This window comes from Podarcis melisellensis (genome assembly GCF_964234715.1).
Source record: "Podarcis melisellensis genome assembly, chromosome: 1".
Classification (NCBI taxonomy): Eukaryota; Metazoa; Chordata; class Lepidosauria; order Squamata; family Lacertidae; genus Podarcis; species Podarcis melisellensis.
The window spans coordinates 111,740,477-112,629,210 of record NC_138528.1 but is presented as its reverse complement, the minus strand read 5'-3'; the positions used below and the strand labels follow the sequence as shown (position 1 = coordinate 112,629,210).

General features: G+C 43.2%; 6 protein-coding genes and 10 long non-coding RNA genes across 38 annotated transcripts; 8 read left to right on the top strand and 8 right to left on the bottom strand.

Moving 5' to 3' along the window:
- Positions 1–6,052: 6,052 nt before the first annotated feature.
- On the bottom strand, positions 6,053–12,753 carry LOC309363257 (uncharacterized protein). 2 transcript variants are annotated; one of them, XM_081899362.1, is made up of 5 exons: positions 11,534–12,753; positions 8,162–8,316; positions 7,933–8,062; positions 7,742–7,843; positions 6,053–6,586 (listed from the first exon to the last, which is right to left on the bottom strand). In XM_081899362.1, the coding sequence occupies exons 2-5, from the start codon at positions 8,165–8,167 to the stop codon at positions 6,510–6,512; spliced, it is 315 nt and encodes a 104-aa protein (XP_081755488.1). In that variant the 5' UTR covers positions 8,168–8,316; positions 11,534–12,753; the 3' UTR covers positions 6,053–6,509. The 2 variants fall into 2 exon arrangements, with proteins under 2 accessions (XP_081755488.1, XP_081755487.1); XM_081899361.1 differs by having other exon boundaries at positions 7,687–7,843; positions 11,534–12,102.
- Positions 12,754–18,675: 5,922 nt separating this feature from the next.
- Positions 18,676–112,738, bottom strand: CCDC141 (coiled-coil domain containing 141). 4 transcript variants are annotated; one of them, XM_081902639.1, is made up of 26 exons: positions 112,488–112,738; positions 111,224–111,346; positions 89,485–89,676; positions 82,782–82,890; positions 73,658–73,911; positions 63,719–63,838; positions 58,706–58,900; positions 52,350–52,522; positions 51,065–51,206; positions 48,566–48,685; positions 47,286–47,477; positions 44,895–45,071; positions 43,999–44,178; positions 41,684–41,809; positions 40,141–40,329; positions 39,696–39,875; positions 38,427–38,576; positions 31,460–31,600; positions 30,639–30,833; positions 29,611–29,794; positions 28,835–28,947; positions 26,927–27,049; positions 25,727–25,804; positions 24,042–24,195; positions 23,306–23,501; positions 18,676–20,250 (listed from the first exon to the last, which is right to left on the bottom strand). In XM_081902639.1, the coding sequence occupies exons 1-26, from the start codon at positions 112,587–112,589 to the stop codon at positions 19,989–19,991; spliced, it is 4,170 nt and encodes a 1,389-aa protein (XP_081758765.1). In that variant the 5' UTR covers positions 112,590–112,738; the 3' UTR covers positions 18,676–19,988. The 4 variants fall into 4 exon arrangements, with proteins under 4 accessions (XP_081758765.1, XP_081758766.1, XP_081758763.1 ...); XM_081902640.1 differs by having other exon boundaries at positions 24,153–24,195; XM_081902637.1 differs by having other exon boundaries at positions 23,306–24,195.
- Positions 102,081–108,190, top strand: LOC309363487. The gene is made up of 3 exons (XR_014165366.1): positions 102,081–102,202; positions 102,928–103,345; positions 107,622–108,190. It is a non-coding gene; the product is annotated as an uncharacterized lncRNA (long non-coding RNA).
- A 27,521-nt stretch (positions 112,739–140,259) lies between the features above and the next one.
- SESTD1 (SEC14 and spectrin domain containing 1) lies at positions 140,260–197,964 on the bottom strand. Of its 3 annotated transcripts, none has more exons than XM_081920850.1 (19): positions 197,530–197,964; positions 192,661–192,737; positions 186,533–186,613; positions 179,566–179,674; positions 173,287–173,377; positions 171,000–171,113; positions 162,306–162,419; positions 161,107–161,204; positions 159,949–160,004; positions 158,630–158,832; positions 154,829–154,951; positions 148,791–148,985; positions 147,527–147,641; positions 145,467–145,626; positions 143,632–143,713; positions 143,288–143,410; positions 141,744–141,935; positions 141,525–141,646; positions 140,260–140,996 (listed from the first exon to the last, which is right to left on the bottom strand). In XM_081920850.1, the coding sequence occupies exons 3-19, from the start codon at positions 186,585–186,587 to the stop codon at positions 140,867–140,869; spliced, it is 2,082 nt and encodes a 693-aa protein (XP_081776976.1). In that variant the 5' UTR covers positions 186,588–186,613; positions 192,661–192,737; positions 197,530–197,964; the 3' UTR covers positions 140,260–140,866. The 3 variants fall into 3 exon arrangements, with proteins under 3 accessions (XP_081776976.1, XP_081776974.1, XP_081776975.1); XM_081920848.1 differs by having other exon boundaries at positions 158,621–158,832; positions 197,530–197,962; XM_081920849.1 differs by lacking the exon at positions 197,530–197,964 and adding an exon at positions 197,359–197,501 and having other exon boundaries at positions 158,621–158,832.
- Positions 197,965–220,557: 22,593 nt separating this feature from the next.
- Positions 220,558–222,489, bottom strand: LOC309356818. The gene is made up of 2 exons (XR_014162897.1): positions 222,371–222,489; positions 220,558–220,789 (listed from the first exon to the last, which is right to left on the bottom strand). It is a non-coding gene; the product is annotated as an uncharacterized lncRNA (long non-coding RNA).
- Positions 222,490–238,768: 16,279 nt separating this feature from the next.
- Positions 238,769–242,569, top strand: LOC309363548. Of its 2 annotated transcripts, none has more exons than XR_014165380.1 (4): positions 238,769–239,015; positions 239,643–239,760; positions 241,620–241,757; positions 242,101–242,569. It is a non-coding gene; the product is annotated as an uncharacterized lncRNA (long non-coding RNA). The 2 variants fall into 2 exon arrangements; XR_014165381.1 differs by having other exon boundaries at positions 238,992–239,015; positions 239,643–239,729.
- ZNF385B (zinc finger protein 385B) lies at positions 242,026–441,421 on the bottom strand. 10 transcript variants are annotated; one of them, XM_081930107.1, is made up of 9 exons: positions 441,317–441,421; positions 394,736–395,038; positions 313,064–313,206; positions 292,745–292,855; positions 268,773–268,935; positions 258,046–258,321; positions 247,712–247,890; positions 246,692–246,793; positions 242,026–243,411 (listed from the first exon to the last, which is right to left on the bottom strand). In XM_081930107.1, the coding sequence occupies exons 2-9, from the start codon at positions 395,034–395,036 to the stop codon at positions 243,184–243,186; spliced, it is 1,503 nt and encodes a 500-aa protein (XP_081786233.1). In that variant the 5' UTR covers positions 395,037–395,038; positions 441,317–441,421; the 3' UTR covers positions 242,026–243,183. The 10 variants fall into 10 exon arrangements, with proteins under 10 accessions (XP_081786233.1, XP_081786232.1, XP_081786234.1 ...); XM_081930106.1 differs by lacking the exon at positions 441,317–441,421 and adding an exon at positions 431,471–431,551; XM_081930108.1 differs by lacking the exon at positions 441,317–441,421 and adding an exon at positions 431,471–431,551 and having other exon boundaries at positions 258,046–258,318.
- On the top strand, positions 293,455–311,645 carry LOC309363819. The gene is made up of 3 exons (XR_014165601.1): positions 293,455–293,559; positions 308,751–308,848; positions 311,555–311,645. It is a non-coding gene; the product is annotated as an uncharacterized lncRNA (long non-coding RNA).
- On the top strand, positions 335,058–446,088 carry LOC309363438. Its single transcript, XR_014165348.1, has 3 exons — positions 335,058–335,210; positions 444,361–445,528; positions 445,664–446,088. It is a non-coding gene; the product is annotated as an uncharacterized lncRNA (long non-coding RNA).
- A 1,030-nt stretch (positions 446,089–447,118) lies between these two features.
- CWC22 (CWC22 spliceosome associated protein homolog) lies at positions 447,119–491,009 on the bottom strand. 4 transcript variants are annotated; one of them, XM_081915220.1, is made up of 20 exons: positions 490,857–491,009; positions 489,501–489,625; positions 486,776–486,843; positions 486,228–486,344; positions 485,822–486,061; positions 483,476–483,604; positions 480,567–480,735; positions 478,821–478,874; positions 477,581–477,716; positions 477,280–477,486; positions 477,099–477,161; positions 476,451–476,564; positions 474,268–474,340; positions 471,960–472,020; positions 463,080–463,157; positions 461,542–461,694; positions 460,794–460,921; positions 453,149–453,250; positions 452,287–452,495; positions 447,119–447,897 (listed from the first exon to the last, which is right to left on the bottom strand). In XM_081915220.1, the coding sequence occupies exons 2-20, from the start codon at positions 489,525–489,527 to the stop codon at positions 447,362–447,364; spliced, it is 2,664 nt and encodes an 887-aa protein (XP_081771346.1). In that variant the 5' UTR covers positions 489,528–489,625; positions 490,857–491,009; the 3' UTR covers positions 447,119–447,361. The 4 variants fall into 4 exon arrangements, with proteins under 4 accessions (XP_081771346.1, XP_081771343.1, XP_081771344.1 ...); XM_081915217.1 differs by having other exon boundaries at positions 474,268–474,349; positions 476,457–476,564; XM_081915218.1 differs by lacking the exon at positions 490,857–491,009 and adding an exon at positions 490,671–490,790 and having other exon boundaries at positions 474,268–474,349; positions 476,457–476,564.
- Positions 448,734–813,754, top strand: LOC309363683. The gene is made up of 2 exons (XR_014165537.1): positions 448,734–448,889; positions 813,370–813,754. It is a non-coding gene; the product is annotated as an uncharacterized lncRNA (long non-coding RNA).
- On the top strand, positions 662,057–663,735 carry LOC309363494. The gene is made up of 2 exons (XR_014165367.1): positions 662,057–662,097; positions 663,050–663,735. It is a non-coding gene; the product is annotated as an uncharacterized lncRNA (long non-coding RNA).
- On the bottom strand, positions 720,592–721,996 carry LOC309363480. Its single transcript, XR_014165364.1, has 2 exons — positions 721,766–721,996; positions 720,592–720,957 (listed from the first exon to the last, which is right to left on the bottom strand). It is a non-coding gene; the product is annotated as an uncharacterized lncRNA (long non-coding RNA).
- On the top strand, positions 722,246–812,411 carry UBE2E3 (ubiquitin conjugating enzyme E2 E3). Of its 4 annotated transcripts, XM_081899043.1 has the most exons (7): positions 722,372–722,390; positions 723,346–723,427; positions 724,476–724,678; positions 726,919–726,969; positions 804,493–804,625; positions 810,605–810,752; positions 811,654–812,411. In XM_081899043.1, the coding sequence occupies exons 2-7, from the start codon at positions 723,368–723,370 to the stop codon at positions 811,749–811,751; spliced, it is 693 nt and encodes a 230-aa protein (XP_081755169.1). In that variant the 5' UTR covers positions 722,372–722,390; positions 723,346–723,367; the 3' UTR covers positions 811,752–812,411. The 4 variants fall into 4 exon arrangements, with proteins under 4 accessions (XP_081755170.1, XP_081755171.1, XP_081755169.1 ...); XM_081899044.1 differs by lacking the exon at positions 723,346–723,427 and having other exon boundaries at positions 722,246–722,397; XM_081899045.1 differs by lacking the exon at positions 723,346–723,427 and having other exon boundaries at positions 722,247–722,390.
- Positions 812,827–817,317, bottom strand: LOC309363377. Its single transcript, XR_014165312.1, has 2 exons — positions 814,579–817,317; positions 812,827–814,174 (listed from the first exon to the last, which is right to left on the bottom strand). It is a non-coding gene; the product is annotated as an uncharacterized lncRNA (long non-coding RNA).
- Positions 817,318–866,304: 48,987 nt separating this feature from the next.
- LOC309363788 lies at positions 866,305–869,557 on the top strand. The gene is made up of 3 exons (XR_014165590.1): positions 866,305–866,384; positions 868,205–868,280; positions 869,490–869,557. It is a non-coding gene; the product is annotated as an uncharacterized lncRNA (long non-coding RNA).
- The last annotated feature ends 19,177 nt before the right edge of the window (positions 869,558–888,734 follow it).

Genomic DNA, 888,734 nt, shown 5'->3' with positions numbered 1-888,734 from the left:
TCCAGCCAAACCATCCATTTGCCTCCTTGCGAACAAAAAAAGGGCAAATTCAACTGTCTATCTCCAGGTCAAATAAGTAAGCTGGTTGCATACCAGGTGGACTTATTATACTGGAAGAATATATTATTTTGACTTAATAAAGCCTTTACGTGTCAGAGTGATTAGCACTTCTGAAGAAAGTTCATAGAATCATAGAATTGAAGAGTTGGAAGGGACCCCAAGGGTCATCCAGTCCACCCCCTGCAATGCAGGAATCTCAGGAAGTTAAGGCATTGCTTCTAAAAAAAATAAAGGTAAAGGACCCCTGGACAGTTAAGTCTAGTCAAAGGCGACTATGGGGTGCGGCATTCATCTCGCTTTCAGGCCAAGGGAGCCAACGTTTGTCCACAGACAGCTTTCTGGGTCATGTCACCAGCATGACTGAACAGCTTCTGGCACAATGGAACACCGTGAGGGAAACCAGAGCGCATGGAAACACCACTTACCTTCCCGCTGGAGCGGTGCCTATTTATCTACTTGCTCTGGTCTGCTTTCGAACTGCTAGGTTGGCAGGAGCTGGGACAGAGCAATGGGAGCTCACCCCGTCGTGGAGATTCGAACTGCCAACTTTTTGATTGGCAAGCCCAAGAGGCTCAGTGGTTTAGACCACAGCACCACCTGCATCCCACATTGCTTCTAGGATGACTTAAACGAAGCATGTTCCGATGCAAACAAAAGCATTTGTTTATTTCATATAAATTGGAGATAACCCTTGATCAGAGGTTGGACCTAGCAAAGAGGAATAAAAACTGTGCTGCAAACAGCAGAATGTTCAAGAGGGGTGGTGTTTTGCAGTCCACCTCCCCGCTTCTCAGAAAATGAAAGCAGAGATAAGAGGTTGACTGCAACCGTGGTGCCCTTCTGTTCATGGAAGGGCCTTGGGTGCAGTAAAGCTTCCATGGGGGAAAGGAGGTGGGTTTTGGTACCAATCCTACCTTCCCCATGCAACCCTCTGGATAAGGGCTGGCCCAAGACATTTTGGCACCTGAGGCGAACCCCAAAATGGTGCTCCCCTCCCTGCAAGGGAAGAAGGGGTGAGTGAAGATCTACATCAGGAACACTAGGGGAAGATTGGCATTGGGATCTGCTGCGCCTGTGGATCTTGCCATCTGAGGCAGTCACCTCACTTGGCCTCATTGGTGGGCCGACCCTGCTTTGGCCCGCCAAAATCTGCTCATTGGTGTTCATTAATTTCAATGGGTATACTCTGAGTACAATTTAGTTGAATACCACTTAAGGAACATTTTAATTTGAAAAGTGGGGTTGTCTCCATCATGATTATGAGAGATAGGTCACCTTTACTCCCATTTGTTGGATGGGGAACTGAGGCTGAAAATAGTGGTTTACTCAAGGTTTCACGATGAACTGTGACAAAGGTTGGACACGGCCCAGCTCTCCAAGATGGATGGTGAACACAACTTGTCTAGGAAGTTTATGATGTCCTGGATGCAATGCTGGAAACTTAGCTTCATGATTAAAGTTTCATTATGAGGACAAAACACCAAATTATTGCCAAAGTGTTAATCCATATTACCAGGGGAAACAGCCATGTTATTAGGGTAGTAGTTAAAATCTGGAAGAGGGACACAGGTGGCGCTGTGGGTTAAAGCCTCAGCGCCTAGGACTTGCCGATTGAAAGGTCGGCGGTTCGAATCCCTGCGGCGGGGTGCGCTCCCGCTGCTCGGTCCCAGCGCCTGCCAACCTAGCAGTTCGAAAGCACATCCGGGTGCAAGTAGATAAATAGGGACCGCTTACCAGCGGGAAGGTAAACGGCGTTTCCGTGTGCAGCTCTGGCTCGCCAGAGCAGCGATGTCACGCTGGCCACGTGACCCAGAAGTGTCTCCGGACAGCGCTGGCCCCTGGCCTCTTAAGTGAGATGGGCGCACAACCCCAGAGTCTGTCAAGACTGGCCCGTACGGGCAGGGGTACCTTTACCTTTACCTTTTAAAATCTGGAAAGTAACAATTTTTAGCAAGCTCCCTCTTGAATGTCTTCTTAAAGACTGAACCATTTTTAGAGGAAATATTAATTCATTTATTTATTAAATGTATAGCCAGCTTTTCATCTTTCATTTAAACGCACCCACTTTTTGGAAGAATAGATGAACCAGAACACAGATACCTGTTTGAAATTTGCATTTTTCCAAATTTTGCAGTGGTGTTCTTTTGTAAACCAAAATGCATATACTCAGCTAAAGTGTGCATAAAGTTGCTTAGTGACCATAACATACAAAAATTAAGGAAAACTGCTTTACAAAAAAAAAATTAAAATTGTTCTATTTATTAAATTTATATACTGCTCATCATGCAAGGATCACAGTGTAGTTTGCAGTATAAAAATGTGTCTTAGTAGAAATTCACATGAAAATACCGATGAATTTAAAAAATACAAACTGATATGGAAATGTGGAAAACTAAACTTAAGACTGGGGAAACGAGAGAAGCGTTTTATTTTCGCTACGTGTCTCAAAATGGCTTCTCAAATATTGCCATGCCCGGTTGTCACTGGATCTAGCACTGGATCTGACTTCAATATCTGAAGTAAGTACAGCTCAGAGACTCTTCTGATTGGCTGGCCTGCCACTCCGGTGAGCTCGGCACGTTGTTGCTTAGCAACGAGACTACAACAAAGCATTAGTGCAAGGATTTCTCCTTGCACAACTGAATCATCTCCCTTTCTTCTTACCCCACCCACGCCCCATAAATCTGTTCTCAGATTTCCCCGCAAGCCTCCGTATCATATTGGGGGACAGTGTTCACTTGTGTGTTTCCCTTGTGGTGTTAGTCCTTACACTTTTGCAAAAATGTAGAATAGTGCCCTATATAGTTATATATTTAGGATTAAAATTACCTGTACTCTCGCCTTCTTTGACAACCAGGGCAGGTTTGATCTATGGCTATCACCTCAACTCAACGGTGTCCGCATAGGATCTTACTTTTCCCCAAGGCAGCAGTAGCATTACAATAAGTAGCTCATGGTTTGAGGGTTCAGTTCAGACGCCAGGGGACTTTTTGTCTTGTTCCCAAATTCTACAGACTTTTGCCTAGACCCTAGTTATGTACAACAGCTATTCCCTCGGCTATTCAAGCCAAAAAAAACAGAGCATCAAAACTGTGTCAGAACTTCTGTGGTTGTTTCTACTAAGGAGATGAAGTTTAAGCCTCCCCTGTGGTTGTGTGTCGGCTTGTGTCAGCCGTAGGCAGCTGAAGCCAATCTTGCTAGGCCTTCAGCCCAGGCCCAATTTAAAATATGGCAGCTACTAAAATTAGTCGCTGACTAGAGCACTAGAGTATATGAAGTACTGATACCAACCACAATGACAAGGCACAAGTAATTCAAAAGCTCTTCTAAGGGTCAGCTTCACGCCCTATAACTATAGCCCTTTTCAGACATTCTTCTCTACTTGGTTTTAAATATCCACACAGAGGGAATAGCAGAATATATGTGTGTGAGAAAGATGAAATTTAAAAACCTGTAGTCTAGTAAGCGGGTTGTTTTTTTGCATTCCCAGTGATTTACAAATAAATTACTTTCATCTATAATGAACAGTCATCATTAACCACATGGTTTATTACAGAATGGCTACAGTGTAACATGATTTCTTGTCAAACCATGAATTGTGGGTGTTGTCTGAATGAATATGCATTACGTCTAGAAACTGAAGTTTCATTTTTGTTTGCTGCTTTTTCAACAAATCAATACTTCTGAAAGATAAGGAGAGGGATGTGTCTTCCCAAGTGTTGTTTATATGCACATAGTCACGTTCTGATGTGTTCACAACATGTAAAAAATAAATGAACTTTACACTAACATTTTCAAGCAAAATATTTATTTCTTATGGACAAGTTACATTTGTTAAGTTTTAGTTCTTGCTATGTGTTTGGATATAATATAATCATAATGGGTTATGTAGACAGATTTCACTTCTGTGCTTTTGCTGTGAGGAGGAAATGTGTGATAAGCTAAAGGAAGCAAACAAGAACATAGTCCACAACTTTTGTGACAGATGAGCAAAACTCTTTACTCTGGGCTAAGACAGAAGAAGTCATAAACAAACCCAAAGGTGCAGGGCCTCTCCAATGCATCCCATCTCACACCTAAAAATCAGAGAGCTCAGTTGATGTGCTCTTTTGAGTGGCAATTTCCAATACCTCTTAACCTCCTTAAAACTGAAAACATGGGATCATATATTGTGGCACATGTTCTTACTGGAGAAACGCACACAAAAGTGAAAATTGCTAGGGGGGGGGAAGTATACAGAATAAGTTTGCAGCTTTTTGAGTTAACGGAAGTTAGTCAGCATGGTCATCCCCTGCCTTCCCCTTATTCTCCTTTGTGGTTTCAGTAATAACTTTTGGGACGGAAGGGAGCAACATGGCAGCCTGGAAGCTGCATGGAAGATGCTAGAATATTGCCACCTGCCTGCTCGGCTCCTTCAAACTGATTATGCAACAGTATATGATTTATTTGTAACCATCTTTGTCCTTGCTTTATATATTGTAACTTGTTTCGTACTTGTTTACTTTTACACTGAATTATTTTCTTTAAAATCATCTCTCTATATAATATATAACAAACATGGTCTTATCATATATTACCATGTGATAAGGGTAAAGGTAAAGGGACCCCTGACCATTAGGTCCAGTCGTGACCGACTCTGGGGTTACATGCTCATCTCGCTCTATAGGCCGAGGGAGCTGGTGTTTGTCTGCAGACAGCTTCCGGGTCATGTGGCCAGCATGACTAAGCCGCTTCTGGCGAACCAGAGCAGCACACGGAAATGCCGTTTACCTTCCCGCCAGAGCAGTCCCTATTTATCTACTTGCACTTTGACGTGCTTTTGAACTGCTAGGTTGGCAGGAGCAGGGACCGAGCAACGGGAGCTCACCCCGTCACAGGGATTTGAACAGCCAACCTTCTGATTGGCAAATCCTAGGCTCTGTGGTTTAACCCACAGTGCCACCTGTGTCCCTGTGATAAGGGTAAAAGCCTTCAAATTGTGAAGCTTCAAATTGCGTACACCCGCATGACGAAGTCATCCCAGTGATATACAGCCACATTTAAGCAAGGATCTGATACTATTGCGTTGTGAATTTCACCACCCTGGCAGCCAGTAACAGGGGTGAGAAAACTCCCAACATAATGATGAGTGCATTATAAAGTAAAGGGGGGAGAACTCATTATAAAGGTGCCATTTTGTGTGTTTGTGTCAGTCATGTGTGTTTCATCCTGAGCATCATTGACATTTCTTTTAAAAAGCTCAATATAAAGAGCAGGATAGGGACTCCGTTGTCAGAGAGATTCTTTGAGTTAATTGCTCTGATTTGCCAGTCTGGCGTGTTTGGAATAATAGTGGGTAAGCCAGCTTTCATTTTGGTATAGCTTCCAAGTCTGGCCGCAATGCTAACTGTCCACTCAGAACAAAAGTAAAGCACCCCCCATTTGACTTTTTCCTATGAAAATTGGGTGGAGAAATAAACTTTATCTTTGTACACCAGACTAGTTTCTACACACCCTCACACATCCCTCTCTATCCTCCACCCAGGTAACTAAGAGGCAAGATCAGAGTTCAAGGGCATATTCCAGCTGGGCAAAAACACTTGAGGAGGATGTGGAGCAAGACTGGGGGGGTGGTGTTCCAAGGACCTGGAGGGCCACATTTATCTTGTATTTTTATGCTGTGAACTGCTCTGAGATCTATGGATGAAGGGTGACATAGAAATTTAGTTAATAAAATAAACATTTGTCCCCAAGGCCTGAGGATCCCTAGCCCTGTTGTAAGGGATACTGCTTGTGTACCTTTGGAGTGCAGATGGTTTCACTGGTGGTCTGAAAACACTGCTGTCCCAGGAAAACTACCTGGGTGGATACAATTGGGCCAGCCCAATTTCCTCTCTGCTATGAAACGGTCTTTAAAGTTGATGAATGAACACAGTAAGCCTGCAGCTTTAAACACATTTAACTTGTGTGCATTCAGCTTTACGCATATGACAAAAAATTTAAAAAGGGGAGCAGGGGGGGGTGACTTTGCCAATCCTGCCAGCCAATTGGTTTTGACCAAACACAATTTGGGCTTTGAGTTTGATTCCTGGAACTTAATCAACTGCATAAGTTGTGGACTTACTGTAGACAATAATATGATCACATAGTGCAACTCCAACCTGAACCTTTTGGATAGAGAAAGTAATAAAAACTTTGAATATGCCCTCACTGGGCTCAAAGAAAGGTTCACAGGAGTTGATGATGATCAAAAGTCTTTACGATCACGTAAAATAAACCTTCTGGGTATACTGAACACAAGAGATGACCACGCAATCTGTGCCACCTGCTGTGTGATGATTCTAAAACCATTTTGGGAAACATTATGAAGAGCTTGCTGGGGAAGGCCATTTCTGAATATCCTCGTGATTCTGAAACTAACATCTCGTACTGTATTTCTCCATTAATGTTTGTTGCTTGAATGACTCAGGCTACATCTTCCAACTCTTCTGCTTGCAGTCTTGATGGAACTTTGGGGTGGTGATTAAAGGACAGCTGTATGGTTTTTCTGTAGTCAAAAGAAGGAAGTGCAGTTTTCTAGTGCAACCAGGATAGCTGGAGATCACAACCAACCATTACCACCAGGGCTTAAGTTGTTTCCAGGCTCACTAGAGGTCAACCACTCTTTGAACAACAGGGCTGTGGTTCTGGAATGCATGAAGTCATATTTAAAAGTGCCACCACTGGGCAACTTCAGTCTGTCTCCACATTCTTGGATTAAAGAGGAGGTTTTTCAGGACACATGGCATAGTTCGCAGGCAGGTTTAAGCCCCGACACCACTATTTTTAGACACTAAGTGCTGATTATCACTTCCTCTATGTGGGGCATTCCAGCCATGCTCCTTACAAAGAAAAAACCACGCCAAACTTTATCAGCTAGTATTATTGGTGCTTCATGAATGTTAATAATCACCAAATAGCCACTTCTCCAAAGTGCTGTGAAAGTATGTGGTAAACCATTTCAAACTGCTGGTGGGAGAATCACATGACTAGATATTCACAAATGCTAAGTTAGCTGGCTGCCTTAGTGAAAAGTTTTGAGTTGGTCAGAGGCAAAATCTGCAACAATGCTTGAAAATCCACACATTCTTATTGACCAGAAACTCGATTCACTAAATGACACCAACACAATTCTCAATATTTCTCCCTGCTGCCAGAGGGGGTCAAAGGCTATATGTATCCCCGTTGCCCATCTTGATTTCTGAGATAACCTTAGCGTGCACACACATTCAAAAATTTTGTTAGGAAATAATTGTTGGGATCTGAAGAGGGCTGAGGCACTTATGTACAAGCCCATGAGGGAACGGCTGGTTTCCGTTTTCACCTGCAGTCCTTTGCTCCAGTACTTAAAAGGGACCCGCTGCCTTCAGGTGTAGCTTTTCATGGGGGACGTGTTAGTGTGCGTGGAATAGTTTGGGACAACTGGGGTGCGCACAGCACGCAGGACACTGCACACACCCCTTTGGCTCCTTTTTGTGTGGCATTTCCTTTGATTGTTCAAAATGGTACAGCGCTAAAGGGAGAGAGCAGTATGAAATCTCTGTAAATGAAATGCTCAAACAGCTGCCGCAGGACTTTACAAGGTAAGAAAACATAAATTGAAGTTACCTCACGGAACAGTTTTTAGTTTGCCTTTGACCTCTCAAGCAACGCGAATCGTGACCTTGTAATGCTTCAGGTGCATCAGCCTTCACTTTTCCTGATGAATAGCGGCTCTCCTGCTTTGATTTAGTCTCAGTTGCACTAGGAACATTTTTATTCTCCTCTGAAACAAAATGGGGATGTCAAGCCAGAGTTGGGAGCAAGGTCTTCATTTATTATACTAACGTGACCCAATAATGTGTGCCAAGTTACCTATTACTCTTACGAAAGCTGAGCAAGAGGCCTCCCCGACTTCATTAGTGGCAATGCAGAGATATTTCCCAGAGTCAGCAAGGACCACCTTTCTTTTTAAAAGGTAATAGGTGTCCCCTAATTTCTCAATCTGCAAAACAATGAAATACAGATAGAGGGAGATTAGCTGTGTGAAGCCAGACATGCGATGTTCTTCCCAAAGGAGCATTTACAAAACACTGTGACATACACTCATTCCTCTGGCTGCCACCCTGCTGCCATCTTTTGTCCAAATGACATTTGGCCTCGGTCTTCCAGATATTGTACAGTGCAGGTTTAAATCATCTCCTTCTTGAAGAGTAGCATGTCTAAATTTTTTAATGAAGCTTGGCTGCACTCCTTGTACTAGGAAAAGAAAAGAAGAGAAGGGGTATATTGCTTTTTTTTTTTTAAAGGCAAAATGCTGCTGCTGAGATTGAAGTACCGGTAAATGACTTCCCACACCAAAGATTCCTTAATGCTTGAATTAGCCCCCTTTGGGTATCGTGGTATACAGTAGCACCTCTGGTTGAGAACTTAATTTGTTCCGGAGGTCCGTTCTTAACCTGAGGTACCACTTTAGCTAATGGGGCCTTTTGCTGCCACTGCACCACCATTTCTGTTCTCATCCTGAGGTAAAATTCTTAACCTGAGTACTACTTCTGGGTTAATGGCGTCTGTAACCCGAACTGTTTGTAACCTGAGGTGTTTGTAACCCAAGGTACCACTGTAGTGGGCATGAGAGAAAGTTTTCATACTGTGTACAGATGTAAATTGTTGGAGGTAAGTAAGCATATTTGTGTGGTGGGTAGGAGGGGTGTTAATCACCAGCAGCACACTTGGTATAGCAACTGTGATCTGCCATGTGTTTGGGGACGTGCAAGAAAAATGAAAAATGAATGAAGTGGGGGCAGGCAGGGAGGAGAGAAATCCCTTCTGTGCTATTCCCCTGCGAACCAACTCCTGCATTTGATCTCTTAACATGTTTAGAAGACACACCAGGAAAATTCAGCCCCCCTTTTGCTGCCTTCCTGCAGTGCTGTGTCTACAGGCAGTGAGGCTATGGAGAAATAAAATGCCCTCTGCTTGATGATTTATGGCATGATTTTTTTTTAAAAAAATCTGTATCCTTTAGTTACCTAAGCTATGTATTCCTTCTGTATCATTTGGGATGACAAATGGCCGAGTGCAAGGGGGCAGAGGCCTCAAAAGAGATCAGCGTCAAAGCTTTGCTAGTAGCTTGAAGCAGACTGGCAGAAACAGAAAGTAGGGTTGAAAGAGGAAAGCTTCATGTGTTGTGCATAGAATGACGGCTGTCAATCACCCCTATGCCAACTTGAATAAAACATTGTGGGCAGCCCAGGGAAGCCCCACCTCGCATAATCGATCACATGACATGGTCACACACACCATTTGAATGGCAAAGCCCTTCACCTTTGCGGGGGCCCAGCCCCCTCAAAATATTTTATTGTGGGGGCTAATTGGGTCCTATGCCACTATGTTTGTAAGTGGCATGTAAAATTATTGTTTGAATGACATATTGTTATTAAAGGTAAAGGTAAAGGTACCCCTGCCCGTATGGGCCAGTCTTGACAGACTCTGGGGTTGTGCGCCCATCTCACTTAAGAGGCCAGGGGCCAGCGCTGTCCGGAGACACTTCCGGGTCACGTGGCCAGTGTGACAAAGCTGCATCTGGCGAGCCAGAGCCGCACACGGAAACGCCGTTTACCTTCCCACTGGTAAGCGGTCCCTATTTATCTACTTGCACCCAGAGGTGCTTATTGTTATTAGGCGGACATTATTAGGCAGAATATTTGCTGTATTGTTTTCAGTGTGCTGCTGTAATAATAATAATAAATTATTTATTATTTATACCCCACCCATTTGGCTGGGTTACCCGAGCCACTCTGGGCAGGTTCAAACACATATAAAAGCATAATATAACATCAAATATTTAAAAAATTTCCCGATACAGGGTTGCCTTCAGGTGTCTTCTAAAAGTTGTGTAGTTCTTTATCCCCTTGGCACCTGATGGGAGAGCATTCCATAGGGAGGGCGCCACTGCTGAGAAGGCCCTCTGCCTGATTCCCTGTAACCTCACTTCTCGCAGTGAGGGAGACACCAGAAGGCCCTCGGAGCTGGACCTCAGTGTCTGGGCTGAACGATGGGGGTGGAGATGCTCCTTCAGGTCTACAGTTTAAGCAATCCTATCCGGACAAGTAATTTTACAATATGATGGTATATATCCGGATATCACTTACATACTGACACATTCTTATGTCAATGTGTTTTTAAAGTTTTATTTTATTGGCATGTTTTACTGTACAGTTGAACCTTGGTTTTCAAACATAATACATTCCAAAAGACTGTTTGACTTCAAAGGCACATTCGAAAAAATGGAAGCATTTACTTCCGGGTTTTTAGCGTTCGGTTCCGAAACGTTAGTCAACGGAGACGTTCGAGAACCAAGGTTCCACTGTATATGGTTTCAGGTTCACCACTTTGAGGATTTTGTTGATTAATAGGCTTATAAATAGTGTTTTAAAAATCATATCATGAGGACTCTGTACTTCCTATCTGAGTGGGGGTATAGCTGGGAAATAGTTATCCGTTATTCGCTCATGCCACTTTAGCACGTATCTGGCTCTCAAAGTTGTCCAATATAGAACCTCCGAAGAAAGAGCAACTCTGGCTTGTTGGCAATAATCCAGTAGAACTGGCTGCAACACAGGTGGCTGCTCACTATGGGGTCTAGTATGCCGAAGTAGTTTCAAACTGCACAAATCTGCCTAGTTGCACTTGTTGATGATACAAATTCAGGCAGTGGATAGGATCCAAAGAACCAGATTCCTAGTTCTGTTGCACTTGAGATTTTTCTGTCAGCCATGCTCTATACTACATGCCTAAGAGCTTTTAAAATGAAGAGAATTTCGAAAGTAGCTTGTGATATGCCACGATGATCAGCCGTTCGAAGTGGGAGGCTAGGTCACAAAATCCCATTGGCCACACACCAGTCCCCAGAAGCTTTTAAAGTAGCAATTTGCATTCCCCAAAATGTCTTTGCACTTGTTTACACACATGGACATTATGCAGAGTAATCATCATGTGCCAGAAAGCACAATGTGATAAGCATTCCAGGGGGGCAAGGAAGAAAGGAGACTGCTTTCATTTTTTTTAATTGAAATTGCCATAGCTTATTTAATTTCTTAACTTGATTTGGTCTTTGAGGGACTCGCTGTTAGTGGTCCTCTGTGGCTCTCAGACGCATGGCTTGTATGAACCGGGGACCACCCTAATGCTGCCAAAGCTATTTCACAAGAAGAAATCAGCATAGGGTTCAAAGGAGTCCCTTTGGAAGTGCTTAACATGGAAGCTTACTTCCCATAAAGCTCTGCACCCACAAGTTCATGAAATCATAGAGATGTGGAATTGGAAATGGACCCTGAGGGTCATCATTCTAATCTAGCACCCTGCAATGCAGGAATCTCAACTAAAACATCCACAGCAGATGGCCAGTCAACCTTTGCTTAGAAACCAAGGAAGGAGAGTACACCACATTCCAAGGGAGTTGAACAGCTCTTACCTTCAGAAAGCTCTTCCTCATGTTAAGTTGGAATCTCGTTTATTGTAGCTTGAAGCCACTGGTTCGAGTCCTACCCTCCGGAGCAAGAGGAAACAAGCTTGCTCCATCCTCCATGTGACAGCCCTTTATATATTTGAAGATGTCTATAATATCTCCTCTCGGTCTCCTCTTTTCCAGGTTAAACACACCCAATTCCCTCAACTATTCCTCACACGATTCCAGAGACTCAGCTACATTAGTAAAAAAGATAGTGTTTTGAATGCGTTATAAACATACAACACCGGATGGCGCTGGGGAGTATTAAAAAATGAGATGTGATTTTCCATAGCGGTTTTGTTGTTGTTGTTATTACGATTTAATTTCTGACTTCTTAATAGCATCCCCACCCCCCGGTGTGCCAATCCACTCCGGTGTAGTCTGACCAAGGCAAAAAATAGTGGTACTGTGATTTCCCTTGATCAAGACACTATACTTCTGTTTATGCAGCCTAGAATAGCATCTGAATCTGGCTTCTCTAATACCACCTAACTTCAAGTTTCCAAAGATTTACTGGACAGTATTTTCATCTAGATAGCCTGTTTAAGGTGTAAAATTTAAAAATATCATTCACCCTGGACTAAGCAGTAGCACACAACAGGTTCTCCTGGCTAAGAAACAGTGCAACATGCTTAGAGCCATGTTAGGAAGTCGAGACAGCTTCATAATTTTGAATATTGTTTCAGAGAAACACAGAAGCTATGGTTTTTCTACTCCCCTCCCCGAAGCTTGGTAACACATCCATTTTAATAAAATAGATTTTGCTGGTTACAGAGGCTCGGCTGGGATATTATTTTTGCTTGGTAGTATGTAACTATGTAACTGAATAGCTATATAACTGCACACCCTGGTTGAGCAGAGTGAATTACAGAGACTTTTTAAAACTCACCAGCCTCATTGCCCTGAACCAAGCCTTATAATAGTATATTTCAAACATGTATTACAGTGACATCTCTGCCCAGGCTGCAAGAACACAGCTCTTGGCTTTCGCTTTAAAAATTGCTGGCCACTCTTATTCTATTGCATAGTGTTTGCACAGGGTTTTTGCTTCAGTGTCTCGCGGGTAGGCCCTTTATTTATATAGTTATTTGTTTTTATTGGCATTGTGAGAGAGTGGAGAGTCCATAGCTTGGCTGGTTGCAGTATGGTTTGTTTGTACGTGTGCATGGGGTTGTGGTGTGTGTGTGTGTTGTGTCAGATTAGCCACATGCAGTGCCAGATTTAGCTAAACAAGCTGTAGTTTAGGGCCCCACTGTCTTGGGTCCCCCCAAAAAAATTAAAGGAAAAAAATGGATGCACATTTCCAAAATATAAGATAAAAAACAAATAAAATAAAACCTACATGTAGCAACAGTGTTTTGTGTTGTGTAGACTCCTATGATGTAAGTAATGGGCCCCGCCTGCTAGCCTGCTCCCTAAAATATCACTGGTTTGCTCATTTCTATATTTAGGGTGCCTACATTCTGCATGGACTGGTTGCATGGCAACATGTGCAAATGACTTTAGATAACTATTAGGTCCATTAATTACCATATAGCATATATTCAACACACAGAAACTGCAACAATTTGTTGTTGACAAAGGACAACTGGACATATAAAGGGCCCCATTACCTTCAGTAGCTTAGAGCCTCATTAAACCTAAATCTGGCCCTGACCATATGAATTGAAAGTGGAGACGCTATAGGTATTTTTCCTTGTTTGCTTGTTTTTGTATCACAAAAAAAAAACTTTTTTAAAATTGCTGGCTGCAGAGTCAGAAATCAGGCAGGTGCAGCCTAGGCAGAATTGGGTGGATTGTAGGGCAAGGATGGCGAACCTGTGGCCATTGTCCAAATTTCGCTGGACTACATTTCCCCTCATCCCCAACCATTGGCCGTGCTAGAAGGGACTTATGGGAGTTGGAGTTCAGTAACGTTTGGAGGGCTACAGGTTCACCACACCTTCTGTAGAGATGTGAAGGAAAGAGCCAAGGCAGATTATTATGTGCCGGGAGAGAACTTAAGCAAATTAGAGTTCACTGACTTTCTCGGCTACCAATAAACCCCTTTCAGTTGTACAGAACTCTTTTTATGGAGCTCCTTCCCCAAAGAGATTTGCCTGGCACTATCTTTGTTTGCTATTCCATGCCAGAGGAAAATTATATTTGTCCAGGGCATCCAAACGCTATAGATATTTTATGACAGAAAACCTCGTGAAGGTTTTCTTTGTACTGCTATTAATTTTTTTGATTATTTGCTTGGCCTTATTGCTTTGTTGCTTGTTTTAGTTTTTGTTGATTATAAGGGTTTTAATGTTGCCTGCTCTGGGATTCCTGCTGAGTGAGGTAAAAATATCTAAAAGAAATAAACAAGCCTGATAGAACACAGTTTTACCACATTTGATTGGCAAGCCTGTACATGACTGTCATAGTCCATGGGTTCATTAGGAAGAAATACCCATGAGCCTGAAAAAAAGAGAATATGTTGTATCATGCCTGCTTGTTAATTGCTTTTCTTTTCCACCACAACTCCTTTCTCCTCAGAGCATCTGTTAGGCAGTGCCCCTACATCATCAAAATGTGCCCTTTATTTTATTGAATTGGAACATTTCCTGGGATACCAGGAAACATATACCGACTCGCCTTTGCACCTATCACAGCTCTGCTTCTTATACTCCTGGCCAGGTTCCTGGTTATTTATATTGCTTCATACCAGGAAATCCTGACTGCTAATTCTGTCCTGCAGGGAAGGAATAGGCACCATCTTCTTTCTGAGCTGAGGAGGGATTTTAAAGAAGCCCGGTAAAGTGAAGCATCCCTGGAATATTTCATAGGAAAAACATAAGAATTTGTCTCATGCCAAACCACCAGGTCCATCTATCTCTCAGTACTGCATACCCTCTAACATTTATCTAATGAAAATTGGGATATCCTATTCCATACCTTCTAACATTTCTCTGATGAAAACAGGGACGTCCTAAGGAAAAAAATGGGACATTCTGGGATCAAATCAGAAACTGGAACGGCTTCTGTGAATCCAGGGCTGTCCCTGGAAAATAGGGACACTTGGAGGGTCTGGATTGTTTACTTTGACTAGCAATGGTTCTCCGGAGTTTCAGGTGAGGATCTTTCCCAGCCCAACCTGGAAATGAAAGGGATTAAGCTTGGGGGTCTTGAACCTTACTACCCCACAAAACACCACTGTTCCCCAAAGCATTTTCCAACAGCAGAAACCTAGAATGCGCACCCACCATATCCCTGAAGCACATTCAAAGCATATTTTCCTCCCTCTAAGACTTCTGGTCCCTGTAGTTTCTTAAGGGTTGCTGGGAATTGTAACTTTGTAAGGAGTAAGCTACAGTGCCCAGAATTCTTTGAGGAAAAGAATATGCTTTAAAGTATGTAGGCAGCCCCAGTTGGGTTAATGTCTTAGACCAAGAGTGGGGGAACTTTGCAGCCTGAAGGGATAAGTCCTTGTCTCCACGAGCCCTGCAGGCCAAGCTTGACAGCTGGGTGCTGTCTTGTCTATGGCAGATCCATTCCTTGATCTAGACCAGGATTCCAGAATGTTCTGGGCTAAGTAAGCATTGACTAGTCCACCTCAGGGCCTACAGAGTATTGTTATGAGTTTTTGGGTACCAGAATCCCCTAAATTCCTGGGTGCAGTAAGGGTTCGAATTTAATTAGGAGGACAAAATACAAGTGACGAGCCATTAGGACAGCCAAATAGAGGGGGCTTGGTGCCCGATGGCAAACAGGAGGGGTCTCCCTCAGCTCTTTACTTTAAACTCTCCTTTTAAGAATTGAATTTGCTGTGACATGATCTAAGGGGGAAAGGTGGCAGGCTGTTAAAGTCGCAAAGCTAGAGAGAGGGTCAGAGCAGAATATCTGGTGATTGTTTTGAATCCAAAGCTGTGACTATGGGAGTAGCAAGACCCTCTTGCTGTGTTAATCCTGTGAACCCCTCCACTGTAGTCTCGGGTTGCATATATGTGTAATTAAACCATGTATCCTAAAGACACCACAGTCTCTGCTGTGCCTCATTTCCGAAAGGAAGCACAGAGCCTGGAACCCCTGGAATCTCTCACCGCTTGGGGTGGCATGCAACAATATCCTGGAAGGGAGAAAACCAGTCTGTAGCAACTGTGGGCACAAACAAAGACTCTAAAATTAACCTCTGTGTCTAACAAGCATAGCCTCAGTCCGGGTTCTTATTTCTAAGACTCCCAGGCCTCTTGAGCAAAACAGGTGCACTCGCTCCTCAGTCACCAGGCCTCTGAAGCGTGTTTCTGAATGACTTCAATTGAAACCATTTGGAAACACACTTCAGAGTAAAGGCCATCTCTTAGCCTACCTGTCATTATATTAGGGGTGGGTCAGGTGGGTGTGGTTTGGGGTTTCCAAATGGAATATTTTGCATTTTCAGTGCCATGGGTAATTAAGTGCCATACTGTCAAAATCTCATTAGTCCTATTTAACCTGCTCAGGTTAATAAGAGTCCTTTTTGTGCTGTTAGGGCCTGTTGTTTAGATCCTGTTCACTAGGTTTGAAGGGAGGTGGTGTCAGGGGTGCCAATGTGAATAAAATATGGGGGGGGCAGGTCAGCTCCACCATACATTATCAATCACATGACACGGTGCCTGCACACCATTTAAATGGCAATGCCCATCAACTTTGCCCCCACTGGCCCCCTTAAATATTTTAGGGGGGCTAGGACCCCTCGGCCTCTTGGAGTTGGCTCCTATGGTTGTGTGGTGTCGTCAGAATGTTGGGCTTGGATCTGAGAGACCAGGTTCAAATCCCTGCTTATAACTGAAGCTCACTGGATGACATTGGGCCAACCACAGTCTCTCAACCTGACCTACCTCACAGGATGCTGTGAGGATAAAACTGGGAGGGAGACAACCATGTTTGCCAGCTTGAGCTCCTTGGAGGAAAGATGAGATCTAAAGGGAATAGTACCTATTTTATTTTATTTTATGTTTTATTTTACTGGAAGTTCCCTTGGGTCACCAATAATTTCAACCGGTAAAGCTTTTCCCAGCATAGAGATCCAGTGTTATGGTTTGGGGCTGGTTTCTTTCGCAATTTGTTTGTGGCCGTTATTTCATGCATTTTAGAAAAAGGAAGAGCTTAAGTCACAATTAGGAATGAAAGCAGAGTTGAATTGTCACACTACCCTTCCAGACAGCATTTAACTTTAAGACATTTTGTGCCATGTAACTGCTGTATGACAGGCAAAAGTTAAACAGGTGTCGCTTTCCTAGCCAAGCCATGAACGTACAAGGCGAAAGCAGCACCTGTCTGGCAGCTGCTGGTGAACTCTTGCTGGTGGAGAGAGAAACGGGTGAACTCAAACTCCAACACTCTGTTTATAAAAGCCTGAGTACAAATATTTACTCTTTAACTCTACAAACTTTCTCAAAATAATTTAGACACACTATGCAAATAGCCTTAAGGAAAAGGAGCTCCCCACAGAAGGATGTTCGTCCCCATTACTTTGTAGGGAAAAGAGTTTCTGTTATGTACCAGGAAAGGAGTCTCCAATCAATGAAGCATCTAATAATAGATCTGCATAGCCATATGCAGGGCTGCAACAGCACTGGCAGAAAGATGGATGGAAGCACATTTTATGTAGGGGCAGATCTGACTGCTAGACAAAGGAAGGGAGAGTAACATTGCCGCAAGTAAACTCCAATTCCGCTTCTATGGAAAACACCACCTCCTCTCTCTCTTCACATAGTGAGAACTTTTTGCTCTTTGCACTTAGAGCCAGTTCACATATGAATGCACATCGCTTGCACCAGGTGTGTGAACTGACTCCACCAAAAAGGATTGCATTTCAGGAGAGGCATGATATGAAATACATGTGTTGTTTAGAACTGTGATGGGTTACTCACATGCGCTAGTCTTTGACTGCTGATGCAGCTATCATCAACGCATGTGTGAAGCAGCTGTGTTATCTGAGACAGCATGTGAAACTATTGCCAGCGATTTCTGGAACACAACTTTTCCCCTACTTTGTTACCACCTGTGCAGTATTCCGAAAGGAGCTACAAGGAGAATTTTGTTGCAGTGTCATTCATGTATAAGGGTGGGTGTAAAGGAAGCTCCATTGACCTTGAAATGTGAAGTGACAGTTATGGCCTCCTCCTGGCCGTTGGAAATTTGAATTTCCCGCCCACCAATCAACCAATCGCGGGTGAGCCCGGAGACAGAGCTTCAGGGGGCGGAACTGACTGGGACTCCATCAGGAGTCTTCACTCAGCTCCTTTCCCTCAAGATATATTCAGGTCCGCCTCCAAATTCTGTTGCCAGTCAAGAGTTTTATCTCCCACCCTTGTTAGCATGGTTTGCTGTATGACCTTGCTACGGAAGTTTCAGCCACCGTATTCAGGGCCAGGGAGGAATTTCTCCTGCAAATAGATTGGGCCTGCCTACCTGATAGCAATCATCACAACTTTTGTTGACTAAGGCATTGGATAGGATCCTGAGTCAACAGCGGAGGAGAGGGTTATAAAAGTCTCTGCCTTCCCTCTCCAAGGAAATGGGGTATCCCATTAAAGGAATCCTGGGGGAAGTGCTTCTGTTTGTAGACCCAGACAGGGGCTGAGGGCCACAACATTCAACAAATTGGTGGTCCCAAGGAGTTGCTTCTTTTTGATGCATGTTATAGGGCAACCCTATCCCAGGAACCGACCCCCAATCAGGAGACTGGATGATTCAGGATACCCAGGGCCTAAACCAAAGCCTACTTACATCTGTAATCAATAAAAGTTGTGGAGTGTTTTGATCCAAGAACATTGTACTGTGGTAATTTTGCTTATGCATCTTTGCTGCCTTGGCTTCTTCGAGTCAGGCTTACTGCTCCTGTGCCCACAAGTGTAGCACATCATCCGCCCAATATATTCTGTTCATAGAACAATGATAAGTTGTCGTCTTGGATCAACTGGCCTCCCTCCCCTGCTTTCTTTGCCTCAAGGACGGTGCTGCCTAGAAGACTGATCTCCTTTCAGTTTTACATGTCTCTAATAAATCTGCAGCCAGTTGGCTAAAACTCCTCTTCCCTCCATCTTCATACCCCCTCCCTCCCTGCCATTTGTAACAGATATTCTTTTCACAGCACACTGTGCACTTGAAGATTTATTTTCATATTGTAATTTTCTTTTAAGAGATTGGATTTCTTTAAAAAAAAATTAATTTCCCTCAAAGCAGTCATTATAAGAAAGAAGAAAGTTAATCTCCAAGAAAAAAAGTTACACTAATATTTATCAACCATTTTTTAAACCACATAGATACCATATATGTGTGTCTCCTCTTCCTAGGAAACGGAAGGAATTAACGATGATCAACTTGTCATTTGAATTTGGTGAAAATGTACAGGTGAACTCTCCCTTTAAATAGCATCATATCTCCCCTTACCTTTGTCAAAACTGGCAATATATTATTCTATGAATCAAAGATATTACATCCTTCAAGGCAAGAAATTCTAATAATACAATGTTGCTCTGGCTCCCACATTTAAAAATAAAAGAAATGCAATTCCCAAGCAAATTCCTTCTCAGACTCTTAACTGGCTTTAAAAAGTATTACTCCTTCCTTATTACTTTAGCAAGGGCGTACTCATTAACATTTTATTTGCTTTATATTTTATCATGTTTTAAACTACACCACATCACCCACAAACATTTCCCCTCCTTTTAAACACCGTTCTGAATTTCTTGTTCTATTTGAAAACATTCAAGAGTGAATTAAAATGATTAATGCATCAATTATTTTCGTATCTTCTCGCTTTGACAAGTTGACATACAATCTGAAATTGGCAAAACCTAGCATTGTGCATTGTCTTAAGGGTCTGCAAGTCAGAAAATCCCCTTTTCAAAAGCTTCTACGTGGGCCTTAAGCAAACCACTATTCTTCCAGGCTTGCAACATGGGGATAACAATACAACCATACCATCCTACCTTACAGAGTTGTTGCACAGATTGAGGCAATGGGAGTAAAGCCCTTTGAATTATGCTATAAATATTCTAAGTGTATGAAACCTTGGTGGATTTTCATTAAAGCATTCACAGTATGATTATTTTTTTAAACAAAACCAAAACAGGAGATAAATTGAAGTGGATGCCTGCAATCCAATCGTAACCCATAAATAATACATTTCTTTTTTATTGCTTGTGTTTAGTTCTAAAGCACCAAAAAGCCTACTAGGTGTCCTTACAAATCTCTTCCCCCCCCCCCACCCCCAAGTAACATTGATATAGTAATGAATGAATAACGACAACCCGTGTAGCTGTGATATTAATATCAGAAGCACTGTATTCAGAGTGACTCATAACCAAAGGGGGTGAAAGGGATGTGAGGTGCAGCGAAAGGCGGCCATTTGCTGTCGTCTCCAAGTGTGAAAGTTAAAGTCCCGTGATGCTGGTGTGCTGCTGTGCTAAGTGAACAGCCAGTACGCAAGTGAAACAACCAAGTAGAGGGCACAGATGATTATCCAGTCTATTCTTTTTATAGGTGGCTTGTTACCTTGCACATGGAGAATGGCACTTGAGGAGACCGTGCCACTAGAATTTTTAGCCCGGACCACATAGAGGCCAGCGTCTGTGTCACACACCTTCTCAATGAACAAAGCATACTTTGTGTCCTTGTGTGAGATTTTTAAGTGCTCATCTCCAGTCACTTTCTGGCCCTTCTTGTACCTGAAGCAGAGAGTCAGTTTTCAAGTCAGGTTAACATTAATGTTTGTCCAAGCAAAACAATCTGTCGCATCAAACAAGCTCTTACAGACCTATGACAGGAAGTTGGCGGTAGGGACAAATCACTAACATTAGTTCCCTGCCTCCTGGCGTCTTTTATTAAAAAGAGAGGATTGGGTTTGCAACTATTTAGGGTAAGTTCTTGTGGTTAAAAAAAGGGTGGGGGGGGAGAGAGAAGGGAAAGGTTTAATTAGCAGGAAAGAGGTTAAATAAAGCCTGGGATCTTGAAGTATATGTTCTTAAAGGGGAGCTTCTTGTGACATTTTGTTTGGCTCCATGAAGGCAAAGCAAGAGCCCGTTTCCTTTATATTTGGGAGCATTTATTTGACCCAAAGGAAACTGTCCTGCTGAATTGATTGGGGTTATTCTGTAAGTGAGAGAAACATCAGAACAGGGGATTATTATTATTATTTTTGTTTTGTTTTGTTTTTCGTTGGGGAACATGCCCCAAAATAAACTTTGGCAATGTTTTGTGTCTATTTTGTGTTACTAGAAAACTGTTACTGTCCTCATGTCATAGCTAAGTATGTGCCTCATTCCACGGTTAATACCATCCTGTGACTTTGAGTGGGGAAATAGGCAATGAGAGGGAGAACTGTCACTGCAAAAACACCCAAGAATGGGTGGACATTGATACGTTAAGAAGTAGCTATGCCAAGAATTGTAGGAGGCAATTGATGTAGTCCCAGCAAAATCTATGAATTACCTATCTTCTGGCTGACCTCTTATTTACCAAGAGCAGCCTATCATTTAAAGTTGACTTGGTGGAGGGGGCGGGCACTGACTGCCCCATCTTTTCCACCACACATTTTTGGGAACCACTCGATAGGAAATGAATAAATGGCACTGCAGATCAGCTAATTACTTCTGCCCCCACTGCCTTCCAACATCTGCTCTTGTTTACATATTACCTTAGGTCGATTAGTGTTGTTTATATATAGCAGGCATAGGCAAACTCGCCCTCCAGATGTTTTGGGACTGCAACTCCCATCATCCATAGCTAACAGGCCAGTAGTCAGGGATGATGGGAGTTGTAGTCCCAAAACATCTGGAGAGCCGAGTCTTCCTATGCCTGTTATATAGCACAGTAGTACCTCAGGTTAAAAACTTAATTTGTTCTGGAGGTCCGTTCTTAACCTGAAACTGTTCTTAACCCGAGGTACTATTTCTGGCTTAGCGGAGTCTGTAACCTGAAGCTTCTGTAACCCAAGGTATCACCTGTATTCCTTTCTTCTTCTTTTTTGGCAAAAAGCATATTTTGTTGCCATCAATATTAGAGCATCATAACATCCATGCTTAATTCCTATTGTGAAAATTCCCTCCTGGACTTATTTTTAATCATCTTTCTTTTGTAAAAAATTATTTTGTTCAAAAGCTGAACAAGCTGCAGTAACATTTTTTTTGTATTAAATAAAATGGTCTAAGTATTAAGGTCTGCTGAAAGCTGGCAGCAGGTTTCCCAAAGGAAATAAGATTGGGGTATTTTAAAAGCAAAAAATAATTTAAGAATTGGTTATTGACAACACAGGGATAGGTTTTAGCTGTTCCATTTGCTTCTCAACTGCATTCTGATAATAATTCTGTTCAACATGGGTTAGTTTCTGGTTTCAAAGATGTTATATGCACACACATAAAAATGTTGTCTCTCTACAATTCTGTTTTCTTTCTATGTGGAGTGCAGATACACTAAAGTAGCTACAAGAGCATACACTGCCATAAAAGGGGCAAGGAATAAAGGATAGAGGAAAGGAAATAAGTGACAATGTGAGATGATCTTAGAATCAATCTACATTTTACTTAGCTAACTAAATGTGGGAAAATATATGTGGGAAAATGTCTTACTAAGATTCAGCTTGTCCTATCTTACTATGAACTCAAGAAGCTCCATTTAAAGATGAAAACAAGTAGAAATTCCTCTTCTGCACACTCTCTTCCCTCTCTGATTTCATTACCATGAGTCTTTTATTACCTTTTATACTGGATTTGCCCCCCCCCCCCCAAAAAACTTGTCACCAGCTCTGTATCATTCCAGAGCAAGAATCAGCAAAATAAAAGCTGTTGGCCCATATCCAAGGCCCTTCTGCTGGAAATGCATTTTCTTTCTAAGTTGGCCTGTGGAAGAATTGCCATGGGTGGTCATGGGTTGTGATGTCTGGGACAAACGCGTTGTTGGCTGGATACAGCCGAAGGACCTTTGCGTTTGTTGAATCATAGCTTTGGCATGGCTGCATTGGAATATCTTGAGCAAGACAGTGGCCTCAATCCAGAAGATTGAGTGACCAACTCTCAACTTTCACTGGGCTTTGGGGCTGTCCCTCTTACTTTCTTTTAGGAATGTAGCAACTTGAACTTGAAACTCAGGGTGTCTGGAGTACTTATTGTTGAAAACGGGAGAATTTTTTAAAAAAGCAAAAATCCTCAAGATCGATCACTGCATACTGTGTTGGGGTTCTTTGGCTGGGAGCCTATTAGCCCCAGTTTCTCATCTGGCAAAGTGGCAGTGCCCAGTGTTTCGTAGCAGGTTGTGATGACAAAGTCTTCTTGGGCATGGATAAATAGTAATGTGGTGCAGCGAATCCAGGACAAGGTAAATAATACCCCCATTTTTCCTCTGCTTTCTGGGTAATATGGACATTGGTCTGTCAATGTAGAGCAATCCACTCATACTCATAAGCTCTTTGAAAAGGAATTTCAATGCACTTTTAGCAACTGGAATGTTTTGTTGGGAAATTGAGATGTTTATCATTTATCTTAGAAACTTTTTTTAATATTTTGGGTGGGGCATGCTTCAATCAATTTGACATTTGAGAGTTATGGTGGCATCAAGGCCTAACATCGCATGCATATTATGACTTTTGAATTGGGCTTTGGCTGGAAATGGAATCATGTGGCGCGATCCAAACAAGTAGTTCTGGTTTTCTAATTGGCGCTCGGTTATATGTGACTCCGTGGGGATTTCTCTATTTATATTTAGGTTTTCTCATTGTAAGCTACCCACCAGGTCAGTGTTGGCTCTGGGAATCCTGTTACTTCTACTTCCAAAGTCACTGGAGAACCTTCCATGACAGTTACATTAGACAGAAGCTTGGCGAAGTTAGGCGCCTGTCCACAAAGGCTGACCATGCTGTTCTTTTCAGATATACTTTTAATCTCTTCTCGGGTGACCATCTGCCTCTGGCAGCTTCTGGTGGTGTCTGATTGAAACAGGAGATCTGAGAATGCGTTGGGTGAAGCATGCAGCCTATCTTGGCTTTTAGTGAAGTTATTTCCGTCATGCAATTGTCCCTGCGCTTCTGTCATGCTTCTGTGGACCTCGTGGCGTTGCAAACGGGTCTCGCACACTTCACTCGTCATGCAATAGGCAGGCTCTGCCTTAAACATGCATGTGAGGGGACTGGCCTCAGGCATTTCTGGCGGACTGTGAGCAAAAGGGGACTCTGCTTTGTGTTTTGAGTGGTAGCTTAGGGTAGAGGAAGAAAAACTCCCTGGCTGATCTGACATGTGTTCCTTTCTGTGACCAGGCGTGTCAGCGTAAGCAACGGAGGTTAAAGGATCACATTCATCCATCATTCTTTTGCCGCCAGCATTTATCTGCATTTGCACGCTATAGGAGCTGACATGCAGGCTATGTGAACTACAGCAAGGTGGCTCTTCTAGCTCTGTTTCAGAATGCAGAAGGTTGGACTCTGGTGTCTCAGAAAGCGGTGGCAGAGAGATATCATCAGGAGATATACACTCATATTCATCTCCAGAGGGCACTTCTTCTGCCAGCAGCTCGGCCTGAAAGCTATCCTCTTTGGCAGAAGACAAGAGGAGATCTGTGTCTCGTGAAACAGAATCCTCACCAGCTGAGCAGACAACTGAAATATCAGCCAATATCATCTCTTCCTAAGAAAAAAGAGAGAGAGAAAAGGAGGGAGGGAGAAAGAGAGCAGCTGAACAAAGATAATTGAATTATTATTGTTTATTATTTCCCTGTTATGTACTGAGTTGAATAGGATTTTCATTCCCCTCCAAATATTTCTACGACATGTTTTATTTTACAGGGGAATTTAATTTCTGAAAACACAATAAATGAGCTATGTGACTGGTAGAATGTAAAAAGTATTCGTTTACAATTTAGTTACAGTATGAAATCAAGCTTATTATCATGGGACTTTTCAGTTCTATCAACAATAATCAATCCTTATAGCAATTCTTTTTAAATAAAGCAGCGCGTCCTGTCCAAAGGGCTTGGGGTGGGTAACAATTACTGGTACCCCTCTCCTTCCCTTTTCCACTTCTGTAGTTCTTTCCTAGGAGTGTTCCAGACTTCTGATATCAATCCCACTCCTTTAACTCTCTTACAAATTAGCCATTTCCCCCTTAGGCTCAATCAATGCTTCCCATTCTCAAAGGTAGTCAATCCCATATCTATGCTTTAGCCTCTTTCCTCATTAAAAACAGCTGCAGCTCAGAATTCTCTCCACTCCAAATGGAATCAAAGAATCTATACTGCTAATAGTCCTCAACTGGCCGGTGATCTATTGCAGAGCCTGCAAGTTCTTTTTCCAACACAGAAGATGCAGCTGTAACTTAGGCAAGCGTGCCAACTCTAGGTGGGTGGAGGTGCCGTCAGCCCCCTCACTATTCCTTAGTAGGGGGCTCAGCCCCCCTAATATTGAGGGGGTGGAGGAGGCTGAGCCCGCCAAGGCGAGTGCAGCGCAGCGTCAAAAGCATGTTCTTTCTGAGCATGAGAGAGGAGGAGCCTCAGCCATTAAAGCTGTGTGTGGCGCTGGGCAAGGCTTCCATGAGCTGCGAGGCACCCCATTCTTCGCCCCAAGGTGCCACCTCTGACCTCAGCTTTATTTAGTGAGTGAATACTCACAATTGAACCAAGAAAGAAGGGTGCTTGTCTGTAAGTCCTTAATCATTATAACAATAGGGTTGCAAAGCACCTGTCAAATACTTTTCTACTAATAATGGACTTGCGTACACACACAATTTCAGGCAAAATTTCAAATTCATTAGCCGGTATGACAAAAATATGTTACAAATCAGTGATCCGGACTATAGTATGCTACCCTCATTAATAATAAATCATGCTGTGCTATGTAAAAGACTCTTGAAGAATAAATGCAGGTGGCTTAGATGAGACAATCGTATTTTTTCAACAACATGTAGGAAACTGAATTGAGAGTTTCATTGGGCTAGCACTAGGCGCTTTTAGAGGACATTTGTGCCAAGGAGCTAATTATGTAAGCATCAGACAAAAGATGAGTCCAGTCACTAAAGAAAAGGAACACAAGGAAACACTGCAACAAAAGTAATCTATATATGTATGTAGGGAATTTTTTCTTATTTTTGTTTTCTGAATGCAAGTCATGGTTTTGCTTTGAATAATCTTGGTTTACAAACATTTTAGAACAAAACTGATTACCTTTCTAGTGTTGGCAGAGGCAACAGTGTTCACAGTCCTAGTTGCAACTGGGCTTTCGGCTAATGTGCTCGACTCCATCTATAAGCAAGCCAGTAAGCAAATAAAATGAGTACATTGAATATGGTCACTAAGAAAGCTAAATGGCTCAATATGTAATAAATTGTTTCCCTAAAGATATATTTCCAAGACAAGGGATTATTCCTTCAGCTGAATCCCACAAATTCTGGATGAGTGTTTGCATGTCCCAGTTGCATTAGGCAGAGGTAAACCAGTTTGGCAAATGCACTGGCTAAGTATCCGCCTTAACCAGCCCGCCTACTGGTTGAACTCACAATTGGGTCGGAAATGGATCAAGTGTGCCGTTCATGCGGACGCCGCATCATGGAAGGGGTGCTATGGTACTGTTCCTTCCCAGATCCTTTTAACAGGCTACTTTAATGGCTTATCTACCAAAGTCATTACATTTTGTTGTTGTTGTTTAGTCATTTAGTCGTGTCCGACTCTTCATGACTCCAAGGACCAGAGCACGCCAGGCACTCTTGTCTTCCACTGCCTCCCGCAGTTTGGTCAAACTCATGCTGGTAGCTTCGACAACACCGTCCAACCATCTCGTCATCTGTCGTCCCCTTCTCCTTCTGTCCTCCATCTTTCCCAACATCAGGATCTTTTCCAGGGAGTCTTCTCTTCTCATGAGGTGGCCAAAGTATTGGAGTCTCAGCTTCAGGATCTGTCCTTCCAGTGAGCACTCAGGGCTGATTTCCTTCAGAATGGATAGGCTTGATCTTCTTGCAGTCCATGGGATTCTCAAGAGTCTCCTCCAGCACGATAATTCAAAAGCATCAATTCTTCGGCAATCAGCCTTCTTTATGGTCCAGCTCTCACTTCCATACATCACTACTGGGAAAATCATAGCTTTAACTATACAGACCTTTCTCTCTGCTTTTTAAGATGCTGGATGTTTTGTTACCTGCCAACAATTCTATAACTATGTCCTCAAACTGTACAGCCTGGATGGTCTGAACTCTGTGTCAAGGAGCTCCATGTGGGCAAGAGGCCGTGCCTCACCCTCTTATGGGGGAAGGTGGTCCCAGTTGTCCCCAGGCCCCTAACTCCACAACACTCACCCAATTGGGCAGTTTAGCATGCCAGCTGGAAAGATTAATTTACCCAGAAGTAAGAGGGTTAAAAAGGTTTGCAAACCTGTTGTTTTAGTTCGTCTGTCTTTTCCTTTAGATTTTCCTTGCTTGTCATCTGTTTCTGTTCTGCTTCTCGCTCATCCTCAAAATTACCAGAATTTTGTGCTTTCCCCTTTAGTGAGTCTTCCTGTCAAATGGAAAAAGGAGCTATGGCAGCTGAGCAAGGCAATAAAAATAGTGACTGACTTTGTCAAACATATCCTATATAGTTATTCTTTTTAGCTTTAATTATGCCAGTAGCTTTTAACACAATAAAATATAATGCAATGAAAACCAAAACTACAAGTGAACGGACATAAATGAATAAAGACACAGCAGAATCTGAAACACAAAATTGAGATAAAAAATTAAAGTAGGTGTGGGGAACCTCCAACCCTCCAAATGTTTCTGAACTACAACTCCCATTATTCACTGGCTTGGGACTGGTGGAAGTGATCATCTAAAAATGGACTATTTTCATATGCTTTTTTTAAAAGGATGATGATGATGATTTATTGAATTTATATACCGCTCTATACCCGGAGGTCTCAGGGCAGTTCACAGAACAAAATCAAAATATAAAGCCACAAAATATATAATCAAAATAAAAACAACAACCCAATAACCGCCCGCCCCCTTTCAAGGCTTAGAGGGAAAAGAGTTAAAAACAGGCCTCATAAATTTCATTTTAATTTTATTGACATTTATGAGGCTAAGTAAAGCAGGACTCTTCTGAGTAGATCAACTGTGTTGACCTTTGGAGCCATATTAATCTAATTTTTGCCATCGTAATAGGTTATGAGTCACATGGTAGCCACCCTAATGATCACAGTGTTGGATGGGACATACATATTGCAGGGACTCCTGTAAATAGACAAAATTCAGCTGTAGAGATCTTCTACTGTTTTTGTGAATTATGATTACATAATTTGTTGTTTGAATTGCTCTTTTGGGGACGCCATTTTATTCTGTTCTGGTTGGTGTCTGGAACATTTTAATTTATGGATGGTGCCTGGAACGATTTTATTTATTTAGAAAAGCAGCATATAAATGCTTTAAAATAAAGAGCCCATTGAGTTTGAATGCCCAGGCTACTACAGTTAAAGAAAGGACTTGGAGAAGCGCCTTGGGTTCAAAGTAGGTCACAACTTTATGGGTTACAGATGTGAGTTAGCTGGGCATGGCACTGGACATCTCCTGTTTTATCCAGCCTGCCTGCTGGACAATTGGGGGGGTCAAACCTGTTAAAGGATGACCTATAACATGCACCGGGGTGAGCTCCTGTCATTCGGTCCCAGCTCCTGCCCACCTAGCAGTTCGAAAGCACCCTTAAGTGCAAGTAGATAAATAGGGACCGCTTTATAGCGGGAAGGTAACGGCGTTTCTGTGTGCTGCGGTGGTGCTGGCTTGCCAGAGAAGCTTCGTCACGCTGGCCACGTGACCCGGAAGTGTCTGCGAACAGCGCTGGTTCCCGGCCTCTAGAGTGAGATGAGCACACAACCCTAGAGTCGGACACGACTGGCCCGTAGGGGCAGGGGTACCTTTACCTTTTTATAACATGCACCAGATACAATCTGACTAGTTTGCCATGCTGGGAAGTGCTTATGGCCCTCAGTGCCCACTTGGGTGTTTGGCCAGAAGCACCTCCCCTGAGATATCCTGCTGCCATGGAGGGAGATGGAAGAGGCCTGAATCTTCACCTCCAACAAAGACTAAGGGTCATACCCAAGGCCATAGCCATCAAAGCTGTGATGGTTGCTAGGAGGAAGGCAAGAAACCCCAGACAGACACAAACCAGCCTGAGGGCAAAATTCCCCTCCGACCCTGAATATGTCCACTGAAGCAATCCATATTTGTTCTAAGCACAGGGGCATACAGAATTGGTGTACAGTACACAAATCAAATATAGGTTCCAATATGGAAAACTAATTACCCCAAGCTTGTCTTCAAGTTCTGTTAAGGAGCTACACAGTTCACTGATAGAATCAATAACTTCTTTGTGTTTCACTCCTATTTTCTCAATGTATTTCTTTCCATCTTCAATACCTGTAGTTTACAAAAAAATTGAGCAGGAGCACAACATTTATATTAGCCCGATGTAGTAAAAATGTATCTAGCTTTAGGTTCAGATTTTTAATATATATATTTTTACAGTATAGACCGACATCTCTATGTAACATAATTTCTTATCACGGGAGGAATTCAGCATCACATTCTTCTAATCATTCCTTCAGTGTGAGAATTTCTGTTTGCCAGACAGAAGAATCCCCCTCTCTCTCCTCCAGAGGATATTTGGGGGGAGTCAGGATAGTGAATGCAGAGGGGGACGTGCGATTGATGGCAGCAGCAAGCAGGAGATTGGCAGTGGTGATTGGGCGGGTGATTGGTGGCTGCGGCAAGGCCTGATGGCGATTGGCTGTGGCTGTGGCAATTGGGCAGGCGATTGGCAACTGCGGCAAGTGGGCGGGTGGGCTGTTCGTGATGGCGAGTGGGCAGACAATTGGCTGTGGTGAGGTGTGCGATCGGCAGTGGTGGGCAGGCGGACTGAGCGATTGGCAGAAGTGACCTCCCCCACTCCCCCCAAGAGCTAAACAACTTAATTTTGGGTTAAAAAAATAGGGGTCATCTTATACACGGAAAAATACGGTAAGCTCATCTTCCTTCTTCCCCCAAAATGTACATAGAAGTTTCAAAATAATAGGTTCTTACCATATAAGTCTTTAGCGAGGTTTGTAATCTGCTGAATTCTTTCCTCTTGCTGAGGGACTATCGGCTCAACAAACTTGTTGAATTGCTTGTAAAGTGTTTCTACTGCCTCCCTCGTCTTACACTCTGATGAGTATTTCTCAACTCTAACTACTGTAGCACTTGCTTCTTCACACCAAAATAGACACTATGAGAGAAATGAAACAGAGAATCCCAGTATATTAAAACATATTTTCCAGTTAAATCACTGATGGCTCAATCAGCGATGTCAAACCATGTCTAATCCTTTCCATAATGCTAATTGTTGTGTTTTTATTTTGGGGTTCGTGTGATCTTTACCGATATTCAAGAGTACATGGCAAAAAACTATCCCAAAACTGAACCCTGCTGCTTAATTTAGAAAAAGCCATTATATTATCAATAGCCTATAACTTTAAATAAGGTGTGTGTGTGGTTCACATATGCTGACAAAAAGAATCAATGTAAGAAATACAATGCAAATTCAACATTCAACACCAAAAGAATACTATGGTGACAACCTATTACTACTATTACCATTAATGATAAAAATTCTACCTTTTAAGTAACATAATTAAACAACAATAAATATAAGAATCACAAATCAAATCATATGCAAAACATCAATATGCATCAAGATGGAACATCAGAATGCAATATAATGCAGAAAGTGTCATAAGTATCACAAAAACAGTCGCAAAAATCATTTCCATACAAATTCACTCTTTACTCTACACAATACCACACAACACAATCAAACACACAACTGCCATTTACATAATCACTCAACAATCACTCAATAAACAAGTCTTGAAGTCTGGGGTGTGAACAGGCATTAGATGAATGAGAACTACTATAGTCATTTAACTCCAGGTTCTTTCCACAAAGTCTCTGGTCCATTTAAAAAAAGTCTGAAATGATGGATGAGATGCACATAGGCAATGTACATTAGTCCCATACCTCGAACTGGCCCCTTAACACATCTGTAAAGTGCATTTGTGGGTTTTGTATACCTCTTCCATCATCTGCTGCAGACGCTCCATCAGATCCAAATTTTGTTTGTAATCCTCCATAATCTTGCCAAATTCACTCAGCTGTTTCTCTAATTCGTTGATTGAGCCAGAGAGTATCTCAGCTTTATCACTAGGCTGAGTTGCTAAGGAATCTAAGATTTTCTTCTTTAGATTATCGGTCTTCTTTCTCAGTACCTGTTCCAAGGAATACAGTAAGAATATTCAGAGAAACGTTCAATAGAGCAAAAACTTACTCAATCTGAAATCGCCACAGATAACTGAAAAGCACAGGAAACAAACACACATTTCTGCATTTAGTAGGTATTTACAACTTCCATGGAACTGAAAACTTTTCTGAAGGCACAGCTTGGCCATTACTGCTCTACATCGTCTGGTTAACTTGGTGGGGCTGATAGCTAGGTGGTAGATTTCTCCCTAGCATTTTAGGCCATACCTGCACAATATATTTAAAGAATTTTGATATCACTTTAACAGCCATGGCTTCCTTTCACTATTGGTTTTGGCTTTTGTTGATTTAAAAGCATGTCTATGGTCCTTTCAACAGGAATATCATATAATAATTGCATAATGCTTTGAAGACAGACGTGAAATGTTGTCAGTTTTGAACTTGAAACACACACACACACACACACACACACAATACCCTAAGCCAATTGCTAAAAGAAAAAGGATGTGTGACCTTTGGTGTTCTGTTTCATCAGCTGTGATATGAAAACTATCTGCTGAATGTTGTCAGTCATCATGGTGCATCTTTGAGATACATATCATGCAGGCCATGACTCAACAACTATAATTGTTACCTGCATTTTTTCAGAATACGCATCAACTTGCTGAATCTGAATTCTCAGAGTCTTCAGATTTCGCGCTTTTTCAGTTTTCTTGCTATAGTTGAATTTCATGTTATTGAATTTCTTTTTGAGGTCTTTAAATGATTCTCTGAGCTGGAAACAAACCATTATTTATGAGTGATTATTAACAGTGATATAAAACAAAGAACCTGTACAGAGTTAAATAAAAAAAGTTATTTTTCTGCAGTCCTATCTACTTACTTACTTACTAAATAAATAAATAAATAAATAAATAAATAAATAAATAAAGTTATTTTTCTGCAGTCCTATCTACTCAAAAGTATGTCCCACTGAGTGCAATCGAACTTACTCTCGGGTAGAACCCAGGACCCAGTTGAATTCAAAAGTATGTACTTCGGAATATTTATGTGGTTAGGATTACACAATGTACATCCTGAAAACATGGGGTTCCCCCCCCAAAAAAGGGAGATAATCTCTCTCTGTGAAAGCATGTAAACCATAATTTAAATGCACTACAAGTTTTTATTATTCTGAGAACACAGTACTCTGAAAGGAAATAAGTTCCCAGGCCGAAGTTTCTAAAAACTACCATGTTGAAATAGCTGATGCGCATCATCACTACTAAGACAAGTGTCAAAACTTGTAACTCCACAAAAATGCTATAATAGTACGAATATGTACTATTTTCCACTTGATGCAGAAGACTACTCCTCCATTGCTATTTTCAAAGAGGGGAGGGAGTAGCCCCAAGCTGATGTTCCCCTGAAACTCTTCTGCTCATTTCCAACAGGACTGCAGACTCTGCAACATCTGCAGTATATATTTTCCACTGCATCCTCATTCTTACTTGCTTGGAGGTCTTAAAATATATGTTTGTTTCATTTTGGCCTTGCCACGTGAGCTCTAGTTTCTGACCGTCAACACGATGGATGATGTCCGTCATCTAGCAACTAATGGGATTGAAGCTCTAGGGCATAGAATTTGATACCCGCTTGAGCTTTCATAATGGTGTCTTTGGAAAGGAATGAACAGCCTTTTGAATTTTTCTGGCAAATTAGCACTGTGCTGCAAAACTAAATGCCATGGGATGGAAGCCGATAAATTCATGCTTTTCCAGTATTTTCATGTGCTCCTTGCCAAAATAGGCAGCAGGACACCTCGTGGAGAGTGCTTAATTGATCCCAAATATCCAAATAGATTTTCATTTTCACTGGCTTGATTATTTCTGAACCAAATTTGTGTCCTATTTTTGATGGGAAGGAGAAGGCCACGCCCTAGTGTAGGAGCTGGTAGAGGCCGCAAGCCGATAGGCCTCCAGGGAGGCGAGTGTGTATGTTGCTGGAATACACAAAGAGAAGTGGAGAAAGATGGAAGCTTTCCTAAGAAGTTGCAGCTATCCATGATTTTTTTTTAAAGGGCAGAGGGTGACTAATGGAAAGAATGGGAAAGAGGGGGAGGGCATGACTGGGGACCCATTAATTTAAGGCAAACTGGAAAGGAACGCACTGCAGCTCTGTCTTGAAATGAGGGTTGGGGAGGAACAAAGGGCTTTGCCATTCTGCTTCTCTCCACCTAAGTCTCCGTGCACAGTCTACCTTCAAAGCGCACTTCTCCCCTCGAAGAATTCTGCGCATTGTAGTTTGTTGAGGGTTGCTGGGAACTGTAACTCTGTGAATGGTAAACTAGGGTGCCCGGAATCCTTTGAAGGAAAAGATGAGCTCTGATTGTGCTTTAAAGGTATAGTACAATATCGCGCTTAGACCGCAGGGCATTGTGGGAAGTAGATGGGAAGACACGGCCTCCCATCCCAGTCCTCCACAACATTCCATTGCTGTCAAAAATAATTCCAAGGTATTGTTGTCTATTCTAAGCTGTGTTTGCCTCTGCATACCCTTAGTGAAAATGATCTCTTGGTGTATTCCCTGGGATATGGTACTGGGCTTTGAAGTGGGAGTCCAATGTTCAAATCCTGGCTTAGACTTGAAGCTTACTAGGCAAATAATGCCAAGTCCAAGATGCCAGATGGAGCTCCAGCAATGTCTCTCTAAACAGGTTTCTCCCTGGACTTTAAGGAACTGGAGTGATTGTTTCTCATCGTGGCTTACCGCAGAGTTGTTGCAAAGATACAGTTTATGTTAATATATGCATTTCATGAGCCCTTATATAGGGCAAGAAAGAGAGCTAAATAAGTACACACTCCTTATCATGATTCACACTCACCCCAGCCCAGAATAAATGCACTTTAAACTTGAGTGTATGTGTGAGACATCTTGTGAGTGCTGTCTTTACTTCCAGTTATAAATAACGCCTCCTTCTCAATATTTCATTCTCAGTCGGAGGTCCTAATTATCAATATCAATTTATCACAAACTGAATCAGTCACAACTGTCGTGTTTGGGGCCTCAGCTTCACCAAAAAACTGATTTTCAGTTTGTCGAAGTTGTCTTTTCCCCAAAAAGTGAAATTTGTACAGTGTAGGCAATGAAAGGAATCCTTTGACTGAGACATACGTCAACAAGAGAATTCTCTTTAACAATACATGTCAATTCACCAGCGTTAATTAATTAATTAATTAATCTCTCCCTCTCTCTTTTTGGCAAAGATGCATGAAATGAGATCTTGTTTCAGAAGAAACTGCTTGTATGCCAAAAGATCTGCAGCTGCTGCCAGTTTTCTCTTTTAGACTTAATGGGAAATCTGCTCAGATTTAGACCCTTACATTGCCCTCTGTCATGTCTTCAGCTCCAACTCAGCACATGTCCCAGTCAAAGGAATGTATAGTTCTGCTTCAAGAGTGGAATTATTTTGTGGTAGGAGAGCAAAACTGCTAAGTATTGGTCAGCATGGTCTCCTCCTAACATGCCCATTTTGTTTCCGTTCTCTTCTCCAACATACCTGTTATATTTTGGTTGCCTTTGAATGACCTGTGTAAACATCAACTAGTGGAACAAGTGCACTGACAAGGTGAGGCAGGTGAAGCTGGTAGACTTGATGTGGCCCTACTTAAAAATAAGGCAAAAGAGAAACCTCTGCATGCATCTAACACTCCAGTACGTAGTCACCTGAAAAAAGTAAACTCTCCTCTGATTCCAATAGTAAGCAAACTTTGGGTAGCCTTCTAAGCATTTAATGAGCAATATCATTACACCACTGTAGCTGCCATGCTTTCAGCAAATTGTAATAATAAAATTTGCTGAAGCCACGATGGCAACAGAAATGTATTTATGCACTTGATTGCTTGTAAGGACAGTCCTTGGCTCTCCAATAAATTTTAACATGATATGGGGCAAAGGGTCATTTGAGTTAGCCACTCACTCCTCTATTTATTGAAAAGTAGAATTGATTTTAATCAACTTTGCCCTCTAAGAAGCTTTTCTAGTGCCTTATAGACAAAATTTGTGCAGCTGTCCTGAAATATAGCTGCTTTGTCTTAGGTAAGGAATGATGGAGGGGATATGTGATGACAACTGCTGTGATTTATCACACAAGAAGGAGAAAACAAATAATAGAGAACAGGACACTGTTTTAATGATCTGGTTGTCATGGTTCACAAACAAAACAGAGCAACTCACTTTTTGACCACTCGTCTAGGAAAACGGCTTTCAGGGACCAACCGTTTAATTTGGCGTTATCTCCCTAACTGATTAATGGGGGACGTTTATCTAAAACAAAGGCACTATGCAATTTAGAACAAGACTTCCAAAAGAAACAGTTTTCAACTTGTGGCAGGGTTCGGCTAAGTTGTTGTGTGGGTGGAACAGGGTCTGCTAATGCAATGGGATGTTCCTCGCCTCTCCTCCCCCTGCCCCCCCAAATCTTCTCTGGAAGGTTGGGGGGGACTCAGAAAAGGTTTAGAGGGCACACAGGGGAAAGAGAGGGGAGAAGACCGGTTGCACATGCAGACCTTGTTCCCCATGTGCATCCCCACCACCACCAACATTGAATTCTACCCTCGGTTTTCACTGCAGGGTTGTTTGTTCCTGTGAAATAAGATGTTGCTGGTGGTGGAAGATCACCACTGTGGAACACATGGTTCTTTAAAGAGGAACGGTATAAGTACACCTCGCTCTAAACCAAGCTCCACCTTGGAACTAATGTGCACATCCAAAAGAACACAAATATTTTGGAGCAATAAACATGAATGTATCTTGGGCAATAAAGCATTTATGAAATCTAGTGCAGTCAATTGGAGATGTACAAAGAATGGGCAATATCCAAGCCCAGCCTACCCCGCCATGCATGATCAGGAAGACTTTCTGCTCAAGGGAGGGACAGAATTGTGTGGCTAGGCTGCTGCTGCTCCAGGAGGCCTCCTAACCTTTAGGAGAAGGACCTACAAGTCCCCATGAACAGGTATGTGCTTGTTAAGTATAACCAGCTTTCCCCCAGCTTCCAGTAGTATAACATTTGTTTGCTTCTACCTGGTAGGCAATGTTCAATTTATTGTTTGACGCATGTTTTACTACTGGAGGCAAATAGAGATAAACCACAAAGGTGACAACTAATTTAATTATTCACTGAATTTGTAACTGTCGAAGGCATTCAAGCTGACTGAACAATAGCTACAATATGCTTCATAATAAACTCACTACTTTAATTATAAAATCCTGTTGGATTAGTGCTCCTAAAGCAATATAGACCAAAATAGTTACAGTGTAAAAAGGGCATCTTGCACTGCTTTATTTTATACGTGAATTTTTGCAGGTTATAGCTAGCAGATGGCAAACCACCAACCACTTAGGGGACCGTCATTAATGGGATTAAACTAGTTTAAGAACATGCCATACGACTTTTAAGTGATTTATGAAGAACACTTGGGCACTCTAACCCTTTTAAAGTTTGCGCAAGAGTAGCATAACCACTGGCGGAGGAAGAGGAGTGAGGGGAATGCACCGTCCCTGGTGGGGTGTCATCGCGGCTGCCCCCCTGCCTGCGCTGGGCGCCATGCCCCTGCAGGCAATTTGCTACACCCCCAGGACATGCGCCATGCCCCCAGGACATGCGCCAGTCCCGCCCCACCTGCTCTCCACCCCCCGGTGCCAGAACATGAAGCTCCACCACTGAGCATAACATTCCTGTCCTGTGTGGCAGAATACTGCCATCATTTGTGATTGCTGGTTATGCATTAAGGAAAACACTACCCAAATTCTCGCCCAGATGACAATTTCTTTTTAATTGCATAGCCCTCTGGATTTAAAACAGCAGTCCATAAATATGTTTCTCCCTGTACCAGTTTCACGACAGGTTTAGTGGCTTTTCCTCTTTGTCGCAGGACTAAACTATGAAAGGCAAGGATGGCTACGATAAGTACTTCTAGGCTGCTGTATACTGAGAGCAAAGTAAGGAAGGTGCTGGTTGGAGACTGTTTCTGTGCTTGAAGATACAGAAACTCCTTAACAGAAGAATGAAACCAAACTTTGGCACCACTGAGGTGAAATTCACAACTTCATACAATGGTCAGTTTCACGCTTCTGTTGAGCTCAACCAGCTGGCCCAGAGGAATCAGATTCATCAAGGGAGGTGGAATTAACAGGAAGGTGAAAGAGATGGTGAGTTTGACTCTCCTGCTAAGGACTGGAAACTAGCCGAGTGCAGACAAGCTGATTGGGAAAAGTGAAATGTGATCACTAGATGTTTTATGTAGACAAGCTGAGAATAGTACCAGTTGAGGGGACAGGGGGTGGAGAGAATCGCACTTAGACACAGACATATGCATATGTGCTCATAATTTGGGTATAAGATGTTCAACTTTCCACTGCATGACACAGAAAAGATAAAGCTTCTAATAATCTGAAAGCGTAAGAAAAATGATGGTACGTTATTGACATACTGACGCACCTAATTATGTTTAGAGAACTGCAGAGGTTTCTCATATCTAAAGGGACTTTCTGCTTGTTTTTCTTGAACTATTGCCCTCCGTTCTTCGTAGCAAACTGATTTTGAAATGAAGGAAACTTTGAAATGAGCAATCCATGATATGGCATTAGAGAGGGGCGTCAACTGTTTCAAGAACAAAAGTCCTTCTGATGATGTTCAAGCCTCTGGACAAATAGCTATTTGGATGACAACAACTATTAATTTATCTACTATGTATTTATCTGTGGGAGTTGTTTGTTTGCATTTGGACACCTCTTAGGATATCATAATCAATTTTTGCATGATTGTCCCTGAGATCAAGGAGCTGATGTTCATCTGTATTATTTGGCTCCAACTGGATGCCATTTTGAATCAAGATGGTAGATTGAACATTTCAGTACTGCATTGATTTTAACCACTGATTTCAAATTCTTTGGTTTCTTAGAATTCCTCAGCAATGCTGGACACTAGTGCATCATAATGTTTGGAAGAGCTAAAAGTCCATTTAACATGCTTCACTTGGCATCTGTGCTTCAGACTGTGTACTAGAAGGCTACATTTCTGCTGTACCAAAATGCTGTTTGTGCTCGAAGTTCAGTTCAAATATCTCTGTAAGCCTATTCCACTTAACTAAACCACATAAAAGCCAAAGAACAAAACACATCTTTTCAGACTGTAGATGACACGCATGTGTTATTTTTTTTCTTTTCACACGTAGAAACTAATCTCTGTATAGTAAATTAGCATATTAGAAAGGAAGTATCAGGCACGCTAAATTAGAAACATGACGACAGCTTCATTGACTACATGCAGATAACTTTTTACATGGGACAAGAGGCATTTTTAAAAAATGAACTCTGCCCTCACTATATATACCACAATAACGTGCAGTCTGGCTGTAAAACTGCAGAGAGCTGAGACCATTTCCAACCTATCTTCAAGAAAACAAGTGGCATCTCAAAAATGGGTTTGTGAATCACACACCCCCTCATAAACTTAACCAAATAGAGGTGAAAGGATAGCTCTACTGAAGACTACTAAACAGAAAGAAGTGAAAGGACACGACAGCTTTTGACCATTTAATATGCTTTTTTCACCAGACCTCACGTATCTCGTCTTTTGTGGTGCAGAAGTGGAGGATGTGCGACAAATCTTCCTCATACTTTTCAGCTTTGGAATCCCAGTTCACGCTGTCAGACTCAAGGGTCATGAGCTGCTGCTGCAGGTTCTTTACAGAAACATTAAAGGAATTCTAGAATGAGATGCAGAAATCTGGCTGAAAAAGGTGGCATCAGGGGCTGCAAACTGACCTGCAACACTATTTGTTATAATAATAATAATAATAATAATAATAATAATAATAATAATAATAATAATAATTTATTATTTATACCCTGCTGTGCTGCCCATCTGGCTGGGCTTCCCAAGCCACTCTGGGCGGCTTCCAAAAAAAAATTTAAAATATTAAAATACTGTAATACATCAAACATTAAAAGCTACATTACTTCAGTTTTGTTATTGTCTTTTATTTAAAAAAACCCTTCAATTTAAAATTAACCTATTTTACAGTAAGATTATGTTCTTCCAAGAGGTTGATGTGGTAACATTCTGGCAAGATTTGAAAATATGGGGTTCACTTCTGCATCTGCCTAAAAAAGGCGTGAAGCTTGACATTGGCATAAACTTGGGGAAATATATTCCCACCAGATTGTTCTAGTTAACTGTCTGATTTTTGTATTCTGAACCTGCTACAGTATCTTCTTTTTTTGTGTGGTACCGCTTTGAGGGGTAGGAGTGAATCATGTGGCTATGTCATGGAAGATACAGACAGAGAATCCCTCTGGACAAAGAAAACATGCCTCGTTGCTAATACTGAATGCAGAGGAGCAACTGAGCACTGGGTCTTTGAAAGAAATTATAATCTATCATTTTGTTATTTTTATTGTGTTGTTACCATTGTGTACTCTTTATATTAGGCCCTCTATCAAACTGTACATTGAGGTACAATAGAAACATGCTTATTTGGTTTAAATGCCTGAGTCTAGTTCTACATTAGCCTTTCTTGAATGCTGAGGAAGTAATAGAGGAATATACAATTATGTGATGCTTGCTGAGCGATCCTGGCATTTAATCTCTCAGCCTGAAGGGATTTGGATGTTGCCTTTGGGTTAACTTGTAAATAGCCTAGCTCAGTCATAGAAATTGTCATATTATACAATATGGGAAAATAGGCAATTGTCAGGTTCAATCTCTGGTATCCTTCTAAATCTGTTGTAAACAGCCCAACCCAGAAGTAATGGAGAAAAGGAAGCACCATGCCCCGTTATTATCCCTGCTTTCTTCCACTGCTAGGGCCGTTCTGTTGACTTACAGGATGTTGCACTGCTGAAATTATATCCATTCCAAGAGTGAGTGCCAATTTGTACAGGTGCCTGATATGTGCGTGCTTCTCCTGAGCATTATTCAAGTGAATCTTAGCATGTGGAGTGTCGCTGGGCACATCTTTCGCTTCAGGGATCTTCAGTCCTCCTGATTTTATGAGGCCTTCAAGCTGAGGAGATTAACGTATTATGTTTCGTTAACAACCATTCTTCTGTCTCTCCACTTTACAGTCACATGCCATTATGTCTAAGCTCAAGACATACACAAATTTGGATCTGAATCCAGAGTTAGGAGCTGGTGTATGCTTTAGTATGGTTATTATATAGTCATAGGTGCTTTGTTTAATGTGTTCATTTATGGGACACAGAATACACATGCAAGAGAACTTCTGAGGTTAAATAAATTCTTGCCAGGTTAGAGGTGACTATACTCACTTCCTCTTTGACATGATGGAATTTGATAGTCTTGTTGAAAATGTCATCATATTCTGCCATCTTTTCCTTTATCTCTTTATGGAGATGAATAAGCTCACTTACTTTCTCAGATTTTTCCATGTCAGGCACGCCTTTCAAGCTCAGCTGCTCTGATAACTTTAATGTGTATTCCACCTCAGCATTGAGTTGCTAACAAATCAGATGCAAGAAGATTATTGAAATTTAAAAGGGAAACACACATATAATCCAAGCAAATCACTTCTTCCTTCTTTTCTGAATGTGGAGTTCACACCTAGCCTGTGAATCCCCACCCCACCCCCAATTTCCAAAGCTAAGCCCTAACAGGCATAGGCAAACTCGGCCCTCCAGATGTTTTTGGGACTACAACTCCCATCATCCCTAGCTAACAGGACCAGTGGTCAGGGATGATGGGGACTGTAGTCCCAAAACATCCAGAGGGCCGAGTTTGCCTATGCCTGGATTAAGATCTGAGTATCTGCCTAAATTCTGCCCCACCTTTTGCATTCATGTTAAACCGGGAGTTGTCTGCTTGCTTACTTGTTGTATCCCATTGTTCTGAAAGATGGGCACATTCAAAAGAAGGACTTTTAATTCAAGATTAAATTTGTCCTCTCAGTAGCAATGGAGAAATCAGTCCATTTCTCCTCCAGGCCACTTTTGTATGTACTCATTCATAAGACTGTCATGCCATGTGTCTGCATTAATCTCTGATTTAAAAAGCAAAACAAAACACCAATCTGCATGAAAATTTGCATCGACATCCAGATTTAAATATGTATTTTCTAAATGAATTTTCTCTTCATGGTTTTATACAATTTTGTTTCAGCTGAGATGTGAAACCCAAGTGGGCAGCTAACTTCTGATCTGCACATTAGTCCAGGGTGTGTGAAGCAAGACATTTCAGATCAGAATTCTCAGGAAAATATCTCAAGCATCCCTAACTTCTCATCTATTCTCTATATAAAGCAGATTATGGCAGAATGAGGTGGATTGTCTGGCACCTGTCTCAGGGTTTAGGCAGAAAGGGAAAACCAGAAGCTGGAAGATGCCTGCCCAGGTTTAAATCCCTCCTGAAAAATTTAATCTCAGACTTTTATTTCTGTTTGTTTTTTTGTTGTTTTTCTTCCTTCTTTCAAGCATGCAAAATATAACTGGGGAATGGTTTTGTGACATTTCTGCCACGTAAGCTAATTTCCCCCCACTTCCTTTCCACACAAAATGCTATGTTCAATACAAACTTTATAAACAGCTTCTAGATAACTATTTCCATAATAAATAAATAAATAATAAAATAAACTGACACATTTTTCAACTTCGTGCAAAACAGTTTCATAAACTTATACATGTGCACCCATCCACAATACCAAAAATGTGAAGTTCTCTCTGTCACAAAATTATTCAGCACAGCATTTCTGCTGAATTTAACATGGAGTGAAAAGCTTGCTTTAGATACTTGTAGGAGCAAGCGCTTAGAAATGATTTGTTTCACACAGGGCGTGATGTGCTTAATTTCTCTTCTCACCTGAAACCGTGGCTTCATATGGTTAAATTTATTTTGCAGTTCTATAAGTACTGAGAGGTTACTCCCAAGATCAAGTGCTGTCGTAGACCTGAGCGCCTCTTGAAGAATGCTTAAGCTTTGGGTAGTCTACAATAAATAAATACAGATATGGTAATACATGCTGTTGAAGTAAGAAAAGGATCAGGATGTTTTTGCAAAAATGCAAAATAAATCTCTATAGTATACAGTACTGGAACAGTGAATGAAAACCTACACATCTTAAAAGGACACTCTCATATAAATGCAATATTGTGTGCACAGCAAGTGCTTTACCACTGAGCTGTTTTTAAATGAAATTGTTCCATGTTTCGCTGCTCCTGCCCAACTGTTTTTCATATATATATGTTTGGAAACATATTACGTATTTTGTGTTTTATGTTTTATGCTGTAAACTGCCCTGTGGTCTCTTGATGAAGGGTGCCCATTCAACCACTTCTATCTGAGGAACCCAGACTTGCAAAGTGCCATAAAATGTTCAGTTGCGTCCCAAGCCCCCCCCCTGAAAATAACTTCACACTGACACGTAATTTTAGTTTAAGTTATTGGGCAAAATTTAGGGCACAACTTTATTGACTGCAGCAAAGTGAGCAGTGTTGGCTTAGGCATTGGCAACAGACTATAACTGACTCCTCTCTCTGTCTGAAAGGGTAAACACCAAATGAGGGAGCAACATCGATGAAGACCAATGAAGCTCACCCTGGGGTTCCTGTGGTCCTGGCATGGCCCTAGCCCCTCAAGGGGACTTCGGACGAGATCCGGGACCCCCAGATTCCTTTACCGGAATACCCTTATTCATGGAGAAGAAGAAGATTTTGGATTTGATATCCCGCTTTATCACTACCCGAAGGAGTCTCAAAGCGGCTAACATTCTCCTTTCCCTTCCTCCCCCACAACAAACACTCTGTGAGGTGAGTGGGGCTGAGAGACTTCAGAGAAGTGTGACTAGCCCAAGGTCACCTAGCAGCTGCATGCGGAGGAGCGGAGACGCGAACCCGGTTCCCCACATTACGAGTCTACAGCTCTCAACCACTACACCACACTGGCCGCACCTCCCTTCCCACACACTTCAATAAGCCAATACCAAACCGCCAAATCTTACAAAGTTGTGACGATTGCTAAGGGGGTAGGCGAAAACCAAATGGCTACATCCAATCTGCCAAATGGAAAAATTCCTACCCAACCCCTGCTCCAAAGCAGGTGACCCAATCCAAAGCAAGGCCAAATTAACAGTACCTAAAATTAGGGAGGGAGGGTGGGTGTTCGGCAGCACGATGCAAGTTCCCCCAGTTACGCCGCGCTGCCACTTTTATAGGCCCCAGGAATCGCGGCAACTGCCCTGATTGGCCGAAACAGCCTGGCGGGATCCCGGGGCCCAACGGTTAAGGCTTGAGCCATGCCTGGCAACAACTCTCCCAGTGGGAGTGGCTTAGGGTCCCGCGACAACCAGGACCCTCATTAAAAGGATCCCATTTCCAAATCTGTATGAAGTCATTATTTTGGTGTGGTGGCACCTATGCTTTGGAACGCCTTGTCTATTTTATTTATTTGCTTTGGCAGGCAACCTTCATATTGTTCTAAACACATTTAGAAACCTTATTTATTTCAGCAATTCTAGACACACGTGTGCACATTTTTAAAACAAAAAATAAGATATGCTAATTTTGTGTGGAGTTTATTGAAAATTATCTTGCTGTTTTTCGTTATGAGCATCTCTTAGAGAGTTTTCTGATTAAGCAGCCTATACATTTTAAAATACCTAATACAATAAAAAATGTACTGCCATTAGGAATAAAGAGGGGTTGTTTTAAAAGTTCAACTACTGTAGTTTATTATCCTCCTGAATATGCTTTGCTCGTTCAGGATATTTCTTACTCGTGACAAGTATTGATTTTGATTCGGGGCCTGTTAAGTGTTTCTCTGATCAACTTAGACAAAATCAAAATACCGTATTTTTTGCTCTATAAGACTCATTTTTTTCCATTCTAAAAAGTAAGGGGAAATGTGTGTGCGTCTTATGGAGCGAATGCAGGCTGTGCAGCTATCCCAGAAGCCAGAACAGCAAGAGAGATTGCTGCTTTTGCTGCACAGCGAACCCTCTTGTTCTGGCTTCTGAGATTCAGAATTTTTTTTCCTTCTTGTTTTCCTCCTCCAAAAACTAGGTGCGTCTTATGGTCTGGTGCGTCTTATAGAGCGAAAAATACGGTAACGGGTAGACCGTAAGACACCATAAAAACCGCAAGCAGAAAGTCAGGAACAATCACATATTCTTCACTTACTGTTTTAAATTGTTCATTAAATTTCCCACACTGCTGCTTGATGGATTTCACTTGATTCATATTAAGTTTCCACGTTGCCCACAGCTGTGTCAATTCTTCCTTCTCTTTGTTCAGAATATCAATAGTATGTTCAGTTACTTGCACAACACTTCCCACATTGAGTATTAGATTCTCGTTTATCTGTTGAATGAAGAATTACGAAACTTCAATATTTTTTTCTGAGGGGGGTGGAATCTAATTTTTGATACTTCCAAATCCCCATAATAGTAAGAGCCAAGAAAAAGCCAAAATTTCCTTCAGCCTCCACTTTTAAGATACCAAGAACTCCCACTTTGTGGTATAGAAAAGGAAGAGAAATCTGAACCCTTTCTCTTCCATAATATTTTATTGCACATGGAAACAAAGCCCATGAAGTCTATGATGCCAGCCTTATCCCTAACCTAACTAGCTTATTTCCCCTTTTTGCCATACTTCTCTTCGATGTTGGATAAATAAGCAAACAATCTCTCTTCTAAGCTTCCCTTCCTTGAATTCTTACTTGTGTATGTGATTTCTCAATTGTAAGGTTAATCCACTCTTCATTGATGTTGGCCCCTTACTTGTGATACTCAGATGGCTTCCTTGCTTTTCTCTATTAGTCCATCTAGCCCAATATAATCTACGGTGATTGCCAGCTGTATCTGGAGATACCTGGGATTGAACCTAGGACATTTTATCCACAGCACACATGCTCTACCTGTGAGCTGTCTTTTGAGAAATGGTTCCATGTTTCCCTGATCCTTCCCAGATATTTTCAATATGTATATGTTTGGAAATATTTTGAGGGAAATGGTGCCAAGATTTTTAATGGCGGTCAATGCTGAAGTCAGCGAATAAAGCATTGCTGAGAGACTCACCATGTTTACTAAATTTAGAAAGTCATGTCCCATGTCTTGAGTGGAAAGAATCTTCTTTAAAACCATCTGCCACTGGTCGTCAGCTGACTGTAGCAAAGCCTCATTTTTAGCTTCGCTATCTTCTTGCACGGCCTCCGTTATATAGAATTCCTTCAGCCTCTGAGCATCACCTCCGACCTAAAGGGGTAGAAATGAGTGTAGGTAACCTGTACATTTATGTTGGAGTTTCTCTGTGATTAACTCTGGCCTGTATAATAGCTGAATCCCTTCACTGAAGTCAACGGAAAGTAAATACAGTGGTACCTCCTGTTACATACGCTTCAGGTTACAGACGCTTCAGGTTACAGACTCCGCTAACCCAGAAATAGTACCTTGGGTTAAGAACTTTGCTTCAGGATGAGAACAGAAATCGTGCTCTGGGGGCGCAGTGGCAGCAGGAGGCCCCATTAGCTAAAGTGGTGCTTCAGGTTAAGAACAGTTTCAGGTTAAGAATGGACCTCCAGAACAAATTAAGTACTTAACCCAAGGTACCACTGCAAAGCAATTGTTCAACAACTCACTATCTTATTTGTTGTTCGTTTTGAAATTAATTTCATCCTTAGTTAGTTCAAATGGAAAGGGATGCCATGCCAATTTTTTCCCAGTTTCACTACTCCAGACTTCAGAAAACTGGGAACAGGTGGGGATTTATCTTTGTAAAACTCTGGGCACTTCGTAGTCTCTTCTGAGATAATTTTATTCCATTTAAAGGGACTTTGCTCAAGTGCATCACGGGTAGATCCTTTTTAAACAGCCACTATATAATTATTTCCTGCGAGGGCTGATGATCCTTTAAATGAGCTTACTGTGTACTCTCCAATTCTCTGCGCCGTCAGAAGTCTCAGGGGCAGCATTTACTAGGGTATGGCTCCCTTTGGTGGAGGCCTCGTCACTAGCAATGCCAAGTGTTTTTGTAATATCTGATTTACTTGCACACTAAGTGGGGTGTCATTGTCAGTGGAGGCTTTTACACTGCTAGTGGCCTAGTGAGGCAGCAGACCTCCTAACTGCAATCAGATTTCTAGAGAGGTGTACCTGCCATGTCCCACCGTGCTTTCAGGGTTCAGCTCTCTGTCTCTGGGTGTTTCCAGATGACCTACTTATTTATCATTCGTCCTAATTATTATTATTTTTTGGCAGGGAGGTTACATGATGGCTTTCTCCAGTGTATTCCCCCATCATTCATCTTATTGCAAAAAGTTTGATCTTTTAAGAAAGTGGGCTTCAATTGTGAAACCTGAATTTGCCAGAATGTAATTGAATCCCACCTTGAAAACAGAGACTGTTTGAAAGTACCCTCTGTATCATTCTGTTTTCCTGTTTCTCTCATGCTCTCAAAGTGTAGTTGATTTTGGTAGTTTTCACACTCAGTCACATACACTCTCCTCTCAAATCAGGGAATCACCTTCTCATAGCTTTCACATTCAAATAGTTCCACAGATCTCTGAATCAAGAAACCATATTTTAACAGCCAATTCCTAGACAGAGGCATTCGCTGAGTACTAAAGTCACATCTGCCAGTCATTCTGGTCCTTCAAGAGACTTTTGTCAAATCTTAGACTCTGACCAAATATAGTCTTAGAACAAAACCACTGCAATAATTATTTCCCCCTGCCAGGGATGCCAACTTGAATATAGTCGTACCTCGAAAATCGAATGGAATCCATTCCAGAAGTCCGTTTGACTTCCAAAATGTTTGGAAACCAAGGTGCAGCTTCTGATTGGCTGCAGGAAGCTCCTGCAGCTAATCGGAAGCCATAGAACCCATGCCAGACATTTGGGTTCCAAAGAACGTTCTCAAACTGGAACACTCACTTCCAGGTTTGCGGCATTCAGGAACCAAAACATTCGACTCGCAAGGCGTTCCGACTTCTGAGCTATGACTGTAAAATATGGGGGGGGCAGGCAAGCCCTGCCCCGCATAACCGATCACATGATGTGGTGCACACACACCATTTGAATGGCAATGCCCATCAACTGGGGCATATTTTCTTGGGGGTGCTGAAGACCCCTTGGCCCCTAGAAGTTGGTTACTATGCCACCTACAATACTCAGATAACCATCTCATAGGTACTTGGGGAGCTCGTAGTTTATTGCATTACGTTCTAAACAACATTGGTCCGTACCACCTACACAAGTGTGAGCAACCTGTGTCCCTCTGTCTAATTTTATGTGGGTAACAAGGAGGGAGGATGGCAGAAACTGAGAATGAGAGAAAGAAAAGCATCTATTTTGGGCTGTGGACCCACCCACCGCTGGCTTCCACTGACCCCAGCCCCCTTCACCAATGGCATGCAGCCCCTGACAGATTACCCCGAGGGAATATGACTCTCGAGTGGAGGGGGAAAGTACCTCATCGGATGACTTCAAAAATTCTACATACGGCTTCAGGATTTCCAGTTTTGAACTAATATTTCTGTTAAGTGTTGTCAGTTCTTCATTCAGGAGATCAGTTTTGTTAGAGAAAACGGCCACTTCTGTGGTTTCCAGTTCTTCCATCTCTTTAAAAATTCTCACAGCTAATTCCAGTTCAGTTGCCATCTCCTACAGCAGCATAAACAGAGAAATATAAGATGCAATGTACACATTCGAATTTGCCTAACCAAAACTGGGCCACTCCTTGAAGATTTGCAACTCATCTATACCCCTCCCTCAGGTCAGAAAAAACCAAAACAACTCCCTCTGCATAAACAATTTTAGGATATTAGCGATGGCAAAAAGTGTTTCCACTTGTGCGGAGTGGAATAACCATTCCCCTCTCCCCGCCAAGATTTCCTGTATCTACCACAGCACTTCCTGAGGGTTGGAGGACCCTAAGCATTATGGGATATGTCGCCAAGGTCTGTAGTAGGTTTGAGTGGGTGGGAGTTGTGATGGCAGATTTAAATAAAAAGCAAAAATTAAAGTATAATATCACAATATTGAAAAATAATATGAAATGTGCTTCATATTAATTCTTCCAGCACCATGTCTCTAAAAGGTAAAGGGACCCCTGACCATTAGGTCCAGTCGTGGCCGACTCTGGGGTTGCAGCACTCATCTCGCTTTATTGGCCGAGGGAGCCGGCGTACAGCTTCCAGGTCATGTGGCCAGCATGACTAAGCCGCTTCTGGCGAACCAGAGCAGCACACGGAAACGCCGTTTAGCTTCCCGCCAGAGTGGTACCTATTTATCTACTTGCACTTTGATGTGCTATCGAACTGCTAGGTTGGCAGGAGCAGGGACGGAGCAATGGGAGCTTACCCCTTTGTGGGGATTCGAACCACCGACCTTCTGATTGGCAATGTCTCTAAGCAACCATAAAAAAGCAATTTTAAAATCAGTCTTGCTAAAACATTTCTTGCATTGCAGGGGGTTGGGATAGATGACCCTTCCAACTCTATGATTACAGCTTTCATCCCAGCCAGCAGGGATAATGGGAGTTGTAATCAGGCAGCTTCTAGAGGACCACAAGTTCCTTATCCCTGGCGTAATGGGGCTCTGTTCATTGCAAGATTCTTCACTGGTGTGCAGGACTGGTGTAGAAAAGCAAGCCATTTCTGAAATACCTGGGGAAATTTGCACAGTAATAACATATGGCTCAACACCGGGTTTTAAAAAACAACAACATGCAGTGTAAAAAAGTATTTTACCTTAGTTTGATTTGCCAGCTCTAAGTATTTGTTCAGGACTTTCTCTGATTCAGGGACAGATGATCCAGGATTTATTGCAGCTGAGACTATTGGACCAACGTTCTTAATCTTTGTAGAGGCCTTTGGTTTTGAATAAAAAGAACCAGTTAAAAACATTGAACTACTAATTTGCATGCCACCAAGGCTTGTTTTGGACATAGTGGCATAATTAAGGGCTAGAAGTCTTCACTGTGATGTAGGTATAAGCATTCCACAGGTAGAGAAGTTTTGATAGGGGAGTGCTTTCAGATAAGTGATTCTCCCACATGCGTTGTAACATGGCACAGTTCTTTGAAAGAGTATGCCATGTGTCACCACATATATTTGAGTTAGTAAAAATGACACCATATAGTTAAAAATGAAGGCATGTTCAACTGTTCCTTTTTGTGGGACAGAGATTTTGCATATGCACGATTAAGACTACAAAGACATATATGCTGAAATGCCTAACCTCTAACTACATTTCCAGCATTACGATTCAAACACATATTAGTTACTGTTTCATTAGCCAAGTAGTAAAAAGTAGCCTGGATAACTAATTTCACAAACCTCTCTTCCCTTCATAAGAACACTCTCTTCATTTTTAAACTGAGTACATTTTTGAGTCTTTGGCCTTATGGCTTGTGGACGTAATTGCGCATCATGCACATAAATTTACATTTGTGACAGCATGAATGGAAAAAATAGCCATGATGGCTTAGCATATAGAATTATATTGTATATATAGCCATTATGAGGATTCATTCCTGTTGCACACTTTTAGAAGCATCTAAATTGGATTAAGCTGTGTCTACCGAATGCCAGGGTTTATTTTAGCATGCAGCAAATATTTCATAGGGCTCTATGCTAGTAGAGAACTGTACTAGAAAACACCTATTAAGGTTATAAAGGGTAGTCACATTCCCCATAGAAGCAAGAAGCATTCATTATATCTCAAATTTCAGAAAGCATTCCCCAATTTTGTGAATGTCTTTTTTTTTTTTTTACAACAATGATCAAAAGCAATTTTTTCCCCACTTGTAAGACAGGTATTAGGTGGTACTCTGCATAAATGAAACACAATCTGCATAATTAATTCGGTATAAAACAATTGTTTTCAATGAAGGGCTTCAGGATGTTTCTACAATAACAGTGAGAGTGAAGTCCTGGCAGGGCAATAGAAGCTGATGGGACACTTTGAAAGGGAAACAGGCTCTGTGTTCAGTGCAGCTGTTCTCTCCCCACCCAACAAGGTTGGACATGGAAGACCAACTAGACCTGAGAGAGACTCAGACCACTTATACACCCTACCTTTAAAGCACAAATGAAGCCCATTCATTCCCTCAAAAAAGAAGAAGAAGAGGAGTTTGGATTTGATACCCCGCTTTATCACTACCCGAAGGAGTCTCAAAGCGGCTAACATTCTCCTTTCCCTTCCTCCCCCACAACAAACACTCTGTGAGGTGAGTGGGGCTGAGAGACTTCAGAGAAGTGTGACTAGCCCAAGGTCACCCAGCAGCTGCATGTGGAGGAGCGGAGACGCGAACCTGGTTCACCAGATTACGAGCCTACCACTCTTAACCACTACACCACACCAAGAATTCTGGGCGCTGTATTTTACCTCTCACAGAGATACAATTCCCAGCAACCCTTAAACTACAGTGCCCAGAATTCCTTGAGTGGTGAAATGTGCTTTGAATGCATTCTCCATGTTTAATTACTTGTTTCTGTGTTCTTTTTTATTATCATGTTTCAACCTATTCTCCTCTTTTTTCTTTCTCTACTCTGAATATCTTTCCTCATGGATCAATTTCCTTTGTGGTTTCAGTGTTTAAAGTGGAATATTATATATATTTATTCTTTTAATTGAATTTTGTTCATATTCTGCTTTTTCGGCTCACAGGCCACTATATATATATAGAAGCTTGTGATCCGAAAAAGCTGAATATAAACAAAATCCAATTAAAAGAATAAATAAATGAGAGCACAGACATTTCCTGGACTGAAGTGAGAGAAAGAGAGCAATACCTGATAGAAATCTGGAGGGAAGCACGTTTGCCTGCAGGAATTTGTGAGATCTTGTGACATATTTAGGTATACTGTGCATTTAAATCTGTTTTGTATATATACTAGGAGCCCGGCACGTAGCATTCCTCAGGAATTCTTATAAACCAAAAAACTGGTGCAGTTTTGAAATCAATGGTTAAAATCAATGCAGTTTTTTAAAGCTGGAGTCCACCATCTTGATTCAACATGGTGTCCAATTGTATCCAAACATAGGTGAAAACCTGAACCTTGATCCCAGGAACCTTCATACAAAATTTGGCTACAGTACCTTAAGAGGCATCCAAGCAGATATACAACTTTCAAAAATATATAGTGGATCTCACTGAAAAATCACACTGTCCAATAAAATTGGACTTCAATTCCTGTTTATCATTCAGTTATATTTATCAGAATGGGTTGCATGTTTTCATATACCTTCTTGAGATAATTGTCTAAGGAGGTGGTTAAGTGCTGTTTTTCTGAGGCAAGTTCCTTGTAAGCAGTACACTGTTTGAGCAGCCCATCTACTCTTTTGTTAATGCAGTTTACCATTTCCTGAACACCAGTCATCCAAGAACTGAAGGCAGAAACAAAATGACAGTTAGCATTTTTGCTGGTAGGTAGGATTATAGGAGGCAGATTAAAACAATTCTGATCTTTTGCACAGCTAGCCTTTGGAAAACCAACAATAATGTTAATTTGCAGCAAAACAGAGAAACTAGGACATGTACATTTGTGGATTTTGTTCTAACACTTTCCCTTCCTCAAATGAGTTCCTCTCCAGAACTTGTGAGGAAACAAATATGAACAAATTTACGTCAATTAAGTAAACCTATCAAAATGTGACCCTGAATAAAAAGACAGAATACGGCTGCTAGACTGGTGACTGGGCGCGGCCACCAAGACCACATAACACCAGTCTTGAAAGACCTACATTGGCTTCTAGTACGTTTTCGAGCACAATTCAAAGTGTTGGTGCTGACCTAAATGGCCTCGGCCCAGTATACCTGAAGGAGCATTTCCACCCCCATCATTCAGCCTGGACACTGAGGTCCAGCGCCAAGGGCCTTCTGGCGGTTCCCTCACTGCGAGAAGCGAAGTTACAGGGAACCAAGCAGAGGGCCTTCTCGGTGGTGGCGCCTGCCCTGTGGCACGCCCTCCCATCAGATGTCAAAGAAAAACCACTACCAGACTTTTAGAAGACATCTGAAGGCAGCTCTGTTTAGGTAAGCTTTTAATGTTTGACGGACTATTGTATTTTAATATTTTCTTGGAAGCCGGTCAGAGTGGCTGAGGAAACCCAGCCAGAAGGGTGGGGTATAAAATAATAATAATAATAATTACCATTGGCGGGAAATTGCAGCATATGAAACAACTTGTATTTCTTCCCCATCACTTCCCCTTGCCTCAGTGAATTTGGGGGAAAGGGGCTGTGAGGAATGCTTTCCAGAATGTGAGGAAGAGAATTCATCCACTGAGAATCACCCTGGATTCAATCCTAATGAATGGTCAAGCTCATAAAAGCCAGGGTTGCATTTCCTCATTTTCAGGATTTGCCTTATTTCTGCCTAAAAACTCCCCACGTTCCCCTTGATCAGTGCTCATGTGGAAAAGGAGTATTCTGACCTGCTTAGGACCATGTAATTTCCCAGCAATAATTGATACCTATGAGGCAACTCCTAAATGTGTATGGGATTCTTCACTTACATCCTTAACTTACCTGTGGGCATCTCCTTTGCTAAGCAAGGTTTGTCCCTTCTTCAAGGCATCAGCTGATCCTTCTGTAATCTCTTTCTTCAGTTCCTCATGTTTTATTGCCAAGAGAGGCAAGCTTATTCCTTCAGAGTTAAGAAGCTTAAGGGAGGCCTCTACATTTCTAAGTACGTCACACGCCTATCAAAACAAATACAGTTTTTGAAAAGTAAAAGACGGGCCTTTTAAATAAAACATATTACAAAACAGTTTTTCTTCAACTCAGCATAGAAACCATTTTGTTTTAAGAATTTATACCCCGCTTTTTACCATCTGAATCCCAAGGTGGCTTACAAAACACATCCAAAATTTAAAACACAAATTAAGCACCAGAGATTGAAATGTCAGAGCAGATTCATGGTGCAAAGTCCTTCTGGAATAAAATAGTTTTAACCAGGCTTCTGAAATTCAGCAGGGATGATTGAGGCTTGCTTGATTTCTACTGTGATTGAGTTCCATAGAGTTGGGCCCACTACCCTGAAGGCATGACACCATGTTGTTCCATAGTTTTGGAACAAGTTCCCATATGCTGGCTCCTACCAAATCTGCATGCACAAAGGAGGCTCTGCTCCTGATCAAGTCCTTATATGAAGCACCTTCAGCTGTGCACACTGCTCTCCTTAGCAGACAGGGAACTGAAGGAGTCATAGGTCAGTGGCTGGGCACTTGCTTTACGTTCATAAAGTTCTAGGCTCAATTTCTGGTGTTTTCCATAAAAGAACCTCAGGTAGAGGGCAGGGAAGGTCTCTCAAATGTGGTGGAGACCATTGGCAGTCCGAATATACTGAGCCTGATGGGCCAATGCACAGTCAGTATTGAGCACATCCATATGTCCATGAGGCTACAGGGGCAGCACCAGACAAGATAGACAGCACTGTCAGTTCTTACAACGCCAACCATTTATTTATGAAAGGGAACATTGAATCCAGATTCTCTCCTCCCTGGTGAACTAGTGCTGCTAAAGCTGAGAGCACAGATATCTTGTTACATGGCAAGAGTCTCATGTACAGCAGAAACCTGTAAAGCAACTTGCTGCTGAGAGTAATGGCAACTGGACTGGGGCCTTCAGTTTAAAAATGCTCTTTAGTTAAATGTCAGAAACCAAATTATCGGCTTCTCGGCTTCCCGGTGCACATTTTTCTTTTTCTGAGTATCTCTGCCTTCAGTTATGAGGGAAATGTCTGAATTGCTGTATTACCAAAAAGATGATGAAGTGAGAATGTGGGGGAAAGTATCTTCAGTCCTTTTTACAGCAAAAAAATAAAATAAAAATGGATGCTTGTTTGACTTTCAAAAATGACCAAGAGAATGATCAAAACAAAAAAAATTCCTTCCAGTAGCACCTTAAAGACCAACTAAGTCAGTTCTTGGTATGAGCTTTCGTGTGCATGCACACTTCTTCAGATACAATGTCCTATTTTTTCCAGGACACTTGTAGGGTATGGAATCTATGTATGTAAATTAGCATGTGCAAGAAGTGTGCATGCACACGAAAGCTCATACCAAGAACTGACTTAGTTGGTCTTTAAGGTGCTACTGGAAGGAATTTTTTTTGTTTTGACTATGGCAGACCAACACGGCTACCTATCTGTAACAAGAGAATGATGTCTGAAGAAGAAAAATGGATGGGGTGGGGGATATAATGACAGGATTATCACTTCGAGAGAAGACAGCAGCAGTGGAGGGTGAGCCAGTTTATGTAATTTCCCTTCTCAAACCCTAGAATTGTAGGTGATGGTGAGTATTATATTAGCCTTTTTTAAACAAAAGTGACTTCAAGCCACTCACAACAATAAAATTACCAGTCAGTTTTGAAAAACTCAGGAACCTTTGGGTAAGAACTCTAGGCGGTATACAACTATATAGGTCCCATAGTGCAGGCTGGACAATGAAACTTCCCCTCCCCCTCTGCACTCCCCCCAAAAAAAAATCTGTTGTGAGTTTCTCCTCAACCTTCCAGAGCAGATTTAGGCAGCACATGACAAGAGGAGAGGGAGTGGAAATCCCATTGGCAGAGCCAAAAATGCTTATGTTGGGCTAGTAGAGCTGTTTACTTGGATACCATTCTCTGGACTTCATGACATAAACCATACTAGTAATGAAGTTTGTTCTTCGAAAGGTACTGGATGCAGACAGGGAAAGATCTCTACCTGAAATGGCTTGCTGGAAGAGGAAGGTCTTCAGCAGAAAAGACAACATTGAACTCAGTAGAAATTACAGTGGTACCTCAAGTTAAGTACTTAATTCCTTCCGGAGGTCCGTTCTTAACCTGAAACTGATCTTAACCTGAAGCACCACTTTCGCTAATGGGGCCTCCTGCTGCTGCCGCGCCACTGCTGCATGATTTCTGTTCTCATCCTGAAGCAAAGTTCTTAACCCAAGGTATTATTCCTGGGTTAGCAGAGTCTGTAACCTGAAGCGTATGTAACCTGGGGTACCACTGTACTTCCTTGCAAAGACGGATAGGGTCGGGTTGTAAGACTGGTCACAGATGACCTGCTCTAAAGCCACTACTCTTAACATTGTATATAGTAGGAAGTTTGAAGACTGTAGCCTTCTGAAGTTGAGTTTTTCCATGACAGCTGTGATAACCACTCTGGCTGTCAGGATTGCCCCTTCCTATATTGCTACAGTTCATAGATGGTGCCAACTCAGCATAATACGATACTCGGTAACATGGCCTTTTCAGCCTGCTGCAGTTGATTAATGTGGCCACGCACTAGGAAGCTTGCTTCAAAAGGGGGGGGCTTCTGGCAAGTGCTGCTGGTTTTTTAAGGGTTCCCAGAGGTTTAGATGTTGTTTACAGGCTTTTTAGATGGTGTTGCCTACTATAGGTGATTTCACATATACACGTGGTAACCAGGAACGTAAACCTCACATAGGCGGGGAAACGCCTGTACTGCTCTTCAACGTAATAATGTCATAGCGCTCTCCTTTTAATGGGTGAGAAGTGACACAGCAGGTTGTTTAGTGTCCCACCAGGGCCATCTTAAGTATATCTGGCCCCGTGGTGCAAAGATCCCTCCAGAGCCCCCCCTTCCCCAGAACTGCCAACATTTTTACGGAGCTGCCGGCAGCTTTGCGGGGCTGGAGGAGGCGGGCAGCGGCTGGAGGGCAGCTCCTCCGGTGGGGAAGAGGCAGAGGCTCCAGGCGCGGCACTGGTTCAGTGAGGCGGGTAAGGGCGGCAAGCTGATGCCGGGAGGTGCTGTTCCCAGCCTCAGCCTTATCCCTGGCGCCCGTACCGCGGTGGCCACGGTGCTGCGTCGGAGCGGCATGGCAGAGGCAGCCAAGGGCAGCGAGCTGATGCCAGGAGGCGCCACGCCCAGCTTCCGCCTCTTCCCTGGCACCCTCCAGAACTTGGCACCCTGGCGTGCCACACCACTTGCCTCTATGGGCAAGACGCCGCTGTGTCCCACCAGACAATTCAGCAGTGCTGTGAGATATCTCTCCTTTTGAGATGCGCTATTGGATTATTGACCTCAAAGGCAAGAGAGGGCTCCGGCACTGAATACAGACACTAGCTCCTACCACTCATTGGATTAGCAGGACCATTGAAAAAGCTGGCCATTGGACTGCTTCAATATAGCAGTGATCTTTTACAGAGGGGGAGGGGAGCTCCACTGTCACTGTTCCTCTACCTGGGAGATTATTACTGTATGAGATGAGAGCCATAAGTCAGTGATAGAGTCTATACTCTGCATGCAGAGGATGGGAAAGAGTCTTGCCTGAAACCCCACATGGGCTAGAAATGCCAAGCTCAGTGGTACACTGGCCTGTCAAGACAGCTGCTTAGTTAACCCCCCCCTTCTTTTTACTCCTCCGCAGCAATGCTGATAGAAATGTAAACTGAGAGTTTTCCCTTCATAAGCACTGCAAGAAGAAGAAGAAGAAGAAGAAGAAGAAGAAGAAGAAGAAGAAGAAGAAGAAGAAGAAGAAGAATTGAAAAACATACAGAGAAACAGATCTGTTTCAGAGGGCATTGTTTTTAAAAGGAAGAAAATGGCAGTCCTGTTGTTGATTAATTTTAACACATTGGTTCATAACATAAAAGACGGCAAAAGAGCCAGAACTAATAGTTAAGCACATTCACATTAGCATACAAAGGTTTCTCCTTCTCTAGCAGGTAACATTACTAAATAAATACTTAGAGAGCAACCTGCACTAAACTGCCCAGTCACTCTTCTGACAGAAATCAGCTAGTCTTCTCATAAAGCCAGATTATCTAAATGAAATGATGAATGCTGCTCTCACCCTGGGTATTATTCACTCTTTGGTGCTGTCAATTGCTATTGTAAACAGAGTATGAAATCTTTTTTACAGTAAGGTTATTTGTGCGCGCACACACACACACACAATATGTGACATACAGTAAATTATTATTTTTTGAGTTACTGTGTGTTTACAGAAAATAAACCTGCCAGTCAACATCACTGAGTCTTTTATAATCTCTGAATGCCTCCAAATCCACCCCCTTGTCTCATGCAACTTCTGTTATCTAGTTTTCTTCTATTCAAGTTAGAAAACAGTTGTTTGGGACAAGCCTCTTCAGGCATTAAGATATTCAGAAGGAATCCTATTCCAGGTGCCTTCTTTGCCTGTAGTGAAGTTTGTATCCACCAAGACTATTTCCTCATCAGAGGAATACAATCCCCAAATTCCTTGATCGTTACAAATTGCAGGGAAAGAAGGAATGATCATGAGTTTTATTCCCTGGCATGGTAAAACCTATCCAAAATATGAAGATGGCTGGATGTGGTGTCAAAATGTTTAGGATTGGTTGAAAGTGACACACACAACCCCAGATTGCCAATCGTTTGGCAGAAATGAAGGCAGTCAATAAAAAACAGCCCAATGGAAACTGAGCATGCTCCGTGGCCATGGAATGCTGAATAGGGGAGGTGAGAAACAGAATCATGGAAGGGACCTTGAGGGTCATCTAGTCCAACCCCCTCCAACGCGGGAATCTTTTGCCCAGTGTGGTCCTCGAACCCACCACTCTGAGATTAAGAGCCTTATGCCCCATTGATTAAGCTATGGGATGCATCATTTTGGTGCAGGTCCCACTTTTACCTAATATACTCTCATTCTTATGTCGGATAAATTGTAAGCCTCATTAAGAGCCTACCATGGTTGAGAAGCAGGTCAAAAAGATATAACGAAAGCAAACAAATAAGCAAACGGGAACTCAGTACAGACTCATAGACCACAAAGTTCAAGAAAAGGTCTAGTATTTCTGGAGGGGTATTTTTGCAATTTTAATAGAACTCTCAAAACATTTTAAAAAAAGTTTTAAGAACAAGTACAGTGTATACTAAAGCCTCTCCTTTTCAGGGAGAGGAGGGGTTGCGCACGGGCCTTGCGCTTCCCGCCCTTAGTGGGGGGCGTGTTTAGTCATCAGGGAGTCCCGGCACGCGTCACAACCCAGCCAGCCAATCCGGCTGGCTGGGGTGTGTGGCTAAGCTGCATTTAAGCTGCCATGCAGCCGAGAGTAATTCCTTCTGCTCCCTGCTACTACGGATCTCCCACCCTCCTGCCCTTTCTTCTAGCGTTAGTCACCTTGATCTTGCTATGGACTTTGGTTGGTCGGCTGTTGAAGCGGCCTGGTAGGAAATTTTCCACTTGGCAGATTGGCACCAGCCACTTGGTTTTTGCCTACCTCGTAGCAAATCATCACAACTTTGTAAGGTTTGGCTGTTAGGCATTGGGAAAACTTGGTTTATGGGAGGGGAGGTTGTGGCCATCACCTACCCCTCCAATTTAAGGGTATTCCGTTAAAGGAACCCAGGGGTCGTGGATCCTGTCTGAATCCTGGGCGGTGGCTAGGGCCATGGCACAACTTTCCGGTGACCCTGGGGGAGCTCCGAGTTGATGTACATAAACAGGGCTCCCGCTAAAGGTGGTTAACCCTTTTGAGACTTCCTGCATGGTGAGCGGGAGTCAGATATAGTCGGAATGGGTCCAGTGCCTAAAGCCAATACCATTCACATTCTGTACCCAATAAAAGTTGTGACCTTTTTTCGCCCATTAACCTAAATACTGGTGTCCACGTGTTTTTATTCCTCGAGGGAGGGGGTGCAGGGCCTTGACGCACAACAGCCCCACCTGTTTCTTGGAATATAAACTGCTGGAGGCAAAATCCTTGGAGGGACTCCTCTGCCCCTCCCAAAATGTTCTGCATACAGAGAAATACATACAAATAAATGCAATGTTTCTCTTTTTGAAACTAGAAACAGAACTGTGACAAACTGAAAACAAACGTGGTGCGATATGCATAGTGTAAGCAACTGGACCACATGTTGTGGGTTGGTTAATCCTTTGACTAACCTTCGCTGCTGCAATGAAGAATTCATTGGCTTCTTGCAACAAGGTTTTCCGCTCCTCCATACAACGGTTCACTTCCTGTTGCAATAGGTTCATTTTCTGATTTGAAAGCTTCAGGTGCTCTTTTTCAGCATACTCTTCTGAAAACAGAATCTTGAGAGCCTCTGATTTCAAATCTTCCACCCTGGAGCTCCATACCTAGAAAGAGAAGGTCCGCCTCAGTTAGCTATCTGCCTGCAGGATAGCCACCCAACGAAAAAGACAGACGATGTCACAGATTTAAATAAAACTTGCACATGCTAATTTACATACATAGATTCCATACCCTACAAGTGTCCTGGAAAAAATAGGACATTGTTTTTTATTGCTGGAGAACAGTGGCCATGCTCTCGCTCGATTTTGCAATGCAATTTCCCTCCAAAAAGCGCTTTTTTTCAGGACCCTGTTTTTGGCTGCCATGCCTGCCCAAAATGTGTGTGTTTTTTTGGGGGGGGGGACAGGAAACTGCGGTGCAAAATTGCATGAGATTACAGCAACCCAAATGGCTCCCATTCTCTTGTGATAAAACAAAACAAATCAGGAACATGCCATCCAAGATTCTAGCTTCAAAGTCTTGGAAGGAAGGAGATGCAAATTCAGAAAATTGCTTTCTTTTTAAATTACATCTCATCATGGTGAAGAAGATTGTGATCAGGTGACCTGTGTGCCTGCTCAGTGTGCTGTCCGGGTGATGGGCAACCTCAAGACCCCAGCATTTGCTAAGGAACCCCAGATAGGAGGGGGGAAAGAACATGGCAGTGAGAGGGAGCATCAATGGGTAGGTAGGCAGTTAAACTCGCCCGTTGTGCAGATGGTTCCAGTTGTCATACCCAAAAGTCCAGCAAGGACATTTGATTCACACAAACGTATTTGAGATTATTATTACTAGTCATTAAATTTGTATACCACCCTTCATCCAAAGATCACAGGGCAGGTCCACAAGATAAAAACCCAAAAATGAAAGCACAAAAATACCTAATAAACTAGTATACTTCTATTTCTTTTCCTGTGGATAATTAGGCCTACATGGCAGCAGGTAGTCTAATTTCCCCGTGCCTGGACACCTCACAATTCCTTCAATGCAACTAGTTTTGTTGTTGTATTTAAGAAGAGTTTCCTCCACCCTTTTAAATGGTTTTATATTTTACTTTGTATTTCAACTCTCTTTCCCCCCGGATTTATTGTAAACCATCTACAGAGGTTTATGTAACAGGATGGAATACAAATACCACAAATAAACAAACAAAGCCGTATACCAAGGCAGCACTGGCTTACAGTGTAGAGATAGTGTAAAGAGTTACAGCAACTGCTTCCCATGCATAGGTTATTATATGGCTAATAAATAGGAAAACCATTCCCCCGGGATGAATTGGAAACAGCAGCAAAGAACTACAAGCCTTTTGTTCAATTACCTATCCTGCTGAGCTGCAAAATACTCCCATCCTACTGAATAAGGGTCAGCAACTACCATGTTCATAGTACAGTGGTTCCTCGGGTTACATACGCTTCAGGTTACATACGCTTCAGGTTACAGACTCCGCTAACCCAGAAATAGTACCTCGGGTTAGAACTTTGCTTCAGGATGAGAGCAAAAATCGTGCTCCGGCGGCACGGCGGCAGCAGAAGACCCCATTAGTTAAAGTGGTGCTTCAGGTTAAGACCAGTTTCAGGTTAAGAACGGACCTCCGGAACGAATTAAGTACGTAACCCGAGGTACCACTGTAGTGCTACTATGAATGGTTGACAGTACCCTCAAAATTCAATTACATTGCTTAGGAACAAACATATGGGCATCTTGCTATCATTTAAAATGCAACCACATGCATTCAGTTATTTGACACAATGGAATTATCAACAATTTGCCAAGTTTCACTACTGAGGAATCCAGCGCAAGCTATGCATGCCAATGTATTCTTGAAATCAACGAGCCTAAGTGTTTTACTGTAATGCTTAAATCCCATTGATTCTAATAATGGTAATCCTATCTCCTTAAAAATGGACCGTGTCCAAAAGTCAGTCAGCGCAGTGACCCTCTGCCCTTTCCTATGAAGGGGAGCTATTTGTGTGCAAGCATTCCAAGATCGCCCACTGAATATGGAGACGCTGCCTGAACACAGAGGGCTTTGCAATCACATCAGATCTGCTGGATCAGAGCCACACATTGGTCAAAGATCACCAGGGCTCAGTTTCATTCCTATGTGACTTCATTGTGGGTCTTGCATGGCTTTAAAATAAATAAATAAATCTGTTCAATAAAGAAGGAAATATTCCCCATTATATTCTCTTGCTGGTATGGGTTATGGTAAACTTGACGCACTTTGGTGTTTATTGGTGGTGTTAGAAGATTTCTAAATGGAAAGGTTGCCATCTCAGAGGTCAAAAGCACAGAGGATTCCTGTACTGCGGGAAGTCCCAGGTCCATTCTCTGGCAGATCTAGTTAAAAGGATCTCAGGTGTCAGGTTTGGGAAAGATTCTTGCCCAGTACCTTGGAGGGTGGCGTAGTGTCACCCAGTGGACTTCATATCTGAGTGTGGATTTGTAGTTTGGTCTCCCCAGTCCCTGTCCAACATTCTACTCACTACAGTATATCATGTTGGATCTCTGCACTCAAGAAAGAAGCTCTACAGGAAAGGTTACAATAATGACGTTTTAAAAAACAACAACAACACACACACACACACACACACACAATCTCTGCCCTGTTGAAGAAAAGTGGTTGCAACTGAATTAGCCATGTGTGGTGTGTCTTATCCCTCTGTGTCCTTTAATAGCCAATGAGTATGCTAAGCTGGCAAGGAGGAGTCTGCTAGATATCACAAACGTGGTTTCCATCCCTATTCGGGAATTTGGTGCTATATATGTAACTGTGGGGGGGGGGTGTCCCTCAGAGACAGGGACATGTGTATAAGGCCCTCTTTGGGTTGACACCAATCTTGCGTAGGCCACGGGGCACAGCCAGCATGCGCATGGGTGTCTTAAGAGGCAGGACCAGGGTTGACGCAAGACATTTTGGCGCCTGAGGCAAACCACCAAATGGTGTCCCCTCCCAGCCGGGGAAGAAGAGGTGAGTGAAGATCTACATCAGGAATGGGGTGGGTGGTATAAAGATCAAGATCAGGATCTGATGCCCCGTCCCTTGAACGCCTCACTAATGTTTATGTGGTGAGTAAGCCTGGTGGGTATGGTTCATTGTGTACACTGGGGAATTTTCTCTTCGAAGCCACAGGCACAAAGCCCTTTTCTTGCCTCTCTGCAGGACTGCTGAGATAATGATTTCATCTACAAGGATGAACTTCTATAAGTGAGCTGCTTAGCACAGAGGATCAGCTGTCATCTGCAGGGATCCACAGCAGCCAGAGACATTACTGTTTTAATACTGCGTGCAATTTTGTGGCATGACATCGCTGTCATGACTTCTTTCCACCAAGAGCAGCAAAAAGCCTGATGTTGCCATGCCTCTGCAGATTCCCTGAGCTACCTAAGTACCTCTGAGGACACACAGCATTATACATAACCTGTGCTCAGTGTCTCTCCACAGACAGGTCATGCTATTTTACTTTTTTGCCTTCTCAGTAAATAACCTTTAAAATTGCAGTTCTCAATATTCCATTTGGCACAGAAATGGAGCCCCTTTGTAGATCTCTTGATTGATCTGGCACTTCTGAAAAGATTGGTGCAGACAGGGTGAAATTATACTTTGGTTTTTAAAAAAATAAATAAATAAAATCTGGACCCTTTTGTTCAAAAGAGGCTGTGAGGCTTTCAAAAACATGAAGCAGCTGAGAAAAAAGAAGCGCTCCTATGCACACTGAATTGCAGAAAAATACTGGGTGTGAACCAGCCAAAGTTAATGACTTTTAAGTCCCATTGTATCCAATTATAGTGATTAACTCTTTTCCACTGAAGTCAATGATACTTAAATTTGTTTAGCTTTCTGGGCTGTATTCAGAATGTTTATTTTCTTAAAAAGCCATCATTGGGACAGACACTCTTAGAGTTGATTTCTTCTTCTTGAAATTTAAGGATACATAAATGGAAATGAAGCATGAGACTAAGATTTTGCTAAGGATGAAGAAAAAACTGGGGGTGGGTGGAATATGTAAAGCAACATGTAAAATGATTATTTAAAACAAAATAGCTGACTTTCTCAACAGCCACCCCATATGTAATAGGTAAAGAAGCTGTAGTGTGCATTCTTCTTTTGCAATGGGGAAGCAGCCCCAAACCTCAGTGACACACTGAGTTTTGGCTTGCATTTCTTAACTAGTTTAGCTAACCACCATTCATATATTTCCCCTTCTATTACGGTAATTTGTCTGCTAATGGAACCTTAGCACCATAGTTTTTAAGAGTGACCTGCCTTGAGAGGGGTTGCCACTTGTCAGAAACCGTGAGCAAATACATATTCTTCCCAAACTGGGCAAAAACATATAAACTAGGGCTGGATCTACACTGCTAAGAAAAATGGTATAAAAAACCCTGATATATATATCTATACAGTGGTACCTCAGGTTAAGTACTTGATTCGTTCCGGAGGTCCATACGTAACCTGAAACTGTTCTTAAGCTGAAGCACCACTTTAGCTAATGGGGCCTCCTGCTGCTGCCGCGCCACCGGAGTGCGATTTCCGTTCTCATCCTGAAGCAAAGTTCTTAACCTGAAGCACTATTTCTGGGTTAGCGGAGTCTGTAACCTGAAGCGTATGTAACCTGAAGCGTATGTAACCTGAGGTACCACTGTATATATGTATATCTATATATCCCATTGACAACGGATTGCTGCTCTGGTGTCACATTTTATAACGTATTTTTAATGTTATAACTCACCAGTGTAGATTAGTCCAAGCAATGAAGAGCCCATGATTTAATGAGTGAAATGATAATCCTCAGGGAAAGGTGTTGCTATATCAATACAATAGTCCACTGTAAGAAATTGAAGGACTACAGTGAGCATGTTTTAGATAAGATGGTTCTTACTTTAACCTTATTTTCCATTTCCTTGTGCTCCTGGAGTAATTCTTCATTTTCTTTTAAAGATGACCCCAGCTTTTGCTTATGGAAATAATCCTTTATGTTCTTCTTGTACCAAGAGGTGATCTGAAAAAAGAAACAATATTTTGAAGGACTGGTATGTAACTACTGAAGTGAGATTAATCATAAGGATAGTTATATAATAACCCATAGTGTGTTGAACGAGATTAATCATAAGCAATAAACATAGATGATTAGGATCACATTCCCAATCACTGAATGGATCCAGCACAATGGTAAGAACTCTTATATCCTGCTTACTGCTATTCAACCTATATCTTTTTAGAAATAACTCAGCCTCCTGTGAATTGGTTTGAACTGTACTGCTACATTGCGAGTTATCTATTCATGTAAAAACAGCAACCCAGTTTAGCTTCATTTTTAATGAGAGCGTGTGAAAAATCTTGTCTTAGCCAAAAGAATAGGAAATTTGTAAATGAGTCTAATAAAGGCTGGGCTTCAATAGCCCAGTCGTCTGCGCACTGAAGTTTTAAACAAATCCTGTTTACAATGAATGAGGACTTGTTTTCAGTCTTCACTTTGTTTTGTGAAATGCTGTTTTATTCGATAAAGGAAAGCATTGCCCTAGGAACTATAATTATTTCACATCCACGTCTACTCTATTTTAATCCTATAAAGCTGCAGGATGTTAAGACAGAACCTATCTTCTGAACTGTGGGCACAAAAAGAGGAAGGAAACCAGTGACCCCCCAAGCAGAATGAATATACTTTTAGCTCAAGGCCTGCATGTAACTATCCTATGACAATCCCTCACCCTGGAGAATGAGGAATAAATGACCAGGGACCTGGAATCCTTTGCTTATGCAGTTGTGTGCACAAAGGCTCTTTCGAGCATTAAAATGAACATGAGGAAGTCAAGCATGCAAGATCCTTCCCTCTATTCCATTAATTCATATAATGCCTAAACAGAGTAAGAGGTATGTGGAATTTGATATCACATGGGCTAAAATGCAGCTATTTTATTTACTGGTGTATTGGATCATTACCTACATATACACCACAATCCAGTATAGAGTTATGCTTAACCTCCTTTAATTTCAGTGGGGCTTAAGCATGGGTACAGAACTGTGTTAGACTGAGGCCCTAGTCTGCCCTTATATGTCACAATTGGAGCTATTAAGTATTCCTCTATGAATATTCTGAAAGTAAACAAAAATGCTTCCCACAAATCTACAACAACACACTCAGCGAATTACCTAAGGAGTTTGGTGTAGCAAGGGATATAAAGAGATAATTAATGTAATTAAAATTTAGTTTGATGTCACACCACAAAGCTGCTTCCTAAGTGCTTCCAATTTATTCATTTTGATATGTTCCTCGTTCGAGGCCTGATTTCATTTTTAAATCACAGTACTGGAGAGGTGGGGAGAGATTATATATATAATATATATATATAATGCTCAGTGTTTCTTAACAACTAAAGGGGATAAGTAATACTTAAAGTAAATTTATGGGTCTACTCTGAGACTGGCTATCACTATGATTTGAGTGGCTCAGTTCAGATGCAACGGCACACTATGGCATGCCCTTCAAATGTCCCAGTTTTTCACAGACGGTTCCAGAATTGCAGAAGCCATCCCAGCTTCTGATCTGATCCTGGAAGGCCAGCGCCACCACTGAGCTTGGGGAGGGAAATGGGACGAGGGAGCACATAAATCTGAGGCATGTCACTGTTTATTCCAGCAGGAAATATTGGGAGGAATACTGAATGTGTCCAATATATTTTTCTGTAGTCATCAGAACCCCTAAATGGAAGTGGATCTGCAGCCATCCACTACCTTCTATGACAAGATGTTACAAAAGCTTGCTCCTAACACTGGGCTGCAGGTGGCACTGTGGGTTAAACCACAGAGCCTAGGACTTGCCAATCATAAGGTCGGGGGTTCGAATCCCCGCGACGGGGTGAGCTCCTGTTGCTCGGTCCCTGCTCCTGCCAACCTAGCAGTTCGAAAGCACGTCAAAGTGCAAGTAGATAAACAGGTACCGCTCTGGCAGGAAGGTAAACGGCGTTTCCGTGCGCTGCTCTGGTTCGCCAGAAGCGGCTTAGTCATGCTGGCCACATGTACACCGGCTCCCTTGGCCAATAATGTGAGATGAGCGCCGCAAACCCAGAGTCGGCCACGACTGGACCTAATGGTCAGGGGTCCCTTTACCTTTACCTTTAACATTGGGCTACCCTACTTGGAATCAGCAGGACAAGAAAGGCAGGTTACGTTCAGTGCCATGTGACTTGAAAGTAAGCTCATGCAACAAAACTTTACCTTTCCCCCCTCTCCTCCTGCACCTCTCACTTGTAGCTTCTTTGGAGATTGTGGGGAGCTACCAAACACTGTGTGCTATGTCATAGGGGGCTGCAGTGGACAGAGGGAATGGCCTATAACTGGGTGGAGGAAGCTGCATTTTGCTCATGTAACGTTGGATACAACTCTATATGGTTTTTAATTATATGGAAGCTGGTCAGAGACATGACAGAATCTAGGGCCAGGCAGGGAGGAAAGTGCAACATTCTCACTCTTGAGTGCCAAATGGAATACACTGACCTCTCAGTCCTGGACAATAATGAATAAGGCAATGTCAGGGATAAAACTCCACGGAAGGAAGGACATCTAAATTCTCCATGAGAAGCAATACTTAACAAGGAGCTGTTATGCACAGCTGGGAGGCAGGATTAGAATTAAAGTGTCTATTCCAGGGAGCTAGGGAAACAGACCTAAAAACCTAAAAAGGTGCCTTCTATACAAATACACCTGAATATAGTGTGGTCTCCTGATATGTGATCCATGGCAGCCTCTCCCCGCTCTGCCCCCCCCCCCCCGATACAGGTAACATTTAGGCTTCTGCTTTTTTAAAAAGGCACTTTGAACATAGAGATTGGGAGCAGAGCCAGATAGCACAACACCAAACTCCCCTATCCATGTTTGCAGCAGAGACAAAAGGAAGACTTAAAAAGTTTGCCCCTTGTCAGGCAGCAGAGAACCAACCCCCACGGCGGGTTGCCAGGAACGGACAAGACAAGGAAAAGCCCTTAACATCTTCTTTTATTCAATATTCACATAAAGAGGCTTGGGAATGCGGCCTCTCGGAATAATGGCGTTGCTCTGAGTGAATCTCCACCCCCTCCATCTCTCCCACTTCCTCATGAATCATCGCTAAGAGTGCTAGAAAGTGCCCTCGGCCTTTGAGCTCTTTGCTCTCCTACTTTCAAGGCCCGCTGTGTTCTGGGAGGGGGGGCTGGAATGCTTTTAAAGACACTGAGTCCGTGGTGCTTCCTCTTCTGCCTCCTCCTCTCCCAATATTTTCCAGCTTTTCACTTCATCTGCGTCTGAGCTGTGACCTCCCTCAACCCTCTGTTGTAATTCTGAATTGTCTCCTTCTTCTCTGGAAGGGTCAGGCTGAGGAGGCTATCTCCACCGTTCCTCCTCTGCCCAGTCCCTGAGACCCCCTATTGAAATAACCTCTCACATCCCAGCTACTTGGCTATGTCTATCTTTCGAAGCTGGGCTTCCAGTGACTTAAAATGGGTGCATGACTGCCCCCTGACTGTACACCTGCTCCTTTGAGAGGAGCGCAAGTCCATGAACAGGCATATTACCCAATTAGGCAAGTGTACGATTGCATGGTAAGATACACTTACGCTGTTATAAAAATGAAAAGCCACCCAGCAAAATTGAGTAAGCTGTGCTAATTGATAATTGTGCTCTCAATGTTAACACTCTGAAATGTGCTGAAATGCAGTAATATATTATCAGCTACTAGGCAGGTGCCTGCATCCTCACTGCCTGAGGTGTGTATTTGTTAAAGAAGATTTGAAAAGCAGAGCCACGGAAGCACTAAGAGAGATAAGCATTCACTAAGCACTGTAGAAAGCTTACTCTCCCTTCACCCTGCTGTGGAGGGGATAGGGGATAGCAGATTTAACCAGTTTCTCATGATTGTTAGAGGGACTCACAACAAAGTCCAACATGGATTTCGTAAAATAACTTGCTGAAACTGCACTGCTACCCGTGAGAATATGTGCTTTGGGTTAGTGGTGAATCTGATGAATGACTCATAAGAAATGACTCCTGGAAGACTAAGGTCCAGAAAGGGATTTGAGCACGTCAAAGTGCAAGCAGATAAATAGGTACCTTCCAGCAGGAAGGTAAATGGCATTTCTGTGCACTGCTCTGGTTCACCAGAAGCAGCTGAGTCATGCTGGCCACATGACCCGGAAGCTGTCTGCGGACAAACGCCGGCTCCCTCGGCCTATAGAGCGAGATGAGCGTGAAACTCCAGAGTCGTCTGTGACTGGGCGTAACGGTCAGGGGTACCTTTACCTTTACCATCAACCCACATCACTTTAAAGAGGAAATATTACAAAGAAATGATCTTGTGGATCATGCCAGCTGCGTTCAGCATGCCTGAACTATTCAGAAGATTCCCCTCCCTCCAGAAACAAAGCTTCAATTTGTTTCTATGTATTGCTGTATCTGAAGCAAAGCAAGAAATGGCTGCACTGATTGCAACATGACAATAGAGAATTTGGACAGTGCTTTGCAAATTACAATCTTGATATAAGATTCTAGAGAAGGTGCCACGTGAGTATGCTTATAGCAAACACAAGAACGGTGGCAGAGGAAGCCTTGCTGCCAAGGAGTGCGCCAATATGCCTTCCCAAATAGTGGGAATGAGGGCATTGCCACCAGAAGTCTCTGGAAGAATCTTCTAAAATGGGCATTTTGTGGGATAGGGACAACCTGTCCCTGCTACTGTCACATGCCAGCACTAGGCCTGATCTAGGGACTCAGCTATACAGCTGCAGATAAAATGTTTTTAAGTGTGTTGTGAAATGCATTATACAAATGTGATACTAGATGGCGATGCTGAACTATGGGAAATTCAATATATTTTTCAAAACTTTTTTAATAGCATTTTCATAGCGTTTTTTTATATGTGTCTACATTCCACTTAGATGCTTCTGCTACACCAGTATTCCTGCTATCTGACCTAGGATCTTCTATCCTAGGTAACAAGTGGTGGGGCTGTGGATGCGGTGATTGTTGTTCCGCTCCTTTAAGCCTGCACCACTGCTGGCCATGGCGTTTGGATTGTGGACTTAATATATTTATTATGTCCATAGCTTTCACAGGCAAATGTCTACTTCATCGGGGGCATTTGAGGATCTGAATTATTGTTCATAAAAGGTGTGCCAGGATTTTTACTTGTGGGCAATTATTTAACAAACCATAACCTCTGACCTTGCTGTCCACCTCGGAGCAGCAAGCTGTGAATCAATGAGCTCGGGAGCCTTGAATAACCGTGATTTAGTGGTTCTCCTCACAAAGACATAATTGGGAGCCATTGAGAAATGTATGAACACATATACATTAATAACGGATCTGCTTGCCGAACTAATTATGTACAAAACAGCCCTGCCTGCCTTTATTTTTCATTAATAAAAGGGATTTGCTGAAAATATTTGAGAAAGAATAGTTTGCAGCTGCCAGGGATTACGATGTTTTTCAGATGATTGCACTGCGGTTAGGGGAAATATGCCATTTTTAACGCATTATTACCTAAATGCCTGCTCCCAGCTGAGCTGTTTCTTGCTGTACTGAAGCAAACTGAGGTTGTTACTCTAGCTCCTAAAGTGAGATCGTGGGAAATGGAGCCGATAGCCAACTCTCTTTCATGTCCCATTTGTGATACCAAAGTTTACAAATTCTGGACACAGTATATAGCACCTGTGTGGGGAGGTGGGCTCCTCGCCTGCTCTGAAACCCTTTACAATCCTGTATAACCAGTCTTTCATTCCATGCCCTCCTCCATGTTCCCGTCTGGCATGGCCATACTGTAGTGGACCAGTGGAAATTATTGCAGACCCACTCACAGCGACCCCTCTCCAGAGAGCAAGGCTTTTCTCCTGTGAAGGTGAACAAAATGGACAGGACAGCATTCTGGAATTTAAAAATTGTCCACAACTTTTTTGATTCCAGGTGTAGTTTGGATTTGGCTTAGACATCAGGTGCATATCCCTTTCAGCTCCCCTGGTGAAGGGCTGACAAATGACAGGGTCTAGCCTAGGATTAATGGGTCATCTGCAAGATGCACGTCTACATGAATGGCCATCACAAGCTGCTGAAGGAATGTCTATGGCCCATCTGCTGCACACCTTGGCTTTTGGACAGAGATCAACGAGACCCCTCTAATGGGGTACCCTGTTATTGCACAGTCCTGAGGTGGGGGTGATACACCACTTCCCCCCTGCATGGTGCTAGACTGAAAGGATTCCACTCAATGCCTTATCTTCTAAAGTTGTGACTATTGCTATGGGGAAGACAAAACCTGCAAACCTGTTTGCAGGCAAATTCCTTCTTGACTTGGAAGGGAAAGGTTAGCATACAAAACCCAAAGCATTACTCAATAGGGTAGGGAGGGAGAGATGTTCTTCAGCTGACTGCAGTCCCTGGGGTCAGGGGCAGCCAGCTTTTATAGGGCTGGGGTGGACCAGAGTGAAGCCTGCTCCACTTTGGTCCGCTCCCAAGCCCCGCCCACACAGCCTGGCGATATTGGCCAGGATTCAAATGGACAGATGGCAGGAAAGCCCTTTCTACTATATTTTAAATGGTGATGGTGACACTAGTGAATTTTTCACACTGGAAACAAAATCCCCATTGCTGGCAAACTTGTACCAGATATTATCAAACAAAATGTACAGGATAAAGAATGAATCCTTTTCAATGAGGTATTTTTCAAATTTATTTCATGAAATTTGTTTCGCAACATTGGTTTTAACCAGTGAGAACCTATCTCAGTAATGAAAATATTGTATTCCTAGGCAGATCCTCGGTTGAGCATTTCTCAGGAGACAGAGCAAAACAACAACCAACATGGCGTCACTCTGGGCCTTCTGAACTATAGCTTGTGGTATCCTCATGATTTGCATACCAATAGCTGTGTAGCTCACATTTTGTAATTTTCACACCAACCCTCTTTATATTATTTTAAAATGGGGATTTGTTCTCAGCTACCAGACTATAGCCAACGGCTGTGAAGTTGACACCTCTGAAGGAAGACGGGATTTGTCATTCTGGGTACAGATCAATCTAGTCAAGAAACTGGTAAATCTAGTCTTCCCATGGGCAATTACAAGCATCTGATGGATGCTTCAGAGTTTCCTAGCAAGCCCAAGCAAATTCATAAGGCTTTACTTGGGGGAATGTTATATAAAAATGCAAAGAACAATTTGTGATTTATAATGTACCCATAGCGCATTACAAAACAGGTAATGTGATGCTCTCCAGGGGGCTATTTGAAGAGCTTTGAGAAAAAGCCACGACAAAGTGACGCTGCTTCCATTTGCATATTTAATTTATATACCCAGGCTGCCAACTATGTCAAAGAACACAAGGCACTATTTCCTTACATGTTTGTTAAGATGATCTCTGTATAATGCTATACGACTTTTCAGTTTTAAACTAAACTTCCTTCCTATGCTATGACTTACGACGTCTTGGGAAGTTAATACTGATTGTCAATGAGTAAAAGGAGGGTTCATAGAACATATCTGACTGATACCATAAAAAGCATAATACAGGTGTGAGGCCCTTCTTGTCATCAAGGGCCACATAATATTTGCAAAACAAAAAAAAATTCCTTTCAGTAGCACCTTAAAGACCAACTAAGATAGTTCTTGGTATGAGCTTTCGTGTGCATGCACACTTCTTCAGATACACCAATATTTGCAGTAATCTTTTCAGTACCAGGTAAGGACTTAACTTTCCCCACAGGCTTTTGATGGACTGAGATGATGTTGGGTTCTGTTATTAGGGTGCTGCCAAAGTTTTCCATAGTTGTAACAGAGGGTTTGTTTTGTATGCATGAATGGAAGGTGTCTGTAGGAATTCTATTCATGGTATAATGTGAGGTTTATGTTTTTGAATGTACTGTAAGTAGGAAAATCGGACAGAAAGTCCCAATAAGAAATGGAAACAGATGCAGAAATTTCGTTTGTTGTCATGACCAGATTCACGTCATGTGAATGTAAGCAAGGTACAGTGGTACCTTGGGTTACATATGCTTCAGGTTACATACGCTTCAGGTTACAGACTCCGCTAACCCAGAAATAGTACCTCGGGTTAAGAACTTTGCTTCAGGATGAGAACAGAAATCGTGCTCCGGCGGCACGGCAGCAGTGGGAGGCACCATTAGCTAAAGTGGTGCTTCAGGTTAAGAACAGAGCTCCAGAATGAATTAAGTTCTTAACCCAAGGTACCACTGTATTTGTTAACACTGGGGTTCCTTCCCCCCGCTCTGCAAATAATAATAATAATAATATGTAATTAATTATGTTGCCGAAACTTCATTACCTCCCTCTCCTGCTATGATGCTAGGCACATTTACTTCTGCGTAATCTCCAATGAACCCAGTGGGACATACTTCTGAGTAAATATGCACAGGATTACTTTGCAAATCTCATACATAAGGTTGAGATTTGACTCCAAACGCCATCTGAACACTAGCCTATGGTGCTGTTATCAGGATATCTACATTAAAAATTGAATGGAATGGGAGGTCTGAGGATGTGACGTGGCTTCTGTAGCAATCCCAGCTTTTCCCAGCTGGATTTTTGTGCCTTTAATAGCTGGATGGCATTGAATAGCACTGATAAGAAGGCTCCCAAATGCCAGGACTGTGTTAAAGTCCCATTAAACACAGTGTGACTTATTTCTGAGTAAACGTGCAGAGGACTGTAGCTGCAATCCTAAGCCCCATTGAATTCAATAGCTCATTTCTGAGTAAACATTTATAGGGCTGCACTGTGCCTGCTTACACTCCCTCTTCCACATAACGACTGAAGTAGCACTTCATCCTGTGGCAGCAACCTGTGCCATGATTTATTGGAACCTGGAGGTGCTTCAAGCTCTGCCTCCTGACGTTGCATCTCCTTCCCCAAACATCCATGTTGCCTCAGTTGCCCGAAGGGAAACCCCAACACAAGAGTTCCTGCCCTGGCGTAGGGCTTTCATGTGACTGGGACACCCAAGAGCTTGCATGCTGGGGGGTGGGGGTTCTTCAAAGAACCACGGGCAGTGTGTGGTTGTTTGAGGAAGGTGATGCTACGTCAGGGGGGAAGTCCACTCAGGCACCTGCGGCGGCCCATGGGTAGGGTGAGCCGCCCATAGGGGAGGGGTACACCATGGGGCCTCCAGAGTCTGCCTGCCTCCTCCCACTCAGCTGCCCTACAGCTGGGGGGAGGCAGCGGGCAGACCGTTTGGGCAGCAAGGAGTCTGCGCACACCCAAGAAGAAGAAGCGTTTGGATTTGATATCCTGCTTTATCACAACCCGAAGGAGTCTCAAAGCGGCTAACATTCTCCTTTCCCTTCCTCCCCCCACAACAAACACTCTGTGAGGTGAGTGGGGCTGAGAGACTTCAGAGAAGTGTGACTAGCCCAAGGTCACCCAGCAGCTGCATGTGGAGGAGTGGAGACGCGAACCCGGTTCACCAGATTACAAGTCTACCGCTCTTAACCTCTACACCACACTGGCTCTCTCCCAGGAGAGACGTGTGGCTCTGGCGCTCTGCAGGCCCCGTGGTGAGTGCTGCCCGTCATTTTGTCACCCCCTCAGTGGACCGCACCCCCCACCCCTTCCTCTGCCCCTTCCCCCGCTCGAAGTAATCACGGTAAGGCCGTGCACATGAATAACACAATAAATAGGGCTACTGTTACTCAGATTTGAGTCCCACTGGGTGCAAGCCTAATGATCACACCAATATCGCATCCCATCCATGTGCTTTATCTGATCACATTAAAGCCTCACTTCGCAGTCCTGTTTGCATGCATGCATTTATATATACAGTTATAAATGTCTCTCTTTCCTACCTGGTTTTCCTGGTGATGCCACTGGCAGATTTGCAAGACCTGCTCCAGTCCTTGGCGCTGCAGCTTCAGGTATTTGTCCAGTTGCCTTCTCCTGTCCTGCAGGACTTCGAGGAGGCTGCCAATTTTCGTGCAGCTGCTGTGGGCTCCCTGAACGAATTCTGGGTTCACATTCGGCCCATCAGATTTGAACTCCTCTATGAATTCGGTAAGGTCGTGGCTTTTGTTCAAGAGGACCAGAGACTTTTCTAAGAGCTCTGTGGCGGAGGGGGAGGGGAATAGGCAGAGAGAAGAAAGGTGGTTAATTCCTCATACATGGTGTGATGTTCAGGGTGGACCACGTGCAAAAGGATTATTGGCATATATATCTAAGATTCCCTGTCATATATCTAAGTAGAAGATAAACCATAGAACTGTCTCTCCACACACACCCCTTCATTGTGGCACATTCAGTTTCCCTGGGTCTGTAGCTTCTATCCACATACTACCTCAGGTTCTAAGCACAGTATACCTCAAACACACTGCAGCTCTCGAACTCAGAGCTTTCCAAAACTGTGTGTTGTGACACTTTAGTGTGTTGGCTGCAGTGTGTAGGTGTGCCACATGAATGCTCCCTGTGTTCCTTCTGGGGCTGGAAATGGGTTAGTTTAACCTCCGGTTTGCTAGTACAGTGGTACCTCGGGTTAAGTACTTAATTCGTTCCGGAGGTCCGTACTTAACCTGAAACTGTTCTTAACCTGAAGCGCCACTTTAGCTAATGGGGCCTCCTGCTGCCGCTGCGCCACTGCTGCACGATTTCTGTTCTTATCCTGAAGCACTATTTCTGGGTTAGCAGAGTCTGTAACCTGAAGCGTATGTAACCCGAGGTACCACTGTAAAACTGAATTACGGTGTCACAAAATGATGCATGTCTAAAAAGTGTCCCACCAACAAGAAGTCTGGAAAGTTCTGCCCTACCTGATCTCTAAATGTGTAACTTGTATTTTATTGTGCTGTATACAGCACATGGGGACGCAGGTGGCGCTGTGGGTTAAAGCCTCAGCGCCTAGGACTTGCCGATCGAAAGGTCGGCGGTTCGAATCCCTGCGGCGGGGTGCGCTCCTGCTGCTCGGTCCCAGCGCCTGCCAACCTAGCAGTTCGAAAGCACCTCCGGGTGCAAGTAGATAAATAGGGACCGCTTACCAGCGGGAAGGTAAACGGCGTTTCTGTGTGCAGCTCTGGCTCGCCAGAGCAGCAATGTCACACTGGCCACGTGACCCGGAAGTGTCTCCGGACCGCGCTGGCCCCTGGCCTCTTAAGTGAGATGGGCGCACAACCCCAGAGTCTGTCAAGACTGGCCCGTACGGGCAGGGGTACCTTTACCTATACAGCACATAAACTACCCAAGACCAAGGCTACGTATCTCTTCTCTGGCTTTCAGTAGAAAAGCTGCATTATTCAGCTGTGAACTACACAATATTTGAAAAAAATGTGTGATCTGGCTTTCAGCTGGCAGGGGTATAAACCAAACCAAACCTGTACTGATAGGGATTCAAATACACATTAATGTTATATCCAGCAGAGGGCAGTGATGACATTCAGCAAACACAACATTTATTACCAGGTGACTTATCACAGAAGCAATTCAGACATCTGCATATTATTGGGCAGGGCCGACAGCTTCTGAAGCCCAAAATATTGAGCATGTAATTTGCATATTATGCCAGTGGTATTTATATACATTTGCACATTTCCACTGCAATACTTGTTCAAAATGCCTTACATTTTGTGAGGGGGCGGGGGAAAGAAAACACTGTGCAGCAATGTGTAGCCATCACAATATGATAATAGGCAGTCTGAGCACCACCACTAAAATTATTTTTTCTCAAAAACACAAAAGGGCAGAGTTCAGCATATAAGTGCCAACATTCTCTCTCTCTCTCTGGCAGAACAATTTGCTCAAGTACTTCACATGTTCATTACCACACAGACGCTCTTACCAATTGACATTTCCCAGAGTCTTGACAAATAGTGATTATTGCAACTGATGAAAAAAATCACAAAACAGCAGACATGGTGTAATTTACAGGGGATAAAACTTTCTCTTGATATAATGAGAAAAGCCTCAGAATGTGATTTGATTGGGAACGGGTCGGGGGGGAGAGACATCTTATTGCTCTGCTTTTGAAAGACATCTGTGCCTTCTCGGGAGAAATGCCCCTGAGATGCATGTTAATTTTATGTCAAAATGATAATACATAAATGCTTTGACAAAGGTGTTCCTCTTCAGAGAGTATCTGTCAAAAATCGAATGTGAAATGCAGCGCTGAATCACTTATACCTGGGGTAGCCAATGAGGTGCTCTCTAGATGTTTTTGGACTATACAGTGGTACCTCGGGTTAAGTACTTAATTCGTTCCAGAGGTCCATTCTTAACCTGAAACTGTTCTTAACCTGAAGCACCACTTTAGCTAATGGGGCCTCCCGCTGCTGCCATGCCGCTGGAGCACGATTTCTGTTCTCATCCTGAAGCAAAGTTCTTAACCCGAGGTACTACTTCTGGGTTAGCAGAGTCTGTAACCTGAAGCGTATGTAACCTGAAGCATATGTAACCCAAAGCAGCACTGTAAATCCCATCAACCTTGACCATCAACCATGTTGGCTGAAGCTGATAAGAGTTGGAGCCCAAACACCTGGAGGGTTCGCCACCTTGGCATCCCATGACCTATACCCTTAAGCTGTATCCCCAGAAGCAATTCAGCCAACATTTTGCAATAAAGTCAAGGCTAATGGGAGAATGGGCAGAGTTAGGCCAAATGCAGGGGTTAGAGTGGACAAATGATACATGCCTCATTTGTTTATCTAATTTCAGGCCAGCAGGACAGAGTTGAGAACTGAAAAACACCACCAGACATATCAAGAAAGAAAATATGGCCACATTTAAAAGAAGCACCATGCTACTTTAAACAGTGCTGGCTCCCCTCCCAAAGAATCCTGGAAACTGTAGTTTGCATGGTGCTGAAACATGTTAGTAGACCCTTATTCACCTCACAGAGCTACATTTCCCAGAGTGCTCTGGGAAGGGAGACCAATTGTTAAACCACTCTGAGAACTGTAGCTCTGTAAGGGGAATAGGGGGTCTCCTAACAACCCTCAGCACCAAGCAAACTACAGTTCCCATGATTCTTTGTGGCAGGTCATGGCTGTTTAATGATACAATTTTAAAGGTTTAGTGCAGGTGGGTAGAAAGAAAAAGAGAGAGAGAGAGAGAGAGAGAGAGAGAGAGAGAGAGAGAGAGAGGAGAGGTTTTGGCAAAACTGAGGTAATGACTATACTTCATTAATGACTGGAGTATTTTCTCCTCATCTGCTTACACGTTCGTCAAATCTGATTCAGCTGCCCACACCACAAAGTGAACAATACAGAAGACAATTTTAATTACATACATAACTACCCACTTCTGAATCCTTATCTTTCTGAAAAGACGTAAAAACAAAGAATAAATGGTATTGGATAGAAACTCTTGCCCCTTTGGGGGAAAGCCATATTTTTCAAGACCGTTTTCCTTGTGGCAAACAATTTCATTTGATTGTTTTCAGTGATGGACCTCTTTTTTTGCAATGGCAATCAATCACTATCAACTGTTCCAAGGCCAAATTGCTGTGTGATGATGAACGCTTCACACCAATGGAGATTGAATTGAGACCACCAAACACATATTAAAGTGACCAGGCTTCAATTCACTATTCTGTCGTCTTGAACAGAATTACATACGATTCAAGCCACTAGCTTCTGAACCAGCTAGACTCAACCATGCAAAAGCGAGAGAGAGAGAAGAGATTTTAAAAATATGAAAGTAGTTACTGTTGCATCAAACTATCAACTGCAATTTAAATTTATTGTAAACATAACATTTGACTAAAACCACATGTCTAAATCTCAGTGGGAGCAATAAACTCATGAAGGATTAGAAAGGCTTTTCAAATACATTTCAATTGTCCTTAGTTTCCACAAGATGCTTTAGTGTCATATTTGTAATGTTTATATGGCAGGGATCACTGTGTGGAAATACTGTTTTTATAGCAATTAAAACATATCAGTTTATTCAGGCCTGGAAATATATCAAATGTCAAGGAAATAAACAGCTATCTGAATTTTCAAAGACATCTGAAGGCATCTGAAGGTAGATTTTTTTTTAATGTTTGAGTTTTTATGTTTTTTAATACTTTGTTGGAAGCTGCCCAGGGTGGCTGGGGCAATCCAATCAGATGGGCGACATATAAATAATAAAATTGTTGTTGTTATTTTACACCTCCACTGAAATCAAACGCAGTTTCTATGTTAAACTCATTTACAGAGAGAACCAGGTTCTGTATCCCAGCCTTCCTCAACCTAGGTAAAGGGACCCCTGACCGTTAGGTCCAGTCGCGGACGACCCTGGGGTTGCGGCGCTCATCTCGCTTTATTGGCTGAGGAAGCTGGCGTACAGCTTCCGGGTCATGTGGCCAGCATGACTAAGGCGCTTCTGGCAAAACCAGAGCAGCCATTTACCTTCCTGCTGGAGCAGTACCTATTTATCTACTTGCACTTCGTGCTTTCAAACTGCTAGGTTGGCAGGAGCAGGGACCGAGCAACGGGAGCTCACCCCATCGTGGGGATTCGAACCGCCAACCTTCTAATCGGCAAGCCCTAGGCCTTGTGGTTTAATCCACAGCGCCACCCGTGTTCCTCAACCTAGTGCTCTCCAAATGTTTTAGGCTATAATCCCATCTGCCCCAGCTAGCAAAACCTCTTGAGGTCACCAGACTGGGGAAAACTGGTATATATTCTAGATCACAATTAAGAGTAGTGACCAAATGGTTTTAAGTGGTAAAGCTGACTCCAGTTTTTAAGAACCTGTACAAAGTGTTCCCTAGCTAGACTGTTTTGTACATTACCCTACAAAGGTACAGCTCTGAACAAGCTCTAACTGTTGGGGGACATACTCTTGGTTGTATCTTGCTATATTTTTCTTTTCTTTTTAAGAATAGCCTTCCCTTTTATTCCTTCATTCAATCTTCTCATAGAAAGATAGCTTCCTCCCTCAAACGCAGAAAACGAACATCCATAGGAGTGATGTTTACAGTAAGGAACGTGGCATGCCATCACATACTCATTTAAATAATACGAAAAGCATGCAAGGACTTTGTTGAACCAACATCCATATATTGGATAACAACCCTAGTCGCTCAAAAGGAAATGGGTGCCTCATGCAAATCCTAGGTTACTTAAATATGTTGGGTGGGATCCAGCTAAATTAGTGCAATGAGTTTTAACCGCACAATGAAAACTTCCCCTCCTTCTCCTCTCCCTGTGCCCCCACTCTGCCCCACACCCCCTGTAAATCTGCTCTGGAAGGTTGAGGTAGCCTCTGAAACAAAAAATCTTTAGACTGCTAGGTATTAAGCAATAAGAGCTGGCCTGTGTATCCAAAAGGCTTTATATAAACAACATGTTCAGGTAAACCCTGAAGTTCGCACAAGAACAAATTTAATTTAAAAGAAACCCTAAGGGGTCATGTTCCCCCTCCCCAAAACAGCCACCCAATGAGGATTCAGTATGTTCAGACACTATGGCTTGTTCTACCTCAGGCAAAAAAGAAAAACAGAATCCAGGGGTGGGGGGAGAAAGCCCTCCTTGAGATCCCAATTTTATTAATATTTATCACAGGTGGGACCTCCAATAAACTGCTGCATTTATGCTAGAAGGTAAGAGAACATTGCAACATTTCGTTCCCACTTGTAATAAATAATAAGAATTGAGGGAGTGAAATACACAAGGAGCTGTTTTAGAAACCACACACCCTTTGGGTCTAAACTTCTTGGACGGCGTATGCTTTAACTGCATAGTGCCACTGAAGGCGTCTTGTGAGCTTTCTCTCTACTGTACCCAATTGCCGTTTGCTGGCATCACTGTGCTAAAACTAGCATTGCTTTTTTAAAAGCCCTTTAAATATCCCATCAGCTTCTCTGTGTAGTTTCTGGCAGCTAAGAGCCTTGGAGCTGTATTTTTGCAGCTTTTACAGAAACAGACACTTTCAGATGGTGTATCAAACAGCAGTTGCCTAGGGCGGAGTCATCCTAAATACCTAGATACAACATAAAATGGAAATGTGACTGCTGCGCATTTCCTTTCCATGTTGCCAGATCATTGCCTGCGGCTTCCTTTTTATCCTGCTAATCCAGCCTCCCAGCAATGATGGACAACAGCACTGAACCGGATACCTATACAGCACACAATTGCCCAGTGCCACAAACTGATTGCGTTTTTTGGCATTACCTGGGTGAGGAGTAAAATGAAGGTATGCACCCAATAAAAAAACGCTGTCGGGTTCTGGAATCAGAAACTAAGTTCTATAGTTCCATGCAGAGTGGCGTCAGCTAGAGCAGACAGGCCTGCAAAGGAGCACTGTTCAACCAAAGATTGTTCAAATCCGGACTGGCAAACACCCAAGCCATCTGATTTGACCGGTATATAGGTTGTGTATAAGCATAATGGATTGTGTAAGCCACAGTCCCTAGGAAACTGTGAGTTGCCTCTTGCCACCGATCAAGGATGGCTTCAGTTTTTCTGAAGACCATTGGGCAAGATACCATCCCTGGACTCTCTGTCCTCCCTCATTGAGTCTGCCTCCTCACTGCAGGTGGCGTTTGGCAGCAGGTCCCCTGCCCAGACTGTGAGGCACCGGCATATATGCCATCATGCCAACTCTCAACACTGGTCCTGCACCAAGGCTTGGTCATCCCTGACAGACCTTGCTTCCAATGTCTTTGGCTCCTATCCTTCCATGTTCCAAGGGTGCATCTCTGCTTAAAACTACTTTGACAGATACCATTTTGAGCGCAGGTCTCCAAAGTCATGGTAATTGTCTTTCCCAGAGAAATGTATGCCAAGATGAGTCCCACTAAACTAGGCCCAGCTGCCAGGTGGCTCGGCTCAAGCCAATTGCAGGCTTCCAAGATTTGCTGCTGGGTGTTTTCAGTTTTGTTTTTAAATGTCATTTCCCTGAAATGCAGCGTACACTGAAATTTGGAACATACTTGTTTTCCCATGCAAAACTTGTCATAAATATTTCGGCTGAACACCACGAAGCCACGCTTACTGCATTGTAAAAATCCATCATTCCATTTCCTCTGGAATATACCCAATTGCATATTTGTGGCAGGCAAAACTGTAAAACTCATCCAATGTCCACTCCCCCGGGACTATTCGTTTCGTTTCTGAATTGTGGCATATTTTTGGTTCCGGTTTCAGATTGCTTTCCAGCATCAGGGCTGGTAGCCTGGAAGCGAGGCTGGCTAGTAGATGAGCTGAGAGCTGGCAGGCAGGGTGGCAAGCGAGAATTCCTAGCACCTTACTCCAAACAGGAGGCCAGCCTGACCCTGTCTTTTACAATTACTTAGAAGGAAGCCCCAAGCTTTTTAAGATATGTTTCTGGAGACAGATGCTATCCTGCTGTGCTATGCAATTGTAATTACCCATCTCCTTTGGGATTGCATCCAACCTACTATAAGTACAAGGAGTACTGAAGCTGGGGAATTCTCAACCCTTTACTCTCTGCTAAAGCTCATGAAAAGCCTTTTGAACCGGAGGGTTGGGGAACCTCAATAGTATGATGGAGCACATGGACTGCTGGAGGAGGGGAGAAATCAGGCTTACGTCGTCTTCAACAGGCTCCACTATGGCTGCAGAAAGTACCTTCCATTTGATCTGAGAGAACTACCCTCATCTATAGATTTGGGGGAGGGCACCCTCATCTATTGCCCCATATGTTCCACACTATTGCTGAGGACCCTTAAGCCTCAGGAGAAGCTTTTGGGGTGCTCACTCACGCCTCGCTTGGAGAGGGACACATCACTCTGGCCAGAGGCCTGAACTGATTCGCTGAAGAGGGATTTTTTGCCCAGACCTCCTGCTGTTCCACACATTAAGCTTCTCCCTTTCCCACTCCTTCTCTTCTCCGGACCTCCAACTCACAGGAAGTCAAGCCACAGGTTCCCACCCACTATGATACGATAATCTTTATTGTCATTGTCCCATACAGAACAACGAAATTAAAAATCTACATCAAACATTCAAAAACCAACAAGCCTGCTATCCCAGCTATCCCAGCCTGCTTAGCCCCCTAAAAACTCTGATACCCCATAATTAAATACAATATACTCCCATAGAGACTACCTTACACTGCGTTTGAAACCAAAATCGCATTTGAATAGAAACTGTTTCTCAGGTGGCTAGTCCTAGTCTTTATAACCCTGTACCTTCTTCCAGAAGGCAAAAGCTGAAAGAGATCATTTTGTGGGGTGCGCACTATCCTGCACTATCTCTGCAGCTTTCTTATGGCACCTGGAAGCATAGATTTGATCCAAGGTAGGGAGAGTGCACCCAATTATTCTCTCCGCAGTCTTTACAACCCTGGACAACATTGTTTTTTCCCTGACCTTGCAGCTCCCAAACCACACACACAGACCATGAGTTAATACACTCTCAACAGTACAATGGTAAAATGCCATCAACAGGTCCTTTGAGAGATTATTTTTCTAGAGGATTCTCAGAAAATATAACCTCTGCTGTGCTCTTTTCATCAGGTCTTTGCTGTTTTCTCCCCAAGTTAAGTCATCTCTCAACTCCATTCCCAGAAATCGAAACACCAAGATCTGCTCCACACGCTTCCCCTCAATAATAAGTGGCTGAATATTCAATTTACATTTCCTAAAGTCCACAATAATCTATTTTGTTTTCTTTAGGTTAAGGAGTAAGTTGTTTTTCCTGCACTACTCCCCCAACTGCTCAACTTCCTTCCTATGATAGACTGCACTGAAAATCAGGCAAGACTGGGCTCTAGGGAGAAATGGAACGGTTTTTTAAAAAAGTAAGGAAAGGGGAGGGAGGAAAGAAATGAAAATAGATAGAATAAGGAAAGGTAGGCAAACCTTTACATGTTTATAATTTCAAGTACTAGTAAAATTAGAACAGCAGTCCAGAAAAATTACTTTAGATTTTCACTTCCTTCAACAGAAGCGGAGCAGCATTTATCCACGACCCAATTCTAAATATGTAATAATTAGGAATCTTCTAAATTAAAGAAGGGGGGAATATCCATCTGTACCTCTTGTATGTTGTTCATGCTGATGCAGGATTGCTCTCAGAGATTCTGGATTCTCAAACTCTTGGGAATTCCGCAGGAAATCTTCAACTTGGTCAATTTTGATTGCAAACTGTTGAAGAGCCAAGAAGGATGACAGAAACCACAATTTAGTTACACGTGACAACATCCCAACTGAAAAGTCTCATCTCAGGACTTAGCATTAGCTCTCGGAAAGGTGGGAAGCATTTACAGTGATGGCCCAGCATATCCTTCATCCTACAATTGTCTTTTTGAGAATTAGTAGACTTGATCTGTTTTCTAGCTCTAACAGTCATGGCAGCCATGTGCACCAATGCTGGGGGGTGGGGTGGGGAAGAAGACTTGTGAAAAAGCCTTGGGTTCTTTGGTGAATACCACTGGAATGAACAGTGCTAGTGTCTACTGTTCTGGCCCAAGGAGTCTAACCTAATGCACAGCACTGGACTGCATGTGTGCTTCACTGCTGCCTATGAGAATCTCTTTGCAGAGCAAATGGCACTGATCACCCAATGAAAGGGAGGGAGGGAGGAAAATGGGGTAACTAAAGGAAGAACCTGTAGGTCAGTTATTGCTAAAACACATACTTTGCTCACAGATAGTCCCAGCTTCAGTCTCTGGCATCTCCAGGGAGGGCTGGAAAAGACTTTTGCCTGAAACTCTAGAGAGCCACGGCTAGTACTGAGATAGATCTACCAGTGGTCTGACCCTGTATAGGACAGCTTTGTCTGTTGATGTATTCAGTCCTGCCACCCTAAACAAGTAATCAGAGTTGTTGGATCTGAGAGAAATGAGCATGCTTGGCACCCCTTGCTCACTAAGCTCTCAGCATTGCAAGTGCAAGGCCTTATCTAGAGGTCAATCAGCACCTGGATAGACAAGATTAGCCAGTAGCCATCAAATAAACCATGATCCCAAATGCAATCATCTTGGAAGAAAGTCCCTTTGATTCCAAATGAGTGTACTTTCAATTAAGTGAGGCCAAAGAGGAGAAAGGAAAAGATTTGCCAGTATTCACCATGCAGAACACAATGGCTCCCACCTATGTACCTCTGGATGAGTAGGAGCAGGCAATGTTTAAGGAACAATTGTAGCCCGCTGCCCTATTCACCCATTAGCCATCCGTGTGGAGGTCTAATGCATGGAGAGGAAGTGGGACTGTGCTTCCTTGCCATGCTCTTGACAACGGCATGTCTGCAGCTTCTTCACCCGTCTGGCTTTGTTCCTCTGGTTTCCACATGTGTTTGGCAGAGGTAACAAGCCAGCTATACTCTCATAGGTTCCTTCACACAGCTCAGAAGGGCAGAGCCAGCCAAGGATATGATGCTGCGACAGGACCAGAAGTCGTGGCCCCAAACCATTAGTCCTCAAGAATCGGAATACGACAAGAACCAGAGTGAACAGGACAACAATTAATGTACCACTTAAAGCCAAACAGGCTTCTAAGCGGCTTATGAAGTACAAGCATTAACATTTAAACACCCATAATGAAAATTCAGGATAAATCCATCCTATTAGAATATAAAAAATATCAACATTTCTAGCGAAAACATGCAACAAAACAATCTCTTTAAAATAACGCTTTGAAATTTTAAGATTAAAATAGGAAGCTCATCTTGAGGTACTTTTTGGACAAGCCCTAACTTTTCAATCTTCATTGTCACAATACTCCTTAGGGAAAGAGCAGCAGGAGAGTAATGTAAGCTTCACAGGCTGCATCTAGCCAGCAAAGGCTTACCCCTCCTTGCATTGAACTTCTGCTGTTTAGTGTCCTTGCACCAATTAACGCATTAACGAGTCGCCAAATGGCAGGGGCTGAAAAGAGCCCTGAATCCTGGGGCTGTAAAGTCTAGCAGCATATTCATTATGTGGTTTATAGCACCACACGCATGGAGGGCTTCCACCCCAGTGATGTACATTTGTGGTGATAGCTGCTGCTGGCATGGAAGATACACATGCATTTTAGACAAATCATCATGAATTAGGGTGATTTTGAAGGAACAGCTTCTGTGTAGTTTTAACAGCCAGGATTCGGCTAACCCAGAGCCCTAGTGGAACGAACCTTCTGCCAGTGTATGGAAACAATTGAATACAACCTATTGCTTGAAGCAAATTACATTAACTTCTAACTCAATAATAAGCACATCAATTTTCCAATTTACATTCAGGAGGCAGAGAATCATAGAAGAAAGAACACTGAAAAGCCATATACTCAAAGGCAGAAGGTAACAACAACAACAACAACAACATGTTTATACCCTGTCTTCTGGCTCTACCTAAAACCAAGGAGGCTGACAACCCATACAATTACAAAAAGACAAAAATATAAGCCACTTCATCAAATCCAACCGAGAACAATGCAAATCGTAACACCTAGCAGCAAGATAAACAAACAAACAAACAAACAAAATAAATCACATCAGTATAAATACTCAAGCCACATCCAGCTCAAAATGCCACCGGAATAGGAATCTTTTAAGCTGTTTCCTGAAGGAGAGGTAGAAGAATAGCAGACAGAACTTCCTGAAGATGTAGTTCTATAACCAAAGGACCACCACGGAAAAGATCTCTCACATTAACAGCCATCATCCTATCCTCAGAAGGAGGAAGGACATACAGCAGGACATCAAACAATAACTTAAGCAAATGGGCAGGTTCTTATGGGAGCATGCTGTCCTTTAAGTACCCTGGGTCCAAACTTTTTAGGATTGTAAATAGCAAAACAAATACTCAGAACTGCACCAATTGTTAACTAATTGTGAACCAATAAAGTGGCCTAAGGACATGTATTGCTCCAGGCAGTGAGTACTAGCCTATAACCTTGACGTTCTGGGTTAAAGGCTGTTTCCAAATGGCCTTCAAGGGTAGTCCCACATAGAGTATGCATCTAAGATGGAAATTGGCAATGCATGCATGCCTCTGACCTAAAACATGACTGACAGGCACCTGACTAGATTTTCCTAGCCATTTTACTATAATAGCATTGCCTCCTATTGTTTGGGGGTGGGGCTGGGGGCTGGGGTACTCCCGTTGTGTGTGTGTGTGTGTGTGTGTGTGTGTGTGTGCATACATGCATACACACACACACAGTCCAGCCTGCCAAATATGGCAGGGGCAAAAGGAAACGGTTTTTGTTTTTTGTTTAGTGAACATTAGAAGTTTGTATTTAAGCAACACGCAACCTTGGCATCATTTTTGCTCCTTTCTAAATCTCATGCTGCATTTTAAGTAGGGCAAATATCCTGTGGGCTGAAACTGTCGGAGCGAAATAAATAAATAATCAAGCAAATCTCAGAAGTTGGGGATGCAGAAACTTCAGACGAAATTAAGAAAGATGATGAGAAATAAGCCTTCTGCTCTGCCTGCTTTTCCTCACATGTTCCATCCTGGGGTTTTTTTTATGCTCTTTACGATATAAAACAAATCCATTATCCTTCAACGTTTGGGATTTGACTTCTGATTTTCATTAAAGAATATCCTAGAGATGAGGCTTGCACTTTATCATAATAAAACAAAGATTACACATAATCACATTCTGTCATTTAAAGCAAAACATTTCAGTGAGAATTTTCCAGTATTTCCATTTTAAGTCAATATGACATTTCCCATTCGCCCCTCTGCTTGGATGTTTCAGGACACGAGGCCTGATCCTTGGTCCCACTCCTGCTGCCTTGCAGTACTCTGAGAGCAAAAAAACAATGTTCTAACAAACTGTCTGATAGTCACTTTTTTGTGTTCTTCTCAGAGATATTTGCTTCAACCCAGAATTGCAATGGCGGGTGCCATAAATATCATCTGGGACCCTGCGGAATTTACGTATTGCTGCTTTTTCTACACTGGGTCATGATTCAAAGTTGGGTCAACAACTAAAGTATAACAGAAAGGTGGAGATGAGAACTTGCTCTGCTCCCCAAGCTAGAGAAGAGGCAAATAATAATAATAAAGATAATAATAATAATAATAATAATAATAATAATAATAATAATAATACCTCGCCCATCTGACTGGGTTGCTCCAGCCACTCTGGGCAGCTTCCAACATATATAAAAACATAATAAAACATTAAATATTAAAAACTTCCCTATACACGGCTGCCTTCAGAAAGTTGCTTATTTCCTTGACATCTGATGGGAGGGCGTTCCAAAGGGCGGGCACCACTACCAAGAAGGCCCTCAGCCAGGCTCCTTGTAACCTCACTTCCCCGCAGTGAGGGAACCACCAGAAGGCTCTGGGAGCTAAATAATTTCTTTTGAAATGAACTTAAGGGGCCATTGGGATGGGATGGGAAGGGAAGGGAAGGGAAGGGAAGGGAAAGGAAAGGAAGGGAAAGGAAGGGAAAGGAAGGGAAAGGAAGGGAAAGGCTGGTGTGCATAACTAAGGGAGAGGGGGGAAATGATAGACCTGGCTAATGTACATTTTCAGCATCAAACAAGCCAGGATCTTTGCTGAAGCTTCTTCATGGAAAGGATGCAACATGCAGTGGATAAGCAAAGCATGCCATTGTTGTTTAGTTGTTTAGTCATGTTTAGACTCTTCATGACCCCATGGACCAGAGCACACCAGGCACTCCTGTCTTCCACTGCCTCCCACAATCTGGTCAGACTCATGTTGGTAGCTTTGAGAACACTGTCCAACCATCTTGTCCTCTGTCATCCCCTTCTCCTTGTGCCCTCCATCTTTCCCAGCATCAGGGTCTTTTCCAGGGAGTCTTCTCTTCTCATGAGGTAGCCAAAGTATTGGAGCCTCAGCTTCACGATCTGTCCTTCCAGTGAGCACTCAGGGCTGATTTCCTTCAGAATAGATAGGTTTGATCTTCTTGCAGTCCATGGGACTCTCAAGAGTCTCCTCCAGCACCATAATTCAAAAGCATCAATTCTTTGGCGATCAGCCTTCTTTATGGTCCAGCTCTTACTGCCATACATCACTACTGGGAAAACCAGCAAAGCATGAGGAGTGCTTAATCATTCTTCTGCCCCATTTCCTTGCATGCAGTGTCCAACCTCCCCACAGCCTGGTTGCAGGGAAATGGCATTATGCTGGAGGGGATAAAAATGCTTTTCTTCTTCAGTTCAGATTGCTTTCTCCCTTCTTCTGTTACTTTGCCAGGACTGCTCCTTCCCCAGCACAAGTAGAAGCAGCAGACCACAATCCCTTAGTAGGCACTTCTCAGTAGACAGGGTCACTTTTGAACAGCTTAGCTCCCATCTGCAGTGGCCACCTGCCATTTTAAGTTACCCGTAATGTAATGCCCTGGTCCACTGATCTATGAAATGTATTAATACGTCTGTAGTTTCAGTAGGACTATGGCTTGCATAGATCTATGGGTCAGGGCACTGGATTTTGGGTAACGTAAGGCAGCAGATGGCCACCATGGATGGGAGCCAAGTTTAGCTCCCTTTCAAAAGCACTGCCCCAAATCCATTACTGACGCATTGTTAGAACCATGCCCAGGGGGCCTGAAGTCCGGTGCCAGTCTCAGTACCACCTCTTACTTCTTCAAATCTGTTTTGTAGATCGTAAGCCCCTTACAATATTATTTGTAAAGAACCATACGCAGGGATGTCACTATAAAAATAAATAAAACTAGTATTTAGCATTATCAAGGCAAATTTGAAGACTCCTAAACAGGTGAAACATATAAGGAATACAGAAGGAATCAGAAATGGCTCCTAAATAATACCCAGGAATCTAGGGTAATTTCAATAAGCGGAGTGAGTATTTTTAAAGAAAGGAACCACCCGTCCCTAAATTGTCACAGACTTTCAGAAGATGCAGCATCTCAAGCTGAATTTGGAGGCTCTGTCATCCCAACACATCAATAACCTTTGTAGCCATCTAATTTTACAACATCTATATGTTTAGATTATCCTTAGGTAAGATACCACAATACTGGAATACTTTCCCCAGATATTTTCACTCCAGATTTTGTCCTGATCGTTCCCTTTTCAGCTGAAGCGGAAGCACACCTGATTTTATCTTACATTTCTTTGTATTGTAATGGAATGTTGTAAACAAGGTATGACCTGTTTATTCAGCATTCATCCTGATTTGCTTCCACAAAGCTTATGGAGAGATTTGACTATGTCTGATCTTTGGCATTCGTTCTGATTTATTTGTTGGGCAAGTACACAACACTGAACGTTCATTGTAACTTGCTTGTGGGGTGTCTTTCTGTCAAGCATTCATCTATCCTACACTTCTCAATGAAGTTCCTCATCAATTTCCTAATGGCAAAAAGACTGTTTTCTAAAAAAGCAAACAAGTGAATTTATCTTGCCAGGGCGACAGGATGCAATTTAATCCACTTTAAGCGGTGTAAACCTAAATTACTGGCACATGCTTGAATTCTCCCCGCAAAAGATTTTTCTTTAGAGTTAAGTGTTACAGAGAATGACCCACTTTCAAGCTCACCATAATACAAACAAACCACTAAACAGTCATGGATTTCATCGTGCTTTGGAATCTTATTTAAGTTCAAGCAGTGGTGATTCTCCCTCAGGGCAAGTAAGAAGAGCTCTGCTGAATCTGACCAAAGGGCTTCAAGGTCTAGCATACCAGCCCAGTGTTTTGTGGGTTAGTTGGAATGGTGTTTCGTTGTTGTTTTTTTAACCAAACAAACTGAAATATATTGTTGTATATGTTACTTAAAAAATAATAATTTTACAATTATTTTTTTCTACATACGAACCTCCAGCGCATTTTCAAAAAAATCAGAGGTCAGCTCCAAAAGCGCCTTGCGCTTCTCCAGGACAATAACAAGAGAATCCCATGCATCTCCCATGGTTTCTGCCATAGCATCATACACCTGGCTTTTATCTTTGGCTTCAGCTGCAGTCTTGTCCGCTTCACGTAACAGGTCCCAGACTTGTTCTTCCAAAGGCTGAGAAGGGAAGAGAACATGAACTGATCAGAAATTAAATTCTTAAAACACCATGGACGGCACCCTGTTTCATTGTATGTGCAAGTCTTGTTGTCAACAGAGCTCAAAATTGCACCAGTAAATTTTATTTGTTGGTTAGGTTTTTCCAAGAATGTAAACCTGTTTACACCTGGTGCTGAAAACTCCTGGGAGGAGGGCTTAGGCGCCCAGACGTGGGGTAGCAATAGGAGGCCTGATGTGCTCTTTCCACTCACCTAACCTCAGTAGGAAGGGCACCCACTGAGGAACAGGTGGTCCTGTTTTTGGCCTACATCTCCCATGATCCCTAGCTAGCAGGACCAGTGGTCGGGGATGCTGGGAATTGTAGTCTCAAAACACCCAGAGGGCCGAGGTTGAGGAAGCCTGCTCTAGATCTCAATAGAGTTGTTTTCTTCACCTGGAAAACAATTCAATGAAATGTAATAGAGAGATTGGAGTCAATGGGACTTGTTAATCATGGACAAGTTTCATTTCAGTGCTTTCAATGGGACTTGGTTATAATTACATTTTGTAAGATTCTGGCGCGAGTGAACCAGAACACCACTATTATTATTATTTTTAAAGGTGGCATGTCTCATTACCATATTTATAAGTTGCAGTATATTAGAAAACATGCACCTGATTTTTGTGGAAGGCTCCCGCAGTGGTGTAGCATGGGTTGCTAGTGTCCAGGGCAAGTAAAGTATTGCGCCCCCAAACTGGTGTCTCCATGTGACGCCGTGGAGCAGTGGCAGGACATGTGTGTGCATCTCCTCCGACTGGGGTGCCGCTGCCACCGCGAGTCTCGCTCTTTGCCAGCCTCCCCTCCCAGCGGGGGTCACCACACAGCCGAGGGATGACAGGGTCCGTCCTCTCCTGGCTACTGCTTGGCATGCTGCTCAGGTAAGGCAGGAAGGGAAGCACCTTCAATTGGACTGGCAGCTGCAGAGGTGAACCCCTAAAAAAAATTGTGCCCAGGCCAATCACCCCGGTAACACCCCTCCCATGCTAGGCCCCTGGACTGCCACAAGTAAGCAATTGCTTTGTCTGTTGCGGGAAGTGACTCAGAAATTCAATAAACTAAGCCGAACTAGACAGAGAAACCAGTAGGAGAACACTTCAGTCTCCCAGGACATTCTATACAAGATCTCAAAGTAGCTGCCTTATTACAAAATAATTTCAGAAACAGACTGGAAAGAGAAGTTACTGAATTGCAACTTATTACCAAACTTAAAACCATGGAGAGACCTGGTCTGAATTAGAGACATTGGATTCTTATCTCATTATACATGATAAAGCTATTTTTAGCCATCTCGCCCCTTGCTGTTTCCTATAAGACCAAGTGCAGTCATTAACAGTTGACAACAAACAGTCTCTTGTCTTTGTCACAAGTAGGTCTCCAAGTGACTTACACTGAAGAACATAAAAATTCCTTCCAGTAGCACCTTAAAGACCAACTAAGTTAGTTCTTGGTATGAGCTTTCGTGTGCATGCACACTTCTTCAGATATCTTCAGATATCATACCAAGAACTAACTTAGTTGGTCTTTAACGTGCTACTGGAAGGAATTTTTTTGTTTTGACTATGGTAGACCAACACGGCTACCTATCTGTAACTGGAACTGAAGAACATCTACATCTAAAATCTGTATCATATGCTCAGAATGGTTAAAGATACAGAAGCTCTGTCCTCCTTTGCATTTGTTGTTGTTGTTCTTTAGTCATTTAGTCATGTCTGACTCTTCGTGACCCCATGGACCAGAGCACGCCAGGCACTCCTGTCTTCCACTGCCTCCCGCAGTTCGGTCAAACTCATGCTGGTAGCTTCGAGAACACTGTCCAACCATCTCGTCCTCTGTCGTCCCCTTCTCCCTGTGCCCTCCATCTTTCCCAACATCAGGGTCTTTTCCATTTAGTTACAGTAATACCTGCAACAGTGAAAGGTGTTAGGGAACACCCTCTAATTTATTCATTGTTCAAATTAAAGTAGTTTGTAAGTTTGCCTCTGAACAAGTCCTTTCACTTTCTGTTCTTTTACTGTCTTTGCTATAAAGAGTAACAAATGCTGCATGTTCTATTCATTTTAAAATCTTCAGAGTGTCTTCCAGAGACCTGATTTATGTTTGGCTATTTTCATCTGGAATCTTTATCGTGACAATGGATGAATGGAGTGCCAATTTCTGCTGTTACATTTGGTGCTGCTATCAGTAAGAATGTATAATGAAATGAGGAACCTGTAATAGGCAAATTAAAGTCCAGGATAACTCATTCTCCTGATACAGACTGTAATCAGAACCGAAGATAGGAAAATCTGAAATTCTCCTGATAGAGGCTGAGCTGAGAATAGGAAATAATAGAACACTAATTCATCATTGCGCTAAACTCAGAATCATAATCTCCAGGTTTCTCCCAAGACACCACCCACCGTTATCCTCTGTGTCGGTGATGGGTTGCATCTGAATAGGCTGTTAATCTGCCCTCAAAAGAAAAGCTTTTGAGAAACACATTTCAGAAAATAATGGAACTATTATTCCTTAATTAAAAAGAGAGATTAATAGTTGTCAGGGGGGGAAATGAAGAAAGGGTCACTAATTAATAATTAGCATTTGAAATAGGAATCATGCGTAAACAAAAACAAGTAAATACAGAGTTCTGTGAAGCTGCTACAAATATTTTCTCTGAATATTGTTATCTGTGGGGCATTAAAATGTACTGGAAACAAAACGTATATTCTTAGCGTTAGTTTGACCAAACTGCAGGAGGCAGTGGACGACAGGAGTGCCTGGCGTGCTCTGGCCCATGGGGTCACGAAGAGTCGGACACGACTAAACAACTAAACAACAACAAGCGTTAGGGGTTTCTCTGGTAACTTTTTTGGATAACAGAAGCATCTGTTTCATGGGTGCTTCACTTGTCCTTTGGATCTCATGATGAGGACTAAGCCTTGCCTCCCCATCAGATCTTGGGGATGAGTGGTGGTGGGATGAAGATATTGAAGATTTACATGAGCACTGATGACCACATTCCACAGTTATAGAAAAAGAGGTGCCGAACTCACCACGAATGCCTCCCTCATTCTCTTATAATGGCAATGGCACCCACCTGAGAGGTGCCAGAACTGAGTTCTTCAGCAGTGTCTAGGCAACATGATGACTATGTACATACGCAATAGACAATCTTTTATAGAATTCCTTCAAACCATAACAAGTCCAAAATGAAATCTTTAGTCTCAAAGTCTCTGAAAATCTTTAAATGAAGCGAGGTACCAGACTTTGAACGACGAAAGACAAGCTGTGAAGCTTTGTGTATTCAGCAAATATAATGTCCAACACTAAACAGTTATTCCGGATATTGACTACTGTTTCGTAGAATTCTTCGTCAGCATGGTGGGAGGATATAAAATTGCTTCATAAACTCATCTTATTTCGAATGAATGTATGTAAATGAAAATATCAAATGCTGTGTAACAGTGCTCAGGTAATAATGTAGTCACTGCTACTGAGTTCTGGCAAGTTCCGGCTGAAAAAAAGCCCTGACTATTCCAAAGACCACCAAGGGTTCAATAAAACTCCAACCCTGAGTTTGCTCCCTTGACTGCTGCTTCTCGTCACCATTTTCTTCCTCCTTGCCTTCAATTGCCCACATTGGCTGTGGCAACTGCCATGTTTCTGCCATTTACTTATTGCAGAAAAATAAAGGGAAGCAAAAATATTCCACTAAGGACTGAGCATATGCATTGGCCATGGAATGGCGGCTGCCAAGAGCAGGCTTCCTCAAAGTCGGCCCTCCAGGTGTTTTGAGACTACAATTTCCTGCATCTCTGACCACTGTCTTGCAAGCTAGGGATCATGTGAGTTGTAGGCCAAAAACATCTGGAGGGCCGAGTTTGAGGAAGCCTGGCCAAGAGGAACCAAAGAAAGTCAGGAGGAAGGAGGGGAAGAGTGTTCCCAGCTGATTCCAGCTTGCTGAAGGGATTTGCTTATGGGTTCATGCACTTCCAGGCAGTGCCAACTTTTAGAATCATTCATAGAGTGAAGTCACTCAGGGAGAACTGGGTGTATCATATTGCCTAACAGAATGGGAAAGATGGAGGGCACAAGGAGAAGGAGACGACAGAGGACGAGATGGTTGGATAGTGTCTTCGAAGCTACAAACATGAGTCTGACCAAACTGCGAGAGGCAGTGGAAGACAGAAGTGCCTGGCGTGCTCTGGTCCATGGGGTCACGAAGAGTCGGACACAACTAAACGACTAAACAACAACACAACAACAAGCAGGCTGCTTCCTGTCTTGTTCAGCAACCCAGGACCAGACTCCTAAATGTTCTATATCAGTTGCTGTATTTCTCCCCAGTGGGATATTTTTATTTCTTAATATTTATCTAATATCATTTTAAATTTTATTTAATTAATATTGTATATCTTAATATTTATTTCTATTATCCATAAAGAGAACTATCTTCTCACACTGCCAGAAGGACTGATGACTTTATTATCAGAGGTATTTTAAAAGAGAGGGGAGTTCCCATTACAAGGGCCTTTGTATCTCTGTTATCATTTCCTAGTTGAGGAATCAGAAAAGAATGTACTTTATTATTACAGAACCTTCACAGGTAGCTCCAGTGAATGAATGAATAAATTTGCTTGCTTGCGTCAAGTAGAGAAGGGCCATAATGTGTGGTAGATAACACATTGGTTCGAAAATGTTTGTCCTCCAAAAAGTAAATTTCCATGGAATGAAAAGGCTGCTGAATGATACAGAATACCTAATCAAAAACAAAGTCCTGTGCATTCAGAAGTAAGCTCCAGCAAGTTCAAAGGAACTTACTCTCCCAGGTAAGTGGGACTGAAGGCTTAATATTTCTATTAAAAACACTGAACATTTGTACTCCAGTCCTTCTTGGTCTGGTCCTTACTGGAGCAGATCAAAATCCATTTTGTTCAGCATTCTGTTTCTAACTTTGAAAAGCCAGAGACATAAGAATGCAAAATAAAAACACAAAATACATAATAAAGCAAATGAAAGTAAAACAAAACAATAAACTCCTTCCAGCAGATACATTTCAAAGGCCATAAAATGTTAATCAGCCCAACGCCTGGTTGAAGAGAAACATTTTTGCCTGGTGCCTAAAAATATGTAATGAAGGTGCCCGGTGAGGCTCCTCGGGAAGAGCTTTCCACAGATGGGGAGCCACTGAAGAAAAGTCCCCATTCTCTTGTTGCCACCCTCCAGACCACTCATGGGGGAGACCTTTGCAGGCCACAAAGGTGATGGTCTTTCCCTGTTGTTTGTCCCCAGTGCTTGATATTAAGAGATATACTGCTTCTGTAAATGTACCGTATATACTCGAGTATAAGCCGACCTGAATATAAGCGGAGGCACCTAATTTTAGCACAAAAAACTGGGAAAACTTATTGACTCAAGTATAAGCCGGTTCACCACACCACAAACGTGGTGGTGGCGGTAGCGGCGGTAGCGGCGGCAGCGGCGGAGGAAGAACAAGCAGCCCAAAAGGGCTGCTTTTGGGCTGCTCGTTCCTCACCGGCAGCGGCAAAGGCAGAGGAGGAGGGAGGAGCAGCCCAAAAGGACCCTCACTCAAGTATAAGCCAAGGGGGGCTTTTTCAGCATAAAAAATGTGCTGATAAAGTCGGCTTATACTCAAGTATATATGGTAAGTTACATTTAGCTATCATAGTTAGTAGGCATTGACAAACATAACTTCTATGATCTTATGAAATCGTTGTTTACTTAAGACCATCCATGCAACTGCCCATAAACATTTTTGTAGCAGTGAATTCCACGTTTAATTGTGGCATCTGTTAAGGCAATTATTTATAAATACTTGGCCAGGTCTACCAGAGAGTCATAGAAAACTTGGTATAGATTGCCAGCAAAGGATGGCAGAAAAACAAAGACCGTGCATGGGTTACATATCCATCAATCACCAGATAGAGGGCCCCCTTTAAAAAGCACCCATGAAGCTTGGTCCTAAATGGATCAATGAAATATTGTCTGACTACTGAGTACCATTAGACTCCAGCCACGTTATGAAAGTGGCCTGTGATTATTTCGGTTTTAGGCATTCCTCATCAAACAATAAAAAATACACATTCACCATAATAAAAAGTAGTCTAGGCTATCCATTCCGCATTGACAATGATTGTTATATTATGCTGGTAAAATCAGCGTTTAAGCTCCCAATGTGCTATTTCTTTCTGATGCTGCTAATTATGCTAATAAATTTGTTTCTAAGCTTCTGGCACACTGAATCTCAATGAGCAATTTGTTTTTTAATTGGAAGCTATTTGCCAATAGGTAAATGGGCGCGCTTGGCCATTATGCTCTCCTCTTGTTGGGCAGAACAGCCTATGAATTCAATAAATATATTTCAAGTCAGCCAATTCGTTTCCAATGCCAGCTGTTCCTCTTACCATTCATTACGTTTCACGCACAAAGTCTATCGCTGACATTTATGTGGTTTTGAAACAGGACCTAGGTATTGATTCACCCAGAAAAAAAAGGATCTTGGAGCCATAGCTAGCTTGTCCACAAGAGGATTTTAAAGGCCATTCTCTGTAAGAGATGGAAGCATTTGTTACCGTGTATATTCGCTCAAGGGCAGGCTCTAGACACATTTCAGACTAGTACAAATGGAAAGGGCGCTGTAAATACTTTTACAGGCTGTTGCTCGATATTCCATGTCTCGGCAATTTGCTCTCCAGAGCAACAAGCAGGTCTGTTGGGGGGGGGGGGGAGGAAAAACCAGTTGTGAGAAAGAGAGAGCAAGACAGAACATTTTATTGAATCACTAAGTTCCCAAGATATTGCCCATGATCCTGTTGCTTCAATTCATACAAATACAGTGGTACCTCAGGTTACAGACGCTTCAGGTTACAGACTCCGCTCACCCAGAAATAGTACCTCGGGTTAAGAACTTGGCTTCAGGATGAGAACAGAAATTGTGCTCCGGCGGCGCGGCAGAAGCGCCCCATTAGCTAAAGTGGTGCTTCAGGTTAAGAACAGTTTCAGGTTAAGAATGGACCTCCAGAACAAATTAAGTTCTTAACCCGAGGAACCACTGCAGTATATTTCATCCAGGGGCATGTCCTGTGCATCTTTTGGCAAATCCCTGTATATGTGTAGACCAGGAGTAGGCTACCTAAGGCCCGGGGGCCAGATCCGGCCCAATCGCCTTCTCAATCTGGCCCACAGATGGTCCAGGAATCAGCATGTTTTTACATGAGTAGAATGTGTCCTCTTATTTAAAATGCATCTCTGGGTTATTTGTGGGGCCCGCCTGGTGTTTTTACATGAGTAGAATGTGTGCTTTTATTTAAAATGCATCTCTGGGTTATTTGTGGGGCATAGGAATTCGTTCATTTCTTCCCTTCAAAATACAGTCTGGCCCCCCACATGGTCTGAGGGATGGTGGACCGGCCCATGGCTGAAAAAGGTTGCTGACCCCTGGTGTAGACCCTCCAAGTGTCCGTATTTTCCAGGTTTAGTTTTGGATTTACAGAAGCCGTCCTGGTTTCAGATTTGATCCCAGAAGGTCCCACTTTTCCTTTGGATGTCCCGATTTCCATCAGAAAAATGTTGGAGGGTATGGTAGGTCATCCCTATTTTCATCGGGAAAATGTTGGAGGGTTAATAGGATTGTCATATTTTGAAGAGAGAAAAAATAGGACACATTTGCCAAGTGCTACTTTTAACTATAGATTGCTTTGACAACTCTACCCATGAAAAAGAGGGCATGTCCTGGAAAAAGAGGACATATGGCAACTTTAGATGACATCTGAAGGCAGCCCTGTATAAGGAAGTTTTAAAAAAATGTTTAATGTTTCATTATGTTTTTATATATGTTGGAGGCTGCTCAGAGTGGCTGGGGCAACCCAGGCTGGATTCTAGACACATCAAAGGAGTGTTTCAGGCGCTGCAAACTTTGTGAGAGAAATCGGGTTAGCAAAAAACGTAACTCCACAGCACCATCTGGTGTCACAGTGTTAGAATGCATAAACAATGCATATAAAGTGTTTTGTCCTTTGCCAGTGTAGCTGAGTCCCCAGTCAGATGGGCGAGGTATAAATAATAGAATTTTAATGTTATGGAATAGGACGTCCCTGTTTTCATTGGAGAAATGTTGGAGGGTATGATATATGCGCAAAGTACAAAGTCTCTGGAAATCATGAGAATTCATGCAAGCTTTGAACAGTCAGTTATTTTTCACTGCATTGTGCTTATTATTCCTTAAAGGGGGTATGAGCAATTTGTTTTGAGAATGGAGGTATTATGCGATGTGTATATCACTCCCGAGAAAGACATCACAAAAATATATTGGCTGCCGTTTCTTTCTGGAAGACTGCGCAAAACTTTTTACATATGTCTGCTTGTGTTATTGTTTTAAAGGAAAATCTATCCTGTGATCTCTGTGACTGCCATGAGGCCTAATCTCTTTATATTATATTTTTGCAAGGAAAATTGTTATGAATGGCCCCTCAGTCCTACCTGTGAGAACAAAAACAACTCAAAAAGGACTGGGGGGGGGGGACTGGCTTTCCAATGGAAATATTCTGTGGAGGGCCTCTGTACTGTCCCTGCTTTCTATCTCTTTCCTTCAGACTGTTCCTTCCCCATCATGACACCTTCTCCCCCATTAGGTTTTCCACACACTCAACCCTGGAAAACATTTCTCTAGCATACATGTGCCAGTGACCACTGATAGGGCCTGGACTGCAATTGCTTAAAATATCTTTACAGTACAGAAGGCCATCAGGGGTCACATTGCACAGCGATAACATAAGCTCCATCACAAGGTCACTTGGAAGTTATCCTAAGAGATCATTTTCCAGGTTCACTGTCTGATGCTGCAAGCCATTTTGTTATGGCTTGTACCACAAGAATTTAGTTTGCAAGCTGTGTGAAAACTCATTATCCTGGGCAAGCCAACTCGGTATGCAATATTGTAGTGTGAGCACAGTCCGGCACACAGTTACGATTCCTTAAGCCTATTTATTTCATTCGAGTCCAAATTTAGGCCAAAATTGCATATGACACAACACCAACCTCCTTGCTGCCTCTCCGTCTCCCTTTCCCTCCCAGAAAAAAAACAGCGACCCGCCTGGTGGGAAGTAAGTATAGCGGATCCAGCCCACCTAGTAAGCCGCTTCTGCTAGAAATACATAACTCAAGAGCAAATATGTTCAGAATGCATATTTAAATACACATTCAGATCTGGAAATGGAGTGGAATGGCCCTGTGAGTGAACCAATGTGAAAGTGGCATGGATCTGAAATAGGCTGGTTTTGGTATCCTTACATTTGGCACACCTAAGCAGAGTAGATAGTTGCACTGTCACAGAGAGTACATTTTATGTTATAACGGACAGCTATCTACTATATTTGAGGGCTGCTGCACAGTAAGGTATATGCAGATTAAAAGTCTGCACTTTTCACCGTCCAGCATATTTGATGTTTTATCGTGTTTTTAATATTGGGAGCCACCCAGAGTGGCTGCGGAAACCCAGCCAGATGGGCAGGGTATAAATTATTATTATCATTGGATAGAGCAGTGCCTATGACTGCCAGGGTGCCCATGAGTACCTGTTATGGCACCTGTGAAATACCTCAGTAAATATCCCCTCAAAAATACACCGTTCACAAGAGACTGTTTGCTTCTCTTGCTTTGTTCTTGTTTACAATCAGCTCAGCCTCTTCAGTATTGGACGTGCCCCCTTAAACGTGCCCACTGGGTGCCACAATTTGATGTCCGCTCTCTCTCTTGTCCTGAACGGAGCAGAGGTGCAAAGACCAGGAGGTGAGAAGCATGCCTTCATCATTTTGTGGTCCTCTCTCTTTTTTCTGCCCTTTCAGATGCAGCAGACGCTTCGTGTTACACCAGTGCCCGCGGCAGCCATTTTGTGGCATGTGCCCAAGAGCCCAAAACGTTTGGCAACCGCTGAGCTAGAGGCTTACAGTCAAACACCATCACTAAGTAAAAATTACTCAGACTCCCCGGAATATATTTGAGACCTATATGGATGTGAGGGAATAAAATAATGTTATCTTAACATAATGGACACTTTCACTTCTGTAATGGGGGTGGGGTGGGGAGACAGTGTTCTGTCAATTCTGTCACAACACAATGAATAAAGTGGAAGATGAACACCCCCACCTGGAAATGCTATGGACTGTACTTTGATATAGAATCACAGAATTGTAGAATTGGAAGGGACCCTGAGGGTCATCTAGTCCAACTCCCTGCAATGCAGGGTATGTGTGAACTATGGCCCCTTCTCTGTTAAATGTGTATGTAATATATAGTCTCCGTGTTACATGCCTTTAGACCAGCAGAAACTTTTTTTTTCCAGTGACCACTTGAAAACTATAGGTGGTCTTGCTAATAATCTCCCCCCTCCTTTAATACTAGCCTCATGGTCAAAACCTGTGCCGTATTACAAAAATCATGGGCCTTAAGCCTGGCTGCCAAGAAAGGCCACTGGTTAAAAAGGTGTGTGGGAGAAGGAAGAGAATGATTAAATGTATCAGCATTATATTATGAATATTATAGGCCCTAGGCCAGCATTTTGCTAGGCTGGTCAAAATGGCTTAATCTTCCTTGTCAGGGGGGGGGGGGGGGAATCAACTGTGGGGCCCAGTATAGATATTTTCAACTGTTCTTTCCACAGTCCACCTGAAAGGATTACCAGAGGTGCACAGACTTTGAGCTGAGAACTTCTGCTACAGACGGTTCTCTTTCCATGCAAAAAAAACCCACAATAGTATATGCTACATTACAATATTGTCTGATATTGCTTCCAACCATATAATCATATAACCATATAATCATTTGCTTTTCTTGCATTTGCCAAGATTCTTTGAAACAACTGAACCTTAACTGCACTTAATTCTCTTTTCTGCTTTGGGCTGCTTTCCAGAAGAGTGGCATTATGTTGTTATTAACGTTTCCCGAACTGCTACTACAGCTACAGAGTACTAAAGATACTAAAACAAAACCCATTATTTTAATTTTATTGTGTAAATCCTCCCTAAAAAGGTTAGTAAAGGAAGTTTTATTGAGTTGCAAGCTGAACTCTGAGAAACGCTTCCTTACGGCGATCACTGATTCTGCATACTGAAATAATATACTGAAATACAACTATATGAGAGACATAGGGAACAGATGCTGCGTAATTAACGTTTCTGTGCAGAAAGGGTCTGGCAGCAGTGAAAATTAAGCATGTCTCTTGTTGCTTTCCCGAATCTAATTCGGAGTCCATAGCTTCTCATGCTGATACATCTGTTTTAAATAAGGGATAAGATATCTAGTGGCTGAGATGTGGGGCCAATATCTGTATGCCACATCAAGCTTATTGCATCATTCACACTATCCATTTGCACACATGCTCGGCAGAATGCTCTCATGTCATCCCTCTGCTAAATTCCTCTCCTAACTGAGCCCAGAGCAGTTTAAGTCTACCTATACACCCCCCACAGACTTTCCCTGGGAGTCAGTCCCCACTGGATTCAGCAGGACTTACTTCTGAGAAGACATGCAATACGGTTGAGCTGTAAGCATTGCATTTATTTTAATAGGAATCTGCTCCTGCTGCAGAAGTATATAATGCCTGCATTTCATTCTGGAAGCAGAAACAAGATGCACTTCTGCAAGTCTGGCTTGGGTAAGTGTTAAGTTGTGGGCGAACATATCAGACACCATAGCGATTCTTCCAAAGCAGCTCTTTATTTGTAAGCTGAAACAGAACTGAACTGAGGAGCTCAGTCAGCCTGCTTATATAGAGCTCCACTAGAATGCAACAGTAACCATTTTCTGTAACTAGCCAATCACTGAACGTCACTTTTGATCCTTCATTTGCATAACTATCTACAGTATCCCCCTGCTGGCCCAGGGTGAGAACTTCAGTACATAACAGTAAGGTTGCCCAATTTCAAAGCTCGAAATTCCGGACACAAAAAATTGTTGAGCCTGGACACTATTTCCAACAGACGAATTCCGGACATGTCTGGGAAATCCTGGATGTACGGCAGCCCTAGGCTTTGGGGTGCATTGTGCATGAAACCCTGAAAAATTATTTTATTATTATTTATTAAATTTGTACAACACACTTCACCCGCAGATCTCAGGGTGGCTCGCGACATAAAAGCGCAATATAAAAAACGCAAAATGCATAGTAAAAATAAGAACAAAAAACCTCCAATAATTTCCCCCCACACACAACACATTAAAAAGGGCCCATATTCTGGGTGGTGACCAGCTTAGGATCCAGTGGGATGCATGCATAACTGGCTCAGCTCTGGCCCTGTTTCACCCCATTGCTGGGTCTTACACTGACTACCATTGGTGGTTGCCTGGCAACAGCTATGGCATCAAAGCCCAGCACGGAAGGGTGGAAGGAAGCCTCCACCACAGCCTAACCTGTTCTCCCCACTCCCCACTCCTCTGGCAGCATGGATTGAGAGATAAGATTGTTCTGCTTGTATTGGTCATTTCTGGGTAAAAGAGATGGTCCACTGTCTGTGGCATCATGCCTCTGAGTACCAGAAACTACAGGAGGGGAGAATGTTGTTGTTTGAAGGCATCCCACAGGCATCTGCCCGACCATTGTGAGAACAGTATGGTGTACCAGATAGGACACTGGCCTGCTCCAGCAGGTTCCTTTATAGCAATCTCTTCGTGAAATGAAACGTTCTTACATAACCTCACAATAAAAGTCATTCTTATAACTATAAGAGCCCTTCATCCTGCTGACAAAAACATCCCAAAACGGGGGGGGGGGGACGGACGACCCAGACTTTCAGCTTTAGTGGCAATGTGAAGCACCTTTATAATTAATGTATGGAAATAACCTTTAGCACCAAGATTAACAGATAATATACCAGGAGCCAAAAAGTTCATTTAAAAGAAATAAAGGTGACAACTCAAAGGTTGGAGCTACTGAGAGGCCAAATATTCCTTTTTTCAAAAGGCAACAATTCAAAATTAGAAATGCCGAAGAGAAATATTTTCCTGTTTTGTTTCCCCCTTTAATATTTGCATATAAATTACCATTTTACAATTTCGTTTCAACAAATGGAGCAAATAAAGTAATTAAGAGCTATCAACATGCATCTCAAAGAATGAATACCAAATTTTATGTCTGTCTGTCTCTTTCTTTCTCTTTCTTTCTTTCTTTCTTTCTTTCTTTCTTTCTTTCTTTCTTTTTCTTTCTTTCTTTTTAGAAAAGTTAGCTCTGCATAGTTCCAGGTTCTCCAATACATTTCACTGTGACCTTTATTATGACAAAGAGCAGGACTTTGGCAAGCGATCAAGAATGTACGGATGCATCCACATGGATCTTCCAGAGCTTGTTCCAGATTAATCACAGAGCAGGAAGTACAACAAACAGCTTTCAAAGAACACCTTGGCGATGGCTGGCATGGTTCTAGTATTAAAGGTACATGTTTCATATCAATGCACCTGTAAAGTATTCTTACAGGGGACAAGATCATCATAAGTTTCTATTTCTCAGAACTGCCTGTGTCTGTTACGGCACAAAAGCATTGTGAAATGAAAGAGAAAACACAGAGAAAGTTACAGCATAATCCTATGCTGTTCAAAGAAGTGAGCACCAGCAAGTCCAATGGGACTTACTCCCAGGTAAGTGTCTATAACGTTGCAGCTTTAAATTATTCTTAAGTCTGATGGAGCTCATTGGGAGAAGATAGCAACCACTAACTTAAAAGCCATTGATTTCAAAGGGACGAAAGCATAACTCTCTCTGGAGCCTAATGTCTCCCTCTCCCCTGTCACAGCCCAGTTCAAGAATATGAATCTAAGGTGGGCAAGCTACAAAGTAGGACTTTTTTGTATTAAATTCTTCTTACTTTATCTATAAGGGACACGGGTGGCGCTGTGAGTTAAACCACAGAGCCTACGACTTGCCGATCGGAAGGTCGGCGGTTCGAATCCCCACGACGGGGTGAGCTCCTGTTGCTCAGTCCCTGCTCCTGCCAACCTAGCAGTTCAAAAGCATGCCAAAGTGCAAGTAGATAAATAGGTACCACTCCGGCGGGAAGGTAAACGGCGTTTCCGTGCGCTGCTCTGGTTTCGCCAGAAGCAGCTTAGTCATGCTGGCCACAGGACCCAGAAGCTGTACTCTGGCTCCCTCAGCCAATAAAGCAAGATGAGTGCTGCAACCCCAGAGTCGGTCACGACTGGACCTAATGGTTAGGGGTTCCTTTACCTTACCTTATCTACAGAAAATGTGGTGTACTACCCAGACAAAATTAAGCACATTGAAACCCCTTACTTCATTCACTGAAATATGATGAATTCGATGAAATTCAGTTTTCAGTGCATCTGTGAAAATCATTCAATTAAGGGGCCCTGGCCTGCAAACCTGGGTGTAAGACTCATTAGCCATAGAGGGACTTACTTCTGAGTAAAGGTGCACAGGTTTGTTCTGCACAAGTGTTTCACTTTAGCTGGGCTGCTGTAGTGGTTATTACTGCAGCATCTGTGCTATGGCTACCGCAGTATTTGTTTGTTTAACTATCTGTCCAGTGTGCCTTACTAAAGAAATATCTAAAAACACTAAAATGAATCAAACAAAAATAGGATAGCATGAAACGACTGAGCATAAAACAAGCTAAGTAGCAACCAATGAAGCAGTTTTAAAACATTTATCACAAGCTCCAGAAGGACTGCCCGAATAGAATTTTCTTTGTGATTCTCTCTCTCCAAAAGGCATAGAGTCAGCCATACATATCCCATCAAGGAGTGGAACTCCTTAACATAGCCACATACCTTCCCACATGCTACAAAGGAAAATCGGGACATGGCTGTTTCGGTGCCAGGCTCATATGTGAGCCAAATGACTTGCACGATTGCATGGTCTTCAAAAATAGGGCACCTTTGGGGGCCATGTTCTCGTGGGGGCCGAAACAGGACATCCTGGGATCCAATCAGAAGCTGGAATGTCCCGCTTAAGGCAGGACAGTTGAGGGGTATGTAGGAGATCCTCCTATCTCTTCTAATCTAGTTACAGGGAAAGAAGGGATTTAGAGCTAGGTCTTCACGGAGGATCTCAGTGCTCCATGGAAGTTCATATAGGAGAACCTTAGAGATGGGGGAAGAAATCAATGTGGTTCACATTTAAAGATGAATTTACCTAATTTGCACTTTGAAAAAGCAGTATGTGAATCAAAACACAGCTGTCCATTTGAAATCTTACACTTTGCCAAATTTTGCAATGCTACTTCTCCAGCAAAGCAATCTGTGAAAAAATGTATATACTGAAGTGTGCATATAAATCCACACAAAAGTGAAAAAAGTGCATTATACTACAGTGGTACCTCGATTTAAGAACAGTCCTGTTTAAAAACGATTCGGTTTACAAACACCGCAAAACCAGAAATAGTCCCAGTTTGCAAACTTTACCTTGGTCTAAGAACAGAATCCGAACGGTGGAAGGGCACCGGCGGCGGGAGGCCACATTAGGGAAAGCGCACCTTGGTTTAAGAACGGTTTCGGTTTAAGAACAGACTTATGGAACGGATTAAGTTCATAAACCGAGGTACCACTGTATCGTATTGTGTTGTTATATATTAAAACTCCTTGTTTTAAAAACTCCTAGGATGAAAGGTGGTATAGATATTTAATTAATTAATAATTATATATACATGAGGAAATTGCTTTGTAAAAATGTGTGTATTGGGGGCAGGGAATCTCATACAAAAAAAATGTGTGTGTTTAGAGAAACCTGCCCTAAAATGGTGACGAATTTTCACAAGGACTACAATCTCAAACTGATGTGGGAATGTGGAGATATGACGCTAAGATTGGAAAAATGGAAAACTGAGAAAAACCAAAATTGGCAGATTTGCTGTTCCCCAAGGTAATCAGAACTCAAGGCATTTTTTTAAATATAACATTTTTTATGCTTCTAGTGCTTTTATGCAGAGTACTTTTCTATGGTTAAAATCACAATGATATACAACTAGACTGCTCACACAAATACCACAAAGATAGGCACAGCAGACAAACCATAATCTTCAAAATCATTGTCTATTTGGCAATGCAAAAGCCTGTCCAACATGAAAAGACCTTACCCAATTTCAGCGTAACTCAGGTATATGTTCCTCTGGTCATTTAGGGCATTAAATGTCACAAGCAGCACTTTGAATGGTGCCTTAGAAACAAACTTGGGAACAAAATTCTCTCAGAGCCAGTGTTGTATGGTTCCATTGGTATTCTTCTAAAAGTGGGTTGCTGGGTTCTGAATGAATTGCAATTTTCAGGCAGGCTTCAAAAGCTGCTCAACATAGAACACATTACAGTAGTTCTTCCTGGGGGGACACCAAGGCCAAGTCACTCCTCAATAGGAGGACAGCAGCCTGGTACACCATCATAAGTTGGTGAAAAGTGCCCTGACCATGGTGCTACCTGGGATCCCAGCAGCAAGACTAAGTGCAAGAACATCTCCAAACCCTGAAGTACAACCCTACAGAGATATGGTGAACCACAAAACCCTAAATTAATCAGGCCACCCACCATTAACTGTTTGATTGGTCATGCAAGAAGCAAACAACAGTTAGCTTAAGTACTTGTGAAGCTGAACTGAATGCACTGTCTTATTCACTTAAGGATTGTGAATGGTTGTTACAATTGTGCAAAGACATGAAAATTCCTGTCAAATGTCCAATCCAGGTTTACCAGGACAACAAAGCATGTTTGGCTTTGCTGAATTCTGAAGGTTGTAAGCAAAGCACGAAGCACTTGCAATTGAAATTGCAACATGCTAGGGAATGTATTCAGAAGGGACTCGTAACGGTGTCCTATATGCCAGGTAATGAAATTCCTGCTGATGTATTGTCCAAGATTGTATCAAAGGATCAACACTGTACCTTTGTGCAGAAGTTGGGTTTGTACTGATATTGTACTAACACGCTGCCCAGTGATGTTCACAGAAAGGGGGAGGATGTTGGTTTCTGCTCTGTCTTCACTGTGCAGCGAAGTGCTTGTCACGAGACAGGTTGTTTACATTCCACAGTCAATGCACTGTTGGTTTCCCACGGGAAGAGGAGACTGGATGTGACGTACACTGGTTTCCTGTTTTTCACTGTTCTCTCGGAGTTCTTTGTTTTCCGAGGAGAGAGGAGTTGTCTCTCTGCTCTAGCAGAGGCAAGATGCCTGCTTGTAAACTCTCAGCATTGAAGTGTAAATAAACTAAATTTAAGCATGTGGCATGTACTACTCATTCTTCTGCTGTGTAAAGGACTCTGCAAAATCAATATTAACATCTTCATTTTTTCTGAGCTGAGCTTTAGTTTGTTCGTCCCCACCCAATCCATCACTGGATGCTTCCTGACTGCTTTTGGGCAGAATTCAATCGCAGACCAGCAAATTCAGGTTGCACAATTCTCTTTGACTTGGAGGATTGTGCAACAAACCCATTTCTCCAAAAGATCAGATTTTCATTAAAGACTTTCATTGCCGGAAGGAAGGTGACAAGAAAATGTGCTGGAAAGTGTGGCATAACAATTGATTAACTCTATGTTGTATAACAGGGACCACAGAGCCTAGGACTTGCCGATCAGAAGGTTGGCGGTTCGAATCCCCGCGACGGGGTGAGCTCCCGTTGCTCGGTCCCTGCTCCTGCCAACCTAGCAGTTTGAAAGCACATCAAAGTGCAAGTAGATAAATAGGTACCGCTCTGGCGGGAAGGTAAACGGCGTTTCCGTGTGCTGCTCTGGTTTGCCAGAAGCTTAGTCATGCTGGCCACATGACCCGGAAGCTGTACGCTGGCTCCCTCGGCCAATAAAGCAAGATGAGCGCCGCAACCCCAGAGTCAGTCACGACTGGACCTAATGGTCAGGGATCCCTTTACCTTTACGTTTTTATGTTGTATAACCAGGGCTTTTTTTGCTTCCAGCCGGAGCTCACTGGAACTCAGCACCAGCACCTCTCAGGTGGGCACCATTGTCACTCTAGGTGAACAAGGGAGAAGTTCATGGTGAGCTCTGGCACCTCTTTTTCTAGAAAAATGGCATTGTGTATAACCTCTCCACAAACAAATCAGAACAAATACTTACTAAATAGCCAGTATTGCCTAATCTTCATGAAAGCTCCATAAATAGGTTGGGTGGCATTCAGCTAAGTTTGACTCATAGTAGGCCCACTGAAAATAATAATGTTAGTAATGTTCATCAATTGCAGTAGGTCCACTCTGAATAAAATCTAGTTGACTATGGCCTGTTCTCTGTTAAACCCATCTGTTCAAGGCCTTCACTGCCTCACCTAGCTCTGTTGAAAATGAGAAATAAAAACGACCGTCCTCAGAATACTGACAGCACCTCAGATCTCCTGCTGTCAATAGATGTTACCTGTCACCAAGCTAATATTCATTCCACTATCTTCACTTACAATCATCAATGTTACCTTCAATTACAGTACAGTCGTACCTTGGATCCTGAACACCTTGTGAGTCAAACATTTTGGCTCCCAAACTCGGAAGTGAGTGTTCTGGTTTGTGAATGTTCTTTGGAACCTGAACGTCCGACACGACTTCTGCGGCTTCCGATTGGCTGCAGGAGCTTCTTGCAGCCAATCAGAAGCCGCTCTTTGGTTTCCAAACATTCCGACTTCCGGAACGGATTCCGTTCGACTTCCGAGGTACCACGGTACTGTTACCCATCATCAGTATTATTACCTACAATCGTTAGTTGGTATTCAAGTAAAAAGGTCGTTGAAGCAAAGATACCCAAGTGATTATAGAAAGACTGCATAATTGCAAAACAAAACCGTACTTTGAAGAAGGAAGCAGGTGCCAGGTACTTTGTGAGATGAGGTCTGTGGGGCATGCAGACTAAAGCAAGAGGCCTTATCTTCGTTAGCCAGTCCTCACTCTTGAACCTGGAGGTCTGGCCACTTACTGTTTGAAACAGGTTAAAGCAGGGATGGGCAGCTGGTGGCCCTTTAAGCTGTGCTTGGACTCTCAACTCCCATCAGCCCCAGCCAGTATAGGGTAATGGGAGTTGTAGTCTGGCACACCACACATTTCCTCACCCTTAGTCTCAAGTGTACTTTAGTTGCCTAAATGCCTCTGGAACTGTTATTGGTGTGGTTCATTCCTATGTACTTTAGTGGACAAGCTGAATGATGTAATTGGTTTATGTATTCATTAATTGATTTGTGAGGCTGGGGGGGGGGGCGGGAGAGAGTGGCTTTTAAGGCATAGCTCTCACAAAGCAGGTTACATACCTTTTACTTCCCACAAAAGCATTTGTTGCTAAGCTTCAACTTTTCAGCGGGCATATAGTTTTCAGTGTGCAGAATATATATTGTTATGAGTTTGAAAGGGATAGGCTGTATGCCTGAGTCCCTTCTAATTCCTGGATCCAGAAAATCTAAGGAGGGATTCAAATTGTTGAAAGAGCCAAGCAAGTTTATTGGTACTGGCCCTCTAGGTTTGGGCTACTATGGGTAACAGAGGGTGTGGCTCTGTGCCAGATAGTAAACGGGTGGGCCCAGCTCCCTCAACTCACTGGTAGTTAGAAAGACAAAGGGCAGAGTGGAGAGTTGCATGCGTGAGCTAGAAACAAGAAGCCAGAACGCTGCAGGCTGGGCAGCTGGGAGACAGAACCATGCCTGATTTATTTTGGAATCCAAGGATGTGGCTATGAGCGAAGCAAGACCCTCTTGGGGTATTAATGCTGTGAACCCTTCGAACATAGGTTCAGGTTGTATATATGTGTAAATAAACCACATATCATTAAGATACCACAGTCCCCACTGTCCCTCACTCTGAAGGAACCCCTAGAATCTTGCACCGCTCAGAGATTGGTGTGGTATGCAGAAATATGATATGGGTGACTTCAAGAGGTGGGCAGTCCAATTCATTCCCTGCCACCCTTATTCACTCACCCGATTTTCAGTCAGGAGGGTATAAGGAACAGGTTAAATCCTTACTCCCCTAATGGTGGTCTTTGCTACCTCTTCATTCCCATTGACTTGTCCCAAAGAGGGAGCCTTCAATAGTGTAATTTCCCACTTCCATTCTGAAGTGGTTCAAAGTTTTACCTCATGATTCCCTCCTTGTAAACGCACAGCCCAATTCTGATCTATTTTCCCATGCAAGTGTGTTTCAAGATTACTTCAAAACGTGATTTCTCGTCACGAGTGGCACTGAAATCAGATTTCTCATATGCATTGCACTGAAATGAAAGCATATGTCTCAGAGGGTATGCATTTCTTGAGAATGTCCTTCAATAATATTCTGCCTCCAAGAATGTTTTTTATTCCTCCCTGTACTTTCAGCTACACAACTTACAAATCTTCTTTAACTGATCCTTATTTTAAAACCCTATTCACATCAGTTTATGACATTTAAGCACAACAAAATGATTCTTTTAAACTTTTTAGTACCTCCCCCCCCCAAAAAAAGTGTTAAACATTTTTTCCACCAACGCTATATGTAGGCTGTGGCAACCATTTATTTTATTTTAAATATCAGCACAGCTTAATATAGTACAAAAATAATAAATAAATAGCCATGACTTGTATATGTACCAAAATTTAAAATATACTGTTTGAGCCTCTAGTGCATTAAAAAGTAATCTGCACGAAAAACAAATGTGTCTTCCCTCAGAATACCCATGCGGCTCTGTGACGGCTTATCTGATTAATGGTGCTGCCTAGAAAACAGGAGCTATATAAATGCCTTTGTTTACTGTAGAGCCATTAATGACTTATTTCCTTTCCTTTTCCACAAAGATGCTGGCAATTGTGGATAGACAGATAATGACCCACATTTGGGATTCAGAACACTCTTCCACCTTCCAGACATCCATGCAACAGAAGATAGGCCTCCTTTCATCCTTTTCCTGTTTCCAGCAGTGGATCACTGGACTTATGTTACCTTCCTCACCTGCACTGATTGGTGGGGGTGGGCTCCTTACCATCAGGCCACTAGGGAACACTGCGACGTTGTGCTTAAGAGTAAGTTCTGGTTCATTCATAGTCATGTTGTCTTACGGCTGCCATTACAGTTAGTAGCTACAAGGAATGCTCTTGACAATCCTGAGCTCATCAGCTCCATGCTTGCAGTCAATTCTATGCCTGGCGGTAGTAGCTGCCAGTTGCCAGATTAAGCTTTGGCATGCCACCACAAGAGCAACTTTCATTAACATGTGCCATGACACACTGAAGGTTAAATCCTGCATGTGGTTAAATCCTGCATGTCGTAGCAAAGGCATGTGGGAAGCAAGCCATGGGCAAGCCAAGAGCAACTCATGGCTGTCATTATAACTGGGTGTCTTATTACACACAACAAGGATGGAGTCATTTCTTGCTTTCTTTTGTGAGGTCTCTTTTAGCAACCCTTAGGAACTCCCCCACATGGATTGTTTGTGATGAAACGTTCCTACAAAGCACTAAGCGGTCTGAGGACTGGCGCCCAACAGTCATTTACAACTTTCAGAACAAGGCTACAACGCAACCTGTAATAATTCAGAAAGTTCACGTTGCATGTCTTACCTTAAGCTTCGCCAGGAGAAGTTCATGATCTTGTAATAATTTTTTGGTCTCTTCTTGATTGCTGCCGATTTCTAACAAATTTGGTACTGATTCAGCCAGCTGGAGCTGCACCCAATCCCCACACTAAAAACGCAAACAGAAACATTGTCCTAAGTACAATTTCTCCAGATATTTGTATGATGTGTGTGTGTGCACGATCCAACTCAAAAACTAACGGTCAAGCACTTAGTAAAGTCTAGTCTTTTGATTTAATCCATGCAATGGCTTGTGAGCTCTAATCAACCAAGTTTTAGGAAAGGAAGCATGTAACATCCTCTCTGCCCCTCAGATATATAGGGCAAGGCCACAGCTCAGTGGACCAGCATCAGTTGTGCATGCAGAAGGTTAAATCTCTGACATCTCTAGGTAGCACTGGGAATGTCCCCAGTCTGAAAACCTGGAGAGACTGTGCAGACCAGCCTTTTTCAATCTTTGGTCCCCAGATGTTGTTGGACTATAACTCCCATCATCCCTGAACACTGGTCCAGCTAGCTAGGAATGATGGGAGTTGTAGTCCAACAACATCTGGGGACCCAAGTTTGAGAAGGGCTGATGTAGACAACACTGAACTAGATGGACCAATGGTCTGACTCGGTGTGCAACTGCTTCCTGTATTCCTATATTGTTGTATTACTTGTCTTGAAAATGGCGCAGTGCTTCAGTGTGAAGCTAAATTGTTCAAGTAAAGATTTTCAATACGACTTTTCAATTTCTGAAGTGGAGATTGACATGTGCAACATAGGGGCATTAATTATTTGTCCATGCATTAACATCAGAACAATTCCTTCAAAGAATTCCCTCCGACTAAGTCAGATCAAATGCACTTTGTATATTCTGGATGCAATCTTTAAATAATACAAGAAAACAAAACCAGAGTCCCGTATTTCAAATCAATACAGTTACAAATCAATGACGATTGTCCTGGTTATGTTACCAGGCTGTTTGTTTAATTCATTTTAATTTAAAGTTCTGTTTTCTTCAAATGAAAAATATACACTTTCTTCAAGACTATTTCAGTGATGCTTACTTTATGCACAAAAAATTAGAAACCTCCCCTCTCCCAGCCTTTGTAACGAAAAATAATGCTTCTTGATTGGGATTGTGTGTGCAGCACACTCCCCTGTGTCAACCACTTTGTGCAGAAATTAAAGCTGAAATGATCAGACTCTGAGCTAGTCAATGGTACTGAGCTATAAGCTCAAGTGTTTAGAGCCCTTAAGCTTACCTTCAATATAGCTATGATGATTTTGCAGTCTCCAGCCTGAACCAGAACCGAACTAACGGTTGTCGTGGAAGGCGGGCCGTCAGAACTGTCATTGCTTGACATGATGTTGTTGTTGTAGTAGTAGCAGAACCGGGCTTCATGCGAAAAGGTTCCGTCTCCGGAGCTGTGTGAATCGGCTGGTCATTCCTAAAGGCAACGAACAGGGGTACTTGGCTTCATTCCGCAAAAGAGCTCAGCTAACACCGATTGCTCTGCCAAAAGGAAAGAACACGAGGTTAAAAATAGACGCCCCCATTGAGTTTATCTTTCTTGAGAGAGGCCGGGGGGGGGGGAGAGAGGAGAGGTGACACACCCCTAGTTTTGTTGCTTTAAACTGCTGTTGCTGTCTGGCCCCTATAAATATCAGTCTTATAAAATGCCTTGTAAGACTCTGGCATCTTCTGTTTGCTAGTAATGAAGTGCTACACACTCAATAAAAGAAAGAAAAAATAGCTTTCTCCAAGTATTTAATAACTACTGTGCCTCAGGCCTTATGCCTCAGACCAAACAATCATCCAAGTGTGATAAAATCTTCAAACAATGTCCATATATAAGCATAAATATATATCTATTCAGCATGTGTGTGTGTGTATGTGTGTGCTGAACTGCATGCTGTGTTGTGTTTTATTTATTTTCTTGCTTTGGAAAAAGGTTATCTGTTTTATCGTTCTGATATAAACTGCACTGGTATTACTCTTAGTAATGCAGAACAGGCAAGAATTAGATTAAATAACTACATAAATAATAAAACATCACCCTGTCCTGCAATAATAGTAATAATAATAATAATAATAAATCCAAAAGAGACATTCTAAATCACAGAGTTGGAAGGGACCACAAGGGTCTTCTAGTCCAACCCCCTGCAATGCAGGAATCTTTTGCCCAACATGGGGCTCAAACCCACAACCCTGAGATTTAGGGCATTTAGTGGCATTTTATCAAGGATGGGGAAGAGAGGAGATGGCTATAGTCCCCTTAGCCCAGCTTCAGACCATGAACGATTATTTATCAGCGTTACCTATATCTCTGTTTATTATGAGCATTACAAAAATAACAACACCCACAACAAATACTCTTAAAAGGCACTGCTTCTTTGTTCTTAAGAGTTTAATTCTGAATATATCCTCAGAAAGTTGCGGCGATTCTCCCCATGTGAGCAAACACAACCATCTCCCCCCAACTCCTGAAAATGGTGACCCTGAATTTTATTGTATAGGGTTTATAAACTGCCTCGAGATGCTTTCATACTAGACTGAGTATGCACGTTTTAAATAAATAACCTTTTGTTGTCAATTTTTGACCCTCACTCAGCACTTCACTTCCTAGCAAATAACTCCTGTATTTCCTGAAATAATCATAAAATAGTAATTTATTATTTATACCCTGCCCATCTGGCTGGGTTTCCCCAGCTACTCTGGGCAGCTCCCAACAAAATAAATAATAATAATAATAATGATAATGATAAAGCAAAAAAGCATCAAACATTTAAAACTTCCCTAAACAGAGCTGCCTTCAGATGTCTTCTAAAAGTCAGATAGTTGTTTATTTCCTTGACATCTGATGGGAGGGTGTTCTACAGGGCAGGCGCCACTACCGAGAAGGCCCTCTGCCTGGTTCCCTGTAGCTTCACTTCCTGCAGTGAGGGAACTCCCAGAAGGCCCTCAGAGCTGGACCTCAGTGTCTGGGCTAAACGATGGGGGTGGAGACACCGGGTGAAATACAACTAAGTCATGCTCATAGTAGACCCACTGAAATCAATGGGTCTTCTCTGAGTATTACTAGCCTTGGCAATCATTTCCTGAGTTACAGGGAACCAGGAAGATGGCCTTCTCGGTAGTGGCACCCGCCCTGTGGAACGCCCTCCCACCAGATGCCAAAGAGAAAAATAACTACCAAACTTTTAGAAGACATCTGAAGGCAGCCCTGTTTAGGGAAGCTTTTAATGTTTAATCGGTTATTGTATTTTAGTGTTTTGTTGGAAGCCGCCCAGAGTGGCTGGGGAAACCCAGCCAGATGGGCGGGGTATAAATAATAAATTATTATTATTATTATAATTATTATTATGAGTTGTGTACCTGCTCAGGGCTGACCCTTCAATTCCGATGGGTCTTTTATTCTTCATTTACTTTTTTAAAATGTGCAACTGCAACGATTCAAATACATAACTTAAAATAATAATAATGAATGGTTAAAGCCTGTATTCAGAACACACAAATACTCCCGCGTGTGACACAGCACGACTGAATTTATGAGATGTCTCTTTATCAAGGCGTTTCAAAGGGGCATGGTGCCCGGCTCATTGGAATGAAACACGGTGCAAGGAAGAACATTTATTCAGCGCAGGGGGAAATCACAGACAGTGTTTTAACCATGCCACGGGGTCAGTACATTAAATCTATTGCTAGAAACACAGAGCATGCCAGAAACAGCCTGCGGTATGAGGCAACAGCTGTCTTGATTCCCAGCGACAGGACAGCTGAGAAAGTGAGACTGGCGTTTAAGGCCGCAGGTCGCTTGTCAGATGACAGTGTGTGCATCAAAGAAGGCCCATGCCCCATCAGCGGCATGTATATGTACATAGATCAATCACACATCTTGGTGACTTATAAGAAAACTTATGTTAGACATCCTGACCCTGCAGACACTGAATGGGATTGGAAACTGTAACTCATCTGCTAATACTTCTGTTTATTATTTAATAGTTGTGTGTTGCCCTTCATACAAATATATTCCAGGTTTTTTAAAAAACAACAACTAAATAACAAGAAAAAGAATCCCTCTGTATTTTGCAAAGCCAAAAATCGTAATAGTTCCCCAGCTCATGTTTACACATGCATGTCCATCACTTGATTTCTCTGCTTGTGGCTGCTGTGCACTTGGGACTAGTTCCGACATGCATGGTTATCGCTCAACATCCACAACTTCAGGTCAGTGTAAACGCAGATTTGCCATCACAGTCAGGACTTGTCATAATCTCCTTAATGCAAGGCTTTTTGATGGAGCGAGTCTGCATAGTCAGTTACCGGTTATCAAGGGCACAAGAATAAACTAAGTGCAGAGAAATCAAACAAACGCATGTGTGAATCATCCATTTGTGACTAGCAGCTGAGGGTACGAACTCGCTGCTGTTAAAAGAAATGTGTACAAGACGAATAGCAAAATTAAATTTCTGTCTATTTATCTGTGATCTGATGGTTTTGCAAGAGCAGGTTGTGCATGTGTGAGCCAGCCCTTCCTTTAAAGAAGGGATGGGGAATCTGTGGCCCTCTAGATGTTGCTTTGCTTGACCATTGGCCACATTGGCTGGTGCTGATGAGAGTTGAAGTTAACATCATTTAGAGAGCCCCTGTTTTAAAGGCATTGTTATCTACAACCTCTAATTTATTGCAGGGAAAGGTGATGTTAGATACCACAATTGTTCTAGCTCTAGTACATATTGAACTGGAAAAGAGCTGGTGCTCAGAAGTGCTTAAAAGCATGAAATCACCATTGGGGTGTTTCCAATGGTTGTGCTAATGGAAGGCGGTTTAAGCAACCGATTCTTCTTTTCCTATTCTGCTCTGCAGCTCCCGAAAAGCCTCTGTGGGGGGCTCAACCAGACTTGCCCTTGCCCCACCGCTTTCCCCTGGGGAAACCCAAACTTTACTACTGAATCAGCGCTAACAACTGTTGAGTTTTCTCTGGATTGGCATTTGCTCTGGTTTAATACTAAAGAGCGGGTTTTCCCACAGAATGGGGCAAGGGAAGGGCAAAAACACTTGGACCCATGCCTAGGAAACACGGGAACAAGCCATACATATTTCTAATGCAAATAAGATAGCCTTGTATGTGTTTATGTGTAGGTATTTAGTCCACCACCTAGTCCAGTCATCTGTTCAAAGCTTGTGCAGCCTCTCCTGATTTGACTGCTGCAGAAAAACAGAGCTGGGTATCATTGCCAGTGGCAGACCTACATTTGGGGGGCCCTGAAGCTTGGACTGTTATGGGGTCCCTTCACAACCAGCAATAAGGTCTGTGTAACCACTGTTAACGTCTTCAATGGGGTTGTTCCACAACAGATCACCACATTTAATAATAATCATAATAATGACTCATACCTACGGGACCGCCTCTCCTGGTATGCCCCACGGAGGACCTTAAGGTCCATATATAGCAACACCCTAGAGGTCCCAGGCCCTAAGGAAGTCAGATTAGCCTCAACCAGAGCCAGGGCCTTTTCAACTCTGGCTCCGGCCTGGTGGAACGCTCTGTCTCATGAGACCAGGGCCCTGCGGGATCTGATTTCTTTCCGCAGGGCCTGTAAGACAGAGTTGTTCCACCTGGCCTTTGGCTTAGAATCAGTTTGATTCCCTCCTCCTCTTTCTTTTTCCTTTCTCCTCCTGTGAAGAGGCTGCATCCTATTGTTTTAATGTTGTATTTTACTCTTTTTAAAATTGTATTTTAATCAACTTGTTGTTGTTATTGATTGTTAGCCGCCTGGTCTTGGCCAGGGAGGGCGGGGTATAAATAAAAATTTATTACTATTATTATTATTACATCTCAGATTTTGGTTAAAACTGCTGTACTGAATTATCTCACATGTCAAAGTCACTGGTGTGAATAAAAACATCCCAGGCCTTATAGTTTTTGACCTGTACATCTCAAGTTGGGTTTACTGGACCCCAAATTATTAAGCAATGTGGATTAAAGTCACTTCTGGGCCCCTCCAAGATTAGGGTCCCTGAAGCTTAGGCTTCAATAGTTTCATAGCACATCCGCCCTGGGCCATGATCATTGCTCTAAATCTTCTAAAGACCACTGTTTATGACATAGGATTCCCTATAGTGCTTATGGAGTATCAACAGAGGTTGCACAAGGTGGTCAATGCAAGTTCATTTGATAAGTAGCGTACTCCCCAAAAATAACCCAGGCATGAAATTATGACCTAAAAACGGATGTGAAAGCAAAAAGAGAATCTGATCAGGTTCTCTACTGCAGGAACTCTGGACCAAACATTTCAGCCTCTCAGTAAATAACCATGAACCGGTCTTGGGAAAATGTAGTTAAAGAAATATGCAAGACTTAATCCAAATACAAGGCAGCCTCTCTTGAACAGCATGACTCAGAGAACCAACAAGGAAGCCAAACATTTGACTGGCATCAAAGCCTCCCCTCAAGAAAGTTGTGTGCAGTAAGATAAACAATCCATAAAGGGACTCGTGTAAAGGGGGAAATAATGGTTATAGCAATATAGTAATAAGGAAGCAGTGGATAAGAGAGTAATAAAACTTCCACAGTGCAATCCATTTGGGAGCCTGTACTAACACCCTAGTATTGTACATCCCAAAAACAGAGTTGATTCCCTCAGGACATTCTATATAACTATATAATGCTACAATTGGTATAACCCCTGATTTCCATGCAGAATGTCCCTGGTTCAACCCCAGGCATCTCTGGACAATACTGAGCTAATGACAAATGACCTGGCTCAGTATAGGGTAACTTCCTGTGTTCTGTGGATCTGATTGACATTTCTGCTGCTCTGCAGGTCACACTGTTACCCAGCCATCTCAAGTTCAGGAATGGGGCTAGTTCAAGTCACAGCGCTCTTACTCTTAAAATAATGCATTTTGAACTTCATTTTCATGATTGTATGCATTTTAATACATAGCTTTACCCTTGTGTATATGCATTTCATAAACATTGCTCGGCTAGAGAACTGCACTGAAAAATTCAGAGAAATGTGAATTCAAAGGATGGCTGTTTGTGTAATGTTTCAGAAAGTGGAAATAAGGTAGGCTCATTTTTACTGTGCACTGAATTTAATTTCAATGCTTAAATTTCAGCCAAATCCCTCATCTCTGCATTCAAACCTCATCCAGCTTGTAATGTGTAAGCTTACATGCTATTAGAGGGAATAGAAAAATTGCAAAATGGTGGGAGGGGGTAATGTCAGCAAGAAGAACCGTAGAAACCCTATTAATTGCCCATTTAGAGCACTAAAACAACACTGTTCCATTCTTTGAGCTAACCACAGTACAAAATACAGACTATTCTCAACCCACAATGGAGTTACGTTTTGGGGATAGTGCCTAAAGTCAAAATTGTGTAAAGCCAAAACACATTGGGTTCGATGGTGGGAGGGATTGCCAAAGTCCTTTTTCCTGGACACCCAGCCCTTTCCCGCCCCCTTTATTATTAATTATTAAAGCTGAAGTTACATGCAAGTTATATGTGTGTAAGTTGCAAGTTACCGTACCTGTAATTAAATATTACTGTATAATTGACAATGTCTTCTGTCGAATCCTATACATGTTGACCTAGGATTAACTTCCACTGAACACAATGGAATTTACTGTCAGGAAGGTGTGCACAGGATTGCAGCCTTGGAGCTCTTTTCAAATCCAATTGAAAGTTTGTGGTGCCGAGTTTTCTTCTCCTCCTCCTCTTTTTTTGAGGTAAACATTCTCTTATAATTCTGTGAAAGGATTGTTTAAAATAGTTCCATCTATCACCATGGAGCTTGGTGAAATATTTTGAACCAAGATATAAAAGGAAACACAGAACCCACAGAAGTGTTTTTTTTCTTTTTCTTTTTTAAAGACAAACTTATCATAAATAGTATGTGGCCTAATGGATGATTGAATTGCTAAAATGTGGCAGAATCAAACACATCTGCTTTGAAGAAGGCAGGCGCTGTAGGAATTGCTCAGACTTCTGGAAAATGTGATAGCAAAATTACTGAAGGGAACATGAGACATTTGACAGCTATTTGGGCATTGGAGAAAAAAAAAGAGCTAAAGGAGATTTCAGTAGCTGTGCCAATGTTGAGCCTCACTGTGGAGTTTATTGGTTTTAACAGTTGCATTTTCCAATTATTGATGTAGCGGCTGCCCCATGAAAAGGCCACAGAGACAACAAATGAGCTGCTGCTGAATGCAGCTATGCACAGAAGCAGTGCCAAAAAGCCGAAGTAGATCAAAGTGGGAAAGGAATGCCAAACCTCACATTTAGGCCTCATCTGGACCATACATACATGCACTCTCCAACATTTCTCCAATGAAAATAGGGACGTCCCATTCCATAATGATAATTTTACTGCCATGTTTTTCCGTGTATAACATGCCCTCGTGTATGAGATGCCCCCTATTTTGGGGGACTCCAAATTAAGAAAATGGAGGGAAATAGCCCATAGTTGTTGAGCTTTGGGGGGGGGGCAGAGTTGTTGAGCTTGACCTACGATGCCACTCACACGCAACACAAAGGCTACCTATTGTCTGTCCCCTCACTGGCAGAAGCCGTCAATGCCCGCCCAATTGCCACAGCAACAGTAAATCAACACCAGCCCTTGGCACAGCCACCAATAACACGCCAAATAGGCACTGACAATCTCCCGCTTGCGGCAGCAACCAATCCCACGTCCGCCCTATGCACTATCCATGTATAAGATGACCCCCAATTCTTAACTTAATTTTTTAATTAAAAAACCTCATCTTATACGGTAAAGCACGATATTTATATCCCACACATCGTACTGGGTTGCCCCAGCCACTCTGGGCAGCTTCCAACATACAGTGGTACCTCGGGTTAAGAACTTAATTCGTTCTGGAAGTCTGTTCTTAACCTGAAACTGTTCTTAACCTGAGGTACCACTTTAGCTAATGTGGCCTCCTGCTGCTGCTGCCGCGCGATTTCTGTTCTCATCCTGAAGCAAAGTTCTTAACCTGAGGTACTATTTCTGGGTTAGTGGAGTCTGTAACCTGAAGAGTCTGTAAACTGAAGCATCTGTAACCCGAGGTACCACTGTATATAAAAAACATAATAAAACATTAAACACTTTTTTTAAAAAAACTTCCCTATACAGGATTGCCTTCAGATGGTTCGAGGGGTCAGATAACTCCATACCCTCCAACATTTCTCCAATGAAAATAGGGAGGTCCTAAAGAAATTCTGGGATCAAATGAGAAACCGGGGCGGTTTCTCTAAATCAGGGATGTCCCTGCAAAATAGGGACACTTGGAGGTTCTGTACATATAAAGCAGTATCATACTACTTTAAACAGTCTTGGTGTCCCACGAAGTATCTTGGGAGCTGTTATTTGTTAAGAGTGCTGAGAGTCTGTAGGAGCCTCTTATTCCCCTCAAAGAGCTACAGTTCTCAGGGTGGTTTAACAATCAATCCCTCTTCTCAGGGAGCTCCCATTAATCGAAAACTTTTAGGACCCACTTCATTTCTGTAGGTTTTAATAGTTGCAACCCACCCTGGGGGCTTAGGGTGAATAATAGAATCATAGAATTGTAGAGTTGGAAGGGACTATGACGGTCATCCTAGCCCAATCCCTGCAGTTCAGGAATCTTGAACTCACAACCCTGAGACCCAGGCTTAAAATGACTGCATTGCTGGTGATGAAAATGGAATGCAGCCCCGTTATGATACACCAGCACGCCACACTTGGGCAGCAAAATGAGGGGGACTGTACCACTTTAGACTTCAAGTGAGGTTCACACTTAAGACGGCTTCCCTACATTAAAAACTCCCTGTGAATGGAAAACTGGAACAGCAGTGAACTGGTTAAGCTAAGCTAGTTCCCTTTCTCCTTTGATGTGCTAGTTTTCCACTTGCAAGATGGTTTACATGAAGGGACATTCAGGAACAGTACTTCTGGAAGTGGTGCAATCCATTCCACATGCATTCTATGTCGAGCTTAGAGGTCTGCTCTTGTTGTCGCCATTTCACTTGGGTACTAGGGTGTTCTGTTAGTGCCTGCTTGTTATTAACTAATAAACTGTGGACCTCTTTGGATAACTGGGTTATTTGAGAGGCAATACCTCTAATTTGTTGGAAGATATGCTCAACCGTTCTTGCAATTCGAGTTAATTAATCCCTACTTGTTATTCCTTCATCTCCTAGAGGAACCGGATCAACTTGCCCCATTGTTGGATCCAGTTCTATGCTCTCACCTTGAGTATTCTCATATTCACAATCATCTTTAAGGAGAGAAAACCGGGTTTTTTGTTGGAACTATAAAAGCAGATTTGTTTTAAAAGTCCTCTATTTAAGACTGATTGGCAACTGGTGAGTGCTGCATCCTCTGGGTCCCTGTAGCGTTTACTAGCAGGCATAGTGTTGTGGTGGGGAGTAAACAAGGAGAGGTTTCCTTAACCAAAGAAGAGAGAGAAAATAGAATGTGCATTCCACATGCGTGGGGCATTTAAGACCACCCTGCCATTTTTCACTTGCAGCCTCTACAAAGCGACAGCAGCAGCAGAGCTCATTGTGTCGGAAACCAAGCCCCAACACTGCTTAAGATTGGAGAAGTAGTGTGGTGTTTTGCGTTGCATCTGGGCTTGCTCCCTCCATGGGAACCTTGTTTTGACCGGTCTGATGCTAAACACATGCTCACTCACACACACCCCTAACACACTGAGAAACTGCCCTCTCACATAAATCCAGATCTCCAGACATCTTTATGTCAAAGATTGAGCATGCATGACATGGCAGACAAAACTTCACTTCTCTTTCAATCTCTTCAAGATTAGGAGGGTCAGAAATGATAACCTGAACACCCAGATATGAGAGGAGGCAGAGCTAGGTACCGAAGGTTACTTCCCATGACCTATTTGCAGCTATAGTGCTGTTCTTTTTAAGCAGGGTCTTTAGGACAGTGCTATAATTAAATATGATACCTGTTTCACTTTGGGCAAAGCGATAAGTCAGCAAAGGATGAAAGAAATAATACTGAATAATATCATTCCTTTAATTAAAAAGAAACGCAATACAGCAAATCACATACCTCTTACATGGTGATTTTGTTTCATTAACTACGAAAGGGTCAAGGTATTTATACCTGGATAAATAATTCTGTAGGCAGAGGAGTTGTTTTTTCCCCCAGCAAAAAAACAAGCTATTAAATAATCATTTAATGTGCAGACATATATGCCTTGCCAGCCAATGTGGATTGTGCACTTAAACACAAAAGCACACTAAGCAAAAAATTAGGCACACTAAGCAAAACAAGAAAGCCACATTCCTTAATGGATGGAAAGCTGTCTCTGTGGAATCAGATTTTAGAATCCTATTTTTTTTTTGGGGGGGTGATGAGAGGAGACATATAGACTCCACTACAGCAGTCTTTACAGGATGTTACTCTACAAACATTAATTTCACACGTGAAATTAATTGCCAGAGTACGGGGAATGTTGAATACATTAAAAACAACTTAAATACCAGCAGGGTATTTTCTGGATTTATAATTAACTCTTACTTTACAGTGGGGGGGGGGGGAGAGATGATATACGGACAGAGTAAGATCATGTTTAAAACAAAGCTAGCTCTGTGTTGCTCTGCGGAACTTATTCAAAGTTTGTGCCAAGGAGAAGGATTTCTGCTAATAACGAGTGTGTAACATTTTGGGGATTTTTTTTGGTTTGTCCATTTAGCGAGCTAGGATATACACATGAGGCATTTGCCCAATCTCTTGCTGGAAGCATCTAACAAGTGTGCCCCACCCACCCCCTTCCTCTCTCCACTCCAACTGTTAAATTGCCCAGCATAATTTAACGAGATTGAAATCCACATAACAATAGCAACGTATTATTTTACTTATCAAAGTAAGTCCTTCTCTGCTCTTCATAGTGCAATGAACCCCAGCTTTCTGTCCAGCTTTCTTAGCCAAGCTGTTGTAGCAACAGACAGACTGGCATGCAGCTAGCTATCCATAATAATAATAATATTTATTATTATTATTTATTGTATTTATATACAGCCCTATACTCGGAGGTCTCAGGGCGGTTCACAGAACAAAATCAAAGTATAAAACAACAAAATATATAATCAAAATAAAAACAACAACCCAATAGCCACCTCCCAAAAACCCACATTTATTATTAATAATAATAATACTTCTGTAAAAGGAAGAGAAGGGACACGGGTGGCGCTGTGGGCTAAACCACAGAGCCTAGGACTTGCCGATCAGAAGGTCGGCGGTTCGAATCCCCGTGACGGGTGAGCTCCCGTTGCTCGGTCCCTGCTCCTGCCAACCTAGCAATTCAAAAACACATCCAAGTACAAGTAGATAAATAGGTACCACTCCGGTGGGAAGATAAACGGCATTTCCGTGCGCTGCTCTGGTTCGCCAGAAGCGGCTTAGTCATGCTGGCCACATAACCCGGAAGCTGTACACCGGCTCCCTCGGCCAGTAAAGCGAGATGAGCGCCGCAACCCCAGCGTTGGCCACAACTGGACCTAATGATCAGGGGTCCCTTTACCTTTTAAAAGGAAGAGAAACTTTAAATCCAGCCAAACCAAGTCCTACCATTGGGCAAAGAGAGGCAACTTCCTTAAGTGGCAGATGCTGGGGGGTGGCAGCAGCAGCTGTCCATTCCCCTGAGTCCCCCCTCCCAGTTGCCACATGTCCTGGGCTCCCTAATCTGACACATTGTTTAATGTGTGATGAAGGAGGCTATCCCATCACTACTGACTACTATCCCAGACCCTCCAAGTGTCCCTGTTTTCCAGAGACTGTCCTGGATTTACAGAAGTCATCCTGGTTTCTTTCTTTTTAAATCCAAAACCCTGATTTGATCCCAGAATGTCCTGCTTTTCCTTTGGACCTCCCTGTTTTCATCAGATAAGTGTTGGAGGGTATGGAGTTATGCGACACACACACACACCCGAGCCAAGGAGTTAAGTAACTATGTAACCTTGAGAAGACATCTGAAGCATAGCTGTCAACTTTCAGATTTGAAAATAAGGGATCAGCAGCCTCAAAAATACGGGATCAGCAGCCTCACCTGTCCGGGGACAGTCTACAGGATATCTAATAATCCGGGATAGCAGCGGGAAGCAGTGGGAAACGGCGCTGGAATAAGGGAATTTCCCGCAAAAAAAGGGAAGGTTGACAGCTATGATCTGAAGGCAGCCTTGTAAAAGGGAAGATTTTCTATGTTTAACGTCTTATGCTTTTATATATGTTGGAAGCTGCCCAGAGAGGCTGGGGCAACCGCCAGTCAGATGGGTTGGGTATGAATAAAATAATAATATTAATCTAACCCTATTTACATCAGAGAAATGTTGGAGGGTGTGCTATCTAGTCCAGTCAGCTTCTGTGAGTGTAATATGAAGGTGGGGGGGGGGGACCTCAGGCAACAAAATGCCTATGGTTGGCTTTTGAACGAATCCTGTCAATGTAACATTTACTGAAAAAAACAAATGCAAGGCAGTGAATTCCTGGCCAAGGCTCGATGCCACATGTAGGCCAGTCGACTTTTCAAAGTTGGCTGCTTAGCTATCACCAAACAGCAGGCAGCTAAAAGGTTTTGAATTTACCTTACACAGAGCTAACCTCCACTCTCTCTCTCCAACGCCTCAGAAGCTGCATGCCAGGACTGAGCACAGCCAGAGTCACCACACACAGCCTCTGGAGATGCCATGGAGGGCTTTGAAGATAAGGAATGGCCAAAATGTGGGTAGAAGCCACAATTATGTATGAACTAACCTGCCAACTATGTGCAGCTAAACCCTCTGGTCAATAGAATCAAAAGCCTCTTACCACACACTTGGTATCTTTGCATTTTCTGAAATTCTGTAAGAGAAAGAACATGCCCCTCCTCAATATAAATATGTTACTGGTGCTTCAAGCATATGTAATTCCCTTCACTCTCAGTTTCGATCCACTTCACTTCATGCATATATTAATCCAACTTTATCACCAATGCTTTTTTATATAGGAGCTGGCTACTCTTTAATTTTATTAATTTATGAGTCAGCTGCCAAATGAGCCTCGCTGCAATTTGCAAACATGCTGTAACAACAACTAAACATATTTTAAAGTGGTGCAAAATAACTGAAGACAGGTTCAAAGAGAGCCCCAAATAATGTGTTACTGTCATGTTATTGCCCTTCTACAATTTGGTTTGCTCTACTCTGGGGGGGGGGGTTTGGGGGGGGGGTTATTCAGTGCAGTTTTCTCTTTGTTTATATGTCTTGAACCCCTAGCCTACCTGGCAGCAAGTCAGTATGTCAAGTCCCCAGTCCAGCGTCAATCCATGGGTCCAAAATCCAGCATTCAAAGTCCAAACCGAACCACAGTCCCACAGAGATCCCAGAGCATCCAAGCTGAGGTCAATCAACATGGGCAGTTGAGGAGACAGAGCATCTCAGCCCTGCTTCCCTGTTGGACTTTGCAGGCTGATTGCAGCACCTGGGCTGATGAGGCAAATGATCCTCACCTGCTCCAAGGGAGGAATCACACTCCACCTCCCAGAGCTAGCGAGCCCCACCTGGCCAGCTAGGGAGATGAGCTGTGGGCCTTTGTCTGCCTCAGTCTCCTGGAGCACCCTGCCTGCTTCTCCCTATGCCTCAGAGCCCACTGTGTTCGTGGAGACAGGGACCCCTCCGGCTCTGGTGATGGGTCCTGCTGCTCTGGTTCCTGTGCACTGACTTCCATCCCCTCGTCATCCTCCGTCACCCTGTGAGTACTTTCTACACCAACCTCCCCTTCCTCATCCTTGTCCCAGTTAGGCCTGCTATCTTTGTTCTAGCAAAATACAGGACAGGGTGGGATGGAGCAGTTGGGGGTGGCATTTTTTCCCCATCTGGTGCTTAAGTGACTTCAAAACAATGATTCCAATCTATTGCAGCCTAGAAGGGTGGCCCCCTCTGTAATTTGTCACACATGCTCAAGCACACACTGTGTCAATACAGGACATGGCGTTTTGCATTGAAATACGGGACACAATCCTGTATTATACAGGACAATTGGCAGCCCTAGCATCCCGGCTACACCCCTTGCCGGGATCCTCTTCCTCCTCCCCGTAGTCCTACCACTTCATGACATAATGTGTAATTTTTTAAAAATCACAAAAGCTGAGATTCACACTGAAACTCTAGGCAGGCAGCGAGCACTGGCACAATTGCTTACCTGCTGAGTAAGGGGGGGCCCATAGCTGAGAGACTGCTGGCTCTATTGCTCCTCCTGTTTCAGCCTCTTTACAGTGGTAGCTTGGGTTAAGTACATAATTCGTTCCGGAGGTCCGTTCTTAACCTGAAACTGTTCTTAACCTGAAGCACCACTTTAACTAATGGGGCCTCCTGCTGCCGCCGCACCGCCGAACCACGATTTCTGTTCTCATCCTGAAGCAGAGTTCTTAACCTGAAGCACTATTTCTGGGTTAGCGGAGTCTGTAACCTGAAACGTATGTAACCTTAAGAGTATGTAACCTGAGGTACCACTGTATTTCCCCAACCCTTTTTGGCCCTGAAGGGGTGAAACTATGAGCCACACAGTCACAAGGATAATGGCAACAGCTGCTGTCCCTTGCTTCTTCACCAGCTCTCTCCCTAACAATGGCACTGGCAGCAAGGATGAAGGCCAGCCCACTGGAAGATGGGAGTCCACCATGAGCATAAGCTGCCCCACTGAAATCCAAATTTTATACCGAAATTTGGGTTACAGTCAGTGCCACAATGGGCAGCAATTTTCTATGTGGGTTTTTTAATGCGTAGCAATGTATTCAGTTCTAGACTGTGTCTCCCTGGCCCAGAAATCCTATGCAAGAGGAAAACATTTGTAATACTAATATCCTACGTTAAAAGCCAGCACGATTGTGTGTTTTTTGTAAATCTCTGCAGTTAGGTTTTGAAAACTCTCCCTAGACTATTCTGTTTTGATCAAGCTAACAAGGATCATTAAGCACACATTAAATCTTACCACTTTGTGCTTTTTCTTAACAATTTGCATCAATAGACAGTACAAATTCTCTTGAAGCCTACCGTGCTGTGATACTTTCATTATTCTGAACAGGCTAGTTATAATCATTCAGATTATTATTATTTTATTATTTTTAAATCTTGTTCAGCCAAGATTGTTATAGCTATTGCAGGTTTTGACGCCTTCTGGTCTTTTAACCAAATAAAATGCATGGGGCTTAAGTATCATAGAATACGCTGGCGGCTGCTAGTTAAAAAAAAATGCCGTTATCATTTGCAACCCAGGGACAAATGTGTCTAATAGCACAAGGAGAGCCCTGCTGGATCAAGCCAATGGTCCGTCCAGGGCAGCATCCTGTTCTCACATTGACCAACCAGAGGTCCGTCAGAAGGCGAAATGCAGGATATGCATGTGACAGCATTCTGCGCATTTGTAATTCCTAAAAGGTAAAGGTAAAGGGACCCCTGACCATTAGGTCCAATCGTGACCGACTCTGGGGTTGCGGCGCTCATCTCGCTTTATTGGCCAAGGGAGCCGGCGTACAGCTTCCGGGTCATGTGGCCAGCATGACTAAGCCGCTTCTGGCGAACCAGAGCAGCGCACGGAAACGCCGTTTACCTTCCCGCCAGAGCGGTACCTATTTATCTACTTGCACTTTGTCATGCTTTCGAACTGCTAGGTTGGCAGGAGCAGGGACCGAGCAACGGGAGCTCACCCCGTTGTGGGGAATTGAACCGCCGACCTTCTGATCGGCAAGTCCTAGGCTCTGTGGTTTAACCCACAGCGCCACCCCCATCCCTCTTGTAATTCCTACCAACTTGTAATTCACACACACACTTCCTCCAATGGTGAAGGCTGTTATGGCTAGTAGCATAGGTGCTAGCTCCAGAAGGCTGAGGCACTTTAGGGGCCCCACAATCTTTTTTCTTTTCTGAGCCCCCCCCTCCCCCGATTGTGGAGGCCCAATGCGGAACTGGGCACAGAGTGATATCAAGACATTGCATCGGGCCCCCTCAATGCTCTTAAGAAGAAGAAGAAGAAGAAGAAGAAGAAGAAGAAGAAGAAGAAGAAGAAGAAGAAGAAGAAGAAGAAGAAGTAGTAGTTTGGATTTGATGTCCTGCTTTATCACTACCCGAAGGAGTCTCAAAGTGGCTAACATTCTCCTTTCCCTTCCTCCCTCACAACAAACACTGTGAGGTGAGTGAGGCTGAGAGACTTCAGAGAAGTGTGACTGGCCCAAGGTCACCCAGCAGCTGCATGTGGAGGAGCAGGGAAGCGAACACGGTTCACCAGATTACGAATCTCCCACTCTTAAGCACTACACCACACTGGCTCCTCAGGCTAGTAGCCATTGATGCTGTCCATAAACTCGCCCCCTTTTAAAGACATCCAACTCAGTAGCCATCGCCACATCTTCTGGGAGCAAATTTCATCGTTTAGCTAAGTGCTGTGCGAAAGTACTTTCTTTTGTCTGTCAGGAATCTTCTAAAGTTCAGCTTCATGAGATGCCACCGAGTTCTTGTAGTATGAGGTGGAAAGACTTCGCCCATCCACTCTCTTCACACCGCAGATAATTTTATACATCTCTAGAATGTACAAAATAACTTGCCTTTCCTCCAAATGAAAAAATGTTGTCACCTTTCCTCACGGGGGAGTTGTTCCAACCCTTTAATTGTTTGGGTTGCTAAAAGATTGAAGAACACCCTTCACTGGAGTATTTGATTTCAATCCAATTAATGCAAGTTATTTGACCCCAACTCCTCCTCCTGTGCTATGAACCTTTGTCAAGTGTATGACTTTTGAAAATCTGAGTAGAGTTAATTCCCATTCCCCGCTGTTATTTTGCCAGTAAATAATTGATCAGGCCTAACAATTCCTATGATATCTTTTAATATTTGACACTTCTCCCCACACAAGTGGAATCATATATTTTTCAAGCAAACAATTTGCATTCCTTTCCTTAGAAATGGACTCCACACATTTTTCAAAAACTTACGATGCCTTATTGTACCATGTTGTACGGTTCCTCTCCATATTGAGTGTTTACACCCTTGAAATATTTGCTTCCTTATCTCTCCACTCCAGGCTATATATTAGCTTCTGAGTCAGACCAGAACTATTTTGTTTCCTTGCTCAAAATTCAAGCCACTGGAGCTTGCTAATTATTCTAGCTACTCTTATTTCGGATTCCATCCATTTTGGACTTTCTTTGGGTGATCGCACGCCTAGAAGGCAAATAATAAAGTTAGCCAATGACACAGAATGGAGAGTTGGTGGGTGGGGGACTATATCACATTATAATGCTTCAAGATGGAGGATTTTTAAAGGATTGGGTAAACACATCCAAGCTTTCTGGCAGTGGCAAGCTAATATATTAGAAAAAGGTTCTGGCCCTCATGCTCATAGCATATTCCAAGTCAGAGACTCAAATGCTAATCCACATTTTTAGTTGGTACCTTTTAGTAGGTCGAATCATAGAATTGTAGCATTGGAAGGGAACCCATGACCTTGAGATTAAGAGTCTCAGGCTCTTTTTCTGCCCTGTGGCCACATTCCCTCATTACAGTATACCCGGTGCTTGACAGGCCCAGAAGTAATTCTTACATTCGTATGTAAGTGTGATTATTAACTTTGTACATAGGCTATGCTATGCAAACGTCTGTGGTTTCAACACACTCAGACCTCTCCATCCACTTAACCAAGAGGCAGCATTGCAGTTCTAGAACACATGCAAGGCAGTCAGAAGCACAGTACAGGGACAGCCAGGGATGTGGCTTGGTGAGGAGCTGTGACCTAGGGCCAGATACAAAGAGTTGGAGGGCCACATATGCTTCCCCCCCCCCCCATTACCTGAGGTTCTCGACCCCTGGTGTAGGAATATCTCCTTGCTGCCCTGTAGAAATAAATGATGTTGCACAGTTGAGACTGCAGTGTCTTTAGGATATATGGTTTATGTACACATATACCTGAGACTATGACTGGTGTGTGTGTGTGTGTGTGTGTGTGTGTCACAGCACTGACACCCCCAAAAGGGTCTTGCTTCTCCCATAGCTGCACCCTTGGATTTAAGCAGAAACCAAGCATCGTGCTTTGCCTCTCTAGCTTTCCATCCTGCAGCTCGTATTTCTCAGTCACATTATACTAAACTTTAAACTCTGGCTTCTGACCCTCTCACTATTTGTGAGTTGAGAGGGGATGCTGGTGGTTTGATCTCTGGACCAGATAGCCCTTCAAATAGAGGATGCTTTCAAAAGGGGAATGTCCTCTGTAACATAGGATGCAGGACCACCCTATTCTGCATATGAAGAAAGTGCTGTGCTTTCCAGTCTGAATTCTCAACAAGTGTTTTCCATAGTGTTTTCCCCTAACATAAACAATTTTGTTGAAACAAGCTTTGGAGAACTCAAACTTAATACATTACTTAGGTCATCTTAGTTTTATCTCCTGCTTTCTGCTTCTGAAGAACTCTCCACTGCAATCTTTCCCTTTAACTGCCTAAACTTTTGTTCTTTAATTATGACAGTGATTATCTGTTGCTGTGCACATGTATTGAACCTACTGCATGGAACTGTACTAAAAGCTGGTAGTCTTTAAATTAATAAAATTGTGCTCTAATGGATAAGAAAGAAAGAAAGAAAGAAAGAAAGAAAGAAAGAAAGAAAGAAAGAAAGAAAGAAAGAAAGTGCTGTACAAATCTCTCTCACTCTGCCCAGCTAAAGAAACTACCCTTCCCCAATTATAAATACTTAAACAGATCCCAATATGATAAAGCAAACGAAAGGGGAAAAGAAAGAGGAAAAAATAAGAAGAATTCCATTCTATGTGATGTGTCTCCTGCAGCATTGGGGCTCATAAATTATTCTGCACACGGTTCCAGAAACCCATCCCAAAATCCTTGTGAAATTTCTCTTCCTTTTGCTGCCTTATTGTACTCTCTTTTTTTGAGAGGCGTTTCCTCTTTTTCCTCTAATGTGGATGTGACCCAGGTTCAGTCCCCAACATCTCCAGATATAAGAGTAAGAAGAACACCTGCCCAAATCTCTGGACAGCTGCTGCCACTAGTCCATGTAGCTTCTGCTGAGCTATATGGGCCAATGGTTTGATAAGGCAGCTTCCTATGGAGCAAAGGATAAAGGCAAATAGCGCACAGGGATTTGCTGCATGCCAAAAATGTGAGGACATCAAACAGAACTAAAAAACTTCAGTGTGTGAAGTTGACTAAAAGTATATGAGCAGGGGTTTTCCCCCTCTCTCCTTCCCTCTCTCCCTCCCTCCCTCTCGTAAACAAAAGATAAGCAATATTTTGCAAAGGATTTTTAGCAAACAATAAGAATGTGCACTCCCCCCCCCCCCAGCTTGGGGCCCTACTTAAATACGTGGAGCAGCTGTGAAAAAGGCGAATTCCATATTAAGTACCATTAGGAATTCAAAATAAAACTGCCAATATCATTATACAAATCCATGGTGCAACCGGGACTGCCATATTGTGTGCAGCGTTGGGTGCCTCACCTCAGAAAAGGGTATTTTAGAGCCGGAGAAGGTTTGTAAAAGAGCAACTGAAATGTTTGAGGGGCTGCAGCGACTACCCTGTGTGAGAAAGGGGGTGACATTTGCCTTCAACACCTCCTTGTTAGCTCCCCCCAGGCATCTGACTGGCTGCTGCAAGAACAGGATACAGGAGTAGACGGGCCTTTTCGCCTGATCCGGCAGGGATCCAGTAGGGCTGCAGCTCAGGGGTAGAACTTCTACTTAGTATGCAGAAACATCCCAGTTCAATCCCAGCAGCTCCAGCTAGGATTGGGAAATACCTCTGAATACCTGTTGCTGGAAATCTCAGGTGGACAGAAATTGCTGCTCAAGTGCGCTTACTTTAAACGGTCAGGCGGCATAGGCCTGGCCAACAATCCAGCAGCAGGTTGGCCTTTGACAGGCAGGCCTGGTTCCAGGGATCCCCCAGGAGCGTTTCCCGCCCCCCATGAGGAATAAATTGAGGCGAGCCCAACGCTTCCCCTCAGTTTCCCCCCCCTCAAATCCTGTGCTGCAGGCTTCCCATAGGCATCTAGTTGACCACTGCAAGAACAAGATGCTGGACTAAGATGGGCCTTTGGTCTGATCCAGCAAATCCAGGTGATTTGCTGCTAAACCCATGTTAGGTTATTATCCAGGTGTTGGCAGTATTGAGCCCAGTGGACCAATGGTCTGACCAGTGCCAGATTTACGTATAAGCTAAACAAGCTGTAGCTTAGGGCCCCCCCCCAAAAAAAAACATTAAAGGGGGCGGAAACTGTACATTTCCAAAATATAAGATAAAAAACAAATAAAATAAAACCTACATGTAGCAACAGTGTTTTGTGTTGTGTAGGCTCCTGTGATGCAAGTCATGGGCCCCGCCTGCTAGCCTGCTCCCTAAAATATCACTGGTTAGCTCATTTCTCAATATAGGGTGCCTACATTCTCCATGTGCAAATAGCTTTAGATACCTATTAGGTCCACAAATTACCATATAGCATATATTCAACACAAAAAACAGCGACAATTTGTTGTTGACAAAGGACAGCTGGACATACAAAGGGCCCCATTACCTTCAGTAGCTTAGGGCCTCATCAAACCTAAATCCGGCCCTGGGTCTGACTAAAAAAATATTTTTACATTTTAATGTATTTACATATTTATGTATGTTTTGCATTTTTATGACTATAGGTATTTTGGTTGCTTATGTTTTTTCTTCTTCTGGTCTATTTTTCTCCTTTCGAAAACTCCCCCCTCCCCCCCCGTAGTGGCTAACTTTTTTTGTGTCCAGCAGCTGTCATTTCCATTCAGGTGCCTGGACTTACTCTGTGGTTAGGCTTCTGAGGGAAACAAAACAAAAATGTCAGGAGCGGCTGCTTGTGTTGGCCACTGCTGCTGACTCAACCCGTCTCTGGAGGCAGCAGGATCCTAAGCCCACCCACCCACTCGTTACCCTTAATTGCCACAAATAGAATGAGTGGGCAGAAATGAAACATGCATTCTGTGGATTAATTCCTCTCTGCATTTGTTATGAAACATGAATGACAAATGCAAGGATTTTCCATACTGCCCAGCTCTGTCCAGTTTGGAATGAGGATCAACTGCAATCCGTGCATGCTTGGAAAGTCAGCAGCGATACTCGGGATATGTTGTCACAGATCCAGTATTTATAACCCTTGCCAAGACAGAGAGAATGTGAAATCAACAAACTTAAGTGCTTAGGCTGCGTACAGCAAGAAATTGGTGTTTTAAAAATCCCTGAATTTCACATCATACATTTTTGTAGTCCCCCCCCCCCCAAAGATATTTTTAGGGCTGCTGTAGCAGAGGGAATATGAATAAAGGAAAGCATGGCATTAAAAGCACACAAATTCTGGTGATTTTTGCTTTCGGCGCGCTGGAAGGGCTGCTTTTTTACTGCTTTCTTCTGACTTTCACTGAAAATAACTCTCAATACCAAATTCTCCCCAGACTGCTAAGAAGTCACTCAGTAAAAGTTTATGGGGCATAACTTCCATTTGTAAAATTCTGAATTTTCCACTATGGTTAAATTGTTGTGGTTGCATTCTGTCAGTTTCCACAACTTTATCTCTTGGTAATGTAGAATATATATTTTGCACATAAACATGCTTGAATTGCACAAAAATAAATGCATTTTTCAGCCACATAAATTGGTTTAAGGTTGCAATGCTATAGTCACTTACCTGAGAGCAAGCCCAATTGCACTCCCTGTGACTTACTGCTGAGTGAACATACTGTGCTGCACATCTTGCAGTGTCCACGTTTTGGAATACATTAAATCACTGGGACACTGGGAGGTAGCACAAAACGAAAGGTTTCTTACCTGCAAACGATTGTGTCCAAGACAGAATGTCAAATTGGCAACATAGAACCCAAACTCCCAGCAAGGCCAGAAATAGGGAAAGAAGGGATTAAGGCTCCTTGCTTTTATTTTTGTACATTACTTATTTTTACACACATTTCTGGAGACTCTTAGTCTCCACTGCAAGACGCTAATCCCAACGAGCTCATGGCATTTGGTATTTTCACCACCAGAGGACTCTGGAAAATAAATTCAGACCGACAAGTGTTGTCTATCTGTTGAGGGTCTATATATTTTCACTATGCACCTTGGGATCCAGAATACTGTGCGTTCAACTGCTGAAGGATTCTTCACATATGTTTATATCTTTATCTTTATATGTTTGCCTACAAAACTGTATACAGGAACAGTTAACATGTCCCTTGTGTTTATATACAGTCAATGACCATTTTGCACAGGGATTCCCTTCCCAACCCATGTGCATCGGTGGCGTGTGCACGAGCACCCCATTTTGCCCTACTCCTGTTCCACCACTTTTGTGACACGTCTCATGACATTTCTGGGTCACTTCTGGGTTCGGGCCCATGTGCACGCACCACAATCACTTGTCATTTGGACATACGTTAACCGTAATTTGTTCTGGCTGGCAAAACCCGCAATTTATATACATAATCTCCATAAGTGAACTGCATTCGTGTGTTATCTCTTGTTCAGACATCCGTTCTTAGCTACAAAATTTTAATGCACCAAACTGACTTTCTGAATGGAGAGGTGGACCTGGATGCTGGTAAGCTTAGATGCTTAACCATCTTTTTTAGGACCCTCCAGGTGGGTGTATGTGGGCATGCTGCTGTAGAAAGTGGGACATGGAGAGTGCTGGTTGACTGCATCATAGGCATGAAGAAAAAGACCAGCACATAGCAGTGAGGATAATTTATCCACTCATCATTTGCACAGCCTTCCATCCCTCCCTCCAAGGTGTTTTAAGGAAGCTTGAAACACGAGGAATGGACCAGCTGGCTGAGTCATCGTGTGGATAGCCAAGTAGCCAACCCCCAATTTAGAACATTTCAAGGAAGACGAAACAGACCATCAACTGCCTGTAGCATTGCTGGGGTTGTTGTTGTTTAGTCGCTTAGTCGTGTCCGACTCTTCGTGACCCCATGGACCAGAGCACGCCAGGCACTCCTGTCTTCCACTGCCTCCTGCAGTTTGGTCAAACTCATGCTGGTAGCTTCGAGAACACTGTCCAACCATCTCGTCCTCTGTCGTCCCCTTCTCCTTGTGCCCTCAATTGCTCCCAACATCAGGGTCTTTTCCAGGGAGTCTTCTCTTCTCATGAGGTGGCCAAAGTATTGGAGCCTCAGCTTCATGATCTGTCCTTCCAGTGAGCACTCTGGGTTGATTTCCTTAAGAATGGATAAGTTTGATCTTCTTGCAGTCCATGGGACTCTCAAGAGTCTCTTCCAGCACCATAATTCAAAAGCATCAATTCTTTGGCGATCAGCCTTCTTTATGGTCCAGCTCTCACTTCCATACATCACTATGGGAAAGCCATAGCTTTTACTATACGAACTATATTGCTGGGGTGTAATATTCAAATAATGGGCAAGGCATTGGAATTGGGCGTCACACTCAAAATTGCATGTCTGTGGCCATAAAAAGAAATATCAAGCACAGTCTAATCTGTAAAATAACTGTATGGCCAACCCTACACACACACACCAGTACTGTGGTTCATACTAGACCTGGGAAAGGTCAATTGGTAGAGCATAAGACTCTTCATCTCAGGGTCATGCGTGTGAGCCCCACATTGGGCAAGAGTCCTGCATTACAGAGGGTTGAACTAGATGGCCCTTGTGGTCCCTTCCAACTCTATAATTCTGTGATTCTATATGGGTTGTTAGGCCAGTGTTTATATGTTTTTTTATTTTTAATAAAGCACTGGACAATAAAGCATGATAACTTGGTTGGTTAGAGCGCGATGCTGATAATGTCAAGGTTGCAGCGGGGTTGACTAGATCATCCTCAGGATGCCTCCAGCTATATGATTCTATTATCTTAAAGGATGGCTGGACTGGAAACTTTGATATATTAGTCATATGCAGTGCTTTCTAAAAAAATGTTTAGGGGTACTCTCATTTTGATTCAAGAAAATCACCCATTTTATAGTTCACATTGGGGGAAATAAATACAGTAAATGGACAAAAGTACCAAGATTCACAAAATGTTTAGCGTCACCCCAGGAAAAAAGTACTGGCCCTATGGCTAGATTTAAAGGGGGGGCACTTAAGTGCTCTTTTAAAAAAAGATTGACTTGTGTATTAAGATATTTAGAAATGTGTCCTTCTAGGCACATACATAAAATAAAATATAGCATTTAAGAGAGAGATCAAAGGAGAGACACTATTCCTCCATTGCTTCCACACTCTCTGGGCTACAGCAGTACAGTTTTGTGAATGATAACAGCAACTTGCCTCTACATGTCTTCTCTAGTTGTGAAGGAGTAAATGGTTGCTTAACATCTGGAAATAAGTCTTTGGTACCTGTCGTTTATAAATTTACAAATAAGCACTGCTACAGGACCGTCACATCCATATACTTAATTGTTGATGTAAGGAAAGGCTAGCAATCGGATAAATACTACTGAAGTTTTATTGTTTTGCAGAAGGGAGTCATAGCTAAATAAGCCAATAAGGACCAAGGACAAAAGTGACCCAACGCTGCTTCTGCCTTCTTCCTTCCAGAGCAGTACCACCTCCTGGAAGTTAGACGTAAGTGCCTTCCAAATGTTTTCTATTCTAGCGCTTGAAATGGAAATGGCATTTGGCAAGAGCAAAAGTCCTCCTGGGCTTCAAATGTCATTAAATGATGTTTGCCTTCAGTATTTCTATGTCTGCTTACCCCACCAGTCTTCAAAGTGTTTTGATTTGGCCTATCTTTTAAAGTAGGCTGGACAGGTTAAACCCCTAAATACACGTTCAAGATGAAGCTATAAACTTCCTCCACATAGAAGAGCTAGCCACCAATCACATCCTTTTACATTTGAGCTACTGGTATGAGGATTGCAGGCAGATGATTCAAATATATATTCTCTCCCCCAAATAAGTGTGTGTGTGGGGGGTGAGATTCCACTCCGTGCCCCACACTCAAAGACAAATGCCACAGGACTTTAAAAAAGCATTGGTCTTCTTTTGACTAAGGTAACCCAAAGCAACTTATAATAGATGTCTTTGTTCTTGTTGCAGCAGACTAATAATTGCCCCTGAAATTTCTTACCACAGTGGTTCAAATGTTACTCTGGACTGCTCTCTTTCAAGAGAGATGAAACTAGGCTAGGTCAGAGATGTGTGCATTAGGCAAACTCAGCAGATATTGCCTTGCCAGGCTTCTGTGCCTAACCCCCAGTGAACGGTGTAGCTTGAACTTAGTGCATTCATTAGCCTTCAAAGTCATGTTTTTGTCCTCCGTTGCTTGGGGCTGAGCCCTGCTAGGCGGCGAAGCAGCTGCCGCTTCTTGTTACCGCATGCTCAAAACCATTCTTCCTTTTGGGTACAATCATCTGATCCAAAGGAGTTAAAAGAAGAACTTTTAACATCTAAACTCTACTTCAAATTTGTAGCGTTTCTACAAATTTCTACAGGGAGCAGGAAAAGAAAATCAATCCATTGCAATGTACTGTAAACCTTATTTTCAATTACATAAATGTACTGTAAAAGTAAGTGAAATGTAGCGGTTTATTACATTTATTAAAGCACGTTAAATGTAATTATAGTTTTCTTGCCAAAGAGCATTGAGAGATTATGTCGGCAATGACTGTACTAGAATCATTACAGATTTGACAATTTCAATTATGTGTAAGCAGCTTAGTTGAGTACAGGAGAGAGAGAGAGAGAGAGAGAGAGAGAGAGAGAGAGAGAGAGAGAGAGAGAGAGAGAGAGAGAGAGAGAGAGAGAGAGAGAAGAAATCACTTACAGATTATGGACATATGCATGAAGGTTTTCTAGAAAACAAAAAATCAGGATACCCTAACCTGTTCTGCTTTCCAACCAATGCAAGCAATTAAACAGAGCTCCAGATCTATTATTCCATATGACTTTTTTTTTTAAAAAAAAAAAGACTATTTCTAGCACCTACGGTAATAGCTTCACTGGAAGTATGTAGGAAATGTCTAATGACATTTAGGGATGCATGAGCTTCTCAAAATCCTTCACAAGTGGCCAAAGCTATTACTCACGATGGATCTTTCAGTGCATTCACACTGAACATATGCAAGATGCTCAACTTTACCTTCTCTCCCTACTCGAGAACCCTCCTCTACAAAGGCATACCTAGGGCAAGGAGAAAGTAGAACATCTGTTTTTGCAGATCAGGCTGGAGCTTACTCCTGTAGCCCAGTCTCCAAGGAGATATGCTCTGTGCCCTAGCAACACTCAAAGGAACCCCTTTTAGTATCCTTCTGTCACAACTCCTCTCTCACCAAGGAGCAGGTGAGGCTACACATCCCCGATGAGAGAAGACTCTCCAGATGATGTTGAAGCTGTGACGGCTGCCCAGGAACTTTCTGCCCAGGATTCCTGGAGTACAAAGCATTTTCTCCCACCAATGAGACAGCCTGTAGGCTGGGGATGCAGATTCTCTTTTGCCCCCACAGCCAACAGGAGGATGAGGACGTGGCAGCTTTGACAGGCGTAACCCTGAGCTGCCTTCTCTCAGCAGGCTACCATCAGCGATGTTTCTGATTTCCCACGAAGGATCAAGACAAGCGGGAAAATTCACATTTGCAAGCTCACCTGACCAATTTCTTGTGACGTCTCCAATGGCATCTGCGTAAGGTGAGGGACGTGGTGTGTCTGTGTGCATGAGCTGTTAAGGGGAAGGGTTGCGACCTTCCAACATAGATCTGCGCCCTCCCCGTTTTCTTGAAAAAGAAAATATGGGAAGCAAGAAACTACCAGGGAATTTCCACAATGCCAGTGGTACAATTCAGCGCACTTTGGACTAAACGGAGACTGTTTAACAAAGGGTTGCATCCAGTGCAGCTTTAAGTAACTAGCTTCATCAGTGCAATAATTCATGTTTGCGCATGTAACTGCCCACTCTCCTCGCCCCCCCACCTGTGTAACCCCCCACCCAAGCACTCAGAGCAGATTGCTACCCATCGTATCAGGCCATGTGTCTTGGGAAAGGAGCCTCTAAATACTATTCCCATGTCCAAGCCAGTTTGGCAGCCCCTACAGACTATGACTACATGAGAGGAAGGGAGCAGAGAAGGGAGTCGTATGCAAGCCACATTCCTAATACCCAAATTGAAGTTTGCTTTGCAAAGCAGCAGCATTAGTATAAAACTTTGCTCCTTTTAAGAGCCAAGGTGATAGAGCAATTTGAGCATCTTATACAAAGGGTAGCTAAAAAAACACAGGGGCATGTAAAACTGCATCCTGCTATAATCTTACCTTTCTACGAGTTTTAAAAAAACACTGAAAATCCCATACTGCATAAATATAAAATATTTTTTTTATTTGGCTTTTGCAGATTGAAAGAGCAAATACACATAATTAGCTTGAATCTTATTCCCTATGTGTAATAATCTTTTATTACAATATGTAGCATTTATCGATTTGGGAAACTGCATACCAACTACCTATTTAACATGAGCTTATTCAGGAAAGAGCATGTTAACTAGAAGAACGTACTTGCAATGTTCACTAGTACAGAAAGGGGTGGGGGTGGGGAAAAAAGAATGACATGTTGGAGGGGAAACTCACCCCAACAAACCCTCTCATCATCCATTATCTGAACTGTTTCACTTGCTTCCTTATATCTCTTGAGTTTTTCTTTTTAGAACATTCAAATCTTCTGCCCTTTCTGCAGAGAGCTGTACATAGGAAAAATGTACATTCTCTGCCACACCTCTCACGAAGGCAGGAGGAAATTGAGCACCAATATTGCTGATAAGCGCCTCCCTTCTCTTTTCTGCTTGGCTCAGATCTTTTGAATTTAGTCAACAGAAGAAATGTGAGGCTTACTTATTAAGATGTTTTTTTTCCACCCCTGATCCAGACTGTACATTCATTTCACGTTGTAAGAGAGAAGCAGACTGGAGGAATGTTTGTTCCGAAGTTGGAAGGCAAAGGAAGGGGCTGCCCTTCCCACTGCTACAGATGAAGGTCTGCTACACATTAGGAAACACAGGCTTGCATAAAAGATGGTAAGATTTTAAAAAGATGGTTTTTATTAAGCACAAAACAGCTTTCAATACATTATCCATACAAATTGGAAGGGGGTGGGGGGAAACCAACTATAATGAATTTCAAAGATTTGATGGGCAGGATGTATATTGGCACAATAAAAGGGACCATTTGAAAAGTAATACAAATTATAACTATAGGGTCACCACTGTCTAAACAACAGGTAGCTTGCCTACAGCCTAAAAATACTACATCATCTGGAGAATAATGATAATTACTATTCTGTACGGAACTTGTACTTATTAGCACCATTCAAAGCTTGCATCAGCTGCTTAGGCAAAGAAGCAGCCGACTGGTTGGGGGAAAAGCTTCAGAGAAAGAAGGGTTCAGTGCAATATTTTCAGTTCCTTTTGATAATATTTAAAGTCTATGGTTTCATAGCATGTTAAATAATTATGGCTTGGTAGAAATACACTGTTAAGATGTAGAGTAAGTTTTCACTTCAAGAAGGACGGGATTCTTTCATAACAGCTGTAGAAATGCGTTTTAATGTATTATGGCAGGCGCAGAATGCAGATGACATGCTGGGTAACGTAGAGACATCTTAGGAACTGGCAAATGGACACTATTAGCTCTCTGTTGTACAGACTTCTGGTTGTCTCAGCTGCTGTTTTTTCAAACAAACCAGCTTTATCTTCTCTCTAATGTGTTCAGCTGTAGAAGCCATATCACTCGGGCTCCCAAAGTACTGTTCAGTACTAAAACAAAGAAAAAACAAGCAAGGCACATGGGATTTGTTCTCAGTGGATACCAATTTGATTAAAAAAACACACGCACAATTACTTTACACTACACCTGGCTAGTACAGTACTGAATTGTCTTAGGATAAGGTCCCAGACCTGACTGATGAATATGGATGTTATGCCACCATTATTTTTACACCAGACTCAAAACTTTGATAGTACATATTCGAACTAATGTGATTTGTTTGGAGCGGCTTCAATTTATGAGCAATAAACATTGCATTCGTTCATTTAATTCTACTCTGTGAAGCAATTGATGGGTGCGCATCTCGATTAAAGATACCTTTTTAAAGACATTGTAAAGAAATAAATTTTATTTAAATATTTAACTTTTTGCTATATAGCATCTGACTACTTGTTCTTTTTCCAAATTGAATAATTCAGCTGCAGTATTTGCATGTCTCCCTCATTTAAAATCTGTTTGACTTGTATTGCAAACTAAAGCATTTTAGAAAAGTCATATTCTAAGGATGAGCTACATACCCATCAGGATAAACAACAGGTACTGTTAATCTATCCAGAAGTGATTTTCCAACAGCTTCAATCTCATCAAATTGTTCCTGGTCATTTATAGATTCAGGCTGGTCTGGGCATTCTTGCAAAACCTGTAACAAAGTGGTATTAAGAAAAAGAAAATTGCTTCCAGAGTTCACTTAAAACAACAGAGCAATATTCGTATGTTGGTAGCTGGTAGCAACTAACTTTTTCAGCATTTGAATGGAAAGCGACAGCCATCTCCAGCCTAGTTACTCGCTCTTCGGAAGTGATGGTGAATTGTTTCCAGACTCTGTTCAGCTTTGGAAGTGTGTCTCCTGAGGACCTAGAAGTGCATCGCAGAGACTGACACAAAACGACGGTAGCCTGTAGTAACTGCCTTCCATAATCATAAGTACTCTATAAAAAGGAGAAAGAAGAAAGTTGTGAAATTTCAATCTCAAATCCTTGGACAGATCTAACTACAAAAGAGTGAAACATCGGCAAGACACAAAATACCTCAAATGTAAGTCACAAGGCGTTCTTGCACTTCATTTGACTATTAACACATCGGCCTACTTTTCCAAACGCAGGAACGAACTGCAATGGCCTTGCTTGGGAAATCCAACTGAACGATGAAAGGTGAGGGAAACAGAAAGCTAACCCTTTGGGGGTTTGTTTGCTTGGTCTGAACAACTGACTTGGGAGGTAGGGGATGCACACACTTTTATGGATGGAGCCTGCTGCACAAACCCATGCAGGTGCTTTGAGAACAGAGAACGTTCTCCCCTAAGCCCACCATGTTTTTTAAAAAAATCCACTCGCCTGCACAACAACAGCAAGTACCAGACTCTCTGGCCTGCACCCCTGACTAGGTCTCAAATATTCAGCACAAAGATCCCATATTCTGCCACCTTTGTGTTCTCTGTGAACTACAAAGGAGTCAAGGAGCACAGTGACAGGGTAAACATCTTCACTTCCTGTCCCCGTTCTGTTTTTCATGAAAAGGGGACCCCATGGCTGGTTGGACAGTGTTCTCGAAGCTACAAACATGAGTCTGAGCAAACTGCGGGAGGCAGTGGAAGACAGGAATGCCTGGCGCGCTCTGGTCCATGGGGTCATGAAGTCGGACACGCCTAAACGACTAAACAACAACATGGCTGTCTCCCCCCCCCCCTTCCTGCTGGGCCTTTCCAGAAGGTCATTAAGGTGCTGAGAGTGCCCCCCCCCTGAAAAGGCCTGAGTAACAAAAGAGGAACACCCTTCTCTGGATCTGCACAGCAATTAACATCTGCTTAGTAAAACCATGCCAAAACCTTTGGTCCCTTGCTTTGGGACACAGTAGTCCTATTGTTTATCATTTACTTGTCTGAACACACTAGTTCCTTTATCAAATCAAATAGCTGATCAGGGAAGTAACTTCTAAAAAAAAAAATAATGCAGAGGATTGCCGAGGGTACATGGAGTAACCACTCGACATTTGTCAGATATGAAGTGAATTCAAGCATTTCAAAACCAATCTTGTACATTTTGTGACGCATGAAAACACTTGGGGGGGGGGACTGTGGTTGTCCCCAAGGGGATGTTCCAATAGAATAATCTTGTCAGATCTAGCCAAGGTTTCTGGCAATCAGAACTGTACTCAGAAAACAAGCTCAGCAAATAGTCTAAATAAAAATGCTAATTTTAAATATCAATGAGAAGGCTTAGAGGCAGCTTTCTATAGGGACCCACCTAGCCTGCTTACACAGTGAAAGAAATCCTTCATATACCTGTGCTACATCAACAAATTTCCGATGCTTTTCCAACAAAATTTTGGTTTCTTGAGCATCGTCCCCCAGGCGGGTGTGGGTCTTCAGTAGAGCATCGAGTAATTCACTTAACCATTCTACTGCCTAGAGGGAAGAGTAGAAACAGACTGTAAAACAGAAAACATTTAAACTAACACAATCCATCTGTCACAGATGTGCTCAATAAGTAATAAGAAGTCTGCAGTGTATTTTACAGGGGTGCCCAAACACCCAAAACTATTAAATTTCCAAAACTTGTTTGACTAGGCGCTCTCTCTCTCTCTATGAACAACACTGGCCACAATAAATATGAAGCTCAATCTCACCTGCGCAGCATCCTCTTCACATTTAAAGAGCTGAACCATTTGAAGCATCTTCAATCGTCTGACATCTACCATGTCTTCACATCTGTGAAAGCCGGAATAATAAGCAACCACATCAGAAAGCTAAACTCTGTTGCCTAGCACTCAACCCATCACTCCCGTCGTAGACACAACACATGAACAATTCCTCTTTCTTTCTTTCATGTGCCACTAAAGATTGGGTAGGGTTGCCATACTTCAAAAAGTGAAAAAGTTGAGCTTTTTGGGGCAAACTTCTTGTTGAGTTATTTTTAAGGAAATTTGCCAAAAACTACACTTCCAACATGCCATTCATCCAGATTTTCCTGCACATCTAGCGATTTTCCACCCTGACAATTTTTCCAATGGTTGAAAATCCTGGCTATGTCTGGAAAATTCTGGACATATGGCAACCCTAAGGTTGGGTAAAAACATTACTACAACATACCATGAAAATATATAAATATATGAAAAGAACTGTTTGAAAAATCAGCAAAATTTTGATAAGCACTATCCTTTCTTGGCCAACATAGTTCTCCAACTTCATACACGATGGGCAATAGTCTGGGGTTATAATATAGTTGAATAAGTCCACTGGTTTCAATGGGTCTATTCTTAGTATGACTAATATTAGGTATCACCTGATATACCTATGTAAGTACTGTTATTGTATTGTATTTTGTACTGCTAGTTTAACCGAGGTTTCTGGCCCAACAAAAGCACTACATTTCCCCCAAAAAACTGACCTTTTAAAAATTGTCCATATCCTGTTCTGGTCACTTAAATACTTATTATGAATTAATAGCACACAATCCAGGGCAGGTGGAGGGAAAGCCTAAACCATTGCCTTGTGAAGGGATATAATTTCTTTTAGCTATTGCTATTCTCATATAACGTATGAGTACTGAAAAAGCTACACTGGCTCCCAGTACGTTTCCAAGCACAATTCAAAGTGTTGGTGCTGACCTTTAAAGCCCTAAACGGCCTCGGCTCAGTATACCTGAAGGAGCGTCTCCACCTTCATCGTTCAGCCCGGACACTGAGGTCCAGCGCCGAGGGCCTTCTGGCAGTTCCCTCGCTGCGAGAAGCCAAGTTACAGGGAACCAGACAGGGGTAGTGGCACCCGCCATGTGGAACGCCCTCCCATCAGATGTCAGGGAAATAAACAACTATCTGACTTTTAGAAGACATCTGAAGGCAGTTTAGGGAAGTTTTTAATGTTTGACATTTTCTTGTGCTTTTAATTTTCTGCTGGGGGCCAACCTCCATCTCTGTGTGGCTTTTGCAGTGGACATTTCTTGGGGTTTAGACAAAGTAGCAGCAGCAGAGCCTGTTTTGCTCATAGAGAAGCAGGAAATGGAGACTGAGATCGGCAGCCTCTGAGTCTTAATATCAGGGGAGAAAGATTTAATATTTAAACACTACAAGATAATCATCTGATAGATAAATCCTAAGGACTTTCAAGACTGGTTTCAGTTCATTTTCTTTGTCATAACTTGTAAAGAATACATTTTTTTCAGTTTTCAGATATAAGCAGATCAGGGTTTTGTTCATTATTAAGTTATTCTCTTTCATGATTAACTCTATTCGTTTTCAGCCTGATCCTTTGGTCTTTTGTGCAGTACTATATGGCATATTATGACATCTTAATGTTCTCTTTAAAAAGAATACCACAACTGCGGTTGCTGAGTTATCAAAAGGCATCAAGTGAACTAAAGCAATTTTAAAGTCATACAGAATTTTCACACAAAATGGCACAGTTAAGAGAACTTCTGAGCTAGAGGGAACTTTTCAGGGCTGCTAGGCAGCATAATTATTACCTTTGCTTCCTGAGCTGCATGTCTTCCATCACTCCCTGGATGTGATCAACATTCTCTTTGTTTTCCGTGGTTACATCTTTTCCATAAGCCCAAGATGCCTGGTTAGATATTTGATCAAGAAGACTTTGACCTTTTTCACGCAAACCTTGCAGACCTAAGTCTAAGGTACAAAAAACCCAAATTCTTTGTTTCATAGAACTAGTACATTTCCCACCCTCAAACAGGTGCAAATGTGAACAAATGACATATTCCCTCTACTCATTAATTTCTGTCCAATTCTCTCTTCATCCATGTGCAAGTTTAGTTGCAGTGATTTCACTCAATAAATGATATGTCACGTAACTTACTAGACTTCAAAATGAGCAAGTTTGGCAATCAAAAGCTGCCAGTCAACCCTAACTGTGCAAACATATAGATAGCTAGTGTTTAAGTTTCCTACTGGATCTTTTTTTTTTAAAGTATAATTTCTTACAGTCACAAAGTTAGTATTTATTATGGGGAGAGGTCACAGCTTACTAGCAAAACGTACAACTTGCATGCTGAATGACCCAGGTTGAAACCCTGGTGTCACCAGTTAAAAAAGAAATACTAAGGGCTAAGAAAGACTGAAACACAGTGGAAGACAGTGACCAATTGTCTGACCCAGTATAAGGCAGCTTTATATGTTAATTATTTGTGTCCCTTCCAGTCTTATGAACTGCTATCACACAGCAGGGATTTTGAAGTTTCCCCTCTTTCTTAATTTGACTATTGTATGCATTATCTCAGTTTACGTTTAACAGGTGTTTTTCAAAATGAAAGATATTAGTTTTCTTCTTAAAAGGTAAAGGACCCCTGGCAGTTAAGTCCAGTCGCAGACGACTCTGGGGCTGCAGCACTCATCTCGCTTTACAGGCCAAGGGAGCCAGCGTTTGTCCGCAGACAATTTTTCCAGGTCATGAGGCCAGCATAACTAAGCCACTTCTGGCGCAACAGAACACCGAAACCAGAGCAGCACACGGAAACGCCGTTTACCTTCCTGCCGCAGCAGTACCTGTTTATCTACTTGCAATGGCATGCTTTCGAACTGCTAGGAGCTGGGACTGAGCAACGGGAGCTCACCCTGTCGTGGGGATTCGAACCACCAACTTTCTGATCAGCAAGCCCAAGAGGCTCAGTGGTTTAGACCACAGCGCCATCCACATCCCTAGTTTTCTTCTTAAAGCTTTGTAAATACTGGCACAAATCTTCCAAGTCTGGACATATTATGCAGCTTAATCATAAGCGTCCTCCACATGATAACTGTTAATTAAGCTAAGGGGATCCATATGATCACAAGGGGCAGCAGGCTGAAGACATGCAGTGTGTTTTTTTCCATCCTCACTGTAATGTTCAAACACTGAACACTTGTGTCTGAAAGAGGGAAGCCTAAATGCACAGACCTTTACATGCACAGACTTCCAAGAGAGCTGGAACCCCAACTGCATGGAGGTCCAAAATGTAAAGAGGTCTATGCACAGAGGCTGCCCATCTGCAATGTCCAGTCTCAACACATGGACTCCCTCTACATGCAATTTAATACACGAAAGCAGCTTTGTAAGTTTTAAGCCTTGGAAGCAGGTGGATTGTCAGGGATTCACGTACACTGTTTATGATGTTTCCTTGCTGCAATACAAATGAATTTAAATGTACTGTTAAGACTTTTACATCTCAACAGTATTTGAGCCAATTGCAAAAGGAAGCCAAGAGTTTGCATCCAAAATCCAAACAACTGTAAAGCAAATCCAATTATTCAATTAGGCTCCCCCCCCCCATTGCACTGCTGTTTTTTAAAAGAAAGGGAATTGTAATTATCCCCCAGAGAAAGGGATGGGAGGGGGATGTGCATCTGAGAAAAGGCATGCCATGCTCACCCAATCTCTTCTGCATGAATTGCTAAATTGTGGCCAGAAAGGTCCGTTTTCCCCCTCTATGTTTAGTTACGAACGTGAGAGAAACAGCAATGTATACTTTAAAATTTATTTTTTCCCAATTGTTCACTGTTTTATAGATTTGGAGGTTTCTACAATGTATGGGCTTACCAACACTTTTCAGTTTCTCTTCCAATAGCTTTAGAGTTTGCTGAATTGACGTCCCGTCTGCTGGTGCGACATCAACACACAACATCCCTAGTAGCCCGTCTAGTTGCTGAGACAACTGAAAAAGACAGCAAGAAAAACCCCGTATTACTTCAAAAACCTGTGTTTCTCATGCTTCCACCAAGGATCTGCTGCAATGGCAGGGTGTGCTGTGACACTGACACACACACATACACGCTGTAAAGGGAGATAAAACTAGGAGATAGGGAAGCTCACAGGAAGATGACCTGAACAGCAGACACTCCTCACCAAACACACTTCATCAATAATGCTGCTGCCGCCACACTTTCTACCAATCTCCAATGATCAAGATGTGGACTCCCAACAAGACCTTATATGCCTCTTTTTGTGTGTGTGTGCAGACATCGATAAGGGCCCCAGGTACAGAGTGGAAGAGGGCCAATAGTTTAAGATGAATAAAAGTCATCACTTCTGGGCATTACAAAACGGAGGAGAAGCAGGATGTGCTTTAAACTGTCAGATAAGCACAGACACTAAGCACCGTGGTCACAACATTCTACAGTAGTCAATGACCAGTGTCCTCTTCTCAAGAACAATAAAAATAAGCGCCCTCAATGACTATAAATTCAATTTTGCATAAGTAATAGACACATCAGAATCTTTCTACAACACTGCAATAAATTTTAGCTGGGGCAATCAGAATAAGATCCACTATTTGACTACTGATTCAAAACTGTATATAACTGACTTTTTTACAGTGGTACCTCGGGTTACAGACGCTTCAGGTTACATATGCTTCAGGTTACAGACTCCGCTAACCCAGAAGTATTACCTTGGGTTAAGAACTTTGCTTCAGGATAAGAACAGAAATCATGCAGCAGCAGCGGTGGCACTGCAGCACCAGGAGGCCCCATTAGCTAAAGTGATGCTTCAGGTTAAGAACAGTTTCAGGTTAAGAACGGACCTCCAGAACGAATTAAGTACGTAACCAGAGGTACCATTGTATTTCTATTCTTTGTATATCATATTGTTCCTTTATTGCTATAGCCAATGGCTGATGCAAATAAAGATTCATTAATTCATTAAAAAAAAAATCCTCATAAAACAGAAGGCTTTAGCTACTGAAAGTCCTCAGAAACGGATTGGTGTATTTTGGAATTTGTTCATTCCTAAAAACCTGTTGGCCATCTGTAGTAATCATCACACAGCAAGGCTGTACAGTGAGTAAGAATGTATGCTGACTTACTTCTTGGGCAACACCATGGAAATCAAGTGCTGCCTGCAACAGATTCTGCCTGAACTCCAGCTGACTGGCTTGCCGATAGCAAACATCACTTAACTGCTGCTGTAATGCTTTCAGTTCCACAAGGTCTTCTTCATCCCCGGCATTTAACAAAGCTGCAATCTGTTGATTAAGTTCCACATACACTGCAAACCACTCCTGCAAAAACAGCACGGCAAAAAGTATATCAGAACTGCAATGCTTTTTAATGTTCCTTTTAAGACAGCGTGTACACACACACACATTCAACCAACTTATTACACAGGTTTACATATGCTGCTGTCTAACAGTAATGCATTAAAACCAGCAGACCTGCTCAAGTCTCCGTCCATATCAAGTCGAAAATGTCATGTCTTTTTCAACTGAGCAATTCTGTCATTTAGCAAAATCAGTCGTGGACCCTTGGAACCATTTTCAGCAACTCCTCTTTTTCTCATCATCTTAGGATTTCTGGGTTTTCCCCTGCCGCCCTGCCAAAATCTAGCCTCTCATTCATTTTGTAAGCTTATGCTCTTATCCGGTCTCTTTAATTTGTCCCCTACTGCAATATCCTGTTCTTTAGCCCAGTAGGCTTTTTAAAAACAAACTTGTATCTATTTAGCACAGATATAATTGTTGAAATAATTTGTTATGTGAAAATAATAAAATTTCAAAAAAATAAAAATATTTAGCACACAGCAACATGTATTCAACTGATCGTCTTCTCTTGTTCCCTTGATCACATCCCTCTTCCCTCCCTCCTTGCTGCAGCTTTTCTTTCCATTGCCTCTGCAGGTTCACAGAGTTTCAGCAGCCTCTTTTCCTTCAGTATTATCAGGAGTGCACATCAGTTATCTTACTAGTTTATTATTTATACGGCATTTCTATAGTTCAGCACACTGTGCACCACTGATCACATTGAGCTCACGGATAACTTGCTGATGCAACCAAGGACCAAGAGAAGCAACAGGATACACAGGACAAAAGCAGACAAGCAGATGGGCAAGTGCCTCCATGCTTTCGCTCTAATAACCCTTGCGCGCCAGTGCGAATGTACGGCGCATACAACTTTTGAACTTCTACCCTGCATGAGATCTGTGAACATGCAAAAAACACAAAAGAACATCCGTCTTCTTGGTGTTGCCTTCTTCTAAAGCTCCTCTTCTTCCAACACCCTCTACCCAAGGTGGAATTTCTAGGTTGATAGCCTCAAACCATTAGGCCATACAGGCTTCCAGGAAAACCTTTCCACCCCCCCCCCACCCGTTGCACTTTATACTACATGTAGATATGCTGCTAGCACCCAATTTAGGAATTTAACTTGAAAGCCTGTTAATGGATGAACAGGATACCTTGAGACCCCTTCCCATATGAACCTGCTAGCTTAGGACGTTCCTCAGAGGTCTGATCATGAAAAGTTGGTTGATGGGTACCCACCTCCCTGCACAGGGCTGGCCCAAGACATCTCGGCACCTGAAGCGAACCACCAAATGGTGCCCCACTCCTGCCAGGGAAGAAGGGGTGAGTCAAGGTCTACATCAGGAACAAGGGAGGGATAAAGATCTATACTGAGATCTGTGGCCCCTGTGGATCCTGCCGCCTGAGGCAGTCTTCTGACCTGACCTCATGTGTGAGCCGGCCCTGTCCCTGCAATAGCCTACCAAAGCTCTCTATCCTTTATTTAAATGAGCAACCTAAAAATTATTTTATTTCAGGCAAGCTTAGGTTTTATTGTATATTTTTATAATTTCATGTTGTTGTTGTTTTGTTACCTGCCCCAATAATTTAATGGAAATGCAGTATTATCAAGAAAACAAACAAACAAACAAACAAACAAAGAGACTGTTGTGCCTTGACTTCCCTTTCCAACTAGAGTGGTATAATTTCACCACTTCTGTGTGCGTTCTTAATCACTTTTCTACTTTGTTTTGTCTAGTCACATATTCTAGTGACAAATCTTTTTGGGGGGAAAGTCTGTCTTATATATGCACTCATTATCTATCATGGTTTGAACCTAATCACTGTCTGAAAATTGCTAGGCAGTAAATAGCAATAATGTCACTTTTCGAAACGGACTATGACTCAGGCCTTTAAAAGGTGGAAGGGAAGACAATGACTCAGTGTTAAATGAATATTTAAACTATTTAGCAGTGCCAGTGGAATATATGGCATCTGTAGTAAGACTATTGCCTGCAATAAAGTCAGAATCCTTTTTAGTAAACACAGTTAAAAAGTAATTAGCTAGTAAATCAATGAGACAGCAGATTAAAGAAACACTTGAGTTATTTAAAAAGCTTTTATGTATATAAAGGCAGTAACTTCTAATTGCTGCCTTGCGCAGCCTTGGTGTCAATTTCCAAAATCTGGCAGCAAGAGACAGATTGACTGATGCTGCCATAATGCTTTATTTACTAAGGAATCTTTTGAAACAATTAGAAATTCATGAGGTTCCAAAGACTTCCACTGGTGGTCCTCTAACGCCATTATAAATCCATAACAGATGGACCTAATGTGTAACTTTAACTTTTGTCACTTTCAGTATATATACTGCGTAAAGGTCTCTGTAGGTATGGGGAACCTCTTAACGATGGTCCTCCTCAAAGACTTCCAGATCTAGATAGTTTCCCAGCATTTCTGGGGGACTTTGTTGCAGGTGTGACAGGAATAAAGGTAAAGGGACCCCTGACCATTAGGTCAGTCGTGACCGACTCTGGGGTTGTGGCGCTCATCTCGCTTTATTGGCCGAGGGAGCCGGCGTACAGCTTCCGGGTCATGTGGCCACCATGACTAAGCCACTTCTGGTGAAACCAGAACAGCGCACGGAAACGCCGTTTACCTTCCCGCTGGAGCGGTACCTATTTATTTACTTGCATTTTGATGTGCTTTTGAACTGCTAGGTTGGCAGGAGCGGAGACCGAGCAACCGGAGCCCACCCCGTCATGGGGATTCGAACTGCCGACCTTGCGATCAGCAAGTCCTAGGCTCTGTGGTTTAACCCACAGTGCCACCCGCGTCCCATGGATGACAGGAATAGGCTGCTATAATAACTGAATGGAGATAAATCAAGGTTGCTGGGGCCACCACAAAATTATTTGGATACAACTGACATGATCTCTGGACACTGTGTGCACTACTTTTGGAAGTAGATTTTTCAAAAAACAAAAATGCTCCCCTCCATTAGGACATCTCCTGGCTGCAGAAGATTTGGTGTTTGCTGACATCACAAAGAAAAAGAATTAACAGAAGGCGAAAAGACTCAGCTTTTAATCTGCTGCATTTTTATGCTTGTGCGTGAAAGTGATTTATTTTAATGTTTTGTATTTCAAATGATTTTATGAAGTACTGTCCTCCTCAGTGTTGTTGTTTAGTCGTTTAGTCTGACTCTTCGTGACCCCATGGACCAGAGCACGCCAGGCACTTCTGTCTTCCACTGCCTCCCGCAGTTTGGTCAAACTCATGTTGGTAGCTTTGAGAACACTATCCAACCATCTCGTCCTCTGTCGTCCCCTTCTCCTTGTGCCCTCCATCTTTCCCAACATCAGGGTCTTTTCCAGGGAGTCTTCTCTTCTCATGAGGTGGCCATATCCAACCAATTTGTTCTGTCAGCAGAAATGTAACAGAACTCCCCCTTCCCTCACGTGCGCTGCACCCTCACCAAATCTGCTGCACGTGGCTGGGGGGAAAACCCAGAACACGTTTGGATGGCACAGAGTTTTGTTGTGCAAGCAGAAATCCTTACACTGATGGAATGAGTTAGTTGGAAACAACTCAAATTTAATAAATAAGCGAGTAATTAAAAAGTCTTGGCATGAGGACTGTATCAGCCCCACCCCAAATTTTTATTTATTTTTATTTTACCTCTTAAGACCTCACCAATATGGGAAATAACAAAGGAAAAAAAGGAGTAGGAGACTCAGCTGAGCACTCTGATTAAGATGAAACTACCCCGATCTAGTCATACTGATTATTTGTTGAGTGGGGTGGATGTGCCAACCCTCCTGATCTGATCTGTACAATCAGCTGAGGTGGTGGGGCTGTGTGTCTTGACCACACATGCTAGTAAGTGGCCTGAGGTCAAAAAAGGTTAGCAACTCTGACTGCTGCTGAACAAGCAGAGAGGAGGAAACTCTGGCCAGAAGGAAGATTATCGGCTAAGAAAACTACCAGCAATTTATTGGGCTTTATGAAATGTTAATACTTCAAAAGGTCAAGGGTACCTTTGAATCTCTCTTTGTTATGGCAAAGTACCGAGAAGAAACTGGCTCTGTGATTTCAGGAACTGGTCTGATCACTTCATTCCAGAGAAGAGTAAACGAGGCATAAGTTAAGTTAGAAAAAATTAGTGCTGGCCATACAGGCTGAAAAATGGGAGACACTTGGGATAGTATATCAGAAGTAACAAAACTATTCACGATGCTTCATTGCAGTCTGTGGCCATGAACCTCCTTTTCATCGAACACCTCCACAGGCAAGTTAGGAGCCAGGTGACTAAATAAGAATGAACCACCTAACTTGCTGTAGATTGCAAAACGTTTTCTAGTCACTGTGAAACTGGTGCTGCAGACCACAAGGCTTCAGCTACTGTGAGGTGCTATGGTCAGCAATTAACTGCATTGCAATATTTTTTTAATCATTTCAGTAAATGAATAACAAGCTTACATTTTATACCAACCTTTAACAATATTAAATTGTAAGCTTTTTTCCCAAAGACAGGAAATAAAATGGCAGAACTGACCACCGGCACGTGATCTGGATGTTGCAGAGAATGTGGATGAACAGAACCAGCAGGGCACTTTTTATATTGCTCAGTGAAATGATGTGGGATATATGAAGCAGAGACATCACCTTGCCAACAAAGGTCCATATAGTAAAAGCTATGGTTTTCCCAGTAGTGATGTATGGAAGTGAGAGCTGGACCATAAAGAAGGCTAATCACCGAAGATTTGATGCTTTTGAATTATGGTGCTGGAGGAGACTCTTGAGAATCCCATGGACTGCAAGAAGATCAAACCTGAAGGAAATCAGCCCTGAGTGTTCACTGGAAGGACAGATCGTGAAGCTGAGGCTCCAATACTTTGGCCAACTCATGAGAAGAGAAGACTCCCTGGAAAAGACCCCTGATGTTGGGAAAGATAGAGGGCACAAGGAGAAGGGAACAAAAGAGGACGAGATGGTTGGACAGTGTTCTTGAAGCTACCAGCATGAGTTTGACCGAACTGCGGGAGGAAGTGGAAGACAGGAGTGCCTGGTGTGCTCTGGTCCATGGGGTCACGAAGAGTTGGACACGACTAAACAACTAAACAACAACATATAAAGATCGCGGGATACTAACAGGGTATATCACACACTGTCCACTCACTATGCATATAATTCAGTGCAAGATGATGCATGTTTACTGGTCAGGGTGTGCAATGCTACTGTCATTCACAATGATATGGAGCTGATACACACTGACTGAAGAATGAATGCCATTCCCTACATCCTCCTAGTAGAGAACATGATGTCTACTGAATGTAGACAGTGGTCAGAGTAGTCTCCCCCCCCCCCCCAATTCTCCATTCAGTTCACATTAACCCCAATATGTTCTATACTCCAGTGTTAGAACTCCTGGAAAAACAAAATCTGCCTTTGCCAGTCATCAAACAATCTATGCTCCGAGATTATGTATGATCTTAAAACTGAGCATTCAAGTAATTACAATAAGTGGCTCCCAGAAAGAAAGAAAAGATGACATATATTACTCCTAAATCAATGCTTCCTTTTTGCGTTTTCAATCTCATCAGAAACACGATCACTCTCCTTTAAAAGAATAAAAATTAGTATACTGCCATGACATTAGAATTTAATTAACAATGATTAAGATCACCAACACAGTCTGTTGCAGAAGAATTGTTGCGGTTTGATATAGCTCATAAATCACTGTCTAAATTTCGCTAGAAAAATGTCACTGGAAAATGTTGCACATAATGAATTATATATAAGAACAATCATGCAGCAACTTCCTCGGGAAAATGAAAACTCACACTGTGTTGACTTTCAATCTCTTCATGTTTCTGCTGCAAAGCTTGTGAGGCTCTAATTGAATCACCTATCCCCCACTGGGTTCTAAGCTGTTCTGTGCCAGGTCCTTCAAGCCAGTTCACTACCTGTTGATCAAAACAGCAACATTTTCACCACAGCAAATAATTAAACCCACGCGGTCGAGACTGATTTTTAAAAGAAATTATGATTATTCAGATTTTGCTCAAAATAAAGTTTGCTTTTAACGGCAACGTGCTTGCTACCTCAAGATAAATAAAGACAGCGGGGATCCTTACTTCCTTTTAGGTGCATAAGCTAGCAGACCAGGCAAGGCTGATCAAACATTTCCCAATGCTTTTTCGGGGGAAGAATGTCTTCTTTGTGAACCTTAATAATATGTCGTCTCACATTAGAAACAGAGCATGAAGATATCTGGCTCATTCACTGTTTTGTCAAATCATATCTGTATTAGTAGGTAAGATGAAAAGCTGGCTTCTTTAAGAAAACCAGGGTGTGTGTGGATTCTTTAGTTCCCCTGCTGAAATCTAAATTGTTCTAACTTGCAGAACTACATCACCTGACTGTGTGTTTAGGGATATATATCAGTATATGCTACACTATTTGCTGCTCTTTTATTACAGGATATTTGCAAGTTGCTTAACAGAGGCCTTAAATGGCAGGTGTCAAAACAGAACAGATGGGGCTGGATAAATATTTGTCAGAATTGGTATCGGAGCGATGGCTCCTACCTTGCACCACATAAGCCATCATAATGATCCTTCTGGCCTAACCTACATGTATGGCAACAGAAAATGAGAACTATCAGCTTCCAGCCAATGGACACACAAAAGATAAAGGTGTTCAAGAGGAAACACACTAGGACACTAATAACATGCAGGCTGTATCTCCTAAATAAGGAAAGGAAAATGGATGACAAAGGCTGTTCCGCGCATTTGTGAGGATTGGCACTGGCAGCTGTCAGTGTAGTGGGGTGGCTGTTCTCACCTGAGACTGCCCAAATGCACAGGCAGATTCAATCTGGTGTTCCTGCGGGTGTGTTTGCACCATGACAACCACACTCCTGCCCACCTACCACCAGGTAAGGAGCAGCAACCAATCAGAAGCTAGGTAAGAGCCACTGCCCCACCACTACTGGTAGGAACATACGGCCTAAACCTTTTGATTCTTTTCACCTTTGCCAACTTCTACAGCAGCATTCTGCACTGTGTACTTTTGAAACTTCCACACGTTTTACAATCAGAACTAGGGAGAAACTACTAATAAGAAAGCGGGGGTGGGGTGGGGAAGTGTCAAAAAGCTGCCACACAAACCAAAAGTCTATCTCAGAGGACCTTCTGGTAGTTCCCTCATTGTGAGAAGTGAAGTTACAGAGAACCAGGCAGAAGGCCTTCTTGGCAGCAGTGCCTGCCCTGTGGAACGCCCTCCCATCAGAGATGAATAACTATATAACCTGTAGAAGACATCTGAAGGCAGCCCTGTACTGAGATGCTTTTAATGCGTGATGTTCTGTTGTGTTGTTTCTGTATATTATGTTGGAAGCTTCTCAGTGGCTGGGGCAACCAAATCAGATGGGCAGGGTACAAATAACAGTAATAGTAAAAATAATAAGGCAACCACTAGCATTTTTGTTGCTTGCACCACATAAATACATGTGAGGACACCTCAACCATACACCTGATATGTGGATAGTTAGTCTAAGCTAGTGATTATCTATTTTACAGTTACTAAACAGCAAGAAAGAAAACCCCTACTGCAATAATTATCAAATGATACTGCAAATCATCTCTTGGCATCGTCCTGTTTCTATTTCTTTTAGTTCAGTTTCTTCTTTTAACACCAAGAAGACATATACTTCTGATATACCTGGGCAGCTAGCTTAACAATATGATTTTTGATCACTTCTGCTCCAAAGATCTTTAGAATATTTCCCCCCCCCCAAAAAAAGGTCGTCCTCCTGGCTCCCCATTTAGATATCTTCTGCAGATATCTTCTAAATAAAAACGTAGATGAATGCTCAATTTCTTTGCCTGCAAAAGTTCAATTCATTTACCATGCAGCTTCAGTAACACAGGCAGAGCAAATGGATGACAATTTCTAATCAGAATGATGCAAATTGAGGTTGATGCCCCAGTAAACAAGTCTATTTAAATGCATTAATGATGGCAGTTTGCCAAACTAGGTTATAAACCTCATTCCAATCAGCCCATATTTGCTCAGATGACTCGAATGCTCAAGTTACCACAGAAATAATATTTTGTTTCTTTTATACCTATGTAATATCCATGTCTGACTGTTTTTTTAAAAAAACACTTAAAAAGAGATTTAAAAGTGAAAGAAATGATTATTCTAGAATACTGTGAAGTGGAATATTTTGATTTCCTGCCTCTCCAGTATTTAAAAGGGTGAAGGTTCATGTGCATAGCATCTAAAATATAAACACATTCAATTTCAAATAATAGGCCTGGGGAAATAAATGAATTGATTTCATTTCCTTTATTATCTCGACAGAGACATTGTCTGAAGAAGTGTTGAAAGCATCAATTACATACCGATTTCCAAAGCACCAGCCCAGCCCTTCATGACCTTCTAGCATACAATTCATTACATGGGTTTTTACTCATTCTAGTCAGGAAGAGCCTTGTATGACAACTGTTCTTTTGGATTTTGAGCAATGGATATGCTAACCCTATTTATCTATTAATCACTAGATAGACTAATTATCTTGTTTATATTAAATCACTTTTTAAAAGAAGCAAGAGCCACCCAACGACCTTTGCTTTGCTAGCTTGTAGTTGCTTCCGTTCAATTTTATTGGTAGTTGAACCCAAAATCTACCAGAAACAGATAGGCATTATTAACTGCTTTGACAACACCACAAGTTAAGTGGGCGCAATTAAGACTGCTCTGTAATATCCCAACAATGTAAGAAAGCTTCAAAACCAGCCCAAATGCTGAGCTATAGGTAATCTGCTTTGTCACATGACAGAACAAAGTCACACCTGGAAGTGGGGAAGACCAACAGTGACAAGGCTGTAGGTCTCGTGTCGTGAGGGACACTGTCTCAATAAAGAAACTGATGGGCAGTATAAGCGCGCGCGCACACACACACAACGGATAGCTAAAAGCCTTTATTCCAAGCTACTGACCACATCTAGTAGCATGAGTCCTCAGTGCATTCTGCTAGGTAAAGGTAAAGGGACCCCTGACCATTAGGTCCAGTCGTGACCGACTCTGGGGTTGCGACGCTCATCTCGCTTTACTGGCCGAGGGAGCCGGCGTACAGCTTCCGGGTCATGTGGCCAGCATGACTAAGCCGCTTCTGGTAAAACAAAGCAGCACACGGAAACACCGTTTACCTTCCCGCCGGAGCGGTACCTATTTATCTACTTGCACTTTGACATGCTTTCGAACTTCTAGGTTGGCAGGAGCAGGGACCGAGCAACGGGAGCTCACCCCATAGCGGGGATTTGAACCACCGACCTTCTGATAGGCAAGTCCTAGGCTCTGTGGTTTAACCCACAGCGCCACCCAAGTCCCTGCTAGACTGCCGCTTATTTAATAGACTGCTAGATTGCCGCTTATTTAATGGAATGTATTGAGCAGCCAGAGTTTTTAAGTGAGGTTGGGGAAACTCTACCGATACTTATAATCTGGCTGTATTCATACATATGAAGTTGAAGATGCAGAAGAGTAAGATAATCTGCTAGACCGAGCCAATTGGATGCCCAGTTAACAATAAATGATATAAGCCAAGTGGAGCTTGGGGCACCTACCTGCATTACCTTCTGTTGAATCTCCTCTAGCTGAGAGCGCTTGCTCCGTTGCCTGCATACTTCTTGGTACCGTGTATATTGTTCTCTGAGCGAGTCTAGCAGCTTCATAACCTGGGGCTGAGCAAGCAGTTCGTCATCCATGGGAGACCACGAAACCCCTCCGTCTGAACCATTAAAGCGGCGTTGTTGCAATTCAGATAACAGCTCGTGACCTTGAATGGTTGAAGAATGAAAACTGAGCATTCAAATGGTGCCTCAGATGTGGCATAGTCAGGTTAAAAAAAAGGAGCTAGGGTGTAAAAGACTTGAGATAAAAGGAAGATAGCTTGTGGTAGGCTAAAAGTGAAAGGGGGGTTGTTTGTATTATGGGTTATCATAAATCACTTTCAGATCCTATGCAACTTTCCCTCGGGGGTGACAGTAACAGCATGATAAAAAAAACTCTTCTGTATGTGAAAATATGGAATGGTTCACAAATTTGCAGGTAACCCTTGCACCGGAGAGATGCTTAGCAAGGGTGTAATATGGAGAGACACTGGGTAGAAGATACACTGATCAGTGATGTCAAAGACATTATCCAGTGGGTGCCTGGGCACTCACACAGCTGCATTTCAGATAGCAGTCCAAGTTACAACGACAATTGTTTTTATTCTTTACTTTTCTTAAACTTGTAAGCCATTAATTTAAAAGCAAGGCATATAGATTATATGATTTTTTTAAAAACGATACTGAGCACCAGTTACAACAATAAAGAGCTAACGTTTAATGTTCCCACTGCCTCCATTTGCAGATATGCTGCAAAAATGAAACAATCCCTATATAAACAAATGTACTTCCTTGAGGAATGGTACCCAGATCCTAAGGAATGGATGAGCCAAAAAATTACTGCACTGGAAACTAATGTAGGCCCAAAGTCTACATTTTCTTTTTCCATATACATAATGAAAAATTTAAGTAAGCATATGTCAAAGTATATGCTCCCCGTTATGCTTCCCACTTGATTATTTATAAAATAACTTAAATTGTTAATTGTCTTCTTGGCATTCTCAGAGCTTGATTAGTAATTCCAACAGAAAAGGAGAGCAGAATATTTCTCTACAGCTGCGGTTCCCAGAAATGGAAGAGCAGAACAGCAGAGGGAGGGAGGGAAATGTACTTTTAAGTAGATAAGGAAGATATTCATAACACTTATTATTCTGTTTCATTAACACTCCTCCACCAAGAACAAGTCTAACACACCAAGAACAAAGCTTTAGCATTATATTCTATCCATATCCACAACAATTCACAAAATCCAGTAAAGAAAAACGATGCCATAGTGGGTATACCTGTCTGCAGAACAGTTTCAGGATCAACAGATGGAAGGAAATTCAAATCTATAGACCTTGAAATAGAAAGGCAAATGGCTGTTGGTTACTTAACGTTGATAACTGAAGTTTCAAGCACTGAACAGAAGTATATAGCTTCTTGACTTTTATAAAACATTCTAATAAAATTTCACATTTTTTTCTTTACCTGGCATAATTTTCTTTGTCAAAACCATATTTGGCAATGTCAAAAAAGAAAAAGAGACAAAGGGGGATCGAAGTATCAGAAATGTTGGCATACTTGACATTGTAGGCTATTTTTCTTTTCAGTTACTTTTCATACAAGATAAAAATAGCCCAGGCATTCTCAATCTTGAAAAAAACAACTAGTAAGACACACCCAACTGGTAGCAGTACTCAACTACATTTTCTACATTAGCACAAGGATTAGTGCTTAATTCAAGGAGATTATCCACATCTCCTCCCGCTACACCACCCCTGGAGGGTCAGGGAGACTCCCCAAACAGATGCAGCAGATGTGCTGGGGTGTGTGTGTGTTCAATTATGCAAGGAGAAATAAATAATATTTTGCACACATGGAACCCCAGTAGTCTCCATGGAAAAAGCAAGTGTCATTGCCACACATCTCATAACCTGGCAGAGACCGAAATACTGAGACCTAGGAAGATAACAGGAACTAGAAACCACAGCTATACATTCCTGGGGAGTGACAAATGGTTCCTGGGGAGTGATAAATACTACCTGTAGATACAAACAGAAATTCAAATTTGGGGACACCAGAAAGAGCAGAAAATAGAACACAAATGCAGAGAAGTCAACAGCTGCACTGAAGCACTTTCCTAGCAGCGTAGACATAAGCAACCCTACTTTCTGGCTAGCTTTAAGCCAGAGATAAACAGCCACAATTCCAGACTGGTACTGCACATGAAAGATAAGTTAGGATGCTGTGTTTTGGATTTTTGTATGACAGAGGTGTTTTGGTTTTGTATTTTTAAAAAGTTCAGTATCCTAGCCAGAAACACCAGGGATCTTTTACACAAACTATTCCTATTCCAATGTTGCTTTTGAAAGCACCTATGTCCCTTCCGTGAGCTATAGTTTATGGTCAAAGGATTTAATTACTAATAAATTGTTAACAGAAACAAGAAAAATAATTACCTGTCCTTCTCCTGTTGGTTTCCTTTATCATTTCCACTGTTGATTAAGGCAAGCTCATCCAGTAAAGATGTAGATTCTTTTGTAAACTTTTCAAATGCCTATGTAAAATATTTAGAGTTACCATTACTGCAATTGATTTTTACAGTCTCGTGCTTGAAGACGGATTGCCTGTCTGAGTGCTCCAACCCTGACACTGGGAAATCATCTCTAAGGCCTAGCAGTTTAATAACAAGTGAGTTAGAAAGCCACATACAAACAACATAGAACACGTTGTAAAATGGACATATTGCACTCTTAAAGAACTGTTGCTGCTACTTTCTGGATTGTTAACTCCCAAAGACCCTACAAAGGCAGTTCTCTTTGTACACGAGTCCAATACTGATTTAAACAAAACATTAGTGGCTGTGCTTTGGTCACACCTTCCTGGAAACAGGTACAATGGGGCTTATTGAACACTGCTACCTTCAGAAAGTAACTCCCCTAGATGGACCAGAACCACAGTAAAACAATGTCTCGTATTTTCCAGGCAATCCAGAAAGATACTGTAGCTGATGGTATTGAAAGCTGCTGAACCAACAGGGATGTATTCCTCCTATCCAGAACCCACAGCAATTCAACTAGGGCAATCAAAGCAATTGCCATCGCAAAATCAAGCCTGAAGTCAGAGTGAAATTGATGTATACTAGGAGTGGGGAACTGGATCACAGTGATATCATAGAATCATAGAGTTGGGAGAGACCACAAGGGCCATCGAGTCCAACCCCCTGCCAAGCAGGAAACACCATCAGAGCACTCCTGACATACGGTTGTCAAGCCTCTGCTTAAAGACCTCCAAAGAAGGAGACTCCACCACACTCCTTGGCAGCAAATTCCACTGTCGAACAGCTCTTACTGTCAGGAAGTTCTTCCTAATGTTTAGGTGGAATCTTCTTTCTTGTAGTTTGGATCCATTGCTCCGTGTCCGCTTCTCTGGAGCAGCAGAAAACAATCTTTCTCCCTCCTCTATGTGACATCCTTTTATATATTTGAACATGGCTATCATATCACCCCTTAACCTTAATATCAGGTGACTCATTTTTTGCCCCAGCATTTTGATGCCGCTAGGACACATCTAACACAGCTATTAATATTTCCAACCACCCCTTTCCCATAAAAAGTGTACTGAAAAAGAACAGACAAAAAATTGCCAAGCAACTAACCAGCCTCTTGTTCAGCCAGTCCATATGATCGTAGGTAAGACTCCCTCCAAAATCTTCTGTCAGCTGGCATGGTTCTATGTATCGTGTAAGCTTATTGGCAGATACTAAAATAACCTGTATAAGTAAATTAAAATGGGCATTAACAACAACAACGTCACACACTTAATCACCTCAGTTGCTGCTGAATGGTGGTACAAAAAGCATGTTTACTTAGAAAGGGTTCCCACTGAATTCAACAGTAAGTGCATTTAGGATTGCAACTTTAGTTAGGGACTACAGTTTCTGCAGCCAAATCATGGAGTATAGCATCAGGAGTAGCGATCTGCAGGAGGAAGTGGCAGACGTGTGGTAGTGATGCTTGTCTTTATTACTTTTCCTCAGAATCTTCCACATCCATCCAGTTCTAGGCATGTATTTCCTATCAAAAATACGCGACGGGGGGGGGGGAATGGGGGCGGGAGTGGGGAGGAGATCTTGGAGGGGGGGAGACAGTGGGTGGGTGGGAGAAAGGGTAAGAAGATCATCATCTGCTTTTCCCCTACAAAATGCCTTCGGTCCATTCAGCTCAGCAGAGAAACGTATGCCAAAGCTTCAAAACATAAGCTGACCGATGGGCTGATTTAGTTCCAGCCTTGGTCAATACCATCCCTTCTCTCCCTCCTGAAATGTTACAATCCCTAAATTTATTTACTGTTTGGAATAAAAAGAAGCATTTTGTACCAAATAACTACGAGCTACAGTTTGCTAGCTCTCAGGTACGTGCCCATGATCCATTATTAATATTTACAATTAAAGCATAAGCAAATTTAAGTATGAATATTTCAGTATGTTAATACATGGATTGTGAAACAAGTTTTGTTGGAGACAAACCTTAACAAAATGCGTTGCTTTTACAGCTTTAGAGTGCGTCTGTTTCTGAAACAGAGAGAAACCTATTCCCGTACCCCCCCAACCACCGCCAGCAATGGCAAGACTCTGACAGAATCCCAACTTTCATTTATTAAAAAATGGAAATTGTTCTCTCTCCTTACTCAGTTGTGTCATACAAAAACCACTCTGACAACCTGAACATTCCTCCAGTCTAAGGGAGCCGTAGGTTATACAAGAAATTGGATGGATATGCCTAGCCTTGTCTTGCATGACCAAAGAACTCAACAATTAGAATATTACTGAAGTTAATCTTCCTGTCAAATATATACACTGAGGACCAAGAAATGACATTTATCACAAAGTTTGATGCTGCATAGCTTTTCTGTTTCTTTCATTAAAATAGCGAGGATGGGGACTAAGACAAATCCAAGGCTACAACAGACACTAAGTGGTCAAAACTGTGGGGACCTTTACAAAAAGTTGTGTTTCTGAGGTTTGGTGGATCATAACATCATTCTTTTTTTGAATACCACAGATTATATATATCATTAGAAAAACAATTAAATGCAGAATATATTGCAACAAACTGTGCTGAATTACCATTATTCTATCAAACATTATAGCCAAATAACCAGAAATTATACACAGAAAACCATGATAAGGGGTATTTTCATAACTTCTCACCCTTTCTGTTAGTAGCATGGAAACCTTTTGCCACAATTAAAGTCCTACAACAGCATCCCAGGGAGTGAGAGTGAACCCAAGGATTTTAAGTTCACCAGGTATTGATGTGAAACCAAAATTGCATGATTGCTTCTATCAAACATGCTTTATTCCTTGGTTGCTTCTGACTGACAAGTTTATTTAATCGGCTCCACAGATTTTCTATTGGATTCAAGTCAGGGCTATTACACCACTTTCTAGGTGACCAGTCAACTCTCCATGTCTTGTTAGATACGATATAGGTTATTTGCCGATAACTTTTGATAGAACAAAGATCATTCAACATGGTTTGTAGCATTGTAAAGGTAAAGGTAAAGGTACCCCTGACCTTTAGGTCCAGTTGTGGCCGACTGGGGTTGCGAAGCTCATCTCGCTTTATTGGCCGAGGGAGCCGGCGTACAGCTTCCAGGTCATGTGGCCAGCATGACTAAGCCGCTTCTGGCAAACCAGAGCAGCGCACAGAAACGCCGTTTACCTTCCTGCCGGAATGGTACCTATTTATCTACTTGCACTTTGATGTGCTTTCAAATTGCTAGGTTGGCAGGAGCAGAGACCGAGCAATGGGAGCTCACCCCATCACGGGGATTCGAACCGCCGACCTTCTGATCAGCAAGTCCTAGGCTCTGTGGTTTAACCCTCAGCGCCACCCGCGTCCCTTGTAGCACTGTATTCTGCATTAAATTATATAATGATATATAATTGTATGATATTGTTTTAAAAAAAGATTGATGTTATGAGCCATCAAACTTTAGAAATGCAACCTTCCCCACAATTTTGGCCACTAGTGTATGTGCCCCTCTGTAATTCGGTACTCCCACCACTCTCTGAAATAGAATCAAACCATCTCCCTCCCATCCTTGCTATTCACGACAGAAGGAAAGATCCCATGGGCAAACAGTCGGAACTGAGGGTGTCCCAATTCCAATAGGGACCACAACAGGAGCAAAAGGTTAGTGCCCCTTCCAGGTCCGAATTCTGCTCAGCCCCTCCCCTGTGGTCGCTTTTTAATAAAAAAAGAAAACAATGAAAGCAGCTATGCAGACATATTTAATCTAACCCTGGAAAAGGGCTACCATGTATTCAAGGGAAAGCCAAGGGGATGTCCTGCAGATGCTGTGTAAACAAACATCCATCATCCCTAGTTCACATGGCCAATGGTCCAAGATGACTTAAGTTGTACCATATTAGCCTGAATATAAGCCGCACTCCCCCCCCCCCATTCCAACCGTGAAAAGTTACAGTGCGGCTTAAATTCACGACCTTACAAACATGGGCTTTTGCGGTATCGCTGCTGAAACAGACATACGGTAAAACGGAACGGGTGTGAGTGCCTGCAGAATTTTAGGGGAGAAGCTTATATTCAGGTATTGTCTTTTTTTCTCCCCCTCCCCACCCCCTGAATTTTAAAGGTGCGGCTTATATTCAGGCCAATATGGTAATGCGCAAGATCTGGAGGACACCATATTGGCGCCCCCGTTATACTCCAATTTGAGCACCTGCCCATTTCAGAATGACTTCTTGATCATGATTAAAAGTACATTTCATCAGCAATCTGCACTTAGCCTAGTTTTTATCTTCATTAAGTTTCAACAGTACAGTTTTGTTAGACTCAAAGGAGGAGAGGACCACCTGGGAAAATGCAGGCTAACCTTGAGAGCAGCAACTGATTTGCATTTTCCCTGCATAAAGAGAGTACATGCTATGTGCATGGCTAGTGGATATGTTGCACTCCCAAATTATATTATCATAATTTCTAGTTATGTGCACTAAGTAGCAATTAAACATCTTCAAACAATATGTGATTTTTTTAACAAAAAGTAATTTAATAAAAAAAAGTAATTTAATGGAGCGTTTTCCTGTTGAAAGCACTTTAAATACTTCTGTGATATAAAAGATTCTGCTTCATTTGTAAGAGATGCTAGGGTTAGTAATGCTCTGGTTCCTTGCTCTCAATGAATTCAGCAGGAAAGCAGCTTACTATAGTAATTATTAGTACTAATTTCATTTCTACAGCACTTTATATTTTTAAGAAAAAAATCTCCAAGTGGTTTACAATACATTCAACCATCAATAAAACAATCCAGAATAAAACATTACTGAAGTGAAATATAAAGTATACATTCAAAGTAACATACTTGACAGGAAAGTAAAATATTATCTTAAGAATTTCAAAATAAAACATTGCAAGGTTTCAAAATAAAACATTACAAAGGAAGTGAACTACAGAACGCACATTCAATGCAGCAAAGTTAACTACAGTGGAACCTTGGTTGTCGAACGCTTCGGAAGCCGAACAATTCAGACAACCGACAACCCGGAAGTGAATGCTTCCATTTTCAAATGCGCCGGAAGACGACCGGCAATTGCGCCTCAGTTGTCGAACGTTTCCGGAAGTCGAATGGTCTTCCAGAACAGATTACCTGCGACAACAGAGGTTCCAGTCTCTCTCCCTCTCTGTATATGTATATGTATGTATGTGTGTGTGTGTGTGTGTGTGATTTCAAAAGAAAACATTACTAAAGGAAGTCAAATGTAAAATGCACATTTAAAACAGCATAATTGACAAGAGAATAAAATATATCTTCTGCTGTTGCTGCCAATCCTGCCAATGGCGGTTTAATGGTGGGCGGCAGCAGTGGAAGCTCAGGCTCGATGATCCTGGGTCTGCACTAAGAGACAGCCAAGATGGTCTCTGGTCTCTTCAGCAGCCTCCTTAAAATAAAATCTACTAAGTGACCCAGCACTAGTATGTACCAACTGGCCCGCTCAAAGAAAGCAATTCTTCACAACAAGGTGGAACCCTTCTTGTGAAATATGATTACAAGTAACCTGAATCAGACTCTTGAGACTCTTGAGAGTCCCATGGACTGCAAGAAGATCAAACCTATCCATTCTTAAGGAAATCAGCCCTGAGTGCTCACTGGAAGGACAGATCCTGAAGCTGAAGCTCCAATACTTTGGCCACCTGATGAGAAGAGAAGACTCCCTGGAAAAGACCCTGATGTTGGGAAAGATGGAGGGCACAAGGAGAAGGGGACGACAGAGGACGAGATGGTTGGACAGTCTTCTTGAAGCTACCAGCATGAGTTTGAGCAGACTGCGGGAGGCAGTGGAAGACAGAAGTGCCTGGCGTGCTCTGGTCCATGGGGTCACGAAAAGTCGGACACGACTAAACGACTAAACAACAACAACAACCTGCATCAGCAAAATGTTTCACATTTCAAATGGTCTCACCTTTTTCATGGCCAGGCTGCATATACAGCCATACCTTGGTTCTCGAACGGATTCCATTCCGGAAGTCCGTTCGACTTCCAAAAAAGTTTGAAAACCAACGCACGGCTTCCGATGCCTGCACTCAATCAGAAGCCGTGGAACCTGAGTTGGATGTTCGGCTTCCAAACAATTTCGCAAACCAGAACACTTACTTCCAGGTTTGCGGAGTTCGGGAGCCAAAACGTACGTGTACAGGCGTTCAACAACCAAGGTGTGACTGTATCGGAAAGCGGTACCTATTTATCTACTTGCACTTTGACGTGCTTTCGAAATGCTAGGTTGGCAGGAGCAGGGACCGAGCAATGGGAGCTCACCCCGTCACGGGGATTCGAACCACCGACATTCTGATCGGCAAGTCCTAGGCTCTGTGGTTTAACCCACAGCGCTACCCACGTCCCATATCAGAAAGTATGCTTCCCCCCTAATTAATGTAGATATCCTTAAACATATTCATGGTAAAAAAATTAATTTGGACACCATGCTGCTTTTTAAAAATAATTTCCAAACTGTTCAGTTAACAATGCCCTAGGCGTTAAAAGCTTTTAGTTTGATCTATCTTTTGCATCTGCATCTCAAGCTACTCTCCCCTCAGAAATCACATTAACCACTGCTATTATACCAGATCTTATCTTTTCCAAAGGGAAGCCGTTCACACCAAATGCTTTTTCCTGCTCCTTATGCGAATTTAGACCTTCCTTTCACAAGATGTGAAGATGCTTTAGTGTCAACAACAGGAAGGCTATATACAATATTACAGTTTCCATTTCTTACATTAATTTTTGGGGCGGGGAGAATCGTGAAAAGAAAAAGAAAAAACACCTGAGTGCAAATGGCTTATTTGGCAACAGACTTGGGTGCAATATCAATTTATAGTGAAAAGATGAAGCTTCTTTGAGAATCAAGATATGACTGGGCAGATGGTGGCACAGACAAACAGCATCAATAATTTATGCCTGAGGGCTCTTATTTCCCTTTTGGCTTCCTATGGCCACCCCTATGGTGCTATTCATGGCTAGCAAGAACGGTGGTGATAGGGCTTAACCCTGCTCTATTCAGTTCCCCAGTGGTTTTACTTCTTTCTACCAAGAGCTTCATATCAACAGACAGCTGCAATTCCGCTCATGTTAATGAAATTCTGCTGAAATAGCAAGCAAGCTCTTTATCCTTGAAAGAAATGGAAATTTCGTAAAATCACTGCAATTGTCAATTTTGTTAATGACTGCGCCATCATCGGATAAGCCATGGATGTTGTTGAAGACAATACCCATGGGACTTAATTCTGAATAGACATTTCTTACACTAGAAAACAATTGGATACACTTTTGTACTAGATGATATGAAATGCATTACCTCAGCAAGCTTATCTACACAAACATCACAAAAGTAGGTCCGGTGAAAGCCTTTTTCTTTCTATTTATACTGCAGTCACAAGTTCATACTCAAGCCATGAAAATCCCTTATTGTGAACATATCACATCCATTTGTAACATTCTTATGAAGACAAAGACCACACCAATTAGTTCCCTAGTTTCCTGTTGCATTTTCAACAGACTATAATGGAACTCAATTACGGAAACCAACACATTGAAATTTCAGTGCAGTCATTTTGTATAATTTAAACTTACAAGGTTTTATCTTCATAATTGAGGTTCAGCTACAGCAGCAGAAATTATCCACATGGCCACTGAAAATTCTCAATTAAAAGCCTCTCCATTATAAATTTAATTGAATACATTTTTATGATTAAGTGACTGATATTGAATTAGACCTTCAAGTCAAATAATAAAAACTGCCCACATTTCTTAAAAGTGCTAGAATCTGGATATTATCCCAGGCTCATTAGTACATCAGATTTTTACTTCAAGCATGCTGTTAATTATGTCTGGAAAATTGTCAGTGCCAAGACATAGTAGGAGACAGATCAGTCATAGGGGAAAACATTTATCAAAAGTAAATTTCAAACTACAGAAGGTTGCCATTTTTACAATTATTACAAGCAAACCAAGGGCCCAGATGACATTAGATAAACCTCCACAAAACAACTTCAAAATATGTATTTCACTTTGACAAGGGTAGCCAACGTGGTGCATTCCAGATGTTGTCAGACCCAAGTCAGCATTTCAGAAAACAACCTAATTAGGTTTGAGTCTGAATCCAGATTCAGATAAATTAAGCTTTCACTATTATGTGGAAGTTTGATTTTTTAAAAAATGCTACGACTTCCCTCCTCATTATTATTAATGTTTGTATTTCTTATTCTTTTTTTATGAAATTAGGTGAAATTCACAGGCATAGGCAGCCCCTTGCAAGCGCACAAGCCCTGCCAATTTAAAGAGATGCAGGTCCCGGGGCTTTTTGACTAGGCACCTTTAAAAAGGAAGCCCAACATCTTTTTTCTGACAGAAGTGGATAAAATTTGCAAGCTTCTTAGTATCTTCTAAGAGCATCAATCATGTCACATGTCGAAAGGGTAGTTGCAACAGTTTTTCTGCAGAGACAGACTTTAGGTCTTTGCAACCTACTGGGGTAATTATAAAGGATTTACTGAATCTCGCCTGTTGTTCTGTTTGTATGAAGGGAACGTACATAAGGAAAGTTCTCCAAGTAAGAAGCCCATGAAGTTATGCACCAATAGTTCCATTGGGTTTTGTGCTTAGCATCTTCAAAACGGATTTTTAGGGGTGGGCTAAGTGTGAAGAGAGAACAAAAAGGGACTCCCTGTGATTTTTGTGGGAACCTATTTTATTATGAAAATTGCATTCTAGGGGCCCCTAGGAAAGTAGCTTGCAAAATTTCAGAAGGCTAAGTGCCGGGGCTAAGGGGTATGATCAATGAAAAAAATAAGCTTCAGGCTTGAATGCTGCCCAAATGCCACTGAAACTCAAGGAAACAAAAGTTCAAAGCTGATTTGGCAAGAGTAGATGTGCAGGTATGTGGCATAGAGACAGAAGGACTTGAATGCCCAGCATTTGCAAGCAAGCAAGCACCACTAACAAAACTAGCAAAGAGCACAGAACATACAAGGACAAGAAATATCTTATTTCAGCATCCCTTCCCCAAAGCACTGTGATTGGACAGCTCTAGTAAAAAGCAACAACACAGCAACACACACAACCCATTCCCTCTGATTAAATGTGAGACCTGTCAGTCAAAAAGGAACTTTCCCTCATCTTCTCCCCACCCTGGCATTTTCCTTTTAGAGAAGACTGGAGTTTTGCTTTTAGCAGGCACAGTGTCTGCACATGCGAATCTCCCCAAATCGCTTTGGCAATCCCTGCTTTGGTTTGGAGTCTGCCAGAGAAGTCCTGCTTTGGTTTGAACAAGACTTGAACCTGAAGTCAACATGCTTCAGTTCTTGATCTGTCCAAATCTTTTGCACTTGTTTAATATCAAAAGACAAAGGGCTGGCACAAGGAGTTGTTCAGTGAGAAATAGTTAGAATAAACTGTAATGCAGACAAATTAAAATCCACCTTAAATATTCTGAGTAACTATAATATAGGTTAACAACAGGAGCTAGTTAAATTCATGCCAGGAAAGTATTATCTTTCAAGTGATAATATTCTATAATCATTGAAAATGTTTTGAAGGTCTCGTGGTAAGTCTGAACTAATGATCATGTCTGAACTAATGATCAGACTAATTACACTTACTAACTAATACAACAAAGTACTGCAAACCCACTGTAGTGAGTTTTATTGCGATGGCAAATGAATCATTCAGTAATTGCATTGTAGATTAGTAGCTATTATAAGCGATCAATTTTTACTCAGTTGCATGTGCAACTCTGGTGTTCACATCTGACAAATGAAAAAGCAGACATACATACCTCAAAGCCAAGTCTATCTTTCTCTTTCCAAAAGCAAAAGTGTGTAACCTTCTTGTCCCAGAATTCGTCCGGTTTTACTACACAGACAAGTGATACCTCAGCTGGAACAACGTTCTAAGAAGATGAAAGATACAAAACCTTAAATGAAATACAACTCATTAGTTACTGTATGGTAACCTAGACCTGCACAGATAGCATTTAGACGTACAGGAAACTTCTAGAACTTCAACAACAGAAACAGTGGTGATAGCAAATCTGGCACTTATCAGAACCTGTGGACAACATCAGTGAGCTAGATGGTCTTCATGGACCACTCAACACATCTGAGAAAGTAACTAGTAATAAGTTGGTACCTTAAAGAAAAGTTTTAAGCAACCCAAGACATACACTAACAATGCAATCCTATACATGTCCGTCCCAGGAGCAAGATTCATTGAGCTCAGCTGGACTTATTCCCAGATAAGTGAAGCCTAAGCCCGCTCAATATCAGAGTCTGATAAATGTTTCTTTTGAAAGAGGCCAAGGCCTTCAAACTTAATGAATTTCATTTAAGTATCAACTATAAGATGATTTGTTCTATATAACAGATTACAGCCATACCTTGGAAGTTGAATGGAATCCGTTCCTTAAGTCCATTCGACTTCCAAAACATTGGGAAACCAAAGCGCGGCTTCTGATTGGCTGCAGGAAGCTCCTGCGGCCAATCGGAAGCTGTGGAAGCCCCATCAGACGTTTGGGTTCCAAAAAACTTTCGCAAACCGGAACAGTCATTTCTGGGTTTGCGGCATTCAGGAGCAAAATGTCCGAAGTACCAAGGCGTTTGGGATCCAAGGCACGACTGTATATGGTAAGGACAGTCTTCTTTATGCAGTTTAGATTCTATATTCCACCCATTCAAGCAACAGAATAGCCCTTCTTCACAAAGCAAAACTGTTAAAAATTCCTTGTGATTCACAGTTGTTTCCTCTGCCTGTCAAGTTCCTTCATAATTTTGCCTCTCTATGAGGAAACACACACAACTTATTAAATAGACAGACGGCAGGAACAAAGTGCTTATTATTCAATGACCTTGACAGCACACATCCTGTAAAAGTGCATTCATACAGAACTAAAAAGGAAGAAAGCAGTATGTCTTGCCACTTGACAAAAAATGGTCTGGGGTCAAAATGTCAAATCTCATTAAGGCAACATCTGTTAAAGATTTTCATAAAGCCAAGTGCTTTCTAACGATGGTCTATTTAGAAATAGCAACATTCAAGTAGAGGACAGTTCATTCAAGTAGAGTAAATAATAATGAGCAACTCTTGCATCATATCTCCAATGCAGCCTCACCTGCTGCTCCCAATTTTATGTATGTACTTCCACAGAAAATATAACAAAAGTGGTACACAGCATAACAAACATAATACTATGAAAACAACAATAAAAGCACCAATAGCATGTCAATAAAAACTGGTTTGTAAAACAAAAAAACAACACACCATATTGCAAAGGCCATATTAAAAAGAACCAGGGATGATTCCAGCAAGACTGCTATCGGCCAAGTGATCCAAAAGGCAGGACCTGGCACAATGAAGTTCAGTCCCTGTTAAAACCTAGCCATACCGGTGGGGAAATTGCACATGCTATTCTATAAATTGAAAAAAGAAATGACATGGAGTTGAGATAATAAACGTCAAAGCCCAATCCTATTCCTTTATGGGTTTGCACTGTTAGAGGCAATTCTAGGATTTCTAGGGATGGTGTAAAATCTAACTTATACCTGCAGCAGCCTTTACTGAAACTGAGAATTGAGTCCAGGGAATCAAAACGCTTTCAAAAAATTTTCCAAGCTACAACTCAGTTCAGAGGCAGCAACAAGCCATGTTTTTTTTTCTTTCTTCAAGCTGTGGACGTCCTCAGGATCACAGAATTCCTTATGTGTGAGAGATGGGAAGCTTATTCTCAAGGTCTGTTCACAAAGCAGTATTTTAAAAACGTTGGTTTGTCACAGTTCCTACAAACCATGGTTTCCTGCACTTGGACAAAATATGAAACTGATTCGTTGCAAACTGCAAATGAAAAAGTCATCAACTCTTCCATTTACATGCAAAGAGCTCAAGACTCACTTCAGCTTTTGATAAAGTACCATGATTTGCTGATATGTTTTAAAAATCAGACTCTACATTTTTAACATGTAAAATCACACGGTCTACTTTCCCAGAAAGTAAGCACGACAATGTTTTATAATACAGATTAACCTCCACAGAACTCAATTCTTCACTACAGATACATGAAGGCATCTTACCTGTAGCATTAACACAACAGTCTTGACAACATTCCACTGAGATTTTCTACCATCCACTATAACGGTAAATCCTCTAGCTTTACACTTTTCACTGCAAAAAAGACACATATTCAAAACATAAAAAGGCATAGTTCAGTTATCACGACTGTCAGGGACTGCCGCTAGGTCCCAGCTCACAGAGGACCAACGCCCAGTGGATCTTATATACAAAAGTCTTTATTGAAGTTTAGTTTCCATTTCCAAGCTCTGGGCGCGCAGACCCCACGTCTTGACGCTAGATCGGCTAAGTCCCCTCTGACTCGCTGCTAAAGCCACACCACTTTAAGATTCTCGCTTTGCTCCACCTCCTACGCTGCTCCTTCCTACGCTGGGTCCTTCTGCCCTCAGGGGTTATCTCTTTCCTCGATTCCTCTGACGCTGACCCCCCTGAGCTCCACCCTTCCTTCCGGCGGGCTTTAGGACCTGGCTCCCTGTCCGGACTCCCTGCTGTGCCGCTCGCCTGTACATTTGAACTTGGCGCGCGCGCCCAGCCGGTAACCTTCCTTCTGACCTTTCCCCGCTTCCGGATGTGGGCGTGGCCAACCCTGCCTCCTCTCCTCCCGCCGGTGGCAAGAACACTGGTCCCGACTCCTGGGACTCCCCCTCCCCACTGCGCTCAGGTGGGGAAGCTGGTCCCGATTTCCAGCTGCTGCTCAGGGACTCCCCGCTGGCCCCTCCCTCCTGAGGTTTCTCCCCTGGAACCTCCCTCGCTCTGGCCATCGGTGCTCCCTTCTGTGAGTCCTCCGATTCGCTAGAGAGGCTTGAGTCACGACTCTGGTAACTGTCACTGCCTGCACCCCCTTCGTCCTCTTCCTCCTCACTCTCCATTTGCTCCCCCTCCTGTGTCTCTCCTTCTGAACCCCTGACATCCATCCCCCCCTCGAAGCCCCCCCTTCCCCTCTTCCGGTGCGGGTTCCGGGTGCTCCCGTTCTGTCGGGGTGAGTCCGGGATACAGCTCGTCTCCTGAGGCATGCAACCATCGGGATAAGTCCGGGAAGTCCCCCATGGGCTCACCGACCTCCTCCGCTTCCATCTCCTGCGCGGCGTGCTCAAAATCTGATGCCGCCCCCAAATCACCCAAGGACCCCCCTCCCCCTGTCGCCTGAAGAGGATCCACTTCCCAGGGACCCTTCGGCACGTCTCTGCGCCAACCCACTTCGGGCTGGTCTTCCCACCAATAAGATCCCCCCGTGCCAAAACCTGAGAGCGATCCCTCCGGGGAGCTGCCTCCCTGAGTCGAGGCCTCAGCTGATGAGAAACCCCGGAAAGTGCTGGCCGAGAGTGTGGGTGTGAACAGACAATCCTCGAAAAAGCCCGCCGGCATAGGCTTGTGCGGGAAAAGTGTGTGGAATTCTTCCTTGAGCAACTGCTCCTGCACTGCATAATCCGGCACCCACCTGTTGGCGCTGGCCGGGGTGTCCTCTGTGGCGAGAAGATATTCAATCCCGTCCTCCCCCCACCTTGAGTCCAAAATCTCTGTGGCTTCATTAAGTGGCTCCCCTCTCGGCGACCCCCCTTTCTTGGGCGCTTCCCTGAACGGGTCTGGCGCCGTCCCTGGTGCCTGAAACCTGTGGGGCTCTCTGTAGGGTGTGAGCACTGATCTATGAAAGACCGGGTGCATTCTGGACCCCTCCGGGAGCGTCAACCGGAAGGCCACTGGGTTGATCTGCGCCTCTACTTGGTAAGGCCCTAGCTGCTTGTGCCCGAGCTTCTTCTTGGCCAACGATCTGGCCGGAACTGCCTGGGCTGCTAACCAGACCCAGTCTCCCACCTGGATGTCTTCCCCAACCCTCCTGTGTCGGTCTGCCTGCACTTTGTACGCCTGTTTCGCCATCTCTAACTGCCTCCTGAGCTGCTCGTGGATCTCCTGCAACTCTGCTGCCACGGCCTCTGCTCCCTGCGGCTCCCCCTCCCTCACTGTGTCCAAACCCGGGAAGGTTCTGGGATGCCGCCCGTTGTTGGCGAAAAACGGTGTCACCCCCGTGGATCCATGCTTCGTGTTGTTGTAGGCAAACTCGGCCAACGGTAGATAGTCCACCCAGGTCGAGGGCTGCTGGTTCGCGTAGCATCTCAGGTACTGTTGCATGATGGCGTTGACCCTCTCCGCCTGCCCGTTAGTCTGCGGGTGTCTCGCCGACGCCAGGCTGACCTTGACGTTCAGGAAACTCATCAGCTTCTGCCAGAAGTTGGAGATGAACTGGCGCCCCCTGTCTGACAAAATGGATCGTGGTAGGCCATGCACCTTGAACACGTGGTCTATAAACAGTTTAGCGGTCTGCTCGGCCGTGGCCACCTTCGCGCAAGGAATGAAGTGGGCCATCTTGGTGAACAGGTCTACTACCACGAGCACTGCCGTCTTGCCCCTCGAACTGGGCAGATCCGTGACAAAGTCCAGAGCCACCCTCTCCCACGGTTCGAACGGTGTCTGCAGCGGTTCCAACAGGCCCGCCGGCGGCTGGTGCACAGGCTTGGCCCTTTGGCAGGTGTCGCACCTATTGACGTAATCCGCGACATCTCCCCGCATCTTGGGCCACCAAAAGTCTCTGGCCACTAAGTCCACCGTCTTCTCCTTGCCAAAGTGCCCCGCGCTGGGCGCGTCGTGCAGCTGTTGCAGGACCTTAGCGCGGAGGCTGTCTCCTGGTACGTAGAGGACTCCCTTGTGTAGGAGCAGGCCGTCTCGCACTTGGAATTCGTCGCCCTTCGCCTTGCCGCTGCACACCTCCTCCATCTTGGCTCGGGCGAAAGAGTCTGTCTGTAGCGCGCGGCGCACCACGTCCAGGTCCACCGTGGCCGACGCGCAAGCCCACGCCTGTGGTGTGAAAATGTGCTTGGCCGCCGCCGGTGCCTCTGCCTCCAGATACTGCGGTTTCCTGGACAGCGCGTCCGCCAAGACGTTGCTGTTTCCTGGGATGTACTCAATTCTGAAGTCGAAATCTGCAAAGAACTCCGCCCAGCGGATGTGTCGCTGGTTCAGGAACCTCGCCGTGCGCCAGTACTCCAAGTTCTTATGGTCTGTGCGGACCTGCACCGTGTGCTTGGCTCCGACGAGGAAGTGCCGCCACGCCTTGAAGGCTGCATGTATGGCCAACAACTCCCTGTCCCAGATGGTGTAGTTTTGCTCCGCTTTGCTAAGTTTCCTTGAGTAGAAAGCGCACGGCCTCCAGTCCCCCTGGTGGTCTTGCTGCAACAGAACGGCTCCCACGGCCCTGTCTGAGGCGTCCGTCTCCACTCTCATGGGCCTGCTGGGATTTACGTGTAGTAGGTTCTCCTCGGAAGCGAAGAGCTGCTTGAGCTTCTGAAAGGACTGCTCCGCCTGCTCCGTCCAGATGAACCTCTTCTTTTTGGAACTGAGGGTGTCGGTGATGGCCGCTGTCTGCATGGCGAAACCCTTGATGAACTTACGATAAAAGTTGGCAAAACCGACAAACCTCTGTACTTCCTTCCTATTGCGTGGGCTCTTCCAGTCCAGTACTGCACGTACCTTGGCACTGTCCATGGCCAGTCCCTTGTCGGACAGTTTGTAGCCCAAGAAATCCACCTCTGTCTGGTCGAACTGGCACTTCTCCAGCTTGGCGTACAGCCTGTGCTCCCGCAGCCTCTGCAGAACTTCCCTGACATCTCTTTCATGTGCCTCTGGCGATTCCGAGAAGATCAGGATGTCGTCCAGGAAGCAGACGCACTTCTTGTAGAGAAGACCCGCCAAGACATGATGCATGAAGGCTTGAAAGCAGTGGGAACCATTTTTTAATCCAAAAGGCATAACTCTATATTCATAAGTGCCCAGCGGCGTAAACATGGTCGTTTTCCATTCGTCGCCTTCCCGCACGCGAATGAGATTGTACGCTCCGCGCAGGTCCAACTTGGTAAAGATGCGACCCTTCCTCACTGTCGCCAGCAGGTCATCGATCTTGGGCATAGGGAAGGCCGAAGGCTTGGTCCTCTGGTTCAAAAAGCGAAAGTCCACGACCAGCCTCTTTTGGGGCGTGTCCCGCTTCTTTACAAAGAACACAGGACTGCCCCCGGCCGCTTTGGACTCCCGGATGAATCCACGCTTCAGGTTGTGATCTATGAACTCCCTGAGCTCTTGCAATTCATCCTCAGACATGGAATACAGTTTCCCCGTCGGGAGTGTCGCCCCCGGCAGGAGGTCGATCTTGCAGTCGTAGGGCCTGTGGGGAGGCAGCTTGTCCGCTTCCTTCTCGCAGAAGACCTCCAAAAACTCCTTGTACTTGTTAGGCACCGCTTGCAACACTCCCAAGTTCAGATGTGGTCCATCCTCGTGCCCCTCATCTTCCAAATCCGCCAGGATGCAGTGTTCTGCGCAGTAAGAGGAGCCGAAGGTCAGTTGCCGCTGGTACCAAGCTAATGCTGGGCTGTGCCTATCCAGCCAACTCATTCTCAACACTATGGGCGTGTCTGACAGGCGGGTGACGTTGAAGCTGATGACTTCGCGGTGATTTCCAATGCGCATCACCATTGGCGGCGTCTGCTGCAGCACTTGCCCTCCCAGTAGCTCCCTGCCGTCCACCGTGACGACTTTCAGAGGTACCGTCGCTGGCAAAAGGGCTATGCCATGTTGCTGGAGGAACTGCATGTCTATAAAATCTGCATTGCTCCCTGAGTCAATGGTAATGGGAAGTTCCACAGGGAGCCCATTGGGGAGTTGGATAGATGCGGTGAGCTGCACTACTGGTTTGGGTGGGAGGGGGTCGGTGGGCTGTAAGAGTACTGGGGATTGCTTCACTGACTTGTCTGGCTGGTCCCCAGTGATCCCATTTCCAGCCAGACAGTGGAGTTTCCCTGCTGTGATTCACTCTGCTGAACTGCATTTGTTACCGTCACCGCGGCTGCACTGTGCTTGTGAAACCTCTGGGGACACTCTTTCGCCATGTGCTGAGCACTGTCGCAGATGTAGCATTTCCTGGTTCCTCTAGGAGGCTTCATCTTGGCTGCTCCCGGCGCTAGGGCTCCTGCTGTATGCTGAGCCTTAGCACCACCAAGCTCCATCGGCTCCTCTCCCCCTCCCAGTGGAGGCATGGATCGAGCGCGCGCCGCCTCCTTGGGGAAGGGAGGCGGTGCTCTTGCCGGCGTGCGTCCCAAATGCCCTTCCTCCTGGCTCCAAGGGCGTCCTTCCAGGCGAACCCCAATGGTGAGCGCCCGTTCCACAACGTCCTTGGTGGTTTGGGGTCTCTCACCCCTGGCAATCTCATCTTTCACAGGTCCGCTCAGCCCCTCCCAGAAAAGATCTCTGACAGGAGAGAGGGGACTTACTGTCAGGGACTGCCGCTAGGTCCCAGCTCACAGAGGACCAACGCCCAGTGGATCTTATATACAAAAGTCTTTATTGAAGTTTAGTTTCCATTTCCAAGCTCTGGGCGCGCAGACCCCACGTCTTGACGCTAGATCGGCTAAGTCCCCTCTGACTCGCTGCTAAAGCCACACCACTTTAAGATTCTCGCTTTGCTCCACCTCCTACGCTGCTCCTTCCTACGCTGGGTCCTTCTGCCCTCAGGGGTTATCTCTTTCCTCGATTCCTCTGACGCTGACCCCCCTGAGCTCCACCCTTCCTTCCGGCGGGCTTTAGGACCTGGCTCCCTGTCCGGACTCCCTGCTGTGCCGCTCGCCTGTACATTTGAACTTGGCGCGCGCGCCCAGCCGGTAACCTTCCTTCTGACCGTTTCCCCGCTTCCGGATGTGGGCGTGGCCAACCCTGCCTCCTCTCCTCCCGCCGGTGGCAAGAACACTGGTCCCGACTCCTGGGACTCCCCCTCCCCACTGCGCTCAGGTGGGGAAGCTGGTCCCGATTTCCAGCTGCTGCTCAGGGACTCCCCGCTGGCCCCTCCCTCCTGAGGTTTCTCCCCTGGAACCTCCCTCGCTCTGGCCATCGGTGCTCCCTTCTGTGAGTCCTCCGATTCGCTAGAGAGGCTTGAGTCACGACTCTGGTAACTGTCACTGCCTGCACCCCCTTCGTCCTCTTCCTCCTCACTCTCCATTTGCTCCCCCTCCTGTGTCTCTCCTTCTGAACCCCTGACAACGACATATATCACCATCTATTTACTTGCTTAAGCTTTAGCGAGGCACTCATTGCTCTTTCCAGGAGCTTTCTAAACAGTTTTTATTTAAGTCATATATCACATAATGAGATACACCCCCTCAAGAAAATATGGTGGTATCTATCCAAAAAACCATTTAGTTTAGAAGCAAAATGATACTATTTGGTGCTTTAAAGGGCATGCTCACCTTGGTATGCTTAGCAGGTAGTCTAAAGTAACACTCAGCTCATCCATATTTGTTTGTTCTAGGCATAATGGAATTGTCAGAATGAGGCCACTTCTTCGATCCTTCCCACCTGTAAAATAAATAAAATATTTCTTAGTTTGAACTAAAAATAATATTCACTATTAACCAATTGGCACTAAAACAGTTTTTCTTTTTTTATAGAAAAAAATTTATTTGAAAAATATTGTAATGAAATATGATACGTGTCCTTTTTCTATGGATGTATTATAGCAAAAGTACATGAAAGTAAACAAGATACTGGGGTAAAACAGAAGCTATATGCGAACAGAATCACATGTTCCCAAATCAGGCTTAACTTTTGTTTAATTCTTCACAAGTGTACTGAAGCACATAACCTAAATTGCCAAAAGATTTGCCATCAAAATAATCATTCAAGACACTCTATTTAGGACATTATGTTGTGCACAACTCAGTCATAATGAAATGCGCATTCTCCCCTATAGGCTTCAAAAAGAACATACACTGAGATCACATTACATACTTGATGCTTTTAACTGTACGCTGGTTTGTAATTTAAAAAAAAAAAGTATAGATCATAAGGGCAAAGCTTTGTGTAAACCCAAAATAGCTATTTGGTTAGCAGAAGACGATGACCAACCACTCAGCAACAGAAAAACCTCCTAAATGTCTGAAAACTGTAATTTGCATTTTAAAACACTGTGGTTTCTAGGTGGAAAGTTTTTTGGGACTTACCATAGACCTAAAAGGTTGGGGGGGGGGGGAAGCCTTTGCAAAAATAACAGGGTGTTTTTGTTGGAGAAGTTTCCTAGCGCTTGGTGAGATATGCTCAAGGATTCCACAGCTCCCTCTCACCCAAGACTATAAAGCTTCTCTGGGGCTACACACAGTTCCCCAGAGTGGTAAAAATCCCCCATGGGGTGTGCTTTGCTCTGCTTAAAGATGTACAGTGGTACCTCGGGTTAAGAACTTAATTTGTTCTGGAGGTCTGTTATTAACCTGAAACTGTTCTTAACCTAAAACACCACTTTAGCTAATGGGGCCTCCCGCTGCTGCCGCACCGCCACGCGATTTCTGTTCTCATCCTGAAGCAAAGTTCTTAATCTGAGGTACTATTTCTGGGTTAGCGGAGTCTGTAACCTGACGCGTCTGTAACCTGAATCGTATGTAACGCGAGGTACCACTGTAGTGCATATATTCTATGCCCTTTTAATTTGTGGGGTTTGGGGGGGTGTTATTGGGTTGTTTTTGTTTTGATTGTGTATTCTGTGTTTTTATATTTTGATTTTATTCTGTGAACCACCCAGAGACCTCCAGGTACAGGGCGGTATATAAATTCAGTAAATTATTCAGTAAATTTTATATATCCTCTAAAACAAGTTCATCCATTACTAATGTTAAACTTTCAATTAAGGAGGGGGACAGTTTCCAAGCCTTTTGTAGCTGGGAACAAAGTATATTCCATGACTAGATAAATCATAAATTGGCAAGAGAAAGAGGCTACAGCTTGCCATATATGGATCAATACCGAGGCTGCAGAGGACCAGCGTCTCTCTGAGATGTATTTAAGTACAGCTTATTCAATCTGACGATTTAATAATCTCCATTTCTAACCTTCACCAGAAACTATGTTAAAGCAGCTTTGTGTATAAGTAGATTTTTTAGCAAGGCACAGGATATATTTTCAAGACTTATAAAATTCTATAAGAGGAAAAGGAATTCTATTTTTGCAACCACTTTATTTCCGCACATTTCTGACTTCATCGGTAGGTGAACTCAATGGCTCATTAAGCAATCGGTAATGGCTAGTACGTTGAACAAAAATCATTCTATATCCTTTGCAGCAGCTGATTTTGGCATAACTGGAAACATTTCTATGGCGTTTGAAGAAAGAAATTCATTGGGATGAGTTCAACACAGTGCTGTGGTAATCGTAAAACTGCCCAGCCAGAACAAAGAGCAGGAAGACATGATAGGAAGACAGATGGGTGGAATCGTCTAATCATAGCAATCTTTTTGGATTGAGATTAGCTGCGTGGTGAGAACGCGGATTGGCTACGAAACACAAGATTGAAGGGAAAATATCCGGGATCTTGAAATGGATTATGGAAGGATAAATAAATTACTGGGCACTTGGGTAGGGCTGAGCCCCTCTTGCCCTAATGGGCCTATCTCCACTGCTCCTAGCACAAGACTCTGGTTTTTCAAAACATGTAGATGGGCTCCACTTCCACATATGAATAGTAATACTGGTAAACACCAAACCTGATTTTATTTTTCATGTCCCTACCACTACAGTCAGGGACGTGGGTGGCGCTGTGGGTTAAACCACAGAGCCTAGGACTTGCCGATCAGAAGGTCGGCGGTTCGAATCCCCACGATGGGGTGAGCTCCCGTTGCTTGGTCCCTGCTCCTGCCAACCTAGCAGTTCGAAAGCATGTCAAAGTGCAAGTAGACAAATAGGTGTGACGGGAAGGTAAACGGCGTTTCCGTGCACTGCTCTGGTTCGCCAGAAGCAGCTTAGTCATGCTGGCCACATGACCCGGAAGCTGTACACCGGCGCTCCCTCGGCCAATAAAGCGAGATGAGCACTGCAACCCCAGAGTCGGTCACAACTGGACCTAATGGTCAGAGGTCCCTTTACCTTTACTTACCACTACAGTCATACCTTGGAAGTCAAACAGCTTAGTTCCTGAACGTCGCAAACCCGGAACTGACTGTTCTGGTTTGCAAACTGTTTTTAGAAACTGAACGTCCAATAGGGCTTCTGAGTTTCCTGCAGCCAATCAGAAGCCGCGCTTTGGTTTCTGAACATTTTGGAAGTCGAACGGACTTCCAGAACGGATTCTGCTCAACTTCCAAGGTACAACTGTATTATCTTTTGCTACACCTAGAATAGAGATGCGGAAGTCTCCCTCACACTATCAATCCCCTCTTCCTGGATCAATAATCAACAAAGTAGGCTAGTGATTGAGATTTCTCCAGACTTAAGCTTCCAAGCCTTTGCATCAGAAACTGCAAACAATTTGCCATTACATTACTTCTCCCACAGAATAGGAACTCAGCCAAGAGTAAATGGACACAAAAGGAAGCAGGTGAAGGAAGAGGAAATGACTCAGCATTGTTCAGGAGAATACAAAGATCACATTCATACTTTAACTTGAAGCAGCTGAGCCCTCTTAAGGAGAAGTTACTTTCCTTCCTTGTTGTACCATTTGCAATCATGTTTTCCTATTTAATATGCACTTTTTGGACAATGGGACACCCCCCCCCGGCCTTCACGTGGTTTTGCTTCTGGGAGGTACATGAAGTAAAAAAAGGTTCATGCAAGAGTTTAACAATAGGAAAAACCCACTATTTTAGAAGGACATCCATCCAGCTTGGAAAAAGTTGTGTGTGTGGTTTTTTTTTAAGCATGCTTATAGCAAAATCAAACATGGTTCTAAGAAGAAAGGAAAACCACTCTGTCAGCTTGTAGACGGTCAATGATTGAGCCCGAATCCATCACATGATAGCAGTGAAACTGGCTTGAGAATTGAGATTCAATGAGTCCTAAATTGCCTCAGTCCCTCCTACTGCCTGCCCTTGGAACATCTCATTTTGGATGTTCTGCTGCAGCACCGATACGAGTGATGCTCCTGTCACTCCATTCGCAGTGGGTGGGCTGTTTAACTGGTAGAGCTGGGGGAGGAGAAACACCCCAACAAGAGCATGTTTGTTCTTAGAAATGGGAAATCTGGATTAGATTGGGGGCATGGGAATGAACGTTGGCACTTTTAAGGCAAACAACATTGTGTGGATGCAGTCAAAATACAGTGGTACCTTGGGTTAAGAACTTAATTCGTTCTGGAGGTCCATTCTTAACCTGAAACGGTTCTTAACCTGAGGTACCATTTTAGCTAATGGGGCCTCCTGCTGCCGCCGCATGATTTCTGTTCTCATCCTGAAGCAAAGTTCTTAACCCGGGGTACTATTTCTGAGTTAGCGGAGTCTGTAACCTGAAGCATCTGTAACCTGAAGCGTCTGTAACCCGAGGTACCAACGTACAGTGGTACCTCGAGTTACAAAAGCTTCAGGATACAAATTCCGCTAACCTGGAAGAGTTACCTCGACTTGAGAACTTTGCCCCAGGATGAGAACGGAAATCGTGTGCTGGTGGTGCAGCGGTGGCAAGAGGCCCCATTAGCAAAATCACACATCTACTTAAGAACAGTTTCAGGTTAAGAATGGACCTCTGGAATGAATTAAGTTTGTAACTAGAGGTACCACTGTAAAGTGCATTCACAAGGAACACCCATCCCAAAATGAATACCCATCTGGAAGCATCCCTAGATCGAAATAATAACTAATGGGTTGTATCCACTGATGGCTTTTGCCCTCTGATCCCCTACCCACCTACCAGCTCCTGATAGCTCATCTGGAACTTAATGGGACATGTCACAGAGGACTGCAGTCAGTAAGGGGGATCAGTGGAGATTTGGTACCCAACCTTGTATGATCAGAAGCACATTCTGCAAGTGCACACCCACCAATGAATGCAACCCAGCAAAATATTAATAATATATGATTTGAAAATAGCCTTTAAAGACATCAGTAAAAAGCTTTTGCCAAGTTAAGTGTTTGCAACAGGTGAAATATTTCACAGTTGCAATTAAAATGATTACCCAACGTCCATTTAATGGCTGCCAGGAAAAGTTACTGTAAAAATTCTCTGCCAGGAAAGAGATGCCCTGCTGGTAAATTCTTTCCTTTACTCTATTGTTGCTCCTCATTTTCTGTAACGTTTATTAATGAGTTATTACTCAATTATAACATGTCAGCTTCTGTTTGTTTGCTATGTCGATTCCAAAATTGAGTCTAAAAGAAATTTCACTTTGATTATCAGAAATCAAAGCAGTATTTTGGCAATGCCCTCCTCTGCCCTTTCCCCCAAAAAAACTCCACTTGTCCAATTCTGTACATATTTCTTGGACATAACCCCTGTTGCTGACAATGGAATTTTCCTGCTTTGAGGTGCAGTTCAAATTTTAAGCATTTACTTATGAGGCTGGAATGTTTTATTTTTAAAGATGGGGCTGGTGCAAACCAAGTGTTTAGTCCCTTAACGGTTTAAAGTAATTAGGAGTAGACTAGGTGAGCCATCACTTCTTCTCAAGCCACTTCTTTTTCAGTGAAACGGGCAGAGAATATTCTCTGGGAAGAGGCTGGGCAGCAGGAATGACCAATGCCACTGCCCACACCTGACACCTTGACAATTCTTAAGGCAGGGATTGCCAACTATTCATCCATGGGTGCCCAGGAAGGCCTTCCTTGGAGACTTGGGCATCATGGCGCCATCTGGCACTAGGTTGGTAAGCATTGTCAATTTTTGTTTAGAAATGGCAGGCACTTCTTTTGCCTGTGAAGGGACTTTTCCGAATTGTGGGGCAGATGTTCTGTGAGTGAGAGACATGCACTTGGGCAGAAACAAGGAGGAATCACAGAATAGTTGGAAGAGGCCATGAAGGCTCCATGCAATGCAGGAATCTTTTGCCCAAGGCTCGAACTCACCACCACGTGATTAAGGGTCACATGCTCTACCAACTGAGCTAAGAGTATGACTGTGTGGTCTGCGTATTTGTGGTCTGTGAGAGAGATGCATGTGTGTCTGTGGTGTGTGCTGTGAGAGTGCAAGGAAGTGAGTGTGGTTGTTGCCACCTTATATTCATTCATTCATTCATTCATTCACACACACACACCATTCCCCTTACAGCAGCCAAGCTGTTATATTACACCCATTACAGCAGCCATGTTGTGACTGGCACCCACACATTTCAAAATGTGCTGCTGGCTCATAGAGGCTGGCAAGGCTTGGGCCCCATTAAGCATGTACACACACACACAAATATATATATGTGAATTTAATGCAGTCAACTTCTTACTTCAGCAACATATCCTTAAGCCTATACGGTGAATAATCAACTACATAACTATCTGCTAAGACATTTGAAGGCAAGAGAAAGTTCTTAGTATATGCAGTAATTCTGAATATGCAGTAAGTTTTACAACTATTAATGAGCACTTAGGGACCAGTTACACATTTCCATAGCCTTAAAGACTACAAAAGTATAAATGGTAGTTGAGTTATTCCCTTAGACAGAGTTTCATGATGTGCTGATTTAGCAATGAACTAGTAATCAGATATAATGCAAACCTTGAGGATTTTTTCCCTAGGACTACAATGTAGCAAATGCTAAACCTAGATCACATTTCATAAAATGTTTAATAATATATATATTGTTCTAAGGGAGAAAGGAAAGCTTTCTGTGGGTGCTCAAAAGGAATGATTAGCAATGAACGAGGTCTCAATTATCAAATAAAAACCTGCTTTATGGGAACAATTCTTCTCTACAACAAAGCCAGCGAGATAGTTAGGCAGCTAGCCAGCACTCCAGGGTCCAACATTAATTTCAGTAGTACAAAATTTATCAAGTACTAACCAGAAATTCACAGCTTTTCAAATTACCAAGTCAGCTCTCTTCTCAGTGCATAATTTCAAAGGTTAAGCAGTTAAAAAGTCAAACACATCATAAGAGAAGACATCCAAGTAGTTTAGCCTGAGGGAGAATCTCATTCTGGTCAGTGTCTGGAGAAAAAGATGTCAGGAACCTCCTGTGTTTTTAGAATTAATTACCAGCCAGGTGTAAGCAGATCCTTGATCTCACATTACTTATCAGTATTATAGATTAAGTGAAAAATAACCAAGCAAAACTTGTAGACAATTAATCATCCAAGATGGAGAAAGAAACTTACTTTCCAAGTATCCACAATAACTAACAGCCTGAGCTTCAGTATAGATGAGGTGTACAATATATTTGTGGCACATTATCAGGAAGGATGGGGAAGGAATCAAGTAACAACACATCTCAATGAAACAGAATAGTCTGAATAAAAAACAATGACACTGTACCTGAAAGGAAGGCTAACTTTTTCTTCAGAATAGGTAATATCACTGTAGCATCCATCTTGCCTTCAGTTAACTTTCAGAGTTCTGAAACACAAGAAGTTGGTGTCAGAGGGTCTAAGTCAAGGGAAATCATTTACTGTGCTCCACTAAAGCTGCTCAAGAATCAGATTGTGACAGAGTTATGCTTGCTTCCTAGCAAGCATAAGTTCAGAATGTTTTATAATAAACAAACAAACAAATGTTAACATTTATAGCGTGCCTTCCTTAAATACCCAACCAATCTCTCCAATTAAAATTTCCAAGTATTTTTTTTTTTGCAAGAAGTCATTTTCTCTCTCCATTTTTTATACTGCTAAACGACAGTTCTGTGCTCCTTTCTATGTTGATTACCTAGCTTCTCCAGTACCTTTCATATTGCCCCAAATTCAAGTAAGCACACGCCAAAATAATTATCATATTCATTTTTACGCATCATTTGTGTAAATTTGGAGCTTCAGCGTTTCAGGAAAGAGGCTAGAGAGCAAGAATTTTATTCCAACCCCCAGCTGTTTTATCAGTCTTCATCTCCTACCTTCCACAGTGTCCTCTCTTGCCTTATCCCTTTTGGTTTAAGCATGTTTGAGCAATAAGAATGAACTTGCTAAGGGCATTTTAAGCGCTGATGAGTACACATAATACTTGCCTTATACCTGTGTGGCTTTTGCTCTTCTATCAGCGGCCAACATGCCCATTACATAAGCATATTTATTCACTGATATCCTCTATATTTCACAAAGACTGTTCTTGTTTTGCTACCCTAACCGTTGAAGAAGCCATTGTGTGTTAATTCCATTATGTCCTTGAAAGACTTTATGTCTTTTAAAAGTACTTAAAGAAAGGGAAAATGAAAGGCCAGGATAAAATAACGCAGATCACCCTACTTAGTGATCTACCTTAAACCTTCGTCTTTCTACCCAAATGATTAAGGGAGGCCACAAAGTCCTGGTGAAATAGCAGAGAGCAAGATTGAATAGGGGGAATGGCAAAGATAGCACAAAAGCCTAAGCACATCCACTGATTGAGAAAGACAAAAATATAAACAAGTTTGGTTTCTGACAGCAAGAAATCATGTTACAATGGGAAAGATATATATTTGTAAAACAAAACACAACAGTAAAAACATGGAATACTCTGCCAGAAAGGATGAGATTTTCCCCAGCTCTATTTTTCTATTTGTATTGTTTTATTGTTGCATTGCATCTTAATACTGTATTTTTTTTTATTGTGTGTAAGCCATCCAAAAAGGGATGCGGGTGGCACTGTGGGTTAAACCACAGAACCTAGGACTTGCCGATCAGAAGGTCGGCGGTTCGAATCCCCGCAACGGGGTGAGCTCCCGTAGCTTGGTCCCAGCTCCTGCCAACCTAGCAGTTCAAAAGCACGTCAAAGTGCAAGTAGATAAATAGGTACCGCTCCAGCGGGAAGGTAAATGGCGTTTCCGTGCGCTGCTCTGGTTCGCCAGAAGTGGCTTAGTCATGCTGGCCACATGACTTGGAAGCTGTACACCGGCTCCCTCGGCCTATAGAGCGAGATGAGCACCGCAACCCCAGAGTCGGTCATGACTGGACCTAATGGTCAGGGGACCCTTTACCTTTTTAAGCCATCCAGAAAACATATGTTGATACACAGTCATATAAACACAGTAAATGAATATTTGCTACAGATGAAAATGGGTGCACTGGCTTCAAACACAGTCTTCAGAAATACTTCTATAAAACTAATAACTGTCCAGGTACAATGAAGCATATAAACCTGTCCTGTCCCAAACAATCTGTTCTGAGATCCAAGCCATATGCATATTCTCTTCCACATGCAGATCAGATACTCACACTAAAATTAATGCTTACCTTACCCCTTAACACTGGGTTGGGGAACCCCAGGCCAGGAGCCAAATGCAGACCTCTAGACCTTTATTTGGCCCTTAAGACTCCCCCAGGACATGCTCCTAACCAGCACTACCCAACACCCTTGAGTGCTTTTGCCTGGCTAGAATGAGTCATTGAGCAGTGATGATGACTCTTGCTTGCCTGAATGGAGAAATGTGGAAAGGGGTGGGGACCATGTGCATAGAAATCTCTTGTTTTGTGTGGCTGGAATGTAACCTACTGTATAAATGTTGAGTCGCTTTTGCCTCTGGTTTCCTGGATGGTTGCTCACAAGCCCCTTGAGCTGAAAAAAGTTCTCCAACTTTGCTTTAACACTCATACCCCCTTAGAAGCTGAATGTCCCTATCATGTACAACTCTGGTTCAGGCAACTGTTTGAAGAAACAATATGAAATGTTGTTTTTGCAGCCAATGATTATACGCTGAATCCCGAACGTAAGAACTGCCCCCGCTGGATCAGATGGAAGTTTCATCTAAGTCCAGCAGTCTGTTTCTGACACAGGCCAACATTAGTCTCAACAGGGATATGTAAAATGTTGATCCTTAGGGGAAGAGGATAAAATCAGAAACAGAACAAGAAAATCTGACTCTCCTGATTGGCACGAAGGCCGAGTGCAAGTATAAACAGCACTGGGTTTTGATACCTATTACTGCATTTCATTGTATGCATAATTCAAGAGCAATTCAGCTAGTGCCCTGAGAGACCTTCTGTACTTTTAAAAGCTCCTTTCTCATTGGTAGCTTCCTGTTCATGCATGAAATTTATGATATGTGCATTGGTTCTTTGTGAACAGGAAGAGAACAAAATGCCAATAATTATAGATGCACGGATCAACCTAGTGAAATCTGAAGTTTGTCCACTTCAAAACATTCAACAGATGCAGTGACATCTTAAAATGTTTATTTTCCACTATCTGCTTATTAAATTTCAAACCACTTCCAGATCAAAGTAAAACTTTACATTTCTATTGCTGTCTACGCCAATAATTGGATCCAGGTCTGCTGAAACCAGTGGTGCAAATGAGTAACTTCAGCCCTGCTAAATTAAGTGGGTCTACTCTAAGCACAACTAAGTCTCGATCCAATATGATGTCTTTGATCCTAACTTTTCGCTCTCTTCACAGAAGATTTGCACTCCTGGAAGGAATCTATCAAGGGAACTCTTCTTTCATGAGCATAACCCTCCTTCTGTAAGCAGTTCTTTCCATTCACAGAACCAAAAGTTAGGAGCCAAACTTATATAATCCTATGAAATAATGAAGGCTGACTTTTCCAGCATATTAATTTGAACCCTGGACATTTTTATTTTTAGGATAAAAGACTTGCCTAATGAAGTCCATACTGTAACTGGGATCAGAACACCATTCTGAATATATCCATAACTTTCACTTACTTTCTAAATCTTTTCCATATCCCTAGGCACATAATTAAGAACCAACCGCAAATGGACTAATTTTTCATGAGAACAGACCCTTTTATTCTCTATACTGCTCAACATGCCTTGCACACAAACTCCCACAAGAAGGGAAAGTATCACACTGAACCTACGTAGCAAAGATGAATCAAGAGCATGCACTGTATAACAAACACAATGCAATGACCTCATGTGAACCAGCACCATTGTATTCACCTCATGGCTGCAGCATCAATTGACGATGTACATAAGTTCGTTTGGCAAACACATCTTTTTGGTACCAGGTGCCTTTCTATATTCCCAAGCCTTTCAAGAGATCTGCTGACATTCTGGGCATTAACTTTTGATGCTGCTTTTGTTCTATGGCTTGTTTGTTTGTTTGTTTTGTATGTTGCTGGTTTTTCTCTTATACAGTGGTTCCTCGTACAACTGCAGATGTTGGGAGAGCCACTGCCAGTCAAAACAAACAGTGGGCCAGGTGAACCAAAGAAGTATGGGGCTGCTTCATATTTAACCCTGGTAATATCCCAAAGCTCTTTGGACTGTATCCAGTGCTGCTGTTCCTCTTCTGCTGCAGTCTCCTGCTTCCACAACGGAACTCCCCTCTCCTCTGCAGCCCCCAGATCCAGAGAGTTGAGGGACCCTCCAAAACAAGGAGTCCTGTTGCATCAGCAGAAGTCCACTGGCACAGCATTGGGATACAACCCTTTAAATCTGGGTGTCACTTGTTCCAAACTGTTTGTTCCAAGTGATGTTTGATCCACTCTATCATACCTTCATCTCTTTTTAGCTTAATTACTGTAATTTCTCTCTCTCTGGATTTATGAGCAAGTACAGTGGTACCTCAGGTTAAGTACTTAATTCGTTCCAGAGGTCTGTACTTAACCTGAAACTGTTCTTAACCTGAAGCACCACTTTAGCTAATGGGGCCTCCTGCTGCCGGAGCACGATTTCAGTTCTCATCCTGAAGCAAAGTTCCTAACCTGAAGCACTATTTCTGGGTTAGCGGCGTCTGTAACCTGAAGCGTATGTAACCTGAGGTGCCACTGTATCGCAAACTTCAGTTTTTCCGAATCGTAGTTACTCATCTTCTCACCTAAAAACAGAATACAATACCCCCTATTTATCTCTTTACAGAAGACAACTTCACAATCCAAATTAAATGCTAGTTCTCTTCTTTCTACAGTGGTACCTCGGGTTACATACACTTCAAGTTACATACACTTCAGGTTACAGACTCCGCTAACCCAGAAATATTACCTCGGGTTAAGACCTTTGCTTCAGGATGAGAACAGAGATCGCGCGGCAGCAGCAGGAGGTCCCATTAGCTTCAGGTTAGTGGTGCTTCAGGTTAAGAACAGTTTCAGGTTAAGTACGGACCTCCAGAACGAATTAAGTACTTAACCTGAGGTACCACTGTACTGTCATACACTTTTCTGCACTAGAATTAGATATCTGTGAGCCAACACTCGTGTTTTGCAGTGATCTGTCAATGCAGCATTTCACAATGTTCCAAACACTTATTTGCTTGAAATCTTGGGACCGCATCATTGGTAAACAAAGCCAACTGGCTCTCCTGCATCCATGACTACATCTGCCCATGTCCGTCCAAACCAGACATCTTCTACAATCCCTGAGGCATTACAACTGTTAAAAACATGCACACTCAATACTATCCTCTGTAAATGCCTCAGATCACTCAGCCTGGTTTTCCAACTCTTATTGCTATTTTATGTAAATAGGTGGTCTTCATATTTTCTATTACCAGGAAACATTTCACACTGACTTATCTTCCAATGAATATCTGCCATAGAAACCATGCATACTATAGAAGGTTTTAGAGGATGTTCTAGGAAGCCACGCACCAAGCAAGACCCTGGATCTATCTGTTGTGCCTCACCACGTGAACCACGAGTGTAATTCTACCATATTCCCAGTATGGCCTGTTTACAATTACAGCGGTACCTTGGTTCTCGAACATAATCTGTTCCGGAAGTCCGTTTGACTTCTGAAACATTAAAAAACCAAGGTGCAGCTTCCAATTGGCACAGGCGCCCCAGAAGCAATCGTCGAAAATCGCATCGGCTTCCAAAAAATGTTCAGAAACCGGAACACTTACTTCCAAGTTTTTGGCATTCGGGGGCCGAAATGTTAGAGTACCAAGGCGTTTGAGAACCAAGGTTCCACTGTACTGAGTTTCTCACTAAGGAACTCCTCATCTTAAAAGGAACACTGGCCTAAATCATAATATAGAGTATGCAACACAATTCATTATACCTAGGCTTTTCTTCATCCACCATTTTAGTATTACCTGCAAGCCTAAGCTACTTCACAGAGGGTCCTTTTAAAAATAAAAGAAACACATCTGTACTGAAGGATGGAAGAAAAATAAATGTCCCCTGGGGAATTAAAAAAGCCCAATATGAGCTTTGTGCCTTTACACTCCAAATCCATTACATAATGCCTCATATTTTCATTAAGTACTGAGTGTAAGCCATACTGAACAAAATGGGACTTTCTTAAACATACAATTGTGGTGTCAGTTATTAATATACCTGTTCACAACAAAATTCTCACTAAAGAACTTGCAAGACTAGTAAATTTCATTGGCTGGCATAAACAAATGCTTTAAGCTGAGAGGGAGTCTGTGTCATCATTTGAGAAGATATCACATTACACAAATACATCTCTTGCTGTAGCATGATTTGAGTTAGATATTTTGAACATATCTATAGTCTCATGCCAATCCCACACAACGAAAGAAGGCTTCAAAATGTGAATGGTTTTACTTACTGTGTCTGTTGTGGTATCCGGAAACATTGATGTTCCTTGACAAAATCGTTTTCAGATTTGATTCAGTTTTTCAAGCCCTGTGGATTTAAATTGGAATTTTACAACCATGCTTTCTTCTCATAGTTTAATGTACAGATTTGTTTGGAAACTTTTCTTACACTTCAGAGCCAGGCATTGCTTCCAAATTCTCAAGTGATAGGAACTGGTGGAGAAAGCTGCACAGCAGATAGAAAACTGTCAAAAAGGCATTTCCCAAAGTATTCACTCAATGGCCACATGTGAACATGCTAACCCATGATTTAATGCCACCTGAATGAACCTGGGCTTGCTCATGCAGGAAGAAGGGGAAGCACACATCTAAACTAGGAATCATGGTTTAACACCATTTATGTTTAGTGCCAAAGCAAACCAGCTTCAAATCACAGGCGATTAGTCTGGCTTGCTGAAACTAACCATAGTGAGTGTCAAACTACAGTCCGTGGTTTGGAAAAGGTAAGCAGTTCAGCAGAAGTGAAAGTGAATACTTCAGAACTCTTCCTCCAAGCCAAGTTCACGCTAGGACGCAAATCAACAGATGGCACTCCATTCAAACACGTCTTAAATTTAAGCAGTAGAGCCTTAAATAAAGACCCCTTTCAATGCCGTTCTTAAATCAGTGGTTTCAGATTGCTATTGTATCAGCAAACCAAGTAGGTGCACAGGCATCACAATTCCTTCATGACATTTCCCTACACAATAAAAACGGTTTTAAGAGTAGTTATACTCACTAGTGGCTAAGGGCTAGATACAGAACTTGAATTTACATGTGGCTTTCTAGTCCCAATCTTGAAGATACCACCCCAATTCTTACTACAGCAATAACTGGTTGCTAGCTTACAGCCACATTTGCACCTCCTTATGTGTTAGTGTTGCAAGGAGTCCACTTTTACAACAGAATACAATCATGGGTTTAAATCATGGGTAGGCAAACTAAGACCTGGGGGCCGGATACGGCCCAATCTCCTTCTAAATCCGGCCTGCGGACAGTCCGGGAATCAGCGTGTTTTTACATGAGTAGAATGTGTCCTTTTATTTAAAATGCATCTCTGAGTTATTTGTGGGGCATAGGAATTCGTTCATTCCCCCCCCCCTCTTTAAAATATAGTCCGGCCCCCCATAAGGTCTGAGGGACAGTAGACCGGCCCCCTGCTGAAAAAGTTTGCTGACCCCTGGTTTAAATACTAACATCTTAGAGAAGGACAACTCTGTGTCTATAGCAGTCTCAACAGAGGACACAGAAAATACTCATCAGCCTGTAAGGTTCCAATCATGCGGGTTTCAATGTTTACCTGGCCCACAAACCTAAGTAAAATTGGGCCAGCACACTAAATTATTATCAGGCCATTAAGACTATGGAGGAAGGAAAGAGGATAGTTGGGGAGTTATCAACAAAGGATGGTAGCTTTGAGGACAGCTGTAAAATAGGAGCAATAACAATAATTCAGTAAATGAGAATCAAAATTCCTTTCATAGAAAGGAATTCCATACATGTTTCAAGCTAGGACGCTCTCCAGCATAGAATATGAAGCACAACACATTTTAAAAGTCTGTCTGCTAAATGAATAACATTCAATAATGATTTTTCCCCAACCGAGTCTGATTTTTTTTTTAAGAGAAGGTACAATTCTCCAATAGGCCTTCTATACTAGGCTATAAATAGTCCACTGCATTTTTGTGCAGGGTGTGGAGGAAGGGGCTTTCTTCCTCTTGCAGCCCACAGTATCTATGTTGGGCATAGAGGATGGAGACAGGGCTGTTCCTCCTCCACCAGCTAACTCCCTCTCCTGCATACGATTCCATGGACCTGCCTGCATGGAATTCCTTGTTGTCTGTAGTAGTTACCAGGCAAGTGCTTAAATGCAAGGCTGATTTGTATCAAAGTATAAACCTCCAAAGCTTACCAAATGCAACAAAAGTTAAACGCTACAGAAAAATACAATGGCAAGGGATAATAATTTTCTGTTCAGTAAATTCAGCAGTTTGACCTATACTTCTAGTTTCTCTTCCCAGAAGGCTCTAGTCCCTGGATTCAAGCCTAATTTGTACTTATAGAAATGCTGCTTCCCAGATCCATAGGAATGGATAAAGCAACTGTTAATTTTGCTTCTCCTGATGTTCTTAGGATTCTTCATTGCACCCCTAACCTTATCAAGCTTGAAGAAGTATGCAATAGTCTAATAGACTGGCCTTCACCAAAGAAACACCCACCCACTCAAAAAGTCATACCCACCCACTCAAAAAGCAGCCTAGAAAGGTTGAAGTGGTACAAACTACTACAACTTGCTCAGAGGCACTTCTTTGCTCCTGTATCAGAACTCCAACTCTGTCATATCTGACACTTACAACTGTTTTCTTCCCTATGTCATTTGCTATTCCCTGCCTGCTCATAACTTCTTTTCCTGACCAATTCCTCTGTTGGTGGCTTGAAAAAAGATATCTCTGGAAGCAGCAAACTGAGATGTACAAGATTATTCGTTTTTGATCACCTAGCATTGAAGAGTCATCCTGATGCCTCCAGCTTTTTACAAATAAGCAACTAAAGTGAGCACCACTGCAAATATCAGACTAAAAAATCAATGAGGAATTATCTATACCTAAAGTTTCAGGAAGAGAAAAGGCTCAGAATTCTGTTGATTTAAATGTTTGAATAAAGCATAATTCTCCATGAAGCGTTTCCTACCTTTCTCAACACCTAAAAGGGTCATGGTCAGCACAGAATTTATCCAAGAATGTGATCCAATATTGTGGTGCAGACCAGATCCCAAGGCCTACAGGCATACAGTGGTACCTTGGGTTACAGACGCATCAGGTTACAGACTCCGCTAACCCAGAAATAGTACCTTGGGTTAAGAACTTTGCTTCAGGATGAGAACAGAAATCGTGCAGCAGCGGCACAGCAGGCCCCATTAGCTAAAGTGGTGCTTCAAGTTAAGAACAGTTTCAGGTTAAGAACAGACCTCCAGAATGAATTAAGTTCTTAACCCAAGGTACCACTGTAGTTATATTGAAGGCATGGAATCACAATGTGGACTTTTATAATGGTCTGCATAATGTTATATGCTTTCAAACCTGACCTATGTATATGTGGGGAGTGAATAGCGCAAAAACATGGTATGAACTCCAATGCAACATCAGGATTAGGCCTTTGAAAATGGCTTCTCAGTTTTAACCTGCAGTCACCCTTCCTCTTATAATGTATCCATTACAATGCATCTTACAATGTATGCCCTCTGCAAACTAGAAAACTCAATTATTTAGTGCAAAACTAAAACTTCACCATGGCAATGAAAGAACAAGGTAGTTGTAACTGGTTTCACCTCAACAATTATGGAGCAAGCAAAGGGAGAAGAAAATCAATGCTCACTAAATTACAACAGAAATGCTGATATGAGGAGGTATCTGCAGAGCCACCATTTTTACATGTTCATTTGACTGCAAAGCTCCGTTACATGTTCTTAGAGTAAGGAGACAGGCAAATTTGCTGCTTGACAAGGACCACAGACCTGGCTTTAATCATTACAGTCATAAGATCTGGTGTTATCCCAGATCTTTAAAGAAATACACATATGCACACACATACACCTTTCTCGTCTTTCAATTTGCCACACAATACACGGGAATGCATTCAAAGAGCTTTGAATCAGCCACCTTTTCACTAGGTAGGGTAAGTGGGAAGACAAAACTGTAAAAAATAATGGACCTTTCCCAAACCAACGGATATAGTAGTAACCGCAACACCGAATGCTGTGCTGAATCAACGGCGCCAGTCATGCATTTCTTCTGCAAAACCAAAAGGATGACAAAGCCCTGACTACTACACCATAAGTCACAAGATGGCCAGAGAATAGTGCTATGGGTTATGTTTTTACTATCAGTTGCAAATCACAGTGGAGGGCTCCTAAAAAGCCACCTCCAGGCTACCGACGATGTAAGCTTCTCTTTCTCTCAAAACCAACTATTCCCTCTGGTTTTGTTTTGTTTTCTTTTCTTTTCACAACCCAGCTTAAAGTCTGGATAGGGAAGAAGGAAATGTTTGGGTTTTTTTAAGAAGCAGAACATGCCCAGATAGAGAGATCGGCTGGTGCCGTTCGGCACCCGCCCGCTTGCACTCAAGGCAGGGTTTGGAAAGTGACAACACAAAGGGAAGGGAAAGGAAATACAGAAGAAGGAGAGACCTGGGAGCAATGGAAAAGCAGCGGAGAGGCGGGAGGCGGACTCTGTCCCGCCGCGCTTCATAGGACGGATAATATACATGGATATAGATGCAAGTTGCAAGAAGAAACCTGTTGCTCTGATCTCAAACACGGGCTTTGATTCATAGCGGCGTGCATGAGAGATGGGGAATTGAGGAGGGGGGAGGCTGGGCTGGGCTGAAGAAGGAAGCAAGAAGCCCCGCCGCCGCCGCCGCTGCTGCATGCGGACCCTCGCCTGCCCCCACGAAAAGAGAAACTCCAGGGCACAAATGGTCAACCTGGGGTGGGAAAATGGAGGCAGCGTTTGGAAAGAGAAGGAAGGAAGGATGGAACACTCCCGAGGGATGGATGCGGCCCCCCGCCCCGTCCCAGGGGGCATGCATTTTGGGGACAGACGCCCTGAACACACACACACATATCCGCCCACCCTTCCCACGAGCCCCCCACTCCCAAGAACCGCTTTTACCTCCGCAGCTGCAGGGAGGAGGGGAAGCCGCAGCAGCCCCGCACGAGGCGGGGGGGAGGGAGAAACAAAAGCCTGCCGAGGCCGCAAGGCTGGGCCTGCTCGGCTCAATTTCCCCGCCCCTCCTCGCAGCCGCCGAGGAGGAGCGCCTGGCCAGGCGGAGCAAGGACTCACCTGGGCCTGGGCTAGGGCGCGCAAGGCTGGTCGGCCGCGGGGCTGGAGCGAGGAAAAAGGCGGGACGAAACAACAGAGAAAAGGCGGAGGGGGCGGGATCGCCCAGGGAGGAGGAGGCCGCCGCCGCCGCCACGCTGCTGCTTCTGCCCGGGCCTGTCGGCGCTGCCCCGCCGGACAAAAGGGGGGGGGGTGCTGCTTGGTGCCAAGGCAGCCGAGCCCGCCCACCTCCCCTCGGCGGCGCGAGCTTGCTTCCTAAGGAACCTAAGCGCGGGGTCAAGGCAAAACGGCGAGGTGCATTGCTCTCCCTTGCAGCCGCCGCCGCCGCTGCCTTCTCGCGAGGTGCCGTAGCGGCTGCTGTGAGGCAGGGTCGGCCAAGAGACCGCAATAACAAGCCCCACCCTGAAGGAAAAGCGAGGCACCAGCCAAGCCTCCCCAGTTCCCGGAGGAGAAGCTCTCTCGCTCGCACGGGCGGAGAAGGCGCGCTGCTGCCTCGCCCACCCGCTCACCCAGCCCTCTGGGAAAGGGAGAGGCATACCCTCCCGGGACATTTCTTCTAAAGAAAAGGGGGACCTTCAGGGATCAAATCGCCTTTCGTAAATCCCCGGCTGTTCCTGGAAAATAGGGACACTGGGGGGGGGGGGGGGGTTGAAAAAGGGGCAGCCGAGGCTGCCTCCTCGTCCGTCCGTCCCCAGCAGCCGTGTATTGGTTTTAAACCGATTTGCACATTCCCAAGCGCGATTTCGCGTCCATTCATTTTCTGGGTATGCCGCTTTGCCGCACAAAAAAATAATAATTAAAAAAACATGCTCAAAGCGGTTTACAACGAAAAGCAGGGATGCGTTTCAAGCTAGAGCTGCCGACTTGGAACAAGGCATTGGGGAGGGACAGGTAAGCCCCCAGCGTTTGAATGGCAATGCGGCCAGTGCCGGATTTGCGTATAAGCTAAACAAGCTATAGCTCAGGGCTCCACTCTCTTAAGGGCCCCCAAAAAAGTTAAAGGGAAAAAAACTGGATGTACATTTCCCAAAGTATAAGATAAAAGACAACTAATTAATTGCATTTCAGTTCAACAATTACTTTGATAAAATACATATTTTGTTATGCGCAAATGGCTCAAGATACCCATTAGGTCTATAAATTACCATATAGCATATATTCAACACAAAAAAGTGACAATTTGTTGTTGACAAAGAACAGCTGGACATATAAAGTGCCCCATTACCTTCAATAGCTTAGGACCTCGTCAAACAAATCTGGCCCTGGCAATGCCCATCAACTTTTGGGGCCCTGGACCCCTCATATGTTTTATTGGGGGGATGATGAAGGGATCTCAGCCACTAGAAGTTGGTCCCTAGAGTTTCAAACAAAACTTATTTCATAACAACAAAGCAAAAACAATAGCAGCAATATAATGACATGCCAAAAAAAAGAGCACATTCCGATACGATGAACAAAACAAGATTACTTAAACAACATGCAGCACCCAATAGCAGGAATAACAAAGGAACAGTTTCACCTTAGTCCCAGAAACACGCCTCCCATGATGATACTCCCTTGACCACTAGCAGAGCATGGAGAAACACAACTATAGGTGCAATACAGCATGTAACTCAATATTTTGGAAGCAAGAGGAAAAACAACCCTGTGTTTTTAAGGTCAGATTTAAAATACAAGATGCCCTTCCAAAGCTATTCTTGGCCCTCTGGCCAGTGTTACTGCTAAACTGACAATTTCCCTTTTCTCACAGACTGCAAACATTCCGACAACTTTGTTCCTTGAGCAGCAGAAATGTTCATGAGCATTTTGTATCGGGGTCAGCAAACTTTTTCAGCAGGGGGCTGGTCCACTGTCCCTCAGACCTTGTGGGGGGCCAAACTATAATCTGAAGGGAAAAAATGAACAAATTTCTATGCCCGACAAATAACCCAGAGATGCATTTTAAATAAAAGGACACATTCTACTCATGTAAAAACACACTGATTCCCGGACCGTCCGCAGGCCAGATTTAGAAGGCAAATGGGCTAGATCCGGCCCCCAAACCTTAGTTTGGCTAACCATGTGTTATCCCAACGGCTGAATCTAGTGATGTTAGTGCCACAAATGGAATTCATTTAGATTTTTGTTTAGAATTTCTGGACCCTTTTTTTGCATTTATTTCAGAAAATGTAAGTTGTCACTCATCTTGGTTTGTAAGAGCTATCCGATACAAAGTTGTGCAGGAGGAATGTAGGTTCCACATGCTCAAGGGTCAAACACTTGATGAGGTGCTTTTGGTCAGTAGGAAAGCCAACTGAAGGATGCACCATGTTTTGGACAGGATAGTATTATTTCATGAAGAATCAAGTTCATAGGTTGCAAGTACTCCTTAATAAGCAGCTTTGCTCATAAATGACCAGATAGCGGTGTCCCTTCTTCAGAAGGGCATATGTGGCTATTGTGACTCATAGCAGGCCAAATTTCTTCAACACCATTTTACATTCGACTGCCTTTGGAAGTGTTCAGAAACTTCCCCTGATGTAAATGCGGCTGCTGCCAGACTACTTGACCAGAGCCCAATTTTTGAAATGCTAATCCAGTTTTATTCGATCTTCTTTGGCTCTCAGCCTGTTTTCAAGCACAATTTGTAATATTTTGGTTGTTTCACTGTTGGCTGCTGTTAGCCACTTTGGGACAAAAAGCCTAATTAATTTTAATAATAATAATTTATGCATGTGTGCCATTTCTATCCCTCTTCTATTCCAAAGATCCAAATGCAGTGTACCTGGCTCTTCCCTGCCACCATTTTATCACAATAACCACACTGTGAGGTAAATGGCTGAAGGTGCAGGCTGCTCAGCCTTACATTTTATTTGGTTTCCAGCCATTTGTGGATTACCTCAGTAATAATCTCTTTAGTGATTATCTTATTTTGCATAAGAATCAAGCTCTTTCTTGGCATAATTTCTCTCTTTGTAGTATTAGGCAGGTTTATTTATCACCTATTACATGTTCCCTTTCTGTTTTCTTTTGACAGCCTTTGAGCACCAGGTAGCTGTTTATTCTTTCATTTTCTCCTTCAAGAAAAAGGTGTAGTGAAGCAGTTAAAGTAATACACGGTCATGCTGATTCTGCCCAGCAGCACACCAGTGTTTTCATCCTATGAAACTTGACGACTTTTTCACCACAGAACAGGCAACCACAGCTGATTCACCACATAACAGCAATGCGTGGTGGTGTGGCCTCAGGCAAGGCGGGGAGTTTCTTTATAATACAGTCATACCTCGGGTTACAGACGCTTCAGGTTGCGGACTGCTGAAACCCGGAAGTACCAGAACGGGTTACTTCCGGGTTTCGGCAGTCACACATGCGCAGAAGCGATAAATTGCACTTTGCGCATACACAGAAGCGCCGAATTGCAACCTGTGCATGCACAGACGTGCTGCTGCGGGTTGCGAACATGCACCCCTCATGGATCACTTTTGCAACCCAAGCGTCCACTGTATGTGGAGTGCCCCTAAAGAGTCAGTCAGGAAAATATTCCTTCCCTGTCAATGCAGCAAAATGTTACCGTACTCGTGTTCAACTCAGTGCACCCAGTGCTACTTTAGCGCAAATAATTTAACAGCCTACTCATTGTGGAGACTTATTTTCAACTGTGTCTGAATTGCACTGAACATGTCCATATACGAAACAGTATCTAGTCCCCTGTGTTTAGAAATGTAACATGTCAGGGAGACAGACAGCTTCTTCATATTCTAGTTTATTATCTGCAGGAATTTGTTTTCTTGACGAACATTCTGTCATAAGACACTCCCCAAGTCTGAAGTGAAGCAACCCAGACCTTAAAACATTGTGGTGATTTGGTTTGGTTCTACAGTTGTCCTCAGCCACATTCATTGGTTTGTAGCTTCTTTTGTTAAAATTTCCTGTCTTCTGAGTTTTCACCTGCACCAGTTCCAGCTCCTTAACAATGATATGTCAAGAGAGCTACGTACCTTCAGGACATGAACGCTTAAAAAGCTTGTGAGAGCCAAAGATAAATCATTCTCATTGAGAAGGATTGCTCTGTGGACTAACTTCCAAAGGCGATTAGATTAATCCACAGTTTAATCACCTTTAGGATATTCTGTAAGACCTTCCTCTGTTTTAAAGCTTCCCTGCCAGTTAGATTGATGTTTACAGGAGCATGACTGCAATAAAATCAAAGCCACCCTAAAATATTTTCACAAATAAAAAAAGCAAGCGTTCATCCTTTTATTGTCACTTTCAAGATGCAAATAACCATCAAGTATCTGATGGATGAGTCCCTAATCAAACTCAAGCACTTTATGGTTTATTAAAAGGCAAGGCATTTAATGATTCATGTTCTATGACTTATGCTAATTATAGATAGATAGATAGATACACACAGAGAGAGAAGGGGGGCGGGGAGTCCAATATATTTATAACATGTATGTCACTCCATAACAAAGAGTTGCCTGGCTTACAATAAGGAAGTAAAATAAATACTGTGTGCATTAACTTGTGAGTAAACCCCATTAACCTCATGTAAACATAAAGTACATAGGTTTATTCTGTCAAAGTGTTTGTGAGTGTTCAGGCCACAAACAAAAGAATTGTGGAAACTAGTGTTTTTGAATGTTTTTCTTCAATAGCAATACACTATCTGATATGACATAGCAGAGCACTATTAAAACGAAGGACAGCAGTGTGTGATATGGCATGGATTCAGCTGTTCAAAGAGAAAATGGTTAAACATTCCACTGAGCTTGTATGATCCTACATGGTGTTATTAATCTTGTCCATTATTAAACATTTACACAGTACTTTTAGCTTTTACAATTTTATTTTATTTTTTAAAAAACACCCTTGTTTTGTCTTTACAGCATTCTTGTTTTAAATCACTCCCACTGACTGTACGGATGGGAAACTGAGGCCGACATATATTGACTTTCCCATATGACTAAGTAGAAGTATGACCCCCTTCCACCCTCTGCCAGATCAGAACATAAAGTTCCCTTATATTTCTTAGAGCCAGAATTGTATCTGGAGACTTTCTTGTGAATCCTTTCATCACATTAGCACATAGAATGATTATTATTATTTGTCTCCCTGTCCCATAATAAAAAATAGGCATGGAACAACACATTTCTTTGTCCCTATGTCAATCACAAATAAAAAAATGGCTAGAATCTGTTCTGTTCCAAAAGATGAGCTAGGCATTATGGCTGCTACAACAGCTTTAGAGATGTTATAAAGCTTTTACACCAATTGGCAGCTTTTGCATCAACCATTACTTATTCCTGAGGGGAAAAACAGTGTTTTTGCAATTCTCTATGCAAACAACTATAGCTATTATCTCATCCCCCCTTCCCCCCCCCACCGGACGCCCTCAGCTGTTATACAGCCATCTCTTCACTGCCATGTTTTCATGTCGCTGAAAGCTGGAATAGTGGTAGTTTGCTACTATTTTATCTATTATAAGTATATGAACATGTGTGTGCGTCTGTGTGTGTTTAGGAAAGTGGGTTTTCCCAGGGAGAGCAGTGGAGACAAAATAAAAACCTCTCAGCCTAGAAATCACAGGACAAACCAAAGTGTGGATGAACCCTAAATAGTCAATGCCATCTAATCTGCCTGCAAGTAAATCAGGATGAATGTTCAATAAACAGGCCATCTGAAAATGCCCAAAAGCTTCCTGCAAACACTGGATATAATCAAACCTCCGCATAAGCTTTGTGCAAGCAAATCAGGATGAATGCTCAACAAGTAGATCTCCCGAAAGAGCACTACCTGTCCACCAGCTACACTCCATTCCCAAACCAGTTTGCCCAGTCCAGAGCATTGCATACCACACAAACAGCAGAAAAAGGGGGCTATGTGACCTGTGCACGCCACCCTAGAAGAAACAAACCACCATGGTTATTCGATCATTCAGAGACCCCGTATGCAACAAAAAGATATTCAGCACATCATACTGTGCTACCATCATTATTAATAATAAAACAGAAATTCTGCACTATGCAGTTAGTTAACTAAGAAAACAGGCCTGTCCGTGTTCTTAGTATTAAATTAAGTAAACACTTGGAGAACCACAAATATAAAAATTATTAAAGCAGGGGGTGGATTTGGTGGCGGGGGGGGGAGCGTAGCCACGGGAGTCAAAATAAGGCAGAATACTAATCAATAATTAAGACATGGGCAGAAAATTGAGCAGAAAAGAAATCAGCTACATTCTTCTTTTTTTAAAAAGCGTTTTAAATGTGACACCAGATGGCACTGCAGAGTTCCATCTTTCAGCAATGTGATTTCCCATTACTGTATGAGGTTTACAACGCATTTTCCTGATACTTTTTTTTTTTAAAAAAAAGTGTCTGGATCCAGCCTAAGACAGGATTGAAGTTGTACAACTTCAATTGGCAATGAATGGCAACAGCATTTTTTTCATCACCCAACATGCTGCCCTTCATGGCTTGGAGAGACTGGAAGGGAAAGGCGGAGAATTATTTCTTATGGAGGGGAAGGGAAAGTAGAGGCTGATATTTATCCAGGCTGGCTGTATGATCACCCTGCCCCCCGTTTACTGGTATTTAATAAAAGATACAGTTATTAAAACAGAATCTGCTCGAAGAAAGAGTCAAGTGGTTGTTGTGATCATGGCCTGGATGCTTAATTATATACAGTGGTACCTCGCAAGGCGAATGCCTCGTAAGACGAAAAACTCACAAGACGAAAGAGTTTTTCGTTTTTTGAGTTGCTTCGCAAGACGAATTTCCCTATGGGCTTGCTTCGCAAGACGAAAACGTATTGCGAGTTTGTTTCCTTTTTCTTAAAACCGTTAATACTCAGGGAATCCGTGCTTCGCAAGACGAAAAAACTCGCAGAACGAAAAAACTCGCAGAACGAATTAATTTTGTCTTGCGAGGTACCACTGTATATTCAATTTCAGATTTGCTGTATCTTAAACCAGAGCAGAGCAGATGCAAAGGTTTGTTTTAGTTTTGTGAAGGGCAGAAGTGAAAGTGGATTAGGAAGGATTCTTGTGGACCTATTAATATCAGGTTGCCTCCTGCCACCTGGACTTTCTAGAACATTTAGTTATGGATCTTAAATATATGCTATATATAACCATCACTTCCTTCTGACTTGGATTTTCATTTTTCCAGACAGTGACCAAGTCTTTGGGTACTTGCTAATGCTAATCAGACATTCCTATAGAAAGATGAGAAATGTGAGCTATTTTTAGTGGTGACAACTCAAAGCTCATCGCTCTATAAGAAAATGTCGTGTGCCCCCCCCTTTATTTTAATACAGAAGCTGATCCAACCAAAGTTTGACATTCTGTGGATTAGGCCACAGACAGTTTTAAAAATTTTCTAGCTCCTCAGTTGAGCTTCATTTTATTTTAATCAGAAAAGAGACTGGCAAAAGAGAAGTATATTTTTGGATGCTTTGCTGTTGAGTAATGCTTACCCTGCAGAACAGACCCAAGAAGTAAATGTTTTATTCATTTACCTGTGAAATGAATTATTTCATCATTATAATTGAGAAATATGTTAAGTGGCTTGGGAAACTCTGAAGGGATAAAATTTTTAAATTATTTTTGCAATAATTCTTACAGGTGAACTTCCTGAATGATTAACCATGTAAAAATTATTGCCTCAGTTACACACACACACACACACACATATGCGCAATTATATATATATATATATTCTTGATTCACGCACATAATCCTGTCTCTCATTCTGCCATGTACAATATTTGAAGTTCTGTCTCATCAAATTGTTTTGGTTTTACAAGGTAAATGTTTAGATATATAACCTACTCAGTTATGGTTCTCTATATCCTTTCTCCTCTCTAGTTCCCTGATAAGGTAAGTCCAGATCTCATCGTGGGATGGTGAGTCGGCATGACATTTTTCACAAGGGAAATGACAGGCAAAAGGCACATTATTTTGGTCTAAGCACGTAAAAGATTGAAATGAGCACCAGGCCTTAAATTTTGCGTAATTTTAATGTGAGTTTCAAAGATTCATCCAGATAGTTTTTCTATTATGGCCGAACTTTCACATTATTATTATTTATTTTGCTTCCTTGCCTCCTCTATGCTATTTAAAACAAATTGTTTCCTTTCTTGCTGAGGGGAGGTGTTATATAGCCAGAAGTAAAAAATATATAAAAAGAACAACAGATGTTTTGTCCAAGAAGTAGACAAATACATTATATGTGCGGAACACACTTGTCTGTCTTACAATCTGGATTTTATCAAGCTAATTTTAATACATTAATTTTTCAAGTAAAAAACAACAAAACCCACTCTAATACATATTGAATTGTGTACTTAGAAGTAATGAAATTAGACCATGCAAAAGAGAGACTAGAAAACCTAATAAAACCTGATGATTATGCTTACATTATAACTAGGGTAAACAAATTCTGCTTATCAGTAATGGAATGGGACCTCATGCAATTATTTTCCTAGCAGTTGTTATTTATGAATGACATTTTTTAAGGTTCTATTAACATCTTTTCAAAGATAATAAAGAGTAACATGTCCTTGCTTGCTAAGGGAGTTTCTATCTGCATTGCTGAGGCGTTGGGAGAGGGATGACTTGCCTAACACTTTTTTTTAATACGTGGGGGTTTTTTTATTCTATTGAATCACAGTGTTCTTGTTAATTAGCTGTTCCAAAAACATTCACTCATACTAATGACTTTCAGTTGCTTAAATAACCAGGAATGTGAAAAAGCTATTTGCACATATGGCAACAGTAAATATGACATCAGATACATTAGCAGTCCACATAACCAAATATTTGGCATTCCCACGATGAAAGGACTACAGTTTCCTTTATTATTATATATTATTAATAATAATCCACAAACTCGTAAAATTGCACTCAGTCCCAGAAAGAGAGCCCGTCTGCCATTGGGCAGAGAGGGGGCAACTTAGGTAGCATTGGCTGGAGGGTGATGATGGACGTGAGATGATGGAGGACAAAATTTTGTGTGCCAAGCAATCTGACCTGGCTGCAGCCTGTAGGCTAGCCTGCTGTCCTCAGGTGAAATGAACAACTCTGCCCCATCTCCAGGGTCAAGGGCCATAGCTGCTCTATGCCTCTAAAGCACTATTAAACACTTGTGGCTTCTCCAAAAGAATACTGGTAACTGTAGTTTGTTAAAGATGCTGAGAGCTGTTAAAGGTAAAGGGACCCCTGACCATTAGGTCCAGTCGTGGCCGACTCTGGGGTTGCGGCGCTCATCTTGCTTTATTGGCCGAGGGAGCCAGCGTACAGCTTCCAGGTCATGTGGCCAGCATGACTAAGCCGCTTCTGGCGAACCAGAGCAGCACATGGAAATGCCGTTTACCTTCCCGCTGGAGCGGTACCTATTTATCTACTTGCACTTTGACGTGCTTTCGAACAGCTAGGTTGGCAGGAGCTGGGACCGAGCAACGGGAGCTCACCCGGTCACGGGGATTCGAACTGCCGACCTTCTGATCAGCAAGTCCTAGGCTCTGTGGTTTAACCCACAGCACCACCCTCAAAGAGCTAGAGCAGTCTTCCTCAACCTCGGCCCTCCAGATGTTTTGAGACTACAATTCCTAACATCCCTGACCACTGGTCCTGCTAGCTAGGGACCATGGGAGTTGTAGGCCAAAAACATCTGGAGGGCCGAGGTTGAGGAAGCCTGAGCTAGAGTTTCGAGAGTGATTTAGCATTCAATCCCTCTTCTCAGAGGAGTTGTAGCTTTGAGAGGAAACGAGGGCATCTGCTAACAACTCTCAGCATCCTTAAAAAAATCACAGTCCCCTCGATCATTTGAGGGAAGCCATGTCTGTCAAAGCAGTATGGTGAGAACATGGCCAAAGGAAGATTTCACTGCTAGTCTAGTTAACTTCTGTATGTAGAAAGTGGGAGGAGGAAGAAAGTCTCATCTTGACCTTTCCCTCATTCAGCAAAACGTCTTGGGCCCTGCAAGGAAAGGGAGCTTCCTTAACTATTGCTCATCTTTCTTTACCTGTTGCTGGAATATCCTGGACCTCTTCATAAACCCAGCTCGAAAGGATCATGAGCCCGGTACTATATTCAAAGGAATTACAGAGAAGAAAAGCTGAACAACCCACTGGGAATGTCAGGACTTATGGGAAACATTTGTAAGAAATACAGCACCACCAAAACATGCAGGTGTTTTTTTGACTTCACTGCCACAGCCTTTGCCAGACGCACGGCAGGCAGGATATATAGGTCACATCTCAGTCAAATGTGCCATGCACTTTCATGCTAATCACTCTAACGCCTCACACTCTGTAATCATTTTATCATTGTTAATTCTTTGGCAATTATCCTGATGAAAGGTTAAAAATGATCACAGCCATTTCTTCAGAGACACGAGGAAGGATGGCTTAAAAACATTCTACTCTGGCTGCCTGGTGATGATAGTGCCAGTTATTTTTAAATTATTTAAAGTAGCTTGGGAGTTTTTATTGAGAATTTTCTATCTCAAAGCTGAGAAACAGGCCAGAGTGGTTTTCTCTTCTTTTTGAAACATTCCTTGCATTTTCAGCCTTTGTGGGAAATCACTAAATACATGAAATGCCCATCTAGATAGTTATTATCTTTGGTCAAGGAGGCATTCAGAGAAGTAGGGCAGGGGAAAAAAAGGATGAAAGATGGAGAAGCTGATTAACAGAGCGATCTTCTGCATTTTTACTTGAAAGTAAGCCCTATTGCATCCATTTAGGCTTACTCCCTCAACAGTATGGACCCCTGCAGCAAGGGTTCAAAATGAAAAATAATCAAGGGAACTGAAACAATTATATTGGGGTAGCCAATATGGTACCCTTCGGATGTTGTTGGATTCCACCTCCCACCATCCCCAGTCAGGAATGATGGGCCCGATCCCATTTTCCAATGTGAGCACTAAGTAGCGATGACAGAGGCAAAGTGAAGGGTTGATCAGTGTGTGGCAAGATCTCTGACCTCTGCCCTTCCCCCAGGATCAGAATCACATTCAGTTCCCCCTCCTCATAACCATGCAGCCCAGAGGGCTCAGGATTTGATAGGAATGGCAAAAAACCAACCTTTTCCTGGCAACTTAACTTTCACCCAAGGCAGCCAGTTTAGACACTCCGATGGCTTGGAAAATGCAAGCCAGCCTTAAAGAATGCAAATAAAGCATAACATTTCTTTAGGCATATGCTGTCACCCACATTATACATATTTTATCAGAGCATCTTTCCACAGTGCTGACACACTATCATGTTTTATGACATTAAACTTTTATGGCTAGTTGTACTCCCTATCCTTATTCCTCAGTAAAGATTTACATGTCAGCACAATGCCTCTTGGGAGTGGTCTATTTGTAGGTAATTTATTTATTAAAAATCCACCATATCAACTAATCTGGGCATGCAAAGAGGCTCAAAACGACCTCAAAGGACTATACACAATTCATTTTAACCCTTTAAAATATTAAAACAGTAAAATAAATTAAAAGCAGTATTACTATTAATGCTGCTAATACTTCAATAGATTTATTAATGGCCTTCTAAACCACAATCTCAAGGCGACATACACATAAGATAATTAAAAGCAGTTAAAAAAACCCAAAACAACAACAACATACTCTCCAACATTTCTACGATGGAAATATTTATTTATACCCCGCCTATCTGACTGGGTTTCCCCAGCCACTCTGGGCGGCTTCCAACAAAAGATTAAAAATACATTAAAACATCCATCATTAAAAACTTCCCTAAACAGGGCTGCCTTCAGATGTCTTCTAAAAGTCAGGTAGTTGTTTATTTCCTTGACATCTGATGGGAGGGTGTTCCACAGGGCAGGTGCCATCACCGAGAAGGCCCTCTGCCTGGTTCCCTGTAACCTCACTTCTTGCAGTGAGGTTGCCTCCTGAAGACCCTCGGAGTTGGACCTGTGTCCAGGCTGAACGATGGGGGTTGATGGCAGTTGAAGTCCAACAATATCTGAATGGCATCTCTTTGGTTACCCCTGGTTTAAACAAGCACAACACATCAAGCTTGATCCCCACAGCCAGAATAACAAGCCTGTCTAAACTGTACACCATGCAAAGGGTTTCTCCCACACCTCTCCTTCTCTAGCTGAAGCAAGAAATAATTTAAACTACAGAATTTAGCGCTCCTTAAAAAGAAGAATAGTGCCCTCTTTACAACAAGCTGCTATTCTTTTCTTTTTCTTTTCTTTTTTCTTTCGTCCCCTTTTTATCTCAGAATGTAAGTGGCTCTCGAGGCCGACATGCCGCCCAAACACAAAAATCTCAAGTGCTATCAGTGAAGTAACTCAGTTCACAATTCACCAGAAAAAACAATTCTTCAGAGGTCTGCAGTTGCCGTGCAGTGACATTTCACACAACCCAATTGACAAAATCCACAGAAAAGGCAGGTGCGTAGTGGAAAGGGACTTTTTCATCATCTCTTTTCCATTACTGAAACAACATTTTGCATTTCTCCAGTGCCTGACAGGCATCATATCAGTTACATTACTACATGCAGTAATGCATTTCAGGAGTGTTCGTTCTTCTCTCTGCATGGCTAAATGTTTACAAGGGGGAGCAAGCACACTCATGTTCTCTATTGCTTTTAAAACTATCTCTGGCCCATTCACTTGCATTGCCTCAATGGTAGCAGAGTGGGATCCAAAGCCAATATTCACACTTTCCATCTGGCCTGCAACCCGCACTTTTTTTTTCAGAACACCACCCCTAATCTGATCTCTTTGGAGTCTCTGAACTTTTTGAGTTACAGTGGTGCCTCAGGTTACAAACACTTTGGATTACAAACACTTTGGGTTACAAACACTTCCGCTAACCCAGAAGTAGTACCTCGGGTTAAGAACCCCACGATGAGAACGGAGTCGTGCGTCGTGGCAGCAGCAGAAGGCCCCATTAGCGAAAGCGCGCCTCAGGCTAAGAACGGTTTTGGGTTAAGAACGGACCTCTGGAATGAATTAAGTTCATAACCCAAAGTATCACTGTACACAGATCTCATAGATTCATAGAATTGTAGAGTTGTAAGGGACCTGCAGTGCCCTCTTGTGTTGGTGCCCAGTGTGGCAATACCAGCCACACTTTCCCAAAACCGTCTCTGGAGATCCAACCTCTGCCTAAAAACCTCCAAGGAAGGAGAGTCCACCATCTCCCAAGGCAGACCGTTCCACTGTCAAATAGCTTAAAATGCAGAACAATGCAGAGCTCTGTATAACCCAGAAACTTGCACATTTGTACACTACGAAAGGCTATTCCAGAGTAAAAATATACCACCTTGCTTGTTTTGAATTACATGCCGTACAACCCTCTGCATCTTTACTCAGAAGAATGCTCCAGTGTGAACCTTGCGTTTCCATAGGATTGCAGCCTAACATTGGATAAATTGCAGACACCACTCTTCTGTATGGTTAGGGCAGATTATATGGTTCTAACAATGCCCAAGTTTATCACTAGCATGGTATGTCACCATGAGATGTATTCTAACCACGTGGTCAGCAATTGCAGAGGTTGCCGGGAACGGCATGATGAAAAGCGACAAAGAAACCTCCAGCTGTGCACACCGTTCCCTTGTCCAAGGATAAATGGCTCCGCTGGATTTCGGCCATTATCTGCAGCTGAGTTATTGTTTTGCCAAACAACTTTGCTGCTCGCTGCAGCCAGATTACCCTGGCTGCCAAGAATGTGAGTTGCAGAATTGCCATGGCTAGAATGATGTACCCTGGTGCCTCCTTTTTCTCTGCCAGGGGTTGCTTCACCATGAACACCTGCACGACAGGCAGAAATTAAACAGGCGGTGCTTTTCTCTACCTAGAGAGCCAGAGTGCTGGAGAAAACTATGCCTGCTATATGTGTGCCTATGAGACAGCTCTTAAAGTAGCCCGGCCCCTAAAAGGATTGACTTTGCATGGCAGATTTCACCAATAGCTGTTGCCTGATAGCTCAGCTGGTTAAAAAGTGGTGCTGGGGTAACACCAAGGTTGCAGGTTTGATCCCCGCATGGGACAGCTGCCTATTCCTGCATTGAAGGATTTGGACTAGAGGATCTTTAGAGTCCCCTTGCAACTCAACAATCTTATGCTTCTACGATAATGGAACTAATTGACAACAATGGGTTAAAACAACTCCCTTATCAGCAAACCGCAGGGTAAGAAATTCTCTGCATGAAACATGCTGTGTGAGCCACACCATTTATTTTTCACAGCCTTCTGAAGATGTCAATTGGTACAAAGTCTATGTTTGTTGTGCAATACAAACGTTGGCCGACTCAGGAGCAGAGTCACAGCCTGCTTTGAGTGATCACATCTCAGTAACACAGACCTTGCCATAAGAATATGGAGCCAAACGTCAGAGGCATTTCTGCAGCGTTGCCAGCGATCCTTTGTTTTAAGAGAGGACCCTTGTTCCAGGTAACCCCACAGCAGATGATGAACATTTATTATTTCTACACATCATCAGCCATGCAGACAACTCTTCTTTCAGCAAAACCGTTTTGAGATCACCATCTCCAAATGACAGGCGTCTAAAAACTGCAAAGAAATTCCCTTTCCCCCCACAGCTTTTCCAAAGGCTGGGCCTCACAGGAGTAGGCTGCTTGTACTGAAGCAATATTGAGTGTAGCACCTTAACAGCATCATCTTTTAAAATTTGTGATGGTATTCCAGCTGAACTATTTAAAATTTTAAAAGATGATGCTGTTAAGGTGCTACACTCAATATGCCAGCAAGTTTGGAAAACTCAGCAGTGGCCAGAAGATTGGAGAAGATCAGTCTACATCCCAATCCCAAAGAAGGGCAGTGCCAAAGAATGCTCCAACTACCGCACAATTGCACTCATTTCACACGCTAGCAAGGTTATGCTTAAAATTCTACAAGGAAGGCTCAAGCAGTATGTGGACCGAGAACTCCCAGAAGTGCAAGCTGGATTTAGAAGAGGCAGAGGAACCAGAGACCAAATTGCAAACATGCGCTGGATTATGGAGAAAGCTAGAGAGTTCCAGAAAGACATCTACTTCTGCTTCATTGACTATGCAAAAGCCTTTGACTGTGTCGACCACGGCAAACTATGGCAAGTTCTTAAAGAAATGGGAGTGCCAGATCACCTCATCTGTCTCCTAAGAAATCTCTATGTGGGACAAGAAGCTACAGTTAGAACTGGATATGGAACAACTGATTGGTTCAAAATTGGGAAAGGAGTACGACAAGGCTGTATTTTGTCTCCCTGCTTATTTAACTTATATGCAGAATTTATCATGCGAAAGGCTGGGCTGGATGAATCCCTAGCCGGAATTAAGATTGCCGGAAGAAATATCAACAACCTCAGATATGCAGATGACACAACCTTGATGGCAGAAAAGTGAGGAGGAATTAAAGAACCTTTTAATGAGGGTGAAAGAGGAGAGCGCAAAATATGGTCTGAAGCTCAACATCAAAAAAACGAAGATCATGGCCACTGGTCCCATCACCTCCTGGCAAATAGAAGGGGAAGAAATGGAGGTAGTGAGAAATTTTACTTTCTTGGGCTCAATGATCACTGCAGATGGTGACAGCAGCCACGAAATTAAAAGACGCCTGCTTCTTGGGAGAAGGGCAATGACAGGCCTAGACAGCATCTTGAGAAGTAGAGACATCACCTTGCCAACAAAGGTTCGTATAGTTAAAGCTATGGTTTTCCCAGTAGTGATGTATGGAAGTGAGAGCTGGACCATAAAGAAGGCTGATCGCCGAAGAATTGATGCTTTTGAATTATGGTGCTGGAGGAGACTCTTGAGAGTCCCATGGACTGCAAGAAGATCAAACCTCTCCATACTGAAGGAAATCAACCCTGAGTGCTCACTGGAAGGACAGATTGTGAAGCTGAGGCTCCAGTACTTTGGCCACCTCATGAGAAGAGAAGACTCCCTGGAGAAGACCCTGATGTTGGGAAAGATGGAGGGCACAAGGAGAAGGGGACGGCAGAGGACGAGATGGTTGGATAGTGTTTTCGAGGTTACCAGCATGAGTTTGACCAAACTGCGGGAGGCAGTGGAGGACAGAGGTGCCTGGCGTTCTCTGGTCCATGGGGTTACGAAGAGTCGGACACGACTAAACAACAACAACAACTGAAGCAATAGCACATAAACAGCAAAGAGACCCCCAGATATGAAAATGGCACTGTACGGAACCAAAAATCGATGCATCAAAAGTAATAATGTTATAAGTAAACAACAGGGTGTAATATATAACTGGAGATGGCACACCGGCTGAAAGTCTGTTTTGGCTAATTTGTCTTTTTCAACCCTGTCCAATTAATCCAGTGTCCTTGGGAAGAGTGATAACCCTACAAGCCAAGTTGCTTACATGCACTACAGACTGATGGAAGCTCTTTTGCCTGTGTAGCTGTTTCTTCGTTTACAGATTGCTAGCAATGCCTCCGCTAGGTATGTCTGTTTCTCTGGGGTGTGCAGGGTCGGAGCTGAGCACCAGAGCAAGTTGGGAGAGGCCATGACATGTTATAGCTGGGACCCTAACAGACCAATGGGGTGTCGTGGTTAGCGTTGTACTAGGACATGGGAGATCAGGATTCAAATCTCTACACAGGCACGAAGCTGACCTTGAATCTGTCACTATCTTTTGCATGTTCAGACCCAGAAACCTCCCCCCTAAAGAAATTCACACTTGACTCAAATTTTGGTTTGGTTTTTGGCAGAATTTAGGCCACAACTTTATTGATTACAGAAAGTGACTGGTTGCATAGGCTCTGGTTTCCCTGCCATGCAGGTAGCGCTGACCCAGGGCACCAGCATAGGTCAGCCTAGGGTGAACACCTGGATAAGCGGAAAGCCAGGAGCAGGCTATCTCCACCACCCAAATGCCCCCCTGGACTCAGGCATGGGCACAACCCCCTCTCAGGGGTTGACGAAACCATCGAGTCCCTGGATTCCTTTAACGGAATACCCTTCACATAGGGATGGCGAGAGCGTTCTCCCATCCCTATCACCTGAACCAGAGCCTATCCACAACCTAACAAGTTGTGATGATTTGCTACGTGGCAGGTGAAACCCAAATGGCAACAGCCAATCAGCCCTGGGGAAAATTCCTGCCGTGCCCCTGTCCCAATGACAGATGACACACAATGGCATAGCAAAGTCAAGCACAAAGCCCTAAAAGTAGGGAGAGTTGGGCGGGTGTTCCGAATGCACGCGCCAAAAGAGGAAGCTCTGGGACACATGCATGGGCATAAATAGGTCCCTTGAACCATTTGGACTGCATCCCATTGACCAGATTGCACCCAGCTTCGAGGGACCTACCAATCGCGTGTTGTGGCTGACCAATCGTACCCACCCACAACACAGGGTGTCGGTTTTCCAGGTCTCACCGCAATACGTGCCCTCTTTAAGGGAGGACCCGATTTAGCCTAACCTGCCTCGAAGGGTTGACAGACCCTCCAAGTGTCTCTATTTCCCAGTCCCAGATTTACAGAAACCACCCCAGTTTCTGATTTGATCCCTGAATGTCCCACTATTCCTTAGGACATCTCTATTTTCATTGGAGAAACATTGGAGGGCATGGAATTATACGACCCCCTGAGCCAAGGAGATAAATACAGTAACAATACAACATTTAGGAGACATCTGAAGGCAGCTCTGTACAGGGATTTTAAAAAAATGTTTAATGTTTTATTATGTGTTTATATATGTTGGAAGTCACCCAGAGTGACTGGGACAACCCAGTCAGATGGGTGGCATATAAATAATAAAATTATTATAATAATGGAATAGGAAATCCCTATTTTCGTCAGAGAAATGTTGTTTTGGTGATAAAACAGGAAGGGGAAGAATTGTGTCCATCACCTTCAGCTATTTGAAAGACAGGGGAAATATACATGTAATAATAAATAACTAAACTTCCATACTGTGCGGAATGTACAACAAAGCACAAAATTGGTTGTACATTCAAAGGACTCCTATACCACTCTAATAGCCACGACTTCCCTAAAGAATCCCGAGAACTGTAGTTTGTGGGTAAAAGATTACTAGGCTCCATAGTTGTTACTTTCCATTAAGAACCATCCAATTCACCAAACAGAAGAGATCACACAAATGCCATGAGGTAGGACTTTCTTCTCTGGTTCTGTGATGTGTGTCCTGATTTGTGACCTGCATGTTAAAGAGCTCATTACCGATGCCCCATGCATCCATTCCCCCAGTAAGTGCTAACGTTAAACTTTAAAGAAGGAATGTTATATTCTTGAAAGATGAATTTATTAAATCAAGTCCTGACCTTTTCAAGCTTACGCAGGCAGAGTATTACATTTTAAGCACACAAAGGCAAAATTCTCCCCATATCGCTCCTTGTCTCCTTCTAGCATACTGTGTCATCAACAAAATTCTTATCTTATTTTTAAAGGCACAACTCAAAGTGCCCAATTCAAAGTGCTGGTTTAGACAGGTAAAACTTTGCCTCCTCCCATATGAATAGACCCAGATCCTGCAGTCATCATGGGAGGCCCTTCATCATGTGCCTCCTCCATGAGAGGTCCAGAGGGTGGCAACACGAGAGCAGGCCTTTTCTGCAGTGGCTCCCCATTTGTGGAATGCTTGCCTGACACCTTCATTGCATATCTTTAGGTGCCACGGGAAAACTTTCCTCTTTAATCAGGCCTTTGACCTTTTAACTAGTGGTGGCCTTTAAATCTGTGGGTGGGATGGTTTTAATGTATTTCTTTTCCTACTTGGTTTTAATGTATCTAGGTTTTTAGGTTTTTTGTAAGTCCCTTGGGGTTGTCCTGAGCAAGATGAAGTGACTAACACATTTAATTTAATTTAATTTAATTAAGCAAGGTTATGCTTAAAATTCAAAAAGGCAAGCTTAAGCAGTATGTGGACCGAGATCTCCCAGAAGTGCAAGCTGGATTTCGAAGGGGCAGAGGAACCAGGGACCAAATTGCAAAAATGCGCTGGATTATGGAGAAAGATAGAGAGTTCCAGAAAAAATCTACTTCTGTTTCATTGAGTAGGCAAAAGCTTTTGACTGTGTCAAGCACAGCAAACTGTGACAAGTTCTTAAAGAAATGGGAGTGCCTGATCACCTCATCTGTCTCCTGAGAAATCTCTACGTGGGACAAGAAAGCTACAGTTAGAACTGGATATGGAACAACTGATTGGTTCAAAATTGGGAAAGGGGTACGACAAGGCTGTATATGGTCTCCCTGCTTATTTAACTTATATGCAGAATTCATCATGCGAAAGGCTGGACTGGATGAATCTGAAACCGGAATTAAGATTGCCGGGAGAAATATCAACAACCTCAGATATGTAGATGACACAACCTTGATGGCAGAAAGTGAGGAGGAATTAAAGAACCTTTTAATGAAGGTGAAAGAGGAGAGCGCCAAATATGGTCTGAAGTTCAACATCAAAAAAACAAAGATCATAGCCGCTGGACCCATCACCTCCTGGGAAATAGAAGGGGAATGGAGAAGCATAAAGAATGCTGAACTGAGTGTCTGCAGCTGCTCTTAGCAGCAACCTTATCTATACACACAATCTCTAACACTCAGTCTCTCTCTCTCCCTCTCCGATACACTGACTGACTGACTGACTCTTTGATGTGGTGCTGGAGTAGAATAAGTAGAGAGCAGAACACTCCCCCTCCTCTCTGGAGAATCAGCAGACTCATCAGGAGACTCTTGGATATGGGAGGGGTGAAATCTCCTCACTCTAAGCACACAGTTTTGCCATATAATAAATGTTTGCTTTTTAGATGTAATGCTAAAATCAGGATTGTTTCCTTTCAGCTAGGTTTATGGGCGTAGCCAGGATTTTTGTCGGGGGGGGGGCAGGCCTTTTATTGGGGGGCAGGCCTTTTCCCTGATTTATGCTAAGTTCAGAGTGGAGTCCTCGATGAAGATGCCAGAGGCTGAACCTGAGATGTTTTGCATGCAAAGGGGTGCTTGTAACATTAGCAAGACATAAGCAATAGCTTTGAGTTCTTATAAGCTGCTACATCAGAATATGGGTTTAGATGCACATTTATTAATTTTTTAAAAGTTTTGAAAGCTCATTAAAATTGACATGGATCAGAAAGATTGCAGCTGGAATATATGTTCTTTTATATGTTCCCATTACAAAGTAAGGTTATTTTTCTTTTTATACCACATTTTGGTCAGCCAGAGAGATAAGTCTATCCCTTAGAGATATAGTTGTGAGACTTCTGCCGCCCTAGATAAAACTACAACCATTAGAAAGCTATCAGATGAGAGCTGAAAAGTGGGGTTAAGGGTAAGCAATATTACCCATATGAAAAATCCATATCTATCTTGTGTGCGTGTGTGTGGTTGTGTGTAGATTTATTTTCACACTAATTGCATTTTCTAACTTTAAAACAACCCACCTCCAATACTTAAAAACAACAGTCCTTGGACAGTGATGTGTGCATTTTTAATTATGCTTAAGAATATTCTTCTTTTTCTTTGACAAAGGCTAAACACCCCCAGAGAACATTTCATTCCTGGGTGTAGTTCTGTTTACTGAGGCCTGCTGTCCCCTGCTTTGATATTTTCATATTTGTAAAGCCTGAGATAATCTTATTTGTTCATGTCTGATCTTTCTCAAGGGACTCTGGCTTTTGTGTGTGTGCAAACCAAGAGCAATAGAAATAACTTGATGTTTACTTACAATCTCAAATTGCAGAAATATAAACCATTTTTCAGATGCATGCACACGTACATTCACCTATCTATATATAAGAGAAGGGCGGGGGAGAAAGACAGCTTATGTTGCCTAAATGAGAAAGTTGAAGAATTACATACAGCTTTCTCAAACCTGGTAACAAAGGACTGAATTTCTGGTGGAACCATTTTTTCGTTTTCAGTAATTAATCTGTGGATTTAGTTCCAGTGGACAAGTCTGGTGCCGCAGCCAAATTTCATTAGTACATGTGCCAAGTTGTACACTCAGCCGCTGGTACATGGTCTTATGGGAACCAGATGTGCTTGCTCATGCTGATAGATGGGATTGCAACAGTTTTCCCCAATCCTGGAAGAAATTTATGGGAGCGATCGCGACTGCAGGAAGCATTGCAGTCCCATGAATGACTTCCAATTCAGATATTATTTCTTTCATGTGATTGCTGGCCTGACTGTTAAAGGAGGAGATGCCCAAGTCCTATAGGCTTTTAAATGTGTCTGGAAAGAGAGAGTTACCATTTCGCTGTTTTGTTTTTAATTATGTACTTGTTTTGATTTTTTGGTGAATAACTAACTTATTGGGTTGTTTCCATTTTTATTTTGGTTATGTATTTTGTGTTTTTATGTTGTGGCCGCCCTGAGACCTGTGGGTATAGGGCAGTATACAAATATAATTTAATCACAACAGTAATTATTTTATAATTCAAATGGGGCCTGCGGATCAGGACAAATGACCATCCGGTAAATGACATTACTCTTTTGGTGATCTTAGTTCCTGCTAAAGATATAGTGTCATGAGCACTGTAAACTTAAGTCAGTCTCGGTCTTAAACTGGGAACCCTTCCAGAGAAACACATCAATTAAATAGCTGAGTTAAACCAAGAGTGATTTTTTTATTTAAGATGTTGACGGTCTCCTGGCGTCTTGAATGATGGTCATTGACTTCAACTCACTGTGAATTAGCCCACTGACACTCTTAACACAGTGGCCATTGGTAGCTACCAGTTATACCCCCTTTCTAGTTATCTACTGAAGCACCTGGCAACACACTTGACAACTTATGGCAGCCATAACAGGCTTTGGTGAGGTGTGCAGGTTTGCTAAGCACCATGATGTAAACTGACGGAGAGGTAGTTAATTTCATTCACATTGATTAAAAAGAAAGAAAGGGGCAGCTGGCATAAACCCGAGGTGTGATTCGCTGTAATAAGATGTTTTAATAATTCAGAGCACTTAATTGCAAAATGTTGACACTATAATATGAAATGGCTTCTGCTATAAACGCCAATATAGGTTCCCATTAATAATTTTTAGGGAATATGTGAGAGGATTCAGGTAAGAGATTTTCAATTTCATCCTTGGAGCGGCTCACTTCAAGGGATGTCAAGACTCGTACCTGGCTTCTAGTTAATGTATGTGATGTCTAGTCCTAAATCCGTGGTGGAAAGAATCTATACATTGCCCTATTTAATTTTTTGTTCATCTTTCCACACAAAATGGTGGTCAGCAAACTGACAGTTGTGACAGCCAACCCAGCGTCTCTGAATAGTACAAGTGCTTCTTGTTCTTCCTCCTCCATTTCCAAGTATCACTGGGGGAGGTCCCTGTCTAAAATAAGCACTGCTAGTCAGAATTGATTGGACTGAGCTGGATGTGAAGTCCAAGTCTGCATGCAAAGTCCAAGGATTGTTTCTGTTATTTGCAAAATTTCTATCTTCAGGGCAAGCTATGTAAGAAACTGAGACTCCAAGTGTCCCTGTTTTCCAGGAACAGTCTCGGATTTACAGAAGCCATCTCAATTTCTGATTTGATCCCTGAATGCCCCACTTTTCCTTAGGAAGTCCCTTTGTTCATCTGAGAAATTTTGAAGGGTATGGAGTTATGTGACCCGTGAGCCAAGGAGATAAGTAACTATACAACCTTAGCAGACATCCAAAGGCAGACCTGCATAGGGAAGTTTTTTAATGTTTAATGTTTTATTCGGGCTTTTTTTTGGGGGGGGGGAATTCACAGGAACTGAACTCTGGCACCTCTCAGGTGGGTGCCATTGCCATTCTAAGCAAATGAGGGAGGTGTTCATGGTGAGTTCCGGCACCTCTTTTTCTAGAAAAAAAGCACTGGTATTACATTTTTTATATATGTTCGAGGCTGCCCAGAGTGGCTGAGGCAACCCAGTCAGGTGGGCAGGGTATAAATAATAAAATTATCATTATCATCATCATTATTATTATTATTATCAAATGGGATGTTCTTTTCATCGGAGAAATGTTGGCGGATATGAGTCTCACAATAAAATAGAACGAACATTAAAGCTCCACAAAACAGCACAAAAAGCTTTTACTCTAAATGAGCGCTGTTTGTTTAAAAGTCCACTTCATGTTTCCCCAGCAGTTTGAGCATAACTGGACCCTGACGCAGTTCTGGCCTAGGTTTTACTTAGGACTCCAGTTCTCTTATCTCTCCACAAGCTGGACACAAGTTTTCCTCAAAGTATTTGTTTGAGACCACAGTTGCAGTAATAATACCACATGCCACTTAGACCCGCTGTCTTCATTTTCCTGGGCTCATCTGTGGATTCTTGCAAGCACCTGTGGGTATTCAAAAGGATGTCCTGTCAAGGATGTTGGATTTCAACTTCCACCACCCACCGCCAGCATGGCCAGTGGTCAGGGATAATGGGAGTCGCCATCAGTGATCAGCTCTTTAAACAATCTTGTTCCCACATCTGGAAGATGAAAGCTGTTAGAAGCAATCTACTTTTGTGTTGTTGTTTTAATCCTACGTTTAAAAGGAAACTTGCAATATAGATTACTCCCTAGCACCAGAAGCCCATGCTCCCCTCTCTCAGCTTTTAAGCAAAGTCTCTTTGCAGGCTTTCTAATCTCTCATTCACATGAAGAGCAAAAATCCACCAGCCTAATCTGGTTTTGGATTCAGGTTTCTGGCTGTTGTCCCGGTGTGCTCTTTGGCAAAAGACTTTGAACACGCTCTGCACGTTTGGGCTTTAAATAGAAATCCTTTCTCTGCAAAGCTATTTTGGGAGAAGGTGGAGGGGGGGAGTGAAATTCAAAAGGGGCAATAAAAGAAGGGGGGGTCGTTCTTTGCCAAGGCAGAACAAAAACAAAGGACCTGAAAGACAAAACTGAACATAAAAAAGTTTTGTAGTCTAATCCCTCTGTACTTGAACCCCAGCCCTTAATTTCCAAAGGTCAAATTTATAGCCAGCTTTCATTATGCCATGATATAGGGACATCGGAAACACTCCCTAAAGTTATTTCTGTGAAGGAAGCCATGTCCAAAATCCAGAGAAACACACAATGTCTGGCCCATTGTCAGCTATGGAATGCAAACTTTGTTCACGTTATTAGATCAATATAATAGAATATTATATCAGACTCAAGATGCCACTAATTCCAGTGAAATATTTTGAATCTAGAGTCTATTCCAAAATAATTTTAAAAAATCTGATTTAAAAAATCTGAATCTCATATTGATTTCTTAACCTTAATAGCTTTCCCCCTTTAGTGATGAAATGGATTCAAGTGACTGAATTTCACAGCGCACATTCTTTTTTAGCCAAAGAGGGGGCTTTCCAAACTTTCCCTCTTTTTCGTGATTTCTCTTCTTGCTATTAGAATCAGATTATTTACCATTTGTTGACGTCTAGAATGCAATGTATCCTTGATATTAGCGAAGAAATAACCACAGTAATGAGGTAGGAAGTAATATTGTATTTGTGTAGCTTAGAAAATCTAATCCTCAAGTGCTGCAGTTTTTTTTATAAAAAAAAATCAATTTAGGAGTCAGATTGCACAACATGAAAGAGCACATTCCTATGTCTTGCTCGGTCTGCCCAATAGCGCCCCACTAAATGAGAATCAGAAAACTGGTTTTGCACAGATTCTTGTTAGAACGAACAGAAATTTGGCTGCTAATAATGTAGCCTTGTCAGCTTTAGGCTTAAGCCGGAACACATAAAGCTGGAGATAAGATTATAACCCTTGCTTGCAAACTCTGGTTCTATCTAATTGCCACACATGATGCGTTTATGCATTGTGCTCAACATCCCAGAATAAGCAAGCAAATTGGGCATCAACATATGAATGGAATTTACTCACAGGATCCAAGCCGTGGTCCCGCCAGCAAATTAAATGGTTGGGATTACTTACTAGTTTGATTGTCATTATAATGCAATAATTTCTTCCCACCATCTCCTCTGGCATAAGGACTGTCCCCCATACACTCTTCATGATCAGGAGTGATGGTAGCAACTTGCTTAGCAGCCGCTAGGAAAAAAAGAATGTTCAATATGAACATTAAAAGCGATGGATGTGCCATCTCCCCTCTTCCACATACATTCTGCAGACTATCTAAATGAAATTTGGAACCCTCGGAATAACCATTACATGATGGTGTAGTGTTCTTTCCAGGGAATGGCTGGGAAGGAAGGAGTCAGGCTTCAGGGAATCGGCTACCTCCCCCGTGGCCATGAATGATAAGATCAAACAAAAGGAATGTCTTACCAGTTAGAATCTTTAATAATCACAGCAAGAGAACAAAGGACACATATCCTAGAAATGGCAGTGCTCCCAGTTAAGGTTCACTCCCCCCCCCTCGTCCCTATTAATATACGTCACTCCTACATCTTGTAACCTGAGCTTGTACCCTCTGTGCTTTCTGTTCTAGCACTTTCTGAGCTCTTCGTGTCTTTGGGGAAGGAGAGTGAATGCTGTCCAGAGACTGTGAACCTGTTAGCTCTTTCTCTTCTAGTGTTTCTTCTCCTAGCTGTTCACCATCCAGTATTTCCCAACTTCTGCCTTCTGAACTGTGCCCCTCTGCAAACCACTGTTCCAAATCTATACCGTCCTCCTGCTCTTGGGAAGATTCAGGATCAGGGGGAGTGGGTTCAAGAAGGACACTGACAAACTGGAACGTGTCCAGAGGAGGGCAACCAAAATGGTCAAAGGCCTGGAAATGATGCCTTATGAGGAACGGCTAAGGGATCTAGGCATGTTTAGCCTGGAGAAGAGGAGGTTAAGGGGTGATATGATAGCCATGTTCAAATATATAAAAGGATGTCACATAGAGGAGGGAGAAAGGTTGTTTTCTGCTGCTCCAGAGAAGCGGACACGGAGCAATGGATCCAAACTACAAGAAAGAAGATTTCACCTAAACATTAGGAAGAACTTCCTGACAGTAAGAGCTGTTCGACAGTGGAATTTGCTGCCAAGGAGTGTGGTGGAGTCTCCTTCTTTGGAGGTCTTTAAGCAGAGGCTTGACAACCATATGTCAGGAGTGATCTGATGGTGTTTCCTGCTTTGCAGGGGGTTGGACTCGATGGTCCTTGTGGTCTCTTCCAACTCTATGATTCTATGATTCTAAGCCACTAAAAAGGGAATGTTGCCATCTCTACTAGCAAATGTGCTGCTCAAAGGACCTGTGAATGAGGTGACAAATGGCAAAGGTGGATGGTGTAGGTGGCTTGTCACTAAAGTGCAAAAATTAAAACAGCAACAGATACAATCAAAACAAACTTATGTGGGGTGTTATGGGAGGGACAATACCTCCAGTGGGAGACACGTTGTGCTGCTTCTAGGATAGTTTGTCTACCTTTGGTTTGTCTACCTTTGGACTCCAGGAAGCTGTCAGCATGCGACAGTGGCTGCACCCCAGGAAACAGCACTCAGTTGCAAGTGGTTGTGAAGCATCTGTCACATGACTTGCTCATCTGGTGCCATGTCAACACCACAACCTTAAAACGAAATCAAAAACACCGAGCTCCCACAGATTCAGGATGAGTTGTGTGGATGAGCCTGGGGTCATTTCTGAACTTCAGGTTTAAGGGTGGTGAAGACAGGAGAATGACTGTAATACATGGCGGGCGATAAGGGGGTGAAATGATCTTGCAGGTTTGCCACTGTGGAAATGTAGATGATAAGAATGAATTATAGCAGCATGGAAAGCTGGAGTGGAAAAGCAGGTACAGGGCCACATTCTTCATATTTTTCTGCATTACAGATTGCCATCCATCCCACAAGGTGCCCCAAGCTCTGTAATTCTTTGGCCATTTCTAAGCACCTAACAGGCTGTTTGGTACTCATTTCAGAAGAAATAATTCAAATGGAGTATCATCAATTATTAGTCCCTGGAAACGGTAGCTTGAAAGCATGAATTATTTTGTACCTTAATAATTTCCCAGTATTTCCATTTAGAAAACATGAGCTTCTACACTGCTCAATGTTCATAGTTGTCTAGGTGCTGTGACTTCATTTTGCTTAATGATTCATCTCCTTATCATACTCACGCAGCTCTGAGGCAGAATCTGTACTCTGTTGCCACCAGAAACGGCCCATGGGGACTGTGACCATAAGCAGCTATTTTTGCTCAACAACCCCCCAAATTATATTGGGAGATTTATGACAGCCATTGGTGGTTTTCTGTGTGGGCAGCCTGCTCAGAGTTTCTGGGTAGTGACTTAGTCCCAAGTGATTCATGCTTTCGCCTGTGAGCATGCTTAGAAAATCAGAAGAAATGACCTCACTGCTATGTGGGTAAGGAGAGGAATTCAGGAGCAGGAATACTATGTTACATTATCAACAGGTTTATTTAAATTGGGGGGGGGGAATTCCCAGGGTGTGTGAACAGTCAGGGGAGTGTTATTCTGTCATCAGTCATGAAACTGGTGGACGCCAGCCAGCCAATCAGGACAGACCTTCTAGGGAGGAAAGAATGCTCCCGCCCCTTGCTTTTCCACATAGGGAAAAACATTTTTAAAGATCTAGCTCTCCAGTGATCTGACGTGCTGTAAGCCCTGGGAGCAACATTCATTACAATCGCTCGCTTCCTAAAACATGTCAGACTAACTCAATGAACAGTTTGGGAGGTCACATAATGGGTGAGATTCACCTAAGATGCTCTGTCTAAGATGCCTCCTTCTGCAACAGGAGGCTAGGGCGTGAACCAATGGATTCATGTTACAAGGGGATTCTGACTAAACATCAGGAAGAACTTTATGACAGCAAGAGTTGTTTGACAGTAGAACAGACTCCCACAAAAGGTGATGGGCGCTCCTTCCTAGGAGATTTTTAAGCAGAGGTTGGATGTATGATTTTAGTTAAGATTCTTGCATTGCAGGGGGTTGGACCAGAGGACCTTGTAGCTGCTTCCTACTCTACAATTCTATGATTCTGTTAACCCTAAAATGGCCTTCACTGTGTGTATTTCCAGCTCTTCCTCTGTATGGAATCTTCCTATGCCATTTTAATAGACTCTCTATTATGCAAACATAAGTGACCTTTAGTAACTTGTCAACTTGAAAGAAAGAGGCATCTAGTAAGCCAATTTTGCTCCTGAAGGATACCCAATCCAGTATTTTATTTCTCAAATGCTATCCATTCAGAGATTCATTGAAGGAGTCCAAAGCATAATTAATCATCTCTCTGCGTCCAACCTAACCTTACACCACACAGTGTGGTATCTAACTGAAAAATACACAGACATCAATCCCCCTTTTGCAGGCTGACATTTATAAAGTGCCTTGCGATTCAGTTCAAACACATTTCATTTAGTGGCCTGATCATTTTAAGTCAATAGACAAACCCATGTGTGCTGAAATAGCATCAGCATTACTTGATCAATGGTTATCTGTCTACTATATATTTTGGAAAGTTGTTTGTTCGCTATGCATTTGAACACCTCTTAAGATATTGGCACCAAATTTTGGGTGATGGTTCCCGAGATTGAGAAGCAGGGTTTATGTCTACATTTGGATACAACTGCATGCCATTTTGAATCAAAATGTCAGACTGAACCTTATAAAACTACGCTGATCTTTAACAACTGATTTCAAATATCAAATATATTTTAGTTTCTTAGAATTCCCAAGCAGCTCAGGGCACAGGGTTGATAGCAAATTATACACAAAAGGGAATGAGTGACAACACCCCTCTTGGCCAGAATCATAATTTGTGCCAACTATCTGCTCAACTTGAACTTTAGATTGTTTATGAGCAAATCAAAAAGCATAGGTCTTAGTACTTAGGGCCTCCATTTTCCACAACTCTTCCTTTGGAGAACTGTCCATTTATTCCTACTTTCTGCTTCTTAACCAATTCCTGATCCACCAGAATACCTCTCCTTCTACAACTAAGTCTACTCACGAGCCTTTGGTGAGGTACCTTGTCAAAAGTGCATTATTATCAAACCATTCGGTAGCTCAACAAACAGTTTTAAGATTCTAGACATTAAGGAGTTCCAGTAAGGGTGGTTTGCTCTTAAAGACACTCTAATTCCCCCCAATAAATAAACAAACCAACCAACAAACAATGTCTTAAGTTGAAAAAGGCCCTCGACCACAATGCCTAATATGGTTATTAGGTCCCCCATCTATTTTTTATTCAGAATTCCAATTTACATAATAAATGTGTCCCTAGACATGTATGGAGTGTTCAAAGTCCTTCTAATTTTCAGTTCCAGGCTCCAGTACAAAAATCAAGAAGTCATTCAGTTAGAATTAATGCTCCTTTTCTCTTTAAATGTTGCATTCCCTGTGGCAAAGTTACTTATGAAATGAGAGCATTTTATTTACATGGCTATGATAAATAAATAAATATTACATTTTCTGAAGGGGGAAAAACATTACCAGGGATTGGAAATCTACCTTTCTCCATTCTGCTATATCAACAGCGCTCAGATGAAGCAGTATTGTCAAATATAGATTGAATGGGGAACGGCTATGGAACTGCATCAAACTGTGGCAAATCAACTGGGAAATATATTCTAATTTCCATTCCTCATTAGCTCACACATTTTCCTTTTCTACAACTTAACATTTGTCCTGAACACTGACATGAACCCAAACTGAATTTTTCAGCACCATTCTTTTCCTAAGATATGTATGCTATGGGTCATGTATTTGCTTATCTACTATATATTTTGGATAGTGGTTTGTCTGTCTGCTCATATGCTTGTTTTCTATAGGTTTGGACAGTGCTTTCTTCTAAAAAAAATGTTTGGGAGTACTCTCATTTTGACTCAAGAAAACCACCATTTTATAGTTCAAATCGGGAAAAGTAAATACAATAAATGGACAAAAGTACAAAGATTCACAAAATGTTTAGGGGTATGTACCTGTCAGGAGTAAGCATGGACCAATGGTACCAAATAGTATGGGAAACAGCCCTACTAGAAAAATTAACTAACAAACTGAAACTGACACGGGGACAAACAGAAGAAGACACCTTCACCCCGGTATGGCTCCCCTTTATCACATACACAGCCCAACAGGACAATGACAATAATTCACCAACAGCATACAAATCAATATGGCTAACCTGATCCAAAACACCCACCCACCTCACTCACACACGAAAACAAAGATCACCACAGCCAATCACAAACAAACAATCACACCCTAGGTCAACCCCAACCTCTCTCACCACCAAAGGAACACAAGTGAACAACACAAGCACGCTGACACCAAGCTCTACATACATTAAGCATAATAGAAACACCACTACCCCACCCCACCCCCATCCATCTCCCCTCCCTCCACCCCCTTTGTAAAAATGTTACATAGAAAAAAAATACACGAGGCATTACACTTACACTGTAAAACAAGAAAACCCTTAATAAAATATTTAATAAAAAAATGTTTAGGGGTATGTGTCCCCCTGCACCCCCCCCAGAAAAAAGTACTGGGCTTGGACATCTCTTGTTGCAAAAATCAGCATGAGGGTTCTCAGGACCGGGGTGGCAGTTTTTGTTGATGTTTGGACACCAGGAACCATTTTGAATCAAGATGGTGGACTGAAATGTAACTTTGGTGTGATGTCACCCATTTTTTGCATGGAGGTAGAGCATTTTCATCAATATTTTGGGGGCAGGTCAGGTGCTCCCCAGGTCATGTCGGAGCACTAGGGTGGTGTGTGCACACAACCCCAAAACTCACAATTATACTATGGATTTAAAATTCACATTTTTGTTCCTTTTTGTTGTAGTAGTGTCAAAGGATACTCTGAATACAGAATAGGTTTATTCTCAGGGTTATACCCTCAGGGTGTGTGTTTTTTAGCCGGAACTCGTTAGAACCCTGTTCTGGCACTTCTCAGGTAGGCGCCACTGCCATTATAAGAGAACAAGGGTGAGCTCCAGCACCTTTTTTCCCTAGAAAAATAACACTGTAATACCTCAATAAAATTGCATTATCATTTTGCTATCTCATCTTACGCCACTTGCTTTCCTTTGCCTGATATGCAAACACAATGGAGTTTATACAAGATGGTCAATCAGGGCTAAATAATAACGAATAGTAAGAATGCGAAAATACAGAATGGTTATTTGTGAACCATTTCCCCTTGGCTGAGGAAATCAGCCCTTCACAGTGACCATAGCTGCAGGGTGTACTGAAATCTTCCTCCATATATTTCTAATATATTAGAGTTACAGATAGGTAGCCGTGTTGGTCTGCCATAGTCAAAACAAAATAAAAAAATTCCTTCCACTAGCACATTAAAGACCAACTTAGTTAGTTCTTGGTATGAGCTTTCGTGTGCATGCACACTTCTTCAGATATCTGGTATCTGAAGAAGTGTGCATGCACACGAAAGCTCATACCAAGAACTAACTTAGTTGGTCTTTAAGGTGCTACTGGAAGGAATTTTTTTATTTTGTTTTAATATATTAGAAATACTGAGCTGGATGCAGAGTTAGTAATGCATAGAGAACCCCAATTAAAATCACTGGGATTTGCTTTCAATGGGCCTACTCTATGCATGATTAACTCTGCATCCAGCCCACTGTACACTCAGTGTAACATTCCTATTAGATTTTTTAAAAAGATAACATATAATAGCTTTCTGTTTTATATCAAAAAGACTGCTGCAGAAAACCATTTTTCCTAGTTGTACCAGGTGCTGGATCAGGTTATCTTTCCATTTCTCTTGTTAAGCAAAACATTGATCCAACTATATTCGGAGCTATAGAGCTGTTCCCAGCTCTGCCCAAAGGCTAAAGAAAGGTGAATTCTCCTCTTCCCATAAGTCTGTCTTACCTGTCCTCTAGGCTGCATAATTGTGTATCCTGCCTTGAGCGGAAGTTGCCCTGACTTTTAAGGCAACACCATAAATATAACATCATTGACCTGCAAAGGTAAACAGTGAAGGAATGTGATTTTTCAGTCTTGCTGATATTCTGGTGTGCAGTATGCAGCAATCCTAATTGTACCTTACGTGCATACAGGCATTGATTTCTTGAGTCTTAGAAATGGCAACCACTCTGAATTTACTGAAGAAGCCTCTGTAGACTTTTCTTTTCTAAAGAAGCAGTTTTGTAATGGGCTTATCCAGTACTCCCACTCAAAACGTGCGCTCGTAAAAAGCAGGCAAAACAGCTGAAAAAACACTTTTGAGCTATTGCTTATTCTGGGGGCATATTCATGTTATATGAATAGTACTATACATTTTGGCAGGGTTGGCGGGTGGCGCTGTGGTCTAAACCACAGAGCCTAGAGCTTGCCAATCGGAAGGTCAGCGGTTTGAATCCCTGCGACGGGTTGAGCTCCCATTGTTCCATCCCAGCTCCTGCCCACCTAGCAGTTCAAAAGCACGTCAAAGTGCAAGTAGATAAATAGGTACCTCTCCTGCGGAAAGGTAAATGGTGTTTCCATGCACTGCTCTGATTCACCAGAAGTGGCTTAGTCATGCTGGCCACATGACCCGGAAGCTGTATGCTGGCTCCCTCGGCCCATAGAGCGAGATGAGCGCCACAACCCCAGAGTAGGTCACGACTGGACCTAATGGTCAGGGGTACCTTTACCTATACATTTTGGTGATTGTCCCAAGTTTCCCCCCTCCCAGCCTATTCTACTATCCACTGTTTCTTGATTGAGCAAATATTTGACTATTTTATGTTGTTTTGCTCTTGCTGGTTCTGCTATTTTTGCACTGTTTTCCCAGCCAAACTGACGATCGGTGGAAGGCGGGCAATAGAGAATGTACAGAGAGCGATACACAAACTTTGCAACTTGTTACGGCTTTCATGGATCTCTAGACACAGCACAGGAGAGAAGGGGCAGCTGAATGCAAGTGTTTTCCTGCAATAGCATAGGATCTTAGGGAGCTGCCCTACACTGAGTCAGATACACTGGTCCATCTAGATCAGCACTGCTTACTCTAACTGGTAGTATCTCTCCAAGGTTTCAAACAGGGCTGGCCTACCTGGAGCTATTGGGAACGGAACCTGGGACCTTCTGCACGGAAAACAGATGCTCTAACACTGAGCTACAGCTTTTCACACATAGCCAATCCTTATGCTGAATTTGTTGCAACAGCTAATCTGCATGCAGAATAGCCTCCCACTGAACGCGTAGCTGCAGACCACATGATTCAGGTTTTGCATGTTACATTATTCCCAGAGCCACTTTAGTATTTTTGCATAACAACAAGGAGCATCTTTGAAATTTTAGGGGGGGGGGGAAATACAGTGGTACCTCAGGTTAAGTACTTAATTCTTTCCAGAGGACCGTACTTAACTTGAAACTGTTCTTAACCTGAAGTACCACTTTAGGTAATGGGTCCTCCTGCTGCTGCTGTGCCGCTGCTGCACGATTTCTGTTCTCATCCTGAAGCAAAGTTCTTAACCTGAAGCACTATTTCTGGGTTCGCAGAGTCTGTAACCTGAAGCGTATGTAACCTGAAGCGTATGTAACCCGAGGTACCACTGTACACACATACAGGTTTACCTCCTAAAACCCCAAGCAAAAAACTGCTCATGGAATGCATTCTTCCCAACTCTCCATCTCCACTGGAGCCACCCGCCTCATCTGAAAAGCCTGAAGGAGGTGCTTGGGAATGGCATTGGATACAATGCTGGGGGCTGTGGACAGAAGGGGGAGGTGGCTTCCCATTGCGTGAGCAGAAGGCCTTTAGATCCAAGCCCATTGCTGGTGTGGATGTGTCCAGACCATGTATCTGATGAGCATTTAACAATACATTTGTCTGGCAAAGGAGAAATCTAGTCCTGTGAAGGCTAGTTGTACGAAAGTCATTGTAGACTTATGGCAAAAAAATAATAATGGAACAGGCGGCCACTTTTTTATTGCCACATTTTGCACCCCTCTCTTTCTTCAGAGAGCCAAGGGCAGCATACATTGGAGTTATCCTATTTTGTCTTCAAATGACCTTGTCTGGGGGTTGGGGGGAGAGATGGCAGCAAGCCCCAAGGTCCTTGAATGTGCTCTCAACACAATTCTTCCTGATCCAATACTCTATCTGCTATATCACATTCCTTCCTAAAAAGCAAACAACCAGGAACTTTGAGAAAAGCAGGTTCTGATTAAGGGATTTAACCTAGTTATGAGCTGTATATTACATTATTATTATTTTTCAAATGAGAAGCAAAGATTGCTTATTACAAATCTCTATTCACTTTCAAAAGAGTTTAGTTTTGGCATGGTCTTCAGGTGCTCCAAGCCTGGCGAATCCCATAAAAAGTTTGACTCTTCTGTCTGGTATAAACATTCCTTCATCACCTCCCAAATCCCCAAATCCTTGGCAAGGGCTTTTAATTCCCTTGCACTGACTAATGAGACAGCTTTTTGGACTACAAAGACATAATGACAATTTAAACTGAAAATTGCTTGTCCTTTATAAGGTAGCATTCCCCACCCCCTCTTTATTTTAAAATGGGTTGTATCTAAAGGTTTCTTCGTTTGTATGTGACCTGTGTCTTATGGTAATCATTAGTCACATACAGAAGGACACAGCCTTTGGAGTCAACCTATTAATTTCGTTAGTGACCAATGGAAGGGTTCAAAATAGAGAGCTGGTCTCGAGCAACCCTCCACAATTTGTTACCCTCCAGAAGTTATAGTCTGCAATTGCTATCAACCCTAGCCAGCATGCTAGGGTTGCCATATTTTGTAGAGAGAGAAAAAGAGAGGACACATTCCCTGACATCTAGTTTTAACTATGGTTCGCTATGATGACTCTACCCATGAAAATGAGGACATGTCCTGGAAAAAGAGGTCATATGACAACCCTAATGTTCAGGGATGATGGGCGATGTAGCCCAACAGCATATGGAGGGCTGAAGTCTACCCCACCAACCCTTCAACACAATCCAGACCTGCCTTGCTCTATAAAGCCCTGGCCCCAAACCCAGCTCCTCAGTCCGGGCAACTTTTTTTGGGGAACAGCTGCCTTGGCTAACCATGTTTCCAGTCTACTTGGGACCCTGACCTCCAGCTGATCTTGGAACTGTGTCATGGCCTCTGATCATCCAGATACTACCTTGCTGCTTCTCTCTGAACCTGACCATTGCTTGGAGTGAAAAGGCAGGAGTCTGTTTGGGTGGATTCAGTTCAGCTTAAAAAACGTGTTTGGAAACAAGGGACTCCTAGAAAAATATGTAGATGCAGAAAATCAAATTTCTTCATAAGCCAATCACCACCCAGAGCACCCTAGATACAGGGTGAATGGCCATCTGGAAGCACCTATCATGTCCCAGCACTCTAGGGAATATGAAGTGTTTGTGGCTGGTAGTGTATAAACTTCTGCAAAGCCTATTTCTAACAGGCTTTGAAGGGGATGTCTGCTAACAATAACCATAGAACTAGCAGGTTGCCTATGCTGAAACACTAGGAATGGGAAGTGGTTAAATACCCAGTGCAGATAATGGAAAGGAAATGAGACCACTGTAATGTCTTTGCTTTGATGCTAGCACAGTGTTATTAAATGTTTGATTTTTAGAAGTATTGGGCATGTAGAATATATTGACTAAGGGACTGAGAAAAAGAGATTACCTCACCACCCAGCTAATTGTCTGGTTTTACTGTTAATGAAAACTACTGAAGCCAACTGTCCCATCGACAGGCATCAGAGCTGCAAAGTGGGGAATTAGCCCAAGTGCATTCTGTGAATGTGTGTCTTACAAAAAGGAGAGAGAGAGAGAGAGAGAGAGAGAGAGAGAGAGAGAGAGAGAGATGCAGCAACACACATTTCAAATTTTTAGCAAGTCCATTTGATGTTATTGAGGTTCAGCACTGAGAATATTGGAACAAAACTGTGGTTTTTCGCAGCAATGCTGTGAAGATTTGTGACTGGTTTTAGAGCCCATCTTCTTGGCTACTTGTCAAAGGTGCTAAATCAATTCCACAGCATCTCTCTTCCCCCACCCAAGTTTTCCCCCCAATCATTCTCTGCTATATGTAATTATATGTGATTTCCCCTCATAAATAACTTAAAATATATGTCCACCAGTGGATGTGAATAGACTCTTTTCTAACAGCAATATACATAGTATCCTAGAAGAGTGGTCACAGGCTACTTCTAAAGACAAGCTGATATGTTGACCCAGGACATTCAGACTTTAGTGGCAATGTACAACAATGTAATAGAATCGCAGCTTAAAACTGTAATGGGTCACCACATACAAAACAAATGAAGTATAACTGTAGTGAAGCTGGAATGTGGACCAATCACGGCCAATAATAATGGTCCCAATTAAGGTGTAGTTGTGAGCAACCAGTCACCTACAACCTGTAACTTCAGATGTGGCTCCCTGTTAAAGGACACATGTAGCCCCTTGAACAGGAGCATAATAATTGTGATCAGGATATCCATTCTCATGTGCCTCTACATCAGTAATGCATGCTGTTCACCTCTCGTGTTGGAGTGCAATGCTTATTTGCAATAGGGTAGGGGGAGGAACTGACTCATCTATTTCTACAAAGAAGGAGGCTTCCTAATGTGAATCCCCAGAACTAGGAGACCACCAGGGCACAACGCAGCAAGCCTGGCTGCTTGTTGCAGCACCATGGAAAGCTCCAGGTGAGCAACTTGCTTTGACTATGGGCTTATCCACCGCTTGTGCTGCAACTGCCCCCCAGGAAAATCTGCTCTTTACCACTGAATCAGAGCAAATGTCAATTAGGTTTTCCATGGATCGACATTTGCTCTGATTCAGCACTGAAGAGTGTGTTTTCCCAGGGAAAGCAGCAGGGCAAATGGAAAAAAACATGTGGACCCACTCATGTCTAGAAAGCACAGGAAGAGCAGAAAACGACTCACACCCATGCTTTCTAGGTGTGAGAGAAGCAAAGCATAGATGAGCCCTCAGTCTGGGACTTGACTGAAGCCTTTCAGCTTCCCAAGTCCAGATAGCCCCTTTCAGGCTGCACCATTTTTTTGAGGCCAGGCTTGGAGCCTAATTCTCCTCCAAGGATTCCCACCAGGCTTCTTCCTTGTATTGTACCTTACCTTTCTCGCCCTGATCTGGCCACAGTGATCCATGCAACTGTCACCTCCAGGCTTGATTATTGTAACTGCCCTGGCTGCCCTTGAAGCTGACCCAGAAACTCCAGCGGGTGCAGAATGCCGAGGTGAGGCTCCTTACGGGGTCCTTGCCGCGGGATCACATTCATCCAGTGCTTTACCAACTACACTGGCTCCCGGTGAAGTACAGGGTCAGGTTTAAGGTGCTGGTTTTGACCTTCAAAGCTCTATGCAGCCTAGGATCCTTGTACCTCTCCTGGTATGCCCCGCAGAGGAACTCAAGGTCCCCAAATAACATTTTGGAGGTCCCGAGCCTCAAGGAGGTTAGATTGGTTTCAACTAGGACCAGGGCCTTTTCAGCACTGGCCCCCGACTTGGTGGAACGCTCTGCCACAAGAGTCTAGGGCCCTGCGGGACTTGACATCTTTCCGCAGGGCCTGCAAGACAGAGCTGTTCCGCCTGGCCTTTGGTTTGGACTCTGTCTGACCATTATGTTTCCCTCCCCTTATGGTCTTGATTTATCGGCTACTTTAAAATGAGGCTGCATTTTAAATTGCATTTTAACCTGTATTTTAAATTGGTTCTCCCCTCTCTTTCCCCCCTATTATGTATTTATTGTGATTTTCTTGGTGTTAGCCGCCCTGAGCCTGGCTCTGGCTGGGGAGGGCGGGGTATAAATAAAATTTATTATTATTAGTAGTGGTAGTAGTATTAGTAGTATACCGACACAGACCATAAGAAGCTGCCATAAGCTAAGTCAGACCCTTTGATCATCCAGCTGATGTCTGCATTGACTGGCAGCAGCTTTCAAGGGCTTTAGAGAAGCGTTGTAGTCTCATTGCTGAGCAACAACATGCAGAGCTCAATGGAGTGGGAGACCAGCCAACCAGCAGAGTCTCTGAGATGTACTTACCTGGAGGTAGAGTCAGTATCCAAAGTCAGGTCCAGTCCTGGAGTTGGACAAACCGCAACCCACATGGTCAGACAGTCCAGGGGTCAGGGAATCCGATAATCATGGGGTCAAGGATCAAGACAAGCAGCAAGGTAGGGCCAGGAACTACAGGCATTGTTACCAGTATCTGACTGCTTCTGGAAGCTCTGCTTAAGAAAGCTGAAGCCAGCTGGTTCTCATCAGTGCCTTCTCTTTTGTGTCCTTGAAGGCTGATCAGCTGCAGGTGGAGTCACTCCACCATCTCCACCTTCAGGCTGCTGTTTAGCAGGTGAAGTTGACTCCTGGGCCCATGATAAGGGATATTTCCATTCCAACTGGATATGCTAGGGTTTGAACCTGGAACCTTCTGCATGCAAAGCATATGTTCCACCACTAAGCTATGACCCTTCCTAAGAAAAATGTGGGTCCCTGGAGCAGAAGTGGTGTTGGTTCCACAATGCTTTGGGGGTACGGACTACAGAAGTTCTGATTTGAGGCCATCTGATTCATGGGCTCAAAATCTGACCTGGCCAGGATGCTGGAGCTCAGGCTGGTTTCTTCCTCTGGTGCTGCTGGCCTGATGGAACTGGCCAGCCCCAATCTCTGTCTGACTCAAAAGCCCAGGTTCAAGGGAGGGGTTTATGGCAATGCCCCCCCCCCGCGTTCTAACAATGTGAGAAGGTCCTCTGGTTTCAATCATGTGCAAACGAAAGATAATACCTTCCCCAAATACCTTCTCCCTTGCTTCAGATAAATGAAACAGAAAAAGTTACAGGGTGAAAGACAGTTCAGCACAAAGAGTGGGAGAAATATGCAGACAAGCTCAGGGAAATGAGGGGGAAATTGTAAACTATTTGTGTTAGAAATATGGAGCTGCAAACATTCGATCATTTTAATCTCCTCACTCAGTTGTGATAAGAGAAAAATATTCAGGCAGCTCCTTTGACGCAGGAGCGTAATCTTTCTTCTTGCATGCAAGTGTCATCTTCTTCATTTTATTTTTATCCTTCCTATTTCCTCAAAAAAGAAAGAGAAATTACCTTTCCTCTTCGCTGTGCTCCTATCGACCTCCCCTAAAGGTCCTCTTTTTTAAAATAAAATAAAATCGGTGTGTACTTTAAAGAACTCTGGTAATTTACAGAAGGTTTGGCTGCTGATAAACTACCACTATAAGATGCTGCAAAAGAGATCAGCTTTGTTGATAAAAGTCTTGAGAGGCCTCTTCTACCTGCTTCTGAAGTCCTCTGGAGAAGAGAAATCATTTCCCTGGTGCTATTTCACTGAGGCTGCATAAGCACCATGCGTCAAAAGCACATTTAAAACACATTTTCTTTCCAAAAAGATTCCTAGACACTATAGTTTGCTAAATCTGTGAGGGGTAAACTACAATTCCTATGATTTTCTTTTGCGGGGAGGGACAGATCTGCTTTAAATGTATAGTGTGTATGCAACCTGAGATAGGGCACACCTCCATTACCATCGGCTTTTGATACAGTAGGAGTGCCTGGTGATTCCCAAATCGCCATTGCTCCTTTGCCCCTTCCAGCTTTCTAAGCCCTCTTGCTACTGCACTTTATGAGCCATACACTGAGGTGATTTACGAGTGCAGTTGTTCTACACAACTCCCTGTCACAATTCCCTGAACCTGACAAGCCTCCTTGTTTTAAACCTCCTTTGCTGGAATAGATGAGCCCACATAATGAAACCGCATTTGCTGGAATAGCAGACACCATTTCATGATGTTCCGCCAGCCATACACTAAACCACCACTTCTCTTCCTCAACAAGGAAGGATGGTGCTGGCCACTAACTTGCATGGCTGCAAAAGAGAACTCGACCAAACCTCTCCATTCTTCAGGAAATCAGCCCTGAGTGGTCACTGGAAGGACAGATTGTGAAGCTGAGGCTCCAATACTTTGGCCACCTCATGATAAGACTCCCTGGAAAAGACCCTGATGTTGGGAAAGATGGAGGGCACAAGGAGAAGGGGACGACAGAGGATGAGATGGTTGGACAGTGTTCTCGAAGCTACAAACATGAGTTTGACCAAACTGCGGAAGGCAGTGGAAGACAGGAGTGCCTGGCGTGCTCTGGTCCATGGGGTCACGAAGAGTTGGACACGACTAAACAACAGCAAAGGGTATCAAAGGCTCCGAGCCGCAATGGCGATGTTTTACTGCCATTTTGGGTTAGCTTCATCTGCAAGGACTCACTCAGCCATGTTATTTTTTACCTGCAATACGAATCTGTTCAGGTGTGGAGAATATAAAAGCAGACTGATTATAATAATACTGTAGGAGGAATGGGACAAAGGAAGTTTTGTTGTTGTCAAAATTCATTTTCAGGAACTCATGAGGAAGGATTTGATTTGCCATCAACTTTTTGAAGATTACATATCGCTCAATGTACTTTGTTAACACGCCTCCCCCCCCCCAAGCCCCACACACATTCTGGGTCGTAAGTATCATTAATCAGTTTTGTACAGCTTGCATTAAATCATTTTCAGGGAGTAATTGCTGAAGTTGATTTATGATTCTAATGCCAAAGCTGGCAGTTCAGAGGCTCAGCTTGGCAGAAAGATTAAATGAAAGAAAGAAGGGAAAGAAGGGAAGGAAGGAAGCAAGGAAGTCTGTTTTCCCCTCCTCCATAGCGTGAAGCCAAGCAAGGGGAGCGGAGCACAATGGCATCCTATTTACATCAGGCATGGAGATTTACAGACTGGGGACTGTCACAGGTGAAAAGAAGTTAGCTAATGAAATCTGAACTTGTGCCACAGAGACGTGGTATTGCTTGCCTCCAGTCTTCTTTCTTCCTGTGAATAATTCATTGAGGAACAACTTGTCACCTCTGAAAGTCAAAGGTAAATTTCCTGTAGATTTCTCTCTCTGTGTTATGTGTGTGCTTGTTTGCTTAATTGCTTCTTAAATATAAAAACGAAGCATGCACGCCAACTTCTAGGACCTGAGGCAGTTTCTCCCTCTCCCCCCATATATTTTTAGGGGTCTGGACCCACTCAATGATCAGAGGGTGTTCAGCTCTGACCCCTGGCTCCCTGAGACATCACAAATGTGACCTCTGGGCATTGTGTTGGGCCCCCTCAATCAGCTTGCGAAGATGGCGTCTCTGGAACGAAGCAATACAAACACACAAGTGCGTGTACACACACACACACACACAGAGAGATAACAACCACCCACCCACCACTCACTGACTATTTCATTCCCAAAGAAGGGGACCATAAAATAAAAAAAGGAATTAATTAAAAATATATTGGGGGGGGAGAACAAAGTTCAGAATCAAAAATTACAGAATCCATAAAAACAAATTCAGTCAATAATATTAACAGCTCTGTCATAAAGCAGACAAAACAAAAAATGTCAAAGCATTATTTTCAGGTGACTGGACCCAAGATTTGTAAAAGGGCAACTTTCTTTACAATACTTCTCAGCACCATAAATCATTTGCCCTAAAAGTGTCAGAAGCAAAGGTGAGGCAAAATTCAAGCCACCAGGTTCACATCCAAATTATTATTATTATTATTTACATACCGTCCTATCTCTGGAGGTCTTAGGGCGGTTCACAGAAAAGACAGGGCGGCATCACAGGACACTAGGTTTGTGGGATAAAGAGCAGAAGCCATTACTGTTAAGGATATTAAATGTTTAATTTTCCCGAATGTGGAATATTTATTTGTGTAGCTGTATGTATTTCAAAAGGGGGAGGGGTTTCTTTAATGAACACATCTTGTGTGAGTGTGAGGTATTTTTTGACAGTTAGTGAGTTTGTCTGTCCAGCTGTTACTGCATCTCCGTGGTGTGTCTGTGAGGAGAATACAGGACACCGTAAAAGACAGTTGTATCTCTGGAATAAGTCAGACAGAGGGTGATCCCTATAATGCAAATAGGGAGAATTCTGTCCAGGAGATTTCTTTATAAAGAATAAAGAAACAACCCTTTGCTGAGGTAAAGAGTGAAGTGGAAACTAAGGGAGATTGGACCCATGCTCGTATGAACATGAGCATGTAAACATGTTCTTCATTTTGATATTTATTAAAAGAATCTATTCAGTTACCCAGAAGAGTTATTAGCCTTTTTGGCTCTAAGCTACTCTGCTACTTCACATGAATTTTTCAGTTATCAAATCACAATTACCCTGTGTACTCCCAAATTTCCTGAAAGGCATAGTCATTTTGCAGAGACGCTTGAGAAGCTGAATGTAATTCTGAGTCTTTTGAATGCAGTTGAATCTGAAACCCTTTGGAAGGTTCCGGATCTGCTGTTCATGCTTCTGAAGCCGCAGCGGGTGGACAAGGTGGCTAAAATTTCAGGTGCGCTTTGGGGAATGACACTTGACACAAGGTATTATTTGTTTCTTAAAACTGTCTATATAAGTGCAAAGGGAGACCAATTATTATTTTGAGACAACTTTACACAGCACCCGAAGTACAGTCTTCTTCAATGAGCCTTCTGGCTCAGAGATAGTGTTAGAAACTGAGATATGATAGCTAGGAGCTAAAAGGCACCTTAAACCTAGGTTATGGGGGCAACAATGGAATGTCTAGGTTCATTTTTTAAATAACAAGAATATCAAGGTGAAAATGAATTGCAGCTGAATTATTATGCTCATTTTTCACATGGTCTAGTCCTTCCCCTGGCCACTCCCCTAATATTCTCATCTTCAGAGTAGCTGGAAGTGGCATGGCAGAAAAAGGTCCTCCTTTCCCTCCACTCTGCAGTTTTAATCTGAATTCTCAGGCACAGTACTGAGCCCAGAACTCAGAAAGTACTTGTGCTAATGAAATTCCCTGTCACAAAATGCGCCTAGAACAATGGAAGTTTCGAACAATGGTCAAAGATGGGCCAATGTAATATATTAGAGTTTATGTTCTGGTTCTCTCCACACTGTAATATATTAGAGTTTATGTTCTGGTTCTCTCCATGCTGTAATATATTAGAGTTTATGTTCTGGTTCTCTCCATGCTCTTTTCAGGCTAAACACCCACAACTCTTGTCCTAACAAAAAATTGGGATAAACAATAATTTATTATCATTATTAATTACCTGCCCTTCACTCTAAGGTCCCAGGCTTCTTTTTTCACCTGGAAACCATGCTGAGATCTCCCTCTAAAATGTGGCTACTTCCTGTTGAAAAGGACTAGCAAGAAGTTATGGGCACCAGATAGCTTGTGTAAATAAACAAATGTCAGCCCATCCATTGTTGAGATAATGGATCTCTTTTTCCAAATGGCTAATACGCACTGTCCATAACCCACAGCAGAATATCTTTTTGAAGGAACTAAAACATGGGCATTTACCAGTTGCAGATCATCTTGCTCCAAAACTTCATAAGGCAAAAGTTTCCATTCAGTGTTTTAAAACTTATGCCAAAACAGATCCCCCTGCTTGAACAGAAATAACTCCACATCCTTTCACACATTTTCTACACACACCAGCCTTCAAACTCTTATGGACCATGTGTTGTAGCTAAGGTACAGTCCCTTCTAAAATCCCAGCAGCAAATGTGATTTAGAAATTTCCAAACATATGCGGGTGTACAACACAGGCCATTCATCCCAAAGTTCACTAGCTTCACCTGGCTACCCAAAATTAATTCCAGGTTGTTGTTGTTTTTTAGTGGCATTACTATGCTACAAATTAAGCAGTGTGATTCAACGATGCCATATGGCGAATGTTTCTGGGCCAGTGAGCCATGTATCAAAAAGACAGCTCCACTTGAACTATAATGGCACCAGACTGCTGGAGTTCATTTCGGAAGTGTTTTGTGCAGGGATGTTGAAAGGTGCTCAGGGCATCGCTCACTTTAGCAAGGAATCCAAAGGTGCTTCAACCGCCTTATCCTATGCCAGGCACAGGCAAACTCCAGCCCTCCAGATGTTTGGGACCACAATTCCCATCATCCCTAGCTAACAGGACCAGTGGTCAGGGATGATGGGAATTGTAGTCCCAAACATCTGGAGGGCCGGAGTTTGCCTATGCCATGCCAAGCTTGAGTGCAGGGAAAAGAATGCTCTGCATTGTTCCATCCATTTCCAGGTTCTTAGATCATCATCACCATCTTCTAAAAAACTTTGCCCTCCCGTTGGAAACAGTGGGAAGAAAAAGGGAGGGAGAAAATTAGAGGTGACTCTTAACATGTATGCATTTTTAACCCTGCTTGCTGCTGCTCCCCCAACACTCTTTTTTCCATACTGATGTAGGTGCTCCGGTTGAATGATCCTGTGGTGGCAGGGAGAACCTGACATTGGATCTTCTTTTCCAACGTCAGGGAGGGCGACTCGATCTGTCCTATGGGCTCCTGGAATGCCCACCCAAGGACCACAGAACCGCAGCCTTAGGTAGGTGTATCTCATACGGTTTTCCATTATTGCTTTCACCAAACTAAAAACACAGCACAGCAAGACATTAAGCATTCCACAGTGATATGCAAAGTACATTATATCCATGTATTCATAATTTCAGTCATTCATTAACAATGACGGTGTAATCAAGTGACTGTGCCGCCGTTTGGTAACTTCCTAGTGTGCTGTGCCGTAATGATGCTGTTTTCAAACAGAGGTCTCATTTAAAGGTTCCACGCGAATTCTTTTGCTCATTAATAAACAGTTTGCTATTTTTCCATGTTGTTTTATTAAAAACGTGCCTTCTTTAAAAAATACACATATATTTTACTCTTTACAGACTGCAGGTAAAGATGTTTTTGGAGATTATCCTTGTTGTCCCAAATGACACCTGGTGTGTCTTCGGTATCCGGATCACCTTTATAAAATGAAGTGGGGAAGAAAAGGGCCAGAACAGCAATATATTAAGAGAAGAGACACTTAATTTTATAAATATCTTATTTTCTGTACATTATTGCATTGGGAGCCACAACTCTATGTAGCGTCATCATATAGGAAAGAAGTTTAGAAATGGCAAATATATTTATGAATAAATACACTGGTCCGCTGCCTCAACAAGCGCAAAATGTGGTAAACATATAAATTAGGAAACTCTCTTTTGAAACGGTTGTTTAGCAACACCAGTGGGAGGGGTGTGGGAACCAAAGCGAAATAAGTTAAATGGAAATAGTAAATGAGTCACAATCTTAACGATCTCATATATGGCTTTCTTATTCTGGATCTCTCTAAATAAAATGTTAAATTAAAGACATACATTAAATTCTTTAAAAGAAAAAGCTCCAGGGCTGCTCTGCTTCCAAACATTTACACGGCAACTAAAATGCTTTAAAATCGAAGGAGAGGTAAAACTCGGGTACTACACAAAATACACTAGCACGGAGCCCCAAAACAACACACAATCCCTAGCAACAGGAGCACATAGGAAATAAGTTGCAATCTGTTCTTGAGCTGTTGTCAGCAATTCAAGCATTTGTTTCACCTAGTTTTTGCTGCAGTGAGGGAGGAAGATCCTAGTTTTCAAGTCAGACAGGAAAATATCCCATGTTCTTTGTTTTTTAATGCATGTCGTGTGTCTAAGTTAAAAAGCAGATGAACCCTCGTTATATTTTGTGCACAATTAAACGTTTCGTAAACCATCGATCCAAGTTGTGTTCGTTGAAACAATCAAACCAAACCAACTCCGAAACAACAACAAGCCTCTGTTGTCTAGATTGCAATACCCGTTGATGCAGAGTCCCACAACCCGCTTTCAAGCGTTAGTGCCTTAAAAAACGCAGTCACTGGAAAAATACGGAATCTTTATTTGCTTCCTCCGGTCTCTCTTCCAAATGGCCGTAGCAATGAGATGCTGTTGATTCAACCATCAGTAAGGTGCAAACAGGATAGATGTGGGAGTAGCTCGGATGGGGCCATGCCCTGCCCTTAGGAGAGCCGTGGGTATTGCAGGTGTCTGGAACAAAGCCGCTGAAGGACGTGGAGGAAGAGTCAAAGCAGTAGATACTGCAGCAGCAGCAGCGGCAGCAGCAAGAGGAGACGAAAGGAACGCAGGGGCTAATGGCTTAATCATATCTTTCTGGAATGCGAGTTTTGCCTACAGGAAGAAGGGGCGAAAAACATTAAATGGTAATTTCACCAATTTATGAGCCCCACCAAAAATGAGGGGGGAATCCACACAACAATAACAACAACAACAACAACAACAACAACAACAACAACCAGTGCTGTTTTTCAAGAACAGTTAAGTGCCATAACTCAACAAGAAGTTGTTACAGTCAGTCTCTGGGAGACTCAGGCAGCCCTGAACAGGTTTGACAACAGCCACGTTCACCACCTTCGGAGGTGCTAAAAACTATGGCAAGCAGTCTCCCTAGCTGGTTTGGGGGTCGCCCCTGGTTCTGGTGCAGGTCTAATAAATACTCCCTCACCTCCCTCGTTCTCTTAGATTCAGGCAGTTGGCTAGGGCCGCTCGGAAGGGCCCTTGCACAAATGCACACACATGCAATGGCACAGGCCCGGCTGGAAAGCTTAAAGCCTGCCACTGCTACACAGGAGTCAGACTGATAAAAAGGAAATACAAATTGGCCCCGCCCTATAGCTTGACCAATTATGGCTAGGAGTAGCTAGGAGCTACGTGGAGTCCTAGATCTAAAAAAAAGTGTAAACTCGCATACGCAGGCCAGCTTTTGCTTTGATATGAAATGTTTGTGTCGGGCTTCTCAGAAGTATGTAAAGGCAAGAAGCCGGCGGGGAGAGGTGCCCGAGTTGTGCTCTGGCATGCTCCAGCTGAGAAAAGCAATAATAATAATAATAATAATAATAATTATTATTATTATTATTATTATTATTATTATTATTATTATTATTATTTATTAAATTTGTAAATCGCCCTTTATGTGAAGATTTTAGGGCAGTTCACAATATAAAATGGGGGGGGGGGACCAGGACCAAAACAAATAAATGCCACCTATGCCTCCACAGGGAGGACCAGCAGCAATGAAGGCCTTTTATCAGCTTGGGCTAGTTTACCAGTTCTGCCCCTACCTAGGAAAGAAAAGCAGACCTTGCCATGGTTACTTGTTTCTGGCTTACATGCAGACTAGACGCGTGCAATGCACCAAATGTGGAGCGCCCTTTGAAGATGGTTTGTAAGTTCCAGTTCAGCAGCTTGTGACAACCAAGGGGTTCCCTTGCCCTCCTTACAAGCTCAGCTACATTAGTAAGTACGAGAGACAGCAGGGCCTTTTCCATAGTGACCCCATTAGTGCTGAACTCCCTCCTATGGAATGTACATTTGGCCCTTCCTTTTCTTCAGTTACTTTACTGACTTTTCCTGTTTCAATTGCTAATGCTTATACATGCTTTAAACATTACTATTTGTTCAGTGTTTTGTCTTTATTGGGTTTGCATATGTTAATGTTATTTTTAACAGGTTCTTTACATATACATATACATATACATATACATATATATATATATATATATATATATATATATATATATATATTACATTGTGCTGCACTGATTATGTTGTAAGCTGTTTTCTGGAGGATTTTTCCTGGAAAAGTGGGGTATAAATACCTAAGCAAACGAGTAAGTGCTTTAAAATTCCACTCCTCCTCTTTAAATTTTCTGCCCAGGAGGTTAAAAACATCCAAGTGATACCATAACACTGTAAAGCAGACTGCAATTAGCTATTTGCATTAAGGTTAACCTTCTACCGAATGTCAATATCGCTGCGCATTATATGGATTAGCAGAATTGACCCACTAAAATGTTTCTTGCCAAGGTTAATGTGATTATTTTTCTAAAGGGCACTGACAGCCTACCATTACCGGTTTATTTTCTTGGTTTTCGCTTCTATTTGTGGATAGGAGTCAGCAGGTGATTTCCCCCCGACAGTCCCTGATACAGCTAAAATTAGCATGCACAAGTGGTTAATGCACTTTATTAACTGAGAAAGACGTGTATGCAGAGTTGCCTGATAGCACCTCTTGAGGTAGTCAGCTTCATGGACCCTGACTATACTTTCAGAGACAACAGTGATGGTCAAAAGCCCTGAAAACATTGTCAGTGGCGTAGCGTGGGGGGGGGGTGCAAGGGGGGCTGGCTGCACTGGGCGCAACAGCTGGGGGTTAGGGTTAGGGGGCGCAAATCCACAGGTTAGGGGGCGCAAATCCACGGGTTAGGGGGCGCAAATTACTTGCCTTGCCCCGGGTGCTGACAACCCACGCTACGCCACTGAACATTGTACAGGCAACAATGTATGAAGTTGGTCCTGAGAGCTCACTGCCTGCTTACAGATACAAATTAAACACTTAACTGGGTCTTGTGCTCCAGCACGCACCTGCTTCAGCTCCCCTACCGTGAAACTAATAAGTGGATATAGCCTGAAGCATTTTAATTTTATTCTTTATAATTATGCAAGGATATTAGCGTTTGTTTGTTTGTTTGCTTGCTTCTAAAGGTCATTTGGAACGTGCTGCACTTTAAAACTGAGAATATACGTTCCTTAGGCATGGTTGGCTTGCAGCGCACCGTGGATGCACTCCAGGTTCGTTAAAAATAATGGCGGCCGACTTCAGTGGGGAGCCGCTTTTTGTAGGAGGCTCACACCTATCATAAGAGTCAGGGAAATGGCCCAGCTGCTCCAGCATCCTGTTCTCACAGGGGCCTCCCGACCAGGCAAAAGCCAAGCAAACTCTCCCTTCCTGTGCTTTCCAGCAACTGGTATCTAGAAGCATTACTGCATCCGACCCTTAAGGCAGAGCATAGCCATTATGGCTAGCAGCCCTTGAGAGCCTCCTCTAGATATCTTCACTAACACAGAGATGGTCACAGAATCTTCCAACACTGTATCCTGGACATGAGTGCCCACGAAGGAGAAATTATGTGGGGAAGGATTTCTACATTGCAAGATAAGCTCTGTTTTTTTTTGAGGACTTGGAACTGTTCCGTAGCACCACAGTAGTTTTAATAGCTGCCGTAGGAATGGGCAAGAGGAAGGTGAGAAACAATCAAGAGAAATGCAGTGGAGTCTGTTCCGCCCTCTAGGGTTCAATTTAAGCACTGCCTGCTGTTGCCTTCAGTTGGAACCATGAGAAGAACGGGACATTGCAAAAAGGCTTGCTTAAAGGCAGAAATGTATTCCCCTAACGTGCACTGCTTCGGCCTTTAAAAGAGATGGAGTGCATTTCTAAAAAGAAAAATAAGACACACTACTCGTTCCATTTCAGATGGTTTATTCCTCCCCTCCAGCAGCAGCAGCTAACTTCCTTTGTGTGTGGACCACATTTGACATACACCTAAACTTGAATGCAGTTGGAATCCCCCAGTTACGGAAAAATATAATGCTACGCTCAGGCAACACTTACTGCTAGAATACTTGGACTACGTTGTAGTTTGTTATAAGGGCTATATTTCGGTTTTGTAGGCTTCCCTGCAACTCTGTCCTTGTGTCTTCTGCTGGAAATGTGCTGGAAATGTAAAACAAAACAAAAAATGTTCAGTTTAAAAGTCATTAACTAATACCGGATGATATCTAATGTTAGCCATAATTGGAGTAAACTCAAAGGAATCAGGGGACTTCAGTTACACGAGTCCAATGATTTCAGTTGGGTTTGACTAACGCTGTATATCACCTGCTGTAGTTATTGTGCAAATCTGTGAACTTACTCCAAGAAAATAAACTGCATAGAGCTCCAGCAGAAGATTTAGATTTCAGTAGTAAAACCCCTGTAAAACCATGCAACCGGAACATTTAGATATTATGATTGTACAAATCAGGTACATTAAAAAAAACTCCCAGACTTATTACTTAAGATCTGTGTATACTCAGATTTTCATTAGGAGACAATAAAATCAAAGCGATAGATTGTGCATCAAGAGAGCAAGAGGAGAAGATGCTGGATGACAGCACTGGTCTTACCATGTGAAATTGCCAGCAGCAGATGGATGGTGATGATCCAGGAAAGAAGGGAATTCTCATCCCTATATATTTAAGCACTGGGAGGCTGCAGCCAGTATCATGCCAGCACACAGTGGACGACTGTAATCATCCTGGCCTGTACACAAGCTGTTCTCATCAGCAGAGGAAGTGGCTCTCAGCCATTAGCAAATCCTGCCTAAATATTTTCAGACTTGTTCTTCAGCACCTATGAGGTTTATATATCTGCCAATTTAAAAGCAAAACCTGAGATTCAGGATCTGGTACCATATTTTTGCACAAGGCAGGTGGATTCCTTTGCCAACATCTGGAAAGTGGAATTTGGTCTGCCAAATTAAAATTAGCCACTTAATCCGACGAGCGTGTGATACGAAACAAAGGACTCCCGTGATCTATGAATGTGGCATGCGCTATGCAAGCCCAGTGATTCCTGATGCTGTCACCATACCTGCTTAAGTTGGATTTCTGAGTTGACATGGACGTCACAGATCTCACAATGAAATGTTTTGTTCTGCAGTCCTGAGCCCATAGTGACATTCTGAGCCTTCAGCCTGGATCCTGGTCTAGGGTAAGACTTGATTGGACCAGCACCATTCCGAGCCTCAACCATTGTCTTGTGCTTGGAACCTGATGATGCAAAAATCATCAGAGATTGTTTCTCCCTTAAATGACCAACTAAACATTTTCAGCCATAATACCATAATACCATTTCCATCACTTTCCATATTTACACATAGGGTAAAAATGAAGGAAGGGCTTTGCTTTTTTTGTTACCTGCCTGTCAGGGAACTGACATCTAAAGCGCCGCAGGTGCAAAGGCTCCCTGAGGTTGAGAGAGCAGTAGCAGCGGAAGAGGGAACCAGTAGAGGGCGAGCAAGAACTCCAAGGGAAAGTGAGTCGGAGGGATGGCTCAGAGACGCTTCAAGCGAAACCAGTGGGGAGGTCTCAGGACCTCCTATAGGGACACCCACACCTCGACGGAAACTGTCACGCCGAGAGGCCAGACGACGTGTTTCCGTTAAGGAGCTTTTATGTTGGAAACGTTTCCGAAAGCAGCCACTTTCGGATTCTACTAGTGATTGACGCAGCCATGCTGGAGGGGCTCCGTCACAGGCAGAGGTTTGAAAACCTGATCAAACTCTGAGGGACTTGCATTTTACGCACAAGCAGCTCATCGTCCCATCACAGCAATCCGAAAGTCACCGAAAGCCAGCTTGTGCAGAGAGAAGCATCATGAGCAACCCAGCCGGAACCGGGGGTGCAGGAGCAGCTGGAGGGGGTCCAAGCCTGGAAGAAAGGTACAGAGCGTTGGAGATCCAGTTGGCGCTGCAAACGGCGAGGCTTGAGGAGAGGAGGGCTCAGGATGCAGAAAAGGGAAAGGAGAAAACCACCCCGCTCGCCAGAAAGGTACCAGGATTGGTGCAGAAATTCGGGGGGGATCCCAGGAACTATCATGCCTTTAGAACAGAGATGCAATACGCTCTAAACTTGCAGTTTGATGACTTCCCCGACGAGGAATCGCGAGTGGCGTATGTGATTGGCCATCTCGAATCCGGGGCGAAAGATTGGGTTAGACCCCTGATGGCAGCGAATAATGAGATCTTAAAGGACACGAGGAAGTTTTTTCGTGCCATGGACCTGATGTTTTCCAGCGATATTGAGCAGGGGGTGGTGCGAAGGCAGTTAATGGCTTGCCAGCAAGGAAGCAGATCTGTCCGTGAGTACTGGACTGAATTTACTATGCTGATTCATAAATTGGGGTGGGACCTATCGGCGGAGCCCATCCAAATGCTTTTCGAAGAGGGGCTTTCTTCAACCGTCAAAGATGAGCTTTCCCGGGGGCCCAGGGCGGAGTCTATGGACCAATTAACCAAATCTGCGCTGGCCATAGGAGCGCGCCAGGAGGCGAGGGCTTTGGAAAGGCGGGAAGGGAAAGGAGACCGTTGGAGGGAGTTCCGCATTCCAGACATTCCAGAGCCATCTTTCCCGCCGGCAGAGCCGATGGAAGTTGGAACAGCGCGGGCGCGCGCAGTTTCAAATCCCAGTGAAGGGCGGAAGAAGGAGGGAAAGAGCGCCAAGAGATGTTATCTCTGCCAACAGCCAGGGCACTTTGCCAGAGTCTGCCCACAAAGAAAGGAATGGCAAGGGATGGCAGGAGCTGTTGGGGGAAAGGAAGAGGAAAGCAAGGAGCAAGTAAAAGCCAACGCCTGGCTGCCACCGTCGGGGCACAGCAGCCAGGCCAAAGAGCAATGAAAGTGCCCATGCCAGAACCTCCCAGACCTGCTTTAGTGATAGAGGTGTTACTAGAACTGCCAAACGGACACCCACTAAAGGTCAAGGCGCTTTTGGATTCAGGCAGCTCCTGTAATTTCATGAGTAAGGAGTTTGCAGCTGAGCACCAGATACAGACCATCCCTTTAAGTAACCCCTTGCAGGTGACTACGATTGACGGCAGAGAGCTGTTGGGGGGAGAAGTTAGCCAACAGACTGTCCCGATGATAATGAGAGTGGCAGGCACACCGAACAGATAGCGTTTAATGTGGCCATCCTGGGAGGAGCGCCCATCATTTTGGGGATGAGCTGGCTGGCGCTACACGATCCGCTAGTGGGCTGGCATCAGAGGGTGGTCTCCTTTGGGTCAGCGCATTGCCTAGAACACTGCAAGGAGGGGAAGGTCTCGGGAGGAGACAGAGTCACCCTAGCGGGGATGGAAGTGATGGGCAAAGGGAAGGTGCCCCCGCAATACGCAGATCTGAGCAACGTATTCAGCGAAAGGGAAGCAGACAAACTGCCACCGCATAGACCCTTTGACTGTCAAATCAACCTACTCCCAGGGGCCCAACTCCCAGTAGGCAAGCTGTACGCCATGTCAGACAGGGAGATGCAGGAGCTGAGGGAGTTCATTGACAAAAACTTGAAGCGAGGTTTCATCAGAGAGTCCCGAGCGGTGGGGGGCAGCCCAGTGTTTTTTGTGGACAAAAAGAACACAGACAAACCGAGACTGGTGTGTGACTTTAGGGCCCTCAATGCAGTGTCGGAGCCCCTGGCTTTCCCTATGCCCCGAATTGACGACATTTTGACCAGAGTAAGGAAGGGAAAGATTTTTACAAAACTGGACCTGCGGGGGGCGTACAATCTGATACGCATAAGGAAGGGAGATGAATGGAAGACCACCATGTTTACCCCTTTGGGAGCCTTTGAATACCTCGTTATGCCCTTCGGTCTACAAGGGGGCTCCGCCTGTTTTCAAGCTTTTATAAACCACGTTCTGGGACCTTTGCTCTACAAGAACTGTGTGGCCTTTTTAGACGACGTGTTGGTGTATTCGGAAGATGAGGAACAGCATGTGAGGGACGTTCGAGAAGTGTTGGGCAGGCTGCAAGCCAACCAGCTGTGGGTGAAACTGGAGAAGTGCCAGTTTCATACCAAGGAGGTGGAATTCCTGGGGTACCGCTTGTCAGACAAGGGATTGGCCATGGATCCAGGCAAGGTTCAAGCGGTACTGGAATGGAAGACACCGAAGACCAAGAAGGACGTGCAAAGATTCTTGGGGTTTGGGAACTTTTATCGGAAGTTCATCAAGAACTTTGCCCACTTGACGGCGCCCATCACCGACTGCCTCAGCAGCAAGAAGAAATTTGTTTGGACGGTGGAGGCGGATCGAGCCTTTGAAGAACTGAAAAGGGCTTTCGCCTCGGAAGAACAACTTCTGCATGTGGATTTACAAAAACCCATGAGAGTGGAAACAGATGCATCCGACCGGGCTATAGGGGCGGTCCTTCTTCAACCGGGGAGGAGTGCGTCGGAGTGGAGACCGTGTGCATTCTTCTCGCGGAAACTGAATAAGTCCGAGAGGAATTACACGGTGTATGACAGGGAACTACTTGCCATTCACGAAGCATTCCGGAGGTGGAGACATTTATTAATTGGGGCACAACACAAGGTGCAAGTGTGCACCGACCACAAAAATTTAGAGTATTGGAGAACAGCTCGAGTGCTCAACCAACGACAAGTGAGATGGGCACAGGAATTCTCCAAATTTAACTTTGAGATTTGTTATGTGCCAGGCCCAGAAAACGTCAGGGCGGATGCGCTCTCACGCAAACCAGAATATTGGGAAGGGGAGGAGGTGATCGAAGAGAGACATGTCATCCCGGAGGACCGCTGGGTGTGTGGGGCGGCGCTGGTGGGGCAACGGGAACTGGTGGAGGAAACGGAAAATGATGAATATGCCCAGGATAAGCTCAGAGGTCTCAGGGGGGAGGGCGAGAGCCCCGGAGGTTTTGAGGAAAGAAATGGGGCATTGTATTACAAAGGGGCACTGTATATACCCGAAGGTGAATTGAGGGGGAGAGTACTCAAGCAGTTGCATGATAGCCCCACGGCGGGACATTTTGGGCAACACAAAACCATGTGGTTGGTTACCAGGGAATTTTGGTGGCCTAAGGTGAGGGAAGATGTAAGGGAGTATGTAAGAGGGTGTGACCAATGTCAGCGAGCCAAAGGGGAAAGAAGGGCGCCGGCAGGGTTATTAGAACCTTTACCCACACCAGAACGGCCTTGGGAAGCGATATCAATAGATTTTATGACGGATCTGCCAAGGTCCAAGGGGAAAACAGCCATCATGGTAGTAGTAGACCTGTTAACTAAGATGTGCCATTTTGTAGCATGCTCACATGCAGTCACAGCGGAAGAAACGGCGAAGTTGTTTGTGGAACATATCTTTAGGTTGCACGGGGCTCCCTCGAGGGTGATCTCAGATCGAGGCAAACAATTTACTTCCAGGTTCTGGAGGAAGCTCATGAGCTTGCTACACGTGGAAGTTAATTTTTCAACTGCCCGGCACCCTGAAACCAACGGGCAGGCGGAAAGGGCAAATGGCATTCTTCAACAATATCTTAGGTGTTATGTCAATGACAGAGAGAACGATTGGGTCGAAAAGTTGGCGTTGGCAGAATTTGCCTACAATAATGCGGAGAATGTGTCCACAGGGATGAGTCCCTTTTTGGCTAATTACGGGTGTCACCCCAGGGCATTTCCAGGGGAAGGAGGGGAGAGATGGAGTGTTCCAGCGGCTGAACATTTTGTAGAAGAGATGGAAGCCATCCATCAGCAGCTCCAGCTCAACTTAGAAAGGGCCAAGGCACAATATAAGAAGCAGGCAGACAAGAACAGAAGGGAAGGTGAAACCATAAGGGTGGGGGATCAAGTGTGGTTGTCAACCCAAGGGTTGCCGTTCAAAGGGGGTTGTAAGAAACTGAGGCCCAGAAGATTGGGACCCTTTGAGGTGATTCAGCAGGTCAACCCGGTAGCTTTCAAACTCCGATTACCCAACCACATGAAATTGCACCCAGTGTTCCACAGGTCGTTACTGTCACCATACAGGGGGGGACGTGAAGGGGAGCACGTCAGGGGACCAGCCTTGGAAGAGAGGGAACGCCGCAACCATGTAGCGGAAATCCTCGATTCCAGGTGGAAGGGTAATCAGGTGGAGTATTTGGTGGCGTGGGAAGGGGAACCGGAGTCAGAAAACACCTGGGTAAGTGCAGAGGAAGTCAATGACGAGGTTTTAACAGAAACGTTCCACCAAAGGTTCCCGAGGAAACCTCAGCCTATAGCAAGGTTTAGGAGGGAGTATTTCGGCACCACCGATGAGGAAGAGGAAATGGAAGGGTTCGCGGAGTCGGAGTTGGAAGATGGAGTGGACTCTGATGACGAAGAGTACCTAGAGAGTAGGAACAGCAACAAGTGGAAGGAAGTGTTCGCGACGTCGGAAGATGAGGGAGGTTCTTTCAGGGGTTTTACCTCCTCACCGCCAGTAGGAGAGGAGACGGGAGGGGGTGAAGGGGGCCCTGGAGGGGAGGTGGATGTCAGGGAACTGACATCTAAAGCGCCGCAGGTGCAAAGGCTCCCTGAGGTTGAGAGAGCAGTAGCAGCGGAAGAGGGAACCAGTAGAGGGCGAGCAAGAACTCCAAGGGAAAGTGAGTCGGAGGGATGGCTCAGAGACGCTTCAAGCGAAACCAGTGGGGAGGTCTCAGGACCTCCTATAGGGACACCCACACCTCGACGGAAACTGTCACGCCGAGAGGCCAGACGACGTGTTTCCGTTAAGGAGCTTTTATGTTGGAAACGTTTCCGAAAGCAGCCACTTTCGGATTCTACTAGTGATTGACGCAGCCATGCTGGAGGGGCTCCGTCACAGGCAGAGGTTTGAAAACCTGATCAAACTCTGAGGGACTTGCATTTTACGCACAAGCAGCTCATCGTCCCATCACACTGCCCAAAGGCTTTTTTCCTTCATTTCCCTTGGGTTTTTGCAAGTGAACAATATCTTCTTACAAGTAGTAACAAAACAACACCCTGCCCCCCCAAACCCAGGAGAGACTAAAACAACGAAAACTTAACACGTCAACATGGAAAGCCAGTACGGAGATGACTGCGTTATATACAGGTAAGTATAACTGCATTTATGTATTTAATCCATCCTTTTAATCAAGAAGTCCATATTTCTCTCCTTGGCTTGCGTAAGGAATCGTGTAGGTTGTTTTCTGAAATGTAAGAAATTAAGATCCACCAGGTAGAATAGAGAAGTTCGACTGCTTCTTTGCCTTCCTGGCACAAGGTTTACCAGTTATATTCTTGGCCATTGCAATCTTCCAAACATTATACTAAGCCTTTTTGTTTGCCATTTGTAGGGAATTTGTGATGATGCTGGGATCCTATCAGCCCAGATCAAAATGGCCAATGGTAAGTGTTAGGGCTCCAAGGGGTTACCCTGCTTGGCTGTGAAGCCTTGCTTTTGATGCCAAAATAAACTTTATCTGTCCAGAGCGCCACTCTCCCGTGGCTGGCTCATTCACTGGCAGAATCCGTGAGTGGGCGGTCCTTAAACCTTCCCCAGCAAAGTAGTTTCTTGACGCCCAGTCTGTGCCTTCCCTCTCGACACAAAAGCTTACTGCGCAAGGAAGGCGTGGGTAATGGAGGACCTCTCTCCTCCCCGCTTTGCCCAGGCAAGGTGTCCTGGCACTGCCTCGCCTCCTCCGAGCCCTGAAGCTCCTCTCACTGGAGGCGTGGTTACTCTTCTCCGGTGAGGAGGAGCTGCTTCCCACAATCTTTGGGGGCTCTCTGTAATCCATCCGGCTTTTCCTGTCTCCCCCCTGAGCCGATGGCAGTTCCCTGACAGTAAGGGATGATGGGAGTCCATCTAGAAGACTCGTGTTTCCCACCCCTGTTCTGTGAAGTTAAGTTTTCAAATGCTTCTCAATGAGAAACCCTTTGCGGAACTGTGAGATTGTTCAGGAACCACCTATCATTACAGGCACTGATTAAGATAAATCCTCTTTTGCCACATAATCCATAGTTCCAACTATATGGATCTTGGTGACCTTCTAAAAGAGTCTCCCAGAATCCACCACTTTAGAATCCTTGGCATAGGAGGAGGAAAATATTTCCCCCCAGGAAATAGAGTTTTCCTCACAATTACTTCCTTTTGATCTGTAAGTCATTTTTGCCATCTTAAAAAATAGTTTTTCATTTCAGCACAAAGGAGAAGTGCTGGAAAATCATGTTCACCCAGTGCTACAAATGAAAGCATGAGAAAGCTGAAAAGCTTTCAATTCAGCAAAACAGATCACCTATCTGTTTTGCTGAAGTGAAAGCTTTTCAGCTTGTTCACCTAACAATGGAATTTCATGAGAAAACCAGAAACCAAGGACAGAACTATGTGAGGGTTGGAAAACCCAGTCCTCCTGAGTTTGACTCAAACTGCTTAATGTAGGGGGCAAAGGGGAATCAGTAGGCAGATGTGTAGGTGCTGGACCATTTCCTCCCATCTGATTCTCTCATGACCTTCCATTTTATAGATTCATAGAATGGTAGGGTTGGAAGGGACACGGGGTCATCTAAGTCCAACCCACTGCAATGCAGGAATCTTTTGCCCAATGTGGGGCTGAAACCCACGATCCTGAGATTAATAGTCTCATGCTCTACCAACTGAGCTATCTCCATTTCCCCCCATTCATCCCACATTTGGCTCAATGACTGGAAAGACTCTCCTCCCTGAAAGAGAGGGGAGTGGTTGTGGGCGGGAGCCCGAGCACCGCCTAGCAGGGGGTGTTGCCCCCTGCCTCCAGCTCACCTGGCTGGCGCTCACGCCCCCCCGGTGGCCACCCAACCAGGTGCCGCGGAGGGGGCGTGTTCAGCAGCCTTTTACTGCAGCGCCAGCCTCTCTCTGGCCTCATTAATCTGGCGGTCGTGTATTCTGTCCGATGCCTGCTTGGCGGGAGGCCATGGCACGACCCTCGGTGACAGCAGGGGTGAGCCTATAGTTGGATTAGCATCAACTGGCTCCACCTACTGGTGAATAAACCCACTTGTTTCGATCCAATGCCTAAGCCAATACCTTTCCATTGCTGTAATCAATAAAGTTGTGGCCTTTTTCTAGCCCATTAACCTTATATCACGTGTCCTTGTGTCTTCATTTCACTTTGCGGGGGTCGGGCCCTCGAACCACAAATAAGCTTTATGGAGGAAGGAAGTTTCTCTGGGGAGATGTGGCAGAGAACTGGTGCACAAGGAAAAAACCACTCACCCACTCCCTGGCCATTAATTCTCCTGTTGCAGTCCACATTACCCTCAACCAGCAATTCTGTGTCTGGGAAACACCAATGGTGTTTCTAGGGTTCCAACAACTTTCACGTTATGCAAGCAGCTTCTATTCACCAGAAAATAAGTAAAGACTGCATGAAAAAAAGGCACACAGGACTTTTGTTCTGCAGTTTGTTACTATCATGAGGGAAACAGAAGGAAAATATGGCTTCTTGTTATTGGTCTTTTTTTAAAGAAAAAAAATCAAAGGCACAAAAACACTTTGAGGTATGAGAGTCACAGGCATAATTATATTCTCCCGCAGAAGAAATAGTAGGTTTTTTAAATCTATATTCTTTCAGTTACTTGGTTCATTTCTTCTACTTAATACTACTCATGCATTACTTTTTCTTATGCATGAGTGATATTAGCTCACAAAGGCTTCTGCCACAATAACATACTTATACCAAGTTAAAACACTGGGGAGGGGAAGCAGATTTAAGATGTATGCTTACATCAGTATTATTTATGAGGTGCTTTACTCATTCATACATGTGCTCATGTCCCTTGGAGAAACATGCAAGAAAATACAAACACTGTACAATCACATCACGATCGGATGGTGGGCTTTTTTGGCCATATTTTATCAATACAAATAATCAAAATATTCACATAGGAAAAATACTCCACAGAAAGGAGTCTTGATGCAATTGTGTCTACCAGTGATGCAAAGGCACACGGTAAATTTGGAGAGGGGGAAAAGTTATTTTATTTATTATATTTATATGCTGCCTTTCCACCAAGGCCCCTCTGTCCTCACACCAAACTTGCCAGTTAGGCAGGGCAAAGAGATAGTGACTGACTCAACATCGCTCAGCCATCTCCATGGCTGGGTGAAGATTTGAATCAGAGTCTCCACAGTCCAAAGTAAGACCCTCTCGAGCACTGCACCACACTGGCTCTCAAAAGACACAAGGGAACTGAAAGCTGAGGCGAACTGAACATGCACAGTGCCATATATAAAATAAAGAAATAATAAAAATGAGTGGTGGAGGGTTTCCATTACGTTGGTTTGGCTTTGGAAACGAGACCAGGCTAATTTGGAACTCCAAAACCCTTGGAGAAATTCAGATGGGGTGAATTTCTGAAGACTTCCTTATTTATTTATTTTAAAAATATCTCTTACGGAGCCCTTCCTGTGCCAGCCCTGGATAGTCCTTGCACCAGGACAAAAGGCGTGTAGGTCCTACATAGGAATGGAGAGACACACTGAATAAGCAGCAGCTGACCAGTGATACCCTGGTCACTGAGAGCATCAGAAAAGGCCTTTTCAGCAGTTACCGTATGCAGACCTTCGAAGTGTCTCTGTTTTCCAGGGACAGTCCCAAATTTAACAGATGCCATCCCGGTTTCTGATTTGATCCCAGAATGTTCTGCTTTTCATTAGGACATCCCTATTTTCATTGGAGTAATGTTGGAGGCTATGGAGTTATGTAACCCCCGAGCAACTCTACAACCTTTAGAAGAAATCTGAAGGTAACCCTGTATAGTGAAGTTTTTAAATGTTTAATTAAAAAACTTAAATTAAGTTTTAAGTTAAACTTAAGTTTAGCTTGGAAGCTGCCCAGAGTGGCTGGGGCAACCCAGTCAGATGGGAGCGATATAAATAAAACAATGGTAATGGCAATGGCATTAAGAATAATGGAATAGGACGTCCCTATTTTCATTGGAGAAATGTTGGAGGGTATGCATGTGAGGTGGCCCTCAATGGTTCTCCTTGAAATGTGGAATCGTGAAAACTGCCTTCTGATTTTTTTGTTCTGCAACAGCATTTCCTGGAGTAAGAGGGCGAAATACAGATCCCAGGAAGTTGGGCGAAACCGTCAGTCTGGGCAACAAGCGCATTCACAGGAAATGGCAGCGCTAAGCATGCAGTAGATGCCTATTTCCGTATAACCAGATGATTCAGAGCTTTAATAAAGAACAGGATTTATGCATCCCGTGTTGACTGCAGACAGGAATCTAGTAATTGCCACCGTATATTTTACATAAAACACCCTCTCCTTTAAAAAATAAATAAAGGAGGCAAAGAATTATTACATACACCACCATGTCTAAATGCCAATTATATTAACTTCTTTCAGCCCTCCCCCCACCCCTCAATGATGCATTTAGTTATTTCTGGCAGATACTCACCTGTGTTATGTGCTTCTAGCTGTGATAGAGAGTTCACAGCCACTTTGCATAATGAGCAGTAAAGCAGTTTTTTGGCTTTCTCCTCTTCTGATTCAGAAATGGCATTAGTAGTCCCATTTGTGCTCTTGGAAGAAGTTGATGATGAGGGTGTAGATGTTGTTGCTACCGCTGCGGAAGTGACAAACACTGCTGTAGCTCCAGGCTCAGGTATAAAAGAGACCACTTCAGCATTTGGAAGCTGACTAGAGCCATTCACTGTCAGGTTTGTCTTATCTTCTGAAAGAGAGAGAGAAAGAATATTAGGCTGCCAGGTTGTCCTGTAATCCAGATGATGCTACGAGGACCAGACACGACCAGTGTCTTAGGGCACTATCTCAGGGAAATTCAGTTCGGTTCACACTTAAAGGCCAATCGACCCAAACTGCGTTTTCTGAAGCAACATGTGAACTGTAATGCAGCTCTTCTGTTGGAATCTGCAAACAATGTAGTTTTCCAGGCAAACAGCGTTTACAAGAATTAGGGGAAGGTGCACATAAAAATTAAAATATTAGTGGAAAAAATGCATTATACTAGGGGAAGTTGCTTGCAAAAAAAATAAAATACAAAACTGCATACAAAAAGGTGTTTTTTAGGACCCTAAAATACGGATGAATTTTCATGATTTGAATTTTCAAATTGCTGCAGAGAATTGGAGTAAACAATACTCACTGCAGTCAACTGAAGGCAACCAACCATTCCCTGGGGTCCCCCAATCTCTCTCACAGCCAACGAAAAACTAATAAATGAATGGAGAAAGAACCTACCCACATGATGCTGACACAAAAACCTTGCACAAACAGATGTAAAAGAATGAAAGTTACAACCACCCACCGTTTTCTCTCTCCTCCAATTTCCACCACTCTTCTCCCCCAACCTGACACTCGCCATAACATTAGTGACTCACATTGATCTGTTAAAAAGTCTCTATGAACTGAAAGCAGAGATGCTGTATGTACTTTTGTTACCCCAAAAATTCCTGTGGCCGGATTCTGATTGATGAGTGGGAGAAAGGGGGTTGGAGACTGGCTTGGAAGAAGGAATCTGTGAACTGGGCGAGAGAAAATAGAAGCAGGAGAAGCTTGAGGACTGGAGAGTGAAGAAGAGATGCAGGAGGAGCGAGAGGATGCCACTGTTAAAGGGTCTTCACAAGAATTTAAACCATGGGTAGGCAACCTAAGGCCCGGGGGCCAGATCCGGCCCAATCGCCTTCTAAATCCGGCCCGTGGATGGTCTGGGAATCAGCGTGTTTTTACATGAGTAGAATGTGTGCTTTTATTTAGAATGCATCTCTGGGTTATTTGTGGGGCAGAGGAATTCGTTCATCTCTCCCCCAAATATAGTCCGGCCCCCCACAAGGTCTGAGGGACAGTGGACCGGCCCCTTGCTGAAAAATTTGCTGACCCCTGTAAACCATGGCTGGGGAACCTGTGGCTCCCATCATCCCTGACAATTGGTCATACTGGCTGGAGGGAGTTGCTGATGGGAGTCACAAGCCAACAACCGCTAGAGGGCCCCAGTGAGCCACCCTAATTTAAACCTTTTATTTAGTTCTTCAGCATAATTCTCCATTTCCCTTACTCCTCCCCTCCTTTTGTTTCCACTTACTGTGTTAATTATTAGATAGGGAGCTCCTCAAAGTGGGGGTTATTGGTTGCTGTTGTCGTATGTTTCATTACAAAATGCTGTGCACATTGATGGCAGTATATAAACGAATAGTTCTTTTTCTCTCTTTTTTTAAAGCCATGTTATATACAATGAGTGTAACCCACTGACAGGAAACTTGCAAGGGATGAATAAATTTATTATCATGTTGTCAGACAGAGTTTGACAAAGCAATCAGGACACCTCTAATGTAATTTAAACAAAGAAGTGAACACGATCAGGCACCTACTATGTAATACTCGGCTTTTGTAAAAGATTGGAGAACTTTTTTCCTAATCTGGCACTTTCAAGAGCATGGCCGTGTAGGAGATGCAAGGTTGTAAAAAACAGAAGCAGCAGCGCATCTTATTTATCTGTGCAGGGGAGTATTTTAACAACACAAGTGTTTACCACTTCTATAGCATCGTTCAGGGGGAAATGAGTGGTGACTAGGAAAGTTGTGCCCAGTTAGCTTTGACACCCTGTCACCCTGGGCTCGCGATCCTGATGTGTTTCCACAGCAGGCTGCAATCCACCTCATTCTCACTACTTCCTTTGACAGCTCAGCAAAGCATAGGAGCATGCCTTTCATTAGTTTTGCCATTCGCATAAAAGAGGTACAGACTTCTAAAACACCTGCAGATAGCACCTACTGGAATATATTTCTCAAGAGTGCACTGTATTCTCCCTTTGTTCTTGTTTCGAAATTTGAACAAGCTGTTGCAGAAAAGCTTTGACAGTTCTGGGAATCCTAATGCTATGGTAACAATAGCACTTCTGAGGAGGGAAGGAGGTTTTTTTTCTTAAGTTTTTATTAAGGGTTTTTTTTGTGTTACAAAGCAAACAAAACGATCTGGTCACAAATGGACATGCGAAAAAATATTTTGTGTCCTCCGGTCTGGCACTGTTCTTGTATTCCTTAAGCAATGAACAGAGGGAATATTTGTTTTATGATAATTTTTTCAAACGCTGAATATACTTTTGCCTGCAAAGGGCGTATATGTAAACTCCTTTCCCCTTCTCATTTATTTGTAAATAATAACCCCATTTATGCTGAAGTCTTGAGAAAAAATCCCTCTAATTAAGTATAACTTTAGGCTGAATATGACAAAAGCTGTGGTCTCTTATGTTATTGGATGCATTGTCTTGAAGTAGTTTTCATGCATTTATTAATAGTTTGCTTGTGTATAGTACTATGTTTATGCTGTGCTTTTTTGTACAAAAGTGAGATGCAGGCCATCATATTTTGATAAACTGTAAAATTTCCCTACCAATCCTTATTTCTTTACAGTGGTGCCTCGCAAGACGAAAATAATCCGTTCCGTGAGTCTCTTCGTCTAGCGGTTTTTTGTCTTACGAAGCAACCCTATTAGCGGCTTAGCGGATTAGCGCTATTAGCGGCTTAGCGGCTATTAAAGGTTTAGCGGCTTAGCGGCTAAAAGGCTATTAGCGGCTTAGTGGCTTAGAAAAAGGGGGGGGAGCGAAAAAAATCGCAAGACTCACAAGACGTTTTCGTCTTGCAAAGCAAGCCCATAGGGAAATTCGTCTTGCGAAGCGCATCGAAAAACTTTCGTCTAGCGGGTTTTTCGTCTTGCGGGGCACCACTGTATTAGATTTATGAGATTTATATACTGGCCCTGATCATAAGATCTCAGGGCGGTGCACAGAATAAAAACAAATAATTAAAACAAAACATCAAAACAATACCCTCCCTTTCCACAGACACATTTAAAAAGCTGTAGGATATTAATCAGCCCAAGGCCTGGTGGAAGAGGAACGTTTTTGCCTAGTGCCTAAAAATATATAATGAAGGTGCCAGGCGAACCTCCCTGGAGAGAACGTTCCGCAAATGGGGAGCCACCACAGAGAAGACCCGTTCTCATGTTGCCACCCTCCGAACCTCATGTGGAGGAGGCGCATGAAGAAGGGCCTCAGGAGATGCTATCAGGGTCAGGGTAGGTTCATATGGAGAGAGTCAGCCCTTGAGGTATTGCGGTCCTGAGCTGTTTAAGGCTCCCCTGTGCCTGCACCCCTTCACCCTTCTCTACTGAATGTATCAAGAACTCCTAAATAGTGAATAAAAGTAAAAATGACAGCATAAAAATTAAAATGTATGGCATTTTATGGATGTTGAATACTTTTGAGTTAGAAGAAATTAAAAATTAAGAACAGTGCACATGGTCATTAGCGGCAAGACAAGATGGTGTTAAATGTGATACTTTCCTATGACCCAATCACCATACATATATACACATAAATGATACCTTTTCACATTTCCAGAATGATGTAGAAGTGAAGTCGAATTAAAACCATAATGTAAGACTTAGGCCTCAAATTGAGGGTCTTTAAGCGGTGTTTGTTTTTTAATCTTTTAGTTATTGATGCTCTGGGAAAGGGTACAATGGGGGTGGTTTTTTAAATCACTTTAAGGAGCTGTATGACTTTTACCTATTTTTATTCCCCACAAGCCTTTTGGGTGCTGTGGAAGGCTAATCAAATCAAATAAATAATTCCAGACAGAGAGTGGAATTTATATATTTAACATACAGAAAGAATTCTGTCAGTAACTTTCAGTAAAAGGTTTGGAGTTGACACTTTAGATACCTGGCATATCTGAAACAAAAAAGACGTTTCTTTTTTTCCTACCTGTTCAAAATGCATTTCTTTCTCCCACACAAAATAAGGCAACTGAAACTTCGGAAAAGTAGTCAATTAGCTGACAGTCATAGAAGACTGGGTTGTGGACCAACCGTCTGAATACTAAGGAAGGAACTGTTCTAGTTTAGAAGGCTCCCTACCCCAAGCAAATATTTTTAAGGTTCAGGATCACTCATTTGCAAAATTAATTATTATTATTATTTTGAAGGGCAGGATTAATAACATATACCATAAATGGCATATGCATAAGGAATTAGACAGCAGAAAGAGGGTAATTAAAAAGTTGTTCAAGGTGGTATTTTTTATTTCAATTGTAAAGGCTTGCTGTCCTAAATTTCATTATCATTAAACACACATGCACAAACAAAAACACTGCACCACATTACTCCTTGACATTCATTAAGACAAAGTTAGGCAGATTTGATGAGGAGTTCTAGAACAATTCTTTTTCTGCTTTACTGCCCCATTTTCTGAATAATGAGAAACTAATGGGTGTCACTCAGAGTACCAACTTCCTAAACGGTTGTGCATTCTATTGAGAAATGAGGCTTAAGAGAGGGGGGGGAGGGGGAGGAAAAAAAGAACCATGGGATGGTGCAGAAAATAGAATAACCCTGTAGACCTGCATGCAAATCAGCTTGGAGCAGAACACCTCTTAACTCTTTCTGTACAACGTCTTTCCATTCACTTCTCAACCATCTCAAACTGATGCGAGCCAATTCTGAAATTCGAATAAATTGTACATACCTGCCACAATTTTAAAGGTGGAGGTCATATTCTGATAGTGCTCAATCAGAGGCTCAAACAGTGACTAATGAATGTTCAGTTGGGGGAGAGGGGCCTGGCAAGAAGAATTGGTCAGAAGTACCGTTCTTCTTTTCAGCGGATGAAGGGGCAGACAGAGATCAAGGCAACCATCGTGGGGATTGCAAATCTAGCAGTTTATCCTAAAATATGAGAATAATCCTGAGAATAAACACATACGATCTAAAAGATTGGCGTGGTGGGGGGAGAGATACTGAACGGTTTATCAAAGTTGCCGCTTAATAATTTATCCAGATCACTTTTCCAACTACAGTGGTACCTCGGTTTACAAACTTAATCCGTTCCAAAAGTCTGTTCTTAAACAGAGGAGCGCTTTCCCTAATGAGGCCTCCCGCCGCCGGTGCCCTTCCACTGTGCAGATTCCATTCTTAGACGAAGGTAAAGTTCTCAAACCGGGACACTATTTCCGGTTTTGCGGAGTTCATAAACCAAATCGTTCTTAAACCAGACTGTTCTTAAACCGAGGTACGACTATATTGTGAAATGCCTGTGGAACCACAGGAGCTCTTATTTTCCGAGGTGATGCAAATTAAAGGGAGTATATGTAAGGTGTATGTGAGAGAGAGGGAAAGACAGGTGGACAGATAAAATCTGGAATGAAAGTGTGGAATTGAAATTCTGAGAGCAGAAAGTCCAATGTTAATCTCTTAAATTGTCAGTTATGCTTTGGGATGAATGCTGCTTTCCCTTTTGGTCTGCTCATTCAATGCCCTGTGTCCTTTTGAGGGAAGGAAAAAGTAGCATCTGTCCCTTGCTGATTCTCATGCAGAAGTGCTGGTTGCCCGGCAAAGGACTGGGAGCTGGTGCTCAGAACAGGAGATGCTTCCCTTCAACATGAGAACAGGGACTCCTGCAATGTCCTACTTTTAAAAGCTTTTTATAATAATAATAATAATAATAATAATAATAATAATAATAATATATGTACACACCACCCCGACTTTCTGTGCCATGGTGGAATGGACCTCTTTTTTCAATAGTGAATATAAAAGCAAGGACCGTCAACCCATTTTCCAAATGGTTAAATACATTTTCTCAACAAATTAGAATGAGTGCTCCACAGCATCAGTAGCCAAGGAAATAATCTGAAACTGAAACTGTATGGGGTATTAGGGGAGGTGTAATACCTCTGGTGGGACGCAGGTGGCGCTGTGGGTTAAACCACAGAGCCTAGGGCTTGCCGATCAGAAGGTTGGTGGTTCGAATCCCCGCAATGGGGTGAGCTCCCGTTGCTCGGTCCCTGCTTCTGCCAACCTAGCAGTTCGAAAGCACGTCAAAGTGCAAGTAGATAAATAGGTACCGCTCCGGCGGGAAGGTAAACAGTGTTTCTGTGCACTGCTCTGGTTCGCCAGAAGTGGCTTAGTCATGCTGGCCACATAACCCGGAAGCTGTACGCTGGTTCCCTCGGCCAATAAAGCGAGATGAGCGCCGCAACCCCAGAGTCGGTCACGACTGGACCTAATGGTCAGGGGTCCCTTTACCTTTAATACATCTGGTGGGGGACACCTTCTGTTGTAATCCGTTCACCTTTGGTCCCCACCTTGCTCTCAGCTCCACCTGTGGCTCCTAGAAGTTGTCAGGATGCGACAGTGGCCACACCCTGGGAACAGCTTCAACTGGCCAGCTAAACCAGGTGAGGGTAGCTGATGGGTCTCAAACCCTTGGTGAGTTAGGGACTTCTCTTGCATGCGAAGACAGGCTCCGGAAGATTGAGTGGACAAGATCAATAGTGAGTCCCATGGTCAAGAAGGCGGTCTCTGCACTTATTATAGAGGGAGGTGAGGTGAGGATGGGGCTCCTCAACTTGGGAAGGTAGCCCATCTAGGAGAAGGAAAGCTTTGGTCCTACACCTCTGCTCCCTAGTGGAATATATTTGGGATAAGAACAGGCTAAAGACTAAACCCTACAGAAATCCAGAATGGAATCCCTAAGGTGGCTGGATAGTGCTTTGTACGCCTCCTCCTTGCAACTCCTGCAGCTCAGCTGGTGCCAAATGTATTGCTCTGCTTTAGACCATATCAGCAATGCTGAGAGGGGAATCTTGTCATCTGGGCAGCCCCGGACCACAAGACATAAATATAAAATTTATTAAATTTATTAAAACTTCAGTGCTGCTAACACAGAGGTTTGTCTTCACCTCCAGAGAAGCAGTCCATTGTCCCTTGAGACACGACGGGTGCCAACAGCATAAAAAATATTGCAGAGTCCTAGAAAAAGAACTGTTAGGACTAAATATTGAAATCTCACAACTAAGCCCAAGTTGACATTGCTGAGACAAGATCATAGGCAAGAGAGGCTCAAAGGGAGCAATAGGCCCTACATTTATATTCTGAGAAGCATATATTGTTCTCTTTTATGTAAAAAAAAACCCCAACACATTTGCATTTATTTTCTTATGCTTTATATCACAAAAGGAAGATACAAAAATGTGGAATTCAAATTTGTGACCCTCCAACTCTGAAGTATATTTGTTTTGATTTAGAATGTGTGATCAAAGGATCCTTATTTTCATTTGATAAGTAAACAGGTGCAGTTTTGAGTAGCTGGGGCACTCATCTTGTTCAGTAGCTCACGAAGCTGAGTATCTTGACTATTTAATTCAGTTTATTATGCCTGGAGAGAATATGTGAATGTGTGTGCACATGTGTTATGTGTCTTTATTGTAGGAGTTATTTTTTATCATATTCACACAGCTAAGATTGGTTTTGTGGGGTATAAATTAAAACTGAATTACTAATTCTTGGAGCTACCACTTTTGCTTCCTTCCATCAGCCTCCAGTTCCTAAGGCTGCCAGGGACATTGAATTGGGACACTGACGGGCAAAGATGGCTGCTTCGAATTTCTGAGCAAGTGTGGCTGAAGATACTTTCTTAAAACCATCTCCACTTCATGGGTAGGTGCTCCCATGTGGTTGTCTTTCCAAGTTGCAGGTTTCCATTTGGTACATGATCAATTGTACATCATCCCTGAACCAACTGGGCTAGTCACTAACTCTAAGGCTGGATCTACACAGATATAAAAAAAGGCTATGAAAATGCTATGAACCCCCCCCCCAATTATAATATATATATTATAATATAATATAATATATATGCAATTTGCAATTGAGCTCTACATTGCCATCTGGTATCACATTTTTATAATGCACTTATAACGTTATAATTGCAGCTGTGTAGAAGAGTCCTAACATTAAGCTAAGTCACAGAGTTCTCAAGGGAGAGAGAGAAGAGCAATAGATAAATATAAGTAAGACCTTGCAGTGGACGTCAACCTTTGCAGACTTCAGACCACCCCTTAGCTCAATCATGTTGCCTGAGTCCTAGTTTTTAACCATATTTTAACCATTTTCAGTGATGGGCAGCTGTAACTCAGTTGCTGGTCCTGAGTCCTAACCCATGACCCTACTATCCAAAGCACAATTTGTGAAGTGCAAAACATTTCTTCTCAGGGTCCACATGTAAGCTGGCATTTATAAATAAAAGTAAGGGTCGTGTGGGGTAGGGATATATTTCATAACATCTACTTAATATGATTCAAAAAGAAATAGCAGCCTGTTTCGTTCCACTGCATGTGGAACTAATGATGCCTCTATGGTCTACTCTATAAGGGACTGTAATGTTTCAGGACTATTCATGAGGTTTACCAAGGTTTACTGGTTTATGCAGAAAGACCAGAGCACGGCTTCCCACTAGATTTTGCTGTCAACATTACCAAGCAAGAGCTTGAGAAATGTGCTATAGGGAGCACCTATGGGCTTGTTTACATGGCTATTTGCTTCCAAATATCTGTGGAAGAGTCAGAGGTTATTTGCTGCAGGCTTATTATTGCGAATAAACACCAGAGTGTCCCGGGGCACTGGCTACATAGGCAAGACCCCCCGCCCCGACCCCCAGCCCTCTTGCTCATTATTCCAAGCCACTCTGGGGCATGTACACTTATCCAGTGACAGCGGCATATGAGTGAAAGCAATCCATTCCACACATATACGTATCCCCCGCTGGATGAGGAACCACACCTCTAGAAGGATGCTGTGTTTATGAACCGTGGTACTAAATCCCTGTATCCAGTACTCAGGGCTCTGGCGCTCTCTCTCTCTCTCCGTGTGTGTGTATGTGTGTGTGTCTTTAAGCATCAGTTGAAATTAGCAGCCCTCTCAGCTCTGATCACCTATTTGGCAGCTGTGGAGCAAGGGGGTGCTCAATTTCGTACCACCTTTCCCTACTGTCAGGAGAAAGGGAAGCAGCTCATTAGGTTTCACAACACTGGCCATCAATTGGTTCGCAAGCAGATGAAGTTTTAATTGCTTGCAGCAGTGCCATGAGCAGCCCACTGTTGAGTGTTCATGTCTTTAGATCACAACCAGCATGTATTTTTCCTCTTCTGGTTACCGTATCAAAGAGCTGGCATTTACCTCCAGGGAGCTAGATGACCCTCTGCAAGTTGTTACCGTGGATAGTTCACTACAAATGTAGATAACTTCATCCATCTTTGCATACCTCGGTTGGCTATGCCACATTTATCCCAGGATGAAAACAAGACAGTCAAGAAGCTATCCGATGGCTCTATTTCTCCACTTCACATTACTTTTGATAAAAATGATTTTCTCTTACAAACACAAGTGACTAAGGTTATCATCTCCATCTCAATATAACTGACAGTGTTAACAAGCTCAGAGCATGGAGCCACAGACAAATGACAGCTCATAGACAGCAAAGCAGGATTTGTTTGATGCCACTTGGAATCACTGTTTGCTCCCTTGTTCATACCCCAAAGGCAGGACTGTCACACCATCTCACCTCCTGCACTTGAAACCCACCGTTTTGATAGTCGATTTTAATGTAGACAGGGAAGTAGCTCTATTGCCACATCTCTACTGGGCAATTTCATCTTTGCTTGTCCTCATCCACAACCTAAATGGCTGCGTTCAGCTGGACAATGGATATGCTGGTCAAACTGTACAGGGAATGTGACCTGCTGTTTTAACTGATCTGTTTCCGTTTTCAGAAAAGACAGCTTTGTAATGATATTTCTTGTCATACTGAAATACACACTGAATCCTTGGTGGCAGCACTAAGAATGGTGATTCTGATAATGATCATCATATGGTCTAAGTCGAAGTCTACGACTTTACACAGGGGGATGAAATATGCCTGGGGGGAAAAGTGTTCTGGTTCTGCTTTTTGTTTTTGCAATCAGAGATTCGGATTAAGCTGCAAAACGTATATTGAATCTTATACTCCACCTGTGTGGTTTGAAGAAAACAGGGGCTGTATCCAGCTGAACAGTTACACTAGTGTAATGACCCTCATGTGCTCTCTAAAAGTGCTCCAGGGAGGTTGAAGGAAGCCCCCCAGAACAGATTTAGGGGACACACGACAAGCATGTGTGGAAAAGAAGTTACATTGGAGATCTAAAAGCTGCCGTGCTAATATAGGAACGCTGCCCATCCGTTTTGTTCTTCTCATCACAAAGTATTTATCAACACCGTAATGGATAGGAAGCATGCATTCAGAATCTCACGCAAAAGAAGAAGAAGCAAAGAATGTATAGAATGAAAATTGACCTGATTTGTCAGAGATGCTGGCTGGGACTGGTGTAGCAGAGCAGTTCGCATTAGCCTTTGCGCTGTCCTTGGAAGCACCAGCTTTTGGTCTATTTTTCGTTGCTTCTAGTGCTTTGACCTTCTTGGCATGTTTACTTCCTTTGTAGTGGGCCTCGGCCTGGCTCTACAAAGGAGAACAAATCAGGCTCACACTTTGCACTTCATATCACTTGATGGATGACAATGTAGAGAGAGAGAGATAAAAAGTTATACAACTTTCAATAATAGGCACCACATTTCTTTGCCTGACAAGTTTTTGTAGCACTTTATATTATTGATCTCACTTTTTTAATGTATTCAGGAGATAAATATTAACAGAGATATTTTTTTTAAAAAATGCAGAACATATTTTTTTTATGGCATACAAAAAGAGGACCATCCTCTTTACTAATCTCTTAGTAGAATTCTATCTGAAGTCTTAAGCTGTTGCTTGGAGGTAAATATTTCCAATTTAGAAAATGCATATTAGTCTGATTGCTAAGGCTGCAGTCCTAAACAGAGAGAAGTACCAAAGTCTACAGAAATCACTGCACATAAGTGCATATAATGCATATACTTGTTGTGCATGGTGGCCTTTATCTTCTGTGTACCCTAGTACAGCTTGCAGGCCTATCAATGTGGATGCACTTGGCCAGCCACATATTATGTCCTTCTATGTGCATGGAACTCACCTTTCCTTCCTAAGGTTCTGCACTCCTGGGCTTGCAGAAAAACAACAACAGGAGGTTTTATGGAACCTCCATTGAGCCACCTTATACGGTTGGTAGATTTCATTCATTTTGGGAGCTGGCAAGCTGTGTAGGCCTGTACCAACATAAGGCTATGAATAGTTACATCACTACAATGCCAGCAGGTGTGTTGGGGTTTATTAAGACAGACCATGTGATTCATCAATTTCTCATGGGCATGAGAGTGCTGATGAACACACACTGAGCTCCCGCATTTGTTTTAACGGTAGAAACAGATTTGTTTCCTCACAAGCCTTCATTCCGGGGAGCATCACTTCATTATTTAATCAGGCAATTAATGGGGGAAATCTTGCTATTAATGGGGAAAATATTGCTATAGTCTTAAAGGCATAAAATAATTGGATTATTAGTCATACTCACGAGTAGATCCATTAAGTGGGTTTGCTCTGGGTTCAACTTAGTTGGATATCACTCCAACCCCTTATTTCTCAAAATATAGCAATGCTATAGATTTTGGAGCATATAAAATTCAAATTTAAAAGGTATGGTTCTTTCATAATACTAAGGGAAAAGGCATATTTGCTGGCAAAATTATACAGGCCAGGTTGCAATCCTACGGACACTTACCTGGGAGTAAATCTCATTGAACTCAATATGATTTACTTCTAAGCAGGCATGTATGGGGTTGCACCGTACTATACCATAACTCAACCTCTCACAGGATGTGTTTTTTTTGAAAGCCAGACCACTTTAGAGGGATGGCTGCTGTATGTATTTATTGGGTGTGTTTTACAATCTGTGAACATTTGTATTCAGCTTCAATCGAATGCCAACTTATATGGTGGTAAGCCAAACTGAACTTAATGTGCAATGTGGCTTACTTCCACATGTATAAAAGACATGCATCGGATTCAAGCTGCTAACTTTATACGGTTGCTTTTGTGCATTTTGTTTTCCAGAGGTGCACAGTGGCGTCTACTGGGTTTTCTTGCTGCATTTCTTAAGAAACAAAGCGAAACCTATAATGGCATTAAAGGGTAGGTGGGGAAACCAGATATTTTCAGTATTAAATGTCCTAGACATTGTTAATATGATAGGAAATTTATCCATTGACTACAGCATTATCATAACAAATCCGTTCCTGAAATATTTTTGACTGAGGTCAGAGAGTTAAAAACATTTCCTAATACATATTTAAACCCAATGTTTACTTAACTTAAATAACAGAACATGGACATGCCTGTGCCATTATTGAAGTGTACATATTAACTATTTAAGTTAATATTATAGGTGCAATAAAAACTAACACACAGGACACCCCCATCCATAGGCACATTGATTGGGAATAAACTCCACTCATTTTAACAGCAGCAACAACAAAATGCTCCCACCTGACATGTTTAGAGGTGGGGCGAACAAGAAATCATGCTTTTCATAAAGGCCACAGAGATATGGCCACAACTTGGCATCTCACATATAGAAATACAATGCAAGGAACATTTCTTGTATCATGCAGGTGGTACTGTTAAGAATACCATGGCCGACATGGATTAGGAAGGTTGCGCTTTTGCTCATTGTGTTAAAAGTGAAAACAAGCCATAAAACCAAGTGCACAAACTTTCCTCAACACCTCTGCTGGGTTCCAAACCCTCTGGGTGTTGTTAAATCCTTGTTGCTATAGGAAGGACAACTGTATTAGTCTCAGTGAAACTAGGTGCCATTGAAAAGTCACCTAGGGACATTGTGTAATAACAAAGCCTCATCACTTGGGTGTAAGTGATGGGTAGGAACAGATGGAACGGAAGGGAAAACACACAAGTACATCTGTGTTCAGCAACACAGCCCTCATGGATTCGCACTAGGAAAAACAGCCATTAAGACCCAGCAGATAGGCTTAAGGTGCATGTGATGCAAAACACCAACTTTTCCACCTGGAAAAGGAATAAAACATACTGTATTTCTATATTGTACTTTTTGGTAGGGGACTGTGCAGAAACTTTTTTTAAAAGAAAAGAAAAGAAGAGAGTTAGCATGGGGAGGGGGATGTCTAGAAACGTAGGATAAATTGTTAAAATACTGGCTATAATATTTATAGCAGAAATGCTAAGGATGACTGCTTGCAAAAGTATACATCCTTTTCATTATTATTAGGCACCACACAAAGAGGGAATCTGATTAATTGGCAGCCCAATCTCAAACATGTTTACTTTGAAGTAAGTCCCGCTGAGTTCAACAGGATATATTTCCAAGTAAGTAAGCTTAGGATTGTACTGTTAATTGAATAATCATTACTTTTACATGTACAGTACTTAAAGAGACACTGCTCCATTTAAAGTTAAACCAATTAAAAACAACAATTCACCTTTTGAATTGGTCATTTTGTTTGAGATATATGCTTTTATTAAATGTTAACAAGTTGCTGTATGGTGGGTTGCTATTAAAAAGGCTGATGGAGGTTTTGCACCGTCACCATCCTTTACGATTTTATTAAAAAATATATTTATTTTTTCTTTTGGTAGGGAGGTATTTGAAGTAAACTGTACAATGTGTTTTCTGTATTCCTCACATTGCATTTCTGAGCACCGCTATCTATTTTGGAGCTGCTTTTAGTTTTCTAGAAGCTATAGAAAAACAAACCGTGTGCTCTATGTACAGAATATTTATACTGCTTCTTTAAGATGAAGCCCAGAATGGCTCGGACTAGGATGTGAGAGGAACAGGAAATAATGCTTTAACTTTTGGATGCAAAGCCTGAGGGAGAGGTTAGGTCGACTAAGTCAGAGGCAGGGAACCATTTTGGTGGCTGTAGGTTGGACAAGTGGGTGGGGCTGCCCACCTGTCAATCACTTGGTGTCAGATGATTAGGAGCTTTGATTGGAACTTCAAAGCATCCCACACAGCTAAAGCCTGCTTTCTGCAGGTATCAGGTGTGTGATCTGTGCAGGTGACCTAGGAGGCTTCAGCTGTACTGCCTTTCACCATGTATGATGCTAGACAATCTATCATCAAGGGTGGGGTGAGGAGGGGTGGTTTGGAGAAAACAGCCTTAGAGACCAAATTTGAACCCCTGGTGGGCCAACTCTGGCCAGTGTGCCAGAGTTTCCCCACCCCTGCACTAAGTTATTAAAAGTCCTAGGCAGTTCTGGTCAAGAAGGCAATCAGTAACCCGTACATTATTCAGTTACGTTGTGTTCTGTAGGTTTAAATAAACAATTGTTGAGCTTAAGACATGCAGTGTGTCCTGCCACTCGCTATATATGAAAACTGTATCAACAGATGGGGCCTGCTCTGAAGCTACAGTGGTACCTTGGGACGCGAACGGGATCCGTTCCAGAGCCCTGTTCGCATCCTGAATGGAACGTAAGACGTGACTGCACATCTGAGTGATCGTGGGTCGCTGTTTCCGCGCATGCATGTGACGTCATTTTGACTGCGCATGTGTGAGTGGCAAAACATGGAAGTAATGTGCTCTGTTACTTCCGGGTCGCCGTGGAGCGCAACCCGAAAATATTTATCCTGAAGCGTATTTATCCCAAGGTATGACTGTATTTCATTTCCAGAAGCTAAATCTGCCTGGGAGGATAGAAGGAAATATAACCCTCTTTCTTTTTTGAAAAAGGTGATTTTATTTAAAGTGTTTGGAAGATACCTTGTTGAAACCATTAAATATTGATATTATCAATTCTTTTGGAGGGAAATGATCCAAATGCCTGGTGGTCTAGTGGTTAGGATTCGGCGTTGTCTCCCATTTCCTTTCTCTCTCCTGTTTTCTCCAGCTTCTTTGTCAAAGGTTCGGGGATCTCTCATATTCAAACAAATGCAGTTTCTCTTGGTTCACTCATTACTTGTGAGGAAGTGGATAGGGGAAGGGTTGGGAGAGCTTGAGCCACCATCTCAGCTGCTGTTCTTATTACCTAAGTATTTTTAATTTATTTACACATACTTATTTATTCTTCCAGGTCTCCAAGAAGCTCGGGTTGACTTGCGCATGGTTTACACGACCTAGTTTCCAAGGGCTGAAGCAGCATGTGAGGACAAGGCCCATGGAAATTGAGAAGCAGATATTTTCTGGGGTCAATAGACCTTAAATTACCATGACTGTTAGTTAAGCTTTCAAATGGCTACGCAACTTTCAAATAGATAGTGTCCCTTTAATTTTTTGGACTGTAACTATGTTTACTGCATAGCTTGTGCTGCTGAAAAGGCCCAAGGCAAAAAACAAAAGACTACAACATGATAGACAGAGGCGTACTGAAGAGAAAGGCTGATATTGACAATGGGGATGCCTGCAATATCAGTGATAACCTACTACTGGCTTTGATTCACTTCATTCCTCATCTACTGTACATGAAACCTGTTGAAAACAAACAAAGCCCAGACATATATTAAACTAGTTATAAACTCAGTTATGAAATATATCAAACACTTAACCAATGAACACCCAAGTGAGATACTTCAATGGAAATAAAAACAACAACACATGAACAAAATCTTTTAAATCTGAAATTCCCACTACGAGTGAAGATGGCATTAATTCGATGATGGGTTAACAGAAGATCTTTTTATATGCAACAAATATCTCAGTCATAGTTTTAAAAAGGCTATACACAGGTTTTCAAATGTACTGGCGCATGCAGAACTAACTTTAGCTACTGTCATATAGACTGATTTTCATTGGAAAATATATTGCAACACAAACTACGAAGCACTGCTTTTCACCTATGATGGTTTCAGTTCTCCAAAGGTAACCATTATCTCAAAGTAGCCTCAGCAACTACAGGATTATATAATCATAAAATTGTAGCGTTGGAAGGAACCTTGAGCACCATCTAGTCCAACCTCCTGCAATGCAGGAGTCCACTCCAAAATTTGTACTAGGGCTCAACAGCATTATGGGAAGTAGAACTGGGCAGCAGTTTGGTGTGTGTACTATTTTAAATTCACCAGCCTTTGGTTGTCTTTGTAAGCATCTATATACTTCTTCCTCCTCCTCCTCCTCTTCTTCTTCTTCTTCTTCTTCTTCTTCTTCTTCTTCTTCTTCTTCTTCTTCTTCTTCTTCTTCTTCTTCTTCCCTATACTCGTAGATCTCAGGGCGGTTCACAACATAAAATCACAATATAAAAAACACAAAGCTTTGGGTCTGCTACTTTCTAAATTTACAGTCCGCAGAGATATACCATCTCACAACCTTTCGATGGGACTTTCAACAGGTGGCACCTGCAAACAGGGTCAGACCAATATATTACACTTTCCCATTCCATGTACTAAAGCCAACTGATCTTGCAGATGATTTGTACTTAAACACCGATGATAGGACAATGTCCTCCACCACACCTGAGGAAAGTAAGCTATCTTTGATGGCACAATTAGACTGTTAGGCACACAACTTGTCACCAATCCCTGCAAACTCTCCCTTCCCTCCAAGCCACATCTGCCTCACTCTGCCTAATGTTTGGGCTGAACCTACCTACAAAATGAAATCCATAAGGTTGTGCCACACTGTGGAGTGACGACACAAAGGCATTGTCATGTTTCAGCATCTTAGAAGAACATTTGTCCTAATTCAGCAGGTTCAACAGAGATATTGATGCAAAAACAGGGCCTATACTCATTTCAGTGTTTCACTGTATATTGATGGTTGCCTCTGAGCATTGTACAAGCAGTCATCTACCTTGAAACCCCACATTCCATCTCTAGAACATATGTTTGAATGTGATGCTTTGTCTAAGCAGGAAACTCAAGAAAAAGGAAGATAGTCCAGTGTTTCCCAAACGTCCCCTCCCATGGAGCACTTAAAAATTGTTGAGGGTCTTGGAGGACCACATCACCATCATCAGTCTGTTGAGCAAGTATAATGCACTTTGCTAAATGCTGTATGATTTTAATTGTATTTTAATTGCTTTCTAATTTCATGGATATTTTATTTTGTTGCATTACAAACTGAATTCTATAGAATACAATAAAACACAATATAAGAAATTAAAGGCGCACTAAAATGTAATTAAAATTTAATATACATATTTAAAGAGATGGATGCACCATCTTCTCCTTTCAACCATTGATCCACAGGCACTTGAATGACGCTCACAGACCACAATCTGGGAACCCCTGAAATAGTCCATACGAATTTAACTATATTTTGGGGGGATAATTTTTAAAGCCATTTTTTGATTTGCAAATTTAACAGGAGAGAAGCAAAACAAAAGTACAGTATACTAAGAAATGAACAGCAAATAAAATTTCAGTGTTTTGCTCTCAGTTATTTCCTACTTAGCAATTTGAATTAGGGATTATGTGAAAGGAACATAAGGAAACTCACTACTGAGAACCTTCTGAGAACATATTTTCAGATGCTTTTAATGGCTCGAGGCAGGCACAAGACATTACTTTGAATTCTCTTTATGTACATATTTCTTTCTTCGTTCTGGATTGTTAAAATTACATGATTTGTAATAGAAGTTTGGGAATTCTTTTAATGCTTTAATATGGATGCATGAAGTGCTGGGAACTTTAATTGTAGCTTTCTGTTACCTGATCTTGACAAAATTATATACCCTTTCCCCCTTACTGGCTTGCATCAATGAAGGAGCCAGATGGTAAGAGAATAAGCGTAAGGCAACTCATTACTTCGTGTGGTGATGTAATTCAGCAGTATTCTCATTGCACTCAAGGATTATCCTGCATAACAGCAGAACTAGAGCCATGTATTATATTTCAGACAATATTCTTGTTTGCTTTTCTCTCACCAGCCAGCATAGCTGCCCTTGCCAGATACAATGACAACAGGCACAACAACACTGCAATTATGAAAAGAGGAGCAGATGTAATGAAAAATAATTTGACCCACTCTTCCCCCCATTTCATAAACCACCTTGAATATTGTTTGATTTGAATGCGTTTGTATTGTAGGACACAATTTTAGTTTGCTGGTTTTTGTGTGTACTGAAGAAACCAAAACATAATCTCCCTATGCAGACATAAGGACCAACTGTTGTTTGTTTTCACAAACCATGGCTAAGCATTATGTCTGAATACCTAAATCATAGTTAAGGATGGCTGCAAAACAAGATCGTTTATTTATTTTCCATCTCTTCCTTCCTCCCAAAGTGGCCCAGGGCAACAAACACCAAAGCAAAACAATACGATAAAAAACAAAAACAAAACATTTAAGAACATCTAGAAACATTTAAAAACAATCTAATAACCTCACAGCTATCAGTTTCAAGGTTGCCAGAAACAGTATATTTCAGCCACCAGGTATGTCTTTAAATCCCTTCTCCCATCTTAATAAAAAGTGAGACAAATGCACCTTACTTGAGAGGGCATTAACTGGACAGCACCACATGGCAGCAGTACCAACAGAGCCTCTCCTGCTGATTCTAAGGTCTCAGATTGTTGTTACTGGATGAGGTGGTCTTTTAGATACTTAAGCAAACTGATTAGAGTTTTCTGCACCAGCACTAACTGCCTGAACTGGGTTCAGTAGCTCACTGGCAGTCAGTGCAGAACTTTCAGGACCTGTGGCACATGGTACCATTGTGATGTAATGCATTACAGGGAATTACACACACCAAATAAGGTTTTGGTGTTCTGAGCATGCTCAGCTTTCTGGCAAACTCTAACCAATCACAAGGAAACATAAGGAAACAGTACACATCCTCAACACTGCGGTAAAATCAGACCAATTACAGAGAGGCAGCATTGTCTGTACAGTGGTACCTCTCGATGCGAACAGGATTCGTTCCGGAGCCACGTTCGCACCCTGAAGTGAACGCAACCCGCAACTGCGGGTCGCGATTCACCACTTCTGTGCATGCGTGTGACGTCATTTTGAGCATCTGCACATGCGGCGAAACCCAGAAGTAACACATTCCGTTACTTCCGGGTTGCTGCGGAGCGCAACCCAAAAATGTTCAACCTGAAGCAACTTTAACCCGAGGTATGACTGTACTTGTGTGCCTTATAAGGAAACGGGAAGAGGGGAACTAAGCATTCTGATTGGATGGAGGATTTGAAATGTATTGGAATGTATATAAACTATATGAAAAGGCGTGTGCTCCAATGTTCTAGGCCCATTCTTTGTGGAGCAATCCCACTGGATCAAACTTCTGCTCAGAAATAAACTTTGGACTCCCTTTTTCATGTGATTCTTTGTTAACTCGTGAGATAGAGATAGGATTTCCTGCAACAATTGGGCTGCGCACTCAACCTAACAGCTGCATTAGCCTTAGCTTTTGTGTTATCTTCAAGGACAGGCCCACATAGAGTGCATTGCAGTAATCTAGCATGAACAACTGGGACCAGGCTATCCTATTCCAGAGAAGGCTGTAGCTGGCCTGTGCGGGGCCTCAGTATTTCCAGCCACAGAAAGCACTTGGTATGCCAGTGGCAAAATGGAATCCAGGAGTGTTCCCAAGACTACAATCCTGCTCCTTCAGGGGAATGCAACCTCTAAAAGAACAGGTTGTCCACACAGGAACTGCCTATCCACAGTGCTTGCATCTTACCAGAATTCAGCTTCAGTTTATTGGCCCCCATCTAGCCCTTCACTGCTTTCAGACGCCTGCCCAACATGGGACCCTTTGCCTGAAAGTTTTTTAGTTACTGCTCCTCTGTAACATCTGGTCTGTAATGTCTTACTACCTGAATGTATTCAGGAACTCTGTAATCTATTTTGGGGGTCTGCTTCATATTAGTTTTTCTTTTCTTTTCTGCGTGTACAAAGACCACATATCCGACATGCCATTGACCACTTGAATGAAACACATGTGTCCAAGGACCACAGTTTGGGAACCCCTAGCATAGACCTGTTATGAACCGCCCTGAGATCTACAAATGAAGAGTGGTAGAATGGTACCTCGGTTGTCGAACGTAATCCATTCTGGAAGACTGTTCGACTTCCGAAACATTCGATAACCCAAGGTGCAATGGGTGGTCGGCAAATTCCATTGAGAAAATGGAGAAACGTGCCTCAGAAGCCGTTCGACTTCCGAGGCGCGTTCAAAAACAGAAGCATTCAGTTCCGGGTTTTCGGCATTTGGCTTCTGAGACACTCAAAAACCAAGGTTCCACTGTATACAAATTTAATGAATAAATAAATAAATAATAAACAAAAGCCAGCTGGTTGGACCAACAGGCTTAGCTTAGTATAGGACTGCGTCCTAGTTTCTTACTGTATTGGTCACTACAGTGAAATATTAGCTTTATGTGGCTCAACAGAAACATCGAAGAACCAAACTACCTGAGGCGCCACAATCCCCGAGGTGCCTGCCTCAGCTACAAAAGTGCCTTGCGGAGAGCAAACAAGCTGCCATCTTCATTTCTGGAGGAGGCAGGTACAGAAGCAGGTTAGCAGCTCCTTGGCAGTTTTGATATTCCCTCCGTTCCAAGGGACAGGATTGAGAGCATTCCCCTCCCCCCATCTGTACCAGCTGCCTGAGGGCAAAGTCATAGTTGTGAAGGAAAGGAAAGAGAGAAGTGACAGACATTTTTTAAAAATGAAAATAAGAGAACAGTCATCCCGGTTAACTCTTGCGTGTTTAAGGTGTTGTTGTTATATTGATCTACACTGGCTCCCAGTAAGTTTCTGAGCACAATTCAAAGTGTTGGTGTTGACCTTTAAAGCCCTAAACAGCCTCAGTCCTGTCCACCTGAAGGAGCAACTGTACCCCCGTTGTCCAGCCTGGATATTGAGGTCCAGCTCCAAGGGCCTTCTGGCGGTTCCCTCACTATGAGAAGTGAAGTTACAGGGAACCAGGCAGAGGGCCTTCTTGGTAGTGGCATCCACCCTGTGGAATGCCTTCCCATCAGATGTCAAACAGATAAACTATTTGACTTTTAGAGGACATCTGAAGGTAGCCCTGTTCAGGGAAGTTTTTCATGCCTGATGTTTTATTGTGTTTTTAATATTTTGTTGGGAGCCTCCCAGAATGGCTGGGGCAATCCAGTCAGATGGGAGGCATATTATTATTATTATTATTATTATTATTATTATTATTATTATTACAACACATGGGAATGGGCAGCATTTTAGTTTAACCAGGGCAGTAAACACCACCAGCACTACCTTGAGTCATACCCGTCTAAATAAGCTGTGTGTCTCACTCGACTAACGTTAGAGACGGCCTGCTTCATAATGATACACTGCACTAAGTTGGACTTTTATTCCCACTCATTTAAAATATAGAATCATAATTATAAAAATTATATGTATGGAGCCTGGTGCTTGCCTTCCTTAGTTGTAACAAGGTTGGGTAATGGCATGCAAATTAGCCAGTTGCCACCCACTGCTCTTCAAATATAAGCTCCATAAAATATATACCTGTTATTCCTTTGATTAATCTGGCCTTTTAGATGCACTCAAAACTTCTGGATGAGGTGGCGGGGATGGGGGTGGGGAACGAGGCATGAAAGCGTTATGATTTGGGGGAAGCAGTCTATTCTCATATGTGTAAATATTTTAGATTTGGTCTTAATGAACAGCAGCTATTTCTTTTGAAGATGTTCTGTATGGCGAAATGAAAATCTCCTAGCTTCACAACTTTACTTAAAACTAGAGGCTGGAGAAATAATGTTAAAGAGACAACCCACAGATTACAAAATCCAGTGATGGAGCCATTGCTGCAAGTGATTACTTAGGATGGATAGCTATGAAACAGAAAGTACAAATATGCAATACAGGCATATAGATTGACTACCAATTTGCAAAAAAGAGAGAGCGAGAGCTGGAGAAGATTAATCCACACCAATTGATCTCCATTAACAGATCTCCAGTAAATTTCTCGCTGGATTTGGGCTCATTTGAGGCTTATCTGAAATAGCATATAAAGTTCCTATTAGGAAATGTTTAACTGGTCTAATAAATAAGGTAGAGTTCCTTTTCCAGTTTTTCTAAAAATCATTACAATACTTCCAAAGTATTGGTAATGTCTTTTAAATTGCAGCATTATAGCAACCACTCAGGAATATTACACTGATAAGCGAATTACCGTATTTTCCCATGAATAAGACTAGGTTTTTCCCCTTTAAAATAATGTTAAAAATTATGGGGCGTCTTATACATGGATAGTGACTCCCCCATTTTCTTAAATCTGAGTCCCCCAAAATAGTCTTATGCATGGGGGCATCTTATAGATGGAAAGATATGGTAACTTATTTTAAATCACTATGGCTAGGAGAAATCCAGTCAGATGAGCAGTGGAACTCTTTCATTCAATCCTTGAACAAAACAACACCAAAGGATAATATTAAGAATGAAGCACTGCCTTTGATTTTATGTTTATGACAACAAATTGTGCTGTTTGTCATTCTTTATGCTGTGTTTGTGATATACTGGTTATTTGAGTTAATTATATAAATAATAATATAAATAAAGACTAATTGCTCAGAGAAACTTCTCATCATTAGAAGCTGCTAAAAATGTATACATTCACATTAATGCTAAACATATGGAGCATGTACAGTTAATTGGTTTCCCAGTAGTGATGTATGGAAGTGAGAGCTGGACCATAAAGAAGGCTGATCACCGAAGAATTGATGCTTTTGAATTATGGTGCTGGAGAAGACTCTTGAGAGTTCCATGGACTGCAAGAAGATCAAACCTATCCATTCTTAAGGAACCAGCCCTGAGTGCTCACTGAAGGACAGATTGTGAAGCTGAGGCTCCAATACTTTGGCCACCTCATGAGAAGAGAAGACTCCCTGGAAAAGACCCTGATGTTGGGAAAGATGGAGGGCACAAGGAGAAGGGGACGACAGAGGACAAGATGGTTGGATAGTGTTCTCGAAGCTACCAGCATGAGATTGACCAAACTGCGGGAGCCAGTGGAAGACAGGAAGGCCTGGTGTGCTCTGGTCCATGGAGTCACGAAGAGACGGACACGACTAAACGACTAAACAACACAGTTAATTGGAATATATAGTTATGGGGATGAAAAAAACTGAGTCAAATTCACTACTCTGAGGCCAAATCCTCAAAAACAAACTTGTTAACAGATTAGTCCATATCAACTAAAAGCACGACCACCCCTAGGTGTGCATTCTACACATACAGTGTATGAAATTCCTCACAGTTCCAGAAATGGAAATGAAAAAGTAACAATCAAATGCATGAAAAAGTAAAACGAATGAAAAAGTAACAATTCCAAAGATAATAGCAGGGCTTTTTGAAATCTTGTTAACCTTTAGTTTATGATACCTGTAATCCACACAAAGCTTTGAGATTGCTTACTGAAACCCCCAGCACTGTGAGCACTAAATATCAAACAGTGTTAAAAATAAATTTTAAAAATCACAAGCTTCCTCAAGTGTTTTATTACAGTTGTATGTGTGAATCAATCATTCTTTCGCATTATAATAGCACTTCTATTTACTTCTAAAGACCACACATTACTGAAAGCTATGGAATGGGAGAGTATTTCATTCTTGCCAAAGCTAACTTTGAAAATGTAAAAAAGAGACTGAAACTTTGACTCTGTTTCATAAATCTTTCACACCAGCGTCCTAAACATCTTCAGATCAATCCAGCAATAGTGGTCCATGAACAGAAACAAACTGTGAATATCGTGAGTCTGTCTCACGTGACTACTATAATTTTAACAGTGCAAAACTCTGTTTTTGGAACTACCAAAGCTGCTAGTTTGTTTATGTACATGTCGTTCTCCTGATTACCTCCAGGAGCAAGTTAATATGGTTGCCTGGCCCACGTTTTTCTGCATTTAAATACAACTACAACAACAACAACTTATTACTTATACCCTGCCCATCCAGCTGGGTTCTCCCAGTCACCCTGGGCGGCTCCCAACATTAAACATTAAACATTAAAAACTTCCCTTAAAAGGGCTGCCTTCAGATGTCTTCTAAAAGTCAGAAAGTTGTTTATTTCCTCGACATCTGATGGGAGGACGTTCCACATGGTGGGTGCCACTACCAAGAAGGTCCTATTAAGTTTACTAAGGAGAAGTAGGACTGAATGTTGTTACCAAGGTAGGACCTGCTTTGAATTGTCATCTGAAGATAACAGACAGACAGACACACCCACCCACCCACCCACCAAGTGAAACTAATGCAAAGCTTTCCTTACAATATTCTAAAATGCAAGTTTCCTTTCCTCCTCAAATTATCAGTGCTTTTTGCATTTCGTTTATTTTTTAAAAAATTAATGCAAAACAGGGTATCACTGAAAATGACACAGAGACAGGAGAAACATAGATCAACCCTTTACTAATAACCATTAAATTGATTCAAATGGAAAACTAAGAACTTTTGTTAAAAGCTTTGTTAAATAGCCTCTGTTGAAGAGAACTTTCTGCACATTATGCCCCAGCAGCCTGTAATCATGTAATATTTCTGTCATGTTGGAGCTGAAGTGTTCATCATTTTGTCAGTTCTGTCTGCAAAGAAGAGAATTACCTTCACAGGCTCCCTGAGATTTATGCTTTTAATTACCACCTATCTGCTTCAATACCCTCCAAACTTAAAGAATCAATATAAATAGTCTTATTTAGACAGGGGTGGGGAATGCTTGACAAAAATTCCAGCTATACTTTTTTGGGTGGATTTCCACTTGATGTTATTGATTCCTTCTACATCTTTTGTATCCGCTAGCAATTCGTCTGTTTTTCAATGTGGTCCTCGCCTTTAGAAATAGTACAGGCCAGGAGCATGCATAAAATAACAATAAATGGCAGGTGGAAATTTGCACAAGTTACTGGTTACCAAACCAATGGATTCAAATGACAAGAAAGGAGATTCCGACTAAACATGACAGTAAAAGACTGTTCTACAGCAGAATGAGCTGGTCATTGGAGGTTTTTAAGCAGAGGTTGGGGGGCCACCTGTACGGAATTCTTTAGCTGTGATACCTGCATTGCAAGGTGACCCTACCATTATGGGGTTGCTTTTATTATCCTAATTCGTGTTTAAGTATTTTCTTTGGGATGTTTCCACTTCAGCATTTAAGACCACTTTGTCAAAAAATAAGGCCACTTCATCATTAAAGTGTTCCCCCCACTATTGTAGGAATGGGGAACCTGTGTTCCTCCAGATGTTGTTGAGCTCTGGCTCCTATCAACCCTGCTCTCGTTTCCTTTCTTGTGTTCCCTTTTAGACTGTGTGTATATTTGGATTGTAATATCCCTTGGGGCAGGGACCTTTGTAAAACTCCAGGTCCATAGATGTTGAAACAATAACAATAAGAAGCTACCTGGATCTGGCCAGACGTATCACTTAAGTATTTGAGCATAGTTCCGTTTCTTGGATCTTGTGCATTTACTAACAGATAGTGGGGTTGTATAGGCTTTGGGTTCACCCCTCAAGTGTTTAGGAGTGGGCAGGAAGGGGCAGTGAATCACGGCCTCCCTGTCTTCATTTTCTGTGCCAACAATGCCAGCTATCAACTTGGTGGATGTATGCATAGAGATCCACAGCAGGATTTGCAGATTGGAAAAGCTGCATTTTAGATACTTGACATTATAGAGCTGTTTCAGGGACATTCTGCCTAAGACGGAACAGCTGCCGTAGAGGATAGCTGTCACATGGCAGATGGTGGTAAAGCTGTACACTCTTGAAACTGAGCTATTTGGGATTCTTTTCTCCGTGCTCTGTTACTGTTGACCTGCTCTGTTACTTAACACAGAAAGGGAAAAGGATAGAAAAAGGCTTTGTTGTTGCTGCCACTGTTTAGGAAAAAAAAGTCAATTGAAACACCAAAAGACCAAATACACTGTTTAATTAATTGGCCGTTATCTATGCATACAAATGTCATAATTATCACAAAACTGGAGAGAAGCAAAAGGCAGACTTGGTGTGAAAGTTAGTATGATGTTTAAGAGGCTTGCTATGTTTTGAAGGGAAGCTCTATGGAAGGTTCAAGTCAGAAGGTGCAGACTACAGGCGAGAGTTGAATGTGAGGCAGTGCTATTTTTCTAGAAAAAGAGGTGAGCTCACCACGAACTTCTCCTTTGTTCTCTTATAATGGCAATGGCGCCTACATGAGAAGGGCTGGAACTGAGCTCCGGTGAGCTCCAGCTGAAAAAAAGCCAGGTCAAAACTATCCCACCAAGAGTTAAGTAAATGAAACAACATGGTGTTGAAGGAACCTGACCTCTTGTCTCCAGTGGTGTATCTGAGAGAACACCACACACAGTGGTTTCAGTGTCAAAACTAGGATCTGGGAGATGAGGGTTCAAATCCCCATTCAGCCATTGAATGGGGAAGTTGCTGTCTCTCAGTCTAACCTTTCTTATGAGGGTTGTGATGAGGATAAAATGGAAAGGGAGAGAACCATGTATGCCACCTTGAGCTCCTTGGAGGAAAGGTAGGATATAAATGTAGCAAGCAAATAAATACAGTCAAACCTCGGTTGTTGAATATAATCTGTTCCGGAAGCCGGTATGGCTTCCAAAACGTTTGACAACCAAGGTGCGGCTTCCGATTGGTTGCAAGAGCTTCCTGCACTCAAGTGGAAGCCGTGTCAGACATTTGGCTTCTGAAAAACGTTCAAAAACTGCAGCATTTACTTCTGGGTTTTCAGTGTTTGGGAGCTGAATCGTTCGAAAATGGAGCTGTTCAGGAGTTGAGGTTTGACTGTAATGCTCTCCAAAAAGGGGCTCCTTCTCAAGTCCACTTATACAAAGGGTTAAATTTTGGTCTTGCTCCCTGAGTATCAATACAAGCCTCTTTGAACCAATGGCTAATCTGCAGTGATGTCAAGAAGTCTTCACAAACATTCATAGCGGCTTAGCAGATAAAGGACTCAACAAAGCATGGCCTATCGCTCAATATCCAAAAAGCCAAAGTGCTGCACCAACAAGCACAAAACAACCCCTTATACAGCGCCACAAATCCAACTTAATGGTGTAATGTTGGAAAATATTGATCACTTTTCCTACCTGGGCAGTTATATTTCCATAAAGGCCAACATTGATGCCAAAATCCAGCATCGCCTGAGCTCTGTAAGCACAGCTTTCTGCTGATTGACGCACAGAGTGTTTGAGGACCGGGACATTTGCAGGGAAACCAAAATACTTCTTTACAAAGCTATTGTTTTATCAACTTTACTGTATGCATGTGAAACATGGATCACTTATAAACGCCATCTCCAGCTCCTCAAAAGATTCCATCAATGGTTTCTCCAAAAAAAATTACACTTCACTTGGGAATTTAGGTGAACTAATGCCAGTGTACTGGAAGAAGCAAAGATCACCAGTGTTGAAGCAATGACTCTTCAACACCAACTTCGTTGGACTGGTTATGTTGTTCGGATGCCTGATTATCATCTTCCAAAGCAACTACTCTATTCCCAGCTTAAGAATGGAAAGCAAAATACCAGTGGACAATGAAAGTGGTTTAAAGACACTCTCAAGGCAAATCTAAAAATAATAATGCATAAACACTGATAACTGGGAAAAACTGGCTTACAAGTGCTCCAACTGGAGAACATCCTTCACCAAAGCTGTCATGGACTTTTAAGAAGCATGAACTCTGGGTGAAAAGGAGAAACGTGCTAAGAGGAAGGCACGTTTGGCAAACCCTCACCGTGACCAACTCCTGCCTGGAAACCTATGTCTCCACTGTGGAAAGACGCATCAACTCAGAATTGGCCTCCACAGTCACTTATAGACTCACTGTTAAGACTGTGTTCATGGAAGACAATTTTACTCGGCTACGAGTGATCGCCAAAGAAAAAGAAGAAGAAATGTTGTCAGGCCAACTGAATAGAAAGACAGAGGCACTGGGGCTGTAGAGCCTGAAGCTAAGTGAAGGAATCCCAGAAGCATGATGGGCTGTGGTCACATTTTAATGGAAAGGTTCTTGTGCCTCCAACAACAGAGCTGAAAGGAAGTATCATTTTCATACTCCACAAAAAGGAGGCTTCGTTTGGCAATCTTTGGGGAGCATGCAAATAAGGGTAGCAGTGTTTACTAGTTAAAACTAGTTTTCTATGTTTTTGTCCATCCCCCACTCTAAGTGTAAGAGCACTCCATAATGTGGGCCCTCACCTTCAGTCTGAAGCAGACAAGCTTATCCCTTGCATTTCTCCAGTACCTCACAGTGTCTACATGTTTACATGTGATCCTCTCCAGTGCACAGCTTTCTTGACAAAGCACAGATTTATATCCTTAATCCAGACCACAATGGACTCTAGTGGCACAACTGCACCGTAGAAACAAGCAGCCTTGAGCACTTGGTGCCACTGTAGTTTTAGAACTGCAGATCTGTGATATGCAAAGAAACAGAAACTTGAGCAGGCAGAAGGATATCCCTGCATTTGTTTATCCACGTTCGAAAGACTTGGGTTAAGGGTAACTGACACCAAATCAATTCAATCAGCTGTAAGTGATACAAATAAGAACGGCAACGTTTACTTTTCAAAGCGGCATACTAAAATAAGGTATGCTTGAGAGAGAATACACAACACCAACATACAGGCATTTATTGAAGTATTAACGATCAGTGCAAATTGCATTTTTTTAAAAAATCTGAACACCTGTGTAACTTTTAACTAGTTCTAAAATCTGAACTTTCATGTGTGCATATGGCAAATAGCAAAATTCCTGGTTCCATTCCTGGAAGTATTCACAAGCAGATGTACTTGCAAGTAGGGTTTGTGTGATTTTATGTTTATGTGTATGCAGTTGAAATAATTGTATGTGAAAGTAAGAAAAAGGAGGACTTTTCACCTTGATGTTTGTTTTATTCTAAAGGCTTTTGGATCTTTGTTGAAAGCCATTCTGTAAATGGCTATTTGAGAAGTAGCAACCTCGGTGCCTACAATTGCTTATACAGCATAATTCTTCCCAGTATCATGCACTCTTGGGACATAAATAAGCATATCCAGTCTTATCCTCAAGGATAAGGGGACAACAGAGGACGAGATGGTTGGACAGTGTTCTTGAAGCTACCAACATTAGTCTGATCAAATTGCAGGAGGCAGTGGAAGACAGGAGTGCCTGGCATACTCTGGTCCCTGGGGTCACAAAGTGTCGGACACAACTAAACGACTAAACAACAAAATCTTCTCCTTTCCTTAACTTCCATTGTATATGGTATCGTCTGGGCTGGCCAAAGAGAATTTGCCGTTTCAGGTGGAGTAGCAAATGGCACCCCTTTCTCCAAGTCAAGGCGCATGGTGCTAAGCATTTTTTCTGACAACCAATGTGGAAAATCCCACAAGCATCTCTCTACAGTAGTAAAAATGCAGCAATAATTAATTAAATCACTAAACAGTATGCTGCCTTTCGTAACACCCACAATCTATTACTCTCCCTAATGGTAGGGACAGCCCTCTCACACTTCTTAATATATTGATAATAGGGTTATTTCCACTCCCCCCCCCAAAAAAAAAGACATGACAGCATGGATGAAATTACTGATAATGGCCCCTAATCTTTGTGCACTGATCTTTCTAGAGGAAACTGCTCACTAAGTCTCAAAGAAACAAAGAGGTGAGCAGCAGAGTGAATTAAGAGCTCTTTTGGAATAGCGAGTTAAGGCTGAATGATTTCCATTTCCATCTTCTCTAAGAGTTCCATAAATCTGCATCAGTGGATGAGTAAATGGGAGTGTTTTGATTCAAAAAAACAAACCTCAGAAAGGTGGGCAGGTATTTAGAGCATTCCAAGAGGTGAAAACTTGCAAGTCGAGTAGTCAGGTACAGGTGAAGCCATCATAAGAGACATGAACCCACATACCGTCTTATCACAAGCCATTCAAGTTATTAGCAGTATTATAAAGTTATCAGCACCAAAACTTCCTCAGTAAAAAGTCATGCATCTCAGCATGCACCAAGTGGTTTATCATGGTGCAGTGTGACAGAAGTCCAGAAGAGGGAGTCCGTGACCTCACAGGTGAAAAGGAGAGAATAAAGATGCAAAGGGAATTGTGTCCTGGTGCTGGCAGCAATAATACTGAGCAATGAGAGACTCAAAGAGAGAATGCCTTACTTAAAATCTCATGAATTCACGGCAGAAGTATGATTTGAACTGGGAAAGTCCTGGATCATGCAAAGAGCATGCAGCTGGTAGATATGTCACTTATCGGCAAGGAAAGAAGCATCACGCTTCGTTGAAGAACCAAAAATTGGGGGTTGGTGTTTTCTGCTCTCTTTTCCAAAAGTTAAAGATAGAGATAATAAATAGACTAACAAGAAACTACCAGTGGGAGTGGTGGGCAGGGAGTTTAAAGGACACAATTAGAAGAAAGGCAGAGGAGATTAATATAGCCTGAGCTGGTTCTGAACTTGGCTTGGAGTGGGAAGACTATTAAGTGGCCTCAGAGAACAGAGCTGCCAAACGTGACAAACCACATCTTTAGCATGCTTTCTTCGAGGTGAATTGTTGAGCCAGCCCCGCGGCAGCAAGGAAGGTAAATGAGGGAAGAGCCACATGCAGTTCCTGAACAGCATTGTAAAGAATTCAGGATTTTAACATGACGTAGCTGCTGCTCTTGCTGAAGTATTTGGAGAAGCAGTTATAAGAAGCAGCCAGTGTGTGTAAATGGCTAGAAGAGAAATAACCAGTGTGCATTGCAGCGGGTCGGACTAAATGACCCTTGGGGACCCTGCCAACTCTACAAATCCAAAATTCTCCTTGTTGTGGACTCTTATTGGCTCCAGCCGGCGTGGCCAATGGTCAAGGATATTGGGAGTTGTAGACCAACAAACACCTGGTAGAGGGCACCATATAGTCTGCTGCATATTGGCTGCTAGCCTTGAGCAACGATGTGAGGCTCAGGCATGGACATGTTGAAATTCCTGCTGAGCTCTGACGCTCACAGGCAGATTGGAAAGTCACCCTCTCTTAAACCCCCCCTACTTTGCAGGGTTGTTGTGAGGCTCAAACTACTTTCTGCAAACTAGACGGAAGATTGGAAACTAAGCTAACTGTCAGGGAACTGCCATCGGAGCCAGAGGTGGAGGGAAGGCTCCGGAGGGATGCCGGAGAGGGTCCCAGTAGGGAGAGAGGCAGCCCATCTGCTGGGGAAGGAAATCAGCGTAGCACCAGCGGAGAAGGGGGCAGATGGGGGAATCGGCGAGGGGGCTCCAGGACTCCTCGCTGGAGACCAGCGGGGAGAGCACGGGTCCTCAGTTGCCCACACCCTCCCTGTGCAGAAGACAGGGAGAGTAGGAGGAGACTTGGCGTCAAAGAACTTCTTTGCTGGAAGAAGTTCAAGAAACGCCCACTGACGGATTCTGCCAGCGATTGAGACAGCCACGGGTGAAAGGCTGTCCAGACAGAAAGGGTTCAACCAGGCAACCTAGCCAGGAGTGGCGGCAACTTACGCACGAGCAACCCCTAGAACCATTACACTAACAAATAAATAAATAAGCTAAAGCGAATGTTGCAAGCCCTTTGATTTCAAAATGTCACACGCTTGCTCTTTATGTTATATGTCATGCCTGTGCTAATGACAGCAAAGCAGCATCAACAGCAATCTTCAGTAATATGCGTAATAATGTTTTAAATGTGTTGCACATGATAATTAGTTGCCTTGAGGTTAACTACTGAAGGGAAATGTTAATCAGATGTAAACTTATAATTGGCATTCATTTCATGTGCTTTTTGAAAGGAGGACTATTTGAGTAGGATCGATTGTTTGATCTGGGTTCTCTTACACAGAACCTTCACAGAAACTGAAGTCACCACGATGTGTGCGTGTGCGTGCATTACATGCATATTGACTGAAATTATTTGGTAGAGCACGCTGAAGCTGCAATCTTACATACAGTTTCAAGACACACTGAACACAATCTGACATTTACTTCTGATTTTATGCATAGGATCGCACTGCCCAGGTTGTATTTATATGAACAAAGAAAATAAGGTTATAATTCAACACAAAGAAAACAAATGATGTCTGTTGAAAAGGGATTGTAATTATCTCTGCCCCCTAATTCTAATTGTTTTGAGTTGTTCTAGTGAAATGTTTTAAGCCTCCTAAATAAACACAAAAAACTGTTCAAAAAACTGAGGACAAACCTAGAAGTCCTTAAAACAGAAGCACTGCCTTCAAATTTTAGCTCTGCCTAGAATCCATGTCTTCTAGCCAGGAGGCTCTGCTCCCTAATCCCAGATGTGTGATGCCTGCTTAGGTTATCCACTGGTGAGGGGAAAACTACTCCACAGACACTCACAGGCTCTCAAATGTCTCCAGCGTTTGTCCAGCCCTGCTCATATTAAGCCCAAGTCTGTATTATTATTATTTTCATCATCATCATTATTTCCATTATTGTTATTTTCATTATTATTTCCAAAGGTCAAGTAAAATACCAAAGGCATGGCAGCACACCAGCACATATGTGCATCTGTCCCCATTCAGAACAAATATTTGACGTACTAACAGCAAACTCATAAGAATCAGAGAATTGTAAAGTTGGAAGGGACCGCAAGGCTCCTCTAGTCCAACATGCGGTTCCCTATCCAATTGCAAACCATACCGGACCCTGCTTAGCTTTTACAAATGTGCTAGCAGTTTTACTGCTGCACCACTAGGGGTTGTTCCCTGGCCCAATGGTCTGCCCTTACGCAGCCAAAGGGATGCCACTCGGTGGAGAACAGAACACCAGGAGGGAGGGCAAATGTAACAAAGCGTTCTGGAAGAAGAAGAAAAAAAAGAAGAAGAAGAGGAAGGAAGAGGAAGAGGAGGAGGAGGAGGAGGAGGAGGAGGAGGAGTTTGGATTTGATATCCCACTTTATCACTGAAGGAGTCTCAAAGCTGCTAACATTCTTCTTTCCCTTCCTCCCCCACGACAAACACTCTGTGAGGTGAGTGAGGCTGAGAGACTTCAGAGAAGTGTGACTAGCCCAAGGTCACCCAGCAGCTGCATGTGGAGGAGCGGAGACACGAACCCAGTTCACCAGATTACGAGTCCACTGCTCTTAACCACTACACCACACTGGCTCTAGGTGTGGCTGGCCTAAAACGCAGAACAGGAACACAACCCACAACCACACAGTGGCGTCGCAACGGGAGGGTGGTGCCGTGTCTGGGAGGTGACAAGAAGGCACCCCATGGGGGCTCGCAGCGGTGTGAGCAGCCATTGCGCCGCCACAGCCGCATGTGGAGAATCCTCCGTTCACGGCTTAAGCTCCAAGCAGAGGATCCTGGCGCTGGCAGCAAACTGCTATGTGCATGTGCAGCGTCACACGCATGCGCTGTACATAACGCCACCGCACTTGCGCTGTACATAGATGTTTGCCACTGGCACTGCTTGAGCGCCATACAGACGGCAGTGGGATCCCTCCATCGCTGCTACAGCCGCATGTAGAGGAACCTCCATTTGCAGCTGCAGCCATGAGCAGAGGCTCCCGGCACCGTCCGTACGGCGCTGGAGTGCTGCCGCCGCCAAACCGCTATGTATAGCGCATGTGCGGTGTTGCTACATACGACGCATGCATCGTACATAGTGACGCTGCACGTGCGCCCTACGTAGCGACGCCCCACCCCGGGTGTCACGACGCCTTCGTTCGCCCCTGTAACCACATCCCCACCCAATGCTCACTAACCCACTTTTAGACAGTTTACTTTCCTTTGAGGTTAGTTAAAAAGGGATGTTAGCCGATAAGAGTTGTAGGCAGGAATGTGCATGTGCAATGTAAGGGACTAGCCTTCTTAGAGACATGCCAGACTTCTTCCCTGAAGCTATAGGTTCCCGTAAACAAAATATCCTTTCCTAACCTATGAGGGAAAGCATTTGGGCAGAATATTGCCTAATCACTCACTTAAAAGGGAAACCGGGCTGCTCCCACCTTCTAGTCTCACTCACCGAGGAATACACAAAGGCGGTAGGGAAACTGGCAAGCCCTTATTTTTAAAGTTCATAAAAGTATATTTTATCAATATTTAATACAGCAGAATAACATTAAACTTTCAAGTCTACCTGTATTTATGTTCTATCTGCTCTGCAATGATTCCCCTGCCCCTCACCAAACCAGTTTTGGCTACAGGCTCGTCGTATAGGATGAAAAATCAAGGGAAATGCACACTGCATTTGTCCGTCCCTGCTTATTAAACATGAAACGTTAACCTGCCGGTCGCCCATGCAATCTGATAAATCTAACAACTAGCAGATACTAGAAGGCATCGCATCAAGCAGTTGAATAAATTCAAAGATCCACTTCAGAGCGGTCAGATTCCCCCCCCCCCGCCCCCACATACTGGTATGATGAACATGTTAAAAAAAATTATTCCGAGCACATGGAAGCAGCAGTATGAAAGAAGACACACAGAGCTGATGATACTCACGTCAGAGTTAAAGCGAAGTTGACAGACATTACAAGAAATGACTTGTTTCTTCTTTGTGGGGAGCGACACACCAAATGTGTGGTTTATGACTGCTTTTTGCACCGGATCCATCTGAAGAGAGCAGATAAAAAATAAAATAAAATATCCAAGTTACAGTTTCACACGACATGCAGCAAAGAAAATGAAAAGCTGAAAATTAGACCCATTCCCGGAAAAAAAAAACCCTTGCTCTTAAGAGGAGCGAACAGGATTCCAAATCGAACAAAAACAAATGAACAATTAAGTGACTATGGGAAGCAGTTTGTAAAATGGACAAATATTGTAGAATGCCAAATGTGGACCACTGTAAAAGGGACTTCGGTTTCTTTGCTCTCTTGGAAAAGAGAAAATTAACACCACCTTTCAAGAGAGAGAAGGAAGAGGAGAATTTTTATGCTTAATACACGTAGGGCTTCTTTAGCTTGCATTTGTTGCCAAACCAGTCTTGCTAAACTGACCTGGAAGCCTGAAATTTAAGATGAGAACTGTCTGGCAAAAAAACCCCTGTGGAATGTGAAAGGCTGTTTTTCAAACTGAGGGGTGGGCGGGACCAATAAAAACAAAGGTGGGATTAATGTAAAAGACCACATAACCTTGAATGGTGGTAGTGAAGTCTATAAGCTAATTTGAGTTGTGTGAAACAGTTCTTTCTTTTTTCTGTCCTGAATCTAGTGCCAACCAATTTCAGTGGGTGAGCCTGAGTTTCATTTCACGAGAGAAAGAGAGAGACCTTTCTATCCATTCTCTCTAAACCAACCTTAATTTTATAAGCCATGGTAAGTCTTTTTTTTTTTCTTCCAAAGCTAAAAAAACTCTAAATGCTTTAATCTTTCCTTGGAGACAAATTGCTCCACTCTTGATCCTAGAGGAAATGCAAAAGTGTTCTCATTTTCTCTAGCACAAAAAATAAATTGGGAAACTCATCTATGGCAAGAGTGTTTGTTCAAAGCAGGCATCTTTAGACTTTTATCATACTAGGAAAAAATGACTCGTATTCCCCTATGTCCTCTATTAAAGAATCAACAAGTGATGCAATTCTAAAGATTATTCAGACAATGACTTTTAAGACTTGTTTTGCATTAGTGAGAGGTATAACATTGATAGTAATTCAACTATTTCAACTTTTAAATGAAAACTTTTCTGTTCCGCCAAGCCTATCTATGCAGGCAATTAATCTTTCCACCATGGTTAATTGATTTTCATCTTTCTTACATGATTTTTAATGCACGGTTTGTGGTTGTGGTTTGTAAATTGATATCTAGCTTACTTTCTCTGGCTGCAATCTATGGTCCATGGGAAGGCATTGGGATGTTTTGGGTCTTCTGGCAGCGGTTCTCAATCTGTGGGTCCCCAGATGTTGTAGGACTACAACTCCCATCATCCCTGAGCTCTGGCCTTGCTAGCTAGGGGTGATGGGAGTTGTAGTTCAACAACATCTGGGGACCCACAGGTTGAGAAAGGCTGGGTGGGGAGACAGCCAGCCCTTGGAGAGGGTGATCGGACTCCCCAAAAGGCCTATTTCTACTGCTGCAGAAACTTCCCCATCCCAAAGCCAATCTCTAAAACCTACACATTCCAACCCTGGAACTGGTGCAGGCATTTCCTTTCACTGGAAATGATGGATGGGGTGTTTTTTTTTGGAGGGCGGTAACAAACTGAAAAGGGCAAAAGTAAAGGAAAAGCTGTTTTGGCTTCACTTTTGCCATCCCAGTGCAAGCCTGGCATGGCACTGGAAAAGGCTGTTTACCCAACTCAGGTCTACCTCATTCCCTTCCCAATTGCTCTATTAATCACAATCACTGCATGTTCTTATGTTAGATTATACTTCCAAAAATCCATCTCACCATAAGACAACAGGAACTTTATTGGACCCTGAGCAGGCTTATTTTGGCTTCCGCCTCAACAAATGTAAAACTACCAACACAAGAATGAAAAGCAAAACTGAGCAAAGAAACACCATAAAACACTGGGCTGAAACACAAATTACACCAAAAACCCACTGTAGACAATTGGTTCCTTCCAAATGGCCATAATAAACCAATGGATTTATTAGGTACCATCAAAATAGTTGTCTTTCAGGGACAACTCCAAATTGTTGCTTACACAGCACTGTCTCCATATGATTAAAACCACTGGAATGCATTAAACCAGGTATGCCAGGAGGTTTTCTCAGGTGGTCTTTATCTCCAAATTTCCTGAGATCATTTAGATGCTTACAGCTCACCCTTCCTCTGAACTTTCCATAGTAATGGCCTGTCTTTCCTAATTGAACAGCTGTCTTTCTAAATAGCCACAGGTACTCATTGGCCTGAGACTAGCAGTCCCACGGTTCTCCATGGAAAACAGCAGATGTTCTGGTATTGCTCACAGGTACATTAAGTGAATCCCTTTCTAACACCCCGGTGGCAAATCTGAGGAGTGATATCTTAAACCAGGAATAAGGGGAATCTGAGACTCCAAAAATTAGCCATGCTGCCTGCAAGCTGATGGGAGTTTTGAGTTCAGGTCCCCCACTCTTACCTTAAACCAAACACATAACATATTTATTTAAATTTTATCCTGCCTTTCTCCCAGCAGAAATTAAAACAGATACAACTAAAACACACAATAAATATAAGTATTTTAAAAATAATAATCAAGTAAGTAACCCCACTAAAACTGTTTGAAAGCACAGACACACAAAACAATACTTAAAAGACTATTTCACAACGGCCAGTTAGCGGCCAAAAAAGTCTGTAAGAACAAAAAAGAATTTGCTGCTGGCAAAAAAGGAAAGCAAACAGAGGGCTAGCCTAGCATCCTGTGGAAGCCAGTTCTGCTATCTAGGAGCAGCCACTGAGAAGGCCCTCTTTTGTGTTCTTACCAGATGTGCCTCCAAACGTGGAGGGGCAGACAGAAATCCCTCCCCAAAAGATCTCAAAGCTCAGGCAGACTCATGTAGAGAGATATGGTCCTTCAGGTAGATATCAGAGAACACGGGCTATCGAAATAACCAGCCCCCATGGGGAAGTGGCTTTGTTTATGGGCTGCTTCACATGCTACATTTTTTCTCACACAGAAATGATCACTGTGGGTATGATGGAGCCAAAGTAAAGCATTAAAAAAATAATAATCTTAATGATTTTAATTGGGCAAGTTTAAGCACATACCTCACCCACATGGGTCAACTACTAGTGCTTAATTTTGACTGGATTCTGCCTTGTGCTAGGAAAACTGTGCACCTGAAGTGCAGCAGGAGAAGGTCCCCCCCCCATCTGCTTAAATCACACAAACCAGGCAATCAACGAAGCTGATGCAAATCGCTTCCATACACACTTGCACCAAACTAGAACACAGGCACATGAGGCTGTTTTGCATAACACCACGTGTTCAGCCAGTTTATGACTGAGACTAATTAGCTTCCAAATGGCAGATAAAAGGGGATTTCACAGCTAAAATGTGTTCATTCAGGACCATTTGGATTATTCTGTTTTGCTTTTGTTATGGGCTAAGCAATTCTATACCCATATTACCCCGGAACTGTAAATATGCTCCCATAACACTGGTGGAATGGCCACGGTATCGAATGCTCAGCTCTGTCAGAGTGATGTGGCTGGGATGGTAAACTGACACGGTGGCTACTTTTTTTTTTTAATTGTACAGTTCTTTTTAAATGGCTCTTCCCAGGTGCCACCCACATCCAGCCCACCATTATGCCCAATTTCAGCCATTATGCCAGCATATCTTCACTAGTGGAACACCTCTAGTAGCGGGGAGTTCCACCGGTGTATCCAAAGTGCTTTGCCAGCACACCTGTCACGGTAATGGTGTACCCTGTGCTCTGCTGGTGTAGCAAGGCATTGGCCAAATCACAAAGCCCCGCCGCCGGCGGACCCGCAAAACAGGATTACATATATTTTATTAAATATATTTTATTAACAACATGTAGTCAGGTAACAAGGGCTAAATCACTAATTGTAATAAAACTTCTTGCACATGGAATGAAACCCTTCCCGTTTCTATTCCAACCGCACGAGAACAGCTACACCTTCGAACAATTCGCCTGGAAATTTAATATTGCTCTTCAGAGCAACAGATTCTATTGAAGCCAGACGCTTACAAAATCACTGTACACATTAAATGCCCTAAGGCAAGTTATTAAATTTACACATGCAAATGCCCAAGACATTTCTTAACTAATAATATCCAATTCCTGCTCCAAGATGTACCACAGTATTATTTTCACCATTTGCTACTGCTTCTGTTAGCATGTAATATCGTTAAGTACACAGGTGATGCACACATCCTTCTGCACCTATGCAGCAAATTCTCTTATCGGCAGGTAGCTTTTTAAATGTACCGTGGTGTCTTTTAGGGTTTTTTTAAAATAAATAAATAAATAAATAAATAATCAGTCTGCTAATTACCACAGCTGTTAATCACAAAATACTGCAGTAATGCAAAGTACCTGAACCATCAGAAGTAGCTGGCACCAGTAAAGAGGAAAGGCAGAAAGAAACACTATCGTCTGTAGAGCTGTTTGAAGACCCAGCAGTGCTCCTCCAGAGATTTCCAGATAATAATCCGCAGCGGTAACACCAGGCAGTTGGTAGTTAAAATTAAAAAGGCAACACTACAATGCAACACAGGCTGTGATGAAAATCCTCGTCTCCAACAGCAAGCGGCAACCAGGAGAAACTCACACAAACAATACGGCTGGCAGAGTCTCCCGAGGCTAAGATCAGTACTCCTGTGGGAGCAAACTGATGTTCTTTCCCAAACTGGAGGACCGAATGCAGCCTGCTTCCAGAAAAAGAATTCAAGAAGGCTCAGCATTAACAATTAATACTCTTTAAATATGTCAGAAAGCAGGGTGGATTACAGCATGTTTGAATAGCAAAATAGTACCTGTCTGCCAGAAGGTTAGTGCTGTGTTTTTAAACCGATCTTGGATTGCTAAATAAAATTAAACATGCCATGATGAGTAACTGGCATAATTTGTTGGTGTTAGTTGCTGCTTGCTTCTCAGAGAAACTACCTAGCTTGTCAGGTGCTAATAACTGTGGTCTATTTAGCTGGAAAGAAACTGACAAGCGTTTAACCCAGTATTCGCTGTGTTTTGGAGAGATGCTAGCTATGGGCAAAACATACAACTAACATGGTTAGCGGTGCAGGCAAGTTCCAGGTGTATTCTCCATTTAATCTCTTTTGTAAACAGTTGCTTGAAACAGGCATAGGCAAACCTGTTGGACTGTATCAGTAGTACATCAAGAATCAGAAACAACTTGTTCTCTTCTGCACCATACAAAGGAAAATAATCCCTATTCATGTGAGTCACTTGCCCTGGTTAACATGGATTACTATGCAGTATTTCCCCACATTATATTTCCCCACCTTTTTTCTTCTTAAATTTGATGAGACACTAAAAGGTGAGTGGAAATGAATGATTTTTAAATATGAAAATGGAAATTAAAAAATGAATGTATAGATTTTTAGTGTTTTCTAAATTTCACATATAGTTTAATAATAAGAGTTTAAGATAAAGTTTGAATATAATGCAAACATTTAAAATGCAAGCTGTTGTTTAAATTCTCTTAAATCTGGATCTATGGCTTTGCCAGTTCTTTAAGGGAAAGAATGAACTGGGTGCCGTTTGAGATCAAGTGTTATAAATACTGCCCATGATTTGCCATATCGTGTAGTGTGTTTATGAACATGGATCTGATTCTACATAGACTACGATCGTTACAGATGTTGGGAACCACTTCTTTTCTCTATAAGACATCATTTTGTACTTTACCAGGATCTTTTCCAGCCTGTCTGGTTACCTCAGTTTAAATCTTATATTCTTAAAGCTTCAGAGCTCTGTAATTTGCTCAGTTCTCATGATATAAAGGTTTGTAGAAGCAACATAGACATACACTTCCCATCTTAGGGACAATTTCAATATGCCTAGTAACTACTACCCCTTCTTAGTTGGTTCCATAACACTCTGGGCGCATTCTTCAACTTAGAGGTCTTATTTAGTGTCCTTGGATGTACACACATAAAAAACAAATAAGTGTCATTTTATTTGTTTAAATTGTTTTTTCTCCTGATCCAATGGAAGGTAGTCATGCTTAACTCAATGGGACTTAAATTATTTCTGATGGGCAGATAAATCCAACCCTGTGATGGATGGGGGATGTTAGACTGCGCAGAGGTGTCCTTTTGTTCAGTTCTGCTGACTGTCAGCCTCTTGCCAGCTGCTGAAGTTGTGGGCAGGTGGCAAATTCTCTGTCAGTGGAAGGTCCCAAAATGAGGTACCATGAGAGCATGGAGGCAGCCTGTCCGAGTTGGCCCAGAATCTGCTGGATCCAGACCTGACCACTGCATCAACCTGCAGCTTATGAAGAGATTGGGCCCAATTGTTTTGTCCCCTCCTTCCACCTTCCACCATGACCATCATTGATTTGTGAAGAATTTAAGGGTGGCTGGATAAAGCCATAGAATAATGCTGTGCAAACAACAACAACATGGATTGCTTGAGCAAATGTTTGAAGCAGGGATGGGGAACCTCTGGCCCTCCAGATGTTGCTGGACCACAACTCCCATTACCCCTGACTATTAACCAAGCTGGCTGGAGCTGATGGGAGTTGTCAACAATATCTAGAGCATGCTTCCTCAACCTCAGCCCTCCAGATGTTTTTGGCCTACAACTCCTATGATCCCTAGCTAGCAGGACCAATGGTCAGGGATGATGGGAATTGTAGTCTCAGAACATCTGGAGGGCTGAGGTTGAGGAAGCCTGATCAAGAGCTCCCCCATGTGTGCTTTTGGGTTACAGTTCTAGGAATCTGAGTGCTCTTTTTGGTTGCAAATGATCATGTTTTTTATGCTTCTACCAAGAAATTATTGAGCGCTTCTGCCTAGGAAATAAGAAAAGTAGTAATGGGAAACTTGATTTATATCAGTTATTTAAATTAGTCTTTTCTCTTGGTGATTTAAATTGCCTGGATTTAAACTAATACCCTGGAACATATTCCAGCAATTCCACCTTCTTTCTCCTATAAATTCATCAACAGTACAGAGCCACTTCAAAGCCTGAAGTTATCTGTTCATCTTCACATGAGTACAGATATTAGTTTTGCATCCTCACACAAACAGGAACTCTCTTTCTTATTTTTAGTATTAATTTATTTCACAAACCTCTACATCAAAATACCTCTGTAAGACTTACAACTGCAGATATAGCATACAATTAACAAAAACATGCTATGTAATAGAAAACTACTTTATCACACACGCTTGAAGAACAGAACTGATCCTACTGAGACTCATGTCTATCTTCAACTTCAAGGATTTCATCACAACAACCTTTTCTTCCTCGTCTTCCCAGCCAGAAGTGACACAGGAGCCAACTTCTACTGAGCATCACTTCTGCTCAAGAGAGAGGCATCAGGTTGGGTCAACCTGTGCAAAACTGCATGGGACTGCATGGCATCTTAAGCAAAGCTTCCCTCTCTTGTCCAGGTGATTAGGGATGTCATCCAGAACTCAAATAGGGGCAAAAGTGAACACCCCTGCTCAGCGGCGGAAGAGCCACTCGGATGCCTAGGGTGGCGTGTCCAGGGGCGGGGCGCACTGCAGGGCCTCCAGAGTATTCACTCAGCCGCCCTACAGCTGGGGGGAGGCAGTGGGTCGACCGTTTGGGCAGCGCGAAGAGCCGCGGGGCTCAGGTGCGCTGCAGACCCCGTGTTGGGTGCTGCCCGGCATTTTGTCACCCCCCTCAGTGGTGACCCGGGGTGGACGGCATCCACTGCACGCCCTTCCTCTGCTTGGTTCCTCACACAATCTCTGCTCAACCTAACTTTCATGAACAAGCTACTGCTTCTGCAGCTTCATTCCATTATTAATAAATCAAATTAAGGATAACAGTGCTGTTTACAGTATGAAAACACAAAAATGCACAACGTAATAACAAACAAAAAAATACCGGTCCCTAGTTTAAAAGGCCATAGATTGTTTAACTGGCCAAAGGTCTGGGAGAAGAAGAGTGTTTTTGCCTGGTATCTAAATACAGTCAAACCTCACTCTGCGTCCGCCTCCGCTTCAGTGAACATCTGTGGCAAACCCGGAAGTACTGGAACGGGTTACTTCCGGGTTCGCCACTCGTGCATGCTAAATTGCACTGCGTGTGTGCGTAGACGCGGCACTTTGATGTGCGTCATTTTGGCTTGCAGATGGGCCTCCGAAACAGATCCCGTCTGCAAAATGACTGTATATGTAATGGAGGTGCCAGGTGAGCTGCCCTGGGGAGAGCATTCCACAAATGGGGAGTCACCACAGAAAAGGCCTGTTCTCATCAGTACTAAGTTACCAAATAGGCAGAGGTGCAGGTTAGTCTCATACAACCCACTGAATGGGTCAAATCCTCTATCTCTAAACAGTCCCAAATAGATACTTATTTTGAAATCTCAGGGCTTCTGTTGCTACTAGATTACTAAGGATCACAGCATCATCTGAATGCAACTGAGCATTTTTTAGCTCAAAAAGCAGAGTGCTCTAAAAGATATTGCTGGCAATCTCTATGTACCAAACTTTTAAAGAAGACTCTGTGTGTGTGTGATTTTAGGAACTCACTTCCTGAAATAATTTAAGATCGGTGTTTCAATAGCTCAGCTCAAAGGATTCAGGCTCCTACAGCAGCTGGTGGCTGATGGAAGATCACGATGATATAACTCACTTCAGGAGCTTTTTACTAGCTATAAGACTACCACACTACATTCTGCCCAGGAGTTCTGGAAACAACACACCTAAATAACCATTAAACTGTTTAGCTTAAGAGTGGAAACTTCTGATCTCCTCCTTGAGGCTGTGCTGGAGGAAGAGAGGGGAGGAGGGAGAACGCAAGCTCAAGGCTCACTGCTGTTAGTGAACATAACACTAAACAATAATGGTTAATAACTGAGAGACAGCAGCAGCTTCAGTTCTTCATTACACGAAGAAAAATGGATTGCTGTTACTGAGGAGTGTTGCTCCTAGTTATAGCTGAACTCGTGCACACTATGGTCAATATAAGTCATGGTTTGTTCAAATAGGTCAGGATCAAACCATGCTGGATTGTTAGCAAACCACACAGGGCTGGCCCAATACATTTTGGCACCTGAGGTGAACCACAAAATGGTGCCCCCCTCCTTGCCTGGGAAGAAGGGGTGAGTGAAGTTCTACATCAGGAACAGGGTGGAAATAAAGCTCTACATTGCTGCTCCTGTGGGTCTTGCCTCCTGAGGTATGTGCCTCATGGGTGGGCTGGCCCTGAAACAACAGTATAAACTAACCATGGTTCTCTCACTTCTGACATAACAAGAAACTATAGTTAGTTTTAAATGGGGAGCAGATTATGTCAGTATTCTCCTGATGGCCACACTGGAGGAGGAGAATGGAGTAATGAGTGAGCAAGTGTATAAATCTGCTGCTCAGGCACATAACGCTAAACCAGTGTTTCTCAAACTTGGGTCTCCAGCTGTTTGTGGACTGCAGTTCCCATCGTCCCTGACCACTGGTCCTGATAGCTAGGGATGATGGGAACTGTAGTCCAAAAAACAATTGGAGACCCAAGTTTGGGAAATCCTGCACTAAACTATAGTTTCACACTGTGTCTGAACTAGGCCTACGTAAAACTACAAAATAAACATAAAAACCAATCTTTATTTTAAATACTTTATCAAATATTCTGGTTGAACATGTGTGCTCTTGGAGTTGTATGGGGCACAAATTAACAACTTTATTTTTTTTTTAGTACGGTGAGTGTATACTATCACGTACCTATTTTCCTTTAGAGTTCTGGTGGTCCTGGACAATTATTTCCTGGGGGCTGAGGGATGATGAAAATCTATCTATGAAACAAGACCCCTTGTTTATGTTTCTTGGCTGCTTTTCTGGAAATTTAAAGGGCCCTAGGACAGATAAACTAGCTCTAAGCCACTGGGATCTTCCAACTATTTGCCTCCAACCTGCACAGTAAAGCAGGAGAATTCAACACAGCAACCTCTATTTTTAAAAAACCAAATGGGATTTCTTATAACTTTCATCACAAACACATTTTTTCAAAAAAGGAATTCAATGATTTAGGAGGGAAACTAACGCCTGCATTGCAGGTATCCGATACCATGAATTGCTGTGGTTCTGATTATCTCCACACAGCATCAGACAAGGAATTAGACAGAGAGAGAGAGAGCAAGTGAGCAGATAAATGCATTTTCTCCATATGCTATTTAGAACCTAGTAATTTACCTCTTTAAATCTGGGAATGAAAGATAGTCTCATCGGGCCTCACAACACTGAGGGCACTTTCACAAGGCTATTGGGGACTCAGTGCTCCCTATTCATGTAAGATTTTCAGGGCTGACCCACCCATGAGGCAAGGTGATCACCTCAGGCGGCAGGATATCCTGATGTCAATCTTTCTTCCTCACCCCTTCTTCCCTGGCGGAGAGGAAGCCCATTTTGGGGTTCACCCCAGGTGCTGAAATATCTTGGGCACCTGCACGACATCATCCTCAACAAAGTGTGGACCCATATTATTTTGCCATTTAATCTGGATTTACCAGTAATGCAGACAATCCAGCAAGTTAAAAGTAACAACCCAGAAATTGTAAATTTGCATTAAACTGTGTGTGTGTGTATGAGGTGAGATGGCATTTTATGACATCATGTAAAATCTTGTTTGCATGAGCTGCACGATATCCATGGTAAGCTGCCACGCCATGTGTCAGCACCCTAGTGCTTTCCCCCCCTTGAAAAATGGGTGCTGGTACTCACCATGACGTTGTTACAGTAAGTGCCACACTTTTTAACAACAAGAGGTGCCGGTACTGCATACCCCTGAGTACCCCCTGGAGGAAACAAAGCACTGAAGCACCCCATATCTATGGATTCAGTTCGAGAAACAACTGGAAGTATTTAAGGTTTTTTCTATCCCTTCTGCCTTTTGTCCATCTTTCAGTTTTATCCCACCATAGTTTATCCATAAACACGCCTGTAACCCACTTTATAGGAAAAAAAGACTAGCGTGCCACAGCTCTGTCTCTCACGAGCAGAGCAGAACAAGGAAATATGGATGCAGACTAGCAGAAACTTGTCTGAATGAGAGGAGTACCTGCAGTGTATAAGTTGCCAAGTGAGCAAATAATTATATTCTTCAACTGTGGTCTTTCAGAAAAGAAATTAGAATGTGCAACTACCCCCACCTCACTATCCTTTTCTCCTGCTGTGTCTAAAGCTCATCCCCTTTTGTCTGAAAGTGACAAACCCAGTTTGGGCAGTAACAAAAGAATGCAAATGGCGAGGCTGCCAGGTAAACATAAAGCTCATTCCTTCACAGCTATGGGATAACAGAGAGCACAAGGTGTTATTCATTCCTATGCAAATACACTATGTAGTGTGATGCCACCACTCTGATGCTCAGTGCAACCTGATTCCCTAATTCTGGATGAGCTTTCTTTCTTTCTTTCATCCATCATGTCTTTGCTCTGAAGATGTAAGAAGCTTCTTCTATGGAAGGAGCCATAGATCAGCAGTACAGCCCATTCTTTGCATATAGAAGGTCCCTGGTTCAGTTCCTGGTGTCCTTACTTTAAGAGGACCAGGTAGGAGATAGAATCATAGAACTATAGAGTTTGAAGGGACCAACTCCTAGTCCAACACCCTGTAGTAGTAGTAGTAGTAGTAATAATAATAATAATAATAATAATAATAATAATAATAATAATAATAATATGCTATTTATACCCCACCCATCTGGCTGAGTTTCCCCAGCCACTCTGGGCGGCTCCCAATCAAAAGTTAAAAACAGTACAGCATTAAATATTAAAAACTTCCCTAAACAGGGCTGCCTTCAGATGTCTTTTAAAGATAGGATAGCAGGAATATGCAGCTGCCCCATACAAGGATCGAACCTGCAACCTTGGTGTTATCAGCACTACACTCTAACCAACTAAGCTATCCAGCTGACTCCCACAAACACTCATACTGACCGTGGAATGACATAGCATCATTCTGAGGGCGGTCAATGGGAAGCAGCTGCCACTACAAACCATTTTTTAAGGGGTGGGGAGGGCCATTGCTCTGCCAAGTAAGTAAAGGTAAAGGGACCCCCGACCATTAGGTCCAGTCGTGGCCGACTCTGGGGTTGTGGCGCTCATCTTGCTTTATTGGCCGAGGGAGCAGGCATACAGCTTCCGGGTCATGTGGCCAGCAGGACCAAGCTGCTTCTGGCGAACCAGAGCAGTGCACGGAAACGCCGTTTACCTTCCCGCCGGAGCGGTACCTATTTATCTACTTGCAGTTTGACGTGCTTTTGAACTGCTAAGTTGGCAAGAGCAGGGACCGAGCAACGGGAGCTCACCCCGTTGCGGGGAGTCAAACCGCCGACCTTCTGATCAGCAAGTCCTAGGCTCTGTGGTTTAACCCACAGCGCCACCAAGTAAGTACAAGTAAGTACCCACCTGTAAAGATGGCATATCATTTCACTGTCTCTCCCCCGCCCCCAATCTCTGAAGTGGTTCTCCCAAATTTACCACCTGCAAGTGGGACCACCAATTTGGGAAGGCATTTTCGCTAAGTCCTATAGTTTATATCCATTTGAGTTGTAGAGAAAGTTCAGAAAATATGCAGGTAGTAGACATAAAAAGTCAGAAATCACAGATGGAATTGGATAGGATCTGCAGTGGCCTGAGGGTATAGCTTCCTTCCTTCCACACAAGGGCCAACACAATTTGGTGCCTAAGGCAGAAAATCCAAATGTCACTCTTGTGGGTGGTGAAATGTAATAATAAATAAAACAATTGGCAGTTTGTTGTCTATAATGACCTAACAGTAGGGCTGCCTCTGTCCTGATCTGCTTCCTTCTTACTCCTTGCCTAGCTCTGCTGCGAACCGAAGATAAAATTTGCGCCCTGGCTGGAGCTTCAAAATTAGTTAAAGAAATCACAGAATCAGTGACCCATATACTGATTACAGAAGACCTGCAATCAGATCTGTTCCCCCATTTGGTGGATCTAACATGGGTTTTTCAATAAAGTGTGAAGGGGGAACTTCATCCTGTTTTTATACTGCATATTGCAGACCAGGAATCTCGGATCGACGATGAAGACTGTTAAGCTAGAAAGCTGCAAGTGCCTGTTTTTCATGGCCTAACAGCTTATACTGCTAATTTTGCTCTGTCTCCCAAAATAAAATAGCTGGAGGGGAAAAGGCTGTAAAAAATCAAGATACAAAATATTAAGCATAAAGGTATCAAGACTCCAAAGTACAAAGTTGGCTCTGTCGAAAGCACGATGTGAATTAGTGCATCCTTCTGCTAAAAATCAATTATTAACATTTCACCAGCAAAATCCATTAACCAACATCTTTTTTAAAAACAAAAACAAAACCCATATGTTAAAAGTTAATTTTGGAGGAGGATCAATGACAGACAGCTCCTTGAAGACAAAGAAAACAGGCCTAAATCATAAACAGAGGAGATTAAAGACAAGGGGCTTTCAATCCATAAAGCTATAAATAAATAGTGTAGATCAGAGGAAGTAGGAAGATGGTTGTTTGCTGCACAATATAACATGGTGCCTGGTAACTGCTAACAGCTCGTTCTCAGAAACCTTTATGGTTTCATATATTTCATTTTATAAGTAGAGGTAATACTATTAAATCCAACTTTGTTGAGTTCTGCTCTTCAAAATTTGTACTTGTTCAGAAGCTTCCCTTGTAAATGTCTGCAAGTCCTTATTGTTGGTACCAAATCCTCATTCTAGAGGTGGGGAGCATTTAAAAAAGCATATAACTGGTGATGTGTGCACAATATTCACACAAGACACCATACAGAATTCTAAGTAGATGAAGAGCTAGAAGAAAATATACAGTGGTACCTCAGGTTAAGAACTTAATTCGTTCTGGAGGTCCGTTCTTAACCTGAAACTGTTCGTAACCTGAGGTACCACTTTAGCTAATGGGGCCTCCTGCTGCCGTTGTGCCACTGCTGCGCGATTTCTGTTCTCATCCTGAAGCAAAGTTCTTAACCCAAGGTACTATTTCTGGGTTAGCAGAGCCTGTAACCTGAAACGTCTGTAACCTGAGGCGTCTGTAACCCGAGGTACCACTGTAACTTGCAAAACCCATGTCTGTTAAATCATGAGGGTTTTGGGTGAGCACTGAGTGTACCATGAAAAGTATCTCCCTTTTCCAACAGGAGGCTGTTGTACTATGTGGTTGGCAGTCTCTCCTTCTCTTGAGCTGCTTCTGACATGGTTTAGAGGCAAAAGGTTCAAGAGGGAATTAGCCTGACTGCATTGTACCTGTGGCATCTACGGTATACAAAGTAGCTGGAACTTATTTCGTTCAGGAATTCTTTATCAGTAGGACTGTCATGGCCCCGAGGTTGGAGATGCACACCCCTTTGAAGAATGAGGCCAAGTATCAGGAGTGGAATCCGTTCCCAGGGAACAGAAGGACATGCATAAGAGGAGTCTGCTATGCCTAAGGAGGTCACACTGCCCTAGTGACTCCAGCTCAAAGCCCTCGTGGAACCTTCCCCAGCTCTGTGAGCCAAAAACTATGAAAGGAGGCTGGACTCCATTAAATGAAGAGACTTTGCTCACAGAAGGCAGAGTTGGCCTTCAGAGCCGCAGCACCTATCGAAACCTCCCTTTGAGGAAGACTTCTCAACATTTGAGCTCTTCTTTCATTGAGTCTCCAACCTGAGCCCAGCACACCAATTAAGCCTTGCCTCGCGCTATTTGCCCAAACCTGAACCTCAGTACTGCTGGGAACTGATGCTCGAAGCAGAACAGGTTTAGCATGAAGAGTGCAACTATATCAAATGCCAAGAAGATATTAAAGTAAATAAATAAATCAGGAATGGTACTGAAGGGACAGCTTCCTGAACATGCACTCCTAGAAACCAAGTGAGCTGCCTGACAATGAATTCTAAGCTCTTTGGTTGGGGTTTTGGATAGTGATGGAAGGAATTCCCCCAGTCGAGCCTGACAATTGGTTTTCAAAACCAATCTATTTACCCCAAAACTTAGTAAACAATTTGGCTTATTCCAAGCAAAGCTGGACCCTGTCAAACCTGTTGATGTCATCTGGTGTGAGATGGGTCTTGCCATTCCAACCTCACCTCCTCAGCAAGTCTCTGAAACTCCTCCTCCCCACCCAACTATTGGTCCTGCTCCTCTCACCCTGCTGCTTACCTGGCTTGTTGACACAGCAGTGGAGGAATTGAAACATCTCTCTGAGTACCACATCCTATTTTTTTGGTGTACTTTTGAAGCCTAGCTTGTACCCACAGTAGCGTGGCAAAGGAGAGAGAAACCTCCCTCTCTTTCCTTCATTATATCACTGCTGATGGAAAGGTGAATAAGTGCATGGGTACAGCTCTTCCCTCGCCGGTCCTGGAAGGATCCTTTTAAAAAGTCCCATATGCTCAGAGACTTTGTGCCTGTTCATCGGGGGATATAGGAAGCCCAGAGCACTTATTCTTTAGATGTCCCTTTTATGAAGAGGCACGTAGTGTGACCATTGATCCCCTGCTGGTGAGGCTCGCTGACCTCCCGGAAAAGCAAAAAATTGACCTTCTCCTGTTAGGCAAAGATCATAAGACGACCTGGATGGTCGCCAGATTCTGTGTACAGATCTGTAGACACAGACCATCCCCCAACCCAAACTAGTTCGTTAAGAAAATCCCCAAACTCAGTTCCATGGGTGACTCTGGGTCATCTCTCTGCGGTAGCTTTTCTTAAAGTTTTAAGTGTCTATACGCTTATCCCATTTATAAATTTTAAATTTATTGTTGTACATTGTTTTAAATGTTTGTTTACCTTCTGGAATTGTACCCCCAAGTGTGTTTTATAAGCTGGTATCCGACCGTAATAAATTATCTATCTATCTATCTATCTATCGATCTATCTAGTGTGTGGGTGAGAGAGATGACTTAAGTTCTTCTCCATCTCAGGTTAAAGTCCAAGCCAGATAAGATCTTTAGGGGCTGTAATGCTCATCTCAAAACTGAGCTACTATGAACCACCAGGATTCCAATGAAGGAGGTTCAAGGTTTGATGGCAATACTAGTTTCTATAATGTTATATATTTTGTACTTGTTTCATTAATATAATTTTATTGCTGATCTTATGCTGTTCACTGCCATTATGTATTTTTTCTTAGTGCTGGCAGTATATACATTTTTGCAAATAAACAAGCGAAAGCTTCTATTTGCCCATAGTTTTGCCTAGGGCCATGCACTGTGACTACTCCTATCAAGTAACTATCAAGGGCTCCTGACCAGTTTTTCAGCCTACAGCACTGCCACTTATAACATGACACTGCCCACGTGTGACAAAATCCAGCAATATATATATATATATATATATATATATATATATATATATATATATATATATATTTGATGTAGGAAAGAGAGGCAAAGCGACACCTCCCAGACTGCCACCCACATTTAAATAAATATGTGCCACATACTTATTATCAGATTCTCAGATTCGGCTGCTTTGAAATGAATACATTAATATTTAAAGGTATTACTTATTCTTGTTTTCAAGATTGCAAATGCTATTCTATCATCTTTCTCTAATACTTTGTACTGAAACACAAAGTCTGTCAGCAGAATTTATTTACAAGTAATAGGGGAAACTTCTGAGAGGGAGAGAGACAGAAAGAGGAAGAATGAAAAGCAACAGCTGGCATTGGTTCAACCCCCAGTGTCTGGCGGTGCTGATAATAGAGGTTCCTCCCCACCCTTGAAATTACAATTATTATATAATGCTTTGCGTATCTTGTAACTATTATGCATGAGCAAACTGTATGTACGCACTGGATGGCATGATCCACAAAATGACTTGAGTCACTCTTCTTTCTAATGCTATGAGCTTGTTATTTACACAATGAGTCCCTGCTGAATAACCTCAACAGGGCAATGCTGGCTTTGCAAACACGCAAGATATTGGTTTTAAATGGTATGCAATATAAGCTTATAGGAAAATTCTGTTGGAATCTATTTGGGAACTATTTTGAGAGCATCAAGAAAAGGAATTATAAAAATGAAGGTTAAGAGTGACATATGACTTTTTGAAGCTTAAGTCTCTCCCCCCCAAAAAAAAAATTAGCTAAGAAACCCCTCTACCTCTTTTTGGGGGTGGGTGGGTTATTCCATTTACTAAATTTTAGGGGGGAAGGGAGGTGCTATCCTTCGAAACCAGTACTGTACACTGTATACACAACCCACAACTTAATGCAGTGATTAAGCGGAGAGTCTTTTTCATCAGTTTGGCATCCTAATATTAAATTATTAAGGTCCAACCCACAGGCTAGGTACTTTACAGAGATTGGAAAGAGACGGTTCCCAACAGTCAGCGTAAGATGAAATACATGATAAATAAGGGGTCGGGAAATGCAAGGGGCAGAAGAAGCAAATCCTATGGGGGAAGGATGGCCTGAGCAAATGTAATATTTCAACACTTCATGGAGATGGATGAAACAATGCACACACTGTGGGGTGGGGAGGGCGGATTCAAAAGATGAGGTGCAGCAAAGGAAAAGGCACAAAGGCAGGAGATGAAAGCGGAAACTCCTGAACTTAAAATGAAGACTGGTGGTGAGCAAAGAGAATAAGGCGGCAGAGAAGGCAAAGGAGGAGGGGGAAAAAAACCAGTTCAGAAGGAATGGGAGAATGCAGGCACTTCAGGTTGAGTAACAGAAGCCTGAATGAAGCTCTATAGATAAACAAGCATGGCACGTTTTGTCAAGGGAAGAGAACTAGTGCACACTGAGGCCTGTGCAAGACCAGTGCAGTAATGATGTAAATATGTTTCATGACACTGCACTGGCAGCTCAAGCATTTAAATGCTTAATAATCCCATTGTGGTCCCAAAGAGCTCAGACAGCAAGGGGCCAAGGCAGGCTGGTTGCCGCTGTACCAGCAAGAGCTCCTAGCGAGCAACTTGCTCGGACAAAGGCTGGAGCTGAACCGAGGCCCTCGGGTTAGAATTGATTGATTGATTGAAAATGGGAGATATGTAGCCGCTCCAGCAACATATCTCTAATTCCTCGCATCCAGAAACGCAAGAAGGGCTTTCACTCTTGCTAGAAGCTCAGCCTTGCCCTCACCGGTTCTGGAAGGCTCCTTTAGAAGAGTCCTGTACACACAGAGATTTTGCGCCTGCCCATTAGGGGAAATAGGAAAGCCCCAAACATATATTTTTTAGATGTCCTTTTAATGTTGAGATTCGCAGAGACACCATTGATCCTTTGCTGAAGAGGTTCGCCGATCCTTCAAACAAGTCTAAACTTAATTTTCTCCTCTTAGGCAAAGATCACAAGACCACCTGACTGGTAGCCAGATTCTGCGCCCAGATTTGTAGGCACAGATCATCCTCTAGAATAAAATAGCTTACTAGGGAAATCCTGAAGTCGCCCTTTGGGGTGCCTCAGGGTCAATTTTTAGGGTAGCCCAAATCCCAGTTGTACGGGTGTATGTATATATCTCAGTTTTAACTCATGAGCTATTGCTGCAATCTGCTCTGATTGTATATTGTATCTTTATGAACACTGTTTTTATTGTGTTATGCGAGCGGGTCTTTGACCGTAATAAATTATCTATCTATTTATTTATTTTATATACAATCCTTCATCTGAGGATCATAGGTTTACAGTATAAAAATAACTGCTCATACTAACTTTGTTTTGGAGAGATCCTTTGTATTTGTGAACCCTCACAAATATTCCTGTTATATTCCTGTGTGTAAGGACTAACAGATGGACCACGGTGGCTAAGAGGATTACTCTGCAAGGCTGGAAAGACAAACATCAACTACCTAACACCCAATGAAGATCTCACTGCCCATCTTAAATTACATGGCTTGTAATTATATATTTCATTTGGAAATTTTGAACTGCTTATGCTAATTTGCACATTTACGTCAGAACTAAGAGAATATTCTTATTGTTAGTCTCAATACTGTTCTATTATTTATTATTATTATTTGCTTGCCTTTATCTTTTTCTTTCTACTATATTCTCAAATTAAAACAAAACAAAAAACAAACAAAACGAGTAACATTAATGTGGAAATATTGCTTGCTAACTCTGAAATGTTTTGCAAGATTTAGCACTAAGCCTTATGCAACCGGACTGACTGAACAGTTATTAGGAACATAATATAGAGGCAGGTATACTACAATCACTTCTCCAGTTTCCTAGATACAAAACCAGAGAGTTGTAGAGTTACATGCAATTTAAAAACCATCCAAACCAATTTCCATTCTCTAAGGCAGAGCCGTGTATTCATTGTTTCTCCCAACCTCGAGTTACACACACCAAATCACCAACATGCCACAAACAGAACACAGGTGCAGAAAGCCAGACTCCATATGACACAACCGCAGCCTTCCTAACCTCTTCCTAACCCTCCAGATTTCTTGGACCATTGGCCCCAGCCACCATGGCCAATATTCAGGAGTGGTGAGAGGGGGACTCTGAAGCATCATTGGGGCATCAGGGAGAGGAAGGCTGCCCTAGCACAGTGAGCAAAGCTGTATCCTAAGGCAAGGCAAACATTGCCTGCTGTTTCACTGATCAAGTCTCATAAGCTCAGTGCAAAAGGTAGGGGGAGTTTAAATATCTCTTTAATGGCTGCCCAGGAAGGAAATAATCCGCTGGTGTCTGTAGAAAGTTTCAGACAGGGATCAGGGTGAAGAGAGGAGAGATTAGGTGTATCAAAATTAACAGGTGGGTGAATATAACGCTTGTTTTTCATCCTACCTCTCAATATTTCTACAAGAAGCTGCGCTCACAAGCCAAAGTTTACGAAGCAAGCTGTATAGGTGGCAAGCATTCACAAAGGTCAAATGATTCATTAAGCACTGGGACAAAGATTTCTGGGCAATAGTGGCTGGTGAGGAGGCACACCGGTGCTCCAAAACAATGAGCAACTGAGACTTGCCAAGTGGGAGCGGGGAGTTAGGAGTTTGGCACATCGGTCCCACTTCACCACACCACCATGCCAAGCTTCCTGTCAGTCTGCTCTCTCAGTAAGCGCCAGAGACCCACCCATATTGGAAAGCCAGGAGAGGACCAGTGCTCCACCATGGCCTCACCAGTCTCTGCTGCTCCTGGGATCACAGCACCAGTCTAACTTTCTCTAACATTTATGGCTCCATTGGCAACAAGCAACATGTGATGTGCTTCACTGTAGGGAGCAAAGAAAGCAAAAAAGCAAGGGCAGTTGGGTGGAGAATTGCAACATTGGTTACTCACGGTATTGAAATTTGGGAAAAGTCCGACAGCAGGACTGCCATCCACTGGGAAGGACATAAATGGTTTGATATCCAGAGAGGGCTGCATCATGAGTGTAGGCGTGCGGACAAGGGTAGGGAGCGTAGTTGTGTGGCACGTGCTGCCTGCAGAGAGAAAAATATTTATATAAAAAAGGATTTATTTAATTAAAACTCCCCACACACTTTAATCCACACTGTAGGCATTAAAACATGCCCCCGCCACCAATCCTTACTGGTGAATTCTGTTTGAACCTAAACATCACCATTTGGTGGTAAGAATGAATGCAATTTGTCCTCATAAAGAACAAAAAGGACTTTTACATCATCAGAACTGTTTGGAGTCTGCAAAACTGAGAAACTTTGCCCCAGCAACCAAAGCTAGAAGTTTCAGTTCATAAAAAGGTCCTTAAGAAGTACATGTTGCACGATGTTCTACAATGTATGTGTGTCACATGGTTTTTAGATGATTCAAATTAATTGCACATTCAACTGAGGATTTTGCTAATTATTAAAACCAGGCATATGAAAAATAGGTTTTATTACAATTATTTATATTTATCACAGCACTGCCATAACTACATATGGTTAAAGAATGTACTACTATAAATTATCCCACTCCAATGAACTATCTACCAAATCCATAGTCCCTTACAACCTCAGTCTATGAATCAATTATATTAGTTTGACAAGCAATGAGACAGCTTCATAATCCATCTGCTTTTTCAGTTCAAACCACCCAGTTCATTATCTTTCCCACTTAGCTCATCAAAACAACCTCAACTCCCATCAGTCTCATCCAGTAATCCTTTACTGGATGCTTCTCCCTATGTTTTTCTATAATTCTTGTTTTAATAAGGAAGTAATATACTGCCGTTTCTCATTATGCCAAACCTCCTTGAGTTTTCGGTCAACTGATCTACCTTCCTCAAAACTGCCAGCCACAAAAGCTCTTCAAATTTACGTTTCCATCAAACGGGTGTCTTCCTCCACCTTCCAACAGATTGTTTCAAAGCATGAAGATAAAACGAAGAGCCCACTCATAGCCTCAAGCATTTTGGCTCTCCAGAAAAATATTAAAAATTGTGCCCTCTGTATGTGCAACTTACCTGACCATGACTTGTCAAGCCTGTTAAGTATACAGGCTACACACCAAATATATTATATGGCATCAACTGACTTTATTTGAAGGCTAAAGGCCAAATGTTTAAGAAGAAACAGGAGGAGCACACAAAATAAGCAGACTTGCTGCTCTTTGCTAGCTGCACACACACAGCTCATAGTCTACAGGCGACACAGGACAAAAAAGTTGTTCCTTAAAGATACATCAGCACCATTTTTTAAAAGTTGCACACATCACAAAGCCAAAGCAGAGATTCTCCTTCGTACAAATCACTTATTATTCCATTCTGATAGTGATGGCGGACAGATGTCTCCACTGTGATACTTGCCTCAATAACTCTATGCCAGCAGTTGCTGACATGGCACCCATGAGTGCACTGGTGCCCTTCAGATCTTCTCCTGGTGCCCACAAAGTTCACCACCGCCACTCCCTTGGTCCTGAAGTGCTCAGAATGGGTACCCTTTCCCTCCCTTGCTCAAAAATCCAAATGTGCCCATTAGTCTAAAAGGGTTAGCGATCCCTGCTTTATTCATAGGATCCCAAAGGGCTGTTGAATACTCGCCTATGCTCCATACCTGGCCTCAGAATCTTTCACTGCCTCATACACATCTTACATTCCAAGGGATTAAATAGCACAAGGTGATTTGATGGAAACAGCCATCCCCCTGGCAGACCTTCCAAGTGTCCCTATTTTCCAGGGACAGTCCTGGATTTATAGAAGCCGTCCTGGTTTCTGATTTGATCCCGGAATGTCCTGCTTTTCCTTAGGATGTCCCTATCTTCATCGGAGTAATACTGGAAGGTACAGAGTTATGCAACCCCCAAGCCAAGGAGATAACCAGTTATACAACCTTTAGTAAACGTATGAAAGCAGCCCTGTATAGGGAACTATTTCTAACGTTTAATGTTGTATTATGTTTTTATATATGTTGGAATCTGCCCAGAGTAGCTGGGGCAACCAGTTAGATGGGTGGGATATAAGTGATATAAATTATTATTATTATTATTATTATTATTATTATTATTATTATTATGGAACAGTACATCCCTGTTTCATTGGAGAAATGTTGGAGAGTATGCCCTGGAGATATTATTTCTGACACATACTAATATATTAATGCTTCCATGAGTTTTATTCGTTTATTAACTTTATGTACCCTTCATCACAAGATCTCAAGAGCGGCTCACAGAATAAAACTTTCACCAAAGCAGCAACAAGGGGAAGGCCAAGTCCCCACAGACCTCTTGCTGTTTCGGTTCTGTGTATGCTGGAGCGTTATATTATTTGATTTGGCATCTCATCTCAATCAATCACCACTAAGGCTGGGTCGAGACACGTCAAAGAAGCGTTTCAGTTGAATGCGTTGTAAATTTAAACAGGGGAAAAACAGGTAGAGAAAAATGGGACTCCACAGCGCCCTCTGGTGGCACCATGTTATATTGCATATAAATCACTTTTTCTTTGCCAATTTAGCTGAGTTTTGTCTTACTTCCAGGGCTATAGGAAATTGGTTGTGGGAGAAGAATAGTGGACTTGATGGACCTTAGGTCTAGTCCTGCGGGGCTCCTCTTAAGTGCACTTTTATATGCCCTGGTGAGTGCTTTTTTAAACCGCACTCACTAGATAAATGGTCATACCTGTCAAATAAACTCCCTTCATTCTTCCTCTCATGCTGTGTACTCTGTTGAGTACCTGGTCAACATGGCTTAAAAAGGACTTGCTTAAAGCTGAGCTATCTCTGGCAAAGCTGCTGCCCCACCTTTTGTCTTTTGTGCAACTTACCTTGGTCCTTGTTGTTTGTGTTGTCATTCAGGCCTCATGTTTGCACTTATTTTTAGGCACTGAGATTACTAGCATTTTGAAAACTATATAGCATGAGACGTGGCTGACAAAGTGAATAATCACAAACTGTTGTTAATGTCCCTACCCGGCTGGCTGTGTTTCTACTTTATGAGGAATTTATCCTGACAGATAATGTGCAAAAAAAATACAATCCAACTTTCCTCCCCCATTGTTTACTGAATGCAAAACTTTCTTTAAAATCTTCTAAGTAAGTCGGTGCCTGTAGTTTGCATAAGCCCTGAGAAGCACGTTGACAGTTGTGCTTAATTATCTGTAAGTCAGGAGCTTATTCAAGTGTATTCATAAATACAAAAAAAATACTGCTAAAGGCACTCTAACATGCAAATACCATCCTCTGTAAATCTGCACATGGGGGGGAAAGCAGGAAAAGAAAACTGGAGGAGAACGTCTAAAGCTTTAACAGCTCGCTCTGAGTAATTAACCATAAGTCCAGTACAATATCCACATGTTATATTTAATTACGTATCTTTCCTTCAATTGGATGTTACAGTTATTGTCAAATTGAAGTCTGTCAGTACACTCTGATGCTCATCAATTGTTTATCGCTCTGTATAATAGAATGTCATTGCACAGCCCCAACTAGAGGATTTGCAGTGCTGCGTCACAATCCTGGAATTGCATGAATTCAGAGGTGGGTAGAGGAACAAAAGCGAAGGCAGGTAGCACAACAGCAGGGGCCATGGCATGGGAATGAGAAGGGAGCAAGTTTGCTACACAAGAGTATCAAATTAACTTTAGTTGTGCAACCTGAATTTTGCTGGTATGTAAGCATGCAGGTGACGCTGTGGCCTAAACCACTGAGCCTCTTGGGCTTGCCGATCAGAAGGTTGGCGACTCGAATCCCCGCAACGGGGTGAGCTTCCGTTGCTCGGTCCCAACTCCTGCCAACCTAGCAGTTCAAAAGCACGCCCAAAAGTGCAAGTAGATAAATAGGTACCACTCCGGCGGGAAGGTAAACGGCATTTCTGTGCGCTGCTCTGGTTTCACCAGAAGCGGCTTAGTCATATGGGCCACATGATCTGGAAAAACTGTTGGCGGACGAACACCGGCTCCCTCAGTCTGTAAAGCGAGATGAGCGCCGCAACCCTAGAGTCATCTGCAACTGGACTTAACTGTCAGGGGTCCTTTACCTTTACCTTTTAAGCACCCTTACAATTTGCATTTGTAGGTACCCATTGCTTTCTAACCTCAAGGGAGTTAGCATTTCCCCATGACTCACCACCACTTGAGCAAATAGGGAGCACTTTATACCCCAAAGCATTTAGCCTGAAGCCATCAGCATTCAAAATGAAAAGCTTCCCACAAACCAAACAAAAATACATAATAGGGTACAGGGCATAATGCTGTGATCCCTGAATATCTGACAGCCACAGCACACTCCCCCCCCCCTTAAACTTCAGTGTGTGTGCCTTGGCACACAGCTTGGGAATTGTGCACACATTGAGTAGGCCTTCTCACGGAAGCCAGAGAAGAGCCCAAGGGTCAAACACACAACCACAGCTTCAAATGATGGCTAAATGGGAACCCTAAAAAGCGTCAGGCGCAGTCGACATTGGTGCCAATGTGTCCTGAAGCAGCACTTAGGTCGCTCCTTGAGAGTTTGCTTTCCTGGCGCCGTTTCTTGATCTCTTGTAGCTGCCAGTATTCAGAGGGAGCCAGCAATTCTGTCTGTACAGGCTCTAGGTAAGACTGACATGAGAAGAAATACTGACTCATTGGCTCAGTTTATGGTTTTTGTCCATCTTATTCTTATATACATATTTTAAAACGACCTGCTTTCAAGGTCATGCCGGGCGAGAAGATATAGGCAAGGACCATAAAGAAACAAATAAACTAGGGATGTGGACGCCCACTCCAGCCTGCCAGGCTTCTCTTATTCCAGCACTGGGATGGAAGCAGTACCCTCCCCACTTCTTAGCTGAACAGTATAGATCCAACTAAGGCGCAGAGGTGGCCCAGTTTTCATTGTGATTGCAGAGTGCTGCATGGGGAGGCTTTGACCTCCTCATGCTGTGGCTGGGAAGAAAACTGACAGCTGTCACTTTGGCTGAAGCAACAGAAGAAGAAGAAGAGTTTGGATTTGATATCCCGCCTTTCACTCCCCTTCAGGAGTCTCAAAGCGGCTCACATTCTCCTTTCCCTTCCTCCCCCACAACAAACACTCTGTGAGGTGAGTGGGGCTGAGAGACTTCAGAGAAGTGTGACTGGCCCAAGGTCACCCAGCAGTTGCATGTGGAGGAGCGGAGACGCGAACCCGGTTCCCCGGATTACGAGACTATCGCTCTTAACCACTACACCACACTGGCTCAGTTTTCATCTCCACCCAGGCAGTTTTCATCTCCACCCTGGGTGCATTGCAACTCCTCAGTTGATCTAGACCAATCGGCTGAGAAGCAGAGAGGATGCAATTTTCATTTACATCTTGGGGGGGGGTTGAACTTCTCTAGCCAGCATGCTCCAATATGAATGAAAACAACCCACCTGTTCCTACACAGATCAGCTGAGTAGGGAGAAGATATGTCTATGTTTGTGTGATTACATGTATGTTTGAGGTGTGGGTATCTGTACTCACCCACTTTGGGGTTTGCCCAACCCACTACTGGAATACAGTTCCAACAGCATTCTGTCACAGTTCTTAGGTTATCCCAAACTATGGTTTAGAGTTCATTGGGAATGCACTATAGAGAGCCACAGACATGTATGTGCATCTCATCCTCCCTTCTCCTTCTTCACGCATGAGAGGAGGAAAATTGAAGTTTCCACTTTTGGTAATATTTGCATATAATGGTTTAGCGCAGATGAGCCTTCATGAGTGAAATCTCAGGCTTGTGTACTCTCCTGTCCTTTCCCCCCCCCATGTGACCAAGAGGAGGGCTTCTGCAGAATACAGTTTTGCTTTGCAATAATCTTAGCCTAGCATGATGTTGAAACCAAGGATCATTGTTAAAAAAAAATACCCTCTGGTCAGTTTCTAAGCAAGCTAACTTTAAAACATTACTTATGAAGCTGGCTTGTTTTAAACCAGGACTCCTGGTTTGTGTGTAATGATATGTGATGATATCATTATAAGCTGAAGTTCTTGGAAAGCACAGATGCCATTCTCCTGGTCATATGAGAGGAGAAGATGGGAGTGGAGGAGTCACTAGTGTAAACCATGGTATAACTTTACGTGTGAACTAGAACATTTTGTAGGAACTTGGGGAACAGTGGTTTGTTCTAAGGAAAGGTTGTTGTTTTTTAAATGATGAACTGCAGCTTGTTCCTTTCTTTAAAAAAAAGTACCGTATTTGGTCTCCTCCTCTCATGAGATGAGGAAATGGGGAGCAAGAGGCTGAGGTCCACCACAATGGATTCCTAATCACTAAAGTCATGGCTTAGGTTAGTCTATGCAAACCTGGTACCTCCCTCCTCCCAATGTTTTGGATTGCAATTCTATTTAGCATAAAAGGTAAGGGTAAAGGGGACCCCTGACCATTAGGTCCAGTTGTGACCAACTCTGGGATTGTGGCGCTCATCTCGCTATATTGGCCGAAGGAGCTGGCGTACAGCTTCTGGGTCATGCGGCCAGCATGACTAAGCCGCTTCTGGCGATCCAGCGCAGTGCATGGAAACACCGTTTACCTTCCTGCAGGAGCAGTACCTATTTATCTACTTGCACTCTGACGTGCTTTTGAACTGCTAGGTTGGCAGGAGCAGGGACTGAGCAACGGGAGCTCACCCCGTTGCAGGGATTCGAACTGCCAACCTTCTGATTGGCAAGTCCTAGGCTCTGTGGTTTAACCCACAGTGCCACCCGCGTCCCTTTCTATTTAGCATATCTGGGGGTTATTCCCATTGAACTCAGCAGGAATGCACAGCAGGGTGGGGAACCTGTGGCCCTTCAGATGTGGATGGACTACTGTTCCTCTCATTCCCAGCCACTGGCCAAGCTGGCTAAGGATGATGGAAAATAAGAGTCTGAAGGTTCCACTACTGATGTATAGGACTGTAGTATGTTTAACCATTTTTACCACTAAGAGCTTCACAGAGCTCTAGAACTGTCTCCTAGCAACTTCACTGCAGTTGTAAAAATCCAAGCTAAACTACTAATTTTGTATTCAAGAACATACCAAAAAAATGTAACAGGCAAGGGTGAAAAATGCAGGAGGTGGATGACAGCCACGGATTAAATAATCAAGAGTGTGTTCCTATGCATGCTTAGGATCATTAGAATAACTCACAGTGTTCAGTACTGCTTACTCTTGGGAGACATGTGCACAGATTTGCAGCCTTAGAATGAGACCAGTACTTTCAAAATATATTAACACCCCACCCTTTCTTTCTACTCTGAGGCCACTGTCAAGCAAGTGTTTGCTATTTTCTCCCTAAACATTTCTGACAATACTAGCAGGTTAAAGATAACCAGAGGGGCCAGCTATATTCACTTCCATCAAGAACTATCACATCAAACACAGAATCCCGCCAACGTTTCCTCTAAAGGTCAGGGACATTTACACCAATGCCCAATCAAATTTGTATGCAAATTGGACTTAAGCTAGCAAGAACACCGACACAAGAAAGATGTAGCTGCCAATTTTCATTATAACTATGAATGTAACAGATGTTTACAATTTAATTAGCATTTTAATGATAAGGACAATTTAGTGTGTAAAATACAGACGATTTCGAACTGTTAGTCAACCTTGGGCACGCAAATATTCATTTGCAAGATTTGCATTCCGTTTTCAATGCAGCTTACCAAACACAGTATTACAAGACAGCTTAATAAACACAACATTACAAAATTCCAACAGGCCAGACATACAGTACCCCAAACTACAGAATAGCTGTAGTATTCTGTAGCAATGACTGATATATTCCAGATATTTCCCTATAAATTTTGGAATCTAAAGAGAGCTGTGCACACACAAGAAGAACAGATTTAAAGATGGCAATGTGCCCTATTTTACAGAGGATGACACTGTGTTTGAAGGGCTCTCCAGTCCAATCCCAGTTTAAAGATAAAGAATCATAAGCAGAGAGAACAGGGAATGGCTTTGAAGTCCCCACCCCAACTACTGACACCTGGGCAGCAGACTGAGCAGGCGTACAGATGACCTGGACAGTCTCCCCTGCCATGGTGTTTCTATTTAAATTATAACAATTATTTATAAATTTGCATTTGTACTTGTAAACTTGCACATGCAACTGTTATGGCAACCTGTGTCCTATTTTGTCCTCGTGATACATCAGAGGCCATTTCTGAGTTCAGGAATGGTTTTTCACAGGGTACAGGGTGCTTGAAAAACCTCGGTCCAGGGAATGAACACCACTGGAATCCTGACTATACTTCCGTCAGTCATTCCCTCCCCACCACTTTAAAGCAATTTTTAAGCTTGCAAGTTATTTTATAGAAAGAAGATTGTTTACACGCACATTTCTCACTTTTTGTCTTACTTAGGCATCAAATTACCTGGATTGAAGAGTCTTTTAAGTTAAAACACGCCATGGATTTATTTTGCTGCATTAGTTTCCTCGGTGCTTATTTTCCTTCTTTGCCTATTTCTGCAATGCCTCCTACAAACAAAATCCAAGGCAAAAGAACCAATAGGTTTTGCCAAAATGTTATCGCCCTTTGCCCAGAGCTCTGTATGCAATTCTGAAAGGCTGTAGAAGAAAAGCAGTGTTGCATGAGGGGGGAGGGGGAAAGCCACCCGCTTATCAACAGACCACTTGTGTGTCCGAATGACCCACTCACTCAAATGGATCAGAATTCTCTTTACTCAAAGAGCTGTACACGTGACTTGGTTGCGTCCATTTAAATAAACGGAACAGTTACCTCTGTTACCGTAAGCCCTTTGTTCACATCAAGGCTCCTAAACTCATAAGGCTGCATTGGATTTGGCACAGGCGTGCAATCATCAAAATGCTTGGAAGTTGTGTTCCAGTGAGTCCGACCATTTGCCAAGCTAGCTCAGTCCACTGCACTGGCCAGCAATGGGTTTCAGAGCTCAACCTGGGGAAGCCAAGGATTGAATCTGGCACCTGTTGCATGCAAAGTGCGCTCTGCCGCTAAGCTATTGATGTGGTGTGATCCCAAATCAAGCCCGAGCAAGTTCAAAGCCCAATCTGTGCCTACCTCAGACTGAAACTATTATAATTCAAGCAGTGGTGCTCACATTTCCAGACCGCCCCCCCCCCACTTTAAATAATTGTTCTATCACAAAGGCTCTGCTCAGATATCACAGTAAACTGTGGTTTGTCACAATGGCAGTGAGGCCAGGCAAACCACAGCTAGAGACTCTAGCATTTGCCAGCCTCATGATCCCTAGTGACAACTGCCTCATCTGCATGCATAAACAATTCAAAGATTGATGTGTGCTCTGATTTGAATGCATTCAAATTCAGCTCAATGGAAGGAAGAGCTTTCTGCATATGGGCATGCACAGAGATGTCACGATCCAATACTGTATACATTTACTTGGGAATAAAATTATCCATTAAAATTATTGGGGATTTATTTCTAAGTATGTGTGAAAAGGGTTGTGGTCTTTGTGTACATGGAGCTATGCTATCCAACAGGAGGAGGAAGGGCCCAATTGGTGGTGGCACCCCAGCTGTGGATCTACTTCCCTTGGTGTCATTTTGGTGCTAGGTACAAACCTTTTTATTTTCCCATGCTTTTTAATATTCTGCATATTGTTTTTCATGAAGAGTTTTGTCTGATTTGATTTCTTCCAATTTTAAATTCTTATTTTATATTGTGGGCAATTTACTTTATTTTTGCAAGCCACTCTGGGCATTCATTGAAAGTTGCCTTAGCAACCAACTAGCCAAACCAACTGAACTGAAATGGAAAAGGTGTTGCAGATGGGAAAGATCTGAGCACCCATTAATTCTTCTGTACCCATGTGCTCAAAACTGGGCTATCTCGTAGACATTACATCAAACATCTGCTTGCTTTTAAAAGCTTTCACATTACAAGGCAGATCTAAAGGAAGAAAGGTGACCCTAACAGATTCTGGACTTCAATGCACAAAATGCATGAAATGCCATGGAAAATGATGAAAATGTATCAGAATGATTATAGTCATGTTTAAAATATGATGGTTTGTTTCCATTAAAAATTCTTTAACTTTGGTTTAAGATCCTGAAATTACTTTCATAAGCTTCAATGAAATTAGTTTCACAAGCTTCAATTCGGTTAGTTCCATTACTTCACAAGATAAAAGGGTATCTTGATCATTCAACTAACAGCACAAGGATAACTATGTGCGGGATTGGTTTTGAGGAGGAGGAGGAGGAGGAGGAGGAGGAGGAGGAGGAGTTTGGATTTGATATCCCGCCTTTCACTCCCTTTAAGGAATCTCAAAGCGGCTAACATTCTCCTTTCCCTTCCTCCCCCACAACAAACACTCTGTGAGGTGAGTGGGGCTGAGAGACTTCAGAGAAGCGTGACTAGCCCAAGGTCACCCAGCAGCTGCATGTGGAGGAGCGGAGACGCGAACCCAGTTCCCCAGATTACGAGACTACCGCTCTTAACCACTACACCACACTTGACAACAGAAAGGCATTAGATTTTTTTGGGTACTGGAGGGGGAAGCAGTAAAAGTTCCCTCCCCACTTCTGCCGGCCAGAGCAGCCCCCTCAGGGAAGTTCCATTGCAGTGGACGCTCCCAGCAGTGGTAGCAAAGTCAGGATCATTGCCAATTGCACGGAACTTTACAAAACACCATTATTTATTACAATGTAAAAGCTAAATGCTTTATGAAGAGAATTACTTCTCACAACAAACTATCCCACTAAAATAATGGAGAACTTAAAAAGTGCTAAATTTTGGATAAACCGAGCATTGAAAAGCCTTCTTCAAACACTAAATCACAGTCAAATTTCCATCTCTCGTTCTGGAGTCTCTTGTTACAGCTGTCCTTGGAATTTATTTTTTCCCAAAGAAGCGGCACCTTGGAGTCAGAAGAAAACAGTACCCATAAAGTCTCCGGAATTCTTTCTCACTGTTTTCTATATGTTCCCAGAGTCGTTGTCCGGTTTGTTTCTGTTAATAGTGCAAGTCTAGCCCTGTCTACCAAGAATAGCTCCTATTGAAATTAGTAGTGGCCAGCAGGGTGTGAGTGCTCTCCCAGCTTCTGCTTACTGGTGGGGGGTGGGACATGGCAGCTGGGAGCTCAACAGGTGTGGGCACAGTGGCAGATCCAATCAGATAATCATCTGCATCCACAATGTGATGCATTGGCCCTCCTCTTCTCTCTCCTGGTGAGTGGCAGTGAAGCACTGTGTTCCAAAGCCTGGGAAACAAAGCAACATTCCCCTTGTTGCCCCACTACTGCTCCAAAGTAAATGTGGTTAGGATTGCAGCCTTATTTTCTTTATGAGCAACACCTTGAATTTGGGGAAAATTCAGTTACAAGAACTTGGGAGAGAGGTGCGTGAAAAAAGCGATAATCCCCCCTTCTCTTTTTTTTTAAGTCCTGCCATTTCAGAAGGAAATATCAGGTCACTAGACAGGCACTCAAGCAATGTACCCCCTATGAAGGTCTAGGTTTGGTTGCATTTCTTTAAGGTTATGGGCTCACCATACACTTTCATATTAATTTACTCACATTATTCTCTCCCTTTAAACCTCTCAAGTACCAGCACTGGAGAGTAAGCAGGAAATTAATGTTTTTGTTTTCCTTTAAAAAATAAAAAACCACCAAAAAAACCCCCAAGCAAAACCTTAACAACATTGTTATGTCAAAATTCAACATGCAACCCCTCTCCCCCTTTAAAGATTTACTGCACCGGATAGACTTTACTAATTCACTATCGAAATCTTGTAAGCCCTGTGAAACATGCTTATACCATAACTCAGGTTATTACAGTGGTACCTCGGGTTACATACGCTTCAGCTTGCAGACTCCGCTAACCCAGAAATAGTACCTCTGGTTAACAACTTTGCTTCAGGATGAGAACAGAAATCGTACTCTGGCGGTGTGGCAGCAGCAGGAGGCCCCATTAGCTAAAGTGGTGCTTCAGGTTAAGAACGGTTTCAGGTTAAGAACGGACCTCCGGAACGAATTAAGTTCTTAACCCGAGGTACCACTGTATTTTAAGGATGAGTATATAGGTATCGCTGCACCAAAGGAAGCATTTTTCTTTTAAGCCAAATAAAGTTCATTTCTGTTTCCACCGTTGTCCTTCCATAGAGAATAGTACTGAATGAGTTTAAATACTGAACTGTTAAAAAAACCGAATCAATCAACATTTGAAGGGCCAAAGGTTTAGGAGAGCTGAAGAAGTACTCTTTACCACAATAATAATTGACTAATGACATCACTCTAGGTTATGCCTACCCCACTGTGATTAGCAGGTGTAGCAGCATCCTCTGCTTGGTACAAGCTGTAACTGCTAGGAAATCCAGTGTAGAATTTGCTGCTACAAGATGTGGAGATGGCCACTGACTTTAGAAAGGGTTAATTCATGTAGGGTTGATAGTATTTGTGATAGCTAAGTGAAGCTTCTGGGGTTAGTGGCAATGTACATATTGGGTACCAGTGGTTGGTGGTAGGAGCAGGGGAGGGGGGGGGACAAACAATAGAGTAGGCAGTTATTTTTCTGCCAAACATGTAAGCTTTCTGGAAGCATTTGACTGGCTTATGGTGGAAGCAGGATGCTAAACTTGACCTAATCTAGTGATGCTAAACTAGGATGTTAAACGTGGCCTAATCTAGTGAGAATCCAGCATGACCTTCCTTAAATTTTTAAAAGAAAATGAAGGCCATTTTCTCACTTTGATTTCTTTGTTCCTATTTTACCCATTCCCAAACTCCCTCAACCTGACACCCAGTTCCCCTCAGCGTTACTACATGACTGCTTGAAGAATTCAGGCAACAAAACCAAGCAACTTGCTTAAACAGTCTTCACACACTTAATGTAGGCCCCCTCGCTTCACAATGTACCACACTACAAAATCCAAGGAACATAGGTTTAATTAATCTGTAGCTGAGATTATTAAGAGATGGCAACTTTTTTTTTGACACTGTGGCAAAAGTTTTCACAATAAAGCTGTCAATATTTTAAAGTGCCACAAAGCTTTTTTTTTCCTTTTGTTGTTTCTTATGTTGCAACATATGGGACACGGGTGGCGCTGTGGGTTAAACCACAGAGCCTAGGACTTGCCGATCAGAAGGTCGGCGGTTCGAATCCTCGCGACAGGGTGAGCTCCCATTGCTCGGTCCCTGCTCCTGCCAACCTAGCAGTTTGAAAGTACGTCAAAGTGCAAGTAGATAAATAGGTACCGCTCCGGCGGGAAGGTAAACGGCGTTTCCGTGTGCTGCTCTGGTTCGCCAGAAGCGGCTTAGTCATGCTGGTCACATGACCCGGAAGCTGTACGCCGGCTCCCTCGGCCAATAAAGCGAGATGAGCGCCGCAACCCCAGAGTCGGTCACAACTGGATCTAATGGTCAGGGGTCCCTTTACCTTTACCTTATGTGCAACATGGCCACCCACCCATAATTTATCATTTGAGTTCCTTGTAAACAGCAGCTTTTCAGTCAGAACATCAGTCTGAAAAAGACGATTCCATGCCTTTTCATAGACAAGAGGAAACATGACACTTATTATCACCTCAGAGTTCTGGATCACAACCACTGCTTTACTAATGAAGAGAGGTTTTGTTTTGTTTTGTTTTTTACCAATCCTCCTTGGGTCTATTTTGAAGTACATATAATCAGAAATCCAGAAACACACACCTCTCAATACTTTCTCAAGCTTTCTCAAACACTCTGTTCATCTTTCACTGATGCTACATATGTATGTATAAGAAGCTGACAAGGAAATTCTTGGCCAGCATGAAGACTTATAAAAGCTAGTATTTCAAATGCAGCAAGAACTGTTATTTCATTGAATGTGGCTGTCAGTCACTTATTATTGTTTTGTGCAAGCAGATGCTAAAAGTATATTTCACATTTATTTCCTTACACGTATATGGCTTTCGTTTTGACATGGGCTGTTTTGACATCTGACACTGTTGCACTTACTTCCTTTTCAATATTTATAATCACAAGGAAAAGAAGCTCTTTCTAGCTCCAGCATGCTAATAATATAAATGTGTGCTTATTAGAATTGGCTCTTTGTCAAAGCTTAAGCAATTACATAAATTAAGAATCAGTCCTCACTATTTTTAGAAGATATATGATGGCTGCTGTACAAGTATAATTTACTCCTATAATGAAGTAGCACAGACACATTTGTTTCTTTGAAAATCTGATTTTGCTGACTTCTAAAGCAAACAAGCCAATTTATTCAACTAGGCAGGAAGCCCACACAGATTGCTCCCTGAAAATGCACAGTAAGGCCACACATATATCTGAAGTCATTAGCACCACTATTAACACCATTAACCTTGCAAGCAGAAAGTTCCAGGGGCAGTTGCAAGTACCTCCAGTTAAAGGATCTAGGCAGCAGGTCTGGATCTTCTGTCTAAAGTTGGGGAAAGCCAGCTGCTATCAGTTACCTAGCCATGAACCAGTGGTCTAACTAAGGCAACTTTGCATGTTCAGATCCCACTCTCCACTCCATATACGGAGTTCTGTATATCAAGATATACAGAACAGGCACCATTCAGAGCTGCTACATGTTTAGAAAGACAACCACAATTTGCCAGCACACCAGGAAGAAGAGTCAAGACATTCAAATATGGAAGAATAGGTTATATCTATTAAATATAACAACTTGAGGATCTGCAGAACAAATTAACTAGTCAGATTCAACCAATGTAACCTAATCAACTTAAGTCCAGGCAGGTGTTCATTAACAGATGGGGATAATTTTTACCCCTGTGGCCTGGGCAGGTTAGCACTGTGTGCATGCAGCAAGGCTTCCTAAGATTCCTTCCTCCCCACTGTGTGGACCTTGGGTATAAGAGCCCAACAGGCCCACTGTAGCCCCATTGGCCAACATTTGCCCCAATGTGTCCATCAGGCCAAAGGGCACCTCCAGCACCCACAGGACATACCCGACAACAGTGACTCAGGGATACCCACAACCCAACCCTGACTCAGTAAAGTGTTCCATTCTTCCTGAAACCCTCTCACCTGCCCGGATTATGCACCAATTAGCCAAAGAGAAGGAACAGCACTGCAACAAACATCAGCCAGCAGTATGGAGTAGGAAAAAAGACCCAGAGCCAATTAAGGTCTCCCCCCCCCCCAAAAAAAATCCTACTCAGCCCATGGAAAACAAATGAGTAGCCTGTAGGTCCACACTGCAAAAGGGTGGGAGAGTGAGTGCCGAATAAAGGAGGAAGGGTGCTGGGCAGAGCAAGATTAAATAGCCTGTCACCACCTCTCCCCATTGGGTGAAATCGCCTTCAGGCCACAACATTCTGCCCTAGGGAGATACCACCTCTCCGCTTCTTCCAGGGGAGGAGGGGTACAGCAAATTCATCCCCTCCAAAATGGTGGGAACAATATTAACATACGAAGTAGATGTAGGCTTATCCGCAGCACCTGGTGCGCTTCCATTTTCCACACCATTCTGGGTTGCCAAACCCAGTTTGACACCTGCTTACAGATGGCCCCTTCTCCTTTTCTATTTTTTTGCTTTTTTTGCTTTTTAATTAAGGGTTAATTAAAAGTGTGTGCCTTTAACATCAGTGAGACACACAGAAAACTGGTAAGGAAAGCTCACCATATTTTGCATGCCTGTAAAAAATGGAGGTGAGAAGTTTTGCCAGTGCAGATTCCATTGTGTCTGCCTATTGCTGAAGGGCAAATGAGCAGGCACTGTAAAATGTTGGCAATCTAAAGGTTAACTCCATCCACCTTGCCTAAATCAACATGCGTTTAAAACTGATATGCGAAATATGAGAGTAAAATTTCCAGTACTTAATGGACTTCTTCAGTAGACAGACAAGTGGACTCTCTGTCTGGCTTCAGGTATCTACTTTTTGAAACAGATTAAGCATATGACACCATATGGATGAATGCAAATGAATAATCAAGGCACCATCAATAACCTCTCCTCTCCCTACAACCCAGCATGACAAAAAAGTCCATATACTTGCCTCACCTTATCTTACCAGCCTCCAAATTTCCCACACGAAACCAAGAGCCCCCATGCTGAGAGCCAATCCAGGATTTTCAAGTGCTTCTCAAATTCAGAAGAGGCTCTACAAACAAAGGAGGGCACTACATATTTTTAACAAGCTGCTAGGTGGTGGTAGAGTGGCAGATGACAGCAACCCGAGCAGAACTAAATTATATTGTGTTAATATAATTTAAGAGCTTTCCTTTCAACTGAATCGAAGAACTTTGGAGACAAGAATCAAGAAATGCTTCGGTTAGACTGTTCAGATTCTGCCTTCCTCTCCTACAGCTATTGCCACTTCTGAAGCACAGTCGACTCCCATGTATTGCATCAGGTATTATTTACCTACCTGTATCTGTTTGCTGACTGGTATTCGGAAAACTACAGCTGTATCCCAGTCCCTGGGTGTTTCCCTCCCCATCGCCCAAATTATTTCCTTTGACACATCATTGCAATGTTCTAAAATGGCAAAAAAGTGCTATAATCTGTGTGCTATAGAGACCCTTTAATGCTTACCTTGGTTATAAGATTATAGCCCATGACAGCATTTAGCCACTAGATGTGAAAGTACATATCTAGCCATAAATAATTCCTTCATTTCACCACGGTGCTTTTGTGATGTTTGGTGCTAAGAGACAGCAGGCAAGCGATAAGCCTGAACAAATCCTGCTCCCTGACACCGCTGCTTAGCTCTAATTACAGTTGAGGAGAAGGTTTGCAACTTGATTCCAGAAAGAGGACAGCCTACTTGATGACATCACCAGACCAAATATAACCTAAAAGCCAGACACTGTAAGATTTCTTTATGTTTTGTTTCTTCACACAGGTGCAAGCTGCTGGAAATTCCCCTTCATGTTTTGTTTTGTTTTGTTTTGTTTTGTTTTGTTTGTTTGTTTTATTAAAAAAAACCACTTAACAACTTCTAGAACAATCCTTTGAAATCGCAGCTCTGCAAAAGATGGTGTCATTTCATTGTTCTAAAGAGTTGCGTGTTGAGTCCCACAATGCCACCCACCAAAAAATTCACACTTCACACATGATTTTTTGTTTAAGGTTTTGGCATAATTTTGGTCACAACTTTATTCAGATACAAAAAGGTGAGTGGTTGCTTAGGCATTGGTTATGACTATCTGTCCATGCCCTCAGGGACAGAGCTGGCATACCGGACACCAACGGAAGCCAGTGTGGGGAAACAAGTATTGGGTGAGAAAATGAGTCCGGGCAACAGTCCATCACTTCTCACCCTCATGTTCCGGTGGGGCTTGCACGGCCCAAGTCCGACTCCGGGGACAAGGACGAAATGAATGGCAAGCCCCTGGATTCCTTTAACGGAATTCCCTTTGCATCATTTGGAGGGATAGGCACTTACCCCTCCAAGCACCAATGTAACCAATGCCTAACCGCCAACCTTACAAGTTGTGACAATTTGCTACGCAGTAGGCAAAAACCAAATGGCACCAGCCAATCAGCCAGATGGCAAAATTCCTACCAGGCCCCCGCACCAAGGCGAACGACCCCATGACAGGCATAGCAAGGTCAAGCGAACATGAAAAAAACACCCTAAAAAAGGGAGGGAGGGCGGGTGATCCGGTGCAAAAATGGCCAAGAGGACGTCTCACGTCTGGCCCCTGTATTTAAAGACTCTGACCCCTCCTCCAAATTGGCAACAATCAAAAATCCCCAGCAACCCAATGTTAACCATTTAAAGGCTTGGGTTCCTCATCAAAATTTGCCTAGTCACTGCAGGGTGGCCTGTTTCCCCAACCGCAACACGTGCTCTCTGCTATGGAGAACACGCTTTGTTGGTAAAGCCATAACTATATAAGCAGCAGCAGCAAGTCAAGGCAATGGCATTTGGCAACTCATGTTTGTGCAAGAATATTTTTTATTTTCTGGTGGGGAGTGTGTGTGGATGAACTTGCTCTAGTGGCCCTGGTAGGTGGGATCTGCTTGGCAGCAACCAGAGGGAGGGCCTTTGGGGCTGTGGCATCTTTTCCTTGAAATAACCTCCCTTCTAAATTAAGGCTGGTGCTGACAACAATGGCATACTAACATCTGTTGAAATGCTTTCTCTTTGTCCTTTGCGACATTGTCATGCTAGTTGACAGTAACATGCTTGTTTTGGACTACTGCTGGCTTGCTATTTCGTTCTGCAAGTAAGACTTAATGCTATTTTAATGTACCTTGTGATGTTTACATGAAAGGTAGCATGGAAACAGATCGGTTAAATAAATAAGAATATAGTATGTAGATACGGAATAGGGAAAAGAGTTTTCAAGAATCCTGCAACAGTGCACCTACGTTTACTCCATAACTGCACAGGGCACATGCTCAAGAAGCATTAAGCATAGTTGTAAACTTGTGAAGAGCTCATTAGAGTCTTGCTGTCTATAAATTTACTGGAGAGATCAGGTGCTAAGTAGGATGAAGATTAATGGGCAATATAACCAGACAAGAAACCCAAACGACCCCTTTGTTTTTGTTTCCTAAAGTACTCATGACTGAAAGGTCTGGGAGACTTTTACAACTACATTATACTGAGAAACATACTCAGGGAGATGCATTATGGGGCTTCAGGGAGAGCTGAAATGACTTAGTTGCTTGTTTGTTTGTGTGTTGAACAGTTTTCTGTTTTTAGCTGATGCAACTATATTTGCATTAATGAATGAGAGCTTCTTTTTGACTTGGTGGATGTGGCTTAATCTCTGATGCTGCTTTCCTCGTCATTTTTCTGCCCTCACTAAACACTCAGTGCCATTCCGAATGGCTGTGCATATGTTTGCCACATTGCCATAATGATATATCTGATGCAATGACATAGCGAACACTTGTAAACAAAACCGCATGAATTGCCACAACCAAGCAGTGAAAGCTACAGTCAGCAAAGATGAAGGAGGAGAAACTATGATTCTGGGTGAGTGAGGTCCCTAACAAGGAGGATTGGAAATTAAAAAATGATAGAATATGCAGAGTTAGCAGGTTTAACTAGTAAAACAAGAGAACAAGAGGATCAAGTATATAAAGAGGAATGGAAAAACTTTGTGGAGTTATCTGGAAAATAATTGTAAACACGTGAAAACATTAGCAGGATTAAGGTAAATTCAACAGTATAATATAAAATAAAGGAATAATAAAGGGGAGAGAGAACTAAATGCATATATATGCAGGAATGGAGAGAAAATCAAAGGAAGCAGGGAAGGGGAAGAATGGAAGTCGTAAACGATTACATCATTATAAAGTAAGATGTGTACGAATGATTTCAATGTGAATGTGGTTCTTGAAATTGTAAGAATGCAAATAAAATTTAAAAAAGAAAATATTATTCTGAGAAGAAGCACCAGCCAGGGGACCAAGAGGCCACCAAATAGGATGAAAACAACATGAATATTCAGTGAGGCAAGGGAGGCGGTATATTTATAAATGTTAGTGCTTCTGACAGGCCTATAGCATACCTCTCCCCTGAAAAACAACAACCCCAAAGATATGGCAGGGGAAGAGACCAACATTAATGTAAACACAGTTAAAATGCTGCTGATTTGGGCACACAACACATTATGCACAGTGTGGTGTAGTGGTTAAGAGAGATAGACTCGTAATCTGGGGAACCGGGTTCGCGTCTCCGCTCCTCCACATGCAGCTGCTGGGTGACCTTGGGCTAGTCACACTTCTCTGAAGTCTCTCAGCCTCACTCACCTCACAGAGTGTTTGTTGTGGGGGAGGAAGGGAAAGGAGAATGTTAGCCGCTTTGAGATTCCTTCGGGTAGTGATAAAGCGGGATATCAAATCCAAACTCTTATTCTTCTTTTGAATGCTATATAATATGGGAATCCTTACTTCAATGAGGCAGTTACCAGGGGTGCGTGAATGTTACTAAAAACAACTTTGTGTTTCACCCTCATTTATCCCTGATAATGTGTTGTTACAACAGGCAATGTGATATGACACAATGTCATGGTCTTCATGGTTCTGAGTTTCCTCAGCCCACAAGTGGCAGCCCGTTAATTTGGGAACGTAATGGCATCACAGGTAAAGGTAAAGGGACCCCTGACCATTAGGTCCAGTCGTGGCTGACTCTGGGGTTGCGGCGCTCATCTCGCTTTATTGGCCAAGGGAGCCAGCATACAGCTTCCGGGTCATGTGGCCAGAATGACTAAGCCACTTCTGGCGAACCAGAGCAGCGCACAGAAATGCCATTCACCTTCCCGCTAGAGCGGTACCTATTTATCTACTTGCACTTTGACGTGCTTTCGAACTGCTAGGTTGGCAGGAGCAGGGACCGAGCAACGGGAGCTCACCCCGTCGCGGGGATTCGAACCGCTGACCTTCTGATCAGCAAGTCCTAGGCTGAGTGGTTTAACCCACAGCGCCACCCACATCCAAATGACATCATATGATGCAGATTATTTTATTATGCATTATTTGGGAAAGGGAGGAGGAGGAGGAGGAGATGCAGACCTCTTATTTTCAGTAGCAGCTCCAGCCTGACTCACACCCACTGAGGAGGAAAGTGAAGAAACTTTCCTGCAAGGTGAAATTTGACAGCTCCCCCCCCCCCTTTTTTAAGGAAACGGTATCCTGAAAGTAAAACAGCCCTCGCCTGGTGCCCTCCAGTGGTTTGGGGGTAATGCTGGTGGCTGCTGTAGGGTGAAACATCTGGAGGAACCAGGTTAGCAGAAGCTGAAGGAAAATGTGCTTGTTGTAGTAATTACAGCTACCTTGGTTTTCATTCTGCAACTAGCCCATTAAAATACGCTTAGCCAACAGTTGTCTGTTGATGAATTGTGACAAATAAATATTCCACGTGAAATATTGATAACATCGTATCACGAAGCTAATGGGACTGACAATACCCAGTGGATCAATATGCCTTTCGTTTACTAGGAAGATAGCCAACAAAATAAATGTTAACAGCTTTTATTTATGAACATTTTAAAACCTAGATTATGGGCACTTTAAATTTATGTAATGCTGCTGCAGTAGATTTTAATTTTAAAAGCTTTTAGCTGCTGTAACACCCCCTCGTTTCATTGTTGAAGTGGGCATTCTTTATTGTGTGACTTATTAAAGAGTCAATAGCACAAAGCAATATTTAATGATACCTTTATGATTTGACTCCTCATGTAGACAACAAAGGGAAATATCATGGGAGTGCCACTAAACACTTTAAATTAAAAGGGGAGCTTATTTAGTCCAAGTTCAAAGTCATAATTTGCCACTGATTAATAATTGAAATATCTCCCAGTAATGGAATACTGATAGGCAAAAATATTTCAGCAGTGCATTCATTTTGACCATGAATAGCTTTTTAATATCCATTTCTGATATGAATAGAAATTTGAGGAACATTGACAAAAGGGTTGTAATCCTAGCCCAATTATACAGCGGCAAGTTCTGTCCATTCTAAAGCGGGGGTTTATGCACAAACATTTCCATGCAGATTGGAGCCACAGTTTAGATTGATTTTTATTTTTATCACCACTGTGTGGTAGAGTCAGGACTAGTTTACCATTTATGGATTTTTATTTATTTATTAATATCGGCACATGGTTTTCAAACATGAGCTTCATGAAATGCTATTAGACTGCATCAAACACTGTCACAAAACAAATGTGGAACACTGTATACTTGCTCAGGGATATCGACCAGTGTTACAAACTGAGATTGTGAAAGGGTGAAATCTCTTAGAAAGTGTCAGCATAAATATGCAGGTAAACCTATAAATAGGTATCTACAGATTAAGGGTTACTTCAAACATCACGGTCGGGGCAAGTGTTGGGAGCAGGTCAGACATAGTAACTCACAAGGTGTCAGTGAAGTTAATTCTTTATTCACAGACACAAAACAACTCAGGCCTAGTGAGCAAAGCAACTCTTCCCAGTAGATCTTGCCCCCATGAGGGGCAAGTCTCCTCCATCCAAGCCATGGGTAGGCAAACTAAGGCCCGGGGTCCGGATCCGGCCCAACTGCCTTCTAAATCCAGCCTGCGGATGGTCCGGGAATCAGCGTGTTTTCACATGAGTAGAATGTGTGCTTTTATTTAAAATGCATCTCTGGGTTATTTGTGGGGCATAGAAATTCGTTCATATTTTCCCCAAAAAATATAGTCCACCGCTGCACAAGGTCTGAGGGACAGTGGACTGGCCCCCTGCTGAAAAAGTTTGCTGACCCCTGATCCAAGGAATCTGAGACTGTGACGCCTTGTCTGGCTTTGCTTTGCCCTCTTCATACCTTTTGTGGTTCTGTGAAACCAGGGGTAGGGGTAGCCTGCCTCTTCTCTGCCTCTTGGCTCCCCTCCTCTCCAGCTCCTGCTTCTACCTCTGATTCTGGACTTCTCTCTGCCAGACTCTTCCTGCTCACTAAATCCTGTTACCTCTTCAGCTTCTGACACCTCCTCCTCTCAGTCTGCTCCCTAATCTCCCCCGAACACCCACCATTAATCCCCTGGCTCTGAGCCTTCTTCCCTTGGGGGGGTCCCCAGCTGGTGCCTCCCACCATCCCTCTGCATCCAGCCAGTCCATGACAATCACTCTTTGATTTAACTTCTAGACTTTGACATAGAAAAACCACACATTAGATATGTGTAGATAGTCACAACCAGTTTCCCACTTTAATTGGTGTTGGCTGACATGAGATAGATGTGCTTGCAATCATCACACAATATAATCAATATGTGGTTTTAACTTTTGTTTTCTTGCACAAATACACTTCTCACATAGACAATGCCTAACTCCATTTCTCAAGACTGTGAACAAAATTCCGTTTACTTGGATCTACCTAGCCTTGGGACAGATCAAATATCACTATGTACATGTCACAGACTTGGCAAACACGAACTGCTTCCTCATACAGTATTAGGGTTGCCATATTTCAAAAAGTGAAAATCCAGACACAAAAGTTGTTGAGCTTTTCTCTTCTTTCTTCCTTTTTGACCAAAGTTGTTGAACTTTTTTGGTTTTGTATGGTCTGCCATTCATCCAGATTTTCCCGGACATGTCAGCGATTTCTGCCCAGATGCTGTTAATGAGGGCCGATGAGAGGAAATTGCAGATGTATGGCAACCCTATACAGAACCCTATACATTTATTATTATTATTATTATTATTATTATTATTATTATTATTATTAGGTACCAAGCACCTAATTACAAGAAACTAACGAAAAGGAAAGAAATGAATGAAAGATAAGATGTCTAGCATGTTGAATGTTATGACTGAAGAGGGAAGGCTAAAATATGCATACCCTGAGTAAGTGATCATGAACTGAGGATATGATGATAAAATCAATAAAGAGGTTTGCTTCCTTCCCAAGATTATAAAGAAGGAAGATAAAGAAAGGAACTGAGAATAATGGAATACAATTTAAAAGGAGATTTATAATCAAGCTGTATGAGAAAAAAATGGTGGAGAATTTGATTAATATTTCCATTATAATAGCAGTGGGGTGTCACCATATGCTCTATGGAGTCAAATACCCTGTAGAATTACTTAGCATGCTTTCATATAGTTTGAGTGAAGCAGCAAATCAACAAAGGGAAAGTCTATCTAATCCACAGATTACTTCAACTGAACCAGTACAATTTCACTCCTTTCCATTTATGTGTACTTGGATACAAGGGGGTGGGGGACACCCGCGGAAACGTACAGTACATAATAATTGCTTTTAACTTAATTTAATTCCATGGGTTTTATTGGAACTAGAGCTCTTTAAATCCAAGTACATTATCTTGTTTGTGAAACACAGTATTTAAAGATGTGTTCCAAAAGATTTCAGCGTCATTTTCAGTTGTAAGTTAAATATGAAAAAGATAGAAATGATAGGGATAAATTAATAAGGCATTTTTCGTCCAAGCTATACCGGCTGGAATTATATGTTCTCCAGAACTATTTAAGGTGGCACTGTGCTGAAACTGGTCCTTCAGTTTTGTGAAACGTTTATTTTTCTGTGGAAAAGACTTCTGTTTTTCTGCCTCACTGTCAGGACATTTGAAAACATCTTTAGAACATTGAGGGATGTGGGGCGGAATGAGGGAATTGTCAATTTTCCTTCCCTGTTTCTTGTTTTTCCAATCTTAAATCCAGTTCTCCACATTTCCATGGCAAGATGCATTAAAAAAAAAAGTCATGGAAATTTGCCAGCATTTTAGTGTGAATTTGTATAATGTATAAGCTTATATGCGGTGTTGCATATTTTACAAAACAATTTCCCCAAAACAATGCATTTTTGCATGTTACTTTCACTAACAGATGCATTTTTGTGGACTCTTCACCTGAGTATATGCATTATTGTACATGTTGGAGAATGGCACTGCAAAATTCAGAGAGGTGTGAATTTTGAAGGACAGCTGTGTTTCAGTTCACACCTTGTTTCCGACAGTGCAAATTAGGTGAACTCACATCTAAATGGGAATGAAATCAATTTTTTTTCCCATTCCTAGTGTGGGGCTTTGAGTTAGCTTTATCATCACTGTGAGGTGGTATGTATGTTTTGTTTTCTTTCCAGTAAACATTTCACAGCAATTTGCAGTCTTACCAGCTGCTCCCACTTTCTGATCTGAAAGAACCTTTCTGGGAAGGAGTTACCTTGTGATATTTTCCTCTGGACATTATTCAAAGTACTAGCATGCAGGAAGGTTTCAGAGTGCATGCTTTGCAGAATGAAAGGGCAAGCACAAGGTGTCCCTTGCCACATCAACAATCCTGTACCCCACCCAGAGGAATTTCACCAAACGTTTCTCTGCCCTCTGATAATTTTTGAACCAACTTCTTTTTTTCAAGACAGAGAATGGTTGAAAATGTTTTGGTTTTTTTCAGAAAAGAGGATTTTGTGGGGTGGGGGAGGAGAGTCTTTGTCGTCTTTAGCATCTGGCCCCTCTACCTGTAAGAGTGCTCTGAAGTTACAAAATAGGAGGTACAGTGGTATACAGTGGTACCTTGGTTTGCATATGTCTTGCTTTGCATACATTTTGGATTACAAACACATCAAACCCAAAGGTACGTGTCCTGGTTTGCAACCTTTTTTTCAGATTACAACCCATTTTGGGGGGGATTATGAACAATTTTTGGGGGGAGGCCCCATTGGTGAAGCATGCTTTGGGTTACAACCTGTTTTGGTTTACAAATGGACCTCCGGAACAGATTATGGTTGTAAACCAAGGTACCACTATATCGGGGATGTTATGCATAGCTTTCCTCTGGTCTTAGCCACACCTAATAGGAAGCAATTTTTCTTGTTTTGCTTCTGAATACATGTGCTAAGGATTCTGGCCTTGTGAAATAACTGTAAAAGAATTACCGATGTGGATAAAGTTTAATTTCTTGCTGCAGTGGATCACAAAATGACTTTTAAAATGCAATCAAAGGAATAGTTTTATAAAGTTTTCTTGCTGGAGGAAACAGACTCTTCCGTGCTCTAATCACTGCTTGCGCGTATGCATATGTGTGTATACGTACATACATACATACATAGTTCCACAGAGAACTGATGTTGTATTTTACATATGGTGGTTGGTTGGGTGGAGGGAGGTAAGGCAACCCACACATACATGCAATGGTATCATCTACACTCCCTTTTGCCGAATCACTATATTTAACTAAACCACAGAGCCTAGGGCTTGCTGATCAGAAGGTTGGCGGTTTGAATCCCTGCGACAGAGCAAGCTCCTGTTGCCCGGTCTCTGCTCTTGCCCACCTAGCCGTTCAAAAGCACATCAAAGTGCAAGTAGATAAATAGGTACCGCTCCAGCAAGAAGGTAAACGGTGTTTCCGTGTGCTGCTCTGGTTCGCCAGAAGCAGCTTAGTCATGCTGGCCACATGACCCAGAAGTTGTCTGCGGACAAACGGAGGCTCCCTCGGCCTACAGAGCGAGATGAGCACACAACCCCAGAGTCATCCGCGACTGAACCTAACGGTCAGGGATACCTTTACCTTTATGTAAAATAAACAATGCGTAAGAGACTGGATTGACAGTATTAATTAACACTGCCCCCTCCCATCCCATGGACAATATTTAATAGTTAGTTTGATGAAACAATTGGGGCAACCTCAGAGGCTGTCACAATTTAAAGCCATATGCTATAACTATTTCCCCTGGACTATGCAAAACATCTTGAAGCCATTCACAAGCAACTGGGAAACAAATGCGAACACCACACTTAGATAAAATAGTGAAAGAACAGGCTCACCACTGGCACCATTTTTCAGCACTTCAAGTATTTGCTAAGGTGTTTTAAGTCATCCCAGATGGAATCGGACAATATGAAACACAATGCACCAACTGCTGGAGACACCTTTAGTTTAGAGACGTCTTGAAAATCTCTACCACTGCATTCATCCAAAAGACAAAGATGAATACAATACAGAAGCAGCCAGACCAGAAGTAAGGTCAAAGGCACAGGTAGTGTGGGTTTGGGTGCACCGTCCATGTGTAGGGCTGTAGTGGAAAAATTACTCTTGGAGGGCGAGACTTTCCTAAATAATATCCACTCTCCATCACATGAACTGAAATGAGTAACATGCCTCACATATTACGTCAGGGTCAGCTGGAGACTGCATGGCAGACAGATGCACTGGGCTTGAAATGACTACATAGATGCAGAGGCTTGCTTTAAAAAACCGTGTGTGTGTGTGTGTCCAAGGAGAGCCATGAAGCAGAAACTTAACCATGCTTACCCAGGGCCAGTCAGATGGGTGGGATATAAATAGTAAAATTATTATGGAACAGGATGTCTCTATTTGCATCAGAGAAATGTTGAAGGTTATGCCTCCCTCCCTCTCCCAGTAACCATCCCTTGTTTTTTCTCTTTCTTAGAAGAAATAGCTTCCATTGCATGTGTGCGAAGCACTGTAAATGCACCATCTCCTGATGTACAAAGAGCCGGCTCTGGAGGTAGGGGGCGTGTTCATTGGGAAAATGGCACAGGAGGCGAATACCTCTCAATACCATCATCCTAGTCCAAAATGGAAAACCCCATGGCTGCGTTTTGCATTGCCTTGTGTAGTTTGGCCCTATCAGAAAGACTCTAGGAAATTTAGCTATTATGTAGATGACTGCTCTATTATGTGTGCTTTCGAGTTTCAGGGAAAGCTCTTTTCAAGAAAAGAATCACATATAACGCTGCTGTCCAATGCTAATGGATTAGCACTATGAATCCCCCCCCCCCGCAAAAAAGTTCCAGTCATTGCTGGCAGTTTTGCCTAGTGCTTTTGTACAGGCTGAAGTGCACAGAGCAAAGATGAATGTGGGCATCTTGGCATTAAGGTTAGTTGTGGATGGATTTGTTTTTAAAAATAAAAATAAAAATGTCACCCTTTTAAGGTACCCATTTCTCGTGGCCATACCTTGGCAATATGTATTGCATATATGAATGATCAGATATGTTTAATGATTTCTAGTCTCACTGTTCAAGACCTGGATGTACTTACCCTAAAGAGGAATGCAACATTTGCAGCAAGTGCTTTTCAATTTTTTCCATTACGGAAGTTAAGCAGCATTTTCTTGCGAAACCAAAAAAACACACTATCATGTGCAATTTATGTAATGACGACGATTGCATCTGCCTTATTCTCTGGTATGTTTTCTACTTTAAAAGCATCACATGAAATACTTCAGGGATAGGTGTAGTGCCTATTATTGTCTGCTAGTAACCTCTTGTCCTGGCATCTGTTGTGTTGCTATCAACAATAACTTGAACATGAGATTTTTAGGTGACAGCCTCAGTGGCTATTCTTTTGTTGTTAAGACTCTCTGTTGTTATGGAGACAACCGAGTAGACAAAGAGTGATTTTCCTGCACAAGAAACGCTTCTTACCTAGAAGAGATTATTCACTCTGCCATATGCTTGCTGAAGCCTGATTCATCTATAGGAGGTCACATGAAATGCAAGTCTGGGTTTAGCTCCACCCAATACACTGCAAGCCAAAACTGTGTATTAGCATGTGTGAACAAGTCCCCTACAGATCTTTTTTTAATTTCCCAATGAAATAAATATACCCCACCTTTCAGGATAGAAATCCTTCCAAGGTGGCTTAGAAGTAAGAGTTAATTAGCACCAGATTTAGGGCCGCGTAGGTAGTTCCCCTGCACAGCGTGCCAAGCTGAGGGGGTGAAAAATTGAGACGATGCATAATTGAGAAGATCCATTTGGGGGTGCCAGATTTTGGCCTCACATGGGGCACCGTATTATGAAAGATTGCCAAAGTCCGCCCCTGAGTCAATTACATATTAAAAAACACACAATCTACTAAATATTTAATAGTACCACTATTTGCCAACTCCACCTTACTGAATGGCCACAGTACTCAGATTATTAATGCAATAGGATTTGCACCAGCGATGTCACAGAAGATGTGCACCTCAGTTGTGTAATGTTCATGCAAAGTATATTGGGTGCCGGCTCCATGATAACAATAATATTTTCAAGGTGACCTTCCCTGCCACACAAGCTGCCAAGCGCAGCCCTTAAACTTGCCATCACTTTAAGCAGCTGCTTCTCAGCCTGGCTAGAAAACTGAGCCATTTGTAAACAATGGCACTTGAGGTGCTTGCCCATTTTTATTCCATATACAAGTTCTTGAGGCTTACTCTCAAGTTTGCTCAAAAGGATTTATAAAAGGGGAAATAGGCCTGAGACTGAAACAGGTTGTTCAGCAGGGCCCTTAACACAGTTCAAAGCATGTTGGGCTCAATAAAATAAAGAAATTGTGCACCAAAGAGTTATTGATGGACTGGATTGCTCTCCTCCTCCTCTGCTGCCCTTCCCAGTCCTCATGCAGTTTTCGTATGGAATAGCTTGGAAGCAAAACATTTTCCAAACTCTGCAAGCCAGTCTCAGCCAGCTGCTCTCCCATCCCCTTGCCTCCTTCTCTCTGTGCAACTGAAAGCCAGTACCACCTGCCTGGTTGAGAAGCAAGTTCAGCTTTCTAGGTGAGATTCCACCAACCTGTCAGCCAAAGAGAGAGAAAGAAGAGAGGCAGAGCCTCTGGCACTCTGCTTCTTTCATTCCCCCCTTCGCCCTCTCTCCTTGGAACCAACTTGGGGAAAGATTCCTGTCTTGTCTCCACGGTCACTGACGCCTTCTCTGATAGACACCAAGCTCTGCCATAGATCTGCTTGGTTCTCATCTGACTCATAGCCCCAGCTGCTACTTCCTGAGGCTTTATTTCATTAATGATCAAGCAATGAACAGGTCGTCTTGCAGTTATTATTCCAGCATTTTTTTAAAAATGCATTGTCTGTTTCATTCAGTGTCAATGGCTTCAAAAACAGTCTTCACTGTTCCCAGTTTCTGAATCCGAATCACCTTTTCCGCCAGCCTTCTCTATTAAAGCATAATCTTCAAAAGTAACACTTTTCTTCTTCCAGAGAGGTAGCTATGTTAGTTTGTCCAGCAAATGCACTAAATAGACCCATACCACCTTAAAGACTAAAAGACTTACCATGGCATATCATTTTGTGGACATATACCATGAGATGCAAATAGACTCTAGTTCCTAACAGTTTATGCTTAAATGACGCGGGTGGCGCTGTGGTCTAAACCACTAAGCCTCTTGGGCTTGCTGATCGGAAGGTCGGCAATTCGAATCCCCATGACAGGGTGAGCTCCTGTTACTCTGTCCCAGCTTCCGCCAACCTAGCAGTTCAAAAGCACACCAGTGCAAGTAGATAGATAGGTACCGCTGTGGCAGGAAGGTAAATGGTGTTTCCGTGCGCTCTGGTTTTTGCCACGGTGTTCTGTTGCACCAGGAGCAGTTGCGCCACATGACCCAGAAAGCTGTCTATGGACAAACACCGGCTCCCTCGGCCTGAAGGCAACCCCATAGTTGCCTTTGACTGGACTTAACCGTCCAGGGGTCATTTACTATTTACCTTTTCTACCTATATCTAAATGAACCTCTAGACTTGAAGGTGCCATAATACTCTCTTCTTGTTTTTCTTTCTTAAATCTCTTGAACCGGGTTTCTTCTTCGTTTTCAAACTCCTTCGGTTTTTCAGCTTCTTGGAGAACCTCATCAGAGATATAACCATTCCAAGTTGTTGGAACTGTTTACACAACCATCTTGATAACTGCTACAGATTCCTCCAGCCTTCTTTTTTTTGGCCTTTTAAAACCTTGAGTTTTATCCAATGGTAGCTTTGTGCTAGGGAAAGCATTTCCACCTATGTAAAGAGAGGCACTTGATATTTTTTTTCCTGACACCCCACCTTACTGCAGACTCCAGACTGTTCCACAGGGTTTCCCAATCAGGTGTCCCACCTTGAATAAGCCAATACTGGATAAAATTTCTTACCTATAGGCCCTGAGAACTTAAAGGATGTTCCTTGTGAACAACAAGCAAACCTGAAATGCCAAATTCTTCATGGGTAGAGCTGTGCATCAAATTTTCCAGTTTTCGTCTTCTTTAAAAACATCAACTTTGTTAGTTTTTCAAGGTCTAGTAACCTTCAGATGACTTGATCATAACAGCACTTTGGTGAAAACATCGCTTGATGAATGGAGATGACCAAATGGAGATGGTGGTTATAGCAACTAACCTTAAATAACTCTTCTCTGAAGCTTCTGTTGAATTAGAACCATTGCTGCCAATGATGTGTTGTTGTTGTTGTTTAAAAAAGGAATTTTCCTATTTTAAAAATGAGCTCTTTGAGTGGAAACTGCCATGTCACACATTTCAAAAGCACAGGGTTTTGTTGTTCTTTAAGAATTATTACAGCCCTTGGGCTGCATGATCTGAATGCTTCACCACGTGAACACATTCCCTGCCCATGGAAAGCTAGTATATCAATGGAATCTGCCATTTCCTTGCCCTGCTAACTTTCCACATGCAGGGTTTTTTGTTTTTGTTTTTACATGGGCTGCACTGAAACATGTAGCGGAAGTGTCATAGTTCCAGACTTGTTAAACAAGAATGCACACACGTACCTAAAGTAAGAGGGAAACAGAAGAGTGCCAACTATTACTGCAAGTTCTGACTTGTACGTGTAAAACACTTTGTATTATAAAAGAGATATCTCAAGGGTGAAACGTATAGAGAGCGAGTCCTGTTAGAAAGCAGCATTGCTTGGCTAGTGACATACTACTGCTGAAAGCTGTGCACCAGGTGCTGCCTCTGACCACCAACAAAAGGCTGTCAAAGCCAATTCTTATCTGTTTGTTCAGGTTTCCTCATGCAGACAAGGCATGGGCTCCTGTGTAATGTGTTTGTTTAATGGAACAGATATTGTTGATGCAATCCTGATAGAAAAGCTCATCCCTGCCTATTTCAAAAAGGCAACAAATCCTCAAATACCATGTTATCTATTCTGTGTGAGCTACCAGACCATTTAAATCAGTGTTGTGAAACGTAAGATAGATCTTTCAGACCGGTCGCATTTTAGCTCCTGCCATTAAAAAGGTGGCTATTGGAAATCTCTTCACTGGAAGAGAGGGGGAATGAGCAGACGTTTAATGCAGATTTAAATGCATAAAATATTATATCATGTTGTACAGGTCATCTGCATTCCGTTTCATTTGCTTCCTGCATTGAGAGATTTATTAGGATGCTGAACCGTGAATCTGCCATTGGCTCTCTCTCATCCCCAGGACCAACCTAATGCCATGTGTGACTGAAAACAAGGGAAATTCTAGCCTCAGTAGCAAGATTTGGCCAAATAAATAAAAAAATAATTGTCCAGTAACACCGTAGAGACCAACTAAGTTTGTTCTGGGTATACGCTTTTGTGTGCGTGCAGAAAAACTTAGTTGGTCTCTAAGGTGCTACTGGACAATTTCTTGATTTTTTTATTTATTTTGACTGCGTCAGACCAACATGGCTACCTACCTGAATCAAGATTTGGCCAGTTAAAAATTGAATGTAAATGGTGGCTTGCAGAATGAAATGCCAAATTTCTTATGGCTCCTGGTGGAGTACAGGCTCAGATTTAAGGTGCTGGTTTTGACCTTTAAAGCCCTTCATGGCCTAGGGCCCTCGTACCTACGGGACAGCCTCTCCCGGTATGCCCCACGGAGAGCCTCAAGATCCATAAATAGCAACACCCTAGTGGTCCTGGGCCCTAAGGAAGTTAGATTAGCTTCAACCAGAGCCAGGGCCTTTTCAACACTGGTGGAACGCTCTGCCTCTTGAGACCAGGGCTCTGCAGGATCTGATTTCTTTCCGCAGGGCCTGTAAGACAGAGTTGTTCCGCCTGGCCTTTGGCTTGGAGCCAATTTGATTCCCTCCCCCTCTTTCTTTTTCCTTTCTCCTCCTGTGATGAGGCTGCATTTTAATATTTTAATGTTTCAATATTTTAATGTTGTATTTTAATCTTGTTTTTAAGTTGTATTCATTCAACTTGTTTTTATTATTGCTTGTTAGCCGCCCTGATCCCGGCCTTGGCTGGGGAGGGCGGGGTATAAATAAAAAATATTATTATTATTATTATTATTATTATTATTATTATTATTATTATTATTTACAGAAAACAAAGGATGAAAACATCCTTTTTGCCTTGCCCTGCTCTGCCCTTCCTGACTGCCAGAAGAAGAAGAAGATAATGCTGGCTGCAATCAAATCTCTAATGTGCCCTTGTGCTTTCTGCTGTCTTTCCTTTCCCTTTGTTCTGTCCCAGTGCTGTAAGTGGCCAACATCATAACTGAAAAATCCATGGAATCCTAATACTAGCACTCAAGAACACCAGGTGAGAAAAGCCATTTAAACTGTGCAATACTATAGCTTCCTCTAAACGTCTTGCATTAGCTAGGACTTCTCCACCCACCACCCCCAGTGCTTTTCTGGCGAGGTCCCCATAGACACTGCCTGCAAACCATTTGGCTCCATTATAAACTTTTGTGTTTGCACACAGGTAAGTGTTTTGTGATTTATTTCCCTTCTGGGGAAAAGGTATTTCTATGTAAATGCAATATTATGAAAAAACATCATATTTCATAATATTTTGAGCAAGGATCATGTATTTTATTTTGACAGAAACAAATCCACCATACTAGATTGGCATTGGGGAGGGGAGGGGGAAAGGAGGAATGGGCACTCGATTTGTCATGTGTTGATGCTGCCAAATAAGTTTATCTACTGCATTTCAAAGCAGCCACACCTGTAATTCTTCGCTATCACTAAGGGGGTGGGGTGTTGCATGTACCTGAAATAGGGGTGGGAAATAAAGACCGAGTAGTATGCAGAACTTCATACAGTTGTACCCTGGATCCCAAACGCCTTGCGAATTGAACGCTCCCAAATGCCGCAAACCCGGAAGTGAATGTTCCGGTTTGCGAATGTTCTTTGGTACTCGAACATCTGATGCGGCTTCTGATTGGCTGCAGGAGCTTCCTGCAACCAATCGGAAGCTGTGCCTTGGTTTCCGAACGTTTTGGAAGTCCAATGGGTTCTGTTAAACTTCCGAAATACTACTGTAGACTGAAAGCTTGAGTGTCTGTGCATTGTCGCTACAATTTTGCTATAGCCTCCTCTGCTATAGGAGGCTACAGCATAGACTAAGAACAGGTTCATTTACAACTGTGTCAAAGCAACTAGAGAAAGGGCCTCTATAACATTTGCAATGCATCATTCACTGCCAGATTCCCATTTCCTAATGGGCAGAACCTGATCAGAGGTGTGATCCACAGAAGGTAAGGGCATGCAGAAGGTCTCAGTTACAATTCCTAGCATCTCCAGATAAGGCAAGTAGAGAATCCCAGTCTGAATCCCTGGAGAGCTGGTGCCAGGCATTGTTCGCAATACTGAGCTAGCTAGACCGATGGTCTGACTCAGTAAAATGCAACTACCTATATTCTTATGCAGTGCTTTTTTTCTTTAAAAGAATGTTTATTTTTTTTTATAAATATTTATTAGAATTTTTAGAAAAAAGAATACAATGGTAATAAACATTATTGCTTTGTTTTAACAAAATTTCATAATATCCTTGAACTTCCTCACGTCTCCCGCTCCCATTTACATCATTAATAAATTTTTGTCAAGCAAATTATCATCTTATTTCCAAATCTATAACCACTTGCTTAAATACAATAAAATAATTCTCCTGCAAATTTGTTTCTCTTAATCTCTCTTATCATCAATTCTTGATCTATTTTAGTGATGGCCAATTATTTATAACCAAGCATCCTTCTTAACATTCCACTAAATCACAATATTTCTGCAGGTAAATCTTGAATTTCTTCCAATCTTCTTCAATCCTTTCTTCTCCCAGGTGTCGGATTCTGCCAGTCATCTCCGCCAGTTGCATATAGTCCATCAGTTGCATCTGCCATTCTTCCAGTGTGGGTAGATCTTGAGTTTTCCAGTTCTTAGCGAGTAGTATCCTTGCTGCTGTTGTTGCATACATGAAAAATGTTCTATCTTTCTTTAACACCTTCTGGTCGACAATGCCCAGAAGAAAGGCCTCTGGTTTCTTAGTAAAGGTATACTTAAATACCTTTTTCAGCTCGTTATATATCATTTCCCAGAAGGCCTTCACTTTGGGGCAAGTCCACCAGAGGTGGAAGAATGTTCCTTCATTTTCTTTACATTTCCAACATTTATTATCAGACGAATGGTATATTTTGGCAAGTTTAACTGGGGTCATGTACCATCTGTATATCATTTTCATTACATTTTCTTTCAAAGCATTACATGCAGTAAAATTCAACCCAGTGGTCCACAACCTTTCCCAGTCCTCAAACATAATGTTATGCCCAATGTCCTGTGCCCATTTTATCATAGCCGACTTAACCATTTCGTCTTGTGTATTCCATTTCAGCAGCAGATTATACATTCTTGAAAGTACCTTAGTCTTAGGTTCTAACAGTTCTGTTTCCAACTTCGATTTCTCCACCTGGAATCCTAACTTTTTGTCACTTTTAAAAATTTCCTTAATCTGAGCGTAGTGTAACCAGTCTCACACTTTATCCTTCATTTTCTCCATACTCTGCAATTTCCAATTATCACCGTCTTTTTCTAACAGTTCCCAATATTTTGGCCAGTAGGCTTCCATATTGGGTCTTTTCCAAGCCTTAGCTTCCAAGGGTGAGAGCCACCTTGGAGTTTTATTTTCCAATAAGTCTTTGTATTTTGTCCAGACATTAAACACTGCTTTTCTGACAATATGGTTCTTAAAGGCCTTGTTAATCTTAGCTTTGTCATACCACAAATATGCATGCCAACCAAAAGCATTGTTATAACCTTCCAGATCTAACACATCAGTGTCTTCGAGAAGTAGCCAATCTTTTAGCCAACAGAAAGCTGCGGCTTCATAGTACAGCCTTAAGTCTGGCAGGGCAAAGCCCCCTCTTTCCTTTGCATCTGTTAATATCTTAAACTTGATTCTGGGCTTTTTGCCCTGCCAGACAAATTTGGAAATATCTCTCTGCCACCTCCGGAAACACTCCGTTTTGTCCACAATTTGCAATGTTTGGAACAAGAACAACATCTTTGGCAGCACATTCATCTTAATAGCAGCAATTCGGCCTAACAAAGAAAGCTTCAGTTTTGCCCAACTTTCCAAGTCTCTCTTAATTTCAGACCAACATTTTTCATAATTATCCTTAAATAGACTCAGATTTTTGGCTGTTATATTAACAGAATGTTTAGGGGTACTCTCATTTTGCCTCAAGAAAACCACCATTTTATAGTTCAAATCAGGGAAAATAAATACAGTAAATGGACAAAAGTACAAAGATTCACAAAATGTTTAAGGGTATACGTACCCCTGCATACCCCCAGAAAAAAGAACTGTTCCAATGTAAGAGTATGCCCACTAAGGAGAGTAACTAACTGAGTTGTAGTGGGACTTTCAGCAGAAGTGTAGCTCTGGAAAGAGGTTCCCTATCTTTGCAGCTGTTACTTTCTCCTAAATATTTTTTTATCAAGATTTCAGGCTGAAATCCTATCCCGCTTATCTGACAGTGAACTCCAAAGCAAGGAAGCTATATCAACCCAGCCCTGTGCCGAAGCTAGCAGGTAGCTTAGTTTTTTTCAAGAGAACACACACACACACACACACTTATACTGCCTCTATTTATTGCTCCAGTTTGCTAAACATCTGCTATGCAAACTACCACACTGGGAAGATTTACCATTAATTCCTATAAACATCCCTGCAACTAAGGAAAGGGGAGACTTCTTGTCTTATGGAGGTAGGAGATAATATGGCTTCTTGCTCAAGCGCTTCCTCCATCAATCAGAATTCCCTAGTATAGTGGTACCTGGGGTTACATACGCTTTAGGTTACATATGCTTCAGGTTACAGACTCTGCTAACCCAGAAATAGTGCTTCAGGTTAAGAACTTTGCTTCAGGATGAGAACAGAAATCGTGCTCCGGCGGTGCAGCGGCAGCAGGAGGCCCCATTAGCTAAAGTGGTGCTTCAGGTTAAGAACAGTTTCAGGTTAAGAACGGACCTCCGGAACAAATTAAGTACTTAACCCGAGGTACCACTGGATTTGTGCTCTCACTTCCCCCCCCAAACCTGTCTCATAATCTCCTGTCAGTCGTCCAAAAGCTGATCTGTAGTGTTTTCGTTTAAAATATTATTATTTTTTGCCTGCTCTACAGTGGAAACAAGTATTTTTTTTTATATAGCATCCAATCAAATAAAAGAAAACAGGGAGAGAGAGAGAGAGAGAGAGAGAGAGAGAGAGAGAGAAAGAAAGAAAGAAAGAAAGAAAGAAAGAAAGAAAGAAAGAAAGAAAAAGAAAGAAAGAAAGAAAAAGAAAGAAAGAAAGAAAACTTTCCATGTGATGCAGTTACTGTTGACTCTTCTGGGAAATGCATCTTTAAAAGGAGGGGAGGGAGGAACAGGAAAAATACAGTGCTATTAATGAACCTGCTGGTGAATAAACAGACACCATTCTCCGAAGCTAAAAATAAGACTTCTGCGTAAAGAATGATATGAGGGATATTCTATCCGCCACATCTAGTTCCAAAAACAGATTAACACCCTGATCCTGAACACATTGCATAGCATTAAGTGCCGCTGAAATCAATGCACCAGTCTATCCGAGTGCTGTGTTTAGGACAGAGGTGTAAATCACTAAAAATAAATGTATGAAAGAGTCATCCTCCAAAATGACAAGATGCCATTTGAACAAGCTAATGATGAAGGAGAGATGTCAGTGCAAATGGAAGACTTTCAAACAAGCTGGTGTCAAAGATTGTATCCAAACCAGGGCTCTTGCCTTCAGATGAGGTCATGGATTGGATATACTGTATGGGGAAGGGGAATATTCTGTATGGCCTTAAAACTTCCAGACTCACACCCAGGGCTTTCTCCCCCCAGCCGGAACTCAGTTTCTAGAAAAAAACAGCACTGCTCACACCCAAGGGGCATGAAAAGTAAAAACCCTGGGAATAAATTGCCAAGAACGACACTGAGTGAGGTGGACCTAGGCTAAGCAGTCAAGAAGTGAGTCGAAGTTGGGAAAGACAGGTTAATAAAGATTTCTCTGTCTCACTTTAACAGCATTTAATTAATAGCCCGGGAGTACCAAATACTACAGCTTTGTTCAAGCTAAATAGGTGTGGGTCTTGACACTGCATAGAATAGAAATTTTGGGTAGCTGCACTGAGCTACCCAAAATACAACAACAACAACAACCACAAATTATTATTATTATTGTATTTGTTAGTCACTTTTCTCACATAGCAACTTACGTTAAAAACAATTAAGATCCATTTAAACACAGCAATACAGATAAAAGGCAGGCCTACAGTTCTCCCCTTGCTAAAAGAGGCCAAAATGCCATCAAGTTGAGGGCCAAAAGCCCAAGTAGAGACAAAAGTACCAAAAACTAGATAAAGCTAGTGCCATACACGCCTTCCTGGTGAGAACATTCCATAAGCATGAAGTAACAACTGAAAAGGTCCATTCTCTTGTTGCCACCAGAGGTAGATTTCGGGCAGTGCAACCAGCTCAGCCGCACAAGGCGCTGAGCCTAGAGGGTGCTGCAGGGTAGAACAACTATGACGTAGTAAAAGGTAAATGACCCCTGGACAGTTAAGTCCAGTCAAAAGCGACTATGGGGTGCAGCGCTCATCTCACTTTTTAGGCCAAGGAAGCAGGCATTTGTCCACAGACAGCTTTCTAGGTCATGTGGCCAGCATGACTAAACCAATTCTGGCGCACAACGAAACTCTGTGACGGAAACCAGAGTGCATGGAAATGCCGTTTACCTTCCTGCCGCGACAGTACCTATTTATCTACTTGCACTGGCATGCTTTCGAACTGCTAGGTTGGCAGAAGCTGGGACAGAGTAACAGGAGCTCACTCCATCATGGGGATTTGAACTGCCAACCTTCTGATCAGCAAGCCCAAGAGGCTCAGTGGTTTAGACCACAGCGCTAACTGCTGTGAATTGAGCAGAATGGACAGAGAGGCTGGGGGCACTGAATTTTGACCTCTTGCAGGGCACTGCTGAAGTTTGAAAGACCAAAGTCCACCCTGTTGGCCACCCTCGAGACCACCTGTGGAAGGGTACAGGAAGAAAGGCCTCAGGTGATTGTGGTAGTGTCCAAGCTGGTGCATGTGTGAAGAGGCAGTTTGCGTTCTGCACTGGGTAATGATTTAAAGGTCAAAACTAGCACTTTGAACTGAGCCCAGAAACCAACTGGTGGCCAGCACAGGCAAGCCAGAATTTGTCTTATATGTTCAGGCTATCCTTCCCTGTTGTAGATGCAGGTACTGAGGCTGAGAGAGACAGTAGATCGCCTAAGCCCACCTAGTGAATTCATGGCTGAGGTGAGATTCCACCAGGGACCTGCTGATTCATAGCTCAGTCTCTTAGCCATTGCATTACACCAGCCCTTGCTCTCTCTCGCACGTGCTCTATCCCTGTGTGTGCGTAAGAAATTCCTATAGATTGAATAAATCTATCTGTGTATCCTACAGCTGTTTGTGAGATAAACCTTCGGATGCCCCAATTTCTTCAGGATAACAACAAAAAGTCCTGTGATACCAGCTTAAAGACTTAGTGGATTTATTGTGACATGGGTTTTCATAGGAAAGAAAGCAAGACTTCGCAGTATGTGTAAAATGACAGTCAAGGTGGCTTTATATTGATACTAATATTTTAGGATTATAAAATTTGGCTTAAATTCCCATGGCAAAGATAAGATTGTTTCATTTCAAGCATGAATAGGGAAAAGCTAGAGTTCTCTTTTCAAATGTTTGCTAATATTTTAAATGGGAAGTCAGTGGAGAAAGCACAAATTATAAACAATTTTGGAAGGATGGAATTCATGTCTATAACCTTTCTTTAAAAATGGAGTATCAGGTAAAACTGATCTATCTTCATGAATTTGGACACATCTTTCAGCACTGCAGAGCTCTATGCATTAGTTTCAACACTCAAGGACATCATATAGGTTTTTGTTACACTCTGGAAAATATGTGCTCCAAAATTAATTATTGGTTTGCGGTGATCCATCAGGGCTTTTCACAGTGCCGACAACCAATCTACTGCTCTTTATAAACTTCACACAAGTTACTCTCTTCAGACATTTGAGGGTATAAATCAGAGTTAACCCTATTATCCTTAATGGGCTTACACTGATTTATCTAAGAGGAAAATAAGACTTCATGTGTGGGTGAGCAAGCAACAAAACACTGTCTCAGATGAAAAATGATATCAAATGCCTTGCTCTTTGGGTCTCAGTGCTTTAGCAGCTCTAGACAACACAACTCATACCAAAAAACAGTAAGTACTGATTTATGGTAAATAGGGCATCATTCCTGCCTCAAAGGTAGTTGTGCATCGTGGGGCCAGTGGCGTAGGAAGGGGGGCGGGCCGCCCTGGGTGCCATCATGGAGGGGGGTGACAAATTATCAAGGAACAATTACTGCCCTGCTAAGGCGGTTCGTAAAAAAACTTATTTTAAAAAATGCCTGCTCCAAAGGTCTTATCTTACTACACTAGGGATTATATAGCTATATATGAAATTTCATGCAAATCAGTTAATATCTTGACCCTCCTCCACGAAAATAGCTGTTTACTTGGCTGTTTTCCTATGTTGTAAAGGCTTAAATTTCAATTCAGTGGGGCACTTACTGTTCCCAACTCTAACCCAGCGGAAAGCCATCTAATTAGACTTTAATTTGATTTTGACATGTTTTTAGGAGGTAATTTAATTATTGTTTGATTTTAAACCAATGTTAGGTAACCACAGAGCCTAGAGCTTGCCGATCAGAAGTTCGGTGGTTCGAATCCCTGCGACGGGGTGAGCTCCCGTTGCTTGGTCCCTGCTCCTGCCAACCTAGCAGTTCGAAAGCATGTCAAAGTGCAAGTAGACAAATAGGTACCGCTCTGGTGGGAAGGTAAACGCCGTTTCTGTGCGCTGCTCTGGTTCGCCAGAAGTGGCTTAGTCATGCTAGCCACATGATCCAGAAGCTGTACGCCGGCTCCCTTGGTCAATAAAGCGAGATGAGTGCCGCAACCCCAGAGTCAGTCACAACTGGACCTAATAGTCAGGGGTCCCTTTACCTTTACCTTTATGTATCTGATGTTAGCCACCCTGAGTCCGACTTCGACCAAGGAAAGTGGGATATAAATAAAATATTTTTATTATTAATTATTATTTATTAGTCCTTTGTAAGAGAATATGAAATAAAACCACTTTTGCAGGCAAAAAATACCGGTAAATCAATCAATGGGAGGGGGGGTGACATGAAATTTTCCGGGCACCACCTGACCTTCCTACGCCTCTGTGTGGGGCATGACTCTTCAGATATGACATGGAAGTGTTGTGGGAAAGGAGCATGGCCCCTCATGTTTCCTCTGCCATGGTGTCTTCCAAACATCCATACCATGCTACATTTCCTTACTCATATTTAAAATAAAAATTAAAAAGGTCAGAAAGAAAGAACAGCTGAGGAGTTCCCAAGCACTTTAACAGATCTGTGTCTCGTTTTCATATCTGCCTATTCCCATGTTTTACAATTCAATTTTCCTACACACATTAGCAAAATGAGAGGAGGGAAGTAATAGTGGAAGTAGCCCTATGCTTCAAATTTGTGTCAAAATGGATAATAGCTGCAGCAGGTGGCTGTGGCTTGATGCAGATACTGCCCGGGAAATTGGTAAGAGTGAATGCTGCAATAAGGAAAGATATATGCACGGGAAAGATTTGACTTCATAGCTAGGCATTGTCTTGTTGCTGCTACACACGGCGTGCCTTGCGTTAGCAGAGTTAAAAATATCAGCCTATAATTATTGGACATTATCCGTTTGCTGAGAGTAAAATATTAGCCCTCACAGACTAAAATTGTTAGAGCCACCCACAATGGATTCCTAACAAAAGAATTACAGAGTGGAAAAATTAATCATAGTAGGAGGGACTTTGTCTCTCTATTCCTCTGGACAGAGGAAAGTGATTTATATTTCCAGAGTCTCAGCTAACTCACTACTAACCATACAGAAGACTGATAACACTCCAACCCTAATCTAAATTTATATATATTCAGCAATGGGCCATGGCTTCAAACCAAAGCTCCTTTAAAAATTACCACCTAAAGAGTCAGCTGCTTATATTTCCATCCCCTATGGGGTAGGGGGTAGTTTCAGGCAAGGCTAAACAGGAGACCATGAAACCCTCTCATAGGTATATTACAATTCAGCTCATTTACTTTGTTGTATTGCTAGTCATTCCTTTTGGCTTTTTCTAGGTGCTGCTTAAAGTATTCCAAAAGGAAGTCCACGGATGGTTTGAGCAGAGATCACAGCAGGGTAAAAGAAAAGAAAACTCCCTCTCTAAGGATATGAAGAAACTTCATGACAAAAGTTAATTACAGTGGTACCTCGTGTTATGGACAGGATCCGTTCCGGAGGCCCTTTCGTAAGGTAAAATGCCCGCAACTCGAAGCGCTGCATCTGCACAGGAGCGAAGCACGATTTAGCACTTCTGTGCATGCGTGAGCGGCAAAACCCGGAAGTAACCCGTTCTGGGACTTCCGGGTTGCCATGGGACGTAACATGAAAAGACGCAACATGAAGTGGACGCAATACGAGGTATGACTGTAGTTTATTGAAATTATTATTTTGTCCCTTAAAATTCCTTACTTATTTCAAACGGGCAGAAAAAACAAACTAAACCTCAATATGTTTCATTAGGAATAACTTGATTGTGACTTTGAGTTGTTTGGATCCATCTTTAGCAACATTGCAAGTGGTCAGGATGCACACAACATTTTTACAACCAAAACAAGCTATTGAGGATGCTGACTGGCTGACCTCCCAATGATGTCACTGTGAACCTTATCCTACACTCTCTGGAACAGAAAATTTTCTTTCAAGTTGTTATGCTCATTCCAATTCCCTCAAGGAGTGAAAATTCCAGAGGTTGCAGAGCTTAACTTGGATTTGGTTTCCTTTGTATGGAGGACTCACCAAAGACTCAATGAGTCCATTTTTTAATTTGTGTGTGTGTGTGTGTGTGCGCGCGCACGCAATATTTGACTACATTTGCAAATACACAGTTGAAGCACAGTGGAAGCACACAGCTGAAACACTCCAACAGCAAATCCCAATGCCCACAATCTGATCTCAAGACCAGAGGGAACCATCACTGCATAGTGTTTGTATAGCGTATGAAGTCCAAAACTCAGCTTTCAGTTTGTCTTACTCTCTGACACACAACTACAAGTTATTTTCAACTACACTGCTTCTTTTCTCAGAGAGACCTGACTACACCATCTTTACCGGGGATGCTGGAGTGGGGAGGTGAGAATGTACACCCACTACCACTATTGTGATCATTTTTTCCCTTTTTATGCAGAACATTTCAGAGCGATTCTGCATCTTCTTACAGCCCTTCTGGCCAGATTAAACTGTGTGCTCAAGGGAGCACATGGTCCAATGCATCACCACAAAAGTCTTGTCAACATCCTCAGGCAGCATCAACTAAAAATGATCCAAACAACGCCCAACTATGTTGCTGTTTCAAATCCCTAGTTAGTTCGCTTTACCCATTCTATGTCACCCATGGCTTGTTGAACCCAGAAGAAGAATCTCCTTTATTGCTTTACTTATCTCATGGTACCAGCATGGTACCTCCCCTCCATGTGTCAGTGAGATTTCAAATTCCTTGTTCACCCATATTCCTAGTGTTGAGCCTCTTGCTTGAAGGCTAAATCTCTGCCTTTTCCCTTGCTTCTTCTTTGCCTCCTTACAGCATGATACTTTCTGCCTTCTTGTTGCTCTTTCTCTTTAGTAGAAGAATGTATGTCAGGGTAGCACTGGAAAAGTCTTTTCCTTCTTCTTTAGCAGTTTTACACTCTTTAAACAGTTCCCTAGGCAGCGGTCTTGAGCGATCCTCAGTTAAAAGCACCATGGTAGTTTGTGGCAATTTTCACTGGGCCTCTGCCATCAACCGGGGGACGGGGATGTCATGTCAAGGGAGCGCATCAGCATGGCCCATTCCATCGGCCCCAAAAGGAGCAGCTGCAAGGAGCCTGCTTCCCTTCTCCCTACCAGAAACAAACAATTAGCTCCAACTGCTAGTTGCTCTGGGGCTGCAGAGCAGATGGAAATTATACATTAGCCCCATATATTGGCCGGGAGGTTGTGCTGAGTTGTATGTGTGCATATATTACTGCAAGAAAACACACACACACACCAGTGACTGTTTTGATGAAAGGGTTATATGGAAAGTGCTCATACAGCTTTTCTCAACCTGTGGGTCCCCAGATGTTGTTGAACTACAATTCTCATCACTCCTAGCTAGAAAGGCCAGAGCTCAGGGATGATGGGAGTTGTAGTTCAACAACATCTGGGAACCCACAGTTTGAGAACCGCTGTGCTAGGGTATCACTGAGTGCTTTTAAAAAAAAATCACACAGCGCCACACGCTGAGTCACAACATGATCGAGTCTACAGTTTCTTACATGGCTTATTCCCTGTTGAGAAATAATAGTAGCAGTTACAGTAATCATAGCTGATATTTTATTAACACCTACTTCCCCCACCCATTATATTAAAGCAAAACCAGGCAACATACCCCACCACCCAAAAACCCATGTTTACAGAACCTTATATTCTGTATAGATACAGTGGTACCTCAGGTTAAGTACTTAATTCGTTAAGGAGGTCCGTACTTAACCTGAAACTGTTGTTAACCTGAAGCACCACTTTAGCTAATGGGGCCTCCTGCTGCGCCGCCGGAACACAATTTCTGTTCTCATCCTGAAGCAAAGTTCTTAACCTGAAGCACTATTTCTGGGTTAGCGGAGTGTGTAACCTGAAGCGTATGTAACCTGAAGCATATGTAACCTGAAGCGTATGTAACCCGAGGTACCACTGTATACAATAAGCTTGTAGCTCCGAGCTAGATGGAAAGATTTTAAGCGAGTTTACTTTCTCTCTCCCCCCTCCCCCAATTCTAATTCAAAACTGTCCTAGATTTTATTGGTCTCCCTAGGAAATGTAAGAGAAGATTCTAGCTTCTCCTACTGGGTTTAAACCACACTCTGTAGAAGAAGTCACTGCTGGTCTTTGTGCTCGCTGCCCTATTGATTATTGTGTAAATATTGGGTTTCCTGCTTACGCAGAACTGGCCTGCATGGTCTCTTTCAGTTCTTGTTTGCATATTCTGAACTAGTGCATGGTTTAAAACAAGGAAGTTTGTGTAATGTTCCAAAAAGTGCTGTACCTCATGGCAGGTATGAATACACCACAGGGATGAATGCACAAGTGTTCTTTTCATCAGAGTTTCAAGAAGGAACTATTTCCCCCTCGGAAGGTTTCAGCAGGTTTAGTCATTGGGAGGATTGCTTTCTGAATCATCTATCTAGTAAAAATGGGGAAGGGTGGTGGCTGGGTAGCTAAAAAATAACTAAGCATCATGCATTTATTCTGAAGAAATTCCAGTCTCTGGCACTGTGGTATTTACCTGTCAGATTTAGTACCTGGCCAAGATACTGTCACCCCAAATGACTTGAGCTGGCTTAGCAACTGGCATTATATGTACTTTTATGTGTATTTTAATGAACTGGATAGATTGAAAGGTTTTAAGTCATGGGACCGTGGGGAATGTGCATATGAACTTAACAGTGCTTAGCTTGTTTTGTTAGTTGCTATGTTATTAATGTTATCAATATCGCATTATAGATTATACCATACTTTTCCATGTATAAGACTATGTTTTTGTACTTTAAAATAAGTTTTAAAATCTGGGAGCGTCTTATACACGGACAGTACATACACGTGACGGGTGACTGTTTGCAGCAGGACCTTGTTAGCGGCGATTGTGTGGCTGCTGCTTTGGCAATTGTGCATTTGATTGGCGGATGCTGGTGTCAAGGGGGCAGACACTTGTTTTCTTCAGTGATTTTGGGGGCATCTCCCTCCCCAAAAAGCTCAACAACTCTGGGCCATCTCCCCCCATTTTCTAAATCTGGGGTCCCCAAAAGTCTTATACAAGGGGGCATCTCATACACTGAAAAATACAGTAGATGCCATATTAATCTTTTATATCGTACAAAATTAGTTTCGCTGTAATTGTGATGTTTAGCTTATTTTTTAATTGCTCTCATACACTGAAAAATACAGTAGATGCCATATTAATCTTTTATATCGTACAATATGAGTTTTCACTGTAATTGTGATGTTTAGCTTATTTTTTAATTGCTGTTTCGTTGACAGTGTTTTATAGACTGTAATTGCTTTATTTGTGATTTGTTAATTATTTTAAATGATTTATGCTGTATTTTGTGATGCTCTATTATGTTTTGAATGAATAACAGCATAGAAATATAATACGTCAAATCAATTTAAGAAAACAAGAGTATGTCTCAATTCCACAGGAGCTGTGCATGTGATCCTTCTTCATTTCTCCCCATAACTGCATGGATTGCTATTGACATATTTCTCTTTCTGCAATACAACTTGGCCTTGTTGGTTCGAGGGATGTTTATTTGGGTAGCAACAGAGCAACAGTATAACTACTCTCTATTTACAAACATTCACTAACTGCTAGTTGTTTTTGTTGTTGCTGCCTAATTTGATTTTGATGATAAATAGTTTGTATTTTGATGTGTTTTTAACTGTTTTGTTTTATATTGTATTGTATGTCACCCAGAGATCTATTGCATGAGGCAACTGATAACAAGGATGATCATCATCAGCCCCCACAACATGATGCATGTGTGAAAGGAACCCAGTTGTTGAAAGAAGCAGCGGGAACTGTGCTGCTAGCCCGCATCAATGTCAAACAGTTTCATTGGATGTGCCCCTTGAAACCTACAAATTAGGCACAGACATTTGAGCAGCATACACAGTTAAGCTTCTTTATCATGAATGGTTCCAGCTCCTGGAGAGGTCTACATGCGTAGGGTTTCATGCCTAACATACAGATCATGGGTAGGCAAACTAAGGCCCGGGGGCCCGGATACAGCACAATCGCCTTCTAAATCCGGCCTGCGGACGGTCTGGGAATCAGCGTGTTTTTACATGAATAGAATGTCTGCTTTTATTTAAAATGCATCTCTGGGTAATTTGTGGGGAATAGGAATTCATTATTATTTTCCCCCAAAATATAGTCTGAGGGACTATATAGGAGAGCTCATGAAGGGAGGGAGGCCAACTGGGGGGAGGAGTGGGGGTGTGGCAGGAGCAAAATATAGTCTGAGGTCTGAGGGACAGTGGCCCGCCACCCTGCTGAAAAAGTTTGTTGACCCCTGATATAGATGTTGGGGTAAGTGGCCAGGGAAGTTGCACAACGTTGAGGGCTGAGCCAGCAGTGTCTTCCTGCTGCTTCTTTCAGTGTGCGGAGCCCATTCATGTGTTATGTGTGAGAAAGTGGCCATTGGGATATTGCAATCAAGTTATTTGTCGCTGTCTACAACTAAGTCAGTATATATCTGCAGGACCAGCTACAGGTTTCTTGGTTGTTGATGGGGCACTTGGGCAATAGCATGGCCTCCAGTTGGCCTCCCTCCCTGCATGAGCTCTCCTCCTCCTCCTCATTTTGCATCCTTCATGAAGAAGGAGTAGAGTGAAAACAGCAACACAATATTTTACAAACTGGACAATTCCAAAATACTCATATAAAGAAGTCATTCTTCAAATATTCGTCTCTGTTAGAATTTATTGTACATGCTGTTATGGGTTTTTCAGCAGAATCCTAAAGGGCATATTTATTTAAGATCCACAAAATAATAGCCCTTTTCTCCGATAAATAAAGAGACGTGCATTATATACGGTTAGAGACAGAAATTCTTTCTGGCATGTCAACATAATGAAAATGTCATGATCTTCTCTCATCCATTCACCTATTATCTGCTTCAACGATAAAAAGATGCAAAAGAAGATGCATGTTTTATATATGCTGTATACTATGTTTTATATATGCTATGTTGTTATTGTTGTTGTTAATTATTATTATTATTATGCAAAAGAAAACCTGTAAAAAAAAAAGTAACAGTTCACTACCTAAACGCATCAGGTAACAACCCTTTAGTATTAACTGTAGCTATAATATAATAATAAAAAACAGACACCAATATATATTTTTCTTTTGTGATAAATACAATTAAGTATAGAGTGTGCCATATTATTATGCTAACCCACATCTAGATTCTAACTATATTTACTGATTTCAGTAGAGCTTATAGTGTGTGTAGGATTGCAGATTTAAAGCTCAGGTCAAAACCAACCAGCTGCATGGAGACATAAACAATCCCTTCCTGAGCCCCGAGAATATGTGGGTGGCACATATCCTGCTTCTGACCCAAAGTGAGTCAATTTACACCTGCCGTTCAGGGGGCAAATTACATCCAAGCTTAATTTCCTCTTTAAGAGACAGTCATAGGAATACAGGAAGTTGCCTCGTCCCAAGTGAGACCACTGATTGATCTAGCCTAGGATTGCCTTACACTGATTGCCAGTAGCTCTTCAGTGTGTCAGACAGGGGCCATTTCCAGCTCTACCGCGAGATGCTGAGGGTTGAACCTGGGACCTTCTGCATGCAAAGCAGATGCTCTACCACTGAGCTATGGCCCTTATGAACCAGCACAGCTGAGCAAAGTCAATGATGCAGAGCCACCCCAAATGCAGAATGGCAACAAGAACCGTTTCAACTTAAAACAATGCTCCGTGGAGCCAATTAGCATCCAAAAGGTGCACAGATGTTGCTCTACACTGAACTGGCATGCAGTACTCAGACGCTATAATAAAATCGATGTATCAAAAGTTATCTTCATGTGATACTTCAACTTCACAACTCTGTGGAGGCTCAGCTACTGTAGGTAAACATCTGGTACCCAGTGCCCTTTCACACAATCATCACTTTAACTGATACTGTTTGATACATCAGAAATTGCTATGTTTTAGGGAAAAGAAGTTGGGTTTTTTTGGGGGGGGGTTGCAGCCCTAATAATATACTTGTTTTACCAGATCCACCAGACAGAAAGCTATGCATTTAAATTCAAAAAACATCCCACATAGTTACACACTATTCTGTCTAAAGCTTAATAATCTTTTATATATTCTCACACCCCAGATTTGCCCCCTCCCTATACTCATGGCTAGAATTTTGATTGTCTTCCATAAAGGAACAAACAGAAATGAATATCATACTGAAGTGAATCAAGACCAAGGACAGAGGGAATTAGCATCGGCCCCTCTTTTCAAATAAATATCAGCCTTTGCGGAATTCCATACAATTTACCTGTAGGGCTATGTATGTATGTATGTATGTATGTATAAGCACTGGGCGGAATTAAACATCACATTCCAGTGAGTGTCCCGCTCAACCCAAGCACTGCAGCTTGTCAGATGGAACAGTCCCCCTTTTCCTTACCCACATACGAGCTAATTTCAAGGGGGCATGAGGGAAAGCCCCACAGTGCCCTCGCACAGGGCTGGTGCCAACGGGACTCATTAGCTGAATCCAACCCATTGTGTTTAGGGCCTGCGCTTTTGTACAATCTAGCACATGAGAGTTGCGTCCAATGTTAGTCATACTCAGAGTAGATCCACTGCATGTAATGGAAATGACTAACTTAGGTTTATTTAATTTCAGTAAGTCTGCTCAGAGTAGGACTTAATTCAATACAACCCATATGTTCTAGGCAGTTGTTGCTCTATTGCTGTTCCAAACGTTGCGAGTCCCAAGTCTTTATGAACCATCAAAGAATAGCATGCAAGTACTGAACCAGTAAGGGACGCAGGTGGCGCTGTGGGTAAAACCTCAGTGCCTAGGGCTTGCCGATCGCATGGTCGGCGGTTCGAATCCCCGCAGCGGGGTGAACTCCCGTCTTTCGGTCCCAGCTCCTGCCCACCTAGCAGTTCGAAAGCACCCTTAAGTGCAAGTAGATAAATAGGTACCGCTGTATAGCGGGAAGGTAAACGGCGTTTCTGTGTGCTGCACTGGTGCTGGCTCACCAGAGCAGCTTCGTCACGCTGGCCACGTGACCCAGAAATGTCTCCGGACAGCGCTGGCCCCCGGCCTCTTAAGTGAGATGGGCGCACAACCCTAGAGTCCGACACGACTGGCCCATACAGGCAGGGGTACCTTTACCTTTACTGAACCAGCAGGACGCAGGTGGTGCTGTGGGTTAAACTACAGAGCCTAGGACTTGCCGATCAGAAGGTCGGCGGTTCGAATCCCCGCGACAGAGTGAGCTCCCGTTGCTTGGTCCCTGCTCCTGCCAACCTAGCAGTTCGAAAGCATGTCAAAGTGCAAGGAGATAAATAGGTACCGCTCCGGCGGGAAGGTAAACGGTGTTTCCATGTGCTGCTCTGATTTCCCAGAAGTGGGTTAGTCATGCTGGCCACATGACCCGGAAGTTGTATGTTGGCTCCCTCGGCCAATAAAGTGAAATGAGCGCTGCAACCCCGGAGTCGGTCACAACTGGACCTAATGGTCAGGGGTCCTTTACCTTTACCTTTATGGGGAGAGGACAGCAGACAAATGGAGCACTGAGCCATTGGAGATGAAGAGCTTTCAAAGAAACAGTCATAATCAAACTATAGCAAACCTATCTCCAAGTCTTTGTTAACTGAGAGGCTATTCAAAAGTTAGAACGTATGCTTTGATACAGACCTCCATGTCAATGATGTGCGGTCAGTGGACTAGGGGGACTAGGCTAGTCCCCACCAGATGTTCCCCAGGCACTTCCTTCCCAAAGCCTGGGAAGCTTCAGCCCGGCTTAGGCAGGGAGGTGCGATGCTCACACGCAGGACGACACCCCCCTCAAATCGTCCTTGCAAGCTGGCGCCTCTGCTCCACATGACTAGCCCATGCCAAGATTTTCCCACATGCTTCTTGGGATGCTGCCTTTTCATTAAGCACATGCTTGCATATCAGAATCTGTTCTTCAGAGACTGAAAACTGGGGTAGTTAACGCTGCAGAAGCCACATCGATTGCAATAGACACCTTATCAACTTGCCTTTCCCCCACCCCCAAAGAAGTCCCTCCCCCTTGTGTGAGGATTGACTCCTCCCCCTGCAGAGGAGGCAAAGGGCTTTAGCGGACCCTGCCTGTTCATTCCAGTAAGAGGCGGCAGCAGCAGCAGCAGCAGCAGCATCCCTGCGAATGACATTCAGCCTTCTCGAACAAACAAAAGTTTAGCATTGCTTTTGTAGTTTTGTACTCTGCTCACAGAGAACTTCAGAATTCAGGTTTTACGAGATGCAGAATTTGGGTTTTGGATCTGCAGCACAGATTTATTTTTATGCTTACTAACTACAGAGTCTCAATTTTTGCTGTTGAAGGACTCAAAGTTGTGAGGGGGTCGGTATAAGGAGGTCAAACAAAGTAAGGAAGGAATAAGTGATTCTTACAAACTCAAAGAAATAGTGCGCAACGTGCTTACAATGCACACCATGCAACAATATCCTCCACTATCTTTTAAAGGGCAGGAACTCGACTTTGCAAACACTGTTATTTAGAAAGGAATTTTTAATGGCTTTTGAAGTTTGCTCTGTTGATGCTAAAAACGTGAAAATAATACAGTGTCACCAGAAATAAAGCTGCGTACTGAAAAACTGTCAGTTGATCAGCAAGCTTTCCCTCGAAGTTGTAAACCGTAAGAGGACTTCACAAACTGATCGTCAGCTTGTGTGACACAAGTAGAAGTGGAGATAGCTAGTTACCAAAAATGTCATACTGGTGATTTAAAACAACAACAGCGACACAAAGCCATGCAAGCTTATAGAGCAGCAGTGTGAATGGTAATGTAGCCTGAAAGTGCAGTCAAATCCTTCCAATAAATAGAAAAGGCTTAGGTGTGGCGGGGAAGATAGCTTGTATTTGCAAAGGCTAGCATATCCAAAATGCTCTTCTGTCTTCAGGAAATATCAGCACAAAACAAGAGTTACACAGAGAAATTGAATCCCTATAGAACAAATGACATACCCAGGCAAGAAGAGCTGACAGTAACACACATCATACTTATCCCTCTTCGTTTAGAGGCGGGCTCATTAAAAACACCCCTGGCATCCTTTCAGAATTCTAAAATGAAGTTTTATTATTTTTAGCAGCGGGGAGCGGGGGGGGGGGGGGGAATGGAATGGCATCTTACTGGAGCAAAATATGGGAGCAACAACTATTTTCCTGCTCATGCACCTTTTAAAGTCAATTCACACTGGAGCTACAAACCTACCTGAGCAACTAGATGGCAGAAACAATCAATACACCCCTGATTTGGCCAGGTAGAGGCTCATCACAAATTTTGCCACTGCTCTTTGCATATTAAGTTTAAAGCCCTATGCTAAAGCCAGGTGAGTGTGAAAACACATATACAAGTTGCTTGGTGTTTGCTAATCCAGTTTCTAACTGGCTGGGCTGTATGATAAGGGGGTGCTATATGTTGACCATCCGACTGGGAGATCATGGAATCACACAACTGTAGAGTTCGAAGGAACTAGTCCAGCCCCTTGCAATGCAGGAATATGCAGCTGTCCTGTACAGGGATTGAACCCATAACCTTGACGTTATGGGCACCACACTCTAACCAACTCAGCTATCTGAAAGTTAGCAAACAAGATGTCAGGGGTTTCTTAAATGTTGATGGCATAAATTTATACATGATGATTTTCCACATATAATCAACAGTCTCATTGACTCCAGTTCTAAGAACCATGATAAGCAAGAAGATATTTGTTTTTAATTACTGTTCAGAAAAAAAAGGTGTGATTGCCAAAGGGGCTTTTTACACATTCTAATTTGAGGTGTACGTGCAAGATGTTTCAGAGCGCAAATGTGATGAACACATTCCAACCATTCATTCACACCTAGAATGGCTTCCACAAAAAGAAAGATTGTAAATTGGAAGATGTTAGCTATTCTTTAAAAAAAAAAAAAAAACCTCCTAACAATTCTGGATAATCTGGCCATTGCTAACGCACCTAAATGAATATGGAACTTGATACAAAACAAATGCTGAATGGAGATTGCTGTTGAGCAACAAAAGCCATTAATACATCAGGACCTCTTCACTTATTGTAATCTTTGTGGCCTCTACTCAATAAAACGCTAATATTAGGTACTTTTTTAAAAAAGAATTTGATACAAGCACAGTGAACTTCCACCTGGTTAATATACTATTTATTTATAACTAAGATATTTCTTTGGATCATCTAGTCCAACCCTCAGCAATGCAGGAATCTTTGTGCCCAATGTGGGGCTCAAATCTATGACTCTGAGATTAAGAGTCTCGTGCTCTACCAAGTGAGCTCTCTTAAAAATTACTTAACTCGTCAGCCTCAAAAGGCCTGGTGAAAATGGAGGGGTTTTGACCTGGCAACTAAAAGAATATAAGACTAGAGTGAGATGTACTTTAGTGGGAAGATCATTCCACACACTATGAAACAGGTTCTTCCAGACCTCATTTAGTGCATGGACCACCAGTACAGCTTCTTGCGCTGATCTTAAGACATAGGCAGGTTGAAAATGAAGTGTTTTCCCCCAGATATTTGGGACCCTGCCTATTTAGAGTTTCAGCTGTCAACATAAGCACTATGACTTTGGCTGGGAATATAACTAGCAACCAGTCAGCAGGATATATGCAACTGACCTGCTATTCCCATCAACACTGTGCCTGTCACTTTCTACACTAGTTGCAACTTTCAGATCACCTTCAAGGGCAGCCCCACATAAAGCACATTGCAGTAGTCCAGTCTGGAGGTTAGCTGAGCATAGAGGAGTGTAGCTATAGTATTTCGGTCCAAAAAAGGCAGTGGTTGATGCACCAACTGAAGACGGGCGTAGTGCCTCCTAACATCTGAAGATGGGCGTAGTGCCAAGGATGGTTCTAGCAGCACCATCAAACTCCTAACTTCCTGCTCCTCTTCTCATAATATGTAAATTGATATTTAGATTTCTATAGGAGAAGAGTTCAAATCACAGATGCACAGAATTAAACACAATGTGTGATGACCATTGGTAGATTAACCTTAAGGTCTCAACACTCATTTTTCATTGACACAAATCATTCACCTTCACTGTGGAATACACTGTGGAATGTGTATTTAAGCAATCTGTATTTTAAAAGTGAATAGTATGCCAGCAACTAGCTTGTGGTCCTCCACAAATGGTGAGCTAGGAATTCTGAAGATTTATATTATAGAAAACAGTCTCACTGTATTTCTCACTATTCTCACTGTATTTTGCAATATTTTCAATCACTGCACCAATTGTGAATTCATCTCGCATTGTCACTAAGGTTTTAATTGATCACCTGGCACTCAGAGACATATCCGAGAATTTTGGTTATTTTCTTTGTGGACCTCTTCCTTAGACGGTTCATAGCATCAAGCATCTCCAACCAAGAGTCATAATTAGCCCTACTTCTGGGCAGTTATTATTGCAAGTAAGAGTGCAAAGCAGGTGAGAGCAATACAGCAAAAGGATGCAATGACAACACAGATGTAGGCCTTGGGATGGAGGCAGCATGAACAAGTCTAATAAACTTTGAAATGTAAAATGAATAAAACTTTCAGAATAACAGTTTGCTGATATGGTTATGAAATCCAGCATGCCACTCAACTCATGTTCTGTTGAAGATGTTTGCCTCTGTCATTTTTCTGACCATCCTCCATCAGTTAACGAGCAAAGTAATTGCATAAAAAACTTATCAAAGGTAAAGGGAGGGGGGAAATCAATGAAATTCTCATGGGTGGGATGCAAGGTTTTTGATGCACTTCTCTGATTTTTGAGCTGGTTGAAAAGCTTATGAGAGTGTCTGCATAGTATTTCAAAAGTGGTGTGCAATTTGCAGTCTTCCCAGATGCCCACACGTCAATGCCAGCCATCATGAGGTAGCCTTGAGCAGCAGAAATGTTTACTGGAAGGAGGGACATACCACCATATCTTTGTAAGGTTGCCAAGGGTGGGATGTATCAAAATTTCAGACCCACCAAAATGCTAAGGAAATTCTCAAATGCCATAAAAATTAGGCAGGAAAAAATGGAAGGTTCTTTCACAGGGGAAAGAAAACTTTCAAGAAACCAGAGGACGGATTTCAGTACGGCGCTGCACTTTATACAAATTAGGTTCAGTTCTTGGAACCTCTCCTATAAATAGTTGCACAATTATATTCTCTTCCAGGGATTTGAAAACAAAGTTGACTGAGATGTACAGTGACTATGTATAACATAATCTGTAGAAGAGAAATTGTTCTCTCTGTTAATAGATGGATGATCTAAATTTAGCCTATATTCTTGGGCTCTAAAATAGCACCAAGAAATGTCATGATGCCTACAGCTATCAACCTATAAGCGAAAGCTGCCACCTATAATATTAACAGCTATGTTCCAAAATCACCAAGATATATCAAGCAATCTTTTAAAATACGCCCATTAACAATTTCTTCTGGGAAGAAAGATAACTTATACTGTGTGGTTTATTAATATATTGGTTTCACATGTTTATTCGTTTCATCCAAAATAGAATGTATGATAAGTGCTGCAAGGCTGATAAAATTACACAATTCTCATTCCTCCCCTTTTTAACCTAGACCTTGAAACGGCAATCAGCAACTATCAAGTATTGGGGAACAAGTGCAGACAGACACTCCCTCACTTCCATTTCACTTCTGCTCCCTCAACTCATATACACGCGTCCAGTCTTTCTTGAAGTACCAAAGGCCTTCTCTCATTTAATGATGAGTGAAAACAGATTGTAAAGATTTTCAACAAGGATGCCGGGTATTGTATGAGTGAAGGAAGGAGGAAATGTATATGCTTACCAGTTACAGACTTAGATGTGGAGCTAGAATTGACTGGAGAGGGGGAGTTAGGTGGGTAACATTTCCTGTTCTGATTTTTCACTAAATCAGATTACTCATACATTTCTGAACTGCCCAGCAATTGACTGGTGTTTCTCAGGTTAATTGTGATTTGGCTAGGCAACTTGAGGAGCTGACTGGCATAAAATGATCATAAAATGCTCCAAGAGGTATTGAAAACTCATTTCACCTTTCATGCTCCCTGGATGAATCAGTCCCTCTCTGCTACCCAGTTCATCTCCATTTATTTATTTTGCACCCAAACAGGTTTTCCTTGCTTACCAGGGTCTGGGAAGGTCACAGGAGGTCCCTAAGGAAACTCTCATTAAGCAGCCCTCCACCCTGTGGGCCAGCTCTGGGGGTTTTACCTTTGCCCACAGACTCCTGGAACTGAACCTTCGTGTATGTGGCAGGTTCACTATAGCTCCTTTTTAAAAACGAACGCCTCAAGCTCTGGGAGAGCGTGTTCTCCTTCATGGAAAGCACGTGTTGCAGTGGGGGCCGCCAGGACACTCCAAAGTTGGGGGGCGGGCTAATTGATCGTTGGCCGCTGATGCGATTGGGGCTTCCCTTGTTTTTGGGAAGAAGTTAATGTTGCCATTTATTGATTGACAGCCAGAAATAGTAAAACTCCTTGCACGAGGCTAGGGCTTCCTCTTTTCGCCCGTGCAGCGGATTGCCCGTCCCTCCCTCCCTAGAATAGGGTTGTTCGCTTTGACCTTGCTATGCCTGTCATGGGGTCGTCTGCTTTGGAGCGGGGGCCTGGTAGGAATTTTGTCCATCTGGCTGATTGGCTGGGGCCATTTGGTTTTTGGCTACTGCGTAGCAAATTGTCACAACTTGTAAGGTTCGCAGTTAGGCATTGGTTTATGGTTTGGTTGGTTGAGGGGCATGGACTGGCTGTGCCTGCCCCTCTAATGCTGCTGCTGCAAGGGATTCTGTTAAAGGAATGGGGGCTAACTATTGCTTGTCCACTCTGTCAAGGGGGCTCGGGCCATAGCAATGAGCTCCTGGTTGCATTTGGGGTGAGGGCAGGTTCCCTGCTCCGCGTAACCCCCAAGTGTATTCCCCCATTCTGACTTTCGCATCGTGCGGAATGTCAGTCTGTCCCCCATGGTGGGGGCAGATAGTCGCAACCAATGCCTACGCAACCACTCACAAATTTGTATTTTAATAAAGTTGTGACCAAAATTATGCCAAAAATCTTAAACAAAAATTTCTGTGAGATGTGTGAGTTATTGGGGTGGACCTGGGGACCTCGACACGCAACAACAGATGTGCCTATCAGCAATGTACATCAGTCAGGACATTCCAGCCATGCAAAAGTCAGAGTTATCTACTACACAAACACCCTTCTCTCCACCCTGCGTTCGAGCAAGCAAGAGGAATGATCACAGTTCAATGACACATTCCACCTAGGAAAAAGAACTCGAGGGTGCAGAGCAGAGCCCATGAGAGGGTGTGTGGCATGAGAGAGATCTGGAAAACTGCATTTGCACCCTGGGCCCGAGCTTTCCCATTCCTGCCATACAGTGATACCTCGGGTTACAGACGCTTCAGGTTACAGACTCCGCTAACCCAGAAATAGTACTTCGGATTAAGAACTTTGCTTCAGGATGAGAACAGGATGGGTGGCAGTGGGAGGCCCCATTAGCTAAAGTGGTACCTCAGGTTGAGAACAGTTTCAGGTTAAGAACGGACCTCCAGAATTAAGTTCTTAACCAGAGGTGCCACTGTACTCGGACCTTTCTCCTTTGCAATCTGTGCATGGTGAGAAGTAAATCCCGAGACTGAAAAAGTGAGAATCAGGCTGGGGTTGTTTGCAAAGCAGCAAATAAACATCTCTTTGCTGCTGAGGAAAAAAACCACACGTAACAATATGTTAAACATGCAGACAGTGTAAATATTTGAATAACTGTAGGCTCAGGGTTGAAAGGAGTGTGCTCAAGAGATAGATAGGCATAGTATCTCAGGGAACTCAGGAAGAAAGATCTATTGATTTTATTCTTATCTTGATGACCTTGTGGTCTCAGAAAATGGTTTCTATGTGGAGTACATGAAGTCCCACTTTAAAGCAGAATATTTTTTAGAAATAGTATTCTGTCTTTATACAGAGCTAAAAAAATTTGGACAATTTTCTTTTCTTGCAAGCCATGCTTGCTGATATGCTCATTCATATCTGAAATGTGGAGAAATGTGGCTTACTCCCATGCAAAATATCACCAGGTGTATGGAAAACTCTGATTAGCTGAAGTCTCATAAGAGGCACTGGAAAAATCCAAAGATTCTAGCCTAATGTAATGCCTTCAGGAAGGATCTTGAAGCACACTAGACCTGTCTCATATAATTTAAATTATAGTATGCCAACAAGTACGGTACATAGTATGAAAGAGGTCAGTGCATCACACAGGAGTTGCCTACAGGTAAACACTTAAAACACCTAAGTAAGCAGGACAAACTACAGGTTATGTGAGAATGCAAAATTAAGTGCCATACAGAATGCAATAAGTTAAACTATGATCTCCAGGGCATTACCGTAGCTTTCATGGAACAATACTAGCATGAAATTGTGGCTTCTGAAACTTTTCTCAAGGGCTGGCCAACAACATTGGCTCTTCTAACCTCCATAATTGGCCAAAAAGGAGCTAAATCATTATGATCAGACTTGACTGTTGGCTCTTTCTCTGCAGAGTAAACTACATTAGACAATACGGGCAAAATCTCAAAGATGCATTTGGTAATGCCTCCTAATAAGAAGTGGGTGCAAGTAGGTGCTGGTGCAAAATGTTTCTATCACATATGCATTTTGTATTTTTATAAATAATATATTTATTTATTTGTAAGTAGGTCACTTGTGAGAGTCAACAAACGGAGGAAGCAAGCAGGAGCAATTAATTTATGAACAACGCCTAAGGGCACTGGGGTTGACTATGAACTTTGTCAGCTCATGGGAGTCTCACAAAAGCTTGGGTGTATGTGTGGAAACCACTATTTGCTTGTTTTATTTTATATCCACGCTATATCCCCATGGACTCAGAGCAGCTCACAGCACCCTTTCTGAGCATTAACGGCCCTAACTCACAATGTGCTTAGGCTGTGACATTGTCCAAAAGGTAGGACTAGTGATGGTGCTGAACTTTCCAAAGAGCAGGTCCAGTCCAGCTGGAATTGGAGAGGGGAATGCCAGTCGACTCTCTGTAGTTATTTTGAATCTCAGCCATGAAGGGCAGGCAGAAGCCTCCAAAAACTTGTAAACTCAATTGAGCACCTCTCCCCTTAAGAACTACTGCAATAGTTAAAGGCTATTGAGAAGGTCCTACTCATGATCACCTCTTTTTGGGCATCTGGGGCATGTGGAATAAGGAATACGGCCTTCTTGGCTGCTGCATCCCAACTTTGGAATGCTCTTCTCGAGCATGTCTCCCTGTCCCTGACTTTATCTGATATGAAAGGTGGAAATATTTTTATTACAGGTTACATTTGGATATTGATTTACTCTGCTGGATCTGGGAGAGTACCACGGAAAGCCCTGCTCCCACTGATCTGCAAGGATGATTTCCGTATGCATGTCACACTGAGACAAGTGTTAAGTGTCAACAATAAAGGGAGTGCAGGAGGAAGCCTACCTTTTACTTTGGAAACAGAATTTTGTACTTTAAAATCTAGCTAAAGCAAATGAATGTGCCAGAACAAGGCTCCTGCAAAAGTGATCACTCAGGGCTAAGGAAAGAACATTAATGGATATTTATGGTTGTTTATGCACAAAACACTGTAGAGACAAAATAAAATGTGGCAAGAAATATATAGATCCTATATTCAGGGTGGAAAACAGAGTTTGGAGAGCACACCAATAAATCAAAATGAAATATCAAGCACCAAAATAGGTTATCTAAAGCTTTAAGAAAGGTGCAGTTTAAATAAGAACCTTGAACATATACAAAACAAAAAAAATTCCTTCCAGTAGCACCTTAAAGACCAACTAAGTTAGTTCTTGGTATGAGCATTCGTGTGCATGCACACTTCTTCAGATACACAGAAGAAGTGTGTATCTGAAGAAGTGTGCATGCACACGAAAGCTCATACCAAGAACTAACTTAGTTGGTCTTTAAGGTGCTACTGGAAGGGATTTTTTTTGTTTTGACTATGGCAGACCAACACGGCTACCTATCTGTAACTTGAACATATACATAAGAGAAAGAAAAAGGTTCCTTGGGAACAAGTGCAGGGCCACTGACGTGGTGATGGGGGCACACATGTACTAGGCCCATGCCAGCAGGACCCCTGATGCTCTTCGTCTTCATTAAAAAAATCAAATCAAATCAAACACTTCTGAAGAAAGTTAGAGCACAATTCGTGGAGGCAGCTCTAATGCTTCAGCACTCAGCAGGCTATACCATTGCTTAGGATACGTAATCATTTCATTACTTTTGCTAAGCAGTCAGAGGAAGGAATGCTGACCACCACAACCTAGGACTCAGGAGGCCCTCCTCCTAGAGCAGCAGAAAAAGCAGGAGAAGCTGTATGCTGGGGTATGTTTGTTAAAGCACTTTCCTCATGTCCCCACTATTTCATTCAGTCCCCAGGTGTGATGCCTTTACAGAATAAAGCAGAATCGGCTGACCAATTTTACACGGTACGTATCTCCCTTGAAACAAATGAGATTTTCTTCCTACAGATTAAAATTTGTGCAATTGTATCCCCCACCCTTCTGATTTTTCCGTGTCCCACATACAGCCACTACTTGTCTGCTTGCCATCACTGGGCTGTTATTTATTAATACAGAGTAACCATAAAACAAAAGCACAAAAATGAATCACCTGTATAGCACCACAAAATAATTCAATGCCTTACAGCTACAGCAAGCTAAGATTCCTACAGATTTTTATTTTTTTAATGAAGGGTGGCAAAAGGTATATATGTTTGGCTGAGAGTTTAGAATCTGTACGGTTGTGTGGGGGTTTTTTTAGAGGACCTAATATTTTATTGCAGTATGGAAGTCACTTGCTCTGGTATGAGGGATACTATGGGGAGAGTGAGAAGGGTGCTTGAAACCTTGACAGGAGACAGATTGAGTAGAGAGATCGGAGGAGGTATAAGTATGCTGTCTTGTGTGATAGTTTTGGCAGAGAGGACTGCCAAGGAGCAAGCTGAATGCAGAAGTCAAGGACAGACAAAAGAGAGAGACAGCAATGGGACCTCACCTAGCTGAGGTAAAGGTAAAGGAACCCTGGATGGTTATGTCCCGTCAAATTTGACTATGGGGTGCAGCGCTCATCTCACTTCAGGCCAAAGAGCCAGCGTTTTACTGCAGACAGCTATTCTGGGTCATGTGGCCAGCATGACTAAACTGCTTCTGGTGCAAGGAACACCATGACAAGTGCCAGAGCGCAGAGAAATGCCATTTACCTTCATGCCACAATCTACTAGAGCTGGCATGCTTTCGAACTGCTAGGATGGCAGGAGCTGGGACAAAGCAATGGGAGCTCACCCCGCCGCACAGATTTGAACTGCTGGCCTTATGATCAGCAAGCCCAAGAGGCTCAGTGGTTTAGACCACAGCGCCACTCGTGTCCCTACCTAGCAGAGACAGGCTGCCAGCTAAGGAAGACCTGCCGGTGCTCTTCCAGACTTTGCTTCTGTGCAACAATGCCATACAAATATCAGTTATAACACCGATTTTGGCAGAAACTGTAGGGTCTCCGCTTTGCAACATTTTGTGAGCATTTCCTGGAAAATAAGATCTCCGGGATATGCAACACAAATGCATATCAACCAATTTGTTTTTTTAACAAAAAAGAAAATAAAAGAGTTGGAAGGTGAATGACTCTCTGCAAAGAAAGCCTGACCTCAGCTAGAGCAAGGCAAATAATTGATGGCACTGTGACAGACTGCAGCTGACCTACAGGACTGGACTGTCAGTTTCCTTTCTGTTTATAACCAGGATATGCAATAGCAAGATTTCAAGAAGTGCTGAAACTTCAGCACCTTCTCACCTCATTGAGCTGGGGACTAAATATGTCAGAAATGCATTCACAGTGTCATTAATTTTTGTTTCTGAATATGGAACCACTGTAGGCCTGAAGCTATTCGTTCTAGTATCTGTTCAGAGTTTAGCCACACTAAAGTGCATTTCGCTGCGTACAAGGCCTTTCTCTGCTTGGGAAGATACTCACAGGAAGAAAATGCAATAGACTGAATCATTAGCCAATAAACCGGCATGAGGAAACTTGGCCTATTCTTGCGCCATTATACTTGTTGACATATTAACTGCAGTTGAAATCTATAAAGTTAACTTCAGGCAAGTCAATGATTTTTACTGGAGAGCTGACCTTCAATCAATTTATAGTCCCTTAGATGTATTTCTTGTATATACAGATCACTACTCAATGAAATTTATTAAGTAAGTGCTCAGGGGGACTGGTGAAGCCTCATTTTTAAATGGAAGTTGTCTTTAATAGAACGGGACTAAAATTGTTTCATTAGGCTGCAGTTCTAGGGGCACTTACCTGAGAGTTAGACCCAGTGGACATAACAGGATTTGCTTTCACAGGGTTGGAATCCTTGAAACGTTTAATCATACATTAAATCAACACTGTCTTCTTTGTTTAAAAATGCTGAACCCAAGAATAATTTGAGCACAGTGTTGCAAAAATAAAAATAAAAATTGGCAACACAAATATCCCGAACATAAAATATACAGAAGGCTGCTTCTATGTGAAATTCTGGTTTTGAGTCATTTGTCCTAGTCATATGAGCAGTAACATTATAAGGTTAACTATATTTAACCTGGCATTTCATTATAAAAATTTATCCACCACTGGAAATTCCAGACAGTTCTTGAACAATGAACATACCAGGGACACAGCACATAGAAACGAAGGACACTTGTTCCTTCACTTTCTTGAGAACTGTTGTGCAGTACTTGTATTTCAACAAACTTATGAGGCCAACTAAAGAGGGTCTCTGGGGACTTCTTGGCAACCATGTGTGCACCCTGTCTCATAACTGATCTGGCACAAGTTTCCAGGTGCCAACATTTGCAGTTGCTGTCTTGATGGCCTTGTTAAAATTGTCAGACAGCAGACTGATACCCCTGGCACACTCCACACTGAAGACAGACAGACTTTCTAAATGGGAGGGAAATAACTTGAGCACACATTCTCTGCTCTGCAAAACAAATGCGCTGTAAAGCAGTGGATGCTCACGGTTTAAACAAGTTCCATCAAGCCTGCCTTCTCCTTTTAGTGCTTGGCAGAGGTCACTCCAGTATACGAAGTGTTTTGGTCCTATAAAAATTGCAGAAGCTAGAGCCCCTGTATGCATACACTCCCCACATGCAAAATGCATTCAGTGAACGTTTGAGGACAAGAACTGTGCTGGCTGGCCATGTCTTCCCATGAAAACCACGTGTTCACCATTAGTAAATTAAAAAAAGGTGGGGGACAGCCCGAATGTGCATATGGATGTATATATGCAGGGCTCTCACTTATAATTAGCAATTATCCTTGGCCCAATTGGTTCCCACTTACATGGAGGAAATCTATGCATGTAGGACTGTTGAACACAAGGGCACTCAGGGGCATAGTCAGTAGACACACTTCTGGGGCCCCCTCCATTTGGTACATGCAGATGTTTGTGCAGAGAACAGAATTGTATCATAAAGCTAAACCCAAAAAGGTGTACTCAGAAGCAGGTACTTCTACTTTCAGTGGAAGGTTATGTTTAGTATTCAGGTAAATATACATTTTTAAGTAATTATTATGCCAGGGAGGTAGCAGCAAGGAAAGCTTACTTCATCAGTGCCATAATATGTACAATCAGCAACAGTTTAGCAAAGATTAACAGGTGGTGAATCTAAGTTTTGTGTGCCAGAAACCTGTGTTATCATACAGCATTTGGATGGGCTTTTCCAACAAGTGCTCTTACAAACAGTATGAGCATTCTGTACTCTCACGGTAACAGCATTCTTATTTCAAGATTTTGGCACCATTTTCTTCAAATATTTAAATCCTTTATACAGTGCTATTGCAAGGAAGATATGGTGCAACTTCAGAACTACAAAATCTATCATGCAGTGTGACTGCAAGCAAAATAAACATAGCAATACACACATCTGCCTGATATGCTGAATCAGGGCATTAATCCATCTACCCCAGCATTATCTAGTCCAGTTTGCAAAGAGGCCTCCCTGACCATGTGCTGAAAACTTTTTAATTCTGCTTGCCATCACAGGGAACGTGGCATTGTAGCATGGCAGCATCCCACCACTTCTTCCACCAAGGTTCCCAGCCAACAGAAGATGCAAAACACCTCACCTGCTGGCTGGGGATTGTTTGAATTTGGTCCAGCTGCAAATTGGCCAATAGCAGTCAAACCAGGGGGCAGGCACACTCAGGGGGTGGATCTGACTGGGTCCATTGTGGATTTCACTCAGGTTCAGATTTTGCTCAGGTCTGCTCCTAGAGTACATAAAAGAGGGTGGCCTCATGCCAGGCCCTTTGGATTTGGGTAAAAGCCTTAGTCATGGTTGGAGGAGAGGTTGGAAGTCTTGGTCTGCCCCTACAAGGGAATGAGGTACCCCATCAAAGGGATCCTGGAGGAGATGTTCCTGTCCAGATGGGGAATAGGGCCATAGTTTTCCTCCATGGCATACTGGGTGGGTTTTTGATGGATGCCATAGGCCTCCCCCGCCATTCTTTCAACCCCTGGGAGAATCAACCAGAAAATGGGCTGGTTGAAACAGGTTATACCTGGTGTCTATGCCCAAACTACCTTCACCTGTAATCAATAAAGTTGTGGTCTATTTTAAGGTCACCAGATGTCCCCGTTTCCCAGGGACAATCCCCGGATTTACAAGTCTGTCCCCATACAAAATCCATTGAAGTTGAAAAGTGTCCCTGGATTCATTGAAAAAAATATGGTAAAGGAAAAGGAAAAGGGACCCCCGACTGTTAGGTCCAGTCATGGCCAACTCTGGGGTTGCGGCGCTCATCTCGCTTTACTGGCTGAGGGAGCCGGCGTACAGCTTCCGGGTCATGTGGCCAGCATGACTAAGCCGCTTCTGGCGAACCAGAGCAGCGCATGGAAACGCCGTTTACCTTCCTGCCAGAGCGATACCTATTTATCTACTTGCACTTTGTGCTTTTGAACTGCTAAGTTGGCAGGAGCAGGGACCGAGCAATGGGAGCTAACCCTGTTGCGGGGATTCGAACCACCGACCTTCTGATCGGCAAGTCCTAGGCTCTGTGGTTTAACCCACAGCGCCACCCGTATCTATTTTGAAACCAAAATAATGGGTCACAGGTAGTCTCTTCAATACATATTGTGGGGTAGTGGGTCACAGCCCCTGGGTATACAAATGGAGGTGCCTGATCTGCTGAAATTTGAACCAGAAGCTAGCTACATATTCCAATAATCCCAACCTCAAGCAACACTATTTTAAAGCAATGTACAGGCAGACTTCGGCAAAAATCAAAAAGAAAGGCTGAATGAAATATTGGCTAAGCTTGAGGTCTTATGCAGACTTAACAGAAAAGAATTTCCTATCAGGTTTCTATTCTCCAGGTGATTATTGCCTTAATTGTTGCATTATTTCCCAAACATTAGGAACAAGTCAGAAAGTGTAAATTTCTCCAATCTTTTCCAACAAAGAAACAAATAAGTAGCAGTCTTGGAAGTGTATGATGACAGGTAAGAGAGTGCAATTGTTATGTGAATGTCTCTAACTTCACATGCTTAACCCTTTCGCATCCAAGCTCCCTCCCCCCCCTCCGTTAAAACTCAGTTTGTTTTGTCTCCTGAGGAAAAAAGTTTCCCCCATAGGGGAAAGCATCTGATGGAAATAGTGGGGGAAATGGCTGGAGTAGAGAGGGTTAATCACTCCACATATTACTTTGTCTGTTCCCAAGTCTAATTTTCATTGAGCAAAAAACCTGGAAAATGTTACAAGTGCATAACCGAACATCTAGCCTGGCTCTGATCCCATTGCAGTGTCTGTTTATTCTCAGTATAAAGGACTGACCCTCTTTGGAAACGTAGACTCAACAAACAATGATCAATAAGTATGTTAACAGCAAGCAGTTTCCAAATAAATTTACCTGCTCCAACTTTTTGAAACAATTAAAAAGTGCTATTCAAACCATCCATGAGCTGCCAAACACACGGTTCTAGAGCGTAATAAATACCAGGAACTGAGTATGACATATTGGGAAAGAAAAACAACTGATCTTTATTGCAAAATTTTAAAATAAAGACATATCCTGACTATTCAGTGCTTAACAAGCCTGTAGTTATGACAACAAAACAGAAGAACAAAAGATGGCAATGAAGGACATTGCCTTTCATACAAATGTATTTTGGAATGTGCTGCTGATACAGGATACTTCTCCCCAACAAGTTAGTGTCAACCTTCCTCATCTGACAACCTTTGAAGCGTACACAGAGTCATAAGATCAGAAAGTCACGCAGATGAAACTCTGCGTCCACAGGTCATCTACAATGTTTTTCCACCCTTACATAACCCAGAAGGGATTGACTGTCCAGGGTAAGAGTACCCACATTCGAAAGGACACCACCAATAAAATATAAATCCACACATATAAAATGGAAGTATGCCCTTTAAATCACCAGAGAGACCCCCCTACAGTAAAGGTGGGCAACCTACAGCCCTTGGCCTAGTTTCATGCAGGGGGGTGACAGTGAGCGGCCAAAAAAAGTGTGTGTGTCAGGATTCAGCCCAGGCCAGGCCTGGAACCCAAGGAACAAGGGAAGCAGGACCTCCTGGCAGATCTCCATACTATGAATGCTACTGAGGAGATGTTGGATCCAGACATGCCTGCCCCAGGACTGGAGGTTAGGACACTGGGTTCCTGGCTGTCTCTCACGTGTTCCTCCTCATCTGCCCCAGAGCTACAGGAGCATAGCTGACAGGGTTCCAGGTAAGACTTTCGGGGCCACCACAAAAGTGCTCAGCTAGGGTGCTTGGAAGGAGGTGGAAGCACATGGAAACCGCTCCCTGGATCAGGGCCTGGATACGAGCAAGGAAAAAAGGAGAAGCCTCCAAGTCCCAATTCTGAGCTGACCCATTCATGGAGAAACATCTCTGTTAGCTTGAGGCTTCTTGAAATAGGCATACGGACTGAGAATGGGGGAAGGGGGTGGCAGAAGAAGAGAAGAAGAGTTTGGATTTTATATCCTGCTTTATCACTACCCTAAGGAGTCTCAAAGCGGCTAACATTCTCCTTTCCCTTCCTCCCTCACAACAAACACTCTGTGAGGTGAGTGGGGCTGAGAGACTTCAAAGAAGTGTGACTGGCCCAAGGTCTCCCAGCAGCTGCGTGTGGAGGAGCGGAGACGCGAACCCGGTTCACCAGATTACAAGTCCACAGCTCTTAACCACTACACCACAGTGGCTCTCTGGCAGTAGATTGAGAAATGGCCCCATTTTGTGAAGGAGTCTCTTCCAACTGATGGGCCCCTTCATTGTCAAAAGAATGACAACAGCATAAAGTTGTTTGAACAACATATTGGAAGAAAATCCAGTCAGTTCTTCAATCTATTTTTCTCAAGCACATTACATAAAGGAAGCACCTCAAGTCTGCCAACTATGAGGATGGGGCGGATCAACAATAGAACTGTTTTGATCAATAATAATAACAGAGAGTCTTGCTGTGGGTTTAGGTTGAAATAAGACAGGCCTATATTAAATATGCACGATATTAGATTATTAGTGCCCTCCCCCCCCAAATATATAAATGGGGGCCCCCCTGAAACTTCTTAGTACAGTGATACCTCAGGTTAAGTACTTAATTTGTTCCGGAGGTCCGTTCTTAACCGTTCTTAACCTGAAACTGTTCTTAACCTGAAGCACCACTTTAGTTAATGGGGCCTCCTGCTGCTGCCGCGCCGCCAGAGCACGATTTATGTTCTCATCCTGAAGCAAAGTTCATAACCCAAGGTAATATTTCTGGGTTAGCGGAGGTACCACTGTACTATGTAAAGATCACTTCACAGTAGACAAAAAAATGCCACCATGTGTACAAGTAGAAGGATGTAACAACTATGTGTAGCTCTGTTGCATATGACTAAAATGGAAGCTTCTGTAAACATCGTTGTTGCATTCACTTGACATTTACATAGACGCAAGCAATCATCATTCAACATTTGTTCCTGTATCTGCATCTCCTCAACGGAATTTAGTTCCAAGCAAGTTTACTTGTGGAGGTTGGGGCAGTCCAGAAGATGACAATATCTGCAATAGAAACCATGTAAGGACATGATGTGGTTTTTCATGTGTCTGAGTTTGATTTCTATATAGTCAAATATAAGCATCAGGTTGTAGAGATTTCCCCTTCTCTCACCAAATATTGCTTATAGTACAAAGGAAGAAAAACTGCAAGCTGTCCACATGTATCTCCAATGTATTAATGTACAGCTTGACCTGTGCAAATTTACCTGAAAGCAAGTCCCACAGAGTTGTGTGGGACTTACTCCCATGAGAAGCAATTCACCGGAGCTTACTCCCTGCATAGGATTGCAGCTTTACAACAAAATCCTATGCAAGACTACTCAGAATAAGTCCTTTAAAGTTCAACGGGACTTACTCTCAGTAAAGTAGGTACAGGTTTGCATCCTTAAAGTATTACAACAGTAACAGGAAGGATTGCACAAAACAAAGAAACTTTTATATTCCTACTTTTCTATATATACTTGATCCTTTGACAAGCTAACACAGTTTGGTTGTAATATTGACCAAATTGTTGAAAGCAGTTTGTCAGAGGAGCTAGAAAATATACTTTAAAAGGCACTTACATGTGACAAACTTCTTTCCTAGTTTCATTATGGTTCATAAAAAATAAAGTCCAACTCAGGAACTGGCAATGACTGAAGAAAACAACAACCCTATCTACCGGAGATCTAAAATAATGTCATGAGTATATTTTACTGATGGGTTCAAGTCCATTCTCTTGGTCCTAATTAGCATTTTTCTCTTCTCCACTTTCTTTATTTTTATTTTTTTAATCTCCAATGGACACCTTAGCCGAATCTATCAGCTTTGACAGAAGGCCGAAATCCTGGCAGTGAACTATAAATTGACCATTTCCATAAAAAGAGCTGCTAAATGAGAAACCATGTGCTCAGTATAAAACTAATTTCATGCTTTCAAAAGCACACAGTGGCTTCTAGCAAGATAGTGGCCCTGGGACTTGCAAAGACAGATTGGCTAATACAAATGGGTTTGCTCCTGGTTAGCCATGCTTTACGTGTACTGCCAGTAAATGGAAATTCTCAAATCTTCAGTCAAACATGTTCTTATCTGTAACTCAGTTGTTGGGAGCTATATAAACAAATACTTCATGAATAAATTTAATGGGGAAAGCATTAGATAGGTTAGTTTCTACTGAAAGATCTGCAAAGCTACTTAAATAGTTATTTTGTAAGAATAAATGCCAGTTTCATAATGCTAGCTTGTAATTTTCTCTTCATTGGGGACAATACTACCCAGACCTAAAACAAATAACTAAAACAACACCTACCTCAATGAAGATAAGCAAGCCCACAGCAAGGTTTAATGAATAATATTCACACTAAAGTGATTGGCTAGAACTTTTTAGACAAGTAAACATAACTTAATCCTCTGCCAGAATGTTTTGAAACTTAAGGGGTGGGCGATATGAACTTCACAAATTAGTTTCAGCAATATATTTCTGCTTTTAAAAAAAGAAAGATGTGCAGCACTTAAAATGTCATATTTAATTAAAGCATGCTTAGATGGCAGTGACAGTAATTTTATGCCTCTCATAAAACAAGTTGTCATTGCAAATGAATTAGTTGAGGTTGTCCTGTGACTGACAGGTCATACCATTTAATACTCACAGAGTCAGACTCCCGTTTTCATTACACCAGTATGCAGTCCATTGCTTTTATCTTATTTTATTAGTTGCAAGTCACGTTAGTAATTTATCTCCTGTATAATATCCCTGCCACGAGTCAAGCTTTCTGCTAAGTAGGGTTCAGTACCCTGCATATCATTTTTGATCACAAGTACACAATCTCACTGATGATTAGCCTCATCAATTAATGATCAGCATGTCATATTGTACCAATACATGGATTCTGATATATTTGAAATAACTAAGAGCTAGAACAGCCTCTTCTCCAAGTAAAATGACAGGAAACCGAAAGGAGTTAACGTTTACAATGTCATCATTTTCTCATTATTTTTCTAGCCTTTTGTGTTGTCTCTGCCGGCACAAATGAAACACAAAATTCCACTTCCACACACATACAGAAATGATGCCAAGCATGGGATAAATGTATAGGAATGTGCCTCAAAGCAGTTCTGTAATGCTTACTCATAATAATAATAAAATTCATTGCTCACCTCTGCTAGGAAGTCCACTCCACATTTTGGTAGTACTAAATATCCAGCTCATAAAAGAAACCAGGTTAGAAACACAAAACTTCCAGTATGTGAGCAGAAAGAGGTATGGTGAACACTACAGAGGCTTGGCTCTCCAACCCTGATCATCTGTGTGACAGTAAACTGTTACACAGTGCAGCTCCAAACCTTCTCTGCTGCCGGCTTATTTGCACTGCTCATTGAAAATCCTTTACATGCTGGCAGCATTTTAGGGAAGGACAAGCACACTGAGTCATTTGTAAAGAAAGCAGAGCAATTTCAGTTCCACACATTCATTCGTACTGAAACACACACACACCACACACAGAGAGACACACACACTGTCAAAGTAAGGTCTCTGGGATGGATTTATGGTGAGGAAAAGGCAACCTTAAGGCTTCATTACCAACGCAGGGGATTCAGCGGCTGTGATCAAATTCAAGCAAAAGACGGATGATTATGAAATGGCTCTACAGATATAGCTGCAAGCCACGCAGAATGAAGAATCATCTTCCCAAACTGAGCAAGTGTCAAAATTAGCTCTGGGTTTTCCACAGTGACAGAGGAACATCCGGAGCCAATATGCTGATGGGGAGGCGGGGGTTATTATTGGAGGTGGTATTAAAAATGAAAACAGTGACATATTGACTGAGGGTTTTTTTGTTTTGTTTTTTACTACTAAGAAAATGAACAACGTGTGTTCAGAAAACAAGAAACATCAGTTATATGCTATCCTAAAATAGCTAAAAATATAAAGCCTTTTTTCCCACCAAGACAGAAATGAATGTGGTAAATATTTAGAGCTAAACTATGGACTACTGACCTTGCAAACTGGCTAGCCATTTGTAGCCAGCACAGACTGGCAATGCGGGGAACCAGTTCAGATGAGAACCCTAGCATGGAGGAATGGGGGGGGGGTGTTTAACCTTTGTCCACTACTATGGCCCCAATCCAGATTTGGTGGCCTGTGCCTGCAATTTGCACTGTGGAAAAATGCTTCCCAATTCATTTCAGCAACATTTTTTCCTTGTATATAGATATGCAGCAAACAGAACATGCGCTTTGGACGCTAGACCATATGGTGCTCGTTTGGTATCCAACCATTCCTTCAGTTGAACTGCACCTTATGATGTGTACATCTCTACCCGTTTGCTTTTCCCTCACTTGCTCTCACCAGCCCCAGCCCCACTGCTGATTTCTTCTTCAAAAGTCTCTCCTTTTTTTTAGTCCCCAAACTCTTGTCAGTCAAAATGGCGGGGCAGGTAGCTCTCTTCCCAAATCGCTTCCAGCTACCAATTGTTTTTTACCTTTGAAATTTTAATCTGTACCTTTCTACAACTACCAATTGTTTTTTACCTTTGAAATTTTATTCTGTACCTTTGTGCTCCCCCTTTGCTGTTGGACCTACTTCTACACTTCTTAACTGATCTTGGCCCTTTGTTTACCTTTCTTCTCTTTCACAACACTCGACCCTTGCCCCTTCATGACTTCAGTATTCATGGATGAACATCTCACTGATCAAGTTACCTTCCACTTCCCCCCTCCCCCCCAACTAAACTCCTCCAGAGGCCTGTGACTTTGGACAGACTCGGCCACTCACTGTCCCGTTCACTCCCTTGACCTTGTGTTCTACAAGAACTGTTATGTACTGGGCTCCCCGCCCTAAGAGAACACCCTCTTTCTGACTACCACATTATCACTCACAGTGTGTACCTTCTCTACCTCCACACCTCTGCTTCTTGTCTCTACTGTGACCTGCAGTCTGATAACACTCTCTTGAAGTGTTATCATCCCTTTATGTCACCTGGCACATCTGACCACTGCTCTAGATCAAGGTAGCCAATGTATGATGTTGAAGTGCAACTCCCACCTGCAGCCCCAATGGAAGATGGGAATTGTCATCCATCCAACAGCATCTAGAGGGTACCGTGTTGGCCACCCCACTCCAAACTCTGTTGTTTTAACACCACCTCCACCCTACACTTAAATCTTAGCTTGTTTGTTCTACTGTCCTACCAAGCTATTTGGCATGCTTGCTCCCAGCCCGACATACATCTTCTATACATTATCCCCATTCATGTCCTCAGGGTGCTATGTGCATTTTGAGGCATTAAAAACAACACCAACCGGCTCATTTTAAATCCATGCTCCCCTCATACCAGGGTTGCCAACTTGAATAAAATATTGGGGCCCCCAGATAAGCCCTGCCCTTCAATCACATGATGCTGTCCATGCACACCACTTGAATGGGAATGCTAATCAACTTGGGGGGGCTGCCCCCCTCAAATGTTTTATTGTGGGGCTGAAGGGATCTCAGCCACAAGGAATTGACTCCTATGCCTCATACTCTGCTCTTTATCTGGCCAAGTATAATTACTGACCATTTTCAACAATCCTGAAGCTTCTTTTCCACCTTTTATGCTCAGCTAAAGCCTGCCTTCTCTTCCTCAGTTTCTGTCAGAACCTCACCAACTTCAGTAACAAACTGCAATTTATCTGCCAAAATCTCTCTCTGTCCCTTCACTGCATCCATTCATCTTCCACCTCCCTCAGACGCCAGTGTTTCTTGATGGGATGGAACAAATGCAAAGAATGTATAGATGTGTATATTAGGCAAAATTGTATGTAAAAATGTGTACAGTAGAAAAAACTAAACACTAAAATGCCGGTGAATTTTCATGATGTAAGTCCACTTACCTTCCCTGCAGGGAGGTGGCGGTTGCAGCATGATGCGGCTTGCTGCTGGGGCAGGGGGAGAGATTAAAATGGCCGGTGGAGGACGCCACGTCCTCCTCCGCCAGCTGTGATGATTGACATGGCCCACCTGCAACTTCAGCCAACCACATGTGGGCTGGGGATCAAGTTTTCAGGAGCAGACTTGACTGGGAACTTCTCATTGAGATCCTCAGTCAGCTCCACTCACTGGGCTTAAATAAGGAGTGCACACGATCTTGGCAGCTCCATCAGAGCCGGATCACCCACCCACCCTCCCTCTCTTGGCAGCATGCTACAACTCGCCCAAAGGAGTGGGCTGGTCATATGCACGATCTTCCTATCTAAATCTCGGTCCCTGTTTTCAGGGCCAGGCAGGATTTTTTTCCTCCAGACATATTGGGTCTGTCTCAAGGTTTTTGCCTTCCTCATAGCAATTGTCACCACTTAATGGCGGATAAGGCATTGGGATGGGTTGTTAGTCAAGGCAGTGGGGGTTGGGACTCTCAACGCCCCCCTCAAAGAAAGGGGTACCCTGTTAAGGAGGTCCAGGTGCTTCTATCCAGGTGCCCACACAGGGTTGTAGGGCGATGTTACTAAACTTATAGTGGTGATTCTGCTGGGTCGCATCTACGTCCTAGGGTGATCCCTAACTTAGGATCAACCCTAATGAACAATCATCCAGCAGGCAACACGTTAGCCAAAGCCTACTGACACCTGTAATCCAATAAAGTTGTGGCCTGTTTGATCCCAAATCCTTGTCTTGTGGCTGTAGCTCATGCCACTACTTAGGCCCTGTTACAGGCTGCCTGAGCCTGTGCTCACAAAATATCACCTCAAACCGATGTGGAAAACTGAACTTAATATTGGAAAAATGAGAAACTGAGGTAAACAAAAATTAATATATTCAGCCATCGCTCTCCAACTCCATTCTCTAGTCCATACAATCAGACTTCTGTCCTCTCCAGCTACACTCCACTAAAGCTGCCCTTGTATATCCTCTCAGCGCTACATCTAAAGAGCTCAACTGTCCTTGTCTGATGCAATTTAACATTATTAATACAAGAAATAAAAATACCCTGACAAAAAGACAACTGGGCCTATGGACACAAGAGCTATTCATCACAATCTACTATTCTGAAAAGTGATTTCCACTTTGATTTAAATATTAAATATTTAAAATTGATGTAAATATTAAATATTTAAAATATTCCCCAATTCCCCATAATCTTAATTCCCCCGACAGCCCCCCCAAATGCTTATGACAGGTAACAACAAGCAGCCGAAGAAAACTCTATTTACCCATCACCACTTGGCCGAAGTCAACTGACTCTCTAGTCCTGGCTGCAAAACGCTTTTTAAAAGCAGAAAGCCCCAACTGGAAAAGTACCATTCGCTACATTGAACCCAAATGTTCCTCCCATCCCCATGGCTGAGAGACCCGGGGGGGGGGGGGACTACACCAAACAGCACAAGAGAAAAGGCAGGATATGTGTGTGATAATCAATGATAAAGCACGAATTGATAAAAAGGAAGCACATATTGTACATACGACAACAAAAAAGCAAAAAGCTCACCTCAAGCATGGAGAAGAGGCCAGACTCGGCTGAATGTGTATTTCAGCCAATGGTTTATCTGTCAATGAAGCTGCAAAAAGGTATGAGAAAGCACTCACTCTGCAGCTGAGGAGTGTGTTGCAGGTCCTGCCTTTTCCCAGCTCCTTTCAGTGATCATCATGAGGTACGGAGAGCAGATACGTTCCTCTCTCAGGTAAAAAGGTAAAGGGACCCCTGACCATTAGGTCCAGTCGTGGCCGACTCTGGGGTTGTCGCACTCATCTCACTTTATTGGCCAAGGGAGCCAGCGTACAGCTTCCGGGTAATGTGGCCAGAATGACTAAGCCGCTTCTGGCGAACCAGAGCAGCGCACAGAAACGCTGTTTTACCTTCCCCCCAGAGCGGTACCTATTTATCTACTTGCACTTTGACATGCTTTTGAACTGCTAGGTTGGCAGGAGCAGGGACCAAGCAACAGGAGCTCACCCTGTCGCGGGGATTCGAACCACCAACCTTCTGATCGGCAAGTCCTAGGCTCTGTGGTTTAACCCACAGCGCCACTCAGGTAGAAAGATATTATTGGTTTATTCCTTACACCTGACAGTCTTTACTGTGGCAAACATTAGGGTACACATGGCGTACACAAAGAAGGCACATCTGCTGAACAGCTGCATAGGTCCTTACAAATAACTGATGCTCACAATCCCAGAAATAAGTATGTTTCCTTTTAGATGTTATACCTCAGCATCCCAATACCTTACAATTTGTTTGGGGGAAATAAGCACCAACCAGCTGTTTCTGTGACAACAATGAGCAAGAAGTATTCATGCCCCGACATTTACTCCTATCAATTTGGGATCCGGTGATAAGTTACAAAAGATGTAAAAAGCTACATGTGAAAAGTATTCAGGAAGCCTAATAATTATTGTGATAGCATCACTGTGAAACTGGTTTCAATAATCAAGAGACAGCTATAATATATTCCATGGGAATAAAATGTGTACTGCAGCATGCAAAAGGAAGTCTTTCTTTTAAAAATACCCACATTAACTGCATATAGTTACAAGCTGTTTTGTAGTGCATCTGGTTTAAAGATCAAAACCAAACTTTTAAACTCATTACAAATGGTAATTATGTAAATTAATCATTTTAATCATCTAACAACATCACAAAAACAGATTTTGTAGGTACACATAACTACACTAGCACAGCATAATTATTTGCTATTCTGATAAATAAAACATGAAATAAAAATAAGTCTTTTAGCATTTACTTCTAAATTGCTGGAGAACACTGATTATGGCTTGGGTACTATTTCACATTCCTTAAAGAGGAAAAATCACTGTGATGACATTAAAATATAGCGGAGTTGAACGCAAAAATGGGTTGGGGGTGGAAAGCACAAAGTTGAGTTGATAATGTTTTTACAAACTTTCCGTAACCCAAGCTGACCTCTGATGTATCTTCATGGGCAGGATAAAGGGTGAATCATATTATTTTATTATTTTTTAAAAAAACAGCATGGGGGAAAAGAGTGAACTAATGGAATTTTTCTGCATCTCAGCCAGTAATATTTTCATTCAAGTTGCATGGAGATTTCCATTTTTCAATGTTGTTAATAAACTACTCTGATTAATACTTCCACCCAATTAAACAAACGCAGCAAAAACTGGCAGAAGATGAAAACTTCACATGCCATGGAAAACCCTGAAATGACATGTGCCATTTCTACAGAGGCTGCACTGCCAAGTAGAACCAGATGGCTCGGCTTAAAATGTTTCAAAACTTGACACATTTGTCATTTTGTCACCATTTGCCCATGCACTCTACACCGACAGAACTTCATAGGGAAATAAATCCTGCAGTTTTCTGTACTTCGTAGAGTATCCCCAAATGCCTTCCCAAACATCCCTTTGCAGCTGCACTCAGCTAAATTCAGTTACGAGAGGGCAAACTATAACACAGACCATGCCTTATTAAGCTAAAATTGTTCTGATTCTCCAAAAAAAGAGATCTATATAATTGTCTAATGACATCACTTGTTTTCCCTTCTGTGTTCCACCCCCCTTTTTTTCTTTTTTGCATATATGTATAAAGAAGGCTGATCGTCAAAGAATTGATGCCTTTGAATTATGGTGCTGGAGGAGACTCTTGAGAGTCCCGTGGACTGCAAGAAGATCAAACCTATCCATTCTTAAGGAAATCAGCCCTGAGTGCTCACTGCAAGGACAGATGCTGAAGCTGAGGCTCCAATACTTGGGGCCACCTCGGGAGAAAAGAAGACTCCCTGGAAAAGACACTGATGTTGGGAAACCTTGAGGGCACAAGGAGAAAGGGACGACAGAGGACGAGATGGTTGGATAGTGTTCTCGAAGCTACCAGCATGAGTTTGACCAAACTACGGGAGGCAGTGGAAGACAGGAGTGCCTGGAGTGCTCTGGTCCATGAAGAGTCGGACACAACTAAATGACTAAACAACAACAAATACATGCATACCTGATTTCAGTCCGTGCCTCTCAAAGGCTGGTTACTGTAAATGATACTCTATGATACACCTGTGTTTTTCGAACAGATGCCTCAGCTTCTTGCAGTGTTAGCCTGTTTTGGTACTCCTGTACAATCAGTGTCTCATATTTTAGTACAAAGATATGAAACACGTCAGAATTTGGCTCTGATTGATAAACAGCTGCTTAAACATTCTTTTAAGGAAATAACAAACCCCAAAGACATGTGTATCTTCCCCTCTGCCATACACCCACAAAGAACAGTCCTAGCAGTGTCAATAACAGGAAGCTTTAAAGGGAGAGAAAAGACATTTGATTCACAAAACGGGCCTTGCGTGCAATGATTGCAATCTACTTTGTCCAAATAGATACCGGCAGAGCACTCCTCTCATATCTACTCTGAAGTAACTCACATTTAAATTCAGTAGTACTTACTCTCAGGTAAGTACGTACAGGTTGCAGCTAAAGGGAGGAGGAGGGAGACATATGGTGTGCTCACATTACCACCTTAGAGAACAGTGTAGTTGTTGCCTTTTCGTTGTGTTTTACAGCTCTCCCGTGCTGCACAGCTGTTCAGATCAGCACAGCTTCATTAGTGTCAGACTGGTTTGCGTTTGTGCACATACCAGGGGGTGTTGACTAGTGGGGATATCTTTACTCTATGCATATGTGTTCAGTCCTTGGCCAGAGACAAATTAGGAATGGTTTAAAGGACTGTGAAACAGGTTTGAGAAACAAAAAGCAGTATTTTATAACAAATTATAGGAAGCGTATACTTTTTGGATAACGTTATAGGAACAGAAATTGAAAGCTCAGCGCTGGAAACACAGTGAGTGCAAATGAGTGTGTGAACACAGTTACATTCCCTAAATCATCTCCATGTGGAGTGACTGTAGCCAGTTCACTAAAAACCATCATTCTGTGAATGCTTATGGCACCATCTTGTGGAAGCTTTTTAAACGCACACTGAAACTAGCTGGGTGATAGCTAAGAAAACAAACATGTCATTGGAATGAGTATGTTTGTTTTACAATTGTGTCGCTGGAGATGATTTAAGTGTTTTTGGTATTTGTATGAATTATATTTGTTTGTACGTATATAGTAAATAAAAAAAGGCGGGGGAGTCACTACCATGCTTCCACTATACATTTGACACAGTTGTCATTGTTACCTGGGGTACTCAGACTTCATTCTCTTCCCCATTGCCCCATATACAATAAGTCTTTTCCTCATTCCTATTTCCTCCTACACATACCTTGTTTCTGTCCCCCCCACCCAATGCTCTTTAAACAGTTAAGGAAAACAGTATCTGGAGAATATTCAAAATCTGAAAGTGATAAAGTTGCGACCATAGTGACCTTAGCAAATAAAAAGCAGGAATATAGTGAGAATGCACACAGTGCTGGTTGTTATGGTACTAATATACTGAAATGTGCCACTGTGGAGTTGAGCAAAAGACTAGAAAAGGCCATCACTAGACAATGACCTCACAGGAACTTTAGGAACGGGAGCCCAGTGTTTCAGTGGGCTTAAATGCTGGCAAGTGTTTTTTTTTGGCAAAAGATATGGAGCTAAAGAAATTCGCTCCCGCACACACATTTCCACAGCACAAGAGGCATAGTTTTATATTATATTCAACAACTTTAATACTCTTTGAGTTGGATGCATGCCGGACCAAGGCCCTTTGCTGCTTGAGGAGAAGGAGAGATGCTTTTCCTCTGTTCCACTTATAGAAACCAACTAAAAACAGAAGAGAGCGATTTAGTGCAATTGGTGCTGTGGGTTAAACCACAGAGCCTAGGACTTCCGATCAGAAGGTCGGCGGTTTGAATCCCCGCGACAGGGTGAGCTCCCGTTGCTCGGTCCCTGCTCCTGCCAACCTAGCAGTTCGAAAGCAGGTCAAAGTGCAAGTAGATAAATAGGTACCGCTCTGGCGGGAAGGTAAACGGCATTCTGTGCGCTGTTCTGGTTCGCCAGAAGCGGCTTAGTCATGCTGGCCACATGACCCGGAAGCTGTACGCTGGCTCCCTTGGCCAATAAAGCAATAAAGCGATGAGCACTGCAACCCCAGAGTCGGTCACGACTGGACCTAATGGTCGGGGGTCCCTTTACCTTTACCTAAACACAGCAAAATATATCAAAATCAGGTCAAAAAGAATTATAAATAAGGTCATCATCTGGTGCTGAAAAGGAATAACACATATGCGCTAGGAAAGCCTTTCTGCTTACCAGTTTGCTTCTGGAGCCTTAAAGACCTGAATGATTTAGGACCAGTGTATCTTGACAACCACCAGCTCCCTTAGGAATTGTCCTGTCATCCAAGATTTTCTACTGAGGCCCTGCTCCATGGCCTCTGTCATCCAAAGAATAGAGAGCGGACATGAGAGACAAGACGTTTTCGTTGTTGTTGTCACAGCACTGAGGCACTTGAAATGCTCTGTTGAAGGAAGTCTGTCTGGCCAAGTGGCCGTTCACCTGCCAGCAAATAACCAGGATCCAGGGCTTTTTTCAGCCGGAACTCAGTTCCAGCACCTGTCAAGGTGTGTGCCATTGCTATTATAAGAGAACGAGGGAGGTGTTCATGGTGAGTTCTGGCCCTTCTTTTTCTAGAAAAACAGCACTGCCAAGACTGTATCTCTTTTCAGTGGGTGTTTTGGGGCTTTGCCTTTTAAGATGGTATTTTGAGTCCTGCCATTTTCATATCCTAGTTGTATGTGTGTATGAACTTTGGTGTGTCTTTTGCCACCTTAAACATTTTTATAGCAAGGAGGGATGCAAACATTGAAAAAAATATGAAGTAGTTTACATCAGTACCAAGAAACAGCCATTAACTTTAGGTGATGGGTGAACTTGCTCTAGGATGTGAGAACTAGCGAAGAGCCAGTGTTACAGCTGCACCTCCCCCTAAATGTAACTTTGAAACGGGGGGGGGGGGCGCTTACATATCTACACGTCTTGTTTCATGTTTATTCCTTCAAAACACAGTCTGATCTGCCACAGGTGTGAACTGCAAATGCCAATCATTTTATAGTTCCATTCAAACCAAACAAAGGCGGAAGCGAGGGGGGTTCTTTTTTTTTAAGTGTGAAGTATTTACATGGAACAACTGCAAAAGAAGTGAAACTTCCAAGGTGTAAAAGGGCGAATGCTTCACATCTATGAAAACAAATAAGCTCCCTGGTACTGAGATTTTAAATCTGTCACTGCATTAATACTTTGCTGCACCAGCAGAAGCTGTTCAAAAGCAGCTGCCTCTGTCTCCTCCAGATAGTGTTTCTTAAACACAGACACCCTTTTCCATCTGTCTTAGTATAAGAAAGGAAGATGGATACTGTTTTTTTTAAAGGTGACCTCCAAAGGATTATTTAAAGAGAAAATAGGATCCAACCATATTCTGCATCTTTATGAGAAGAGACACACTCTCTATATATATCTATCACAGCCCAAAATGAACCAGCAATAATTTTATTCTTGTAACATTTACTTGATCTCACAGGGCACTGGGTATTATCAGACAGAGTGCAATTTAGCCCTTTAAAACATTAGCTTTCAAAGGCTGAGGCAGGCTTCTCTAAAGGCACATGGATAAGCTGCAGGAAGTGTGGGATTTCAATTTGACCCTCACTTAATGAATCTTGTGAAAATTAGGTGAAATGTGGTCGATTATGAGCCCTACCCCTTCTGCTGATTTGAAGTGTGATGACATTAATAAGGTAAGCTATTAAAACAAACAACATAAAATAATAAAATAAAACATTGCCCCACCTGCTGTCTTAGCACAACTTCACATGACATTACATCACTTCTTGGTGCCTAAACTGAACCATCAATATAGCACTTTTGGATACTCATGTAGTCAGAAGTTTTCAGAAATTATGTTCCCCAACTCTTTGTGGGGAATCAGGGGAAGCAGGGGTGAGGAACCTGATGTTGCTGGACTAAAACGCCCATAATCTCTGACCATTAGTCATTCTGTCTGGGAGGGACAGGAGTTAAGGGTCCCACTGCAGGGACACAGGTTCTCCACTCTTGCCCAAACAAGCCCACGCAAAGTTGAGGAAGGGGTGGGATGGTGCCTGCATCAGTACACTTTGCAACTGCTGTGTTCCTTCTATCTTCGGATTCAAAGACGCACAGGATAGCAGGCAGCAGCTGTTCCAGGCTGCTAGAGGCATCCACCCACTCTGCCCAGCCCATCTGCACCTGAAGCTCCCTCAGTAGGTGAAGAATTGCCGGAAGTGGTGGTGGTGGTGGAAGTTTATTGGGTGGGAATTGTGACATCACAATGGAACCAAGTGAGAAGCTGTGGCCATTGGCCACAGTAGCTGGGGCTGATGGGAGCTAGGACTCTAATAACATGTGGAATGCCATATGCTCCTCATCCCTGGTCTGCAGCAGGGTTTCACAAACTTGGGTCTCTCCAGCTGTTTTTGGACTACAATTCCCATCATCCCTGACCACAGGTCTTGCCAGCTAGGGACAATGGAAGCTGTAATCCAAAAACAGCTGGAGACCCAAGGTTGGGAAACGCTGATCTAGAGCAGGGGTAAGGTGAAGGTAAAGGGACCCCTGACCATTAGGTCCAGTCGTGGCCAACTCTGGGGTTGTGGTGCTCATCTCGCTTTATTGGCCGAGGGAGCCGGCGTACAGGTCATGTGGCCAGCATGACTAAGCCGCTTCTGGCGAACCAGAGCAGAGCACAGAAACACTGTTTACCTCCCCGACAGAGTGGTACATATTTATCTACTTGCACTTTGATGTGCTTTCGAACTGCTAGGTTGGCAGGAGCAGGGATCCGAACCGTCGACCTTCTGATCGGCAAGCCCTAGGCTCTGTGGTTTAACCCACAGTGCCACCCGCATCCCAGAGCAGGGGTAGTCAACATTTTTATACCTACCGCCCACTAATACTCTTTCTTGATGGTAAAATTTCCTTACCGCCCACCAGTGCTGCAGTAACATGAACTCCCTACTGCCCACCTGGAATCCTGAAACGCTCACTAGTGGGCGGTAGGGACCAGGTTGACTACCCTTGGTCTAGATACAGTACAAAACCGTACTCAAAGAAATAAATTAAAGCTTTCTTCCGAGGCTGGCACTACAGGGAGCAAACGAAAGGGTGGGAGGCTTAATGTCTCTGACACTTTAGATCAAACTTAAGATCTCTCTCTCTCTCTCTCTCTCTCTCTCTCTCTCTCTCTCTCTCTCTCTCATATATAATGAAAAAATGTACCTGTGCTGGCACCTGCAAACAAATTGCCTGTGTTCGTGTTTGCAGGTAGCTTCCCATTATTCAGCTGTTTTACTCTTTTCAGATGAGACTTTCCATTGTAATGAACCTGAGCTTGCGCTGCTGAGTTCAACTGTATATTGCACACATCACAGAAGGAAAACAGTATCTTCTTTTTCTCTTTACTTAATTGACAGTCAGCCCTGTCGTGTCTTAGTCCTTTATCTTCAAAGCCCCTCAGAAATGCAGATTGATTCATAATTCCATCTCCAAATATGTGGTCAGGACTTGCCGGGTGTTTCATACCTACACAAAAGGGAGGGGGAAAGAAAGGAACAAAGGAACGAGGTCAGAAACCAAATATAAAAGTACTTCAAGTCAGCATTTTCTTTCATAAACCTGTTTTTTTATTATGCACTATGTACTATTCTATTCCATTCTGCTAATAATTATTATAATAAAAATATATAATATAAAAAAGTAAATATAGGCAGTGCTTCTCACAGTTCTTCATAGGCTGCTGTTCCTGCAGATATATGTGACACAGGCTGTGGCTCAATGGCAAATAAAAACTGTTAGTATTCAATTATTGGGAACAATCTTCATTTTCTTGTTCCAGTAGTTATCTCTTCTTTTTAGAGAGAGTTTTTATATTCCTTCCAGTATAAAACTTCTCAATACAATATTCCCATTTCTCTCCTTCCGCCTCCCACTTTCATTTCCTCCTTTAAATTTCGGATGTGCATATAGTTGCTTAATGCAATCAGCAATCTACTAAAGCCAATGGATGAAAAAATGTTGTTCCCTTTCTCCGCTTCATTCCTCATAACTTTATTAATCTCCCTCTGTACAAGTTCACATAATACAAAATGATCTGTAACCACCTTTAAAAAAACTGCTGCTCCAGGACCAAACCACATGGTATTATATCCATGATCAGATCTCCCAACATTTACACTTTTGCTTTTCTGCAGCATGGGAGATTGCATGGGTTCTGTATTATTTTTCTGGAGTAACAGCACTGAGGGTGGAGAGGTTGAGTTTCCGCCATTGTGTCTAAGTACTACGTGTAAATGCTGCTCAGTCACTTCAGATGGTTCAACACCTGATACAGCAACATGCGATGGGAAAAACAAAAGGGTACTACGTGCTTTCATACTGTCAAAAACCCTGAAGGTGTCAATTTATTCAGTAAAACCTTCTACAAGCCTGAGAAGCTCTTCATTAGGAAAACAATTTATTAAATCCATGCCCTCTCCTGTACTGGCACAAAGCATGTTACTTTCAATTGTTATGGGTAAGAATCTATTAGCAAAATGCAGGTGGAGGTGATTTTGATCAACCCACCCTCCCCTAGCAGCACTTTCTCAAATTTAGAGGAAGTGCAGGGTGTTATGGAGGGGTGCTGAAATGTGGCAGCAACATCATCATCATCATCATCATCATCATCACTATTGTGGTTGTTAGTTTCTTAGTGCTTTATCTTACCCAGGGCAACCCAATGCAACTTACAACCAACCAACCAACCAGATAAATTAAGATTATGCATATCTATTGTTTATTGTCGTGATTGAAAAGGTATGGCATTCTTAACACATACCCAAAATACATGAGTTTTGCTGTTTCAAAATAAACGACTAAAAACAGACCAAAACAAAGTGTGTCTTTCAGAATAGGCAAAACACATGAATTTTTGGGGACACATCTTTAATATTCCACTACACTCTTTTAGGACACCTGGAAATACAATTTTGACTCCATCACCCATGCACCATGTCGAAAGAGAACAAGCACAACTAGAGAACTAGAGAAGTAAAATATACTTCCTTGGGTAATAAAAATAATTTCTTAAATGAAAAACAGAACTAGAGGTGATTTTGGTGGTTTCCCAATCATCAAAGAAACTCTCCCAGGAACTCATAGAAATCTGGGTCTTAGCATCTTCCAAAAATGCTGTAAGAACTGGATTTATAATAAAGAACTGGATTTACAATAAAGTATTTCTATTCTATTCTTTATTTCTATTTATTATTTTTATGGTGGTAGTTCTCTCTCTCCCTTTTGCTCCCAGCTTATATATATATTTACCGTAACTTGTTGGGATCAGATCCGAGTGCTTCTGACAGAGGGAGAGTGAGGTTATATACATATTTTTACATATATAAAAGTTAAGAAGTGATGTGAGAAAAAGATAGGTGAGGCAATACTTTTTTTTAAAAAAATACCATGTTAACCCAGACAAAATGTTCAAAATGTTCATTCTCTTAGGTTTTTTTCGTTTGCATTTTAGTGTTTCCCCCTCTAATTAAATAGAAGTACTACTTGAAGAAGAGGCAGCTTTCCACATACAATGTTGCCTTTGTCACTCTTCTGTCACTTACAAAAAGTTATAATTATAATTGCTACTTTGCACTTTTTTACTTATTTTTAGCTCTGGATATTAATTATAACCCCCAGGAGCCTGCTGAAATTGACTTCTGTGCTACAGTGCCACCTAGATGTTAATCCTTCTATGAAGAAATGACAGTATCCTATTAATATAATTTAGAATAGTCTCTGATAGTCTAATTTACATGTGGCTTGAAAATTCCATTTGGATCTAAATAGGGCCACCCCTCTAAGGAATATGAGGCAGAGTTACTAACTGGCTATGGCGGGGGGGGGGGCATATAAGGAGGCCATTTAAATATATATATATATATATATATATATATATATATATATATATATATATATATATTTGCTTTCGTAGATTTTCACGGGTACAGGAATGCAGGTTTTGGTGTCCTCGGGTGTCTTCCCGTGTAAAAGTTGGGGTGTCTAGGCGTCGCCTAGACACCCCAACTTTTACACGGGAAGACACCCGAGGACACCAAAACCTGCATATATATATATATATATATATATATATATATATATATATAACTTGACCAGTTGCCATAATTTTAGGCTGGTTGATAAGAGTCTCCATCTGAGCTATTTTTATTATTTTTAAGTAAAAGTCAGCAGCAGCAGCATTTCACTTATCATGCATTATCTCTCTTATCTTGCATTTGAGCACTATAGGATTACTGCAATATGCTCTATGTAGAGCTTCTCTTGTGCTTGTTCCAGAAGTATAAAGACTTTCCCCAATGACTCCTCAAAAGGAGACAAAATCACAGAAAAAAAACCATAAGGATGAGGAACCCTGGGAGCATGAGGCAGAGTTTGTTAAACTGGAGGCAAGCATATCGATTGTCACTAACTTGCATTCAGCATATCACCTAAGGTGTGTGGATGTGTGTAAGGAAATTGAAGTTCCATGTTCTTCTTCAAAGGCCATCCTGTATTCCCAACCTCCCTCCTTCCTCTCTCTGAAACGGAGGAATTAATCAGAAGTGATGGTGTACAATTCAAACGAGAAATAGTAGAGGACAGCCAGATCTTGTAGAGGCTAACCAGATGTTTGGTAGCAATATTTTTTTATTGAAAAGTTTTCAATTATAAAGAAATAAAAGTGATGCAAAGAAAAAAAGAAAAAGGCACAAAAATGTGTAGAAAGGAATATACAAACATAGGCAATACACGGAATATGCCCTAACCCATACATTCTTATATAATTTGATATTATTATCCTAATACATACGTAAATATTAATAGCCTACTACATTTTGTATAAAGTCATTCCAAATATTGTCCTATTTATCCAAACTTGTGAGTGCTATCATATTATCAATCCATTTATTAAAGCGGATTATATCCTTTATTCTTCATCAATATCAGTCTCTTGGCTACCATTAGAGCATGTAGAATTCATTTTTGTTGCCTTGATGTTAACTTCCATATAATAGGTACATAGTTCAGAAGAATGTTCTCCGATGAAAATTTGCGGATGATACAACAGTGGTGGGGCTCATTAGTGAGAACGATGAGACTGCTCATAGGAAAGAAGTACAGGGGTTAATTCAATGGTGTAAAGAAAACAATCTTATGCTTAACACCAAAAAAACCAAAGAACTCATAATTGACTTTAGGAGAAAGAAAAGTGTATTTTTACCATTGCACATAAATGGCGAGGAGGTGGAGAGGGTTGGTAGTTTTAAATACCTGGGCATTTATATCTCTGAGGACCTCTCATGGACTGCAAATATTAATATGGTTGTGAGGAAGGTGCAGGGGAGGTTGTATTTCCTGAGAATGCTCAGGGGACTGAATCTATCTCAGCACCTACTTCTGTCCTATTATCACAGTACCATTGAGAGTGTCTTAACCTATAGTATATTATCGTGGTATGGGAGCAGCTCTGAAATGGATAAAAAAGCTTTACAGAGAATAATTAAAATTGCCCAGAATGTTATTGGGCTCCAACTACCAACCCTGGATGAGATCTTCACGTCTCGCAGTTTGAAGAAGTCACACAATATCCTGAGAGATCCCAACCATCCTGCTCACAACTTCTTTGAACTGTTGCCTTCGGGCAGAAGATATAGGACAATGATAACACGAACCACACGCCTTCTGAATAGTTTCTATCCAAGAGCTCTGATTGCACTAAATAATGATCTCAGGGCCAGTTGCAAGAAATAGCAAGCAGGGAGTAGGAAGGAATGAGATAGGTTTTAGGTTATGTTATGCCTTTAATAGGTTATGTTATATTCTGGATTATGTTATGTTTTATAGATTATGTCTGAATAGGATGAGAGTGTTGGAGATACGTGCAAATGTGTATGTGAACCCGGTCTTTGGGTGTTTGATTTTCGTTGTTGTGTGTACTGTGTATATACGGACAATGACAATAAATTTATCTTAATCTTTAGCTTTTTCTGGACGGTCATAATTATACACTCCAGCACTTTCTCCCAAGACTTAGTAAGTATAGAACTCTGTACATCTGGCAACTCTCCAGATGTTGTGTGGTTACCGGTACCTTTCCAACCATCCACTTGCCCTGCTGGTTGTACTTGATGGAAGCTGGAGTCTTAAACATCTAGAAGACCACAGGCTATCCTACCCCCATTGCAGATGGTCTCCACTCTACAGTCCTCCAAATTCTGTGGGTGCCATACAGCTCAAATCTCATTTTCCCTCCCCCCCACATATTGCATTTAAATGTAGGGAGCCTCTGACTGCAATATTTTCTTTATGAATTTCACAGGGCCATATATTTCCTCATGCAAAGTTCAGGCAGGTTTTCTTGTTATCCTTGTAGCCAAGGAGAAGGACGGAGAAATGTATTTTGCACCACTATGTCATCTCTTCTGAGGGTGGGGTGACCAGAATGTGTACACGGAATTCTAAATGCAACCACGTCATCGATCTAGATACTTAATATTCTGTAATATTTACTGTTCTTAGCTGGGAGACCCAAAAATAAATATACCCGAAATGGGCTAAAAGTGTCTTCTGTTCCCGCTACAGAATGCCTTAACAGTGGGCAAAAGCATCTAACAATTTTGGAGGATGGGGTAGCCATGTATGGAAATACGTTATTATAGTTCTCCTTCAGATAAATATTTATCCTTATATTCAGTTTGTAGGAATTATATTACAGTTATAAAAGTGTGATATATGATAAAATCAGCGGGGTGTGTGTGTGTTGAGCAGGAACTTGTGGTAACTGAGTTCCCTTTCCTTTTTTAAATTAAATAAAAAAATTTTTGTTGGGGTGGGGTGGGGCGGATATACACACAATGCCTGAGCCAAAAATCCACCTATATCTGTAATCAATAAAGTTGTGGTCATTTCTAATCCAGATCATTGTCTGCTTGTGTTTATTAATCACAACTTACTTTTAGCCACCGCCTTGGGCAGCGGTGGGGGGTGGTACTGCGACTGGGCCCGCAATAAACAAACAAACTTCCTGGTGAGTTCCTTCACCTCCCCCCCCCCCACCTCCAGAAAAAAACACTGGATATAATTATAATATGGAATGTATCCAAACCAGTTCAAAGTGTGAACCAGTTACTAAATCATTTTTTTGAAGTTAGAAATGGAAGTGCTAATGAGGTTTAATACAGGGATAGGGTGTCCTGTGACCCCAGACATTGAGAATCTTATCACTTTTCTGATGACTGCTGAAAAGCACGGAGATTATTCACATTAATTCAGCTATTGTTAGTGGTCACTGCCAATGCTGTACGGCACCATGAAGTTGTTTCATAGAAACGATGTAATTCCTAAGCAGCAGCCCTTTCCATTAACAATCTCTAAGTGCTATAAGTCACTGGAAGGCATGATATAACATTACAACTAATCAGATTAAGTACCTGCCCATCTCTATTACCAAGTAACTTTTAATTCATAAGGATAGTGGTGCCAGCAACTGTACTTAGCCACCCTCCTAAAAGCTCTGGGGTCAAACTCTCAGTGACTGACCACAGAACCATAGAGTTGGATCATCAAATCCATGGCCTTAAAATGATGTACACATATTTAAAACATCTCCAGCAGTTGCCTGCCTAATGATAATCTTTTCCTGGAAACCACCAAGGAAAGAAATTACAAGGCATCCCTAGGCACCATGTATACTATTGCTCAGTTGTTATAATACCTATATTAAATCAGCAGCACATTTAAAATACACTTGGAGGGATTAGATGGAAGCAGGGGGCATGGATATTGCTGTGTTAAAAGTCTATTAGCAAAACTGATGTTGCATCTCTTTGGACTGTATAGGTATGGCTGACACACTAATATATATATATATATATCCTCCATGTAGTGTTATAATAACCTTTGTCCAGCTCTCACAGAGATTTAATCCTCTTTGGGGTGTACTGGGTGTTCATGGCCATCCAACTTGGATTTTTGGCTCCATGGGAACAAGACTGTCCCATTCAAGTCTTTCTAACCTTAGATTTCAATGTGACGTCAAACAAACTCTCACTTGATTAAGTATTGTATTTTTCTGACCGTCGCTTGGGTGACTGTTTCCTCTCTACTATGCATGAGCCCTTTTCAAGATCCCTGGCCACTTCCTGCACCTGATGAAGCCCTTGCCTACAAAGCTCTCCCCACAATACATTTGTCAGTCATTAGTGCATCACATCCATGCATTATTTCCCTGCTGTTTCCTAAATCTATCTTGAGATAGATTGTTCCGGGGTTATCATAAACAGGTAACCATATTCTCTTGGTTCAAGTGTGTTTTCTCTAGGATAAACTCATTCCATTCGTTCAGCTATTTCACAGTTTATGTACAATGCTTTCATTATATTTATAGTTTTCTGTTCCTCCAGTTCCCCCCTCCCTGCCCCAGTTCACCATTCTCCTTGAAGAATGGCACCAAGGACAAAACATTGTCCTAAACATGAGGTCTTATTAGTGCTGACTACAGCAGCATAGCCTAGTTTTCAAGTCTTGGAAATACAGCTCCTGTTAACACAATGTAGAGCAGCTTTTTGTAAGGCTGCATTACACTGACAATTCCTGTACCATTTAGGTAAATGTCATCAGGAGTATTGCAACTTAGTTTGATTGTGCATATGTTTCATCAGCACACACTTGTTCTTCGTCCTGTGATTTTTTCTCTTCCTTATCTGCCTATTGTATTGTTTTCCTTTCTCTTCTAAGCAAGGAACTTTATTTCAACTCTCAGCAGCTACAACTAATTTCTGCCTTTGCTCTTACTTCATCTAGGCAAACATACTTTCTCTTAGTGTTTGATTCCCTTTGTACTCCCCTTTTTGACTTTCCGTTCATTAAGAAGGTCCCTGACCAAATCACATCAATTTCCGGTAGTTCTCACCATTTTTTCTCATTTTGCATGGCTGTGGCTCCTAACTATAGTAATGGCTTTCAAAAGCTGCCATCCCTATTCATACACTCCTTTTCATATAACTTAATCTTTCCATGGTACTTTGCTTAATGACACTGGGATTGTCGAAATCTGCTTTTCTAAAGTCTAATGCCCGCATCCTCCCTCTTCCCTCCGGTTCTCCCACAGTCTGTCTTTTTCTGCAATCCTTTCTGCTAAGGTGCCTTTTACCTTCACCAAATCAAATCTAAAAAGCTTAGCCAGGTATACAAGGTCAAACATTCTCAAATCACTTTTCCCCCCAGCCCTATGTGGTATGGTACCACTTGCAGTTTTGCAACAGCATGAGACTTAAGAGGATTGGGGCAGGGGGGTACTTGGAAGGCTTTTAACTCTGTAGAGCTCAGATGGTGCCATTAGAAGTTTAGCTGGTAATGGTGGGGGAAGCAGTAGCTCAGGACACAAACACAAAGCCTTGCCCAGTCCTCTTCCTCCCCTCCAAACCTTGGGACTTACGCATCAGCTGGAGTTTCCTGCCATTCTGACAGGGCGCCCAACTTGCATTCCCAGCAGTAGGTGCAGGCTTCTGTACTTCACAACATTCTCTAATCCAATCGCCCCTCGCTGAGCCCTCCAGCATCAGAAGAGGCAGATAAATTATAGAGTATGTAGCTGGGGGAAAGCTGCAGCTGCTGATAGTGGTGACACATACATTTGTTCACCACAGACCACAAACATAGCCCTGAGGTGGTGACTTGTTTCTCACACAACCATCCCTAGTTCTAAAACTTATGACTATGGGGAAAGGCCACAAGCTCAATGGTGAAGCATCTGATTTGCATGGAGAAGGTCTCTAGATATGGCTGGGAATGTTCCCATTGTGCAAACCTGGAGAGCTGTTGCCAGTCAGCCAGATAGACCGATGGTCTGCCTCAGATTCCCAAGTAGGGTAGAATTCAGGTGTAGGGTAGTATCATGGGAGGCAATTGGTTTTTGTTTGTTTTTTAAAGTGTGAGATGGGCCTGATGGGCAAGACGGTAGATTGCTGGCTGAGCCACCTTTTTCCAGTCTGTGCAACATTAATTGCTCTGCTCCCTAACCCCATTTGGGCTAAACGCAATCAGGCAAACACTAGTGTGTTTTGGCAACTTTGTGCTTCCCTGAAGACCCTAGCTTTGGAATGAGGAGCACTCAAAGGTGTTTCACTCATGCTTCCTCGAGGGTTATATAGTCCCTCTACAATGCTTGGAAGGAGTATGTGCCATATCTGGTACTGAGCAAACGTTACACATCTTACCTCATGGCCTATGTATTATTTCATGATGCATAGCTAAAAACTGTAGAAGCATATGGTCTGAGCCATCTGTGTTACAAGTTCCACTGGGATACTGCAGTGAGCAGCATATGCAGGACACCTTGCATGCAATATCCAGCAGCGTTAACAAAAACACAAGAGGAGCTATTGTTTTAGCAAAGGCAGTGCTGATAGCCTTTCATGTGCATTTTACTTGGGGGTGGGGTGAGGAGGATGAAAGGAACCATCTTTCTACCCCAAAACTGAATGCAGAACAGTGATACACAGTGATAAGCTAAAATCTGCATTGTTTATGAAGTCATCCTTTAAGCCATACACTGACAGATTTTCATCCCATAGTAGGTTTGCCATTTCCCTCCATCTCCACAACTTTTATAAACAAGTAGCATTGCTTTCAGAATGTCATGCAAGAGGTGAAGGAGATTATGTACTTTATGCTTTTTCAGATGCTGCCAATGAGGGTGTTATTTGTAAACCTGGTAGCTATTATGCTTACAGAAGCTGCTCTTATAACAAGGCTTGTTAACAGGAGTTCCTTCATCAGGAAAAAAATATATCTTGGGTACAGATGTAGTGTGAGCATAGGAACTCTCTTTCTCTTGCATTGGATCTTCATTTTGAAAAGGATTATAACTCAAAATAACATCCTGAGTAGTTAAACTGGGAAAATAAGCAATTAGATTTATTGACTTTTCATAGGTGATCTTCTACACGGATTTGTCAATTGCTAAAACATTTCTATACCATGTTAAAAATGCAATAATAAGGCAATTGTTGTTTTTTAGTACAGTGGTACCTCGGGTTACATACACTTCAGGTTACATATGCTACAGGTTACAGACTCCGCTAACCCAGAAATAGTGCTTCAGGTTAAGAACTTTGCTTCAGGATGAGAACAGAAATCGTGCTCCGGCGGTGCAGCGGCAGCGGGAGGCCCCATTAGCTAAAGTGGTGCTTCAGGTTAAGAACAGTTTCAGGTTAAGAACGGACCTCTGGAACGAATTAAGTACTTAACCCGAGGTACCACTGTATTAGGACTCTCGATTTTTATTGTTGTAAAGGACATGTGTGTGCTGCAATTATTATACTGTTCTTATTGTACACCACTCTGGCACCTGTCAGTATAAAGGACAGTCTAGAAAAAAGCAAGCAAGCAAGCAAATAAACAAACAAACTCTGCTACTGAAATTATGGGTTCGGATCAAGGCACCTGAGGGATTGACTCTCTCCATAGCCTGAGGGATTGACTCTCTCTGACCTGTTCACAGAGATAATCAGAGAACCCTTTTATGGCTGCCATTCCCACCAAGATTCAGAGGTGTAGGAAGGTGCGTGTGGCCCACCCCGGGTGTCATCCTCGAGGGGGTTGACAAAATGGCACACTGCGGGGATCGGCACTTACCGGGAGTTCTGGCCGCACTGCAGGTGTGCCATTTTGTCAACCCCCTCAAGGATGACACCTGGCGCGGCTTGAAACAGCATTGTGGGGCTTGCATCCGCCAATTGGACTCCGTGGGCAGCTCGCCCCGCCCCCGTGCATGGAACGCCATGCCGCCACTGTGCACAGATCGCCCCCCCCCCCCACCGTTCCGGGTGCCTGAGCAGCTAGCTGCACCCTTGCCAAGACGATTACAGATGCAGTGACTGACAACTAGAGTTAGTGACTTTTTGGTGATGCCTTGATTATGGAGTGCTCTCCCCAGAAAGGTTCACCTGGTGCCCACTTTGTTCTCATTTTATCACCAGGCAAAGACTATATATATATATATTCCATTCATTTTTTAGTTTTATTTCCACTGCTGGTTTTTATCCTGTTTCACCACTGCTGTTTTATGTTGTGTAAACCTCCATGGGGAGGTTTTTGAAGCCTGAGAAGGTATAAATCCCTAAAGCAAATTTATTGGGTATTCAACATACAAGCTAGTATATATCTAAAATCTTGCTATGCAGTTGATTTGTGATACTTATTTAGACCACATGCAAGGATGATGCCAAAGGAAGGAAGAAAAAAATATATGAGAGAATGGAAGAAAGGCAAATAGTTCCTGAAAAAGCAGGTTGTTTGGAGAGTGGAATTTTCCTTGGAACAGGGGGCAAACATGGCAGTCACAGCTGAAATGGGACAGTTGGAGAGCAAGAAGTCTAAATTCCACATGCCCAAACTTTTGTGTACACCTAAGTATTTCTTTGGCTCTGGTTCTATTCAGTTTTGATATTCAATACAGAATCACTAAACTAATTGATTTTATATACCGGTATGCTCTTCTTCCCTTTTGCTATGTGGTATCCGAAACTCAGAAGTTTTATTCAGAGACTCATATTCAGAAAATATGAGTGTATTAATTTCTTAAAATACAGATTGTTCAGTTCCCACACTGCAAATTGTATTTTACTGTAAAGGGCAATAGACACCAATAATTAAATAGCATAATGCTCAACAGCAGTTTTTTTAAGAGCCTCTATATTGTGAAACTTCAGTATTAATGGAATGTATATTAAGCATGTATAGAAATGAAGAATTCAAAGACAGCAGCATCAGCTGAAGCACTGTTTAGATTACTCAATTAAAGTTCTGCATGTTTATTAAATTACTATCCCATAAACAAAACAAAAGCCTCGACCAGCTGAAGCACAAACAAAACATCTGTTAGCAACAAAAGCACCGCACAAAAACTGTATTCAAAGAATCACAGCTCCCACTTCCACGTTTTATGCCACAGGTAAAAATTAGATGTTCATCAGTAAAAACAGGTCTGGGAACTTTGTTTTCAAAACTGCAAGGGTGGCAAGCAGGGAGGGTGTTATTTTTTGGGTAGAATATGTGAATGAGGAGGTGGTAACAAACTCTTTTTTTCACCATGCGCTTCTCCCCATGATATTTCAGAAATTTCTGCCTGCTGGGCTTGCAGGACAAAGTTGCAGGAGATAACAATTAAATACTCCTTCCAAGCACCTGCAATTTCTTCTCTATAAATTGTGCCTGCTTTTACCACCCCTCCAATGGTGATTCAGGTTCCCAAACACATCTCTGTTGCTGAATGTTTAGCTTCGCCTAATGTATAATATTCATCCGAGCCACATTCCCTATGAACACAATTATAATTTTAAACAAATGGGTAGCCGAGCTGGGAAGAGCAAGAAAGAAACAGCAGGGCTTTGCAACCTGCCTGGACAGGGGCTACAAGAAATATGGAGAATGGTTCTTTCTGAGTAAGCATTACCCCAGTATACAGATCATGGATGAGAGAAGTGGCAGCCCTCTGCAGTTCTCCTGCTTCTTTGTTCTTTCAGGATGATGAATAATGTTTCTATTTTTATAAAGTACATTAGTAGCCTTTGCATTTTTTTTATTTAAAAAAACTGCATACAGCCTGTGCATAAGATTATTAAATAACATTGCCACTATGCCTTTTATGAGCCAGAATTAGTTAACTTACTCATGACTTGTCTTGTAAAAGTACCAGTAAAAAAACAAAAAAATGCTAAACCAATCCTACACTAATTCTCAAACAGAGGGTAATTTCCTCTCTATGCCTTGCACTCTGCCTTTAATCTCACACTACTGCAGGAAGGTTCCCATGAGGGTAAGGACATACAAGTGGTTCTTGACACAGATGACTTCCAGTGGGCTCTGACGGACATCTTTAAGCAATCTCTCCTGGGCCAGTGAGATGTTATCATAATGATATCTGCTCCCTGAAGCTTGATGGCCTTCAACTTTGTACCTTGCGACAGTGCTGGAAAGCCATAGGGCCAGCATTAAAGTGTATTTGGCATCCAGGGAAGAATCTGCAATGGAAGCTGCTTGAAGAGATACATCGTAGAGATCATCCTTCAATGTCTTTGACGTGATAGCATCCAAAATCAACAGGGTCTTCCACATAGGAGTAGAACTAGCAAACTCTGAAATGGTGCCAACTGCTGTAAGAGAAGCAGAAGAGCCAGAGAGCCGATTCTGCTGTTCAATATAAGTATCTATGGCACCTGTACGTAGAACTACTATTGAACAGAGAGCTACTACAGGTGCATAAACAGAAGGCACTTTGAGACACTCCATGAATGCCTCGGGCAGAGAACAGAACCTGTTGACAAGGCTGTAAGTAGATGGACTCAACCATTCTGTTGAATGAAGAGTATTTCTTTTAAAAAATAATAAGTGAAGTGAAAGGTTTACATAGGCCCTCGGGGAAAGGCAGTCTTAAGCACTTTAGGAAGTGAAAAAAAGCACTTTCTAAACCCATCCCTAGGTCCACAGAAAAACTGCAAAATTTTCACAGCTTTAGAATTTTAATACTTTCAGGGTTTTTTTGTCATTCAGGGTTTTTTTAAATGCAGCTGGACACAAAATGTACAATTAGAAAGCTGATGATGTGCAGTTGTAAAAAGGGTTGTGTGACTAGACACCTTAAAAAGCACTTGAATGTCAGTGTCAGGGGCCGTACACACTACAATTATATAAGGGTACATTTTGCTTAGTGTACATACTAACAAACCACATTAAAACACCTCCTTCTTTTTGGCCAACTTCGGCTACATATCTGGGAAGGTAACACCAGAGGTGGAGCTAGGTGCTCCAGCACCTGGAGTGGCCCGTGGGGGTGGGGCTAGCCACCCGCGAGGGTGGCGTACACCTCAGGGGAGTGCTCTGGCAGCAGTGCGCATCCCAGGGAGGCGCCACCCATGCCAATGTCAGCCCCCCTCAGGGATGGCACCCAGGGCGGACCGCACCCATTGCACCTACCTTGCTCCACCTCTGGGTAACACTTCATCACATCCTTGTAAATACTCTTAAAGTTTGTCTGTTTTTGTGCATTAAGCCGATCTTGCACTCTATGTTCCTTCTTCTGCAGCCAATGCAGAACCGTTGGTCTGTGGTCCCACGAGTCAATGGTGGCATACTAGAATGGATGTTATGATAGAGGTTTTCTGTTTACCCAGAAACGCCAGCGCTATGGAGTTTGGGAGTGAGTATGCAGGCGAGGACCATAACAGTGTTCTTGTAATTTGACAACTCTGCAAAGAAGAGGGGTACACTCTTAATTGCCTGCATAGGCCTTGCAGATTTCAGATTAAAATTGCAGAGTGCAAGTGCCTCCCCACTTCCAGCTACTCTCTGAAGACTCTTAAGACGCTCTTAAGAATATTAGGGGGGTGGGCAGGGGAAGGACTAGACCATGTGAAAAATGAACATAGTATAGTGGTACCTCTGGTTACGTACTTAATTTGTTCTGGAGGTCTGTTCTTAACCTGAAACTTTTCTTAACCTGAAGCACCACTTTAGCTAATGGGGCCTTCCGCTGCCGCCGCGCCGCTAGAGCATGATTTCTGTACTCACCCTGAAGCAAAGTTCTTAACCCGAGGTATTATTTCTGGGTTAGCCAAGTCTGTAACCTGAAGCGCATGTAACCTGAAGCGTATGTAACCCAAGATACCACTGTATTTTAGCTGCAGTTCATTCATTTTCAGCTTTGTATTCTTTTTATTTAAAAAGTGCACCTAGGCATTCCATTGTTGTGCCCATAACCTGGGTTTAAGGTACCATTTAGCTCCGATTTCTGAGTTTCTAACACTGCCCCCCCACCTTCCGCAAACACATTTACAGTGGTACCTCAGGTTACAGATGCTTCAGGTTACAGACTCCGCTAACCCAGAAATAGTACCTCGGGTTAAAAACTTTGCTTCAGGATGAGAACAGAAATCGCACGGCGGCGGCACAGCAGCAATGGCCCCATTAGCTAAAGTGGTGCTTCAGTTAAGAACAGTTTCAGGTTAAGAACAGGCCTCCAGAACAAATTAAGTTATTAACCCAAGGTACCACTATAAAAGGGAATAGGATGTTAATCGCCAATGCTGTTGTGATGAGCAAGAGCCAGGACCCTGAAATTTAATACACCACGATCCAAGATGCCAGCATGAGAGATAACCAAGTTATATAGCCTTTGCAGACAGATGCAAAACTGCTGCAGGGATGAAGAACAAGTTCAGAAACTTTTGCTCAAGTGACATTATGGGCACTAGCAAATAGATACCCACTCATACTGTGTAATCCCTTTTTATCTGCCTTCTAGGAAAAAAGAATCCATTCCCCCCCACATGTCCAGTCTGAAGAAACCACCCAAAATCTAAAGAAACGCAGGGGACAGGGCAGTAAGAAACTACATCTGTACTGCAAGCAGCAATAACACTATTATAACATTTTTCAGAGCAGTATGGTAAGTATGTATATACACTGCTTTTCAATGCCATTCATCAGGGAACAAGCCTGATGTGTATTTTTGGTCTTTGTGGAAGCTGCCCAGAGTGGCTGGGGAAACCCAGCCAGATGGGTGGGGTACAAATAATCTATTATTATTATTATTATTATTATTATTATATTCTTTCATAATTATTAAATGTGTATTAAAGTGCGAGACACAGGGAACGCGTTACATACGCTTCAGGTTACAGACCCCGCTAACCCAGAAATAGTGCTTCAGGTTATGAACTTTGCTTCAGGATGAGAACAGAAATCATGCTCCAGTGGCGCGGCGGCAGCAGGAGGCCCCATTAGCTAAAGTGGTGCTTCAGGTTAAGAACAGTTTCAGGTTAAGTACGGACCTCCGGAACGGATTAAGTACTTAACCTGAGGTACCACTGTACAACAAAATCCCCTCTCCTAGATTGTGCTTAGAGATATGGCCAACTCTGATCGATTTAAAAACAGAAGCAAGGGCGGACCTTACTGGAGAAACAAACCAACCTGCTGAATATAAGAGCAAATAATTATTAAAATTAACTCTCTCTTGAGACATGAACTAGGAACACAGTACATCAGTATTTGAAAAACTCAGACCGAGAGAGCAAACTCATTTGGGAACTGCAGCTGCTGTGCTTTAGGGATTTGGATTAAAATCCATCATTATCTTTCGGTTAATACTCTTTCATGGACCAATCAGTGGTCATATGGTGTTTACCAGCCCTGCACACTTAAACCCACTTGAACAGCCTTTGTGCTATAATTTGTGCCTCAATACAATCAGATTACTTCTAATCTAGATGATTTGTGTCCTTTATGGAGACAGATAAACCTTAATCCTTAGAGTCCTAAAGTACAGTTTCCAGTTTTTTCCCCATTTAATGACAGATAGCAAATACAAAAGATATATCACCATGATTATGCTGATGATGCTGTGTTTTTAAGGCCCTTCTGAACAAAGCAATAATGAGAGCACACACATTGCACAAAAGCTGTAAGCAGTGGCAGTGCAAACAGCGGCACAGATTCCTTTTAAAGAAGTTTGCTTAATGTTGTAATCAAGCTCATTCCACACTCTGAATATTGGGAGTGCCCATTTTATAACACAGGAGTAAGGGGGGTGGGGCAGAATAGATTATCTGAGCATTTTTATACTGCTCCATGTATCAAATCAATCATATTCTCTTGCCAGTGCCCTATGACTGCCAAAATTCAAATCTCCTTAGAAGAGAGAGTATTCAGTTACTGTACAGCAAAGAAGAGAAATAACCATTTAAAATGTACCACAACAAAGAGTAGGTGTGGCTTTTTAATTAAAGGGTAATCCACTTAGGGGGAGAGTGATCATCTAAAATTTCATTTGGAGAGTTGGAGCCATGAAAGACTCCTCTGTCAGTAAATTAATCCGAGAAAATGAATCTGCATAACCACAGATTTGCAGCATGTTACTGCAGAGCTTAACAGACAAGCAACTACAAAGGGATGGATGCTGAGGCAGCATTTTGTAAAAACAAAGTTTTATATCAATACTCTAGAGGAAGTCCTAAATTTCTTTTTCCTTTTGACTGGGGTCAAGCCTAAGAAGAAGAAACACTGTCCCTGCGTCCTTGGTATTGAAACGTTTGCATTGGCAGAGAAGGTGCAGAGCTTGCCTTAGTCCAACAGAATTTGCCTTATTTCACAGCCCAGTTTCACAGCTTGGGCTCACATAACTCATTTCACAGTACTTTGGCTGCTGTTGTTGCTGCTATGGCTCCGTGTGAGGAGAAAGCACTCTGCACATGCTCAGCGGTGCTTATCTTATCACTACCTTCAGCATATGACAGCGGCATAGCGTAATGTATGAAGCAGGATTCAGCACAAAAATGCGACTAGTTCAAAATGACTTAGCTCCATGTACATGCACTCACTTAGGATGGATGCCGCTCCGTAGCAAACCAAGAGGCAAAAAACCCCACCCCATTCTGTCTTTAACTGAGCTGGACTCTGCAAAAGAACTCTTAAATCGCTGCAAAACCAGAAATGAAAGTGAGATTACAGGCTCATCCATTTTAATACAGTGTTACTTGATATACAAAAGCGGCAGTGTTCCATGTGCATGAAGTTTAGATCCTTCGGCTCTAAGGCAATGAATCGGAAACAAACAACAATCAAGAAGGCGCTTGAAGCTATATATACGCACATCAAACATACAGTCGCGCAGGGTCTCTGCCTGGGAAATAAGACCTTGAGTTTATAATATAATCAAGCGACAGAACAGTCTCAGCTGACACAAGCAAGGTTACAGGAAAACAGACTAGACAACTCAATAAGCTCAAAGGCTGGCATCCAGGGAGGTTAATGCATGTGCACATAGCCCTCCTGAGAAGGAGACAACAGCCTCTGGCACCTTAGAAGGTGGTGATGTGCTCCTCTTGACCCTTGGGGGAGAGGCAGCTGCCTAAAGAAGAGAGGAGATGGAAAAACCCTGAGCGTGCACAAAACGTTATGAGTGACCCTGCAAATGTGAGCCCTTGTATTTTAAAGTGTGTGTGTGTGTGTGTGTGTGTATAGACGGAGGACTGAAAGGCTACAAACTGTTTTTCAGATTCCTTCTTTGCTTGCTTTGCCGCCACTTGCATTGCCTTTGTGGTCATTTTATTTATTTGCTTTCCTTTGGGCAAGACTTTTTTAGAGGAAGATTTCTTGCCTTTTATTCCTTGACTCTGCAGTTCGACTACCTTTACGTTGTATTGTACGGGCAACACCCCATTTACGTACATTCAATATGCACGCACACATTGCGCCAAACCCAGAAGTGTCCCCAAAAGTCACAAAAGGGGGAGGAGTAGGGTTGCCACCTGTCCCTAGAAAAAAATGGGATCACCCCATTTTGGGACAAAAGGGTCCCCTGTCCTACTTAGACAGAGCTCAGCCAGCCCCAAATGGTGGCTGTGTTGCTGTGGGTACGGCTGACGAGGAGCCCAGCCTGAGCAACAATGGAGAGACTGCTGCTCCTCCTTAGCCGCTGCCAGTCTAGCATGGTACATATCCACTGGCACTTGGCCCCCTCCACTGCCCCAACCTGACTTCTCCTCCACCTATTCTTTCATGCTTGAGTCTCTTCTGACACCAGCACAGGTGAGAGGCTGGAGCAGTGGCTCAAGTCATGTGTGGAAGCCGGTCATCTACCCCAGCCCTTGCTCCATCTATGTGAATCAAGGAGAAGAGCAGGGCCAGAATGTTAAAGGAGGCAGGAAGCCAAATGCAGAGAACACTCCTTCACAAGGGGGATGGGATCTGGTGTCATAAAAGCATGTGTGCCCCCCCCCCAATGCCTACCCACCTGACTTGTCCTGTATTTTGCTTGTTTAAGAGCAATGTGTTACTTTATATTTTTGTAACTTTTATTTGTAGCTATTTTAAGACTGTTTCCAGTACAGCTTTGAAACTCATTCCTGTGGTGGAGAGCAAAATCCTTTCTACCCTGCTCAAGGTCCGAATTAGGAATTCCACCTGCAGCAACTCTAACACAACAGCAGCAATTACACTGCTCTTCTCAAAAGGTAGGACTTTCTCTGGTTTGAGGAAAGTGAGGAGAGCAGGGACTATGCAGAAGGTTTCTTTTTCTTCCCTTCCACAATAACCTTGTCTTGTAAAAATCCAATAAACTAAATGTTGCAATCTCACACTAAGCACCTGGTATGGAATCATCCTTTGCCTAAGAAATGTGAGGTTATAATCAGTTTTAGGTGGTATTTATACAGATTAAAGAGGGGTTGCTTCATATGTTAAACTTCCTCTCTGAATGCACATTGGTTAAGTCTTGCATTTCCTTTTGTGTGTATGCTTTTTGTGTGTATCATGTTGAAACTCATGGTTCCTTGCTGCAGAGTATCAGAGCTCCACACACCCCTGTAATTCGTGCCTCATTCTGCAGGGGACAGAAAAATGAAGTGCAAGAGAGGAAAGCACTAATCATGCTCAAAAGCTGCTCAAAGTTATTGCACTAGAAAGCAAAATGCCTGCTTTGACCATGCAATCTACTTACTTTATTTTCAATAAACTCGCGGGCTGCTTAATCCCACTTACTGATGCCTGCACTCTACTTCCTACCTTGGCAAGCGACATACAATCTACTCAGCTCACTTGCTTAAGAGGAGGCCTGCAGCACAAATGCAAGGACAAAAGTATTACTGGTTGACTTTCCTACATGTGGCAGCTTTACGTTCAGTAATTTTTAAACTCATGATTTGACTCAGTATATATAGGAGCTTCAGCAGCCATGGAGAATGAGACAACATAGGTTAGGTGATGCCTTATATTACCAACGTCTGCCTGATGGTGCTGAGTGAACAAAGCAGGATGCTGCGAAGTAACAGGCTGAAATTGCTTATCGCTGAGACATTTAATTTTTATATTGAGCTTCTATTAAAGCCACATTGGAAGTCTCTTAAACTGAACACGTATAGAGGTTGTACATACCAGTCTCAACATGTGAGAGCTGCTCATCATTAGGGCTGGGCGATGTATCATTATATTGTCCAAAACTGGTTTGAAATCCATATTGTGACATTGTGGTTTGCTATGCCTAATGAAGGATTGACTTTTATTGTGACATTGTTTTCATAAATTTCAGCCTGGGAGGAAATTGCAAATCATGATGTGTGTTAAGGATGAGTGATGTCTGGCTTCAACATGATGATATATCACCAGCTAAACATTGTGATATACTGATACAGTATATCACAATGTCTGAAATAAGGATGTGAAGGTGAACTTCTACTACAGTCATACCTCGGGTTACAGGCGCTTCAGGTTGCGCATTTTCGGGATATGGATCCACTGAAACCTGGAAGTACCGGAAAGGGTTACTTCTGGGTTTTGGCTCTCGCACATGCACAGAAGCACTAAATCGCGCTTTGTGCATGCGCAGAAGGGTGAAATCGCAACCCATGCGCTCGCAGACACGGCGCTGCGGGTGCAGAAGTGCCTCCCGCACGGATCACGTTCGCAACGTGAGCGTCCACTGTACTTAGGGGTCTAAAACTGATGAATTTTTACTAACCTTTAACATATTGTTACAGCTGTTACTTTATACAGTGGTACCTCAGGTTACATACGCTTCAGGTTACATACGCCTCAGGTTACAGACTCCGCTAACCCAGAAATAGTGCTTCAGGTTAAGAACTTTGCTTCAGGATGAGAACAGAAATCGTGCTCCAGCGGCACAGCAGCAGCAGGAGGCCCCATTAGCTAAAGTGGTGCTTCAGGTTAAGAACAGTTTCGGGTTAAGTACGGACCTCTGGAACAAATTAAGTACTTAACCCGAGGTACCACTGTAATACAGAGCAACAGGGTGAGAAGGAATCTTGAGAGAAGCGATCACTGGCTTCATGGTTTTTCCCACATCACAAATTCTTACACAGCACAAACACACATCGTGATCCACGATTCATTGCCATGTTGAATATTATAAAACTGTTATCGTAATGTGGATTCAAGCTGGTTTTTGACAATGTACCAACACATTGCCAAGCCCCAGTGTGTGTGTTATACAAAAAATCATGATGCGGGGGAAACCGTGAAGCCAGCCAACGCCTCAACATAGCTCCGTCCTTATTTCAGACACTGTAATATAGTGGTCCCAGGGACGCGGGTGGCGCTGTGGGTAAAACCTCAGTGCCTAGGGCTTGCCGATTGTATGGTCGGCGGTTCGAATCCCCGCGGCGGGGTGAGCTCCCGTCTTTCGGTCCCAGCTCCTGCCCACCTAGCAGTTCGAAAGCACCCCTAAGTGCAAGTAGATAAATAGGTACCGCCTACTAGCAGGAAGGTAAACAGCGTTTCTGTGTGCTGCGCTGGTGCTGGCTCGCCAGAGCAGCTTCGTCACGCTGGCCACGTGACCCGGAAGTGTCTCCGGACAGCGCTGGCCCCCGGCCTCTTAAGTGAGATGGGCGCACAACCCTAGAGTCGGACACAACTGGCCTGTACGGGCAGGGGTACCTTTACCTTTTTAATATATTGGTACATCACAATGTTTAGCTGGTGATCTATCACAATGCTGAAAACCAGATATCGCCCAGCCCTGCTCACCATATAAAACTTGCAGGCGTTCCATGTGCTAAGAAGCTCTCAAGCATGAGTTGCAGCCCAGAACAAAAGTCTATTGAATGACAAACATCTCCATTCTACAGAGCATGCAGAAACCTAACAACACCTCCGCACAGTGCACCTCTCAGTTCAATCTGAACATTAATTCTTTTGGATGAGGAAGCATATGTGCAGCTGCAGGTTTAGTTACAGATGCCCCACAGCTTCTTCCGCTGTGTCAGGTAACTAAGGCAGCAACTTAGAAACAGAGAAAGCTCCCTTGCACTGAAACAAACTGCAGGTCCATCTAGCTCCCAAACTTCAACAAAGCCTCCAGAAACTGAAAATTGTCTTTTGTCATCATCACTGTGACATAGTGGACTGCTGGTGGTCTCAGTTCTGAATTCAGAGATCATTGGATTCTGCTCCTTATCGCCCCGGCCGCTTTATATAAGAAAGCAAAAAACAAAAAAACAAAAAAACAAAGAAGAACAGAAACACTGTGAGCACAGATGACTCAGTATCTCAAACCACTAGAAGCTGGACCATTCTGTCCTCTCTGCGGGAGATGCTGACTTCTACTTCCTTCTCCCTCAGCACACCATGGCATCTCCAATTAACTGGAGGTGTGGGCTTATACTGGCTTTCCACTTCATTAAGCCATATATCATTTTTTAAACATAGGCACCATGAAGCTATAAATCATGTAAGACAGAATGAGAACTAATTAAAGGGTCAGCTAAGCATATAATTTTGAATTGCTATGCATGACAAAAAAAATATATCCGAAATACACTGTATTTCACAGAAAAATATCACCGCGTTAAGGGTGTTTTCTTGTGCAGAGAATTACATTAAGCAGCAGGCAATATAAAGCACACCAGCCGTAGCCAGGTTTTTGTTGCACGAAATAAAATACAGTTCAGAACCTACAGGGAAGTGTTTCCCATTCCAGTAGGATTAGGGTTAGCCACCTAGAAGGACGCGATTTAAAATAAAGATATAAATCAATAACACAATCCATGCAATGAAACAGCAACAGTAAAACAAAGCTACAAAACCAGAGAAAGTTTTTACCTGGCTTATGAAGGAGATCAGGTGTTTCCTGAGTTAAGTAAAGGGGTTTCACAATGAAAGGGCCACAACTGGAGGGCTCTTCCTGCAGCAAACTGATTAACTTCCAGCCTGCAGGATAGCTCAGTCAATAGAGCATGAGACTCTTAATTTTAGGGTCATGGGTTCGAACCCTACACTGGGCAAAAAAGATTCCTACATTGCAGGGGGTGACTTGATGACGATTGTGGTCCCTTCCAGTTCTCTGATTCGAAAACCCTGGAAGAAGGGCCCCTGATTATGAATACAGGCAGGTTTCACACAGGAAAAGGTAACCAGGACCCAGGCCATTTAATGTATTGCAAAGCAATACTAGCTCTTTGAAATGAGTTTGAAACGACACTTGAAGCCAGCGCAGCTCTGTGACAACAACTGTGTAATATGCTAATTGCAGCAAGTGCCAATCCATCTCAGGACTGTATCCAGTATGGCTCTTATGATATTATGAGAAGAAGCAGTAATTACAATGAAAAAAGGTCCACTCAGGGAGGGTCACTGAAGAACAGGAAAATTGTTCGTAAAACAAAGGAAGTGATTTATATTCTATACTTTGGTGAAGAAAAGACAATAGATTAGCAGCAAGAATTTAGCCTTCTGCTTGTGCTGTTAATATATTTCACATAGAAAAATATTTCAAGAAGCAGCAGTTTGGATTTAAAAAATAAGAAGCAGCCGCATTGCTCATGATCAGTGCCAATGCTTATCAATTTCATACGCCAATAATATTGAAAGTTACCAGCCTTTGAGATGGCATCACGATTGCTAATGGCTTCAAGCTGAGTGTTGTGAAAACTTATAGTCTGTTTATAAAAACAATTTTTTAAAAGCTTATCTCACGAAACACAATCGACCACAGTAACAAAGTCTCTGCAGTGAATAAACGTTTTTGAAGGTTCTTTCATTTCTACTGAGAAGCAGTAAGTTTGTTATAGATCCTTCCATAGCCGGCTGAGAGGATGTCAGATTGATATTTATATTTATTCCTTTGTGAATTCACTGTCTGATTAGGTCATTCACCTATGGTTTTGCTGTTACTGCAATGCCTGATCAGAGCGTAGGTTTTTATAAAAAGGAAAAAGAAAGAAAGCTCATGTTGCTTAATTAGTAAACAGCCATTTAACCATTCAAAGAGGACCAAAGATGACACAGATGTACAGGATATTTGCATGGGCTACTTTATATGTCTAGCTGCTAATTTAGAAAGAATCATTATAATTTGAAATAGAAATGCAATGCATCTCGCCATGGTGGGGAAGACTGCATTCAGGTGAGCTGTGTGTCTGCTCAGTCCAGGTACTAACTAGATGGGCAACTTCCAGGCCCCTCCTGCTCTCCCTTCTTAGGTTTTTTTTTTTTTTTGTATATTTAAACCAGACAACCCTCCAGCTGTGAAAGAAAAATACAGGAAAAGCTCAGTGTAAAACTGTACTTTTAAAACTGAGGAGTTTACACCAACTGGTGGGAAAATGCATACAAAAACCAGCTACAGTATTCACAGAATCAGTATCTGAACAGCTATCACAAGGCTGAAGGCCTTTTTTGGCAGATCACCACCCACTTAACCCAAATACTTTTGCAATGAGCATTTAACAGACTAACCTGAAACTCATATTTATTCTGCAGTATCTCCTACTGCATCAGTGATTTGATAATAGCTGTCAAAGCAGCATGGCTTCTTAGAAATGACTCCATTCCTTAGGCCAAGCAAGTAAACATTGGGGAGAATTTGCTACAGCCTCTCTGCATGCAGAACCTTTTTATAATTTGTGGACATCTCCCTCCTATTTACATATCCTGATACCTATAGTGGAACTTTGCCTTCTTTCTCCAATATTGCATCACTACAGAGGGACAGAAATTGTGGTAGATATACCAAAAGGTCTTGCATGCTGCTATTCTAATTCCAGCTCCTCTACTGCGAGAGGCCAGGTTACAGGGAACCAGGCAGAGGGCCTTCTCGGTAGTGGCGCCCGCCCTGTGGAACGCCCTCCCATCAGATGTCAAAGCGATAAACATCTACCTGACATTCAGAAGACATCTGAAGGCAGCCCTGTTCAGGGAAGTTTTTAATATGTGACATTTCAGTGTATCTTTTATCTTTGTTGGAAGCCGCCCAGAGTGGCTGGGGAAACCCAACCAGATGGGCGGGGTACAAATAATAAATTATTATTATTATTATTATTATTACTCCTTCTGTTGTTCTTGGCCAAACCTAAAACAGTCACACAGGTAAACCCACAAGATACACGCTTTCAGAATTAATAACTAAATTCCCAATTCGATCTACTTCAGGTGATAATTACTAAAAGAACAGCCACAGGCTATGGCATGATTGCCTTCCACAACGAGGAAGAAGTGGCTCTCTCTGTTGACATAGAATAATATGGATGTTCCTACAGCATATTCCTCTTCAGCCTTCACCAACTAACATATCTCTCCCCCCCCCAACTGTTGTCTATCATGTGTTTTTATTTCTCTCAGGATACCTATTCCAGCTCTTTCCTGTTTGGTATGAAAAAGGCAATTCAGTACCAAACACAGGTTGCAAGCAGTTCTCCAACCAAGTAATGGGTAAATAATGCATGTACTAGTTTGAAATGTGCATCTAAAGGCGTTTATCAGTGAAAACAACATGCAAAGATGTATAAGGAAAATTGCTTTGCAAAAGTGAAATGTGTATGTTATGGGGGGGGATTTACCAAAATGCTGGCCTATTTCATTATGACTTCTAAAACATAAAACAATTGCAAACTGATGTGGAAATATGGAGAACTGAACTTAAAGATGGGGTGGGGGTGAAGAGAAACCAAATATAATACATATAAAAGTATTAAAAGTAGCAGAAGAGAAATGGGACATATAACAAGGGAGGGGGTGGGGATTAAAAAATTTTTTGACACTGCTACTGACCTTACACAGTTCATTAATCTACTCACAGCCTGATTTAAACAACAGACCACTCACCCTATTTATTGTCATGTCACCACTAATCTCTTTTTTCCTAGTCGATTATAGTCCCACATCTAAAGAATCCACCGCTGCCCTCCTTGAACTTAATGCTCGCATATTTACTCAGTTCCTTCCCTCCTAGGTGCATGCCTTGCAATCTCTTCCCACCTCTAATTCCTGTCTCAGTGCCTTGTCTCCAGTCTAGTTCTGTTATGAACACATGGCATAGTACCAGAGCTACCCCCTTTCCAGGGCCTCCACAAGATAATTCTCTGAGTGAGGATGCATTTTGACACATGGGTGAAAGCTGAGATCATCTGAGACATCTATTGGACAATACTAATAATATCAGCTTTCATTTGAGGCAACGTAGCCAGTTTGGTAACTAAAAACAAATTATCCAAGGGCTTGTTCACATTGCTGGCTTGCTGTTTTAAGAATTTTTTTGGGGGGGGACATACCCCTCCTTTCAGCTGTGTATTAATACACCAGAAATTCAAGAAAACTGTATTCTATTCACTCACTCACTCAGCCCAAACAAGTTTCCACATAATGCAGAAAGTAGTAATACTCCTGGTTTCAGAGAAGCACTGTAAAAGTACGCCTTCTGTAATTTTAAGTAGTTAACAGATTAGAGTATTTTATATTGCGTCTGCTCACTGGATCAATGAATTAACTGAAAGCTTGAATGATATATTATTATATGTGGCCATGCAATCCTCTCCTGAAATAAACTGAAGAACTGAGAAAGATAAAGCAATGAACTGACTGTACTGCTGCCCACTTCTTGCAAAAGAACTATACTTCAGCATACATTATCTTCCATGATCTGTAGCTTTAGGCCCTCCTAAAGAATATTTAATAATACAGGCTGGAATTCAACATGGCGCTAAATGGGGTGTGCACCTAAGGTTTGCTCATGCAGTCAGACTCCTGGTCCCTTCCCCCCAACTCTCCGGACCAGATTTGGGGGTGACAGTGGGAGAGCACAGAAAGAGGAGAGAAGGTGCTCCATGCACACAGCAACTTAGTTGAATCCTGCCTGATCGTTTCTATATTTGTTTCAGTAAAGACTGCAAGTTTCCTGCCAGTTTTGATTTTCCTTCGTCTATCGCCATATAATACGGCTTAGGAGAAAAGATGTAACTCCTGCATAGAAACCAAGAACAACAGAATGATATGACTGACGAGAACTGATTATTATAAGACATATAAGGCATTTCAGCATTGAGATTTTCTTTTCATTCATTTTTCTTTTGCTATTTGTATTGATTTTGTTGTTGCATATTGCTTGCACACATATGCATTTTTATTTTACATAGAAAATTGTATGCTTTAGCTGTCTCATCATCAGAGCAGACCAAATAGCTTCAATGAATTGTCACTTTAATAGCATAAAGCAGAAGAGGACTTTATCATCTTAATGATAAATTATTAGCGATGCTTAACACCTAAAGAAGTTTCCTTGGTAGACAATTGTTATAAAGCTAGCAGCAATGCTAATTGGTGGAACTGAAGCGCTCAGATTGGTTTCCAAGCGCTGTGTATCTACAAACCTCAGCAGCTCAAGTTCTCTAATGCATTTTTAACATGTCGATTAATATGTTGTTTATAGAAGACACTGTCAGTTTTTCAGCTGATGCATAAGAAAAACCACAACTCTGTGCAGAATGTATAACAACTCTTTTAAGTGTGCATGCCAAAAGTTCAATAAATTGTAACTTCTTCTGAGATTAAACAACAATCGTGTCAGGAATTCAGATGAAAAAAGTTCATGGCACAGGAAAGAAGCCAATAAAAAAATGAAAGTTAGTGTATTTGATTAATTGGATTCAGGATTATTATGTTTGGCTTAATAAAGCACATTCTGTGGTATGCAAAAGCACAAGCAGTTCTCTGTAAAATTATTAGGTAGTTACTACATGACATTTTTATAATATTAAACCCTAATCATAATTACCCAAGCATCTATGAACACACATGTCTTAAAACTATTATGGGAGGAAGTACTCAATGGCCAGGCATTAAGATACCACGAGTTTTGTTCTCTCCTTTTTTCAATCATGGATAGATACATCAAAGGTTATAGAAAGGCCTTATGACTCCATTACTCTTCCATCCCTTAGATACTGTGAAATTAGAATTTATACACTTTCCTATTTTTAAAGGAAACTGTCATTTGCGACTGCCAGGTAGATATACTTAGGTACAGAGCTCAGTTCAAATGCAATTTTACCATGCCCAGCCAAACAAAATTAAGCATCAAGGCAACTGATGTCAGAGTCTTTAGCCTGCTGTGACAAGCTTGTAAGGAACACTTTGAGGACAGAAGTTCCACATCTCTGTATTGACTCTGATGCCACACAGTTGGGGCAGTTCTAGATAAACCGTGCAACACGGCATCTAGTCTGGTGTTATGGGATCAGTTTCAGCTCTTGAAGCCTGAGGATATGCTCATAACTGTTCAGCTGATTACATGCCCTCTCAACTCATGCCCATCGTGGCTGATTTGAGTAAGTTGGGGTGTGTGTGTGTGTGGATTAACCAGAGCATGGATCCAGAGCATAGTAAAAATGCATCCTTTCATGAAGGAGAAGCGACAGCTGCTCTGCTCTGGACCTGGAGATCTGTGATAGTAACTACTGCCTGGTCACAAATATCCCCTTTGTGGAGGGAAGGCGTTTGAGATGCCCACCCAAAAGCACTATTGGAGGAAATGTATTATCTGAACCCATTCCAGTCTGGGTTGAGGCCTGATTTGGAGATGGTCCTCACCGTGCTGCTGGCTGGCCTTTATCAAGAGTGGAAGAGCGGAACCCTGCTGCTTATTCTGGATTTCTCTCTGGATTTTGATACCATCAATTCATGGTATCTTAGCAGAGTGGCTTTGTGGGTTCGGAGTGAGAAGACGGTACCTCAGTCCCCATGCAATTATGCTGGAGGTGCTGCAGGATTCCATCTTCTTGTCCCAATGCTGTTAAACCGTGTTTAACAACTTGAATAAGATACTGGGGTTGGGGGGAGGTAAGCCCTGCCTATCAATCACAAGATGTGGCACATGCACACCATTTGAATGGCAATGGCCATCAACTGGGGGGGGGGCTGGCATCCTCAAATATTTTATCGGAGGGGCTGAAGGGACCTCGGTCCCTAGGAGTTGGCTCCTATGCTTCCGTATAAAGCCATTGGGAATGGTCATTTCACGATTTGGAGCAAGATGTCTCTCAGTTCTATTTCTCTGTTACATGTGTATTAGATGTGGTTGTATAGATCCTGGACCAGTGTTGGATGCAGCTGTGAGCTGGATGAGGGCCCACAAGCTGAAGGTGAATCCTGGCAAAATGGAAACCTTGTTGGTTGGTTGTACCCATGCCTGAAAACTAGATAGGTTACATGTTCTGAACCTGGTTGCAGTCCTTTTGAAGGAGCAGGTCATAGTCTGGGGGTGCTTCTGGGTTCATCACTGTTGCTGTGGATCATGGTGGCTAGGAGACCTTTTCCCAGCTTCAGCTGACAGGAACAATGGGCATCACTGGAGTGGTTCATGTTTTGGGTAACTTCAAAACTGGATTAGTGTAACTCCTTTAATGTGGGGCTGTTCTTAAAGTTGGTTCAGAAGCTGATGAGCCTACCCTGATTGTGTCACACCAATTTTGAAAGAATTGCACTGGCTACCACTTTGCTACCAAGCTAGATTTAAGGTTCTTCTGCTGATTTATAAAGCCATAAACAATTTAGAGTCTGAAGGAACACTTTCTCCCATACAATCCTACCAGGATGCTAAGAACTAAATATTCTCTTCAGTGCACATCACTAAAAAGTGCTTAACTATGGAGAACTTCTGAAACAATAATGGGATATTAGCTCCACCCAAGGCATGAATGAGAACAGCAACAACCAGGAAAAGATAGACATAATATTTTACAAGGACAGAAAAAAACATCACAGACAGAATAATTGCCGCACACAGGAAGAGTAAGGATATAGTTTGAATGCTTCACCTGTAGCTTTATAAATCATTTAATGTGTCAATACGATTGGAAGTTGTTAATATTGCAGTTGTTGTATAAGGGATTGCTATTTTGACTGGAGTGTAATTGAAATTAATAAGATTTTGGAATGCAGAAATAAAGCAAATCATCAAATCATCAATTCTAGCATGCGGGGGGGCCACCTAATTTACATAATTTGGCATTTGAATGATTGGTATTGGAAACTGTATTATAATTTGGCATTGTTATAAATAATGTGGCTATTACTGGATTATTGTAATTGAAAACTAATAAAATTTATTATAAAAAAGTGCTTAACTGACTGGATTGTGTATTAAAAATGGGGGAGAAAACCACATATGGCAATGTATGGTCAGTTACACATCAGCTTTGGCTCAAAAAAAACAACCAAGCTAGAAATAAATTATAAATTTATGTCAAGCCAATGAGGTATTTGCCTGGCATCACACACAACTGTGACGTTATTGTAATTCTTTCAACCTTCCACACACATTCTAGCACTGTAACGAGAACACCAACCCAGTAACCCCAAATGGAATGAGATAGTGATTCCATAAAGGAAGCTCTCTTACAAAACCAAAAAGATTTGAGGATGGCAGTCCTCTGGCTAGTTAATTATCAAAAGAGTCTTTTACTCAATTTCCCCTCAGGACCAAATAAACTTCACTGTAAAACCAAATTTTACACATAACATATAATCTGGTGCATAGTCTTCAGCAAGGTATTTCACGTGGGCTTTGTACACACTCTAACTTTAAAGCACATTCCAAACACATTCTTTCCCCAAAAAAGAATTCTGGGCTCTGCAATTTACCCCTCACAGTTACAATTCACAGTAACCCTTAACAAACTGCGGTGCCCAGAATACTTTGAGGGAAAGAATGTGGCTCAAATGTGCTTCATAGGTTTGGTGTGTACATTTGTAATCAGGTACTTTGTAACAGATAGTAGCAATGGGTGATTATAATAATAATATAATAATAATTTATTATTTGTACCCCGCCCATCTGTCTGGGTTTTCTCAGCCACTCTGGGTGGCTTCCAACAAGAGATTAAAATTAAATATCTGTCCCACAGGAACTGACCTGTTACTTTACTTAGTACAGCGGTACCTCGGTTTACGAACTTAATTCGTTCCTGAAGTCTGTTCTTAAACCAAATCCGTTCTTAAACCGAGGCGCGCTTTCCCTAATGAGGCCTCCTGCCGCCAGTGCCCTTCCACCGTTCGTAGACTGAGGTAAAGTTCACAAATCGGAACACTACTTCTGGTTTTGCGGAGTTCATAAACCTAATAGTTCATAAACAGGACTGTTTGTAAACTGAGGTACCACTGTACTAATGCAAAACTGTACTAATGCACTGTACTAATGCAAAACTTGGAGACCAGCTGAAGATTTTGAGAGAGAGAGCATCAATATGCTGATGACCCTCAGATCTACACCACACCCACAACACTTTGGGAGCAGCAGTGCCAATCTGGAATCAACGTCTGATTGCAATACTTAAATAGATGAAGGTAGCAAATAAAAGCTTTTGTGCATCGTAGGTGTAACTATGGCATGTTACAGAACTGTAGGAACTTTTCAGTGTTTAAAGTTGAATACACACTATGAGTGATCCATAAGCTGTGAAGAGGAGCCATAGCCTTGGATAACAGTGTTTTTTCTTCTTCTACTCCCTCTTGCTGAATAAGCAAACAGAACCCTACACCCAAGCTACATGAAGGATCATCTGCTCCCTCATGTACCTATCCAAACTGGAGATGTGAAGGTCGGGGGAAGACGAGGAAGAAACCTGGAAAACTGGGGGGGGGTACATCACCCCCATTTATCCGTTTTTCTCCTGGGCATCTCTAATCCTCTGAGACTCTGAGATCACTGCTGGAGTCCCTGCTCTGAGCATGCATGTCAGGTGAGGTGATATGGGTAGATCCTGGGGAAAGGGTTTTCATATGCGTAATGACACCCCATGTATCTTCTTCTTCTTTGGCAATCATCTGTAGCCGAGTAAGATTGTCTTCCAAAACAGGGTTTTAACAGTGGGTCTGTAAGTGACTGTGGAGGCCAGTTCTGGATCCACATGTCCTTCCAAAGTGGGGACATAGCTTTCCAGGCAGGAATTGATCATGGTGAGGGTTTGCCAAGTATGCTTCCTCTTAGTGTGTTTCTCCCTTTCGTCCTGAGCTCGAGTGTCTTCAAAGCCCATGACACCTTTGGTAAAGGCTGCTCTCCAACTGGAGTGTTTGCAGGCCAGTGTTTCCAGGCAGGAATTGATCATGGTGAGGGTTTGCCAAGTATGCTTCCTCTTAGCGTGTTTCTCCCTTTCGTCCTGAGCTCGAGTGTCTTCAAAGCCCATGACACCTTTGGTAAAGGCTGCTCTCCAACTGGAGTGCTTGCAGGCCAGTGTTTCCCAGTTGTCAGTGTTTATACTACATTTTTTAAAGAAATGCCTTGAGAGAGTCTTTAAACCTCCTTTGTTGACCACCAACATTACGTTTTCCATTTTTAAGTTTGAAATAGAGTAGTTGCTTTGGAAGACGATAATCAGGCATCCGCACAAGTATAGTGTGTCCTCTGAAAGTGGCTCTTTATACTCTTCTCAGTGCCAGGTGAAAATCTCTGCCTCTCCCCCCACAAAAAACCCCAGCTTTTTGGACCTTAACCAACTGACTATAGACCTGCCGTGTACTTTATTATGCCAACTTACTTGCTGTTACTGAAATTTTATGTTGCTTTTTATTGCTTTATTGGTTGTTGTTATTATTATACCTTAATGTTTTATTGTTGCAAGCCTTCCAGAGAACACTGTTACTGAGCAGCACACAAAATGTTGTAAATAAATAAATTCGTTTAGTTATGAGCAAGTATAAACCTGCCCCTCCTTTAGCTATTGTCAAACTGCTCTTACCATCTCCAACATTATGTTTTCACTGGACATCCAGTACAAGAGAGATGAAAGCTTTTTTATTATCTAATTCTCTGCATCTGCGGAGAGAGGCGCTAGGGTTTCTGGCAGTTATAAGGGCTTTGCAGTTGTCACCGACGTTTTTGTAGCCTCAACTATTTACTGTAGTGAGCTGCTCCATTTGGGTTGCCACTGAAAAGAACCCAGCAATGTCACTTAGAGAATGCAAAACACAATTCACTTCAATGTGCATCTATTCAAATTACCATTTTATTTTATTTTTGCAAAATAAAGCTCTTTATAGCCTCCACCCACTCTTCAGGAAAACGTTCAATTCTCAATAGTTTAGTTTATATATTACTCTGGATCTGTGTCTTTTTAAGGAATGTTTTATGCCTTCTTGCATATTGTTAGCCACCTTCAATCATAAGAAAAAAGGGGGTTCAGCACAATCTTCAATATGCTTCTCAGTGTATGTCAACCACAATACACCATTATTTGATTTTACTGTTAAAATCTCAATAGCAAATTATTGCATTCCTTAGAATGCTTAAGAAAAATATAGGAGATGCAGCTTTATCAACGGTAGACCTGTTCGCTTAAAACGGAAGAAAGCTCACTAGTCGAGTTAAATGCATCCTGCCTGCAAGGTGCCACAGAAGTACAAGGGAACTTAAGCATGAAAATGATGCTGAGACTGTGACACCTTTCTTTTCTTCTGAATAAATAACGCTGGCCTGATCTTTGCAACTTAACTAGAGTATGTTAGGGATAACCTTCTACTGAACTTCCGTACCCAATTACATGCTGGCACCAGCTAAGTTCTCAAAGATGAAGAGCCTCACCTGCTTTGTAAAGTAGACTCAGATAAAACCGATGCTAGGCAAAACTGCATTACGGAATCAGACCTTATAATCTTTAAAACGGCACAATTCCTGGTCAATTTGCTGACTGAAAAGCTGCGGCATTGATAGGAAATCCTTGAAACGCCTTAGGAGAGATGAATTCTCATGCAGTGTGTTTGTGTGTGTATTTCTCTCCCTTCTAAAACTTTGCTTAAGTCATCTACCACAGCATCTCTCAGGCCGTTTTCATTATTTGCCTTCATTAGTCATGGGAAATGGAAAAGAAGGGTAGGAAATAAATGTGCGTAAAACTGTTAAAATTAGAGGGGGGAAGAGAGAGAGAGTTTGGAACTAAAAGGACATAAAGTGCCTATGAGTCAATATATTCCTTTTATTCTCAGGGAGAAAGGGTGCAAACAGCAAATGATATATTTATATTCAAGAAGTGAACATTTATTTTCAGAAACTATCCTGCTTGTTATGGTACTTTTAAATATATGCAAGTGAGGAAGCAAAACAAAATGCTGCTCGAGGGGAAAAACCTTTGAAGCTGTTAGCTGGCCTGATCAGCAGCTTCAAAGCCACCCCTTCTCAGGCAGGGCGGTTGCCCATAGTAGGAAAGTCACACCACTTGAGGAGAGATTATTGTTCCTGTGTCCTTTCCTTCCTTCTTTCCCTTTGCTTTCTTCCAAGCAACTGCACACATGGGCTCTCTCTCTCTCTCTCTTTTCCCCTGTGTTGGGGTTTTTGCCCTGCAATTTTAATTTTAAATGTTTATGTAATTGTGTACATGTCAGGGCTTTCCTGAACCTGATGATACCTCTCTCTTGTGCTTAGATGGATCTGTTTGGTTGACATCAGCTTTGGCCCTCCGGATGTTGCTGAACTACAGGTCTGAATCAGTCCCAGCAAGCATGGCTAATGGCCAGGGATGAGGAGAGTTGGATAGAAGGTAGAATAATAGAATTGGAAGGGACCGCAAGCATCATCTAGTCCAACGCCCTGCAATGCAGGAATCTCACCCAACGTGGGGCTCAAACCCATGATGCTGAGATTAAGAGTCTCATGCTCCAACAACTGAGCTATCCTCTGGTTTTGTTGTTCAGCAATTGGTGGAGGACCAAAGTTTCCCCACACCTGGTCTAATTAATGAACAGCACTCACTCCTGAAAAATAGATGGGAATGATAGCTAAACTACCTATCTCTGATAAGAGAATGCACAGGAGAGGATAGCAAATTGTTACCAACGGCAGGTCAACACCACCTTAATATCTGAAATATTTAAAACATTTGAAATATTTATTCCCTACCCACACTAAAGGCAAGACACTTTTATGTTTAATAACTCAACAAGGTACATGGTCTAGTCAGACAACCCACTTGACCTCCATAGTTACTATCATATCAGTACACTTTTTCAACTCAATTTTCCCATTTCTTCAATCTAATAATATAGCTATCTGGAAAATGTAAACATTAATGTTGTCTGACCTTGCACCATAGGCATGAAATGCTTGCTATCAGCATAACTGTGTGAATTCATACATTTTACCTTTTTAAATTTGGAGAGTCCTACTAAACAGCTGTGTAAAGTCCCCATATATTTCTAACAAAGTTATTTCCTCGCACCCTTTGAAACGGGAATTTGCATTTTATGAGAACAAAAATCACTGTAATCTATCCAGGACATTGATGGTACAGCTATTGCTAAGCAAACAACCTTTCCACAATTGCATGATTACACCGGCCAAAGACTAGGAGATGGGCATTATGTTAGAGACCCTCTCCTCATTAATTTACAGCTCTGAAGGAGTTCTATTAACTAAAAGGGAGAAGCTCGTGTACTCTTTCTTTGAGCAATTAACTAAAGTGGAGTCCGGAAGACCATGTGTTGCAATTGCTTACTAGCCAGATGTTTCCTAAGCAGGGATCCAGGGACAGCATGCTGTACTACCTTTTATCCAATTATTTGAGCTTCTCGCCAGAGCATTCCCTTCTAGTCCTGGAGCCCTCACACTGGGAGTGCTGCGTTTCCCAATGTTATCTCACCTCCAAATCAACACGCACCTGATATGCAAACACCTTATGCTAAACATTGCATTTTATAAACCAAGTCAGTGTAGCTAAATCAGTAATGATGTTTGCCATGAGTGCATGTATCTTACAATCCTGATAACAGCAGCTCACTATTTTATTCTTCGTTTTTTATTTATAAGCCATGAGACATCAAAGAGAAAGTTAAAATAAAAATGCATCAGTTTCAGCAAGAGATAAACATTTCTAAATTTATCCTGAACTTATTTTGTCAACAGCTGGCTGCCTTCCCATGTTCCCTCTATTGAATTGATTATAAGGTTACAAATCCTCCATAACCTTCAGACTTTTCTTGACAACACAGCTAGGGTGGCTGGTGGGAAATAACTTTTTGTTGTTGTTGCTGCTGGCATCAATTGCGAATTAGTGCATCTTGGTAGATGAGAAGGCACTATTGCGGAATAATCCTGCACAGAGCTTGCTGCTGCATCGGCTGTTTCTGAAATCTCTTATGCTCATAGACATTTAAAAAAAAACTTATTGAAAGCATAATAAACAGCAACAAGCTTCCACTTTTTGATTTGTTCCCTTACTGAGAGCCACGTGTTTTCCTCCTCCAGAGAAAGCGCACTTGGTAGCAAGATATCACATTCTTCTTTACCATTATGCCCCTTGAAATCGACAGCTAAAGCACAAGGCAGGGCCGGCCCACCCATGAGGCAAGGTGAGACAAACGCCTCAGGCAGCAGGGTCAACCAGGGCAGCAGATCCTGCTGTCAATCTCTTCACCCAACACACACTACCTTGTTCCTGATGTAGATCTTCCCTGACCCCTTCTTTACTGGCGGGGAGGGGGTGCCATTTGGGGGTCCGCCTCAGGTGCCAAAATGTCTTGGACCAGCCCTGGCATCAAGAACTATAGCCTGTGGTCCGGCAACTACGTGCACCTTCCTCTCTGCGAAAGCTTCAAACCTCAAACACACACACACATCTCTGCTCTGTAATTAGATCATCAAGGATGATTCCTCAAAGTAGGCTAATTCCTCATTTACGAAGGAAATTCCTCCTTCCAAGAACAACCAGAGCTTTAAAAAAAAAAAAGCGCTAGGAGTCAAGTGAGGCTAAGAGGACTGCCAAAAGGAACTCTCTCCTTCAACATGAAAACCAAAGTCTACAAGAAACCTCTAAGCAAAGATTTCTCTCTCTCTTTTGTAAACCAAACACACACACACACACTTTTCTCCCCATGGGTGTGGCCAGGGGGCAGCTGCCTCTCCAAAAAATCAAGCAAATAAATAAAAATAGTTAACTAAAAGTAGAATTTGTAGAAAGATTTTGACAGGTTTTTTCTGACCACTCGGGGTCAAAAGGAAGTAATTTTAAACAACTGTTGTCGAGACCTTTCCTTCCCAATCGGCTAGGCAGAGCCAGACAGAGGAAGATGACAGGTGGGTGTCCTGCCCCCCCCCACGCCCATATAAATCCCATGCTTCTTCAGTTTATCCCCCTTCAGTTCTCCTACCTTTCAGCGACACACCCGTGGGCTCTGCAAACCTGACACGGTTTGCAGACACTGACCTATTTAGAGACATGAGAAATGATGAACTCCGCGCCCGCCTGAAACAAGCGAGGGGGAGATAACACGGGGGGGGGGGAGAGAGAGAGAGAAAGAGGCAGAGATGCGGGGGACGCGGGAATTCCCCCCCCCCCGAGTCCAAGAAGAGAGGAAGAAGCGGCTCTTACGCTTTTGCCCGACGCAGCCAAAAGTTTCCGAGGAAAGGCAGAGCGCCCGGCGCTGAGAGGTACGAAGAAGGCGCGCCCAGGCGCCCCCACACTGCACTGACCTGGCGCCGCCGGTGCCTCTTTGCCGTCTCTTCCCCTCACACTCCGCCCCGGGATGCAGCTTGCTCGCTCGCTCGCTCGCTCTCCGGCTGCCTGGAGGAGCAGCAGCTGGGCGCCCTTCGCGCAGCCTCGCCAGCGGACAAATCACCGCCTGGGTTGGCGCGCGGCTCGGTGGGCTAGCCTCGCTTTCGCGCCGCTGGGACGGACAGAGGAGAGGGCAGGGGGTGGGTTGGGGGTTTTTTTGGGGGTTCGCCTCCCGCCTGTCCTCGAAGGCAAAGCAAGCAAGCAGGCGAAAGAGGCACCATTCCCAACCGCGGCTCTTCCTCCCCTCAGCGCGTCAAAGTTGAGGCGAGCAGATTCTGCCAGGTGCGCTCCCGCCTGCCCAGCCCCTCTTACCTCGACCAGGCGCTGCTGCCCGTTTCCGCAGCCGGTCCGCATGTGTGAGTGTGAGGGCGCGTGAGCTCTTTGGCGCGCGGAGGGTCGGGGTGGGGGAGCGCGCGCGCGCGGAGCTGCCCGTCCCAACAGCAAGCCGCCAGCCCCAACCTCGGAGGGGAAGACGGCGGCGGCAGCAGCAGCGCGCCGGCTTGGTCCCCGCCAAGCGCATGCGCCCGCCACAGGCTGGGCCCGCGAACGACCCTCGCCAAGCAGGTGAGGGGAGAAGGCGCGCGCGCGCAGGGGAGGCGGAATGTAGACGGGAGGCGGGTGGGAAAGGGAAGCCCCACCTTTGCCACCGTCTTGCGTTCCTGAAGACGCTGAGTGAGTGAGTGAGCCCTTCTGCAACTTTTCCTCCTGCTGCACCTGTTCCAAGAGGGCTCCACGGTGCCCCAAAGCTGCGCGGGACTCTTCTCTTCTGGTTCTCAGGGTAATACCGTCGCTTCCAGCTGCCTTTGAAATACACCCTGCGCCCCTGCCCCATAGGAGCCAACTCCCAGGGAAGGAGGTCCCTTCTTTTCTCCATGGGACGCAGCTCCCCCCCCCAAATCAAGTAAATAAATAAAAATACTTAACTAACTGACCAACTGCGTCGCAGTTCTGCACTCCTAAAATAAATCCTGGCTATGCCCATGGCTCCCCCAATAAAATATTTGAAGGGGCTGCCCCCCAAGTTGGTGGGCATTGCCATTCAAATGGTGTGTGTGTGTGAATTATGTGGTGTTAATTATGTGGGGTGGTCTTTACCTGGCCCCCCCCCAATGTTTTATTCAAGTTGGCACCGCTGCCCCATCACATTTGACGGAGGATAATAAATCAGTTTATTGTCAATCAGTTATGGGTTCGTGAAGTGAACGAAAATGAGCAAAGTGAGGTGCCGCCAGGGGCATGCATGCTGTGACACGCTGCCCTCTGCAGCCAATGAACTGCTGTGTACCTGCTTTGCCCTTAAAACGCATTTGAAAGGGGCGGTCGCTGCAGCAGGGCTAACTGCATCAGAGCGTTGTACGATTATGCTCAACTTGCCACAGAGACAACAACATTTGTAGGAAGTCCAGTGCTATTTTTTCTAGAAAAAGAGGTGCCGGAACTCAACATAGTCACCCTCCTCGTTCTCTTATAACGGCAATGGCGCCCACCTGAGAGGTGCCAGAACTGTGTTCCTGTAATTTCCCCCAGAAAAAAAGCCCGGGTAGGAACTAAAGCTTACATAGGTTCTTCTGGCAATAACTCTGCCACACAACAACCATGTGCAATTGACAATACGGCCATAGCATCTAGGGACTGAAGCTGTCAATCGATAAACAGCAATGGTCAAGTAAACTCCATGATGTCATCTAGTGCTGGCTCCAGGATTTGGGGAGCTCTCAGGCATGGCATCACCACCCCTACTTGGAAGAGATGGGACATGCAAACTGATAATTCTCTTAGGCTGCCTCTGATCTTCTTTGACATTGTGTAAACTGGAACTGCTAGGGGCAGTAAGTCTTCTGTTGATTTGAGGGCCACCCTTGGAAATCAATGCTGATGTCAGTGCATGTATCCTTTGGGCATGCACACGCACCCTGGCAGCTAGAAATAAGCCACAGATGGCACTGCAGGTAGGAGACCTGTACGGAAAATTCAGAGGTGTACCAGAAGAGAGGTTGAAATTTCATAGTGGGAATAAAATGCATAAAACACTGCCCAAACTTTGCATCTATGAAGTTGTGAGTTAGTGTCTCCACAAGGCACCATTCCATGTGCCTTTGGGGGGCCCTGCTGGTAACAGTAAGTTTACATGGAAAAAGAGAAGCACAGCAAGACCAGAACCCAAAATTATGATTTTGTAGAGTTGTAGAGTTGGAAGGCACCCTGAGAGTCATCTGGTCCTAACCCCTGCAATGCAGGAATCTTGCCCACAGCTGTCCCTGGGTGGGCATGAACCACCAGCCTTCTGGTTAACAGCCAGACACACTGACCCATTGCACCGCAGTACATTAACTTGAGCTCTCACTCTACAGAACTACTCTGTAGCAACATAGCTACAGGAGCAGACTAAATGAAGACCTGTGATGGAATCCCTCCATCACCAAAGTCCCCATTCCCAAGGTATGTCCCTTGTTCACTGCACATGGGATCAAAGTGATGTAGCCCCATGCCACATGTGTTGATAGTTGAGATGCATGCACCCTGCTAAGCTTATATAGCCTAGTGGTGTACAGTGCTTGGCTTCAAAATTACCCAGAAGCCTGCCTTCCACTCATGTTGAACTCTTCCAGTGAAGTTACAGGTAGGTAGCCGTGTTGGTCTGCCATAGTCAAAACAAAATTTAAAAATTCCTTCCAGTAGTACCTTAGAGACCAACTAAGTATCTGAAGAAGTGTGCATGCACACGTAAGCTCATATCAATAACAAACTTAGTTGGTCTCTAAGGTGCTACTAGAAGGATTTTTTTTATTTTGTTTCTTCCAGTGAAATGCACCAGTTGGGTAAAAGATTCATGCATTACAGAGAGTTAGGTGTTTTTATTATATTTTTAAGATATGCTGTAAGCCGCCCAGAGTGGCTGGGGAAACTCAGCCAGATGGGCAGGGTATAACAACAACAACAACAACAACAACAACAACAACAAGATGATCCTCATAGTCCCTTCCAACAATATGATTCTATGAACTTCCAATGTGCTTAATTTGAGTTGGATCTTGCACACTGTGTGCAGAGCTTTGGGTCACTATTGCAGTATTTATAAGTTCTCTCAAACAAATCCAAAGCAAGTAATTTGAGAAGCAAGCGTGCCTGACTGTTTTAAACCAATAGTGGTAGTAGAAGAGAGTATTAGCATAGTTTGTTTTTTTACAGTAAAGTGGTGCACATCCAAGGCAAATGTTGGAGCAGCTGCTTCAAAGATTACTCAGAATAAGAGAGAGAAAATACACTGTTTTCATACATTTTGTTTCTCCTGGCAAAGCTAGAGATTGTGCACTGGAGCAACTACTGTCAACTTTTTCTGATGCTTCTAAGAATTCTTTTGCCAAAATACTCCCCAGACTAGTGCTTAAAAATAATGCCTGACTGAAATAACCTTGCACCAAAAATACTGCAGCCCAGCTCTATGTATGTTTACTGCAACATCCTCAGGAAATCACTGAGGATCAGGGCAATACAAAATTGTTCATCATAAAAGCTTATGCACCCCAGCACTTTTATCTACCTTCATCCCCTCCACTTTAATTGAAATCATTTGCGTCACACCTATGGTCTGTTCATAAAGAGCTGCTCCACTAACAGATTATTTGCAAGGTGTGACATGTTGCACCAGCACCATGCTACAAAACCGATTGCTGCTCTAGCCCTACAGAGAGGTTGACACCGGGGACTCATCTATACAGCAGCAAATAAAACATTTTAAGTGTGTTTTAAGTGCATTATACACATGTGACGCTAGATGGCAGTGGTGAGCTTAATGGCAAATTCTCTCTCTCTCTCTCTGGGGTAGACACCTAAGGCCCAGGGGCTGGATGTGGCCCAATCGCCTTCTCAATCCGCCCGCGGATGGTCCAGGAATCAGTGTGTTTTTACATGAGTAGAATGTGTCCCTTTATTTAAAATTCATCTCTGTGTTGTTTGTGGGGCCTGCTTGGTGTTTTTACATGAGTAAAATGTGTGCTTTTATTTAAAATGCATCTCTGGGTTATTTGTGGGGCATAGGAATTTGTTCATTCCCCCCCCCTTCAAAATATAGTCTGGCCCCCTACATGGTCTGAGGGACGGTGGACCGGCCCCCTGCTGACAAAGGTTGCTGACCCCTACTCTCTCTATATATAAACACTTTTTTAAAAAGTATTTTAACAGCATTTTTTAATATGTGTCTAGATTCCACCTGCGAGTGTCCTTCTTTTATATAGACACTTGTATAAATCTTAGTTGCAAGAGTGCAAGACTCCCTGGTTTTGGAATGCAACGTGAGAAGGCCAAACTAGCACGAACTCTTTCATTGCTGAGATAACTGGGGGGGGGGGCAGGGGGAGCAGGGATGATTGGGTTCTTGGATTTATTTCTATTATATATTTTGTGGTTTTATCTTGTGAAGCGCCCTGAGACTTGCAGATACAGGATGGTATACAAACAAACAAACATATAATAATAACTGGTGAAGGCCAGGGTTCTTAATGGGTGATGGATGGTTTCTGTTTTTAGTATTGTTTGGGTTTTTTGCATGTTATTTTTATATACCATTTATGTGGTTAGAGGTTGTCTTAGTGCTAGCTTGGTTTCGTTGTTATGTTTTGATAATTATTTTTTTAAATGATAGCAATGCAGTCCTCTTCAGATGTGTCTTATAGAGTAACCAGCATACACATATTTTGTTTTCATTTAATTACATAGTTTATTAAAACCCCAGGTTTGTCCCTAACATTTACTCAGAGTAAATACATTGAAATTAATGGACCTAAGTATGTCAGTGCTATTATCTTCAATGGGTTTATTCCAAGTAAAAGCTGGTTTGATGCAACCCCAATATCACCTTCTTCCTTGACCTTTAAAGCCCTAAACGGCCTTGGCCCAGTATACCTGAAGGAGTGTCTCCACCCCCATCGTTCAGCCCGGACACTGAGGTCCAGCTCTGAGGGCCTTCTGGCGGTTCCCTCACTGCGAGAAGCCAAGTTACAGGGAACCAGGCAGAGTGCCTTCTCAGTAGTGGCACCCGCCCTGTGGAACGCCCTCCCATCAGATGTCATAGAGAACAACAACTACCAGACTTTTAGAAGACATCTGAAGGGCAGCCCTATTTAGGGAAGCTTTTAATGTTTGATGCATTACTGTATTTTAATATTTTGTTGGAAGCTGCCCAGAGTGGCTGGGGAAGCCCAGCCAGATGGGCGCAGTATAAATAATAAATTATCATTACTATTATTATTCCCACATTTAACTTTTTACGACTCTTCAAAGTACTGCTAGTTTCCTGGCTGTATACATTCACCTGGCTGTTTTGTAACCCATGCTTCATTCCAGTTCTGAAGCCAAATTACACTCACAGAAAAGGAAGTACTGTATTAAGGATTGGGGGGGGGGGGAGAAAGTGAGAGAAACTAATTTTCACAAGTGTGCCCTTGGAAGCAAAGTCAGAGAGGACTGTGCTTGAGCAAAGCCCAGAGTGGAAGACAATCAGAGGCTGAATTGAAATCAGACGAGTCACACAAATATTTAGGCCGTCTAGGGAATGTGATTCTAAATGGCAGAGACAGAAGTACCATGCTTAATCCATTTTTTGTTGCTGCTCGGCAGCGGAAAAGAAAAACACTTTAGCACTGATTGGATAACACTTCCATTGTACAGTACTTCAATCTCTGCTCTTGGAAGATGGTAGTTCTCTTTAATAGCATGGGGGTGTGTGGGGGGGAAATCACATCACATGCTGTTTACAGTTCCGCGTGTACCTATGACAAAAACCCCTCTCGCTTAAAGTTTATGGTGAAATATTTCTGGTCTTTGGCCTCTTCCTAATTGAGATACAGTCGTCTTCACCTATTATCTCCACCAACAGATGAAGTAATTGTGTTGTGGAAGATAGGCTGTCGGTTCAGGACTGCGGGAGACAAATCCCCATTTAACCATAAAGCAAACTGATGGCCTTGCCCACATCACTAGTTTTGTGCACACACCATGCTTTTAAACATATGACTTCCTGGGAGCTGTAGTTTGCTTAGGGTGGGGACAGCTGCAGCTCTGTGGGGAGTAAAATACAGTTTCCAGGATTCTTTGTGGAAATCAACATTCTTTAAATGTGCAATGTGTAAACAGCCAGTGGCTCCAACTCTCTGGGAGTAAGCCCTATGGAGTTCAAAGGGACCGACTTCCACATTCCAGCACTGGGTGAAATTTCACACACTTCAGTTAAGCATGTACTTTGCTGCTCCAAAGCTGTAGGAGTTGTACCACTCACTCTGACCACTGGATGGAGATTTTAATTACCGTATATACCCGAGTATAAGCCAACCCAAATATAAGCCGAGGCACCTAATTTTAGCACAAAAAACTGGGAAAACTTATTGACTCGAATATAAGCCAGTTCACCACACCACAAACCTGGTGGTGGTGGCAGTGGCGGAGGAAGAACAAGCAGCCCAAAAGGGCTGCTTTCGGGCTGCTCGTTCCTCCGCCGACGACAGCGGCAAAGGTATCTATGTAAAAAATAATACTGTAGTTATCTGGCCATTTACTGATTCTCTTTTTCATAAAGGGCTACTCCTGCTATTCCATCCGTCGCCACCTCCCACACTGCATATGTGTGTGTTGGGTGGGAAAGGTCTAAAGCAGGGAGCTTGCTCTGAAACACACAGAGTATCGTGTGATTTAGAATCTGGGACACTTAGAGGGCTCTGAATTGTGCAGGGAACCCATGTAGATAGAACAGGCTGGTCTCTTCAAACCTATCCCCAGCGGTTTTAGATGATGGGCAGAATGGGGCCAGCTTGAGACATGCTGGGCGCCTCCCAGCCTGTCCACATGTTGGGATGCAATCGTGAACAAGTCTAAAGGTAGCTTAGAATATTGATTCAAACAGAATCGTTTATACATTTGTGTCCTGAATTGCATTCCCACTGAGAAAATGCTTGTTATTGCCATTACATTGCATTATATATATAATTCAAAATATATATGCAATACTTTTTGTTCCTATATGATAACACCCCTGCTGTACAATATTATTACTGTAACACATTCATTAATATAACATGGGTTGTATCTGAAAGTTTAATGCATTATAAAGCATTTTTTTGCTAGAATCTACATTGCACTTCAATCCTACTAACTGTTCACATTTGTCTCCATCGATACACTGCATTATTACTGCAGGCTGAAGAGTCATCAGAATTGTTCACGTATAACACTAAGTCAAACCAAGACTTAGCATAAAAGAGCAAACATGTGGGCCCCTAGAGAGATTGCAGCCACTTTGCTCTCTGCTCCAGTTATGCTATGCTGAGCTAACCCATGGTTTGGCTTAGCATGCCATCTAAATCCAGGCTACTTGGTTTAGCTCTCACAAACAAACAAACAAACAAACTACAAGCTATAAAACGTCGAACAAACCTTTGCTACAGGATGTGGTTTGTCTGGAGCGAGATAAACCAGGTTTATTCATTAAACTAGGACCATACACTAAGCCAAACCATGGCTTGGCTTAGCAAAGCACAGCAGCAGAACAAGGAAGGACCAAAGTAGCTGTAACCTTTTCTTCAAGAGCCTGTGTTTTGCTTGCTCCATAACCCAAACAAGCGTTTTGTGCAAACCAGGCCACTGATTGTACATTGGAAGTTAAAGATCGGATTAGTTATACAAGGTATTCTGAATATCAATTCCTAGGCATATACTGTTTACTTCCGCCATTCAAAAATACTTTGCATTCACACTGAGCCATCCAGTCACACATACCTGCATCTCAAGTAAAGCGGTGGAAGTTAATTCCACAGTTAAGCACGGAAGATCGCAACCTTCCACGCAGGTACCTAGGAGTACACCACACTGAACTCAGGAGGACGAATTTGTAGGTAAGCATGCATAGGATCGCACTGTAAGGCATTAGATCTATATACCCTTACTTGGAAGTAAATGTCATTGAACAATGTGGGTTGGATTGCATGCCCTATTGCTTAATACAGCCTCCAAATGTTCTCAGCTCACTGACATGAATAACTCAGCTACACATTGTTCAGGGAAACAGTGTTCTGCATCACAGTCATATTTTGCTCTATCTATCAAGTGTCTATATGTAGTGGGGCCCATGTGACCTTCAACACTCTTTTAGTTTTTGAATAGTATGCAGCAGTATCTGAGCTTGGCACTCTCATATTAAACATTTGTGCAAGCACATTGCTTTCTAACGTAATCGTTTTCTAACATAATGCTGGTGTAACAGTCAGCTTGTCACGCCCAGTGAAGGATTCACTACTGCAGCAAATGGAAGGAAAATTGGCTGTAGGTACGACACAAATGATTTCATCCAGGGTACTTCGGTTTAAACGCAGAGTTCCACTGAAGTCAATCCAATCCAAACCAATGCTGTAATAAACCCTTTTGCCTGTAAGCCCCACTGAACTCAATGGGATTTACTTCTGAGTAGGCACAAATAGGCCTGGACTGTAAATTAGTTTAAGTGTGCATTTAAATCATCAGGCCATGGCTCATGGCTAACTCGCTCCATTGATTTCAATGGGACCGACATTCAACCAACTCAGTTTGGATCTAACCCAACGTGACTGGTTAAGAATCCTTCATAAGTACATTTTTACAACTTGGTGTACTGCACTTGGCTGCACCTTATTTATCTTGGTTTTCCATTAGCAATGATTTTCGCTGCCATCTCCCAAGCAAGCAAAAGTATAACCGAATGAATGGTTTTCATGGAATAATTTAAAACTGGTTTTTATTGTAAAAGAAATAACAGGGATAGCATTTTAAAAAAACAGTTTTACTTTACACTACATCATTTGCACTCCTATGTGGAAGCAAACCCATTGAAAACACTGGGGCTTACTTCTGAGTAAGCATGCACAAAAGAGCACTGTTACGAGATTCATCTTGACATTGACAATTTCATTTTTTTTATGATGAACAAATTATCCTTAATCTAGTAATTTCCCATATGCAAAGGGGACACGTTCAGAACATCCATTTTAATGGAGGAGCCAGTTTTGTGCACACGGTGTGTGTGTGTGTACGCGCGCGCACACATGGTGTGTAATTGCTCCCTGCACTGAAATGGATGGGGATGCTCACTTGCAAAGGTCGTCTTGGATAACCTGTGCAACTGTGTAAAGGTAAAGGGACCCCTGACCATTAGGTCCAGTCGTGGCTGACTCTGGGGTTGCGGCGCTCATCTTGCTTTATTGGCCAAAGGAGCCGGCGTACAGCTTCCGGGTCCTGTGGCCAGCATGACTAAGCCGCTTCTGGCGAACCAGAGCAGCGCACAGAAACGCTGTTTACCTTCCCGCCGGAGCGGTTCCTATTTATCTACTTGCACTCTGACATGCTTTCGAACTGCTAGGTTGGCAGGAGCAGGGACCGAGGAACAGGAACTCACCCCGCTGTGGGGATTCAAACCACTGACCTTCTGATCGGCAAGTCCTAGGCTCTGTAAAAACAAGCTGATTCCTGGACCATCCACGGGCTGGATTTAGAAGGCAGTTGGGCCAGATCTGGCCCCCGGGCCTTAGTTTGCCTACCCATGCCGTAAAGCATGGGCTAGCTGATTTGATGTAAAATATCCTAACAAAGACCCCTGAAAGCATCTCAGTGACGTAACAGTGCATATTATCCTAGTTTCTAGTGGCGATCATTGACAAATGGCATACTCGATTCACAACTTTCTGATCTCCAGTACCCCACACCCACAGTAACCCACACAAGGGTGGTCAGTAAATAAAAGCTAAAGTAATTGGCTCATTGTTTTAGGAGAAATCTAGGTGGCTTCTCCATGGCTTACACAATTCCTCCTGTTGACTGAGCTTAATTGTAATGTTGACTTGTGCCAAGTACGTAAGTAAGCTTTAGCTATATATCTAATAGTAGTTAAGCACCTAAGAGGAATGGCACAGACCTTGGGATTACATTGCTAGTCACCCAAGCACATGGTGTACTTAAGCTCAAATGCTGCTTCTGCTGCTTCAAAAAAATAAAATATATTGTTACGGTCATACCTTGGATCCCAAACGCCCTGGAACTCGGATGTTGTCTCCCGAATACCACAAGTGATTGATCCAATTTGCAAACATTCTTTTGGAACCTGAACATCTGGCGGGGCTTCCACGGCTTCTGATTGGCTGCAGGGGCTGCCCTTGAAGCTGACCCAGAAACTCCAGCGGGTGCAGAATGCCGCGGCGAGGCTCCTTACGGGATCCTTGCCGTGGGATCACATTCATCCAGTGCTTCACCAACTGCACTGGCTTCCGGTGAAGTACAGGGTCAGGTTTAAGGTGCTGCTTTTGATCTTTAAAGTCCTTTGAGGCCTAGGACCCATGTAACTATGGGGCTGCCTCTCCTGGTATGCCCTTGGGGAGGGCAGGGTATAAATAAAATTTATTTATTTATTTTTAGGGGCTGCGACCTTATGCTTATAACGTGACTTACCCAGGAGCGTGGCCCGGAAGACGCATCCTGGTTTTGGTTGTAGGGGATGCCATTGGGGCTTAACTGATACAAGGTCTGCATGGCATCCATAGCCCTGACAACTTTAATTTTTAAAAACATAGCCCTGTAGCTGGGAAGCGAATGTTGAAAGTTTGAGCCAGAGTTAAAATGGATATTAATCTCGACTTTCAGGAAGGCAATGACTTAACAAAAGACTGCAGAGCTGACCTTGTAAACGGTCAACCAGGACACTCCATGCAGCTCACTTCAAGGCTTTCTGCGCTTACGTTTCTTCTACACAAACCTACAACCAATGCAATTATGGAAATAAGATCTGCTATAAATAGTGTGAAATTGAGAGCAGTTTAGATTATACAGGCCCGCAAAGCAAAGTAACCTCTACTTATAATTTTCTGCCCTTTCTACCCAAACCAGCTATTACCTCCACATTTGTAATCAAAGGGAAGGCAGATTGCAGAATGTGGCACACACTGCCACGGGTACGTGGTCGGCTCAGTCCCATCTTGACATGTGCACCCACCTGCAATTAGCTATAGCCTCAGATGACTCCTGAACAAGTTCCAAAGGCAGCAGGAGGTCAATGAGAGAAACGCAATGCTTTGCAATAGGAGGCCATGTTTCAAAGCCACAAACAGTGCAACCCCAAAAATGCTTCTACTCATCAGAAAGAATCATTGGTGATCAGTGGGAACTTACCCCAAGGTTGGCGGTTCGAATCCCGGTGACGGGGCGAGCTCCCGTTGCTCGGTCCCTGTTCCTGCCAACCTAGCAGTTCGAAAGCACGTCAAAGTGGAAGTAGATAAATAGGTACCGCTCCGGCGGGAAGGTAAACGGTGTTTCCGTGCACTGCTTTGGTTTGCCAGAAGCGGCTTAGTCATGCTGGCCACATGACCTGGAAGCTGTACGCCGGCTCCCTCGGCCAATAAAGCGAGATGAGTGCCGCAACCCCAGAGTCGGCCATGACTGGACCTAATGGTCAGGAGTCCCTTCACCTTTAGGCCTGTATAGCAGTGGCGAGGAATCTTTTTCTAGCCTCAGAGCCACACGGGGAACGTTTTGGGGCTGCATACCGAGGACGGGGGTGCACAAAAAGGGCAAAAGCGGGCAGAACAATGGATGCGGCTCTTAAATTTGTACAGGTTACCTTCTAGCCTTGCAAGAGTCGGGGGCAACAACACCCCCCCCTGCAAATATGTAAACTGAATTTTCAAAACTACACACTTGAAGAACCAATTGTGGCTGTGCATACTTTAAGATGGCTCACTGCCAAAATGATATACTTTTTACATCTACTGTTTTTCCGTGTATTAGACGAGGGTACTTTATTAAAAATCATGTTAAAAATCTTTGCTCGTCTTATACACCAGGTAGTGCTGAGGGGTGACGTGCAACTGCGATACCCCCCCCCCAAAAAAATCAACAACTCTGGGCAATTCTCCCTAAAAAAGCTTAACAATTCTTGGCAATCTCCTCCTATTTTCTTAATGCTGAGTCCCCCAAAATAGGGGGCGTCTTATACACAGGGGCGTGTTATACACGGGAAAATACGGTAATTCACACTGCATAATTAAAACAAGATGATGGTGATTATTATTTTACATTGTTACCGTGTTTAGCTGTACATTCATGCACTTTTAGTGCCCACTCTAGGAAATCTATTCAAGTGATACAACTAAGGCTGATGGTTAAAATGATTGTGACAGACGGGTTTCGTGTTTTCAGGCTTTAAATAGACATATTTCACCAATACACATAAATATATTTTGTTTTGATTAGTAGCTGGTAGATTATATACCAGATTAGGCAAGTGCCTTTGCTGCAGTTTTTGGCACCTCTTTAAAAGCTTTTAAACTAAGCCTATCCAAACACATATATTTGACAAGTATTTTAATATGCCATTCGATTTTTACAATGTGTATTTTTACAATGGGTTTTGTTAATATTCGGAGGGGTATTTAATTTGTTTTTAAAACATCTGATTTACAATTTAGAATTGTAGTGTAGGAAGGGTCGATAATTTTGACATATACAGTGGTACCTCGGGTTACATACGCTTCAGGTTACAGACTCCGCTAACCCAGAAATAGTACCTCAGGTTAAGAACTTTGCTTCAGGATGAGAACAGAAATCATGCTCTGGCGGCGCGGTGGCAGCAGGAAGCCCCATTAGCTAAAGTTGTGCTTCAGGTTAAGAACAGTTTCAGGTTAAGAACAGACCTCCAGAACGAATTAAGTACTTAACCTGAGGTACCACTGTACTTTATATGGACAGCTTAGAGGTTTTGATGATTAAGCATTATATAAATCCTATCAAAATACAATTATTCTGATAAACAAGCAAGATGTTCTAAGTCTGCTCATGTCCAGATTAGAGATTTTATTTAGGAAAATGAATTCCAAATCCGAAAACAGAAATAGGCACAGATAAAAAATTGGAATACCTGTTAAGACAGTGGCTGCACAGCCAGAACTGCAGATCGGAGGGCTTTCAGTTTTTCAGTTATTTAACAAGAAGCCTTCGTGGTCCCTGGAGTAAGTAATGGCTAACCGGTCTTGTGACAGCTGTTACTGAATCTTGGTCTGCATCAATTAAGGTGCATTAGATTCCCCCCTTTTTTTGCATCGCAGTGTCCAATACATTCTGTGAAAGAAGTCACACTGATTTCTGCCCCAGAGGGATAAGCTGTATTAGTCAGTTACAACGAAGAATATCTTAAATGGCACTTCTAAGGCTAAAAGAAACATTTACTTCATGGACTAGAGTGTTTCACCATGTCTGATGTAAAAAATGCTGTTCTCGTTTGGCAGACTGCGGGTGGAATTCAATACTGCGCTATGAGAAAACACTGCATCTGCACGAGCATTTCAGCTGGCCAGATGTGCACAGCGTCTGCTGATAAATTAGGTGAATCCCACCCTATAAATCTACAAGAAGAGGACAAAGAGGGAAGAGGGAAAAGAATAAATGGGAGTTTGCCATTCCATTCATTCAAGCGCTTCAGATCTGAGTTGTCCTAGCTGAAGTCAAGTTTTATATTTAATCACAACTTCATAATATGAGAATTTTGGCCAACAACTGGCATTATGGGGAAGTGGGAGAGAATTAAAAAAAGGTCAACTTGCAGTTTACACAGACAGGTGAACAATCTAAGGGACTTCTGGTCTGCCAATCAGTGTCGTAGCGTGGGTTATCAGCACCCGGGGCAAGGCAAGTAATTTGCGCCCCCTAACCCGTGGATTTCCCTAACCCCCAGATGTTGCGCCCGCCCCCCCCTGCACCCCCCACGCTACGCCACTGCTGCCAATAGCTGTTTTGATCCTTGTAGTCAGGAAAAAAACCCCAGAACAGTGCACAGAGGGGAGGAGGGTGGAATCGTTCTGTTTGGCAATCAGAAATGCTTGCTCTGATGGAAGGGTCAAAAGACAGCAATGTTGAATTCCTCCCAAATTGGCGGGAGAATTGATTCCCTCGCCCGATTCACATTTATGTTTGACGGAGATAGAACAATTTTCAAAGCCGCTTCACTTGTGCTACCCTCAGTGTTGGAAAAGCCGAAGTGATTGTTCATGTTTATTGGAGAAAAAAAAGTCAATTATTCAAAGAGATTATAGAACAATACCATTATCTATATGGCTGGTATCCAGAAAGTTTGCCATTATCTTTTAAGTATTTATTTCTGATTTTGATGCAAGTTGAAATGCTCATCAAAACCACATTTAAAAGGTTTTTATATATATATATAAAAGGGGGGGGGTTGTGATCTTAAAATCAGAAGAGAAAAAAAACCTGAGCATCATGTGAGCAAATACAATGGGATTTCTCCTGCCTCTCTGCATCACTCTCTCCCACCCCCCACTCCCCATATCTCTGGTTGGTCCATCAACCATCCTGAGCATATTCTTTGAGATTGCTGGGGGGAAGCAAAGAAAGAGGAAATCCATTGTACAATCAAGACACCAGATGATAATATTGAGCCTTGAATGAAAGTAATTCAAAATATCAACCGTGTCTCATTTTCCATAACTATACACTTTCCAGTGGTAGCGAAATAATACTTGAGAAATCCACATGCCATCTTCATATAAATCTCTCTGAACCCATGAATCCATTTTTTTTAACAAAAGAAACTAATAAACATCCAGCAATCTTTGGTTATTTTAGTCCTAATTCAAATGACATATCCAATCTTGCCCCAAATATGCTGAAAACATCTAAGACACTGTTCTGTTTCAACTAGGAGAGAACTCTGGTATTGGCACTCTCTGAACTACAGGTTTTTAAGATCTAAAGAAAAATAAAATAAAATGTTATCAGCTGTGTAGGCCAGCTTTTAAAAATTGTCATCTATTCTCAACTGCATTCCCAAGAACAGAACTTGATCCATTAACAGATTTTTAACATAGCTGATGCTTATTCCCTCCAGATCTGATGAAACCAAAGCCTCACATTAGTTTTCTGAACTTTTTTGAAGCTCTGAATGTGAACAATGTGGGATCATCAGGTGTAAACATACACAACTGAGTTCTGTAATGTCTAAATTCTAAGCAGCAGGTTGCAGTTTTCTCATCAAAACTAATAAAAAACTGCTATCAATGTTGTTCTGCAGTACAAACAAATACAGGGGATTTGTTATTTCTGACATGAAACCTTTTAACGTCTGTACCATAATTGGAAAATCACCTAAAGAACGAAAACTAAGGAATGTGTAGCACTTTTAAAGAACATAAATAAAATTTACAAACAAGTTTGTAAAGCACTAATATTTCAGTAAAACAAATTGCTTGACTGTTTTATTATCAAAATAAACTACATTTGATTGCTCCTGGAGTCAAAAACCTGTAAGCAGCGATCATAAAAAGATGGGTTACTGGAAACATTCAAAATTCCAATGATGTTTACAAGTACTTTGTACAAAAAGTCCTTTAAAGATGTTCCGTATGTTGCAAAAAATACAGCTTTCACCACAAGGCAGGAGTATTTGCATTTCAAAAGCAGTCTACTAGAGTCATTTGCGCCTATGTGGGGAATCGCCCCTGTGCTTTCGCCTGCCCTCCTCTCTCCTTGACTCTTTAAATTGGTCCGGATATTGCCTGGGCTCATCCATCCTGGGATTGGGATAGTTACGGGGTCTCTCTCTAGACTTTGATCTGTCTTTCCTCCGTCTGTGGAGTTCACCATCCTTATCACGGCGACTGTCCCTCCCTTCGTTATCAGAAAAAGAATTCTGCCTTTCGGCCCTCTTCTTCTTAGATTGGCTACTTTTGCTTTCCGAAGGCGTATTTCTTTCCTGATCCCTGTCCTTTCCACCGCAGTAGGTGTTCCTGTCAGCGGAATAATCTCTGTCATGGGAGAGTTTCTGTTGTGCATCATCTCTCCGACTTAAGTCTCTTGAATTCCTGTCAGCATTCCTCTCAGCACCGTTTTCCCTCTCAGGCTGCCTCTTCTCTTTTTTCCTCTCGAGCTGTTTCTTTCGACTTCCTTGCTTTCTCTTGGCATCTCTGTCCGATGCTTTCTTCTTCTGTGATTTCCGCTTTCTCACATCTGAAAGGATCATAAACAGAATTTACCCTTTTACTATATTCACATTCCTTTATTTGCACGTCAAAATATATTGGCTTCATTTAAAGAACCTACAGCAGGCTTCCTCAACCTTGGCCCTCCAGATGTTTCGAGACTACAATTCCCATCTTCCCCAACCACTGCTCCTTCTAGCTATGGATCATGGGAGTTGTAGGCCAAAAACATCTGGAGGGCCGAGGTTGAGGAAGCCTGACCTACAGTAAGGGGAAGGACCACCAATTCCCCACTGCAACAAAGACATTTAAGCCATTCTGGGGGGTCTCTCAACTCTCTGGAGCAAACTGAGCTGCAGACAGGAGGGAAATAAACCTAAATAGACAATAAGGAATATTTTCTTCTCATGCAGTGAGACCTTTCGATCCAAGCTACAGAAAATTTTACAGATACTTTGACAATCATATTATCAAGTTGTGCTCTGGGTACTGAGCTTGAGTTAGTAACTGTGGATGTGTTCATTTCCTTCTCTTTGCTGAAGGTTTTTCCAAAACTTGTGGGAGATATTTAGTTTGCTCTGTTATTTGGACAACCACTCAGAGAAAAAGAGAGAAAAATCTATGTAATGTCAACATTGCTCATACTACTATTTCCTACAGACTTTATTAGATTTTAAAAGTCAGGAAGGACAGTTCAATTCAGCTCCATTTTACTTTCCTCTCAAAATCCAGGGGACCAAATAATTTGGACTACTTAAAAATAATTTTATTCCCCATATGTGTACTGGCTTCATTTTTACATTTAGATCAGTAAACAGGTAGGGAAGAGGGGGAAAATATTTAACATGGGAACTGGAACTCTAGACCAGTGTTTCCCAACCTTGGGTCTCCAGATGTTTTTGGCCTACAACTCCCATCATCCCTAGCTAGCAAGACCAGTGGTCAGGGATGATGGGAATTGTAGTTCAAAAACAGCTGGAGGCCCAAGGTTGGGAAACACTGCTCTAGACCATGTAAAAAGTATCCTAGGAGACGCATATTCTTTACCTTTAATCAAGTTCTTAGTACTCAAGGTAACTTCCATGCTGCAACATGAGCGCTTGCATGTGCCCTAGACTAATGGATGTGCATGCAGTTCTTTCTTTGTACTATTTTAAGAATTTGCAACTAGAAATTGGGACTTAAAATATGAGCTGCCAAGGTATATTCACCATCAGCAATAATATGCTAAACAGACTCGCTGTTGGGACGAAAAGATGACTACACAGCACATCACTGAAAACTGACCGTACTTCTTCCTACTGCATGTATTGTACAACATGCTGACCAGATTCATCTTCCTGTCTTTAGGTAACAAGGAATTGGCTGATCTGGCTTCAGTGGCAAAAAAGCCCTCCTTGAAGTGGACAATTATGCCAAAATGTTAAGCCACCTGCCTTTGGAGGATCTGGAGTGGGGGAAAGGGGGAGCAGAAATGTCTCCTTATATCAGCAGAAAGAGTCTCACAATACTTTGGATCAAAACCACCTCTGTGATCCTTGCAACGAAGCAGTAAGGTATTGTTATCTCCCTATCACAGACATAACTTGCCTAGAATCATCCAGTGAGAAAGTTAAGATGTGAACTGGGCTTCCTATGCATATTCATAACTTCTATGATATACCAATAAAATGAGCACCTTCTGACCATAATGCTCTCAACACAGCAGCTTTAATGTTGTGTTGTGATATGATGAATTAAGTCAGTAACTGTCCCATGGTCTGACTTTTAACTGAAAGTTACAATGAAGTTTCGAAAGGGTGATGATCCTTCAGATTACAGTGGTACCTCGGGTTACATACACTTCAGGTTACATACGCTTCAGGTTACAGACTCCGCTAACCCAGAAATAGTACCCCAGGTTAAGAACTTTGCTTCAGGATGAGAACAGAAATTGTGCTCTGGCGGCGCGGCAGCAGCAGGAGGCCCCATTAGCTAAAGTGGTACCTCAGGTTAAGAACAGTTTCAGGTTAAGAACGGACCTCCAAAACGAATTAAATACGTAACCAGAGGTACCACTGTATATATTTTCAGTCGTCTGACCTCTCAAATTTAAGTCTTTGATTTTCTCTTGATTGTAGGACTGTAAGTTAATTTTAGTGCAGTTTTGTCCCTGCCCACCCAACCTTATGCTGGAGTACAAATTTAACATGCTGGGCATTTGGAGAAGTAATTCAATGTGGTTTGGAGACACTGGGATTTTAAAGGAGATACATCAAGGAAAGCCCAGTGGAAGGCATTTGTATAGAGGCATATAGCAAACTTCAGAATCTGTCAAAATATAAAGACCTGCATTCCCCTTTACAAAAAGATACAGTAGAGTAAAACCAATAAAGCTTTAGCACAATACTCAAGTTTTATAGTAGTATCTTCTTGAGTTTTCTGGTACAACCCTGAGGTCTGAATGTTGCTGAAAACAAAGTTTTGACTCCCACTACTTCTGCTAGATAGACATTCTAGATATCCTCTGCCAGACATTCTGGAAGCACTCCTCTAAAATAATGCAACATCTTCATTGTTGCAGAATTACACGACGATAAAAAGTACAATTTGAACAGCAGCAAACTAGCCTGAAGTTCACTTCACAAAACTTTGCAAGTAAAATAGAAGCTGACTCTTGCATCAAACAGTCTAAGTACCCCTGGCTTTTCATCATTTTGGCAATATTTCTGCTTGTGGTGTACAAAAAAAGAGAGAAATCATAACAATTCAGAGCATGCCGCTGAGACTATCAAATCATTTCATTAGGGTATCTTTTTTTCCCCTCCAATGGGAAAAAGGATAAAACAGTAGAATAGAACGTATTAAATTAAAACCGAACAGCAAAAAGAAAGAAGGCAAGCCCTGCGCACTCTAGCAGAATCCGTTAATTTGTCACCAAGGACCTCCCTGGTTCCCATCTTGCTGCAGCTGTCTATGCAGGAGCCATCTGGCTCTCTGCTGAAATGCCACTTCCCTGACCCCGCTTCCATTCTGCCTTCCTTTACTGCTCTGGTGTTACTGATGAGTTGCCTGGTAATAGCAATAAAAAGCAAACGCCGCAAATTACAGAGGGCTGCTTTTCATGCATTCATAACCTACACTGGGTTTTTGTGAATCAGAAGACTTCTGCTCTTAAAACCCACCGATAAATCTAATTTATTTTAAGTCAGCATGCTTCTTGCCTGCATAAGCTCATGCTGGGCGATCATCTGCTCTCACAGCTAACTGCGTGCGTGATCCAGACTGGGCTAGCAGGCATTATTGGGCTTAATAAGGTTCAATTATATAATTCATATCAACTAGTTGGAATGAAAAGTCAGTAAAAACACTCGCTCAAAAATACTAATTATAGAATGGAAGTTACTAGATATACTGTGCTGCTGTCAGCAAAAGTACCTTGGACCCAGAAAGAAAAACACAATACAAGCTGTTTTACGTTCAGTCATAATAATGGTAGAATGCTACCATAAATATTTTCTGCATCAGATACACATATCTCACACACATGTACACAGCAACAGAGAAAGAGCTGCTTATTGTTTGTTTAACTGACAAAACAGGCGGAGAAAATAACTTGTTTACACATCGGCACTGCCTAAGACAGGGAGAGAGGATTTAAAGGTGACCCTTTAGCTCCAAACACACCGTTGTTCACGTTGGTAGTTCAGTAGCTCACTGCTGAACAGCTTGACGTGAGTTCTTCTGCGTCACTATGATACGATGGCCATCAATAGGCTTGTTTGGCTGCCTATTACAAGGCACGACATGAGCCATTCTAATTATCCAGGTGCTCACATTTTGAAACCTTCAATTGTGCAAACGAGTCAGATCCGGTTTTTCTGCAGACTAGCCACTCACAAGTACGTTCAAGCTGAAATTCCAAACACACCTACTAGGGACTATGACCCATTTAAACAAAGCAGGGCTTACCTGGGGATAAAACTGTTTTTCCAAACAAGGAAAGGGCTAGTTATCAATATTTCTTTCTTTCTTTTTACCATGTATCCTTTTCACTTTCAAGCTAACAACTCCATGTGTAAATAATTATGAAAATAATGCATCATAAATCAGTCTCCCAACAAGGTGATCTGACTTACTGAAATCACACGGGGCTGTGGTTGAAATGCAAACATTTGTATCTGCCTAGATTTAAAACGTGGGCGTTGTTTTGCAATAAAATACCTAACATTATCCAGATTAGTCTGGGAAAGAGTTATACGTGCCATTTTCAGGCTGACAATGCATTGTTGAAAAGACTCCTGCAAGTTTCAAATAGCTAAAATCAACAGCACACAGGAACTAATAAATGAGTAAATAGGTGCTATTTTTTTCCTCAGCTAATGTGCACCAGGGCATGCAGAGTAAAAAGAAAAGAAAAGAAGGTGGAACTGAGTACCAGAGTCACTGCTGCGCTCACTGTCAGATGATGATTCACTTTCACTGGAGGACTCTGAACTGCTGCTGCTGCTGCTGCTGTCGCTACTGTCATCCTCTGAACCGGACGAATCAGATTCTGAAGATGAAGACGAATCTGAGGACTCCACATCTTGCTTCTGCGTCATGATAATTTTTGGTGCATTCTTTAGATGTTCACGTAGCTCATCGCTAGTTAAAACACATTTAACACGTTATAATTTAATTGGCTGGTGCAAAGGCAAAGCGTTACTTCTCTCAGCTGTGTGTCCCAAATGTGAACTCGTTTGGTTGTTTGTTTTTGCTTCACAAAACTGACCCAAGTACCACTGAGCCAGTCACTATCGGCAAAGCCCCACCCTCCGTTTTCTGCTCTGTGAAGCCCCATCCCACCATCTGTTTCTTTTTGAGATGATGAAATATGGTACCGGGGTGTGTACTGGACTGTATGACACCTGCCGCTGATTTGTCCTGCAGACATGGCGTACAATGTGGTCTGCAGACATGGACTGAGAACGCTCCCCTCTCCACCCCCCATCCAATACTCCTACATGCCCACGTGTGTTTGAAAAGGACCTGGGCAGGTAGTACCGGTTACACTGGCGATTTCCACACTCTGGGGGATTCCCTATTATATCAATCGCACAATCTGGGTTATGCACATTGGATTTTACACATGCAGGCCGTGGCTGAACAATGGGCCTCTGTGCAGACATCAAAGGCAGGGAAGGCAGAGAAGAAGTTTGTTATCTACCTAGCATGTATATGGGCCAGTTCATGGAACTGTTAACATCTTGCTGTTAACCCTGACTGCTTTTATTGTGTAACAAAATGGATTTCCTTACGTCAGTCCTCCAAGACCAATCGAAGTGAAGAAATTGATGGCGAATCTAGTATTTCTTGGGTTATCCCGAGGTAGCAAGCCTTCAAAGAATGGCTGCAGAGTTCTGTTAAAGATGAAACATGGCAACAACATTTTAAAATGCTGGATAGCCGTAAACATTCATTTTTGATCCAGAGGCGATTTGGAAATGTCACTTAAAAAACATATTCTGAGCTACTTTAATTCTGAAAGAAGCAAAAAAAAAAAAAAAAGGATGGTTCTATTTATGCAGCAGTACACAGACAGATAGAATCTATGGCCCTTTTAAAATATATATTAAACTGCCAGAGATTTAAAGCAACTAGGTCCCTAGACAACTAACTGTTCCGCATATCAAACTTAAAACAATTAAGGATAATAAAAGTTAATTTTGTAAGTCCAAAAATAATGGGCCTGGATCAATATATTTCTCTTTACTACAATAAGTAATGTCAAGCTAGCCGATAGATCAGCTCTGTCCAAAAGAAACAGGTGTTTTGTGATTAAACAATTCAAAATCAATATTGCACAGCAAGGCTGTCTCCAATTTACCATGTACCTAAACAAGTCTTAAAATCTTTGGCGGTTGCTCTAATTTGAGAATTGCTATAAAGATATATATATATATATATATATATATATATATATGCTTTCGTAGATTTTCACGGGTACAGGAATGCAGGTTTTGGTGTCCTCGGGTGTCTTCCCGTGTAAAAGTTGGGGTGTCTAGGCGACGTTTCGACGAGGTCTCACTCGTCATCTTCAGGCTGGTGCTTTCGGCTTCTTGTTACTGGAACAGAGCAGGATCTCAGTGTTTGAGTTCCTATAAATACTGTTGAGGGGGTGTGGTGTATAGCCTCCAATGTTCTGGGCAGAGAGGAAGTTCCCAGGCTAGTGTGCCTTTTCTTCTTTTGTTCCTTAATTACTTGAGGGATATCTTGAGTGATTTCTTGAGTGATATCCTGAGTACCACTTAGGTGGGTCATTAGGTGTGGATTAGTTGCTAAAGTCTTTGTGTCTTGACCTCTTGAACTTTGTGAAGAGTTTTTCTGAGAAGATGGCTGTACTGCACTTAGTTGTGCTCTGGCTTGGCTTCGTGTATAGGGGCGAGCTGTGGTTTTGTGGCCTGTGTCAGCCAGATCTGTGTAGGGATTGCAGGGGGGTGCAGCATCCGGAGGTGCCACCATGGTTTGGCTACTGGATGGTGTCTGTAATTTATCTGTGGAGAGGGTCTGGGTTTGGGTCTGGTGTGGTTGATTGGTGATGGCGTTCTGTGTGCCTCTGGATCTGGTGTCAGTTTTTGTGGGGAGGGCTAATTTCCAGATGTCTGGCAAGCGGGATGTGTCGTCACGCTTGTTCATGTTGTGAGGGTGTTTCTCTATCTCGATGGCTTCCATGATTATTCTCTTGTGGTGATGTTCCATGTTAAAGAGCAATTTGGAATCTGCAAAATTAATTTCGTGTCCTGTTTCTTTCATGTGTTGGAAAAGAGAGGAAGTTTTTTCTTCTTTTTTGACGGCATTCTTGTGTTCTGCGATACGTGCATTTATTCGTCTGTTTGTTTGTCCAATGTACGTGGCTGGGCAGACTTTGCAGGGTATTTCATAGACCCCTTGGTTTTCCAACTGGATTTTATCCTTGGGGTTTCTGAGGATATTGGCTATTTTTTGGTTGGTGCAAAAGGCTGTTTTGATATTGTGTTTATGGAGGATTTTGCTAATTTTATCTGTAGTGCCCTTGATATAAGGAAGGAGGGCCATGCCATTGTTTTCTTCTGTGTCTTGGTTTTTGGGGGGTGTTTCTTTTTGGATTAGCTTCGTAACCCTGTTTTGCTGGTATCCATTGGCAATTAACACATTTGAGAGATTCTGTAACTCAGTTGTCAAGTGGTCTTTGTCAGCCAGGCGTTTGGTTCTGGAGATGAGAGTCTTGGCTACGGAGTTTATTTGTGCAGGGTGGTGGTGTGATTGTGCATGTAAGTAGCGGTTGGTGTGTGTTTTTTTCCGGTAGATAGTGTGTCCTAGGGAGCCATCAGGTTTTTTGTAGATTAGGACGTCAAGGAAGGGAAGTTGGTTGTTGGCTTCTATTTCCATAGTGAATTGTATTTTGGGGTGTAGGCTGTTGAGATGTGTGAGGAAGCTATCCAGTTTTTCCTTCCCGTGTGGCCATCGAGATAGAGAAACACCCTCACAACATGAACAAGCGTGACGACACATCCCGCTTGCCAGACATCTGGAAATTAGCCCTCCCCACAAAAACTGACACCAGATCCAGAGGCACACAGAACGCCATCACCAATCAACCACACCAGACCCAAACCCAGACCCTCTCCACAGATAAATTACAGACACCATCCAGTAGCCAAACCATGGTGGCACCTCCGGATGCTGCACCCCCCTGCAATCCCTACACAGATCTGGCTGACACAGGCCACAAAACCACAGCTCGCCCCTATACACGAAGCCAAGCCAGAGCACAACTAAGTGCAGTACAGCCATCTTCTCAGAAAAACTCTTCACAAAGTTCAAGAGGTCAAGACACAAAGACTTTAGCAACTAATCCACACCTAATGACCCACCTAAGTGGTACTCAGGATATCACTCAAGAAATCACTCAAGATATCCCTCAAGTAATTAAGGAACAAAAGAAGAAAAGGCACACTAGCCTGGGAACTTCCTCTCTGCCCAGAACATTGGAGGCTATACACCACACCCCCTCAACAGTATTTATAGGAACTCAAACACTGAGATCCTGCTCTGTTCCAGTAACAAGAAGCCGAAAGCACCAGCCTGAAGATGACGAGTGAGACCTCGTCGAAACGTCGCCTAGACACCCCAACTTTTACACGGGAAGACACCCGAGGACACCAAAACCTGCATTCCTGTACCCGTGAAAATCTACGAAAGCAAATATCTCACCTCTACGGGGAGGAAACCTTCCAGCTGACAAGAACCTACGAGAAACTAGAAGTCCGAAGAGCCACCATCTTATGTGATCTCTTGTTCCTACGCAACTGCCGAGACAACAACTTAATTCCCACATGCTTCCAACTTAAATTCCATTCTAAAACCCCAGCTACCGAAAGGATCCTGAAACGAACTGAACTATCCCTAATCAGAAACGAACTACACAAGAAAAGATACCTACTAAACCAAACCAACAAAGATCTGCTCACTCTTCACCTCAAACTCTGTAACAAAATCCACCCTGCACTCTGGGACAAATGCAAACAACTAGCCGTCTGGAGAGCTGAAACGGAGACCTCACATAAGACAGACACACACACCAACAAACTCCACAAACTAGAGAAACGCCAGAAGTCCAGCCACCCTCCACAACAACCCATGAAACAAACAGTACATAACATATCAGACAGGATCCTCACCACAACTGAAACCAAAGTACTCTCCAAAGGTTTCAACTTTGCAGTCGCCCCGAGACGCATCCCCACGGAAAACATCATATGCGGAGTCGAAGCTAGCCTAACCAAAATCAACCCAGATGAAGCCAATAAAATCAGACTTGAAGTCACCAACATCCTCTGCTCCAGCAAACCACCCAGAAGCAATTTACACAAAGAAGAACAGAAAGCACTCACCAACCTGAGGAAAGACAACAACATAATCATTCTCCCAGCAGACAAAGGTAATGCCACTGTTGTGATGAACACATCGGACTACCAAGCAAAACTATCAAATCTACTCCAAGATCCTACCTACCAACCTATAAAAACAGATCCCACCACCTATCTGGAAAAAACCACCAAATCCAAAATAAAAGCCTCTCCTATCAGTGAAGAAATCCAGCTAAGAATCATCCCCAGAGAAAAATCATCCAGATGCCCCAAACTCTACGGCCTCCCCAAGATACACAAAGAAGGAACACCACTCAGACCAATAGTCAGCTCCATAGGCTCACCTCTACAAAATCTCGCTAAATTTCTCGCCAAGCAACTTCAGCCCTATGCAGAATCCATCTCTTCACACGTTCCAAACTCCTTCCAGTTCATAGAAACAATAAAGAAGCAAAACCTACATCCTAATGACCTACTTGTGAGCTTCGATGTTGTATCTCTCTTCACACAAGTGCCCATTAATGAAGCCTTGACAGCCATTCAAAACAAATACAATCCCCCCGAATACATCTTGGACCTGACCAACCACTGCCTAACCAACACGTACTTCATCCACAATGGACAAAGATACAAACAGATAGAAGGAGCACCTATGGGATCACCCCTCTCACCGGTCATCGCAAACCTGTACATGGAACACTTTGAAACCAATGCTTTAGACAAGTCAGAACACAAACCCAAACTTTGGCTCAGATATGTTGACGACACCTTTGTAATTTGGCCACACGGGAAGGAAAAACTGGATAGCTTCCTCACACATCTCAACAGCCTACACCCCAAAATACAATTCACTATGGAAATAGAAGCCAACAACCAACTTCCCTTCCTTGACGTCCTAATCTACAAAAAACCTGATGGCTCCCTAGGACACACTATCTACCGGAAAAAAACACACACCAACCGCTACTTACATGCACAATCACACCACCACCCTGCACAAATAAACTCCGTAGCCAAGACTCTCATCTCCAGAACCAAACGCCTGGCTGACAAAGACCACTTGACAACTGAGTTACAGAATCTCTCAAATGTGTTAATTGCCAATGGATACCAGCAAAACAGGGTTACGAAGCTAATCCAAAAAGAAACACCCCCCAAAAACCAAGACACAGAAGAAAACAATGGCATGGCCCTCCTTCCTTATATCAAGGGCACTACAGATAAAATTAGCAAAATCCTCCATAAACACAATATCAAAACAGCCTTTTGCACCAACCAAAAAATAGCCAATATCCTCAGAAACCCCAAGGATAAAATCCAGTTGGAAAACCAAGGGGTCTATGAAATACCCTGCAAAGTCTGCCCAGCCACGTACATTGGACAAACAAACAGACGAATAAATGCACGTATCGCAGAACACAAGAATGCCGTCAAAAAAGAAGAAAAAACTTCCTCTCTTTTCCAACACATGAAAGAAACAGGACACGAAATTAATTTTGCAGATTCCAAATTGCTCTTTAACATGGAACATCACCACAAGAGAATAATCATGGAAGCCATCGAGATAGAGAAACACCCTCACAACATGAACAAGCGTGACGACACATCCCGCTTGCCAGACATCTGGAAATTAGCCCTCCCCACAAAAACTGACACCAGATCCAGAGGCACACAGAACGCCATCACCAATCAACCACACCAGACCCAAACCCAGACCCTCTCCACAGATAAATTACAGACACCATCCAGTAGCCAAACCATGGTGGCACCTCCGGATGCTGCACCCCCCTGCAATCCCTACACAGATCTGGCTGACACAGGCCACAAAACCACAGCTCGCCCCTATACACGAAGCCAAGCCAGAGCACAACTAAGTGCAGTACAGCCATCTTCTCAGAAAAACTCTTCACAAAGTTCAAGAGGTCAAGACACAAAGACTTTAGCAACTAATCCACACCTAATGACCCACCTAAGTGGTACTCAGGATATCACTCAAGAAATCACTCAAGATATCCCTCAAGTAATTAAGGAACAAAAGAAGAAAAGGCACACTAGCCTGGGAACTTCCTCTCTGCCCAGAACATTGGAGGCTATACACCACACCCCCTCAACAGTATTTATAGGAACTCAAACACTGAGATCCTGCTCTGTTCCAGTAACAAGAAGCCGAAAGCACCAGCCTGAAGATGACGAGTGAGACCTCGTCGAAACGTCGCCTAGACACCCCAACTTTTACACGGGAAGACACCCGAGGACACCAAAACCTGCATATATATATATATATATATATATATATATATATATATATATATATATATATATATATATATATATATATATATTTACTGCCAAATGCTTGGGGTCGGGGAAGTTGCCCATGTTTCCCCCCAAAGCATCTGAGCGCTGAAACAAAGCATGCATTTAAACATTCTGAAATTAAGAATGATATTCATCTACCAGTCTTAAGACAGTACTGGTCAATAATGCAAGAATTGTTAGTATCTACCCATTTTGCTCAATCAAAACTCCTCTGCATTTTTCAACTGTCCAAATTTCTACACTAACATATGTTGGCTCTTCATATTATTTTGAATCTCATTCTTTGGGACCATCACAGCAACAAGATGGTTAGATTCATCATAATTTACAACCTTTTAAAAAGATGCTTCCGTAAAAAAAAAAAGAGTTTTGCCAGGAGTTTAATGAAAGATTTGGAACATGTGTTACCATGAACGTATGAAGTGAAGGGTGCAGATGGGGGGAAAAAATAAAGACAAGAAGTCAGCTAACAGTAGATGGTCTGACAGTGGGAGGGGAAAAATGAGACAGGTGAAGTGATGGCTATTGTGCTTCTCCAGGATGTTGATGTGTTGTTTTTTGACACAAGATCAGTGGTAAATGCCAGGCATCTGTGAGTTAATTAAGGATGAGGCTAGTCTAGTAATTACGATCTGGTCATGGATATGGGTGAGCCAGAATCTAGATTCCACTGAAATAATGATGGCTTGGAGGATGTGTGGTTCTCTCTTGGGGTAGTATTTGGAGTCTGGGTTCCATCTGGTTTGGGGAGGCTGTTAGGAAATTTTTAGCATGTGCTAGGTTTTTCACCTGTCTTATTTTTAAGGAGGTGTTTTCCATGTTTCACTCTACTTCCCTATGTCTGTCTTATGTCATGCTAAAGAATATTACACCCTGCCCATTTTCTGATGAACACAAGTATATTATGAGTCTCAAAAACAAAGCCAAGCCACGGACCTCCTACTTTTGAAAACTTAGATAACTCTATGGTAGTTACCTCTGCAAAGCAATCGTTTGAACAAAATGTGGGGTAGCCCCTAATAAGCAAAGGATTTTAGGTACAGTGGTACCTCTGGATATGAACGAGATCCGTTCTGGAGCCCCGTTCGTATCCTGAAGCGAACGCAAGCTGCCGCAATTTGCCACTTCCTCGCATGCGTGTGACATCATTTTGAGCGTCTGCGCATGCGTGAGCGGCGAGACCTGGAAGTAACGTGCTCCGTTACTTCCGGGTCACCGCGGAGCGTAATCTGAAAATGCTCAACCTGAAGCGACTTTAAACCGAGGTATGACTGTATACTAAACAGCACATAAGACCATAAATTTGTGGTATCACCATGGAAAGATTTAGTTTTGGGGGAGAGGCAAGAGATGAGACCACAGACCCCCTGGGTGCGTTCTGCAGACCCCCCAGGGATCCCCAGACCCCTAATTGGGAACCACTGCTTTAGGGCTTTACAAATAAATTTGGGACCCTTAAGCAGGCATGGTGGTGAAAGGGCTGCCCGTGCAAGCTGTTAAACACCAGTGTTATGTGGTGGCAACAGCCTGACCTTTGTCAACACTACAGCCGCAGCATTTTGTGCCAAGCAGAGCTTCCCAATCAGTCCCAAGGGTAGCCCCACCTAGAGCGCTTTGCTGGAATGAAGTCTTCAGGTCACCAATGCATCAATCGGCTCCAAAGGATTACAGTGAGCAGGGCTTGCTCACATCAAGACACTGTAAAACTAGCTTGCAGTGTGAAGCTTCTACTTACTCATCTTTCAATCTTGCATTAAGATTAGGAAGTCCCATGTATTCACTGAGTCCCTGGAAGAAGATTTTAACAAAAATCCTACTGGAGGACGTTGTAGTTTCTTCGCTTAGCGTTATGCATTCAAGCACCTACAAGTCAAAGTAATAGTGGGTTAATGCTAAACATCCTCTCCTCCCACTTTAAAACAATCTACTTTATTATTTGTTCCCCAAATAGCAAGTTCTAGACTTGGCTCCAGCTGACAGAGACAACTTTGGCCTATTCTTCCCTCCACTTGTGACCTCACAGTACCAGCCCCTACATGGTTCTGGAATGCTGGGGGACAGTGAGGGAAGAGGCAGGGGGAGTTGGAAACTTCCTAGTGGGATTCCTCCAGATTAAAAGCCTTATCTGGACAAGAGGCATCTTTCTGCCTAGAGACGGCGACGCCTGGATCCGGCATGCATGCGTGGTCTTTCTTTTAAATAACAAATTCATACAAACTTCAGATGACTTCGCAGCTGCCATCACATAGCTTTGACACTTTCTGTTCATTTAACATCCGGTCTCAATTCCAAAGAGTTTATCTGAACTTGTTCCTGAAATGAGGCTTCAAAGCTCTCACCTGTCAGTGCCAAAACAAACCTGGCGCTCAGCTCAGGGTATGACTTCTGGCAGATCCCACCTACATTTTTGTTGCAAGACAGATCAATTTTGTCTTTTCAGAAAGCAAATGGACAACCCATGCCTAGAAGCATTTTTTACTCACACTCCATGGAAGTGAATCCGTATATAAAAGATGCGCAAACATCTTGGCAACGTTCCTCAACTTGTTTGTTTCCAGCCGGTGTATCGTGTCATACTGCTCTTTGAAAATGGCTTCAAATGCTTCCATGTATTCTTTTTTCAACATACAGAAGCGCTGAAAACGCAGGACACAGTTAAGAAGGGGGGGGGGGAAGAGTTTAGAAACTGAATATAGAAGTATGGTGGACCAAAATGGGAAAACAATGAAGAGATTGTATAAATCTTAATTTTCAAAAGCTGGCTTGGGTCCTAAAGCTCTTTGGGGACAAAGCAAAGACACTTCTGCCCCATGTTTGGGGTGGGGCTTTGCAAGGTTATGGGGAATACGAATGAATGGGAAAGTCAATAAATTGCAGGTGGGCAGCAATGCCTGCCTTTCAAGCAGCAAGTGGGGAGCCTCAGGCCTAAGACCTAATGCACTGCTGTCCTCCATGCTTCTCTGTTCAGAGAAAACACTTCAAACTCCTATAGAAACAGTGCTGAAAAAAATGGCTTGGATCCTAATTTCCTTTCCATGGATGGCATAGAATTCCACACTAGTTAAAGATGAGCTTATAGACTCCAAATAAAAACCAAATAAATAGACTCCAAATAAAAACCAGGTTTTGAGTTTTAAAATCACGGTTGCTAAGGGAAGGCTCAAAAACAAAGGAGAAAACCTTAACGGTAATCTAGCTCAGGGCGGTCTCTAGGTCTTTTTTTGTGGCCCTCGGCAACATTGGACAACTGCCCCAGCCCTCCCAACCCCTTCCCAAAGCCTAGTTAGCACTTTCCCAGCTTTGGAAAGGCAGTGGGAGGATCCTGTGGAGCCCTCAGGCCTCCTGCCGAAAGCCAGTGCCTTGCTAAGTTGACTTCGGGAACGCAGCCTAAGGGGTGGGGCATCAAATTTTGGGCTCCCTCCCTTCTCCCAGGCACAACAAAGCAGTGTGTGGCCCATGGGTTCTGTGTTGAAGTGCTCTTGCCGCCACTTGGTAGGAAAAGTTGGGCTGCCCTGATCTACTTCAGCTCCCTGGAAGCCAATGTCAGCTAGCCGGCCCAACTCAGAAACAAAAAGGAAAATATGCCACACATCTTGGCTAGCTTTTACATAATGTGATTTCCCAACTAATCCTGAAAGGAAATGTGTCCCTTGAATATCTGGCGTAACAAAAACACTTCTGCTTAACTAACCTCGTCCTGCTATATTTCAATAAAAGATTGCACATGAATGGTGCGCCAATCTACCAGATTTATGCAGTCTGTTCTATGGGATGAACATGCTTATTTAAGGACTGAGCCGCATACTCTTGATTCAGTGCTTGATGCGTGAGCTGACACTAGCCTGAGCCGAGGTGACATTCAGTGGTATCCATGTTCTTCTGCCTGTGATATTTGATCTACGACGGCTCAACATTGCATTCTGCAAACGCTGAAACTGCATTTGTAAACCAGCCCTTTTTGCAGGATGCTCAATGGGATGTTTGCGCATTATGCGTGCCATCTACGAGGCAAGCAACTCACCCCAGCCAGTAAACCAAAGAATTTCTCGTATGTTCTCTGCTGAGCGCAACAGTCAAGGATCATGTTGCACAATTCTTTCTGTTGAGAGGAGAAAAACTCATAAAATCCTATGTATCAACTGAAATTAATTACAGTACTTATCTTCTATTTTTTTAAAAATAATATTGCAGCAACACATACTGAAAATAGGAAGCCAGAGATTTATTTGCACACCCAATTAAAGTGTGAAATACATTAGAAACACAATACATTAGAAATAAATTATAGGTTAAATGACAACGCTGCGGGATTCAATAATAGCAATTCTACGTATATCAACCTACCCTGACTTACTTTCAGAACAGGAAATCACTCTTAAAAGGGATTTTTTAAAAAAAATCTAATCTTCCACTAGCAAAGGATTACGACCTAGCCTTTTTATTCTTTTTGCTACAATATAGCATACTGAAACATTTCTCTTCAACACACTGTGTTGACAGAACACAAGCCGGTTTTACAGTTACTCTATATTAAACAAGACCAAAACCAAAAATATATTCAGAAAGAGACTGTTACTTTGTGGTGGTGGTGGAGAGGGCAAACTAATCCGTCCCTTAAAAGCTTTCTTTTCTAATATATGTCATTAGTTTACTATATCAGGGCGCATATTAACTTTCTTACATTGTTTTATTATAGTAATGTTGCAGTCAATCAGTTTCCATACAATAAAACAGGGCAAAGTGCTGATGCTGTTACTGGTGGAGTCAGCATGACTTGCAGAACAAATTACTTTCTGCTCCCTTAACTGCAGTTACAACATTTTAATATCCCCTGTGGGTTAAAGTAATTAAATATTTTAACATTTTAATTAAATATTACAATGATTCCTAGCAGAATATCTCGAGTAGCCACGTGCAGGAAAACAAATTTGCCTATAAAGACACTCCTGCTTCCACCTTCCAAAAGGAGGAGAGGCTGGGACCAAAGTGCCCATCTTCAAGATTAAATGCTAACATGTTTTTAATTATTGTATATGATGGAAGGCAGGGATTCAGTGGCAGCTTCAAAGCTGAATAGCCATTTAGGTTTTTAAACCTTTTTGCAAAAGCAGCACTACAATTTTCACAGTTGAGTCCTCAACCCTTTATTACTGTGCTTTGCTTTCTTCAAGTTGGGCTTTGTTTAAAACTTGCCATTTAGGTTTTCAAACCATTTTTGTAAATTCAGTATTAGTAACTGTACTTTTGAGTCCTCTATCCTTTATTACTGCCCTTTGCTTTACCTAGGTCGAGCTAGGATTATAATACTTCAGAATTTTTTTTTGGGGGGGGGGGTTCTACCCTTTTTTAATTTTTGGTCATTTAAAGTTTATGATTTTTCTATTTCCTTCTGAGGAAACTGAATAGTTCAGTGAAACGAGGTTTGTAGCCGGCATCCCATTAAGGCTTCGTTCAATTTTAGGTTTTTCTAATTTTTTCCTTAAGCTTTTTGATTTTTCTTATTATTTAGTTTATTTCCACAAGATACTATTTCTAGTCGATTACTTCTCGTTTCAGGGATTTTCACAGTATTTCGTTTGTTTTGTGCAATCTCTCAGTTCCGTGACCGTCTTTTTTCTATTGATTCAAAGCTGAATAGTAACATTTGTTTCACTCGCTCAACTCTTTTCGGCGGATCCTGTATAGCAGGGGTCCTCAAACTTTTTCAGCAGGGGGCTGGTCCACTGTCCCTCAGACCTTGGGGGGGGGCAGACTATATTTTTTTTGGGGGGGGGAATGAATGATGATGAGTGGCGCGGGAAAGGGCTCCGGAAAAGGGATGGCTCCAACAAAGCCCAGCCCCCTTCCTTCCTCCTCTAGGCATGGTGTGGAGAAGCCAGGAGGAGGGAGGGAGGAGGTGCCGCCGCCACCGCCATGTGAGGGAGACGGAGGGAGAGGGAAAGAACATGCACACTTGCGATCCACGCGGTGATTCCCAGACCATCCACGGGCCAGATTTAGAAGGCGATTGGGCCTGATCCGGCCCACGGGCCTTAGTTTGCCGACCCATGCTGTATAGGCTTTGCAAAGACACTGGCAGGTCTGTGGGCAAACTGCTTTACAAAACAACAAAAAACAAAACAACGACGACGAAACCTGTGCCAAGGTACGCCAAATTTGACACTCGGTATAAACAAAGCATGCACTAACCTTGTGCTAGTCATGTGCATGGGACAAAGAGTTATTCACCAAAGCCCTGTTCTCTGACCACTATAAGCCCAGACAAGGCCTCGCTCTGAGGCTTCTTAGATTTCAACAGGTATCGCCCAGGAGAAATGAACAAAAGATCAACGAAAGCCAAGATTTTAGAGCAGTGTTTTCCAAACGTGGGTCTCCAGCTGTTTTTGGAATACAACTCCCATCATCCTTAGCTGGCAAGACCAGTGGTTAGGAATGGCAGGAACTGGGGAGTCCAAAAGCAGCTGGAGACCCAAGTTTGGGAAACACTGTTTTAGAGCATGATGAATTCAGAGCCAGGACAAATCCCGGTGCTTGCATGGTGCACAATATATTGGTTACTGATCAATGGCCAGGCTTCCCATGCAAGAAGGGCAGGGGCTGCTCTTGCCTTATGGTGAAGATACCCAAAGCCGCCTATAAACAAATTACGGGGTTGTCTCCTGCTGTTTCTAATATTAATGACTAGTAATCTATTAATTAAAATGGATCTACTCTTGAGTATAACTTAGCTGGCTATATTCCCCCCCCCCCCAAAAAAATTAGAATCACAAAGACCTTCCAAAGGTCATCTAGTTCAACTCCCTGCAATGCAGGAATCTCAACTAAAGCATCCATGGCAGATGGCCATCCAACCTCTGGTTAAAAGCTGAGCACTGCGTTTATCCCAGCTGGACAACTAAAAAAGAACTATCAACAAAAGAACAGTCTTGTGGCACCTTAAAACATAACAGGTTAATTATAAGTAATATAAATGTCTTGATTTCTTTAGATGCAACAAGATTCTTTCATCGTTGCCATTTTTTCTGCAGAAAATCAACACATCTCAAGGCAGCTGACGCAGAAACAGGTAACGAAGTTGCAAATTCCGAAGAGCGAGGGCAGAAGATGCAGAGGGTTTTACAACTGCAGATCTTCTGCCATTTCTAAATTCTCCCTCTCAAGTTTTAATCCAAAGTCACCACCACCTGCTTCTATTTACCCCGAAGGCTTTTTACCACCAGATCGCTTCTCCCTCTCTCTCTAGGCATCAAGGATGTTCCTCAGATGAAAGCAGACAAAATTGTCAAAGGCAATCTTCTAACAGCATCTGGTTCCTTGGCAAAGTTTGCAGGCAACTGTGTTGGCTCCCTCTCATCTGCTTAGTTCTGCTGACCATTTCCTTACAGTGTGTGTGTGTGTGTGTGTGTGTGTGTGTGTGTGTATGTGTGTGTGTATATATATATATATATATATATATATGCTTTCGTAGATTTTCACGGGTACAGGAATGCAGGTTTTGGTGTCCTCGGGTGTCTTCCCGTGTAAAAGTTGGGGTGTCTAGGCGACGTTTCGACGAGGTCTCACTCGTCATCTTCAGGCTGGTGCTTTCGGCTTCTTGTTACTGGAACAGAGCAGGATCTCAGTGTTTGAGTTCCTATAAATACTGTTGAGGGGGTGTGGTGTATAGCCTCCAATGTTCTGGGCAGAGAACAGATCCCACCACCTATCTGGAAAAAACCACCAAATCCAAAATAAAAGCCTCTCCTATCAGTGAAGAAATCCAGCTAAGAATCATCCCCAGAGAAAAATCATCCAGATGCCCCAAACTCTACGGCCTCCCCAAGATACACAAAGAAGGAACACCACTCAGACCAATAGTCAGCTCCATAGGCTCACCTCTACAAAATCTCGCTAAATTTCTCGCCAAGCAACTTCAGCCCTATGCAGAATCCATCTCTTCACACGTTCCAAACTCCTTCCAGTTCATAGAAACAATAAAGAAGCAAAACCTACATCCTAATGACCTACTTGTGAGCTTCGATGTTGTATCTCTCTTCACACAAGTGCCCATTAATGAAGCCTTGACAGCCATTCAAAACAAATACAATCCCCCCGAATACATCTTGGACCTGACCAACCACTGCCTAACCAACACGTACTTCATCCACAATGGACAAAGATACAAACAGATAGAAGGAGCACCTATGGGATCACCCCTCTCACCGGTCATCGCAAACCTGTACATGGAACACTTTGAAACCAATGCTTTAGACAAGTCAGAACACAAACCCAAACTTTGGCTCAGATATGTTGACGACACCTTTGTAATTTGGCCACACGGGAAGGAAAAACTGGATAGCTTCCTCACACATCTCAACAGCCTACACCCCAAAATACAATTCACTATGGAAATAGAAGCCAACAACCAACTTCCCTTCCTTGACGTCCTAATCTACAAAAAACCTGATGGCTCCCTAGGACACACTATCTACCGGAAAAAAACACACACCAACCGCTACTTACATGCACAATCACACCACCACCCTGCACAAATAAACTCCGTAGCCAAGACTCTCATCTCCAGAACCAAACGCCTGGCTGACAAAGACCACTTGACAACTGAGTTACAGAATCTCTCAAATGTGTTAATTGCCAATGGATACCAGCAAAACAGGGTTACGAAGCTAATCCAAAAAGAAACACCCCCCAAAAACCAAGACACAGAAGAAAACAATGGCATGGCCCTCCTTCCTTATATCAAGGGCACTACAGATAAAATTAGCAAAATCCTCCATAAACACAATATCAAAACAGCCTTTTGCACCAACCAAAAAATAGCCAATATCCTCAGAAACCCCAAGGATAAAATCCAGTTGGAAAACCAAGGGGTCTACGAAATACCCTGCAAAGTCTGCCCAGCCACGTACATTGGACAAACAAACAGACGAATAAATGCACGTATCGCAGAACACAAGAATGCCGTCAAAAAAGAAGAAAAAACTTCCTCTCTTTTCCAACACATGAAAGAAACAGGACACGAAATTAATTTTGCAGATTCCAAATTGCTCTTTAACATGGAACATCACCACAAGAGAATAATCATGGAAGCCATCGAGATAGAGAAACACCCTCACAACATGAACAAGCGTGACGACACATCCCGCTTGCCAGACATCTGGAAATTAGCCCTCCCCACAAAAACTGACACCAGATCCAGAGGCACACAGAACGCTATCACCAATCAACCACACCAGACCCAAACCCAGACCCTCTCCACAGATAAATTACAGACACCATCCAGTAGCCAAACCATGGTGGCACCTCCGGATGCTGCACCCCCCTGCAATCCCTACACAGATCTGGCTGACACAGGCCACAAAACCACAGCTCGCCCCTATACACGAAGCCAAGCCAGAGCACAACTAAGTGCAGTACAGCCATCTTCTCAGAAAAACTCTTCACAAAGTTCAAGAGGTCAAGACACAAAGACTTTAGCAACTAATCCACACCTAATGACCCACCTAAGTGGTACTCAGGATATCACTCAAGAAATCACTCAAGATATCCCTCAAGTAATTAAGGAACAAAAGAAGAAAAGGCACACTAGCCTGGGAACTTCCTCTCTGCCCAGAACATTGGAGGCTATACACCACACCCCCTCAACAGTATTTATAGGAACTCAAACACTGAGATCCTGCTCTGTTCCAGTAACAAGAAGCCGAAAGCACCAGCCTGAAGATGACGAGTGAGACCTCGTCGAAACGTCGCCTAGACACCCCAACTTTTACACGGGAAGACACCCGAGGACACCAAAACCTGCATATATATATATATATATATATATATATATATATATAATATATTACTTAAAAGCAACCCTATTCTCCATTTGAGACTAATTGGTGCAAAACAGAACCATGCTGCTACCCCCTTCCCTGCACTTGCTAATCAGACTTAACATTTTTAGCAATTCACTGAGAAGGAACTATTTTTAATCTATTGAATTTGTAGGGTCAGCAGTGACGAGACGCAGTTGCGTAAGAGTATTTTATGTAAAAAAGTAAAATGTATAAAATCAAAGCTTAGGCAGAATTATCACGGCACAATCTTATATCACAGTATGCCTAGTCACGTATATTTGCAAAACAAAAAGCTGGAATGATTTAAGTTGGATTGATCAGACTTGACTCTAGATTAAAAGACCTGTTTTCTCTGTGCTGCTATGGCCTGGGGCTACCAGGATAACTCTAATGGACAGATGGCCCTTTCAATTGTGGAAGAGTGATCACAGTCCCTCATCTTTAAAATAAACTCCGTTTTTAACATTAATGTTGTATTGAATAGTTTATGTTCTATCAGTACAGTGAAACAAAAAAAAGGAAGCTAAAATAAAATCAGAATTAGGGCAGAGTGCAACTGTTAGGGTGAGACCTTAATAGGTTTTGTTCATTTACGAGGTTATAAAATAGAGTTCAGTGTAGGCTTGCCACGTAGTTTGGCAAGTATTTAATTTCTCTGTAGCTAGTTCACATAAGGCAAACTCCCATACATGACGCCTAGTCTCCTCCACCACTTTTCCAAGATGTTTGGGGCGGTCCTGCAGCCACTACAAGGAAGTGCCTAACATGTCCCTGATCAACTGGAAACACGAGCGCTTTCAATGGCAGAAAGTTCTACTGCAAAAGAGAGTCATGGTTATGCCGTCAGAAATGAATTTAGAAGGCTGCTTACAAAAATAAGTGGGAAGTGGGAGGACATGGGGATAGAAAAGGGTACAGATTTTGCAGTGTGCAGCCCTAAAATCCAGCCTGATTTGGACATGGTAAAAAGTCTTGGTTTAATGCTATGTAAATGAGCAGGCATGAGACTTGAACTTGTGTGGTCCCTCTCCCTCTCCCATCTAGTGAAGCCGTAAAGAGAATGGAAGCATCCACGTTCCGTTTTCCACCAACAGCTGTTTATCGCTGCAGCCCAAATGGGCAAACAGCAGATAATTTAAAGTAACGATTTACTATCAAGTCATTATACAGTGGTGCCTCGCAAGACGAAATTAATTCGTTCCGCGAGTTGTTTCGTATTGCGATTCTTTCGTCTTGCGGAGCGCGGATTCCCTGGGTATTAACGGCTTTAAGAAAAAGGAAGCAAACTCGCAAGACGTTTTCGTCTTGCAAAGCAAGCCCATAGGGAAAATCGTCTTGCGAGGCAACTCAAAAAATGAAAAACCCTTTCGTCTTGCGCGTTTTTCGTCTTGCGAGGCATTCGTCTTGCGAGGCATTCGTCTTGCGAGGTACGACTGTAATAAGAAACGGCAGGCTCCTGCTTTGTTCTAACAGACCATGGTTTATTATACTTCAGGTGTGCAACAATAAACTGGAGTTAATAAGGAAAATGGAAAATAGGTGCTTTCAGTGCCTTCCTCAAGGCTGGTACCAGATGATAGGCGAGTTTCAGCCTGAGGTTTTGCTCTCATGTGGCAGAACTATGAAATGGGCTACTCGTTCATAAAGGGGAAAAAGGCCAAGGAAGAACCGGGCACCTCTCTTCCCCCATGATGAGTGTGGAGACGGTCTGTAAAGCGCCATGAAATCTCCAGGCTTCCTACAGGCATCTGGTTGGCCAGTTGGAGAACAGGATAATAGACTAGATGGGCCACAGGCTCAATTTATGTTCCGGTATATGTGTGCATCTCCTGACCCACCAGGAGGGCACAGAGAAAGTATGCACATGTTCCAGAGGGGGAATTTTCACAAATCTGGTTTTCTTCCCTTTCTCTCTTTCCTCCATGTTGTTGTTGTCGTTTAGTAGTGTCTGACTCTTCGTGACCCCATGGATCAGAGCACGCCAGGCACTCCTGTCTTTGTCCATGGAGTTTTCTTGGCAGGGATACTGGAGTGGCTTGCTGGTTCCTGCTCCAGGTGGATCACGTTTGGTCAAAACTCTCCACTATGACCAGTCCATCTTGGGTGGCCCTGCACGGCATAGCTCATAGCTTCTCTGAGTTATTCAAGCCCCTTCGCCATAGCAAGGCAGTGACCCATGAAGGGGAAAACCTCCATAGGACCATTTAATACTTGTTTCAGCAAAACAACACACACAGTTCAACTTTGACGAACTATTTTCTTTTGCACTCAGAACTGCTCAGCTGCCGTGTTTCTCATTCAACGACAAAACTGCATTTCAGCACAGCAAACATTTTAAAGCACAGAACCTTATTTATTCCAATCTGAGGGGATGTTAGGAGTATGAAGGAAAACCAACAACGTTAGTGACCAAAATTTGCTTTACATTTGTACCTTGGTTTTCAAATGGAATCTGTTCTGGAAGTCCGTTCAGCTTTCGAAAACCAAGGAACAGCTTCAGATTGGCTGCAGGAGCCATGGAAGCCGTGTCGGACGTTCAGCTTCAAAAAATAGTTTGCAAACCGGAAGAGTCACTTCTGGGTTTGCGGCATTCGGGAGCCAAAACATTTGTGAACTAAGCTGTTCGAAAACCAAGGTATGACTGTACTATAAATACTAGAATCATCACCATCATTCTCTGGAAGAAATGGCTTTACAGTGGTACCTCAGGTTACATACGCTTCAGGTTACAGATTCCGCTTACCCAGAAATATTACCTTGGGTTAAAAACTTTGCTTCAGGATGAGAACAGAAATCAGGCTCCGGCAGTGCAGCGGCAGCGGGAGGCCCCATTAGCTAAAGTGGTGCTTCAGGTTAAGAACAGTTTCAGGTTAAGAACGTACCTCTGGAACGAATTAAGTACTTAACCTGAGGAACCACTGTAATTACATTTTAGCTGATCTGCTATGCATTATCTCGTATACTATATGATTAGTTACGTCAATATCTGAATGAAGGGGGTGGGGAAAGATGCTTATTCCAGAAATGGGAAAGAAAAGAAAAAAGGAATTAGGAAGACTTACTGTCTGGCTTTCAGGAAAATCCATCTTCAGCAATTTATGAGCACATTCTTCAAAGTCTAAACTGTAAAAGGGAGGGGGGAATTTGTCTCCAGAACCACAGCAGCTTAAAACATTTCTATGCTGACAACAGTATTTTCTGCATTAGAAAGCCTACATATTGTGTGCCTGAAACAGACTTTGTTGAAATACCCAAGCAATACTGGGTTCAGCTAGTCTTCTAGGCTGAGAATTAAATCGGCTGTGCTTGAGTGTTTTTGGGTGTGAGAATTCTTATGAGTATAAGAACTTCCAAAATCTCCCTCCATTTCACTCATCAGATATAATCCCAACAATCATCATTGCTCCATGGACTTTAGATCTGCTGGATGCTAACATGGGCACAGTTGCAAGAAGTTCATTAAAAAGAAAACTGTATTGATCAGTACTGTTACAGAGGGCAACTGAAAGTCCACTACAGCATAAAAAAATTAAAATATGTTATTTTATTTAAAAAAGTATAAAGAATGCAACAGACTTTTAATCTTTTTTAGCGTTGAAAAAAATATATTTTAGCCTTTTAATATTTTTATATGAACTATGGCCAAACCCAATAATTTTCAGACAGTTTAAAAACAAGGTGACTCCCATTCGTGAGTCACGGTTGCTATAACATCACGTTAAATAGAAAGCAGAAAGTCTAGCAATTAAACAAATGAGAACATGATGTCCTTCTTTGAAAAATCTTAAAATGTTGTTTCAGAATGTCCTCCCCACAGAAAGTGTTAATATTTGATATTTGACGAAAGGGGGACACTATAAACAACCTGTTAATTAACAATGTTTCCTTACACTAAGCAAACCTCTTCAGTGTTCCTTCTCTCCCTCTTACACACAGACAGACAGAAAGACAGACTTAACACTAAATCATCGTTTAGTACGAGGTGGAGGAGCCTGAAAGGGCTTGAGCAAAGCACGCCATTTATATTTTTCTCTCCACACCTTCACCCCCAAATCCCATGGGACTCGAAAGAGACCTCTACCAGCATTACCGTATTTTTCGGCCCATAGGGTGCACCTAGTTTTTTTGGGGGGAAATAAAGAAAAAAACTATTCCCCCCCCCAGGCGCGGGGCCGGGGCGGGGGAAGCCCGAGCTTCCCCCGACCCCAGAACAGGCAGCTCTCCACAAGCCGTGGGAGAGCTGCACAAAGCCCGAAGCCTGGGGGGCACTGAGCTCAGCGTGCCCCCAGGCTTCGGGGTGCAGGCAGCTCTCCACAAGCCGTGGGAGAGCTTGTGCAGGCAGCTCTCCACAAGAGGTGGTGCAGGCAGCTCTCCACAAGGAGAGCTCCACAAGCTCTCCAGGCTTGCGGATAGCTTCCTGAAGCCTGGAGAGCGAGAGGGGCCAGGGGCCAGGCTTCAGTGAAAGCCTGCATTCGCCCCATAGGACGCACACACATTTCCCCTTCATTTTTGGAGGGGAAAAAGTGCGTCCTATAGGGCGAAAAATATGGTAGTTTCATTTTTAAAGGAATCCTGAGCATTAAGTTCAAACTAGGGAGGGCTGGTTTGAAACAAACTCTGGCTACTTTAAAAAGCCAGCTTCATAACCCAAGATTTGAAATTGGATAATGACTAGTTCTAGTTCTAAAGCAGGGTTTGAATGCAAGCCAAGTAACGCTTCTAATTCTGACAAGGTTCTCTTCTCAGCTGGGTGGGAGAAGGAGATGTTTAAACAGGCTTGTTTGGGGTCATCAGCATAGCGTTAAACCATGGTTCTGCTTTATGTGTGAACAAAGCCATACCATTTAAACCAGACCATCTCAGTTTTCACCTAGAGATTCATTATAGCAAAATATAGAGCAATGAGAAATACGTTATTCTAAAGATTTAGCTCTAAGAATTCTGCCTCACATGAGCATCTATAACAGGGTGGTCTAATGTGCCGCCCAAGGGCTTTGACAGGGTTCTAGAGTTCTCCCTCCGCTTTCCCAAAGCCTAGTTAGCTCTTTCCCAGCCATGGGAAGGAGATGGGAAAGCACTAGAGCTCTGCCAGAGCCTTGTGTCTCTTTCACAAATCCCAGTGCCTCACTTACAGGGCTTTGGGAAGGTAGTGCAAAGGCTGGGAGGGAGCCAGCCAAATTTTGGCCTCACCCCATTCCCGGACGTGACAAAGCTGCATGCAGCCCGTGGGTTCCATTTCAAAGGACTCTTGCGGCCCCCTTGGTATGAAAAGTTGGGCCGCTCTGATCTAAAACTTGCTAGCTTCCAAAAAGTATTTGTAATCATAGTGCAAGGAGTCACATTTCGAACAAAAATTATGTTTCATTTTACCTTGACTGAATTGCTAGGTAAATGGTGCGTCGGAAGGAGACCAAGTTGATTTCCGTTTTATCATGGATAGTCACTTTTTGCCCTTGAAGATTCAGAGCAGGGAAGAGAGAGAGAGAAAGAGAGACAGACAGACAGAGAGAGAGAGACAGACAGAGAGAGAGAGACATAGGTTTCATGGTTAAAAAAAAGCTGGAATGGTTGATTACTTCTGCTAATATACCACTGAATATACAAATGCAAATAAACTATTTGTGAAGGAATAAACGGCAGTATTTATTTAATTTCAAGTTAAAAGAGGAAAGCATTGAAATTCCAGCATAATAGGCAACCTGACTTAAGTGTCCCCTCACAGCCACAGCTGGGCAATGTACTGATACGCCATCCAAAATCAGTTTGAAGTCCACATTGTGATAACTGTTTCATAATATTTGACACGGCAATATGTCATGAATCACAATGTGTGTGCGTGCTATGTAAAAAAATTGCAAGATGGGAAAAACTGTGAAGCCCGTCATCGCTTCTCTCATGATTCCTTCTGCCCTGTTGCTCTGTACCGTAAAGTAAGTTATCAGTTTTAGTCCCCTTAAGCAGTAGCAGTTGCCAGAACATTATCCCGTTCGCCTCTATGTAGTTACATCCTTATTTCAGACATCGTGATATATCATCAGTATATAACAATGTTTAGCTGATGATGTTGAAAACCAGGTATCACCCAGCGCTGCTCACAGCACAACAAAGGCATATCAAACCTATCAGTGTCCTCGTGCATGGGAACCAAACTAATACTGCTTAATGAGCCTTGGCTCATTAATTTCAAAAAGGAGCTGTGATTTAGGAATGTAAATCTGGTTTCATATTGAGATTAATGGTTAAAACCCTTGACAGTTTGGGAGGACGGGGGGCGTGGGGAAGAGGAAGAGAGAAAGAGAGAGAGTTCTCCTGTACTGGTAATAATTCCACGGTTTAGGCCTACAAACAGAGCTGTGTATCTAGCTGGTCATGCAGGAACCAAGACCTAAACTAGCTGCTCTGAAATGAATTAATGCCCTACTGTTTATGGGGTGGATTTCAGATTTTCCATACGAGAAATGCAAGTAATGGCAGGGTGCTGTAATTGCCCTCTTTTCATTTGAAAGCAAAAGTTTATTTTATTTTCCTTTCCCAACAGTCCTACTGAAGAGACAGCGCACTCAGGAAGAGTCTGAAAATGCTAAAGACCTGTCTCAAAGTTTGTTTGTAAACTCAATCCAGCCTCTCTCTGCTTGTTGGCTAACATACTATATGCTGCTTCTCACATTTCCAGAGTAACAAAGACTGAGAATATGCTTACAAAGCGTTTAAGGAAACCAGGAAGAGACTCAGAGGAATCCCAAGGACGCATGAAATATATCCACGCTTGGAAGAAAGGAAAAAGATTGACACACACACACACACACACACACACACACACACACGAAAATAAAAACACCTTGTAGAAATAGTCTTAAGAATTATACAAAGAATTAACCTGCACCAGGAAATGGGAGGGGGGACAAGAAACCCTGCTACAATTCAAGACAAATGGTAAAAAACAAAAAACCCAACCACTGATATTTGAAGGAAGTCAAAGGCTGGAACATAAACCCACACAAGTAGCTTTGAATACCCAGGGAAGCATTGGGTTTGGGCTCATTCAAACACCAGTGCCTCACATCAAATAGCACACCACTTTTGAAGATGAGAGGACTTTCAAAATGCAGATTGTGACATGGAACAGGAATCTGTTGGCTAAGTTAAAAAACAACAACACACACACCCTCCCACTGGACTTCCTAGGTCCAAATTTAAGCAAACAACAACTGGGCTGAAAGATTTCATGAAGATAAAATATTGGAAATGTCCTGATTTAATAATAATAGTAATAATAATTTTATTATTTATACCCCACTCATCTGGCTGGGTTGCCATTTAGAAGGGTAAGGGCAACTAAATAATGTACTATGAATACAGTCCTCTAAATCCAGCCTTGCTATTGCTACCAACCCAAAATGCAAATAGTGTCTGGCAGAGGCTATGGGACATGCACTATTTGTATCACGGCCATAGAAGCAACATTTTAATATTAACTAAAATCAGTTTACTGTTTTGTCGCACTAACTTCCACAGTGGCGAGGAGCGCATAAAACTGTTTCTTTAAATTGCACCTTTACCTTCTTCGTCCTCCTCCTCCTCCTTATCATCATCCTCTTCCTCCTCCTCTTCACTGCTTGCAGCATCCTGACCACTTCCTGAGTCACTGTCACCTTCGTCAAGAATTTCTACAAAGGAGAAAAAACACATTTAAGTGAACACCAATACCAGGCTGGGTTGGTTAGAGGGACTAGTCCGTATCAGAAACTCGTGTATATGGAAGAAGATGCTTCAGCATCAAAACAGGAAACATTGCAGTCTTGCTCAGTTGCCTGAGAGCAAGTCCCACTGAACTCAATGGAGCCTAAAACTGAGCAGACATGCACAGGAGTGCATAGCAGGTTTCCCAGAAAACCACAGGAATTAGAATTTTAGATACAAAAGACTGGAGTGCTAGGACATGATAATAAGGGTTCGCTGAGGGGTGAGGGAAGCAGCAACTCCCCATTTGTAAGTGACTGCACATGTAGGAACCCAGAGGCGGGGAAGAGAACTGCAAAGTCCTTGTGGCTTGTGAGGACATCCTCTTTGGGCTCCGGGGAGGGTCTCCTCGTGAGCCATAGGCTTTGTTGAGGTGCTCAGCCTCCCTGCCTAACAGCTGACAGCTCTCCATCCCTGCATTAGAACAGCTGTGCAAACTCAAATTAGCTAGGCGTACATACCTTTCTTCAGAGTTTGGTACTTCTCTTCGTTCTCCATAAAATCTGGATCCATCTTGAACACATCTTCACAGAAACAGAAAAACAAGTTACCAAAATTATAGCAGAGCCATTTTTTTAAAAAAAACAACAACAAAAAATTCAGACTGAAAAGTTCATTCCAACATTCCTTATTCATACTTACTAAGAACATCTTCTGGATTATAGTCATCTTCCAAAGGCAGCATATGGGTAAACTGATCCTCTTCTTCCACAAGATCCAGTCCATCTGGAATTATCGGGTGATCTTTGAACCCGTCTTTACGCACAGCAAACATGACTTCAATCATGTACTGAACTCGCTTGTCGGTTTCAGATTCATGCAGGACATGACGAAGGCGGTCAAAGATAGCTGGGGGGGGGGGGGGAGAGAAAAAAACAGAGGTGAATTTAATTCCTACAAAACTAATGGTCAGGAAGGAAATAAAGCAGCAATAAATACATACCGTTAACACCCCTAGGAGACACTTCAGTCAATTTGAGGCCGCATTCCTTTAGGAAGCCAATTGCTACTTCAATGCTGTCATCTGTCGGTCTCTCCAAAAGCAATGTGAGCATTTCCAAGCATAAAACCTCGTGAGCCTTAGCAGCAAGAAGATAACAACACAAATACCCTTTTTGTTTTAACAAAATAATTTCCTTGACTGCATGTATCTGACATATGTACTCAACAAAACAAGCGCAGCACCATTTCAAAGAAAGGCACTACAAGTTCAGCGTCCCAAAAGGAGCTTTGGATGTGCTTCTTAAAGGTCAGCCCTCCAGTTTAGGCTACAAAACTTACTGCTCAAAGTCAATCCCCACTTGGTATATGGGTGTGCCTGAAATAGTTCTCTATATAAGCCTTGTCCAACCTGGTGCCCCATCATCATCATCATCATCATTATTATAGTATTATTATTATTATTATTATTCTGCATATAATTATTAAAACTTATTGGTCACTTGTTTTTTACAAAAGTAACTCAAAACGATGTACAACAATAATTAAATAATATGTACATTAGAAACAACATAAAACCAAACAGAGAAAAACCCAAAATTTCTAGGTGTTGTTGGGAATATGACCGTCATCATTCACCAAGATGATGGTGGATCAATCACACTGAAGCCACCTTAGCAATTGGGTGGCATATAAATTAACGAATAACATAATATAGGCACCCCCCATGTTTATGTGGGGGTTATGTTCTGAGGCACGTGCGTGTCAGTGAAATAACATAAAAATGAAAAGCCAGTTAAAAAGTCTGCAAACACCCCGTTCTGCCCTTTCAGTGACATCATGTTGTTTCCGGGTCACTTCTGGGTTTGGTGCAATACGCAGTCACTCACATATTAAACATGCATAAGCAGCCTCTAATCCCTGACCACTAGTTATGCTGGCCACGGCTGATGTGAGCTGGGAAAGTCTGCCCTGGAGCAAAGGTTTGCAAGTAATATTTAGCAAGAGCCATAGTACAATGAATTGGGGGTTGTTAATTTTTTATATTTTGCTTTTGTAGTTCTATTTTCTATTTAAAGTGCTTTCTTATTTATTTACTGAAAGCTGCCCAGATAGCCTCACGCTATGGGGGAGGAATGCAAATGCCATAAACATATTTGATGACAAAATCCCATCACAAACCCTTGCAATGTTAAAAGCCAAAATCCCTTCAAATATATTATCAGTAGTACAGAGCATCTTACCACATTCTGATTCATAAGATGTGCCACAAACTTGGAAGCTGTCAGGCAAAGTTGCTGCAAAACAAAATGAAAAGCTACGTATTTCTGCAAGTGATAAGTCCATTTCATAGGTATTACTGCAAGTGATATGTCTATTAGCATGGCTTTGAATCCCAAACTGCCCCAGAGGTTCTATGTGACTTGCACAAATCATTTAAAGGGCTTTCTCTTGCTGGCATTATTCTTATTACTATTATTTTGGGCAGGTGAGAAAGGAGATGTGCCAGCAGCCCCTCTTCTTCCTCAGGAAGGCTACAACGTTCGCCAGAAACATGCATCTGATGACTATTTGTCTTCCTCCAAACATAGGATTACTTTGGAGTGAACAGGTGACGAAGATTAAATGGAAGTAGGTCGTTTCAGGATATTTGCCATGCAGTGAGCTCAGACAACAAGCTTTGCGGAAGCTGCAAATAATGTATCTTGCTGCAGATGAGAGCTCAGGAAACTTTTAGATGATCTGGCACTATTGGATTCTCATTACTTAGGAGATCAAGTCCAATATCATTTTTTGATGTAGAAATGATGCTACACAGAGCACTTCCCTAGTCACACAATAATGTTGTTAAGGTGGAATCATTTTAACTCAATCTAGCCCTATTTCAGAAAAGTGCTGGGGGGGGGCTGGCTATCAGGATGAAGTCAACTGCAGCCTCATTTTGTAGGGGTGTTTTCACAAACCAATTTTACTAGATGGGCATATAAGGGAAAGCCATGGTTAAAATATTGTTTTTAGCTGTCATTTACTCCCTCAAAATGTTTTCTAGAACAACTATGTAAGATAATCTACAGCAGGAGGAAGTTACAAACGCTGTATATTGCAGATACGTACAATTCAAATGCAAACCTGTTGTAGACAGAAACTACTTATTGTAAGAGATGTGGAAACAGTTTGAAAGAGGGATTATAGCTTTTGACACCAATAGCCACCCCACTGTTACCTCACGGAATTACAGAACTTTCTGTATAACTTCTTCTGGAAAATGCTGATCGGAGGGGCTGTTTCGAAGCCCATCGTAATAAGAACACTGTTCTGCTTACTATTTTTCCATTTTAAATTCTTTCTTTTTCAAACCAACAAGTTCCAATAAATACTCAGCACCCTAGGGTTCAACAGCATCCTACTCAATCTCTACACTGAACGTATTTGGACTTACTCTGAATGTTAAATTTAAGGAATTTAAAATTTAAAATGTAATAAATATAGAAAAGAGGGGGGAAATTGTGCTAAGTTATATCGAATGGGTTGAATGCAGGAAAGAACTCTGTTCTCCCCATAACAGACCCTGGCTCTCTCACTAAACACCCCCCAAGAGTCTATTTTGTGCAAGTGTTACTGCCTTTCTGTTAGCACAAGAAACCTTTCGATCCAAGCCATTAAATATTATGTTCTTAAAGCAGTAAAGTTAACTTAGAATTAATAAGAAAATAAGTACTACTTATATCACATTTCCCCAATTTTTTTCTATTTATTCTCTCTGCCACTCCCAGTACCCGCTTTCTCTCCATGGCCTCAAAATTTTCAGACATTTTATGACTTTCAGCTCTCCTGATACCCACATAATTTGTACTCAAATCCTAAATACACTAATGCAGAAATAAATCTCAGTGAACACAATGGCACTTCCCCAAAACAGTACTCAGGCTATAAGCAAGAGAGAAGCACAATAAATCTTACCCTATCACCTGCGTGGTAATAATACATACCTTATCATTTCTTCTATATCCTTTGCGAAAATTTAAAATGAGCCTCTTGAGAATCAGTTCTCCGATATTTGGAAACTTTGAATTGATGATTGCTACAACCGCTGCATAAACATGAGTGAAGATAGGTGAAGCACTCTGGGCTTGCAAAATAGATCTTGAGAGCAATCCCCTATGAATGAAAATACAGACGTGCTGAGGCAGCTTTACCAAAAATTACAAAAACTATGTGATTTATACAGTAGCATTTATCCCAGCAGCTTGTGGGATGGCCGGTGACTTTTCTAGATTGCATTATTCTGGAACTCAATTCCACCAACATGGAACTGCCATCCACAGCTAGATCATGCTCACTTATACATACAAACATAATTTTATTTGCTTGCCACCTTTCCACAGTTCAAACCACGCTCACGGCAGCTTGCAACATGAAAAGAAAAATACATAACAACCTAATGAAAGGGATTATAAATAAAGACTAAAACATAAAAAATACACAAACAAAACGATTTCAATATAAATCACCACAAGATCTAAAATAAAGATACAAAAACCCAACAACAACCCTGCCCCCAAGACAACAACTTCAAACAACACTCCAACCTGAGAGTCTGTTTAGCAGCCACAGCTTTTGTAGCTGGAGTCAGTCCGCGCCCCACCCTCCCAGGCTAGGCGGAAAAAGGCCTGCAAGGCAGGGAGCAGGTCTCCCAGCCCATATGCTTTTGGGTTTCCATCTTCTTTCCTGCTCCACTATCCCCCAATACATGTCTGTATTAAAATTAGGCTTTCAAAAGCTCAGATGTTATTCTGTGAATAGGCCAGATTAATCTACAATCATGTTTCAAGAAGCAACAGTTGATGAAAAAAATCACTGCTAAAAAGCAAAAAACAAAAACAAAAACCCTCTCATACACAAATCCTAATCAGTGACAAGTAAACATTATTGGAAATATTCCCAAATCACTGGAGAACTACACTCTCATTATTCAAGTGTGCATTAATGTTTCCATTTAACAGATTAAGTTTCGTTTCACAATCTACTGCTTTTTTTCAAAGAATACAGACCTAGGTAAAACCAGCTGCAGCACTATTACTGTAAAAACATCACCATTGCTCTACTGGAGAAAATTGCTATAAAATAGTTTGTTAAAAAATATAGGCAAGAAAGAGCCCAAATTATTACCCGTGGGCCTTTAAGGAAACAATAACATAATCCGGCTATATGGATCCATTAGAAAAATGGCACAGCTACAGCACACACACAAAATGTCTTCTCAAAGAAACATGATATCTGAAAACCAGTGGTGTGTTAAATGTTAAAGATGCAAGAGTCAATTAATTACAGCAAATATAATTTGTTCCCCAAGTAAAGCACATAGTTATTTTCAGGACGGTAGATATTTAGCAAGCCACTGACATCCTGCTGAAAAATGTTTGCTTACAATCTATGTTTTAATCACCGTACTTAGGCAATCTGTCAGGAGAAAATCTTCCTGGATTAAGAGTTCCTTTGATGCCACTGTTTACTCCTCTAAGAAGGAGTAACTGTGACTGAACAGTCACTTTCCCGTGCCTCTAATCATGACTTAAGAAGAGAGTGGGAGCCCAAATGGCCAAAAGCTTCACTACGGGAGCAAACGTTATACGGAACATGGGTCTTATTTCCATTTGATTGCCATTTTCTGGAAAAATCAGTGGAAGGGCTCTCGAGAACAAGAGGCGGCCGATTTAATCACAAGTCCTACTTTTCAGACGACTGAACTCTGCAAAGTATTGGTTTGCTTTCCACTCTTCCTCCAAGGAACCCAGGGCAACAAACAGGACAGGCTGAGAATGACTACACCAAGGTTACCTAAGGAGTTTCACGGCTGAGCAGAGAATTCTCTTTGTTCACTGGTCAACACTCAAGCCACTACACTAGATTTATAAAATTTATAGTTCACACCAACTGGTTGCTCAATCTATAGTGATCCAGGAGCCAGGAGCAGTCAGCAGGCCAGCACTGCTGGCTTATATTGAAGGAAAACCCAAACAGTTTAACACAGTAAACTTTGCAATGCATGGCACACTTAAATGGTAATGCTTTGCATGCAGAAAGCCCCAGTTCATTCTTGACATCTTCACGTTTCTTTCTTTTTGTAAAATATAATGTAGCCAAAACAGTAACGGTTCCTACCCTAGGCACTCTAGTGACCACAAACTATGCTCATTACCATGGATCAGAAAACTCCCTCAACCTCTCTCACTACCAAGGAAATATAATGAATAGAGCGAGAACCTACCTAAGTGAAGCTGAAATTAAAAACCCTACATATACACCAAGTATTACCACCCCACCCTTCTCTCCCCCAACTTTATTCTGCATACGACATTAACATCTCACTTCAAATGTAAAAGAAAGATTCTACAACCTGAAAAAGAGACAAGGGATGCACTTTTGTAAACCAAGAAAATATTTAATAACTTATTTTTCTTAAAAAAATAACTATAACAAGATGAAAACTTATTTCCTAAAGTTTTGCAGCAAAATTCTCGATTAGAAAAAAAGCAAAATCTTTTAAAATTAATAATTATGCAGCACACAAATAGAAATCACTTGGTACGTTTGCTTTGGGAAAACCTGGTTTCAACCATACATCAAATTTTTCATGAGTGAAAAAGCCTCTAAAAACAAGTATGATCAAAAACTGCTAACTTCAAAGGGATTTACTCCCAGGTAAGTCTGCACAGGATTATACTTTGATCTTTCTGCAAACCCTCAACAAGTCATTCATATTTAAAATGAAAATCCTAACATGACTCAAGCAGCAGCTGACCAAGAGAATATCAGACTACTTCTAACAAGCGACTTGAGACTTAATCAATAACTCTCAGATGAGCAGAAGACTGCATATAAAGAACTTGATGCTTACCTCCCTCTGACAATGTTTTCCTGAAGAAGCTCATGGATAATATTCTCAATATTTGAAACGTTCACCTTGTTGACGAGACCGTTGATGGATTTCTTCAGCGCTTCCCAACTCATCCTTTGATATGCTAAACTGTTTTCAAAACAAATCATTGATAAAAAATCAAGAGAACAAGAAAGGAATGTATCTGCTTATTCAGCTAGAATACCAAATATGCAATAGCACTTTTCAGTTAGCATATTGCAAGAACGGTGTGCAAAAATAAATATCTACCTGCCTCCTTTCACATCAATTTTACCAGGGTAAATGATTTTCAGAATAGTTACACCACCGAATAGTGATCTGTCTTTTGCAATAATCAGAATAAGAAAACCATGACAAGTGACAACCAGGAAGGGCAATTTTTCCCATTTACATCTCACCACAGTGTGCCTCACACATAAGGTTGGCATGTCCAGAAAAAATCTGGACTCCCAGCAGCTAGGATAGCTCAATCAGTAGAGAATGAGACTCTTAACCTCAGGATTGTGGGTTCAAGCCTCACAAGGGCCAAAAGATTTCTGAGATCCAGGGGGTTGGTCCCTTCAAACTCAACATTCTATGGTTCTATGAAGTCTGTTTAAATCTTTGGTTTTAGTCTCATGTGACGAACGCCAGAATTGTATAGAACCTAAAGCATTTGTCATTTATTTCGTAACATTTCCACTCCACTTGACTGTAATAAAACCTCAAAGCCATTTACAAAAATAATAAAACAGTAACATATCAGCAAAAAATAATTTTCGACAAACATTTAAAACATTCAATTTGTATTGTTATAATTTGGATTAATTGGTTTGATGTGTTTAATTCAGTAAGATGAAACTTAATAAAAATTATTTTAAAAAACAACAACATTCAATTTGTATCAACAATATGCTAAAACAAGATTAAAATACGTAACAGCTTCTATATGTCTGGATAGGCTTGACTAAACAGAAATATTTTTAGCAGGTACCAAAAAGTGAAGTCAAAAGTTCCAAAGAACGACCAATTTTGAGATACACAGAGGATAACTGTGACTTTAAAGATGAATGGGAACCCTTTACAAAGTATTTGAAGACACAACAAAGTGAACTGGACTCCTTGGCTGGCTTTGAATAAACATTCACAAACTTTCTATTGATAATAATCAGCTAAATAGTTTGAGAATCTATACAACTTTGTAACATGCAGAAAACAGCATTCTCAGAGAAACCAAAGACTGGAACTGAGGGAAGCCGGGGGTGGGGGGTGGGGTTTGTGTGAGAGGGTGGGGGGAGGGAGGAAAAATGGGGGGAAAAATAAGGATGATATGTTTTTGGATAATAAGTTGTTTTAATTTTACATTTTTTTAAAAAAAAGGAGATACACAGGTTTGTTTTTGGGTTATCTGAAACTCCCAAGGTAACTTCAAAATAAAGTTAAACTGTCTTAACATTTCAGAGGCCAAAAAGATCCCTCTCGGCACACAACAAACGTCTCTGCCGCCACTCAGGCTAACTTGCAGCTGGGTTACCACCCTGCTCTCTCTGCACCTTCTTGAGGGCTGGATCCAAAGTTAGTCAGAAGGTAAAGCCCAGTCAAAGGCAACTATGGGGTGCGGCACTCATCTTGCTTTCAGGCTGAGGGATCCAGCGTTTGTCCACAGGTCATGTGCTAGCCATGACTTAACCGCTTCTGGCGCAACAAAACACAGTGACAGAAACCAGAGCGCACAGAAATGCCATTTACCTCCCCACCGCAGTGGTACCTATTTATCTATTTGTACCGGCACACTTTCAAACTGCTAGGTTGGCAGGAGCTGAGACAGAGCAATGGGAGCTCACCCTGTCGCAGGGATTCGAACCAGACCTTCTAATCGACAAGCCCAAGAGGCTCAGTGGTTTAGACCACAGCACCACCAGTGTCAGAGTAGACTCACTGAAGTGAATGGGTCATTACTCATTTCAATGGGTCCGCTCAGCAAGTCTGCAGCCAACTTTGCCATCTCAGTTCTGTCTCTTCCCTCTAAGATGGCAGCTCCTGGTTAGCCAATTTCTACAAGTTTTTTGGGCAGGGCCAGTTTAAAATTCCCCAGCCGACAGCTGAGCAGTATCTTTATTAGGACCAACCAGAATGTCACAAAATTGTGGCAAACTTTTTAATTCTGAACTTTTCAGTGGGCATGATGTTGCACAAAAGGGGTATGTGCGTATATGTGTGTCAGAGAGACAAGAAGGAAGTACTAAATCTTATACTGTCTTGTTTTTCTCCCCACCTTAAAATAATATCTTGCCCAATACTTTTCATCAGTCAAGCACAAATGTGAAATGTGTTTGTTTGACCCACCTATTTTTATCAGTGATTTGTGCTTGCATCATCCGAAGCTTGGCTGGAGGAATGTAAGCACCCCCAGTGCGGGTGAGAATTGGATCCAAATCCTCTTTCTTCTTCTTTGGAGGGGGTTCCTCATGAGAAAGAGAGCTCTGTGGTGTTGCTCTCTCAGCCGCATCTCTTCTGTCGGGCGAAGGGGATCTGCGGTACTTTCTCCAGTCAGACTCCCTCTCTCTTTCATGCCTCTCTCTCCCACTAACAGACAGAAAATTCCAAAGATTTATGAAGCACAGAAGCAGCTGACAATCACATACATTAGTATGTAACATGCTGTAGCTTTGATTTTGCTTAAAAATCATGTTAGAGAACAGAAGCAACCTGAACATTTTAGTGTTTGTTTTTAGCAGCTCCAGATATTCACCTTGACTCGGTGTATTTGTCTCCATAACGTCCCCTTTCGGAATGTTTTTGGTCAGATCTTCTGTAATCTGAATTACTTCTGCCTTGCGGTGACTGAGACCTTTGACGCTCCATGTGCCTATGCAGAGATTGAGAGCCAAAGTTAGCAGCTATTTATAAACAAAGTCTCCCCCCTACACACAAACACACATTGTTGTATCTGTGGACACCACACAGCTTTTGAAGCTAGGGGCTGGAGCCAGCACAAGGACTCCTGCTAGTGCAAAGCGTTTCCCAGCCACTCTTCTCCCCTGCACACCACCCTCAAACTGATTCAAACTTATGTTCTCTCCAAAAATTATTTTCCTGTTGCGATACAGATCTTTGTTTTCATTGGTTAAAACAGAGGACACGTGATACTTATTCCCCAAAAGTCTGAAACCCAAATACTGCTATTGTTTTTATTAGGTTCAGTGCTTTTATAATAATAGGAAAATACTTCTCCCCACACCCATGTTGCTGTTTCTATCAAATGTTAACTACATAACTAATCATAAAAAAGGTTTATACCTGTCTTCTGGAGAGGAACTTCTCCGGCGAAGACTGTAATCTTCCTTCCTTTCATAACTAGAACCGGACTTTAAATACAAAATAAATTAGATATTTCAAGGATGAGAAGTACCAGTCAGGATGCTAAAAACAGTATTTCATTTATTTGTAACAGTATTTTCAAACCCTCTTCTCTTAAAGATGCTTGGAAAAACAAAACCATTTCATTCATTAGATGAAATATCAAATTATAGGTGCACAACTTATGTTGATGGGAGAGCACTCCAAAGTACTGGTCCCATTAAACTAAAAGCCTTAGTTTACATAGAAACTAAATGAATGTGTATGCAACTTCCAGTCACTTAATAAAACTTTTCCAACTGCAGCTCCTTGAACACCCCAATAAAGCTGCTCCAGACAACTGGTGAATGCTCTGAAGGGGGATTTGCTGCCAGACAAAGGGTTTCAGTTTGAAAATTAAAAAAGGCAACTCCTTCCATTATAAGCCAAAGCCCTTTGCACTCAGATAGAAGGCTTCTTGGATTCTAGCCACTGTATTTTCTTAAAAATGGTGCAATGCAGGACACAGCAACTCCAGCTGTGCTGCCACCAGCATTTTATGCAAGCTGTTTTTGTATATCACCAAAGGACAGCATCCAACCAAGTAGTTTCTCAGAACAGATTTAGGGGACGCACAGGGAGTGGAGAGGGAAGAGAGATTCTGTTGCAGTCAGAAGTCCTTGAAGGAACAGAACTACTTCACTGAGTACTGCCCTATTCCCCTTCACACCCTGGTATTTGTCAGTATTTGATATCAACTCAATTATCACAATTCACTAAGTCCCAAACAGAAAAGGTGGCATCCAATTGAGAAAATGAGTCCTTTAACAGATCAGGGGAGAAAGGCCATTATTTGTGAAACAAACCCTCTTATCCCTGTATCTGTATACCATCCACAAAATGCTATATCCATATTAGACATGCAAAATGCCATTTTTATATTACACAAAGAGCGACAAAGAGATAAGACACTTAATAGCTAGCTTTTGTTCATATGATACATTCTTTCATAGGCTCAAACTGTTTCACTTATGCCTGCTTACCTACAGAGTGTTGGGGAAAATATTCACACCACTATGTGTGAAAGTAGAATGTGTATTGACCACATATACATGTAGCTCTTATATGAGGAAAAAGTCACAGCTCATTCGCAGATGCAAAAGGCCCCCCAGGTTCAATTCTGGTATCCATGTTGGGTTGTAAAGGTAAAGGTAAAGGTACCCCTGCCCGTATGGGCCAGTCTTGACAGACTCTGGGGTTGTGCGCCCATCTCACTTAAGAGGCCAGGGGCCAGCGCTGTCCGGAGACACTTCCGGGTCACGTGGCCAGCGTGACATCGCTGCTCTGGCGAGCCAGAGCCGCACACGGAAACGCCGTTTACCTTCCCGCTGGTAAGCGGTCCCTATTTATCTACTTGCACCCGGAGGTGCTTTCGAACTGCTAGGTTGGCAGGATGTTGGGTTGAGAAAGCTGCTAATCAACATTTCTTTTTCAATTCTTTTCTGCATGTTCTGACCTGGTACAGTGGTACCTCGGGTTACATATGCTTCAGGTTACACATGCTTCAGGTTACACACTCCACTAAGCCCGAAATAGTGCTTCAGGTTAAGAACTTTGCTTCAGGTTAAGAACAGAAATCGGGCTCCGGCGGGGCGGCAGCAGCAAGAGGCCCCATTAGCTAAAGTGGTGCTTCAGGTTAAGAACAGTTTCAGGTTAAGTACGGACCTCCGGAACGAATTAAGTACTTAACCCGAGGTACCACTGTACAGAACAGCTTCCCCTATTTTACATGGAAGCTAACAACCAATATATACTACTACTACAGGTCCTCTGCTATCTATCTCTGGAAAGCAGGAGTTACCATCACCAGGTAAAGAGGTAAAGGTAAAGGACCCCTGGACAGTTAAGCCCAGTTGAATTCGACTATGAGGTGCGGTGCTCATCTCGCTTTAGGCAGAGGGAGCTGGCTTTCCGGATCATGTGGCTAGCATGACTAAACCGCTTCTGGTGCAATGGGACTCCATGACGGAAGCCAGAGTGCACAGAAATGCCGTTTACCTTCCTGCCACAGCAGTACCTATTTACAGTGGTGCCCCGCAAGACGAACGCCTCGCAAGACGAAAAACCCGCTAGACGAAAGGGTTTTCCGTTTTGGAGGCGCTTCGTAAAACGAATTCCCCTATGGGGTTGCTTCGCAAGACGAAAAAAATCTTGCATCCCCCCGTGGTTTTTTTTTTTGCTTTTTTCACCCTTTTCTTAAGCCGCTAAGCCGCTTATCAGCTGTTCCGCTGATAAGCCGCTTAACAGCTGATCGCTGGAAGCCGCTTGACAGCTGTAGCGCTAATCCGCTAAGCTGTCAATGGGCTTGCTTCGCAAGACGAAAAAACCGCTATACGAAGAGCCTCACGGAACGGATTAATTTCGTCTTGCGAGGCACCACTGTATCTACTTGCACTAGTGTGCTTTTGAAGTGCTAGGTTGGCAAAAGCTGGGACAGAGCAACGGGAGCTCACCTTGTCACGTGGATTCAAACCACCAACGTGTTCAGCAAGTCCAAGAGGCTTAGTAGTTTAGACCACAGCACCACCATGCAGACTAGGTGATATGGACTCACTGAAAAGTGTCTTGACTGAGAACGCCCCCAAATCCTGGAGCCAGCATAGAGCATACTCTTTAAAATACTTACATTTATCTGTGCTACTCCACTCTTCATTTTTTCTGTCAATCCACTTCAAGCTCTGAATTACTAATGTCAATGTACAAAAATCAATATGGGGAAATCCTGTTATTCTTCCAGCAAAAATAGCTCATCTAGAAAGGAAAAAAAAGATGAGACTTTCTGAAATAGCTCTTTCTTAAAAAGAGCACTTTCAAAATAAAGCAGACCTGAACAAGTAATATTTCTATTAACAAAAATTAAATCACCTGGTTTGTACAACAAATGAATTTGGTTAGTGTCTTTTTGAAGCTAGTACAGTACCATCACTTTGCAGAGTTTTGTAAGTTAAGTATCTGAAAAATTATATGGTGTAATTAACCTACATGAAAGTAAGACAACAAAGATGCAGATTACACCATTTGTCAGCCACCATCGCCATATGCTACAGGTATCTCTAAAACAGGGCAGTTGTTAACATCCTGACTAGAACTAAAGCTGTACTTCTTTGGTCCATTTACAAGCTGCCCTTCCGTGAAAAAAAGAAGCAAGAAGCAGCAGCCTAGGACAACATACATCCTGAAATAACAAGTGCAATAAAACATTAATTTATTTTGCTGATCAAGTGGCATATAGATCCTGCAAGAGAATAAGCAGCTGCAAAAGCCTCCAGTAAAATTAGTGTTATATTATTATATATTATATTATACGCACACACACACTATATATATATATGTGTGTGTGTGTGTGTGTGTGTGTATGTATATATTGTATTATATTATATATATTATACATGTGTGAGAGAGAACTCTAGGCTTCCTGAGGTGGGGCTGGTGGTGACATATGTGGAAATACAAAGGTGTGTACCTCAAGTGGGGGGACCCATAACCCTCCAGATGCTGGCAGGCCACCAAACCCCACTGTCCCCAAAAGGGGAGATGGGGGTGCGAGCCCGCCAGTAAGGGGAGAACGAGTTGGCAGCTGGTTTTTGCCCTTGAAGGGAGAGAAGCCGGCTGACACAACCCCACAGGGCATTGTGGCAGGGTGACAAAGCAGCCAGCTGGCAATCCCCACAAGGCGCTAGGACCCGGCCTCGTTGGGCACGTTCACGTGTGAACGCGGGCCCACACGCGTGTCGTAGAAGAGCCGCCCCGCCAGGAGTCGGAGGAGAAGCGAAGGAGCCGGGCCTTCCGCCCTTACCCAATCGAAGGCCAGGAAGAGCGGCGGTCGAGAGGAACGCGCCATCCTCCCCTCCCCCCCCCCGGCCGTTCCCGCGATAAATCGGAGGGAGGGGGAAGGAACGGAGCAGAACCGAAGATTCTAAGGGGAGGGGTGTGAAAGAAGTCTATCCTCCCTCCCGCCCCGCTCCCCTTCCTTAAAACTTACCTCTGCCTCACGGGCTCCGCCATAACATGCGCCCATATATGGCCACGACGTCACTTCCGCTCCCTCGCGGGCCTGGTCCGAGACAAGACTTCCGGGCGCGCGGCTGAGGTGGGGAGGAGCCGTTGGGCTTCTTTCTCCTCCTCTTGGGATATCTATATCTAGCTATCCATGAACGTTTAATTAGAGCGGTACCCGTTTTATGAGGAGATATTCCGGCTCCGCGCGGGAACCTATGGGGAGGGGGAAGGAGGCGGGCGCTGACGTCACCAAGTTAACAGCGAGGGTGGATCTTCTGGAGCGGCTCTTAATGAAGCTACAGTTCCCGGCATCCTTTGCCGGCGGCGTCGGCCACGTTTCCCAGCATTCCTTGGGGCGTTGCACCTGTCAAGTTGTACGACTCCTCGAGGGTGCCATTGTGGCCACAGGTGTGGCAACCCCAGACTTAAGACCCATGATATGTTCTACAGGGCTTATTCTCATTTAAGCGTCAATTCCCATTTAAGCATAATTCTTAGGTTAGCAGCCTGTGACTTTGCCTCACAGAGATAATGGTAAACATGGCAAAGCGCTGGGCTTCAAAAGAATGTTAAGTCAGTGTTAAGACTTTATTTTTGTTCCATTTATATTTCATATTTTCAAGTTAACAAAAAAAGGTTGCCATCTTAACATTTTTGCAACCAGACTCTACGGGAGGGGGAGGACCCGTAACTCAAAAAGCCCCACGTCGAATCTGAAATGCAGATAATAATCAACAGAAATAACAAGAATGATACTAAAAGAATGATAACTATCCTTTCAATGAGCTGTTTTTCAAACAACTTGTTTGTGCTGAATATGCTGGAGTTGCTAATTAGCATTTTTATTTAAACACAGTGAGATGTTGATGAAATTGCCACAATTCAACCGTCTGGCAGAAGCGCTGTTTTAACACCTATCTCATAGGAGGAAATATAACAACCGTCTGCTTAGATGCTATAGCTATAACCCGTTTTGCTGATGAAACGGCAGGCTCTTTCACTGCAAGAATGCTACCCTTTGCATTTTCTTTCTGGAAGGCGAGACCAAATATGCTGTGGGTATAAACAGAAAGCATCTGTAGAAACAATCTATAGAAATCTGACTTAGATAGAAGAAAAAATCATTTGCAAAATTATTTTGTGACAGCAAAATGCATAAATGTGCCTTTCCTTTAATTGTATTTCTCTGACCACATATTTACCAGTACAAGCCCAGTTCACTTTACTGAAGTCAGCAGTGGCAAAACATTTCTGAGCACCTAGAAATGTACAAGTGTTGCTTATCCACCTATTTTAATAAGCTCTGGATTTGTTTTTCTAAAACCTACACAAAAATTCTGCTCAGCCTTAGCGACTGACCTTTCAAGGACAAACCAAGGATGAAAGCCGAAAACCACCTTCCCCACTTTTGCTATTTGCTAAAGGTCCTATTATTTCTTCTCTAATTTGTATTCTTTTCCTATGTAAAAACCTTACCTCCGTTGATTTTAAAAATCAAAAGGGTGTTTCTTCTTCAGGCTGAAAAATATACTAGAATAATATAGTGGGTGGTATTCAGCAAAATATTTGTGTGAGCAGAATGATGTGTCCCCCACATCCCCAAATCTGCTCCAGAGGGTTGGGGGGAATCCCCAGGACAGATTTAGGGTGATATGGGGTGAGGAGAGCAGGTAAATACTCCATTATGCAAGCAGAAATCTTTCTGCTTGCACAATGCAAGGTCTACTTAGTTCTGCTTTGTATAAAACCTAATTATTCCACAATATGCTATGGATAATTAAAAATATATCTCAGCACCTGCATTGTGAGAAATTGCAAGATGTGCACCGTATGGTGCCATATTAGTTGGATGCACACTCTGAGATCAGGGATGGGGAACCTGTGACCATAAGCTACAAGCAACACATCCAGTGGTCATGGATTATGGGAGTCCAACAATGTCTGGAGGACCACAAGCTCCCCAACTTTGATTTAGATGTTTGTGCACTAGAGACAAGGTGTATTTGTCTTGAATCTCAGTTTGAGGGAAAAGGCGGGATATAATGTAAATTAATAAACCAGCTTTTTAGTATAGGGATGGCCATCTGCAAGTCGTATGATCCGGTCAACTGTATAACCTGGTAGTTATTCATAACTAAATTTACATTTTTTTCCCTGTCATGTTTTATTCTTTATAAAGTTGGTACCTGCTCATTAATTCCTGTGGACAGAGTAGATTCTTTATACTAATATTCCTTATTTATGGTCTACTGTTCCACTTGAAGACCTTTAAAATGGCTTGCAGTATTAAAAAACTCAGTGCTGCTCATTTAACTAGTCTTGTTGACAACTCCATTATCTAGTATCCAGATGAGAGCATTTGCCTACCACTTACCTAGGTGACCTTAGCATGCAAGGCAACCAGGGAAACTGGAGCTCTCTGCGTGGTACACTGGGCCTTGAGCTTCGGTCGTTTTCAGTGAGATGGTGTTTCAGAAGGAACAGGAAGTGCAAGTGTATTGTGCTTCCTGTACCTCTGCACCTCCATCTTGATTTATGTAGAATTGTCATAGGAGATGACCATATTCCAGATATGGGGAACATGTGATAATTCTGTTTCAGACAAAGATCCAGAGGAACAGGAAGCTCAACACACTTGCTGCTTCTTGGATTTTCTACAACGTTGCGAAGTCCAGTGCTGTGCTTATTTGATATGAAAACAGTGTGCTCTGATACATGCTTCTTCAGGGGATAACAGAAATGCATTAATATAGAATTTGCCATGTTAACCTATTTAAATCATGTTGTATTAACATGAGTTTGGCCCTACCACCTGGTACTGTGTCATGTCAAATCAAATATTCTGACAGAAGGACATAATTTTACTCCACAGAGCCAGATGTTTTCAGAACAGATTGAAAGGCAAACACCATTCTGTAACATAAAATGTACCATTCTGCTAGTTTGTGTCTTGGTTTTTAACTGTGATGCTTTAAGTAAGTTTACTTAAAGTAAATTTGAAAAGAAACAAAATGACTTTGCTCGTCCTTAATGAAACATCAGGTCACTCCCACAGGCTGGTGGAGCTGCAGTTAGATGGTTAATAGCTTACTTTTGAAATGGTGCCCTGGAATTAAAACAGGTTCCCATTTTATCTTCAATCCTTTGTGTCATTTAATCCCAATGTTTCCGACCTTTCTGCTGATTTTATACCAGAGTAGTTCTGACTTATCAGGATAATGCCCTCACCCCTGATTTATGCTGATGTAATTGAAGGCGGAATTGACTTGTGCACTTTTAAAAGGAAGAGAGTGCTTCTATGCAATTTTAAAATAGCATTGGCTGACTGAATAACAACCTTCTATTCTAGCAGGGAAGTTACAGCTATTCTAGCAGGGAAGTTACAGCTCTCTGTGAAATGGGAAGTCGCATATGCCAGAGGGCAGTGACAGGGAATGCGATAAAGACTGTAAATGAATAAACAAATATCAATAATTCTGCATAACAGGTTCAGTTTTGTTGAATTAAATGGGAGCTTATGAGCAAGCAGTGATGAGGCATAAAGGTCTCATGTGATAGTGTAAGAAGACCACTGGTCAGTCTCTATCAAGTATTGTGATGATGACAATGCTGCAGGAGAAATGGTTGTATTGTGCTGGTTCTTATGTAAGGAGCTTGTTCTGCTTTGGTGAGGGCAGCCATGGACCCCTTTGCAGCAGCAACTTAAGAAGCATTAGAACATTCCAGGTTTGTCTGTTCCAGTTTAGCGCTGCACCTTTGTTTGGGATGAATACTGACTGTCCAGCTTTTAGGGTGTTTAGTGAGCCAGATTTGCATGAGGCAACCTCAAGATACTGTATTTGAATAGAGCCAGTGCAGTTTGGTGGGTCCTGCATCCCTGAGAATTTAGGAACTTGGAGGATGAACAATGTTGTCAGGTAAAAATCATGGTTATAGCTGGTGCTTGGTGACCTACTTGCAATGATAATTTATTTTTCTTTCTAGATAACTCATGGTAAAGCTAATTATAGCTACTTGTGCTTCCTTCCCATTGACTAACCTCATCAGTGGCTGGATTGAAAACCCCATATAAACTATGATCAATTCTTGAAAGGAAGATTGACAATCAGTCACAACATACCATCCTGGACTACTGTTATGTCCTTACGGTTTTTTTCATGAGATTGTTTGTTCCTTTTTTCTCTGAAGTTGGATTGGACAGCTTGGTAACACTGTATGTTTCTCTCTCACCCACACACCAAGCAGGAAATCCTTATTGGGAAATGAAATTGCTTCACTGATGGCCATATGGCCCTATATCTGTGGACACCTGTTCGCAGCATGGGGCAAGAAAAAGGAATATTTTTTGCAGAGCAATTTTGGAGAACTCTAAACATTATCTGCATTTGCTGCCTTTAAACTGGGGAGCATTGCACTATGGGGATGAGCATGAAGATTCAGGTCAAGGCAATTCACCATTTTTGGTCTCTAACCTCACATGACTGTCTAGTTAATGTCCTGTCTGTTTTGATGATTCACTTGGTGGCTTGGAGTTAAATGTTTTGACAGCTGAAATATTACAAGATCAATGAGGGCGGAGGAAGCAATATTTTTGACGCAACACAGCTGTTTTCAGATTTGAATGAGCTTGCCTCAGTTCAAGAGAAATCCAAGCTGATAGTTTGAGCCCAAATCATGTCAGGATGGTGAAAGTTGCACTTAAGGTTCTACCAACTAGATTTGAAATAGCTGTACTTTCATCTGGAAAGGGCATGTAGAATGGGGAAAACTTTACCTGTTGGCTTTCTGCTCATTCTGTCCTGCCAGGATTCAAAGAATTGTAGAGTTGAAAAGGAACCACGAGGGCCATCTAGTTCAATCCCCTGCAGTACAGGAATATTTCGCCCAACGTGGGGCTCAAACCTACAACCCTGTCTGTATATTCATTCACTTCCAAAAGACCCTGCTGTACAGTCTGAAAGCAAAGCTACAGAGGATAAGGCTATCAGTGGCTACCAGTCATTGATGGCATATGTATTGCCTCTGAATGACAGTTGCAGTGGAACACAAGCTGGACAGCATATTGGTAGATAATCTCTATTGCTTGTAGAAGGTCTCAGCTTCAATTCCTGGAATGCCCAGATTAAAGAACCCTGCCTGAAGCTCAGAGGAGGTGCTGCTGGTCAGTGTAGACAGTACTGAGTTAGATGGGCCAATGGTTTGACTCAATAGAAATCAGTATCTTATGTCACTATATGGCATTGTGGTTGGCCATTGCGGGAACAGAATGCTGGACTAGATGGGTCTTTGGTTTGATGCAGCAGGGAGTCGGACGGGACCATTAAAATTCACTGCAAAGTGCAGATTTCTAAAGTGGTCTGCCTTGTCTCCAATCAGTGCCTATAATTTATTTGATTCTGCATCTTGATTGCCACTGAAGCGCAAGCAATTTTCCCACTACTTCAGAGACATTATAGATTGTGCTTTTCATCTGCCCTTGCAAAGAAATTGCACAGAACATGGAAAAATACAAACAACAAATCCCACCACGGATTCTTAGAAGTTTAGCGAGAATGTTTTAAACGAGTACGTTTTCAAATGAGGTTTAAAAGTTGATTAAAAGTAATCTCTCTCTCCCCCCCCACCATAAAACCTTTAAAGAGTAAACAATATATGTACAAAAGGGTAACCCATAGATATTTTCTATCTTTAAGTAATGAGTTCTGATATTACTTGTCATTGCCTAGGAATGATATCATCCAAAAATTTGTTTGAAATCCAAATCCTGAAAATTCTTCCTAAATTGCTTAAGAAGATGAAATATAATTTCAAGCTTCCTTACAGGCACATATGCAAGCACCCAGGACAGATTGGATGTTTGTCAGTTCCTTTATACAGAGTAACATGAGCAACTCTAGGGACGCAGCCGCATGGAAGAAATAGATCATGCTTGACCTGGTGCACTGCTTTCTGTGCCTGCACACAACAATTCAACAATGATTCTATTTTCAGTGGTCAAAGAAGCAATACAGAACGATAAGATACGTTGGTACGGATATTTCCAAATCTGAAATACAGTATTAAGATTTATAAGGGAGATTGAAAATGCAGTCATAAAGAAAGGCAAATACCAATTATCTAGGATATATACCGTAACCTCTTGCTAAAGTATGATAGGGAACAGGAATAAGTAAAATAATACATAATAAGGAGGGCTCAGGACATAGGGAACAACACAAAACATGGGCGTGCAGGAGAAATAATAGGGAAAGGACCACAAATCGTTGCTGAACACAAATGTAAGAGAACGTTGTTTCAGTGATACAGTGACATCTGACTCCTGTAATTATTGGTGTATTAAGTTAATTGTATTCAAAAAATATGCAAAAAACAGAACATATTGCCACGTGGTCTACATAGTATCATAGAATTGCAGAGCAAGAAGGGACCCTAAGGGCCATCTAATTCAATCCCCTGCACTCTCAGCTGAAGCACCTATGACATGTCCATCCACCCTCTACTAAAAACCTCCAAGGAAGGAGAACTCACAAACTCCCGAGGGAGACTGTTGCACTGTCGAACAGCTCTTGCCATCAGAAACTTCTTCCTGATGTTTAGTCAGACTCTCCTTCTTTGTAATTCGAATCCATTGGTTTGGGTCCTAGCCTCCCGAGCAGGAGAAAACAACCTTGCTCCATCTTCCATGTGACAGCCCTTGAGATATTTGATGATGGTTATTATATCTCTCAGTCTCCTCCTTACCAGGCTAAACATACCTAACTCCCTCAACCATTCCTCATAAGGCTTGTTTTCCAGACCCTTGGTTATCTTGGCTGCCCCCCTCTGCACACATTCCAGCATGTCAATATCCTTCTTAAATTTTGGTGCCCAGAACTGGACACAGTACTCTGGGTGTGGCCTGACCAAAGCAGAATAGAGCAGGACTGACTTTCCTTGATCTGGGCACTACAGTTGATGCAGCCTAGTAGAGCGTTAGCATTTTTTGCTGCTGCATCACACTGTTGACTTATGTTAAGCTTGTGGTCTACTAAGAACTCTAGATCCTTATTATATGTACTACTGGCAAGTCAGGCATTCCCCACCTTATATTCGTGCAGCTGGTTCTTCCTGTCTAAGTGTAGAAGCTTTCATTTTTCCTGTTGAAATTTATTTTGTTAGTTTGGACCCAGTTTCCCCAAATACCGGAAAATGATTATTAGAATAGTAACAAAAATATTGAAATATTAAGTTCCCTTAGAATCCAGTACTGATGCTGCTGAACTATATGCCACCTATCATAAAGAAAACATCCTATCTGCAGCTGCAATATTTTTAATGGATTGAAACTGGAAAGTTATATTACTCCCTTCTTGGAAAGAATAGCTTAATAAAGGTTAGGAATTTGGGGAGGGGGTTATATCTAACAACAAGAATTGAAGTGACTCTATTACGTGATCCTATCCACTCTTAGCTGGGTCCAATCAAATACAGTTAGATTACGTAAAGTAAAGGTAAAGGTACCCCTGATCATTAGGTCCAGTCGTGGCCGACTCTGGGGTTGCGGCGCTCATCTCGCTCTATGGGCCGAAGGAGCCGGCGTACGGCTTCCGGGTCATGTGGCCAGCATGACTAAGCTGCTTCTGGAGAACCAGAGCAGCGCACGGAAACGCCGTTTACCTTCCCACCAGAGTGGTACCTATTTATCTACTTGCACTTTGACATGCTTTTGAACTGCTAGGTTGGCAGGAGTAGGGACCGAGCAATGGGAGCTCACCCCGTCGCGGGGATTCGAACCGCCGACCTTCTGATTGGCAAGTCCTAGGCTCTGTGGTTAAACACCCACAGCACCACCCGCGTCCAACAGTTAGATTACTTATGAGTAAATATGACTAGAATGGCACTCCATGCCATTACTCTTTCTGCTCCAAAGTGCTCGAGGTAGCGTTAAAAATCCTAAATTACAAAAAGCCCTACAAAACCCCCACCCCCAAAACCAAATAGATAAATAAAGCTATAAAAGTCACTTTATAAAAAGGACAAATTAGCAGCATCCAATATGTAATCCAAAACCAGCAGCAGTATTTAACCAGTCAGTAACACACCTTTGCAAAGGCCTTCCTAAATTGAAATGTTTTGATCTGCTAGTAAGAAACAGGGGGATGGCCAAATGGATCTCTTTTTCTTGGCTGGTTTATTGATGTGTTACTCAAGGCTCTTTGATATGTTACCACTTTCAACGGAAGCTGCTGATGAAAACCCTTTATGCATGACAGTGTGTGTTGGCATTGGAAAGGAGACTCTCCAGGCTGTTGGTAAAATTTGCAAATAACATTCCTCTCCCTCCTTGCTAGACTGTTGCTATGCAAAAGCAATTTTAATGGCCATGTGGGGCCTGAGTGTTTAATTTGGCCTAAATCTTGTGACTTAACAAGCTTTCTGTCTTGAAGTGTTTCTAGGACACAGGAACATGCCATATACTGAAGAAGATCTTTGGTCCATTTAACCAAGTATTGCTGACACTGTCTGGCAATGGGTTTCCAGGATATTGGGCAGAGGTCCCTCCCAGCCCTATCTAAGATGCTAGGCAGTGAACCAGAAATCTCTTTCTATGCTGTACTACTGAGCCATGGTTCTCCTTCAATTACTTGCCTGGACACCAGTCCAACACCCACACAGCCTCTTCCAATTCCGAGAGAGTGAGAAAGAGATGTTCTCTTATTTGTTCCAAAGATCAATCCAGTAAATATGACTTGTCTTTGCTGTTGTTGCTTTCAGCCTACAAATGATATGTAATTATGCCCCACCACCTATTTTCATTGAGTTTCCTTTACACTGAAATGAATGGGGTTGATGGACTTGAATAAGTTAATGACAACATAATTTATGTAATTTTGCAGCAGTGGACAGCAAGATGAATAATGTAGTTTTTGGTGGAAGTTGGACTGCAGCGGAATAGAAACAGTACTGTGTGCAATTAATGCTGTGCATAACGGAAAACAAATCTCCCTGCACATGCTTTGGCAAACTGAATAAAATATCCAGATACTAAAAATAACTCTCACAAAGAAATCTTGTCAAAAGTTAAAAAGGTAAAGGACCTCTGATAGTTAAGTTCAGTCGCAGACGACTCAGGGGTTGCAGTGCTCATCTCACTTTACTGGCCGAGGGAGCCAATGTTTGTCCACAGACAGTTTTTCCGGGTCACGTGGCCAGCATGACTGAGCCGCTTCTGGCGAAACCAGAGCAGTGCATGGAAACGCCATTTACCTTCCTGCCAGAGCGGTGCCTATTTATCTACTTGAATTTTTGGCGTCCTTAAGTTACTGGGTTTTCAATTATTGCATTGTTCACAAAGCCATGTTTGCTTTTTCAGAACTCATTCTTTCCAGTTTTAGCTCCATACCATACATTTTGCAGTGCATTTTAATAGCATGAGCATAGCTTTTACTGTCTCTGCGAAAAGTACAAAATTTCTTCCTTTTTAGTCCCCATGCAGATTGAAGATAATTTTCAAGTAAGCCTTTGGCAACATTTCTGAACAAAATTAAGATCAGGTTAGAAATAAATCGGCTTTGTGTCTGAAGTCTCGGTGGAGCTTTCAGGGCGAAATGATGATTCAGCCGATAAAACTAGGTTGAGACAAGGGCAGCTCGTTTCTGTGATTAACAAAAGGCCTGAAAAAAGGAAAGGAAAGGTAAATAATGCCAAGGCAGAAGGTTCATATAAGGGCTCAGTCTTAGATCAAGAACCCCTTAAAGAGTTTATGCTGTGTAATGTTAGAAGCAAAACAAGATCTGGGCTCTTACACTTGTTTCTTTTTTTTATGTAGAACATTTTGAAGGTGTGTACATTATCTTTGGCTCAACCCTCAGGCAAAAGCAAGTTTTCTGCTTGATGGGAATGCCTCTATACTACTCCAATGCCTCTGTACTCTGTACTTTCTACCTCTATAGAAAATATTGATTTGCTACATTTAGCATATGCCCTTTCTAAAAAGGAGCTCCAAGCGGCATACCGAACCAGCTACAGAGGTAGAAGTAGATTTGGTACTTATTAGAAGCCGCATATGTTCATTTCTTATATCAGTAACTGGTAGGGTAGGCACTGCACGTACCATCGGATAGGTGGCTCTTTCTTCAAGCATTGTAGTACTGGCAGAATTCTTGCTTCAAAATTTAAATTCCACGCAATCTTTATTTTACCAGTAGCTACTGCCATAGGCTTTAATGGAGGCAGGAAAACCATAATAACCACTGCTCAAAGGTTCACCAAACCAATGAAATATTGTCTTCCTTGGTAAACTGGAATAAAGTACATCAGCAGTTTTTGCCAAAATTGGAAAGAAATGTATGATATACTTGTTCAAAAACTGGAGGGGAAAAATGGGAAATGTGTTATTTTTCAAAAAAAATTAATAGGCGGTATCCTTTGCATTTTTTCTGGGATCAGTCTGTTATATTTACAGTATAGATTTCATCAGGTACATTGTGTATGCCAAGTTTCAAGTTACTAGGTTAACAGGTGTCATTTTAAAAACTATAGATTATAAAGGTGGATTTTGGATTGGGTTTTTTTGCTACATAACTACATCCTTTTAATAACACAGCCAAATTGCAAAGGTCTGCAACCAAAACAATCAATTCAAATCAATGCTGATAAAATAGTTGCTCTCTGTCTAGCCCACCTCCTCTTTTTGTCTAGTCTTTCCAGTGGTCTTGACTGACACCATGGTTTTGTATTTTATCTTCTGCATAAGAGCAGATGTGAGAGAAGATTTAGAAAAATGTTGGAGGGTGTTTTTTTTTGGGGGGGGGAGAAATGCTGCCCTTGTGTGCTTCACTAGGAATGGGATGATATAATAAGTACTTTAAATACTTCCTATCCTCAACCTCCATCCTCATGTATGGAAGTGAGAGCTGGACCATAAAGAAAGCTGATTGCCAAAGAATTGATGCTTTTGGATTATGGTCTGGAGGAGAGTCTTGAGAGTCCCATGGACTGCAAGAAGATCAAGCCTATCCATTCTGAAGGAAATCAGCCCAGAGTGCTCACTGGAAGGACAGATCCTGAAGCTGAGGCTCCCTGGAAAAGACCCTGATGTTGGGAAAGATGGAGGGCACAAGGAGAAGGGGACGACAGAGGATGAGATGGTTGGACAGTGTTCTCGAAGCTACCAGCATGAGTTTGACCAAGCTGTGGGAGGCAGTGGAAGACGGGAGCGCCTGGCATGCTCTGGTCCATGGAGTCACGAAGAGACGGACACGACTAAACGACTAAACAACAACAAATCCTCAACCAGGCGCAGAGAGAGAGTGTGTGTTTCTCTGAAGAATTATTAGGCAATTGGTGCTGACTTGCCAGCAAAATGAATGCATGTCTTAGTGCTTCTTGATCTCTCTGAGTCGTTTGATACCATCAACTATGGTGTCTTGCTGGAATGGGAATTGGGGGGCACTGTGCTATAGTGGATCTGGTCCTAATCTGGATCTGGGACTGAGTCCAGAAGGTAGAATTGGGGGAGTGTTTTTCTGCCCCCTGGCAGTTGGGGGTGCTACACTATTTTGTCCCCTATTCTATTTAATACCCAAATGAAGCTGCTGGGAGTGGTCATTAGGAGTTTGGGGGCAAGGTGCCTTCAGCAAGTTTATGACACTTAGCTCTGTTTCTCCTTAACAAGCTGTGCAAGGTTGGCATAATCATAAATGCATCAAAAGCATTGTGTTTGATTTGATTTGATTTGAAGGTTCTGTTTCAGGTATTTGATCTAGAGGCAAGACCTTCAGCAGACACTGTATGTGTGAAACAGCCTTTAGGTCAAGGGCAGGGAACCTGTAGCCCATTCTCCATTGGCCATGTTGGGGGGTTTGATGGGAGATGGGCCTGATGGGAGAAGGAGTCTAAAGACCCTAGAGATTTTCTAGCTCTGAGAGCAGAGGTGCAGACATTGCCCTCCCTGTCTGTTCTCTCTCCCCCCCCCCCGCCTGCCACCACTCTATTTTTGTAAAATTATGAATGCATTGGGACACTGCTAATGGTGCAAATTAGAAAGCTGTAAAAACATAGGGTGTGCATTATGCTTATGCTGGTAATTAAAATGTCAATAAAACATTGATAGAAGCTCAGACGCCATGGAAATGAAGTAATGTTTACTTAATAGATGTGTTGCCTTCTCTCCCACACCAATGAGTCATTTAGAAACTTGTGGTGCTACATGATAATGATAGTTACAAGACAGATCATTAGTAGGGTAGTGGAGGTAAGTAAATATGGGGTCCTCTGCTCCAGAGGCTGCAGTCCTATGCACACTTACCAGGCAGCAACTTCCATTGAACTTGTATAGGACTACAGTGCAAGACTGCAGCTCTAAGTGATGTCTATGTCCATTCACTACAACCAAGCCAAATAATGTCACTCTTGGGATGTTAGTCTCCTGAACAGCTACATTTGGTAGTCTCCATCTGCCTGACCACAGCAATTGGTGATTGGAGAAAGATTTGCTGTAAAAATATCAGAAACGTATAAACACACCCTGTATCTTCCAGAGTCAGTGGCAATTTTACACACGACTTCCTGCATGCCATGCCACCCCCAAAGCCTGCATTACTGGTGAGCTAACACGCCTAATTCTGCATACAAGCTAAGTACAGCAATCCACCAAGTTCTCAATAAACCTTCTGTTTCTGCTACCAGCATAAATGTACAAAAATTCCTGGGGTGGGGTGGGGGTTCTGATGGAATAAAATGCCCAGCAAGCTGACACTTCGGTGGGCATCCTAACAAATTTGCTTCCTAGTATTGAGCTGAATAACGCCCAGACTTTTGTTCCAGAATCACAGTTGGGGCAACGTGGGGGGTCTAAGAAATTTTGGGTAGGTTGCCTTACATTTAAACGTGAGATTGTTGAGGGTTTTCAGTTAGTGGCTTGGCTCCCCTCAGCAGCTTGGTGGCCCTGCCTTTGTAACTTGGCCATATTGGCCAATGGGGACTGCCATCTTTTTTTGGCCAAGGCTGTCTGGAGGAGTCAGGGGAACTTGCCTTCTGCGGCCTTCTATTCTGCTTCCTACCAATGATTTTTTTAAAAAACAACATGTTTTCTTCCGCTGCGTTTGACAATTCCTCCACCTTGTATTGTATGAGTGGCTCATATACTCACTTTCTTTAAAAAATCTTCAAGTCTGAAATTAGGGTGAGTTTGCTAACTTGTACAGATTTTGTAATAATGGTGAAATACTCTCCACGTTTTACTCAAAATGTCTTTCTGAGAAACGAGGCCTGTATCATGGCCATGTCAGCATGTCCAATAGATGGTGCTACATCCTAAGGAAATTACATCTTCCTTGGTCTCACTCAATCTCTCCCCCCCCCCTCTGTTATTTTGATATGGACTTGATTATTTATTGGCTGTTCAGAAGGTTCCTGCAGTCAGTGAAACTCAATCCCTTTTCTAATATTCATGAGCAATGAAGCTTTCAGACCTACGTCCAACACAACTTGATTATATTGCAAGCCTTTGGGTGAGATTTCCTTATAAGTTGTGAGTAGCGTACCACACCCTCCAAGTGTCCATATTTTCCAAGGACAATCCCAGATTTACAGAAGCTGTCCCAGTTTTTTATTCAACCCTGGAATGTCCTGTTTTTCTTTAGGATGTCACTGTTTTTATTGGAGAAATGTTGGAGGGTATGGACTTATGCAACTGCTGAGCCAAGGAAATAAGTAACTATACAACCTTGAGAAGACACCTGAATAGACCCTGTATAGCAAAGTTTTTAAATGTTTAATGCTATGGTTTTTATATATGCTGGAAGCCGCCCAGAGTCGCTGGGGAAACCCAGTCAGATGGGTGGTGAAGAAGAAGAAGAAGAAGAAGAAGAAGAAGAAGAAGAAGAAGAAGAAGAAGAAGAAGACATCCCTATTTTCATTTAAATGTTGGAAGGTATGAAATGAGACCCAGGCAGAAGTTCTCTGGAGTGGCTTTATAATTTGCTAAAGGTGGGTGGTTCAACCCAGCTGCCTCCAAGAGAGAAGCAAAAGGAATTAAGTGACCTTTCTTGCCTTGGCTTTTAAAAGCAGTAAAGTACAGCGGTCCCTGGGATGTTTCCCAAATAAACCTAACTTCCTAATTCTTCATTTCCTAATTCTTACGTCACCCTGAGCTATCTGCCGATTCTTATCTTTTCTTCCCTCAGCACAACCCTAACCCTGTGAACACCTACAGAGAGCCATCTCCAAGGCAGTTGCAGGACAAATCATAAAGCAACTCTTTGGAATGTATCTGTGAGTTAAAGATCAAAAGTGCCTGTACAGAAGAACAGCAGCTGTTGTTTCTGCATGCATCTTCCATTGGTTTTAAAAACTATACGTGTGAATTTTCTGAATCGTCTTGAAAGGCTGCCATGCGGATAATGGAGCAAATTTGTTTCTGGTTGTTTCAGAGGCCGGATCCAATGTAGAGATACGTAAGTTGTTCAATCTGCAGAAATATTTACCCTTGTACAATAGAACTTCCCGCTATCCTCTTCCTGTGCGTGCCCCTCCATACCCTTCCTAAATCTGTTCTAGCGGGTTGGGGGAACATCCTAGAACAGATGGCGGGAGCAAGAGTGCATGGAGGAGGTGGAGGGAATGTATACATGAGCATACATCCTTGCACAATGAGTTAATCAGATACCTCCCAGTGGCTTCAAACGGCAAGAAAAATGATTAAGACTGAACGTTAGAACTCCCAGATGGTATGACCTTTTTTTTTTTTTTTTTTTACAATGGAGCAGTCTGCCTTGGAAAGTGGTGGGCTGTTCTTTCACTAGTGGTTTTTAAGCAGAGGCTGAATGGCCACCCATCATGGATGCTGGAACAAGGGTTGGACTCAGTGACCTTTTCAACACCAGGAGTCTGTGAGGCCTGAGCATGCTCAGTGGCCACAGAGTTCTGCCTGGCTATTGTGTGAGGTGGAAAAGAAAACTGGAGGGGTGAATGGAAGAGGCCAGAAGAGGCATAGGCAAACTCGGCCCTCCAGATGTTTTGAGACTACAATTCCCATCGTCCCTGATCACTGGTCCTGTTAGCTAGGGATGATAGGATTTGTATTCCCAAAACATCTGGAGGGCCGAGTTTGCCTATGCCTGGTCTAGAACCCTCAACAAGGAACACTCCCACTTGTATAAATCTAATAATGGTTGCTTCTAATGGCTGTATCTAACACTACTTGGGAGGAACTTCATATATATATATATATATATATATATATATATATATATATATATATGCTTTCGTAGATTTTCACGGGTACAGGAATGCAGGTTTTGGTGTCCTCGGGTGTCTTCCCGTGTAAAAGTTGGGGTGTCTAGGCGACGTTTCGACGAGGTCTCACTCGTCATCTTCAGGCTGGTGCTTTCGGCTTCTTGTTACTGGAACAGAGCAGGATCTCAGTGTTTGAGTTCCTATAAATACTGTTGAGGGGGTGTGGTGTATAGCCTCCAATGTTCTGGGCAGAGAGGAAGTTCCCAGGCTAGTGTGCCTTTTCTTCTTTTGTTCCTTAATTACTTGAGGGATATCTTGAGTGATTTCTTGAGTGATATCCTGAGTACCACTTAGGTGGGTCATTAGGTGTGGATTAGTTGCTAAAGTCTTTGTGTCTTGACCTCTTGAACTTTGTGAAGAGTTTTTCTGAGAAGATGGCTGTACTGCACTTAGTTGTGCTCTGGCTTGGCTTCGTGTATAGGGGCGAGCTGTGGTTTTGTGGCCTGTGTCAGCCAGATCTGTGTAGGGATTGCAGGGGGGTGCAGCATCCGGAGAAAAAGAAGAAAAAACTTCCTCTCTTTTCCAACACATGAAAGAAACAGGACACGAAATTAATTTTGCAGATTCCAAATTGCTCTTTAACATGGAACATCACCACAAGAGAATAATCATGGAAGCCATCGAGATAGAGAAACACCCTCACAACATGAACAAGCGTGACGACACATCCCGCTTGCCAGACATCTGGAAATTAGCCCTCCCCACAAAAACTGACACCAGATCCAGAGGCACACAGAACGCCATCACCAATCAACCACACCAGACCCAAACCCGGACCCTCTCCACAGATAAATTACAGACACCATCCAGTAGCCAAACCATGGTGGCACCTCCGGATGCTGCACCCCCCTGCAATCCCTACACAGATCTGGCTGACACAGGCCACAAAACCACAGCTCGCCCCTATACACGAAGCCAAGCCAGAGCACAACTAAGTGCAGTACAGCCATCTTCTCAGAAAAACTCTTCACAAAGTTCAAGAGGTCAAGACACAAAGACTTTAGCAACTAATCCACACCTAATGACCCACCTAAGTGGTACTCAGGATATCACTCAAGAAATCACTCAAGATATCCCTCAAGTAATTAAGGAACAAAAGAAGAAAAGGCACACTAGCCTGGGAACTTCCTCTCTGCCCAGAACATTGGAGGCTATACACCACACCCCCTCAACAGTATTTATAGGAACTCAAACACTGAGATCCTGCTCTGTTCCAGTAACAAGAAGCCGAAAGCACCAGCCTGAAGATGACGAGTGAGACCTCGTCGAAACGTCGCCTACACACCCCAACTTTTACACGGGAAGACACCCGAGGACACCAAAACCTGCATATATATATATATATATATATATATATATATATATATATATATATAAATTTACATTTCAAAATATTCAATTAGGCAACCTTAAATCAATTACTTCACTTCTTCTCTTTTTCTCATTTTGCATACCATACATCCTTACATATTTTACATGAACTAAACCATTCAGTAATCCATTATTGCTCTATCAAAACTTGTTTACACTCTTGAATTTATCTTAATGCTAGCAGCGTTTTTAAACGTACACAATTTTCACCCATATAATCAGTAAACATTTTCCAGTTTTCTTTAAACGTATATCCTTCTTGTGCTCTTATTCTATATGTTAAATCTGCAAGCTGTGCGTATTCCATCATTTTAAGCTACCATTCTTCTTCGGTTGGGACCTCACTTGTTTTCCATTGAACTTCCCATCCTCCAGTGCAGATTTTCAGCTGGCACAAGAACCGGCGGAAATCACCTCCCACTTTCCATTAGCGGAGGCCTCTCATGGATTAAAAACCTTTCTGAGAACTCATTTGGATGCAACCCATAGAGCCATAGGTATATTTTATATGCACCCATACATATAAGAGTGACACAAGATAGGCCAAAGAAAAGACCAGATAAGGTCCCGGTGGACTGATCCACCTTTATTACCTGCTGGTTTCCATATGCAAGTATAGCTCATAAATCCTTATTGTTCTAAAAATCGTAATTAAGAAGCTCTGCTCATATGCTCATATTAAGGAGGGTACTTGGTGTGAACAATTGGCAGTGCTATGCGACGTTCCTTGTTTGCGTGGGTGATGGCAAGGGCTTATGTTTTCTTGGAAAGTACAAACCATATGTCTCAACAGATTCTGAGTCTTGCCTTCAGGTCTGCCCCTGCTTTGGTTGTTTGGAGAGGGAAAAGATCTCTGTGGGCAGTAAACCACCACAGCACCAATTCTCTTGTTGAAAGAGAACATGTGAAGACAAATGGCTTTTCCAGTAGGTTTGCATAGTACTGTGTAGCTGGAGAAGCAGGCTGCTTCAGGTGGTGGAATTTAAAAGGACAGGTGAAGAAGCAGGAGCAGGAATGGCCAGTGTTTGCTTACTCGTCTCACATCCAGAAAATAATCCAATCCAGCAAATACGATTGGTATTCACTGTTGTTGTTATGTACTGAAGTTCTCACCCTGGGCCAGCAGGGGGATACTGTAGATAGTTATGCAAATAAGGGATCGAAAGTGACGTTCAGTGATTGGATAGTTTCAGAAAATTGTTACAGTTACGTTGTACTGGAGCTCTATATAAGCAGCCTGACTGAACCCTTCAGTTCAGTTCTGTTCTGGCCTGTGAATAAACAAGAGCTGTTTGAAGAATCGCTGTGTCATCTGATATGTTCACCCACAACTTAATAGTTGTTATTGTTGCTTTCAGTCCACAAACGATACACAACTGATTACCTTTTTCGCCCCCTATTTGCGTTGAAACGAATGGGATGAAACAACGCAATGGAAATATAGCTTACATCATTTTTGAAAATTAATTAATCATGCTATGTAAGTCTTGTAATTTCACCGCAGTGGACGGTGAGCAAATAATGTCATTTTTGGTGGAAGGCGAACTGCAGCGAAATGGAAACAGGGCCGCAGGTGAGGGATACAGGGTGGGTTGGGAAACGATTCCTTCTTACGTCCCCCCCCCCTTAAGGGGCAGGAGCTGTTTTGTGCTGCCATTTTCTGAAACCTTTATTGCCTAATATAGCTCAGTCGGTATAGCACGAGGCTCTTAATATCAGGGTGGTGGGTTCAATTCCCATGTTGGGCAAAAGATTCCCCCATTGCAGGGGGTTGGACTAGATGACCCTTGTGGCCCCTTCCAACTCCACAATTCTATGATATATATGAATGTTTTATCTTGGACTCTTTCCCAAATGAATAACAATCTCCTGTCCTACATGCTTTTCAAGTGTTTTGTGCAACAACACCTTGAGATCCAAGGGAGCAGAAGGCAAAACGGGTAGCTCTTTCTCAGATCATTGCTCTGCTGGGAAGAGTTTGTTGAGCCTTGCCCCTCAGTACAACCCTGCCAGGAATTACATCAGCTTCACTGCTCACCTTTCAAAGCTGAACGCAATGTACTCGGCAGAAATTAAATGAATTCTTCCATCATTTCTCAAGAGACAAAGGGGGTGCCTGTAATGATGGGCATTTTCCACAAGGTGGCAGTAGTTTCCACAAACAAATCTTGGAGAAACATCTATGGCTTCCAGGCTACAGTATAACTTAATTTGTTTCCCTGACACTTCAGTCTTTTTCTCTCTTCTTTCCCCCTGGGGCTTGCAAAAAAAAAACCCAAACCAAAAACGCCCCGGGTGCTTTCACACACAAAGATCGCAGCTTGTATCAGGCTGAATTTGGTAGCTTGCAGGACTTTTTAGAGTGTCAGCTTTCTAATCACATGAACATCTGCATGTGTTCTGCGTTTGCTGCATCACCCCAAAAGTTGTTGGGTGTTTTTTTAGGAAGAGCCCAAAATTGCTGAGTTTCTTTAGGAAACCACCGAAATTGTTGAACGTTTTTTATACCACTGCTGAAAATCCAGGTTCGTTCAGATTGTATATAAAGCATTTTATCTTCATAATTATAAAATACCTTCAGATGTCAACTTTATTTCAATATTAGATACTAGAATTTGAAATAACTACTGGAGTTAAGTTGCTCAGCAATGCAAAGGCATGATTGCATTATCACAATTTACTGTTCTTGTGAAGACTCACTATGCTGAGTTTGCATGCATTTAAATTCTAATTGAATTGTCACAGGCTGTACTTTTCACGTTTCATTGCCATTTAACACCAAGCTTTCCCCCTTTATACACATGTACCTGTCACACAGAGTATTACTGATCTGATGACATGGGCTTTAGTCTGTGAAATCTTATGCAAAAATATATATCTATTAGTCTTTAAGATGCTATGAGACTATCTTGTGTCATCTATCAAATACTGCAGCATAATGATACCATTGCTTGTTGCTTATCAGATATTGCCGTATATCCAACAGTGAAATCTCAGGCAATGTAAAAATACAGAAATGAAACATTGTTGAATAGAAATGGAAAAGAACTGGCGAATGTTCATAGACTACAGAGAAATACGCAACCACTAAATTCTGGGTAGGAAAGTGAATTTCAGAGACTGCAGTCACACCTTTCAAGGATCCCATTCTCTTTTACATTTTACTCGGTTTGAACCAATGGCAAATTCCTTACTTTTCACTTTCCCAACCCTCCTGATGTGTAATAATTTATTTTAAGGACAATCTCCCTGCCAGCTCTGTCTCAAATACGTACAGTGGTACCTCAGGTTAAGTACTTAATTCGTTCCGGAGGTCTGTTCTTAACCTGAAACTGTTCTTAACCTGAAGCACCACTTTAGCTAATGGGGCCTCCTGCTGCTGCCGCGCCGCCGGAGCACAATTTCTGTTCTCATTCTGAAGCAAAGTTCTTAACCTGAAGCAATATTTCTGGGTTAGCGGAGTATGTAACCTGAAGCGTATGTAGCCTGAAGCGTATGTAACCCGAGATACCACTGTAATAAGCACTTGCCGTTACCCATAGGCGAGGAAAATTCACTTTGCACATGTTCAGGTGTTCTCTCTTTTTTAATATTACTTCAGGTTGGTCAACCCTGACATTCAGAATCAGGTTCCAAGGCTGAGCCAAAGTTTCAACTAAGCCTTGGTTTGGACATGTTTGGACATTTCTTGGGGCAAGTGCCTGTGGCGGCAAGGATTGATAACAGAATCACAGAATTGTAGAATTGGAAGGGACCACAAGAGTCATTTAGTTCAACCTCTTGCAATGCAGGAATCTTTGCCCAACATGGGACTCAAACTCATCACCCTCAGATTAAGTGTCTCCTGCTCTACCAATGTCAACAAACCGACAATTCAAACATTTCTTGACATTTCAATGGTTGAACTTTTTTTTTGGGGGGGTGTTACAAGAACTTTGAAGCATAATCATTTACGTTCTAAGTGTGACATAAAAAGCATTGAGGTAGAGGGACAGAGGGGTCTCAAAGGATTAAAAAATGGAGGACTCCTTTGAGAATTTAGTACAGTACAAACGGACTCTTAAGTCCCAAATAATTTTGGAAAGTGGGTTATGGAAAGGAACACAGAAGTAGCTACACTTCAAAAAAAATTTTTTTTAAAGAAAAACTTGAAAAGTTGGGGAAGCAGCTGGGGGTAGATTTGGATCTGAAGGCAGAAAAGCAATAGCTGGCACAGCTGGGGAGGAACTTTGATGTTGCACTGTGTGACGTTTAAGGAGAACTGGAGAACGAGACGCAGCCTTTGGAAGTTCCAGTTGGTGAAGGAGGTCAGGATACCCTATTATTTTAGAAAAAGAAGCCCTTGGTAGGTCATCTCTGTCAAGGGAAGAAGAGGTAGTATTTAGGGTCATGAACAGAAATAATTTGCAGGTCGAGAAGGAAAAGGCGCAGGGCACTTGGGCAGTTAAATGACAAAAGGAGTCATTGCCAGTTGTTACTGTAGAAGTTGCTTGCTCTCTCCCTTCCCAACTTTTCTGCCTAGGCTTTACCTATTGGCCTGCAGCTTTCATAGCCTATTTCAGAGGCAAATGGCAAGAGGAAAGTAGATGTAGTGCATCCTTGGTTCATAAACCCACTAGGTCACCTTAAAGCCCTGGTCCTTCAGGCATCGGGTTGTATCCAGCCAAGTTGGCCTGTTAGTGGATGGCCTTTGACCTATGTCGTGGGACCTCCTTTCTCTCTCCTCTCCCTGAGTGTCCCCACACCCCCAAATCTGTTCTGGGCATTCCCCCAAACCTCTGGAGCATAACTGGTGTGTGTGTGTGCGCGCGCAGCAGGTGCACAGGGAGAAAAGGGGGGCAGCATGGCCCTTTTTTCTCATTGATAAATATCTGTAACTGCTTCACATCTGTTCTGCAATGTTGTAGGCTAAAGGCTGAACCTTTGACCCTGCTGTGCAAAACAACCTCCAGTGAACTTTTGATCTTCCTGAGCAAGAAAACCATTAATCCCAAGAAACAATTGTTTTGCAACCCACAATATACAATCCCACCCAAAAACAATTAGGAAATGGCAGAAATTCCTATTCCTTCACACCCGTACTTTATGCCTGTTGTCTGTATTCTCATGTCTGTCACCTTGCTAGCTGGTTTTGAGTATCTTCTGCCACCAGGTTTGGGTGGAACAGGCCAGAATGTTGGTGTAATTTTGCAGTTGTCCCATGATCTCACAGCAAACAGTCATCCCATGTTTGTACAATGTAATGAGCAAAGCTACACTCGGAGATCAGCATCGTAATAACACGGAGCCTAATGAGCCATGTAGCAAAAACCCAGTGATCCCCCAAATGACAGGGTAATTAGATATTAATATACATATAAAACAGGAGAGTTATTATCATTGTGTTACGTTGATCTGGGACATTAGTGGGACACACAGCAAATTAACCACAAAAGTGTTCTAGATAATCATTCAGATAATATGATTTCTATTGCACGGCAAGAGGGGGCAATTTGTCACTGTCTCTCAACTTTTACATACCAGTTGTGCTAATGAAAAATATGCGGCCCTAGTTCCTTTTGAGCTGAAGAGTGGCATACATCAGCATATCAAAGTTATGTAACATTCATAATGGGAGACACTACTGGATGAGGAGGGAAAAGATCAACTCGTATAAATTAAAATTTTAATCAATCTTCTTAATAGATTCCCATTGAGGAGCCTTTGTGACACTGAGATATAGTCTGCCAAAAGAAGGCTGTCTCCTCACATTTCATCATTGCGTTGCGCCTTTGACTGGCTGGCCGTTAAAATGGCTGGCTGGCAGTTAAAATACCAGCAGCTCAGTCCTAAAGCAGCGTCAACAGCTATTTCTCTCCTTGAAAATGATGCAGCAGGACCAGAACTGATTTGCAGCTCTGAATACCTCTGTGATCTCTATTTCATACAATGTGAAACTTTCCAAGAATATCTCAAATGCCCTACACACAAAACAACAACAAAACCCCAAACCAGCCGCAGGATCTCCTACAGAGGAGCTGGCATCCGTAAAACAAACGATAGAAATACTTTACTGATTGATGCAGGTGTATCTTAAAAATCAATGAACATGAGAGTCAATGAGCACAAGTCAATGTTGAGTCGATGAACATAAGTCAATGAAACAGCAGCCCTACTTTATTCCCTTTCAACTTTTGTTAGGATACTTTTGCTATGATCCAGTTCTCAATGAGATGGTAGACATGTGTCTATCAGCGTCAGCCTTTAATTGCTTTCCCTCCATCACTCACTCAGACACCCTTCTAAAATTTGGGAAGATTCGTGGACCAGGCCATACACATAGAAGTTGATCAATCAGATTCCCATGGCATAGTAGGCATGTTTCACACACATAATGTAGCTAAATGATATGGGATGCCCCCTGTGAAGACTGAGAAGGCTCTTCTCCTTGATAAACAAAAGGGAGAAGGAAGTGGAAGAAATATTTCACGTATCAGACATTTACATGCGCTGTCCTCTATGTACAGCATCAACTTTGCACAATTATATTAGGTACCGGTAATCTAAAGTTAGCATTTCTGCATCTCCCCAAACCTTGTTTTTAAATAGCCCTTTGAAACTGTGTTTGCTTGGAATCAGAGTTATTTATAGATAGATAGATAGATAGATAGATTCTTTATTGTCATTACACAAGTGCAATATTGCACAAGTGCAACGAAATTGGATGCCATCCCTTAAAAAACAACAAAAGCAAAACAACAACAACAACCAAACAAACCACATTCCAGCCACACCCACACCCACACCCATCAAACTCCCAGGTCACACTATCGAGTTACAGCATTCAAAAAGGCCACAGCTCTTGGATAGAAACTATTTTTCAGTCTATTTGTCCTTGACTTGATGTTTCTATATCTCCTGCCAGAAGGCAGTAGTGCAAACAGACTGTATCCCGGGTGAGATGAATCCTGCAGGATGTTGTTTGCTTTCCTAAGACAACGGGAACCGTACAGTTCTTCCAAAGATGGGAGAGGATGACCAATAATCCTTTGGGCTGTGGTTATGACCTTCTGGAGCACCTTCCTCTCCCTAGCTGTACAACTGGAGAACCAAGCACAAATACAGTATGTGAGAATGCTCTCTATGGAGCCTCGGTAGAAGGACACCAGCAGTCTCTCACTCAGATTGTTCTTCTTTAAAAGTCTGAGGAAATAAATTCTCTGCTGGGCCTTCTTCACCAGAGCAGTGGTATTTGCGCTCCAAGTCATGCCCTGATCGATAGTCACTCCCAAAAACCTGAATTCCGCCACCCTCTCCACCCGTTCCCCGTTGATATACAAGGGCTGAATGTCCGCCTTTTTTTCCCTGTAATCCACCACCAATTCCTTGGTCTTAGCCGTATTAAGAGCCAGATTGTTCTCTCCACACCAAACACAGAGCCGCTCCACCTCGTCCCGATAGGCGGACTCATCCCCTCCTGAAATGAGCCCCACCACCGTAGTGTCATCAGCAAACTTGATGATTTTGTTGCTGGAATAGATGGCTGTACAGTCATACGTATAGAGAGTATAGAGCAGGGGACTCAACACACAACCCTGTGGTGAGCCGGTGTTAAGGCTAAGGGCTTTGGACATATGTGACCCTACTCTAACCCTCTGAGAACGTTCTGACAAAAAATCCAAAACCCAGAGACAGGTGGAGTTGGAGAGTCCAATCGCCTCTAGCTTGGACACCAGTCTATGGGGGAGGATAGTGTTAAAAGCAGAGCTAAAATCCACAAACAGCAGCCTCACATAACTCCCCGGCTGCTCCAGATGGGACAGAGCAGCATGGAGAGTGGTGGTGATAGCGTCTTCTGTGGATCTATTTGCCCTGTATGCAAACTGGTAGTTGTCAAAAGTTGATGGAAGACAGGAAATAATGTGACGGCGCACCAGTTTCTCAAAACACTTCATGATGATTGGAGTCAGTGCAACTGGTCTGTAGTCATTCAAACTACTGATTGTGGGTTTTTTAGGCAGAGGAACAATAGTTGACGACTTCAGGCAGGGTGGGACAATAGACTGGTGTAAGGACTTGTTGAAGATCTTAGTAAAGACCCTCGCCAGCTGATCCGCACAGCCCTTCAACACCTTTCCAGTGATGCCATCAGGTCCAGCAGCCTTCCTCGGATTCACCATCCTCAATACCTGTCTCACCTCGTGCTCCTCTACAGTGAATGAGGGGCCCCTATGGGCTGGTGGCTGTAATACCGGCGTCTCAGGTGGCTCCTTCTCGAAGCGAGCAAAGAAGAGGTTAAGCTCCTCCGCCAGCAAAGGGTCACCGTCGACAGCACCAAGGTTAGGTTTGTAGTTGGTAATATGCTGAATCCCCTGCCACATCTGTCTTGTGTTGTTGCTCCTTAAATTATCCTCAATCCTCTGCCTATAATCCAGTTTTGCCCGTCGAATACCCCTCTTCAAGTTTGCTCTTGCCACACTGTAAAGCTGCACCTCGCCCGACCTGAAAGCCCTGTTCCTTTCCCGCAACAGGCACTGGACCTCTCTATTCATCCAGGGTTTCTGATTGGGGTAAAACCGGATGGATTTATTTACTGTGACAGTGTCTGTGCAGTGATTGATATAGCACAGAACTGCCGCCGTGTGCTCCTCCAGGTCTGAACGATCGAAAATATCCCAATTGGTTCTCTCAAAACAGTCCTGCAGCTGGTGAATAGCACCTTCAGGCCAGATTTTAACAGTCCTTGATATTGTGGGAGCCCGTTTCCTGAGTGGGATATATGCTGGTACCAGGAACAGAGACATATGGTCGGACTGGCCCAAATGTGGCAGCTGTAAAGCCCTATAGCCGTGATTTACATTCGAATAAACTTTATCCAGTGTCTTGTCCCCTCTTGTGGGACATTTCACATGCTGATAGAGCGTTGGGAGCACTGTTTTAAGTTCAACATGGTTGAAGTCTCCCGCAATGATGTGCACAGCTTCAGGATACTTGTCTTGCTGGCTGCTGATAAGGCTCTGCAGGCATCCCAAAGCCAAGTTGGCATTGGCATCTGGTGGCACGTACACACCAGTTAGCATAACAGCTGTGAACTCCCTAGGGAGATAGGCTGGTCTACATTTAACAGCCACATATTCCAAATCCGGTGAACAGGCCAATATAATTCTATTTTTCACTGATTGCTGCTTGAGATTTGATGGATTTGCTCTTATTGAGACACATATTATGAAATATCCCTCCCTCTAGGCAGAGAATCGATGTTAAAGTACCTCAAGGATTAAAAAAAATTTTTTTTTTAAAGAAAGGAAGTAGCTGCATTACACAGATAACATGACCACTTGCAGCTCAGTTCTCTATTTTCGCACCTGAAATATTAGGTCATATTTGATTTTTGCTATCAGAAGTGAAAGCAGCAGGTATTCACTTTAATTGATTTTTCCCTTACTCTTTCAGACATGTTATATCACATTAAGGTATTGCTCGTCGCCAGCTATCAGAATCCAACAACACATTCCGTACCTGGAAAAAAATGACAATTCAAAAATCAATGAATAATGCAGCAAAGAACCAGATGTTAATCTTACAATTCATAGAAACCCATTTCAGTTGTAGGAGCCTTCCCAAAGGCTTTCTAACTACCCTGTATAAGAAGCATTACTGAATAGAGCCATATTCTTGGCACAGTCAGCCAATGGGAAGCGTGCTGTACAACCATGGGTAAAATGATGCTTTGTAAATGCTTTCCCCACTAGGTTTGGATGATTTAATAGATAATGGTCTCATCTTTATTGGACTTAAAATGGGTTAACAGAGACTGTTATCCCTGGACAGGGAATTTCATGGAGCAAATACCTCTTCCAAGTTTTGTAACAGTCTCACGGAGTTTCCGTGGCAAGGATGGCGGCAGCAGACATTCCTATTCATTTCTTTGGTTTGTAGGTCAATGCCTATATTTAGCTTTCACAGAATTCTCCTGGTCCAATTTTGGCTCGAGTGTAGAGGACTTTTGGGAGAACCCGACTGGAATTATATATCATTTTTTTCCAGGTTTTTGACCAGCTTCCCTCAACCGGGGACTCAGCTAGCTACATTAGTCTAAAACCAGCGTTTATTGTGTTATTAACGTGCAACACCAGATGGCACTGTAGAGCACAAAACTTATCCATGTGATTTTGCACAGGGGTTCCCCCCTTTTATTATAACGATTTAATTTATGACTTATTTATAGCGTGTTTTTTCCTGTGTGTACCCTGGTGCACCAAATTCCCATCGTCTGTGATGATTGGCCATGCTAGATGAGGCTGACGGGGGCTAATGTTGGCTCTAATAATCAATCAATTAAGCTAGCTGATTATTAACTAATTGATGCAGCCGATATCCACCCGCCTCCACCGCTACCAATGTGGGTATGATTTGTGCTTAAACAGGTTAAATAATGCAGGACTATCCAAATACCCTTCGGCATCCTAGTGTTGCTGTCAGCCAGAAGCCTGTTTCTTGAAAAACAAATGAAATAGTTTAGGGGCGTTAAAGGGCAGAGCAATGTCTCCTGAGGCTGTAATAAGAAAGCTAAAAAAGATTGATTATCTTAGCCTGCACATGTTACATAGCTGTCATTTGGAAGAATTAAGAAAGTGTGTGAGAGAAAAACTTCCTTGTTTCCCCTGACATAGCCTGCTAACCCACTTTTTTTCCACAGGGGTTGTGTTTCGGCAGTGTTTTAAGAGTGCAGATCTCATCATCGTTGTATGGCTCCTTTCCCAGAATAAGGTGGGAACATATGGAGCCGGCTTTCATACGAGGATAAATTGCGCTTATTATACCCAAGACAGATTAGTCCCTCACAAGAATTTAAGATAGGGAACAGAGACTTAACACATGAGGCAAGCCTGGCCTTGGTGCTGGAATTCCCGCTCCACCACAACTCCTACTTAGGGATGGAGAAGGCAACATGGCCGCCTTTTATTTACCACTTGCCTCGGGTGATGAAAGGACATTAGAACTGCTTCAGCTCTCCATTGCTGGAGCACAGAAAATTATAGATGCTTATGGACGTGAAATATACTTGGAGTTGAGAGTGGATTTCATGCTCTTTATTCAGCTCATAGTAGTGAGGAATGAAAGTTCCCCTAAAATATCTGCTTTATATACATTATTTACATAATGGGCCGCACATGATTGGCTAATTCTGGGATTCTCCTGTAGGCCAATCAGGTTGCAGATTCACTTCCACCTGGAGCTGGATTGGGTGGCTCCTGAGGACCAATCATATTGCTCCATTGTGCTAGGACCAATCAGACGGCTGCATTATGGACCCTATTGTTCTAGGACCAATCAGACTGCTGCATTCTGAATCCTATTGTTCTAGGACAAATCAGACTGCTGCCTTTTGGATCCTATTCAACTCAGTACATAACAGGAAGGGTTTAAAATGGGGCTCAGAAAAAAGTGCCCTTTTTTAACTTTGAGGGAGTGCTGTGGGTGCCAGTTACAAAATGGCTGCCATTGGCATAACACAGAAACAGAGAGTGGAGTGATTGCTGTTTTCCTTTGCTCCCCAAAACAACTTCGTGGTTACCCCGCAAAGTCTTCCTGGTCCTGACTGTGGAGATATAGCTGTTAAAGGCACAATAACCATTCCCCCCCCAATGCCAATCCTAAAAAAAAACCTAAGATGCCATCCTATACCCACATACCTGGGAATTAGCTTCATTAAACACAAAGAGACTTATTTCTGTATGCAAGGGTTGCCCTATTTGAAAAAGTGAAAATCTGGACACAAAAGTTGTTGTTTTTTGCAAAGTTGTTGAGGGTTTTTTTCCGGGGGGCGGGGCGGGGGATTCGCCAAAAAAGTGACACTGGATTTTCCCAGACATTTTAACCAGTTTCTGAAAAATTGGAACACATTCCATTTTTGAAGGACCAATCCCGGCTATGTCCGGAAAATTTCGGACCTATGACAGCCCTAACATACTGTAAGTTAATTATTCAGTGGATTCTTAAAGTGTTTCTGGACTTTAGCTCTTGTACAGCAGCTGACATGCTTAAACCTTTCTGCAAAGTTTTCACATTTTGCATTTGCCATTTTGGGGTGTGTGGAGGTCTTTAACGTGCACCAGGTTAGTAATAGCATTTGCATAAAACAACTTCTAGGGAGCACCTGATCTCAGGCAAACCCACCTCAGGAAAGATGCATCCTAGTTGCTAGAAAAAGAGGAAGGGCAAACGGTGAAGATTTGTTTTGCAGAAATTGGCCCACACATGAGACAAGGTGAGGCAATCACCTCAGGCGGCAGGATTCACTGGGCCAGCTTATCCTGATGTTGATTTTTCCTCTCCCTTGTTCCTGATGTAGATCTTCTCTCACTCCTATTTCTCTTGGGGTGGGGTGGGGTGGGGTGGGGTGGGGGAAGGAGGGTGCTATTTCAGGGTCTGCCTCAGGTGCCAAAATGTCTTGGGCCAGCCCTGGGTAAAATACAGTTCCTTCTCATCCTCTGTGCTTGCATAGCTCCAGGAGTTGCTATTTGGAACCTGTCATCGCTGTAAATCAGGCATGTGCTTTGGGCACAAGCTTTCGGTGCATGCGAAAGATGTTTTTTTTATTTAATCAGGCCTTCCCAGAGGTAATGAGTTCTGCGGGTCAATTGGACTCCTGGTTATAATGGTTTGTGGAATGACGGATTTTTATCCATTTTTTTTAATGCATTGCTTATTCTTTTTGTGTCCCATTTCAGAATTTTCTTAAATGTTAAGTGGCTTATAAATGTTTTAACGTAAAGCCATCATAAAAGATTTGACCTCTCTGGGTAGGGGAAGCAGCTGGCAGGGGCAACCGCTGGTGGAATGATGCTGGAGGGATAGAGGTTAAGGAGCCTCTTTTCTCTCTGCTGGGTTTTTATTGCGGCTTCTCTGGCTTCATTTCATAAAGGAATAAAACACTGGTGAAAGCTGCACGCACCTGTATGCATCATGTGCAGTTTGACCTCAGTACTTTAGGATTCAATTGGCAGGTAGTCTAACCACATGCCCTCTTATTCCTGCGGAGCCTTACACAGGTTTTGAATTGACTGAAGGAGAGTTGCTGTATGACTGAAGCAGAACTTCTCTGCTTATTTCGGGGCCGAGAGAAAGCTTCTTTGCATTCTCCTTCTCATTTCACTGATGTCAGAAAGAGGCACATGTTTTCAGCACAAGCCTTTCTGCTCATGTAGCAAAAATGTGCCAAAGGCAAGCTGAAGGGCAAATACATTAAAGCTCCCTGAGATGATCTCGAACAAGCTCATTTTGTAAACAGATTGAAAGATAGCCCTGAGTTGTGTCTACAAAAACAAATTCCCCCCTAAAAGAGTAAAATCTAGAAGTGCATTCCATACATTTCATTCCCCATAGTGAGCTTTTTATGCTCTCTATTTCATACAAAATAGTCCCAGAGCAATTGCACTCAGAGTTCTGCTATTAGAAACTAAGACCCATAGAAAAACAGGAAGGTCAAGAGATTCTTCTGCAGAAAAATAACATGCAAGAGAACAATGTGGATGGCTGACCACAGAAACGATAGACGGGGGAAGAGGAATTGAAAACTGTCACAAGCACACGAGCCACTGCATGCACCAATGTGGCCTCCCTCTTCCTTGCCCCCTGGAAATTATAGCATGGAGTGGGGCCCATAGACCAGTTGCTGGCCTCTTAACCTGATTGGTTGCGAGTTGAGTGATGACGAGTCATCAGTTGTTCACGTCTTGCTCGAGTACAAACTGCAGAGACAGACTTCGGCCAATCGGCGGAAAGAAACACCCCCTCTCCTTCCTTATCCATACGCTCTCCACCTCACAACCACGTTTCGTTGCATTTGTTGACTGAACTGAAAAGTTTCAGTATGTATTATGTTGACTTGTTGAGGTTAATCAATTGTCAGACGAAGTTATTTAATCTGTTTAAATATTATTTTTTCAAAACGTAAGTGTGAGCTCATTTTTGTTATTTATTTTAAAAACACATATTTTTGCCATTTTGGGGAAATTATCTGTGGGACTGAGTGTAGGTATGTTTGAACATTTTTAAGGATTGTATGAAATGTTTGTATGCTTGTATATTCACAATTAAGGTAAAGGGTCCCCTGACCATTAGGTCCAGTCGTGACCGACTCTGGGGTTGCAGCGCTCATCTCACTTTATTGGCTGAGGAAGCCGGCGTACAGCTTCCAGGTCATGTGGCCAGCATGACTAAGCCACTTCTGGCGAACCAGAGCAGCGCACGGAAACACCGTTTACCTTCCCGCCAGAGGGGTACCTGTTTATCTACTTGCACTTTGACATGCTTTTGAACTGCTAGGTTGGCAGGAGCAGGGATCGAGCAACGGGAGCTCACCCTGTCGCGGGGATTCGAACCGCCAACCTTCCGATCGGCAAGCCCTAGGGCTCTGTGGTTTAACCCACAGTGCCTATGTGTGTGTTAATGGTGAATTATTTTAATAATAAAAACTTAAATTTTTTTTTTTGCCATTTTGTCACCCCCCCCTCAGTAATTACACTTGGGGCGGACCACACCCACCGCACCCTCCTTCCTACGCCACTGAGGCTATTTGAGAAGCATGATTCGCCTACCTTTTCCTGCCCCCACAACGTGAGCATCGTGTCAATGCCACAATGCATTCATCACCTGCTCCCTCCTTTTCTCAATAAAATTGGGCTGCCATTTCCTCCTCCCCTTCCTACGTGACCGGGACATGGAATTACTGCCATCACATCAAGTTTGGTCCCGGGGAGGGAAACAGCAGCATCTCAATTGCCCATGTGCTGTGTGGAGAGAATCAGGGTGAGGAATGAGAGATGCTGTGCCGTGTTTTATCAATATAAGTAATGGAAAGAGGTGTATTCCTTACAATTCTTTTAAGCAGAAGAAAGCTCACAGTGCTGGTACGTTCTGCTTATAAAGCAGCGTGAAGTGGGATAAATCACCTGTCAATTTAATGGTTCAGTGTTCACCGGCTCTGTATTATCAGCAAGATTATTCTTCACGGTCAGGGAAAATGGGTAGGGATAAATAAAAGAGATCCAAAGAAATATTATTTAAATAATAATAATAAAAGCCAGATCCTTTTGTCACCATGTCACACCAGCTGACACAAGGTATACAAAACAAACGACTCGCTTGGTTTTGTACCCTTTTATTACGATGATCCATTAGACAGTAATGCTGCTTTCTGCCACCAAAAAACATTTAAGCAACATTTCTGTGTTTGGAGAAAAAAATAAAGTGTTCCATGTCAAAAAACCCAACAACTAATAGTGAAATAAAATCAGTATAGCCGTACTTGCAGGAGATACCCCACCCCAACAAAAGAGCAACAATGCTGTTCAAATGATTGTAGAAAATCAGCGCAATTATATTCTGCAAGGAAAGAGGTGCCGCAGGGCCAGTAAATCATTTTTCAGGCACTTCAGAATCTGAAATATTATCACAACAAAGCGTAGTTATTATGTTGTAATGACAACCACCACCACCGATGCACAAATACATGTATCTAGATCTATAACAGACCCTCCAAGCGTCCCTATTTTCCAGGGACATCCCTGGTTTAGAGAAGCTGTCCCTGTTTCTGCTTTGATCCCAGAATGTCCCACTTCTCCTTAGGATGTCTCTGAGGGTAGGGAGGGTAGCGTGACCATCCATCCTAAAGTTCCAAGACGTTGTTAGGATTCGGTTGTTGCAAAAATAAATAAAAAAATCAACAACTTTGCCCAAAAAAGCCCCAAAATTTTTGTGTCTGGATTTTCACTTTTTGAAATATGGCAAACTCTATGTTTTATTATGTTTTCAGATATGTTGGAAGCTGCCCAAAGTAGCTGGGCAACCCAGTAAGATGCATGGGGTATAAATAGTAAAATTATTATGGAATGGGAAGACCCTATTTTCACAGGAGAAATGTTGGAGGGTGTGATATAAGCCGGATCTGCAAGGGTGATCTAGTGTTGATGTTACCAGGAATCAGCTCATGAACAATATAATTTATTTATTTTAAATCAGAGTGTTATCCAAATAGCTGAAGCTGACACAAATGGTAATGGGCAAAAGTCTGTCATAGTTAAGCACGTTAATGCTACTTATATCAGGAATTTGATTCAGGAAAAAAAGTTTAAATTCCCTCTTCATGTCAGCTCTGACCCCATGAATTGTCAGCCCCTATCCCCAGCTAAAGTTGTGTGTGTGTGTTTGTTGATTAGATGCAAAAATGCATTTAATGCCAGCTGTGGTCTGGCCCCAAGCCATTTTGTCAGAGGACTGGTCTCTCCACTTGCAGAAGACCACCACTCCAGAGGTAGCAGGATGAGTGAGAGAACTTAATCCCGCCCCCTTTTGGCAATATGTTTTAACTTTCATATTACATACATGCCAAGCTTCTTAAGAGATATATACGCCCGCCGTCTAGAGGTATTCCAGCAGAGTGAAAAACACACAACTTGTTCGTTCAAAATAGCTTAAACAAGTGTGCTTTATTTATTAATGAACTGTTTGTAGATGTATTTAATCTATAATTAAATAAGATTCAATTATTTAGCAAAGCAAGTGGAGCCAATTTACCAGGAGCCTATGTGAACAGCATTGGAAATCTCTGCTATCTTCCCAAAAGCGCAACTGAGCTTATGCTGTGTGCAAATAATTACTGCTTACTGCTTACTCCCAAACTCCCATCAGCTTCAGCCAGCCAGGGTGTGCTGGTCCCCGGAGGTTACCCTGCGGCGTGGTCCGAGTCCAGTCCGAGGTCAAGGGTGTGCTATGGAGGCTGTCCGTCAAGGCTGAAGCAGGGTCCAAGACAGGGAGACGGGTGAGGTCAGGAACTCTGGCAGAAGATCAGGACAGGGTGCCGGCAAGAACAGGTTACCAACAATGTTGCTCCTGCAACCTGGGACTGGGCTGGCTGGCTTTTATCTGCCCCGAGGCATAGGGTGGCCCCGGTCCACAGGTGACTCATCTCTCCTGGCCTGGAGGCGAGCACTCCTCCTGTGAGAACTTAGTTCCCTCCGCCTCTCTGCCCTGAGCCTCTGCAGCTCAGGAGAGGCTGGAGGGTTACCGGGCCCAGAGGCAACCTCACCTTCCCCTGACAGGGCTGAGAGTGGAGCACCTGCAGGCAATGGGTCCTCGATCACCTCCAGAGCCGGAGCAGATTCAGCTGGTGCCTGCACCTGAGTATCCAAGACAGGTGAGGGCCCTTCAGGTTCAAGCCCCAGCCCTGGCTCAGCCGGTCCTGGATGCGGGGACTCCTGTGCAGGCTGGGATTCCTCAGGTTCAGCCTCTGAATCTGATTCCCAGGCCATCACACCGGGATTATGGGAAGTTTAGTCCAGCATCCTATGGAAGACTACAAGGTCCTCAACTTTGATTTACTGTTTAAATTTTTTAAGGCAGGTGAAGATAACACCAGGTAGAAGAAGAGAAGAAGAGTTTGGATTTGATATCCCACTACCCTAAGGAGTCTCCTTTCCCTTCCTCCCCCACAGCAAACACTCTGAGGTGAGTGAGGCTGAGAGACTTCAGAGAAGTGTGACTGGCCCAAGGTCACCCAGCAGCTGCATGTGGAGGAGCGGGGAAGTGAACCCGGTTCACCAGATTACGAATCTATCGCTCTTAACCACTACACCACACTGGCTCCCCCTCATGCTGCATGTGGGACATTCCCCAGCAGGAACGTGGGACAGCTGCCTTATATTGAGTCAGACAATTGGCATATCTATTGCCCACATTGACTGACAGAGGCTCTCCAAGGTTTCACACAATACTCCCATTATTTGTGGCAGAGAAAAAAAATGGCCAGCAATTCTGGAAGTAAAACAGAGGCCTCTGTGAGAATCCAGTATTGTGACATTGGGAATCCCAAAGTTCTGTATGTTTCCCTTCTTTCCATTTTCCTCTGCTGTCCCTTGCTTTTTCAGCATAATTGTTAACTTCATCACGGTTCTTTGCTGCCACAAACTTCTGATTTAACTCCATTTTGCCAGGCTTATTTAGGTTTTCCTTTGGTGAACATAATCCTTGCTAGGGTGATTATGTACAACTATACCTGGACATGAATGGCCTTGGCCCCTCTTTGGCCACATAATTCAAAAGACATAATAACGGATCTTCAAGTAACCTTATCTTGAATATTTCATTTATTACTGTCAGGGTGCAAGCCTCCCCTTCCATTTCCATATCTCCAGAGTGGATTTTGTAGACCTGCCTCCACCCTAACTTGTGAAAGCAACAAACTATCGTCAGCGGAAGCAAGGAACAGTGCACTGCCCCACGCTCAGCAGCAAGGATCATGGCTGATATTTGAGCACATTACACTGATCCTGGCCCAACTAGCCCGATTCAAATTGCTGGTTTTGACCTACTAAGCCTTAAACGGCTCAGGACAGTAATACCTCAAGGACCGCCTCTCCCCATATGAACCATCCCGGACTCTGCATTCTTCATCTGAAGCACGTCTTCATGTCCCTCCTTCATGTGAGGTCCAGAGGGTGGCAACATGAGAACGGGGTCTTCTCTGTGGTGGCCCCCTATTTGTGGGATGCTCTGCCCAGGGAGGTTCGCTTCGCACCTTCATTATATATATATATTTAGGTGCCAGGCAGAAATGTTCCTCTTGCTACTGTAGTAGCATACATAAATAATGTCTGATTTTTCTTCGGCAATTCTTGTCCTAAAATACCTAACAAAAAGCTTCTGGTTTTTTAACAAAAGTTATTTTAAACATTTTTTTCAGTTCATTATATATCATTTCCCAATTTTTAAAAATAGTATTGCAATCCCACCACATAAGATAAAATGTACCTTCCCCTTCTTTACATCTCCAACAGTTCTTTTGTTCTGTTTTATACATTTTGGCCAGTGTTAATGGTGTAATCATTTCCCTGTAATTCTCTTTCAGCAATATACAATCTGTAAATTTCAAGTTTGCTTTCCAGAGCCTTATCCTCAAGCTTCTCTGACACATTTTAAGCATGGCAGCTTAGAGAGTGACAAAGAGGGAGGACGTTGGGAAGTAGCTATTATGGAGACAGATTGCGGCACATTCTATTCCATGGCTTTTATAAAATATGATGGAGTCCTCAAAGGAATAAATCAAAGCTTCAAAATTACTTGAATCTAAAGTGGCTGATCATGATTAAGCGTGTTGTGATGGGCAGTGATTTACACACGTTAACTTTAAATGCTGCTGGAAATATTTGTAAGGAACACTTTCAACAGATGTATTTATAAAATCATCAGGCTTTGAAGAACAAAGGGAGGGAAATGGTAGTTACAAAGAATCTATAACCTGCTGTGAATGTGTTTTTCAGACTATTCAATATGTTGTATTTTGTAAGAAGACTATAAAGAGAAAATGTGATCAAATAAATCAAAGCTGAACTTTACCTAAAGGAAAGGAAACAAATGAGGAGCCAAAAGAGACAACGGAGGAAAAAGGTGGCATTGCGGCTTGGGGAAAACACATCAACAAATTATATTAACCAAACAAAACTATTCTCCGTCTCATAGCTAGGGAGTTCTTCTAAATTCCCATTCCTCAGCTACACTAACTAAAGGCAGCTACTCTTCCTTTAAGCCCCGGAGTGTGATAACACCTTGAAATTAGCTTTCTTACACTCTGCAGAATTGTATTTCTTAGAAAATAAAACACTGCTTTTTGGAAGATGAAAAAAATCCATTACGTGAAGTGTGTGGAAAAAAAAGAAATCCTACTTTCAGTGAGTGACCTGAGGCTGGTGATTGTATTAAACTGGAATTACAACATAATTTTGCTTTAACCTGGATGAAATTAGCAGTGAAAGGAATGTTCAGGGCAAGAGTATGGATAAGTGATTTGCTGGGAAAGAAGGAAGTTGCTGAACTTTAAATGAGCGTTGTGTCAGGGACAGCTTGCTGAGCTTGGAAACTCATGTCAGCAGGAGACGTTTAAAGGAAGGTCTCAGCTTCTCACACGAGGAAAAATTGGGAGCGAGGATAGGTTAGGACTGAAGAGAGGCTAAAAATGAACGATTTAATGCGGCCATTATTCCAACTATGCAGGTATGAAATGTAGTTCGTTCCAAAACCCTCTTCTGTTGATTAATGTAAAAAAATGGAAGCATAAAATATTCACTGAATATTTTTTCTCTTATTGGTTTGTTATTCTGAATTAGGGTTGGGCGAGAAATTCTCCAAATATTGCAGTCCAGTTCTCCAGTCAAAGAATGTGTGATAGAATCCCGTCTGAAAATAGAGACGCTTTGTGCTGATGGATTATTCCTCAGAAGTTGAAATTTCATGATCCTTTCATGACATCATTACAGCAACTTTCTGTAATAGCTCAGTAGGACTCATGGCCAACCTATTTTACCTCAGATTTCCCTGCTTAAGTTCCTTTGCCACTTCAAATGAAAATAAAGGCCTCCTGCACTCCAGACTCTCTAGTCTCCACTCTTGTCTCTCAACCATAGGACCCAACTCTGGGGGGGCCGAGGTCTCTTTGGGACCCCCAATAAAATATTTGAGGGGGCAGGCCCCCAAAGTTGATGGGCACTGCTATTCAAATGTTGTCTGTCCCACACCATGTGATCGATTATGCGGGGCGGGGCTTACCTGTAAGCGTCAGGCTTTAGGGAAAAAATAATCATGTCCTATATTCATTATTCTATAAATAATTCACTCTGATCATGCTGAAGCAGCTTTATTTGGCAATTCCCACTGAGGTGTTAAACCTGGGCTGGATCTACACTGACCTGTTTTAACATTATCAGAACAATATTAGATATATTGTTCTAAAACGTCACAGGGCATAATAGTAAAATAAAGCGTTTCACACCCCCATCAAAACAGGCTTTCTTTAAGGCACTTTCCCCCTATGGCTGCAATCTTAAATGACACTTACCTGGGAATAAGCCCCATTGCATTAAATGCAACTTACTTCTGAGTAGACATAGTTAGGATTGCACTGTAAGTCACATTGCACAGGTAATTTATTTTTATTCATGTCCGGTACGATAGCTTAAGAGATGTTCTACCAAAGGAAAAACAAGAATAAGTAAAATAAGCCTCTGGTGCCTTGATATTTTACTTCCAGAAGAAAGCAAAATACTGACATGCATAAGTTATGCTGAACTGAGCAATAAATTTTTTATTGGGTAACCTGTGCAGGGACTTCCTCCCTCACAAACTTGTTATTTACCTCAGAAAAGAGCTTATCTAGCTTGCAATGTACCTGTATCTGGCTATCGAGATCGCAGCATATCCGGTTTTATTTCAGAAGAGGCAAGGTGCAATGCTTCACATGTTTATGTTTATCCATTGTAAGTCAATGTAGCTCACTCTCAGGTAAGAGTTTTTAGGATTGCAAACTTAAGCAGTTCGGTTGATAGGAAAAAATACCCCACCTTTTATTGTGCATGTGTGTGTTTTAAAGCTTGGTTTAACAGCTCCAGACAGGGCAACTGAATAACTAATGTAAAGGCACAGAAAACACCACTTGCTTGATGAGATTTTCCTCTGCTGACATGGCACTTCTCTTCCAACTGAAATTGAGTAATCTGATAAAAGAAAAGCCAAGTTTGAAACACCCACACAAACTGTGGGGCTGGGAGGAGAGATAATGTGGGGGGTCAGCTCTTCAGGCTATTGGTAAGCCACTGTGTTGTCATATTGAAGACCGAGGCTACAATCCGATGCACACTTACGTGGCAAAGAGTTAAAAGGAACCACAAACATTGCTTCTCCTGTGACTCAGTTGTGGTTCTCCTGTGACTCAGTTCAGGTTGTGTGTTTGTGTGGTTCATCCTTCTGCTGTTCTCTTGTGGTACATGGTTAGCAAGAAAATATGCAACTGCAGGAGTAAATGCATGAGAGACCCACATAAGAACATCACACTACTATGGAATCAAGTAAAGGTAAAGGGACCCTTGACCATTAGGTCCAGTCGTGACCAACTCTGGGGTTGTGGCGCTCATCTCGCTTTATTGGCCGAGGGAGCCGGCGTACAGCTTCCGGGTCATGTGGCCAGCATAACTAAGCCGCTTCTGGCAAACCAGAGCAGTGCACAGAATTGCCATTTACCTTCCCACTGGAGTGGTACCTATTTATCTACTTGCACTCTGACATGCTTTTGAACTGCTAGGTTGGCAGGAGCAGGGACTGAGCAACAGGAGCTCAACCCGTCACAGGGATTCGAACCACCGACCTTCTGATTGGCAAGTCCCAGGCTCTGTGGTTTAACCCACAGCGCCACCTGCATCAAGTAACATTGTACAAATTCATTGAAACAAAATGTTTGTCAGGCTCATTGGTGTCAGGCTCCAGATCCAGGGCCTTTGTGAGATGTGATGCTGTTGCTGCTACTGCTCCTGAATTCACTGGGTTCCCTCCCCTTCTGAGTCAGTGTCCAAGCTGCTCCTGGAAGTCTGTGTCATGAAAGCGGTGTATTCTGCCACACACACACGTACACTCACACGCAGAACTGATTCCAGCACCCACCTTTGAGAGGGTTCGTTTAGCAACCCTTCCACCTACCAACTAAACAAAAAGACTTGAGGACAGGTCATCTTCCTCGCTCGATAGCTCACAATAGCATTATTGCCACACAGCGCTGGTGCTGACATTTCTTAGGTCCCCGAGATTAAAATGACATGGGAAAGGCTTTGGAAAACATTTCAACAGTTCTGTTTCCGATCCTATTTTGAATGAGATATATGAGACAAATGAAAATGACAGACAATAGATTTTGAGAAGGGGGGGAAAAATCAATTGAACTCTTCCTGAATCTTAACAGCTGATCTTTTCTCTCCAGTCTTCCCACCCACTGTGAATAACAGGTTGTTTCATATGCCTGCCCATCCCATTGTGTATCTATGTCCAGTTAAATATTTTGTACCAATTAAATGAAATGGTGTTTTTCCCCCCACTGATGGGGTTGTTTCTCTGCTTAGAATTTCTCATCCTCCTACAGTTGATCTCATTTAGCTTCTCCAGCTGTACATTTGTGTTCTAACCAATCTGGCTGGTTCAGCTGAATAATTTATCCCACGTTGTATATGGAATATGTGCACAGGGCTAGCAGCTTCCTTTCAACTAAGTGAAGGATGAGCTAATGCTGGTACCCTGGGTATGAAGAAATGCAGAGTTTTCCCACAAGAAAAATTCTGGGGATTCCCCAACCTTGGGGAGGGCACAGGCTGTGCACAGGGGAGGAGAGAGGGGACAGTCCTGCTGGCATTAGTTGAATAATGCCCTGAGTACATGGGGACAGACATGCATTCCTGTATTGTGGAGGGTTGGACTAGATGACCCTTGGGGTCCCTTCCAACTCTACAATTCTATGATTCTATGCACGGGGATGTTGGGGATGGAGCTTGCAGCCATTCTGCTGCACACACCCTGTTCCTGAATTCAGAGTTTGTGTGTTGGATGTGAACATACTTTACCTCTGCAATAGCTCTTGACATAAGCAAGATTTGAGCTTTGGTTTGCTTGGGCAGCATTACTTTTGTTGTTCATCAAATGTTCATTGAGTTGTCCTCTGAAGCTATACCTTTGCCTGTGAGCCAGGACAGATGACCACAGTCCTTCTTACTACAGTCATACCTTGGGTTACAGACGCTTTGGGTTGCATGCGCTTTGGCACTTGCGCATGCGCAGAAGCGCTAAATCGTGCTTTGCATATGCGCAGAAGAGCCGAATTGGAGACCTGTGCGTGCGCAGACGTGGCGTTGCAGGTTGCGAACACTGTGGGTTGCGAACGTGCCTATCGCACGGATCACGTTCGCAACCTGAGCGTCCACTGTACTTGCTAAGGACTGTCCAAATGGCCAAGCTACCCTAACACGGAAGGCATCAGCCCAGACTATGTTGGCTGTCTTGATTAAGTGGATGGCCCAGTTACTCAGAGCCTGGTGATAACACCAAGGTTGCAGGTTTGATCCCCGTATAGAACAGCTGCATATTCCTGCATTGCAGGGGGTTGGACTAGATGATTCTTGGGTCCCCTCCAATTCTACAATTCTATGATTGTCCCACCAAGAGGTAAAGAGGACAAGACCACACAACTGCGATGGCATGTGTGGTGAAATGCTCCTCTATCTACACAGAACTGAACGTGCAAGTTATGTTGAACCTCTAATGATTTGTGAAGTTGATAGTCACATGGGAAATGAGAACCTTGACTTAGGAAGATAGGAAGTTGCCTTATAGCGAGTCAGACCATCTTGCTCAGTATTGTTTACACTGACTCCAAAATTCCAGGCAGGAGTCTCTCTCCCAGGCCTGGAAATGCCATGGATCAAAATTGGAACCTTTCTGCATGCAAAACAGAAGCTCTACCTCTGGGCTTTCCCTGAAAATCCCAAACAAACTTAAAAAAATGTTGTTGTCACCTCAAATTATTTTTCAGCATTCATTTACTATATCATCTATCTATCATCTATCTATCTATCTATCTATCTATCTATCTATCTATCTATCATCTATCTATCTATCTATCTATCATCTATCTATCTATCTATCTATCTATCTATCTATCTATCTATCTATCATCTATCTATCTATCTCTATCATCTATCACCTATCTATCTATCATCTATCTATCTATCTATCTATCTATCTATCTATCTATCTATCTATATCTATCTAATCTATCTATCTATCTATCTATCTATCTATCTATCTATCTATCATCTATCATCTATCTATCTATATCTATCATCTATCTATCTATCTATCATCTATCTATCATCTATCTATCTATCTATCATCTATCTATCATCATCATCATCATCTATCTATTTATCTATCATCTAATGAATTCATCAAATTAATCTTGTAATGTTAGCATTCACCACATTCAGTGCTGACCTCTGTATTTTTTTGTGTTCCTCAGAAAAAGATCTTTGGACCACAAGAAGTGTAACATGATGCCTTACAACCAGAAAAGTGCAATTAATACCCTGTCTATATTTTAAAAACATATCTGTGGGAAATACATAGCCATGAATATCCTGTCATCTTTCTGTGATAGCCGCAGATTTATAAATTACGGTCCTGATATGTAAAAATCCTTTCATTTCACGTTTAACTCAGACCAGGCCACAGTGGCTTCTGCGAGGGCACTAATGAATGTGCAGTGAAAGCTGATGTCAGCCTTTCTGTGCAAATGGTAATCAGATGTCAGCGCGTCATTGGGAGTACCACATCTCTGATGAAGAGAGACGTTTAACCATTAATTGTGCACCGCTGTTTTGACACACGCATTAGGGAGCCTGAAAAAGTCAAGACAATATAATATTAACAGCAGAGAAAAATATGATGGTACAAATGGTCACTCTCTTCCTTTTTAGTTCATTGCATTTGCAATACGATTAAGAACTTGGACTCAAAAGTTCAGTCAAGCTTTTTATAAGTGGATCTGTCTATCTAGCTGGAATCCTGCAACAGCAAGTATGCCATCTGCCTGGAGATTTCAAACATGATACTATGCTTAATTTTCCACGGATCCTGCTGACTCTTATTGCTTGTGTATCCTCACAAACACTAGCAAAATTTCCTGAACTAACTTTACTGGGAGCAGCTGCTGGGACCATGTAAAACCTAAAGGATCGACATTGGCTCCCAGTACATTTCCGAGCACAATTCAAAGTGTTAGTGGTGATTTTTAAACCCTAAATGGCCTCTGCCCTGTATACCTGAAGAAGTGTCTCCACCAGTGGCGTAGCGTGGGGGGTGCGGGGGGGGGTGCGGGCGCACCGGGCGCAACATCTGGGGGTTAGGGTTAGGGGGCGCAAATCCATGGGTTAGGGGGCGCAAATTACTTGCCTTGCCCCGGATGCTGACAACCCACGCTACACCACTGGTCTCCACCCCCTTCATTCAGCCCAGACACTGAGGTCCAGCTCCAAGGACCTTTGGGCGCTTCCCACATTGTGAGAAGTGAAGTTACAGGGAACCAGGCAGAGGGTCTTCTCGGCAGTGGTGCCCACCCTGTGGAATGCTTTCCCAGCAGATGTCAAAGAGATAAAGAACTACGCAATGTTTAGATGACATCTGAAGGCAGCCCTGTATAGGGAAGCTTTTAATGCTTGAGGTTTTATTGTGTTTTTAATATTTTGTTGTGAGCCACCCAGAGTGGCTGGAGCAACCCAGTTGTGGCTTGCTTCAGTCATAGTTATAAACTATGGTTTATCATTAAATGAGCAGGCCTTGGATATAACAGCCTCTTCCTCCCCTCTCCTCCACTGACACTGCAATGAGGAAGTGGCTAGACACTTTCACTTTCAACTAGCTAGAGTTTAGTGTTGCGCCCAAGCTACAACAAACAATGGCTAGACTTAACTATGGCTTGCTACTTAAAGCCACTTTATGAAGCTGACCTGTTTTAACAAACCATAGTTAAATCCCATAATAATAATAATAATATGTGTGACAGTCTCTGTCTGTGTTGGCATTTTAAAGGCTAAGCTAACTCATGACGTAGCAGCTGAATGCCACAAGAGGGCAGAACAACCCCCTGCCAAACACCTTGCGCTTCTTTAGCTATCTTGTAATAAGTATTCTGCGGAGCAAAGGAAGAGTAGGGATGGAAGGCATTACATCATAGTGCCCCCCACCACATACCAAAATATGGCACGGTCCAGGCACAGCAAGTGATGGAGGAGTCAAAGCCCTCGGACAGAACTTGTAATAATTCAATGGGGAGAAGATTTAAAGTGCATTGAATGTTCTGGAAGACCTGTATAGGCTTGCCGGTGCATATGAAAATCAAGGCATGAATGTATAAAGCTGTTGTATACTGCGTCCGCTGATCTACCTAACTGAATATTGCATACTTTGATTGGCAGCACCTCCCCAACATTCCAGGTAGAACTCTTTCTGAGCTTAACTAAGTGTAGATGTTGTGACTTGAACTTGATAGGTACATAAGTAGCTGCCTTGTACCATTGGTTCATACCCTTCAAGTGTCCTGATTTTCCAGGGACAGTCCTGGAATTACAGAAGCTGTCCCGGTTTCTGTTTTGATCCCAGAACATCTTGCTTTATCTTTTTGCTGCCCTCCATGTTTTGGAGAACAATTCAAAGTGGTTTCTGTCTGTATGTAGGCGCAAAAATGGAGTCCTGTTTCTACTGAAAATAAAATACCTGCACCAAATTAAGGAAATAGTGAATCTGCCATACAAAGCCCCTCTTATAATTTTGAAGGAAAATATCACCAATCCACTTTAAATTCGTTAATTGCAATGCTTCAGCAGCTAACAGGTGTTTTTTTAGGAAACACATGGAGTGTTGATTCCTTGGATTGTAAAAGGTAAAGGTAAAGGACACCTGGATGGTTAAGTCCAGTCAAAGTCGACTATGGGGTGCGGCACACACCTCGCTTCTCAGGCTGAGGCAGCCAACGTTTGTCCTCTGACAGCTTTCCAGATCATATGGCCAGCATGACTAAGCCACTTCTGGCACAAGGGGATACCATGATGAGTGCCAGAGCACAGAGAAATGCCATTTACCTTCCTGCTGCAGTGGTACCTATTTATCTACTTGCACTGGCATGCTTTCGAACTGCTAGGTTGGCAGGAGCTGGGACAGAGCAATGGGAGCTCACCACTGTCGCGTGGATTTGAAACACCAACCTTCTGATCGACAAACCCAAGAGGCTCAGCGGTTTAGATCACAGGGCCACAAGTGCAGGGTCTGGGTCGGTTTGTATGGGGGAGTGGCAGTCCTTAAGGTATTGCAGTCCTGAGCTATGTAAGGCTTTCTAAGCCAACACCAGCACTTGGAATTGGGTCTGGAAGCTAATTGGCAGCCAGTACATTTGGGCCACAATGGGCACTTTGGTATGATCCAACAGTCAGGCTCTTCTTATGGGATAATTCTTTCTTTCTGCACAAGGAAATTGTGATTGTCTTCAGTTACTCATGTGTGCTTTTTAAGCCTTTAAGTGTTTATTATAAGATATTATTACTATATATCACATAGAATCCAATGACATTCACCCCCCCAACTCATTGTAGATTGAGATATTGATCTTCCCAGATGACCTAATGGGCTTGTTGAATTAATGGCAAGTTGTCCTGTGCTTGTCTTGTTCTGTTTATCATGGACTTGATTAATCAAATTTTTAAGATACTTACAAGTGGTTCCCAGCCTGAAGAAAGATTGATGCTGAGAATGACTGGGTGCGTTATATCTAAAGACATTTGATGGAGGGCATGTTGTGGAGACAGCTCAATACACAGCTGCTTTTAAAAGGGTTTACTTGGGAACTCAGCTCATATCAATATGTTAACCCGCATTCAAGAAAATCAGATGCTCAAGTCTGTGTTTAAATCATAATTGGAGGCAATATAGAATGTGACCTGGAGCAAATCGATAGTGCCAAATAAATATTACGTTTCAATGAGTGAAACACAGTTATAACTAGGAAATGTAATCAAGTCGAGGGCATGACATTGTTCCAGTTTAAGCATTAAGAGTATCACTCCAAAGCAAGGTCGTAAAGTGCCCAGATATTTAATGAATGACCTCGGGTACTCAGCCAATATGCTACAGAAAGGAAATAGCTTCTGTGACCTAATTAATGTTCACCATTCATACCTCAAGATATAGGTGGAAGCTGTTCAGTTACAGCAAACATGCACAGAGTTAGTCATCATTGGTGTTATTTCTGCCCCTGAAACAGGCACGGGAAAAAAATAATAATAATCTCCATAGCCTTTTACAAAAGGATCTGAAGCAGCCCCTCCATTAAGCTAATGCGTGGAAGTTCCTGATTCCTTTGCTTTGGGTTCCTTGCTTGGTTTATTATATTCTGTGTCTTTCTGCTGCCTCTTAGAAAATGATCTCGGTGCTAATTTGCTCCCCAGTCGTAATGTTTCAAAGGACTTCACCCATAACAAAATTGTGCAGGATGTTCACGGAAGAGATTTCAGACTCTGCTCTGAACATCCAAGTAGCTCAGAGACTGAAACATCCACTAGGAACATAGGAAGGTGTCTTATAACAAGTCATACCTTTGGCTCATCTAGTGCAGTGCTGACTGCCCTGACTGGCAGTGGCTCTGTGAGGACACGGGTGGCGCTGTGGTCTAAACCACTGAGCCTCTTGGGCTTGCTGACCAGAATCCCTGCGACGGGGTGAGCTCCTGTTGCTCTGTCCCAGCTCCTGCCAACCTAGCAGTTTGAAAGTGCACCAGTGCAAGTAGATAAATAGGTACTGCTGCAGAGGGAAGGTAAACGGTGTTTCCGTGCACTCTGGATTCTGTCATGGTGTTCCATTGCACCAGAAGCAGTTTTGTCATGCTGGCCACATGACCCGGAAAGCTGTCTGTGAACAAACGTCAGCTCCCTCGGCCTGAAGCAAGATGAGTGCCACAACCCCATAGTCGCCTTTGACTGGACTTAACTATCCAGGGGTCCTTTACTTTTTACCTTTTCCTATGGGCTTCCGGCAGGAATCTTCCCCAATGCTACCTGGAGTTGCTGGGGACTTTTTTCCTGACACCTGCTGAATGTCAAACATGTGCTCTGCTACAGAGTTCTGGCCCTACAGTTCATATTTGAAAGTCAATTTTTCTCTGAGCAGGAAAAAACAACAACCATGATGAAAACATCTAACAGCACTGATCATTTAAACCAGGGTTTCCCAGTGTAGTTAGTGTTGACCCTGCTGGGGTCGATGGGACCATGCAGAGGGTTAATGAAGATCTAGGGGTGGCACTGTGGGTTAAACCACAGAGCCTAGGACTTGCCAATCAGAAGGTTGGCGGTTCGAATCCCCGCGACGGGGTGAGCTCCTGTTGCTCAGTCCTTGCTCCTGCCAACCTAGCAGTTCGAAAGCATGTCAAAGTGCAAGTAGATAAATAGGTACCGCTCTGCTGGGAAGGTAAACGGCATTTCCGTGCGCTGCTCTGGTTCGCCAGAAGCGGCTTAGTCATGCTGGCCACATGACCCGGAAGCTGTACGCCGGCTCCCTTGGCCAATAAAGCGAGATGAGTGCCGCAACCCCAGAGTCGGCCACGACTGGGCCTAATGGTCAGGGGTCCCTTTACCTTTAGGGGCTGAAAAGAGCTTCTTTTCAAGGGGGTGGGGGTGGGGAGGTTTATGAGGCGTAGTGAAAAATTTTATATTATGAGCCTTGCAGATAAAGGGGATTGACATGTACGGAGCACACGCCTCGTGCCAAGGAGAAACTTCAGCATTTGATAAGATGATTTCACAATACAATATAATTGCTTTTTTTTTTTACAAGTTATGATTTCTAATAATGGTGATTCATGATTAATAAATGTTGGTCATATATTGATGTTTACTGAACTTTGGGTTGGGGTTGATGACAGCATTATACACTTATGAAACGGTCAATGAACTCAGAAGACAGGATTTAATGAAATTGTTACATGCATGGAACGAGGTCTTCTTGTGCAATGGGGTTTTCCTCTCCTCTGTGACCTCCAAATCTGCTCAGGAGGTTTAGAGGAACCCCCAGAACACATTTATGGGGTGTGCAGGGGTGCTCAGGGGAAGGAGAAGGAGGAAATGGAACTTATTCCTGGTGTACTTTTGCGCAAGTGGACCTTATTCCTGATGCACATACCTCACTTAGTGCTACGTTGAATTCCACCCAAACCCTGATTTAAACAGATCAATTGTAACATGTTGAGATAGGAGGCAACTGGGATGGATTCCCTCCAAACAGTAAAAGCAATGAAGAAACATGTCCTGCTGGCACTATTAAAGCAATTTAATGGCAAATATCAGGAGATATCCTAAAACAATCTAGCTGAAGAAAGAAAAGGGGTGGGAAATAAAAGTAAGACAGTTCCATTTATACATAACAGGATAGCCTGGAAATAACAGATGAAATGGCGACATAAACAGCACAATCAAGGGCCCTCTGTGCAACTGATGTATCTGCTCAGAGCTGAATAGATCCAGTTGCGAGAAATCGTTGTTTTGAATTTGCTCATTTTTACACACAATTGAAGAGATGTATATTGATCTTCTGCTTACAATCCCCTCCAGACGCGTCAGAATCTTGTTATCAGAAAGCATGAGGCTAAGGGCCACTTTAGACACCAAGGGATATAAAGCCATGTGCGCTTACTCAGAAGTAAGTTGCAGTGAAGCCAACGGGACTTACTTCTGGGTAAACATGTAGAATTTTAGGCATACAATACATACCCTCCAACATTTCTCTGATGAAAATAGGGATATCCTATTCCATAATAAAAATAATAATTTTATTATTTATACCCCGCCCATCCGATGGGCTTCTAACATATATAAAAACACAATAAAACATAAAATATCTGGGAGGCTTCCAAAACATATACAGTGGTACCTCAGGTTACATACGCTTCAGGGTACATACGCTTCAGGTTACAAACTCCGCTAACCCAGAAATAGTAGATCGGGTTAAGAACTTTGCTTCAGGATGAGAACAGAAATCGTGCTTTGGCAACGCGGCGGCAGCGGGAGGCCCCATTAGCTTAGGTGGTGCTTCAGGTTAAGAACAGTTTCAGGTTAAGAACAGACCTCTGGAATGAATTAAGTACTTAACCTGAGGTACCACTGTAAAAACATGATAAAACATTTTTTTAAACTTCCCTATACAGGGCTGGCTTCAGATGTCTTCTAAAGGTTGTATAGTTACTTATCTCCTTGGCTCGGCGGGTCACATAACTCCATAACCGCCAACATTTCTTCAGTGAACAAAGGGATGTCCTAAGGAAAAGTGAGACATTCCAGGATCAAATAAAAAACCGGGATGGCTTCTGGAAATCCAGGACTGTCTCTGGAAAAGAAGGACACTTGGAGGGTCTTAAAACAAATATTTTTTAATGTGCGTGCCAAGAAATGTAAAGGTGCAAATCAGACAAGCAGGAGTTTTAAAATGCATAGAATGTCTCATATATCACCAGAAAGCCAGGACTGGTTATTTCTCCCAGCTGTGAAGACCTGACTTTACTGCTGTGTAATGGTATTAAAGCGTGTTCTCATTAAAAAGAGAGCACGTGTTGCGGATGGGGCCAGACAAAACACCCACGGTTGCCAGCCAGGCTGATTCAAGGGGCTTGGATCAGATTGGTGGCTGGTGTTACTGGGGTAAATTTGATGTTGCCAATTTAGGGGTGGGATCAGTGGTTATTTAAGCAAGGTCCACAGCATGTTCCTTTCTCTTTCGCTGTGGACACCGGATCACCCGCCCGCCTTCCCGTGATTGGGCTTCCGCTTTGACCTTGCTATGCCTGTCATGGGGTCGTTCGCATTGGTGCGGGGGCCTGGTAGGAATTTTCCTTTTGGCTGATTAGTGTGTGCCAATTGGGTTTTGCCTACTGCGTAGCAAATCGTCACAACTTGTAAGGTTGACGGTTAGGCATTGGTTAAATTGGTTGGTGGAGGGGTATGGATTGGCTGTGCCTGCCCCTCCAATGCTGCTGCTGCACGGGAATTCCGTTAAAGGAATTCTGGGGCTTACCATCCCCTTGTCCAAACCCCTGGAATCGGGTGTGGGCCGCGTAAGACCCCAAGGCGCAGGCAGGGAGGAACTGAAGGGTCTGTTTCGCAGCCCCAGTTGCCCTGCTTGTTCCTCCACACTGACTTACGCTGGAATCCGGGAGTCAGTGCTATCCCCCAAGGCGGGGGGGATAGCTAGTCATAACCAATGCCTAAGCAACCACTCACAATTTGTATGATAATAAAGTTGTGGCCAAAATTATGCCAAAAACCTTAAACAAAAATTATGTGTGATGTGTGAGTTATTGGGGTAGGGGTGTTTTGGGGGACCTCAGCACGCAAGTACATATGACCATACACTCAGGGGCAAGTGTGAACTCACCCCAAGATCTATGTCTAAAGTTCAGCTCACGTTGCCACTATTTTATTTTAAGGATGCTTCACGCACCACTTCTGTGTTTCAAGCTGTACTCATAATTTCTTAAGAATACAGGGTTTTGGACATGCTGTGCATGCAAACTGGCCTTAAGATGTTTTGCCAAGCAGGCTAGCAGGAGTTGAAACAGCACCCAAGGAAGTGTCATAATCCGAAATGTAAATGAGCCTACAGTACCTGTAAGAAGCTAATTACAGGTCTCAAAAAATCCATGTAGTAATTAATTAATTCCATTAGATCTCTGCAACAAGATGTAGAAGCCGTTTTTCATTGAGGTAGAAAGAAAGATGCCAGGTGAGTCAGACCGATACTTGAATTTAGAAAATTGCATGACAAAAGGTACCAATTATAACCTAAATATAGCTCTGTGTGCATGTGTGTTTGAGTTGCTTACACAGAGGTTGAAAGAACCTAGTCTTAGCCGAATCTAGGAAGCAGTTTGCTTGATAATTTTTTCAAGCGCTAGGGTATAGTAGATATCATTGGTTGCAAACCTATGCACCAGACCTTTGGCCCAAAAGGGCTACTTTAGATTTCAGAGAGGTCCAGGATCTGTTATCTATTTCCCTAAAACTGATATGTTCTTGGCTCTCGATCTGCGTGTCTCCATGCTCAAAGCAGTGCAAGAGTGGGTAACCAGATGATTCTGTCAACCTCGGCTCAAGGCATGCTGTGTAGCCAGCTTTTAATTCGGCTTGCTTCAGTAACTCCAGCTGTTTCACCTTCACACAAAAACATAGTAAATATGGTGGACGCAGTGCTTTTTTCTGGGGGATGCAGGGGTACACATACCCCTAAACATTTTGTGAATCTAAGTTTGGCCTCATTGAGGGGCAGTATTTCAATTTGAGTAGGAAAACGAGAGTACCCTTAAACATTTTTTTAGAAAAAAAAGCACTGGGTGGATATAGAAGAAGAGAAGAATAAGAGTTTGGATTTGGTATCCCGCTTTATCACAACCCGAAGGAGTCTCAAAGCAGCCAACATTCTCTTTTCCCTTCCTTCCCCACAACAAACACTCTGTCAGGTGCGTGGGGCTGAGAGACTTCAAAGAAGTGTGACTGGCCCAAGGTCACCCAGCAGCTGCATGTGGAGGAGCGGGTAAACGAACCCAGTTCACCAGATTACGAGTCCACCGTTCTTAACCACTACACCACACTGGATTTTCCCCTTTCTTCCCCCCCATGTGCCCCCCTGCTGTATCCACTCTGCAGAGTCAAGAGGTGACTCCCAGATTAGATTTAAGGGGTGCAAGAGGGTAGGACAGGGGAAGAACAGGTCCCAGCACAGGTCACAACATTAAAACAACATTTTAAACAATTTTAAACAACTTACAATCATGAAAATAAGATAGGTCCTAAAAATAAACACTCCCAAGTGCCAAAAGCCTGGGTAGCAGATATGGCATGCAGTTTGCGCCCAAGAAAGAAAGGGGTAAGGACTGAGGAAGTGTGTTGAGCAGCAGTGGGAAGTATAATAGAATCACAAGGTAGAAAGGTGTCCTGAGGATCATTTAGTCCAACCCACTTCAATGCAGGAATATGCAGCCATCCCATATGGGGATTGAACCTGCAACCTTGGCGTTGTCAGCGCCACACTTTAACCAGTTGAGCTGTCCAGGCTCCATTGCAGAGATCCAGCTAACTTTCATCCTGTATGTTCGTCCATTCAATTCCATCTCATCCTGTCATAACCTGTATTTTTTTTAAAAAACAAGCAAGCAAATGCATGGTGCATTTCAATAATACGCTCTTTCAAAATGCCTGTTTTGAAATATATTTTTATCTCAAAATGCCAAGAACGACATTCGGAAGTGTGAAAGCTGGTTGGTAAAAAAGAAGAAGTTCTGATCCCATGAGTTATGGATTGGGATGGTTCATACTGAAATTTGGAAATATGGCATTTCTCTAGTATCCCTAGGTGGGAAGGGATATATTCTAATTTAGGAAGGGATGGGGAGAGGGGTTACTTACTTATTCTGCAAAAATGAGCTCACTTCCTTATGCAAATAGTGGTGTCCAAGTGGCTTTCATCAATAAAAAAGAGGGAGAAATATATGCATTTCAATAGTCTTAAAATATAAGCTACTCTGCTAAAGTATATCACCATTATCCCACAGAAGATTATTAGGAGCATCGTAAAAATTGAATGTTTTACCCTTCAGTGGCAAAATGTTTATAATTATGCCTGTTGTGATATATGCTTTGAGGGCACATTATGGCGTTATAACTCACTAACATCATCAGTGTGGGAATATATATGAGCTTAATGGATTTGTGAGTAGCATTACTACATTACAATATGAAATTCTTACTTTCTAAAACATGGCAAAGTGTATATGTTTCTGTGTGATTAAACACACAATTTGGTATTGTTTTTCATGCATTTTGTTTTGTATACTGCCAGTTGAATGAGTGGATGAATGAATGGATACAATCACAAACATCATCACACTATGTGGTTCCATAGCTACTGATGGAACAGGCAGCCTCTAGCATTGCATAGTTGCATCCAGACATGGGGGAAAGGGGGCTTACAACCCATTGGCAAAAGGGGGAGAAATTGACACAAGGATGTGGTGGTGTTCAGCAGCACCTCTGCACTGAGTGTAGACATGGATGAATCTGAGATTTTTGGTATCTGCCAGTTTCTCACTTCCCCAATGTTATGTTTACTTTAGCCATTTCTGCATCAGTTTGCAATTAAAAAAATAAAATAAATAAAATTCTACATGAAAACTGAGTCGGGTCTGCCCTCTTATATGTGTGTTACAGGTGAGCACTTTAGGTTGTTAGGTTTTTTGCTCTGGTTTTTCATGTTTGTTCCTGTAAATTGCTTTGAGTCACTTTTGTGAAATAAATTTAATACATATTAACATGTGCAATAAGTAATAAATCCACATGCATTTTTCTTGCATCTTTCTCCTAATGTACACAACGTTGCATACACTTTGCCTAATTCTGTAAGCCATTTCCCCAACATAATGCAATTTTTATTGTTACTTTCACTAGTATATAGTTCCACCTCATGTATGCATCGACGCCGAAATCCAGCATTGCCTGAGCAATGTGAGTGCAGCTTTCTCCCAATTGAAGAGCAAAGTGTTTGAGGACCGGGACATTTGCAGGGAAACCAAAATCCTTGTTTACAAAGCTATTGTACTACCAACTGTACGCTTGTAAAACCACTTATAAACATCATCTCCAACTCCTCTAAATATTCCACTAACTGTGTCTCCGAAAAAAATTACACATCACTTGGGAAGACAGGTGAACTAATGTCAATGTACTGGAAGAAGCAAAGATCACCAGTGTCGAAGCAATGATTTTTCAACATCAACTTCATTGGACTGGTTATGTTGTTTGGATGTCTGATTATCGTCTTCCAAAGCAACTACTCTATTCCCAACTTAAGAATGAAAAGTGAAATACCGGTGGACAACAAAAGAGGTTTAAAGACGCTCTCAAAGCAAATCTAAATATATATAGTATAAAGCATGGATAATTGGGAAACGCTGGCTGCAAATGCTCCAATTGGAGAACAGCCTTTACCAAAGGCATCATGAACTTTGGAGAAGCACGATCTCAGAATGAAAGGGAGAAATGTTTTATTTTATTTTATTTTGTTCCCAATGTGGAAGGATATGTGGATCCAGAATTGGTCTCCACAGTCACTTACAGACACACTGTTAAGACCATATTCATGGAAGACAATCTTACTCAGCTATAAGTGATCACCAAAGAATAAGACCTCTTTAGGTTGGCGACTTACACCACAGAATTTGGGAAATTGCCATATCTCGGAGGACAGTTGTGTTTCAGTTCTCATGTTGGCCATGGCTGTCAACGTTTCCCTTTTTTAAAGGGAAATTCCCTTATTCCGAATAGGATTCCTCGCAAGAAAAGGAAAAAGTTGACAGCTATGATGTTGGCTTGGGGAGTACGAATTAGGTGGGTTCACCCAATTGGGTGGGTGAACTGAAACAAATTTCACCGCCATCCCTAATGAAATAGAACATAAAGTTCCGCCTTGTGCAAGCTGGGTCCCAGCTCTGTCGTGTCCCAACTATGTCATAACCTATATTTGTTGCTTTGCCTGCCTGCTCACAGCACAGCTTGTGCTCTGGTAATTTTGAATCCGTTTCAAAGGTATAATTAGTGTCATTTATTGTGTAAAAGGTTTTCAATCAGGGTTTGTTGTTGTTTTTTACTGCCTTTCCCTGTTAGCTAATCAAAGTACCACAACCTCAATGTCTTCTTATAGAAGCTATTGTTATTTGCTAATCGCAGTCATATAAAGCTATTTTATGAGCAATTCAGGGGAACCTGTGGTGCTTCGTATGTTGTTGGACTACAGTTCCCTTTGCTCCATTAGTAGTACTGGCTGTCATGGGCCAGGAGTCAGCTTCATCTGCTGAACAGCAGCCTGAAGGGGGAGAAAGTGGACTGACTCCACCTGCAACTGATCAGCCTTCAAGGACACAAAAGAGAAGACACTGATGAGAACCAGCTGGCTTCAGCCTTCTTCAGCAGAGCTTCCAGCAGTAGTCAGATGCTGGCAACAACACTTGTAGTTCCTGGCCCTACTTTGCTGCTTCCTGCTCTTCTTGACCCTTGACCCCTGACCCCATTGGATTCCCTGACCCCTGGATCATCTGACCATGTGGATGACCCTAGGACTGGACCTGACTTTGGATGCTGATTCTGCCTCCAGGCAAGTACCCCTCAGAGACTCTGCTGGTTGGTTGGCTTTCCACTCACCCCCAATGCTAGAGAACGCTAGTGCCAAAGGCTTTGGGTTCAAGCCAAAGGGCAATAATATAGTATATGTCTATGTCAATCTACTTGTGTGTCAGGTGGGGAAAAAATGCTGGTCTCTAGTTTGCTATTTCTGAGTCTAGTTGTCCTGCATTGCTTTGTTGGACCTTTCCTGGACTCTCTGCCTTATTGAATTTAGATTGTTGCTAACTGGATCATGATTATGTTCTGAGAACTTTCAAGGCTTACATTGATTAAAAACTCAACAGTAACAATAAAACACAGTATATAATTAAGACTCCAATCCTGTACACACTCGAATGGGAGCAAGTCCATTGAGGCCTATGGGCCTTATTTCTGACTACACATAGATAAGTTTGGAATACAGAAGCTTTTGCTATGAGAACTCGTAGCCCATTGATGACAAGTCTTCATTTTTCAGGGTTTACTGGAAGGTTATTTTTCACATAGTAACTCCTTTTTAAGGCTAGGGAAAGCTCTGCTTCCCGATTCACTGAGGCACTAATCTTTCCTGATGATCTCTGCTTCCTGCTGTAATCAGTTTAACATCTGAGTTTTAACTCAGAGGTGTGGCGGGCAGTTGATGAATAAACAAAGAGTTAGCAGCCTTTCGTCAGCCTAAAATACTGCCTCAGATTTGGGCTAGATAAAAGAACAATAATTACAGTGAAGGCTGAGACTTGCTACCGCAAACCCGCAATTTTAAATAAGATGTGGCTTCCAACTATGACAACTGCTACGATACACGTTTTAAAACTCAATGTATATCCTTCACTTTTCCAATTTCCTCTTCCTGTGTGGAGATGCATTGACTCGAGTCAATCGCGGGAGCAAATCCACAGGCTTCTATAGTTCACTCTTCCAAATCTAGTTGCTTAGATATAGCAGGGCATGGGTTTAGTGCAGTGCCTCTAATTATGTTGATCAAACCTATGCAATTGTAACCTGTTGTTATGTTGACACCAAGTGGCTTGCTATAATCACACAGCTGAAATAAATGTAGCAAAGTTTTGAAATTTCAAAGCCACTCAACTTTGGAGTTCATGTGGCAAACCTAGCAGTTAAAAGAAGGTTCTTTTTTTTTTTTTAAGAAAAGGGTACAGTTGTACAAAGAATGATTGGTGCTTGCTGTGTTTACATGAGGACCTCCGTTCCCACAGGAGCTGTGCTTCCCTGTGTAGTAGTGGTGGTAGCAGTAGTAGTAGTGGTAATAATAATAATAATTTTACTTATACTCCACTCATTTGGCTAGCTTTCCCCAGCCACTTGTGGTTCTCCAGATGTTGCTAGACTCCAGCTCCTACTAGCCCAATGGTCAGGGATGGTGGGAACTGGACTCCAACAGTATCTGGAAGGCCACAGGAGTGGTTTCCCACTCCTGGCCTCCAATGAAAAGGCTCCAATGACTTGACTGGTGCATTGGATAAAAACAACAAATAGTGTATGGATCAGGCAGTTGGAACCTGTGCATTTTAGTAAGAATGTAGTCATGACCTCCAGCTTGCCATCATAATCATCAGTATTATTTGTATAGTGCTTTCAAGTGTTGAAAGTACTATGGATTTTCATGTATTATCTGTGTATTCTCATAAATAGTCTAGGTTGTAATCATTACACTAACTCTATTACAATGCCATCTTTTTGGAAGCAATTTTCCCTAGTGCGATGCATTATTCTGTGCTGTTTCACTTAGACGCATCTGTATGCATGTACACTGAGGTCCAGCTCCGAGGACCTTCTGACGGTTCCCTCCCTGCGAGAAGTGAGGTTAAAGGGAACTAGGTAGAGGGCCTTCTCGGTGGTGGCGCCTGCCCTGTGCAACACCCTCCCATCAGATGTCAGGGAAATAAACAACTATCTGGCTTTTAGAAGACATCTGAAGGCAGCCCTGTTTAGAGAAGTTTTTAATGTTTGATGTTTTATTGTGTTTTTAATATTCTGTTGGGAGCTGCCCAGGGTGGCTGGAGAATCCCAACCAGATGGGCAGGGTAGAAATTTGTTGTTGTTGTTAGTTGTTGTTGTTGTTATTCACACTTTCCTGTAACATATGCATTTTGAGGATGCCTTTTGGTTGGAGAACTGCATCACAAAATTCAGAAAAATGTGAATTTTTGAAGGACAGCTGTATTTTGATTCGTATATTGTTTTGGGAAATGCAAATTAGATGCTTTCATATTCAAAGGCAAACCAAACTGAATTTCTTACCATCCCTAATAGGAAGCAGTTCCATCACACATAGCTTAAGGTCCTACTTCCCAGAGAGATGCATTTGAAAAAGATTGTTATCATTTGCTCTTCAAGCTACAGCAAAGTGTGATGAAAAAGGACAGTGTGTCTCACTCGTACCAACCAATAAATAAGAGCACCCAAATTCCTCCATCACATATTTTGTCCCTCAAAATGTACTATGCTAGAATCTGAATGCGAACTTTTAATCAATGATGCCATGATTAAGTTTGTATTTTTCTGAATAATTTATCTGTTGGGCAAGTTTTGGTTAAGGCAGGCAGGAATGTACTGAATATTCAGAATAGTTTCATGTCAGCATAAATGAAATGTATTGCAGGTGGACACACGTGCAACACATAGGGTGGACACACACACAATCTTTGTATTGAATATGAGCTGGGCCATTGAAACTTGAGTCCTGAGTTCTGTTCTCAGGTAGGATAACCCTTTGTGGTGAGTGAAATATTATGTTGCGTGCTATTAGTAAAGTTAAAAGAACAGCAACGTACAATTAAACTGTTGTGTTCAACTGAAATAATCTAACTGATCCAGCCACATGGATCCTTATGATCACAGGGATCATAAGGAGACAGTGGCCCTCCCTGGATGAAATATGATCTCAGATTCTCAGCTTTCATTTCATAAAAATAACATGTTTCAGACATTTGTAGAACATCAATTAGGAGGCAAAAAGTGAAAGTACTACTCTCCTCATTGGTTTTGAGGAAAAACCAGCCTGTTCCCACCTTTCAGTGTTTTTAATCAATTCATGAACTCATATCAATCACCTTACATTTAAGGAAAGCAAATGTGGCCAATTAGACTGGAAGAGAAGACTAGAATGGCACACGCGTTATCTAGACCTTGGGCTCATTTTTAAGCCGTTTCTGCTGGTCTTCTCTGGTGGAGAAGTGATTGCTGCTGTCCTCTCCACCCCCAGGAAATTTATGTATCCAGGAGTTTAGTGTAGGCTGTGCTTGGGGAGTAGTGCGTCAACATTCCTACTCCAGTCTTATTTCATACCAAAACATGTGATTCCCATCCCTTCCGGACTTCAAAAACATTTTAAAAATTACTCTGTGAATGCCAATGCAGATGAAGTCTATCAGGAGGCCACACATTGGTTACTTCAAGACTACATTGCTGTAATGCACTGTATGTGGGGCTTCCCTTGTGCTTGAAAGGAGCTTTCTTGGGGTTGGCAAGGCACAACAGCAAGCAGTGTGTGTGAGGTGGACCACCCATAGAGAAATAATAATAATAATAATAATAATAATAATAATAATAATAATAATAGTACAGTGGTACCTCGGGTTAAGAACTTAATTCGTTCTGGAGGTCCGTTCTTAACCTGAAACTGTTCTTAACCTGAAGCACCACTTTAGCTAATGGGGCCTTCCACTGCCGCTGCATGATTTCTATTCTCATCCTGAAGCAAAGTACTTAACCTGAGGTACTATTTCTGGGTTAGCGGAGTCTGTAACCTGAAGCGTCTGTAACCCGAGGTACCACTGTAATATATTTCTGCCCCTCCCATCTGACTGGGTTGCCTTTTGTGTGAATATACAAAAAAATGTGATGGGAGAATATCGGTTCAATATTTTAACTAAGCTACTAAATGCTTAAGGCCAGGGGTCAGCAAACCTTTTCAGCGTGGGGGCTGTCCCTCAGACCTTGTGGAGGGCCACACTATATTTTGGAGGGGGAAAAATGAACAAATTCCTATGCCCCACAAATAACCCAGAGATGCATTTTAAATAAAAGCACACATTCTACTCATGTAAAAACACGCTGATTCCCAGACCATCTGTGGGCCAGATTTAGAAGGTGATTGGGCCAGATCTGGCCCCCAGGCCTTAGTTTGCCTACCCATGCTGAAGGCTGACCAGGTAGGTGGGGGCTACCACCTCTCTCTCTTTTAAAATGAATTGCTGCACAGTAAAAGGATATCCCCATTCCTTCGCCTCCAAGGAGTCCAAGAATGTAAATAAAAAGGAACAGAACAGAAGCATTCATTTTATTTGTACCTGTAACCCCGGTCTGTCCTGCTTACACCTGGTGCTTTAACTTGGGTAGAAGAAACGCAAAGAAGAGAACTCACCATTTTGCATCTCTAACCCTATTTGCATTTCTCTATCAGAGGTAGCATATGCAGATGATTTCTTATTGCCCTGCAACCTGCAGCAAAAGATTCGATGAGTAATGAAATGAAGACGAGCCAGTGTTAACTCTTGTCGGCAGAGAGCAGGTTAAGCTGAAAATTGTAATGTCAACAGATAGCCACCCCCTTGCAGTCAATCAAATTTTTTTTGCATTTCTCCTGGGCATTCCAAAAGGTCAGATAGAGAATTTTACCCTTTCTTCATCCTCAATCTCGTTTTCTTTCTTTCTTTTTTTGGGGGGGGGATGCCATCTGACTAAGCTAGAGGAGATCTTGGTTGGCAGCCGAGGGCTTGAAAAGCCACAAAGGCCACAGCTCAGTCAGTTTCCTATGATGAGCGGAAGGCATGAGACGAAATATAGGAGAAATTTCCACATGTTTTTGTAGTGAGTAGGCAAAGGGGCTTGCTCGTTTTCCAGAAGTTATTAGTGTGAGACAATGTTCAGAGCAGCAGTCTCCTAGATGAGGTATCACTCATTCAGTCATGCATCTGAATACCAGTTGCTGGAAACGGCTCTTGTGCTCAAATCCCGCTTGTAGGTTTCCCATTGACATCTGGTTGGCCCCTGTGAGAATAGGATGCTGGCCGAGATGGACCATAGGCCTGATCCAGTAGACTCTTCTTAAGGTCTTCCATAATCTTATGTTCTTCCAATCCCCAAAAAGGTGTGGCTCCATCTAATCCAGGTTTTCCCAAACTTGGGTCTCCAGTTGTTTTTAGACTACAACTCCCATCACCTCTAGCTAGCCAGACCAGTGCTCAGGGATGATGGGCATCGTAGTCCAGAAACTGACTCAAGTTTGGGAAACCCTGATCTAATCGAAAGGACCACCTTCCTCCATTTAATCTTGCTGTTATCTTGAGATCTACCTCAGCGCTCCTTCCTGGGTGCCTGTTGCTATGTGGGCAGAAAAGCTTTGTGGGCAGAAAAGACAGGGCTTTCTCGATGTGGTGCTGAAAATAACTTCCAATGGACTTATGCCTTGACACCTCTGGCCTTGAGGTGGGCCTTGAAGACCTTTCTCTTCATAGCTGCCTTTAATTGATGCCACCAATTGCGTGTGTCTGCAGAGCGGAGTCCTATTTAATCTATCCATCTGTTCTGCTGTGACTCCCCTTTGTATTTTGCTTTGTGTGGGGCATAACTCTAAAAAAATGGCTTAAAATACTTTAAATATTAAACTGAGCTTTGAGACTTCAAGGTCTGTGTGAATTTTGTGCTTCTTTTTCTTTGCCTCCTGATCCCACCTTAAGCATTAAATCCCACAACTGTGAGATCTAACACCTCATGTGAACACGGGGAAACATTAAAATATTGAGTTTTTCAGGACTGTACTAACATCCCACAAGCCACAAAAGTGTCGCCCACAGTCCGATAGTCATTTGATATTGTCCTGTTCTCTGCTGTAAGATGCAGGAAAGCGAGAGAAGGTCTGACAGTATTAGAACGTCGGCAATCAGTTTGCAGCCATGCTGAAGAGCTTGCTGCTAAGCATTGGGGAAATTCCCAGCAGAGAATAACTTTTATTTGTGAGGGGGTGGTGTTGTATGTCTGCTACTCATTCCCTAAGCGGCACTCAGCAATATTTATCTAGTCATTCATGCATTGCATGTCACATCTGGTTTTCACATTTGTATATAAATTCATTCTCTGAGCAGTGATACAAGGGAAGTCCCTTAAAAAAAAAAAACCCCAGAACATTACATAGCAAGGAAAGCCTCTGTTTACTATTGTGTGCCTGTCTTGGCATATTATCTCAAATTATCACAGGATGTAACATGATGTCCAAGGGTCAGCCAACGCGTTCTCAGCCATACTGACTGACAGAATAATTCAGTAGTGCTGTAAGGAGCTGGAGACGAGATATATATTTTATCAGGGTTTCTGGAATGGTTTTGCAGACTTCCTTCTGGAAAGCATTACTTGGAAGCCTCTGTGCGTATTTCCAAGGCACAAATTGACTTGGCTGCCATTGAACAAGTCGCCTGAACAGAGTCTTCTATTTTCAAATATCACAATTTGCTGCCCAAGCTTATAAACATTCACCCTGATGTAAGTCACACTGATTGCATACCCTTCAACATGAAAATAGGGATAATATCTCAGCCATCTGAATGGGTTGGCCCAGCCACCCTGGGCCGCCTCCAACATATTTAAAAACATAATAAAACATTAAAATCTTCCCTATACAGGGCTGTCTTCAGGTGTCTTCTAAGTTGGCTTGGGGGGTACATAACTCCATACCTTCCATCATTTCTCCAATAAAAATAGGGACATCCTAAGGAAAAAGGGGACATTCCAGGATCAGATCAGAAACTGGAACGGCTTTTGTAAATCCAGGACTGTCCCTGGAAAACAGGGACACTTGGAGGGTCTGAGACAGTACCACTCAGAGCACTGGGACTGGAAAAAACTATTTTAAAGGAGGGCCCACACTTCAGCTATGGACTCCACAGAAGTGCTGCTGGTGATGGGATAATCTGACAGCTGTCTGTCTAGGCTGGGTTCTGGGAAAGAGTGAAAGAGACAAGTCATTTTAGCAACTTTCTGGACCAGGACATGAGAACATGGTTTATTTGGTTCTTTTTGCTGTTAAGTTTAAAACAAACATGTGGGTTGTTACACCTTCATCTCCGTAAGCCAGAAAGCCCTATTTTTCACATGGTCTGAAACTATCTCGCTGTCTCCTCATTTCAGAGAGGTGTTGAGGACATGCAGTGAGACGCTCTCTCCATATGGACGCCTCTGCCTTTTTGATGTGAAGTTGTCCCAAACGGCAATTTCCCACACAGGTTGATAATGTCGTTTGAAGTCAGAGACAATATCCAAGAATAAAGGCTCCCTCTCCCTTAATAGAAGTGTATTTCTGTTGTGGCATTCCTTGCATCGCAACAAAACCTTTGATCACTTCAACTCGGTTCACCCATTCTTCATCTGGACTGCTTAAATACCTTGCATACATTGGAGTTAACTATCAAATAGTACTGTGGTTTGTTTTGTTTTAAATCAAAGCTTTCATAAAAGCGTGTTGCCATTTAAACGAGAAGGCCGCACTTTCAAGCTCTTTGTGTCATACAGCAATCAAGTGAGAAGGGATTTTTGAACATGGGCATCTTAAAATACTATTGACTGGATCCCCATTTAGACTGAATAGACCCACTGCGATCAATGGATTGGTCATTTCCAGCCTCATTTATTTCAGTGGATCTACTCTAAGCATGTCTAAGACCGCCTCAAATACAATTGCAGCATGTGAAGTTTAAATGAGACCTATTCGCGTCTCAAATAATTTTGGATGTAGGTTGGTAATAAAACCGTGTTTGCTTGTTATTTTTATAAACCGCTCTTCATCCTGCAGGATCCCAGGGTGGTGAACAGACATAATAAGGCCGTAATACAATTAACTTAAATTAATTAATTTAGACACTATTAAAATCACATTAAACCATTACAATCACATTAAACCAGTAAAAACAGTTCAGCAGAGGAGTCTATGGCTGTATACACACCATAGATTCAACACACACGGTTTCCCCTAAAAGAAACATGGGAACTGTTGTTTGTTAGGGTGCTGGGAATTATAGCTCTATGTAAACTACGATTCTCAGGATCCTTGAGGGGAATTTGCTTGTACACGGCCCCACATTTTAAAATTCTTACTGTTGGGTGATGAAGTGGCATATTTGTTATGATCTTCACTTTGTTTTATAACGTTGATGAAAGCTCACTTAAAGTACACATGTGCACATTGCTTGATGACTGTCACGGAAACAGGAAAGAAAACTGACCTTAACGAGGATAAAAGCAAACAATCGGAGTTAGAATGACTTCAGGAACAGAGCATGTTTTGCAAGAAATGAAACGTTTCCCAATCGCTTGCTGTCCTTTCAAATGCCATACTTTTCAGTGGAGTCAGTTCGCACATTCAATTGCAAATCCTAAAGGACTTAGATGTCAAGCGATGCAGTGTTAAACAACATGCATGAAAGAGGGTGAATGCCTCCTATAACACACACACACACACACACACACACACACACACAATGTACTGTAATGTATTGCACAAAATACTTGAGGAGCATTAGCTATCTGCCTAGTTAGCTGATTTATATAGGCGTGCTCCTTTTACAATATGGCTTGTATATCTTTATCGCTGGGTACTGAGAGCATGAAGTGGGCCTCCCTTTATGGAGACATGAGCGGTTGCAAGAAATATAAATCTCCCCTGCTTTCTTCCCAGTCAGATTTTGTAATAATAGATCAACCCGCTGCATCGTGGGAGTCCTCTCTTAATGGACTTAGTTGAAGGATGTCCAACTGAGGGCGCATTGCCAAAGGTCTCTGTCCGGCCCTCCAGTTACCAGACTGAGAGTGTAAAGTGTGAAAAGGGAGAGAAAAGAACATCTTTCAAACAGAACGATATAAATGTAGGGAAAGTCTCCAGCTTATTTTTTTATTTGTTAAGTTTATATAGTGGAACCTCGGTTTTCGAGTGTCTCAGAAGCCAAATGATTCGGAACCCAAACGCCGAAAACCTGGAAGTGAATGCTTCAGTTTTCGAACACGCCTTGGAAGTTGAATGGCTTCTGAGGCGCATTTCTCCATTTTCTCAATAATAATAATTATAATAATAAATTTTATTTATACCCTGCCCTCCCCGGCCAGAGCCGGGCTCAGGGTGGCTAACACCAGTAAAATTACAATAAAAACATAATGGGGGAAAAAACCAATTTAAAATACAGGTTAATATGCAATTTAAAATGCAGCCTCATTTTAAAAGTAGCCCATGGTTCAAAACCGTAAGGGGAGGGAAAACATAAGGGTCAGACTGAGTCAAAATGCCAGGCGGAACAGCTCTGTCTTGCAGGCCCTGCGGACAGATGTCAAGTCCTGCATGGCCCTGGTCTCTTGTGACAGAGCGTTCCACCAAGTCAGGGCCAGTACTGAAAAGGTCCTGGCCCTAGTTGAGACCATTCTAACTACCTTGCGAATGTTGTCATTTGTGGACCTTAAGGTCCTCTGCGGGACATACCAGGAGAGGCGGTCCCGTAGGTACGTGGGTCCTAGGCTGCATGGGGCTTTAAAGGTCAAAACCAGCACCTTAAACCTGACCCTGTACTCCACCGGGAGCCAGTGCAGTTGGTAAAGCACTGGATGAATGTGATCCCGCGGCAAGGACCCCGTAAGGAGCCTTGCCACGGCATTCTGCACCCGCTGGAGTTTCTGGGTCAGGTTCAAGGGCAGCCCCGTGTAGAGCGAGTTACAATAATCAAGCCTGGAGGTGACCGTTGCATGGATCACTGCGGCCAGATCAGGGTGAGAAAGGTAAGGGACCAACTGCATTTGCTGATTGCCCATTGCCCCTCAGTTGTCGAATGTTTCAGAAGTCGAACGGTCTTCCGGCACGGATTAAGTTTGACAGCTGAGGTACCACTGTACCACACTTTTGACTTCCATGGATCTCAAGATGGGCATGGGCAAACTCGGCCCTCCAGATGTGTTGGGACTACAATTCCCATCATCCCTGCCCATTGGTCCTGTTAGCTAGGGATGGTGGGAGTTGTAGTCCCAAAACATCTGGAGGGCTGAGTTTGCCCATTCCTGGTGTAGGTGCTTCTACTCCTCCCCATTGCATCTTCACAACAGCTCTGTGACGTAGGTTAGGCAGAGATGGTGACTGATTGCAAGGTCGCCTGGTGAGCTTCATGGAATTGGAACCGGGGCCCGCTGGGGCCCACCCCACATTATGGGGGCTTGGCGTGTGCATGTAGTGGATTTTTCTTTAATGATCTTATTGTATTAAATAATGATGGTGACAATAAGGAAGATTGCAATTAAAATAAAGGAGGAGCGCCAACAGACTCTGTTTTATGTGTGACTAATGCACAATTACTTCCTAGTGTTCAGTGTCCTTGGCATCCTGTCAGGGAACCATACTAGTTTGGCATGTTTCTATGCGCATGTTGACCAAACCCAGATTTTGATGTGACTGTTTCCCCTTAAAAGATCATCAGATAGAGTCAAAACGCTTGTATCTTCTTTATCTGTTCTTTTTCATTTTTAATTCTCTCATTTTTATTTTTGCATTGGGTGTTTACTGCAGTCGTAGCATCTATTGAGTTGTCCTCCTGCTGTCACTGACGGCATCACTGTAATTAGCCCTGCCATTCTTCCTGATTTTTCTACATTTGAAAGGAAAGCAAAGATAAGGGGAGCAGGGATGCTTTTGTGATTTCAGCCCAGAAAACACGAATAATCAGCATGTAAATGAATGTGTTTTTCTCAGTTATCGCAGTTATGAGTACCCATGTGTTAACAAATGGGAAAATAACACAGTCATTGCAGCCAGTCTATAATAATCCTGGTATGATGAATTCCAGTAGTAAACCTGCCAAGATGCGTAGATTCTCAGCATGACGATCACACAGTTTTCGTTGGTCACAAATGGAGGGCAGTGCGCGATTCTGCTTAATGACAGCTCTGTAAACAGCAATATATTTGGAGACCAGCGGTTCAACCAAATTGGCAGGTGTTTCACAGAAATCTGGGGAAATATAATGCTTGGAACCGGTCCCTTAGACTGTTTTTATTTACTTATTTATTGAAAAACATTGCATCCTGCCTCTGCTGTCGTTTCAGGTAGCTTACAAAAATAGTAAAATAGTGGACCACAACTCTACCAATCAGCAAATAACCAGCATAAAACATTAAAAATAACAAGTGACAACTGCAGCAAAATGTTGCACAATTTGTTACCTCCTAAGAGGAATATATGGGACGCAGGTGGCGCTGTGGGTTAAAGCCTCAGCACCTAGGACTTGCCAATCGAAAGGTCGGCGGTTCGAATCCCTGCGGCGGGGTGCGCTCCCGCTGCTCGGTCCCAGCGCCTGCCAACCTAGCAGTTCGAAAGCACCTCCGGGTGCAAGTAGATAAATAGGGACCGCTTACCAGCGGGAAGGTAAACGGCGTTTCCGTGTGCAGCTCTGGCTCGCCAGAGCAGCGATGTCACACTGGCCATGTGACCCGGAAGTGTCTCCGGACAGCGCTGGCCCCTGGCCTCTTAAGTGAGATGGGCGCACAACCCCAGAGTCTGTCAAGACTGGCCCGTACGGGCAGGGGTACCTTTACCTTTACCTTTACTAAGAGGAATATGCCTGTCCAGGGATCTAATTAGGACTCGGCTACATTAGTAAAGAAACAACTATTTGGATGCGCTATAAACATGCAATGCCAGATGGCGCCAGAGAGCAGGAAATATTTAAATACGATTTTTCATAGGGCTTTTAATTTTGTTGTTGTTATAACGATCTAATGTCTGACTTATTTATAGCGTTTTTTTCCCTTGTGGGTAGACCCACCTCTAGAAGCAAACCATCCCACCACCCTCTTTTCTTTTCTTTTCTTTTTCTAGCTGATATTCAATGGCTTCTGAATGTGCTCATTCCTTACTGGGTTGTTCAAAGTGTGTTGCCAAGGGAACCTGTGACATTGGGATAGGCAATCTTCAGGTTCTAATCTCTTTTCCTTCTCCAAGTCTGTTTCAGTGTCAGCTCTCTGACTGTTTTTTTTTTTTTTTTTAGGGCCAGGTTTACATACGCTTCAGGTTACAGACTCCGGTAACCCAGAAATAGTGAAAACAAAAAAAATTCCTTCCAGTAGCACCTTAAAGACCAACTAAGTTAGTTCTTGGTATGAACTTTCGTGTGCATGCACACTTCTTCAGATACACTGGGAAATAGTGCTTCAGGTTAAGAACTTTGCTTCAGGATGAGAACAGAAATCGTGCTCCGGCAGCACGGCGGCAGCGGGAGGGCCCCATTAGCTAAAGTGGTGCTTCAGGTTAAGAACAGTTTCAGGTTAAGTACAGACCTCCGGAACGAATTAAGTACTTAACCCGAGGTACCACTGTATACCATTTGTAAAAGGAAAAGTGCTCCTTGTATGATCTATACACTCATTTCTACATGCTGTAAGGATGGAGTAATTGCTTATAAATTTACACCATGTGGTGGTTTGTTTCACACTAGGCTAAATTCATAAATTCCTAAGGACACTTTATTGGAAAACAGGTCCCAGTGAACTCAGTTCTACGTGTGTGGGGAGTACACAAAGTCAAATGTTTGTCTCCCTGTGGTGTTCGTACAGAGCCCCCGGTCGTCTCACGGACTATTGACCCGTACACCACTAATCCGCTGCCACCAACCAGGTCCTCCCCGGTAAATCACTTAGTCTCAGTCAGGTTCTCACACTAACAAAGTACAGTGGTACTTCTGGTTACGTACTTAATTCGTCCTGGAGGTCCGTTCTTAACCTGAAACTGTTCTTAACCTGAATCACCACTTTAGCTAATGGGGCCTCCCACTGCTGCCGCGTCTCCGGAACACGATTTCTGTTCTCATCCTGAAGCAAAGTTCTTAACCCGAGGTATTATTTCTGGGTTAGCAGACTCTGTAACCTGAAGTGTATGTAACCTGAAGTGTATGCAACCCGAGGTACCACTGTAGAGTGTAGTTTTTATAAACAGGTAGGCTCCACCTCTGGCCTTCCTATTGGTTGTTATTTTAACCCTTTCTCTCCCCCTGTACAGCTATTTTTTAAACGAACGGGCAAACGCCACACTCCCATTCCACCCCAATGATTGTTGAATCTATACCCAGGGAGTGCTGAGATTTTTGTGGATCAGATGTTTGCAGGCAACACCCTACTTGCGTTAGGTGGACCGCTACAGTAGTTGCCTTTCTGCTTTTACACACTAGCAAAATTCCTTACTCTAACTTGATGCCTAAGTCTTGCAATTTCATGTTTAGCAAAGCCCTTGAGATTCCTGTGCAAGACAAATTTGTCGGCTCTTAAACTGCATTAACTTTCAACTCTAGCATGCCCTGCTAAATCCCTTAAGCAACAATTATCATTATCAATATTTGATATGTAGCTTATAATTCCCATGCATATTTCAGAAAAGCATATTTTATATATTTGATGTTGAATCTGCCAAGCGAAGGTTCCTCGTAGACAAAAAAAAAAAAAAGGAGGAAAAAATGGACAGTGGAGCGCAGTTACTGGGACATTGTGGAGCAGAGAATGCAAAAGCAAGTTCTACATTGGTGAAAGTAGTTTTTCAACCGTGCTTCAGAAAGTGTTTGTTACTTGATTTGCTAAGAAGTGTAGTGGTTAAGTCTTACTGAACTTTAGAAACGGTTAGAGCATCACAACCATTCATTTGAAAATGGTAAAATTGGCATAGTATTTTTTAAATGTCTTTTAATCTTCAGGATATACTTTAAGTAGGAGCTACATTACGTCTGCCAGAAAGGAGATTGTGGAGTAGATGAATGCACAGTTTGGAATTTTCATTGAAGGATTTTCATAGAAAGCAAGGGCACATACAACGTCTCTGTTCTTGGTTCATAAAGTCCTTTCTACAGGTCAGTTAGATTTGGTTGTGAAGCGCTGCTGTCATAGATCTTGTGAGGTGCGGGGGGCGGGGAGTCAACTGGGGAGAGGGGGTGGAAAGAAATGGGGTAATGATTTTCCATTCTTTTGCTTTGCATATGTGTTGGGTTTTTGTGTCAACATCACAAGGATAGGTTTTTTATTTGTCTGTTTTGGTGGTGCGACAGTTGAAAACAAGAATTCAAAAGCACACATGAAATAGGCCAGCAGCCCAATTCTAACATTTCCTGCCTAGGAATATCCTGAAAGTTGTGCATGTTCTGTGCTGCCAGACATGAGCCCCATTCAGGTATTCAGACAAATTTCAGAATGGTTTAACAGTCATTCCCTGTTCAAAGGAAACTCTGGGAATTGTAGTTCTCTGAGGAAAACAGGGTCTCCTAACAGTTCTCAGTTCCCATGATTTTTTTGAGAGAGGCCATGACTGTTTGAAGTGGTACAATAGCACTTTAAATTTATGGTGTAGATGAGGCCAAATAAGGACTGTGTGGAAATGATGCCTTCTTATATCCCCAGTCTCTTCACATGTTACTATTTAGGTTTCCACTGAAGTTTATTAAAAGTGCACACTTAAAATTATAAAATGTAAATGTGACAAACCAATGTCTGAAAGCACATGTATCATACAGGCATGTGTGTTGGGTGCAGTTGGCAAACCTAAATTGGTTGCTGGGCAATATGTGAAACGTCCCTAATTGATTTCTGAGGTGAGACCCAAGAGGCAAAGGTTTAAATAAAAGTAAGGATGTCAGAGCCAAACCATTAATAGCTTGGCAAGTGGGGGTTTAAAATTCCTTTGGCGCTCCCTTTGTTTAAGGTCATATGTTCACAAATGTCAGAAATAATCCTGCATTTTAACTCCACACTTCAGGCACTGTTTAAAGTTCACATTGAAATGGATCGCATGCCAGTTTGAACAAGAACTGAGTGACTTCTAAAACTGTAAGACAGGTCAATAAACAGGAAGGGCACCTAGGAGAGAAACTTATTTAGTCTCCCTTTTTTCCAGGAAAGGTGGCTCTTCCTTATTAGGGTACGATCCGCTTAACGTTGGAATAGAAGAATATCTTGAGCAGGCAGGTTTTCATTATTCCATAACACCTAGATGCATCTCTGCACGGGATTTCTCCATTTGCAGTAGTGTATGAAGAGTAGGCAAACGGGGCACAAAACAAGCAGGTGTGCAAAACCAGGTAATATGTTTGCAGTTATTGTAATAACAACACAGGGCGCGAGTATGTGCATATATGTGTTGGCCTTCCAAGGGACTGGGGTAAAGGTTGGGTCCAGGAGAATCAATCTGAGCTTTGATGAGCATGAAAGAGTGGAAGGAAGAAATGGGAAGACTGGCACTTAGAACTGGAGGAGGAAGTGAGAGTGCCACTCTTTCCCATTTCCCCCTTCAGTTCCGTTGTGCTTTTTAAGGGAGAAAAAGGTAATGAACCAGTGCCTTTTCTCTCTCCAAGGAGGCACTGAAGGGTACACAGTACCGGCACCTCTTTTTGTTGTTGTTGTTAAAAAGTGTGGCACTTACTGCAAAAACTTCATGGTGAGTACCAGAACCTATTTTTCTAGGAAAAAAAGCACTGGTAACCACCCTCACCAACTCATGAGCAAGGGGGTAGTGTGTGTTATGGGGGGGGGGGATAAGAGACTTAGTAGGCAATGGGAAAACCTCAAAGTTTCTATTGAGTTTACAGGCACCATGTTGGTGACCCTGCAGTAAAACATATTCTTTCATTACATAGAGGGGTGGTGGTGGTGCAAGAATTTCCCACTCCTTCCATTACTCCATTTGTTCTCAGTATAAAAACTGTTACTCGTTTCTTTGGTCTTTTATTTCAATATTCATTTGTTGGTGTTTGTTGCTGGTGGTGGAATACAGTTAATTTCCCTTGCAGCTTCAGGCAGCCACCATTTTATTTTTCTCCTTGCATCATTAGGGCATTCTGGGAAAATAAATAAAATGGCAGCTGCTGGCACCAGCAGCCACCCAAATCAGCTGCCACTGCCACATCTGCGGGAAGCTAAGGGCTCCTGTCCCAAAGGGTAGGAATGGGTACAAATTTGAGTGGCAAAAACCATCTGGTACTAAACACTTTAGTTTCAGAACGAATGAAAACTGAGCTGGGTGGGCCATATTCAGTTCAGTTTTTCACATGATATGAATGCACACTCTGAGCCACTATGGAGCTGGTGGCAGAGAAGAAATTATTATTATTATTATTATTATTATTATTATTATTAGCCAAACATTTGTGTGCCACTCAGTAACAAAGTTTCCGGGCAGAGTACAATAAATATGAAAACAATTTAGACACAAAACATAAAATATTAAATTGAAAGACACTTGATTCACATGAAAATAAGAAAGGAATCCTGCTGTACCAGACCAAAGGCCCACCTAGCCCAGAATCCTGTTATCATAGCAGCCCACCTTAAGCTGAAGCAGAACCAAGTTTATTTGCACACCAATTTCTAAGCAGGACAGCCTGAGCAGTGAGCTTTTAGAGTTTCATCAGTGTCGCTCTCTTAAGGCCCCCAGCCATTATTAATTCATCTCAGTGCTTTAGCATTCTCCTTCCCTTTTTCACGGTTTCATGTTTCATGGATTGCTTTCACACTTATGCTGCTGAGGCGCTGTGTTTCTGCAATAAGCTAAAAACAGAATTAAAATGGAGGTTCCTCCTGGTACTTGAGTGATATGAACGTACCCTCCAATTGTCCCGATTGTCCAGGGACAGTTCTGGAATTACAAAAGCCATCCCGTCTTCTGATGTAATTCCAGAATGTCCAATGTGGTGTAGTGGTTAAGAGCGGAGGACTCGTAATCTGGTGAACTGGGTTCACTTCCCTGCTCCTCCACATGCAGCTGCTGGGTGAACTTGGGCCAGTCACACTTCTCTGAAGTCTCTCAGCCCCACTCACCTCACAGAGTGTTTGTTGTGGGGGAGGGAGGGAAAGGAGATTGTTAGCTGCTTTGAGACTCCTTCGGGTAGTGATAAAGCGGGATATCAAATCCAAACTCCTCCTCCTCCTCCTCCTCCTTCTACTTCTTCTTCTTCTATTTCACCTGCCACTGCTGCCGCCACTGAGCTCAGGGGGAGGATGAGCTGGTGCTTGTCCCAAGCTACAATGGCTGCAAGGGATTATCCCATGGCCTCTTCATGGCCACTCCTGCCGGCCTCCCCCCTTGGGCAGCTTGTAGTGGCTTCTGGAGAGTGGGCGAGGAGGAGGAGAGGCTGCGGCCGCACCAGGTCTTAGGGGCAGGCGGAGGGCAGGGCCTACCTAGGATGGAGGGAAGGGGAAGCCGAGTGCAGTGCAAGGAGTCTTGTTTCTTAAAAAAATATTTGGGCATTTGTGTTTAATCTTGTCCCTTTCTAAAATTTATTTACTGGTGTGTGTGTGTTTTTGTAAATCTACCAAAGGATAAAATAAATAGCATAAGGGGTTTTCTCAGGACAGTGGAGGGCCTGTGTGCTGTGTCCCATTGGTGTACTGGTGGCGGCACTTTATTCTGATAAGAAATGCCTGGGGAGGGGGGGGACAGACGTACAATAAATGGGGGGGTCGAGGGGGTTCAGTTGAGGGGGGAGTGAGAAATGCCCCTTTTTCATCTGAGGAATGTTGGAGGGTATGTATTAACTTGCAATGCCACTCCTATCACCAAGTTATTTAGTCACAAGTAAGCGCAATTCAGCAAAGGCTCCCCGCTTTATATAAGTGTGTATTCTTAGGACTGACCTTATTTTGTGATGTTAAGTTGCTTAAACTGTTTTTAATATTGTGTTTTTATGTTGTGACCTGAGGCCTTAGGGTGAAAGAAATGTGGTTATTATTATTAATAACAACATATTATCTGTTGTTCATTGTTCACACAATCTCAGAGTAAGCAATACGTTTCCTCCTTGTTGGCTCAGCTCATTTTATTGCTTTCTGATGAACTTGACAGAGGATTACTGATGAATTGCCCCCAGAATAGCTTATCTTAATTGTCTCAGTATCAGTTTCTGTTCCCAGAGGGGGAGTCCTTAATTTTCTATTTCCTTGCATTGGCACTTATTCAATTTTTTAAAAAAGAAGAACACAATAATGAAAGGAAACCAGTGATTAAAGCTTTCCCCCACTATGGGAGCACAAACTGACTGGGTTAATTAATTAACTAAACATAGAAGACCTGCAAATCAGATATTTTTTTAAAGAAAGGTTCAGGCGAGCTTTAAAAACCTCAGAAGTTCTTTGCCTGTCTGCAGTCTTGGACTGCAAATGCATTCTGTTGACAGTGCATCTAGTCATTAAAAAAATTACAGGAGAACAATGCAGGAAACCCTGAGCTGCAATAACCATCTCGATTCTCTCTCTCTCTACAACCCCCCCCCCAAAAAAAACAAAAACAAAAAACCCCTGAGTGAACAAACAATGAAATATCCAAATAAAAGGGATGAGTGGAAGCAACCTTGCTCCCCAAGGGTTCAAGGAGAGGGGTAGGGGGCTTGTAGAAAAGATATTGTTGGTTGGTGTCAGACCCCTGCTATAATGAACAATGTTAGTTTGCACAAAGGAAGATGCTAATGTAATCCATGAGTTCTCCTTCAAATTATATCACATTTTACCTCATTCAAAGTTAAACAGTATGAAGGAACATTGTGAGGCAGAGGGCACGCACTGTCCTTCAGGATTCCCTGACCAGAAAAAAACAGGAGTAATTATAATGATAATAATTTATTACTTGTACCCCGCCTAGCTGACAGGGTTGCCTCAGCAACTCTGGATGGCCTCCAACAGAATATAAAAAAAACAACACAGTGAAACCTCAGACATTTAAAAACTTTAAAATACAGGGCTTCCTTCAGATGTCTATGGAAAGTCGTATAATTGTCTCTTGGACATTTGACGGGTGAGCGTTCAACAGGGCGTTCAACTACTACTGAGAAGACCTTCTGCCTGTAACTTCAGGTCTTTCATTGAGGGAACTACGAGGCCCTTGCAACTGGTCTTCAGTATCTGGGGTGGAATCCTTCCTTCCACAGGCTAGATGCATGGGGTCTTACCCTAATTTGCAGGGCTGCCCATGGCTTTGCATTCTAAGGAGGGCAGTGGTTTTTGCAGCTAAAAACTAACATGGCTACCCCTCTAGAAACTGTCACAAAGGAGGTGTCACTTTATTTTGCAAGATTCTCTCTCCCCCCACCCCCCGGCTTGCTGCAGTCAAGTGACAATTGTGGTAACCGCAGGCCCTTCCGCAGAATGGAAGCAATTCAGTCCTCTTGGGAAGGGCACCTTTTGTGAGAAAAATTCCTATTTATGAGTCACTGAAGTGAATGTGTAGAGTTTGGCTGGGTTGTAGATGGTCATTAGCCACAGCTTCGCTAGTGCTGACCATTCAAAGCGTATGCCGTTCGTTATGTGGCATCTTTTTCGGGTTTTCATTCTGTTTCCTAGCTGCTGCCCCCTGTTACTGTCTGCATTTAGCAATACAAACACAATGAGGTCTCCTCTCACACGGTGGAGGGATCTGTGTAATTGGGCGGAAAACTCTGATAATGAGACTTCATTACAGTGAGGGAGATGTGGCGTGGTATATTCTGGATCAGCAAAATTTGTGTCAGGAACGTTTCAAGGACACTTTGTACTCGCATATAGGGCAGATAAGTTATACCACAACTTCTTTAAAAGACTTCAAATTAGGCTGCAATAACAAAACACACACACACAGACCCAAAACCCAAACAAACTGAATATATTCTTTATAATGGGTTTTGTTGTGGGAAAATAGGCTGAAGAAGCAGTTGAATTGACTTGTTAAAGAAAAAGTGACAAAGGCAGAATAAAACATTGCTTTGTGACTTTCAGGTTTGAAAAATTGGGGTCATTTCTGGCATTTTTAATGGCATAATTTTTCTGGAATCTTGTGAATGAACTTTGCCACTCAGAATAATACTCCTGCAGTGACAAGGCAATCGAATGAGCCATAGCCAGTAGTTTTCATGCAGATAATTCAGCTGAAATGGTAGCCACCATAAATTTTACCTTATGCTTTATAGCATAACCCCTTAGTGACTTTGGCTTAGTGGAAAGCACTTCCCAGTTTCCTAATTTCCTTTCACCAAGTAAGCCTCCACTCCTGTCAAAAATATGCCCCTGAGGTTTGGGGCCAGGGGATCCTCCAGAACATAACCAGATGTGGTGTGGGGGGGGCTGCAAGAAATAGGTCGGATCAATGAAAATTGTGTGCCCTGGCTTGCACAAGCAGATATCCTTTCTTCACAGAAGGGTTCATGTGGCACTGGGTTCCAAGTGTTTGAGGACAGGGACATTCGCAGGGAAACCAAAATCCTTGTTTACAAAGCTATTGTACTACCAACCTTACTGTATGCTTATGAAACATGGACCACTTATAAACACCATCTCCAACTCCTTGAAAGATTCCATCAACGGTGTCTCCGAAAAAATTTGCACATCACTTGGGAAGACAGGTGAACTAATATCAGTGTACTGGAAGAAGCAAAGATCACCAGTGTTGAAACAATGATTCTTCAACATCAGCTTCGTTGGACTGTTGTGCGGATGCCTGATTATCGTCTTCCAAGGCAACTGCTCTATTCCGAACTTAAGAATGGAAAGCGTAATGCTGGTGGTCAACAAAAGAGGTTTAAAGACTGTCTCAAGGCAAATCTAAAAAAATGTAGCATAAACACTGACAACTGGGAAACACTGGCCTGCGAGCACTCCAGTTAGAGAACAGCCTTTACCAAAAGTGGCATGGGCTTTGAAGACACTCGAACTCAGGATGCAAGGGAGAAACGTGCTAAGAGGAAGGCATGCTTGGCAAATCCACACCGTGATCAACTCCTGCCCAGAAACCAATGTCCCCACTGTGGAAGGATGTGTGGGTCCAGAATTGGCCTCCACAGTCACTTGTGGACACATTGTTAAAACCGTGTTTATGGAAAACAATCTTACTCGGCTACAAGTGATCGCCGAAGAAGATGTTGAAGGTTAAAACTATTGATTGCTGAAAATTTGGAGGTTGTAAGGGATGGGGTTCTCAAGCCCCGCAAAATCTCACTGAAATCTGCAAGTGTATGGACCCTGCTGGTACACCATCTGAATCTGAGTAATACCACAACCAACATGCATTCAGTTAAATGGGCCAGATAATCTTTTTTACGTAATGCAATAACATTAAACACTCACAAAATCTTGGAACAGATTTCCATCTCCATAGAGTTGAAGTTCCAGGAAAGGCAGATAGTATTCCATAGTTCTTCATAAAATTCTCTGCCCTGTGGAAAAAAAGAGAGGCAGCTATAACAGGCACAGGTGTACTTTAGCAATCGTTCCCAATCGTTTAGAATCTTCTAGGTGAAATTTCGAGAAAGGAGGTTCTGACTTATCATCAAGAAGAACTTTCTGGCATCAAGAGCTGTTTGACAGTGGAAGGGACTCCCTCAGGAGGTGGTGGGCTCTCCTTCCTTGGAGGTTTATAAGCAGAGGCTGGATGGCCACCTGTCATGGATGCTTCATTTGAGATGCCTGCACTGTGGGGACTGGACTAGATGACCAAAGGCTCCCTTCCGACTCTATAATTCCATGGTTTGCAAAAGCTCTGGATCCACATGACAAATCCTAGTGCTTATTTTTCTGGGGAAACCCCGCCCTCCCCCCATCCCATTATGACCCATGAAAGGGTATAATGTGGACTTGGTTATAAATTTTATATTTTAAAGCACCTTTTTAATTTTAAACCCAAGAGTGATGGAAATTGTGCCCTCAACCCCCTCCCCAAACCACTGTGTTAAATAAAGCAAAAGATGATAAAGGAAGCTCAGTCTCAAAATGGTTCCACGAATGTGTAGTGCAGAATGAGATTTGTTAGCATCTCTCTTTAGTGGAGCCGAACACCGCAGAAGCCATAAATAATGCACAGCTGCTAACCATCATAATTAGAACGCCTGCTGAGAAATGGCTGCAACACACCAGTAGGATGGCAGTGACTAACTATTTCAATACACCGGCTCAGGGGATGGGGGTGCACACAGCGTCTCGTCCCCTACTCACTGGATCAAATTGCCTTGGCCAAATTGCCTTGGTCATCATTGCCTTGCTGATTCATAACCCCCCAAAAGCAGCCGCAGTGTCTCTTAAAATCCCTGCGGTCTTTACGAAATGTGCCACAGTAACCATTTATTCAGCTTGGGGCAGATGAGGAGAGAAATGACAAGGAAGCAGGACTAATAAGTAGGCATTGTTTCGTAGCAGGCTTCCCACATTCCCAGGATGTTAAAGATACATCAACTGGGATGACTGGGAACTGGGAACCCAGTTTTGCTGATGTCTGTGGCGCTTTTTGTGTGTTGTACAAATAATTCTTCAGTCTTGCTTCATGATATCCAGCCAGAAATTTATTCCCTTCATACTTTTTTCCCCCTAGTTTAAATTTGTTCTCATTTTTAAAAGCATTAATCACACACCCAAAACAGCTTTAAATGTATACAGTGCTGCAGATGACTTTTAGGGACAAAGTTGTCACACGGCTAATTCTTCAATGAAGAAAAATCACATGCAGGTATCAGATTTGCTAATGCGCCACAACTCAGCAGAAGCACTCTGTATTCTAGAATAGTAGACTTTCCAGACATGGAGTCCTATAATTAGCTCAGATATGAATGATGGGACACAGTTCTCTCCCTCCCCCCTCTCTTTTACTGTTATCTTAAGATGGTTGGTGGACCTATCTTAGGTCAGGGTAGGGGGCAGCAACCTTTTTCAGCCGTGGGCCAGTCCACTGCCCCTCAGACCATGTGGTAAGCCGGACTATATTCTTTGGGGGGAAATGAACAAATTCCTTTGCCCCACAAATAACCCAGAGATGCATTTATAAATAAAAGCACACATTCTACTCATGTAAAAAAACAGGCAGGCCCCACAAATAACCAAGATTATGCATTTTAAATAAAAGGACACATTCTACTCATGTAAAAACACGCTGAATCCTGGACTGTCCGTGGGCTGGACTGAGAAGGCGATTGGGCTGCATCTGGCCCATGGGCCTTAGGTTGCCTACCATGGGTCAGGCTGACTGTGACCTAGTTGTGGGTCTCAAGAATTCACAAGTTGAGGAACTACGTACTAGACCAGGGTTTCCCTGACTTAGGTCTCCAGCTATTGTTGGACTAAAACTCCGACCTTCCCTAGCTAGCAGGACCAGTGATCATGGATAATGGGAATTGTAGTCCAAAAACTGCTGAAGACCAAAGTTTGGGAAACCCTTGTCCTAGACAACAGATAAACACAATTGCTAGAATAGTTATTGTATTACGTCATTTTATGGTTTTAAAAAAAGTTAAGTCAAACCAAGCATTGGTAGAAAACATAATAGTAGTAGTAGTAGTAATAATAATTCTAAAAGTCTGGTAGTTGTTTTTCTCTTTGACATCTGGTGGGAGGGCGTTCCACAGGGCAGGTGCCATTACCGAGAAGGCACTCTGCCTGGTTCCCTGTAACTTGGCTTCTCGCAGCGAGGGAACCACCAGAAGGCCCTCGGCACTGGACCTCAGTGTCCGGGCAGAATGATGGGGGTGGAGACACCCCTTCAGGTATACTGGGCTGAGGCCATTTAGGGCTTTAAAGGTCAGCACCAACACTTTGAATTGTGCTCAGAAACATACTGGGAGCCAATGTAGGTCTTTCAAGATCAGTGATGTGGTCTCGGTGGCCGCTCCTATCACCAGTCTAGCTGCTGCATTCTGGATTAGTTGCATTTCTGGGTCACCTTCAAAGGTAGCCCCACATGAGGAATATATGGGTGCATATTCAAAAAGTACATTGTTTCAAAACCACTTTTGAATTTCTGTGATAAAGAACACTGAGCTTGAGCGCAAGGAAAGAATGTTGTTGAATTTTCGTCATTTAGCTAAGTTCTCAATACATGACCTACTAGGTACTCAAGACTGGCAGAAATCTCACTCACACCTCTGGTAAAAACTGAGCACATGATTGCTGTGTTATATTTGTGAGTCTGCAAGGGAGCTATAAATATTTTCCAGCCCACTGCACTGTGCTCATAAGACTGGATGTGAGTGAATTGTTATGGTATATAGGTAGAATGCCCATGTAAGCGGGAAAATATTCAGAGCCACTCATAAAAGAAAACAACAAATTAAGAGTCAGGGTACTTGCTCCCCTTAAATAATTCTTATGAGTTTGTGTTGCTGGGAAACCTACAGCAAACAACAGGGAATCTTAAGATCATAAGGCTTAAGCCAATTCCTCTTCCTCTCCAGGAATTTATTTAGCCCTTTTGGGGTATTGATCTGGCCCTGTTCCTGTTCTGCCAGCTGTGTCAGTCAGAAGTGGATTTTCTATGGAACACAGACACGTTGCATTGAAGAAGAAGAGGAATTAAAAAAAGTGTTTTCAGATAAGGCTTTGCTCTCGTCTTTTTTGCTGAAGTTTTTCAGATAGCTGCTATCATGCTGAATTTTCCGAGATGTGTGCAGAGTTTTTAAAAAGCTGAAAAATAGGGGAAGCGCCTTTAGCTCAGAGGCAGAGAGGATACACCATGAACACAGAATATCTTGGAGGCAGGCAACGTCTTGGGTCTCCTGGGCCTTTGAGGTGAGCAGATCATGAATGGCATCAGTTCAGTCAGATAGCTATGATGTCTTTGTTTGAAATCACCCAGCAAATATTTATCCATAGCCAAAAGGGATCACCTGGAAGCGAGAATCCCTGTAAAATAGCACTCACATTGTGTGTGTGTTTGAATCTTAGTGGTGAATTGTTGAGATTTTATATGATCACAAGCTGATTCTGGACCTGTTGATGTTTGGGAGCAGACCATAGTCTTTGTCATCATCACTGTGATCAATTTATTTATATGCCGTGTTTCCACTTTATGCTTGAAACCGTCCCCAAGAACAATAAGCAAATCAATATTTGCAGGTATGACAAAATATAGTTATATAGTCATACAGCTATCAAACAGAATTTATGATGTAATAATTAAATTCACATTAGCAAGCTAACCAAGAGATGGCAATTAAATTTTTCCCTAAACGTATTAAAAACATTCCTTTCAAAAATAAGATTAAAAGATCCTATCCACATTTAGCCAGCAAATCCAAAGCAGTTCCCCCTGAAATAATGCATTTTGTATACATATTTTACCCTAGTATAGAGGCATCTTTGTACACTTTATTCAGCTGTAGAACTGCATTGCAGAATTCAGAGAAGAGAGGATTTCAAAGGATGTCTGTGTTTCGACTTGCCTATCATGTGGCAAAGTGTGAAATAGCTAGGATCACATTTAAATGTGAACTGGATTAAGTCCCCATGCCTAGACTGACCTTTGGTGGAAGAAGAGGGATGTTAGAAGCTGTGCAACCTTATTTATGTGGCCATAGGATGCAAGGAATGAAGAACCAAGGGTAGCACTGGAACTCTAGTGCCCAACTGCCACAGATGTTTCCTCAGCACAAGGAGGGAAAATCTGACATCAGTTGTCCTTCTCCAAGGTCAGAGATCTCTCTCTGTCCAGGGAGAGGAGATACAATGCTTCCTTTATCCCCGAGGACATAGGACTTCTAGGCCCTCGTAATGCTGCTGTTTTGAAAGGTTTTGAAATTCACTAGTTCAAATTGTAACATTTTGATATTGCTGTGGCTATTTGCTTCCGATATCGTCATGGTTTGGGCGAGCTAGTGGATTTGCTGGCTAAATGTGGATAGGATCTTTTAATCTTATTTTTGAAAGGAATGTTTTTAATACGTTTAGGGAAAATTTTAATTGCCGTCTCTTGGTTAGCTTGCTAATGTGAATTTAATTATTACATCATAAATTCTGTTTGATAGCTGTATGACTATATAACTATATTTTGTCATACCTTCTGAGTAATACCCCCTCCCCACCTTCTCACTATATAGAAGGGTCTGGAAACTTCTGTTTCAGTGTATCTGAAGAAGTGTGCATGCACACGAAAGCTCATACCAAGAACTAACTTAGTTGGTCTTTAAGGTGCTACTGGAAGGAATTTTTTTTGTTTTGACTATGGCAGACCAACACGGCTACCTATCTGTAACTGTGTTAGAAGAAATTTGCAGAAAAATGCTGATGAGGACTTTTAAAAACCCCACAAACTATGGAAATGTGGAGAAATGAACTGAAGATTAGAAAAATGAGAAAATGAGAGAAACCCAAATTGACTGATTTGCGCATTCGTATGTCGCTTACTCCTCTTCCATTATATATTGCTGTAGGCTCTTTCAGGCTTGCTGTGTTCTATATTCATTTACTTTGTGAGAATCCACCCTCTGCATATTTAAAAGCCAAAAGGGTGATTGATCTTGTGGTAATGGTATCCTGGAAAGACATAATTATCCAACATAGTGTTATCAACAGTTCAAAACACACTTCAGTAGCTACAGTGGGTAAAATGATGGTTGTCATGGAAGGTTTAGAGGACACGCCATATTTTTGTACAGTGGTACCTCGGGTTAAGTACTTAATTCGTTCCGGAGGTCCGTTCTTAACCTGAAACTGTTCTTAACCTGAAGCACCACTTTAGCTAATGGGGCCTCCCATTGCTGCTGCACTGCCGCTGCACGATTTCTGTTCTCATCCTGAAGCAAAGTTCTTAACCCAAGGTAATATTTCTGGGTTAGCGGAGCCTGTAACCTGAAGCGTCAGTAACCCACGGTACCACTGTATTTCTTTTTCTCAGTCACTTGCAAATTGGCCTGTTTTCTGAGATTCCATCCTGATTTGTTTGCACAAGGTTTTCAGGGAGGTTAGACGGCATTGGCAATATCAGCAAGCGTCTCCGGAAGATAAGGACCAGGTACAAAATAAACCTAATGGTATATAGAGTAAGGTTACCGACATCCCCGTTTCCCAGGGACAGTCCCCAGATTTACAAATCAGTCCCAAGACAAAATCCTATCATTCCGACTCACTTCAATGAAGTGGCCCCGGATTCATTGAAAAAAAATCTGGTAACCTTAATACAGGGATAGTTGACTTTTTAAAGAGTGACTCAGAGCTGTCACATTATTGCATGTCATAGAACACTTTCTATTCTTAACAGGCTAAAATGGAAGAGAGGCTGTTACTCTTGTGTTCAGAGAATAGAATAGAATAGAATAGACATTGCACTTTGTTTGGTGGTGGGAGTGTCCCTTAATTGCAAAGTTCCAAAGCTTGACATGGCTGAGTTAAGGCAGGTTGAAAGCATGCCATCAATATTCACTGTCAGTACAAATACTACCGAGTACATAGACTCTTAGTCGTATACATAAATCCCCATCTGTCAGTATGGAACGGTGCTGGCTCAAGTTAATTGGACTCTTGCCCTAAAACACAGGTGCCTGGCATTAACGTGTTTCAATTGCCAGGCTACAAAGCAGTGGGTACCACTTCCTTCGCAGGAGGTACTTTCCTGGTGCCAGCACTTGAATGCTCTGGCATTCAGCCCTGGCAGTACTGCTCATCATTCAGAAAAGGGGTAAATGGGAGCAACAGAATATATCTTAGGCCAGTGGTGAGGAATGTTGTTTTGTTTCTTAAGCCCAGGGGGGGCGGGGCAGATGAGTGAGAAGGGACATATGGGAAGGGTCAGTGGAGCAACACATGCCAATTTTACCCCTGTGCAGGTAGCCTAGTTTCCATACTCAGTCCCATACCCCTCCATATCTCCTCCATCCAGGCAAGGAAGAGGCATCTTGTACACAATCCACCCAGGCAAAACACTCAAGGAGGTAGCAAAGCAGGGAGGTGAGGCTGCGTGGGCCAGATTGAGATTCCTGGAGGGAGGGCCACATCCCTGCCTTGGGCTCTTAGCCCCCACCTATGTGTGCATTCCGTAAGGTTTAAGTCGTGGTTGCAGAGATGCTCTTAAGTGCTGCCTATCAAGGCTGCAGGCAAGCAACAGATTTTGCAGAACTTTGGAAGCTACATTCACACAATTATTCCACAGTACAGTGGTACCTCGGGTTACATATGCTTCAGGTTACAGACTCTGCTAACCCAGTAATAGTACCTTAGGTTAAGAACTTTGCTTCAGGATGAGAACTGAAATCGTGTGGCGGCGGCAGCGGGAGGCCCCATTAGCTAAAGTGGTGCTTCAAGTTAAGAACAGTTTCAGGTTATGAACGGACCTCCAGAACAAATTAAGTTCTTAACCCGAGGTACTACTGTATTCTTTCCTTATAGGTTTTGCATGTGTATCTGGTGCTTCAAGCAGCACCCTCGAAATCTATTCCATATAATTTATTACAACACTTATCACCCACATTTCTTCCAAATTGCTCAAGGTTGTGTAGATGGTTCCCCCTCCCATTTTATCCTCACTGTATAACAGTGTTTGGCCTAAGGTAATGTAACATTTTGGTCCAGCAGGGATGGGTCATTTGACACCCTTCCCCCAGCCTTTGCGACACCAGCTTAAGCCAGGCTCTGGGAAAGAGGCATGAGGGTGTATGGGCAATCTATCCAGAAGATAATTGTATATAGAGGAGTTAGTGATCTGGCGTGGTTGCCGTCTTCCTGCTCTCCGTTCCTCCCCCCTCCCGTTGTCTCTTAAGTTCTTTGATGGCATGAGAACAGCCTTTAATATCTTAATCTGTTGGAAGGAAGTGATAGGGCTATGTACCTTCTTTGATGATGGACATTGTTTCGAGAAAGTGAGGCATTGGGAGGGGGTGGCTAATGAATAATCTGCACGTAGCCAGTAATGAATGATCTGCACATAGTCAGTTGGGCAAGCCACACAGGCTAGCTATCTAGCTGTCCATAAATTGGATGGTTTGGGCCAGAATTGGGAGAAGCTTGTGCATGGACTGATCAGCCATGGGGCCGTGCAAACTGAGGCTACCTGGGGGAGATTGAGGTGCTTGCTGGGTATGTAGATATTGCTTGCTGTTTAGAATAAAATCTTAATCTTCTCACTCACTTGTGTTTTGTATTGCTTCTGAATCTCATTTTAAAAGAACCACCTTGCATTTGGCAAGACAGAGGGCTCTGGACCTAGACCAGAGCCCTGTAAACCCATGCCTGGCTTTGGGAAGAGGGATGTAGGGCTCTAGGACCCTGTCGGAGCCCTTACGCCTCCTTCCCCAAAGCTAGGCAAGAGCATAATGGGCTTTGAGAAGACATCCTCTTTGACTGTGCACCTGCTGCAACTATACCACTCACAATGCTCTAAATCCACTTCTAGGTCAGGGCTGGCTGGGGCTGATGAAATTGTAGACCACCAACATATGTAGAACTTTACCTTGGCTACTCTTGCTCAGAGGTATCTTGGACTTAAGTTTAAAAGGTCCACTCCGTCTGGAAACAAATGAGCAACTTTTGTTTCCCCTCCCCTCTTTTTTAGCATAGGCTTTGTGTCACCTACACATGAAACTAGCACTCATGACATCGGTCAGATTGGATTAAAAATCATCATCAAATACTCATCAATTCATTCAGCTTCTTCAAAACTGAGGTTCACTGCTGTCCTAGGGAGACCATTCCAGAATTAAAAGCCTGTCCAGATCTTAGTTATTAATAGATAGCAGGTATTGATTAGCTCTTGTACCCCAAGATCAAATTTAATCAAACTCTTGCCGTCTTTCAAATCTTTATTCTGATTAACAGCATCATCCTTCTACAGGAGCGACATATTTCTCTTTGAAGAGCGCAGACCTCTTCTCGTGACTGGGAGTATAAAGACATACGCCCTGATTGATGGACCAAACGCACGTACGCTTTATGGCACCTGTTTGAGCTTCCCTGCCAGCAAACTCTGAATTCATGGACACTTCTGACTGCCACCAAGACAGATTGTACAACACAGCAGGTGCCTGAGCAGCTCACAAACGTTTTACAGATGAAATGGATGTAAGAGAAAACCATTTATTCTCTTTCAAGTTGGCCTAACGACGCCATGGAAATGGTGCCAAGTACTAAGAAATAAATAAACGAGCCACAAAAGTGTAATCTAAACAGGTTAGGCCCGTGGAGTCTCCAGGAAAGAACAAGTTCAGCTGGAAAGCAATATCTCTGGCCCCTGAAGGGAGAGAGGAGAGGCTGAGGCCCACTCTGTCACCTTGTCTAGGACCATCTGCCATTTGGCTCCTCCCATACCCTCCAACATTTCTCCAATGAAAATAGGGACACCCTATTCAATAATAAGGGACATGGGTGGCGCTGTGGGTTAAACCACAAAGCCTAGAACTCGCCAATCAGAAGGTTGGTGGTTTAAATCCTCGTGACGGGGTGAGCTCTCGTTGCTCGGTCCCTGCTCCTGCCAACCTAGCAGTTCGAAAGCACAAAGTGCAAGTAGATAAATAGGTACCGCTCCGGCGGGAAGGTAAACAGCGTTTCCGTGCACTCTGGCTTCCATCACAGTGTCCCATTGTGCCAGAAGCGGCTTAGTCATGCTGGCCCCATGACCCGGAAGCTGTATGCTGGCTCCCTTGGCCAATAAAGCAAGATGAGCGCTACAACTCCAGAGTCGGCCACGACTGGACCTAATGGTCAGGGGTCCCTTTACCTTTACCTTTATTAAATAATAATAATAATTAATAATAATATACCACACCCAAATGACTGGGTTGCCCCAGGCATTCTTTCAACATATATAAAAACATAAAACATTAAAAAACTTCCCCATACAAGGCTGCCTTCAGATATATTCTAAAGATTGTATAGTTACCTATCTCCTTGGCTCAGAGATCACATAATTCCATACCCTCCAACATTTCTCCAATGAAAATAGAGATGCCCTAAGGAAAAGTGGGACATTCTGGGATCAAATCAGAAACTGGAACTTCTTTAAAACCAGGACTGTACCTAGAAAATAGGCACACTTGGAGGGTCTGGAATGAACTTATTTTCTTTTCCCCTTCATATGCCTTTTCTCTTTGGGTCATAAGAGATTGTAAGCAGCATTCAAAACTCCCATTGTTCTAGGCGCGTTTTGCAACAAGGGTTTTCATTAGCGTGAGCAGTTTCTGAGCTCTGGGCGCAGTACTGCGTCTAAGATTTCAGATGAAAACTGCAGAGCGGAAGGAAAGGAGGACCTTTTTCTGCTTCCCCACTTCCAGAAACTCTGAAGACTGGAGAAGAGACCCTCTCAGGGAGGCAGGCTGGGGAAGCGTGGCTTTTTGTTTTTTGCAGTCTTCGGATGAGGACTAGACCATGTGAAAAATGAATATAAGATTTCATTCATTTGCAGCTTTGTATTCTTGTTATTAAAAAGTGTGCCTAGACATTCTGTTGTTGTGCCCATATCCTAGGTTTAAGGTGCCATTTAGCTCCTAGCTTTCATATCTCTGTTCCTAATACTGATTGTAAGACTACAGGCCGGGACTGTACAGCGGCAACAACAAGAAACTCTGTCCCCTATTTTAATTTTATAGAGGTTTTTGAGTGGTTACTAGTGTTTGTGGGATCCTTCTTGTTAGTACAGCTATACCCTAAGAGTAATGGCCTTTGAAGATTAAAAATTAGTGGAACTGACCTCTAAATGAACAACAGTGTACTACCTATAGCAACCACATTGCACAAGTACAGCTTACTCACTGTGTAAACATGCATAGTGCGAATGGCTGCAGTCTCTTGCCACTTGTCTTCAAAGCAGACCATTTTCCTTTCCCACGCCAGATGCACAACATGCATTTCTGACAGGCGAATCAAAGATAGATAGATCAATAAGAAACACAGGTTTGGATTTAATTCTGACATCTTATTTAGGGTCCTCACGGAAAATGTCACTATAGAATATGATAGGAAGAACAGAATATCATTTTAGGGGTGGCCTTTGAAAGTTTAGGGTAGTGGGCTTATTTCAAGCACAAAATGGAGGCTGGTGCAAATTTTGAAAGCGCAGATTTTGAAAGATAGCTGTGTTTTGACCCATGCATTGCTTTGGAAAGTGAAAAATGGATAGATTCTGCTTTAAATGCAACCTGAATAAAAATTTCCCCTCATCCTTAGTGGACGGATTATCTACTTGTAAATGACCTCCTTTGAGCTTTGGGTTAATTTGTTGATGTTAACAACTATTTTTAATTTGTGTCCCTCTAACCTCTGCTCTCTTGATATCACCGATTAGAAGCCTGGCAGGGACTTACTAGCTTATGCCGTGATTATCACACTTGCCTCTTGGGATTTTAATGATCAGGGTGTTCAAAACTTTAAAAATGTCAGCTGCTGGCTACCTGGACACACCGTTCCTTTCAGCAAACAAGATCTTATTAATCTTCTGGCTTTTAAGAAGAAAGTAGGAGAGAATGTTTTGAGTGAGGTGTTAGTGCCAAATTATTTTTAAATTAAGCCTGGTGATTTTCTCCTCTTCTCCAGATATTGAGAGGAGAAGGGGGGGGGGAATCCCTTAAATCTGTGGGGGAATGGGATTAAGCCAAGGCACTTCAAGTGATAGCAGGCTGAAGGCAACAGGAGCTTTCATGATGAGATATAATAAGAAGGGACAAAGGAGCAAAGCCTGTTGTCAGGATGAAAAGAATACAAAGTCAGGGAGATAAGTACTTACTCATTACACACAGGGGAATGTCATGTAAATTGTAGAAATTGAGAGAGTGCTTGAGAATTCACAGGTGCTCACTAAATTTGAAAATGAAGGTGTGTATATAAAACCATACCTATCAAATTAGGAAGAATATGTTATCCCCAAGATGTAAATTTTAGGTATGGCAGGACTGTGCAAGGGTGAACTATTTTGTGCTCCCCCAGGTGAGACACGTCTGAGATAACAAGCAATATAATGGGACTCATTTGTGTAGCATTCTGCTACTTCAAAGCATTTCTAAATATCACCTTAATTGTGTCAAAAGAGTAGGCCAAAAGGAAAGATAGGTGTTAAGGCTGTTTTCTTCTGAGATGTCGATGTGGGATGCATACTCCAATCAATTGTCACGGAACCTGATTTTTAAATGATTCAGGTCAATTACAGCAAGACCTTTGTAAGCCAACCACTCGCACAATGTCATTACGAGCTGCTACAGTCAGCTGTCGAGCTTGTTGTTAGTATTTTGCCGTTTGAAGCAATTAATATACCAACATGAATGTCGCCTGGAGGTTCAAACTCATAAAGCAAGAACATAAGAAGAGCCTTTCTGGATGAGACCACACAGGTCTGTCCTGTCTAGTGCTTCCCCCCGCTAATAGTGACCGCCAAACATACGCTTCTGGGAAATCCACAAGCAAGGCACATTTTCATTTCTCTTTACCTCAGCACCTGGTACTCAAGGATATACTGTATCTGAACATAGGTAAAAGGTAAAGGACCCCTGGACGGTTAAGTCCAGTCAAAGGAGACTATGGGGTGTGATGCTCATCTCACTTTCAGGCTGAAGGAGCCAGCCGTTTGTCCACAGACAGCTTTCCGGGTCATGTGCCAGCATGTTTCTGGCGCAGTGGGACCACTGGTGTGCTTTCGAACTGCTAGGTTGGCAGGAGCTGGGACAGGGATTCAAACTGCCAACCTTCTGATCAGCAAGCCCAAGAGGCTCAGTGGTTTAGACCACAGCGCCACCTGCATCCCTTCATCTGAACATAGAGGTTCAGTCTAGCTACCATGGTTTGTAACAGTTTATAGGCCTAAACACCACAAGCTTGTTGAACCATTTTTAAAGGTATTTAAGCCAGTAGCAATCGCCAGAAAATTCCAGAGGTGGAGACCTCTGCCAAATACCGAATAGACTAAGAGCATGTTCAGAACCATGAAGATTCAATGCCACATAATTTTCACTTCTTTTTGTAGAAAAGTGGCATTTTTCATGACAGCTGTAGAGCGGAAAACCTTTCAGTTTGACTTAGCCCCCCTCCCCTTTGTTAGAACAATTTAATTTCTGACTTACTTATAGCATCCCCCCGTGTGTAGATCCAGCCTGGGCGTGATTTCCAGTGGAGAAATGGCAGGCAGGAGAAGAATGCTTTGTCTCTTTCCCCTTGAGACCATTCCCTGCTAGCAGGGCTCATTTCATTTGCCCTTCTCTGGGTGGGAGATGCGAGAAACGTTGCTGGAGAATGCTTTGCGGGAGGAAAAGCAGTGGGCAGAGGAAAGGTTTGACACTTTCCTCCCACCCTAATAGTTGCCACCCATGGCACTTTGCTGCTCTTGGGCGGCAACGCCTGTTCAAAGCTACACATTAACCAAAATTTTGCATCGTTCTAAGCTAAGTTGCTGCGTAAGACAAAACCAAAGGCCAAGAGGGAAATATCCTCCCTTCCCAATATAATAGTGTTAAGCTGTGTTCCCTGTTCTCACCATAACCTTCATTCCTTCTCCATTATAGGTGATTATGCTACTGGAGCATCTATGATCACAAGATTCCCAATTATTTAGGGACAGTCTTTGCTGCAGACAGACCAACTGCTAAGCGACAGATTGATTCATTGGTCTGGGTTGCATACTTTAATTGTGGATCATTATATTTCGGTACTTGCATAATTGGTTTTTATACTGCTCAGAGGCCTATTTGAGTGTTAAGTAGTATACAAATTACCGCATTTTTCGCTCTATAAGATGCACCAGACCACAAGACGCATCTAGTTTTTGGAGGAGGAAAACAAGAAAAAAAATATTCTGAATCCCAGAAGCCAGAACAGCAAGAGGGATCGCTGCGCAGCAAAAGCAGCCATCCCTCTTGCTGTTCTGGCTTCTGGGATAGCTGCGCAGCCTGCATTCGCTCCATAACACACACACACATTTCCCCTTACTTTTTAGGAGGGAAAAAGTGAGTGTTATAGAGCAAAAAATACGATAATTAATTTATTGACACTTAGGCACCAGGCCTAAGCAAAACCAGTCCTCAAGGGCTGAAAATGGAGTGTTGCATGGTACTGGTTATACAAAAAAACAAGCATGGCTGTATTGTTACGTCATACACAGTTATGATTAAAAAATATAAAACAAAACAAATCCCTGCTTCACTATGAAAAGAATCAGAGGGAGGTAAAGGCAACATGGGTTTTCTTTGTTCAGCAACTATGTGTGGCTTTTAAGAGACACAAATGTAACTTACTTGGAAGAAGATTTGATGGGAGTGTGACTCCAGCTGTTTTTCCACTTTGGGAACAGAAAGGTCGTCTGCATAAGTATTGCAATTTGTATTTTGTTGACGCCCTATAAAAAACACAGTTCTGACACCTATCACATCAAGAGCAGAGAAGAGATTCTAAAAAGAGAGGAAATAGCCGTCAAAGAGTTTCTTTCATACAGGATCAAATGATTGAGAGTGAAATATACCCTTTTCCAGATGAATAGGTATCCGGTGAGAATCTTTCCTTTACAATAATTCTTGATAGTCCTTATTAAACTTCTAGATGAAGTATTTCAAAAAGGCGACTTGAAAGGTTCAAGTAAGATAGATTGTTAGGATTTCTCTATTTGGCGGTCCAACTGTGTTAAGAAACAGACTAAACTACCAAAAATGTTAAAGGAGTTGAATACAACAGAGAAGAAATGAACAGGCTAAGCTAAAAACTTCACCATTCTGTTATGCTTCTCCCTCTGTCTACACCCAAAGATGGAACTGTAGAATTCATTCTGTATAAAAGCCTCTTCTGTTAAATGAAATAAGCACTTTTTAAAAAAGCAGATCTTTAGGAGATAATACAAAGGGGCTCTATTCTGTATAATCTCTGAGAGTTCTTTAAAAATGCTGCCAATATCATGGCGAGAGATTTTTTAAAAATAGATAATGTAAGATACTCAGATAATAAAAAATTGAAATGGCAAACCAATCTCTAAAATAACTTTAGAACAGCTATAGAATTGCATGGCCTGCCCATTCCCATTGATTCAGTTTTCTTGACCTGCACGGAATGGGAGAGGATGGGAAGATCATATTGAGTGATCAGGGTTACACAACATGGGGTGAATTATATGCTTGTAGAGAGGCTACCTTAAGCACACACCTGCCAACACATGGATTTCAGTGGGAGGAGAGAATGGGATGCAACCACAGGTGTGTGGGCAGAGATCTCTTTCTCCCTGTTTGGCCAACTGAGAAAGCCAAAATGCAGCTGCAAAAATGCAAACAGAAGTGGAAAGGAAGCTAAGTCCTTGTGGAAGACATATGAGAAAGCCCCCTTGTGTGTGGCTACCAACCTTGTTTCAGAAGGGCTTTAGAACAGGAGGACCAGTCAATCTTAAAGGATGGGCAGGTTCACATAAGAGATGGTCCTTCAAGAAGAAGAAGAAGAAGAAGAAGAAGAAGAAGAAGAAGGAGTTTGGATTTGATATCCCGCTTTATCACTACCCTAAGGAGTCTCAAAGCGGCTAACATTCTCCTTTCCCTTCCTCCCCCACAACAAACACTCTGTGAGGTGAGTGAGGCTGAGAGACTTCAAAGAAGTATGACTAGCCCAAGGTCACCCAGCAGCTGCATGTGGAGGAGCGGAGACGCGAACCCGGTTCACCAGATTACGAGTCTACCGTTCTTAACCACTACACCACACTGGCTCTCAAAGCTGTTTAGGGCTTATAGGTGATAGCTAATACTTTTGCATGGACTGGTGGAGTCCCCCCAACCCCTGGTGACCCCCGAGCGGAATAATGACTCAAGATAACATGCTATGAGATTAAAGTTGGCCACAACTTTATTAAATTTCAGATGTAGGGAGACATTGGCTCAGGCATTGGGCGTTTATCCTGCCCAGTCCCCAGCCGGGGATCTGGGAGACATCAGGGTTATCCAGAATGTGTGGGTATTGGGCTGGCTCTGGAGAACATATGTTCAAGCAGAGAGCCTACCCCCTGTTTCGCCGCCATTGCAGGGGAGAGCAATGACAACCTCTCGGTATATGGCCAATGCCTCTCCTCAAGACCCCTTTAATGGAGAACCCTGAGATCGCTGCCACAAGGGGTGTTATCGCCGCTTCACACCTCCCCCCCCATTTAGGAAGATAGACAAAAGGATTCCGCCCAAGGCCATTGTGTGTTGCTACCATCTTGTTTCAGAAGGGGATTGGCACATGCACAGCAGTCAATCTTAAAGGATGGGCAGGTTCTCATAAGAGATGGTCCTTCAAGAAGCTTTGCCACAAGCTGTTTAGGGCTTTATGGGTGATAGCTAATACTTTTAATGGTACTCGGACATAGCCTGGCAGTTGGTGCATTGCTATAAGGTGGTCTCTCTCTGTGTTACAGAATCTTAGCACCTTGCCCCAGTCAGGATTTTTTTGCTGCAATGTTTTGCACCACTTAAAGTTTCTGAGTAGTTTTCAAGAGCCAGCCCCACATGCAGCATGTGGCACTAGTCCAGCCAAGATGTAACTAATGCAGGCATGGCTAAACTTGGCCCTCCAGCTGTTTTGGAACTGCAACTCCCATTACACCTAGCTAACAGGACCAGTGGTCAGGAGTGATGGGAATTGTAGTTCCAAAACAGCTGGAGGGCCAAGTTTGGCCGTGCCTGAAATGCATGTAGGGTTATTTCCAGGCCTGGCCATTCCAGGAACAGGTGCAATTGACACACCAGCCAACATTGGGGCACATTCATGTGTGAGAAACATCAGAGACAACCTCAGGAACACCCAAAACAATGAGAATTGCAGTGGTACCTCAGGTTACAGATTCTGCTAACCCAGAAATAGTACCTCAGGTTAAGAACTTTGCTTCAGGATGAGAACAGAAATTGTGCTCCGGCCCCATTATCTAAAGCGGTGCTTCATGTTAAGAACAGTGTCAGGTTAAGAATGGACCTCCGGAACGAATTAAGTACTCAACCCGAGGTACCACTGTATATACAAAGTGATTTATGAGTAGATGAAACAAGAATACATGTAAAATGAACACACACAAACAAACACGGGTGGCAGCCACTGTTGTGCAACGCCTACAGAAATTTCTCCAAACACCTCAAATTTTTCTATTATTTCCACAATATCTTCTGGATACTGTGTTCCATTTTTATACCATTTTCATGGTTGGGGGGGGGGTGGTCCTGTGGTTTTGTATGTCCTGTTCTTGGTGGTCTTTTAGTTTTGGTGATGTTTTAAGTGTAACTTGCTAGCAGCTTGGGGTTAGAAAAATCATTTAAATAATTCACTTTTGCTTTTAGGTGGTGGTGGTGGTGGTGGGGAGTTGGTTTTAAAAAGCATGAGAGTTATTCTGATTACTTTTAGGTTGGCCACCCCCAAATTTATCTAGCAAGAGCAGAGAGGCCTTTCTCTGTTTAATTTAAACAGAGAAGAGCAAATTTTGCTCAGTATCCTACCATTTATTTCCTAAGTAGAAATTCCGCAGGCGAAGGAAGGGGGAGAGAGGGGGAGAGCTGGGGTCGGGGAGGGGGGGGAAGGGAAAGTAATCCTCTTTGCCAAACAAAACATCAAAAATCTCAGTAATTCTGTAAATGGCATTTACTGCTTCAGCTGAAATGTTTTGATGTTTTTTGATGTTTCTCAATGAAAACAGAAGCAGAAAGGATGAATTGCTTTTGCATTTATGCAGTGGGCTTCACAGTTAGCACCTCAAAGCGCAGGGATTATTGGCTCTGTCATGTTTGCTTTGTGTTTAGGTCCCCTCAGAAGACTCTTCAGCATCGGTCTTCAGGGGGAACGGATGAGTAATTGAAATGATGTCATCCTGGAAAAGCGTCGCAGCCAATATGCCAGCTTCCTTCAGTTCTAGTGAAAGGAGGCGAGCGCTTCTGTGCATTTTCCACTTCTTTGAATACTTGGTCATGCCCTTCAGGCTATGCAATTCACCCCCTGTCTTGCAACGTCTAATGAATGATATTTTCCATGGGATCTTGGACTATTGCGCTATTGTAGCTCTTAATGTAGTCTTCCTTAACCTCGGCCCTCCAGATGTTTTGAGACTACAGTTCCCATCATCCCTGACCACTGGTCCTGCTAGCTAGGGATCATGGGAGTTGTAGGCCAAAAACATCTGGAGGGCCAAGGTTGAGGAAGCCTGTCTTAATGTTATGCTTCCTTGGTCTTCACCTTACTTCCGTGATTTAGGTTGTTTAAAACTGTTTTGAGTGTTGTGTTTAATTGTTGTGACCTGCCCCGGAACTTTAGGGTGAAGAATGGGTAATTAGTAATACTTAAACCATCTCATACCTCTGTATTCTACACATATGATTCATCTTGGAGAGCCTCTGAAAAACCAACTCTATGCAGCTGTGATTATGACCTGACCCAAGTTGAATTTTGGGGATATGCCATCACCCCCAAGGCACTGGGATGGACCCCCAGTGCTGTACTGATTCCCACTGAAAACTGAAAGGTGTTCAGTGTTTCCTTGGATTTGCAAATTATTACTGTGGTTTCATCCCCAGCTTCTCCTCAATAGTCATACTATTGAGAGATCTGTTGAGGAGCCAGTCCAGCTTCAAGTGGACCTTTTGACTACCTGAAACAGAAGCTCACCATTACAATCTGGGATTGCCAACCCTGGAACTGGTTCAATGTTCTTCTCTTCTGTCACAATGCCCTTTCAGCAGACCATTTGTGGCTTTACCAAACGCTCCATGCCTATCGGCATAGGTAAATAATCCACACGACAGCCAAAATATAAATACAGATAGCCAAATAGTTAGAAGTTACATCTGGATATACTGACTACTGCCTGCAGAGCCTGGTGGAACGCTCTTTCACAAGAGACGAAGGCCCTTTGGGATTTGACATCTTTCTGCAGGGCCTGCAAAATGGAGCTGTTCAGCCAGGCCTTTGGGCAGGATGCAGTTTGACTTACTTTTCTTTGTCTAAAACAAGCCTGATGGAGGACTCCAACCCGTTCACAGGTCCTTGTATGATCAGTGGAAACAGTTGGTCCTGGCAAGTACAGTGGTGCCTCGCAAGACGAAATTAATCCGTTCCGCGAGTCTCTTCATCTTGCGGTTTTTTCATCTTGCGAAGCACGGCTATTAGCGGCTTAGCGGCTATTAACGGCTTAGCGGCTTTAAGAAAAAGGAAACAAACTCGCAAGAACTCGCAAGACGTTTCGTCTTGCGAATCAAGCCCATAGAGAAATTCGTCTTGCGGAACGATTCAAAAAACGGAAAACTCTTTCGTCTTGCGCGTTTTTCGTCTTGCGATTCATTCATCTTGCGATGTACCATTGTATTAACCTCTCTCAATTCCAACCTGAAAATTGCCACCTGCCCAGATTATTATTATTATCAATAAAACAAACACTTTAATTTTTTTTTTTAAGATGGCAATCCATGGGAGTGGCCTGGAATATTCCAATCCCATACATATCCTGACTTCTTCCCTGGTCTCTGCAGCTCAGGATATGGGAGAATTAGTACCTTTTTATGCCAAACAGATGAAGTCCTACATTGACTGTGCTGAAAATGAGTCACTCATTACATCCAGCAAAGAAAACAAACAAATAAATGAAAATAAATGTGATACTTGCAACAGGAGTTCATAATCTCATATCTGAATAATTACACTGCCATTCAGAAAGTGATGCAATTAAGCAGCCTCTGCTGAAAAGACCCAACAACATTCTGTCGTGTTTCCATTCCATAGTTCTTGACGCCATACACGTTCACTAAAGACTAGTAATTTTTTCCTTCTCGTAACAGCTTGTACACTGATATTTTCCAGTAACCTGGCTAATGGAAATGCCCACATGTTTTATTTTCACTTGCAATAGCCTGCCGATGAGTGCATTTATGTCGGTTTCATCATAACGACTCGGATCACTTATCTGAAAGCTGGTCAACTGGTTAGGAAAACTACCGGGGCCCATTACTGAGATCCAAGAGCATCGCAGATGGGTTGTTTAATTTATAATGGTGTGAGGGGATCTGCCCAGGAGAATCCCACCATGCATGTCATGACCAAGATCCTGAACAACAGCCACAACTCTGATACAGGGGTGGGAGGGAAGATGAACCCGCTGGATCAAGAAGATCAGTGGCAGAAGGCATGGAGTTGCTAGACAGTGTCAGCTAGGAACCCATTGAGCCCGGAACTGGAAGTCCCAAAGGCAGTAATACCCCTAGAAAACATTTTACAACCAGGGCCTTCATGTGTTTTGCTGGTCTAGAAAATGCACGAGGAAGTCCCTGAGAGAGAGGCATCAGAGAAGTTCCAGGGCAGAGGAGTATCTCTCTAAGGAAGGGGGCAGATCTTGGAAGGAGAAGTGTGGCCCAAGATGGATAAAAGGCTTAAGCTGATGCCTCACCTCATATGAAGCTGTCTGCTTGGAGCTCTCCAGAGTTCTGAAATTCCAGGCTGACCATACGTCCTGCCCAGATGTCGCAGCCACTTACTCATACGTTGTGCTCTGTGGGTTCTTCTCATGAATAGTAGGCCATGTTCTCTTGCCAGCTTGTGCTAGTGATATTGCTATTCATAGCAGATCCTCCATCAAGGAACTCTGATTCTGCCATTAACATTAATTGCACAATAAAATTTGTGCAGATTGTCTGTAAATGTGTCCATCTTGCATTGTTCATGCTGTGCCTGACATTTGCTCTGATGTTTTAATTTGGATTGGTGATGTGGGCATGTGGGGTTATATTGTACTCAGTGCTGAGGATGCCCATAGGGGATCAATCCTGGTGGCTGTAGTGAAGACACAAAAACTCCACCGGGATCACATCTAATTCCCCAAACCCTTAGACTGGGGTCAAACAAGATATCATTGCAAACATGTAATTAGAAACCACATTAGGGTGATTGTTTTTATTATTATTATTATTAAGTAATAGCAGAGGCTGGGGTGATTTTAATAAGCTGCAGCATGTGGGGAAGAGAGGCTTAATCCCTCCCCCCCCTAGCTGTAACAATCCCTCCTCCACTTATTGGCTTTAGGAAAATAAGAATTGTGATGTGTGTGTATGTGTAACACTAGCATAGCCATTTCCCCCAACCCCACACCTTGTAGAACTTGCTATCTAAATATTTGAAGATGTGAAGGAATGCATCTGAGAATGGATATTTCTTTATTTTGTGGGGTGAAACATGGGCCTTATGTTGAGCAGGTGAGTAGTTTCAGCTGCTTTCCTTGTGAGAGGAATTTATTCCTTGTTTAAAGAGAAGGTGATTGGTCATTTGAAACAGACTTGGTTTTAAGGGAGGGGAAGTGTTCCCTGCTTTATTCATCATGTATCAGGTGAGGAAAGGGAATAGGGTGACCCTCAAGACCCTTTGGCTGCAGCCATGGGAGTACTGACACCAAATCCATTTGCGTCTCATTCCCTCCTTGACCACGAGGACTGCAGAACATTTAAAAAGGTGGCTCCCCCAGTCATGTGCATTTCTAGGCTCCCTTGCCTAACTTCTAACAAGGAGCCCATATGCATGAGCTGCGTCAGGGGAATTGCTGTGGACCATTCCCATCCCTCATCCTCTCTGATCTTCCATCAACAAAGAGTAGGAACTGTCCACTCTTCACTTCCGCAGGGGGGTTGTTCTGATCCAGCCACTACACACACCACATTCGTGACATAAACCAGTCTCAAAAAGGGAGTTTTAGGTCTGTCCTACACTTGCAACTCTAGGGACGTGGGTGGCACTGTGAGTTAAACCACAGAGCCTGGGACTTGCTGATTAGAAGGTCAGCGGTTCGAATCCCCGCAATGGGGTGAGTTCCTGTTGTTCGGTCCCTGCTCCTGTTGTTCGAAAGCATGTCAAGGTGCAAGTAGATAAATAGGTACCGCTCCGGCGGGAAGGTAAACGGCGTTTTCGTGCGCTGCTCTGGTTCGCCAGAAGCAGCTTAGTCATGCTGGCCACATGACCTGGAAGCTGTACGCGGCTCCCTCAGCCAATAAAGCGAGATGAGCGCCGCAACCCCAGAGTCGGTCACGACTGGACCTAATGGTCAGGGGTCCCTTTACCTTTAATTTAACTTTGCAATTGAACAGTTTATAGAACATTTAAAATATGTAACTCCCCCACCTGCAGTCTGAACTGGTTACAGTTCCATTCTACCACTTTTTTTTTTTTGCTGCATGCACAGACAAGGCCTTGGATTTTGGAAAATTGAGATGTTTGTAAATTGTTTGCTATATGGATGATAACTTTTAATTATTCACATCCACATATAACATTTCTTTTTTTAAAAAAATGTTGGTGTGATTTATTTTTGTTTGCTAATTTCAAAAAAACTTTTAAAAAAACTTTCCTTGGAAGAGTTTCTCATAATACATTGGGAACAAGGCAACTGGGTCCCCCCCCCCAACCTAGCTTTCTCTTCCTCCCTCCCCTCAGTTGCGTATTTTTGGGAGCAGTTTGATCTCTCTCGTTTCAAAGGCTTTCCTTATCCCCCAAACAGAAGAATCAAGTTTCAAAATGTACTTTAGAAAATGTGCTCAGTGCCAACAGGGATTTGATAATCCTGATTCTGATTGCGGTTTGGCTACCATTAAAGCGACTGGCAAAAGTATCCATTGAGCTGGAAGCAAGCCGTGCAATAGATCTGCAACATAAAATATTAAAGGTTAAGGTTAGCATGTGTGAAGTAGGTAATCTTTGCTTTCCCTCAAGGCCTCTTAAACCTAGAACTCCCTACTGAAACACCTCGCTGGTTCCACCACTCTCCTCTCAGTTTGCCTTCCAATGCTGAACCATAGCACTCTTTCCCCATTAACCCTCTGTCTTAAAGCCTGAAGTCCTTACTTCCAACTAAAACAGAGCTAAGATACACTTTAAGTTCACAGACTCAAAATTGGAATAGACTTTGAAGGTCATGTGGTCCAACTTCCTTCTCAGTGCAGGATCAGGGTGCAATTTCAGCACCCCTGGCAGGAAGGACTGTGGCTCACTGCTTTGTATGAAGAAGGTTCTGGGTTCAATTCCTGACATCTCCAGGTAGGGCAGGGCTCTGGAGATATGGCCCGGAAAATCTGCTGCCACTATCCCTTCACCATCTATCTCCTGAAAGGGCTGCCTCACTCTGCCTAACAGTAGGGCCGGCACAAAACACTGTCTATCTGGCACTAGATTCCAGGGGCTAGATGAATAACAGCTTCATGTGAAGCTGGAAACAAGGGCCACAATCCAGGACTTAGGCTGCACTCCTATACCCTCTTCTCTGGGTGTAAGCCCCACTAAACACCGTGGGACTTCCCACAGAGTAAATTTGCACAGGATTGTGCAATTAGTTATACACACTTCCACATCATTGAAATCAATGGGGCAGCAACATGCCTTGTTCTGAATCCTGCCCAAGGTGTGCCAGTAACCTTCATAGTTCTAACAACAGAGTTGTTCCAGTCATTAAGCAAACTTTCCAGTGCAGATAAACATTTGCCTGCTCTAAAGGTAAAGGTAAAGGGACCCCTGCCCGTTAGGTCCAGTCGTGACCGACTCTGGGGTTGCGGCACTCATCTCGCATTATTGGCCGAGGGAGCCGACATACAGCTTCCGGGTCATGTGGCCAGCATGACTAAGCCACTTCTGGCAAACCCGAGCAGCGCACGGAAACACCGTTTACCTTCCCGCCGGAGAGGTACTTATTTATCTACTTGCACTTTGACGTGCTTTTGAACTGCTAGGTTGGCAGGAGCAGGGACTGAGCAATGGGAGCTCACCCCGTTGTGGGGATTCGAACCGCCAACCTTCTGATCAGCAAGTCCTAGGCTCTGTGGTTTAACCCACAGCACCACCCTCGTCCTGCTCTGAAGGTAAATGCACTTTAATGCCATTCCTTTGCCCTTGTCTACCTACATATAGCGTAGTGCTGGTGATCAACAAAAGCGGTTTAAAGGCTCTCTCAGGGCAAATGTAAAAAAATGTAGTATAAACACCGACAACTGGGAAACACTGGCCTGCGAGAGCTGGAGTTGGAGAACAAAGGTGTCATGGGCTTTGAAGACGCTCGAACACAGGACAAAAGGGAGAAATGTGCTAAGAGGAAGGCATGCTTGGCAAACCATCACCGTCATCAACTCTCACCTGAAAACCTATATCCCCACTGTGGAAGGACATGTGGATCCAGAATTGGCCTCCACAGTCACTTACGGACTCACTGTTAAGGCCGTGTTCATGGAAGAAAATCTTACTTGGCTACGAGTGATTACCAAAGAAGAAAACATATAGAATTCAGAGATGCTCCCTTTATAATCAACAATATTAAGGAAATGGTAATTTGAGGTCATGCCCCAGAGGCTACATGGGGATGTTTGATCAGGGGAAAGTCTGAGGTTGCGATAACTATGGAGCCATGCTCTAGATTTAAAGCCAGCCCTTATTCCTGTCTATATTATTCATGAACCTAAATGCTTTACAGTTCCGAGTTAACACTGATGAAAATGTAGTTGTATATGTCATTTGCACTGCCTTCTTATTTGCTAGCCAAGCTGCCTCGTTCAAGCCCCCAGGCAGGTGGGCATGACACAGTACGGGAAGTTGGAATAGATACTGTCCTTAAGGAGCTTATCAGATGACTGTCTGTCAGCATCCCATTGTTCACCATCAAGTGCCAAGCTGTACAAAGCAGGCCTAGAGAAAGGCCAGTCACACTTCTTTGAAGTCTCTCAGCCCCACTCACCCCACATAGTGTTTGTTGTGGGGAGGAAGGGAAAGGAGAATGTTAGCCGCTTTGAGACTCCTGAAGGGGAATGAAAGGCGGGATATCAAATCCAAACTCCTCTCCTTCTTCTTCTTCTTCTTCTTCTTCTTCTTCTTCTTCTTCTTCTTCTTCTTCTTCTTCTTCTTCTTCTTCTGCTGCTTGGGAGAACCCCCTGCCCCGCCCCGAACAGCATGCATGGGGAGATCATTCTGTCCGGCAAGCAAAAATGCTTGCACTGATGGAACAATCTCCTAAAGCGACAATGAATCCCACCTGCAGCCTGTATTTCCTGTATTCCATTTCCCTCTGACTTCATGGTTTACATTTCTCTCTCTTTACACTGATGTGTGTGTGTATATACCTGCCAGCTTAGAATAAAAAAATCATGAATCTGATGAAGTAAACTCTAGCCTCCACGAAAACATTGGGCTATAATAAATGTGTTCCTCAGGAAGGTGCCATGAGACTGATTGTTTTTGCTGCACATACTAATATCATTATTATTTATTAAATCTACAGCTATATACTCCAGAAATCACCTAAATAATGTGATGAAGTAGAGGGTAAAAATCGAGACCTGCAACGACTGCCAAATCTGTACTGAGTTTGAAACTCATAAATGACTTGGGGGAACTTTTAGCCCCTCACTGGCGAGAGCCAGTGTGGTGTAGTGGTTAAGAGCGGTAGACTCGTAATCTGGTGAACCGGGTTTGCGTCTCGGCTCCTCCACATGCAGCTGCTGGGTGACCTTGGGCTAGTCACACTTCTCTGAAGTCTCTCAGCCCCACTCACCTCACACAGTGTTTGTTGTGGGGGAGGAAGGGAAAGGAGAATGTTAGCCGCTTTGAGACTCCTTCGGGTAGTGATAAAGCGGGATATCAAATCCAAACTCTTCTTCTCTTCTTCTGTTTGGGGTGTGTGTTGCCCCAAATTCCTTTGGGTCTCTTTTCTAAATATTATTTTAAAAGGTAAAGCTACCCCTGAACGTTAGGTCCAGTCACGGACGACTCTGGGGTTGCGGTGCTCATCTCACTTTACTGGCCGAAGGAGCCAACATTTGTCCGCAGTTTTTCCAGGTCATGTGGCCAGCATGACTAAGCCGCTTCTGGCAAAACCAGAGCAGTGCACAGAAACACCATTTACCTTCCTGCCAGAGCAGTACCTATTTATCTACTTGCACTTTGACATGTTTTTGAACTGCTAGGTTGGGAAGAGCTGGGACCGAGAAATGGGAGCTCACCCCGTCTCGGGGATTCGAACCGCTGACCTTCTGACTGGCAAGCCCTACTTCTCTGCTGTGTGTGGATGTTGCCTTTTGGGCTCTGTGAGAATTGGCACTCAGACAATGGAGTGTGCTATTAGCAGAGAACGGTGAGGCAGACACAGCGTTTAAAATAGCCAGTGCACAGAATCTCCTTAATTTCCATCTCCCCCTCAACACTCCAGCTTTCATTTCCCCCTCTAATTGTATGGCTATCGGGGAAAAATAAATACATTTCTGCAAAGTAGGTTTATGATGCCATTGTGAGCCCAGCCAATTAGCATCCTGAGTTACTAATGCCGCTAATTCTTTTTTTATTCATCTCGAAGCAGGAGGGGAAGAGAAGCATGTCGGAATTATTGCTAGGCACAAAGGGCAAGTATCACTTGAAGCAAGGTTTTTCTCCTCCTCCTGAAGTGCTGCCCTTCTTATCCAACGAGCTGTACAGAGAACATTGTAGTTAAGAAGGACAATCCATTTTCAAAATCCACTTTATATTGCGAGATCTCTCCAAAGTCTCCTCATGCAGATGATACCGTATAGTCTTAGCACATGGCTGCAAGTATCCACTGATATCTCTCTCCACTGCAAAATATACTGGGCCTGTAACACCCAAACTGTCATGCCCAGCGATCTATGGTGAAATCTTTCGCAGGGGAACAGTTAGGGCCAGAGGTGCCATCTTGTGAGAGTGATTTTTTTTTGGGGGGGGGGTCTTCCCCAAGCAGCAACAGGAGGAGAAGCCAGCCACAGAAGCCATGGCTCCATGCTCGATCACCTCTGCCCCCTGAACGTGGCCTGTTGCAATTGTGGAAAGGCCCGCCGCAGGCCACAGAATATTGAGGGGGGCTGGCCCTCTTCTTGAAAAAAAAATAGGGGGGCTTGGCTCCGGCCTCCCTGCCCCAGATGGTGCCTCTGAAACAATGGGTTTAGACTATACACAGTTTTTTATTTAGGTGCAATCCCGGGAACATAAACCTTGGGGGCTTGCTGTATAGCTATTAGTTTTCTTGGCCAAATCCAGTTTGCATCCAAGGTTTGCAAGGCACGGTCTCTTAACATCCTGGATTGTGACATTGTGCTGATACTGCTGTTAGCATCTTAACCCTTTATTTACTGGCTCCTCAGGTCTGCTTTCTCTTCAGTTATGGCTTGAAAGGTGACCAGATTGCACCCTTATTGCCTTAAGCATTTTGGGAAAGATGAGCTGAAACCCCAAAACAAATACATTAAACTAACTAGAAAGACTATCTCTTTTTTTTAAAGAATTGGGTTTTTTTTTTAACATAATAGATTTTTTTCTTTTATTTTATCAACTTCCCATCCCGTTTTCCATTGTGTCTTTTTATTTCTCCCTTTTGCTACACCCTATCTTCTCTTTCTTCTTCTTCTTCTTTGGCGATCACTTGTAGCCGAGTAAGATTGTCTTCCATAAACACAGTTTTAACAATGAGTCCATAAGTGACTGTGGAGGCCAATTCTGGATCCACACGTCCTTCCACAGTGGGGACATTGGTTTCCGGGCAGGAGTTGATCATGGTGTGGATTTGCCAAGCATGTCTTCCTCTTAGCACCTTTCTCCCTTGCGTCCTGAGTTCAAGTGTCTTCAAAGATATATTTCTTTTTTTTTGAAAGTACCGTAGAATTACTGAGAATGAAAACATTTGATAGCAAGTCAAATCTGAAAGCAGAAAGGTGATCACAATCAGGGTGGAGGGGAAGGAGCATCATTTTATTATGGGTGAGCACTGATTATTTCCCCCTTTTGGATCATTTCCTCTCAGCTGGTATTTTACAGCTCTCAATGTTAGATGAATTATTAAAGGACTGCAAACACTTCAAGTCTCAGCTCATTCAATTAGTTGTTGTCTCCCTTTAAATGACACGTAGGCAAGATGCTTGTAACATACAGTCAGTTGCGGAGAAGCAAAACTGGTATTAAATGATACACAACTCCCTGCCGTGCTTTATTTCTTCAGTCTTAACAACCAGGTGAAGTGGACAATGCAGAAGAATTATGAGCCCGTATAAAAATGATGCTTCAGGTTTAGCAGCATGCATGGCAAACAGTGGCTGGAAGAGTTCATGCATTATATATATTGGAATAAAGTTATACTTTACCCAAGTAATGAATAGAACGGTTTATAAAAAAGGAATGGAAGGAGAAAAGGAAGTGTGGCAACACATTTAATCACGTGTCACACAAGGTTTATAGATTACCTTACCATATGTTCCTGTATTCTATTATTAATATTTAAAATTACTTAACAATTCAAATTGTCTAGCTGGTGACATATGTAAGGTTCAGGGAACAGAACCCTTTGTTTGAGCAGCAATTTCACTTCTGTTTTCTCTCTTCATTTGCTGGGATAATTTTTCAGGCACTCACAATTTCTTCTTCTTCAAAGGCCCTCTTATACTGTACTATTAAGTGTAGAACCTATTATAATGTCATTCCACCATCTTGCAATGCATTGTCTAGTAGCCTGGAGCTCTCGCCAGCGGGCCAGCTTAAATTTAAAAAATAAAGAAAAGAAAACATGCCCCTTGATATACAGTCAGGTCATGATGAAGCCCTCATATACCAGGCACCATAAATTCTCTTTAATTTCCAAAGTGGTACAGGGATCCCGTTTGGGCAAATCTATCATTTTCAGTTTCACATCTTCCAATCTTATAGTCAGTTTTCCACCTTTGCTTCTTCTTCTTCTTTTTTTTAAAGTCCTCATGGAAATTCAACTATATTTTGGTGGCTTTGAGTGTGAAAACACATAGTGAGTGTCATATTCATTCTCCCTAAGCTCCATTTACAGAATGCTTCATATCTTCTCGGCATAATGCCACCTCTTGCCGATGTATCATGCCTGACAGATTCATCAGGGCTGGATTCACCAGGCGAACACTCTACAATAAAGGAATGGATTGATGTGAAGCATTACTCAAAACGAGGGTTTAAACAGCTGTGAATGGGGGCTTGCAACTATTTAATGAGCATGCTCCCCGGTTTGTTTTCAATATTGTTTCCATGCAATTATTCTGATTTGGAGGTGAGAGGCTGAGCTTCACAAGTTCCCTTCATCAATCATGATCAATGCCTTCTTCTGTATGCTTAGCGTGCTTTGAAAAACCGTTACCAAAAATGCAAAAAACAAGGAAAGTGCAGCAGGCTTCCAAGTCAGGAATATCAGATTTTTTGTCCACAGCCAAGAGTGATGGAAGGTAGTTAAAGCAACACTTCGTTTGATGATGCTTTGCTGCCAAAGTAGTGTATGTCAACAAGTAAGCAAAGAAAACACTTCCTGCTGGTTTCAGTTCCTATGGCTCCGATACCTGCAGTACACTTGGGTAGCACTGTGGTCTAAACCACTGAGCCTCTTGGGCTTGCTGATCAGTAGGTTGGCGGTTTGAATCCCTGCGACGGGGTGAGCTCCTGTTACTCTGTCCCAGCGCCTGCCAACCTAGCAGTTCGAAAGCATACCAGTGCAAGTAGATAAAATAGGTACCACTGTGGTGGGAAGGTAAACAGTGTTTCTCTGTGCTCTGGTTTCTGTCATGGTGTTCTGTTGTGCCAGGTTTAGTCATGCTGGCCACATGACCTGGAAAAGCTGTCTGTGGACAAATGCCGGCTCCCTCAGCCTGAAAGCGAGATGAGCGCCATAACCCCATAGTCGCCTTTGACTGGACCTTTACTCCAGTCCTTTCCTTTATTACCTTACCTTACCTTACCTTACCTGCAGAATCCTCTCTGAAGCTTGCCAGTCACCATAGACCCCTCTCACTTTAAATCCCCCCTTTCTTTTATTGTAAATATCAATACAATACAAAAACTATACACACTTGGCATTACATTACATATATTACATACAAAACATACATCACATATCTCACCTTCACCACCCCTTCCATCTACCTACCAACAAAGACAGCCACATACTGTGGTTATTGACTTTCAACCAGTCTTGTTGTGTAATTTTGTCAATCTTTAATCATTTTTTCTAACCAGTCAGTTTTTGTGGGAATATTATTACTTTTCCAATTTTTGGCTATTAGTGTCCTCGCTGCGGTTGTCGCGTACATAAATATAGGTCGGGCAGTTTTTGTAAATTCTCATGACATAATACCAAGTAAAAAAGCCTCAGGTTTTTTGTTGAATGAAAATTTAAACATTTTTTAAAAATTCATTATAAATAACCTTCCATAATTCTCTTATTTTCTTGCACTCCCACCACATGTGGATAAACATGCCTATTCCTTCTTTACACCTCCAACAAGTATTTATGTTCTTCTTATATATCTTTGCCAATTTGACTGGGGTTAAACACCACCTGTATTGCATTTTCAGTACGTTTTCTCTTAAACATTATGTAATATACAGAGTGAATCTAATATCTTTTCCCCATAATCGTTCCCAATCACTCATAGGTATGTTATGCCCGATGTCCTGTGCCCAGCAAATCATAACTGCTTGCACTCCTCTTCTTTCACTTCCCAATCAAGAAGGAGGTCGTACATGTTGGATATAAATTTCCCTTTTGCAATTATTAATTTCTCTTCCATTCTATTCTTTAGAATATCCTTTTTGTCTCTTCTTACCCAAACGTTCATTAATTTGAAAATATTGGAACCAACATTTACATTCGGATATCTTCATTTTTTTTTCATTTTTAGTTTGTCCTCGTCCTCTTTTAATAATATTTTGTATGTTGCCCAATTATGGTATTTTCCATATTTTTTTTTTTCTTCACAGTCATGGCTTCTGCTGGTGAGGTCCACCAGGGAGCTTTTGGTTCTAACAGGTCTTTATATTTAACCCATATTTTGTACAATGATTTTCAAATTATATCATCTTTAAAAACCCTGTGTGCTTTTACCTTATCATACACCAGATAAGCATGCCAACCAAAATGCGTAGCTACACCTTCTAAATCCAAAAAATCTGTATCCTTGAAGTTCATCCATTCTCTAATCCATGTTAGAGCTGCAGCTGCATGATATAACACTTCTTTCCTAGTTCAATGCTCAGAGCATTGTTTTATCCCGGTTACTCTGATAATGCTTTGGGTGTCTGTCTTTGCTTTGGCAGGGTTATCACTCACCCTTGATGAACCTAAGGCTAGAACAAGAACAAAAAAATATGTCAACACCTAGTATCCTAAGAAGGTCTAGCATGCAGAGCCTTAAAGTGTCCATGTGCATTGTTCTCTAATTGTTCATTTCAGAAAGCATCAGCGTTTATTTTTAAAGGAAGGGTGGATTTTGTAAAGAAGCAAACAAAAACTGTCCAACTGATATTTTTTTCTGGTATTGGAAATAATATTGTTTCTCACAACCAATGCCCGTTCTGAGTAAGGGGCAATGCTTTCTGAACTGATAACACCTTTGAAGCCATCACTAAAAACACATTCAAAGATGAACATGTTCAAGAAAATTGCACCCCGTTTCCTGCAATAATTCATCTTATTTATGACATGATATAATTATTAAGCCAAAATATTCTGTCTCTCAGCAACTGTTAAGTTGTTGGGCAATCTATAAAAATTACATCCTCCTTGTTTCTTAGCTCATTAAACTGATACTGTCTTCCAGGCAGCCATTCATCAGCAAAACCATCTTATTCTATATAGGTATGTAGCTTATCGTAAGTTATTTTGACTCTCCCATTGTAAGGCATGAGGGGAGTGGAAAAGTGTGGCACCATGTTGCAGTATTATTTTTCCTATACTGCAAATGGGAAGTTTCATGAAAGGAATACCATAGACAGTCTCTATAGGATAGGGGCAGCAAACTGAATGATGATGATGATGATGATGATGATGATTTTATTTATACCCTGCCCATCTGGCTGGGTTTCCCCAGCCACTGTGGGCAGCTTCCAGCAAAATATAAAAGCATAGTAAATTGGATCTGGCCAGTGGATCAGATCCTTATCTTTCCCCATCCCTCCTTGGGCCAAGTTTGACAGGTGGGTGGGGACCCTCAACTGTCAAGAATAATACCAGGTAACCCATTTTGCCCACACGCTTTGAAATCAAGCTGCATCACCAAAGGCACATTGCTTTGTGAGCCCTGGCGGTCAGTTGGTTGTTGGTACCTGCAAGCCTTTTTGTACCTGTCATTCATATAGAGCATTCCAATGTACAGCCTAAGAGCTGATTCATGTGATACCATCTTACTGTATGGCACTTGTGGCAAACTCGTAGCACGTACTTGTTCTCAGCCACATCAGCCATGGTAGCTAAACTCTGTGAATCCATTGGCACGTGCAGAGATTTGGCTGCTGGTAGGGAAGATGCTGAGCCCATAGGTAAATTCAAACAGGTGCCGAATTCTCAAAGAGTGTGCAGAAGCATTGCAGAAGTGACACCCTGTGCTGTTACTTTCATATGTCTGACCGTGTGAAGAGACTTTGTATGAATGCGCTTTAAGGCAGACCAGCAGATGAAGATGTAACCACCTCTTTGAACATTTTTGTAAATTCAGATCGAGACGCCCCTTGCTCAGCTTGCTCCTTTCTGCAACCTTGCTCCTTTCAGCTGAAAATGGCTTGACAGGCTTTTTCATGAATCCTAACAAGTCTGCCCCTGGAGCAGCATCAATTAAATAAGGGGAAATCGGTGCTGTCAGCCTCAGCTATTGTAGGAGAAGATGGTCGAGGCTATTCTGCAGTCCATGAAATGCATGGGGGAAGGGCTTTTTGTACGAGGTGTGCTGCAGCAGTGATGGGGAGCCTGAGGTCCTCCAGGTGTCTCCAGTCATACCTGGCCACTGGCTACATTGGCTAGGGGTCATGGAAGTTGGAATCCATCTGTGCTGGTCCAGGGGGGAGGTTACCGTGGGGCGAGGTCCAGGACCTGAGTCGAGGGTCAGCAGACAGTCCTCCACGGACGAAGCGGGGTCCACAGCGAGGAGCCGGGCAAGGACAGGAACTCTGGAGGAACCGGGCTGGGTGCTGGCCGAAAAAGCTCTTCAACAACGTTGCTCCCGCAACCTGGGACCGGGCTGACTGGCCTTTATCTTCTCTGCCTCTCTGCCCTGAGCCTCTGCAGTTCAGGAGAGGCTGAAGGGTTACTGGACCCAGGGGGAGACTCACCTGTAGGCACTGAGTCCTCAACCACCTCCGGAGCCAGAGTGGATTCACCTGGTGCCTGCTCCTGAGGATCCAGCACAGGTGCAGGCGCTTCAGAATCAAGGCCCTGCCCCAGTTCAGCCAGCCCTGGAGGCGGGGACTCCTGTGCAGGCTGGGATTCCTCCGGTTCAGCCTCTGAATCGGATTCCCAGGCCATCACACCATCAAACATCCGGAGGTTCCCCATTTCCATGTGAGAGATAAAGCCAATCTAGAAGACAGTGAGGGGCATTTTTCAGACTATATATGTGCCTGTATTTCTTACTGACTCAATGTAGTCCCCCTCCAATATAAATTGCTTTGAAATATTTGGGGCAGGATCCACCTGACATATCCTACTAGCAGAAGCCACTGCAAAGATTTCTGGTAGCACAATAGGGTTCCCCCCTCCTCTCCTCCCATGCACCTAATGCTTTCCCCAAAATTGACTCAGGTGCTGAGGGGGGTCAGGAAAAACCCCAGAACAGGTTGTGGGGGGGGGGGAGAAGAGGGGAGATGGTTCCACCAGGCAAGCAGCAACGCTTGCGTTGATTGAGTGATCTCCTTAGCATTACACTGATTTCCTTCCTTTGTACATTTACGCTCTGTCTTCTTCCAAGGAACTTCATCAGAGTAGTGCTTTGAGTAGAGTTTAGCTTAGGAGTCAGCAACTTCCTTAAGGCCATGAAAGGACCTCCAAGACCAAGTGGAGATTTGAACTGAAGATTTGAACTTCCACATCCAGGCACTCTTCCTGTAGTTCACCATGAGCTGGTTCACACGTAATACTCAGCCAAACTATGGCTTACTCTGGAAGTGTGAGCATATGAGTTCCCAGAGAGGAGGTCATTGCTACTTTGCTTCTCTTCTGGTACTGGTGCTGCTCCACTCTTGTGAACTAAACCATGGTTTGGCTTAGTATGACATCTAAATCTGGGGTCATGGTTTAGCTCCCACCAGACAAAGCACAACCTATAACCAGTGTTTGTTCTTGGATGATGTGCTAAAGCAAACCACGGTTTAGAGTCCAATGGTAGGGATACCAGGAGTGGAGTGCTTTAACTTCAGTCTTCTCTCCTGGAACCCTCACAGTCATGTCCTAAGCCATTATTTGGCTTACGGTTACATGTGCACCAGATCTTTGAATTTGGGAATGCTTGCACATTTCACTACGCAGCTAAATATGGCAACATATATTTTTGCAAAAATGTCATGGACTGGACATCGGAGGAGGAGTGGTGGATACAGCCCCCTCTCCTTCTCCTGAACCTTTCTGAGAAGAGGAGGACAGTATAGAATTACAACGGTGGTTTGCAGAAGGTCATGACTCTGAGACAGAAGAGGGGAAAAACTGGGAGATAATGGAAGAGCAAGGGGAAAACAGCAGAGCCAGAACAGCTGGCTGACACACTATCATTAGACAGCATTCCTGAACCCCCTTTCTCCTAGAACCTGGCGTGCATTAAGAGTAGTAGAACAGAAAGCTCAGAGGCAGAAGCAGATCAGCCAGCGCAGGGATGACAAAGGAGAGATGGAGAGGAAGGGGCTTTACTTGGAGCAATGCCATTACAGTGGTACCTTGGGTTAAGAACTTAAATTCGTTCTGGAGGTCCTTTCTTAACCTGAAACTGTTCTTAACCTGAGGTACCACTTTAGCTAATGGGGCCTCTTGCTGCCGCCGCCACGCGATTTCTGTTCTCATCCTGAAGCAAAGTTCTTAACCCGAGGTACTATTTCTGGGTTAGCAGAGTCTGTAACCTGAAGCGTATGTAGCCCGAGGTACCACTGTATCTGAGAGGAGGCATCATCCATCTCTCTCTGTGAATACTGAATAAAATACCATTGTAAGAACTTCTTGATTTCCCATTTCTGGCTGCCAGCCGTGAGGGAGGGGGATCGGATTCCCTGAAGCCTAACAAAAAATGGCTAAAACTTATTTTTGTTCTAGCTTTCCATTGCTTTGATATTTGAACACCATCCCCATCATTTTGTACAAGGCACTGAAATGCCCCACTCCAGCAGGAACCTCCCTGTAGCAACATCTGGGACACAAAGCCCTTTCAGAATTCCAGTGCATCACTACTGGCTACTTGGGAAGGAGAGTTGGGGGTTGGATTCACTCCACTCCCCGATCCCCAGTGCCCCGAACAGCTAATCAATGGGAGTATTATCTTTATGAAAGAGCTTCTTCCTGCAGGCGTCCCCAGCTGCTGGATCAGAGGGCAACTGCATGGCTTGCAGCCATTTGCTTCATGCCATTTCCCACCCAGCTGGTGCTTCTGCACAGAGATGCTGGCTTTTGTGCAGATCCAAGCCGGGTGGGGGAGTTTACAACGTGCTGTATAAGTAAATGCCCCAGCTGTTTCCCTCACGCTGCTTCGAATCCAGCCGGGTGTAAGTGTTCAGCGATCTCACACAGATCATCTCCCTGATTATGAGACAAGTAACACAGTAATAGATCACAATACAATATCCATTACTTGATTTTCATTAAATACTTGTCTCTAAATTTAGACGGATAGTTACGTGCCTGCATTTAAAACAACAACAACAACAACACACTCCAGTGTCTAAACAAAATAATGTGTAAAAACCAGGCTTGCCTTATTTTCTTTCTTTAAAAAAATGCAGATTTTTCTGTATATTGGGACAGATAGCATATTGGGCCAGCTGTTTTCTGTCTTGTTGAAGAATTAGCAAGTCTGCCTCTGTACGGAGAAGTGCAAAAAATAAAATAAAAGAAAGATAAAAAAAAGACTGCTTTGGTTTCATGGTTTCCAGTGGTTTCCTCTATCCAGATAGTGGTGAGTGGTGGCAGTAACCTAAGTAGGTTACCTGAAAGATAATCTTTCTCAGTATTTTCCTGCCTGTGCTTAGAGATCAGCCGGACAGTGTCAACATTAACTGAGATGAGAAAATCTTTGACCCACTAGAGGGCTTTCTTGGCCCTTGTGGGACACTCTCTCTTGACGTTTGGATGGTTTGCCTGGTTTTTTTGGTTTTGATTTATGCTAATCTGCTCTATGCTAATCTGTTCCATATCTGTTGCAAACCATACTAAGAACTGGAAGTTCCTAGAAGAAACTTCCTAGAGGAAAGAGGATGCCATTGCTCCTCCTCTTTAAAAGATCCTGAAGATGTTCTACCACCTACATGTTATGGCTCCAATACACCACCAGCCAGGGGACAGGGGGCTTAAGCAATTCACCACCTCTCAATATCAGCTCTCCCCTCCATAGTATTGGAATAGTAACAGTGACCTGTGGGGTTGCAGTAAGGATTACAGACAGATAGGGTAGATGAACTGCTCCAAACAATCTGAAAGAATAACTAAAAATTATTGTTAAATTATAGTAAACAAAAATTACACTAAGAACAGAGCAGATTTAGAATGTACTAGTTGATTTTCAGAAGCCAGCCATAAATCATACCATTCAATGTTGGAGTTAACTCTTTATTTGATGTCTGATGTCGTATTGTTTTCGGTTTTTGTAAAAAATAATTTTTTTTATTAGTTTTCAATTACAACCCAATAATAGCCTCACTATAACAATACAAATTTATAATACAGTAATTAATACCAATAGTTTGAATACTGAATTATATAATTTAGATGAGGTGCCCTTCCCCGCAGGCTAGAATTGATGGCTTGATTATTTGCTTTATTTCTGCATTTCGAAATCTTATTAATTTCCATTACATTTTGGTTGTATAAGGGATGATGATATCATATTGTGTTTTAATTTGTTGGAAGATGCCCACAGTGGGTAGGGTAACCCAGTCAGATGGGCGGTATATGAATTATTATTATTATTATTATTATTATTATTATTATTATTATCCACGATCTTCAGGCCTAATGAGCACAGCAGCTCATCCCTAGAAGGTTTTGCCTTTAGAATCAGTTGCTGAGACTGAGACTGAAAGTCTTTGCCTTCTCATAGCTGTCTAAGTCTCCTTCTTTTCAGGGTTTTCCCCAAGCAATTGGAGACTATGCCTGCATGATGCCAACCTCTGCTCCACTCTTTTCATGCCTTTTCTGGTTCTGGGAGACCAAGGGGGAGGGGAGCTTGTTGCAGAAGGAGGAGGAGTCACCTGTGATCCTTCACCACCCTGACTCATCTCTGCCTCTTGGAATCCCTACTCCCCTCCTTCAGCTTCTGGACTTCTGTCTGCCACAGACTCTTCCAGCTCACCACTCCCTAAAATCCTGCAACTGCACAGGGGTCCATAAATCTAAAGCTCCTGGAACAAAGCAACTCCTCAAATAATTTTGCTAACAGATGTCAAAGAGATAAACAACTACCTGACGTTTAGAAGACATCTGAAGGAAGTTTTTCATGGCTGATGTTTTAATCATTGATATTTTAATGTATGTTTAATCTTTGCATGTGAAGACCCCCAAACCCCTTCCAAAATAAATCACACAGGAAACAGAATATTTGTTTAAGATTTTTGCCATTAATTTGGCCACAACTTTATTGTTTACAGCTTGTGAGTGGTTGCTTAGGCATTGGTTCGGACTGCTTGAACCTGCACCGGCAGGAACAAGCCTGACAACTGGAACCTCCAGAGGTCAGTAAGGGGAAACATACTGAGGGAGCACAGAGGTGGATTTCCGCCTCTTAGTTCACCCCAGATGCTCCCAGGAACTCTGGCATGGCCCTACCCCTGAGAGGGGATCGGAGAGAGCAAATCGAGCCCCTGGATTCCTTTAATGGAATTCCCTTGTAGCAGCAACAAACGCGGGTGGCGCTGTGGGTTAAACCACAGAGCCTAGGACTTGCCGATCAGAAGGTCAGTGGTTCGGATCCCCGCGACGGGGTGAGCTCCCGTTGCTCAGTCCCAGCTCCTGCCAACCTAGCAGTTCGAAAGCATGTCAAAGTGCAAGTAGATAAATAGGCACTGCTCTGACGGGAAGGTAAACGGCGTTTCCATGTGCTGCTCTGGTTCGCCAGAAGCGGCTTAGTCATGCTGGTCACATGACCTGGAAGCTGTACGCCAGCTCCCTCGGCCACTAAATGGTCAGGGGGCCCTTTACCTTTACCTTTAGCAACAAAAAATGAGGGGTAGGCACAGCCAATCCATAATCCCCTCCACCAAAGAATGAACCAATGCCTAACTGCCAACCTTACAAAGTTGTGACGATTTGCTACACAGTAGGCAAAAACCAAATGGCACCAGCCAATCAGCCAAGTGGCAAAATTCCTACCGGGCCCCTGCTCCAAAAACAGACAACCCCTAGACAGGCATAGCAAGGTCAAAAACACAACCTTAAATTATAGGGAGGGAGGGAGATCCGTTGCACAATGCGAAAGAGGAAGTATTTTGCCTCGTGCAGCCCCTTAAATAGCCCCTTAATTGCCAAGCAAACCCCAGCCGACAGAAATTTTCCCCAGTAACAAAGGGGCGACCAGTGAGGCAAGGAGGTCATCCAAACGGGGCTGCCCCAGCAACAAGAAGGCAGTTTGGTGATCTCACTGCAACACGTGGCTCTCCATGATTTGGAGGACACGATTTGTTGGAAGCCGCCCAGAGTGGCTGGGGAAACCCAGCCAGATGGGCAGGGTACAAATAATTGCAACTTGCTGCTGTTGTTGTTGTTGCAAGCAAGCAAGCAAGCAAGCAAGCAAGCAAGCAAGCAAGCAAGCAAGCAAGCAAGCAAGCAAGCAAACATTAAAGTCAAACTCAGAATGGCAAGTTCCCAAAACAGGCGATTGTTTGCATGGCAAACTAGTGTCTGGAATGTCTCCCTCTAGAAACCCTACCGCAGCTTGTGAAATATTGAACTGGGGACTGCTTGGCTAAACACATCTGTAAAGCATCAGGCAGATTGATTATGAGATCCATCGGAAATAAACTGCGAGGAGATTTATGGTTTATTTGGATGCCACATTACAGGCTTTTAATAATAAATAATAATAGTGCAGCTTTTATTTTCAAATAAAAAGGAAACAAAAACATCATTTCAGTTGCCGCTGAAGGCTACAGTCAAAACATTGTTCCTCTCTCATTTGCAGAAAACAGCGCTTGTAAAATATTGATGCACAAGTCACTTATTCCCCCCCCCCTTTGTCATTATTTATAGTCACTACCCAGTAGTGCTCCGTTTCCCCAAGCTTGACAGCCACCATCTGTCACCCTCCTCTGTGATTTTAAAATAATGTGGTAGGCAAATAAATAATACAGTTAGCCCTACACAAAATAAACATAGCAAAAGACTATTGTACATCTTTATTTATCAACAACATTTGTTGACTGCCCAATTGACAAATGTCCTCTCAATAGCTCACAAGTCACACAGAGGTACAATTAAAACATTAAAATACAAAGGAAAGTGCCGGACTTCTTTCTTAATATCAAAAGTACCTGAAAATATTGTTGAGAAACACTATCTAAGGTTTGAATGTTGATGTTTAGGTTGACTGAAATAAAAGCAACTATCCTTTCATCAGCTCCATCTTTCAAATGGCTTTTAATCACATCAGTAGCATATGAATGATATCCCTGTAGCAAAGAAGGGTTTAACTCTAGGGTAACAATGGGCAGATCTGCCAATCTCAGTGTCTAATTTTCCCCAACTTAAGTTCCATTTCCCACATTTCCATACCAGTTTTGCAATCTTTTTTAAAAAAAAATCCTCATGAAAATTCATCAGTGTTTTAGTGCAAATTTCTCCTAATATAGGCATTTATTGTGTGCAATTTTGGATAACGTACATATTTTTGCGAAGCAATTTTCCCTAATGCATTTTTGTATGTTACAGTGTTTCTGAACAACACATACTGTCTGAAAGAGCAATAGTTTTAAGCTCCAGATGGTTTTAGCTGTATAAAAATGTCTATTGCAGAGCTTCCAGTTTGGTCAATATTACTTTTCCTAAACTCAACTTTGCTCAGATGTCTTTCTGGAATCACTGAGATGGAAGACCTTCTGCATCCCATCTTACATTGTCCTTCACACTTGAAACCACAGTATAAAACAATCTAAGAAAAAGATATATGTCACCTATTGTCAGATTCTGACTTTTTTTGGAAAACCGTTGTCATTTTGCTCCATGGCTCCTTAGCCAAGCACATACACCAAATGTCTGAATCTGCGATTCCTCTTAAACTGAGCAGGATTAATATCACAGCAACACATCATTCATTGGGTAATCCTAACATGTCTCATGGTCTAAACCCAACTCACATTCTCTTTTAGGGGGCGAACAAACCAACACTTGGCGAATTCTGCTTCACAATGATAAGAAGAGCCGACATCGAAGGATCAGTGAATGGCATTGCTATGAATGCTTGGCCACCACTAGCCAGTCACCCCTGAGGTAACTTTTCTGACACCTCTTGCTTAAAACCCTAAAAAGCCAAAAGGCCCCACTTTCGCAGTCTTTATTCATACTAAAAACAAAGATCAAGCATGCTTCTGCCCTTCTGCTCCATGGGATGTTTCTGCCCTCCCTGAGCTCACCTTAGGACACCTGTGTTACAGTTCGACAGGTGTACCTCCCCAGTCAAACTCCCCATCTGCCGCTGTCCTCTTCTTGTACTGGCTGCTACAAGACCCTGTGTGAAAGTGCTTCCAGAGACAGCTACAAATTTGTCATGGTGATGTTCTGATTTGGTATTTTATTATTAATTTTTATTGCTCTTTTATCCTTTATTTTATTGCTTGTTTTTCTTATAACTTGCTTGTTTTCTAAGCCTTGATTCTGGCTTCTATTCATTGCAATTTATATGCATAGAATTTTCACTATGTGGATTTGCAAAAGCAATTTGTTGCATACCTTTGAGCCTGATTGATTATTATTAGTATTTTTTAATATAATTTTTGCAATGGCCTTTGGCCACAAGGAATACAAGTCTGACCAAGATCGCAATTAAAATATTAATTGACAGCATCTCAGACAAGATAAAAACCAACCTTTCTGTTTCCTTCCTAAAGCAACCTTCATCTTCACAGCTTCTGTGACCAGGAAAAAGAACTACAGTAGAGACAATATTGCAAATGTATCTCAATGCTTAGGATAGAGGAGGGTTCTTCCTATCCTTTTCTCTACCTTTCTGGAATAGGAAGCTGTAAAGGATATTAACAATGCTTTTTTCTGAGGGTACTCAAGGGTGGCGCTGTGGTATAAATCACTAAGCCTCTTGAGCTTGCCAATCAGAAGGTTGGTGGTTCGAATCCCCGTGATGGAGTGAGCTCCCATTGCTCTTTCCCAATTTCTGCCAACCTAGCAGTTCGAAAGCACACCAGTGCAAGTAGATAAATAGGTACCTCTGTTGGGGTAAGGTAAACGGCATTTCTGTGAGCTCTGGTTTCTGTCACAGTGTCCCATTGCGCCAGAAGTGGTTTAGTCATGCAGGCCACAAGACTTGGAAAGCTGTCTGTGGACAAACGCCGGCTCTCTTGGCATGAAAGCGAGATGAGCGCCACAACCCCATAGTCGCCTTTGACTGGACTTAACCATCCAGGGGTCCTTTACCTTTGCCCTTTTACCCAAGGATACACAGTCCTGGCACCTTTTTTTCTAAAAGAAAAGCACTGGTTAAAAGTGTGTTGCTTACTGTAACAACTTCATGTTGAGTGCTGGCATCCTTCCCCCCCCCCCAGAAGAAAACATCTATAAAAACGCACTATCAAAATAGATATAAAAAAAGGAAATAACAATAAACATAAGCAGGAGCAGATGAGAAACAGCAAGAGCAAATTAAAAACAGCATCTAACAGCAAAACCAGCAGTGGAGAAAACTAATCATCTCAGTAGGCTGAAGAGTTCTGTCGAAACAAGAAAGCCTCCGTCTGCTGGTGGCAAGCCAACCAGGGTGGGGCTAAACAGATTTCCCTGGGAATGGAGTTGGAGCAAAACCTGCTCATAAACAGAGGTGTTTTTTGAAAAAAGAAAAATATCCAGATTTTCCAGCTGCACAAATTCGCCACCAGACAATCCCACCCTAAAAAAAGAGCCAAAAGCAAAGACATTTCACTAAATTTCTAGGAAATGTTTGTTCTCTCGATATTCCCTGATGTTTCGCCTGAGCAAGAACCTCCAAAAATTCGTTTTAGGCAAAATCCAGAAGCGACTCTATGAGATATGGTTTTGAAGAGAAGCTCATGTTCCCCCTTTGTGAAGGAGCCCAGCGTACACGTCGGTTCAATGTAAATGGACTGTGTGCATTAATTCAAGTGACCATGACAGAGCGATAAACCTGGGATGCAGAGATTAGTTTTGGCCATGAATCTTGTGACACCTTAAAGACTAATAGGTTTATTGGGGCTTAAGAGTTCAGGAACTAGAGCCCACTTCGTGAGATGAACAAAGTGTTATTCTTAGTGTTGTTCTTAGCATAGCATAGTACATACACATGAAAACAGAGGGTGAAATATACAAAATGTTACCCAATGGCCATAAATTGCAAGCAATAAGTCTGTAGTACTTCTATGCAGAACCTTCTATGCACTAGCTGGGGGGGGGGGGAATCAGGAAAAAGGAGTCAGATAAAATCGCTATAAATTGTTGTGGTGATTTGGAGGATTAATCTGACATCAAGCTGGATTTGAGTTTGTTGATGTCTTTTGTAACTTCTCTCTATTAGTTCATGGATGCTGGCAAAATAATATTATAAAATAATATTCAAATTGGAGCTGTCAGAGGTGCACAAGGGAAGCTGCTTTAATGCTCAGGAACTAGGCAAATCTTTACAGATTTTTATATTATGGATGCATATTCTGTATCATGCTATTAATCCTATTATTTAATACAAGTTTGTCATGGCCTTTTGCTAGAACAATAAACCTAGGAACTGAACTAGGCAGAGACCCAATATATACAAGATAAGAAATGAGTAATTCATTGTGAAATTAGTGAATTTCTAGCTGTGCTAAGGGTGGGGGACCTCTGTCCTGCAGACTTAATTAGGCCCCTCAAGCCCACCAGAATATTATTATTATTTATTGTTGCTGTTTTCATTTATTACCTGTCCTTCACCCTGTGGGAATATTGTGGGTAGTAGGAGAAGCTATACTGATTAAATATTATCCTTCCTAACTCACACTAGTGAGTCATGTTTATAGCAGAGTTCATTCCCCGTTTTACACAGCAAGAAGCTAGTTGCAGATTCGTTTGAGTCTCTTTAGTTAAGCAATCCAATCTGGCATGCCCGGATTGGAGTATATTCCTGGTAAGACCCCTTTGATTGCCTCAATAAGAATAAAAAAAAAAACAAGAGTTTTCCTTATAAGTAATGAAAAGTTTACTTACATTCAGTTCACAGTATGATCCCTGAAGGCAGGCTTTAGCTTGTAGTTACAGATACAGTGTGGCTTACATCCTTGTAAGGATGAGCCCATATGCTACTGGCAGAGAGCTAGCAGTGCAGTCCAAGAGAAGAAATGGCATCAAAAGAGGAAGATGGCTGTGTGACTGGACTTTTTGTGGGATCTGCAAGTGTTACGCCCACATACCTATTTACATGCAAGGGGAGGAAGCTCCAGATCAGGTTTGACAGGAAGTCCTCCTGGCTGTGGAGTAACACCTCCCCTGTGTGTCCACTCTGGGCAAACAGGAAGTATTGTACTTGACTGCTTATGTTACATCCCACACACCCTAAGGTCCCAGTGAGGATTACAGCAATTTAGGGGCTACCATGGAGAATGCCTTTTCCCAAACCACCCACTCTCCTGAGCTTCTGAGGGTGGTGCAACAACCAATATGGCACCCTCCGCTGATCTTAACACCCAAGAGGGTCTGTAGGGAAGGGGGTGGTCCTTCAGATATGTAGAGCCTGAATCACTTAGGGCTCTAATGTGAGCACCTTGAATTGGCCTCAAAACAAATGCCAGTTGGCTGGCAGATAGAAAGCCTACCATGTCAAAGTGGTCTGTAGAAGGCGAAGGGGCTCAGGATCTGGTCCACCAACTGTATCCTGTTTCTCACCCCAATCTATGTCATTCTAACTTAAGAGGTGTAATGGGGAAATAAATCCAGCGTCTTGATTAAGACCAAACTGAACAGAATTGAATATGCTGATAAATTGTAGTTCAATCATTCCAAGTCCTTGTTAAAGTCAGACAACATTATGGTCTGCAGCAGAGCACTTTGGGAAATTGAAGCGACTCAGGCAGGGCAGGAGTGGGGAGGAAACCCTGTTTACACAGTGATTTCACTCCTGCTAAAGATGCCTTAACTCAGTCCTGAGCATGTTTTACTGACCTGGCCAAAAAAATGTCACTTCACTTTGCTAACGTCAGTCTGCAGCTAAACAGCACGAAGCTTTCAGGCACTGAGACCAGATATAAATGTACTCTGCCATTAGCGTGAGGGTTTGAAAGCTTCTGAGGGCATAGTAATTTGTTAGTCTTTTGCTAAAACATTCCATAGAAGAGACGCAAGCCTTTCCTCTTTCAGGTTGTGTGGAGTAGAGAAGCAGACAGCAAATGTTCACATTCAACAGACATATCCCACAACTCTTCCTCACTTTTTGTTATTTTTATGCTTTCTTTTAATAATCGGCACCTTCATGTATTAGGTAAAGGTAAAGGTACCCCTGCCCGTACGGGCCAGTCTTGACAGACTCTGGGGTTGTGCGCCCATCTCACTTAAGAGGCCAGGGGCCAGCGCTGTCCGGAGACACTTCCGGGTCACATGGCCAGTGTGACATCGCTGCTCTGGCGAGCCAGAGCTGCACACGGAAACGCCGTTTACCTTCCCGCTGGTAAGCGGTCCCTATTTATCTACTTGCATCCGGAGGTGCTTTCGAACTGCTAGGTTGGCAGGCGCTGGGACAGAGCAGCGGGAGCGCACCCCGCAGCAGGGATTCGAACCGCCGACCTTTCAATCAGCAAGTCCTAGGCGCTGAGGCTTTAACCCACAGCACCACCTGTGTCCCCCTACCTTCATGTATTAGGGTCTCCATAACCCACTTCAGGAGCCTTTCCTACTGCTTGGGATCCATTGACATATTTTCATAAATCCTTGTGGTGCAGCAATGAAACTGCTAGCATATTTGCAAAGCTAAGCAGGGTCTGGTAAGGTTTCAAATTGGATGGGAGACCCCATGTTGAGATTCCTGCATTGCAGGGGGTTGGACTAGATGACTCGTTGGCGTCCCTTGCAACTCTATAGTTCTATGTCCAACTCTACAATTCTGTGATGCTATATAGCGTGATCCCCCAAATGGCACATGGTGCAAGGCAGCTCCCCATGATATGGTTTGAGCTTTGGCTCAAGGATGTTGCTCAGTGCTGGAGCAAATGCTGTACCTGCTGAAGGTCTCAGGTTTGGTCCTCAGCAGCCCAGGTACCATTGGGAAAGGCTCCTGTCTCAAACCCTGGAGAGGGACAGGGCAGGACACACAGCACATCATGAGCTCGCTGGACTCAGGGTCTAAAGCTCCTCCCTTCGTTCTACATCCTCTTTTCTAGGCAGCAGCAGCAGCCTGACCCACGTCATCCAAACTGCAAGGAAATTGGTCTTAGGCCTCTGCAACAAGTCTTGCATTTCTCAGGGAAAATTTCCTGCTGGCAGAAAGTGGCCTGACCTTCACCCCCTTTGGGGTGTATGCAGATTATGCAAGGGCCGCTGCTTCCATAAAGACAGCAAGGTGGTGGTGGAAGGATGTTCCCAAAACAAAACAAACCCCATAAGCATAAAACCCCAGGTGAGCAATGGACCTCAGCGAGTGCTAGCTTATTGAAATGAGACTAGTGTGTTTCGTGTGTGAGATCACTCAGAGGCAACTTTTGTTGTCTAAATCTGCCTAATAATAATAATAATAATAATAATAATAATAATAATATATTACTTATACCCCACCCATCTGGCAGGACATCCCCAGCCACTCTGGGCGGCTCCCAACAGAATATTAAAAGCACGATAAAATATCAAACATTAAAAGCTTCCCTAAACAGGGCTGTCTTCAGATGTCTTCTAAAAGTCAGATACAGTGGTACCTCGGGTTACATATGCTTCAGGTTACATATGCTTCAGGTTACAGACTCCACTAACCCAGAAATAGTACCTCGGGTTAAGAACTTTGCTTCAGGGTGAGAACAGAAATCATGCTGTAGCAGCGCGGCGGAGCAGGAGGCCCCATTAGCTAAAGTGGTGCTTCAGGTTAAGAACAGTTTCAGGTTAAGAACGGACCTCCGGAACGAATTAGGTTCTTAACCCGAGGTACCACTGTAGTTGTTTATTTCCTTGACATCTCATGGGAGAGCATTCCACAGGGCGGGTGCTACAACTAAGAAGGCCCTCTGCCTGGTTCCCTATAACCTCAATTCTCGCAGCGAGGGAACCGCCAGAAGGCCCTTGGCACTGGACCTCAGTGTCTGGGCCGAACGATGGGGGTGGAGACGCTCCTTCAGGTATACTGGGCAGAGGCTGTTTAGGGCTTTGAAGGTCAGCACCAACACGTTGATTCACGCAGCTCGTCCTGTCTCCTAGGTCAGAAAGAAAATAGTTCCCTTCCTTAGTTAAGCACTAGGTGATGGTCACTGAGATCCCTAAATGAGGAAGCCTAAGCTTCCTAAGAGCTGTCACAGTGGAAGGCATCATAAGGGAGAACCGAGCTAGGTTGGGTTGAAACTCTCACACACTATTTAAACAAGTTGTTATTGAAACACCATTGTTACGTTCAACAACCTTTTGAATGAAGAGTTGGATGAGACATTGTTATTTCATTATTGAAAACTCAGCGAGGTTTGTGCCGAAGGTTAGTTCATCACTTGATAGCTAACTAGCATCTATGACTGGATTTCTTTTTAAAAAAAATCATATAATCTCCAAACGTGTGCTGAGAACTGAAGCATTTTCTTTGTTACTCCAACATTTTATCTGAAAAGTATTTTGATCTGCAATGTGTAGTTTATTATGGGTGTCCTTAAATTGTGGGTTGTGATCCCCCCCCCAAATTCTATATTTATTCCTGCTTTATGGTATAATTATTATACTCTGAAGTGTCAGGTAAGTGCACACTCTTGGGAACTGAAGCATGAATAAAGTGACATTTTAAATTACACTTTTTATTTACCATCTTTAAATTATAGTATTGGCAAGAAAGAAAACACTGTAGTTTCATCACAAAGAAAAGTGATTCAAAAGAATAAGCAGACAACACCCTGACCAAATTACGAGGCATTTCAAAAAAACCCATTCCATAATTATTACATTGTCTTACATTGTGTATATCACTATATTCCTTCACTGCTGCCTGAAAGCTGACATCTGGTAATAGAGCCTATTGATTACATTTATTCTGTTAAATGCTAAATCAACATTGTACATTTGACCCTATTGATTGTTCAATGTAAATGATTGAAATCTAAACTCAGGAAAACATGACACAATGCTCTAATTATCTGTGTGGTTTAGACAGATAGACCTATCTTCATTTTTTTATTGACCAGAAAAGGAATCTTCTATAGAAATAATAAACAAGCCCACAGCACAGGCAAATGCCTTCTTGCTCTGTAGTGTTTTAATGCAGAACTATGCCACACCAAGGGCTGATTTGTTCTGGGGTGATAAGCCTACCCCAGCCTACCCCTCTTCAGATTATGCTAAAGACCGAATTTACTTTGAGGTGACAAACCTATGCCTGGGTTTATACTGCCTCAGACTGCAGGTGGGGACTCAGCTGACAGAATGCTCCTCCATGTAAGAAAATAATTATAATCCCTAGACACAGACAACTAAATGTCAAGGAGGAGGCTATGCTGAAATCGTACTCCCTGACATTGAGTTTTCTGTGGGAAAAACTCTTCTGGTATGGAGCGTCATTCAGTCATGTGACCCCATCCCTCATCAGAAGAGATGCAGCCCAGAAATAGCTCTAAGTGACCACCCACCTTGATGGTCTTAATTATAATCAATTATTATTTTCAGTGCTTCCTCCCCCCCCCCCCGAAAAATAGGTGCCGGTACTCACCATGAAGTTGTTTCAGTTAAGTGCCACACTTTTTAACAAAGCGTGTTCTCCATAGCAGAGAGCACGTGTTGCGGTTGGGGGAACCAGCCACCCTGCTGTTACTGGGCAGATTTTTGGGAGGAATCAAGCCTTTAAGTGGTTAAATTGGGTTGCTGGGGAGTTTTGATTGTTGCCAATTTGGAGGAGGGGTCAGAGTCTTTAAATACAGGGGCCAGACGTTGGGCGTCCTCTTGGCCATTTTGCATCGGATCACCCACCCACCCTCCCTTTAATGGGGGGGGGGTTCTTGATCACTTGACCTTGCTATGCCTGCCATGGGGTCGTTTGCCTTGGAGCAGGGGCCTGGTAGGAATTTTGCCATCTGGCTGATTGGCTGGTGCCATTTGGTTTTTGCCTACTGCGTAGCAAATCGTCACAACTTGTAAGGTTGGCGGTTAGGCATTCTTGGAGGGGTAAGTGCCTACCCCTCCAAATGGTGCGGAAAGGGAATTCCATTAAAGGAATCCAGGGGCTTGCCATTCTTTTCGTCCTTGTCCCTGGCATCGGACTTGGGCCGTGCAAGCCCCATAGGAACATGAGGGTGAGAAGTGAGGGACTGATGCCCAGCTTCATTTTCTCACCCAATACTTGTTTCCCACGCTGGCTTCTGTTGGTGTCCGGAAGGCCAGCTCTGTCCCTGAGGGCAAGGACAGATAGTCATAACCAATGCCTAAGCAACTACTCACATTTTTTGTATTTTGAATAAAGTTGTGGCCAAAAAATTATGCCAAAAACCTTAAACAAAATTTGATGTGTGATGTGTGAGTTATTTTTTGGGTGGCATTGTGGGACTCAACACGCAACAAAAAAAGGTGCGGGTACTGCATAATCTTGAGTACCCCCTGAAAAAAAGCACTGGTTATCTTTATTTTTTGCCAGGTTGAAGTCAAATAGCCATCATTTCTTTCGATTTCATCAGAAATCATTTTTTAAAAGGAGCAGCAAATGTCCCTCCATTTCCTCTCCCTCACAATTGGTAAATGTATACCTCTCTTTAATGTTTTATTATGTTTTTTTATATATGTTAGAAGCCACCCAGAATGGCTGGGGCAACCACCAGTCAGAATTGAGGGGGGTTATAAATAATAAATTATTATTATTATTATTATTATTATTATTATTATTATTATTACTACTATAATGAAATGGGACGTCTCTATTTTCATCAGAGATATGTTATTTTTTTATATATAATATTTATTGAAATTTTTAAGTTACAATATAAAGAACAAACAAAATTATTACATAACATGACATATTTTCTTATCTCCTTAGGACCTCCTCACATCTCCTGCTCCTACCTTCCACGTTATAAAATTAAGCCAGCAATTTATCACCTTACTTCCATCCTTACTGTCTGATTTTCCATGTTATATCTCAAATTTTAGATACCTTAGTTATACTCCTTGAAAAATTAAATTTAACCAAATAATTATCCAAAAATTTGTTTTTTCTTACATTTTAACTTATCTTCCTAATCACTTCATCTATTTTAATGATGCCAAATTGTTTATAATCAAGCATCCTGATCAACATTCATACAGTTTACAATATTTTTGCAAATAGATCTTAAATTTCTTCCAGTCTTCTTCTACCGTCTCCTCTCCCAGGTCTCGGATTCTGCCGGTCATCTCAGCCAGTTCCATATAGTCCATCAGTTGCATCTGCCATTCTTCCAGTGTGGGTAGATCTTGAGTTTTCCAATGCTTCGCGAGAAGTATCCTTGCTGCTGTTGTTGCGTACATAAAAAATGTTCGGTCCTTCTTTACCACCCCTTGGCCGACAATACCCAAAAGGAAGGCCTCTGGTTTCTTAGAGAAGGTATACTTAAATACCTTTTTCAGTTCGATATATATCATTTCCCAGGAAGCCTTCACTCTAGGGCAGGTCCACCAGAGGTGGAAGAATGTTCCTTCATTTACCTTACATTTCCAACATTTGTTATCGGACAAGTGGTATATTTTTGCAAGTTTGACTGGGGTCATGTACCATCTGTATATCATTTTCATTACATTTTCTTTCAAAGCATTACAAGCAGTGAAGTTCAGTGGGCTGAACTTCATCAGAGATATGTTAAAGGGTATACAGTCTCCTCACTTCCCAGCAGTTGGTCTTCTGTCTCTCCCGAATCTTATAACATCCAGCTCATTGGATGGCCCTGGGCTCTAATAGAGAGAGAATGAGTGAGAGAAAGATGCACCATATATATGTGCACATTTTGATATTTTCTGACTTGTTTTTAATCTCTTTCCTAATTGTATATAACACAAGCAGCCTTCTCACTCTTCCTTCCATGCTTTCAGTCAATCAATGTGAGGTGTGATGGGAATATGCATGTTGGCTGTCTCCACACCCAACGAGAGATGATAATTTGTTCCTGGCTGTGTGCAGGTCCCAATGGACATAGGGCCTACCCTCTGCAAGAATCAGCCCTGCAGAATTTGCCTCAGTCAGCAGCATCTCTAAGACGCTGTGTACATTGTTCTAAACTATATTGTCTTTGGATTTTTGCAGCCCATATCAGAGCTAGAATCTGTTCTTTTCTTCCTGTCTGTTTCCCTTCAACGGCTGTCACGAGAACAACTGTCCTCAGAGGGAATCTTAACATCTTTGTACTGCAGCAGCACTTATGCAAAAAGTGACAGACTCTGGGAAACGACCATTAACGGTACAGCATGCAGCCACTATTATTTTGACAAAAAGGAGAGAAAACCAACAAATTGAATAATGCTACCGATTAGCGCTTGAATTGCAATGTGGGCATATTATATCCTCATGTTGTCAAAGAAGTGCATGTGCTTTGTTTCATATTTCTGGCTTTGGTGTTAATGTTACTTCACAATATCCACTTAACTTTTATTAACATTAAATATAAGGATGAAAGGCAACAACAGAAGACGCTGCACTCTTGGCTCCTTCTTTTTAAAATACCGACTCTTGCCGTTTCTTGAATTGTTACCTTCTCTTGCAAGGAAACCACTTTGGCTGCAAGCCTCCCGTCTCAATTTCAGTATCCAAGGTACATTTTGTCTTGAGTCTTGTGCAGCAAAAGACTTTTGTTTCAAAATAAGCCCTAAGATTCAGTTGCGAGATTTATTTTAAAACTGCCCCAGGAAGACAGGATGGGGAGCAAACAAGTTAGAGAGAAAACAAGTCCAAATGAAACTACCAATGAGTCTCATCTAAAGCTTACAGTAATTATGCACATATTAATCACAATGTCAGATGACAACAAATTAAAAGAAATAATATTAAAAAGTGATGGGAAACTCAAAATGAAACATCTGGATTCCTCTCAACCATAAATTCATTACAAATCTAATTTCATTTCTGTTATCACTGCAGGCTTCATCTTTGATAAGACATCTTACGCTATTTTCAAATTATCATCTATCTTCTATATTAAATAATGTTTAGATGGATAGAGGTAAAGTAAGGGATTTCTATATGTGTATAAAAAGCAAAAGTGTCAGTCCTTGCCCGTAAGAACCCCCGACACCTGCCACACTCACACAAAAGGGCAATATCTTGGTTAGGCCAACCAAAAAAATTACAAAGCAGCTTAGAAGTTTTTGAGTTCTCCAGAACTCTTCATCAGGTTTTATGGTAAACAAAACAAGGGGATGGGAAGAGAGGGTTGGCAGAAAATGGCTGATGTTAAGAGCCATTGATGGAGTCTGCATTTAATCACAGTCTTAGAACGGAATGTGGAAGGAGGTGGAACACATTCCAATAAGGGTCGGTTTGGTCATTTGAAGGTTTCAGGTTGCACCTAGGACTGCTGAAACATAGAAACATACCGTACATCAGTTGATCCTCCACTCATTTGAATAAATAGACCAAACTTTTTAAAACCAGAGTCTTGGGGTTTGAATGTAAAACCCATTTTGTCCAACCCCACTCTCATAACAGGATCACGGGTCTTGGAATCACCTATGTAAACCTGTGCAGGAAAGTTCAGCTTATTATTATTGTTATTGTTATTATTGACAAATTATGGATTTTTCAATACAACATTCTCCTTCCTCCTCCTGTTTCTTTAATGGTCTGCTTTGCAAACCCTCCCCCTGTTTTCTCTTGCATTCCTATGGAGGTTTCCCCTTTCCTGCGCCTGACAAGTTACCTAGACAATTCTGTTCTGTGTTCTTTCAGTTGCTTAGACATGATGTTTAAACTAGGTGGCTTAAAATAGATCCTGCATTCCTCGAGGACTGTGGTCTTCTCTATGTCATTAACAAGGCATAGGGTATACTGACAGATGAATAACAGGAAAGCAACAAATAATAGTGATCATGAATAAAATATTGGTCAAAGAGCACCATAGGAGATGATAGATGATGGTGATAGATGATCGATAATAGATAATAGATAGATGATAGATAGATGATAGATGATAGATGATAGATAGATAGATAGATAGATAGATAGATAGATAGATAGATAGATGGATGATAGGTGGATAGATTTCCTTTTTCCTTTTTAAAAAAAACCCCAAGAAGCTTCAAATAAGAACATTCAAATAATAACCAATTTTCACAATGGAAAAGGGGGACACTGAGAGTGCAGAGTAGCCTGTGAGCAATGAAATATTTAGAAATCATCCTTCTCAACCATAAAATATACATATCTTGAAACCTCTGCTAATGGCTCAGAGATGCTAGCTGCAGGCTTCTGCCTTATTGTGGCCAGTCAAAGCTTGGTCCCTGAGACAGCATTTTTCTGTTGATGACTAAGCTGCTCCACATAACAAGGAAAGGAAAGAAACACAATCTTTTCCCATTAACTAATATAGTGACTGTTTAAAACTGATTTATGACTTGCCCACTCCCAATACCTTCTTACTCTGCACTTCAGTGGTGCCATCAATAGGATGCCCAGATTTAAAATAGGACTGTGCAGGGGGAGCTTATAGCAGCCATTGCAATTCTCATTCTTCTGCAGGATGAGTTGCCAAAGGATCTTGCAACTCGGATAGGTGAGCTGAAGCTGGCAGCTTTTTGGTAGCTGTTCCGTAGATGCTTCTGTTGTCATTCCGCACCCACTCTATCAGAAGCAGAGTTGCAGCCTGGATTTTGGTGAAATTCTCCCCTCACCCATAATTTAATAATCACACTGACTGGGCTGCGGCCCAGTTCCAGGAAGGGCTGGGCAGGAGATTCCTGCACAGCTGAGGGGGTGGAAAGAGAAATCATTGGCACCTTCTCTTTCCGGTTGCGCCAGAACATCAGCTGCGTCCTGTCCAGAGGACCTATCGGGGTGCCCCCTGTATTTAAGAGGGTGACCTGAAGCCATGAAATTCACCAACCACTCACCCAGGCTGTAAGTGGCCTGCTCAGAGGTGAATGGACAGGATGGCATTGGACCTTGATATGGTTTTTGTTTTTGTTGTATTCAGGGCCAGGGAGGAATGTTTTCTTGCTGACAAACTGGCCGGTCTGCAGGTTTTCACCTACCTCATAGCAACTGTCACAATTTTGGTAGATAAGGCACTGGGCTGAATCCTTAACTGACCAGGTACCCCGTGAAAGGGGTCTAGGAGGGTTAACTATCCAGGAGCCCAGGCGGGGGGCTCTGGGTCAAAATACCTCTCTGAATGGCAGCCCCGGGAGGGTTTGTGGCAACTGGCTCATGTCAGAGGCTACACCCCACCTTACAGGGTTCATCAACCTGCGGGCGAGTGGCTATAGATCAGATCCACACCCAGTGCCTTGGCCAACCATCTGTAATCAATAATGTTGTGGTCTATTTTAACCCAAATACCAATCTCCTGTGTCCATTTATATGGTCTGGCCTGCACCGCACAGCGAACACCCTGCAGCAGCAATGAACTCATAGTAAAAGGGGATGGGGAAAGAAGGAATTTCAACAACATCTTTCAGTTCCCAGAAATCCCACAAGGACTGTTCTTGAAAGTTGGAGGTTTCAGCCATTATAGATTGTAGGTGTTTTTGGTTTCTTGCCAAAGGCAGAGATCCACAGAACACCTTTCACTGAGCAACTGGCTATGAAGCCGACACAAGTAGAGAAAGAAAAGATACCTTCCGTTGCTCCCAGAGGCAAAATAGTACTTCTCACTTCAATAATAAATTGCCTAGTCAGACACCTGAGAGTCTGGAGGGCAAGAAGCTGGTTGCTCTCTCTTGCTCTGTGGATTTTAAAATATGGGCCTCTCTGTGTCAGACTGGAGCATTTGCACTTGCCATATGGTCAGGGATGATGGGAATTGTTATCCAACAACATCTGGAGGGCTACAGGTTCCTCCCCATCCCTACCCTGGAGCATCCTTTCAACCTTCTATAGGAAACCAGGAGTAAAAAAAGGGGTTCCTGTGGCAAATTATTTCATTCTGGAACTGTTTTTCTCTGAAAAGGGCTAAATAGATAAAAGAAATATTTGATAGTGCTTGATGTTGTATTGTCTACAGTGTAATTTATTGTTGCTGAGCACTCAATTAAGTTTTTTTTTCTTGGGTTGGTTCTTTTTCTTTTTAAATCAACATGAGTGCAAGGTTTTAGTTTGCCTAAATAGGATTAAATAATACTTTGGGGAGCTACATTTCCTTTCATATTGCTTCTTCTTAGTTTTCTTCTGACAGGAAACCAACCACTCTGTAGCTGCTAGCAAATGTAATGTCCCCTGAAGCAGGGTTGTCCATTTGGCACAGGGCCCAAACCATGACTTCATCCAGCCTGTCTCTCCTTCATGAATTAGAAATAATGTTTATTAGTGCTATTTCCACCCCCCGTTATTGCGGCTTCGAGGCACAGAGTGTAGGAGAAACACCTGGAAAAAGCAGATGGCAGAGCATTTGCAGCTATTACCCACAATTCACCAGCTTTCTCCCTTACTTTTCTCCCACTTTCCCTCAGAAACCTACGTTGCACAAAACAACTTAAAACTAACCGCAGAAGATATTAGCTGGAAATATATTTCTCCCCACCCCCCTCCCACCAGAAATCCAGGCATAACAGGGAAAGAGGGAGAATGTGATGTTTAAAATTAAGGACTTCATTCACAAAAGCCTTGTGCAGGGCTGGAACAATCCTCCTCAGCACAGCCCACAGATGAAGCCAGAAAAGTTATCCATGGCAAACACTGAGCTTTCACAGTCAGAAAATGTCCCAGAAATAAATAAAGCTCCAAATTCTGCAGCTGCCTATTTGGCTCGGCAGAGCAGGAGATGCAGGCCCTGTCAGAATCTATGCCCACATTGAGCCTCTCCCCTTCACCCCAACTCTCACCCCAAAATCTTCCTCTCTGGTGTCAACCCCAGGTGTCTCCTCGGCAACTGCTGCCATCACTTCTCCTCTTCCAGCCAAAGGAGATTTGGAGGGAGCGATTGTGGTGGAGTTTGGCGGAATTTTTAAAAGTGGTTTTCAAGTGTTTCCAGAGGTTTAGAGGTTGTTTACAGGCCGTGTAGATGGCGTTCCCCGCGACGGAGTGAGCTCCCGTTGCTCTATCCCAGCTCCTGCCAACCTAGCAGTTCAAAAGCATACCAGTGCAAGTAGATAAATAGGTACTGCTGTGGCGGGAAGGGAAATGGCGTTTCCATGCGCTCTGGTTTCCATCATGGTCTTTCGTTGCACCAGAAGCGGTTTAGACATGACCCGGAAAAGCTGTCTGTGGACAAACGCCAGCTGCCTCAGCCTGAAAGCAAGATGAGCGCCACAACCCCACAGTCACCTTTGACTGAATTTAACCGTCCAGGGGTACTTTACCTTTACCTACCCGGGAACATAAACCCTGTGTAAGTGAGGAGACACCTGTGCTCTTTTTATGCACACGAAAGCTAGGAAGATGACCTCAACTGCAGTATGTTTTGTATTAGTAGGCAATTATCATGCTTACTATCCTGAGAAGACTTCTTGCTTTACAAACCACTAAGCATAAATAAATGAAAAACGTACAACTTGGAATTATCTCACAAGACCCCATTCTAACCCCAGACCTAGTATATTATTTAAACAAGTCTGTCACCAGTGGTTTCTGTTGATGACTTTATTAAGTTAATAATATAATTCCATTTTTTATTTCCGTGCAATTACACATGGCTGCTTTTGGGTTTGTGTGTTTTCTCTCTCCCCATGGTGGTTTGCTAAGCTGTTTGTTTTGATTGGCAAGTGGATTCCATTTTCAAATAACTGTGGGTGAGAAAGAGTGAATCCTATTAAATACTTTTGTGTGATCCTTTTTGTTTATTTATAAAGGCTTCTCTCTCTCTCTCTCTCTCTCTCTCTCTCTCTCTCTCTCTCTCTCTCTCTCTCTCTCTCTCTCTTCCTTGATGTTTCTGTGATTCCCTGAAGCTCTGCTAAGCTCTTTAAAAGGAAGACTTGATTGAAAATTGTATTGCTTCAATAGCAACGTGAACAAGAGAGAGATGCATATTTTAAGGCCCCGTCAAATCCCCAGACAAACGAATACAATGTTAATAGTTATCGTCCTCATCTGAGAGCCACATGGCAACAAGAGAAAATGATAATTTATTGCACTAGATCTGTGTGTACAGAACAAGGGTCAAGAGACGCTGTTTTCCTCGTGGAAAAATATATGTAGCTGTCAATGGCTTCTAAGGCAAACACCTAGTACTGAATTTTCAAATCTCTTTATGGCGTGGGCATACAAACACTATGAAGGAACACTGTTCATATTGCGGGGGTTTCTGTCTTAATTTAAAAGAAAGCAAACAAGCACGACAAATACTTTCAGTCAGAAAAAAATCCCTTCTTTTGTTGACATGATTCCAAAACTTTACAGTGTGTTTATGTATAATACCCGTGAACTAGGAATACCTAGCTCCTCTGTGATGTGCTTTTAGATATCATCTCCAGGAGTGGCAGACTAAATTAATGGGCTATGCTGAAATGGCAAAACTTATGGGAGCAATAAGGAACCAGGAAGGGCGGGGGGGGGGGGGGGAAGCTTTTATAAAAGACTGGGGAAAACTTGTGGATTATCTGAAATGTTATTGTACACATATAAGTTCATTAGCAGGATTAACTTAAACCAAACAGTTAAAATTAATGTTAAAAGCTAGCTAGGGAGTAATTATTAATTGGAGCAATGAAGGAGATGCAGTGATATAAATGAAAAAAATATAAGAAACCACAAAATGAGTGGGGGGAAGACATATGTTTCCGTGTGATAAATATTGGATTGTATTTAAAAGGTTATGGAAAAATAAAATTTATTTTTTAAAAATAGATACCATCTCCATTCAGATAGATGGGGATAGATTAGGTCAGATGGTAGTGTCAAAGAGCACCAACACCACATCATGCCATGTGAAGAAAAACTGGCAAGGGGAGGCAGAGGTATAGGTCCTGATGAGGCTGCCGAAGTGTCTGATCCAAGTTTAAAGATAAAGAACTGTAAAAAAGAGAGCAGAGAGAATACCCTTGAAGTGTCTATATTTTCCAGGGACAACCCCAGATTTACGGAAGCTATACAGTGGTACCTTGGTTTGCATACGTCTTGGTTTGCATATGTTTTGGATTACAAATGCGTCAAACCCGGAAGTGTGTGTCCTGGTTTGCAACCTTTTTTTTTTTATTAAAGCCCATTTTTTTTGGATTATGAACAATTTTTTTTTGGAGGCTCCATTGGTGAAAGCACACCTTGGGTTACAGCCTGTTTTGGTTTACAAACGGACCTCTGGAACAGATTATGGTTGTAAACCAAGGTACTACTGTACTTGTTTCTGATTTGATCCCAAAATATCCAGCTTTTCCTTAGGGCTCCCTATTTTTATAGGAGAAATGCTGGAGTGCAAGGAGTTAGGTGACCACCCAAGCCAAGGAGATAAGTAACTATACAACCTTTAGAAGACTTCTGAAGGCAGCCCTGTACAGGGAAGTTTTAAAATGTTTCATAGGGTTAGCCATACGTCCAGAATTTCCCAGACATAACCCTCGTAAGCAGCGTCCAGGCGGAAATTGCCAAAATGTCCAGGAAAATCCAGACGTATGGCAGCCAGTGTTGGTAGTGTAGATTAATGTCATTAAAAATAGCTCAAAAGCTCTACAATTTCTGTGTCCGGATTTTCACTTTTTGAAATATGGCAACCCTATGTTTCATGTTTGATTATATTTTTATATGTGTTGGAAGCCGTCCAGAGTTGGACAACCCAGCCAGATGGGCAGGGTAATAATTGTTGTTGTTTAGTCGTTTAGTCGTGTCCGACTCTTCGTGACCCCATGGACCAGAGCACACCAGGCACTCCTGTCTTCCACTGCCTCCCGCAGTTTGGTCAAATTCATGCTGGTAGCTTCAAGAACACTGTCCAACCATCTTATCCTCTGTCGTCCCCTTCTCCTTGTGCCCTCCATCTTTCCCAACATCAGGGTCTTTTCCTGGGAGTCTTCTCTTCTCATGAGGTGGCCTCAGCTTCAGGATTTGTCCTTCCAGTAGCACTCAGGGCTGATTTCCTTAAGAATGGATAGGTTTGATCTTCCTGCAGTTCATGGGATTCTCAAGAGTCTCCTCCAGCACCATAATTCAAAAGCACCAATTCTTCGGCGATCAGCCTTCTTTATGGTCCGGCTCTCACTTCCATACATCACTACTGGGAAAACCATAGCTTTAACTATATGGACCTTTGTTGGCAAGGTGATGTCTCTGCTTTTTAAGATGCTGTCTAGGTTTGCCATTGCTTTTCTCCCAAGAGGGGTAATAATAATAATAATAATAATAATAATAATAATAATAATAATGAAATAGGATGTCCCTATTTTCATCAGAGAAGTGTTGGATCGTATGAGGGAGGGCCCTTGAAGTCATCAATTGCCACCAATTACCACATGGGCAACAGACTCCCTGAACAGGCACATAGGTCTTCCCCACTGTGGTGAGATATATTGCATTTAAATTATCGTGAATATTATTTGCAATGATATGCACACAAATCAGCACATGCAAACTTTACACAAACCTGCATCCTCATTTTGGGTGCAATGTTTCCTCTTTTGGGGTGTTATGCAGAAGTGGCCACCCTACATAAGGTGCTTTGTGGCTCTGTGGGGAATTGCAAAGTAGGGCACCTTTTATAGAGCTGCTTTTCTGAGCGGGCTGGGTGGGTGGACAGGCAGAAAGGAGAAACCATTGCTTGAATGCCAAACTGACTTTTGCCAAACGCCAATTAAAATCCCCTCCAACTGCTCTCCGGCGTCCGTCAAGCGTCCTCGTGCTTAAAAACATTGTGACAGATTTTTCAAATGAGCCTTTGAAAATGGAATGGTCCTTTGGAGAACAAACCCAAGATTGCAATTAAGCAATTAATGAATGCACACCGCGGCCATGGATTTTCTAGTGGGAGCAGAACTTGGAGCACGGTTCAAACGCAGACAATACACTGAATTAAACCCAGTCATGCAGCTGCTTAAGTCTTTTGCCCTTCAGCACCTTTCTGCCATTTATGTGTAATCACAGCTTTGTACGGTGCCTTACAGACACAATGAAAAGCCAATTCCCCTGCTTCAGGCATCAAGCAGTTTGACGACACTCACTGTGTGCTCTAATTGGTGACGACTGAAAACACCAGTGCTACAGCGGTGTGTGATGAAATGCATTCATTTGCCTGTGAGGTAGGCTGCAATTTGTTCTATGATTGCACCTTATTTTAGCAGAACAGTAACCATTTTCCGTAATGTAAAATGAGGTATTTTCTGCTCTTGCCAGAACTGCTAAAGCTATAAGCTCGTTCACATTAGGAAATGCACTGCGCACACACTAGCACGGTGGAGAAAAGAAGCTCTTGACTAAGGCCTCTTCCCTACTAGGATAGTAAACCTTGTTTCTGGGCTGTTCCACTTCAGATTGGATTGGGGGGAACACTTGCCTGGCTGAATGCTCTTCCATTGAAAAGAGAGATCTCAGTCTACATAGAAAACTAGTTTTGAGGAAGAGGAATTTAAACCTAGCTACCTTGCCTCCAATGGGACATGGGGGGTGCTGTGGTCTTAAAGCACTGAGCCTAGGACTTGCCGATCAGAAGGTTGGCGGTTTGAATCCCCGCGACTGGGTGAGCTCCTGTTTCTTGATCCCAGCTCCTGCCAAGCTAGCAGTTCGAAAGCATGCCCAAAAGTGCAAGTAGATAAACCAGGCCTCTGTGCACAGTGCCACTCTTTATACTTCTGCGAGTAGACGTTGGCCCCTGGATGCAGAAGAACTTTGGTTTACATTGGCCATCTGCTTTACTGCAAAGCATGGCACAGTGATGGAGAACACAGAAGAGGACTAGAATGAGGAAAAAGACAGGAGGGCTGAATAAATTTGAAGGTGGAGCCTTGCCACAATCTTTCATGCATCTTTCATACACAATCTCTCATATATGTTTGGAACAGGCGCACCAACTCCTAGGGGCAGAAGTGTCTTCGGCCCCCTCAAAATCTGCTGGCAGGGGGACTGTTATATACTGAAGTTCTCACCCTGGGCCGGCAGGGGGATACTGTAGATAGTTTCCACTCAGGTCCACATATGCAAATAAGGATTTGAAAGTGACGTTCAGTGATTGGATAGTTACAGAAAGTTGTTACTGTTGTGTTGTAGCGGAGCTCTATATAAGCAGGCTGGCTGAACCCTTCAGTTCAGTTCTGTTCTGACCTGTGAATAAACAAGAGCTGTTTGAAGAATCGCTGTGTCGTCTGATATGTTCACCCACAACTTAACAGGGACAGCTCCCCTCAATGTTGAGGGGGCAGAGGAAGCTGAGCATGGAGTGGTTCATTGGCTGGCTTCTCCGGAGGGCGAGAGGAAGCCATGCTGCGCTGGGCTCTCTGCGCTCAGCCTCCTCCTTATGATGCAACATTCGGGCCCCCAATCTTGGGTGCAAGATGGTGCCTCTGCTGAGGAATGGGACAGATTGTACCCTATGCTCTCTCTCACACACCTCTACTGAGACTGAAACCTGTACACTTAACCATCACTTTCAACGTAACAGTTCTTTATTACACACCAGTTTTATAATCTGTATAGCCTGTTTTTGGCTGTGGTACCATTTCGTTCTCTGGGCTCTCCATCTTCAGTCTTCAGTCTTCCTACGATAATGGCAGCTCATACTCCCTCCACATTTACTTACTGCCATATAAGGATTGTAAAGGAAGAAGGCACCTTTCTGGGCTTAAGACCTGTGCCTTGGCATCATTAGCATAACTATTGATTTGGCCTATCTTGAGCTGGCATAAAATGAAGGATAATGTACGTATCCCATGAAGATGTAGACAAATGCACCCTGGTGTGCCAGCTCTATGTAGCTAATACATCGCAAGCCACCCTAGTGCGTTGGAATAATTTATTGCTTAGCTGGTTGTTTGAGAGAGAATTATGCACCATATTTTCCCCTTCGATCATTATAATATATCCTTAAATTATATGTTCTTGCCGATACTAATTAATGCTGAAGAAATATATAAATGGCAGTAAACAGTAATTGAAGAGACTGTCTCCATCACTTAGATTAACTGTTACAAAGGGAGATCACTCAAAATGAAGTGTAATCTGGAAAATATAATAAATCATTCAACAGTAAAAGCGATAGCACGCTTAAATATTCTCTGGACAATTAAATCTGAAGAATGAGTTGGTATATAATATTGCCTTTCAAGTATAAACAGATAATCATTTTCGAATCACTTGGACTTTGACAAGGACTGGAAAGACTTTGGTTCAAATCTCTGCTCAGCCGCAGTGTTCACTGGATAATCCTGGGCCGCTCGCTTGCCCTCAGACGAACCCTGGGGTTGCTCAAGGGGCCCCCAAGGACCTCCTGTGGTGCCAGCAAAAAGTTTCAGTAAATATCCATCTGCGTTTTTGCCCTTTGCCCCCCACGCCCAGCAGCCATTTTGTATTATGCCATGTCCCAAATACCTGTTTTATGATAAGTCGTGGGAGCCAGCTGCCAGCAGGATTTATTAGCCTACTGGAAGGGAGGTCTCCTCCTGGCTACACGGTCAGGTCTAAGGAATGCACACAGGTGAGGAATACAGAGGCAGCTGGCTAGAGTTCATGGGAAAGTCTGAGAGAATGAAAGCAGGTAGAGGTGACAGCTTTGGGGGCCAGGAGCCAGAAAGGTGGTGGGCAGGGCTATTTTTCAGCTGGAACTCACAAGAACAAGCAGGGCTGTCTTTTCCTGGGGGTGCAAGGGGTGCACCAAACACATACCAGTCCCTCTTAATTGGTGGTAGTGAAAAGCAATGGAGCAGAAGTACCCGCCCTGCTCCTCCATCGCTCTGTTACTCCGTAGCATCAAACAAAAGCAGTTTTTCTGCTGCATCGTTATTACAGGTGAGCGATTCCTCCCCGCAAAAGCTCAACAACCTTTCTGGAAAGTTTTCGAGAAAGAGAATGTAGATGGATGTAGAGGGGAGATACTGGAAGCAAAAGAGGCGAGAGGGAGGAAAGCACTGGACTGAAGGAGGGACAGGGGAGGAGCTGGTGGGAAACTTTACTTCACAGAAGGATCTGGTAAGGAAGGTCTGGGGACCAAGGAACCTCCAGCGGTGAGCTTCAATGAGTGGAGAAGGGGTTCCATAAAGTATGGAATCTACAGGAATAGATTAGCAGGAGTAAGTTACCTGAGGAAATAAACAGATGGGATAAATGATGGTGTGAACACTAAAGCTTGTGAGAGTAAGGGGCTCACCAGGTGGTCTCTGAAACTAAGAGCCCCCCGCTGAGGGTCATACCCTCCAACATTTCTCAAATGAAAATAGAGATGTCCCATTCCATAATGATGATTTTTCTGTTTATACCCCACACATCTGACTGGGTTGCCCATCCACTCTGGGCAGCTTCCAACATAATATAAATACATAATAAAACATTAAAGATTAAAAAAAACTTAACCTACACAGGATTGCCTTCAGATGGCTTCGGGGTTGGATAACTCCATACCCTCCAACATTTCTGCAATGAAAATAGGGACACCCTAAGGAAAAGTGGGACATTCTGGGATCAAATCAGAAACCAGGACGACTTCTCTAAATCAGGGGCATCCCTGGAAAATAGGGACACCTGGAGGGTCTAAAGATCCTTGGGAGTGACAGAGGGGACAGGTCGTGACATATGCCCATGGCATCCATTTTGTGACTAGTAAACCTATTTCCCCTGGGCTAACCTTTTGGAAGATTATGCGAGATACCTGTGCATGGCAGTCAGAGCACCTTGGACAAAAGATGGAATGAATGATTATGAACTGTAATGTAGGTGTTCAGGGCAAAAAGGCAAAAGGGGGATTGAATTTAAGAGGGGCAAACAGACACCCCTTAAATTATCCTGTTATTGTTACTAACCTTCACTATGATTGAGTGTTTCCCAGTTAAGACTAATAAATGATACTCATACATCCCACACTTTATATTTTTTTTAAAAATCGCTTTGATTAGTTTTGCATATTAATATGAAAATGGCTGGGAGGGAAGAGAGGCAGTATGTTAAATCTAAAAAAGTCAAGGTGCATGATCCATGCCCCTGGAGTAATCTTTAACGGACAATTATGAAAGAAATTATTCAACTATGATTTCGCCCTGAAGCGGGAGATGGTGAAGGAAGATGTCGCTGGTTAAAAATTCATGCGAGTATTTCAGAGAGCTGGCACATGTCGGGCAAAACCTTGTGCGTGCATTTGTTACTGTCACCCTAAGATATTCATTTTTCCAGTATATAAAAATATGTGCCCTGTGATCATCACATGCATTCATTGGTGAAATATGGACAGTAATTGTGTGGGGGTTTTGCACAACAACAAAACTAAAACAACAACCTGGTTCTTATCTAACTAGATTAAGGTGAAACTTTCCCCCCAGTAGAAGCCTGATAATAATAATTTTAATAATTTTATTATTTGTACCCTGACCATCTGGGTGGGTTTCCCCAGCAACTCTGGGTGGCTTCCAGCAGCATATAAAAACATAATAAAACGTCAAATGTTAAAAACTTCCTGATACAAGGCTGCCTTCATATGCCTCCCGTGAGAATAAATCGCATTTCTCTAACCAAACTACTTTTTATATGGGTTGTAAAACTAAAATAAAAACCAGATCCTACTCAACACATTCTGAGGAACAACAATTGCTACTACTGCTAATTATAATTGTTGTTTTTTATGCATTTATTTGAAATAATTTAAAATGTTTTCTTTTGTCAGATGACAGAAACCCTGTTCTCAGGACTAAATAGTGGACACATATTTAGGAATGGCCTTGACCTGATTGCTATGAATAATCATCTTACTAATTGAATGGGAATTTAATTCATCAAGAGTCTGCTAGGTAATATGAGCAGGTCCCACTATCCAAACATACTTTACAAAAATTCAGAATGCCTGTCTATGTCCCTCTCTGGCACTGACTTGATTTGTCTTTTCCTCACTATCGGCACTTGATCATCATTGATTCGTTTCTTTGATATCGTCCAGTGTCTGCTTGCTGGCCCTGATGTAACAGATAAGAAACAGGAGAAAGAAAGAAGAAAGCTTCCTTCATAGGGTTCACCACAGCCTGCTGTAATTATCAGTATAGTCAGCATCTAGCCGTGACAATGGATAAGCTCTGGAGACGGATGGAGATTTTTATTGAGCTGAAGGCACCCACATGTGCAAGAGCCATAATTCCTGTGGTGTACACACTCATTTATTTTGTCCCGCTCTCACCTTTGGATGACAAAAGGCGGGGTTACAGATTTTGAAGCCCTGCAAACACTTGCGAAACCTGTGAATAGAGAGATGATAGCCGGAGGAGTGTAAATGTCGCAGGCAATAAATGTTTTATCATAAGGCTTTCAGCTTTCTGGCAGGGGGAGCAGAATCATTGTTTGGCTTTTCTTTCTTTCTCAAGGAAGTGCAGGTGATAAAGTTAGAGAGAGTTGTGTACCTAACAGTATTTATCAGAGAGGATCAGAGATAACATCTTTTCCTGCAGTAGCCCATTCACGCTGTTATTTATGTAATGACTTTGTATAGCTTCATTTTGGATTAATGCTCTGTTTTATATGTTGCCAGAGCAGACAGTCATCCTTTGTGATTCTGTCTTAAGTTTCTATTCCAATGTTTTCAGGGTCCATTACATTTTAAAGCATCTGACAGTGATTTTTCCCTTTTCCTTTCCCTTAAAAACCAAGCCTTTTAACGTCTCGTTTTTGCTCATGTCTCTTCGCCAAGAGAGCCAAGAGAATTTTGCCTGTGGTAGCCATCCTCTTAAAAGTGACATCAAGTTTTCTCCCTTTTCAACTCACACTGGAGGATGTAGAAATGAAATATGAAAACAGTATGGTTTTGCCTTGTCTTTCCTTTGGGGTGTTTTAATGTTTTGTTTTAAATGAAAGAAAAACTCTGAGATAGAGTCCAGTGTAATAAAGGCAATTTTCAGAACCTCAGCTTCTTGGTTTGTTGCGGCGGTTGTTTTTATTGTCATTAAAGTCAGCTGTCGATGTGAACACATTGGCAATGGTGTAAATGTTTTGTTTGCTTTCTTTTCTGCATTAACAATATTCACATAGGGCATAACTAGTGTTAAAGAGGTGTGAGGGCGCATTTATTTGGTGTGTGTTTGGTGGTGGGGCGACCATATATATTATGCAAAACAAGAATGGAGAAAAAATTGAGTTTGTGGGTCTGTGATCCTGTGAGAATCACTGATGAATCTGCACAATATTACACCTCATACATCCAGAACGTTTAATAAAAAATAGTAATAAATAGTAATAATATTCTGACACACATATGGCATTGCCACCAAGCCTAAAACAAAACTCCTTTCTAGAGCTAATCAATTTATTTGATTACAGTGGAACCTCATTTGTCGAATGTAATCCATTCAGGAAAACCGTTCGACTTCCGAAACTTTTGACAACCGAGGTGCAATTGCCAGTCAGCAAAATCCATTGAAAAACATGGAGAAATGCGCCTTGGAAGCTGTTTGACTTCTGAGGCGCATTCAAAAATGGAAGCATTCACTTCCAGTTTGTCGACGTTCGAAAGCTGAAATGTTCGACTTCCAAAGTGTTCGACAACCAAGGTTCCAATGTATATACTTTATTTTTTGCTACAGTTTCTACAGTGATGTGACACTATGTCCCTGACCTGGAGTTATAGGGAAGGAAAGACATGAGGGAGATCATGCGACATTTTGTCACCTTCTAACTTCTGGGAGGTGACTGTGGGCTCCCAAACATGCCAGAGAAGCCTCCACAGATGGTAATAAAAAAAGGCTTTCTGACTCACCAAATCACCTTCCACACACATTAAAAGGTAAAGGGACCCCTGACAATTAAGTCCAGTCGCGAACGACTCTGGGGTTGCGGCACTCATCTCGCTTTAAAGGCTGAGGGAGCCGGTGTTCGTCCTCTTCCACAGACAGTTTTTCCAGGTCATGTGGCCAGCAAGACTAAGACGCTTCTGGCGAAACCAGAGCAGCGCACGGAAACGCTGTTTACCTTCCCACCGGAGTGGAACCTATTTATCTACTTGCACTGCGTGATTTCAAACTGCTAGGAGGACAGGAGCTGGGACCAACTGGAGCTCACCGCGACCTTTCGATCAGCAAGCCCAAGTGGCACAGTGGTTTAACCCACAGTGCCACCCGCGTCCCGCACACATTGGCACAACCCTAATAATTCCCCAGATACTTTCCTGAACTGCTGTGTCAATACCATTCTTACGCAATTTCTTTGATACTGTTTTGACACTATTTCATTAGCAGATGGCCTTTGGCTAAGCATTTGAGTTTATTTCCTCCTTGCTACGCTTTTTCAGCGGTACTGTCTAAATAGGAGTTGTCCTGTACTGTAAACCAACCACAATATTTATTTGCTGGTTTCTTTATTGAGCATTGTGTAACAATGAACCATTTTAATGTGCTTCACAGTTCAGACTGGCCCTTGTCATTGCATTCCACTTTGCCCACTGGCGTGCACAGAGGTGCAAATTCAAACTCAGAATAGGAATTACTACTTGTTCGTAACTACTCCCAGAGAATAATTGCAGATTTGAGGCCAAGGTACCATATTTTTCCATCTATAAGATGCCCCCCATGTATAAGACGCCCCCTAATTTTTGACATTTTTTGGGGGGGGGACTAGTCTTATACACGGAAAAATACAGTATGCACTTCATGCATTACCCTGTACCCTAATATTTTATACAAATTATACAAATTTGTAAATCTGTCTTTTATTTTTTGCAAGCACTGTTCTGTTCAAACTGTTATGTATGTTCTGCTATGAAGTTCTCTAATATTTCTTTCCAGGCACGTTGCTTACTTAATTCAAAACTGCTTAACTCAAGCTGTGCAGCCTCTTTTATATCTCAGCTCCATTCCAATGCACATGACATCATGACTCCCTAAGAGCGATTACTGAATTGTAAAATAAAAAAAAGAAAATGGTAATTTAGCATTTGAGCCAGCAGAAATATCTCATAAAGGAAAGGATGATCTGTCTTCTTCAGTGAGCAGTTGGATAAGGTTATTGGACATAGGGCACATGCCCATTGAAACAAAGGACAACCTAGCAATGTGCTCAGGTCAAAGGTATATCTTTCACATTTTGCTGCTCACTTCTGCATAATGTAACAGAATTAATTTGAAATATAGATATATATTTGGGAGCCCTTTAATTTTTTTTAAAAAAATATCTGTAACGATGAGGATTTTGATGGAAGGACTGGGTCAACTGCAAGGCCTAATGTGGAGGGAGATGTGGTACTTTGTGTCAACTAAAAAGATGAGGGTCAAGTATTGGTAGGTAGAATAGCCATTACTCTGTTTGACGGCCTGTCCAGTCAAAGTTTGGTTGAAAGACCAAGAACCAACAGAAGTGAGAGCTGAAGTTGCCCATCTGGACAACAGACTAAGCAGGCATACAGGTCAGTTTGTCTTCACCACTACAAGAGATTTATTGCATTTCTATTTAAAATATTGAGTTGTATCCACTGAAGTTATCCCGTTTGTGCAAGAACTTACACTTGTGCCATGGAATTTCCCCTCCCTCTCTGTTTTCTGTGTGCTCCAGCTCAATCTTCTCTAGTGGGTTGGGAAAACTCCCAAAACAGTTTGGGGAGGGTATGCAAAGGAAGGAGACAAGAGGGGAGGTTCTGCTGCACAAATGGAAGTGCTTGCTGGAACATGACAACATCAGTGGATGTAGCCAATTGTAAGCCATAGTTTGTCTCTATGTAGTTGTTGTTGTTGCTTAAAGGTAAAGGGACCCCTAACCATTAGGTCCAGTCGTGACCAGCTCTGGGGTTGCAGTGCTCATCTCGCTTTGTTGGCTGAGGGAGCCAGTGTACAGCTTCCGGGTCATGTGGCCAACATGACTAAGCCGCTTCTGGCGAAACCAGAGCAGCGCATGGAAACGTTTGCACTTTGACGTGCTTTCGAACCGCTAGGTTGGCAGGAGCAGGGACCGAGCAATGGGAGCTCACCCCATCGTGGGGATTCGAACCGCCGACCTTCTAATCGGCAAGTCCTAGGCTCTGTGGTTTAACCCACAGCGCCACCTGCATCCCTTGCTTTGTTGCTTAGGCATTGTTGCTTAGGCATAGGTAAAAACAAAATACATTGTAAAAACACACACATAATTCATAAAAATCCACGAAGCAACCCTGAATAGCACCAGCAACATTATTTAACAGTGCAGCTAAGAGCAAGTAGCAGCATCATAGTCTATAAAAAAAAAGTCTGGGGAAAGAAGTAAGATTTTGTCTGGGGCCTTGCAAATTTAGCACTTGTAAATTTTATGTAGATTTTGTCTCTTTTGGGGTGAAGTGTTTCCCTCTTTTTGGAGGACTGAGTAGAATATGAATAGAGGCAGTGGTGATTGGAGTCTCATTTCCCCCCCAGAGCGATTACAGATAGGAACATACTAGGGTTGCCATATGTCTGGAATTTCCTGGGCAGCTGGGATTCGGCTGTTGGAAACTGTGTCCAGGCAAAAATTGCTGAAATGTCCAGGAAAATCTGGACGTATGGTAACCCATGTCAGTAGTGTAGATTTTGGCAAATTTTCCTAACAATAGCTCAAAAACAACTTCTTCTTCTTCTTCTTCTTCTTCTTCTTCTTCTTCTTCTTCTTCTTCAGATTTTGAGGAGAAGAAGAAGAAGAAGAAGAAGAAGAAGAAGAAGAAGAAGAAGAAGAAGAAGAAGAAGAAGAAGAAGAAAAGAGCTGAACAACCTTTGTGTCCAGATCTTCACCTTTTGAAATATGGCAGCCCTAACATTGACATGGAAGATAATCAAAGTTCCTGAAGGCTCCCAGGTCTGACCGTTGATCGTGAGCTATCAAGAAACAGCCAATGAAATTTTCTGTACAGAAGTCTCTCCTTTTCTGGATTGTGTCTGAACCCACCTGCCAGTCAGTCTAATCCAGGGGTAGACAAAGTGGTGCCCTCCAAATGGTGCTGCTATCGTCCCTGACCATTAGCCATGCCAGCGTTACTGACAAAACTCAGAACCTCCTCTCTGAAGCAGGTGTCCAAATGGAGCTCCCGTTGGCTCCAATGGAGGCTTCCTTCACAGGCTTCCCTTGCAAGGCAAATGTCAGCTAAGAAGAAGGGCTTGGCTGAACCATGGTGAGTGTGGGAAAGCCAGAGCAAAACCTACCGTCCCTACTCCACGTATTTCCAAATGTGCTCTGGCTTCTCCTGGGCTGATATTTACTTAACAAAAAATCCACGTGAATTGCAATTAATATGACTAGTTTTACTTCAGGCTTCATCCACACCATGCTCTTAAATCACATTTTTAAAACATTTGGCTTTCGCCAAAGAATCACCCAGACATCTCAAGGAACAGGTTCATCCTTTTCTGTTCCATTCTTGTGTGGAGTCCACCATAATTTGCCATCTTGTTCTAAGACCATCGTCCTTCACAAGGCACTAAATATGGCCCAATTAGGACTTTTATTCAGCTGGAACTCACTGGAACTCAGTTCTGGCCCCTCTCAGGCGGGTGCCATTGCCATGATAAGAGAACAAGGGAGGTGTTAATGGTGAGTTCCAGAAGAATAGCACTGGGCCTAATCCTTTTACATTCACTGCCCTGAGTACCTCCGAAAGCTTGTTCTCACAGTTCCTTCTGTGAGCAGTTTAACTAAAGCCTTTCTTCTAATTTATTGTTGTTTTAAAGCTTTTCACTTGCTGGCTCAATGACATTGGCTATTTTTGGTTTTTAGTTGCTGCTCTTGTTTTCATTGTTGCATTGTTTTAAAATTTAATCATATTATTCTAGTTAGCTGCCTTGAGTCATTTTGGGAGAAGATGGGATAAAGATTCCTCCCGCCCCCCTCACCTCATATTTCAGCCTCTTGTGTGTCCAGAATGACTATTTAGGAGCCTGGTTCCAAGATTCCCTGTCTATTTCAAGGGCTCTGTACTGTGAGGTCCTATGACTCATAAGCTGTGGTGTTTGTGAGTGAAGACTGCCTGCTTCACTGTTGCTTTTACCTTGTTAAGGACATAGATAGGGAAATGCACAGAAAATGGCTCTGGGTCACTCTGAGTAGACTTGACCCAATCTGGGGCTGCTTGGACCCATTCCAGAAATATCCCAGATTGGCCTGAATTGGCCTCATTCAGTTCAGGATCTGGCATTTGTCCAGAGCCAGAGCACAACAGATAGGGCTTAGAACAGTGATGGCCAAACTTGGCCCTGCAGCTGTTTTGGGACTACAACTCCCATCATCCCTAGGTAACAGAACCACTGGTCAGGGGTGATGGAAATTGTAGTCCCAAAACAGCTGGAGGGCCAGGTTTGGCCATCACTGGCTTAGAAGGACAGCCACTTGTGTCATCAGCTGTGTTGCCCAGCTGAGCAAATGTTGACAACTGGAATGTGTGCAGAGGAGGGCAACCAAGATGATCAAGGGCCTGGAAACCAAGCCTTATGAGGAATGGGTGAAGTAGCTGGGTATGTTTAGCCTGGAAAAGAGGAGACTGAGAGGAGCTATGATAGCCATCTTCAAATGTCTCAAAGGCTGTCACATGGAAAAGGGAGCAAGCTTGTTTTCTCCTGCTCTGGAGGGTAGGACTCAAACCAAGGGCTTCAAGTTACAAGAAAGGAGATTCCGACTAAACATACGGAAAAACTTTCTGACAGTAAGAGCTGTTCAACAGTGGAACAGTTTCCCTCAGGAGGTGGTGGACTCGCCTTCCTTGGAGGTTTTTTAGCAGAGGTTGGATGGCCACCTGTCATGGATGCTTTAGCTGAGATTCTTGCATTTCAGGGGGTTGGACTAGATGACCCTTGGGGTCCCTCCCAACTCTATAATTCTATGAAATATTGTTTACACTCAGAACTTGTGTTCAGATAAATAGGAGGGGGAGCGTGTGCACATGAGAGCTACTTAGGCATGCACAAGGGGATCCTTTTAAAGTGCTGAGCATGTGCAGAATTCAGCGGCCAGGATGCTCACCAGAGCAAGACGGTTTCAGCATATTACACCGATCCTGATCTGACTGCACTGGCTACCAAATAGTTTCTGGGCCCAATTCAAAGTGCTGCTTTTGACCTATAAAGCCTTAAATGGCTCAGGACTGCAATACCTCAAGGACCGTCTCTTTCCATATGAACCTACCCGGACCCTGAGATCATCTTCTGAGGCCCTTCTTTGTGTGTCTCCTTCCACAAGATGTCCGGAGGGTGGCAACATGAGAACAGGGCCTTCTCTGTAGTGGCTCCCCATCTGTGGAATGCTCTCCCCTGGGCAGTTTGCCTGGCATCTTCATTATACACCTTTTTAACCAGACCTTTGGTTGGTTTGATTTACATCCTATGCCCTTTAAAAATGTGTTTATGGGGGGGGGGGAGTCTATTGGGTTGATGTTTTTATTTTTATTATATATTTTGTGGTTTTATATTTTGATTTTGTTCTGTGAACCGCCCTAAGACCCCTGGGTATAGGGCGGTATATAAATTCAATAAATAAATAAAATGTGGTCTTTGTGGGCAGCAGTTCACATAGACAGTCTGGGTGGTTTCTGTGCATGTCCCTCCAACAGTATGAAGACTTTTGCAATGTGGTGAGCCAGCATACCCCTCTTCCCACCGGTGACTTACTGCATGCCAACAGCCACCAAGGGATGCGGTTTATAAGGGCCGTTGCCGGCCTGAAGGCTCATTAAATTTATTAGCAACTGCAGTACATAATGATCAAAAGCGCAGGTGTTATGTGCGCCCACAGGTTTTTCTGGGGACTGGCTGCAGCTATTGCTCTGTTTTATTGGAGGTCCATTTGGAAAGCGAACGTAGCGTTTGAACTCCTTCTGATTCCTAGTTATAACAACACTAAGCTTTTTGCGAGGATTTGTCTTACATTTTTACTGCGCAGAGCAAATGAGCCCGTACCTGCCCTTGGCATCTCATAAACTGACTGCATAAAACCTTAAATGGCAAGATGGGGTGTTTAGAACCGAAGGAATGATACGTAGCGGCAGTAACTCTCTGAGTTTGGCTCTCCCAATATTTAAAACATTCTTTAAAATAATGTCTGCTTAATATCATTAGATGTGTGCCGCTGAATTCAAAGGGCTCTGCTTTACAGGCTTATATATTTCATCCAAAGATGAGTTCAGGGGGTTTTCTTCCCAAGTGAGTATGCATAGGATTCCAGGCTTTGGCTGTTCTGTACACACTCAGTGGTTGCACAGCACTTCCCCTGCAACAGTCCCCTCATGATCAGGTGAGTGCTAGTGATTAATAATAATAATAATAATAATAATAATAATAATAATTTATTTATTTATTCCCCGTCCATCTGGCTGGGCTTCCCCAGCCACTCCGGGCGGCTTCCAACAAAATATTAAAATAAAGTAATGCATCAAACATTAAAAGCTTCCCTAAACAGAGCTGCCTTCAGATGTCTTCTAAAAGTCTGGTAGTTGTTGTTCTCTTTGGCATCTGGTGGGAGGGCGTTCCACAGGGCGGGTGCCACTACCGAGAAGGCCCTCTGCCTGGTTCCCTGTAACTTGGCTTCTTGTAGGGAGGGAACCGCCAGAAGGCCCTCAGCACTGGACCTCAGTGTCCGGGCAGAATGATGGCAGACGCTCCTTCAGGTATACTGAGCCGGGGACATTTAGAGCTTTAAAGGTCAACACCAACACTTTGAATTGTGCTCGGAAACATACTGGGAGCCAATGTAGGTCTTTCAAGACTGGTGTTATGTGGTCTCGGCGGCTTCTCCCAGTCACCAGTCTAGCTGCCGCATTCTGGATTAGTCGTAGTTTCCGGGTCACCTTCAAAGTCCCACATAGAGCGCATTGCAGTAGTCCAAGCGGGAGATAACCAGAGCATGCACCACTCTGGCAAGGCAGTCCGCGGGCAGATAGGGTCTCAGCCTGCGTACCAGATCAAATGCAGAGGTATCTGAGTCCACAACAATCCTGATGCTATAATGACAATGTTAGGGGGTTGCATACCCTGCAACGTGTTCAGGTCAAAAACCAGGCCGTGCATCTTCTGAACCATGCTCCTAGATGAATGATATGCGCTGCAATCTTGAGAGCACAGCCTCCAAAAACAGGATGTCCCAATTTTATTGGGACAGTTATGGGACATGGGATTGTTGGAGGACCATGCTCACACGAAGCACATTCTTTACTGGTTCCCCTGAGCTGTGTCTCCTCACAGAATTTCACATGCAGACTTCTGCAATGAAGAATGTTTGGGCACTGAGCAGTGCTGAGAAATGAACATGTATGCATATAGCAATGTTCCCCCCGCTCTCTCACTCTCTCTCTCGGATTGCTAGCAATGAATTATCACTCTGCAGATGAAGCTACCAATTCAGGAACATTCCAGCAGTAGTATGCATAGGTGCCAACTCCCTGGCTCTTTGAGCACCCACAAAATTCCCCATGAAGGGGCCGAGCACCCACAAATTTCAGTGCTAGGGCCATGCATGCTGCATGGCATCCATGGTCCAAGGCACCCACAGTAGTAGGGCCAAGCTGGCACTCCTGGGAGCATCTCACAGTTGGGGCTTTGTGAATGTTCGTCTTTGTTTTTTGGCCTAACCACCCAAATGCAAGCTGCTTTGCGTTGCTCTCTCTCGAGGTGACAGAGCAGACTATGTTCTCCAAGTTGCTATTCCAAATTAGAGCGTCGGGAGGATCAATACCCCTTTGCCTCCTGTCTCCTCTCAGCCAGAAACTCCTGGCACCTCCTGAGAAAATAATGATTCCTTTTCTTTAGTCATGGGACGTCTGCACAAGTGCATCTGAGAGCGTTCTATTCATATTGCACTAAATGTGCACAAAGGAGGTGTGCGCGCGCGTGTAGCCAGCAACTAGAAAATGTGGCCCATGTGGTGCAGTATACATTATGCAAACGCTGGAAATCGTTTCATTGAACTCAAGATACAATTTCCACAATTTCCCATACTTGCAAGAATAAGCAAGTGGGTGCCTTGCTGTGTGGGCGTGCTTGTTGGTGTCCATTGTGATCTTTCCGCACGGCGATAGCTGTTGAATTATTTGTCAGCTCTTCCGAAGAACCACATGGCACTAATAAGAAGCATGCATTCCTTGATACGCAGGAGTTGCAACTGGATAATAAGAAAAGAGCAGAATAATTATGGGGAAAGTGAGTCTTCGCGCCGAAGCTTCAGATATAACCGTCCCCCCGCTTGCCTTTCCTAGCAGCGTGAACCTGTTGATGTGATTTAGTTTAACAAGCCATTTGGCTTTGGATAGGTTGAAGGCCAGCTTTCTGAGAATGAGATAGAGTCCTGCTTTCCATTGATCAGTTTGTTAATTAGGAGTTATTTAGCCTGCGCATCGAGACTGCAAAATATTATAAGTGGGAAAGAAAAATGTTCAGACTCTAACCTTTAATTGTGATAACTCTTCTTTCTTCTCTACATACCAACATCCTTGGCAGAGTGTCTGGGTTTTGAATTAGAAGTGTGATTCAAATAAATCTGGACAAATAGTAAATAATAGTACCCTACAGTTGGATCTGATATCTTGTTAAAGCTGTTGGCCGCCAGCGGTCATAATTATTTAGAACTCAGGCTTTGGCAAAAGAAAGCCTGAATGTTTAAGGGACATGGTTTGAACTCAAGAGTCTATTCTCTATTAGTGCCCAATCCATGGGATTTAAGGCCTATAGTAATATTTATGAAAGTTGTGGTTTTGAGGTCAAGGTCCAATTGCCTTCCAAAAGAGGCAACATTTCATTTCTCACATGTAGAGACACACAAACCTGTTCTGGAATGCTGAAGGAAGTACCAGCAGCTACTACAGGCAGATGAGTCTAGAGGGGCTTACTGAAATGGCTTACCTGGCCTCCCAGAGAAGAGGAGAAGAAAAGGCCTGTCCACATTCATGGTAGCAGCAGCAGAATCAGAAGAATCTTTATTTGCATCAGCCACTAGCTATAGCAATGAAAGAAAATACACTGTACTGAAGATAGAGGTGAAAACTTAACAATACAAAATACATTCTGGAGGTTTACACCAATAATCAAATAATAGTTCTTATTCTAATTGCCCCGGCTAAAAAGTTTGCAGTTTGGATTCCCCCCAATGCAGTGTTGTTCAAATATACTATTGTCCCCTGTGGGTAAAATTTTATGCATTTTGGGGTGTTTACTGTGTGATTTCATACCCACCAACATTTTCGCCTGCAAACTCAGGACGTCAGCAGGGTCATGCCAGAGCACTTTCTGGTCTGGCAAACTGGCAGGACCAGTGCTTCCCCACCCTCTAGAAAAATAGGTGCCAGTACTCATCACAAGGTTGTCCCAGTAAGTGTCATACTTTTTAGCAACAAAAAAGAGGTGGCAGTACTACATACCTTTTAGTACGACCGTGAAAAAAAGCACTGGGCATGATCCTGCTGGTGAGTGTCAGAGCACCAGACCAGAAGATGCTCTGGCCATCGTCTGGCGTGACCCTGATGGCTTACTCTAGAGTGAGTGTCTTTTGGCACAAGGACTTGCGCCAGAGCACTAACTCAAAAAAAAAGGACATTCTGAGATGCACACAGAAGCTAGGATTGGCTCCTGCGATTCTGGGATGTCCTGCTTAAAACGGGACAGTTGCAGGGTATGCGGATTTCAGTTTGAAGTGTTTTCTGCTTCTTTGCCATGTCTGTGTTTTAGAATTATCTTTTCAAAGTAAATTAAGCAGCTAATGGCCCATCAAGATGCCCAGTACAGTTGGGTGTGTGTGGAGAAGAGAGTCTAAGTATTAACATGCATCAATCCTTAATGGGTTGGCTCAAAAGTAAGACCCATTGAATTCAATTGAGCTTACTTCCAGACAATGCTCTTTTCTGGTGGTTAAAAGTATGGCAACTGTAACAACCTCATGGTGAGTAAAAAAAAGGTAAAGGACCCCTGACAGTTGAGTCCAGTCGTGGACGACTCTGGGGTTGCGGCGCTCATCTCGCTTTACTGGCCAAGGGAGCCACCGTTTGTCTGCAGACAGTTTTTCCAGGTCATGTGACCAGCATGACTAAGCTGCTTCTCACGAAACCAGAGCAGCGCATGAAAACACCGTTTACCTTCCTGCTGGAGTGGTACCTATTTATCTACTTGCACTTTGACATGCTTTTGAACTGCTAGGTTGGCAGGCGCTGGGACGAGCAATGGGAGCTCACTCTGTCGTGGGGATCTGAACCGCCGACCTTCCGATCGGCAAGCCCTAGGCTCAGTGGTTTACACCACAGCGCCACCCGCGTCCCTTTTTTCATGGTGAGTACCAGCAACTTTCCCCCCTAAATAAAATAAAATAAAAATAAAAGAGCACTCCTTCCAGGTATGAGCTTAGAACTGCAGCCTCATTCCTATGCATGCATTAGCTCTAATGACAGATGTGCCTGACCTGGGAGTAAGTCTCATTGATTTTAATTGGATTTACTTCTGAGTAGACCTGTGTAGGATTGTCACATCTGACTGGAGAGCACACTGAGGCTTCCCCTACTCTGTAGGGAGAGGGATGTTGTGCAGCCTTTAGAATAAACATCCTTTAGAATAAACATAAAAAATAAAACACCTTCCTCTTTTTTGAGGCTCTAGTTTTCTGTTGGAAAACACTGTGTGGCTCTGATGACTCCAGAGGCAGAAGGGGAAAGTTTTTGCTTGTTGTACCGTTTGACAGGTGCTGGTTGTAAAAACAGCATCATGGCATCCTATATTGATTCTGTCTCAAAGGCAGCAGCTGTGTGTTGCTTAGGTAAGAACGAAGATGATGGCATTATTCCTCTTAACAGCTTGTTCTCAAAGCTGCCTAGGTGACCTGAGAGGAAAGCAGAAGTTGTTAGGATTTTCCCCTCACTGGCCCATTCATCATTTGTGGGGAATGATCCCACAGGTCAAATGCTAATCTTAATAGAAAGCTTACGTGACACACATATAGTTCTCTGGCCACTGCTGAAGTTACAAAGGTCCTAGAAAGTTTAAGCTTACAGACAAGGGATGGAGACCATTATTTGGGACAGATGTCTCAAATAAGTAGCAGTTTTGTGGTCTCATCATGCACAAAGCCAGGCGAGGTCAGCTTACATTTTTGGCAGGTTTCTTCATTCTACAGTCATGGAATTCCAGAGAGAGAGAGAGAGAGAGAGAGAGAGAGAGAGAGAGAGAGAGAGAGAGAGAGAGAGAGAGAGAGAGAGGGTCTTGCAGCAACTTAAAGATTAACACATTTCTTTATTAATTATGTTGCTTGTTTGTTTTAGTTTATGTTTGCTATAGACCATGGTTTTTGACGCCCTTTGTGGGACTGGGAGAATGGAAAGCAGGGAGACAAAAAGCAGATGGAGTCAGAGCCTAGAGTAGACAGAGCCAAATAATGATGGTTTTGTCCCAATGATCTTCCCTGCTGAATTCTACAAAAGCAACATTGATGCCTCATTAGCACTGTGCATTTAAAGCAGTATTGTACCACTTTAAAGAGCCTAAAGAATCCCGGGAACTGCAGTTTTTTTTAAAAGGTGCTGAGAGCTGTTAAAGGTAAAGGTAAAGGTACCCCTGCCCGTACGGGCCAGTCTTGACAGACTCTGGGGTTGTGCGCCCATCTCACTTAAGAGGCCAGGGGCCAGCGCTGTCCGGAGACACTTCCGGGTCACGTGGCCAGTGTGACATCGCTGCTCTGGCGAGCCAGAGCTGCACACGGAAACGCCGTTTACCTTCCCGCTGGTAAGCGGTCCCTATTTATCTACTTTCACCCGGAGGTGCTTTCGAACTGCTAGGTTGGCAGGCGCTGGGACCGAGCAGCGGGAGCGCACCCCGCCGCAGGGATTCGAACCGCCGACCTTTCGATCGGCAAGTACTAGGCGCTGAGGCTTTAACCCACAGCGCCACCTGCGTCCCGCTGAGAGCTGTTAGGGGATCCTTATTTCTCTCACAAGAGCTACAATTCCCAGGCTGGTTTAAAAACCAACCCTTCTTCCCGGGGAACTCTGGGAAGTTATAGAGTTATGTCAGGGGACTAGGCGTCTTCAGACATCTCTCAGCATTGTTAATTAATGACAGGGTTATTTGGGGAGATAGACGTGACTGTTGCACAATACCAGGTGAGCCTCACATGCCTTGTAAAGCCCAGAGAATATAACAGCAAGACCATCCCGGCCAGGCCTGCGTCTGTACAGTCAATTGTTGTTGTTGTTGTTTAGTCATTTAGTCGTGTCCAACTCTTTGTGACCCCATGGACCAGAGCATGCCAGGCACTCCTGTCTTCCACTGCCTTCCGCAGTTTGGTCAGACTCAAGTTTGTAGCTTCGAGAACACTGTCCAACCATCTTGTCCTCTGTCGTCCTCTTCTCCTTGTGCCCTCCATCTTTCCCAACATCAGGGTCTTTTCCAAGGAGTCTTCTCTTCTCATGCAGTGGCCAAGGTACTGAAGCCTCAGCTTCAGGATCTGTCCTTCCAGTGAGCACTCAGGGCTAATTTCCTTCAGAATGGATAGGTTTGATCTTCTTGCAGTCCATGGGACTCTCAAGAGTCTCCTCCAGCACCATAATTCAAAAGCATCAAGTCTTCGGTGATCAGCTCTCACTTCTGGGAGATGTCTCTGCTTTTTAAGATGCTGTCAATTACAACATGCTTTACTTCCTAGAGGGGACAGAGACAGGTGGATAAGTAAGTTCCTGTTCCTCTTGTAGATGACTCAGCAGGTGAGTGTGATTCTATAAAAAGCTGGTCACACTGCCATTTTGTCCTTCTGTTCGATTTCAGCTCTGTTTGATTCAGTTCAGTTCAGTTAAGTCTCTGGCTATCAGCCAGCAGCACTTAGGCCCATCCTCACAAAGGATGTGAGCCACGTTATATCTTTGTAACCAGAAGTTTCAAGCTTGCCTTCTAGGATGTGTACTGTGAACAATTTGTGAGTAAACTTATTGTTATACTTTTAAAGACAGACTCGTGAGTCTTTATTGTATTTTAAGAGGGAGAAAAGAGGACACCAGGAGTAATCCACCTGGGCAAACCAGATTGGATTCGTCATCTTGTAAAGAGTCAAACATATCTAATCAACTAGCTTCTGTGAATATAGAGGGGATTTGCTCTGCTACACTCACTAGAGTAAGTGAAGGAAGGATAACACTTAACAAATATTTCTTTGCCTATTGTCCTAAACATCCCCACAGGTCCTGCCCAGGCCGTAGGGGGAAGAGCCAGACTCAGAAATTGAGCTAAATTAACAAGAGACCGACTCTGCAGATGAGAGCTGGCTTACAGAGTTGAGAAAGGGCAGCTTGACCCTCCTTCCCAGGGAAGACTCTGTTAGCTCTCAAGAAGAGGAAGAGTTAGAAGGCAGCCAGAATGTTGCTGGGCAATCAGCAGATAAGCAGAGGTCTGGTACTGTGTCAAGTGGAAGTGGGAAGGACGGAATTTTGACTTGGGACTCCGCTATACAGCTGCAAATATAATGTTTTAAGTGCATTATACAAATGTGACACTAGATAGCGATGATGAGCTAATGGAAAATTCCATACATATTTTACATGTTTTTAAAAGCATTTTCACAATGTTTTTTATATCTGTATAGATTCAGCCTTGATCAGTAGGAGGAATGAACAGAGACTATAGTTTCTTTGCACACTTGTGCATCTTCCATTATTATTGTTGCTTTGACAGCTTTAGAATGTTACCTCTTGGTCAACTTCCAACTTACAGGTCCATCCTACTTTCTCCAGTTCCATCTCAGCATCTGACAAAGTAGGCAGCCACCTATGAAATTTTACACTATTCTAAAATAAAGGAGGCGGCTTCTAAATTGTTAGTTTCAAGGTGCCATCATACACATTTGTCCATCTTCAAAGTATTTCCAGTTCATCATTGGTTTGAGATACTATTAAGAATATGCCCCCTAGCTTCTAAGATGGTTGGATGACATCTTGTACTCCCCCTTCTGGCAACTCCTGCAGTCAAACCAATGCCAAACATATTGCTCTACTTTCCTTTGGACCACATTGGTGAGGTCAAGAAGGGGGTCTTGTCATCTGGGCACCTCAGGACACAGTGCCCAGGCCTGCCTCCTGGGGAGATCACTTCAGTGCTGCTAACACAGTGGTTTGAGCTCCTGAGAGGAACGATGTAACAACAGCATAGCTTTCAGATTCCTTCCTTGCCAGCTAACCTTATAAGCCTGTACCACTGATGAACTATATAGGAAAATAAATGTGAAAGAATGACAGAATTTCTACTGTTATAAGGTCACCGTGATTTAGATACGAGCATGTGGCAGGAATGAAATAGACTTACAGAATGAACAAGATATGATCAGATGGGTTTTTGGAGGCTAAGAAGCCTACATCATAATGCAATGTTGGAAATAAGATAAATAAATGTGTGTTAACCTAAATGTCGCCATACATTTTTCATGAATAGGTATGTATATCAAAGTGGGGTAGCAGGGGGAGAGAAAGTAGTGAAAATAATTGTCATTTTAGAAGCTAGCACATTCCTGTTTAGGCATGGAAGAGGAATATAGGTTGGTCTGGATTTTAATGCTCAACTACTCGATTTGCATTTTCAAAAACAATATGGAAAGCAAAACGAAGCTGCTCTTCAAAATTCACGCTTCCTCAAATTTTGCAATGTAGCTCTCTAACCAACTAAGGTGTCCAAAAATGCATATATTGGTGAAATTAAATATTAACATTCATTATATCAGGGGAAATTGTTTGAAAAAATATTAGCAAGCTAGGGGTGGCCAGTCCACCTGCTTGCACTTCTCACTGATAAATTTTCATGTGTATTTTTTTAATTGTAATTTTTTAAAAAATCAACTCGATGTGGAAATGTTAAGATCTCAACATAAAATTGGAAAATTGAAAATGGAGTGTTCAGTTAGAGATCCTCCTCCAAGTCCTCTGGCTAATGAAGACATAGTATTTTGTGACTTGTGGCATATTTTGTGGCTAGTGCCCACATCCTATCACCTTAAACTCCTTCGGTTTGAGTTTTGCAACTTTTCAGACTGAGTTCATATGAAATGTCGTTTTTATTCAGTCTTATGTCCCAAAAAGCTAACACCCTCCTCCAACAATCCCTCCACTCCTTACACACTAAATTTCCCCCTCTTTGTGTAACCTACCCACTGCTTCCCCCTTGCTGGAGTGAAAGTTTCCCTTTTTATTCTTGTGAATTTGGGAAAGAGTAACACAAATGCAAAGGGACTGGGCCATGCAGGCATCCTAATGACCCAATGGCAGCAGCCGCAAGCAGTGGCATAGCGTGGGTTGCCAGTGCCCAGGGTCAGGCAGATGGAACAGAGGGAATATGCATGCACATTCAACTGCCTAACAGCGACCACATCACCCAGGAGGTTGCAGCCACAGAGGAGAGCCAAAGAGGAGTTGTTATCTGGAGAGGTCACTTTCTGGTTCACACAGAGAAGCCATTTTCAATGGAGCCCAGTGACAAAAGTGCACAGCTTTATTGAGGTAGCACCAGATGTTGAAATTTTGCACCTCTAAGAATTTTGCACCCAGGGCACCCCATGCTACACCACTGGCTGCAAGTGTGTGAGTATGCAGCCCATATAAATGATCCATTGTCACTGTCAAACAGTTGGAATTTTTGTGTCAACTTGTGACACTTTTCAATGGTTCACACATTCAACAGCTGGCAATCAAGTGAAGTCAAGGGACGTACATGCTGGTATGAACCAGCCTTAAGAGATTACTTCCATCACCCATGTTCCTTACAAAATTTCTTACCTTGCAGTCTTGAGTGTTCTCGTGAGGAGCAGCGACTATATTTTTGAGTGCCATTAGGAGAACTCAAGCTCATCTAGATGACTGCTAACATGTCCCAGCACTGCAGATGTGTTTTTCACGGAGGAACTCTCACTCATACACTGTTGACTTGCCCCTCTGTCATCGTTGAAAGCTGTGAATTAACTTTGCCATTGTTTCACTGTTGATGTTTTTTTTTTAACTCTAAACCTAATTTTGAGCTGCATCGCACCTACTCAGGAGATTACATCTTGTCAAAAGCCAGCTGTCCCAATATTCCTGTTTTCTAGTACTGGAAGTAGCTCCTTCACCATATAGAGCTGAAGCTTCTGGGATTGGCAGTCAGAAGATAAAGAGTATTTTTGCTAGCACTAAATTCAATGGTCTTTGATAGGTATAGTTAAGAGCTCTTTAGATCTTGATCTCCCCTGTCTTCCCAAAATGTCTAGGTTTCTCTGGTGGCTCACCTAAACCTTCCTTGTTTTCCTCCTCCCCTCTCTCCCTCCTCCTAGTCTATCCCCTTATTTCCTTCTCTATTGAAGACCATCTCTTCTTCTCCTTGTGTTAACTGGGTTTGGGAAGAAGATTGGTGAAGTGTATGCGGGTTCCCACGAGTCAAGACACAGTGATAACAGCAAGAACCTGTATTGAACTAACAGAACTGGACAACAGGGGTAAAGCAACTGCTTTTATACATTTCTGAAGGCCTGGGCCACTCCCACTCCCAACGTGATTGGCTGTCTAAACTTCCAAGCTATGAATCATGACTCAGAGTTAAAGGCCAATGGCAGAGGCCCAAATCCTGAAATGTTCTGTGATTGGATATCATGTATTGAATCAGAACATGGGGGCTAAGAATCCTTAGTCCAGACTCAAGCTCAGACAAACACAGACCACTGAATACAGAACAGTTATGCAAGGAAGGTGGGTACTGCAGTTTAGCTTGCAACCCTACCAACCAGACAGGGGACCTATAGTTTCAACCATCCTTCACCATGCACCATGTTGCCTGAGGCTAATGGGCTTTGAAGTCCACATCTCAAAGGCCACTGGTTGCGCACCCATGCTACAGCAGCTGGGGGTTTGTTTCATTCTACTATGGACCCAAACAAATCTAATAAACTCTAAGTTAAGAAGAATAACAAAAACGTTCTTGGAAGTCACTCTCTCTGAGTTTTATTGGGACTTGCTTCCCGTTCATTTATTTCATTTATATCCTGCCTTTCCATCAAGGCAGTCCTTCCAATAACCCTTTGTCCTCATAACAACCCTGTGAGGTAGGTCAGGCTGTTAGATATGGTGACTGGCCCAAGGCCACTTCAGTGTGCATCAAAGCTGAGTAGGGGATTTGAACCCAGGCCCCGCCACTCCAGTCCTAGTCCAATGCTTTAACCATTGCACCATATTGACTCTTCCTAGTAGATAGACCTTAGTAGACAACAGCCTTAGTAGCATTTCATTTAACAAATTGATCAAACATTTACATTTTTTATATAGCCAAGGCTTTTCAATTTCTTAGCCTGGATCTTCAGCACTGAACAAAAAGAAAAACCCCACAGCAAACATTTACCTGCTTCCTCTTTCGCAAGATCTTTAAATATGCCTGACTTGCTTATATAAATGTCTGAGTGACCTAAAATCTCACCTAAAAGGGAACTTTAGAAGTAGTTGTTTGAGGTTTTCCTTTCTGTTTCTGCACGTGCTATGCTCTGTTCTATTCTCTCTCATTGTTTTTTTTTAAAGGAAGTCTGTTTAAAGTACCAAAAATACCAAAGGCAATAAAATAATAATAATAATTCTCCACTGGGTGTAAACGGACTCCAGCTCTACAGACATCAAAATAGCTAACTAGCCGTGGATCAGACTTTGAGTGTATGTCTCTTCCATTATCTCTAAGTAAAGCAGATGAAAAAACAGAGCTGAACTCCAAGGCATAAGCAAATACCGGAGAGATCCAAAGACCGACTGCTTGCAGGGGTTTCTATCATGTCACATTCACCTTGCAATCTCTCAGTATGGGAGAGCTGCATGTGGCTGAGAGCACACAAAGAAGGGCATTTGCCAGCCAAGGCAGAGACATATTCCTTGGCACCACCGCAGGGCCTGCCACCTTGCAAAGGTGCGAGGGATAGAAAAATCTGAAGCTTCTGGGATTGGCAGTCAGAAGATCAAGAGTATTTTTGCTAGCACTAAATTCAATGGTCTTTGATAGGTGTAGTTAAGAGCTCTTTAGATCTTGATCTCCCCTGTCTTCCCAAAATGTCTAGGTGTCTCTGATGGCTCACCTAAACTTTCCTTGTTTTCCTCCTCCCCTCTCTCCCTCCTCCTAGACTATGCCTCTATTTCCTTCTCTATTGAAGACCATCTCTTCTTCTCCTTGTGTTAGCTGGGTTTGGGAAGGAAGTTGGTGAAGTGTAGGTGGGTTCCCACAAGGCAAGACACAGTGATAACAGCAAGAACCTGTATTGAACTAACAGAACTGGACAACAGGGGCAAAGCAACTGCGTATATAAATTTCTGAAGGCCTGGGCCACTCCCACTCCCAACATGATTGGCTGTCTAAACTTCCAAGTTGTAAATGTAAAATGTTCAACCCCCCCCCCCCCGTTCTATTACATGCAGAAGCAATACAGTATTGTGCCATCAGCTGCCGACACATGCACTCTCTGCTTGTGTGTATGTACACTTTGTACATGGTGTGTGTAGGAAGAGTGGTCTATGAGTCACTTTCCATTTTTCTCCTCCTCCCAATCTCCAGGTCACTTTGTCACATTTCCAAACCCAGTGCAGTGCTTTTTAAAACCATTGCAAAATTCAACCAGCATTTTAGTGTGACTCTTAATCATGGGTTCGAGCTCCACACTGGGTAAAATATTCCTGTATCACAGGGGGTTGGACTAGATGATCCTTGTGGTCTCTTCCAACTCTATGATTCTATATCTACAAACATACTCATTTTCCTATGCAATTTTGCCTAATACCCAGTTAAGTCATTTGCCGCAATATTGTTGCACGCCACTCCAAACTCTTAAATCAGCCTTTCTCAACCTTGGGTCCCCAGATGTTTTTGGCCTACAACTCCCATCATCCTTGACCACTGGTCCTGTGAGCTAGGGATCATGGGAGTTGTAGGCCAAAAACATCTGGGAACCCAAGGTTGAGAACCACTGTCTTAAATGGTGTGAGATTGCAGATGTTCCAAGTGCTTACCTGGGGTTCATGTTTCCTTTGGGAATGAGGCACAGCAGAGACAGTGGTGGTGTCTATGATAGGTGGTTTATTTTCACAGTATACAACCTGAACCTACCATGGTTCAAACCACTACATTCCGCATGGGTCCCATTTTTCCCTTTCCCAAACTGTCAGCCCGCATTGTGCTTGATCACACCACAGCCAACTGAAATCCTCAAAACTCATCTCTGCCTCTTGACCTCCATCCTCCCACTGACCTGCTTCAGCTTCTGCCTCCGATTCTGGACTTCTCTCTGCCACAGACTCTCCCAGCTCACTAAGCCCTGTAACCTCTTCAGCTTCTGACACTTCCTCTTCCTCATCTTCTCCCTCTGGCCATTCATCCTTGTCCTACTACCAGTCACTGAACTCTGAGCTTTCTTCCCTTTGGTGGTTCCCCGGCTAGTTCCTCCCAAGCTGTCCAGGACAGGTGAGCCAGGAGTGGGAGCACTGACCATTTAAATAATCAGAAACAGACACCTCTCAAGGATCCAGCTTTGTACTTCTTCATTGGGGATGTGAAAGAACTCCAGTAGCCTCCACTTCAAGCAAACCGTGATGCTGCAGGTCCTACAGCTACCTGTGGCATTTGGCAGCCACATATCTCCATGGAGTATGCAATATGAAAGCCGCCAGAGAGAACATGAATTGTGACAAATGAAAAGCTTTCTTTCCCCCCAGCTGGCATTGCCAATTCCCACAGAACAGCGCCAATATGGATGGATCTATCATTATATAAAAATAAAGCCACCGTCTTCTACAGAGGACAAATGTGTGTTTGCTGTAAGAACAAGGTGCTCATTCAGGCCCTGTGTGAAGTGCCTCTTATTTGCTTGAGCAATACCTTGCCTCCCATATTTTCTCCAGCTTTGAACCTTGTTCTGTATCCTTATCTGTTTAATATAGTTCTGTCAAGGCTAAATCATAATGCTCACGCAGTGCCAGGAGGTTGACAAACTGCGCCACCTCCAGAGCAGCTGTGGGCAATTTGCCAGAGGCAGAAGCCTTGGTGGGGCCGGGGGGGGGGGCGAGGAGGAAAGGTAAGTAGAGAAAGTTGTAATCTAATCCGTATTCTTTTAATCAGAGGTAGAGTTTTGACCCAGTTGTGGAATGTGAAGGGCGCCCGTGTGCTAACACAACTTGGGGGAAGTGAACTCTTACATAACAATGAGCAACAGGACTCATTGAAGTGGGGCCACGCCGTGCATCATTCAAATGAGCAGCTGCGTGGAGCGCTGGCAATTAAGAGATACAGCAGCCGTGCATTCAGGAAGGCACTTCATCTTGGCAACAGAGGAGTGCTATTGTTAAGAGAGGAATATGGGCTCTTATATTAGGAGACAATTGGGTTGCCAAGAGCCCATGGAAACAAGGGCTCTGTCTACAGGCTAATTTTCTGGCCATGCTACAATTCATCTGACACCAGCGTGCGGCATGTATTTGATGTTTTCAGCAAGGCCTGAACTCGTTCCCATGTTTGAACTGTGCCCTAGTTGCACGGTCTTATGCATGTTTATATGGAAGCAGGACCAGCCCCCCCAAGCTGGAACTTGCTGGAACTGAGTTCCGGCCCCTCTCAGGTGGGCACCATTGCTATTCTAAGAGAAAGAGGGAGGTGATAATTGTGAGTTCCAGCACCCCTTTTTCTAGAAAAACAGCACTTAGCAGGACCCATGTTCCAAAACCATGCCTGATCTTTGTCTAATCTTTGGTGGGGATTTTCCAGCCCATGGGCCTGCTTAGGCATGGGTCCCAAAGTTGGCCCGCAAGGCTGTTCCCCACAAACCATACCCACCTGTCCCACAGCTGACGTCCTATGTGACGTGGATACTTGGAGCGAGTTGCTGGAATAACAGTCGCAACAGAATGGGATGCCTCTCTCATGTGACTCACAGTCAGCCAATCACACGAGAGCTGCTGTCAAGAGAAAAACTACATGTTAAAAAATGCACAGTGATTTAATGTAAGTAAACATTCTCATTTCAGGAAATTAAGCCATTATCCTTAACAAGCCACTACTAGTCAACATAGATAACAGCTGGGGGAGAAAGCAATCTGTCTGACTTAGAATATGGCAGCATGCTAGGTTCCTCTTGTGTTACTGAAAAGTACACCTCTCGTTTGCACGAGTTTGCAGAGTTAAAAGGGCTTGCGCTGAGCTATACTTGGTAGAAGGCATAGGCAAGGCACCATTCCATAGGACAGCAAGGCACCATTCCATAGGAACTGAAGGTTGGGGAAACACGTGGTCCTACCATGCTGATGAACCAGTTCTGGTGCTGAGGCATTGGGTCACCAAGCCTTTATTGGATTTATCTTCAAGCCAGAATCATAACCTAAATATTGTTTGCTTGGATAGTTCAATCACTGGAGGCTTCTCTAACATAAGGCAGAAGGTGTAACCCCCCCCCCATATTGTAACATCCCTAAACGCTTCTGTGATGAGATTTTCATTTGTCTATTCCTTGAACTGCATAAATACCATGGCTAACTTATGAATGCATAAATTGATCGAGGTCTTTTGCTGTCCTGACTCCTCAAATGATTTATCCTTCATTAAAAGCCTCGATGGCACAGAAGAGAAATTCACCCTCGTCGCAAGGATATTATCCTTGCAAATGAACAATATGTACAGAGATATAATGAAGGAGCAGGTCTCTGCCAATAAAAGGAACCTTAAGCACCCTTCTCCCCACTGATCTCCTGTTTTGCACAGCCGGGGGTGTTGGTGGAATCTTCTTCTGAACAAACAACAAGAAAGGTTGAAACGGTTGCAGAACGATAACAGTGGCTCCCTAGGAAAACAAAATCGCTTTTATTTGCGTTGTATGTTTCACAGGAAGCTGTCTTTAGAGACACGTAAAAGCAGTTAATCTTTTAAATTTGTTTCAGTCAGCCACAATTTTTGAAGTGGTTTCAAGCAAGGACACTGCCTTATCTTCAGAGGCAATGGGATTTTATTTTTGATTTTATTTATTTTACAATGCCTATTGAGAAGGGTGTGCAGTTAGAACTACTGCAATTGTTTGTAAAGGCAGTTTCCCTTGCATAAGATGTTTACTCAAAAATGTGTTGGGAATAAAATATGTTCTCTCTCTGCGGATGGTGGCTGTGTTATACATGCAGTCAATGCACATACAAAAGCGGTTGGCAGGCTCTGACCCTCTGCCTCATATGTTAGCTCATTGACATGTCTGCAACATGGCTACGGTTATGTGCTGTTAATGGCATGCCAGTGAATATGTGTGTGGCACAGCCATGGATGTAGCCAGGATTTATGTTGGGCGGGGAGGCAGGACCGAGCTACCTGCAACACGATTGGTCAGTTCACAGAAGCCACACCTATCACTCAGTTGGGTTGCCAGCTGTGTCGCTGGAATGCATCACAACGTCATCCAAATGACCTCAGTGAGCGTTTCAATTTCAAATATTCCGACTGTTTCTACTTCTTTTCGTTTATTTACTTGACTGGGGGGGAGCTGCCCCCTGGGTTACGCCAATGGGCAGAGCTAGCCCCTCTCCCCACATACACGTACACACGTTGAGGCCCTCCTTCGTGTGCCTCCTCCTTGAGATGTCCGGAGGGTGGCAACATGAGAACAGGGCCTTCTCTGCGGTGGCTGTGGAATGCTCTCCCAGGGAAGTTTGCCTGGCGCCTTCATTGTACACCTTTAGGGACCAGGCAAAAACGTTCCTTTTTAACCAGGCCTTTGGTTGATCTGATTTACATCCTATGCCCTTTTAAAATGTTTTTTTTTTTTTGGAGGGGACCAATTGGGTTGTTGTTTTTATTCTTATTGTGTACCGTATTTTTCGCCCTATAGGACGCACCTTTTCCCCTCCAAAAATGAAGGGGAAATGTGTGTGCGTCCTATGGGGCAAATGCAGGCTTTCGCTGAAGCCTGGAGAGCGAGAGGGGTCGGTGCGCACCGACCCCTCTTGCTCTCCAAGCTTCGCGGACCTCTCCGCAAGCAGCCGGAGCGCTCCCACTGCTTGCGGAGAGTTGCCTGCATGCTGAAGCCTGCGCGCGCTGAGAATAGCGCGTCCAGGCTTCGCAGACCTCTCCGCAAGCAGCGGGAGCGCTCCCTCTGCTTGCGGAGAGTTGCCTTCATGCCGAAGGGGTCGGTGCGCTGAGATCAGCGCGTCCAGGCTTCGCGGACCTCTCAGCAAGCAGCGGGAGCCAGCGCTGGGCTCCCACGGCTTGCAGAGAGCTGCCTGTTTGGGGGCTGGGGTCGGGGGAAGCTTGGGCCTCCCCCGCCCCAGCCCCGCACCAGGGGAAAAATATTTTTCCCCCTTTATTTCCCCCCCAAAAAACTAGGTGCGCCTTATGGGACGGTGCGTCCTATAGGGCGAAAAATACGGTATTTTGTGGTTTTGTATCTTGATTTTATTCTGTGAACCACTGTGAGACCCCTGGGTATAGGGCAGTATATAAATTCTAATAATAATAGTAATAGTAATAATGAGGGCACAAGGAGAAGGGGACGACAGAGAACGAGATGGTTGGACAGTGTTCTCGAAGCTACAAACTTGAGTCTGACCAAACTGCGGGAGGCAGTGGAAGACAGGAGTGCCTGGCGTGCTCTGGTCCATGGGGTCACAAAGAGTTGGACACGACTAAACGACTAAACAACAACAACAACAACAACAACAACAACAACAAATAATAATAATAATAATAATAATAATAATAATAATAATAATAATAATAATAATAATAATAATAGACTACATGGAAGAAACAAAACAATATCTGGAAATGGGGTAAAATATCTGTAAAAGGCGGCTTTCATTCAAAGTTTGACTAACAGCCTAGTAAAGTAGATGCCAAATGAGTGTTGCTGGGAGAATATTCCAGAACTGGTACTTCACCCTAATCTTTACCATTCCAGCTCATGTGAGAGCGTGGTGCCCTAAAACGATAGCTGTCAACTTTCAGATTTGAAAATAAGGGATCAGCAGCCTTGAAAATAAGGGATCAGCAGCCTCACCTGTCCCGGGGGCAGTCTATGGGATATTTAACAATCCGGGATAGCAGTTGGAAGCAGCGGGAAACAGCATTGGAATAAGGGAATTTCCTGCAAAAAAAAGGGATGCCTAAAACATCTCTTCTTGGGACCATGGTCTCGACCCTCAAAAATGGGACATAAATCGGGACAGTTGAGGGACACGTTCTACTTGCCAGCCACGTGGCCTCTGAAATGAAGAGCCTCCCTTGTGGGTCCTACATTTTGCATCTTAGACAGAGAGGTTCATAATGAAGCAAAGGGTCTTCTGGATGAAAAACACAATGGAGGATTTGCCATTGCTGTTCCTCCCGCTCTCTCCTTTCCCAAGTCACACCGACCACCTCCTTTCCACCCTTTTTGGTGAGCCCACAATGATGTTTTGCTTGCTTTGGCAGATGGGGCAACAGAGTGGGCAGCTGGACTGAGGGGAGAACAGGGGCAAGGGACCCAAATGTTGCACGGTGGTTGTTAAAAGTAAAGGAGGAAGCTCTGGGTTACAACCTGGCACAACCCTGGAATACATATAATTCTGCTTCTGAGACTTATTACTGATTTAGACACATATGCCACGCAGCCTGCTGCCCAAGACCTACAAAAGAGCTCATTATTATTTTATCAAAGAGGCTCTGAATGCCCGAGTGCTTAAAAATATAAAGATCTGTGTAAATTGGACATCAAAGAAATGATGAACAGTTTGCGTGCTCTATGCTAATAATCTCGGAATTCATACATTCTGTAGTTTTGCTCCTCAATTTCCCTGCTAATTATTTGTTTTGTTTTGTTTTGTTTTGAATCCCCCTCCCCCGATGTAAATTTAATTCTAAAACACCATTTCATGCTTCATTATCCCTGAATGAGAGTTGCCTGTGGTCTTTTGATTCATCTGTGAATCATGTGTTGTGTAGCTAAGTGCAATATTCGCTAATCTAAACAGCTAGGTCATGTAGATTGTGATTTTTCAGTATATCATCAGAAATGAGCTGCACAAGTTCAGGAAGAACAAATGTATCAGGGGCTGCATTGAGAATACTCTAAGTAAATACATCTTTACAAAGAAGGGTGGGGAGGTATAGTGGAGGGGAAACACAGCGGAACACTGGGACTATCCCCCCCCCTTTTAGGACACCTGTCATCTGCCAGAGCAATGGACAATCCTTGCTCTGATAAGGGATTGAGGTGATAATGAGGCTTTCAAGTTTCTTTGTGACAGATCAGAAGAGAGGAATCGCCTCTTTTGTACAAGTTTCCTTCATTTTTTAAATATATCTTTGCTTTTTGAAATACATTTCCTCTCTGTACCTTATACCTGACCATGCTCAATTTCTTTCTTTCTTTCTTTCTTTCTTTCTTTCTTTCTTTCTTTCTTTCTTTCTTTCTTTCTTTCTTTCTTTCTTTCTTTCTTCCTTCCTTCCTTCCTTCCTTCCTTCCTTCCTTCCTTCCTTCCTTCCTTCCTTCCTCTCTCTCTCTCTCTTCCTTCCTTCCTTCCTTCCTTCCTTCCTTCCTTCCTTCCTTCCTTCCTTCCTTCCTTCCTTCCTTCCTTCCTCTCTCACTATTGTTGGAATATGTTGCTAGTCTTCTCATATATTTAATGAACATAAAGTTGAAATAGCACATTTAAAGAGAGAGAGACAGGCGGGAAGGAAGAGAATGAGGAAAAACAGTGCAGAAACAAGAGGAGACTATGAGCACATTGAGGATGGACTGCAGGGAACCCGTTTTTGGAAAAAAAAATATTACATTTGCTTTGTGGTTGATTAAAAATTGGAAAATCAATAAAAACATTTTGGAGAAAGAAAGAAAGAAAGAAAGAAAGAAAGAAAGAAAGAAAGAAAGAAAGAAAGAAAGAAAGAAAGAAAGAAAGAAAGAAAGAAAGAAATTATGCATGGCATGGAGAAAATGAATAGAAAAAACCTTTTCTCCCTCTCTCCTAACACCAGTTCTCATGGACATGCAATGAAGCTGATGTTTGGCAGATCCAGGACAGACCACAGAAAGCACTGCTCATGCAGCTCATAGTTAAACGATGGAATTCATCCCACAGGAGGGACTGTTGACCACCAACTGTCAGGGACTGGGTAGAGGAGGAATGGTGGAGACCGTCTCCCCAGCCTGAACCTTCCAGAGAAGAGGGAGACAGTATAGAAATACAACAGTGGTTTGAGGGAGGTCACAGCTCAGAGGCAGATGAAGGGCAGAGCTGGGAAATAATGGGAGTGGAGGAGGAGGAGGCAGAGCCAGAGCCAGAGCAGCTGGCTGACATGTTTTCACTAGAAAGCATTCTAGACCCCCTTCTCCCAGAACCCGGTGAGCATTGAAAGTCAGCGAGCAAAGGGCTCAGAGACAAATAATAATAATAAAAATTTTTTATTTATATCCCACCCTTCCTGGTTCAGAAAACCGGGCTCAGGGCGGCTAACAACAAATTTAAAACACTTAATTGATGCAACAAAAAACAGCATAAAATACAGTATAAAACATGAATAACAATAAATTCAGAATCCAAAAATCAATTTTGGGGGAAATCCATCCAATAAATATTAGATGATCACCAGGGCTAGCTGGCTAAGTTAGTCCTATTTTGGCCAGCGAGGAGACCAGGGGAGAATTAGCCGTGGGATCGCAGAGAGGGTAATCTTCATAAAAAGGGGAGGGGGTGGAAGGAAGGGGAATGAAAGATCAAGCTAAGTTCAAATTGAAAGCCAGGTGGAATAGCTCTGTCTTACAGGCCCTGCGGAAGGAAGTTAAATCCTGCAGGGCCCTGGTCTCATGGGACAGAGTAAGGTGTTTGGTGCTGTTGATGGTTGAGGAGAGAAAAGGGGGGTGGAGATTACTCAGAGCACTGCCATTACTGCAGCATTTCTGAGCGTCTCTCAGTTAATATTGAATAAAAGACATTGGCAAGACTATCCTTGTCTATTTATCCCTGGCAGCCTGCTGTGAGGGGATTGGATTCCCTGACGCCTGACACCAACTTGGATAGCTTTGAAAGAAGATTGAGCAGCCCCATGGAGGGTAAGGCTATCAATGATGATGTTCTACCTCCATGGTTCAAGACAATATGCTTCTGAATACCAGCTTCTGTGAACTGCAAGAGAGGAGAGTGCTCTTTGGGGGCTTCCCCTGAGCATCTGAAAACAGGATGCCAAACGAGCTGGGCCACTGGCCCAATCCTGCAGGCTTAGTCTTATGTTCTTATAAGACCCACAGGCAAACCTATCCCAAGACTCTACTCCGGCCATATCTACACTTTCAAGAAAACAAGGTGAATGGAAGTAGATAGATATCATTCTACATGTCGAATGCCAAACTATGAAACACCATTAAGAATTTGAGTGCCAACCAGCTTGTGGAGATGGATGGGTTGCTGTGCCAGCACTGCCTCCCTTCATTGCAGCCCATTTGACGGGGTTGCTGCTCACCTTGTTGCATACAATGGATGCATGGAAGCAACATTTTGGAGGACAGAGCGATGTGCAACAGAGCTGACATTTGCAAACGAGTACAAAAGGGTGGCGCTGTGGGTTAAACCACAGAACCTAGGACTTGCCGATCAGAAGGTCGGCGGTTCGAATCCCCGTGATGGGGTGTGCTCCCGTTGCTCGGTCCCTGCTCCTGTCAACCTAGCAGTTCGAAAGCACGTCAAAGTGCAAGTAGATAAATAGGTACGGCTCTGGTGGGAAGGTAAATGGCGTTTCCATGTGCAGGTTTGCCAGAAGCAGCTTAGTCCAGAGCAGGTTTGCCAGAAGCAGCTTAGTCATGCTAGCCACATGACCCGGAAGCTGTACGCCGGCTCCCTTGGCCAATAAAGCGAGATGAGCGCCGGAACCCCAGAGTCGGTCAAGACTGGACCTAATGGTCTGGGGTCCCTTTACCTTTTTACAAAAGGGATGCCTGTAAAGCCTGGAACTGTGCAGTAAAAAGCAGCCATACAAATAGGAAGAGTGTCTCCTTTTAATCTCCATCTGTATCTATATAGACACAAGATATGAAATGCTGTGGTGCAAATGCCCACTTTCGCTTAATCATGCAGTAGCAAAGACCCTTCCCTGGTGGCTCATGCTCACTGTGATCTCAGAGGTGGGTAAAAACGAAGGCCAACTGTATGAAGAAGGGATTGGTAAAGCCCCAGTTATGCTGTGAATTTGCAGAGGAAAAGTGGGAGAATATAAGTGACAGTTTTAAATTGTCCACTCCTAGCAAAGTGCCTGGTCGTGCTTCAGCAGGAGGCCTCCGTGATCTTAGCTGCCTCCTTTACGAATTCTTGCAGTAAATATTCAACTGTGAGTGTTCCATTTTCCAAATGTCGATTTTATATAAGCACTAGACTGAAAAGTTCTTGTTGGTGCTGCTGAAAGGCACCTGTTTCTCAGGTAGTAGGGGGAAAAGAGAAGCTAATGAAATGACAATGAAATCTTAAAGAGGCGAAGAAGGTTCTGGGCTAGAGGGGAGGAAGTGCAAGTTATTTCTAAAGCTTGCCCTTGGATAGGTAGTCCTTTTCTTTCCCTTCTGCTTTCCATCTCCATCTATCCCTCTCCTCACAATTTGCCCAGTGTTTCCTAGACTGGAAAAATTGGTTTCTTCTCATATGGGCCTTTTACCTGCTGCCATGTTTTTTCTAGTTGCCCTTTGTTGGAACTGCAGCAGCAAGGATAATTCAATTTGTAATTTAAGGGTTAAGTCAACTAGACAAGAGGGGGACAGGTGGAGGTGGTGCATAGAAACTCAGCTGAGTGGCATGGTGCTTATTGAAGTAGCATGCGCTCTGATTGGTTAGGTAGTTCTGAGAAACTTTTTCCTGTATGTTTGGTTGACTGTTTCTTGGCTATGTACAAGGTCTGACCTAAGAAAGGCAAAACTTCTGTTGCTTTCTCCTCTAATTACACACGGTTTTTGTTCAGATTGTCTTAGTAGGGTATTATCAGGACATTTTCATCTCTGTGTATTTATGTGGCCCATATCAGTTTGTCTCTGAAGGAGGTTTTCGGTGTTTCCTAGGGGATCCTTGTGTGCGACAAGAGATTATTCTGGAATGCATCGCCAGAACAGGACTATTTCATTGAGTGATTTATATCCTGCTATCTCAAAGAAGCTCACAAAATCAAAATCAAGTAGCATATAACAAAACCTCATCGGTTGATAAAGACAAAATATCAAAAAAGCAATAGAAAACCTCACTCCCAATGGGGAATCCTTTGCCACAGCTGTTAAACATCAGATACTAAGTGAGAAAAATGGCTACTAGTCATGATGGCTCTCTTATCTCCTATATCAGAAGCAGTATGGAATGCACAGAGCTGCCTTATATTGAGAGAAGTGATTGGTCCATCTAACTGAGTATTGTCTACATACATTGGTTGGCAGCAGATCGCCAAGGTTGCAGGCAGGAAATTGCCCCAACCCTGCCAGGAGATGTTGGGGATTGAATTTGGCACTGCCTACATGTCCAATAGGGATGCGGGTGGCGCTGTGGGTTAAACCACAGAGCCTAGGACTTGCGGATCAGAAGGTCGGCGGTTCGAATCCCTGCGACGGGGTGAGCGCCTGTTGCTCGGTCCCTGCTCCTGCCAGCCTAGCAGTTTGAAAGCACGTCAAAATGCAAGTAGATATATAGGTACCGCTCCAGCGGGAAGGTAAACGGCGTTTCTGTGCGCTGCTCTGGTTCACCAGAAGCAGCTTAGTCATGCTGGCTACATGGCCCGGAAGCTGTACGCCGCTTCCCTCAGCCCGCCGCTTCCCTCAGAGATGAGCGCCGCAACCCCAGAGTCAGCCACGACTGGACCTAATGATCAGGGGTCCCTTTACCTTTCCCATTACCTTTGCATGTCCAGCAGATGCTCTACCCCTGAGCTGTGGCGTGCTGGTGAGGATCACAAGCTGTGCAGATGCCCTGCTTGTGGACTGGATTTCTATCCTTATATAAGTCAATCAGAGGCTTTGTGGAAAAGCCAGGCTTTGCCCTCAGGACCTGTTGAACCTCTCCAGGGAAAGCATTCCATAAGGCCAGCACCACTTCTGCTCCTACAAGTTCTTAGATGTTGAGCAGAGGGTGTATGGGGGCAAATGAATAAGGTAATTCTCACAATCAAGGGCTTTAAAGATCAGAAACATCCCCTTAAATCAGGCCTGGAAGCAAGGAGGAAGCCAGTGAAGATCCAACAAAATTATGAATGACATGGTCCAATTAGCCAACACCAATCTACAGTCTGGCAGCAAGATTTCTTAATGCTTTTTAAGGGATGTCCCAGATAGAGTGCATTGCAGTAATCTAACCTCGAGTTCACCAGAGCCTAATTATTACATTGTGTGTGCTGAGTGTGCCCTCTAATGCACCCAACTCTCCCTTGTGTTTGCACACGTGAAAGGAAGATTAACAGTGGTAGGCAAGTTCTTTTTTCCGGAGAACTTGATTGACTGTTACCCTGGAACACATTTTGAGAGCTCCTGGCTTGGGCTCTTATGAGCTCTAATAGAGGCACAGTTCTTAACTTCGTAATTTGACTTTCCCTTGTGAGCAATTTTTCTTGACAATTACGCGTATATGATACCTCCCTCTGCATATTTCATAATCATCTGAGCAGAATACTGAAGGTTCGTTTCAGAGATTTGTAGAAAGTACTCTTTTTTAAAAGTCATGTTTTATTTAAGAAAGCCATCTTTTTCATGGGGAGTCTTTACCACTGATTGTGCAAAAAGAGCTTTCGAGCGTGATCAAAAGTCCTTCCCTGCAATAAATGAGATGCATCTTTCCCCTATCTCTCCTCAGCCCTCTCTGTGCATTTGTCACAGTATGCTCCTTTATCCTTGACTTGCAGGGCCCCGAATATCCCAGCATCCTTTGCCTGATCTTCACCCACAGTCTCCTCCATCCCTTCTCGAAGTCACACTGCTCTCCTAATTCTTGCACGGAAGCAACACTGCTATGTCCTTGAGCAGAGCAGAAATAATCAAATATTCTCCCCGGGCTCAGATATTCTCTTCTTCACTGCATGTTCTAGGAAACCAATCTTGAAGTGCAACACCAAATGGAACACTCTGAAAAAGGACTGTGGTAGGCATCATGAAATAGGCCTTCAGAACCCATCGGCCAGGGATGGAGAACCAGCTGGATTACAACTCCCATCATCCCTGACAATGCTGGTCAATATTCTACTTGGATCAATGACTCTTCAGAGCAGCAGTTGGCTGTAAAGTATAGGACACAGCACTTGAAACATCTTCAGTATTTGGGGAATAGATAATAGAGTGAAGAGGCCTCTTCAGAATATGGAATTCCTTATCCATCTTTTATTGGTGGACTATGCGTTAATCCTGGACCTTAAAAATGCACAGTGTATTATTAAGGTCTTGTTTCTCTGCCCTGGCTGAATGAGCCATGTAAGCGCTTCTGGTGCAAATTAACCAAGAGAAGCCTTTAAAATCCACCCTTTTCTTTGCTAATATTAATTCAAAACATAGCTCGTCAAGTCAGATGTATAATTAAAATGGATGTTTGAGCTTAATGAAAGAGGAAGCTTTTTAAAAAGGATCTTTCAGAAGCAAGAGGAATTCAAAGAAGCCAGTGCAGGGAGGAAGCTAGCCAGGGGTCCTCGCTTAGTGTCTGCTAGGATGGACTTTCATGCTGCTACTTAATGCAGAAAGGTTTCTTAGTAGCTGTGGGAAATGACTTGACTATCCCCCATTTATTACCATAAGTTATCACAGTGGTCAAAGGCATGAGTTCAGTTAAACTCTCATGGTTCTGAAAGCTTGAGGATTTTCAGGTCAATGTTCTACTCATACAGCAACATTTGCAAACCTGATGCCCTCTAGATGTTTTGTACTACAGGCTGATGGGAATTGTAGTCCAAAACAACTGGAGATGCCCCTGCTTGGTCTACCATTTACTAATGGTCAACCTATTTGTGAAGTGCCTATCCTTATGCAGGTTGCCATCATCCTATATAATGGCATCTTCCACACACAAGAGGAACCTATCTACAGGTTTGAGGGAACTCCAAAGTTTGAAGAAGCACAGAAAAACCCCTTTAGGTCAGCCTTTCTCAACCTGTGGGTCCCCAGATGTTGTTGGACTACAACTCCCATCACCCCTAGCTAGCAAGGTCAGAGCTCAGGGATGATGGGAGTTGTAGTCTCACAACATCTGCGGACCCACAGGTTGAGAACCACTGCTTTAGGTGGACAAAACCTCAAAGGAATCAAATGCAATACAATGAGAACTAAGAATGGTTACATAATGCTGAATAACTGCTGGGGGGAGGATGGAGACTAATGGGTGGAATAGAGTGTCCTTAAAGAGGGTACAACTGGTTGACTGGCACCCTAAATCAGAGCACTCCACACAGCAGCAGGTGGTTTGCAGGTCCCACTCGTCGATACTACTTCCCAGTTCCCCCAACATTCTAGCATCACACCAAGAAAGGGAACTGTCTGTTCTCAATGGCTACCACCTCACTTCCAGGGAACAAAGCACATGGGATGCATTTGGGGAGACACTGGTGAGATGTGGCAAAACATGCTCCTTGTCCCACACCAAGTTGAACAGAGGTAGATGGAAGGCTCATCCTCACTCCAAATGTATTCCTGAAATAAAGGGTATACTTCCTTGAGCATGTGGCTGTCATGTTATAGGATAAAGGGCATTGGGCGGTCAGGGGGAAGCATGCACCCATGGAGGAATTTGCTTGGGGGGAAGGGAGGGGAGGAACACCACATTCAAACTCAGCCTTGTATCTGATTCTAGGAATAATCAAGCATATACTCTTCAACCCAGAAGGTTATTGGGTTGGCTCAAGTCACATTGGGACTCACCAAGTCACCATGATTCACCCATGGTACTCCATGAAGATCCTTAGATGGAGAATCAGAGGAGGTAGCCTACACTAAGGGACTTTTTCTGTGTTCATGAAGGGGAGAGAAAGAGGTGTGGGCTGAAATGTGTCATTCTGATCAAATAATATTCTAAGACTAAGCCAGAAAAGAAAGAGAAAAGCCAAAAGAGAAAGAAAGAGAGGGATAATGAATGAAGAAAGATTAATCTACGGGGTATTGCACCTGCAACAGTGAACTCCGTGATACTGACTGGCTTAGCAGATATGGTAACAGAACGTCCAGTTGCTCAAGGAACTGGTTTACAGTCCAGCTACTATGAGGAAAGTGGTAGCCGTCAGTACAGCATAGATTAAAATCTCATAGACACTGGGGAGTGGTGAGAGGCTCCAGTACCTAGGGAAGATTAGATAAGGAACAGGGAGTGCAAGGAGGTCAAAGGAAGGGTGCGGAGCTGAGAATGAACCGAGAAAGTTTCTGGAATAAGAGGAGGTGGAGATTGATGCCAGGGGAAAGGGCAGATGAGAATGGAAACTAGGGCAAATAGGGAATGGCAAAGAATGGGATCTGAAGAAGCCTCTTCCTGCTTAATTCAACAAGTGGGCTGTGTGATGTTGGAGAGAGAAAGAGGAATGCTCAGGAGGCATGGTAGCTATGGCCTGGGCACTCTCAGCAGAAGGGAACTCATGGGGAAGGTGGGCCAGGAGGCCAAGGGGGCATAGAGCTTCTGTACAGAATGGACATCACAGGATTTGACTTTATAACCTTAAGGGGCACCATGGACCCAAAAGCAGGGATATGAGGAAACAATGGGTGATGGGGACTTAGAGTTGAAGGGATAAGTAAAGATACGGACAGCCGTTGCCAGGCATGATGCAGTCTGGGAATGGAGTTATGTCAGAGTAAGGTAAAGGTAAAGGGACCCCTGACCATTAGGTCCAGTCGTGTCTCACTCTGGGGTTGTGTGCTCATCTCGCTTAAGAGGCCAGGAGCCAGCGCTGTCCGCAGACACTTCTGGGTCACGTGGCCAGCATGACTAAGTCACTTCTGGCAAACCAGAGCAGCGGACGGAAACGCCGTTTACCTTCCCACCGGAGCGGTACCTATTTATCTACTTGCACTTTGACGTGCTTTCGAACTGCTAGGTTGGCAGGAGCAGGGACCGAGCAACAGGAGCTCACCCCGTCGTGGGGATTCGAACTGCCGACCTTCTGGTCAGCAAGCCCTAGGCTCTGTGGTTTAACCCACAGCTCCACCTGCCTCCCTATGCCAGAGTAACATATTGCAAAAGGCTCTTAGCTGGTATTTTGTGATATACCTTAAGGTTGGTCTCTATACAAACCATCCTTGAAGTGAGCGGTAGGTAACTTTTGGGACCACAAGTGCAGCAAAGATAAAGCAGGAGTGTTATATAGCCCATCTTCCTTCCATTATAGTATTAGTGGCAGTATACATAGGTAGGAACCAACTGATTCCAGCTAAAAAAGCTGCTCTGAGGGTACCAGAGACCATCTTGACTGTGAGTCTGTAAAACATGTTACTCACGATGCCTAGAGACAATCAAGGTGGCGTGGTGCAGTGGCATAGCGTGGGGGGTGCAGGGGGTGCGGCCGCACCGGGCGCAACATCTGGGGGGTAGGGTTAGGGGGCGCAAATCCACAGGTTAGGGGGCGCAAATTACTTGCCTTGCCCCGGGTGCTGACAACCCACACTACGCCACTGGCGTGGTGTTTAGGAGCTTGTATTGGGGCCAGGATTTCCACGGTGCATTATTTTTGCTGCTTCTGTAATTATGTTTTTGAATTTTCTTATCAGACCTTACTGTGAATTATAAGGGGATATTTTTTAAAAAATGTTGAATCTTTCTTAATGTGATGCTTTCATTAACTTATTGGTGCTTTGTATGTCGTCATATTTTGTAAGTTGTGACTTTTGTCATTTCCCTCCCACTGTGTTGAGAGCTGCCTATGGAAAAATGACATACAAATAAATGATGATTTGTAATAATAATAATAATAATAATAATAATAATAATAATATCCCTCTCTAAGTACCAGACCAAGAATTGCTCAACTTCAACTAGGTTGGTTCATCATGTACCTTTAAGACCAGCTTTCTCCAATCTGGTTTCTTTCAAAAAAAAAATTTTAATTTTTATTTGGAATCTGGCTGCCACTAGCCCCAACCAGAGTGGCAGGTGGTCAGGTTTCATGGGAGATGTAGTCCAAAACATCTGTGAAAGCCTGATTTAGATTGGTACCCTCCAAAATTTGTTGAGACTCCTTACCCTGGCCATTGGCCATCCTGGCTTGAGTTCATGGGAGTTGAGTTCGCAATGGCTACCCCTGGTTTTGAGAATAGCCCTGAGTCTTGAAACTGGTGTGAGGTTGCTGTGTCTACTTCCTGCTTTTCCTTTGCTGGTGACACCCCAACAGATTGGTTGGGCAGGAGTGGGAAAACCTATGAACAGCACCAGGGTGGCCTTTTTACACAATTGAGGCAGAAATACAGCTGCTCAAGTGATTTGGGAATTCCAGCTACAATAACGAGCGCCAGTTATAAAATTCCAGATTTCCCCCAGTCCTATTTCAATTTTAATGAGGAGGTCTGTTTTCATTTCTAATAAATGAAACATTAAGAAAAGGAAGTGGCATCGTTAATCACGAAAGCGTCACTTACCCTAATTTATGATACCTACACTCCAAGCACTATCACAAAATTGCTCATGTTTAGGGAATGGTCGTTCCAGGTAGAGAAAGAGATCCATCAGGACAGCCATTCACATTAAAAACATTTTGACAGCTGTGGCAATCAAACCTTTTCACAGGTGCAAGGAAGTGTGTTAAATTCCACTCTGGCTACAATCCTACACAGGTCTTTCTGTCTTTCTTCATAACTGCAGTGAAAACAGGATATGGGCAAGATAGTAAGAGTAATTGTCCATAGACAATTCAGAAGTTACAGTGTGCCACCTGAGTTTTTGAAACACCCAGCTGAACTTGAACTCCCCAGATGATAAAAAAATAATAATTTGGAGCCAAGAGGAAAAGAAAAACTTTGTAGCATTTTGATTATCTTGATTTTGATTATTAAAACCAGTTTGGGTGGTCCAAGAAGGGGAGGGGTTGTGCAAAGGCATATTTAAAAAAACACCGTAAAATAGTACACAGTGTGCTGCATAAATGCAGCATGGAAAAGGACAATATTAATACAAATAGTTTAGATGATAGATAGATAGATAGATAGATAGATAGATAGATAGATAGATAGATGGTAGATAGATAGATAGATAGATAGATAGATAGATAGATAGATAGATGATAGATAGATGATAGATATAGATAGATGATAGATAGATAGATAGATATAGATAGATAGATAGATGATAGATAGATATAGATATATAGAGATATATCTAGATGATAGATAGATATAGATAGATAGATAGATAGATAGATAGATACAGATATATTTCAAATAATTTTTATTGATTTTCTTTTCTCATAACAAATATTCAATATCATCATTTAACATCCATTTTCTAATTTCCCCCTCCCTATTGACTTCCCCCAACTTCCATTTCTGGTTTATAACACCAAATGTATCACGGCTGGTTTATCTCAAACAAACCATACTCGGTAAGCCAAGAACATGCCCTGGTTTAACAACATGGCTTTCCTGGAACAAAACAAACCACCATCCCTAGTTCAGATGTAATGCTAAGCCAGGGATCACCATTTGTCACTCTGTTTGTGCTTGGGGAACAGTGATGTGGGAACTACCTGTGTGTTCATGGCAAGCTGTTAACCGTTGTTTACTGTGATATGCAGACACTGCCATGATCTCAGTACAGTGGTACTTTGGGTTACATACACCTCAGGTTACAGACTCCGCTAGCCCAGAAGTAGTACCTCAGGTTGAGAACTTTACCTCAGGATGAGAACAGAAATCACGCAGTGGCAACAGGAGACCCCATTAGCTAAAGTGGTACCTCAGGTTAAGAATGGACCTCCGGAACGAATTAAGTTTGTAACCAGAGGTACCACTGTAATTGCCTCAAGAACCCTGTAAGGCAGGGCAAGATATTTATTCTGTCTTCCGATGTCTTGAAAAGTTTCCAAAAGATACCCTCATTCACAGGATCCTTTAGAATTTTGGTGGGTACAGGGCCACGGTGCCAACTTGAATAAAATATTGTTGGGGCCCAGGTCAGCCCCACCCTGAATAATCGATCACACCACACAGTACACAAACACCATTTGAATGGGAATGTCCATCAATTTGGTGGGGGCCCATCCCCCTCAAATATTTTATTGTGGGGGCTGAAGCCCCCACAGCCCCTAGGAGTTGGCTCCTCTGGTACAGGGTTGCGCTTACCTTGTCACTGAGAGATGGGTGGCGTGTGAGGTTTTCTCTCTTTCCATTCACTAAACATTTCTTTGGCGATCTGCAGATCAGGTCAGTTGTTAGGAGACCTACAGAGCTACAATTCCCAGCGCCCTTTACAAACTACAACTTCAAATTCTTTGAGAGAAGCCATGGCTGTTAGAGTGAATTAAAAGTATGCTGTGACGTGACCGCAATAGGTTTTTAGGACTGAACTTAGCCTATATCCGGGATCTGACCTACCAGTTCAGAGAGCTTCTGCTTTTCGCCACACCACTCTAGCATTTGTCTTACGGTGCTTTGCTTGCTATTTAGTAGTTCAAATTTGATAAGAGAGCGAGAGAGCAGGTGGAGGGGGGGGGGGAATCCTTTAATGCAGAGTTGCACATCACCTGTGTGCCCCATGTACTTTTCTTTGATTTGGCAAAAGCAACCTCTGCCAGCTCTGAGATAATAGCTGATGATTTAATAACATAATAATTTCAACAAGTTCAAGCTTGTGCCCTGGCGGTTGTTGTTTTTATCTCTCACACCCCACTGGTGTGCGTTGCTCGCTTCCCTCCTTTCTGTATGGAGCTTGATCCTTAGTTTAAATTATTTCAGCTAGAGCTGAACTAACATTTCCAGAAGACCTTTATCTGAGAAAGAAAGAAAATCTCTGAGATCTCTTTTTCTCACCCTCAAAGAAAAAGGAGGACACGTTGCAGAATTTGCTCTGATGCTGCAGAGCAAACCAGCTGGTGGTCCATGCCTACTTGTGGTTCGCTGATTAGGTGAGCAGGCGGGACCAGTTATCTAGGCAGCAAGCTCCACACAGAAACTTCCTTTCCTGCCTGGGAAACAGTTCCTGGGACTTCCCACGCTGGACCCCAATGCACATGGGAATGCTAGCACACAATGGGGCCCACCAAAGAAGATGAGTGGGCTTCTCAGAAGACCTTTAGCTGCGGGGAGTGCTCAGCTGACGAGCTTCTGAATACCAGTTGCTAGAAACTGCAGGCAGGGAGTGTTCTTGAAAGTGCTTTTGTGCTTGGGTCCTGCTTACAGGCATCACACAGGCCCCTGACTGGCCACTGTGAGAACAGGATGCTGGGCTTAGATGGGCCCTAGCCCTGATCCAATAGGACTCTTTGTATGTGCTTATGTTCTTAGGGATAAACCACAGTTTCCATGGTTCTTTGTGTGGGAGGATTGTGCTTTAAATGTATGCTGCGAATGTGACCTGAGTTGTGAAATGGGCTCCAAAAGTAATTTGAAGGTGCTCCTTGTCTGAGACACTACTAGGTCTGGGGCTGGGTCGCGAGCGGTGCTACGGTCTAAACCACTGAGCCTCTTGGGCTCGCCGATCAGAAGGTCAGCGGTTCGAATCCTCGCGACGGGCTGAGCTCCGGTTGCTCTGTCCCAGCTTCTGCCAACCTAGCAATTCAAAAGCATGTCAGTGCAGGGAGATAAATAGGTACTGCTGTGGCAGGAAGGTAAACAACGTTTCCGTGCGCTCTGGCTTCTGTCACGGTGTCCTGTTGCGCCAGAAGCGGTTTAGACATGCTGGCCACATGACCTAGAAATCTGTCTTTAGACAAACGCCAGCTCCCTTGGCCTGAAGCGAAATGAGTGCCACAGCCCCATTGTCACCTTTGACTGGACTTAACTGTCCAGGGGGTCCTTTACTTTTACATCTAGGGCTCCCCATAGGTGGAATTATTTCCCTTATTTGTGTCCCATGGCAGTATTTGAAAACCTGATTTGAAAGCCACAAGGACCTTGCGTTGTGTGCTACATGCTGAGAGAGCTCTTCCCTCATGGGTCCTGGTTTGTGTCAGAGGAATGAGGCCCCGTAGTACATCTTGCAGCAACAGTTGATATTTCCAGACTATTTGCTTGCTTGCAACAAGTCCAACCAACCCGCGGCCCCCAGGCAGGACATAGCATGCCAAATATGTCTCACGGCCTCTCAGGTGCTTGAGAGACCTCCAGGTTTTTTTTAGCTCTACTGGGACCACAAACCAGTAGATTTATGAAGCCCCCGAGACTCTTCAGCCCCTGACAGATAAGCTGCACAGCAGGCCTGGTTTACTGTGCTTTAGGAGAGCATTAACAGACATAACGTGAGCAGCTGGCTCATTTGTGGAAATATTTATGGTATAGCTTCACAGGATCACTGAGTTCAAAATATCAGCCGGCGATGCTTGCATAGTCATGGACGGTTTTAGAAACTAATCTTGTATATAAAATATCATCACAGAGAGCAAAGGAAAACACATTTTACAGTTCAGCAGATTTTTTATATATATAAAAAAATGCAGTGGAGAAAAACATCATGAATGGATCAGGTGTCACACTTCTGCTGTCTTTCCGTCAACACATCACATCATCAGGGTGGTCCAGCAGATGGAGGCTTAGATATGGAGCTGCTTTAAGGTCTACTTCAACTTGCTCAGGGGATCTTAAGCAAATCTCTCTCTTTCTCTCTCTCTCTCCCTCCCTCTTTCCATCAGTTGTCCAACCATAGTATGAGATTAGCAACATGGCTTGGAAGATGGTGAGACTGTGCAAATGTATAGTTTTCACCTTGGGTAGGCAAACTAAGGCCCAGGGGCCAGATCTGGCCCAATCGCCTTCTAAATCCGGCCCACGGATGGTCTGGGCATCAGTGTGTCTACATGAATAGAATGTGTCCTTTTATTTAAAATGTCTCTCTGGGTTATTTGTGGGGCATAGGAATTCATTCTTTTCCCCCCTTCAAAATGTAGTCTGGCCCCCCCCACAAGGTCTGAGGGACAGTGGACCGGCTTCCTGCTGAAAAAGTTTGCTGACCCCTGGTTTTAACTGTCATGTCTCCTCACAAAAATTTCTGGGAACTGCAGATTGGTGAAGGTTCTGGGAATTCCCAGTAAGCAGTCCTAGATTCCCCTTTCAAAGAACTATAGTTCATTAAGTTCCTGGGAATAGAGAATGACTAGGAACTGTGTTTCAAAACAGAGTGTAAATACACCAATGTGTTGTAATGCACTTTGCACAAGACAGCTGCAATCCAAAGCATAATTACACAGGAATGAAGGAGGCTGCCTTATGTACAACAAGTCAAACCACTGGTCTATCTAGCTCAGCATTGTTTACACTGATTGGCTGTGGCTCTCCAAGATGTCAGGGTAGGGGACATTGAAGATTCCAGGATTGAACCTGGATCTTCTACACACAAAGGAGATGCTCTGCCCCTAAGCTGTGACATTACTGCAATGCCAGCATTATTGTAACTACGAGATCTGAATTTGAATGCTACTTTGCAGTAGAAGGTAAAGGGACCCCTGACCATTAGGTCCAGTCGTGGCCGACTCTGGGGTTGTGGCGCTCATCTCGCTTTATTGGCTGAGGGAGCCGGCGTACAGCTTCTGGAACATGTGGCCAGCATGACTAAGCTGCTTCTGGCAAACCAGAGAAGTGCATGGAAACACTGTTTACCTTCCCGCCGGAGCGGTACCTATTTATCTACTTGCACTTTGACATGCTTTCGAACTGCTAGGTTGGCAGGAGCAGGGACCAAGCAATGGGAGCTCACCCCGTCGTGGGGATTTGAACCACCGACCTTCTGATCGGCAAGTGCTAGGCTCTGTGGTTTAACCCACAGCGCCACCCGCATCCCTTGCAGTAGAAGAGGTACCCACAATTCTGGGCATTTGAAACGACCCTCAGTGGATTTGTACAACAATACCCACTTGCTTCCCCCGCGGTGATCACACTTGTGGATGTCTGATGGGCTGAAAAGATACAGATGGCAAGAATGACTGAGTGCAAAAATGATTTCATGCCAAGCTGATATCCAACACACTATGAATTGCAACTCTTTGGGGGAAGTTGTTCAGCAGTTAACGTGAAAATAGCACTGTATTCAGTGCTACATTTCATAAAAACACCTGCCTTCTCCAAGACTGGCTGTTCGAAAAAAATATTCCCCAGGGAAAAACTCGATCCCTGAAATGTGCAGGTATCAGTTTCCCATTTAATCCTTTTTACAGCTAATGGTTCTTGCCTCCGTTTGCTGCCTGGCATGGTAAGGACCATCCACAAAACCACTACAATCTTTTGATGTGGTTTGCAAAATGGCTATGTTATTTGAACTTAGTTCTTATCAAAATCAAATGGGTCTAACTTGTCCCAGTGACTTCAATGAAACTTAGTTGGGTCTGCCTAGAAGGCATTAATTCCTACCAAGTCCTAAATCTGAAAAGGAACAATTGCTCAAACAGAGGTCAACATCTGGGGCTTTGGGGGTGTGTCCAGAGTTTGTAAAAGCAAAGCTGGATTGTGGCTGCTTTATGAAAGATGAGTTTATTGAAGGAGGACACATAACTACTTTCTAAAATGAGATGTGCCTGAGCATCACACCTGACAGTCTTCCCTCAAATCCCAAATGTGTGGAAGCTGGTTCCAGTGACTTGACGGGTGAGACAAGGGCACAATAAATATACTCAAAGCTTCTCTTTTGCGTATTATGATTGCATGTTTTCAAAGGCTGAGTGCTGGCATGCACCGTTGAGCTCTGTCTCGCATGGAAGCCCAGACAGATTTACAAGATCTCAGCGTGGTTCAGAGGAAGAAGCCATGTCTAAGGCGAGGGTGGAAAACTTGTGGCCCTCTAGATGTTAAGAGCAGAAGAAGCAATCTTCTGGATCAGGCCAAAGGCTCATCGAACTCATGGTAAGGCGTCCTTCCTACCCTTCGGTCCTCCCCAATATCAATAGCGAGAGGCATAACAAGCAATGTTTGGGTGAAATCAGGCCACAGCTTTATTGACAACAGATGTAAGAGGTTTGGCTTAGACATTGGGTAGACCCCACCCCTTCTGGCCAGCCTTCCAGAAGAACTTGTGTTTTGGGGTCAACTGGAAATGAGGGACTCCCTGACCTACATCAAAGAGTAACTGCCAAACTGTATTGTTAGAGAAAAGTCTATGCCAGGCATAGGCAAACTCGGCCCTCCAGATGTTTTGGGACTACAACTCCCATCATCCCTGACCACTGGTCCTGTTAGCTAGGGATAATGGGAGTTGTAGTCCCAAAACATCTGGAGGGCCGAGTTTGCCTATGCCTGGCCTATGCTATATACTGGTTGCCCATGCCCGCTCGCAGACCCTCCAAGTGTCCATAATTTCCAAGGACAGTCCCAGATTTACCGAAGCTGTCCCACAAGCCATTTCTGATTCGATCTTGGAATGTCCTGCTTTTCCATATGATGTCCCTATTTTCATTGAAGAAATGTTGGATGTAATGGTAGGACGTCCCTATTTTCATCAGAGAAATGTTGAAAGGTATGAGCTCGCTTTTAATGTTTGATGTTTTTAATTATGTTTTTAGATATGCTATATATAAGCTGCCCAGAGTGGCTGAGGAAACCCAGTCAGGTGGGTGGGGTATAAAAAATAATGATAATGATAATGATAATGATAATGATAATGATGATGATTATTTCCTGATTAGGCAAGTAGGCAGGACCAATTACCCAGACAAGCCCAGGCCAGAGGCTTCCTTTGCTGCCTGGGAAGCAACCCCTGGGACACTTGCACATTGGATCTTGGTGTGCAGGGGAATTCTGGTCCACAGTGGCACCCACCAGAGAAGGTGAGTAGACCTCTCACACTGACCAACCATTGGCCATGCTGGCTAGGACTGATGAGTGTTGAAGTCCAATGACATCTAGAAGGCTACAGGTTCCCCTCCCCTCATTGAAGGGCCACATCACCCATTATACACAGTAGACAATCCAGTTTTTCCACTCAGCGTGTATACTGGACAACGTGTACACTAATAAATATGTGTGCTTGTCCCATTCACACTTTTGTAGGTGTACACCTAAAGCACCTTCTGTTTGTCTGAGAGGTTGTTTTTTTTTAGTCTGCAAATGTTATGGATTAGGGGCTGCAACCCTGCCCACTTCATTCACCAACTCTCAATCCCTTCTCTCCCATTCCCCCAGAAGTAATCCTTTAGGCCAGGAGTGGGGAGCCATTTTCACCCCAGGGGATAGATCCTTACCGAGATCTGCCTCACAGGCCAAAGTGGGCACTCCTGCCACTGGAGTGCTGTCACAAATCACCTGCGACTTCAATGCACCTTTCAGGCAGCAATGCACTACTAAAAGAAAGTCTTCACCTTCCTTTCAGAAGGAGTTCCCTTGTGTGAGTAATCCTTGGGCGAGCCTAATGCATACTCTACAATAATAGAAACATAGAATTGTAGAGTTGGAAGGGACTTTGAGGGTCAACTGGTCTAACTCTCTGCAATGCAGGAATCTCAACTAAAGCATCCATGACAGATGGCCAGCCAACCTCTGCTTGAAACCCTCAAATGAGGGGGACAATTATTATTATTTTTTCTTACTTGCACTTCCTTTGGGAAGTCTCTCTCTCACACACCTATGCTGTGCTTTTGAAAAGGTGCGCTTTTATTTACAGCCCATTAAAAAGTAGTTGCTTAATCAAGCTAAAGGCTGTCCTAAAAATGCCTACATTTAAACAACGGATTTGAGGCTAGGTGGCCCATGCTTCAACACCCATTGAAGGTTTGGCAATCAGAATAGCCACTACATTTCAGTCCAGGAAGATATTTATTTGCAGTAGAAATTGTGTCAAAATTGTTTCCCCCAAACATGGCAAAACAATGACAGTATCTGGATTCTTCTGCGGAAGACGAGAACATTTTGCTGCTGCTGCTGCAAGCGAGAGGTACCAATTGTCTGAAAATGCAGCTCTCCTGACGACAGTTGAAAACCCATTATCTGTAATATGGAAGGCAGATATTCACATTTATTCTTCTCAGTAGCCGGAGACTGAAAGAGCACGCTCACCTCAATGACCTATAATCCACACCGTTTGATTATTTGCAGCCAGCATTCTTTTTCATTCATGTAAAATGAAATGCATTTAATACCTTTTTTTTAAAAAAAAAAGTCTTTGGAAGGATACACTGAAACCTTTAAAGTTAGTTGTAGAAGAAGTGGCGGAATATTTTTTATATTCTTTTGCTATACAACCACCATAATCTGATCACTTTTTGGAAGTCTGGCCTTCAGTTCCCTGCTGCTCAACCTCTCTGGATCAGAAACTTAAGAGCGATAATATATGCACTGTAGGTTAACACAGGAGCTGAAGACAAGCATTTTCTCAAAAGGCTGTGATTCACTTTGCGGATCCGTGTTACTGGATAGGAAATACATGAGTGATGAATGACAAGATTAGAGGTTTTAGCCCAACAGATAACATAACTCTTTTTACAAGTGACTTTTCAACTGCTCCGGCTGCCTTCATCTATCAAGACAGGAATAATATAGTGGAGAAAAGTGAGCTGAAATAACAGTGACAAAAATATGAAATTGCAATAAGTCCCTAGATCATGACCAACTGGGACATTACTGCATACACTTCAACTGTCCTGATTAAATCAGGACATCCTATTTTTGACGTGCTCTTGTATGAGAGCATGTTGCCCCAAAACACATGTTTTGAGGGCACCATGATTTCATGAAAGGTCATGTCTTCTGGGGCCACGATCTTCCTCAAGAGCAAAGCATCCCAAAAATGTGTGTTTGGATGCACTGTGCTCTTGTACATGTTATGTGACTTGCACAGGCGCACTGCCCCAGAAGACACACGTCCCAGTTTTCCACTGGGACATGCTGGGGGATATGTTATTATGATTTAATTATTATTGTGGCTCAGGACTGTAATACCTGAAGGACCGCCTCTCCCCATATAAACCATCCCGGACCTTGCGTTTATCATCTGAGGCCCTTCCTCATGTGCCTCCCCCATGTGAGGTCCAGAGGGTGGCAACACAAGAACTGGTCTTCTCTGTAGTGGCTCCCTATTTGTGGAACGCTCTGCCCAGGGAGGTTCGCTTGGCGCCTTCCTTATATATTTTTAGGCGCCAGGTGAAAAGGTTCCTCTTCAACCAGGCCTTGGACTGATTCATAACCTACAGCCTTTTAAACTTGTATGTGGGAAGGGGAGATGTTATTGTTTTGCTGTTTTGTTTTACTTATTTACTTGTTTTTACCCTGTATTTTATTCTGTGAACTGCCCTTAGGTCTTATGATGAAAGGAGGTACAGTGGTACCTCGGGTTACATACACTTCAGGTTACATATGCTTCAGGTTACAGACTCCTCTAACCCAGAAATAGTACCTTGGGTTAAGAACTTTGCTTCAGGATGAGAACAGAAATCGTGCTCCAGCGGCGCAGCAGCAGCAGGAGGCCCCATTAGCTAAAGTGGTGCTTCAGGTTAAGAACAGTTTCAGGTTAAGAACAGACCTCCGGAATGAATTAAGTACTTAACCTGAGGTACCACTGTATATGAAACAAACAAACAAACAAACAAAAAAGTTGATGGGGAAGCCTTCTGCCTGAGATGCAGGAGACCTGCTGTCAGTCAGAATAGACAATACTGAGCTAGATAAGACAAGTAGCCAGGCTTGATATAATGTAGCTTTCTGTGAGGTCATCACTAGAATTACGATAATCCCTCATAGGGATGACAATTTTGGCTTCTCTAAGATTCTCATTTTTGCACTCTGTGGTCCACATTTCTGCACGTGTTTCCTTTTAAATAAAAATCCTAATAAAACTTCATTAGCATAATTGTGTGCATTTCTCCTGATAGGCACATAGGCGTCTCCACCCCCATCGTTCTGCCTGGACTCTTAGGTCCAGCACCGAGGTCCTTCTGGGAGTTCCCTCACTACGAGAAGCCATGTTACATGGAACCAGGCAGAGGGCCTTCTTGGTAGTGGTGCCCGCCCTGTGGAACGCCCTCCTATCAGATGTCAAAGAGATAAATAACTATCTGATGTTTAGAAGATATCTGAAGGCAGCCCTGTTTAGGGAGGTTTTTAATGACTGATGTTTTAATATATTTTTAATCTTTGTTGGAAGCCACCCAGGGTGGCTGGGGAAATCCAGCCAGATGGGTGGGGTATAAATAGTATCATCATCATCATCATCATCATCATCATCATTATTATTTGTAGAAAATTTTGCATAATATATACATTTTGCAAGCAATTTTCCCTAATGCAATGCATTTTTGTATGTTGCTTAAAATAGCAAGTGCAATTCAATGCACACTTTCCCCAGTGTGCACATTTTTGTACAGATTATCTGGAGAATAGCGTCACAGCATTTAAAGAAGCACGGGTTTCAAATGAAATCTCCATTTTGGTTCATATACTGTTTCAGGACGTGCAAATTAAGTAGGTTTGCATGAAAATGCAATCTGAACCAAATTTGCCCCTTATTCCTTATTCTTCATACCTGGTTAATTAAGAGTAACATCTCCACAGATTTAATGCAATTTCGCAGTTTGACGGTTACAGCACTGGGGGAAGTACATACAATTCTGAGTTCCTTCACATTATTGGCAGAACTTCCATTGACTTCATGGGCCTGGTCTGCACCCTGCCTTTTTGAAGCTCAGTAGATCTTGGCTAGTCAATGCTGATACCTGGCTAGTCAATATTAACATAGGGGTGCCTGTGGAGAATGCCTGTTGCCATAAACTATCTCTTAGTGTCAGAAATCATGAAAAATCTGACATCAGTTGTATGCAACAATGGCGCTACCAAATGCTAGTGACTCTCATGCTTGCAAAGTGCAAGAATCAAGCAGAAACAATAAAACAGCACCAATGTCCTTTTCCATTATGCCACTGTGGGGCAGCCTAATCTTCAAAACAGTTAAGACCAATTGAATCATTAGCATAGGTTAAGGAAGTGCATAGGCAAGAAACCGTCATTCGAGAATTAACGTCTCTAATGGCTGAAATCCATTTCCACACTGCTGAAATAAAAGCCAATCACCCAGCCAATCCTTACCTTGAAAATTGTGGTGCACCAGCATAAACACACCTGATTGGGTGATGTGAATAGCTTCACATATCCACATTGCGTCTACCAACACCCAAAGGCTTTTCTTGTTGGGATAAGCTTTGATCTGAACACCCCATTTCTCCTTTTGCAACATCAGATCAAGACATGCAGCTCTACTTGGAAAAAATATTCTATCAGTATGTAAGATGTTCTCATATGTTTAGAACACGATTGAGGGGCTGTTACTGGGGTGGAATGAAATTCCACCAATGGATATAATCAGGGACTTGGGACTTGAAATCGAGTTCATCACTTCTCTACACAACTGCTGAATTTAGCAAGCCACCCAAGACAAAATGGCTTGTACCCATACTTGCTCAGCAACAGTTGCATAAACACTGTCCTTAATGGACAGATGAAGATGAGAGATAACCGAGAACCTGGAGCAAAATGATGGACTGCTGACACCTGCCCTTGAATCCTCTTTTCCCATGCTCCACTGAGTGCCTGGAAGCTTGAAGATGCCACCACGTAAGTGCCCTACAGTGCCCTGGAGTTCCATTCAGACACTGTGTCACCTGGATCATTGTGGGAAATATAAATGGAAGCACCTCCAAGTCACCTTCTTCTCACCAGAACACCACTGCCAAGTAGTCTGCTAGGGTTCATAGAGGGGTGCCAATGAGGAGGGCCTCCAAAGTGATGAGGGCCCTATCTGCCCTGCCTCTAAGGTATAAGACCTGTTGTCCAGACTGTCAGGAGCATCTTCTATCTTCCTACAAAAGGAACTGCTGCATCAACTCTCGTATTCTACAGGGAATTTCAACTTTGTGTTACTCTTTGCCTGTCTCAAGGGTGCAGAACCTGTGGCCTTCCCTTTTGCAGACCCTCCAAGTGTCTCTATTTTCCAGGGACAATGGAACTCTGGATTCCAGGGACTCTGGATTTACAGAAGCCATCCCAGTTTTTGATATGATCCCGGAATGTCCTGCTTTTCCTTAGGACGTCCCTATTTTCATCAGAGAAATGCTGGAGAATTATGCTAGGAGGTCCCTATCTTTATATGAAAAATGTTGGAGGGTATGGAGCTACACGACCCTTGATCCAAGGAGATAAGTAAATTACAACCTTCAGAAGATCTGAAGGCAGCCCTGGGTAGGAAAGTTTTATTACGCTTTTATATATGTTGGATGAAGGGATGCGGGTGGTGCTGTGGGTTAAACCACAGAGCCTAGGACTTGCCTATCAGAAGGTCGGCAGTTCGAATCTCCACGACAGGGTGAGCTCCCGTTGCTCGGTCCCTGCTCCTGCCAACCTAGCAGTTCGAAAACACGTCAAAGTGCAAGTAGATAAATAGGTACTGCTCTGGCGGGAAGGTAAACAGCGTTTCCATGCACTGCTCTGGTTCTCCAGAAGCAGCTTAGTCATGCTGGCCACATGACCCGGAAGCTGTACGCCGGCTCCCTCGGCCAATAAAGCGAGATGAGTGCTGCAACCCCAGAGTTGGTCACGGCTGGACCTAACGAACAGGGGTCCCTTTACCTTTACCTTATATGTTGGAAGCCATCCAGAGTGGCTTGGGCAACCCCGTCGGATGGGCAGAGTATGATGATTGATGATGCTGTTATAGGACTTCCCTATTTTCATCGGATAAATGATGGAGGGTATGCGATAGAGATAGTCAAACTTTGGCTGTTTAGACACTATTCGCTATTTGTGTTACAGGGTCATTATGCAAACCTGGGATTGCATTTACAATATTTCCACACTATATTTAATCATTTCACTTGAAATTTGAGTTAGGTGTGATTATATATATATATATATATATATATATATATATATATATATATAGGTGCTGTGCATTGACAGTGAAATTAGCATTCCAGGCATGGCGGGATATTGTATGTTTGCGGTGGGGAGTCACTCGCTGCACCGAGGCGTTGAATAATTCATGAGGCGTGCTGTTGAATTTGCATTGTTTGCTAGGAACATTACCAACCTGCTGAAGTGTGCTTGATGCATTAGCTGTCTTTAGGAATTTTATTTAATATACAGTTTTTATTGTTTGCTCGGCTCCAAACATCATTTGAAAGTCTTATGTGAACTTCGGGATTGTTTATTCTGCTAATAGTTACTTTGTATTTGATGCTGTCTTTTTTGTGTGTGACCGCCCCCTGTTATTTAAAAATGAAAACTTTGGAAAGGTTCCAGGTTGCCTTTCTCAAAAGAAAGAAAGAAAGAAAGAAAGACATTTTTGCACCTCAGGTGCAGAAGAGGTATGGTGCATTTTTACCTTGAGTGTTCAGAAATGTCGGTTTAGCTATAGGGAGAGCCTTCGTTCCAGGTTTCATCTGACAAACACATTTTGTTTCTCTGGAATTCCAAGATAGAATCTTTCTTTCTTTAACTTTTTATTATGCTTTATTATACTTACTTGCATATGTACAACACAAACTTCAATTCATTGTTGTCAATAAACCAAATCATCCAAAGTCAGAAAAAATACAAACATTTTAACAATAAATTTTCTTCCAATTCGTCTGGCCTCCTGTCCTTTCCATATTTCATTCATTTTAAACCTGTTGCATACATTTGCCTGTTTGTTTAGTAATAAAGTATAGGTATCTATGTTGGGCTCCATGATCACTGCAGATGGTGACAGCAGCCACGAAATTAAAAGACACCTGCTTCTTGGGAGAAAAGCAATGACAAACCTAAACAGCATCTTAAAAAGCAGAGACATCACCTTGCTGGCAAAGGTCTATATAGTTAAAGCTATGGTTTTCCCAGTAGTGATGTATGGAAGTGAGAGGTGGACCATCAAGAAGGTTGATCGCGGAAGAATTGATGCTTTCAAATTCTGGTGCTGGAGGAGACTCTTGAGAGTTCCATGGACTGCAAGAAGATCAAACCTATCCATTCTGAAGGAAATCAGCCCTGAGTGCTCACTGGAAGGACAGATCCTGAAGCTGAGGCTCCAATACTTTGGCCACCTCATGAGAAGAGAAGACTCCCTGGAAAAGACCCTAATGTTGGGAAAGATGGAGGGCACAAGGAGAAGAGGACGACAGAGGACGAGATGGTTGGACAGTGTTCTCAAAGCTACCAGCATGAGTTTGACCAAACTGCGGGAGGCAGTGGAAGACAGGAGTGCCTGGCGTGCTCTGGTCCATGGGGTCACGAAGAGTCGGACACGACTAAATGACTAAACGACTAAACGACTAAACAACAACAACAACAATCTATGTCATTTTCCTTTTACATGCATTATTTACAGAGATTGTTCAAAAGCTGCTACCGAGTTTAAATTACAGCAACTGTTCTCAAGATATCTCCTGAAGCCTTCCCAATTCAAGATGAACTCCTGCTTAGGCTTGTCTTCAATCTTTTCAGAAAGGTTGTCTAACTCAGCATATGCTACTAGGTAGAATCTTTCCTAGCCCTCACAGAAGACACCAGGGATTGAACTTCGGACATTGGGTATGGAAAACATAGGTTGCCTCCCAGAGCTATGACCGTTCCCTGTTGCCACAGGTAGTCAAAATTGTGGAACAGTGGTGGAGAAATGTAAGACATTGCGATATCAGGATATAGCAAAGTTCTCCTTGACTTTATGGAGGCAGAGGGTAAAACACTATGCATGCATAGCTGCCATTTTCAGTGGTAGCCATATTTAGGATCATTCCTAGTTCAGAAGTGGCTATTCTGCCACACTTTCCAGGTGTTTATAACAATAAACATATATGCACCCACCCATTCCCTAATGCAATCTGTCTCAGGGTTGTTTGCAAAATAAAACAACAAAACAGAAAAATCACAATAAGATAAATATAATGCAATTTCAGAACGCAGGGGAACCAGTAACGCCAACATTTAATACCTGGACTACAACTCCCACCACCCATGTCCGTTGGCCATGCTAGCTGAGGCTGATGGGAGTTGTAGTCCAAAAACACCTGGAAGGTCAGAGGTTACCTACCCCTGGTCTGGTTGGTTCTGTGGTTAATAGGTGATAGAGAGATGGGCCTTGTCCTGAGAGGTGGTCAGGAGCTCAGTGGTTACTAAGCCATTTGAAGACAATCTACCCGAGTACCATAAAGCCATCTGAATTGTCAAGTGATAGAACCGTGTGTTAACATGGTCAATGGATCCTTGGGTTGTACAGCCATGGATGAGATCAATCTGCATGAACAGTTCACCGGACAACAGCCTGTCGCACAAAGTCACAGTCAATTTTTGCACTGCCTCCAGTCCCATTGGTTTCACGCAAAGCAAAAGTGACATTATGACCCCAATAACATATTAATTTAAAGCTCAGCATATGCAACCCTCCCACAGCATTTTTTTGTGCTACACTCAAATGCAAAGTTCACAATAAGTTATACACTTTGACATCAAAACTAGGAGAAAGGCTTCCCAGCTCCATAATATTCTGTATAGCTCTGAAAATTACTTTGACTCCAGTGCCTTCTGTATTATTTTGAAAATATGTTCACAATAATATTATATTTCCATGCTGGCAGAGTCAGTGGGAGACTTGGTAGTACAGTATTTAGACGCATTGAGAAAATAATAGGATTTACAATAGCTGGCAATTTGTTTTCTCTTGCCACGGTATGTGTGTTTTGTTCATGTCTCTGTTGCTCTTGGGAGCTTCTTTGTGGATATTTCTGATGCTTTTTTCTGTCTTGAGCATTTAGTTGCAGCCAATCGCAACTGCACAGAGATACTTTTTCCTGCTGTGTGCCTTTACAAGCAAACATAACTTAAGGAAAGAAGCAAATACATTCCGCTCTGCAAAACAAATGGCACCTTCCCACTATCCTCTGTTTTGCAGAATTATTGCACAGCACTTGATTTGAAGAAAATCTCTCAGAAAATAACTGTGAGGTCTTGGGGTGCTTGGGAACAGAAGGACCTATTCAGAGGAGAGGGCTTGAAAGATGAAATTTGTATACACTCCACAGTTGGGAGGATAGTCTGTATCGTGAAGCTAGTTTTAGATTTATAGATGAGTGAGATTTTACTGGTTTTGCTGTTTATTTGAAATTTGTTTTATTGTTTTGTGTGTTTATCAGCTCCTCTGCAGAAGGAAAGAAAGGCTTCCATTTAAGGAAGGTGAAAAGGTAAATGGTATAGGACCCCTGGACGGTTAAGTCCAGTCACAGGTGGCTATGGGGTTACAGCGTTCATCTCATTTTCAGGCCGAGGGAGCTGGCGTTTGTCCACTGACAGCTTTCCGGGTCATGCAGCCAGCTTCTGGTGCAACAGGACACCGTGACAGAAACCAGAGTGCACGGAAACGCTGTTTACCTTCCTGCCACAGCGGTACCTACCAGTAATCTGTCCATGGGTAGGGGGCACAATCTGGACGGTTCTGCCAGGGGTGCAAGATCACCTAGCTATGGCTCTGCCCACACAGTAAGATTTGGGGGGCAATAGCAAGAGGGGCTCCCCACTTTTCCTCCAGAGCCATTCACCTGTTAGACAGCAGAGATGTGTACGCACACAACTTCTCCTTTGCATCCTTGGTGCACCTGCTGCCTCAGGTGTGATGGAGAAGACCAGTCCGTCGTTGGGCTATCTCATCACGAAGGGCGACATCAGCTTCTCCTCCTCAGGCAGCAAAATGTTTTTTTGAACTAGCCCTATTACATTGGGGAGCCATTGTAGAAAGATAATCAATAAATATTACTGCTGAGTGGTATTCAACGACCTTTTTGCACTAGTACGGAGGTTAGCACTAGTGTAAGGGGATTCCCCTGTCTTTCTCCCCACCCTACCCGATGTGTATCTGATGCCGTCCTCAGATCTGTTTCAGAGGGTTAGAGAAACCCTGAAAACAGATTTAAAGGGACACATGAGGAGAGGAGAGGAGAGGAGGATAAATTTTCTTTGTGCAAGGATTTCTCCAGAATGGTCACCTTAGTGCAACATTGAATGCAACCTATTGCTACTGATGATGGTTACTATTAGAAGGATTTTTCCACAGAAGCAATACAAGCTCAAAAAACCCCCATAGATGATTCCAAGGTCTTTGGCAGACACATCAGGAAAACAGCCTGCACCTTGCCCCCATCTCTTTTGACACTGGCATATTTCTCTGCTTATATGGAAGCAATTTGTCATGCTTTCAGATCTCTCTCCTTTGCCCTGGTGAAGGCTATTAATGCTCTGGGGGGAAAGATGATAGATCCCAAATTGCAGAGTTTTTTTTTGTTTTTTATTATCATAGTCTACTCTGTGGAAAGATGGGGTGGCTGGAATTGAAGATTTTCTCTGCCGCCAATGACAAAAAAAGTTGGCATCGGCAAGAAGCAATTGGCAGTTCTGTAAAGGATCATTTTATTTAAGTTTTGCACTGAAGCATACAAGGTGTTTCAAAAATCAGCTCACGAAGAGGAATATTGTGAAAGAGAAAGCAAAATCTAATGGGCCTGGAAGAAAACAGAGAAGCGGTACTGGAAGAATTTGACAATGAAGCTGCGTGTTACATTTAAAGTGTTGGTGAAATAGACATAGGGTTGTATCCAACTGAATCATATTTGGTAGACCCACTGGAACCAATGGATTTTACTCACAAGACCATTGATTTCCATGGACCTAATCTGGGTATTGCTTTGTCAGATACATCCTGTAATCCCAAGTAAGGAGCAGAAGACATGCAGAGTTATTCTACACATTTAATTTAATTTATTAATTTTTTTTCTCAGACATGAGTTTCAGTGGGACTGATTTACTTTCTAGTAACTCTGAATAGGATTGCAATGAGCCAAGAAGGCTGTGATGTTGGTGATGGACAGCGTCTTGCAGTAAATAAAAAGACCACACAGTCAAAGGTCCAAAAGAAAACACTTTTACTAAAAGGAAAAGGCTTGTTACAAAAAAACTTCAGAAAAAAATTCATACACACAAGGTACAAATGAAAGTAAGAGACAGAGAGAGATAGTGCAACTCACTGAATGCAGGAATGTATCTCTCCTGGCTCAGGGTGACCTTAAGATAGTCAGAACAGTGCTTGCATCAGAAATGAACCTTCTAGAATCTTCCAGAATCTCCTAGCGCTTTCCAGTTTCTGCCCTCAAAGACTTTAGTCATGACAGTTGGATGCCCTCAGAATCTTGCATGGTTCTCACACCACCTGAAGACACACCCAAGGACCTTACTTCCAAGTCCAAATTCCTAAGCACCCATGAGGGCAAAGTGAGACGACACCTCAGGTAGCAGGATCCACAGGGGCAGCAGATCCTGATATAGATCTTTATTCCCCCCCTTGTCCCTGATGTAGATCTTTTCTCACTTTTTTTGCCCCAGCAGCGGGGGGTGGAGGCGCCATTTTGTGATTCGCTTCAGGTGCCAAAATGACTTGGATTGACCCAGCCAAGCACAGTGGAGTGAAAGGATAGTTCACTCACCTGAATGGGATTTCCTTGCTAGTCAATATGGTGAAGATCAAGTCCTAAGCTCATTTAGGCAAATTATCTTTCATAAGCAACAAGCACCTTATAGGTGAACAAAAATTAATGGGAACAAACTCAAAAAGAATTCTGGGCGCTGTAGTTTACCCCCCACAGAGATACAATTCCAAGCAACCCTTAAAAAATTCAGTGCCCATAATTCTTTGAGGGAAATAATGTGCCTTGAATGGACTTGAAAGGTATACAGTGGTACCTCGGGTTAAGTACTTAATTTGTTCTGGAGGTCCGTACTTAAACTGAAACTGTTCTTAACCTGAAGCACCACTTTAGCTAATGAGGCCTCCTGCTGCTGCCACGCCGCCAGAGCACAATTTCTGTTCTCATCCTGAAGCAAAGTTCTTAACCTGAAGCACTATTTCAGGGTTAGCGGAGTCTGTAACCTGAAGCGTCTGTAACCTGAAGCGTATGTAACCCGAGGTACCACTGTACACTGTAGTGTGCACACACCCTTGATTAAATGTAGATCACTGTGGAAAGAATTCCAATTTCTCCAAACCTACAGTTGTCTAGATATTTTCAAGGACTTTTTTGCCCTCTGTATGAGTGAAATTTCTCTGTTTTAGTTAAGTGGTTTTAGCAGAAATGTTATAAAGGTTTAGGAAAAAACAGACTGTTAATTGGTGAAAGGAGGGAAAGTAAAGTTACATTATATTAAGATAAATTACAGGACAAAAATTGGAAAAGATGGAAAGGATTTGCTGAAATAGTTAACCGAACTAGAATACAAAAAAGGGAGGTGTGAGGAGGTCAATGAAACAAGCAAATGAAAGACAAGTTATGGGAAGATTTGCTGTGGTTTTTTTTAATGGATTTTATTTTTCTGTATTTTTTTCCTTTCTTTTTCTTTTTCTTTCTTTCTTTCCTTATTATGATGTGTTGTTTTGTTTTTGCTTACTTTATCTTTTTGTAACTTTTAAAAACTTTAATAAACATTATTATAAACGAAATTTCTCTGTTTTATATGGCTAGGTCTGATTGTGGGATTTGCGAGATATTTAATACCCTGGCTTAATCAGTTCCCTAGAACACATTCCAAATATGCAAGTACATTACATCTTCTGTTTAAATCCCAATACACAGATGTCAGTGCCTCCAAAATATATTATACATCTATCTGCTATACTATTTAATGAAGTCAGATTAGTTTTGTTCACACTTCTGCTCCATATCCAAGAATTAAACAAGATGGTGGGCGTAGAAGAGTTGCTTTTTTGAAGTCCCCAGTCCTTTGGGTATTAAAATACAAATTTAAACTGTAAAATGCAATCAGGCGAAAGAAAGAAAGAAAGAAAGAAAGAAAGAAAGAAAGAAAGAAAGAAAGAAAGAAAGAAAGAAAGAAAGAAAGAAAGAAAGAAAGAAAGAAAGAAGACCACTTCACATACGCTGGAGCTAAATATTTTTGGTATTTATAAATATTGCCTCACTACAGCACATTCTACCACTGAATTATCAGAAATTCTGATGCTATACTAGTGTTTCTTAGGAATCTTCCTCCTATTCTGGAAATGGCTTTGCTGGAGTTTAATGGATACGGAACCAGCTCAATTTTTAAAAAATCCACACCTTTTTCTAAGCAAGGGTTCTTTTGAAAAATAGGTTTGTCAAGAGATACATTTCTTGCCATTTCTTTGCTTTGATGCACCTTGCTTTTAAAAGAAACTTCATGCATGCTCCGTAATATAGAGGCATGTAGCTTGTAGTTACCATTTGAAACTAACTGTGTGGTATAATTAATTTCAGTACTTCCTACTGCATAACGAATTACAATCTACTATCAGGTAATACAAATACATTTTCTTCCTTTAGGATGCATGCCTGTTTCCAGGACACTTAGCTGCTCATTACAGAAATATAATGGGCCCCATAGCCAAATATTTGTGGGGATGTTGAACAAACCACACCAGATGAGGTTCTCTGTGAAGTAGCACCTGTCAATGTGCTGGTGGATGTTTTGGTTAGATTCAGCTATGTATAGTGTCTAACGCACTGAGGCCCAGCAACCATTGTTTGGTAAAATTGGGGTGGAGAGGTTAACTCTGCGTGTTATTGGGCCGATATGCATTGGATTCCATGTACATATCTCTCACCTGAGGCATTTTCATGTTTAACACTAAGAAGTGCATTTGTGACTCCTATTTTGGTGGTTGTGTACGAATGTCATTCTTGTGTGGGAGAGAACTTGGGCAATATGGGGGCACATATGTTTTGGGTGTGCTATGAAGGTATAATGCATTAAGCAGACCCATTTTTTTGAGAGGGGTAACTGTTATTTTGCTGCAGCAAAATAAGTTTAGAATCTTGTCATTAACAGCTAAGATGGGCTGATTTAGTTTCTTTGTAATAATAATAATAATAATTGTCCAGTTTTGGCCTATTGTGCAAAAATGACCTTTATTGACATTTGATGTAATATGATGTACCTCTGGTTTATTTGAAAATATACCAAAGCATGGCACATGGAAAGAAGATCTGAACTGGGCAAATGTCTTTCCTATTCTCCTCCTGTAAATGCATGCATTTTATAGCCAAGTTCTCATCAGGATGATAAACCTGGATAACCGAATATACCAGACTCCACTGCAGGGCATGATCACTCCAATGCTTAAAAAAAAATGGTGGAGGAAACGTAAGTAAGAGTATGAAAACAACCCTTTTGGTGTGACATTGTTTCTACTGTTAAATAATTTCAGGATGTTTCCTGTGAAGTCGTTTATAAATTAAATGACACAACAAGCAAACAAACAGATTAGCAAGGGAATGTGGAACATTCAGGCAGCACTTCAATAGATGCTTTAAGCATTTTATGTGAAAGTGCCATGTTCCAATATTATCAGTGCCAATTACTTCCATGTACTGTATCTTCAGCCAGGTTTATATTTCTGAAGGAATGACAGGGGGGAGAGGGCGGGATGCAATATTGTTCCTGTATACAACCCACAGAGAGAGATTTATTTTATGAAAATTATGCACTGCTTCAACGTTAAAAGGAAATCTCAAAATGGTTTACAAAAAAGATAAAACAATAAAAGCAATAACAAGTTAAATACTTAGTTCAAAACATACAAAAAGTTAAAACACTATGTCAGAGCCACCCGAGGTCCCAGCTCACGAGAGACCCAAGTCCAATCCGGCTTATATACAAAAGCTTTTATTGAAGAACATTCTTGGCTTTACATCCGAGCTCCGTGGCTCCACGTCTGTTACGCTTAGACCGCCGAAGTCCCCTCTGAATCAGTCCCGCCTCTACACCAGTTTAAGAGGCTTGTGCTGGACCACCTCTTCCTCTCCTTCCTTTTCCGCAGGGTCTTTCTGCCCCCCTGGGTTCCCTCCCGCCGGGACTCCCCAGAGGCCGAATCCTCTGACGCCTGTTCCCCCTCCTTCGCGCTTTGGGACCAGGCTCCTCCCCAGGGCTTCCCTCACTTCCGCGCGCCTCCACATTTGAACTTGGCGCGCGTACGTTGCTTCTGACCTTCCTCTCGACCGCTACACTGCTCCCGGTACTACTCTCTGCCCCTTCCGGCAGGACGTCTTGCCCCGATCTCCTTCCCCTCTCTGCTTCCTGTTCTGCTCCCTCTGACACACTGGTAACTCCACCCCCTTCACTTCGTTCCGGCGGAGAAGCCGGCCCCGATCTCCAACTCCCACTGGGGGTTCTCCCTTCGCTCCCCTGCTCCTGACTGCTTCCCCCTTTGGCTCCCCTTGGCCTGACCAGGGGGGCTCCCTTTTGGGAATCCTCCGATTCACTCGACAGACTCATGGACGACCTTCGGTCATTGTCATCCTCTTCCTCGTCGCCCTGGGATCCTTCCCCCTCGCTCTCTGTCTCCTCCCTCATCTGCGCCTCTCTCCCTGAACCCCTGACACACTAAAACAGATTGAAATTCACAAGAGCGTTGTTTAGCATCTGAGTAGGCTTGCCTAAACAGGAATGTTTTTAGCAGGCACCGAAAGCAATTCAGTGGTACCTCGGGTTACAGACTCTTCAGGTTACAGACACTTCAGGTTACAGGCTCCACTAACCCAGAAACAGTACCTTGGGATAAGAACTTTGCTTCAGGATGAGAACAGAAATTGCGTGGCGGTGGCACGGTGGCAGTGGGAGGCCCCGTTAGCTAAAGTGGTACCTCAGGATAAGAACAGTTTCAGGTTAAGAACGGACCTCCAGAACGAATTAAGTTCTTAACCCAAAGTACCACTGTACAGTGAAGGTGTCAATTGATGTCAATTGGCAGGAAGTTTGGCTGCTTAACAACTGAGTTCTTACAGAAGTAGAAAGGATGTGGCAGAAATGACTGGCTGAATCCTAGACCAGGGAGAAGAGTCAGCAGAAGAAGATTGGAAGAAATTTAAAGATTATCTACAGAAATATTGCAAAATTAATGAATGTTAGAATGATGTTGGATAGAAACTAAGTGGTTCTCAGCTGTAATGCTCTAAGAGAATATGGAAAATAAGGTTTAGAATTAGGTTAAAATTTATTAATAAGGATTTGCTGAACCAACAATTTGAATTGGAATACAAAAAAGGGAGGTACGAGGAGGTCTGGGAAATAAGTTAATGGAAATATGTAATGGAAATTTTGTGTGCTTTGCTTTTAATTATTTTCATTTTTGTATTTTTGTTACTTTTCTTTTCTTTTTGATTTTTATTGTATTACTATTGAAAACTTTAATAAATATTCTTTAAAAAAAAAAACAGAAGTAGAAAGCATGGGAACTCTTACCAGTGCTTATATATGTTACCTAAAAACTCGTAATGAATTATTTTTAAAAAAGAAAAGAAAGATAACTCAATAGTGCAATCCTAACCGTGTCTGCTTAGCAATAAATCCTATTGAATTGGATGGGGCTTACTCCCAGCTATGTGAGATTAAGACTGCGGCCTTAGAGTCAGAAGCAACGGCAATAGTTGACTATAATGGGCAAAGGAGCAGTTACTTAGCCTACTGCTTCCTATCCTTTGACGGTGACAGTTGTGTTTATCCAAAATGCCAGCACCTTGTTCTGTGAGCAACATAGTCCGTCAGCTATCTTGCTTTCTCCACCGCAAGATCCCCCTTAGCATGGCGTCCCTCTGGTATAAATAACATTTGCCACATTCGTCCCCTGGCCACAATCACTCTGAGGAGACAGCTGTGCATCTCCTGCAGACTAAGCAGAGAATGCTGAAGTCACCGTATTTGAGCTTGAATTAGGAGTTAATTATGTTACAGGATAGGGATCACCTACGCCAGCGTGGTGGTGGGGGGGCGGGGAATACATGCAAGATGCAGAGTGGAAGCTGTTTATCCACAGCCTAAGAATGCATTGCACTGTCATTAGGAGAATCGTTCATCGGAGGGTTGCCTGGAATAGACAAAGAAGTGAGCCAGTTGAACTGAAAATAGCTTTTGTAACTCTATCACAGCACGGGAGTCTTCCTTTCAGGGTGATTTCAGCACACAGCACAAAGAAATTTTAGAGGCAATCCTCAATGCAAAAACAGCCCACCGACAAAAGATTGCTTATTGACTGCTCTATGGGTGCAATCCTGCATACGTATAGGCTTAGAAGCAAGTTCCACTGAGTTCACCGGGTGTTACTCCCAGGTAGGTTGCGGCCTAAATGTAACTGAGTAGGAAATGAATGTGATTAAAACAGGAAGGTGATGTCTTAGATAATAGAGGTAGCAAGTTCCTCTTTTACAGCCTGCAGTCAAGAGAAATCACAGCTTCGTAACAAAACTTATTTCAACAGTGGGGAGAAGACTAAACCTGGGAGCCTTTTCTCTTCTGCTTCTGAATGCCAGAAAGTTAAAATTCTCTGCATTTCTCTGCAAGCCTGTTTATCGAGCATTCATCCTGAGGGCCACAGTATCTTCTGGGAAACCTGTGGTGGGCAGAGCAACGGATGCGAACTTTGCGCTTGTACCCTAGGGTAGGTTCTTCAGCTTCACACACCTCTGTCTCTATCTTGTATCCAGGAAAGCAGGAAGCATTGCCAGAGTTCAAGGACTCATTTCAGCCAAACAATATCACCCAAGGTGGGTTCAAAGCAGGACTGGTGAGGGTGTGGTCTTTGAAGGAGATCCCAAGTGCCTCCAAGCATCAGGTTCTCAATTCTCAATACCACTCCTGGCCTTCTCTAGGCACCGTAGCTGTCCACAGTGCTGGAAGATTGTCCTCACAATGCCGGTTTGATTTCATGGTTTGTGACCTGCCGGACACTGGTTACCGTATTTTTTGCTCTATAAGACTCACTTTTTCCCTCCTAAAAAGTAAGAGGAAATGTGTGTGCATCTTATGGAGTGAATGCAGGCTGTGCAGCTATCCCAGAAGCCAGAACAGCAAGAGGGATTGCTGCTTTCACTGCGCAGCGATCCCTCTTGCTGTTCTGGCTTCTGAGATTCAGAATATTTTTTTTCTTGTTTTCCTCCTCCAAAAACTAGGTGTGTCTTGTGGCTGGTGCGTCTTATAGAGCAAAAAATACGGTACATCCCTCATCCTAAAGTTATCAGTATTTCTTTAGGGTGCTTCCTCATCCCTTGCCATCCAGGTTTCTGAGTAGGCCGAGACATCAAATCCACTGATCTTCAATCGGTAGATCAGAACCCAAAATTGAGCCAAAGACCCATCTAAAGTGAGACACACTAGAGAGAACCATAGTTTTATTTTGCCTTTTGTAAACAATTTTTTAAAAAAACATAAGGTGAAAGAAAGGGGGGGAATGGAAAGATTGGGGCAGCAACGAGAGAGATGAAAAGAAAGAAGAAAAGAAAAAAGGACATAAAGTGGGTCCCAATGTCATAGATTGGGGTGGAAATGGAGTCTGGGTTCAGAAAATGTTGGAAACCACTGCTCTAATCTATTTCCCCAATTAACTGCATTGGAACGCCCCCTAACAACCAAAATGCATCTAACCACAAATTGCCCGGCAAAGACGGTTAACCAGATAAACAAACAGGAAAATTAAAAATAAACAGTAAAGGACAGTATGCCACACAAGAAATTCACAGCGCAACTTGTATCATGGATGGAAACGTGCCAGAATTAATTGAAATGGCTGCTACAAAGATAATAGAAAGAGAATGAAGAGAAACAGATGGTGAAGGATAACAGGGAAATAATTCCTAGGGCCACAGGAATCTTATCTAAACTGGAATCAGATGCTACAGGAGCATTTCATTTGCTGTGTGGTGGGAAGGAGAGCATGTGAGAACAAATTGGAAGAAAGCAGAAACTCCCAGGATTTTTTAGTTTTTAATTTTTTTGCTATATATTGTTCCACTTCTGCCTCTCGTTATGAGTTCTGAATACCCTTTGAAGGGTTTCAAATGGCAATGGGTGAACCTGTCAGTTTTGGCTTTGCACCGTTTTTCCTTTTTCCAACCTTAAATTCCGTCATCCACATTGCTGCACCAATTTGCAATTTACGTATTGAAGGGACCCTGAGGGTCATCTAGTCCAACCCCCTGCAATACAGGAATATGCAGATGTCCCATATGGGAATCGAACCTGCGGCCTTGGTGTTATCATCACCATGCTCTAGCTGCCTGAGCTACCCAGTGCTTATAACCATTTTAAAAGGAAGTCTTACTGAAAATACATCACCATGGTAGTGCAAAATTCTCTCAATATATGTATGCAGTTTTAATAAAAATAAAAATATTATTTGTAACCTGCCTATCTGACTAAGTTGCCCCAGCTTTTCTGAGCAGCTTCCAGCATATGTAAAACATCACACATTGAAAGCATAAACTCCCAAAGTACTCAGCGGCTAACTTAAAAGCAACATTATCAGTTTTGACTAATATAGACACTTTTGCAAGCAGTTTGCCCTAGTAGAATATATTTATTTCGCTGCATTTTCATGCATTTTTGTACATACTTCCCCCTAATAGATGCATTTTTGTAAACACTGGTTGGAGAGAAGCATCGTAATGTTTGGAGAACGGAGGAATTTGAAGGATAATTGTGCTTTGGTTTGAGAAATGTGAATTGGATACTTTCTCATTAAGACGTAAACAAAATCATATTTCCCCCCTCATCCCTAGTTTCAAATGCCAAAACGACATGCAGTACAATTCAAAGTATAGCCATTCATCCTTTCAAATTTGCCCTTCTCTGAATTTTGCAATGCAGTTTGGCAGCCAAGTAACAGCTACAAAAATGTGTATGCTAGGGTAAAAATGTATGTAGCAGTGAAAATAACATACAATAATGCGTTACGTTAGGGAAACCTCCCTGCAAAATTGTGTTCATTAGGAGAAATGTGCTCTATGCTGCGGGTGATTTGCATGAGGACTTAAAACAATAGCAATTCGCAGACTGATGTAGAACTGTGGGAAACTGGTTAAAACTGAGAGAGAGAGAGAGAGAGAGAGAGAGAGAGAGAGAGAGAGAGAGAGAGAGAGAGAGAGATTAAGAGAAACCAAAATTGGTAGATTCATCCATTCATAACTCAAGGTCTCCGACCAGTTTTGGGATCCCACTCCTGAATAGCTAAATCAAATTGTAATATTTTGCGTAGTGGAGGTGACAGATGCGCATTTCCTTGTACAGATGTTTTGTAACACAAAAACCATTTAATAAAAAACCAAGAGCAAACAACAACAACCAAGCTCTCCATGCAACACTGTTTTAAAATAATTTTGTTATAGCTTGTGTTGTATCAGAGTATCTTTGAGGACTTAAAAAAAGAGTAATAAAAGACACAGAGCTGACGATAAAGATAACACAGGCATCCTTTTAAATTAAATTTTATTTCACAAACATTGAGCTACCAGCCAACAAAAGATTGAGTATTCTATCATGTATAATAAGGGAAGTCTACTTATATAGAATACTTCATTCAAAATAAAGTCAAGGCTTGAGAGGCTGTAGACAATAGCATCTTTCTCTGAAATCAGGAAAATTTTCTTCCGTATATTACATAATTTCATGGCAGATCAAAGCAAACTATTGGGGGGGGGGAGTATGCTAAAGGGTTGTGTTGAATGCCGACATCTCATTTTGCTTGGATTTTCATTTTTTGAGTCTTGGCACCAAAGACTACATTATATTTAATTATTGTATAACTTTTCTCAAGCACATTTAGGCATCTTTGTATAATAAGGCACTATTATAGTGTTGCTATGGCAACGTTAAAGTCATGAAGACACACTCTCTGTCTGCCTGTTTTGTGATTTTTAAACTTTGGAGAAACTCTCCTTGAAAACTGCAGAAAATCTCTGCTGCAGCATTCCAGGTACAATGTCTTAGGCTAGTTACTCCATATTTATTTTGTAAAGTGGAATAGAACAGAAAGGATCCTTTCATGCTTCAGGAGCAGAGTTAGAAAAATGTATTGTCCACTTTTGCCGACAAAAGTGTTGGAGTGTTCCTAAATACCTAATAGAAAAGTTGCTTAGTGAAAAAACAGAAAACAGACCTGGTCTCTCTGGCCATACTGAGAAAACTTGTGAAGTCCCTGTAGTGAAGCTTCCTGTGGATCTCAAGACTGCACTTTTAGGAAACTTCACTTAAGAGTTTTAAATTCACTGGAAATAGTTGTGCCCTACTTCCCCTAGCGTTTGTTGCAGCTTACAAAACTATTTAAAACACCATTGTCAAAACAGGTCAATAAAAAATTGCAGTTAGAAATTGAAAGGGAGGAGATCTTATCCGGTTGGCCACCATGTGAACAGAATGCTGGACTAGATAAGCCACTGGCCTAATCAACCAGAGCTAATCTTATATAGTGGTACCTCAGTTTTTGAACGTAATCCGTTCCGGAAGACCAAGTTCCTAAACGTTCAAAAACTGAAAACTCAGTACGGAAGCCTCAAAACGGAAAACTCAGTACGGAAAACTGAGTACAGAAGCTGTGTTTCCGGTTCAACTTCTGAGGTGCGTTTGAAAACCGAAGCATTTACTTCCGGGTTTACGGCATTTGAAAACTGAAATGTTTGTCAACGGAGATGTTCTAAAACCCGAGGTACCACTGTATGTTCTTAACACATCCCAACAGCATGACTTCTCACTTTTAGAATCCATAATAATGATGACAACAGTAATGGTTGTTGATTCTTTACTTCGGTGTCCCTCACTTCACTTTGGTGTCCATCACACCTGTGCAACAGGGATCACATTTTATTCGAAAACTGATTTATGAGGAACATTCTTCAGGCCTAAGGATTGCTTCAGAGGGGGAAGACTCTTGTTTGCTCAAGTTTCAGTTCTAACCTCCGAGGACTGATGAGACTCAAAGCTGGTGTGGAGAAGGTTCGTTCCTGAGGGTACTGCTTTGCCAGCAAGTTCCCTGTGGGAAATGCAGTGTTGAACCTGACCCCTCCCCCACACCCTCACGAGCCAACTTTGACAGGAGGGCGGGGCTGCCCACCAATCAGTCACCTGATGTCACTGTGATGTCGGATAATTGACAGGCGGTTTGGTCTGCCCACTTGTCAGAGTTGGCCCAAGGGTGAGGGGAGATAAAGACTTGCCCAAAAAGGTTCCCCACCCCTGCGATAGGTTGACAAAGTGTTTTAATTCAATTCAATTGTGCGGGCCTGAATTTCTGATGTACACAGGAATCCCTCCCGCAAAATAGTGACAGTTTGGAGATTCCCCATGTCAGTTCCGGATTCCAGGGTCATCACGGAGGAAGCACCTATTTTGTGCGCTACAAATATGCCCCAGAGAAGTTTCAGTGTTGTTGTTTCCTGGAGAAGGCTGATACATACAGTTGCACTCCAACATTAGCAATGCAAATCTCCCTTGTATTCACATGCTTCATGAGAATTGCATGTCCAGCATGCAGATGATCCAGCAGATTAGGCAACCCTGCTTGAAGATCGAAGCCAAACTTTTAATAATCTTATGCAAGAGAAAGCTGATAAGACAAGTAGGGAAAGTTGCGTAAGGTGAGAAAGCGTAAATCTGAGGAAAACAGCCTCAGATGATGTTATCTCTTGTCTAAGAATGGACAGATACAGGCTTTCAAAGAAGAACGTTTCTCAAGTCAGGGATCCACATCTCTGTCCTGTGAAATCAGTGAAGACAGAAAGAAAAATATACTCATCACTATTTGTCATCTGCAGTGTGTGTTTGTGCATGTGTGTGAGAGAGTGTGAGTGAAAAACTGTTGCCTTCACCCTCCTTCCCTTTCCCTGAAACATCTGCATGCGTTTACTGACCCCAATTTCCATAACCACATTTTGTACCAGAATGATCTGTCCAAAAGCATAAAAATATACAAACACGCAACTGCAATAGTTATTTAAGACACTGTGTTGCAAACCGCAAAGCATGTTATGAGCAGGAAGCGTAATGGCAATAAGATCTACTTTGTTTTACTTCATTCTCAGTTTAGGAATTAGTTATCAGAACAAAAAGAAATGCTAGATTTGGCCCAGGGTGCCAAAATGTCACCAAACATGAAGTAGGTGAAATATCAAAAGTGGATGTCATATTGTATATAGGAGATGTGAAGCTCGTGTAAAAAATAACATAAATCTTGTTACTTGAGATATACAGTGGTACCTCGCAAGACGAATGCCTTGCAAGACGAAAAACACGCAAGACGAAAGAGTTTTCCGTTTTTTGAGTCGTTCCGCAAGACAAATTTCCCTATGCGCTTGCTTCGCAAGACGAAACATCTTGTGAGTTCTTGCGAGTTTTTTTCCTTTTCCTTAAAGCCGCTAAGCCGTTAATAGCCGTTAATAGCCGCTAAGCCGCTAAGCCGCTAATAGTCATGCTTCGCAAGACGAAAAAACCGCAAGACGAAGAGACTCGCGGAACAGATTAATTTCGTCTTGCGAGGCACCACTGTAGTGGAATTTCCTACAACTGAACTTGGCAAAGCACCATCACTGCTATACTGGAGGAACTCATTGGACTACAACTCCCATCAGCCCCTGCCAGTGTGGTCAGTGGTCAGGGATGATGGGAGCCAGAGTCTAGCAATGTCTGGAAGGTCAAAGGTTCCCCAACCCTGCTTAAGGGGACGTAATAAAAAGACTGGGCTTTTTGTTGTTAATGTCTACAGCCTGAGAAAATGAGAAGCCGTCACCACAGGAAGACACGGCTGACATACAATGCACGAGGGAGTCCCAGAGGGATTTCTCAAGTTTTGGCAGAGAGCTTTATTAAACGGGGGCCATGCCAGGGAACACCAGCAATGTCAGAAAGCAAGCCAGAATTCCATGGGAAAGGGAGCTGACAGGAAACCACAAAGTCTATGCATTTCACTCACTGCCACTGCTAGACTTTGTCAGTCATTGCTGCACTTGCCACTTCTGCCTCTGTTGCCTCAGGTTGACAGTGTTTGTTTCTCCCTCCCTCCCTCTCTGTTTCACTTGCTGCTGTAATGGAACATGATCCATAAACACATCAGAGCTCAGTCATCTTCAAGTCAGCTGCATTAAGCTGGTGTTGTGTGCAGCTAAGGGATTTAGCTATAAAAGTGGGAAGTCCTCCGTTAAAATCTCCCCTCTGCTATAAACTCGCTAGACAGCCTTAGGCAAGTCCTCCCCCCCCCCCTCTCTCTCTCTGTGTGTCTCAGTACCCCATCTATAAAACAAGAGGTAATACTCTTGATTTACTTTACAAGGGTGTAGTAAGCTGGGTCTGCCCAAGACATTTTGGCACCTGAGGCGAGCCACAAAATGGCCAGGGAACAAGGAGTGAGTGAAGGTCAACATCAGGAACAAGGTGGGGGATAAAGACCTGCATTGGGAACGAAGGTGGAAGGAGACCAGCAGTGCCTCTTATTCGCCAAGTAGCAGCTGTAGAGGTGGAAGTGAGCGGGGGGCCAGGATCCGCAGGGGCAGCAGATCAGGCTTCCAAGAAATGCATAGCCCTCTGCTGCTGCTGCCCTCTGCGGCAGAAACAACTGAGGCACACTCCTTGGCGGCTGGATCTGCTGCTTCCTTGGATCCTGCCGCCTGAGGCAGTCACCTCACCTTGCTTCACGCTTGGGCTGGCTCTGGCAGTAAGGAGGATAGAGTGTGTGAAGCGCTCTGAACCATTCAAAGTGCTATCCAAGTGATGATGATGATGATGATTTGATTTATTAAATTTGTATACTGCCCTATAAACGTATATCTCAAGGAGGTTTGCAACATAAAATCACAATATAAAAAACACAAAACACAAAAAAATAAAAACAAATACAACCCAATAGTCCCCCATGCCACAATTTATTTTAAAAGGGCATTGGATGTTTTCGCCTGGCACTTAAAGATGTACAGTGGTACCTCAGGTTACAGACGCTTCAGGTTACAGACGCTTCAGGTTACAGACTCCGCTAACCCAAAAATAGTACCTCGGATTAAGAACTTTGCTTCAGGATGAGAACAGAAATCGTGCTCCAGCAGCACGGCTGCAGCGGGAGGCCCCATTAGCTAAGGTGGTGCTTCAGGTTAAGAATAGTTTCAGGTTAAGAACGGAACTCTGGAACGAATTAAGTACTTAACCTGAGGTATCACTGTATAATGAAGGTGCCAGCTGAATCTCCTTGGGGGAAGCGTTCCACAAACAGGGAACCACTTCAGAAAATGCCCGTTCTCATGTTGCCACCCTTCGGTCCTCTTGTGGAGGAGGCACATGAAAAAGGACTTCAGAGAATGATTCTGTAGTGACCTTTGTTGAGTATTATTCTTAATGCCAGTGTTTTAATGCTGCCATATTATCTTTGCCTGATGTAGATATTCTCACTCGTTTCTTGTTCCTGTCGCATGATACTGTGGTCAGGGCCAGACTATGGGAAGTCTGTGTTTACTGAAGACAATTTATGACTTCAGCTGGCCAAACATTAGCAAACCGAGTCAACACTGAGACAGGGTTAGGGTGCTAGGGTTCAAATCTCTACTCAGCCATAAAGCTGAGCCTACCTCTCAGGGTTGTTATGAGAATAAGAATGTGGAGAAGGGGAATCACATACACCACAGAAAAAGGAAAGGAAGGGTAAAAACTATTATTATTATTATTATTATTTTAATATATCTGCAGGTTTCAGGGTGGTTTACACTGGTCATCACACTGTTGATTTGTGGTTCCCTCACCTGATTGACTGAGTAGGCTCCTCTAATTCTTACTTCATGGTCATCAAAAGTTAGTTTCATCTAGTAGAAAATTATTTCTCACCCTCAGATAAGTACATCATTTCAGAGAAATTCACAAAATGCAAAAGCTGACCCTCGTAGGTGTTCATTAGAATACACCTGAAATGAGCCAAGCTCCCATCGAACCCTTGTGGGATTTGTTCTTTGGTTGCAGACACTTTGCTGACAGACAGTGATTATTTTTTCCTAAATCGATGGCCTGAGGAATGACTTGTGCATCACGACATAATCAAATATGAATTGGGGAGAAATCTTTTCGAGAGTTTAATGAGATTCTCTCTTATAGATGCATCATTGACGTCCTTGGCAATAGATAAAGGCAGCCAGTGTTTCAGCTACAGAACACTACACTCCAAAGTTCTTAACAACACAGATTTACAACTTATTTTGTGCAAAAATGTGCCAGAAACCTTCCTCAATTAAAACTGAGAAACTGAATTCTAGGAAGCAAGCAAGGAAGGTTAGATCTTGGTTGATGTTTGCACGACGATTAAAATGATTTCATTGTTACCATTAATTAGAATTGCCATGCATCTAGAATTTCCCAGATATATCCAGAATACTGCAGTTGGAAGCAGTGTGCGGGTAGAAAATGTCCGAGAAAATCCAGTTGCATGGCAACCTATGTCAGCTGTGTTGGTTTTGGCGATTTCCCTTAAAAATCGCTCAAAAACTTATTCTTCAACAACAACTTTGCCAAAACTTTTCTGTCTGGATTTTCACTGTTTGAAATATGGCAAAACCCTGCCCATTAATGTTCAAAATCTGAAATGATAATGATGGAAATTATAAATAAAACTGCTGCATGCCTTTAAGACAACAACAACAACACATTCCCCCTCCCCTACATTGATATTCTCTTTGTGTACACCAATCTTGGATTAATATGAATGACTATGAGAGGGGCAGTTCTGATTTTCCTTGCTTCAATAATCTACAAACTAGGAAAGATTTATACACAAAAGCAAAAGGATACCATGGGATTTCTGAAATAATGAGCAATTGCAAAATGATGCTCTGTTTCCACACATATACTTACCTATCAGGGTTGGTCCACCCCTCCCCCCCCAGCATCACTAAAACATAGTGTTGCGAGTTAGTCTGCGAGGGTTAAAAATCTAATGGAGGATTCCATGGTTGAATTAACCAGGCAAGGGTCCTCATTACCTGTTTGTCAGACAGGAGCTACCTGCTGCAGGTACCTGTTCCAGCAGTGTGGATCCTCTAAGCCAGGGGTCAGCAAACTTTTGCAGCAGGGGGCCAGTCCACTGTCCCTCAGACCTTGTGGGGGGCGAGATTATATTTTGAAAACAAACAAACAAGAACAAATTCCTATGCCCCACAAATAACCCAGAGCTACATTTTAAATAAAAGGATACATTCTACTCATATAAAAACACGCTGATTCCTGGACCGTTCACGGGCCAGATTGAGAAGGCGATTGGGCCGGATCTGGCCCCCGGGCCTTAGTTTGCCTACCCATGCTCTACCAGCCTTTCTCAACATGTGGGTCCCAGATGTTGTTGAACTACAACTCCCATCACCCCTAGCTAGCAAGGCCAGAGCTCAGGGATGATGGGAGTTGTAGTCCAACATCTGGGGACCCACAGGTTGAGAACCACTGCCTGATGTTGGTAAATGCATTTCTGATAGACATGGGAATTGTGGGAGTTTTGCAACAGAAGTTGAAATGGGAATCTGGACTAAAATTCCTGTCTAGGTCAAGCTGCAACTATCAGCCTTGCCAGCTTAGTCTACTTATTAATGCTGACTCTGCAGTTGCAAAGGTTTGACGTCAGCTTGAAATACGTCTCATTAGCAATCCGAAACAAAGTCAGAGTTTCAGAGTTAGGGTGCCTGACTCATAACAAGGGCCAGTTTTATGAGCTGTGAAAAGTCGTATTCTCTCTAGTCCTCTACTTTGCAAACTTCATCAGCATCACTAGTGAGCTGTGGTGGCTGGAATGACTTATGAGATGGGAAGTCCCTGGGGCAACTCCTCACCATGAATATTCTAAGTGGCCTTAGGCAAACTATAAGAGACAGGCTGCAGATGCACCAAACATTTTAACCACATTCTTCCCACCCGTCCCTGTATCTTGGGAACTGTGGTTTACCCATCACAGAGCTACAATTCCCAGCACCCCTAAAACAAACCACAGTTTGTTCCACAGTTCTGAGGATTCTTGGGGTGCACTTTAAATGTGTGGTGTGTGCACGACTTCTGTCTCAGCTCACAACCAAATGCAAAGCGGTGGGTGATAATAGCTTGCTTTACATTACAGAATTGCTATAAGGTTTGCCGAGATAATGGGAAGTGCTTTGAACACATGAAAGTGCTGTGCAAATGTTAAACGTTACTATTATTTAAATGGTGGCTGTCATCATTTCACAGACCTATGATACTCTGGTAGTTGAGTGCAATGTGTCTGTGGCTTCCACCGGTTTTAAGAGATCGGGATCACTCCTAAGATGGGAATTGGCTGCTGTCAAGAGTATGATCTTTTATTACTGTCCCTCAAAGGCTGGATAGCTCAGTTGGTAGAACATGAGATTCTTAATCCCATGGTCATGGGTTCGAGTTCCACATTGGGTGAGAGATTCCTGCACTACAGGGGGCTGGACTAGATGACCCCTTTCCAACTCTGCTATTTGCCCTTTGGTGGCACAATGGGTCAGTGTGTCTGGCTGTTAAGCAGAAGGTTAGTGGTTCAAGCCCACCCAGAGACGGCTGTGGGCAGGATTCCTGCATTACAGGGAGTTAGACTAGATGACCATGGGAGTGTCAGGAGCTCGTCCTACACTTGAGTAGGACCCTGGCAGAGACACATGCCCGACTGGCGTGTTCTATCCTTCCTGGTCGATTGTTCAGGAGCTTCAAAAGCTTTCTTCAGCCCAAACATCACAGTGACCGATGCCAACAGACATTGGCACACTTAGGGATCCGCAGAGTGTTCACAGTATGCATGACAGACCTGAGCAACTCAGCATTTTGGCTAATCTACTTTATTTACATATAAACACACACGGAGCATGCATCATAGCTCCCTCTCTTTCTAGCATCAGACAGCAAAGAGAAAAAAGAACAAAAGACAATAGTCCCACTTCACGGAACACAGTAACACAAACATCCTGTCACCGTCTCTTCCCACTCTGTGGAGTCAAAACATATACCGTCATGTGATAGACAAAAATCCCATGACTGCAATCAAGGAGCAGGAATTCTAACAGGGAGGTCCCTTCCAGCTTACAATTCTGTGATTCTGTGACTAATCCCAGAGTGGTGACCCTGTTCTCCTGTTGCCACAAAAACAACAAAGAAGCTTTGAGCACCTTGAAAGACTAGCAAACATACTGTGGCAGAAGCTTTTTGCAAACCACATCATCAGATTCACTGGATATTTTTTTCCTGAATGTGGCTGAGAAATAGTGGATTTTAAAAGGTTGGAGGAAAACAGAATATGGAAGGTATTGACAGTAACAATTTCACAGGGACCATTCAAGAAGAGTGTAGATGACAACACAAACATCCTGGCATTGGTAAGTGAATTAACACATGCGATCAAAACCACCATCCCCACCCTGTATTCAAGCCACAGGTGGTAGAACTGAACCTCTTGGCAAATTGCCACTCTTCTTGAGGTGCCTGTACTTGAACAAAGGAAGTTCAAAGGGAGAGTTCATTGTGAAACTGCCGAATTACAACTGATCGGGAGGTTCACTCAGGTTGAGTGGTTTGAATTGGCGTGTGTATATCTCCCATGACACATGTTCATTATCTATGTCAGGGTGTTTGTGTATTCAATGCCAGCGTGTTCTTTCTATGCAAATGGTCACTCTTAATAATGACATTGTTCGTACTCCCTGTATTCCATTTCCCCCTAATCTTCTGGTATTTATAGCTGCGACTCGGGAAAACACTTAAAGCAACTGATGAAGAGGACTCTCGCCCGTGAACGCTTCTGCCATAATAAATGTATTAGTCTTTCAGGTGCCAAAAGACTCGCTTGTTTTTCCTTGTTGGCACTGGGCAGACTTCTGTGGTTCGTTTTGTGCTTGCATCCCCAAGTTCAACAAGGGAGAATGAAATGTCTCTGTGACCACATTCCCTCCTCCAAAACACGAGGACCTGTGCACCAGGGGAAAAGTGGGAACGCCTGCATTATTTCAGCAGGCCAATACTGTGTCCACTAAAGCGTTAGCCTGGGAATAGGGTACTTGTGGGTCCCCAAACATTGCTGGACTACAGCTTCCCTGACCTTTGGCTATGCTGGCCATGGCAGATGGGAGCAGGCGTCCAACATCATCTGAGAATTATGGCTGTTGATGTTTGTGTTGTGTTGTGTTAGGCTTTGAATAATGTGTTATCTGCACTGATGTACACACTGCCCTGGAATATTGATCGGGGGTAGCATAGAGTGTTTTATAATAATGAATAAATGAACAAATCAAGACATTATCACCCCCACCTCAAGGTGGCATGCATGGTTTGCCCCTAATTCTTTTTATCCCTATAACAAGCTTCATATTTATTATATAAGACCAGTGGTTAGAGTCAAAACTCTCTAACCACTGGTCTTTTATAATAAATAAGTATCTATGGAAAACAGGCCCAGCCCAAGACATTTTGCTGCCTGAAGCAACAGAGACAAAAGTGCCCCTCTCTCCTATTCCACATACAGAACCCTACTAGAATGGCAGTGATGGGTCAACAGGCTCCACTGCACCTGAAAGCAGCAGCTTAGTTTAGGAAGTATGAAGCAAGCCTCTTGGCAACACCGCTACACAAATAGAGAGAAACACACACACACACACACACACACACACACACACACACACCCTCATTCTGCCCCATGGTAGGTCCGGTTCTCTTCAAAACCTTCAAAGGAAGACAGCTTCAGAATCTGTTCTGGCAGCTTGTTCTATTGCTGAGTTGCTTTCCAAAGAAGTTTGAAAGGTTTCCAAGAAGCTCGTGCTTATATCTCCTCTACTGAAGTCATTCCGGGTTTTAAAAAGTGCTTGATTTTGGGCTGGATCGCATATAATGCTTCTTCCCCTTATTCCCGGTGGGCCTGTTAAAACGAAACGCTTCCCTTCCCTCTCTTGTCCTTTTTAAATATCGCAAAGTGTCGACGCGACTCGAGCCATCTTCTTTTGTCTAGACTCAAATGCACAAAGTTGAACGCTAAAACAAAGCAGTCATGCATTTACGTTTCTCTCCCCCCCCCCCCCCCCCCGCAAAGCTTTATCAGCTGAGCTAATGGAGCAATTCACTGCAGCTCGCAGAGCAAAGAAGAGCCTCAATTGTTCTCTGTTCTATGAGCTAGTGGTGATGTAAAGTCAACATCCAGGGGTTACTTTCTGGAATTGTGCATGGCTGTAGATCCATGAAGGGGGAAACGGGACATGGGGTTGTCTTAAAGCAAGGCAAGGAATTAGGATGAAATGGTTCCACACCTGAGAGAACGATGCCCAAAATCAACCCTCAGAATGCAAAAGGTAAAACTGCTATTAAAAAAAAATATGTGTGTCTCAGATTCAATATATGTTGTTGCTAACAGTATTGTGAAACCTTTGGTTCAGTTCATTAGTAATCTGTTTACTAAGCTGTAGCACAGTGTGATCTCACGCATGGGTTGCATTTCCTTATCTAGGTGCCTGTGAAACTTTTATTTGTGGTTGCTTAATCAAGAGGCTGTGCTTCTCCAGGAATTGTGCGCTCCAAGTTCCTTCAGCCTAATACACGGGATTGTGTTATTTATTCATTATTTCTTTATTGCATTTTTAGCCCATATTTTTCTCCATGGAGCTCAAGGTGGTTCAGTACTTGTTTCCCCCTCACCTTCTTTTTCTCTTCATAACAAACTTTCGAGGTAGGTTGGGCTGAGAGTGAGTGACTTGCCCTAGGCCACCCTCATGGCCAAGTGGGGATTTTAACCCTGGTCTTCCAGGTTCCAGTGTGACACTCTAACCCAGGGGTAGGCACCCTAAGGCCCGTGGGCTGGATGTGGCCCAACTGCCTTCTCAATCCGGCCCATGGACGGTCCGGGAATCAGCGTGTTTTTACATGAGTAGAATGCCTCCTTTTATTTAAAATGCATCTCTGGGTTATTTGTGGGGCATAGGAATTCATTCATCCCACCCCCCATATAGTCCGGCCCACCACATGGTCTGAGGGATGGTGGACTGGCCAATGGCTGAAAAAGGTTGCTGACCCCTGCTCTAACCACTGTGCCACACTGGTCTTGCAAGCAAGTGCTCGCATATTATTTCTAGTGGCCATATGGACCTGACAGCCACCCGTTGTGGTGACTCCTTGGCTAGAAAATGAAGAGTGCTGTTTGATCAACAAATGGATCCAAAACAGATCCTCTGGAGTGGACACTCCTGCTAAAAGAGAGAGAGAGAGAGAGAGAGAGGGAGGGAGGGAGGGAGGGAGAGAGAGAGAGAGAGAGAGAGAGAGAGAGAGAGAGAGAGAGAGAGAGAGGGAGAGAGAGGGAGAGAGGAGGCAATTTTTTATTATTCCTCCTTTCTGTAGGCTCATGAAAAGTTGCTCTAGAGAGCTGGATGTATTCTTATTATCTATTGACTCATGTATACTCTTTCTGTATTGAGTGATGACATGTAATCATGCTTTCTCATCCTCTATAAGAGGCCTTTAATACCCCACCCCGGTCAAGCTTCTGAGTATGAACTCAGTGGGTTGGATTGTATCCAACAAAGTCATCCTATGAGTGCAAGGATTCCACCCTGTGTCATGGCACTACCTCTCTCCACATCCTTGCCCCAATCTGATCCAAGTCCCATACCTCTGGAGCAGATCTGAGGTGGCAGGTCTTGTATAGAGAGAGGAGAAGAAGTCCCGTATTGCAGGCGGAAGTCATGGCACTGAACAGAATGCCTTGTTAGAATGGATGTTTAGCTTTGGAAAGAACACTCTGCTACCAGGAGAGATGCAACAGGCTTTGTCGCAGAGCTTGCTCATTCCGGAGGTCCGTTCTTAACCTGAAACTGTTCTTAACTGAAGCACCACTTTAGCTAATGGGGCCTCCTGCTGCTGCCGCACTGCCAGAGCATGATTTCTGTTCTCATCCTGAAGCAAAGTTCTTAACCCGAGGTACTATTTCTGGGTTAGTGGAGTCTGTAACCTGAAGCATATGTAACCTGAAGTGTATGTAACCTGAAGCGTATGTAACCCGAGGTACCACTGTATTTATGAGTCCCTCCTGTTCTTTGGGGTTGAGTTATTATTGGAACATATGAAAATACAAGCGTTAATAATAATAAAATAAGTGAGAGGTGTATGCTTTCAGATCTGGGATCCCCCAAGATTGGGGAATCAATCATCTATTTGTTCCAGCTCTGCAAGTGATTTTTCACTTCCTATGCAGCGATAGCAAACATCGACCCTAGCTTGCACCAATGTTCTTTGATAGCACTCCTAAAGCAGGACAGTTTTTGTTGCAGGAAGAAGGGGCAGTCAAAAGTCTGTATCACTAGCTTGCTTTCCGCATCTAGAATGCAGAAAGCATACACACTATACATTTAAAACACATGGCTTCCCCTAAAAGAATCCTGGCAACTGTAGTTTACCCCTTGCAGAGCTTCGATTCTCAGCACCCTTAACAAACTACAGTTGCCAGGATTCACTGGGGAGAGTGAAAAGCTTGAAATGTGCTTTCAGCGTATGGTGCGCATGTACACAGCCTGGCGCATAGGTGACATCACTCGTTACGTCCTTTAAAGAGGATTGCTATTCATGTATTGTTAGACAACAAGGGAAAAACCTTTATCTTCAATTGATCAGTAAAATCTTTCTGGATTTCAATGGAAAAATAAAATGAATAAATATTAATTGATACAAATAAGCATCTGTTGAATCAGCTGGGCATTTCATAAATGTGTGACATTAAGTATCGGGAAATCACATCAAGGCTGGCCTTTTCAGTTGACCTCTGCTCAATAGTCTTTTGAAAGGTGGCATCAAAAACGCTAGAATTAAGCTTAGCGTGTATCAGGTTACTTAACAGATACAGAAAAGATACTGTTGGCTTATCTCTTTAACTACTGTGGCATCTGAATATAGACTGCATTTTTAATCAAGACTTATATTGGCTTATATCTTGATCAGGTTCCTAAATTAAATGGGCTTAGATTTTCAAAGGTTTCATGCCAGGCAGAAAAAAACCTTGGCAAGAGGTTTTCTCCTAAGACAAGAGGGCCCCATTGATTTATAGTAGAAAAACAATTCTCAAAGTTATATAAAAAAGGGGAAATTACATATGCTGCCCCAAGGCTGAAAAAACACTATTAAGAATGGGTAAATAGTAAAATAATACCAATGTGCCTCCCAGTAAAATGAGCCATATCTTCTTCCTAAGGTTGAAAGGCCAAGAGCAAATGGTTTTGAAAAACAACTGGCTGGAGAAGGGGGGGAGTGTAAACAGGGGAAGAGACTTTTTCTTCACTTTTTATTTTGAGGCTGTAAACTGTTCCTTCCTTTTACTTTGAGGAGATTTATCCTTCTAAAAAGCTATATATGATAATGTATGAAATATATTAGCTTAAATATATTGGCTTAAATGTAATTATGCAAAGGATTTAAGAAATGCTAGATTCATAGAGTCATATTGCAATAGGAGACCAGAGGGGCAAATGAGCCTAGCCCCCCCTTGCCAGACAGGAGACGCCATCGAACACTTCTGATATATAGTTGTCAGGCATTTGTTTAAAAGACCCTCAAATGAAGGAGATCTTTCAATGATGATTAACTCAAGATCCTTGAAGATAAAAATGTAAGATTAACCATTTGTTTTAGAAGGCAATAGGGCAAGAGGTGAGCTGGTAATTAAGATTCCATGTAAGATATATTATTACTTATATGTCATATATATAGCTCTTTGTCTCCCTTATAAGGATAGAAGGAAATGGGTGTATCTTTTTGTGATTAGTTATAGCAATCAGCCAATAGGAAATCCAACCAGGCTGATTGAACAGAGGCAGCCCAAGGAGGAGCAAAGGGGGCTGGATTAAGGGAATATAAGTGCTGGCCATAATGGCAGGAGGCAGGCCAGAGCTTGGTAACCATATACCACTGAGCCTCTCATTTATTTGTCTGACAAATAAATTATTATTTTAATTTCTCTGTTGCTGCGTTGAATATTTCATTCCAGCTAAGCGTTAACCACAAGCAGGGTGCTACACTACCTCACTTAGCTCTGTTTCATAAACATTTTGGTACACTTAAAGGTTGCATATCTACAGCAGAAATGAATCTTCACAGCAAACTTTGATCTTTCTCGATTTCATGGATCTGCATAAAGAGAATTGGAGTACTTGATGACAGAAACGTATACAGCAAACTCTCTTTTAGGCCTAGGCAGACAATCCATTTATATTCAAACACGCTGATTTTTCCTACCAACCCAGACTGAATTTGCACACGGTAAAGTGGTCCTGAGTGCTTCCTAAAAGATGGGGTAGGATGGCATAAGAAATCGAGACCCAGGCACAACACAGAGGGCTCAGATGATTGCGTTGCCACGCACAAATTCAGGGCCGTTGCAGAAGACACAGAAACTTGAAACTGCAGAAATTGTCATTAGTCATGATGTGTACTGACTGCGCATGGAGCTATTTGAACTGCCGAAACAACTCAGTTTGAACTGCCGAAACAACTCAGCGCAGAACAAATGTAAGGTCACAAATGGGTTGTCTGAACTGGCCTTTCTTTAAACCACTAGGAGGCTGTGCATCCATGATCAAAACAAACTACTTTCTACAGAATTCCATACTGCCAGCATATCTTAGAAAAGATACTTGGTGTGTTTTTTCTGTCCCTGGAGTAAGCCTAATTTTCTTCTGAACTGTGTTTGGAAAGGACAGCAATCCTTGCTACCAATCCGAGCACTAATTCAGGCTTATTCCTCCCGTCTAATGGAAAATAGGTTGCTTACTTTTTGTTAACTGTGAAAGTGTCTTGTTTGTTTACATGTACACTCGCTTCCCCTTTAAACAAACCAAATAAGCTACTTAATGTAGGGCCAGAAGAACCATTGGTCCTCCCAGCTCAGAATTCTAGGGACTGAACCTGGCACTTTCTGCATGATTTTTAAAGTGTGTGTGTGTGTGTGGTGGGATTATTATGGAGAGGGTGGGGGAAATTGGGTTAGTGACATCACTGGTTCCAGCCAGTCCGTGCTGCACACGGTTAGCTTCATTCTGCTGCGATGCAAAATCATGATGATGTTACAGCACTGAACTAAGCTCCGTGCTTGTGCTTCCACAGTGGGCTCACTGTTCAAATTATAGACATTTGTATGCACTCTTAGTTCCCTCTGCAGAAGTTATTTCTATGATTTGGATAGGTGTGGTGCCATAATGCTGTGCTGCTATATGAATCAAGTCAAGTGTGGGCAGAAAGGAGATCAGAATCTACTGGTAGATTTCCAGGTTGCTTGCAGCGGATCAGCAAACATGTTTGTCTCTGACAGTTAAAACCAAGAAACAGCGCCTGAGTTTGCTTTCTCCCTTTTTCTCTCTTTTGTGTTGTGTCTTTTAGATTGTGAGCCTGAGGACAAGGACTCTCTTATCACTGACATTTGTAAGCCACCCTGGGAGCTGCTTTTTGGCTGAAGAGTGGGATAACTCTTTAAATAACGCTTTAAATAAACAACCAAGCAAATAACTACCGGTATATATACATTGGCAATGATGGAATGACTCTCTCCCCTGCCAATAAATAAATGAATTAAACTGCTGAAATGAAGAAAACTTTGTGTAACCTGGAATGGATTTTCATGTGGAAGGATTGTGAACTCCGCTCAGCTCTGCTGCAGAAGACACAAATCCCTATCGTCAGCCTCTGCTCAAAGGCACCATGGTCTTTAACTCTATCTATATCTTTTACGTCTGGCCCCAGCTGGTGGAGCTCAGGGATCTAGTAAAACACAAAGCAGATCCTGCAAGCCTGAAGTCTGCCCCTGAAGTAAGTACAGTGGCACCTCAGGTTACATACGCTTCAGGTTACATATGCTTCAGGTTACAGACTCCACTAACCCAGAAATAGTACCTTGGGCTAAGAACTTTGCTTCAGGATGAGAACAGAAATTGTGCTCCGGCGGTGCGGTGGCAGAGGGAGGCCCCATTAGCTAAAGTGGTGCTTCAGGTTAAGAACAGTTTCAGGTTAAGAACAGACCTCCGGAATGAATTAAGTACGTAACCAGAGGTACCACTGTACAGTCATACCTCGGATTGAAGTAGCTTCAGGTTGAGTGTTTTCAGGTTACGCTCCATGGCAACCCGGAAGTACTGGAACACGTTACTTCCGGGTTTCGCCGCTCACGCATGCGCAGATACTCAAAATGACATCACACGCATGTGCGGAAGCGGCGAATCACTGCAGTTAAGCTGCAGTAACTGTTTATGGGGAAATTGCCCAATAAGGATCCTCTCTATTCTGGGACCTACATAATAACCCCCCAGTAATTATCTTAATTCATAAATGCTTTTGTGTTTCTCAGCTACCTTCCCCCCCCCCTATTTTGGGCACCCTATAATTTCAGATAAATGTCATATGGGACCCTTCCTAGGGACTGGTGGGAGAAGGGGCTGCTTCGCCGCGTTTGATTTGCTGCACAGAAAAAGCAGCGCGAGAGTTTTGAGCCTAGCTGCATCATTAATTCTCACCTTTGATCAAATACATTTCCAAATGCTTAATCCTGACATTCAGGGTTTCCTCCTAATCTCCCAAGTCTCATTTGGCACCATCAGCGGCAGGCAGCTGAACGAAAGGCTCTCACACTGCTGACTGATAGACTTCTGATATTGTCCTGCGTCTCGCTTACTAATTATGCCCAAGCTGCTCATCATCCAAGATACTGTTTATGCTAGGAATTTTTCGACTGTGCGTCTCAGGGGCAATTTGCTTGTAGTGGGGAGCTGGGAATTCTCTGAAGCCTACTTTTTAACAAACAAACAAGCAAACATACATACATACAAGCCTTTGCTGTTCTTCCACGCTGCAGTCGAACACCAAAAGCTGCCTTATAACCAGGTCAGCTTGCTTGTTCATTTAGTCCGGGTCTGCGGACTTTGACTGGCAGTCAGTCCCTGGGGTCTCTCAGGTAGAGAGTAGCGCTTTTCACATCACCTGCTGCCAGGTTCTTTCTAACTACAGGTATCCGAGATTGAACGTAGGAATCTAGAGTATACAAAGTACAGGCTCTGGTGCATGGTCTTGCTGTGTTTACATTACCCCCCCCCCCCGCAATTTATGCTCCCCCCGCAGTTTATGCTCGAACAACTTATGCTCGAAAAAGCCATTGTAAAGAAAAACCATTAGGGTCACATTCTGAGTGCTCTCACATAACTGTAAACATTCATAAAAGGTAAAAGGACCCCTGCAGTGGCGTAGCGTGGGTTGTCAGCACCCGGGGCAAGGCAAGTAATTTGCGCCCCCTAACCGGTGGATTTGCGCCCCCTAACCCGTGGATTTGTGCCCCCTAACCCCCAAATGTTGCGCCCAGTGCGGCCGCCCCCCTGCACCCCCCACGCTACGCCACTGGACCCCTGACCATTAGGTCCAGTCGTGGCCGACTCTGGTGTTGCGGCGCTTTATTGGCTGAGGGAGCCGGAGTACAGCTTCCGGGTCATGTGGCCAGCATGACTAAGCCGCTTCTGGCGAACCAGGGAAACGCTGTTTACCTTCCCGCCAGAGCAGTACCTATTTATCTACTTGCACTTTGACATGCTTTTGAACTGCTAGGTTGGCAGGAGCAGGGACCGAGCAACGGGAGCTCACCCCGTCACAGGGATTCAAACCGCCGACCTTCTAATTGGCAATTCCTAGGCTCTGTGGTTTAACCCACAGCGCCACCCGCGTCCCTTTTGTAAACAGTCATGGCTTCCCTCAAAGGATCCTGGGAAATGTGCTTGGTTAAGGGCACTGATGACCTCGCCTAGCTGCAACTTCCAGCCCCCTAAACAAACCACAGTTCCCAGGATTCCCCATGACTTTGAAAGTGGTATAATAAGAGTGCCTTAAATGTACATATTGCGGGTGAGCTAAGTCTGGGGAGAAAGGGGGCCTGGGAATTCTGGATAGCTTCATCGGTAGAGCATGAGACTCTCAATCACAGGGTCTTGGGTTTGAGCCTCATGTTAGGCAAAAGACGACCACCACCCAAAGACCACCGTTTATGCGGCAGCACTTTGGAGTGTTTAAGAAGCATCGCACACATTATCACTCAGTCACAGTGGCCACTGTTATTGAAGCATTGAAGGCAAGACAACTGGGCCGGCCACTGCTTCTCTCTCTATAACGGGGGCACATGCTTAGTTTCATGGGCACAGCTGATGATGGCTCCCGAGTGTCAAGTCCATACTTGAAATGCGCAGCAGAGGAGAAGCCCATTCCCGCTCTCCAGGCTGAATCACTTTTCTTGCTGCAAAGATAAGTGCACTTGCTTGAGACTCTCACGTATATGTGGCCCTAAGCACTTAAAAGATTTTGGTGGCGCCTCCCCCCATATATATCTAATTCAAAATATAAACAATAATAAACCTAAAATAACATAATAACACTATTATGTCCATGACAGTCACTTTTTACATGGTGCGTTAGAATCGGTCATAAATAGAATGAAACTCTATGGTGATTCCCTTATCGGTTATCACAAACAACATAGCATTTGGTATCCAAATTAATGACGTGACGAGTTCATAATGATGCACATATGATTTCAACACAAGTTGACACATTGATTGCCTCCAAAATCTATGCAGTTAACATTTTGTTGACCCTAAATGCCCCCAAAAGAAAAGTTCTCTCCTAAATTCTTGCCAAGGTCTTTTAAAAAACCCCAAATCTGAAGAAACATCCCCCCGCCCCAAGAACACTGTATGGAGAACTGCTTCACTTTCTCTCAGTGGACAACTGAATGAGATAGCCGATATGATAAAAATTAGAATGATCATGTGAGTGGTAATTCAGTGAACCAAGTTACCAGATTCTAACTTGGCTGTAATCCCAAGATTAATGTAGATCATAAATCTCTATTTTGCCTATTTCACATTATATTATTCGTATTCTTAATTTTGTGTTTATGTGTATGTATGTGTGTTTGAGTGTGTGTGTGTGTGATTTTTTCATTTATTGTGGGAGCCTTTTTTGTAGAACCTGGTTCAGCTGCACCATATGGTCCATGGTAAAACCAGCAATGGGAATTTTCTGTGCCACCCCCTTCCCTTGATTCCCTAAGCATGTGCTCATTTGGCTCAATGGTTAATCCCGCCCCGAGTCAGGACTCTCTGTGGTGCAGAGATGTGATATTGCTTTTCTTGGCCCCCACCCAGTGTTTAGTGAGAAGGTTTCTGCCTGCATAGATCAGATAGTCCTGTCTGACTGAAACCCTAGGAGCACAGGTATATCCATGTGCAAAGGGGAAAGCTTTTGCAATAGCACTTAGAAACGTGGGTACTGCAGCAAAGTGTTGCAGCACTGAGTGTTCCTGTGCTTGCTTTTAGCAGGCCAGCCTCACCTTCCTCCAGGAGAGTCCATCCCATTCCCCAGCCCTTGACAGGCATTCAGGGGTTAGTGTTAAAGGTCATTTTTGGGTGCCCACCCCTCAAGGCCTTCTGCGAAAGTGTCTTTTGTACGTCTTTAAAACTTGGGGTTCTCCCAAGCCCGCCTCTTGTGCTGTCATTTTGCCTACATAAAAATGACACTTGGATAATGAGTTTGCTATTAGAACAAGATATTTCCTTTGCACAGATCATGAAAGGAGCCAACCCTTTGTTTAATTCATGAAATGAACAATACGTTTGCCTAGGTTGTTAAAACAGCATGCCCCTTTGCGAAGTAGGCATTTAATCACGACTGCAAGTCTCTTTCTTAAATTTAGGCTAGGGTGGTGTTGCCAATTTGATAAACTAGGCAGAGTTTGCCGAAATGCTACAGGTAGAGGCAATTCATGAACCAATGTTCTTGTTTCATGAATAATGTAAAGAATGTATTTAATTCAGACATCAGTGTCTTTAATTCAGACATAAGGCAGTTTCTGACATTATGAATCCAACGATGTTTTATGCTTGTGTCTCGAAGCTTATTTCCAGGGATGTGTGACAACACTCCCCCCACCCCACCCCGACCCACAGTTCTGCTTGTCTCGTTGAAATATTTTGGGCTGCCCTTAATATTCCTCAGATATTTGAATTCTGCTTTAGGCGAAATCTGACGGCAACCCAGCAATACGCAGAAACCTTCTAAAAAGGTATTTAGTTCTGTTAAGTTATTTTTGGTTTCCCTTGAAAGTCCTCTGATGTTCTGTCTGAGACCCTCCCTCACTCCCAACTGGCTTCAAAACGCTCTTTAAGTGCAGACTCTATTAATACTCAGCCTCAGGGATGGGAACCAAGCGCAGCATTTTTTTCATCAGCACTCTTCCGGGGGTCCACATGACAGTACTGGGCAGGGCCAGAGGCAAGAGTGGATGGATGTGATTCTGACCTCTGTCCAACAGACTCCATTGCAGCCATGCCAAAGATAGGACTGGTCCACACCTCTGTTTTCCCTGCTGCCACGTCCCCCCGGGGAAACCCACTCTCTATTGCTGGAATGGCACAAACAACCATCGGGTTTTCTGTGGATTTCCGTTGGTTCCGATTCTGCAGTAAAGAACCCTTTTCCCCAGGGGAAAGCTGTGGGGCAAATGCAAAACCGCTCGGATCTATGTCTAGAATTCATGCAACAAGTGGGTGCTGGCAAACTCAGGAGAATCTGGAGGTTTGCAGGACTATCCCAAAAAATGTCGTTTTTTCACTTTGGAGTGGTAGTGGTGGTGGGGAACACACTCACCAATAGCTCAACAGCATGGAATGCTAAAAGACTTAATAAAACCCCCCACTCTTGTGCAGATGGGAGAGGGGGACTGAATGGAGCAGCTGAAAGGAGGAGGACAGAAGCACACACATACAAACCACTGTCTGGATAGGTCACTTCCTGGTTCACACTGAGAAGCTATTTAAAAATGCCCCCAGGGGCAGAAGTGAGAGCTGCTGGCAGAAATCAATGGAGGAATGCAAGATTTCCATGTTGCTGAGTCTGGGCACTATCATATGCACACTGACCAGGCCCCCTCCCCCAACTCCCTCATTCTGAAGTAGCAGCAAAAGAAAGAGTTTGCACTCTGTCTAATTCAGATCCTATTCAGTACGAGGTAAAAGGTAAAGGTAAAGGTACCCTTGACCGTTAGGTCCAGTCGCGGACGACTCTGGGGTTGTGGTGCTCATCTCGCTCTATAGGCCGAGGGAGCCGGCGTTTGTCCACATACAGCTTCTGGGTTATGTGGCCAGCATGACTAAGCTGCTTCTGGCCAACCAGAGCAGCGCACGGAAATGCCATTTACCTTCCCGCCGGAGCAGTACCTATTTATCTACTTGCACTGGCATGCTTTCGAACTGCTAGGTTGGGAGGATCTGGGACTGAGCAACGGCACATTGAATTCAGCAGGTTATACTGTACATTGAATGGGTCACAGCAACCCTGTGGTGTTTTGTTTGTTTTTTTAATTAAAACTTAATTCCCCTCCCCAACAAAAATACTTGGCATAGATATGATGACATCAAATATCGTAAACTCTCACAGCTGAGAAAGACTACACAATGCAATTAAAAAATTAACTCCCCCCCCCCCCAAAAAATACTTGGCATAGATATAATGATATCCAATTTTGTAAACTCTCACAGCTGAGACAGACTGCACAATGCAAGGTAAAATAAAGCAGGCATAGATTATGTTATTATCAAACCCGTGATCAGAAATGCTTCGTAACTGGGTCTTGCAAAATCGGGGCAACCCAAAAACTGGGAAGAGGAAAAGCAACAGAGCGGCTGGAAATCTGAAGGTTTAATTCCGAAGGCTGCAGCTAAAGGGTTGGCATCACAGGGGTAGTTTTATATTAAAGTCTACCTCTCTGCAAGGAAACACAGAGTTACAAAGGGATAAAGGCAACGGAGGAACGGGAACAAAGTTGATTCCGAACACTGCCACTTACTTTTTAAGCAGATCTATGGCAGATGTTTATCATTAGGCTACATTGTACATCGACGCCACGATCATCAGAATGCAGAATGCATAGCTGGGAAGGAAGGAAATGATTTCCCATCATGACTAATAGCACAATTCTCCTGGTGACATTTCATGATTCCCAACCCCCCAGCACAAACGGCACATTGCTTTATTGCTCCATAATTGATTAGCCATCCTTTAATCATGATAGTCAAGTTCCCATTACTTCATTATCAAAATTAATATTTCATTCACATTAATTTGCTTTGGGGCACAGTTGTCCTTAGCCTTAGGAGACCTCGGCTAAAAATCGAGGCTTGCTGTATGGAGCCCTGGATTCAAATTCCTACTCATGCAAATGAGATCTATCAGTTCTGCTTCCAAGCTTTTGGGGTGGGGTGGGGAGGAGCTTCTGTAGGTCCCCTTTCTACTTGCTGCTGCTCATTCACTTGCCCTTCGAGGGAAGAAGGCTCAGAGCCAGGGGATTGGTGGTGGGACAATGATCAGTGGTCAGAGGGCGAAGAGGGAGCAGACGGGAAGGAGGAGGTGTCAGAAGCTGAAGAGGGAACAGGGCTTAGTGAGCAGGAAGAGGCTGTGGCAGACAGCAGTCCAGACTCAGCAGCAGAGGGGGCCAAGAGGCAGAGATCAGGCAGGCTACTGAAGAAGCCAGGGAGTTTCCTGCTCCTGCTGCAACCACCTCCACTCCCCACTGGTCTTCCAGGACCAGAAGAGGCATGAAGAGGGCGGACCAGAGACAGACACGTTGACGGAGTCTGAAATTGCTTGGGAAAGACTTGGGGACTTAGGCAAGTGTGGGAAGATGGGGACTTTCAGTCCTCACAACTGCCCCATTGGGGCAAGATCTACTGGGAAGAATTGCTGTGCTCACAAGGCCTGGTCTCCTGAGCTGTTTGTTTCTTAGAATAAAGATTTAAATTCACTGATGCCGTGTGAATTACTGCTGACCTCACTCAGTATCCCATCCTTTCTCAAACTTGGGTCCCAGATGCTGTTGGATTACAACTCCCATCATGCCTAGCTACCAGGACCAGTGGCCAGGGATGATGGGAGTTGAGGTCCAACAACATCTAGGGAACCCAAGTTTGAGAAAGGCTGATAAACTAGCTGGCAGTGGCTCTCCAGCCCTACCTGGAGGATTTCTGGGATTGTACCTTCTGCTATCCACTGAGACATGATCCTTCCTCTTCCCCATCCTTTCTACATGGCCAGCAAGGGAGTGGTTGAGTCCCAAAGAGGAGGAGGCTCCTTTACCTTGCTCCTGTCACTTGCTCCGACAAGTTGAGTGAAGAGGTGGTTAAGTGGAGGAGGATCAGGGCCACAGGACGCTGGTGGGCCCCTGAGTCAGGACACTGGCCCAGCAATACCAACCCTTGCAGATGTCAACATGAATAATAGCCTACCTTGCAGGACAGTTGTGCTATACAACCAATTTCCCCCTGAGAACAACTCCCTGAGTATGCATCTTCTACCCTCGATTTGAAGTGAACCCAGAGAACCAGCACATGCTGGCAAGACAGAGGATCCTGTCTCATATCTTTTGGCATATACAATAGAACTATGGTGGGCAAAGAGATGGCAAGGTCCATGGAGAGATGAGCACAAGCCAACCTATGCAGCTGAAATATCTTAGGAACCATTGACACAGGGCTTGGTTGCCCACATGCAACAAGAAGGAAGGGAGAAGGACTCTCCAAACACATAAGGAATTGTTACTGTGGACTAAGTATGTGTGCACCTGTGGCCTGCAAAAAAAGAGGTGGCTAGATTGCATGGGGGTCAATATGCTATCTCATCAGGAGGACATAGTAATTGGGGTGGAATTCAACATTACATTAATAGGAGTGTCCGGCCAGTGCAGGCACTTTTGCTTGCCAGACAGAATGATCTCCCTTCCTCTTCTCCCCCTTTCCACCCCATGCACTGTTCTGCAGGTTCTCCTGAAATTCCACAGCAGGATTGAGGGGGAGGCATGTGGGGGCATGTGGGAGAGGATGGAAGAAATCCCATTGCGCTAGCGGGATTCCTTGCACTGGCTTCCGCTAGCACAGTGGGCGAGTTGAATAGCAGACATGCACCGCCTCTGTAGTTCCCTCGGCACCTGTTGCAGATCTTCCCTTTCCAACAAGCCTTTTAAAGTGGCGGTTTTTATCCAGGCATTCAGTTGGGTGGGTAAGGGCCACTCACTCCTGCACATCACATGCTTTATAGACTGTACATCCTGGGTGGAAGCACGAGTGAAGTCACCCTTAGAATTCCTTGCTCACCTAGACACAAGTTGTTGTGTGCAGGTTGCAGCTTTTCAGATGACAGTCTCAGTGCCTTGACTGTGCATGTAAATCCTTGATGAATATAGGTTGGGTGCTTAAGGCTTCAACCTCTGTCCCCCGCTCCCAAAGCATGCATCACCAAAAAAAGGACGACAAAAAAGGACCCAGATTTGCATAGAATCGACACATGCTAATTTATGTTTGTAGACACAAACGTAGATATTCTGTCTTTAGTGGTTTTGCCTGCAGAGCAGGCAGCAGGAGTGAAGACCTTTGTCCTGGCCAAGCCTATGGGCGTCCCTCCTGCTCTTTTGATGCAGGTTTAGAATGTTCTGTATTGTTTGTCTAAAGAGAGACGTTGCGTTGAGTTTATTGGTGTGCCTTGAATTTATTGGTGGAAAGTAAGGATATGGATGAATGAACGAAATACAAAGTGTTATGGGGGGAAATGGATTTTGAACTTGGACAAAAAGTGGTGATGATGATGCCATGATATCTTCTCTCCCTGTCCCTCTTCTTTGTTTGAAAGCAAACAGATCAAAAGTTCAGTAGTTACGACAACCCTTGTCCTCAGCCGTACAATCCAAGGGTTCTTGAATGAAGCTAGGAAAGTTCATTCAGGGTGAGATGCTTCGTATGTGGAGTAGCAGGAAACAAAATACTTTCCTGAGAAGAGAATTGAGTCCCAATGTCTGTGGTGGAACAGTAGAAGTGTGACATCTTTAGGTTCAGTTCTGGGGAAGAAGAAGAAGAGGAGGAAGAGGAGGAGGATTGTAGAGTTGGAAGGGAACCCTGAGGATCATCTAGTCCAACCCCCTGCAATGCAGGAATATTCAGGCGTCCCATACGGGGATCAAGCCTGCAACCTTGGCGTTATCAGCACCACGCTCTAGCCAACTGAGCTAAGAAGATCGGCTCTCTGCAGTGCTTTTTTTCTGAGGGACACATACCCCTAAACATTTTGTGACTCTTTGCACTTTTGTCCATTTACTGTATTTATTTTTCCTGATTTGAACTATAAAATGGTGATTTTCTTGAGTCAAAATGAGAGTACCCCTAAACATTTTTTTAATAAAAAAAGCACTGGTTCTCTGTATCCATAGCAGTGCCCAGACAGGCTGACCCACCAGAAATATTGAGCTGGCAAGATGGACTTGAGCAACTTTTGGTTAGGCGGGCCTCTCTTTTTCCTTTCTGAAGCCCCAAACCTGTGCTTCACCTCCCAATAGTTTGGCTGAGTGTCTTTTTCAGAGCTCACCTTGCACAGCAAAGTGGGCCTCTCCCTTACTCAACCCTAGACTTTTATTTCGCTGAGAACAGATAACTAAGATATCTACAGCTACCCCCTTTCCCAGGCTTAGGAGGCACCTCTAGAAAGAGCAGTTGGGGGTGCCCACAGGAACGTAGATTGTAACAGAGCTGACTCTTCCTCAGCCCATTTCATCACAACTGCAAGGCAGCTATCAGCTCAAGCCGGCCCATTCACGATTTCACTGCTCACCGCCACCATCCATAGCTGTTATCCCCCTCCACCCAAGATACCCGCAATAACTGCCGCCGCTGGCAAAACATGGGAGCGGTGTGTGTGTGTGTTAAGTGTTCCCCCGTGGGATGTCTAGGGGTGGGGTGGAGGGGCAGTCACGAGGGCCTCCAGAAGCCTTTGCTTAAAACAAGAGCCAGGGTTCAAAGTTGTTGTTGTTGGTGGTGGTGGGGTGTCTCTGCACAGGCACCAACTCTTTGTCCTTGGCCAGCACCGAGGAAAGCAGGCACCCTGCAAAGGTAAAGAGCGCGCGCGCCCCGGCCCACAGGGGCGCGCGCGCGCGCTCTGCCAGCCGAGTAAAGCGAGCGAGCACCGCCCCCCTCCACCGTTGCTGCCACCTTCTCCCTGTCAATCCCCCCCCCTCTTCCCACCAGGACATACACCCCACCCCCCGCCAACACGCTCCTTCCTCCGTTTTGGAACTTTGCTGACTGCAACGTTCTGGAGCCGAACAAGGGGGCGGAGGCGGTGGAACGTTCGATCCTTGCCTCGTTCCATCCGGCCTTTCCTCCCCCCGGGGAAAGCGGGGGGGAGGGAGAGAGGGAGGGAGCGTGAGAAAGAGGGAGGGAGCGACCCCCGAGCCACGTTACCCCTTACCCCGCCGCGGGAGCTGGCTTGGAGGAAACGGTGCGAGGTGGGGATTGGTGGTGGGGCTGGGGGAGGAGAGGCGGCAAAGGGGAAATAAATAAATAAATTAGGAGGCCTCTGCAGCACCACCCTCCGGCCATCCAGCCGCACTGCACCTCCCCCTTTCTCACTCACTCACTCACTCTCCCCCCCACCCCACCCCCCCGCTCCGACTCTCAATGTTCCACACTGCCCGGCCACAGAGCCTCCTCTGCTGCTTTATTTCAACGCCCCCCCCACCCCACACCCGGGGCTGCTTCCATCCCCTCCAAGGACATTTTCTCTCCCCTGCCCTCCCCCCCTCCCGTCCATCCCTCCCCCCTCCGAGCTAACGTCGGGACAGGACGCCTGCGAAGGTAAAAGGAGAAACGGGTTAGGTGGCTGCAGCAGGAGCCTGGGCGAGCATGGTGGGGGGAGGAGGAGAGAAGAGGAGGAGGAGGAGGAGGAGGAGGAGGGAAAAAGGAGCGCGGCGCCCGAGGTTGAGGGGGGGGGCGCGTTGAAGGAAGAAAGAGAGATTGGTAGAGGGAGCTTTGTTCTTGTTTTCAGCGCTTGCTGCCTGGCGGTGGCCGGCAGAGCCGGAGGAGCCGAGACTTGAGTTCACGCCTCACTTGGTGTGCACACACCACGCTGGTAGTGTGTGTGTGCGGGGGGGGGGCGAGGCTCCTGCCATAGCAGCCCCTCCATACCCTCCTGGCTGGGAGCTCGGCTCTCCCTACAAAGCCGAGGCGCGGGGGGGGGGGGCGAGACGGCGACGACTCTCTCTGTGTGTGTGAGAGAGGGAGCGCGGGGTGGTGGTGTTGGGGGGGGCAGAGCTGCAATTTTTGCCCTCCTGCAATTCCCGACGAGGATCCTCTGTTTTTTTTCTTCTTCTTCTAAAAATAGAAAAAAATATAGATATATAATAGAAATATTCCAAGCTCTCCGATCTGAGCCTCCCTGGATGTGTTTTTTTTAGAGGGGGCAGGAGAAAAAAAAATATGTCGGTCTGTTTTGTAGAAACTGATCAAGACTCGGTGGCGTTGAAAGCTTTGCAGAAGGTGCAGTTTGAATTATGCTTCTTCTTCTTCTCTCTCTCTCTCTCTCTCTCCCCCCCCCCTTTCCCTCTCTCCCTCCTCCTCCTCCTTTTCAGCCTGCTCGGTGGTGACCAAATGCAATTCTTGCTGCCGGCCGTGTAAATAGAACCCGAGCTCGCGGGTTTCTCTGGACGGAGAGAAAAGCATTTGAGTCTGAAATAGCAAATCCTCTCCAGCCCTTTAAATACAGGGAAACAAGAGGGAGTGGGTGGTGTTGGTGGGGGGGTTTATTTCTCACTCCCCCTCCCAATTTGTATATCAGCTTAAGTCTTGGGGGTGGGGTGGTGGGGGAGGAGGAGATATGTCTGCCTTGACCCCCTCTGCTCCAGTGTAAATATTTAGAGGGTATTACTGACTTAAAGGGGAAAAAATCCTATATTTTTTTGGCAAGCCTCTGCTATTTACAACGTGTCATAAGTTATTAATGCTCATTGCCTGAGTACTCTGCTAAATCTGCCTCATGCCTCCGAACAAAGTAGACAATTGACGTACTGTCTGAAGAATTGCGGAGTGTGTTATGGGGCGATGGGGGGGGGGGAGGACGCACGACAGGATTTGGGAGGAGAAAATCCATTTTTTTAAAAAAAATCTTTAAAAATAATTCATAAACATTGGAACTGTTGCATTGGAACCTCAAACTGAGACGTGATTTTGGTCAACCCTATTTCCCCCCTCTCATACACCCCCCCCATTCCAATCTTCATCATGACCAGTTTAAGGGGCACCAAATAAGTATGCTTGCAGATGACGGGACTGAATGAATAGCCCTTCGCTGGGTGGAACGATTTTTATTTAATTATTATGTGCAGGAGAGAAAACGTAACATCAACAATCGACACACAGTCATAATAAAGAGGAATCAAAAGATTTGTTGTTCTTGGGTGAATTACAATAGAGTATAGCTTCAGTAGTCTTGGCCACCAAATGTATAACTAAGTCATATTTATTTTTCCTGGAAATTGACGTTGTTGTTTTTTTCCTTTTTGTCCCTCCTTTGCTCCTTCCCTGAAAGTTTTCCAAGATGTCCAGTGACAGGCAGAGGTCAGATGACGAAAGTCCAAGTACTAGCAGTGGGAGTTCAGATGCAGATCAGAGGGACCCACCAGCTCCTGAACCTGAGGAGCAAGAAGAGAGAAAGCCTTCGGCCACCCAACAGAAGAAAAACACCAAACTCTCCAGCAAAACGACTGCCAAGCTCTCCACAAGTGCTAAAAGGTAATGTGTCCCACACACAATTTTTGAGGGAGAAAGGTTTTATTTTTGTTTGTTTGCTTTGCTTTGCAAACAAGGGAAGGTCCTTAAGGTGAACTAACAAACTTTGAGATGTTGCTGTTCACTGTTGGGATGGCGAGACCCGCATGGAAATAGTCCGTGGATTAAGAGGTCTCTTTCTAACACCGCGTCAGCGTTGGCGATTGAATGGATCCAGGCAGAGTTGTGACCATTGCTCCTGGGTTCACCCCCTGATATGTGTGTGCTGGGGGCGCTGCTTCGATTCACTTTGCCCACTCGTAGAGCAGCTCCAGTTTCCCTTGAGCGATGCGGCGTCACCATGAGAGGTTCGTTCATCCATGTACATTCATACCTGGATCTGAATGCTTCAACTCTTTCTTTTGGTGGGGATGGGAGGAAATGGGACGATTCATCATTTGGCTTGGGTTGGATGCTGTATAAGAGTACTTGACGAGAAACGACTCTTTTGCTCTTTTTCGGAACCTCATGCATTCACATCCATAGAAGGTTTTTTTGTTTGGTTGGTTGGTTCGTTGAAATGCAAGCAGGTGTGCTAGCTTGAGTGCCTTTTACCTCATCGGAAATGACTGCCCTTCTATCTTGAAAGTTTCAAAAACTTGAGAGGAACCCGCTAGACGCTACCTTTGCGCATCTACGATTTGCAGCGTTCTGAATATCCTCATTCACGGGTTAATTTTCTTTAACAGCCTTCTGAATTGGGCAAACTTAAAATGCCTTGTTGATCTCTGCCTCTTTGGAGATAACCCAGGAATCATTTCCTCAAAGCTCACTTTTAGCTAGGAATCTGCGTTACATTCTCCAGTAGGGTATCTGACGAATGGCATCCAAGATATTTAAGGGTGCAACAATCTCCCACAAAGTCAGTGGGAGTGTTTAACACTTATTTCAGAGTGGGCCTATATGTTTGGAGGGTGTGTGTTGGAATATGCTGATGCCAAACTCCACACATTGATTAGCAGCTCTGAAACTTCACCTTGCAGGTGGGCAGTCCTGCAAAAATGACTTGAGGGGTGTGTTAGCTTTTACCATCTGCTGCTTTTAAATCGAAAACAGTAGAGTCTGAAATTAAAAGTACGTACAGTCGTTGAGGAGGGAAAATGATAAGAAGTGGATCTTTTGTGTAACTTCCGATGGATTTAAGATAACTTTTGCTAGCGGCTTACTAGGTATTTATATAGTAAGTTTACTGCTGATACATAAATCCAGAGAGTGATTCTTTTAATATCCTGCTTGATCTTGCAAAATCTTAGCCCTGTGTGTTATTTGACCTGATGTTTTGTGTAAATTCATGTATGGTACAAATCCAGAGCAGTTCCATCTAAATCATTTGTCATCGCCATGGATCTACTACAGGCAAAACATAAATTATCTGAACTTTGCAAAATTAGCAGTAAAATACTCCTCCCTTCGAAAGAGAGAGAGAGAATATTTTGTTCCTTCTTTTGGTGACTTCTATTAACTGTAGCAAAACTGGTGAAACGTTTTCTCTCGGGATCCAGGCATCTTTATAACTGCTGTCCAGAGATACCATCTGGGCTGAAATCACAACTGATAGATCAGTGTTTGTTTTATTTTACGGGGTTTCTGCAAAAGGAAAGAAAAATGTTTCGTGGGTTTGTGGAGAGAAAGCAGCAGAAGGATGTCAAGGCTTAGTTCCAGCAACCTGGCTGCAAATATACCAAGGTGATTGAAATGCTAAAAGTCACTATTGGCAGCAGGAGAAGCATTGCCCCCCCCCCCCGCCCCAAAAAAGTGTCCTTGTTTGTCATGCATCAGCCTTGGCTACAACTCCCAGGCAATGTTGGTAGAAAAGTCATTCTCAAATATGCTTCTGTTTCCCTCCTTTCCCCCTCCCTCCCGGGTCTCATTTGCATATAAGATTAAAAAGAAAAAATGCCTCCCAAAGAGCAGTTGGAAATCCCTGAGACTCACTTTCCTGAGGGCTTGGTGGGAATTCCCACCGGGCTGAGGTGCAAATGCTCTATTTACCGTCACAGCTAAGAAAAGGGAAGCTGCAAAGTTTTCTCTGTTCTGGGATTTGGGTTATGCCTCTGAGAACAAAGGGGAAGCAGCCATGTTAGCATTACTGAAGCAAAACCAATCTTGCATTTAACTGCATGGTGGTAGAGGGCAGTGTAATTCCCCGATATATTCCTCAGGCTCTCGCAAACGCTCTGTGTCTCTTCTCATTTTGCCAACAGGATTCAAAAGGAGCTGGCTGAAATAACCCTGGACCCACCTCCGAACTGCAGGTACGGGGAAAACTGCGCCAAACTTATGATTTTTTTTGGGGGGAGGGGGATGTCCGCGGGGTGTGTGTGAGGCAGAAACGGGGGGCGGGGAGTTAGTGTGAACAGAGGAACACTTGGCGTTGGACAGATGTGTCGCTCTGCAATGTTTGTAAGTGGATTTAAGATAAATCAGGAGCTGTGTGAGGAACAAGTGCAGCCAGATGCTGGATAGAACGTACCATGAAGCTTTGATTGTTAGCTACACAGGGTAGGTGTCACGTTTGCTGGAAATAGTAGCCCTTGTTGACAAGTGCTGTGTTTGCATAAGCTAAATTGTCATTACAGACGGGATTTCTTGTTAGCTTAGGGAGAGCTCAGGCTTATGGAATGGTGTGTTGGAATTGGAAGTGAAAGCAGGTAACCCCCTGGGTTGTTGGGGGTTTTTTTGCGACTGCGCTCTGCTTTTTTTTTTTTCCTTTTCCTTTTTTTGAAAGAAAGTTGTAAGTGCAGCATCTGGAAGTTTGGTTTTCTGGGCAGCCGAGAGTCCTGCGATAAAGAGGCATTGTAAACACAACTCAGAGACTCTTGGGAGTGGTGGAAGCTTTTAGCAAAGGAGAAGGGCAAGTTGGTGCGAATGAATGAATGCTTGTCTCTTTTTTTAAAAAAAAATGTGAGAACTCTGGGGGATCTCTACAAAGAGTGAACGCTGGCTCAGCCTTTAGAAAGGGTCAGTTGTCATGCATGCATGTGCTGTAAGCAAAACTGTGATGTGTTCCTCGAATATTCAGTGTTGGGGCTGGGAAATAAAAGTTGTTCTGAACTGTGCTGGATACCTCTATTGACTTTTTGCTCTTGATCAATTCTTGTATGCTTCCGTCCTCCACACCCGCTGTTTGCGTTGCAGTTTACAGTGACCAGTATATTGGAAGCATTCCTCATGTGTGAGAATATTGCACTATTCGGGCGAGGATTGCTCTTTAATTGGATTCTGGGGGAAATAGCTGTCAGAGCCTAAGTGGCTTTTTTATTTTTTTTGCTGCTGCTGCTGCTGTTGTGTTTTGGCGCAAGCGGTCTCTTTTATCACTTTTCTTACCTGCTCCAAAATAAATAAATTCATCTTGACACCAGGAATTGGCGACAAAAGTGTTGACTTCTGCAGGGCAGTTCAAGCACTATTCTGAGCTTTGTGCTGGCTCTTTGCTGCAACAGGCCGGCTAGTCTGTTCTTTGTTGTTGCATTTTTGTGGATTGTTGTTGTTGTTACGGTTGTTGTTGTTGTTGTTGTTTTGTGTTACTGCTGTGTGGTCACATCACATATCTGGTCTGGCATCCTATAATGGAAACAGCAAAGTGGGATGATGGTAGAACGTTTTAGAGAGGGAAAGAAACCCACATGCATTGGAGGCTGCTGGTAGAGAGACTGAGCTATGAGCTTAGAGGCCCGCAATTTGAATTTCGCCTTGGCACTGCCATCATCTAACACTAAACTGACTATCAGGGTGAATTCCCAGCCCTGCCTGGAGGAACTGTGGATTGAACCTCCTTTCTGCATGCAAGGTAGATGCTCTCCTTCTAAGTTCTGGCTCTTCCCCCTGCAACCTCTCCATCCCAGAAAACTGTGTTCTTGCAACCTTGCAGTGTTTCTGTAAAGTTCGCCCAGGCTGAAGTTGGCAGTCTTCAACCTGCAGATTGATGCTCTGCCTTGTTAAATTCATAGCTGAACTGGAAGATGAGGCAGAGGCTGCCTCTCTGGACCATTTCTCCTCGCCCCACTCCCCTCTGCCCGCCTTCCCTGCTGCGCAGCACAGCTGCAATCCTGTTTTCCTATAGCAGTGGGGGTGGGTCAGGTAGCATAAACAGTTAATTTAAAGGCAAAACGGCAAGATTTGGGTGGTAGCCTGAAAATTGTTGAGTGCTGTAACCTATGTGAAGTGTTTCAAGCACACAGGGGAAACGCTACACATATACCGATGGCGAATGATACATTGCGCCAGTGAAAGAAATATTTGCTTCTCTGAAAGTAGATTTTATCATGCTGGGCAGTGCATGTGGTTCTTCCCATCCTTGCTTACCGTTTGAGGCACTGCATGTGTTTGGAGAACTTTGGAATCCAGTAAGACTGCACACAGTGAGAGGGGTGGGGGGCTTATTGGTCTGTGGGTTTATTTCTGTTCTTGTTTTTATTATTAATTTTGTGTCTTTATCTTGCGTTGTTACGTTCTGAGGTCTACAGATGAAGGGCGGCATGCAACTTGGATAAATATATAATAAAATGACAATAAGCTGCATAGTAATAATAATAATACTAATAATAATTTATTATTTATACCCCGCCCATCCAGCTGGGTTTTCCTAGCCACTGTGGGCGGCTTCCAACAAAACACTAAAATACAATAACCTACTAAACATTAAAAGATTCCTTAAACAGGGCTGCCTTCAGATGTCTTCTAAAAGTTTGGTAGTTATTTTTCTCTTTGACATCTGGTGGGACGGCGTTCCACAGGGCGGGTGCCACTACCGAGAAGGCCCTCTGCCTGGTTCCCTGTAACTTGGCTTCTCGCAGCGAGTGAACCGCCAGAAGACTCTCAGCACTGGACCTCAGTGCCCGGGCAGAACGATGGGGGTGGAGGCGCTCCTTCAGGTATACTGAACCGAGGCATAGTTGTTCTTCCTTGAAAGCAAAGAGAGTGCAGGAAGGAAATGATAACGTTAAAAAGAGGAATCAGTAGCGGATATTTCTTTTTCTTTGAGATATGAGAAATATCCAGGGGTAAATATCCATGAGGTCCACTGTCTATGCCATGTGTGCCATTTTGTCCCCTCGATTGACAGGGCTGTGCAAAATCAGCATGCCATGCATGTATAGCCATCGTGGAACTTTAAGGGGGCCTGGTCCCTTCACTGAAAATTTTTTTGGAGGCCCAGCTCACCAGCCCTCCTACATGGTGTGTCTGGTCTTTGCAGAGAGGTCTAGGAAGAAAGGGTGACACTATGATCTAAACCACTGAGCCTCTTGGGCTTGCTGATCAGAAGGTCGGCGGTTCGAATCCCTCCAACGGGGTGAGCTCCCATTTCTCTGTCCCAGCTCCTGCCAACCTAGGAGTTCAAAAGCACGCCAGTGCAAGTAGATAAATAGGTACTGCTGCAGCGGGAAGATAAATGGCGTTTCTGGTTTCCATCACGGTGTTTCATTGTGCCATAAAGCTGTCTGTGGACAAACGCCGGCTCTCTTGGCCTGAAAGCGAGATGAGCTCCAAAACCCTATACAGTGGTACCTCGGGTTACAGACGCTTCAGGTTATAGACGCTTCAGGTTACAGACTATGCTAACCCAGAAATATTACCTCGGGTTAAGAACTTTGCTTCAGGATGAGAACAGAAATCGTGCTCTGGCGGCGCGGCAGCAGCGGGAGGCCCCATTACCTAAAGTGGTGCTTCAGGTTAAGAACAGTTTCAGGTTAAGAACGGACCTCCAGAATGAATTAAGTTCTTAACCCGAGGTACCACTGTAGTTGCCTTTGACTGGACTTAACCATCCAGGGGTCCTTTACCTTTGTTTACCTTACATGGCATGTCTGGTCTATGCAGAGAGGTCTTGGAAGAAAGGGACCACCTGTCTCTTTGCAGGTGCTCAGAAGCAGCGAGAGGCACCACAGGATAAAGGATTCTTTTTCTCCCCGCCAAATCTCATTCCATAGGACTGTAAGGGAAAGATAGGCTCTCTCTCTCCCTGCCCACCCAAACAGGCTTGCACTTCTCATCTTGAGGAGGTTGTAGGTACGGTGAAAGAATTCTTAGTTTGTGAACGCTATGCTTTCCAGCGGCAACTTAGGATATCTCCCCACCCCCACTCCCCAAAAACACCTCTGTTGAGAGGCCCTTCCTCTCTTTAAGTTCTCGGTGATGTATACAGTACTCAAGTAGGGGCATCTCACAGAGTTCAGGTGATTATCAGTGTAGGGTCCCCAGTGTGGAACCAGTGGCCATATTTTTAGAATTCTGCAGGTCTTTTGACAACAGTGGAGAAATCTGTGGAAATTACCTATGTTCACTTGTAAAAGTTTGACTGATTTTTTTAATGTGTTTCCGCCGATAATTATTTTACATATATTTGTCTGTCAGTAGTTCTTGTTTTCTCTATACAGTTTTAGCGTGTACACTTCTTAAGGAAGGTCTCTGATAAAGCAGCTTACTTGGAAAGTTTGATAAACAGCCCCTGGTTAAAATAATAAGTGTGGACCCTGTGCCCCCTTGCAGGCTTGAAGTGAAGAGAACGTAAATGCTGAAATATTTGGAATTTCCCGCCGTAATTTATGGGATGGAATGCTTTCTCCACCTGATACAAATTTGTTCACAACAAGGGTTTTGCTTTTTTATTTTGGTGGTGGTTTTTCAGTTTTGTTTAAAGAGGCCATTGGATTCTACTGTCACACCAGCAATCTGGAAAAAAGTTCCTTGTTCTGTGTGAGAAATAAGAGGTGAATGAAAGTGAGGCTTCCACAGTAAAAAGGTAGCGTTATTGGGAGAGCTGTTTTGTGAGGGAATTGCCAGTACCTTGGAAGCACAGGGTGTCTTCCAGTCGTGCTCTTAAACGGTTTTAAGGGCCATTTCGTAAACTGCATTTTGTCTTCAGAAACCACTTTCCAAGGATATAAATATGTGTGCCTTATGAAGGGCCCTTGTGTGCAAATAAACAGCAAATTACCGTTTGCAAATTACTCGCGAGCAATGACTGGAAATCCCTTTTTCTGGGGCGTGTTTTGGCGAAAGCTGCAATTTGCACTTGTGGGCAGCTTTTAGAAATTGCGCTGCGCTTTGTACCTGGGAACTGGCGCCCAAAATGCACCATAGGAAGATAATAATAATAAAACAGCATTTCTATATAGTGCATTTCAGACATGCGGAGCGCGTCATGTAGATTGTGAAATGAAATCATTATCACAGACATTACTCCATTAAACAACATCCTCACCGTTAAGCGACAGGCTCAGAGTGTTTACAACAATAAAGGCAAGGGATTGTTTCTTGTGCAGCCGAAGCGAGGCTCAGAATAGTAGCTTTTCTTGGTGAGCTTGTGTTCAAAGTGAGATTTGAACCCAGGACATCCTTGCTTGTGGTCCCTGCTCCTGGCTGTTAACACAGCATTGGGTAGGGTTACACCTTTTGCCAGTTCTGCTTCTGCAAATGGGATGAAAAGCCACAGTTGACTAGCATTTCCATCTGATTTCAAAACGATGCTCTCTCTGCTTTCTGTCTTGCATTAATTATCGTCGCAGGCAATCCATTCCAGATTTAAAAGCCTGCTTAGCGTCACTCGTGCAAATGTCCTGAATTCAAAGCAGCAGGAAGATACTGTTGTACTTTGTAGGTTGTGTTGGCACAATGCGGAGACACACCAAGTTGCCAGGTGCGCTGCGTACGTTTTGGTTTGGAATTGCCTACGTCATGTTTATTTTCTTACGGTGCCTGAACTTGGTTGAGAAGCTTCTCAGTCATTAAAAGTGGAGCTTGTTAGCAATATACCTCCGCTCACAACTTTAGTATAGCGGTACCTTAGGTTACAGACGCTTCAGGTTACAGACTCCGCTAACCCAGAAATAGTGCTTCAGGTTAAGAACTTTGCTTCAGGATGAGAACAGAAATCGGGCTCCGGCGGTGTGGCAGCAGCAGGAGGCCCCATTAGCTAAAGTGGTGCTTCAGGTTAAGAAGAGTTTCAGGTTAAGAACGGACCTCCAGAACGAATTAAGTTCTTAACCCGAGGTACCACTGTAGTTGCCTTTGACTGGACTTAACTGTCCAGGGGTCCTTTACCTTTGTTTACATGGCATGTCTGGTCTATGCAGAGAGGTCTCAAAAGAAAGGAACCACCTGTCTCTTTGCAGGTGCTCAGAAGCAGCGAGAGGCACCACAGGATAAGGGATTCTCTTTCTCCCCACCAGATCTCATTCCAGAGGACTGTAAGGGAAAGATAGTCTCTCTCCCTGCCCACCCAAACAGTACTTAACCTGAGGTACCACTGTACTGCTAAGCAAGAAAAAAAGTGAGGTATTGCTGGGCAGGGCGGGGAGAGTGCTCTGCTTGGAATGGAAAACCAGTCTCTCCATTGTTTAAATCTCCAGCATTTCAGGGTAATCGGGATTCGCAACAAACCCAGTTAGATGCTGCCAAGAGTGATTTCTCGTCGTCCGAGCTAAAAAGTAATCACAAATGGTAAGAGAAAGCTTGGCTTCTTCTCGTGCCAGAACGATACTAATATGCAAAGGAAATGATTGGATTACTTTGGGGGTTGCTGTGTGTTATTTTGTTTATATGTATAATTAGGAAGCCACTGTGGTAAATGTAATTGGGGATAATTTACTGTGCAGCAAACGTTAGCTTTCCTCACTGACTAGCAGCACTGCAAACATCGCGGCTTGCTCCATAATACAATTATGTTTATCACCCTTTATCTGATGAATGTGAATATTCAGTGTGGTTGGGTTTTTTTGCCGACAATTTGGCTTGCAATTTATTTATTTGCTGTTTATTTGTTTGTCGGAGCTAGAGCTATATTCACACACTACAGCCCTCCCCAAATTTGGCAGCGTTGCTGTTAGATTTCAATTTCTGTGTGAATTCTTTTGAGCTTTGTTCTTACTCTTCCCCCACCATCCACTTAACATTCCCATCTAACAGCTTCTTATGTTTCACCTGATTTGACCTCTTTGTACTTGACACTTCGAGAGAACAGGCCTTTTCCATCTTGGCCACTTGCTGATGCACATCTAAGACATTTGCAAGCAGTAGTTTAATGTGTCAGTGAGACAAATCCATGCTTTATTTTATTTTACTTTTCTTTCTTTATTAATTTATTGCATTCATGTCCACAGAGCTCAAGGTCCTGCTCCTCTACCCGCTCCTCTATAACCTTCACAACAACCAGGTTGGCTCAAAGGGAACAGTGACTGATTTCAGGTCCCCCAGTGAGCTTCATGTCTGAGTGGGGATTTGAACTTTGGAGTTTCTCAGTCTGAGTCTTGATGGTCCAACCTTGGGTTGGGGAGCCTGCAGCGCTAAAGACATTACCAGACTCCCAACCCCCTGCAGCCCCAGCCACCATGACCAAAGAATGGTCAGGGTTAATGGGAGCTGTATTCCACAACATCTGGAGTTCCTCACCTCTGCTCTAACCGCTATACCACACTGGTTTGTAAACATGAGCCAATAAGGTGTTGACTGTGTGAATGCTCAGAGTGTGGATGGGGAGAGCGATATACATGCAAGCCCCACCCCAGTGTCCTTGAAGCTCTCTTGCCCTCCCTTACTCCTCAACCTTCCTTGGGTTATGTTGGAAACATCTGCAGCGGGCTTCTATTCCTGTTCGCTTGGGTTTTTTTGCTTTATCTTGTCCATGGTTACATAGAGGGTTCTACTCATGTTCAAGGGAACATGAGTAGAAGCCCCTTACAGACCTCCCTCCTGTAACATTAAGAGGAGGGGCAATCTTTCTGCCTGATGCCAAAATTACAATGAAGGAGTTGCCAGGCAAGCTTCCTTTGGGAGCACATTCCCCAGTTGAGGAACTACCACTAAAAAGGCCTCCTCCACAGATGCCTGGAGAAGATCCTAGAGCAGTGTTTCCCAAACTTGGGTCTCCAGCTGTTTTTGGACTAAAACTCCCATCATCCCTAGCTAGCAGGACCAATGGTCAGCAATGATGGGAATTGTAGTCCAAAAATAGCTGGAGACCCAAGTTTGGGAAACACTGTCTTAGGAGTATAGATGAGATAAGTGGTCCATCAGGATTACTGTCCTCAAGCCGTAAAGGCTAAAAACACAACTTCAAATTTAGCCCAGAAACTAATTGGAAGTTGGGATTGGCACAACAAACTGGCAGAAGAGAGGTGTAATGTGATGACAACCACCTAGCCTCACAGCTGTATTTTGGACCAATTGTATCATCAGTCCATGATACAATCAAGTGGAAATTGTGGGTGAGCCTTAAGGCACAAGTCAGCACTGTGAAAAAAGTGGACGTTCAGTGTTGTGAGTGTGGGGTTTTAAATATAGAACCTAGACTGCAATCCAGTGCATCTCCTGCCTGAACTAAAACATATTGAGTTCAACTGGACTGAACTGCCAGAACTGACTCCTCAGGCATGTTTTAGACACAACCTCTTGGAAAAATCCTGCTCAGTCTCAATCTGCATAGTGTTGAAGAGTTAGGTTTTAAACAGTTTTCAGTTCAGACCTTTCGGATGCTTTTATTATACCAGTCACTATAAACCCACTGGTGGCCTCATAAAAGTTGACTTGCCACTTCGAATGGAGCTCAACAGGTTGTGGGCTGGCTCCCATCAGAGTGGCCACATAAGATCAGCTGAATTTTGAGAAACAACCAGGAGAGGACAGAAGGCAGGCGAAGGTCTCACCATCCTTCCAAAGCCAGCTGTTCAGATCAGCTCAGAATTTCTCTTTTCCTCAGTCAGTTACAATTTGGAAAAGCTGGACTTTGGGAACAGTTGCTCACAGAGCCTGTACCAAGCACCCAATTCTAGCCTTGCCTATTCAGAAGTAAGACCCAAATAGTCTTACTAAGTCCGTGTTGCAGGAATAGCCAACATGGCAACCTCCCAAAATTGCTGGGACTTCATTTCCCATCATCCCCAACCATTGGCTGCCCTGGCTGGGGCTGACGGGAGTTGGAGTCTAGCAATATTTTGACGGCACCTGGTTGCCTTCTCCTAGCTTGGCCTAAAATGACCACCCAGCCTGCTGCAAATTGTTGTAGCGTTTCCCAGCTCGCTGTTTTTCCTGGACATGTATTTTACTCGTCTCTCTGCCCACGAAACACGTGCACTCAAATTCAACCTTTTGCCTGACATCCAGGGCTTAGCGCATTTTCCTCGACAGCTGGTCATAACATTCAATTGATACACTAAGCCTGTTAAACCAAAGGCTGACAGGAAATCTGTGCCATTCACTTCCCTAGTAATCATAGCCGAGCAAGGAAGTAACCCTTCTTCTCATAAAAACGAAAAGGGTCAGGAGTTTCTCATCCAGGAGCTGTCCTCACACTTTGCTTAATGTGGCTTCCTTTGTATCTCTGCTAAACCTGGAGGGCGAATGTGTGGAGAATGTAGAATTGTGAAAATCACACTTCTGCAGCCGTATTCAAGGCCTTGGGTTTTCCCCAACCCTGATCTCTAATAAAAATAAAATGAACACTGGCCAGTTCCCTATCATTTAGATAGATTTCTCTCTCTCTTTTTCACAGCAGTGTAACAACACTTTACTTTCTTTCTTTTTTGGAGTGTGTGTGTGTGGGGAGTTTCCTCCTAAGCACCAGCAGCCTGCAAGGGAGAATAGCATTTAATTTGAAGGAAACTTTTGGAACCCTCATCTTAGGGGAAATTTGCACTTGGCAAAAAATGCAAGTTAATTCCTTGAATGCTGTTGTGGAATTTCCTGCCTTCGGAAACGGGTTTCCACGTGTTTTTGTTTTTGTTGTTCCCTGCTAGGGAAAAAGAGTTCAAAAACAATGCTGCTGTTTGGACGACGCAGTTCAAAAGCAAACTCCGAGTTGGCTTTTTGTGTTCTGAGGTCTTTGAAGCGCCAGCCTCCTCCCCCCCCCCCCGCTCCGTTATTCTCTCCGGCATATAAAGGAAATTTACTTTCCTTTAGTTTCCTCCCCGTTTTTTTTTTTTTTTTTGCGAGTGAGTGCATGCGCATAAACACAACGCGCCACTGAGATGATCTTTGATTGTGGGAATCTCTGCTGTCGCTGTAATAGTGACTAGAGATAGCAGCTGTGGCATTTGGTCATCTAAGCAGTTGTGACAGGAGTTTGCCGTGCCAGTGGATCATTGCCAGTATTATACAGCTGTCCAAAAAACGGTGATGGATAGGCTCACAAAGGTGATTCTGTTTCGCTGAACTAAAAATCACAAGTTCTGCAAACATAGGAAGCTTGCCTTATAACTGTCAGATTGTTGGTCTATCTAGCTCAGTATTGTCTAAGAGAGCCAGTGTGGTGTAGCGGTCAGAGTGTTGGACTAGGAACTGGGAGACCAGGGTTCAAATCCCTACTCGGCCATGAAGCTCACTGGGTGACCTTGGGCCAGTTACTGCCTTCTCAGGCTTGGCCTACCTCACAAGGTTGTTGTGGGGATTAAGCAAAGAGGGGGAGAAGCATTCATGCCACCTTGAGCCCCTTGGAGAAAAAAGGGGGATAACACAGTCCCCTTGTGTTAAAATTATTGTTTTTAACAGGGATGGGGTTTTAACTTGGGTGAGCGCTGTTCTTTTTGGAGGGTGGGGTTGTTTTAAATTGTTGTTAAATGTTATGTGTTGTGGGAGCTAGACTAAGGCTACCAAATCTTCCCAGGGACAGTCCTCGGATTTACAAATCGGTCCCCACACAAAATCCATTGAAGTTGAAAAGTGTCCCCGGATTCATTGATAAAAATCTGGTAACCTTAAGCTAGACTGGTGACTGGGAGTGGCCGCCGAGACTGTATAACACCGGTCCTGAGAGACCTTCATTGGCTCCCAGTACGTTTCCAAGCACAATTCAAAGTGTTGGTGCTGACTCTTAAAGCCCTAAAGGGCCTCGGTCCAGTATACCTGAAGGAACCTCTCCACTCCCATCGTTCTGCCCAGACTCTGAGGTCCAGCTCTGAGGACCTTCTGGTGGTTCCCTCACTGCAAGACGTGAGGTTATGGGGAACCAGACAGAGGGGCTTCTTGGTAGTGGCGCCCGTCCTGTAGAACGCCCTCCCATCAGATGTCAAGGAAATAAACAACTATCTGACTTTTAGAAGACATCTGAAGGCCGCCCTGTTTAGGGATGTTTTTAATGTTTGATGTTTTATCGTGTTTTTAAGATTCTGTTGGGAGCCGCCCAGAGTGGCTGGGGATGAGTGGGATATAAATAATAAATTATTATTATTATGATTAGGATTAGGATTTTTGTATTTGTAGCCTGAAGTATTATTTAGGTTTTTTTTTTGTTGGGGAGTATATTGTTTATTAGTGTGTATATATTAGTATTGTTAATTGTTTGTGTTATTTTTATGTTTGGGTCATCTTCATTTTCGTTATGTATTTTGTTCTTTGATTATTTTCATTATGTGTTTTGTGCTTCGTATACCGTTACTTTGTGTCGTGAACCGCCCTGAGACCTCTGGGGATAAGGCAGTATACAAATTTAATTGATGATGATGAGGATTAATAATGTTCTCCAGGGTTTCAGATTGTGTGTGTGTGTGTGTCGGGCATTCCCAGTCACACCAACCAAATCAGGAATCCTCTGCATAGAAAGCATGGTTTCTGTCATTGAGCCGTGGCTGCTCCCTGGTAGTATAATCCAGACTCCATGTTAAGGAACAGCTGAATGCTGGGGCTTTTATATATAAAGCTAATTAAGAATACATGGGCATTCTCACTTGTTTGCACACTTCTCCTTCTGCTGGCTGTGGGAATGGAGATATGAAATAATAAAGCAACTTTACCTGGAACTCGCAACATACTTTCATGCCTTGAGTTCTTCTAACTTCTGTTGATTTTGTTGCATGAGGTCATTACATGCTTAATAAGAGTTCCCTGCTTGAAATTAACGGCATTCGAACGTGCTAAACTTTGGCCGGATCTCCAGAGGGATGCTGGTGTTGTCTGGACGTTGGATTTCGCATCCAACACCAGATTATACGCTTGTGCAGAATTGTGGAATAGTTCAAAGGCTATTCAAGGTGAAGGAACCCTGAGTTACATCTGCAAGTCCGCAAACTGCTATGTTTGGTGAGTCCAGAATGGTCTCCATCTCTCTGAGATGACTCTTTGCAATTTTAGTACAGTGGTACCTTGGGTTAAGAACTTAATTCGTTCCGGAAGTCCGTTATTAACCTGAAACTGTTCTTAACCTGAGGTACCACTTTAGCTAATGGGGCCTCCCGCTGCCGCTGTGCCGCTGGAGCACGATTTCTGTTCTCATCCTGAAGCAAAGTTCTTAACCCGAGGTAATATTTCTGGCTTAGCGGAGTATGTAACCTGAAGCGTATGTAACCTGAAGCGTATGTAACCCGAGGTACCACTGTACTGGCTATCAAAGTGGCTAAAATATATACAGTGTGTATCTATGTATAAAAGGGGTCATTAACCATTTTTTGACATGCTGTCAGATAATGCTGCTGGCTGCCATCGTGGCCTAGTCTTGCACTTACTGGTTCCCTATTACAGGAGCTGTCACTAAATGGTGCCGTTTGTGCTTTCTCTGAGGCAAAGGGCTTCCTGTTTATCTGTTATTGGCACTCGTGAAAATACTGCTTGACTGGGTTTTCCTTGCACGCTTGCATTCTGCCCTGGGGAGCGAGGGTGGAGAAAGGAAACTCCGAATAATAGTTGAAGTGGTCTTGCTACTTTGGAGCGTGCGTATGAAAGAGTGTGTGCTTTTCAGTGTTAAAAATGTACTGCTTCCGGGTCAGTGAACACTTGCTGACAGGACTGAGCGAAAGCAGGGTTTGCTGATTTCTGGAATAGTGATGGAAAGCGGGAGAACAGGAGAGGAGAGAGAGTTGTGAGCATCCCAAGGGTATCCCAACTGCCCAATGGTAGAGATGGGCCTTTGGCTTGCTGCTGTAGCAAAGTGTTTCCCGAACGTCGCTCTCTGGAAGTTTTTGGACTACAGTTCCTATCATCCCTGACCACTGGTCCTGCTAGCTAGGGACGATGGGAGCTGTAGTGCAAAAACAGTTTGGAAAACAGAGTTGTAGCGGAGCCATCCTTTGGAAGATGGAGCTGAATGAAGCCCTTAGCTAGCCGATCCCGGTGGCAGGACTGTCTGTTCAAACTGCGACTTCCTTCATCGTTAATCTTTTCGGAAGGTAAATCAATGCGTCACAGCCGTTTAAAGATGTGTTTAACTAACGATGGCCTTTATTTACCCATAGCTATTATTAGTAAGTGATTTATTGGCGTATTGGGGAGGGACCCGATGATTTAATTTTGGAGCAGCGAACTCGGGAAAAGAAGAAAAAGGGAGCGAGATGCCATTTAGTACAGCAGCGGCTGTGACAATCTATTATTTTATTTTAGTCATTGCGCCTCCCTTTCTGCCACCTCTTAGTCCTTCAGGGTAACTAGTACTTAATGCGAGTAGCTATGGTGCTAGATACTAAACACAGTAGAATTCTGAGGCAATTAGATGCCTAATAGAATTTTAAGAGAGTTATTCATTTAGCAGACTTGACAAGGCTTGGAGATCAGGAGGGTCTTTCTCACTTTGCTACACTTAGGAATGATTAGAGCATATTTTATCCAAGACAGGCTCAGTGTTTTCAAAATAATCATAATAAAAAAACCTATTGGATTTTGTTTTGTACAGACAGAGCTCCTCTCTTCCTCTATAGCGAGGTGAAACTGCACTCTTGCCATCTTCATAGGTGGAGGCCTGTGTTCAGTGTTTTGAGTTTAATATCCCTTCATTAGTGTTATTATTATTATTAATCTTCACAGCAACCTTCAAGGTAGGTTACACTGAGCTGCCATGACTGACCAAAGCTCATCCAGTGAGCTTATTCGCTGAGTGGGGATTTGAGGCCTGATCTCAGTCCCAATACTCTGAATACATCAGAATAATTTCCAACGAGAGGGATGAATTAAAATAGGAGGCAGAAATATATACATACACATAGGGCCTGAATTCAAATCCTGCCTGGGCCTTTTCAGGACTCAAAACTATCCCAGGGGAATTTCTGATCCTTTCCTCCGTTTCATCTGCAGTTTGTCATACATCCTAAGCACTAGACACAACTTTTAGAAGACATCTGAAGGCAGCCTTGTATCGGGATGTTTTTAAGGTTTAACACTTTATTAAGTTTTTATATGTGTTGGAAACCACCCAGAGTGGCTGGGGCAACCCAGTCAGATGGACGGGGTATAAGCGATAAAATTATTATTATTAAATTGTTATCATGGGCTGGGGTGGGGAAGATGCAGTTCAAGATAAAAGTGATTGGCTGCTGGCAAAGGCTACAGAAACAAGAAAACCACAGTGCTGTGCCTCTGGTGGGTATGTGAGCTTTCAGGGTTTATACTGGAAAAAAAACATTTTAAAATGCGCCCCCCCCCCCCGGTTGGGAGGAAAAACTGCCCATAGAAATCAGTAGAGAAGTCCAAACCCAGCTTTGGGGATCTGACAGAGTTGAAAAGTGAGCTAAAAATAACCCAGATAAATAAAATGCTGCAGCTCGAGGGGGCTTGGCTTGAGAGAGCAATCGTCCAGGGGTCCTTTACCTTTGCCTTTACCTAGGGCAGCCTTGCAAAGTAGTCCACTGTTAATATTGCACCCGGGAGAATGATCTGAGTCCGGTTTATAACTGCCCTTCGGTGTAGACCTGTGCCGTGTTAGAAACTCAAGATACTGTAGATCAGGAATGAAAATCCCTTTATCTGTCCTCTGTGTGTCTAAGGTGTGATGGTTGGCAACATTTATTTATGGAAATATTTATAGCCATCACTTCCATAAAAATACAGCCAGGCAGTATACAACAAAGGAAATTGCAGCAACATAAATAAAAACACCAGAAGTGGGCAAAAATGAAATTTGCATTTCTGAATAGCACAGGTTTTAAGAGGTGTCTAAAAGAAAGAAGGGATGATTCTCGCCAAACCTCCAGTGGCAGGGAATTCCACTGGGCAGGGCCTGCAACAGTAAGGTCTTGGTCTTCATCAATCACATGCAAAGGGCCACATGAAACACATAAGAGGAGTCCTGCAGCTGCCCATCTAGTCCAGCATCCTGTTCTCACATCGCCCAACCAGATGCCCATGGGAAGCCTGTGAGTGGAATGTGGGCAAAATGATTCCAGCATTGCCAGGGGTTGGGATAGATGACCCTTGGGGTCCCTTCCAATGCTACAGTTCTATGGTTCTGTGTAATAACATTCTCCCTACCTGTGATCTGCATCAGCTGGCATTCAAAGGTATACTGCCTTTTGACAGTGGAGGTAGAAACCTAGCCATCTTCATTGACACCAAATTCTTAACTGCTAGGGGGTTTTGTGTGTGTGGTCAGAATCAGGTAAGGGTATTTTGTGCCCTAGGCAAACTCTCTTCATGCATAATATAACAGTGTATTTTAGTGGGTTGCCTTGAGCAAGACAATGCGACTACTAACCAGTTTCATTGATGATGATAATAATAATATTTAGTGTAAATTTCCATTTGTGAAGTTCATGCCATTTCAGCTCAGAATCCTCTAAAATTACGCCAAACGTAACTGTACTATTCTGCAGCTTCTCACCGTAATGGTTTTTTTAAAAAAACCCTGTTCCTCAGCAAATAGCCTTGTATAGAAGACAAAACTGTGGGGTAGGTTAGCATAGAAGAACCCAATAAAACTGAATTAAATTTTTGGCAATGTACGAGAAAATCCTTAAGACTGCTATCCTGTGCGCAGTTACCTGAGAGGAAGCTACTCTGTCCACAGCAGTATTTATTACCAAGTATGCATGCGTACAAGGGACGCGGGTGGCACTGTGGGTTAAACCACAGAGCCTAGGACTTGCTGATCAGAAGGTCGGCGGTTCGAATCCCCGTTACAGGGTGAGCTCCCGTTGCTCAGTCCCTGCTCCTGCCAACCTAGCAGTTTGAAAGCACGAAGTGCAAGTAGATAAATAGGGAAGGTAAACGGCATTTCCGTGCGCTGCTCTGGTTTGCCAGAAGCAGCTTTGTCATGCTGGCCACATGACCCGGAAGCTATACGCTGGCTCCCTCGGCCAATAAAGCGAGATGAGCACTGCAACCCCAGAGTCGGCCACGACTGAACCTAATGGTCAGGGGTCCCTTTACCTTTACCTTATGCATGGGTATATTGTGCTGTTAAATATACTTCTGCAACTTTTCAAGTCTGACATAGGGATGGACAAACCTAATGGCCAGCCTGTAAAGGAGATATCCATCCATCTATATTTTAGAAGGAAGAACTATACATGTACCTCAAAATACTTACAAATATTGTTGGTGACTTTTGCAACAAATTAACAATTTAAATAAACATGAAGTTGGGATGATAACATTTCTTTGATGAAAATACGGACGTCCTATTCCATACCTTCCAACATTTCTCCCATGAAGATAGGGATGCCCTAAGGAAAAGCGGGACATTCCGGGATCAAATAAAAAACAAGGGGTAGCTTCTGTAAATCCAGGACTGTCCCGGGAAAATAGGGACACTTGGAGGGTCAGGAATGATAAGAGCTTTACAAATCTTGGTGGGATGGGAAAGGGAAATATTCGCCAAGTTAGGAGAGGGGGAATGAGATTGAAACAGAAGAGCTTCTTTCTGCTGTCTCCTCTCGAAGAAAGAATTAGACGAATTGCTCTTAACCCCCAGTAACGTTTTGGAAAATTGGATGACAATGCTAAAAGTGAAGGGAGGTGGGGAAAGGCAGGAGACTTAAGATTAGCTCTAACGCAGGGGCACCCAAAGGTCTACTGAAAGCTTCGATTCGCCAGGTACAAGCCAGGGCAGCTGCTATTTATATGCACCAACCTGGAAGACAGCTGAGTGCAAAGAGGCTTTTAAAAAAGACATATGCTGAAATCAGGAGAAGGAGAAGAGAAGAGCCATTTTCAAAAGAATCCTTCTCAGAAATGTCCTCCTCTGCCCCCTGCCCCACTTTCAGCTCCAGATACCCCACCCTGCTTACACAATGGCTAAGGGTATGTGGTTTGTGGTTTTTGGGGTTTAAAAAGAAGATGCAAAAGGAAAATCTGCCCAGAACCCTTAACTAACAACAACAATTCTCTGCAAGTTTGAGCCATCTCCATGGTCTTAATGATAGTGACCAAATTTAGGCATTTCCTACGAAATTAAAAATAGTCGGGAGTGTAAAATTTTCTCCCTCCCTTGGCGTTGGGAGAAGGACCTCCAGGGGTAGCAAACTGCTCTTCTGATTTTGCCACCCTTAAAATTTTGCCCACCCCCACCCCGGGCAGCTAACCTACTTTGCCTAGTGCTGAAACCGGCTTTTGTCAGAGTGTGTGTGAATGGTTTGGTTAGCAGGTGTTACTCCACATGGGCGAAGCGGAAAGCATGGCCACCCCAGGGACTTTCTCAGTTCTGCTGTTTTGGCTGTGCCAAACCCTCTCCAGAGATGGAGCCTCATCATTTGCCACTCGCCTTTTGGTGAGCGGCTTATAAGTGGCTTTTTTCAGACAGGCTGGAGTCAGTCAAGAATTGTAGAGTCAGAAGCCCATCCCCTGCAGTGCAGGATTCTTTTGCCCAATGTGCGGCTTGACTCGAACCCCAAACCCTGAGATTAAGAACCTTATGCTCTGCACCTTTGCAGTTCCCGTTCTGTGTTTTGATTGTTTTTATGCAGTCTGAAATCGGCTGTGTTTGTTCTCGCTTTTCATTTTCATTTCATCACTGATGGCGTTAGTTGCATTGAGGGTCCTCAGACTGAACGTGAGGTTAAATAAATAAAGCACCCCTGAGCTGTTTGCAGTTTTGTTTTGTTTTTTGGATTCTGATATATTTAGAATTTACATGTGTGTGTGTGTGTGTAGGCCTCAGATCCTGGCTTTAAAGAATCACTCCACTTAATGCTCAGGTAATGGCATGCAGGGATAAATGAGTGGTTGTTTATATAGGATTATGTTGACATGAAACTGCTGGGAATGGAGATGGGAGATGCCACAATAAATGTGTCTGTGTTGCTCTGCACATCATTTCTATTAAAAGTTTGACCTGAAAATGAGTGGTGGCTTTGTTAAAATACCTTTTTCTGAAAAATGGCTCTCAGGCTGTTTGTTTGTTTCATTTATTCCCAAGGAGCTCACGCTGGCATACATGTGTCTCGCCTTCCCCATTTTAACCTCCCAACAACCCTGCAGGGTGGTAATAATAATAATAATAATAATAATAATAATAATAATAATAATAATAATATTTTTTGTGCCCTGGCCTTCTGACTGGGTTGCCCCAACCACTTGGGGCAGCTTCCAACAGAATATAAAAACATTAATTATGAAAAACTAAGTCTCTCTGATCCTAGTCGAGCACTAGGGAGTAAGCTTCATTTAACATAGTGGGGCTACTCTTGAGTAAATGAAGATGAATTGGATTGCAATTTAGACCAGAACTGTAAGAGGTGCTTTGCGTGTTATTGCACAAACCTATCTTATATGACAGGGACACGGGTGGCGCTGTGGGTTAAACCACAGAGCCTAGGACTTGCCGATCAGAAGGTCGTGGTTCGAATCCCCGTGACGGGGTGAGCTCCTGTTGCAAGGTCCCTGCTCCTGCCAACCTAGCAGTTAGAAAGCATGTCAAAGTGCAAGTAGATAAATAGGTACCACTCCAGTAGGAAGGTAAACGGCTTTTCCGTGCGCTGCTCTGGTTCGCCAGAAGCGGCTTAGTCATGCTGGCCACATGACCCGGCAGCTGTACGCCGGCTCCCTTGGCCAATAAAACGAGATGAGCGCCGCAACCCCAGAGTTGGCCACGACTGGACCTAATGTCAGGGGTCCCTTTACCTTTATCTTATATGACTACTCAGATGGAAGTCCTGCTGAGTTCAGTGGGACTCACTCCCAGGCACGGTCTACAGGGTTCTAGCCTCAATCGTTGAGTTTGTAAAGTTTGATGAGATTGTTTTTTGAGAGGGATAAAGAAAGAGCCTAGAGTTGGCCATGCAAGAAGCAAACAACCAAGATACACAATCCAGCAAGTGTTTATTGTTTTTAAATGAGTGGTCTCCGGGCTTGATTGCTCACTTCTCCTCACAGTTGTCTGAGCCTGTGAGCTCAAGGCTGGGCTCTGTATCTGTCACTGAGTACTTTGAGAAAACATCTGATATATTTTGTGAGCAGGCCCAAGGCAAATGATTAAGAGGGAGATTTGGAAGATACACAGAAAGCATTCTGCTCACAAAAGGGAACCCATTCCTCAGTATCCTAATCCCATATTTCTGCTTGAAAGAATGCCAAAGACACGTTCTTTCCTAATTTGATCCTCTCTCCATGGGCAGAGCAAATGAAGTCAAACCCTGCTTCTTGTTTACAACAAGCCTGTGAGGTGGGTCACCATTCGCCTCTTTTTTCAGAAGAAGGGCTTGGGGTGAGAGACTCTAACCTTTGGAAATGAACCTTTTAGATAAGTACACTATCTGCTGGGTGATAGTTGGCCAGAAAAATGAGAAAAGCCACACAGTTTAGCATTTTCAAAGCTTGTTTCAAATCCGTGCTTAATACCAGCCTTCCATTTCACTTCAAGATTGATTGACATCTATCTTTCATATGTAAAACCAGACTGTGCAAAAATCCTCCCCATACTGGTTAGCTGTGCACCTTGCAGCTGAAGTCTATAAATGCCTATTTAGAAGCAAATCTCACTGACTTCAGTGGCGCTTATTCCTGGGTAAATATGTTTGGGACTGTGCTTTAATAAATAATTGTTGCATAGAATTCGGTAAACACAGGATGTGTCTTGTACGTGTGTTTCAGTTCTGGTGTGCAGGAATCATTGTCTTAAGTTTTATATTCATTGGTCAATGTCTTTTGCACAAGTTTACCTGCATACAAGATGGTTGATGTGAGTGTACAGCTCAACAATTTGCGTACACAGATTGGACACTTGTTGCATGTAACTTGTGAACTCTCCTGTGGCTTTGGGGCAAACCTGTTTCTGCACGTTTTCTATCTTGGCTGTGGCCTCCTATTAAGCAGATCTGCGTGTTTCTGCAGCACTCTGAACAAAAATGAACATTTGTGCATGTGTATATAGGATGGTAGGGACGCGGGTGGCGCTGTGGGTTAAACCACAGAGCCTAGGACTTGCCGATCAGAAGGTCGGCAGTTTGAATCCCTGTGACGGGGTTGTGGCGCTCCCGTTGCTCGGTCCCTGCTCCTGCCCACCTAGCAGTTCAAAAGCACATCAAAGTGCAAGTAGATAAATAGGTACCACTCCGGTGGGAAGGTAAACAGTGTTTCCGTGCGCTGCTCTGGTTCGCCAGAAGTGGCTTAGTCATGCTGGCCACATAACCCGGAAGCTGTACGCCAGCTCCCTCGGCCAATAAAGCGAGATGAGCGCCGCAACCCCAGAGTCGACCACGACTGGACCTAATGGTCAGGGGTCCCTTTATCTTTTTATATAGGATGGTAATTAAATATCTTTGTAGTGCCATCTGTGTAGAAGCCACTTTACAGAGCTCAATGGGTCCCCACCTCAAGGGGTTTAACAGTCTAGAGATGAAGGAAAGGGAATCAGAGGCAGAGTTAAACAGGGGAAGATGTGCTTCAGCTGTATGCATTTAGGCTCAGTTACAGTGCGGTATTGAGCAACGATAGCTCCATACTTTCTTCCTGACGTCTGTGAAAAATGGTCATCCTTATCTAGCATAGTTAGTCAGAGTTAGGCTTGCTTGAGTCGCCTCGAAATCACTGAGAATGAAAGAAACAGTTAAACACTTCCCGGGGAATCCGTTGGATTTAAAGGGCATTCCTTGCTGGATTTTCTTTTCCCCAGGCAGATTAATTTACAAGCTGACTAGCTATCCAAATAAAATTATTCTTCCATGCATTTGCAACGGGCTTTTGACTTCATATCCCGCTGCCCCCAGTGCCTTGATCTCTTCCTTGCAACCCCACGGTACATATGATGGAAAATGAGACGTATCTCTTTGTTTGCTGAGTCTGGAGTTAAAATACGTTGGGGCGGTAGATTATTAGAAGCATGAATCCCTGTAACAGCAAGAAAGAAGGGGAAGAATGGATGTCTCTACTGTTGGCTCGTGCTTGGAAGCAAATAGCCTTGTGGATGATGATCAGCTGGTTCTCGTTCTCTCTCTCTCTCTCTCTCTCTCTCTCTCTCTCTCTCTCTCTCTCTCTCTCCCTCTCTCCCTCTCTCCCTCTCCCTCTCCCTCTCCCTCTCCCCTCCGCCCTTCCCAGCCTCCATCTCATTGGAGACTAACATTCATAGAGCAAAGGCTAGGATAGGCACACGAAAGCTCATGAGCACACCAATGATTTATTTGGAGGGAGCTCCCTGCACCCTGGCCTTGCTTGACTGATTTGCAGCTTTATTTGCTCCAAAGGGATAGTGGCGACGAGGTCTATGTTGCTGAAATGAAATCCCCGGGCAAAGAGAAAAGGGTGCTCAATCCCTTGGGTGCGGAATCGGATAGTGGTGTGTCTGTCTTTGTATATAGGTGTGTGTGTTTGTGTGTGTGTATATCCATACCCTCTAGCTTGCAGCCGGGCAAATGGAGTGTTTGCAAGACAGCAACAGAACCACTGGCTTGGGAGTCTGGTGTGTCGTGTCTCTTATCAAAGGGTTGGGCAGACCAGGTGGGGAGGGGGAGGCCGTTTTCCTCGGGCAATGAGCTTGACTTGGAATGTTGTAAAGCGTAACAGCAAGCGGTAACTACAGGAAGTGTTTTCTGCCAGAGAGTAGGGCAAGTCTCCTCCACTCTGTTTGTACACGCACATAGGCACGTGAACATTTCCCCCCACCAACTTTTTAAAAATAAACTGAAAACGAAACCACGCAACGGAAGAGACAAAGTAGCAGCAGCTTTTGAGATTTGCTCCTTGCCTGATGAATTTCTGCTACACAATATGCCCAAAGAGTGTTCAATTCATCCTATCTGAATGAATCTCGGGTACAGTGGTACCTCGGCTTACATACGCTTCAGGTTACATACGCTTCGGGTTACACACTCCGCTAACCTAGAAATAGTGCTTCAGGTTAAGAACTTTGCTTCAGGATAAGAACAGAAATTGTGCTCTGGCGGCGCAGCGGCAGCAGGGGGCCCCATTAGCTAAAGTGGTGCTTCAGGTTAAGAACAGTTTCAGGTTAAGTACAGACCTTCAGAACAAATTAAGTACTTAACCCAAGGTACTACTGTAATATCTCTCTCTCTCTCTCTCTCTCTCTCTCTCTCTCTCTCTCTCACACACACACACACACACACACACTCAAGTGATATATATCTGTAGGATCTGAGCATTTAGCATTTTTAAAACTCCCTAGATTTCTTTCTTTCAGTAGATAAAACTGTTTGCTTATATAGCTATTTATCACATTTGTCTTCCCATTTCCCCCAAGGTGGTGTATGTGGGTCTCCCCCTCATTTCATCCCCACAAGAACCTTGTGAGATAGGTTGCCCTGAGAGAACAGTGACTGGCCAAAGGTCACCCAGTGAGCTTCATGGCCGGGTGGAGATTTGAACCTTGCTTTCCCAATTTCTGCTCCCAACACTCTCGACAGCACACTAACATTACACTACACTTCACCACACAGGGAACATGAGGCTCCTTGGGAGTTTATTAGGGCAGGAATGGCAGTCCTGCAACCCTGGAATGCAAGTGACTTTTGTCAGGATTCTCCAGAACTAGCGTGACAAACTCATATATATATATATATATATGAGTTTGTCACGCTGATATATATCTCAAATCGCCAAATGGAGCTTTAAACCTGGATTACGGTCACCACAATGGAATGCCTAGGCCCCGTTTTTGTTTTGCTGTGGACTGTTGTTGTTGTTGTTGTTTCTATACCGCTTTGTATTTTAAAGAACATATCTCAAAGCGTTTTGCTACACATTAAAACATCAAACGAACAATCCGGAATAAAACAAATTCAAGCTTCAGTGGCAGTATTTCAGATCTTTTTCTTAAGTGACCTCTTGTTATCCAGAGATCTCCGCAGTTGGTCGCAATTGGACCTGCGCCAGTTGCAAAACGTGCCTGGCGCCTGGCTAATTTTGAACACTGTTGCAGACATAATTATGTATATTAGAGCAACACAACTCATGGGCATCCTATTAGTTTAGTGAAGCTGAATGTTGGAAGATTCAGTACAGACAAAAGTACTTATTCACAAGGCACATAGTTAAACTATGGGATTCATTCGGATAAGAGGCAGCGGTGATTGCCAACTTGGATGGTTTTAAAGGGGACTCAGGAACATTCCCAGAGGATAACTAGCCATGCTATGTTCTATCTCCACTTGCCGGAAGCAGAATGCAGTGGTTGGAAGCTACAGGTGAGGAGAGTGTTGTTGCGCTTAGGTCCTGTTTGCAGGCTTCCCATGGGCATCTGGTTGGCTTCTGCGAGAGCAGTATGCTTAGGGTTGCCATACCTCCAGAATTTCCTGGACACAGCTGGGATTCGGCCGTCGGAAACAGTGTCCAGGTGGGAATTGCTTTCATGTCCGAAAAAATCTGGATGCATGGCAACCCTAGAATTTGGCGGATTTCCTCCAGATTTCCTCTTTTTGAAATATGACAAGGTCCCTAAGAATTCTTGGCCACTGACCCAATGCGCAAGGCTCTTCTTATGCTAAATGCAACGAAGGATTCCATGGTAGACACTCCGCAATCCCTGGCTGAGGGGTCAATGGAAAGGATTCACTCCAGGTAAAGAGTTTGAACTTGCCTGAGTTGTAAGTCCAGGACCTAATGTTGGTGTAAGGATGCTCCTACCTCGTAAACAAGTCCATTAAAATTATTAGTCCACACATTTCTTTTTACTAGTCACTTGCTTGTATATAGCTTTTGATAGTTGGGGAAAGAAGAGGAAGAGAAGAAGAGTTTGGATTTGATATCCCGCTTTATCACTACCCGAAGGAGTCTCAAAGCAGCTAACATTCTCCTTTCCCTCCCTCCCCCACAACAAACACTCTGTGAGGTGAGTGAGGATGAGAGACTTCAGAGAAGTGTGACTAGCCCAAGGTCACCCAGCAGCTGCATGTGGAGGAGCGGAGACGCGAACCGCGTTCCCCAGATTACGAGTCTACTGCTCTTAACCACTACACCACACTGGCTCTCCAGTGGGATAGAAAGGGATAGAGGGGAAACCTACTCCACACTGGATATCTGGGGGCAATTTTTACTCGCCCCTGGCTGGTTTCCAGTTGATGTCATTAGACTTGGAAGACCAAACATCTCCCTTTGCTTTGAGGCTAATAGAGTAGATATGAGCAATGAAGACTAGCCTGAGATACAAACATGTTAACGTCAGGACAGACTTTTGTGTTAGATACCATGAGCTTATTTCTCCCATCATTTATTTAAGTTAGATATTAAAATAATTTATCACATGCCTTTCCCCTGCTGTCTATAGCAGAGCTTTCCAAACTGTGTGTCGCGACACTGTGTTGGCTACAGTGTGTAGGTGTGTCACGCGAACACTCCCTGCGTTCCTCCCGGGGCTGGAAAAGGGTTAGCTAAACCTCCGAGTTGCTAGTAAAACTGAATTACTGTGTCACGAAATGATGCATGTCTAAAAAGCGAGTTGCCAACATGGAAAGTTTGGAAAGCTCTGGTCTACAGTGCCAAATAAATATAACTCCATTGAAAAAAGACTGGGGTTTTATGTCAAAAGTAGAGAACGTGGGTATATACCTAACCAAAGAGAGGGGGAGGGAAGACTCCTGCCTTAAATTGTTTATGCTTCATGCTGTTTCAGTCGGCAGAAGGTTGGAAAATGTTTGATATTAAAGCATTAAAGGATTGCAGTTTACTTGTATCACCTTAAGGCAGAATTGTAATGCAGAATTAGGCTGATGCAGTGCCTTGTTTCTCTAGCTGTTAAGTTATATTTAAGCCAAAATAGATGTTGAATTTGCAGTAATAGCAGTAGTCTTACATAATCATTTTTTACGGCAGAGGCTGACAAACGCGTTCGCAGACAGGCTGAGTATTAGGCAAGGGGGAGGCAGATGGACTCAGAAATAATGTTTTATTGTTATAGTGCTTTAGCGCTGGGAAGAGGCCTTGTGTGCAATTAGCACTATATAATCTTTACCGCGTTTTTACTCATGCAGTGTGCCAGGCCATTGCCTATAGACCTTGGACCACTTTCAGGTAGGCCCCAGTGCCACAGCCTGCCCTGTGCGCCAGCTATGCCATCGCCGTAGCATTTTGGCTGGCCCATGCCAACACCAGCAGCTTCTTGCAAAGCTGGTGTTGAGGAAGTCAGAAACAGAGAGGGAAAAGTGGTAAGTGGATGTTACTATATAAATAAGGAAGGAATAGAAAGGGAGGGGATAAGAGAAGAAACTGGTTCTAGGAGGAAGAAGTGAATAGAAAAGGACCGGGGATGAAATAAACTGGCAATTTTGCTGTGTGTGTGTGTCTGTAAGTCAGGTACGAAAGAAGAACGGGAGAAGAAATTACAGGAGAGGGGTAAAAATACGTTGAGACACATGTTGAGGGGAATTGTGCAGCGAAAAGCCTTCTCCACTGAGTGACTCTGAGTCATCGAATTCTGCCTAAAACGGGGAGGCTGAGTCACAAAACCCCCAGAGCCAATATCTGTACTCTGCAAAAGCTGAGCTGCGGAGCACCTTGCCAAAAGGAAAGTGCCATGGCAAAGAATTTGGCGACTTCCAAAGGCGGGTTAGGTTTCAGTAGAAAACGATGCCAGCCACTGGCATGTGACTGCGCCTTGTGTGACCACCATATTTGGACTAATGCGCCTCAGTCAGTTTTGCCTATCTCAAGTGGGCCCTGGGATAGAAGGTTTGAGAACTCTGTAAGGTGGACCAATTTTATTACCTCGTAAAACCGGGGAGGGGAATCTGAGACGGAGAGATATAGGGCTTGCTTCTCTGGGCAGACCTAGAGTGGGTGACTGGAGGGCAGTGGAAGGGGGCAGAAACAGCAGGGCAGAGCAAAGAATGCACTTGATTATAATATTTTGCTGTTCCACCTGTAGAGCCAGAATTGACTCACTTTGCCTTTGAAGTGAAGAATTCTCAGATATTTGATTTGCTAACTGGCTTTGCTCATCTCTGAGCTTCAGTCTTCCCTATCTGTATAACAGGACAACATATATATGAATTTTAGGTCCAGGAGCCTTCCAGGACTATCTGTCTGGTTCTTGGGGACTCTTCAGCCATGTCCCTTTACCTACCTTAACTTCACATCCTCCTTGAGAGTGTTTACCTGACTAGAATGTGCCCTTGAACTTTGATAACGCCTCTTGCTTGCCTGTATGGAGGTTAGAGTGTGTGAGACTCTGTGGAAACCAGCCAAATGTACAATTTTTATTGCTACACTCGCTTCCCTCCTGGTCCTGCTCACCTGGCCTTTGGGACATTGCCCAGAAGGAAATGTGGCCCTTGGCTTTTTCTTTTTTCTTTTTACTCTTAAGAGAAAGAAATCATTGCTTTTTCGCCAAGTTCTGAACAGGGAAAAAGAAGTCAGCCTATGCAGCCTGCTGAGAGGTCACCTCTTCAAGAGTCCCGCACCTTCGTTTGTCCTCAGCCCTCAAATAATGAAACCCCTTATTTGAAATTTGCCTCCTGTGACCAAGTGAAGATGCCTGGGCGCCAGGATGGATAGCAGACTGCTGGATAGCTCAATTGATTAGAGCATGGTGCTGGTAATACCAAGGTTGCAGGTTCAATCCCCATGTGGGACAGCTGCTTTGCAGGGGGTTGGACTAATTGATCCTCAGGTTCAAGCAACTCTCAATTGTAGCAACTCTACAATTCTGTGATCCAAGACGTCTCCACCATCTGGAGGTGCATGCCTGTGGATCCTCGGATCTTGATTGCTTTCACACACTAGCAACAGATCCCGTAGAATTCCATCCGTTATATTTTATCTGCACCATCAGAGGGAATTTCAGGAAGCAAAAAGGCGTACCGAAAAGTACGATGTTTGAACCCCAAAACGGCAAGCAGGCGTATCGTTTTGGTGACTGCAACCCTGGTTCAAGGAGCCATTTGGCGCCTAGCTTATACGCCTGAGTTTCTAAAACTGGTTAGCACTCACAACTGTTTCTGGAGAAGGAAGGGATGCCGAGCGAAGTGCTTGGCGCTCCCGTTCTGAATGGGCTGAAATATTGACTGGGAGTGCTCCAGCGGCGAAGCGGAAGTGGCACAGCAAGGGCAAGATGCAAATAGGCAATAATGTCAGCAGCCTTTCCCAGCTCTCCGTCCTCTCGCCATTTGGCGCCTAGCTTATACGCCTGAGTTTCTAAAACTGGTTAGCACTCACAACTGTTTCTGGAGAAGGAAGGGATGCCGAGCGAAGTGCTTGGCGCTCCCGTTCTGAATGGGCTGAAATATTGACTGGGAGTGCTCCAGCGGCGAAGCGGAAGTGGCACAGCAAGGGCAAGATGCAAATAGGCAATAATGTCAGCAGCCTTTCCCAGCTCTCCATCCTCTCGCAGCAGCTGCGCAGCTCTTTTGCAGCCACGCTTTCGTTCCTAGTTTTCTGCGGAAAGTGTGCCATTCCCCCGGTGCTCTTTCGGAATGAACACACCCTTCACCAACTTTAGAGTCTCTGTCTGGAGAGGAGAGGAATTCAAATTATTATCATCTGCAAGTCGTATGCTTCCTGGTTCCTATTAAGCCCTTGTTTTCGCTTCAACAAATTCCTAATAAAATCTCGGCCCTTTCCCGCTAATGTTGTGGGCCCTGGATGCAGTTGCTTCAGTTTCCACGTCCCGATTTGAAGGTGTCCTCCGCCCTACCTCTTCCCCCAGCTGTTTTTTAAATTCCAGCAGTTCTGAGCTTGCCGTTTCCTTGGGGAGACCAAGGAATGACACGCAGAAATAACATTTCCCCTCCCCTCTGAGCTTTGCTTTAGACTGGCCCCACTGTTTGGATTTGTCCTTTGCTGACAGTGGAAGACACTGCTTTGTGTATTTGTGTTTTTTAGCAACCTCGTGTGGACTCAGATGCCAAGAAAACAAATAGCTTTGCCATGGTTTCTCTGTGTGCTGCTGCTGTGTGCTTCCATATGTTGTTAGCTGTTCCAGTTTAGTGACGTTAATCTTAGAAAGCATCACAGACGGATGGCCTCCTTATCAACAAGTGTGCTTTCCTGAACATGCATTTGTGTGTATGTCATAGAATAATAGAATTGCAGAGTTGGAAGGGACCCCGGCGACCATGTAGCCCGACCCCTTTCATTGCAGGAATATGCAGCCATCCCATTCAGGGATTGAACCTGCAACCTTGGTGTTATGAGCATCAAGCTCTAACCAGCTGAGCTATCCAGTCTTTGTTTAATCCTTGCAGAAAATAATCAGGTTTGTGCAAATGTGGCAGCACCATGTTAGGAGCGTGGGAACCCGTCTGATACCTTTGTAACTCAGGGATGCCTACACTAGCCTTTGCCAACCCGGTGCCCTCCCGGTGGATTGAACTACAACTCCCAGCAGCCCCAGACAGCATGAGGAACAGGACACAAAAGCTATCATCCTGAAGAATGCAACCTTTCAACGGAAGTGTTCATACCTGCACTTATTGTTGGCAGAAGATATACATGGCAGCAGATGAGCAATATGTTTTTGGGACAGTGCTGTTAGACATAGTTTCAAGAGCTAAACTGGGATTTTTATTCTAGCCTTTTAGCAAATTTTAATTGAGAGCCCCCACCTCGGTTGCAGGGTCATGGTCTCAGTGTGGCCACACATGGAAAAAAACAACAGTCTGTGACTGTTTTGGAGGATATGGTGCCCAGGCAGCCTGACATTTTGAAATGTCATTTGAAGGCTGTGACAGATCACGGACAACTTTGGCACCTTTTCTGGAAGAGGGCGGGCTGTGTGAAGAGGCTGTCCTGCATGCCCACAACACATCGGAGCAGTCAATTGAGCCAGTGTAGTTGCCCCGTGGTTTGGTGGCTTCATGGCATCAGCTGCCCCCTCGATGGCTCTTAGCCACAATAGCCATCTTCTGCCTCTGCTGTCCCAGGCAGTATTGCCTGTCAATGTCAGTATATGGGCCATCGCATGTGAGCAGAAGGCTGTTGTTTGCAGGTCCTTCTGGTGGGCATCTGGTTAGCCACTAGAGTGTCGGATCAGATGGACCTTCTGCCTGATGCCTCAGGGCTTTTCTCAGGGCTTTTTTTTCCTGGATGAAAAGATGGGGGAACTCACCACAAAGTTGCTTGTTTGTTTGCTTGCTTGCTTATTGTGGGCTCAGTCTCACTGCCAAACACCCACACCCCTTGTAGTGGCTAAATGTAAGCTGTGATGAATAAACTCAAGCAGACAATGATCTAGATTAGAAATGGCCACAACTTTATTGATTACAGATATAGGTGGATTTTTGGCTCAGGCGTTGGGTGTATTCCAGTCCTCCCCACCTCGGACCCCCCCAAAAAAAGAACTTTGAAAAAGGTAAAAGAACTCAGTTCCTGCTCAAAACCCCCCCTGGCTTTTCTTATATTCTTACATGGTTGCTTTGCTATTCACTCCTCGCACTCACTGTTACTTTCCCAAAGCTAACACACTGTCCTTTTATAGCCTATTTTTTTTATTAAATTGCCTATTGGGATGTGAGCGCCAGCCTCTCCCGCACTTCTTATTCCAGAAGGAAACTCATCCATCTCAGCAGACAAATTTGACTAATGGCAGCAACGCAGAGTCTTTGCGTAACTGTTTGGTGTTAACTCAAAAGCCCTGTGCTTTTCTAGCGCATTTCTTCATTATTGTATCCTTGCATTATTTAATGAAAACCACGCAGGGAGACGGCGGTGCTCTGCCAGGACAGCATACCAAATAAAAGCCAGGTGGTGTTTTGCATCTGTTTTCTCAACGCCGACTTTGGTGATATATGTAGTCTCTGTGCAAGCCGCTGGGTTGCTTTAAGGTGAATCCTCAAAATAAATAGAGTGCATGTGGGAATGCGGTTTCTTTATGAGCGCAGCTAAGCCCTTATTCTGTGAGGAGCTCAGGTGATTCCAGGGCTGGGGAGCCAGGGGCCGCTTTCCTTTCTGAGGAACCTTCGAAGGTTGGAAACTCAGATATATAACCTAGGTGTCAAATGGCTCCGTAAAGGTAAAGGGACCCCTGACCATTAGGTCCAGTCGTGGCCGACTCTGGGGTTGCGGCGCTCATCTCGCTTTATCGGCATACAGCTTCCGGGTCATGTGGTCAGCATGACCAAGCCGCTTCTGGCGGACCAGAGTAGCACACGGAAACGCCGTTTACCTTCCCGTTGGAGCGGTACCTATTTATCTACTTGCACTTTGACGTGCTTGCAAACTGCTAGGTTGGCAGGAGCAGGGACCGAGCAATGGGAGCTCACCCCGTCGCGCGGATTCGAACCGCCGACCTTCTGATTGGCAAGTCCTAGGCTCTGTGGTTACTTGCTGCTCGCGCATGCGCAGATGCAGACGCTAAAAATGACATCACATGCATGCGCGGAAGCGGCAAAACGTGACCCGCACGTGACCCGCACATGCAGATGCACCGTCACGTCTTGCGTTCCATTCGGGATGCGAACGGGGCTCCGGAATGGATCCTGTTCTCATCCCGAGGTACCACTGTATAGTCAAAAACACTGACGTGTGAATCCGTGCCAGTGAAGGAGGGGGAGTCTTTGTGAGGGGGAGTTGTGAGGGCTCATACAGAGAGGCAGAAAAGCTGAGGTTTTCCATCTCTGCATCACACACACATACACACACACACACACACACACCAGCAGCCAAGTCCCAGTTTTTGTTGTTTAGATGAAGAGTAGCTTTGGGAGACTGAAACACGGCCAGCTGAATTGCATCATGATTTCAGCATCCTTTTTCAGTCCTGCCGCGCCTTGGTTTGAAAAGTGCCATCTAGTTTTTGAGAGCTCCAGAACACTTCCCTCCGAAAGCATGTGTCTTTTTAATACGTCATGGCTCAATTATCACATTCAATTTGGACTGCCAAAATAGCCATATATATTGTCTAGCGAGTGACAGGCTGGGCCTTTTTATCTGTGCCTGGCTGCCTGCCAGCTGCTTAATTGAAGCTCTGTGTTTGCTGTGTGTCAGATCTTACAGTGGTCTATTACGCCCAGCTAAAACAATATTTTGAAAATGTTTCAAATGCAAACCAACCCTGCGCCTAAGAATTTCATGTTGTCTTGCCGAATTGTCTCCTGCTGCAGTTGTAGCACTTGGTCATTTAGCGTAGGTTATTTTGGGGTGTTGTATTTTTTTGGCGGGGGAGGGGGAAGTTGTTGCCTATGGGGATAAGCAGGATGCGGTCCTCTTGCATTCATCTTGGAAAATTACTGCAATTCCACCACCTTGCCACCCCTCAAAGCCGAGATGATTAAAGCGGATCCCTCTGCCTGTAATTTCTCATTTGAAGAATGCATTTTACACTTGCGCACCACCCAACCGGTCTTGCTTTGCATTGTGGAAAGCAGCGAATGCCTCTGGAGGGACCCGTCTTCCCATAGACCCTGCTCTGCTGAGTCCCACATGTCGACTTGTGTCATAGTTACACTCCATTAATTGTGGTTCCATTTGACTGAACTTCACAAGCGTTGGGGAAATGCTACCACTTCTCTTCCAGCCTCTGCATTCTTGGCTGTTTGATAAATGTGGGCATGTCGCATTTTGGGGGAGCCCCAGCTTAATAGCCCCCATCCATCTGCAGCCGCACGTGGCGAGGCAATTTGCATGATTTAGGAGTCCCCGGACGAAAAGATGGGGGAGCACGTTGCCCTCCTGTTGCAATGGCAGATGGCCACATCCTACATGCCACAGCTATTCCCTATGATGCATTTGTTACCGTTGAGTGCTGACAAATGAGGGTCTTATCCGTTAAACCGCAGGGGGGTCGAAAAGGGGAGAGATAAAGGGTGTTATGTGTGCTGCAAAGGGGGGAAAAGCAAAATGTTGACACTAATAAGAAAGTGAAGTGCAAAAGGCAGCCACAGATCCTTCTGCCCATCGCAGTGCAGTTGGGCATCCAATTTGCTAGCTGCCTATTGCCCAAGATTTCAAATACAGTAGGAGAAATGTGTATTGGCAACTCGGGGCTGGATTAAGAGGCCCTAAACACTTAAAAGATTTTGGTGCCCCTCTGTATATCTAATTCAAAATATAAACAACAATAAACCGTGGAATAGAACTGTTTTGATTCGATTTCTAGTTGGGGAACCAGTGGCCCCACATAAGCTGTTGGACTTTAAGTCCCATCACCACCATCCATCATGGTCAGTGGTCAGGAATGATGGGAATTGTAGTCCAGGAACATCTAGAGCAGGGTTTCCCAAACTTGGGTTTCCAGCTGTTTTGGGACTACAACTCCCATCATCCCTACCTAGCAAGACCAGTGGTCAGGGTTGATGGGAACTGTAGCCCAAAAGCAGTGTTTGGGAAACACTGAAGAAGGCCACAAGTTAGCCACCCCTGTGGTTTGAATGGTGCAGCGGATGACAGCTGAATAAAACACCCATTAGCATGTTCAGTGTTAAACGGGCCCATGGAAAAGCATTAAGTTTTCCCGTTTGCAAATTTGGCTTTGGCTCCTTCTATCTATGTGTCTGGAATGGAAACTCTGAATTCCCAATTTTTTTTCACAGGGAGGAAGCAGTGCTGGTTGATTTATACTTTTGGAGGGGTGTGCGTTTCTGCCTGTTTCTGCTGGCAGTTAATTAAAACTAGCCTGTGGCCCCGGTGTTTGACCAAACAGGCAAGGAGATTAACCTGAATGCCTCTTCCTCTCCCCTCTCCCCTGGCACCCACTTCAGCTCTTTGTAAGATGAGAGTCTATATAAAGCCGTGCAAATTTGCCATAGGCATGATAACTAACAATTTCTTCACAGAGCGTGTATAAATACTTAGAACTTGTCCTTTGGAACCATTTCTGCCAGGAACTTTGTATATTTCTTTCCTTCCCTTTCCCCTCCAAGTGTGTTTTATGTCTGCTAGGAATATGTTTGACTGCCTGTTGAGTAGTTAAGGCCATAAAGAAACTTTGTGTTGGATTTTGAAAATGCTGTATTTTATTCCCTTTTTTCCTACTAAGGGGAAAATGAAAATATATATGTACACACATATATGTACACACTTTTAAATATCCCATTGGGAGGATATATTTCCTGTTGAAATTCATTTTTTAGATGCATGTATATGTGTATATATATATATACACACATATTCATATGCACTGTTTTATAAACATGTACACACTCCACTCAGCAGGGAACAATAACAAATCCCTCAGAAACTATAGAAAGTTAATGTGAGATTATGCCTGCAAACATGCCCCCTTCATCACGAAGAAGAGGATGGAGGGATTTTAAGCATTTTTACGCATAAACTCCTCTTCCCATTTAAATGCTCCACACAAGTTGGGGCAGCAGGGTGCCTTGGGGGCTCATTTCTGCATGTAAGTAACCTAAACTCTGGTGTCCTGTGCAGGCTAGCTCATTCTAGGGTGGAGAACCTTTTTTAAAAGTGGAATTGAAGCAGGGCTTTGAGGGAAAACAGTGGCAGCAAACAGACACAAAAATGGTACTTTGAAGATGTGTGTCTGATATTTAGCCTCTGAATAAGTACTTCTCATGTGCTAAAAAATCAAAAGGGGTGAACCTTTAGCGCCATAGTAATGAAGACATTAATGTATCTATGTTTACAAATTGCACTGTTAATTCTATCTGCACAAGAAATATTGTAAGGAAGGGCGCACTATTTCAGATATTTGGGGACTGAGCCATTTAGGGCTTTTAAACACTTAAGCTTTTTTTTCTAAAAAAACAAAACCTGAGTTATATGTGTTCTAAAAAAACCTGCGGCCAGAATTCTGGCAGCTGAATTTTGGACCAGTTGAAGTTTCTGAGTCATCTTCAAGGGTAGTCCCATGTAGAGCACATTGCAATAATTCAGTCTGGAAGCTACCAGAGCATGGGATTCTGTGGCCAAGCCATCTTTGTCCCCAAAGTACCATAATAGATGAACCAGCCAGCACTAGAAAAAGACTTCAGGTCTGACAACCTGAATCTCCAGGGACAAAATTGAAACAAGAAGCACTACCCAAGTTGTGAACCTGCTCTTTCCAGGGAGATGGAGTCCCCACCAGGACAGGCCATCTTTACACCCTCTGGATGTGAGAACTTGGAGCACATAACGCCCCTGTCTTTTCAGGATTCAGGTTCAGGGGTTTTTTTGCCTACATCCAGCCTATCACAGCCTGCAGGCACCAAACTATTAACCCCTGAACTACCTCTCCTGTTTTAGATAGAGCTGGGTGGCATCTGAATATTGATGACACTCCACTCCAGATCTCCTGGTGACAGTTCCCAGGAACTTCACATGTTAAATAGGATGGAGGACAAGCTGGAACCTTGTGTGACACCATCAGACAACTCCAATGGTGTTAAGCAGTAGCCTTTCATAACTACTTTCTTGAAGTGGCCCTGGATAGAGGAGTGAAACCACTGAAGCACAAGGCTGCCCACCTTCACCTCCTTGAGATGCTCCAGGAGGATGCTGTGGTCAACGGTATCAGCAAAAAACATGTTTAGCCTTCATTCATTTCATTGTAGGGAACAAATGGTTGAATTTTCACCTTCATAGTGGACTGACTGCTTTTCATACTCATTCAGCACTTGATACTAAAGTCCCATGATTTTCTTCTTTTTTGTTTGCAGGTCAACCTTTAATGGAACTGTAAAACTAAAGTGTAGACAGCAGCTTTCTTTTTTGTCGCCTGAAGGGCTTAAAAGTTGAGAAGGGTAGTAACTCAGATGTCAGAAACTCCTGAGGAAAGGAGAAGGAAGAGTGGGCAGCGCTGTTAGCCTTGTGTAAGTAACGCAGCCATTAGCAGCGAGGGAAGTTGAAAGGCTCAGATTGTGACACTTTTCATTCATTAACACTGTAAAAAAAAAAAAAAAGAATGCCTCCCACGCATGGTGTATGAATGTAAAAAAAATTCTGTGGTCCATGTGCCTCTGTTGTTAGATGGTCTTCACACTGTGAATAGTGACAGGCATGTATTTTCCATTGTTACGTGGTGCCGGCTTAATGCTGACTCACTGCAAATGATGGTTTGCAAATGGGCAGATTCCAGACTCCCTTTGCTTTCTTCCCTTCTCTGGCATGGTCCCACCTCCCTTTTCTTATAATAATTTATTATTTATATCCCGCCCATCTGGCTGTGTTTCCCCAGCCACTTTGGGCGGCTCCCAACAGAATCTTAAAAACACGATAAAACATCAAACATTAAAAACTTTCCTAAACAGGGCTGCTGCCTTCAGATGTCTTCTGAAAGTCAGATAGTCGTTTATTTCCTCGACATCTGATGGGAGGGCGTTCCACAGGGCGGGCGCCACTACCGAGAAGGCCCTCTGCCCGGTTCCCTGTAACCTCAATTCTCATAGTGAGGGAACTGCCAGAAGGCCCTCGGAGCTGGACCTCAGTGTCTGGGCTGAACGATGGGGGTGGAGATGCTCCTTCAGGTTTACAGAGCTGAGGCCATTTAGGGTTTAAAGGGTTTAAAGGTTAGCACCAACACTTTGAATTGTGCTTGGAAACGTACTGGGAGCCAATGAAGGTCTCGGTGACCGCTCCCAGTCGCCAGTCTAGCTGCCTCATTCTGGATTAGCTGTAGTTTCCAGGTCACCTTCAAAGTTAGCCCCACGTGGAGCGCGTTGCAGCAGTGCTCTATTTTAGCCATGGTTTAGTGTTACACCTGTACCTGTTAACACCTGCTCACCAGACACTGCCTTAACAGCGAATGCAGACTGTTTACCCAAAACCCAGGCAGGTTCGTATGTGAGAATGGTGATACGTCAGGAATTATTACTTATAGTTGTGCTGCCGGGTGCCTGGGAGAGTTCCCCTCCCTTAACTTTCCTTCTTTGCTGGCTGTCCGGGGGTGGGTGGGTGAGATTATGTACTGCAGCTGACTTGACTTTGACCTTTCTTACAAGTGACCATTTGCCAAGTGACTACTTAAAGGTTTCCTGCATGCAGCGTCTTGTCGTCTTGTGCTGTCTTGTCAAGCAGTGAGGAAATTGGGCAGCTGGCGATGGCAACTTGCCTGACCCCTGATATAGGGCAGCTTCCTATGAACCTGATAGCTATATGGCCCCTACTGCTCGTTTTTCGGCGGGGTTTTGAGTTTTCCTCCTTGAGGTGAAATGAGCATTCCTCTGCTTAAGGAAAGAAAAGGTGCATTTCCAAAAAGGGAGGCGGAAAACCAAAGCAAAACAGAGAAGACTAGATTACACAGCTATTATTGTCCTTGTTTCAAAGTGGGTCTTTGAAACTCTTTTTTTATTCTGATAGAAGGGCAGCTCTGTTTCCTCCTCTCTGTTGGAATTGCTTGGCCCAGCCATTATTAGCAGGGTTTGGAAGAAATGAGGCAGCTGGTATCTCTCCTTAGAGACCGAAGGCAACCGAAGGCCACCAGTCCATCTTGGATTACAAGCGGCATAAACACAGCTCTTCCTTCTCTCTCCCTTGGCTGCCTTGATTCCATTTTTTCTTAAAGAGGAAGCGTAGTTGCACTTGCCACTGCTGCGCTGCAAAAGAAAAGATCTGGAGGCATGATATACATATATTTTAAAGTTTGCAGGGAAATGGGGAATTGAATCAAACAACAACATCAGCTTCAGTTTGATCTTTAATGTCCCTGCATGGCAAGAGATCTCCCCCTTTTTAGTGTTTGTCTGTTTTTAAACAAAAGGATGGAATTCTGCTCATTGCTAGAACTTGATGCTCACTTGTTTTCATTGGTTTTTGGCTTCGTGTTCTGGCTCTGCCGGTGCACCTTGCCTACCTGTTATTTCTGCCGGCATTAGAGGACCCAAGCAGGCAGTCAGGACTCTGAATTCTTCCCTGCAGGACTTTTTGCTACAGACCATGAGACCCCCCTCACACTTAAGGCACCACATCATCTCCGAAGGAGAATTGTGTTTCACCCAACGGATAAGAGCAGGTGTGGGGAACCTCAGTCCCAGGGCCAAATGCAGCCCTCTAGACCTTTATATTTGGCCCTCAGGACCACCCCCCCAGACCACACCCCTCACCACCCCATCTTCATAGCCTCCCTGAATACTTTTCAAGTGTCCCTATTGCCCTTACCAGTGCCGCCACTGCTGAGCTTATCCTGCTTCTTTTCAAGCATCTTAACTGAGGCACAGCCTTATGAACTTACAGTGTTTTTCCGTATATAAGAAGATTTTTTTATTATAAAAAATGCTTAAAATTGGGCATCGTCTTATACACGGATAGTGCGGGGCGGGGGCTGGCAATTGGTGGCAGCCGCGAGCAGGAGATTGTCAGTGGCTATTGGGCAGGTGATTGGTGGCTGCGGCAAGGCCTGCTGATGATTGGCTGCTGTTGTGGCAATTGGGCAGGTGATTGGCGGCTTTGTCAAGGCATGCGATTGGCAGCGTTGGTCAAGCGAGTGAGCGATTATCACTATCCCCCCCCCAAAAAAAGCTCAATAACTCTGGGCAATCTCCCCCCGTTTCCTTAATTTGGAGTCCCCAAAATAGAGGTCGTCTTATACATGGGGGTGTGGAAAAATACATGGAAAAATACAGTAAGCCACTGAGCATCTTCTCTCACTACTGAGGAACAACCGTGAGCAACCTCAGTTCATCTGGGACTAGACTTGTTATGTACTGAAGTTCTCACCCTGGGCCAGCAGGGTGATACTGTAGATAGTTCAGGTCCACATATGCAAATAAGGGATCGAAAGTGACGTTCAGTGATTGGATAGTTACAGAAAGTTGTTAGAATTACGTTGTTCTGGAGCTCTATATAAGCAGGCTGGCTGAACCCTTCAGTTCAGTTCTGTTCTGGCCTGTGAATAAACAAGAGCTGTTTGAAGAATCGCTGTGTCGTCAGATATGTTCACCCACAACTTAACAAGAACAAGACTGAAAGAGCTTTTAGTAGCTGGGAGTTTTGGGGACTGTTAGAATGCATTGGGCCAAAACCTGTAACATAACAACAACAACAACTTCTTCTTCTTCTATAATGAATCACTGTATTGTGCCTTTCCCTCACCTCTATTTTTGAATCATGGGTGCTAGGAACAACTAGTAAGTGGAAGGGCAAAATTCGTTTCGGGCAAATGCCACCTGCTCTTGTTGCAATGAGCTTCCTTTGTCCCCAAATCTAAGCATTTTTGGAAGGCTCTTCCAAGATGCTTCCTGATAGTACTTGCTGCTTAAATGGACTCAGTACTTTTGTGCTTCCTTTTTGAAAGTTATGTTCAAAACCAACAGCAAAGTAAAAAGGGTCTTTCTGTGGTTCCTGCTGCCCCCACACCCCGCAGAGATGCGAAAGAGGCAGCGGAGGAATTTTTTGAGGGAGGAATGGGAAGGCTATGGATTTGTGAGAGACCGAGGGGAACAAAGCATGATTGCACAGCGCACCTGTTTTAGCGTCTGTTTTAAATATTTATTACATGCTTGAAATGCTTAAAGCTTCGCACTTAAAGCCGCGGTCTGATTTAATGTTATGTATAGCTGTGAAGGTATAACTGAAAAGAAAAGAAAAATCATTGGGCTGGGGTGGGAGTGGGGAATGAGAGAGAGACAAGGGGAGGTGGAAACAGAGCTAGGCATCAAAGAAGTGAAAAGATTGACATGTGTGAGAGAAAACAGCGGCACTTTGACAGTGCAGTCTGTGCATGTCTGCTCAGAAGTAAGTCCCAATGAGTTCCATGGGGCTTAATTCCAGGTGTAAGGTTGCAACTTACTGGTTGTTTTGATCTCTGAAAACAGTTACTTATTTATTGGCCTCTTTTTAGGCAAGTATTATCTCCCTAAAGCGGCCCTCCTGTGAGAGAGAGGCCAGACCAACCATGATGAGGCAGAATGAGGGAATCGCCTCAGGTGCCAAATTCTGAGGGCATCCTCTTGAGTGAGCCCTGTGGCTGTACTCTTCCTTGGGAGGCCAGAGCTGTTAACAACAACAACAACAACAACAACAACAACAACAACAACAACAACAATTTATAACCCGGCCAACTGACTCTGTTGCTCCAGCCCCTCTGGGAGGCTTCCAACAATTATAAACGCATAATGAAAAATAAAACATTAAAAACATCACTGAACATGGGCTGCCTTTGGATTTCATCTAAAAGTTGTATAGTTTAACAGTGCAGGCAACAAAATGATTTGGCCAACTCCTGGTTCTAGGACAAGATAAGACTGAGTTAACAACATAACTCATATACTGTATCTGTCTATAAAATAGGTAAAAGGGAGGGCGGGTGACCGGGAGCGATACCGAACATTAGATGAAATGTGGAAATGTGACTAGTTTACATATGTTTAAGATGAGTAAATTAATGTCTTATGGAATGGGAAGGGAGGAGTATCTACAATCTGTAGATTGTATACAGTTCGCTGAGAAGATGGGTTTAAACATTTATTAGGTAGATTTGTTATAGGCTAAGCGAGGAGTGGGCATAGTGGTTTTACGGGGGCATAATTCGTACCCTTTCGCTGCTCAGGAAAGTTAACATGGAACGTTTCAGTGACTGACTATGTGAGGATCTTCAGTGGATGGGGGGGGGGGGGAGGATACATATTGCAGGATTCATAGTCATAGTAGCCATAGTCAGTTAACTTATATAGACATTTTACACAAATACTTCTATGCTCATAAAAATGTCTAAATAAGTAGTAGAATTCAGTACATAATAAAAAGTAGGAAAAGCACCTCAACCTCACACTACACCCACCCCTTCAACAATTAACAGTTCATTTAACATACATCAAAAACCTAAGGGAGCACCAATAGGTCAAGTAAAAATATACCATATTTTTCGCCCTATAGGACGCACTTTTCCCCCTCGAAAAATGAAGGGGAAATGTGTGTGCATCCTATGGGGTGAATGCAGGCTTTCGCTGAAGCCTGGAGAGCGAGAGGGGTCGGTGCGACCAACCCCTCTTGCTCTCCAGGCTTCGCACACCTCTCCACAAGCATCGGGAGCCCGGCGCTGGGCTCCCGCTGCTTGCGGAGAGTTGCCTGCATGCTGAAGCCTGCGCGCACTGAGCTCAGCGCATCCAGGCTTCGCGGACCTCTCAGCAAGCCGTGGGAGCCGGCGCTAGGTTCCCACGGCTTGCAGAGAGCTGCCTGTTCTGGGGGCTTCCCCCGCCCCAGCCCCGCGCCTGGGGGAAAAATAATTTCCCCCCCTTTATTCCCCCCCCAAAAAAACTAGGTGCGCCTTATGGGACGGTGCGTCCTATAGGGCGAAAAATACGGTATTCAGGTTCGTAGCTGTTGTGGGTTTCATTACAGACTTGCCACGTTTATGTCAGTATCTTAGTGGTACTTAACTCTGCGATTGACTGTGACCCTTTGCCGTTACATCTGTGAACTGGCTTAGTATCTATGTAAGCATGCAGACATTATCAAAAAGAAATTTTGCAGTTGGCTCCCTTTATACGATTCTGTAGTGCAAAAAGATGTTGGCTGTGTGGTCAGATATTTTGGACAATGCTCCTAGGCAGCATAAAGGCTCTGTTTAGATGCAAACCAATGTGGTTTAATATTTATTACAACCAACTAGCATGTTGCTTGTTTAGGAAACACGTGAATGACAAAATGGGGAAACTGATTTAGGGCAGTAACTTGAGTTAGTCCTTTTCTCCTTTTAACTTGGTGTCTTCAATCATGACGGAATTAAATCACTCCATCCTGCTGGAGAGTTTATTTAGCTGGTACTGAAACGGACAATGAGACTTGCTTCTTTGCTTGAAAGAACAGTAAATTAACCTGATGATATTGCTATATCTACTCAGCCTGAGATATTTTAAAATGTCATTGAGCCTGGAAACACATCTGTTAAACCACACTGAATCTGAACATCAATTGTTGTCTAAGGCTGCAACCCTGAACTCTCTTTTTTCCATGGCAGTAAATCCCACTGATTGAAGTGGGACTTGCTTCTGAATAAATGTACGAGATTACACTGAAAATTGCTTTTAGTTAAGGCTGAGCTGAAAGTTCTCCCCCTTGACACAAAAATTTGGTGTGTACAGTGAGAAGAGGTCATTATTGGCAGGGCAAATTTTTTTTAGGGGGATAACCGACTCCCTGCTTTTACATTTTTGTGGGGAAGAAGAATATCATACTTTCTTGTTGACATGTTAGATTTCCATCACAGGAAGGGATGTATGAATTGGGGGGGTGGGGAACCTTCATATATGCAATCTTCCCACACACACTGAAGTGGTACACTCCCTATGGGATTGTACCATGTATTTCCTCCACATCAGGGGCAGAGAAACATTTTCCAGCCTGTGGGCATCCTTCCAGGGATGTGCGAATTGGAAGGGGAGAGCCTTCAAATATGCAGTTTCCCCCCGCACTCTGAAGTGGTATGCTCCATACGGGGTTGTACCATGTATTTTCTACACATCAGGAGTGAGGAACACTTTTACAGCCTGGAGGCCAGTGGGTGGGGCCAAAGGCCAAAGTGGGTGGAGCAACAGAGCGTATACCTCTTGCCTTTGAGTAGGCTACCTTCCAGCCACTAGAACCAACTCCAGGGGGCTGTGGGTGCTTTGACACTCACAGTAATTTATTTGTGGGGGCTGGGCCACCCACAAAGTCCATGGGCTTTGAAGTTGAAGCCCTTCGTTGTGGACGCCCACAGTCTTCGGCACGAGATGGCACCTGTGCTTCCAGCCATGCAAAGCTGGAGGCTTCTGTATACAAACATACAGTCACCTCCACCTTGACAAAGAAGAGTTTAGCACAGTTTTAAGACTAGAAGAGGGCACATAACTGGGATGGTGAGGGTGTGACCTGGGAGGTGGGAGTCATCGCTTGAGAAGGCTTCAGAGGGCCAAACAGAAAAGCTGGAAGGGCTGCCTTCAGTGTCTGGCCTGGAGCCTCTCCACCCCTGCACTACCTTTTTATAAAATCTGTCGTTGGTATCCAGGTACAGTGGTACCTCAGGTTAAGAACTTAATTTGTTCTGGAGGTCCGCACTTAACCTGAAACTGTTCTTAACCTGAAGCACCACTTTAGCTAATGGGGCCACCCGCTGCCGCCACGCCGCCGGAGCCCGATTTCTGTTCTCATCCTGAAGCAAAGTTCTTAACCTGAAGCACTATTTCTGGGTTAGCGGAGTGTGTAACCTGAAGCGTAGGTAACCTGAAGCGTATGTAACCTGAGGTACCACTGTAGTCCAAAACAGGAAATACACATGCTCCGAGTTTCTTGTCAAAGGAATGCTGTAGTCGAAGTCAGGGATTTGCAGGTGTTCGCCTCCCCCAGCATCTGTTGTGTCACCTTAACCGTTGTCACTCTGCTCTCGCAACATGTGAATTGGCGCAGCAACCTCAATCGATGTGACAGAGTGAATGACAGAACGGCAGACTTGGTCATGGTCATCTCTTGCCAGAGGCAGAGCTCCAGATAGTCAGTTCACTCTGAGCTCCAAAGACAAACAGAACAGACACTTCTCATGTGGGAAGCTCCATGGCGTTTGGTGATGTAGAATAATAATAATAATAATAATAATAGGAAGAGGAGGACATGTTCTTATTCTGAGGGACTTCGGATCTGGTGTGTGCACAGATCTGCTCGTCAAGGGAAAGGATACTCTAGGCCTTTGGCAAGGAGGGTGCCCAGCCCCACACGCCCCCTCCCTCCAACCTCTCACTCAAAATGAGTTTGAGAGATGGTAAGAAACAACAAGAGGATTTTTGAAACCACAGAGCATTTGAGAGGAGACCTTCTCTCTCCTCCGAAGCTGGGGTTTTCTTTCACATGTGCTAAGGTTTAGAGCAGATAAGAAGCAGCAAGTGTATCTGTTTATCTACATCTATATCTGTTTCTTAAATTCTCTTTCAGGCATTCAGTGGAGAGGAAGGAGTTGGTTGCAAATGCAAATAGAAGCTGCCTTTATACTAGGGAATGTCAATATTTGTGAATTCTTGGAAATTTGCTTCCTTTGTTTATTATTTTAGGGTTGTTGTTTTTTTAATTTGGATTTGTAAAATCACCTGCAGGTGACCAGACTGGAAAGCGTTTTCAATCTGAAAGGTCGTTTGCTTGCTTATCTGTCTGCTTTTCAGTCTCTCATTCATGTAAGCATTATGGAGAACAATAACCACTTCTTTAAAGTGGAGTTTGGTGGTCTTTCGGACATGTGCTCATACACATCCTTGCAGTTTAGTTGTTTATTTGGCAAGCTGCAGTTAGTGCTTTTAGTTTAAGCGTGTTGAAAAGTTTCATTATATTTTCCAAAGGCTTTGGCATCACGTTTGCAGGAAAAAAACCTGTTTTTAAAAGTGATGATTAACATGGCTGTTAGTTAAATCCCATTTATGAAGTGGGTTAGATGGTTAAAACGGTTTATTTCCTGCATGTTGTTTTCATTTCCCTTCTTTATGACATTGCTGAGTAAGGGTAATAAGAGATCTTCAGGGAGGAGCACAACGAAGAGCAAAATTCATTTCTCTCACTTTTTTATTGCCTTGTAATTTAAATCGGTTGGCACACTTTTCCTCAGAGGCAATAAAACATCTCTGTTGCTCTTCTAAGGGTGAGTTAGTTGTTCTGCTTCTTCTTTTTCACCTGCTTCCATCCAGCATTATTCTTAAATTCTAATTGTCCTCTTCCCAGAAACTAAGACTCACAGGCATGTTTATGTAAGGATAACCATTCTGAGTAGGTAAGAGGTGTTGGGGCAGAGACACCTCTTTGCTGAACTACACTTCCTCTGAGCTTTGAAATCATAGAATTGCAGAGTTGTTGGAAAGGACCACAAGCATTCATCTAGTCCAACCCCCTGCAATGCAGGAATCATTTTGCTCAATGGTAGGTCTCGAACCCACAACCCTGAGATTAAGAGTCTCACGAAACCTCGGAGCTACCATAGCTTCTGGCGTGTGGCCAGACCCCCAGAAACCTCTTCAAGCTGTAGTGTAACAGAGATGTAAAGAATTACCCTTCCTCAAAAATTATGGCCACAGAGTGAGCTGGGAGCAGGGGTAGTCTTGCTCCAGCATCTGGATATACAGAGCAAAGTCTGCAGCAGGAAAGGCTTTGTGCATATAGCTGTACACAAGAAGAATACACAGTTTGGGCTGCGTGCATGGACACTAGAGAGCCTGTCTGAGGGGGGCACTGCCATTGGCTGATCAGTGGCCTCCAGACCATCTGCTGTTTCCCCATTTTCATTTTTGTGACATGACCACCAGCACCCACCTCTCCTTCCCTCTGCCTGACTTCCTGCTCTCCCCTGACCCCCTTCTCTCTCTATCTCTCTCTCTCTATTGCTACCATAGCAGCAGTAGTGTTGATGGGTCCACCTGCTACTTGGCCAGTGGCGTAGCGTGGTGGGCAGAGGGACGGTGGTCCCGGGGCACAGAATTCTGAGGGGGGCGTAATCAGGAACAATACCCACTCACCCTGCCCCTGAGACAGCTAAGCCAAGAGGTTTCTAACACAGGCAAGCAGTAGGAAGCCTCTGGAATGACCAAGCATTGCATAAAAACTCGGGAGTCCAGCCCTTGCTTGGGAACAGATAATACTTTTTTGCATTTTGCTATTTCATCCAAATTGTCCCATATCCAGCAGCTATGCTCATAGAGAGGCTGAATATTCCCCTCTAATACTGATCCAAATAATACACCCCTCCTAGAAAAAGCATGTATGATTTGTTTTATTAAAAAAATCAAAAGATATATACAGAAAGATGCTCAGAATTGTCTGGTTGGATTAGACCAATTCCTATCTCACCATTGATTTTCCTTGCAGCACCGTAAGAGCATAGGTATCTCTGCCTTAAAGGTAAAGGGACCCCTGCCTTAAAGGTAAAGGGACCGCTGACTCTGGGGTTGCGGCACTCATCTCGCTTTATTGGCCGAGGGAGCCGGCTTACAGCTTCCAGGTCATGTGGCCAGCATGACTAAGCTGCTTCTGGTGAACCAGAGCAGCGCACGGAAACGCCGTTTACCTTCCCACCAGAGCGGTACCTATTTATCTACTTGCACTTTGACGTGCTTTCGAACTGCTAGATTGGCAGGAGCAGGGACCGAGCAACGGGAGCTCACCCCGTTGCAGGGATTCGAACCGCCAACCTTCGGATCGGCAAGTCCTAGGCTCTGTGGTTTAACCCACAGCGCCACCTGCGTCTCTGCCTTATACAAGTATAATTAGCTCAGCATTGTTGATATTGACTAGCAGTGGCTCTCTAGGGTTTCAGACCATAATTCACCACCAGCCCTGTCTGGGGATGCAGCCTTCTGCATGAAAAGCCAGAGCTCTACTGTTGAGCTCTGGCCCTTTCCCCAGATGGCTTTGGAAGCTCACAGCGCTGCACAAAGGCACCACTTTCCTTCCCTCAACTCCGAAATCCTGTCATCCATAGGTGCTAACTCTGCGGGGCTGAGGACACCTCAGCCCCACAAACTATCTGGACGGGGCTCCCCAATCTGGAGGGGCTGGGCCTCGTCAGGCCTTCCCGTAGCTGTGGCAGGGCCCCATATGCTGCGGGCCTTGTGGCCCCCTCCTGCCACGTGGCATCACAAGTGTGTGCCGTGTGCATGACATCACACACGTGCGACGGGCACCTCCAATTTGGGCGGAACCTGGCACCTATGCTGTCGTCTGCCCCTGGCATCTAGTCCTCCAGAGTCTTACCACCTTTGGGCACAAATATTTTGTTTTTATCTTTTTGCCTAATAGCCATTAAAGACTTTGGGTAGACTTATCTCTTCTGAAGACAAAGGCAGTAGGGGAACCGCGACAGATCTTATTCAGTAGCTTTTCATCTACGCAGTGGTAGCGAGATGTTGTTCATCTTGTACTCGCAGGCCTTAATCAAAGGGGGAAAAAAATCCTTTCATTTGCCTTATGTGGCCTGTAATTGTCAGGGTCATAATTCCAGGCAAGTTCATTGTATGTTGTTTGGCTGCGAACCGATTGCTATCTGGGCAACAACAAGCACTTCAAACTGCTTGGCTCTGGCCAGTTTTATTACACAGGAGCAGATGTTTCCTGGCGCGACTGGGATTCTTTCACAACTGAACGAGTCGTTTGAGTGAGTGTTACTCTGTGCAAATGAATATATAACCTCACATTTACACGCAGGATTGCATTTTCGAAAATGTTGTTTTATCTATCCAAAATATTATCCTGTGGCAGTTTTGATGTTTGCAGGTTTCTGGGGCATTTTTTTCTTTTTTTCTTTTTTGTAAGCTTTAGAAAGGCAAATGCACTGTCACTTTTAAGTGATATTCTGCACATGGCATTACTTTGTATTCGGCAACGAAAAGGGCTTTCCTTATATTGATATGCTACAATTGGAGGCTCAGAGAAACAAATAAGAAATGCTTCTTCCTTGTACCTGTTTGTTTTAAAGGCTTATGTAAATGTTTGTTTACTTACATGTGGCATAAATAAATCAGAAGCCTTGGGAGATAAATATCACACACCTTTTTCCATACCGAGGATGTATTCCGTCTACAGCAAGAAAAATGTAAATTATATTTACAGTTAACACACACTGCTTAGATGCACTACACAGATATTTGTTATGTTTTGTTTTTAAGCTGCTTGTATTGTTACACTTTTTTTTTTTACTTGCAAAGCTGGTCAGATATTTGCAAATTTTCACTAACAATGCCCTTGTGTGTAAGTTGCAGCCCACCCTGTTTGACTGAATCTTGCGGTGATTTGATAGCAGAGGCCATAAGGAGAAAAGTCTGGATTGCCCAGCCCTACGTGAGTCAGGAAATTTCTGAAAATGCACACTTCACTTGGGAGCAGACATGATCAACACCACCCATTCTGCTTTAGAACGCTGACCATGTTTAAAGACTGCTTTGGCCTTTGAGAGTTGTCCGTGTTTTTCTAAATTTTGTTTTAAAGCAATTTTGTAACTGTTTGGGTTATCCCTACGGTTCCGGGATGAAAGCCAAGAAGGAACCATTCACTCACTTGAATTGGACTTTATGCGTGTATTTAATATCTGCACGTGAATAATAAGGGATTGCAATTGTTCAGAATGTAAAGCCCCATGTTTCGTTTTACCAGTTAACCGATTTGGTATATTTTCTTCTAGGTTTGTAATTGGAATCGGCCTCTCATCTCCTTGCAGTCCTTAACACATGAGTCCTTTATAAATACTTTGCCACTGCACAAGTGTGTAGTTTTTGCTTTTATTTATTTTTTACTGTTCAAATGGTGAACAGTTGCCAAATTGAAATCTGAGACTTGCAGGTGTAGGAAATGACTGATGCCAGCCAGAGATCAGTCTAAAGGTGTTGAAAAAAATAGGTCCTGGGATGATGCAAATGCTGCTAGTTTCAAAATAAAGAAGATCAAAGATCACAGTCGAGATCGAAGGTGATCTTGGATGCCATCTGGCAACATCTCCTGTTTTTCCAGGGAACTGTATGCCATGCCTGCAGAACCTGACTCTATCCTTGCTAGAGCCACACAGCACCACCTTGACACCTGGCTGAGTTCCTGGCCTTTAACTGGTAGCAAGAAACCTCAGAGCTTTGACATTTCCATCCTCCCTCCTAAACAGATTTGGGTGCAGGCATGGGGTGAGAGATATGGAGCTGCACAGAAGCCTTACTTCTCTATGTCTGCTGCAAGAAAATCCCCCAGCTTGTGGACAGATTGATGGGCAGATACCCAGCAGCTGAAATTCCTTTTGACTACGTGCATAAGCCATGAGCTACAAGTCCTATTGACTTCAATATAATGATGGAATTGTCTGGGGCCACCATATATAGTTGGAAATCGTGGTTCATAAAATGTAAACCAAAGCAGCCATCCATTTTGCTTTATTCTCTAGGGGGTTAAAAATTGTGCATTATTTTGCATGTACATCTTACTTCATCATAGCTACCAATTGCTAGGGTTGCCATATTTCTAAAAGTTAAATTTATGACACCCGCAAAGTTGTTCAGTGTTTTTTTAGAAACCCACCAAAATTGTTAAGCTTTTGAGCTCACTGCTTTTTCCATTGCCATACATCTGGGTTTTCCATGACATTTTGCCGATTCGGCAAAAATCCCCCCCCCCCCCACGATTTTTACACTCGAAAACCAGGACATGTCGGGAATTTCCTGACATATGGCAGCATTGGAGATGTCTCTCACTTGACTTCCTCCACTTGGGTATAGTCCTTCCTATATTGAGACTTCATCCTTCCTATTGTTATTGTTGTTAAGTCATTTAGTCATGTCCGACTCTTCGTGACCCCATGGACCAGAGCACACCAGGCACTCCTGTCTTCCACTGCCTCCCGCAGTTTGGTCAGACTCATGTTGGTAGCTTCGAGAACACTGTCCAACCATCTCGTCCTCTGTCGTCCCCTTCTCCTTGTGCCCTCCATCTTTCCCAACATCAGGGTCTTTTCCAGGGAGTCTTCTCTTCTGATGAGGTGGCCAAAGTATTGGAGCCTCAGCTTCATGATCTGTCCTTCCAGTGAGCACTCAGGGCTGATTTCCTTCAGAATGGATAGGCTTGATCTTCTTCCAGTCCATGGGACTCTCAAGAGTCTCCTCCAGCACCATAATTCAAAAGCATCAATTCTTTGGCGATCAGCCACCTTCAGACATGGTACTGCAGAAAGGTTCTAATCCCTGTCTCTCTTCTGGCAAGTCTCTGCTGCATTCTTGATTTAAATTGACAAAATGCTTAGGACACCTGCACACATTACACTGGTCCTCATCTAGCCCTAGGGATTCCTAGCTTTTTAAGGAGAGAGCAAAACAACAACAGTTTCTGTGCAGCTGTAGCATTTTATCAACACAGTGCATTTCTTTGTAATCTGGCTGCACAGTTGATGATCTGGAGCCAGAGTCATGCATGAGAGATGGATATGGTTTGCATTGCTACTTGCCCTGTGAATGTAGCAAATGTTATGTCTGCTTTAAATTGTGATTGGTACAGAGCTGGGATTATGTGGCATGCCAATCACCAGAAATACAGATTTAGGTTGTGCTCATATACTCAACAATCCTCTTATTTGGTGGCCGAGGGTGTGTTCACAACTGCAACCCTGCTGTATGCACATGTATGTCTGGTTGTGTGGAAACTCAATTTGTACAGTGGTACCTCGGTTTACAGATGCTTCAGGTTACACACACTTCAGGTTACAGACTCCGTCAACCCAGAGATAGTAACTCAGGTTAAGAACTTTGCTTCAGGATGAGAACAGAAATCGCGTGGCGGCCGCAGGAGGCCCCATTAGCTAAAGTGGTACCTCAGGTTAAGAAGAGTTTCAGGTTAAGAATGGACCTCCAGAACGAATTAAGTTCTTAACCTGAGGTACCACTGTATTACGTTTCTGCCCCCTTCTTTGATCTTCCCACCACACGCTGCATAATTTAGGACTACAACATCTGGGATAGTGGCATTTAAATAAACCTCAAAACAAACGAAAGACAGAGTCAGCCCTCAGGAACAGAACACTATATTTCCTAAAATTCTCCGCATAATTGGTGGGTGGTATTAAGGTAAATTCAACAGTATAACATTTTAAAAGGGATGTAAGATGGAAGAACTGAATCAGATGGATATATAAAAATATGCAGGAATGGTGGGCAAATTAAAAGAACCCTGGAAGTGGAGGGAGGGGAATTGTTGAATGGATAGCTATAAAATTGTAAAATTCAATTAAAAAAATTATAATAAAAAGTTATCTAATTTTTAGTATTTCTTTTGGGCAATATCCAAAGTTAGTATTACTTGAGAGTAGACCAAAGGAAATCAATTCATTTATTTCAGTGGGCCTACTTTGGCTATGACTTAGGCTTATGATTAAACCCTTCCTTTTGGCCCTCTAGAAACCCTCATGACAACATTTATATTAAACAAGCAAACTTTGATAATCTTATTTTGCTATCCTATGCTTTCCTGCTAGTCTATCTGCCTGCAGTATTTGGGAATGTGCAAGATAAGTAGTTTGAATTCTCTTGAGAATTGTCTTGAACATAAATTGCTGACAAAGAAATTTTAGGTTGCGGTTCTGTCCTCACTTAACCTGGGAGGAAATCAGAGGGGCTTACTTCGAGTAGATACACAGAGAATTACAGTGCTAGGGACCTTTTGTTAACACTATTTGTGGGGGGCTTCCTTAGCATATTTACCATATCATTTTCACCAGCTCCTTTGCTGTTTCTTCCACCACCCTGTTCAATATTTGTGGGTTGTAAATGATTTTTCCTTTGGTTGGTTTCATAGTCGCTGCTTGCCTAAAGGTTTTGTCACATTAGCACCACAGTTTCCATTTGGAACCAATGTAAGCAACAACAACAACAATAAAATGATGTTAGTGGGACAGGATATTACAACCCAATTAGCAGGGTGCTGGAACATTTACCACAAATAAATGAATGATGTCACTGGAAAACCACAGGCTGAATTTACCTCTGCTCTGACATATGGCAAGAAGGCACTCTTTAAGAAGCAAACTGTCCTCACATGCCTGTTAGAAATCTGGCAAGAGTCTGTTGCTCTGCAGAAGGCAAGGGCACCGTTACCAAATGTAAATACAGATTGGAATATTTACACAGCTTGCTTCTCAATGCAGCATTTTCCTGAAGCCATATAACGTAATGACTTAACAAGGCAGAGCCTAAAGCTTTTGCGGGATTGCAAGTTTGCAAAAAAAAAAACACCAAACACAGCCAGATGACCAGATAGATAGTCCCTCATGGCTTTCCCTATATCTTCTCTAAAAACCACTGTAGCCTTAGGAATAAGCCTTATAGATATATAGAGGATTGACTATAGTTATTGTCTACAAGCAATCTTGGAGCCATTCCAGCACATTATGCAGAATGTTGCAGGAAAGTCCTGAGGCCTAATTTCTTTCTTTCTTTTCTTTTTATCTCCTTTTATCTATTGCATTTATATCCCACCTTTTCCTCAGTGGAGCTCATTTAATTCATCCTCATTTAATCCTTACGAAACAACCCTGCGAGGTAGGATAGCCTGAGAGGCAGTGACTGGCCCGAAGTCACCCAGTTAGTTTCATGGCCGAGTGGGGATTTCAACCCTGGTCCGAGGACGACACTGTAACCGCTACAGTTATGACAATCGAAACCCGACTCGGTTGTGGGAAAACCTGAGAGCTCATACACTCAGTCTACTTGCATGGTCGGTATATGTGAGAACAACCAATTCTTGTAAGAACCCAGGGGAAATCGAAACATGGAGGTTTCCACTTCCTAGAAGGGCAGGGGTGTTTTTATATGGTTCTGCCACTTCTGTTGCCTCCCTCCCACAACATATCATATGAGCTGTATCTCTGATCATAGAGATTTGGACAGGACCACCCCAGACTACAGTGGTACCTCGGGTTACATGCGCTTCAGGTTACAGACTCCGCTAACCCAGAAATATTACCTCGGGTTAAGAACTTTACTTCAGGATAAGAACAGAAATTGTGCTTTGGCGGTGCGGTGGCAGCAGGAGGCCCCATTAGCTAAAGTGGTGCTTCAGGTTAAAAACAGTTTGAGGTTAAGAACGGACCTTCAGAACGAATTAAGTTCTTAACCCGAGGTACCACTGTACAGGTGATGTGCTTGTATTTTTTCAACGTTCTCCCGTTTTTTAAACATAACCCCCTGCATGTAGTAAGCTAGCCCTGCAGGGAAAGGGGCCAAACATTTCCTTCTGATGTACTACCTTGTTATAAGCAATGATGTTGGATTTTTTTTTCTGGTTCTTTTTCCTTTTGCAGCGAAGACCAGCCAAACATACGACAACTGCTTCTTCCCTTTGCAGTCTGAAGTAGTACAGTCCAGAAGTCTCTCACCTCTTCATCTCTCTCATTATATAATGTGTAGATTGATCCTCCATAGGAATGTATTAAAGAGTGGCAGCTCATCTCAACTGTATTTGATTCAGCCTTCTGGTTGTCACAATGCAAACAGCTATTTCTGCCTGGGCTTCCCCGCTTGAAGGAAATGACAAGTTCTTTTTGAAAAGCCCCCGTGCAGACAAGTTCAATAGTAGGTTATTTAGTGCCCATATATTCCGTTAGGCATTTAAAGTGATTTAAAAGCATTGCTAGCGTTCCTTCCTACGGCTCAGCTCCGTTTGTTATTTCAAACAATACCCACAGCGTATATTAAAAGATTAATAAATTCATACATAAATCTGGATTCGCCAGCAGTTTTAGCTCAAACCCAACAGAAAGCTAAACTTATTCCTGTTCCAAGTGTCAACATCTGGAGTTTGGGTCTTTCCAGCGTTCTTGAAGAACATGAAAAAGGAATGTAAGGACTGTTTAATTTTTTGAAGAAATATGTATATCATGGGGTCCCCCCAAATAAGGCTTGGGATTTTAAGTAAGTCAGTTCCACAGCCCAGTCCTGTGCTCATTTAGAAATAAGTCCAATTGCCTCTAATGGGGCATTCAAGAAAGCATCTTTCTGTATATAGCCCATGTTTTGCCAGTCGGAGAGGTCGACAAGGTATCTGGTAATTTATTATTCAGTTTCTAGGGAGTACTGTTGTAAAACCAGTTTCTCCAGGCAACTCTAATTTCAGACAGCAGTACAATAGACCAGGCCTGCAAGACATAGGCTGCTTCCCGGGAAGGAGCTTGCAACCATTGAATTTCTCCTTGATCTTTTTGATACTTCTGCTCCATGCTGAACACAAGATTAGGTTCAGGCTCACGGTTAAGCTTTCTCCTCACTCACCATGACCATTGCTTTTTTCAGGAAAAAACCATGAAGCTATTGGCTTGAGTCTTACCCTCCAGAGCAGGAGAAAACAAGCTTGTTCCCTCTTCCATGTGACAGCCCTTGAGATATTTGAAGATGGCTATCGTATCTCCTCCCAGTCTCCTCTTTTCCAGGCTAAACATACCCAGTTCCTTCAACCGTTCCTCATAAGGCTTGGTTTCCAGACCCTTGATCATCGTGGTTGCCCTCCTCTGCACGCGTTCCAACTTGTCAACATCCTTCAAGACCTGTATAGGATTATAGGATCAGAAGGTAGCTTGGCAGGAGATTTAGCTCACAGTCCTGCACCTAAATTTTCCACTGCGGTAGAATAAGCTGGATTCCATGCCAAAGTACCAGCTGTCCAGCTTTACATTAGTTGCAGGGCTGGGGTGGTTAACTCAGCCTGCCCCCCCCCCCCACCAGATTTCCTTCTCCATCTTTCTGAACAGACTTCCCCATTGTTGGGAAAGAAAAAGGAGGGGGGGAAAACCCAACTCATTGCTGGCAGGAAACTGGCAAGTGTCCATTGACTGCAATGCAAGGCTGTGCTAATATTTCAAGGCCAGGCCAGGAAACTAATAATTCATCCTTGCCCAAGATTTATACAGGAACTGATTCCGATCTTTCTGGAAGGTAGGAAGTTTTATTTATTTGTTTTAGCTTTGTCGGCAGCTGTCAAGCGGGCTTCTGTTCTGCGTGGAGCCCAGCATTTGCATTTTCCCTGCCCTTTGGCAAGTTTCATTATCGTGGAGTCAAATTAGAAACAATTCTAGAAAGGTCTAAACTCACAGTTCTGATTCCCCCCCCCCCCCGGCCTCATATAGTATGTGTTACCGTAGGGGCGACTTTTTGTGAAATGTCAGAAACCAGGAATGGGAGGGGGATAAGTGTTCCAGTGATTGATTGATTGATTGATTGATTGCATTTATACACTGCCTTTCTCTCATGGGGCATACAGTGGTACCTCTGGATGTGAACAGGATCCGTTCTGGAGCCCCGTTCGCATCCTGAAGCGAACGTAACACACGACTGCGTGTGCGCGGGTCGCGTTTTGCTGCTTCTGTGCATGCGCTTGACGTCATTTTGAGCATCTGCGCATGCGCAAGTGGCGAAACCTGGAAGTAACGCGTTCTGTTACTTCCAGGTCGCCGCGGAGCCCAACCCGGAAATGCCTAACCTGAAGTGTATTCATCCTGAGGTATGACTGTATATAATTTTAGTGTGGTAAAAGAAACAAATGGTATAAATATAGAACAACAGGGGTAAAGAATCCTCACTCTGTGACCTCTGTAGCCTGGGTGTCCATTCTTCTTTTTCCCCTCAGGTCACACAGGTCTTTCTTAAGGAGCCCCAGGAAGTGGCAGGAAGGGACAGGAAAGGGACTGCCCAAACAGTGTTCCTGGTGTAAAGCGATGAGGTGCCCCACATACCTCCTTGCCCCTTGCTGCAATGAGCAGAAACAAAACAAGCAAACAATGCACAATTTTGTATATGTTCCACAGGATGAAACCTTGCTTTTGCCCCCAGTTTCTGAAGAAATGCGTATTACTGTGCAAAGCTCTGATAACTACCAGCTCACTGAAACCGCTGGTTATGATCTCCACAGCTCTGAATCCGCAGTGTATGCTGAAATCTGAACGTTGTGTTTTTGCAATAAGCCAGAAGTTGGAACATTTATATCAAGAATATGACTGTATTATTTGTATAGCACTCATAGTGCTTCATGTGGGTCATTTACAGTAGCTGGAATCCTAACAACAGCCCTGCAAGATGAGTCATTATTATTGCTTCCCATATTGCAGGTGGGGAACTGATGCTGAGAGAGAGTGACTTGCCTAAGGCCACGTAGTGAGTTCGTGGCAGAGGTGAGATTTGAACCATGGATTTTCTGATTTGCCTCTCAGTCTCTTAGCCACTATAGTACACCAGCTGTCTGTATAATATAGCTATACAGATAAATGTCTCTATGTAGATGGATACAGTGCTACCTTGGTTTTCGAATGTAATCTGTTCCGGAAGACTGTTTGAGTTTTGAAAACGTTTGAAAACCAAAGCGCAAAGGGCGGTCTGCAGATTTAATAGAGAAAGTTGAGAAAAATAACATATACGCTCAGCGGAAGCCATTCGACTTCCGAAGCATGTTCGAAAATGGAAGCATTTACTTCCAGGTTTACGGCATTCGGAAACCGAAACGTTTGTCAACGGAGACGTTCGAAAACTGAGGTACCACTTTATATACATGTTAACTATAAACTACACATCTTTTACAAAAGGTTTTTTTTTAAAAAAATAATAATTTTATTAATGTTATATTATTACAATTGGCAGCCAGGATCATTAGTTTTTGGAGGTATTTTTAATCTTCTTGGATTAGCAACACCTTGTTTGTTCTCATAGCAAATTAATTTCCCTCCCTGTGTATCGATAGAAACTGCGTAGGTAATTGCGTGTTGTTTGATAGAGATAGATCTGGAACTTTGGTGCATGCGCAAGTGCACGAAACCAAAAGACCCTTGTTCGCAAAAACAAAAAACGAGTGGATTTTGGTTTGGCACTTTGGGGTGAATCAACCAGAAGAGGCTGCTTTTTCAGTCTAGTGCTCTGGCCCAGCTGATTTGAACCAGAGCACCACCCCTCGCTTCCTGCCACCACGGCATGAAACCAGGGCGCCCCAGGATGAAGACAAAACCTGGGGTGTCCTCAGAGAAAGCAGGGCCATCTCACTGAAAACAGGGTGCTTGGCATGTATGGTGACTGCAAGAGGAAGAGGGAAGGAGTGGAAATCTGCCCTCTCTCAACTCCCTCCAGATGAAGCCTCTGCTGGAACAGAGTCCTTTCTGTGGACATAAGTTCGAAGAAGAACAGGTCTGGACCCCAACCCAGTATATATCCTGTATTTTGCCTGACTTTGTAAGTCTAGCCTGAGAACTCTGGGAGAATTATTGTCTGGGAGGAGAATTTAGTGTGCCTGTAAAGGCATACTGGAGGGACGCGAGTGGCGCTGTGGGTTAAACCACAGAGCCTAGGACTTGCTGATCAGAAGGTTGGTGGTTTGAATACCCACGAAGGGTTGAGCTCCCGTTGCTTGGTCCCTGCTCCTGCCAACCTAGCAGTTCAAAAGCAGGAAGTGCAAGTAGATAAATAGGTACCACTCCAGTGGGAAGGTAAACGGCGTTTCCATGCGCTGCCCTGGTTCGCCAGAAGCGGCTTAGTCATGCTGGCCACATGACCTGGAAGCTGTCTGCGGACAAACGCCGGCTCCCTCGGCCAATAAAGCGAGATGAGCGCCGCAACCCCAGAGTCGTCTGCGACTGGACCTAATGGTTAGGGGTCCCTTTACCTTTTAAAGGCCTACTTAATGCATGTGAGGAGCAATGGGATCTGAAGCTCTGTGTGACTGCTTTGGTGTCAACCACACAAAATGTGAAGGGCAGAGAGGCTGGCAGCAGTGTGGAGGTGTTCTCATGGCATAAAAAGGGAGCGCTTTTTCATACACTCGTTTTGATTGATTGAAGTCAAAGTGGGAACATGAATAGCATCACTGGAGACAGGGCTCTGGTCGCCTGAGCAATTCTTCATAATAGTGATTGGAAGGAATGCATTCTGTTACGTGTGCTATTGGTAAGGAAATCTAGAACAGCAGGTACCACACAATCATATACGTGTCCACTCGGAAGAAATGCTCATAGTGAGGCTTACCCCCAGGTAAGCAGGTATAGCATTGCAGCTGTAGTCTGCAAACATGTGTTTGCAAACATGTGGAAACACACTGATACATTTGTGTTCATCTGCCCTGGAAGAAATCTTGTTTTGCTGTAGATCAACATCAGACAAGAATTAAAGTCTTGAAATTTTAACATATATATGTAGTATTATTTTAATAGCATATCCAGTTGCCTTGTAATTTTGACTTTCTGCCTCTCTCTCTAAAAAAGCTTTCGAAATAGTTATACGAACGCCACCTTTGACGCATGAGTTCTGTTTGGATTCAAGATGTGTGTGACACTGTTAATTATCCAAAGCTTCCCTCCTAACCTCTCTTCTGTACCTCCTCAAAAAAACAAAAACAAGGTTTGTGGTTTCTTAAATTGAAAGTTCAGTTAATTGCAGCAGGGTAATTATGCTTAAATGGTTGGCTGACATTTCTGTCCTTTAACAAAAATAAATAGAGCAAGTTTCGCAGTGCCTGCAATACATCATACAGCTTAGCTTAGTAAAACACAGTGTCAGCCCCCAAGAAAGGGACGTGGACTGGGGGGTAGCATGGTGACAGGTTAATATTTAGCATTTCTAAAGTCTCAGTCTAAAATGGGTTCAGGGCTGGGAAAGACTTCGGTCTAAAATCTTTGAGGATTCAGCGTAGGCAGCACAGGATATATGTACCTTTGACTTTGGCCTGGTTCGCTCTTAACATTAAGCCAGACCATGGCTTTGAACAAACCTCTGGGTTGCCGAAGCAAGAATAATGGGCACAGACAGCACTTCTCTCTGGCTTCTGCTGCTGCTACTGTGGTTTGGCTTAGCGCTGTGTCTGATCCTGGGCTCATGGTTTCTCTGGGGGATTAATATATTTTGAAAAACAAACATGAAGCATCCCCTCTTTTCCTTATCATTTGGCAGCTGGGGAAAATTTTGAAGCATCCAAAAGTTGCACTGGCAATCTTCTTTTTTTAAAATGAACAAGTGTCTGTTACGATTCTCGTTTATCTGACGACATAGTTTTAACAATAACAAACCCTGTTTCGAAGGGAAAAGATGATAGGAGACAGTCAAGTTGTCTACTCAAACGTGGTTTCCCTTGGCCAAGACAGTGTTGGGGTGAATTTGCTACAGAAACCATCAGCATCGAGGTGAACGCTGAGAAATTGCTCTGTTAGAATATCCCTAATTTGTGGCCAGCTAACTTCCTACTTTGAAGTCACTATGTCTCCTAAGGCTCTCGCTGACTCCACCTCAGATTTAGGAGGTAGAAAGCAGCTGTGCAAGGAGGAATCAAAAGCCCTTTACAGTTCTTTCCCCTTCTCCTTTGCACCTCCAGCATTGCAGAGAAAGATGAGGACAATAAAGGGCTTTGCAAACTCTCCCTTCTCGTTTGCACCTCAGGCATTCAGAGGTGCAAAGGAGAAGTGCTTGGAAGGACTGCAAAGCCCTTCCCTGTGCTGCCCCTTTCAACCTCAGATGTTGCAGTTTGGAAAGGGGGAGTGTGTTCCCTATGTAGAAAGTACTTATGTCTGCGAAAGACTCTGCAATCTTTATATAATTCTCTGCACACTGGTTGCACATTTGTACTCCAATGCAATTATCAGACATGCCAGTTCATAGCAAGTGCATGATCATAGCTGTCAACTTTTCCCTTTTCTTGCGAGGAATCCTATTCGGAATAAGGGAATTTCCCTTAAAAAAATAGGAAAAGTTGAAATGGAGGCAGTGAGAGATTTTACTTTCTTGGGCTCCATGATCACTGCAGATGGTGACAGCAGCCACAAAATTAAAAGACGCCTGGTTCTTGGGAGAAAAGCAATGACAAACCTAGACAGCACCTTAAAAAGCAGAGACATCACCTTGCCAACAAAGGTCCATATAGTTAAAGCTGTGGTTTTCCCAGTAGTGATGTATTGAAGTGAGAGCTGGACCATAAAGAAGGCTGGTCGCGGAAGAATTGATGCTTTTGAATTATGGTGCTGGAGGAGACTCTTGAGAGTCCCATGGACTGCAAGAAGATCAAACCTATCCATTCTGAAGGAAATCAGCCCTCAGTGCTCACTGGAAGGACAGATCCTGAAACTGAGACTCCAGTACTTTAGCCACCTCATGAAAAGAGAAGACTCCCTAGAAAAGACCCCGATGCTGGGAAAGATTGAGGGCACAAGGAGAAGGGGATGACAGAGAACAAGATGGTTGGATAGTGTTCTCAAAGCTATCAGCATGAGTTTGACCAAACTGCGGGAGGCAGTGGAAGACAGGAGTGCCTGGCGTGCTCTGGTCCATGGGGTCACGAAGACTCGGACATGACTAAACGACTAAACAACAACAAGAACATGGGCATGATAGGATTGTATGTAGCCCCATAGGATGCCGGTTTCCATGTAGGAAAGTGTGAGTGAAGCAGCCTTAAGAAAGATAGGCTCTGAGCTAACAGACAGTCTTTGGTGTCTCTGGAAAGCAGAAAACCACACGCATTGGCTGTAGAAACTGGAACTCCTTCAATTTGCTGTGATGGCTGTAAGCCATTAGTTTGGAATGGAATTTTAGCTGATGGCATTGATAGACTACTTGGGTTTTCTTAGCAGCAAGCAAAATAGCTGTGATAAGCTGAATCCCTAACTTATGCAAGTGAGTTTGTTTGTTTGTTTGTTTTTAAAAAAGAAAAATATCATGGTAAATAACCTATCTAAATAATGCTAATATTCTCCTGTTTAGTTCTGAGCATCTGTACTTCTGGCCTCATCTTTTAGCGGGACAATAATGTAAAGTCTTAATGAAGCAGATATGTTAATCACACATCTCCAGGTGCTTTTGTTTGTTTTTAATGGTTTTGAAATGCAGCCCAATGCTGTAATAAATGTTACTTAAGAACAGCTCCAGTTTGCCAGAATATCAGTACTGGTACTTCCAAGTAGAATCAGGTGTTACCCGCACCTATTTGAACAGATGTATATTTTAATAGTTTTAAGGGGTTTCAGATGGTCCACGTGCAAAGTGTCAATTCCAGATGGAGAAACCTCCCCATGAAGCAGATTGTAAACAGCTGCAACATCTTCCTTCCGTCGGCCAGTTTTGTGATCATGGTTTGAAGCGAAACAAACCACCGTTCTTGGTTCTGACGTAGCTCTGTGCTAGCAGGGAGTAGCGCATGCGTGTTCAACACATGCACAGCAAACCATTAACTGCATCTTACCTTTCTGCTTCTATCCATGGGAAGCTTAGAAGCAAGGCATGAAGGCAGCTGTTCCCCCAAGTTGTTTTGAGAAGCAAGGGTTGGTCACAAGTTTCTAACATGCTCGAGAGGCAGCAGCTCGCAGGACATAAATGCCCCCGCATTCGTGGAATAAAGCATGTGGCTTGCAAACAAAGCAAAGCGAAATGTAAGAAGGCAAAAGGACTTCTAAGAGAAGGAGAAATCTCAAAGGCCAGGTCTGTGTTCAAATGCTGGTCAGCTGACTTTAAGTACTTGGCCATGCAGATAGACTTGAAAGAGGGATTAAGTTAGCAATTTATGCAGGTTTATTAAAAAAATTATTAGCATATTACTAAGCGGCAGATAGTGGGTGGTATTCAGCCAAGTTTTACTGATAGAGTAGACCCATTGAAATTCATTAAAATAGCCACGTTCGGTCTATTAATTTCAGTACGTCTACTCTGAGTAAATACTTAGTTGACGACTATCTGTTGTTAAGAGCAAAGTTAAGCATTGTTTAGTTTGTCTCAAAAGTGCTGAGCATCTGGTTAGATTCTGCCCCATGTGCTGCATTGGCTGGAGGCTTGCAAAAGTAGCAACATGAATCCATTGTGGGAATGTGGTGACAAATTGTTTTCCACGTGGGGAATGAACGCTAAACTATATCTTTGCCACACTTTGCTAAAGTGCCTATTTGTGCTCCCTTTAAGTTGTATTAATATTAGTTAGTGAGCCCTTTGTTTATATTATGCCCCAGGGGGAGCCATCTAACACAATTATTATTCTAATTATTTACTTTCTTCATATTATTTGGATAGGTTCTACTCATGCTTGATCTTAATGCAGAGCTGAACATGGAGTTGGAGGGCAGCTTTATTAAGGGAGCTCTTGAAAGATCATGTAAGATTGCTTTACATTATGCTGACGCAAGATTCTCTTTATATTGAGAGAGGCAACAAAATGCATTGGGTATCTAGAAATCTCTGTGGCTGTGATTGTCCTATGAATTGCAGCATCTGGCTTTCTAGCAAAGGCATCTGTGTCATTGTCAGTGCTGGATATGTCAGCTTTTAATTTCCTTTCCCCCCCTTTTAAACCCTCCCCTGCAAAAAAAAGGCATGTTTCCAGGCTGTGTGGTTACAGAAAACTTTACAACCGCTCAAGCAATTTAAGCGAAACTAGAAGAATTCAGCGCAGGATCTGTGTCAGGACTGGGCATGGTTGTGTATTGGAGGGGATTGGTGTGTGTGTGTGCGCGCACACACACTCAAGTGCAGCTTCAAAACTATTTTCATAACAGGTGGTTTGGCATCATCTGCTGGATCAGTCTTTCCCAATGTCTGTGTGAGAAACCTCTCGCCCGTTCTGTTGACATGTATGCTGTTAATCCTGACTGTATCCAGCAGCCGACCTTTAAAACCACTCTTTCCAGCATCTACATTTGAGAGGCATCGACAAAGGGCTACTAAATGCAACATAACCACTGATTTATGCAGGGTGAAAAACATCTCCTAACTGACGCATCTACATCTGTTTTATATTGCTTCATTTTCTCCCTCTTTCCTTAACCACCATGCATTTTGTAGCATTATGCCATGATTTTGAAATTTTGGTGTTAGCTCTAGGTGCTGGTACAACTGGCAAGAGGGAGATTTCTTCCTCTTACTAACTCCAGGAAGAGAAGAGGAGAGCATTTGCTTGAAAAACCTGTCAATCACAGATTCAGATGCAAAACCCCATTAATTGTAAACACCAGGGTAGCTAAACTTTATTGCCCCTATGGCTGTCTCATTCCACAGATCCTTATTGATGAGTGTCCAGAAATAAGCGTAGCAAATGCAGAACACTTCCATGAGCTCCACACTTGATCCACAACAATTGCCACGTAGCCCTACAAGTGATGGGGTGCACCTCTCCCAACAAACGTGCTGAAGTGTAGGCAACTTGCCAGAACTTTTAAACTCTGCTTATGAATGCATCAGGGCACCCAGGTGCAGCCAGGATTGCCAGGGGTTATGCGCCCAGGTGTTTAAAGATGCTGGCATGATATCGCCTGTCCTTTACACACCTTGCAGGAAGGAAACATACCTGTAAACACGAGGCAGGGTGCACTTGCAAGAGGACAGCTGTTGGAGTCGTGGCATTTGACGCCAGCACGAGCAATTAATATCCTGTTCCTAGTCAGAATTTTTAAATGGGTTAGACTCCCTGGAAAAGACCCTGATGTTGGGAAAGATGGAGGGCACAAGGAGAAGGGGACGACAGAGGACGAGATGGTTGGATAGTGTTCTCGAAGCTACCAGCATGAGTGTGACCAAACTGCGGGAGGCAGTGGAAGACAGAAGTGCCTGGCGTGCTCTGGTCCATGGGGTCAGAAAGAGTTGGACACAACTAAGCAACAACAAAGTCAGCATTTTGCACTTTTTGGTGGCCCTAAGGTTTTCAGTTTCGCCCCTCTGTTTAGGGCTCTTCCCTCTGTTGTTTCCTTTGTGATACACGAGCGAATGGATGTCTGTGAGTTAAAGGGTGTGGTGATGTGCAGTTGCATTAATGTGCTGAGTGGTTAGTGCATGGCATGTTAACGGGGTCTCAGCTTGCAGCTATTTGGGGCCTTGACCAATGTCATTGGTGTGTCTTTCAGTTTAAAGACCTCTGTTTTGTTGCTCCCACTGTCCACGATTGCTGGAGATTACTGTAGTAGGGAAGAATGCTGTTGGTGTTGAATGGGGTTTGTTGAGAGCCTCCACACCCTTCTACCTTCCCACCTATAGCTGATTCGTGCTGCGGTTGAATCGTAGCTTCAGTGAAAAATGTTTTCAAATGCCCTGGTATCCCAGGACATTTTGCTGCACTAGTGAAAATGCCACAGCGCATCATCTTGTCCATGCTTTGCCTTATACTGACAGTACTGGCGCTTCTTGAAATTATGGGCTATTTCTAGCAATGAGGGAGAGATTTGATTCAGTTCACATTTTATTGCACATCCCGAAACAGTATGGGAATGGAAACATGGCAATGCTTAGAAATTCACACCCCGTGAAATTTTGCAACGTGGTTCTCCAACAAACAAATGCATCCATTTGGAGGAAATGCACATAAAAATGGATGCATTTGTGAAAATAATATAAACCTGCATTATATTAGGAAGAGTAGCTTGCTAAAGTGTTTTTTTTTAAAGGGGAATTGAATACAAAAATGTGCATATTAGGATAAAAGTGCGCAAAATGATTTCTTGTGTGAAGGCTTTTATAAAAAATGCAAACTGACCTTATGACTGGGGAAACAAGAAAATGAAAATAAATCAAAATACTACCTGAAGAACTACAATATTACCAAATGGGTTAAATTACTAGTGTAAAATTTTGGTTTAATGGATAGCAGTGAGTGCATTTTATATAATACATTCCTGTCGGTTGCTGTGTAGCTAGCATTAGCTGTGCAGAGCTGAGCTGTCAAATATATTATGGTTTCTTTTTGTGAATGAAGAAAAACTGTAGGGTTGATTGCTTTGTGTGTGCGCATTTCTTTTTAAGAACCAAGGAAGGTCTTCAGGGTTTCTCCAATGTGTTTTGCTGAAACTTATTCTACATTGTTAGAAACAATAACACCTGTGCGGATAACATAAATAAGGAGAAGGAATGGGATTCCCCACTCTCACCCTCCCAGCAACAATTTCTAGACGTTTTAGCTAAATGCCATGTGCAAGCACTGTGGTATTTTGAACAGCACTCCAATATGCCAGCGTCTTTTATGAATGATTTAGAAATGCTAAATAATTGTTCCTGTTCAGCTGCTGTTTGTGTTGCGCCTTTGACTTAAATAGACAGCGCCAGCTGTATAAAGAACTGCTAAATGTTATATTTAAAGAAGCAGCCCCGAGCCGAGAGTTTGTAATACTGGTATTTTGAAATCTTGCTTGCTTAAACATATACTTTAGTGGTCACATTTCTGAAAAGTAATTATTAGATCTGGCATCCAAACAGGCTTGGGATGCTTACAAAATCCTGTCGTTTACCTAGCATTAAAATCACTGTTGGGCTCATAACAAGAGACCTGCTGGTGGCATTAAGCTGTTGGAAGGTTTGAGTAGCGTTAGAAACTCAAATAGATAAGCTAATCAGCCAATGGCACCTTCAACCTAGGTTACAGTCACCACAACAGACTGTCTAGGCACCATATGTTTCCTCAGCGAAATAAATAATAATAATTATTATTTTCATTACCACTTTATATTTTAAAGGAAAAAAAAATCTCTAAGCAGTTTACAATACATTAAAACAACAAATGGATATAAATGGAATGAATTTATGTACATTTATGAGACGTTCAGATGACTGCAGTTTCAGCAGTTGTTTCAGGAGTTCTGGTCTTGCACAACTCTCTGCTTCCTTGGAGAGAGTGGGCCTACCTTGCTGGGTCTATTTTGCACCAAATTTTGTTGCCAACCAGTCTGAAAGCATACCAGCGCTACGGCAGGAAGGTAAACGGCGTTTCTGTATGCTCTGGCACTCGTCACAGTGTCCTGTTGCGCCAGAAGTGGTTTAGTTATGCTAGCCAAAAGACTCAGAAAAACTGTCTGCAGACAAACGCCGGCTCCCTCGGCCTGAAAGCAAGATGAGCGCCACAACCCCAGAGTCGCCTTTGACTGGACTTAACCGTCCAGGGGTCCTTTGCATTAGACTTATCCAAATTTGAGCCCTGAGGGAATTGCTCTGTTGTGGGCTTCCTCAGGCATAGTGGTGGCAGCACTGCACTAAGGGTGGCAAAGAGCTGGTGTTTGGTTTTTCAGAAGCCCTGAGAGCTCCCAGCATAGTGCTTCTGGGAAATTTAGACGGTGGTTTGAGGACCTACCTACATGATTTGGAAGACTCGGGACTGCATACCCTCCAACATTTCTCTGATGGAAATAGAGACTTCCTATTCCATCATCAGATTTATACCCCATCTGACTGGGTTTCCCCAGCCACTCTGCTTGGCTTCCAACATATATAAAAACATAATAGAACATTAAACATAAATAAAAAACTTCCTTATACAGTGGTACCTCCGGTTGCGGACAGGATTCGTTCTGGAGCTCCAGTCGGATCCCGAGGTTTCCGAAACTGGTGGTGCCTGTTCTGTGCATGCGTGTCACACGATAGAGCCCTACTGCGCATGCGGCGAAACCCGGAAATATACTCCCAGGTTTGTCGCATGTGTATCCCGAAGGATACGTAACAAGAGGGGCACATAAGTAGAGGTACCATTGTGCAGTGCTGCCTTCAGGTGTCTTCTAAAGGCTTTAGAGTTACTTAACTCCTGGGCTTGGGGGCATCACATAACTCCATACCCTCCCAACATTTATCCAATGAAAATAGGGACATCCTAAGGAAAAGTGGGACATTTCGCAATCAAATCAGAAACCTGTAAATCCAGGACTGTCCCTAGAAAATAGGGACACTTGAAGAATCTAGGGCTGGAGTCAGTGTGAATGGGCCCTGTTGGGGTCCCGGCAGCTCCCCAAATTTGCCAGGTTGTGACCTGTCTTGCTCAGCTGTATCCACGCCAACAGCTAACAAACAGAAAGTGTGGGTAGACTAAGCTGAGTCAAGGGGAAATGTTGTGGGACAGCTTTATCCTCTGATTTTCAGAGGCGCATCTGAGATAATCATTCTTTTTTCTTTGTAAACTGACCCCCCCCCCTAAGTTTGGCCTTGTGTTCCTCCTGCTATAGAGGCAACTTTATTTTAAGAAGGTTACTGCCACTGATAGCACATCCCAAAATACCACGTCTTTCCCCCCTCACTTTTGCAACAGCTTTGCTAGCTTAAAGGACTGACACCAGCACTGTTTCCTCCAAGAATTCTTGCTTAACAACGTAACACTCCGTGTAATCTGCGGTTGGGCGAAGGCCCGGAGATAACATCAACTTGGAGCCCTTGTTGAAACACGATTCATCATTCCTTGTGGCTGCTACCATAGATTCTTCGAGTCAAAGCTCCTAGGTCAGGCACACCCTGTGTGTGTGAATTGTATATCCCCCCCCCCCAAACAATCTTCCGGTCATTAGCAGTCTTATCTCCCCCAAGTGTGCTTTGCCAACACTTGAGGAACTTGCATGAATTTTCTGTCTCATTTCAATGGCAGATCCGAACCCTAACAACACAGAAAACATGGCCGAGTTTATTTGTAAAAGCTAGGTCCCAGTTATTAAACGGAAGATGATTTCTGGGTCAAAACTGGGTTTTTAATCTCTGTGGATTTTTTTATTCCCTCTTAAAAAACAAAAGACAACATTTATATGCATGTATATTGACTCCCATCCTTCCCTTTTGCTATCGGTACAGTGGTACCTCAGGTTACAGACGCTTCAGGTTACAGTCACTTCAGGTTACAGACTCCACCAACCCAGAAATAGTACTTCAGGTTAAGACTTTGCTTCAGGATGAGAACAGAAATTGCACGGCGGCAGCAGAAGGAGGCCCCATTAGCTAAAGTGGTACTTCAGGTTAAGAACAGTTTCAGGTTAAGAACGGACCTCCAGAACAAATTAAGTTCTTAACATGAGGTATCACTGTATATTGATAATTCCATACTGTATTTGACGTGCAAAAGCAAATAAACAAAACTTGACGGTCAGCAGTCATATTGATCTGTTTTCAAGCAGCGCATGCCATTATATTCCCTTTGTCCTCAACAGACAGGGTCCCTTGGTAGATATGACCATGTTTTGGGGGAGGGTGCAAGTTTCTACTGTCAGCAAAATAGAAATGACTTAAAGCAGCTTGAAGTTTGTACTAGACTTTTTAGCCTTTCCTACCTGTTAAGAATCCATAGGGAGATGGACCAGGCCAACAACCTGTCTCGTCCATCATCTCTTCTCACAATGGCCAGCCTTATGCATGTGGGAATTGCGCAAGAGGGACCCTGAGAGCTCAACTGCAGTTTCCCTGTTTGTGAATCCCAACAACTGATATTCAGAGGCATACAGCCTCCAACGCAGTAGCTATAGGTAGCTTCCCTAAGGTGCCTTAGGAAGGGGCTTTATTAAGGTCATCTGAACAATCAGGAATGCAACTAAGAATGCTCTCCCCAGGAAAGCTCTCCTGGCTCAATTGTCATATATCTTTAGGTACCAGGCAAAATCATTCCTGTTTCGCCAGACCTTTGGCTTTTAGTTATCCATGGCCTCCGTAAGTGGGCGGGGATGTTTTAATGTCGTTTTAAAAAATAGGATTAGCCCTTAGAGTTTATTTTAAAAATGCAGGTTTTCAAGTATGTTTATGTTTATTTCATGGAATCATAAAACTGTAGAGTTGGAAAGGGACCACAAGGATCCTCTAGCCCAGCCTTTCTCAACTTGTGGGTCCCCAGATGTTGTTTGACTACAACTCCCATCACCCCTAGCTAGCAAGGCCAGAGCTCAGGGATGATGGGAGTTGTAGTCCAACAACATCTGGGGACCCACAGGTTGAGAACCGCTGCGTCTAGTCCGACACCCTGCAATGGAGACCAACGTAGGACTCGAACCCGCAACTCTTAAGATTGAGTCTCATGTTCTACCAGACTGAGCCGTTTGTTTGAAAGGAAGGCTGATTAGTTTTAGGAAGTGAGACACTGCAAGGACCACTGCTGCAAATGTCCTTTGTCCCCTGTGCGGAACAAGTCAGACTGCATGGCGGGTGTAATGCCTAAAGGAGAGCTGCTTGTAGTTTTTGATGATAGCATGTGTGTCTTTCTCATTGCCAGCACAGGCTCTGGGAAGGCAAGATTGGCATCAGCTTCCCGGCACAAGCTTTATTTATAGGGTGCCATCTGTGTGCCCGGCACTTTGCAGAGAATGAGAGGACGGGTCCCTGCTCTGGAAGCCGCAGCGGCAGATGGCTTTGTAGGGTGGCGGTGGCCTCAGCAACCACACAAACCAGAGGTCAGGTGAGTGGCGCTGCCACATGGCACTGCCCAGTACTGCCAGAGAAGCTTGGAATCCCCACGGGGATTGCTAACGTGGAGATATTCCTGCACTGCAGCTCCCATCATCTCTGACCGCTTGCCTTCCTGCCTGAAACTGATGGGAGTTGGAGGGCAACAACTTATTTGCAGGAAGGGATGCAGGCTATCCCCGTACCAGTGTTAGAAACTCAGCTATATATGTTCCATTGGCCTTCTCTCAATTTCTTAACTACAGCCAAGAAGGAGATCAAATCCTGACCTTTCCACCGGCCTTCAGTGAATGAGGCCTGCACGCAGCCAGCGACAATCTGTGGATGACTTTGGGGCACTTTCAGTCTCTGCGTCTGAGGCAGGAGCTGGTCAGCAGCCTCTTTGTAGCTGCACAGTCGACATCTGCCCAGATTATTCCCCTTCTGTGGGCCCAGGCAGGTTCTTAGAATGGTAATTGCCGTCAAAGCCTCCAACCTCTTGTCAGGTCACAGGCTGAATTATTCTTTCTTTCTTCTCCCTTTTGTTACCCTAATCCAGTTATTATGTGATAATGAAATGTTCTTGGGTTTTAAGTCTAATTATTAAAGATGATACGCAGCTGACAAGCATTTAATGGAGCTATTGCAAGGTAACCTGTCTGGCGTGGCATGCTTTATATTGCTGATCTCTGCCCCAGTCTACTAGTCAACCCCCAAGATAAGCACCTGGCATTGGGTGCCCCTGTCATGTATATGCATGTGTGCGTGCGCATAATACTGAATTTGCGCTGGTCTGTCATCACGCAGGCAACCGAGCGCTCATGCCGACGCAGGGGAGAGGAAGTAAGTAAGTGAGACAGTGAGATTGCTACCAAAGTGAACATGGGAAACTCCGTTTGCGACCCATGCTGCGGCCACCAGCCTCTTTACCCAGTGCTTCATGTCTTTTTCAACACTGCCTTGCCTGCACAACTCTCCACTGGGCCCATGCAGGACTGGTTCTGGCTGATTCCTTGAGGTGGCTGCAATATGCTACCTTGTTTTATGACAGTACAGTCATACCTCGGCTTATAGACACTTCAGGTTGCGTTTTTTTTCAGGTTACGGACCACCGAAACCCAGAAGTACTGGAATGGGTTACTTTCTGGGTATCGGCGGTCACACATGCACAGAAGCGCTAAATCGCGCTATGTGCATGCGCACATGAGCTGCTGCAGGTTGCGAACATGCATCCCGCACGGATCACGTTCGCAACCCGAGCGTCCACTCTAGTTTGTTTCAGCAAGCTTTTAAATGCCACAGAACTCTTCCTTGACATATTCAGTGCAGGTGGAGCTGTGGTCTAAACCACCGAGCCTCTTGGGCTTGTCGATCAGAAGGTCGGTTGGTTCGAATCCGCTCGATGGGAGTGAGCTCTCATCGCTCTGTCTCAGCTCCTGCCAACCTAGCAGTTCAAAAGCCAGCACGAGTAGATAAATAGGTACTGCTGCGACAGGAAGGTAAACGGCATTTCCGTGCACTCTGGTTTCCGTTGCACCAGAAGCGGTTTAGTCATGCGGGCCACGTGACCCAGAAAGCTGTCTGTGGACAAACGCCGGCTCCCTCGGCCTGAAAAGCGAGATGAGCGCCGCACCCCATTGTGGCCTTGACTGGACTTAACTGCCAGGGGTCCTTTACCTTTTTATATTCAGCAAAACAATGCAAAATAAAAAGAACTGGGATAGATGCTTCAAAGGATGATTGGGGGTGGGGGAGACACCGTTTGCAGTTCAATCAGATTGCAACAGGTGGTTCTGACAGCCACCATAATAGGTGGCATTTAAAAAAGGATTAAGCAGGTTTACAGCTAGATCTGCCTGACTGCTAGCCTTGATCATTATATAGACTCTCTGCGTTCAGAGGAAGTGTAACCAGATCTGATAGCCAGATGCCGCGGACAAAAACACATGTGTGCTGTCGCAGTCATATTAATTGGATCCCTTGAGTTGGTGTACTGTAGTGGTTAAGAGTGTCGGGTTAAGAGTTGGGAGAGGTTCAGATCCACACTGGGTGACCTTGGGCCAAGCTCCGTCTCTCAGCTGTGTTTTGGGATGCACTAGGAACGGGGAGATAAATGTAACAACTAATATGGATTTGCCTGATTTCTGCATTGATTTTCTGAAGCATGTTGCCCGTCTCCCTCCCGCATGACAACTGCGCTGCGATGGATATGCACGGTGGGCAGAGTCTTTCCTGTGTTGGCAGCCAGATCATAGTATGCCTACCAAAAGAGTGCAAGAATGTGGCAAAAGAAGTTTGCCTGTCCCAATTGCTGCTTGCCTTCCAAATACTTTGCCCTTTCTGTCAGCATTTTAGGTCTGGGGACTCAGCTATACAGCTGCAAATACAAAGTTTTAAGTGTGTTCTAAGTGCATTACACAAATGTGACACTAGGTGGCAATGGTGAGCTAATGGCAAATTCAATATATATATATTAAGCCTTTTTTTTTTAAAGCATTTTCACAGCGTTTTAAATTTTGTCTAGATTCAGCCTCGGTCTGTGAACCTCATTTCTGACTTTGTTGCTTTGTGAATGTTTTTAATTGTACTTTCAATGTACTGTCTGCTTTGCGTTCGTTTCTAATGTTTCAATTTTTACCCTGCCTTTTGTGCCATTTCTTAATAAAGTGAGTTATAATCCTGCCGACCTGGAATAGCTCAGTCGGTAAAGCATGAGGCTCTTGATCTCAGTGTTGTGGGTTTTTGTCCACTTTGGACAAAAAGTCCTGCATTGCAGGGGGTTGGACTAGATGACCCTTGGGGTCTCTTCGAACTCTGCAATTCTAGGATTTTGTAAAAATAAATGAAAACGCAGCAAATCGTGCCCTGCTGGCGAGCTTCCCAAGTGAATCTAGCCAACGGCTGTCCGAAATGGAACCAGATTGATTGTTAAGCTAAACCTAGTAAGGTCACACTTAAGCGCTTAAGGAATTCTGGGATGGTGTTTGAATAAGAACATGTTAAAAGTGGAAAAATCTTAAGAACTTTACAAGCACACATTACAGTCTTTCTAAATGCTTGGGAGATATATATATATAAAACCTACAAGTTTCCTTTGGAAAAAGCTCTCTTGTAACAAGAAACTGTTCTTTCCAGCATGTGCCAAGGTCCAATAAACCACTCAAGCTGAAGCTGCCTTAGTAATATTTCAGAGCACCTGAATCACACCAGCTCAATACAGCCCAGCAACTGGGAACAAACCCTCACACTCTTTTCCAGAGAGACCTTCTGCACTTCAGAGTATTTCTGAGACAGCAGTTCCCGAATCCACGCTGTGAAGTTTGACTCGGGAATAAGAGAGTGTAGGGAGATTCTTGTGATCGGCTGGGAAAGGCCTGACACTTCCACCATGCCGTAGGATTTATGCATTTGCTTTTTGAATATCCTGGCCATAGAATAGGGCTAACTTTGCCACCCCACCCCTCGCAAATTTACAAGAAGGGCCTGCAGCGCTTAATGTTTCTGTTTAGACTCGCAGCCAGCCAGTTCCATGCCTCTTTCCAGGACACTCCATTCCATTCCCAGAGCTATTTTTAATTTGTTATTGATACTTTTTTCTTTTTCTTTTGAAATTCCGCACCCCTAGGGATTTTGTGCCCGGGGCAACCGACCCTGTGGCCCTGCCCAGGCCACACCACTGATAGTAAGGGACAGGAGAGGTACGGAGGCTGCATTGATTGTTATGGTTTTACGGTTGTCTCCCTAAAAGCAAAGATTGTCCGTATTTTTAGGCATGGTTTTAGGCTTAGCTGTACTCTTTCTCAGAAGAGAGAAAGAGATCATGAAAGAGGCCAAAAATTATTTTTAAAAATCTGCAAAGTAAAGATTTAAGCCTCAGAGTGTATTTGGTTTTCTAAGAATGGCAGTGATTTTCTGCGGCGCCTCTCAGTATGATTCATCTTATTCTTTGCATTGGATTGACACACAATGTCTCTGGTTTCCCATCCCAGCAAGCATTTGCAAGAGAATGGTTCTGCGAGAGATAAGCCCAGTTGCAAAAAGGCATCATTGAGCTGCCTTGAATTAGGAATCATTTCTGTGAACCTGTAAAGACCTCCCGAAAGGGAGAGCAAAAGCAGGGTATAAGTTACACCAATAAAAATCAAATAGGATCCACACGGAGCAGGACAAGGGACCACATGGGCTTTGTGTGCAGAAGCTTCCAGGTTCAGTCCCAGGCATCTCCTGTGGTTGGTCTGCATCTGGCAGCAGGTGATGGAAAAGACCTTTGCATGTGACCCCGAAAAGCCACTGTAGTCAGGGTAGGTGTGATGGCCTGGGATTTGGACTCAGAAGCTGAACCTGAAGAATCCCAGCCTGCACAGGAGTCCCCGCCTCCAGAACCAGCTGAGCTGGGGCTGGGGCTTGAGCCTGAAGGGTCCTCACCTGTCTTGGATACTCAGGTGCAGGCACCAGCTGAGTCTGCTCTGGCTCCTGAGGGGATGGAGGACCCATTGCCTGCAGGTGCTCCACTCTCAGCCCCGTCAGAGGAAGCTGAGGTTGCCTCTGGGCCCGGTAACCCTCCAGCCTCTCTTGAGCTGCAGAGGGTCAGGGCAGAGAGGCAGAGGGAACTAAGTTCCCGCAGGAGGAGTGCTCGTCTCCAGGCCAGGAGAGGCGAGTCACCTGTGGACCGGGACCGCCCTATGCCTCGGGGCAGATAAAAGCCAGCCAGCCCAGTCCCAGGTTGTGGGAGCAACGTTGTTACTAGCCTGTTCTTGCCTGCACCCTGTCCTGCTCTTCTGCCAGAGTTCCTGACCCCACCCGACTTCCTGCCTTAGACCCAGCTACAGCTTTGATGGACAGCCTCTATACTGCACCATCGACCTCGGACTGGACTCAGACCTCGCCTCTTGGTTAGCCCCCAAGACCAGCACAGTAGGCAAAGAGCCCAGCCTGACCAGCTCAGTGTGTGATGGAATCTGGTGCCGTTTCATTGTTTTTTAAAGGGTTGCGGTTTTCAGACGTTTTGTCTCGAGGGAGCCATGTCCACATTTGCTTGTCTGTGCTTGGCAGAGGGTTCTGGGGGTGCACACCCAGTTCACACAAGGCGCTGATGCGGCCTGCATGCTGTCAGGGAGCCAACAGGGAGAACAGGTTATTCACAGAACAGAGAAAGACAGTGACACGCCGATCAATTTACAGTTAAGGAAGCAGAATAGAGAACACATGGAGACTTCTAAGGGTTGCTCCTGTCTAGATGAAGCAGTTGCTTGGATGCCCACCGCCCCTTTCACTCTCCAACCCTGTGTGTCAGGCCCCTCCCTCTGTCTACGGCGAGCCCCAAGGGACCCTCTCTGTTTCCGCCTGGCTCTCTGCTCTGTGACATGTGGCTTAGGGCCCTCGTATTTATAGGACCGACTCTCCAGGCATGCCCCACAGAGGACCTTAAGGTCCATGAATAATCATAGTTTAGAGGTCCCAGGCCCTAAGGAAGTCAGATTATCCTCCACCAGGGCCAGGGCCTTCTCAGTGATGGCTCCGACCTGGTGGAATGCTCCGTCCCATGAGACCAGGGCCCTGCAGGATTTAAGCTATTCCGCCTAGCTTTTAATTTGAACTTAGCCTGAACTTTTATTCCCCTTCCTTCCCTCCCCTTTTTATGAAGATTACCCGCTCTGGGATCCCACAGCTAATTCTCCCCTGGTCTCCTCGCTGGCCCAAATTGGACTAATTTAGCCTGCTAGCCCTGGTGATCATCTAATGTTTATTGGATGGATTTCCCCCCTAAATTGATTTTTGAATTTTGAATTTATTGTTATCCACGTTTTATACTGTATTTTATGCTGTTTTTTGTTGCATCAATTAAGTGTTTTAAACTTGTTGTTAGCCGCCCTGAGCCCGGTTTTTTGAACCAGGAAGGGTGGGGTATAAATAAAATATTATTGTTGTTGTCCTCCTCCAAGCTGCCAGCCTCCAGCCCTTCCCAGCTTTCCTCCCTCCTCTGGCCAGTTTCCCACCACAAGGAGGCAGGGTCTGAATCTTCTTCCTCTGTGCTTTCCCTGGGGAGCTCTTGTTCAGGCAGCTTCCACTACTCCTCCTCATCCAGCCAGTCCCTGACACATGCATTTTGAGAGTTCACCCCCAGGGCACAAGTCCTACAGCTGTGTATTACTGTGGGAGGTTAAGAATAGTGGGCAGCTGCTCTTTCTAAGGAGGTTTTCCCTTGTTCCCCTTGAAGGACCCATGATAAGCTTTGAGAACCCAAGGGTGCCTCAGACTACAGTTGGGAAGGGCGAGGGGAAACCCTACTTTTGGGGATCAGAGGCTATTTCAGTTTGGATATTTCAAATACCTCAATTTTCCCCTGGTTTCCACTACCACAGAAATCACAGTGCAGGTGAAGCAAAAGGTAAAGGACCCCTGGAAGGTTAAGTCCAGTCAAAGGTGACTATGGGGTTGTGGCACTCATCTCGCTTTCAGGCCGAGGGAGCTGGCATTTGTCCACAGACAGCTTTCTGGGTCATGTGGCCAGCAGGACTAAACCGCTTCTGGTGCAATGGAACACCGTGACGGAAGCCAGAGCTCACGGAAATGCCGTTTACCTTCCCACCCCACCGCAGTGGTACCTATTTATCTACTTGCACTGGAATGCTTTCGAATTGCTAGGTTGGCAGGAGCTGGGGCAGAACAACTGGAGCTCACCCTGTTGCAGGGATTCAAACCGCCGACCTTCTGATCAGCAAGCCCAAGAGGCTCAGTGGTTTAGACCACAGCGCCACCCACATCCTTTTTCACAGTGCAGTGGGGAAGAATACTATCACCCTGATCCATCTGAAGACAGGTCTGGTATTAGGCAGACGTGTCAGGCTTCTGAAAAATGCCTTCTGCACCTGCCAGGTTAGAATACATGGATTTATTTTTTCCCCCAGTAGACTTTCCCCCTCTAGGAACAACCCTTGTAATTTTAAGTGGCACTAATTGGTAATGCAGTAGATGACTGTAAATAGTAACTTAGGAATTATTGCTCTTAGATGTTTGACTATTTAATTGATAGATGCCCTTGTTCTGACTCTTTGAGTGATTACCAGGTAGTCTGGCACACGGCTAGAGGCTGTAACCTTAATTGTGACTGATTAATTTGGCTGAAATATGTTGCAAAGTCAATTCAGCTGTTTCGTTAAACTGATTGAATTGCATCCAGCTATTAGAGGTGTTTGAAGGAAAGGTAGCTGACAGATGATATAGGAGCATGAACCTCTGCATTAAGCTATAAAATAGCCATTAAGGAAACCTGTGCCAAAATTGAATTGTTCCACTGAAATTTGACTTCCAAGCCTAATGCTAATTAAACGATATATGCTTAATGGATGTCAAAGAGTTAATTAGCGCACCGGATGGCCTGTGCATGGGTTTTAAATATTTCTACATTTCACCAGCCTTTTTTGGGGGGGGGCGGGCATTATTGCTTCTGCTGTTTTGTTCTGTTAGCAAACTTAAGAAACGCAGGCAGAATAATTTAACCGAGCGACTTTGGAAATGCACGTGAATTACTTAGGCATTGTGGCCTGTTGTCCCTTCTTCGTCTTAATTCTCCTTGAGTATATTTGAATCGCCTCTGTTGTCACGGAGCACAGTTTAAACAACAACTGTTGATTGCTCTGAAATTCTACCAGATGTTGTGGTCTTAATATCGTTCGGGTCACAAAAGGATACCCACTGCTGAATGTATGTGGGATAACAGGGTACAGTGTCCCAGAAGTCATTTTGCAGGAGTTTTGTACCCCAATCTCTTTCCAGATTTTGAGCCTAGATTTTGAGCCGTGGTTCCCAACGTGGGGCACACGCCCCACAGGGGCCAATTTGAGAATAAGTTATTAACAGTGATATATATTTTTTTACTTTTTTTTGCAAATGTCCTTTCATTCTTTTATTTTCCTCTTTCATGGATGCCATGTTCTTTGGAAGCTTGTTTAGACCAAGTTAATGGCTTTTTAGGCTTCCTCCATGTGAATAGGAGTTCACTTTTTGAATAATAAGAATTATATGTCATGGGGGGCGGAATCAGGATTTTAGAGATGCTTAGATGGGGCATCGCACTGATCTTGAGGTTGGGATGGCAAATCCATGAAAAGGAGTCCAGTTGTCTCTTGCCCCGCCTCCAATAAACATTGTTGTGCCGTTCCAACTCCTTTTGTTCCAATCTCACTATCAACTTAGTTCTTTTCCCAGATAGGTTTCTCTAAATGACTCCTGGAAATAAAACACGTGGGCCTCTTCCTCCAGACATTTTTTTCATGACACCTTCATGGTGATTCATGCTCATGATCCTGCCTTCAGTACTATTTTTTTGAGACAGCTGGACTGCTTCATTTCCCTTCAAAACATATCTTGTAACTTGGTGCAGAAATCCCATAACTTTGCTTACCACAAATGTCCATTTTGTGTCCTGCTTTCATTGTGCTATAACCCCTCTGATCAGCAACAGAGTGGGTGGCATTGGGGAAGCTCAGTTGGTTAGAGCATGGTCCTGAATATGCCAAGGTTGCAGGTTCAGTCCCCACAAGGGACAGCTGCCTATTCCTGCATTCCAAGGGGCTGGACTAGATGATCTTCAGGGTGCCTTCCAATTCTATGAAATCCGTCACGAATGCATCAGGGCCACAAAACCTCTGTCCTGGAGGGCCAGTCAGATTTCATACCAGCAGAAGAGTTTATTTGGGAAGGAGGGACTGGTGTAAAAAATCTTGAACAGGGAGCTTCGTAAGACCACCTTGATGCTTCCATCTAAAATTTGTGATAAACATTACTTTAGAGGCCTTTTTCTAAAAAAAAAAAAAAGTTACTTGCTGAAGTCTTTCGGAAACTGTTTTTGAATCAGTGTGAAAAAGAAAGGAAGCAGAACGGACATTTGGCTCTCTTATAGTATAACTGTACGAATGTAGATGTTCTTACAACGTTAACCTCAAAGTGTATTTGTTGCTTTTTCAGTAACTTTGCAGCCTCCTTTATAAAAATAGTGGTTCCTCTGTCAAAATAGGCTTTTCAGGGGGGTGGGGGAGTTTAGCTTAACAGTGGTATCGTTGCTGCTACATTATTGTAATGCGCTGAGCACTTAAGCCTTAAAATAAGTAGTGGGCGGATCCTTTAATAGCTGTCCATATCTATAAAACTGATCAACTATATAATACAGGCACTTGGGAACTAAAATTGGCTTCGAAACTATATTAGATTGTATAATATCCCCCCCCCCCCGCCGGTGCTTTCACTGTCAGATAATGTGATAGTCTGAGGAATGGCAGTTCCTGACCACCACTCTTCCAGATCTTCATTCTGGAGGTCAAGGGAGGCTTTTCAGGAAGCGAGTGAACAAATTCAAGAAGCATTTGTAGTATTTTAGGACCCGAGGGAAACTACTTGGAACTGACTGTATGGCAAAACTGCAAGAACAGTGTGGGCAAGAAAACATTCTTTTAATGTCTGCATTGGTTACCTCTGAGCAGGACTGGGGAACCCTTGGTCTGTCGGATCTGGTTGGACTCAGAACTCCCAGGGTTGATGTTGAGTTGGAGTCCAGTAACAATTGGAGGGCCACTGGCTCCCCATCGCTGCCTTGGAGCCCTAATTTACAGCTGAGAGCCATTCGAAGGGAGTTTTTTTTGCCGTTCAGTTGTGTCTGGTTTGCACCTTTTGGCACAGGTTTAGGCAAGTTGACTGAAAAGCCAGTACTGCTGTGTTTCGTGGAGTTTGCTCTCAGGCAGATGGGCATAGGATTGTAGTCTTACTGGACCAGAGCAGAGAGACCTGGGTTGCAATCCCTTCTCAGCTTGGAAGCTTTGCTGGATATATCGTAGGCAAGTGACTCTCTCTCTTAGCCTAACTGGCTTCGTAGGATTGTGCAGATAAGTTGGGATAAGCCCATGCACGCTGCCGCGAGCTCCTTGAAGAAAAGGTTGGATATAAATGGTGAGCGGTGGATGAATGGATTTAAGTAGGCCTAACCCTTCCCTATGTTGGATTGTAGTCCTTTGTGTTTTAAGGCATTCCCTCTTCTCTCTCCCCCACCCCCCAGCTTTCTTTCATGAATGCCCCACGCACCGGAAAGAGCAGCAGACAAAAAGGCTACAGAGCTAAATATCATAAAAGACAAAGATGGGTTTTGTGTTTGAAAACATTGACAGAAGCACAGTTGACGCGCCGTTCCTTCGTTCTTAGCACACTCATACAAAAGCTCCACACCAATGACAACAGATGTCATTGACGAGGATTTAAGGATGAAATGAGTAATGACTGTCAATGCCCAGGACCTAACCAGATCACTTTCTGTTTATCCCTCCCTCTCTCTTATCTCAACAGTGCTGGGCCTAAAGGCGATAACATTTACGAGTGGAGATCTACTATCCTTGGTCCTCCAGGTTCTGTGTATGAAGGTGGTGTCTTCTTTCTGGATATCACGTTTTCATCCGATTATCCATTTAAACCACCAAAGGTAAGCATTTGTGGCTCTCTGTATTTTTATATGCAGCTTCTCCATCCTTGAATGTATCTCCATTCTTCACATTTGTACCAGTGTTCATGAGATGCTTGCACATTTGACTATCGGGGAAAGAGAAGACTCTGCAGCTCTGAGGTTTCAAGTGTAGCCCAGGATCTCAAATAAACCGGTGACCGTGCCAAGCTGTACAATATGCAGCCCAAGAATCCACATTTAACTTGCACTCAGTGTGTTGCAGAACTTACAACTCAGGGTTGGCAATTTCCTGAGGTGGGAGGAAATGAATTCTGTCAGCGTGCCAGTAGCTATTAATCTCCCCCCACCCCCCTTGGATAGTTTAGGGAATGTTTATGGTTGTGATTCCATTCCCTCTCACACATGCAGGAAAACATTCCTAAATGGCTAATAATATCCTCTTAGTTCCCCCTCTCCTACCAGCCTTTGATCAGGTGAGTATACTGCCTAGTGTGTTAGAGTCTCTGGGAAACCGGTGTTTCCCAAATTTAGGTCTCTGGCTGTTTTGGACTACAATTCCCATCATCCCTGACCACTGGTCTTGCCAGCTAGGGATGATGGGAGCTGTCATCCAGAAACAGCCGGAGACCCAAGTTTGGGAAACACCGGTCTAAACCTCTGTGTTTCGGCTGCCTCAAACTGAAACAGAAAATTAACCATTTCAAAGAAACAGTTGCTTTATTAAAGCAATGTGAGTTAACTACCCAAAGCAGGGAAATTCTGAGATGAAATGAAGCGTAACACTCAGCTTGAACTAAGCTAACTTTGTGCTCCTGTCCGGTCTCTGTGGCCATCATACGTAATGGCAAGGTAAGTTTATTAGCATAATAAGCCTTGCTGTGCACACAGTCCAATTGCATCTACTTCATTCTTTTCCTGACACAGGCAGGTAAGTAAAGCAGGAAGGGGACAGCTTAGTGTTAGGTCTGAACCCTGGGATCATGGCTTGCTCCACTCCAAGATATGATCAGTAAGTCAACACCAGGCCATGGCTTAGGGCAGGCAAGCAATAGTGTGGTTTGTTAGGGCAAAACAAACCACAATGCTGGGTTCGGCTGTAGCATTAAGTTACCGTATTTTTTGCTCTATAAGACTCACTTTTTCCCTCCTAAAAAGTAAGGAGAAATTTGTGTGCGTCTTATGGAGCGAATGCAGGCTGTGCAGCTTTCCCAGAAGCCAGAACAGCAAGAGGGATTGCTGCTTTCACTGCGTAGCGATCCCTCTTTCTGTTCTGGCTTCTGACATTCAGAATATATTTTTTTCTTGTTTTCCGCCTCCAAAAACTAGGTGCACCTTGTGGTCTGGTGTGTCTATATGCTTTCTGGTTTGTTTCCCCACTCTCTCCAGGGGAGGAGCGATCAGGCTTCATGTGCAAGTATGGTTTATTAAACCAAGAGCCTCAGCCTCATGTGAGAATGGAGTCAAACTCTTGATTTAGCAAGCTAAAGTGCAGCTTCAGCAATTGAAGTTAGTACAGTGACCATACCTCTCAACTGAACTGATTCAATCGGGACATCCCTTTTTGGGGGACTGTTCTCTTGAGAGCACAGTGCCCCAAAACACGTGCTTTGCCACAGCCCCAAAAGATGTGGGGTGTGATCTTGCGCCTGTGACGCACATCCTCGTTTTCTGTAGTGACCCGTTGGAGGGTATTCAGTGACTTGTGTCAATCATTATCGTTTTCTGCATAAGCAACATTGTAAGACCACTTGATCCAATTACAGAGATTTTGATAAGTGCCCATAAACGTATAAGGAGGGTGTTGAAAGCCAGTTCTTACCTTTAGGCAGTTTAACTTGAAACTGAAAGTAACTGACATTCTGCAATCTTGACCACAATTAGTTGGCACTTAGCTGGCATTCGTGTGACCTGAAAAGAAAAGTACCAGTGTGAATAGACTTGAAAGTACCCACGAATTAGGAAAACCCAAACGAAGCAATTCGCAAACTGACAGGTTGAGGACAATATGATATTTTCTGAAATCTTGTATAGTCCCTTATGTCCCACTGATTCCAGTAGTATTTAAGAGTTTATGAGATGTACGCTGAATTGTAAAGTTGTTTATTAATCTCAAATATTGTGGTTTTGATTACGGAGAACTGCTTGACTTCCACTCATATTTCTGGTAACTGTTGACAAAATCTGTCATAATTGTTTTGCTTCTGCAATAAGGCGGGTTAAATCACTTGGAAAAGCAAGGTCTAACAAATGGGACCTTCTATTTCAAGAACTACATCTTGATATTAATTATCTAATTTTTTAATTTTTTTTAAGGAATACTGGTCTTAATGCTGTTCTGCCAAATGAAAATTAGGGCCAAACTACATATAATAAATGGGACGCAGGTGGCGCTGTGGGTTAAACCACAGAGCCTAGGTCTGGCCGATCTTCGAATCCCCATGACAGGGTGAGCTCCCGTCGCTCAGTCCCTGCTCCTGCCAACCTAGCAGTTCAAAAGCATGTCAAAGTAGATAAATAGGTACCACTCCAGTGGGAAGGTAAACGGCATTTCCGTGTGCTGCTCTGGTTCTCCAGAAGCAGCTTAGTCATGCTGGCCACTTGACCCCGAAGCTGTACACCGGCTCCCTCGGCCAATAAAGTGAGATGAGCACCGCAACCCCAGAGTCGGCCACGACTGGACCTAATGGGCAAGGGTCCTTTTATCTTTACCTTTACACATAATAATGCTTGAATAGCTCTACACTTAAGTATAGCATACTTTTTGAGAAATGGCTATTGCTTGTTCCAGGTTGGAAATCCAGCTTAGGTGCAAGGAGGGAGGCAGGCGACCCAATATGTATCATGCCGCCCCCGCCCCCGAAGATACTTGTCCCCTCCTCCAACCCTGTACATAAGGGCAGAGCCACAAGACTAAAGTTGTGTGTATTTGAGTCTTCCGTGTTGGAATCAATTATCATTTGCAAAAGAATGTTTATGCTAGTGATTTGTTTGTCTAACCCTGTTTATTTTGTGAGGGGGGGGGGCTGGGAATATGGAAAACACGGCACACAAAATTGTCCCGAGTGTAATTTCATGTGCTCGCTCATATCGTAGAGAGATTTATGCCAGCATAAATGTTTGTTTAAAAAATTGCAGCTGCGTAGCAGATGTTTGATGAAGAAGATTCAGAAATCTGCTGTTGTACAAATAAGACAAAATGTTAGGTTTGCGAAGCTGGTTAATCTGTTGAAGACATGCCGCAAAAATCAAGGGACCTAGATCCCAACTCCTCACCTCTGCTCCCCCTGCCGTTTCGTGCCTCGTCTAACAAGTTGTATATTCTGGCTGAGATCCAAAGAGCTATTTCTGACATACCCAAGAGACTGGGTATCCCCAGTGGGCTTTTGGATTTAAAAACCCAGCAAAAAACCCTCCACACACAAGCTTGCTTTTGAAAGTTCCCAGATAGTTGGCCATGCAGCATGGAGTGCTACTGGGGTTTTTTTGGAGGAGGGGGGATCCCAAACCCAAAGGCCCCTTTTGATGTGATTCTGCCATCATTTCTTGCTTGTGAACTTCCAAAAAAATGAGGAAACAGGGTGGTAAATTAGAGAGCTCCTTGGTCTGATCCTGCAGAGGGTAGCCTGTGTGTGGAACTAATTGTGCATTTATCCGGATCGTGTACAGTAGATCTTTTCTCTGTCCATCTGTCCCCACGTGGCTTAGCAAAGGGAGGAAATGAAATCTGTCCTCACAGTTCTGCAAAAGCCAAAGAGCCTGGTCTTGAATTTGGAACAGAACAAAGTTGCTCAGAGTTATGCATTTTTATTTATTTTTTAAAAAGCACCGCCCTCTGCAAAAAGGAAAAGGGAAAAGCATTGAAAGGACTGCTGTTTTGGTTTGTTTGTTTCCTCTAGCGTGCGGTGCCATTAAGAGTTTGGATTACCCTTTGCGCCATAAAGTATTCCTTCTGTAACTAATGCATTTCAACTCTGCGCGGGGTTTGTACAGAATGTTAAAGTCAATTAAAGCAGAATGATGACACAAATTAGAGTGTGGTGTGCCTCACACATAATGATGCCGTCTAATGGGGAAACATAAGTGTTTTTCAAGTCCTTTGAAGGCGAGCAGCTCCCTGTTCCATCCGTGAAAATCTCCCATGGGAATGTTAATGCTGGACAGATCATGTGATAGTTTTAGACTATCCAAGTTCAATAGAATAGTTCCCATGCACATGCAAACCTGTGTGTTTGTGTGTGAGAGAGATCTCCTGTTCCAAAGTATTGTGTTCATTTCATTTCTATATCACTCTAGGGAAACTTGGAAAATACTTAGTTGTCCTCCAGAGCCCCTATGTTGGCCTGATTCAAAGACTATGGTTGGGGGCCGTCTGTTCCTTCCTCGCTCCTCTGCTGCTCTGCATCCAAGTTGGTGCCCATCACTGCATACTGTGGTTGTGAATCCCAAAGTTTAACCATGTGCTGCACGAAGCTCAGTCGGTAGAGCATGCGTAGGCAAACTAAGGCCCAGGGGCCAGATCCGGCCCAATTGCCTTCTAAATCCGGTCCGGGAATCAGTGTGTTTTTACATGAGTAGAACGTGTCCTTTTATTTTAAATGCATCTCTGGGTTATTTGTGGGGCATAGGAATCATTTCATTTCCCCCCTTCAAAATACAGTCCTATGATTCTACCCTTTGTCCGCCCTGAATCTTCCAATGTTCTTGCCCCCTGGCAGGCACACCTAACCTTAGTTGGCCCATTCCCTCAGCCCTGATGGTTCTAGCCTTCTGGAGAGCTTGTCACTGGACACTGAGGTCCAGCTCTGAGGACCTGCTGGTGGTTCCCTCACTGCAAGAAGTGAGGTTGCAGAGAACCAGGCAGAGAGCCTTCTCAGTAGTGGTGCCCTCCCATCAGATTTCAAGGAAATAAACAACTGAAAATCTGACTTTTAGAAGACATCAGAAGGCAGCCCTGTATCGGGAATTTTTTTAAGTCTGATGTTTTACAATTTTTTATATATGCTGTAAGCTGCCCAGAGTGGTGGGGGAAACCCAGCTAGATGGGTGGAATACAAATAATAAATTATTATTATTATTATTATTATTATTATTATTATTATTATTACAGTGGTAACCTTGGCAGTTGAACGGAATCCGTTCCGGAAGTCCGTTCGGCTTCCAAAACGTTCGGAAACCAAGGCATGGCTTCCAATTGGCTGCAGAAAGCTCCTGCAGCCAATTGGAAGACCCGGAACCGGCATCAGATGTTTGGGTTCCAAAGAACGTTTGCAAACCGGAACACTCACTTCCGGGTTTGTGGCATTCTGGAGCCAAAATGTTCAACTCACAAGACGTTCGCGAACCAAGGTTTGACTGTATTGTCTTCAGCTATTTTCTAGCCACCCTGAACTATTTACTTAAATTTCCCCTAACAATTTAAATGGGCTGGCTTAGTTGCACACAGGCTCCTTAACCCATTTCTCCCAAAACTCCAGACTCCTTTGCAGCGATCAAACAGCAAATTTATATAACTTTATATCTCTCTCTGATGTTTTGGCCTTAACATGCACTGAAATGGAACGGAGCTAGTCATCTGAGTGCCAGTTTTGCCTATCTCCCAGGCACAGAAGGACAATACAAAATAAATTCCCCTATGTTGTTGTGGTGGTGGTTTCAAAGTGGGGTTTCAAAATGCTGTATGCATGCCTGCCAGGGAGGGGAGGGTGAACCGCAATAAAGCTTTTAACATTGAGATCTACATGGCAAACATGAGTCAAGGCAGCTGCTTGAAAAGTGGCGGTGGCGGGGAACCACTTTTCAGATGAGCCTTACAGAATGAGCAGCAGCAACAAAAAATGAAATGAAATGAAAGGTCTCTATAGAAAAAAATTTCTCCCACAGAGGGTGAATAATTCAAGGCTGGTTTCAAAAAGCTGGCAACAAGCTGTGCATGAAGAGCGTGTAATGATTCTCTCTCCCCCCCCCTGCAATTTACACCCCCCCCCCTTCTACCTCTAGGTTACGTTTCGCACTAGGATCTATCACTGCAACATCAACAGTCAAGGAGTCATCTGTCTGGATATTCTGAAAGACAACTGGAGCCCTGCTTTAACTATTTCAAAGGTCTTGCTGTCTATTTGTTCTCTCTTAACAGACTGCAATCCTGGTAAGGCAATGGCTTGTTTTGTTTTGTTTTTGTTTTTTTGAAAGGACAGGAATTACTAATTGGGAAGTAAGCAGAGTCAAAACAATTCCTAGCCTCAGTTGTAAAAAAAGGGGGGGTGGGAGATTGTTCAAAGTACATTGACTTTGTAAACAATTACATAAATGTGGGATCAGACTGGGATGAGATAAAATTCAGGTTGAAAAGGTGGGTTGTTTTCCTTTTACACAGGGCGGCCTGGAAACAGATCCTCTTTGTTCAGGTTGTGTTTAAACCTCTGAATACCTGGACTTTGAAGTAGAATTGGCCGCGGATTCAGACTTTGCATTCAGTTTAATGGCGGAATGCACTCTCAGCACTCCCAGTTTGCTTAAGATTAAATCACAAAATCTGCAGAGCCCTTGAGATACCTTCCCATGTACAAAGTTGTAGGTTTGTCCAGCTCTAACTTACTTTAAAAAGGTGGAATAAGAAAGACTGCTATAGATGATTGCCTTGGAATGCCAGCCATTTTGGACCAGAGGGCACATTTTGAATGTTGAGAGAGTGCTGGGGGCACCATTCACAAAATCACAGTGTGAAATGTTCAGGGGAAGGGGAGAGTTTTGACAGAGAAAAGGAAGACATTGTTGGAGAACCAAACCACACACACACACAAAATTGCTTCTTGTCCAGAAGTGTCCGCATTCTCTTTCCGGCTGACATTTAGGTCAAGCACCTTGTCTTTTGAACAATGCTTCCTTGAGGAGGTTCTGCCCCGCAGCTTAGGTTGGAAAGAAGTGTGGCGAAGTGAACTATTGTGATGCTGATGTGTCTCTGATCTTGACGCGCCGTCTCCCTCCCTCTCCTCCCATTTCTCCCCCTGTCGTCCCCCCCCCTTTCCCCACGCACCCAACTCTTGCAGCTGATCCTCTGGTAGGAAGCATAGCTACTCAGTACCTGACCAACAGAGCCGAGCATGACAGGATAGCCAGGCAGTGGACCAAGAGATACGCAACATAAGCCACGAACCGACGGCTTGGTGTGCGGCGCCAAGGTGCACGAAGGCAGCCCCTGCAGTGTGCAACCGATCTTTATAGCCTTTACAATACGGACTTCTGTGTATATGTTATACTGATTCTACTCTCTGCTTTTATCCTTTCAAAGACGGGGATATCACTTCCCCTCGACCCTTAACCCCTCCCCTCCCCAACCACGAGAAACAGAAAGGAAAAGGTAAACGCTATCCAGAGTAGAACTTTGTAGCTGTAGATTAGTTATGTTTAAAACGCCTACTTGCAAGTCTTGCTTCTTTGGGATATCAAAATGTATTTTGTGATGTAACTAAGGATACCGTTCCTGAAGTCAACCAAATATTATAGTGCATTTTAGCCTAATTCATTATCTGTATGAAGTTATTAAAGGTAGCTGTAGATTACTAGGAAATTACGTCATTTGTATTAAGCCCAGATCTATTTCCGATATGTGGTACATGCTGTTGTGAAAACTGTTTTAAACTTCTACCTTCGTCGGTTTGTAATGAAAGGGTTTCCCCTCCCCTCTTTTTTTTCTTTTTTCTTTAGCTTTCACCCCCTTTCCCTCCCATCGCCACCACCTTGTAGCTCAGAAGAGAGCATCCACTGTATCATCTCAAACACAAATAAACATGTTCCCCCCAAGGAATAGTTTCTTTGTTTTCATATTTGAAGCTAAAAATCTAAAGCATACTACAGCAGGTTAGAATGTAGGGCTGTTTAGAGACGGACACCCACAGTGCCCCCACCCACAGGCAGAAAGCCAGCATGAGGGGAAAAGGAAAAACCTGAGCATAAGATCTATTGCTCTTGTCTAGACTTGTAGTTTGCCTCTGACTGGTGCTCCTGAGGGACAAACTTCATGCTGAACCTTCTGCTATTCTAGTTCTCTGCATGTTAAGTCTAAGGCACCAGCAATATCTTAGGCCTGGGAGAATGGATAGATCCCATCATCATCATTCCACAACCACCTGGAGCCATCATAAGTCACTCCCCACCCTCCAGGATCTTACGTTTATTTATTTTGTATCGTTCTTTTTTTTTTTTCACTTGTCATAGCCATGAAAGGTAAATGCATCAAAAATCAAAGATGCAAGTATTTGAAAGAAATGAATGGTAAGCAACAAGAGGGGCAAAGTGGGGTGGGGTCAGAATTATGGCATGTTAAAAGGTGGGATAACCCTTTCCTCTCCTGCCACAGTCCTGATGAAAATCCATATGTGCGTTCACACACACACACCTGTAAACTGCTATCAGCCCTGGGATAGACGTTCCCCACAGACTTAGAGCTTTGACGGCGCCATTGCTGGGACCACAGCAAGGGAGGAAAAGGTTAAGCCACCTCTCTCCATGGTCCTGATTGAAATCCTCCCCCTCCTATTGTGCCTGCTTTTCGCCATTTTAATAACATGCATGCAAGTGCAAATCGCACGCCTACTGTTTTGGTTTGGCCCTCCATTGTATTTAAAAGACAGACAGACCTGCTGAGGAGCAATTGATGCTTAATATATGGTGATGTCCGTGCAAATGGGTTTGCTGCGGTGGATGGATGCAGACGGCTACCGTGTGCTCACGTAAGCAAATGTCTAGGGGACTCTTAGCCACAGTTCTTCCACGGATCAGAAGTTAGAGAGCGATACGATTCTTCTCTCCCCTTGGCCAAACAAATAATACGCAACAAGTTTAGCAAGTGGCTACATGCATTCCATATTATGAATGGGTTATATCGGTAAATGATCATCTGCAGTCTTCCTTTATTGATAGGGCCAATGGCGGGGTACAAATGTTGGTTGGGGCAGGGCAGTTGTGTGCCTTGCTAATTCATAGCAAATCCTCGAGCAACCCACCTAATAATGTGGTTTCCTCATGGATATTTTTTTACAGTTTATTCTCTTCCTCCCCTCTTTCTAATTTACCATAAACGAGCTAGCTTTTGCAAGTCAAAATGGAAAGGTTTTCAAATTGGTGGGCTTAATTCCCTGCCCCCCCCCCGTAAAAGGTGCTGTGGATTTTGCTGAGATTATAACTTATATCAGATTGCAGGCAGTTCTGTGGTTTAGATGGAGGTGTAAAATTGCAGTTTATCTAATCATGTTAAACTGTCTTCCAAAGCAGCTTGGCTGCGTGCTGTGTATACCCGCTTTTCTCAAAGTGGAATGAACAGTGAGCTGTTAAATCAGAAACTAGAACATTAATATTAATAATAACAATAGTGGAGGCAAATGCACTTTTATAAGTGAAACATAGGTTCTAATTAACTAGTCGTTCTGAGTACAACCCAACAGGATGGTCTCCTGCACAAGCCCCAGTGAAATTAATGGAATCTCTCCAAAGTCGTGTTTTTGCACAATTTTCACTCAGGAGATTGCTCAGGAGAATCTCCCGGTAGAAGGTACCCTTTGCAACTAAGGCCTGATTCATACATAATAATAATTATGATAATAATTTATTATTTATACCCCGCCCATCTGGCTGAGTTTCCCCAGCCACTCTGGGCGGCTCCCAATCAAGTGTTAAAAACAGTACAGCATTAAATATTAAAAACTTCCCTAAACAGGGCTGCCTTCAGATGTCTTTTAAAGATAGGATAGCTGCTTATTTCCTTCACATCTGAAGGGCGGGTGTTCCACAGGGTGGGTGCCACTACTGTGAAGGCCCTCTGTCTGGTTCCCTGTAACCTCACTTCTCGCAATGAGGGAACCGCCAGAAGGCCCTCGGCGCTGGATCTCAGTGTCTGGGCTGAACGATGGGGGTGGAGACGCTCCTTCAGGTATACAGGACCGAGGCCGTTTAGGGCTTTAAAGGTCAACACCAACACTTTGACTACATGACTTTGCAGCTTAATTTTCTACCCCCAATCTGCTCTGTTCCTTCCATGTTAAGTAGTATATGCTGTGGATATTTAGATCAGCTTGGATTACAAGTGTCACGTTTCACCATCTTCGTTAAGGTGACTGGCACTCATAGAGCTGGAAGGGACCCTGAGGATCATCTAGTCCAACCCCCTGCAATGCAGGAATATGCAGCTGCCCCATATGGGGTTCAAACCTGCAACCTTGATGTTATCAGTACCATGCACTAACCAACTGAGCTGTCCAGCTGGAAATGATCCATTCAATAAAAGTATCTACATATCACCCAATGCAAGCCACAAACTCATTGGAACAGTGTATGAATCGAGTCTTAGACACAGGCATGAAATTCTTGCAACTTGTTCGGTGGCGATTACTTTCTCTTCCTTATGTTCTCTGTGGTGGTGACGAAGGGTTGCTTCCAGTTGATATCCCTCTATGGGTAGAAAGACTCATTGATCCAGCTGGGCCTTCTGTCAGCTGAGCAGATATCAAAGAGCTCTTGGGCCTCCCCTACAGTCCAGCCTCCCAAAATCCACCCTGGAGGCTTGGAGGTACCCTTTGGAAAATCAAGTGAGAGTGGAAATCCCTGAAGAACCAACTCAATCCCGGAAGGCTCCACTAGATCAAAGGGCCCTCTGTCAGCAGAGGGGTGCCAACTGGATGCAGCCTATAGCTTAGAAACAGAAAGACCTTAACTGCTTTCTTATGACTGATTTGCTATCTGTAATCCTCACCCACCAGATCTTCTGTGCATTTTTGGAAGTTCCGGAGCACCTCCTCCATTTAACAGTTATGCGCTTTGCATTTATTGGAAGTTGCATTTCAGTATTTGCAATTATCTAAGTATTGTCAGAATGCAGAGGCTTCAACATGTTGCAGGTTCATGCCTGTAAAACATTTGATCTCCATGTCTGACCTCACAAGACCCATGTTCCTTAATTCTCTATACTTACATAGTCTGAAACAATTTTACCTCTCAATCGAAGGCCATTTTCACTTGCCATTTGAGAGGGGTTTGTTAACGGCTCAGGTTCAATTTCAGAACCTGATGGAAGAGTCATTGTAAAATTTGGGTTCTGTCTGGTTTGGCAGAGGTGAACAGACTGTTCTGTGCTACGTTTCTCACAATATTCTAGTCCTCACTGAGGTGGCTAGGCTGTTTCTGGGATGTGCCACCTTGGAACTGCAGATATAGAAGAGACTCATCATTTGAACAATACACAAAAGTTCCCTCTACATAGAAAACTAAATGTTGGAGGGCAGGATTTTAGCCTAGCTATATCCCTGGCATGCTAGATTTCTGTGTACATGAAAGTATTCAGTCTCCATTACTTTCCATATTGTAGAGTTGGAATGGACCCCAAGGATCATCTAGTTGAGGGTTTCTCAAATTTGGATCTCCAGCTGTTTTTGGACTACAGTTCCCATCATCCCTCACCACTGGTCCTGCTAGCTAGGGATGATGAGATTTGTTGTCCAAAAACAGCTGGAGACTTAAGTTTGGGGAACCCTGATCTAGTCTAACCCCCTACCTACCGTGCAGGAATCTTTTGAACCCACGAGCCTGAGATTCAGAGTCTCATGCTCTACCGAATGAGGTATCCCAGCAGTTCTGGTCATATGAGCCACAGACTTCAGTCTGCAGCACTAAAAACCTCAGCGAGATGTAGGCCTACATCTCATTTTGTAAGGGAGCACATTATATAGGGTGTGATCTGTAGGGTGCTACTGCTAGACAACCTTCATCCATTTCAATAGATCGTGGAAGGTCCCACTAAAATGAGTGGAGTTTATACTGCATGCACGCTTTGTAGGTTTGCACTATAACTTAAGAGAACTAAGGCCCTACAACTTCCAGGCATCGTAAGAGTGTGGGGAGAGACTCAAAAGATTTTGCTGGTTCCCGTATGCCGGAAAAAAATGAACCCATACTTTGCATGTACAACACTCCCATGGATTTACAATGAGCCGCAAATTGTATATTTCACATATTAAATATGTGACCTACAAAGCTTTCAAATATTTATGTCGCAAAATATAGAGTATAATTAAAAATCTTGTTCTGCTTTTTAATGTACTTTGTTTCATTTTGCACCTCAGATTTCAGAAACCTTTGAAGGGAGATGCTTCCTCACTATTGCCCGTTGTCCTCTTTACCAAACATTTGATTATTGAGTCTGAATTCTCTTTCTGTCATTGGTTTGTCACAACCCTGTTCTTTTTCATGTAGGTTTTTTTTGTCTGTAAATTTTATATTTACTGAAGTAAGAGGTTGGGGTTTTTTTGTGTAAACATTTAAACTTTAAAAAAATAAGAATAATTTTGTTTCTGAACTTTTCTCTGCTTACACCAAGTGGTAGAAAGAAATTTGTATTGTTAAATAAATCAATTAGTTGTTAAACGAGAATGCGTGTCTGCTTTTTGGTGGGGGTGGGGGTGTCTCTGACTTCGCTGTGGGAGGAACCTGCACCCGGTTGTTCTAAAGCAAAGTTCAGACATTAGCTGTTCTGTCATCAGGGTGACAGGAAGTGAGGTAACAGCCATGACTCTCCTTGACCTGGAAAACACATAGCTTTCTGATAATGGGATAATGCAAGGAGAGTCACAATGGCGCTGTTCTGGTGTTCAGCCAAACGTATGAGGACACAAACCGAATGTGATTGTAGATGGTCACAGCGTACCTGCTCTCTCCTGAATGCACAAAGATCTGAAAGGATATTTTACACATGTTTAGCCGTACATAAATCATACCCCTGGCATGCCCCCCTACGACCCCCTGGAGCAGGTTAGGGGTTTGGGATGCAACGCATTGGCCAGAAAATAGAAATATATGGAAAAAATGCAAGGGAAATTATTTAACTCTCTTTCTGTGTGTATATCATATTTCTCCCCAATGAGATTTCATGAAGTCGAAGCTGCTGCTTCTTTTTAATGAAAATTGAAGCTTCCTTGAAGGGGACAGGCCGCACTTCACAGTCCTATGCGTCAAGCTCTAAATATCAGGACAAGAGATTTTCGCGAAACCCTTTAGCCGACGATGAGGAGGATGGCGATTCGGGAGGTCATTTTCACAAAGAGGAGTGTGCAAAGTGAATTTTCCTGGCTGCACTTCCGGGTGCTGACTGTTCTACCATTGTACTCTGCTTGCAAGTGTAGGCTAAAACTAAGCTGAGCTCTAAGGCCCGAGAGAAAGACCCAGTCACTCATTTCAGCTTTTGTATGCCTGGTGTTCCTGCCTGTCCTGTGTTTCATGCACCTCTGTGAACCACATACAGTGGTACCTTGGGTTACAGATGCTTCAGGTTACAGACACTTCAGGTTATAGACTCCGCTAACCCAGAAATACTACCTCAGGTTAAGAACTTTGCTTCAGGATGAGAACAGAAATCACGCGACGGCGGCAGCGGGAGGCCCCATTAGCTAAAATGGTGCCTCAGGTTAAGAACAGTTTCAGGTTAAGAATGGACCTCCAGAATGAATTAAGTTCTTAACCCGAGGTACCACTGTACAAAGTATTGTGTCTGCCTGTACACACTCACTTCCTCCTCTCATCATCATCATAACAACAACAACTCATTGCACTCTGTGATCGGGCATTTTGCTATTTCTTGTTCACCCCACAATAGCAGTAATTTTGTATGCCACAGACAGCTTGTGCAGAGACTGCCCTCCCTCATTTTAAGGCCTGCTAAAGACAAAGAAATAAATGCTGGTGGATTTACTTTGGCTTGTACAAAACCTAGACACTGTCTCCCAGGAGCTCTCAGGAATGGCATTACTATGGGGAGCCACGGCCAAGGATCTCGCTTAACAAGGGCCGGGAAGAGAACAAGAGTCGCTGGCAGGCAGAGCAAACAGCACTGGGCTAAATGAACCAACCGTCTAACTTCTTGTAAGGGTACCTCATATGTTCAATCGCTAAGATAATTTATTGACTAATTCCTCATCAGCCCTGGTTCAAAGCCATAAAAGGGCAAGTTCTCTAGATAGCGCCCAGCAAACCAAACTGCTTCCAAATTTGTGGTGATTTAAGATCCATTGAAATCAATCAGAGGGCCTTATCGGCAGTGGCCCCCTCCCCGCAGAACGCCCTCCCATCAGATGTCATGGATATAAAGAACTACACAACTTTTAGAAGATCTCTGAAGGCAATACTTCCCAGTATTGGGAAGTTTTTAAGGTCTGATGTTTTATTATGTTTTTATATGTGTTGGAAGTTGCCCATAGTGGCTGGGGCAGCCCAGCCAGATGGGCAGGATATAAATATTTTAATAATAATAATAATAATAATAATAATAATAATAATAATAATAATAATCTCACTTGAGTTCACACTTAAATGTTTAATTGAAGACTTGGATTCAAATGTGCATAAGCTGGCATGCAACAGTCTTCTGAAATAACAGTACCAACTCAAGATTTCATGTGAGATTACTTGTTTGACGGTACTCCCCTTCTCACATTCAGTGGTGGCATAAAATAGGGTCTGCTTAGGGAGTTGTGTCCTCTCTGTGGTGGTGGCACTGCATTCTTTGGAGCTGAGTGGTGGAGAGACAGCAATGGGGCTGGGGGAGCTCTGGTTTCTCAGCCCCACAAACATTAGCATATCTAGGGGGCTGACACCACCATTCTGGAGCTCACTCCAGCACCCCACTGGGAGGACGTCGCTGCCTCCACCTCCATCTCCCTCGTGAGCCACTGCTGGTTGAAAACTAACCCACCAGGAAGCACTCCTTCAGCAGAAAAGGACCCTCCCGAGGTTAGTGAGAAATCATCATTCTGAAGCACACAAAGTGGACATAAAGAAAATAAGTGAATAAGACACGAACAATTCATTATTTACCAGAGGAACCTCTCAACATTCAGGGGAAAGTGAAATTAGGTCAATAAACAATGGTTTGACAGAACAGTTCCACTGCAGCTTTGGAGCAGGGGAAAATTATCTACTTGCAATAGACCGACAGACTTGTTCTGGATGCAAATTAATTAGGCTACAGTCCTAGACACACACAGATGCCGAGCGGAACAGCTGGCATGCGGGGAAAGAGGGGGATCCCCGGTCGTGTCCTGCCTTAAATAGGGCAGGCCATGCCCCCAGAGCCAGGTGATTGACTGGCCAGGGGATGACGCGGCCAGGAATCCCCCCAATCGCACGGGGCTGGGCTCCAGCTGCCGCCGCATGGTGGGGCCATGAAGCCCGCAACTCCACCTCCTTCGAAGGGTGGAAGTGGCTTTGTCCGGTGTTGGGATTCCAAAGTATCGGATGCAGACCTTAGGACAGGAGAAAGGCACCTGTTATCCTCCAGAGAGTGGGTTGGACTACAGCTCCCATCAGTCCCAAACAGCATGGCCAATGGGCATGGATGATGGGAATTGTGTACTTGACAAGTTACTTGGCTTTATAAACTTCTACTTCCCTGGGTTGTACCCTGTGTATCTAGAAACAGCTACCTCATTTTTAAGCGGCCCCGTTTAATGTCCGAAGAGGAATGCCCAGCTTCAGTATTATAGGGGACAATTGGAGACCCACGTTGAACTCTGCACTGTACCCCCTCCAGTCCCAACAGGAGTTCAGGGCTCCAACCCACCTGGAAGAGGAAGTTTGCAGCATGATTCAAATTCCTGAAAGTGGGTGAGGTTTCAGGAGGGAGCAAAGGAAAAGGAAACCTATTGTTCACCCCCCCATACCTTCCTGGATTATTTACTGCTAAAGATTTAGGATTGGTAGCTTTATTGATATATATATTGGGGGGGGGGCGTGTTGTGGAAGGAGTGTCCTTCCTCCCTCCCAAACATCCCCAAATAGCATGGAGATCATTATCCTTATTTATATTTGTATACTGCTCTTCATATGAAGATCCCAGGAAAATCAAATACAAAATGAGAATACAAAATACCGTACATAGTAAAGCAGAAACAAATCAATACTTCCGCTTCCACAAACAGATTTTAAAAGCCATAGAATGTTAGTCAACCAAATGCCTGGTTGAAGAAAAACGTTTTTGCCTGGTGCCTAAAGATATGTAATGAAGGCGCCAGGCGAGCCTCCCCGGGGAGAGCATTCCACAAACCTCATGACTCAAATCTTCCTGACCCTAATGCCCCACCACCCCATAATATGTTGTTAGTTGCTGAAGCAGACCAATTCTCTGACCTCCATTTCTCCTCCAACTGACACCCTCGACCACCCCCGTCTGCCCTTGATATTCCATAGGTCCCTCAAGTCTTTACACCTAGACCCAGTGCTTTTTTTCCTAAACAAATGTTTAGGGGATACTCTCATTTTCCTACTCATATTGAAATACAGCCCCTCAAATTACCAAGCGTTGATATTGAGATGTGGAAAATATGGAAACAACAAGGAGAAGCAGGACTAAGATGTGGAGAAATGCTCCAGAGATCCAGACCATGGGGAGCCCCAAGAAATTAATAAATACAATTTGGACTATAATTTGATTTTAGTTTTTTCCCCTTTTTTAATTGAAGTATTATGATTGGATATTTAATTGGATGTTTTTTATTGGAAAATCAATTAAAATGATTTTTAAAAAGAAAAGAAATACAGCCCCTCAATGAGGCCAAACTTAGATTCACAAAATGTTTAGGGGTATGCGTACCCCTGCGTACCCCCAGAAAAAAAGCACCACCTAGACCTTTGTCAAGCTCTTTTTCTACACACCAAACACATGTTTCTTTTCATTTAATTTACTTCAGCCTCCATGCTTAAGAAGTCCTCAGACCACGAGGGAACCTTACCTTTGCGCGGCCCATTTTTCACTTATATAAATTCACAGGCCTGGGACCATCCCAAGTCCAACATTAGCTAAATAATGACTGCCCACCCAGAATTTTCCCACAGAGAAATGTCAGTGCTCAAGACCACCCAATGAGCTTTACGGTGAAGACCTCTGTCTTTCCAGGCCATACACTTTTCTCCTCTATTCCTCGTATAAATTTCAGAGTCTTGAAGTCTGCCAGGTTCTATATGGAAACTCAAGCCTTTTCTAACACTGATTTACTGGTGAATTCCTTCATGAAAACAACCCCCTCCCTCAAACACACACATCCCCTTCTCCCCCTCAAAACAATGATTGTTTCTTCAGGAATCTCATTAAAAACCAACCACATCTCCACTAGATGTCAGTGCAACCCCGTTTTGCAAGACGCAGAGGAAATAATTAAAAATTGTGTACTGACTGGCCTCACGCAGCCAAGCGCTCTAAATAAATGCAATGAGCTTCCTAGTACTACAAACAGGATCTGCAACACAACGTCCAAGTGTCAGGCGCTCCCATACGGGGTGCCGGCCGGCCATGGAAGCTTCCAAGATACCCCATTCTGTTTCCCCTCCCAGTGGCTTCCCATCCCTCTGCCTCAACAGTCAGTAAACACGACATGTCCACTAAGCATGCTCAGTGCTCATTGGGCTGTTTTGAAGGCAGACCTCCCACACACTTAATTCCCACTATCCCTCTCAAAAATGTCCGTGTTTGTGGTAGTTTTTGGGTACTTCAGCCAGCCTGACACCACCTTTTTTGTGTTTGCGGTGCCATTTTGGTTACACACGGCTGCAAAGTCAGAGAATGATTGCGCCTATGAGTCTATATAATCTGTCGTACCTGGATCATCTGCTGGGCTTCTTTGCAGCAAACAGAACAATATTTTAGCTAAACTGGGGAGTTGCAGCTGTGGGTTTCTGCAAACTCTTCTGCCGTGTTTAAAATGTTTGTGATAAGCTCGGTGGACAGTGGATTTTCCTCTTTCAATAGCTGGGGAAGTGGGGGAAGGTTGCAGCCTAATGGATCCTGTTGTTGTGGCAGAGGGGCTGCAGGAATGGCAACACTACAGGGATGTTCAAGATGGATGGAGCTAGCCCACGCTCTACCCTCATGCAATGGTAATGGTGTGTGTGTGTGGAAACGAGTAACTAGGGTTACTATGTTTCAGAGCGTTGCCCTTCTAGTAATCATCTGGTCCAGCAAGGCCGCCAAGAGAATTTGCAAGGGAAATCCAAGTCAGCCGTGAGCTGTATAATCGACATGGTGATTATGGTTTCCTTCTTTCTTGTTTACACTTGATTGGTTAGTACTGGCGCATGGCCCTGAGAAGATACAGAGCGATCCGGTGCTGCAAATGGCAGGCTAGGCATCTGTGGCTTGGCCTTGATTGCGCATAGCATGCGCCCTGGCACTTCGTTGCGGGAAGGATCAATTAGCAGCCCTGAACAGCTTCAAAGTGCATGTTCCTGCGGAGGCCTTGCTGGCTCGTGGAATTAAGATAAATGTAGATTTCCTTGGGGGAAGGGAACCTTGCAGTCTTCATCATTTTGCTGCTTCCCCATGAATCAATTTCTCCAAAAACATTCGTTTCTTCAAAAAAAAATTAAAACAACAAATCTTGTTTGTGCAATTAGATGTGCTCATTTAGCATATGCATGCTCACTCAAAGCTGAAGAATGCCTACCCATCAACCAGTGGTGGCATTAGAATAAATATGTGATTGCAGCTTTTTCCCTTCACACACACACCCTCAACCCAATGCTTTGACTGTGAAATCATTTCTTTGAGGCAGGGGGGTTGGCAGGGGGTTGGACTCGATGGCCCTTGTGGTCTCTTCCAACTCTATGATTCTATGATTCTATGAGGTTGGCCTATGAGGGCGAGTGGGGTGCTGCTCTCATCCTGCATCCCTCCCTTGCCAGCCTTCTTAGGGAAACAAGGATATGACAGTTTGGGTGCTCTCACTTTCTCATGTCTTTAATCTTCAATTCAGTTCTCCACATTTCTGCAACAATTTGCCATTATTATTATTATTATTATTAATCCTCATGAATTTATTTAGCATTTTAGTGCTGGTTTCTCCCCCTAAACACATCCTTGCTGCACCTCTGTGACTCTTTTGCACATTGCTGCAAGCAATTTCTCCTGACATAATTCATTTTTTGGTGCTATTTTCCCCAATATATTTATTTCCATGCACGCTTTCCCCTAATAGGCACATTCTTCTAAGCACTGGCTTGAAAACTGTGTTGCAAAATTCAGATAATTTTGAAGGGTGGCTGTGTTTCTATTTTCTCACTTTTCCAGAAAGTGTGAATTTGTTAGATTCGACTTTAAACGGGGAATGAATTGAATCCCTCTTTGAGTAGGGACTCACCACCAGTCCAGGCGATGTCCCTGCCTCTCAGCTTCCTACTCCTCAATCTCTGTATTGCCCCATTGTAGTATTCTGCAGAGAGGATGAAGGAGGAGTTCTAGGATCGGTTGGTTCTTGCTGCTGTTTCCTCTGGTCCCATCTACTGTTGACTCCTCTGATCTCCACCCTAACAATCCTAATGACCACCAACCATCATGGGGACTTTGACGAATTTCCAAGATTACAACCAGAAACCCTTTCCTGCATCTGAGCAGAGAAACTTGTCTATCATACTGAAGCACCATTTCCCATAGTCACTTATGTACAATTCACCATTAGGCTTCTCTATTTCATCTTCATTTCTTTTCAATTACCGTATTTTTTCATGTATTGGATGCTCCCATGTTTAGGACTCAGTTTTAAGAAAATGGCGAAAAATGGCCTAGAGTTGTTGAGCTTTTTTTGGGGATAATTGACAAGAGATTTTAAGCATTTTTTTTTGGGGGGGGGGGATGACAGAAATCACAAACCCAGATATCAAAGGCTGAAAACATGCTGCTCGCAGGTGGAACCAATCACCTGTCCCCGCAATGCACTATCCATGTATAAGACAACCCAAGTTTTTTAACATATTTTTTTAAAAAAATTCTTTATAAAATTTTCAAATTTAACATTAAAAGAAAAACATTCCATTTGAATTATACGTTCAATTCTAATCTTTCCACTTTCAGACTTCCTTCAGCCTTTCTGGAAATTTTCATGTTTTCACAATTGTTCACATTTCTTGCATCTGTATTGTTTTGTTTTTTTTAACCAAATTAATCTTAACAATTATTATAAAACAATATTTCTTTCCATTATTATCACAGAGCTTCTTGAAAACCTACAAATGTTAATTGAGCTTCACATATATTCTTAATATACTCTGTAAATTTATTCCAGTCCTCGGTAAATCTCTGGTCTCGCCAGTTCCGAATTTTCCCCGTAAGCTTAAAAAAAGTTTTTTTTAAAAACACCTTGTCTTAAAAGTACAGTATAAAGAATCACACATCTTTTAATATATATATATATATATATATATATATATATATATATATATATATATATATATATATCCTTAGCACAGCTAAGATATAACCGCCTGGCATGCAAGAATACCATAATCATGATTATTCTTTCTTTCAAAAACACCAGAATCCACACTCAAAATAATGTTGACTTCCATAGAGGGGGGAGGGGGAGAATATTACAGAGCATGCTGGTCATGGGATGTCACGGGTTGGTTGGATGCAGAGGAATGGTGGGATGAATCAGCTGAGGAACCTCCAAGGGAAGAACGCTCAAAGCATGGGGAGTGGTGGTGGGATGTGGATGAGTGGTCACAGGGAGAAGAGGAAGAAGACCAAGAAGAGGAGGTGTCAGCAGCTGAAGGGTAACAGGGCTTAACAAGCTGGGAGAGTCTGTGGCAGAGAGAAGTCAAGAATCAGGAGTGGAAGCAGAGGGTGGGATAAGGCAGGTCAAGAGGCTGTGTCTCCCCATCCTCTCGCAACAAGCTCCCTTCCTCCTCTGTCTCCTAGAAAAGGCATGAAAGGGGAGGAGGAGAGGTCAGCTTCACACAGACACAGTCTCTGATTGCTTGGGAAAGCTCTGGAGAGAAGGAGACATAGACAGCTGTGGAGAGGCAAGGATCTTTATTCTCAGCAACTGAATCATGGAGTTAGACCCACAGGGAATGAGCCGCTGTGCTCATCAGGCCTGACACCCAGCAAAGTCTGTGAAGAGCATGTTTTTTTTGTCAATGCTGTTAACTCCAACTTTGAACTGTACGATTTACTGGCTGGCTCACTCCGTGACATGGGAGCTTTTGCTTGCTATCGAAATACAGTGGCACCTCGGTTTAAGAACGGTCCTGTTTATGAACGATTCGGTTTACGAACTCTGCAAAACTGGAAGTGGTGTCCCAGGTTGCGAACTTTACCTCGGTCTAAGAATGGAAGCCGAACGTTGGAAGGGCACTGGTGGTGGGGGGCCTCATTAGGGAAAGCGCGCCTCGGATTAAGAAAGGTTTTGGCTTAAGAATAGACTAAGTTTGTAAACCAAGGTACCACTGTAGTTGCTAAACTCATTCTTGCCTTGAGCAAAAATAAACTCCCAATACGTATTTTAATTGATGCCTTTCTCCTGCCAATTGCTCCTTGGTCCAATGCAGGTTTTGACAATTATTTCAATGGAGCCAGGATTAAATCTCCCAAGTTTGCTATTGTGCCAGTGCTTCTGGGTTTCCCCTACTTCTACTCTTTAGGCACAGCTTGGCATGATGGATAATTTTTTCCGCAGCCCCAGATTGTATGTGGATTGATGTGGAAACAGTTTCGGTGTGTGCCGGCTCGCTTAGGGTATGAATGCAGCAACAGTGGCAACAATACCTTTCCATGTAAGACATTTCCTTTGTCCTGCAGGCACTGGTGTAATGGCATGAAATACTGTCTCTGGCATAGGTTGACTTCATTGTCGCCACAGTGGTTTTTAAATTGGGTTTGGCTCTGTACCTGGATCGTATCTACAGAGGTAATTTCTAACTGAGCCTGGCTTCTGGGTACAAAGCATTTCAGTGTTGATTTCCCAAGTCACATTCAGGAATTGGAAAACAGATTCCGCTGAATGAAGGTCAGCAGCATAGCACAGCCGTAGCAAACATCTCTTGGCCTGTGTGTGTACACATACAGAATTGTAGTGCCTAAGGATCTGCTGAACGGTCTTTCTAATGCTCCGTGACAAGAATATGTTGCTGTTGATTTAATTTCTATACCACTTTATATATATTTTTTTTTTGGGGGGGGGGTCTCAATACAGTTTACAAACGACATTCAAACATCAAAAAAAACAATCCAGAATTCTGAAGAAAGTCAAATATACAGTGGTACCTCGGGTTAAGTACTTAATTCGTTCCAGAGGTCCGTTCTTAACCTGAAACTGTTCTTAACCTGAATCACCACTTTAGCTAATGGAGCCTCCTGCTGCTGCCGCGCCGCTGGAGCACGATTTCTGTTCTCATCCTGAAGCAAAGTTCTTAACCCGAAGCACTATTTCTGGGTTAGCGGAGTCTGTAAGCTGAAGCGTATGTAACCTGAGGTACCACTGTAAAGTATACCTTCAAAGCAGGATAATTAACTGGAAACTAACATATTAACTTAAGGATTTATTTATTTTTAAACAAAGGAGGCCAACTACAGAATGCACATTTAACACAACAAAGTTTTTAAAAATCATATTTTTTTAAAAAAATAATTTTTATTAATTTTACATGTAATCTCAGTACGTAACATCATATTCACATTTTATATCTCTTTGGCTCAACTGAGCCTGATGACTTAACTCCATCCCGCCTTGTGGTTTACAAAGTTAAATTTGTAAAAAACAATCTTAAAAGATTTCAGAAGAAATATTAATAAAGCAAGCCAAATATAAAATGTACATTTAAAACAGCATAATTTGCAAGGGAATAAAATATGCTGCTGTTGCTGCCATTGCTGCCTATGGTGGTTCATGGTGGGCGACTGCAATGGAAGCTCAGGCTCAGTGACCTGGGTCTGCGCTGAGAGACAGCCAAGATGATCCCTGGTCTCTTCAGCAGCCTCAGCTTTTGTAGCTGGAGTCAGTCAGGGCCCACCCTCCCAGGCCAGGTGGGAAAAGGCCTGCGAGGCCTTCCAGGACTCACAGGAAATATTTAATGTACTGAAATATATAACAAGATAACATGTTTGCAGTTGGGTGCTTATAATTAAGACCGTGCTGAATATTCACTGACAAAGCATTCAGGGACCTCCAAATCCTTCAAAATGATTCCTTGTTCACCGTGTCTGTATTTGTTCATGGCCCTGATTGTTTGTTAAAGGGTAAAGGGACCCCTGACCATTAGGTCCAGTCATGGCCGACTCTGGGGTTGCGGCGCTCATCTCGCTTTATTGGCCGAGGCAGCTGGTGTACAGCTTCTGGGTCATGCGGCCAGCATGACTAAGCCGCTTCTGGCGAACCAGAACGGCGCACGGAAACCCCGTTTACCTTCCCATCAGAGTGGTACCTATTTATCTACTTGCACTTCGACGTGCTTTTGAACTGCTAGGTTGGCAGAAGCAGGGACCGAGCAACGGGAGCTCACCCTGTTGTGGGGATTCGAGCCGCCGACCTTCTAATTGGCAATTCCTAGGCTCTGTGGTTTAACCCACAGCGCCACTCGCGTCTCTGTTTGTTACTTTAGTATTATTATTATTATTTAAAATAACTTCTACCTTCTTCCCAAGAACAAGGATGCCATCACTTCATGTGTCTATGTGATGATGTCACTGTGGACAGACAGTGCTAGTTCAGAGTGAGGGTATTGCCACTGACTGGCTATATAATGAGGTCACCATTACTAGGAAAAAGAACAATCAGATGGAAGAAATGGCAACAAGGCTGTAGCTGATCAGTTTTGCCAAGAGGATGTGCCACCACTTGAATACACACACGACTGATCTAGAAAGCGTTATTTTCACTCTGAGTTGTTCCCATTTGCCCTCAGTGGATCTCATCCTGTAGCCTGATGTGATGGGCTATGTGGCATAATGACATAACCATGTCATATGATCTCTGATTGACTGGGACATCCTATGTGACAGATCCCAGAAACACGAGCTCATGGCAGCAGAGGAGAAGGATGCTGAGGCGGCAGCAGCAGCCAGGAGGAATGATGCCATTGACTAGGATAACAAAGGTGAACATCTGCAAGCAACAACCTCAAAACCTGAGAAGCTGTAGTGAAGCTGTAAATCAGGGTTGTGTGTGGTGATGCACTACTGGGCTTAAATAAGAAAGAGATTATCTGAGGCCCCCTGGGAGATAGCTATCGTTGGGCTGTACCATCTCAGACTGGTGGGAAAAGTCCTCCCTCATCAAACGTTATTGTGCCTACATATCTAAAAGATGATTCCAGACTAGATTCCCCCTTGACATGCTGGTTTTGTACAAATGGATGCATTTTTTTTTGTGGGAGAACATTTGATCCCACACCTCTCTCTGAAGTAGTTCAGACCAGCAACAGACATATTATATCTGTTTGTGTAGTGTTCATTTCTGATGGCTCTTTTAAAAAATCAATAATAATAATACTTTTCAAGTTTATACATTTCACTAATTTTACAATCATTTTGACATTTGAAAGCTTGACTTCCTTCCCCCTCTTTATTTTTAATATCTTCTGCATAGCCAAGTTAACTTAATTTGCTCATTTATTTATCTTCTTTAAATATATACCGTACTCCTATGAAACTGCAGGTTATTACAATAATCCTGCCAATGTTCTTATCTGTTTACAATTTATCCGTAAATATTCAACAAACCATTTCCATTATTTTATTAAGAGTTTTGCTGTCTTGATTTCTTATTCTTCAGTAGGTTTCACCATTTCCATAAGTTTTTGTATCCATTCTTCCTTTACTGGGACTTCTGCTTCTTTCTAGTTTGGGCAAGTAACATTCTTGCCGCTGTAGTAGCATACATGAATAAATTTCTATACAGTTTAGGTAGTTCTGTCCCTATAATCTCTGATGGCTCTCAGGGTTAGGTAATAGCTGCAGAAGGAGGGTTAACAAATTCTCCTTCCTTGCTGCCTTTCGTTCCTTTGAAATACTTTCCTTTTGCAGTTCTTTTCAAAGTGTGTCATCGTAAGACAACATACCATGTATCCTGGTGGTTTGTCGAGGTAGAAGTTCCCCTGTGTTCAGCCCAGCTTGTTCTCAAGTAGGCGTCTTTGGGTTTCAACTTTAATTTGTGTGGCACTAGATGTCATATTAAAGCTGCCAGTTTTTAACAGATGGCAAATCTGTGACTCTCAGGCCGGGAAGAAGCTGTCAGCCATAACGATATATTAATTTTATTGGGGTGCACGCATTAGAACTGGAGCATGCAATACTGCCATTCATTACATGGGGACAATAAAACTATGGGATGAGGGTTTTTATAGAGACAGGAGCTTGGGATAGGTGCATTATTCTGAAGTCATAAATGACAGATGTGTCTGTACACACAGCGGTCCCAGTAAGTGCTGTGAATATTAATGGAATGTACATTTTTGGAATAAAAGTCAAGAACCTTTATGCCACACAATAAATCCTGTGTGTAGCGTATGCTTTGGAATGGAATGAGAATGATGCCTAAAATGGGGAAATAGTATACAACTGCATTTCTGTCGAAAGGACCCTGTAATCCTTTCAGCCATAAACATACGGTCCAATTATACTAGCAAAGCCCTTTAACAATCTTCTGGCCAGCCAATTTCAATATGTGGCAAGCTAATGGTGAACTGATGTAGCGAATTGTCAAAAGCCATCCCATGCCCCCACAACATGGCGCATGTAGAAACATGGCAGAAACATATTCCCACAAAAGGAGCCCTGCCTCTACTGTTAAGCATCTCTAAGGACATTTCTCTATCTGCTGTGTTTATTTTGGGATTGCTTGTTCTGCGCTGATATAAAAGTCATAAAGGTGATATAAAAGTCATAAAAGGGTAAACATAAAATTGTTGTTGTTTAGTCGTTTAGTCATGTCCGACTCTTCGTGACCCCATGGACCAGAGCACGCCAGGCACTCCTGTCTTCCACTGCCTCCTGCAGTTTGGTCAAACTCATGCTGGTAGCTTCGAGAACACTGTCCAATCATCTCGTCCTCTGTCGTCCCCTTCTCCTTGTGCCCTCCATCTTTCCCAACATCAGGGTCTTTTCCAGGGAGTCTTCTCTTCTCATGAGGTGGCCAAAGTATTGGAGCTTCATCTTCAGGATCTGTCCTTCCAGTGAGCACTCAGGGCTGATTTCCTTCAGAATGGATAGGTTTGATCTTCTTGCAGTCCATGGGACTTTCAATAGTCTCCGCCAGCACCATAATTCAAAAGCATCAATAAAATAGAAAGGCCTAATTAATACATAAGATGGTATTGAGTTGTGCACGCAACTAATCTTACCAGCTGTAGCATGTAAAACCACAGCCTGTATGTGACATGATATTCATGTTCAGCCACAAATTGACATGGATGACAAGAGAGACAAGCTACATCAATTCCCCAGCATGAGAGGAGGATTGGTAAAGGCAGGAATGAGTATTTAAATGATAGAGAAGGACTTCTTCTTTCCCCTCAAACACAGGCCTTAGCAATGTGTGTGGAGACATTTGAGCTTCACTTTAGACAGCGACATATTATTAACTGGTACCCGCCATTTTGTCCCTGCAATATCATTTTTTCTCTCAGCTCTCAATTTTGCCTGCATATGTAAGCTGGCAAGAACTAATAAACTAGGACAAGGTTCCATTGACAGCAGCTAATGACATGGGAAAGTGCAGTCCGGGGACTCTTGTCCCAGGAAAACCTGTCCTTCCCAGTGGCGTAGCGTGGGGGGTGCAGGGGGGCTGGCCGCACCGGGCGCAACATCTGGGGGGGGCACTCGCACTCGCAGCTCTCTGCCCCTACCTCGAGTGCTAAAATCCACGGGTTAGGGGGCGCAAATTACTTGCCTTGCCCCGGGTGCTGACAACCCACGCTACGCCACTGGTCCTTCCTTCCTTTTTTGGACTGGATTCACCCTGATGCTGAGCAGTGCTATTTTTCTAGAAAAAGAGGTGCCGGAACTCACCATGAACACCTTCCCTGTTCTCTTCTAATGGCAATGGTGCCCACCTGAGAGGTGCCAGAGCTGAGTTTTGGCGAGTTCCAGCTGAAAACCCCCGATGCTGAGGACCCTCGCTCCCCCTCCTTTTGACATGTTTTTAGGCAGATCATAAGGAAGGATAGGTAGCCAGTCATACCATCTTGCATATCATCTCCCTGGCTTCTTCTTCTCTCCCTCCCTCTCTAATTATTTCTCTCTTTTATCATTTCCCTCTCTTTTTACCTGTAATTTGATGTATTATTGCACAGTCATTTATGACTCACAGCTCTCTCCCTCCCTTCCTCCTCCCCTCCCTCCCCATCTCTTCTGAGACAAGTCACTAATAATTTACCATGCAATTCCCCTTATATATAACTTTATTATATATAATAAAGTTACTCTTGGGAAGGAGTAAAGGAAACAAGGTCAGAGCTTATACAGGAAAAGGAGAGTTTTTAAATATATATGTATCCCATAGGAGATGGGGGATGGTAAATTATTAGTGTCTTGTCTCAGAGGAGATATAAACACACACACACACACACACACACACACACACACACTCTTACTTGCTAGGTACTGACCAGTCGAGGAATGGTCTGTTGGGAAAAATGGGGCATTGGCCTCCCCAAACTTCAGTCTGTCCTTACCTGCCTGCCTTCTTCCTTCCAACCATCTAACCAACCAACCAACAAACCAACTGGTTCTGGGGGTTCAACTGCCTGTCAGCTTCCTTCTCCTTAGTGTCAGTATTTCCCCTGGAACAACTCAGTAGCGAGGGAGATAGGGACAGATGGCTCTCTTTGTCAATGGCTCCAGCTCCACCTGTCATTGGCTCTGGCGCCCCCTACTGTTAGTCCACCTACCTTTTGCCCTACCAGTCTCCATGGATACCAACTACAGTGGTACCTCGGGTTACAAACACTTCGGGTTACAAATGCTTCAGGTTACAGACTCCGCTAACCCGGAAGTAGTACCTTGGGTTAAGAATTTTACTTCAGGATGAGAACAGAAATCGCGTGGCGGTGGCGGCAGCAGGAAGCCCCATTAGCCCCATTAGCTCAGGTTAAGAACAGTTTCAGGTTAAGAATGGACCTCCAGAACGAATTAAGTTCTTAACCCGAGGTACCACTGTATCACTGGTATTGACTGAGATATCCCCTACCTGTATCTCTGCCTCCCAGGGATGGTGCTCACCCAAATAACACTGTAGAAGCAGGGCGTAGTTTCCATCAGAAGCTTTCACCATTGCTGACTGCCTGGCAACAACTGAGAAAGATTCTGAGGGAAATGAGGGAAGCAAAAATTAATTTCACTTAAAAAAAGAATTGTTTCTAATAAAATGAATGTCTGCTTGTTCTTTACATTCATGTTTAGGCTGGGTAAGCAATTAAAACACTGACTTTTCCAAGAGCATGTCAGCCATGAAAAACATAGAAATCCTTTAAAAAGCGGTGTGGGGTTTTGCTTTTGAGCTATTGTCTGTGTGGATTGTGTTGGGAGTTTCACTCTGAATGGTTGAACTGCGAAGCAAACGTCTTCAAAAATGAAATTCTCCATAGCCTTCATAGGAAGACAGCATTCCCAGATCTCCAAACATTTAAAAATTTCATGCAAGAATCAGCTACAAAAATGGCTGCTTCTGGAGCAATATATAAGACGCCATCCTATACTGAGTCAATACCAACCATGAGTAAAGTGGGAAGAATGGAAGTCTGTGGTTTTGGTCTCAAATTTCCTTCTTATTCTGTCTCTAAGTGAGACCGTTAAGTTACTCTCAAATGCAGATGTTTGTGGTTTAATTCATATAAAAACTACTCATTTCCTGAAGTTTGGGCTGGTCATTGTAAAAAATAAAATAACACTTATTGAAGCAGCTAAAGTGAAACCAAGACCACACAATTTTATTAAACTCATGCAGCGTTAACCGAAGGGGTTTTTTTTATTTAAAAAACCCAAATTAGCTGCATGGCATCGGCATCACTGCAATCTTACCTGGGGAGCAGGTCTTCAAGGTAGGATATTAGACTGGCAAGCAACACTCAAAACGCTGCCTCAAAGGTAAAAATTGCCTCAGAATTATATGCGTCACCATTATGAGATTTGTTTTCTTCTTTTTCTGATATGTGCCAGGTTCTGAATGAAAATGGAGAACATTCTCCAGCAGGACGGTCTGCTGAGGGCCTGAAGGGCCCCACCCTTGCCTCTTTCCACATGGCTTGGGGCCTTGCTTGACAGGCTTCACAACGACTGCTGCTTAGCAGAGAGGTCTCCTCTTTTAAATTGTTTTTAATTTTTATCTGTTGTTTTAAATGAGACCATCTTGGCTGTGAGCCCTGGAAGACCTGCACCCTGCCTTACTGGCCCTTTCCCATCTGGCCTGGGAGAGTGGAGTGCTGACTGACTCCAGCTACAAAAGCTGAGGCTGTTGAACGGATTCTTGGGCTGGAGTCTTGTTTACAGGGAGCTGAGAGAGCTGTTGCGGTTATTGATATTATTGTTGTATCTTTAGTTTTAGATCTTATGATTTACGCCGAAATTGTTTCCATTAGGTTGTGTACTTTTTGATGTGTTTTATTTATTGTTTATGATTTCTGTTACACTTGTAATAATGTAAATCTTGTCATGTTGTAAGCCGCCTTGAGCATAGTTTTAACTAGGGAAATGCAGCATACAAATAAAATGATGACGGTGATGTTCTGCATTTGAGATTTGTGGCTTCCCTCACGAGGGGTTTTTCTTCCACAGTACCGAAGCAGCTCCATTTCATTTCACCCTTTTCTGTGCTCCAGTCTAATAAGATTTCCTTAGGAGATTGTGATGAGTACCATAGGAAACTGACTTGCGTGTTGAGGTCCCCAAGCCACCCCAATAACTCACACATCACATGTAATTTTTGTTTAAGGTTTTTGGCATAATTCTGGCCACAACTTTATTTAAATACATAACTGTGAGTGGTTGCTTAGGCATTGGTTCCGACTATCTGTCCCCCCGCCCAGGGACAGAACTGACTTCCGGATTCCAGCGGAAGCCAATCAGGGAAAACAATATTGGGGAGAGATAAAGCTGGGCAGCAGACCCTCACCTGTCCCCGCATGCTCCCAGAGGCTTTGCGTGGCTCAAGCCCGATGCCAGGGACTTGGACGAAAGCATGGCAAACCCCTGGATTTCTTTAATGAAATTCCCTTACCACACCAGCATTTGGAGGGGTAGGCAGTTACCCCTCCACCAACCCATTTTTAACCAATGCCTAACTGCAAACCTTACAAGTTGTGACGATTTGCTACGCAGTAGGCAAATACCAAATGGCTCCAGCCAATCAGCCAAATGGACAAAATTCCTACCAGGCCCCTGCCCCAAAAGCATACCAGTGCCTGGAGAACTTGCTTCAGTCTCCTGTGTGCAGCACCAGAAAGCTCTTTCAGTGTTTGCAACCCGACTCCACAAGAAACAGTAACATCTAAAAATGTCTTAAAATGATTAACACATTCAATATCCATAAATCAATGCTTCGCATCTCCACTGCTGCTGGTATGTGGACTTTGCACACTCTGGGGCAGAAAAAATGCCATAACGAGAGGGTTTTAGAAGGGGGGCTGCAATAAATTGTTGCAGTGTGAATGCTTCTGTCCTGGGTTCTGGTCACCCTGTTCCATGCCGTCCACCTGATCGGGAGAAAGGGAAGTCAGATTGTTCTGCTATCACAATTCAGAATAAACAGACTCTATGGACATAATCTATCAATGTCACACCCTTTTGAACCCCATAATTTTCAACAGGAGAGATGTTCACACATGAATAGCTCGCTCATTAAATCAAATGCATAACTTCAAATCATAGCCAGTGCTATGTGCTAAGCTTGCAAAGAGTTTGGCCACTAGATGGGGCTGGTGGAATACGTGTAAGACAAATTAAACCTGCTTATTACGGCCTTGCTACTTGTTTTGTGGTTCCAAAATTGCTCTCCGCTTGGGGCCCCTTAATACTTCCTAAGGGATGTCATTGTGATTGCTGTTTAGTAGTTTGAGTCTACATAAAATTGATGTTGAGCATTACAACAGCTGTTTGACACCATTTTATGTCGATGTTGTGACTTTTAAAAATGCTCATTACTCGAAAACGTTAACTCTTCGGGAGAACATGCTGTGAGCATTCTGCTTCCATTTTCCAGTGATTTATTGTGATCTTAAATCGCATTGCTTGGGATTAGATCTGCTTTGGGTTTGCTGAGTCTACTTTTTTCAAGGACTTCTGCTTTCCTTTGCTGGAACAAACGGATGAACATTGCTCTAAATATGAATTACAAAATGTATTTATGCCTTTGAGGCAGCACAGTCCTAATACATTTTACTAAAGTTGGAAAACGCTAGTTCTGATCCAGCCAGACCCATGTGTACATATTCATACGCAGCCAAGTTGTTTTGGGTGAGTCCCAGAGACTGGTTGTATCAGAGGTTGTGGGTGAATGGAACACTTGGCAGAACTTTGTGAACAACTTGCATGGCACTTTGAGGCTAAAGTTGTTCTGCTACATAGTGTCTTAGATACCACTATCTCTATCTCCCATCTCAGATCTAAAAACCCCATCAGAAATGGCTCCTTTCCTCCTCCTAAAGTGCTGCCTCGTGCCTCCCTCTGATTGGCTGTCTTGGTAGCCAATCAGAAAAAGGATTCAGTACTCTTGTGGAATTATCAAGGACTGCATCACCAGATTCTGCTCTGGCTCTGCTGTCCATCACAGAAGCAGAAAGGCGGGATACATCTAAGGGATAAATATTGCACAGCAAAAAATATACGTTATCCCTTCCTTTCATTGTCCCTTTCAGATCATTCTCCTATGTACATGACGAAGCAACCGGGAATGTTCTCACAATCAGATGCTCCGGTTGGTGTGATTGTTGCACCATTTGGACGCTCCTTCAAAATGCGGGGGAAGTCTCCCTGTTTTCCTGTTTAAGATGTCCAAAATGAGATTCTGCTTATTTTACAAAACCTCATTAGAAAATAACAGCCTCTAAACTACTTGCTTCCTTCTTCTGGTGGCAAAATAGCCGTGTGTGTGCGTGTGTGTGTGTGTGTGTGTGCGTGTGTGTGTGTGTGTCTATCCACCCACAAATTTGCAAAGTAGAAAGGGGAGAAATAATTTCATAGACCAAATTGGATCATTTGATACTTTTCTTCGAAGAGCCTGTTTTGCTTCTAGTGCGCTTTGCTGCATCTACAGGAGCCTCACATCTCTTGAAAATGAGAGTGTTTTGCCATTATCAGATCTTCGCTCCCATTATCTCTCACCTCATAACTATTGAGCATCCTCAGCCTTCCTGAAACGAAGTTGAACAACCATAGCATTGCTAAGTACATAGTTGATGCTTGTGTCACACTTCTGCCCCATTTTATTACCACAAAACAATATCTTTTGGTGAAGAAATATATACACAGAGAAATAAATTAATGGCCAGTCTCTTGACTGATTAGCCAGCTAGCTAGCCAAGCAAAATAATCATTGCACTATCTCACTAGAAGTGATGTTCTGAGATTTTGGAAAGGTGCTGAGCATATTGGGCATGGATCTGGGAGATCTGGCTTGAATCTGCAAGTTCTGGGTTCATATCCCTTCCGTGCCACAGACTGGGGTAGGGGGTTAAATAGTTTCATGCGGTGATTATAATCAAGCGCGGGATTTCCCAATCTTGGGACTCCATCTGTTTGTGGACTACAACTCCCATCATCCCTGAGTACTGGTCCTGCTAGCTAGGGATGTTGGGAGTTGTAGTCCAAAAACTTCTGGAGACCTAGGTTTGGGCAACCCTGATCTAGTGAGCTGTATATGTGTGTGATTGATTGCCACATAGATTGAGCAAACAGTCTCCTTGTAGAATAGGCACCATCTCTGGGGGGCCCTGGGTGCCAAAGAACCCACAAAATTTTCACTGTGGGTGCCCACAGTGCATGTAATGTCACATGGTGCGCCGAGGCCTAATGGGGTTCCTTGCAGTCATGGGAGGGTCTGATGGGGCCTGTCATGCCATGTGACATCACACATGCGACTAGTGATGTCACACACATGTGCCGGGCACCCCCAATGTGGGATGTAACCTGGTGCCCCTGCCTAGTTGTTCAAAGTGGTGGATACTGCTCAGCTTGAGAGGGTGTACTGGCTATGACAAGCAGCTATCTGTTCTCTTTTTTGGCAATTGCACAATCGGCCACTCCAGCTCTGCTTCAGGTAGTGAAATGTCGTGGGCTGGCGCTACATGGATTGTACTATAAATGCTCCTCTCTGCACTGTCCCTTTGTCATTGATAAAACTTCATGCTTGCTTTTTTTAAGAGTGAAAATGTGCCGGCATTCCTATGAGCCTTGCGACGAGCCTATGCAAAGTGCTATTTTGAGGACCTATGCCAAAGTGAAGTGACAGGCAGCATCTTGTCATATTTTGTCAGGGTTGCAATGCAATGACTCACAACATCTTAATCTTCAACTCCTGGCAAAAAGTCACCATTAGTCCTGGCTTTGCTGATTTGCTGAATCAGACCTAATTAGGCACTGTACCCCAACAGCCGCTGGAAAAAGCATCAAGGCCCTGGACATTAAACACCGCCCAGTTATTTCAAAGGAAAAAAATGGAGACCCAATAGTCACATTATCCAAGTGTGTTTCTAATGTGAATTGAAGAATCTTATTTGGCTTTACTGATATGGTGTTTTTTAAGGGGGGGGCACAGAATAAATGTTCTCCCTCCCTCCCTCCCTCCCTCCCTCCTTTCCTTCCTTTCTATTTTATTTTCGGTTTACGAGAACTGGACACATCCTGGCAAAACAACACATCCCAGAAAGACGATAACTGCTGCTATGTGCCAGCATTTAATCATTCTATTTTTAGGCCTCTGTCGTAAAAATGATCTACATCCCTTTGAAATATACAGAAGTCAAACTGAAGTTAATGGTTTCATGAGGAAGTGGCTACTGTTGAATTATATTAATCTTTATTTGCTTCTTCTTCTTCTTCTTCTTCTTCTTCTTCTTCTTCTTCTTCTTCTTCTTCTTCTTCTTCCTCCTCCTCCTCCTCCTCCTCCTCCTCCTCCTCCTCCTCTTCTTCTTCTTCTTCTTCCACCAAAATTGGAGGGGGGGAGCAGCCTTGTTTCACAGCAGCCCAAATGGTGGTACTGCCTTAGAACATCTTCATATTATGAGCTGTTTGCCACTGCAACCGTCTCCCTTGGGAGGTTGTGGATTCTCCTTCCTTGGAGGTTTTCAAACAGAGGTTGGATGGTCATCTGTCGAGGATGCTTTAGCTAAGATTCCTGTATTGCAGGGGGTTGGACTAGATGACCCGTAGGGTCCCTTACAACTCTGTGATGCTACGAGTCCAAGATTTTCCTCATTCAAGCTCAGGGGCATGAAGGCTGAAGTTCCTCCAGGTGGGAAATGTCCATACTTGTCCTCTCACCGTCACCTGAACAGGTTGGCCAGGGCAGGTGTGACTACTAGGCTCAGGAAAAATGGGATGTTGAGTATTGTTGAAAGCCACTTCCACCTTTCAAAGGAGGTGGAGTTGCAGGCTTCAAGACCCCACCACCGGCAGGGCGGCTGGAGCTCAGCCCCGCGTGATTGGGGGGGATTCCTGGCCGCGTCATCCCCTGACCAGTCAATCGGCTGGCTCTGGGGGTGTGATCTGCCCTACTTAAGGCAGGACGCGGCCAGGGATCTCCCTCTTTCCCCGCTTGCCAGCTGTTCCTGCTTTTCCCACTCTCCCGCCCTATAAGGTTTTTGTTCCTTGACCTTGCTATGGACCTTGGTTGGTCGCCGCTGAGGGGCCTGGTAGGAATTTTTCCACTTGGCAAATTGGCACCAGCCACTTGGTTTTCGCCTACCTCGTAGCAAATCATCACAACTTTCTTGGTATTGGTGGTTAGGCATTGGTATTGTTCTGTAAATGGAAGAGGGGAGGTAGCACCGTCACCTGCCCCACATATTAAAGGGTAGTCCCATAAAGGATTTCAGGGAGCGTGGCCCTGTCCAAAGCCTAGGGAGGTGAGGGCCTAAGGCACGCCCCCTATCGGTGATCCCAGGAGAGTTCCTAGTTGATGTGCATCAGCAGGACTCCCCCTACTGGTGGTTAACCCTTCCTGGACTTCAAGCGGATGGGCTGAAGTTGGATATAGTTAGATATACTCTGGTGCTCATTCGCTCTCTTTCTAGATTCTGTAAGCCTGGGCAGCACCCAATCCTAAGCGCTGACTAGGCCAAAAGCAATTGCATACCGTCCAACTTTTGGAGACCCAAATCCAGGACAAGTGTCTTGCAGGACGCACTCCCGGGCAAGTCATGTGACCTGCACCTGGCTCTCACCCTGAAAAAGCACTTTTTTGGGGGGTGAGAGCACACCAGGTTGCGGTGCCCAAAATGGTCCCTGGGATCTCACATGAAAAAATGGAATGTCCCATTTCCCCCTGGGGCACTTGGCAGATATGCAATTAGCAAGAGAAGGAAATGGAGAAAATGTCTGCATATACAGCACACCTTTAAAGCACATTTAAAGTATACCCTCCCCCAGAATCTTGGATATTGTAGTTTGTGTGGGGTGCTAGGACTTGTACCTCTGTACAAGCTATAGTTTCCAGGATTTTTTAAAAGGAATGTTGTGTATTGGGGGGGGGGAAGAGAGGGGGAGAGAGAGAGGAAAGAAGATACACAGCAGTTTAAACTAGGCTGACACCCCTCCAACCAAACGTGTGAAGTTAACGCTGGTGGTTTAGAGGCTAATGTGAACATGCACAGACAGCAGCCTGCTTTAGCAAAGGTGTGACTGAGAAGACCATGAGAAACAGAAAGTTGTAGAGTTATAGGCAGGTGCTGGTCGTTTCCACAAACTCTGGGCGTTTTCATCCAAAAGCTCGGGCTATTTGCAGAACTCGGTTTCACACTTTGTCCTTTCCGTCGAGTCAGGTCTGGATAAAGCCATATACCGTTCAGATAACGTCCACAGATACCCAGAAGGGTTAACCAGGTAGCCGCATGCAGTTGTGAAAGCTGCAGCAAAGGGTGGGGCGGAGAGACACACAAACCGTTTCCTGAAGAGATCGAAAACCAACCAAACAAACCACCACAGGACGCAGAAGTTCACTGTGAGACGCTAACATTTTAAAAAGAAGAACAGATGTACTAAGGGGATATTGAGGGGGTGGGGCTGGGGACTAGAACTCTACTTCTATATGGGAAGATCATATTTTTTCTATACCTTATTTACATTTTCAGCTCCTTCAGGTGGCAATCCTATAACACTTCCCTGGGAGTACGTCCCTTGGAATTCAACAGGTATTGCATAGTGGGCATGTGTAAGTGGGATTTTTATAGACCGCAACCTTTCTAGATAAATCGAAGTTGACGTGAGAAAGCCTACAGCTCTTCTGTGACTGGCAGATCTGGTCAGTTAAACAAACAGCCAAGAGGTACTAGTCTGCTTTGCAGAGCTTAGGAGGAGACAATAAAAAAAAACCCCTCTCATGCTGCAGATTATTACAAGGCAGGCAATAAAACACACACCAATCTGTTAATATGATGAAGAGTTATTCTCGGCACTATCAAACAGGGACGACACATAAAAATATATATATGAAGGTCCTGAAAATTAGAAGAACCGCTCCAATTTATTGTTGGAGGGGGACAAATTAGAATAAAACATCTATAGCTGCTTCTGCCAGGAAGATGGAGAAGTTCACTGCGAAATGTAATGGTGCAGACTGACTTTTCTCATCGGAGCTGACATTTCAGTAGGCGCTGGGGTTTCAGTCTTGCACCTGGAAAAAAATAATAAAACCCTGAAGTGCAGCCGTGTTAGGTCTAATTCATACAAGCAAACAGCCCCCTTGGTGGTCCCTTTTAAAGGGAGCTATAGTGGGGATGGATAGGGCCCTTCAACCTGGAAAGGTCCTAAACCTCCACTGCCATGTGGGATATCTTCGGGAGAAGAAAAGGCTAAGAAACAGATCCTACACAAATCCAGAGTGAAGTTCCAAAGATGGTTGGGTGGAACCTTGTATGCACCTTGTATGCCTCCTTCCAGCTAGTTGGTGCCAAATGTATCGCTCTGCTGTCCTTTGGACCACCTTGGACCACCTCAACGAGGCTGGGGGCAGGGGGCGGGTTGTCGTCTGGGCAGCCAAGGACCTCCATACACACTGCCCAGACTTGCACCTCAGGGAGGTCATTTTGCTGCTGCTAATGCAGTGGTTTGACTTCACCCTTAGAGGCGTGCTCCATTGTCTCTTGAGACAGACCGTGGCCAACAAAAACAACTGAGGGCAGGGAACTGCTCCTCAAGTTGTGTGACGAGTTCCCGCCTCCCCCCAGAATGAATAAAGACACAGGAGACGATTATTTAAGGTTAATGGGTTAAAATTGGCCACAACTTTATTGGTTACAGGTAAGAGAGGTATTGGCTTAGGCATTGGTCCTATCAGACTATCCGGCTTCAGCCTGTTTGCTTGAAAACTGGGAAGGGTTAACACCAGCAGGGGGAGCCCTGCTGATGCACATCAACTAGGGACTCCCCCGGGGTCACCGCTCGGGGGCGCGCTTTAGGCCCTGGGCTCCATAGGCTTTGGACGAGGCAACGCCCCCCGGAATCCTTTACCGGACTGCCCTTCAATGTTTGGGGGAGTTGATGGCGCCCCTCCCCCCAACACATCTGCATAACAATACCCCTATCAATGCCTAACCGCCAAAAACCAAAGAGTTGTGACGATTTGCTACAAGACAGGCGAAAAACCAAATGGCCGGTGCCAATTTGCCAAGTGAAAAAAATTCCTACCAGGCCCCTTAATGGCGACGAACTGCAGTCCATAGCAAGGTCAGAAGGTAAACCTTAAAGGGTGGGTGGGTGGGAAACCTAATCAGCTGCGTGGACCAAAGGGGAGATCCTGGGGCCGCGCCTGCCTTAAATGAGGCAAGCCACACACCCTGAGCCAGCCGATTGGCTGGTTCAGGGGATGGCGCGGCCCGATTCCTCTGATCGTGCGGGGCTGGAAATCAGCCTCCGCGCACGTGTTGGGGGCGTGAGCCCGCAACCCCACCTCCTCCTGATGTCGGAAGTGGCTTTATCCAGCAGACGGATCTGCTATCTTTCAACCCTGATGCCCCTTCTTGGCAGCCCAGCAACTTATTTGCATATGTGATGGAAATGTACAGATATTTGTGTTTTTTGGAATAATATATATGAACTTAAAAAAAAAATTAAATTAACATTCAACAAGAGGCCAAAAGAAATAGGGAAATCGAAAAGAACATTGTTCATGGATGGAATAACGACAACCAGAATTTTAGTAGCAAGAAATTGGAAAAACACAACAATACCCAACACGGAAGACTGGCAAATCCTAATGGTAGAATATCTGCAGCTAGCAAAATCAACAGGAAGAGTAAGAGGCCAACCAAAACAAAAAGTCTATAAGGATTGGAGAATCTTTAAAAAATATTTAGAAAACTATGGAATAAAAGGAAACATCTTGGCAGAATCAGACTGATCCCTGTATTGTATAAATATAAGTTTTTAGGGAGGTAAAAAGAAATTATATAAGAAATATGTAACTGTGCGGTATAAAGTGATGGATAGACAAAGTACAGTGAGATTAATTGGAAGTCAGTTTTAAAATTCTTTTCTATAAATTTTATAATTGTGTTCAATATCAGGAGTATATATGATGATAATTATATTGATCTTCTTATATCTTATAGTGTGGTGGTTTGTTTGATTTTTCTGTTATTTGCTTGTTTTATTGTATGTTTGTTTACTTGTATGTACGTCTGTTTTTCATAAATGTATTTATTTTAATTAATAAAGATATATTTTTTTTAAAAAAAAATTGAATGGGTGCAGGGCAAGAGGTTGCACAAGAATTGATTGTGGCAGAGGGTCACCATCCACACAGAGCAGCATTCAAGGCTAATTTATGCTTTAGCATGAACTGGACCTTGCTGCAAAAATATATAAATGAAAAAGGGAACAGGGGCATAGGAAGATGCCTTATACTAATTCGAACCATCTCACAATGCAGTTTCTAGGCTGGCTGGCAGAAGCTCGCCAGGATTTCAGGCAGAAGTCTTTTACCATTGAGCTAAGGCCCTTCCCCCAAGAGGGGGGGGGGCAATGCCGTGAAGTGGAGCATCTCAAGCATGTCAGGTAGGAAGTCCTCCATTGCAATCTGGTCTCTGACACACGGCCTCAGTCTCACACCTACTGTGTGTCTGCAACACAAGGAGGGAATAATATGTTTGTCACCTTAGCGCCTTTGAGAAGAAGAAAAACGTCTTCATGAAAATCTATCTGCACTTTACCACAAATTTCTCCTAATATAAGCACATTTGTACGCAATTTTGCCTAATATATATTAGAAGTATTGATATACAGTTGAAAATAGAACCAAAAGGACCCAAGGAGGGGAGGGGGGGGCAGTCAAGAGATTCAATGTAATCTTGATATGTGGCTATTGTATGCTTTTTTAAATGTATGTTTATTTTATTTTATTATTTTTATTTTTCTATTTTTAAAAATTCAAATAAAAAGTGTGTGTGTGTGTGTCTATCTATCCATCCATCTATATCTATCTATCTATCTATCTATCTATCTATCTATCTATCTATCTATCATCTATCTATCTATCTATCTATCTATCTATCTATCTATCTATCATCTATCTATCTATCTATCTATCTATCTATCTATCTATCTATCTATCATCTATCTATCTATCTATCTATCATCTATCTATCTATCTATCTATCTATCATCTATCTATATCTATCATCTATCTATCTCAAAGCAATTTCCCATAATGTTCTGCCTGACATGTTCTTTGTGCTCATATATGCACTTTATACACACTTAATCCTAGAATATGCATTTTTGTACGCATTAGTTGGCTGGAGAAAGGCATTGCAAAATTCAGAGAAGAGTACATTCCAAAATGTGACTAAGTTTCGGTTCCTATAGAGTTTTAGAAAGTGTAGATTAGGTTGGTTTGTCGTCAAAAGTCAGCATAATCTAATTTCTCATCCGTCCCTTCTGGGAATCTGCAAAGGTTAAGTACCAGAAGCAGAGGTTGAAGTCTGTGGGGTGTGAGAAGAGGGGTAGGTCTTGGCTGACAGATTTTCCTAGATGCTTGTGGTTAGCAGATACCATTCAGAAGCAACAGTCATCCTTTAGATTCATCCTTTGAAGTGGTACCACTTATTTTTGTTGTTGTTGTTGGGCCTCCACAGAGTACGTGGCTGTTGGAGGACTGGGCTGCAACCAAAGTGCTTGTCCTCTTCTTACAACTTCCTTTCATTCTTCCTTCCTGTTACAGCAGCACTTGAGCAGCAGCAAAACAATAAGCAACACTACATGGGATAACTCAGTTGGTAGAGAAGGAGACTCTTAATCTCAGGCTCGTGGGTTCGAGCCCCATGTTGGGCAAAAAAATCCTGACCCTCACGGCCCCTTCCAACTCAACAGTTCTAGGATTCTAACACATTCTCAGTCAGAAGTATCAGAGGGGGAAGCAACCCAGTTTTAAAAAAGTGGTTCTGGCTTGTGATTTCTCACCAGCTGCTAATGACAGTTTAAATGCTACAATGGAGATGCAAGTTTTGCTCGAGGGTCGCTGGCACAGAGAGGCGTTGAAAGAATGTTTTTTTGCCACAGTGAAAGGGAAGCATTTGGATTTCTTTTCTTTTAATTTTTTAAAAAGTTTATTTTACAACACGTACACACACACTCATTAAACTAAACATAAAAGTAATAATATACAATCAAAAATAAACAAAGAAATAAATAAAAATAAAACATCATAACGTACACAGATCAAATTGTTAATTCTCTCTCTCTCTCTCTCTCTCTCTCTCTCTCTCTCTCTCTCTCTCTCTCTCTCTGTAATATTTCAATTCTTCTTTTCTTCCAATTGACTTCCTTCATCCTCAACACAGTTCTCTTTTCATCTTTGGTAATCTGTCTCCTCCTTAATTCATTATTACCCCATTTTCTTTCTGTTTTTAGCTTTTATATCATAATTTATTTTGCGGAAGTTAATCAAAACAAGCCCAAGTATTAATTTGAGGGCACTGGTTTTAAGGTATTATCTATATATTTCCCATTCTTTTTGAAATTTTCGCTTGGGCTGACCCCTAATGGCTTCTGTCAATCTACCCAATTCAATATAGTCAGATAATTATCTTGTCACTCTTCTTTTGTCAGTATTGTTTCTTTTTTTCCCAATTTTTGGCAATTCATTTTGAGATCATTTCTGTTAGCCTTATGAACGTATGACACTGCAAGCATGAAGCTTTTCAAAAATTGCACAGTGGCAAATGATAATCTCACAGCACATGAGTTTTCAGCTGCTTATAAAGGAGTCTGTGCCCAATAATAACTCCCTGAGGAATGATCCTATATGATACATATTTGACACATTCACATATTACGTTATTAGGTGTACACACCTACCTCCTCCACCCCCACCTGGATAATGTGTGAACATTACATATTCACAGTGAAACCAGGAAAGAACAGTGTTTCTTTAACAGACAACCCAATACACTAATTTCAGAGTATTTACCACCCAATATATGATTTCAGTGCTGATGTTCAGTACTTTAGCAAGAATCCTGATGACCAGGAAGTGACCCAAAAATGTGGGTTTAAATCCTGAAGTTGCCAAATTCACTCCAACACCCACCTCATAGTATTCTAAGCTAAATTTGAATGCAGGTATTTGAGTGTGTGACCCGTGTGTATGCTCTCAATTAATGAAGGAGTAACACCTGCTCACTGAGCGCCGTTTGAGCTTCCTTTCTTTAATAAGGTGCAAAGGTGTCAGAACTAAAAAGGCCCTTGTTGGGTCTGTAGGAAGTGCAAATGAGCACAACATATTCAAATGGGAATTAGGAGATATGTGTAATATTCATATCCCACCGTCCTTCCTCTCTCTTATTTCATCTCCTCTTTTTCTTGGGGAAGGGAAGTGTAGGGTACACATACTGTGTGTGAACTTTCCTAGCGTCCTTAAGTGATGACTTTGCACAGGTTGCAAACGTGGTAATAATTCTGACTACCAAGTTGAAAATTGGAGGATTGTACGACTAGCTCCCTGGATTAAATTAGGTCTTCGGAAACGAAAAAGCTTTCGCATCCCGCACCATTACCAAAGTGAGATTTCCTTCCGGTTCATACAGTTGGGGGAAAGATGACCAGCTTTTGCAGTAGGTTAATTATGAATCCTGTTTTCAAACACTGGGGTCATTCTGGAGTACCTCTGCGCTGCTCAAAAGCAATGTGCTACGGGCCTTCTGAAACATTACATGCCTAAATGTATGTGAATAATATCCCACCATGCAACAAGACCACATAACTTTCTCCAGTAATCCAAATTAGTTTTTTCCTAAAGTCGATTCTCTCATTCATCCATCACTTTAAACCCTACGTTCATCCATTTTTGATAGGGAGGTTGAACGGCAACCATTACAAAATGCAATGAAACCTGAATCCTGACTATTGTGCTGTGTATATCAAGTTGTCTGCACATATATAAGCTTCAGTTCCGAATACAAGGATTTGGGGAGTGATGTTCTGCTCTTATTCTTGAGGGATGGTTATATCAGGCAGAGTTCTGTGGGAACTGGAGCTGTGCTCCCCCCGGTCTCTCTCTTCTTTCATGTACATTGAACATTCCCACAGTTAAATCCCAGCACTTTTGGGGGGTGGGATTTATGCCCCATACTGTGTAGACATTTTTCAGCTAGGAGTAAGAGTTTAAATAAAACACAGCAACCTTGATTCCATCATGCCACTTCCTGCTTGTAATAACAACAGGAAGTTGACACGGGGGCAGAGGCCAAGGCAGCTTCATTCATAAGGCTGATATAAACACTTTCACATAACCCTGGCCTGGCCTGAAAACACAAAACAAATGTATTTATTTATCTGAGCGGATTGTGCCTAGGAGAACACATACAAGTAACTGGAGGGTGATCTGCATTTGTACAGACACTGGCGGCATGAACAAGACATTACACTTTTTAAACGAAAGGAGCTGAAACTTTTATATAGCAAAAATCCCTTTTTTTTTTTTACACATGTACTCCTTTTGCTTCCACTACATAATACAATTGCTCGTTTCCTGCCATTCCTGTCATAGTGCGGCTGGTTTTGCCAGCACCACCAGCAGCAGTGACTAGGGAAAGGTGAATCTGTCAGCATAATTTTTTTTTATTTTTGCAGTCTTAACCTCAGTTCATCACATCAGTCCTTTTGAAAATTCACCAGCATTTTTGTGTGAATTCCTTCTGATATAGGCATATGTGCTAATATGCACATATTTGCAAAATAATTCTCCCTAATGTAAGACATTTGTGTATGTTCTTTTCCCTATTTTGTGCACTTTTATGTTTAGTTTAGCATATGCTTTTTTTGTAAACAGGACTGGAGAACTGCATTGCAAAATTCAGGGAAGCGTGATTGTTGAAGGGTACTTGTATTTTGGTCTGAGTATCATTTTGAAAAGTATGAATTCAGTCTCCTTGAAATGTGAACCAAATCAAATCTCTCTCTCTCCTCTATTCCTACTAGAGGCAGTTAAACATATGTGAACAGATGGACGAAATAAAACAAATGCAGGCAAATGTAAGCAAGAAAATGATAAAATCAGAAATGATACAGTGAAGGCTAACCTTTTGGGGTGAGAAGAAAAACTAACATGCCTTCACCAGTGCATCTTCCCCCTTCCCTGCCCGCTTTTTATGAGGGAAATGCTATTCTTCCCTCAACAGGATACTAATAATTTTACAACAACAATTTTATTATTTCTACACTGGCCATCTGATTGGGTTGCCCCAGCCACTCTGGATGGCTTCCAACATATATAAAAGCAGAATTTAACATTTAAAACCTTCCCTATACAGGGCTGCCTTCAGATGTCTTCTAAAGGTTGGGTAGTTACTTATCTCTTTGACATTTGATGAGAGGGCATTCCACAGGGTGGGCGCCACTACCAAGAGGCCCTCTGCCTGGTTCCCTGTAACTTCAGTTCTCTGAGTGAGATAGATGATGTACTGCCTTATATTATGCCAAGCCACTAGCCTAATAGTTGCAGGAATTGCGTGACCTCATATTGACCATATACAGTGGTACTTCGGGTTACATACGCTTCAGGTTACATACGCTTCAGGTTACAGACTCTGCTAACCCAGAAATAGTGCTTCAGGTTAAGAACTTTGCTTCAGGATGAGAACAGAAATTGTGCTCCGGTGGCGCGGCAGCAGCGGGAGGCCCCATTAGCTAAAGTGGTGCTTCAGGTTAAGAACAGTTTCAGGTTAAGTACGGACCTCCAGGTGGTAACCTGAGGTACCACTGTATATGCAAGCTGTGTGTCTCACAGCCTGGACAGCCTGCATTTATGCGGAGACTCTGCCACCTTAAACTGCAGACAGCAGCAGCATTAAGAATAAAATATTTTGTTCTATGAAAAGAAGCACCACAGAAGCCAGAGGAGTTGTCTTATTTCACAGCAGGCTGTCAGCATGGCTTTGTCTTTCTGAAGGAACCTCCTTTGAATACAGGAGCAGAAGCAACGTGGTTCTGCGAACCACAGCAGCAGGCTTCAAGCTGCAGCAGCAACGCCCACTACTTCCCAAACGAGAGTACATTTAATCGTTACATCTTGCTTCCTGTTGTCTCCTTCTATGTGAAGAAGTTAGAGGGTGTGTGCAACTGAATCTGCTCATTGGCAAAACTGGGTTGCATAGTGGCTTAGCTTCTGCATGTTCTGGAGGAGCGATCACATGCTGGGAGGTTAACTAAGGTCTGAGCCACGCCAGTCTAAGAGCAGCCTAGTCTATTCATGCAACACACTGAAGAAGGTACTGCAGCAGTGCAGGTGGAGATATCACATGACTGAATGCTTCCTGCATTAAAAACTTCCTAGCATACAGAAACCAAGCACAGCTGGCAAAAGTGGTTGGGCGTGAAGCTTTTTATCCCTGAGGTGCTGGATTTCTGCTTGCAGCATGTTTTTACATGACTGGACATGAACGCGCGCGTGAACACACACACACACAGACTGATGTTGCACTGTTCTGTTGTGCCAAGCTCTACCTTTCCATGTGTTGATTCAGCCATTGTGCAGGACAATGAAGGTCTCATCGTTCTGGATTCTGACTGCTGCTGGAGTCACAGGGTGCATACCCTCCAACATGTGAATCCTTGGGTTTTGAACACCTTAGACCAGTGGTTCCCAACCTTTTTTGGGCCGTGCCCCACCTGAGCATCTCTAAAATCCTGATTCCGCCCCCCCCATGACATATAATTCTTACTATTCAAAAAGTGAACTCCTATTCACATGGAGGAAGCCTAAAAGGCCATTCACTGTTAATAACTCATTCTCGAATTGCCCCCCTTAGGTAAGAGATCTGATTCTCGTGAAGAAATGTGTTTGAAGGGTGACATGTTAATGCTTGTGCATGCATGTTCTTGGAGACATATGTTCAATCCCCAAAATTTTCAGGGAAGGTTGGGAATGGCCTTCGTCTGGAACCCTAGACTATCACCTTTATAGAAAAATTAATTAGATTGGCAGGCACATATCTGTGGCTTGTGAGTGCAGAGGAAATAGCTCAGACTGGGTGCCAGTACTGGGGTCAAATGTCCCCAAACCATTGTGGACAAGTCTTTTATGGCCTCCGGCCTCTCCTGCCTCTCACAAGATCCCATGAAATGATAGGTATCCCACAAGATCTCACAACAGCACAGCGGGAAGATGTAATCCTGCCTTCTCCACTGCTCTCCAAGCCTTCATGTCTCTGGACAAAGTCATCCCACCTGGAGTGCATGTCTGGAGCAAGACTTATAATAATGTTGTACACATGCTTTCTCTGACGGATTCCCCCATCATCTGTATTTGGTAACTCAGTTTCAAATCTCATTTCCCCTTTTCCACAGTTGACATACAATTTCAACATGTCGCAAGGAGCGGATGGAAGACTGAAGTGCTGGAAGATCAGAGTAAACATTTTGCCGCAGAAGATGATTCTTCTGTACACAAGGAGGGGAGCTGGCATACAAACCTTTTCCTGTGTTCTTTAAAAGGCATCCCATCTGCTTCTGGAAGCATGAGGGTTCCCATATGCCCTTGCTAAATTCATTGGCTTCTAATCCAAAACAAACCCAGGATGTCAAATACAATAGAGCACAAACTACGATCTCACTTGTATCTACTTGCATTCAGGAAGAAGTAGCAATCTAAATACAGTGGTACCTCGGGTTACATATGTTTCAGGTTACATACGCTTCAGGTTACAGACTCTGCTAACCCAGAAATAGTGCTTCAGGTTAAGAACTTTGCTTCAGGATGAGAGCAGAAATCGTGCTCCGGCGGCACAGCAGCAGCAGGAGGTCCCATTAGCTAACTAAAGTGGTCCTTCAGGTTAAGAACAGTTTCAGGTTAAGTACGGACCTCCGGAACAAATTAAGTACTTAACCCGAGGTACCACTGTACCTCACACATTGTGGGAGAATTATGATTTCTTATACTGTTGCTTTTTTTGTGTTCCTGATGAATAGAGAGCATGAAACCTCTTTATTACAGGGCTGGGAAACTGGATCTTACCAGCAGGTCTGATCCTCACCTTGTGCCAGGTTTGGTAGGTGGGCTGGGCTACCTACCTGTCAATCACCCTGTTTTCCATGGAGTTGTTGCTTCTCCCCTTCAGCTGTACCCTATCTTCTATCTAGCAAATCATAACCACAATGTTACAATCTAATTGAGTTCATGAAATATCATGAGTAGTCTAGTGACTCTGCTCTTGTTTGCGCATAGTTGCTATGCAAGGGAAGGAAAACTGGTATAAAAGGGTTGAAATATGCTGAGACTACAAGTGGTTTTGGCACCAAAATGTGGAAATACTCCTTAGCATGAAAAGCTTGAGATGTTACAAGAATTGAGATACCAAAGAATGTGTAATGCTTCTTCATGTAAGTGCAACTCAAGTGAATCCATATAAAGTAAAGAGGCGACCAGAATTTTGAATCAGCATTTGTCAGTGACGGCATCGCAATGTTCAAACCTGTTGATGGAGAAGACAGGTGGCACGTTCTTGGGGTACATCCTTCAGCAAGACCAGTCTTTGAAGGTCCACACAGCTGGGAGAGATCTGGGTGGGGCCACGGCTGGGTGCAATAAGAGCAGAAGTGAGTCTTTGGCTACTTCCCACACTAAAAATGAACTACGAACAAGGAAGCAGGTTATGAGCAGCTGATGCTAAATTGGAAGCTCTGCTGAGAACCTTTCTAGCTCTAATCTGGGATTTAAGGTGGCAGCTGCCAATTCATGTGATCCTGGCAGCAGTTATGTCAATCATCCTGACTACGGCTCTGCAGCAGGTGAATCAGGGTGATGTACCCTTCCATGAGCTGTTAACTACAGTGGTACCTCGGGTTACATACGCTTCAGGTTACAGACTCTGTTAACCCAGAAATAGTACCTCGGGTTAAGAACTTTGCTTCAGGATGAGAACAGAAATCATGCTCTGGCAGCACAGCGGCAGCAGGAGGCCCCTTTAGCTAAAGTGGTGCTTCAGGTTAAGAACAGTTTCAGGTTAAGAACCTCCAGAACGAATTAAGTATGTAACCAGAGGTACATCTAAAGTTTGTGTGGGAACTGTGCAGCAAAGTTAAGTGCTTAGCTTACTGATTTTTTTGGGGGGGGGGGAGAGAGCGAGAGAGCGAGAGCTGACTAGGTTTCTCCAGCCACTCTGGGCTGCTTCCAACATAATAACAACACAGCGAAAGGTCAAACATTAAAAAATTCCCTATACAGGGCTGCCTTCAGATGTCTTCTAAAAAGTCAAATAGTTGACTATTCCCTTGACATCTGACGGGAAGGTGTTCCACAGGGAGGGCACCACTACTGAGAAGGCCCTATGTCTGGTTCCCTGGAACTTCACTTCTCGGAGTGAGGGAACCGCCAAAAGGCCCTCAGAGCTGGACCTCAGTGTCTGAGCTGAATGATGGGGTTGGAGATGCTCTTTCAGGTATACATGGCCAAGGCCATTTAGTGCAGATTCACTGAACACTGAAAATCAGCGCCCTTCTGTGTCTCACCTTCCATTCTAAGTCATTCTTGGGGCACCTCCTGCAGTGCCCCCTCATGGGCAAACCGGTCACACTACCCTAAATCTGCCTCTGCCCAGAGAGTGACCCCTCTCTACCACAAATGCTGCTCCTGTGCTTAACTGTATCATTCAAATTCATATTGATATTGGGTGGATTGGGCACTGTGTGCAATGCGATACACATCAAGTAAATACTTGAGGGGGCAGTTGTGTATCTATCAATTTCCTCCAACATCTGCAGAATATAGGATTTTATGTTTGCATACTTCTTGCAGGTGGGGAATAATGACATTTTGAAGAAAAAGCAGCATTTTACACATCTGCAGTGAAAAGCAACAAGGGAGGCCTTCTAGATTGGTAAAAGCAAGCAGAAAGCCCAGTTCATCTGACCTCCACACACCTTTGGTGAAGACGTTGTGTGTGTTCCTCCAGCAGTGCCAAACTGGATGATACGGAGGCCGCTAAACCAATTCCTTGCACATTGTGCTCGGACGGGCCCAGAGCTGATGAATATGCAACGCCATGCAATCCGTTTAATCTGCCTAGGCATTCTGACGCCGTCCGGTGCTCTAGAGTAATAAGTGTGATGAATGAAGTTTTCCATTTAGAGTGGAGATGATAAGGGCAATTCTCACAACAGATGTTGCTATCATTCCCAGAAAAGGCAGCTCCTCTTTTGCCCCTGTAGAAATGTCAGAGGAAAATGGCATAAAAGGGATTCAGAGTGTCTCTGCCCAGCAAGAGACCACTATCCCTAAGAAGGTTCAGCTGGCACCTTCATTATACATCTTTAGGTGCCAGGCAAACGATTTCATCTTGAACCAGGCCTTGGGCTGATTGACATCCAATGCCCTTTTAAATGGTGAGTGGCAGAGAAGGAAGCTCCTTGGTTTGATGGGTTTTTTGTTCTTGTTTTGTTCTTGTGTATTTTCTGTTTTTATCTTGTATTTTTTTGGCGTGAACTGTCCTGAGATCTATGGATGAAGAGCAGTATACAAATTTAATAAATAATAATAATAATAATAATGTAAAGTTAAGTTAAAGGTAAAGGTACCCCTGACAGTTAAGTCCAGTCACAGACGACTCTGGGGTTGAGGCACTCATCTCGCTTTACTGGCCGAGGGAGCCAGTGTTTGTCCACAGACAGCTTTCCAGGTCATGCGGCCAGCATGACTAAACCAGAGCAGCGCACAGAAACGCCGTTTACCTTTCCGCCGGAGCAGTACCTATTTATCTACTTGCACTTTGACGTGCTTACGAACTGCTAGGTAACTGAACAAGCTGACTGACAGGCTTGCTCTTATGAGTATTTTCATCTTAATGATACAATAGGGTGTGTACACAAAGCAGGGCTGCAGAATAGATGAGAGGAGGGGACATGGAGGTGGGGTGGTCTGGGTGCAAGGGGGAGTTGAGGAAAAGGAGGATGGGGGAGAGAAAAGGGAGCGAAGGTGAAAATGGAGAGGTCAAAGGGGGTTGCAAAAAAGGAGGGGGTGAATATAAAAGCAGAAGTATGAAAAGGCCTAACCAAGAGGAGATGGCAGAAGGCAAAAAGGCTGCCAAGTAGTTGCAAAGTATGGAAGGAGGAAGATACATGAGGAAGATACACTGAAGTGATTTGTGTGCAAGGCGGGTTGCGCAAAAGGAGGGTGAAGCTCGGACATGGGTGTGAAGGTGAAAATGAGTGCAAAGCGGAGCTGCAAAAAATAATAATAGAGAAGTGGCTTCACAAATGCGGTTGGGAAGGTGAAAAGCAAGCTTTGTAGCTGCATGGGAAGAGGAAGTTCTAGGGGGTTAATTTGAGAGAGGGAAATAGCATGGGTTGGCAAATGAAGTGAGCAGGGGCGCAGTCCCTGGTGAAACATATCCCTATACAGTGGTACCTCGGGTTAAGTACTTAATTCGTTCCAGAGGTCCGTTCTTAACCTGAAACTGTTCTTAACCTGAAGCACCACTTTAGCTAATGGGGCCTCCTGCTGCTGCTGCGTGATTTCTGTTCTCATCCTGAAGCAAAGTTCTTAACCTGAAGCACTATTTCTGGTTAGCGGAGTCTGTAACCTGAAGTGTATGTAACCTGAAGCGTATGTAACCCGAGGTACCACTGTACCAGCATCATGGTGAGGAAATGAAACTTGCTGGGTTGTATACAGCAAAGCTACACTCAGAAAAAGACCCATGGAAATCAATGGATTTATGAGTTGTTCGTATTAATTTCAATAGCCCTACTCTGGGTGTGACATAGTTCAGGGGTGGGGAAGCTCCCGCCCATGGGGCTGATAAAGGCCCACCAGATTTCCCCATTTGGCCCTTGAGGTCATTATGATGTCATGTGTGAGGCAGGTAGAAACCTGACTCGGCCAAAGGCAGGGTGGTTGCAGACACACCGCCCCATCAACCGATTTGTGTGGTGCCTGCCAAATCCAATGCGAAGCACTCCACAAGACAGTGTTCTGAAGATCTGGCAGTCAGCTGATGGAGCCCCTTGTGTTGCCAGGTGATTGACAACTGGGTAACTCCAACCTACCAGTCAAACTTGGCCCACAAGGGGCATAGGATCCAGCCTTCTGGCTGGATCCAGTTTTCCACCTCGATGTAGTTGGGTGCAACCTCCACCTTCTAAAGGTGTACCTCAAATTTTAGATGAGATATCACCATGGAGAGCAAGGATGTCTCTTCTACAAAAGTGCTACTCAGGGCTTAAAGCAATGTCCAAGGTGTAGAGCAGTATTTCCAAAACTTGGCCCTCCAGCTGTTTTTGGACTACAATTCCCATCATCCCTGACCACTGGTCCCCCTAGTTAGGAATGATGGGAGTTGTAGTCCAACAACAGCTGGAGACCAAAGTTTGGGAAACATCGGTGTAAAGAATGTGCATGACCACACTAGCTCTGCCCCACATGTTTCAGCACAGATGTCTGCTTTGAGGAAGCCCCTACCACACATGGGGTCCACTCTCCTCATGCATTTTGGAACCCTGATTTTACAGCCCTGGCCAGCAGGACCAATGGTCAGGGCTGATGGGAGTTGCAGTACAACAACATCCGTAGGGAGCCATGTTGGAGAAGGCTGACTTAATTTGTGTTATCTGACTGTAGGACTGTCAGGACAAGTAACTTCACCAACTTGCAGTTGCCATGCAGGTTCAGAGCTTAAGCCACAGGATATGGTGAAGGAATAAATGGATTGATGTTCAGTCTCAAACTGAAGCTGCTGATTTTGTTCAATTTTTATATCTGAAATCTCTTCACAGTTCATGCAATGGCTTTCCCAGATGTAAATGTGGAGCAGAACAAGGGAAGCCAGATGATTTCAGTTTCCCAATTTTCTGCTGTAGTTCATGAACTCAGAAGCAGCAGTCACACAGTCTGTTTCTGACACCACTCAGAACTGTGGAGTCACAGAGAAACCACTCAATCACATTGCCATGGTACGGCATTTGAATGGGGGATTTTTCCTAACTCTCCTAACATACTCAGTAGGTAGAAGAATGGGAAATAATTGCTGTAATGATTATCTACCTCAAGCAAATGTGCTTAAAAGTTGACCTAGCAACAGCAGAGCTTGAGAAATGTTGCCCATTGGCTGATAGGATTGTGACATCACCACTTTGCTCCCCTAGTTACATTATTCTTCTTTTGGGATTTCAGTCTCATTTCTACCTTTTTCTGTTAGTTTTGCTGTCACATGTCAGGCCCCCAAATCTTGTCAGGTCCTTAAAATGGGCAAGTTGTAGTTTTGTAGATAGAAAGAAAATTGGACCAGGTACTATTACTGAGTTGAATTTCATTTTCTTTCTTTTGTTAACATAGATTTTGATTTTTAAATACAGTTAAAAGTGCAAACTACCAAAACATTACATCATGATCACTAAGTAAGAGAAAAAGGCGGAAAGGGAAAACACTGTTTTCAGTTCATATTGTATATTGTGAATGCGCTTGTGGGATGGTTAGAGTAAAATGGCTGGAGGAGAAACTCAATAACTATGGAGAAATTATTCATATTTATGTTATGCAAGCAAATCGTAGTGAGAAATATCCATACTTAAACAGGATGGAATCAGAAGCTTGAAGAACTTCAACAGAAAATTGGAATAGCTTGCTTGCTGAACTTGCTTGGTATGTTTATGTTCTGCTTCTCTGGATAAATCTTAGTTTGGTTTATTTCCCTCCTTTTGTTTCTGACTTTCATCTTTCTCATGATCCAGCTCCACAGCATCAAGTACACATGTCCCCACATGTTTTAATATATGTGGTATTCAGTTGGGGAGATACCTTTCAAAGCAATATCCAAACTGAACTTGAACCATGTCAGCAGAGGTCACTTTGGCATATATGCCAGAGGGTTTCACTGAAAACACTGAATTGTGGCCCAATTCAGCAGTGTCAACAAACTCTGCGGCTCATCAGCCTTGGCTTTGCTAAGCAAATGAGACGCTGCCTTAGATTTCCTTCCATTTTAAGTTGCATTCAAACTGCAAGAAATTCAGTGGGAAATCTGTCAATACTGTTGAATACTGATGCCCCACAGGCACTATACATTTAAAGCACACCACATGATTCCCCCAAAGAATCCTGGGAACTGTAGTTTGTCAGGAGACCCTATTCCCCTCGCAGAGCTAAATTCTGCCATGTGGTTTAACTGTCATTCCCTCTTCCCAGGGAACTCTGGGAATTGTAGCTCTGTCATGGTAACAGGCGTCTCCTAACAACTCTCAGAGCCCATAACAAACTGGTGAAATTTTTATTATATATGCTGAGGTAAAATCATTGTCAGAGGGAAGGCTCTGGCTTGTAAGAATAAAGGAAGCAAATTCTTTTAAGATGTGTTTAAAGTCTTAAGGGAGATTTAAGGTATTCATATTTTATTTAATTATGTTGTGCACAGGCACAACATTATTTTTTTTAAGATTGATGTTTAATTATGTAGGGAGTTTAGCTTAACAACATAATTACAAGACAGCTAAAGCTGGTGCTTGATTGTATACTTAATACGGCTTTCCAAGAATTGTCTAATCATAAAATTGCTAGTTAAACATGTCAATAAGATGTAGTTTAAAAGACTGTAATTACACCACTGTCCACATTATCTGCACGGGTTATGAAAGCACCATTGTGGCCTAAGTAATCATTGTTTTCCCGAGTCTTTTATTAGAAAGAGTTAAAAGAGATTTGGCACAAAAAGTAGCGGGGGAGGGCGGGCAGAGAACAATATTAAGAAAAACTAAGGGCGGATTTAGTGTAAACCAAAGGATTTCGGGAACTGATCATTTAAGACTGTGTTACCAATATTAATATTGTGATGAAGGCTTTTTTCATTTTCTCCCAAACAAGCATGACGTGAAGAGATTAAAATTATTAAACTTATCTCATTTCATCGCTCCCCCCAATCATATTCTTGCTAAACTTGCACACAGAAAAATGGAAAATGAGGTGGGGAGCCTGTATCTGGCTTGTGCAGGTAAGGAGTTGTGGTCCAAGACCTGTAGCAGATTTGGGAAGACTGACCCACAATCAGTTGCCACCTCAGTGAGAAGTAGACCTTAGCATATATATTCAGACAGATTTCCGCCCCACCTCCCACAATAAATCTTATATTGATAATGACACAAGAAGCTGGGATCTGCCCCATAACTCATCTTAGGAACTCTTACTGATCCAGTCGTTATAGTGTTTTACTTTTATATTAAGGACTCTGGTTTTGAACTCTTTAACATCACTTTTCTTTTGTTTTCTTTTCTTTTCTTGTCAACCAATTAGGTGGGACTAGAAATAGATTGGTGAATGAATAAATGATACTTGAGCTAGCTCTGGGCCTAAGATTGCACACATTCCTGGTGCTGCCCCTGAAATTATAGTTAATATAGAGATTCCATCTATATAGCCAATGTGTATGGAAAATTTGAAGTAGAGTAGTTTTGTGCTGTTTAAGATGGAAATCCCACCTTGTGCAATCAATCAATCAATCAATCAATCAATCAATCAAATAAGAATAAGAATACTGCATCTTTCCTGAAAATAAACTCAAAGAAGGGCTAGAGCTTTGCAGGATATTTTCTCAAAAAGAAATTGTGAGGGAGAAATGCCCCCTCCCCCACCCAATACATTCAGAATTTTATAATGTCATTTCTTTAACTCTCATTCATAGTGATTTTGTTCTTCTTAAATTTCAATGGGGAAATAATATTGAAGCACTCAAGTTTACAAGGTTTTTTTTTTTAAGTCTTTTTTCTTTTTATGCACGGTCATGGATGGTTACCTGGTCGTCAAAGATGGGACCTGCAAGCTGTGATTGAAAGTGTTTTCAGTGTGTGCGAAACACAGCCACTTCGAATGAAGCAGCTTTTATAAAATTCCAAGTTAAAGAGAGGCAAAGCAGAAGTGATCGGGGAAGGATCTTGAAGGCCGTATATTTCCATAAGTACTTCAGGGGCTTAACATTTCACTCTTGGGAGTAATCTTTTTATGGACTGGTAATGAAACCTTATCTGACAGTGGTTATGAGTCATTCTTTGGCATTCTCCTGCCAAATGTTACTGTGCAGAGCTCTGGATGACGGGATAAAGCTTCTTTCTTCACAGTTTTGTCTGCTTAGGGGGATCCTTCAGTTAGAAAGGAAACCCATTTTATCCTTCTGGAAGCCTACATAAGCCATCCATCCCTTTCTTTTTTTACTTGAATGCCATCATCATATTTAAGGCTCAGAATTAGAGCGATCTTTCCTTCAGTTGAGAGGCACCTCTGTTATGCGTCGGGGAACCAGAGACAATTGAGTAATAATAGTATTCTTTATTCGCTGTTAGAGAGTTGCAACTACTAGAAGCAGTTCATTGGGTGGGCAAGTAGCTGGGAGGGAAGGAGAGGTGGAGGTGCAAGGTGGCAGGGAGGTTGGCATGGTGCAAATGCACTGTCAGGAGTGCCAGATTGGCTCCGCCGGTACTTTTGCACTGTGCTGACCTCTCTCTCTCTCTCCCTCCTGGTAAGCAACAGCAGCCTACTTTCCAGGAAGCTACCATTGCCATTCTCCCCACCTGGTGACCTGCTTCTGACTACTACCAGCCACAGTCTAGTGCTATAAACTCATGGGTAATTTCTGGTGTGGATTTTTTTAAAAAAATGAGTGAAATAATTAGGTATTAAGCTTTAGAAATTTTGCTTTGCCTTGAGCAATCCTCCTCAGAGTGGACTCATCAAAATTAATGGGCATGACTAACTTAAGTTCATTACTTTCAATGGGTCTTCTATTAGTATGGCTTAGCTGGATACAATCCCTTTCCATTGTCCCTGATTCCTGGTCTCTGGTTAACCTCAGACCACCACCTATGATCCAGACCTGACATGGATGCAAATCAAGGGAAAACACTTCTGCCTTTGCCCAATTGCAATAAATGGAGGCTGTGCAATAAAACAAATGTGCTCTTACACAGCTCCATTCATTTCATTGGGGCAAGGCCAGCATTAGCAACCAGCAGAGCCAAGGACCCTGGACTTAGGGTAACTTGTTCTTAACATCTGGTTATAGTGGTAATTTTAATGTGCATTTTGCTTAGAGGTTTTTATGATTAAGTGATATACACATCCTGTTAAGGAAAATAAAATAATGATAAGATTCCCCTCTCTTTCAATGCACACACACATCAGAAATGGCTGGAAAGCACATGTGGTGCATGTTCTTTGTCTCTGCAAAGCCAAAGCGATTTAATTCACAATCTGTGTTGCTCTCATGCTAATTCTTGAATCATTTGCCATTAAGGCCTTGATGGTTTTATGTGGTTCGCTGGGAAACATGCAGGACTCTGGGGGAGTTCTCTGGCTTCAGATGTTTTCAAGGCTTTCCTTTCTCTCTTTCATTTCTCTAAAATCATTACCAGATTACACTGGGGTGTGGTGTTTAACCTAAACAAGCCCAGTAGGAGGTGATGGGTGAGGGGGAACCCGACAGAAAAAATGAAACACCAAATGTCGGGAATTTGGCTGACATTCCCTAAGACGTCATCTGAGTTTAAATCATCTTTATAGATTCTTTTAGTGGCAATTTCCCACCCAGAATGCCTAAAGAGTTATGTAAAGACATTACTCTTAATCTCACACAACATGCTAATATGGAGCGAGAATGGTGTAATGGTTGGAATGTTGGGCTGGGATTGTGAAGACTAGGTAGAAATCTCCCTTCAGCCATGGAGCTCACTGGATGACCTTGGGAGATCCACCCTCTTCCATGAATTGCTCAAACTGCATTGGGGCAGAAAGTAACAGCCTGTTACCACCCTTGTTTGTGGACGCACCTCTCTAAACATGCCTGCAGACTACTTCTCTGTGGTCAGGGAACAAGCCCTTCCAGAGCATGAATGACTGGGGAGAATTTAGCTAGGGGAACTGGCTGTATTCAGGAGGACAGACTGGTGTCAGTCTGATGGAGCTGACCTAGTAAAGGTAAAGGGACCCCTGACCATTAGGTCCAGTCGTAACCGACTCTGGGGTTGCGGCACTCATCTCGCTTTATTGGCCGAGGGAGCCGGCGTACAGCTTCCGGGTCATGTGGCCAGCATGACTAAGCCACTTCTGGCGAACCAGAGCAGCGCACAGAAACGCCGTTTACCTTCCTGCTGGAGTGGTATCTATTTATCTACTTGCACTTTGACGTGCTTTATAACTGCTAGGTTGGCAGGAGCAGGGACTGAACAATGGGAGCTCACCCCATCTCAGGGATTTGCACCGCCGACCTTCTGATGGCAAATCCTAGGCTCTGTGGTTTAACCCACAGCGCCACCTGCGTCCCTCGCCAAAACCTGGCCAAAATGCAAGGGAGCCTGGTGTGATTATTGAGGATTGTATTGTCAAGATACTGGAGTGCCCATGAAAGGTAGTCACGGAGGAATGGAGATGAGAGCACAGCTTTCCCAGAAATGAAGTTTATAGCTATCGAAAGGTTAACCGCTGAAGACCTTCCAGGAAAGGAGAGGGAAAGAGAAGGTGGGATTGTTGGATGAACAGCGGGGCTGTGGAATGTGCTTTGCATCCAGTGGGGAGAAAAGGAGAGATTGCAATCTGAAGAACAATTAGAGACAATAAGAGTCAAAAGAGGGAGATTCATTTACCTATTCTTCCTTTTGGTTATGGAAAAAGTGGGCAGCAGTCCATAGGAACACTCCACCAGGAGCTCAGGGCACAGAGTTCATGGAATTTGGGAGGGGAGGAGAAAAAACTTTGACAGGACTCCAAGGAGGCTTTTGGGAAGAATGGTCTTTGGAAGACAAGCATGAATCCATTGGAGGGCGAGACTCAGTGGAGAGCAAGGGAACTCTACTAGGTCAGATGAAAGTTCTCTCTTCTGCAGAATCCTGTTTCTTACAGTGGTCAACCAGAGGTGTCTGGGAAATTCACAGGGCAATAACCCTCACCCACTGTTGTCCCCTGCCATTTTCTTGACCTGCCCTGAATACAAGGGCCATCTTCTGAAGCAGAGAGCCTCCTGTACTCTTGAAGGCTTCCCACACACATCCAAGAAAAGAAATAAGCCAGGAATCTTAGGGGGAGTGTCTTCCTGTCTTGCTCTGTAGAACGCCATGTTAAAACACACAGTATGCTATCTTCTTCCAAGTGTATGTCCAGTACTGATGTGCTCCCACCACTTCCTAGGCCTCAGATCGCTGAAATTCCAACTGTAGACCTTGTTTGTGTCCAGATTCTTTCCTCAGTTCTTTCAAATATGTTATTCAATGAGCCATTTGTTTCATCGCGATGATGTCATGCAGAGCACTACTTTAAACAAAACGAAGAAACAGCAACCCGGGTATTTTATCACATCAGGGTTATCACTAGCAAAATAGCCATGCTGCAGGAATTTGACTGTTAGTGAACACATCTGGAAGGCTTTGATTACATTATTCGCCCTAGATAATAGGAGAAAAGTTGTCCAATTGTGCCTAGTTCCAAAAAAGGGCAGCAAATAAAAGAAGATTGATAGACCTTCCTGTCCTACTAAGTGTTATAAAGGATGTGGTAGATAACCTAATGAAGGCTCAGTTTAACCACACAGATAACAGGCCGTCAGTTTAATAATGCCAACCCACAAGAATAAAGGGAAATGTAAAGAATTTTTAAAAACATATATATTTATTAATTTTCAAGAATACAATATGCTCCTCAGCAAGGTTTGACTAGTGCCTTCATTATACAGATTTAGGTACCAGGTGAAAACATTCCTCTTCAACCAGGTTTTGGGCTGATTGACATCTGATGCCCTTTTAAATATGTTGGGCATTATTGGTTTGTTGTTGTTGTTCTTTTTTGTGTATTATGTAATTTTCATATTGTGATTTTATCTTGTGAACTGCTCTGAGATCTATGGATGAAGGGAGGTATACAAATTTAATTGATGATGATGATAATAATAATAATAATTGCATGTTGAGTCCCACAGTGCCACCCCCCAAAAATTGCACACATCACACGTCAATTTTTGTTTAAGGTTTTTGGCATAATTTTGGCCACAACTTTATTCAAATACAAAAAATGTGAGTGGTTGCTTAGGCATTGGTTATGACTATCTGTCCTTGCCCCCCAAGGACAGAGCTGGTCCCTTCTGGACACCACCGGAAGCCAGTGTGGGAAACAAGTATTGGGGAGAAATGAAGCTGGGAATCAGTCCAACACCTCTCACCCTCATGTTCCGGTGGGGCTTGCACGGCCCAAGTCCGGCTCCACGGACAAGGACGAAAGAATGGCAAGCCCCTGGATTCCTTTAACGGAATTCCCTTTCCGCATCATTTTGGAAGGATAGGCACCTTACCCCTCCAAGCACCAATTTAACCAATGCCTAACCACCAACCTTACAAGTTGTGACGATTTGCTACGCAGTAGGCAAAAACCAAATGGCAACAGCCAATCAGCCAAATGGCAAAATTCCTACCAGGCCCCCGCTCAAAGGTGAACGACCCCATGACAGGCATAGCAAGGTCAATTGAACCCAAGAACCACCCTATAAAAGGGAGGGGGGCGTGTGATCCGAAGCAAAACGGCCAAGAGGACGCCTATCGTCTGTCTCCTATATTTATAGATTCTGACCCCTCCTCCGAATTGGCAACACTCAAAAATCCCCAGCAACCCAGTTAACCCTTTACAGGCTTGGGTTCCACCAAATTTGCCTAGTCATGATGGTGGCCTGTTTCCCCAACCGCAACACGTGCTCTCTGCTAGTGAGAACACGCTTAATAATAATAATAATATACACGCTAGAATTAAACAAATACTCTCTTCCTCCCAATCTACTGCCCCCTTTCCTTGGGTATCTGGATTTCTCATTACCTGCATTAAGCTAAGTGTAAATTCCATATTTGTTTCACAATTTGTCTTGCTACAAGTTGCTGCAAAGTTTTGAGGAAATTTCCCCCTTCCTCCTCCTCCAGCAGCAAATCACCCTGTTTTTGTAGGTAGATAATATTTTTGAGACGTTGGGGGAGATTTCTGTTCCATCCGCCCTCCTTTCAAATTGCCGTCAAGCCCAGACACTCCAGTACCGAAATTTTCAGCATGTTAATTTCAGAAGCAGTGTATCTCTTGACACCCAAGGTGCTAAGACTACGTTCATATTTTCCTTGTTTTATGCTGCATGCACTACAGAGAGTATTCTCAGCACAAAAGTACTCACATTTTAAGAAAATTTCTTATTTGTCTAATCTTCTGTTACAGTGTGAGCTCCCGTCCCATTTTCTGTGTTTAAAATTTGAAAGCATAAAAGAAAGCTGGGAGTTGGGTGGTTCTCAAAAATAATAGTGATAAGTTATTATTATAGAAGCAAAAGTCACATTTTGACAAGATTCAGATACCTTGGCTGTGGTCTTTTGAAATAAACAAGAGCTAAAAGAGATTTGTTTGTTTTTAATGTAGAAAAAACCCAGTGATAATATGTGTATGTATTTATAGCTCTGTGAAATATCCTTTTAATCCTATGTGCAGGAGTGACCAAAAGCAATGCAAACAACATTCCTAGATAAGCAATGGCATGCATCAAGCAGAAGATCATAAAATTCATGCCATGTACAGAGATTAAGGATGGGTGACTCGTTTTAATCAATCTGGGTTTCTTTCAGTTTCTCATCTTTCCATTGTAGAGTTTAGTTCTCCACATTGCCACATCAGTTTGCATTTTTTTTAAAGTCCTCATGAACATCCATCAGCATTTTAGTGTAGGGTTGCCATATTTCAAGAGGTAAAAATCTGGACAAAAAATGTTGTGTTTGAGCCACCAGAGCCAGAGCCCAAAAAGAGGACATGTCCAAGATTTCCCTGGTGTATGGCAACCCTATTTTAGTGTGATTGTACACACTAAACATCCTAATACAGTGGTACCTCAGTTTTCAAATGTAATCCATTCTGGAAGACCATTCGAGTTCCGAAATGTTCAAAAACTGAGGCGCAAAGGGTGGTCTGCAAATTCAATAGGTCCAGTCGTGACCGACTCTGGGGTTTATCTCTTTGACATTCCACAGGGTGGGTGCCACTACTGAGAAGGTCCTCTGCCTAGTTCCCTGTAGCTTTGCTTCTCACAGTGAGGGAACTGCCAGAAGGCCCTCGGCGCTGGACCTCAGTGTCCGGGCTGAACGATGGAGGTGGAGACGCTCCTTCAGGTATACTGGACCGAGGCCGTTGAATGCAAACTAAATAACTGTTCTCCCCAATCCCTAACAGAGCTAGGGAGAGAAGGAGCCAAATGTTTCTGGTCTCTTAGCTGGGTTGATGAAATAGCCCTGCTTCCTTTCTCTCTGACTATTGCACCCTAGTGGAGAATGAGCAAATGTAGGGTTGCCATATTTCAAAAAGTGAAAATCTGAACACAAAAGTTATTGACATTTCCCCAAAAAATCTCTTTTAAAAATGCAGCTATTTCTATGGAAGTCCGCCAAAATTTGCCCTTCTGAGATGGGTTGCCATTCATCTGGATTTCCCCAGACATTTCCATGATTTCTACCCGGACACTGTTTCTGACAGCCGCATTCCAGCTATGTCCGGGAAATTCCAGACGCATGGTAGCAAAAGAGAAAGAGTGGAGAATCCTGGCATTTTCAGCCTGCCCACTAATTACAGAAATAATCTGTTTCTCCTGGGCGCTCGCACGCCTTCCCATCTGCTGAGAGTTTTGCATGAAATATTGGAGAGTTTTGCAATATTGAGTACAAAGAGGGGTCCACTGCCAGCCAGCCATCCTTGCTTCACAAATTGTTCCATTAACGCGCCCCCCAGCCCACTTTTAGTTATGATACTTGACACTCTGCGTTGGGGTAAATTAAGACTCACAATGCATAATGAGCCATGAAAAGGTTTTTAAAGATTCTTTCTGATACTGGTAAAGCTCACTGCTACTATCTATATCTATCATCTATCTATCTATCTATCTATCTATCTATCTATCTATCTATCTATCATCTATCTATCTATCTATCATCTATCTATCTATCTATCTATCTATCTATCTATCTATCTATCTATCTATCATCTATCATCTATCATCTATCTATCATCTATATCTATCTATCTATCTATCTATCTATCTATCTATCTATCTATCTATCTATCTATCTATCATTATTGAAAAGAAAAAAGAAAAAAGAAAATGAGAAGAAGTGTCATTGGCCTGTAGTGTGTCAGACTAGGTTTAGGGAGACTCATGTTCCACATGAAACTAGTGGGCAGCATCCACTTTTTGCTACAAATGACTAACTTATCTCATTTATTTCAGTGGGATGAAAGTGTAACTAACAGAGCAGCCCTAACCATGCCTTCTCAGCTCAGTTAAATTCCATGGGGTTTACTCCCAGGTAAGTCAGGTTAGGATTGCTACCTAAGGCTCTCATCCTATACACATTTTCCTGAAAGTAAGTCCTATTGAACTCAATGTGCTTTACTTCTGAGTAGACACCATAGGACTGCTCTGCACCTTCGTCTGGATCCAGCCCAGAGACATTTGCATTTGGGCTTCAAACCCAATAGCTATAATTGGTGTCAGGCTCTAATCCCCACCCTCCACACCGAAACACACACACACACACACACACACACAGATATATACAAACCTTATTTAGAAGAATATTGTCTGTTTAAGTAAAGCCCAATCTTAAAAAATCATCCTTGCAGGAACCTAATAAATGTGTGAAAAGAATGTTGTTTATTAGTGTCAAGGGACTGCTATTCAGCTGAGTTGCAAAATTAATTTCCCAGCACGGTCGATAAGACATAAAAAAACTCCCAGATGCTGCTGTCACCCGTCAAACCACAGTGAAATATTGCTCCTTTGTAGTGCATCGCCCCAGCAACATCATGTTTTCCTTAGCAGTGTTGTGATAAAGAACGACCTCAAACACAGCTCTTTGGTTCAGCTCGCACTCCTTCTTGATAACCCGCAGATGTCTGAAAAGGGTCTTTAAAGGGGTTTGTAAATGGCCCTCGTGGCTGAAGACAGTCAAGAGCTTTCAAGAGGGTTAAGGTGGCGTTATGAAGCCTTCATTGTCTGTGATACACACACTCCTCACTCTTGTCACTGCTTGCATAGGGATTTACAATTGTGCCTCAATGCATTCCTCTTGGTATTCTCCCAGCAATTGGTTTGTTTTGCACAGGTCCTCCCTTTGTTTTGACCTCCACAGATGCAGAAAGATACCTTTTTAAATAACATAGCTCATAGGACTCAATAGCAACCCATCTCTCAGCGATCAACAGATATTTACAGATGGTTGCCTGCCATGTATGCTCCCGTTTGAAGATGTTGAATTTCAAAGTTGTTATCCTTTTGCAGTGAAAGCAACAAAGGCTCTTGTGGCACCTTAAAGACAATGCTAATGAAGTGGCTGGGGGCCCATCACAAAGTCATCAATGGCTGCAAACCCGGGAGCAAGCCCCACTGAATGTCATTAGGATTCCAGCCTTGGTGGATAAAAGCCTGCCTCTAGCAATGAGCAATGAACACAAAGTTCACAAACAACACTTCAGAAAAAAAGGTGAAGCAAAGAGGCACCTGTTAGGAGATAGATGGATATGTCAATTATGTAAGGAGCAAAGCAGACAAAATATATATTTACAGTCATACCTTGTGTTACGTTTTATTCACGTTGCGGCTTTTCAGGTTACGAATGTAGCAAACCCAGAAGAGTTTACTTCTGGGTTCGCTGCACGCGCATGCGCAGAAGCGATCTGCACGCTTTGTGCATGCACAGAAGCGCTCTATTGAGTTTCACACACAAGCAGTAGCAGAGCTCCACTTCCGGACTATTCGGGGTGAGAATGGCACCCCAAAACGGATCATGTTCGTGAGTAGTGGTACCACTGTATATATAATGTATGCACATTTTTTTAAAAAAAACCTTGGGTTGTAGGCAAAAACAATACATAATCTGTCTTGTTATGGAGGTCAAATGGGGTTTTTGAATTGAGACATAAGGTTGCATGAAATTAAGCCATAGATTCACAGGTCACTCACTCCTGGGACTCAGCTACATTAGTAAAGAAAAAGCATTTTAAATGCGTTATAACACTGTGACACCAAATGGTGTCATGGAGTTCCATCTTTTGGCAATGTGGTTTCCTATTATGAAGTTTGCAACACATTTTCCTGAAACATTTTTTTTTTTGTTAATGCGTCTAGATTCAGCCCTGGTCAAAATGCATTGGTTTTCAACTGGTAGACTGTGATCCATTGCTGGGTTGCAGCCTGACTTAAGGTGGGTCACAGCAACAGCTGTTTTCAAAATGTTCAGTTGAGCTGCAGCTTCACGAAAAAGTTTGTTTCTCATTGTGGTGCTTGCTCACCACTTCCTTGTTGTGAGGGAAAGATTTGCTTCTTTACATTGCTGGAAGGAATGAAGAGTGATGTGCTACTAGAGAAACCACCAGGATGTTAGAATGTTCCCTAAAATGACATCTCCTTTGGTGCAGCCTTAAATAAAGTGTTTGCTCTTAGTGAACAACTGGTGCCTGTGCTCTTTAGAGCACCACAAACTATAAGGAATTATTCAGCCACTCCTGTGTTTGCAAGGGATGAGTCATGCCAGTCCTCTGCATGTACCATTGATGCTCATAATCCATGCACCTCTTTTTTCTGCTTTGGGTGCAGCAATAAAAAAAAGGAAAATGAACTGATTTACAAATGGCATTCTAAGGCTGAGGCTCCCAACAGCATTAACTTTGTAAGGATTGCACATTCTGTACTATGGAAGAGGAGGAGGGGGCGATCCTCTGTGTGTGCTTTGCATCATGTTTAATAGGTACAGAGCCCTGTCACCAGTTTCTCACACTTCTTCAGGTTTTTTTTTCCTTTTCCCACCATTAAAATTCTAATCTGTCCCAATTAGTGTGAACGCAACTCCATGCACACAAAAATTATCACAGGATTTAAAAATATTTCTTCGCATTAGCTGCTGCTGGAGATAACCTGATGATATGAGACATTGGACAAACCCGTAATGCTTTTGCCTCTTTTCTTTTCTCCCTCCTTCCCTCCCTCCCCTCTTTCTTTGCTACCACTGTTCAAAAGGAAAATGAAACACCAGAGTGTTTTCAAAACCCTCCCAAATTCAAACTGACTTCTAAAGTAAGGCTGCTTTTGTTCCTTGCCACTCCATTTGGACTGAAAGTTTGATCACGTTGGACAGGTCCACACTGTACAGTTAAAGCTAATTTGGTGCACACTGATTCCTCCAACAAGCTTCAGGAGCTGTAGTTTGTTGAGGGTGCTGGGAATTGTAGCTCACTGAGGTGAAGCTACAGTTCCCAGGGCTCTTCTGAGAGGCCGTGTGCTTTCAGTGTGTGGTGTGGCTCTGTCCATATTCCATTTAACTGAAACAGAGTCACATTCTCTGTCCCAAGTCAGCATTCTGCTGCAGACCTGGATACTTTAAAATCATTAAAACTATGATTTTGGACATTTACAGAATTGCAGCCTGAATAATGGGGGGGGGGGGGGAGAAGACACTGTAAATTGCAAATTTTATTTCTCGGGGCTCTTTGTAAGTAAGTAAGTAACTGGCTATGGCTCTAAATTTATTTGCCTTTTTTCTGGAAAGAATATCGGGATGCCACACACTGAAGCGTGACTTTTACGAAGAGTGATGTGTGACTTTTATTTTATTTTAAAGACACTGGATCTCTTTTGATGTTAAAACTGCAACATATTGCACACAGTTAGTATTAATCTACTTTAGGCATTCTTTGGTTTTTTACCCCTGCCCATAATTTATTATGTACCTGGAGATATTTATCTTCCCACTTTGGAAAAAAGATTACAATTAATATGGCACGCATGTCTTTAAATTAGTACTTCAGCCAGAGAAGCATGAGTAATGAATTAGCCACGGCTTTGAACTCTTGGCTGATGATTTAAATTGCCCGCATGTGGCTGTTGCATGATCCAGATCTACTGAAATATGAACTCAAGCAGAACAGACTTTACCTGCTTCCATTTGTATACTATCTGGGAGATTTTAAAAAAAATCAGATTGGGGAATTTCCACATATTGAAATCAGTGGGACTCAGCATGCCTTGTCATTTCAGATTTCACAGCTGTGGGAGACAAAGAGACTTCAGTAGAGGGGACAAGATTCTCAGTGTGGTTTCGGTACTAGATTAGCGAAGTGGGTTTTGACCTCAAAACTCTGGCAAAAGGAGTGGCCCACTTTCATCCTCCCATTGCTCACTCCTGACATAAGCAATCATTTATCTCTCTTGGTGAGCATTATGTTTGCAAAGTGATATTTTCGGTCCCTCTCTTCTGTTCTTCTCTTATCAGGTTGCAACTTTATCCCTGTTTAAAAAGGTAAAGGTATCCCTGACCATTAGGTCTAGTCATGACCGACTCTGGGGTTGTGGCATTCATCTCGCTTTATTGGCCGAGGGAGCCGGTGTACAGCTTCCGGGTCATGTGGCCAGCATGACTAAGCCGCTTCTGGCAAACCGGAGCAGCGCACAGAAACGCTGTTTACCTTCCCGCTGGAGCGGTACCTATTTATCTACTTGCATTTTGATGTGCTTTCGAACTACTAGGTTGGCAGGAGCAGGGACTGAACAACAGGAGCTCACCCCGTTGAGGGGATTCGAACCACCAACCTTCTGATCGGCAAGTCCTAGGCTCTGTGGTTTAACCCACAGCACCACCTGCGTCCCTTCATCCCTGTTTACCTGGGAGCAAATCCCATGAAACTCAATGGGGCATGCTTCCAAGTAGTGGATTGTCTTTTTTGTTTCCTACTCGTAAATAAATAAGTAAATAAAAAACCACAATTTCCTGATTCGACAGCTGTCAGGTTAGACCATCTACCAACAAGGCTTTAGTTTTACCCAGTGCTATTTTTCTAGAAAAAGAGGTGCCAGAACTCACCATGAACACCTCCCTCATTCTTTTAGAATGGCAATGGCACCTACCTGAGAGGTGCCGGAACTGCCAGAAATGGCACCTACCTGAGAGGTGCCAGAAAGTTCCAGCTAAAAAAAAGCCCTGGTTTTACCATGAAGAATACACCCAACAGATGTCTCTAGTGTGCAGAAGTCTGCTGATCAGTATAAATATTAAAGCACAAACAACACCTTGTTTCTGCAGTTGTCGTTTGTCTGTTTTCTGACAGGAGGAGCCAGTTTTGATGGGCTTCCTGTGGTCCCTTCGTTTTTTATCTTATCATCCAATTTTCCGCTGCACTGATCTCCTTCTGTCATGCTGATGGCCAGCCAAACTCGCCTCGTTCCTGGAGAGAGCGGCGTGTAGCCCTTTTTCATCGGAGTAAGACAGAAGAGGAGAAGGAGGGGTGATCACTCCTGAAGTGGAAGCCTTGCCAGTGCTTTGACCTCTTCGGTGGTGAAAGGGAGGCTATTCATCTTTAAGGAACCTCACATATTTCCCTGGGAGGAAGTCACACTGATTTCACAAGAACTCAGCTCCACTAAGGGCTTAGGACTGAGGATGCCACTGCCCTCATCTGTCCTCTTGGCAGAGAATTCTGAGTTAATGAATCAGCTTCAACCCAAAGTCACATTTTCCAAGGGCTTTCCAAGGGCAGTGGAATGGTTGGAGTGTCAGACAGCGACTGGGTAGGGTCAAATCTTTACTCAGCCATGAAACTCGGTGGGCGACCTTGGCCTGCCACCATCGATTCCAGAAAAACATGGTCTGATCATGGGAAAGGCTGTGTTTCAAAATAATAACAAGGTAAGGTAAAGGAGAACCGCTGCTTCAAAGTGGTCACATGGAAAGCAGGCATCACTCAGTGGTGGAGCACAAACAGCAGATTCCAGGTTCAGTTCCAAGGAACTTCAGATGTGGCTGGGGGAGAAATTCTGCCTAAGACACCAGAGAGCCGCTGCCAATCGGTGTAGATAATACTGAATGAGATGGATCATGGGCTGATTCATTTTAAGATAGCTTCCGGAGTGCTGTCACAGACTGGTGGGACACAGAAGAGTGGTGTAACTAGCCGCTCGGGTGCCTGGTGCGGCTCACACGTCCTGCAACCAGGGGCAGGGCGAGCCTCCCATGGGGGCGGGGTGCACTCCATGGAGCCTCTCCAAAGCCTCCCCCTCAGCTGTAGAGCAGCTTAGGGAGAGGTGGAGAGCAGACACAAGCCCCATACTGCCATTTCAGATAGTGCAGAGCCTGCAGGAACCTGCCCAAGCCACCATGTCACACACACCCCTCAGTGATGACACACAGGACAGTCCGTACCCCTCTCACCCCTTTCCTCCTTCAGTGGGTGGGAGGAACCGGTTGGGGAACCCCCCAAGGGAAGAAGGTTCAGAGGCCAGGGTGTGGTAGTGGGACAATGATGAGTGGTCAGAGGGAGAAGAGGGAGCAGACGGGAAGGAGGAGGTGTCAGAAGCTGAAGAGGGAACAGGGCTTAGTGAGCAGGAAGAGGCTGTGGCAGACAGCAGTCTAGAAGCAGAGGCAGAAGCTGAAGCAGGAGAGGCGGAAGGCCAAGAGGCAGAGATCAGGCTGGCTGGGGAAAAGGCACAGAGGTCTCTCACTCCTGCTGCAACAAGCTGCCCTCCCCCTGGTTTCCAAGAACCAGGAGAGGCATGAAGAGGGCAAAAAATTAGTTTCACACAGCTGCAGTCTCTGATTGCTTGAGGAAAACCCTGGAGAGGAGGAGACTTAGGCAGCTGTGGGAAGGCAAGCGACTGCTCCATGGGGACAAGACCTGCTGGAGATGAGTTGCTCTGCCCATTAGCCCTGACACTCCTATGCAGATCATGTTTTTGCTAATAAGGAGTTAACTCCAACCTGTTCTATGTGATTTACTTCTGGCTTGCTCCTGTGACTACGATTACGGTACATCTCCTGGAGTATAAACATGATTACATGAAGGAAAATTGTTCTAAGCCAGCATAGGGAGCCAGTGTTGGTGGAATCCACCTCCCACCAGTCCTAGCCTGCATGGCCAGTGATCAAAGAATCATAAAACTGTAGAACTGGAAGGGAACCCAAGAGTCATTTAGTCCAGCCCCTTGCTATGCAGGAATTTCCACTAGGTCAGGAATGATGAGACTTGTAGTCCAAGAATATCTGGAGGGCTATCACAGGTTCCCTACCCTTTTCTAAAGAGCAAATCAAAGAATGATGATTTACAGTCCAGTTCTGTAATATGTTTAAATGTATTTGTTTTACTAGAAACGAACCTAGCAAATAAGCCCAGATGTGCATTCCAAATGTTTCCTGAAAGCTGAGAGTGGTTTCATTTACATAAGTTCAAGCCCAACTAGAACAGAGATGAGTTTAATGTAGAAAAGAAATGTCTATGACTCAGAAGGACGGGGTGCAGTTGATATGCAAACTACGTCAATGCCACTGCCAATGCTGGGCATGCGGTGGGTTCTGACGGGCAAACAAAGAACAGCACAGGCAGGGGCTTTTCTTCCGTGAGCAGATTTTCTTCCGTGAGCCGTGGAACTTGAAGGCGCTTGAGGAAAGTGGAAGTCATTCTGCACACCCACAAACAGCATTGTCCACCAGGAAAGAGAATAGGGAGGAACAGAGGAAGTTGCCTTACCCCTAAGTAAGACCCATTGGTCTAACCTTGCCCGTACAAACAGAATTGCCCAGTCTCTGACCACGACTCTGCAAAGTTTCAGAAAGGGGACGATCTCAACGTTACCTGAAGATGCACACAAAGCAAATGGCTTGCCATGTAGCTATGGTACTTGTCTAGAAACCTGTGTGTCCATATCGGAGCCTCCTGGCAACTAAACTAGATCTTTACCAAGAAAAGCTTTTCTGGCATATTTTGGGTGAATCGTGGAGTTGGAAGGGGGCACCAGGGTCATCTAGTCCAACCCCCTGCAATGCAGGAATCTTTTGCCCGATGTTGGACTCGAACCCACAACCTTGAGATTAAGAGTCTCATACTTTAACGGGTGTGTTGTTCCTTCCGAGGATATCATTTGCAGCTTGCCAGTACAGTCACAAATCCACTTTAAACCCTTTAGGGGAAGGGCCATAGCTTGGTGGTAGAGCAGCTGCTTTGCATGCAGAAGGCCCTAGGTTCAATCCCTGGCATCTCCAGGCTGGGCTGGGAAAGACTGCCTGCCTGAAACCCTGGAGAGCCACTGCTGCCAGTCAGTGTAGACAATACTAAGCCAAATGATAACAATGGTCTGACTCACTTTAAGGCAAATTCCCATGTGCCTAAACTGGTGCACAAACAAACAGACAGACAAAGTGTAATCCAGTATTTAGAATGTAGATACAGTCATACCTCGGGTTACAGATGCTTCAGGTTGCGTGTTTTCAGGTTGTACATCACGCCGAACCTGGAAGTACAGGAACTGGTTACTTCTGGGTTTTGGCGCTCGTGTATGTACAGAAGCACTAAATTGTGCTTTGTGCATGTGCAGAAGCACCGAATTGCGACCCACGTGTGCGCAGACGCAGCTCTGCAGGTTGCAAACGTGCCTCCCGCACGGATCACGTTCGCAACCTGAGTGTCCATTGCATAGGCAAACTGTATTTTTACTACTATTTCTCCATTCCTTGAATAAGAATTCTTTCAATATTCAAAGAATATTATTTATATCATGAAGAAGGGAAAGGCATGAAGGTTATCTCTAGATAGATAGGTAGGTAGGTAGATTATCTATCTATCTATCTATCTATCTATCTATCTATCTATCATCTATCTATCTATCTATCATCTATCTATCATCTATCTATCATCTATATCTATCTATCTATCTATCTATCATCTATCTATCTATCTATCTATCTATCTATCTATCTATCTATCTATCATCTATCTATCTATCTATCTATCTATCTATCTATCTATCTATCATCTATCTATCTATCTATCTATCTATCTATCTATCTATCTATCATCTATCTATCATCTATCTATCTATCTATCATCTATCTATATCTATCTATCTATCTATCTATCTATCTATCTATCTATCTATCTATCTATCTATCTATATCTATCTATCTATCATCTATCATCTATCTATCTATCTATCATCTATCTATCTATCTATCTATCTATCTATCTATCTATCTATCTATCTATCTATCATCTATCTATCATCTATCTCTATCTATCTATCTATCTATCTATCTATCTATCTATCTATCTATCTATCTATCTATCTATCATCTATCTATCTATCTATCTATCTATCTATTTATCTATCATCTATCTATCTATCTATCTATCTATCTATCTATCTATCTATCATCTATCTATCTATCATCTATCTATCTTTCTATCTATCTATCTAGCTATCATCTATCTATCTATCATCTATCAATCATCAACAAAGGCTCAAGATTCCTTCCAACTGTACAATTTTATGATTCTATGAAAGCTGAGAAATGATATATGGTAGGCAGATGGGTACCACTAGGAGCTGAAGGGTGGAATTAAAGAGCAGCACATCTGGAAAATCCTCCTGACAGGGGTACCTCGCTGGGGTGTCAAACAGCATCCTAGGGAAGCCTCTGGAAAGCCATCACTTTGGCACACTGAAAACTATTGTAGACAATGTGCTAATATAGTTACCATGGGGAGAAATTTCACATTTCTAAAAGAATAGGCTGGATAATTTCAATCATCTTCCTTCCTTTTAGCCCTTGTAATCTGACAAAGTGGAAGTTGGGGTAAATTATGCCAGAAGCAAAATGCACTTGTACAATGCATCGTTTAGCTGCGTGTAGCTGTGAATATCTCTCTCTATCTTGAGATTCATAGAATCGTATTGTTGGAAGGGATCAAAACGGTCCTCTTGTCCAACCCCCTGCAATTGCAGAGAATATTTTGCCCATTGTGGGGCTCAAACCCAGGACACCAAGGTTAAAACCTCATACTCTACCAACTGAACTATAGGCAAGGTTCTTTCCCAGGGATTGAAACTGGGAACTTCTGCGTGCAGGGCAACTGATCTATCAGGGAAGGGTAACAGATACTGCAGAATCATCGTCATCGCCACCATCTCTTGTGAGCCAGCATGATGAGAGCCGTGCAGTGATTATGTTGTAGAAAAATACCTTGTTGCAAAGCAGCAGCAGAACGTAGGCTGGCTCTGCATGGGACAGGTGCATGGAGCACGCCCCTGAGGGGCGGGGCTCAGAGGGAGCCCCGCCCCCATGCTATCCCACTGCTGCAAAGAGTTAGAGATGGAAACGTTGTAGTTGCAGATGAGCACTGAATTCCTTTTTCAGTTTTGAAAAATCACAAAGGTTCTGTTATTTGTGTTTCTCCCCTTTCCACATATATTTTTTTTTTTTGGGGGGGGAATTAAAGCAAGGTTTGAAAAGAAAAATAATCAGTTGCATGTGCAAATGTTTTTGGAGTAGCAACGCATGGGAGCATTGGACCTTTTGCATTAGATGAATGAATGATGCTCATTTAGTATGTTACGTTACCTGTTTTTAACGCAGCTTCTTCCTATCCCTTTAGCTATGTCCTATTAACTGCTGAGCTTCCTCTCCCCAACCCAAAATGCTGCTGGATAGCAGAGAGCCTGGCACCATCTTCTCTTTGCTACCCAGAGAGAAAAGGCAAGAGGGGGAACTGGCAGCTGTGAGAAGGAGGAACAGCAGCTGCCACCATCCAAAAGCAATTTAAGGTTTGTGCGTGCATGCAGGAGTCAAACACCCTGGAAGTGCCAAACCTTGAACCCAAGCCTAATCCCTCCCCCTTTTCTCCTACTTGTACCATTTTGGCCTCTTCTTTGAAACAGGTCAAAGAAGAGGCGCCATTCGAGGATCTCCACTGATTTTGCCTAATGGCTTGGTTTTAAGGCTGACACGAGCTGGCCTTCTAAATGTCTGATTCGAAGCCACGTCTGGGCAAGCAAATGTCATCATTTCTCTGCAAATCCCAAGCTGCGTTTCCAAATGAGCCTGCATGAGCCCATATGGCACAAGTCCAATGGTTGCTTTTTGAGCAGATTTCAAGGAATTACATGTGACGTGGAGAACGTCCAGCCTTCGACACCTAGTCCAGATTTAAAAAGAAGAAGAAAAGACACTGCTACCTCTTTAGCTGAAAAGCTGTCCATATCAGACACAAAACCAGGCTGTTCCTCAGCTCTGTTTAAGAAACTCAAGTGGTTTCTGTGTAGGTAATTCACAGATGCTTTAGATCAGGCGCATTTATTTATTTTCAAGTATTTGTCTGTGTCATCGGAAAAGATCACAAATTATTTAGAAAGAAGAAAGGATAGGTTAAACAATAAAAATTAAGCACAGTAAGGAAAACAGTAAGAGGGACGCGGGTGGTGCTGTGGGTTAAACCACAGAGCCTAGGATTTGCTGAACAAATCCCCATGACGGGGTGATCTCCCATTGCTTGGTCCCTGCTCCTGCCAACCTAGCAGTTTGAAAGCACATCAAAGTGCAAGTAGATAAACAGGTACCACTACAGTGGGAAGGTAAACGACATTTCTGTGTGCTGCTCTGGTTTGCCAGAAGCGGCTTAGTCATGCTGGCCATATGACCTGGAAGCTGTACGCCGGCTCCCTCTGCCAATAAAGCGAGATGAGCACCGCAACCCCAGAGTCATCCACGACTGGACCTAATGGTCAGGGGTCCCTTTACCTTTACCTTTAAGGAAAACATCAAAATCCATAAGTAACTATATAACATCAAATTCCATAGCATAGAATTCCACTCACTCAATACACTTAGGCTACATCTACACAGCTATGAAAAACGCTCTGAAAACAATCTGGAAAAAACCGTTTTAAAACTCACAATGGAAAATTTCATGGAGTTCCAATTTCAGCTCTACAGCGCCATCTGGTGTCAACGTGTTATAATGTATTAATGACTTTTTAAAACTAATGTAGCTGAGTCCTTATATTCACTCAAGATCTATGTTTACTTACACACCTGTTCCTCAATCAAATTACACTTGTACACATTCACCAACACTCACATACTCTTAACAATTACAGATACCAAGAATCCTCTGGGTACATAAATGAAGGTCACATGATGACATTGGGGCAGCCTAACTCTTTGAGGTTAAATTCAGATTTATTCTAGTACTATGCAACATTTATGCAGCCATTGTGGTGCCCTCTAGCTATTGTGGGCTCCAACTCTTTAGTCAGCACAGCCACTAGTCTGGAATGGTGGAAGCTGGAGTCAGTAACATATGGTGGATACAACGTTGGTCATCCTTGCTTTAGATCCAGATTAGAATAATGTGCAAACTATCCAGAAAATGGTAGAGTGGCCTGCTTCTGTGTACTTTGAAAAAGCAGCTTAATTCTGCAGAAAGGTTTGTATGGCAGGGAGGTAAGCATTGCTAATATTTGCACATCAAGTGACTGTTATAGGAGAAAAGACCATTTGAAAGCTTAACGACAGACAGGAAAGTCTGAAGTTAAATTCAGAATGAAACTCTAAACTACTGAAGTCTTTTTATCGCTGATACGTTACTCCCAAAAGGTCGTGGCCTGGGTCATCTTCTTATGTTCTGAACAACTGCAACTCACTTTTTAATCAAGCAGATGTTTCTTTCTTTACTCATTATTACATGTAATAGACTTTGGAGTTTCATGTTGTGTCATCTCTGTAACCCTGATTATGTTGAGTTTCTCTGTGACTCAAAACTTTCGAAGAGGTATCTAATTCCAAATTAAAATGAATATAAAGATAAATAGCATAAAGGGACAGAATAGAAACTCAGATAAGCAATCAACAAAAGAGTTATGTTTACTGAGGATTATGTAATCTGCATAAGGATGGGTGTCAAAATCAGGTCTCTCATTTTTCCAATCTTAAATCAAGTTCTTTATTATTAGTCTTAAATAGATACAAATCTATCAGCATTTTAATGCCATTTTCTCAAAAAAACACAACCCCAAAACACCCACGTTTTTGTAAAAGACTTCTCCCTAGTATGCATTTTTGCATGTTATGTTCACCAATATATGCATTTTATGCACACTTTATCCAGATATATGCATTTTTTGTGCACATTACAGGCCTGGGCAGGCTGGGTCTTCCTGTTATATACCTGCTGGAATTGCCAAGGCATATGACCGTCACCTGAATTTCATAGCTCTCCTGACAGGTGATTTGGTCTGCAGCCACAGCGTGGAAATAAAGGAGATTTCCCACCAGATACCAGGCACTCTATTATTCTAATTAGGCTTCAATGTTTTTCTTGCAATCCCCTTCTCAATGAATTAATCCATTTTAATCTAGCATATAAATTCTTAAAACTTTCTTATTTGTTAATTCGAGCAACTACTTCTTTCACTTCATTACAAACAGTATTTCTACCTGAAACACACTTGAGCAAACCTGCTCCTCTTCCTTTGGCAGATATTTTGTTGCCATTTGCAACTGTAGCTGCCTCTGATGAGTTATCATTTAACTCTTTTGTGTGTGTGTGTGGGGGGGGAATTAGCATCACACGTCATGTGCATTGAAGTTGCCAAATCAATGAACCAACTAGAAGGGTTACTGTTAATAGCACCAGTTTTCCTATAACTTGATATTGCTGGATAGCTCTAATGAACTGCAAAAGCATTTTTAGTTCGCTTTCTGTTGCCACCCTGGAACTTTTCTTTATTAGTGTTCATCTGTTCATCTAGATTAACAATAAGTCCTTAAGTGACTGTGGAGGCCAATTCTGGATCCACACGTCCTTCCACAGTGGGGACATTGGTTTCTAGGCAGAAGTTGATCATGGTGTGGATTTGCCAAGCGTGCCTTCCTCTTAGCATGTTTCTCCCTTGCGTCCTGAGTTCGAGTGTCTTCAGAGCCCACAACACCTTTGGTAAAGGCTGTCCTCCAATTGGAGCATTCACAGGCCAGTGTTTCCCAGTTGTCGGTGTTTATACTACATTTTTTTTAAGATTTGCCTTGAGAGAGTCTTTAAACATCTTTTGTTGACCACCAGCATTACGCTTACGGCAGATATAGAAATATAATAAAAATCAAACATTAAAAACTTCCTGTTACAGGACTGCCTTCAGATGTCTTCTAAAAGTTGTGTTGTTCTTCATCACAGCCCTGGCTAGCTAATCCCTATCAGAAGAGTTCTCCCCAGGTCCCTATCTCATGGACAGACAATCCCTATCTAACCATTTAATTTTTAACTCACCACCAATTGCTCCTGATTGCACAATGTTCCAACCAGCTCCGATTGGTTGCTTGTTCATCGGGAGGTTGACCCAGGGTCTGTCTGTCACAGAGAGGCACAGATGAAGATCAATGAAGATCAATGGAATGCCTGCCCCCATTTTACAACCAACCGCCTTGTGGGAAGGATCCTGATGATGATATACTGTATACATGTTTTTAAAAAAGTAGGCATGCATTTGTTTAAATGTAGTTTAAAGGTACTTGCAAGCTGCCTTGGAAGGATTTGCATCCTACAAGGCAGGCGATAGTAATAAATCGTTCAATGAATGAATGAATGAGTGAAGCACAAGGCCAATCAGTCATATTCAATAATAACAAAAACTGAACCAGGATTTCCTTCTGCCACTACCATGTACCATTCAGACACTGCGCTGCATGGGCTCTCCTAGCCAGCTTTCTGATATGATCCTCGGACATTCCAGATTTTCATCTGAAAGCTAGGTTCATCTGTTTGATGTGGGTAATGTGCAACTCAACTGTCCTGTTTATTTATTAGGTGGGTTAAATGCTTAATGGGACGCGGGTGGCACTGTGGGTTAAACCACAGAGCCTAGGACTTGCCGATCAGAAGGTCGGCGGTTCGAATCCCCGCAACGGGGTGAGCTCCTGTTGCTCGGTCCCTGCTCCTGCCAACCTAGCAGTTCAAAAGCACGTCAAAGTGCAAGTAGATAAATAGGTACTGCTCTGGCGGGAAGGTAAACGGCGTTTCCGTGTGCTGCTCTGGTTCGCTGGCCACTTGACCCGGAAGCTGTACGCCAGCTCCCTTGGCCAATAAAGCGAGATGAGCGCCACAACCCCAGAGTTGGTCATGACTGGACCTAATGGTTAGGGGTCCCTTTACCTTTACCTAGACTGTCATTTGATGTGGGGTTTCTGGTGTTGCAAAATAAAGAGATTAAATCAACATTTCCGTTTAGCTGATTAATATCGCACTGGACGCAACAGCAGCCTAATCCTCATTTCCTAAAAGGTGGGATACATTTCTACTCTTGTTAGTTGTTTGCATGCGGTGATTTGCAGTGCTTTTATAGAAGCAATGAATTTAAATCACCATGGCACAAGAGACACTGGGCATTCCCCAACACCAAATAAAACTCCTGCTTGCTCAACTGCCTGCCAGATAATTGAAATTGTTATACTGCATCCAAAGTCATAGTCAATTACTTTTTAAAAGAGCATTTTGCTGGTTGGCATCATGGCCGACAACCTCAGCTGAAAAGCCAAAGAGCAAATGGATCTAGATGGTTGAATGCCCTCTAACAGGAGACAGTCTCTCAAGGTTAAAGAGGAGTGTGCCATACCTTGCTGGGCATCCCAACTTAATTGGTACGCTTCTGTTTTGTGGAACACCAACTACTGTCAAGGTTTGGGTCATGTAACATTTCAGCAGCTCAACCCAGGAAGTGGGAGGTCTCCAAGCGCCAGATGCAAGCGTTGACTTCAGAAAGACGGAGAAGCGTTTCTGGTCAGCCATGAATGTGACGAGCCACACAATGGAGCAAAGCATGCCACAATTTCTCACCAAACAGCAATTCCACAATACTCTGGCCCACTTCATATGTATGGTGGCTCAAATGGGGGACATGGGGAGGTTAGTGCAATGCTTGGAAGTTTGCTTTTAAAAGGAATTCGGTCCAGTTCACCCACTCCAAAAAGGAATTAGTTCCAGTTTTATCTTACCCTGATTCTAGTGCAATTCACAACTCACAATTTGTTCATATGTTCACCCACATCCCTCTGCCCAGTCAGGGTTAGTATGACAGTTTGTGCAGCCCTTTCCCCTTCCTTGGTTGTAGCTAAGGGGATAAGAGATTGCACAATTAGTGCTGGGCAGGGCTGCTTAGCACTATCATAGCACAGCAATCTCCATAGGTCATGCTTTTTAGTTGATGACCTAAAGCAACATGAACAAAAGAAGTACCGGTAGTCGCCAGCTTGCATTACAATAAACACTTCTGCAAGCATGAGGCACGGCAGCACAGGATTTATTTGGTGCCAAACCTAATAATAATAATAATAATAATAATAATAATAATAATAATAATAATAATAATTTATTTATACCCTGCCCTTCCTGGTTCAAAAGCCGGGCTCAGGGCAGCTAACAACAAATTTTAAACACTTTAAAACAATTATAAAAGCAGCATAAAATACAGTATAAAACCATGAATAACAATAAAATTCAAAAATCACTTAGATAATCCCCAGGGCTAGCTGGCTGAATTGGTCCTACTTGGGCCAGTGAGGAGGCCAGGGGAGAATTAGCTGTGGGGTCTCAGAGCAGGTGATCTTCATAAAAGGGGAGCGGGAGGGAAGAGAAGAGAAATAAAAGATAAGGCTGAATTCAAATTAAAGGCCAGGTGGAATTGCTCTGTTTTAGAGGCCCGACAGAAGGAGGTTAAATCCTGAAGGGCCCTAGTCTCATGGGACAGAGCATTCCACCAGGTCGGAGATATCACTGAAAAGGCCCTGACCCTGGTGGAGGATAGTCTGACTTCCTTAGGGCCCGAGACCTCTAAACTATGGTTATTCACAACAACAACAACAACAACAACACCTATAGTTATTCAGTTACCTATAGAGAAGATCCATAGAAAGCAACTGTACCAAAGGGAATTATTGTGAAAATAAGAAATATTTATGGAGAGGGCACCAAATCTTGCCCTCACTCAGGGTGCTATATTACCAAGGTAAAAGGTAAAGGACCCCTGGATGGTTAAGTCAACCATGGGGTGCGGCGCTTACCGTATTTTTCGCTCTATAAGACGCACCAGACCACAAGACGCACCTAGTTTTTGGAGGAGGAAAACAAGAAGAAAAAAATTCTGAATCTCAGAAGCCAGAACAGCAAGAGGGATCGCTGTGCAGTGAAAGCAGCAATCCCTCTTGCTGTTCTGGCTTCTGGGATTGCTGTGCAGCCTGTATTTGCTCCATAAGACGCACACAAATTTCCCCTTACTTTTTAGGAGGGAAAAAGTGAGTCTTATAGAGCAAAAAATACGGTATCTCTGTTTTCAGGCTGAGGGAGCCAGTGTTTGTACACAGACAGCTTTCTGGGTCATGTGGCCAGCATGACTGCTTCTGGCACAACGGGACGCCGTGACGGAAACCAGAGTGCACGGAAACTGAGTTTGCCTTCCCGCCACAGAGGTACCTATTTACCTACTTACACTGGTGTGCTTTCAAACTGCTAGGTTGGCAGGAGCTGTGACAGAGCAACAGGAGCTCACTGTGTTGTGCAGATTTGAACTGCTGACTTTCCGACTGGCACGCCCAAGAGGCTCAGTGGTTTAGACCACAGCGCCACCCGCTCCCTTTTTATATTACAAAATCTATCCCTGGGCAGGGCACCTGGTTTCATCCTCCCAACCTACTGTGCCTCCTTCCCCAAAAGCTGCTCCTAAGGGTTGAACGACCTTCTGAAACAGCACAGGAAGGTGGGGTGGGTAGAGAAAATTAGATGGTTCAAGAGCTGTCTACTAGTGCAAACCTGCCATAGGATGCAGCCCATTGTGGTTACATTTCAAATGGCACAAGAGCTGTTATGCAGCAAGGCTGAGCTCTAAGGACTGTGAACTGTTTGCCCACATGCAAATAGTTGGTGCCGGATCAGGCTCAGGCCTGAACATTGGTCTGAACCTGAGCTCTCTCCTTCTGCACTGTCACTATTTTGGGGTGGGATTCAATCACATACCAGCAAACTCGGGTTGAGCAATTTGTTTTGGAGGTCCTGAGAGACAAACCCACTTCCCCCAAAGACTGGACTTTTTGCAATAAGGGAAGTGACAGGACAATGCCGTGGAAAGTGTGGGATAATCCTTGCTTTGATGCAGGAGCATCTAGCCTCTCCACAACAAATGAGAATGAATGCCAGTGTCTCGTCTAATCTCCTTGCAAACCAATCAGGAAGATTGCTCAATGAATAGGTCACCTGGAAACACTCCAGGTTTCAAGCTTTCTTCAAGCACTCTGATATTTCCTTCCTTCGCCCCAGCCTTTAATTTCAAAAATCTCATTTGGCACCCGAGCAGTATTGTACAGTCTGTCAGGGCTCTAGGATGGCAGCTCAGAAAGGTTACATGTAATGAGCTCAGATAGTTCCATAGAAGCCATCCCTTTTCTAAATCCAGATAATTAATCTTTTCCAGATTGGCGGTAATACAACAGCTTCTGTTCAGAAGAGCTCCAGCTTAGATATCTAACATTTCCCCTTCAGCAGGTGCTTTTTGTTTTTTGTTTTTTACAAAATGACATCTTCCTGGTTTGAAAATTAGTAATAACAGAGGGGAATATTTACCCATTCCTTGTTTTACTTGCCATTAAAACAAAACAAAACCCACTTAGGGTGAGACTTTTGAACCACCCTGGAAAAGAGCCACACAAAGTCCACAGAGAGCTGACTCTGGGCAGCAGTCATCCCACAGAGAAATTATAGAGTTGTGGAGATATTTCCAAGCTTAAATCTATAGGCTTGGCCCAGTGCGGTGCTGATTTCTGCAAAATTCCTAAAATTGCACAGCCCTTTGCATGCTCAGGCAAGCTCCTAAACACAGCTTTTGAATTTACAGTCACTTCCCCACCACACTTGTACTGCTATAGCAGTCATGGCTTTCCCCAAAGAATCTTGGGAACTTTAGTTTGTTACGAGTGCAGAGAGTTGTTAGGAGACTCCTCACAGAGCTATAGTTCACAACACCCTTGACCAACTACAGCTCCCAGGACTCGGTGGGTGAGGGGAGAAACCACAGCCATTGAAATGGTTTAAAAGTGCTTTAAATGTATAATATGGGTGTGCCCTGAGGTAAGTAGGGCAAAAACATTAATGCATAAACAAGCATAGCAGGTCCCCGCTAGAAGGAAACATTGCTGAAGCTGTCAGTTATATTTAGCTCTGAGAGTTGCACTTTCACACACACCACACACACACACACACACACACACACATTCTTAAAAGAACCACCTGCCACAATGTGGCAACGGGTCAGGAAGCAACAGGGTGATTTATGCCCACCACTTCCATGCAAACTGTGGGACCCTAATCTTACTACCATTTTCCTTTCTTTCTAGAAACAAGATCCTGAAAATCCCTCCCAAGAGATAGATAATTGTTCTTCTTCTTCTTGCTTTAAAAAGATTGTTAAAACATTTTGAGTATAACACAGAAACAGTCATTCCTTGGTTGTCGAATGGAATCCGTTCCAGAAGTCCATTCAGCTTCCGAAAATGTTCAACAACCAAGGTTTGGCTTCCGATTGGGCTGCAGGAACTATCTGTGCGCAATTGGAAGCTGTGGAAGCCGCATAGGATGTTCAGGTTCCAAAGAACATTTGCAAACCGGAACCCTCACTTCTGGGCTTGTGGCGTTTGGGAGCCAAAACGTTTGCTAAGGCATTCGTCAACCAAGGTACGACTGTAATACTATACTGTTGTAACATAACAAAAGAGAGAAACTTAAAGAGAATTATATAAAGAAAACCAGAGGGGAAGGAGGAACAGACAGACAGACAGACAGACAGACAGACAGACAGACAAATAATGGGTCATCTCACAGTGACAAATAGCCCAAAGTAAAGTTGGAGGGAAGCAAGTTAGAAGGAGATCGGCAAGATCAGCAGTTCAAGTTCCTTGCTGAATAGAGTCTTTGCAGAGGCTCATTGGAGAAGATGATGGAAGCAGCATGGGGACATTCTAAGTTGCCAGTCAGACTACTTGAAATGACAGTTTCCACATCTCCACTTCCAATAATCTGGCTCCCGTGTAACGACAATAGCTTTGTTTGCTATGAGTGTTTTCACCCTTTCACCCTAATGCACGGTGCCCTTTTGAGTCAGTGCGATGCATTATTTCCTATCGCCCCTTCATGGCATTATCACAAAGAGCATCTTAAGCTCTCCTTTTCATCAACGTAATGCTGCTATTAAAATGTCTTGTGTAACCTCGGCAGTAGGAACGGGCAACTCAGTGAATATCTCCCGACTATTAGGATGGGAGCTCAGAGGGGCTTTTTGTGCCTCATAATGGATGCCAAAGTACTTTTCCTTAAGGATTTCGTTCCCCACAAACGGAAAGTTCACCTAGTGAGCCGAGAACTGCCCTGTAAACCATGTACTTTCCAAAGCTGATTATGTGAGAAATGGAAGATAGAGAACCACAAGATAATTTCTTGAGCTGGTTTCTCCTCTGATACACAGAGAGGGAGTCCCTTTCAGCTTTGGGATTAAAGGCCGATTTATGGTCAGGGCATGCTGGAGAAGGATGGCGATAGTCAGTGGGTGCTTGCTTTCTCCATTGGGTGTACGGTGACAAAAGTTGGTGGCTAGAGCTGCCGTATTTCTCCACATGGGAGTGAGGAGCAGGCATGTGCTGAAGAGGACTGCCTCCTGACACCAACATTTAAAGAGCAAATGCCAGTGGTAAGGAAGCATTTGTGCAGAGAGTTGTGTAAAGCCATCACCACAATCCAAAAACCCAATTGCCCACACATCTGGTGAAACATTTGGACACCATTCAGCATACAGATAATAATAATAATAATAATAATAATAATAATAATAATAATAATAATAATAATAATAATAATAATACTACAGTGGTACCTCGGGTTACAGATGCTTCAGGTTACAGACACTTCAGGTTACAGACTCTGCTAACCCAGAAATAGTACCTTGGGTTAAGAACTTTGATTCAGGATGAGAACAGAAATCGTGCTGCGGTGGCACGCAGCAGCGGGAGGCCCCATTAGCTAAAGTGGTACCTCAGGTTAAGAACAGTTTCAGGTTAAGAACGGACCTCCAGAATGAATTAAGTTCTTAACCGAAGGTAACACTGTAGTTACTTATCTTCTTGACATCTGCAAGGAGGGCATTCCGCAGGGAGGGCGCCACTACCAAGAAGGACCTCTGCCGGGTTCCCTGTAACTTTACTTCTCCGAGCGAGAGAACCGCCAGAAGGCCCTTAGAGCCTGTTACCAGTGTCCGGGCTGAACAACGGGGGTGTTATTTTACATACTGCTTAATGACCCAATTTTCCAATTGGTTTAAATGTACAAAACAAAGAATACAAGCACATAATTGAAATACATTTAAAATATCAGTGCATTAAAATATACACCCAAAATTAAAATGTGCCATAAAAAAGAATTAAAAATAGCAATTAAAACTGTCAAAACAGGAGATTCGAGTTAGGTCAAGAGATCAGAGGAAAGCTTGCCTAAGCAGGTGTGTCTTCAAGACACTTAAGTGCAAACTTGGTTTCTATACTTAGAGACCTTTCCACTGTGTGCAAATGCATAAAGCAGCTTTTACTTTCAGATTAATGTGCCTAGAAATGCAGCCTTGGGATCAAATTCTTCACTTGCTGCAAAGTAGCTGCATGAAGTCCAAACACAGAAGTAGATTCAATGTGACACACACAAACACACACACACACACAGAGAGAGAGAGAGAGAGAGAGAGAGAGAGAGAGAGAGTCTTTTCACATTTGCGCTCTAGCAACCTTTTGCTGAACCACAAGCCTTGCTGAAAACACCATCACACGAAAACTGCAGCTTGGGATGTTGACCAGAGGGTGCGGCTCCACCTAGCCATGTCTGCGGGGAAAAAACAAAACAAACAGAAAACAGTCTGCACCAGCTGAACATGCAAAGTTGCACAGCTGCAGTTATTTGAAGCAGAGAAGGAATAAACACATTATATGCTGCTAGCAGGGCCGGCCCACTCATGAGGGAAGGTGGAGAGACCTCCTCTGGTGGCAGGATCTACAAGGGCAGCAGATCCGGCTTCCAATGAATGCAGGGCCACCTGCTGCTGCCACCACAGTGGCAGCAAGACCAGTAGCATGCTCGTTGGACATTGGATTTCCCGCCTCCTCGTCAGCCTCAGACCATGTGCAACCACTACAGTGGCCTCTTGGGGAATAGGAGCCACTGTTGGTCTCCTCCCACCTCTGCGGGGGGGGGGGGAATTGCAGGGGCTGCCCTATGGGCTCTCCCATGTTTTACACCCAGCCAGCTTGATTCAGAGCAGGCCTTTCCCCCCGCCAATGTCTTTGGGTCCCACTTCAACCATTGGGTTAGACTAATTGGATTCCCCGCCTTGTTCCCAATGTTGATCTTCGCTCGCCCCCTTGTTCCCCATGTCACACCCTCCAACATTCCTCAGCTGAAAATAGCGGCCAGCAACAGCAGCAGCAGCCATAGAGAGGCAATGGGATACTGCCTCACAGTCTTCACTGCCACCATCGTTGTTGCTCAGGACAAGCGCCAGCCCATCCTCCTCCCCGAGCTCAGTGGCAGCAGCTCTGGTGGAGGAAATAGAGGCATTCTGGGACTGAATCAGAAGCCAGGATGATTATTATTTTGTAATTCCGGGACTGTCCCTGGAAAACCGGGTCACTTGGAGGGTTTGTGATGTAGATCCCTCACCCTTGTTCCTGATGTAGATCTTCACTCACCCCTCCTTCCCTGGTGGGGGAGACCCCATGTTGTGTTTCGCTTCAGGTGCCAAAATGTCTTGGGCTGGCTACCAGGTTCTACTGCCT

What these genes read in the sequence shown, in the direction of transcription:
- SESTD1 (XM_081920848.1), bottom strand. Translation starts at nt 186,587, where the DNA reads ATGGATGCTACAGTGATATTACCTATTCTGAAGAAAAAGTTAGCCTTC. An exon ending in TACCTGCTAAGCATACCAAG is followed by an intron (nt 173,378 to 179,565) that starts GTGAGCATGCCC and finishes TCTTTTTTGCAG; the next exon opens with TGAAAAGTGTAAAGCTAGAG. An exon ending in GTGAAGAGGATGCTGCGCAG is followed by an intron (nt 143,411 to 143,631) that starts GTGAGATTGAGC and finishes TCTTCCCTCTAG; the next exon opens with GCAGTAGAATGGTTAAGTGA.
- ZNF385B (XM_081930106.1), bottom strand. Translation starts at nt 431,540, where the DNA reads ATGTCTCTAAATAGGTCAGTGTCTGCAAACCGTGTCAGGTTTGCAGAG. An exon ending in GTTTGCAGGTGCCAGCACAG is followed by an intron (nt 313,207 to 394,735) that starts GTACATTTTTTC and finishes TTCTCTCTGCAG; the next exon opens with GCAGCACGTGCCACACAACT. An exon ending in GCTAGAAGCACATAACACAG is followed by an intron (nt 247,891 to 258,045) that starts GTGAGTATCTGC and finishes TTGCATCATCAG; the next exon opens with GTTCCAAGCACAAGACAATG.
- CCDC141 (XM_081902637.1), bottom strand. Translation starts at nt 112,589, where the DNA reads ATGTCAAGCAATGACAGTTCTGACGGCCCGCCTTCCACGACAACCGTT. An exon ending in TTTTGAAGTCATCCGATGAG is followed by an intron (nt 45,072 to 47,285) that starts GTACTTTCCCCC and finishes CTACCCCTTTAG; the next exon opens with GTCGGAGGTGATGCTCAGAG. An exon ending in CCTCTGCCAACACTAGAAAG is followed by an intron (nt 24,196 to 25,726) that starts GTAATCAGTTTT and finishes CTTTTTTCTTAG; the next exon opens with GAAGAGATGATATTGGCTGA.
- CWC22 (XM_081915217.1), bottom strand. Translation starts at nt 489,527, where the DNA reads ATGAAGAGTGGAGTAGCACAGATAAAT. An exon ending in CAAATCACTGATAAAAATAG is followed by an intron (nt 483,605 to 485,821) that starts GTGGGTCAAACA and finishes TTTTGAAAACAG; the next exon opens with TTTAGCATATCAAAGGATGA. An exon ending in ATTTTCCTGAAAGCCAGACA is followed by an intron (nt 463,158 to 471,959) that starts GTAAGTCTTCCT and finishes TCCTCTCAACAG; the next exon opens with AAAGAATTGTGCAACATGAT.
- LOC309363257 (XM_081899361.1), bottom strand. An exon ending in AGCTTTCGTAAGAGTAATAG is followed by an intron (nt 7,844 to 7,932) that starts GTAACTTGGCAC and finishes ATTTTGTTTCAG; the next exon opens with AGGAGAATAAAAATGTTCCT. An exon ending in ACTAAAAACTGTTCCGTGAG is followed by an intron (nt 6,587 to 7,686) that starts GTAACTTCAATT and finishes TTTTGACTACAG; the next exon opens with AAAAACCATACAGCTGTCCT.
- UBE2E3 (XM_081899043.1), top strand. Translation starts at nt 723,368, where the DNA reads ATGTCGGTCTGTTTTGTAGAAACTGATCAAGACTCGGTGGCGTTGAAA. An exon ending in GACCCACCTCCGAACTGCAG is followed by an intron (nt 726,970 to 804,492) that starts GTACGGGGAAAA and finishes TTATCTCAACAG; the next exon opens with TGCTGGGCCTAAAGGCGATA. An exon ending in CTTAACAGACTGCAATCCTG is followed by an intron (nt 810,753 to 811,653) that starts GTAAGGCAATGG and finishes CAACTCTTGCAG; the next exon opens with CTGATCCTCTGGTAGGAAGC.